The sequence below is a fragment of the Panthera tigris genome, chromosome C2 (assembly GCF_018350195.1).
Source record: "Panthera tigris isolate Pti1 chromosome C2, P.tigris_Pti1_mat1.1, whole genome shotgun sequence".
In the NCBI taxonomy this organism is placed as follows: Eukaryota; Metazoa; Chordata; class Mammalia; order Carnivora; family Felidae; genus Panthera; species Panthera tigris.
The window spans coordinates 68,792,149-69,945,581 of NC_056668.1; the positions used below are offsets into that span (position 1 = coordinate 68,792,149).

Below are 1,153,433 nucleotides of genomic sequence, written 5' to 3' on the forward strand. Positions count from 1 at the left end.
CTTTTCCTTGAATTTGGCAGCTGATCCAGAGGCTTCACCAGACAGAGGTTTCATCCCTTTTGCAAGATTATAAGTAGTCGTGTAGTCTTTGATCAAGAGGCACATGATATTTGGTTTTGTTCTTTTCTAAGGTTAGCAGCTGTTAATGCTCAATTCTTAGATCCATGAATTCACCTAGGGTTGCAAAATGATGATATTTTAATTCTGTCATTTTGATTTTATCTATTAGCTGAATACGTTTATAAGGTGTTTCCTCTCATCTAATATCTGGTTGCTAGGAGGTAAGTTCATATAGGAAAGTCTGGATAAATATTTGCTTCTTTCTTTTAATTTACCCCATTTTCAAGATAATAAATTGGTTCTGTCATCCCCAGAAGGTAACTTGTAAGTTTCTTTCTTAATATTTTTAAAAATTCATAGATTTAAAGGTATTTGATGGATTGTCATCTATTGCAATTTTAATCCTTATTAAAGCAAAAATTGTCCCTCCCATCTGTAGCCAGTAGGTAACCTCCTTGCTACCTGATGTGACAGGACGTTCCAGGCTCATCATTACACACTTGTTGTCCCAGACATGGAATCATCCATTTCTCCAAGAAGCTCTACTTCCTTTTCTTGACATTTTAAGATGACAATATGGGAACTAGGGGTATTCATTACTACTAGATTGGTAACTGTCTCTAGGCCTTTTCAAAAGATAAAACTAGGATAGAATGCTTCATGAGTTCATATTAATATTTCAAATTCAGTTTCAGGACTATGGGGTTTTTACTTAACCTATTCTGTATTTCTATATTATACCCTTTCTTTCCTTTCTCACACGTGAAGAATTCTGGTTCTCAAGGATAATGGAATTAAAATATTTACTAATTTGAAATGTACTATTTACAGTGTTGTATAACCATTGCCACTATTTCCAGACCTTTTTCATCATCTCAGATAGAAACTCTGTACATATTAAGCAACAACTCCCCCATACCCCACCCCCTCCAGTCCCTGGTAACCTCCATTCTACTTTGTGTCTCTCAATTTGCCTATTCTAGATACCCCATATAGTTGGACTCATACAATATTTGTCCTTCTATGTGTGTTCGTTTCATTTAAAATAATGCTTTCAAAGGCCATCCATGTTGTACTGTGCACCAAAGAGCTTCATTCCTTTTTATGGCTGAATAACACTCCATTGCACTTTACCTATTCATTCATCTATTGACAGACACTTGGGTTGATTCTACCTTTTGGCTATTGTGAACAATGCCATTATGAATATTGGCATACAAGTATCTGTTTGAGTCCTGTTTTCAACTCTGTTGAATATATATCTAGAAGTGGAATTGCTGGCTCACATGGTAAGTTTATTTATTTGAGGAACCACTAAAAGTTTTAGAGGAAACACCAAACTTTTTCCATAATGTTTGCACCTTTTATATTCTCACCAGCAATGCAGAAGGGTTCCAACTTCTCCTCATCCTCACCAATGTTAAGATTTCTTCTTTCATCCATGTGTTATATAGAAGTGTGTTATTTAATCCCCAAGTATTTTACGATTTTTCAGTTATCTTTCGGTTATTGGTTCCTAGTTCAATTCCACTGTGGTGTGAGAGCAGACATGTGATTTCTATTCTATTTGTTAAATGTGTTTTATGGTCCAGAATATGGTCTTTCAGTGAATGTTCCACGTGAGCTTGAGAAGATTGTTTATTCTGCTGTTACTAGATAAAGTAGTCGATAGATGTCAATTATATCCCATTGATTGATGGTGTTGTTGAATTCAACTATGTCCTTACTGATTTTCTGACTGCTGATTTGTCCATTTCTGATAGACAGTGATGATGGCTCCTACTATTAGTAGTGGATTCATCTATTTCTCCTTGCAGTTCTGTCATTCTTTGCTTCATGTATTTTGTTGCTCTGTTGTTAGGCACATACATACACGTTAAGGATTATTATGTCTTCTTGGAGAATTGAATCGGCCATCATTACATGATGCCCTCTTTATCTCCAATGACTTTCTTTGCTCTGAAGTCTGCTCTTTCTGAAATTAATGTAACTATAACTGCGTTTGTAAATTGGTGTTAGCATAGTGTATCTTTCTCCAACCACATATTTTGTATTTATAAGTGTCTTTATATTTAAAGTGTGCTTGTTGCAGACAACATATAGTTGGGTCTTATTTTTTATCTACTGTGAAAATTTCTGTGTTTTAATTTGGCACATTTAGACCATTAATATGCAAAGTGATTGTTGATATAGCTGGATTAATAGCTACCATATTTGCTACTGTTTTCTACTTGTTCCCCTTGTCCTTTTCTCTGATATTCACTGTGAAAGCCACGTTGAGCTACGGGAGGTAAAACTCACAAAAGTGTGGTTCCTTCTTCCCTCCATGTCTGGGATCCTCTGAAGGATTTCGATAGGGATTACATGGATTACTTTGTTAGTGTCATCTTAACAATACGAAGTCTTGCAACCATGAACATAGGATGTCTTCCTATTTATTTACATCTTCTTTAATTTCTTTCAGCAATGGCTTATAGTTTACAGTGTACAAGTCTCACCTTCTTGGTTAAATTTATTCCCAAGTACTTTATGCTTTTTGATGCTATCAAAAATGGAGTTATTAATTTCCTTTTCAGATTGTTCATTGCTGGTGTATAGAAATACAACTGATTTTTTTGCTTGTTGATTTAGTATCTTGCCCTATTATGTCAATTTTATTCCACCTCTAAAAATTTCTTCTTAGAAAGAGTCCTGTCTCAAAAGGGAGACTTAGCTGGTCATTTTTAAGAGTTAATGAGAGCTAAACTGCACCAGTCCTTCCAAATTCTGGCTACTGACTGGAGATGAAGAGGTTTTGCCCAAAGTTCTAGGAAATATCTCACTTAGTCTGATAAAAATGCCATGGTCCAAACACACAAACCCAGCACATACTTCTGGTTTGTCAAGATGAAATAAATCTGCTTCGGAGAGAAACTTGTTTTTTGTTCCTTAAATATCCTGAAATGATGCACGTTAGCTCCTTTGCCCAAAAGCAAGAAACTAGTTGTAGAACACATTCCTTTCCTTGGTGGAGAAGGGGTGTTTTTTTATCTATACTGCCTTCCCAGGAAGTTTAATCTGCAAACCCTGGCCTCCATCTGTCTGTGCATATCCTCTACACTTCCTTCCTATCTCTGGATCCCTTCATTGGCCTGACCCCCTTTGCTACTGGGCCCTTGTTAGGAAAGCCAAAGGAGAAGGAAAGGGAAAGAAGAGAACATAAAATGTCACCATTTATTAATCTTTCATAAGTATAAAATAATAAATGACTCACCTTAGTTTCTGAATTTATTAAATCCACCTAGGTCAGCATTCGTGGATTAAGGCTAAAGACTTGCTGGCTCTCAGTTCTGTCTGCATGTTGTATTCACCTGTGGAGATTTTTAAAACTACTTATGTCTGGGTTCCTCCTCCAGAAATTGATTCAGTTGGTCCGGGGTGTGGCCTGGAAATTATTTTTTTTAATTCCCTGTAATTCTGATATGAGACCAGAGTTGAGAACTACTTATAGCTTAGGTAAAATCCAAAACAGAAAGAACAGTTTAGAAATCAACCAACTGTGCTTCTGTTTGCTCTTCAGTTCTTAAGGCTAATTATTTGTTTGAAGATCAGTGCCTTGACCAGAGGAATGAACATATGAAAATATAGACATACTGAACTCCATAATGTGCTTGTGGATTTGTTCCTGTAAATATTTACTGTAAATTGATTTTCTATTACAGTTGACTCTTGAACAACAAGAGTTTGAACTGCGTGGGCACACTTACATGTAGATTTTTTTTTTATAGTACAATACTGTAAATGCATTTTCTCTTCTTCGTTAATGACATTTTCCCCCCTCTGGCTTACTTTATTGTAACAATACAGTATACAATACATATAACATACAAAATATGTGTTAATTAATTGTTTATGTTATTGGTAAGGCTTCCAGTCAACAGTAGGCTATTAGTAGTTAAGTTTTGGGGGAGTCAAAAGTTATACATGGATTTTTGACTGCATATGGGGCTGGTTCCTCTGACCCCTCAGATTTTTCAAGGGTCAACGGCCTTTAAATCTTATTATTTCATGCATTATCATTATATAATTGAAAAGGTTAGTCTTTGGGGGAAAATATTTGACTACAAAACCAGAAATTAAAATATAATTCCTAAGTCCAGAAAAATGTTTAAATTAATTTTTTAACCATAAAAGTCACAATTCTAATTGGTAGGAAAAGAAATAAAGGAGAGAACAGTTTAGTAGGTAGAAAGTAAAAGGTAACCATCATATCCCCCACAGTTGCACACTGCAATCCCCCCAAGTATCCTGTAGTGAGTATTTCTTGGGTATCTTTCAGGAAAGGGCTATTTTATTAGGTCACTTCTTATAATAACAACTCTAAAATTTAGTCTGTGATGTTGTGGCTAGTATGTTAGAAACAAATTTAATCCAAGTCAATGATTTCAAACTGCAGAACCCCAGAATTCCAGAGGTGACTGGAGTGGATGGATTGGAGACGCAGGCAAGGTTCTCAAGTACTCATCCACTCCTTGTCCAGAGCAACTCTGCTTTTCTTCACTTTACGTATTAGGTTTTCATGTGTGACTTTGCAGAACACTTAAATCTTCTGTTTTATATAGTCAGAAAGAATAACAACAGTTTAAATAAACAGACAAATATGAACTCAAGTGATCACATCCTATTATTTCACATTCTACCTATCGTTCTCCCTCATATTTTACTGCTAAACCTATAGTTTCTCTGTTTGCTCCCCTTCCCAACCAAACACACTGTAGAGGTTTATCTTAGAAACCACAGAAGGAAGTGCTATAAAAATACAGCACAGCAAAGACCACATTTAAGGACCAAATGAGCACATGAAAATCATGGCTGAGAAATCCATCTATTATGTAAAGCACATTTGGGGCATCTCTATGTAAGGCCCTTGATTTACAAATTCGGTAAACTCAGTTTTCTGCATCATGAGAATCTACAACCAGATGATATTATCTACTAAAATTCCTGTGTTTTACAGAAAGGGAAATGGAGGTTAGAGGTAAGTTGTACGTGTCTGTCTCAAATTCTTTGTGTGGAGGGAATATAGTATAGTAGTAAGATCTGAGTCAGCCACTTGGTTTGCATTGAAGCTTTGCCATTAACTAGTTGTGTGATCTTTGACAAGTAACTTAAATTCTTCTGAGTCTTAATTTTCTAACTGTTAAAAATGAGAGAAGTGAAATAAACCATGACTGCTTTATAGGGTTGTTTTGAAGGCTGAATGAGAAGATACACTGCAAAGCATACCAGCAAAGTCCTTGATACCTAATCATTGTTCCACAGATGGTAACTATTATTCTGAAGAGTATCAATTAGTTATTCAATCCTGCCATGCCAAATTCAATACTCTGGCCTCTGATGGGCAGAAATTTTCCATTATTTGTGAATATACAAAGTGAATAAATGGGTATATTTATTGTATTACTTATCTGTGGAAATTTTTTAAAAGGTAGTCATTGCAAAACAAAACAACAAAACTGTATCATAACAACAAAATGGAATTTCTAAGAGGAAAAGAAAATAACAGAATAAATCCTTCTTTAGGAAATTTTTGCTCTGGATTTACCCCTGCATATTTTATAATGGCCTCCTATAGGTCCATGTACCCACTGGAAAAACTGGTCAATTAAGTCAAGAACCCTCACATAAACAGAAGCCTGACATTAAGAGGTTGGCTAAAACAATAATGTTCCAGATTCCTCTTCTTTGTAGGTCTTCCAGGACTCATCTGGTCATTCTTCCTACCACCAGCAAGACCATACCTAAATGGTCTTAGGTGCATATAGTCCTTTCCTTTCTGATAATATGAGAAGCAGACTTCAGTTATGAGTTCCAGTGACTGGACATTCTGTCTGGAAAGTTTTTTCTTATGTCTACGTAATCATTAATGCTGCTAATAAAATCCACTCAAATCATGACAGTGACAGCAATTCTAAATACTTATAGATTTAACAAGATAGACTCAGGATCTATACTGAAAAAAACTGGAAAAAGAACATAACTATTAAAACAAAAAAAAAACAAGATTTGAATACATTGAAAGTTATATTATGTTCCTAGAAGGAAAGAAAATATAAAACTGTTAATACTAATAAATTTATTTTTTAAGTTTATTTTGAGAGGGTGAGCACGTGAGCAGGGGAGGGGCAGAGTGAGAGAGAGGCAGAGAGAGAGAATCCCAAGCAGCCTCCATGCTGCCAGCACAGAGCCTGATGCGGAGCTTTATCTCACAAATTGTGAGATCATGACCTGAGCTGAAGTCAAGAGTCAGATGTTTAACCGACTGAGCCACCCGGGCACCCCTCTAGTAAATTTAATATATACATTTTATGTAGTTCCGATTATAATTCTAACAGTGTTTTTCTTGGAATTCGGTAAAATGATTCTAAAGTTCACATGGGAAATGAATGCCAAAGAAGAGCTAATACAACTAAAAAATGTAAGAAAAGAGAGTGTGTATGGGGAGGGGCTTACTAAGATATCAGTTGTATGATAAACTTTACGTATTCAAATCGATATGGCATTTGTGGAACAGAATAAATAATTGCTAATTACATGACACTGGTTATTAGAAATGTGCCAAAGTGGTAGCTCAATGGGGAAAAGATGAAGTATTAAAAAAAAAAGTATAGGCACAACTGGCTACCCATCTGAAAGAAAATAAAAATGGACTATATTCAAAAGTAAATTACAATGGATTAAAGATTTAAATATAAAGGGAAAATAATTTTAAAACTTGAAAAAAAATCTAAGAGATTACATGAACAATCTATGGTTTGGGGAGACTTTCCTTACTAAGAACCAAGAAACTATAAAATAAAAGACATATTTGACCATATACAAATAACTTTTTTCTTTCTGGTATAGCAAAAGGTACTAAAACAAAGTTAATAGCAATCAAGATATTAGGGAAAATGTTTGTGCAACTATATTCTTGCAAAGGATTCCTTTCTATACAAAGCACCCTTAAAACCTGATAAGATAAAACCAACAACTAAATAGAAAATTGTGCAAAAGACACAAACAATTCACTAGTGAGTAAAGTCAAAAGCCCAATAAACATGAATATGCCCAAATTCACTAGAAATTAAAGAAATAAAAATGAAAGCAACATAAAATGATTGTTACCCATCAAACTGGCACACATAAAAATAGCCATAGCAAAGCTTCCACTGATCAATTTAAGTATCAGTAAGAATCATAATTGCAATGAATTGAAACACATGAAATAAGTTTAATCCATGAATTTATAATGATACTAAAAAACATGTCGCCAATTGAAGAATGCCTGGAAACCAATTCATTATTTTGAAAACTGGTAAAAACCTGGAAAGAACCTAGCATTTTTCTTGTCTAATGCATATAAACTGTCTCATTGGGCAACCAAAAAGCAGAGTTGAGAAAGTTTTTACATCCTAAATGAAAAAGGACAGAATTGGACTATCATCATTTTGCAACCCTAATGTATCTTGACACAGAGCATCAATGGTTGCTAACATCAAAAAGGGAGAGATAATCAGATATCATGTGACTTTGATGGAGGAACAGATACCATCTATGAATTATTCTTGCCATAAAGGTCAAACCTGAATCTGACCAAACCTTTACATTCCACTAACAATTCGCAGGAAATAACTAGGACAAGGAATACACTCCATTATAACATAGGGGTGCAATCTGCAAAATTCAGACTGTGGGAAACTTTACAGCACTGATACCCTGGTTCTTCCAACAAATAAATTGTAAGGAACAAAAGATGGAGGAGGAAACTATAAATTAAAAAGGACATAAAGACTTTAATTAATTGCAATTTGTGGGTCTTATTTGAATTTCTGCCCAAACAAAATGTAAACACCATTTGAATATTTCAAAAATCATTAATTTTTAAAGGTATGATAATATTATACTTATTTTATATTTTAGAAATACATCTTTACTTATACTTATGGCTGGAATAATATGGTATCTAGGCTTTGCTTTAGCATATATGAAACAGGATAAATGGATGAGACAGGATTGGCCATGGATAGATGGTGGTTGAGACTGACTGATGGGAACATGAGAATTTATTATACTATTTGCCTACTCTATGCATATTTGAAATTCTCCATGATAAAAAGTAAACACACACACACATACACATACACAAAGCCATAGTGCCTATTGCTGTTTGCTGGTAGTGTGATGAAGGCAATTCTCACATGTTGTTGGCAGGAATGTAAAGTGGTACAGCCTTTTTAGAAGGCAATTTGGCAAGATCTATTTTGAAAGATACGTATCTCTGGTGACCCAGAGATTCTACTTCTGGGATGCTATTCCTTAGAAATAGAAATAGAGAATAGAAACACATGAGGCTGCATGACAAGTATGTTTGCTGTGAGAATGTTCCTGGGGGACCTCAAACTGGAAACAAAGTGAATCACAGAAGATTTGGGGACTGGCCCACTCTCCCTCCAATTAACACTTTTCTTTTTCTTTTTTTTATTCTTCTTTTTTTAATGTTTATTTATTTTTGAGAGACAGAGAGAGAGAGAGAGAGAGTCTGAAACAGGCTCCAGGCTCTAAGTTTTCAGCACAGAGCCCAACACGGCTCAAACTTAGGAACGGTGAGATCATGACCTGAGACAAAATCAGATGCTTAACCAACTGAGCCACCCAGTTGCCCCCAGTTAACACTTTTCTTGTGTGTCTATTTTGCAGAGACTGGAAAGCTAAAGACATATTTCCCAGACTCTTTTGAAGCTAGGGGTTTAGATTGGGATTTAATTTTGCCAATCATTAGTGCCAGTGCAGATCTGACTGACACAGTCTAGGTCTGGAGTCAAAAGTTCTGGTGGCAGCTACCTGATCCCCAGGTTACAGCTAAAGTGGAATGATTCTGGAACCAGCAACTGGGACAGCATCTTCCTGACTTTGATGGATACAGATGTCCCCTTGGGCGATAGGTTCTGTGGGACTGCTATGGGAGCCATTCCTGAAAGCCCAGCCTAGAGTTTGCCTCTTGGGTCCCTCTAATAATTTTTTAAGTCCTGAGTTCCCCACATTAAATCCTTTTCTACTTAAGATAACTAATTTCTTTATTTTACAATGAGTCAAACTGTTGAATAAATTATAGTATTATATTTCCATATCATGGAATATTAAGCAGACATTGAAAAGAATAAATTGGATGCATACTGAATGACTTTCTGGTCATCTAGAGGGATTTTCATAGGTACTTCTAAGTGTGAGAAAATAAAAATAGAGAAAAATGAGTATAACATGACCCATTTTTGTAAAATAATGATTAAGTCCCTGAAATCCCCATGAATCCATGTAAGATTTTATGAGCATGGAGAAAATACTGGGTTATGAATATAGGTTACAGGCATATAGCTAGGGAATAGAAAAGGTGCTAATATGGGAAGAGGAAGTGGAGAGGGAAGGTACTGATGAAAAAAATAGCAAGCACAATATGATCCTGTATATATATATATATATATATATATACACACACACATTTATTTGTCTATGTATATTGCATGCATAAAGAATGCTTGAATGGAAAACCAACATGTCTCAGGATGTCAGCATGATGAAATTTTAGGTGGGATTTACTTTCTTCATATATTTATATAAAGATCAAATTTTTACAATGACCATTTGGTTTTTTGTTTTTGGGGGTTTCTTTGTATGATCAGAAAAAATAAAAGTATTTTCACTGTGGGAAAAAAAAAGTCCAAAAAAAGTGATTTACAATAGTAGTAAAAGCTATAAGGTACCTACAAATAAATCCCACAAAATTTTAACAAGATCTTTATGGGGCAAATAAATGGAGCATTATACAATATTAATGGATTAAAGTTCTCGGTATAATAAAGATGGCAATTCTCCAAATTAACCTATAAATTCAGAGCAATTCCAATAAAATCTCAAGAGGATTTTTCATAGAACTTGACAAACTGATCCCTGAATTCACACAGAAGAGTAAAGGGCCCAGAATAGCCAAGACAATTTACAAGATGAATGAGAAAGGATCACCCTATCAGATTTCAAGACACTATAAATCTGCAATAATTAGAAATGTCCTATTGCACAGAGGCAGATAATGCCTCAGTGAAACAGACTTGAGGGAGCAGCAAGGGACCCACAGATATTGCAGAACATGGTGAGTGACAGAGGTGATATTACACATTATTGGGAAGGACAAGATGACAAACAAACATAGGTTGCTGGCCTCCTTTCACAATTCACCCTAGAAATGCTACAGAAGTGATGGGTGGGTTAATGAACAAGAGAATATCATATTAAAACATTGAGAAACATTCAGGAAGAGAGGAAGTGGCTTTGTTCCAGGATATATTTGGACAATGGCACCTTAGAATAGAAGAAGGCAAGGCAGAGGACAGGTTGTAGAAGAACAATTTTATTGTATTATCTTCCCTCCCCCACACTGTTCTGGGTGTGTCACTGCTCACCTTGTCACTTCTGTGGAACAGAAGAGTAATGCTAGCACAGCACTACTGGATGGAAGAATAATACTATGGCACAGCTGCAGTCTTGCCGGTGGAGAGCGGCTAACACCAGGTGTAGATCAATGTTTTGACCCTGGAGCAATCCTTACTCCTATCCCAATAGTAAGGAAGGAAATCTTGAAAAAGAGCAGAGCTGAGGGAGAAGATACAGGAAAAGCCAGGTCACGAGGGTAGGTAAATAGGGAGTGATCAAATCCAGACTGAAATAACAGAAGTCATCAGTCTAAGGAATATTTCCTGCCACACATTGTATAAACTCATCACGAGAGGTCTTAGAGTATGGATTTCAGTCTCTTCTCCCAGGTATGAACTGCCTGTCTAGTAGCTAGTATTCCCAAAGTAATATGAAACTATAGGGGGAAAGAATGATACAAATGAGGTACACATGCTTAATGGTCCATGCTAAAGAGAACAGAATCAATAGATCAGACAAAGATTTACAATATACAGAATAATAAATATATTGAACAAGAAGAGTATTAGAAATATGAAACATGAATAACATAACAATTGAAATTAAGAATTCAATAAATGAATTTATCAGCAAAATATAGATGAAGAAAAAATTACTAAGATGAAAGACCAGATCAGGAAACTTTCCACATAAAAGTTAAGAATAGACAAAAAGATGGCAGGGGCGCCTGGGTGGCTGTCGGTTAAGCGGCCGACTTCGGCTCAGGTCACGATCTCGCGGTCCGTGAGTTTGAGCCCCGCGTCGGGCTCTGTGCTGACAGCTCGGCGCCTGAAGCCTGTTTCAGATTCTGTGTCTCCCTCTCTCTCTGCCCCTCCCCTGTTCATGCTCTGTCTCTCTCTGTCTCAAAAATAAATAAACGTTAAAAAAAAAAAATTTAAAAAAAAAAAAGATGGCAAAAATAAGAGAAAAGTTAAGAGACATGAAGGTTTGAAGTAAAAACTTAATACAGATCACAGCAGGAGACAGGAAAACAAATTATAAGGAAATACCAGAAGAAATACTGAGAATTTTCCAGAATTAGAAAAAGGTGTAAAATTATTGATTTAAAGAGTTCATAGAGCACTAATAGGGGACACTTAAAAACACACAGACACAGGGGCACCTGGGTAGCTGGGTTAAGCTTCTGACTTCAGCTCAGGTCATGATCTCATAGTTCGTAGATTTAAGCCCTGAGTCAGGCTCTGTGCTGACAGCTCAGAGCCTGGAACCTGCTTTAGATTCTGTCTCTCTCCCCACACCCCCCCTTCTCTCTGCCCCTCCCCCACTCACGCGAGTGTGCATGCTCTTTCAAAAATAAATAAACATTTTAAAATATTAAAAAACCCACACAGACACACACTATACTGTCATATTCATTAGAGTGAAATTGAAGATCAAATCCAGAGAAAATTCTAAAGGCTTCCAGAGAGACAAATTATATCACCTTCAAAGCAATAAGGATCTATGACAGGCTTCTTGCTAGCCACACTGGGAGCCAGAAGACAACGGTGTAGTGTAATATGCAAAGTGCTGAAGGAAAACAAATTTGAACCTAGGATTTTATAACAAAACTATCATGTTTTAATTTTATTGATTTTCCCTTCATTTCTGAGATGGCTTAATTTTTGTCTTTCTTTTCTTTCCTAAGCTCTGCTAGCATCTGCTTCATCAGCTATTGTCTCATCTTGTCCTTAAACTCTTGCTTCTCTGCTCAATGATCTTGATTTGAGTAGTTATTTACTATATAATATAATAGCTTATATAATACTATATAATACTATATAATACTATATAATATAATAACTTAATAGCTATTAAGTCAGTTTTAAAAATTCATGGTCAACTATTTAGTCACAACTTGTATCTATTCTATGGCAACATTTTTCTGGTGGTTTTCGGTTTATAATTTGATTTTCCTATTTCTTTCATTTTCTTCTCTCAAAATATTTTAGTATAGATTCTCTGCTAGTTCTTTTTGATGACTCATTTTTTGAAGCACATAAGGAAGTTTTCCCTGGATCAGCTATCTGCAGAATGCTTGTGTGTAAGAAGGGTTAGAATTTTCCTTAATGTTCAGAGTTCTGTGCAGTGATTTGTTAAGTGTTTCTTCTCTATATCGTTAATAGGCATCTGTGTGTTTTCCCCTAACATAAAGCCTATGAATCTTCTTCTTGTGTCATAAACTAAGGATTTAAAATTTCTCTCTTTTGGGTGAGTTGTTCATCGTTGAGAAGTATGCTTTACTAGCTCTTTCTTCTTCTATCTGGAGTCATAGCATCTTCCCTCTATTCCCTCTCATATGAACCCTGCTTGAAGACTATTACTTTTGGCAACACTTCTAATCTGTGGTCTGGTTTTAGATCTGTCTCCTGTTTTCCCCCACAAATGGTATTTGTACTCCTCTTGTTCATTTTGATTTCTACAAAAGAAGGGAAAAGGACAACTTTACACTACCATCTTCACACTGAAATCCAATGGAAACTCTTGTTTAAATGTGAGGGTGAAATTAAGATATTCAGTCATTAGAAAGTCACCACACAAAGATACTCTTTGAAAGTGACATCATCCAGAAGAAAAATAAATATAGGACAGCAATGCAAAGCTAAACTTCGATATGACGCCAACACGGTTTGAGTGTCTATCAGAGCTACATGCCTACTTCCTTGGAAATTCCTTTGGTATTGGGAGCCCTCTGCTCGGAAAATACAGCATTTTGAGCTGGAGAGTCTTCAAGATCTCATCTCCTCATTTGGCAGTTTCTGGGGCCCAAGGTTCCTCAGAGGCACACTTTGTGTGCACTTTGTGCTCAATGTGTAGAACACAGTAGAGATATAATAAGTTATAAATAAATGAAGGTCACATAGAATATGAAGAGTCACTTGATCATCTGACTCATGATGCAGAGCTCTTGCTCTTCTAATGCATTGTTATTAAAATGACGTTATCCACTGAAATATCCATGTTATCCCATGAAATATCACTGCTAAGTGTCTTATATTCATCAATGATCTCTCCTGACCTTTCCTCAATCTTTGGCCAAAGATACAAAACTACAATTTAAATTCTCATATGCTTTCTGGGTAAGTTAGGGGTTGAAGGAGTTGCTTTATGCATTAGTCATCCATTATTACAGAAATCTGATCAGATGGATTTTTAATACAGTTGGGATGGGGAGAGGGAAGAGATGATGACAGAGGGCTCAGTTCTCTGGTGAAAAAATGATCATTAGCATTGTGGTGTGGGAAGAATGGAGAGGTGGCATATAGGTCACTGCTCTAAATAGTGAAGACCTACTTACTCACATATTTATGTATTAACTTGTTCTAGTAGTGTCTCATCTTCCACCAATCTCCCTACCCTAAGACAGCAAGTCTGATGATACTGACCTAAAAAAAAAAAAATTAATTTTCTCTCCATCCAGTTAGTCTCTGGATTTGAAACTTTATTTTCCCTTTACTTCTTTCTTATCACCAAACCACAAACAAATTACTACCCTCTGAGAAGGTCTGTTCTGCTTGTTTTGGAGCTGCTTAGTTTGAAATATTTGATTCTCCTAGCCTACCCCATTCTAGGCCTAGAGCTCACAGCCAAGTACAGAATAATCTGGAAAGGATGGTGGGGTAAATATGTACCTTGGCTGTGTGTTCCCTACTGAGCAGTGGACATTTCTTGTTGTAGATCTTAACAAATGTGTACTCCTACAGCTCCAAAGGGCACCAAAATTTCCTCCCGGATAGTTTGTGATGCCTCTGCATATCTTTTTGAAGTGTTCATGGAGAAATGAACACTTTAATCCTTTAGGCTGAGTAGATGGTAGTACTGGGGTCCTGGAAATGTCAGAATTCACTGTGAATGCCAGTGTTGATAGGAGAAAAACTCATGTAACTTTCTCCACCTACTTTAAAAACAAGTTTAAATAGTGACTTCTGTTGAAATTAGCCAAGTGATTGGTTGGAGGATTGTCTTACCAGTATTATGCCAAATGCAAAACAGAGATTTTAAAAACATTGTGTGCCTTTCAGAAAGCAAAAGTAAAACCTTAAGTATCTAGTACAGTATATACACAGGTACATAGATCAACTATATATAGTGATCATTATCATCTATTTAGTGTTCATAATTCACAAAGTGGTTTTTACTTAATCCTTATGATAAATTCCAGGAGCAATTTTTATTTATTTATTCATTCATTCATTCATTCATTCATTCATTCCATATTAGACCATACTAGTAGAGAAAGAATGCCATATAGCTAGATTCTGGTGACAGATTTGGGGCCCTGGGACTCAAATGGTCATGAGAGTTAGCTGATATCAGGGAAATTTTGACAAAAGTAGACTGAAAATCGCAATATCTGTTCAAGGATTTAGTTGTGTGGCTTTGAGCAAGGGTCTTTAAAATATTTTTTTGGTTTCAGTTTCCATATTTCTAAAAATGAGATTGGAATAGAGAATCATAAGGTCCCTTTTATCTATAAAAGTCACTGTAAAAAATAAAGCAAAAATTATCCACAATCTTTTTTATACCAGGAGTATTTCAAACTTCTAAGTATAGAATGCTAATAGAAATGGTGATGTTCAAAAATTAGTCCTGTGATAGAATTAATAGAGAGAACAGTAATATCAGAATTTTTTTTTTTTTTTTTTTTTGAGACAGAGACAGAGCATGAACGGGGGAGGGGCAGAGAGAGAGGGAGACACAGAATCGGAAGCAGGCTCCAGGCTCTGGGCCATCAGCCCAGAGCCTGACGCGGGGCTCGAACTCACGGACCACAAGATCGTGACCTGAGCCGAAGTTGGACGCTCAACCAACTGAGCCACCCAGGCGCCCCAATATCAGAATTTTTGAATCATAGGTGACAAATAATGACCTCTTTTCTATAAATCTTCTCTAGAGTTGACAGGGCCATCCCATTGATAGGGAAATGGCCTTTTCACTTCATCTGAAGTTCTACATACCCTGAGCATAACCTCCACAGCTGACTAATTGAAAGATGTCTAGTCAAAATGCTAGAATACAATATTAAAAAGAACGTCAAATCATGGAATGACCAAAGAACTTTTAGTCAAATCCTCACATTTTATAACTGGAGAACAAAGTTCACACAGAGAAACAGTAGCAGAACCTGAATCTAGGTCTCCTGATGCCCAGTCTGCCTCTTTTCATGGTCCTTTACGGCCTCTATGAACAGTCCTGGCTTCAAGGACAAGTGAGTTTGTGGTAAATGTGAACTGTGGGGCAGCTGAGACCACTTGGTTGGTCAGAACCTCAGCTTTGAAGAACTGCTCACCAGCTGGACAGGAGCTGGGTCCCCCTGACCTGTCCTAATACGATGCTACTCAACACCAAGAACGACCATGTGAATACTATTTGGAAATGAACTATAGCCCTAATATGATCTGTAGTAGAATATAATGGCTAAAACAACTTTAACAAGATTTTAGGAAGTGATAATCTAATTGCATTCTGCTTGATAACATCACATCTGGAGTTCATCTGCTCATTGCTGGATTTAAGTTTTAAGATATTGACAAACTAGAGGACATCAAGACAAGGCAAGCAGGATGGCAAGGGCTCTCTAAATGTTGTTGTAAATCAGGTTATACAGTGCCCTCCAGTTTTCAAAGTGCTTTGCCTACATTTATCCCTCCCACAAGGTGGTAAAGTAGGCTGGTAGGATAAATTATCCCTGCAATGGTGACAGAGTTAAATAAACATTTCACCCTATCTCCCCTTCTAAATATTAAAAAAATCTGTGGCTTCTCCACAGCACAAGCAGTGTGCAGATGTTTGCTAAACAAATGAATTTTGCTTCAGAAGTGAATAAAGGGAATAAAGAATAAAAAATACAGGGAGGTTAATGCCAGGGGCTTAGATGTGTGTAATAAAGCTATCAACTGTTGCATGAACTTGCCGACATCAAGAGAAAATCAAGTGAAGCCGAGATGACCATTTGTCAGGGATTTAGTTAAGTCCAACAATTGTTATGAACTGCCTACTATATGACAGGCACCAAGTGCCATGAGGGGTGTCAAAAATGAATAAATCCTGGTCCCTACCCTTGAGAAGCATGCAGGGTAGGAAAGGTTGATATGTAAACTGATACATGCATCATTGGAGGCATATACAAGGTACAGGTACTACCCCAAGGTAGTACCAGGGGTTTGAAGAATGAGGAAGAATTTGTCAGGAGGAGCCTGGACAAAAGGGTGGTCCAGGCAAAAGGAATATATGTGGTATGCTTGGGATCTTACCAGTAGCAGGTATCCCTGTAGAAAAGATTCCTTCTTTGGGTGAAAGTGTGATATAGAGGACTTTTAAAGTTCTTTCAAAAACCCATCTTTAAGCCCCTCAGAAGTCCTTAACATCTTGCTCTCTCTGATTATAATTCTCAGGGAGGTCCTACTCAGGCCAGCTGCTTTAAATAAGAGTGCCAAATTCTCTACAAATGTTGTACTAAAACGTCAAAATATGAGGCACATTCAAGCAATTGTGAGCAGGAGGAAACCAAAAATTAACAGATCTAAAAAATGATTAAGGGAGTGTTAGCTCACAAATCAAATCCAGCTTTCTCTGGTGGTATGCTTAAATTCTAGATTCCTAAACAGAAGTCTTGAGAAGGGGCTTCTTACCCTAACAATGGAAAATTAAACCAATTCTATCATCTTTGTCCCCTTCCCATTTTTCTTCCAGCACTTAGAACTTCTGTTCCTTTGCTTGTGCCCCACTGTAATGTAACCTCCTTGAGGGCAGAGAAAATGTCTCATTTATTGTATTCTCAGAGCCCAGAATAGTTGCTGGCAAATATTAGAGCTTTCATTTCATGTATTCATTTAATGAAGGAATCCTTAGCTGAGGAGATCACCCCATGATGTGAGCAGTAAATACTAAGTTGTGATTTGGCTGATGCCCTTTCTCTCTAATTACACTTTGCAATTCTGCCCTCCTCTCCATGTGGTTGAAGCAGGCCTTTATAACTTTTAAGGCACTTGACATAAATGCCACCATTAGTGAAAAGATTTTTGCAAGACTTGCTAAACTCCAAAAGCGGCAGGAATAAAGGCAGAATGTGTACAAAGTACTTCTTTGGCTTCTTTGGCCCTTAGGATCTCTACACTTGGTCAGACAGAACCAGATGCTCTTCAGTAGTATTCACAAATACTAAATCCATGTTGACATTTGCACATTATCTCCACAGATCCAAGACAGGACAGACAGTGACAAAATGTTGGAGGATGGTTCTTTCCCATTCTACACTGAGTTCACCTTCTCAGAGGCTGTGGAAACCTCACTAATCTGCTTTTCACATTCTGGGACATATGAAAAGGCTGTGTGTGGGGGTGCTGGGATTTGGGGCCAGACTGACCCTTCTGAGACTTACACTGACTTCTTATGTGAAGATTTCTAAAGAGGACTACTGAGAACAGGCATGCTGTCTCTCCTTTTTATCCCACTCTCCATTATCAGTATTGTTATCAAGACTTAATTTAGAACTTGACCAAGAATTTTATTTTTCACTTGAGACATTGCTCAGTGGACTCAAACTGATCAAACTGGAAAATTTGGGAGTCATCTTTGATTTCTCCTTCATTTTCTATCAAATCACCAAGCCAACTGAAAATCTTTCAATTTCTCTCTCCTTTTTCACTTTTATTGCCACTTTTATTTGTTTATTGATTTGTCTGGACTACTGCCACAGCTTTCTAGGTGGTTTCCAGCCTCCTCTTCCTCTAATCTTTGTGTATGACCACTCAATGCAATTTTGAGAACACCCAGTTTTATCTGGTGATCCTCAGTTAACAACGACATAAAAACCACCACCACCAAATATTCCCAAATACCCAATGACTTCATGGTTAGTGATTATTCCTCAGCCTGGAGCTCAAGACATTCTAGTCTGACCCTAACTATTCTAATTGTGCTACCATCATCTACTGTTACCATTATCATATACATTTGACCCTTGAACACAGGTTTGAACTATGCAGGTCACCTTATACGTGGATTTTTTTTCCCGATAAATATAGCACTGTGAATGTATTTTCTCTTCCTTGTGATTTTAACATTTTTTCTAGCTTATTCTGAAGATACAGTATATTAATACATGATAACATACAAAAAATATGTTAATCGATTGCTTATGTTATCAGTAAGGCTTCTGGCTAACAGCAGGCTGTAAGTAGTAGAGTTTTTGAGGAGTCCAAGTTATACATGGATTTTTGACTGCAGAGGGGGGTTGGTGCCCCTAACCCTTGTGTTGTTCAAGAGTTAACTGTAGTAATCTTAGTCCCTCTATTTTATAGTCAGGTTGGTATACCTATCATGTTTTTAATATACTACTCAACTCCATGTTTTGATGGTACTTTATGGGTAAACATTTTGAGGATACCCACACAATTATTCAGATCCTATATGTTCTTAAACATCCAAGTGAAGTTTCTTTTCTTCTAGGCCTTCCTCGACCATTTGTTGGCTTCCTTGTATTCTAAACTTCTATGAAGCTCACTGTCTATCTCATCCTTTTTGCTAGAATCTTATTCCACCTTGAAATTTAACCCAATTTTTCATGTTTCTGTGCCATATGTGTGTCTTATATTAAATAAAGAGTAAGCTCCTGGTAAGGCTTCTAGAGGATTTTCCAGTCTCTTCTTTTTCAATCACATTGCTAACCCTAATTAAGTGAAACTTATGGAAGCATTTAATAATTTTCTTTGCACATAAGAATGCCCATCCTGTTTTAAGGGGAAAATTCGATGCTCTTCTTGCATTATCATATAATAATCTTAAGAATTTACTTCTGCATAGGAATAACAATTGAATATTTGGGCGTGGGCAGATGACACAATTTTCCTCCTTCCTGTATTTTATGTTTCTGAACTGTACTTCTGAACTTATATGTTAAAGAGTTGTGGCCTATTGCCTCCAAATACATCAATTGATTAATTTATGAATACTGGAAGAAAAGTTAAAAATAGTCATGGACAATCCTGTGAAAATAACTGAAGATTCATTTAATATTTTTAGACTTAAATCTCTATAAAATCTGGACATGCCAAAGAGATTATATCTGGGTCCACCAGAAGATGCAGCACCAACACTTAAAAACTAATAGGGAGAGATCCTGCAGTCAGCAGAACACTTTAATGCTAAAGCCTGCCCAAGCACTCTGCAGAAAGGTACCAGGCAGTGGACCTGTAGGAAGTATTAGTGACAGGACAACCCTCAGCCTTCTAATTGCTCAAATGTGCTGCTCACACAGATGGTGGTGATACTGAATAGTTAAGAACTGCTAGTAGAGAGAAGCAGAAACTAACTTAATTCATATTATTTACAAATAGAGAATGTTCTCAGCTAATGGGCTGAAAAAGAGTTATTAGTGCAGAAACGCAGGATTATAACCAGTGAAAGATTTCAAAACTCCTTTATGTTCAAATATAATAAGGACAAAAAAACCCAAATAAACATTTCTCATTTATTTAAAAACACAAATTTCCCAAGCTATGACTTATCTACTAGCATTTATCAGTCTGACTTTATTTTTAAAAGGTCTTAAACACCTATTCAGAATAAAACAAATAAAAGTGCCAAAGTTTTAAGAAACCATACGCTAACTGAGGATGTTATCTATATTTTCTTGGCCCAATCAATGTTTTTTAAGAGGTGGAGATATTGGCATTTTTCTCTTAAAAGAAATGTTTATACGTAACACTAGCCTGTAGCACAGAGCATCCCACAGAAAAACACGATGCCATTAAAAAACAAACAGGAATCCTGAAAGAGAAAAGAAAGCCTAATTTGAATACAATAAATTGTACCCAGAGACTCCCTTCCCATTATTCTTTAGGACAACCAGAGAATCCTGACCTGGACCCTTAGCCCAGCTGGGTAAGAAAAGACCTCAAACTGCTAAGTACTAAAAATATTACTTGTGATACTTTCCCAATTACCTGTAATTGTCTTCTCTTAACAAATGTCAATTTCTTAAGATGACTTGTTTGTATAAGCTCCAGACTGTCAAAATATTCTAACAATAAATTTTATTATTCATACAATTAATTATAATACATAATTAATATCCATTTCGCTAAAGAAATTTAAAATATACATTCAATTGTAGCCAAGTTCTATTCTTAAAAAGAGGTACTCAATCCCTTTTCTTCTGAGTTCATTTCTCCAGAAGACCAGTCCTTAAGGACTTCTGGAGTCGAGCGATATTGGCATCCAGCGCTGCAAGGCCATTTCGGAAGTCTTGTTCATCTCGAGAAGTGAACGTTGAGAAAGAGGAGATGCTCCAGTCAGACGTCAAGTCAGAATTAAAAAAGCTACCATCGGAGACAGCACTACTTTTCACTTGAATGCTGCCGCTCTGACAAGCAGAGGGGCCATGACAAGCCGCCAGTTCTGGTGGCTCCTCAGGGGCGGCAGGTATCTTGCAGATGGCTTCCTTTATTTTCTTGAGGAGCTGCTTGTCTTCCATATCAGGTGTTCTGGAAAGTTTCTCAGGGGTATCTTCTGCTTCCTTTTTGGAAGAGGAACCAACTCCGGGTGCACACGATTTAGTTTCTTTTTCAGAGACAAGTCCACTGTTGCTGACCAGCTGCGGTGAAGCCACAGTGATCTGTGGCTGGGGGGATAATCTCTTAGATAATGGTGATTTCTTTTTAGAAGTGCTTCTAGCAAATGGAATGTAAATTGTATTATCCAAATTACACTCATCGTCTATTAAAGTTGTGACTTCACTCTCATCAGAATCCTGTTTTGAAAGGGTAGGAATGATCCCAGGGGCTGATACTTCCTCCTTGTTCCTTGTGTTACCATGCTGAGGGCTTTTGGAGGGCAGAACATTTTCGTAAGGTCTACCTGGTTCTATGTTCTCCTCATTGTTAACTGTAGAAAGTGGCTGTGAATCTATGAAAGCGTGATCTGTTTCTAACTTATTTAGGTAGCTCATTATGGAAGTGTGAGCTGGGATTGGGTCACACTTGGGTTGTTTTTCATAAATGTTCAAAAGTGATTTGGTAAGATTATTTCCAGACTTGCAGCGAGCACTGTCCATACTAAGATCTGAGAGAAGCTTTGCCATACTGCTCTGTAAAGTTCTGTTAAGAAGAATTCAGTACACTAATTATTCTTTTTACCGGTTTCTTTCATTTATTTCTTTATACAGCTTCTTTAAAAGAAAGGATCTGAGGCAAGCCCCTGGTTCATAACATTGAAAAAAAGTAACTAAAAGCAAAATTCAAGGAATGAACTCTGGAATGAGTACATTACAATAAAATCAATCAAAGATCTCAGTCTGTATCAAATCTAATATTATGATATTTAGAAATAGAGGCTCAGTATTTTTTTCTCTTAGTGTATCAAATGCTTTATTTTTGAGCAACATTGTAAAATGGTGTGAATTCTGTTAGTAATTAAGCTATTTCTCTCCATTCAAAAGATATATGCAAAGGACACTGGAACAATACTGGGAAAAAAGGATAGTTAGAGATAAATTCTGGTATAATTAGGTATGACCAGCAGCTAGGTACCAGAAGTGTGGCATACGAAAAACCACTCAGGGTCACATACTATCATCGCTAGCTGTGATCTTGGGTAAGTCACTCAACCTTTCTGAATCTCAAGTTCCTCAATTGCAAAGTGAAGGTATCCACTTCAGAATTACAACGAACATCAAATAAGATAAAATATGAGGGTTATGTGCTTATTACCATTAGCACAGCTTCAGGCTATATGGGTGTTCATTTGATGGCAGCTTTTATTAGCAGACCTATTAAAGCCATTTTCTATCAAGCTTTTGGACTTTTTGAATTGAATCATATATATATTCTTACGTATCGATAAAAAAAGAAATACATCAATTTTTTAAAAGATACAAAGGACATTAACAGGAAATTTTGAAAGATTAAAAGTAGCCAGTAAGCATATCTTAAAAGTTCAACTTTTAAGTAGAGAAATTCAAATTTTGAAAATGTGATTATTTTGGAGGAGGCCTATCAAATTAACATAGTAAAATAAGAATAATACCCACTGTCAGAGAAGCTTGAAGAAGCAGGTACTATCAGTGGGACACGTACACTGGTATAACCCTTCCCGAGAGCAAACTGGCAATCCATCAAAAGACTTAAATATTTGTATATCTCACATTTTTGGATCCACTAATTTGCACTTCTAGGAATTCATCCTATATATATATATATATATATATATATATACCAAGAGGCTGTACCCAAGATATACTTGCAAAGATATAATTTGTAATAGAAAATAGGTGGATTTAGTATCTTTATCTTCAAATAAAGTAGAATGATTTAGGTAAATTATGCTCTAATTGTACCATAGCTATTTATAGTTGTGTTGTAAGGAATATTTGTTGGGTCCATTATATAAGGTTAAATTTAAAAGAGCAGTCCATAAATAACATGGATACAATACTATTTTTTTGTAAAAACAGTCACACACGGCCAAATAAAATACTAAGAGGAAATCTATATTAAACAGCAGTGATTATATCTCTGGATATAGAATGAATGGGTTTTTTCCTACAGAAGGAAAAATAAATTTTTTTCTAACCTGGCTTACTTATTACACTGTCATCTTAAACATACTTTGAGTTCTGACTGCTCTTCAAATGGTTATGGTTCTTACCACTTTTCTTCATGCCTTTTCAAAAAGCCAATGAGCTATTATTAAAAGAAAAAATATGTTGTATGAACATATCTTTAAAAAAATTCTGAAATGATCCACTAATTAATTCGATCAGACTACATACTGGAACTTTCATTTTTACTTGTTTTTAGAAAAGGAATACTTATGTTGAGGTTTCTTTCCAGACTTAAATAAAAGTATTATCTTCACTGTGAACAAAATCAGTGATGAAAAAAGGGAGAAAGGGACAATGACATTAATAAGAGTTGAATCTCTGGAAATTAATAGCAATCATTAAGCATCCGATTTATAAACAAAATGTGACTCACCATTATCTCTGAAACTAAAAGAAAAATCTCTGTAAGTAAAGACATGACAGTATGTCAAAAATTTAAAGGAAGCAATACGAGCACCTGAATAGCTACAAAGTAGATATATTTCTGTTTCTATTATATGGGATACACTATTTATTTAATTTTTTTTTTAAGGTTTTATTTATTTTTGAGACAGATAGAGACAGAGCATGAACAGGGGAGGGGCAGAGAGAGAGGGAGACAGAGAATCGGAAGCAGGCTCCAGGCTCCGAGCCATCAGCCCAGAGCCCGACGTGGGGCTCGAACTCATGGACCGCGAGATCGTGACCTGAGCTGAAGTCGGACGCTTAACCGACTGAGCCACCCAGGCGCCCCTGGGATACACTATTTAAATACACTGATTTTTAATGCTTAGAAAATGGACACATTTTTACAAGAAATTCAAGGTTCTCAGCTACTTATAAAAATATACTAATTTAAATAACTATCAGCACTAAGAGTGCTCTTAGAAGCTATTAGAATATTTACTACTTATTTACTGAAAATCTATTAATTTCCTCACATTTTAATGGTTTTGTAACATGTGTTGTAGTGAATTTTTGAAAAAGTGATAAGGATATATTTCAAAATTATTCAAGGTTTCAGAAAGGAGAGAGAGAGACGGTTTAGGGTGTTTGTTTAAAACTCCTATGTGTATCTTCTAGTCCCACTATCCTTCTCCAACATTCTGAAAAAGGCATTTAGGGATTTTTTGAAATCTTTAAGAGGTTACTTAAAACATGCAAAAAAACATCCATCCTTCTTACTGCAGTGTACGACTACAGGGAAGATGGAGGGGAGCTGAACGTGAAGATTTAGCTGTGCTGTCAGATGGTGCCGCTTTACCCTCTGGCAAAAGTAAAACTAAAGTGGTCACAGTAGCCCAGCTATAGTATTGGAGACGTTCCTAATTAACTGAATTGCACAGGGTATCACCAAACATAATGTAAATCACCAACGTGGGTGAATTTTGATATAATTAAGCTCAACTACCAACTTTTTGTTTTGACAAAACAAAAATTACCATCCATGGGTATACTTGGCATTTTGAAGTTCTTACTGAATCTTCAGAAAATGTAGGGGTAGTACTAAACTCTGTCAGACATTGTGCTAATTTAAGCTTGCCCACCATGTTTCTATAATCATTTAAAGAGACCCGCTAATCTAACAGGTGAGCTAGTAGTCAAGACACAGGATTTATGCCCAGAGTAAGAAGAAAACGTCCTTGACGACAATGGAAAAAACTGACAGGAAAAATCTTGGAGTCTTAAGAGTGTAAAACACTTACACCTAACATTTCAGACACAGTCTTCTAAAAGTAGATAATATACAAGAAGTAATAACCTTTTTCATTTCCTATGCTTCTATGTTAGGGTGAGTGTTAAGAAAAGGCTCTACTTGCAAACAAATCCTTTTTCATTCCTAGTGAAAAGGCAGACTGTGTTATTTTGAAAGAATGAGCAGGTACAAAGTTAGAAGAATCTCTCAAAAACACATCCTCTTTTCTCAGAGAGAAGCTGTCCTTTCCAAAAGAGAAAGCAAGGCTCAAGAGGGAAACTAACATCTTGGCTCAGGTCCCAGCTTGGGCCCCAACTAGCTGTGAAAGGCAGGCAAGTCCTTTCATTTCTTTGCGCTTCCATTTATGCTAATTTCTCTAATAATTAAACTATTACTTACTCTGAAAATTGCCCTTACATCTTTTTTATCAATTTTCTCCACAAATGGACCACTATGTTAAATAGTATTCAGTCAGGGCGCCTGGGTAGCTCAGTCAGTTAAGCGTCCGACTTGGGCTCAGGTCATGATCTCACAGTTCTCGTGGGTTTGAGCCCCATATCGGCTCTGTGCTGACAGCTTGGAGCCTGGAGCCTACTTCTGATTCTGTGTCTCCCTCTCTCTCTGCCCCTTCCCCACTTGTGCTCTGTCTCTCAAAAATAAATAAATGTAAAAATTAAAAAAAATTAAATAGTAGTCAAGTTAAAAAAAATTTTTTTTTAATGTTTATTTTTGAGAGAGAGAGAGAGAGGGGCAGGCAGAGAGAGAGGGAGACACAGAATCCAAAGCAGGCTCCAGGCTCCAAGCTGTCAGCACACAGCCCGATGCGGGGCTCGAACTCCTGAACTGAGAGATCATGACCTGAGCTGAGGTGGGATGCTTTACCGACTGGGCCACCCAGGCGCCTCTTCAGTCAAGTTTATTCTTAAAAAAGGCTGTATATGGGGCGCCTGGGTGGCTCAGTCGGTTGAGTGTCCGACTTCGGCTCAGGTCATGATCTTGCGGTCTGTGAGTTCGAGCCCCGCATCAGGCTCTGTGCTGTCAGCTCAAAGCCTGGAGCCTGTTTCAGATTCTGTGTCTCCCTCTCTCTCTGCCCCTCCCCCGCTCATGCTCTGTCTCTCTCTCTCTCAGTCAAAAATAAATAAAACATGGGGCACCTGGGTGGCTCAGTCGGTTAAGCGGCCGACTTCGGCTCAGGTCATGATCTCACGGTCCGTGACTTCGAGCCCCGCGTCGGGCTCTGTGCTGACAGCTCAGAGCCTGGAGCCTGTTTCAGATTCTGTGTCTACCTCTCTCTGACCCTCCCCCGTTCATTCTCTGTCTCAAAAATAAATAAACGTTAGGGGGGGGTTCCGGAAGATGGCGGCGTAGGAGGACGCGGGGCTCACAGCGCGTCCTGCCGATCACTTAGATTCCACCTACACCTGCCTAAAGAACCCCGAAAACGGCCAGAGGATTAGCAGAAGGGAGTCTCCGGAGTCAAGCGCAGACCAGAGGCCCACGGAAGAGGGTAGGAAGGGCGGCGAGGCGGTGCGCGCTCCACGGACTGGCGGGAGGGAGCCGGGGCGGAGGGGCGGCTCGCCGGCCAAGCAGAGCCCCCGAGTCGGGCTGGCAAAAGCGGAGGGGCCGGACAGACTGTGTTCTGACAGCAAGCGCGACTTAGCATCTGGGAGGTCATAAGCTAACAGCTCTGCGCGGAAAGCGGGAAGGCTGGAGGACAAAGGGAGGGAGAGCTGCTGAGCCCCCGGACGGCAGAGCTCAGCTTGGCGGGGAACAAAGGCGCCAGCGCCATCTCCCCCGCCCATCCCCCAGCCAAAATCCCAAAGGGAACCAGTTCCTGCCAGGGAACTTGCTCGCTCCGCGCAAACACCCAACTCTGTGCTTCTGCGGAGCCAAACCTCCGGCAGCGGATCTGACTCCCTCCCGCTGCCACAGGGCCCCTCCTGAAGTGGATCACCTAAGGAGAAGCGAGCTAAGCCTGCCCCTCCAGCCCCCGTGCACCTTGCCTACCCACCCCAGCTAATACGCCAGATCCCCAGCACCACAAGCCTGGCAGTGTGCAAGTAGCCCAGACGGGCCACGCCACCCCACAGTGAATCCCGCCCCTAGGAGAGGGGAAGAGAAGGCACACACCAGTCTGACTGTGGCCCCAGCAGTGGGCTGGGGGCAGACATCGGGTCGGACTGCGGCCCCGCCCACTAACTCCAGTTATACACCACAGCACAGGGGAAGTGCCCTGCAGGTCCTCACCACGCCAGGGACTCTCCAAAATGACCAAACGGAAGAATTCCCCTCAGAAGAATCTCCAGGAAATAACAACAGCTAATGAACTGATCAAAAAGGATTTAAATAATATAACAGAAAGTGAATTTAGAATAATAGTCATAAAATTAATCGCTGGGCTTGAAAACAGTATACAGGACAGCAGAGAATCTCTTGCCACAAAGATCGAGGGACTAAGGAACAGTCACGAGGAGTTGAAAAACGCTTTAAACGAATTGCAAAACAAAATGGAATCCACGATGGCTCGGCTTGAAGAGGCAGAGGAGAGAATAGGTGAACTAGAAGATAAAGTTATGGAGAAAGAGGAAGCTGAAAGAAAGAGAGATAAAAAAATCCAGGAGTATGAGGGGAAAATTAGAGAACTAAGTGATACACTAAAAAAAAATAATATACGCATAATTGGTATCCCAGAGGAGGAAGAGAGAGGGAAGGGTGCTGAAGGGGTACTTGAACAAATTATAGCTGAGAACTTCCCTGAACTGGGGAAGGAAAAAGGCATTGAAATCCAAGAGGCACAGAGAACACCCTTCAGACGTAACTTGAATCGATCTTCTGCACGACATATCATAGTGAAACTGGCAAAATACAAGGATAAAGAGAAAATTCTGAAAGCAGCAAGGGATAAACGTGCCCTCACATATAAAGGGAGACCTATAAGACTCGTGACTGATCTCTCCTTTGAAACTTGGCAGGCCAGAAAGGCTTGGCACGATATCTACAGTGTGCTAAACAGAAAAAATATGCAGCCGAGAATCCTTTATCCAGCAAGTCTGTCATTTAGAATACAAGGAGAGATAAAGGTCTTCCCAAACAAACAAAAACTGAAGGAATTTGTCACCACGAAACCAGCCCTACAAGAGATCCTAAGGGGGATCCTGTGAGACAAAGTACCAGAGACATCACTACAAGCATAAAACATACAGACATCACAATGACTCTAAACCCATATCTTTCTATAATAACACTGAATGTAAATGGATTAAATGCGCCAACCAAAAGACATAGGGTATCAGAATGGATAAAAAAACAAGACCCATCTATTTGCTGTCTACAAGAGACTCATTTTAGATCTGAGGACACCTTTAGATTGAGAGTGAGGGGATGGAGAACTATTTATCATGCTCCTGGAAGCCAAAAGAAAGCTGGAGTAGCCATACTTATATCAGACAAACTAGACTTTAAATTAAAGGCTGTAACAAGAGATGAAGAAGGGCATTATATAATAATCACAGGGTCTATCCACCAGGAAGAGCTAACTATTATAAATGTCTATGCGCCAAATACCCGAGCCCCCAGATATATAAAACAATTACTCATAAACATAAGCAACCTTATTGATAAGAATGTGGTCATTGCAGGGGACTTTAACACCCCACTTACAGAAATGGATAGATCATCTAGACACACAGTCAATAAAGAAACAAGGGCCCTGAATGATACATTGGATCAGATGGACTTGACAGATATATTTAGAACTCTGCATCCCAAAGCAACAGAATATACTTTCTTCTCGAGTGCACATGGAACATTCTCCAAGATAGATCATATACTGGGTCACAAAACAGCCCTTCATAAGTTTACAAGAATTGAAATTATACCATGCATACTTTCAGACCACAATGCTATGAAGCTTGAAATCAACCACAGGAAAAAGTCTGGAAAACCTCCAAAAGCATGGAGGTTAAAGAACACCCTACTAACGAATGAGTGGGTCAACCAGGCAATTAGAGAAGAAATTAAAACATATATGGAAACAAACGAAAATGAAAATACAACAATCCAAACGCTTTGGGATGCAGCGAAGGCAGTCCTGAGAGGAAAATACATTGCAATCCAGGCCTATCTCAAGAAACAAGAAAAATCCCAAATACAAAATCTAACAGCACACCTAAAGGAAATAGAAGCAGAACAGCAAAGGCAGCCTAAACCCAGCAGAAGAAGAGAAATAATAAAGATCAGAGCAGAAATAAACAATATAGAATCTAAAAAAACTGTAGAGCAGATCAACGAAACCAAGAGTTGGTTTTTTGAAAAAATAAACAAAATTGACAAACCTCTAGCCAGGCTTCTCAAAAAGAAAAGGGAGATGACCCAAATAGATAAAATCATGAATGAAAATGGAATGATTACAACCAATCCCTCAGAGATACAAACAATTATCAGGGAATACTATGAAAAATTATATGCCAGCAAATTGGACAACCTGGAAGAAATGGACAAATTTCTAAACACCCACACTCTTCCAAAACTCAATCAGGAGGAAATAGAAAGCTTGAACAGACCCATAACCAGCGAAGAAATTGAATCGGTTATCAAAAATCTCCCAACAAATAAGAGTCCAGGACCAGATGGCTTCCCAGGGGAGTTCTACCAGACGTTTAAAGCAGAGATAATACCTATCCTTCTCAAGCTATTCCAAGAAATAGAAAGGGAAGGAAAACTTCCAGACTCATTCTATGAAGCCAGTATTACTTTGATTCCTAAACCAGACAGAGACCCAGTAAAAAAAGAGAACTACAGGCCAATATCCCTGATGAATATGGATGCAAAAATTCTCAATAAGATACTAGCAAATCGAATTCAACAGCATATAAAAAGAATTATTCACCATGATCAAGTGGGATTCATTCCTGGGATGCAGGGCTGGTTCAACATTCGCAAATCGATCAACGTGATACATCACATTAACAAAAAAAAAGAGAAGAACCATATGATCCTGTCAATCGATGCAGAAAAGGCCTTTGACAAAATCCAGCACCCTTTCTTAATAAAAACCCTGGAGAAAGTCGGGATAGAAGGAACATACTTAAAGATCATAAAGGCCATTTATGAAAAGCCCACAGCTAACATCATCCTCAACGGGGAAAAACTGAGAGCTTTTTCCCTGAGATCAGGAACACGACAGGGATGCCCACTGTCACCGCTGCTGTTTAATATAGTGCTGGAAGTTCTAGCATCAGCAATCAGACAACAAAAGGAAATCAAAGGCATCAAAATTGGCAAAGATGAAGTCAAGCTTTCGCTTTTTGCAGATGACATGATATTATACATGGAAAATCCGATAGACTCCACCAAAAGTCTGCTAGAACTGATACATGAATTCAGCAAAGTTGCAGGATACAAAATCAACGTGCAGAAATCAGTTGCATTCTTATACACTAACAATGAAGCAACAGAAAGACAAATGAAGAAACTGATCCCATTCACAATTGCACCAAGAAGCATAAAATACCTAGGAATAAATCTAACCAAAGATGTAAAAGATCTGTATGCTGAAAACTATAGAAAGCTTATGCAGGTAATTGAAGAAGATATAAAGAAATGGAAAGACATTCCCTGCTCATGGATTGGAAGAATAAATATTGTCAAAATGTCAATACTACCCAAAGCTATCTACACATTCAATGCAATCCCAATCAAAATTGCACCAGCATTCTTCTCGAAACTAGAACAAGCAATCCTAAAATTCATATGGAACCACAAAAGGCCCCGAATAGCCAAAGTAATTTTGAAGAAGAAGACCAAAGCAGGAGGCATCACAATCCCAGACTTTAGCCTCTACTACAAAGCTGTCATCATCAAGACAGCATGGTATTGGCATAAAAACAGACACATAGACCAATGGAATAGAATAGAAACCCCAGAACTAGACCCACAAACGTATGGCCAACTCATCTTTGACAAAGCAGGAAAGAACATCCAATGGAAAAAAGACAGTCTCTTTAACAAATGGTGCTGGGAGAACTGGACAGCAACATGCAGAAGGTTGAAACTAGACCACTTTCTCACACCATTCACAAAAATAAACTCAAAATGGATAAAGGACCTGAATGTGAGACAGGAAACCATCAAAACCTTAGAGGAGAAAGCAGGAAAAGACCTCTCTGACCTCAGCCGTAGCAATCTCTTACTCGGCACATCCCCAAAGGCAAGGGAATTAAAAGCAAAAGTGAATTACTGGGACCTTATGAAGATAAAAAGCTTCTGCACAGCAAAGGAAACAACCAACAAAACTAAAAGGCAACCAACGGAATGGGAAAAGATATTTGCAAATGACACATCGGACAAAGGGCTAGTATCCAAAATCTATAAAGAGCTCATCAAACTCCACACCCGAAAAACAAATAACCCAGTGAAGAAATGGGCAGAAAACATGAATAGACACTTCTCTAAAGAAGACATCCGGATGGCCAACAGGCACATGAAAAGATGTTCAACGTCGCTCCTTATCAGGGAAATACAAATCAAAACCACACTCAGATACCACCTCACGCCAGTCAGAGTGGCCAAAATGAAGAAATCAGGAGACTATAGATGCTGGAGAGGATGTGGAGAAACAGGAACCCTCTTGCACTGTTGGTGGGAATGCAAATTGGTGCAGCCGCTCTGGAAAGCAGTGTGGAGGTTCCTCAGAAAATTAAAAATAGACCTACCCTATGACCCAGCAATAGCACTGCTAGGAATTTATCCAAGGGATACAGGAGTACTGATGCATAGGGGCACCTGTACCCCAATGTTTATAGCGGCACTCTCAACAATAGCCAAATTATGGAAAGAGCCTAAATGTCCATCAACTGATGAATGGATAAAGAAATTGTGGTTTATATACACAATGGAATACTACGTGGCAATGAGAAAAAATGAAATATGGCCTTTTGTAGCAACATGGATGGAACTGGAGAGTGTGATGCTAAGTGAAATAAGCCATACAGAGAAAGACAGATACCATATGGTTTCACTCTTATGTGGATCCTGAGAAACATAACAGAAACCCATGGGGGAGGGGAAGGAAAAAAAAAAAAAAAAGAGATTAGAGTGGGAGAGAGCCAAAGCATTAGAGACTGTTAAAAACTGAGAACAAACTGAGGGTTGATGGGGGGTGGGAGGGAGGGCAGGGTGGGAGGGAGGGCAGGGTGGGTGATGGGTATTGAGGAGGGCACCTTTTGGGATGAGCACTGGGTGTTGTATGGAAACCAATTTGACAGTAAATTTCATATATTAAAAAATAAAAAAAAAAATAAAATAAAAAAAATAAATAAATAAACGTTAAAAAATTAAAAAAAAAAAAAAAAAAAGAGAAAGGGGAAAGAGAGCAGACCTAAAATCATTTTTGAAGTCATAAGTAATCTGACAAGAGGCATGTTATTCAAATGAAATCAACATTACCTTGTTAATTCTCTCAGTCGGGTCACCTCAGCGTCACGCTGACGTAATGTTATTCCCAATATTTGATTTTCCTTTTCAGCAGCTTCTAACTTAAACCGGGAGCTTTTCACATTGACTAAGGCTTCCTCCAATTCTGAAACCACAATAAAATTTCAGTTTCCTTTTCCTTTTTAAAAAATGTGACCACAACTATAGTTCAAATACATACCAATTTTTATTCTTGTTGTCTCAATGTCAAATTGCTGTTTATTTTCAAGTAAAGTTTGCTCTTTCTCTTTAAATATACCAGCAAATTTTTTGTTTTCATCTTTCTGATTTTCAATCACTTTTAAAAGTTCTTCATTTTTATTCTGTAGTAATTCCTGGCTCTTCAGTGACTCCTGTAATTGGTTTTGCAGGGACTTGTTCAATGACTGAAGAGAAAACACTGCAAGACAAAACAGATCAAATCATTGTTTCCCTAATTTAAAAAGCACAAACCTGAAAAAGATCTGTGTATAAAAAGGAAAAGATCTGGAACTTATTGATTTGTTTAACCATTATATGTTTGAGCAGTTCCACATAAATATTAAATATATTTCTAAAATTTGATGCAGAGATCATACCTTTCTTCTCCAACTGATATTTTGGGCATTAAGATTTTTTTTTTTAACTTTGTTAATGAAAGAATAATACATGCACAAAGTAAAAAGAATTCAAACACGACAAAATACCAATTACCAAATTATTCTCAGTGAAGAATCTCCCTCCCCACCCCACCTCCACTCTCCTCCCAAAGGCAACCACAATTAACTTTGGTATCTTTCTGGAAAAACACTTGTGCATATAACATATATATTTAAACAGAGATGAATAACACTTTTTCTCCCATAAGATTAATATGTAATTAGCATATAGATCTATCACATTCTTTTTAATGTCTGTAAAAGTATACAGCACCATTCATTTAATAAATACAGCATTGAGTGAAGACTTACTATGTGTGAGGCACGGAATTAGAACTTGGACATACAGTAGTGAATAGCAGAGACATAGCTGGTGCTCTCAAAGAGCTGATAACAAACAAGTAATCATAAATAGCGATAAATGCTTTCAAGAAAACAATAAGGCAAATGGTCAGAGACTAAAAAGATATAAGCTATTTAGAATGGCAACTACCAATCTCCTCATTTCCCTCTTTGCCCCTCTCTCCCACATATCTCCACCCCCACTGTTTATTCATAGTGGAATCAGAGTGACTTTTTCCAAGATTACTCTGGTAAAATGAACACTTTTATGAAGTGTGTGTTCTGTTGGGTACTCGTATTTTTCTTATTGCTTTGTAAGAGCTATTTATATATTAAGAAAATTAAGCCTTTGTTATATCATGTATTATGAAAAAATTGCCTCCATTTTATTAATGCACTTTGAATGTGTTTACAATATTGCCATGCAGAAAATGACAAAAAATTCTGAGAACAAATCTTATCAGTCTTTTCCTTTGTGTCATCTGAGTTTTGTCAAGCTTAGGAAAAGATCCCAAGAATAAAAAAACAAAGAAACAAATTGTTCTAATCTTTTCCTTGTTAATAGTAGTTTTTTTCTTTTTCCTAATATTTTAAGCTTTAGGATCCATAAGCACAATTTGGCAATATCTGTCAAAATTTGACTGACTCATTAATTCTATAGCTATTATCTACAAAATGCTCACACATGTGCACAAAGACACACGTACAAGATTTTCACTGTACCACTGTTTGCACTGGGAAAATACCTAGATAGCTATCATCAGAGGACTTCAAATGCATAATGCTAGAAGCAACATAAGCAGAATATTCAAATAGTTCTTAAACAGAATCTATGTATTTTGATACAGAAAAATGCGCACTACAGGTTTTACTGGAAGGGGGAGCTAAGATGGCAGGATAGCAGGAGGACCCCAGGCCTGCCTTATCCCTCGAACATAGCTGAGTAACTATCAAATCATTCTGAATACACAAGAAATTGACCTGAGGACTGACAGAACAAACTGTACAACTGGAGGGAGAAAAGAGGCCACATGGAGGAAGGTAAGAAGTGCAGAGACATGGTTTGGGGGAGAAACAGATCACGAGTGCTATGGAGGCAAAGGAGCCCTTACATACAAGGAGAACACTTTCACAAACCCATTGGCTGGGAAAACGAGACGGGCTGATTTTCATGAGTTTTTGCAATCAGTGGGGCACAAAGACTGGAGTTTTAGAGGTCTACCAGCTTGGCTGGGAAGAGAGACCTGAGGGAGCTGCCCTACTCCTGGAAAGAAGGCAGGCAAGCAACCCTGGGGCAAATGGCATGATCTGAGGATCGCCTAAGGCGCATTGGGAGAGACGGTTCCTACTTCTTGGAGCACATCTGTGAGAGGTGACGTTGCTTCTCCCGGGACAAAAGAGCTGGTGGGTGCCATTTCTCTCCCTTGCCCTCAGCACAGGTACAGACACCTGCTGAGGGAAGCTAACCTTGATACCGGCTGTTTAGCCTGCTCCAAATCCCATGCCCCTGAGCTCCGGCACAACTGCCCTTCTCAGTCAAATCTGCATCACCCCAGCGAGGCAAGACTCTCACCCTGAAGACCAGTGCAGGGCCCCCTCCACAGCACTTCCTTGAAGTTTGGAATTTTAAGAGTCAGCAGGTTTGGCTGGGATAGAGACCAAAGTGCACTGTGCTGCCCCAGACAGTCAAGCAAACTACAGACAAGCAGTGTGAAAACAGTGACCTGAAAAACACCTGAGAGGTACAAGGGGAAATCACTCACTCTTCTGGGAGTGCTTCTCTGAGAGCACCAAGCACCGAGCACCCTCTCCAGGACAAAGGAGCTGGCTGGAGCCACTTCCTTCCTCTACCCATAGGCATAAACCAACTTAAAAAAAAAAAAAAAAAAAAAAAAAAAAAGCACAGCACCAACACTGGCTGCTTAATCTGCTTACACGAAGACCTGTCCTCCTGTGCTCTGTTTATACTGCTTTTCTCAGGCAAGTTTAAGAACCAGTGCAGTAGGCCCTTCCCCAAGAACACCAGCACAAACCCCTGCACACATCAGGTCTACTGACCATAGAGTTCTGCAAAGCATCAGTTCTAGTGGAAGTAGAATCAAGTCTCATTTAAGAAGGAGGCCAGACACCTAGATAAAACTGACCACACTCTAGCCAAGGTCCAAGCACTGCCCACTGCAGGTAAGGAGAACCTCTGCAGAGGACTGACCTAAGGGACAGAGGAGCCAAAACACATTAGTGGAGTGCATGTAGCACACATCAGAGACACTCCCTGAAGCACCAGGCCCTACATACTATATAACCTCTTCATAAAGTCATTACTCTCAGGAGCAGGAAACACAACAGGCTTTTCTAACACACAGAAGAAGACAGAGACCTAGACAAAATGCCAAGATAGAGGAATTCATCCCAAAAGAAATAACAAGAAATGGTCATGGCTAGAAATCTAATTGAAACAGATATAAGTAATAAGACTGATGGAGATTTTAAAATAACAGTCATAAGGATACTCCCTGGGCTTGAGAATAGCATGGAAGATATCAGGGAAACCCTTACTACAGAAATAAGAGTTAAAAACCAATCAGACAGATATGAAAAATGCAATAACTGAGATTCGAAACAACCTGGACGTAATGACCACAAGGATGGAAGGATGAATAAGTGATACAGAAGAAAGAATTATGGAAAATAATTGGGCTGCCTGGGTGGCTCAGTCAGTTAAGCATCCGACTCTTGATCTGGGCTCAGGTCACGATCTCATGGTTCGTGAGTTTGAGCCCCACATCAGGCTCCATGCTGTCAGCTTGAGATTCTGTCTCTTCCTTTCTCTGCCCCTCTCCTGCTTGCACACCCACGTTCTCCCTCAAAATAAATAAATAAAAACTTAAAAAAAAAAAAGAATTATGGAAAACAATGAAGCTGAACAAAAGAACGAAGAATGATGAATCATGAGAGTAGACTTGGGGAACTCAGTGACTCCATTAAATGTAGTAACATTTGCATCGTAGGAGTCCCAGAAGAAAAAGAGAGAGAAAAGGGGAAAGAAAGTTTATTTGAGGAAATAATAGCTGAAAACTTCCCTAATCTGAGGAAGGGAACAGACATCCAAATCCAGGAGTTAGAGAGAACTGCTATCAAAATCAACAAAAGCAGGCCAACACCAAGACATATTATATTTAAATTTGCAAAAATAGTGATAAAGTAAAAATCTAAAACCAGTAAGACAAAAAAGTCCCTAACTTACAAGGGAAGACCCATAAGGTTAGCTGTAGATCTCTCCACAGATCACTCCCTTGGCAAGCCAGAAGGGAGTGGCATGATATATTCTACATGCTGAATGGGAAAAATCTGCAGCCAAGAATACTCTATCCAGCAAGGTTGTCATTCAGAATAGAATGAGTTTCCCAGACAAACAAAAACTAAAGGAGTTCATGAACACTAAACCAGTCCTGCAAAAATATTGAAGGGGCTTCTTTGAGTGGGAAGGACAGATCAAAAGTGACAAAGACTAGAAAGGACCAGAAAAATCTCTACAAACAATGATAAAACAAGTAATAAAATGGCACTAAATACATATCTATCAAAAATTACTCTGAATGTAAATAGACTAAATGTTCTAATCAAGACATAGAGTGTCAGAATGGACTAAAAAAAAACAAAGACACATCTATATGCTGCCTACAAGAGACTCATTTTAGACCTAAAGACACCTGCAGATTGAAAGTTAGGGGATGGAGAAAGATCTATCATGCAAATGGACATTAAAATAAGCTGGAGTAGCAATATTTCTTTTTTTTTTTTTCAATATACGAAGTTTATTGTCAAATTGGTTTCCATACAACACCCAGTGCTCATCCCAAAAGGTGCCCTCCTCAATACCCATCACCCACCCTCCCCTCCCTCCCACCCCCCATCAACCCTCAGTTTGTTCTCAGTTTTTAACAGTCTCTTATGCTTTGGCTCTCTCCCACTCTAATCTCTTTTTTTTTTTTTTTCCCTTCCCCTCCCCCATGGGTTTCTGTTAAGTTTCTCAGGATCCACATAAGAGTGAAAACATATGGTATCTGTCTTTCTCTGTATGGCTTATTTCACTTAGCATCACACTCTCCAGTTCCATCCAAGTTGCTACAAAGGGCCATATTTCGTTCTTTCTCATTGCCATGTAGTACTCCATTGTGTATATAAACCACAATTTCTTTATCCATTCATCAGTTGATGGACATTTAGGCTCTTTCCATAATTTGGCTATTGTTGAGAGTGCTGCTATAAACATTGGGGTACAAGTGCCCCTATGCATCAGTACTCCTGTAACCCTTGGGTAAATTCCTAGCAGTGTTATTGCTGGGTCATAGGGTAGGTCTATTTTTAATTTTCTGAGGAACCTCCACACTGTTTTCCAGAGTGGCTGCACCAGTTTGGAGTAGCAATACTTCTACCAGACCAACTAGATTTTAAAACAAAGACTGTAACAAGAGATGAGGAAGGGCACTATATCATGATAAAGGGGACTATCCAACAAGATCTAACAATTATAAATATTTATGCCCCCAAATTGAGAGAACCCAAACATATAAAACAATTAATAACAAACATAAAGGAACTCATTGATAGTAATACAATAATAGTAAGGGACTTTAACACCCCACTTACACCAATGAACAGATCATCTAAGAAGAAAATCAACAAGGAAACAATGGCTTTGAAAGACACCAGACCAGACTGATTTAACAGATATATTCAGAATATTTCATCCTAAAGCAGCAGAATACACATTCTTTTTGAGTGCACATGGGATAGTCTCCAGAATAGATCGCATACTAGGTCACAAATCAGGCTTCAACAAGTACAAAAAGATTGAGATCATACCATGCATATTTTCTGACCACAATGCTATGAAACTTGAAGTCAACCACAAGAAAAAATTTGGGAAGACCACAAATATAAGGAGGTTAAACAACATGCTACTAAAGAATGAATGGGTCAAGCAGGAAATTAAAGAAGAAATAAAAAAATACATGGAAACAAATGAAAATGAAAACATGATGGTCTAAAACCTTTGGGATGCAGCAAAAGTGGTCATAAGAGGGAAGTATATAGCAATACAGGCCTACCTCAAGAAGCAAGAAAATTCTCAAATAAACAACCTAACCTTACACCTAAAGGAGCTAAAAACAACAACAACAACAACAAAAAATGAATCCTAAAGCCAGCAAAAGAAGGGAAATAATAAAGAATAGAGTAGAAGTAAGTGATAAAGAAACTGAGAAAAAAAAAAACCCAAAACCAGAACAAATCAATGAAACCAGGAGCTGGTTCTTTGAAAAAATTAATAAACTTGATAAATCCCTAGCCAGACTTATCAAAACAAAAGAGAAAGGACCCAAATAAACAAAATCATAAATGAGAGAAGAGAAATAACAACCAATATCACAGAAATACAAATAATTATAAAAGAATATTATGAAAAACTATATGCCAACAAATTAGACAATCTGGAAGAAATGATAAGTTCCTGGAAACATATAAACTACCAAAACTGAAACAGGAAGAAATAGAAAACTAGAACAGACCGATACCAGCAAAGAAACTGGATCAGTAATCAAAAATCTCCCAAAAAGCAAAAGTCCAGGGCAAGATGGCTTCATAGGCAAATTCTAGCAAACATTTAAAGTTATAAATTTAATAGTTATAATATAAATATATATAATATAACTATAAATATAAATTTAAATTTATAAAAAGAGTTAATACCTATTCTTAAACTATTTTAAAAAATAGAAAAGGAAAGAAAACTTCCAAACTCATTCTATGGGGCCAGCATTACTCTGATTCCAAAACCAGACAAAGACTCCACTAAAACAAAGAACTACAGGCCAGTATCCCTGATGAAGATGGCTGCAAAAATTCTCAACACATTGCTAGCAAATCAAATCCAACAGTACATTAAAAGAATCATTCACCATCATCAAGTGGGATTTATTCCTGGGATGCAATAATGGCTCAATATTTGCAAATCAACCAATGTGATACATCACATTAAGAAGAGAAAGGATAAGAACCATATGATCCTCTCAATAGATGCAGAGAAAGCATCAGACAAAGTACAATATCCATTCATAATAAAAACCCTCAACAAAGTATAGATGGAGGGAACATACCTCAACATAATAAAGGCCATATACAAAAAAACCCACAGCTGATATCATCCTCAATGAGGAAAAACTGCAAGCTTTTCCTCTATATAGTCAGGAACAAGACAGGAACAAGTCCACTCTCACCCTGTTATTTAACATAATACTAGAAGTCCTAGCCTCAGCAATCAGACAACACAAAAAAATAAAGGCATCCAAATCAGCAATGAAGAAGTCAAACTCTCACTATTTGTAGATGACGTGATACTCTATGTAGAAAACCCAAAAGACCACCAAAAAAATTGCTAGAACTGATACATGAATTCAGTAAAGTCTCAGGATACAAAATCAATGTACAGTAATCTGTTGTACTTCTATACACCAACAATGAAACAGCCAAAAGAGAAATCAAGGACTCGATCCCATTTATAATTGCACCAAAAACCATAAGATACCTAGGAATAAACCTAACCAAAGAGGTTAAAGATTTGTATTCTGAAAACTATAAAACACTAACGAAGGAAATTCAAGACAACACAAAGCAATGGAAAAACATTCCATGTTCATGGATTGGAAGAATAAATATTGTTAAAATGTCTATACTACCCAAAGCAATCTACACATTTAATGCAATGCCTATCAAAATACCACCAGCATTTTTCACAGAGCTAGAACAAAAAATCCTAAAATTTGTATGGAACCACAAAAGACCCCGAATAGCCCAAGCAAAGCAAAGCAAAGCAAAGCAAAGCAAAGCAAAGCAAAGCAAAGCAAAGCAAAGCAAAGAGGAGGCATCACAACTTCAGACTTCAAGTTATATTACAAAGCTGTAGTGATCAAAACAGTATGATACTGGCAGAAAAACAACACAAAGATCAATGGAACAGAATAAAAAACCCAGGAATAAACCCACAACTGTATGGTCAACTAATCTTCAACAAAGCAGGAAAGAATATCCAATGAAAAAAAGTCTCTTCAACAAATGGTGTTGGCAAAACTGGACAGCAACATGCAAAAGAATGGAACTGGACTGCTTTCTTACATCATACACAAAAATAAATTCAAAATGGATGAAAGGCCTAAATGTGAGACAGGAAACCATCAAAATCCTAGAGGAGAACATAGGCAGTAACCTCTTTAACATCAGCCATGGCAACTTCTTACTATATATGTCTTCTGAGGCAAGTGAAACAAAAGCAAAAATAAACCATTGGGACTACTTCAAAATAAAAAGCTTCTGTACAGTGAAGGAACAATCAACAAAACTAAAAAGCAACTTACACAGTGGGAGAAGATATCTGCAAATGACATATTGGTTAAAGAATTAGTATCCAAAATACATAAAGAACTCACAAAATTGAACACCCAAAAAACAAATAATCCACTTAAAAAATGGGCAGAAGAAATGAGTAGACATTTTTCCAAGGATGACATACAGATGGCTAACAGAAAAGATGCTCAACATCACTCATCATCAGGAAAATACAAATCAAAACTATAATGAGAGGGGTGCCTGGTCAGTTAAGCTTCTGACTCTTGATTTCAGCTCAGGTTGTTCTCTCAATGTTTTGTGAGTTCGAGCCCCACATGGGGCCCCATGCTGAGAGTGCAGAGTCTGTTTGGGATTCTCTCTCTCTCCCTCTTTCTCTGCCCCTCCCCTGCTCACACATGCACACTCTCTTTCTCTCTCTCAAAATAAATTTAAAACACCCAATGAGGTATCACCTCACACCTGTCAGAATGGCTAAAATGAACCACACAGGAAACAGGTGTTGGTGAGGTTGCAGAGAAAGGGGAACACTCTTACACTGTTGGTGGGAATGCAAACAGGTGCAGCCTATCTGGAAAACAGTATGGAGGTTCTTCAACGAGTTAAAAATAAAACCAGGAGTGGATGGGTGGCTCAGTTCGTTAAGCACCCACTTCGGCTCAGGTCATGATCTCACGGTTCGTGGGTTTGAACCCCGCATCAGGCTCTGTGCTGACAGTTCGGAGCCTGGAGCCTGCTTCCGATTCTGTGTCTCCCTCTTTCTTTGCCCTTCCCCCACTTGCACTCTGTCTTTCTCTCAAAAATAAAAATAAACATTAAAAAAAATATAAATAAATAAAATAAAACTATCCTATGATCCAGCAACTGCACTACTATGTATTAACCCAAAAGATACAAAAATACCGATTCAAAGAGATACATGCACTCTGTTGTTTACAGCAGCCTTATCAACAACAGCCAAATTATGGAAAAAGCCCAAATGGCCATCTACTGATGAATGGATAAAGAAGATGCGGTGTGTGTGTATGTATACACAATGGAATATTACTCAGCCATAAAAAAGAATAAAATCTTGCATTTGCAATGACGTGGATGGAGCCAGAGAGTATCAATGATAAACAAAGTAAATCAGTCAGAAAAAGAAAATACCATATGATTTCACTCATATGTGGAATTTAATAAACAAAACAGATGAACATAGGAAAAAAAGGGAGGCAAACCAGGAAACAGACTCTTAACAATAGAGAACAAACTAAGGGTTACTGGAGGAGAGGCAGGTGGGAGAATGGGTTAAATTGGTGATGGGTATTCAGGAGGGCACTGGGTATTGTATGTAAGTGATGAATCACTAAATTCTATATCTGAAACTAACAATACACTGTACACTAACAAACTGGAATTTAAATAAAAACCTGAACAAGAAAGGAAAAAAAAGAAAAATGCTCCCTACATGTTAAGTGAATAAATGCAAGCTACAGAAGAGCATAACGAGTGTAATCTCATTTTTAAAAAAGAAAAAATAAAATACATATATAGTTCTATTAGTGCCTGGCATACAGCAGGAACTCAGTATTTATGAAACACATTAATTCTATATGAACAGAAGACATGTGAAAGGAAGTACAGCCTTTTAAAAAAGAAATAGGGGTGTATTATTGGGACATAATAGCACAGATCTTTTATTTTTGTTTCTGTGCTATTTTAATTTTTAATAAGGGTATTATTCCTATTTTTTCAAATGTAGATTAAAAGAAAGTCCTCTTATGACAAAATAATTAAGAAAGCTCAATTCTTTATCAGTATTTCCAGAACCACAAAGAATTTATCATCAGTTCTTAAAGTTCTTTTACCTACATTCAAGGTTGCATTCCAGAGAACCAGGCGCCTTTTGAGTTTTTTCTTGTTCTCTAAGTTGTCGGTTCAAAATTCTCAGTTGCCTAAACGAAATAATAAATAAACATGATTCCCAAACTCATTTAACAGTGTACATCTAACAGCCTGTTAAAAAGGATAACACCTCCCCTCTCCTAACCATCAGTTTCTTCTCTGTAATTGAGAGTCTGTTTTTTGATTTGTCTCTTTTTCTCTCTTTGCTCATTTGTTTCTTAAATTCCACATGAGTGAGATCATATGGTATTTGTCTTCCTCTGACTGACTTATTTCGCTCAGGGGGTGGGGATTAAAGAGTACACTGATGTTGAAAAAAAAAGATTAAAACAATAAAAAATAAAAAAGAGCATGAAAGACGGTACCCACTTAGGATAGCAGAAGTCCATCTCATCCCCAGAACAAAAGACAAAAACCAAATAAACAAAACAACAAAACCACATCACTGCTACTATGTATAGAGCTTTTTTTTTTTTTTTTTTTTTTTTAAATGTGATATTTTTGAAAAGATTGCCTGGGACAACATTAAACTCTCCCCTCACAAGAAAAAGGCTGACATTTCTCTTATTCTTCTTTTTTCCTTTTTTTGTTCTCTCAATGATTTCTTTGTCTTTTTTTTTTTTCCGTTTCCTATCTCCTCTTGCTATTTTCTTCTTCTGTCTTCCTTCTCTGTATTTTCATTACTGTAGTAACAATGTACTCTTTAAAAGATCTAACTATGAACTAGAACACCTACAGGGACTGACTGTTATCAGACATGTATTTGCTTGGTCTGTCATACATTGAAAAAATTGGGAAATGCAAATCTATGTTTCTAATAATTTTCTTTATTAGATGGAAAATGTAATGGCCTTATTTTAAAAGACAGAATGCTAGGAAGCAGCAACTTTGCCCTACAGTGAACTTCACAATGTGTAGTCCCCTCACAAATTGGAACATACAAAAGGAACTACAAAAATGTTTACTTCTAGGAAGTTAATGCTGAAAAAAAGTTGTCTCTATTATCCTTCCAAAATTAATTACCTGAACATATTCTGTACTAAAATATTTATTTTTGTTACTGAATCTAAAATGATAGTGCTCTACCTCACATCACTTGCATGTATTAATTCCAGATAGATGAAAGAGGTATACAGAAAATATACAAACAAACAAGAGCATCTATACAAGCTTTAGGTAGAAACCTACATAATCTTGAGGTGGGGAAGGCATTTCTAAGCAAGATTCGAAACCCAGCAACCATCAAGGAAAAGAATAAAAGATTTAACTGTATCAAAATTTAAAACGTGTTCTAGAATTAACATTCTGGAAGACAATACCTGCCACATATATAAAAGACAAAAGATCCATAACACTTAAAGAGCTCCTGCAAATCGGTAAGAAAGGCAATAAAAACGGGCAATTCACATAAGAAATAGAAATGGCTTATAATCATATGAAAAATGCTCAGCTTCACTAATATGAAGGAATGCAAATTTAAAACAAGAGATATTTTATGGCCACAGGATTGACAAAAATGAAAAGAAATAACATTATTTGTTGGTGAGGCAAATGAATTCTCTCGACTGGTGAGAGCCTACTGATATAACCAATTGAACGGCAATTTGACAGTATCCAATGTGATACTGTGAAAATGTATTATCTTTAATGTGAAATGTTAATGTGAAATGTGAAATGTTTATTATCTTTAACAAAATAATTCTAACTCTAAGTTATCTAGCCTAGAAATATAATTGAGCCTTGAATAACATGGGTTTCAACTGTGCAGGTCTACTTATCCACAGATTTTTGATAAACACAGTGCAGTACTGTTAATGTATTTTCTCTTCCTTATGATTTTCTTAATATTTTCTTTTTTCTAGCTTACTTTATTGCAAAAATATAGTACATAATACATATAACATACAAAATATATGTTAGTCAACAATACATTCAATGTTATTGATAAGGCTTCTGGTCAATAGTAGGCTATTAGTAGTTAAGTTTTGGGGGAATCAAAAGTTACACACAGATTTTTTACTTTGTAGGGTGTAAGGACCCCTAACTCTTGCATTGCTCAAGGGTCAAAGGTAGTACATGTGCAAAAGCATCTATAATCTTTAGATATATACAAAGATGTTCACAATAGCAATATTTAATAGCGAGAAGTTAGAAATAACTTAAAATGCCACATAAATTATGGTACATCCATAATAAGAAATACTAATACACAGGTGTTGTTTTTAAAAAGAGATATCTACATGTACTGACATGGAAATATCTTCCAGACACATTATAAAATGAAAAAAAGCAAGCTACAGAAGTACAACAGTATTATACAATCCCATGTTTGTTTCAGTACAATTCTACTTTTCTGAAATTTCCCGTTTATAATAAAGAGTGAGAATCTAGAAAAGGCAACAGAGACTGGCAATCTGCAACTCCAACTAGAATGCTGCTTTTGGTATTTTCTAGGAAAACAGAAGGTACTGAGGTCCTCTTACACATCAAGTATGTGACAGAAGCTTTGCTTGACAATCTTTTTGTACATCCATGGTCAATTTCTTCTCTTCTTCCCTTATATGACCAGCCTAAACTCTCATCCCTCACTGTAAGCCTGTCATTCCTATCCTCCAACTCTCAGTAGGATACTTTCCTGTTTTCACTAAAAATAATATGGCTTGGGGACAAACTGTTATCCTTCTGCCCAGGGTGTACAAATGTATCCATATATATACACTAATCCTCATCTCTTTCTTCTAGTCTTAGAGAAGGGGAACCTCATCAACTTCCTCGATCCCATTTCTTCCTCTACCTTAAAGGACTCTGCTCCTATTCCACGCCTTTTCTCTTCTGAACCTACAGCTTCTCACTCTTTACTGGCTCATGTGCCTCAGCTGAGAAGATTAACAAAACAGCCCCCATATTTAAGAAGATATTCCCTCCAACCCAACTGTACAGTTACCTATTCTCCTTCCCTCTCATTCCCAGTTTTCAAAGCCAGACTTTTAAAACATAATTGATCTAGGGGCACCTGGAGTGGCTCACTCGGTTGGGTGTCCGACTTCAGCTCAGGTCATGATCTCACAGTTTGTGAGGTCAAGCCCTACATCGGGCTCTGTGCTAACAGCTCAGAGCCTGGAGCCTGTTTCGGATTCTGTCTCCATCTCTCTCCTCCCCTCCCCCACTCACACTCTGTCTCTCTCAAAAATAAACAAACATTAAAAAAAATAAAACATGACTATTCTATAAAAAATGATATGACAAAAAATCTTTTTAAATAGTTGCACATGTTTTTAGCAAATATTATGTATTATATTTTCATATACTTGATTTAAACAAAGGAAAAGAACTGCTGACATTTAGGCAAATATTTCTTTTTTCAGTGTACTTATTGTTTTTAAATATAGCTTTATTAAAATAAAACATATTAAACTGCACATATTTGAAGTATATAATTTGATTAGTTTTTAACATATGATGTGGTGGAACCATCACCACAATTACTATATTCATCACACCCCAAAATTTCCACATGCTCCATTTCATAATATCCCCTTCCCAAACAACCACTAATTTATAAATTAGTTTGCATTTTCTGGAATTTTATACTATATATTTATATAGTATACAATTATATTAGTTTTTGTTTTGTTTTGTTTTGTTTTTTTGAGAGAGAGAGAAAGAGCATGAGCAGGGGAGGAACAGAGAAACAGGGAGAGAGAGGATCTCAAGCAGGCTCCATGCCCAGCATGGAGCCCCATGTGGGGCTCCATTCCATGACTGTGAGATCATGACCTGAACTGACATCGAGTTGGATGCTTAACCAACTAAGCCACCCAGGCACCCCTACAATTATATTGTAAATGGAATCATATGATACATACTTATCCCACCTTCTTTCATTCAGCATAATGATTTTGAGACTCATCCATGCTGTTGCACATATCAATAGTTCTTTCCTTTCCACTACTGAATGGTATTCTATTGTGTGAACATACCACCATCTGTTTATCCATTCACCTGCTAACAGACATTTAGCTTGTTTCCTTATGGACATTCACAAGTAAGCGTTTATGTGGACATATGCTTTTACTTCTCTGAATACATACCTAAGAACAAAATGACTGGATCATATGGTTTATGTTTAATTTCTAAGAAACTACCAAACTATTTTCCAAAGTATTTGTACCATTTTATATTCCCACCAGTAAATTATGCAAGTGCCAGTTCCTCCACATCCTTACTCACATCTGGTATAGTCTTTTGAATTTTTAGCCATTCTAATGGATATGTAGTGTTATCTCATCATGGTTTTAGTTTGCGTTTTCCTAATGATTAATGATGAGATACTTTCATATGCTTATTTGATATCCATCTATCTTCTTTGATGTAGTGTCCATTATAATACTTTGCCAGCTTTTTGAGTTGTAACAGTTCTTCATATGTCCTATATGTATAAGTCCTTCATTAAATGTATTGCAAATATTCTCTGTTGTTTGCCTCTTCACTTTTAGTAATAGTGTCTTTTGAAGAGCAAATTTTATATTTTGATGAAGTCCAACTTATAAATTTTTTCTACTTATATTTTTCGTTATATTTAAGAAATCTTTTCTAACCCAGAATGACTAAGATTTTTTTTATCTTTTCTATAAGTTCTGTATATTTTAGTTATACATTTAGACGTGATTTATTTCAAGTTAATTTTTATATGTGGTGTAAGGTAAAGTTTGAAGAGGTTTTTTTTTCTTTCCTTTTTTTGTTTTTGTTTTTGTTTTGTATATGGCTCTCCAATTGTTCCAGCACTGTTTATTGAAAAGGTTATTCTTTCTTTCCCCATTGAATTTCCCTGGCATCTTTGTCAAGAATTGGTTACCTTTGTGTGTGAGTTTATTTCTGGACTCCATTCTGTTTCAATTATACATGTCTCTCCTTACACCAATGCCACACTGTCTTGATTACTATAACTTTATGTCTTGAAATAGTATAGTACCAATTTTATTCTCCTTTCCTTAAGTTGCTTTGGTTTGGTTATTTTAGATTCTTTGAATTTCCATATAAATTTTCGAATCACCTTTCTACAGAAAAACCTCTTGGGATTTTGACCACAATTACATAGAATCTATAGATCAATTTGGGGAGAACTAACATCTTAACAATAATAAGTCTTTTAATCTATGCATCTGGTTTATTTCTCACTTATATAGGTCTTCTTTAATTTCTCTCAGCAATGTTTTATAATGTTCAGTATACAGGTCTCACACGTTTTTAATCAAACTTACCCCTAAATTGATCATATTTTTTGACAATACTCTTAAAAGTATTGTTTTTAAATTTCATTTCAAATTGTTCATTGCCAGTATATAGAAATATAATTGCCTACGGTATATTGATCTCATATCCTACAACCTTGCTAGACCCATTTATTAATTTTAGTTGCTTTTTTGTAGGTTCTGTAGTATTTTCTACAAAGACTATCATGTCACCTGTGAATAATACAGCCTGTACTTTAAAAGGCTTTTATAGGGGCACCTGGGTGGCCCAGTTGGGTAAATGTTGGACTTGAGGATCCTTAAGTCAGGTCAGGATATCACAGCTCATGAGTTTGAGCCTCGCATGGGACTCTGTTGTGGACAGCTCAGATCCTGGAGTCTACTTCCAATTCTGTGTTTCCATCTCTCTCTGCCCCTCCCCCAATCATGCTTTGTCTCTCTCTCTCAAAAATAAACATTACAAAAACATTTAAAAAATTAAATAAATAAAAGACTTTTATTTCCTTTTTTTGCCTTATTTTACTAGTTAGAACCTCTAGCACAATTCTAAGCAGAAATAATAATCACTACTTGTTGGATATCATTTAGACATTTTTTAAGCCTATAGAAAGAGGAAAAAATTAGCCAAACAGAATTTTTAAATAATAGGATAATATTACAAATACTATTTTATAGGTGCCTGGGTGGCTCAGTCAGTTAAGTGGCCGACTTCGGTCCAGGTCAGGATCTCACGGTTTGTGAGTTCAAGCCCCGCGACGGGCTCTGTGTTGACAGCTCAGAGTCTGGAGCCTGCTTCAGATTCTGTGTCTCCCTCTCTCTCTCTGTCCCTCTCCTACTTGCACTCTGTCTCTCTTCTCTCTCAAAAATAAATAAACATTAAAAAAATACTATTTTAAAATATTATGTATTGAATTTAGGATTACATGATTTTATCTGAAGGAAAAAGTAACAAGTAAAATTAGAACTAATGAACTTTAGACAAATATTTCTCTACCTCATGAAATATTATTCCTAGATAACTTTAAATAAAGGAAATAGGATATAAAAACATTAATTTTGGAATCTATATTGTGAAGATTACTAACACATTCTACTCTGTAACCTTAATTCCCATAGTTGTCTTAGTTCTATGTATAGATTCAATGTTCATCTCTAATCCACTCCTTTATTTGAATTCATTTGTTGGTTGACTGGAATTTGCCATTCAATGATTTTTTTGTTCGTTTTAAAGGAGTCCAAGAGTGCCGTATTTTCTAAGTTCTTGCACTCCTGAGATTATGACTGCTGACTTTACATGGAAAGGACTGCTGGGTCACATATGGGATTCTTGGGGCATCCTTACTTTCCCTTAGCTCTTTGTAAATAATGTTCTAAGATCTTCAGGCAATGAATATTCCTATGAAAAAAAAGGCTGAGGCCAGCCTGATATTTTTCTTTTTATATATTTGCTTTTATTTTGAGTGTCTATAAAAGTTAATTTTATTTTATCCTTATGATATAGTGACTTTATTAGCTTATGTGTTGGTGTGGATCATTATAATAGTTTTCCTGGGATCCTGAATGCCCTGCTGATCCTCTGACACAGATCTTTAGATTACTAAATTTCCCATTATTTACTTATCTTTAAAAAAAATTTTTTTTATAAATGTTTATTTATTTTTGACAGAGAGAGAGAGAGACAGAGACAGAGCATGAGTGGGGGAGGGGCAAAGAGAGAGGGAGACCCAGAATTTGAAACAGGTTCCAGGTTCTGAGCTGTCAGCACAGAGCCTGACGCGGGGCCCGAACTCACGGATTGTGAGATCATGACCTGAGCCAAAGTCGGACGCTCAACCGACTGAGCCATCCAGTCACCCTTACATATCTTTTATCTTTAATCCATTTGTTCTGTTCTCTTTATCAGGAACGCTAATTATGCCAAATTTTGCATTCTTTGTTTCTCTTCCATATGTATCTTCTTTACAATAATTTTTAATTATTCTCTATTTTGTTTTGTTTCTTCAAGCTTATCCACCATGCCTTCAGTCATTTAACAAACATTTATCAGAGTGTTAGGCACAATTCTCAGCACTAGAAATACAGCAGCAAATAAAAGGGACAAACATTCAGCCTTCTCAAATTCACATGGAAAAGAGAACAGACATTACCAGAGGCTAAGGGGAAGGAAGAAAGGCAATTACTGTTTAATGGGTACAAAGTTTATGTTGGGGATGAAAAAAATTGGGGGAAACAGATAGTGGTTGTGGGAACACAGCATTGTGAATGTATTTAATGACCCTGAAATGTATACTTACAAAATGGTTAAAAAGACAAATATGTCATATATATTTTACCACAAAATTATATATATGTTTGCTTACCACAAAATCATATATATATCAATTATATATATAGGTATATATCAATTATATTTATATATATATATATATGTATGTATATATCAATACTTTTTTTGAAAAAGGGTTTGGGAAGAAGAATAAGTGAAGGCTGGTTGGAGCCACTGAACTATGAATTTAGTAGTAATTGAAACCAAAAGATTTGGGGGGAAAAGAGCAAAACCTAAAAAAACAACAAAAATGAGCGCTCATATTACTTAGGTTCTAATGGAATATAAAAAATATCCTAATGGAATATAAGGTCCCTGACTTCATATTTGTTTATTTTGTTTTCATTTTTGTGAGATTTTTTGCTTCATTTTCCTGACCTCATCTAATTCACTTTTCTTCTCCTTTTCCTGTCTTTTCTCCTTTAAACATTCTCTCTTTTCCTGCCTTTAAGAAGGATTCTATTATCCTTAATTTCCTTAAAACTATGGAATACTGTTTCAGGTTTTCTTGGGTTTTCTTTGAGCAATTCATCTGGTGATGTTTATTCTCGACCCTCTTTTATCTCTTTTGTCAGTCTGTTTAGTCTGAATGCTATGCAAAGATCTTTCCTATAAAGTCTTCCTTCCCATGGCTTTTGTGACATCCCTCTCCCAGCTTTCCTGCCATATCCTGACTTGCTCCTTCTTGGGTTTCTCTCACAGTCTCCTCCTCCTGTGTCCTTTCCCTAAAAAGCTGTTATTCCCACCAGTTCACCCTTGCCTACGTTCGTACTCTATACCTTCCTGATGAATTTACCACTTACACGCTGATAACAAATCACTTGTTCTTTTTTTTTTTTAATTAATCTATTTAAATTTAAGTTAGTTAACATACAGTGTAGTATAAATTTCAGGAGTTGAACCCAGTGATTCATCACTTACAATGTAACACCCAGTGCTCATCCCAAGGAGTGGCCTCCTTAAGCCCATCACGCATTTAGCCCATTCCCCCAATCACTTCCCCTCCAGCAACCTTCAGTTTGTTCTTTGTATTTAAGAGTCTCATGGTTTGCCTCCCTCTGTGTTTTTATCTTATTTTTCTTTCCCTTCCCCTATGTTATCTGTTATGTTTCTCAGATTCTACGTGGGTGAAATTATATTGTATCTGTCTTTCCCTGACTAATTTTGCTTAGCATCACTCTAGCTCCATCCTAGGTCACATCACTTCACAAATCACTTAGGGTTTTTTTGTTCATTTTTTTTTTAACAAATCACTTGTTCTTAATCACCGTTTTCTCCAGTGCCTACAACAGTGCCAAATCTATAACTCAACAAAAATGTGTTCAGGGAGTAACTCCCAAGTCTGCATTTCTATCCTGGATCTTGTTCCTGTGCTCTACTTATTACCGTATAGATCTCCAGATGGTCTAAATGACAAACTCTGCATATCTAAATCTTAACTCACAGGCTTTTCCCTATCTTCGAACTCAAAAATAACATGAATAAACAAATAAACAATATATTCTTCCTCCAGTGGCTTCCATCTGAGAGAATTATGTACCATCTGTCAAATGACTAAGCCCAAAGACCAAATGCCACCCATGTCTCCTCCCACTCACTTCTATTTCATTTTTGTTGTTGTTGTTGTTCTATTGTGAGTACATAGTGGTCTCAGACTTGAGTCTAAAGTCAGGAAGTGGTCATGAATTCTAACCTACCCTATAAATATTAAGGAACTCTCTAGCTCAATGGTTCTTAACTGGAAGTAGTAACCCTGCAAAACCTCATGCAGGAAATCTGGGAATGTGCCAGGGCTTTTGGGGGTCACAATGAATTGGGCACTATAGATATTTCATGGGAAGGGACGAGGAAGGCTAAATGTTGAGCATTTTATCAGAAGTTCCAAATAAAAATTGTGCAGCCCAAATTGCCATGCCCAAATACCATAGAATCATTGCACCTGGCTATTTTTTTTAAGCCACAAGATGGCAATAAACTCCAAGAGAAGTCCTGAAAGATCACTTTTCTGGCTAAATAGAAACATGTAGTTTCTAAATGTCCGGACAGAAAAAAAAATGTTTTTGATTGAAAATGCTGAAAAACACTTTTTAATAAACCTATGTATAATGGAAATTACAGATGACTCTTTCCAAATAAAGTTACCAAAGAGGCACAAAACTTCCTATACCTCTGCTGGAAACCTCATTCCACTAAAAAGACAAACAGACAAATTCTTTATTTTTCAATATTTTCATCTTTAGAAGGTCAAGTAAACAGTGGGAATAGTATGCTATATAATCTTTGTCCTCTAAGGACACAGAACCAAAAAGATCTGGTGCCATGTCTGAAGAAAGTGGTTGAACATCAAACTAATACCTTTTTAAAAAAATTAAACACAAGCAGTGACCAATAAAGTAGTATGTCTCATTTTCCTGAGTGGCTTGTAAATTAGCTCCTAAAACAATTCTAAAATGTTCTAAAGAAGGAAAATAAATAAGAACTCCTGATACTTCCCATCGGCACATGTTAAAACAGACAATAGTCTGAGACTAAGTTCTGGTATGTTTATTTAAGAAAAAAAAAATTACTTGACAGTCATACCTTTAAAAACATATTTCTTTCAAACAGCTTACAGTACAGTTTTGTTCCACAAAATACACTTAAATATTGAAGTACTGAAGTATAAGTAAGATAGATTCTACTTCCTAGCAAAAGCAATGCAGAAGTGTACAAATTAAGATAATTTGGCCTCTAAAAGCAAACGGCCTGGTTTGAATCTTCTTATATACATGACATTGGATAAGTTATATAACCTCTCTGTGCATTGGTTTCCTCATGTGTAAATGAGAATAACACAACAGAGCCATTCTGAGAATTTAAAGAGATGACATATATAAAGGACATAACCTGGCACATCAGAAACATTCAATAAATGTTAGTAGTACTCCTGGCTATTACCATTACTATTATTCATACTTGTTTTTTATTTTGAAAAATTAATGCTATCGCCTAGGTCAGAACTGAAGACGTTATTATTAAAATTTAAAACCAGCAACCTCATCTTATATCATAGTATCTTAGAGACTAATGACCATTAGAGAAATAATCCTAAGCAAGCAAATCTCACTAGGTGTCATGCCTTTGCAGGCTCCAGATCTATAAATTTAAGCTGCTCTCCCAACTAGGAGTCCTATTTTACTGCTTTCTGATTTCTTAAAAATGTTTGTGCAGGTCCTTGCAGGTCCTACCCAATACAATGTCTACAGCTCATACAACTCTTAATACCTTCTCAGGACGCACTCACACTGCAGTGCTGCAGAAGCACTGAAAATGGATTCTAATTCTCTGCAAAGTATAAACCCTGGAGTAGTGGCCTTGGTGGTCATCGCTGAAACACGCAAAGTTAGGATATTGCTAATAATATGTAAATGGTTTCCAACATAAGTTATGATAGCCAAAAGACAAAATATCTAAGAATTTAACTGAGTGTTTTCTGTGACTGAGTGTGGTGGAGCTACTGGTGCTCACCCCGATCAGGTTCTCCTTTCCTTCCGGGGTGCACGGGCAGTATGGGAAAATGTTATGTCCCAGACCTTTACATTAGGCACGACCATATGTGTCATTGCCCCATTTTAGCCCACAAAATAGAAGTGGAAGTGAGACTGTCACTTCTGGGCTGGGAGGTACAGAGACGGTGTGCCAGATCCATGTTCTCTTTTCCCTGAAAAACATTATCTCATGAGACAGTGGCCTCAGAAGATAGAGGGAATCTAAATCCTGCGTCCTAGGATGACGGCCCATGCTGGTCTCGGCATGAGGGAGAAAGAAACTTTCACCGTGCTATACCACTGAGATTCTTAAGTTTCATATTGCAGCAGAGCCTAGACTAGCCTGACAAATACCTTGAGGAACTTCATTTTTCCTCTGTACCCTATGACCAAGTGACGATGGAGGTAAAGGAGGTGGGAGGAAAGACGTACCAGTGAGCAGAAGCAACAGAAGAGAAGTTAGAGAATGCTGGCAATGTTCAGAAATGGAGAGGTAAAAGTAGAAACACAATAAAATACTAAATCTATTTTTCACACAGAGTCCTAGATATCTCATTTTGCACCTTTGTTCTGGCCATGGGACATCTCTGCAAATGACAAAAATATGCAAAGAACAATGCTTACCTGCGTAACTGGGCATTTTCACTTCTTAGTGGTTGCATAGCCAGTGCTATTTCAACTTGAATATTTGTGTTTCCACTTATTGCTGGAAGCAGAGATATACACATCTCCAATTCTGTAATCAATCTCTGAATTTCTGAATCCTCTATGTACGGGCAAAGAAATAATAAAAACAATACCATTAGTTGCTTTTGGATAAGATTATTTATGTATATTACTAAAAAAGAAAATTTCCCAGATATGTACATACTTGCTATAAACAACTTGATTACTTATAAATTTGATATATAAATTTTATTTTCCTCTTTTCTGCTGCCTGAATTTGCTTACTCAAAAGAATTCTAAAAAAATTCAGTAAACTAAAGATTAATCTTCAATCACAGGATTATTAGTGTTTTGGTTTTTTTTCCAGTTAAAGAGTCTAGTAAGAAGATAACTATGTTTCCCAGTTCATATTCATATTCCCAAAGGACTACTGGATTCCTTATCATTGCTGAAGGGATTCCTAGAATTGATTACAGTATTAACGTTTACAACACAACCTTTGATCCTGGCATAAGCAAATAATTCTCTTTAGGTGATTCAATTTGGCAAAATATTGAGGGAGGATCTTCTCTGATAAGGTTTTAGTATTTAATATTATAAAGTAGATTTAAAACAACCAGTCACACCTTATTTGGTGTTGCATCAAAAGCAGTACCATTTCTGCTATTAATTGTGGAGAGTGCATGGTTTTAGAGGTGGCAAACAGACAGGTAGGTGGATTTTAGATCTTTTGTCCTTTTATATTTGCCCCTTCATTTCCATTCAAATTTTCTGTCGACTAAAAACATTTAATAATTATAATATTAACTCTCTTATACCCTAAAGAAGTAGAAAGTATATTTTAAATTATAAAATGTGACTCAATCCCATGGGTGTTTTAATGTTTTATTATTTATTCTTGAGAGACAGAGAGAGACAGAGCATGAGTGGAGGAGGGGCAGCGAGAGGGAGACCCAGAATCCGCAGCAGGTTCCAAGATCTGAGCTGTCAGCACAGGGCCCAACTCGGGGCTTGAACTCACAAACTGTGAGATCATGACCTGAGCTGAAGTCGGACACTTAACCACTGAGCCACCCAGGCGCCCCAATCCCACGGGTATTTTAGGCCCCTAATGTAAAGTATATGTACAAAGTAAACATCTGAGCACATAGTAAACAATTACTGAGAAGTTCCCTACCAATCCTTTGTAGAATGGTTTTGATCATAAGCATTAGAGGCAGAGACCTGAGCTCTGCCATTTTCTAGCAATAGAGTTTTAGTCAAACTTCTTAACTCTTGAGCCTAGATTTCTTCTCCATAGTTACCTGGAGATAACAACAATACCTCATAGGATTGCTGTGAGGATTAAATGAGATAATGCATATAAAATAGCACAGTGCCAGGCACATGTAAGTATCCAATAAATGATACCTAACATTATTACTCTTATTATTACTGTTATCATGATTCAGTATTTGGTCAAGAGAATAGTGATAAATTGAAAGTCTGAAAACACAGAGATTTTAATATATTGAGCCTTCAAATTAATAGTGCTATGTTCTTCCTATAAGACATTTTAAGATTTGGAATTTCTTTTTGTCTGAAAATATTAGGTATTCAGTCAGTGCTTCCACAATCAATTACTGTGTTTTCTAAGATGCCAAAACTGTGACTCACTCCAAGTGAAAGCCATTATTTAGCATATACACAGAATGAAAACAAATGAATACAACTTGGCTCAAATATCTCATAATTCCATCTGAGACATTTGTCTTGATTTAATTAAAAAACCCACAAGTAAATTGAAAAGGGCATTAAAAAGTTTGGATTACTCCTCCGAGTCAGATTTGTTAAACCTTTGCAACAGTTGGTTATTAAAGAAATTATAGGAAGAAAATCTCTGCATCTTTTTAAAATAGGAAAAATTACCAGTCTATGCTAGGGAGTTAATCATCTTTAGGGGTCTTCTAACCCCTAAAAGTTTATGGCTATAAATTCTCTTTGATTGAATCTTTCCAAGGTCCTTCGGAATCAAGTAGAATGAATACATGCTTGCAAGTAAAAGACTGTTTTGATTCTTTCTTGTACATTTCAAACCCATAGGAAACATGAGGGATCAAAATCTAAACAATAAAATAGGCAGAACTCACTTCCTTATTAGCTCAAGACATATTCCTATGGAAAATATCACAAACTCTGTTGATTTTTCTAAATTTAAATGGTGACTAAATAATATGATACTGCTATTTAGCATTACCACCACAGAAATTCATTTTAAAAGTGCTCATATACCTTGCTCTGCTACCAGGGCCTTGAGCTCTCCCAACAAATACTTTATAGTTCTGACTTTTTCAGCACTCTGGTTCACATTTTTTGCTTTCTGCACATCCTTTATTCTTGAATCTTGCATGTGTATGTTTAAATCCTTTCTTTCACTTGGGACTTCTCCAATGTGTTCTTTGGCACATCTATCTTCATTACTGGACAGGAAAGCTGGTGGAAACAGAGTGGGGCTTTGGTGTGTCTGACTGTGCTGACGAGAATGCAATAGATTCATATATGTTTGAAAACATTTTAGTAGGTCTGGTTCCTTAGGAACTTCGTGTTGTGGCAGAATCCCACTGACAAGACCCAGCTGCTGGAATGGTGGAAGAGGTGGCCTGTCACTTTTGGGCAGGCTGCGTGGAACTCCAAGACCAGTACTGAAGGAATTCTGTAGAACATTTGTACAGTTCATAGAAGCAGTTTTACCTTGTGATGCAAACTGGTTGCCACCATCAGTCTGAACTTCCTAAAGACAGAAAAAAACAAGGTAAGCCTTCAAAAATGTGAGCAATGACTTGTAGGTATTAACTATAATCAACTCAAACCAGAAATATTAGAAAATGACTTCTGCAGAATGGAGTTATAGATCACCAGTGAGGAAGCCAGATTTCCCCTCAGCACAATATTCTAGTTTTTTCAAGCTTATTAATTAGTTCCCCCTGCAATATGGGAACATTATAAAGCCATGACTACAATAAATTGTTTACAAATATCACATATGGTTTAAAGGCATCAAAAAACAGTCCACCTTGGGACTGAAACAAACTTCCACTTTGGGAAATTGCATTGCAAGAAAATAAGCTCAAACATACAAAAAGCTTTTGCACAAACATGTTTACAGAACTGTTATGGTAGTAAAAAGCTATTACTTAAATGTCTAACCATAGGGGAGCAATTACATAGAACACAGAATATCCACTAACTAGAGTATTCATTCACTTATTAAAAATTTACAAAAGGTATATATTAATACAGAAACACGTTCACAGTAAAATGCTAAATAAAAAAAGTAGTATATAAAACTTATAAAATTTAATTATGACCATATTCTTAAAAGAAGGTAAACTTAAATAAAAACCAGAAAACAAAATCAGAGAATTAAGTGATTAGAAAGTGCTCTATCAATATGTTAACAGCAATTGTGCTTAAGTGGTAGTTATGGGTGATTTCTTTTTTCTACTGATCTCTTTCCCTCCCCCTCCCACATTGTCCTTAATGAATGGGTAAAATATTTCTAGTAAAAAGTAATTTGAATAATTAGTATTTACATCCTAGGGCATTACTACAATCAGTAAATTCAAATTTCTCTCTCAAGGTGACAATTTCTAAAGGCAAATAATTATTTGTAGAATGTATAAAATGTACCCACAGAATGAACCATAGGAGGGCAGGATGGAGGCTGAAGTAACTGGACTGGGGTGGAGGTTGGTAAGCCATAACTAGAATGTGGAGTTGCCTGAGACTCTAAAAGGTAAGAGGGGGAAAAGTTATCACATCTCATATTGCTTTTACAAAAAGTAGGAAACTTAATTAGAGTTTATATTCATGCATTTTAAAACATCATTCATACTAACCAGAACCAGACATGGTATGGTAGGGTATAGCAGGAATTCCATCAGGGTTGTTCTTTGAAGCCAAGTTATTCATCAGTGACATTTGGGTCTGCACATGCTCACAGAGGGCTTGGTATATTATCGGTGAATACATTCTATAATGATCTTGAAATGACCAATTCTGTGGTATATCTGATGAGTCTCTCTCACTTCCAGCAGAAGTTTCATTAGGTACATATTTCTTATTATCTGAAGATACTAATGTGGAAGAAGGAAAAAAAATTCTTGAAATAGGATTCTTCAAAAACTTTTATCATAAAATACAAGGGAAGAAAAAGACTCTCAGAAATAGCTCAATTCACCATATACTTTACAGAAGGGCTTTACCACTATCACCCCCTAAAGAAAATCACCTCAAATTCTCTTTTAAAAGTAGTTAATGAATTGTGTAAGCTCTCCAGTCAAAAATTATCTATACTACATCTTTAAAGTCTCTATTAAATGGTATTTGTGAAATCTCTCCTTCAATTATAAGACCCCTCTTTAAGGGTGTTATTTTAAAAATCCAGTAAAACTCTTTCACCTTGCTCCTTGTCCAGTTCATGCTCTCAGGGGAAAACGGAATAGGAGAGACAGAATAGTCTGTAAAAATTTGAATGCTTGGATCATTTTTTTAAAAAATCAGAGCTCCAAGACCAAGAATAAAAGTGTACTTAATCTAGACAATGGGCCCTCAAAGAAAATCTTAACCTGGCATTTAAAGTTTCCAAAGCCTGACCACAACCAACTTTTCCCACCAACTTTTTCCAACTCAAATTTTCATTCCAGTCAAGTCAATTTAGACACACAAAAAGCTTCTCTCACCTTCCTATAACATTACTTGTGATGAACCATTCTTCCAACTCAATTCTACCCACGCACCAAGGCTCATCTGAAGGCTTCCCTCTTCCATGAAGCCTTTTCCAATCATTCTACTCCAATGACCGCTCTTCACCATCCCAGAGCACATAGTGTCTATATGAGTTATATGTCACCTGCACATTACACTATATTGCTTATCTTTCATTCTCTTGTCTATCTGACTAAACTGTAAGCTTCTTTAGGCAGGGCTGTATCTTGTGCTTCATTATTTGCCCCCATAGAGTCTCATTATTAGTCTACCTACAAAGTAGTACAAGGGAGAAACCTGGAATTAATAAACTAATACATGAAAAGCAATGTTTTCTACATAGCACTACTCTAGAGATCTAGAGAGAAAAGTATCAAGATCTATTTCCCTAATGAGATCCCCTTCACAAACTTTTTCTATAAGATTATTAACAGAAATGAGAGTGTTCTTGGTAGATCATTGGTTATCAGGGTGCAAAATAAATTCAGAAAATATCTAGATTTTGGTAGTAGCTAAATATATATTCTAGATACAGCAAATGTATTCCCAGGTGTAAGTGTTCATGGTTACCAAAAGATCTGTACAAGGGTATTCACAACAGCTTTATTTGCAGTAGCCAAAAATGTTAACTTCCAAATAGCCATGAATAGTAGAAATGGATAAACTGTGGTATACTCGTACAATGGAATACTATGCAGCAATGGAAAAGAACAAATTACTCATTTTTCAACTGCCTCTATGAATCTGACAGACATAATGTATGAAAGATGTCAGACACAGACTACATAGTATATAAGTATATTTATATGAAGTTCAAATATAGGTAAAATTCTCCAATGCAGAATAGGTAAAATTCTCCAGTGCAGATAGAAGTCAGAAAACTAGTTACTTAAGGATGAGGGTAGGTGGTAAGGATGATGATGGGGCAGAAGCATGGTAGGGTGCTAAAAATGTTCTGTATCTTCATCTGGGTGGAAGCTACATGAGTGTATACATACGCAAAAATTTGTCAATTTGTGCAACTGATTTATGCAAGTTACTCATTGTTTAAAAAATGAAGTTTTAAAAAATGGTATGGAATTCTCCAAATATATATAGCTTACTAAAAATAAAAACATTGCCAAAGCATACAACTTACATGTAAAAGCAAAAAGTTAAAGGCAGATTAACTAATATAACCAATGAAGATTGAAAAAAAATCTAAAGAAAAAAACTACTAAATTATTATTTGACTATGAAAATGGATGAGATAGTAGATGCTTCTATTTAGACTTGGGGTATGCTTCCTTTTGAGGTGATCTATTCCTGTGAACATATTTCCCAGACTTGAGTACAAGTTCTAACAGTTACTAGCTGAGTAACTTTTGGCAAATTAACTTAACCTCTCTTGGCCTCTTCTTCCTCATCATAAAAATGATAATAAAAGTATCACCTACTTCTAGCACACAGTAAGAACTTAATGTTAGATCTATTACCAAATTGCTACAAAGTCTTAACTCAGACAAGTAAATATTTCATATTCACAAATATTCCCATCCGATATCAACACTATACCTCTAAACATGTGCCCTCTGAGGTGATTAAAACGAAAAAGAAGTTATTCTTCATTATCTGAATAGATGAGCAACAAACTGGTTAATGAACATTTCTGCAAAAAAATTATTTCTTATTGGAAATACAATTTTATAATTAATCAAGTAGAAAAGTATCTCTAAAATATTTTTAGCTTTGAAACCTAAAATGGTGGAGGATGAGATCACAGGCAGCCCATGGCTATCCTGCACACTGGTCTTCCTTTCCTCCTGATTCCTGGTCTCTCTTCTGCACTTGTATTTTCTTTGGTCCTATAAGACAGAATTGCCTGGTTTGATGAATTCTAGATTTTACAGTTAGGGGTCCCAAGCATTGGCTCTCATTCACCTTCTTTTCAAGGAGTAGTTTTCACAATCTCTGATAAAGCCGAGCTACACTATTATGCCTCTGCATCTGCTAGAAGATGTCATCATGCAACATAAATTAATAAACTTCAAACATATCTCTTAAAAAATCAAAGCCTTAGAATTAAAATGACTCAATCTATTCCTTTATTAACTTAGTCTATACAAAACTCTATCGATAATGCTAAAGATTTGTATTTAAGAGGCAAATCTTAAAGCAAATTATTCAAGACAAGGTAAAAACCATAAATTCATATAAAAGATTGCATTTAGGGGCACCTGGGTGGCTCTGTTGGTTAAGTGGTCAACTTTTGATTTCAGCTCAAGTCATGATATCATGGTTTGTGAGTTTAAGCCCCCTTCGGGCTCCTTGCTGACAATGTGGATCCGGCTTGGGATACTCTCTCTTTCCCTCTCTCTCTGCCCCTCCCCTGACCCACCGCCCCCCCCCCCAAAAAAATAAACTTAAAATTTTTTAAAATAAATAAATAAATAAAAGACTGCATTTAAATTACTACTAATTTTAAAATTAAAAAAAAAAAAAAAAACAGCCAAACCACCACCAACAAAATGAGCCTGTTAATACACAAACACAAATAAGATATATTTTCTTGCTCTTGTTCATTACACCAAACCACCCTACATGAAAATGTTACCTAACACATTAGGATGATGATATGTCTAATTGGTGTCAGTTGATAACTAGAACTCATGAAAGGAATGTACTCATTATTCAGTCCACAAAACTTCTTTAGTCCTTGAATCCTAGCTTCTATACAAGCACTACTGCTTGGATGTACAAGCATTGTCCAGTGGTAAGATAATTTCTGCCACTCATATAGAACAAATAACCACTACAGATAAGAGCTGCTGGATGCCTATTATAATTTGAATGTAAAAGAACACCTAGACTTGAAGGGGGCAATCAATGCTCTCCCTGTAGCAGTTTATTTCCCCAAGGTGAGGGCAGCAATAGATGTATGTTACTGAAAGCAGAGCCATGTGCCCATAGCATTCAACAGCTATCAAATGTAAAAAGTTGCTTATTAAAAAAATGTTTTTTCTTTAAATGTCGGGAGCACTCTCAAGAAGCTCCATGCATTTCTGGAACTGCCTTTCTGCCTCCTTACTCCCAGTCTGCATAAGGTGGGTGAGCTTGACCCCACAGACACTCAATGATCAGGCAGGTTCCAGACAGAAAATACATAAGATCACACCCCAGGAGACAGTTAACATAAAATAGTAAGATAATGTATCTTAAAACTGAAATAATACATAAGATACTAGTTAACATGCTGTAATAAATTCCTTAAAATTCTAGAGTCTGAGGATCTAGAAAGCCAGGTATCTCTCATCTGCTCCTCCAAATCCATCCTCTACTTGTCTCCACACTGCTCTTCCTGGGATGCTAATCCATATGGATTACACTGTTAAGAGACAGTCCTCATGGGCCTCTTGTGCTTCTATGTGTCTTGCTCAGTATACTAAGAAAGTAAGGCCTTGACCTAAGCTCTTTATCTGGGCCATTTCTCTTGGTTGTGTTTGTAGTGAATAACCTCAAAGGATAAGGTAATGTTTCCCTGAGACAAGTGCTCACTACCAACACAATGGATTTCCCAAGCTCAGTGTTCCTCAGCTGAAAGAAACCTACAGGATGAGCAGCATCCATCTGGGTCCATCACATTACCCCCACAGGAATTGGGAGTGAGGGGGAAATAGGCTAACATACATGTTGCTTACTTTATTTACTGTGTGAGTAATAAAGTCCTTTGTCTCTGACCCAGGAATCTTGTGTCTCCTGCCAGCATCCATGACACAGTAAGGCTAACTTATTAGCCTGTAAGAATAAAAATCAAGTCCCAGACTTGATATACATCAAAAGGGGTCCAATTGGGTCTGACCCACTGGGAGTCTTGCAAGTACCAAAGAAAGAAGAAGCATGAAGTCAGAGTATTTATTCCCAAACCCCTCTCTTTGAAGAAACTTGGGTCAACTTTGTTCCTTAAATGAAGCTCACCGCTCTTCTCATGGCAGTCTACTCTAAATAACAGTGTCTGGGTCCTAGTAACCTCTCCCTAAACTCATCTCTTAAGGCCTCTGCTGCTGCTGCTTGCACTGGGCTAGCATAATCCCTTGTGGTTTCCCTATACCCCACTCATTCCTTTGTAATGAGTTCCTCTGTAAATAAACCCTCCTTGAATTATCTTAGAGTGTTGCCATCTCTTTTCTGTTGCAACTGTGACTAGTAAGCAGTTAAGCTGGGATCCAGAAAGTTGCTACCATGGCACCATTGTCAGCAACATACATTCCAAATGAGAGTTCCCTAAAGAGGAATGCCCTGGACAAGAAATAGCCTGCCTTGAGAAAAAAAAGAGGAGATTAGAGGAATGAGCAATTGGTGCTACCATTCCTTTATTTGTCCATTGGGCCCCAGTAAATAGACCTTGGCTTTAAGAATTTGGACCAGGGGTTAGCACACTTTTCCTTAAAAGGCTAGAGAATAAATATTTCAGGCTTAGCAGACAAGATGGTCTCTGTCACAACACTCAACTCTATTGTTGCAGCACAAAAGTAGTCATAGAAAATACGTAAATGAACTAGCATGGCTGCACTCCAATAAACCTTTATTTACAAAATAAATAACAAAACATTACTTATAAATAAACCAAGCTATACTCTGCTTGTCCCTAGTTTAGATCAGTGTTGCCCAATAGAAATATAATGTAAACCATGTATGCAATTAAAAATTTTCCAGTAGCTATATTAAAAAAGTAAAAATAGGTAAAATTTCAACATTTTATTGAAATCAATATATCCGAAACATTAACATTTCAACATGTAATTAATGTAAAATTTTTAGATATTTTTGTATTAAATCTTTTAAACCTAGCACAAAGCACATCTCAACTTGGATGCAAAATTTTCATCAGAAATATCTGATCTGAATTTAGATTTAATAAAATTGATAGTTGAAAAAGTAGATTCATATATCCAAGTTATTCCAAACATGCTTAAAAGTTTTCTAATAACTGGGTCAAGTATCTGTTTTCAAATTTAAGTTAATTAAAGTAAATAACATTTGCAATTCAGCTCCTTGGTTGTACTAGCCATACTTCAAGTGCGCAATGGCCACATGCACCTAAATACCTTCTTGAACAGTGCAAGTCAAGATAATATGAAGCTAAAAATGACTACCCTCCAAGATGGATTAGTAAGTTGTTCAGTTCTCTGCCTTATTCTCCAACTCATGACATTCTGAACATCAACCTCTACTCCTATAAATGCTCTACTCTCATTTTCTCAGCCTGTTTGCCTGGATCCAGATCTCTTAATATTCATGGCTGTTGCTGTGGATAACTTTCTAGACTTTACCTCTTGCCTAAGCTGATTCTAATCATGCACTGCTGCGCTGATATTTTTGGCCTGCCTGAACCACAGAACTAGCTAGTCTCATTCTTGTCTATCTGAATTCCCATTGTGGATATTTTCATCTCCTTTTTGGGCTATCTTGTTCTACAGGCCTCCAGGGGGCAACATAATCAAAACTTGTTTGTTCTAAACTGAATTATTGTTTGCTGAATTATTACACTTTATAAAGTTAGCAAAGTTAACAGGGAGGATGTAAAATATTCTTGGCTACATTCACCATTAAGCAGTGGAAAGCTGTCTTTCCTTACTTACCTACCCAACTTGGAATTTTACCTTCTTAGGTACCATGTATTCTAACTGTGCAGCTCAACAAGTTGAGTTGCTAAACCTACGTAGGATATATACACATAAAATGATTTTAAATCAATTAGTATCTGTAAGTATGCACATGAAACAAAACCAATTTGTGGTTATCTATAGAAAGAAGTGGTAAGGAGAACAAAGATAACTCTATATACCTCCCAAATGTCATTCTGAGTTTGAACCTTTTCTTCTACAAAACCCAGTCAGTCACTTTTTCTACTTTTCTTCTTGGGAAAGTGATAGTAAACAAAGTAACTACCCAGTAATTAGAAGCTGAATAGAGAAAGAGAAGCATAAGCACACACATACACCTTAATAACCACATATTATTAAAATGAAAGACCAACTGCATAATCCCAATAGTTTATCAAAACCCTCATAATTAAAGATTATATATATATATTAAAGATTTTATTTATTCTTTAAGTAATCTCTGTATGCAACATGGGGGTCACTCAACCCCACGATCAAGATCCAACCCCACGATCTCATATTCCACTGACTGAGCCAGCCAGGTACCCCAAAGCTTATATTTAAACAAAAAAAGGGGCGCCTGGGTGGCTCAGTCAGTTAAGTATCTGATTCTTGATTTGGGCTTGGGTCATAATCTCATAGTTTGTGGGATCAAGTCCTGAGTTGGGCTCTGCACTGAAAGTGTGGAGCCTGCTGGGATTCTCTCCTTCTGCCCCTCCCCGACTTGTGCGCGCTCATGTGCACGTTCTCTGTCTCAAAACAAATAAATAAACATCAAAAAAAAAAAAAAACCCCAAAAAACAAAACAGAGAAAATACTTACAAATTTCTTTCCGGACTCCTGAAGAAACATGTTTTTCATGTCCTTTCTTTTTGGATCCAAATCTTTTGCCTTCTAAAGATCTGGGATTATATCTATTTTCTGAATATGCTATTTCTGAACCTATTAATAATTAAAACAAAACTTCATTTGTATTAAGAGAATTATTAATTTAGAAAAGGTGGTTAGCAAAGGGCGTTTAAAAAATCAAAAAACCTGAATCTTCATTTCTTAAAATGTCCCGCAGCAAAGAAGCACAACCATCAAGCCCTTGCACAGTTTCAGTCTGTAAGGAGAAACTCATTTAGAAATTCATATATAAAATTTTGGCACAGAAAACAACAAATTATATAGTTTTAAAAAAAATTTTAGAAGCAATTTATTATTGGTAGAAAACATGTTTTAAAGCAAAAAGCCTTCATATGTCCTTAAGGCAATTAATACTTAACCTCTGCACTTTTATTCCTACTTTTTAGCTTTTACCTGAAGACTAATTAAGATACTGCGTATTGTAGGGGCATCTGAGTGGTTCAGTCAGTCAATCTTCTGACTCTTGATTTTGGCTCAGGTCATGAACTCATAGTTGGTGAGATGGAGCCCCACATCAGGCTCTACACTGATAGCACGGAGTCTCCTTGAGATTCTCTCTTTCCCTATCTCTCTGTCCCTCTCCCACTCTTGCTCTTTCTCTTCCTCCCTCAAAAATAAATAAACATTTTTAAAAAGATAGTATATATTTTATCTATTCAGTTTAATCTTACCTGACTTTCTGAGTCAGAACGGATAAGATAGCCAGAATCTGCATTAAAACGTGATATCTTTCTTAAATGTGTCCTAGAAAACAAGTTCATTAATGTTTTCACATACTACAAAATTTGTTTCTAAAATATAAGTAGTCATTTTCTTCCCAGTAAAGGTTGAATAAGGAAGCTTGTCCATAAGATGGGATTTATATAAGATTTTATAATGATTATAAAGATTATTAAACACTAAGATGACCAACATGGGTAGATATGGAAGGTTCCTCCCCCGAGTCTGTGAAGGTAGATACCTATCTAGTTTTCTGGGATAGGCAAAATTTAGTCCAGCCCAAAAACTCATGAAAAACTCTCTTGACATTTTCTCAAGTGGTGAACTTCTTTAAGTACTTACCCTTTCTTTCCATTTGTTAATTTAGCAGGCCCAGTGTGTTTCACTGAAGATATCACCTATGGTATAATGCATTAAATTATAGTAAATATACACATATTTTTCTATTATATTCTCAGTAGGTTGTCTTGACAAAACCTGAAATGTTGTTTCCTTTCTTTTTGTGATAAAAATATAACATGAAATTTGCCAGTGTGGCCACTTTTTATTGCACAGCTCTGTGGCATTAAATATATTCAGTGACATTAAATATATTCACACTGCTGTACCTAACATCCATCTCCAGAACCTTCTCATCTTGCCAAAATGAAATTCTGTATCCATTACACATTAACTTCCCATCCACTCCTTCCCTCAGCCCCTGGCAACACGCTTCTACTTAGAGTCTCTATGAATTTGACTACTCCAGGAAGCTCATATAAGTGGAATCATACAGTGTTTCTCCTTTTGTGACTGACTTATTTCACTTAATCTAATGTCTTGTAGTAAGTGTCAAAATTCCCTTCCTTTTTAAGGCTGAATAATACTCCATTTGATGTATATATTATGTTATTAATTTTTTTAAAGGTGATATATCATACAAATCCACAATTACAATTGAAATCAATAAATTATTTGTTCTAAGTAAAATGTCAAGCAAACAAGACATACAAGACATATTTGTTCCTTAAGTTTAAGCTGAAAATAAGGTAGAGATATTATTTTAACCAGAAGTATCTACTACAGTAAATTTGGACTAAACTCAATCTCTGAACATGTTCTATATTCCCCAGTCTTCAAAACATGTAAGTTAAAGAGAGCGCAGAGTTCATAACTCTGATTCTACTTATCTACATTTATTTATTTATTTATTTATTTATTTATTTATTTATTTATTTATAAAATTTATTGTCAAGTTGGCTACCATACAGAGTATACAGTGTGCTCTTGGTTTTGGGGGTAGATTCCCGTGATTCATTGCTTATATACAATACCCAGTGCTCATCCCAACAAGTGTCCTCCTCAATGCCCATCACCCATTTTCCCCTCTCTCCCACCCCCACCCCCGCATCAACCTTCAGTTTGTTCTCTGTATTTAAGAGTCTCTTATGTTTGCCTCCCTCCCTGTTTATAACTATTTTTTCCCCTTCCCTTCCCCCATGGTCTTCAGTTAAGTTTCTCAAGTTGCACCTATGAGTGAAAACATTATATCTGTCTCTCTCTGACTTATTTCACTTAGCATAATACCCTCCAGTTCCATCCACATTGCTACAAATGGCAGGATTTCATTCTTTCTCATTGCCAGGTAGTATCCCATTGTATACATAAACCACATCTTCTTTATCCATTCATCAGTTGATGGACATTTAGGCTCTTTCCATAATTTGGCTATTATTGAAAAGCACTGCTATAAACATTGCGGTACATGTGTCCCTATGCATCAGCATTCCTGTATCTTTGGATAAATTCCTAGTAGTGTTATTGCTGGGTTGTAGGGTAGTTCTATTTTTAATTTTTTGAAGAGCCTCCACACTGTTTTCCAGAGCGGCTGCACCAGTTTGCATTCTCACCAACAGTGCAAGAGGGTTTCCATTTCTCCACATTCCCGCCAGCATCTGTAGTCTCCTGAGTTGTTCATTTTAGCCACTCTGACCAGTGTGAGCTGGTATCTCAGTGTGGTGTTGATTTGTATTTCCCTGATGATGAGTGACACTGAGCATCTTTTCATGTGTCTATTGGTCATCTGGATGTCTTCTTCAGAAAAGTGTCTATTCATGTCTTCTGCCCATTTCTTCATTGGGTTATTTGTTTTTTGGGTGTTGAGTTTGGTAAGTTCCATATAGATTTTGGATACTAACCCTTTATCCGATTTGTCATTCGCAAATATCTTTTCTCATTCTGTTGGTTACCTTTTAGTTTTGTTGTTTCCTCTGCAGTGCAGAAGCTTTTTATCTTGATGAGGTCCCAACAAGGGACTTAGGTTTTTCATGCATTTTGAGTTCATTTTTGTGTATGGTGTAAGAAAGTGGTCTAGTTTCATTCTTCTGTATGTTGCTGTCCAGTTCTCCCAGCACCATTTGCTAAAAAGACTTTTTTCCATTGAATACTCTTTCCTGCTTTGTCAAAAATTAGTTGGCCATACATTTGTGGGTCCAACCCTGGGTTCTCTATTCTATTCCATTGGTGTATGTGTCCATTGGTGTATGGTGCCAATACCATACAGTCTTGATGATTACAGCTTTGTAGTAGAGGCTAAAGTCTGGGATTGTGATGCCTTCCACTTTGGTTTTCTTTCTCAACATTATTTTGGCTATTCAGGGTCTTTTGTGGTTCCATACAAATTTTAGGATTGTTTGTTCTAGCTTTGAGAAAAATGCTGGCACAATTTTGATTGGGATTGCATTAAATGTGTAGATTTGCTTTGGGTAGTATTGACATTTTAACAATAATTATTCTTCCAACCCATGAGCATGGAATGTTTTTCCATTTCTTTGTGTCTTCTTCAATTTCCTTCATAAGTTTTCTATAGTTTTCAGCATACATATCTTTTACATATTTGATTAGGCTTATTCCTACGTATTTTATGGTTCTTGGGGCAATTGTAAATGGGATCCATTTCTTGATTTCTCTTTCTGTTCCTTCTTTATTGGTGTACAGAAGTGCAACCAATTTCTGTACATTGATTTTGTATCCTGCAACTTTGCTGAATTCATGTATCAGCTCTAGCAGCTTTTTGGTGGTCTTTCAGGTTTTCCATGTAAAGTATCATGTCATCTGTGAAAAGTGAAAGTTTAACTTCTTCTTTGCCAATGTGGATGCCTTTTATTTCATTTTGTTGTTTGACTACTGAGGCTAGAACTTCCAACAGTGTGTTAAACAAGAGTTATCCACATTATTTAGAATGCCTGACAAGACCAGCCCATGGAAACTCTACCATTCTTCTTTACCTACAGCTCATTCCCTCACTTTTTCTTTTCAAACTCATATAACAATATTGTTTTTGAAAAAACAATTTTATTTTAAAAGTAAAATAAGTGGGCTAATTTTTGTGTAGAAGAAAAAAAACGCACTTGCTTTTACATGCATCCATGTTATCTTGAAAGTTAGGCAACAAACAGTTCGTTGTGTTTGCCTCTGGGGAGGGAAACTGAGAATCTAGAGGACAGAGCAAGGGAGATTTTCCAAGGTATGCCTCTTTATATCTTAATAACTTATATCAATAAATATAATCTCTATTTAAAATGTAATTTTTAGGGGTGCCTAGGTGGCTCAGCCGGTTAAGCATCTGACTTCAGTTCAGGTCATGATTTCACAGTCATGAATCTGAGCCACAAGTTGGGCTCTGTGCTGACAGCTCAGAGCCCGGAGACTGCTTCGAATTTTGTGTCTCCCTCTCTCTGCCATTCCCTAGCTTGCACGCGCGCTCTCTCTCTCAAAAATAAACATTCAAAAATTTTTTAATTAAAATACAATTTTTAAAAGACATAATGGGGTGCCTGGGTGGCTCAGTCGGTTGAGCGTCCAACTTCAGCTCAGGTCATAATCTCATGGTCAGTGGATTCAAACCCTGCATTGGGCTCTGTACTGACAGCTCAGAGCCTGGAGGCTGCTTCAGATTCTGTCTCTCCCCCTCTCTCTGCTCCTCCCCCACTCACGCTCTATTTCTCAAAATCGAATAAATGTTAAAAAAAATTTTTTTAAAGACATGAGTTAAATTCCCTACTCACTCCCTCATTTCACCCTTCACAAGTAGTCACTGTTGGCAGTTAACATTTATGGTTTTTCTTTACATGTTGACATATTTCATCCCAAGATAGCTTTGAGCAGTAACTATTAAACTAATCTGGAGTTATATGCTACTGAGAATACATTTTAAAAATTGGGTTAATGGAGTTATATTTCTTCTTGAGATAACTTGGGATATGATAGAGTCATGAAGCCAGTAAAGAGAACCAACCTTATAGGAAATAAGATCCTACGTAGTACTGCTCCACTGGTCCCTGCATGACACCTTCAGGGTCCTTCCCTTTTATATATACATATGTTGGTGTCCTGGCCAAAACCGTAATAAAATTCCAAACCATGGTATTTCAATACACTGGACCAAGTCCAAAAACAGCTACTGCAATTATTATCTTTCAAAATTAAAAACAAAAAGTATACAGAGGTAAATGTATGGCATAATTGTAAGATTACACGTGATCTTTCTCCAAAAAACATGCATGAGCTTATATAACAGAAAGTCAGGTAATGAAAATTACCCAGGATAAAAGCACCCTAAAAAAGTAACTATCATATTGGCACATTTTCATCAAAACTCTCTTTTGTAATTTTCATTCTGAAATAACAGTACAAAGAATTTCTATATACACTTTACCCAGATTCCCCAACTGTTGACATTTTACTACATCTGCCATGTTCTCTCAAAATATATGCAAAAACAAAATATATACAATAAAAACATAGAGAAATACTAAGTATTAGTGGTTTTCCTGAACTATTTCAGGCTAAGATACAGATATGATACCCCTTTATAGTAAATATTTACTCCTAAATATTTTCTAAGAACGAGGTCACTTATATAACTATGATATAATTATCAAAATCAGGAAATTAATATTGACACTGTATTATAAACTACAGATTTTATTCACATTTTGCCAATTATTCCAATAATGTCCTTTATTAAAAAAAATATTCTGGTCCATACCCAATGCAGGATCATATGTTGCATTTAATTGTCATACCTCATTAGTCTCCTTTAATCTGGAACAGTTCCTTGGATTATCGCTCATTGTCTTCCATAACCTTCATATATTTAAAGAGTACAAGCCACTTACATTGTAGAATGTCCCTCTTGACATTTAGACTTGTCTGATGTTCCCCCATGATTAGATTCAGGTTGTGCATTTTTGGCAGGAATACCACAAAAGGGAAATTTTGTCCTTCTTAATGTAAGTAGGCATATGGTACCAGTTTGTCCCATTACTGGTAATGTAAACTTTGATCATTTAAGATGGCATCTGCCAGGTTTTTCACTGTTAGTATTAAGGTTAGTATTTTCAACATTGTATTAAGTAATTAATGGGGAGATACTTTGAGATTATGCAGACTTCTATTCATCAGATTCACCCAGTAGTTGTAGCATCCCTTGATGATTGCCTTAATCCCAACTGTTTGTGAAATGGTGATTTGTGTAACTTCCATCTTCCTTCTATAGTTATCAGTCGGCATTCAACTGTAGGTAAGCACTTTTCCTTTGTTGTTTGTTAGTATGGATCAGTGATTCCTGTTATGCCATGGGTTATGATCCATCATCATCATTATTTAAAATACTTTGATGCTCCAATTGTCCCAGATTCTATCAGTGGTAGTCTCTTAAAACTAGCTCCTGTATCATTTTAACATGGCCCCATTATTTTTTGAGCAATTCCTTACTTTATGCAACAAGGTGCTCTGGGCTCATCTTTTGTTGTTGTTTTCATTGTAGTAAGAATACATAACACAAAATCTACTTTCTTAAATTTTTAAGTGCACAATACTATACAGGTGATTACTTGTATGATATTGTACAGCAGATCTCTAGAACTTATTTATCTTGTATAACTGAAACTTTATACCTAGTGGATAGCAACTCCCCGATTCCCCCTCCCTCCAGACCAGCCCCTGGCATCTACCATTCCGCTCTCTGCTTCTGAGTGTGACTATCTTAGGTCCCTTATGGAAGTGGAATAATGCACTGTCTGTCCTTTTGACTGGCTTATTTCACTTAGCATAATATCCTCAAGGTTCATCCATGTTGCACATGGCAGGATTTTTTTTTTAAGGCTGAAAAATATTCTATTGTGTGTATATAGCATATTTTCTTTACCCATTTAACTATCAATAGACATTTAGATTGTTTCCACATCTTGACTAATAATGTGAATAATGCTGCAATGAACAGAGAAGTGCAAATATCTCTTTGAGATCATGTTTTCAATTCTTTTGGGAAAAAAATCTGGAGTAGAACTTCTGGACCATACAAGAGCTCTATTTTTTATTTTTTGAGGAACCGTCATACTGTTTTCCATAGCAGCTGCACCATTTTTCATTTCTGCAAAAAGTGTACAAGTATTCCAATTTCTCCACATTCTCACCCATGAGACTAGCCATCTAAAGAGGTGTAAGGTGTTATCTCACCATGGTTTTGATTTGCATTTCCCTAATGACTAGTAACGTTGAGCACCTTTTCATGTGCTTTTTCATGTGCCTTTTATGTATCTTCTTTGGAGAAATGTCTATTCAGGCCCTTTGGTTTTTTGCTATTAGGTTGTAGGAGTTCCTTATATATTTTAGGTGTTAACCCTTTAGTAGGCAGAGGGTTTACAAATCTTTTTTCCCATTCCATAAGTTGCCTTTTCACTCTGTCGTTTCCTTTACTCTGCAGATGCTTTTTATTTTGATGTATCCAGGCTCATCTTATAATTTTCCTGTTCCAGCTGTGGAGTTGACCATTCCTCCTAGAAGTCATGGTTCCTTTTAGCAAATGATATTTAGAAACCAGATCTAGACACTAGATTTTGCTACTGGGTCTTCCAATCTTTTCCCATATGGATTTTCTTAGTCATAATGACTAGCTAGTTGCAAAAAAGTAAATCTTATGATTTTATTTTTAAATATTTTTCCATATTAACATAACTTCACAAAATTTTTTAATGGTTGTATAATATTTTCTTGAGTGGAAGTAATGTAACACATCCTTGGTTTGCTTCTATTTTTCACAATTGAAAAACAAGCCTGAAGTAAACATTTCCATGTACAGAAAAAAGCGTTTTCATACTCAGGATTAAAAGCTTATTTATTTGGTGAAAGGCTATAATTCATTTAATAACTCTTGATACAATTTACAAAAACACTCTCAAAAAGGAGTGCCCCAAACCACAATGCATGAGACCATAATTTTTCTTTATCTCACATTTACTTCTACTGGGTATTATCATTAAACTTTTTTTCTTTGCTATTTGAGAAAAATATATGCATTTCTTACAAGTTGTATCTCCTACTAACAGGTGCAAAGTAAGATTACATTTGTAGAATAATTTAATCCACACCCTATGATTTATCATTTCTGTGAGCTAGGAACCTAAATTACAGAAAGGAGGCTTGTTCAAAGTCATACATCTAATTATAGTATAATGTTTAAAAGAAGGGACTCTGGGACCAACTATGTGGGTCTGAATCCTGCTCCACTGCTAACCAGTTTTGTAACTGTAGGAAAATTATTCGAAGTCTTCATCCCTCAATTTCCTCATCTATATGGAGATGATAATAGTATCTACTTCATAAGGCTATTATGAATATTAAATGAATTAGAAGTACTGTGGAAAAACACTTAAGAGTAACATCTACCACACAAGTGCTACCTCAGTGTTAGCTATTCTTTTTTTTTTTTTAATTTTTTAAAATGTTTATTTACTTTTGAGAGAAAGAATGAGAGAGACAGAGGTGTGAGCATGGGAGGGACAGAGAGAGGGAGACACAGAATCTGAAGCAGGCTCCAGGCTCTGAGTGGTCAGCATAGGGCCCGATGCGGGGCTTGAACCCACAGACTGAGAGATCATGACCTAAGCTGAAGTCAGAGGCCCAACCGACTGAGCCACCCAGGCGCCCCATTTTTCTTTTTTTTTTTTTTTACGTTTATTTACTTTTGAGAGACAGAGAGAGATACAGCATGAGCAGGGGAGGGGCAGAGAGAGAGACACACACAGAATTCGAAGCAGTCTCCAGACTCAGTTGTCAGCACAGAGCCGATGTGGGGCTTGAACTCACAGACCACGAGTTCATGACCTGAGCCAAAGTCGGACACTTAACGACTGAGCCACCCAGGCACCCCAGTGTTAGCTATTCTTACCATTAAGATGGTCGTAAACTGTTTTTAAGGGGACCAAATTTTGTTGCACATTTATGCCAAGAGTGAGATAGATGTTTTACCAGGTTCTCTCATGTAATTCTCCCCAATTCTTTGAGGCAGGATTTTACACCTATTTACAACTACTTTATGGCTAAGGGAAAGGAGGCTCAGAGAAGTAGAAAGCACTTTGCTTAATATCACTACCATAGTAATGGCAGAATTGGAATGTGAATCTTGAAGGTGACCATGATTACAAAAACCACGTTTTCCCCTTGCTGACTGCACATATTCTGAGTTCATTCAATGTAAGAGAAAGATCTATAAGGGTGAGGATGCTCAGGAAGTACTCATGAAGAAAGTCTGAGCCAGGTATTTTTTTAAAAAGCATTAAGATTAATATTAATGGGGAAGACAGTATCATAGGTGAGTTGATATCAAGTGAGAGAATGAGAGACGGGGATATATTAAAGAGGATAAGATCACTCCAGGTAGTGAGTCTGTGTGAGAAATAGTTGATTCATTACCTAGAAATCTACTATATGCTATGTGCTATCCCAGGCCTTGAGGATATAGAGATAAATTGTGCAGTAAGGGAGGTATATAGATTAGGAAGGTCCCTAGTATGAAAAGCAGTTTAATAATGGTCAGCACAAAGCACAAAAGGGGGAAGCAAGGAGCACCCAAACAATGGGAAAGTGAGAGGGGTAGGGAAGGCTCTTGAGTGGCTCCTGAGCTGAGGGAAAAGATAGAAAGTGGAGGTACCAGGAACAGAGGTGCATTCCAGGCAGTACAGAAAGGAAAGTGCAAAGACATGGAAGCATGAGAGGGCATGGGGCATCCAGGACACTGAAGAACATATCAGTGAACAGTGCTGGATACACTTGGAGTGGGGGCGGGTCTGGTAAGGAATGCACTAGGGGAATCAAAAAATAGCTGTGTTGACAGGCCAAATAACTGAGATTTTACCCTGAAAGAGGATTCGTGTAGATTTTAAAGCAGAAAATAAATCATTTAGTGACAACGAGGGGGTGCTTTTGGAAAGGGTAAGGCTGTCGGTGGGGGCACTAACTGGGAGACTTTAGTTTTTACAAGTAGTTGTAAAATACCAGTAATTGTGACGGAAGACCAGCTAATAGCAACACTTGGTGGAAAAGCCAAGGAACTGTATTTGATGCAACAATATACTGAGCGTTGGAGAGGTTAAGTCACCCTACCCAGGACGGAGGCTGGCCTCGAACCGGCGCCCTACACCAAAGCCAACGCTCTGGAAGACTACAATTAAAACAGAACATACATCTATGGACAGTGCGGCTGTGTTAGGATGTTAACATTGGGTGTCCCCCCAACTCCCCTCTCCCAGCATTTTTAACGCCGCCACATTGTCTTTGCTTTTATTTTTTTCAGAGTTTTGCACTTCTCCTGGCCCTTGCCCCCTCAGTCCCTCTAAACCCCATAGTGGACGCCTCAGGTCCGCAGCCCTCACCTGGCCCGATCGAGATCCGGACCTGACCATCTCTCGCAGCCTCAGAAAAGCCCAGACGGAGGGAAGCAAAGCCAAACGATAAAAGAAATTAACCGCCGTGGACTCCCGGATCCCCTTGGCCCGCCCCCCGAGCTTCCGCTTCCGGGAAGGAGCCCGCCGAATGTCGCGCCGCATAGTCTCGTGAGTGCTGCCGGGTCGTCTCCAGTACTCCCAGCGCAGCACCCTGAGTTTGCGCAATAGACCCCTCCCGGCGCCTTGCTCGTCACACACTGGCAGAGAAAGTGGGAGAAGTCCACAGAACGCCGCAGGCCGGGGTTGGGGGGGGGGGGGGGGCGGGGCGGGGAGGGTCCGGGGTAGTGGGGGCGAGGTTGGCAGGAGGGGGCGGGGGTCAGCCGGGAGGGGCGGGGCCGAAAGGAGCCGGGCTCCTGAACACTTGAAAGAACTTCTGAAGAACCGCTACCCTGAATGAGCTGAGGGAAGAGGCGACAAGGACTCTCAAGGGCCAGAGGAAGGGACTGAGGGAGAGGACCAACCCGTTTCAAAAAGAATTGGCTCGGCTCGGTGTTTTGTGTGCCATTTTGAATGATTTTGGTTTTGATAGTCAATAAAAGTCAATCCTTGGTCTGGTTAGCTTTGTGTAATTCTGATTGCAATTTCAGAATTATTCACTGTGGCCCTTGATCTCAGAATGGTGCTCATTAGTTGGGATTTTGTTTTACTTCCATGCATAGTTGTTTGCTCTTCAGTCGAGGTAATTACTGTTAATGAAGAATGACTCCGTATTCTTACATTAGCATGCTTCACGATTTTTAATGGAAATTAGTTTTTGGTGTTTAAGACACTGAGTTTGGGGTTAATGTTTTAAATCATATGAGAAGAAATTAAATAAGCCAACTAATTACATTTTTTAATAAGAAGGGCTAGATTTTGAAAATCCTAATTACAATTAAAATAAAAACTCAGAAACTAAAATCATACTGATTTGGGGAAACTGGGTATTTAATAAATTTAGCTTTGTATTGAATTAGACCTGAAAACCTCTCCCGTCTTCATCCTTCTATAAGTGTTTAACATATTTACTTGAGATTACAGGGTTTTTTCCTTAAGCTGACTTGATTTTTTTTAGAAGCTTACATGGATTTTTCTTAATACATGCTTATTTTAGAAAATATAGATAAGAAATACAAAATCACCCATAATCCCAAAGAGTACCACTCTTAGCAGTTTGGTACATTCCCTTCTAGACTTTTCCCAACTGTGTATATATGTATAAATATATTACAACAATAGGATATGATGCATATTACTGTGAGTGTTTTAATATCTCATCAACATCGCTTCTCAGTAATTTACAATTACAAAATGGCTGCCTGGTGTACCATTTTTCTACTGTTTGGAATTTTATGCTTCTCCCCTCCTTTTTGTTTGTGTTTTTTTGAGTTTTTCTTTTTTTCTCCCTTTTTAAATTTTTGAGGTAATCGCTTCCAGGGTTTTTTGTTTTTATTTTCTCAAATGTTTTTTTATTGTGGCAAAATACACAAATAATAAAATATACCATCTTAACCATCTTTAAGCGCACAATTCAGTGGTACTAAATACATTTATAATATTGTACAACCATCACCACCATCATCTCCAGAACTTTTTTCATCTTGTGAAAGTGAAATTCTATATGCATTAAACAACACCCCATTCTACTCTCCCCAAAAGCCCCTGGAAACCACCATTGTACTTTCTGTCTCTATGATTTTGACTAAGTACCTCATACGAACAAGATTATACAGTATTGATCCTTTTGTAACTGGCTTATTTCACTTATCTTTTTTTTTTTAATTTTTTTTTTTAACGTTTATTTATTTTTGAGACAGAGAGAGACAGAGCATGAACGGGGGAGGGTCAGAGAGAGAGAGGGAGACACAGAATCGGAAACAGGCCCCAGGTTCTGAGCTGTCAGCACAGGGCCCGACGTGGGGCTTGAACTCACGAACCGCGAGATCATGACCTGAGCCGAAGTCCGACGCTTAACCGACTGAGCAACCCAGGCGCCCCTATTTCACTTATCTTTAAAAGTTTGTCCATGTTATAGCATATATCAAAATTCCGTTCCTTTTTAAGGCTAAATAATATTTCATTGTGCGTATATAACGCATTTTGTTTAGTTATCTGTTGATGGACACTTGGGTTGCTTCCATATTTTAGCTATCATAAATATTGTTGCTCTGAACATGTGTGTACCAATATCTCTGCTGGACCCTGCTTTCAATTTTGGGGGGGGTATATATTCAGAATTGCTGGATCATATGGTAATTCTATTTTTAACTTTTTGAGGAACTGCTATACTGTTTTCTATATGGCTGTACCATTTTATATCCCCGCCAACAGTGATAAGGGTTCTAATTTCTCCACATTCTCCCCACCACTTGTTTTCCATTTATTTTGTTGTTTATTTTTTGGTTTTGGTAGTAGCCACCCTAATGAGGGTGAGGAGGTATTTCATTGTAATTTTGATTTGCATTTCCATAATGGTTAGTAATGTTGAACATCTTTTCTTGTGATTATTGGTTATTTATGTATCTTCTTTGGACAAATATCTGTTCAAGTCCTTTGCCCATTTTCTCTTATTCTGTGGGTTGCCTTTTTACTCTCTTGATATTGTCTTTTGATGTGCAAACTTTATTTTCATGAAGTTTTCAATTCATCCATTTTTCTTTTGTTGCCTGTGTCTTTAGTGTCATATCCAAGATATCCATGGCAAAGCCAATATCATGAAATTTGCCTTATGTTTTTTCTAAGATTTCTATAGTTTAAAGTCTTATTTGTAGGTCTTTGATCTAGTTTTAGTTAATTTTTGTGTACAGTATCAGCTAAGGGTCCAACTTCATTCTTACACGTAGCTATCCACTTTTCCTGGCATCCTTTGTTTAGAAAATTATGCGTTTTTCATTGAATGGTCTTTTGACAATGTATGTAAGGGGTTATTTCCGGACTATCTACTCATTGGTCTGTATATCTGCCATTACCCCTGTACCACACTGTTTTTATTACAGTTTTTGTAACAAGTTTGAAATCAGGAAGTGTGAATCCTCCAGCTTTTTGTTCTGCTTCAAAATTGTATTGGTTATTCAGGGTCTCTTGAGATTCCATATGAGTTTTAGAAAGAGTTTTTTTATTTCTGCTAAAACTGTCACTGGGAGTATGATAGGGATTAAGCTGTAAATCTCTTTGGGTAATACTGACATCTTAACAATATTAGGTATTTCAATCCATGAACATAGGATGTGTTTGCATTTTTTAAATTTCTTTGAGCATAATTTTAAAGTTTTTATTGTACAAGTCTTTTACCTCCTTGATTAAGTTAATTCCTGGATATTTTATTCTTTTTTGAAGACTATTGTAAATGTAATTGTGTTCTTAACTTCCTTTTCAGACTGTTCATTAGTTGTATATAAGTGCAACCAATTTTTGTGTGTTGACTTTGTATTCTGTTACTTTATTGAATTCATTTATTAGTTCTAACAGTTTTTTGGTAGAAACTTTAGGGTGTTCTACATATAAGATCACATACTCTGTGGACAAAGATTATTTTACTTCTTCCTTTCCAATTTGAATGTGTTTTATTTCTTTTTCTTGCTCAATTGCTCTGGCTTGAACTTCCAGTACTATGTTGAATAGAAGTGGTGAAAATGGGCATTCTTGTCATGTTCCTGATCTTAGAGGAAAATCTTTCAGTCTTACCATTAAATATGATGTTCACTGTGAGGTTTTCATATATGGTTTTTATTATGTTGAAGTAGTTTCCTTGTATTTTGTTGAATGTATTTATCATAAAAGGATGTTGAGTTTTGTCAAATGCTTTTCAGCATCAGTTGAGATGATCATGTGTTTTTCCCCCTCCATTCTATTAATGTGATAAATTATATTGATCATTTTTCATGTGTTGAGCCATCCTTGCATCCCAGGAATAAATCCCACTTGATCATGGTGTATAATACTTTTTTTAATATGGTGATGAAATCAGTTTGCAAGTATTTTGTTGAGGATTTTTACATCAGTATTCATAAGGGATATTGGTCTGTAGTTTTCTTATAGTGTCTTTGGCTTTCATATGAGAATAATGCTGGTTTTATGAAATGTGTTTTGAAGGGTTCCCTCCTCTTCAGTTTTTCGAAAAGCTTAAGAATGATTAATATTAATTCCTATTTAAGTGTTTGGTAATATTCACTAGAGAAGCCCTCAGGTCCAGGACTTTTCATTATTAGGAGATTAAAAAAATAATTTTTAATGTTTATTATTTTTGAGAGAGAGACAGACAGAGAGCAAGCAGGGGAGGAGCAGAGAGAGAGGGAGACACAGAATCCGAAGCAGGCACCATGTTCCAAGCTGTCAGCACAGAGCTGGACACAGGGCTTGAACTCACAGACCACAAGATCATGACCTGAGCTGAAGTTGGCCGCTTGACCAACTGAGCCACTCAGGCGCCCCTGTCAGGAGATTTTTGATTGCAGCTTCAATCTCTTTATTACAGGTCTATTCAGATTTTCAATTTCTTCACGATTGGTAGTCTTCGTAGGTTTGATTTCTGGAATTTGTCCCATTTCGTGTAGGTTATCCAATATGTTCAAAGTACTCTCTTATATTTATTTCTGTAGAATCAGTAGTAATGTCACTACTTCATTTCTGATTTTAGTAATTTCAGTCTTTTCTCTTCTTTTCTTAGTCCATCTAGCTAAAGTTTTGTCGATTTTGTTGATCTTTTGAAAAATCAACTTTTGGTTTCATGGATTTTTTCTAATGTTTTTCTGTTCTCTATCTCTGCTTTAATCATTATTCTTACCTTCAGCTAGCTTCAGGTTCAGGGTTTTTTTTGTTTTTCTTTTTTGGCTCCTTAAGTTGTAAAGTTAGGCAGTTGATTTGTGATCTTTCTTGTTTTTTAATGTAAGCATTTGTAAATTTTTCCCTTAGCACTACTTTTACTGTATCCTGTAAGTTTTGCCATGTTCTGTTTTTTTCATTGAGCTCAAAGTACTTTCTAATTTCTCTTGTGATTTCTTTTTTGATCCATTGGTTAAGAGTATGTTGTTTAATTTCCACAAATTTGTGACCTTCTCAGTTTTATTTTTGATATCTAACTTCATCCTGTTATAATTGGAGAAGAGACTTTGTATGATAATCTATCTTTTTAAATCTATTGAGACCTAATTTGTGGTCTAACATCTGGTCTATTCAGAAAATGTCCCATGTGCATTTGAAAAGAATGTGTATGCCGTTGTTGGATGGAATGTTCAATATATGTCTGTTAGATTTACTTGGTTTATTGTGTTACTTAAGTCCTGTATTTCCTTATCTTCTGTCTAGCTGTTGTATCCATTATTGAAAGGGTGGTATTCATGTCTCCAACTATTATTATATGGCTGTTTATTTCTCCTTTCATTCTGTCAGTTTTGCTTTATCTATTTTGATGGTCTGTTATTAGGATTATTCAGGACTCAGCCCTTTGAGCCTGTTATGGAACTTTAGGTCCCTCTAGTGTCATGGTTAGTGACTCTGCTTAGTCTAGGCAGTGTTATAATTTACAGCATTGGATCAATGGCTTTTCCAACTGGCTCACTTTTGAAGTGTGAAAGTGTCTGTTCATGTCAACCCAATTTCAGTTTATAGAAAACAAGCAAAGTTGCAAAATACATGAAAATCTAAAAACACAGTTATGATTTCTAGCCAGGATATAAGAATCAAAAAGTAAGAAGCTGTGGACTGGATTATAAATTACATGTTGGAAGTATGGCTTGGTTCTGCTTAGAAAAATCTGAGACTACCCTGTTGCTTTTCCTCAAGCCATTTAGTGCCTTGTGGAATTATTTGTTACCCAAAGGTTCTTAACCTTTTTTGATCATATACAATTTTGAAAATTTGCTAAAAGCTTTGTATTTTTTCCCCAGAAAAATGCTAATGTGCACATTTCATATATATATATATATATATATTTATAGTACTCATATATATATATAATGTGCACATTTCATATATATATATGTGTGTATATATATATATATATATATATATATATATATAGTTATCAGAAACATTCAGGAGCCTCTCCAAGGATTTTAGGTTAAGAATCCTAGGGGCGCCTGGGTGGCTTGGTCGGTTGAGTGTCCGACTTCAGCTCAGGTCATGATCTCACAGACGGTGAGTTCGAGCCCCGCGTCGGGCTCTGGGCTGATGGCTCAGAGCCTGGAGCCTGCTTCTGATTCTGTGTGTCCCTCTCTGTCTGCCCCTCCCCCGTTCATGCTCTGTCTCTCTCTGTCTCAAAAATAAACGTAAAAAAAAAAATTAAAAAAAAGAATCCTATTCATACCTAATTCAAAATCAACTTTCCACATGTGAGTGTCCAGCTCTTTCTATTGTAGGACCCCGGTGATCTTGGATGTTGGTTAACTAGGGATGGTGAGGTGTCTGATTAAACAGTGTCAAGGGGAAAGAGGGCATGAAGCACAGAGAAAATGGAATTGAGCCATAATCTTTGCATTTTCCACTGAAGCTTTAAATGTATCTGCAGTCTTCACTTTAATCAAAATAGCTTAATTTAGGAAGGAAAGAGCCCACTTCTTTTTCTTTATAAAATCCTGATTTTATTGCTTCCTGAATGTTTTTCTTTTTAAGGAGAAATATAAACCATATGTTACAGGGGTCTCAGTTTGACAGCTTGGCTGAGGTCATGCTAGGATTCAGTTATTTCTGGTTATAATAGGAAGGTTAATGGAAAGGATCTGACAAGGGTCTGTTGGCATCAAGGACCAAGAAAACCCCCTTAGAATGATCTCATCACAAGGAAGAAACCATTGGTTTGGGACCATGTGCCAGGTTTGAGGGTCAAGTGTGATTTTAACACACACTGTCAGTCACTTACTGCCCTGCTGCCCCTACGGACTTGTGCCTAACCCAAGGAGAGAAACAATAGCTATTAAAATGCTAAAAATTTTTTTTTACTGAAATCTCTGTAAGGTATTGCAGCAGTTGTTGGTGGTACCCCATGCAAATGCCTTCAAAAGCTGCTTATTGTAAACACCTAGGACTTCCCACCTGAGAGCATTTTTTTTTTTCTGCAGCAAAAGGAGTGAGCTCAGGCCTTAAGCCAGGCAAGTAAGTTAATGCCCCTGGAAACAGCCCTCAATGACAGAGGAGAACTGGGTGAGGAAGCAGCCTGTAGCCGACGATGAAGAAAGAGCTTCCTCGTCCCTCAGATTGGGATAATCCTTACATGTGTTCCACCCTGTCTCCCAGAGTCCTCCAGCACAACTGGACTTTAGGGATAACTGCCTGGTAACACACTGTCTATTGGCTTTCTTTCCTTCATTATATTACTTTTCCTACTCCCTTTCCACTGTTCCTGAAATCACCTCCCAAATAAGCTATTTGCACTTAAATTCTTTTTATTTATTTATTTATTTATTTATTTATTATTTATTATTATTATTATTATTATTATTATTTATTTTTTTTTTTTGCACTTAAATTCTTATCTCAGAGGCTGTTTCTGGGGAGATACTACCAAAAGCATTGAGCAAACAAGACAGCACAAGGTTGGAGTCAGACAGGCCTCGATGCAAATTCCTTCTCACCAGTGGCAGTGAACAATTTAATTTCTCTAAGGCTGTTTCTTCATCTATAGAATGGGGAGAATAGTACTGACTTTACAAGGTCAGGCTGTAAAGAAAATTTATATAAAGTGTTGTGCATAGTGGCTACCCATAGTAAGTGCTTAATACATGTTGGCAATTATCACTGATATAGTATTTATAATATTGTTACTACAGCACAGCACAGGCCGAGGCCAGCTGTTTTTCACCTTTGGGGTGACTGCTGAAGTAGGTTGATTTGGCTGACGTGCTATAAAGGCTGTCTCTAATGAGCATCTGTGGCTTAGCGGTATCAGTGGCTTAGAGGAAGCATCGCCGCAGTGAGCCAGGGCAGGAGAGGAGGAAAATGGCAGACATCAAGTTTAGAAGATGAACTAGTGGCACTGCCAACTGTGTTCAGTTTCAGTGGATGGCTACAGCACCATCAGTGACTTCATATATGGGTCCAGTATTCACTTTGATGGCTGGGGTCACATTGCCTCACTCTTGAGGGATTATGCTCAGGGCTCCTGAGGTTTAGTTTCTAATTTCAGTCCGTTTTCTCAGACATACAAAGGCCCCTTCTGCTTTCGTCTACGACCTTAACTTGTCTTAGGTCCTTTTAAATTGGGGCTATTCCCTCTGCTCCCCTTCATTCCCCACTCCCAGGCAAGATCCTATTTGAACTCTTTGGTCACAGTGAAAGAGAAATGGAGAGACTGAGGCAGGTTAGAGGACTTCACACTCATTCCCTAATTCCAGTTCATCAGAGTGCCAGGTCTCACCTGCAGGGCTTCAGCCTTTTCCAGCAGCCTCGGGTCCAGGAGTGGATAGACATGATAGGCCGCTTTGGCTAAGATGGCAGACAGCAGGGACAAATTGCTTGTTGCCCACCCCCTGCAGGTGTAGCTGGATGACCGTGGGGGGAGAATGTGCTTCAGCTCTTTGTTCTTTACTCTAGGCCAAAATAAAAGACCTGCGGTGACGTCCCTTCACGATCTTCTCTTACTTATTTATCTTTACTTATTTTACTTTTACTAAATAGACACATTTCTCCCCAATTCAGTAGGAAGATATGTGTTTATGAAAAGTCATGCTAACCTGATTGTTACACAAAAACAACTTTTATGAGAGAAGAGTATTACAGAAGGAAGGAATCCAGCAACCTTGGCTCACCTGGCCTTAAGAACAATGACCCTATAGCCTGTTCATCTCGTCTGCTTCCTGGAAGAAAGAAAAATCTTTCAGTGACCATGTCAGAGGTCTTAAACTCATGCAGGGCAATTCCCAAGAGGGACCCATTATATCTGTATCTGGTGTCAGAGAAGTCTGCTGACGTTGACACTTTAATACTGACCTCTGAAACATGTTATAGTACATCTCAGGGTGACTTACATTAAAGTGATTTAAGTTCGAGGGCAGAATTCAGATATGATTTATTTGTATATGCCCAGAAGCCAGCATATTTCCTAGCTGGGTTGCCAGGTTTAGCAAGAATACAAAACAAAACAAAGCAAAAATACTGAAAAGTTATCTGTTTATCCAAAATTCAAACTAAACTGGGTGTCCTGTATTTTGTCTGTCAGTCCTATTCCTCACATAAAACACGTAGATCCATCTAATCCTCTCAATAAATATTGGAGAGTGAGTGAGTGAATGAATGAATGAATGACGAGCATCACACCCACAAATGGAGAACTAAACTGGTAAAAATGTGGGCTGACCATGTAAAAGATACTTATCTAAGTTATGCCTGATAGTCACAAAACATCAAAACTGTGTCTGGTTAACATTCTACCTTTGAAAATCTGCCAGCCTGGCTCTGACTTGAGATACATTTTCTATCCACGCTTTGTTAGCCACTTTCATTCAGTGTCCATATGGGAAGAATACTAATCTTCTGTTAATGTAGGTGTTTTGTTCCAACAATTTTACATCTCAATTCCACACATTTCTGGTTTCGCATGTTTGCCTAATTGTTTATTAGTGTGTACCAGTTGTACAAGAAAATTGACATTGGATGGCACGTGGGATTCAGTCATTCTGAAGCTCAATCATCTCTGTATCTTCCTTTAAAATTGCCAAAACTGCTTTTACTCCAGCCGAACCCTGGGGTTTTGGGTAAAGTCGTTGACCTTGATTAAACCATCAGGACCAATTCTGTTTGGGAAAAATATATATCTGGGGTTAGTTCATTTAACAATCAATCTTAAGAAAGACAATATATTAACTCTCTCACTCCAAGTGAAATCTGCTGTGGCTTCTGCCCTTATCACCCTCTTTTTCTCTGACCTCTTGGCCCCCTGCTCCTCCTCCTCCTCCACTCCTACCCTACTCGTCAAATCTGAGTGTGAGCCAGAATCATCTGGGGGGCTTGCTAAGACACAGATGCCTGGGCCCTGCCCCTGAGTTTGTGACTGGGTATTTTAGGCAACAGCCTGAGAAGTAGCATTTCCAACCCCTCACCAGAATCACTGTCCTATGCCATTCTTTTTGCCCTTTCCCCTTTGCTTTTGGGTCCTTATTTCTTGTTCTTCACAACATTTCTCTGTTCCCAGGGCAGTATAATGTAGTAACTTCCCTATATCTTGGCCTGCTATGTTTGTTTTATTCGTAGTCTTTCCCCTTCAATGTGTAACAGTTACTTACACTTCCTGTTCAATGTAGTTCAGCATTCGGCTGACGTGTGAGGCAGAGATCTCCCCATCCACTTCGGCAATATATGTGTACAGAAACTGGAACGTGCTAAATGGGATCCGGGGAGGTCCACAGTCATGGTCAGATGATAACACTTCGCACACTATCTTGAGAGTTTTGGCAATGGTCTATAAAGCCATAAGATAAAATGAGAAAAAAAGTCACTATTCCAAATTAAATTCCTAAGATGAGTTTAGAAGCCAGAAAGAAAACAAAAATATTGCTCTCATAAAATGAAATCAGAATGATGTAATACTCTGGAAAGCTTAAATATTTTTTACCCCCAAATGTCATTTAATTCGATCTAAAAAATATTGATATCCTGGGTGTCTTTCTTTTTTTCCTTTCCTTTCTTTGTTGGAGGGATACTCTCGAGGGACTAAGTTTATGAACTGCTCAATACTTTACGATATTTATTACTTTAATCAGAATAACCTCACAATTTTTATATTATAAAAAATTAAAATTATTCTTATTGCTCTCCAATCTTACCTCTAAAGAGCTGAGGTAATTAGTCTAGTTTATATGCTCCAGCAGTCTGTGGAACAATGCCACAGTAGGGGCAAGGAGGGAGGAGAAGGTGAGTCCCTGGGAAGATAGGAGTCCCGGATACAGGAAAAGTGACACTGAACATTAAAACCACATCTTCCAAAACACGTAGATCCATCTAATCAGAACACCTAGTATTTTTTTTTTTTTACATTTATTTATTTTTGAGAGACAGAGACAGCGTGAGCAGGGGAGGTGGAGAGAGAGAGGGAGACACAGAATTAGAAGCAGGCTCCAGGCTCCAAGCTGTCAGCACAGAGCCCGATGCGGGGCTCGAACCACGAACTCTGAGATCATGACCTGAGCCAAAGTCGGATGCTCAACCGACTGAGCCACCTAGGCGCCCCAGAACACCTAGTATTTTATTTTATTTATTTTTTATTTTTTGAGAAAGAGTGAGAGAGAGTGTGCATGCATGCAAGCAGGGTAGAGATAGAAGGAGAGGAAGGGAGAGAATCCCAAGCAGGCTCTACACTCTGCATGATGCCTGACACAGGGCTCGATCCCACAACCCTGGGATCATGACCTGCGCCATAATCAAGAGTCGAGCACTTAACTGACTGAGCCACCCAGGTGCCCCAAAACACCTAGTATTTTATATGACATAACATTCACCTTGTTGCTGGGGAAAAATTAAGTAGATGATGGATTCCAGAGGGTTTATGGTACAGAAGCAAACACTGCTTACAATGAAACTTGACCATTTAAAAGATCATGTTCAGAACTGAGGTTTTACCTGTGTCTTTAAATAAACCTACTGTTTATATAAATTTCACAAGTGAAAAAGTGAAATTATGGGATAAAGGAAAGAAGTGATTCGAAGAAAGGATTGTTTAGTTCTGAATTAGCAAAGATAGGTCAGCATATATGTCTTGATGGTTTACCAAAACAGATGATGTGCAGATTAGCCTTAAACACCTTCCAGGGATCAGTGAAAAATGAGTCTGGAGTGGTGAACTGGGTGTGCCTGGGTGAAAGAAAAGGCAGCTGCACTATCTCCCCAAAGGCTGGCCAGCACAGTTCTTTCTTTGCAATTGCTATTAGCTGTTCTGTTCCCTTCCTCCCCCTGAATATAATGGAAGTCTCAATAATGGTTCTTTAACTGGTGTGTGTTACCCAAGGGTGTAAATGGGTATGTCAGGAGGTATATGGGGATGCTGAGTAAACTTGGCCATCTTCCTAACAGTGACAAGTGATTTAAACATTTTTTGCATTAACTATTAATTTTAATTGATTTAATATTTACATTTTGTTTCTCTGCATTTACAAACATTGCCATTTTATGAAACAGAAGCATCAATGCACATGAATTTTAAAATGATAAGCCACATTATGTCAAAGAAATTTTGGTTTGCAGTAGGCCATTTTCATTGACTCTCCCCTGCCCTCGGGAGTCCTCACCTGGAAATCCTGTGAAGTGCTGTATGTGGCAGAGGGCCAGGCACTTCCAGAAAGGAGGGTGAGAGGCAGGCAGACAAAAGGCTGGGTAAGAGGCTGTCAGGGAGAGGGAGGGACATGTACGTGACAGGACGTCAAAGGGGTTTGGGGACTCTATGATCTCCATTCAGGGCTCATCCTCTCTGCTTCTCTTTAAATAAATAAAATAAAAAAAGAATCCCCTACTGCCTTTGTTCTGCAGACTCATCCAGGTGGGGGTGCTGTTAAGGGCTGAACTGTGTTCATCCAAAATTCATGTATTGAAGCCCTAACCCCAGGACCTCAGAATGTGACTATATTTGGAGATGGGGCCTTTAAAGAGGTAATTAAGTTAAAATTAAGTCATCAGAGTGGGCCCTAACCCAATAGGACTGCTGTCCTTATAAGAAGAGGAGATTAGGACATAGAGACACCAGATATATGCATACCCAGAGGGACAGCCATATGAAGAAACAGGGAGACAAGGGCTATTTACAAGCCAAGGGGAGTGGCCTCAGACACCTTGATCTCAGACTTCCAGCCTCCAGGACTGTGAGACAATAAATTCCTGGTGTTTAAGCCGCCCAGTCTGTGGTACTTCGTTCTGGCAGCTTCTACAAGCTAATGCAGGTGCTTTCTACTCTAAATAGTATCTTTTGCTGATCACTCAAACACAAACCTTTAAGCTCTATTGTCTTCATAAGATTTTAAAATATTTTAAAAGATTTAATACATGGATGAATGGGTAAAGAATTCTCTGGACAAGAGCTTTTTGGAAAACTTAAATAAATCTAACATAAACAGGGATCTGCCTTCTGTTGCATAAGATTTTTTTGGTCATGTGGGGCTCTACTTCATAAAGAGAGCCTTTATAAGCATCTTCTGAGACTCATTTTCAAACCCAGAGGTGAAAGGCTCAGAAAGTGAATCATTTGCTAACAAAATATGTCCTTCCTTCCAGTGAACACAATTACATGATCTTCCTTTTCTATAACCAGTCTCAGTGGAACAGGAGGTAATATATGCTAGTCTAACGGAAGGAGTGCTGAGAGAGAAGAGGAATATAAGTCTGCGTGCCACAGTCTTTTGAATCATGAGTGTAGAGCCAGAGAGCTCAAGAAAGTACCTGCTATCTAAAATTCCTGCCAGTAGACTGTATGGAGGGAAGTGGTTTTTCTAAATGGCACCAAGATCATGGCTGGCTGGTGAATTGGCAAAGGAAGGAGGAAATTCCTGGGCTTGCCTCTAAGGATTTATGACTTAACTAGAATGCAAAGCCTCCACCAGACTGATGGCTCCTACCTCCACTTTTAAGTTCCTAGCAATAGTCCAGCATGAAAAAAATGGGTAAAATGGGCCTATTCCTGGATTCACAGAGCACCTTTTATTTACAGATTAGCCCTTTAGGCTGACTTCACCTCTAGGTGTTCTATGATCTTGGGATGAGGAGGGGCACAGATACCTCAGGACCTCTCAGTATTGGAGGAGCCCACTGTTATCCAAAGCCAGGCCTGAGGGTATCTCAGTGGAAGCAGAGAAGGGGGAATAGAATCACAGAATGTTAAAGATGAAAGAACTTCATGGAACATCTAATTCAATCTCCTCATTTTAGAAGGAGGTAGAAAGATACAATTCCCCTCATGGTTTCCCCTCCCCAGCTTGGAGGCAGACATATCAAAGTAAACCTAAGCAGCTGTGCTGTGAGCTAAGCAGAGGGAGGAATGGAATTTAGCTTTCCATAGTTACTCTTGGTTTCTGTGAGGTATGTGGACAAGGAAAGGACTCACACACTTCACCAAGGGATGTGGGAATCCCTTTCTTTGGTGGCTTTGCAGTCCTGAAGCCACTCTCCCTATTATGCACTTTGCTGCCATCTTGAAGAGTGGGATGGTGTGAAGAAATCTGAGAGGCTGGGTCTTTACCTCAAAGCTGTTTCAGTTACTGCATCAGACTAAAATTCCTGGACTAGATCGAATCTACTTATTTTCTTACTCAACCCTTTGTGGGTAGGGTAGACCAGGAAAATCAGAATTAACTACAGACAGGGGTTCCCAGGTGGCTCAGTCGGTTAAGCGGCCAACTCTTGGTTTTGGCTCAAGTCATGATCCCTCAGTTCATGAGATCCAGTCCCGAATTGGGCTCTACAGTGACAGTATGGGGCCTGCTTGGGTTTCTCTCTCTGCCTCTCCCCCCTCTCTGTCTCTCTCTCTCAAAATAAATAAACATTGAAAAAATAACGAACTACAGATAAAATACAGTATGTTCCCCTCTCCTCACCCCAAACACTTCTGCAAGTAGTATGAATACATTTGTGACCCTATGAGAATTTAATAAAATGTGTCAATTTTTAATTTTCCCTTCTGGATTTCCCCCAATCTTTGGGGCTATTTCCACAGAAGTGTGATAGTGATGACAGGCAAAACATCTACTCTGGCTGCATTTTCCTCTCCTCTTCGGAGGAGAGCAATTTATTCATTATATAATGTTATTATTAGGACAATGAGACAAAAAACCATGAATGAATGGCCTCTCCTCACCTTGTCTCTGAAGAAATGGTTATAATGATGGGGCACCTAGGTTGCTCAGTCGGTTAAGTGTCCAACTTCAGGTCGTGATCTCACAGTCTGTGGGTTTGAGCCCAAGGTCAGGCTCTGTGCTGACAGCTCAGAGCCTGGAGCCTGCTTCAGATTCTCTGTCTCCCTCTCTCTCTACTCCTCCCCCACTCACACTCTGTCTCTCAGTCTCTCTCAAAAATACACATTAAAAAAAATTATAAAAAAGAAATGATTGTAATGAAAGTTGCAGGGGAAACCCATAGGAAAAGTTGAACTATGTAGTATTTCTCGTAACTTTTGTCAGAAACAAAAATGTCAGATACATATCCCAAGCATATTCAAGAACAAAGAATAAGATGGTGTTTAGATTTGTTGACTGATTCAAACTACCTCTGTGTACCATTTGCTTTTGGTGGAGGCAATGATTTTCTCATTAACTTCCAAACTTGCATGTATTCCAGGGATTTTTAAAAAACCATGTTTCTGATTCATTTTATTTATTTTTATTATTTTTTTTTAACATTTATTCGTTTTTGAGAGACAGAGATAGAGTGCAAATGGGGGAGGAGCAGAGAAAAAGGGAGACACAGAATCTGAAGCAGGCTCCAGGCTCTGAGCTGTCAGCACAGAGCCTGATGCAGGGCTGGAACACATGAACCACGAGATCATGACCTGAGCCAAAGTCAGACGCTTAACCGAGTGAGCCACCGAGGTGCCCCCAGATTCATTTTCATTTAAGCTATTATAACAGTGTTTAACAAGAGTGAGTCCACATCTGATACCTAAATATATATATATATATATATATATATATATATATATATATGAACTGTGTGCAGTATCTTTTTCTTTAAAACAGAAATATTCCATTTCCAATTGTAAATCAAGTCAAATTTGGAAAAGGCATGAATTTGTATGAGCATCCTGCATCCATGATGATGTCAAGACTATAAGTCTGGAAATAGCCTCATATCTCCTTTCCTGCTCTCTCATCTCTGATTTTTATATACAGTTAAGCTTATCAGATAGTAGTTTCTATAAGGCTGTACATCTTTTTAAAAGTCTCTATTGGTATATCTTCTAGGTATCTGAAACCCAAGTATAAGCAAATCTACAGCTGGCTCTTGGTTATCTTTAGGAATATGGGTGGAGTGGTGACAGAAATAAATCTGAGTGCAATGTCTGAAATTCACAAATAATCCAAAATCCACATTCTAGTAACCTCTCCCCAGGGTCTGATGACAGTTTTCCCCTCTCTCCTCCTTCCCCCTGCTTCTGGCTGATGAGCAGAGGAAAGACCTAACTCAGAGAGGAGGAGAAGTAGACAAAAGAGGTATGCTCATCCTCAGCCCAGGAGACTGACCCTGTGTGCAGAACCACTGCTCTTGCAGGCTCAGACAGAGCTTTTCCCGTAAGGAACAAAAAAGCAGTAAAGCTCACTTACAACTCCAAGAGAACTGCAAGCAAGGGCTAAAAACTTCAGCCACTCAATCTCCTCCGTGAAGCGGCCCACGTTCATCACACTGTTAAACAGATCTGTTGGGAGACTCAGCACCTTCCATATCTGGGCCAGCTCATCTACATGGATGATCAGTCTGCCAGCAACCTGCAGGCCAGGGCATGGACACAAGACAGAGAGTGAGGGACAGGATGAGAGGATGCCCGAGGGACAATGCACAGCAAAGCCCATGTTCTCCCAGCACACAGCAAAGGGTTTGGTAGGGGGTGGTGGTCAGGGGAGGACCCTGGCAGTTCTCTTTGTAGGGTAGAGAAACATTCAGTGGAGTGGAAAGCATGCTGAGGTATAATTCAATCATTTTAACTCTAGATGTGAAAATCATAGGGAAATAATACACTTATTACATTTTTGTTTTTTTCTGATGCTTTTATTGTCTGCCATTTCATCCCTAGTTTGTCCCTAGTTTGGCAGATAGGATAGCCTGAAAATGAAACACCAAGGGGCAGAAGACTTGTCTGAGACCACTGATCAGTGAGGAAATAAAAACTAGATATTAAGTCTCTTGCTCCTAGGGTCTATGGACATCTTTGCACTAGACTTCCCATGCAACCCTCACACTTTCCCAAGAATATTATGGGGTCTGTGGTCTGGATGCCTAATATTACTTGGTCCCAGGCATGTCAGATCTCTGTCACATCTGTTGCATAAGGTGCTTGATGGTTAAGAGGAGGAAGGGAACAAATGGCCAGTTGTTGGCCAATGATGTAAGAAGGCTACAGATGCCCCAACAAAGTACTACTGCACCTTCCCTGCCCCTCTCACTCTAGTGAAATGCTAAGCCTCTGGGAGCAAGGCAGTTGGCTGTCAATCCTGAATCACCGCAATCATCTCTGTCCTGGATTTTAAAGTGGAGTTTGGTGGTGCTAAACATTATTGCCTGAGAACTGGCCAAGCTGCAGCTTTGTTCAAGTCAGACCTTCCTCATCCACTCACTGGGAAGTTCCCAGAATTATGTGGCTGTGAAGAGAGCCAGGATTTTCTCCAAAAGCTAGGTTATGTCTGCACCTGAGATAACTGGGGAACTAAATCACGCTCCTCTCCAAACTGTGACCGGCATCATATTATGATCTTGATGAGTAAGGCAGACATTGTCAAGGGACTCTGGATCTGCACTCCTCTGGGGTGAAGGGATTAGTATTTAACTGAGCCCCTGGACATTCTGCCAGCTTCAGGGAAACCTGGGATGACTCCACTGATAACTCAGCTTACGGTCTATTTCATTATCATTCTTATTTCCCCAAGAGAAGATTCACTTCCAAGGCATCTTTAGTGAATTTCATGATACTGAGTGGCCAGCTGACTGGACAGAGGATGGTGAGCTTTTGTTTTTACCCACCTGGACTCAGCATTGCCCATCCTCCCCCTTGATGCTGGGGTGCAGCCCTTACCCGAGAATGCAGGATCTTTAGCAGCTCAGGTGTAAGCTCTGCCCAGTTAGACAAAGCCACTCGCTCAGACCGCTCTCTCACTGGAGGAATCTCTCCACGAGACATAGCCCCAAAATAACTACAAGAAAAAAAGTTAGGTGGGTGGGGAGAACATCCTATATGCCAGTGGCCTCTGGCTGCTTTGAGAATCCCCTTCCCCTTTTCTTGAGGGGAGGGGATGGAGAAAGAGCATTTGTTAGGAGCTTCTATAATGCCAGACACTTTGTTTCATTACATCAATGTACAGGGAAAGCCTGAATATGTTACTTTCCCCTCAAGGTATAAAGAACACTTAGGGAGTAAAAAGATTTGCTTCTCTCTAAGGATGAGGAATGATCAATAAAAATTTTGGTATGGAATTCCCTGAAGCATCTTGAGCCTGGGTTTTTTCCCCAGTCACCCCTCCTAAGTGTTTTACATACACGTGTGTGCACGCACACACATATACATACACACACACACATATATAATAGGAGATATATATGTGTTCTATATAATAGATATGCATATAATATATATGTAATATAATATATAACAGTAATTTGTTTCTCTCTCCTATCATATACATTACACATACTACATATAAGTATATATGATATGTATATACACATATGCACATATACATACATATGTACATAGACTATACGTATTATACACATTATTTATATATGTATATATAACACCACACACACACACACACACACACACATATATATATAATAGAGAGGAAAAGGTCACTGTTATTTTAAATCCACCTCTCTCTTTTATGGAGGAAGAATCCCAGTTACCTAGAGGACTGTCTTTCAAACATAAAATCTTTATTTTCAGAAAAATGGCTATTGACATACTAAAAGGTGATATTAGGTAGGGTGTAGGGATATGGCTCTCAGAAAAAAGCTGGAAGAGCACTAAAGTGACCTGTATAAGAAAGAGGAGGAGAGGAAGCCTCTCTAGGGGTGATCCAGGAAAGGTCTCCAGCTGGAGGTGGTGAGGCTTGGGCTTAAAGGAGGAAGGGAGAGAAGGTTGGCAGGGCACTAAGGGAGGCTCAGGTGAGAAGACAAGCCACAGAGGGTCAAGACCACCTTATGTGGGGTGTGTGAAGTAAAACTGTTCTCTACCTTCCCTCAAAATTTTTCATAAAAACTTGCCTGCTCATAGATGTTTTGTGGCGTGGACTTTGTTTTGATGCAAGGTGAAAAAAATGCTGAGTCCTGTTTCAAAACTGGCTTCAGATAAAAAGGGCTGCCTGCAGCAGGCATGGACATAAGCAGTTGACACACGGGTCACCAATGCTGTCGGGAAGGGACTGTCTCCTTCAAAAGCCTTGTTAGTAATTATCCCTGGATCACATGCCTCTGCCTCTCTCTGGTTTAGTTTTCATGAATAAATATTTTCACTATTTTTTCCCCAAATCCGGGTAGTATAAAAAGAATGCAGAGGGAATTTTGTAGAAGCCCATTTTAGGGTCAAGCCATACAATGATGGGAATGAAACACTGCCTGTCCCTATGCCACAGACCAATGCAGAGCTAAAGCTACAAGGCCTAAAACAATACCTTCCAGGTACCCCTCAGACGTCAACAGCAGAGAGGGCAGAAGAAATACTGTCTGGACGCCTTTTACAGTGTGCAGTGTTGGGGTACACGTGGGTTCAGACTGACAACAGGAGTGGACTAGAGAAACTTGGGTGGCATAAATGGGAGAGACAGAAACATGGCACCTCATTTGACAGAAGTGACTGTGCAGATAGAGAGTGAGACTCAGCAGCAGTGTCTTTGGACTTTCTGGCCAAGTTATTTAGAGAATGTGGAAATGAGGCTGTACTCCCGGATTTAGTACCCTGTGGGTCATTTAGCTTCTTTTGCAACCAACAGTTGCAGGGTTATTCGCATCTATGACCAATTCGTGTGGTCACACATACCATGAGACAAGTTTATGTCCTGCTGATGTCCAGGAGATGATTTCTTCACTGAGAGCACGTATGTAGGGAGATGCTTGCTTGTGATGAATTAAGCACAAAATTAAGACATATTTTGTCTTGGAAATACTTTATGGGGTTCCTAAAGTGCCATGGGCTTGTAAGTCACATAAAACCATCTGATAAGTGCTTTTCAGGTCTGAATAGATGGAGAGTGCTCTCAGGTCACGCTCTCCTTTTTCACTGCAGTTAAACTACAAACTGATTCTTCACGGATACTTAAAAAATTTATAGCACACGATACAAAATGGGAGCAAGCTGGCTACAACAGTGGAATGTTTTCTCCCATAAATGTCAGGGACAATCGCAAGAAATGTCATTTTCCTTGTTACAAAGCAGCAGCATAATAAAATGGGGCTTTAAACTATTGTATTGTATAAAACAAAGTCTGTCTGAGTATGCCAAAAGAAATTAGTCTTCTGATGCCAAAGTTCAGTCTGAGAGAGAATATATGAAATTTAGAATGGAAAACTAAACAGTGTTCGTTACTAGCAAAGCAACCCCATTATGTTCCCTTTTACGAGCACCACTGGCTTATTTTCCTTCCATCTGTGAAAGCTTCATCCTGACCCAAACCCGGAGCGGGAGCGGGAGTGCACCGACTCAGAGACTGAGGCTCCACTCAGATAACACTGTGCGCCTTCTCGAGGTGCCCACATCTTCCCACCTGCTCAGTACGCCTCATGCTGAAGACTTTCTCCCTTCCCCCAGCCGACCGGCGAGGCTCCACAAGCCTCTCCGACTCCCCTTTTCCCCCTGAAACGCTGCTGAGGAGGTCAGCATTAAGCAGTAAAACTAGCCTGAAAATGGTCCAGGAGGTCTGGTAAGCTCCCACCCCCTGCCTCAAGCCCCAGATCCCCAGTTTCGAGAGGGCATGTCTGTCTAAGAAGCAATTCCATAGCTGAGAGGCTTTCTGCGCAAAGCTGTTGCAATCCGGGCCAGCGGCTGGCTACCGCGGCGTGAGCTCCTTCCACCCAGCAGCCTCCGGGGGTCGCTCCCGAAAACGGGCCCTGAGCTAGAGGCATGGTGTTTTCAGCCAGGCCCGCGCTCCTCCGGCCCTCGGCACCCCGTTTCGCCTCCTTGCTCCTCAGTGCAGCGTGCACTGGGTGGACATCTTCACGTTGAGGGAACAAATTAGCTCCGAGAAACACTAAAGAAAATAACGATTTCCCCGAAGACAAGGTACAGAATGTCTGGCTGGGGCAAGAACGGGGCTGAACGGCCGCAGAGGAACGGGTCTCAAGAAAGCGCAACCGCAGAGGTGGACCAGCGTGGACTGAGCGCGCGCTGCCCGGCCTGCGGCCACGTCGCCTTGCTCCCCGAGGCGCGTTGCTGCTCTCTAGTGGTGAGACCAGAGACCCGGCCCTGGTTTAGACCAGGGACTGACTGCAGGCGCGGCTGCTGCGGGGCTCCAGGCGCCTGTGTCCTCTGGGACGGGGGAGGGGTGCAGGGACCGCCCTGGGAAGTGTGCCGCCGAGCTGTGGGACTCTACTCCTGCTGATCGCCCCAGGACACTTGGCCGAGTGCTTTGGCGGCCTGTCGCTCAGTCTGGGTCGCTTAGGGGAGGGCAACCCACCCCGGCCCGGTGTGTTTTCTTGCGGTGTGGATTTTAAAGCATCAAAGCAATTCGAGAGCTGAACATCACAAAGATTATGCTAATCAGTCCTGATTCCCAGTCTGCAGTCCTGACACCCTCCTCAGTTTTCCGGACGACCACCCCTCCTCCACCTCCAATGGGAACCTGGGGCTGAGGTGAGAAGGAGTACGTACTCAGCCGCCCACTGGATGAGATCCTGTGGCTGGGTCCGAATGGCGGCTTTGGTGAATTGCTTCAGCAATTCCGGCAGCTCCGGGGGGATGCATATTTGCTTATCTGTCTGAGGCATTGATTGGTTGACCTAATGGCAGGGGAAAGATAAATAAATTAATTGAGAATCTTTGAATCATAAAATGACAGGAATCCTGGACCAGAGGTCACCCAGCTTCTGTTTGATATTCTCCATCCTGGGGAGTTCATTACCCCACAAGGTATATACATTCCATTGTTACACAACTCCAAAGTTAGAAAATGGGCTACTAACCGCTGCTTTGTGTTCTTGTAAATAATTACGTCCTCTACTTAAAAACCGCACAATTCGTCTTCATTTAAAAAGTAAAGGTCAGCAAGAAGTAAGCAAAAATATCCCCTAATGATGTCACCCCAAAATATTGGACATCTTCCAGAATGTTTTCAATATAAATACATGTATGTTTGTATAAATAAAAATGGGGTCGTGCACAACAGCATATCATGAACATCTTCCACGTCACACACATACAACTCTTATGGCAGGATAAGTTGTAGCAAAATTTACTCTGTGAATATTATTTGATACTAGGCTATTTCCAAATAAAAATAATCATTAAACAGCTCTCTGGTGAACATCTCTCCCTACATCTGCATGTATTTATCTTTTCTAATTGTAAAAGACAAAACTTGTACATTTCATTCAAAAAGTTCCAGGACAAATTGAAACAAAACATAAAAATCCATAGATGGTACACAAACAGCAGATTAAAAGATTTTGTCTGCTGTTAGCAGAGAAAAAGAGACAAGATAATCCAAAAAGTCCCACATTGGGTGCCTGGCTGGCTCAGTTGGAGGAACTTGCAACTCATGATCTCAGGGCGGTGAGTTTGAGCCCCACGTTGGGTGTAAAGATTACTTACATAAATAAACCTTTAAAAAGAAAAAGCAAAACAAAGCCCCCCGCCCCTTCAAAACACATACATGTTGGACAAATCCCAGAAAACACACCTTTCAGATTGCCTTGCTGACATGGAAGAAAGCAAGGGATATCCTCAAGTGCCAAATAAAATGAGTAAAGCAGAAACCAAACTGGTAAGCAAATGAAGAAGGTAAGATGCAAATGTAGATGCCCAAAACTTGAAACTCTCAGACAAATGACCAGGCAAGTTGCAAACAAATCAGGTCTTAGGCCCACAAAAAGTGAACAACTGAACCAAAGGACTATCTTACGCCCACCCCACAAACCTGATACCCTCCCATGTTCACACACCCTCAACATAAACGGTGGAAATAGTCTGCCGGCTGGCAGGGGGCGGGAAACACTGAAATGTGTCTCCATTGTTGCTTCTTGTTGGGGGCAAGCTAGTCTCCCACCAGTTTGTTGCCACAAACTAGGTCTTAGTGTAATAGGTCAACTTATAAGATAGCAGAAAGCTTATTGTATGTAAGTTCGGCTTAACCTCACCTTTCATGAATAATTGAGATAAAAGCTTTTGTAGTTCCCTATTAGGGTTATTGGAAATTACTAACCACCCTATCTGGCTTCTGTAACTTAACCGGCTTGCTAAATAGATAACTTAGGTTGCAAAACGCTCCCCCACCCCTTCTACCAAGATCTGGCCTAGGCAAGACCAACATGTAAAAAGTCACGAACTCACTGCCCCACGGTATCTTAGGTGTCTAACTATGATTGGTCATTTTAAACCCTCTTAAGACAAAGAACTTTAAATTGATAGGTTCCCGCCAAAACTAATGTCTGTGTGTCACAATATAATTGGTTACCATGAAATGTTGTAAATTGTAATTGGTTAGCTAAATAATGACGTATTCTGACTTGCTAAAATCCATATAAGCTCACTGCTACCTTTGTTCAGGGCCATTCTCTGCACTTTTCTCCTTAAGATCAGGAGATCAGGTGTGGCCCGGCTGTGAATAAAATCTTGCCTCACTTCTATTCGGCGTCTGGTGGTTTTTTTCGACAGCGCCCTGTTTCATTAGTTGTAGATTTATACCTCCGACCCTGTTGGGAAGTCCCAAGACAAGAAACTAAAGTGGCCTCAGGTTGGTAGTACTCCATTATCATTCACTGTATGTTCTTTTATTTGGAAGAGTAGAAAGATTTGATTAATTTTAGACTTTGTAAAAACTCAAGTATGCATAGCAACATTTCAAGAGTAATTACTATGAAAATAATATAAACACCAAACTAGTAGAAAGGAGAAAAGGAATTAAAAACAATAGCAACAATGGGGCGCCTGGGTGGCTTAGTAGGTTGAGCTTCAGACTTTGGCTCAGGTCATGACCTCACAGTTTGTGAGTTCCAGCCCCGCATCAGGCTCTGCACTGACAGTTCAGAGCCTGGAGCCTGCTTCGGATTCTGTGTCTCCCTCGCTCTCTGCCCCTCCCCCACTTGTACTCTGTCTCTGTCTGTCTCTCTCTCGAGAATAAACATTAAAAAAAATTAAAAAAAAAAACAAAACAGGGGCGCCTGGGTGGCGCAGTCGGTTAAGCGTCCGACTTCGGCCAGGTCACGATCTCACGGTCCGTGGGTTCGAGCCCCGCGTCGGGCTCTGGGCTGATGGCTCGGAGCCTGGAGCCTGTTTCCAATTCTGTGTCTCCCTCTCTCTCTGTGCCTCCCCCGTTCATGCTCTGTCTCTCTCTGTCCCAAAAATAAAATAAATGTTGAAAAAAACAAAAAAACAAAAAAACAAAACAATAGCAACAAAACAACTTGATCAACCCACAAGAAGCCGAGAAAGGAGTAGGGAAAGCATAGGAAAAATGGGTAAACAACATGATAGAAAAGAACCCATATACAGTATATCCATAATCAAAACAAAAAGAAATGGCCTTAAGTGTGGCCATTAAAATTATCAGACCAGATTTTTCAAAAATCCAAATTTGGGCACATCTGAAAAGACGTAAGGACACAAAACAACTGAAGGTGAGAGGCTACATGGATAAATAGGCAAATAAAACCAAAAGAAATGTTCATACCAGACAGGAAACTTAAAGGCAAAATGCATTATTAGGAACAAGGAGGGTCAGCTCATAATGATAAAAGCTTCAATTCATTGAGAAGATGGCACAGTTCTCAGTGAGTATGCTACAGATACCATCAGGGGTGAATGCTGGATGGAAAGGAAATCTGTTGTTTAGGGTTACATATATATGTCATAATATTACAACAAATAGCAAGGGATGACAAACACAGATTCCAACTTTGAGTTTCCTCTTTTGGGGAGGGAGAGAAGGTCGTCAGGGAGATGCAACAGAGATACCAACACCATTAGTGATAGTCTATATTTTAAATTGGATGGTGGCTGCATAGATGTTTGTTTCATTAGCTTTAATCCTATATTTATGTCATGCATTTTATTTTATATGTATGAAATATTTCATAATTTAAAAGTTACCATTACATTTGTTTCTGATAACTTTTCAATCCATTTTATCTAGGAAAGGGCAGTGCCTTATTTTCTCATATTGTCTGAATATATGTATAAAATTGTGGTTAAGCACACATGACAAAATTTACCACTGTAACCATTTTTGAGTGTATGGTTCAGAGGCATGAAATGCATTCACACTGTTGTGCAACCATCACCACCATCCATCTCCAGGATTTTTTCATCTTCCAAAACTTAAAACTCCGTACCCATTATACAATAATTCTCCATTTCCCTCTCCCCTTAACACCTGGCAACCACCATTCTGCTTTCTTTATTTATGAATTTGACTACCCTAGGTACTTCATATAAGTAGAATCACACAACATTTGTTCTTTTGTATTTGGCTTGTTTCACTTAGCATAATGTCCTCAAGTTTCATCCATGTTGTAGAGTGTTAATATTCCATTGTGCGTGTGTGTGTGTGTGTGTGTGTGTTCAACCTGTTGTTGAACATTTGGGTTGTTTTTGTCTTTTGGCTATTGTGAGTAATGCTGTGATGAACTAAGTATACAAACACCTGTTCAAGTCCCTGCTTTTAATTCTTTTGGTATATACCCAGAAGTGGGGTCGCTGGATCAGATGGAAATTCAATTTTTGGTTTTCTCAGGAAGTGCCATACTGTTCCTTCAAAGAGGCTGTACTTTTGCCTATTTGTATTTATTTTGACAGGATATTTTAGGTGTGCAATTGTTTGATTTCTATTCTAAAGATTAAAATGGCATCATGTAAATGAAAAGATGGTCGAACCCTAATTAACCAGGCTTCCATGATAACAGTAAGAATGACAGCCCTTGGTCATTCCAGAGTAAATTTAAGCAAAGCCTTTACCCCATTGCTTCTTCTAAGAATATTCCGAGATCTCTCTCCATTTTTGGCCAATCTCTAGTGAGTTCTCCATATCTACAGTCTTTTCGGAATGCTTACTCCTTTTATAACCTCTTGCAATTCTTTCTGCTCTCACCACCCCATTTTTCCCTTAAAAGTCATCAATTATACCTATTAACTTCTGGTCTATGCCAGATACTATGTTAAGTATTCTGTATACATATTCTCACTTAATCCTCAAAATATCCCTATGAGGTAGATTATATTATCACCATTCCACAGGTGATGAAACTAAGGAGAAATAAAACTTTTGAAAGGACATGTAGCTCTTAAGAGACAGAAGCAGGATTTGAACACACACAGTCTGATGTGGGAGATGCCTGTTAAACATGACTGTCCTTTCCTTCTTGAGGTTTTCTCTTCCTTTGATGGCGTATACCATTCTTGTCTTTCTATTTTCGTCAGCACTCCTCCTCTGTCACCATAACTTTTTTTCCTCCTTCCTGGTGACAGACAAGTTTTCAATCTTCCCAAAACTCAGTCTTCAGCACCCTGAGCTCCTGTCTTTCTGTCCTTCTTGGAGAACTCACATCCTCTCATGACTCCATCTACCACAAAATGGCATTGATTATACTTGTCTGTCCATCCCTGACCTCACTTCCTACTATCTCCAGGACACATCTCTACTAAAAGTCACTCTCCATCTCCCAACTAAGTCCCATTCCTAAATTTGTTTCTGAACATCATGCCACTATTTTCTCAGTCATTTGACCTCCAAGCCCTGGGGAGAAGCTTCATCAACCCACAAGAAGGCAAGAATGGAATGAAGAAAGCATAGGAAAAATGGATAAAGGATAAACGACATGATAGCAAAGAATCCATATACAGTATATCCGTAATCACAATAAAAAGAAATGGTCTTAAGTGTAGCCATTAAAATACAGAAATTATCAGACCAGATTTTTCAAAAATCTCTCACTAAATCCCATTGATGCTTCCTCTGAAATATGTCTCCAAATCTTCCCTTGCTCTCTATTTCTACTCCTTTTATTCTGGTTCAGCCCCTCACCACCTGCTGTGCACTTCCTAACTGGCATCCCTGTCTCAGGTCATTCTCTGGTCTAGTCTGTGTGTCCAGCATGTCCACATCTATATTCTACACTGCTGTTAATAGGTCAGAGAGCCCTGCTCACAAAATGGCAATCATATCCTGACTTTCAAGGTTCTCTATGATTTATACACAATTTTAAACTAGAATTTTTCTACTAATGTTTACCAACACAAATTTCCAACACGTAGTCTACTCTGGCATATTTCCAAGAGATTATATATCTGAAGGTTAGCACTTGTTCATCCATTGTTAGTAGAACTCTATCTTGCTTTTCTATTTTCCTCAGTATTTTGCTAATTCTGGCTGGCTTACTTGAAGTGCTCTCTTTTTTTCCATCTATTCAAACTCTACACACCCCTAAGGTTCATCTTGCGTCCTACTATGCCATAGGCCTTCCTAGAAAACTTGAGAATCATCAGATAGTATTGTAATACACATTTTACCATTTCACCCCATTCTATCTTTTACAGATCTCTATAGCTGAGTTTTCCACAAGTGGCCAAAGCAGAATGGGCTACAGGTGTCCCCAGGAGAGATCGATGGTTGTAAACTTTTTATAGTGATACAAAATTTACAACCATTTTACAACCATTCACCTACTTATAACGGTTGAAATTATATGTGGATACTGTTTGGCTCAGTCAGTAAACTTCCATATTCCAGTAATTATTGTTTTTGTGCTTAAGGTTTTATGTGCAGCACCTGCCAGAGGAGATGATTGTATAGGGTTTTCCACTTTAACCATCATGTTAGAACCATCTCCATAAGTCTGATAAACATTGCTTAATTGTAATGTATTTGTTATTAGTGATAATCGTTTGTGCATATGTTTCAAATACTTAGGTCTTCCTTTGATTTAATTTGCTCTTATTTTTCACATTTTTTTCCCCAACAAAGAAGGTACATATGCCTCATCATTATCATCATCACTTATTCATTTTTTGAAATTTTGACTTGATTTGTATAGTTATTTATTCTTGGCTTTTGATGTAAAATATTCAAAATCTGATAATGAAATTTTATAATGACATTTGTTATAGAAATAAAAAACAATATTTATAAAAACAAATAATAATGGAAAATAATTTGTTTAGTTGAGGGGTTTGAACCTTTTTAATATCTTACAAAAAATAGTTTTCAAACTATTTTAACTCCATTTGATTATAAGTAATCGTTTATATTTTTAGAAATCTAACACTCTGATTATTAAATAATAGTATTTTCAAAATTCCCACTTTACTTATCAAATGCTCAGTTTTAAAAAATTTTGTGATTTATTTAAAAATACTTATAAGAAAATGGACCTTATTTTCTTTGCAAATTGATTTGTTATGGTCAAAAGACTTGTAGTCGCCTTAATACTTGAAATATATTTTTTATTTTCCTACCATAAAGTAAAATTTAAAATTAAATATTAATCATTTTTATTTATACCTATTACTATTTTTTTTTTTTATTTTAGAGAGAGAGAGCATGAGCAGGGGAGAGGGGCAGAGGAAGAGAGAGAGACTCTTAAGCTGGCTCCACACCCAGGGCAGAGCCCAACACGGGGCTGGATTCCACGACCCTGGGATCATGACCTGAGCCAAAATCAAGAGTGTGATGCGCAACTGACTGAGCAACTCAGGAGCCCCTGATATCTATTATTTTTAGTGTTATTTAAAATTTAGATTTGTTTTACCCTGATCATTTTTTGTCTATCTAAGTATCTTATTTTCATGGAAAAGTTATCAAATGAAGAAAATGGTGCCAGACAAATTATGCCAGGGACTTAGCAGAAAATACATTATCCAGACAATATCTTAAGAGACCAATTCTTAAAGTCTCTGGTCTCAGGATCCCTTAAAAGTTACTGAGGACCCCAAAGAGCTTTTGTTAATATGGGTTTTATCTATCAATATTTATCATTTTAGAAATTAAAACAAAAAATTTAAATATTAGTTTTAAAATAAAAATAAACCCTTTACATATCAACGTAAGTAACATTTTAATGAAAAATAACTATACCTTCCACAAACAAAAAACCCCATAGTGAGAAGAGTGGCATTGTTTTACATTTTTTGCAAATCTCTTCATGTCTGGCTTAATGGACGATAGCCAGATTCTCATATCTGCTTTGTACTCGATCTGTTATAGTATCACACATCATGTAGCTTCTGAAAAACACTGTACGCTCTTAAGAAAAAGAGTGAAGAAAGCATATCGTGTATTAATATAATTACAAAAAGTTTTAATTTCATGGACTCCTACTCCCCAAAGTCTCAAGGCTCCTCTGAAGTCCCTGAAATCACACTTTGAAAACCACTATTTTTAGGAAACTTTACAACAGTATTTACAATAGTAGTTTACATCAGATTGGATCCAAGATGCTAAATAAAAGGTCCCATAATTAAGAAATAAAGCCAACATGTCTCTCACAGTTGTAGAATTACTCATTTTACCAACCTGCCTGGGAAATGACCACATGTTTGGGATCAAATGAAGCCAAGGAAAGATATAAATGCTATTCTGGAATAATACTATTAGAAGATTCATTGATGACATTCTGTACAAGACTAATGAATCAAAGCATTTCCTTGCAGAGTGGTGAATCTGCAGTTGTTAAGTAACTGCATTCAGTTAATAGCACTAGTTAGAATCCCTGGAGAGGAATGCTTGGAAAAGTATTGTTTTGCCAAAAAGTACCAAAACTACTCAGGGCGATGTACATGGAGTAGTAACTAAGTACTTTAAAACAAATCAGATGTTCTAGATTATGCAAGCACAGCCGTTCCTATACCGGTGGGAAATCTGTGATGACAGGAAGGTGGGCAGGCTTTACACTCTATCTGCTCTCCATGTTCTCCGTGCCTGTAATGCAAGTAAGACATTATTTTGTTCACAATGAGCTCTTGTCTATACTTCCCCTGTAAATGTGAATTCCACATTAAAGTATGTTACTAATAAAATCCAAGCCATTCTGGTTCCGTCTGTTTTCAGCTTATGTGAAGAAACTGCTGTTTCCTACCAAGGTAACTATCAAAGGAAAAGCTTTTTCTCTGGAGATTAGGAGCTAAAAGAAAAATTGGAAAAAAAAAAAAAAGTCAATGATCTTTGCTGCAGAGTTGTTGAAGAGAGATTATTGCCTTTAGAAAACTGGCCTGCTTGACATTTTTGAGCACCAGAATGAATTTAATCAAAATCTCAAGGAGTGTCTGAAAATAAGTATACTAACAATCCTTGCAGATTGAAAGGAAATGTGAAGTTACATGATACTGATACTCTAGCTTCAATCCTAAAGAGACTAGCAGCAAAACATCTGTTAAGTGTCACATTATTTGGAAATAAATGATATGAAAAAGTTCAAGTGCATTAGAAATCTATTCATGTTATCATGAGAATTTCAATGAAAAAAAGAAAGAAGGTAAACGATCCAGGTTCTGGTTAAGAGTGAGAAAGGAGTTTCTGTCAACTGCAGAAAAATCAATAAATACCCTTCTACTATTTGCTAAAAGCCATATGTGAAGCAAACTTTTCCACTGATGTTAACTGTAAGAATTCAAAGAAAACATCATTAAAAGATTTTTGTCAGGAACCTCATGTATTCATTTCAACACAAAACTTGATATAAAGCAAACTCATGATAAGAAAACAAACTTGACTTCTCTTTATAAAGTTTTCAAATGTTTATTTGGGAGTTTTATTCAAATTAAACAGTTATATCTTTACTGTTACTTTGTATTTTACTTTTTATTATAGTTATGTAATAAAAAATGCACTGAATTTTTGTATAAGCTCCATAAAAACCTCCCAGTACCCTCCAGTTTACCTCAGTGTGTGCCTTCCATTTATTTCTTTGTGTGCTGTCACTTGAAAAAGGTTGAGGAAGTGCAAGCACTTCTGTAGAAAAACTTTTAAGTTTTCTTTCAATGTTTAAGTTTCAATGTTCTAAGATTATGTGTTACAGAAGAAATTCTGGTAACTATTGCGATTGATTTCTAGTAAAACCTGAGATTTCTATAACTTAAAAAGAATGTCCATTAGAAAACAAACTGTAAAAATAGTGGTTGTTAAAGGAAAAATTCGCTCCTAGTTTAAATTACTCACCTAGAGTATTAGAAGCCAGCAAGAAAGTTTGGGACAAATTAGCAAAGTGGATAGATTTCTTTTGATTGCAGGGAAATAGAATTCACAGAATATTCCATGGGCCAAAGACACCTGGGACTTTCTAAAGAAAACAGGAGCCAAGGGAAGAAAGTAGGAACATCTGGCTAATCACTGGCAGAACCTCCCTTACTGAGGAAGCATTCTAAGGCAGTGTAACCTTACACTAGTTTTATAAATAGGAGCTGGGATTCCCTCATGAGAATTGACGTTGCTTGCTGGGTTGTTAGAGGAGGGGTCTTTAAGATTTCCGACACTTATAAAACACCATAGCACGAACAAATTTTAAGATGGCCATGTGATTCTAAGATTGAGATCAGCTGAGTGCATTTGAAAGAACAGAAAAGTTCTAATCTATTACTAATCTATTCTTATTTTATAAAGCAGTAACAGCATGATAATCTTTACAATATCAGTGAGTGCATTACACTCCAACCATGCCTCACTTCTACTCTGGAACTGCTTCACTCCTGCTTCCACCTTGCTTGATTTGTGCGTTCTCCATCACTATAATTCTATTTTTTGTTTAATTTCCAGTGGACGACTTTCCCCTCAAGGCTGCATCCCACCCAACTATTACTGTCCCTACTCTCAGTACATGAAGTCATTACCTACCTGAGTGAGATGTCAGAATGAATTCACACAGCCATCCTTTGCCTACCTCAGTGTATCTAAACACATTTTCATGCTTCTTTGCATACCCAGTACTTTTTAAATTATATACCAGACATGTAAAAACTAAAGTTTCTAGTCTGTTGTGCCACTGGTGTTTGACTAACAAAAGCCTTATCAGTTTCACTTTCCCCCCAGGATAGTCTCTCTGCAAAGGGTCAAGCACAATCCTCAGTCCACAGCCAGAGTTGGCAAATAGCTCCAGGGGAAAAAATGGCTTGTGATCTTCAGCTCACCTTGGAAGGGCTCCACACTCTCCTGGAATTTTAATCAATCTAGTCCTCATTGCTTCTAAAGCCCTCTGCTGTCTTTACAATGTTTTCAAAACTATTTTCTCTAGATTTTTTAAAGTTGTCACAGTTGGAATCTTGAGCTGCTGCACCCTCCTGTATTCTAGCTGGAGGTCAGGCTGATTTTTGTGGCTGCAACCAGAGCTCTACCCCAATGCTTCCCAAATCTCCAGTTGTAGACTCTCAACCACGCTGCAGTCCTATCTACCAGCTACCCTTTCCTATCAGTTCCTCTTTCCCATAAAAGCACCTGAAACTTACTTTCTCAGTTGCCTTGTCTATCATGGCCATTTTAAAAAAATGTTTATTTTTGAGAGAGAAAGAGGGAGAGAACTAGTGGGGGAGGGGCAGAGAGGCAGGGGACAACAGAGAATCCGAAGGAGGCTTGTGCTGTCAGTGCAGAGCCTTACATGGGGCTCTAACTCAGGAACCATGAGATCATGACCTAAGCTGAAGTCAGACGCTTAACCAACTAAATCACCCAGGTGCCCCCATTATGGCCATTTTTGATTTATCCTCCTTCTCTTTCATTCCCTACTTCAGTCCCTGATGAGTTTTAGAAAACTGTCAAGAAAACAAAAAGGAGCACCTTTAAAAAAAAGGAAGGAGTTCAATTTGACTTACACTATTTTCCGTTTACAGATGAGAGAACTGATGTACAAAAAGGTGGAGTGCATTGGCGCAAGGTAACAGTTTTATATTGGAGCTGAAGCAAGAATCTGGGGCTACGTCACTGCTCTTTCCATACTATACTCCCTCCCTCTCTCTAAATAATGCACTTACACATTATGGATTTTCTCTAGGACAAACCTGGTCTCAAATATTATGTACTGCTGTCCCCCTAAATCACTGAAATATCCAAGATATTCCCATTTGTATCATGAAAAGTACATTTTTAGAACGTTGAAGTGGAACAAAAATTATTTGTCAGAGTATGTCCTAATTTTTTTGTCCTGGTGATATGGTAATTGTCTAACTACATTACACCCAGTTGCAAAGAATGAAAGGATGCCCAGCATAAGAAGGGCCTAAGAGCAGTCATTGTTCATTCATGATCTCATTTAATCTTTACAACACCCTATTTGTAGGTAATTTCTAATATTATAATCATTTTCCCAATGGCAGGAAACTCAGGCTTAGTTTTCCCACATAAAATGTCTTAACCACTCATCACATCACTCTCAAAAATCTTTAGTGGATCTTCATTTCTTTTCTTGTCAAAATGATGCCATGTCTGACTTCCAAGTTCTCCACAATTCAACTTATTCATATTAATTAGCTTTGCCTCTCCAACTTTATTTCACAGAAATCTGAATCTTTTTCCATCCTGGGCTTGATCCATGGTCAAGCCAATTTAGCATTTGGATGCCAACAGCAATATTGCTAAGAGCTGTCCTACCCGACCTTGTCCATTTTTTTGAGCAGTAGTTTTTGGCTTTGTTATCAGCAAATTTATCAAAATTGCTTATATATCATGCTAATACCATCTCTTGGAAGTTATGAGTTCCACATATTTATCATTTAACAGGTGAACAGGTATGTCTTTTGATTTATCTTAAACTAGCCATGCTAATATTTTAAATCCCTCAGGTTCATATCACGGTCCGCAAGCCCAGGACACCCTTTACAGACTGCTACATTAACTGTGCTCTCTAAAGTTGCATGACACGTCTTCTAATTTGGGGATCGGTGTACAAAACTGGGGTCACTTTAACACCATCTGTCATAAGTTTATCAGCCTTCATTTTTTCAGAATGAAGTTGTCAGAATACCCCCAACATCACGTTCATACTTTTCCTTGTCTTCCCTACCTCCCATTTCATTATAGCATTACTATGATTTAGAAACTCAAAATATGTGACAGCTCTGAGGGAATGCACCGCAGTTTTCCATATAAGATAGGGATCTATTTTTTTTCTGTTTCTTTTGTTATTCATGATGATGTTCAACATTGCACTTGTCTTTTCCAACAGAAAAACACTGTCCTTCACAGCAGGGTGAGGTATAACACCCATAGAGCAGAGAAAGCTCTAGTGAAGAGGCATTCTCGGCTATTAGACAGGAGACAAGGATTCTTGTCCTAGGCCTGTATTTGACTGATTATGTGATCCTGAGCTAATAATCCAATGAAACTTTATGGATCAGGACTAGTGCTGAATACTGCGATACAGAAATAAATGAGTCATACACCCTGCCCTCAGAGAGCTCATGGGCAGTAGAAGAGATTGTTAGGAAAATAAGTGACTAAAATAGGGTATGATAAGTGTTAAAAAGTCTGCACTAGATATAGGAAAACAGAATCTTCTAGGTAAGACATCTAACATTTACAGGTAGGAGAAAGTCATCAGAAAATTCTTCCCAAAGAGTAATGGCATTTGAACAGAGACTTCGGAAGCCTGGTTTGTTCATTGTTGTGTTGTCAATTCCCACGATAGTGCCAGGTATAGAGTAGATACTCAGTAAGCACCTATTTACTGATAAGAGCAAGGAAGGATTTTTTTTTTTTTAATGGCTAGGACTCCTTAGACAAAGGTATGGAAGTATCAGAGAATGTAGTGAATTAAGGGAACTGTGAGTAATTATGGAGGATTAGGGTGGGCAGAGGTGGAGTGGTTGCGTCTAGGCCTGGAACTATAGACCAAGTACAGAATATAAAAGGCCTGGTAAGCTTTGCTAAGGCTTTAGAACTTTATCTTGAAGGCAATAGAGAGACACTAGAGGATTTAAGCACTAGGGTCACACAATCAGATTTGGGTGTTAGTTTGGTATGCCTGTTACCAATTTATTGCCTCTCAGCTCCAAATTCACCCTCCATTGCTTCTCAGCAAAAACTGAACCGGGTTCTTTAAATATTTTTCCTTTGTTATCTGCCGTGTCAAACTCTGCTGGTAGAGTTTGACACTGGAGGGATACTGGAGGAAGAAAGTGTTTCTCTTGCAGTTTCCATATGCTCCACTTGCTAGGCATCAGGAGCATGAAGTTTCTCCAGTGATGCAATCCTGTAGTGCACAGCTTCTCCAGCCTCTGGTTCCTACAGGATGTGATCTCATGCATGTCTGACTGCCACAATGCATGGCAGCTAGCAGGGCCCAATGCCTAGCAGCTTCCCCTGGCACCTCTCTTCGGAAGCTTTGTAGTAGAGTGCTCCCACTAAGTTTGGGCAGAGAACAATATTCACCCATGGTCATATTCTTTTCGTAAATGACTTCTTCAGTGTCCTAGACTGTGGATTTTTGCCTGTCTGGCACCTCATCAATTTTTCTACCATTCAGTGAGTTGTGGCCACACTCTCTTTGACAAGCTCTTGGGAGGTCAGCTCTTTCTTGGGCAATCTATCTCGAGGGTAGCGGTTGCTCCTTATATTTGTGATTACTGTATACTTCAGATCTCTCCTTACATCTTAACTAGCCAATCTTCCATTAGTCCAATCCCATTATAGCTAAAAACTCTTAATGTTGAACGCTGTTAAATTTGTATATGATTTCTTACTCTTTCTTGGACTCTGAAACACATATTGAAGGATCAACAGCTGTGTAGATGGGCTGAAGGAAGTGGAGTGAAGCTCCAGGCAGGGAGGTTGGTTAAAAGAATATGGTGGCACATTTAGCAACAACTCTTGAGAGCATCATTGCCTTTTAGCAGTTACAATGGGGAGGGATAAGAGAGGCAGAAGTTAAGGACTTGGGAACCAGTGTAGGAGGAGGAGGAGAGAAGAGTATAGGGTGACCCCACTTTTCAAGTGTGCGTGACTGGGTAGATGGTAGTAGAAATGGAGGACACTGAAGGAGGGGCAGGTCAAATTCTCCTTCCATGTTTCATTTGACTCTCAGGAGTTCCATGTACTTTTGAGCCACAGAGACTTAGAATCATAGTCTCCTCAGGTTGAAGAGGCACCAAAGCCCAACTTTTCTGCCTTTGAGCAATAGAGACCATTTGTTCACATCAGATAAGTGAGGAAAGGTCCATTCTATCTTAATGTTCCATGATTCTAACATTCTACAAAGTTCTTTTCCACTCCTAAAGCTCTCAGTATGGTAGACCTTACTCAATTATTTATTCCAGGCCCCACAACTCTAAAATTCAATGGGTTTCCTTTTTTTCTGAAGCATACATGCCACCCAGTGTGCAATGGCAGGTCAACACATATGTGCTGGGTGCTGAAGAATATAGGACTTATCAAACGTGGAATATAGATTTGTTTCTGGAATTGCTCATTTGGTTTTATTGGTGTGGGCTAAGTAGAGCTTCAATTCTATTAACGAAAGGCCACAGTTACATGAATGAAAGGCTCCAGACACCAGAATCTCAGAGGCAGTTTCTACAAACAGCTCTTGGAAACAAGGACCAGGCAATCGTATACACTAGTCAGGGCTTGGAATAGAAGGTAGTGGGTTTGGGACACATGGTTCCCCTTGCTTGGAATTAACTCCCCACTTTTTCACAGGTTCTTAGATCTCAGGTCAGTTCCATTACACCTTCTCAGAGCACCACTTACCTGCCTCTCTCCTGGGCAGCACTCGTCTCAGCTCTAATTACATTATTTGTGCGATTTTTAATGAACATCTGCCACCCCCATTAGACTATATACTTGAAGGTAGGGACAGTTTCTGCTCACTATAGGAATAGCCTAGCCTAGAATATAGTCACTGATCAATAGACATTAGGAAAATGAATGATTGATAGCAGTTTTTTATAGTGCTACTCATGTCCACTAATCCTCATGACAATCCCCCCACAGGTAGGGAAAAAAAAAAAAAAAGTGGTTTGGCTAGTCAGTAGGGGTCTCTGATCCTAGATTCCGTTCGGTTTTCAAATCACCATCGTCTGTGTAAGAAATCATAAAATAGTAGCCCTGGGTACAAAATATACACATAGCTTGGGTACAGAGCAGTAATCTCCCAAGATCATATTCTCTTAAAGATCACAGCCCCCTCCTCTTGCTCGGTGAACAAGGAGGGATTCAGAATCCAGGTGAGCCCAAGGGCAGGACTCTTCCCTCAGACCCGCACAGCCCTCGGGGCGCTTGGGGCGCTTCCCTCCCTCTTCTTCCCCTAGGGGTTGCTACCTGAGGCTAGTTCTCAAACGGGCTGTCGGGGACGAGGCCTCACCTCGCACCTGGCCTCAGGCGGAAGGAGATGTGAGGACAGATGGAGGCCCACACACCCTGGGCGGGGGCTGGGGAAAGCCGCAGAACTTGGGCGGGGAAAGGCGGTACCAGCTTTGGCCTCAAGGGACAGGAGAGGTGGGGCGGGACCAGGCTTTGTTAGCGCTTCGCCTTCCCCTGGCAACCCCGACGCAGCGCTGCGTTGCCTGGCAACCACGGGGGGGGGAGGGGCCCTGGCGTGACGTCACAGAGCTGACCTCCCGCCGCCCTCCCGCCTCCCTCCCTCCTCCCTCCGGCGGCGCCCCGCCCCCGCGCCCGCCACCATCCAGCAGTCTGGGTGGCGGAAGTTCAGAACCTGCAGGGCCTGGAGAGTTGAGAACTGCTTAGGGTTAGCTTGTGGTAGGAGGACCAGATGGCTTGGCCGTTTAAGATTAGGGCTGGGGGCGTTAGGAAACCTAGAGGAATGTGTGGCAATTTACAGTGGGCTTTGTATATTAAAGAGCGGAAGTGGAGGAGCTTAAAATGATGTTTTACCTTGTGGAAAGTGGACAGGTGAAGCCCTTGGGAATAATAGTTGCGAGCACTTCTTGCAGTGCTTTTTAAATGCATGACACATATTAATCCTTACAATCTCCCCACAAGGCAAGTACTGTTATTACCTCCCATTTCACAGGTGAGGAAACAGCACAGAGCGGTCAAGTAACTTGCCCAAGATCACAGAAAGTGATAGTTAGGATTTGAACCATGTTGCCTGGTTCCAGATTCCTCATTCTTAATCTCTATAATGCTAAGAGAGGGAGCCCTTGTTAGTATGGAAATGAGCAGAGCTCGAGATGCCTGAGGCAACAGGGAAAGAAGAAAAATATTCACCGTGTAGCATGGCATTAAAGTCTCACAGTAACTCTGAAGGTACGTACTTACCTTTGTTTTAGAAATAAGAAATAAGTTCAAAACTTTGAGTAACTGGCCTGTGGTCAAACAGCTGACGATAGGGACAAATTTGATTCCATGTCTTCTGATTTCAATTTTTTTTTTTTTTTTAAGCTCCCAAGGAGACAAGAAAAGACCCATCTTTCTCTGCTTTACCTCTTGTCCCTTCACACTCGTTTTTAAAGATGTCCGTTGCATCATCCAGTCTTTTCAGTCCTTTTACATGGCTAGCGTGCGCTAGTCTAAATCATTGAGTTAGTTCATCCAGGGCCTTCAAAGCTTTCTCCAGTTGTGAGATGAAAGCCTGTTGTCTCTCCTTAAAGCAATTTCAAGCATCAGTGAGTAAGCGCGGGGGCTGGGTGTTTGGATTATGTATGCAGAAGGCTTCTCAGAACCTGCTGTCATCCATTTGTAAAGGGCCCAGTCTTTTGGCATTTGTCAAAGTTTTGCAGATCCCTCCATACCCTGAGAGTCCTGGATGATCTGAGGATGGCCACTTGCCCACGGGTGATTGGGGATCAAAGAAACCTGACGACCGCCTTCCTGAGCTCTCTGTGGAGGGGCCACCAGGAATTGATGCCTGCCCCTCAGGGTGTGCCTTAGGACGAGAGGGGGAGGCTTGAGGTTTGAGGACTTGCAGGAGAAAAAGGGTGCTACGGCCAATGGGGTCTGTTCTGTGTGCACATGAGTGAAGAAGATGTGCTTGTCTCTTCCTCCTTTCATGTGGAGGATGTGATACAGAGAGGAATGACTAATATGATCCTCATGTCAAAGAAGGGGTGTTTCTGGTAAAGCAGTAGCCAGCTGGAGATGGAAGATGAAAAATGGGCTTTTAGTGTGCAGGTTCAGTGTAAGAAAGGAATTTCATGAGACGGACCAAGGTGGTCTGATGTCTGTCTGCAGAAGGTAGGTTGAGGGGCAGAGAAGAGGTCTTCCTTGATCTATCATCAATAAATACAACAGATTATAGTGAAGAGATATGACTTTACAAGGAAATGATAACTGCAAAATTCAGGGAACTTGTTTTCTTCTGAGAGGCAGAGGGCTCGAGAGGGGAGGAGCACACATATAGATGTGATTGGTGGTGGTCCAGCTGTTGGTGTGGATGGTGGTTTTGTGGGTGTTCATTGTGTTTCAGAATTTACATATTCTCTTTTATATATGTCAGCTATTACATACAATCTAAGTAAACTCATCAAATGGGCCACACTATTTCTATTTTCTTGTGTAACAGAGAATTGACTATACACATTTTGTCATTATCCCTTTGCTCCCATCAACATACAGATATGCTCTAATTTCTCCCATCATAGTCCCGTGCAGCTCTGCCCCACTGCTCTACTCCTTTACTGCACAGCTCATTAAAAGAGTTGTCTGTACTTGCTGCCTCTAATTTCTCTCAATCCAGTCTCTCTTGATGCTAATTGAATTGGGCTTTCATCCTCATCACTCCATCAAAACTATTCTTGTCAAGATCCCAAATGACATGATGCTAAATTGAAGGTTCTTAGCCTCAACTAACCTGTCAGCAACATTTGACCCTGATGACCAGTCTCTCATCCTTGAAACTCTTGCCTTGGCTTCCAGAACATTACACTCTCTTGCTTTTTCTCCTTCTTTACTGCCTCTTCCTTCTCATCACTTTTGCTAGTTGCTGTGGACTCAAATGTTTTTGTCCCACTCTCCCAAATTCTTTTTTTTTTAATGTTTATGTATTTTTGAGAGAAAGAGGGAGAAACAGAACGTGAGTGGGGGAGGGGCAGAGAGCGAGGGAGACACAGAATCCAAAGCAGACTCCAGGCTCTGAGCTGTCAGCACAGAGCCCCCTCTCCCAAATTCTTATGTTGGAGCCCTAAACCCCAGTGAGACGGTATTTGGTGGTAGGACCTTTGGGAGTTAATTAGGTTTAGATGAGGTCATTAGGGTGGAGTCCCTACGATGTGCTTAGTGTCCTTATGAGAGAGAGACCATTGCTTGCTCTCTGTGACATGTGAGGATACAGCAAGAAGGTGGCTATCTGCAAACCTTGATTGGGGCCTCCCAGGAACCACATCTGCCAGCACTTTGATCTTGGACTTCCAGCCTCTAGAACTGGGAGAAATAAATGTCTGTTGTTTTAAGTCTCCCCAGTCTGTGGTATTTTGTTATGGAAGCCTGGACTCAGACACTGGTTCTTTCTTTTCTCTGTGATACCTTAATGTCAGAGGCTCCCAGGATTTACCCTCATACTTCTTAATCCACATATACTCCCTTTTAATCTCAGCTGATCTCGTGTTTTAGATACTAAATTTATATCTCCAGTCCCAATGTTTCCCCAAACTCCACACTGGAATATCCCACTGTCTACATGATAGCACCAATGGGTGTCCAATAGGCTCCTCAAACTTAACATGTCCCAAACTGCACTCCTGATATCCTTTTCCAAACCCTTTCCCTTCCAGCTCCTCTTCTGCTTTATTGTCACTCCACACTATACTTTTAGATTTTTGTTTTATTAACTGGCCTCTCTTCTTTCACTGGAGTGTATGGATTTTTGTTTTATTCACTGTGTGTTGCTGGGGCCTAGAACAGGGCTGCCCATGTAATGAGCACCATAAATGTTTGTTTGCTGAATAAAATTCTCCTTTTTTTCTTCTCCTTCCACCTTTCTTCCATATCCTTCCTGCTTTGAAGAGGCCCTCCTGAGAAGCGATACATCAGTGCCCATTCAGCTTCACTAGCTCAGTATCTGAAGAGCGAAAGTTATACTTGGCCAAGGAAGGGACAGATCTGGCACCAGGAGTAGGAATCCTGAGCAGACTTAGTTAGTGCCATGATGATCTCAGTTCAGAAAATAAGTTCTGCCTGTTCTGTGTGGCTTCTATTGTGTTTCAATTTCTCAGGTCTGAAGTTTGCCCTCTCATAGGAGGAGATGAGTTATGGCCCTATATGCTGTGGGCTGCTTGGGTCCTGGTGAAGCTGGGTCTGAGAAACAGCAAGGGTCACACCGTCTCAGCCTGCCCAGTCCCTGCATACTTGTGGGGCTCAGCTGTGGGTTGTGGTTGTCAGTCTCTTCATGGAGCCAACCCACCCTATGGACACAGTCTCTCTTCATATATGCCTTAGTTTTCTTTTGCTGCATAACAAATTACCACAAATGTAGTACCTAAAAACAACACAAATTTATGAACTCAATGTTTCCAGGACAGGACCCTCTGCTAAGGGTCTCATCAGGCTAAAATATAAGGGCTGGTTGGGGCTCTGAGCTTATATGAAGCTCAGGGTCGTTTTTCATGATCACTGATTATAGGCAGAATTCAATTCCTTGTTGTTACAGGACTGAAGTCCATATTTGCTTGCTCACTGTTGGCCAGGAATCACTCTCAGCTCCTAGAAGCCTCCGTCTGGTCCCAGTGATGTGGTCTTTTCACGGCAGTTCACAACATGGCTGCTTTCTCTTTATCTGTTTTAAAGGCTCACCTGATTAGGTCAGGCTCACCCAGGACAATATCCTTTTTGAGGAACCCAAAGTCAACTAATTAGGGACCTTAATTACATCTGAAAATTCCTTTTTGCCCCATAATGTTAATCATGAATGTTAATCATCACCCTGTCACATCCACAGGTTCCATCCACAATCAAAGGGATGAGATTACACAAGGCATGTACAGCAGGGCCTGGAATCTTGGGGGGCATCTTAGAATTCTGCCTACCACAAATACATCTTTGTGAGAGGGAAAAAAAATCCCCCAAGAAGATCCACCATTTTTCTTCACTTAGAAGGACGGAGACAGACAAGCAGGCTACCTTTGTGGATCTGGATCCTCAGGTCTTCCTACTACATTTGTGTGCAACCTCTCCTTCAGAACTCTAGGGGGATGACACTTCCTATAACTGCTCCCTCCCTGATGAAGAGCTGTTTATTCCACATAAGTGAAAATGTCCACCTAACCAAAGTCTCCTTCTTTCAGGATTTGAGTGATTTTAAAAAATAGAGGACTGTTAACTACGTGTGCGTGGGGGGTGGACAAGTCTCCTCTCCTGCCTTGACACTTGTGGCTCCCGTGGCATCTTTGATTCTCTTCAGGACTGCTCCTAGCCCAGCGGCACCTTTGTATATATTATAAAAGGTAGTTTCTTGTGGTAGACATAGCCCCTGGGGCATATGGACTGGTGAGAGGGTCTGGGGCTGGGCTTCATGACTTCCCCCCTCAGAAAACTGTCTGGTTTTCTTGCCTCTGGCACTTTCTATTTCTATCTCACATTATTCTTCTAAATATGCACATCACCCTGCCCACCCACCCCCCGCGCCCCCCACCCCGCCAAAAAAAAAAAAAAAAAAAAGAGTAAGAGAGAGAAAACTTCAGTGCTTGGCTTCTCTATCTTCCTCCGGGAGAACTTCTATCCATAGGAGGTTTAGAAGCCTGTCTCTCTGTGGATGACTCAAATTCACACCTCCAGTCCCAGTCTCCCTCCTCAAGTCAGTCTCTTATCTAAATATCCCAAGCTTCCTTCAAACAAATTCACAGAAGACACATCATCCTTCCCCAAGGCCAGCCCCACACATTTCTACCTCTTCAGTTAGAGATGTCATTCTCCCTGTTATCCAATCTACAAACTGAAATCACCCTCCACCACTCCCTCTACCCCTCCTCATTCAGCCTGCTTCCTCCTCCTTCATAGAGACTGCGACATTGGTCCTTGTCAGTGTCACCGTGCCACACTGGACTAAGCCCTTAGTGTCACCCGTCTGCACTGTATTTCAACAGTTATCTGCCTTCTTTGGTCTCTTTCCTTTCCTCTCCCAGTGGTTCTCAACTGGGGGCAATTTTGTGCCCTCCAAAAGATATCTGTCAATGTTTGAAGATACCTTCAGTTACCACTGCTAGGAGTGCATGCTGGCATCTAGTGGGTAGTGGCCAGGGATGTTGCTAAACACCCTACAGTACACAGAACAGTCCCCAAAAACGATCATCCATCCCCAGATGTCAATAGTGCTGAGATCAAGAAACCTTGCTTAGTGTCTTTTCCTCCAAGCTTCCTGAATGTTATAGCCTGACTTTTCTGTACAAAAAAAAAAAAAAAAAAAAAAAAAAGCACTTTGTGTACATTACCTCCTGACAGGAAAAAAAAAAAAATTCCTTACTTCTTATATATATATATGCTTGTCTTTCTCTGCCTCAGATGCCCTCCCCCTTCATTTTTTTAAATAAGTTTTTTAACATCTATTTATTTTTGAGAGAGAGACAGAGGGTGAGTTGGGGAGAGGCAGAGAGAGAGGGAGACACAGAATCCAAAGCAGGCTCCAGGCTCTGAGCCATCAGCACAGAGCCTAATGTGGAGCTTGAACCCACAGATGGTGAGATCATGACCTGAGCTGAAGTCAGACACTTAACCGACTGAGCCACCCAGGCGCCCCTATCCTCCTCCTTCATTTTTATGCCAAGAAATCTCGTCTTTCTCTTAAGGCTCGTAGCAAGGTGTCTAGCCTGGGTGCTGAGCTAGTCCATTTGTCCCTCTGGACGCACTCTCTGCTCTTCTCTCTCCTTATCTGTGCCCTAGGACTGTGTCTTCTGGCTCCCTTTCCCTCTAGTTTCTGGGTAGGCTTGGCTTATGGGAGGTATCAGCAGGGGATCGCAGGCTGGGTCTTTACTCCCCAATCCCAGCCTTAGTGTCCTGCCCCTCTACAGTCTCAGCTTGCGTGGGGCATCCCCTCTTCCATCGCACCAACTCTTGTGGGGCTCCAGTGACACCAACCTTGCCTTGCCTCAGCCCAAGAGTGGCGATGGCTCGCCACTGTTGCTAGTCCAGGAGTTCACCACTGTGATTAGTTGTCTTAAGTCTCCCCACATCTCAGTCAGTATTTCCTTAGTTAAACTCTCTCTAGTTAAATCCTTTGAGTGTGCCATCTGCTTCCTGCTGGATCCTCAGGGCCTTGGCAGTCACTTGAGGATTCGCCTTTCTCTTGGTTCCCACACAGAACTTATAGTCGGGACTGCTCCCATGTCATTCATTGTATACACCACTTAAACATCTATTTCCCAAACACATTGCAAACTTCTGTGGGTGGAGGCTGTTTAATATATCATGTACAAGCCCTTGGCATAGAGCCATGCTCAATGAACATTTACCAAGGAAAATTGTGATAAAATGTATTGAAAAAAATCACCTGATTTCATGAACAAAGTGTTCTGAATTTAAATTACTTATTTTCTTTCGTACCATTGGTATTTGGGGGTGATTTGACCTCAACTTTTACACAACATTTTAAAACCAACAGAGGCATGGGGTTTAAGACTTGAGAGTGGCTCTTCAGCTGCCTTCCTTCTTGGTTCCTGGTGGCATTCTGTGTGTTTGTGGCTGCTGAATAAGGGACTTGGAGTAAAATCGGGGCTTTCTGTATTGGCTCCCTCCCTTGAAACCAACATTCTCTCCCTTCAGATCTCTTTGATGTGCTCATTCTATTGCTGGTCTGCAGGGACCAAATGTTCTACTTGCTCCCTGAGCCTAAGACTTGGCCCTGCATTGTGCCCAAACATGTGCTTCATAAATGCCTTTTTGTCCCACAATTCACTTCGAGTTTTTATTTAAATATTTAATGATGCAAAAATTGGTGTAAGTGCCTCCTTGGGGAATCTTGGGAAAGTACAGGGATGTAATCAAATGGTTTGCAAATTGTACTTACTTATTTATAACTCTAATTTGAAAAGAAGGACCAGGCTTATTAAAGAGGATGTTCGCATTTCACAGACACCTTACCCTAAGGAATGAGGGATAATCATTCTTAAGAAAAAGGGGAAATGCCAAGTCATTTCTTAGAGTTATTGCTTCTTATTGTTGTAATGGTTGTTTGTGTGGGCAATTAAAAAAGCTATTTCTTCTTCTGTCTGCTAAATAGATCTTCATCTGCCTAATTCTGCTGTGGGGTTTCAGTTTGACCGAATGGTTAGTTATTTTCATGCCAAAAATCCACACCCAAGTTCTGTTTCTTTTGTACCAGAAAGATGACAAAGATGAATAGAGAGGAGTGGTAGGCATGCTTGTCCACAGTCCACCTTTATTTCATGGAAGGGCTTGGAAAAATGGGGCTGATATGGGCTGAGCAGGGGCATATTATGACTTTCACAGGCCTTAGGCACTTTTGCCTTCATGGGCAAAAAATATGAAAGCTTATATTGTACAACCATGTTGGCAAATATAAGATAAGGACAAATATGTTATCTGTTAAAACGTCGTGGACGTATAAAAGCACTATGGTCCCTAGGTACTGTGTCTCTTATGCCTAATGAATGTTAGCCCTATAAATGGGCCATGGGAAAAGAAGGTAGCTTGACTCCCCTTTTTCAAGAACTAAAGATACCTAGATGCCAGTCTGTTCTCAACAGTGCCTAAATCGGGAGATTTTGATCACAAATAAGGTGAATGAATCATCTTCCTTTGACAGGCATGGGGTCTTTGGAGGGGTGAGGAGAGGTGAATCATGCAGCTCAGCCACCTCCCAGATATGGGCTGGTTATCTCTTCATCTTGTCCAAGGACGGTGTGACATCTACAAAGGTTAGAGATGGTGTTAACAGTCTCTACTACGGAGGGTCCAGGGCGACTGTCCCATTTCACAGATGGAGAGCCTAAGGCATGATAAGATGAGCTTGAGTGGCCTCTTCACTGTAGCTGATTCAGATTCCAATGCCTTGCTGCTTTCTTGGCAGCCAAAAGAGGAAACACTTAAAATATTTTTTTTCTGACTATAAGAGTCATACTGGTTTATTAAGAAATTTGGCAAATAAAAGAAATCAAGAGAAGATTAAAAAACCAAACTCTTTTAATCCTACCTCTTAGACCAACTACTGCCCACTGCCCCATGAAATTGTATAAATAGGTGAACCAAACCCTTGGGATAGGACTACTCAAGTTGCCAGGAGCCAACCCAGCAGTGCTGGTCATTGCTGCCAATTCTGCCTGGTGTCACCCTCAATTGTAAGATGGCTAGATTTTACTGCACCCCTTACCGTCCGCCCCCAAGGCTTATAAGCTACAATGTTAACTAAAGGAGATAGATTATAAAATTTATATATAATATGATCTCAATAATATAGGACCATGCATAAAAAATTGAGCAAGTCAATATAATTATGTCAACAGAGGGACTAGTCCATAGAGGCTCCTGTATGGGTGAGGAACAGCTTTCTGGGGGGATGGCAGCTTTTTAGCACCACATACACTCACCTCACAGGCAATTTCCTGTGCATGGGAAATTTCCTATGCAATTTTCAAGCAGTTCCCTATGAATAACATTGCTGCCATTTCTACTCCCAGAAGAGTTCACTAGGGACAGTGACACCTCCATGCATAAACCCCAAACTTTTAGAGGTAGCTGTCCTCCCTGATGTCCTTTTCCCTGTGCCCATCCATGAAGCAGCAGTTTCAGCAGGCTCCCATTTGTATTCCAAGGCTGGCGATGGGGTTTCCTAGCTATCCTCTTGGGAACATGAATCTATTCTGTACATAAAAGCAAGGATGCAATTAAAGCTATGCATCAGAGAGCAATCAAGGGAACTAACAACTTCGCATTACTGTGAAAAGGATGCCATTGAGTGAGGACAGTTTCTGCGACAGCTTCTCTTACCACAAATGCAGAAGAACGGCTCCTGGTGCCTCTGCAGACCCTCAGAGGCAAAGCCTTCCCAGCAGGCAGGAATCTGGCTCATCCCAGAGAGATGGGGACCTGCAGGCAAAATATTTTGTCTTTCTTGTTGGTCTGGTCCAGTGTCTTATGTTTCCCTTAGTTCTAACCTAGATCCTGCCTGCTGAGCTTTCATCCCGTGTCTGTTTTCCTTGATGAAGACAGAGAACATTGGCCTGTGTGTCCCCATCTGATAATCTTCTAAAGCTTGATGGTGGATTTCCTCTAAAGTGTCTATATCAAGCCCAGAATGTTAGAATGTCATGCTAAGAAACTAAGCTGAAATGATATATCTGATAATTTAATTAAAATATTTGAGTAGCTACTATGTGCCAAACAGAAAAGAAATAGGCAGGGGGACACAGATTGAACCAGAGGTCATTAGCATGTGCTACCTTGGATGCTGTGTTCAAAGGCCCCAAATCTTCTTTAGGTTTTTGAAGTGAGCTTTGAAGGCAGATAGATTTGGGGTGAATCCACTTACTCTTTCTAGGGCAAGCTGCTCACCTACCTGAGTCTCAGTTTTGTTACCTACAAATGGGGATCAAAATCTTATTTCAGAGATTGTAGAATAAATGAAATAATTTAAGCAAAGCACCATTCCTAATAGTGGAAGACACCTTGTAAATGTTGCTCCTTCCTTTAGGTTTTATAATGATTCAGTGATGGGGACATCAGAGACGTTGGGTGTAATAAGAAACTGTTTTTTTTTTTAATGTGAATTTTTATATGTAATGTTGACTTTGCAGATCAGCTATAATTCTAAATTGGCTTCCCACAAACTCAGTTATGACCTGTTATTAACATGCCAACATTTATTCACCCAGCAAATATTTCTTAAGTATCTTTTATGGTGTAGCCAATGTATGTTAGGGAATCGCACCTACCTTTAATATAAGCTTGGTCTAGACATAATCAGGAAGGGAAATCTGCCAGGAATAAAATCCTATATGGAAGGAGTTTCCAGGACAGCGGAAGATGGGCTCAGAGAAACACAGCTGCCATCAGAGACATTTCTCAAATGCTGGCAAAAAAACTCCTAACCAATGCCTGACTGTAGAAGAATCCTGGGAGCCTGGACTTGTCTCTTATTCTTGAATTGCATTTATTCTGGGAACCAAGCAGAGTGCTGTGTCAATCTGCTAAGAGGGAGGCAGAATTATAAATAGGATATGTGCTGGAAATAGGAAATAAGATGAAAGATGGCATTTGGGGCTTTCACGGCTCATCCCCCCACTCCCTTAAGCAGAGGGAGAAAAGCCATCCAGTTCTGCTGGGGGCAAAAAATTCAGGAGCCATCCTTCCAAGAGAAGTGGAAGGGAGAAGAGGAAGTGGAAAGTATGGTGGTGAAAGCAGGGATGGGGAAGAACCCAGTGAGGTGCCAGCAGAGGGGTGGGAAGGTGAGCTGGCCCCCCAGGCAGATGAGATGACATCAAAGAGAAAAACTCAGTGCTAAAACAGAGTGTGAAGATTTTACCCAGCTGGACAGAAACCTGAAATAGCAAGATAGTAATCACACATGGCCAGAGAGAGGGATTAGGTAGGAAAAGAATTAAAAAGCTTAAGCCATAAAGATGGAATTAGGTGGCAAGGTGAATATGACTGTGGGAAAGAAGACCAGGCCTGATCAGTAGCATTCCCAGGTAGCTCCATTTACCCTTCTCCCTCAGCTCTTAAGCTGGATTTCTTCAAAGGCATTAGTGAATCTATAATCCGAGTGGGGAAAGGGTATCCCAGCTATGGTTAAGGGAGACTGGAGTAGAAAAAAGTCTTGGAATTGGAGGCAGTTCTAGTCTTGCTGTTGCCATCAACCAGACATATGGCCTCAAACAATTTACCTGACCTCTGTGAGCTGGGTTTGAATATAGACTCTGCTATGAACTGTTTGATCTTGAATGATTTTCCTCTCTTATCAACTTCCTTTTCTTTTTCCATATAGTGATATATAGTAGATTGTGTCTTAAAGCTGCTGCCATGTATAAAATTGGATGAATACTTAGGGTGGGAGAGAATAGTAACCCTTAATCTATTCTATAATAGGGAACAGCTCTCAAAGACAACATCCAGCTTAGGTGCTAGAAGAATGGATAGCCTTAAGTCCTATTATAGCCAGGGTGTGCCCCCTTTTGATATTACAGACAGTCATGCCTTTTACCATCTTTCTCTTGCACAGATGCCAAGTCTGGATCTGTGCTGCTTGAATCAGGGAGGCCCAGCAATGTTAGACCATACAAGAGAGTTTCTAGCAACTATCCATCCAAGATAAGGTGAGAAGGACGTCTATAGATAACACGAAATGGAGGGTCCTCACAGAGCCATTGAGGGAAACAGTAAAGAAGCACTCTGCCAAGAAGATGAGACATGCCTAGTTGTCTTGCAAATAGAAGGTATGGAACTGTAGGTATGGTTCTGTTTCATTGCCCTAAGTGATCTCTTTATGAGGTCAAAACAAGGATTTGGAGAAGTCATAGGTCAGAGTATACTCAAGTACATTAATATTCAGAAGGGTACTATGAAGTGGTTTTGCCCAAACTCATTAACCAAGAACGGCCACGTGTATATATAGAAACTTGCCTCCTTTAACCTTACAAATTACATTAACAATTCACTTGATAATATGACACACATAATGTGTCCTCCCATTGGTCCATGTGCTCTGTTAAGGTTTCATGGGCCCTATAAAGATTATCTACATTATCTATAGGGATTCTCTTGCTTCTGCTCTGCCCTCCTGCCCATCTCACCCCTTCAGTCCCCAAAGGACCTAGTATATAAATCAAATCCTCATTAGAGAGATAAGGTTGAATCTTATCAGCCATTTATTACCTTGTCTGGTAGGGGAATCCTCAAGTAGTTCAAACCTTACAAATTTTCAATAATAGGTATCAGTTTGGGGACTGGCTCTCTCAGTCACTGCCAGGGGACATAAGCCTTGGATGTTGGCCTACAAATCCTGGCCTAGGAGACAGGAGACTCATTATTATATTAAAGATTGTAAAATGTACCCCCCCCCCCATCGGGATGAATGTGAGTTTGGGTCAGAAACCATCCTTGTGGGAAACCATTATCAGTAGGCAGAGTGTCCCCTCTGCTACAGGTGTTTGATCATAGTGACAAAGTGTGGTGTTATGGTTAACATGTTGAGTACCATTACCTCTTGGGAGGCAAACCTTCATAAGGATGAAGGTAGAGTCAGACTGAATATTGTTTGGGATTAGAACTTCTTTTGAGTTAGGGTCTTGTTCCTCCACCTGCTATCCTGGATGGGCAGTGTCAGCATGGCCTGGGGGCTTGTCAGAGAAGCAGAATCTCAGGCCTCATGCCAGGCCTACTGGATCAAAATTGCAAGTGACAAGATTCCCAGGTAATTTGTATGCCCATTAAAGTTTAAGAGCTGGGTTAGGGTGCTCCTTTAAAACAAATATAAATGTCTCTTCTAGAAGGTTACTACTGGCCAGTCATTTAATGTAATGAGGACAGTTTAATCAGATTACTTCTCATTTATTCCTTAGCTAAAATAAGCCAGGGTGGGAATTTTGTTTGAAAGAGAAGGAAAAACTACCAAACTCCCAATCCCTAACCCCTACTGTAACCTTAGCTCTCACCACAGAGATCTGGCACATAGTAGGACTCAGGAGATTTTATTTGGCCGAATAACTGATTCACAAGAAGAAAGAATATGTGGTTTTGTGGTTTCACTGTTTGCCATATGTAGTAGGCAGAATACTGGATCTCAAAATGTCAATGTCCTAATCCCTCAAACCTGTGAATCTGTTACCTTATGTGCCAAGGGGGATTAATCAGCTGATCTTAAGATAGGAAGATTATCCTGGATTACCCAGGTAAACCCCATGTAATTACAATGTTCTGAAAAGTGGAAGAGGGAGACCGGAGAGAAGGTCAGAGTCAGGGAAAGAATGTGAGAAGACTTGCCTTTGGTGGCTTTGAAGACAGAGGAAGGGAGCCATGAGTCAAGGGATGTGGGCGATCTCTAGAAGCAGGAAAAAGCAAGGAAGCAGATTCTTCCATGGAGCCTCCAGAAAGGAAGGCAATCCTGACACTTTGTTTTTTGCCCAGGGACACCTGTGTTGGATTATTGGACTTCTTACCATCAGGGAACTGTCTGACACTGAGTTTATGTTGTTTTAAGCCACTAAATTTGTGGTACTTTGTAGCATCAATAGGAAAGTGATACACTACACTAGAAAAGTTTGTTCATTTTGAATATGAAAACAAACACAGAAGCAGCATGTGTATGTGTGTGTATATATGTATATGTGTGTGTATTTGTGTGTGTATGTTTGTGTATTTGTGTATGTGTGTATATGTGTAATGTGTATGTGTATATATGTGTCTATGTGTATGTGTTTGTATGTATGTACCAATCATCTGTCTATGTCTAACTTTTCTCTTTTTTAATTTTTTTAAGTTTATTTATTTATTTTTAGAGAGAGAGAGAAAGTTGGGGATGGGCAGAGAGAGGAGAGAGAATCCCAAGTAGGCTCCCACTGTCAGTGCAGAACCTGATACTGGGCTCAATATCATGAACAATGAGATCATGGCCTGAGCTGAAATCAAGAATCAGTCACTTAACCAACTGAACCACCCAGGTGCCCCCTAATTTTCTTCTTTCTTATATACTTTGGAAGTCAGATGCACATGCTTGCATTAATCCTCTTCTCATTTCACAGAATATCATCATCTATCCATGGAAGGGTTCTCTCTTTTCATAAGAAAATGTTTATTTTATTGTTTTTTTCCCCTTCATCCACCATTCCTAATCCCATGCCCTCCTCCCATAGGCATCCACTTGAATATATTTAATATAGTCTTTCCAATCCATCTGACAGATGTTTATTTAGCTATAAGAGCACACTTACAAAAATACACAAGGCTGTTTTATGTGGGTGTGTAATATATAAATGGAATTGTTCTATAAATCTCATTCTGTCTTTACTTTTTTTCTCACTGTTCTTGAGATCAATCCAGATTGCTATATGGAAATCTAGTTCATTATCCTGGTGTGTACATATTGTACATTTTACTTGTACATTTCTTAAAGATGGACACCTAGGTTACCCCCAACAGTGTGACAGTAAACTTCCTTAGATACATCTTCTTGTGTTCCTAGGAAGAATTTCCCTAGGTGGGTATCCATAGGTCAGCTTGCTGGATTTTAGGGTACTTGATTGCCCTTCAGAATCTGCACTAGCAGTGAGTGAAGGTCTGGTTTCCCCCATGTCCTTGCCAATGCTTGGTAATCTCTAACCCAAAAAGCACAAATAGCTGTGGGCAAAAACTAGCTGCGAAAGGAAGTATAGATGATTTGGTGGAAATCATGCTGTGAATGCACAATGGGCAGGGATAAATTAGAAAATAATTCTTGGAAGGGGAGAGTCTTGCAAGAAGTGACATGTGGCTAGGAAGGGGAAAGCCTTTCAGGCAGAGAGGATGTGTTCAGGGCACACAGGGCTCGGACTGATCACCAGTGAGTGGTCCTTAAGGTCAGAGGAGATCTCCCTTCTTCTGAACGGTCAGTCCACTCTGTTTGCAGACTCCTACTCACCTTCCCACCCAAGGAAACAGGTCTTCTCTGAACTTCCCTGAGGATATGAGGGCTCTCAGGTTCTAACTCCCTCTCTTTAACTCTTCTCTTTGTCACTTTGTAAATTTATACAGTTTGACAAAATGTATAAAATTGATGCGTTTTAACAGATACGTAGCCCTGGGACATCACCAGCACAATCAACATATAGAACATTTCCATCATCTCCCAAACCTTCCTTGTACATGTTTGCAGTCCACCTTTCCCTCTGCCCCTAGCCCCATGGATCCACTGATCTGCCTTTTGTTACTATAGGGAAGTTTGCATTTTCCAGAATTCTGTGTAAATTGGATTTTACAGTAAGTACTCTTTTGTGTCTGGCTTTTCCCCCCCCCCCCACTGAGTATAATTATTTTGAGATTCATTCATCTTAGTGGCATATCAATAATTTGTTTTTTGTTTTTTGTTTTTGTTTTTTTTTTTTTTGCTGAATGGTATTCCCTCATGTGAATGTATGACATTTTCTTTATTCACTTGTTGAGAAATATTTAAACTATTTTCTATTTGGGGCTGTGATGATTAAAGCTGCTGTGAATATTCATGTATAAACTTTTGTGTTTGTTTTAACTCTTTGGGATAAATAGGAGTTCATTGGCTGGATCAAATGACAGGTATATGTTTCACATTTTAAAAACCGACACTCTCTTTTTCAAAGGGGTTGTACAATTTTCACTCTTAACAGCACTGTAGGAGAGTTCCAGCTGGTCCACATTCTTGCCAACAGTTTATATGGTCAGTCTTTTTAAATTTTTACCATTTGAATGGTATTTCATTGTGGTTTTAACTAGTACAATGACCAGTGCACAATACCAAGTAATGATGTTAAGGATTTCTTTGGTTCTTGTTGGCCATTCATATATCTTCCTTGGTGAACTGTCACTTTGAGTTTTTGCCCCTAGTAAAATTGTTTTGTTTGTATTTTTATTACTGAGTTGTAAGAGTTCTTTATTTATTCTGGATATAAGTCCTTTGGCAGATTTTTGTATTGCAAATAATTTCTCCCATTCTGTGGCATAACTTTTCATTTTTTTTTTTTTTAACAATGTCTTTCAAAGAGCAACATTTAAAAATTTTGGTTACAGAGCTCCTGGGTGTCTCAGTTGGTTAATTGTCTGACCTCGGCTCAGGCCATGATCTTGTACTCTGTGAGTTCGAGCCCCGCATTGGGCTCTGTGCCAGCAGCTGAGAGCTCAGAGCCTAGGGCCTGCTTAGGATTCTGTGTCTCTCTCTCTTCTACCCCTCCCTGACTTGTGTGCTCTCTCTCTCGCACGTGCACTCTCTCAAAAATAAACATTAAAAATGTTTTTTGGAATAAACTCAAAATGGTTGAAGGACCTAAATGTGAAACAGGAAACCATCAAAATCCTAGAGGAGAAAGCAGGAAAAAACTTCTCTGACTTCAGCCACAGCAATTTCTTACTTGAAATTTCCAAAGGCAAGGGAATTAAAAGCAAAATTGAACTATTGGGACCTCATCAAGATAAAAAGCTTCTGCACTGCAAAGGAAATAATCAACAAAACTGAAAGGCAACCGATGGAATGGGAAAATATATTTGCAAATGACATATTGGATAAAGGGCTAGTATCCAAAATCTATAAAGAACTCACCAAACTCCACACCTGAAAAACAAATAACCCGATGAAGAAATGGGCAGAAGACATGAATAGACACTTTTCTAAAGAAGACATCCAGATGGCCAACAGGCATATTAAAAGATGCTCAATGTCACTCCTCATCGGGGAAATACAAATCAAAACCATACTGAGATACCACCTCATGCCAGTCAGAGTGGCTAAAATGAACAAATCAGGAGACTATAGATGCTGGCGAGGATGTGGAGAAACGGGTGGGAATGCAAACTGGTGCCACCGCTCTGGAAAACAGTGTGGAGGTTCCTCAAAAAATTAAAAATCGATCTACCCTATGACCCAGCAATAGCACTGCTAGGAATTTACCCAAGGGATACAGGAGTGCTGATGCATAGGGGCAACTTGTACCCCAATGTTTATAGCAGCACTTTCGACAAGAGCCAAATTATGGAAAGAGCCTAAATGTCCATCAACTGACGAATGGATAAAGAAGATGTGGTTTATATATACAATGGAATACTACTTGGCAATGAGAAAGAATGAAATCTGGCCATTTGTAGCAATGTGGATGGAACTGAAGAGTATTATGCTAAGCGGGGCGCCTGGGTGGCGCAGTTGGTTAAGCGTCCAACTTCAGCCAGGTCACGATCTCGCGGTCCATGAGTTCAAGCCCCGCGTCGGGCTCTGGGCTGATGGCTCGGAGCCTGGAGCCTGTTTCCGGTTCTGTGTCTCCCTCTCTCTCTGCCCCTCCCCCATTCATGCTCTGTCTCTCTCTGTCCCAAAAATAAATAAAAAACGTTGAAAAAAAAATTAAAAAAAAAAAAAGAGTATTATGCTAAGTGAAATAAGTCAGGCAGAGAAAGACAGATACTATATGTTTTCACTCATATCTGGATCCTGAGAAACTCAACAGAAGACCAGGGGGGAGGAGTAGGGGGGAAAAAAAAGTTACAGAGAGGGAAGGAGGCAAACCGTAAGAGACTCTTAAATACTAAGAATAAACTGAGGGTTGATGGGGGGAGGGGAAAGTGGGTGATGGGCACTGAGGAAGGCACCTGTTGGGATGAGCACTGGGTGTTGTATGGAAGCCAATTTGACAATAAATTTCATATAAAAAAAGAACATTACAACAGGGTAAAAATAAATAAACATTTAAAAAATGTTTTTTGGTTAGATAAAATTTATCAACTCACTTTTCTATTGTTCATGTTTTTTGTATACTAAGACATCTTTGCCTACCCTAAGGTTGCAAAAATTTTTCTCTTATGTTTCATTCTAGAAATTGTGTTTTAGATTTTATACCACTTGTGCATAAACTTAACTTCCTCCTTTGATCTCTGAGATCCTTGGATCCATTAGGTTTTCCTAGAAGGGTCAGTATCTCTTTTTATCTATAATGGGAATAAACTTTAAGACCTAGCTGAAGTCTCATAAATACATCATCATCCATTTGGGCTCACAGGTATAACAAAAGATAGAAGAAAAATTTTAGTTTCCAGTGAGTGGTTCTCTCACTTAAGTACCACACATGTAGAATATGACTAGTTGTCTGTTATGGAACCCAAAGGAGATTCATATCTCCCCAAAGAAAAGTGAGCAGTTATGACAGGGGCTGATTTAGCTAAAGGAAGAGGGAAGGTGTTTTTGTTCAAGTACCTGGGGGGAAAGGGGGGAATCAGGAGGGAGCATAGTGTCTCTCCTGGGTATTTATGATGAGCCATGTTCTAGCAACTCAAGAAGTATCTGATGAATATGATCTCACAATTGATGTTGTGAGCAGAGGAACATAAATATAGGTGCTACAGTGGTACCAATGGGGGAAAGTGTTCTATGCAGTTACAAAAGGCCCTTTTCCCCACTTCACATAGACTCAGTAAGGTTTTAACCCGGGAAGACTCTGGGTAGTATATGGCCACTGGTTCTGTGGGAGTTTGTGGCTCTAGGAGCTCCTAGAACCACCAGCATTGGCCCAGACACAGACATCAGTGTGGTCACAGAAAAAATAAGTGGGGAGGGGGATGAAAAACAAGAGAAAACCTTTTGAGTGCACAAGAGATTTCCCTTGGGAACTCTAAAAAATGTAGGAGTAGAGGGTTATTGCCAGTAACAAGACAGATTCTCATGTACCACCTCTAAGGGAATGCAGCTTCCTTCTACCTTGGCTTTTGAGAGTCACTGCTTGTAATGAGAAATATTAGTGATGAGGAGCCAGAAAAAAAGTCTGAGAGACACTGAATCATAGGAAAGAGAAGGTATTTTCTTGGCCTGGCACTATGGACTCAAGCTCATAAGAGACACAGAAGCAGACCCATATCCCTCAGGCCTTACCATTTCAGTGCGCTCCTTCTTCCTACTGCCAGTATCTGCATTTTGGTGCTTGAGGACTTCATCTGGAAACCTGGAAGGTCACTAGGCCTGAGGTACATGGCAGTTCAGACATTCTGAGAGATTAACTGTCCCCTGTCCCCTAGAGCATCTTTCAACCAATAAGTGATGGGAGATGATGTGTAAATATCCCAGCAACCTCATCCCTTGGGTGGGATAATTCCAAGGTATATGTTTTGCATTGTTCCCCAGCAGGATTAAGCTGTGGTTGTCCACTGTATAGTTGGCTTAATAATTCACTTTTTATTGGCTGTCTTCCCCTCCCTGACTCATTTCCTCATGCTCTTGCTGGTATTTCCTTGGATTAAATCCCAAATAAACTACTTGCTCTCAAATCTTTGTTTCAAGGTCAGCTTCTGGAGGATCCCAAACTAAGACAATTCTCCATGATAAGTTAGCATCATGGCACACACATTGCCAGAGAGCTGCTAAATGAGAGACACCCTTCCTCTTATTCCTCTCTTCTCATCTAAGGGAGTGGGACCGGCACCCAGAGACCTATGGGTGTGTTGTATGTACTGTCATCTGTGCAGGCCTGGTATTGTGCAAACATGTTCACAGGCATTGAGGAATCTCTCATTGTGATCTTCTCAATTTCCTCACTGTTAAATGGAAGGTGATCACCATGGAAAGAGTGATGAGATGCTGTTCTGATGGGGGATGAGGCGAGCCACCTTTATTGACAGTGGCATCTCTTGAACTGTGTTCCCTGGTGTTTTGGGAGATGCTTAATAGGAGACCCAAAAATCAAGTTCCTGAGGTCGCATGTTTAGGAATTGCTGAGTTAAGCAGAGACTATTTTATGGTAATACTTCTCAGGATCTTTAATAAGACAAGGTGCATTGTGATCTCTGAGAGATGGTGTTTTCCAAATCTCTCTGACCATAGACCTTTTGAGGAAACATCTATTAATACCCCACTGAAAACATTTGGGAAGTAATGGTAGAGAGACATGTATTTTCCTTCTTCCAAACTCATGTCTTTCAATCATGAGTGTTTTGAAATGAGTTCTGGCTTCCATCCCAGTGGTTGAAATGTCTTCTGTCTTCTCTCTTCCCTGTGAAGCTAGACTTTGGTGGGGCTGTTACTCCTTAGTATATATGTAAAGTACCATAATCATCATAAGACCCAGAAATTTCCTGGCTTTTGCAGTCTCCAGACTGTGTTCCTATACATTAATCCTCACAACATCCCAGGAGGTAGGTCTTCTAGATCCTTATTTAATCGTTTATTTTTTTAATGTGTATTTATTTTTGAGAGAGAGAGAGAGAGAATGAGCAGGGGACAGGCAGAGAGAGAAGGAGACACAGAATTCAAAGCAGGCTCCAGGCTCTGAACTATTAGCATGGAGGCTGATGTAGGGCTCGAACCCACAAACCGTGAGATCGTGACCTGAGCCAAAGTCAGGCTTAACGGACAGAGCCACCCAGGTGCCCCTAGATCCTTATTTAATAGGTGAGGAGTCTAGAGTTCAGAGGTTTTCCCAGGATCTCTTGGTAGTACCTCAGTGCAGGAAAACTGGGATTTGAAGAAAGCAACACAAGCAAGGGACTGTGATTTTCTCTAGATGGTCTGAACTTTGGGTAAAGATTCAGTTAACAGAGCAGACTTTTCTAAGACTTCGGGGTTTGAAAATGTCATTGGACCAGGTCCAGAGAGAGATGAAAGCACATCAGTTCTCAGAGGATGACATTTGGGATTCCTCCAGGTGGTCTGTGGGCTGGGTCCATGACACCACCAAAGGAGGTAGCATCCTGAAGAAGACGGGGTTTCCAAAGTGAACCTTGGGCTTGAATTTTTGCTCCATCATTTAGCAGCAGTGTGGCTTTGGGCAAAGTACTTAAACAATCTGAATCTCAGTTTCCTCATCTCTGAAGCAGAGAGAATAATATTTTTCATGGGGCTGCTGTGAGGATGAAATCAGATAGTATACCCAAATTTCTTCACACAGAAGGTGCCTGGCATATAATAAAATGAAAAAGAAAAATCAGCTCTTACTAGTAGAATAGTATCCACAATTTTTACTTTCTGGCATGAATTAATCCATTTAACAAAAACCAGACATCATTTTTGTTGGTGCCTTACTAGAAATAGTGCTGTTTTCTAATGACTTCTGGCAGTAGTTTTAAAAAATTGTTGTTGTTTGTTTTGGGTTTTATTTTTTGTAAAAATAGGATTAAGCGAGATAGGTCTTTGCAGTTTTTTTCCCCTCCAGTTACACAGCCCATCTACACTCCCTCACACTCCACCCTGCCCCCTGAAAAGAAGGAAAAAGAACAAATTGAGAACGTATGGAACCACAACTCAGAAACCTGAGTGTTTTCCATTTCAGCTTTTCTTGGAATAATTTGATGAAAAGCCTATGCTGTGGTTTTAAATGGCATTAGGGTGCCCATCTTCTGTCCCTACCCCTAAGCTCCTGAACATGATTTATATTTCCCTATTTTAAGCTAGTGCAGATTTATGAGACTTTAAACACCATACTTGGAGTTATTGGAGGTTTAAAGGGATTAAGCAGGTCCCACAGTACCTGAGGGGTGTACAGGTTGTTTGAAAGATTTATCAGTATTTCCATGTTAAAATCCACTTTTCAAGGATTCTCATAGCCTGGGTCTGAATCTATGTATTTTGGACAGAGGAATGAATTTTTAGGATTTCTCTTAGGTGGAAAAAAAAAAATTCATCCGTCTATTGCTTCCTGCTTTGTTGTATGGGTTGTGCCTCTGCCCTTCACCTCTTCATCTTTCAAGTCTAGCTTGCTTTGTCTTCTCTGGGGTTTCCTTTCTTGTCTCTGTCCCTGTCTTCTCTCAAGCAGTCTCTTGGTATTCCTCTATGTTCACGTGTTCACAAGCTCCGCCTCTAACCCATGAACCCAACAGCAGCTGGGAGGGAGTCTGATACTTCCCTGCTTGAGGGGGTCAGGGAAACCTGAAGGCAGGGGAGGACTGCAGCGGGTGATAGATATATGGCTGTGTAGGTGGGAATGCCTTATGCCACAGGGGTGACAGATCCCCAGGTTTACACCAGAGGGTGCAATGACTCCATTGCTGAGAGGGGCTGGCTGGAGTCTGGAGTTTCCAAATAAAGTGCCCATTCAAGGCAAAGAACACAAAATTCCTAGGCAGTTAGGTTTAAGACAAGCTGTATTGTGTGACATTGAAAATAGGTTCAGGGCACAAAGTGGGCACATGCTCTTTGTCATTTTCTACCAATGCTGTGAAAAGCCAACGTTCTTCTCATTGCCAAGTATTTTCTCATCAGCCTCCACTTCTTACCTCTCAGATTTCTTCCACATCCTAGCTCTGCCCACCCTGTCAAATCACTGTGGGTGTAGGGAACATGAACTCATTTTAATATCAGCCTGAACCAGACATCACTTGGGAAGGAAATCAGAGAAGCTATTCCAAAGTCTAGTAAAAATAACTTTAGTGAGTACATACTCTATGATTCCATTTATATGAAAACCCTAGAAGAGACAAATCTAATCTATAGTGACAGAAAGCAGATTGGTGGTTGCCTGGGCGAAGGTAGGGGAAGATTAACTGAGATGGGACACATGAAAATGTTTTGGGATGCTGGAAATGTTCTTTGTCTTGATTATGGCAATGTTTGCACACCTTAGAACTCATTAAAATGTACAGTTAGAACATGTATAAGTTATACCTTAATTTTTTTTAAAAAAATTTAATGTTTATTTTAGAGAGAGAGAGAGAGAGAGAGAGACTAAGAAAGAGACAGAGTACAAGTGGAGGAGGGGCAGAGAGAGGGAGACACAGAATCCGAAGTAGGCTCCAGGCTCTGAGCTGTCAGCATAGAGCCCAATGTGGGGTTCCAACTCATGTACCGCGAGATCAAGACTTGAGCCAAAGTCAGATACTTAACTGACTGAGCCACCTGGACTCCCCTATACCTTGGTTTTTAAAAATGTATCCTATGGGCATCCATACTCCTCACCCCTCTCTTATGATAGATAGGGGAAAGCTGAGTATAAATCTTAGAAGGTTCCCTAATCTGTGGCTGGTTGTTTACCCAGCCTATGCTATCTGTCTACACAGAGCATGGAGATAATCCAAAGCAGTAGATAAACACCTAATCAGTTTTAATTGACTTTGAAATGCTTTCTATGCCTTTACTTTCCCTGAGTACAACCTGACTGACAAGGGCAGAAGGGAGCAGGCAGCCAAGAAATGTGGTGGGGAAGCCAGATTAAACAATTACCAGGGAGAGACAAGAACAGGGTGAATGACCACACAGATGATAAAGAACTGTTGACTTTGTAATATGAACTGCGCATTGTATGAAAGTGTAAAGGGATTGGTGAGGGGGAGCAGATGCTCATTAGAAATCAAACCAACCACACTGAACGGTCCTGGCATTTAGATTACAGGAGATCTTCACCAACTTCATCTTTTCCACATCTCTAATTACATCTTTGATATTGCTTAAGTCAGGCACAGTGCCCTATTCATTTTGGCTCCAAATATCCACTTTAAAGTTGGCCAGGCTCACCCAAAGGATGATGTAAATAAATCAAGGATGGAGTTAAGATTTAGGACACTGGAGTTTTGTCCCTGGTGTGTGACCTTCTGAAAAATTACTTAACTTATTTATTTGCTCACTGATTCATTTATTCAATAAAATTATGGAGCACCTGCTATTAATCAGGTGTTTTGCAAGACACTGGGGATACATGGCTCTAGGCATAACTTTCCTCATTTGTAAATGTTCATTCTGGGATCCTTGCACCATCCCCCCACTGTGTCCATGGATAGTATGGGTAGTGATGTAGTCAGGCTCTGAGACCCTCAGGGCTGTGCCTCAATGATAAAGCTGACTAGGAGGTATAACAAAAATCGGACTCCCTAACTTCTCTGATCTGTATCTTTCCAAAGGATAATTCTAGGCCACTTAAAGCATCTTTGGCATAAAAAGTTCCATGGAAATGAAATTAAGCATTTTAGTTTTGTTTGTTGAAAAAATGCCCTTAAAAAACCTTCTTAGGCAGTTTTTAAATTAATTCCTCACTGCTTCGAAGCACAAACTCATATATAGTTATAAACTAAGTTTATGTTTGAGCTCATGCAGAGCAGTAGACCAAGGCTTTTGTCTAGCCTTCCCCTGATTTGCCACATCCCCTGTCCTACCCACCCCCTCCCCAAGCAAGATTTAGAAGTCAACAGACACAAAATTGCTTCTCTTCCTGAAGTTCTTCTCACACTTATCTTCAAGTATACAAATTCTGTTCCTTTTCAGGTCAGCAAACCAACTTTCAGAAGAGTCTGACAGAGTAGGACTCAAATTCTACTGTATAATATGTGACCCAGGGAAAGTTCCCTAAATTTTCTGTGCCTCATCTTGAAGTGGGAATAACAATATCTACTTTGCGTTGTTGTGCAGTTTAAATAGGATAATAGATATAAAAATATCTAGCATGTAAAATATCTAGCAATTGTAGAAAACAAATTTATGGTTGTTATTAAAGCCAAGCAGAAATGAAGTCTGGGGATTGAAGGGAAAAAATCCCCTGCAGAGATAGAAGTAGTCCATTGATTCTTGGAATGGAGGAACCAGGACTTTCAGCCTTATTGAGTGGGTGGTAACTATGGGGGATAGGACCATCAGGTTGTGAAACTCATACCCCCAATCTGGAAGAAGGGTTTACTTTTTTATGAGGTAAATTAAGTCATCCATATGCCCTTGACTCAAGAATGGAAGAGTTTTTCTCTTTAACCCAGTATCCAGCTATAGGAGAAATGCATATGGAACAATGATGGAAAAAAAGTCATGCCCAGCTAGCTGTGATGGCCACATCAGCAGACACAACAGTCAGATTACTTCCATATTCTCTTAGGAAAGGTTCAGATCTCCTGGCCCTTTCCAAAGAGCACTGTTCCACCCAACAGGTCAAAATTAGTGTCACAAAGAGGGCTGAGAACCCGAAGATAGAGTATGCCTGCTGATCCAAGAACAACAGACAACTGGCTCAGGCTGTGATTAAAGTTGGTTGGAATTCACAGCCGTCAGAACAATGGCCACATTCATGAACTGAACTTCTGCTTACTCTCCTATTCCAAAGTTCTTCGTCTTCCTTCCACATGGACAGCCAGCTGTGCTGGGAGATTTGTGTGTTAGCACCTGAAAGTGTTGGATGGACTTGATTACTGTGTAATAGAATCTAACATGAATGACTTGAAAGTATAGTTAAAGGATGAAAAACCTATCTGTAATTACTGGGGACCCCCCCCCCAGGCCCTTACCAAAGAAAAGCCCACTAGATTGTAGAGATCCTTATGAGCAGGGACTATATCTGTCTTCCTCACTGCTTTATATCCAATATCAAACACAGATCTTTGGGGGAAACTGACCATCTTGGTTTGCCTGGGACTCTGGTTTTAGCACTAAAAAATCCTGCATCTCAGGAAACCCCTATTTCACAGGCAAACTAGGATGACTGGTTATTCCAGGCTTGGCACATAGTAGATGTTTAAAAAAATTTAGTTAAACAAAAGAAATTAAATAAATAAGCAGTAGAAGTGTAGCTGGAATTATAATGCAATACATTGGATAGGAGTCTACCTTCAGCAGATGCTGGTTTGAAGTTGAGTTTGGTGAAACCAGCATACTATTTTGATTGTATATAGGTCCAGTCTTGCTTTAAATATCATCTCATTTCTGTCCCTCCTTTTACCTTTTTTAAATACATCTGGGCCATCAGTCAGCAATAGGCTGCACAGTTTCAAAACTGTCAAAACATGGTGAAAATATGACTAAGATTTCTAAAGTCTTTTCCCATTTGGCAACTTTCTCGCCCCATCTACATGGAAACCAGGTGTTTTAAACTGATCCATAATATACACTTGGGAAGGAAGAAGCATTTCCCCAATCAAAGTAAACAACCCTTTATTGAGTGACTGCTCTGGGCAATGTGCTGGGTGCTGCAGGGCATTCAGAATTAGTGACATAGAATCCTTGCCCTTAGCAGCTCTCAACCTAGCAGGGGTGTGTGTGAATAAACATATATATGTATTTATGACATGAAGCAGGCTTGACACATCCATGCTATTTTAATGATTTCAGTTGTGCCCTATGTGACTGTGAGAGAATGGGAGATCAATTTTGAGATGTCATAGAATGCCTTCCAAAAGGAGGTGGGCTTTAGGGTGGGCTTTGAAGAAAGCAACAGGACATCAAATACTGGCTATGTGGTGAGGAGAAAGCAACTTTCCAGGTGGAAGGAGTAGTATGGATGTGACAAAGAGTTACATTAGGCTATTCATCACCTGAACCTGTAGGGCTTTAACTAAATGGAAGCATCATATTCTTTGCAGGAGCTCCAAGGTGGCATCAGCATTCTAGGCTCCTTTCCTCCTTCTGCTCCATCATCCTTAGCTTGTGGCTTTGTTGTCTTCTGCTCCTAAGATGGTTACTCTACGTCCAGCCTCCTGTTTGTGGACCAGGCAGGAGAAAGAAGAAAAGAATGAAGGAACAAAAGGAGAAGAGAGAAAGGAGAGGCATGTGTGAGGGAAAGGCAGGGTCCATATGAAGAGGGAGAACATTTTCCCCAACTCCCAATCTGACTCTCAGAGTCATGTCTCATAACAAGAAATGGGTTACATGGCGCCCCAGGTATAAAGGAGTTGGGGCAGGGAGCATTTTAGCTGGGCACATTGCTCTTCTGAATAATATGGCAATTCTCTTAGTAAGGAGGCATGACTTTGGGGTAGATAACCAGCAGTGTCTGTGCCTTTGAGTAGAAAGCTAGGGATGGGGACAGGGCAGGGATTGCTGGGTAGAGAAAGAAAAGTAGAATCTTGGACATGAGATGGAGTGTGAGTGTATGTGTAGGCAGGACAAAATAGAATGGGATGACTTTGGAGGGTATGGAAAGGAGTAATTTGAAGAAGATAAGATTGGAAAAATATACACCAAATGGAGCAGACATGGGGTTTTTATTTGGCTCTTTAATTTCTCTGCAGAAGGTCCAGCACAGCCTAGATGATCCTGTTTCACATTCTGTGCGGTGGCTTTCATCCTTTACTCGCTGCCTTCGTCTTCCTCAGCCTCACGTTATCAAGCATCTTGGGTAGAGATATAAAAAACACCACTTTCACACTTGTCCCCTCATGTCATATAAAAAGATGATAATGGAAACATTTAAACCATTTTCTTTCCCTAAATTCACCTGTTATCCATATTTTAATTTTATATTATTATTATTCCTGTATTCTATTGATAAACTCCTTTAATTCCCTTGGGCACCATACTATACCAACTTTTACACCATGAACAGTTGTGAGTTGTGTACTGCTAAATACTAATTGGAAAAAAATGTGTATACAGAAACATTATACTTAGAAATATACACACATAGATTTCTGTATATAGATTTCTGATTAGTATTTAGCAATACTAAAATTGTATCTCTCTCTTGCTCTCTCACACACACACTCATGCACACACACATACACACACACACACATACACACACACACACACACACACACACACACACACACACATTTCCCATCCATAACTGTCTTTTGAGAGTCAGATTTGTTCTTCAGCTTTGCAATTTCTTTTGTACCTTGATGTAATTTGCTTTGGTCACTCTCTAAGCTACAATTCTGAATAATTTTCCCATTGCTTGGCTCCAGCCCTTTTTTCTTCCGGGATAATAGTTTCTGAAGATAACTTTAAGCATTAAGAACAGTTGAAGAACCACAAAGAGTTTACTAGTATTAGAGGAAATTATGACATTCTTTATTACTCTAAGTCAGGAGTCAGCAAAACTTTTATTGTAAAAGGCCAGATAGTAAATATTTCCAACTTTGCAGACCATATGGTGTCTGTCACAACTCCTCAGCTCTGCTGCTATAACACAAAAGCAGCCATAGACACTAATTATATGAATGGGCATGGCTGTGTCGGAATAAAACTTTATTTGTCAGACCCCTGCTTTAAGTGAACAGCAGAGATTCTCTCCCTTGCTCTACATCTCTCTCCATCTCTTTCTCTCTCCTTTTTTGTTGTCTTCTTATCACCATCTTTCTTCCATTTTTGTTTTTATTCCTTCTTCATCCCAACCTGTTTCTTGCTTTCTTTTCTACATCTTGATTTCCTTCTTGTCACTTGCTACAAGACATATCCCCAAGGGATGCTTGGCAGATCCTCCTTAGCCTCTTGAGATGGCATCAGAGAGGAAACTTTACTCTTCCTTGAGTCCACTTGGTGACACAGAGAGGCTCCTGGGGCTGACTGGATTATATGTCTGGTGACTTCTTAAGCATATGTAACTCTTCTTGGCTAGCTTAAGATATGCTTTAGTTTATTAGCTGCAGAATTCTTTCTGGCTTCCTTGGACCTGAATCTTTGAGATGACTAAAGAGGTCTTTCTTTTACAATGTCAGTGGAAATTGGCATGTATTTGAATGTTCTTTAATCTTTTTGAGTGCCCCTATCTTTTTAGGATAGGCAAGGCTGGCAGGTAACATGGGTGTACAGTCAATGACAACTTCCTTAGGATCTGGAGGAAATCCATGTTACTTTACCTGCTGCAGATTTCCTCATCCAGGCAGGCTTTTTGGCCATCACAGGCTTCCCCCGAAGACAGGATGAGAAGGAATTTGCTTCAGTTGGAGCAGGAAAGATTAAGAGTAGAGGTCAGGAAGAACTTTGGTTCTGTCACAACTGTATATTGAACAAGGCCAAGACCAGGGGATGTTTTGGCGTTCCCTTGGAATTGTTAAAAGAACAGGACAGATTACTTCCTATGCTTACTCTAAACAGAAAATAGTGTGACAAAGGAAGCAGCTTTGTGTTAGAAATTTCCTGTGCGGTATGGGCTGAGGGCTGGGAATCACGATTTGAGGCCCAAATATCTTCTACCAGCTTCCTCTATGCAGACCAACCCTCAGGATGCTGGCTGATCACTGCAACAGGGAGAGCCACCCACCCTTCCAGTTTCTGAATGACTCTGATAGTTTTCCTGCTTCAGAATTTTCTAACTCCCTCTTATTCTTTCAGTTGTCTCTCAAGTCTGCACAGCTAGCTCCATTTTGAAAACCAGATAGAAACAAACATTTGGAAACTTGATCGTAGTGTGGAACGACTGTCTGTCTGTCTGTCTGCCTTCGCTGCCCAAACTTCAGGGACAGATGATTCAGGTCTGCTGCTTCCATTCCCCTCAGGACACATTGGCCCCTGTCCTATCTGCAGCCAGGTTCTGCCCTCTGCTTTCTCTCTCCAGGCCACTTGTAGCCTGCACTGACCAAATCCTGTCTCCATGCCCCAGTCCTTGCTGCCCCTCACTTCTCTGTGACATCTGACATTTTGGATCTGTCTGCCTGCTGACACCACTTGTCTCCTATCTCCATGGCCAACATGCTCCTGTGACTTGTCTGTCTCTGTTTCTTTCATGTATTGGCTTTATTTCCACACCTTGCCTGGGAAAGCCAGTTGGCAAGCTATTGTAGAAATTCAAGATTATGGAGTCAAAACCTGGTTTGGATGGTGTTGGTGGGAAAGGAGGCAATGGATGCCATTTCAAAGGAAAACTTTGGCTTAATGAGAGCATGAAGGCAGGAAGTAGAGAGGGCAGAGGAGCCAGGCAAGTCTCCTAGGGTTCTAGTCTTTGACACTGGGATAATGAAGTCGGTAAAGTCAGGAAGAGGTGCTGGTTCCAAGGCAGATTTGATTTGAGTAGAAAGCAGGACATAGAAGTGGATAATATGTCTAAAGAGGGAAAGTTAATGGAAATGGATAGAAAACCTTTTATCTCATTTGCTGTTGCTGCTTCAGCCAACTTCTGGCTCCTTGATCAATATTTCCAGCTCCCAAGCTGTCCCAGGCTCTGCACTGACTGTTCTAATTGCTGGAAGGACACTACCACCTGGATGCCTATCATCCTTCAGACTCCTCGAGTGGGAGATGTGTTGTTATAGGGAAATAGCCTGGAAAACTGGCCTAGGAGTCATGAGTTCTGGGGTTGGCTGTGTGACTTGGGGCAGGTCACTTTACTCTCCAGTTTATAGTTTTCTCATCAGTGAACTGAGGGGTAAAACTAAATAACATCTTTTAAAAATGTTTATTTATTTATTTTGAAAGAGAGAGGGAGGGAGAGAGAATGGGGTAGGGACAGAGAGAGAGGGGGGAGAGAATCCCAAGCAGGCCTGATGTGGGTCTCAATCACACGAACCATGAGATCATGACCTGAGCTGAAATCAAGAGTCAGATGCTTAACTGGCTGAGCCACCCAGGCACCCCTAAAAGTAAGTAATATTTAATCACTTTCCTGTATTTCCCCAGTTTGGTTTCTCACCTAGATTGTTTTTTCTTCTGTTAGTGGTGCCGCCATTTTTTCAGTTGCCTAGTGCCCAGAGGTATCCTGAACTACTGTTTACCACCATTCCCTCTTTCCTGCCCACATCTTCTCCCCTCCACATATACGCTTTCAACACATGCTATTGCTCTGTCCTTCTTATTGACTTCCACAACCTTCTGCTTCAGTCTCACAGCCATACCCTCCTTGAATTGTTTACCACCTGCTCTTAGACTGTTGCTATGGACTCTGGATTGCCCCCTCCAGTCTCCTGGGCATGTCTACCTTCCTAAGCATTTCTTCCATCCTGTCCCATTCTGATCCATTCCTCCTTAAATCTTCAAAGAGGAGTGGAGAAAAGGCAGTGTCTGTCAAGACTGAGAGTTTTTTTTTCCAAAATACTTGTACCTTAATATCTCTCCTCCTTCCTCCACCCTGACATTCTTGTGCTCCATGTAAGAAAGACTCCCCAGGGGATGATTCTCTCTCTTTCTCCTCATTGTGAAGAATCATGTTATGAAGTTTTAAATATTTAAATATAATGTAAAAATTCTGAGACCATGAAAATCCCATATATTCCTCACATGATAACTGCTATTTCCTTGTAAGTACATGGAGCTTTACCACATTTTCCCCCACATTTTTAAATTAATTAATTAATTTTAAAAGTTTATTTATGTACTTTGAGAGGGAGAAAGAGAGAGCAAGCTGGGGAGGGGCAGAGAGAGGGAGAGAGAGAGAATCCCAAGCAGGCTCCACACTGCCAGCATGGAGCCTGATGTGGGGCTTGAACCCTTGAACCGTGAGACCATGACCTGATTTGAAGTTGGATGCTTAACCAACTGAGCCACCCAGGTGCCCCTATCACCTTCTTTTTAACAAAAATTATTTAAAAAAATAGCTTTATTGAGGCATGATTGATATTTGATAAATTGAATGTATTTAAACTGCACAATTTGATCAGTTTTGACATAAGCATACACCTAAACAACAATTGACACAATCAAGAACATACCCTTCACCTCCAAAAGTTTCAGTGTTCCTCTTCATTGTCCCAACTTCCTGCTCCTCCCCTCCCAGTCTCTGCCCTGCTGGTCATCTCTAGACAACCACTGATCTGCTTTCTGCCAGCATAGATCACTTCGCATTTCCTAGAACTTTATATAAATGGAATAATTTAGTATGTGCTTTTTTTTTGGTCTGACTTCTTTCACTCAGCATAATTAGTTTGAATTTCATCCACATATTATTGGTATAGCAATAATTCATTTCTTTTTATTACGAAGTAGTAGTCCATCGTGTGTATATATGGTAATTCGTTTATCCTATCACTTGTTAATGGATTTTTGGATTGCTTCCAGATTTTGGCTATTATAAATAAAGCAGTTATGAGCATTTGTGTACAAGTCTTTGCATGATATATGCTTTTATTTCTCTTAAATACCAAGAATGATTGAGTCATACGGCAGGTGCATGTTTAACTATTTAATAAACTGTCAAACTGTTTTCTGAAGTGGTTGCACCCTTTTACATTCCCACCAGAAGTGCAGGAGAGCTCCAGTTGTTTCACATTTTCACCAACACTGGAGATGAGCAAGTCTTTTTAATTTGAGACATTTTAATAGATTGTGGTATCTCAGTGGTTTGGAAATTTGTATATCCCTAATGACGAATGATGTTGAATATTTTCTCAAGTGTTTATTTGCCATCCACGTATCTGCGAATATGGGTTTCTTTTCAAATCTTTTACCCAATTTTTAAAAATTGGGTTGTTTTCTTATTTAAAAAATTTGAGGGTTTTTTATGTATTCCAGAGACAGTCCTTCATCAGATATGTGATTTTCAAATATTTTCTCTGATGGCTTGTCTTTTCATTATCTTAATATCTTTTTTTTTTTAAATTTTTTTTAGCGTTTATTTATTTTTGAGACGGAGAGAGACAGAGCATAAACGGGGGAGGGTCAGAGAGAGGGAGACACAGAATCTGAAACAGGCTCCAGGCTCTGAGCCGTCAGCACAGAGCCCGACGTGGGGCTCGAACTCACGGACCGGACCGCGAGATCATGACCTGAGCCGAAGTCCGACGCTCAACTGACTGAGCCACCCAGGCGCCCCTCTTAATATCTTTTAAAGAGTAGAACTTCTAAATTTTGTTGAAATTTCATAATTACAAGTTTATAATTTTTTCTTTTAGAGATTATGCCTTAGGTGTCATATCTGAGAAATCTTTGCCTACTCTAAGGTCACAAAGATTTTCTTCAATGTCTTCAAGAAATTTTATAGTGTTAGATTTTACATTTAGGTCTATGATCCATTTGGAGTTAATTTGTGTGAGATATTGATCTAAGTTTATTTTCTTTTTGCATATGGATATTATGTAGGCAGAATAATGCCTTTCCCCAAAGATGTCTATGTCCTGGCCCCCAGAACCTGTGGATATGTTATGTTACATTGCAAATGGGAATTAAGGTTTCAGATGCAATTAAGATTGGTAATCAGATGACCTTAAAATAGGGAGATTATCTTAGATTTATCTGGGTGGGCTCTATGTAATCACAAGGGTCTTTAAGAGTGGGAGAGGGGGACTGAAAGAGAACCAGAGAAATGGTAGTGTAGAATGGAATTGGCCTATATTGTTGGTTTTGAAGATGGAAGAAGGGAGACATAAGCCAAAAAAAAAAAAAAAAAAAAAAAAGGCTTCTAGAAGATGGGAAAAGCAAGGAAACCGTTCTCCCCTAGAACCTCTAGAAAGAATAGGAATCCCTTTTAATACCTCAATTTTAGCCCAGTGAGACCTGTTATGGACCTTTGACTTCCACAACTATAAGATAATAAAATGTGTGTTGTTTTAAGCCACTAAGTTTGTGGTAATTTGCTATTTGAGTCATAGAAACTAATACAGGTTTTCAGTTTTTCAGGCACCATTGTAGACTATCCTTATTATACCAAATTTCCTTTGATCTTTGTTGAAAATCACTTGAACATAAATGTGTGGGTTTGTTTCTGGACTCCATTCTATTCCATTCATCTATTTTTCTATCTTAATGCCAAAATCACATTGTCTTGATCACTCTAACCTTATAGTGAGTCTTGAAGTTGGATAGGGTAAGTCCTCCTACTTTATTCTTTCTCAGATTTTTGACTTTTCTAGTTTATTTGGATTGAACCAACTTGTCAATATCTACAGAAAAAATAAAAACAAAAAATGAAAAAACCCTACAAAACAATCCTCTGGGATCTTAGTTGGTATTGCATTGAATCCACAGATCAATTTGGAGAAAATTGATGTCTTAAGCATTTTGAGTCTTCTGACCCATGACACAGTATATCTTTTCATTTATTTAAGTCTTCTTTAATTTCTTTCAGCAGTGTATTGTAGTTTGCAATGTGTGGGTCTTGCATATCTTTAATCAGAGCTAGCCTTCATCTTTATATTTTTCCAAGCAAATGTAAATAGTGATTTTTAAAATTTCAATTTCTAAACCTTCATTGCTAGTGTAGAGAGATACAATGTATTTTAATGTTGGTCTTACATCCTGAAATCTTGCTAAACACATTATTAGTTCTAGAGGCATTTGGATAGATTTCATGGAATTTTCTAAATAACCAATCATCTTGTCTGTGAATAAAGTTCTACCCCCTACTCTTTAATTTGGATGCCTTTAACTTCCTTTTCTTGCCTTATCATACTTGTTAGAACATCCAATACAATGTTGAATAGGAGTCAGAGTGGACATACTTGCTTTGTTCTGATCTTAGGGGAAAAGCAGTCTTCTACCATTAATTTTAGTATTAGCCATAAGTTTTTTAAAAATGTTTTTATTTATTTTTGGGGGGTAGGGGCAGGGACAGAGAGGGCAGAGGATCTGAAGGAGGCTCTGCACTGACAGTAGGTGAGCCCGACGTGGGGCTTGAATTCACAAACCATGAGATCAGAATCTGAACCGAAGTCAGATGCTCAACAAACTGAGCCAACCAGGTGCCCTGGCTTTTTTTTTTTTTTTTTTAGTAGATGCTCTTTATTAAGTTGAGGAAGTTCCTTCTATTCCTAGTTTGCTGAGAGTTTTGATCAAAAACGAATATTGTATTTTGTCAAATGCTTTTCCTACATCTATTGAGATGATTGTATGGTTTTTCTTTTTTAATATGGTATATTAATTTTCTAGGGATGCTGTAACAAAGTACCACAACTGGTTGGCTTAGAAGAACAAAAATTTATTTTGTCAGAGCTCTGGAGGCTAGAGGTCCAAAATCAAGGTGTCAGCAGGACTGTCCTCCCTCTGAAACTGGGTGGAATCCTTCCTTGCTTCTTCCTAGCTTCTGGTGGTGACCATCAATTTTTGGCGTTCCTTGGCTTGTAGCTGCACCATTCCAGTCTCTGCCTCTATTGTCACATGGTGTTTTCCCTGTATGCCTCTTCTTCACAACACGTTTTTCTATCATAAGAACACCAGTCATATTGGACTAGGACCTACCATAATGACCCCATCCATAAGGCATTACATCTGTAAAGACCTTATTTCCAAAGTAGGTTATATTCACAGGTACTGGGGATTAAGATTTTAACTTATCTTTTGGGGGGGACACAATTCAACCCATGACATATGGTAAATTACATTGGTAAATTTTCAAATGTCAAACCAACCTTTCATCCTTGCAAAAAATGCACTTTATTATAATGTATTATCCTTTTTATATATTAGTGGATTTGATTTGCTAAAGTTTCATTAAGAATTTTGCATCTATGTTCACAAAGGAGAGTGGACAACAGTTTTGTTTTTGTTTTTTTCTTTTCTCCTCTTCATTGGTCTTTGTTTAGTTTTAGCATAAGAGTAATGTTGGTATTGGGGTGCCTGGGTGGCTGAGTGTGTTAAGTGGCTCAGGTCAGGATCTCATGGTTCATGAGTTTGAGCCCTGCATTGGGCTCTGTGCTGTCAGCTCAGAACCTGGAGCCTGCTTCAGATTCTGTGTGTCTGTCTCTCTCTGCACCTCCCCCACTCATGTTCTGTCTCTCAAAAATGAATAGACATTAAAAAAAAAAAAAAGAGTAATGTTTGCTTCATGCAAATAGCTGGGAATTATTTCTTCTTCTTCCCTTTTCTGGAAATGTGTGTGTGGATTGGTATTACTTTTTAAATGTTTCATAGAATTCACCAGTAAAGCCACATGGGTCTTGAATTTTCTTTATGGAAAATTTTAAGCTACAAATTTAATTTCTTTTATAGATATATGGCTATTTAAGTTATCTGTTTCTTCTTGAGTAAGCTTTAGTAGTTTGTGCCTTTCAAGAAATGTGTCCAGGGGTGCCTGGGTGGCTCAGTCGGTTAAGCAGCCGACTTCAGCTCAGGTCATGATCTCGTGGTCCGTGAGTTCGAGCCCCACGTTGGGCTCTGTGCTGACAGCTCAGAGCCTGGAGCCTGTTTCGGATTCTGTGTCTCCCTCTCTCTGACCCTTCCCCATTCATGCTCTGTCTCTCTCTGTCTCAAAAATAAATAAACATTAAAAAAAAAATTTAAAAAAAAATTAAAAAAAAAGAAATGTGTCCATTTTATGTAAGTTGTTGAATTTATTGGCATAAATAGCTCATAATATTTCCTTTTGTTGTTTTTACATCTCCATTATTTATAGTGATGTCACCTCTCTCATTCCTGCTAATAGTAATTTGATTCTTCTCTCTTGTTTCCTTATTTCAGTTTGGCTAGAGATTTATCAATTTTATTGATCTTTTCAAAGAACACAGTTTTGGTTTCATTGATTTTTCTCTTTTTTTTCAGTTTTTCAGTTATCTATTTCATTGATTTCTGCCTTTTTAAAATGCTGTTCTTATGCTTTGGGTTTCATTTACTCTTAAGGTAGAACAGGAGATCCCTGGTATGAGATATTTCATTTCAAAATAGGTATTTTACTACTCTAAATTCCCCTCTAAATACTGCTTTAACTGTATCCCACAGATTCTTATATGACATATTCATTTTAATTCACTTTAAAATTCTTTCTAATATTCCTTTCAAGTTCTTAGTTGAGCATGGATTATTCAGAAATATGTTATTAAGTTTCCAAATATTTGGGGGATTTCCCATATATTTGTCATTGATTTGTTTTTATTTTTCTTTTGAAATATGACTTTTTTATTTTAAAAATTTATTTATTTAAATTCAAGTTAGTTAGTACACAATATAGTATTGATTTCAGGAGTACAGCCCAATGATTTACCACTTACATACAACACCCAGTGCTCATCCCAGCAAGTGCCCTCCTTAATAATGCCCATCACTCATTCAGTCTAACCCTCTACTCACCTCCCCTCAAGCAACCCTGTTTGTTCTCTGACTTTAAGAGTCTCTTATGGGTTGCCTCCCTCTGTTATCTTACTTTTCCTTCCCTTCCCCTATCTGTTATGTTTCTCAAATTTCACATTTGAGTGAAATCACATGATATTTATCTTTCTCTGACTGACTTATTTCACTTAGCATAATATACTCTGGTTCCATGCACATTCTTGCAAATGGCAAGATTTCATTTTTGCTGACTGGTATTCCACTGTATATATATGCCACATTTTCTTTGTCCATTCATCAGTCAATGTCATTGATTTCTAATTTAACTCTATTGTGCTCAGAAAACATACTTTATATGATTTAAAAAAACCCCAAACAGGGGCGCCTGGGTGGCTCAGTCAGTTAAGCCTCTGACTTCAGCTTAGGTCATGATCTCACAGTCTGTGAGTTTGAGCCCCGCGTTGGGCTCTGTGCTGACAGCTCAGAGCCTGGAGCCTGCTTCAGATTCTGTGTCTCCCTCTCTCTCTGCCCCTCCCCTGCTCATGCTCTGTCTCTCTCTGTCTCAAAAATAAATAAAAACATTAAAAAAATAAAAAAAAAACCCCAAACAACTGAGGTATAATTTACCTACTAGTCTGCATGGGGTTAATCCTTTTAAATTTGTTAGAGACTTGTTTTATGGCTTAGCACATGATTTATCTTGTTACATGTTACCTGTGCACTTGAAAAAAATGTGTACCTGCTGTTGTTGAGTGGAGTATTCTATAAACATCAGTTGGGTTAAATTGCACTGTTCATATTCTTACTGATGATCTGTCTCCTTATTCTATCAATTATTGAGACAGATATTAAAATGTCTGACCATAATTATCAATTTGTCTGCTTCTCCTTATAGTCCTATCGGTTTTGCTTCATATATTTTGAAACTCCCTTATTAAATGCAAAAACTCTTTGAATTGTTACATGTATCTGATGAATTGAAATGTCCCTCTTGATCTCTGGTAATATTCTTTGCTCTGAAATCTTCTTTGTCTGATAATGATATAGCTACATACATTTAAGATTTTAATACAAATTGCCAAATTGCCTCTCAAAAATTGGTGTTATATAAGGTTTTCCCCCATTCTGGTTCACATTTATTGAGACTTTGATATGAAACTTCTTCTAAACATGTAATGTTTCTTCTGAATTTGGGATCAGCTAATACTCTTGCCAGACTTCTGGTTCTCTATCTGCACAAGTAGCTGTTAACAGCTCTGCCATCATGTGTATGGGGGAGTACAGGAAAGGGTTTAGGCATGGGGTCAAGCGGAGGCAAAAGTTAGAAAAGACAAATGAGAAGTACTTTCATTGTCAGAAAAGGTGGTAGGTAGGGGGGCATCTGGATGCTTTAAGGCAATTTAAGGTATCAGATGAATTAGATCTCATGGCAGTGAACTTGTGATCTCAGCGTCACTATTAATCATTTTTAAGAAATGGAGCCTGATAGATGTACCCAAGACTGGAGACAGGCAACAGTACTTATATTTTTAGTGGGTGAAAAAAAATGTGTGACATTCAGTAAAGAAAGTGATGAGTACTGGGAGCTAGAAAGGGTTCACTAAAATCTTACTTAATTCATTCTATTTGCTGTTAGAGTTACCCAGTTAATAGATCTGGAAAGGTCCCAGGTGCTTTGAACCGGAGAGAGGTGGAACCAAAGACGTTGTTAGAGATAAATACATCCAGGAGTGGGCCATCAAATTTAGACTAGGACCTGGTTTTCCTATTCCGTGTGTTTTAACACATTAGGTCAGGCCACAGCCTCTCCATCTGCCTGGATGAGGCAGCAGCAACACCTCCCAACACACCACATTAAGTACTTAGGTCTAAAGAGCCTCTGTTTTGTAGTCTCTGCAGTCACTAGAACTATAAACAGAATACTGGCTAATTATTGTTTAATTATTGCTTAAAAAACCAATTGGCACAATACAATCACTGCATTAATTACCCCATACAGCATCTGCTTTCTTTTTTGCCGTCATCCCCATTCCTCCCCAGCCCCTCTCCCCACTTTAATTGAAATTCAGCTTGCCGTAACACCTCCTTTCTCCAGGCCAACTGGATCTCTCCATTCACACGAGGGAGAGGAACAAAACAGAGAAGGCCCCCGGGGATTAGGGAGTTTTGACAGCTGTCCAAGAGGAGCTCAGAGATACGGGCCAAGTACAGAGGCAGGACAGAGACAAATGAGAGAGAGAAGAGAGTGACAGAGGGAGGGAGAGATGGGCAGGGAGACATCGCAAGAGGAATGAGTGGGACAAAGAGTCACAGAGACAGGCAGAGATGTTTAAAGGGGCGCTGAAAAGGGGAAAAAGGAAACGAAAGGCTAAAAACGAGAGGAACTAAGGCGAGACGGAGAGGAAAATGCGAGAGGCTCAGGAGGGGAGGGAGACAGGAGAGAGCTTTGTCAGGAAGGAGAGGGAAAAGTCCGGTCTCTGAGGACAGGTCAGTGCAGCTTGGGTACCGGTCTGAAGAGGAGGCGGGCAGGCAGCGTGGGGTTCCCCTCGCATACCTGGGCGCCGGGTGGGGCGGAGGACCGCCGCCGGGCCGGGAGCATCGCAGCGCGAGCGGAGAGCTGAGCGCGCGGGACCGCGGCGGCAGGGCCCCTGGGCGAGCCCGGCGGCCCCGCACTAGCCCGGCGGCCCCGCCCCCTCCTCAGCCGCCTCCTTCGCCGGGGCTTTTCCTGCGGGGCTCAGGAAGCCGGCCTAGTGCCGCCACGAACAATAGCTCGCTGCTCGGGCTCGGCTCCGGGAGAGGCCGAGGCGCGGCCGCGGGGGAGGGAGGCGTCCGCGCCGCCGGGGGCCCGCGGTGAGCGGCCGGCCCGGGCCGGAGCTTCAGTTCAGCTCCGCGCCGTCCGGGTCATTGTTGGCCGGGACTGAGGGAGCGGGAGCCGGGGGAGGAGCTGGAGAGGCGACGGCGGCGGCGGCGGCGGCGGCGGCGGCGGGAGCCAGAGGGGGAGCCAGAGAGCGAGCGAGCGAGCGCGGGAGGGAGGAGGTAGAGAGACAGGGAGGGTGGGAGGGAGGAGGAAAAATAAAGAGGAGAGCCGAGCAGGGCTGAACAATAGAGACAGGCGGACGGGCGAGGAGAAGAGCCAGCTGCCGCTGCTGGGGAAGAGCGGGCGCCCAGGCAGCGCGGACCCCGGCCCCGGCCCGGTCCGGCTCCGGCCAGACAGCAGGGCGGCCAGCGCCCGCAGGGAAGGGGTACCATGGGGGAGCCGGCGGCAGGCGCCCCCAGCCCGCCGCGCGCCTCCGCCTGAGGGAGGCTGGGCGTCCTCTGCCCCAGCCCCGCCGTCCCAGCCGCCCGAGCCGCCCGCCCTCGAAGCCGCGAGTCCTCCTGGTCTGCGGCCGCGGCCGCTGCGCCCCGCGCCCTCCGCCCAGCGGGCGCCCCGCAGCCCTCGGCCCCGGGCTCGGCCGGCCCCGGCTGCCCGCGGACGCCTCCCCCAGTCATGAACCCCCCGGAGGGGGCAGCGGAGGAAGGAGGAGCAGCCGACTCGGACGTAGATGCCTTTTTCCGGACAGGTAAGCTGGGCAGGGCGCGGGGGGCCCGGGGGAGGGCTGCTGCTCGGGACGCGGCGTCTCGGACAAGTTTGGGGAAGGAGGGCTGTTGCTGGGGTGTGCGTGTCGGGGGGCAGTCGTCCGTGTCGTCGGACTGGAGTTGCCGAGATTCTTGTTGTTATGGCAATGCTGCTTGCGTTTTGGGGAGGGGTGGGGGCTGGGAGCCCGGCACCCCTCGGCGTTCACCCCACTTGCGAGAGTCGGTGTTGGGGAGGCGGGAGGCGGTCCCCTCGGCCGCCTTCTCCTGGAGCGCGGGGATGGGGCGATGTTGGATCACTTTGCAGCGCGCGGCTCAGCTACCGGCGTCCCCGGCCCCTCCCTCGTCTCCCCCCTCCCCCAGCGCCTGTCAGCCAGCCTCCGGCCGCCCTGGGCTGGCACCCCATCTGGGGCCAGGGGCCCGGGGTCCTGACGTGTGGAGAGGGGCAAGAGGGGACCGGGAGTCGCTCACGCTGCAGACTGACAGTCAGGAGCCGGGCGGACCAAGGACGGTCATGCCTGGTGCGTGTGGGGAGTCGGCGTCTCGGACTTAAGAGGCAGACCGGGCTGGGAGGGCGGTGGGCGCCTTGGACCTCCTCCGTGTCCTCCTCTTCTCCAGTTCTGGGAACGGATGAGCTTTTCTTAGGAATCACTCATTCCTGGAAGTGTGAGTTAGCGTCCTCCTCATACACACCCACTGAATCTTTTGCTTGCCTGTGGTATAAGAGCCCCCAGATCTGTCTTTACAGCTGTTTGTTGCCCCTGCCACCTCCCATCCCCCAGGTCTATAGCTCTTGCTCCCGGGCTCCACAGCCCGTTCTCCCAAACAGACACCGACCACCCTCGTCTCCCACCACCTGTGGCCCTATTTCTCTGGCAGCCAGGGATTCCCCATCTCCCGTTTACCTGTGGCTTCCGCCAGTTCCTCATCTCCCGTGTCTGGAACCATTTTGTCTGGAATCTTTGTCCCAAGGAGTCCAATAAGTTATGGGGACCCTGCACATCTGCCCTGTCCTTCCATAAGTTGGATTAGAGGACATGAACTGGTGGGGTCAAGGATCAGGTTAGCTCTGAAGGCTCTCTGCACACCCATCTGTTTCCTAATCTCATTGCCTTGCCCTAGAGGTCATCTCTAGGGAAGAGGGTGGGGTGCTTTGTTGGGGAGACTTGTGGCTTTAGAAGTCAAGACTTGATTGGCTCATATGTTCATTTTCTGGTTGGTCTGAAGAGGAAAGAGCTGGAGGGCAGGAGATCATGCCAGGGCCTGGAGAAAGCAGAGGAAGCCTCTGTTATACGCTACTGCTTCCAAGGGCTCAGCACCCCCCCACCAAATCAGTCTCTATCTCTTGCACTCACACATACTCACACACACTGCCCAGGACCCAAAGCATGGATTCTAAAGAGGTGCCTGACCTAAGTTTATAACTTGACATCTAGGTTGTAATGTTCTGGGGCCTGAGTGATAACCTGAAATACTCATCAGGAGGTCTCCCCTGACACCCCCTGCTGCCCCACCCCCCCACCCTCTCTGTCCTCCCATCTCTGGACAAAGTCTGCCTTTTCTTAGCTCTAGGGAAAAAAAAAAACTCTTGGAGTGTGACCTTTCCCACCTTCCTTTTCTGGATCCCACTTTCATCTTTTGACAACCACTCCTCCTTCACCTTTCTTATTACCTAAACATTAGTTCCTGTCCATTCCTTGTCCCAGGCCCTTGGGCTGAGTTCAGTTTCTGGAGGTTTGATAATTTTGACAAATTCACACAGTGTTAATGGTGTTAATGGCCTATAATGGTCCAATGTGTTACTTTTCCCAGGGCCTTTCCAAATACAATGTGTGGCTTATGTATGGCTCAAATCACAGAATAAATAGCAGACTAGGGTCTGTCTCCTGTGGGACTCCTGTTGAGGATATTCCCCTTCCTCCTTGGGGAGCCTTTTTTTGGGGGGGGGTTAGATCTGATGTGCACTTAGAATCAGAGAAAGGTTAAATCTGCAATGAAGAAGGCTGGAAATGACTGATGACCTGTAACAAGTTGCAAGTGGGGATGCACACTGCTGGTCGCTAGGTCTAGGACTGCTTTCCTCCCAGCCCCCCAACATGGTCCTCTGTGCTTTGCTTCCTGATTTTACCCTCACTAGTCTCTAGCCTGGGCTCTTGCTGAAGATTCTTAAGCCTGGGATAAGGCCACATTTTGTAACCTTCTCCCTTCTGATTCTCCATCATTATGGACCATAGCACTGTACCTGGTAGCTAGACAGATTATAAATTTATTCAGTTGAACTGAGAAAACTTCAAACACATTTTCAAAGTCCCTAGCACCAAAGTTACCCCCTACTTTCTGGTGGAAAATTTTGCATGCACAAGGACGAGACTGGCAATTGCTTTGTCAAACCCTGGCATACTGTGCTTCTAATTAGGAATGTTTCAAATAATTCTGTCATTTTGGTCCCTTACTAGTCCTCTTCTGATTATTTTGGTATCTCAAGTCTCCTGACCAATCGATAAAGCTATATTCCCTAAATTTCAACTCCCTTGCACACATGTACATATGCACACACACAAACACACACACATACACACATGTACACACACCAGCCCACTATTCTTATTGGTGGATTCCATATTGTCTTCTTAGGAATTCTCTGTTCCAAGCCTGGGAGTGTGTCACAATAGTTTTATTTATCACTTTTATTAGGTAGAGGAGGGGAAATATGGGAGCTCAAAACTGGGAATAGAAACCAACTGGAATAGAAAACCAACAAGGACTCGGGGCGCCTAGGTGGCTCAGTCGGTTAAGTGTCCGACTTTGGCTCAGGTCATGATCTCACAGTTCGTGGGATCGAGCCCTGCATTTGGCTCTGTGCTGACAGCTCGGAGCCTGGAGCCTGCTTCTGATTCTGTGTCTCCCTCTCTCTCTAACCCTCCCCTACTCATGCTGTCTCTCTCTGTCTCTCAAAAATAAATAAATGTAAAAAAAATTTTTTTTAAAAAGAAAACCAACAAGAACTTTTCAACTCCTACTGGGAGTCTTCTGCTGTCCAGGGTGCTGTGGAATACAAAAGAAATATTCAGAGTGGTCTTTGACCTCAAAGAACTTTTAAAAGGAGTTTGACAATTATTGCTCAATTGGAGATTAATTAATTGGTAAACATGGTTCTATAAGATAAGAAGTTGACAGAACTATAGATGAGGTAGAACCAAAGGTAGTTCTTAAAGGGGGTGGAGAGGGAGGAATGCCATGGGCAAAAGGCACATAGGAGTTTGGGGCATGGACATTGAGGTTTCTGGGCTGACCAAAAAAAGGGGTAGGTTAGGGAGGAATAGGAAACAGGGATAGGTAAGTGGGGCAGGACAGATAGGGAGAGTCTGGGAAATCCAAGAAAGGATTTGGATTTGATTAAGAGTTAGTAGGGAGTCATTTTAGGTTGAGCAAGGGCATATCATGAAGAAAGTGGCAGTTGGAAAGGTTAATCTGGGGGTAATATGACTGATGAAGTGGAAAAGGGAGAGAAAGAATCCAGGGAGATGGAAAAGTGATTCAGAGCTGAGGGGGAGGGGGCTTGCTCTAGGTTGGTGGCAAAAAGGATGGGGAGTCAGGGACAGCTCTGAGAGACATTTTCAAAGACAGAAAAGTGGGGATTTGTTGACAAACTGGCTATAGGGGGAAAAGAAAAGTAAGCCCATGAGGAAACAGAAGTAGCTGGGTTGAGAGTGTAGAGGACTAACAGTGTGCCATTGACATGGTCTGATTGGGACAGGAACCGATTTGCAAGGCAGGTAATGATATTGGCTTTGGAACTAGTGAACTGGAGATGACTGATGGACATCCAGGTGGAGTTTTTTTTATGTGTGTGTGGGGAAAATGGGACTCAATACAGGAGCACAGGCAGGAGATTAGGGCTGGCGCTGTGGACTTGGAAAGCTTCTGGGTCAAGGTTGGATGCAGCTGAAGCTTTGTGAATACACCATTTGTCAGAGGGAGGGACTGGAGGAAAGAGGGGAAGAACTAAAGTTAGAATTTGGGGGATAAACCCTTATTTATAACATGGCAGCAAAGGAGACTTGATCTTGGAGACCCCAGGGAGTCAGCGTGGGTTCTGAGGTGAAGACAGGCTGCAGACAGGGTGAGCAAGAGGAGTGCTGGGTAAGTGTCACCAGATGTGATAAAAACAAGGCCACTGTGAGCTCTCAGGAGTGCAGTATTAGAAGAGGCAGTCAGAGTAAGGATTTGGGGTGGTGGATAGGAACCCATTACTTGCACAGTTGATCAGTGAAAGGAAAAAGAGATTGGGTGCCAGTCAGAAGGAGTGTTAGTATGAAGAAAAGGAGTTTCATTTTTTTGCCAGAGAGTCAGAAGAGGTTTGCAGGTGGAAGGGAGAAAGCTTGTGGACAGGGAACACTGCAGATGCTACATTAATTGTTGACTTAGATACCTGGAACCTGAGACAAAAGTAGGTTCCCTAACAAAAATAAGAGCTTAGCTTTGGTGAGCAGAGGAGAAAATTCTTTTTTTTTTTTTTTTGAGACTAAAAGGAAAAAAGTTAAAAGTTATAAGTGAAAAGAGATTGATATGGAAATATCTTCTACCTATATCTTTCTGTTGAGCTTTGGTCCTGTGAGTCCAGACATTTTCAACTGAAGTGTTTGCTGCTACTTGGACTTCAGCCAGCTTCAAACTCAACTCTGTGTGTCTTTCCAACTCCCCGCATTAACTTCTTCTCTTGTCTTCTTAGTTCTGTAAGTGACATCTCCCCCCCCTCCCAGTCATGATAGTTAAAACCTTGGTTTTGTCTATGAGGAGTTTCTTTCCTCTAACAAATCCTATTGAATTATCTGTCATCATCAGCCCTTCCTGTTCATCGACAGCCTCTGCCCTAGTCCAGGACCTGTTATGCTGCCTGTGACCTCCTTTCTTGTCCCTTGGAATCTGCTCTCTCACCCCCACTCCAAATTGGCACTGCAGGCAAGATGGCACTAATTTCATCACGTTGCTGCCTGGTTTATGAACCTACAGTGACTTCCTAGTGTCTTCAGGGTCAAGTCTGTACTTCATATCTCAGCTCCAGCCAGGCTGCTTTTCTCACTTCCCAAGGGCATCATCTACCTTTGCACCCCCACTTTCCAAATCCAGTTCATTCTTCAAAGGCTTGCGTCCTACCTTCTTCTGGGAGTCTTCACAGCTCACAGGACCAACTGTCTCCTCTGAATTCCTAAAACACTCACTTATCTATACTCATATTCTCACTGTATTAGTGGTATTATATTGTTTTTAGCCCTTTCATACGCATAAGGCTTGTCTCCCCCATTGAAGTTACTTGTTCTTTGCAGGTAAGGAAAAAGATATTTTAAAAACCTTGAAATTCATCAAAAACAAAAACAAATCACCTCCTCCTAATATAGATAAAACAAAATTGGTAAAGTATATGCAGTTGTTAAATCTAGGTGGTGGTATATTGATATTTACTATATGATTCTTTAAACTTTTGTCTCAGATGACAACCTCAATCTTCCTGGACAGAGGAACTGGACAACATCATGTCCAGATCATCAAGAAGATGTTATTTTGGAGTAACACCTATTTTGTGCAATTCTTTGAGTAAATATCACCTCTCCATCTGTGCAGTGCCAGGCACTGAAGGGGAGTGGTTTCTTCTGCAGGAAAGGAAAACATCTCTTTTTGACACTGGGCTTGATGCGATGCTCCAGAATCATGCTTAATTCATGTTTGTTTTCCTTTTTGATTCTCTTCTACTTCTACCCACCATGAATTGGGCTTTAGGTCACATCACTTTCCAGGAACTTCTTGGGGAGTATGGAGAGGACTTTTTTTTTTTATGGAGATGGAATGTTGTTAATATTTCTAATATTGTATTTATGCAGGCTATTTCTACATTAATATATTTTAGAACATATCAACGACAGCCAAGCACACTATAAGATTTGGGAGGTTTTGCTTTATCCTGTGCCACCAATCATAAATAGCTTGATTATTGACACATTCTGTTCAATTGTATTTGAAAATCCTTTGGGGGAATGGAAGAAGTGTTGGAACAAACTGAAGCTGTAGAAAGAAATTAGGTGAGAAGTAATAAAAATCTCTGTGGCTCTAAATATCAGTAAAACGCTAGAACTGGTGAATTAGGAGTCCTTCTCAGATGTTAGAGAATTAACACTTTTACTTTACAGACTTCTTTCTGCTTCCAGAGGTAGGCAGTATGGTATAGTCCAGTGGTTCTCAGGTGGTGACAATTTTGTCCCCCAGGGAACATTTGGCAATATCTGGAGAGTTTTTTGATTGGCACACCTTGGTATCTAGTGGGTAGAGGTCGAGTGTTCTGCTAACATCTTATAATGTACAGGACAATAAAGAATTTTCTAGCCCCCAGATGTCAATTGTGTTGAGGTTGAGAAACCCTGGGATAGCCTGAAGATCATGGGCTTTGGATCAGATAGGCCTGACACTAACCAGGGGTAGAATCTTGGGTAAATTATTTAATCTCTCTCATTTTCAGTCTTTTGCAAAATGGAACTAAGAATGCTTATTTCACAGGTTTGGAGGACTAAATAGGAAAAACGTGTTAATAGCATCTAGCCATTTCTGATACACAGTGGTAGCACAAGACATCCTAGCTGCCCCTGTTGTTCCTGTTTCAATTATTAGGTGAATATGCTTACACACAGGCTGGGGGATCTCCAAAAAGAGGTGTTGTGTAGGGCTTTTTCCAGGAGGTGGGAGAGGGTGCCAGAGAGGTACATGATGAAGTACAGGGAGCCTGTGTGTGGAATCAGAAGGTTAGGGTTTGGGCTTCAGCTGTCTTTTATTCATTCATTCAGTCATTTGTTTGACAGATATTTATGGCATACCTACTGCAGCCATGTACTGTTCTATGGGAGTGTATAAAATCATTACAACAAAGAATATAGAGCAGGAAGGGGAATGGATATAAATATACCCCTTCAGGGAGCACTTGGATATAAGAGGTGGGAAAGGAAGGAAAAGCCTGTGAAGGAGGCTGAGAAGGTCAGACAAGAGAGCAGGAGATGAACACTCCCCTTTGAGCTCTACTTCTCTGAATGACTTGGGCAAGTGACTTTAATATCTGTGTAGGATGAGGATAATAGCCCTCTCTCCCCTTTCCTGTATAGGGCTGCTGAGAGACTCAAATAAGATACTGTATGTGAAGGGTCTTTATAAGTTGTACAGTTCTATCCACATATATGTAGATAGTTCCTTCTAAATCGAACATTCTATTACTCTAAGTGCCTCTCCTGACAAATATTATTTTATTTAATCTGACCTCTATGAGATCTTTCCAGTCCAGGAAGAAAGCAGTCCTTTTCAATTTGGTTTCCCAAAGGGACTGGATGGGGCACCCTTCTTACAACAGGTCAGGACACTTCTGTTCTCTCTCCCTCCACAAAAGTATAAAGATGCCAACCCCCCAGCCCTCCAGACCCTGGCACATGGCCCCGTGCTTTCTGGAGGAGCCCAGTGAGAATGGAGTTCTTGCTTCTGCCAAGCCTCAGGTGGGTGCAGTGAATCAGTCCTTTCCTGCTCCTTCTCTGTCTGCATGCAGTTCAGACTCCTCCTGCCACTCCTTTGTGTGTGAATGACTGGCAGCAAAATAACTAGGAAATGATTGACGGCCACAGGGCTGTTGGATCAATAGAGCTGCTTGAAATCGTGTCTACTGAGGAGTGAGGGAACAGAAAGAATAAGCTGGGAGGACAGAGGAATTAATTTAAGGAAATAAAGAAACTGTTGGGGAATTAGCTTTGTCTCCTCCCCTTCTGCGTTATTAGAAGGGAACTGGAGACTAGCTAGAAAACATGGATACAAGGGATAAACAGGTGGGAAAATGAAAAGTGGCTGATGAGCTGTGCTGTCAAGGAAGTGGTTACTTATTGAGCTGAGGCTTGAAAGATGGGTGGGATTTAGATGGGGAGGACAGAAAGTGATGTGTTCCCATGTTGGGACAGTGTTAGAAGGAGGTATGAGGGCCCATGGCATGTTTGGGCCAGTAAGTGGTCCAGTTAATGTGACTCAGGGGATGCAGGTGGAGGGTCAATGGGAGATAAAACTCAGAAGGGGGTCGGGACGAGGTTGATTGATTGCTACATTTATCAAACATTTACTGGGCTCCCAGAGCCTACAGGGCTTTAAATGACAGGCCAAGGAGTTTGGTCTTTATCTGCAGTTTCCTTTTGGGAGCTGCTAAAAATTTCTGGATGGGATGGAGGCACGATCAGGAAGATAAATTTGGCAGCCCCACGGAGGGTCAAATGGAATGGGGGAGGAACTTTTGGCCAGTGCCGGATTAGGAGGCCACTGTGATAGGTCTGAACTTGAGATGCCACAGTGGAAATGGAGAGGAGGGGGTGGCTGTGAGGGACCTTGTGGACCTAGGGTCCATGGGACTTGACAACTTGAATGTAGAGGTGTCAAGGAAGAGGCAGTAATCAAGGATGATGCCAAAGCTTAGAGCCTGGGTGACTGGAGGGATGGAGGTACCCTAAATGAAAATCAGGAGTTAGGAAGAGGAGGAGCAGCTATAGGGAGGCAGGAGGAGAGGGAGGATTTGGGAGTTTACTTTGGGACATGTTGCATTTCAGGTGTCAGTGAAATAGCTAGGGGAGGTGTCGGTTCTGTAGGCGGGTAAGGAAGGGAATCTGGAGCTTTGGAAGGAGGCCAGAGCCAGAAATATAGGTTTGGGAGATATCCGTAAGAAGTTGTGGCTGGAACTATCAGAGTAGATGAGATAATAAATGAAAAGCATGTACAGACTTAAGGGCAGAGGGCCAAGGACAGGGCTGGAGGAGAACCAGGGGAGAGCAGTGCTTGGAGAAAAATGCTGCAGATGGGTTGAGGGAGATGAGGACTAAGCATACAGACTTGGTTCTGGAAATTGGGGGATCAGCGGTAACCTTTGCAAGAACAGTTTCAATCATGTAGGGGAGGTGGAATTCAAATTGCAAGGGGAATGGGGAGTGAGTGGATGGGAGGAAGTGGTGGGAGTGCATAGAGATGACTCTTTGGAAAGGTTTGGCTGTGAAAGGAAGGTTAAAAATAGTGAGGTAGTTGGAGATGGGTAGCAGTTGAGGGGAGGCTTTTTTTAGGTAGGGAAGATACATGAATACCTAGGGGTGGGGAGGAAGAAGAAGGCAGGCATGGGGAAGAGAATGAATATTTAGGAAAGAGAGAAGTGGTGGATGGAGGAAGGTCCTGGATGGGTCTGGAGAGGTGGATCTTAAGGTCAGCTTAGGGATGAGCCTTGGGCCAGAGAAGGGGGTGGGGTAGGCAGACCTTAGTAAAGTAGCTGGCCAGAAAGGACCTTGGCTGAGGGCTCAATGTGCCTGATCAACAGCCCCACTAGAGGGAGTATCAGCTGGTTGGAGGTCTGGGGGCTACTGGTGGCGTGCTTGAGAGGGTAGCACGAGCTGAGGGCAGCTGTGAAGTGGACAGGCTGGGTTGGCATGGCCCTAGGAGGCCCTTGGGCAGAGAAGATGGGGAGCCGGCTGGGAGATCCCAAATTAGCAATCCTTTTCGAAGTGCTGGTGGCTTCTTTTTGTAGACTGAGGTGGGATTTGCTTCAGCCAATGGTGGGGTCTGCATAATTATCTCCTGCAGAGTATTAGGCAGAGAGGCAAGTCCCTGGGCTGGAGGGTAAGTGAGTAGAGGAGAGAGGGAGGTAGACCCATGCAAGAAGGTGTCACACGGCTTCCTGAGGAGGGGTACAGGCCTGGTAATGAGGCAGTATGTCTGTCAAGGATGGGACCTGCTCTTGAATTTCTAGAATTTCCTTAGAATTTCTAGAAGTCTCAGAACAAAGAGGAAGCAGAGTAGGGATTATGGGAGAGCCTCTTGCACATTCTTCTCCATGAGTGGGAACCCTTCACACAAGAGGGAAGATGCCAGTAAGCACACCCATTTCTTTGGCCCCAAAGCACTCCCTCTGGCTCTCATTTTAGGGGCAAATCCAAGAGCTGTCATCAAGTGAGGGGTCTTAGGTGGCCCTCCAGAGTGAGGGGAAGTAGGAATCCAGGGGCTGCTATTACCATAAGGTGGGGTGTGTGGGACTGGGTTTAGAATCCCTAGACTTAGAAGAAGTGGGAGTTTCCTTAGGTATGGCTATAAACAGTAATAGAAAGGGCATTATAATAGAGTGTAATTGTATGTATATGACTATTTTACACATATATTACGATCATATTATTAGATAAATCTTTACATTGTCCAAATGATGAAAATTATGATGCTTCAATAATTTCTTTCCCTCTCTCCTTCCTTCCTTCCTTCCTTCCTTCCTTCCTTCCTTCCTTCCTTCCTTCCTTCCTTCATTCCCTAACAGTGCAGAGATAGATGAGGATGAAATTTTTGAGCTTGCAACTACAGTTATTCCAGGGCATGGCAGTCAGGGACTGGGAATGTAGCTAAAATCCCTGCCTTTTACACTCTTACCCTGCAGTGAGGGACAATGGCTGTATCTATTGGGGGGTGGGGGTGGGGAAACAGTATTGAGTTGGCAGCTGGACAGTGGGCCTAGGAAGAGGCCCAGGAGACTGGCAGATGGTTAATTGGATGTGACAAAAGGGGGCTGGGAGGAGGAGTCTGGGGTCTCCTGGGGGATTCCTGTCTCTGACTTCTTACTGTCCTAGAAATGATGTGAGGAGAGAGAGGAGTGGCTCCAGAAACAGTTGAGGAAAAAGGTTGGCAGGACTCCATGTTGGGTATGTGGCCATGGAAGGACAGAGTGCCATTGGGAGTAATGTCACAGCTTTAATTTGGAGGATGGGTGCAAGATATTAAGTCTCTTGTCTGTACCCCAGTGCATTGGCACATAACATGCTCAGATACTTAGATATAAAGAGAATACTTAACCAAATATTGGAACAATTTTCTAGCTATTCTTTCTGATCCCAACAACTGAGTTTTGACAACCAAATATCATTATTACTTTTGATAAGAACTGGACAAAGAACTGATTAATTTTAGCAGAATATCAGATTTCAGTGAGTGGATCTCTTCATTCATTCTTACACTCATTCATTTAAGTGTCAAACACCAGCTGTACACCTACTAAGTGCCAGGCACTGGGAATACACAAACGAGTTGGAAATAATCTTTTCCACGGGAGGGTAACAGTCTAGTGGGATTGACTGATGCATAAGCAAACAATTGTGTTGTAGCATAGTAAGTGCCATAAAGAGGATTGGGTGTTGTACATTGAATGTATAGAGGGAAGATCAACAGCCTCACCTGGATGGGTGTGGGATTCAATGAAGAGGGGGTGCCTAGGCTGAAATAGATGAGGAGGTGGTGAAAATGAAGACAGACCAGTGTTCAAGAAGTTTGGCAGTAAAAGTAAGGAGAAAATGAAAACAGTAATTGAAAGGACATTTTGGGAGTACAGTAGTGTTCTGTTTCTTGATCACAGATGTGATCTGTTTGTGAAATTTCAGAGACCCATAAACTTATGTGTACAATTTTATGCATACACATTGTGCTTCAATAAAAATCTTTAGGGGTGCCTGAGTAGCTCAGTCAGTTGAGCATCTGACTCTTGATTTCAGCTTAGGTCAGGATCTCACAGTCTTGAGATAGAGCCTCATGTCAAGCATGAGATTCCCAGTTAAGAGGTTATCTCGGGAATGGAGGGACAGTTCTTCTTCTGTGGCCATGGGAAAAGACCAGGTGGTTATAGGTCAAATGCTAGAGCTTTTATTAAACTGACCTGCATCTTCAGATAGCCAAGGTTATCTGACAGACTGAGGGATACTGAGAGCCTGAGAAGAGAGGAGATGAAATGGATCTATTTGCTGGAGAATGAGTGAGAATTGCATGAAAAATGATCTGTCCATTGGAGTTCAGAGTGGGCTGGGGATGCAGGCTTCTGCATCTTGCTCAGCCCTGGAGACTCTGGAGTGGATGTGACATCAGTGGACTCTTGAGTTCTTGGGTGGTGACTGGACAAGATGTCCGGGGTAGGGATGAGATGTGCAACAGACTTGTTTGGAAACTAGCCTCTTCCCTGAACCTTAATGAACATTGATGACCCTAATGCCTCTTGGAGGCCCTACCTTGGAAAATGGTCATGTCTAGTTTCCCCATGTAGGCTGTACATACCTTTTGCTTTGGACTTGTTTGTATTCTTCTCAACACCCAGATCAGTGCCTTGTGGTTAATACTTGCTTGTTTAGTATTTGTTGTCTTGCGTTTTTTTTTTTTTTTAAGAGCTATTTATTGGTGTGTAGGTCATTTGGGAGTTTCATAATAAAACACTATACTAAGGAAATAAATCATTTTTTTTGTGCGTGGACAGGCAGTTCTACCTTAAACAAATAGACTTATGAAATCAATATTGACTATGAAATATATCCCATAGCTCTTGTTGCTTCTGGATTAATTATAGGGGATCCCTTTTATTGCTTGCTTATAATATTCATATATTTCATAGCCACGGGAAAACTGAAACTTCACTCTTTCTTCAGAAAAACCCATGTAGAAAGTTCAAACACACAAATGGATTAGCTAGTCAATATTGAATGAGTGTCTGCTATGTGCCAAATATTATGCTAGATATTAAGGGTGCTTCTAAAGATGGGCAACAAATGGTCCCTATTTCTGAAGAGTTTATGGTCTTGTTGAGTTTAGGGGACTGAAATAGGAAAAAATGGCTAATTGGAGATCAATCAGAAAGGGAGTTTCACTCACTCATTGATTCATTTAATATGTGTTTATTGCCAATAAGCTAAAAGATCATTTAATTTAAATAAGTGGTAAACAAGGTCGCATTTAGAGAGATTTGATTTTTGGTATACCTTCATAGAACATTTATTTTTTATTCTACAGTTATTTTTCTATTATAAAAGCAATGCTGACTTAGTGTAGAGTATTTAGAAAATGTGATGGAGTGTAACGGATGGAAAAGCCACTGTAACCTTCTCGCCCAGAGAGAGCCCCTATGTTAATTTGAGATACTTCCTTGTGGTCTTGTTTCCTATGTGCATTCTCTCCCTTGATCTATGGTTTGTTTTTTGATCATCAAATTAAGGTGAAAAACAAATTGACGGGTGATAGACTTTTTCCTAAATGAGGCCATTTTTCCCAGTTAATATAAATATATGATGTACGTTTTTTTGTGTACAGTATACACATATCTGTTGAGCAAAGTAAGACACTCATAAGCCAATTAGCCTTTATATGGGGATAATGTAGGAAGACAGAGGATATGTTGGTTTTTTGGAGGGGTAAAGGCATTGATGCTTATTGTTAAAACAATAGTTATGCAAAACAAAAGTGCCGAATCTAAAGTCAAAAGCAAATACTATTTCTCCCTTCTCCTCCCTGATGTTAAGATAAATTCAACAGACATACATGCCTGTTGATTATACAAGTACATGTTTATACAAATGCATAGCTTTCTTTTTTATTGTACTTAACAAAAAGAGAATCGTGCTATACCTGTTATTCTGCAACTTGTTCTTATCACTTTATAATCATGGACATTTTTCCATGTCAGTACATATAACTCTACCTCATTTGTTTTAGAGTTGTGCTACTTTCTGTTGTATGGATGCGCCGTGTTTTATTTAACCGTTCTCCTAATGATGGACATTTATAACCTGGCTTTTCTGTGGACCAGTGTTTGATCTGGGACATTATTTTGTCCAAAGAGTAGCAAGAAGGGTCACCCATTATTTGATCTTTTTCAAAGGTGACTGTAGGACGACTAATCATAGGTTCGGGATGTTCTCTGCTTTTATCCTCAGAAGAGCGTGAGGACAGCTAGTCCCTGTTTTCTGAAGGGTACCACTCTATGTAATATTTAAGGATGCTTTTGTTAGTGACATTTAAATAAGTGGTCTAGGCCATTAGCCTCTTTTGCTGTGTGTCTTTAAGTGATTTAGGAGCCAGATTTGCAGTCATAATTAGCCAAAAAAACCCAAACCAAAACAAAACAAAAAAACCCACATGTGTTCTGTGGGCTTGAGTGAAAGTTAATTCCAATACCACAGGTATGGAAGTGTTGTGTTTTAGGTTGTGTGTGCAAAAGCCATAGTCTGCATTTGACTAGAAGAATCCAAGGATGTGATTTGAGAGACCTTGGTTTCCAATGCTCCCCACCATTAATTAGCTCTGTGACTTGGCCAGGCCAGTTAACATGTCTGTTTTTACAGATGGGGCCTCTCTTTCCTCATCTGGAGAAAGTGGTAAACATACTTGTCCTGCCATACCTCATAAGAAGAGTATGAGAGAAAGTGGGATAATAGAAGATCACTTTGGGCAAACAAAATTGCTGACTAAATGAAAGGAATTTTCATCAGCTGCCTTTCTCTGAGCTCTCCCTTGGTTCTAAGTGTGGTTGAAAGCTGAGCTAGGGGACTTGGATGGGAGTGACAGCCCGTACTGTGTTTGAGGACTGTACATTTTTTCATGTCTGGTAGGAAATTGGCAGCACTAGAGATGGAGTGAAACGTTTCATGATATGTTCCATTTGCTTTTGGAAGAGACACGTAACGTGTGTATAGGAATGAAGAGTGGCTGGTCTAACTGCCCAGAACAGGGGAGGTTTTCTTTCTGATGGGTGGCAGTGTGGCTCAGTTGCAAACTTTCTCCTTATTACCCAAATATGCAAAGAAAATGTAGCTTTTAAATTTTCTAACATGGAGCTAATCTTTCTCATGAAACCCTAACCCACCTTAACTAGTTTATAGTATATCAAGGTTTTTTTTTTTTTTTTCTTTTTTTTTCTGTTCTCTTCTGGATTAGTTTTTTTGGATGATTGTTTTTTCAGATAAATTGCTCAATCACTCAGATTTTCTCCCATTCTCCCACTTCTCTTCAGTATGGCGTCTGGGTGTGTAGAGGTGGGGGAAGGGAGAGAAGGGTGCTTGGAGCTACTGTGTAATGACTGGTCTGGTCTGATGCTTGCACTGGTATTTGCAAAGGTGTGGCTAGACCTGTCTTGCTTTTTGGGGTATTTTGTTGATACTCAGCACTAACATTCATATTCTAACTATTTGCCTATGGAGTCGAAGTCCCTGTACATGACAGCCTCAGTGTTCTGACCTCAAGCCTTTGGTCACTGACTCTCTGAGTACCTCTGAGTACCATTATCATAGCCTCTTCCACCATGTGGATTATGGTATGTGATTGATTGGTAGGCATTCTACAGGCCCATTGCTTCCTCAGGGGTGGCCTTAGGGTTGTCCAGTGTCATCACACCCATTGAGATCTTCTTTTCTAAAACTGCCTCCCTAAAACCTATCAGGTGTTCAGTTGCTCATGTAGGAGGAAACCAAGACCCTGGTGTCTGATTTCCTAGGCTGAATTTTCCTGTGTTCTCCTGATGTTTGATCCTTCCCTCATGGCAAGAATCTCTCTGTCACTCTTTTTAAACTTTATTTATTTATTCTGAGAGAGAGAGAGAGAGAGGGAGGGAGAGAGAGAGAACACATGCATGCACACATGCATGAGAGAGGGAGGGGCAGAGAGAGAGAATTCATGCAGGCTCTGTGCTGACAGCTCAAAGCCCTACACAGGGCTCAAATTCATGAACTTTGAGATCATGACCTGAGCTGAAAACCATCCAAGAGATGGATGTTTAACTGACTGAGCCACCCAGGTGCCCCCTGAATACTCTTTACCTCTCATTTAAAGTGATCTTAATGGTTAAGTCCATCCAGTGTGGATCTTGATATGTTAATGGGAGTTGAGAATTAAAGCTGCATAGTAAAAAAACTCGTATCCTGGACGTTAGTAGCTGAACATTGATGCTTTCTCTTTGTCTGCTACTGTAACTAACCTAAACTTCCATGAGACAAGTAGATGCTTCTGGCAGCGTAAAGGGAGGATAAATATATGTAATGACATATGAAAGAGAAAAATACATTATATTTTAAAGAGTATTATCCTAGTTAAAGCAATAACTTTGGGAAGAAAAGGTTTAGAAGTGGAGCTTCTAAAGCTGTCTTCTTTAGGATTCCATCCACACACGTGTGTTTCTGTGTGCACGTAAACATGCCAGGGTATGATGATGTTGATTCTTCCTGCAGGCCTTTAGTGAGCACTCCTGACATCCCTTGCACTGTGCTAGAGAGGGGAGTATGGTACAGCCTCTGTCTTCAAGGGGCTCCCAGTCTTCAGAAGGTGAAAGAGTGGCAATGGATTATACACAGAGCTGCACTGCTGAATCCTGCTTTTCGAGAGGTTGGTGTTTCAGTCTGGTAACGTGACTGATGTTTGAGTTAGAAGTCTTAATGGGACTGGTGTCCCCTTACCTTGCTTGGATCTGCTTTTCAGTCCCCTAAAATGGCCAGTTCTGGTTAGTTTTGCTTTTTCCAAAAAAAACTAATTCCTTTAGCATCAGTCTAAGTTTCCATGAGCATATATTCTATAGAAAGGCCATGGTAAACAAGATCAATTTAAATTGATAATAAATAAATAGAGAAATGAAGTCCAACTCGGGGCTGTTGCTCTGCTTCTTCTGTGATGGAGTTGTTTGTTGTTTATAACTAAAATTCTTTCATCACTTTTAGCACAGGAAAACTTCTGTGTTTTATAGGGTGTTTCCACTCCAAGGCTCTGGGGCTCAAATAGTCCTAGTGGCTATGAGCAGTGTTTCTATTTTGACCAGGGAAAATGGGAGCTTTGGTCTTTGTGAAGGTGGCAGAAACTGGGAGACTGGCAAGTCAGATGGGCCAGGAAAGTACAGAGCAGAAATAAAAAAGCAGGTAAATATGGTGCCAGATGGTTGGGTCCAAGAGGAAAGAGTAGTGGGCTAGGTGCCAGGAGAACAGTATTGTTATTGATAAACTTGGTAAATCCCTTTCCCTCTCTGACACTGCTGAGAGTATTGAGCTAAGTGGCCTTGAATGCACCTACAACATTCTGAGCCAACTGGACACCAGAAAAGTCAACAGGGATAGAAACCAGGTGGTAAGTAGTCTCAGGACATTTATGCCCTGGTTCTGTGAAGACTTTCCATCCTTCTGAGGCTTCCTGTCTGCAGCTTGAGACTGCTTAGTCAGTCCACCTGGTGCCAGAGCTAGTAGGTGACCCAGCATTCTTGCTTGGGGAAGAAGGGCTCTAATTTCCTTGGGGAGAATCATCCTGGTGGTTAGCAAGTGGCCTCAAACTATTTTGGCCCTTAGAATCTTTTGAAATAAGGACCAAGTTCTGGGATTTCTGGGCCTGTGTTGAAAAGGCTATACTTTCTCAGCTTGTTCCTTTGGATCCCAAGCCTATAATTAGAGATATACCTCAATACCCTAGATAATGCCTTCATCAAGGCTCCATCAGAGCTTCTCTGGCAAGGCACAGGGAGGACTAACTTATTGATCTTCCTGCCAGCTCATGTCCTTGAACTTTTCTTCTTTTGGGTCAGATAGTGAAGATAGTGAAAGCTACCCGAAATCTTCATTTCCTAGGACATGTGCAAACCCAGCCACATCATCTCAAAAGGAGGCATGAGGTAATTAAGCAGCTTTCTTGGCTTTCTTCTAGGTTTCCTTCCACCCAGAACTCCTTATCCTTTCCTGCACATTCTGTAGACCTTCAGAGAACTCACATTTTGACAGAGAGAAACATTCCAATTTTGAAAAGTACACTAAAACATTCCAGGTACATGGTATGACTACGCAATGGAATACAGGGACACAAACCAGGGAGTGGGGAAGCCTATTTAGGCAACTGTGGTGGTATGGTGGTCATAGAGTAAATGTGCTTCAATGGCAGTTGGAAGATGAGCTCATTATCCAGTGTGACATGGTGGAGAGGGGCATTCCTGGCAGAGGGAGAAGGGTGGGCAAAGGCAGAGAGTTGTACAAGGTCATGGAGTTAGAGGTTATAGGGTGAGAGAGACTGGAGATACATGTGAGATTTTGGATTTTCATATTCCAGGATTTGGATTTTATCCTGTAAGCAGTGGGGAATCATAAAGGATTGAAGTGATGGAATAAAAATTATCTTAGGCCAGTACAGTGTTGGAAGGGACACAATTGGAGATGAAAATTCTAGTTAGGAAACTACTGAAAGATAGTTGATGATACAAGGGATGTAATTGTGGTGGATTTCATGTCTAGTTGATGTAAGGTTGAAGGGGTGGTAAAGTGTCAGATAATCAACAGGGTTTTGGCTTTGGTTGTGGATAAAGGGCGATAGTGCTTTCACCAAGACTGGCACCACAGAAATCACACTGGAATCCTAGGAGAATTTCACAAGCTACCAGAACTTTTTACTGTGAAAGGGTTTAGCACTGCTGTATTCTTGCACTTCTTTCAACATTTTGAATACAAAACATAAACAAAATGACTGGAGGCTGGACAATTACACACCCAGATATCTTATTCCATGAGGATGGCAAGTGTGCATGCCTGTGTATGTGCATATATGTGCTTGTGTGCATGTGTGTGTTGTTGCTCATGCTCTGGATGCATATGTGTGTGCTGCTTCCATCATACTGGGTTCTCGACACAGTATCATTTTTCAGTATTATAATTCCCATCACCTCCCAGAAGTGCTCCCTTTAGGATCCATTTCTGCTTGGCTCAGTGTGCACAAACATTCCAGTGGGATTGATTGCTTGTGTCAAATTAATTTTTTCCCTTTCCAGGGAGTGTCTGCCATGTGCAAAATGGGGAAATCCCTAGGCCTCTAGCCAAATGCAAGTTCAGATAGACGAGTAAAGTCAGGCTTGGGTCAAGAATTGGCTTAGATGGCCACAGAGGCTGCACCTGTATACTTAAGACACTTTTCCCAGCATGCTTTGTGTCTGTTCCTAGGCAACAGGAAACTTGAGGCTGGGTAGAGATGGCTGCAGATGAGAGGCTTGGGTCTTTGTAGTATTAGCTGTGGTACCACTTCCTGATCTCTGCTCCATTTTCCTGTTACTGATTTATATAAAGGTTGCAAAAGCCTCTGGAAGCAAATGGAGAAAATGCTGACCGTCTTTCACCTGACTGCTGGGCAGTCAGTTTGCTGGACAAACTTTGGAGAGAAGCTCTGGGGTAGTTTTCCTTTCGGCCCCAATCCTGATGCTTCCCTGCCGGTTTTGGTGGATACTCAGAATGGACCTCCTAGGCCTTTCCCTAGCAGGTAGCCTTTAGTTGCATGGTGCTCAGCCAGCAGTCTTATCATATTATGCCTGTCTCCAGACACCAGACCAGGGACCTTTCCCACAGTTGGAACCATTGGTTAACTGACCTGTGTACACCAGGGTGGTCTAGGCTATGATGAACTAATTTGTATCTCAGCAGTTGAAGCTTTGTGAGATGTATGGTAAAGTTACCCTGAGGATGGTTATGTGTTCTTTTCCTATAACCTGAAATTCTGAAAGTCCTGATTAGCATTCATTTACTCTAAGTTCAGCTTTGTGGCTAATGGCTACCAGTAGTTCGAACCAAAGTTTCTTTAGAGGTTTATTGTCTATAGTCTAGTTGAATATAGCTCTTTAATTAGTGGGATTATGGCAAGTATCTTAGCTCATTCAGGTAACCATTAGCCTTCAGAACCTTTGGAACTTGAAGAAGTCTGATGAATTCCTCATCCCAAAGAGTAAAACGCTTAACTTCCACATTATCTCGTGTAACAGTTACTTCTTTTGGTGCGTGTATGTGGGATTTGGATTCCATTTGCGAAGAACTTTTACATAAATCAATAACAGAAATGATTTTTAGCATTTCCCAACAGATTCTGTAACGTATCACTTCTAGTGGAGGGCACACATCAGACTTGGTTATACAATTTAATTCTCTATAATCCTTATAGAATCTGATTGTAATGTCTGGTTTTTGAGCCAGGACAATTGGATTGCTGGAGGGGTACTGAGTTCACTGAAGTCTGCTAAACCGTTTCCAGAGTGTTTCCTCTTCCCCACCTCTCATGACACCCAACATGTCTCTTGAATCCAAAAGGAGGTCATCTAATTTCTTCCCTTTACCCAGTTTCTAAGCTCTTAGAGCCATTCAGTATATTCTACCTAGTTTGTTTTGATGTATTTATTTGATTTGTTATCCACAAGGGTAATTCTCTGACTGAGACTTTTTTCAGACCATCCTAATTATTTTATCTAGCATTATGCTAGTCGTGGAATAGGCATATTTGTGACTTTCCCTTTGGTTTTTAGTTTTCCTCATGAGAAAGACCAAGGTAGCTACTCAGATGAGGTCCTTTATGTCAGACCCAGAGCCAAATATGTAATCATGTGCTCCCTTAGGTTTCCCAGAGGCCCTAGGACTGTAGAACTCTAGATCTGGCAGGACCTGATGCCAAAAGTGGCACCATGAAATCCAACCCTGAATCTCTTTAATGTAGAGCAGAAGGACAATTCCTTTAGGACTCTGTCAAATACTCTGGTGGGTGCCATTTTTTCCATGTCAAGACTTTTAAATTCTTATGCATTTAAATAGTTCTGTATCCAGGTAAATGCTTTATTCATTCCTTCTGGGACTCTTGATATGTGCACTTGTGGGGCTTTGTTCTCTGGGACTTTTCCATTTCTGGGCTGTTGGATTCAATTTTATCTCCCCATACATCAGCTTATGGTGAGAACCTTGCAAATTCCTGGAGAGCCTTTGTGGAGGTTAAGAACAAAGGAGGTAATTTATCTCCTCAAGTGTCAGAGCTTTTAACCCTATGTTAGTTGTAGTTGGGGCTGTGCTTTCCAGATACTTCTCAGCCCTTGAAAGGAAATTTGCATATGATTGTTTTATTTTTTTTGGAGAGGGACTTACCCCAAAATATGAGCAGTGGAAGGCTGTTCTGTTTGGATGTCAGTAGAGATCTTCTCAAGTTTGCTGGCTGGCTTGTAGCACAGACTGTGGCTGCAGTATGGTACAAAGGCACATGTCCCCAGTCTGGAGAGCCCTGTGTGCTGCTCTTAGCTCTGCGCTGGCCTTCTGTGTGTTCTTGGACAGGCCACCTCACCTCCCTGGGCTTGAGTTTCTTCACTATAAAGTGAAGGTGCTAAAAGGGATTGTTACTGAGGTTCCCTAAGTCTCTAAGTCATTTTGAGGTCATTTTGAGAGTCTACTTAGGAGAAGGTCCTCCTTTGCTTATCTCAGCTCTGAGAAAATGCTGGCCTATAAAGATGGACTGGGGTGGGGGTGGGTCCTTATGTTTGCATATGACACACAACATTCAGAATAAATTACCACCGGCTGATCTGTTCCTAGCCATTAAAAATCCAACAATAATGAACTAGCTTGCCAATCTCTGGGTGAGTTGTATGAATAAATTCTGAGACAGTTATAGTATCCTTAGTTCATACTTTTATAGGACCTGCCAGATATTTATGGGCTTCCTAAGAAAGTACAGTCAACAATTTTAGGGTAGCTATAATCTATTTATAACAACTATCCTTAAACATGGTTTGTTTCCTCTCCTGGTCTGTAAAGAAGATTTTTAAAGGAAAAAAAAATTGTTTGAATTTTCTCAGAGCCTCCAACTTCTTTAAATTGGATATTTGGCAAATCTCTTTTCCCAGAGATACTCGTCTTGGCTGGCCCTGCCAGATCTTTTCCCTCCCTATTAGAGGGAGTTTTAACTTCCATTGATTTATCCTTTACCACATTTGGCTTGGTCAAGAGTTGGTGGGGAGAGCAGTTGTCAGAGTGCTCCTTCCTCTGGACATTATACCTCCCGGACCATATCCTGTTGTTGTTGTTGTTGTCGTCCTTCTTTTTCTCCTTCTCCTCCTCCTCCTTTTCTTTCTTTCTTTCTTTCTTTCTTTCTTTCTTTCTTTCTTTCTTTCTTTCTTTCTTTCTTTCTTTCTTTCTTTCGAGAGCATGATGTGGGGCTCAATCTGTGAGATCATGACCTGAGCCAAAATCTAGAGCCAGATGCTTAACTGACTGAGCCACCTAGGTGCCTCCTGTTCTTTTTCTTAGAACCTCCCCCACCACATCCCATCTTCTGCCACTCTGTCTTCAGATACAAGTATTATTCTGGAAGCTGGGCAGAGGGTGAGAAACTGGGACTGAGGAAACAGAAGCAAGGTTTAAAGGCCAAGAAATTCTCTAAGTTTATAGAATGGCCATCAGTCAGACCAGAGAGCATAGCAAGGTCAGAGTGTACTTCAAACCCAGATTCAGGACAGCAAGGGGCCAGGGAGGAGGAAGATAGATAAAGGCCAAGAAGATGAAATGGTAGAGGGTCAGTCAGGGAAAGCAGTAAAGGATCCACTCAGCATCTGGGGCATCTGCAGAAGTGAAGGGGCTGCAGGAGAGGGAGAGATGGATGGGAGTTCCAGCTATAGAAGTCTTATTGATTGAGGAATCTCTTCACTTTGTCCCTGTCCCCTGCATGTACAGGTGCCAGCTCCCAAATAGGAGGAGCCCAGTGACAGCACCTGGTTGGGCATGGTTCTTGCTGTCATTAGCTGCTATCCCCATACCTCCCTCTGGATCAAGTCATTCCATGAGGCTTTGCCATTTCTGCTGCTCATGGGCCTTCTGTTTTCTCCATTTAGTGAGCCTGCCTGTATCCAGGCTATTTTCTAAGCTTGGAGTTACAATTTGAAGGTTCAAACTATCTTACTGTTAAGAAAGTGAGACACTGGGCATCCACATTCCACACAGGACATTATCATTTAGTCCTAGAGGGTCTTCATATATGTAACTTTCCCCTTAAGTTCATGATAATGGAGCTACTACCTGTCTTTCTCTGATGCCACATCTTTGCGTTGAGTCCTTGGGTGCAGTTAACTCACTCTGATGGGTGGGCCAGGTGCTCTTTCTGGCCACAGATAAAACAGATTGTACCCTGAAGCGGCCCATTTATCTTTGTCCTTTTATTCTGTAAACACGGGTGACCCTTACTATTTTTTAATCCAAACTCTCCTCTGAGTTCTTCCCTCCCGAGCTTGCAAGTTTGGAAGTTATACACCTCCCTGTGGTGCCAGAGAGCATCAGCCTTATCTGTGGCCTGCCTCAGCACTGCAGGCTCTGTAGTCCTGACCTGCAATTGGATTTTTCTGGGATTTCCTACTAGAATTGATCCAGCCCAATGAAATCGTGAACTTCCCTGTAATATCTGTCTTTGCATCCTTTATCAATGGATTTAATGTCTTCTTCAACCTTTTCCAAATTGGCCCTTCCATCCTCCAGGCTGAAGATGAAAGTGTCTCAATTTATAATTTTTTTTTTTTTTTTTTTTTTTTTTTAGCATCTAGGTTTGAGTTTTGGAAGTAGCTTTTTAAAATGTAATGTGAGAAACGTCACTGTGCATCACTTATTGGTTAATACCTGGTTGAGTCCAGCTCTTGTTCCATTGGAGATATGCTCCTCATAATCCTCTTCCTTGTCCTCTCCTTGCAGAGACTTTCATTATTTGAAAAGAAGGGATTGGGTAGGGCAGAGGTTCCCAAACTTTCTCGGCTCATGGTACCTTCATGCCTCACTAATTTTCCCATGGCACCATTAGGCCAAACAAGACACTTAATAGATCTGTTCATAAAGTAGTTAGATCCCCAAACCTTAACAAGTACTTATGTACTTTACTAACAATGTAGTAGCCATTTGAAAAAGTAGTACACATAAATTGAGAGGAAAGTATTTTTATTTCATTCCTTAATAACCAAGGTTACTTACTACTGAGACATATGTACCTGTTGGGCACTGCACAACTTCTCAGACCTTGGAATGAGATTAGATATTACTCCCTTCATTTCCTGCTGTCTATTGGTTATTGTGTTATGTTTGTTTTTTATCATAGCAACTGCCCCAACTCCAGTTTTGCAAAGATCTGATGTCATTGAAAGGAATGAAGTACAATTTAACGTTGAAGCTGACAACTGTCTTTTGCTAGTAGCCGTGTGGTGTTTGACAGACATCAAACATTGATATATTTCCCTCAAACATTTAAACATCCCACAGAGAACTGATGAATTTTCTGTGGTGCCTGGGTGCCTTGGTCATAGTTTGGGAACCACGGGGATAGTGGCATAAGTGTTGGGGAATCTTTTCTGGGGGTGATTTTAGTGCTTTTTATCTCCTCAGCATAGTTGCCGTTCTCTAGCTTGCCATATATCTCCTGAGGATCCCTTAGATTCCAGGTGGCTGTGATTATTTTTTTAATTAAAAAAAATTTTGTTTAATGTTTATTTATGTTTGAGAGAGAGAGAGAGAGAAGAAGAAGAAGAAGGAGGAGCAGGAGGAGGAGGAGGAGCAGAGACAGAGAGGATTCAGAGCTGGCTTTGTGCTGACAGCAGCAAGCCCAGTGTGGGGCTTGAACTCACGAACTGTGATATCATGACCTGAGCCAAAGTCGGGTGCTCAATCGACAGCCACCCAGGTGCCCCAAGTGGCCATGATTCTTAAGGAATGCTTTCTCTCCACCCTCCATCTGCTCTGCTGACCATTCTTGAGACTGATTTGCACCTCTGATATAAGAGGCCTATATCAGAGGTCTCTTTCATGAGAAAGGGCTACATCTTGTTCCCCTTAAAGAGAGGAAGGGGAGATAAAAGCAGCATTAAGTAGCGGAGCTGGGTGGGGTGGGGCTGGAGGCTCATATTCAGGATGAGCAACATAATTTACAGGGCCCAGTACAAAATGAGAATGCAAAGCCTCTTGTTCAAAAACAGGAAAAAGTGCCATTAAAGGTGTCAAAATATAAAGCCTTTCCTTTCTCCCACGGTCTCTCTCTTGACCTGCCATGTGTTTTTTAAATGTTGTGGTCCATTAGCCAGTACAGACTCTCACAGGTGCCTGGTCCCTTCTCTCTTGTCATTTGGATTGCTGGGTCCTGTCAGCTGCTGGACTCACCCCCTGGCCAGGGCCAGAGAGGATGAGCCAGGCATCTCCCTTTTCCCATGGGCCCATGCCTCAACCTAGAATGGACAGTCCACCCCCAAGGATACTGCAAGCACAGGGACATGCTAGCTACCTAGATAGAAGGTGAGTGAGAGGCCTACTCCTGATGTTGCCTATTGAGCATGCTGTGGTATGGCCAGCTTGGAGGAGAAATGGCTGCCACCATGCCCTGTTTTGTCACTGTGGGTGTGTGTGTGTGACGCTGATTCCCCCACCCTCTGTGTTTGTGCTCAGGTCCCTGTGAGAGCCCAGGAATGGAGAGGCCAGGCAAAGCCCAGGGCCCCAGGGTATAGGAGAATGAATGGCTGAAAACCTGTCCCTGGAAGGTGGTCTGTGTATACGATTAGGCCCCAGTCCTCTGGCACGTGCTTCATTTCCCATCAGATTTCACTTACAAAACACAGATTCAAAGATTAAATTGTTAAGAATTTCAAGAGAGTGACCACAGAGCATTAAATCCCAAGCATAGGGCCTTCTGGATACAGGATCCTGTGTGGCTACACACCCATGAAGCCAATAGTGAGGGCTGCTAAGGACAGTAGTAAGTACCCAGACATGGCCAACAGTGCACACGTGTCCCTGTCATAGGCCACGTTGCCTATCAGGGAGTTGCCCCAAGAAAATAGAAAAGACTGAACCAGTTGCCTTTCTCTGTGTTTTGTCCTACAAGCAAAGGCCTATAAGCCTTTGAGAGCCAGGTTTAGCAGACAATGCTGCCTTGTGTCTGAGCATGTTGAGCTCCCAGGGGTTGAGGAATTCACTAACCTGTGGTTCATTGGCTGTGCTCACATCTCTGGAGATGTAACCAGTTTGTACTGAATCTCACCATGTGTCAGGAATCATGTGGAATCCTCATTTGATTCTCATAATAACCCCATTTTACAGATGAGAAAGCTGAGGTTAAGTGACTTGCTCCAAATCCCGTGGTCTGTAAGTGGCAGAGCCAAGTTTTGAAAGCAGACAGGATGGTCTCAGGGCCCACCTACGAGCCTGCATTCCATTCTCTTCTGGGTATAATTCAGCTTTTGTTCACAGTGATAGTGCTACGTTCATCTCTATTTCCTGATCCCAAACAAAACCTTTCCTTTGATTGTAGACGTATTTCCATACAAGGACATTTATTTTTAACTTGAAAGTTTTTTTTCAAAATGAAATAATCTCCTAATTTACTAAATGTGTTTAAATTTTTTTTATATTGTTTTTATTTATTTTTCAGAGAGAGCAGAGAGAGAGAGGGAGACACAGAATCTGAAGCATGCTCCAGTCCAGGCCCTGAGCTGTCAGCACAGAGCCTGACGCGGGGCTCAAACTCATGAACTGTGAGATCATGACCAGAGCCGAAGTCTGATGCTCAACTGACTAAGCCACCCAGGCACCCCAAAATGTGTTAAGAACAGCATGTGGCTATATTTTTTTTAAGTCCCCAGTTTCCATCATCCCATTGCACTTCCAACATGGATGTTTTTGTGGCAGGGCCTAGGCTTGAGGTGTGTTAGCCCCATTTTGTTCTGGGCTTCCTCCCTGCAGGCTGGCAGTCAGTGTTTAGTGGTCTAATCTGAGGCAGCGATGCAGCCAGTCCACTCCACACAGTGTGGCAGAGGAAACAAGGCTATGCTGCTTTCTGCAGCACAAGCGCTCACTGTAAAGAAATAGATTGTTGATTTAGAACAAGACAAGAATAGTTATTTTACTTTCTGAAACCTCACTACTTAACGGGTGGGTCACAAACCAGCCGCAGCATCATCACCTGGGAGCTTGTTAGGAATGCAGGATCTCAGGCCCTCCCAGACTTGCTAAATCAGTTCTGCATATTAAAAAGAGCTTCATGTAATTCATTTGCACATTAAAATTTGAGATGTACTGTTTTAAGCATGTGTGTGTGTGTGTGTGTGTGTGTGTGTTTATTTTGGAAAAAGACCTTTGTCATTTAGGTTAAACACTCTGCCTTGGACTTGTGTGGCTTTGGGTAGGTAGCAAACCTCCTCTGAGATTCAGTTTTCCTTTGTGAAATGTAGAAGTGAGACCAGATAATTTCTGTGGTCTTATCCTGGTTCTATGCTTTTAGTAGAAATCCCTATGCAACAGAACTTTGTAACAGTTTATTGTTTCTATTTAAAGCTACTTTGGGCATTTTTGCATTTTTAGCCTTGTCTACTTTATCTTGTACACAACTACTAAAACCCAGCCTTTCCAGAATATGACTTGTGTGACTATTTGCACCAGAATCACTTGGCAGGGGCCGGAGGGGGAGGGGCCATTGTTAAAATGCAGATTCCTGGGCCTCAGCCCAGACTTCCTGAATTGGAGTCTCTTGGGGTGGGACCTAGGAATCCACATCTTTAACCTCTGTGTTCCAGAGTGAGTGTTAACACTTTTCTGTTACTTTCTAAGTACAAAAATCTCTACTGGACGTCTATGATTATTTTCTCTTGCTTTCTTAACATCCCACACTTCCTTGGTGCCTTAGAAAAATGGAGCACAATGGAAGAAAGGAGGACGCTGGGAAAGGGAGCTAATTTGGAGAGATTTGACACTGAGTGCGTGGTGATAGCAGGGACTCCAATGCAGTTGTCTAGAAAACACTTGAGGCTGTGGGACTAAGCATATAGAAGAGAAGAGGGTTGAGCTCTGGATTTGGCAGTGTCTGAGCTAGGATTAGGAAACAGTAGGGCACTGAGAGATGTAAAAGAAGAAGAATGCAGTTCGTTCAAGTGTGAGAAGATATTTTTGCACAAGGCAGCAGAGCCTTCCCAGGAGTGGGAGTGCATGGGCAGTGGGAGGAGAGAGGTTGCAGGTGGCTCCATGACTCAGCTCTGAGAATGGCTCAGAGTTAGAGTTTGTGGGTAGAAAGGGGTCCATGAATGTCCAAGCTGCATTGGAGGGGCAGAAGGAGAGCTGGGACAGCTCAAGGTGAGGACACCAGGAGAGAAGAGTGTAGAGTGGTCAACAGTCCAACACTGGAGACCGGTCTATCTCCAGGACTCATGCATTTGTGGTTGAGGGCCTAACAGCACCATGGCAGCTAGAGTATATGTGATATAAGATGGTAGTGGGAAAAGAAGCTGAGGAAGGCAACAGGCCTGGGAGTGGGGCGATGGCACGGCTCGCACTTGTGCAGGGTAGGAGACCCACTGGGACACTGTGATGGTGGGCTTTTCCAGGAAGCAGAGCTGGTGGCTTGGCCTCCTCAGTGGGGTTGGGTATTTGCCCTTGGTGCCCACTTAGTGCTTACCCGGTAATGCCTGAGAAGTTGCCAGCTTGGGAAGGAAGTGATGGGGGAAGATGGTTGGTAAAGATGCAGATATTCTTGGCCAGTTGGCAAACATTGGGAGCAGCAAGCTGGAGGCAAACAGATGTCAGTATTTAGAACAAGATGTTTGGACATTTTGGAAGCAAGAGAGCCCTTCTCTTCACTCACTTCCAGGAAGGATTGGTAATTTTCTTCCTCCCTTGAACTTTGTCAGCTACTTAACATAATTCCAACACACTGTAGCTATATTTGGCAGATAGCCAGCTTCTCTGGGGAGCTCGGACACCATCAGGTCAATTCAACAAGGATTTCTTGAGGGGGGTGCTCTATGTAAAGCACTGACTTTGGTGGAGTGAGGATCAAAAAAGTCTGGGCCAACTCTTCAGGAGTCTTCGTATAAAGGGATTGATGTCCACAACTCTAATAATAATAATAATAACAACAACAACAACAACAATGACAACAACAAAGAGGCAGACTTACACTCTTTCTACACAGACACAAGTTTTTTTGGATGTGTGCTGTTTTCCAGTTGCTTTGATTATCAAGTAAGCTACTGAGGAGCAGTTGGGATTTTTTTTTTTAAGTAAGAGGAAGTAGGAGAAAGAAACACTCTAGTGCCATTAGCAAGACACAGAAGGTGGTTTTGGGAGGAGTGCTGGAATTCGGTTCATTTTGACCAACCAAATGACTGATATCTGACAGGCCCTGTGTTAAGGATTGAGGGCACAGTGATACATAAGACATGCTTTTGGCCTTAGGAGCTCAGAGTCTAGCAGGGAGACAACCAAGGAAACAGGTAATTACAGCTCATTCTGACACATCCTGCAAGTGGGTCATCACTGGATGCTAAGCAAGCAGAGATGGGAGCACCAAACTCAGGAGGTGATTTTGGTTAAGCCTTAAAGAACTAGGAGGGGTTTAAAGGGCTGAGAGATGGTAAGACACTTTTTTTTTCTTTTGTGAATCAGTGAATGAAATGATGTGATTCCTCTGGCAGCCCTTTAGCAGCAGGGCATACATTTAGGTATTTAGAGTTTTGCTGGGGACTTCCAGCTCCTGATTGTAAGCGGGGGGACTTCGGTGATGCTCTTGCTTCTGTACTCTTGTGCTTCTGTACTCTTCCCCCTCCATTTCTCCCTTCATTATGTTCCTCCTTCCTCAGAGAGGTCTGAAGCAGCAGTAATGATGACCCCTTCTGCTTGTCAACCCCCCACCGCACACAGTCTACCTGAGGCTGGGGAGGATGTCTAAAGGTTTTTGGGAGGGTGCCCAAAGATGACATCTGACCAACGAATGCGGTGCTTAGCTGGGAAATGAGGAAAAGATCGTGGTGTGTACATTAGGACTGCTTTGGGTTTGGGTCTAGAATATCAAAGGTGCCTCTCTGTACCTGTGAATGACCCAGTATTTCCCTTCTACCTGACACACACATTGTTTTCAGAGCAAGAGTGCCCCTTGAAGCCATGAAGCAGATTGTAACAATTTCCTCCCCTCTGGGTGAGACTCCTCACCTCAGAGAGACCCCCCTCCTTCCCTTCAGGAGCCTCCCCACCTGTCTGGACTTCCTTGAGTCCCAGCAGACAGAAGCAGTGCTGTGTCTCATGCTTGTTTCTGTGTCTGTTACATGGTCGCGTCTGCAGTTGGGCAGTAGCTACATTGGGAAAGTTGGTCTTTTCCAGTCATGAAAGACTGCTTTGCACTAAATTTATACAGAACTGTGTGGAAGGAGAACTGGAATAAGAGAGAAGGTTTTTCATTTTAAAAGACTATTTAAGAAGGAAAAAGCCCAGCAAGCAGCAGATAGCATAGTGGCGATGGGGGTATGTGCAGCATGTGAACTAAAACTGGAACAATTCAGACAAGGTCAACCTGGCCCACACAAACTCATAAAAAGCCCCACGTGTTGAATAGACTTGAATATAGACTAGTTATTAGATGATATGAAGGAATTATTATAATTATTTTTTAAATGTTTATTTTTGAGAGAGAGAAAGAGCACACTCATGCATGCCTGTGTCGGGGAAGGGGCAGAGAAAGAGGGAGACAGAGGATTCGAAGCCGGCTCCATGCTTTCGGCCTGTCAGCACAGAGGCTGACGCGGGCCTCTTACGTCATGAACCGGGTGAGATCATGACCCAAGCCGAAGTCGGATGCGTAACCGACTGAGCCACCGAGGTACCCCAGGAATTATTAAATTATTGTTTGGCAGGTGTGATAATGGTATTGTGGATAAGAAAATACCCCATATTTAAGAGATTCACGTTGTAGTATTTATGGATAAAATGTCATGCTGTCTGTAATTTCCTTCAAAATACTGTAAAAATGATGAAGCAAATGTGGTGATGAGTTAATAATTGTTTAATTTAGGTTATTAGTATATGGGAACTAGCTATACTATTCTTTCTACTTTTCTATATGATTAAAATGTTTCATAATAAAACATTACCAAGAAAAAAAAAAAAGAGTGAAGTCTCTGGAGCCAGACTTCCTGGCCTGAATCCTGGCGCATGGATTGAACTCTTTGTGCCACTTTCTTTCCTTTAAGATGGGGGGCGATGATAAAGGTACCGACTGCAGAGGACTGTGTGAAGATTGAATTGTGTAGCACATCAAATATTTAGATCAGTGTCTGGCAACCAAATAATAACTTTTATTATTATTACTATTATTATTGAAAAGAAACCATCTTGGGGCACCTGGGTGGCTCAGTTGGTTAAGTGTCTGACTTCAGCTCAGGTCATGATCTTGCGGTTCATGAGTTCGAGCCCCGCACTGGTCTCTGTGCTGATAGCTCAGAGCCTGGAGCCTGCTTCAGATTCTGTGTCTCCCTCTCTCTGTCCCTCCTCTGCTCATGCTCTGTCTCTCTCTCTCTCTCTCTCTCTGTTAAAAATAAATAAACATAAAAAAAAAATAAAAGAAACCATCTCAAGAAGTTGAGATATGAAGCTCAGACTGAGACTGAGAGAGGGTCATCTATCCAGAGGCTGAGGGACATCCTACCATTGGTGACAACTCAGATGGGCCTAGAGGGCTTTATGCTGAGCAAAATAAGCCAGGCAGAGAAAGACAAATGCTACATGGTATCACTTACCTGTGGAATCTAAAAAAAAGAAAAAGCCAAACGCTTAGAAATAGAGTAGGAAAGTGGTTGCCAGAGGCTCAGGGAAATAGGGAGAGTTTGGTAGAAGGGTACAAACTTCCAGCTGTTAAGATGAATAAGGTGGGAGTAGCTAATGTATAACATGGTGACTACAGTTCGAATACTGTATTATATGATTGAAATTTGCTAAGGGAGTAGAACTTAAAAGTTCTCTCACACACAAAAAAAGATACGTATGTGAGGTGATGGATGTGTTAATCAACTAGATAGACAGGAATCTTTTCACAATGTATATGTTTATCAAATCACTGTGATGTATACTTTAAATATCTTATATGTCAATTATACCTCAATAAAGATGAAATTAAAATTTTTTTCTCTAAAGGCCAGACAAAAGCATCCAATGTGGGTCACCTTTAAGTTTGCGTTGTGTCTAGGGGGGCAGAGGTGGATCTGGGCTTGATGGGGTCTAGGATCCCAGCTGACACCCTTTTCGCTATAGGATGTGTGGGGTGTTGTCAGGGAGAGGTTTGTAAGTAGGAAGACGTTGCTGTGAGGGGTGACAAGCCTACCTCCAAGGAGAGACGTTGAGTCACCAGGTTGGGTGGAAGAGCTTAGTAGACAATGACATGAATGTTATGGTGCTTATCCACACGTGGAACTGAGGTTTTTAAGCCATTGTGATGCTTTTTGTTTTCTGTAGAACAGGAAATTTTGCAGGTAGGCATGAAGAGGGCTACAGAGAAAAGCTTCTGTCTGAGGATTCAGTTGCACCAGAGAAAGTCTGGAATGTGAGTTGCCTAGTGCATAAATTTTCAGAATGAATGTATCATTGAAAGATGGGACTAGGGAGGAAATGGATTCATTAAGTGTACCAGTCAGAGCCCCAGCAGGAAATAGGTGGCTCAGGCATGTTGGGCAATCTGGAGAAGGTTATGAAGGGGCTCTTTACATAGGTGTGGACAGGGACTAATAATGGGGGGGGGGGAGAGTTAGTTTCTCTAGACATACTTGAATGAGGGAAGGAGTAGTTACTAGACCCTGGGGACAGAGAGTCTGTGTGAGAGGGCTACCTCAAAAGGAGCCATGACTTTTGGTCTAGGGACACAGCACATCAGAACCCCATAGAGAGCTTGTGGAGAGCTAGGAATTATCCCAGGCTCATTCTCCTTGCTTCTCCTGATCTCTTGCTAGGGCTTTCCAGTGTCTGAACTCAGCAGGGCACCAGACAGCAAAGAAGCCCTGATGCAATCCGAACATGTCGGCCTCCCAGGGTGTGGAACAAGCTGGAGAAGGGTGGAGGGTGTACATAACACTTGCTGGAGAGCGATGGAGGGTGGATCTGGAGGGGCAAACAGGAGACCTCTAGTCCACTAGGAGACTATGAAACTTTTAGGAAAAACATTTTTTCCCCTGACCTTACTCTTAGTTACTTCCCCATTGCTAATATAGGAGCCAAGAGGTCTCTTTACTCTACACAAGCACCAGCAGCTCTATGCAAACACCATTTCGAAGGATGCAATGTTAGCTATGGAGTATAAGCTGGAAGCAGAGTATATATTCCCAAATGGGAGATCCAGAAGAGATAATTTAGCCTAACTGTCTCATTTCTACAGATAAGAAAACTGAATTCTCAAGACCTAAAGTGATATGTCCACAGCTTCTTGGTGGCAGAGCTGGAAAGAGGTCTCTCAGTGAAATGATCTTTCCTTGAGGCCCTAATTCTACTCTGACTTCAGACATGAAATTGGCACTTTTCCTCCTTTTCTACATTGCCTGACCTTGATTCTTTTTTTTAAATTTTTTAAAACATTTTTATTTATTTTTGAGAGAGAGAGAGAGAGAGAGAGAGAGAGAGAGAGTGAGCGAGCGCAGGGGAGGGGCAGAGAGAGAGGGAGACTCAGAATCCGAAGCAGGCTCCAGGCTCTGAGCTGTCAGCACAGAGCCTGATAGGAGGATCAAACCCACCAACTGTAAGATCATGACCTGAGCTGAAGTCTGATACTTAACTGACTGAGCCACCCAGGTGCTCCAACCTGACCTTGACTCTTTAACGTCATCCCACCCACTCCTGTTATGATAAGAAATTGCCTTTATTCAATCGTGTCCTCTAAGTGTGCTCTACACAGAATGGGTCATGGAACTGAAGGCTCGTGGCCAAAGTCATGGGTTAGGTTTATGCACTTAGGATGGGTTACCTGTGGGTGGAAGGACCACATCCCTGACTTCTGTATTCTACAGGGTCATAGGTCCTGTTTGTCTCACTGCCGTATCAGCCTTCCTGCTGCTGCTGTGGTTCTGGAAACCAGAATTGAGAGGTGAACAAGAGGGCACAGAAGGCAAAAGTTGCCTGTGGCAAGTACATATTTGCTTTTTTGGAGAGATTCTAGGGAGGTAAGCCTGGCCGGAGCAATTTCAGTGAATAGCTATGGATCTTGTGTACATGGTTTAGGCAGAGGATCCATGAGGCCTCAGTGAATGCCACCAATGAACGGTTGATGTCTGACATGAATGTTAAGGTATATACTTGGTCCTTCCCTCCCTTCCTAGCTTCTCTTCAACAGATGTACACTCTGTTTTTTTCTAAATAGCTAAGCAAGTAGCTCACAAAGCATGTTAGAGATGCTTAGTTTTATCATCTTTATTTTGTTTTTGTTTGTTTTCTGTAGAGAAGAATTGAACATTCTTAAATAACAGAGCAAATACACATTACATTCTCTGAGTATTCAGGCTGAATGTTTATATTTTGTACCTTAGTTTCTAGGCTTTGGAGATAAACAAAAAATTCTTTAACTTCTAAAGATAAAAAGAGCTAGAGGGCCCTCAAGTGACTTTTCCTCACTAAAATTACTTCCACCTGCCCGTCTTCATAAGTCTCAGAATTGGATCATTAGATTATCTCCAACTATAAGATGTGAAGACACAGTCAAGAGGCTCCTTACATGGTCTGCTGACTGTCTACCTGCTTCTTGGTGTCTTACATGTGTCTCCTCAGGACCTGTATTGTTAGCTCAGCTGGTTAGCAGTGGCAACCAGGAGGCCAGACCACGGGTCTGATCCCCATAGGGCCCAACTCAGGTTGCACCAAGGAAGACATGGCTTCCCTTCCACAGATGGTGCCTCCTTTTAACCCTGGGAAGCTATTCTGACAATCCCTTTGTGAAGGGGGCAGTATGACAAAATTTGGATAACTTCATTCAACCAGATCTCAGCTCTAGGATCAACTAGAAGTTGGGGATGGGGTGTGGTCTTCCTTCATGAAGGAAACCACTCCATCTCCGTCCATGGAACTCAAGGCCTTTGTCAGCCTCCACTTAGTGTAACATTGCTTTTCCATATGTGGCTGCCTCAGTGACATTCTGATTGTGACACTGAAGAGTCCAGTGAAATTGGGACTAAAATTATAAAGGATGGTTGGTCCAGTGACACTGATGATAGCCCCAAACAGCACTTACTTTCTGAGTTCCTGGGAGAGGCTCTTTTGCTGAGTGTGCTATGGAGTGAGATTTAGCCCTTAGAGTTCATCTAGTACTAACCATTCCCCTGCCTTTTCCATGGAACACACTCAGTACTTCTGTTTAGCCCAGAGATACAAATATGAGGCAGCTAGAATAAAACCCCTTTCCCTGCCTGCCTGTATCACAAACTAACAGTTAATTTTTCATTTGGACATCGAGACCTCCTGCTCCCTGCCATGTCTGGAGATGATAGAGAAACTGATGGAGTTTAGGTTTTTACTGATTCAGACCCTTTCCCCCAACAGTTGAATAATGCTTATTGACAGAAGCATTTGGAATATATCATTTTTACAAAAGGAAAAAAAAAATCACGGAGCTTGGAGGATTGGGAGGGGTGAAGAGGTTCCCCTACTGAATGATGGTCTAAGGGAGGACTAGTGTGGCATTTTCCACTTGATGTATGAGGAAGCAATCCAATAGTGATAGGGGAAGGACCTCCAGGCTCTAAGCAGTGCCTGTGTTGAGACTGGAGACCATGGCCATGATGTGGGAGTCTGGCTTTCTGCTCTTGTCTTTTATGACAAGGAAGCATGAATAATAAGGTCACTAGCCATCAGTCATCATACCTAGTATTTATTGAGCACCTTCCAGTGTTTGGAACAAGGCTGAGCATTTCCACAAATATCTAATTTAATTTTTAAAATAACATTTGTGGTCCCTATTTTAAAGGTAAAGAAACAGAAAGGTCAGGAACTTGCCTAAAATCTCACAGCTATTAAATGGCAGAGCTAGAATTTGAACCTAGAAATTCTCTACATGTCTACTTTCATGGTCCATGTTCTTTCTGTTGCACTGCCCTAGGGGAATTAAATTCTTAGAGATCTAGGAGGAAGAGGAGGAGGAAGTGCTGAAGGAACAAAATTAAAATGTCTAAGGGACTGGGGATCTCCCAGAGCTGTGTCTACATGTGTGTCCCTCTAGCCAGTGCTCAGCCTGGGGATAGTGCTGGAGAGATACACACAAATCTTCTGCTCCCCTTTTACTTGTAGCATAGAATAGGACATGCTTGATGAGAAGCAGGCAGTTTGGATTATCAAACCAAACATGTCCCCAAAACATGTACACATCCACACACATTAGTGTGTAGGATGAAAATAGGAAATCAAACTAGGGTAAATTGGTAGTAAAGTGGGAGATTTGTTTACTGTGCAGTGTGAGAGCCATTGAGTGTTTTTGCGTGAGGGAATGACATGGTAGAGCTACTTTGCTGTAACAAAATTATTATTATCTTTTTAGTGTTTAGAGTGGATTATGGTATGGAATAGGGTATGTGCTGTAAGGAGGTGATGCCACATGCAATTGATCCTCATGAAGGTAGAGGTGAGTTAGGGAATAGTCTGTAGGAAAGGTGACATTTGGCTTAGGCCTGAAATGATGGGAGAGAAATACTATCCCTAGAGGAGAGACTGTAGAACCTCTTGTCAGATGGCTGTGCAAATGGGCTGACCAGCAGGCATGCATTTAGAGACCACCTTCCTTGTAAAAGGAGTTACAGCAGCTTATATAAAATATGCACTACAATAGAGTAAAATGAGGTGATGAAATAGTAGGAGAAAAAGTAAGGTAGGAAAAGTGAAAGGAAGGTAGGATTCGATCCCTATTTTCTGGGGACATGCCCTCCAAGATGTAGGACAGAGACTGCTATAAACGACAGAGCATATGTGCAGCAAAGACAGAGACAGTAGCACCAAGAATAGCTGGACAAACGTTTGTGGAGAGCAGGGATGAAGGCTGATTCAGTGACAGAGTGGTCAGAGCCTGGTGAAGTCCAGATGAGAATTCTCTGGGGTCAGAGAGCATGTAGGAAGAGAGAAATCTGAGCATCTGACTCCATTGCTGTGTTGTGTGTGTTCATGTGTGTGTGTGCTTGTGTACATGTGTGACCTCAGTGCCACAGTGATTGCTGAGAAAGTTGGAATCTTCAAGGTCTCTGCTTGGAGCACCAAGCTCCATGCTCTATGGTAAGAGGGCTAGGAAGCAGCCAAGTATGTAGTTACCAGGTTCTTGGAGAACCCGCTGGAGCTCTCTCATTACTGGCTTGAAAACATACCCATGCTGAGGTTAGACTCCAAGACTTCGCTCCTGCTGGAACCTTTGTTTGAATGTCCCTTCTATCCTAGCCATGCTGTGGGTAATCTATCCATTTTGTGAGGTTGCAGCAGTATCCCACTCCAGGTGGGAAAGAAGTCTGCTGTGATATCACTCTGTTCCCATCTCTGATCTCCTTGAATGCATCCCAGGACTTGTCATCACAAACCTTCTTTCATTATTGTTATTTCATATGCCAGGTGTTTTCTTCCCAGCTAGACAGATGTTAAACTCCTAGAGGACAGCTGGGGATGTTTTTGTAAGTCTTAGTGTTCTTATGCTAGTGTTGTTTATACAGTAGAAGCTAAATAAAGCTTGCCAGTCCCTTCCTCTGGTATCTTGTCTCATGTGTCAGCTTCAGGCATTCTGTGTAGTGCAGGATTGTGAATAAAGCCCTCCACCCGGTCAGGAGGTCTTGGTTTTAGGATCGATCTGTCCTTGCCTTGGATCTGTCCCTTCTCCTTTCTAGGTCTCAGTTTTCCCACCTGTAAAGTCACAGGGTTGCACTAAATGATTGCTAGAGTCCCTTCTACAATATAATTATGTGATTGAAATCACCTTAATTCTTGTTATTTTCTGCTTTGTCTTGCTCTCTGCACCACTTTTCTTCGCCTGTTCCATGCTAATGTCTGTCCTTGAAGGATTTCTATGCACATTTAAATCTATCCATTTTGTGAGAAAGTTGGAATCTTCAAGGTCTCTGCTTGGAGCACCAAGCTCCATGCTCTATGGTAAGAGGGCTAGGAAGCAGCCAAGTGTATACTTCCTGGACTCAGGAAGAAGCATTTCCACATGAAGGACCCCCAGGAAGGAGAGGGAGGCAGCCTTGTGTCTGGTTGGATGGCATGGGGGCATGGTGTTCCTGTGTCTTTAGGTGTGCTGGGATGCTTGGTGGTCTGAGCCCAGCCAGGTGTTACCTGGTGGTGAATTCTCCAAGTAGCATCCCTTATGGGTGTCAAGTTAGCTGAAAGTCCCCAGTAATAAGAGCAGCCATTGATTAAGCCCTTTGCAGATGTTATTGCTAGTCCTCTCCAAATGCTGAAAGGTAGTGGTTACTTCCATTTATAGCTGAGAGAATAGGTTCAGAGAGGTTAAGTGATTTGTTAGAAATTGTCAAAACCAGGTTCTTACCTAAGGCTCTCCGGGTCTAAGCATGAGCCCAGAGATATTGCCTTGCAACTCAATTAAACCCGGAAGAAGGGAACAGAAGACATCCATGCTGCAACCACATAGGAAGATGAGAATCCCCCAACTGGTAAGGTGTCTCCTCTGTTAGAATTTCCTTCAGGCACATTAGTCCTTGAGCCAGAGGGATTCCTGAAAGACCTCTTGAAGATCCTCTTTAGCCTAAGGAGCCTGTGGTTTGTGGAATAAGACATATTTCTATCCCAGGCTACAAATTTCTTTTTTCTAAACTAAAGCTGAATGTTCTTCCACAGGCTGTTAAGGCACCAGGGAAGGAAAAGAAGATATTAGCCAGGGTAAATGCAGTGGAAGAGGAGCTATTTCTTTTCAAGTAGTGGGCATCAATTTTCTAAATACAATCCAGGCACATGGCACATTTCCTTCTTTAATCCTTCTTCAAGTCCTTGTAAAGGAAACAGAGACAGCAGCTCAGTGCACCCTTCTTCCTGGTCTTGTTCTGCTCTGCTCTGCTCCTTGAGTCCTCTCCCCTCCCCCCATGCTTAAAAGTGGTCTTTTCCTGTATGAAAGCAAATGTCTGCACCTTCACTAACCAAGTCAGTCAATGCTATTGATGAGGTGTCTGCTGCTAATGAATTCCTCTTCTCACTGAAGAACCATGAAATAAAATAGAAGATTAGGATCCTGGTCTAGGGGAGTTTTGCCCATAGAGGTTTCATGGAGGTAACAGTGGAGTGTCCTAGGAACATGGAAACAACAGGAAGGAAGCTGCCTCTGAGAGTTAAATTAGGTGCATCCATGTCTCCTGCATGGGTGGATGTGATGTGTCATGTACAGCTTTGGCCTGGGAGATGTGCAGATGAGTGAAGGAAGAGAAAAGATGCCGTCATTGTGACCTGGGGATAATCAAAGGGTTGCTGGGCTGAAATGTTACTGTAATTTAGTAACCCTAAACCTAATTAATTGCATTGAGTGCAGTCTGGGGAAGACTGTGTGTAGAAGGTACTGGTCAGCTGAAGTACTTCTGAAAGGCAAGTTAAAGAGGCAGAAACTGATAGTGCCCATTTTGGCTCTGTCCACAGACGAGGGAACTTTGTTTCTCTGGCAGGTCTGTTCCTAATCTTGGGGTAGACACATCAGCCCATTATGGTCTTCTGCTACTGAGCCATGAATTATTCTGCAGACTCCCGTAACCTTGCTTACATGCTCACTAAGCAACTTTTGGATGATGGTTTGGTTTTCCTAGTCCATCAGCCTACACAGTCTATCAGCCTGCACTGACTTGAGTACTCCAGGTCCTATGACAGTTGTATTTTGCTGTTTGGGGACATCCAATAAATGGAGCTTCTGGTTTATATATCAGCTTTGTGAACTTGGTTGATGAATGTTATCCAACAAGGGAACTGCTCTCAAAGTGCTGTCAAAGTTTGGTTTCAGAGTGCACCCTCTTTACCTCGACAGCTTCACTGAGGACGATGTTATTTGTTGACTCTTTTAGAAGCAATTAGTTGTCTACTGGTAGAAACCAGGCTTGCTGCCTGTTCCCATGCAGGCTTTTCCAAGAGCAGACAGCAATGACATTGGCCTATGGAAGGGACTTACCAGTTTATAAAGCAATGTACAGACAGGTCTAAGCAAATGTTGCACAGAAGATAATAAAGAGACAACTGAGAACTGAGGAGTTGTAGAACAGAGGCAGCTAGAATCACTCACCTTTTGAAAAAGGAGCCTCTTGAAAGTTACATTTAGATTGAGAAAACAAGTAAGAACATCAAGAAAGGAATAAATAGATCTTCTTGGGAAGACATTGTTAGTACTAATATTTATCGAGTACTTATTTTGTGCCAGATACTGTATTAAGCTCTTTATAATCATGACCCCAATTGATCCCCAGAATTGCCCTTTGAAGTTGGTAAACATTATTATACCCATTTGACAAGTGAGGATATTGATCTCTGAGTTCACTCAACCAGTAATTAGTAGAAGCAGAATTTGCACCTATGCATATATCCCCTATATTATTAGAACAAACTTTTGCAGATGACACAATATAGAAATCTTTTGCTTCTACCTTCTTCAACAAGACACTGGCCTCAAGCACAGAATGGTAGAGGAAGTTTCAGGGTCCATGATGCTGGGGTATGCCTGTGGGGAGAAGTTGGGCCCTAGTTCTGACTTGGATAAGTGGAGATGGATACTGAGAAAGTGTAGCATGGACTCTTACCATGTGGCATTCATTCATGTGAGAAGCAGTAGGAGAGGCATAATAGGCAGATGGGATAGGTCATGGGGAAATGTGGGCCCAGAAAGGGATGCTGAGCTTCTTAGGTTTGCATTTCTGTCATCACCTCCTGCTATACGCTCAAGACAGAGGTGCTATAACAAAAATTATTCAAAAGAATAGGTAAATCCAATCATACTCTATTGTTTGTTTTAGAATTCTTGGTTCATAGCATCACATTGGCTTTTCTGTGAATGTCTGCCTTGGGTTTATAAACCTGAAGTTCTTTCTGTGTATTGCAGATGAGGGAAGAAGAGCTGATCCGTGGTGGGCCTGACTGGTCAGGGTTTAACCAAATGCAACGAACAGTCTCTCTCTTAGTCTAGCCAGAAGCATCTTCTTTGAGTTAAATCTGAATTGGTTCCACTCTTCCAGGAAAATGTAGGTTCTGAAGCTCATAATCATGAGGTCTGGGGAATGGATCCCTGAATTCATCTTATCTGGAGAAAGGAGACTAAGGAAATGTCACGGGGCAGGGAGATCCCATTTCACTGAAATTCAGTTGCCTCTTTTACATCAGCTCTGAGAACCTGAAAAGACCTTCCTATCATTCCTCTTGATCAGCAGTTCTTTTTCTTGCCTGGAAGAGTGTAGACCTGTAGAGTAGCTCATCACCAACACCCTCTAACGGATTATTTATAAGAATGTTATTTAAGACTAGTTCTAGTGTTGATGCCTTAACATCTTCATTTTTTTAATTTATTAACTTGAAGAAGTGTCGGTTTACTTTTTCCTTACGTTTCTGGTCTCCAACTCACTTCCATGAAAAAATGTTTTTCTTAGTGTATCATTATTCAATTAAAAAAAGTTTTTACTTTTGAAAAGGTACAGCATAAGGAGTATAGTCAGTGGTGTTGTAGTGTTGTATGGTGACAGGTGGTAGCTACACTTAAAAGTATAGATTTGTGGAATCACTATGTTGTACACCTGAAACTAATGTAACATTGTGTGTCAACTATACCTCAATTAAAAATTTTTTTTTACTATAATAATTTGCTAATAGTTTCTTGGAAATTTATGTAAATTTTACCCATAGATTCTCTTTCATTTGCATTCATATCTAACTCTTTCAAAAACTCTTATATATGTTCTCTACTCTTTTAAGAACCATCCTGTCTTTTCCTGTGATAGGTCATGCTTACATGCTCAGTGTTCTTGTTCTTCATATATTTTCTGCTGACTTTCCTGCTGTGAAAATGAGGATGCTCCCTGGATCCTTTCTTATGAATGGAGGCTACATGAGTAATCTGGCAGTTCTAGGGCACCAGAGACTTTGTAATAAGAGGTTACACATTTTGGCTAGCAGCTCCACACTTTCACCCTTGAATTCCTTTAGGACTCCCAGGTGGATGCCATATGGTCCTCATGATTTATTTACACCTCATTTGTCAGTCAGGTTCCTGAGCATTTACTGCAGTTTCAACCCTGACCTCACTCCTGTCCATTGAGGAGGGCAAGCTGGGAAGGACTTCTGTTTTTGAGGATACCTTTTGTACCAGGAATATCACCAACTGGTCCCCCTAATTCTCCATCTCATCTCCCTTTGGTGGAACAAAACCTCTGTGATTGACCTTGGCACTGGCATCCGTCAGTTTTATTTTTGGCTTAAGTTCCTGGGATGTTGTTATGTGTTTATGTGCCATTTCTTTTCCCATGGCCTCTTTGAATTTCTACCTAGTCATGCAAGGACGCTTTCTTGTCTGAGGGTCTGGTAATTTGGGCTCTAGCCTCCCCCCATCTATCCTGGAATTCTAGTACTGTATTTTAAAAGAGACTCCAAGTTTCTGTGGACTTGTGGCTTTTCAGACTCTTTGTTTCAATCTTCCCATACCAGTGCATGTGTCTCTCTCTAAGATTTGGCATTTAGGGTTGAGGGTGAAGCTTGAGCAAGGACTTGGAACAGGAGCAGGACAAGCTGGGCGAGGGAAGTATTGTGCATTCTACTGAGAGGCCCTCTGATGATGGGGAGCTGAGCTTGCTGAGTCAGGGCAGACCAGCCCTGAGACTTGTCCTCTGAGTCAGGATCTGTGCCCAGAATGTCCCAAGCGTGCCAGCCTTGTGGATTTACTCGCCTCCCTGAAGTGTGGCCTCTGTGCAGGCTTCCTTTCCACACCCCAACTCCCCAAGGGCCAGAGAAGTGATTGACTAGAGCACACTGGCCTGGTTTGCTTTGCTTCCTGTGATGGGACCAGAATCTCTACAGGACAGACTGAGAGGATGGGCTAAAGTTGTGGCAGGAGAAGCTGATTTTGGACACAAGGGGAGTTTCCAAGAAGTCCAACTGGGAGGTTCAAAGAGAATGTGGAGCCTCTTTGGAGGTATTTAGAAGATCTATCCGTGTGAGTGGCAGATGCAGACCCATCTGAAGGGAGGGCAGTTGGGGAGCGGGCTTCCCGAAGCTTCCCGAAGCTTCTAGGCTGAAGCTGCTGCTGATCCAGATCACTTCTCTGCTCCAGCAGCAAGTGCCTGACCAGGGTTGTTAAGCTAATTGTTAAATTAGAGTGGCTGGGGAAGCAAATTGCTTCATGATGGGGTTTCTCCGACTGTGTCCAAAGCTGATGTCATCCGCCTTGTTCCTCCTTGGTGGGGTGGGGCTGGGAGGATGGTGGGCGGGCCTGACACACGTGTTAATGAACCTTCATCAGCTGCAGCAAGGCTCTGATGCTCTGAGAAGTCTGCACCTGCCATTGTGAGGTGCTGATTGCCAGTTTCTCAGTACCCCTGTTTACTGTCCCCAGTTCCTGAGCCTTACACTGATAACATTTTAGATCACTTCTTAGGTTCCTAGAGGAGCCAGACTATTAGTAGGAAGGATCGAAGTGGGCCAAGCATAGATGATGAGTGGAGACTAGCAGGGAGCAGTAGGGGTGGCAGGGGACTGTGGCAGACTGGAGAGTGGTGCCTCATCGAGGGGACAGCAGCTCCTCAGCTCCAGCTGATTGATGCCATGTGGCAATGTAAGCTCCTTGTTGCCAGATTTTCTTATTTCAGAGGATTCAAACATGCCTTTTCTTTGTGAGATAGCTTGGTTTTTAAATTAAGTTTTCAATGAAAAGACATTGTATTGGTCAAAATCCATTTGCAGGATGAGTTTGGCCTGCTGGACTCCAGTTTGCAACTTCTGATTCTGGTCCAAACTGCTTGTCTTACAGATGAAGAAACAGATCCAGAGACATGAAGCTTCTGGCTCACAGTTACAGGGAATCAGAATTCCTTCCTGGGGCCTGTAGCTCCTATCTGGCACCCTTCTGTTTCTTGGTGCTGGTTTGAGGCCAGGCATTCTCTGTGCCAGGGCAGGCTGTCCAGAGGAGAGTATACCTGGGTGGACATGGTTGTGTGAGGCCTTATGCCTTGTTATGACTCCTCTCGGGGCTTGGATGCCCTGAGTGGTGGGATGGCCAAGGGAATTCTGGAAGTTTTTGCAAGTAGCAGCAATGCCTAGGGAGAGGTGGGGTGTGGGGAGGTTTTAGGCTACCTCCTGTTTAGGAGTTTCTGAGGACTTGCAGCAGGCTCTATGCCACCAGTGCAGAGTCCACAGAGCCCCATGCAGGGCTTGAACTCATGAAACTGAGAGATCATGATCTGAGTTGAAACCAAGAGCTGGATGCTTAACCGACTGAGCCCCCCAGGCACCCCACCAAGCACAAGCTTTGACCTTGGCATGTTCCTGATCAGAGTGGTTTCCCATTGTCCACTGGATAAAGTAATAACTCTGTAACTTGGCATCTCAGGTTTCAAAGTGCTGTGGATGACATTTGCTGCTATAGCAGGCTGGCATAGGTGTGGATTCCAGCTCTGCTGCTACTGGCTGTTCTAACTTGGGCAGTTTTCTTGACTTCTCTGAGCTTATTTCCTTCTCTGTAGTAGAAATGCCTTACATAGAATTATTTCAAGAAATGTAAAGCACTTAGCCTGGAACATACTATTGAATTAAAGGTATTGTTGAAGAACCTTCAGGCTCTGGCCCCAGTATTACCTGTCCTATAGCCTTAGTTCAAGCTGCTTTGAATTTCTTGGTGATCCCTGTGCCTTGGCCACTGGTTCTCCACTTCCTAATATCTATCCTTTTTGGTGTTGCTGTACCCACTTTGCACAGTAGGTATTTATGTATTTGTTTTGGCTTCCTTCCTCCACTGCATGTTGAGGACTGGGCCTGGGTTTGACTTATCCTGTATCATACCAGCACAAGGGACACTCAGGAAATGTTTGTAGAAGGGATAAATATTATCCTCAATGGAACAGCTGCCTGGACTTGGGCTTCACATTAATTAGTTAATTGATAATGTGTATGTTTATGATAGTCTCATGAATATTTATTGAGTCCTACTGTTTAGGGGATTCAGTTGTAAAAGAAACAGATACAGTCTAGGTCTTCATGGATCCTACAGTATAACAGGGAAATGGGCTGGTACAGAGGCCGTTGAAGTGCATGTAGTTAGGATGGTGGTAGGGCAAGTGCAGGGCTGTGACAGGGCAGGTGCTGGGCTATGGTAGGGCAGGTACAGGGCTGTTCTGGGGCAGTTACAAGGTAGGGTAAGGGCAGGTGCAGGGCTATGTTGGGGCAGGTGCAAGGCTGTGATGGGGGCAGGTATCAGGCTGTGGTAGGGCAGGTGCGGGGCTGTGATGGGGCAGGTGTCAAGCTGTGGTAGGGCAGGTACAGGGCTGTTATGGGGCAGGTACAGGGTAGGGTAAGGGCAGGTGCAGGGCTATGATGGGGCAGGTGCAGGGCTGTAATGGGGCAGGTGTGGGGCTGTGATAGAGCAGGTGCAAGGCTGTGATGGGGCAGATTTCAGGCTGTGGTAGGGCACGTGTGGGGCTGTGATGGACCAGGTGCAGAGCTGTGGGGGGCAAGTGGAGGGCTGTGACCAGGCAGGTGCATGGCTGTGACAAGGCAGGTGTGGGGCTGTGGCAGGGCAGGTTCAGGATTGTATTAGCATAGGTTCTGGGCTGTGACAAGGCAGGTATGGAGCTGTGGTAGGGCAGGTGCAGGACTATGGTGGGGTATGTGTAGGGCTGTGGTGGGGCGGGTACAGGGCTGTGGTGGGGCAGGTGCAGGGCTCTGGTAGGGTAGGTGCAGGGCTATGGTAAGGGTAGATACCCAGCTATGGTAGGGAAGGTACAGGGCTGTGGGAGGGAAGGTGCAGGGCTATGGTAGGGAAGGTGCAGGGCTATGGTAGGGCAGGTGCAGGGCTATGGTGGGGCAGGTACAGGACTGTAGTGGGGCAAGTGCAGGGCTGTGACAGGGCAGGGCACATATCAGGAGCAACAACGTAGTCTTAGGCTTCTGAAGTCTTCCTGGAAGAAGAGGTGTTTCACCTGAGACCTGAAAGAAGAGTAGGACCTTGACTCAAGCATATGGTTTATCGTGATGAACCTGCTTTAAATCTAAGTCAAAAAAAAAATCTTGTATCATTGGCATTAATTCACAAGCTCTTACCAGAATACTCCCTGAAAACTAGGGTTTCTAAAGTGATCTGTAACCAAGGCAGTGTTAACAGAGTTCTGGGTTGCTAGGGACTAGGACAAAGGTTGTTGATTGTATTCAAATTTTAGGCAACACTCAAGTCTACAGCTGTGGCTACAGAAGGAGAGTTTCTCTTTTCTCTAAGAGCTGGGTGGGAGATTATTCTCTTCTAATTGAGAAAAGATAATCATATACCTTCATGCTGTCAGGGTGGCGATTCCGCTACTTGGCTTATTCTGTGTTTATTTCTTGCTTGTTTTGTGGCTTCAGCTGTGTGGATATAGGGGCAGAAAAGATAGAAGCAGGAAATGGCTGGAGTGTTTCTCTGTTTCTCCCATTGGTCCCTCTCCTTGGGCTGGGAAGAAAGACTGTAGTAGCAGACATGGTCTGCAGCTGTGGAGGAGGCAGAGGGAATTTTTGCATTAAGAGGACACACAGGGATCTGGAACTGTGTACAAGTCAGGAAACTTGACACCAGAGAGAGGAGGCCACAGAAGTTAAGGGTCTCTTTGTAGACCGTGTACAAAAGAGATGCATAAGAGGGAAGCAAGTGATTAAGAATCATTGCAATGGAATCATCAGAAAAATTATGAATTATACTTACATGTATCCTTGAGAGGGGCTGCTTATAGGCTTAGTGCTTGCATCTGTTCCTTTATTATTATTTGTTTAATTTAAAAAGTGTTGGAAAACTGCAAACTTGAATTTTTCACATCTAGTATGTAGGACCCAGAGTCCAAGGCATCTACTGCCACCTGGTGGCAAAGTACACCACCTGTGGGATTTGGAGTTGATGAGGGTACATACTGATTGAAAATTGATTCTATAGTCAAAATATGGAATCATAGACTATTGGAGTTGTTAGAGATGTTAAAGTTTATATACTTTTGCTTCTAATGTAATCCAGTATCTCTCCCTATAGAATCTCTTACTTGAATGCTTCTAATGACAGGGAGCTCATGATCATGCCTGACAGACTATTCTATTGTCATTCATTCTTATTAGTTAGAATGTTTCTTTTTCAAATTTCTTTTTAATAGGAATAATAACTTGTATTTATTTGTCCTAGTATTTACCTCTGAAAAAAACCCAAATAAATGTTTACTGCATCATCTGTGTAATAACCCTCCACATATTTGAAGGAACCTGTCTATCTCCCCATAATCTTGAGGTTAAACAGTTGTGATTTCTTCAGTCATTATTCTTAAGTTATGCTTTTTCAAACTCTGCATAGGCATTTCTTTTTTCTGGTCACATTTCACTTCGCCAGTGTCCCTGCCTAATTGTGTTGTCGGGATTAGATCCAACCCAGTGCTGCAGACATGACCAGCTTAGTGATCCCTGGTACTTGCAGGCTGTCTGGGCACCAAGATTTGAATGCACTCTGTGTAGTATGAAATAGATTTTTGCAGTCTTTCCACAGTGCTGACCCCTATTAGGTTGTAAGGAAAACCCAAGAATTTGTGGCGTTTCCCATATTTTTGTACTTTTTTTAAAAGCTAAAAGCAAGACTTTACTTTAAAAAGGAAGCTAGGGGCACCCGGGTGGCTCTCAGTTGGTTAAGCATACAACTCTTGATTTTGGCTCAGGTCATGATCTCACCATTAGTGAAATCTTGCTCCACATCAGGCTCTGTGCTGACAGCGCAGAGCCTGCTTGGGATTCTCTCTCTCCTTCTCTTTCTACCCCCCTCCCCACCTGCCACCCAAAATAAATAGACTTTAAAAAAATAAAAAGAAAGCTAAATTACACAGTTTCATATGATACATTCTGAATTTCAGATGCTGTAGGTACCCTTTTTGACTCTGTAACAACTTAATTGTTCCCTAGAGGTAGATCCTGGTATCAGTTTTTAGGGACCCTTCTAGACATTTCTATGCATTTACATGTCTATCTATCTATCTATCTATCTAGATAGATAGATGTGTAGAAATTTTTAAATTTCTGTCTGTATGTCTGTGAGTAACATATCATGCTTTTTATATCATTCTTTTTCTTTTATATCATCAACGTTTCTTCATGCAGTGACATGTCTTGAACATCTTCTGCATAGTATTTCTCATTGTGGATATTCCATAGTTGTCTTAGCAATTCTTCTATTCCTGTTTTTTACTTTTGTTTATTTTTTATCATTATCAACAATGCAGCAGTGAATGTTACTGAACATGCATGCACACACACACGTTTCTCTAGGGTAGATACAAAGAACTGGAATTGCTAGGTGAGGGATGTGTACCTTTCTATTTTAAAATGTTCTCAGACATAAAATGTGCTCTTGTTAATTTTGACCTAGTATTCAAATCTGCTGAGATAAACTTACATATTGATTTTGGTCATCTCTTACAGTATTAAGTCCACTATACCAGTTTTGTACCATCTGCCCATACTATAAACATATTTTTCATCTTGTCATCTTGGGAAATAATTTTTTAAAAAGGTTAAACACAGGGGTGCCTGGGTGGCTCAGTTGGTTAAGTGTCCAGCCTCAGCTCAGTTCACGATCTCATGGTTTGTGAGTTTGAGCCCCACGTCTGGCTCTGCACTGATGGCTTGGAGCTTGGAGCCTGTGTCAGATTCTGTCTGTCTGTCTGTCTGTCTGTCTCTCTCTCTCTCTCTCTGCTTCTCCCCTGCTCATGATCTGTCTCTCACTGTCTCAAAAATAAATAAACATTAAAACTTTTTTTTTTTAAATACAAAGTTAAACACGACAGTCAAAGGAGGAGCTTTGTGGCCATCACCAGAGACCAGCATCCCACCTAATGCTCACTGTATTCCCCTAATAAACACTCTTTGGGCCCTGTAGTTTATCTGCAGCAATCCACCAATGATACTCTTATCCTGTTCATTTTTCATTATCTTATCTACAAGGATATTGTGGAGGATATTTGTCAAAGGGTTAGCAGATATCCAGACAGACGCTGTGTGACGTTCTCCTGACTCCTCATTCCAGTGGGCTTGTCATGGAGGAGAGTAAGGATGGCACTCATTGCTCCAAGACAGGTGTCATTTAGAAGAAGTCTCAGTAACACTTTAATGAGCAGTGTTTTTATGTACTTCCATGTAGGAGTGCATTCAGTCTCAAAGATATCGGGACAAAATAAACTATCTGTCTCCAGATTGCCCTTCTTACCTACATGTTTCCAAACCAGTTGGTCTTTTAGGGAGACTGTATCTGGTGGCAGAGACACAAGTGCCTTGGTGACAAACTCAGTGCCTAGGGTTATATTCCCAATATTATTCAGGCTCCTTTGTCTGCCCTGACACAGTATATGGAGGTGTATTCACATGGGCACACCACAGGCTGACGTGCATATGTATGTGCACCAACTGATACACAGCCATCCGTGCATGTTTTCTCTCTCTAGTGCTCATGGTAAAAGGTCATTCTCTGAGTCACAGTCCTTACTAGCTTACTCTGCATTATCCATGAGAAGGATGGAAATGATGGGGTAGACCAATTTCCAATTCACTTTCATCTGGCTTTGAAATTCATTATATGACATGCCACAGATAACCCTCAAAATGGTAGTGGTGGTGGGACCAGAGTCCTGGCATGGATGAAGGAAGACAGAGGTAGCCTAAGTCTCCACAAACCCTCCAGGATAGGTGCCCAGTCACACTGCTACAGCTGCATTGGGTGACAGTGCTCTGGAGTTCCCTGCTCCCAGGGCTGGGGATTGAGAACACCATTGTCCTTCTGGAGGCAGGTGGCTTTGGATTTTTCATTGAGGAAAAGATCTCTTGTTGCCTCATTTTTAGGGCACTCAGGATGGAAGACATAACCTCAAGTATCTATGATGTAATCTCAAAGGGAAAAGTTGCCTAGGATTTTTCTTACTATAAGTAGAAATTCTGTTTCTTTCTTTCTTTTTTTTTTTTTTTTTTTTTTTTTTTTTGCTTTAGTGGGCTTGAACCATCAAAGGCTTCTGGAAAAGTTATAGCCAAGTAGATCTCTTGCTCTGATCCTAGAGCAGGCTTCATTTTGCGGGTGCTGTGGTGGTGGTTCTTGTTCTGCTTCACTAGAGAAAAGTGGAAGGAACAAAAAATATTCCTTTAACTCCTGATGTTTCTTTTTTCTTTTCCCTTAAGCTGATAAACAAAACATAAAAAAAAAAAACATAGTGAGAAATGCAGAATGATAGAAATGATACAGAATGAGTAAACTTTTCCCTGTTTGTATCCTGCAATATTCCTTTACCCTGGGCAAGGCACCATACTAGGCCCTTGGTGCCCATGGCAGACAGGAGGAGTGGGATGGGCTATAAAAATACATGATAATAAAATAAACTAAGACTTCTGTCTATAGGAGTTTACAGTCTAGTGAGGATAGTTTGCAGACAGCATGGATGTGATGATTGACCAGTGTTTCTCTTGAAAGAGTTAGATTGATACTCAGATAAATAAAGCATTTTTATAAAGAAGGGTCTACCTTTTGTTTTTCTTAGGTCATGCAAAGCCACATCTATTCTTCACATGTAGGGATGATAAACAGAATCTTAGGTTCAAGGCTTTTGTTGCTTGGTTCAAGTTAAACAGACCCATTCTAGGCCATCCTGTGTTTCCCTCCAAGAACCATCCTTTCCTTCTTGGACTGGGCTACACCCACCCCATCTTTTTTATTGAATTACTGCTAGAAGGCAGAAACTGCCCCTCAGACTGTGAGTTTTTGGAGAGCAGCCTGGGTGTTCTGTCCTTCTGTATTTCCAAGCATAGTCCAGGGTAATGCACAGAGTAGGCACCTAGTAAATACTTGTTGAATGAATGAAAGCTGCTCTTCACCTGTGTCTTATTCATTTATCCATTCACTGAACATATATTTATTGAGCGTCTTCTCTATGCCAGGCACTAGGGATGCAGGACCTCGCTGAGGAGGTAGACATATAGACGATTGGAATAGAATATGATACTGAGGGTGTACAGATAATGGGTGCATATGCAGGACACGTAGCCCATATCAAGAAAGCCTTCCTACAGACTGGGAGAATTAGTCCAGAAAGCCAGGTGAAGACAGAGTGGGAAACAATGTCCCAAAGCGTGGGAGGAATCTATGCAACGTTCCAAAGGGAAGAGAAAGCGTGGAGAGTGAAGGCCAGACACATAATCATAATCATAATCATAAACACATATATAATATTTGTTGTGTGCCGGGTACCTTTCTAAGCCCTTTACATTTCTTATTTAAAAACTATTATTTTCATCCTCATTTAGGTTAAGTAACTCAATCAATTTTATACAACTCGTAAGTGGTAGAATTGGTGTATGATATCTTGGTGGTGATAAAGCATTGAAGTCTGTGTGTGGGCAGCATTGAGTTCTGGTGGGAATCCTGGAATGCTGTTGCATGTGCATAGGTCCCGGGTGGTAATCTGCTTGGAGAATGTCTAGTTAAGATTGACTGGGCTTCTGGGGAATCCTAATTGTTGAATCTGCTTTCATCAGGCAGATGATGAGACTTTCCTTTGCCTCAGTGGATGGTTTTGTTGTGGGTTGTCCTCTGCAGACAGACTGCAGAGGAGAATGTCCTCAACTACCTGGAGAGGATAGACGTGGGCAACAAAGAACAGTTTAACCATGGATGAGCAAATTGCATTCTCCATTTTTATCTATAAATGGGGAGAAGAAGGCAGAGTGGTTTAAAGACCTCTACCTGGAAAGTGGATGACCTGTGTCCTGGGGCTAGGCCAGTGTGTGATTGTCGGAGTTCTAGATTGTGAGGGATGGGTGAGGAAGAAGGATATTTGGTTAATGGCCAGCTCAGCCTCTAGAGAATGGTTCTGAAGAGGGGTGGAGGTATTGGCTCTGCTTTTTTCTTCCAAGTGTAGAGATGGGTAATCCACCCCAAGTCATCAGCACCATGGGGCCTCGTGCAGCCCCTCCTGGAGGCAAGTCATGTTGCCTGGGCCTCTGCTTCTAAAACTTGCATCCTTCCCCGAAGACTTCACCACAACCACTTCCTCTGGAGCCCCACAGGCAGACCCTGCATGGAGAGGCGTCCTCAGCAGCTCCCTCACTGCCTGCTGCCACTTGCACAGGAACAGCACTCGAAATGCACATTGGTGTTTGGAAAAATTAATGCTTTCAAGATGAGCTTCACACAGTCTTAGCGCGTCTCTCTCTCTCTCCTTCTCTCTCTCTCTCTCAGCAGCTGAAAGAAAAGAAGCATTCTTAGACAATTACTCCCTAAGGGAGCCCAAAGACTGGCTTTGTTTATTGAGTGTTTTTAGTTACAACATGTGAAGTTTTGAGATTTTTTTGGTTTGAGTTTTTTTTCTTCTTCCTATTTTTGCTTGCAGGGATAGGAAAGATGAGTGAATTCCCAGTTAATAGGGCACTTGGATGTTTCAAAATGGTGAGAGGCCGGTTCTTATGTGGGCATAATTGCTGAGTCCTCGGAATAAGGAACTCTGAATAAGACCTGACAGATGGAACCCAGACTCAGGGCTTTCTTCAGGCCTGCATTGTACCCAGATGTTCAGAGCCTTCCAGCTGCATCTGTTTGGGGCCACATCTCCACCTGTTGTTGGGGGCTCCTTCCCCTTCCTCAGACTCTCCACACCTTGACCCTGTCTTCTGACAGACATGGCACTTAATGACACAGTCACACTCAGCTGTCCCCCCCCCCCAGCCACCTCCCACCACCATCAGCTCCCCACAACCGAAGTCTAATAGTGTATGTAGAGAGAGTAGATTTGCAAGTGTCAGAGACTGTGAGTCAGAGCCCACTGTACAAGGGCAGGGGTGACAGGCTGGATAGCTTGCATACTTACGGCTCTTCCTGCCTTGTCCTGGCAGATGTCACTAATTGATGGCACCACTCTTTCCTCATCTGTCCTGGGTATGGCCTCAGAAATTTTCTTTTCTTCTTTGTCTCGAAGATATTTGTTAATGCAAAGGGAAAGATAGTGATTTTATTTAACACAGAAGCTCTGGACAATCACTGCCCCTTGGTTAGAACTGGGACTTGGCACGAAACATAGTTGCCATCTCTGACCAAAATCCCACAAGCTCTCTAAGTGGCCACTAAGTGAATGGGCTGAGAAGAGTTGGGGTTTCACTGAATGCTGGGGAAGTTCATGGAGCCACCATCCAGACTTGTGGTAAGCTGGGGTATGGAGCAAATGGGGGACGAACAGCATCTGCCAGCCGGTGGACAGGTACGTTAAGTCCAGGGAACTGGTCGTTATGAGCAGTGGGTTCTCTGGAGACTCACATTCCAGATCCTGTGAGTGGGGAGTGAAGAAGGAACTGGCAGTCCTGGCCCTGAGGAGCACTCATTTTCCAGAAAAGGCCTGAGCTGCTCTTTTAGTCAGCCTGATTAATTAAATGCCTTGAAAATTACCAAAGGTAAGAATGCTGTGGCAAAAAATTACAACAACATAAAATTTTATAAAATACAATTCTCTAGCCATCCTTCCCCATTCTCCAGGGATAGCCACTGTTAATGATTTGGTTATATCCTACCAGAACTCTGTGTGTTGAAATCCATTTTCCTGCTGTGTATGTGTATTTATATACCCATATCTATGTTCACACAAGAATAGGATAATAAGAATTATTTCAAATGATTTTCCAAATTGTGTTCTCCTACCCAACGATGTATTATGGGCATTCTTTCATGTCACTACAAATGAAATTCATGCTTGTCCTTTTTAATGGTCTCAAAGTATAAAATATTGTATTGTAACTGTATTGTAATTTATTTTAACTAGTCCCTTATTGTTGGGCATTGGGATTACCTCCTGTTTTTGGCTGTTACAGAACACACTGCATTGTGTGTCTAAGTGCAGTAGGTGAGAGTCTTAGAAATAGGATTGCTGGCTTGGAGGCTATCCACTTTAGAAGTGTTGATAGGTACTGTCATACTGAGTTCTGAAACATTATATCAATTTGTTCTCTTACCAGATTTTATATTTATATATATATATTTCCATCCAGTGTGATAGATCAAATGTGGCATGATGTTATTGCTTTAATTTGCATTTCTCTGATCATTAATAACATTAGCACCTTTTGTTTGCTTTTTAGCAGTCATTTGTTTTTCCTCTTCTGTGAATTGCCTGTTCGTATTTTTGACCCATTTTTATACTGAGTTGTTTAACTTTTCCTTAAGGTTTTTGAGCTCTTTGTACGTTAAGAGATTCTAATCCTTTGTATGATGTATTGTTGCAATGTAGTAGATATTTGTCTCCTAGATTATCTGTTAACATTATTCATGTTTTTGCAATTTTATCTATTCCTTTTTTTTCCTGTGAAGACTTAAAAAAAACCTCACAATTCACATTGTTCAAAAATTAATACAATATAAAAAGGTCTTTATATGATCCTATGCTTGTCTACCCAGTCCCCTCCCCCATAGGTAACTGTCAGTGTTAGTTTCTTGCTAAACTTCCCAGTGTTTCTTTTTGTAAATATAAGCAAATCGGAATCCATACTTATTTTACCCCCTTTTTTTTAATCAAAAGCAAGGGAATACTAACTATATTGTTCTATGCTTTGCATTTTGGACCTAAAAAATATTTCTGGAAGATCTTTTCATATCAATTTACAGAAAGCCTTGTCATTGTTTACCAATGGCTGCATAGTATTCCATTGTGTGGGTATACCACACATAGTTCATTGAGGTTTTAAGATTTTTTTGCTTATGCCTGCCTAAAAGAATATTGAAAACTATATACCACCCCACACACATTTAAGATGACATTAAACATTTTTTAACCATACATTTAAATGGTTGCAAATCATGTATTTTCTAGCATATTGTATATAGGCTTTTAATATATATATATACACACACATACATATGTATATATTTAATATGAAATTTATTGTCAAATTGGTTTCCATACAACACCCAGTGCTCATCCCAACAGGTGCCCTCCTCAGTGGGCTTTTAATATATTTTATTCAAACTTTTTGAGCTGCAAATTTAAGGATTAGAAAAGGCAGCTCTTTTTGTCAAAGCGTGCAACTAAATCAGACATATTTACTTCCTGTCAGAGAAAATCTGACTTCTTTTTATTTTTTTTTCTTTTTTTTTAATTAAAAATTTTTTTTAATTTATTTTTTTCACCATTTTATTTAATTTGTTTTTTAAAATTTACATCCAAGTTAGTTAGCATATAGTGCAATAATGATTTCAGGAGTAGATTTCTTAATGCCCCTTACCCATTTAGCCCATCCCCCTCCCTCAACCCCTCCAGTAACTCTCTGTTCTCCATATTTGAGAGTGTCTTATGTTTTGTCCCCCTCCCTGTTTTTATATTATTTTTGCTTCCCTTCCCTTATGTTCATCTGTTTTGTCTCTTTAAGTCCTCATATGAGTGAAGAAATCTGACTTCTTTTTAAAAATGGAAGCAAGCATGTTAATTAGACACCCTCTGTGACAACCCTTTCTTCAGGATTCTAATTCCAAGATAGGTAGATAGGTAGATAAAAAAGATACAGTCCTGAGACTAGCCATACTTTTGTAGATGAAATAAGGTACAATCCTTTTCAGTGCTTCCTTGGTGATTTCATCCAATCTTGTGGCTTTAATTGTTCTCCATTCACCAATGACTTCATTTTCATTTTATCTATTACACTCTGACAGGCCACCCCCAGTCTTAGTGGCTTAGGACAACAATTTGTTGTTTCTCATGATTATGAGGGTTGATGATGCAGTTCTTCTGTTTTACGTAGTGTCTGCCTGGGTGCTCGGAGGGCTGGAAGTTCCCCGGCTGGCCACACTCACACAGCCGCAGTCGGTGTGGATTCGGCTGGGACCAGCTGCAGTTCTTGTCCCAGGTCTTTGCTTCTCTTTCACGTGGCCTTTCCATGTGGCTTGTGCTTCTCACCATGTGGCAGCTGGACTCCAAGAACAGTCTTATTTATTTTTGACTTCATCATCTTAAGAGGTCTTTTAAAAAGTTAGGTGATGTAGTCCAAAGGTCAAAATTCAAAAGTTGTGAAAAGATATACAGTGAAAAGTATTCCTTTCACTGGTATTTTCCAGCCCTTATTTTTCTTAATTGATTTGTATATACATACAGAGATTTTTAAAAATGCCTATATAAGCCACCGTATTGAGTTTTGTGTCTTGCTTAGGAAAACCTTCCCACCCTAAGGCTATAAAAACTTTTCTTCTTCTTTTTTAAAGGTTTATTTATTTTTGAGAGAGAGCTTGCGAGTATGGGGAGACAGGGAGAGAGGGGGACAGAGTATCTGAAGTTGGCTCCACGCTGACAGCACTGAGCCTGATAAGAGGCTCGAACTCATAAACCATGAGATCATGACACAGGCTAAAGTCGGACACTCAACCGACTGAGCCACTCAGGTAACCCTAAAACCTTTTCTTCTTGAAGTTGTATAGTTTGTTCTTCTTCATGGGTATTTTTAAGTAGGCTTTCCTGTGTACATGCTATAAGACCAGACTGATGGGCTTTTAGGGAAGCCACATGGTTGAAGGACCTGGAAACTCCAGCAGGGAGCTCCATAAAGTTTCTCACCTCCTCAGTGCTGAGGGTCACCCACACCATTCATGTGGGCATAGTCAAAGGATTTTTGATAATTGAATCTTTCTTGGAACTTTCTTTTTTTAAAATTGTTTTTAAATGTTTATTTTTGAGAGAGAAAGAGACAGAGCATGAGGTGGGGGCAGGGAGAGAGAGAGAGGGAGACATAGAATCTGAAGCAGGCTCCAGGCTCTGACCTGTCAGTGCAGAGCCCAATGCGGGGCTCAAACTCGTGAACCACAAGATCATGACCTAAGCGGAACTCAGATGCCCAACTGACTGAGCCACCCAGGTGCCGCTTTCTTGGAACTTTCTAACCTGTCTTAGAGCAGGGGGAAAAAGCCAGATGAATTGGGGCAGTTGGGTAAGTAAGCTCTAGGAATCTGCCTCTGCCTGGCAGGTAGAGAAGCTGGGGGATTTGGTGTTGTGACTTTTCCCTAACTCAGGACTTCATAAGGGACATTTGGCTTAGAGTTGTCCTCAATGGCAAAACTGACACTGTTTTTTACTGGTTTATCTGTCCACTTAGGCTGTATGTAGTGAGAATTTCATACACTGATATGAGTTTTTTTCTATTGTAGAGAATGCACTAACTTTATTAAGCACCTACCATATATTAAGTATAGTGCTTCATATTTTGAATGTTATTTTGTTTTTTCCTCATGAAGGTCATTCCAATTTTATAACATCATCCTTATCTTCATCCAAAAGATGAAGAAACATAGATATACAGAAGTGATTTGTCTCAAATTACTCAGCTAGAAAAAGGGATTTGAAATTTGGGATTTGAATGCAAAGCTCAGGTCCTTTCCCAACACTAGAAGGTTTCAAATTAGCAGTATAAGCAGATTAGAAAGAGATTATTTATAGATTTACAGGAATTAGTTATTTTTGAGAACCATAAGCAGAATTCATTTGCTAAGAAGTAAAGTGATGATGGCAACTGATTCTTTTCTTTTTGAAAATAAAAGCCAAGGAAGTATGTAGCTACTATGGTTATCTATCCTTGGGGTGTGTGTAGGGGGGGGTGGGTAAGGGTATTCATGTGAGTCAAATATTCTGATGTGATAGTGGATTACCCTATGAAACACTCACAGAAAAAAACCCATTAGAATATAGAAAAAAATGTTTAGTTCTAGATACATGCTAACCAAAATTTAATATTTCTTTAATGGGACAATGGGCTCTTTTTGATCCTGTTTAACTTCACATTCATTATTATCAACCCCAGTCATTATAGCCTGGTGCCTATTTAGCCTGATTTTATTGGGGGGGGGGTGAGGGGAGGGGGGCTATTTGGAAAAATTCGTGTAGGAGATGGTGAAGGCATGGGATGAAAACAGGAGAGAGAAGGGAGAGAATTCTCCTCAGTGGGGCTCCCTGTGGGCTGGGTGAGGTGTGAGGTTTCTGCTGTGGTGACTGACAACTTAGGTTTTCCTGATTCTGTGTTGATGAACTGTGAGAATTAAGAGACGAGAGAAATGGTTAAGAAAAACCTCACCAGGGTGAATGGACCCCAAGCTTGAGGTGGCCTTTAGTTTTTTGAGTCATACCACCTCTCTTGATGGGTGAAGAAACTGTTCTTAGTGGAGGTAAGATGGAGGCACCACCATACTGGCTGTGGGAAACAGGAGATAATAAAGAACCCTCTGGATTGATTACCTAGGCCTCTTGGGTTGGGTTCTGAGGTGTTCTCTCCAAGTATTGATTAGCTTTTCTTTTTTGTCTTCAAGGAAAACTACTTTATAATGTAGGTGCTGTAGAGAAGGCAACCTACCAGGTAGTCATGTTCTGAGTAGGAAATGGGAGGTCATGGGAGTGAGTTAAGGAGAACAGCGGAGGCACCAGCTCCTGTGAGTTGTCTTCATCAAGATGGCCTAACAGGCTAATATCTATGAGACTTAGGGAAGATAGTCTTGGAATCTCCTCCTTGCCTCCAGTGTGCATCCCCACCTCTGCTTATCTAAGGCCTGGACTTCCATGCCCTTCCTTTTTTTTTCTTTAACAATGGAATAAATTTGGGGCACCTGGGTGGCTCAGTCAGTTGAGAGGCTGTCTTCAGCTCAGGACATGATCTCATGGTTTGTGAGTTTGAGCCCTGCATCGGGCTCTCTGCTGTCAGTACAGAGCCCACTTCAGAGTCTCTGTCTTCCTCTCTCCCTGCCCCTCCCCCACTTTCTCTCTCTTTCTCTCTTTCAAATAAATAAACATTAAAAAAACTTTAACAATGGAATAAATTTACTTGTCATTCCAGATCATAATTGGTACAAATTAAGCTTTTTGTCATCAGAACATGTACATATACAAAAATCCCCAAAATAAAATGTTAATTTAGCATCTCCCATGATGGTAGAAATACACCATGTTACTTTTTCTATTTCCTTTTTAAAAATTAAGATATGATTGGCATATAACATTATATTAGTTTTAGGTATATAACATAGGGATTCAATATTTGTATATATTGCAAAATGATCACCATGATAAGTCTAGTTAACATCACTCACCATATATAGTTACATTTTTTTTCTTGTGATGAGAACTTTTAAGATCCACTCTTAACAACTTTCATAATATGCAATATGGTATTATTAACTATAGTCACTGTGCTGTACATTACATCCCTGTGACTTATTTATTTTATTACTAGAAATTTGTACCTTTTGACCGCCTTCACCCATTTGCCCTCTCCCCTACCTTCTGAGAAACACCAGTCTGTTCTCTGTATCTATGAGCTTGCATCCCCCCCCCTTCCTTTGAAGCAATATCTTTTGCCAAAATGTAAATACTTCCCAAGGGCCTAAATGTAAAGATCTCATCATAAAGACCTTACAGGGGATGAGATTATCATGATACTCTTCACATGCCCGGGATGGGAAAGCTTTGAAGAGGTAGAGAAAGATGGGATGAGTCTGGCTCTTGGGGCATGGGGCGGGGGGAGGGGGGGTTGGGGATGGTGTGCTGTGGTTGGATATTCAGGGCAACATGGGGTTCTGTTGACTGGTGGGGGTAGGGGAAGTATAAATACTCAGAGCAAGGTAAGGGAGTTCCTCCATTAAACAGTTTGGTTTAGAACCTCGTGTGGTGAAATGTTGTGTGCAGTCTTCATGAGCTGGGGGCTCCCCAGCCAACGGATACTTAAAGATCTCAGCAGAGGTTGGAGGTGAGCAAGGATGAAAGTGACACAAAAGCCAGGGCAAACAGGCTAATTAGCTTCTGCCTTTCCCTCCTGCTGCCTGGCCTGATATTTGAGGTGACATTTAAAGTTATTGTACAGATGTGCGGTGGAGCCAAGGCAGAACGAATGCTTTCTGGAGCCTGCGGAGAGAGATGAGACTGATGATTTCCCAGCCTTCTGGCTAGCAGCGTCTCAACACCTCCGTTTGGGTCCCTCTAATGGACCTTGGGAGGTAGGACATCCCTTTACCATCCAGGACACTCTAGTCTGCTTTGAGACTCGGAAACTCCCTGCCTACTGGACTCTTAGGGTATATGGGGAGGTGGGTACACTCTAGAATTCAACCAGAAGAGTTAAATGAAGTCAGTGCCTTGTGTAAGAGAGGAGAGCTGGGGACAGAATCATCTGGGGAGCTTGTTAAATATGCAGGCCTCTGGGAGTGAGGCCTAGTTATCTGCATGGATAACAAACCCTCTAAGGTGATTCTGCTGCCCATTAAACTTTGAGAACCTCTGAGGTAGAGAATGAATGGGGTTAGCTGGAAAAGGCCTCTTGGGAGAGGTGGACTTGAATTTCAGTGTGATAGGTGATACTTGTCATAGGTGCTGTCTTCAGGTGCGGACCTAAGGAGCCTGTTCACCTGGGGATACTAGGCTCTCACAGGAGAGACTGGGGTGGTGGTGGGGGGTCCTTCCCATCCCATAGATGGTGTTGCTGAGAATGTGCTGCCACAGGCTCACTTCAACACTTGGGTGCTAATCGCCAAGGGGACAGAAGTGGTGTGGGAGGTGGCTGGGGATGGTGTCTGCTGGAGTGTTTGATTCATGTTGCAACTGAAGCACAGCTTGCAGGGCAAAATGGCAGCCTGATGGAGCTCACTTCCTGGGGCATGGTGGGGGGAAGAACGCCATGTCGACGGATTGTCTCCACTCTGGTATGCTACCATATGACCTCTTGTGTGGCCTCCACTTGTCTGAGAGCCCCGTGTGTCCAAGGAGCTGGCCAGTGCTGCTGTGGGATTGGTGGTCATTGTCCCAGGAGATGAGTGGGAAAGATTTGGGACATGATTGGTTCTCTCCTCCCTCTGTGCTGTTTGCCTTCTGCTCCATACACTGTACTGGCTTTATCTGATCGGGAACACAGTGTTTTCATGTTGGGGTGGGTGGAGAGAGGGAGAAAGAACAGTGCCAAGTTAAGAAGAAGGATCAGTGAAGAGAAGGCATCATATCTATGATGTGACATTGAGTAACCAGTGATCCTCCAGATGGGCATCAGTCCTCTGGAATGGACAGGCTGTTTGCTGGACTGAAGATGCTACTTGTCCCTGGAGAATATGTCCCTGTAGCCAGGTAGGTGGGCTGGAGGGCCCATGCCAATGGCAATGGCCATGCTTGTTTTGATCATGAGGAAAGAAGGAGCCACTGAGGAAGCATTGTTTAAGACAAAACAACAGCAACAAAAGTTAATAAAGCTCTGTCCTGGCCAATACTCTGTCCTTTCTAATTGCACTGCAGCTAAATGGAAACTCTCAGAGTTTCTTGGAACATTTTATTCAACTTCTGGAGGTGCTGCATTTACACTAAGGCTTATGAGGCTCTGTGGGGGTTGGAGAAATGAGCAGTGGTGGGCCAGCGAGCTCTAAGGAGCCCAGCTTGATAGGTTAGAGCTGATTTTAGTAAAATTCCTGGCTGAATGGGTTCATCCTGGGCCTAACCCAACAGGTGATGCTTATGTTTCTAGGTTCATAGTTGTGTGGGGAGGTGTTTACACCCATATTGTTCTTTAACAGATTTATTCCTTTTCTCTTTTTGAGGCTTTATTTATTCCCTTTCTCTTTTTTTTATTCTTTTCTCTTTTTTGAGGCTGTGTGGAATTGCCATTGATTACTAGAGGGAGGGGAACAGGGCCAGCTGCTTTCTTCTAGCCCAAGTGGGACATGGGATAGAGTACTCCTGTTCACACCGTTCCACACAGTCACTGGAACTGTCTTGCCACAGCCCATCTCTGTCTAGGTCTCCTGCATGGTGGGAGAGCCATGTGTGCCCCTCTCCCACCTCCCACCCTCCATTTCGGATTTCTCCCAAGTTGTGTTCTGGAAAGCCCCCTTTGGCATTCTTCGTAGGAGACGCTCTCCCTTGGCAGCCACAGCCAGGAGCTAAAGAGAAAGGTGAAAGGCCATTAATGAGGCCTGCTTACCTCAGTCTGTGCCCATGGTATGTCATCTGTATCCCGGAGGGACATCCTGTTGGGAAGTAGCCATGTTTCCCCAGTCCCTGCCCTACTGTGAGGGCTTCCATGGCTCTGGGAAAGATGTCACAGTTCCTCGGGGAACATTCCAGAGCCCCAGAAACTCTCTTTGGGAGGACACAGATGGTACATATCTCTTTCTCAGCCCAGCTACCTACTAGGCATTTGACTCTAAGCAAGTTATTTAACCTCTTGGAATGTGGGTTTTCTCTTCAGTAGACTGGGGAAAATGATCCCTGTCCTACAGACCTTGTGGGGCTGTTCAGAGACCCAAAGTAGATGATGGATATGAAAGTACTTTGTGAGCCAAAAAAGTACTGGCTACACCTGAATGATGGATTTTATTGTTTGGGAAGGAAGGGGGAGCCTCCGGGGTCAGTGCACTGCTGTCTGGAGAGAGGAGGGGCTTGCATTCTTGTGTTAACTACAGGCTGGAGTCTTGTCCATTTAAGGTAATAACAAAATAATACTATTGGAGCCAGAGAGGTGGCTTCCAGGCAGTCTGTCTGCTCAGTCCCACTACTGCCCTTTCAGAAGGAACCACGATGCAGGGTGGTGCTGGTGCAGGGGCCAGGGGGTGGGGAGGTTGTGTCTGCGCTCACTTTCTCGGCTCCCTCCTAGCTCTTATCCCCACCCTCCCCCAGCCTCCGCCTCAGTCTGAGTTCTGTCAGGATCTTTGGCCTGTCTCAGCTCAGGGGCCTAAAGCTCCCAGGAAGGGAGGACTGAGGGAGGATTGCTCCCACCGGCTGCCCAATGAAGAACAGAAGGCCTGGGAAGCTAACATTTCTGTTAGGACAGTGAGAAGGCATTACTGGTTTGGCTGAAGCTGACACAAAAGCTGTGATGGGTGTGCACAGGGCTGCCAGGTACTTTTTAGGCTTAGAGGACAGAGTGGTCCCAGAAGCTAGAGTCCCCTTGGGTTTCACTTCTGTGAGCAGGACTCCCAGTCACTAGGGGTGCAGCCTCACTGCATGGGTGGCCAGTCCACTATAGAATGGGCTCCCAGCAGGGCAGGCATGGGGAGCCCCATCATCTTCCTACGGGCTTTAGCCAGTGCCCACGAACTGAGGTGCCATAGTGCATTCCTCTCCTTGCCATGAGAATGAAATTGTGTGGCATTCCCAGACTCACTTGCCTGTTCATTTATTCAGTAAGTAAATACTCGAGCACTGTAAAGTTCAAGGCACTATGTGAAGTACATTGGGGGACACAACGATAATTACGAAGCAGTTCCTATGTTCGTGGAGTTTATGATCAAGTAAGGCAGCAGAGTCCTAGACAAGGAGAACGTGAAATGGAATATAAAGGGGAAGACCAGAGATGGCTGCCCAGTATGCGGTAGTTGAGTTAGACATTGGGAAAATCAGAGGAAGCCATGCTGTTGGCAGGAAGAGCAGGAGCAAAGGCAGAGAGGTAGGAAACCGTGGAATGTACGGACATGTGGGTGTGAAGGAGAGGGGTTGAGAGGTCAGGAGGATGAATGCTTGAGCACTGCTCTCCATTGAGTGCTATACCAGAAATGGCACATTTTTCCTTTCCTGGGAACCTCACAATGTTTCCGTGGGGCAGATGCTTTTCTCTCCAGTTTATAAGGAGGGAGCTGGGGCTAAGGGAGTTGAAGAAACTTGGTTGAAGCCAGGCAACTATTAAGTGGTAACAGGATTTGAACCCATGACTGTGTGACTCCAGAGCCTGTGCTATCTCCATGATAACAGGATCCACAAATGGACATAGGGAGTAAGGGGCTGTGGCCTTTTTCTGCTCATGTGGGTCTAGCATTCTTGGACAGGAGTGTCTCTGGTCCCTGTGGAGTGAGGCAGTGAGACTCTGGGTCTTCTGGGCAGGCCTTGGAATCCTGGATGGCTGAGCTCCTGGCTTCCCACCCCAGTCCTATTAAGGGAGCCACTGGCCTCTGTCGTGAGAGGCAGGGAAAGCCAGAATGTTGAGGTATTCTGGAATGAAATTTAAGACATGACCTAGAATGTGAATTTTCATTCCCAAGACCACCTCTAACCTTGCCTCTTTGTGACAGCTCTCCCTGCCTCCCCCCCGCCCCGCCCCCCACATCTCTGACCTCCTCTTGGGCCCCTGCAGACTAGGTCTGCACAAGGCGGCGGTGTTCTGCACTTGTTCCTTTGTTGCTGTGAAACGGCTCCGGCACAGTCAGCCTCTGTGTGGGAGGACTGGTGGCTGTCTTCACAGGCAGGCATTTGCTCAGAGCAGGCTGCGTGTGAGCCCAGCATCAAGTAATTCCGGCCTCCTCGAGTCGGAGGTGGTGGGATGAGGCTCTGCTGAGGGACTGGCTGTGAAGGATGAGTTCAGGGTGGGATGACGGACCGCTTCTGGGACCAGTGGTATCTCTGGTATCTCCGCCTGCTCCGGCTGCTGGATCGAGGTATTCCTGAGTGAGTGTGTGTGTGTGTGTGTGTGTGCGCGCGCGAAAGAGAGAGAGAGGCAGAAACATGCCCATGGAAAGACACAGAGTGTGGGGAGCAGGGAGCAAAAAGAACAGGGAATGAAACAGGGGAGTAGCCAACCCATGGAAAGTAAAGACAGGCTGTTTTTCTTGGGACATTTGTGACCCAGCTGGGAATTGGGATCACAGTGCCATTTGGGGAGCATCTGTATATCAGCATCTCATTTCTTGCTGTTTTTTTTTTTTTTTTTTTTTTAAATCAAGCTCCATACTATAGTCAAAGACAAGTGTTGCAGGGCTTTTGATAGATCACTTTGAGAAGCCATGTAACGAGGAGAATGGTCCCTGCATCAAGAAGCTGGAAACAAACAGATGTAGGCTCAGATCTCAGCTCTGCCACTTACCAGCTCTGTGACCTTAGGCTGATTCATGTGACTTTTCTCAGCTTGGTTCCCCATCTGTAAAATGGGCTTGGTAAAGACCTATTTGCTAGGGTTGTTGGGGAATTATTATTTAATTTATACCTATAAAACGCATAACATAATGTCTGGTGCACAATAGGTGCTTTGTAAGTGTTCATTTCCTCTTTACATGCCTTTCAGCATCATGGAGCTATATAGCACCTGTGCTGAGGACAGCTCCTTTTGTGGATTATCTGTAGATAGAGCCGGTTCAGAATTTGCAGTCAGTGGAATGAGAAGGGAAAGTCAGTTTTATTCCTCAGGTTAATCTGACCTTAATACATTTCACCCTCACATATTAATGTGTTTTAAATCTCTTGATAATGTGATGCAAATTCAGATACTCTGCTGTAAGGGAAAGCCACTACTAACTTGGTTGAGTAATTTTAAAAATATTGAGTGCTATTTTTAAAAGCTTTGGCTCCTTTAAGAGGTTTTGGCAAGAATGAGATCAAACCCCTGATGGAAAAGATGGTCCTGGGGAAGCCCTGCTGTATACCCAAGGTGTATTCATCTCCATTGGGAACATTCTTAGGTATGCCAGGAGGTCAGTATAAGGCAGAAGCAGAAAGCTGCACAGAGCAGGTGAACCAGGGCTCTTATCAGGGAGAAATTAAAGATGGAGGACACATGTGAAAAGCAGTCTCTCACTGGCACTGAGAAACAGGCCAGTGGGAGCCCAGACTGGAGAGGAGATGAGAGTGTTAGGAGAGCCAGAACTTCTTACAGGTGGAGGTCATAGACTGGGGGACAGGGAAGAAGATCATAAGTGTGAATCCCCCTTACCTGTGTGATCTCAGGCAAGTTACTTAAACTCTCTGTGCCTCCTTTCCTTCATTATAAACAGGGTGATGATGGTAATAATAGCACTGACCTAGAGCGTTGCTGTAAGGGTTGAGTGAGAAACTACAAGTGAAATACTTTACGCCAGTGCTTGGTATGAAGAAAGTGACCCGTAAATGTTAGTTTTTATTACCAGGACAGTTAATTCTCACTCTCCTACAAACATCCTGGGAAAAACAGGAGCAGGTGGTATGGAATAACCAGGAGCTGAGAAAAGTCTAATTAAGAATTATTAGAAGCTTAGAGACAATTTATACTTATGTGAATTAAAACAAATTCAAACTAACATATGATACTAATTAGAAGAAGAGATTAGATGTTAGTGTATAAGGTATAATAATAATTTATTTATTTTATTTTTTGAAAATGCTTGAATCCATGAATTGCAAACTTAGATTCAAGTTCTGGCTTCATTACTTTCCAAGTGCCCTTGAATAAATGGTTTACTCTCAAATGGAACCTCAGTTTGTTAATTGAAAACTGGGACTATTATACCAATACTTATATTATAGAATTTTGGGGAAATTTATTGTTAGTGCATGTAAAAGTATCAGTCATTTGGGGTGTCTGGGTGGCTCTTGATTTGGGGTCAGGTCATGATCTCATAGCTGTGGGATCAAGCCCCACATTGGGATCTATGCTGAGCATGGAGCCTGCTTGAGATTCTCTCTTTCTGTCTCTGTGCCTTTCCCCTTCTCTCGTGCATGCTCACTCTCTCTCAAAATAAATAAATAAATAAACATTAAAAAAAAGAAAAAAGTGTCAAACATTCTTGAAATGCCAGATTAATACATTTATGGATTTGTGGATTAACCTGTGCCCCTGGATAGCAAAAGTTGGTTGCCAGAATTGTGTGTTCTTCCATGAATGTTTTGTCATCATGTATGGCTGTAGATGAAAGTTTATGGTCTTTCATAAACAGTGTCTCTAGGGTTTTCTTTACTATGAGGCTTTAAATTAGCCCTTCTTGTGAAGGGTATTTTATTTCTAGGCTTCTGGGGTTGAATGTTAAGTTGCCCAGTTCTGGTTAGTGGGTGTCCTAGTACTATACGTGTACATGTGTGCACCCTCACATCTGTATTCAAGCAGAAGTTTTGGATAGAGAGCACCTCTCTAGCAGCTAATGTTACCTAACATTGTCTAGACAATGGCATGATTTCAAGTGGCGTGCTAGATTGAGATAACTCATGGGAAATGCTCAGTAAATATTTGTTGAATGGATGGATGGATGAATGATGAACCCCGTCCTCCCAGGCGGTGAACGAAGTTCTCTTAGATCTCTTCTTAGTGTATCAGAATTTAGCTCCCTTCATCTGTTTTAGGATTTCATGTCATTTCACCCTCATTATTGTCATGCCTCATGTCATCTTGAAAGTAACAGGCCTCAAGAAAGTGAGGAGAGGATAAGAAATGAGAAGAAGGGGGGAAATGATGAGCTTAGCCCAGGAAATTGAAATAATCGACAAGCTGTGTGCCGCCTGAGTCATTCTCTTGGCTGTGACTGGGGCATACAGGAATCTGTGATTTGACACATCTAGGAAAGGGGAGGAAACAGAACACATCGTGGAGCGGAAATAAACTTTACTGAGAAATGACAGTGATTGCTTGGTGATTGCAGATGAACCTTTTGTCTCCCCCATCATTTAAAAAAAGTTAAGGGTGAGGATTTTAAATAATAAAAGGGATTGTTTTTTAGGACTTGTAGTTAACTATGTGTAAGGATATTTTTAGTCTATATGTAAGGACCTATATGATAGTGAACTACCAACTTGCTCAGACATGGTTATTTTGATGATTTATTTTGTTAATAGCAGACGCAGTTTTTATGGTGTTTGTTACTGGGTGTTGGTCAATTCTGCTGACTGTTCTGTGCTTACAGACAGTGACTGAGGAGATGGTTCCTGTGGTAGGTAGGGCTGCTCATGGAAAGAAAGGAGCTCATGAAGATAAGAAACACGAGTAGTGTATAAGAGAAGAGAAATAACATCACTTTTTGTGGTTGTTGAGTTTTGGCATGTCCTTGGGGACCTGACATGCGAAGCGGGGGTTTACATTTCTTTGTTTACGCGTAATCATGTTGGAGTGAAAGAGGAAGAGAGGGAAGACTGGTGGCTCCTTCTTCATAGGGCATTGGCAGTGTTTCCACCATATGGAATGTCTACCACTGGTTGTCGTGAGATGATTTTAGGTGATTTACAGATGTCGCTGGAGGGTCTTTTGCTGGTCACTGCCTGGTGCTGTCCAGCAGACATTCTGTTCTGCCTGGTGTCTGTTTCTGTTGTGCTGTCCCCTGTCCCCACCCCCACTTCATCCAACGCAGGCCCTCTTCAGCCCCACTCATCTCTCAGATCGCCCCTCACTTCCAGCAGCCCCGTTTGGGTCTCATACTCTGCCTTGCCTTCATCTCTGACCCCAGCTTCTCTGCTTCCACAGCCTCTCTCTCTCCTTAGGGCTTCTTCTTTTTTTCTTTTTTCTTTTTTTAATGTTTATTTATTTTTGAGACAGAGAGAGAGACAGAGTACGAGCTGGGGAGGGGCAGAGAGAGAGGGAGACACAGAATCTGAAGCAGGCTCCAGGCTCTGAGCTGTCAGCACAGAGCCTGACACAGGGCTCAAACCCACGAGCCATGAGATCATGACCTGAGCTGAAGTTGGACACTTAACCAACTGAGCCACCCAGGCACCCCTCTCCCTAGGGCTTCTTTAAGGGCACGGCCTCCTATAGGCACTTGCTACCTGTAACCCCATTCTCTGGCATTCTTCTGTTAGTCTCCAACCTATCTCCAAGCTTCCTATTTTCCTCACCCCATGCCTGTGCCAGCTTTGCCCTGCGTCCTGGGTTTTCTGTCTTTCCCTGCCTCCTAACTTGAGTGCTTTTCTCTCTCAGGAGCAACTGTCTTTTCTTCTTTTGCCCCTGCCTTTTTATGTCACCTTGCCATTATCCTCAGTACAGTAGTTTCTTTTTAAAATAAATTTAAGTAAAATGGAATTGATTTAAAATACTATTGAGGAAATAACTGTAGGAGGTAATGGATATGGTTAAATGATGTCAGAAGTACATAAATGACTGATGTGTGGAAAACTTAAGTGATACATTGAATTTACAACATGGTTTTTAGACTGCTAATTTCTTCTTGGTGTTTTGTCCATATTCTTGTAGGTACCACACAGTACTTTGGCTTCTGGACCAGAAACCAACTGATTCTTACCCCTGGATATACATGAGAATCACCCAGGAGCTGTTAGAGAGTGCAGTGTCCAGTTCCTTTCTTCCCACCACCACCTGCAGCCAATTAAGTGAGACTTGCTGGAGCTGGACATTGGCATTTTTAAGGGCTCTGCAGGTGATTCTGATGGTAGCCAGGCTTGAGGACTGCTCATTGCCATCCTGTAACATGGATGCCAGAGAGGAAAGGCAAAAATGCCTCTTTAGCAAAATAACAAAATAAATGAGAAAATCAGCCACTACATGAGAATAGTAAACACAGGAGTAAGCATAGGAATGCACTAAGGAGTAAAATTTAAAAGAACATAATCTTTTGGGTATAATTCATGCAATTTTCTTCAAAAACTTCAACTGCAACCATTTTCTATCACTGCCTAGCTAAACCTTGACTTTCCTTATTTCTAGGAACAAAATTTTTCTTGTGTGCAGGATGTTGTCTGGCCCCAGCTTGCTTTGGGGTTTTTGCTGTCTGTTCTGGCTGCCTAAGGCTTTGGAGATTGGGATGGCAGTTTATCACTGCAGATGTCAAGCCCCTTTCATTCGTTCTTAGTATAGCCCCCAACAGCTGGGCCCTGCCCAGAATTTGAGAAACAAAAATCCCTTTCTCCTTTCTGATAGATGGGCAGTGAGGAGAGTAACTTCCCTTAAGCCTTCACAGTGTTGGGCTGTAGTTCAGCCAGGAATCTGTGTTTCTCACCAAAGTTCACCTCTTCCTGTGCAGCTGCTCTCTCTTGCCTCAACCTTCACATCTCCTAAATGTCCTAATCCAAGGATTGACTCTGCCCAGGTGCAGTCAGTACAGGGTCAAGAGGCAGCTAGCTCTAATGGCTGTGTCTCTCAGGCATCCTGATTGTAGATCTCATCCTTCCCATGCCTACAGCCCTCTTCCTGGCCCTTGGTTTCCCATCACTGAAGATGGCCTGTCTGTGGTCTGCTTGCTGCTCAGTAATCTGCCCAGCTCTGGTCCCTGACTGGGTCAGGCTTGGTGTCTCTGCTTAGTCCATCTGCTTGTGGCCAGTCCCTATTGCCATGGATAGTAGGATACCCAGGTGATCCTGGACAAATGGATACCCATTTTGTTTTGGCTTGTCCTGCTTTTGTTAACTGTTGCATATGTGTGCCCAGCTTGACGTATGTCTTCTTTGTGCCAACCTTTATGACTTGTTCCTTCCCTCCTATGGTCTGTGGGAAAAAGGAGAAAAGCACACAGCATGTGTATGAAAAGTGTTGGATGGCTTCCTGCACTAGGGATTTTCCAATTAGAGGAATTTAGGTTGTAATCACCTTCCCGTTTGAGCTGAATATTCCTATATATATATAAAGAAGTTACTTTAACTTAGCTTTTTAAGTTACAAATATGTATCTCTTATAGTTATTTATTTTTTAATGTTTTATTTATTTTTGAGACACAGAGAGACAGAGCATGAGCAGGGGAGGGGCAGAGAGAGAACAAGACACAGAATCCGAAGCAGGCTCCAGGCTCTGAGCTGTGAGCACAGAGCCTGACACGGGGCTCGAACTCACGAACCGTGAGATATGACCTGAGCCGAAGTCAGACACTCAACTGACCGAGCCACCCAGGTGCCCCTCTCTTATAGTTATTTAATTGGCTTTTGGCACAAGATCACTTTTCTAAAGGGACCAAGTGTCCTGTCCAATAAATAGTTTGAGCACAGCACCACTGGAAACACCATCCCAGACAATTCTTTGTTGCTCCGCTCCAGAATCTGCCCAGAAAGCTCCATATTTTCCTGTGCTTCCACTAGAAATGCCCCAAGCGTCTCCTTCTTATAGTTAATTCACACCCTTCCCCTTCTAAACCTTGAAACTCACATGTCTTCCGAAAAGGCTCCCCTAATTAGTCATACCTGGTTCTGTGTGGAGGCAGGTGGGCACTTAGGTGTCCATGATTAGGCGTTCCATGATACACAATGGGCTCCTGTGGGTAGTAACAGGACATGTCTCACGGGGTTGTTGTGAGCGCTGAAGGAGTTAATATGTGTGGCAGTGCCTGAGCTGAATAAGTGCTTGGTAGGTGCATGCTGTCCTCCCAGATTTCTGCTGCTGTTATGAGCTTAGTTACTTCTGGGTGAGTGCGTTTGTGGGGGGTCCTTTCCCCTCCCTGAGAGTGGATGTTCTCTGAGTTTAGGTCCTTGTCCCACTATCCCTTTGTGTTCTCACCCAGACACCTAGTTCAGGGTTGTTTCCAATAAATCACTTTGGCTAACAGAGTATCTGAACTCTCCAGGGAACAAAGAAAAGATACTGATTATCATGGTATTGTTAAGGAGAAAAAAAGAGAACTGTAATGATGTGACAATTCTAATGTCTTATATCTGTGGGTCCTCATTATGTATCTTTGAGATAGATTACTTTAGTCCCAATTTCCCAGATAGAAAATAGGCTTACAGAGGTTAGGTACCTTGCTAAAGCCACAGAGCTGCTATCCAGGACCGCTGACTCCCATCTGGGCTGAGTTCTCTCTATATGTGCTATGGTACAGGTGGGTGGGGAGACACTCACTTTTCCTCCAGCACACATGTTAAACTGGGGATCCTGTCCACCTCCCTTGTCAGCACATATAGAGTATATCACTGGGATGTCTTGTCTGTGGTGTGAGATCACTAGACAAGATATATCTAGGCCAAGTCCTGGGGGAAGGACACCGATAGCTGTCCTGTGAGGTGCAGGTGTGATGTTTCCATCCAGTGAGGTGGAGGTTACCGTGATGTGAGAACAGCAAAGCAGCACTTTTCTGGGTGTGGCATGGCCTCCCAGGGCCTGTTCTTCTCTTGTGACATATTCAGTGATTGCTGATAGCCAAGGGGTTGTGAGGTTGCTGTGTCCCTGGATGGTCAGAATGCCAGCTGGATTCTCAACATAAGTGAAGAGTTTACCCTTCACCTTGCAGATGGAGGCAGTTTGTTATCAAAGAAATGGCCACAGCAATAAATACTGTTGGTGTTATTGCTGGCAATAGTAATCATATCTACTAAGGGTCTACGCATAGCAGGGAGCATTTGGGGATAATAAGTAGGCTTCCTGCCCTCAGAGAGCTTACAATTCAAACTCCTGAAAGACCATGATCTATCAGTAATTTCTGCGAGTCTCTGTTGACCCCTCTATCAGATGATGGATTACTAGAAGGTAGATACCTTCTAGTCATAAGGTTCCATGCTTCTATGTGGACAGTACTTGCAAATACCTGCAAAATAATATACCTGCAGTACCTAAATATATCTACATGGTGCTGTCAGGTATTATTTCATAAGAGGGAGAAATAGTCTGAATGAAAGAAGAAATGTTTGCTCATTCAATGAATGTCTTCTGAGGGCCTACTATATGCTGTGCCCAATTAAGGCTCTGGGAATACAGTGCTGAAGAAGACAGTATTCTTGTATTCATAAGACTTTATAGTCTAGTGGGGGAAGTAGACAGTAACAAATACTACAGTGGCAGGTAGGATTAATAGGACAACACTGAGTTAAGCTTCAGTGGTACTTAACTAAGAGGATGGAAGTCAGAGAGTACAGACTTCCTGGATTGTGTGTGTGGTAAGAGTTAAGTTTAGAGAGATAGGTTGGGGCTGCCTTGTGAAGATTCTTGCTTGCATGTCAGGTTAAAGGCAGATGATGGCAGGGTAGTAGCATTTAATTTAAAAATGCACTGAACAATTTCTGCATACCAGGCAGTAGGGAATGTAGGTACTGGGAATATGGTACCAGTGCCAGGTGCTGGAAATATGAAGAAGTATAACATGATATAATGCCCAGCGTCTTTAGGTTTATGTTTCTAGAGAACAGTTAGGGTAGCAGATGCATGATTTTGATTTATTGGCCTAAAAGTGATCATGAAATTGATATTAGCTCAGGGAAGAGAGTATAGGGGGAAATGTGATTAGTGTCGACTGATCTTGGAAAGTGTGGACATGGGGAGACATGATCCAAGTGAGGAGAATATTCCCAAGGGTAGGAGGAGAGCCAGGACACAATAAATTCATGGGAGTAGAGGAGAAGGGACAGTTAGGGATCCCCATTTGCAGGGAGGTTGGGCAACTTTGAGGGGTTTGGTGACAGAAGGCTTTGGTGACTACTCACAGCCTTGTTTCAGCAGCCTTGGTGAGGAGAAACCAGATTGCAGTGGGAGGAGATGGTAAAGATGAGGCAGCAGCCGGCACATATTGTTTATTTGAGAACCATGTCAGAAAATGCAAGGTAAAAAATAGGTTGGTGAGACATTAAGGTCAAATGATGGTTTTGTTAAGGAAGGGAGGCCTGACTGTATTTGAGGATGGGGTGGGGCCAATGACAGAGAGAGGTTTGAAAATGATATACAGAAATGGATTTATTAATCCATTCAATAAATATTCATTGAGTACTGCCTATGTTCTGGGCCTGTGCTATTTTCTGGTGATACAGCATGAATAAGGCATGAAGTCTTCATGAAGTTTACATTCTAGTGAGTGAGACGGATAATACACAAGTCCAGCAACAGTTGAATTTCTAATAAGAGCTTGTGAGAAGTGCTGTAAAGTGCAGCAGTGACCTGGAGGAGGTAGGAATGGGCTGAAGGAAGAGTACAGATGGAAGTGGTAGACCGGAGGAGGGGAATGCTTCCTCTGTTGGAAAGAGGGTAGAAGGAGGTGCTTAGAAAGCTATTTTTAAGTAGAAAGAAGAAAAAAAAAGAGGAAATGCAGTTCAGGTGGCCTTGATATTCTTAGCAGAAGAGTAAGAAATGTTATGGGCTGAGACTGGAGAGGTGGGCTAGGTCAAGACCTTGGATAGGCTCTCACCTGCTTCATTCAATCCTCCAACAACCCCGTGATGTAGGCGGTGTTATTCTCATTGTATTGATGAGATAGCTGAGGGGACTCAGAGAGGATCTATAATTAGAAAGTACAGGGGTGAGGCGGTGGGGAGGTCTATCACCTGTAAATTCTGCCATTGAATGGTTTAGGGGAAACGATAAATGAGTGGAGAATCATAAGCCTGCCAGTGAAATTGAGAGATCAGTCCCTCCTCCCTCCTCTGATACAAAACCCTATGCTGGGTCCTGTGGGAAACTCTTGGAGAGGAGATGACACCTGTGCATGGAATGCATTAAAGACATAAATCAAGCCATCAGCATGTATTTATGAGTATTTGGATTTTTAAAGATTTGGGTACAGCAAGGGAAAAGGGCATTCCGGGTAAGAGAAAATGCAGTGCAAATGCTCTAGTGATTCAGAGGAAAGGTGTAATCAGAGAAGGCTGGAGCTTTATCAGATAAAAAGTGAATTTACTGGTTCAAGAGGTGGTATTGGGCCAAACAAGATCAGTGGTGAGAAGAGGTTTTGGTTTCTCACTCTCTTCACCTCCATAATTGTACCCTCAGCAAAAGAACAGACAGAATTGGAAGAGACCTCTCATTTAAGAGATGAGGAAACTGAGCCTGAAGAGAGGATTTCAGTTCCTGAAGCCATGCAGTTAGTTATTGGCTGAGCCTGCATATGAAAGCAGGACACAAAAACTCCTAGAGAGGCCTCTTTTCATTATATTCCCTGTGGTTTCAACCTCCAATCCTGCCCCCTTTAATAAGCTCAGCATCCCTGATGTAGTCATTGTATGTGGAAGAATGGGCAGGATGGAGAATTCATGGGTTTGAGGGGTGTCTAGATTGGATCCAGCATCTTAAGACTCCAGGCAAAATTTCTAAGAGCCCCCAAACAGGTTGTATTTCTTTCTCCATCCTCCCTTGTTATTATCATGAAAAATAAGCCAAGTGGAGTTGGAAGTGGCACCTCCTGGCTCTCCTGGTCTATTGCAGTATTGAGTTCTAAAGAACCCAGCCCAGAGCAAAGTCAGAGGAGTGTCTTTCTTATAAACTCAGGCTAGGAGGAAGAATTGGCATGGGGCTTTTAATCTACATTCATGCCAAATGAAATCTGTTAGATGGGATAATGAGCTCCATATTTTATGGACTATTTTAAGCCTGTCTCAAAATAAAGTACAGGACTAGGGGTGGAGGAAGGACGTAAGTCTTGGAGACAAAATGCCATGGCTTACTCATCAGTGTTTTCATTTTAATGATCCCAACCCCAGTACAAGTCCCTCAGTGACACTGTAATGGAAACCACATTCTTTTTTTCTGCTGGAAGTTTCAGGATGAACACAGCCAAATGCTTCAAGGCATAATTAAGGTTATAAACTCTCATCCCCGGTAAAACACAGACCTTTCACCCCAGGGGGCTCAGTTAGAGACAGTGTGGTTTGAAAGCAGTGGAAATTATAGAGACATTTCTTCTGCCAATCTCTAGCCCACCACAGCTTCTTTTCTGGGCCTTCCCTCTCTGTTCCTCCCCCCTCCTTTCCCCCTTAACCGCTGCCTCATCCCTGGGAAGGAATAAACCAACACATAAATAAATAAGAACACTGGTATTGACTCTTTCCCTGCCACAGGGAGAGAATCTCAGACAGCTGCTGCTGTGTTTGTAGAAGGCTGGACAGGACTGGCAGAGGCAGTCCATGTGTAGCAGGAAGGGCAGCTGGGGGACCCTGCCAGTAGATGTGGGGTACCGGAAAGAGGGAGGTGCATGTGTCATGAGTAGGTATGGGAGGAGGTGGAGAATGTTCTGCACAGTACAGGCTGGAAAATATACCTCATAGGAAGGTCTTGAGGAACTGAGAGAACAAGGTCGTCCCTTCTATGTTCGGACATGATGATGGGTTAAGAGCTGTCTTTGTTTGCATCTCCTTTGCCTTGACCAACTTTCTGAATTTGCAGAGATCAAAGTTAAGAAACTTGGCATGGCTAACTCGATTATGTGGGCTTATTTTCCCCCTCTCTTAACCACATCTTGAACACCTGGAATATATAAGATAGTGGGAATCCTTAGTGCATGTATATAAATTCTTTCTCTGGCCAATTTCAGTCCAGTCTTATCCACACAGGGAAGGATCTAGTTAACATAAGGAATAAGGAAAGGACTAGAATATTTGCCTCCCGCATCTCCACACCACTGTCTGCCTTGGTCCCATACTCTGCCCTTGAAGGTAGTGACTCTAGGATAGATCATGATGAGACCCAGCTAGATAGTCTGCTTGGTTCCTTAGAGGTCATATCACTGCTTCATTTCTCTTCTCACTAACCTCATCACAAAAAGGCAAGTAGTCATGTCCATAATATTACCTTCAGGAAGATGCATTAAATGAGGGCATTGTCAACTCATCTATTTAACAAGTATTAAATACTTCTCTGAGCCTTACCTTCCTCATTTGAAGAATTAGGGTAATACCTATCTGTGGTAGTCACAAGTATTCACTAATATTTACAGTTTTCCACCTTATGAGCACACAGTAAGATTACACTTCCCTATAGCTTCGGCCATGTGATTTTTTTTTTAGCCAATGAAATGTGAGCAATCAGGTGTTTCATTTCCAAATGGAAGTTTTTCAATGTTTTTTATTTATTTTTGGGACAGAGAGAGACAGAGCATGAACGGGGGAGGGGCAGAGAGAGAGGGAGACACAGAATTGGAAACAGGCTCCAGGCTCCGAGCCATCAGCCCAGAGCCTGACGCGGGGCTCGAACTCACGGACCGCGAGATCGTGACCTGGCTGAAGTCGGACGCTTAACCGACTGGGCCACCCAGGCGCCCCTCCAAATGGAAGTTTTAAAAGCCCCTTACTATTTACTTCATTCTACTTCACTGATCGTAGAAGCTAGCTAGGATAAAGTCTCTAACATCCTGGGACTGTGAATGACTATGAGCATAGCCCTCTGTTGAACCATGTTGAACTTGTAGTACAAACAAGAAATAATCATCTTTTCTGCTAAGCTACTGAGATTTCACAGTGGTTTGTATCCATAGTCTACCATGCCTGTATTGACTGATACATACTGCCTTGTAAGGCTTTGTGAGGAATTACAGAAAATAGAAATCTATATGCAATGCTTGCCACATGGTCAGTATTCAGTAAATGGTGGATACATTATTCTCACTATGAATATCATTTAGGATGCTTTTGGCTGCAGGGAATTGAACCCAAACTCAAAATAGCCTAAACAATAAATACGTCTGCCCCTCTCTTCTTGCTTCTTCTCCTGCTTGACAAGAAGTTCAGAAGGTGGGCTGTTAAATAAAAGGCTCAGTGGGGCACCTGGGTGGCTCAGTCGGTAGGGCTGCCGACTTCGGCTCAGGTCATGATCTCCCGGTCCGTGAGTTCGAGCCCTGCTTCGGGCTCTGTGCTGACAGCTCAGAGCCTGGAGCCTGTTTCAGATTCTGTGTCTCCCTCTCTCTGACCCTCCCCCGTTCATGCTCTGTCTCTCTCTGACTCAAAAATAAATAAACGTTAAAAAAAAAAAAAGGCTCAGTATCATCACCAGATTCTCTCTTTTTTAGTCAGCTTGGGTTCATTAGATTTCTTACAGGAAATCTGTAGATTGTTGCATTTCATCACTTTTGGGGAAATTCTCAGTGATTATCTCTGTTCTTTCTCTTCTCTCTTTTTGGGATACCAATTGATTAAAATAGAATTTTCTTGAATTTGAATCAATTTTGAAATTGATTGAAGTTGAAATTTCTCACTGTATCTTCTATATTTATTATTGTTACTTCTATATTTTTCGTTTTTTATCTCACCTTGGTGCATCCTAGATAGTTTCCTCTGATTTCTTTTCCAGTTTATTAATTCTCTAGCCAACTAAGTCTAATCTGTAAATAAATTTGTTTTTTGACTTCTTAATTTCAAATATTGTATTTTTCAGTGCTAGAATCCTTATTTAATTATTTTTCAAATAACTTTTTTTGAAGTTTTCAGTTCAATGAAAAACCTTTAAAATCTCGTCTTTTGTTTCCCTGAACATAGCAAACATATTTGTTTTATAGTCTCTAGTTGGATAATTCCAATATCTGGAGTCTTTGTGGTCTGTTTCTGTAGTCTTGCTGTTTGTGATGGTTCTTGCTCCTGGTGTCTTTTTTCCTTGTATTATCTTTGATTGTGTCCTGGTCATTATTTTTGAAAAATATTTCATGATAATAATTTGAAGCCTAGAATTGTAATTTCCTCCTATAATGATAATTTTTCTTTTGCCAGACATCTATAGATACTATCAGTGCAATTCTACGTTAATCCAATCTTTGAATGCTTGGGGATCCTTGGACCCAGATTATAGGTAGCTGTGTTTCAAGTTTCCACGAAAGCTGGTGTGTTTCTAGGTTACCTTTCCCTTAACGGTGAAGCCTTTTCTCTGGGTAAAAGCCCAGCTTAGAGTGGAATGTTATTTATCAGAGTTCCTTCCTTGAGAAGGCCTAGAATTTCGATTTTTGCTCCCCCTGCCCATGCTGGCTGTCAAAGGAACAGCTTAGTTTTGCCACAGTTTCTTGCAGATTGGCAAATATTCTGAGAGCAAAAGCTCCTTTGTGTTTTGGACCAATCTCTGGATTCTCCCTTTCTCCTAGGTTTTGGTCTAGTACTTCTTTGTTATTTTTCTTAGTTCTTTAATGCCTTTAAGAAGATTGAAAAAGTCCACAATTGCCATTAGTGGGAGGGTTGATCCTAATTGCCTTGCCTGCCATTAAAAGAATGGAGATCCCCAGGACCCCAATTTTTTTCATCGTTCCATTCCTTATAGTCCCAAGATGGCTGCCAAAATGCCATGTGTCACATGGAGAAGTGACAACTGAAAAAGCCTAGTTTTCATGCATGTATGCACATAGGTCTTTTTTAAGAGCAAGAAAACCTATCCCAGATATCCCTTGAGAGACCTTTTCTCATGGCTCAAAGGACATAATTTCCCCACCAATTCCTAAATAAGTCACTGGAAGGGGATATAATTTTCATGATTGGTATAACTTAATTAACATTTACCCTGTGGGGCTGGGAGCATCTCTGTTTCTCCTAAGGCTCTTGGATGCTGATTCTTGAACAAAATCTAGGTTCTGTAAGCAAGGAAGAAAAGGGTAAATTCCTACTCAGTAGGCAACCAACTGTATCAATCACACTCTGTGCTCAGCTAGAGTTAAGGATTAAGACATTTAGACATGTTTCTTGCCCTAATTGGGGGCCTACATGCTCTGAATGATGCAGAAAAATGCAGAGCCAAATTCTAATGAAAAGGATTCAGAAGTACTGGGGGCATGTCCCTTAAAAACACATTTTGTAACTTAAGAAAAAAAATTGAGATAGCCTGTGACCAAAATGTAATAAATTTATTTAATGAAAAATATTAAAAAATAAAATTCTATAGTAGAAAGGATGGCCTTATTGCATAAAAACTAATATATCTGATGGAGTCATATGGCTCCACTGAGTGAGCTGGGTCCTTGCAAATATTCCTGGAAGAAGAAGGATCATATTAAGGTTAAAGAATCCTCACAGACCTTGGGAACACAAGCATCACTTCCCCAGCAGGGCTGGAAGGCTGTCCTTGCTATAATACATGCCCTTGTTACCTAGGAACAGGGTTGGAGGGCACAGGTGTGAGGTATGAGGGTACCAAAGATAGCCTTTCCTGAGGGCTGGCTTGCTCTCTGTATTTGAAAAACCAGATGTCTCTACATCCTCTCTTTAGTTATAAGAGGCTCCAGAGGGAGGGACATTTATCCCCCTGCTCCCAACTGGACCCTCCATAGTTTCCACCTGAGAAGAGGAGGTCCAGTTTCTGAATCAATACCTTCTACAGGTTCAGGATCCATCTCTCCTTCCTCTCTTTTCCATATGCCATGTCTATAGCTTTGACCTCGTGTTAGATGTTCCCCTTACCAGTCCATCACTTGCTGAAGGTTGCTAGCTCTTGGAAATCCCTCAAAGAAGATACTCAAAGAAGATGTGCTAAGTAGGTTGAAAGTGTGCATGGAGTGATATTTTTGGTCATGGGGAGATGAATACAGCTAGTTTGGGGAGGTGGTTTCATGTGGGGTGAAATTAAGTTGAAAGTACACCTACGTGTATCTTCTGCCCCCTTTTATCACCTCCACACTATTTATCCTTAAACTCTATCAGTTAAAGCTATGGATTTGCCTGATGAGGCTCCTTTAAAAACCAAAGCAAACCTAAAACTTAATAAAGCTTGGAAGTTTCAAGCACAATGGTAGGCTTATTTTGCTGACTGACTTACTTTTTAGGCAGCGTGATGAGGCTTTGAAATCAAAATGGCCAGGGTTACCTCACACCACTCATCGCTGTGTATTGTTAGGCACCTCTGTAAGCCTCCATTTCCTCATTTGTAAGATGCTGACAATATCAATATTTACCTCATAGGGTTATTGTATGGGTGAAGTGGTGTCAAGCATGTAAAAAGCCCAATAAATGTTAGCTGTTAATTATTGACTGAAATCTAACTTTTGGATGAGGAGACCATGGTGGAATGGTCAGGGTGGGGGGGGGGGGGCGGTCTAAGGCCTGGAAGCTTAGGGGGGCAGGTTTCAATAAGCTGAGAAAGACAGAATGTGCCATAAGTGCTGGGTACTGGGGCTTTGAGAGGAGGCGACCGAAAGTTGGATGTGAAGGAGGGAACCAAAGACCAACCTCCACTTGCCTTGAAGTTTGGCCCCAGGCCTTGGGAAGAAACTTCAGCCTCAGGCTGCCCTCTGCACCTTATGACTGGGATGTGTTTCCAGAAGGAGCAGAGTCATCCATCAGTAGCTCCTTTTAAGGCCTTCTCCCTTACCTGGAGGCTACGTGCCAGGCCTCTGAGCTGGGCTACCTCCATGGGGGCCTTCACCATGCTGCCTCCTGCTGGCTCAGTCCACCAGCTCAAGGTGCTTCATGCTTTGCTGGAGTTCCTTCTCCATAAAGTAGATTAAGGGCTGGAACGACCCAGCCCAGAATAACGGACACACTAATTGGCAGTCATTAGAGGTCCTCAGCATTGATAAATCTTCAGGCCCTGGGCAGTATCTGCTGAAATCCATTTTTATCGACCACTTCAGGAGAGAAGGATTCAAGAGCCAGGGCAAATAAATGCCTGTCTAGATGCTAAGAGGGAGGGGCTGAGGCAACTGGTCCTCAGAGGTGCCAGATGGGTAGAGTAGGCTGTGTGCAGAGGCATTGAAAGAAAGAGGAAGGCAGAGGAAGGGCTTTGCTTTTTAACTAGGAAAGGTAGTAGTAGTTAGCACTTTTTGAGGACCTCAAACAGAGGCTGTGAGGGATGAGGCCTGAAACAGCAGATTGGGAGTGAGGTTATGTCAGAGGCAAAGGAACATAGCTTCAGTTTACTAAACTTCAGTTTAGTGAACATACTGTGGCAACTGTTGGCGCTGGACATGTCCTGGCCATTTCATCAGAGTCAAGCAGCCTGTTGGTCCTGTTTGTGTGATGGCTTTGAATGGGAGGAAGGGGAAAATGGGTTTTGGAGAGACCAGGTGTTCTCTTTCCCAGATGTTCATCTCCAGCCAACCCCAAGCCTGTGGGATGGCATCTGAACCCTCAGGAAAGGAGTGCTGTGCAGAAGTTGAAGGAACTCTTCTCATGAGGACTCTTTGTGGCATACAGGTACAGAGGATGCCACCTTGTGAACACAGAGTGGGGAAGAAGGGCTTAGCTTCCATCAGGGCTTAATCCTGGGGTAGTGGCGACTCTGGGGGCGCTCAGGTGGTTTGGCACTTGGAGTGCTGAGGATTTGAGAGCTCTGGAACAGCACTTTGGGTCAGAAGCTGGTACCCTCAGAGAATAGTACCTTATGCATCTTTCAGCAGCAGTGGGCGGCCAGAGCAGAAGAGGAAAGACATGGCAGATGTGGCCAGTGGAATGCTCAATGAGCACAGGTGAGCACAGGCTCCTGGACATCATGGGATCAGACTTTCCAGGGACTGAGATACCACATGAGGAATGAAATCAGGCCAATAGCAGAATTGTCTCTGCTAAGGGGAACTTCTTATCTGATGAGGACTAGAAAACTCAAGTTACAGAAGAATTATCTTGGCATTGAGGTAGTTATTAAATTGGCAAATATTTATTGGATACCTACTCTACAAAGGTACTATTATGATAGTGAACAAGACAGGCAGTCTTTGTCTTCATGGAAATTACAGTGAAGGGAAGGATTATTTAGTTGGAAAGTGCCATGGAGCAGAGAAGAGAATTCCAGCTGTGGATTTGGCCTTGAAATGCCTTGAAGGATGGCTAGAAGCTGCACTTGTGGAGATGGAGAAGAGCTACAGAGGAAAGGTACAGAGTGGGAGGGTTTGGTGAGTTTGGAAAATAGTCTTTATGTGGGGGTTGTGTGTGTATGTTCATTGCAAGTGCACGTGTAGGGGATTTGGGATAGTAAGAGACAAACGGGGAAAGGTTGGGTAAGTGGGCTTTATGTTCCACACTAGAGATTTAGGATTTTATTTAGTAGTTTATGGGCAGCTATTGGGAGATTTAGAGCAAGGAAAGTAACTTGATCAATCTTTTCCTGTCCCTGGTTGAGGTCACTTAGTAGCACTGGTGCTGGGCAGGGCTTCAGGCCATGATTGTTTCAATATGTTCTCTTCCTGGCTTTCTCACGGGAGCAGTCGTAATTTTATTTTTACCCACATCTATGTTTTGGGTGTGCGTCAGATTAGCAGCTCTATGCCTCCAGTTGGAAGAGAGCTTCTGTTCAAAGTGCTGTGTGGGTGGAGTCCTTCCGCCACTGTCCAAGGCCTACTGCCCCTCCTGGGTGTTGACCTTGACTGTAGAGGGTGTGTTCCTTGATTTAATGTTGTTTGCTTCCCCTACTTTTTCAGCTCCTTCCCTGTGCTTCTGAATGACCCAGGGTTCCTGCAGGGAGATTGAGCAAGGGGCAGCTTATGGTTTGGGTGTTAGCTAGGGGCAGCAACTAATAAATGAATGGCCAGTTATCTCTGGAATGTAGGTCTTTGCTTCAGCCAGATTTACTTCCATTTTATCATAAATACAAGCAGCTTCATAAATTTAAATTGGTTTCCTGAAACAGACCCTGGTTCTAGGAATATTTCTCAGTGTGGAAGACAGGATTGTCAACAAAGATGGGGATGCATTTTTAAAGATAAAAATCTATTTGCCAGGACATGGTCTACAGAGAAACAAATTTGGTGGCTTAAAACCCTGCTGTATCCAAATAAAGTGTATGGAGCAGATTTAACTTTCAGTGACTGTGATGTTTAAAAATATCCTTATGGATATGGCCTGGACACTTTATTCATGAGGGGAAAGCTGTGGCTCAGCTCTCATCCCTTTGTTGGACAGATAACTTCTCTCTGGCCATGGTTAAAGACTGCATCTTTCTTTCATTCCAGCTGGTAGTCTCTCAGTAGCTTTTGATTAGTCATGCAAGGACCAGCAAAAATAGCATAGACAGACAACAAAGATCTAGTCTTCTACTGGAAAAAGAATTCAGGGAAAATGGCCTGTTGATTATGGTTGTGTTGTAATTTAGTTTTTGGACATTAATTGTGTATTTCCTATGTGCCAGGAACTGTCCTAGGTGCTTATCTCGGACTTCACAATAGTACTATCCCTGTTTTACAGATGAGAAAACTGAGGCTCTGAGAAGTTAGGTGACTTGCCCAAGTCATTCAACATATATAATGGATTCTAACCTAGGTTTTCCACTCCTTCATCTGGGAACTGTGATGAGAATACCCTAGATGCCTGAAGGGAGAATCAGATGTTGGACCATTCAGTGACATCTTGGGGTCTCCTCTGGCTATGAAAGTACATTTGGCTATGACCTTAGGCCTCTTCTTGCTTTGCAGCAGAGTCATCTCTGTCCCGTTTGATGTCCAAGTTAACATCTGCTCATTGCCATGTGGACCTCTGGAGACCTTTATCTTCTAGTCCCCAGCTCCATGACGAATTGGGGAAGTGACAGATGGAAGAAGATCATATTTCAGAATTGAGGCTTCGTTCTGACCTGCAACCAGCTCAGAGGGAAAGGAGGGGTACTGGCCAGTGTGTGGACAAGTTGAGTTGCTACCCTGAGTTGGGGGTCCACACTGGGAATTTCTTTTATGAAAAAGAAAAAAACAGTGGTGTTTTTTCCTTAGGCATGTGGTGGGGAAAGAAACAGCAAATTATTTGATTATTTTTATAAATAAAATATTTATTAAACATTAGGTCTTGGAAAGGCAGAATTGGTGTGATTGGAAAGGTGCTAGGAAAGTGCTCTCTGCCCAGAGCCTCTCTTACCCTGGCAATGCTTGGCACTCAGAACAGTTCATTCATTCTTTTGGGCTAATAAACCTCAGCTAATCCTTTAATGAGTGCAAAAATAATGCACCCTGCTGTTAATTTAAGATTCCTTGGCTCCGGAAGAAGTAGAGGAACATTAGGCTGTGTGTGTGGGGGTGTGTGGAGTAGGGTGGGTGGTGTCTAGAGTGAATGGAATGAGTCGGATGTGGTGGGAGTGTTCTGGGATGGCTTCCTGGAGGAGAGAAATACTTAACATGGTGTGGTGGTAGAGGACTGTTCTTTCAGGAGCCATGGAAGTTACCGAACATCAGTTTTTAGTTTCTCAGATGATGGAATTAGCTCTAATAGTATAAGGTACAAAGCTGTTTTTAACTTCTAAGCTTTTATAATTGCTTTTTGGAAGCCCTTTCTGCTTTGGCATAGTAAATCTTTTTCACAGTGCCAGGGATTTAAAATTTTTAGAAATGACATTTAATTAATGTAAAAGGTACAATCTCTTTGGATTTCAAGCTGCCTTGGGATTTTACTCATTCTGCCCCCACCAGGGCCTTACTGCCTCCTCTCAGGTGTCATCCAGGAAGCCTCCCTGAGGGTGGCATGGAGGGAGGCAGAGAAGAGCACCTTCCCTGAGAGCGACTGCTGTACTTTCTGGACTAAAGAAACATTCCATGGGGTTGTGGGAGACACTTCCATCTGTGCCAGGAGCCAGATTTCAGGGAGGCCGAGTGATGAGCTCTCAGCTGGGGTCAGGACAGAGGGACCACAGATGGCAGACGGCTCTGGCTGCCACCTGACGGGGGCTGTTCTTGGGCTAAGGGGGTATGAGTGGCATCGACTGCTCCCTGTGAAGGACACAGGGGAAGCTTTTCTTCAGATCTAGGGAAGTTTTAGCAACAGAGTGGGGATTATGCTGTCTCTGTGGGACACTTACTTGAGACTGTGAAGACATGTATAAATATGAACAGTTTAAAGCTGTAGCACACACATACATACACAGAAAGTCTCTGCCTCTGACGTGGGTTCTGGATATTCCTAAGAGTTCTGTACATCTGTATATGGGAGTAATAGAAACATTCACTTAGGCCACATGTAGACAAGTTAGGCAGTGAGGCCTAAATAGTCACTGAGCTCTAATAAAAGTAAACAAATTTCATTTCTCATATTTTTTATAACTATGTCTTATTTGAGCATTTACTATATACCAGGTTTGTCCTAAATACTAGAAATGTATCTTTTCACATGTCATGACAGCACTGGGAGGTGGCTAAAATTCTTTATAGTTTATAAAACACCTCCATCATCTCATTTGATTCTCCCAACAGTATGTATTTGCCCATTATATGGGTAGGAAAGGGGCAGAAGTGGTGCCATTGGAATTGGAACTCAGAGCTCTTTACTGCAATTCCAGCCTCCTTTTTACCATACTGCAGTGCCCGGGGCTTTTCTTTGCCCCCTACCTTGTTCTACAAAGAGTTTCTTGGGATTCTGTGTCTGAGAGAGGTATCTGAGCAGGGTGAGCTTCCAGGTTGTGGTTTGAGGTTGAGAGCAAGGTAAGGGGGAGGACGGAATAGAGACTGACTGGCAGGGCCCTGGGGGATGTGTCAGGGGCAGTGCAACCATGGCTCAGGCTCCCCCTTCAGAGGGAGCTGGACAGGAAAACCTTCCACTTTGGGGAAGAACAAGGCTGTTCTCAAAGTCTCCTTATCTGTGGGGGGACTGATGATACAAAGACTCACTGATGAATGGGCAGAAGTTTTCGGACCCAAGAAGATATTAAAATAAATATTTAATTGGAACAAATTATGCTGTGAATCATTAAGACAAACATAAATCTCATGAATAAGGTTTCTCTTATTTCTCTGAATCTCAATGAAATATTTATTGAGGAAAATGAAGTGAGCTCACTGCTTTGCATGACTAAATGTCATTGCTGACTTTCAAGAGCAGCTTACTCAGGATCCATTGGGATCATGAGGATGGGGAAGGAGGCAGGAATATGTAAAGGCTGACCTAACATGAGCAGGGGTCAGACTGCTCAGATCTGGAAAGACTGAAGCAAAGTCTAGCATTGTGTCTGGGATAGAAAAGGGAATTCACTTTTGATTGGTCATTTGGTTATTTAATGTTGGTTTTGAAGGTCCCGGGATACTTTGTAATTTGGCGAATGGGAAGGATCGGCTTTAGGGTAAATGCTTTGAAGTTTGAGATGTTAAATCCTGAGACATCCTATGACTATGTCTGGAACTTAGAACTCTTTGATTTGGTGGGAAAAAAACCTCTCTGATTTGGATTAATGCCCTTGTGGGTGATACACAGATGTCCTAATCTGTGGCTGGCTGGTGTGGTGTGCTCTGCCAATGCTAAATCATGTAGTCATTGGCAGTATAGGTGGTAGGACCAATGGCCGCCTGTGGGGATTGAGAGGGCATCATCACCTCACCTGATCTCACCTAGGCTAGTAAAGGATATTGGTTCATCTCCCCACAGAGATCAACTCCAGCCCCTGACCTTGCTTAGCTGTCACATCCCTAAGGGTGCTCACAGCAGAGCTGGCTATTCTAGGAGGTGGATTTCAAGAGACGGAGCCAAAAGATAGCAATTATGGGTACCTGGGGCAACGAGGATACCCAAGGGCTCTGGTCTCACGGGACTGGTTTTGGCTGCAGCTGTCCCCCTGACAGGGTGGGTGGCCCTAACTCCTGGATTCATGATCTTTTGCCAGGCAGATCTTGTGTGGGTCGCATGATGGATGTTTCCATGGGTGGTCATGCTGTCCAAAGTCAAGGCTTGCTGCTCCAGTTTCATTCTGGTTTTCTTCTTGGAACGCACAAGTGGCTTATGTCAGCCCTCCTGGATGAAAGATGACTTTATTCCTTCCTCACAACAGTGCTCTAGTCTTGGAGAAGGCTCAGCCAGAATGTTAGAGGATTGTAGGTGACTTAGGACTGACTATATTGTTTTACTTGGCCTTAGGCTTCCCATTTTCTAAATCTAGGATATGATTAACAGGATTGGCATGGAAGGGGAACCCCCACTGCTAGCAGAACTACTGAATTCAAGTAAGTATGTACTGAGAATGAGCCATGTCCCAGCACTGGGTTGAATGCGCTCGAAGATAGAAATGTTAACAGAGAGATTCTTGTCTTTGAAGAAACTTAGCAGCTAGATGAGCAAATTATACACACACACGTACATACACATCTGTTTAATTATATATATGTATATTTATATATAAATATATACACTCATTTATATGTAATTTTTATATTAATTATACATATAACTTTTATATATTTATATATAAGTATATAGATGTTTATATATATCACATAGGTAAGTATTCATTCAGTGTTTATTTACTCAGCAGCTTCTTTTAGCAGACCATGAAGAAATCAGAAATGCTTAAGCTCAAGGTACTTAAGAAGACAGGTTCATAATTATAAAGTAAAGAGTAATATGAGTTTCAGGAAAATGTTCATTGTGAAGGGCTGTATTTAATGCAGAGGTATAAGCGTTTATTAGTAGATGAGAGGATGGAGCCACCAGACAGAGATTTTGACTGTTTAGATTGTTCTACCCCCCCAGGGGCACCTGGGTGGTTCAGTTCGTTGAGCATCTGACTTCGGCTCAGGTTGTGATGTCGTGGTTTGTGAGTTTAAGCCCTGCATCGGGATCTGTGCTGACAGCTCAGAGCTCTGAGCCTGGAGCCTGCTTCAAATTCTGTGTCTCCCTCTCTCTCTGGCCCTCTCCCACTCACTCTCTGTCTCTTTCTATCTCAAAAATAAACAAACATTAAAAAAATTAAAAAAATTTTTTAGATTGTTCTACCCCCAGGAGCTAGTATCTGGTACATAGAATGCTTAAATAAATGAATATTGAACAAATGAATGAATTTTGCTAGGCTGGAGTGATCAGAGAAAGTCTTGTGGAAGAAGTCCAGCTTGAGTGAGCCATTTAAAACGTGATAGAATTTGGGTAGTACTGGGGAGGGCATTTTAGATTTTTCAGGGGAAATCATTGCCACCACCACTGCACTCTGATACTGATTTCTCTTTCATGTTTATAAACTATTGTACAAATCACTTATGAGCACTCAGCCATTTCTTACCTTCTTTATCAGACTGTTAGAGAAGGGTTGACTCTGGGGCCCATGAATCTGATTGTATGATAAAGTGTAAAGGATAGTGATTTATTTTTACTTGAAACATTTTTACAGTTTGGAGATGCCTTCCAAGCCCTGTTGAATGAGGCTATGGATTGGAATTCTCCAGAAGGCCATTAGTTATTGAGTTGTGTTTGTTGTAAAACAAAGGAGATGTTTATAGGTGTCAGCTATTGAAGGCGCAGAGCGAGTTGGTATCACCGTAAGTGCTTCCAGTCACAGGCAGACCTGGTAGCAGACATGCAGGGAAAAAGACCAGACACTGTCAGCTCACTGCTGTGGGGAAGATGGGCCATTAGTGGCTTTAGATGTCACATAGCAGCCTTCTCTCTTTGGACTCCCAGCTGTTTCCTGTTGGGCGATCAGAGATTTTAGTTATGACTCTGAAAACAAGTGCCAATGAGAGATTATGGGCCGTTAAGCTTGCCAAATGGTGAGGTGAGTGGTGCCAGGGAGTTTGGTTGCAGTGGTTGTAGTGGACGTTCTGCAGGTGGTGGTGCTAAGGAGAAGGAGGGAAAATTCCTGGTGTCATGGGGACGACTTACCTCCTGGGAAGTGGGACTGGATGTCTCAGTGTGGCCTATGCTGCTGGAGGAGGCTTGCCACCACTTTGTTACTGCTATTGTGTCCTTGAGCAGGCTCTGAGGGGTGGATCCACTATCCTGTCTCATGTCTGGGAATACATGAGGCCAGGCTGTAGGATCCTTCTCAGTGGGCATTCACGGTAAAGCTGGGGAGAGGATCTCTAGTTAGCACTCTAGGGACAAGGAAGGCATTCAGTGGCAGTTAAGCCGAATCTGTGCTGAGCCTGCAGAGGGGGCACAACCCTATTTCAGATGCTGGAGTATAAGAAACAAAGTCTTTGCACCACCAACAACAGAAACAGCTACTTTACAATTTATAAAAAGTTTTCACATGTGTTATCTGATTTGAAATCCACAACAGCCTTCTGAGATAGGTGGGACAATGATTATTATCCTTGTCCGGATGAGGTAACTGAAACTCAAGCAAGTGAAGAAATTTTGCCTAAGGTTGCCCAGCTAGCAAGAAGAAGCCACGCCTTGAATTCAGTGCCTCTTGCTTTGTTCTGTTATTTCATGTTGTCAGTTCCTAGTCATGAGAATAGACAAATATGCATGGCATGACTCAAAGATGCTAATATTGTGAAGAGGGAGGCACAAGGTTAGAGCCAGTGTGGTGAGTAAGCATGGATTCCAGGAGCAGGTGACCTTGAGCTGTGATGCGAAGGAGAAGAAGCCATGATTATGATGGCAGAGGGTTGTATGCTGTCTTCCTGGGAATGCTGATAGGCATCAGCGTTCAGACCCACTCTTCATTATTCCTGGGCACGCAAGGGAAGATGGGGGGAGTCGAGGGCACTGAGGGTCTGAATAATTGAAATCAGAGGAAACACAAACATCTCTTTTTAACTTACAACATAATCCTCTTTTCCTAGAAATGCTTTCAACATACTACTCACAAATAGAAAAATGCTTTGGAATGGATTTCTTCCACACCTTGTCCTTGATTCCCCTGTGAGCAGAGAAATACTTAGGAGGGGAAAAGAGATGTGAAGAATCTGGATGACCTGCAGTTAGACCATCAGCCCCTCTGTTTGATTAGGACCAGGCTGTGCTGATCAAGTATTTATACTTGAAGCAATGGTGGCTCCGTGAGTTAGTGGCCCCATCTTGGTTTGGGCCCTGACTATGTAGCATAGGTGTGGAGAAAAAGGAGATAACCCACCAGCTTGTACCAAGAAACATCACATCTCATCTGCCAGTGCTCCCTGTTGACTCTGGCACACCCTTTAGCAACATCTCTTCTGCCTTCATGGCTTGCTTTCATGTTCACTATAGAAACATTGAATAAAAGAGGGAGTTTGTGGCTGAGAGTTGAGAGAAACTGCCTTACTTTTGCCGGGCCTCAAATGATTATGTTCTCTCCTTTTAAATAAATCATAAGTGAAAATTTCTCCACTTGAAAAGACAGACATCAGAAGGATTTTTCAGCAAGGTGCCCTTATTTTTTATTCAAAATTATGTTTAAAAATAATCCAGTATTACTCAAACTTTTTTCAGCCCCTGTTTATGAGTCTTTTCTCACTCAACCATTGGACTGTTTCAAATATCTGAGCAAATGCTTGAGAGCCCTTTCCACTTCCCACCACTGTTCCATCTTAGGAGAACCAGACAATGGAGGTTTGTCTGTGGTCTCATGACAACAACTGGCCACTCTTCTTCTTTGTGGTGATTTACCTCCCCGCTTTAAACTGAAGATAGTGGACAGGAATGACATCCAGTTACAACTTCCCCTTTCTAATTTGAGGGCACCAAAGCCAGATTCTCCTAAGAGACATAACACAAAGTTAAATGCTTGCAAGAATTTCTCATGATGTAACACAGAATGTAAAGGATATTCCCTCGCTATAACTTTGGGAAAGTTACTCATGGAAATGGAATGGCCCAGGCCCTGCTGTACCATGCTCTCCAAGTGACAGTTTCATCAAGTCCATATGTTCACAGATGAAGGAAGTGTTGTCACATGGCAAATGGCCAAGAACGCCCCTGACCCACTTCCACAGGATTGTCCAAGAGCGCCTGGCACATTTCACCCCTCAATTATTCCCATCGATTGTGAACAGATGGGCACAATACTCTTTAAGTCATAGTAAAGTGACTTGTATTTGGCCATTATCCAAGCAGAATGAAAGAAGGTGCTGTTGTCTATCTGGCTTAGCTACAATATAGGATTCATAAAATAATGACCCCTGGTTCGATAATGACAAAGTCCAAGGTTGCCAGGATGGGTGCTTTTATGGCAGCAGCTCAGAGACCATCATTCACAAGTTCCAAATTGGTTACAGATTTGTGGGATAGACTTGCCTTGTTGTTGGCTTCCTTTAATTTCAAACTCTATGGCCTCTCCACATTGCATCAGCTTGTTAAATATCTGGTAAGATTTTCACATTGCAGTTTGATCTAGTTTAGGATTATTTGCCAATATAGGAAGGTCTCAATTTACTCTAAACAGATGGTTCTGAGAATAATATGCATGGATCCTAAAGCATTCCTGACACAATTATTCTGGGTGATTTTTCGTATCCTCTTCCCCTTAGTGAGGTTTTTGGGTCTTACACTCCAATATTCATCGTAGTAATTAGACTAACTTGCCATTCTGTGTCACCTCCTTCCTAATTTCATCTTCCAGGAAGTCTACTTCGCTTGACTCTATTTACTTGTGATCATAAGTTCTAGACTAATAGAATCTTAGTTATTGATGAGATCTTAGAGTCCATTGAGTCTAACTTCCACTTGAAGCAGAAATTACCTTTGTACAATCTCTGACTGATGATGATCCATATCTTCTGTGACAAGGTGCTCATGACTCCACAAGATGACTCATTTTATTATTGGACAGATCTAATTGTTAGTAAATTATTTTATGTAATTGAAATCTGACTTTGTCTAATTTAGGCATGTTGATCTTAGTTCAGCCCTCTAGAGTAATACAGAGCTATGTAATTTCATTTTTACTTGAAGTCATTCAGGTAATTGAGGACAGCAGTTATTATTACCACACAGTCTATTTGACGATGCTTTATAGTTTTTGATTCATCCTTGTGTCCTTAATTTTGTTTTCTTTCTCTTATTCTTCACTTATTATTCTTATTCTACATTATTTTGTGTCCCTAAAGAATTTATGCCTTTGGGTGAGGATGTGGAGAAAGGGGAACGCTCGTGCACTATTGGTGGGAATGCAAACTGGTGCAGCTACTCTGGAAAACAGTATGGTGGTTCCTCAAAAAGTTAAAAATAGAACTACCCTATGGTCCAGCAATTGCATTACTAGGTATTTACCCAAAGGATACAAAAATACTAGTTCAAAGGGACACATGCACCCTGATATTTATAGCAGCATTATCTACAATAGCCAAACTATGGAAACAGTCCAAGTATCTACTGACTGATAAATAGATAAAGAAGATGTGGTATATATACACAATGGAATATTACTCACTCATCAAAAGGATGAAATCTTGCCATTTGCAATGACACGGATGGAGCTAGAGACTATTATGCTAAGTTGAAATAAGTCAGTCAGAGAAAGACAAATACCATATGATTTCACTAATATGTGGAATTTAAGAAACAAAATAAACAAGCAAAGGGGAAGAAAAAGAGAGAGAGGCAACCCAAGAAACAGACTGCTAACTATAGAGAATAAACTGATGGTTACCAGAGAGGAGGTGAGTAGGAGGATGGGTTAAATAGGTGATGGGGATTAACGAGTGCACTTGTTGTGATGAGCGCTGGGTGTTGTATGGAAGTGTTGAGTCACTATATTGTACCCCTGAAACTGATATTACACTGTATGTTAACCAACTGGAATTTAAATAAAAACTTTAAAAAAGAATTTATGCCTTTGATGTATACAATGTTTTAAATTACTCAATTCTTTTCATCACTCATGTATTCCATCCATTAATATTTAAGTATTTTTCTGTATGTGCAGGTCTATGGTAAGTGCTAGGAAAACAGCAATGACTAAGGCCAACTCCATGCCATCAAGAAGTGCTTATTGATGTGTCTCATTCTGACTTTTGTCAAGTTTTTCATTATACCTATAGTCAAAATGATCAGTGGAATAAAATCAATTAATGAAAAGAGAAAACCACAAGACTGGAATGTTGACACATACATGCTTTCAACTAATGTTACATTTGTTTAACTGATGACTACTCCTTGCCCCTCTTTCCACTAGTTACTTTATGTTTTTTTTTTAAATTTTTTAAAAAAATGTTTATTTATTTTTGAAGGAGACAGAAACAGAGCATGAGTGGGAGAAGAGCAGAGAGAGAGGGAGGCACAGAATCCGAAACAGGCTCCAGGCTCTGAGCTGTCAGCACAGAGCCTGATGCGGGGCTCAAACTCAAAAACTGTGAGATCATGACCTGAGCCAAAGTCGGAGCTTAACTGACTAGAGCCACCCAGGTGCCCCTACTTTTTGTATGTTAAAAGATGTTTGTCTGGGGGGTGCCTGGGTGGCTCAGTCTGTTAAGCGTCCGACTCTTGATTTCAGCTTAAGTCATGATCTCATAGATGGTGAGTTTGAGCCCTGCATCAGGCTCTGTGCTGACAGTGTGGAGCCTGCTTGGGATTCTCTGTCTCCCTTTCTCTCTGCCCCTCCCCTGCTCTCTCTCCCTCTCTCTCTCCCTCTCTCTCTCCCTGTTAAAATAAAGACATAAACATTTAAGAAAATAGATTTTTTAAAAAAGATATTTGTCTCTGAAAAAGATGTGTTTCTTACAAAGGTTATTTAGTTATCAGACACTATTGAGGACAGAAGCCTGTGGTGAAATGAACTTTTGGGCTGAGAATGGAAGTCTCAGCCCAATCCTGTTTTTCTGATTGGCCATTTAAAAGTGGTAGTTTTACTTTTGCTCCATGTAGAAGAAAGGTATTCCTTATGAGTTGACAATATAAGGAAAAATAAATGAAAATTTAAACCAAGTGATAAGATGTCATTGGTCCCTCAGGAATTGAATAAGTCTATAGATTCCTGACAAATATTGATTTGGGTCCCCAAAAGATACCTGGATAAACAGCTTGACAGAGGGGAACATTATGAACGAAGAACCCTGGTATTGTGCCCCTACTCAGATGCTGTCTCTGCCCTCTTCAACTGGCCCTGAAGGGTTCTGGGGTCTAGAGTCACCTCATGGGCCTGACCCTCCTGTGCCTGTTCCTTGTCCCTTACCCTACTCCCCAATGCTAGCTGCCCTGTCAACATGGTTACACCTCTACACAGCAACAGCATCAGCTTTCCAATCCAGAAAAGCCATGAAGGTGTTCTTGGTCACTTGCACTTGACATCTAGAGAGCCAAGCCAGAAACTATGAATTGAGAAATTGAGGGCTGTAGAATGCTGATGAGCAAAATTGTGCACAGCCTTATCTGTCTGCTTATGTGAGAGTGTTTCTAAGAAAGTCCCTAAAGTCTCTGTCACTCAGACAGCTTTTGTTTGAGTGAGAGAGTCAAGCCGTACTCAGGAGCAATAGCTGAATCATGTCCCAGCATCATAGTGGTGTGGAAAGCCACTTAGATAGGCTGGCCCTGTTTATAGACTCTAAAGGTCCCGTGTTTCTTCCTGCTCATGTCCTTTGTTCTCTTAGAGGTCAAAACACTCTCCATCACTGTTCCACTGTTCTGCCTGAAGTCTTACCTGCTCTAAGGACCAGCTGAAAACTCATCCACTCTGCCTGCACATGCCAGTCCATAGCTACTCCTTCTTAGATTTAGTGATCACCACAGATACGTTCTTTAGGTTTGGCATATTCTGTACTGTTAGGGAATATGTCTTGTCTTGGCCACTATACCTGGTGGTAAAGTGTGGCATGGGTAGCATGCTCTGCTTCAATCATTTGGGTAATGGCATCAAGAGAAAGTAGCTGGAGAAGCAGCAGAAGGAAAGCTGGAGTAGCCTTCCTTCTCGGAAAGTGGTGGTGGGCTGAGGTCAGGGGAGGAAGGGATAAGGTATAACTTGACCTAGTCCCAAGAGAAAAGTAGACATTGCAGTCATCACCTTCAATCACCCATTTACTCACCATGGCCCTATGGGCAGGACTATTTCCCTCTTCATTTTCGTTCCCTTCAGACTTGTTTTCCCCTGCAGGGCCAAGGCCATTACTGATGTTTGTTTTAACCTCATTTATCTGTGAAAGAGATTGGCTGCATAAAGTGAGGGGAAGAAGGCAGGTGACACCATTCCATGTGATTTACTCTAGAGCCCTGCCCCATCAAAGGAAGCCTTGTTGGTTTTCTTTGTGACTTCCAGAATGTCTAGCTCAGTGACATAAAATATGTGCTTTGTAAGTATGTGTTGATTGTTTGAGTAACATTTGCCAAGCTACATAAAACGAATGAAATGAATAATAACTCATTTATTTATGGGGCAACTTTCACCATTCAGAAGATAGAAATAGCCTTATAGCAGCAAAGAAGCCCATGCACATTGAGACCAGAACTTATTGACTTATGACTGTGCAAATTAAAGTTCCTGATTGAGCCATCTTCAATATTTCTTAGAACAGAAACTAAAGGGAGGTGCTATGACTTGCTGGTATGTTAGTGATGTCTACCCAGGAAGGAGGAGACAGTGAAACTCCTAGATATTTAATATGGGGGCAGACATCTCTCTGTACATCTCAGTATGGTCTGGCAAGGGTTAGGTGGTTTACTCTGTTCAAGAAGTAAAATTGTTTGAATATTCAAAAAAACTGCTTGAAGAGTAAAGTCAGGAAATCTACCTGGGATACCTGGTTTCCCAGTGAGACTTTAAAGAAAAGTCTTTACCGATAATACCAAGTGTTGGTGAGGATGTGGAGCTCCTGGAACTCTCTTTGCTGGTAGAGTATATATTGGTGCAGTAACTGGGAAAAAATTTAGGTGGTATCTATTATGTATCTCCCCATGACCCTACAATTCTGTGCCTGGATATGCTCAACAGGTATGAGGGTTTCTCTTCATTATAATATGTACAAGAATATTCATTATCAGCTTTATTCATAACAGCCCCAAACTGTAAACAACCATAATGTTTCTATATGCAGTAGAATGGCTAAATACATTGTTGTGTATTGATGCAACAGAATGTTATACAGCAACCAGAAAGAACACTCTATTGGCATACTAACAGCATGAAGGAATCTTACAAACAGAATGTTCAGCAAACAAGCCAGATATAAAAGTATACATACTCTACTCATTTATATTAAGTTTAAGAACAAGCAAACCTGTTGTGTGGGGTAGAGGTCAGATAAAGATTAGTCTTGATTGGAAGGGGGAGTGAGGGAACATTTGGGTAGTTGTAAATGTTGTAAATTATTGTCTGGATGGTGGTGACATCAGTGCATACATATGCAAAGATTTACCCAGCTCTTAAGATTTGTACACTTTGCTGTGTTCAAGTTATACTTTAATAAAAGAAAAAGAAAAGGGAGAAAGAAAAAGGAGCTGTTACTAAAGTATGACACTGAGTAGTTTGCCCCAGACCTCTGTATCTTTATTTATTGGCAGGTTATCAGTGTCCTTATGGCTCTTGCCTCTGAAGCTTCTGGTGAAGTTTAGCTTCTTACTCCTGTTCTCAACTTGCTCTGGAAAGAGTTCAGGTCTGGGAGTCAGGAGGCTTCTGCTATAGTCTCTCTACCCCTCCTGCCAGCTGTTTACTTATGGGTAGGATCACCAGAGAAGTCTATGAAAGAGGCATCTCAATGCCTCCTTCACCTATAACCCACAGAGTTTGGTGAAATCATGTTAGGTACAACATGTTAAAGAGTTTTAGGAAAAAATCAAAAATCAAAAGCGTCACCCAAATACCAAGATGATTATTATACTTGAACTTGATGAAGTTGATAGCAGCTACTGATTTTAATCATATGAAATGCTGCCATTAAAGACCATGTTGTGACTTCAGACAATTGGGCAGTGATTTATGAATCATTTTGGTACTCAGCCCAAGGCAGTCAGTTGCACACGAGGGTGACTTGTGTGTAGGGAAATGCGGTGATTACAGAAGTAGCTATTGCCATGAGGCCTGGGGGTCCTCCAGGCGACACACTGGTCAGCATCAGGGGTTCAGGATGATGTTCTTTTCACAGTGAAGGCTTTGGACCAATGTAGCTAGGTGAACAGTGCTCTACTCAGACAATCCAGTCTAGTTCTGGCTATTCTACCAAATGGCTGTGTGACAGAGGCAGTCCCTTCACTTCCCTGGGCCTTAGTTTTCTTATATATAAAATGGGGCACTAGATGTCTTAGGTTCTAGAGCTTTAACTTCCTGTGTGTCTTCCTCATACAGCTAACTCTCAGTTATTTCTGTACATGTATTATATGGTCAACTTTAAATCCTGAACTGACTTTCTCTTTTCACGTGGCTGTTTTCTGTCTATCCTAGTCTTTGTGTTCAGGAAAGGCAGATTCATTTTTGAACAAATAGATCTTTCATAACTCAGCTGTGAACAATCATGTTGTCTCCTACCAATTATTCTGGATTATTGATTATCCATCATTTTGATCACCCAGTATCTTTCTACCATTAGTGCAGGTGACTAAGTGCTGCTGAATGACACCACTCTGTCCCTGTCCCTCCTGCTTCCCTCTGCTCCATTGGATTCCTAGCCTGGCATGCCTTGATGAGCAAAGCTGAGCATTGGTAATGTTCTGGGTTTGGCCACGTTTTCCTAAGGATCGTGAGGGCAGCTCCGTCAGTGCTTCCAGGGCCTGGGGTCTGGCACCTGAGCCAGTGACAGTACTGGTGTGAGGAAGATGAAGCCAGGGAGGAGAGACCTGCCAGCGCTGGGGAGGTGAGCACTGAGGTGTAGCACGACATGCTTATGGGCTTCTTGCCCAGCCTGAGCTTTTTAAGGCTGAATGAAAATGCAGAGCCAAGGAGAAAATCTCTCATTCTCCCCAGGCCAGGCTGGGCAGAGGTCTTATTCTGCACGTGGCAGGACCTGGGGAAGGAAGAGGAGGGGTGATGGGGCCAGGAGAGGGTGACTTGGCAGTGTCTGGGAAGGAATCAGGCCCTAGTATTATTGCTCAGGGAACTGGAGAAAAGCTGCATGGCACCTTTATTTTTCCTGTTCCTTCATGACTGTTTCTGCAGGGATTTTTCTTCCTGTCTCATGTTCCAGATTCTTCTGTGGGGGTTCTGTGGGTCAGGGGCAGGAAACTAGGCCAGGCCTTGGCCTCTGAAGACACTGTTTTTTCCCTGGCAGCACCCCCCTCTTTGGAGAATAGTCCTGATTCCTGCTCTTGGGGTGTCTAAGCCCTTTTCTCTGAAGTTTTGTGCCTTCTTTTCTCTGTGTTGCCTCTGCCACTCCCTTATTTGGTGTGAGAGTTTGCTTTCTGAAGCCCCTCCTAGATGATGGCATACTGACACTTCCCTGCCCACTCCCAGCTGAAGCGGTACTCACTTCAAAGCAGGCCCCCAGTGGGGACTAAGGCCACTGATTCCACCTATGACCAAATCCTTTGGGTTCTGCATTCTGGGAACTGTTTTGCAATGTGGTGGTGCAGATTTCTTTTTTTCTAAATTATCCATAACAGTGGCAAAACCTTGTTTTTGAATGTTACTTTGATTTTTGGAAACAGCCCAGCTTCATTTGGGGAAATCTAGAGGAATAGGAAACCAAATCTGGGCAAGCTGAGTGATAGTGGTTTTAGTATTAAAAAAAAAAAAAAAAAAGCAAGGTTTGCCTGTGAAGTAATGATGCAATTTACTTATTGTTTATTTAAAAATGACAGTGAAGGTTACACTCAAGAAGAGACCAAAAATGTTTTCAGCATCTACTGGGATAAGCATAGAGCCCAGGGGGGCAACTACAAGGAAGTCCCCATTTTTCTGTTCAGTTTGGGTCGGGGGTTGCTTATGGGTCTGCAGCATCATACAAGGCCAGGGCACTCTCTGTGACTGCAGACACACTCCTGTGCCTTGTGGGGAGGGAGGAGTGGACTAATTTGGGGCTACTGTCAAGTCCTCTATAAATCCGAATTCAGATGTTGCTGGGGAGGGAGACTGAATGAGAGGATCTGTGTCAGAGAGGACCACCTGATGTGGACAAAGCTCACCCCAAGCCAGTGGACCTGCATAGAACCACAGGCAAAAAAAGCTTGAGAGAAGTGGGAATAGGTCAATGTGTTCCTTACGTAATTCAAGTGGCCTTTGTCAAGCTGTCTTAAAGAGCTGTTCTTTGAAAGAGTTGGGGCTGTTAGAGCCGGGGTCTGGGCTATGACCAGACAGTCTGGTTCCCAGTGACTCAGGCTGTTTTTCAAAACAGTGACCGAAGACATGGGGGAAGTTGAGATGGCTGCTGGAGAGAACTCTCGCCCAAAGCTGTCAACAACCAGGTTTTTCTTTCGTGGGTGGGGTCCTCGATGGTGAACTGATGTCGGGGACATTCTAAATACATCTATCCAGTTGCTGAGCTCAGAGTCAGCAAGGGGTCTATTCTGGGGTAGGGGGTAGGGCTGATGCAGATGGATCATCTACTGTGTACCAGGCATTTATATACATCATCTCAGGTAAGATGGACATTATGATCCCCAAGTACAGATGAGGAAACAGAGCTACATATAGTGAAGCCTCTTCCTATGATCTCCTCACTGCCTTCTCCCTTCTCATTGCACTCTTGTTCAGTCTTCGTGTTCTGCATGTTGCATTATGATTATTTTTCCACTCACAGCGATTCTAATGGAATTGGTTTAGGGTGGGGCCAGGCTTTGGTATTATTTTAAAAGCTCTCCAGGTGATTTTCATGTGCAGCCAGGGATGAGAACTGCTGGTCTAGATCATAGATTTTTCATTTTTGTGTATCCCCAGGATCTAGATCAAATTTGAGTGTGTTGCAGAATGAGTTGGAGAGTTTGTTAAAACACAAGTTGCTGGCCGCATTCTCAGAGTTTCTGATTCAGCAGGTCTGAGGTTGACCCAAGAATGTGCGTTTCTAACAAGTTTCCAGGCACTGCTGCTGCTGCTGCTGCTGATAGTGGTGGTCTAAGGACTAATTCTGTAAGAGCCCCTGATCCCTTGGAACAAGTGTATGCACTCAGTGGATGCTGATTGAACTGGTACACACCAGGTTGTCCAAGGATTTGAACCCTGGCTTGATTGGTAGCAAAGCCTGCTGTCTTACTATGATTCTAGGCCTACTGTCAGGGAACCTGGAAGGACAAATGAGGTGGCCCTGGTGTCTGCTTTACCTCTGAGAGGAGGGTAGAATGCAGCAGTCTTTAGAGTCTCCTCACAGGGAGAGACAATACCAGTTTCTTGCCAGAAAGCCTAGTGGCTGTTGCATGTTCAGAAATTCTGAGTGGAGGTTCGAGGCAACTAAGAGGTCCTAGAGTCCTAAGCCAGGACACAGGTTGCTGATGCAAGGTGTGACCTGACAAAAGATGGTCACGGAAGTGCACATCCCAGAGTGTTTGTTATACAGGGCTTGTTGAATCTGCTTTAACAAATTCCACCTTGTTTGTGCTCCACAGGAAATTCAGAAGATGGTTTAGTGATGTCAGAGGTTGAGGAGTGGGGTTCTGAGCCATCCTGAGTAGGGGAAAGGTTTGTTGGGGTAGAGCAGCTGTGACAGTCTGGGTAACTGGAACTGGAAAGGATGTTTCAGGCCAGAGCAGGAATATGGTGTTTAGAAGAGGGTGAGGAGAGGTATGTCGGCAAATGCAGCAGAAGATGTGGGGAGTTCCCTTCTCCTTCTGGAGGGATGTCTTGGACACCTGGAGACTTATGTTACCAGGTTTTGTTGAACAATGAATGATTTTTAAAAATCCACCCTAAAACAAATCTTCATTTAGTGCTTGCTAGGTGCACAACATTGTTCTAAATGCTGTGTGGGACCTCCAAAAAATAAATAATAAAATGCGGAGTATGATATGTCACATAATTGGTGCAGATGGGTCTTCAAGAATTGGGGGAGGAGTCCTTTGGGCTGTGCGCCTGTGGAAAGCTTTGGGAAGGCTGAGTCCACTGGTCCTGCAGGCTGAGTGAGTGTGAGATGGGCAGTGATAATGGACAGAGTGATGTTGGGATGTGGCTCCTAATGTATGAGTAGCTTAGGCTAGGTATAATGGAGATTTGTGGGGAGTGATGGTGAGGATGTGGATGGTAAGGGGAAATGAATGTAAGATCCTTGTTCTGGATTGTTGTTCTATTCCGCCCTCAAAGCATGAGAACTGGGACACTTGGGGACCCTCCTGGGGCCCCCTAACTTTGACAGTAGGGCTGCTGGTACTGACTACTTCTTAGAAGAGTTTCTCCAAGGAGTCCTCACACACAAAATTTCATCTTTTTGGTTTTCCAGAAATTTTGGAGTTGGAGGGAGGACAGGAAAGCTCCCCTCTACTACTTTTTACAGTTGGGAGGACTGGGATCTAGGGAAGGGAATGGGCAAAAATATGATGCTCTGGGTGTGGGTTGGATGCAGGGGATGGATGAGATGGACATGTGAATGGAATGCTGTTAGCTTAGGGCAGGGGTGAAGGGCACAGTCTTCCTGGAACAGCACTGGGACATGGACGCTTGATTCTAGCATTGTTTCTTGTGCAATTTGTATTTTAGTGGGTCTGGGAAGAAGTATGGAAAATAAGAGAGGTCAGAATGGCGGTGATGTGGGGACCATGGGGCTCGCCATGGCTACAAACCTGAGCCAGAGCAGGCTGGTGATGCAGGAGGCCTACATGTGAGTGGTCACCAAGAGTTCCTGACTGACTGGGCTGTCTTTACCTATGAGGGTAACAGCAATGACATCCATGTGGCTGGCACTGGCGAGGGGGACCTGGAGGAGATGGTGGAGGAGCTCAACAGTGGGAAGGTGATATATGCCTTCTGCAGGGTGAAGGACCCCAACTCTGGCTTGCCCAAATTTGTCCTCATCAACTGAACAGGTGAGGGTGTGAATGATGTGCGGGAGCATGTGCCAACCATGTCAGCACTGTGGCCAGCTTTCTGAAGGGGGCCCATGTGACAGTCAATGTGAGGGCCAAGGAGGACATGGAGCCTGAGTGCATAATACACAAGATAACCAGGGCCTCAGGTGCCAACCGCGCCTTCCATGGGGAGAGTTGCCATTTCCAGGACATGGGCCCCCAGGCCCCTGTGGGTTCTGTGTACCAGAAGATCAATACCATGTCTTATATCTGAGCCAGCAAAGACAGCTTCTGGGCCAAAGCAGAGGAGGAAGAGGAGGAAGAAGAGGTGGAGGAAGAGGAGGAGGAGGAGGAGGAGGAGGAGGAGGAGGAGGAGGAGGAGACTCACAGGCTGGACAAGTGGCGGGAAGAGGAGAAGTGGCAGCCACTGGAGCAGGAGCACCGGGAGCAGGAGCTGTGTGAGGCCTCCCTCCAGGAGCAGTGCTATCGGGAGGAACAAGGCGGTGAGGCTGGACCCCAGGGGAAGTGTGAGCAGCAGGAAGTAGTTTCAAGGAATAGAGAGGAACAGGAGCCTGTGTGTAAGCAGCCAGCACATGCATGGAAGATTTTCAAGCAGAAGGAAAAGGCCATGTCCACCATGTCTGTCTCCAGCCCCCAGCCAGGTGAACTGAGGAGTCCCTTCCTGCAGAAGCAGCTCACCCAACCAGAGACCCACCTCAGCAAAGGGCTGACCCAAGCCTCATCAAGGCCCAGGGTAGATCTCCATTAGGAATCAGTACCTAGCACTCTGCTGTGTGTGGTACAGACGGAAGAGGCCCCAGTGCTGCAGCACTAAGATGGTGGCTCTGAGCATGTGGACCATGGGGCTGAATGGAAAAAGGCTCTGTGCTCAGACCCTATATGACTACCAGGCAGCCAAGGACACTGAGATCTCCTTCAACACTGAGAACCTCATCATGGGCATTGAGGTGATCATTGAGCGCTGGTAGCATGGCTATGGGCCAGATAGCCACTTTGCATATTTCCTGCCTACTCTGGAGCTCATTGAGTGAGGACCCTCCACTGCTGGCTGCACCAAGGCCATCCTTCCTTTCTCCGCCCAGATGTGCTTTACTTATTGCTGGGAGAGGTGGTGTTCATGGTGTGAGAGCCATAGACACTTCTCCAGGAATGGAGGAGTCTTGTCTTCCCAAAGAAGATAAGCCCTTGGGCTTTCTCAGTCTCAGTGGCTCAGCCTCTGTCTTTCTAAATGCAGCATTACTCTGCTGATTCTCAAACATGCTCTGGCAGCTCCCAGGGCCTGACCAGCCTGGCCTTTGACCCCAACAGAAGACATTGAATCAAGCCCTGCCCATCACCAGCCCTTCAGTGGCCTCTGCCTGAGGAGAATGGCACTGCCAAGCTGGGCGGGGGCATTTGCCTTTTCTTTCTTTTCCTCTGGACTCTAAAGGGTGTTGGCTATGGCTGTTAGTGACCCTGGGAAGCGTGAACTTAGTAGAGTTTATGCCTGAAGTCAGAGTCAGTCATGAAAGTTTGGGCAACAGTAGATCATCTTTCTGGATCCTGCTTTGTGCTCCCGGTCCTCTCTCCCTTTGCCTGGGCTGTGGTCTGTGAGCAATGGGGACAAGGGTGACCAAGCCTCCATCTGTGTATATGAAAGAAGCTATGAAAACATCAGCAAACATGTATCTTTTCGTGTGGTGAGCCCTCTTCTGCTGGCCCTAGTGTGTGGTCTTAACTGATTCTGGTTCAGGAAAAGTAACCAGAGTGCCTGTGCCTGCTGTCTCGCCTATTTCTGTCCCAGCCCACCTGTGTCTGCTTTCAGAGTAAGAATTGCCCTACACAGGCCCAGAGGTAATTTGCCCTGTTGTGACCTGAATGCCCATGTGTGGAAACAAACTCTTTTCCTGGGTGTCTGTGATGTGTTTGTGTGCACACAGGTACCTTCAGACCTTGGGCCAACCACTAGACATCTGAAAGAGGCATAAACATTAAGATGTAGGGGGAAAAAAGAAGGAAAAAGAAGAGAGGGGAGGTCAGAGCAGCCCCAGGCAGAGCATACGTTTCCAACATCTCTTAGTGGCCCCAGCAGGCTGGCATCTCAGGGTTTGCAGGGCCTGTCCTGGTACTGTGGCTTCAGGAGTGTCCTCCCCCAACCAGAGTTCATGCTGCTTCCACCCTTCCAGCCTTCCCTGGGCCTCCATGCCCACCCCTGGGCCCAGTGAGAGCTAAACATTTAATCAGAACTGCAACGTCCTCTCTCCCTGCTGGATTGTCCATTAGACAGTGACTTAGCTGGTCTGGAGGAACCTCCTTGTGCCACTCCCCCTGCTAAAACCAGTCATGGCTCCCCTAACTTTGAAGTCTGCCAGATCTGACTAAAGGAGGAGGGGGAGGTGTTTGTGCTCTACTCCACCAGGGGTATCACCCGTGAGTATTTATACCAGAGAGGAGTGTTCTGTTGCCTTGGCAACTTTCTTGCATGGGTTCTGGTGCTCAGAATATCTGACAAATCTCAGTGTTTCACACTCAATGGGCAGAGATGGAGGAGCAGATGAAAGGGTGAATCTCAGTGATCAGGGCCAGGGCCAAAGATATAAAGGGTGGCTAAGATAGCATATGTCAGAAACTGCTGAGGTCACAGAGGTATCCTCCATTTCCTCCCTGTCTGCCATCTCTCCTTCCACCTTTTCCCCTGTAGTTACATCTCTCCCTTCGGTGATGCCCCTGGGGCCTCTTAGTTCTATGCATCGTTCAGTCACTGGCATGAACAGGGGTGCCCTCATGGGCAGAGTGTCCTGCTGGGTGCTGAAGGGAAGTGGTAGGTACAGAGGGAGGAAGAATCAAGGTCCAATGTGTGGCTTTTCACCATTGCTTTGGTCCTTAGAGAGCTCCCACTTGGTGGGGGAGAGCATGGCATCGTTGCCATGGCATTTCTGCTGGAAGGAAAGGGAAGACAGTGGGGTGATGAGGCCCAAAGTTTAGGAGTGTGGTGTTCTCTGATGTTGTTCTCTGATGTTTGTGTCATGGTACATATAATCAGATGTGGGATGGCAGAAATAGTTCATTGCAGAAATAGTTGGTGCATCTTGGGCAAGGCCAGGGTCAGGGAGGATGCTAGAGGGCCTGCAGTAGGAGGGTCTGGGGAAGCTGGCTCTGACGAGGAGAGTCCCTGTGTATCAGAGAAGCTCTCTCCTCTCAGATTCAATCCATGGGACCTTTTCCTGTGATGATGCAGTCTTCTGTAAGAACGCCTCCTTAGATATAGGAGACCAGAATACTGAGGAGGCAAAGGGCCATGAGGTTGATAGCACCCTTTTAGGTTGTTCTTTGGAGAAAATATGCTGAATAGGTGTTTGTGTGTCTAAGTCCAGGTGTCAATGTTGAATAAGTGGAGCTTCCTCAGAAATACAACCAAGAGCTGTACCTTCTGTGGCTTCCTATGATGGGATCCTTCTGACCCATAATTTGGCCAGCATTTGAAATGCATAATTGTCTCTATTACATCTGTAATTTATTATGTACCAGCCATATGCTAGGCTCTGTATGGTAGAGACTCTTTGGAGTGACTCTTTCCTGCTTTGCTGAGAACTGCTGGGCTATGGCTCCTCTGCCTTTTTAGGAACAAGGGGGTGAGTGCAGAGAGGAGCAAGGCAGAGCCTGGGTCTCAGTGAGAAGGAAAGTGAGAGTGGTCACACCAAGGTGCCTGGGATTCCCTCACACAGGGGTTTCAAGGAAGGTGTGGGCATTGGCTTTTAATCTGCTGAGGAGGTAGGTAGGTAGAACCCTGGGGTTTGAATGTTAGGACATCAGGGGTCATCTCTGAAGGAACAGTTTCAGGAGAGTAGTGGGGGCAAGGAAAGCATAGCTGAGAATTTTTGCATTATCTGGGACTGGTTCCTGGCTCCAACCTCATTCTCTCCTGGTGTCCCGTGATCCCTTTTATATTGGTTCTGTGGGCAGTGGAGATGGCTTTTCTATGGTGCTTTGCTGCCTTTCTGCTACTGGGAAGTGCAGGGAGGTACTGTCTTGCTGACTCTCATTTTATACCCTCAGGGTCCCACATTGTCACCTGGTACTTCCAGCCAGCAGGTTATCTCTTTTATGACCCCTCTCATTCAGTGATCAAGGTAGATCCTGGTGAAGCTGTGAGCTTGCTCTTTTAGGTCCCTTTACCCTCTGGTTTCTAGCTCACTTCAGTCTCCCCAAATAGGATCAGTGATCCAGCTCCAAAATGACCCCTTCCTCCTCTCCAAGGCATCAGAATTCTTGCTCTCTCAGGCAGCTAATAAGTTAATGTACGTTTTGTAACTTATGATTGACTGGTAATAGCTCAATGAGCTTTCCTCATGGGAGAATTTGATATTTAAAAGAAGAATGTTAAACTGAAGAAGTAGATCTCTAATGGTAGAATTTCAATTGCCATTGACAATCAGGTGGAGTTGATACTTTGGGAACCCTGAGCTGTATTTACAGAAAAGCAGTTATATCCGCCCCCCTTCTGCTTTAAGTCTGTCAGATTTTATCATGAGGATGGAATTTAGTTCATGGTTCCCCAAACCCAGCTCCAGGGGAAACATGCAACATTTGGCAGGTGGAAGAGGAAATTGACATTTTTTGTGCTATCTCAGAGCGTATAACTAACTGGGTCTTCTGAGTAGTATTAATGGAAAAACTATATCATTGACAACTGGATGGGAATGAAAAGGCCTGCTCTCAGGTGGAGCTGAAGGGAACTAACATTTAACTCATGCCATCTGTATGCCCTACATTATGCCAGGTACCTGACACTAAGACACTTGTCTTATTTACTTTTCAGACAGGGTGGACAGCCAGCCCATGTACACTTAGGTGGAGCAACTGTCATTTGTCCCCACATTGTTCTGACTCCAGAGTCTTATCCTGTGTCTGTGTACCAAAATGCTGGACAAGGTTCCCTGTGATCTTCTGTTCCTGGCAAGGCTGTGATTCCTCACTAGAGCACAGAAAGAAGTCCTTCTTGGGGAGGGAAGTGTACTAGATTCTTCTGGGCTTGACCCTGTTTGAGGGCCTCTCTTGCTCTATTGATGGGAATAATTAAATGTTGGCTCAGGGATTCTGTTTCCATTCTCTTCTCTTATCAGGACATACAGTTCCTAACTCACTGAGCAGCTGACTTGCCTTCCCTGGGGGCTTAGGGAGCAGCCGAGGGCTGTCTCACCCTGGGTGAATGGTGACCCCTCATGCCCTCCCCCCAGCTTCAGGTTTCCTTTTCCTGAGTTTGTGATTCATCATTTTTTCACTTGAATATCTTAGAGGAACCTTAGGCAGAATGTCTAATGTGAAACTGATCAACCTGATCATCACCCTTTCCCCCAATTTTATTTTTTGCTAGGCTTCTCTAGTTCTGAATATGGGACTCTGATTCTCTTGGTTTGAAGTTAGATTACTTTTGATTCCTCCTTCTCCTGTTCCCCAGTCACAAGGACTTTCATGTTCATCCTTGAAATAATTGGGAGACTAGTCCTTGCTTGCCATCCTCAGCACCATCCCCTAGTTGGGACCCTTCTCGTCCTATGCCTATCAGTCCCCTTCTCTGGCTCTCTGAGCACTGCTGCTTTCCTTTTCTTAAACTCCCCTGCCCGAGCACAGCCAGTGGTTTCTCATAGCCTTCTGGTCAAGGATTGGACCCTTCATTCCCTTAGCCTGGCCCCTATTGTCTCACACAACCCAACTGGTCTATAGTGTTTCCCACCAGCTCTTCTAAGTGAAATGGTCTTCCACAAAGCATGTTTCCTGCTTTTTCTCCTATGGATGAGATTTTTCCTGCCCCACATGCCCTCACTGTCTCCTTTCCACCCCCCCCCCCAATCCTCCCTCTGAATCCTTTAAGGCCTGCCTCTAGTCCCCTTTCTACACAGAATCTCCTGTGCCCACCAAAATCAGAAGCAACACTTCCCGCATTTAAACTGTGCTATGATTTATTTTTGTATGCCTTCTTTGACAATTTTTGTAACATTTCACTAATTGTTAATTTTCACATTTTATCACCCTGGTTGCAAATTAATTCAGGGCAAGGACTGTTTAATATACCATTTTCTTTTCCATAGCATTTAGCGCAATGCAGAGGGTTGGCCAGGGACTGCCAGGTTCTCATTCTTTCTATTCACTGCACCCTCCTCACACTCACAGCTCTGTTCTTATCCCCAGGAACCTTCCCTTATTAACCCTAGCAATTTTTCAGCCTATCAGTGTCTTTGCCCCTGTTACTTCCTGCAGTTCTTCTTATACCCAATTCTGATCCAAGTCTTACTGTCTTAGAGAAGCAGTGTGATCCAGTGCAAAGTGCACAGACCATGGAGCCAGGTGGGCCTGGGTTTGAATCTTGCATCTACTATTTACCAGCTGTGTGGTTATGAGTAAGTTAGTTAACCTCCTTGAGGCTAGGCTTCTTCAACTCTGAAAATGGGGGAACTATTTTTTTTTTTTTTTTGAGAGAGAGCTCTTGTGGGAGGGGTAGAGGGCTAGGGAGAGAGAGAGGATCTTAAGCAACCTCAGGCAGTGCTGAGCCTGAGGTTCAGGCTTGATCTCACGACCTTGAAATCATGGCCTAAGCTGAAATTAACTCAGGGCTTGATCTCACGACCTTGAAATCATGGCCTAAGCTGAAATTAAGGGTGGGACACTTAAGGGACTGAGCCACCCATGTGCCCCGGGGAAACTATTCTTTATCCTCAGGTAGAGGTACACAATAGACCTTCCAAAAAGATTAGACTCCTTCCCCCACTACATCCTCAATTTCTCCCTCTTCCATATAGCGTTTCCTGAGTATTCCATTTGATACTCAATTCTGCTATCTCTGCAGTCCTGTAGCATTTATAGTGTCAGGGACTCAGGTGTATAAAAACTGCTCATTTCAGAGATCCAGAGACTGAGGCCCAGAGAGCCTTGCCACAGGTTGTGCTGAGCCCATGTGTGGCCAAGCCAGGTCTAGCTCTCAGGCCTGAGTCCCCCTAGTTGTCTGTCAGCACCATGCTATCTGTCGTCTGCATGCTCTGACCCACCAGCATGAGCCCTTCCTCAGCACCACAGTGTCCTGCACTTTGCAGAAGACACATGGAGGAGGTACTTAATAAGTACTTGTTGATGCTGTGTTTATGCATGTATGTCTTACTCCCCTGATGAACTGTATGTTTCCCCAGGCCAGAAGCACGCCCAGCTTTATGCTGTTCTTTGTCCCTTTTTGGTATTCAGTACAGACCTGGATTTAATAATGGTAGGTTAATTTCAGGCCCAAGAACGAGGATTTTTGCAGCTGGGCAGGAGGCCTTCTCTCGGTGGTTCCTGGGGCTGTCCCCACAATATTCTGATTACCTCTGGTGAGCATGATTCTGTGCAGTGTCCAGTTGTTACCTGCTCCAGGGAGGAAGCCTGTGTGTGCAGCGGTGGTGCACAACGAGCCTCCCATTCGGTACTCCTGGGCCTCCTCCTTCCCCACTTCTCCTCCCCCCACCCACTCCCTGCACCACGCTGCTGCTCTGCCTGCTCTGGCTAAGAATATATCATCCTGGTTGCATAGCAACGAGTTTGGTTTCCTTTACTTCTTCTCCTCCTCCCACAAAACTGCCTGAGCTCTAAATTTAAGGTAGTGCGTCGGGAGATGTCACTACCCCACAAATGCCTCTGAAACCCAGCATTGTTCCTCCTATACTACTAGCTTTATGAGGACAGAAAATGACTCCTTTGTTTGCTATCCCCAACAGCTAGTATGGTTCTTGGCACATAGTAGGTGTTCAGTAAATATCTGCTGGGTGATGAGTGAATGAATTGTTTTCTCAGAATCCCTGAAGTTGAGAGGTGCTTCTGGGACTGGGAAAGGTTATCACTGACTCTGGAATGGTCTGAACACTTTTGGCTGGACACCTATCTCCTTTTTTTTTTTTTTTTCCTCCAGTCAGCTAAGAAGGTGGTGGAGGGCAAGAAGGCATGTATTTCTTCATATTTTACTGGCATGTGGATGGCAAGTATGTTTTCCTCTTTCTTTTCTGGAAGCTGGTGGTTCAGTCAATCCACAGGATTTAAGGAGCCCAGTGGGAGGTACCAGTGTAATGGGGCTTCCTGCCTTGGAAAGCTCACAGTCTAAAGGGCTGGGGATAGATCACTCTTGTTTTCAGGGGTAAGTTTTGAAGTCACAAAGTACTAGGTTTGAATCCCAGCTCTGCTAACTACAGGTTGTGTGACCCTGGGTGGGTCCTTTCACTTAGCTCATGGATTGTAAGATTTATATGAGAAAAACCATGAATAGAGTCTAATAGAGTGTCAGGAAACAGGGGTGCCCATATTAGTGCAAATTTTCTTTCCCATTTTTAGTGAGAAGACAGAAACATACCAGAAAATGCTTGTCAGTGCTAGTGACGGGATGCCATCAATATGCAGACCCTGTAGAGAAAGTGGGACCCAGGAGGTATCTGCTTTCGGGGGCCAGAGGGAATGCTCTCCCTGGACCTAATGCATTTCCTTTTTGATTTTTCCTGGTTTAAAAGATAAGTGTCGGATTTCACAACTGACTTCCCAGTTGCCCTGTATTCATTTCCTTCCAAACATCCCCACAAAACAACATTGCAAGATGACCTAGTGTAAGCCTCAAGGGGGAGTGGGAGGTTCAGGGTCCAGAGGCAGGATGAAAGTTCAGGGGCTTCTCTGGGGTCATGGAAATAAGCTAGAGAAGAGGAGGCTGGGAAGAGGCTGCTGTTCAGCTAAAAATAGTGTCAGCCGTGGCAGCTGCTTAGGGAGCAACCAGAGGTCAGAAGCTGTGGCAGCCCCAGGCACACATTCCTGGCGAAGAACTTGGTATGGCTAGCTGTTCCCTGCCCCTTGAGATGGGGTGGTGGGCAGTGCCTAATCACGTGTGTCACCTGTGCCTGCCCACAGTGAGCAGCCAGCATCTCATCTTCCCTTCCAGACCACACCACATGTGCACACCACATTGCTTCCTCCTCTTCCTGGTCACTTCACATGCTGCCCCCCTACCTTGCCTCTCTATAGCAGTACAACAGCAACATCCATTTACTAGACCTTTTACAAACCAGTCACTTTGTACTAAGTGTTCTCAGGCCTCTGTACTCTGGAAGTCTGTTGTCTGAGATAGCATCCTGGACCCATGGACTGCCAGAAAAACAATCGAAGAACAACCATTAAATAAACACAAAATAGATGAGATAACATGTTCCCATCCTGTATGAGTTGAGACCAGTGGTATTCATGGGGGCCTTCTGGGTGTGTATTTGAGAAAGCTTGGGAGTTTCCTGCTTGAAAAAGGTGAGGATGAGCTCTCTTAAGGCCAGTGATCCAGAAAAAGCCCCCCCCCCACCCCCCAACCAGCAAGAGAATGGAAGAGGGGTGTTTTCTGGCTGGAGTTTGAGGCTGGACCTTGGGAGAAGACGTACACCAGAGGTGAGGGGGCTGAGGAGACAGGAGTCAAAAGTGTCCACATTTACTGCAGACTCATTCTGATAATTGGATAGATCAATGGATTTAGATCCAGTTGGATCAAATTAGATTGATCAATGGATTGATCCATTGGTTGAACCATTCACTCAAACATGTAAGGAACATTTGCTAAACACCAGTGTGGATGTGAGGGCATTCCAAACCAGTGCCTTTTCATCCTAGCCGCACATTGGAATTACCTATAGAATCTGAAAAATGGTGATGCTCAGGTTTCACCCCAGAAAAATTACATAAAAAAACATTTCTGGGTCTGGGAGGCAGGCCTGGGTATTTAAGTTCCCAGCTGATTCCACTGTGTATCCAGGATAGAAAGTCACTGGACTAAATGAGCCCGAGGCTCCTTCCTGTAACACTGCCACTCATTGCTCTTTTCTGGTCATGGCTACCCTTGCCTTCTGAGTGACATGACTGAAAATATGACCTGCGGTCACTGAGATACAGCCAGCACTCTATGGCCAGTTTACACGAATGCTTATTGAGCAGCTATCACGTGCCTGGCATTAATGAGAGACACAGAGGTGAGATTAACAGTATCCCCTGGAAGTAAATTAGTATAAGCACTCCATTTCCTTGAATGTTTATTTGGTGAGCCAGAGCCAGATTTTCTGATGAATGGGATTTTATGTGATTTATCCTGTCTTGTCCCTCGGTGGAAGAGAAACAGTGACTATATCTGGTGCATTTCAGTTAAATGGAGTTAAAGCAGGTGGTGAAAATGACATAAACAGAAATAGATGGAAGGCAAATAGGGAAGGATGCTAAAGGCACAAAATGTGTTCATTAGGCAAGTTTTCACAAATGTGCAATCAGGTTGTCTAAATCATGAAAAAGTAAAAGTAACTAATATGCCTGTTTAATATTTGGATTATCAGCAAGGATTTGAGCCCCTGTGAACTACCTGTCCTACCCTTGGCATAGTGGACATGACCCAGAGAGCATGCAATATAGCTTGGGAATCTAAATTGATATAAAAAATAGAGATTTTAAAGTACTCACTTGTGACTAAAGCCATTAAGGAGCTTGGAGAAAGGAGGTACCAGACAGGTGCTACCTGAGGTGCAGTCCATGGCCCAGCTCTGTCAACTGTTTGTTATACAGTCAGTAATGAGAAGTAAAGAAATTGAAAGGAAGCATTTATAAACTTTTATACCAATTTCCCAGAGTAATTTTGTCTGAATCTAAAACATTTTTAAAGGGACTTATATTTTGTTTTTAAAATTACAATGGAATATTACTCAGCAAGGTAAAGGAATTAATGATACATATCAGACTGATAAATCTAAAAATATAGTATGTGAGGGGCACCTGGGTGGCTTGGTCAGTAAAGCATCCAGCTCTCCATTTGAGCTCAGGTTATGATCTCACAGTTTTGTGAGTTCAAACTCCACATTGGGCTCTACACTGACAGCACAGAGCATGCTTGGGATTCTCTCCCTCCCTCTCTCTTTGCCCTTTCTCCATTCACACTGTGTCTGTCTCTTTCAAAATAAATAAATAAATAAAAAAAAAATAATAAAATAAAATCATGTTTCTCTAGTAATTCATTTTTATTGTATCTTATGAAAGTACCAGTCTGTGACAGATTGGAATAAGAAATGAAAGAAAAAACAAAAACCAAACTAGTTCTTTACTGAATAAGATTTAAAAAGCACTGGTTGGGGTAGCTGGACATCTGAGATGTCATGGCAAACTAGAGAGGTACCAGCAAGTGGGAGAAGGGTAGAAGTTCTATCTGATGTTACAAAGGGAGTAAGAGTGTGTCCTGAAAACTAGACCTTACTCATGCAGAAGACTCTCAGACCATGAATGTTTTAAGTTTTTGGTAGCTGCTGGAGCTATATATGTGCTTTGTATGAATTATTTTATTGCCTCCTCTCATAATCCTGTGTGATAATAGTACTCTTCTCTGTCTCTGTTTTGTGGAGGGCTGAAGAAGGAAAATAATATGCTCAGGCCACTGCTGCTGGTGAGTGATAGGACTGCATTTTAAAGAAAGGTGTGTTGGACTCTGGAGCCTGATGATTCATGACCCCCCACCCCCACTCCACATAGCCCCTCCACATGCCAAGGAGCATGGATCACAGACTCTGCCCATCCAGATGTCCCAAGAATAGGAATGAGAAGGCCCTGCAGATTCCAATCTCAGAGGTCAGGGTTGTCCTTCCAGAAGGATGCCCTACCTCCTAGGGAGGGCAAGGTGTGGACCTTTTTCTGACAGTCTTCTCTCTTCTCCTTGGTGCTCATTTCCAGAGGTATTTCAGTAGGTGAATCCATCCTGGTTTGGGTCTTTTATTAGTCTTTGAACTGTCCCATTAGTAGCTTTTGTCAGTGGGAGCTCATCCATCCACTTATTTCTAAACTTTTAATTTTGAAATAGAGATTCATAGGAGAGTGCAAAGAAACATACAGGGAACTCCTGTGCACCCTTTGCCCAGCATCTCCCACTATTAGTACAGTATCAAACCCAGGAAATTGATGTTGGTGTAATCTACAGACTCACTCATCCACTTTTTTCTATTAATTTCTTTAAAAGACTTTTTTTTAGAGCAGTTTTAGATTGACTAAAAAATGGAGAGAAGGATACAGAGATTTCCCTTTTATACCCAGCCCCGCTCCCCCACATACAATACACAGCCTCCCCCATTGTCAGCATCCCGACCAGAGTGGTACATTTGTGATAATTGATGAACCTACATTGACGTGTCATAATCACCCAAAGTCCATAGTTTACATTAGGGTTCACTGTTGTACATTCCATGGGTTGGACAAAGGTATGATATGTATCCACCATTATGGTATTATACACAGTAGTTTCACTGCCCTAAAAATCCCCTGTGTTCTGCCTTTTCATCCCTCCCTCCTGCTAACACCTGGTAACTAGTGATCTTTTTATTGTCTCCATGGTTTAACCTTTTCCAGAATGTCACATAGTTGGAATCATACAGTATGTAGTCTTTTCAGGTTGACTTCTTTCACTTAGCAATATGCTTTTAGGATTCCTCCATATATTTTCATGGCTTAACAGCTCATTTCTTTTTAGCACTGAATAATATTCCATTGTCTGGATAAATTTGTTTATCTGCTCACCAACTAAAAGATTGGTTGCTTACAAGTTTTGGCAATTTTGAATAAAGCTATAAACATTCATGTGCAAGTTTTTGGGTAGACATAGGTTTTAGCTCCTTTGGGTAAATACCAAGGAGCACAATGCTCCCATCTATATTTTCTCCCACATTCTGGGTACCAAGCTTGAAGAGAGGCATCAACAAGCCATAGTGTATCTGGAGGAGCAAGAGGGTGAGTAGTCTGGAAGCCAGGTCACATCCAGAGTTCTTAGGGACAAGTGTGACCATCTTGTATGAAGATGCCATATGTTATTTAGTTCTCCTGTCTTAGCACCTAAACTGTGTGAGGCACATAGTTGACCTTCAACAGATGTTTTTTGAATTGACTGTTGATTTAGAGCAGAAAATGTGCATATAAATATAATAGTTGTCTTCCATATTGCTGGGCCTTCAATGTGGAAGAAAAGCGAGATTGATCTATGTCCCTTTGCTATTTGCATTGCTCTTGAGGACAGAACTAGAATTAGTGGATGGGATGAAGACATAAGGGGAAACATCCCAGCTGGATTTATGGAAGAACTTGACCGAGAATGGGAATAATGCAGCAGGGAAGTAGTCAGCTCCTCTATACTAGAAGACCATCATGATGCAGTAGAAATGATTCGTGTGTGTGTGTGTGTGTGTGTGTGTGTGTGTGTGTGTGTGTGTGTGTGTATGTATTTGACATTGGGAATAATGGCTTTAATGGAAGTCCTTCCAGTTTCTTGATTCTGAGAACATGCAGGCATGGATAGAAATAGGACAGTTGGGTGGGAAGAACAGTTTATGGGTAGAGGGTATTCATAGAGTTTGAAGTCACAGCAAAATATTTTTGTGGAAGAACACCTGCAGATTTTGAAAAGATTGTTTTTGCTTTTTAAGAGGAAAGTCGTAGGTAGTCAGATGTAAGACTCTCTCAGCTTCTCTGTGTAACCTGTGGAATTTGTCCAGAGCAACGTCTGGACTTAACCTGGCAATCAGACACTCATCTTTTCTTCCAGGCAGAATTTGGCAACATCAGTCCTAGAGAAAATCATGGGACTGGATTCTGACTACAGCTGACATGTTTTTGTCATGTTAATCTCTTAGATTGGAATTAAGGGGAAGATTATTGCAATTTCTATTCCAGGAAATGAAGCAGGAATGAAGCAGGCACTGAGTTAATCAGATAGCTTCCAGGTGAAAAAGAAAAAAAAATAGGTCAAGGTTCTTAAATTGGGCCATCTTAGGTTATTATCTGTTCATATATGATTATCCTGTAAGGTATGAATTTAGATGATTTATGTTTTTATTTTATTCTAGCTGCCAAGGAAGATGCAAACTGTTTGTAGCATATATTTTAAAAAACAAAAAGAAAACTTATTTTTTTTAATGTATGGAGTAGGGAAAGGAAGTAATATTTATTGCTCACTACATACAGGAACTTTACATATATTATTTCATTAATTTTCACAATGATTCTGATGCACAGGTATTATCATTGCTATTTTATGGTCAAGGAAACTGAAGCTCATCAGAGCAGAGTAACTTGTTCTAGGATGCATATCAAATGAAAAAGAGAGATGGAATTCAAAGCCAAATCTACTGGACTCTAAAGTTACTGCTCTTTATGCTGTTTGGTACTCACAATATACCATCTCTAGCAGAACCGAAACCTATCATATTCATGGATAGATTTCAGAACTATATCTTGTATGTTTCAAACCCACAGGTGTCAGTTCTCTATCTGCAGAAAAGCCCGCCCAGATGACACGTTTCTACCATTGCTGATGACTTTTCTATAATAGAGTCAGACTGAGGCACTCTGACCATTGTCACATTCAATAGCTAATTGCCCCTAGTCCTGGCTCCTACCCATGCCTGCTTTCTTCTCTCAGTGCCTCTGAATGTATGATCCTGAAGGTGTGAACACTATCCATGGGCTGGGGTACAGTTTCCAGCTTGCCTGCAGCCCAGTGTCTAATAATCCTAGACTAACTTTTTTTTAGGCCTTAGGATTGTGTTCTCATTGTCATAAGCAGGCTTGGAGGGGAGCCAGGAGACCTCATGGTACAGGAGTCAGAGCACGGTGCCTGAATGTGCTTTGTTCTTGCTGTGGACTTAACATTGCTGGGGCTGTGAGGAATCCCTCAGCTGTCTGAGTCTCAGTTCTTTCACAAGCAAAAAGGGGATTGTAATAACTCCTCTCTCTTCTTTTTAGGATGAGCGAGAGACTCATATTTGTATCTAGGAAACTTTGTAAACCATAGGCATTGTACAAATATAAGTTCAGTGAGTGAAAGAGAACGACCCCATCTCCTGGAAAAGCTTTCCTCCAGAAGGGGTGGAAGCCAGTGCACACATCTAGGTAGGAAACCACGAGCTCCTTCTGGCTGGCCAGGCTCTGTTTCACTGGAGCAGGTTTGGTCTCTGTGCACAATGCCTCCCCTCCTCCCCCCCGCCAGCCCCCCTTTCTCCTGAATAGCATGGCTGTGTTTCTTGGCCTGGATTACTGAGATAATTGCTCCCAATCTTCCCTTTCCAGTGAGCACGAGCCTGTTAGACCCGAACGATAGCCACTGGCTGAAGCCTTCCGAAGACTGATTGGATAGACTGTGTTTGGCTCAGTTGAGTTTGCTTGCTGGCTATGTAAATATTAGGGTTGTTAATCTTTATTAGAGGGTGCTAGCCAAGAAAAATTGCATTTTTAAAAACCCATATATTAACATGGGAAAAAAGTAAAAGTAAACCAAGCAAAATTGAACAATTTTGATGTCCTAGAAGCTTCCAGTGAAGACTAAAAGGCCTCTCTAGTGTGTATTTATTCAGTAAATAAGGCTGTGGCTTCCAATTCTTTTTGAGAGTGGGGCATAGATGTTAAATTAAAAAGCAAATTTTCATTTTAGAACAGAAAAATCTGAACAATTAAAAGTCTTAATCTTGCTGTCATTTAATAGGTTTGGATTTGCAAGTCAGTTTTCATGGATTTTTTTCCCCCACAAAGACTTTCTGTCTTAAATCTAATTTGCATTTATATTTTCATATTGTAAACTTTTTACTGAAGTATAACATACGTACAGAAAAGTACATAAATCCTAAGCTCAGTGAATTTTTACCTAGTGAACACACTTGAATAACTAGTGTACAGATCAAGAAATAGAACATTATTCCAGAACACTGGCCCCCCCAGTGTCCCTTTCCATTTACCAGGCCCTCCCATCAAGGGCAATCTCTAGGGTGACTTCCAGCATCTTAAGATTAGTTTGCCTTTTTTGAAACTTTATAGAAATGGAATCTTCATGTATGTACTATTTTGTCAAGTATATACTGTCTTCTTTTTTCCAACATTACCTGTGTGAGATTAATCCATGTTGACTGTAACAAATATATGTCACTTTCATTGCTATGTAATAGTGTACTGATTTTATGCTGCGATTTATTTATTAATTCATTTTACTGTATAAGGTATTTGAGTGTTGGGTTGTTTCCAGTTTGGGGCTATTATGAATAAAGCTGCTCTGTGTAGATCTGTTGATGACTACTTGCATCCAGTATTGTAGAGTATATATCTAAGAGGGTAATTAGCAAACACTAGGGTAAGAGTATGTTTAGCTTTCATTAAATACTGCCAAATAGTTTTCCAAAGTAGTTGTAACAATTTATATCTCCACTAGCAGGGGGGATACTTCCAGTTGCTCCACATTTTTGCTCCTAGTTGGTATTATTTGTCTTTTCCATTTCAGCTCTTCTGGTAGGTATGTGGTGATGCCACTTTATGGGTGGGTTTTGTTTTGTATTTGTATTTCTTGGATGGTGAATGAAGTCAAGAACATTTTCATATGTTTATTGACCATTTGGATGGCTGTCCTTTTGTAAAGTGAACCTTTAGTTGTTCTGCCTTATCTTTGCTATTGAATTATCTGCATTTTTCTTATTAACTTGTAGGAGTTCTTTATATATTCTAGATATGAATCCTTTGAATATGTATAGTGTTAATATCTTCTTCCAGTCTATGGCTTGCCTCTTCATGCTCTTCATGGTGTATTTTGTTGGGTATTAATGGTATATTAATACTTTTAATGTAGTCCAGTCTATAAAATATTTTCTTTTATGCTTAGTGCTTTATTTTGGTGACCTGTTTAAGAAATCTTTGTCTACTCTAAATTTTGTACTGAAAAAACTTTGCTGTTTTACTTTTCACATTTAGATTGATAATCCATTTGAAAGTGCTTTTCCTGTATGGTGAGGGAAAGACTCTTCTTTTTTCTTCCTGTTTTGCCATCTAGTTGGCTTAGAGTCATTTGTTTAAAAGACCATCCTACCCCCACAGCACTGTAGTGTCACCCTGTCATAAACCAAGTGACCATATATGTGTGAGTGTATTTTCAAGCATTAAAATTTGGAGGTGCTGCCAAGAAATTGGTACTACCTTGAGTTTGATTGCATTAAGTGGCTAGCTCAACCCTTGACACAGGCGTGGATGACTAAGAGAGGCCAGGGCAGATCAGGGCTCCAGAAATTTTCCAGATATAAAACCCACTGACTCAGACTGTATTTAGTTAGATATGCTGCTCCAAATAAAATAACTCTAACAGAATACTGTCCTCTCTATTGGACAGTATTAGAAGATGGATATGCCATAAGAAATGGAGTTTAAAGGAATGTAATACCTACTTTCAAATTATGTATAAATTCTCACAAGATTGAACTGAAAACAATCATTATTTTATCTAATGCTAGTTCTCATAATAAGGGAATGCTTTCTTTGAAAACAGGCTTAGCTGGTGCCTATTCTTGGGGTTCATCACATCTGCCTGGTCTTAGTGCTCAGGAATTAGACCCCCAGACCCTTTAATTACTTGCTTAATTTAATGACTCTGTGGAGGGCCTTTGGTTTGTGTCCGACTACTTCCAGCAACCTGAAATCTTTTAGGTTTTCTAAGATGTTAAGGCAGCTGGGTAAGGGGTATTTCTTCAGATAGATGAGTACCCCTTTTCCAACTTAGACTATGGAGGACATTGGCTCTGTGATAGATCCCCAGCCCACAGCTCCTTTCCATCAGTGGTACCCAGGGTGGTTGATGAAGTTCATTTCTCCTTCCAGGGGACATGAACCTAGTCCAGGCACCTTTAAGCTTAGATAGCTACCCCTCATTCATTCCCATTTCCCTCTCTTGCAGCTGACCTGGCAGTCTGAGCTGCCATGAATGGGAAATATTGTTCAGTGAACAATGAAGCAGTAGCTTCTTTTGTAAGTTTCCATTTGATCAACATGTACAGTTGAGCATCTTCTGTATACTAGCACTGAAGATCTTTTCCCAGCCCTTGAGGACTTAGTTTATTTCCCACTGTGTTAAGTGACAGTCTCTGCTTAAATTTGGGGCCTGACAAAACCTTTCTGATGCTTGATTGCCTAACCTCACCTCTCATCCATCTCTCTTTCCCTGCCATGGCCAGATTTAGCTGAGTATATGGATGAATCTCACCTGTCTGTCCCTATATTGTACACCCCTCTTTATCTCCACTGTTACTTGAACTAATCTAGGGCCTGTTAACTAGGATGACTTCAACCTGGAGAGCAGTTTTTGCATAGTAACATCCAAACTGGCCACCTGCTGAAGCCCTGGTTGCCTCACCCAAGTTCTTACGTATCTTGAGATGCTGTTCTGATGCTCCAGGGTCTGCCACTTAGCTGTGACTTTGTCAAGAGACAATGGATTTTTTTCACATAATGCCATCCATATGTTGGGATCTTGGCTTCCTTCTGTGCCTAATGGCAAAAGGTCTAGCAGTGACATGGAGTTAGGACTGTTGTATAATGTCCCGTAATTGTCATGTCTTGTTTCAATCAGCAGACAACCCAGTTAACAGTAGTCTTTGCCACTCCAGATGTTGTATAGCTTTGATCTCATCCACCCACTTTCTCTGTGTGTGAACACAGAATGGCTGGAGATTTCATTTTAGGCTCTTTAACTCTGTCCTTTAAACTGGGCATTAAAAAAGGAGTCTTCTGTTTGTTTAAATAAAAAAATTTTTTTTTACTAATCTTTACACATTAAAAAACCATTGTATATAATAGAATAACAGACTTTTAGAACCCAGAGATATTAGATATCATTAGTTCAATCTTCTCACGACTAAATAATGTGAGATTTCTTTCCCTGGAGATATTTTTAAATGTCTTTTACAATCACAGGAAGTCAGAGCTGGAAGAGAACTGAGAACTGTGTGAGGCCAGCAAGCTCATTCTACAGATGAGGAGCCTGAGACTCTGAGGACACAAGTGACTGGATCACAGTGCTGTGATAATATCCCGGGTCTCCAGACTCTGCAATCTAGGCGTCCTTGCTTGTGTAGACAAAGCTGCTTCTTACTTTCAATTTCGCTTCATTATTGTTACCTAGGGACAGCCAGGAATTTCTCATAGAATCTGTGAATGTGATTGTCATGAAACATTAATCTGTGCCAGAATTTAAGGTAACATAGAAATAGCCAAAATGTACTTTGGGCAAGAGCCACGAATCCCAGTGGGAGTGGGCTGGGATAAGTAGTTATGTTAATAAAACCTTTCCACATCAAAAGTGTGAGTCAGATTCAATATATGAATATCATCAAGAAGTTACACATAGAGGGAGTTAATTTTAGTACAAATAGATCACCTGTTTGCATCTCTCTTCAGAAATAAAGGGGGTGGAAGTTGTTATGTCTTTCAAATTAGATTGATTGCTAAAAAAGGGAAAACAATCTGGAGGATGGTTATTTTCCTTTGGACTCCTGTCCTGTGTACCATCTATTTCTAGCAAAGCTCGAACTTCCAGTTTAATAGCAGGTGGAAGTGGAGAGTGTGACTTTTCTCCCCTAGCGCCTTAGCTGCATTCAGGAAATTCCCATGCCTGCCCCTTTCCCCTGCAACCACCCTCCACAGCTCTTTCCTGATGCCTGTTGCTCTGGGCTGGTCTACAGCCTGCAAGGATGGCGGTGGTATGGGGCCAGTGGAAGCTTCCCGTGATGGTATACAAAGCTTTTCTTAAGGAGAAGGGAAGCCAAAGGAGTCAACCATCCTCCTGATCCTTGGATCTCCCTTCTTCTGCTTGTATTTCTCCAGGAAGGCCTAAGGCAGATGGATCAGAGATGTACCTTGTGGATCTAAGAAATTATTCTGCCCACCATATTCTGGTTTGCTCCTGCCCCCTCCATGTCACCTCCACTTCTCCCTCTGCTCCTTAAGGTGTTAAGCAGGGGAGTTTGTGGGTGAATGAGGAGGACAGAGAATATGGGGTGTGTTACAACCTCCCCTAGGCTTTGTTTCTGGTGATAGGAAGGGCCCTGATAGAGGGAGCCTTATGGGGAAGACGGTCCACCTTCTTGGGAAGATCCCAATGTAATCGCAGACAATAATCACCTATATGGTGTCCTCTGCTGCAAAATAGTACCTGAGCTCAGGTCACTTTGTTACCTCATAAATGCTAGCACCAGTCCTAGGGAAGTGCAACAGTGGGAAGAAACAGGATCTGAGCTGAGATCGTGATTCTGTCCTCTCTGGACAGACCATTGTACATAAGAGGTGTTCGTGTGTTGATTTGCAAAGCACTCTTGAGCTTCTCTTCAGGGATTTTGTCTGAAGGGGATCTCCATTCCTGGAATTCACTGAAAGCTCTGCCTGACATGCCCTCTGCAACTCATCATGTTAATGGGAAAGGAGGGCTGGAGGCCAGCCAGGTGCCCTGCCCCCAGCCATGTCAGGATGGCTGTATTGATTGCAGAGTCTGACGGAAGGTTACTGCAATGGATGGGGATTCACTGCTAGTGGAAGAATAAAGCTCTGGCCCTGGAGCCTGTCTTCTTAACTGGGCTCCCAGCCAGGGCTTTCTTGCCAACTTTCTACTCCTCCCAGTCCATCATCCACACCCAGCTAGCTCTGGCTTCCCTGAACACCACTTAGTCAAACTTCCCAATTGCTTCGAAACCATTAATGGGTCCTCTTGGCCTGGACTGAAGGCCCTATAGGATCAGGTACATATCCACCCACAGTAATCTTCACAACCGTGTCATTGATCCAGCCTACTCTCTGCAGCAAAGCCCATTGTGTAGTCAGATGTGTTCTGTTCACAGTCCCCAGAAGACTCCAGGGTTATTTGTATCTTCGTGCCTTTCCCCAGGTTGTCCCGTGTCATTTGCTGCTCCATCTGTGTCATCTACTCTATCCTTCAGTATTTGATTCTTTCACTTTCTCGGGTCATCTAGCTATGCAGTAGCTCACTTCTCTTACATGCACTAAGCCCTTTGAGGGCAGGAACACCTTAGCCCCCAGCGCAATACTGAATGTGAGGTGAGCACACATTGCTTCTTGGGTGAATGGGGAGAGATGAAATAATGAACCCTTCTGGGCAACTTACTATTATTTCTTTCTTGACCTGGTGTCCAGGCACCCATTTTAAAGTGAGGTCTGGAGATGTTTAATGGGGTAGGGGGAATGGAGGCAGATGCCTCAGACTGGTTTTCAACAAAGTGGTCAAGAGTAGGATTTAAATGAAACAGGTACTGAAGGTAAAACCCAAAAAACTCCAAAGAAAACAAGAAATTGGATTTAACCCATTTTAAAGATGAAAGATAGGTTAATGGCGGTTGAATAAGTGTCTTCTGAAAGTTCATGTCTATCTGAAACCTCAGAATATGACCTTATTTGGAAATAGAGTCCTTGCAGATGTGGTTAGTTAAGGTAGGGTGGGGTCATACTGGATTAGGGTGGACTCTAAATCCAATGGATGATGTTCTTATAAGAAGAGCAGAGGACACATATAGAAGAGGGTCCTGTGAAGGTGGAGACAGAGAAGAGTGATGTAGCTTCAAGCCCAGGAATGCCAGGGATTGTCAGGACCTACTAGAAACTAACAGCAGGCAATGAAGGATCTTCCCTAGAGCCTTAGGTGGGAAGGCTGACATGGCACTGCTGACACCTTGATTTTGGACTTCTGGCTTGAACTGTGGGAGAATACATTTCTGTCGTTTTAAGCCATCTATTTTGTGGTAATTTGTTGTGGCAGCCCTAGTAAACCAACACAGTGGGGTCAGGTCATGGCCAGTGCCACCCCTGTGAGGTGCAGGAAGGAGAGATCACACCAGGTGGAGTCTGTTGCTTGCTTCCATTTTTATGCAGAAGAAACTTGGTTAAAATGATCATCAGAAATAGAGGAGGTGTGTGCTGGAAAGAGGGCTGGAAGAGGGTGTTATTATGGTGATCTTGTAAAAAAAGTGGATGGGGTGTGGGTTTGCTTTGATGCAAGGGAAGGAGAGGAGAGAAAGTACTAAACTACCCCAATTGGCTTTTGTAATGAATGATGTGAATGAGAACTCCCCCCCCCCTTTTTTTTTCTGGGTCCCCAGACAGCTCTGGCTCTCTGTCCTCAAAGCAGTGAGAACCCATAAAGTAGAGGGTGGGGCAAGACACAGCTCTGCCCTTGGAGGATCTTGTCAAGCACCACTTAGGCGGGGCCTTCTCTTCTTCCTCCTTAGTGTTAGCGGTGATGAGGTGCAGTGGGATGTGCACTGGAAGCCTAGCTCGTTTCCCATCTATTGTCACTGTTGTGTTTGAGCAAGTCTGTCCCCCTCTCTGAGCCTTGCTCTTCTCCCTTTTGCAGGAGGCATATAAGTCGTGTGTGCATTAAAGAAGAACACTTTGTAAATCTTAAAATGCCATATCATGTTGTATCTTAGAATTCTCCCCAGGGCTGAATGTGAAGCACAGGCAGATTCCTTGTGTTTTGGGGTCTGGGGTAGCTCACAGACTGTGTGAAAAATAATACAGTTTTCAGTTTGGGGTGATGAAGAGGTTCTGGACATGGATGGTGGTGATGGTTATACAGCAATGTAAATGTACTTAATGGCACTGAACTGTATGTACACTTAAAAATAATAGTTAAAATGCTAAATTTTATGTTATGTATATTTTACCACACACACAAAAAACCCACAAGCACCTCCCCCACAAGAAATGCAGATGACGTTCAAGCAAATTTGACATTCGAGTGTTAGTACAAGACAATTATTGCACTTTGTGGTGAATGCTCATATTTACGGTCAGTGTGAGGAATTAGCCCTGTTTACCAGGACTCCATTAACACAGTGGATTATTGTTATTACTTTTGGATGGCTTTAGAAATTCCCTTGGGAGTGGATAAATTAGATCACAATAATTGGAATTGAGATGAACTGTAAACTGTACTTAATAACATGTGATCTGAGGTCACCTTTCTGGCTCTGACTCTGCCCCAAGGTTATGTTCAATCCTCAGCACTATTCTTTCCTCTTTCTTCTTCCCTTTGGTACCCTATTTACTTTTCATCCCAAGATGTCAGGGTGCAAATGGATTTACATCTACAGCACAGAAACATGGGAGTCCCATGTGGCTTCAGGCACTTGACCAAAAGTGTCTCATGCTATCACAGACCCCAGTCCTTTGGCCCAGACTTTGCTCCCAGAAGCCAGAGCTATTTACACACCCCCCAGAGCATTTCATTCTGCAGGCCTGTGGGCTTCCACATCAAAGCCTTATAGGATTACCTTCCAATTTTCTCCTCTCCTAGCTCTGAGCTGCTTCTGAAGATCAGAACCACAGGCATAAATATTGTCTGATAGCCTCTCAGTTTCGGAGGAGTCTCCCATAGCCTATGGGAGGCCTAAAGAATAACTCAGAAAGTGGCTGAAAGATGGACATGTTTTGGATTGAGAAGTTGTTTCATTTTAGCACAAAATAAAATGTTTACATTTTCATGTTCAAATATTGAAACCTGTATTGTGCCTCCTCTAAGTCATCTCCGAAAATGACACAACACTGTTTAATGTAGAATGCCCATGGTGCCAGATGATTTTGAGTCATGCACAGAGCCAGGCACAGCTCTCAGATGCAACAGCTACATGTGCTTCTGCCTTCAAGGCAGGAAGCCACTTTCCTGAGAGGGGGCTGGGGATAGGGAAAATCAGTGCCTTCCTTGTGGGCTTCTTCTTGTTGAATTTTGCTCCACAGGTTGGAGGACAAGTTCCTGTCCTCCTAACTAGGCCTTAAAAGTCTGGGTGGAGTGGACTCTCGCTGGAACCTGTGGAGATTATAAAACAAGAAGCTCACTGCCTTGCGTGGCAGGAGTAAGAGCCAGTGTGAAGTGTAGGAGTTGGAAGGAAGTTGGAAATCAGCCCCTTGTGGCCCTTCACTTTGAGATTCACAAAGAAAAAAGGGATGTCTCCTCTCTGAAAGGTAAGAGTTTAAATTCATCTGAACTCATTATAATCTGTTTTAGCTCTAGTGGAATATTTCCATAATGTATGTAAATTATTTTGAATTCTTGTGAATCCGTGCTCTAAGGCGAAGTCAAACACCCAGTCTTACTCCTGAGGTGGAGCCTTCAGAGGCGGAATACTGCCTAGTGCCCTCTGAAGGGGCGATTATTAGAGTTCTATATGATGGAGAAGATTGCCTGGAAACTAGAGAAGCACCAACTACAGTTTTGTCCTTTTTCTCCTTAGCAAAATGGAACTTCCGTCCTGCACCTGAAGACCTTCCTCACTACAGGTTATTCCAAAGGAGAAGAAGCTTGACTTCCAAATACCATCACTGGAAATAAGGGTGTCTGAAGGAGACAGAGATGACTGAGTGCATCTCATGTGTGGGATGAATCTGCTGTATTAAGCAGTTCTTCATGAGTGAGAAGGGGTAACCTCCTTCTAGCACTCCACATCTCTACTTCCTGCTGCTGCTCTGTCCGAAACCACAGTATCCTCACCAGGACCATACAGGGAACAAATCCAAGCCACCCACAGTCCCCTTAGCTCTGTTCAAGACATGGCACAGAAAAAGATGATGTTCAAAGATGAGAGGGACAAAAATAAATAAATATATAAAAATTAAAAAAGAGCTCTGTGTTTTCCTGGCATGTTGGTATGAGTCCCTGAAAGTGGATATTGGCTGGAAGGTTACATGTGTACATCAGTTCTGGCTCCAGAAGGCATTCCTGGCAAACCTCTTCAGAGTGAGGACATGAACAGGCAATGGAAGCATCCATGAAGACAAGTGACTCCTGCAGGACTGCTGATGGGTGGTTGATCACTTACACAGAGGAGAAGGAACCGTGAATTCCATGATAGTGACACTTGAACCATCTTTTGTTTCCAGATGCATTAAAAATAGAAGGGAACCACCATGCATGGAATATATGAAGTCTTATTGAGAAGAGTGGTAAAGTATTTGTTTTGACAAATCACCTTGCAAGTGATATAAAAGCAGTATGGAGAAAAATGTCCTCATCTGATGCTGCATTAGAGTGTGCATTCTATAGCCTGAATCTGTTCATGACATTAAAGTAGATTTTTTTGTTCGTGTTCCTTATAGGTGTTTACAAGCTGAATGCACTCCAGAAAATGGATAGAAAAGAAAAATAGTTTGTAAAACACATAATAGGCTCTAGAATTGGAGCTGCATAAGAAGTAAAAAGAAACAATATAGAAGTAGAATAAATGTATAAATATTGCAACAGGACATGGAACTATTTTAGGATCTTTACTCAGGGTTTAAAAACATTGGATAAGTCTACAAAAGCCTCTGCGAGTCTGTAGAAAAAACTAGATAATGTAGAGTAGTGATGTCCTTCTGGCAGTTTAAAACAAAATACCTAAGTTATTCATGAAAATAAGGATCTTAAAGGACTATAAAGTATGGTTTTATAGCTCAGAAAGATTACCCAGTTCTGGGAACCCTAACCTCTATTCCAGACAGCGGTAGAGTTCTGAGTATATCCTGAGAAGATGCAGAGACAATTTCAGAGGATTTCTGGCTGAAGAAAGCATACTGATGACTGTCCTGAAGTCAGAAGTGACCACTAGGGCTGGGAAGCCCTTTACCGAGGACTTCACACATTTCACCTCTAGGCTTGCTCCGAGCTAACCTCCAAGCTCTGTGCTCCTCCTTCTGAGTTTATCTCTATGTAGTCTTGCTCTTGGGCTACCTGACTGATTTTTAATGCCTGCAGATTTGCTTCCATCCAAAGATGGAAAAGATGACCAAAGATGACCAAGCCTTGGCCAAGCCACTGTTTCTGTTGACACAGTAGCATTATCTACCTCTGCTGGGGATGGTCATAGCTTTCAGAGCTGACACACAGTCTAGCTTGAACCCAGTCACTTCTTTGGTCATTGTGGTAGCAAAAAGCACCATCTCTTGGATTCACTGCAGAACTCACACACTTAAATGTACAAAGTCAGTTTCTATGGATGGGTATTGCTGCATCCAGATTGGACAGCGACCTTGGCTGAGACATCCTTTACCTCTGTTTTCAGATAAACTTAGCCGGCATTTAAAATCTCAGTGCACTTCCTCCACCTTGTCCAGAGGAAAGTAAAATGAACGACTTTATCAAGAAATGGAGAAGAACTACATGGTTGGTCATTGCTGCTCTGCGAATATTGGGTCTGGAACTCAAAGGTGGCAGTCAGTATAAATGCAGATGGCACTGCTGCTCCGTTTGCCTGACATACATTTAAAATGTACAGCATATTTCAGCTTTCAGTGCTGGGATGGTATTTCAACTATAGACTCAAAACATGTTCAGGTGTTTGATTCTAACATAGAGCCAGGGATTCTGTTATGAAATGCATCCTGCTGCGTGGGGAAAGGACTCAGTCTTCTATGTCTCTTGCTTCAAATACTTCTATCTTCCAGAGGCTGGAGAAAGATGTGGGTCTGCATCTTGAAATATGTGCCTTGAACAAGAATTGCTAACCTGTAGGAAACTTGTATTACTTTGAATAAATTCTCAGTTTGCAGAAGCCTACGGAAATAGCAGAAGAAAGCATGAGAAGAAGCAGTAACTTTAGCAGTCATAAACTAAGGGGATAACCTGAAAAATAAAGTTGTATGTGCACCAAACTGTATTTAGTTTGGTTTTTCCCCCCATCCTTTTCCTCTTTTATATTTCTCTTCTACAATTAAGTGCTCTTTCATGATCTACTTAATGTTGTGAAAGATGCCAAGTCCAGAAATTAGGATGGCTTTTCTTAAGTAATAAACATGCAGCATGGTGTGGTAGAAAAAGCTTGGTCTCCACTTCTGTCCTTGCTGCTAACCCTGGGTAACGTTGGCCTTGTCATGATACCTCTCTGAGCCTGCCCCTCTCTCTCTCTCTCTTTCTCTCCTTAAAAATATTTCCAAGGGTGTTTTTATTTTTATTATTTACTTTTATTTTTTTATATAACTTATTATCAAATTGGTTTCCATACAACATCCAGTGCTCATCCCAACAGGAGCCCTCCTCAGTGCCCATCACCCACTTTCCCCCTTCCCCCACCCCTCATCAACCCTCAGTTTGTTTTCAATATTTAAGAGTCTCTAATGGTTTGCCTCCTTCCCTCTCGGTAACTTTTTGTTCCCCCTTCCCCTCCCCCATGGTCTTCTGTTAAGTTTCTCAGGATCCACATATGAGTGAAAACATATGGCTTCTGTCTTTCTCTGCCTGACTTATTTCACTTAACATAATACTCTCCAGTTCTATCCACGCTGCTACAAATGGCCAGATTTCATTCTTTCTCATTGCCAAGTAGTATTCCACTGTATATATAAACCACATCTTCTTTATCCATTTGTCGGTTGATGGACATTTAGTGAGCCTCTCTTTTTATATCTATAAAATAAAGGAGCTCTCTGGAGTACTATTCTGGTTCTAAAATCTACCAGTTCTGTACTGTTGATGGTTTCTTCTGTTTAAAAGTTTCTGGGTTTCTCATAAACTGTCATAAGGGCCAGAGTTTAGGAGGAATGGAAACTTGTGACTCCATTTGTGACAATGTTCAGTACTTTTAGATGTAAATGTAGTGTAATTAATTTGTCATCATCACTTGAATATATTATACTTTAAAAATACTGTATTCTAAAATATAATCTTTGGAAAAACAAATTTGTAATGGAAAATAAATAATTGTTACTACTTGTCTCAAACCATGTAGGGCCCCTTAATCATCACCTACTGTGGTTCTCAGCCCTGACTGTACATTAGCATCACCCAGAGAACTTTTAAATATAATGGTGCCTGCCCTCCCACCTCAGAAGTTCTGATCTAATTGGTCTTGAGTAGGGCTTTATACCAGTATTTTAAGGTCAAGTTAAGAATCAGTGGCCTGCAAAATTACTGCAATTTCTGATGTCTAAGGTCTCCCAGGCATGGCTCATACCTACTTGGGCTCCATGCTGACTGACCACCTGTGGTCCTCTCCAGTGTGCCATCATGTTCACAGTGTTGTTTCACATATACACAAGTTTGCACCTGCTGTTATAGCCTGGAATGCTATCACACCATGAGTGATGCAGGTTTCCTTATTAACATAGTTCCTGTAATACTTTGTAATGGCCTGCTTTGTAGTCATTTTCCTATTATAAATATTTTATCCATAATTGTATGTATTTGTGTTATAGATCTGATCATCTCTGTCTCTCACATTTAAAACTCCCTAGTGCCTTCCCATTGTCTAGAAATAGCATCCACACCTTTTACTTGCCTATAATGCCCTATGTAATCTGCACCTACCTCTTCCTCAGAACTCTTCTCTGAACCACTACCCACTTGTTCACTTCACTCTGGCCTTACCAATCTTGTTCTCATCTCAGGGCCTTTGTACCTAGTGTTCCTTCTACCTGGGGCATTTTCTCTCATCCTCTCATTTGCCTCCTTCCCAACATTCAGACTTTAGCTCAAATGTCACTTTCTTAAAGTGGCCTTTCCTGACCACCATAGCAAAAGTAGCACATCCCCCACCCCACCCATCATGCTCTATCCTACTGTTTTTATTTTCTTTTAGGACTTATGCTATCTGAAATAATAGTTTTATTTTGTACACATGATTATTGAAAGCCTCCCATTACTGGAATATAAGTTCTATGAAGATAGGAACTTTGTCTAGTAGGGACTCAATAAATACTGAATGGATGAATGTTACTTGTCTCTTCTATAAGATATAAGATGCTCTATGCCTAGTATAGTGACTCTAAAGAAGGTATTCAATAAGTTTTTGATGAATAATGTTTTTATGTCATAGTCATTTCTCTTTAACAGTATGACCAAAGATCTCTAAATAACACTAATAAAAATTGGCCTATATGCATCTGTGTTCTTCTGAATTTCCAATTTAAAAAAATCAGAGAAAAAGATATTTTCTTTTTATAAGAAAATTAGATTTTTTTCCCTCTCCATAACTTTAAAATCTTCATTTCTAGGACCCACACCAATGGGGGCCCCCTTTCTTCAGGGACCCATTCAGCAAATAACAAAGGGAAAGAAATTGCTCTGGGAGCCAGTTTTGCCTAGAAGCCTTCAGTTTAAACTGAGACCACTGCTCTGAGCTCATATGAAAGGAAAACAGATTTTTTTCTGAATATCAAATCAGGGACTTTCCAAATAGGTGACTGGACAAGTGAAGATGGACAGTGGGCAGGAACCAGAGAGGAACTGCTGGGCTCTGCATCAGGAGTCTGGCCCCAGCAACCCCCCTCTCCATCCCCCCACCCTTACCCCACCCTCTACGCTGGCTTAGCTCTTTGCCTGCAGTTTACAAGGGTCTGACCTCTGGGCCCTTGTAAATCACTGAGGAGGAGATCCTGGTTGCTGATGGTGATGGTGGTGATTGTAATCTCCTCCCCAGCTTAGCTCTTACCCTGGTAAACACAGAGAAACAGAGTAACTGGGCAAGTTGTCAGAATCCTTATGAGCAAGTATGGAACTACACAGGAATTCCTAGAACACATGAGGTCTGTCAGGTACAGTCTGAGGAGAAAGATATAGCATGTCTGTTTTCCCATGTATAAAATGAGGGGGTTGAGCTAGATAGTCTTTAGCATCTCCTCTGTTTCTAACCTGCTCAGTCTGTAAGAATGTAAGCATTTTGTTATTGAAGTGATCAATATCCAAACTGTAGGCAAAGGGTAATCCAGTTAGCCTTTTCATCTTGTGGTTCTTTTAGCACATATGTTAGGTATTCTCTGTGTAACATTCCATAATGTTCTTTGGTCTGCGGAATACCATATAGCAAACTGAGGTCATAAATTACCATTGCCCATGAGGTCTGGTTGGGATGCTGCAGAACCACATTGTCCCATATAGTAGCCACTACCCACATGTGGCTATTAAAGTTAAAATTAAAATAAAATTAAAAATTTAGCTTCTCTGTTGCATTAGCCACATTTCAAATGATCAGTAGCTACGTGTGACTAGTGAATGGGGTCTGTATTGGACAGAGCAAATATATTCATTTCCATCATCATAGAAAGTTTCCTGGACAGTGCTGTTTTACAGGGCACCCCTGCTGAGGATAAGAGAAATCTAGTTAGAGAGATGCTGAGGCCCTATCCATCTGTAGGGTTGAGTGATTTTGTGGCTTTGTATTGAGAAGATCATATTCCTGCTTCTCCTCTGTTGAAAGTCTTTTGGTCTCTGAAGGTGCTGAGGCTGGTGGAGAGGGACAAAACAACTGTAAGGAGTTCCTGTCTGCCTGAGGACATTGTTATTCACCCCAAGAACTGCGGTGAGATTAAGAGATGATGAGATGATACTGGAAAGCCCTTTAAAAAGTTGAAGAGTTACATGAGTATAAGGCATGATGATTGTGAAGTGAATGTATTAGACACAAAGGCAGCTTGGTCCTGGCTCCTCCTCGATGTCTATACCTCTAAGCCGATCAAGGTGAAGTTGGATTTGCAGCAGTAGGGCTTGATTGCCATTGGCAACTGATTCTCTTGTCCAAGCTCTGGGAATGTCAATTAGACAATGTGGAAGAGTTCAGGGAATAGCATGGAGAGGTGACTTCTGCTAGGGAGAGTTGTGTTTGCCTTGGCTTTAAGGGAGCCCCCAGGTGGTGGTGACCTCCCTTTATGAGTGGTCATGTGGTGGGCCTGGATCAGGGCCCAGCTGGGTTCAAAATCTAGAGAAAGCTCCCTAGGGAGAGGGAGTGGTGTTATCTTCTTTCCCAGATGAAGAGGGAGCTCATAGAAAAGGTGACTCTTTGGGGCATCTGGATGGCTCAGTCAGTTAAGCGTCTGACTTCAGTTCAGGTCATGATCTCACAGTTCACAGGTTTCAGCCCCACACTGCACTCTGTGCTGACAGCTCAGAGCCTGGAGTCTGCTTCAGATTCTGTGTCTCCCTCTCTCTCTGCCCCTCCCTTGCTTGTACTCTGTCTCTCTCTCTCTCTCTCAAAAATGAATAAATGCTAAAAGATTTTTTTAAAATGAAAGGTGACTCTTTGTCTACCCTCTGTGCACGTCTCCTTGTTGGGCTTTCCCTCTCATGTCTTTTCATTATGGTTTTAACTCATGGAATCCTATCATGACAACATAGTGTGTTAAATATCGTAGAAGGTGCATTGCTTTTGATGAATGTGGCAACTACATTCACATGCCCTTTTGTTTTGGGTTAGGTTTCAGTGGGCCTCTGATGAAGAGGACTCTGGGAAGGATTTGGAAAGTAACTTTGTTTGTTGCCATTGTTAACACTACCTCCAAGCACATGACACTGTGCTGGAGTGTAGGAAATTAGCGGCAAAGGCGTGAACTCCTAAACAAAGGCAGGTAGAGTTAGAATACATGCTAAGAGAGTGCAACTCTAAATGTTGACTCCTGGGTGTAAAGTCATGGCTTTGAGCTACATGGGCCTTGATGCAGGTCTTATTTATTGACTGTGTTACCTTTGGGCTGTATTAGCCTCAGTTTACTCATATGTAAAGTGGAAATAATAATGCCTTACCCACAGAGATGTTGTCGGAATGAATGATGTTTAAAGAATCAGGCAGAAGGGTTGACACATTGAGCCACTTAACAAATTATTTCCCTTCCCTTTAGGGGTTAGGACTATCATTTGGATGGGAGTGATGGAGCAATTATGGGGATCCATGTTTGGAGATTGGGAGCCACCACACTTTACAAATGATAGGGTATGGATAGGGGTGGGTTTGGCTTACTGGGTCAGGGAGGACCCCCCTATAGGATGAGGTATATAGGAACTTATTTCTCTCCAATCCTGAGTTAGTGGTTGATGTTTTAGAACTATAGGTTCTCCCTAACTATAGGCTATGGTTAGACAGGGGCTGATACTCGTAGACAATGTGCAACTACTCATTCAGTGAATTTCCAGAGGTTGACAGAGGGGCAGCATGTGTACATTTAGGGGAAGGGGAGGACGATTTCGATGACTCCCTGGCGCCTCTTGTTCAGTGAAATGCTGCTTCAATCAATGGTATTGATTGATCTCTGATGGAAATTTCGTTCTGTTTGGCTTCCCATTTTACTATAGAATATGACTATGTATTTGTAGAAAGACAGGGAAAGAGTTATTACCAACAGTGGACTGACTTTCCTGTCAATAGGGGAGCAGGTAGGGGGAAAGGTGAGGGGCGATTATCTCTGGTACTTTGACTTGGCCTGGATGTGAGAGTGGTGTCTTGCTGGAGTGGCACTAAGAAAATGAGGCCTAGAAAGCTTCTTCCACTGAAGAAATGGGAGAAGGGGGTGAGAACAATCCCAATGTGGAACCAGTGTTCTGAGTACAAGAGGCAAATGCCCATTGTTGGGTATGAAGTGTAGGGTTAAGAGTAGGGTTGGCTTGGGACGCCTGGATGACTGTCGGTTGAGAGTCTGACTTCAGCTCAGGTCATGCTCTCATAGTTCATGGATTCAAGCCCCGCATCAGGCTCTGTGCTGACAGCTCAGAGCCTGGAGCTTGCTTTGGGTTTTGTGTCTTCCACTCTCTCTGCCCCTCCTCCGCTCAGGCTCTGTCTCTCTCGAAAATAAATAGACATTAAAAAAATTAAAAAAAAAAAAAGTAGGGTTGGCTTGGGTAAAACTCAATCAAGAGCATTTCTAAGTTCCCTTCTCAGAAAATGCTTTAGCAAAGCCTTAGTTAGATGCCTGATTGCTGTGTAGATGTACTTGGGATGTGCAGTAAAAACAAACAAAGGACACAGGGACCTAGTCCATCACTCTGGTCCCTTTTCAACCATATCCAACTTCAAGATAACTGTACCTCCTCCCTGGCATCTAACAAACTTTTCTGAAGGGATCTGTCTTCTCTGAGTTTGATGGAGGGTATTGAACCATTGGAAAGGAAGTTTACACTTAGACAACATCCACTGTGTACCAGGGGCAATACTGGGCACTTTGTTATGTGTTACTTTTCATAACTTCCCTGTGATCTATGCATGTGAAATCCCAGTTTTACAGATTAAGAAACAGATTGCCAGGGTGAATAAATGGCAGTGCTAGGATCAGAACTCCAGATCTTTAGCCCCAGATCATGGAGAGCCTCTAAATGTCAACTTAAGGAATTTGGAATTCTTTTAGAAGGCAACAAGGATTGGTTGACTATGACCAACAGCTTGATATATGAGAGAAGACATTTCCTTTTGAGTACACACAGAGAAGTTGTACATCAAGAAAAGCAGTCTCTAAACCTTTATCATTTTTATGAGCCCTTGTGAAACCCTTGGGCTTGGTTCTTCTTTATGCAGTTAAAACTATATGTGCTGTCTGGCTCCAGTCTTGGGGCTCTTGGAGCCTGCAGAGTTTCAGGCCATGAGCCACATCATCTGCCTTATCTGAAATATAGTTGACAATATTTTTCAGTTCCCACAGTTTTTATGCCATCCCTGCTCTCAGAGGTGATGGATTTGTGCACTGGAGTAATCCTTTGTAAGGTGATTTGGGAAATTGGACCCTGAGCTACTTTTCTGCATGTTTCCCATTTATTCACATGTCTGCCCACCATGGGCACATGCTGTGGTGCCCAGCTCAACTGTACACTTCACATTTTGTTTTGTGTTGCTATTGTTTGGGGGCTTGGGTTGTTGACATACGTAATAAGTTCACTGAGGAAAGAGTCCTCAACTTACACATCTATGAATGCCCTATGCCTGCCAGCACAATGCTGGGCTTGTAGGATATCTGCATAAATACATACAGAATGCAAGTGTTTGTTGGGAAGAAACTTCTGAGAGAAGTCCTACACAGGGGTTGCCTAGAACCAAAGGGGTTGCTGAGAAGGGTAGGTAAAGGAGGTATTCCTAGAGGCAAAGGGAAGATGTGTCAGTTATCTTTTGCTACATAACAAAATATCCAAACCTTGGTGGCTTAAAACAACTTCTTATGTGCTTATAATTCTAAGCCTCTGTCATTTGGGTTGGGATCATCTGGGTGGTTCTTCTGTTGGTCTTACCTGAAATCACTTATGTAGCTCTAGTCATTTGACAGCTTGGGTAGGTCTGGATAGTTAAGATGGCTTCATTCACATGTCTGGCAGTTGGTGCTACCAACAGCTGGGAAACTCTCTGTTCATCTTGTAACATCTCATCCACCAGAAGATCAGACTAAGTCTCCTTACATCATCGTAGAAATGTTCCAAGAGATGAAAGCAGTAGCTGTAACACCTTTAGAAGTTGAGGCATAGAAGTCACATAGTGTCTCTTCTGCTGTATTCTTTTGATTTAGACAAGTCTCAGACTAACTCAGATTCAGGGGGTAGGAAGATTAACTCCACCTCTTTATGGAAAGAGAGGCAAAGTCATATTGCAAAGGAGCATGCACAAATGAATGGGAGGATTGATGGGGCCAGTACTGGTAAACAGTCTATCATAGAAAGCCTTCTGTTTTTCTGACTCTCCCTTAGGTTTGAACTGCATGTTCCCTGAGGAATTTTTGGCTGTGGAGATCCAATTAAAATTTGGATTCTCAGGAAGATGGTTTAATAATTGCAAGTGTTTGCCATCAGGTTCCCAAATAAAATAATCTTTCTGGAGATTCTGAGGAAGGTTCTGATGGATGTCATAAGCATCCTCCCCATAAAACCTTACTCTACCTCCATACATTTTCAGACACTTAGTAAGGAGGGAATCTTGGTGGAGTGGAAAGGCATGGGTTTGGGAGTTGGGCAGACCTGGGTTTAGCCAATCCACCTTTAGTAGTGACTGGCCATATGGCTTTGAGTAGGTTATTTGACTTCTCTGAATCTTATTTTCCTCATCTATAATTTGTGTATATATATTTTATATGATTGATGTGAGGTGTCATTCATTCAACAATGGGTAATGATCTTCTAGGAATACTTAGAATCTATTCCATGGAAAGAATGAGCCAAGTTCCTCATTCAGAGTTCCTGAATCAATCCAGTCTCACCCCTATCCCCCTACCTCTTCTCCTTACTTTGGCATACTGGCCAAAAGATCACAAGTTTCCCCAGGTCTTCCTATTTTATTCTGTCATGATTGCTGTGAGCAGGGTAGGTCAGAATGGGCCCACCTACCTAATCCTGGTCCCCTGCAGAAAGGCTAGAGGAGGAAGTTTGAGAATAATAGCTAGACAATCTATCTCATACAACAAGAAATTCTGCTTGAGTACTGAATGGAACAACCAGAAATTATGCACAGAAAGCCAGGTCACTGCTTAGGGAAATATTGTGGGATTTGGGCGCAGAAGATTGGGATCCTGAGCCTTCTAGTTCTGAAGTCTAGTTCTGAAGTTCTGAATGCTCTTGAGTGAGCATTTTACTCTAGTTATCTGTAGGATGGGGATCAGAAGTTTGTTTTGCAAGTTTGTTTAGAACAGGAGGGAAAAAATTGCTAAGAGTCTAGCAGAGTTCCTAGAATATAGCAGGAATGCAGTAAGTGATAGCTTTGTGATAATTTTCAACCCTGTCAATACTGTGCATCATTGCTCCCGTGTACTGGGCCTGTGATATCCACAGGAAGTGATAGAATAAAACCATTCCATGCTTTGAATGACCTGCCTCCTGGGATGTGACAAATGTTTCCGAAAAGTTGTGTGTCATGTGAATTTTATAAGTTGAATCCTATTTCCTTATTGACTGATCTGATAATTGATTTCAGTGAAAGTTTATTGAAAAGCAGATGTAATAGGAATGACCACAGCTGCCACAACCAGCTTCCACCCCCAACCTCATTTTAGCCAGGAAATTTGGCTTCATGAGATTAAGTAAGTAACTCATCCAAGGTCATACAAGTAGTAAGTGATGTACCTGGGGGAAAAGGCTATCTGATCCAGCTGGGAAAAAAAAAAGGAAAAATGCACAGCAACTTGACTAGAAGGAAACACATAAAAATATTATTTATGCTGTTAATTTATGAAGAATGGGATTGAGACATTAGGTCATTTTATTTCCTCTATTTTTAAAAATTCCTATGATGAACATGCATTGCTTTTGTAATGACCAAAATACATTTGATAAAGAAGAAAAAGTAAATTTAGAAGGAGAAATTTTGGGAAAACAGAGCTTAAGTGGTGGCCAATGTTTGGATTCCAGATGGGTGTTCCAGACAGGAAGAGAATGTATTGGTCAAAGGGCACACAGCATCAGGAGTAGATGCTAACCTTCTCTTAGGCTTTGAGGATGGAACTACTTTGTGGAGGTGGTACTTAGGATGATTTGAAGTTTTGGGGTGATGAGGGGCATGTCGGAGTTAATAAACCATTGCACCAAAGCTTCCTCTGCTTCATTTGACTTTTTCTTGGCCTCGTGGCCTAATGATTAGGGGAAGGGAGAGTAGGAAGGAAGGGGCCAAGTTCCTATTGTTTTGGGTGGCCACATCTCAGGGCCAACTGGAAAGACTGGGGCAAGGCCTCAGAAATCCCCAGCCAGACAGAGATAAAAGTTCTCTAGGAACTTTAGAAGAAAATATATAAAACATATTTTTATTGATTCTGTGAAGTACAAAATGCCCCACTTTTCATTATTGCCAAGGGCATCTTGATGTTCCAGCAGACTTGCTGTAACAGTCAGGTGGGAACTCTTAAGAGTACAGCATTTGTAGGGTTGCCTGGGTGGCTCAGTTGGTTAAGTGTCTGACTTCGATTCAGGTCATGATCTCGTGGTTTGTGGGTTCAAGCCCCACATTGGGTTCTGTGCTGACAGCTCAGAGCCTGGAGCCTGCTTCTTGTTCTGTGTCTCCTTTTCTCTGCCCCTCCCATGCTCATGCTCTGTCTCTCAATAATAAATAAGTGTTAAAAATTTTTTTAAAAAAGAGTACAGCATTTGTCCATTTTAGGACAAGGTTTACATTCTTGTCAGTTGCTACCAATCTCCTCGTAGGTTTGGGTTGTCTCTTCTGGACCCCTCTACCAGAAACTCCTGCATTGGACTCCTTTCTTGGAGCCAGAAGGGCCCCTCTTTCACCCTCAGGGTGCCAGATCATTGGGCAAAGTTCACAGAAGTCCAGAATCATAGCTGTCTCCCTGGAGAAGGGCCCAAGTAGATGATTCCCCTCAGGTCCTGGTACTGGGTTTCTGCTAGTTCCCCTCCCCCTGTAGAGCAGGCCTGACCTGTTCAGACCCATAGTCAATGGAGTATGTCCAGAGAGGAGCTTTCCTATAAGAGAGAGGAATGAAGAAATCTATAGGCATGCTGGAGGTTTCCAGTGGGTATGTTCTGGGTATAGAGTCCTGAGTGTGAATGCAGGTTGTTGTTGCTGAGGTCTATTTCAGAGCTCAAGCTCTCGATTTTTGATCTCTGATCACATGAAGAAGGGGAGGGTGAACCACACTGGGACCCCATTCATCTGTTAGTGGGGAGCTTTATAGTACCCTCTGGAGAATGGATGCCTGTACGTTTCTTAGGCATTCCCTGACTCTAGTCATCCTTGCTGGCTTCTGCCTCAGACAAAAAGGAAAGAGATAGATCTTACCTTAAATATGTTCCTAAGTGACAGTAACTCTGTAGAAGTTGAATGCACCTGTTTGAGGAATATATCAGCATCTAGCTGTCAACTTGTCTGCTTAGCCCTTACCACATGAGTTGAAAGAGCTATGTGAGCCCTGCTATTCTCATTGTGGGGGTAGGTATAGAAAGACATATGGTGGGACTTTGCACCAGAGTCTAGGGAGGGATAGGAAGGTTACATGGTTGGGAACCGGAGTTGGACATTGGCCCAGGATAAACCTGTGTGTGTGGCCTCAGTTGAAGGTAGAAGGCTTTGTAGCCAAGGACTCACCCAAAAGGCCTGGAGCTTCCCTTGTTGGCCAGAGCCACTCTTTCTTTCTTGATTTCAACTCTTATTATCCTTGGCAGGGAAGGTATTTGGAGGATGGCTTGGGTCCTGTGATCTAGTCATCATCTTCAGAATTGAGAAAACAGTGGCAGGATTTAATTCACAGAAGAGACTCCTTTTTTTGCCTGGTTAGTCTCTGTGGATACCTGGTATTGTCCTCCCAAGAGACGGGGGAAGCTGGTAGGACCAATGCCCCATGGCCCTGGGCCAGCTTGACTTTTGTTGTCTTGAAAAATGATGTGGCAGGTGAGACAGTTTGTGGAGCCCTGTACCTGACATGAACTGCCCAGCTTGTGTGTGTAGCCAGAGGAGGTTTCAGTTCTGTGCTTCTCTGTTCCCTGTGCTGTGTATGGTAATGCACATGGAAAACAACATACCAAGTTCTCTGCCCTCAAGGTGCTTACAAAATGTTAGGAACAGAAGACACATGCACTTAGAGGCACTGAACCCCCAGCACAGTTTGCACAGCTGAGTGTCCAGGACTATCATGGATGTGGCCACCCTGCTCCCATCTTTAGATTTCTGGCTCTCTCTCTAGCTCTCAGCTCTGTGACCCTGTGAATATCCTGTTTAACATGTCTAAAATTAAATTCAGCCTCTTCTCCCAAGGTACAGTTGCCTTTATTCCTCAAGACTTAACACCTTGAGTTTCTTTGTGCTTTTCTCTCTCCCATGGCTGCCTCATCTCAGTCTTCAAATCCAGTAGCCATTTTTTTTCATTTTTTAATTAATTAATTTATGATTTATTGTCAAGTTAACTAACATACAGTGTAGTCTTGGCTTTAGGAGTAGATTCTCAGGATTCATCACTTATATAAAACACCCAGTGCTCATTCCAACAAGTACCCTCCTCAGTGCCCATCGCCCATTTTTCCTGCCCTCCCCCAAACCCCTACCTCCATTAACCCTCCATTTGTTCTCTGTATTTAAGAGTCTCTGATGGTTTGCCTCTCTCTCTGTTTGTAACTTATTTTTCCTTCCCTTCCCCTATGGTCTTCTATTAAGTTTCTCAAATTTATCATATGAGTGAAAACATGATATATCTTTTTCTGACTGACTTATTTCACTTAGCGTAATACCCTCCAGTTCCATCCATATTGTTGCAAATGGCCGGATTTCATTCTTTTTTCATCGCCAAGTAGATCTAGTAGCCAGTTGTAACCACTTGGCTGCATCCCTTTTTCCTTATCATCACCTTTTACCTTATCCTTAGGTGCTTCCAAAGCCTCCTGGCCAGCCTTTTTGGTCCTGCCTTGCTTCTGTTTAGCTTACCCAAATCCATCTTCTAATGCAGTCGCCTTCCACCTCCAAGAGTACTGGGACTGTATCAGGATTGCCTGGGAGAAGATCAAGTGGGATAATTGGGGTTACCAGGGAATCCATCCTAGGGAAACCCCCAATAGCATTTGGTGAAGTGATCATTTTTATTACCCGGGATTCTACACATAGATTACCCACATTGTGGTGCATTTATGGTGACTTGTAAAATCCAGGGCTGGTTTCTTTCTGCCATTCAATAGGTGGCCATGGCACCTGTCCTAAACCATCTGACTCAAGATGTGTCTCAGGATGTGTGTGCTCAGGATGTTGACTCTTTGGGATATTAGCTGGAACCAAATACCCCTAAGATGGTAAACCAGCTGCTGATGCCAAAAGTCAGGGCATATAGTGTTAAGCCAAAGGTGGTAGACCTAAATGGTGGAAGGGGACAAGCATGAGAATCCAGGAGTCCTGGGTCCAACCCAGTTCAACCATCAATAATATCACCTGTGTGTGCATTATTTCCCCAGTCTGGCCTCAGTTTCCTCAAATGCAAAACAAAGTCCAATTCTGGATTAATCATACTACAGCTTTCCTCTATTTTCAAGGGATTTTGGGAGGGAATTATATTTTCTGACTTTATGTCAATTGTCTCCTTACCTCATGCCAAAACAGCATCCTCAGGCCTTGGCTAAAAGGAATTATAGAGTGTTGGTATCAGGAGGGACTTTGCAGATCATCTGATTCAAACTCCTACCTGATGGATATCTGTGATATTCAGAAAGCAAAGGAGACAACAAATTGATTTTCTATCAGATTCCTGGGGCAGAGAGGCCCACTGGATCCGAGGGCTCAGAGCACTTAGTAAAGATCACTTGACCATCCCTGAGAAGGGATGGAGGTGATTTCTCTTGTTAGAGGGGGACAGAATGCCCAGCTGGGAAACATTACAGGAGGAGATAAGCTAGCTGGATTTCTTTGTTCTCTCTTTTTTCCCTTCCATGGGACCTGGGAATCTGGGCACTCTGTTCCGTGCAGATGGAGACCTTTGTGTATGTCATCTCCAGGGGAAGGTGAGTCACCTCCCATGCACTCAGGGCAAGGCTGTTGCTTGGCGAGTGTGGACTCAGGCAAAGCCCTCAGTTGCCTCTCTGCAGCATTTTAAACACAGTCAATATTCTGGTAACCTTGACTACAGCCCGTAGTCTAGTAAAAATATCAGGAGGGACAGTTATTTGGGGGCAACTTAGGGAGATGAGTGTCCCCAATGAGTCAGAAGCTAGGAAAGGGGTCATAAGGAATCAGAAGATACATGTGAAGTACTAGTAAGGAGTGGGTTTTGAAGTCTGTTGAAGGTAATTGTATTTTAGTGGCCAGTAGCCCAGAAGTTTCTTCTTATCCTCTGCAGTTTTCCCACAGTTTCCCAAGCCTCATGTCTTGCAGAGCTGTCACAATCTATTCAGTACATTGCTGTGTAATAAGTGCACTTTCCCACAGCTACTCGATCTAAGACAGTGTTTTCAGAAGTGTAGTGTGGACTACTTGCATCAGCTCCACTGGGGGTGGAGGGCTCTTTCAAAAGACAGATCTGGGCTCCACCTGAATGTGCAGGTCCAAGTAGTGGCATTCCAGTGTTTGCCTGAGATGAAAGAAGAACACAGGTTTTATATCTCTCTTGGGTTCACAGTATACTTCTTTATTAAAAGGGTGATGTTTAAACAACACTAAGCAAGCAGTAAAAGGAAGATAATCCTTTCAGAGCAAACATTTTAAAGAAACGAATGCCCAGGGTGCACAGCTGTGTCTTACTTATTAAGCCATAGCTTCCCTTTCCTCTGTTTTCCCCTATCATCATACATCCCAACATTGATCCACATGATGCTGAGTTTGAGTCTGGGGGGGAGGGTGTTTGGCCTTTCTTGGTTTCATAGTTTTGGCTTTTCAGCTGCTGATCTTGCCTTTGTCCTTCTCTGCCAGGGCTGTTCTGTGTTCACCTGTGGGAGAAGCTGTATAGTGGCTTTTGGAAAGAGTGCCCTGGAATTCTCTTTCTAGTACCCCTAAGTGGTTGCAGACCCAGCCTCTCCTGCCCTCCAGCTTCTACCCTGAAGGCCACAGGGTTTTCTGTGATTTGGGAAATACAAACTCTGGTTTCCCAGACTGTCTCCGCCAGTTTACTTTTGTGCTTTAGTATTTCCTTACCTTTCATCAGAAAAAGTGGAACAAATCCACCCTCTCTTTTTTGTTAACCTAGAAAAAGAAGGGATGGGTACACAGGGAAATGGCAAGAAGGTCTTGTTGGCTCTTCAAAAAGACCCAAGTGGAATCTTGACCCCAACACTTATGAGCTGTGTGACCTTCAGTGGGTTATATAAACACTCTAAGAATGAGTCTTCTCATCTGAAAAGTGGTAGGAGAAGATGACCTACCTCGCAGGACTGATGTGAAGATTCAGTACAGTAACAGTACAGTAACAGGGCTCTAGGTCAGTACCCCTCACGTATCAGTTACCCTCTGAATACCATCATCCTTCCTTCCACTCTCCTCCCTCTGGCTCTTCCCATAGCCAGCTTCACTCTCTGTTCTTTCTCTCAGCTCCACTTGGCCCCTTGATCATGTATACACATTACCCCTCTCTCATTCCAATGAATAACACCATCCTCACTCTACATGTATTTATAACCCCCATCTTATAAGTGGGTTATTTCTAAAAATTCATCAATAAGTCAAGGGCCAAAACTTGTCTTGTGCTTTTGGAAAAACAACAGCAACAACAACACATTTGTGTATAATGGTTAAATATTCCCAGGCTAGACCCAAAATAACTCACCAAATATCATACATTTGCAATGAAAAAAAAAAAAAAAAAAGAGAGACCAACATTGTTTTAATAGTAAGCATAGAAAAAACCTCAGCAAAGTGGGGCACGTGGGTGGCTCAGTCATTTAAGCGTCCAACTCTTAGTTTCAGCTCATGTCATGATCTCACAGTTCGTGGGTTCAAGCCCCGCATCAGACTCCACACGACAATGCAGAGCCTGCTTGGGATTCTTTCTCTTTCTCCCCCTCTTGCTGCCCTTCCCTCCTCCCCCTTTTTCTCAAAGTAAATAAATAAGCTTAAAAACAAACTCAGCAAAGGGAAGTCCTATTTTATTTTTTTGAAAACCTGCTTATGATCAAAAGCAGGTTAAATTAAATTAGATGATGAGGAGTTGGATAGTTGAAGCTTTTGTATGCTCTGATGTTGTTTTCGGGGTGCTTTCAAGGGCTTTAGAGTTGTTGGTTTTGGTTCTTTATTAGCTTTAATTTACTTCAAAATGCATGGTTCTGCCTTTTTTCCTGATGCAGGTGTAAATCCCTGGCATAGAGCTTGCACTTATCAGCCATGATTTGGATTATTTTTGGTTCAAAAATGGAACAAAGCAGGGAGGAGAAAGTACAGGGCAAGGAGAAAGAAATCTTTTCCTGAGGTAGTTTGAAAAGAGTTAGACATAAAGGAGAGAGACAGACCTAGAATGGGTATGTATGTGCTATGAAGATATAGTTTGTGGTGGAGAGTGATTACTCTGAGGGATACAGGAGCATAGTATCTATCCTCTGATGGGGAAGAAAGGAGGAAATAGAAAAGAGAAACCAAGTCAAGTGGAAGAGTGAGTGCCAAGTTTTATAGGAACAGAGTATAGTGACCCTATAACAGATTGTGGTAAGAATCTTGTCACCAAGCTAAGTTTGGATGTTTCTGCATTAGCTTTCAGTATGCCAGGAGTGGCTTTATAGTGACTGCATCCTTTTGCAGTAGGAAAAGTCAATCTGGTGAAAATCATATACAAGGTAAAATTATCCTAAGGGAATTAGATACAATTGTGGATACTAGAAGATATTAACTGGTCAGAAGTCAAAACAATAGGGTGGCAAATATTTGGGAGCTAGAGAGAAGACTTTAGGGCAATGTATCAGTTACCTATTGCTATGTAGCTAGTTACTCCAAAACTTAATGGCTTAAAATAACACAATTTATTCTCTTAAAGTTTTGTGGGTCAGGAGTTCAGGAATTGCTTATTGGGTCCTCATAGTCTCTCATGAAGCTGCAGTCAAGGTATTATCCAGGGCTGGGGTCTCATGTGAAGACTTGAGAACAATCCACTTCCAAATTCAATTAATGGTTATAGGCAGTTACTCAAGAGTTACTTGATTGAGGACCTTAGTTTCTAGTTGGCTGTTGGCTGATCTCAGTTCCTTGCCATGTGGGTCTTTCCGACATGGCAGCTTATTTCATCAAAGTCAAGAGGAAAGAGAGTATTCCAGGAGTTGGAAGTCACAGTTGTATGTAACCTAATCACAGAAGTGACATCTCATCACCTCTTCCATATTCTCTTGGTTAAGGAGCAAGTCCTTTAGGCCAGTGTATACTCAAGGAAAGGGAATTTCGTGAGAGTATGGAAACTAGAAGGTGAGGATCACTGGGCACAGTCTTAGAGTCTGCTTGCCACAGGTAGGGAGCATTAACCAAGACAAGGACTGGGAGATTGAAGGATCTGGTGTCCCAATCCCATGTGGTTCCATCTAGTGGCTCTTTAGCCATGTCAGTATTGGCCTCCAGTCCTGAGGGATATGCTTTCTGCCTGGGTTCCTTGTGCTGCTCTACCATGATGACCAAAACAGCATCTTTACTGATGTTCTTCCTCATTAAAGATTTTCATACTGCATGAAAAAACTCATAAGAAGAAACATAAAGGGATGGGGAAGAGGGGCAGAAATGTTAAAAATATTGAATATATATTTATATATACAGGATTTTATGGACTGAATTGTGTTTCCACCTTTCACATGTTGAAGCCTTAACCCCTAATACCTCAGAATGTGACTGTATTTGGAGATAGGGCCTTTAAAGAACTGAGGGTTGATGGGGGGTGGGAGGCAGGAGAGGGTGGGTGATGGGTACTGAGGAGGGCACCTGTTGGGATGAGCACTGGGTGTCATATGGAAACCAATTTGACAATAAATTTCATATTAAAAAAAAACTGATTGAGTTAAAATGAAGCCATCAGGGTAGGCCCTAATCCAAAAGGACTGGTGTCCTTATAAGAAGAGGAGATTAGGACACACAGACACCAAGAGCGAGTGTGTACACAGGGGCAACCATGTGAAGATGCAGCAGAAGGGAGGCCATCTGCGAGCAAAGAGAGAAGCCTCAGAAGAAATCAACCCTGCCAGGACTTTGTCTCATGCCTAAGGCCAAAGTTTATCCTAGGGTCCCCTGCTTACTCTAGACTCCTTGAGTTTCTCTCCCTTCTCTATCAGAAGCTTTGTATTTCTCTCAAAGCTCTAAGTAAAGCTGCTAGTTATGGGGCTTCTTCATTGGGCCCTATACCCTGTGATCCTCCTAGTTCCTAGGCTGAGGGTCTGCCCTCCTTGGAAGGTCTGTCTGGCTCGGACTCTTGGATGACTAGTAGTTGCTACACTGTTCCTTTCTGTTCTCTCATTAGCATCTCACCATAGGATGCTCTGGCCTGGGCAAATCTGGCACACAGTGCCAACTGCCTTCTGTCATGCCCTGGGAGGAAGCTGCCTCATAAACTCACAAGGCAGTCAGGGATGAGGAGAAAAGGGTGAGAGGAATACCCAAAGCAATCCAAAGGTCATGTGTCAGCCAAGAACAACTCATCTCACCTCCAGCACTCAGATGGTGGTAGTGCCCATCTCCTGCTGCCAGCTTCCCTTCTGCCTTTCATTTTCAAGGCCACTGGGTGTTCATTTTGACCTGGTTTGTAAGCATGTTCAGCAGTGAGTTGGGGACAGACCTATGGGGTCTGCCCCTGGGCCAACGTAACTGCCCTTTGAGCCAGGTTAGGAGGGCAGAGACAAAGTCTCAAATGGTTAGTCCCACTTGAGTGGTGACCTAGAATGGAGTAACTCAGCTTGAGGGCACAGTTTGTTGGCGTCGGTTGCCTCATCAGAGGAAAAAGATGTGTTCAGTGGAGGATATTCACAAGACCCTGCGGGACAATTCCTAAAGAGAAGACATAGGACATCTTTGAGCAATAGTAATACTATTAGAATAATGTTGCCTTCTTTGGGGTTGGCCTTGAGGAGTACACCACTCATGGATATTTTGGTGCCCCTGGTGTCTTAAACACATTCACCGTGTTGGTCAGATACGTGGATTCTGGAGCCAGATTTCCTGGGTTAAAATCCTTGTTCTACTTTCTTCTCCATTCCCCATTGTGCCCAATTGTAAAATGGGGATAATAGCAGTGGCAAACTCCATAGGATTTAAGTAAGGATTAAATGAGTTAATATTTTATTTTATTTTATTTTATTTTATTTTATTTTATTTTATTTTATATTTTTATTTTTATTTTTATTTTATTTTTAGTATGAAATTTATTGTCAAATTGGTTTCCATACAATACCCAGTGCTCATCCCAAAAGGTGCCCTCCTCAATACCCATCACCCACCCTCCCCTCCCTTCCACCCCCCATCAACTCTCAGTTCTCAGTTTTTAAGAGTCTCTTATGTTTTGGCTCCCTCCCTCTCTAACTTTTTTTTTTTCCTTCCCCATCCCCATGGTCTTCCATTAAGTTTCTCAGGATCCACATAAGAGTGAAAACATATGACTTATTTCACTTAGCATAACACTCTCCAGTTCCATCCACGTTGCTACAAACAGCCATATTTCATTCTTTCTCATTGCCACGTAGTATTCCATTGTGTATATAAACCACGATTTCTTTATTCATTCGTCAGTTGATGGACATTTAGGCTCTTTCCATAATTTGGCTATTGTTGAGAGTGCTGCTGTAAACATTGGGGTACAAGTGCCCCTATGCATCAGTACTCCTGTATCCCTTGGGTAAATTCCTAGCAGTGCTATTGCTGGGTCATAGGGTAGGTCTATTTTTAATTTTTTGAGGAACCTCCACACTGTTTTCCAGAATGGCTGCACCAGTTTGCATTCCCACCAACAGTGCAAAAGGGTTCCCATTTCTCCACATCCTCTCCAGCATCTATAGTCTTCTGATTTGTTCATTTTAGCCACTAAATGAGTTAATATTTTAAAGGTGATTAGAAGCATGCCTTGCAAAAGTAATAGATGTTACTTTAAAAGTCTTTTTTTTTCAATTGTTTTTATTGTGGTAAAATACATAAAAATTTAGCATCTTAACTACTTTAAGTGTACAGTTCAGTGGTATTAAATATATTCATAATGTGCAACCATCATCTCCATCCATCTCTAACTCTTCTTCTTATAAAAACTGAAACCCTGTACCCATTAAACATTAACTCCTCATTCTCCTGCCCCCAGCCCCTGGCAACCACCATTCTACTTCTGTCTCTAGGATTTTGACTACTCTAAGTACCTTATATAAGAGGTACATAGCATACAGTATTTGTCTTTTCATTACTGATTTATTTTACTCAGCGTAGTGTTCTTTTTTTTTTTAATATTTATTTTATTTTTGAGAGAGACAGAGTGCGAGGGGGGAGGGGCAGAGAGAGAGGGAGACACAGAATCCGAAGCAGGCTCCAGGCTCTGAGCTGTCAGCACAGAGCCCAATGCGGGGCTCAAACCCACAAACTGCTAGATCATGACCTGAGCCGAAGTCGGACGCTTAGCCGACTGAGTCACCCAGGCACCCCACTTAGCATGGTGTTCTTAAAGCTTATTTGTGTTGTAGTGCATGTCAAAATTTCCTCCCTTTTTAGGACCAATAATATTCCAGTATGTATGTACCACATTTTGCTTATCTATTCATCTGTCAGTGGACACTTGGGTTGCTTCCACATTTCAGCTATAGTAAATAATGCTACTATGAACATGGATATACCATTCTCTTTGAGACCCTTCTTTCTTTCTTTTTTTTTTTTAACAAGTGTTTATTTATTTATTTTGAGAAAGAGAACGAGCAAGAGGGGAGGGCCAGAGAGAGAATGCCAAGCAGGCTCCATACTTTCAGTATGGAGCCCGACACTGGGTGACTTGAACTTATAAGCCGTGAGATCATGACCTCAGCAGAAATCAAGAGTCATATGCTTAACCGACTGAGCCACCCAGGCACCCCTTAGACCCTTCTTTCAATTATTTTGGGTATATACCCAGAAGTGGAATTGCTGGATCATGTGGCACTTCTATTTTTAATTTTTTGAGGAACTGCCATACTATTTTCCACAGCAGACACACCATTTTACCTTCCCACAATGTGGCACAAAGTTCTCAATTTCTGTATATCCTCACCAACATTTGTTAGTTTCTGGGTTTTTTTTTTAAATAGTAGTCATCCTAATGAGTGTGAGGGGATACCTCATTATAGTTTTGCTTAGTAATTCCCTAGTGATTAGTGATGTTGAGCATCTTTCATGTGCTTACTTGCCATTCATATATCTTCTAAAAGTCTTCTTTTTCTACGATCCAGTAAATTTTATTTTTTATTTTTTTTAATTTGCGTTAGTTGACATATGGTATTATATTTGTTTCAGGTGTACAGTATAGTGATTCGACAATTTCATACAACATGGGGCTCATAACCACAAGTGCACTCCTTAATCCCCATCCCCTATTTCTCCCAGCCCCCCCCCCCCTTACTTCTGGTAAACATAGTTCTCTCTAATTAAGAGTCTATTCCTTGATTTCTGTCTCTTTTTACCTTTTGCTTATTCCATATATGAGTGAAATCATGGTATTTGTCTTTCTCTGACTGACTTATTTTGCTTAGCATAATACTTTCTAGCTCCACCCATGTTGTGGCAGATGGCAATATTTCATTCCTTTTATGGATAAATAATATTCCAGTGTGTGTGTGTGTGTGCGTGTGTGTGTGTGTGTGTGTGTGTGTGTGTGTGTGTGTGTGTGTATGCCACATCTTCTTTATCCATTCATCTATCGATGGACACTTAGGCTGCTTCCATAATTTGGCTATTGTAAATAATGCTGCCGTAAACATAGGGGTGCATGTATCCCTTTGAATTAGTGTTTTCGTATTCTTTGAGTAAATACCTAGTAGTGTGATTGCTGCATCATAGAGTAGTTCTATTGTTAACTTTTTGAGGAACCTCCGAACTGTTTTCCACAGTGGCTGTACCAATTTGCATTCCCACCCACAGTACAGGAGTGTGGCTTTTTCTCCATATCCTTGCCAACACTTGTTTCCTGTGTTTTTGATTTTAGCCATTCTGATAGGTCTAAAGTGATATCTCATTGAGTTTTGGTTTGCGTTTCCCTGATGGTAAGTGAGGATGAACATCTTTTTATGTGTTTGTTGGCCCCTGGATGTCTTCTGTGGAGAAATGTCTATTCATGTCTCCTGCCCATTTTTAAATTGGGTTATTTGTTTTTTGAGTGTTGAGTCTTACAAGTTCTTCATATATTTTGGATACTAACTTTTTATCAGATATGTCATTTGCAAATATCTTCTCCCATTCAGTAGGTTGCCTTTTAGTTTTGTTGATTGTTTCCTCTGCTATGCAGAACCTTTTTATTTTGATGTAGTCCCAATATTTTATTTATCTTCTAACAGTCTTCTTAATGTGTAATTGCCTTTGTGGTAGGCTCTGAAGGGAGGGGCGTTGTCTTAAACATCACTGAATCCACACAGTACCCAGCCACAGCCTGTTGCAAGTAGGTGCAAATATTTACTGAATGAAATGCTAAGAACTCTGATAACTTCCTGCATGTTATATATTCATTAGGCAGGGGCTAAGACTAATAAACTTGTTCTTTTTTCCTTAGGAATAAAAACTTTCTCCCTGTTTTTTCCCTTAGAGAATCTCTCCAACCAGTTTAACACAGCCCAAATTTCAGCCTTTAAGTAACATTCCGTTTATGTAAGATGTTTCCCTCAGAATGCCCGTGTGGTGTTCCAAGACTGAGTGCTATCAGATCCCTCCTCAGTGATGGTTTTGACAGAGGAGACTGTAGAGAGAATGCGGGGACAGTTATTGTGGGCAGGCATGGTAGAAGAGGGGGATATTGCTGGAAGAAATGGCTAGTAATTTATTATATAGATAGACCTTGATGACTTGGCAGCACTGCCCAGACAGAGCTCCCCGTGGTAGTATCTTTCTGAAAGGCACAGCAATTAGAACGTGGTGCATGTGGATTGTGCTGTTTAAAGACCGATTCCTGCTTCCAGGATGTGGAATAGATGCTCTGTATCATTCTCCTTTCTCCATCCCATAAAGAATTAAATGTCTTACATTAGAGATACCTAGGAGCCTTTCTATTAAGTGGTACCCTCAAGAGCAGAGTGAGAGAGAGGCAGGTTTTCCATATCAGACCTGGTGAGTTTAGTGTCTACATAGAGGTTTCATGGAATCCTGGCCACTCATCCAGACACAGGGATGTGTAGAGAAGGAGGGACAGATCTTCTACAACTGTTCAGACTCCACTTTATTAGTAAAAGCTCCTAAGCCTCTGGTGAGAAAGACTGTCTTCAACCCGGCTTCTGTTCCCTTTCAAGATCTGGGTGCTGAGGGATGCGTGCAGAGAGGAGGGAAGCACGAGGAACTGACCACGAATGGCAGGGAAATAAGCTAGGTTTCTGTTTCTGTAGATATCTTAGCAAGGTGCATAAGGATTGATGGGTAGATGAAGTGTAAATGGTTATTTGGAGTGCCAAGGTAGAGTAAAAGAAAGGGAATGGGCCTATTAAATTTACATCATGGGGGTAGATTGCTATTGTAGGTGCTTTTTAAAGAATTCCAAAGTGAGGGCAGGTCTTAAGATTTATATTTGAGAGGCTTCTGGGTGGCTCGGTCACTTAAGCGTCTGACTTTGGCTCAGGTCATGATCTTGGGGTTTGTGAGTTCAAGCCCCGCGTCAGGCTCTGTGCTGATAGCTCAGAGCCTGGAGCCTACTTTGTGTCTCCCTCTCTCTCTGCCCTTCCCCTGCTCATGCTGTGTCTCTCACTCTCAAAAATAAGTAAATAAACATTAAAAAAAAGATTTATATTGAAAGGGGGAAGAACTAAACACATTTGCTGAAAGGCTATTAACATATTGGAATGGAGGAATATTGGGAACAAAAGTCTCCATTATATGCATTTTTACCTGGTTTCTGTTCCCAGTAGGGTAGATAGATAGAAGATTCTCAACCCTGACTGCAAATGGAATCTCTTAGGGAATCATGAAAAAAAATCCCATGCCTAGCCTCACTCCAGAGATATTATTGACAGTCTGTGGGCTGGAGCCCAGACATCATGTTTTCATGTGCAGCCAGGGTTGAGCCCACAGTGTTTAGAACAAATTTTAGCATACTTAGGAATCACCTGGGGCACTTGTTTCAAATGCAGGTGCCAGGGCCCCACCTCCAAAGACTGATTCAGTTGGTCTGGGGTGGAGCAGGCATCTGCATGTTTCACTGTGTCCTTAAGTAACTCCAATTCTAAAGTACGGATACAGGACTGGAGGATGTGGGCATTTAAGACAATAAGAAAACAGTCATGAGGGGTCAGGAGAAAAGTTCTGTAGGGAAAAAGATGTTTCTGAACAGATTTCCCTTCAGAGCAAAAGCTGCTTTAGTTAGTGTCATTATCCCCTCAGTGTGGCTGCTTCTGACAGAAATTGGTGTCTAGCACTCAAATTAGTCACTTAATTACATTTACCTTCAGCTTCTCTTGTTTTGTGCCGGCACAGACAGTGGGTTTTGTAGTCAAGGGTATGGCAGAAGGAAACACTTTGAACAGGGAGAGTGAGAGAGCTGCAGCAGGTGTTTCAGAGGGGAGGTGTGTGTACTCTATTACCTAGTGTCAAGAACCAGGAAGGGTCTGAGGTGTTACCTACTTGCCAGCTAACAAGTGAGCCTGCCACAGTGTCTTGGATGCTGACAGAAGACATGAGACTCCTGGGTCAGAAAACATAGGACTTCATTTCTCATGGCAAAACAGGCAGCATGGCTTAGCATATTTGTGTTGGCACCCCTTACCCCAGCATGGCACAGGGGCAATGCACAGGGGCTCAGGGGATGCTACGTGTGTGGTGGGTTTGCATCCAGCTGAGGAACCCTGAGGAACCCTGACCTTAGCTAACATCAATCTTTAAAGGGGCTACAGGCAAATCTGCCCACCTTTATCCTAGAGGGAGATGTCTTTATTATGCTGGTCAGCAAACAAATCTGCTGTCTGCCTCAGAGGGAGACAATTTGTCTGTCTTCCAAGGCTATACACACTATATGAACATCCTCAAAAAGGAAGTTTGGAACAAAAGCTATCAGGGCCTCTACTCATAAGATGTGCAGATGTGAGAGGCTGCAGAGTCTTGTTTCCCAACACCTAACACCTAAGGTCTCCTGGTGAGTAGGTGTTGTAATGAGACTATCTTGGTCATGTCACTATACATTATAAGTTCAGGGAAGGCTAGGCACACAGGTTTGCCTTGGTATGGAGTGGAGAGTGTTCTGAGACTCTAAACCAAGTACCCATAAGTGTTTAAGTCTGAAGGTATTGATATTGTATGTGATGTTAGCTCATACCCTCAGAGCAGGCAAAGAATTCTAGGAGTTTTGAAAGAGGCACAAGAGGCAGGAGGTAGTAAATACTTCTCTCTCTAAAATTATAGCTTATATGTAGGTTATATAGACAAAGAGCTTGTGTGAAAGCCCAAAAGCTAAAACAAACAGGAATCTTGGGGGTAGTTGACACTCCTCTTCTGAACCCTTCCGAGGCCTCTGACTCTCTCCAGTAAAGTTATATGACTGAGCGCTGTCATTTCTCTTTAAGACACTACCTCTCCCCCTTCCCTTTATTGCTAACCCTGATTTCATCTGTGGGCAGGTTACTTGGATCACAGTCCTGGGGGTAGACCAGATCACCTCTGAAGACTGCCAAACCAGCCACGTGTTCCATTTATCTACTGCTGACCCCAACACATAATGATGTGAGACAACAACCAATTTATTCTCACAATTTTGTGGGTCAAGAATTCAGGCAGAGCACAGTGGGGCTAGCTTATCTTTACTCCATAATGCTTGGGGGCCTCAAGGGTGGCTCCAATAGTTAGAGACAGCTGGGACCAGTGCACTAGGGCCATATGTTTGGGGTTTCAATTTTGCCTGTAGCTAGATTCCTACCCCACTATATCCCCCCATTGTGTCTGCTGGGGCTAGAATATCTAAGATGTTTTCTTTTTACTATGTCTGATGCCTGGGGGAACAGCTGGGCTGGTCAGCCTCTTTTACTATCTTTTTCTGGTCTCTCCACATGGTTAGCCTGGGCTTCTTTACAGCACAGTGATGTCAGGATTGTCAGCTTTCCTATGTAGGAGTTGATTTTCCCAATTTAAATATTTGAAGGGTCCTGCGCATAAGCTACAAGGCCTCAAAAGTCCCAGAATGTCTCTCTCACTGCATCTATTGGTCAAGTAAGTCACAAAGCCCTAAGATTCAAAGGAAGGGGAATTGAACTCTGTCTTTAAATGGGAGGACAGCAAATAGTTTGTTACCATCTTCTGTCTACCACACTGGGCCTGGGTAGGTCAAATCTGTATCTCCAGGAGAGGGGCCTGGGAACTTGTGTGTGGGTTCAACAAGTGACCCAAGGGGACTTTTGTCATTAGGAGTTATTGAGTGTTGCTGTTAAACTAGAAGTTCTGATTGCCTTGATTTAATTATAAAGTGTATAAATTTATGTTCCCCAGAAAACTGTCAGCATCTGTGTTTTTATTCCTTAATGACCTCACATAGAATCTATTTGATAGTTGATCTAATTTTTACCCCTTTCATGCTGGTCCTGGGACAGTTTGCCTTCACATCTCCCTTACTGCCCAAAGTCTCCTGCCCTGTCCTGTTTTGTAGATGCCAACCTCTGCTTACTGCATTTCCCAGGCTCCATGAGCACTGGCTCATGGCTGTTTGCTCAGGCACTGACAAGAGATTGAAAAGTAGGGGAAAAGGGGAAGTGGAAGTATCTTACCCCCTCTCTTGATTCCCATATTTTCTAGGTGAGGGAAATGGTCTCGGCTCTCCTGGTGTTTCCATGGGTGACCCCAGCTCCTGGTAATCTCTGAGTTTCCCCTCCATCCTGTTAGGCTTCTTAGCTTTTCTATCACTTGGATAACCAACTTCTTGCATTGAATTCTCTCTGTTTATGGTTTCTGGAGTGATTTTTGTTTACCTGGTTGGACCCTGAATGATATATTCTTTTAATATTTTTTCCTAATTTAATGAACTGTGTATACCTCTCCACCTCTAAGCTCACTCCCACTAATTCCTGTACACATAGCATCCAATTTAACATCACTCTGGAATTTCCTTAAAGTGCAATTTCTGCCATTTCCAAAAGAAAGAAAACGAAATGGAAAAATAACAGTCTTTCGGAGTCCCACTTGTCAGAAATAACCCCTCTTTAACCTTTGGTATATTTTCTTCCAACCTTCATTTTTCCTTTTTCTTTAATATATTTTCTCCAATATTTTTATGCATGTTTTTCCATAGTTGAGCTCACACAGTGTATCTATTTTTACATCCTCTTAGCTTGACATTTTGTCATAAGCATTTTCCCATTTCTTTAAGTGGAACTCTTCATAGACACCACTTTAAGCTTGTGAAAGGGGACCAAAAAGGTAGAATTAGGGAGAATTCTGATTTTTGAAATTATATACTCTAAAAGGAGAGTTCTAACTAAGCATTGCATCTGTGTCTCTCAGACTAGTTGTTCAACAGATATTCATTGAGTGTTTGCAGTGGCCATGGCATTGTGGGAGAAGTAAGAGAAGAAATGATGCAGGAGGAGGGACTGGTCAGGAAGTCAAGAGGACATGTATGAAGCAATTAGAGGATTAAAAAAAAATCAATTGCTAGGTGGAATACTCGAGACTATAAGTGTGATAAAAGAGCATAGGAGGGTGTGCTCGCTTCAGCAGCACATATACTAAAGAGCATAGGAGGGAAAGATCAATATGAGCTGGACTGGTCCCCAAAAGTCTCTTTCTGTGATGCTATCTGAATAGTGAATCAACCATGGGCAGGATTTAGGTAAGTCTAGAGGAGCTCTAGGGGAAGGAAGGTACAGATTGAGGCCTTGGAGTCAGGCAGACCTAGGTCTAATCCTGGCTCTATCATCTCTTCTAGCTGTATGAGGCCTCCCTAGGCCCTGGGTGGTAATGATAGTGCTGTCTACTTCTTGGAGTGAAATGCAGTATTCAAAAGATTTATACCCTTATTTCTTTAATCCTCCAGGATTAAAACTTTCCTCTAGGTGAGCATGGAAATGAATAATCTTCATGTGAGCACTTGCTGTGGGTTATCATTTGTGGTTGAAACTCAGTGTCCATATTACTAAAACTGTGGATGGCCTGCCCTACAAGAACAGAGAAGTTGGTGTCTGAGTTGAGTTTGGAGATGTATCTCTTGGTGTAGCTGAACCCAAGGGATACTGAGCCTTCTCCCAGTGCCCCTTACATGCCAGATACTATCAGAGCCTATGGGTCAGCGTGGCTTCTCAGAATTCAGCCTTGTCCTATTCCCTTTCTGGGTGGGCCCTTATCTGCAGCTCCATGGGAAGAGTGTTGTGTGTTGAGAGTATGTTCGCTAAGGCTATGTATTTGAGGACCCTGAAATGATAGACCTGAGTGTCAAGGAGAGAAGGTAGTAATGGTCAGGGTGGGAGAATTGGGGGTGGATGACAAGCATGAGAACATGTGTATGCGGTTGTTGTGCATATTGCAGACTGATGCAAATGTCTGTGGGCCCAAAATACCTTAAGAATTTGTTTGCGAAACAACGTGGATGGAACTAGAGGGTATTATGCTAAGCAAAATAAGTCAGAGAAAGATATCATGTGATTTCACACATATGTGGAATTTGAGAAACACAACAGATGAACATAGGGGAAGGGAAGGAAAAATAAGATAAAACCACAGAAGGAGGCAAAACATAAGAGATCCTTAGATACAGAGAACAAACTGAGGATTGCTGGAGGGGAAGTGAGTGGGGGATGAGCTAAATGGGTGATGGGCATTGAGGAGGGCACTTGTTGGGATGAGCACTGGGTGTCATATGTAAGAGATGAATCATTGGGTTCTACTCCTGAAGCCAAGACTACATTGTATATTAACTGACTTGAATTAAAGAAAAAAAATGTTGAGCTCCTGGGTGGCTTAGTCGTTAAGCATCTGACTTTGGCTCAGGTCATGATCTCACAGTTCATGAGTTCAAGTCCCACATAGGATAAGCTTGAGCCCCAAGTTGGGTGAGCTCAAGCCCCACTTCAGGGTGAACCCCACTTGGGGTAAAACATGAGCCCCTGGGTGAGCCCTGCTTCTCCCCCTCCTCTCTTTCTCTCTCTGCCTCTCGCTCACTTGCACCCTCTCTCTCTCTCTCAAAAAAAATGTTAATGATGAAAAAAGCAAAGAAAAAAAAAAAAGAATTTGTTTGCAAAGATGGCTTGTTAATACTACTAGGGGAGACCTGGGGAGAAGAATTAGTGGGGAGGTTAAGACTGAGAGAGAAACCATATACACTCAGAAGGTATGACAAACATTCACTGTAGCCCCACATTAACCAAGTTCTCTCTTGGAGTTTAGCTCAGCAGATAAAGTCTTACCAGACTTTGCTGGGCCTCATTCCTCCCCCCACACTGTCAGTCTCCTTACTCAAGACCTCCTGCAGGACATGCTCCTTAGGATGCTGCCTGCTGTAAGCCCATCGGCTGCCCAGTTCCTGTGCTGTAAGGATCAAGCCCACGGTGCATGTAGAAGTGCTTTGTCAGTGGTGGGGCTGGGGCTCCTGGGGCGCAGGCCCTGATTTTCTAAGAGCTGTAATAGAGCATGTCGACATTTCCAGTACCTCCTCCTGAGGCTCCCCTGTGTGGGCAGAGTGGGGGAGTGGAAGAAATCTTTTCTTCCCCCTCTCCAAGGAGCTTAGAGAGCCACCATCTTGTCCAACCTGCCGTGAGAGGGGAAGTTCTTAAAATACAGAGCGCCAGTGAAGCACAGCTCGTGGGTGCGCATTTCTAGGCCCGGAATCAGTTCCACATGAGGCCCTGTCTTTCCTCTGCAGCATCTACCTCTTCACTGTATTGTTTGGGTAACAATGAGGAGCCGAGTTTAGCAGTGAGCATGGGGTGTTTTGTCCATGCTTCTGCACAAAAGGACAGCTGCAGAAGCCTTGTGAAGGCCTGCTGACCTGCCAGAAATCTAATTTCAGACACTTGCATCAGACCCACCTGCACTGTAGTGCACTCCTGTAATGTTTTCATTCTTGTCAAAAGTGCTCTTTTGCTTTGGGAGGAGGCCAACCTCCATAGAGCCAAGCAGAGGGAACCAGGGACCCTTCTTTCATGGCTAGCTTTGTCCTTAAAGCTGGGAACTCTTTCCCCAGCTGAATAATGTCCACTCTGAATAATGGGCATGCATGGGAAAGAGTTCTCATATTTTCCATGACTCCGCTGGTCTTTTTTTTTTTTTTAATTTTTTTACATTTATTTATTTTTGAGAGACAGAGCACAAGTGGAGAGGGGCAGAGAGAGAAGGAGACGGAATCCAAAGCAGGCTCCAGGCTCCGAGCTGTCAGCACAGAGCCCAATGTGGGGCTCGAACTCACAAACCGTGAGATCATGACCTGAGCTGAAGTTGGACGCTCAACCAACTGAGCCACCCAGGCGCCCCCATGACTCTGCTGTCTTAACTCAAGAGCCCCTAGAATTGCCCCTCAGCGATGTCTGCATAGTATATGTGGTCTTCTCCTAGTTTGTGTGATCCTAGTGTGCGTCCTTGAATTTACTCATTTGATTCCTGGTCCAAGGAGGTTTTGCCTCTCAGACTGAGACAAGCTGCAGGCGGGGTCCTACTCAAGGTCAACGCTCAGGTAAAGGTTGTTTTAAAGGCCATTTGTGTATGTGAAGGGCTCTGAATAAAGATGAGGTACTCTTCCCATGAGAGGTAATGCTACTGTTATTATTGATAATAATACCGGTAATAATGGAGACTGTTGCTGCCTGTTTCAGAGATTGGAGAGACCTAAATCCCTGTTCACGGACTGAAGATGAGAGAGAAGGGCAGGATGGGAGAGGGGCAGAATGACAGCCAGGAATTTTCTATAAGCTCACATCAAAGAAATTCCTCAGGAGCACATTCCCTTAGAGCTTTTTTTTGGCTGTATTGAAGTTGGTCTTTTCTTCATTTCTGAGGGCGAAAGTAATTTCCTGTTCTTCTTGGCTATTTATTTCTGAATCTTCATCTCATTTTCTTCATCATCTAAATATATAAAACACACACACGTATATGTGTGTGTGTTATAGATATATATAAACATAAATATATAAATATATGAAGAACAAAAATAAAGGATACATTGTGTTCATAATCTGCTTTCTAAAACCTAAAACACATTGTTTGTAAACATGTTTTAATATGATATTTCTATGGGCGCCTGGGTGGCTCAGTCAGTTAAGTGTCCAACTCTTGATTTTGGCTCAGTTCATGAGCTCACAGTCATGAGATCGAGCCCCATGTCAGGCTCTGTGCTGGCAGTGCCTGCTTGGGATTTTCTCTCTCTCGCCCTCTCTTTCTGCCCCTCCCTTACTTGCACACATACACTCTTTCAAAATAAATAAATAAACTTAAAAAATTATATTGCTACATATTATTTTTAATGGCTCAAGAGTAGGCTATCTTATGAATGCATCTTGCTAATGACAACAATACTACTAGCTAACATATCCTGAACGATTTCTTGCTATGCAGTTATCTAGGAATATATCAAGCACTGTGCCAAGTAACAATACAAGGAGGCAGGTACTGTAATTAAGCCCATTCGCAGGCAAGGAAATGGAAGCATAAGGAATTTAAGTAATTTTCAAAAGGTCACACAGTTCTTGTGTTGCAAAGCCAGGATTTAATCTAAGCAGTCTGATTGCAGACCCTAAACACCAATTACACTATGCAACCATGATTTAACTGCTCTCTTATTGTTCGACGTTTAGGTTTTTTAATTAAAAAAATTATAAATCCTTGTTTAATCTTTGCATCCATGATGACATTGTTAAGTAGATTTGCTTTATCTCATTCTACTATTTTTGAAGAACATGGGATCCTGCAGATTCATAACATGTTAAGCCTTTTATTTGCATTCTGTGTTAAAATTTTTTTGTTTGGTTTCCTGAACATCCATGATGCTAGGAAGAGGTGCCCACCTTCTCCAGGCACTTCAGTCAAGCCCAGCTCTCTGATTGAGCAAGCCCTTGCATTTGGGCTTTAAGAGCAAGCTCTGGGTGCTGGCTGTAAACAGACATCCAGAGTGCAGTCTTCTCCTGTTCTTTCATTTGCTCCCAACCTGCTTTCATTCCATCTTGCCTCATTGATTCCAGACTCTGCCAAACCTTTCCTCTGCATTGTCCCCACCCCTGACCCTCCTGGCCATGTACTCTAATAGCTGTGGGCACCATCTTTTCTGGATGTTCTCTGCCTGGCTCACCCTCCAGCCTAGCCTCAGCATCTCTCGTGGCCAGCATGTGAAGGCAGTTCATTCTGAATGCCATTTTCAACCCCTACCCTGCTCCAGCCCATCAGCAGGTACCTGGCAGGAAAGGCTTCTCCTCTGCCCTGACCCCGGGCCCCTGAAGTGTTGTGCACAGGAAGGAATTTATTAGGAGTTGTCTTATCTTTTTTTCTTGCTACACAGTTTATCTAGGAAAGCTGCTTCCATCTGCCAGCTAATTTTCCTCATTATATCTTCAAAGATGCTCCCCTGCATATTCTTCTCTCTGCAACTTCAGCTGTTTTCTGCTGTTTCCTCCTGAAATGTTACTTTCACCTCACTTCTGGTTCACACTCACTGACTCAGGGGATAGTTCCATGCACTGTCCAAAAAACAATACCACATTTATTTAGAGAAGTGGACACATAACCATGAGATATCACTTCTCTTTTTAGCTAGATTTCTGACTGTGGAATCAAAGGCTTTGAGCAACATGGAGGGAAGGGGGTTGGTTTTGGATGGTCCAGGGAGACTGCCTTTGCTTCCTCCTGAAGGTAACCTAGCCTTGGGACATCTCCAGAGTACAGTGCTCATAAGAGCAGAAATGGACCTGGAAAGGCCTGGGTCTCGTTCTGCACTGCATAACTCACTGTTTGTGACCATAGTCAATTCCTTAAGGAGCCCAATTTCCTCTTCTTAAATGGGATAATACCTACTTTGCAAGTTTATTGTAAAGATTAGATTTCTAGAAAATATATGTGAAGTCATTCAGCTTCCCACTGCTTACCACACAGTAGGGGTTCAGCATTTTTTTCATCAAAAACTTGTGAGGTGGAAGGGATCAAAGAGACAATTTGTGTGCTTCCCTGTGGGGAGGACAAGCTGAGAAGTGCCTGACTGAGCTACTGGGGTTCTCCCAGGGAGGGAGCAGCCCTAAAACAAGAGTTGTGCATGACCCCCTCTGGATCAGGAGTTGTTATTCTAGGCCTGTGAGTGGGCCTTTTGGGAGGTCTATCCAGCTCCTATAATTGTATAGACATTTTGTGATGGTATGTTTATGTGTAGTTGACTAGGACCAAAGTCTGGGACTTTCACCAGATTCTCAAAGGGATCACTGACTTCAGAAATGCTAGGAAATGTTGCTTTAGAGGCTTGTTTGGCTTCTGCATCCTCTTCCTCTATCAGCAGTGGTTGTGGGATGCAGTGGGAAGGGCCTAGGAATGAATCATGGAGCCTCAGCTGGACTCAGGAAGTACATGGAAGCATGATGGATCAGTGCTAGGAAAGAGTGGCAAGGATGGGACAGGTACCAGCAGTCAAGGCAAGGCAGTGGGGCACACTTAAAGAAGCTTAAGGAAAGGCCTGATTGGCCAGAGACAGAGGGGCTCTGAAACTAAGTCCGGGCTGCCTGTGTGACTGTGGCACTGAAAACCTGCCTGGGGGGTCCAGGTGGAGTGTCGGCACCAGTGCAGGCCTGGCATTCACTCTTGCAGCTCCTAGGCCTGACATCTCCCCATTTCCCTTCTCTTCTGGTTTCCTTGCATCAAGAAACCTGCCTGCCAGAAGTTCAGAGCCCATTTTCCTCTCCTTCTCACACATCCCACTCACCCCAGAAATGCAGCAAGATCACCTCCAATGCCATAGACCTCAGCCTCATTGGGCTCTTACAGCCTAAGAGTGTTCTGGACTTGTGCCAAATGGCTGAAATTCTACCCTCCCTGGGATCTGTGGAGTTCTAACTGGGCACACACAGGAGTGACCAGCTGTACAAAAAGAAATGTACAGCCACTGTAATAAGAAAGATTGGTGTTTTACACTCATATATTTGAATATTTTTTATTGAGAACTTACCATGTGCCAGGCATCATGTAGATGCTGGGGAAACAATATTAGACACCATCCTTTTATCTTAAGGGATGAAAGGTCTAGTGTGAAAGTCACAACAGTGGTCAGGAAATTACCAGGCAGTGATAAAAGTGCTCTATTGGAGGAAAACACAGCCAGCCTGAGCAATGATGAGCCTGTGTGGCAGGCAACATGCAGTAGGCAGGTAGTCATAGACATGCCAAAGAACTTCAAATTCTGTCCATGCTGTTTGAGGATGGTGGAATGAAGGACGTGGAGGGGATGACCCCTGGAACACACCTTCTGTTTGTGGATTTGGTTTTTTAGGACCTCTTTTTGATGGGCTTTGGGAGAGCATCCTACCAAGCAGCACATTCTGTTGGCAAGAGTGAGAGTTTCCTGATCTTTTTCAGCCTTCTGTGGGCATTTGCCAGATTCCCCATGACCTCTCTGCTCTTTCTGCATTAATTTAAATCTTTTTTTTTAATTTAAATCTTAAAATGGGAAAGGATCATCGTAAGGAAGAAAGCGGGCTGCAGCAGTAGCAGGAACAGTCAGGCATGCAGCATGATGAGAATGACCATAAAAAAAAGCACTGGTTTGAGGCTAGACATCTGAGTTCAGAACTTCATTCTACCACCTATAAGCCATGGGACATTTGTCAAGTAACTTAACCTCTTTAAGCCTCTTTCTTCTTATCTAATAAAAGTGGGATGGATTACCCATGCCTAATAGTGGTAAAGAATATATGAGAGAATGCCTGTAAAAGTAACTCTTTGTGTTCAATAGGAGGGGACACATTCCAGAGCCTGAGAGGCTTTTCTGAATGTAGGGTGTGTTGGGTATATATTTTTTTTTTTTATCACATTTGGGAGAACAGGTTATAAAATGCATCCTACACCATCCTTCTTGGGAGGGTCTGAGTGTCCTTTTGATTTGTGAACCTGTGTATGTAGCACTGATACTGCAGGTTAGTATACTTAACATCCATTCCAATGACCTCATCCCTTTTCTTCCTTTATTATAAAGGGTGGAGGGTGACATATTGAAATTTCCAGTTTTCCTTGCCATGAAGGAAGACCATGTGACACAATTCTGACTATTGATATGTAGATGTAAGTCAACGGGAAGGTCTACTCTCCTTAAGTAAAGATAAAGCCATCCAAAGAGAAAGCTGTTTGCTCTTCACCCTTCTTCATCCCTAGAATGGGGACATGGTGCCAGAAGGTGTTGCAGCCATCTTGTGACCAAGAGACAAAAGCCATGTACAAGGATAGTGGATCAAGAAGATAATCACCACTGAGGCAGCTTGGACTGTCAGCTGCAGACTTTTTATTGCTTGAGACAAGGAAGCACCTTACTTATTTAAACCATTAGAGTAGGGTTTTCTGTTACTCTTAGCCAAACACAGTCAAAACCAATGCAGAATTATAAGGTCTGGGAAGTCCCAGCTGAACTTAGGCTCAGAGGGTGGTGGAGACACTGTGTGGTACAGGCTATCCTTCATAGCAGGAAGAACAATGGCTTCCCTTGACTCCGGCTGGCTAAGCTCCTGGTCACTGCAGTGTCTTGGCACTCCCCGTGGAAGACTGGAGCCTTGTGTATGTTTTCTTTTTTAACAGATATTACTAGTTTTCAGAACTTTCCTCTTCCTGGAGAAGAATCCTTGGGGAAAATAGGGATTTATAATGCCATTCTCATCAAAAAGCATTTACAAAGTCCTGGTGTATGGATGCTCTGCTGGGGTCTGTACAGGTTGATGGGTGTGATTTCTGTCCCCACAAAGCTCCTGATGGGAAGGGAGAAGCATAGAGCTGCTCGTGGGAGCTCTGGATCTGATAGAGGACACTGAACCTCAACAAGAGATGGACTTGGGAATGTTTACTTTTTGAGAATGTTTAACTTTTAAGGACATGTTAATCAATTTGGTATGAATTATATCCATAAATACAACCAAGGGAGTTGCTCTAAGGATGTGGTTCCCATTTGGGAAGAAGTGGCTTCTACCCTGGGCTATATCCTCATCTCAGACTCGGGTCTTGGGGCTGTGACCTGGAGCTGTGGTAAGTGGGGCTCATCTGATTAGCAGGCTAGGGCCAGGTGAGCCCTTCTTGCTACATCTTGTCCTTTTCACCCGCTCCCATCTCCCACTTCCCTTCACTTGCAGCAGAAAATAAGGGCTTTAGAGCTGGCTCAAGTAGGAAGTGTGGAACACCTCCTGTGCTTGGTATACTTCATTTACATGGAAGTGACTTAGAAAATTTAAATTAGAAAAAAGTCAGCAGGAAGGCGAAGGCACGAAGGCCTAGGCTTTTCTCTCTGTGTGAAGTGGCAGCTGCTCTACCCTACTCCTTTAAATAGAGTTTGAACTAACTTCCTTTGAACCCTCCCTCCTCCTCTTGATCTTTCTTTTCTTTTACCTTTCTTCAGGCTGCATTTTTACAGACTCTTCTGCCCTTCCCCTCTTCACAAGCCTGCCTCCTCCTCTGGTGGCATTTTTTGGTCTCTCTTGTGATTATCTCTTAGAACAATGCAACAGGGGTCCTTCCTCAGTAACTTTGCTTTGTCACCTTTTCTTCAAGACATACCTCCTCTCCTGTCTGGCAGAAAACAAAGTGCTGTTCCCTTAATCCCTGAGAATTGTCCAGATTCTCTCCAGCTTTCGAACTCTTGGTGGGTGCTGCAGTGGTCTTCCATGGCCATCCTGCTGCTTGTCCGGCTGGCCACGTCTCATTTCTAGTGTGTTGTGCCAGCTGGCAGGCGGGGCCAGCAGCACTCTCCATGCTTGGCTTTGCTTGTTTCCTTTTCTCCGACATGTTCTGGAGGTAGCTCGAGTTCCATTAATGTTTTATACACTGCCCCCAGGAACCTCGGTTGAATTACTCTGGGGAAGTTTCCCATCCTCCCTCCTCACTGCAGAGCTCTGGGGCTGGAGAGATCATTTTGTTTCCCAGAAACTTGGTGTCATCTGTCATCAAGCCTCCAATTAGCTGAAGCTCAGTGCAGCAGTTTGGGGATGCCAATGATCTTCCTGACTGGGGAGGGAAAGCTCCTGGGGACAGTGACAGGCTGGCTCGTTATCCCTGGAATGTGTGAGCCTTCACATTAACCCCTTCTCCTGGGCTCTTCATTAGAGCTTCTGGCCAAGACAGGTTCTATTTGATTGTGTCCATTTGACAGGGCTAGAAATGAAGACCTAGGGAAACAGGAGGCTTGTTCAAGGTCATATTGAGGGCAGAGCCAAGTGAAAGCTGCTCTCTTGCTTTCTGGTCATGAGTGCAGTGATTAGCCTCCTCTGTTGTCCACTGAAGACTGCCATGAGTCTGTTGCTGTAGGCTTCTGTGAGAGGACAGTGGTTGGACGCACCCACGTAGCAGCTTCTGTAGCTTTATATGCCTTAGCATGTTATTATGTTCCCAAAAGGTACAAAAGACGTAAATGATAATGAGGCAGTACCTAACAGTGACCTCCTCTGTGCCAGGGACTGTGACAGGTACTTTCCAGTCTCTAACAGCCTAGCAATTTTGGTGTGAATCTCCCCTTTTTATAGATGAGGATTCTGAAGCTTAGGGATGTTAAGCCACTTGCTCTCCAAACGTTACTAATAAGTGGCAATTAATCTTCCTTCCTTACACTCAGAGTCCTGCTAGATCCTAGTGCAACTTCTTCAAAAACTGGAATCCCCTTCACACCCTCTCTCCAAACTGTTTTCCCTTCCCTGGCTGTTCTTGGGTCTGGTGGTCAACCTTACTTAGGTTTCTTCTTGGGATCCTTTAATTGTCCTAATTATTGTTTTGGTGTTATGCTTTTATGAGTCTTTTCAGCTCAGTTCTAGCAAACATACAGTTTCTTAGACTCACTGAATCTATATTTAAATATAGATGCCAGAGTCTGTATTTTTTTTTTTTTTTTTTAATTCTCAACCAAAGCTGATGATCAGGCATGTTTGGGAACAACTGCTGTAAGCCACAAATAAAAACACAATTTCTTTCTTTTCTTTCTTTTTTTTTTCATGGAGATTATTTTCCACACGTGGAATGTTTACTCAAGAAGAAAAAAGTGGATGCAAGCTGATTGCTCCTAAACACTCTATAAGCTACTATGCTCCTTCCTCCAAATATTGGGTAGCTAATTAAGATGCACTTTGATTGCAGAAGGTAAATCCTGTGCAGTTGATCAAAGATAATATTCCAGTCATTTACCTTTAGCTTTGGAATGCATCATGCGATTTTATTTTCTGCTGTGGATTATCTGTGCTACTGCATTAATATGCTAATTTTATGTTCATTAAAAAAAAAAAAAGTCCCCGTTTCAGGATTTACCTCAGGAGGCTTGTGATGCCTCCCTCATTCCTTAGTTTAAAACTAAACTTCTGAGATCTTTCCACATTACCCCAGAATTTAACTCCCCACCTATAGTTAGTAATCATTCTCCCTAATTGTTTCTTACCAGCTTCTTAGGAGAGCTCTTTGTGGAACTGTCAGAAGTTTGAGCCATATTAAGGGACACTTATTTCTGCCTTATTCCTTTATGTCTTTGTAACATTTGCCTTTACTTTTACAAGTTTTTGCTTGCAAGTCTGCAATCCAGGCCTATTTCATTCTACTTCTTATTCCTGAAATCTCGATAAAACGACCATGTTGCCTTGCCATATTGGTCCAAATAGAAAGGTGTAGTTACTGATGTGCTGGTAAATGACAGCCCTAACGGTACCATTTGCAGCATTTGCTGATTTCCATTGTGTAAATACTCCTATTTGTGGCAGATTTTTCAAGCTACCAACCTATTTAACAACCAGTTGGCAAAAATCCTGAAAATTACAATTGGCTCTTGGGAGCCAGAACAGCAGGCTCCAGCACACCATCAGGTGTAAATAGTTGTTTAAGGGAGCAGTCTCATCGGTTTTGGTGTTTACATAAAAGAAAATTATGCTTTTAGTCCTAGTTACCAGTTATGTGACCTTGGGCAAATCATTTGACTTCTTTGAGTCTTAGCTTCCACATTTGTGGAAATAATGTCTCTATCTGTCTTTATGTGTCTGTATATCTACATAGACATAAAGATAGATGTCTAGAAATGATACCTATCTCAAGAAAGAATATGAGAGGATTTAGTGAGGTAATTACTATAATTATAATACATATAATACTATATAATTATAATTATTATATATGGGTCTGGCATATGTTAGGTGTGAAGCAAGTGCTCAAACCCCTCTCCAACATGATGGAGACACAAAGTTGAAAACTTGGAAGATTTTGGACTTTGGGTGCCATCTAAATGGAAACACCTCATGGTGGCTGGTGATGCAACCGGAACTAGGCTGGGTAAGAGACAAGGCCAAGGATTTAGATTCGGGATCAGTACCTTGTGTTAATATTCCTCTCTAAAATTTGCCTGGTACTTTCACATGTGTTTGTCAGAGGCATGGGTGGTTTCTTTTAGAGAGAAGAGTAGAGAGCTGGATGACTACTGGCAACTTACAGCCAAGTCCTCCCAAGTTTCCCTTTTTCCTGTGTTTATTGTTCTCCTCTTTGAAGTTCTCCTGCAGTTTTTGTACCCAGATCACTGAAATATACTTGTTTCTTTAAAAAGAGACCGTGTTCACCCCTTGCAGAACATACAAACACCAGACAGAAGATTTTGGAATGGAGATCAAAAGTAATTTCTTCCAGTTTACCACACTGATATTTTCTCTAAAAATTATGTCAGCAATGTCAGTGTTCTCTGCAAATTGGTCCACATAGGTTGACTACTGTAATAATCTGCAATTATCAGGGGTAATATAATAGAAGCTTATTTCTTTCTCACATTGCAGTCCACTACAGGTGTTCCCAGCTGGATGACAACCCGGGACCCAAGCTCCTTCCATTCAGTGACTCTGCCATCCCTTACAGCCCTCTCCTGGAACCTCATCCAGCCAGTAGAGGACAGAGAGAGCATGGGATGATTTTGTGGGCCAGTCATGGGAGTGGCAGAGAATACTTTTTCCCACATTCCATTGGCTAGAGCTCAGTCACATGGTACTCCTAACTGCAAGGGAGGCTAGGAAATGTCAGAGTTGTGTCCTTCAAAAGGACAAATGGGCTTGGTGAGCACCTGGCCAATCTCTGGCCCATCCTTACATGGCTTGGTGGAAACAGTTGCCACAATGTATATGGGCCAATCTAGGTCACCTCAGAAGACTTCTTGAGCTTGGCCCCTAGGTGTGTCCTGGGTAGTGTGGCACCTTGAGAAATACATCTGCACCCCCACAGTCAGAAATTTCATTTTAAGTTAGATTTGCAGTTGTTGGATTTACTGTGTTATATGAGTTCTCCAAACTTTCTAGGACTGGAGCATTTTGCTGACTGTACTAGCTGGTTTCAAGTTAACACTTGAAGTTGGTAATAATATTTGCCGTCATGTTTATAATTACCATGTCATTAACAGTCAGTGGGGTGGAAGTTTCATGGGACTTTTCATTTTAATTTAGCCAATTGTAGTTGTTATCTGAAAAGCCTCAGACAGTCTTTTATGGGTTGTTTTAGCCGCTTGCTTATATGAAGAAAACTGACTTTGTACTTCAAAACAAGATTGGCATTGGCACTTTTGAAAGGGTTGACAGAATGTCTGTCTGAGAGCTCAGGGACTGTGGGCTGGTCTGAAAGAGGCAAACAGTCAGCAGTGAAATACAGTAGATCCAATGGAGCATCACAAAAGCAAGTTTCCTTCAGGCCAGCGCCACCATCCAAGGTGGGGGAGGGAGATTTGGGCAGTTCTAGGAGGGAGGTGTCCCAGAGTTCACAAGTGGCAGGAAACACTCAGGGTCTGGTGAGTCTGTGTTCCTACACCATGAGACCATCCATCCATTCCTGTCAGGCCCCCAGACAGTAACTTGGGAGTGCAGGGAGTCAGACCTACTTCCTTCCCCTAAGGGAGTGCCAGGAGAGGGGCACAGCAAGGGATGAAGGAGGCCCTAGTGGCTCAGGTGGGGTTTCAGAGCAGAATGCTAACAGCAGGGTACTAACTAATCAGGAAACTGAGGCACTCACCAAGTCTGACCGACCTGTGACTCCACAGAAACTTAGGAGCTGGAGACTCATCCCAGACACATCAAATTCTGTGTCTGGGGCTGTACCAAACATGGCTACATCCCAATCCTATAGGGATTGAAGCTCTGGATGTGCCTTGACTCAGAGTGACTTGGGTACTAGATGAGACAGATCCACATGGTATGAGGTTTTGTGCACAGGCTTAAGACAGACCTGAGTTCAAATTCTGTCTTCATCCTTTCCTAGCTCTGTGACTTTGGGTAAATTATTTGATTCCTTGAATCTTTAGTTTTCACCTATAAAATGTGGAAAATAATATATATCCCATTGGGTAGTTTTGAGAATTAATCAACATAAGATATGTTAAGGCACTCAGGGAGCCTGCACCTAGGTAGTAACCTTTAATCACAGTAGCAAACATCTGCTGCAAAGTCCCACAAAAGCAGCAAGAACAAAACAACAGCCAGGCAGAACAGCTGAAATTTGGGCTCCTGTGATGTGTGATTTACAAAGCCTATGTTTTGTGAACTAAGCTGTCACTGGGGTTGGGGATTGGGGGGGGGGTGTCTTGGTTATGCCTGCTGGTTTCAGCAGCTGGGCTTTTTTGGGTGGTTAACTAGTGAGGCTGGGCACAGGCCTTCCCCCAGTTAGGTGTCTTTAGAACGGAAAGTAGGACTATTAAGTCAGCCCACATCCTGGCTACTTAACTTCTTTAGCATTTCCCCCTTCCCAGCTTGAGGGCCTGCCCTTTCTCCAGGCAGCCTGCAACATAATTATTACATATTGTCTTTATCATGTATGTAATGAGAAGCACAAAGATCCCTAAAAAGGTAGGAAAGGGCTGTTACTGTACTGGCAGTCAACCTGCAATGGTTGGAAGATTGAACATAAAGTGATTTGACCTTGAGCTTCAAGTGGCTATGATATCTTGAGGGCTGACCACACCTTGGAAAGGGGTTGGCTTTCACTTTAAGACAAGTAGGATAAATCATAAAAGGAAAAGGACTTCCTCAAGAAGCTTGATTTTTAAAGGCCTTGTACAAACATTTAAAGGAAGGTCAGAGAACTGGATTAAAGCCACAGGAGGCAAACTTGTGAACAGTAGTGGTAGAGGAGGGTTTGAACTTCTGTTTGGAGAAGCTGTTTTATTGTAAAGGGAGATGAAGACAAGGATACAGGCCTGTGGTTCTGCTCCTGCTGTTTCCATCTAAGAGAATGTGCTTCAAATTGGAAAATGCAAAGCAGATGATCATATATGAACCAATGGTCAAGAAAGGTGAGGAGACTGTAAAAGCACCAACCTACTTCAACCGTCGTAGCCACAATAACTGTCATGCATTGTCTACTTAATGTGTGCCACTGGGACGTTGTATACATGGTCTCTGTGTGAGTTTGGTGGTATCAGGCTCAATTTACATATTCATCTACAAGACACGGAGGAATCAAGCATGCTGTGTTGCTGGAGCTAGGGGCATTAGAACCCAGCCCAGCTGTTCTGTCCACCCCCACACACTGCTTTGGGAATGGCTCCATAGCTCAGGCCTGAGGGAACTGCATTCTGGAGTGCTGAAGGAACTTGCCTGTGTAATCACAGGGAAGTCACAAAGAAATCATTGACTACAGATGGGAAAATGCCCAGAACTTGAAAAGACAGCAATGGGTGGGTTCAGGAAACTATATAGACTTGTGATCTTGATCTTATTACTGGGCAAAATTCTAGAATCCTAGCTTTGGCACAATTGGCTGTGTAACTTTGGGCAAATGACATAACTCCTCTGGGCTTTTTAGTTTCTTTGCCTGTAGAGTATGTGCTTATATTACATTATTTCTAAGGTCCCTTCCAGTTCTAAGTATTTTATCCTAGTGAATTCTGTTAATGTATACTGATAGTTTTAGTGTTTTAGTCCTATATCCATCAGACAACTCATTTTCACTTTGTATCAAATGCTCCAGCCTTTCTTCAAAGGGTAAAGGGTTAAGAAGACAGAGTTTGGAGTGAAATAGTTGTAGGTTCAAATCTCACCTCTTCTACTGACTAGCTAGATGACCTTAAGCAAATTTTGTAAACCCCTTGTACCTCATTTTTTACCCCTTGTAAAGTGCTGATCTTTCGCACATTTCTATGTCACAGGGTTATTTTGGGGTTAAATGAAACAATATGTGTAAAACACTTAGCTTCATGCTTAGAGTATAACAAGTGCCCAGTTAGTTCTCATATTTCATTGATTCTAAGATGCCCTTTTCCTCTCCACATTTTTACTGTCTCTGCATCTTACAGTTTATGGTGTGTAGTAGTTTAATTGCAATAGTTTTTTCTTTCTTGATGGTACATAAACTAATGATGCATTTTACAATTAATTAAATATGGTATCTCCCCAGGATGATTCTCACCCCTGAGGTTCTCAATTTCTTTCTGGGTTGCCCCCTTCTGTAACTTCTTGCCAGCCACGATCTCTTCTACAGCAAAGCAGAATTAGGGAATGGAATAGCCAGGGAGGGGACAGTCTCAATCATCAGCTTGTCTGGCTTGTTCATTTTACTGGTGTTGAAAATGAAGGCCAGAAAGGGAAGAGACTTTGAAAAAGCTTGCAGAGAGCTTGGGTCTTTAGATTCCTAGTGTAGTGTTCTTTCCTGGGTCAGGAACATTATTTGTCTGGAACAGTACCAGAACTATCACTGAGTTGCTCTTTGCATGCCTGGGCCCCAGTTGGATGGTGAACATTTCCAAATATACATATGGATTTTGACGGAAGGATTTTAGTCATGGAGCCCCAAAGCTAGCATGATTAGATTGTTGACTACTCTTGCCATCTGCACAAACACAGAATCAGATACATTTAGAGTTGAAGGGAAGATTATTTTCCATGGGAACTGTAATGTCCTTACCTTTGCAGTAGTCTGAATTTGCAAGGCAGCTCTCTGGAGGAAGCTTATTTCCTCCTAGTTATTGTATCTTCAATTTCAGGAGCTGACAGCATGTGGATGGTTGTGTCTTAAATTGTGAATGGTTTTCTGCAATTTGACTGCTTCCAGGTTTGTACAGCTGATCCCAGTGACAAGTCAGTCACACAGTCCAGACACTTCATTAATTCATTCATTCACACAATCACCTAGCACTTACCGGACACCTGCAATCTACCAGTCACAAGGTATGAACATAATCTCAGTTAATTCTCACAATAGCCTTATGAGATTGGTGTTACTTACATTTTGCAAATGGGAAAACTGAGGAACAGTCACATTTTTTGTGTGTGTTGGACACTGATGAATCTTCCATGTAGAAAATAGGGCTAGGGTATTCTAGAACAAGAAATAACCTTATTGTTATAAAAAATGTCTTAAAATTGAAATAGCAACAGGAATTATTTTACACTGCAAGATGTGAACAAATACAAAAATACACCCATAGCCTATAGAAAGAAATCAAGTGTTCATTGAGTATGTTACTAGCTCTAAGCATTAATTGTATAAATCACTCTTAATTGAGCCAATGGGCCTCAGAGTAGTTCCCTTCTTTGTCTTGTGTATAGTTAGAACTTCAGGTGTTAAAAATATCCAGGGGGCCTTGTCTTTTTCTAATCTCTGTAAGCGGCTAATTTCTCTCTCCTTTGGTCCCATTTTAATGAATGATTCTATATATTAAAAAGGATGTCTTTACTGGATTTTTTACATCTGTAAAGTTTTTATTGGCAGACATTTTCTTTTTAAAGTTTATTTATTTTTGAGAGAGAGAGAATGTGTGTGTGTGTGTGTGTGTGTGTGTGTGTGTGTGAGCAAGGGAGGGGCAGAGAAAGAGGGAGAGAGAGAATTCCAAGCAGGTTCCACAGTCAGCGTGGAGCCTGATGTAGGGCTCAATCTCACAACTGTGAGATCATGACCTGAGCCGAAATCAAGAGTCCGACACATAACTGACTGAGCCACCTAGGTACCCCTGGCAGTAATTTTCTTAATCTATTACTCAAAATTTTGAGTAGAACAGAACAAGTCAAATCTGTTTGCAAACGGGCTTTTTCTTTGACAGAATGTTCACCCAGTCCTTTGAATGACTTCTCACCCTACCTTGTGTTGAACTGTGGGATTCAGAAGCCATTGGGCAGGTTGGCTTCTCACCATAGCATGATAGCCTGATGGCCTGATTTCCAGTATGACCATTCAGCTTTTTGTTGGCTTAATAGAGGGTAATTGGACATTACAAAGTGAGTACACATGTAAGTTTCAAATTGTCTCTTGAAAATGCTCTAGCTTTGTGAAGACTTTTTCCCATTAGGAACCTTCTCATTTAGAATTCTTGGTTTTCTGGCATAACTACCTCCCAAAGTGGCTGAAGCTCAAAGGCATCTACATGAAAGTTGGCAGTTAATAGCTGAAAGCTTTGGTTTCCACTGGGAAATTTGATCAAGTTTCAAAAGTTAACAATAACACTTTTTAAAGAAAGAAGTGGAGACAAGGGCGCCTGTGTGGCTCAGTTGGTTAAGTGTCTGACTTCAGTTCAGGTCATGATCTCACGGTTGTGAGTTCAAGCCCCGCGTTGGGTTCTCAACGCCTAGAGCCTACTTCAGATTCTGTGTCTCCCTCTCTCTCTGCCGCTCCCCTGCTCATGCTCTGTTTCTCTCTGTCTCAAAAATAAATAAACACTAAAAAAAGGAACAAACAAAACTTTTTTAAAAAAATAAGTGGAAACAGAAGCCACTTGCTTCTTCCCTAGATTTATGTGCTTAAACCAAGGATGGCCATCTCTGTAGCTCTCCTAGATGGCAAATCTATGTTTATGGACCCTTGGTCCATACAGCCCCCCACTGGCTATATCATGGACTGTTTTGTACTCATTCAGTTATTGGTTATAGGATATGGAGAACATTCTCAGTACATTCCAAGAGAGCTCTTGACACAGACCCAGTACTCAAGGACTTAACCATTTGTTGGATATCTATCATCTATATGACTGACACTGTCAATAGAACTTTTCTGCAACGATAGAAATGTTCTCCAATGTGATAGCCATTAGCTACTTCAAATATGACCAATATGACAGAGGAACTGAATTTTAAATTTTATTTAATTAATGAAAATTTAAATTGCCTCATATAGCTAGTGGCTACTGTGTTGGGTAGCAAAGATCTAAACTATCATCTACCCATCCTTGCATTTTAATATGAATGCATCTATAGTGGGAATACTCTTCAGGCCATATGGTGTGAAGCAGAAAATGCTTGACTAAATTTGGGTTTATAGACTTACCATCTGACTTTGAGTGCCTTCCCCTCACTGGATTTTAGTTTTCCTTACTGTAAATGAAGGGCTAGCAGTTCTGTAAGGACTTTTAGATCTAGCATTCCATTTGGATCTGCTCAGTTCTGGCGTCTGATGGCCCCTCTAGGAAGGGGTATGTTTTGTCAGTGCTCTGAGGAGAAGGAAGGTTATTGTTTCTGCTCAACTCACTGGCATGCACTGTTTGTAAAGCCACTGGACACATTTAGGAGTTCTTTCTGGATGAAGTTAGTAGGAAGATGAGGTGAGAGGAAGTGATGCTTTACTCTGGGAGGCTGGTGAAGATGTCGAGGATGGAAACCCTGGCCCCACTCCTGGGATGGCAGTCTTTATGCATTACAGGGGTTTCAAAGCTATATTCATTTGTCAGAAGAGAAAGTGGTTAGAACAGGACTCTACAGGGGTGGCATTTCATGAATAGCTGAGAGTGTCTTTCCAGGTTTGGTTCATCTGAGTGACCTAGTGCAAGTTCTGAGACAATTACACATGTAGGAATTCAAGGAAGTGCCTTTAGTTACTTTGATACAGACCTCACCCCACATTGGGAACCATGTCCCCTGTGTTCCCCAAGTGGGAAAGGGAACATAGCCACACAGTTACTCAACTTCTGGCCCCATACTTGTCCTACAGATTAATGCCTGCCAAGAGTTCAAGGTTACCATGAGCACATTTATCCTGAGAGCTGAGACACCAGAGCAGGGTAGGTAGGCATGGGATGACCCAGGCTTTCTCTGATTGTGTCACCAATACAGGGGGCTGTCTCTCTTCCGAAGTTGGTGGTGATGGTGTTAGTGGTGGGAAGGTTAACTAGAGCCTAAAAGCACAGGCAGAGTTCAAGATCAGAAAGGCATAAAACCTGTAATTGCTTCCACAGAAAGGCTACCATACAGACATGATAACTAATACCTGGCTTTTGTATGGGGCTCTGCAGTTTGGCAACTGCTTTACCTTGAATTTATTTAATCTTAACTGGGGTAGTTGTGAAATATCCACTTGAGGAAATCAAAGGAGAAGGAGCAGCCTCCCCCACATTGCTAAGTTGATATGAGTTGAAACTGATCATCTCACTATAAGTCTTTCTGTCACTCCATGGGGTCAAGAGCTTCGTGAGTGGCAAGTCAAGAGGAACTGGGAGAGGATGTGTCAGCAAGAAGTATGAGTCTTCATCATGTAGTGGGTGAGAACTCCCAACAGACATCTGGGAAGAATATAGAGCACAATAAGATGTCAGGCTTGGGGGGGAGGGGCACTGGGATTAATTCTTCCCAACATGCTGTTGGAGGGAAGCTGTGCAATACCCTCTTCCAAGCCTCCCATAGAACAGGGGCAGGAACCTTAGTCTCAGCCCTAAAGGAGTGGCAGTGACATGAGTGGAGAGGATTCCCCATGAGGAGGCTGCCTGCCTTCTTCTGTGGTCCTTCTACTAATTATGGTCCTTCTACTGGCTACATTGGAGCAGTAGAAACCTCATGAATCTTGTGCCTGGTCTGAGAATGCTTCCTACAGGAAAGGGAACTGACAGCCCAGGTCAGACTCTTTCTAGGACCCTGCTTCTTATTCTAGGGATTAACTTGAGAACCAATTATAGAACATGCAAATAAATCAAAGGAGAGACAAAGATGAAGAGCATGGAGATAAAAAGATCAAAGAGGCAGAGGACTGCAAACTCTAAGCAAGAGAAAAAGGAGAGATAGTTTAATATAGATTTGAGTTTTGGGTGTTTCTTTATATGATCTTCATGTAATTATACAACTTTAACATTTTAATACATATTCATTGTAGAAAATTTGAAAAGTATAGAAAAGTATAAAGAGGAAAAGGAAATATCCCCGTAATCCCACAACCCAGAAATACATTATATCCATATTTGGGATCATACCAAATTGCTATTTCTGAAGGTTAAAAAAGTTACGTCTCAAATTTCATATGATTCAACCTAACATATGTAGTACATGTATCATTAGATATTTTAGAAAATATTTAGATATTTAGAAAATACAATATTTTACTCTACATATTGTGAGCATTCTTCTATGAAATTATAAATTATTCAAACCATTTATAGCTATCTCAACATTGGTTAACTCATCCCTTTCTGTTGGACGTTTAAGTTATTTGCAGTTTGAGACCACAATAAAACGTGCTGCTTAAAACTCCTTGTCCTCAAGTATTTGTCCTCAGTGTTCCTCAGTTCCTCAGGATAGACATCCAGAAGGGGAATTACTAAATCATTGGCTATGCATGGTGTTATTATTCACGATTCATATTGCCAAATTGCTTTCTGGAAAGGTTACACTGGCAGAACTATGGGCAGGGAGGGCTAACACTGGACTCATGCCAGCATTGAGGATTATTGCCTTTTCAAAATCTTTGCAGATTTAATGGATTTTAAAACATCTCATTGTTTAGTTTGCATTTCCTTGATTAGTAATTAGGTTGACTGCTTTTTCTTATGTTTATTAGCCATTTCTCCTTTTTTGAAATGTCTATTCTTTGCTTGTTTTTCAAATAGGGAGTAGTATTAATCCTTATTCTGTCAAATTTGTTGTAAATATGTTCCCCAGCTTGTCCTTTGCATTCTAAATTTTGTTTATACTCTGACGTGTAGTTTAAAATTTTCCATACACAAAAATCGTCAATATTTTCCTTTCTGATTTCTTTTAGTGCTTTTATGCCTCGAGAACTCTTTTTTCACTCAGGGATCAGTTACATTTACTCACCCATATTTCTTCTTAAAATGTTTCTTATATGTCATTTTTAAGATTTGGGTTTCTAATCTGTCTACAATTTATTTTGGTGTATGGTATAAGGTTGTGAGGATGAGCTTGACTATTTTACCCCAAGTAGTCCTTTTTTCCAGTGCCATTTATTGAATAATTTGTCTTTTCCTCATTGCTTTAGATTCTTTCCTTATCATCTATTAGGTTCTTAAATATGCCAGATCTGTATTAGGTCTATGAATCAGACTCCATTCATTTGTATGTTAATTCTTGTGTCTCCTCCACCTTTTAATAATGTAGTTTAAAAAAGTATATTTTAATATCTAGTGGGGCAAGCCCAGCCATTATTCATCTTTTTTTTTCTAAAAAATGTTTAATTACTTTCACCCATTTATTCCTCCAAATGGAAGTCTAGTAAAAAATCCCTTTGGCACATAATAGGTACTTAGAGATTCATTCAATAGATATCTGCTATAATATTTAGCTTTTTAATCCAAAAACATGTTGATTTTATTTGAATTTAATTTTACTTGAGTCTTCTTGAATGTCTTGCATTCCTGAGATAAACTCTATTTGCATGCACAGCAAATCTTTAAATGACATTTAACAAAAAATTAATTTTCTTTTTACAGCTTATTTGGACTTCATTCTTTCAGTTGTAAGAAAACTATCTGTGATGAATGGTAGCCTTTTTTTTATTTGTCATGGAATCATATCATAGAGTAAACAGCTGTGGAACATGGTTATCCTAAACTTAAAATAAGGTCACTTTTAAAATGCTGTTTGCAGATGGTATCATAACCACAACCTAATTATTAAACTTTTTAAGTACATGAATATTATACAAAGATCCTGTATATGAAAGACTAATACACAAAGGGGGGAATTTGCTCTTCTTGCATTATTTCAAGAATAAATAAGAAAAATTGGACAACAACAACAAAAAAATTAAAGAAACATTAAAATTCACATCAGCCATAATCCCATTTTCCAGAGATAACCAGTATGTATAGGTATGTATGCAGTTTTTATACACAGACACATACTAATATATTACAATTGGGATAAGTTTGTACATGCTGTTTTATAATCTATTTTTCCTACTTAACAGTAGGCCATGAAATTTCCCATGGCATTAATTACTCTTGCACAGTGTCATATTTAATGGCTACACACAGTGGATATTCCATGGATTACTTTACCAATCCTGTCTGGATGAACATTTAGATTTTGTGTGATTTTCCAATAGTATAAAGCCATAATAAGCATCTTTACACTCTACTTTAACATTCTTCTAGTCTTTAGCATGTCATCTGTGTATTGAGTACATGTGCATATTCATTCATGGATAAAGCAAACTCATGGCTCCCTGTCATGGCAGGGGCTCCCATTCTATGAGAAGCTGGAAAAGAACAAAGAGGACCAGGTTTCCCAGCCTCAGGAGGTAATCTGCCCAGATTACTGGGGAAAAAATTCAAAGTGTTGGAGAATTGATGGAGAAAATAGCTTCAGAGAGCATAGTACAGAGAATTTTAGCAGCTTTGGACCATTTGTTCTACTTAGCAGGTGGATTTGAAGGTCTGGCTTACCTGAGTTTGTATTTGCCACTTTCCTGTGCATCCACACCTAGCTCCACAACCTCTAGCTTTTCTTCTTCTGTGAATTCCCCATTCACAATGGCCTGACAGCTCAAGGCCAGCCAAGGAAAAGGCCCACAGGGAATGGACTCTTTGGGACTCTTACTCTTTTTCCCTGCAGGCAGCTGGGACTCCTTAATGGGGCTCTGAAGGGTTAACCTATGGGTAGATGTTGGGGCTACCAACAGTGGTATGCATTTGCAATGGAGGTACTTCTCAGAAATGCCACCTGGACCCATACACCTTTGTCTGGAACCCAGCTTCATAAAGGCAGTGGGGGAGAGGAGCTGGGGAAGAAGGAATAAGCCTGGCCAGCTATAGTCTCCAACACATAGGAATCAGAGTGGAGGGATGCCCATGACCATAGCCCTTTGGACACAGGAGGAAGGGGCAAGTGCTTATTCAGCTCAATCAGCAGCTGATCTTCCTTTGGGCACAGGAGGCTTTCCTTTGCATCTGAGGAAACTGGCTAGGGGAGCAGGAATGGTTGGAATGCTCACCAAAAAGCTTAGATTGGATAGGGGTGAAAAACAATAAAAATTCACAGGAACCACACAGATGAATGTGAGCATCATGGCTTACAGGCATGTAGTGGGAAGGTGAGGAGGCAGTTTTTAGCTGCCATTTTCTGAATTTACTTTATTCACTTAACGTGTACACTTACATTTGTTTATTGACACAATCAACACTTATTAATAAGTACGTATTATTTACTAAGCCCCATGTTAATGCTGCTAAGATGAACAGGGAAGAAGGAAGGAGTGTTATGTTTACTTAGCCATCAGTATATGTCTGATGCCTTCAAGTACATTTTGTCCTTTAATTATCACCACAGCCTGTGAGGTAGGTATTCTTATCTCTGATGAGGAAACAGAGACTCAGAGAAGTTAAGTAAGTTGTCTAAGGGCACACAGCTAATAAGTGCTAGAGCTGGGAGTCAGACTTAGTTCTGTCTGAATGCAGAGCTGTGCTTTACTCAGGGCCATGAGTGCCTCTCAGGATGTGCCTGCCCTAGGAAAGCTTACTATCTTATACAAAAAATAGCTTGTTGAGCAAATAGTGGCCAGGCATGCTCTTCTGTGGCTACCTGAGTAGGAACACTTGAGAACCCCCTTCTTATCCCACCATGATCCAGCCTCCAAGGGATCTTGTTAAATAAATTTGCACACCCCTTCTGCTGGCTCTAACTTTTTTCAGAACCCCTCATGGAGTCAGGAAGGGTCTTGAGTCAAGTTGTTATCCCTCTGCTAGCAGGGGTTAGAGGCTGGGCAATCTTCTATTAGGAAGGCTTCCAGGAAAGGCAATGCCTAGGCATCTGTAAAACTCCTTTCATGTTTAACTTCACTTCTTCTGGCTCTCAGTAACTCCACAGTGAGGGAGAACCACCTCTGGTTGAGCTCATCCTTAGAGCATAGGGTCCTGGTCCTGTAGCCAGCCTTGACTTCCTACCATCCGCCTCAACTGCCTTTTATTCAAGCTATGGAATCTAGATAATTTCTTCTTGGTTAATTTTTCTGCCAGCCCAAGCACAGGATTGGGTCCCATCTAGGTTATGAGTGTTAGAAAGTGTGCCATAAGTGAGTCAGATGCTGGATTATAGGATGAAGTGGTTAGAACTCAAGAGAGATTATAGCGTTTTTTTTTTGTTTTTTTTTTTACTTTGTTTTAGACAAATGGTTCTCAGCCATTTAGGGAGTCATTGACCCCTTTGAAAATCAGATGAAAATTGGAATTACACAGATTCTCTTCTCAAAAACATGGGCACTTATGGACACATACGCAATAATTTGCATGCAGTTTCACGAGCTTTATGGTCCTCCCCAACCACACATCTTGAGGCAGGGTTAGGAATCTTGCTTTGGTTTATTAGGTAGTCCTGGATTGTATGGCTTAGTATGTGCACTGGTAAGCACAGTTGAGGGTTACCTAGGCAACCCTTTGTAGATCCCCCCCCCACCACCCCCCCCCCCCCACACACACAAGCTTCTTGTTTTTTCCAGAATTCTGGAGAAGGATTCTAGCTTTGTGAGGTATTTGGATTACTTTGATTTCCTATTTAGCACTTGACATCATTATGCTTCTTTCTAAAGAAATAGCAGACATCATGAGTCAGACTCTCTCTTGAAATTGGTCCTTTCCTAGCTTATGCTGGCTCCTGGTTATGCTAGTTTCACAGAGGAAGCTTAGTTCTGTCTAAATGCAGAGCTGTGCTTTACTCAGGGCCATGAGCTGCCTCTCAGGATGTGCCTGCCCTAGGAAAGCTTACTATCTCACAGAGGAAGCTTTGTTGCTTATCTCTGGCAAACATTAACTCATCCTTCTGTTACTCTGGAGAAGGTTTAGGTCATGGTGGAAAAACCACATGTCTTAGCTACTCTTCTCCCTGTTCCCCTAAAACTACCAGAGAGATCATGGTTCTCACCAGTATCCTATCTGGTCCAGAACCTTGCTGAGGATCCTATAACCCTTTGCCTCTTCTCTAGATACTGCTTTTTCACTTTTTAGACAATTTCTTAGAGCTTGAGTTTTATTAGGCCTCTTCTGAATATTTATCTCTCATATGTACCTCTATCATTGTATTTCTTATATAATATTAAAATTACATGTTGATGTGCCTGATTTGCCTCCTATACTCAAAGTCCCTTAGCGGGGTCAGAACTCTACATTTTTTTTATCATTGTACCCATAGTGACTGGAATTTTATCTGAAACATATATGTGCTAAATATATATTTTTGAACTGAAGTGGGCAGTGTTTAGATACCCAAGGCAATAACTTAAGGAAAGTTTTAAAAATTGCTTAAACTCTAGAAATTTTTCCATGGCCAATCCATCTACTTCAGAGATTACCAGCCAGAAAAACATAGTACTGGGATCCATAAGTAGTTCATGCTGTCTCATTTCCCTGGGAGAGGTGTAGGTGTGTGTGTGTGTGTGTGTGTGTGTGTGTGTGTGTGTGTGTGTGTGATATGCATAGACTTTTTTCTGGGTTACTACAATTATTATTTATTAATTATTTTTAAAAATGTTTATTTTGAGAGGGAGAGAGAGTGGGGGAGAGGCAGAGAGAGAAGGAGAGAGAAAATCCCAAGGGGGGCTCGATCTCATGAGAACTTTGAGATCATGACCTGAGCTGAAATCAAGAGTGAGCCACCCAGACACCCCTGCGATTATTTAAAAACAATACCAGAACAAATCTTTGTATTATCTTCTGTAATATTTCCATGTCTATGTCCCTTCAACATTTCTTCATATTTGTTTATCTCCCTGATATATCTGAAGGTCTCTTTCATCTCTGCCTCTTTCTCACTTGGTTCATATATCCTCGGACAGGCTGGAGAGCAGTCACTCTGAGTAGCAACTATGCAACTAGCTCAGGACCAAGGACAGCAGCATACATGTCCTTGAAGTGAGAGAAGGTGCTTTTGTTTGCTAAAATTTGTTCAATAATATGACCTTTGGGCATAGCTCTTCTCACCTGTCAGGATGCATTTGCAATTCTGCAGTTCTGGTTATTACTCTTTGCTTATTTGGTCATTGCTTGTGTTTGACCCATGTCTGCAGTGGATGTGTGTCCAGTCTGTGCCCACTATGTCCTTGTGGCATTGCTTCCACTGATGGGTAGTGAGACTAGGGCAAGAGTGGCACAGCTATAGAGTCAGAAAATATGGAGGTAGGGGTAGGGAGAAGCTCTGGACTGGGGTGAGGGGGACTGGTTTAGGAGCTCCCCATGAGGTCTCTTGCTCTGAGCTCTGCAGTCATCCTTTGCTGCTTTACTGCTACCCACATCTGAACTTCCAGCTATGGGGAGCAGGGCAGAGTGAGGGGAAGTACAGGGCCATTCATGTTTGCATGCCTGCTGTTCCATAGTGACAGGGGCCAAAGATGCATTTTCAAATCAACAATTTCATCTTTAACCTAAAGTCATGTCCTGATTAAATTAAAATTAATTCAAATTCAAATACTACTGATATGCACCTGGGGAAGAGGGAGGGGGACTGAGAGTGAGGGTCCCAAGGAGTGAGCCTTTTATATGTCTGAACCACAGCACATACCTTCCGCCTCCACCTCTAAGTATCTCTGTAACTCTCTCTAAATATATTATATAAGCAAATATACTGCTAATGTTCAACAGCTGATTCATGTTCATCACTGACTAATTCATCACTAGCTAATGTTCTGTGTTACTTTGAGAACTCATGCAAGAGTAATACTCACTGTAACAAAAAGACAATAAATCTACAACCGTCACAACCCTCCATGAGGTATGAGCACTTTAAATAACCTAGTCAGTTAGCAAAGAATCTGTTTTTAAGAAGTGATGGGCAGATATAATCACTTCTGAAGTGGCCATTTTCTTGTGTCTAGAGAACACCAAATGTTGTCAAGTTTTCTGGGGAGGGAGGGAGGGAGAGGGCAAGTGAGCCTGTGTGCATTGCTGCTGAGGTCTCAACTCAGCTAATATTAAATCTTGTGAAGAATAAACAGAAACGGTTTGCTCATTAGCTGGGCTTACAGAGGTGTTACCCACATGTTTAAAGTGCTAATTAATAGTGATCTCTAATGCAGCTAATTTAGCAATGGTGTTACAAAATTTTGCTCTTCAAAAGTAGCCCATTAACCAGGCCTTTATATCTAATATTGACTTTAGAAAGTTAATATTGAAATTGGCCACAATTAGAGTTCATGCAGAAGCCAGAGAGAGAAAAAAGATAAAGATGGGATAGAAATAGGCAGGGGAGAAGGCCTGGGGGAGAAAGAGGCACAGCAGTCAGTAAGCATCATTTGTGTGGAGGGCATCATGGCACTGTGGGTGAATAAGAATCTGTCCTGGGGCATTCCTGAGCACAAGCTGTGTACTGGGAATTGGAGATACAGATATAAACACCCAGCCCAGACCTCTGGAGCTTAGGGTCTCGAAAGGGATCCAGATGTTGCAGTGGAGATGACACAACAGTGAGGGGTCTGCCATGTGACAGACAGAGAAGGAGGAGCCAGCATAGCCTGGGCAGGGGAGGTGTCGGGGAAGGCACCCTGGGCAAGATACCCAGCTCATCATAGCACAGGGCAGGAAATGGTCATTGTGGGGACTGATGAACAAATGCAAATCAGACTTCAGAGAAAGTAAACGTTGCTTCTCCCTGGTGTAATGACTACCCAGTCTGGCTACTGTCATCTCAAGTTCCTGACCGCTGCATGAGACCTAGTCAGTTTGCTTGGAAAAGCTTAGTATTTAGCATTTGCCAAAAGAGGAGCCCTTGTCTTTGTTTTTTCCCTTCTCCTTTCTGTGTTGAAATCAGATTAGCTGAGGCTTGTGAATGTCCTTCTCTTAGAAGTGCCTGGGAGGAGGAGAGCTCTGCTACACTGTCCTTCCTCCCATAAAAGTGAGGGAGGTTGCTGCTGAGGCTGGTTTGACATTTGCAGGTGTCAGTGTTGAGGGACCGAGGCTGTGCTGTGGGCAGATGGATCCCCAGGTGGGGCAAGGCAGGTGGAGCTCCACACTGCACAGTGTGTTCTGTTGCTGACACAAAGCTGCCCAGTCTCTTTCTTTACCAGATTTATTCCTTCCTCTTAGCACACACTTCCTGCCTCAGTGGCAGTTGTTTTAACTAGAGATCTAAGGAATATATTTATAGTCTCTGGAAGAGTTTTCCAACAGCCAGTTTCCTCAATAGCTTGTTAGCATCTGTAAAGAGGAGACAAGACATTCACCTCCATCTCTCTCTCTCTCTCTCTCTCTCTCTCTCTCTCTCTCTGTGTGTGTGTGTGTGTGTGTGTGTGTGTGTGTTTCTCAACAGCTCTTTCTCTCTTGCTCTTACTCATTTCCTCTCATTCTTGCCACCCCTCTCTCTTTCTCTTGTGATAATAAAGGAAAGAGGTGAGGGAGAGAAGGGATAGTGAGGGGAATGAAGATAATTGCTCCCACCCACCAATCCCTTCCTTCCCATCCACAGCTGTACTGACAGTGTCTTCTCCCAGGGCTTTGCCCATCTAGTCCTACACATAAGGGATCATATCCTTAAGTCTCTTCCTTTTATGATTCAGTGCCACATTGCATCTTATTATGGTCTTACTCAAACTCCCAGCCTCCTACTGGCCTGGCAGCTCACATCAGGTACCTCACAGATAAGCATTCTTCCTGCCTCTCTTGGAACTTCAGAAGATAAAAAGAGACAAAGTTCTAGTGGCCCCCGTCCTCATATTCCAGCACCCACCTCAGCAAGGGCCACATGTCCCATCCTCCCCCACCTTTTGCACAGCAGAATGTGATACGGGGTTTGGGGTCAGAGCCTCCTGGCTCCAGCTCTGTTCTGGAACCACAGCCTTCCTTCAGGACCAGCCAGGTTCCACCTAGCTCTGGCCTGTGCTGCGTTGTTGCAGTCCCAGCTCTCTGAGCTTCCAATGGCACTTGCAGCCACTTCTCTGCTCATGCCTTCCCAGGAGCCCACCCTACTGAGATATCAGTTCAGAGTGTGATCATGGAGCTCAGCCACCATATCCATGCCCTCTTTTCCATCACTCCCTCATCCTACTTTTCTGTTCACCCCGTAAGCTCTCTCCATCTTTGGCACAGGGTCAGCTCGCCCCTCCTCTCTGCTGTGGCATTTGCTGCTTGCCACCAGGACACTGTTCTGTGGCCCTACCCTTACTCAAACCCTGGTTCAAAGATCACCTCCTCAGGGGAGCCATCCCCCTGATGAATCACCTCCTACTCCCCACTCTTGCTCTCAGTCCTCTAGCACCTGTGTATGCTTGGTTTTGTCCAGTATATCTGGAGCCTTTTTTGCATGACAGGCACTGTGTGCTGAGTGTTAAGGTAAGGCAAAGAGTAAGACATGGTCCCTGCCTCCAGGGTTTCAGAATCTGTTAATGGTGAAAAGAATGAAAACATAGAAATGACTTTCAGGAGAGAGAGAGGAGGAGGCACAGTCAGGGATGGTTCCACTTGAGGAGAAGGTCAGAGAAACTGCATGGAGGAAATGATGGATTCCAGAAAGATTGAATGGGTAGAATCAGCAGAACCAAGCACTGAACTGATATTTGGGATGTAGGAGTGGGAGGAGTCTAGAAGGCCTCCCAGGTTTCTGTTTGGGTAAGGTAGTAGGTAATGGCACAAATAATTAGGATACAGGAGATATAGGGCAGCCAGGCTGGGGGAGCGTGGGAGGGTCTTTGTCAGAACCTCAGAATCTTAAATCGTTTTTCATACAAAGTCTGGTAGCATCCTGGTCTCAGGGGAATTGGGCACTAGGTATTTTATTAGGCTGGAAACTCTCAGAGGGCAAAAATTGGGTCTCCCCTCCGAGGGAGAGAATTGCACTGTGTTCTCATTAGACATGGAGCTCCCTAGGGTGTGGGCACCTTTCTTTCCTCTGCTTCTCATCCAGTATTGCCCAGTGTTCAGGGCTTTGTACCTTGTGGGTGGGAGTGCAGGTGCATTGAAGAGGCATAAACCGACTGGCTCCTCTGCTCTCCAGGGTCATCTTGGAGATGGCGTCTTGGTCTATAAATGTATGTATAGTACTGACAGCAGTTAGAGAAAGCAGGGATCTGAGGATTGGGTTAGTGAGGAAGATTTGTTGTGAAATTAAACTATCTGATGCCTGAGAGAGTGGTTTAAGCTACCAAAATTCTGAGCAGTTTGGACAGGTGTTATTCATAACCACTCCTAGTGCCAAAAAACACAAGACATGGTCCAGTCTTGGTGCCCTGGAGGGGAAAGTTATCTATCTCCTCAATGGTTTTTTTATTGCAGAACTGAGTCTGGGTGATGGGTTCCAGGATAGTGGCTGACTTTTTGGAATTGTTGGGCGGTGGTGAGAGGTCTTCTCACAGTGGAGGTAGGAGGGGTGGTGGGTAGCACTAGATTATATTTTAGAAGTTCTATTTAGACTAGAAGGATGTTTTTATGGATCTATGCCTCTGAGGCAATTCTGGAATAGAAAGACATACTTTAGTGTATAGATTTCTGTAAATGCAACATGCATATGAATCACTGGGGTTTCTTGTTAAAATGCAGGTTCTGATTCTGTAGGGCTGGGGTGGGACCTAGATTTTCCATCTCTAGCAAGGTTCTAGCTGGTAAGTGATGCTTGTTACTTTGAGTAGCAGGGCTTTAGGACTCACCTTTAGGAGACCTTTCCTTTGAGGCCCCTTATATTCTGTACAGATGATGTCCTGCCTCTAATAACAGTTCATTGTCCTGTCTACATATCTGTCTGTCTCTGCCTGCAAGCCCCCTGGAGAGCAGGGTCCATTGCCTATTTATCTAAGTACCTCCACACCTCACATAAGGCCTCACACATAATAGGTGCTCAATAAAGAATTGATGAAAGAATGACTCTGGGAATAGGAAGCAGTCCAAATTATACCCAAAGTAAGGCTTGGTCCCAAGAGCTCTTGGAACTCTCAACTGCAAACCAAATGTCTTCTGTGCAGCAGATCAGTCAGTGATTCAGGGCCACTTTGATCGAGGCTCCCATGCTGGACATACAGGCATGGACTGGAAAGAGGAAGTGGAGGCCTACCTGAGCATTGATGAAACAGGTTCAGGCCCACTCGAGGCAATGAGACAATATTAGAAAACTTAACAGTAACTTCTAAGTAAGTGCACATTAAGGGGGTATGGCTGAGAACCAAAAGGAAATAGAGAGCAATCCGTGGGTACCCTGGCAGCTTGCACCTCCAAATGCTCAACAGTTAGCTGTTTGTGTATTCACTTGTTGAAATCAGGGTTGCCAGGGGAGGCTAGCATGGAGCACAAGGCACCCAGCTGCCCTAGGGTGCTCACTGCCATCCTGGAGCCATGAAATGACAGATGGGGGTGGTGTGGGGGTTGGGACTATGACCCAAGGGCCAGTCCTCCTGTTGCCATGTGGGGCCCTGCAGAGGCTGGGGCCCAGAGTGAAGGAGATGGGCACTTTCCCGCATGGGGAAGCCTGACTAGGAAGAGGTGAAGAGGAACAGGCAGCAGCGATGTAAGCCTAACACATTTGGAGGGAGGAGGAGGCAAAAGTGGGGCTTGGAGAAGTCCCATGCTGGAGATCCTGGGGAGATGGCAGTGGTAATTTTTACTTCCCTAATAGATGCAGAGCATTTCAACTTTGCTAATTAACCAAACAGCAGGCTTGTAATTCTGACAGCAGCAGGACACAAATGGGGTGGGATGTGTGCTGAATGCCATCGAAGCATGCCTTTGTCCTTAAGAGAAAGCACGAAACTGACGTTGGGTCAGGTCCGTGAGGGTGCCCTCGGATTCTTTTTTCCCTGCAGTAACTCCAAAGGGCACAGGGACTTTCATTGCTTCTCAGGCTTTCTTTAGAGTTAGCAAGGGACCTACTGTTTCAACAGGCTTTCCTTTTAAAGGGGAAAGCTAATCTACAGTTGGTCTAGAGTTTGTAGTCTAATAGTGCTATTATCAAATATACCTTGTATCAGAGACAGCAACTTCAGAGATACAAATAACTTGCCTCTTTCAAGGTATGTATGCTTCACAGACGTTCTTCCATCACTAGCCTTCCACTTTGGTAACTTAGGCCGTCCACAGGACGGGGTGATGCGTCCTAGGCATCCCAATCCCTAAGCTGACTCCTAGAAAAGAATATGCTGGGAGGTCAGGGAAGGGTTGTTTTATCTTCCCAAAAACACACTGAACCTTGTTAGGGACTTTGTTCCCAGCGCTTTCTCTCAAAGCATATTGATCTGATAATCTGAGGATCTTAAAGGCCAATAAATATGAAGAAAAGTTTAAAACATCTCAGCCTATCGGAGCTGAGTGGGACCCTGGGGGTCCTCTACCCAGATCACCAGCACTTCGCGTGACAGATGAAGCCTGTGACCTTGTGCATGTCATTTGAGAAAGGGTTACCATTTCATTCATTTCTTTATCCTTTCATCAAATGTTTATTGAACATTTTCTATGAGTCTGCCCAGACATGTACCTGATAGTGAAAACATGTTTCTATTTCATTGGTCCTGTTTGAGTTAGTTTTCAGTGGACTTCCCCTTTATTATAGATGCTGACAGCTGGTTTCACAAGGGCCTGGGGGAATTGATACATAGGACCCTCAGTTGGTGCAAATAGGTTTTCTACTCAAGGTCACCAACTTCTGAGCTGCTGAGCTAATTAGTTTAGCTCTACTTGGCTTTACATAATGCATATATTGTTGAAAAGTTGTTTGTAATTCAATTTTTAGCAAGTGAAAAACTAATTCAGACCATTAAGGCAAGTTTTATTTAAAGAGACCCTGGAGCAAATCCTTTTATAATGTGAAAAATCTTGTTGTTGTTGCAAACGATTATTTCCTACTTAAGGATTTTATAAATCCAGACACTTCAGGTTTTCTTATGGTAGACTCACAACCTGGGAGATAACTCAGCTGTCTCTGAACCAAATCAGGGAAGACTAGCCTGGGAAAAGGAAGCCCTAGGAATCTTAGACCAACCAGCCCAACCCAAGATACAGACATTTACTCTGGCCAGTGGTTGCAAGCTGCATGGACAAGCCCCAGCCTTTCTCTTAGGCCCTGGAGTCTGGAGGGGAGAAGGAAGAGATGGGGCATGATGAATGGGGTGTGAGGGATGGAATTCAGAGCTCCCTCTTGCTCTCACTTCATGCATGGGAGCGATGAGAGGTTAGTATAGGGAACCTTTTGCTTCCATTGTAGCAAATTCCATGCTCTTCCTTAATGCCTGAGGACTTCGTGGAATTAGAGCCATCTGTACACTTAAAGGGAAGTAAGAGAGAGGAAAAGCAGTGGGAAAAACAAGACAGGAGTTTAGGAGAAAAGAGGGTTATGTGGATTCTCATCATACAGTGAAATCTCATTCGTTTGGGCCTTGCTCGTTTTGAACTTGTAAATAACTTGAAAGACTGAAGTTTAACTTTTCTTATTAAATTTTTTTCCTACAGAAATTAATAGTAAATGTAGTAATATGGGGGAGAATGTTTTAAAATTGATGGATACAAAGGTGTATTTCACATATAAAAATAGGCTATTTTAGGGGCACCTGGGTGGCTCAGTTGGTTGAGTATTCAACTCTTGGCTCCGGCTCAGGTCATGATCTTGTGGTCATGGGATCAAGCCCCACATCAGGCTTCACACTGAGTGTGGAGCCTGCTTGATTCTCTCTCTCTCTCTCTCTCTCTCTCTCTCTCTCTCTCTCTCTCTCTTTCTCTGCCCCTCCCCCCCTTGATCGATCTCTCTCTCAAAATAAATAAACTTAAAGAAATAATAAATTAATTTTAAAAAAGAAAATAGCTATTTTAATGCAAAGGCATCGTTCTACACAAACAGTTCATGCATTAGCTCAATATGATCCTTGTCTAGTTGGTAAAGACTGATAGGACTTTTTTCCACCAAGGAAGCCCAAGCATCTTATTGTGTGAAGATGAAAAAACCCTATGTATCTATTTGTAAATTTTGTAATCATTTATATTGATCTTAAGCAGTTTCTACTAGTGAGATTTCATAGTTTTTCTGTGTTGGACATAAGGTCAGAGCGTAAATATCTGTACAAACTAAGGATAATAAGTATAAAACAATGCTTATAGTTAGAGCTTTCTTTTTTATGGTGTTTTCTTTCTTCTGTTGCTCACATCCGTCTCAAAGTGAGCCTTGTGGCTGGTTATTCTAGAATCAGGCACTCTGAGCCAGCTTATGAAGAGAAGCAAATGATGAATAAAGAGGCTCACTGTCTTCATTTAGTGAAAAATGAAGAAGAAATAGGTGAAATGGTCAAAGACACGTTGGAAATTTGTTGGGAGTTAGGATATAACCCCTGACCGTGGAAACTGGCATTCTGAGGACACATCTCTCCTCCTCTCTGGTTGAGTATACAACTGGCTCATTTTCCCTTCCCTAGGGCAGTGATCTTAATCCTGGGCTGTTGCCAGAATTCCCAGGTGCGTCTCTTGAAACAGTCAATGTTTAGAGGTTGAGACAGTCCTGAGTGGGACCATCCTCCCCAGTACATTTCTCTGTGGACTGTCAGATTGGGACCACATGGGAGTAAGCCAAGTGGAGAAAGGCACTGGAGCAGGTGTCCATGGGCTCTGGTTCTGTTTCACTGAGCCGACGCAGAACCTCTTCTCTTCTGGGGTCCATGTGTGCAATACACAGCAGAGGCTCCAGTTATAGCTCACAGAGTGTGGGCTGGCTCTCCCTGAGAGTCCTTGTGGGTGGTCGGGTTAAATGTGGGGGCACAGTGGGCTGGCCTGGGGTTTTGTGCCTGTGTGCTGAGGCTTGTCTTCCCACACACCTTGCACTCACACTGGGCTGGGTTGCCTTTGAGGCTGTTTCTCCAGGCACATCATTATATTCCATTCTATGTGAGCCCCAGGCCTCTGCCTCCCACCCCCTAAGAGGAAGTCAGCTGGACCCCAGAAGGGACTTTGCAGCTGAGAAGTGAAATTTAGGCAGAGAATGTGTTGCTGGAGAAGGGAGTGTGTTTCCTTCCCAGGAGATTGGTGTCTCCCCACCTCCTGTCTGTTGTGGACTGGTGAGGGTGACATTGAGGGGGAGGAGGAAGAAGGCTGTTGCATTCAACTTAGCTTCCCACTTGGGGATATTGTGGTTTACTTTTCCCATTTGTACAATGAAGACTAAAAGTCACTGTGCCAGGTAGAGGAAAAGCAATAAACAATTATTTAGGGCATTGTAGTCCATCTTGATATTAATAAACCTGTTCCATAGATGTTTACTGAGTGCTTACTGTGTACCAGACACCATGCTAGGCAAAGAGGTACAAAAGTGGCTTTTAAAAAGCCCCATCATCAAGTTGCTCACAGCAGCAGGGCTTGTGGTTGTTGCCTGCCAGGCACGGAGCTTTGTATATGTGGTGGGGGCAACTTGGACCATCCTTTCCCTGGAAGGGACACCTGCGTGGCCTGGCATCATGTGGAAGTGTCCTTCCTGTTGTGGACCCTCTCCTGCTCCATTGGGCTGGGCTGTAGCACCTGAACAAGGCACAACTTTTTGGCGCATGATAGCGTTGGGCCGCGGAGGGGGGTACCCAGGGATTCAGCCAGTTGGCCTCTTTCACCCTGATTCCTCTGTTTTGTCATCCCACAGGATCTTTTCGGAATGATGGTTTGAAAGCTTCTGATGTCCTTCCCATCCTAAAGGAAAAAGTGGCCTTCGTGTCTGGTGAGTGTTTGTGGAACTTTGCTCTATAAGAGACCTGGAGGAGTGTGTGTACGTGTGCATGCTAGCAGTCACTTCTTGGTGTGTGAGAGAGAAGTGGGGGATGGGGTGGCACTCAGGAGCCCCTGGCTGCATCCTTGCTCCAGAGGCAGGCAGAAAGAGGAGGGAGAGCTCTGATCCTAGCTGGGTGCTCTGGACGACATTCACCACCACAGGTGGGTGCCTCTCACCTCACAGCCCCCACACATACACCTTACCTCACCCCACCATCCCAGGCCTGTGAGGTCCCTCATGCACCACTAAGGTCCTTGTGGGAGATGGTCCAGTTGGAGGAGTCTGTTCACCTCACACATTCCCAGAGGTTTCATTTGGGTTCATCTCTGACTGGATCACAGAGAGGACATTAACATTTTTTTCTGGTTCCTCTTTATCTCTCCTTCCTGGCAAAGGGAACTCAAGTGAATGTTTATATCCATTCATTTACTTTTCTGAGTAATGACTTCCAAATATTTATTTCCAACTTTTCTCTCCAACCCATCTTGTGCACCTGCATCTTTTACTGTCTGATTCAGGGGTCAGCAAACTATAGCTGGTGGGCCAGCCACCTGTTTTTATAAGTAAAATTTTACTGGAACACAGCCATGTGCATTTGTTCAGGCAGTATTAGTCTCCTATTGCTGCTGTAAGAAGTTACCGCAAATTTGGTAGCACACAGCAACAGAAATTCATTGTCTCATGGTTCTGAAGGCCATGAAGTCAGTTTACTGAGTCTGAAATCAAGCTGTCAGCAAGGCTGTGCTACTTCCAGAAGCTCTTATGGGAGAACTCACTTCTTGCCTCTTCTGGCTTCTGGTGGCTGCCAGCATTCACTCCCATCTCTGTCTCTGTGGTCACACTTATTCTCCTCTTCTGTCTGTGGCACATCTTCCTCTGCCTCCCTCTTACAGGATACCTGTAACTGCATTTAGGGCCCAGTCATTTAAGCCAGGTTCATCTTCCCATATCAAGATCCTTGACTCGGTTACATCTGCAGGTGCTTTTTCCAAATAAGGTAACATTTACAGGTTCCAGGGATTAAGACCTGATATTTTTTTTTTTGGGGGGGGGGGCTACTATTCAGCCTGCTATAGGTAGTGTGAATGGATGCTTTCTTCCTTTAGTTTTTTTGTTTATTTTAAAGAGAGAGAGAGAGAGAGAGAGAGAGAGAGAACATGAGTGGGGGGAAGAGCAGAGAGAGAGGGAGAGAGAGAATCCTAAGCAGGGTCTGAACTGTCAGCACAGAGTGCTGCACAGGGTTCCAACTCATGGACTGTAAGATCATGACCGGAGATGAAATCAAGAGTCAGCAGTTTAACCAACTGAGCCACCCAGATGCCCCAATGGCTGCTTTCTAACTACAATCGCAGAGTTGAGTAATTTTATCAGAGTCCAGATAGTCATAAGCTTAAAATATTTACTATCTGGAGCTTTAAGAAAAGTTTGGTGGCCTGTGATGTAATTGAAGGCAAGCTACAGGTGTACCAGCATCACTCTGGGTGCCAGTTCTTGAGTTCTGTAGACTTCCCTTGTAGAATCTCCAGCAGGGGCTGGGATGATGGCAGTGCCCCACCGAGGATCACAAGCATTCATGCCTTGTGGACTGAGCATTTGTTTCTGGATGATCCTGATTGTCCACAAGGAGTGGTGGTAGAATCACAGGGAAGAAGTGAGTACAGTCCCACAGGGCATGGCTGCACATCATAGGTGCTACTGGCCTGGATGATGGGCAACAGACACAATGAAGAGAAGGGAGAGTGAGGAGGGGTTTAGAGGGAGGTGAAACCAAGCGGCAGGTGTCTTCCACCTGCTGAGAGGGAAGGTGAGAGACTGATGATTCAGAATGTGGAGATGGGATGTGAGAGCAAAGTATGAGATGGGAGTATGTAAGGTACTAGAGGTACTCCGTAGTAATAGTGATACCAGTGTTTTATTGTTGTTGCTGCTAGGTGAGATTGACCAAGAAGCTGCCTTTCTCCATTAGCGTTAGGGGCTTGTCTACCTTGTCAGGTAGTGAACCCCTGTCACTGCAGATGTTGAAACACAGGCTGAACAGCCCTTGGCAGGATCATGTGGCAGCGATTACGGGTAGAGGGGTTGGTAAGGCAACCTCCAAAGTCTTTGTAAGCTTGGATCTGAGTGTTTGCTGAACATGTGGGAGGACCTTGTGTGGAGGTCCTGAGGGCTGCTGGGCAGTGCTAGGCCCCTGACTTCTGCTGCTGCCCAGAGCCTGGCTGTAGGACATTGCCCACAGCCTCTATTGTTTACTTTCTACTCCCAAGTAGAGCTCAATCAGATCTTTTCTTCTTTAGGGCCCAGAGCTTCATCTAACCTGATGTCCTTCCTGTCCCCTGGGTCTCCTGCTAATCCTCCCATATCTCTTGTTCCCAAACTTCCTCTACCTGCAATGCTTTACCCACACTTTCTGCCATTTTGAGCCTCTGTTTTTCCCAAGTAAGTGCCCACTTTGCCTCCTCCAGGAGGCCTGCCTTGCTTTAGTGTAGAGCCTCTGAACACCATCCTGTTCTGCATCAGTTCAGGGTATATGAGTGCAGATACAGTAAACTCTGACATGGGGACCCTTGTTTGATTGTTCATGGCTTATTTTTTCCCATGTGAATTCAGTTGGAGCCCCGAGGCAGAGCTCAGCCAGCCCTAGAAAAAACCTTCCCAACTAGATAGAATTGTCCTAAGGGAGAACATAGAAACAATGTGCCAGGAAGACAGTCCAGCATGAGGCAGGTAGATGCTTCCCAGAGCAGGAGCGAGGGGGCTGGGGCTGTGCAGCTTGCTCCCTTGAACTGATGTGGGCTGACCAGCCTGGGGTGCGTCTTACTCATCTGCACGTGGTGCCAGGAGTTTTGGGCTTAGGGGACATTGTCTTCCCATGCCTGAGAAGGATGCTGAGGATGCTAGGGAGACAGCTGGCTGCATTAAAAACAAAAACAAAAAACAAAAACAAAACAAAAAAACCCAGAAACAAACCAATAAAGCCTCTTATATACTGAGCTTTTAAAAGACAAAACACAAGAATAAAACAAAACAAAGAAACCAGAATTAAATAATACAGTGTAGCAGCTGTATTTCTTTCTGAGAAGGAAGGTGGTGACCAGAGAAACGAACTGTCTCTTGTTCCTTTCCTCCTCTCCTCCTGCCCGCAGCATGGCCAGGGCAAAGGAAAGCGTGCTGCCATGGGAACGCACATTTGGAATAATCCAGTGCAGCCCAACAGCTTCTGTGTGTGGGCGTGTGCACGTGTGTGTGAGACAGGTTCTGTGGCTGTGCCTTAGGGAGCCTCTGTCATTCCAGCCTGGTGGTCCTGCTCTATACTCACAACCTGGGGGCTCCCCCTTTGCCCTCTCTGGCTTCCTCTGAGTGCATATGCCTCCCACTCACAAGCACCCATTTATGCCTTTTATCCAATCTGCTTGTATAGGGCTTATTTCACCCCTATTATCATTTTGTGCACTCACACCCTCCTTTTGGCCACCCCCTGATGTCTCTCTGCCTCCTGATCTCCCACCAGCAATGTTCTCTATGTTCCCAGGGAAATTTCATGCTGCCGTGGTACAGTCTTGTATCCTGGACCTGTGTCTCTCAAAGTATGTTCCATAAAACAGCAGTCCCACAAGATGGTCCTCAAAAAAATGAAAAGGGGTCCTATGCTTAAATAAGTTTGGGAAATGCATATTATAGCCACCTCATGGAGATTTGCTGTGTCCATTAAAGCACATGCCCATTAAACGCATGAAAGCATCTCCCAAACTACAGAATAACTTCATTCCCTTAAGGAAATCATGTGTATCCATTAACATCTTGCTAACTATTGTTACATGGGCCAGAATTTTGGTATGATGCCCTCAATGTATTTTTCTTCTCCCACCATCCCCCACCTTCCCCACTTGCCCTAACTGGAGCCTGATACCCCCTGAAAATTTTTGAGCAGCGTTGTTCCTCTGGCTCAGTCAGGGAAGCCCTAATGGTCCCTGCTTTTGGTCTTGCCTCTTCCCCAACCCTACCCTGCCCTGCCTCTCTGGAAGGGGATCAGTGCTACTTCTAGAACATCAGACTGTCCCCTCCCTCTTTATCCTCTTTATACCTGTCCTGTAGCTCCTGGCAACAAAGCCTCACATGTGCAGGCCCACGGCAGGAATGTGATGAGTAAAGGAATACCAGCACCTTTTCAAAACTTGGCTACTTGTGTCTCATACCCTCTGGGATCCACCTCCATAATGCACACTGACTTCAGCAGGGAGGATTCTCATTCTTCATCCCTGTGTATCACGCTCTGTAATTTCAGCACCATATCAACTATCCATCCAATCCTACACCTTCATGGCTTCTCAGCCTCCTTGGCACCAAAGTTTTCCACCTCCTTATTTTAGGCCATGAATATCTACGACCTTAACCCTTGATATGTGCATCCATGGACTTAGCCTCTTACCTTTGACCCTTTCTGGTGTTCTCCTATAAGTTGGGAAAGGATGGATTTCAGATGAGCAAAACATCTGTCCCCTCTTCTCTGGGAACTCATGATCCAGTAGGACATTTCCTACCTGCACTGGGCCCTCTCCACTTATGCATGCATTAGCTTTATTCTGCCTTCACTCAGGTTAGAACCTAACATAGATACGATGGCTAGACCTCCCAAAAGAGGTCTCACTGTGTCCCAGTTCCCTGCCTCATTCCTTTTAGCCTACCTCATACACAGTCCTGCTGTTCATTCTCTTGGGACACTGATCAGTGATGGTCTTCTCCCCTTTCTCCCAGCACCTCGAACCTATCCTGATCCTTGACAGGTGACCTCATTTGCTATTTCACCTAAAGTGTAGTGTCCCCCAGGCAGGCTGAATTTCTCCCACTCCTTCATTTATTTGTTTCCTCCCCCCTCTCTGAGTTGTATCAGCCTGCTTCAGAGAAGGGGACAGGACCCCTCTTCTTGCACCGGCTCTGAGGCCTTGTTCTACCCATTGTCCCACTCTTTCCAGCACAGTGATTCTCTTTCACTATGCCCCTTCCTCCTCTGCTTCCTACACACTTGCAAGGTCATCTCCTTTCTGAGAAACACCTGGCTGATCCTGCTGCCCCCTCTTGAATCCTTCTCCATGCTTACTGAAGGGACCGGGCTGCCCTGACCCAGGCTTTCTCCTTTCCCTCCCTCTCCTCTGCCATCTGGAACCTTCCCCAGCCATATTTATGAAACTCTTATTTCCAAGGGCAGAACTAGCTCTAGCTCAGGAAGGACAGTTCCAACAGTCCTACAAAGTCCGTAGTGAGTCTTTGCCAAACAAGCCAGTCTTGGCACTCCATGTTCTCATGGCTCTACTGTGTCTACGGAAAATCAGGAAGAAAGGCAACAACTGCAGTTAAAACCACCCAAGAGTGAAAATCCTTAGGATGGTTCATGGCTAGAGAGGAAGGTTGTGGGTACAAGAGATGCTCCCAGCTTTTGGGACGTAATGCCCCCGATTTCGAATCCAAGAGACCACCAAGGAGCCGATACCGATGCAAACGCACGAGGGTTTATTTGCAAGCTCGAGCTTGGGCCCGAGTATACCCGACACAGCGGAGCAGGGACTTGGACCCCTAGGTTAAGAGGCGTAGCAGTTTTATAGGGGCCAGTGGCCAATGAGATTGTAACACACACAGAAAGTTGCACATTCATGTCAGTCCACACGCAGGTGGCCAATTGAATTACAATTTACCCTATAGTAACTGTTTGAACTAGCCTATCACTCTGGTCAGAATTGACGCGCAAGTTTGGCGAGCAAAAGGCGGGGTTTACATTCTTTGGCAGTTAGGGGTTCCGCATTCCTAAATGAGCGGTTTCCAGTAAGGGTGTGCTCAGCGGCTTGACTAGGGTGGGGGAGTGTCTTAAGCAATAAGTAGGTCATGTGGGGGTTATACATGAGATGGTGGGTGTAGCACAAAATGGAATTAGTCTTGCTCTGCTTGTCCAGGGGTAGGGGATTTTTGTCAAATTCCTTGGGTCCCACAGGGAAACCTTCCATTTAATCCTCTGCTTCCTTTTCCTCATGTGGAAGGCAGTTGGGAAATGGGGATCATTTCCAAGGTAGATGAGTTGGGGTGGTTTTTCATACAAAGAACCAGGGCCCATGGTATGGAAGGTCTGGAGCTAGGGGCCCAGGTCCCACACTGTGGTGTGTCTACACAGATCGCCCTGCTGTGGGGCTGGAAGTGGGGGTGGTACTGCTGAAATGTTTTCTCATCAGGGCACGTCCCTCACTGGCCTGATCTTGTTTGATCCTTTTCTCTTCTCAGTCTTCCTATTTCCTCCTCAGGAGTATCCTGGAGTGGTTTAGGTTTTGTTTGTCGAGCTTCCCTTCTGTCTGTATGGCTTCTGGACCCCACAATCAGAGGGAAACATTATTCATGAACTCACACTTGGGTGGGGACTCTGGGAGGCTCTGCCTTTCCTTGAAGAGCTCCTTATTCAGAGGGCTGAGCTTTAAGCTTCTTTTCTAGTATTGGTGATGGCCATGCCACTTCCTCCCCCTTCTTGAATTGTATCCCCTTGTGGTCCCCACTCTGGAGGATGTCAGGCAGCTGCCTGGGATGTGTGCAAGAGTCTGTGATCATGACAGGGGTTTTCTGTGCATAATAACCAGTGCCTGTAAGGATGTACCTTAGCTTTGTCCTCTGTGACCCTCCTGAGAAACTTGGCCCTGCTTCCTAATCATAGCACCCATTAAAGGATAAATCTTTAAATCCTATAATAAATAGTGAAAAGAAAGTTTAGAAAAAAGAAGAAAAAGCAACCATGTAAAATCCCAGCTGTCTAATAGCAACAATGATCATCATTTCACTATACTCCTTCCTGCTTGTTTTAATGTGATATTTAGAAAACATTTATAATCATAGTGTGTACATATGCATTTGCCATGATTAAGACCTTGAGCATCCTTGTTTCTGATCAAGATTCCTGTACTCCTCTAGCAGGAGTGACAGGTGGTACCTCAGGCAGGCAGACAGGCAGGGGTGGAATCTTGACTGTGTAGAAAGCACTTAACATCTTTTCTATGAATCTGAAAATCTCCCAGCAGTGATGTCCTGGATGGATGCTTTAAGGGTTTCTCACTACAGTAGTCAGTTCATCTTAAGCACTTCTACCTCACAGAGGTCTGCAAAGAGAAGTGAATTGAAGGTTAAATTTTCAAAGACCATAACACATTCGATAGCTTGTTTTCTCAATGAGAGCAGTCACCACCACCTTCATTATCATCTCACAGTTGTGGAGAGCTTTATGTTTTAAAGTGCTTCCCCATCAGTCCTTGTGGCAACCCTGTAAGATGCTCATCATTATTTTCAGGTGCACTTTGCAAATGAGGTGTCAGAGAAGTCAAAAAGTCTTGCCCAAGGTTACACATGTTAGCTACACCCAAACTCCATACCCTTCACCTAACCAGTGACTGCATTTCTCCGGGCACCATATTTCTGCCTGTTTCATCCAGCACTCAGATGGAATTCTTTTTTCTGTGCAGCATGCTTTCCAGCTGGTTTTCTTAACCGCCCTCCTCTTCCTCCCTACAGGGGGCCGTGATAAGCGAGGTGGACCCATTCTGACCTTCCCTGCTCGCAGCAATCATGACAGAATAAGACAGGAAGACCTGCGGAAACTCGTGACCTATTTGGCCAGCGTGCCAAGGTAAGGTGAAGGGGAATATCCTGCCGGGGAGTGGGGAGCTGGGCTCGTGTGAGTGAGCTAGAATGAGCCTCCATCCCAGCCCGGGGAGTTGTTTCTGCCCTTGGAGTGGATTCTAATTATTCCTGGAACAATGTCACCCATTGTTCACCTTGTTCTCATCATTCCCATTGTTACTGCTGGGATCCATATGAATGGAGTAGGAGCCCTGGGCAGAGGTGAGGACCAGGACAGGCCCTGGAATGGAGACTCTGTGGCCTGAGGAAGAGGGTGGGAAGCTGCTGTTTTCCTTAGGGAAGTAGGAAGTTAGCTGAGTCCACCTTGGCTTGTGCAATGGATTGTTTTAAAAACTTACAGCTTGTGAATATGGTTTATGGCTTTTGGAGTTTGGGACAAATAACCCCACTTGAATCATACAGTTAGACTCAGCCCTCAGTCCAATCTAGATGACACATTTTCAGCAGGGTTAATATTGTCTCTAAGGAGGATGAAAATTGGTTCTTGGTGTGGGGGGTAGCAAAAACCTGTCCTTTTATGTATTAAGCACAGGTATATATACGGTACCTAAAAAGGTATACAATATATTCACGGCATTAAATTTTCATTGACTTGACAATTGAGGAAGGAAGCATAGAAAAGTTCTTTTGGGGCAGGGAACGATGATCATTTTAACAGGTTGAGAAACATTGGTTTCCAAGTGTTTCCTGGTGGTGCTGGCCATGGAGCTGGTGGAGAGAGACGTGTTGAGGCCATGGTCTGTATCTTTTAAGAAGGGAGAATAAAGGCCTTTGTAGACTCAGAGAATCACAGAATGTGAATGCTGGAAGAGCCCTGAGAAGCTGTCTAGGCAACTACATGTTGTGCTCTGCTTAGGAATTAGGGTCAGTAGGGATGAGAGCTGCTCACCGGGCATCAGTGTCAGTGGCTGGCCTAGAACTCTGCCTTCCTGACTCCTGATCCAGGGCTCTCCTGTCCTTGCACTTGGCCAGAGAGATTTCTGTTCTCTGCCACTTAATGGAGCTGGAGCCTGTCAAGTGTTTCTTGTGGCAAATGAGAAGTGGTACTTTGGGCCTTCAAAATCTTCTTGTCTCTGTGCATTTTATAGGAGAATTAGTAAATTATAGACAGGAGCTCCATATTCAGCTCCGCCTCTGCTAGGAGACCTTGGATAATTGTTTCAAGCGCTGATTAGTTCTTGAAGCAGGTGTCAAATGAGGCAAGCGCTAGATCTCGAAGTGCTATGAGGGAGACAAATGTAAAGGGATTGGTGGATGGTGATGGGCAGGTGGTAAAGGAGTTTTAAGAGCAGCCATCAAGTGCTTGGGAGGATATTGAATAGAATGGGGAGCCCTGAAGAGTCCCAGGCAGAAGGCTGTGAACAAATAGATGTTGAATAGTGTCTATTTTTTTTCTTTATGATATCCGCTGGAGACTGGAAAAAAAGATAAAAGGTCTTAAGTTCCAACAAAAGGGACTTGGGTTCTATGCAAAGAAGAACTTCTAAACTTGGAGTGCAAGAGTCTTTGGATGAGGAATAGACTAGAATATATTTTTTTTTCTTGGATGTCTTTGGAGAGAAGAAATATTCCCATCTGTCTCAGAGGCAAGGAGATGGACTAAATAACCCATGATTGATGTAGGTAATTTAGCAATTTAGTCATCTAAGGGCTAAGCAGTTTTAAAAGCACCTTTCCCAAGTATACTACTATCAGGCATAAAACCAGGCATTTTCTAAAGCAATTTACAAGAAAAGTTTTCACGGAGACCCATGATGAACTCTTAGTTCTTTCAGAGCCAGAAGAAATTGGGGTCCCAGGAGATACGAAAGGTGTATTTTTTTCCTTTCTGGTATGTTTTTCACATCCCTGCAGCTAATGTACACTTACCTTCTACAGAATAGAAGGTAAAAGAGTTTGAAGAACACTTTTCTTCATTCTGATTTGTTAAGCAAAGACAGGACAGAATAGATTGGAAGCAGTTAAAAGGAAAGATTTCTGCTGGGTGAAGGGGAATGAAACCCAAGAGGGGCTGAAAGGAAGGTCACAGATAAGGAGAAACAATACATTATCATTGAAGGAATATACTAGATGGTAGCTCTTTGCCTCTCAGAGGGTGGTCTCAGGCATTGCCCCTGAGAACAGAAGAGGTTCTTCACAGGTTCTGGCAGGTGGGGGGCAGGACTCCTGTTGCTGCCTTCAGTGGGAAGGATTTTCCTTGGAGTTCTGCCACCTCTGTCCCAAGGGCTCTTGTTCAGGAGGAGTGTGAGTACCTGGCAGGCTGCAGAGTTTACCAACTAGTCATGCCACTCATGTCCCCAAGTTCACATATGACTACTGTTGGAAGCAAAACCTGGAACAGAATTGTTCTAAAGACACTGAAGTCTAGGGAGGGAAACTGAAGAACTTAGTGGGTCAGATAATATTTGCCACTCTTCTGCTAACCACAGGTTTGGGAAAGAAGGGAAACTGTGAAAATGAATAGTTAGACAAGGTCAATGATACTGATGAGAAGAAATGATCTATTCTGGGTCATGGCCCAGGAAGCTAAAAGACAGGCTCCTTTTGGGGTGGAGTGTGCTCTACAGACTGGTGTAATCATCTGTAGGTGACATTTGACATTTATTTATTCATGCATTCATTCATTCTTTATTTATTTAACAAATATTTAGAGCCTCTGTATGCCAGGCTGACTGAGTGTTCATGGTGAGCAGGAAAAGATATTTTGGTAAAGTTAGGTAAAACCTGGATATTTCCCTACCTTGTACAAACCAGTAAGAATAAAGGGCAGTGCAATATATGACTGTGCTGGTAGCATAAGAGATGAGCTGGCTAAAAGAAGGCAGGCAAATAAGGACCAGTAAGTGATGAAAGAAGATCCTGAAATCTAAGGAATGAGTCATCTTGACGGCCATTTCTGGCACTATTCTAGAAAAGATGATTAAACAGATGGTTGTGGTAATTTATAAATGAATGGGAAGAAATAGTCCCACCATCCTCTGTGAAGGCCAGGCCACATCTGGACCACTGCATTCAACTCTGCAACACTGAACTCTGCCAGTCCATTTTTAAATTTAAAAAAAAAATTTTTTTAACGTTTATTTATTTTTGAGACAGAGAGAGACAAAGCATGAATGGGGGAGGGTCAGAGAGAGGGAGACACAGAATCTGAAACAGGCTCCAGGCTCTGAGCTGTCATCACAGAGCCCGACGCGGGGCTCGAACTCACGGACCGCGAGATCATGACCTGGGCCGAAGTCGGCCGCTTAACCGACTGAGCCACCCAGGCGCCCCCCATTTTTAAATTTTTAAAAAATTTTTTAAATGTTTATTTTATTTTTGAGACAGAGAGAGACAGAGCATGAACGGGGGAGGGTCAGAGAGAGAGGGAGACACAGAATCTGAAGCAGGCTCCAGGCTCCAGGATCCGAGCTTTCAGCACAGAGCCCGACGCGGGGCTCGAACTCAGACTGCGAGATCATGACCTGAGCCGAAGTCGGATGCTTAACCGACTGAGCCACCCAGGGGCCCCTTTTAAATTTTTTTTAAATGTTTATTTATTTTTGAGAGAGGGAGGGAAGGAGGGAGGGAGGGAGAGAGAGAGAGAGAGAGAGAGAGAGAGAGAGAGAGAGAATGAGTGGGGGAGGGGCAGAGAAACAGGGAGACAGAATCTAAAGCAGGTTCCAAGCTCTGACCTGTCAGCACAGAGCCAGCACGGGGCTCGAACTCATGAGTTGTAAGATCATGACCTAAGCTGAAGTCGGATGCTTAACTGGTTGAGCCACCCAGGTGCACCTCTGACAGTTCGTTTTAAGAATGCTGTTGACCACTTAGAGTATTGTCAGGGGAGCAGCGTATTGAAGAATCCACAAACTGGGTGTCTCTGTAGTTGAAGGATTGAAGGATGTTTTCTGGCAGGAATGAAAATGGAAGAACAGTGATTCCTGACTTCAGGTGTCAGGAGAGCTGTCCCAAAGAGGAAGGGGCAGGCATGGTCCCTGCTGCATCAATGGGTAGAAGTGAAGAAAGAACCTGCCCACCTGGGAGCTGTCCAGCAGTAATGCTGCTGCCCCTGGAGAAAGTGGGTGGGCTTTCTGTCAGCTGGAGACTGGGTGACCTTCTGTTAGGGATACTGTAGGAAGAATTCCTCCATTGGGCTGGAGGCTGGATTAGATCATTTCTAAGATTTCTTGCCCCAAATTTTGTGTTTCTATGATATTGGGGGAAAAATGCATCATAAAATCTAGAACCTCAAAACAGAGTACTATTACCCCCACTAACATACACGTCATTTCTCAGGCTCACTAAAAAAGTTAGGGCCTGGGATTTCACTTCAGATGATGTCTACATCTGAAATCCTGAGAGAACTGCTTTCTAGTTCCTTTGGACTCTGTGGGAATTTGGGGGCATCATGTGGGACCAAGGATCATCCTGGAGTGTGACAGTTTGGAACAGTCCTGCTTACTCTTTTGGGATCCATCTTGGCAGGAATTAAGTTTTTTCCAACTTCCCTTTTGTGCCTCTGATGGCTTTGAGCACCCATCTCCAGGATCTTCTCCATGCTTTCTGTCATCTTGTTTTGAGGAATCACAGACTAGCAGTGTGGGAAGGGGCCTGAAAAGTCTTCCGGTTCAACTTGCTAATAAGTCCACTTACTGAATTCAACAATGTTTGCCGAGTGCCTACTATGAGCCAGGGCCTGGATAGGCATCTTGGTGGGCTCTCGTGTTATCTTTTCTGACTGTCATCCATGCTATACTTAGCTAGCTTTTTTATCCTGCTCTGCTATCTGTTTGCAGCTACTTGTACATGAAAGGAGCAGAAGGCAAATACTCAGATACAATCAACTGATGAATTTTCCTAGAAATTGAGGGACAGGATAGAAAATGTAGCCTGAGAGTAAATAATTGCCCAGGCAGAGCTCACAGTGTGGATAATCTACTCACCGTGATTATTGAGAGTTGAACAAATGCTTGAAATAGGAAATTCTAAGTATCTAGTAAAAAAAAAAAAACCTGGATTATTTTATTGCATTGAATTTCTCCTCTTCATCGTCCTTGTTATCCTGCTTTGTCATGACCATCTTTCTGCTACTTCTAAGGGCACTGATTGTTAGCCCTTTGATGTGTCTGCCACTTAATTCTGCTCTTAGCAGGGCAGCTGAGATGTTAAGTGTTCTGGCAAGAATTGCAGATATCATACTGGTGAGGAGAGATGACAAGAAATTAAGATGGGATATTCTGTAATGCCAATCAAACCAAAGTGCCAATATTCACAGCTTATTATTTGATAACACTTGCTCTTGTTCTACTGACTTCAGCAAGAGATAAATTGGGCTTATAGCCAGCACTGTCTTTGTACAGCATCACCAGAAAATAGAAATATGCAGAATGAGCCAGAAAGACAGTTAAAAGATGAGGCGGTAAAAACTGCAAGGGTTTCCTCCCACTATATTCAGCCTGAGAGAGCCCAAGCTATCCAAACTATAATCACTGAGTGCGTCTTATTGCAAGGGCCTGTTGAGATGTGTTGTTGGCATTCTGTCCTTTGTTCTGAGATTATCAATTAAAGGAGGAGGTAGGGAGTAGTGACGGGAGGTCCAGAAAATAGGACCAATGAGAGCATTGTCCAAAACTTATGCCTTTTCACACTCATTTTAAATTTATTTTGTTGCTTATGTATAGAGGGCTTATAATTTTTATTACAGTTCCCAGATTCTACACAAATTGAGCAATAACAGTTAAGTGTCCCTATTGTTAAGCTGTGTGTAACACAAGTCCTGAAGAGCAAATAGTGTTCTACTCTGCTGCTAAGGAGTGTAAAATCACAACAGTAACTACCCTCATTAGTGATCACTCTCCTTGGAGCTGTGCAGACCTTCCAACAAAGGGAAGAGAAGCGTCCTAGGATGGCAGAAGATACCGAGGTTCAGATCCCAGCTCTATCACTACTCAGTAAGGAAGCTAATGGCCACTCAACCTGGGTAATCTGAGAAGAGATTAAGGAAGGTACAATTTATAGTCATGCAGGCAGGGCACAGGGAAACCAGCAAGGTTTGGATTCCCAAGTTATACCAGGGCTAGAAACAATAGGGAGGGGAGATGTTACTACTTCTAGCCCTGAAGGGCAAGATGATCAACAGTTCTTAGAATCTGGAGAGAGACGACTGTGTGAGAGGGCCACCTGACAGGAGCTGTGGCTATGGGTGATTCCATGATGGGGGGCAAGGGGAATACAGACTCTTAACTTCACTGTCCTTTCATTCTCTGACCTCCTGTCATCGTTTGTCATTGACTGAATGCAACCAAAGCCAGGTAAGCCCATTGATGCAGTCCACGTGGGTCAGCCTCCTAGGTCGTCGGCTTGAGGGGAGAGGATGGAGAATGGATTTGGAGGGGCAAATGGAAGGTATTTGGCATGGGGTGAGACCTGGGGCATATTATTCAGTATTTCTGAGTCTAATGTTCTGATTTTTAATTTAGGAAAAGAATGCACATCCCACAAGTGTGTGGCGAAGAATTATCTAGCAATCTCTCTGTAGCACCCAGGCACTCAGTACTTCTTAGTCTGTCTCCTAAAGTATAATAATAATAATTATTATACTTTATATATATATATATATAATTATATATATAATAATAATTATTATACTCTCTCTCTATATATAATTATATATATAATAATTATACTATATATATAATTATATGTATAATAATAATAATTATTATTATTATCCTGTATATACACATGCACATATAGTAATATTTGTTACCTATTAAGGAATAGATATAATGTATATGTAAGTTACGAAGCATAATAATAAAATGAACATCTGAGAGCACACCCCTCAACTTTAAAAGTAGAATGTCACCTGTAGTGACGTTTGAGGCTACCTGTGGCTACCTGAAGCTACCTGTGGCTCCTCCCCACCATGAACCCCCCTTCCCCCCCCCAAAAAAAACAATCATTACTCTGAGTTTTGTGTTTATCCTCTTGCTTCTTTGGTATAGTTTACCACATGTTTTCATAAACAATATGTTGTTTAGTTTTGCTTGTTTTTTTTTAAATTTATTTTTACATTTATTCATTTTTGAGAGAGAGAGAGAAAGTGAGAGAGAGTGTGTGAGCAGGGGAAGAACAGAGAGAGAGGGAGACACAGAATCCAAAGCAGGCTCCAGGCTCTAAGCTGTCAGCACAGAGCCTGATGTGGGGCTTGAACCCACAAACTGGGAGATCATGATCTGAGCCAAAGTTGTACACTTAAGCAACTGAACCACTCAGGCACCCCTAGTTTTGCTTGTTTTTGAGTTTTATACAAAGGGTATCATACCATATGTAGTTTTCTTTGACTAGCTTTTTTAACTACTGTGGTATTCAACAACATGGATGAATTTTCAGATGTGATTTTAAGGGGGAAAAGACAATGTGTCCAACCCCTGGAATTGATCTATTAAGTAATAAATAAATGGCTAGCAATTATTATTTTTAACCTACATTATTGTGCTGTTATAAGTATTTGATATGCATAACTTCGAGGTGAGTATGTTTATTTCCTCTTTTACATATGAGGGGACTGTGGCTCCAAGAGGTTAGGTAACTTGCCTAGGGACACAGAGCCAGTATAACAAGAAGCTAGGTGCTTTAGCACCAGAGCTTGAACTTTTATCCACTGAAGGGATGAGGAGCCAGAGTAAGGGAGGCCATGGTGATGGAGTGCAGGGGACACATCTGGGGAGAGTAGGATGGGCTAAAGATTGGATTGGAACAGGACAATGGGAGAGGGTGGTAAGGAGATGAGGGGGCCTACAGGTGTAATGATGGTGGGCAGCAATGGTCTATGCATCAAACCTGCTTTCTCTAAGGTTCTCTTTGGATTCTAAGTGTGAAGGTTGCTGCAGGTGTGGAATGCAGATGGCGATTGCCTCAAACCTGGTTTCTACTGGTTAAGGCAGCCATGGTGACTGTGGATGTGCTGGACAATGGTGGTGGTTGTGGGGAGTGCCTCAGAATTTCTCCCCCAGGTGCAGATGTGTAAATGCTCCTTATTTATGCTCATCTGTGGATGATAGTCAACTATGCTTTAGTGACCACATAATACCAAGAGATGTAGTGAAAAAGCAGAAACACTTAAGACCATGGATACTGTTTAAAGAGATAAGTAAAAAACTGTCAGTAGCAGCGACCCTGCATGTAAAGCCTGGTCCTATTGTACTCTAAGGATGGTAGTTCTATTCAGTTTCTTGGGTCTGAGTCTTCTTTCACTAGGCCACCTGTTTGGTTCATCTTCACTGCTCTGGTGGCAGAAGCACATTTCTGGCACTAGCATTATGCTGATACACATTTTGAAGCTGGTTTAGTTCCTTGGCCATGCCATTGCTGGACTTGGCAGATGTGGCTGGCACAGCCCTAATGGGGCTGAGGGGCCAGAAGGGGCTCATGGAAACCCTGAGAAATGCAGCTGTGTGGCGGAGGGAGAGCTAGTGGTGATACTTCAAATGTAGAGGCATGCATTTGTGATTCCCTGGAGAACAATAGTCTGGATGATCAGAGGCAAAAACCATGTGGTCATGAAGTAACTATGGGAAGTAGGCCTGGTTACTCCAGGAACCAGTGAATGTCTTTAGGTGATAAATCAAGGACCCAGCATTGGATAAGCATTCCTGATGGAGAGAGGAGCGTTGTTTGTCTGTATATGCACCTTCACTGTGACCCTTGGAAGGTACCTGAACTTGGTGAGAGTGGAGCTAACAGTAGTGGACTAGCAGAGAAGGATGAGTGGGCTGAAGGGAAAGTACTGATTCTGGAAATGAGGCAAGGGGGTCCAGCCCAAGAAGAATGAACCCAGAAACTTCTGCTCTAGAAGGAGAAACGTGTCTGCTTGCTGACAAATTTTCTCACCTTGTAGAACAGGCAGGCATAAAGGGATTATGAAACACAGCGGTGGTAGAACATGTAGATGGAACCTAGCCCAGAACTTGGTACTCAGAAGGGGCTGACAGCAAATGGCAGGTCTTTCCCTCTTTTTGCTCGAAGGTGGTGACATTGGGGACTCCTGGGTGGCTCTGTCAGTTAAGCCGCTGACTGTCGATTTTGGCTCAGGTCATGATCTCACAGTTTGTGAGTTCAGGCCCTACATTGGACTCTGCACTGACAGTGTGGAGCCTGCTTGGGACTCTCTCATTCTCCCTTTCTATCTGTTCCTCCCCCGCTTGTGCGCTCTCTCTCTCTCAAAACAAATAAACTTAAAAAAATTAAAAAAAAAAAAGTAGGGACCTTGTTTTGCCACCTGTCCTTCATTGACCCTAGCACTGATTTTTCAAAGTCAGGATTAGGGAGATGGTTAAGGTTAGGATTAGAGCTAAAAGCAGTGACAGCAGTGAGATCAGAACCATCTAGCAAGCTTATAAGCAACACTGAATATATTAATAGATATACCAAGTACTTTGATAAAGTCTTAACCTCTTCTATTAGTTAGAAAACCATTTCTTTATTATAGAAAATAAGTGCAGAAAAATATAAAGAATTAAAGAAAATACTTTAATCATGTACTGTATCATATAGAGATAGGGACAATTAATATATTGAAATATTTCCTTCCTGTCTTTTTTTATTTAGAGCTTTTAAAAAAACAGAATTGAATTATTGCTTATTTAATTTCCTTCTTGTTTTATTCCACTCGACATTATACCAGAAGAATATTTTCCTAACATCCAAGACTTTTTATGCATAGTAGTGTATATTGGAATGTACCATATTTTAATTGACCCTATCATTAGGCATCTAAGTTATTTTCAAAATTTCGTTGCTATATAAACTCCCAGTAAACACCTTTGTGTGTAAACTGTTGTCTACTTTTTAGATAGTTTCTTTGGGATAGATTTATGGCAATCAGACATTTTTTAAAAGCTAGTGATTCACATTGCCACATTGCTTTCCAAATTTCCCAATTTATGTTTCCAGTATGCCTTGCCTTAGACTTCCAAGTCTTGACATTTCTCCAGATTTGTTTATTTGCTCATCAATAACCAGGCCCCACTGTGCAAACATTGTTATCACCATTATCAAGAAACCCTAATGTAGTTCCATGTGTTACAGACTTAAGTCTGATCCTGGATTTGAAAAGACTAAAGGAGTCGGTCACAGGGCCTGCCCTTTGGGGGTCTGTCAGGTCTTTTTATTTTCCTGAACTAATAGGCCTCTAATGGGGACCATACATTAAAGTTTGGATCTGATATGAAATCTAGAAGGACTTAATTGCTTTTTGCCCACGGTGAGTTTTTAGTTTTGCCTTTGGATGTGTTTCAGCTCCTTGGCTGGTTGTACAGTCAGTTCTTGGCTTGGCCTAAAGTGGTTGTTAACCTCCTCTGTGCTCATCTGAACTGAGGTCCTTATCTGCCTTCTAAGTTAGGTCTCCTTGGAGTTTGTCTCTGGGCAGCAATGGTGAATGAGCCTCTAAAACTCAGGTGTAGCCCTACATTTTCTGCTTTAGGCTGCTGAAGGTTATGGCTCACCAACAGCAGGCCGATTGGGAAGCTGACATTTCTGGTGCTGCCTTGATTAGGTACATTTTAACATGTCAGGTGAAATAAGTCCCACTACATTCAGGTTTTTCTGGAATTCATGCTAGGGAATCAGGATGATTTAAATTTAGTTCTGATTTATTTGTCAATGCTGGAAATAATATAGACCTGAATATAGATGGACCTGAATATAGATGCTGGAGAGACAGCCTAGCGCTGGGGAAGAAGGATGTATTTTTCACTTAGTGGATTCTAGATTTGAGGCTGTTTTTCCCTTCTCTACCATATGATTGTTTTTTTTACATGTTTTGTATTTCTTGCTTCACCTATCATTGGTTAGGTATTATCATGTGCCCTTTACTGGTGTTTGGGGTTGTGTACATTTTTAGGTATATATGACATTTTATGTTATAAAACTAATTTTGTAGAGAGATTGTCCTTATTGTATACAAGCTGGCAAGTTAGGCATGCTGCCACCAAGTGGTGGAGTACCTCTGCTCAGCTACCCAAGGACACAGATTGGTTTTATCAGAGGCTCTAAATGACAGTGTTCTGCTTGGGTTTTCAAGGCTTTACATTTTTATTAAAACACTGAAAATTAAGTAAGCACTAAGTAATAATTTTTTTCCAACTACAAAATGGGTTTAATATAACCTTTCTGATAATGTTAGTGCATGTTCAATAAAGTTATGTTTGTGGAAATATTTAACTTGGGTATATACTAATTGCCATTTGAAACTGGGAATTTTATAGTGGTATTTTTTAGGGAAGATGCATAAATAATGTGATATATCTATACCAATTCTTAACTTTCTTTTAAAAAGCTTCCTTTTTATAATTTTTCAAATTAAAAAAAAAAATCCTTCCCATTGGTTTGTCTTCAGTCTAAGGTAGATTGAAGTCACAGTGCTCCAAGCATAGAAGTACCTGGAACTACTATCTCCCTTGCTATTTTCATCAGCCGCAAACATTGAAGATAAAAGTCTTCATTTGTCTTTTCAAGCCTTGCCTTTTAGACACTGTTTTCTTTCTCTGAACACAAAAGACGAGAATAAGAAAAACGCCACAACCTAGGGCTTTTTGTTGCTGAAAGTATAACCCTGGTGAATATACTCACTAGTTGCAAAAAATTTCTGTACCAGTTTGCCACTGTAGCTTTTACTAAAAGAAGAATGTCTCCCCCTTGCCTGTTCCACTCCATCTCTTCTCTTCTTGGATTGCTTTAAATAAAAACACTTAAGAAATTCTTAAAAGTTCAGCATCAATAACTTAAACAGAACAAATAATTTGAACAAAATTTGAAAAAGACTTTTGAATCTAGAGAACTCATCATAAAGCTGTGGTGGTCCCTGTCTCCTCTATAAGTTCTGACTGTCCACAAACCTTTCTCCTTGATGAATAGTGAGCTTCTTGAGGGCAGAAATGGTGAGTCTTGTTTAGTGAGTTTGTAGAGCAGTACCTAGCAAGTTGACAGAGTTCCATTAGACTGGGAGCTCCCCCAGGGGAAAGGGCAGTGTCTTGTGCCTGGAACCCTTGGGGCCCTTGCCAGCTTCTGTCTTCCAGACATGGAGTCAGTGAGGCCAGACCCAGGTTTCCTTTGGGATGTCATCTTTCCTGTGTAACAGACTGTACCCACAGGGCGTGGGTAGACTGGCTCTATGGCAGAAAGAAGGCAGGGCCCTTTGCCAGAGGATGAAGCATGGGGGAGCATGCGAGGGACCTGGGAGTGGACTCTGTCTCACCAAGGAGGAGTATTCCTGTTTCCAAGTTGAGCAAGTGTAACAGCCAGCCCCACTTCTCCCGAAACCCAGATAGGAGCACTTTGTCAGAGCTGTGGTAACTCAGCTAGGACAAATGCTTTTCTGGAGAATTTACTGACATATCCACGTGTATGTCCTGATGGCCCTGCTTTGTCTTTTCTTTCGTCTCAGAGCCTCCCCTCTCCCTACCCCATCTGATTCTAGGTCAGACGAGGACCAGACTTCATTTTGAGAGCTACCCAAAACCCCCCAAACCAATGTTTTTTTCCCTCTCATCTCCTAGACTCTTCTGTGCTGTCTTGAGCTGGAAGTTCATCTGTTGTCATCCCTAGTAATTCATGGGCCAGGTCTTGCACAGAAACTCCTCTTGGCCTGGTACCTGAGGCCAGGTCTCAACCTAGTGCTGTGACTTTCCCCTCTCCCCTGATTCTCTGCCCAGGAAGGTAATGTGCACTTATCTCCCAACAGTAAGCTGTTTTCCTCTGCAAGAAACTCGGGCCTTGAACCCATTTCCTGAAAGAAAACTCCCTGTTTTGGACTTGGAGGAAGGCAAGAATCACTCCTACCCTTTACCAGCCTTGACCATGGTGGGGTGTTCTACTAGGACACCTGCCAATTGGTCGAGATTTCATTCTGTGCATACACAGGATGATTGTTTAGTTCTTATATATGTACCAACTCAGAGAGAATGGTCCAATAATCCTCTGGCTTTTTCAGGTTGCCCCTGAACTTATGGGCTAATGAGGGGACACCCAGTTCTTGCCCTTGGGACAACTCACAGTGTGTTTGAGGTTCTAAGATCCACTGGAGAAGACAAAATTAACCATTTCAAGGCCATGGTTAAACAGGCATACCGGTTAAATGGACTTAACCAGAGAAGATTTATTGGACATGAAATTTGACCTAGATTTTTAAAAGAAGTAGGTAGATTCAAATCCTGGAGCTTGAGGCAGGAGGGGCTATAGAGGTCAGCCAGGTCAATTTCTTCACTTTAAAAGGGTAAAGTGCTGTCCAGAGAGTGCTCTGACATGCCCAGGGCTTCCCAGTTGGCCAGTGGTGTTGCTGGGACCAGTTGCTGCAAACTTACACTGCCCCCTGACATGGGCAGAACCTGTGGGACAGCAGGTGACCCCCAGAGTGGCATGCACTGGAGGTCAGGACCTCCCCTGTGTCATAAGCAGAGGATTTTCCACTCACAGGTGAGCTTTCTAAGGCTCTGAGCTAGCTGCAGGTGGGAACAAAGACCTTTGGAGCCCTGCCTATTTAGTGTCAAGTTCCAAACATGTCCCCCTCCCTCAGGTTTCCTCTGTCTGGCTCGTTGTGACCTCCCTTGCTGCTCTCAGGCTCCCCCTCGTGCCTAAGCCATTACAGGGTTTTTCTTCCATATACATCACAGGGACCTCATCAGTGCCCTTGGCCAGGGCACCTCCGTCTGGGTGTCTGAGGGAAGGAAGGCTGGCTGCAGTACAAGGGCTTCCCGCCCCATGGGAAGGAAGTCTCCTGCGTTAGTAGAACGTGGTGGGCATGCAGGAGTAGCTGTGTGAGGGGTAGCCGAGGGTGTCTGTGTTGGTAGGTTTGTTTGGGCATGTGTCTGCATGTGCTGTAGGCAAATAGCACTGGGCTTTCAAGAAAGTACCATTACTTGAGAAGGAGGAGGGGAAGGAGTGGAGGTGTGCACAGGCACGATTTGACCAAAGACGGTTTCCCAGAGGAAATGTGTGGTTTATTAATGAGGATTCTACCTGCCCTGCCAGGAAACCAGAGCCCAGCTGGAGAGTGGAGGGTCCCTTGCGAGGGTGGGGAGAGGTGACGGCGCAGCAGGCGGAGGAGAAGGAGTGGTGAGGGCAACAGGGATTGGGGTGAGCAAGGAAGGCTGGCAGCACTGGCCCCACCTTTGCAGCCTCTCTTGGGCCCCCTCTCTTCTCTCTTTTCTTTCTCCCTGTTTTGGAAGAGTTTCCTGCATCTTTGTTGGGGTGACTGAGGGCACTGTGGTTAGACAGGAACAGGGGCTCCATCTTTGCTTTACTACCCACAGATTTTTGATCAGTGATTATAATGACATTTTTTAACATTAAAAGATACTGTTGTTCACCCGGCCTGACTATGGGAGAAAGATGGGGCAGTGGAAAAGGCCCGGGGAGCTTGGCCCTGGAGTCTGTCTGGAGAGGACAGGGAAAGGGGAGGGCTGTGTGGAGAGGTTGTGGTTTCCGTTTCCAGTCCACTATTTCTTTTCCTCTGCTTGCTTTGGTTTCTGTTTTGTTTCTGCCTCATGTTCTGAATGCCCCAGAAGGAAAGGATGAACATCTCTGTGGGCACCGTGGGAAATGGGACAGGAGGCTGATGTCAGGAAATAGTCACATCAGTTTCTATCCCAGCCTCCCTGAATGTGCCCCTCTGCCACTGTCCCTCTCTGCCAGCCAGCTCCAGACTTCTACAAGCAACAGTTCTGGTCCTTCTCTAAGGCCTTCTAAGCTCTTCTTCCCCCTTCCAAGTGTCCTGCCCACAGGCCAGTCAGATTTAGAAAGCAAGGCCTCTTCCTTTGGTGAATGGAACGTGTGTTTGAGACTGTCGGGTGACCTGGCTGGTTAGCCGGGACACCAGGGTTTGTGCAGCTAACCTGGGCTGGTCCCTCTGAGGTAGCCATCCTTTGGAAGGCTGTGTACTTTCACCTTGGTACTGCTGTCACCCATGCCATTTCCAGAACTCTCTTTGGGAGCTCCCTTCAGCCTGTGTCATTCTCTTTTGACTCCGAGCAGATTTGACTTTTTAGAAAGTGTTTTGTTTAAAGGCAGCATCTAGGACAAGTCAATAATGCAGATGTGAGGTCCTGCTGTGTTTTTTAGGCCACTAGACGTATCATTGTATGGCCACATCTGGGGATACTTGGAGTAAGTAATCTTGGAAGCTGAGTCTGTGCTATTTAATATTTTACTACACCCTGGGTGGGGGTGGGGGAGGGGTGGCAGGTGGGATAGGGGAAGAAAGACAATCAGCCACATCCTTGCTTTGGGCACATTTGCAGCCAGCATTGTTTGTTTGTTTGTTTGTTTGTTTGTTTGTTTGTTTAAACAGCTTCATTTGAGTGGAATTAGGGAATAGACTTTAAAGACTTGGAGAATGTTGGCCTTCTTTTGTTCTCCAGTGTAAGGCTTCTCTGGGACTCTGACTTGGCCAGGAGTTGAGTTTGTTTTGGGGAAAGTTGGGCCCAGGGAACTGACAAAGAGGGAGCTCCTAGACCTGGAAATGGGCAAGGAAATCTGCAGAATCTTTACCGTAGTAGTGACTTAACCATGGATGTACCTTTGAATTACCAGGGAACTTTTAAACACCACTAAGTCCAATCTCTGACCAATTAGTCAGAGTCTCCTCACTTTACAGAGGAGGAATTGAGGCTTTGGTTTAGAACAAAGCATTATTTTGACCTTTGTCCCCCAGCCCTGGCATCACAAGTCAGAGGCCCAGAGGCAAAAAATGTCTTGTTCAATGGGTAGAAAAGACACAAATTCTGTGGAATAATCATGACCTGGGAAAGTAGACAGTGTCTTCCATTACAACAAACAAAAAACAAGAAACAAAGAAAAAAACCTCTGGATGGATTGACATGGATTCTGAGGAGACCTTGATGGTAGATGAACCTCCCATTGTGACAGAAAGCCACCTGATGGTGGACCATCACCTGTGAGCCAGGCAAGAGAGGTCCACAACAGGCCAGGGAGTCCTGCCACCTCTCAGAGCTCCTCTCTCCCACCTATCAGCCACCCAGCCATCCAGGAGCCCTCCACGTTTTGAAGGGTGAGTTTGAGAACTATCTGTGCCAGCAAATGCTCATTCACCGCACAATGTTCCCTGGAGAGTGGCTCTTTTCTCAGTAAGGCACTGTCTCCTCCATGTGTTCTTTTTACTGCTTCTGATTATACCAATTAGAAAGCTTAACGCAGGTGCTAATGTGTCTTTCACACTTTTCTTTAACACCTGCTGATTTCTGGTTGTTTAAGAAAATGGGTGTGGTGTGGTTTTGGGGCAATCTGCAGAGGGCTGCTGTGAGAATAGCAATAAGGAGTAGAAAAGGGTTAACCCAGATCAGAGGGATGGATGAAAAACTGAAAGGAAATCTAGATCCTACAGCCAGGGACTCTCCAAGGCCTGAGAATGACATGTGAACTCCAACACATGGGTCAGGGGGATCTTTTCCTTCTCAAAGCTCCAGAGACCTTTCTTTTGCTTGAATTCTGAATGGATAAGTCAGCTCATGAAATGATTTCAGGGAGACAGGGGTACAGCAAAGTTCTAGGGAAAAGGACACAGCAGGTGACTCATTGGGGCTCCTCTCCCTACCTCCCTTTGCTGGTTTCTGTCTGCTCATGGAGAACTGTCTCCAGGTATTAAAGGCTGTCATGAAGGATGGGTAAGACTTCTCCAGTCATCCTTCCAAATCATCCTTCATTGCTGATTGGCTTGCACCTGCAGGGCCAGAGTTGTGTTGGCAGGGCCAGTATTGCCCTCATTAAACAGGGAGTCCTTCACTTACCTTGTCCTTCCTCTTTGTCATCCACTGCTCAGTGACCAGTCTAGCTCTCTACCACAGTGTTTAATTTCTTACCTTCCCTAGACAACTTGGTGAGTAGGTCTGATTTGAAAATTATTTCATCACAGCCCAAGCACTGGACCTTCCTGGGCGTCAGCACTAGGATTCTGATACCCTATACCGCTGACACCCTGTACCCCACAGTTTGCACCAACTGAACAGCCCGCAGCAGAACACACAAAGCAGAAACCCTTGTTGCCCCCTTGCCTGGTCTGCTGGGGCATTTTCATTGTGGATCTCTGCTCTCCCACCTGCCATCAAGATGGTTCGATGTTGTATTTTTTCCAGGAGCTGTTTCAAGTGAGAAACTGCTAGACATTCATAGACGTGGGATAAATCTCAGGTGGCACCACAAAAGCTAGGGCAAACGAGGTCAGGTCATCCCTCTGCTGCCAGAGCACAGTGGAAACCATCAGCAGGATGGCCCTCCTTCCTGGGGAAGGGGCATTAGTACTCAACAGAGGTTACCCTGAACCTCCAAACCAGATTATCTGAGGTTGGGGAGAATTTCCCTTCTCATTTCCAGAGTTCTCATGGCTTAATAGAAGACCTGAAGCAGGGAGATTGACAGTTGGAGGTCTGGCCCACATGGCCAAAATGTCCGCCCACATGGCCAAAATGTCCACCCACCTGTGTGACCCTGAGCAAATCACTTTCTTGCTCAGGAACTTGCTGCGCTCAACTCTAAAATGAAGGATTAGCAGGAGTAAGCATTAAAGTTGCTTCAAGCTTAAGCTGTCTTTGTCTCTCAGACAAGGTAGCATGACAGATACTGGAATTGAACAGACCAGATTCAAATACTGATTTTGACTCTTCCTGGTGACTTTAAGCAAGTTACTCAACCTCTTTGAGCCTCAGTTTCCTTAGCTATGGAGTGGGATAATAATAGCAGCTACTTGTAAGTCTTATGTGAGGAATAAAATGCTTAGCATACATTGGATTCTCATATGCTCAATAGAATCAGCTTTTATCATTAATATGTGTATGTCCCATTTTTATCAAAGACAACTGCTCCATTTCATTAGTTGTACTCTCATTTTATATCTCTCCCCAGCTTGATTTTTGAGCTCCTCAAGATTTAGAGCTCCAGCCTAGGTCTTGCTGCTGGTCCCCTGCTTGCTTACTGAACTTTGCTATCCCTGATTCCTCCTTGTAATGGAGGAGCAGCCAGCAACACAGGCTCTTTTCTACCTCAGGGCCTTTGCACAGGCTGTTGCTGCTCCCTGCATTATTCTTTCTACAGTATTTCCTTAACTAGCTTCTTCTTGGAATTTTGTTCTCTGCTTAAACTTCAGCTCTTCATAGTGGCCTGTCTTGACCACCTGATAAGTTCTTAAGACTTATCACAATTTGCATTTATTCTGTTTAGCTACTCTCTTGTGTCCCTCTCTTTCCATAGAATGTAACCTTCATGTTTCTGTCTTGTTCACATTTATATTGCTAGTGTCTAGCACTAGGCCAGCCACAAAGTAAGGGCTTAGTATATATTTGTTGGATGAATAAGTTAATGAATAATAATGACATATTTACATGACACCATATTATTTATGAAGCACCTTCATAACTAGGCTCTCATTGTGAAGCCATATAAATCTCTGTGAGGGATAAAGAAATTGATTAGCCAGAGCCTGGCTGTAGTTACCCCACATATGACAGCTGCCATGCAGAGTAAGGTCAAGGTTATGGCAATGTGTGGGAAGAACCTTCATCCCAGGGGGATGGGAGGAAATGTATCAATATGGGAAGACTTCTTGGAGGAGGAAGCATGTGAGTTGAGCTTTGAAATGGGAGTAGGAGTTATCTAGGCAAAGATGGGGTTAGTATGGGCAAGCACAAAGGCATAGAGGTAGAAGAGGCCAAAGTCTAATATAAGATTGAAACTAATAAGTCAGTTTAGAGAGACATGGATAACATGTCCATTTTAACAAGGGGGAGATCCCTCTGACAAGGAAGTCAGGGGAAAGCCCAAGGGAGAAGGTGGCACTTAAATCTGACCCCTTAGCCAGATGACCAGGGATGATATCCAGGGTGGTTCACTGATGTGGCCCAAATGGAATCCAGAGGGATGGTCTGGGCTTCCCTTGGCCAGGGACCTAGGGAGGAGTTGAGGGAGCAGTGATTGGGAAGAAGTGGCATTTGGCTTCCTGAAGCCAAACCTGTAACCCAGGGTGAAGACCTGGCCTGACAGGCATTTTGCCCTGCTCTTCAGGTCCCAGAGCAACCCTTTGCTTGAGGCGCTGGTATCTCAATCCCTGCCCCCTCCCCGCAGGCTAAAGGCATTGAGTCTTCAGATCTATGAAACAGGGTTGGGATGATAATAGCAGCTAAGATAGAGGAGGCAAATCCAAAGGCCAACAAGCAGACAGATCAAGTGAGTGTGTGAATGAGCTGGAAGTGGTTTAAAGAACGGAGAGTTTAAGCCTCCTCCAAAGACACTTGAATGCATTACAAGCAATAGTAATAGCCTTGCCTAATAAAACCATTTTGGAGGACTGGGTTCAATAGTGTGCTGCTAAATTGTGATTTCTGTTTGCTGTTGGGGGCCACCAGGAGTAAAAAAAAGGTCAGTGGTAACATGCTTATTCATTGGTTCTTCACTGCCCACCACTGAGACCCTCCACACCTGTACCAATCAAACACCCTTACACCATTCACAGTCTAATGGGTCAAGAGACAACTCTGGGGCATCAGATGTGTGCAGGGCCTGGAGGACCCAGAGATAACCCAGGACTTGCCCAGATATTTTAGATAAGCCTGCCAGGTCAGGTGCATGATAAGAAGCTTCATAATAATCTAATGGCAATTTAGAAGTTCCTTTAGAGAGGAAGCCTGGGAAGGCAGGTCTCCAGCAGGTGTCTGGTTTGAACCCAGAATTGCTGTGTTGGGGAAGGCAGCCACCAGGCCTTTCAGGGAAAGCCTCTCCAGGCCAAGAGAGGAGGAGCTCGGTTTTGCAAAAAGAAGGCAGAGAAGTGAGCACAGAAATCCTCCCATGCCTGTGCTTCCAATAAATGATTCCATTTGAGAGAACATGAGGATAGAGAGAGAAACATGCTAGCATTTTTGGCAGGCTCCTATAGAGCATAGCTGCTGGTTGACCTTGCAAACATTGCCCTGATGGTACAGCTGTGGGCTACCTGTTTATGAAAGCATATCCTAGTCTGATTTAGACAACGTGAGTATCACTAAAGCCACACCTAAAAGAGTCTAGGTATTGTCCTTGGATCACCTGGAGAGACTCCTGGGTCTCATCCTAGACTGATTTTCATCATAATATCTGAAAGGTTTCCCCAAATCAGCATTTTAAAATAAGTGTCCTAGGTGATAATGAAAGTCACTAAAGTTTGAGAAGCATTGGCATAAAGCAGCACAAATGCTTTTTTGAGATGGTACAAACTCTCACGAGTGAAAACAGCTCCAGTAACATGTAATGAACAAAAGACTAAATGGTCTAGAACTGAGTACAAGAAATATCCAATCATTCATAAAGTATACATTTATGTCCTGGGCCTGAGGGCTCTGAGAGTCCATGAAACAGTTTACCACGCAGTTTACCACGCACAAAGGGCAAGAAGGTGGCCCAGGGGGTCCAGGTCTCAAGCCCCAGATGGGAAACAAATGGGGCAGAGGGGTAGTGAGCAGTGGCTGTGTTCTCTGTCTAAAGGAAGAGGTGTGGGGGATGGGCAGGGTCACTCACTCTCCTTTCCTCTCTTTAGTGGACTTAAAGGCCTATTTCTCCAAGCTTCACCTTTCTACACTCCCTCCTCCCCATATACAACGTGGCCATATGTGCTGCTGATCATTTAACTTGGGCTAATAAATATTATTTAAAAGGTAAATAACCTAAAGGGAAAAGGAAGGCTACCTGTTTTATTCCAGGGTAAATTGGTTTACTCAAATTGCTCTCCATCGAGCATGCTGAGAGTAAAAGAGGTCTGGGGGCATGTAGGCTTGGGGCAGAGGCAGGCTGGGGAGCCACCTGGGGCTTGGGCAGCCAAAGAGCAGTGTGCAGACCCTGGCTGTTTCCAGAGTTGGGAAGACAGGGCCAGGGATGGGAGTGCACCAAAAGCAACCTCCGATGACTTTGACATTTCCTATAATCATCTCAGAGATCAAATAGGAAGACTGCTTCCCTGCTCCACCCAATCTCTGTGCTAACACCCCACTGAAATTGCCCTGACCAATGGGACCGATGCCTCTTAGTTGCTAAATGGAAAAGTTCTGACCTCAGTTAATGACTTACCTCTTTGCAGCATTTGACACTGCAGTTCCTCCTTGAAATCCTCCCTTCCCTGATTTCTTCCTCTCTTGGTTTTCTCTAACCTCTCTGCATTTTTTCCTCAGGCTCATCTACTTTCTTCTCCCATCTCTGAAACACTGATATTCCCATAAATTCTATCTTTGACTCAGGAAGTTTCTCTTTGTCTTACTCATTTTCACTGGGTGCTTACTCACTTCTGTGCATATCTACTACCATAGTTCATGAATGTATCCATTCAGCAAATATTATTGAATGCCTACTCTGTGCCAGTCACTGTACGATCCCCGAGTCAAAATTTGCAACCTGGATTTCTTTTAATTTCCAGGCCATATATCAAATTCCCTTCAGAATTTCATGTATATAGGAAATTTGTGGATGTATGTTTTAGGCTATGTTTCTTCAGATGGGGATTCAGGTATAAATTATTCATTAAGGGCATTCTCTTCAAGAAAACCTTTAAGGGAGTTGGAGAAGGAGAGTAGGGAAGAGGAAGGGCTAAGCAAGGATGTGGTCTCAGATAAAGTCTAGCCGGAGACCGACTTGGAGAATGAGAAGGCTCTGCAGTGTAAGTCACACTTCAGAGCTACTCCACCTTGTGGTAGAGGGTCTGAGCTTTGGCACCTTTGTAATAGAAAGGCACCCCCCCACACACACCCACCTGGTGTGAGGTTGTCACTGTCCACGTGTCTCTTGGAGAAGTGTCATCTATCAGCAGCAGGGAAGTCTCCAGAGATGGTCTCAAGTGTAAGCTGATAGCTACAGCACTTTTAGAGCTGGAGGCTGGGCACAGTGGTCAATAAAGTGTCCCTGGTGGGATACTCACCGCATCTCTTATAGCAGCTAAGACTTACGTAGTACAGATTATGTGTCTAGCACCATGGTAAGCACTTTATGGGCATTAACAAACTTAACCTTTACGTAGCCCTGTAGTATAGGCTATTAGTATTCCTGTTCATTCATGTTTTGCAGTAAAGGGGCTAAGGCATAGAGGTTAAAAGTAACTTGCCTAAAGTGCCTCAATAAGTGAATGATGGAGCCAGGATTCAGACCAAAGAAGGCTAGTTCTAGATTCCATTGCCTTAAGTGCCACCTCAGTGTATTGAGTCTTAACAAGCACCAGGCACTGTATTAGGCATTGGGGATCCAGCAGTGGAATCAATACAAAACTCCCTGCCCTCACTGAGGTTACTTTCCAGTGAAGGAAGTGGGACAATAAGTAAATAAATAAAATATGTGATCCAGATGGTAATAAGTGCTAAGGAGAAAAATAAGGGCAGGGAAGTAGGCAGTGCCAGGTGAGAGCCATAGCCTTGAATAGGGTGGCCCAAGGGAGACTTAATTTAGGAGGCATTTTAGCAAAGATCCAAAGGAAGAGGGTTCTCTGCTTCTTCTGCCACTCCCTCTGGCTGACCCTGATTTACTCTCCCTCTGCACAGCTTCAGGGCAAGCCTTCCGAATCACCTGATCATGTTCCTTCCCTAAATGACACCCTTCAGTGGTTCTTCATTGCCCTTAGGATAAATCCAGCACTCCTGCCATGGTATGAGATGCATCCTGATTTGAGGTCTGCTTCCACTCCTGTCTCTTCTAAGAAGGCCTACTTCTAACTGTGATGCCCAGGGCAAGAGTACAAATAGAAACCCACATACCCTATGTGTAAATATTGAAAATTAATATAGCAAGCTAACGAACTGTTAAAGAGTCTACCCTCTACTTTGATAAATGCATCTTCATAGCAACTTAGGAGGCCAACTTAACTTTTATATTTGTTGGACTGCTCTGAGTTCCATGCTAGAACTTGACAATCCAGGAAGACTGACCCCCAGCCCATGGTCTGCCTCCCTTCTCTGCCCACCGCCCAGCTCTGTCTTTCTGCATGCGTGTGGACACCTCAGCTCACATATCCATGTTCTAGCCACATTCTTGTGTTTGTACTGCTGGTATTTCTTGTCCTTGGGGGAACTGAACCTAGGAAAGAAGTACATGTGGGCCCAGGGAGTAGGCTAAAGGCCCTTTGGGCAGAGAATTTTAGGGTTTTAGGTGGTAGGAGCTTAGTCTAGAAGGTGGGTGAGGGCAACACGGACTCTATGGGGCAAGTTGCCTTGTTCCCTGGGGGAGAAAATGTGCAAGAGGAGGGTCAGAGCACAGAACAGGGCTCTCTAAAGCACTCAGAGCAGCACCCCCTCATAGCTCTCTGACTCTTACTCATGTGCCAAAACCAAAGTGAATTGCTGGAACTTTTCAATATGCATGCTCTATTGTTTCTGTGATTTTGTGATTTTGCACAGACTACATAATGGAAGGGCATACACTTGGAGTCCTTGTGCTAATTGCCCTCATCTCCAGTGAGCATCCTAATCCAATCCCCCATCACGAACTCTTAACCCCCACCCCCGATCACAGGAACACCACATGTAGCAGCAATACGGTAGGGTGTAGTATGATATAGTGACCTGAGCTTGGGCTTTAAAGTCCTGGTTTTGACCCTCTGTTTAGCCTCTTAGTGGTCATGTGACCTTAGGCAAATTCCATGCCTCTGTTTCATTATTCCTTACATGGAGATAACCATACCAACTTTATAAGTTATTGTGAGCATAAAATGAAAGAATGGGTATCAAGTGCCTAAGCATAGGCTCTGGCATAGAATAAGCATTGGTAAAAAGTTCTTTTCCCTCCCCCAACTATGCTTCTTACTTGAAACGAAACATACAGAGCACCTTAGGAGATAAGACTATTTTCATAGAAAGATGCCAATTAGATTAGCTCTCAGCACTCAGCCCCTGGGCATCTGTCCCCATCTCCTGAGCTAGGGAGAATTTCCTAGAGAATATTAGTGCCTGATTTCTACTTTTAGTTGTCAGGGATTATTAGTTCATAGTGTATAGGCTGCTGCTGCTCACCATATTTACATACTGGGATAGTCACTATTTGTTGTTAGGGATGTGAGCAAAAGGACAGTTACAGCAGTGGAACCTGAGGGGCAGGGAAACAAGGAAGCTGGGCATCTCGAAGGAAAGGCAAGACCCACGGTCAGCTTGCAGTGCCTGACATAGTGGGCATGTAACAAGTGGAAGTCAAGCCAAACGAAGCTAAGAACAGTGAGAGAAGCCAGTAAACTCTAATAGAAAAATAGATAAGAGAACTCTTCAGGTAATCACAGGGAAATACTTATGGAACAATAAGCTATACCTGGTAATCAAAGAAATGTATATTTAAATGTAATGCAGTATTTTTCCTAGAAGATGGGCAAAGATGTAAAAAGTTCAATGGCCAGGAGCACTTGGGTGGCTCGGTTGGTTAAGTGTCTGACTCTTGATTTTGGCTCAGGTTTGTGAGTTTGTGCCCCACAAACTCTAACAGTAGACGCTGTGCACTGACAGTACAGGCTTGGGATTTTCTGTCTCTTTCTCTCTCACTCTGCCCCTCCCCCATTGCGTGTGCATGCGCGCGTGCGCACACTCTCAAAATAAATAAACTTTAAAAAATTAAAACAAGAAATTAAAAAAATTCAGTGGCCAGTGCTAATGAGACAGTAAGGGGGGGGGGGGCGCTACTCTCATGCACTGCTAGTGTGCACGGCAAAGTTGATTTGCCTTTCTGTAAAGAAATAATGAGAATGATTAAGTAAGTTAGAATATAGGTATAAGATGGCCCATGTGTCATTAAATGTGATAGTTTTAAGACATTTTAGATATGAGGAGAAAACCTCTGTTGCAGTGAAAAATAGAACACTATACAGTGTGAAAACCTCATGCACAAAAAAGACTGGAAGGAAATAGACCAGAGTATTGTAACTTCTTATCGTGAGCTTCTCTTATATAGGTCTTTGACTATTTTGACTTTTCTATAAATTAGCAGGTGTTTCTCTTATAATGGGAAAGAAATCCCATACATTAAGAAAAGTCACATTGCTTTCAGACGATAGGGCAGAGAGAATGTTTTCTGGACGACTCTGGCAACTTGTCGACTCAGTACGCGTCAAAGAAGAGGCAACTCCTTTCCTTTGGGATACACGCTTTGGGGAGAAATAAAAGACTCAGGCTTCCTCTCTTGTTGAGTCTAGTCATTTGTAGCAACAACTTGCCTGGGGAGTTTCCTGTCAAACTGGGAAGCCTAAGTGAGCTGCCTTATGCTTGAGACAGTCACAAGGTCACAGGAGCTGTGATCTCTTCACCAGTCTGTGACATTCTCAACACTGGTTGAGATTTAAGATTGAAGCCTAAGAGGGGCTTTGATTCCTTTTGTGGCCTAAATCCTCCAATTGTGGCCTTACCTCCAGGAAGTGATTAATAGGTGGTGTTACTCCTCTGTGGGTCACACAACAGGCACAGTGGTTTAAGCAAGTGCTATCTGGGTAATAGGAAATTAAGCAAAACACCCTAAAGCAATGCTACACCAGTATGTATATAAAAATGTGAATTGGGGCACCAGGGTGGCTTCGTTGGTTAAGTGTCCAACTTCACCTTAGGTCATGATGTCATGGTTTGTGAGTTCGAGCCCTGCATCGGGTTCTGTGCTGACAGCTCAGAGCCTGGAGCCTGCTTTGGATTCTGCATCTCCCTCTCTCTCTGCCCCTCCCCTGCTTGCACTCTGTCTCTCTCTCTCTCAAAAATAAATAAACATTAAAAAATTTTTTTAATGTGAACTAACCAAAATCTATTTTGAGTTATAAAATAGATACATATGTTAAGAAAACCAAGACGGGTGGAAGGAAAGACCCCTAACTACCAAAACATAGAATTGCTTCCAAACTGACATGTTATAACTATTTTTGCTTTCATTTTTTTCTTTGATTTCTTAGGAGTTATACTTAAAGTCCAAGTGCTTAAATAAATTTTGCTACTTAATAAGTTATATAGCAACATCTTGATTCACTTAGCCTAATTACTTTTTGGTGTTCAAGATGGTCACTGTCACTTCATCTGGCCTTGATTTCAAGAGTAGTTTCCCCTCTCTTAACTTCCTGAAACATGTCTTTTTACATCCTGACTGGTGTAATGGAAGGACGTGAGACAACTGGACCACATCCCAACCAGCCCCACCCTTGGCCATCTAAGAGTAATCAGCATGACTTAGCAACATGATTTTTTAGAAGCCAATACACATTTTAAACTACAAGTAATACATTTTTTTAATGTTTATTTTATTTATTTATTTTGAGAGAGAGAGAGAGAGAGAGAGAGACAGACAGACAGACAGAAAGGCATAGAGAGAGGGAGAGAGAGAATCCCAAGCAGGCTCCACACTGTCAGCACAGAGCTCTATGCAGGGCTCAATCTCACAATTGTGTGATCGTGACCTGAGCTGAAATCAAGAGTTGGACACTCAGCCAACTGAGTCACCCAGGTGCCTTTACAAGTAATACATTTTAAATACAGTGGTGGCAAATATATGTTATCAATGCTCTGTGTACCATTGCTAATCCACTGGTCAAATCAGCCTAGAGCCCACTGAAGAAAAAGATGTTTTGGCCCACTTTGAGTTCAGTGGTAAAGCATACCAGTGTCTGTATTGAGGTAGGCACAGGGAAGGTCAGAACTCATACCAAAAGTTTTTCATGTCATGTTTAAGGGCAGTAGGGTCCTTGTCTTTGAAGAGCTTGTATTCAAATGGGGAAATCATGATTCATGCCAGGAGCAAGAAAAGGAGACAAAAATTAAAAGAAAATCAAATACAACTCTGAACGCTTGCACATAAACATCCCAACAAGTACGACTGACTGTAGGGAGGGCTGAGTTACATGCTAAGTGCTGGAAGAAGCCAGAATGCCCTAGGTCAGATAGGGTTAATCTAAAGGTTTTCTGAGGCAGTGCATTTTGAGTTGGGTTAGAAAGCAGCCAGGAAACATGGTGTGAAGCTGGAGGGGTCCAGGTGAAAAGGAAAGCAGCTTTCTGGATGCTTTCTGACTGCGTTCCCCAAAGTCTTAGCCACCCAGAGTGACCGTGCCTGACCTCTGACCTCCCCACAGTGAGGACGTGTGCAAACGTGGCTTCACCGTCATCATCGACATGCGGGGCTCCAAGTGGGACCTCATCAAGCCCCTCCTCAAGACGCTACAGGAAGCCTTTCCAGCTGAGATCCATGTGGCCCTCATCATCAAACCCGACAACTTCTGGCAGAAACAGAAGACCAACTTTGGCAGCTCCAAATTCATCTTTGAGGTGAGCCAGACCTCTCTCTTAGCACCCCCTTTCCCTTCCCTTCTGCTACCCACACATTTCTCACTTCTGCTTCTCCACTTACCCTACAATATGCAGGATGGCAGGGGCTGATATTTCAGGATTCGTCGGCTACTGTGGCCTTACCAGTAAGTCTTGGAAGGAATAAGAGGCTCAAGAGATTGTCCCGGGCTGTCAGCCAGTCTGTTGAAACTGCTGACCCCGGCTGATTTGTGGCTCCTGACCCATGGGCTGCATGCTCTCCCACTCGCCCTTTCTGAGGCAGGCTGTGGTCATTAACGTGTGGATTTATGTCAGCCTTTCCCCTTGACTCTCTGTCTTCTGCCTGGGGCTGCCCTGGGGTCTTCCCCCTGCTCACTCCACATCACTGAGTCCCCCTCTCTGTGTCTACCCCTCTCAGACAAGCATGGTGTCCGTGGAGGGCCTCACGAAACTGGTGGACCCCTCCCAGCTGACCGAGGAGTTTGATGGCTCCCTGGACTACAACCACGAAGAGTGGATCGAGCTGCGGCTCTCCCTGGAGGAGTTCTTCAACAGTGCTGTGCACCTGCTCTCACGCCTCGAGGACCTACAGGAGATGCTGGCCCGGAAGGAGTTCCCCGTGGACGTGGAAGGCTCACGGCGCCTCATCGACGAGCACACGCAGCTCAAGAAGAAGGTGCTGAAGGCCCCTGTGGAAGAGCTGGACCGGGAGGGGCAGCGGCTGCTGCAGTGTATCCGCTGCAGTGATGGCTTCTCAGGGCGCAACTGCATCCCGGGTAGCGCCGACTTCCAGAGCCTGGTGCCCAAGATCACCAGCCTCCTGGACAAGCTGCACTCCACCCGGCAGCACCTGCACCAGATGTGGCATGTGCGCAAGCTCAAGTTGGACCAGTGCTTCCAGCTACGGCTTTTTGAGCAGGATGCCGAGAAGGTAGGAGGGGAGCCGGCCAGACTGAAGTGGGCTTGTGTGTGTTGGGAGTTGCTGCTTAGCTTTTTAGGGGAACTTACAGAGGCTGCTGGTCCAACTTCCTGATTAATAATACTTTTGTGGAAAGCTTTAAAAATGTGCCTACTGGTTTGGGATGATTTATTTGGTCATTGATCACTGACTTTTTAAAAAAAGTGTTTATTTATTTTTGAGAGAGAGAGCGCGCGCGCGAGTGAGCAGGGGAGGGGCAGAGAGAGAGGGAGAGAGAGAATCCCAAGCAGGCTCTGCACTGTCAGCACAGAGTCCGATGCGGGGCTCGAAGTCACAAATCATGAGATCATGACCTGAGCAGAAACCAAGAGTCAGACACTTAACTGACTGAGCCACCCAGGCCCTGATCGTTGACTCTTTAAATCTCCCTTTATGTAGTGTTTATTATATGCCAGATACTGTTGTAAGCACCATGTGTAAATTAACTTATTTTAATCATCTCAAGAGTTGTAAGGGGTAGGTATATGACGGTTATCCCATTTTATAGATGAAGAAACTGGGAAGGCAAATAACTTGGCCAGACTGAGAAGTGTGATGTGATTGTGAAGTCCACACTTTTGCACTGTTGGATGCTGCCCCTCTCAGGACATGCAGTGAGTGGTTCAAGCCAGCTAAGCCACAAGAATAGCAATACTGTTACCAGTCGCAATAACACGACTTAGTGATTATTGTCCTGCAGTGTCCTTTACCGTTGACAAAGCACTTTCAGAAACAGAGTCTTATTTAATCTGTGCAGCCCTTTGATCCTTTGAGGTGGGTGGTGGTGTTTCTGCTGATATACAGGGAAACGGGTGCTCTTTGATCCTGGGGCTATAATGGCAGACTTGACGTATGAATCCAGCTTTCTTCTGTTTGAAGTACAAGGTTCTTCCTTCCATACCACTGCTTTCTGGAGGATTTTCCTCAGCTGCTGTGTACTTTCTCAAGCAAGACCCCACTTTTCCAGCAGTGAATTTTCAAAGCTTTCCCCTTATCAGGGGACATGTGAGAAAGTGAAAAAGAAAAATATCATATAGTGCTTCTTTGCCAGGGATACAGAAGTATCTTCTCTAGATTCTCTCCAAGCTAAAGAAGAGAGTTTACTATTATATGCACTTTAAGAAGAGTGAAATAGGTTTTCCTCCTATCAGTGTTCTGGGGATAACTTCTATTCAAATGCATAATACCACTCTTAGGCATACCGTGACATTGTGGTAACCTGTGAGTTTTATAGACAGCATCTGATGCAATGGTTTTGTGTCTTTTAAGATCCTATATTGAAAATGTCCTTATGTGTTTGTAAGTAATGAAATCGGGATATAAAACTATATATAATTATGATCCCAATTTATGTGAGAGTGCCAACATAGGTATAAATGGACAAAATTCATCACAGTGCTAATAGTTTTGATTTCAAGGGTTTATGGTTATGGTTGATTTAATTTCTGTATAAATATTCTTTTTTTATATAATTTTTTTCATTTTTATTTATTTTGGACAGAGATAGAGGGAGAGAGACACAGAGTGTGAGCAGGGGAGGGGCAGAGAGAGAAGGAGACACAGAACCTGAAGCAGGCTCCAGGCTCTGGCCTGTCAGCACAGAGCCCGACACAGGGCTTGAACCCATGAGCTGTGAGATCATGACCTGAACCAAAGTCAGATGCTCAGCTGGCTGAGCCACCCAGGCGCCCCTCTCTGTATAATTATTCTGTGTTTTCTAATCTTTTATAGTTCATAATCAGATGAAAACCAATATGTGTAATTTTTAAAGATTACATAGCCCCTTTCTACAAAAGGAATTTTGAATCTCATTTAAGCCAGTTTTTGGAAGAGATATGTAGGAGAGTTTCTTGCACAACCTTAGGAGCTGTGAGGTCTCCCTAGCCTTCCTGAGGGCTCCTTGCCTAGTGGCCCAGTGCCTGGTTCCAGCCCTGGCCTACTCCCCTCTAGGAAGGGGTAGTAGACTACAGAGTCTACTTGGACTACAGAATCACTGTCACTGCTCACCAAATGATGAGAGACACCAGGTCGGAAGCCAGATGCTCTGTGAAGCCAGAGGCAGGTACTTTGGCTCCTGTAACCAATAGTGGAAAGATCTGGACATCTCCTTTTTACTTGCAGTCTCTTCTGCTCTGGGGCAAGGAATCTGCTTTACAGCCTGGCCTGGGTGCCTGTTTCAGTGAGCCAGGGTCATAAGGGGAGGCCGAGGACTCAGGTCTGCCCAGAAGTGTTTTGTTTTAGGCACTTCCCTGCACCCATGAAGCTCAAGGATATGGGAAGCCTGCATAGGGCACAGATAGCGCCTGTGTCACAAACAGAACACACAAAACAAAATACCTTAACCTCAGAAGTCCCCAGGTAGGGAAGGCTGACCTTCTAGAGTCAGCCAAGCACCAGTCAGCCAGGCAGGAATTTTGGCCACACATGTATCTTCTCAATTCATTCTTGATTCTTTCTCTAACCCAGAGTGTGATTTTCTCAAGATCACACTCTTGGTTAGACAGAGCTAGTATTTGTTCTGTCTCCAAAGCCCAACCTAACTTTTAACCCAATAGCCTGCTATCTCTAACTCCCAGGACCTGCCTCTTGCTACCACTGAACACTGCCTGTTAGCCCCTAAGCCATCTGGCCCATGCCCTGATGATTCTGGGGACGACCTCAAATCCCACCTTCAAAGGCACACTCAACAGCAGGTGCTCTTAACCTTTCTGTGCTATGGACCTCTTTGTTCTGGGGAAGCCTATGGACCCTTCTCAGAGTAACATTTGTAAATGTACAAAATAATATATATGTACATGTACACACACATATATGTGTATATACACACACATATATACATACATATCATACATATATATATGTATATGTATGTATTACACACACACACACACACACATATGGCCTTGAAAAATAATTATTGAAGTACAGTTATTACATTTTTTTAAAATAGCCATAACTTGAATACTTCTTTAGGAACATTGTTAAATAACAAGTTCTATTTGAAGTCTTCTACCTACCATAATTTTGAAGAAGTGATGAGCATAAGTGACATTTCAGGGCAAAACCTGATGTGATCTGAGTGTGTGTTTCTGTTGATGTCAGAGGCACAAGTATTGCTAACATTAATGTAGTTTGCTGCCTGCATTCATAACGGAAAGGAATGCTATATTTCAGTTACATGTTAGTGACAATAAGGGCATATTTTTTTCCTGTCCAAGTACACAAGCCCTGAGTTCTCTGCAGAGACTCTTAAGTTTAGGATCCATGTTCTGTGGTGTATTCATACCATAGAAAGAAGTATGTGTGTGTGGCATGTGTGTGGTGTGCTTGGTGTGTGTAGAGGGGGAGGGGAGAGAATATAAAAAATGAAACACGGAGTGAAAGGAATGATGGGAAGAGGGCAGCTCAGGAATATTTTGATATTGAGTCAGTGGTGAAAATGTTGCTCAGGCTTGACCCAGCTGCCACAGAAAATGTGCTCAGTGTGGGGCAGGAGAGAAAACAGCCCTTTTAAGTTGCTTCAAGATTAATTTAAAATATCTGTGCAGAGTCAAGTGCTCAGCCCTCGACTTATTTGGTGTTTTTGAAAGGGGATGAAGAGGGTGGTGGTTTGGGGTAAGGGTTGTCTGCGTGGATCCACATCTAAACAAGGGTGGGAGGAAATAGTTACTGCATGAGCCATGTCCTAGCCTCCCTTCTGGTGGGAGTCTTGTCGGAGGCCTGTAATTCCAGATCTGGGAAACTCTTAGCAAATCGAGGAGTCTGGTGATCACCCAGCTCCTACTTTTGTAAAGAGGTGAGTGCTGGGTCTGTCACCTCTGGCTCTGTGGGGTGACAGCTGTTTCCTAGGGCTTGAATAATACGTGGTACTCCCCATTTACCAGCTGGTCTTGGGGAGTGAAGCCATTTCTCATCACTTTCCTCTGACCCCTGAAATGATCCTTCCTCATCTTGGGGGTGGTGAGGAGGGAGCCATTTTCTCTGCCAATTAAACACTTAGGGAGGAAGGACTCTGTTCCACGATAACTCGTAAAGTAGGCCACTATTCATTTAATGAACTTCTGTGAGCAGTTGTCATGATCCCCAAACAAGGCACTTGGATAAAGATGAGTAGGCTAGAATTTCTGTCCTGGAACAGCAAGCTGTCACAAACTGCTATTTATTATTACTTATGTCTGCTGTGTGCACCCCATACCCTAGGCACAACCTCCATGATTGGGGGTTTTTAGAGAAGAGGGAATATTGCAGCTCAGAAATGTTAGGAAAACCTTAATGAGCAATTTGTGGGAGGGCTGGGCAATTCAGAGGTGATACAAGTAGTGCACAATGCGTCTTGTTGGAAGATGAGCAGCACTGCCTTGGTCCTGTGCTCTCTAGCCTGTAACTAATGGGCCTGTCCTCCACTGTGCTCACAGAACACAGGCGGGCTGTCCTCATTAGCCAGGTGCAGATTACGACTCTCTTCGCAGACCTGTCTCACAGCTGATTGCCCCCACAGCTGCAGTGGACCTTGTATGATGGAGGTGTCTGCCCTGCAGTCATATCCCATTACCAGAGAGAAGGGAGGGCTCTTCCCCAGTAGGGGGCAGTTTGTGGTATTAATGTCATTAAGTAGCCTCATTCCATGTCCTCTTGCTCCTCAGTGGAGGATCCTTCCTAGCTGCTCCCCTCCCTTTCCTGGGTGCCTAGGGCACATCTTAGAACGGCAGAACTGGAAAAGACCTTGAGATCAGAAAGTCTACCTCCCACACTGTCATGATGACAGCCATTGTGACCTCATGATGCCCACCAATGTACTGATGCCAGTGACATATATCAGAAACTACTGGAGGTGGGGCTCCTGGATGGCTCAGTTGGTTAGGAGTCTGACTTCGGCTCAGGTCATGATCTCATGGCTCATGGGTTTGAACCCTGGAGCCTGCTTCAGATTCTGTGTCTCCCTCTCTCTCTGCCCCTCCCCCACTTGTACTCTGTCTCTCTTTCTCTCTCAAAAATGAATACAACCTTAAAAAAAAAAGATAAGAAAATACTGGAGCTGCTGTACCATCCAACTTTCCAGTCTGCGGAAGGCCCACAATCTTCCAGTCTTTGCAGGAAACAAGAGCCTCAAAGGGCTCCAGTGTATAAGGGACTTAACTGATAGAGAAATCTTCATCTATTCCTCTTCTGAATAAAAACTGATGTCTACCCAGGAGGCCCATGCTCTAGTCTTGCCCAAAGCCATTCTAGAAAGGAGTATATTCCCACTACCTTGTGGGAGAATTCCCAAAAGAGGGAGGACTAAGCCACTCTGCAGGGCTTCCAGTACTGGAATTATGCTTATTATTGGTTTATGCAGCATAGTGTGTTTGTTTCATGGGTGAACCAATGCTTGGGACATGCTCAAGACCACAGTTGGAGTGGTATTTAGGTGCCCACCTCCTCTGTAACCCAGGCATCTGCTCAGACGAGACCTTTGCATTTGCTTTGATGAGACTGGCCTCAGTGGTCACCTGAGCCTACCCTCATGATGCTGCCTATGGGAAAGCTCCCTTTGCAGAACCTAATTCTAAATACCTTCCTGCATCTTCATCCTTGCATGGTGGAATTCTGTTTACATGCAAGGGTGCCATCTGGCCTGAAATGGAGCTGTGTGAGTGGGAATTCAGATTGGTTCTGAGGTGCCACTTTGTCAGTTGGGAGACCTTACACACGTCTTTAATCTCTGACCACCAGTTATGCTCCCAACAAAACAAAGATGAAGAATTCGGGCTAACTCAGTTTCTTTTAACTTTTCTGCTTCTACACCACACTATTCTCATTACTAATACTCTCTCTTTGTGAAAGTGCCTTTCAACGGGAGAAGTGTGGTGGTGAGGCACGTGTGTGGCTGTCGTAGTGGTGGCATTGTGGTAGAGAACAGGTTTGTAAGGGAACATATCAGAATCTCCAAAGTAGTTTGATAAAGACCCCCACCCACCTCAGTCAATAGTGCCTGTCATTCCTCTTCCTTTCAGACTTGCCCTACTAATGGTATCTAAGCCTCTTTATAGCTCAGCAATTCTGTAAACATTTTTGCCTTTTTGTTATTCATTCTTCCCTATATATCTACAGTAGGCTCTTCTCTCTTCAGAGTTATCACCTTGGCTGGTGATGGAAAATAAGTCTTTCTCAGCAACTAAAACCATCATCTGTCGAGTTCTGTTCTTGCTTTAAAAAAAAAAGGGGGGGGGCCTGAGCTGCCTGGGCCTGTTATGAAAATCGAGTGGGGTGATGTGTGGAGGTGCCTGGCACCAGATTTCCCTTCCTTCTTCTTGTGATGGTTCAGTCATGGCTTCCTCTTCAATCACTGGGTGCCTGCCAAGACCACACAGAGTGTCATCCAAGCTATCTTCCCAATGGACTTGCTCCAGATAATTTTTGGTAATCCCTAAATGAAACAAAATTGAGGATTGAGTTGTGAGAGAAATTGGCAATTAGGATGTAGGTTCATAGGGGTCCCCAGAGGTCACTAGGTTGTGTGGTGCCCTGGCCCGAGGCACAAAGAGGAGCACCTAGGTCAAATGGGGGTCATATGTGATGGGTCCAGGTTTGGGAAGTTGCCACAGGAAAGGTCTCTTGGAAAACAGTCTGTCCCTGAAGCAGCCACAGAGGAAAGTGATTCTCCCAGGGGGATGGGATTGCCCCCTCCCCATGTACGTTATGTATCTGAGATACTTGTCACCTTCTGCTTTGCATTATAGCTAAAAGTGTATTTGTCTTATTCTCCTGCAAACTTGGGGCCAGAAACACTTCCTACAGTCCATCCAAGAAACACATCTACATATTTTGATCTTCTTGGAGATCGGTGCAAAAAAAAATAATGTTACTTTCATGTTACTATGAGAAAATATTTATGGGGCCCGCTGGGGGAAGGACATCCCAGCAGGCATCAGGGCACTGTGCTAAGGGTTACGTGCTTATTGTGTTTTGCTGTTTGTATGTCTGTTAACCACATTAGCAATTTAGGACATCCCCAGGATGCCCTGTCACTGGGCAAAGTATCCACTGCTGTTTCCTGTCCTCTCCCTCCAAGGTATAAACATTTCTGATCATTCCCCAGGGCCCAAAGCAAGACCCAAAGTCTTATCCTGCCTGGAGCGATGAGAACCAGTAAGACGACTTGTGGAGAAATTCCTCTGCCTCTCCTCCCTGCCAGACACTGGCCGTTTCTCTTTGCCACACGTCCAAGCCCCACACCCCTCAAGTCAGCAGCAAGCATGACTCCATAGTCATTTGTCAAACTGAAGTGCCATTGTAGCAATTATAATACATAATATTTTTTTTAAATGTCAGTTTTTAAAGTCTTCTCACACTCCTGACCTTAGAGGTTTTGTGGTCCAGCCCTTCCTTTTACATAAAAAACTTTGACCCAGGGTAGAGACCCACCCAAAGTCATCCAGTTGGTGGTTCATCATTTGGTCTCCCATCTGCTTTGTGTAGCAGGCCAGGCAGGCGTGAATATGGGCATCGTTTCGTGGGTGGGAGAGCTGAGGCTTGGTGAGGTTGGGAAGTATGCCTGGGAAAGAGTTGGGTGGGCAGTGTAGGAAGATGGCCCTCTGCTCTGAGGCTGGGGCTACTCCCCTCCTCCAACACACACACACACACACACACACACACACACACACACACACACACACGTACACGCACACACACACACACATACACACACACACGCTGACCTTGCCCTGCAGGAGAAGGGGTGCACGGGCCAGCTAGCAACCTAGGAGGTGGCTGCAGGGGCTGGGGAGGAATGGAGGGTGGGGGTCCTCATCACTGCTCTAGTGAAAGGGAAGGTGCTGGACAGGTCTCCAGGGTACATGCGGCCAAGTCTCTGTGGTTCACTTGCCTGAGCCCTTCTTGTTGGGAGGATGGCTTCAAAAAGCTGCAACCTTGGGGCAGCCAGAGGGCAAGGTCTTTACTGGGCAGTTTGTAATTTCCTGCTTTTTTTGGAGAAAAGCTTCATGCCCTCTTGTTCCTGCCCTCCCTCCTCCTACGGGAGCCTAAACCACCACCCTCTGCACCCCCCACTGCCTGGGCTCAGGGTGAGGAAGTGTGTCCGTATCCCGCCCCAAGACAGGACACAGTGTCCTGTATTATTTCCAGCCTGCCGGTCCTGGGAATCTCTACTTACTTTTCTCATTTCCTCCTCTTGAACATTAGAAACATTAGAGTCCAAAAATAATCCAAGTCACAGTGTTCTGCAGAGTGCATGTGCAAGTGTTTTCTCTCAAAGCTGTTTTTCTCCTCCTTCCATCCTTTCTGCCTCTCCTGCATTTTCAGCCCCAGTGTATACAGAGGTCACAGGTCTGCAGGAGGCCTGTAGGTGTGGAGAGCAGATTGGAGGCAGGACTGGGAGGAAGTCTAGGCACGGGGCGGAGGGGTGGAGCTCCCTCTCAGATCTCCCAAGGGGTGAGACCAGACAGCCATATGTAAATAGCCTGCATATGTGGCCTCTACTTATAAGTGGACCCTACAGAACTGTGGACCCCATAGTGGCCCCTTGGAATCGAGAACATGGACACTACGTTAAAAATGTTTCCAGAATCCAGGTTGCCATACTGATTCTGTCTGTAGCAATTTAGGTGAGCTAGAAACAGAAGGTCCTGATCAGAGACAGAAGTTGTGTGAGGCACAGGAAAGTAACTGAGAAACACTGATTCACTCCCTTGTCAGCTGACATTACATGTCTACTATGTGCCAGGTCCTCTGCTAGGTGCTGGGGACTCTGTCTCCCACCCAAGCACTGGGTAGAGAAGCATAGGGAAAATCAGGTTCGGCATTGATGTGATTCCTGATAGCTTATGAGAAAAGGATGGCACAGAAATAATACCCACTCTGGTGGTTAGAGCCTGGTTCAGTATCTAGGTCTGTGTTGCTTTCTAGGTGGGAATTAGGGCTGGGGTGCCTAGAGTGTTTTTGGGAAGACAGTGGGTGGTAGCCCAAGGAATAAAGGTAACAGGTCAGCTCTGCCCCAGTAGGAGAAGTGGAAGGAATGTCTTAAGTACTGTTTTTGAAGAACAAAAAGAAATTCAGGTATAATTTGTTAAGTGAAAGAACAAACTGAGTCTCTACAGCAGGGACCAAAACACCTTCCTTCCCTTTTTCTTCTAGCCTACTTCCCTGCACCCTTCTCCTTCCTTTCCCATCTGTGACCTTTCTCCCCTGTGCCCTCACGCCCCTCCAGCCTGCACTCATGCCACTCTTTTTGCTTCCATTCTCTCTGAACCTGTTGCTTCTCTTCCCTTTTGTGGTCCTGCTTCCTTCTGTGGGTGGAGCTAAGGCAGAGCTCCGTGTGTGGTGCAGACCTCCTCTGGAGGGCAGAGAGAGCAAAGGCCAGAAGACCCAACAACCCTCTGTGGCTTTGCAGTCACAGAGACCTGGATTTGAATCCCAGCCCAGCCTCTTGCTAGCTGAATGGCTTTCTGTGGCCAGGTTATGCTCTGTGAGCTGTCTCTTTATCAGTAAAATGTAGATTTTAATAAACGCCTTAGGATTGGTAATGGGTGAAAGAAAATGTGTATACAGCATCTAACATGCCCAGAGCCCAATAGGTGCTCGGCAGATGGCCAGTTTGTGGAGAGAGACTCAAGGTGGACCATGTGCATAGATGGGATCAGGAATGGAAGAGAGGCATGGGGAAGCCTGCTGGGGCCTGGGGAAGGAGGGCAGAGAGTATACCCTCATTCACAGCAAGGGCGCTGGAGCAGACAGTGGGCAGCATGCGGCAGCAGAGTGTGTAGGCGAGGTAGGTACCTGGTACGTGGAGAGACCAGGAAGGGGTCTTGAGGAGGAACTGGTCAGTGAATAATAGCTACTAGATCTACTGCTAGTAGAAAGGAAAGGAAGTGGAAGCATGTGACCAGGATGGCAAGATCTTAGAACACTGTTGCTGAAGGTAAGCCAATTAAATAACTGCCAAATATTGTGCTGGGGCAGGCCACCAGCAGATGGGCTACCGTCAGGCCTTACCACGTTGGAGCAGGGGGCGCTGGCAAACAGTTAGCTGCTGCATAGAGAAAGTCCACCGAGGTGCCTATCCTGGCTATGTAAACAACGCAGATGGGGAAATGTTCAGCTGAACTTGGGGTGCAGAAAGAGGGAGGAGCATGAGCAAAGGCATGGCAGCCCCAAAGTACAGGGTGGGTTCTGGGAGCACCCCTTCCCAGAGAGGCTGGAGCTCAGGCTCTAGGACAGTGTCCCTGCGGCATGGCTCCCCAGGAGTTACAACTGGGGGTCCACTCCCCGAGGAACCAGGGGCCATGGGAAAAGCTGGAATTTGGTGAATAGTTCAGGCCCTGCCAGGATCATCTCAGAAGGCTAGAATCTTTGAATCAGCGGGTCTAATCCTTTACTCAGGGCTTCTCTGACATGCATCATCTAGACTCTCTGCTGAGCATTTCCTGGGTGGAGGAAGCCACAGCTTTGTGAAGCAGCCTGTTTGTTTCATCATTACACACCACTGTTTGTTAGAAAGGCCTCCTGCCACCAGACCAGCATCTGTCTTTCTGGAGCTTCCACCTTGTGGTCTCAGCTCTGCCCTAGAGCCCCCCAGAACTAGTTCCTTCTGTCTCCTGGACAGCAGCCCTCTGATGACTTGAAGAGAATCCTCATGGACCTTCCCAGTCTTTTTTTGCTCCAGGTGAGCTCCTATCACTTCTTCTGTCCTATTTTCACTTGATATGGGCTCTAAGCTCTTCAGTGTGGCATTCCTGGGACCAGTTTTTCAAATGTGAAAAGGGATGGGGAGGGGTCTGCAGCTCTTGATCCCACTTCTACAAGTGAGAGAGATTTTGTGTGTGTGTTTTGGGGGGGGGTGGTACACTTGTTTCTTGTAGTTCAGGTTAGCCAGTCTGAAACTCCAAGGTATACACACCCAGAGAATTACATTCTCTCATTCAAACTGAATGAGACACTATCTCGTATATGAGTAGAAGATGATGTCTTTTCACACGTATGCATAGAGAGGCTTTTCTGGTATGGAAATGTTGAGTTGACAGGATTCTGGTGCCCTGAGTTAGGTATGCCCAGATCAGGGATGTTCATTCCTGTGTCCCCTGGTGTTCCCTGAGGTCATTCCTAAGCAGAGCCAAAGCTTTGTGGTCTTGGAGAGTCAGAAAACTCATGGTAAAACACCCAAAGGAACATTAATTCCCTTGGAGGAAACCTGCCTCTCCTGAAATCCCAGAAGGCTTTTCCCCATGTTTCCCATTTCACCAAGAAACCCCAGTCTCTTACTCTTTGGCTCACCTCCAGCCCTTCTCAGAGAGCCTTTTCTAGGACAAGAAAGTCCCTGCTATGGGGATGGTTGCTGATGTGGTGAGAGAAGACATGCCCTTTCTTGGTATAGAGAAAAAGGGATGTTTGGTTTTCTCCATGCAGATCAGGTAGACCAACTGGTCCTACCTTAGAGTGGTGCTTGTCTTGCCCTAGGAGGTTTCCCTGGGAAGCTGACCCTTGTCATGAGGTGTCAAGAGGAGGTGCAAACCGGAAGGGACTACAATGGGGAATGAGACTGGACTTGGGCATTTGGGCCACACCTTCGGGACATCCTTCTCTGTGCTTTGCACAGCCCTACCGTCTCCTGCCTTTATACCAACCTCCCTCTCACTCTGCCTATTGAAACCCTACCCTAGCTGAAGGTCTGCTCAAACACTGCTTTACTCATTCTTCCCTCTTGGAAGTGGTCTTTCTCTCCTCTGGGCATCTTCCTGTAGCCATTATCCATTCCCCTCAAACTGGACTATTCCAACCTGTATTGTGATTTTATGCTCAGAGGCCTCATTCCTCCCAATATATTGCAAATTCCTGGAGGTCAGGTCCGGTGTCTTAAGATACTTCTGTGTCCCCCTGAGGCACACAGTCAGTACCAAATCAAGAGTGGACTGTGGCACAGTCCATGCTCACTGGGCTGCCTGATGGAGCAAAACTTTTGTGAGCATTCTGAGCTGGCACAAGAGCACCACCTACTGCTGAGTGGTTTCAAAGGACGCCACTTAAAAACTGGGGTTTTAGTAACTTTCATCTTGCAGTGCAGAGAGAGATTGGGAGGCAGGATCCCCACTTCTGGTCTTTTTATACTAATCCAAGGGTGAGCAGATGAGGTGGCAGTGGGAGTGGAAAAGAGAGGGGCAAACTCTGGAGACACTCGAAAGGAAAGGAAGTGGGACCAGGTGACCTACTGGATGCTGGGGAGGAAAGGGAGCTAAGGTAATGACCAGGCCTTCACCTCACGACAGTAGGATTGGAGGCTGGGGGTGGAAAGAAATCCCAAAAACATTTTGGGAGAAGGATGGGTGACTAAATTAAATTTAAATTTCTTTGAAGGCACAGAAGCGTGACAGGAGTGGTGATCAGGCTGCTAAAAGCATTATGCCGTGAATAGTCCCATTACTACATTTCTGCCCTGCTCACAGGGACAAGGGCACTAACTGAACCCAGGAGTTCTCCGCAGGCCTCTGCATAAGATTGTTAAAGAAATGGAGGGTTTTCATAAGAGACTCTTAAATACTGAGAACAAACTGAGGGTTGATGGGGGTTGAGGGAGAGGGGAAAGTGGCTGATGGGCATTGAGGAGGGCACCTGTTGGGATGAGCACTGGGTGTTGTATGGAAACTAGTTTGACAATAAATTATATTTAATATAAAAATAAATAAATACAGGAAAAAAAAAGAAAGAAATGAAGGGTTTTGAGGAGTGATTAGGCTCTTCATTCCCTAAGTTCTTCCTGAGCATCTGCAGGGTGTGCTCTGCCCGGTGGGGTCTGGAAGCAGGAAGCATGACCAAGCCTCTCTTCCTAGATGTGCCTGAGCCTGGCTCCCGTGCTGCCCCTTGCCTGCCCAGACCCCACTGCCGAAGCTGTGGGAAGAGGGCAAAGAGAAAAGGGGGAGTGCCAGGTTCCTTCCTCAGCTGGAGCTCAAGCCCACCTAGCACACACCCCTGCAGCACAGCAGCCACCCTCTTCCCTCAGAGGGAGGGCCACCTCCTCCTTAGCCCATGTGGAATTTTTTCCCCAGATGTGCAAGTGATTGGCACAGCCGATTTTAGGATGCGTGGGAGGACTGGATGAGAACATCCAGCAGACGCTCCATTTTTGCAGTAACAATAATAGTTACCATTTACTGAGTGCATCCTGTATGCCAGGAACAAGCATTAGCTCATCTAAATTAACTTGCCAAGGGCCAGATCTCAGTTTATGTCTAAATTTAGCTTTGGGATAAAGTTGGGCACTCTTTTCTCAGCTTGGATTAAATAGAGTTTGACCTCTTCAATTCTACATTTTGGGAAGTAAGTGAAGCACATTTTCTCACTCCGTTGCTGAGAATATTTTATCAGCATCTGTGGTTCAGATGGAAGGAATTTGGCCACTCAGAGTCAATATCCCGGGGCTGCCTAGGCTGACTCCTGGCTTGGTTGGTCCTGTTTCTCCTCTGCTTGACTTGCTGGCTCCTGGATGACCGTTCCTTCCCCAGAGGGAGGGTACTGTGCATATTGCCAGTGCTGCAGGGAATTTGGTCCATCCAGGCAAACAGACTGGAAATGAAAAACACAAAAAAAACCTTATTTAAAGTCTGAAAGCATTTACATTAATTGTGGACTTGGTGAGACTTTTCACTCCATCACTTAGCATGAGGAAGGCATGAGTGAGGACCATGGCCTTTTAAGGCCTAACGTGATCATGTGCTTCTCTAGGCTGAGCTACAGCTCATTTTCAAGGGCAGTGTGTGATTTGAGCAGGAAGTTTTGCAGTCTGAGTTTCTCTAATCAGAAAGCAACTACTTTTTGTGACTGCCAGCTTATCCTGCTAAACCCGGGGGAAATAGAACGGGATTAACATGCATTCAGCATCTATTATGTGTTATATTCTGTGCTGGGCACCTTTAATACATTATCTTTACCTCCTCCTTTATATTTGACCCAGACATTGAAGGGGTTGTAAGAACAAGGAGTGTGAGGGGAAAACAAGGAGGGAGTGGGCATGGAGAACCCTCAGTCGGTGAGAAGTCTGTAATGTGCTAATTGATTTTGTTCTGTGAGATCAGGACTGGCTCGGACTCCCCTTTGCAATGAGGTAAATCACTGTCTTATCTGGGGACCTCAGGGTAGACACCCAGTCAGGGTTAAAAACAGATTTGACCATTTTACTGCCCTTTACTGGTTCCCTGCTGCACACTGAATAAAGGCCAGTTTCTCTGCCTTTCAATCTTTGCCCCTCTGAGACCCAGCCCCTCCCTCATCTTTTGTCATCCCTTCTCACCACCTCTCACTTCTGGAACTCTGTGTACCTCCTCTCTATTCCATATTTTAAGCCTCCAGGCCTTTGCTCAAGTTATGTCATAATCATTAAGGTGTTTTCATCCACAGCTTCACCTGACCAAATCCTTTTGTCTTTCAAGTGTTGTTCAGCTGTTGCCACTCTCTGGAAGCCATTCATGTTTTTCCATACCTCTACCTCCGCCAAATGGGACCAATGCTCCTCTGTTGTCAGCTCCTGGTATATACTTTTCATAGTACTTTTCACACTTAAAGTTGACAGACTATTGATTACATTTGTCTCCCTCGCTAGCCTCTGACATTGCTGTTTATCATTAGTCTCTTATCCAATGTCCAGAATACAGTGAATACTCACTAAGTAAATAAAATATTGTGCTAAGCATCATGAGCATGTGACTGTATCAGGATGCTTTGGGCTACAAGAAACAGAAAACTGGAAACTCTGTTTCAGGTTCCATCTTTTAATTCATTTTGTCCCTTTCCTTCCTATTCTCTTTATGTTAATCATGATTATCTTGAAAATGTTACCTGCCAATTCATAGCCTGGTCATCTCTGAGTCTGTTTTCATTGCCTTTTGTTCTCTGCTTGTCAATCACTTTTCACTGTGTCCTCACATGGCTTGTAATTTTATACTGGATATTGCAGATGACACATTGTAGAGACTCTGGATTAGGTTATCTCTTTCTAACCTTTAAATTTTGTTCTGGGATGCAGTTAAATTACTAGCAGATCTTGATCCTATTGAGCCTTGGTTTAGGCTTTGCTATGACAGATCTACTTCCATCTTTTCATTAATCTGAGGGTAGAGCCCTTATTTTTAGGCTGTAGTTCCTACTCCTATATCCTGGTTCTTTCTGGGGACCCAACTCAGCGCCCAGAATGTTTACCAAAGTCTCCTCACACGGTTTGATTTAGACCTCTCAACATTTCCCCAGTACTGCATAACCTAAAATTTCTGTTCAGCTCTCAATATGTTCTACCTCCTGCAGCTATTCTCTGCTAGACTTTCTGGAGTCTTGCCTTGCAGGTGCACAGCTTAGGATTTGGCCAAAGACCTGAAGGAAATTTTAATGAAGATTTTTAGGGCTCCTTCTCTTAGTTCCCTCTTCCCTAATATTCTATCACCAAAATTCCAACCACCTTACCAGCTCTGAACTCTGTTTTTTTTATACCCATCAAAACTGCTGCTCACTACTCAGCTTGTAGTTCTCTGCTTCACAGAGGGCTTACATTATGTGCTTCTCTTCCTTCACGGGTCATTGGTCTATGTTGGTTGTTGACTTGTGCTTTCAAATAGTTTATAGATGGTAGGGTTAAGTGTGATACCAGCTACCCTATAGTGGACAGATGATGAGTCTCCACATGCACCATTTAAATAAAAAATGCAAGTGCACCAGAATCATCTAGAGAGCTCCTACTAAATCAGAATCTTAAGAGCAAAGTTTAGGAAGCTATATTTTTTACAAAAACACTTCAGATAGTTCTGAATTAAGGCTAGGTTTGTGAACTCCTGCAGTAGATTCCAGAGCAGAGAGTTTGGAGAAAAGAAAAAGCAGTATGGGTTCACTTGGTCAAAGAAGGCATGATGAGGAGATGACACTTTAATTGCATTTCAAAGGATGGGAATAATTTGGGTATTTGGGTGTGGAGCATTTCATAGGGGGAAAGATGTAGCACAAATATGGGGGTGGCAGTGAGCATGGTATGATGTATTTCCATGGCAGTGAATAGCATATGGCTCGAAAGGATGCTTGGTATAGGACAGTGGTATGAAATGATAGGGAAAGGCAGATTTGGACCAGCTGAGGAGGGGGGGAGTGTCTTGAATGCCAGAACAAGGAGACTGGATTTTGTTTGCATTGTAGATGACAGCAGCAGTAATTGTGTGAATGTGTGTGTGTGTGCATGTGTGCATACACATGTGTGTTTTGACATGTCGAAAGCAGTATATTAGAGCAATGAACCTGGTAGGGGCAGATGGCTTGGTATAAGGGAGAAAATGGAGTCCAGGGAGACCAGTATGGAAGTGACTGTAGTAATATAGGCAGGAGGGGCTGTGTGGCAATTAGTAGCAGTAATGAAAAATAAAGGGCATATATCAGTTATTTGAGGGAAGGATGAACAAATGGGATCTGGGAGATGGGGTGAAGATGTGGGAAGTCAGAAGAAGGTAATAGTTTTCATAGAAAAGACACAGTAATTGAAGATGCTGTCTTGGGATATTCATATTGAGTTGAGTCACTAGGAATAGTCTGAAATTTAAGTGTTTACTTGGGAGACAGTTTGGTAGTGGTTTAAAAGCATGGACTTTGGAGTCATGCAGACCTAGTGAGTCTTCAATATGCCATTTGAGTTTTCATTATGTGACTTCAGCCAAGTCATTAAATCTCTTTGAATCTGTTTCTTCAGTTACAAAAAAGGTGGTGATGATGGTATCCCCTAGCTCCCAGGGTTGATTGAGACAGTGTTTATGCACAACGTTCATTGTGCAGAGCCTGGCATGTATTTATTCTTGTCAGTTATCTGGGAAGTTATGGTTAGAGGGCACGCCAGAACCAGGAAATTGTATGGGATTTAGGTTTAGATGGACATGAGATTCTAAATTGATACTCATCACTTACAAGCTGCGGGATCTTTGACAATTTGCTTCAACTCTTCACACTGAGTTTTCAGCATATTTAAGATGGATTGAACAATACTTTCTTTGTACCATTATTATAAGGACTGCATGAGGTCATCTATTGAAGTTCTTGGTGTGGAACCTCAAGTACAGCTTGGCACATGAAATAGGAAACACCACTCGTGTTGTTGAAGATGTGAGCTTAGATGGATGTTTAGGTGGGCAGAGCCTGGTGAATACAAGTCAGAGGGCCAAGTCTTGAGACCGTCTCAGTAAGGGTGTGAAGGACATGAAAGGAGGTCATGAAGGGGCAGTGAGAGAAGTGGGAGGCAAGTTTGGATAGATCAGTGTAGGACTGGACAATTGGTCAGCTTTCACAATGAGAGTGTTTCTGTTGTTGGTTGTGTGGAGACACGAGGTGTCAGGGAAGAGTGTGAGTGTAGACTTGCTGGTGCCTCAGGGACAATTTTGCCTGGGGCGGAGGCCTGTGAAAGCAGGAGAGGAATCTGGGCACGTGGCCAGAGAGAGGGAGTTTCAGAAAAGCCCACGCTGGATTGTGAGGTGAGACCAAAGGGAAGGAGGAGTGGCAGAACCAAGGGCTCAGAAAGGAGGAGATGGTTGGTTTTCACTGTGGGTGCAGACTTACAGAAGTAGGACAGGTAGCCCCTGTTACAAGGAGTTAGGGAGGAAGTGGGTGGAGGGAAAATGGAGGCAACAGGGGCAGAATGTACTTCTAGAAGTTTGATGATGACAGGAAGAGTAGCCGGAGTGAAGCTCTGAGCACATTGGAAGTGTTAACAACAGTGTTAAGAGCATCAGCACCTGGGTTTGAATCTCAGCTAACCTCTCTGTGCTTTAGCTTCCTAGTCTGTCAAATTGAAATGATAATATTGGGGGCTAATATTGGGGAGATAATTATGAGATGAAGAGGATTAAATGAGTTAACATGTAAGTGGTTAGAATAGTGCCTAGCACATAGGGAGCATTCAACAAATGTTAGATGCTGTTATTGTTACCACTATCATTACTCTGTCACCGAGAGAAATTGAGAATGAGAGCGCAAGATGGAGAAAGAAGGGAAGATGAGAAGAGGCATGGTACTGTTGTTCTTATAGTTTGGCTCTGAAATTTGGAGACAACACCTACCAGGGAGTCTCCTTGGACTCTACCGAACACTGACTGCAAGACCATCATGGGTCACATTTCACACTGATCTACTCAAGATGATATAATATGGCAACCATGGCTACCAACAGGACAGTCTTTGCAGCAGTCCAGCTCAGGTGCAAGAAGACAAGATTCACGGTGGGCAGCTACAGAAGATGTCATGGCTTAAAAACTCCATGCCCCATGGGAGCCAGTAGCTCTTATAACAACATCATTGGCACAGCTTCCAGAGTCCCTGTAATGGGCATGCCGTTAACATGAGTTGTCAAACTCAGGGAAGCCCAGGTTATGGTGTCCCCATCGGGTATTTACAGTTCATTGATTGTCCTTCCAATGCAGATAGTTTACCAGTCATGGTGGGTATTCTTACCATAGGCAACATGTAACATGTTGTCACATACTGTCTTCACCTGTTTCCAGGGAAACAGAATTGGGATATTAAATGAAGGTCAGATTATCATGCAGAAGGGGAAAGATTTTGTTAACCCACTGCTCACAGTGGGATATTGGCCTTTTTTATAGAGAAACTGGGACCATTCTAGAGGTGAGCAACAGTTAGAATGTTAGATCTGAGATTTGGGAATTAGGGAATTTGAATAGGGAAAGTGTAAGAAATGTGCTAGGGGATTGATAGGATATCTATAGGTCAGAGACAGAGCCTGGTCAGTGAAACTGTTTGGTGTCCTGGTTGAGTCAGTGAGAGGGTCTCCCAGGTAACCATGCTGAGCCATCCTCCCTAGAGCAGCTGGGATTATGGTGGAAGACGAAAAATGGCTTGTCTTCTATACAACATATAGAAGTGTACCATCGACACGCCGAAAGCCTAAAGGGAAACAGGCAGAGCCCAGAGCACCTCCTCTCCCTCAGTGGATATTTATTGACACCTAGAGTGCATCAGGCACAAGTCCTAACTGCCTGCCCTTTCCCATTATAAAGATGGCCTTTCAGAGCCCTGAGTGCCCATGGCCTGCAAGCCTTGTGGATACGCATGAGGTGACATGTCAAAGTCTCTCCAGTGAGGAATTCTGGGAACCTAGAAACTAGGTCCACATTTGGGGTCCTTTATTTTTTCTCCTTTTGTTCCTTTTTTTCCTTTATCAGGAGAGCTTGCAATCCTAGAAGAGTAGATAATTACAAACCAGAGTTGAAGGGTCTTAAGGGTTACGGAGTCTACGTGTTGCCCTGTTTGCTTGAGAATATATGCCCCAGCATGAGTTAGAGTTCACATGAACACAGAATTGTAAGGTGGGGAGATTATCTTTGGTTCCCATGCACTTTTCATTCCTTGTTCCTTTCCACCTCTCTTATCCAGTGCTCCTCTGCCACCACAGTTTGGATCTCACCTGTGGGTCATGATCACAAAGGGCCTTACTTTCCAATTGAGCTGTTTCTATATCCAGAATAAACTGATTTCAGGGGGGCTGTGGGAATGATGCATTTTAATGGAAGTCTGTCCTGAGTGAAAAGCTGTGAAGAGCCTAAGGGACTGAGACTAATAGTGAAAAAGTTGGGGAAGGCAGAGAGGATAAGGAAGGGAAGGTCTGGAAGCAAGGCAGGAGAGAGCAAGGTCCTGGTCCGGCCACACCATTAGGCCAGGAGGGCACCAGTGCCCTCAAGCTTAACCCTTAGAGGGGTGTACAGGTCTCTGAATCCTGTGTGGGCAAGGGCACCCACAGTGCCCCTCTGTGTATGTGAAAGTGGAGGCAATGGGAAGATGCACAGGTGTTTCTGGGCTGTGTCTGTGCAGCACCCTGTGGTCACTGTGGGGTACTTCTTGGGAAGGGGTGGGCTGGGGACATGTTTGTATATGAGGTGTGGTATGATTCCTATTAGCCCACGGTGATTTTGCAGTAAGGTGAACCTACTGCAATTTTAAATCCATACTTTTCATCTGTTTTGTGCTCTAAATGAAAATGTTAGGGTAATATGTACACTAGAATATGTTCGTTAAATAGGTTTAAAAATCTATCAGGTATGCAGCACTTAAAGCATAAAACCATTACCTTATTTAAATCTCACTATTACCCAAAGGTTAAAATAGTATAAATTGTTATCCCATTTTGCAGATAAAGAAACAGATGCTCAGACCAATAACCTAGCTTACCAAAGTTTATATAGCAGAATCTATATTCAAACCCAAGATTTGGAGGCTCTGTTCTTTGCACTCTAATACACATAAAACTTTATTGTGGAATGGGCCACGTGTGTCCAAGATGTAGCCAGGTTCACCGGCAAGGAGTTGTTAGCACTGTTTAGGGCATAAGCTTTTTGGCTGGGTCACTCCTGTGTACAAGCAGGGTCCAGGAGACACAGGTGATACCGCAATGTATGTATTTAGGCAAAGAAAATCCATTGCTTGCCTTCTATCCTCTTAATCAACTTATCAAAGCTGAATATAAGCAACTTGAAAAAAAATATAACCTATAATTACAGACAATATAAAATATTAACAGTAGGTGGTAAGGTGGTTTGAAAGTTAAAACTCTAAATCAGATACCATTGCTAAATTTGGCAAATGAAGGAAAATAAGCCCAAGATCCTTATTTAATTTCTTTGCTCCATGAAATAGTTTATGCTTCATTAAAAACAGAACAGAACAATAGTAACCTTTTTGCTATCCCTATCTTCATAAGAAAAGGAGAAAAAGGTTTCTGTTTATTTTCCTAATTTGCATTTAAATAGATTCTTTTTGTCATTTATTATATACTAAGAACTAGATTTTTATTTTTCGGCTGAATTGTAGCCAGCATGAAAAAAAAAAATTACATAGTTTAGTTAAAAGCAAAACATGAAAAAGAAAAAAAACAAAAAAAAAACAAAAATCCAAGTAGCTTACATGTAACATCTATCTTCTTAATGAGACGAAACTATGTTAGTTTTCAAACAAAGAGATAAAATTTCATTATTTAGACATGAACTTTCCTCTTAGAAGAATTTTGTGGTCATATTAAATTTTGTTAAACCTACCATTTGTAGCTTCTCAAAAAAAAAAAAGATCAAAATGTTTGAAACTACTGTGGAGATATCGTCTTTAGGTTTTTTTGTTTGTTTGTTTTCCTTTAGCTTTTTTGGGTCAGTCTAGTTCAAGTGTCTTCCAGAGAGCCCAATTCCAATAGATCAAATCATAAAATGACCTGGCTGGAATGGAGCTTAGAAAGGGCCAGCTTGTCTGGGAATTAGCAACCCCAGAGCCACCTCACGCATGCATTCATTCACTTGGCAAGTATTTACTGAGAGTAAGTGGAGCTGTTTGAATCAGCCATCCCCAGGCCCTAGTGGGGCAGACGTGAGGGGAGAGAAGCAGGCTGGGTATTGGAGAGTGAATGGCTTCATGTGAGGGATAGCACCTTACCTTATCTAGAACCTCACAGGGCCCTGGTGGCTGCTTTTTGTGTAGTAACTCCCCTGGGGAGACCAGGCACAAGAGGTCCTACAGCTATGTGCAAGAGGCAGGGCAATGTCCCGAGAGCCTGGCTCAACAGGCACTCAGTGAATGTGAACTGGGTGTAGTGAATGAATTCTAGACCCCGGCCTTTGCTTCTCTGAGCCTGTTTCCCAGTCTATAAAACAGCCCTAATGGACGCAGTGAGATGAAGTGTTTGAATGGACATGTTAGGTAGAAGCTAGATATGAGAAGTCAAAGGCATGCCCTGAGGAACCTTCATCCCTTGACCTCAAAGATTTCAGAGTCCCAAAGATTTTATCCCAAGTGATAAAATGGGCAGTTAGACCTGAGCTCATGGCAAGAACAGTGATAAATAGATTGCACATGAGAAGCCTGGGGGCACAACATCCTGACCTTGGGTCTTCCAAGAGTTTGGGCCTGACTGATCAAGAGCCACAGGAGCAGAGCTTGCTCTCCTATTCCACCTCTGCCCCAGGGTAACCCTAGACTCATTACAATGCATTTGTATTGTGGGTACAGCCCCGCCCCCATGGAAAAGGGCTGCCATGAAGAGTCTGGTACTAACCCTGTGGGCTCAAAAACTCCCCCTCCCCACCTGTGAAAGGAGTACCCCAAATGATGGGAAGCAGCATCCGTTAGAGACCACCCCGCTGTGCATCACCACTCCTTCTAGCCCAGAAGGACCCACTGAATATCCAATCCCAAACAACCTAGGGGCCAGTTCCACCTCTCGGAACCTGCCTGCTCTCCCTAGATGGTATACTGTTGCTCTAATAAGACTGTTTTCTGCTTTTACTTTGGGCACTGATCCTTAATTCTTTATTGCATTGGTGCCAAGAGCTGAGACATGCTTTTTGCACTGACAGACATTTTGGACTCTAACACACCAGACAAATGTCGGGGCTGAGACTAAGCCTTTCTCTGGTTACCAAATAACACCAGTTTTCTCACTGTCATTCTTTTCTTCAAATGTTAGAAATGTAAATTGCAGCAATGAATATACCTTCTGATCCAGGAGACTCATTAAAACTATTTCCTTCTGAATGAAAAAAAAATGCATTCCATAAATTTCCAAACTGGGCTGAACGTAAAACCAGGAGCTTACCTCCTTTCAGGGAGCCACTTATCCCTTGCAAATGAGGAGAAACCCAGAAATGAGACTTGCCCAGTCTCATGGGTACTTAGTGACAGAACCAGGCTTGGAGCCAGCCCAGTCCTCATCCTACTCAGTGCACACATGCACATGAGTGCACACACACATGCACATGTGCACATATGACCACATTCTCTCCACAACCAGTAGTATTGAATGCAGAAGAAATGATGGTGACCCTTGCAGATAGCCAGGTTTGCAAGGGTGCAAGTTATATACTATAAGGCAGTAGACGCGGGCCCAGAGAAGACTTGAGACTGTCTCTTAGGAAATAGCCACCTTGGAGAGATTCTGGTTTCTGATGTCATGTGGGACCATCTGGTCCCCAGAGTAGGTCTTTTTTTCTTTCTCCCTGAGGTATGTATCACCTCTTTGGAGCTCTGCCTCCAGCACCAGTGATCTTGCCAGAACCCCCAGCCACCAGAGAGCTGCTGGTGTGCTCCACGGTGGAGGCAGAATTGAGGAATGGCCTGGGTGTGGACATTGTGTGAGAAGCCCATTCAGAGAAGTGCATAGTTTCTTCTGCGCACCCTACTCTTGCCTGTCTTTTCATTCCCTTCTCTTCTTGCTTTCCAGCCTGACTGGCCCCTGTCCAGCAAGCCCTGCTCTGTAGTCCAGCAGGGACTTGGCACCAGGCAATCTAATCATTCTGGTGCTAGCATGTAACTTCACTGCTTATTTGCGTATCTAAATAGTCATTTAACAGAAAATACAGGGAAGGTCACTTCTCGGCCACTGGGATATCCAAGAAAGCATATGGAGTGAGTGCTTTTCATCACAAGTTCTAAGGACTTAAGGCATTTCAGATTTTCATTAACTTTATTGATTCTTTTGTCAATAAGGAACAGAGATGAGAAATTATTTTAAAATGGGGTTGAGAGGCAGAATTTTAAAGATCTAAAATTACAGAATAAGATTTCTCTACACTCCTGGGGCACTTGTCTTCTTTTTCCCTTTGTCCTTAAGAATAATTGCGGGGGGAGGGAGAGCCCTGACCTGTGCCAGCGCCCTGGAGATGACTACCGCTGGCAGACCCAGGATAGTGCACACAGCAGATGTTGACCCAGACTCTGCAGGAGCCCCCAGCCTGAAACATCCTCTGATACTCGAAAGTGAGGAGTGTTACTTTCCTTCTTCCTTTATTATCCCAGAGAGATAGCTGAGAGTGATCTGGGTAATTCAAAAGGGAGAATCACTTCCAAACCACGCATGATTGCATTTGGAAGGTGATGTGTTTATACTTAACTGTGAGTTACCACAGCCTTGATGTCTCTCTCCTGACCTCCTGACACAGAAGTCTAACTGCCCACAGTGCACCTCTGCTTGAAATTCTCATCAGCCTCTCAAACTTGGCACATCTAAGACAGAACCTGCTATCTCCTGATCCCCACCCCAGCTTCTTACCCTCCTCTTTATGTGGCACTCATGATAGCACCTTTCCTATGAGGACCCAGGGTGCTGTGCCAGACACCTGGCTATTCCCTACCTCTTCCTCACCCTCCCTCCCAGAATAACTATGAGTCCTCGGTCCTGTTCCCAGGAGCTCTCAAGCCTGCCCACTCCTGCCCATGGCAGACTCCACTACCATGCCCCTAACCCAGGTTCCAGATTCTAATCCCCACCCACCCCTCGTCACCAGGATTACTGTGACAGCTTCCTAACCCTTCTCTCTGCCCTGCCTCACCCCTCCAGTCCACATCCCTCAGTGCGATCAAAGCTCATATCACACTTCACTGCTCGGCTTAAAACCTTCCACTGCTGCTTGTTGCCCACAGAATGTAGTCCAGGTTTCTTAAAGCCTGTGTCCAGGGCTCTCCATAGTCAGCTGCCTCATCTGCCTCTCCAGCCACATCTTCTCCTCACGTCAGGCTCCGGAAGCACAGCTGGGATGCTTCCAGAAGCTGCACATACTGGCTGCCCCAAGTTCTGCCTCTTAGGTCTTCCCATTGCCTGGAGCTCCCATCTCCCTCACCCAACCCTGGCTAATTCCAGGTGACACCTCCTATGGGAAGCCTTCTCTGCTCTTCCTTGTCCCCACTCCATTAAGGGTGGGAGCTAGCATGGAAGAACATATGGGACTTTATCTTGATAGATTTTTTTCAAGTCATGATTTCAATCAAGTCCTGTGCCAAGTTGTACTAGCATTATATCTGAGTCCTTGTCTGCTTTCCATACTGGCCTTTAAACCACTTAAACCTAAGAACCATATTTTAGTCACTCTTGTTTTCCATTGCCTTGGACCGTACCTGGCACATAGCAAGTGTCTTGTAAATGTAAAAGGTTGAATATAATTGAAAAAGCAAAGTCACTTCGCTGTTCAAAGGGGAATAATAAATGAGTCTGAGGTTCTGCCTCTAGGAAGGCTGGAGCCATCTTTGCAGCTTCTCCGCCTGCACCTGTGCTCGGCTCCTCCACGCTCTGCTCTGCAGCGGAGCCCGTCCCAAACTATGGGGCTTCAGTTCCAAGTATAGCAGTCGTCTTTTCAAAGGCTTCACACCTTTCCTGTTACATCACTTGACTGCACTTGGATGATAAAGAGGATTTCTTGGCTTGGGTACTAGGGAAGTCCAGAAATAAGCCAGAGATCAGGCAAAGCTCAATCAGGGATCTGCCTGCCTCCTGTCAGTGTTTTGGCTATACCCTTTCTCTGCTCATCAGCTTCACCCTTAGGCTGCCAGCAGAATGGCTGTAACAATTTGAGGCTCAGGGTCACAATGACAGTATCAGAGGACCAGAAATTATATCTGAAGAACTAGGTTCTATTTTCCCAGACCAGTGTCTTATTGTACTGAATTGGATAACGTTCCTTTTCTGAGACAATCCCTTTGGCTGGGAAATGTCCTACACTGACTGGCTTAGATGTGGTGTCCTGAGGATGGATAACCTTTAGAGTGATCCGTCCCTTGGAACTGGGGTTCTGGTCAGCTCCCCTTAATGTGTGTGGGCTGCCTGGGAGAGAGGTGGAAGCCAAAACAAAAAGCAGGGTAGAGAGCTAAGGGGAGGAAAATGGCTCAGTGCCCACTGCGCCAGGCAGTGCTCACCCTACCCCCCAAATCCCTCCTCTTCTGGTTCCTGGTAGGTTATAGCAGAAACCTTGGAATTGGGGGGCTGTGGAGTCATGAGAAAAGGTGGTATAGTCCAGAGTCAATTCAACAATGTGTGTGGTTGGGTGACATGATATGGATCAGTGGCATGTTAGGGTGCCCTGTTGCTTCTCTTCTGCTAGTGCAGTAGGGAGTGGATTAAGCCTCCATGTTGTGCCCTCAGCACCTGTCCCTAAAACAAGCATGGTGTCCTTTTGAGGCTTTGTAAATGTTTTTCCAAAGGAGTAGTAGATAGGGGTAATAACAATAGCTTTTTCCCCCATCTCCCTGATTCTCTCATTCATTTTCTCTTCTTCCCCTAGGCTCTGTAGAGTAGCACAGAGGCTGATGCATCCTTATGCTAAAAGTGAGGGCTTTCCTGGGAGACCAGGCTGTGGGCCACCCCCACTCTGAGAATGATGACTGGTTCTCACTGGGCTCCGGCAGGAGGACTTTTTTTTCTCCAGTAGCTCAAAGTTTTGCACTGTTGGACCCATGACCCTTCTGACTACTCTGTACCTTCTTGTCACCTCTAGATGTTCGACTGGATAAGCCACAACAAGGAGTTATTCCTCCAGAGCCATACGGAGATCGGCGTGAGCTACCAGCATGCTCTAGACCTCCAGACACAGCACAATCACTTTGCCATGAACTCCATGGTGAGTAGAGGGCCTGCTCTCTGTACTGCCTCTGGGGGCTGGGCAGTGGGGGTGGGAGGACCTGGGGGGGGAGGAGAAGAAGGAGGGAGGGGTGGAAATAGACTTGAGACCTGAGTGAAAAGGAGGAACTCTAAACATGCGGATTCTGTAGCATTCTGTGGGGATGTGTGCAGGACACATGGCCAGCCTGCTGTTCCTATCGCAGATTATGGCTCCATTTCTGCCTCTAGACTCTGCTTTACTTGGTGAAAGAAAGGTGCTGGGATTGTAGAAGGCATTTGCTCGGCACAGGACTATAAGGGAAAGTCACCAGTTCCACTCTGCTGATTTAACCAACATTTTTGGGTCCTTAGCATATGCGAGTGACTGAACTGGGATGGTGTGGGACCACAGGCTCGTTGGAAACAGTTGAGTGAATTGGGGTTGTTTAGACTGGAGAAGGGCAGCCTAAAGGGATACATAATTGCTGCCTTCAGATATATGAAGGTTTACCTTGGAGAAAGGAGGGTAGAATTGCTTTGTGTTGGTCTAGAAGGCAGAACTGTGGGGGAGTGCAGTTGGAAGGGGAGGCAGGATGTAGCTCAGGCGGGTGGGAGGCCCTGGGAGCTAGCAAACTCCCCAGGTTGAAGAGTGTTCAAGCAGATGCTGAATTCACAGAGATATTTGCTAGCTGTGTGGCCATATGGAATTTATTTCTCTGGGCTTCAGTTTCTTCGTTTGTAAAATGGCAGTAATAACTACCTTATAAGGTTGTTGTGAGGGTTCAATTAGTTAATTGTAAAGCGGTTAGAGTTGCGCCTGGTTCATAGTAAGTTATCAGTTAATATTGGTGTTATAATGATGATGATGATGATGATGATGATGATGATGTAGAGGTCTAGTCCAGATAAAACCTATGATCCTTTGTAAACCTAACACTTTGGGATACTGTTTTTTCTGTGTGGTTGCCCCAAGACTTTATTTCAAAATCTTGTCTGCCCTTTGAACCTGCTTTATTCAAAATGCCTGTAGCCTAATTTTTCTCTGACTTACCTCCCTCTGTTCTTCTGCCAGCTCTTCCTACTTGTGCTCCTGGTCAAAAAGAATAACTCCACTGCCACTCCCCGCCCCCGCCGCCCCCCCCCCCCCCACACAAACACCAACCCCACCATATATCTGAACACCAAAGACACCTTCTTATTTCAGCCAGTGGTGCTGGGAGGGGGGGCAAGTGTTAGGAAAACATAAAACATGGAGGATCACAGAGGCCAGGAAGGGAGTTTCATTTTCTACCAGGTTGTTTTAAATATGCTATGTACTAAATTTCATGTCCTGAAGAAGAAACCATTTGGCCTTAAGTTGTTCAGTGTCTAGTTGGGGAAATAACCCAATCATGATGTAGCTTGATATATGCAGTGATAGAGATATGCTGAGTTAACAAGAACTCTAATATCTCAGTGGTTTAAAACAATAGGGATTTATTTCTTGGTCCTACCATATGCCCATCACTGGCCGGTAGGAGTTCTGCTCATCAAGGTCACTGGGGACTCAGGCTGGCAGAGCAGCCGCCGTCTCACATGCTGCTGGTTGCCCCGCACTTGCTGGCTCTGAAGCCTTCTGCCTAGAAGTGTCACATGCCACTTTTGATCACATCTCATTAGCTGACATCAGGCATACGGCCACATCTAACCTGCTGAGTGGAGATGTATGTCCTACCATGTGTTCGGGAGAAGAGAGCGGGGTATTTGTGAATAGCCCTAATGACTAGCACAGGGAACCATAGCAAGGTGTAAGTCAGAGATGATCATCATGAAATTAGCATAGCAAGAGAACTGTGGCTACAGAATAGGAGGTTGTAGGACCAGGCAAGGAAAACATCAACACTGATTTTGTTATCAGTTTTGCCTACAATAGACTTGTGTCTTCATCTAAATGTAAAGACTCATTTCCTTCTAACTTGTCTCCTATAATTATGTCTCATCCCTGGCTCACTTTAGTCACAGAGGAGCAAAGCAATTGATCACAGGTGATTAAGAATGTGAACTCAAATCTAGTCAAGTTTGATTATCTGGGTGCCTTGTGGACATCCCCTGGTGAATTTTACAAATTCTGTGCCAGAATCTTCATGTCACCCAACTGCTTGGCCCTGAGGCAGACAAACTCATTTTAGTAAGAAGCAAAGACAAACATAATTAGGGAGGTAACTCTGCTACCAAGCCCCTCAAAACAATGAACTACAAAGCTAAATAGAGCCTTTGGCTTTGAATTATCTGCACCACTGCTCTTCTCTGTTAATACGGATCACTGAGAGTTAATGGCACAACAGAAACCTTTCTCATGACAAATTTACTTTGGAAGTCTCCATTTTCAGGACAAAAACAAGGGAGGGAATTTACTGAAGGGAAGCCTCTTGTGGAGCTGGGAGAGAGAGAAGAGATTTAATATACAACAGCTAATTAGCATGCTCAGCCCATCTCATAGTCTCCAACGGCTGGCTGTGAAGGCATGCCACACTCAGAGGCCTCCTTGGACTGATTAGGTTGGCTTTCCTCTCTGGCTGTAGGGCAAGGGAAGGGAAATCCCAGGGTTGTTTGATCAAACTGCCTGGGCACCAATTCTTTATAAATGTGGCTTTGTGCCTTTGTTAACCAGTAGGTTTACAGGTTTGTTATTAAAAACAACTCCCACAAAGAGGGATGTCAGCATCCCAAACAGGTGAAAGGAGAGAATTATAGACTCCTTTTCTCTGGCCTGAGTGATGGATGTTGCTGTCAAGAAACAGATGAATGCAAGCAGCCACTCCTGGAGCCCAGTGACCATAGAATGATCAGCTACTCAGGGGAAGTGTGAATGTGGATTGTTCTGTAAATTTACTGAGGCATTTCTGTTACTGTTCTTGGAAATTATACACCCACCTATACATATGCCCACAAATCTGTCCATGTAAAGGTACATGTAGCATACTTTGATTCAGGTTATAGGTAAGTTCTTTGGTATTGAATCCTCTTTTACTGCTGAAATAGGTCAGTGATTCCATACCTTTTGGGAAAGTCACAGACCCCCTTGAAATCTAATAAGGGTTGTGGGTCCTTTCCCCAGAGTAATGTGTATATGAACACATTTTTAAAAGATAATTTTAGGGGATTCAAGAGTATCCTAAAACTTTTCAGTCAACCTTCCCAGTTTAAGATCTTAACATCATGACTTCCTCATTCGTTCATTCATTCCACAAATAATTAAGAATCAGATACTGTGCTGGATATTGGGCAGATAATAGTGAACAAAAGAGAGATGGTCTGTTCCGTGGAGGTTCCAGTGTAGAGACAAATGTTTAATAAATAATCTCACCAATAAATATATAATTATAAACTAATAAGTCTTAGATTGGAAGAGTAGTTATGCTATGATAGAGTGTAATAAAAGGATCTCTATTTAAATGGGGGATTCGTGTACATTTAAAAAAATTTTTTTTACATTTATTTATTTTTTGAGAGACATAGAGAGACAGAGCACAAGTTGGGGAGGGGCAGAGAGAGAAGGAGACACAGAATCTGAAGGAGGCTCCAGACTCTGAGCTGTCAGCACAGAGCCCGATGTGGGGCTCGCCCACAAACCATGAGATCATGACCTGAACCAAAGTCGGATGTTTAATCGACTGAGCCACCCAGGTGCCCCTCATGTATATTTTTAAATTGACAGTCAACTCCGACTTAAAGCTCTTTTTTTTTTTTTTACTGATAGTAATTAATGTTCTGTGAATTAGTTCTACAATGGATCAAAGAACTTACAATTAAAGAAGCCCCAAGTATGTTGTTTTATAAACAAAAGTAATCAACTTTATCTGTTTTCTAAGTTTTGTTTGTGTCTAATTTTATATACTGGCTAAAGACCCAACTCCAGCTGAGATGACTACTACTGAGAAGTAACTACATATCATTAAATCATGGAAGAAAATCCAGAAATTTCCCAAGTTCTGTCAATGAATTGGTACCAATAAAGGCCATGAATTATTAACACACCAAGAGTGTGGGAGTGATACCCTACTGCATAAGGTACATGAGCAACTCTGAAAGAAAAAAGATTAAAATTGGTCCATCTTTGAATTTTTGCCACAACATGTTCTTTTACAGTTCCCACTGGGGAATCCTAGTTTTTTTGAATTTCAAAATAACAATGATAATAATAATAAAAATATCCCACCTACATAACCTAGTAAGAAGATATTCTCTGGTTTCTTACAGTGCCTCAGATAGCCAGGTTTCTTAAGCTCTCGGGGGCACTCTTCTTGCTTAATTTTGCCTGCTGCTGTGGGAGCCTTTCTCACAAATTCTCTTTCCTCTGAGTGTGGGCTTTTCCTCTGATGGGAGTGTGGACAGATGGAAGTAGGGTTGAGCTGTAATATGGAATAGAACAATCCCATAGCCATCCATGTTCTATTTCTTCATGAAAAACACTGACAGGAGTAAATCCAAACATAATGCAGCCTTATTTACAATTTTAATTAGCAGGTTCTTTGGGAAAAAGTAAATTGCTAATGGTTTCTGTCCAGAGTTTTAAAATATGGAATGATGTTCATTTTCTATTATTATGACTGTGAGGATTCACATTAATGATAACCATGTGCAGCTGGGTGGTAGGAATCCTTTTTGCTAGAGCATGTTTGATAGCTGCTTTAGTGCTATTAATTTGTTCACCGGAGGCACATATTCCCATTTGACTGTGTGTAAATCAGACTAATTGTAGCCAAGCCTTGGTGTTCTTTCTCTTTGTTTTGAGGAGAAATTACAAATGGTAGCACCAAGGAAAAGTCAAATCTGGTGCAAAAGAAATAAAGATTCTGAAGTGGGTCTCCTGCCCCCAATTTGAAAAGCCTTGTTCTGGGATTATCTGTCATCTTTGATGCTTGGCATCCCCAAGCCATGATGCTGCAGCAAGTCCCCAACCCCAAATAGGGAGCACTTCCTATAATGACAGTATTTCTAGATTTCAGTGTAAATACACACACACACACACACACACACACACACACACACACACACACTGTTGTGATGTTTAAGTAGCCAGTGTTTGATCCTACCATAGCTGCAAAGCCCCTTGGTAGATAAAGAACCTGCTTAAAGAAGAAGAAAAAGATGAAGAGGAGGAGGAGGAAGAGATAAATCTTATCTGTTATGCATTAGTCTTTTTTTTTTAATATTTTTATTTATTTTTGAGACAGAGACAGAGCATGAGCAGGGGAGGGGCAGAGAGAGAGGGAGACACAGAATCCGAAGCAGGATCCAGGCTCTGAGCTGTCAGCACAGAGCCTGACACAGGGCTTGAACTCACAGACTGTGAGATCATGACCTGAGCTGAAGTTGGACGCTCAACTGACTGAGCCACCCAGGCGCCCCTGCATTAGTCTTTATAGTACAATTTTTTTTTCCAAAGATTCACATAGTAAGCTTGCTAAAAACTCCATTTCTTTTGGCTTGCACCCTAGTCAAAGAAAATAATAATCTCTGGAGGATGGGCCCCCAGGAACCTGCATTTTTAACAAGATTCCCCACGTGATTTATATGCACATTAAAGCTAGAGAACTATTGTTCTGTGGAATCTATATGTATGAAATAGTCACCCTCTAAAATAAAGCACTGCAAATTCTGAAAGATAGTGCACTTCCAGCATAACAGCATGAGAAACTCCACAGATCCAGTCTTCAGTGAAACTGGTGAAAATTATTTTATTTTATTTTATTTTATTTTATTTTATTTTATTTTATTTTATTTTAAATTTTTTTTAAACGTTTATTTATTTTTGAGACAGAGAGAGACAGAGCATGAATGGGGGAGGGTCAGAAAGAGGGAGACACAGAATCCGAAACAGGCTCCAGGCTCTGAGCTATCAGCACAGAGCCGGACGCGGGGCTCGAACTCACAGACCGCGAGATCATGACCTGAGCCAAAGTCGGCCGCCTAACTAACTGAGACACCCAGGCTCCCCAAGTGGTGAAAATTATTTTAAAAGAACCATTTTAAGTCTCTGGAAATGGTCCTAAGTGCATTCAACAAATGAAGAGATGCATATTCAAGAAAACTACTAAAACTCAATAAGAACGTTGAACCTATGGTATCTGACCCAAGATCCTCTCTCTCCCTTTCCCCTCCCAGTTCAATAAGATGAAATTGCCCTCCAAACTGGTACAACCAAGAACACAGGGCCCCTGGCTCCCAGTTGAAGACTGTCATTACAGGACATTTCTTATCCTATTTAAAGTTACCTGTTGCTGAAGCCAAATTCCAGTGAATGTGGCCAAGCAAAGAGGACTCCTTCTTCTGCCTAGCTCCTACTCAGGGAACAGAGCTCTGCCATAGGTGCAACACTGCTGAGAATTCTCAGACTCCAGTCTCCCTTGCCCCAGCTTGTAAGACAGAGATTCCAGGCTGGGAAAGGCAAACGGAGGCCTGAGGCTACTCATCCCATTCACTGAGTGTTCAGCTACTAAATAAAGTAGGGGTGTCAGTCAGGAACTATACTTTTATCCCTAACCCCAGCTACAGAGCCATGGCTCAGAGATTTTGCCTGGGAGTAGAAACAAACTAAAACTAAGAGCTTTAAGTCTTTTCCCAAAGGAACTGACCTCATTTGCAACAGAGTGGAGAAGTTTAAGCCAACAGCAGTCTCAAAAATACCCTTAGGGAGATTCTGATGGAAAGCAATTGGGAGATTGGTAGAGTCATTGGAGATATGGGATAAACAGTAAGCAGGCTAGTGTGCTGGAGAGAACTGGGGAAAGAGACTTCCTGGAGCCAGAACAGATCTCAAACACTGCCCTCACAGACTGTCCCTTCAAAGGAGACTAAATTTGGTTGGATAAGTCTGTGGAGCATTTTTATGCCCCCAGGACGTTGTTGAAAATAAGAGAATAATCACCTGGAAATTAGTGGAATTTCATAGCAACGTGGTCAGAGCAAGAGAAAATTTAAGAGAGTACTACTAAGACCACTGTCATCCCAGGATGTCCATGGGAATACACAAGGCTGCACCCCCTAGGGAACAACATCAGAGGTCACTCACTATGGGAGCTGAGGTGGAAATAGTCTTCACTAAAATAGTCCAGCCAGTCACAAAACAAGTAAGCAAGCAAATAACAATAACAAGCCCCAGGAGTGGGGGACTGGAACCCTGAGTTGCTATAATATATTATCTAAAATGTCCAGTTTCCAAAAAAAAAATTAAGACACACAAAGGAACAGAAAAATATGGCCAGGAAAAAAGATAAAAACAGATAAAAAGCATACATTGGAAATAGCTGGCAACAGAAACTGCCTATGAGAGTGAGCAGATGTCAGATTTGATAAAAATTTCAAACTGTCCATTATAACTATGTTTTTTTAATTTATTTTATTTTTTAGTGTTCATTTATTTTTGAGACAGAGAGAGAGAGAGAGACAAACAGAGCATGATCAGGGAGGTACAGAGAGAGAGGGAGACACAGAATCTGAGCTGTCAGCACAGAGCATGACGCAGGGCTTGAACCCACAAGCCATAAATTCATGACCTGAGCTGAAGTCGGATACTCAACTGAGTGAGCCACCCAGGCGCCCCATAACGTTTTATTTTAAAAAAATGAAACTAGGGGCGCCTGGGTGGCTCAGTCGGTTAAGCATCCGACTTCAGCTCAGGTCATGATCTCGCGGTCTGTGAGTTCGAGCCCCACATCGGGCTCTGTGCTGACTGCTCAGAGCCTGGAGTCTGCTTCTGATTCTGTGTCTCCCTCTCTCTCTGACCCTCCCCCGTTCATGCTCTGTCTCTCTCTGTCTCAAAAATAAATAAAAATGTTAAAAAAAAATTAAAAAAAAAATGAAACTAAAGGAAACAATGATTAAAGAAGTAAAGGAAGTTTTGATGATAATGTCTCCATAAACAGAGAATATCACTAAAGAGATGGAAATTATAAAAATGAACCAAAAGGAAATTCTGGATTTGAAAAATACAATTACTGAAATGAAAAATTCACTAGAGAAGCTCAGCAGTAGGTTTGAACTGTCAGAAGAAAGAATTAGCGACCTTTAAAATAAATCAGTATAAATTATACAATCTGAAGAATAGATAGAAAAAACACAGAGCCTCAGAAAAATATGGGCTACCATTAAGCACACCAACATATGCATAATGGGAGTACTAAAAGAAGAGGAGAGAAAGAAAGGAACAGAAAAAAATATTAGAAGAAATAATGGCCGAAATCTTCCCAAATTCACTGAAAAATATTACACAGCCAAGGAAGTTTACAAAGCTGTAAGTAAGATAACTGCAAAGGCATCTACAAACAGGTACACCATAGTAAAAATACTGAAAGCAAAGACAAAGAGAAAATCTTGAAAGCAGCATGAAAAAAGTAACTGTTACAAGGGAACACAAATAAGATTAATAGCTGATTTCTCATCAGAAACAATGGAAACCAGAAGGAAGTGAGAGAATATATTAAGTGCTCAAAGGAAAACACTGTCAACCAAGAATCCTATATCCAGCAAAGCTTTCATAAATGAAGGTGAAATAAAGATATTCCCAGATAAACAAAGATTGAGAAAATTTGTTGTCAGCAAACAAACTTTATGATAAACAGTAAAAGAAGACCCTAAACAGTAATTTGAATCCACACAAAAAGACAAAAAGTACCAGTAAAGGTAATTATGTAATTATAAAAGACAACATAAATGCATATGCCTTCTTTTTCTCTTAATTGATTTACAAATTAATTGTATAAAATAATAATTATAAAATGTGCTATTGGGCCTGTAACATATAGAAATATATTTTCCAGTAACAGCACAAGTTGGTGAATGAGAACAAAGCTGTATTGGACTAAGGAAATTACTTCATATGGTAACTTGAATCCACAGATGCAAATGAAAAGACGCAGAAATGATAAATAAGGAAGTTAATATAGCAAAAGCTATAAATATATACTTATTTTCTTTTTTTGTTTCTGTTTCTTTAAAAGACATATATAAAGGGGTGCCTGGGTGGCTTAGTAGGTTAAGCGTCCACCTTCGGCTCAGGTCATGATCTCACAGTTCATGGGTTCGAGCCCTGCATTGGGCTCGGTGCTGATAGCTCAGAGCCTGGAGCCTGCTTCATATTCTGTGTCTCCCTCTCTCTCTGCCCCTCCCCTGCTTGTACTCTGTCTCTCTGTCTCTCTGAAAAATAAACATTAAAAAATATATTTTAAAAAAAGACATATATAAAAATTGACACTATAACAATCTAACCTTAAATTTATAGCATTTATAGATGTAATGTATATAGTAATAATAGCACAAAAAAGAAGGAAGGGAATAAAACAATATAGGAATAAGATTTTTATATCTCACTGGAATTAAGTCAGTATACATCTGAAGCTGATTCTGATAATGGAAGATATATATGGTAAGCTCTAGAACAGTGGCTAAGAAAATAACTCAGAGAATATAGTGAAAAAAATCAGTAAAAATATTAAAATGCTACATTATAAAATGATTACCTAATGCAAAAGAAAGCAGTACAGGAAAAATAAAGGTATAAAAAGTGTGACATAGATTAAAAGTAAAATGGCAGACATAAATCCACCTATATCAATAATGACATTAAATGTGAAAAGGGTAACCACTCTAATCAAACGTAGAGATTGTCTGACTGAATTTTTAAAAAAGTACAAGATCCAACTACAGATTGTCTATAGGAGACACACTTCAGATTCAAAAATTATAATGCATTGAAAGTAAAAGGGTGGAAAAGGATATATTATGCAAACAACAACCACGAGAAAGCCAGAGTGGTTCCACTAATAACAGACTTTTAAATAGACTTTGAAACAAGCAAACAAAAAAGTGTTACTAGAGATACAGAGGGACATTTTGTAATGATAAAAGGGTTACTCCATCAAGAAGGTATAACACTTATCTGAACATATATGTACCTAGCAATACAGCATCAAAATACATGAAACAAAACTGACAGAAATGAAGGGAGAACACAGTTCAACAATAATAGCTGGAGACTTCAACACTCTCACTTTTAATAATGGACAGAACAACTAAGCAGACGATCAGCAAGAAAATAGAAAACTTGAACAAGGAAATAGAGGCTATAAACCAATTGACCTAACAAACATCATAGCATACTCTATCCAACAACAGCAGACCACACATTCTTTTCAAGGGTACATGAAAATTGTCCAGGATAGATCATATGCTAGGTCATAAAACAAACCTCAATAAATAAAAAGGATAAAAATAATACAACGTTCTCTGGCCACAATGGAATAAAATTCTCAATCAAAAACAGAAAGAAATTTGGGAAATTTTGCAAACATGTGGAAATTAAATAACATACTCCTAAATATACAATGGGTCTAAGAAGAAATAAAAAAGAAATTGGAAAATACTTGAAATGAATGAAAGTGAGACATAACTTATTAAAACTTACAGGATGCAACTAACAGTGCTTAGAGATAAATTTAGAGATGTAAATACCTGTGTTAAAAAAATTCTCAAATTAATAATCTAACCTTCCACCTTAAGGCACTGGAAAAAGAACAAAGTAAACCTAAAGGAAGCAGGAATAAGGAAATAATAAAATTAGAGTTGAAATTAATGAATTAGAGAATAGAAAACAACATAGAAAAATCAGTGAAACCAAAAGCTGGTTCTTTGAAAAGGTCAACAAAATTAACAAAACTTTAGCTAGATTCTAGGCCAAGAAAAACAGAATTACTAGATCTGAAGTGGAAAAGGAGACATTACTACCAACCTTACAGAAATAAAAAGGATTATAAAGGAATATTACAAATAATTGTATGCCAATAAATAGAAACTTAGATGAAATATACGAAAGCCCAGGCCCAGATGCCTTCACCACTGAATTCTGTGAAACATTTAAAGAAAAATTAATACCAATTTTTCAGCAGCTTTTCCAAAAAATAGAAGAAAACGCTTTCCAGTTTTCTATTATTCTATTCTATTATTATTCTATTATTCCAGTAATTCTATTATTATTAGAATTCTATTATTATTCTATTATTATTCTATTATTATTCTATTATTCCAGTAATACCTTGATGCCAAAACCAAAGAGCTCACTCAAGAAAGCTACAGACCAATATTGCTTATGAATATGGATGCAAAAATTTTCACCAAAATACCGGCAAACTAAATACAGCAACATATAGAAAAAATTATATGTCATCACCAATTAGGAATTATTCCAGGATTGTGAGGTTAGTTTAACATCAGTAGAATAAAAAACAAAAACTACACGATACTCTCAGTAGACTTAGAAAAAGCACTTGACAAAATGCAACATCTTTTCATAATAAAAACATTCAACTAACTAGGAATATAAGAAAACTTTCTCAACCTGATGAAGAGCACCTATGAAAAACCCACAGCTAATATCATACTTACTGATTAAAGACTGGACACTTTCCACCTAAGATTGGGAACAAGACAAGGATGTTTGGTCTTGCTACTTTCTATTCAATATTGGAAGTTCTAGCCAGGGTAATTATTGAGGAAAAAGAAAAGGCATCCACATTGGAAAGGAAGAACTAAAACTATCTCTATTCTCAGATAACATGATCTTTTTAAAATATTTTATTATTTATTTTGAGAGAGAAAGAGTGCACATGTGCTAGCAGGAGAGGGGACAGAGGGTGCAGGGGAGAGAGAATCCCAAGCAGGCTCCATACTCTTAGGGTGGAGCCCAATGTAGGGCTCGATTTTACAATCCATGAGATCATGACCTGAGTCAAAGTCAAGAGTCCGTTGCTCAACTGACAGCCACCCTGGTGCCTGTAGATAATATGATCTACATATGGAAAATCCTGAGACATCCACCAAAAAAGTATTAAAGTAGTAAATTAGTTCAGCAAGGTTGCAGGATCTACAACCGATTTACAAAAACCATTTGTATTTCTACATACTTGTAATGAATAATCTGAATATGAAATTAAGAAAACCATTCTATTTAGAGTAGCAGGAAGAACAACAAAATACTTGGGAAACTTTTAACAAAAGAGTTGCACAGCTTGTACTCTGAAAACTACAAAACATTGTTAAAAGAAACTAAAGAACTAAATAAACGGAAAAAACGTCTCATATCCATGGATTAACAGACTTTTTATTGTTAAGATGGCAATGAACCTACAGATTCAGCACATTTTTATCCAATTCCCAGCTGGCTTGTAGAAGCCAATTCTAAAATTCACATGGAATTACATGGGACCCAGAATAACCAAACAATCTTGAAAAAGTTGGAGGATTCATATTTCCTGACTTCAGAATTTTGCACAAAGTAGTAGTAATCAAGACAGTGCAGTACCAGCATGGGACAGACATATAGATCAATGGAACAGAATTGAGAGTTCATAAATAAACCCATATGTCTGTGGTCAACTGAGTTTTGACAATGGTACCAAGACCATTCAGTTTGTAAAGAATAGTCTTTTTAACAAATGGTGCTGGGACAACTGGATAGCCCTGTGCAAAAGGATAAAGTTGGACACTTTCCTCACATTAAATTAAAAATAAATAATTTGGACTTCATCAAAATCAAAAACCTTTGTTCTCAAAAAGATATAATCAAGAAAGTGAAAAGATAACCCACATAATGGAGAAAATATTTGCAAGTCATTTATCTGATAAGGGACTTGACTGTAGAATATATAAGGAATTCTTACAACTTAATAACAAAAAACAAATAACCTAATTTAAAAAATGAACAAAGGAGGGACACCTGGCTGGCTCATTCATTAGAGTATGTGACTATTGATCTTGGGGTCATGAGTTCAAGTCCCTCACTGATGTAGAGCTTTTTTAAAAATTGGACAAAGGATCAGAATATTTCTTCAAAGAAGATATATAGATGGTCAATAAGTACATGAAAAGATGCTTGACATTGCTAGTCATCAGGGAAATGCAAATCAAAACCATAATGAGAAATCATTTTATACTCATTAGGATGGCAATAGTCAAAAAGTCAGGTAATAATAAATGTTGGCAAGGACAGTGAGAAATCAAAACCTACATATACTGCTTAAGGGAGTGTAACATGATATGGCCACTTTGGAAGATAGTCTGGCAGTCCTTCAAATAGTTAAACATAGAGTTACCATATGTCCCAGTGATTCAACTTCTATGTATAAACCTAAGAGGAATGAAAGCATATGTTCACACAAAATGTTCATACATTGTACACAAATGTTTATAGAAACATTATTCATAATAACCAAAAGGTGGAAAGAACCCAGATTTCCATCAACCAATGAATGGATAAATGAAATATGGTATATAGGTATAATGGAATATTATTTGCCCATAAAAAGGAATGGAGTGCTGATATATGTTATAACATGGATAAGCCTTGAAAACAATTTACTAAGTGAAAGAAGTCAGTCACCAAAGGCCACATATTTATATGATTCCATTTATATAAAAAGTCCAGAATAGGTAAACCTATAGAGAAAGAAAGTAGATTAGTTGTTGCTTAGGGTTGGATGATGGGAGATGGGGATGGGAGAAAATAGCTAAAGGGAACATAGTTTCTTTTTGAGATGACGAAAATGTTCTAAAATTGATTGTGGTGCTGGTTGTGCATATCTGTAGACTAAATACTATTAAACTCAAAACCATTGAAGCATACACACTTTATTTTTTAAAATAAGTTGTAAAAATGTTTTTAATGTTTATTTCTGAGAGAGAGACAGAGCATGATCAGGGGAGGGGCAGAGAGAGAGGGAGACACAGAATCTGAAGCAAGCTCCAGGCTCTGAGCTGTCAGCACACAGCCCAGTGCAGGGCTTGAACTCACGAATGTGGGATCACGACCTGAGCCAAGGTTGGACGCTCAACTGACTGAGCCACCCAGGTGCCCCAAATCATATACACTTTAAATGGGTGAATTGTATAGTATGTGAATTATATCTCAATAAAACTGTTTTAAAAAATAAGAAAAAGACACCTGAAATGTGGGTGTTTCATAAGTGGGTTCCCACCAGCTTTAGGATATAACCTTATTAATAGTAAAAGAGAGTGACCATGACAGAGCTTGAACACCAACCCTGGTGGTATTATAAGGCTGAGGTAGGAGGTGGGGGCGCACCACTTGGCATCCATTCATTGGTATATTCAGCAAACTTTGGCTGTTTGTATTCTCTGTATTTTTTGCTAGACCCTGAGGACAGCGAGGTTCACAAGACGCAAAGCAGTCTTCACTGATCTTGCAGTTTAGCCATACTCAAATTCACGTCCCTACTGCAAAGAGAATTTTGCCCAGTAGGATATAAGCTACTAAGGGCACCTTTGTCTGTTTCATTCACACCTGTAGTCCCTGTACCCATGATGATGCCTGGTACCTAGAAGGTTGTTGGATATTTATTTGTTGGATAAATGGGGACATAAAGCATGCCACAGCATCTGTTGCCAACCAGGGACAGAGATTGGGCAGCAAGGATGCAGAACTGGTAAGGCAGGGCCTTGACTTCTGCAGAAGCTCTATAGGATGTGACTCTAGCAGAAGCTGAAGAACCACTGGAAAGCAGGTGAATGAGAGCAGTGGTTTCCATCAGGAGTAAGCTTGGGAGCCGGGCTGCTTACAAGGTTCCTAGGTGATACATACTAAATTCCAGAAACTATTGGACTGGAAGATCTTTCACATTCTGCCTCCCCTTGAGCATCTTTGTTTCTGAGGTTCTAATCCTAAAGGTGGAGACAAAGCAACTAAAATGTGGCCCTCCCTGACAAGAATCAATGTGATCCTGTGTTTGCTGTTAACACTGGGATTCCTAAGACAGGCCTTCTAAGGAAACCTATGCTTGTAAAATATTGCACATATCACCAGCCAGACCTATTCTTACGAATCAAGCTGAACAGAATGCAGTGTTTGTATCTCCACAAACAGCCATGTGGGTGGAATTTCGCTTTTCTTCCAACTTAGTGGGAGGATTAGATTTTATTTTCTGATCGGCTCAGTATCCATTTATGAATCCTCGTTCTTGGCACCACTGACAGCATTAAACTTGTCCTAAGGAGAGAGGAGTGTGCTTTGGATGGAGCCTGGGGAAACGGTGCACATGGCTAAGGCAGCAGTCCTCATGCCAGCTGCCCACTGGAGTCCCCTGGGAAACTTTGAAAAAACACCACATCTGGCCCCTACTGCCCTAGACTCTGATTTAACTGTGCTGGGTGGAGCCCGGGAAATCTGTACAAGTCTGAGAAGCAGATTGAGAATCTCAGGGTGAAGAGAACTAGCAACTGATAATAGCCCTGGGGTCAAACCCTGAAGCTACTGAGTAATTAGCCTGTGGAATTAGAGGTGAGGATTTCCCTTCAAAGTCAGAAGCATCCAGAGAGGAGTATCTGTCTTTATCCCCTGCTCCTTGCTCCCCACCCCAGCCTTTCTAAGTGCCCCATTTACCTTTGCCCACTGGTCTCTAATTGGCTTGTTTGGGGAATTGGCTTTGATTTAATAGAAAAACGTAGGGAAGCTCCTTGGCTGAGGCTGAGGCTTTCTCAGCCTTGTCCTGATGCACAGTGCTGACTGGGTCCCTTCTGAAAGCCTGCTGTGAGCTGATCGCCAGGGATTGGCTGACCACTCCGATATCTGACTTGTGTCTGGCACTGGCCTGGTTCAACCTTCTCTTTTGATCATACACCCCCTCCAGGTCCCAGACTTTGCTCTTCTGCCTCACTCCTGATTCTCTGCCCACAGCCTTCATGCCTCTTTTCTGTTCTCTGGGGCCTTCTGTCAGCATGTTCCTTGCCCTCAGGCTATTTGCTAGGCCCTCTTGGTGTGTATCCCTCGCGCCTTGTGGCTCAGTTTACCCGCACGCTCTTACATGTTCGCATGCAGCCAGTGCCTGCTCTCTGACAGATCTGCAGCTGCCAAGGAGTTAATTTGCCTGAAATTCAGCCAAAGCTGACTCATGCCTCTTCTTTGACGTCTCCTGGAGCCAAATGAAAAGCATGAAATCGTCTATGAAACCCAGCACGTCAGATGAGATAATATACACAAAAGGGCTTCAACTGCAAAGCATGACACAAATATAAAACATTGATAACAATAAGCAGCAGTAATGCTGCATATGCTATTGCATATGTCCCAGATAAGGGACAGAGACTGATTGGGGACATACAGGTGAGTTTGAGAACTGAGAGGCCAGGACCAGGTAGGCATATGGGAAGGGAGCATTACAAAAGGTGGAGGTCAGAGGGCCTGACACAGCCAGAGACCTACAAATGAGTAAGAGCTAAAGAATTTCCATCAGTAGGTCCTTTTGGCTCTACCATCAAAAATATATCCAGAATCTGGTCACTTGTCACCACCTCCACAGCCACCACACTGGTCCAAGCTGCCATCAGCTTCTTCCCGGACCATTATAGTAGCTCCTACCTGGTCTTCCTGCTCCTAGCTTTGTTCCCTTGTGGTGTATTCTCAACACAACTGCCTGAACGTTCCTGCCAAGAGTAAGATACGTCATATTGTGTCACTCTTCCACTCAAAAATGCTTTAATGTCTTCCTGTCTTTCTCAGGATAAAAGCTGAAGTCCCCTACCATGGCTTACAAGGCTTTTCATGGTTTGGACCCCAGTTACCTCTCAGATCTCAGCCTCTACACCTACTCATCTGCTCCAGTCACCCTCGGCTTCTTGTCGTTTCTTGAACCTACCAAGGCCATTCCTGCCTTGTGGTCTTCGCCCCTGTTGTCCCTTCTACCTGGAGCTTCTTCCTCCCACAGCCACATGTTCACTCTCTCACTTAATTCAGGGATGAGCTCGGGTGTCATCCCTGACTTCCAGGGTCAGCCTGCCCGGACTTCTCTATTTTAAGTAGTGTTTCCCAACCCCATCATGTACTATACTTTTCTCAGCTATATTTTATACAGAGCTGAAATAAGAAAGGTACAGTAAATATTTATTAATTTTTTGTCTGACTCTTCTACCAAAATGTAAGCTCCACCTGCATAGGAGTTTTATTTGTCTTGTTTCCTGCTGGCACAGTGTCTTGCATTGTTGAATGAAAGTTAAATAAGACAGCAGATTTGAACTCCAGAAATACAGCAAGATATTGATTAAAGGGGCAAAAAGTTGCCTTAGTCTTGGGCTTTCCCAAGGTTCTGTGGAGACAGGGACCTGTTCTTCAAGGCGACTGGCCTTAGGTTTGCAGGTGAAGATTATTGGTTCAAGGAGGGAGAGGACAAAAGACTCCTGCCCATTCTAGAGTTGGACTGTTCTGGGAATTTTAAGGGCAAGTTAAGATCCCCAGCTGGGAGACTTCAGACATTCAGATATTTTTACTGACTTCTCTCTGCAGGAGCCCTTACTTCTCTGAGGTGCAAGTCTTTGAATCTTTGAGAGAAATTTCTCTTCATCATCTCCCCTTTCCCTTTAGGGACATCCTTGGCCAGCCCAACTGCTTTCACATCTGTGGCAAAATAAAATAGCATGGTGTAAAGAGCATGGACACTAGGTGTTAACTGTGGTTCTGTGTTTCCTGCTTGGTTGTGTGATCATAGGCAAGTTGTTTCAATTTCTCAGAGCCTTACCACTGGGTCTCTAAACGGGGGGATAATAATAGTATCTTTGCCATGGCTATTGTAAGGATGAGATGTGATCATGCATTTTAAGCACACTTGGCACAATGTTGTGCTTGGCAAATGTTCAGGTATTATTGTCAGGGTCAGGAGTGCTAGAAGAAACAGTTCTCCTTGTTCTCAGAGTTCCCATCTACAGAACTTCTCAAACCTTCATGTACATGCATATCACTTGGGACAATCTTGTTGAAATGCAGATTCTAATCAGAAAGTTGGGAAGGAGCTTGAGATTTTGCATTTCTCTTCAGCTCCCAGGTTGTGCCAATGCACAGACCAAACTCTGAATAACCAGGCCTACGTGAGAAAGGGCGGGGGGAGAAGATACTGGTAAATATGTTTCCATGAAGTTTTATAGCCTCTGAACTTAATCTTAAAGGTGGCCTGAAATTACTATATCTTAATCTAGAAGAGCTACATTATTCCCAACCTCTTTCCCCATTGGTGTCCAATAATCTGATTCCAGCCATACCCATCCCTCCCTAACATTTAAATCCTGTAGCACTGCCTCCTATAAAGACACTCACCCCTCTAAGGAAGTTTTGCTCGAGCTGAGAAAGGAAAGAGAGACCAGTTTCTCTTTTACTGAAATCTGCTCCTGGGTTTCCCTGGCCCTAGGACATATGGCCAAGGCACTTGTTTTCATGGCTGCTTAATGGTTTGTAAAGCAATTGCTGGAGGAAACATTGCTACAGCAAGCCAGGCCAGAGGGACAGAGGGATTCACGGGCCAATGTTATCTTTGCTGAGCACCAGGGCTGCTCCAGCTTCTTTCCTCCCTCCACCCAACAGTGACAGATGGCTTCCACATGGTCTGACCTACTGTCTGGCCAGACCTGACCAGATAGTCATCCATCAACTGCCCTATTTGGCCCCCTCGAGGGCACCCTGTGGTTTGCAGGAGGCAGAAGTTGGAGGTTTCATTTAGAGCTCATCACATCTCTTAGCTATTGTAGTAGAGTTTCAAGCATGGACAGTTCTTATTCCAGATGTTACTATCCCAGTGTCCATATGTTTCGAGGTGGGATCAGCAGGTTTACATGGTAATGTTAAACTAATTAATCATAAACTGATGCTTTAACAGCATCAGGACCCAAAGTGGGTTTGGTAATAGCAACATGGGTTTGGTACTAGCAAAGATGTTAGCAATACATATGGTATTATTAGGCTGGAAAGAGGAGGTAAGGTTCAGCTTTTTCCATTGCTCTGGCACAATCTATTTTCTTACTGATATTGAACGCTACTCACGAAGCCTCTGAAAGCTGTATGGGAAAATCTCCAAGTATTTTTCCTTATGGCTCTCTCTGAGTATGACAAAACAAAATCTTAAATTAATATAAGCTGCAGGGCATGGGAAAAAGATAGCTATAAACAGGGGGTCATGCTGACTAGGAATTAGGAGGCTGGGATCTAGTCCCAGTTAGCCTTTCTTTTGGTGACTTTGAACCTATCACCTAATTGATTTAACAAATTTTTAAACATCTCCTAGGTGGATTCAAGAAATGTCTGGGTTTTATTATTTTTCCTAACTATAAAATGAGATTGTTACATGAACTTGGCTTCTAAAAAGCTATAATGAAGAGTTTATTTTCTTTTTCTTATTAAAACAGTATTTGTGGGGCGCCTGGGGCTCAGTCAGTTAAGCATCTGACTTCTGCTCAGGTCATGATCTCACGGTCCATGAGTTTGAGCACTGCATCAGGCTCTCTGCTGACAGCTCAGAGCCTGGAGCCTGCCTTGGATTCTGTGTCTCCCTCCCTCTGCCCCTCACCCACTCACGCTCTTTCTCTCTGTCTCTCAAAAAAATGAATAAACATTTTTTTAAAAAGCAGTATTTGCTCATTAAAACTTACCTATTTCACTGGTAGTACATTGTGCCTTACTTTGAAAAAAAAAAGGCTTTATTTATTTTATTTTATTTTTTGAGAGAGAGAGAGAGAAAGAGACAGAGAGTGAGCAGGGGAGGGGCAGAGAGAGGGAGACACAGAATCTGAAGCAGGCTCCAGGCTCTGAGCTGTCAGCACAGAGCCTGATGCGGGACTCGAACCCATGAACTGTGAGATCCTGACCTGAGCTGAGGTCAGACACTTAACCAATGGAGCCACCCAGGCCCCCCTCTCCCACCAAAAAAAAAAAAGAGATGGAGGAATCTGAGTAATTACAGCTTTCATGGAATGTGCAACCTGACCAAATTCATGAAAGATACATTAAAATAATTCATGAATCTAAAAAGTATTTAACACACCAAATCTGTTAAAATTAAAAATACTCCAAAACCTCAAGCATTATTTGTAGAGGAAACAAACCCAAACTAGAAACAACCTTTGTGTCTGAATAAAATGAATGAGTTTGATAAAAGTAAAAGATTGAATATAAATTCCCCTTTAGCCCCAACACCCATAGATATCTGATGCTTTGATATATGAACATCAGTGTGAGGGGAAGAGCTGCACGATAAGATACGGTGTATTTTCTCTGCACAGTTTTAGAACATTTCCCCCCAAATACTAAAAATATGTATATACCAAAATTATTTTTTTAAATGTTTCTCTATAAACAAAAGAATTGAGATGAGAAAAAGAGCCTAGAGGAAAGTTTCTACCACCACGCATATCTGTACAAAGTAAGCATTCAATAACTAATGACATTTGGGTGTGCTTCCCTGGTACATGTAATGTTCTGTTCAGCTGAGGCCGTGTGTGTGTGTGTGTGTGTGTGTGTGTGTGTGTGTGTGTGTATTTCATATTTAGCATTTTGATTTAACATCCGTTTTTCATTTGACCCAAGTGATTTTACTGAGTGCCTTGGCCCTTGACCAGGTGCTTGCCTGGCTTCCCTCCCTTGGTTTTTGGATTTGGAGAGTCAAGGTGTCCAGGGCTTGTCTGCACTGAGCACGAGCCCCTTTCAGGAGAATGGCCTCTCTGTGACAGTTGTGCCTTTCCTCCTGTGGTGGCCTTCATGGATCACATCTTCCATTTTCATAATGATAATTTAGAAGCTGTAGCCCCATTAACTGGAATGGAATTTGGAACCCTGTGCACAGAACACATTCTTTCCAGAGATGAGACAGCTCTTCACTGACTCGCCTCTGCCTCTCTGGAGGTGAGCATGAGAAACATTGCCCCTGAGCGACAAGGTGGAGGGCCCTAGGCCAGGCCTGGGGAGGAGACTTCTGCCACCTTTTGCATTAGAGTCAGTGATAAGGCAAAGGGGGGACAAGACATCCCCCCTTCTGGGTGCTCTGGGTATGCCAAAGTAGTGGAGATGCCTTAAGAAGGCTATCCCAAGAGACAAAGGCCTCTGTTTTTCCAGCTTAAGGTATGAAAGGACACCGTGTTGCAAGGGCATGGTTCATAGAATAAGTCACTTGCTGCTTCCAGATTCTCTGATCTCTCTGGGTCAAGGAAAGAGCTGTGGACAATTCAGGGCCCCAGGCCCTTAAATCCTAAGAAAATGGTATCTGCCAGCAGAGGAGGTGTGCTGTGCGGGGCAGTGGCCTGACAACCAACTAGAGCAGCTTCCCCTGCTGCAGGGCTGTGCACATGTGGCAGGCTTCTGTGGAAAGGGACTCCCGCCCAGGAATAGTAGGGGACGTTGTGGCATGTTTTCTGGGAAATACAATGGAAATTTGGATTGTTGAAATATTTACGTCTTGTTGGAATCATTAATTTTTCTTTTTTAAAAGTATTTATTTATTTTTGAGAGGGAGAGAGAGGGAGAGCAGGGGAAGGGCAGAGAGAGAGAGAGAGAGAGAGAGAGAGAGAGAGAGAGAGAGGGAGAGAGAGAGAACCTTAAGCAGGCTCCACACTCAGTGCAGAGCCTGACACGGGGCTCAGTCTCAAAACCGTGAGATCATGACCTGAGTCAAAATCAAGAGGAGGATGCTTAACGAACAGAGCCACCCAGGAACCCCTTGATAGGTTTCTCTTTTTGTTATGCTTTTTACTGATACTTTGATTTGGTCTGTACTTGATTTGGTGAATTAATGCCAGTCTCCTGGAACTGGATGAGAGAAAAGATAGGTCATTCATCGAGTTAACAGTTATATGTCAGACAACTAACTAAATACTTTATGTTACCTCATGTAACCCACAGGACAGAGTTTCTGATTCAGAGTGGGGACCTATGACAAAGGTGTATAATGTACCCCTACTTTTAAGAGTGAAGTCAATGGGATTCACATAATACACACATTTGCCAATGATCTGCTCCTACCATTAGCCCCTGACACAGAGTTTAGGATTACCAAAATGATAGCTTCTATCAATTGATTATTTCTAGAAGAACCAGTATCTCTTTCAGAGTGTACTACATAAGTAACTTCATTTAGAGAGAAAATTTAGCTGGATTTTTTAATGGAAAGTTGTGATTATCTTGCAAGCTAACTTTGCATGCTTTTGTAGCTAGCCAGAACAACCGGGAACCAGGTTCAAAGTGAGAACCTTTTGGCAAGGCTGAAAACTTTCATCAAGATTCTGCCAAGTAATTATTTCAGGAGAGTGACTGCTTGCTTCACTGGTTTCAGTTAATCACCGCAAGATAGGGCCTTGGGAGAAGGGCTGTCCATCCTATGATCTCCAGTTAATGACTGCAAGAATGAAACAGGAAAACAGAGTTTAGGCAACAAAAGTGGAGGCAGGGTGTAAGTATAGAGGGTTTTTGAGTTAGCAAGATTATGCTAGAATTTAATTATATTTTCCATTGTGACCAAAGTGATGGAGGGAGAGGCCTTGTCAGGGGGACAGGTAGGATGAGGTGGGTAATAAAACAGACTGTGCTGCAGGTGCATTGCATTTTATAGAACAGATTCTGTTTACATCTTGGGCTATGCAGTACTTTGAATATGAAGATAATAATAGCACTGCATATATATAAGGGATTTAAATTAATAAAGCTGTTTTGAGGTAAGGGTTTAAGAAAATACTCATTAAGCCAGAATTGTTGGTCATATTACTGACTTCTGGCCAGGGAAGCTGGTTAGTCTAGGCAGCTCAGCTCAGGGGAAGGGGCAGGAGAGGAAAGGAGGAGGGAAGCATCTGGTCGTTGGTCACCTGGAGGCTGAAGAACTCAAGGGGCCCAGCTCCAGCCGTGGCCCTGTTGTGACAGGCCAGAGAGCAGAACCAGGATCAAGGGCTGAGACACGTGGACAGCCAAGGCTGGGCTATGTCCCCTCCAGGGTAGGCAGCAATATTCTTGCTGTCTCACTCCATGCAAGCTTCTCCTTGCTGACCCTTGAGCTCACAGAGCAGTCTTTTAAAAGCGTAAATGAGATCACATCTCTTATTTAAAACATTCCTGTTGCACATGGACACTTGAAAGCTTTGAGTTATTCCTGTTTCCTCATGTTATGCCTTACCTCCTGCAGAGAAGAGGGTTTGGGGAGGGGAATAGATTTAGTCGGTATTCCCCTAAGCACTGAAGATAAGACAGGAGAAAACTGTGACCTCCTAAGTTCTCTCTACATTCCATCTGGAACTGACACTGCATACTCAGACGTAGAATGTCTGAGATTATTCAGTTCAGCCCTCTCATTTTAAGGATAGAGAAACTAAGGCACAGAAGAGACAAGTGACCTCTTAGGTGAGTGTTAGAGCTGGACCAGAACTCATGTCTCCTGACTCCTGGGCCAGTGACTTGGATGGAAGGGCATTTTAGGCTGGCAAAGAAGAACGGCAGTGCCAGACTGCAGGGAGTGGAGGAGACACCTGGTAGGGAATGGAAAGGCTATAAAGAATGAAAATATCTCTTCTTGTTGGCCATATCCCCAGGACAAGCATGACCCCCAAATGCTCCTTAACAGAGGCATAAACAGTGACACAGGAGAACCGCATGGCTAGATGGCCCAAAGGCCATGACATGTCATTTTTGCATAATGGCTAAGCACCCCTGTATATTCAGACTCTTAACCCAGCTCTTTGACCTTGCTCTTTCCTTTTAAGTCATGGGAGACCTTCTCTACCATTCTTATCTTTTCCTTTGACTTCTGGCTGCTGTTTAGAATCTAGGTGCCCATTTGTCTCAGGTTCTAGCTGAAGGAAAACGGAGGTGACGGTGATGAACCTGGGCAATGTGACTCGCCCCGCAGTGTTTTGCTGTTTTGAAAGGGGACTGTAGAGAAGAAGAATGCTCAAATTCATGAGTCAACATTATATTTATCCTTCTATTGTGAGGAATACTCCCTCTCCTTCTTTTGTGAAGCATAATCACTTGTTAGTTTTAGTAAGACATTTCTCTGCCCACTGATAAGGAAACAAAAAAGGCATTTACTGTGCTCGTCTCTAGAATGTGAAATGTAAGCTGTGGTCTTTTGTTTGTTTGTTTGTTTTTAGCTTTCATTTATGATCACAGGCTTCAGGGTTGAAGGGGGCCTTGGAGGACTGCCAGCCTCACCACCCCCTCTGTGCAGGAAGCCCCTTCCCAACATCTCTGCCAGTGGTTCTGATCCCTTTCCTCTGCACCCCCACAGCAAGTTGCCTCCGCCTCCGTAGAAACACTTCATTTTGCTCTAAATTGCAGTTATTTGAGGACTTTTCTTAAGTCTCAGCTGTGAGCCCCTGAGGGCAGGAATCCTGTCTCATTTCTCTTTGATCTCCCACAGTCCCCAACACAGAGCCTGGCCAACTTTCCATAAATATTTGAATGAGTGACAAAGTGTTAACAGCCTCCAGAGGCAACCACGGTTAGACATCTCTAAGAGCTAGAAAGTTCTTCCTAAAAGTGAGCAGAACTATGCCTCCCTATGTTCCCCGTGGGGAGAGAATGTAAACAGGCAGTGATGACAGAGGGCCAGGCACCCATAAGATGCACCTGAGGGACGCTGGAAAGAGGCTAGTGCCTGCTCTTATTGTTTTTCCTGCTTCCCATCTGGCCAAAGCACACGAGGTCTTTAAAAGCCAATAATCCTAGATAAATCCAGATAAATGTGGGGTGGGAGAGAGGGTCTTCAGAATTTGAATCCAGTTTGGAAGGACAGCTCTATCAGATGCTGTCAGTGTCCCTCCTGTATCCTTTCAGCCAGCCCTGAAGGATAAATGCAGAGGGCTCCCATATACCCTGGTAACTTCCTGAGTTTCTCTGCCCATGGTCACTTTCTGACCTGGGAAGTGTGCTTGACCTGTGTGTAGGGCAGGCTGGAATTGCCAGGGAGTGACTCCAGGAGGGACCCTCCACCATGAGCAATGGCACTTTAATGCATGAATATCCCAGATTCCTCACCTCCCAGTGAGACAGCCCAGATTCTACACAGTATCTTAAAAGGCTTCAGGAGGGATGACCTCCAATTGCTCATAGCACTAACCCACTCCTAAACACATGCTTTGTTCATTTTCGTTGTTTCTTTGACTTCCCCAGTCCCTCACCTTGCTTTTTGGAATCATGTCCAAATAAAGCATGCGACCCAAATACTTGTTGCAAGATCTGCTTTGGGGGCAACCCAAACTGAGACCGTGACACAAGCAGGAAATTTGAGGGAATCCAAATGTTATTCCCTTAGAAGACAGAACTATTAAAATCAGTGCATGCCTTTTTTTCTCTTTCTCTTTTCTTTCCAAGTACATAGTTGGTTTTTCTGTTGGTTCTATAAATAGAGTTTAATTTTAGGTAGAATCTGTGTCCTAACTCAGAAAACAAGGCTGAGAATGACTCCTAAATCTTTGAAGGATAGTTATTTCAAATAACAAGAGTCAGTAATATTCTAGCTCTATTAAGGAAATGCACTGCATCAGAAAGGTCTTAGGCCAGACTAAAGAAAGAGATTACACATGGGGGTCATTAGACATCAGGATGGATTTGTGTTTGAGCATTTCACTTAACCTTTTAAACTTCCACAGGGACCTTTTAAATGAAGAGAGACCTTATCAACCTGGCTCAGGTTTGGGATGGAGTGCTTGAGGTCAGGGACAGCTAAGATGAATAGGGACCATGAGGGAAGGGGGAAAGGAAAACCAGAAGCCTTCATTTAGCCAATACTAATGAACTACTCCTGCACTAATAATAGAGCCAGGAGAAAGTGCCATTGCTGAAGAATATTTATTGTCATTTGAGAAGATTTGTAACAAAGAACGAAGGTGCACAAGCAACTTGCTGCCATGGTCCTTCTTCAGGAAGACATTGTGTGATTCAGAAAGGCTCCTTGTGGATGCCACAATATTACTTGGTTGTTTTGACACTTCAAACAATTAATAGGAGTTAGCAGCTAAAAATATTCATGCTTGCTACTGGCTTATGTTTGTGCGGTTTTTCTTTTGCCTTGTTCCTGGAGGGTTTTCTGTTGGCCTAGTAGGAAATAACACACATGCCGTGAATTTTTAATTGGAAATCAAAGATGGGAATGAATGTAAACAAAACACGTGATGACAGAAGTCAGCGGGTCCAGAAGAGGCCTACAGATGCTTTTCGGGGATAACCCACAGATGCTTTTTGGGGGTTAAGTAGGGAAATAACCCTAAGTCTAAAGGATAAGAAAGAATCCCACATATCTTATTTTTAGCATGGAAGAATATTGTTGCTTCAAATGGTCTTTTTATTTAAATCTTGACTGATGGCTAGTGTCCCAGCTCTTTTGGTAGGGAGAGGGGCAGAGGTTTAGCAAAGTCTTTGCTTGGTGATAGGAAGAAGTGTAGTTATCACAAGACTTGTGTTCTTTGCTCCTTTTGATGAACACCACCGCCCTGTTGTAGGTGGCAACAATGCCCTGGATATAACTCTCTTCTGAGCAAGAGAGGTGTCTTTTGCCCTAGTCTGAGCCTCTACTTCCAGAGAGTCACTCTTGGAAGCACCATGCTATGCTGTTCCTGTGGCATGACTTCATTAGATGATTGTGGGGATGACTAAGACTGTCCGTAAAAAGTGATTCCATTCATGTGCATTAATAGTTGGCACAAAAACTATGTTGGTCCCCAGAATGAAACATCTTGGTTACTGTACCGGCTATCAGTTGAAATTTTATGTTGTAGACAGACTTCTCTTGGGCCAAAAATGGATACACTCGTGTGGCCTGTACTAGCCTCTCTCAAACTTTTTGTTTTGAGTAGGCTCCTTCCCCAAATACCCCACCCCAAAAGTGCTCAGTGGATGCTTTTCCAGCTTGCCCCACTAAATACTCTGTCTCCTCTACTTCCCAGAATGCTTATGTCAATATCAACCGCATCATGTCCGTGGCTTCCCGCCTCTCTGAGGCCGGCCATTACGCCTCACAGCAAATCAAGCAGATTTCCACACAGCTGGACCAGGAGTGGAAGAGCTTCGCTGCTGCTCTGGATGAACGCAGCACCATCCTTGCCATGTCTGCGGTATTCCACCAGAAGGCTGAGCAGGTGAGGCCAAGGGGGCTGCTGCAGCCACTGTTGGTCAGAAAGATGGGAGTATATGCACTGTCTCTCTCTTTGAAACACTCAAGGCCCTGCTGAGTAATTGCAATAGCAACCCATGTTCTACTGCTTTCATGGCCCCTGCGCATGTAAGGAAATATCGGTAACTCTGGATGGTTTTGCTTAACATCCAAACAAGGAACATAGAGCCTGTTTACATTCGGCTTGGTAGTTTATTATTACTGGTGTGTGTGTGTGTGTGTGTGTGTGTGTGTGTGTGTGTGTGTGTGTTGACTACATTCTCAGAACACAGATGAAATGGAAACTAAATACTGATCACTGAGTGCTGAAATCAGGGGGATACTAATCTTACGTGAAGCACTGGCTATGGATAATAATAATGTAGTAATTACACAATGAATAGATATAATAATTCTTTGTTGCTACTTATTTACTGGCTTTGGTCAGTGACATTACCAAGCCATTTTACAGACAGGAACACTGCAGCTCGGAGAGACTGAGTGACCTGCCTAAGACCCAGTGGTGTGTTGGAGCTGGCTCTAAGCAGCCTGTGAAGAGCCAAAGGTCAAATTTTCAGCAAATTCATGAGCTGGTTATTAAACATAGCCATTATTTAAAACTAAATTATATAAATTTATACTAAATATACTAAAAACAAAGGTAATAGGTACTCAAAACTCATCACTCCTAGTTATTTTACTACATTTTATTATTACCTGTGCTCCTTAAATTATATCTATTTGTCTCTGTGGTGAAAATACTATACGGTTGTGTGCTCCTGATGAGTTCTTCCCAACTCCACATTCTGTGATGTCACATTGGTAGCTTGAAATAGACCAAGGTAGACGTTTTAAACCACGGGAATCATCAAATGCTACAACCAGGGCTTGATTTATTGTTTTGTTGATTGCCTGGAGTCTTAAGACAATGAAGGAAAAATATTTAAAGATGCAGACTAAACTTGATTAAAGATGTGTCCTGACTATAGCTGTTACATTGTGAATAGTAGCACACCAGGTTGAAGAAATACTCTTCTGATATTCAAAAACTATTACTACATTTAGCACAGAAGTCACTCACATCACTGATGAAGGAATAATGCTCTGACATAAGTCTTGAGGTATTTTTCACTTTTGTCTTTCACCTTAATATTAGCAAAAATATTAGCTAACTTTCATATAAGTTTGTTGTTTGTAAACAAAAGCATCCTGTGAGAATTGGTCGGCTATATGGAATTTACAGTAAGGAACGTTGTATACATATATGTTGTCATTCTTTGTAAATTATGTGCTACACATTCTTTATATCAGTAAAGTTTACAATACTCTTGTGTGTGTGTACACACACACACACACACACACACACACATGCTGTTTATTAAACATTTACTAACATACCACTGAGAAAATCACACAATCTGTGAACAGCTGGGATTTCAACCGAGATGTGTCTCACATTAAAGCTTGTGGTTTTAACCTCTAAATTCCTTTCTTTGTATGACATTTGGGTAGCTTGCAGATTGTGGAGAGTCCTAGATGAGGTCATACCTTAAATATCTCCCTCTGTTACCCACCTAGCATGGAAGGCAGCATGGGATAATTGCAAGAGTGTAGGCTTCAAGGCACATGTAGGCTCTAATAGTTAGCTCTTAGGCTAGTCACCTCACCAGTCGGAGCCTGTTTCCTCATCTCTAATGCAAGGATAATCATAAACCTCACAGCACTATTATAAGAATTAGAGATGGAACATGTAATGTGCCTCATGTCCTTTTTAAATGCTAGACATCACAACTGTATTTGTTTAACATACTTCCTGGTATCTTTGTATTTCCTTCATTTGTGTCTGTTTCCACCTGAGACCTTCCCAAAGACTGAAATACTTGTATCATAAGTCAAGGACAGCCCGACACATTGAAAGGGATCTAGGCCTTTTATTAAAGGATGATGGTGGTAGTGACTGATAATGACCCGTTAGTTCATTCCAAGGACCAGGAGAATATTCATGTCAAATCTCCTGTTCTCTCCTCAACCCTACCACTTGCACATTTTGTTCAAGGTGTGTCCAGATTGGCAAGGGAGACTCCATGCCTCCCTTCTGTCTCTCTGCCTTTCTCTCCTTGAGGTGACCATTTTGTGGGGTCTGCTCTAGGGCTCTTGTTAAAGTATTACAGGGAAATCCCAAGGGCCTTGAAGAGGTGCGCCCCCCGTGGCTGACACACGAATGTCAGGTTGCTTTCAGGGTCCTCTGTGAAATGGTTATTGGTGGAGTAAAGAAGCTTCTGAGATGTTAGCAAGTGTGTGCAGTCTGATACTTGATGGCACCCTGCACACTTCTGGAATTGTTAAGAGATGGCCTAATGCAATAAAAACATTCAGAATGAAAAGTCAACCACAGTAGCCACAAGCCGGCGGCTGCAGGCTGACACACACCCAGACTACCCAGACTAGAACTCACGCAGCTGCAGAAAGTACAGTCCCAGAACTGAGAGTGACTTCTAGTTGATGTTTCCTGACTTGGATTGCTTTGGATCAGAAGCAATTTTATTTGTATCTATTTTTTAATGCAATTTCCTCAGGCATTACCAGTCCTTCAGGGAAACTCATAAACCATGCTTCTTTTTAGCTAGGAGAAAAAAACAAAAAACAAACATGCTCCAAACAGCAGATTCAAGGCTATTTTTTCAAAGCTATTATGCATTTATTTAGGCAGCTCTTTATTGTCCTCATATGGGCTGTTCTAGGCAATGAGATAAAAAGGTATTTAGGCAATTAATTTAAATGGAGCTGTGCACCCAGGCGAGAGGAATCACAGACAGAACCATTCCAGACTATTGGGTGAAGAATTATTTGCATTTTAGAGGTGTATTTTTCCACCCAATAAATCTGAGTGATTTCAGTTAGCTCACCTTTTGTGCATGGAGACCCATAGTCTTCCACAGTTGTTAATTTTAATTTTTAAATAATTTTATGTCTGTCGAGATCTATATCTATATATCACATCCCAGGAGCCAGTGCCATTATAGGCCCAGTGCAATTTGTCCCCCTAAGCTGCCCTTCCTCTCTCCTATCCCTAAGGATACTGACCCAACAGTGGAGATCTTGTTGAGCATTAATCTTCACCCCCTGTGGGAATGGCCTTTGCAAGTTCCCTGGGGTACCCGATAGTCTTGTGTGAGGTGTTTTTTGTGCCTCTGCACAACTCATTACACGTGTGTGGAAATCTCCCGTGCCATTATATGCAGCCTCTCACAGGCGCCTGTGAGTGTGCCTTGGACAAGAAGCTCTAAGGTGTATTGTAATGTAGTGAGCTCTTCCCACACCTGTATTTTGTAGCCAATGTGTGCATATAGCCTGTTGAACACGTAGACGGCTCCCCCCGTCAGTGGTTTCATAACAATCATCTTTGCTTGTGGAAACTGCACTTCCTGAACAGGTACTGGGTCTTCTGTACAGGTGGAAACTGCACTTTCTGAACAGGTACAGGTACTTCTTTCGTCGGGTTGGTGTTTGTAGAATTAGAAAACTCCATTCTCTGCAGTGGTCTCTGAGGCTCCCAGAGGTGCCAGATGTTTCTTCCAAAGGCATCTGACCACCTCTACAAAGATCTGCCCATTGCCCACCCCCAATGCTCCTGCACCAACCCAGCTGCTATCTCCTTCCAGTTCCTGTCAGGAGTGGACGCCTGGTGCAAGATGTGCAGTGAGGGTGGCCTGCCATCCGAGATGCAGGACCTGGAGCTGGCAATCCACCATCATCAGTCCTTGTATGAGCAGGTGACCCAGGCCTACACGGAGGTGAGAACCAAGCCGAACACCCAGGGCTCCTGGGTGTGTATGTATGTGGGTGAGTGGCCAGAGCACTGGCCTGCATGCTGTGAAATAGCCTGGGTGGACTAAGAAGGAGAGAAAGATCATTTTTATCCCTTTGGAGACATCTTTAAGATCCTTGATCTATGAATGATCTCCATTCATAGATCTCCGGCCAGGAAGCAAAAAAAGTGTGGCCATCAGCAGGCACCACCTTGTCGCACATGTGCTCATGTGTGCACGCATGCCCACACAAACACACACACCCTTCACCCTGTGTGTGAAGATCAGGCTCTCTCCCCTGGACGAGGAGTATAACAAAGCAAGGCTGTGTTCCTCCGTTTGCTCTCTGCCTGGTGAATGGGTGTGTACACACTAGCCCTGCCACCCCTTTTATGAAGCAGCCCATCAACAAATACCAATTTTCTCACTAGAAAGTCTGGAGGAAAACTCACCATGGGGTGGAGGTAAGTGTTTGCAGGAGTAAGAAACTGTCATGGACAGTTGTTAAGGACAAATTAAAAGACTCTTTCACTGAAAAACCAAAGGGCAGGCACATGGTACAAGTTGAGAAGTGGGGGAAGTTTCTTGCTTTTGCTTTCCAAGGGAAAGGAAAGGGGCATACAGGCGTCATCTGTGTGGAGGTACACAAGTAAGTGAGTTAACTAAAGGGCGTGAATTCTGAGAGAGAGGCTGGAGGGCATAAGAGATGGACTAATTAAGGAAGCTGCATGAGGAGGGGAAAGTGAATTCACATCTGGCCATGGGGCAGGGACATTTGGAACAGTGTTTCTCCAAGCCAGTTCTGGGACCCTCTGTCTCAGACTCCCCTGCAGTACTTGTTAAAGGTGCATCTTCCTGGGTTCCACCTCCGACTGAATCAGAATGTCGAAAACTGGGGCCTGGAACCTACATTTTAATAAATATTACGCCAGGTGAGTTTGATGCGTGCTGAAATCAAAGAACCAATGTCTTCCTGGTAAGAGTCAAGGTTTTTGCCACAGTCAAAGCTGAGTTTGACTCTTGGCTCCCCTGCTTATAGGGGAGTGACTTGAGGCACGTTACTTAACTACTCTAAACCTCAGTTTCTTCTGTGAAGTGAAGGTGATAACACTTGCCTGTAGTTTGAAGGGTTACAAAGATAGTGCATGTAATGCACTTGGCCCAGTGCCTGACAGTAATAAGTGCTAAAAAAATGGTAACAGGTTTTGTTATTATAGGAGGCAGAGAGGAGGGCTTTTGAGCCAAATCTGATCTCATCAGCTCTGATCCAAATGGCCCAAGGCTTCTCTTTTAACAGAACTGTGCCCCCATCCATGGGTCAAGAATCTCTAAATTTACTCCTTGTAAGATACAAAAATAGAGCGTACCAATGAGATTAATATTATACTTAACATGTTTCACACTTGTGGGGTGTGTGTATTATTATATAGAGAGACACAATATTTCTCCCAAATTTTTGTCAGGCCCTAGCATTGTTGGACATAGACATTCCCTCCAAACCCGCCTCAGAGTTCAGTGGGCCATCCCTGCCTCCTGCAGATGTGGACTGAGGCAGAGGACTGGAGCTCTGTTGACTTGGATGTTAGGACTTGGCCCTCCAACTCTAACCACCCTGCCCTTGACATAGCACAGTGCCAAAGACAGCATCTGCTCAGAGTTCCCTGAGGAGAGCTCTCCTGGGTTTGGCCACAGGATATTTGTCTTATTCACATCTCTGGAGGGTGTTGCCCCTGGCAATGCATTGGAGGCAGCAATAGTGGGATGGGGTAGGTAGAGGTAGTCACCTAGATTGGCTGTATTCCTCCAGCCAGGCTTCCTCTCCTGTCTCAGCCACAGATTCTCCACCCAGTATTCCTCTGAACCACCAACCCCCTGGCCCCACACTGTTTCTGTTGCCCCATGAACAGGGTGAGTAATAGCTGCCTTTGTGTTCCTGAACCCTAATAAGCTATTTTTAGGACACAAAGGTGGGATAAGGGGAGGCCTGGGCCCAGCAACAGCACGTCATTCACCATCGTAAGGCTGGAGGTGGGAACACACTTCCTTCCCCATCTTGATGGAAGAAAAAGAAGAGCATTCAACTCCAGACCAACTTTGATTTAATCTTTAACCAAATTAATTTAGGGCCTTAAAATCCCTGAATTCCCTAGTTACCACTGTTTTAAATTGAGAAGATACATGCTCTACTGGGTCCTCTGCCAGCTTTGGAGAGCCACAGGTGTCAATCAGATGATGCCACTTTCCAGAAATACTGGTGCCTGCAATTGTACCAAGATTCCAATAGGAATGACAGGGAGTGTCACCCCCACTGGTCTCAGTGCTGAGGGCGAATGTTGGGGAACATAAGAACATAGATATAGTGTCTACAAGCTAAAGGTCCCTCCCTGGGGTGCCTGGGTGGCTCAGTCGGTTAAGCGTCCAACTTCATTTCAGGTCATGATCTCATGTTCTGTGGGTTTGAGCCCCGCATTGGGCTCTGTGCTGACAGTTCAGAGCCTGGAGCCTGCTTCAGATTCTATGTCTTTCTCTCTGCCTTTCCCCCCTCGCACTCTGTCTCTCTCTCTCTTAAAAGTAATTAAACATTAAAAATTAAAAAATAAATAAGTAAATAAAGGTTCCTCCCTTACTCTACATGTTCTGGAAAGATGGGGGTGTTACCATGCTCAGGAGGGAAAAAAAAAAAGGAAGTTGTACAGAAGGAGAGCAAAAGAAGGATAAATATAAAAAAAAGAAAGAAAATGAAGAGGAAGTAAGGAAGACGGGAGAGAGAAATGATGATGGTGGTGGAAATAGAATTAGGAACCAGTAGTACCTGCTGGCCCCCATTCTAAGCACTTCGCACATGTTAACTCACTTGATCCTCACCACTACTGTGGGAGGTTGCCCCGTTACTGTCCCTGTTTTACAGACAAGGAAACTGAGGCCCAAAGAGGTTAAGTAACTTGCCTCTGGTTACACATCTAGAAGTTTAGAGCTAGGTAGAAGAGTGAAGAAAAAAGAGGGGGAGAGGCTTATGGTGTCAATTTATATTCAGCTTCATTTCTGAAACGAAACTCTGCTGCTTGACATAGTCAAAGAGTCAGTCGAAATATCTATCAAGTATGATGGACCAGGCACTGTTCTAAGTGCTGGAGAGAGATGAACGAGGCAGAGTCCCTGCCCTTGTGAAGCTAAAACTCAAGGCTGAGAGAGACACTGATTGAGTACCTCTCCTCCCTCAGGATTCAGGATACTGTGCTGTCCCCCAGACCACAGGCTGAGCACCAGGACAGCTCTGGCTGGCACATTCCTAGGGTGTCATGGGGTCTGGGTAGGGCTGGGATTCTCAGTCCTAACCAGGGATCCCAGGGGCAGACTCTCCTCGCCTCTCTGTCCATGCCTGCTCCTTGGCTCCCTTGGTCTAACCTTTCCTTCTTGCAGGTCAGCCAAGATGGCAAAGCACTGCTGGATGTGCTGCAGCGTCCCCTGAGTCCTGGGAACTCTGAGTCCCTCACGGCCACTGCCAACTACTCCAAGGCGGTGCACCAGGTGCTGGACGTGGTGCACGAGGTGCTGCACCACCAGCGGCGGCTCGAGAGCATCTGGCAGCACCGCAAGGTGCGGCTCCACCAGCGGCTGCAGCTCTGTGTATTCCAGCAAGACGTGCAACAGGTAACAAACAGGCTGCTTCCAGCACGAGGCATCCATCTCAGGCAGGCAGGTGGCCCAAGTCCCTGACCCAGGTGACTGGGCCTGGGAACACCTGATTTACGGAGGGAAGAGGGCAAATCAGCCCCAGCTGCCCCCACCCCCTTCACCATATGGACTTACTAGTTGCATGCTTCTTGCCTAAGCAACTTTACAGATGGGCCTTCTCACTCTTTGGTGTGGGGCAGGAGACTCCGTCACAGCGCAGTTCCTTGCGTTTAGATGGCAGAGAACTTGACCCTCACTCAGGAGCTTTCTAGATGACTCCAGGGCCTGGGGGTTATTTGAGCACTGTCAGGGTTGGACCACACACAGTGAGCTCACTTCTCAATCAGGGACACAGGTGGTCTGCTAAGGTTGGGGTGTGATGGGGGTATTCTTTGGCAAACCGGATTTAAAACATGGGCTATTCATGATAAGGGGTTATTTATGGCTTAATCTGCCTTTTTGCATTATTATACCAGTCATAGCTTTTTCTTTCACCACAAACAACAAATAGTTATGTTTTGATGATGAAAGAACAGTCTTGCCACAAATGCCCTTTTGAATGAAATGACCCATTCGTTCCCTCTCATGCTTTCTCTGTCTGTCTCCTTGGGGACCCCAGGGGGCTTTGCTCTAGTGTGGATATTCTGGGGGATGGAGAGCTGGTTGGGAGCTTGAGACTGAAGCTGGGGCTTCACATCATCTCCCTGCTGTGAGAGGCAAAGGTGGGGGCACTCATGCTATCAGTGTCTGTGGCCAGCACATAACTTCAAGCTTATACATATAAAATAACATTTCACACTCCTTCTATACTCTCTGTGGTACTGGCCAGTTGTAATCTAAAAGTGTATCAAAATTTACATGAAACACTGAGAGCCAATTGGACATGTCTTTGGAGTATTGAACCCCTTCACAGCTGCTGTGGGAGGGGCCCCAGTGCCAGGTGCCCCAAGACAGAGAGGGGATGGAGGGTGAGCAGGACATCCTGTCACTGGCTGGGACACTCTCTGGGAAGGGGTTCACTATGCAACCAGGCCTGGGAGTAGGCAGACCTTCAGGAGTGTTTCCAATTCTCGAGCTACCCTAGCTTTGTTGAAGGCAGCCCTACTCCACCACCCCAGGCTGGAGCAGTGATTGAGTCATCAGAGGCGACAGACACCTCAGCCTCAAGAGAGACGGACACTTATATGCTGGCCCCAGCTCTGAAACCCTTGTGGGGCCTGCTGGGAAAGGAGAAGCAAATGAATCAGTTGCCTACTCCTGCCATCTGGAACTGTCCAGATAAATATATCATCCCTGAGCACAGGAGAGCACAGAGTCCATCTGTGATTGAGACAGAGTGAGGTGCCAGCCTCCAGAGGCATGCAGACAGGGTGTTACTATTTCAGTGAACTTTGAGTGACTCACGGAGGCAACCCAGGCTGCGGGTTGTGCAGTGTCCTTGATGAGCTCTCCGTCCTCCTGCTGTTTCATGGCTGTGGTACTGGGATGGGCCATAGAGAGGGAGAGAGGGGCTGCGAGAGGGAGAGGCAAAAGGCCTCCCCAACACAAAGGTGGCATTCAAACTTGGACTATCTGGGAACTGCTGTCCCCAGACTTTTCTGTGGCCACCTTGACATCAACACTAAATCTAGAAAAAAAAAAAAAAGTATAGTAAAACTACACCTATGGCCATTCTACACCATGGTCTTAAAAATGAGAGTATTTCTGGAATTGAGATGCTATCATGTCTATTGTACAATCACATTGTTGGCATTGAGCAAGAGTAAGTAGAACGTTAGGAGGTGGATGTGATGGGCTCGGATCTTCCATGAGAACTAAATCCCCTAGGATGGTAATTCCATTGTTGTTTTCAGGATACGTGACTATCACTTCTGGAGCATAACTTCATTCACCCATTGTCTCACTCAGGCCTTCACTCTCCATGTCAGTGACACTGGGACAGTTGTACAAAGAAGAGTGCGGAAAAACAAGGGCTACCAAATCTTGTGATGGGTCCCCAGTGTTTACGTTATACCCAGTTAATCATCAGTACCTAGCAGGTGGTGGACCTGGTGCTTCAAAAGGCTTCTGCACAGGGGCACCTGGGTGGCTCAGTCGGTGGAACATCCATCTTCAGCTCAGGTCATAATCTCACAGTTCATGGGTTCAAGCCCCACATCGGGTTCTGTGCTGACAGCTTGGAGCCTGGAGCCTCCTTCGGATTCTGTCTCCCTCTCTCTCTGCCCCTCTCCTACTTGTACTCTGTCTCTCAAAATAAAAATTAAAAAAATAAAAATAAAAAAGGCTTCTGGACATAACACACTCAATGTGTAGCATGAGAGACTTCGACTTTGGTCTCCTGACTCCCAGAAACTTAATATATTTGTCATCTTTATTTTGCATGTTTTATGTCATCTTTTCTATATCTCCTTGAGAGTAGAAAGGATGACTTCTTCCTCTCTGTACAGCTTACAACTCTTAGCTGTATCTGACATGAAGCTGGGGTTCTCTTTATATTTGCTGACTTGAGCTGACATTATCATTAGAGGACCCCCAGTTTCTGTTTCTGTGGGGTAGCTCAGCCCATTTGGTAGTTGCAGGGAGTAGCTGGAGTCTGCCTGTGATGTGGTGTGAAATAGCGATGTGAAAGTCTTGAGGGTCCCAAGTATTTACAGCCAAGGTGGAGGATACGGGGGCATACCCTCAGTGCTCACAAAGTATCCCAGTGTTCATCAGTTATTCAGAAAGTTCGGGCTTCTGCAATGGGCCTAGAACTGTACTGCATTAGATTCTGGCGGGATGCCTAGTTAGTTAGAATGGCTCAAGACATACCCATTTGAAAATACAAAGAACAGTTCTACCAGAACATGCCAATCAGTGTGCAGGGCAGTAGAGTATTGATGGAACAGTTATAGGCAGAGGCATGAGAAGTCAGAGTTGGTGTCTTGAGGGAGGAGAGGATTGACTGAACGCTATAGTCTGTATCCAAGACTCTTCAGCACATTTGGGGTCTAAGATGTTTACTTGGCAGCCTAAGTGGAGAGCTTGTGAGTGAGCATCAGTGGCTGGAACAATACAGATTGTGCCTAGGAACACAGGCTCTGGAATCAGACACCCTGAGGGCCAATCCTGTTCTACAGGTCTTGGCTGTATGACTGGGCAAGGCGTTTCACCTCTGGTGCTTCTGTTTCCTGACCTCTAAAATAGGAACGATCATCGTACCTATCTCATTGGACTGAATGAGATACAAGTGCAAGGCTTAGCACCCTGGCTGCCCTGCATGTGGTAAAGCCTCCATCAGTGTGGTCTGGGTTGTTAGTCACATCCTCTGAGTGGTACTCGAGCGCCACCTGGTGCTTGTGCTGTTAGGGACCCCCCCCTCCCTGCCCCCACCTCCCCACCACACATGAGCCTTTTGTTTCTAACAATAGCGACTGCTTCTGGGGTCTTCTGAGTTCTTTTCATTCAGTGATAGAATTTCAGAGCTGTCAAGGACTTGAAAGACCATCTAGTCTAACCTACATTATGATTGAGGCACTTGAGGTCCAGAGATGTGAAATAACTTGGCTGTAACCACACAGCTAGTTAATGTAGTACCAGGACCAGAAGCTAAGTGTCCTGGCTCCCTGTCCACATATCCTACAGAAAAGCCACACAAGAGAGGAGCCAGGCAGATGGAGAAGGAGACCAGGGAGAGAGACAAGAAGCACACACGCATACTTAACATAGGGAGGGGAAAGACAGACAGACACATGCACATATCCCAAAACAGAAGAGGGAGAGACAGAGACAGCCCATGTGGCAAAGGAAGAAAGGGAGAAAGGTTTGAAGACAGAGGGCAGAGAAACAGACACCCATGGATGGGAGGAGAAACATAAAGAGGAAATTGAGGGAGGGAGGCACAAAAAAGGAGAGACAGAGTCTCCTGCTGGTGGAGAAGAGAGCTCAGAAGAGCGAGCCAGCTTCTGCCTGCCTGACTTGTTGCCCCATTGCCATTACTGGGCATGGTCTTTGCCCAAGTAGGAATATTTTGCCCATTAAGGGCCCAAAGCAGAGTAAAGCAAAAAGATGAAGACCAAGGGTAGGCACCAGTGAAAAAGAGATTTCATTGAAACCTCTGCAACCAGAAGTGGCCTGGCACATCACCCTGGTGGTTGCCCTCCCTTGAGTCCCAACAGATGTGCTCAGGTTTCTCTTCCCTGCTGGGCCTGAGGGCAATGGAAATAAATCTCTAAGGACCAAACTGGAATTGGGGTTCATTAAGCTGCAGAAAGGTGCAGATAAGCCAGACCCTGCTATAGTATCGCCAGCAGAATAATTTTCAGTACTATTGTTTTTCCTGTTTAGAGTAGGACAGCACTGAGCAAGAGCCAGAAAGGGCAGTCCATGACAACATCAGCCTATCTCCACCTTCTATTTCCCCCTAACTTCTGCGGCTTTCCAGGGGTGTAAGGGACTACTTCCCAGCCCAGAGAGGCCAGACTTTGTGCTGACAAGAACAAAGAGTAGCTAGATTCTTGATCTTTCTGGTAGATGCAGACTCTGTTCCGTTGTTTTCCACAGCCAGAGCAACTGGTTTTGAACACTGTCTGCAGGTCATCTTATTTTGCTTCCCCTTCTTTTTCTTCTCCCTCTGTTTTTTGCAAGAATGAATTGATGAAATGTTTTAGAACACCTGCTGTGTGCAAGACCCTGTGCTGGGAGTCCGGTCCCTCGCCTGAGAGAAGACATATGCACTGAAGGATGTATGAATGGCACACAGCTGTCTGGGTTCAGAAAGAAAGAAGCAAAATAACCATGGGCTAGTGGAGTCAGAGCAGGGAAAGTTCCCTGTGCTTGGGGTGGGATTGCAGTGGTCCTTAGAGCTCAGGCAGAGGAGATGGAGATGGTGTTCCTGGGGAAGGCCAGGAAGCAGAGCTAAGTATAGCCAGGGGACAGAGAAGAGGAAGTCTAACTGGGTGCCCACCCTTGTCAGAGAACGTGGGAGGTAAGGCAGGAAGGGTTAGGGGTGGTCTCAGTGGTGTGGGTGGGACAGTGAGGTTTGAAGCTCCAATGCACTCCCTTAAAAACAATGTCTTTTGTTGTTAAGCAGTCCAGTTGGGTGAGCTGGTGAGGGGCAGTGATGGCAGAATTTATCAGGCTCGGTGATTTTCCCTTCTGAATGACTGTGTTAATATTAAAGTCCATAGTTCTTGTAGTACAAATGAATCTCACCTGTTTCTATCAGTTTTTTGGAGCCTCACATGGAAAATTATAGGTTTTATGATGTCAGTTCCTGCCTGCCAAAGAATATGTAAAAAGGATTTGAGAGTGATTTCTTTTAAACTCTAGATATTCAATCTCTTACTAGCAGTAGTGACTATAGCCCCTTAATCATACTAAACCAGTTTGGACATTGTATGATCCAACTGAAATTTTGCATAATAAAAGATGAGCACTTTGGGTTGCACATAGAATGATTTGTTAGAAAAGAGTGACCAGAATGATGATGGGTCTGGAAATGAACTCTTCTTCTAGGAAAGGATGAAAGTATCTAAGAAGGAAAATGCTCAGGGTGCAGTCCCAGGTAGATGAGGGAACACACAAGGGAGAACCATCTGCAAAATTTGAAATGTGAACTGGTTACTTGTTGAATATGTTGTGGAGAGTATTCAAACCTCAGAGAGATGGTTGGGTTCCAACCCTGAGATTTTGTTACTGGGATTAAATGTGCCTATAAAAGTTGTATTGTTTAAAGCTCAGGATTCATCATCTTTCTGAGTACATATGATTAAGCATCTAATCTCTTCACTTGCCTTTTCTTATTTAATCTGCCAACCCTATGAAGCAGGTGATAGTTTGGCTCCCATCTTCCTGGTAAGGAAATTGAGCCTTAGAAAGGTTTAATAAATCTGCCTGAGGTGACACAGTTAGTAGGAGAATAAGGATTCAAATCCAAGTCTGTCTGACATCAGGTCTTGCTCTTAGCCTCTCTGCTATGCCACAGGCACTATGCTACCTGACGGGAATGCAGAGAGATCCAGCCTCTCCCCTTGAGATGTTTGTAAATTATTGCTGGAATGCCATTGCTCAAAGGGCCCTGGTGGACAACTTGGTCCCGAAGGATGGGACTTGCCCAAGGTCATGTAGCCTGATAGCTGAGATTCATCCTCAAACCCCCTGTCCATAAGTCTCACACAAACAAGTCATACTCATACCCAAACACTCTTCCCCATCTACTGTGTCATTATAAAATTGCCTTCTACAGTCATTTATCTCTGATACAAATTTCCCTAGAACAGACACTACCCATTCTCATGTTTTTCACACTCGTGTTCTCAGCATTGCTGATGCTCTTCTTTGTGACATGTATCTTGAATAATATCCGTTTGCTCATGTGAGTACTTAGCAGTATTAAAGTTTCCAATTAAGTTATTTGATGGTCATAATCCAATCACTGAAATACATTCAAGAAGATGATAGGTGACTCTTTGGGGAGGGTGAACACCCCAAAAGAAACCAGGGTTGAGGCTCAGCTGCAGTGGGGAAGATAGGGAGGGAATCGAGGGAGGGTTCTCCTCATTACGTTTGCCTTCTGATTGGAGAGAAGATAGGGAAACATCCTAAACTTTAACCTCTCTGGTGTCCCTGATCTTAGAGGGAGCATTCTAACCCTCTGTCCATCCAGCCTTCTCCAAGTGTTCCCTACCTAGAATTGGCAAGGTTGGGGAGTGAGCTCTAGAGGCTTTCCTCAGACATGCTCAGACCCTCCTGCCTGGGAATTGCTTGGATTTCTAGTACCCCTCACACTCTATACTCTAATCCTCCAATCCCTCCCCACCCCACCCGGGACCCCTTCCTCTTGGCCCTACTTTCTGTCTTCCTCTCTCCCCTTCCCTGTCATGGTCTCTCTCTTGGTGCTTACTTTGATTTTCTGTATGTAAACTCTTCTCTGATTGAAGAGTAGTCATTCCATGGTGAGCACTTTCTAAGGAAGGACCTAGGTGCCTCCAACTGGCAGGGCTAGGAGGCTGGTGGCACCTGGGAGATGGTGAGAGAAGTCCCTTCCCAGGAGTTACTGAGCCTCAGGGCTTCCTTGATGCATGGAAATTTTAAGTTCATTTAATGTCCTTAATTCCTTTTTATTATTATGTTAATTATTGAGAAGCCGGTTATCTTCCAGGGTCTTGTTTTTCTGATAACCCCTATTCTCACCGTGTCCTTGACCCAACAAGCTATTTCTGAAACCTTGAATACAAGGCTAAAGAATAAAAAGACTAGCACTTTATAACCAGTGGAGAGCTATTCAGAGATTTGAGCAGAGGAAACATGCTGTCGGAGTGAGTCTGAGGTGACTTGGTGCCAGTGGAAAGCTGAGTTGGAGTGCGAGGCTTCTGGGAGCCACAATCATCATGTGGCCATAAAGCATGAACTAGGGAATGGGGCAAGGGTAGATTTGAGAGCACCTGTGAAAAGATCACTAGGACCTTTTGTTAATGGAAAACAAGCAAGATGTCAAGTGCAAATGCGGAACTATATTTTCAGAGTGTGGTCCTTAGACTCCTGGCATTAAAATCATCTGCTCAGAGTGGAGAACTTGTTACAAACACAGATTATCTAGCCCTGTTCTGTATTTTTTGATTCAGAATCTGTGGATAATGTGGGGTCTGTTGTCAGTGAGCAAGAATGTCCTGTCCCATTCTTGGGGACCAAGGATTCCTATCCCTTCAAAGGTCCTTCTAGCTGGGCTAAGAATCAAATTGATATGAGAAAGATTAATAGAGTTTGATTAAATAAAATTTAATAGGTATATGTATGGGGAATCCACATAAACATGAAAATTCCAAAGACAGGCAAAATGAGGTATATACGTCATTCTGAACTAAGGAGAATGGGGTGGGGGTCCGACATTGCAGAGGAAAGGAATGCGTGTCACAGGGCATTAAGAAGAGCAGAGATGTTTGGTAATTAGATGTTTACCCTATGGGTCACTCAGATAAAATTTGTCTCTGCTAATAACCCTTATTCTAAGCCCAATTTAGATTCTTCTGTGTAGTTAAGGGAGACCACAGGGTCTCAAGTGCCTTCAGCTCAAAATAATCCACATGCCAAAGTGGCACATTTTGGGGGGTAGGGGGGGGAGCTGCCCTGGACACCCTGCCCTAAGTTTTAAAATGAACACCAGGTGATTCTTAAGTATTCTGAAGTTTGAGAACCTCTGACTTAAGACATCCAGGCCTTAGTGGTGAGAAGTACAGGCATCAAGGCACCAGGGTGAAGAGATTCAGGGAGATGCTGAGGACAAAGACAAGTTCCTGTCACCCCAGCCTTGGCCTCATTGAGAAGGGACAGGTGTGGGCTGGCTGGGAGTAGAGGGCTGCAGGGTGGAAGCAGCTGAAACTCTAGGGCTTCATATCTGTTGACCAGCTTCTGCCCAGCATTGGTCTGTCAGGCCAAAGGACCACATTTCTCAGGGGAAAAAGAGTAGACACCTGCTAATGAGTTTCTGCTGAGATTTCTCAGAAAAATGATAGCTTCTCCTGCCATACCAAGACAGTTATTTTTATTTATTTACTTTTTAAATATTTGTTTATTTATTTATTTTAATTTTAATTTTTTAAAATTTACATCCAAATTAACATATAGTGCAACAATGATTTCAGGAGTAGATTCCTTAGTGCCCCTACCCATTTAGCCCATCCCCCCCAACCCCTCCAGTAACCCTCTGTTTGTTCTCCATATTTATGAGTCTCTTCTTTTTTGCCCCCCTCCCTGTTTTTATATTATTTTTGTTTCCCTTCCTTTATGTTCATCTGTATTGTCTCTTAAAGTCCTCATATGAGTGAAGTCATATGATTTTTGTCTTTCTCTGACTGATTAATTTCACTTATCATAATACCCTTCAGTTCCATCCACGTAGTTGTAAATGGCAAGATTTCATTCTTTTTGATTGCTGAGTAATACTCCATTGTATATATATACCACATCTTCTTTATCCATTCATCCATCGATGGACATTTGGGCTCTTTCCATACTTTGGCTGTTGTTGATAGAGCTGCTATAAACATTAGATGCATGTGTCCCTTCGAAACAGCATACCTGTATCCTTTGGATAAATACCTACTAGTGCAATTGCTGGGTCATACGGTAGTTCTATTTTTAATTTTTTGAGGAACCTCCATACTGTTTTCCAGAGTGGCTGCACCAGCTTGCATTGCCACCAACAATACAAAAAAGATCCTCTTTCTCCACATCCTCACCAACATCTGTTGTTGCCTGAGTTGTTAATGTTAGCCATTCTGACAGGTATAAGGTGGTATCTCATTGTAGTTTTGATTTGTATTTCCCTGATGATGTTGAGCATTTTTTCATGTGTCGGTTGGCCATCTGAATGTCTTCTTTGGAGAAGTGCCAAGACATTTATTTTGATCATACTTGTTCCAAAGAAGGGACAGAAAATGTCTTGCTGCTAAGTGGGCATTTCAATAGCGCCTACTGCTCTCCGGGCTCAGGTGATGGGAACTGAGTGGTACTGGCACTGTGTGAGCCACTCCTCTTCAGGACTCACATTCACTGTGCTCTGCCAGGAGAAAGAAATAATGACATGATAGACCGCCCTGGGTGCTCTTATACATCGTGTGTACTGGAACCTTTAACAGAACAAAATGTGTTGTAGACAGCTGATTTGTGTGTTTGCTCTTTTTTACTGGCCTCAGAATATGGTTTTCTGAAGAGTAGGAGCCTAGGGCCTGGGGAGGGGGGGAAGGGGTAGTTGCTGAGAGGGAGGAGTTCTTCAGTTTACTTAAAACAAGAAAAACTTCCTGCTTATTTTACTGTGAATCAGATTATGACGCAGGCTTAATAACCTGTGTCGAATAAGATGATTGATCAGGGGGAGCCAGATGAGGAAATCAGAGAGCTGGAATTCTGATTCCTCATGTGTTTGTAAGTTGTCTCCATTTCCTTTAATCATACAGAAAGGAAGTTCTCAAATCAGATGGGATGAGTTCATTCAGTCATTTATTTAGCAAATGCTCTCTGAGAACTCAGCCGCGAGCTAACAAAGCCCCTGCTCACATGGAGCATACATTCAGGACAAAGAGAGAAAATACCACCACTAACAAATGGATATGTAATATTTCGTATAGTGATAGTCAGCGATGTATGGAGAGAAAGCTGAATGAATAAGCCATGGGGATGTGTTTAAGAAGAGGTTCCAGGCATGTGGAATGGGATCTAAGAAGTCCTTGATACCAGAATGAGCTGGGTGCATTCCCGAAGATGGGAGAATGGCCAGGGTGGCTGTTGAATAGACAGCAGGACAAAAGGGTGAGAAGTTTGAGAAAATGGTCCAAGTCAAGTTAGACTTATAAGCTAGAAAGACCATTTGGATTTTCTAAGTATGGCCAGAAACAATTGTAGAGTCTTTAGTAAAGGGAATGTCGTGAATTGATTTATGTTTAAAGAAATAGGTCCAGCTCCTGAGTGGTTGTGGGTGTCATGAGTAAAAAGAGGAAGACTAGGGGAGCATGGATGGCTCAGTCAGTTAGGCAGCCAACTTCGGCTTAGGTCATGGTCTTGCGGTTCATGAGTTTGAGCCCCGTGTCAGGCTCTGTGCTGACAGCTCAGAGCCTGAAGCCTGCTTCAGATTCTGTGTCTCCCTCTCTTCCAGCCCCTCCCCTGTTCGTGCTCTGTTTCTGTCTCTCAAAAAATGAATAAATGTTAAAAGAAATATTGAAAAAAAAAAGGAGGAAGACCACTTAGAGGGCTGGGGGGTGAGGGAGGAATGCTGGTGGCTTGGATTGGTAGTGGTTGTGTAAGAAACTGTGTATAAGAAAGGGTTAATAAGAAAGAATCTCAGGCTTGCAGCTAAGCAGTGGGCAGATTCTGGTATCTTTTGTTGAAGTGGAGAACACCAGGAAAGGAGGCCAGAAGAGAATCAAGAGCTCTGTTTTAGATACGTTAAGTCTGTGGTGCCCATTATATGCCAAATTGGAGATGGAAAGGAGGCCATTGGGTATGAGTCAATCTCAGGAGAGAAATTCAGGTTGGAGCTGTGACTATGGAAAAGACTAGCTTATCAATGATACTTCAAGCCATGGAACTGGGTGAGATAATGCAGGGAGTAAGAGAAGAGAGGGAAGAGGTCCAGAACCCGAACCTTCGGGTATTCCAAAATTTAGAGTCTGGGAAGACTAAGACAGTTCAGAAAAGAAGACCACAGTGAAGGTAAGTGAGTCAAGAGCAATTCCTATTGAGGACAGTGTCCAAGGAGCTAATACAGAAATGTTTCTGAAAGAGGGCAGGTTCTTCCTCTTAAGTGGGCCTGAGCAAGGTGGGCATCTCCACAGGGTGAGAGGGCTGCAGTGGCCCAGGAAGGTCAGAGCCCAAGTGGGCTGAGAATATCTTTATGTGGGAGGGCAGCTCAGCACCAGAAGTCCCCAAGGAAGTGTGGTCCAGAGAAAAGTGAAGAGAGAGTCCCTCTACAGGGGCATCCTGGTGCAGGGTGTTAGAGCACCTGTAAGAGAGGGTGGCCTGGGGTAGGTGCAGACTGAGCAGGGTAAGGAGACCATCCACAAGGGACGGGCCCTATGGTGTGCAGTGTCACGGCCCGGGCTGAGTGAGGAGGGCATCCATGCAGAGAGGGCAACCCCACTTAGAGAATCTGAGTCCAAACAGGGTGAAGAGGTGTCCATACAGGGAGGTAACCAGGGGAAATTTATTAGGAAGTGGTCTTGGAACCCCTGAGGAGGGAATCCTGACTCCACTATTTGAGAGGTGCACAAGCTCAGCCAAGTTAATTAACCTTTCTGAGACTTATTTGCTTCATCCAAACATGGGGATAATAACTCTCACTTCCCAGTGCTGTGGTGAGATAGCACAGATGAGGTGATGAGCCACATCCCCTGGCCTAGTGCTTGACAAAGAGTGAACCCTCCACAGACAATAGTCTCTTCTTCTGAGGAGGGGAGTTGCTGTACCCTCCGTGTAATAAAAGACCTCCATATAAATAAAGAAATATTTGAGTTGGAAGAAGACTTAGGGAGATGGTCTGATCCAGTGTTTCCATTTGAGGCAGTGAGGTCCAGAGATGAGAAGGTGAACACCCAGCTGGATTACAGCTGGTTAGGAGCAGAGCTGGGACCAGAATCTAGGTTCGTCTTAATCCCAAGGATGGTGTCTACAAATCATGCTGACCATGGTGGTGCCACATTTTAATGATGCTTTAGGAACCTAAAATACTTTTATATGTAAGTAGAGCTGAGATACAAACTTAAAATTTCTAAGGTGGATATCTCTGGTTTGCCTCTAAAACTAAGATTCCTGGGCGCCTGGGTGGCTCAGTCGGTTAAGCGGCCGACTTCGGCTCAGGTCATGATCTCGCGGTCCGTGAGTTCGAGCCCCGCGTCAGGCTCTGTGCTGACAGCTTCAGATTCTGTGTCTCCCTCTCTCTGACCCTCCCCCATTCATGCTCTGTCTCTCTCTGTCTCAAAAATAAATAAAAACGTTAAAAAAAATTAAAAAAATAAATAAAAACTAAGATTCCATCACATTAGAAGAATTCAAAAAATCAGTCCCATAACAGCAAGCAGCTAGGCCCTTGATTTTCTCCCATTAATTCATTTGCATTCATGGCCACCATTTAGAAAAATATCAATAGTTCTCTTCAAAATGACTTCTTTTCTTTCCCTTAGCAGCTAGAAAGGCCTGTCTCCTGCCCTGAAAAGCGCCCTGCCTTTTGTGTGCTCATTGGAATAAACACAATTAGATGAGGAAGAAAGGGGGCAATTAGGGAATTATGTGTAATGGCTGTTAGATTGGCTCCAGTATCCGGTTCAGGATGTGAGTATCTCTCTTGGAAAAGACTGTTCTGGGAAAGGACTAATTTCTGGTTGAACAGTTGGGGCACAAGAAAGAAAGAAGAGCTTTACAAGTTGTTTTTAAGACAGCCTGCCTGCTGGAGTGGCCAGGAGTCCTGGGTGTTTGTTCCCAAAGAAAGGGCACAGATCAGGCCTCCAGAATAAGATGGCACAGCCTCTCTCAAGATGGTAGGGCAGGAGGCTCAGCCAGACTGCCCTTGACAGTAGGGCGGGAGGCTCAGCCAGTCTGCCCTTGACAGCTCCCAGATATAAATGTTCTCCAGTATCTCCTGCATGTGCAGGGCCAGCAGGGATGCTGGGGGCAGGGGGAGGTGGTGGAAGGGTAGGATACAGTGGTGAAAATCCCATACTCCTCAGGAATTAACCACCTGTCAGGTGGGGCAGTGGGGAGGGTGGAGGCACACCAGGAGAGAAGTCTGGGTGCAGACTGAGAGAGGGTCTATGACAGAGTGAGGAAGGGGAGCAGGGAGCTGACACATTCACCCCAAAGTCTTGTGCTGGGGATGAGTGTGAGCCGAGTGCAGTTCAACACGTCCTGAGCAAACCAGGCTGTTCTGTGTCTCACAAGGATGTCAGAGTCTAGTGGGAGAGACAGACCTGGCGGCAGTAATTGTGGTTTGAAAAGAATCAGGGAAGAGTGGCATCCCACCCCCCAGCCCGGGCGGTTTATTGAAGAGAAGTCTTTATAATAGTCTTTCCAGAACTAGTAATTCTGAGATGGTGCTTCAAGGTTGAGTAGGAAGGAAGCTGGGAAGTGGATGTAGGGAGAAAAAAGGGACATGGACATTTCAAGTAAAGTTAAAAATAGTAAAACTCAGGAGGCAAGAAGCAGGTTTTGGGGCATTTAGGGGTGAGGCAGGGACTCACTGGAGGTGGGGTTGAGAGGGGGTGGGGTGACCACAGAGGACTTTGCATGTCAGGTTAAGGAGCCCCTCAAAGACTATGTTCTAGTGAAATGTCCACTCAAGAATGCACAGGTTAATTCCATTTAAGCCTAAATTTGTGTTTTTCAAATGGATTGGTGTCCCTATTTTTTTTATTATTAGCATCCAACTATATTAACAATTTATAACTTATTTTTAAACCTGAGTGTATAAAAATTGCTCCTTTGAAACTAAGGGCACATCTTGCCAGAATCAGATTGACAACTATCACTGGGTACTGCTTCCCACTCAAGTTCACAGGCATAACTGTCATTTATCAAAACCAGAGCATATGAAAATGGAAAGAAAACAAAAATCTGTTATCTCTGTGCCATCCCTCGTAACTCGTTTGCTTCTACACCAGTGACCGGACCTTTCTTCCATGCTGTATTCCAAGCCATGCCCCAGGGGGTCAGCCTCCACCTGCCTCTCCATTGCCCCCATACCCAACCACCAAATCCTGGCCATTCTCTCTCCCAAATATTACTCAGACCTATGTCTCCACGGACACCGCCATCAGACTTGCCTGAGCCACCAGCACCTCTTGTCAGGATTTCTACAATAACGTCCTGTTTTCTCACCTCTACTCTTGTTTTCCTTGGAATCTCCACCAAGCAGTCAGAGCAATAGCTTTTAAATGCAGGTCTTTCTCCTCCTTGTAGCCCTTTGGTGGCTCTTAGGATGAACCCTGGAATCTGACTGGGCACACTGGGGCTCGGCAGGTCTGGTTCCTGCCTTCTCCCAGCTCATTTCCTGCTTACCCCTATTCAAGCTGTGCTGATGGTTTTCATTCCTTGCTTGGTTAAGTCCTACTCTCTCTCAGGTCTCAGCTAAACCTCACTTCTTCAAAGAGGCCTTCCCTGACTGTTGGCACTTTTCACCATTGCAATAAGTGACCAATTGTGTGATCTCATGCCTGGTGCCTGTTCCCCACACAGACTGAGCTCCCAGAGTCAGGGAGGTGCCTGCCTTGTTTCATACTGCACTCTGGGCTATTCTAGTGCCTGGCACTGGGGCACAGTAAGACTAGTAAGTATCTGTTTGAATATGTGATATTCACATCCCACATGTGCTTCTTTGATCCCCGAAGAACCTGAACACAAAAACTAAAAAATAAAACCATCTTAGGGTATATGTGCCCCTTCGAATCAGCATTTTTGTATCTTTTGGATAAATACTGAGTAGTACAGTTGCCACCAACAATAGCCAAATTATGGAAAGAGCCCAAATGTCTATCACCTGGTGAATGGATAAAGAAGATGTGGTATGTATATATATGTTTATATATACACACACAAAATGGAATAGTACTTGACAATCAAAAAGAATGAAATCTTGCCATTTGCAACAATGTAGATGGAACTAGAATGTATTATGCTAAGTGAAATAAGTCCTCAGAGAAAGACAAATATCATATAATTTCACTCATATGTGGAATTTAAGAAACACAACAGTTGAACAGAAGGAAGAGAAGGAAAAATAAGATAAAAATTGAGAAGGAGGCAAATCATAAGAGACTTAAATACAGAGAACTGAGTGTTGCTGGAAGGGAGGTAGATGGGGGGATGGTCTAAATGAGTGATGGGCATTAAGGAGGGCACTTGTTGGGAACAGTGGGTGTTATATGTAAGTGATGAATCACTGGGTTCTACTCCTGAAACCAATACTACACTGTATGTTAACTAACTCGAAAGAAAGAAAGCAAGCAAGCAAGCAAGCAAGCCACCTATGTTGGAAACACTTGAATACCAATTCAAATCCATTAATAGGTATTAACTATCAACCTGTACTATCTTGACTGAAATTAGTCAATGATTATTTTAAGTAAAATTCCGTAAGATGAGAATTAAACAGGGATAGCTAATAAGGGGTACCTTGATGGGTATACACACTTTGGTAGGGGTTCAGGGATTTGGCTAGAAATGCAATTTATTCTTTAGCCAGTGATGCTCAGAGTCTGGGACTCACCAGAAACTGAGGGATATCCAGACTTCCAATGCTGCACGTTCATTCACAGAGTGTAACGTAATTGTCAGGCACTGCTGGTGTCTGCTCAGAAAGCACATTTTGGTGCTGTGCAGTCTAGTGGGAAGCTGGGTGGTACTCTCAGGATTGTGGGACATGGGATCAGGGTCAAGAGAGCATGTGGTCTAAATGCATGTCAGGCAACGATGGCTCTAAATGAACTGTCTGAAACGAAATAGTCAGAAATCAGCGTTTTAAACAGTACTTCCTATAGTGATTATGTTTCTCTATTCCCAGGTACTTTTGCAGTCTCTAGGTATTACTAGAGGAATTTTGTCCATATCCTAAATCATTTGCTTTTTTATTTGTTAAACTGATTTCCATGTAGTCCCTGCATCTTTGCTGAGATCACACGTGTTTCCCCAGCTTCAGTCCCAATGGCAGAAGTTAGGCTAAATGGAGACAATATAACAACACAGAGCAATCAAAATTATGTTTGAATTGATAAAAGCCTATCAGATATGAAATAAATACATTTTTAAGAGGTTAAGGTAGAGCTAATTAAGTAACCTTAGTGTCGTTAACTGATAATGAACTGACATTTTAAAGAAAGCAAAAGAACTTAAATAGGACGCAAATTGCTCTTTAAAAAACAGTTTATAAGTTGTGAAATCACCCATAGGGAGTATAAAAGCTAACCATTTGTGAACCAATGGGTGAAAAGCTTTCCTGTTAAACCAATTTGTTTTAGCATAACAAACCCTATTAAAGCAAGAGAGAAAAAACAAAATGAAACAAAATAAATTCACTGAAACATTGCCAGACAAGCAGGTCATACTTAACTGCTCAAAACTAAATAAAAAAATAATAATTGTAATCTGAAAATCTGTCATAAATTCCAAAGCCTTTGTGAAAAACCAAAAGACAGCTCTTTTGTATATAAAAATTATCAAAATTATCCATGAATTTCAATTCATTCTCAAAAAGGGATTAATGCAAGTTTAAATATGCATAAAAATAAAACCGCACTGTCTGTGGTACACAATATATGGCAAACTTTGTGGGCCATGCAGGCTGATGCCCATCATCCTCATTACAACAGAGAATTGTGGGATCAGATTGTGTCAAGTCAAGTAAAAATGCACTCTCCTGATTTTCTGTGTGTTGAAATTTCACCATACATAATTCTGGAGAGACGTGGGCTCTTCTTTCCTCTAAGAAAGGAACCTTTCGAGTTCCTTTCAGTGCTTCCTTTCAGTGTTTGCAAAAGGTAAAAATCCAGTTCACTTATGACTGCAGTTTATTTTCACAGACATGCTTCTGGAATATGAAAAGCATATATTGCCAGAATTTGTTATATAAGGTATTTAAGTCTCTACACCCAAAGTTTATATAGTCATTTCCTAAAAAGCCTTTCTTTTCTCCTTTTTAATGGACATTCCAGTTTTGTTAAGTGAATGTTTGTCAAACCTCATTTTTATATTCATACATACATTTCTCTGACCTAATACCAATCCTATTGTGGGCTTTATGATAGTGTCGATGGAGACTTCGAAGGCTTCTATACTTTGCACAATTGCAAGTATAATTTATCTCAAATGTTAAAGGAAGTGAAGCCAAAGGCAAGGTTCTGTGGAGCCAGAACTCCCATGCCTGTAGTCCATGGAATGATCTGGTCTGTCTGCTTGCCACTGGGCAATCTGTAGAAGAAACAAAGGAAGGGACTAAAGCATCCTTTTAAACAGGCTCAGTTCATCTAAATCATTTTCTAGAAAGTCATTCTAGAACCTAGGAAGGCTAGTACATCGTTAATCAAATGTTCAGGTCAAATCCAGAGTAACAGGAATGGAGTGGGCTTAGTTGTCTTGGCAGGGTCTCTAACAGGTGTGTCTGTGCACTCTAACTGATTTAATTGCAGCCACCTGCTTCACTGAGCATTAGCTCTTCAGAGATGAACTGAAGCACCAGGAGATGAACTGCTTACCTCTCCCTGAGAGGCACACAGTTTTGTTAGGCCATCAATGTGAAAGCAAAACAGGTGTTAAAGGCTTTAGGTCCTGCCCTGCCCCCCCCCACCCCCCTGTAAATTTCAAGGCTCCTGCTAAAGGGTTTCTACTCCTCCTGTCCAGTGTTCCCCAGGACAACATATTTTCTCACCTTCTCAGCATCCCCTCCCTTGTCCCTCTACTTCTCCAGCTTCTCTCAATACCAAGGAAAATGTCCTGAGGCCAAATCACTAGATCTTGAGCCTAGAAATACACCGGGTCTCCACTGCTTCCTGGCAGAGAATCATAGATACTACAGGCCTTAGGATGCAAAGACCTTAAATTATCTATTTGTTAACTGTTAGTTGGTCAGTGCTGGTTGGAAGACAGGGCTGGAAAGAAGCCTGAAAGGATGGTTTTCCTAGTGATCACTATCTGGAGCAGCCAGGTGGGGTCTAACCAGTACAGACTTTACTCTCAAGATTAGAAAGGGAGTCCCAGAAGCCCGAGGAGGCAGGGTTCCCATGACTAGTTGCCTCTGCTGTGAGTATTGTTACGGTGCAGTAGGGGAGGAGTAAGCCATGAGGGCCAGGGAACTGCCCTGACCTGATGCTGCCTAATTTCCTGCCAGCATCCCTGAATTTATGTGGTTGGAGTAAAGGTAGTAAGAGGTTTAAACTGTGCCCGATAGTCTGTGTAGCTTATTTAAAATAACGGACTAATTAAACCTGGGAAAACAGAAAGAGTAATGAGGGAATATTCTGGACACGAAAGATGAGTTGAATTTAGTGAAGGGTGGGACTGTTACATTGCCAATGACAGCAATGAAACCCCTGGATGGACAGTGGATTGAACATTTCCAGCTGGACTGCTGCTTTCCGATTGGGATGGGAACTGTAGGACTCTTGTGGTAGCACATGTAGTCTCAGGTTTTTCCTTCTGTCTTCCTTCTCTGACCAGGTGTTGGATTGGATTGAAAACCATGGTGAGGCCTTTCTCAGCAAACACACCGGGGTTGGGAAGTCCCTGCATCGAGCCCGGGCCCTGCAGAAGAGGCATGATGACTTTGAAGAGGTGGCTCAGGTGAGATGCTGTTTGGTCGTGTGTGTGTGGAGCTGGGTAAGGGAGACCAGGGCTATGGCTTTGGTATTTGGTGGGGCATGTCGGGGTGATAGCCCAATGGCTTCTGGGCTGCCTTCCTGCCTGATGCAAGGAGACCCTTGTCTGTTTTTGGATCACTAGGTGAGTGATAAATAGACCCTTAGTTTATGATGTTCAAAGCAAATTTCCTGCCAGCATGATATGTAAATGCCTTGTCACAAGGTGGTAATGGTGGAAGGAACTGACATTAGAAACAGCAACAGCCCAGAACTACTGGGCTGTAGGCAAGTGGGAGCTGGTTATCCCTGTAGGCAAGTGGGAGCTGAAAATCAGCATTAGCTCTGCTTGCAAAGCTGTGCGTCTTCCAGGACCTGGAGGAAGAGATGGTACCTGTTCACCACATCATGTAGTCACAAGGCTGAATGTGCCCAGAGAACATGGTGTAATATTCAGTCTTTTAGCTGAGTTGCACATGTAATCCCAAAAGGGCATTTTTATCTAATTACACAAAGATGCTGTGAGAGGTCTTGACCATTTGAGTTCATGATAGTTATACAGGAGGGTTTTTTGTTCTGAGCCTCCAGCCCCCAAATTTTATCCTAACTCTCTTATATTCCTCTTTTGGGGAATCTCCGATGGATTCTGAACATCTTCATCTTCAAGATGAAATACTACCTTGTCCACTTATATTGTCAAGTGTGATCAGTTGCAGTGGAAACTAAGACTGAGGACTAAAGCAGGGAAGGGGCATCTGACGAGAATCCGTATGGGGCAGAAGGGAGGATGACAAAGCTAGGGTTTGCCACATGACAGCTTTAACCAGGACTGGCTCTGATCCCACCATCCGGACAGTCCTCAGTGTGGGTGTCACACTGGGCATTGTGCAGAGTGCTACCGCTCACCCAAGGAGGCCACCAGCCCCAGACAGATGTGAGCTGTGGGTGGGGAAGTTGAGACCCTGCCAAGAACTGAAAGAATCTTCTAAAGGACAGGAAAATGGTGGGAGCGCACCACATCTCTGGGGAAGTGGCAAGTATGTGCTGGAAAGTGAGAGGCCTGGCAGGTGCCAGAAAGACTGAGTCACTAGTGACCTCGAGCCAGAAATACAGATGGGTTAGAGCCGACCTATCCAATAAAGAAAGCCTCAGATAGCATCTTTGTGCACAGTTGGTGGGAATGTAAAGTGGTGTAGTCTCTGTATGGCAATTCCTCAAAAAATTAAGCATAAAGTCACCATATGATTCACTAATCCTACTTCTACATTTATACTCAAAAGAATTAAGAGCAGGGATATGAAAAGATTCTTGTACACCAGTGTTCATAGCAGCATCATGTACAATAGCCAAAAGATAGAAGCAACCCAAGTATCCAGATGAAAGGATAAACAAAATGTGGTCCATACACAATGGAATATTATTCAGCCTTAAAAAGGAAAGAAATTGATACATGCTACAACATGAATGGCTCTTGAAGACATTATGCTAGGTGAAGTAAGTCAGTCACAAAGGACCAATACTGTATGAGCCCACTTATATGAATTACCTGGAGTAGACACATTCACAGAGAAAGTAGAATGATGGTTGCCAGGGCTAGAGCAGGGTAGGGAGGAATGGAGAGTTATTATTTAATGAGTATCAAGTTTCAGTTTTACAAGATAAAGAGTTCTGGAGATGGATGGTGGTTGTACAGCAATGTGAATCTATTTAATGCCACTGAACTTAAAAACTTTATGTTATATTTATTTTGCCACCACTACAAAAGCAAAAAACTAAGCTTCGTCCATACAAGGACCTTCTGCAGAATGGGCTGGATTATGCCAATGTAGTATAGACACAAGCCAAATATTCCTCTGGATGTAGCACAGTCCCAAAACATCTGAGTAGCCAGGCATCCTGGGTGCCTCTGTTGTCTGTTAGCGGGCAAAGGATGGGAGAGGGCCACATGGTCTCCCTGTATGCTGAGTGGGGAGTGTGGTTGGTATCTGAGACAAACTATTGGAATAGAGCCATCCTATTGTTGTGTGGTGTTCCTGCCTTTCGTCTGTCCTTTGGCTCAGCCCTTCCTCACTTAGAAAGGATATCCCCAGAGCCACCCACAGCCCTGGCCCAGCCATCCTCCACCCCTTGCCCTCTTTCTGCTGCAGCCTCAAAGGCAATGCCAGCCTTGGTTATAGGCCCTTGAGGGAACTGTTGTTTTTGTGCATTGTTACAACTGGCTGCCACTGAAACTCTAACATTTCTACCAATTGCTCCCCTAGCTTCTCGCTGATACCTGATAATAAGCCTTTCACAAGGACAGTGCCTTTTAATTACTAGTAGAGACGTACTCACTTAAATTCATACTAAAGAAAGAATGGACACGTTTTTGAGAGCTTACACTTCCATTGTATGTTTTAGCTCTCACCAATCCTGAATGATGTATAGGATTAGCCTTGTTTTATAGAAGACAACACTAAAGCTCAGAAAACTCAGTGTCCCCAAGTCATCTGGCTTGTCAGTGGCTCTGCTAGCATTTAAAATGTCTGACTACAGAGTCATGTTTTCACCCTAACTCACTGCTGTCCTTCCTTATTGAAGTATAGGAACTGAGGGCAAAAATCATTTCCAAGTGCCAGTTTGCTCATGAAAAGTACAGGACAAACAGCAAGAGTAGGGGGAGTGGGAAGGAGATGCTGCAGTGGTCATTCCATTTGATGTAGTACATTACAGCTTTTCCTATGCTCTGCCAATCCACTTCTCCCTGTCCTTGTTTTCAGATAAGACTGTGTCTTTCTTAGGAGAGAGAGTTATATCTCTTTTTTTAAAAGGTCTATTTATTTTGAGAGAGAGAGAGAGGGAGAACCAGAGAGAGAGAAGGATAGAGAGAATCCCAAGCAGGTTCCATGCTGTCAGTGCAGAGCCGCACATGGGCTCCATCCCATGAACCATGATATCATGACCTGACCCAATACCAAGAGTCAGACAGTTAACCAACTAATGTGGTTAACCAGCTAACCAACTCATGTGTCCTGAGTTATACCTTCTAAAAGGCTCATGCTTTTAGAAATGTTTCCTCTGGAAAGGGGACAGATGTAGACAACAAAGAGAGCGTGTAAGCAAGGGGCCATGAGGTTGCCTTATTGCCCTGTAAATAGGTCTCTAGAGATGCATCTCATAGCCTTGTAATAAATCCTATTTTGTTTTCTCATCCCTACTCTGAGGAAAGGAGTGGGCAGTGGAACTGCCTAGTATCCTGGAATTGGTAGTCCACATAGGAAAACCAACTTGACCATGGCAAAGGCAGATGGACTGTCAGGAGCCTCAGACCTGCTTTGTTCTGTGCAACATGATCATCACACACAAGTTCTGAGAAAGGGGGTGATCCAGACAGGAAAGGGAGTGTTCTCTCTCTCTCTCTCTCTCTCTCGCTCGCTCGCTCGCTTCTATTCTCAATCAAGTGAGGGCCATTGGGAGGGGAGGAGTGGATTTAACCAGAAATTGGACAATTCTTGAGTCAGAGATCAAGCCAAAGCATGGAAATTCTTGTTGCTTGTTTTTTGGATTGCTGATTATGAGATTTAGTCAGGAAGGGCATCACAAATAGTGTGGTGTAGGAGGCTGGGTGGGGGGGGTCGTTTTTCACCAGTGCTATTTTAAATTTTGTATTTTTATGATTCTTTGACTAAGGCTGACTTGAAACAAAATTTCAAGTGCCGATTCTCTAAAAATTAAAGAATTAATTAAAAAATTATCTTGAATCAAAGCAGAAAGAGAGCTGTTGCATCTGTTACAGCTCCTGGGAATCTGCCCTTCTACAGTGAAGAGCAAGCACGCAAGTGGAGAAAATGGTTACCCACAGGGAAAGGTCGAAGGGCAGTGTAAAGTCCTGGAACAAATATGTTTCTATTCTGTAGATAGTGTAAAGACATTTAAGGCAATAATAAATATAAATTATAGCTGTGAAAAATTAATGTAGCAAACTATTACCTGTCAGTAGCATTTAACTTAAATTTTGTGTTTATTAGAGCTTGAACGAGTTTTAAACAAATTCTTTAACTTTATTTGAAGGAAATGAGTAAAGTAGTTATGGTCCTCAGTTCATCCTGCAGATGGCACTCTTTGAATAGTCTACATAGAAGCTGAGCTGAATGAGGAAAGGAGCCACAGTCCTGACTACCTGGCCGGGGAGGCTCCTGACAGGCAGGTGGTGAGAGTCTGGGGCCAAGGATGTACCAGGGATCTGTCTCTATAGATCTTTCTAGTCCAAGATACTGAGATTTTCCATGCCCAAATAGAAGACCTGGGCACTAGCGGGAAACCCTCTGGTCCTGGTATGTACTTGACTCAAGTTGCTGATAAACTCATCACATGAAGAATAAATCAGTCCATAGAGTAAATCAGATTTCAAAAGACACTTATTATATTTATATATATAAATAAATAAACTACTGTGGCACAGTAGTCATTATCAGAAGTCTAAAACAAGCATAGGGGCACCTGGGTGACTCAGTCATTTAAAAGTCCAACTTTGCCTCAGGTCATGATTTTGTGGTCTGTGGCCCACATTGGGCTCTGTGCTGACAGCTCAGAGCCTGGAGCCTGCTTCAGATTCAGTATTGCTGTCTCTTTCTGCCCTTTCCCCACTCATGCTCTGTCTCTCTCTTTCTCTCTCAAAAATAAATAAACATTAAATAACAGAAAAAAAATAAAAATAAACAAGCATAGGATGGAGTTTCTGCCAATCACAGCATAACTGTCAGGGGGTAGATGTATCCATATCTTTCCAGGAGGTTGTATGGGGTTTGGTCCTGTTATTTTGTCCTGAGATATTTGCTATCACTCAGTAGGAAAGTACTCAAGTGCCTGTGGTTTAGATAGCAGCTGTGCCTGCTCTGTGAGTGGTCTGCTTTATGACCTCATTATCTGAAATGCCAGACTTTCTGTAAGCTAGCTTAGTAAAAAAATTAGCAATCATTTACATTCAAATATATATTATCCAAAATCTCAAAGCACCAAATCACATTTAAGCAGCTAACCATATTAAATAGTATTAGTGTAACATTTTTGAAAGAACAGACCATTTAAAGAAAGATTTAAAGGAATATAAAAACATAGGCACAATTAAGTACTTCATTCAATAATCTCTGGTTAGTTGTTTATCTGACTCTTGCTTTATTCTCACATTTGAATAGAAAACACTTTAAAAAATTCATTCTGGGGGCACCTGGGTGGCTCAGTCCGTTGAGTGTCTGACTTTGGCTCAGGTTGTGAACTCGTGGCTCATGAGTTCAAGTCCCGCATTGGGCTCTGTGTGGCACAGAGCCTAGAGCCTGCTTCAGATTCTGTGTCTCCCTCTTTCTCTGCCCTCGCCTGCTCATGCTCTGTCTCTTTCCCTCTTGAAAATGAAATAAAAATTTTTAAAAATTAAAAAAAAAATCATTCTGAATCTTGGGGTCAAAATAGGCAAAAATGGAAAGAAAACATTTTAATAGCCCTATCAGTGACCTTACCCATAAAAGATATTCAAAGTAAACAGCTAACCTACTGGAGCTCTAAGGGCAAGTAGAATAGGCAATTCATAGAGATAGAAAGCCCATGCCCTCAGAGTCAGTGGTACTTATCAGTTCCCAAGCCTAATCAAGTCTGTGTTGGTCACCATGATAAATGAAAGAGATATAATAGTTCCTGTCTTGAAGGACTCATGATCCAAAGAAAAACATGCAGGAAACATATCCTTTATTTTTAATTTTTAATTTTTAATTTTAAGTAGGCTCCACACCCATCGTGGGGCTCAAATTCACAACCCTGAGCTATAGAGTCGCATGCTCTACCAACTGAGCCAGCCAGGTGCCCCAATCGGCAGGAAACATATTCTAACTCTCTAAGAAGTCCCATAGTCTGAGAGGAGGCATAATCTTTATTCTTCTAGGGTTTTAAAGAAGCATTTCTAGTGAAACCATTAGTTCGTTTGGTGATCCAGTAAATAGTCCTGCCTAGGAGATGGTGTAGTGATCTTTGGAGTACATTCCATCTTTCTTTTCATCCATGAGATGGTGACCAATTATAGCAACTGCAAATACAAGCAGGAAGAGAAGGTGGCAAAACTTCAATAGATGCTTTTTCACACTCTAGCTTCTTAGATAAGATAAAAGTTTCTTTGGTAGAATAAAAAAATAGTGAGGAAGAAAGCCAAGAAAATGCAGAGAAATTAATGTCATGAAGTGGGCAAGTGGAAGAATGTGAAAAAGCAGACAAATGAAATACAGTCTCCCCCTTTGGGTCTTGCATGACATTTGTCCCACTTGAGTATATTCAGGACATTCCCTCCATGAAGCACCAGGGAAAAGTAGCATGAGCTGTTGGGAGGGCTCTCATGACCGCTCTCAGGAAGAAGAAAGATATGTTATATTGTGGGTAACTCCCAACCATTGGTTTTTGAAGGTCACTTTATGTGGAAATTGAGAGGGGGTAGGAGGCAATATCTAAGGTAGTATAGCGAGCCTGCCAGGAACCTCTTATCAAGACCATGAATTGTCCCCCACTTCTGCTGCTTCCTGTATGGAACAAATGGCACATTCAGAAGAAAGTGAGACTGCATTCCCCATGACTTGAAGTTCTGGGTAGCAAACTGAAAGACTCAAAAGTGCAGGTGGTGTTTTTATCTTTTGTTCCATGAAGGAAGTGACTATAGAAAAGAAGGGAGGCATTGAAAAACAAATGGCTGCCTACGTAGATGGTATTTTAAAAAGTGTTCTGGAATATATCCTACACAGCCAGGATGATGGACTTCTGGCAAGAGGTGAGTGCATCTTATAAAGATTGGGAAAGATTGGGGCGCCTGGGTGGCTAGGTCGGTTAAGCGTCTGACTTCGGCTCAGGTCATGATCTCACTGTCTGTGAGTTCAAGCCCCACGTCCGGCTCTGTGCTGACTGCTCAGAGCCTGGAGCCTGTTTCAGATTCTGTGTCTCCCTCTCTCTCTGCCCCTCCCCCGCTCATGCTCTGTCTCTCTCTGTCTCAAAAATAAATAAACATTAAAAAAAAAATTAAAAAAAAAAAGATTGGGAAAGATTAGGCAGAAAGCTTTGTTGATATATCTATAAAGAATTAAGTGAACTTTGCAGTGGAAGGAGAAAATTATCCCAGTAAAGCCCAAACCAGATATGTGGGGCACCACAGAGGTGACAGAGAAGCATCTTGTGAAGGAAATGCCCTTAGGTCACCTTAGTAGGAAAATACAATACAAATATTTTGCCTGCAAAATGTATATACATATATCAAGAAAAGTCATATGTAACAAACAGTATACTTAAATTTTAATACAAGAATATAAATTATCAAACATTGCCGAGACTTTAGGGTATTTTAACTCATGGTTGCTTTTTTATGATCTGTCCAAAATCAGATGGTGACAGAAGAAGAATTTTTTTTTTTTTTTTAAAGACTCATTCTAGGGGCGCCTGGGTGGCGCAGTCGGTTGAGCGTCCGACTTCAGCCAGGTCACGATCTCGCGGTCCGTGGGTTTGAGCCCCGCGTCAGGCTCTGGGCTGATGGCTCGGAGCCTGGAGCCTGTTTCCGATTCTGTGTCTCCCTCTCTCTCTGCCCCTCCCCCGTTCATGCTCTGTCTCTCTCTGTCCCAAAAATAAATAAAAAACGTTGAAAAAAAATAAAAAAAAAAAGACTCATTCTAATTCTCATGAAGGTATATGAGAAAGAATCACATCTATATGAAATCTACAAACCTGAGGGTAGTAAACAATATGGAGAAGTAGTAGACATATGAGAAGGGGTGGGCGGGAATCCCTGACTGCTGCTAGAGAGGACCATGGTCTGCTCCATCGTATGGGGGATATGGAAATGCGGGTCTGATATGATTTCAATTCTGGTTCAAGGAAAACTATGGTAGTGAGGAGAGCCCTCAAATTTCCTGGCATCTCCCATAAATTTTGTGAGATCTATACGTTGTTGAGAGTGGAGGATTCTACCTGGGAGAGAGTGGATCATTGTAGAAAAGCTCAAAGGAGTGTAGGTTGTATCTAGTCTCAAGAACTTTGACCTTTAGATGAAAGGGTCTAGACTTTGCTCTTAGAACAGAGAGAAATATTAATGTCTTTTGAGTAATGATATAAATTAAAATATAGTTGACTTTTGAACAATTCAGTAGGTTAGACACCAGCACCTGCATAGTCAAAAATCTGCACATAACTTTTTTACTCCCCCCAAACTTAACTGCTAATAACCTGTTGTTGAAAAGAAGCTTTACAGTTAATTAATACATATTTTTCTGTTTTGTGTATTACATGCTGTACTCTTACAATAAAGTAAGCTGAGGAAAAGAAAATGTTAATAAAACCATAAAGAAAAGAAAATACGTTTGCAGTACTGTACTGTATTTATTTAAACATGTAAATGGACCCACACAGTTTAAGTTCATGTTAATCAATGGTTAACTGTATAATCTCTAAACCAGAGAAATAAAGATTTCTCTATCCACTGGTTATTTAAATCATATGTATTATTGTGCCTAATTTGAGAAAATATATATTCAAAAGGATATTGAAAAACCATACTGCGATTGTCAGAAGATTGCTAGGATAGTGAAGTTGAAGTAACTGTATATATTCAGTCTTGAGTAAATAATGTTTTATGGAAGGCAGGGGGTTTGAAGTCTTCCTGTTAGAAGACATAAGGGTGGAAGGGATAGTGAAGCCAATTTTAGCTTAATTCAGGTATAACTTCTAACCCATGGTTGCTTTTTTATGAGCTGTCCAAAATCAGAATGATGCTGTGTGCTTCATATCACTGGAGGTTTTCCAGGAGAGGTGACCCTTTATTCCCTTAGGATATAAACATCCTCAAGTCCTTCCTACCTTAAAAACAACAACAAAAGAATAAAAAGAAACTTAGACTTTGAGAGAAGAGTCTATATTTGCCATCTCTATTTCCTCACCTCCTAGATGCCCTTTGACCCCTGCCATTGGACTTCTGTTTCCTCTGGGCAACTGAGGTTAATTTTACCAAAGTCTTCCTTTTTTGTTGCTAAATCTAAAGGACACTTTTCAAATATTAATTGGTCTTCATGAAGCATTTGACCATGTTGACCACCTCCTCCTTTTTAAATTCTCTTCTCCCATCTTTTCCATGACATCATGCTCTCTTGGTTTCCTTATGTCATTCTGGTTGGTCCTTCTTAGACTCTTCTTCCTTTCCCCCAGGATTTCCTCAGACTGGCTCTTCTCACTGTACACTCCATGCATGATTTTATACTCTTTCCTAGCCTCAGCTGTCACCCCTAGTCTGATGGCTCCAAATCCTTGTCTTGTCTCTGACCTCACCCTTGAACAACCTATTCATAAACTCATTGACTCTCTGGACACCTCCACTTTGATTTCTCAGATGGTTCTCAAACCCACTGTATCCCAAATTTATTTTATCATCTCCTGTCCCTTCTAGGTACGCTCTTGCTTCTGTGTTCCCCATACCAGTAAAGGGTACCAACTGCTCAGTTTCTCAAGCCAAAAACTTGGGAGTCATTCTTGACTCCTCCTTTGCTCTCACCCTCATGAGTCTGTTGCAAAGTCCTACTGATGCCACTACCTCTTTATGTGTCCCTTCCCTTTCATCTCCATTGCCACTGCCTGAGATCAGAATCTCATTATCTCTTGCTTGGTTTATCGCATTATCCTCCTTTCCCTGACTCCAGTCGTTGTCGCCTTAAATCCTTTCCCTCACTGCCACAAGAGTGGTTTTCCTAAAATGCACATCTCATCATGCTACTCCATCAGTTACGGAACTCATAGATGGCTTCCCGTTAGGATAAAGTTCAAACTATCAGTATCATAAACCTTTTATGATCTGGCTACTGCCTCTCTGGCTTTATCTTTTACCCTTCATGGGCTCCCTCTACCCCACCCTATACTTCTGCTGTCCTGTTATGAACCTGAATATGCCATGCTCCCAAGTTTCAGTGCTATTTGCCCTTTCATCACTCCCATTTATTTAAGTCGGACGTCCCCTGATAAACTTCTATTCATCTTTAAACACTCATCTCAAGTATCATCTCTTCTAGGAAGAGGTGGCCTCCATTGTTTGTGTTGAATGCCCCTTTGCTAGGATCCACTTATTCTGGTCACATCCCTGTCATGGTAGTTATCACACAGTGTCATAATTAATTTTATGCCAGCCTCATTCCTCAGCTGGACTGTGACCTTCCTTAGAAAAGGAATTTTGTCTCATTAGTCTTTTTATCTCAGTGCCCATCACAGTGGGCTTAACATGCAATTGGCACTTGAAAAAGTAAATGAATGGTACAGAGAGGATTACTTTGTAGGGTGGATATCAAGTCAGGATATCCCTGAGATCCCTTCCAATTATAAGAATGACAAATGGAAGAGAAGTGGATTAGATGAACATTCATAAGAAGATAAACCCAAGACCCATATAGCCTGGGGCCTGAGAGCCACCCTGTTAGAATTACTGAGACTGTTCCGAGCTAGGATCAACCTGGACAGCCCTAGCCCAGGATCTGACACTTGGGAAGTAGCATTTTTTGAGTCAAATTTTGAGTGAGTTTTTTAGACTCTAATGTGTTTTTTTTTAATTGAAAAAAAAACTAAAAAATTATTTCATATGAACCAATCTTGACAAGAGGATATGGTAATCCTTACTATGTGTATTTCCCCAGCCCCACTAAGTTTCCATGATTTTTCCAGCTGGGATAGCTACCATCACACCATACCTTTAACCCTCTTCCTCTGCTAGTTTATATGTAGTGAAGTTCTTTTCCTCTTGCAAAAATTCTCCTTTTTGAGAGATGAATGATATTGGCCTTTTTCAGAAGGATTTTAAAGGCAACAAAAAGTAAATTAGACAAAAGAAGTATACTGACTACTGATTTTGTGTTCAGTATATTAATTTTAAGTCCAAAACAAGTCATCTAGTCATACTTATTTTCATTCAGTGTATCATGTTCATTGATAGACATTTTTTGCTGCCCCTGTTGAAGAGACCCTAATACCAACAACAGTCCTGACAGTAGCATAACACTTACTGAGTCCTCTCTGTGTGCTGGACATTGTTCTAATTATTTTTTCTTATAATCCTCATAACTTCAGTGAGTTAGGTATTTCTTTCTTTTTCAATATTTTTTATTCAAGTATAATTCACATACAGTCTTATTTTAGTTTTAGGTGTACAATGTAATAATTCAGCAATTCTGTACATTTTTCAGTGTTCATAAATATAAGTTTCTATTAGTCTCCTTTATCTATTCCACCCATCTCCCCACCCACCTCCCTTCCAGCAACCATCAGTTTAGTCTCTGTATTTAAGAGTCCATTTTTTTGTTTGTCTCTTTTTTTTTACTTTTTTTCATTTATTTTGATTCTTAAATTCCACATATGAGTAGAATCATATGGTATTTGTTCCAGACTGATTTCTCTCATTTAGCATTATACCTTCTAGGTTCATCTATGTTGTTGTAAATGGCAAGATTTCATTCTTTTTTAGGGCCAAGTAATATTCCATTATATATATTAATATTATATATTAAAATTCCATTAAGAGTCTTTAAAATATATTTTAATATATATTAATATTCCATATAATAATATGGGTTTGGGTTACTTCCATATCTTGGCTAGTGTAGATAATGCTGCAATAAATATAGGGTGCGTATATCTTTTTGAATTAGGGTTTCTATTTTATTTGGATAAATACCCAGTAGTGGAATTACTGGATCATGTGGTAATTCTACTTTTGATTTTTTGAGGATCCTCCACACTATTTTTCATAGTGGATACACCAGTCTGCATTCCCACCAACAGTGCATGAGAGTTCTTTTTTTTCCACATCCTCGCCAACACTTCTTGTTTCTTATGTTTTTTATTTTAGCCATTCTGACAGGTATAAAGTGGTTTTTGTGGTCCTTGTGGTTTCAATTTGTATTTCCCTGATGATTAGTGATGTTGAGCATCTTTTCATGTATCTGTTGGCCATTTGTATGTTTTCTTTGGAAAAATATCTATTCAGGTCCTCTGCTCATTTTTTAACTGGATTATTTGGGGTTTTTTTTGGGGGGGGTGTTGAGTTGTATAACTTTTTATATATTTTGCATATTAATTCCTCATTAGATATATAATTTGCAAATATCCTCTCTCATTCAGTAGGTTGCTTGTTTGTTTTGTTGACGTTTTCCTTCACTGTGCAAATTTTTTAATTTGGTGTGGTATCAGTAGTTGAATTTTGCTTTTGTTTCCCTTACTTGAGGAAACGTGTTTAGAAAAATGTTTCTATAGCCAATGTCAAAAGAATTACTGCCTATGATTTCTTCTAAGAGTTTTATGGTTTCAGTTCTCACCTATAATCCATTTCGAATTTATTTTTATATGTGGTATAAGGAAGTGGCCCAGTGTCATTCTTTTGCATGTAGCTGTCCAGTTTTCCCAGCACCAGTTGTTGAAAAGACTGTTTTTTCCCTTTATATATTCACCTGAAGTGGAGCTCATGTTCACCTGAATCAGGGCACAAGTTCACCCGATGTGGGACGTGAACTCGCAAACTATGAGATCATGACCTGAGCCAAAGTCAGATGCTTAACTGACTGAGCTACCCAGGCACCCCTTCATTTCCATTTTCTAGCACAGACTGGTGGACTACACTTCTGTCTCTTTCCTTTCACCTTTTGCTCAGGTCAGGCTATCACTAACTAAACGTTTTAGTTTCCCAAATCAACTCCCCTTGATAGCTACCCAAGCCCATTTGAGAGTTCCCTCTCAGCTGTGATTTCCTATCTATTGGGATGTATGGTATAGTGAAGAGAAGCATAGCATTTGGACTCAGTCTGTTCTTTCCTTTTATTGGCTTTGCACCAGTCACTTAATTTTTCTGAGCCTCAGTAACCTTCTCTAAAATGGAGATAGTGACACCTACCCTGAAGAGTGATATGACAGTTAGAAATAACATATGGAGGGCACCTGGGTGGCTCAGTCAGTTAAGCATCCACCTCTTGATCTCGGCTCAAGCCGTGATCTCACTGTTTGTAGGTTTGAGCCCCTCATCATGCTCTGTCCTGACAGCATGGAGCCTGCTTGGGATTCTGTCTCTCCCTCTCTCTGCCCCTCCCCACCCCTCTCAAAATAAATGAATAGATTAAAAAAAAAAAAAAAGGACCTATGGCAAGTGTGTAATAGAGAATTTGGTTCATAGGAGGTGCTTGATGAATAGTGGCCTTTGTGGCAGCAGTGGTCGCCATGGTAGTGTGGGTGATAGGATACATCTAAGCCTCATTCCCTTCCCTAGGTTATCAAGTACCTGCTGTCATCTGTCAAGACTCAGCTTGGTGGGGTCTGCTTAACTATGTTGGAAAGTGTAGGTCTATCCTTTGAAGTGGCCAGATGCAAGGGGACAGATCAGCTATGGGTACTGAGAAGTCTGACCCTCAGGTTAAACATTATGGAAGAAATGGCCATCTAATATGACCAGTCAGAACCAAGGTAGCAAATGGCATAAACGTGCATTCTGCCTGTGGTTGATAGATACTGGGTACCCAGCACTGGGCATCCAGGAGCGAATGTGTTCAGAGATCCAAAGAGGAGAATGGACAGTTTGCAAGGATCTAGCCACTAGGCTGCAAGTTGGAGGCAAGGTTACTGGGACACCAGTAAGGAAGGGCTGACTCCTAGGGACAGGACAAAGTCTAGTTATCAAAACGGGGCACCAGGGCAGGGCTAGATGGTTGCCAAGAGGACCTGATTTGTAGGTCTTTTGGTGAGATGTATGATTCCATTTTATTTCTGTAACTGGGCTGGAGCTGAGCTTGCCATGGGGCCCCAGAAAAGGGAGAAGGAGGAAAAGAAAGACTGAGCACCAAGTGAGAGCACTCTCTACTCTAATGAATTCTCCGACTCAGTGCCCTCCTTACAAGGGTACCAAGACTGTAACCACTAGAGTTTCACAATGTGACAACATATTTACCATGCACAGTAAGAACAACACAGAGAGAAGAATAAAGAAGAGAAGAATAAAGTTACTGTCTCTCAGAAAGAACTGACATGGTTTCGAGAGGAAACAGGGAAGGCTGTTCCAGAGGAAAGCTCTTCTGTCTGCCCAGTATTGATTCTGAAAGCAAACCATTTATTATCATGTCTTCCAATAATTAATTTCAGCACAGGTCAACCTGCCCAGGTGAAGAGAAACCAAATTGATTTCCTTTCTCTTCCCTCTTCTTTCCATTTCTGTAACACCCTGAGCAGAGTGGGCCTCAGAAGCGTGCTTGCCGCCCTAGAAGCCAGCTCTGGCTGGGCTGAAAGTTAGAGGGAGTGCTGATGGATTTGCATACAGGGGATAAAAATATTTTGAAACGTATCTGCAAGCATCAAAGAATGAGTAATAATAATAAGTGCCATTTATGTAACACATGACTTTACAAGGAATATTTCATTTAATCTTTGAAATCACTCTACAGAGTAGATGTTAATTCATCCTCATTTTCCCGATGAAGAATCAGGCCCAAAGAAGACCATTCAAGTGCAGGAGGCAAGATTTGAACCCAGGCAGGCTCACCCCAAAGCCCACACTTATACCCCATTGGAGTATGGGAAAAACTGAGCTGATTTAATGATCCTTTTGGGAATTTATTTATATTCTTTATTTTTTTTTTAATTTTTAATGTTTATTTATTTTTGAAGGAGACAGAGTGTGAGTGGGGGAGGGGCAGAGAGCGAGGGAGACACAGAATCTGAAGCAGACTCCAGGCTCTGAGCTGTCAGCACAGAGCCCAAGGCAGGGCTTGAACTCACGAACCCCGAGATCATGACCTGAGCCAAAGTCGGACACTCAACTGACTGAGCCACCCAGGCGCCCCTATATTCTTTATTTTTAATTACAAAATCACACATATTTAATATAGAAAAGCAGACAAACAAGTAGGAACAAAAATAGTCTACCCACTCAGTTGTCTAACAGGTGCTAATACATTGGTGTTTATTCTTCCAGATATTTTTCTCTATATAGAGTATATGGGTATGTTGATCAATGCTAGCAATCGCTATGGTATTGCAGATTACCATGGTAGTCTACAATGTTATTTTTTTTTTCTGGTGAAGTCTCTAATATTAAGACTTCTTAGTCTTCCCCAGAGTCAAATAATTTATAATTATAGACTATTTAAACCAGGTACACATATACATATGTAAAGAGAAGCAAAATAAGCACTGAAAAGGGAGGGCTGGGTTTAAGCCAAGGATTCAGAATCTTCTCCCAAGAAAAACCTTCAGAAAATGGCAATTTATGAATGCCCTCCAAGCCTTTCCTGTTCCCCACAGTAGATGCCTATACATTACAATGCCTTGAGGACTTTCTTTTTTCTTTTTTCTTTTTTTTAAATGTTTATTTTTGAGAGAGGGAGAGAGAGAGACAGACAGACAGACAGAGTGCAAGCAGGGGAGGCACAGAGAGAGAGGGAGACATAGAATCTGGAGCAGGCTCCAGGCTCTGAGCTGACAGCTCAGAGCCCAAAGTGGGGCTTGACCTCACGAACCAGGAGATCATGACCTGAGCTAAAGTCAGACGCTCAACCGACTGAACCACCCAGGTGCCCCCCTCAAGGACTTTCTGAGTCCTTAAAACCTGGCTGTGGTAGAGGGTGGTGACTATGGTGTGGGGTGTGGAGGCGTGGGGGGGCACTTCAAAACAGTAGCCTTTGTAGCGTCTTTCCCCCTCCTCTTTCCTTCTCCTTCGCTCCTCCCTCCTCCTCTTTGTTTCCCCTTCATGTCTGTCCCATCTTCTCCTGGGACACACTTTCCTGAAATAGGGATTCTAGTCAGGGTCCAGGATATAGCGCGTAGCTCTGGTCCAAGAGCTCTGGTCCAAGAGTACTTTCAGGTAGGCAGTGTTTTCCAGGACCCCTGAGAGCTCCATGAGGTAAACACTCCTTTGCTGTGGCATTTGGGGTGTTGGAGCAAATCAGAAGCGTCTGGGCTGAAGGGTAAGGGCTTCTGAAAACTTGCTGGTAGATGGGGCAGCTGGGGCAGGTAACAAGTACCAGGAACCAGTACCTAAGAGCCTCTGAGGGGCTTCAGGCTGTATGTTACACAAACCAAAAAATAAAACACATATCACCAACAAGAATAGCCCACCAAGCAGATAAATCTTTTTTTTTTTTTTTTCCCTCTGCCAGTGAGCAACTGGAGGCATTTTCATGAACTAATTTTATTTGGAATACATTTTTAAAAGGAGAAAAGTCCACTGCCAAGTTCTAACAGGAACAAAGCATTACATCTGAGTTATTCCACCTGGAAAGAAAGGCAGGTTTGGGACAGAGGGAGCTGAACTCTTGTGGTATCCTATAGTATCAGGGGACATACAAGCCTCATTGGGATCGGCTTTGTTTGTCTTGGGATACACAGGCAAATGCCCAGTCAGCCCAGGGCATGCCCTTTGGGTTTCAGAGACTAGTGCAGCTGTCCCACTACATTCTAGATGCTGACAGCCCTAAACACTGGCAACCTCAGCTTTAATTACATATCTCCATGGTGTTTCACACTGTGGGCTATTTTGTACAATATATCTGAGTTTCAACAATGCCAAGTATGGCTCGAAATAACTCTAGTGGACGTTAGTCCGTCATATGCTTAGAATTTGAAAATAACATCGAGGGAAGGGGGCAGTGAGGCTAAAAAGAGAACTCCAATTCCATGTGATAGACATGTTTCAGTTTTCTTCTTTATGAGGCTTGGACTCTGCCTAAAATTATGGACTCTTTAGTTTCTTGGGAATTCACAAGGTCAGTCTGATTTGCTTGTTAAAATACAGCTACAGAAGAGAGTGTTATTTAGATGCAAATCTTGGGTCTGACCCACCCACCATAGTTGTCACTCCGATAAAAGTTTTACAAGTTTATGAAGTTAGAAGGGTTTGAGGTTCTTTTTCCAAGAAATTACATTCCATCATGGCTTCAGGTGGCCAGATGATTTGGCTGCATGACGCTGACACAGGTTAATTTCCTAGATTCTCTTTCCTTAGTCAATGCCTTACATGAAGGCCAGTTAATAATTAGTACCATTATCTCCCCATCAGTTAAATAGGAGTTACAGATTCTTCCTCCCTTCTTCCTTATGGGAGGCAAAAGATCCAGTGAGAAGGGTTCAGGGATTGGAACGCCTGGGTTAGAAGGCCTAGACCTACTCCAGCTGCACATGTAGGTCACTTAACCTTGCCAAACCTCATATCTACATCCATAAAATGGGAACATATTCCATCATAGTCAAAGTAGGCATTAAATGAAATAATGTACTTAAAAGCACGTTAAGTCTAGAGCAGAGAGCAGATGTAAATTATCATCATTATTATTTGGGGGATATAGTGACAGTAGATGAGATCATGTCTGGAACACACTTAGAAAAGAGGAACTAAAGATACAGAAAAGATTGATGATATTGCCCCATACTGGGTGTCTCCCAAGAGAGAGAATGTGCTGACTAGTCTCTGAGTTTAACTGAACTCTTCATGCCCCAGGCTTCTTACACTGTTTAAGGGCCAGGATCCCATGCAGGGCAGGGTTAGCAGGGGAGACTTTCCACATCCTAAAGCTAAAGCTGTTGATTTAATGAGCTTTGTTCTGATGTTTATATAAGTGTAGATCTGTGAGATTTTGGGGTCAAAAGTGGATTTTGGAAGTGAAAATGGAAACAGCATGATGCTTTGTATATAGTGTACTCTGGCCACTTATCTTACCTGCCCTTCTAACCAGAGAGAACAGAGAAGCCCTGCTCCCAGTGACCTGCTCAGCAGCAAGCAGTACTGCCCCCAATGCATCCCCGCCCCTCCCAGAGAGCCCTGTAGGTCTACTGTGGCTCTAGCACCCACCTTTTTGGGACTCGGTGAGATTATTTGTGACCTGCTAGACCCCGTCTCCTAGCTGGCTTGCTGCTCTTCATTGTGTCACTATCCACATAACCCCATTGCTTAACTTGCCCCTTGTAGCACTGAGGGTGAGTTTGCATGGAATTTCTTGCTGAGGCTTTCATAACTCTGAGGATTATGGGCACAGGCTAGGGTCATAGAAGATAGCTCTTGGCCTGTGAAAGTTGGGACCATTCAAGGGCTCCAGATGATGCAGTGAATGATGGGAGGTGAACCTGAACCTCATGATCCCTGTCTCACAGTCCCGTCTGCAGCTACTTGGATTCTGCGCTTTCCTTTGACCGTCCTGTGCGGGGAAACGTTGATCCCCCACAGCCCCTCTCAACCAACTGAGGAAATGCTCCAGTGGGTGAGCCTCTTCACGTAAATTCCTCAGGCCAGGAAATGGGAAGAACATGTGTTTTCTCTTTGAAAGTAGGCCCGGGTCTTGGCCCACAGTCTGCAGTGGACAGTCCTTGGTGGATAGATGGTGTCTCTTCTGACCTCGAATAAGTCTCCGAATATGGCCCTGTTTCAGAAGGGGATGCAGGTAGCCCCAATCCTAGTGTAGGTCTCCTTCCTTTGTCCCTCCTGCCACCTTCACACCTCTCCCACACCACAAGGTAACGGTCTGCGGCTTGTCCCACAGAGACCAGGGAACTGAGTTCTCTGACTCCTGAACTGTGCTTCTCCAGAGACAGATGACTTTTCCTCCTGGAGAACCCTTAGCCACTCCTGCTATGTACCCTCAGCGAGCTTTCAATATCCAACCGTGACTCGAAGGAGAAACCCTCAGGACTGTACCTCTCTTAGCTCCCTGCCAAAGCCCCTCATGTCATCCTGACCTCCTAATCTGGACTTTTGCTCAAGCCATTCCCATGCCTGGTAGATTCCTCCCCTTTGCCTTCACACTTTAGACTTTAAAACTGGCTCCAAAATTGACCTCCTTCTGAAAACTTCTCCAGGCTTATCCATCTTACCCAGTCATGCTGTTACTAGTGTGCCCTTAGCATTATATCACTACTTTGAACCTCTGTCACACCTCATTTCTTTTGTGTCCTTGGACAATGAACTCTTCTACATAATTTAATTTCATAGAGAACCAAGGCTTAACCCTAAATGCTTTGTGCTGCAACTTTACATTTCACATTTATTGATGGTAAACTTTCTGAAATATAGTATAAACTCTCCCTTCCTTGTATATAAAGCATTCTGAATATAATTCACTTTTTTTTTTTTTTTTTGGATGCTTTAGGGACATGGCAATGTTCACTAATTCCAGTCATGAGTAGAGACACCCCCAGGGCCATGCAGAGGCTAAGGTTTTCCTTTCCCTCCTCACTGAGGGTTTTTCCCAACACTGCAGTAGCCTTCTGGGGGTGGGGGGGGCATGATCAGGGAATTCGGCCCCTCAAGCAGTATGTGTCACTCCCTGTGGGCCCTGGAGCAGTCCTGTGGCTAACAGTCATATTTCTCCTGAATGATGATGATGATGTTTTTAAAAATTTTTTATTATTATGTTTATTGAGAGAGAGAGATTGTGCGTGTGTGTGTGTGTGTGTGTGTGTGTGTGTGTGTGTGTGTGTGTGAGTGGGGGAAGGGCAGAGGGAGAGGGAGACACAGAATCTGAATCAGGCTCCAGAGCTGTCAGCATAGAGCCCAACAAGCCGTGAGATCATGACCTGAGCCATGGTCAGACACTCAGCCGACTAAACCACCCAGGTGCCCTGATGATGATGATGATGATTTTAATGGTACACCTGCAGAAGGTGAGATGCAAGCAACTTAGGCTTTCTAAAGTCACCGAAATCCCAGTCCTAGAATGGACTAGTGAGACTGGAGGAGGGAAGATGATTCTAGAACTGGATCTCTCCTGTTACTGCTTTCACTTATGCGTCATACTATCTTTATTTTGATGATTTTTATTTAAAGGGCTCCAAGCATTTCAATCCACACCAGCTTGTCAGTTTCATAGACAGCAGCATCCAAAGACTGACTCCTGCCTGTCAGTGTGCAGCTGTCAGCTCATGCCATGGGCATTAAATGGCTTTGATATTTATATGACGGTGATGGGGAAGTCTTTCAACCAAACCATACGGCCCTATTCCAGACAGAGGCTCTTGGGGGTATTGTCCAAAAGCCTGTTTCACTTTTAAGTATTTTCAAATTTGACATGTCTCTTACTTCTGACTGCTGAGGAAAACAACTCAGGGTCATGGGTAGTTGATGCTGGCATTGTGCCCAGGGAGAATAATTTCTAGGACTTCATAGGTGATTATTTTTAACTGGATCTTTTTTGCATATATATGCCATACCAAAATCATGTTACTTCTAAGCTATGATAAGCAATGTCATAAAGACCAAACTGAGAAAGATGACATCTCTGACTAGGGTTGCAGAGAGATTTTACATTTTTTGTAATTATATATTTCACTGTGGTTGGTCTAACATTAGTGTCTTCAGGATCCAGATCTAGGAAATGCACCCATCTCTAAGCTAAATACATGGGTAATGAGGGGTGCCTGGGTGGCTCAGTCAGTTGAGCCTCTGACTCTTGATTTTAGCTCAGGTCGTGATCTCACAGTTTCATTGGTTTGAGCCCCGCATCAGGCGTGGAGCCTGCCTGAGATTCTCCCTGTCTCTCTGCCCCTTCTCTGTGCTTACTCTCTCTGTCTCTCTCAAAATAAATAAATAAACTTTAAATTACAAATATATTGTAATTGAATCTATTTATATTTCTAAATATAGTTGGTTCACAAAAATATATTAGATCCTTATCTTTTCCCTTAAAATTTCTTTTATTTGGTATTTTTCATATTTTGAAAGAGATTCCTGTTTGTTGTAATAACAAGTGAAATATTGCAAAGATATATATAAATAGAAATGCTAATTATCTCTTTACTCCTACTTCCCAATCCCTCCCTTCCAAGGTAATCACAGTTATCTTGCACATCTTTCTTCTTACACATACAAAAATGAGCAAATGTATATAGATATAAAAATTTGTTTATTTTTTGTTGTAATTTCCAAAGAATGCATATATTATTTTTATACTTTGGCTTTTCCATTTTTTTTGTTTATGAAATTAACACATGTTCATCATAGGATGTGGAAAACAAGAAAATAGTGGAAAAGAAAAATCATTCCTGAGATCACTTAGAGATAATTATATATAAACTATTAATGTTTATTGGCAAATTTCTATTTAGCACAGCAGAGTGCAAAGAGCATTTTGCTTGGGGTGAAACGAATGCAAATTCCAGACCAGTATCTGCCATTCACCAGCTGTGGGAGCTTGCTCAAGTTTTTTTTTTTTTTTCTTTCCAAAGCTCACTTTTCTTATCTGTAATTTAAGATAATGATGTAATCTACCACATGTAATAATGTTTGTAAGTGGATCCAAAACTAGCAGCCATCATGATCAGTGGTAGTTTTTTTGATAGATAGATAGACAGACAGACAGACAGACCATATGTTGGTTTACCTTCCTTCTTCATTTAGTCTTACATTAGGAACACTTGCTCAGATCGCCGAATAGTCTTCAAGACATAATTGTAATGACTGCATCATGTGGCTGTACCATAATGTGATGAACCAATCTCCTATTATTGAACATTTTGGTTATGTCTACACATCGGCAAAAGACAAGATTTATTTCAGCTCGAAATTTCAGCCCAAGCTTTGAACCCTGCCCTTAGATGAGTGGTTTTAACTTTAGATCGTGGCTGCCATTATAGCTTTTAAAAAATATGCTGCCAGATACCACCCCCCCCCAACCCCATTCTAATTTGAGTAACATGAGGTAGGGCCTATGTCTTGCTTTTCTCCTGCAATCTCCTTTATTTACCTCCTCACCCTGTCCTATAAGAACCACAGTACTAGATGATTTCTTAAGCCTTCTGCCATCTGCAGATTATCAGGAAAGCACTGTAAGCTGAGGACATTGTATGGTCTTCCTCACTAGGGCTTCCTCTGTGGTCTTATGACCTAAAACAGTGGTTCTCAACCAGAAGGCAATTTTGCCCCCCAGGGGACATATGCGATGTCTGGGACATTTTTTGTTTATTACATCTAGGGAAGGGATTGCTGTTACATCTGGGTACAGGCCAAGGATGCTGCCAAATGTTCTATAGTACAAAGAATAACCCCTGTATTAGTTTCCTAGGGCTACTGTAATAAAGTACCACAAGCTGGGTGGCTACAAATAATAGAAATGAATGGTCTCATAGTTCTGGAAGCTGGAAGTCTGAGATCAAGGTATCAGCAGGGCTGGTTCCTTCTGAGGGCTGGGAGGGAGAATCTGTTCCAGGCCTCCCTCCTAGAGTTTGATGCTTTACTGGCTATCTTTGGTGTTCCTTGGCTTGTAGCTGTATCGCTCCAGTCTTGGCCTTCATGTCACATGGTGTTCTCTCTGTGTCTGTGTCTTCACATGGCCATCTTTTTTTTTTTTTTTCCTATGGTGAAAAAATTTATATTTAGAATTAGCCAGCTGGACTCAACTTAGATGATCCCAATTTTGTTGGCAACATCCAAACATCATAGTCAGGAGCCAAACATATGCCTTCTTCTTTCCATCAGACCTGATCAGGGTGTTGACCTTGGTCACCTCAATGTCATAGAACTTTCTCATAGCCTGTTTGATCTGGTGCTTGTTGACCTTGACATCCAGGTGAACACAAGTGTGATGTTGTTTTCTGTTTTCTTCATGGCTGAGTGGGTAGTTAGAGGGAACTTGATGGCATAGTGGTCAAGCTTGTTTCTCCTGAGGGCCTTCTTTCAAGGTTATATGGGCTGCTTTTGGAGACAGTGTCTTGGTCTTCAGAAGGTAGGTGACATGCAGATCTTTTTTTGTGTGACAATGGATACCTTTCAGCACTGCTTTCTTAGGTTTCAAAGCCTTTGCTTTGGCTTTGGCTTGGGGGCAGGGGCCTCTTCCTTCACTTTTGGACCATCTTAATAAAAACGGTTTCCAGGGCCACAGACCATTTTTTATAAGGCTACCAGTCATGTTGGATTAAAGCCCACCCAGTTTCAATATGACCTCATCTTAACAAATTACATCTGCAATGACACTATTTCCAAAAGATGGTCACATTCTCAGGTACTAGAGATTAAGGCTTCGACATAATCTTTTTGGAGGAACAGAATTCAACCTGTGACAGCCTCCCAAACAAAGAATTATCTGGCCCAAGATGTTAATAGTGCTACTGTTGAGAAACACTTTCCATATAATCTGTAGATCAAACCCAAGGAGGTAGGTCAAGGTAAGAATAGGGCAGGTAGGAGCGGTCCAGGATCTACAAAGATGGAAAGTGAACAGGAACACCATCAGTCAAGAGGGTCAGTGACCTCTGCTCTTGCATCAGAGGCTATGGGCCTCTTGTAGATCTGTACAGACATGGGCAGCTGCCATCCACAGGGTTGTATGTGACCAAGAGGAAGGAAGGACATGAAGGGGCACTATACTAACTGGGCTGAAGCAGAAGTGTAGGTGGGTCAGAGCCTCTGCTTTGTTAACCCATTATCTGACCCCCATTTCCCTGGGTCAGGCCCAGCCTTTCCCTGTCTATCCCCTTCAGGATGGGGACAGAAGAAAAAAGTAAATCCCCAAGCCCACAGGTTTTCAGCAGTATTTTCAAGCCAACTGTCTTGTCTTCTCAGAGCCCTGCCTTCTCCCTCTCACACCCACTGCCTCCCACTGGCAGCCAAACATAGAACATGAAAAACAGGAAAAACAGCAACACTCCAAAGTTATATTTTCTGAGAGAGAACATTACTTTGGGTACACCCCCCCCCCCAAGATGTCTTTAGCTGCCAAACCCTGCAGCAGGTGGCCCTATTCATCTTCGTTCTGTGGGGATGCTATCTCACCAACTGCTTGTTTCCTTGGCTGTAAGATGTCCGCATGAGAATGAACTTTTACGGGGCCGGGGTGGCTGGGCAATCCATGTATCCACTTCTGAACACTTAGGTCTACCTTGTGCACTTTTCAAATATTTTTGTCCACAGTCTCCTGTTGTGCTTACACGCTCCCCTTCATTATTTTGCCAGTTTGAGTAGAGTGAAGGGAAAGGGGGTGGGGGAAGTGTGGCCAGGGTGGAGACAGTGTTATCAAATTCTGGAAGTGGTGGGTTGCTTCCAGCAGCAATGTGGATGCCAGCTAACTGCATCTGGGGCCTGTTAGCAGGAAGAGGATTAAATGCTTCCCTTCTCTGTCTTCAGAGCTTTGTGTCTTTAGGGCATTCTCCTGGTTTTGATCTTCTGATTGCTAAGTTCCCTGGGACCCTCTACTTTGCCCCAGGCTGGAGTTCTGGGACAATTTCTGGCCTCGAGTCCCCTTCATATTTGCTCTTCTTTGTGTTCAGGCTAAGTACCAGTCTTGGCTCTCCCAGGCCTGCCTACAGTCCTGTCTCTACCTTCAACTATTCTCCCTGTGTTGGAGGCATAGGTGGGGAGGGGCAGAGACAAAGTCCTTTCTTGCTTTCTGTCTCAGCCTAGTAGGTGTGGCCACATTTTCTGGAATCTTGACCAGTCCTTTCTTACAAGCTGGACCTGATGTTTTCTGTCCAACCTGTATTGGCAGCCTCTAAGATTGCCCTGCCTTTTGGTCCAGAAACAAGTTTTTTTGTGCTGTTGTTGTTGTTATTCTATTAAATAGGTAATTTGCTAACAGTTAATTTTCATTGCTTCTTTTGCTCTCTTGCCTGCAAGTAACTAGATATTCAGCTTCCAACCTACAGCTGAGAGGAAATACATCAAAGTTTCTTTAAAGTATAACATGTAAATGAATACAGCTGGTGCAGAATAGAAAGAGAAGGAATCAGTAAGAGAGAACAAACACCCTAGTGAAAAATAGCTGATATTCTTTTCTCAGAATTCCTAGACCTAGGTACATTCTTAAACACATAAAAATTAGACTCTAGAAAAATAACACTTTACTTAAAAAATTTACTTAAAAAATATGGAGTTCTGAAAATATACCATTTATTGTTAATAGGAAAAGGTGCTAAAGCGTTCCAGATATAGAGAGGAACATGTTCTCTAGCAAGTAGTGATGCACATGAGAATGGGACATGGTGGTGACTGTGTACGTAAGTGTGATACAGTCAGAGATAATCTCAACACCCAAACTATTGTGTTGGGAGATATTGGCATCTATAGTAGTTATTCTGGTATTAGTCCCAATTATTAGACTGAGTATTTGTACAGATAGTCTCCACTTTAAGGAGCATCTGATTAGGAATGTTCATTAGACATTCCTTGTTTGGACATACAAATTGCCTTAATGAAGGCAACTAGTGTTTGTTGCCTTATTTGGGAAGCCATAGGAAGATGTCCTTCTAGCAGGTGTAATGTGGTGGGCTAACCCATCGCTGGTTCCAAGAAGTAGTTTCCTCCTTTTTTCCTACTGCTTCCAGCCAAAGACCACTTTGCCATTGCCAGAGTCCATCCCATTCCTCCCCTGTGAGTACTAGCAAGTGGAGAAGAAATATGTGCCTGGTGCTCCAGGATGAAAACTAAAAAGCATTTTCCTGTATCACCCTAGTTATAAATGTTGACTAATTGTACATGATGTACAATGTTAGTACCAAATTTTAAACACATTATGTGCACAACTGAATTTCTTTATTTTTATCCTGGGAATCTAACTCCCATTTACATGGAAAATATATTCTCTGTACTAAATAAGAGGTTTACAAAGAAACTTTTAGGTCATTACGCATTTTTAAACTGGGGACTACCTACATTAGGAGATATGGTAAATGTCCATTTCCAACCATTACTACTGACAAGAGCTGGGCCGCACAGCTTTGGGGTTTAGTACCTATTTAAAGGAGAGCACTGTGCCTAAGAGGAACATTTATGAGTAGTGGGAATAGAAAAAATGAGTTACATAGGACTCTTTCCTTCAAGGAGAATGTAATTCTCTCTGGAAGTCACCATGTACACTTTGAAAGTGTATTACAAAACAAAACAAAATAAAATAAAACAAAACAAAATAAAACAAAACAAAACAAAAAATAGTAGTTGCAAAAGAATAATTACAACATCATATTTTAAAAATCAAAGGCACAAGAACAAATATAATGCAAAGTAGCAGAGAAGCAGAAGAAGTAGAGTTTTACACTGAGTCTTAGAGGTTTCATGAAAAGTCCTGGAGGTTATATTCAGAGACATGACTTGCCATTGTCTAGCTATGTAACATACTTCAAACATGTTACTTTATCTTTCTGAGCCTCAGTTTTCTCATTTGAAAAATGTAATTAATAATGCCCATCTTACAATATCCTAAAGCTTAGAGGTAATGTATATTAAGAGACTAATACAACGCCTAGAACACCTGTAGGTACCTGATAAACTTACACTGCCTTCTTTGACCCATAAATTATTTAAAAGTATGTTCTTTAGTTTCCAACTCTTTGGGGATTTTCCAGTGATATTACTATCATTGATTTATAATTTAATTGTGTTATGATCAGAGAAGATATTTTATATGACTATATCCTTTTGAATTTTTTGAGACTTGCTTATTAGCCCAGAATATGGTTTATCTTGGTAATGTTCTGTGAGCACTTGAAAAGAATATGCATTTTTTTCTTGTTGGGTGGAGTGTTAATAAATGTCAGATCAGTTAGATCAAGTCTTCAAATCTCCTATATCCTTACTAATTTCCTTTCTACTTGTTCTGTTTAATTATTGGGAGAGGGACATTAAATGTCTGATTGTAATTGTGGATTTGTCTGCTTCTCCTTGAAAGTGTATCAGTTTTTGCTTCATGTATTTTAAAGCTTTGTTAGTAGGTGCATATATGTTTGGGATTATGATGTCCTCTTGATGAATTGACCCCTTTATCATTATGAAATTAATTTCTTTTTCCCCAGTAATATGATTTGCAATGAAATCTACTATGTCTGATATTAATAAAGTCACCCCAGTTTCTTTTGATTAGTGTTATTATGCTATATTTTTTCCACCCTTTTACTTTTAACTTATTTGTGTCTTTACATTTGAAGTGCATTCCTTGTAGACAACATATAGTTGGGGCTTGCCTTTTTATCCAACCTGACAATCTCTGCCTTTTGATTGTAGTGTTTAGATAACTTATATTTAATGTGACTATTGATATGTTTTTCTATCATCTTGTTATATTTTTTCCATTTTGTTTCATCTATTCTCAATTATTTCTCTCTTCCTTTTTCTTCCTGTTTTGGGTTAATTGAATATTTTTATCCTTAAAAAAACCCCAGATTTATTGAGATATAATCCACATACATACCATTCACCCTTTTATTTATTTTTAAGTGCATTTATTTATTTTCAGAGAGAGAGACCATAAGTAGAGGAGGGGCAGAGACAGAGGGAGAGAGAAAATCCCAAGCAGACTCTGTGCTGTCAGCATAGAGCCCATCACAGAGCTCGATCTCATGAACCATGAGATCATGACTTGAGCCAAAATCAAGAGTTGGGCGCTTAACCAACTGAGCCACCGATGTGCCCCACAATTCACCCTTTTAAAGTATACAATTCCATGGTTGCAAGTGTATTCACAGAGTTATGCAAATATCACTACAGTTAATTTTGGAACAATTTCATCACCCCCAAAAGAAACTCTGTGCCCATTAGCAGTCACTCCAACCTCAGTATCTCCTGGAAAGCAGTAACATCCTTTTAGTGTAGAACTAGAGAGTATAATGCTAAGTGAAATAAGCCAGTCAGAGAAAGACAAATACCATATGATTTCACACATATGTGGAATTTAAGAAACAAAACAAACAAGGAAAGAAAAAAAAAAAGAAATAAAGAGGTACAGAAACCAAGAAACAGACTTTTAACTGTAGAGAACAAACTGTTACCAGAGGGGAGGTGGGTGGGGGGATGGGGAAAATAGATGAGGGGGATTAAAGAGTACACTTATCATGATGAGAAGTGAATAATTTTTTATGATTCCATTTTATCTCTTTGTTGGCTTCTTAGCTATAACTCTTTATTTTGTTACTTTAATGGTGGCTTTAGGGATGTTTGTAATATGTGACTTCAATTATTACAGTTCACCTTCAAATGATGTTTTGCCACTTTACATATAGTATAAGAACCTTACAATAGTATAGTACACTTCCATTTCTCCCTTTGTGACCTTTGTGCTATTGTTGTCATATGTTTTACTTATGCATGCGCTGTAAACCCCATGCTACACTATTGTTATGTTTGTATTATTATGTTTTTTTAAGCTTTATTTATTTATTTTGAGAGAGAGAGGGAGAGAGAGAGAGAGAGAGAGAGAGAGCATGCACGCATGCGCGTGAGTGGGGGAGGGGCGCAGAGAGAGAGAGAGAGAGAGAGAGAGAGAGAGAGAGTATGGGAGAATAGTAGGCTCCACACCAGCAGCACAGATCCCAACACGGGACTGGAACCCACAAACTGTGTGATCATGACCTGAACTGAAACCAAGAGTCGGACACTTAACCAACTGAGCCACCCAGGCGCCCCTAAATTGTTATCTTTTAAAGAGATTTAAATAATAAGAAAAACTTACATTTTTTCCCCATACAGTTAACATTTCTAACGTTCTTCATTCCTGTGTGTGGATCTGTATTTCCATCCGATACCATTTTCCTTCTTCCTGAGGGACTTCCTTTAACATTTTTTTGTCATGTAAGTCTGCTGGTGAAGAATTTTTTCAGATTTGTATGTCTTAATATGTCTTTATTTTCACTTTTTTTGGACAAATATTTGTACTGGGCATAAGAATTCTAAGTTGACAAAATTTTTCTCTTTCAGTACTTTAAAGATATTGCTCTGCTATTTTCTGGCTTGTATTCTTCTGATGAGGAGTCTGCTGTCAATCTTTATATTTGGTGTGTGTGTGTGTAGCACGTCTTTTTTTCCTCTGGCCCCTTTTAAGATTTCCTTTTCTCTGTTTTTTCCCCACTTGGTTTGATTCAACTTTTATGTACCTTGGTGTAATTTTCTTTGGGTTTCTTGGGTTGAGTTTAGTTTCTTGTATCTGTGGATGTTTGGAAATTTTTTGGTCATTATTTCTTTAAATCTTTTATATCTTTTCTACTCCCCATACTCTCCTTTAGGGATTTCAATTACATGGGTATTAGCTTTATTAAAGTTGTCCCAACAGCTCACTGAGGCTTCATTTTAAAAAATTATTTTTCTGTCAGCATTTCAATTTGAATAGTTTCTATATTGCTGTGTTTTTGAGTTCAGTAATCTTTTCTTCTGCAGTGTTTAACCTACTTTTGATACAACCCAGTATATTTTTCATCTCTTGAAGTGCAAGATCTTTTTTTTCTTTATGTCTTATGTTTCTCTACTTAACTTTTGAACATATGAAATACAGTTACAATAGCCATTTAAAAAAACCTTGTCTACTATTTTTAACATCTATGTCAGTTATGGGTCAGTTTGATTGCTTTTTGTCTTCATCATAGGTTATATTTTCCTGATCCTTTGTATATCTGGTAGTTTTTTATTAGATACCAGACACTGTGAATTTTACCTTGCTGGTTGCTGAATATTTCTATACTCCTATAAGTATGCTTAAAATTTTTTTTTAATTTTTATTTATTTTTGAGAGAGAGAGCAAGCAGGGGAAGGGCAGAGGAAGAGGAAACAGAGGATCCAAAGCAGGCTTCCTGCAGACAGTAGAGAGCCCAATGCGGGGCTCGGACTCATGAACCATTAGATCATGACCTGAGGCAAAGTTGCACCCTTAACTGACTGAACCATCCAGGTGCCCCCGTATAAATATTCTTAAGCTTTGTCTTAGGACACAGTTAAGTTACTTGAAAAAAGTTTGGTCTTTTTAGGTCTTTCTTATAAAATTTGTTAGGCAGGACCAGAGCAGTGCTTGGTCTAAGGCTAACTATTTACCCCTGCTGAGGCAAGACTCTTCTGAGTACTCTACCTAATATCCTGTGATTCATGAGGTTTTCCAGTGTGACTGGTGGAAAGGGGTACCATTCCAGCCCTGTGTGAATACTGGGTGCCCTTACCTTTCATTCTTTCAGGTGGTTCTTTACCCCCAGATGCATTCCCTGCATACCTGCCCCCAGATTGTGTAAGGAAAAAAGGTGAAAGAAATTTATTGTTAACTTTAAAGTAGTATTCAAATGTAAAATTTTAGGCATCACTTTGATTTGTCTGCCATTCACTATTGTCAAAACTAGAGTTAAGTCTGTATCTTCCCCAATGCCTGTACTTGCATGTCTCTCTTTCCCTCATTTGCTCCTTTCCTCTAACTGCCCATGGGTTCCAGCTATACCAGCCTGGAAAAATAATCATCGGGAAAGAAATTCTCTCCTGGTCTTTTGGTAGTCACATTCTCCTGTCCATACCGCCTCTTTTGAATAGTGAAAGTGCTTCCTGGGCCTCATCCTTCTCATCCCCAGAGCATACAGCCAAGAGTGCTAACTTCATGTTACCAAGGAAATGAACTCTTGATGCTATAGGTGTTTATTTTCACTGTCTCTTCCACTCCCTGCCACTTGCCCTTCTGCTTCAGCCCAGGGAAACTGAAACCATACCTGTGTTTTGGGGATGCCTCTGTTTTCAGAGACAAGTTATCCTAGAAGGTTCTGTTTCTTCCATGAGGAGAAAGCAAAAAAAATAATGGGCCAGGCCTGCAGCAGAGGGAGTGGAAGGTAGACTGAAGGCCTGAATTATCTAGGGTATTTTACCTGGTTGACATAGGGACTGGGGAGAGAAGGACAGAAACTGCAGCTATATCTGTGTCCCAAATGTCTGACTCAGGACTATCACAGGCCTTGCTTGAAAGCCCCAAAGGCTGAAGGATTAATAACCCAGCTCTTAGAACCCATTTTTGGCATATCAGTTGGGTAATGTTGATAAGGGGTCAAGTACAAGGCAGAGGTTATGCAGCTGGGAAACCAAAGAATGCCCAGGAACTGTACTCACAGTGAAGTCCAACTCTGGCCTTGGGGCAGAAACTGCTGTTTATTTGGTCAGAAGGTGAACAGAAGCCTGTCGTGATCCATGCTCCAATTTGGGGTGATGATAGGCATCAATACAGTGCTTTGGTAATACTCCAGTTGATATTCTCTAAGCACATTTCTATTTCAAGACTGTGCCAAGAGGTAGGATAAACCAAATGGTGTTGAACATTGAATATGAATTATAGCATGTAAGGTCTTATACCAAGTAGTTGATGAGAGCCAAGGATTGAATATTAGGATTAATGGGGAGTGATGTACTCTTTAATATATTAATTAATTCATTAAATATTTATGGAGTATTTACTTGGTGCCAGGCACTAAGGGAAAGAGATGAAAGACATTATTTGCCCCTAAGCAGACGAGAAAGGCAAACATTTGCATTAGAGTATGGCAGGTTGGCACAGATCACTCTGGGAGCTCAGAGGAGCACATCTAAGCCAACCTTGGGTGAGAAGTGGAGGTGAGGGTGGGGTTCCTGGAAGAAGTGGTGCCTGGTCTGGGTCTTAAAGGGTAAGAGTTGATCATGTAAAAAAGAAAGGAGGAAAACATCCCAACCATAAGAATAGGGGCAGGATTCCGTGCAATGAGTTCTGGAAGTGTAAACAATTTATTTCATAGGCTGTAGGGGGAGAAATGTGAGTTGAAGCTGAAGAGAAAAAGCAAGCATCATATGCAGAAGGGCCTTGCATGCCATGCTAAGGCATTTTACCCCAAAGGCAATGGGAAGCCACTGAACAGTTTTAAGAAGAGAGGTGTGACTGGATCTGAATCTTAGAAGCTCTTTCTGGTAGCGACAGGGAGGAAGGCTGAGCAGCAGGTAAAGCAAAGAGCACAGCCTTTAGCTTTGACCCCATTGCCCTCCCACATGTCTTTATTATCCCTTTCTCTTTATAAATGTGTTCTGTAGCTCTTCTCAGCCTATCCAGTATGATTTCCTATCATTGTCTAATTTGTTCAGGTTGACTCAACTTATCAAACATACCATGCTCATTCCCATCTTTGTGCCTTGTTTATTCACCAAACATTTAATAAGTGCCTATAGTATACCAGCCATAGCTCCTGGCATGAAGAACCAAAGATGAATGAAACATGGAACCTACATTTAAGGAGCTCACAGACCAGTAGGAAGATACCCATGGAAGCACATTGTTACATGTGAGCCTGAAAATGGCTATGGAATGGGATAAACATAGAGTACCATGGGCATAAAGAAAAGTGGGTCCTGTCAATGAGAAGTCCTCTTCCTTCTCTACTGAGTCCTGCCCATCCTTAGGCTTCTGCCTTCACTCTGTATAGAGGCGGGGTAATGTCTCTATACACTATACACCCATCACATCTGTCTTCTGCTTAAAACTGTTCAGTGGCTTCCTACTGCCTTTGGGGTAAATCATCTCAGTGTGGCAAGCCAAGGCCCTTCTTCATCTGACATAATAGTGTAATGGTTTGAGCTTGGGCTCTGAAACCAGGAAAGATTTTAATCTTGGTTCTATCATATGAAACTTGTGACCTTGGCCAGAAATTATTTGTGCCTCAGTTTCTTCATGTGTAAAATGGAGCTGATGGCTGTACTGACTTCATAGCATTATTATGAAGATGAAGTGAGTTAATATGCATATAAATCTTTACATTGTCTTTGGCATGTGAAAATTATTCAATAATTATTGGCTATTTTTATTTTCAGTTTTTTCCATTTTTTCAGCATCTATATCATGATGTCAAAGAACTTTAACCTTTAATTATTATTGTGTTACTTGCTCAGTTTTCTGTGTTGCCATATTATGTCACGGATGACTACACAATAATCTACTGAGGCAGCATACATTGCATATGTATCTGTACTCCTGAAAGACTCACAGCATTAGATACGTATTAGGGTAATGAACCATCCCAACTTGCTTAGAATTGATAGGACTTTTAGTGTTAAAATCAGGAAAGTACCGGACAAACTGGGACAAGTTGTCTACTTTATATATACAGTAGGCACTTCAGTTTTGCTTTTTATACATCTCTTATTGGTCCCAAACTTAACTTTCAAGTAAGCTTGCTTTCACTTTGCCACAAATATTTATTTATAGCCTAGAAAATATAAAGTCACAACCTCTGGGTTTCTTTGGGGTTTCCTGAAATTCCCTAGGGTTTAAAGTAGAAAATCTGAGACATTCCTGAAAAACACTCTCTCCCATCAGCTCTGGGTGTATTTACTGGAAATTGTGGACAGCCCTGTAGGAGCCTTCTTCAACCTGGCCCACAGCCTAGGAAGTCTCTCCTGCCCATCATTTCCCATCTCTCTTGGTGTTTCCATCATGATTTTGAGTACCTCCTTCATTTGCTTTCCAGAATCAACATACCCTTAGTTGACTCAGTGGCAAAGCCTCTTTCTTCACACAAGGATCATGTTTTTTCCATGAATTCCCCAAGTGGGGCCAAAGGATTTTTCCTCTTTTTTGTGTACCACTACCACCCTACTTCAACCTGCACTGGGACAGCATTTGCCCTAGGCCATTGTTTTTCAGATAGCATTCCTTAAGGATCCACTGTGGCCTCTTTAAGTATTTCTCTTTTTTTATTATTTATTTATTTTTTTATTTATTTTATTTTTATTTTTTTCAATATATGAAATTTATTGTCAAATTGTTTTCCATACAACACCCAGTGCTCATCCCAAAAGGTGCCCTCCTCAATACCCATCACCCACCCTCCCCTCCCTCCCACCCCCCATCAACCCTCAGTTTGTTCTCAGTTTTTAAGAGTCTCTTATGCTTTGGCTCTCTCCACTCTATCCTCTTTTTTTTTTTCTTAAAACCATGACAAGTGTTTGCAGAAGCCCGGCCAATCTTCTCCAGTACAATCAAGGGTCTGTGTCAACAGTCTCTGCAAGTTTGTACCCCAGCGTGTTAGTTTCCTGGGTCTTAAATAACAGAAATTTATTCTCCCTCAGTTCTGGAGCCTAGAAGTCCAGGGTCAAAGGTGTCAACAGGACTGGTTCTTTTTGAGGATATGTGGGAGAATGTGTTCCATGCCTCTCCTAACTCTGGTGGTTTACTGGCAATGTTTATCATTCCTTGGCAGGTAGATACATCTCCCAATCTCTGCTTCATCTTCACATGGCATTCTTTTTGTAAGGACAGCAGTCATGTTGGATTAAGAACCCACTCTACTCCAGTGTGACTTGATCTTAACTAATTACATCTGCAATGACCCTTTCCAAATAAGGTCACATTCTGAGGTTCTGGGGCTTAGGGCTTCAACATGTCAATTTCCAGGGTTGGGGCGGAAGTGCAATTCAGTCTTTAATGCCCAGATCTTCAGGTAAGTTAAAAAAATAAAATAAAAACAAAATTCTGTGGACACTAAAGGCCACTTCTCCACCGTCATTGCTCATAAATCCATTTCCATTCTCCACTCACTTTGCATTTGATACTATTTCTGCTACAAGATTTGCATGGTTACCAGCATCCACTTATTTAGCACTCTATAGGGCATTGTATGACTGCAGGGATATTAAGAAATATAATATACACTTGACTCACCAGTTCTAAATCAGGGTATATCAGATCTTTTTTAAGGGAAGCCTGCTGAGGAAAAGTTGAATCAATGGCATAACTATTATAAAGGCAGTGACTCCCCTCCTGATGAATAATAATTACAAGCTGGTTGCCGTTTTAAATGCTCTAGAGAATAGCATGGTGTGTACAGACATGGATTGAGAGAGTGTGTGCATGTGTGCATGCGTGCGTGTGCATGTGCATGGAGTAGTTTATGATGAAATCACCAGGCTCCTCCCCAGTCTTCCTGCAAACATTAAGCCTTCATTGGGTGCACAGGGAATAGCCTGCATCTCCTCACTCTGACTGTGGCCGCTTGCTTCCTTCTGTCAGATCCCTGGAATTGCTTGACCTCTTCCCCATATAAAGAGATAGCTCTGTTCCAAAAGATAAACACCAGTAGTTACGGGGAACTTGGGGGAGAAAGTCGAACAAGCCTTCCAGTTATTGTTTCCCTGGTGTTCTCACGTAGAAACACAGACGATCTTTGTGGATGAGGTATTTCTGACTCTGGCAGTTACAGCCTGAGATGTGAAGGCAATGATGGATCTTCACAAGGGTGGGGAATCAGAGCACATGGGAGAGGGGGTTCTCGCCTTGTCTCCTCGCTTCTTTCCAGGGACACCCCACCTCTGAGAAATCCCGGGAACGGAGGAGGCACCTAGCTAGTGCCCATTTATGCTGAGCTGCCAGGAAGGCTGCTAGCTTGCTGAGAGGCGGCGGGCAGGCCTGGCACTCAGCTCCTCTGCTGCCAGATCAGGGAGCTGTGTGCTTAGCACCTACACCCTAGGCTCCAGCTCTGGGCAGCCCCGGGTGGGCTGGGGGAAAGCGCGAAGCTCTCAGTCAGTGGCTGCAAGTTGACTCTCCCTCACTGTTGCTGCTGGCAGAATACCTACACCAACGCGGACAAGCTCCTAGAGGCTGCAGAGCAGCTGGCTCAGACGGGGGAATGTGACCCCGAGGAGATCTACAAGGCAGCTCGACACCTGGAGGTGCGCATCCAGGACTTTGTGCGCAGGGTGGAACAGCGGAAGCTTCTCCTGGACATGTCTGTCTCCTTCCACACGCACACCAAAGAGGTAAGGCGAGTCGATGGAAAGGGGGCGTTGGCTGGGTTGATTTGTTCTGGCAAGGGTCAGGGCAGTTTCCCAGGAAAAAACGGCCTCCAAGGTATGCCCAGGGGCCTGGGTGGTCTTGGGGTTACTAACCTCCTGACAGTGATGATACTAACAATTTGCTCCTGATTACCTGTATTTAGGTCTCAACCAAAATGAAACATTTCCTTCTCATCTCTAGTGAGGAGGGAGCCACCCAGGCAGGTAGTTTAGGGAGTCTGCTAGAGCATTCAGTCTGCAGCTAGAGAAACTGGGGAATCCCTAGTATAGAAATAGTCACTGCAAGAGGAAATGTAAAATAGCAGAAACTCCCTTCCCACCCCATACCCAGTTTCTTATGGTTGCTGTTTCCTATCAGAAATCAGTCCCGCAAAACTTTGATCATCTTTGCTACCAGCAAGAAACGTACGGAGTTTGCAAATGTGTTCTATGCTTTTCTTTTATTTTTTTAAAACAGAGAATTAAATCTTCTTAATGAGGTCTGCTCCAGGGTGGTGATGTTAATGTGAGTTTCTTCTCAACTTGTCTGATTGTGGAGTGGTGGCCAGTGAAGGAAGGGAGACTGAGGTACCCTCCATGCAGGAGGAAGCCAGCTGGGCTAAAATCTGGTCCTGAATCATTCACAAAGCAGAGACGGGAAAGGGGAGAACGGATTATGTTCCACCGTTGGCAGGGCAGAGAGGCTCCCAGAAAGGAGTTGGGTTGCAAACCTGCAATTGCTTTTCATTTCTGATTAACATGGGGGCATTTGAAATTGAGTAAGTGGCCAGTAAGGAGGCACATTTAGCATCTTCTATAATAACACCCTTGGCAGATGAACTCATTAGGTGTATGCATGCTTCTGTTCCCCCAGGAATTCATTTTAATGGAGTATTAATTAAAGTGTGATTGCTTCTCAGGAAAAAAAAAATTAACCCTACTTAATTAAGTTGATTTGTGATATTTGAAATGCATTAAGAAGCCTGGTTGTTACTACTTCACAGGCTTTTCTGACACTTGGTGGGAATGAATGCAAATTGTTGCAGTGCCTATCAGAGAAAAACATGAAAAGATAATGTTTTCTAAACTGAGATTCCCCAGGCAGATGAAGGGGCTGTGGGCTCCCAGAAGATGGCTCTGCTTCCTCTCTGTGGGATCCACAGCCCCTCTCTGATGAGTGTCTGTAAAGCAAGGGGATTAGCTTTAATCCAGGTTTCCTGCCTGGTTGTCTGCTCGCTTGTGGCTCACCCGATTCTTAATAATGGTTTCAGAAACCAAAGTCATGTGTATTCTCCTCTAATTATGAGCCTGTGGGTGATGGAATGGAGCATGAATGAACAGGAGTCATATTCCTTGTGAGGGCTGTGGGGGTGCTAGCTGCCTAGGGAGGTGGAGGATGAGGTCAGTTTAACTATATCTCCCACCTTCTGTACATGGAGCTAGAAGGCTGGGATCCTAGTCCAGATTCTGCTGCTGTAGAACCAGGTGAGCTTGTGCAGATCACCGTGCCTCTGGCCCTGGGCTGCCTCATCTATAAAATCATGCTGTTGGATTCAGTGGCCCTGAGATCCCTGATGGTTCTAAAGTGAATTCAAAATTCCTTTCTTTTTCTTCTTCTCCTCTTCTTTATTTGATGTTGATAACAATAATAATAAATAATAGTAATTCAGTCTGAAGTAATACACCAAAGTGACAGACCTGACCTAAGATATGGCTCATTGTGAGCACTCAACGTGTAGTAGGTAGCATTTTTTTAATTGGGTACCTACTACGTGCCAGACACATGGAATCCTCATGACGATCTTATGATCTAGATTTTATTAAACATACTTTCAAGTGGGAAAACTCAGGCTCACTAAAGAGTCTGTCTAAGTTACGGAGCTTCTAAGTCATACAGCGGAGATTTTACCTGGCTTCCTGAAGACTGTTCACACTTGCCCCTGCTGCTCCAACACACTTCTGTTTTCCTCCTGCATCTCCTTTCCTCGTCTGCTCTTCTTCCTTCTCCTTACTCTTCTTTTTTCTCTTTACATTTCCAATCTCCAAAGCAGGCCTTGAGGGGGAGGGTGGATCTTAGCAGAGAAATGTAAAGTGTTGCCAGGTTGTGGGTGTGGGAGACAGATGCTGATAAGTACTGTCAGAGATCCTTCCTGCCTAGTTAGGGCTAATTTCTTCTTCTTTCCTTTCCTCCTTCCTTTTCTCTCTTCGTTTCTGCCTGCATACAATCATTTTCTGAGTTTTTGCATTAATGCCAGTGTGTAATAGAATGGCATTGTGGGATATAAATTTGAAGGAATTAGAGCCTCCTGTACAGGAGATTTCTGAGCAGGAACTGAGCATCCATCTTCCTAAGTGATTTAACCTAGACTTCCTGTGACTCCCCAGGCTGAAGTTCATAATTTTACTTTTGCCTGCTTCCTACATCAAAAGATTTGTTCTACTTAGACTCAGAGAGGAAACAGGAGGAAAATATGAAAAAGATATGCTCCAGGCCCATTTCTTCTGCAGATTTGAAGACTCTGTTTAATCCTACTGGTCCTGCTTTATGAATTCTTGGTGGCCATATGAGTCTGGAAGGTTAAAATCTTCTAACCATTTTATTGCAGTGTTATTCATAATTTGAATAATTAGAAACTATTTGAATATTCCGTGTTGAGTCATCCATTAAACATATCAGAGTGCATCTAGCTAGTGAAATATTATACAGTCATTATAAATCACATTGTAAAAGTTCATTAATAGCATGAGAAAGGGCTTGTAGTATAATACATAAAAAACTGTATATCCAGCATGACTACAATTTTGATATGCACATAGAATAAAGACTAGAAAGAAATATACAAAGAAGTTAAATGTTATGGGTGATTTAATTTTCTTTTGCATTTTTTTTGGTTTTATAACTTTTCTTCAATGATATTTTCAGCTGAAAATCAATAACAATCCCAATAATGTTATTTTACAAGAACAAAATTTGTCATCTCTACTTGGAGGGAAAAGTTACACTATAAAGAGAGGTGACAAACATGTGCCTGGGACCTTCCTATGCTTGCAAAGCCTCAGGTATTAGTATATATTGTGCTCAACTTTCAAATAGCTTCTTTTTGCCTGGGGACAGGAGGGCAGCTGGCATTTTGCTGGTCTGGAGAGTGAGGAAGCATGTAAGGAGAATTTAGCCAGGTCCTCATTTTCTTTGTCCAGGGAGAAGGCATTTGTAGCAGGTGTCATCTGCTCTGCAGAGATTGTCCAGACAGAATTCTCCTTCCTTGCTGTGTTTCCATGGAAATACTGCAGTTTCTGGGCTTTCAAAATATCCCTTTTTAGGTATTTTTGTAGTAATAATATGAGAGTCAAATTAACTGAAGAATGTGGCCAAGATAATCAACCTCAACTCTTTATTACACAGCTTAACTAAATGCCCATTTCTATTTGTTTCCAACCTTGTGAAATCATTCTTCCATGCTATTTCCTGCTCAAACAGGCGCGCACACACACACACACACACACACACACACACACACACACACACTTCTCAAGACCCTCACATGTACACATGTTCCTCTACCCACCACCCACCATAGAACCAAAACTAAATCAGTCTTCAAAAGGGATGATACTCTCAAGATCAAGACTGCTTCATCCTCTATTTCAATTGCCAAACTGTCATGGTGCTTATCGAAGAAATAAAAGCTGATAGTTGATGCCAAAGAAAAATGATCTCTTCAAAATGAGGGAGGGGCAGTTTACCCTGTGGAACTAGTGTCCATTAGACATCTTGGGGCAATTGATTGTATCATCACAGTGGCGGCCAGGGCTGTGCAGATGGACTAGCCAATCAGCAGGTGAAAGTGATAGAGTAAAATACCTCTTTCCTTAACCACTTATCCATAAGCCTCATTATTTCTACAAACCTCCTAGTATCTCCCTTCCTTGTCCCTTCCTGACTGCCTTTTTCCATTGCCTCTTTCTCAGGCTGTCCCACTTTGCAGGCAGGATAGGCTCCATGGGCTGGCCCCTCCTAAATTCACTGGTTCACTATTAGGACTAACTTTATGTAGGCTTCTAACTAACTTTAAGTCTTCCTTAACTTTACCCCTGCGAAGGTTCTCAAACTTCTCAAGCTAGGCCCATTCTTTGGGTATAGGTATTTGGGGCCACAACCACATGTGTTCTCTGAGAGAAAGAACACATAAAGCCTCTAAGTATGTATATCAACATGGACCAAGTATTCATTGCCAACCAAAGAGCAGACCCCTAAAGGGGTGGGTCACAGTACAGGTATGTTTGATCAAGAAGAATGTCTGGAAATGGCTGAAATGTGAGAGTCATTCTGGAGCACTGGATTAATGGAGAAAGCGCAGTGCTAATGTGTGAGACTCTCAATAAGCAGAAGATAAAGAGGATCACCCTAGGGGAGAGAAAGCAAAATGGAGAACAATAGGGAAAAAAAAATACATGGTTGCTGTTACTGATTACCTCACACACTCCATGATTTTGCCCAGTTCTGGCAGTCGTTGCTTCTTGTAGCTTGAAGTGAGAGAGAGAGACCATTCTGACTAGGTCTCACTGGTGCTGCCTGATAATTAGTAAATTAGTAACAGGAGCAGCTCTCTGGTGTGAATTCTTTTCAAAGCAACCTAGGCATGCTCTTTAGGGATAAGTCAGATGGACACATACACAGAAGGAAACCCAAAGGATAGGAAAATTGCAGCCTAGGAAAGGAATATTGATCCTTACTCATAGTTTAGTGACACTAATGTTCAGTTCTGTCCACTTTATGCCTCGGAGGTGCTTGTTCAGAATTATGAGCCTGCAATTTAAATTTGCTGCCACCAGGAGGTGACTGTGTACATGTGGCCTCATGGGATTGCAAGTGACTCACTACTCAAGCTTTCTAGGTTGTAAATAGTGTCTTAACTTGGTATCACAGTTATCCTCAAACTAGTGTTAAACTTTTTGGACTTTGGATGTCTCAGTGTCTAAGTTGTGACTGCAGAGTTGCAGTTTAGAGAGGCATTTTTTTCTTTCTTTTTTTTTTTAAACACACACACACACACACACACACACACACACACCTGTGTTTATCTGTCTATATCTATATATCTATAATATAAAATACCCATACGTATAGTTAAAATTCTGATTCAACACAAAAAAGTTTATTCCAACCTTCTCCCTTTCCCCTGGCAATAAGAAACCTTAATCCCATTGTATACAATATGTTTACTTCCTCAATCTTTCAATACACATTAAGCATTTCTTTACTACCCTGTCCTTGACATCAGCCTAAAGAGACACCATAGCATGTTAGAGCTGGAACGGATTTTAGAGACAAGCTGGAGAGACCACACATATACATGTGTACACGTGCACACACCATGTTAAATATGAAGTAGTTGAAGTAAAGTAGTTTTCCCATGCTCACGGAATAGCCCGACAACGGCAGAATCAAGAATTATCACTAGTAAATATCAATTCCATTCAAGAGTTCCTTTCCTTCTGTTTGTTCTTTTAACAGAAGGAAAAACAGAGAAAGATGTCACTAACCCTTTGTATTTGGTGTTGAAGTTCCCTTCACTATCTCCAAGTCAAATTGTCTTTAATCATTAGCAATTTTATTTGACATTTTAAACTCTTGAATGTAGACTGCTTCCTTTTCTTATCAAGCTGCTAACCACTGGGCTGAGCTGCACTGAGTATTGTATCTTACTATTTATCTCTTAGCTGATTTTCCTTAGTAGGAAGTAGGTTTTCACTCTGCCTTAGACAAGAGTTTGTTTATAATACAATAGAATATGGGAACAGAAATGTGAGAAATCAGTTTCAGTTCACTGGTCAAAGAATATTTTGGGGGAGGACATGTTGTTTTAATAATATTGACTTCAGAGGCCAGAGTGTATCCTCATATGTCCCTAGTGTTTCCCTGGTCCCCTTGTTTGTAACACTGACACCTCATTTTTATCTGGAAAGTTCTGTCTTTGTCCCTGCTCTTTAACTGCATGACCATCAGGAGGAGGGAGTGCCATGAATCATGGTGGATGTCCTCAGAAAGAATGATGCTTTCTTCTGTACATCTACACCAGAGGTGTTCAAGTTTTATTAAGGATAAATAAAGGGGGGGTGGGGGAAGGCTATGAAGCCATTAAAATAGCTTAGGGATGGTACTAAGAACAAAATTATCTTAATTCAAATAAAATTCTCAAGATTCATATACGCCTCTTTTCTCTCTTATTCCTGTAACAATGAGTGCCAACCTTACCCTGATCAGTCTTCTATCTCAATGCCTGTCCTCCCTTGAGACATTGAGTTTCTTTTCCTTCTCTTACATGACAGCTTGGTGTCCAGGTTTTATCTCTCTCTCTTCATATCTTTTCTTCCTCTCCTCTCCTCTCCTCTCCTCTCCTCTCCTCTCCTCTCCTCTCCCCTCCCCTCCTCTCCTCTCCCCCTCTTCTTTCTTACCTTCAGAAATATCTAGGTTTTCCAGTCTCTAGGCTTTCCTTAGACATTCCAGGACAAAGCAGCAAAAACAGCAAAGAGAGGCCCAGCTCAGCGTAGCATTCTGAAGGACCAAATCCAGTGTTGATCTTTTACCAGTTAAAAATGGAAGAAGTATTTCACACTTTCCCTCTGCCTTCTAGTTGGACCTAGGGGTGGCTTGCATCAAAAATATCTTTTATTTTTGAGGTGCCTGGGTGGCTTAGTCAGTTAAGTGCCTGACTCTTGATTTTGGTTTAGGTCATGATCTCATGGTCATGTGATCAAGCCTTGTGTGAGCCTCTGTGCTGAGCAAGGAGCCTGCTTGGGATTTTCTCTCTCCCTCTCTTTTTGCCCCTCCCTTGCTTGCACTCTCTATCTCACACACACACACAAAATAAACAAACATTTAAAAAAATTTTTTTAATACATTTTTTATTTTTTATTTTTTTTAGAGAGAGAGAGCAGGGAGGGGCAGAGGGAGAGAGAGAGAGAGGGAGAATCTTGAGCAGGTTCCATGCCTAGCACAGAGCCTGATTCGGGGCTTGATCTCACGACCATGAGATCATGACCTGAGCTGAAATCAAGAGTCGGATGCTTAACTGACTGAGCCACCCAAGTGCCCCCAAAAATATCTTTTAAATATAGTATCTAGCATTTGCTATATACCAAGTACTGTTTCTAAATGATATATATAGATACAGATATCTATATAGATAGATATAGATATATCTCACTTATTTGTGTATATATACACACAGACATGCATGCACACACATATATATCAAATTAGTAATATTTATGACTCTGTGGGGATAAACACTACTATTATCCCCATTTTACTGATAAGGAATACTGAGGAACTGAGGTGCAGACAGGGTAGGTTATTTGCCCAAGCTTATATAGCTGATACATGGTAGAACTGTGGTTTGAAACTCTTTTTTTTTTTTTTTTAATGTGGGGCCTGAACTCATGACTCTAAGATCAAGACTGAGCTGAGATCAAGAGTCGGATGCTTAACAAACTGAGTCACCCAGGAACCACGGGGGTTTGAAATTCTTAACCATGCTACATGCCATATTGCCTCTGTATCCAGTAGTTTTTCAGAGAACCCATTATATTTTACCCAGGGACTTCAGCACCTTTAGAAAATGGTTTTGGTCTCCAGGCAAAATGGCAGCCATAAAGTATGAAATAACAAGAAGCAACAGTGACCAATATCCTGAACTTCCTGATTTCATACTGATTTGTAATAAATACATTCGTACTTATAGAAATATGAATCCAGCTTATATGGTCTGGAAAACTTGTTTTATGTTTTTATAATAGAAAAGGTTATTTTTAAAGGAAATAAACTGAATTACAACCAGATTATTAACTGCTAAATGACAGGAACACTGAATAATAATAATTTGTATTCCTTGCAGCTATCATCACAACACTATGAGCTTATTAATAATGCTATAGTTTACTTAAAGCATTAATAATAATTAAATAATTTAATATGCATAGTCTTTGATGAGCAGGGCAGATGTTACTCCCATTTTGTAGATTAGAAAACTAAGGCTCAGAGAGTTTCTCACCTGTCAAAGAAGGACATTCTTTATACCTTCTTACATGCTACCTCTAGGGTTTAGTGTTCTTGTTAACTCACCCTCTTCTGTCACATCCAGAACCTCTCCTATCTGAAGAACAAAGAATAACTTGTCTGAAACTTGAAGACTATTTTTGTCTCTCTTTATTGATTCTTTTCTTATCTCTAGTTACAAAGGCCATACCATGATTTACCATCCTGAGAACTAACTAGATGAGATAATATTCTTGAGATGGATGTTTATCCGTGTTCTTAACATGGAAGACATACATAAATGTTAGAACCAGAAGGCAATTAGCCATTTTATTTAATGCTTTCCTTTTTACACACGATGTCATAGATAGGCAAGGGTGAAGTGATTTACTCAAAGGCACCACGAGTTATAGGAAGAACAGAGGCCAAAATCCACATCTTCTGATTCTATTAATTTTCTCTCTATACTGTTTCCCTCCCCCCAACCCCCGCCCCTGGTAGAGCCCTGAGCTGATCTTTCTGGATAGCCACATGAAGATTCCTTATTTTTAAGCAAGCATCAGACTCGTCTTTCCCTCCATCATTTTATGAGCATGCTCCAGAGGAGTAATTAGCAGTAGAGCACTGTGGCAGGCCACTGGAGACCTAGTTTCTGTATGAGGAAGAGCTATCATTACATGAGTTTTCAGAATTCAGTTCAACTCTTCATCATTTCTAGTGCTTATTCTGCTCAAAACATTACACTTAGCTCTTTTAAAGTTGTCTGACCAGTCATATCACCCTGACTACATTTCAGTGCTTTGAATATCATGGGGGAAATGTCTCATACTTATATTGAAATTAAGATAAGCTACATTTTTAGCATTCAACCTTCTAACCAACCTAGTAGCCCTGAAAAGAAACAAATAATTTAGCATAGCACATATTTTTAAAGTTAATCTTCATTTGGTTCTTATGGAGCATCACATTCTTTTTTGCATATTTCCAAAATCATGATACATTTCTAGGAATCAGCATCTAGCTGCCTGAGGTGTGCAGAATCCTCCTTTCTGAAAGATGAAATAATATGTCTATCACCAGCCCTCTGTTCTTCCTACTTTCTCAAAGATGAGCAATCAGCCTTGCTCTAAGATTATAAGTTTCCCTGAACCACAGGGAGGTTAAGCCAGAGGTGGTGATCATCCTTAGGGAATGGAACCATTAATGGAGTAAACTTAGCAGAGATGAGTAATGAATATAAATATAGGTGTGCTGATGAGAATGATAGTCTGACATTGCACTGACTGGCTGAGGGTAGGTTGGGTGACCCCTGTCCCAACTATCTTGTCCTTGCTCCACCCCTGGCCTCTCCTGTCTTCCCTGAGTGGGGTCTCTGCTCTCTCCCCCACAGTTGTGGACATGGATGGAAGACCTTCAGAAGGAGATGCTGGAGGACGTCTGTGCAGACTCAGTGGATGCGGTCCAGGAACTGATCAAGCAGTTCCAGCAGCAGCAGACTGCCACTCTGGACGCCACGCTCAATGTCATCAAGGAAGGCGAAGACCTTATCCAGCAGCTCAGGTCAGCGCCTCCCTCCCTGGGGGAGCCCAGCGAGGCCAGGTCAGCATGGGCAGTGCTTTCCAGTGGGAAATGCCCTCGACTAGATGTGAGATAAGTCATGTCCCAGTCTTGGCTCAGCCACCACCAGCTTTGTGGTCTTGTGTGAGCTTCAGTTTCTCCATCTGTCAGATATGAAAATGCCTGTGCCATACCCAACTGGAGTTTAGAATGAGAGTAAATGGAAAAGCTCTGATGTTTCAAGGAATTATTTATCATTCATGCTATTATTTAGCAATCAATAAGTAACATAAGTACAAAAGTTAACAACGTTCAACAGAAAATAATAACATCTTCATTAAGAATTATGGCATATTCGGGGCACCTGGGTGGCTCACTCAGTTAAACATCTGACTCTTGGTTTTGGCTCAGGTCATGATCTCGCAGTTTGTGAGTTCGAGCCCCACTTCAGGCTCTGCACAGGTATCATGGAGTCTGCTTGGGATTCTCTCTCCCTCTCTCTCTCTGCCCCTCCTCTGCTCATGCTGTCTCTCTCTGTCTCTCTCAAAATAAATAAATAAAACTTAAAAAACAAAAAAGAGTTATGGCATATTTGGTCAGGTGGAGAAATAGCCATTATGGAGTATAGTGTTATTTGGTATCTGATCTCAAGCTGAACTCTGAACTCTAGTGCCCCAGCTGGCAAAAATGGTTGGCTTTGGGGATCCAAAGCTGTCCTCCATGAGGATATAGAGAGTTTTTATTGTCATCCCACTCTGTTCTCCATTACCCACGTATGACCCTTCCACCATTCCTTGCTGCCCAGAAAATACAACTCCTTCTGTATCAACCTAAACAAACATAACTAAGAAAGAAAATCCTGTCTAAAACCTTATATTCATTTAGAATCATCCACACCATTGCCTCCTTTCTGTTGGCATCAATATCCAGGTTCCTATCCCTGTCAAGGGCGCTGGCTCCTCAGATAAAGTGTCGTGAGGCCTTGAGCAAGCCCTCAGCACCACCCCTGTGCCCAGGTGCTGTATAAATAGGACTTGACGGTGCTAATGATGTCTGCCTGCAGGGACTTGTTCTATCCTAAAATCACCCAGTGCTGGGACCTCTGCCAGCTCCGGACCGGAATAATCTCATCAGCAAGTCCCAGGCCAGCGCTGGGCCCTGAGGAAATTACTTCAGTTGGAGAGGGCTTCCCCCACCCTGTACCAGTTGTCCAATTAAACAATGAAAAACTTACCTGGAGATAGCCCTGGCATGTTTTTCTGTTGGAAATTCATCATGTCTATTCCAAACATGCACATGAGATGTTTTGAATCCTCCTGTTGCATACTGACAGCCTCTTTCCCTTCTTCCTCCAGCTCATTTTTACAAATATATCATACATGAGTTTTATCTGCCTACCTAGGAAACCCTACTGTTATTTGCTTCTGAAAAAAAATTCCAAATAACGGGCAGTCACTTAATCTCTCTGGCCCTCAGCTGTTTTGTCTGAGTAATTAAGGAGGTTGTTCTAGGAGCTCTGTCAGCTCTAGAATTTTGTGATGCTTAGTGTTTTCTCTCCAAATAACTTTTCATAAGCTTGGTCAGTTCCATTCTGTCTGAGTTGGATCTGTGGGGATGACATTTGCTCTCAATTGCCAACCTTGCATGATGCCTAAGGGCTGAAGGCTACTCTGTAATGGTAAAGGTAGTGACATGGCTGATGGCCGTTCTACAGGTTTAAATTCCATGGATGTCAGAGAGGACCATAGGTGTGTGATCAAGAACCACTGGTGACCATGTATTCCCTCATTAGCCTGACTCTAGCCTAGGATCCCCTCCCTAATTTCAAGACCAGTCAAAGAAGAAAAGAAGTGAATGGTGCCTAGTGGAAATGGGCAGGATGCCTCAACACATCTTCCCTAGGTCTCCATGACTTTTCTGGCAATCATTACTGATGCACCTAAGGTGGTTTTTGCATCATTTCTGTGATTCCCAGTGAGTGAGATGCTGACATAGGTGCTGTACAAAGTGGTCAGAAATCATTCTCTTTCTTCTGGAAGCTTTGTGATGGAAAAAAGTCTGAGATGATCAGTCAGAAAGAACAAGCATATCCTTCCAACAACAAAGTCCTCAACAAATGCATAATTCAGCATATCAAGTGCATGCCTTATATTCTTTTCATGATTGGGGTGTCTGTGCAATGGTGGAGTTTTGTGCCCAAATAGGCCAGAGTTGCAGGTGGAATTGGGAGCTCTCAGAAGGAGGAGCTCCTGACAACTGGCCTTATGCCCCCTTCAGAAATATAGGATGAGCTCAGATCCTGCTGCTTCTGAGACAAACACAGGCTAAAAGGACTGGTTTTCAGAAAACCTGCTGATGGTTTGTCCTCCAACCTCTTACATTGTACAAGAAACCAGGATGCCACAAGATAATGAATGTGCCCGTCTATTTCAAGCTTTAGGACCATATAGAATCTAAACTTCTGAACTCCTGTAATTTTCCTATTATAATGATCTCTTAGGTGGCCTCACCACCCTTTACTTCTCTGAGCAGCTCAATTTGTTTACTTTTTGTTCCCCTCTATGACATGCCACCTTCCCCTCCCACTTTTGTATAGACGCTCCTGCTCAGAAAGTGCACCCCTCCTACCTGCTTGGCCGGGGTCGTCCTTTTCTTTTAACGCCCAAATCCAAATCGGAACTCATCCTCTTTGAAACTTTGCTGTTGTCCCAGCCTTTTGTGCCCTGTCCTCTACTCTCCCCAGCTGGGCCCCTGCCCCAGTCAGCACTTGACCCTTCTTTTGTGTCCTTTCAGGATTAACAGCCATTATTAATACAGCATGTTTCTGCTCACAGAGCACATTTCCATTCACTGTCTTATTTAACAGCAAACCACGAAGTGAGCAGGGATTATTAAGTTCACTTTTCAGGAGACAGCGGGGTCTCCAGGAGGTGATTTCCCAAGGCCACAAGCCCATGTGTGCAGAATGGGGACAATCTGGGCTTGTGGCCTCCAGATCCTGTGTTTTCCTAACTACAGCTTGGAGCTTGTGGAATAACACCAGCCCATAACTTTGGCATAGCGTTATAAAGTGGATGAATAATTTTGGTAGCCATGATCTCATTTTATTTTAATAGCAATCCTGTGAGATAAAACTAGGAAGGGTGATTTTTTTTCATATGCCTTTAATTTGTCTACTCTTACTCATTGTGATTAATGTGTCTACTCATATGCATGTGTATGTGTGTGTATTAAAACTCTGCATATTAGGCTACATATATGTATGGAACCATTCCATTTCCTTAATATATTATGCTTTGTAGAGCCCTTTCCATGCATTCCTTTGTCTGATGGCTTTCAGAGTTCTGAGGAATAAAGAGGAGAGCAGCTAGTCTCGAGCTACAGTGCTATGAACCCCAAAGAGGATACAAGTATCGTTGGTTCACCTACTAAGGAGATAGTGCCAGGGTCACAGTAGGAGTTTGATAAACATCTTGAATGATCCTGTTGATTCATATCCACCTTGCTCAAATGAGGAAGGCCCCCTGCCCCTATATCACTTTTAACATGGAAAGGCCCCTCCCTTCTCCCCCACTCTGCCACAGGGACTCGGCTGTGTCCAACAACAAGACACCCCACAGCAGCTCCATCAGCCACATCGAGTCAGTCCTTCAGCAGCTGGATGATGCCCAGGTACAGATGGAGGAGCTGTTCCACGAGCGGAAGATCAAGCTAGACATCTTCCTGCAGCTGCGCATCTTCGAGCAATATACCATTGAGGTAGAGGTGGCGGAGGGGGGCACTGGGAAAGGAGAGGGAGGGAGTCATGGAGAGTTCTGGGGGGTGGGGTGGGCTGCAGAATGGGCTACTTCCTGGTCAAGGGCGCTGCATCAAAGGCTGGGAATGGAGCATCAGGCAGTACCCTAAGGGAATCAGAGGGGATCGTGCATCAAGGATACATTTTTATAATCAACAGATTCACAGTTCACATTCTACCATGTTCCATTCCTCTGTCCTTCTCACCTGCTCAGCCAAGAAGAGCCTCTCTGTTTCACTCTCTGTCTGGGATGACTTCACTAAGAAGGCTTTTGGTTGGGATTATGTGGACCCTTGGTACTTTGGTTCCTGAAAGACCATGGAGTTGTCTATTTGAGTTAGTGATTGGATCCTTTAGCATCAGGAGGAGGAGGTAGATGTTAAAATTTGGAGGCCTCCTCAGTTGGTGACCTTGGTCAGGAACTAGATGAAATCACAGAGCAGCTGGGAAGTCAGGCGCCACAGGGAAGAAGACCTTTTCTTCAGTTTGCTTTGTGCTCACTAAGAAGGTAAGTCTGTGCTAAGGCCATCTTGATTCATCTCATGGACTCCTCAGTTCCTTCTGGCAAGGTCAGGATCAGATGTTATAGTATATTTATATCCTCTTTGTGATGCCTATTAATAATGTCTGTTCCACATAATATCCACCTTTTATTATTTTCTGCTTTGAAACAGTAACTAAAACCAGGCCAGGAGGGCTCCTGGGGTATGGAGAGTATCTAACACCCAAGGCACTTTGTCCTTTTCAGGGATGGCAAAGGGTTAAATGAAAGATCCACTGTCTTCTCTTTGCTCCCTGCTGGTAGGGTATTAGGGAAAGCTACTTCTCCATCCATCATTCTTTTACATTTTGTTTTGCATTCCAACCCTCTCCTCACAGTTGGGGCTTCTGGGTGTCTGGGAACGATCTTCCCAACAATATCTGTGGAAGCTTCATGAAACTGATTTGGAAGGAAATTACTTTGTTTTTAAATGTTGATATTCCAACATCCCCAAAACAGTCCGAGGCAGGACCAGAAAACTGCCCTGGCAAAAGATGCTCTTTTCTTCAATTCTGTGACCAAAAATGTTTATATTGAGAATCAGAAATATAAAAGAAAAGGAGTCCTAAAGCAATCCTTCCTATCCCTATTGTCCTATGATTATTCTCTTCTCAAAAACATGCCTCTCCCCTTGCCTCCCTGGAAGCCACTACAGTTTCTTGCTTAAAGACTTCATGGTCTAAAAGGTGCATTCTGGACAATTTCTGGAACAAAGGAAAAGAGAAGTCTTTAAATCTGGATCTCAATTATCCTTACAACTTGTTCTATAACTTTAGGTGATTTTTTGTGTACCCTTTACTTAATTTATTTTGAATCTACACTCAAAAGGATTTCAGGTGGCTACTAGTATTCAAACATATGTTGTAGGCCACTTGGCTGGCTCAGCCAGAGGTACATGCGACTCGTTCTTGGGGTCATGAGTTCAAGCCCCATGCTGGGTGTAGAGATTACTTAAAACAAATAAACTTTAAGAAAAATAAATGTATACTTAAGAAAATATGTTGAAAAACTAGTAGGAATACTAGTGGAAAGTTAGAGATTTGGGCACACAGCAGAGAGAACATGGTGAACTTCATAAAGCTGAGTAACAAAGGTAACAAAGAAGGAAAAGAGGGGGTGTGAGCTGTTAATCTTTGGTAATTGGGAGTCAGGCTCTCAGAAATAAGCAGTCACATTTGATTGCAGTGGACCAGGCCCCAGGACTTCTATCATCCCTCCTTGGCTCCACTTCACCTACCGAGAGTGAATATAGCCATTGGGAGATGATGTTAGCTGGTGTGGTGATATTGCAATTGTAGTCTTTCTTTACTCTTCTGTCATTCTGGGTCCACATCCAAAAATGCTTAAGAGGAAGGAGACAATCTGAGGGTTTGGCTGTTTAAGTTTTATTTCATTAGAGGGCATGGTTTTGAGGTCAGGGTTGCTGGTTTGGTTCCAGAATGGGACAGACAGCTTCAGTTTGCCATGAACTACACCCCTGACATGAGCCAGAGGGGGCGGGAGGCATCACCAAGGTATGTCTGCCTGCAGTGATTCTGGGAAAATCCATTTCCATTCCTGAAAAACAATCCAGAGTATATGCCAAAATTACCTTTAAAAAACAAAGCGAACTATAAATCAAATACTTTAAAAGTGGATCCTATTTAACTGTTGCACTAGAGAAGCTTATTTCAATTATAGGATTTGAATTCTTCAGTCTTTGCATTATATAAAACTTCCCTCTCCCCACCCCCACCCCATACTATACAACAACCTGGATACTTGGTATGCAGTAGAGCAAAGTGGGGACATAGTATGAGGGAGATAAAAATAGTGATTTGCTGGCACCCTCTGGTTTAGGCAGTGGCATCCAGGTTTTAGAAGGGGTCTTGTTCCCCACTTGGGATATGGCCCAAAGCTTGGGAAATGCTGCATTTCATCTCAGATCGAAATGGAAATCCTGCCAAACCTATGGAGAAGTTGTGCCCCAACTCAATTGTCAGAAGTTAGTTTTGAGGGTGATGAAATTATTTCAAATACCATCTAGTGTTTCACCATGGGCATGAAGAGTACGTCTAGAGAAGAGTCAGAGTGTGAAACTGAGGGTGGTTTCTCTAACGAGAGACATGTTGGAGCTGACATTAGCCAGGGCAGGGCTGTTACTGCAGGGACTTTCAGCTATGGCTTCCTAGAGGAAGCCTTCCTAGAGGAAGGCATTTGATGGACATGCTTGGAATTCCTGGGGATTACTGAAAAGCAGAGCAGGCCTGCTCCCCTGACATCTGGGAATCTAAGCATGACTCCTTAACCATGTCACTGATGCCTGAGATGGGCTAATTAATTTAAAAATTAAGGTAGTACTGGAGTTGCTCTACCAGTCACCTTTTCCTCAGTGAGAATGGTGTATATGGCGCCCACAGTATAACCTGGGGTGAAGTCATAGGGCACCCCCAGTAAGAGTGAAACTTAACTTAAATGTATTAGGCAAATGCTTAAAACTAGGACTGTAACTGCATTCCTGACATATCTTCTTAGCCTCCACGGAGACTGGACAGAGTGACCCATATCAGAACATAATGTTCTGTAACGTTTTTCCTGTACGTTCAGCTTCCCTCAATGAAAGATATTTTATATCAAAAGGTGATAATAGCAGAGACCAATAATGTTTATTTTGTGGCGGTAAGAATGTGCGTGATTTTCTCTTATTTTTGAAGCTTCCATGCATTTCGAAGTTTCCTGCAATTGATGAGAATGATCAGAAAGAAATAAAAAATATGTTTAGAAGCAAGACTAGGCCAGTGGTCTCCAAACTCTTTTGATTGTTCACTCTCTTAAAATTTTTTTGAACTTGCAATTCCCTATCTGTGCATATATTAGTTTATGAATGGTACACATGTTCTGCTATCACTGACTAGTAATCTCAGAACTCAGTGTGCCCTTAGGGTGAAGTGTAGCTTTTTCATTAGAAGTTGTGGTTCATATTTCAAATCACCTTCTCGATAATTTCTAATCATTTTTTTTTTTTGGCCTGGTTTCTTGACAGTTCTGATTAGATTATCACTCTTTCTTTACCCCATAAGGTGGCTGACAGAGTTCAAAGTTCTCTTGTGCTTTCATGCTTATTATTATCTTCAAACTGCAGTTTCTTTGCAGGAAACTTGATAGGCCATGTGTCTTTCTGTGAAGATTAGTTAAAACTAGATAATAGATAAATATTTTTAACTGGGTTCATGAAAAGAGCAATAATTTAAAATATGCTAAAAGCAACCCAACAAACAAGCCACAGTCATCCCCTCTGCTCTGTGCGCTCCCGCCCTCCTGGAAGAGCCCTCTCCCACCCCACCATCTGCCAGTGGTTGCAGTGAGACTCCAGCATCAGTCTGCTAGTAAAAGTCTAGGGAAACTTTGCATCTTTCTTATGGTTTAATCAAATATGTGTGCATGTAATAAATATGCACATACATAAGCATATTTATACGGTGAAAATTTTTATGTTATCAGTGGATAATCTGGGACATCCCCCGGGGTGGTCATACTCAAATTAGAGAGTACTAGAAATGACACCAGGAAAGATACTCTAAATAGGAAACTTTATGAAAAATGGGCCATAGTTACAGTTTTTCTTTTAAATCTCTGACTCTATAATTACAATCAAAGTTTGTTCAATGTACCTGAATATTAATCTGTGTAGTTAACCTGAGTAAGGAATGAAACAGCCAACTATAAATCTATAGAGGTCACATTAGGACTGGTTGTGGTTAGGCTGGGGCTGGGGAAAATATAGCCTTCAAGGAAGAAAATTCTGCCTTCAGGAGGGGCAGTTGATGGAAATTTACTGGTGGTCTCAACTCTTCAATTGGTTGTATGCAAGGGCGTTTAGTGTCTTGTATTTGAAAGAGACTGCTCCGTCAGCCTCTTGCCTGATCCAGCTCAATTAAACATTTAGTGAGCACCTAATATGAATCAAAAACTATGTTGGGCATTGAAGATACAAACCATCCTTGCCATTAGAGGGCTAGCTAGGGAGAAACAGAAAAATGGAATCATCATACAATGTGATGATTCTGTTGAGAGAAGACTCATGGTTGGATGAGATCACTGAGGCAGGAATATTTAGCTTAGTCGGGCTGTCCATGGAAGGTTTCTTGGTGAGATTACATCTAGAAGACAGGTAAAATTTGGTGGCCAGGTTTTGACATCTCCAGGGGATGCCACCACTTCTCTACTGGGGTAGAGAAGCCCCAAAGCCTAGATGTGGGGTTTGGGGGGAAGGGAGAAGAGGGCAGACGAGGGAGCTCAGGATTTCATCAATGTGTTGAACCAGAATCTCCACCCTCCTGCCCTTTAGTCCTAATTATGTTCTCCGGCAAAACAATAAATCTGTTCCCTCTTTTATTTGACGGCCTTAAAGATATTTGAAAATGGTCATCATAGCCTTCTTTTCCTTTATCTGAGAAATGTTGAGATTATATAGTTATTTCTACAGTCCCCTTGACTTTAAAAATTTGGTAACTATTTCTCTTCATCATCAGCCCTTCTCTGTGGCACATATACCCACCTTATTCATGTCCTTCTGGATATGACATGGTCTCAAGACACCATGGAGACCTGGGTGCCCTCTGCTGAAGGCAAGGGCCATCCCTTCCTACACACTCCTGGGTGCAGTGTGTCCAGGACCCTGGCGCTCTCCTAGAGCAGGCCAGGAGTGAGGAGCCTTTTCAGTGACATAGACCCCTGCTTTGGCCAGGCTTGTGCTCCCTTAAAAGCCCCTGGGTGTTTTTTTCATAGTGCTTCCAATGCATTTGACTTTCAAAAAACAAACTTAAATAGAAGCTTTTATACATTTCCCCTCTCAAATTGTACTTTTTTCTTCTTGGCCCAGTTCTTCAGCCTATCAAGGTAAATTTATTATTGCCTCAACATTGTAGCTATTTGAAATATTGGCCAGGTCAGGCAGGGCCCTGTGGTGCTTTACTGGAAGTTTTCCTTTGGTGATGCAGGGCCATCAGGCTGCACAGTCATTCTATTGCCTGGGATCATCTGAGGACCACATCATCTGGTCCACTTTCATAACCTCTTCTTCTACAGATACAGCGTCAGACTCTGCAAAGCCATGTGGTGCTCCATGTTTGGAACATGCCTCAAATCCGCCAACATTGTAACTATAACAAGAAAGAAAAGCTCTGTTTGAGAACTGTCTTTGTGGATTGCTCCCAGGGATCATAGTAGCATTCTCTAAATATGCACCAGTTCCTTTGAGAAGGAAATGCAGAATAAATTATATAAAGTAAACCAAAGTCTACACAAAATATTAATTTGATAGTCTCTTCTAGACTTTTGTTAAATTGATTTCGGGATCATTAGGGTAGGGGGTTGGGGGTGCTACTCCTACCATCTTCCTTCCTAAAAAACAAACAAAATAAAAAAATGATTATTCATACAGCTTTTGTATTCTGGCAAGTCACTTGTTTTTGGTAAATTATCAAAGATCCCTGAAGGAAATTTTTCAGATCACTCTGTAATGGGATATGTCTGGCACTGTGAGCCTAAACTCAGTGTGTAATATCAAAGTACAAATTCTATATGCTTATTTCTGGTGAGGATACTGGGGATTCAGTATAAGGAAGCAGATGTAAGCTCCAGGACTAAGTATTTCACTTACACAGGAAGAAAATCACTCTGACATTCAAGCATTGAGAAGTATGAATGAGAGGACAATATACGTTGTAGGAGCTCTTCAACAAAGGAGATATCTTTCAAAAACAGAATAGATTCCCACAGGTGTCAAACTCCTTAAGAGGCAAAGATAGGGACAAAATACCCACTCAAGATCCAGTCAAGACCCTCTCAAGATCAGTCACGATTATATCAAAGATCTCTGTTTTACCATGATGTTAATGAAGAAAAGAACATGAAATTGTTCATAAAAATTATCCAGTTATCCAGATTATCTACTGGAATAGAAATCAGGTAACTGAATATTGTAACTCAACAATTATAGCATGTTTCAATATAAACTGACACTATTTTGCCAAAAATTAAAAATGGTTCAGTGGATTTATTTATTGCCAAACCCTTCTGCTTTTCCCAAAAGTTCTTGCTATATCCCTAGAGGTCTTTATTTAGCTATATAAATAAATATTTTAACTCATTAGACAAGTCATATATATATGTATTTCCTAATAAAACAGAAGAAAATGCTCTAATAAACCTTTAAAATAATATTAGTATATTAGTATATTAGAATTCACTAATCTCAACATTTTATAAATTGATTTTACAAACAAAAAGAACTCTCAGAAAAGAGAATACTAGACTAGACAAGAAGAATAAATGACTCTAGTAATTTGGTGAATTTTGGTTTTACAGTGGTAACCTATATCAATATACAAAACCTGTTAGAGATAAAAATAGCTCTTCCCATGCAATAGGACTGTCTCTTTAGCTGCAGTATGTCTTTCCCTATAATCTGGCACTTGTAGGTCAGTGGAAACTATTTAGCTTTCACTCTTCTCATCTTAATAAAAATAATGGCATCATAAAACAGAAAGATGCTCATTTTGCAGTTGACAGCCCTTGTGTTTCAGAGCATCTCACCATAATGAAGTGCTCTGGATCCTTGCTTCCCACTGTTAGTTGGAACAGGATTGGACCTTAATGTACACAATGTGTACTTGAACAGTTTCTCTGTGGCCTGCAATGCTGTTTGATAGCATTTTGCCCACAGTAGAGCTTCCTTCAAGAAGAGGATTGAGTCAAGCCTCCCAAACCCTGCTGCTGCTTTATCAGCTAAGTTGAAGTAATATTCTGAATCCTTTGTTGTCATTTTGACAATGTTCACAGCGTCTTCACTAGAAGTAGTTTTCATATCAAGAAACCACTTTCTTTGCTCATCCCTTAGAAGCAACTCCTCATCCACTCAGGTTTTACCGTGAGACTGCAGCAATTCAGTCCCATCTTAAGGCTCCACTTCTGATTCTAATTCTCTTGCTGTTTCCCCCACATCTGCAGTTACTTCCTCCACTGGAGTCTTGAGCCCTCAGAGTCATCTGTGAGGGCTAGAGTCAGCTTCCTCTAGACTCCTGTTAATGTTGATATTTTTATCTCTCCCTGTGAATTATGAATGTTCTTAATGCCACCTAGAATGGTGAATCCTTTCCAGAAGGTTTTTAATGTACTTTGTCCAGATCCATCAGAGGAATCACTATCTGTGGCAGCTATAGCCTTACAAAATGTACTTGTTAAATAATAAGACTTGAAAGTTGAAAATACTCCTTGATCCATGGGTTGCAGAATGGATGTTGTTTTAGCAGGCATGAAAACAACATTAATCTCATCATATGTCTCCATCAGAGCTCTAGGGTGACCAGGTGCATTGTCAGTGAGGAGTGATATTTTGAAAAGAATATTTTTTTCTGAGTGGTACGTCTCAACAGGGGGCTTAGAATATTTCATAAACCATGTTGTAAACAGATGTGCTGTCATCCAGGCTTTGTTGTTCCATTTATGAAGCACAGGCAGAATAGGTTTGGCACAATTCCTAAGGGCCCTAAGATTTTCAGAATGGCAAATGAGCACTTCAGTCACCATTCAACTTCAGGTCACCAGCTTCATCAGCTCCTAACAAGAGAGCCTGTCCTTTGAAGCTTTGAAGCCAGGCATTGACTTCTCTCTAGCTATGAAAGTCCTAGATGGGATCTTCTTCCAATAGAAGGCTGTGTTGTCTGTATTGAAAATCCGTTGCTTCGTGTAGCCATGCCACCTTCCTTAATTACCTGAACTAGATCTTCTGGATAACTTGCTGTAGCTTCTACATCAGCACCTGCTGCGTTGCCTTGCACTTTTATGTTATGGAGATGGCTTCTCTCCTTAAGCCTCATGAATCAACCTCTGCTAGCGTCCAACTTTTCACCTGCAGCTTCCTCACCTCCTCCGCCTTCACAGAATTGAAGAGAGTTAGGACTTGTTTTAGATTAGGCTTTGGCTTAAGGGAATGTTGTGGCTGGTTTATTCTTCTATCCAGACAACTAACACTTCCTCCATATCAGCAATAAGACTATTTGCTTTCTTATCATCTGAGTGTTCACTAGAGTAGCACTTTTAATTTCCTTCAAGAACTCTTCCTTTGCATTCACAACTTGTGTAACTGAGAGAAGAGGCCTAGCTTTCAGCCTGTCTCGGCTTTCAACATGCCTGCCTTCCTCATAGAGCTTAATCACTTCTATTTTTTTATTTGAAGTGAGAGACATACAGACTCTTCCTGTTACTGGAACACTTAAAGGCCATTTCAGGGTTATTAACTGGCCTGATTTCAATGTTGTTGTGTCTCAGGAAAAAGAGAGGCCCAAGGAGAAGGAGAGAGATGGGGGAATGGCTGGTTGGTGGAGCAGTCAGAACGCACATAGTATTAAGTTCACCATCTTACCTGGGTGTGGTTTATGGTGTTCCAAGGTAATTACAGTAGTAACATCAAAGATCACTGATCACAGATCACCATAACAAATATAATAATAATGAAAAAGTTTGTAATATTGTGAGAATTACCCGAATGTGACACAGACATGGAATGAACAAATGCTGTAGGCAAAATGGTGCCAATAGATTTGCTCAACATGGGGTTGCCACAAACCTTCAATTTGTAAAAAGCATAGTATCTGAAAAGTGCAATAAAACAAGGTATGCCTATACAAGGTAGATACCTTCTTCAACCCATGGCCATCATCTTCATCAGGATTACCAGCATCTTCAAATGATTTGGAGAAAAGGACCTCACAGTGAGATTTCCAAATTTGCAGGTGATAGTAAAGAGATAAGTAGATGGGAATAGACCAGAGAAAGAGGGAAGAGAAGCGGCAGGTGAATTTTGACTTGGGTAAGTACAGGATAAAACATTGGGAGGGGAGGGGCTGAAGTGTGCTCTATACGTAAATACTGGGGAAGACCCAGAAAATAGGAGGACCCAGTGCAGTGGGCACCCTGAGAACAAAGCCCAAGGCAGCTACTAAACCAAGTCCCTTGGGTAGTCTGTGTCAGCAGAATGCTGGATTCAGTGAATCCCATCTGGCAGGAAAGTCTTGGGCTTCATTTGGAAGTGAGCCTTCCCACTTCCCACTGCCTCTTATCCTTTCTTTCTGTTTTGCTCCTTCTCTGATTTCCCTTATGGCTATGGCTCTAGTAGACAATTGTTAGATTAGAAATATTGCCAATGTATCTCTCAAAGAGGTCATTGTATCCTAACACTCCAATTAATTCAGGAGAGAGAGGGAGATAGGAGCCACTGGAGCCAAGAGGGGAACTGAGTGGGCCAGAGCTGAGATGGACCTAATTGAGTGGAAGGAGAAAGCAAAATAGGGTGATTGAAAGCTGAATGCCCTGTGGGAAACTTGTGTTCTATCTTTCATTCATTTGGTTCAGGCCCTACTTTTTGCCCTAAACAAATTCTTTCAGGTTTCTTTTCCAAATGGAGTTAAATGGCCAAATTAATTCCCTAGTGCGGGATTTTCTTTTCATGGTCTCTGTATCAGCAAACAAGTCCATGTTTGGTATTACAAAATAAGCCAGAGAAAAACATCTGGGTCTGGGGGTGGTCATGAAGATCTTCACGTCAGAGGGTTTACTTTGAAGAGTGGTAAGGACTTGAGCAGACTAGGAGAAGAAACAAGGGCATTTCAGGGCAATGGGACCAGGGAAGGAAGCTGGAGAGGGCAGGAGCCAACTCTCAGGGTCAGCGAGTAACCAGCTGACTGGTTTATGTAACAGAAGAGCATGAGATAAGACTGGAAAGCTAGGTTTGTTCATTAACAGTAGGTAAGCTTTAGGTTTGAAAACAGCTTTTTCTTAAAAAAAAAAAAAAAAGGTTCCCCTGCTGTGTACAAGTCTTACACCTCAGAAAGAGGGTAAGAAGGAAGAACGCAATGGAAGAACATCTTTTGACAAAACATAAAATGTGCAGGAAAGAAAATGAACTCCAGCAACTACTAGGAATACACAAATCAGACTTTTTCAAGGATCTGGGCATCACTGCTTGGGGGTAATTAGAAGAGCCAAACAAGAGAGAAAAGCGAGCAGACCCCAGAAGGCCTTAGAAGTCAGGCTGATGTGTTGAGTAGCCTCTTGGAATTCTCATCCTTTGGGCCCTCAACCTAATGATGTCAAGGTGGTTAGGGTAGAGGACAATAGGGAAAGGGAGAGGGAAAGAATATAGAAATACCAGCTTCAGAATGCTGGACATGTATCACATTTGTTTTAGATTCAGATTCCCAAGATCCCAGATTTCTGAGGCTCACTCTCCCAACTAAAGAACTTCAGCTGTGTCCTGCTCCTTACCAGGAGCCTCAACACGTTGTTCTCCACATACTCCTGCCTTTGGACCCCTGTGGAGTCTTCCTGAAGCAAACAGACCCTGCATAAACTCAGTTTCATGGAAACAAAACAGAACTTAAAGTTGAAAGAAAAAACAGGCTCTTCTTTCATGCTTGTTGTCTTTGTTTTATTCTAATTTTCTTTAGTTTATAGGTCAGAAAATAGGCTAAAAAAATTTATTTGGCTGTTGTCAGTATAATATCTGATAAAGGACTTATCCAGGATATATTAAGAACTCTTATGGGCACGTGTTATGGTGAGCACTAGGTGTTGTATGTAAGTGATGAATCACTGAAATCTACTCCTGAAACCAATCTTATGCTGTATGCTTACTAACTAAAATTTAAATAAATTTTTTAAAAAAGAACTCTTACAAATCTATGAGCAAAAGATAATTAACCTAGTTTTTGAGAACTGGCCAAAAGATGTGAAAAGACACTTTGCAAAAGTGGATAAGAATGGCCAATAAGCATATGAAAAATGTGCTCACCGTCATTAGTATCCTAAAACCATAATGAGGTATCACTTCATGCCCCCCAGGATGACTAAATTTAAATAGACTGATGATACAAAATGATGGTGACGATATAGAGCAACTGGAACTTTCACACATTCCTACTGGAATGTAAAATTGCTGTTGGGAATGTTTAACATGCACCTACCTTGTGACCCTATGACTTCACTCCCAGGCAACTCTCAAGAGAAATGAAAACATATGTCCACAGAAGGACTTGTATAAGAACTTTCACATCAGCTATACTTATAATAGGCAAACACTGGAAACAACCGAGAAATAACCCAAACGTTCATCAGCCAGAGAATGGATAAATAAATTGTGATACATCTATATAATGGAATACTATTTAGCAGTAGCAAAGAATGAACTACTCATACACATGACAATATGGATGAATATTAAATATAGCATGTTGGGGTACCTGGGTGGCTCAGTTGGTTAAGCGTCCAACTCTTGGTTTCAGCTCAGGTCATGATTTCATGGTTCGTGAGTTCAAGCTCCACATCAGACTCTGCACTGGAGGCATGGAGCGTGCTTGGGATTTTGTCTCCCTCTCTCTTCCCCTCCCCTGCTTGCTCTCTATCACTCTCTCAAATAAATAAACATTAAAAATAAATAAATATAACATGTTGAATACAAGAAGCCAGACCTGAAAGAATGCATACTGTACTATTTCATTAGTATGAAATCCAAGAATAGGCAAAACTACATCCATTGTGATAAAAATCAGAATATGGTACCTGAGGTATGTCAAGGAGTGGAAGTTGGCAGGAATTGACTGGAAAAGGGCACAAGCACCCTCCCTAGGGTGATGGAAAGGTCCATATTTTGTTTTTTGGTAATGGCCACATGGGTGTCAAAAATTGTCAAAACTCATAGAACTGGATGCTTAGTTAAATATGTGCATTTTCCTTTTGGGATGAGCACTGGGTGTTGTATGGAAACCAATTTGACAGTAAATTTCATATATTAAAAAATAAAAAAATAAAAAATTTAAAAAATAAATAAATAAATAAATATGTGCATTTTATTGTTATGTAAATTATACTTAAACTTTCTTAAATACATGAAGGAAAAACATATATGGGCCTAGTCTATATACAGGCCTATTCATCCTATAAATTATAAATCAATTATCTCTCTTATTCTCATTTTAATTCCTTACTCTAGTTAGAGAAGTACTTTTAAAAAATGGAATACAACAAAATCCTGTTTTGTCTGTCAACCTGCTGGTTCCCAGATCCCCAAGAACTCCCCAAGATAAGTAGATACTAGGTTTTCCTGCTGAGCTCAATGGATCCCTTAGCTGACCTAAAAAGATGTGGGGCAATGAGGTGGGAACCTAGGACAGGAAAGGTGGTATTTTTACAATTCCCCCATCTTTGCTTCCAAGACAGCAACTACCCTTTCCATGAAGAAAGGTCTTAATGTTAGACAAAAAATGGAGTCCTGTGTGCCCCAGATGTCAGCCCCTTGTGCCAGACCACTTGTCTATCCCATTCCAGTCTGCATGGCCGCAGCACAGGATAGAAGTGTGCCATCTCCCAGCTGCCTTAAGCTGGTCTTCTCCCTCCCTCTGTCCCCGGATGTTCCTGGAGCAGTAGTAGTTGTCAGCCACAGGTCAGTGGTTGTGGGGGCAGGTGGGGGGGGGGGGGGAGAGATGCATAATAATGGAAATCACTGAAGGGGACAGCAGGGGGGAGTGTCTAGGATTCGTGCCTAGGCTGCCTGGGCCATACTGCCACTGTCTGATGTGGGGTGAGGCTTTCATTCCCTCTTCTCAGAAAAGAAGGTGATGGTCCCTGTGCCATTTCCTTCACAGGGCCACCTGGGGGTATGAGCATGAGACAGCGACCCTGAAAACCATGTCAGAAGAGTTCTTTGATTCACCGATCAGGTGGAATTGCTTTTGTTCAGTACTGCCAAGTTCCCGTCTGTGAATGACGGCAGCTAGTGTAGAGGAAGTGTAGGATTCAGTCTCTCTGTGCAGTCATGTGTTCGAGGGTGAGCCAGGGGAAGTCACATGGGTGAAGGTATAGAGCAGTAACCAGTTGGCAAGTTTGTCTTAGGGCAGGGTTTTCATTCATTACATGCTTCAGTCTTCATTAGAATCATGCCTTTTTATAGCATATATCTGCTTGGATTTCTAGAAGTCTGCTCTTGTTTCCACCTTTAGTCACCATCTCCAGGGATTAGCCTTTGCAGGCAGAGAGTCCTGCACAACAGAACAAGAGAACCACATGGGGCCCCTGGGTTTGATGTACACCAGCTCTGATTGTGTAACCTGGGGCCATTCACGGGTTTCTCCAGCCCTCAGTTTCTGTTTCTCAGAAACAGTGAGACTTAGATATTTAATTTCTGAGGTTCTCTCCAGTGATGAGATTTTTTGAGTAACACCGTGGTATGTTAGACAAAGAAAAAGAATTGAGTTATATCCATAGGTATGTTCCTCACTAGCAGGGTGAACTCTGGGCAGATTCCATCTGTCTGAGTGAACACCAGCTTCCTTTTCAGTATGATGGACCTGGAGATCTCCACCCCGTGTGCCCGTCTGGGTCATTGTGGGGGTGGAATAGAATGGGGTAGGCAAAAATGTTTTAAACGGTAACTTACCATCCAACATTTGCTGTTGTTCCTGTGCTGCTATCAACATCGAAACACACGGAGGCATGAAACACAATTACAGGTGTGCATATGTGGGGGTGTGGCGCTGGTGCTTAAATGAGTTTAGGAGTCAGACAGATGCAAAGCAGGGATGGGTCCATGCATGGGCTTGGAATGGGTGAGCTTCAGCTCAGCAGGCTCTCACGGACCTGAGAGCCTATACTGACGGTCGTTCCCTAACAGGTGACAGCAGAGCTAGACGCCTGGAATGAAGACTTGCTCCGGCAGATGAATGACTTCAATACAGAGGATCTGACGCTCGCGGAGCAGCGGCTGCAACGCCACACAGAGCGGAAGCTGGCCATGAACAACATGACCTTCGAGGTCATCCAGCAGGGTCAGGATCTGCACCAGTACATCATGGAGGTCCAGGCCTCAGGCAAGTGACCTCTCCCATCCTCCTTCTTCTAGCAGGGAGGTGATGAAAACAAGAATGCCAGCTTGACTCCAACCAGCACTCGTACTCTGCGCATTCATTCTATACCCTCCGACACAGGAACAGAGATTTTTGCCATTTTAAAGAAAAGAAAATTAAAGCATGAGAGCTGAAATAACATGTCTGAGATTGCCCCGTTAGGCACCAGTAAAGATGAGGATAGGTTTGGGGCGCCTGGGTGGCTCAGTCGGTTGAGCGTCTGACTTCGGCTCAGGTCATGATCTCATGGTTCGTGAGTTCGAGCCCCAGTCGGACTCACTGCTGTCAGTGCAGAGCCTGCTTCAGATCCTCAGTCCCCCTGTCTCTCTGCCCCTTCCCCACTCGCACTCTGTCTCTGTCTCTCTGTCTCTGTCTCTCTCTCAAAAATAAACATTAAAAAAGGAAGATACGGATTGGGCCACAGTCTCCTGGTGCTGTGCAGAGAATGGGGAACACAAATCATGGAAATTAGCGCTGATTAAAAAACAAATGGTGGCCTGCAGGGACAAACCAAAGGGGCTCCAAAAGCAGCCAGCCAGCCATGCGAATTGTATTCAAATGTGTAGACATGGCACTTCTACTCCCCAACCTCCCTCTTCTGCTCTATCCTCCAACCCCAGCGCTGGCTCCAGGTCTCTGGTTCAGGCCTCTCACAGACCTGTTTTCTTTATCACTGGTCTGTGCATCAGTGTAAGAAGTGATGATAAAAATTTATGGCAAGGTCATATAATTTTATAACTTCTCAAAAAAACAAGGCTGAGTTACCCAGATTTCACTTCTTTTCGTGTTCAAGATTTATTCACTATTTACCCAACAAATACATGAACCCTTCCTGTTACACCTGCCGCTCTCCAAAATGGCCTTTGGTGTTAGAACTGGAGACAGCCATAGCTGTCCCATGGTCCAGCTAGTCCAGAAGGCAAGAAGTCACTCATGGGGGCACATCAACAGTAGAGTGCTGGAACACAGTCTCTCCACCTAGACCCACTCATTGCTTTCACCACTGGGTCCTTATTGGCTCAGGTTTCTCACCCTCCAGGAAGAAGCGGACAGGGGCTCAGACCATCAGCTCTTTAAAACACAGTTGGTCCATGTCCCTGTTGACCGTGAAGGATGTTTAGAATCATGAGAGTGTCAGGCAGACGTTAGTCTGCAAACAAACTTGACTGTAGGCTACTGTGTTTGTTTGAATGACCTGAAGGAATAAATAACAACATTCAAAGAAACTTCACTTCTAACCAGAGGGAGACAATCTGGTAAATTCTGTTCACTTTGCTCAGCATAATCTTGCCGTGAATTTTCATTTGTGTTGTGAACAGCTGCGGCTGCCCAGGCTTGTTTCCAGGGTGTAGACTGTGCCGCGCATAGCCCCAAGAAGGGCCATTCACATTGCAGTCTTTCTGGTCACTCGTTTAAAAATGGCAGTGCCAGGCCCCAAGTGCAAATATTCTGATTTAACTACCTCTGAATGGGTCTTGAGCGTCAGCAAAATCTCCTCAGGTGACTCCACCGTGCAGCCAGAGCTGGGAACCGCTGCTTTTATCGTGATGATTAAATCACAAGAGCTGATGTCTGGCGTGCCCTGGGACAGGAACTTTCAGGTGTGGTCCCCATATTGGCAGCATCAGCATCCCCAGAGAACTTGTAAAAAATGCAAGTTTGAGGGCCTATACAACCTGCCACATCAGATCTTGGGGTGGGGCCCGACAATCTGTGTTTCAACAAGCCCTCTAGGTGGTTTGAATGCACCACTGATCTAGGATCTACTCAGAGTGTGGGCCCTGGACCAGCAGCACCAGCATCACTTGAGAGCTGATTAGAAACATAGAATCCCAGCCCTTATCACCGACTTACAAATCTCAATCTGTACGTTAACAAAATCTCCAAGTCTGTCATGTGCACATTAAAATTTGAGATGCATGGTTGGTAATGGCTTGTACATCTTTAAGGTCTTATTAGGGAAGGGGGGCGGGGAACAATGATCCTTTCTCTGTGATTGAGAGCCTTATCTGGACTCAGGGTTTCACCTTAGAGCCTGCCCTCAGGGTGCTCACAATAGCTGGCTATCCAGCTCAGGCTGGGAACCAGGAGAGAATGTACACCTAGTACATAGGAGAGAAGCTGGGATAGAGAAGCCTGGCAGGGATGCTCACCCTTCGTCCCTCGGTATTGATGCATCTGGCAGGAGGAAAGCTTGTCTGCCTACAAACCGCAGCACTTTATAGCAGGGGCCTGACATGACCTGGGCAAGCCCATCTCTGTCCCAAGAGCCAGGTATCCATGGTAACAGAAAGACTACCAGGAGCTGGCAGTCCCTGAAGCTGCTTGTGACTGGGGGTCAGCTGTGCTTGGTGGCTTCCTTAACCTTGAGGGCTAAGTAGGTGAAAACACCCCAGGCAGATGCGCTGCCCACACCCACAGTATCCTGATCCAGAAATGAGCTTTGTCAAAAGAGGCTTGATTGGCCTCTTCAGCCCTCTCTGCTGGGACTGGCTGTTCCCTCATTCCTACCACAGCTAGCTAATCAGTCTGGCATAGTCCATGAGGCTTCAAAGGGAATGAATCCAAGGGTTTCATGCAAGCTCACTTCCTGTCTGCTGCTGAATGCCTGGTCCTGCAGAGAATGCATCTACCTCCTCTCCGGCGTGGAAGAAGGGAGATCAGAGTTGCACCAGGGCTGGGGGGTGGGGTGAAGGTTGGGGTGAACTCAGGGTGGGTCTTGCTCCCCAGGTGGTTGAAGAATGCATGACTTCAGAGACACAGGACTGAGGCAATAAATGTCTTAGTCATTTATGTGTGTTTAATAAACTATATTTGAAGCAAAGGGTAAATAAACTGTTGTCGTAGAAAAAGGACAGTTAAAAAATTAAGCATTTGGTGTTTAGCCCTCCATGCTAAACTAGTTAAGGGCTTATGCTTAGATTTTATAGGAATAAATGGAAGTAGGGAATCTCCATATATTTATTTTCAGGTGTGAAATCTGTAACGTTGAGGCAGGTTCCATTAAATCCCTCTGGTGTGCCCACAGCTGTAACCAAAGCAAAAGCTGTTGCTTAAGTCAGCATTAGCCTTAGGACTAAAAGGCGAATCCTGAACACTTTCTTCACTTGCTCATGGTTCTTCCCTCACTCTAGCATTATCTATTTCAGCCTCAAGTTGGGAGGTGCCAGGTTTTGCTGGAAAGAGTCAAGTTAGAGAAAACATGCTAGGTGAAGTCAAGGTACAAATCCACTATCAGCAAACAGCCTTTGGAAGTTCCTGTTCTTTCTCTTTAGACCTTTCTTTTTCTGTCTAGTGTGGGAGGTGGGCCTGGATTCCTAAAGTCCTCTCCAGCTCTTACTTGCCATGATGATTCAGCCTAAGCACCCCCGTTGGCCGTGCCACATCTCTCTCCAATGAAATCTGACCATGTGGCTATTACATGTGACCTTATAAGAAGAGAATAAGAAGAGCTGCATGTCCAATGGATATGTTGCTTTTGTGGTTTAATCAAAGCATCAAGCTCTTTTTTTTTTTATGTTTATTTTTAAGAGAGAGAGAGTGCACAAGCATGAGTGGGGGAGGGCAAAGAGAGAGGGAGACAGAGAATCTGAAGCAGGCTCTGCACCCTCAGCACAGAGCCAGATGGGGGGCTTGAACTCACGAACCATGAGTTCATGACCTGAGCCAAAGTCGGACACTTAACCGACTGAACCACCCAAGTACCCCTCAAGCTCTTTCTTTATGTGAGGTTTTTAAAGTGAAAACTTTTGGGGATCTGTGGCAATGATACTTAAAATTTACTGTGCTTGGGAAGAACCCACCCCTGGAATTTGAATATCAATAAAAATAAGTTTGGTGGGGATCACTCTTCTCCTCCTTGAGCATAGAGCTTAGAGTACAGGTGGGACAGGAAGAGTGCCTGGGTTGGCATCCAGCTGTACCCTTCCCTGCCTGGGTGTTCTTGAACATGCTGCCCCATCTCTCCAAGCCTCACCTTCCCTGGAAAATGGCAATCATGAGAATACCCACCACGTAGGGTCATCGTGAAGATGCAGTGTGATAATATGTGAGCATGGTAAGGGTTCAAGAAAGTTTGATAACTATGACGTATTGCACTTGTGTTCTAGCACATACTGTGTTCTGTTGCAGTTATGTGTTCCTGCAGCTTCTCCAGCAGCCTGAGGGCAGGACTCTTTCTTCCTTCTCTTTCCATTCCCAGCATCTAGCAGAGTGGTTATGTCTTGTACTCACTGCAAGTTCTCAATAACAGTATTTGCTTAGTTAATGGAGTGAACATCAATGCAGTGGAAGAGATGTGTAAAAATAACGGGCCATAAATAATTTCACTTGCATCATAAAAGGAAAGAAAAGCCTTGTGTTTTTTCCAAAAGAGGAGCTACTCTGGGGTTAATGGAAATGTGGATCTGATGGGGGCTGAGTGGAGGGGAAGAGAACTTAGATGTAAAACAATGGTTCTTAGCCTGGCTGCATATTTAGAATCACCTTCAGAACTTAAAAGTACCAAGGTCTGGGCCCCATTCCTCAGGGATTCTTGCTTAAATTGGTCTGGAGTGAGCCCAGAGTTTTTTTTTTTTTTTTTAACTTCCCAGGTGATTCTAATATATGGCCAGGGTTGAGAATGCTGTTCTAAAAACCCGATTAAAAGATTTTGTAATTGCTGAACTGGGTGTTACATTGAGGGAATTGCACAGAAAGAGGAGTGAGGAGGGGAGGAGAAAAGAGAAAGTATATTCTCTATTGAAGGCAGGCTGATGTTTAAAGAACACACAAAGAGTTGAAAGACATATCTCTGAGTAGCATAGCCAGGAATACCTATACCTTACCCTAGACCACAAGCACCTCTCTCCTGGAGGAAGTTTAAGTGGTACTCTCAACCTGGCAACAAAGGAAAGTATAGTGAGATTATTAGCTGTGGCCTCAGGCTCTAAACAAACACAGTGTGGATCATTCTGCTGACTGAGTGTAGCATAAAGAATATCTCTGTCCCTGGATTGCTGGCCACTATACCCTCTTATCCAGTGGTTTCCCATCTCAGTTGTGTGTTTGGATCACCACAGGAGATTAAGACTTCCTGGTGACCGGGTCCCCCACCAAGACAGTCTCCTGGGTGTGGCCAGGGCATGGCAATTTTTAAAATTCTCCAGATCTAAAGTGAGCCAAAATTGAGAGCAGTGGTCTAATAACATTTAGACCATCACAGTTTCTAATGATGTGCACTGAGCAAGTCCATAAATACCTCATGATAAGATTTTTTATTTACATTTTTACAAGCCATTCAATGGTTCCATTGGTAATCAACAATGAGTATGTTGTAATTAACTCAAGGGAAAGGAAAAAGTGGGAACACAGATATTTTGAGCCTACTAAATGCCAGGCACTGTATATCCCTAAACTTACTTAGTCCTATGACACCCCTAGAAGACATTGTTGGGATTGTTTTTACCCAAGGTCAGAGAGGATTTCGAGCCTGGAAATTCACTGTTAATAGGGGGCAGAGCATAGATTCAAACCTAAGTTTGTCCTTTCCCAGAGCTAGCAGATGCACAGTAGGACATGACCTGAGCCCTTTCCTGAAGAGGCCCATACATTCACTGAAGAGGTATTTATTGGGTGTTATGAGTCAAGCACTGTGCTAGGTGCTAAAGATGCATAGATATACAAGACATGTGGCCATAGCACCAGGGAGCCTGCATTCCTGTAAGAACATGGACAAATTCATGAGGGAACACCCCCAACAGTGTTCTGGTGGAAGGATTGGTAGAAAATACCATGGGACACATCACGGGGCGCCTGGGTGGCCCAGTTAGTTAAGCGTCTGACTTCAGCTCAGGTCGTGATCTCACGGTCTGTGAGTTCGAGCCCCACGTCGGGCTCTGTGCTGTCAGTTCAGAGCCTGGCGCTTGCTTCGGATTTTGTGTCTCCTTCTCTCTCTGCCCCTCCCCCACTCGTGCTCTGTCTCTATCAAAAAATGAATAAATGTTAAAAAGAAAAGAAAACAAAATATTGTGGGACACGTCAACACAACTTGCCCTAAAGAGACTGACAAACTGTTTCATTACAGATAGGTTTCACTGCTTGATGGAAAGGACAAATGTGTCTTGCTGCATTTCGGAGAGCCCCTAGGAAAACAGGACTGTGACTAAATTGAGAACAGTAATGTGAACACAAGCAAACTCCATTTGCTGTTGATTGATGGATATTTACCAGTTGATGAGTTCTGACTGGGACTCATGCTGATGCATTTGGAGGCACTGGGAGGGAGGGGTGAGCTTCTATCCTTCTAGGTGCCACTTGATGTACCTCCCATTCACTTCATCTACAACACGATGTGTTGTTGAGCACAGAAGTGCAGTAAGCATGGTCTTCACCCGTTTTATTTCCTGTGTTCATCTCTCATAAAATAATATCAAGGGAGGTAGGTGCAGGTGAAGGGCTTGGGTCTCGGGGCAGGCTGGGAGCCAGCTCTGGATGGTATCCTAAGCAGGTGCTGGCCCCTTTGATGAGTTACCAGTTTAGAGGGCCCATTTACATGCGATGTGGCAGAGGTGAGCCATGGGCTTCCCAGAGAAAGACACTTTGTCCAAGCCTAGCATACTAAACACCACAGATGCATGTGGAATGAAAACAAGCTGGAAAAAACCTGCATTGTGGCTGGAACCAGGGAAGAGTTTCTGCTTCTGCAGATGGATCTTAAATTACATTTCCAGAAAGTAAATATGGAGGCCAAGGGTCATTGCACTATGCTGAGCACTGCAGAGATAGGAATTTTTGTATTCTTATTTTTCCTTTCAGTCAAGGAGATGCTCTACCTTGTCCCCTTGGTAAATGAAAATAGTAACTTCAGAGACTTGACTGCCAAAAGAACAAGCCGTTCTTTTCTGTCTCCTACAGATATTTCAGGAGCTGGGATTTGGAATTATGAAACTGGTAGAAAAAAATAAACATGAAAAGATACTGAAATTATTACCATGTAACACCAGAAAAGAAATTTTTCCCACTCTTCCATATTGTCCTTATATAAAACCCTATTTTTTGCCTCTAGAAATGAAGTTCCTTTAGCACGTGTACACTCTCTTTATACTCCTCCTCCCCATATCCGGCAGGTGTGTTGGTGATGATGGTAATGAATTTCTGAAGATATGAGTCAGAGTGATGGGGATGTCTCCCAAAGGGGACTTGTTTTCATGTGACTGTACATTGGGATTGGCAGGCTGCTTGGGTTGTGATCCCCATGGAAGTACATTACCCTTTTGTGACTTATCTGCTGGGAATTTTAGTCCCAACCCCATTGATGGGTGACTCCCTATTTGTGAGCTTCACTGGGTCATAGACTCGAGGATGAGGAGCTGGGGAAAGGATCTGGACGGAACTGAGAAGTTTCAGGGCCAAGTGGTGTCAGGGATCAGAAGGAGGCAAGCAATCCTGAGTTAGGATTTTCTAAAGCTGGTGCACCTGGGTGGCTCAGTCAGTTGAGCATCCGACTCTGGATTTCAGCTCAGGTCTTCATCTCAGGGATCATGAGTTCGAGCCCCACATTGGGCTCCTCACTGACAGTATGGAGCCTGCTTGGAATTCTCTCTCTCCCTCTCTCTGCCCCTCCCCACTTGCTCTCTCTTGAAGGAAATAAATTTTAAAAATTGTTTTTAATTAAAAATAAAAGGATTTTTCTAAAGCTGTGGGTCTGAGCAAGGTTCAAAATTAGAACTAGGTGGACAATTGGAACCAAGAAACAATATAGGTTATAATTTTCATCAAGTTGGAGTTAGATAGCAACCAAGAGGGCATGAATATAAGAAGGCAGAGAGTTGAGAGTTTAAGAGTCAGGAATCAGGAAAGCCATGGGACTAAGGAGCGAGGTCTGTGTTTATCATGTTACATGATGGATGCTCTACGTGCATTATCTCACTTAATCCTCCCAAGGAGCCCCTGAGCAGGTAGCTTATGAGACAGGTACGTATGTAAAGTCCTATTTTACATATGAGAAGAGTGAAGCTTCTGACAGCTTAGATAATTTGCCCATGTTCACAATCCTGACTCAGGACTGGCTCCAGAGCTAGCACACTTTTCATGTGAGGGAATCAAATTCAAGCCACTGGCAGACAAGTAGGCCTGTGATAACTAAGGCAGTCCCCTCACTCTGTGTCAGAGTTTAATGATCCATGCTGAAACACAGATCTGTTTGAGGAAGGCTCCTCCAGTCTGTCTGCTGCTGACGTATAAATAGGAGCACTGGCTTGGTGGAGAGAAAGAGTGTGTGTGTCCACACCTGTGTGGAGAGGTATATGGAAAAAGTAAGGAAGGTGGAGAGGTGGATGGACAAGGAATGAGCCACAGCTTCTGCGTAGTGAGTATTGACTGGAGGCCCCATCACAGGTCAGATGGTTGGCCGCTTATTAATGCTGGGTGACATATCCATAAATGTTGGGAATGCTTGTCAGTGGCTGCCTGGGCTTACTCAGTGCTTTGAATAAGCGGAAGGATGGTGAGCAAACTCTCCTTGTGTGGGCACAACTTTAACATGGTTTTTGTAAATGGATAAGCAGTCAGGACCCATGTGGTACTTCTGGGGTATGTTTATCAGGTGTATTTTCCTGTGTTTTGAGAAACAGTATATGACAGCTAGCATGTGCATTTCTAAGAGTTGCCTTTTTAGGGGACCTAAGCTGTTGATTAATAAAATCGCCACTGCCCAGAGACTCTCGTCAGAACAAACTTGCCATCTAATTATAAATTGCGTCTGACCGGCTAAAAGACTCTGCCTTTGGCAGAAGTTATGGAGAGAGGTTTTGGTTTTTGGGTTTTTTGTTTTTTTTTTTTTTTTTTTTTTGGTTTTGTATTGTATTTCCCAATATGATTGAGAGCCTTGCTTGTGAATATTGTAGGTGTTAGCAAACCCCCAACAGTTCCTACTAGTGCTTTCTTCTCTGGGGATGGACACCCTGAGAACCACCTCTCTGTAACTCCGGCTGATAATAAGCAGCTGATGAAATTCCCAGACAAAGGATCAGATAATCCAAAAGAGGTTGCATGGTTTGAACATCCCAAACAAAGGTTCAATATGACACTGTCTGGTTTCACAGAGGGATGTGTGAAGGCTGGGAGGGTCCTGCTCGCGGCTGTTTCCACATTCAGCTCTCCTCTGCTTATTGAAGGAAATGTCGTCTTTATAGTACTATTTTTATTTGTTTTTACATGTGTTTCAAATCAGGAATCGAGTTAATCTGTGAGAAAGACATCGATCTGGCAGCCCAGGTACAAGAGCTACTGGAGTTTCTCCATGAGAAGCAGCACGAACTGGAGCTCAACGCAGAGCAGACCCATAAGCGGTTAGAGCAGTGCCTCCAGCTGCGGCACCTGCAGGCCGAGGTCAAACAGGTGAGCCTGGCCCCAACACCTTCCTCCCTTGGTCTGGGCTGCCCACCTGGCCGGGCCCTGCTCCTGGTACGGGGTGAGGCATGCAGAGCCACTGGTGTAAACCAAATGCAGAAAACAGGTGAGTTAAGGAGTGGTCATTTAGTTTTGAAAGTGACGCTGCTATCTACCTACTGGATCTAACGACTAGATCTGATGGTGCAAGCCTCAAACTACAGATGTGTTAGTTTTCTCGCCAACAGTCTCCTGAGACTTCCGGAGCTTTCCCAAGTCGACCTCAGTCACTGAACCTATTCTCTTCCTTTCTATCCTCAAGCCTGACACACAGCTCATGTGAAATACAAATCCTTCATCAATAAACATAGTCAGGCTTTCGAGCCAGATTGGTTACCTTGGGGCACCTGTGCGCTTACTGCAACACCTGACACAGAGTTGAGAGTCACTGAGTGGTAGCAGTTCCCATTGTTCTTTTCTTTTTTTTTTTTAATTTTTTTTTTAATGTTTATTTATTTTTGAGACAGGGAGAGACAGAGCATGAACAGGGGAGGGTCAGAGAGAGGGAGACACAGAATCTGAAGCTGGCTCCAGGCTCTGAGCTGTCAGCACAGAGCCTGACTCGGGGCTCGAACTCATGGACCTCGAGATCATAGCCTGAGCCGAAGTCGGCCGCTTAACTGACTGAGCCACTCAGGCGCCCCACCCATTGTTCTTTTCAACATGTGTGTGGTTCTTATAAGAAACTTTTTTGCCATATTAAAGTCAATTTAGAAAAAAAAAAGATTTTTTATCTGTATGAGACATTATACTGAACATTTTACCAAAGGACGCACCCAGACCTCTAGGAACCCCTAGGAAAACATAGTAACCAATGACACATTTTAAAAATATTACATGTTGGGGCACCTGGGTGGCTCAGTCGGTTAAGTGTCCACCTTCAGCTCAGGTCATGATCTCACAGTTTGTGAGTTCGAGCCCCTGCATCAGGCTCTGTGCTGACAGCTCAGAGCCTGCAGCCTGCTTCAGATTCTGTCTCCCTCTTTCTCTGCCCTTCCCACACTTGTGCTCTGTCTCTCTGTCTCTCTCTGTCTCAAAATAAAAAAATAAACATTAAAAAATAGCAAAATTTTAAAGAATTAAACAAAAATATTACATATTTATATTATGAACAGACTAAATTTTAAATATTAGCATAATGAATGGAGATTTTTTTTATTGAGACAAAGTGGGATTGAAGAAATACAAATATAATAGTTCAATTTGTTGAGTGCTGTGTACCATTTACATCTGTCTCTCCATCAATCCTCCAACCGTTCTCCAAAGCAGATATCATTTCCATTTTACAGATGAGGGCCCCGAAGCCTAGAGAGGTCACCAAACAGTGGTCACACTGATGAAAGAGCATGTTACCACCCTCCACTGCTCCAGGAGGGCTTCCTGGCAGGGTGGGCTCCATGGCACTTTTGTGGTTGTTCCCTGTGCTCCACACTCTTTCAAGTAATCCTGACCCCTGCACCCTGTAGGCAGAGCCCCGCCCAACGTATCCTAAGCAGAGAAACATCTTCCTGCCAAACATTTTTTCTTATGTACTGTGGCTGCTACACTGTCGTATTTAACTCTATTAATTTAGTATAGGGGACAAAGACACCTTTTTAATTTAATCATTACTGTTCTTTTATATCCAGAGTATTTCTTGTTAATGCCTAGGTCTTAGCTATTATATTGTTATTTATTATAATGCACAAAATTGTCTTCTGTGCTCTGCTTCTCCCAATCAGTGCTCAGCTAGAGCCTGCATACGCTGTGCTAAAGATCTGTCCTCCATGCAGATGAGATCACTGAGTGCCAAGTAAGGCAGAATCACAGGGCTGCCATCCAGGCTGTTTTCTGTGTAATTACACTGGGACCACTCCTAAATCTCTGGAGAGATGTGTTATTCACAGGAATGTGGTGGAAATCCTAGCAGACCCAGAGCAGTTATGAGTATACAAGTTCTGAAGCTTTTGGTAGTAATGATAGTACTTACTCTTCGTATGAGAAATACTTCCTCATTTATAATCTCAGTTTTTAAAATAAATTTTTTAAACGTTTATTTATTATTGAGAGACAGAGAGAGACAGAGCATGAACACGGGAGGGGCAGAGAGAGGAGGAGACACAGAATCCAAAGCAGGCTCCAGGCTCCGAGCTATCAGCACAGAGCCCAACGCAGGGCTTGAACTCACAAGCCGTGAGATCGTGACCTGAGTCGAAGTCGGATGCTTAACCAACTGAGCCACCCAGGTGCCCCTATAATCTCATTTAGAGAAGAGACCCATGGAGAAAAAGGAGTGTCTGTTTATTTCACAGATGGGGAAACTGAGGCGGCATTGGGTTAGTGCTGCCAGGGCCTGTTGACTGCTTAGCTGAAACTTCAGCCCAGCTTCCTTTATCCACAGTCCCACAGTTTGCCTCTCCTGGGCCTCACTCTTGCCCTCGGGCTCCGGGAGAAATAGGAAGCAGCCCTCCAGCAGAACACAGCCTGGGGGTCTTCCTGGCCTTCACAGCACTACATATTAGAGCACAGGCAGGCACGGCCTGTGCCTGGCACAAGGCGCCTGCCTCATCAACAACACACTCCAACAGGTCATGGGAGTCCTCCGTCGTTCATGCATAGTTGTTCCCATCAGCCGAAGGTGGCGGGAGAGATCATCCAAACAGAGTAACAGGAAAATCATTCCTATTTGACTGTGAAATGAAATACATACTTTTGTTTTGTTCCTGGTTTTTAATTTTATTGTTTGCTCCAACATTAATAATAGAGCTCACACCCTAATTACGTTTTTCTTGACTGGTATGGAAATGGAAATGAATTTTCATCCTCTAAGTATACATCCTGTGTAGAATGGGGAGTTGGGATGATGATAGGTACTTTATCAAATGGGGAAGTGGGATGTCTATATATGAATAATCCAGGCTTGACTAATATCTGGATACATTCCCATTCAGTATTTCGTGAGTTGGAAGACAAAAAATTCTTCTGCAGCAGCAAATGGCTTCTCCCCACCATGGGGAAGATGACACATATGGGATTGTAGTTCAAAACCATACTGGATTGCTTAAGTCAGACTGCAAGAAACCCACGAAGGCCTTCGGGAAGGACAGAGGTCCTGGGAGGTGCCAAGGGATAGCTGCTTAGCTAAGCCACCATGCCTCATTAGGCAGACTTGTTTTCCTTGTCAGCGTAGGGCTCTTTCTTTCGGGAGTCGTCTGATCCAGTTTCAGAGAAGGCATTTGTGTTTGATGGAAGTTGGTGGAGCAGGAAATATTGATTTGAAAGCTGTTGACACTTGGAAAGAGGGAGTTAATTTAGATGTCAGTATTGATCAGTGGAGCTAAATTTAGACACCAGCTTGAGAGTTTCTCTTTTGAATATACTAAAAGAAAAAAAAAAGGAAAGAAAGAAAGAAAAAAAGAAAAAGGACACCTTAACTGAAATGCCATTAATGGGGACGGAAAGGGAGAGACCCACAATGTGCTGTTACACAGCTCTGTTGTTAGAGCTCATAGATGAAAAGTTTAGATTTGGCCATCATAACCTATGGTGTAGTTACACCACAATTATATTAAACGTAAGCTTTGAGGAGAGATGATGCTACAGATGTTAGACTGAAAATTATTTTCAAGTATTGAGAACAAATGAAGTTGTTTAATGCAACCTGTGTTCTTTCTGAGGGATTACATAAGACTCTGTATCTTAGTTAAATGGCCCAAACACCTCCGGAGAAATGTTGACTGCTTAAGGAAAACCACTCCCCTGATTATAGCCCATGGTCCAGGGCCCTAGACCACTCAGATGCCCCCTTTCTTCTAGAAAAGTGGTTGAGATTACTCTGTATCCCACAGCATTCTCTGATTGCTTTCCAGGAAAATTACTACTCTGATAAAGATGACCTCACATTTATTAGATAATCCAAGAAGATTTGAAAAACTTACTCAATGGGCATAAAACTAAGTGAATTTCCATATGTATTACCCCAGAACAGTGCATTTAGCAGAAAATAGGCCAAAATGGATTTGTAAGATGTTGGGGCTCTAAGCTATGGGGAAATAAATCATACTTATTTGTCTACTAAAGGCATTGACTTTCATTACTCCTGTGGACCAAATACTGCCCAAAACTTGCTTATGAACAAAAGGGACATTGAAAACAAAGGAGAAAATATGATCCTGTCAAGAATACTGTGTTCAATTCTGTTCACCACACATAAAGGTAGAAAAGAGTTGGGGTAGACCAAAGGGACAAGTACTGTCCATTTGTTTCAAAATGGAGATAATTAAGAAGACATGGTCACAGTCTATAAAACCAGGAAGGATGATCACATACAATCTCTTAAATTGTGAATTTCTAGAACTAAGAAATGCTGGAAATATGACAGGCTCTGAGTTACCATCTGAGGGGTGGGCAATTTTTCCTGCGGCCAGACTTTCAGAAATGACTGTGCCTTGTGATAAGTCATCAGCAACAGCTGGTCTTAGAGTCAGAGGCCTTGAGGGCATCTTCATAGCTTCATTGTGAATGTGACCTAGAGAACCGTATACAAACAGCTTCCCAGCCTGTGTGGTTACAGGGTACAGCTTGCCCCACTGAGATGGCATCATCATTTGTGGGCATCCACGTCCAGTTAACCAAATCCAGTCTTCTCACTGGAGTTTACCTGAGCTTTCTTAGCCTGAGGAAGCAGTAAATCCCCATTTTCAGTTTGCCATCTCAGCTCTGACTGAGCTGAATTCTTGGCCAGCACCTGAGTCCCTGAACAGTGATATGCCTCTGGTCCCTCATTCTTACCCACCTGACTCTGTCTGGTATCCTGTGGTTTGCAGGGCCTCTGAATTTTGAAAGAAGTATGGAATCCTAAATTCAAAGTGACCCTCAAAGATCATCTAACCTATAGGTAAATCGTTCCCTCAGATAATTGATCAACATAAAATGCTTATGTTTTGGACTACATTTTATGGTTTGCAGAACACTTTTAGGTTACTTCATTTAGTCTTTCTTTGTGACTTAAGCAACCAAAGTGTTACCATTTTGCAAATGAGAAAACTGAGATTCAGAGAGATTAAATGAGGTTTCTGAAATTACACAGGATTAGAAAAACATTTTCTCATTTTTTCTGACAGTATTTCTTCTATTCCCTTGCACTCATTTGGATGCTCATAGAATAAATAACCAATTTTATGAGACAAGAAAATAAAGGACTACAGTAATAGAAAATTATACCAACAAGAGTTGTCACTGATCAGACTACAAAGAATGGTGGTAACAAAACAGCCAAGGGTCCCACATCACATCAGAATTTGCCAGTAAGCTCTACAAATACTGGAACAAAAATTAATAGTCCTAGCCTTTTTTTTTTTCTTCTCATTGTGAGACGGGTAAATGAAGAATCATAGCATTACCTCGCTTTGCTCCAAAACTAAACATCACCACCTCTACCATCGGCAGGTTTTACATCTTATCAGCCCTGATGTAGAAAGGAAAGGTACTATTATGTTAATTTTGTGGATGAGAAAACTGAGGGTTTTGTGGTTTTTCCAGGTAGTAAAAAATGCCAGGTGTTCTGACTGCAGACTTTGTGTTTTTTCTTCACTATCCCAGTCCTACTTCGAGGACTGACTCGGGTATAAGAATCAGTCCCACCCCTGAACCTAAGCCATGGATATAAACATGCATTTTTATCTTCCTAAAATCAAAATTCCCACTCTGGTGACCTGACATGCCTTTATAAACAGCATTTGGAAGATCAAAATGAGTAAGAATATCAAGGATATGGCATGACTTAATGAACGACGCAGAGACTGGAGCCTATAATATCTAAATGGAAACCTAGTTAATGGAGATCCCCATCACCACGGCTATAACTGATGTTTCCAGTTGGCTGAAACTAGAAGGTAACATATGCCAGCAAGACTCAGGAGGCCCAGAGGGAGTCAAATTGCCCCTCAAACGTTGATTTGTGATGCACACAGAGTAAATGTTTCTCTGACACCCTCCAATGAATCTTGAACTAAGCAAAATGCAATGAAGCATGGCAGAAGGACTTGCATAGTTCAAAAGTATATATTGTGAGTTCCATTTTCCAAAGAGCTGAAGCTTTTGGCCACGCAATCCATGTATGCATGTACCCAAACTCACAGGCGGCTTTAGGAAATCATTAGCACCTCTAGCCAGCCAGCCACAGTACCCCACTGGCATCAGACATTTCCCACATACACACTCTGAGCAGTATTCCTGCGACTAATTGCTTTACAGATTTGGCATCTCATCCACAATCTGCCAGACTGGCCATGAGTTAGCATCTCAATCAAAATAGCCCAGCTTCCACAGGATTTTTGCCCTAGTGTTATCCATGTACAATATGTCATCAGTCATTTTCTGCCCAAGGAGGAAATTTGAGAACTGCCTATGAGGATTGTGGAATAGGAGAGCCCAGGCTTAGTATTTTTCTAACTATTGAGCATGAAGAAGTTGAGAGGGGGAAAAAAGTCTGCAAAAATCTGAAACAGATTGTGGTATCTTCTCCTTTGCCTTAAAGTAACAGATGGATGATATGTACTGATCTTTAAATTTCAGAAGAATCTTTATTTCCTCTCCAAGCGGGCTCTTAGACTCCCTAATAAAGAAAGTATTTGGCAATTTTCTGGTGACAAGACGCAAGGTAGATTTTTAAGGCCTGATTCTTCCAGTGTGATGATTTGCACTTGACTCGATCTTAGCTGGAGAATTGCCACATGTCCATTTCACCTAGGACTGTCTAGACAGTGTCAGCTGTTTCTCCTTCTATTCTAATATTCCATAACTGAATTCTCTTTCTCCAGTACTAATTAAGGTCACCTAGAAATTTTACTTAGCCTAGCCATTGCCTCTAGATAATATAAATCAATTATAACTTCCTCTCCCCCTGCCTTTTTTTTTTTTTTAATGATCCAGTGTATGGATTATTTATGCTGTTTTACTTGTTTTCTTTCTCCCTCCTCTTTCCTTTGGGTCATTGACCTGTCAAAGCTCAGACTTGTCTACTTTTAACTATTTTGCAAGGCATAAGAGGTTGGACCCACTTGTTCAGGTGTGATTTGGGTATTGTCTATACAATAGATAATTATTCCCTTCTTCAAAAACATTACTGCATACTCACCACCTGCAAGGCACTGTGCTAGGCACTGTGTGAGACAAAGCATGACACGTATATTGCCCTAGTTTACATTTGGGGGGACAGAGTATGGTGGGATGTTGAACTTCAGAAGTGTACATACAATACAATCAGATAATGTTTAAGTGGGTGAGGAAATTGGGACAGAGGGGTAATAAGGGTAGAGTAGAATAAATGTATCGAAGAATGAGGTTGATACTTATAATAAGAACCTTATGGCACATGGTGCCAGGTAAGATTGCAGAGATGAGCATTATCCAGAGCCTTCCTGTCCTCTCTCCAAGTGTGGTCAGAAAATAGCAGGGTCTGACTGAAGGACCAGTCAGAGAAAGCAAGAGCTCTGGGGACGTTGCAAAGGCCATTCACCTGTGTTCTTCTCCTGACTCCCTAGGTCCTGGGATGGATCCGCAATGGGGAGTCAATGCTTAATGCCAGCCTGGTCAATGCCAGCTCTTTGTCTGAAGCAGAGCAGCTGCAGAGGGAACACGAGCAGTTCCAACTGGCAATCGAGGTAACACCCAAATCTGACTACACTGTCCTCCCTTCCCCATTCTGCTCTGCACTTCAGGCAAGATGATTCCTCAAGATGTGGGCATTTCTTTAGGTAGTGAAGCCTTAACTCTTTCTGGTTAAATGGTCCAGGTAGCTCCCTATTATGCAGGAATTGATGGAGAAGCAAATGCAAGGGTTCATTACCCCCAAGGAGTCCTAGTATGAGAAGACAAGTATTCACACCACAAATGTGCATCTTGATTACCCATTGGTACCTTTCACCTTAAGGCCCGGGTACACTGAGCTTTTTGTACAACATGGACTATACACCATGTGAGACTGGTAAAGCCAAAAGGTTAGAAGTCCGTTTGAAGATCACTCAGAATTGAAGATAGACAAGTACAAAAGTCATTTATACATTAGTATTCCATTTTAAAACCTTTGATTCCTAGGTAATATTTAGATTTTCTTGTCAGATTCTGCCTCTTACCAAGAACAATGAGCACTGGAGCAGGTTGCACCAGATAGTTTGCTTCACTGAGAGTAGCTGTTTGATAAGTCACGTTTCAAGAATAAACTGAAACCAGAAGTTCACCAGCCAAGACTTGTCTTAAAGACTATTTTAAAATAAAATTTCCTCTTACAACAATCTGATATAAATTTTTTCATCTTGCTTTAAATAATACCTTTAATTATCCTTTCTACTAGAACATTCTCCTTCCCAAAGAGAATTGAGCTGATTGCCTTAGAGTGGTGTGGGGGAAAGAGTAGGAAATGGGACATGGGAACTATATTAAAAATAAGTTCAGCACCAACGGGAACAGAGAGAAACCTTGAAAGACATCCATTACTTATGGTTCAGTATAAACGTCAACCCACTTTTGAGTGAATAAGAAATGCAAAGGTGTTATCATTTACTAAAAAAAATGATTGTTAATGAGAATTTTACACAATAATGATAAAATTTTAGCTGTTCATGCCCATACTTATATCTTTAATACAGTAATCATAGCCTGCTATCTTCGTAGGAACCAGTACTAGTCCTAGTTTACTGTCTGGGATTTGAGATTTTAAAATAGGCTATATATTGCACACACAGTGTGGGCAAATCATTTGCTAAGGAGGAACTAAGGAGAGAAGAGAGGTTTTATTATCATCAGCTGCCTCTTTCCCTTTTACTGGCATGCCCAAATATGAAAGTTGTTAAGACCTATTCACTGTCAAGGAAAAATCAGGATTGGGGTTACAATTGAAAATCAGGCACACAGTGGTCAAAGCCCCATAGAGAGTCAGCATGAAGGGAACAGAGGTTGGGCAGACTAGGGGCATGGCATGGAGCTGTGAGAATGCTAGACAGAGAGAAGACCACTGTTGGCCACACCTCCTCCTTGTTTATCTCAGCTGTGAAGGTTTACCTGCCCTATCAGGTAATTAAATTCCCTGTTCCATAAGCAAATGTTGGGCAAGTAAAACCAAGTGTCATGACGTACTTGAGCATTTCAGTGAGCTAGTGGAAAACTGGGTAAATGCATCAGCTCTGCTAGTGAAGTGACTAAATCCCACGACCTGCATATGCAGTATGTATTAATTTGCAATGGTGCTGTCGCACTCTTACAGAATAGAAGCTCACTAAGCATGTAGGTTTCTTAATTACATGGGTGCAACTTGATCAAATATTCTTGGAATTGATATTGAGATATAGGCCCCTGTGGAGTATATGTCTATGGTCTGAAGAGGAGATAGCAGAGCAGATAGGATTTCTGGAAGATCGTGGGAGTGGAGGGTAGGCAGGGTCTGTCGCATAGTTAACATAATGAACTTCCAATTTGCTCCTTCTCCAGGGAGCCTGTGCTTCTCCCTAAACGTGTTGGTTTAGACCATGTTCTGCATCAAGGGGAAAATATGCCAAGGAAGATTGAAGCAGTTTGAAAGGGGATCTGACTAGCCTGGTTTGGCTTGGCCCACTTTGATGGTATTACTGAGGCCTTTCCAAGTAATGGCTGATAGAGAACATAATTTGACTTCTTGGACCCTGAGAAAAAATCCTATGTTCCAGAAGGGAAAACAAAATATATTTGGGTAGGATGATCATATAATTTATTGTTAAAACTGAGACACTTCTGAGAGGGAAGAAGGGAATTATTACTAATTAAGCTAGAAAAAATAGGCATATACTAACACTATCATGGGCAGACTAGAATGTCTGCTTACCGTAGCCTGGGTGGATTTATGGGTTTTAAGGTTTTGGTCTCCCCGAAGAAGGCCAGAGTTTTTACTGGAAGTACCTGGGTTTCAGGAAAACAGAACAGTTAAGAACAGAGACCAGAACAAAGCACGAATAAAGCAAGATTTATCAACAGACCCAAGTTATTGTTTGTTAGTATGCAAAATGTTGTGGCTGATGGGGTTTCAAGAGCTGTGAATATCATAGAGATAAGCTCGATTTTGAAATCTATTTTATTTGAAATCCTCTTATGCATTTTAAGTATGAGCATTATGGCAGAAAAAGTAGTTAAAACTGGGTAATAAATTCAATTGATTTGGTTCAATTTTCTTCCATGTACTCCTATTTTACATCATATATTAACATCCTTGGTAATCCATGTCTTAAAGATATAATATTCAATAGGATTACATAGTAGAGAGTAGAAGTACATGCAAAATAATGACTCAGGCGTATCAAAGCAAGATTATGTCGTGTGCATAAGAGTTTGTCATTTTGGAAATTAAAGGGGATGGAGTTCCAAGGACTATCAGATATAATGAGTTTCATAATAAGGAAGAGGATTTATTACATAGCCTAAATTATAGGACAATTAGAGTTATTCCTTCACTCTCAGAGAAAAAGACATAATGATGGGATTTTGATGACAATTACATGCTGATTTCATATATTGAGAAGCCAGTTAATTATCATAATCACTAATGTTCATTTGGTGAACCCTTCCTCCGAGTGAAGCACTGTAGATGCCATTCTAATTGCTAGAGATAAAACAGTCTGGTGTGATATGGTGGGAATGAACATAGGAATAGTCAAACCTGAATCTTATTCCTGGTCTCATCACTTCCTTGGCTGTACATTTTTGGGAAAGTCATTCAACCGGCCTGAGCCTCATTTTTTTTTTTTTATTTGTAAAATAGGAATAATAATACCCACCTTATAGTGGTGTCGTAAGAAAGAACAAATATACGTAAGCACAGTGCTTGGTACAGCATATACCCTTGGATAAATGACAGTTATTAAAGTGATTTTTAAAGCAGTCATTGCTTTGAGAGTTTCACAGTCTAAGTAAGGAGAATCAGCCAAATATTAGATGATTCAGAAGAGAGTAGTTTTTAGTGAGTCCAGCTGTCCAAAAAGATTTTTGTATTCAGTTAAAAAAATTCATTTTAATATAGTTAACATACAGTGTTATATTAGTTTCAGATGTACAATATAGTGATTCAACAGTTCTAAACATTACCCAGTGTTCATGATGATAAGTGTACTCTTAATCCCCATCACCTATTTTACCCATTCCCCACTGACCTCCCCTGTGGTTAGGATCTTCCTATCCAACCATCTTCCCCAGAAGTCCCCAAAAGACATTTTTTAAGTTTACTCATTTATTTTGAGAGTGAGAGAGAGTGAGAGTGGAGGAGGAGCAGAGAGGGAGGGAGAGAGAGAGAATCCCAAGCAGGTTCTGCACTGTCAGCACAGAGCCAGATGCAGGGCTCGAACTCACAAACCATGAGCCACCCAGGCACACCCCCTCCCCCCCCAAAACAGCTCAGATTTGAGCTGAGTCTCAAAGTACTACTGGACCATAAGTGGGAGAGAATAAGGGATGCTCATTAAAAGGCAGGAAGAATGAAGGTAGCGAAAATTAAAAAGTGCATAGTGTGTTTTCAGAGGGTTTTTGTAAGGAGGTAGTAGATGATAGTGTTACAGACTACATTGGGAGGAGACTTTAATGACATCTTTTAAGTTTGGACTTAATTTCACAGCAGTAGGGGAACCACTGAAGGCTTTTGAGTTGAGAGAAGGGAATGAATGATATTATAGCATCAAATTAGAGTTTCAGAGCCGGAAGAACATTAGAAGTCACTTCATCCAAGAACTTCCTATTACAGGAAATCAAATTTATCTCTATGAAATGTGAAGGATGGGTTTGATGGATTAGAAATGGAAGGCAAGGAGACTAGCACTGGAACCACCACAGCAGTCTAAGCATGATGTGGGCTAGACCAGTCAAGGATGTTGTTCCTTGAGGAACAAGTCAAGGATGATGTCACTATTGGAACCCCAGGCGACAACAAGGAGGGCAGATGGTAGACTGCTGTTGGAAGATGCTTTCAGAGGAAGGAGTTTCATTTTAGATGCGGAACTTGAGAAGATCTCTAGGAGGAAGGTGGTGGCTCTGGCAGGGCAGTCAAGCCGTTTGCATTCACTGGCGAGCATTCCTCCTCTCCCCAGGAAGACCATTCATTTCTTTTACTAAGAATGCATCTTTGTAAGTGGCTAACATGGGGCAGGCAGCTAGATCAACTGAACCAGTGCTGCTGACCTGGAGTGAGAAGCGTGACAGGCAGCTCAAGACAATTAAAGATGAGGGTCAGATGTAGGGCGAGAGATGGATACTGAGAGTCATCTACAAAGAGGAAATAATAGCAGCCATGGGAATAAATAAGAGCTCTGCAGAAGTGAAGGAAAACCGAGAATGCACTTTGGGATACCCCTCTATTTAGGAGACAGGAAAAGAAAATGGTGCCGATAAGTAAAACAGAGAAAGAAGTCGGGGATTTATAAAGGATCATTTCTGCCCCTTAGTTTACTCTTTCTAGCCATGTTCAGCATTTAGGAACTCAAATTCTGATGTGGTCATCATGACTGAGGGCTGATTTAGTGGCAAAGCAAGGGAATAAAGGAGTCTAGGTTGCTGGAGGCTGTCGTGCTAACATAGCTCACACTGAGTACAGATTTCAGAACAGGGAAGGGAAGCCAGGAGATGGTTGACAGACTAGGGAAAATCAACAGGACTATGCAAACTGCCCTCTGGGATGAGGGTGAAGGGGAAGCAGTGGTGTAGAGGAGAAAAGGAGGGAGGTTGTACTCACACAGGGAGTGCTGAATGGATCAGCTCTTGGGGACTGTCCTTGCACAGCTGCCCAAGAAGAAGGGCAGAAGTAGTTCTGGAGTACATTACTGGGCTGCTAGCTGTCCCTTTTTACTGGAAGCTGAGCTATACTTTCTTAAACATGCAGAAGCCAAATTACCACTATGCCATTGAGTTGAAATCATCCCAATGGCTGAGGTTGCAATAATATTAGCTCTTTGAAGTCCTCTTTCATCCACATCCGTACTTTATTTTAGTAAGTTTTAATCCCTTTTGGCTCTCTCTGCCACCCTGTCCTCCAGCCTGGTCTCCCTACCTCCTACAGTTAATATGAATCAGAGAATGCAGACCACATTTAGCCTGAATAAGAAAATAAACCTTCCATGATATGTATATATTATCCTAAATGCAAACATAAGTAATGTAATAATGTAAGGATTACACATTGAGCTAAATTATCTACTACACTGCTCTGTTCCCTTGGTGAGGTAGCGAAGTGATGGTGAGATGCTACTCTTAGGCTTTATTAACCTGCCAAATTTATTCCTTCTCCTGGAGTCCTTTTCAACTAATTATTAATGTTTAAAATAATTGCATTGTTGGCTGAGCTTTGTATTATATGGAGATTTTTTTTCTTATGTGCTATGTTTATTTGATCTGTAAAATGGGACTACAGCAGTAACTTCCTTTGAAAACTCACTACAGTGAACAATTTTATGATGAGATTTGAAAAGAAAAATTCACTAGTGTATGAACCAATCAGGGAGCAGATATATACACAACTGTTATTTTTCTACCACAGAAACTGAGATGTTTTTAGAACCAGTGATACAAGTAGGAGAGTGGGGGTGGGGGGTGGGCAGGAGCCAGGGTCCTGAGCATTCAGTTAATGAAAATGCATGATGTTCTTTTTTTTTTTAAATACGCTTTAAAAACAGTGATATATTAATCGTCATGACAAAATGTTTGAATCTACCATTTAAAGCTCTTTAACTTTTCTGCATCTTTCCACTCACGCCTCACTCCACCCCCTCCTGTACCACGCCTGGGTCGTTCCCACGGACCTCTCTCTCCTCCCCTTGTGCCCAGTCCCTCTTTCATGCCACTTCCTTGCAGAAGACGCACCAGAGCGCCCTGCAGGTACAGCAGAAAGCTGAGGCTCTGCTCCAGGCCGGCCACTATGATGCCGATGCCATCCGGGAATGTGCCGAGAAGGTGGCCCTCCACTGGCAGCAGCTCATGCTGAAGATGGAAGACCGGCTAAAACTAGTCAATGCCTCTGTGGCATTTTATAAAACTTCTGAACAGGTGAGGGAAGGGCTGCAGGGTGTGAGGGACTGATGTTGATGGAGGGCTTTTTGTTCCCCTCGTACTGCAAATCTGCAGTATCTCCCTTAACAAGAAGCTAGTCTTCTCAGTACTAACCTTTGAGAGTAGAAAAATGATGTGGAAATACTACAGTTAGCTTCCTTATAACATTTTCTTTAGAGAAGTGAGCCATGTGACTTGCTTCTTATGAATTTCTCAAACTCATCAGACGTAGATGTTAAGGGACAAATTGGGTGTGCACTGAATACTAGATTTGAGGGGTGTATGGGTCAGCTATTGCCACAATAATGCTACCCCACAACTCAGTGGCATAAAACAATAAGCATTTTGTTTTTAAGTATTTGAGTTCAGCTGATCTTGGCTAAGCTTGCCAGACTGGGCTCCCGGCTGTAGATTTGGTCTAGATCTGCTGTCATGTCTGTCATCCTCCTTGACCAGCAGCTATTTGAGGCACATTTATGGTGAAAAGCAAGAGTGCAAGAGCCCAAAATCTACTGTGCAGTTGCATCTCAAGTCTCTGCTTGTGTTACATGCTCTAACATCCTTTTGGCCGAAACAAGTCACGGGGCCAAGCCAACATCAATGAGGCAGGGAAGTATATGCCTCCTATGAAGGTCAGGAAGGTAGAGTGACCGTGATCTAATCTGCCACAGTCAGGCACTATGCCTGAAAAACAGTCAGCACTTTCACTCGTGGGGCTCTCAGTCTGATGGAGGAAACAGTTCTCTGTCATTGGTGGACCATGAGCCTAACTGGTAGGATGGTGCTGCCATGGGAGAAAAGGCAGGAGATACATACAGCAGGACATTAAAGATGTGGACCCTTTACTGTCCCATCTGTACAGCAATATGCTGTAGGATTACATACAGCATATTGTAGGGCTGTAGGGCCGAGAGGATTTTTAAATGATTCAGGTGCTTTTAAGGGAATTCTTTTCATGAAGTAGAGGTTTAAAACACAGTAATTTTGGGACACCTGGGTGGCTTAGTCATTTGAGTATCCAACTCGTGATTTGGGCTCAGGTCATGATCCCAGGCGCCGTGGGATCGAGCCTCACATCAGGCTCTGTGCTGAGTCTGGAGCCTGCTTGGGATTCTCTCTCTCCATCTCTCTCTGCCCCTCCCTCACTCGTTCTTTTTCTCTCTCTCTCAATAATAATTTTAAAAAAACAGAAGTAATTTTATTTAATGTAAAATACTTTCCTCATTTGAATTGCTCCCTGGTAGAAATCAATCAGAAATGTTCTCCTCTGGGTGACTTACAGGGGCCATGAGAAAGTCTGTCTTGAAGCAAATATGACATGCCTGTCAGAGGGCCCAGTAGCCAGTGTTCCAGTCTCCACACCTTTTCTCACTTCTCCTTTCTGTTGGAGTAATGATGCCTTTGATGGTCACAGAATTGGGAGCAGCTGAGTAGGATGGTTTATAGATGCAACACAATCCCAATCAAATCCCAGAAGGCTTTTTAAAAAAAAAAAAAAAAGATAATGCTGATTGTAAGATTTATGTGGAAATACAAAGAATCAAGAATAGCCAAACAATCTTGAAAAGAAAAAAAAAAAGTTGGAGGAGTTACACTACTTGATTTTAAGACTTACTCTAAAGCCACAATGATCAAGACAGAATGATGTTGGCGTAAGAATAGACACAATGAAACAGAATGATGATTCCAGAAGGAGACCCACAAATATACAGTCAGTTGATTTTGACAAAACAATTCAAAAATAAAGGAAAGAATGATGCTGGACAACTAAATATAGGTTTCCCCTGCTATCTGAATGTAGAGCGTTCCTATGAAAACTTTTGTAAGCTGAAGTCAGATGTAAAGCAAAAAAGCAGTGACCACTAATTTACATGGGAAAAATTTTTGAACATTCCCAGACCCAAAAGTAACCTCTTGTAGGCCCTTGTGAAACGTTAGGGACACATCTTGCTAACGGACGCACAGAATAAGTCAAGATAAAGCACAGATGCTCACAGACACAGTTCGGAGCTGTGGCAGCTGGATGCTGAGAGGCTGAGTATAGTTCCTGGAGAAGGAGGCTGGGGACCACCCTCACTACTTGGGTGCATGCTGCCTCTGTGACAGTTTCCCGCAGAACAAATGCTGAACACTGTGTTTTACTTTTCACCTTTTTTCATAAAACCGAAAATCCTCGTATTTCTTTCAGTTAGCAAAAACAGGTACTAACATAGGTCTTTCATAAACGTGAAGTGGTGTTGTGAGCTTGTGAAAAGCAGGAAATACCTGTACCCAGATTTTTTTTTTTTAAATGAGGTTTAATCCCCGTCTAGTATCATACACCACTTTTAGTTTTTAATGGACCACGATGCTGAAGGGGACAAAGCCCTACATTAAGGAGTCAATTTGCCTTTGACCTTGCCAAAGGTTACCTTACCGCTCTGGATTTGTTTCTTTACCTGTTAAATTAAAGGACTTATGCTTGCTAATCTTTTCATTTCCTCTAGCTCCCAAATTGATTTTTAGTTCAGTATTATCATGGGACAGGCCTTAAGTACTCGTAAAGTTTTTTGCATGTCTGTAATCCGTTTTCTCTCAAGACATGGGCCTTCCTACACATATTCACGCCTTGCATGAGGAGAGGTGTGTGGTGCCAGAGGAGGCAGGATTCAGGGACAGGCCTTCTCATGACATGGGGAGCATGTTGGCCATGAGGGTGATTTGCCTGGAACATTTTTCAGCTCAGTTCATCACTCAGTAAACATCCTGTCTAGTACCACACTCTTCATCCAAAGGGATGGCCTTCTCAGGCAAAGGGGACCCAGGATGGTTGTAGCTGTTCTCCCTGCTGCCATAGCCAAGCTTTCAAAGCCTAGTAAAAGAAAGTATAGGAATACAGGTTTCTATTTCCTGCACCCTTCCCTAGGCCCTGACACAAGGCTGCCCTAGGTCCCCTTCTGTTGCACCCAACCTGACTTCCATCCAAGTGCCATTTGCAACACTTTTGCTTTTAGAGTATGGCCTCTTAGCACTTTGAGAACCAGTATCTTTTAAGTTAACCTAGATTTGTTATCCTCTGAAGGAAATGCACATTTTCTAATAGAAGACCTGAAGTTGTCATTGCCTTATGATGGTAGCTCAAGACATTTTTGCTGGGATATGTTTGCCAAGGAGGAGGAAAGAAATCATTCACTTAGGACCCATAAATCCCTCAACACAGCCACTTCCTCCTTTATTTCTGTTTGGGGCTACTTCCTGTAGGGCAAGTACAGATGGTTGGGCAATCCTAGTATCTTCTCTAAACTTCGTTTTCCTGCTCTGCCATATTCACAGAGTCCTCAAGAGGTTCCAGCAATAGAATGAACATACACAAAACACTTTGAACCCCCCTCCCCCACAAATTACTAGTCTTTCTTCCTTTCTTACTCTGTATACTCTCCCTAAGTGATGTCATCAACCCCATAGCTTCAGCCTTCAGCCAACGACTGTCAGAAGATGACTCCAAGTCGCCCAAACTCCACTGCATCCTGGACTTCTCTTAGATGTCCCAGGGGCACTGCATGTTCTAAATCTACAAATGGAACTTCAAAAGGAACATGTCACCTGTGCAGGGTTCTGTCAGCTGAAGCTTCTCAGAAAATCCTTCCTGACCGAGTAATCTACAGAGCCTTTCCTCCTTGGTTCATTAGGTCTGTAGTGTCCTAGAGAGTTTAGAGCAAGAATACCGGAGAGATGAGGACTGGTGTGGTGGACGAGACAAACTGGGACCAGCAGCAGAGATGGACCACGTCATCCCACTCATCAGTAAACATTTGGAACAAAAGGAGGCCTTTCTTAAGGTGAGAGCACATTGTCATCCACAGTGTGAGACATCAGCCTTGCTCCTTGGTCTCCATTCTCTCTGACTCTGTCACACACGCACAGGCATCATATGAGCTTTCCATCCCCCTGTTTTCCTCATTTCTTATCTAAAGGGAGGTATTTGTAGAGACGATAAAAGAAGATACTGGCTGGTTAGCCTGAAAGGTTGAAAAGTTACACTTCAAATATTATTTCTCTCAGCACTTTCTAGATGACTAGGCAGTTATATACCATTAGTACAGGTGCCATGTTCGAATATCATGACATCCCGTTGATGTTGTTAATTGAGAAAAATACATAGTTTCACCCAGTGATGTTTGGTTTATAAAAATATTTTTAATTGAAATATATAAGCCCAGGGGCACCTGGTCGTCTCAGTCAGTAGAGCATGCGACTCTCGCTTTTGGGGTTGTGAGTTTGAACCTCCACATTGAGCACAGAGATTACTTAAAAAAATTTAAAAAGAAAGAAATATATAAGCCCAGATTAAATCAGTATTAAAATAAATATTTTATAAATGGATGATGCAAAATTTAGGGCAAGAATTAAATAAATTTAGACACCTTATTTATCAATCTAACAATTATCAGTAACCAATGGATATAACACCACTTATTTATTCTGTTGCGTGAAGAGAGAAATACCTCAGTTTGTTTGTTTTGGTTTTTAATAGAGCCCTGGTTTCTCAGGGAGGAAGCACAGTCCTGCTCTGAGCAGGCTTTCAGCTGGTGTGGAAAGTCCTAGTAAGCCTCTTTCCTCTAGCCTTTGATCTTCTCTCTGCCAGAGTCATCTGTGTCAAAAATTATCTAAAGGCTCTGTTTACTCTCAAATTTCTTGCTTTCATGTTCTGCTTCCTTTCAGGTTTCTGAAAGTACAAAGAGAATTTTTATACTCTGACATGTTGCTACTGCTTTTCTATAATTCTATAATTAACTGACTTTCTTTTATTAGGGATTTTCTATACTTGACCACCTCTTTGAGTTTTACTTTTTTCTCTCTCCCTTTCTCTCTTTTTAAGATAGCTTCTCCCTGCACTCCTCCTATCAGGCACTTGCACCTGCACTCAATCAGAACCCTTAGTAATCAGCTCTTACTAATAAGATTAAATAAAAAGTCTTCTATACCAGGCCTAAGAGATTTTAAAAGTCTTTTCTAGTATAAAACAAAGTTTAAAACAATAATTTAAGTGGAACATATTAAAGAATTTTAGAAGAGGCATAAAGATATTACTTCATAAAATTACATGTTTCTTTTGAAGCCTGAAAGAAAAAAATGTTTTCCATATGTGCCTAAAATCATAGGTGAGAAACTCCCTATTGCTGTGGGAATCAAATGCCCAATGGCAGACACTGAGTTCTCCATTTATGTGTATTAGTTGATCTATGTTGGAAACTTTAGCTTTGGACCACCATCCAGCTGTTAAATTCATGGACTTCATGGTGGATAGACTCATCAACAGTCTTTTACCAGAGCTCCCAGAAACAATTGTTATTAATGCAAAATTTAAAATAATTTTTTACAGCATAATTTGTGGATTCAGTTGCTAAATGTAAAAAGGTGTAAAAATTTGACAGTTTTGTTTAGAGATAATATTGAAAACTGTAGATTAAAAATTAGTGGACTAGCATGTATCATAATCCCCCTTATCCATGGGGGATATGTTCCAAGACTCCCAGTGGATGCCTGAACTTATATATACTATGCTTTTTCCTATGTGTGTATACCTATGATAACGTTTAATTTATAAATTAGGCACAGTAAGAGTTGAACAACGATAACTGATAATAAATAGAACAACTGTAACAATATGCAATAATAAAAGTTATGCGAGTGTGGTCTTTCAAAATACCTCATTGGACTGTACTCATCCTTCTTGTGATGCTGTGAGATGATAAAATGCCTACAAGATGAGATGAAGTGAGGTGGATGACGTCGGCACTGTGAAGTAGCGATAGGCTACATCACATCAGGAGGAGGACCACCTGCTTCTGGACCGCAGTTGACTGCGGGTAACTGACACTGCAGAGATGGAAACTGTGGATAAGGGGCCCTGCTGCATTACTTCTGCAACAGAAGAAGACCTCAAGAAATTCAGAAATTCTTTGGCCTTGAGAGAAACTAGGAATAATCTGTCAGTAGTCCTAGATTCTAGCCCTGACATGCTTCATGATTCCTGCCCACTTGGGGCCTGGGTCTCCTCCATGGGGACAAGGAGAATGTGACCTGTCCTCTGCCATGCACAGCTAGCACGAATTGTCAAGAGGGTGGTGTAATGGCTCTTAGTCCTGTGTGTAGATCCTTATTTCCCAGCAGTAGGATATTAGTGTCACTGAGGTGGACGTGGATTTTATGGACAAATAAGTTTTTTTTAATGTAATTTCCATTTGGATATGGAATGTATGGTTAATAGGTTTGTTTACCAAATTTGCTTTCTCAAGTCTACACTAATGTTAAAGTGACTTACCCCAGTGGTCATGTAAGAGGCATTCTGGTGGCAGAGGAAAACCAGCCTGAGGCAGTAACTATGACATTATTAACACTGAATCAACATATAGGGAGTCAAGGGATGGCTGATTTCTGATTTTGAGCTGGGATGGAAAGGGGAGAAGCCCAGGGAGTGATTCTTTCTTCCACAAAAGGGTGAGCCTCCTGCATTGGGATTGGAGTATCTGTGAACCAGAAGTGGCCTCCAGGGCTCTGCTTACCCAGAGCTCCAGAAACCTCACCACCAGCACCCCTTTTCCATTGTCTGAGACCCCATGCACCTGCTGGGGTCCTCACACCTTTGTCTCTCTCAGGCCTGTACCCTGGCGCGGCGGAACGCTGAAGTGTTTCTCAAGTACATCCACAGGAACAACGTCAGCATGCCCAGTGCCGCCAGCCACACGCGGGGACCTGAGCAGCAAGTGAAAGGTCAGTGTGGGGGCTTCCAGCCATGAGCCACATCGGCAGTACTGACCGGAGGCTGTGTACCTGGTCTTTATGCAATCTCAGATTTCCTGATTCTTCTCCTTGGATAAGAAAAATGTTGACGTGAGATGGCATGGGCAGTGGTGATTCCTGGGCAATTTTTAAACATGCATCAGGATTTGGAATGGAAAAATGAAGATGTAATTTCCCCGGCACTTTTTCAGTTATCTTGATCTAGAGCAACACTTAATTTTATGAAGTAAAAGAAATGGTCTGTATCTACACCGTTTGTATAGTAGCCACTAGTCACATGGGCTACTGAGCCCTTGAAATGTGGCAAATACAACTGAGGAACTAAATTTTTCCTTTTATTGAATATTAATTAACTTAAATGTAAATATCCAGATGTGGCTAACATATATTGAAGAGCACAAGACTAGGGTATCTTACAGCCCAGAAACAAGACACAGACTGAGAAGCATAAAACCAAATTCTAATCCTGGCGTTATGACTTACCATGTAAGCTTTTATAATTTCAGTTTCTTATTTTATTTATTTATTTATTTATTTATTTATTTATTTATTTATTTATATTTTTAATTTTGAGAGAGAATGCGAGTGAGCTCGGGGCAGAGAGAGAGAGAGAGAGAGAGAATCCCAAAGTGGGGCTCAAGCTCACCCGATGCAGGGCTTGAGCTCACCAAACGTGAGACCATGACCTGAGCCGAAGTTGGATGCTTGACCGACTGAGCCACCCCAGAGCCCCGTTTTCATACTTTAAAATGGAAGGTGTCTGAATTCTGGTTCCTCAAAACGTGGTCCCCAGACCAGCAGCACTGGTATCACCTGGAGACATGTGAGAAGCACAGACTCTCAGGCCCTGCCTAGACCTGCTGAGTGAGAAGCTTCGTTTTGACAAGAGCTCTTCCACCCCAACCAAGCAGATGATTTGTGTGCACATAAAATTTAGATAACTACTGGTCTAGATAATCTTTAATATCTCTCTGAAGTCTATATATCTACAATTGTATGAACAAATCAGTAACCTTCAATAATTGCTAATCAGGTGACCACTTTCAGCTTAAATGATTATCATTGGTATCACTGATGCTGGGCCATGCAGAAATTGGCCTTCGAGTGAAGAATTTAACAAGTGTCATCTCATCTTGACACAGCAGAAGACTGCAAGTCTGGAGACCCAGGCTAGGGAGGGAGCTGAAACTGACCTGGAGTGAGGGGTGGGGACAGGCTGAGAGCTGAGAAGTGGGTGGCACTGATCTGCCATAGGAAGGGCCTCCCTCCCTGCTCAGAGAGCTTGAGAGGTGGGAAGATCAGAGGCCACTGGGAAGAATTACACTTAGGAATAAAATTTGCTGCAGAGAAGAAGGAAGCAGGGTTCCTTTTCCAGATATGCTCCCTGTTTGAGGTCAGGGGACCCGTGGGTGGCTGGCATTATGTCACTCTGTCCTTCGTGCACATTGCAGTGCTGGCAGCAGTCCAGGTGAGGCCAACTGCCTGCTGAGAGAGCACGTGCCTCCCCCTACACCTCACTGTACCAGGAGTGGCAGGCACCCAGAAAGACCAGAGTATGCTGCACCTTCATAAGGGTGAGGGAAGGTTGTTGTGTCCATAGGAAAGCTTTCCAGAAAGGGGAGAAATGAAATCTGAAACTCTAGGATTTTTGCCTGATCAGGGTTGATTCTCTTAACCACCGCAGAAGATTCTGCAGTGAGCAAAACAAGGATTAGGAGGCCAAAAGATTAAAATAAACACAGGTTCTTACTTGTCTTTGCCCAATTGAAGCTTCCACCTAAGCAGGGACCTACAATTTCTCCAATACCTATTTCCTTTCCACCTGCTACCTGGACCCAAGGCCAGGACCACTTATTTTAAGTTTGTATTACAGGTGCAATTATTATGGCATAACAAGCAAAAATTCAGTGACATTCAACTGTAAGCATTTATTGTTCAAGTGACTGCATTGGCTGGGGACCAGCGGTCTTGGCTGGGCTTAGCAATGCGGCTTTGTTTCATGCTGCAAGTCTGGCTGGCTTGGTGCCTTCACTGCAGGTTGGGTTCTTGCCTGTTCCACATGTATTAATTCTGGGACCCCAGTTGAAGGAGAAATTACCCGGGAAAACTCCTTATAGTGGTGATGGCAAGGTCATGTGCACAAGCAGACTAAGTTCCTGCTTGTATAATATCTGTTAACAACACATTTGCCAGATCAGGTCACACGGCTGAGCCTTAAAGCAGGGCAATTTGTCTCTTTGTGGAGCAACTAAAAAGTTACATAATAAAGGCATACATATAGGGATTGGTGACTAATTGAGACCTATGAAAGTTCTCAGCCTTAAAGGAAGAGAGACAGATTTTTGTCCTTCCAGGAGGATGCACTAAAAGTTCGAAGTACAAGCACTGTGATTTGATTGTGCCCTTTTTTGTAAAGCTTCTGTAGTGGTAGTCTGTGCTTCTCAGCTCCTCTAACCCAGAGGACCAAGGTAGCTAAGGACTCAGGCTCTGAGGTCAAACGTTTCTATCTGAATGACCCTGGGCAAGTTACCTAGCCTCTCTGAACCTCCGTGTCTTCATCTCTAAATGGAGGTATTAGTGGTATGTGCATCACAGAGTATTATGAGAATATGTGCTTGCTACCTAGCAAGTGCTTAATAAATATTAATTTTTCATATCATTGTGTATTTTATTAGTATCTAACAGAATTAGCAGGAAGCAGGAGGCAGACACAATACAAACTAAATAGGAGTGCTTCAAGCATAGAGCACACTATTAAAACACATAGGAAATTTAGGCATGTAGCCAGCTGCTGCTGGAATGACAGGAGGAGAGAGGGACATGACATGGATGAACACCTGCCGTGGCCCATCATGGTGCCACATGCCTGGTGCATGTCCTCTCACCTGACATCGTTAGAGGTAACGAGAATAGCATTCACCTTTTCTCAGCATGGAAATTTTGACCTAGAGACGTGATTCCAGGTAGACATGATCCTAACACAGCTTCCCTACACCCATGATTTCAAGGCTGTGCTGTGTGTGCATAGCCGCTTGTACAGGGCAGAGAGTGTGGCTCAGGACATGGGTTATCTATGCAGTTATACTGTCCCTCATACTGTTGTTCCTCTCCCACCCTCTCCTAGCACTCCAGAGTGGCTGGGATTCTTATCAAGTCCCCTTGCTCTCCATAGGCTCCAGAGGCCAACTGAGTTAGCTGTTATTTTAAGATCTGACACCTCCCAAGGTCTCTTACCATCAAGCACGGGCTTTGGTATGAAGAGAATCAGGGTCACTTTTAAGTTACCCTGGGGGCATCCTCTTCCTCCCTTAACTGATGGAACTTCATCAGCAGGCCTCACACCCCCGATCTTGCTCCCCTCTGGGAAGTTCTCTGTGGACCAAGCTTTTGGTTCCCCACATCTGGTGCCTGGATTAGTCCCATGGGGAGATTTGCAAGTCACAGTTATCTGGCCCCTGGGGTGTGCAGATTTGCTCAGGGCCCCCCCAGAAGCAGCGTTCCTCTCTTCTGCCCCACAGCCATCTTGAGTGAGCTCTTACAGAGGGAGAATCGCGTCCTGCACTTCTGGACCTTGAAGAAGCGACGGTTAGACCAGTGCCAGCAATATGTGGTGTTTGAACGCAGTGCTAAGCAGGTATGTTGCCCTGGCTTTGCCTCAGTTCTGGGGACTGTGTGGACACCCAGATGACCACAGCATGGGACACAGAGGAGGGTCACAGCAGCAGGCATAGTAGAGATGGGAGGTGGTGCCGACACAAGGAAGGAGAACAGACTGTCACTTAGCAGTCCTTCAGCCTTTACCCGTACTCTGTACCAGGAGTTGGGAGAAGATGCTGGGGTCAGATTGCCTCTAAGAGCTCATGGATGATTCTGGGCCTGGCCTAGAAGACGAGGATGAGACATTCTCTTTACTGGTAGGATGCTCCAAGTCTGACGGGAGAGGGCTCAGTCCTAAAATCAGCTTCCAAGCTCCATACTGACCAAATGGTGCCAGCATTTCTTGGGTCCGTCACACTGTCCCAAACAGTGTAACAATGCATGTTTTCTAATTGACAGCTGACTTTTGGGGGACTGGGTGGGTTGTTTCCTCCCACAGGCGCTGGACTGGATCCAAGAAACAGGTGAATATTACCTCTCAACACATACCTCCCCCGGAGAGACCACAGAGGAGACTCAGGAACTGCTGAAAGAGTATGGGGAATTCAGGGTGCCCGCCAAGGTAGGAAGCAATCTGGAGCCCTCCCCACACACACCCAGCACTCCCCAGTCTGGCCAGTTCTACATTATGGAAGGGAGAACAGCCTCAGTGCACAGAAATGTTGACCACAGGGGCAAGGGGTGGGGCGGCGGGGAGCATGGGTAGGATGATCTCCATTGAAACCTGAATACCCAAAGAATTGCAGCTGCTGATGGAGCATCTGTATGAGAGAAGTCAGCTCCTATACACTGTGCTCCCAAATACTCACCTCCATGCTACAGGTGTAGACTCTGCTGTGTTCTTTTAGACCAAATAAGGCGAAGGGGCACACTCATGTGAAATGCACACTGCACTGTGAACATCTGCACCTATCCACACGTTCTTGACGTTTGAATGGTTTGGGAAGTCTACCCGTATAGGCCAGTGACTGTGGATGGGTTCACAAAACAGGTGAGTTTCTTATTTCCTGAACCAACGGCTTCCATATGGCCTCAGACCTGCAAATGAGCCAGGCCGGGGTCTCTGGGGAGCAAAATGTGCACTGGCGCACACAGCACACGCCGTCACACCCCCATTCACACTGAGGCAGGAAATGCTGTCGTAGGAGGAAATCTGTTTTCACAGCCAGGGTTTGGTCTGAGGACCCTTGGGTCTGAATGAAAATCTCCTGTCTCAGTTCCCTCTTTGTGGCATCCTCGCGCCTCACACTGGGCTCCCTGCCATCGAGGAGCCTGTCTTGGCACCACTTCCTCACATGGCAGGTGCTCTAACCAGGATGAGAGCTGCTTTTGTGGGGGTCACAGTGGGGGGAACGTATTGATGCCCACCCCCCCACCCCCCCGCCTGCCCCAAAGATCCCTGCTAAGGCACATTTCCTCTAGTTTCCTGTCACAAAATTAGGCCCTTAGCCTCTTTCTGGAACTGATACTTTACAAGTGGGTATTCACTTTATGAATTCTACACTATGAACTTCTGATAGTGGCAAACTTTCCCCTGCAACCCTGTGAGCTGCGGGGCCTTTTCATCCAATGTGAAAAGCTGTCAGTTCAGATAAGAGACTCATTTCAGTACCAACCAGAGCAAACAGCACTAGGAAGGTGACAGATGTCCAGAACTCTTTTCAAATCCAAATGAAAATAGCTTTTGAATGACCTATACTTTGTGTCTATCTGCCCCCCTCCAAATAATGAACCATTAACAAGCAGAATGGTATCAGATCCACTGGTGTTCCAACCCCATCAGATGGATTGTGGTAGATACCCAGAACTTGTTAGGATCGGAATCTGTTCATAACCTAAAAGGAAATGTAGAGAATTGTCTAGTCAACTTAACTTCCTCTTCCTTAAAATCTTCTTGCTGTCTTTCTCCTCTTTTCCATTCATATTCGTAACTACCCTAACTGGATTCCATGCTTTCAGCCTCTCCTTCCTTCCCATCCATCCTGCTCATCATTGAGGTTCATCTTGAAAACACTGGGTGGGTCCTGTTTCCACCCAGTCCAAGAACTTCAGTGATTCGCCAGTGTCTTCAGATTAACAACCTCCACAATAGCACCACCTCACCTCCCCAGTTTTATCTTCATTATTCTTTCGTGCAAATTTTATGCTCCAGCTGAATGGATGTATTTTCTTACCCTCTGAGAGATACATCATATGCTTTCTTGCCTCTGTACCTTTCCATACTGTTTTTCTGCCTAGAATATGATTTTCTTCCTTCTGGTTTGTACTTTAAAAAAAAAAAAGCCTGCCTTTCCACTGGAGTGCCTCCTTCTCTGTGATCATGCAGACATGCCGGGATGTGATCTGGCCCATCCCTGCATTCCGGCCACTGTTGTCTGTATAACCCTTAAGGGACCTGCCATGAACCATCCTGTTCTCCAGTAATCTGTGTGAAGTGTCATCTCATGTCTGAGCCAGCAAGATCCCAAAGGATAAGAACCACACTTTGTTTACTTGCCTGACTGAATCATGCATCAAAGGGAGGCTGCAAATATTTGTGAACATAGGGGAAAAAAGAAGTTTGGGTAGATTCAATGACTCCCTACACCAAATCTATATTTAATGTGATTCTATTACTTTGGCTCTCTCTGTTCTCTCTCCCTCCTAACTTAACTCCTTCCATAATGGGGTTTCATTTTCCCATCTATCATGTTCTAAGTCTCAAGAATATTTATTATTGGGATATCTACAGGGTAACGAATCCGGCTGAAGAGCTTCTGATTAAAGGCAACAGTTGCCTCCTGTTCCTCTCCAGCTGCACTTCCCAGAGGCAAGCCTCCTTTAACTAGCTACCTTTGATTTTAATCTTTATAACCAGTAAAGTGAATTGGAAACGGAAACCAAATTGACCTCAACACAGAGAGAAAATAGGGTGGCCCTCACAACTAAACAGGGCAATAGAGCATATTGAATATATTGAATTATTATTCTCTGCTCCAAAGAAACAGATCAAATAGAATAAACACTAAATATAAAAATATACTTTCTATATAGCAAGCCACAAGTGTAAAGAGAAAAATAAGATAAAGAGAACCGGGTGGGGATAAGAGGATAACAAAATTTTTCTTATTGTGGTAGGCTGTAGAAAATCCAGTTCGAAGAATACACGAGATATTTTCCTATTGTGGGTTTCCAAATTTATAAGGAGTCAAAGCACATGATGATAGGAAAGCTTAATCATTTTGGCAGCTGGAAGAAATCTATTTCTTCTAATAGCAAAAATTTTTTTGAAGATTCTTTGGTTTTTCATTTTTTACAATTCAGTGGATTTTCTATATTCACAAGGTCATACAACCATTGCCACTATCTAGCTCCAGAACATTTTCATTACCCTCAAAAGAAACCCTGTACCCATTAGCAGTGACTCCCCATTCCTTCCTCTCCTCAGCCCCTGGAGCCACTATTCTATTTTCTGTCTTTATGAATTTGCCTATTCTGGAAATTTCATATAAACAGAATCCGGGAATCCTGTAATACGTGGCCTTTTGTGTCTGGCTTTTTTCATGTATAATGTTTTCAAGGTTCATTCATGTTGTGGCATGCATCATTACTTCATCGCTTTGTCTGACTGAATAATACTCCATTATAGAGATATGCCACACTTTTTATCCATTCATCAGTTGATGGACATTTGGGTTGTTTTCTGTTTGAGGCCACTATGAATAATGAATATTTGTATACAAGCCTTTGTGTAAACATCTCTTTTCAGTTCTCTTAGGTATATACCTAGGAGTGGAATGGCCGAGGCCTATAGTGACTGTATGTTTAACTTTTTGAGGAGCTGCCCAACTGTGGCTGTGCCATTTTACATCCCCACCAGTGGTGTATAAGAGTTCTGACTTCTCCACATCCCCTCCAACACTTGTTATCATTCGTCTTTTTAATATACCATTCTGGAGGGCATGGGGATTTTATTTACATCTCCCAAAGAGAACTGATGTTGAGAAGACACTTCTTTAAACTGGTAATTTTATCTCCAAAAGTGAAAGAAGCTATGAGATAAGTCAGACTTAATTCTTAACAGAAGAGAATTAAATGATAACAAAAGTGCCTTGTGCCTTAGCTGAACTAAATTAGCTAATTGAGAAATGAAGGCTGTGTGTAAAGGGGACACTGGGCTTGTTTGCAGGTGCTTTACACTGAGAAAAGTAGGATCTGAACAGTTCAGATAAAAGATGGGCCTGATTTTGTTTCTGAGACTCGTAAGAGGATATAGTTTACATGCAATAGACATTTTTGAAAGTTTTAGTTGCTCACATATAGTGACAAACTCTCCCCTGTGGAATGAATATGAAGATGTATCTCAAGAGAACTTTTTACCCACACAGGGAGCTCAATAAATTCATATCTACAAAGAATGTATCAATAAATACAAGGAATATCAGCAATGAAAGGCAAATTGGAAGATTATAATGAGATTATGAGAATAATATCAGAAGGCTAAATAACTTTAATAACTTATCAAATGTGCAAAAGATACCAAAAGGGCTTTTTGAAAACTATATTCAGAGTAAGGCTCACTGATCAGGGAAAGATGGCATAATATTAACTGATCAAAGAAGGGAAAGAAGAAAAAGGGTGGGGGGGGGGCGCAGGAAGAAAAATAGAACTACTGACCCCTTTATTTTTACCTCTGACTTTTCTAGCAGATTACATAGAATTCAAAATAGAGCAAAACATACATTAGAGGAACCATGAAGCCCAGGATAAGTGAGATATTTATCCATTCTAAATTTCCAGGCTTAAATGAATTACATTTCCTAAAGGCTTGATGGCCCATACACCTGACCCTACCATTCAAGAGCCTCTGCAATCTGACCCCCATTTTATCAGTCTGTATAAGTTACTCTGTTTTGGTGGCAAGACTTGAGATTCAAACTGGCTTGAATTATGAAAGGGAAAAGATATTGTATGGCTGTATATGGAAATGAATATAGAAGCCATAGCTAGACCTCCCAGGAGTCCAAGAAAATCTGAATGACTCAGCCTTATGGGAAGAACAAGAAATGTGGCATAGTCTCACCTCTGGATGTGAACACTGGGCTGTCACCCTACACCAGGGGCCATCCTAGCAATCACACTGTCTCGTCATCTCATGACAGGGGGATCAGGAATACATTATCACCGCTACTGTGATTCAGCTTGTCTTTCCCTTCTCATGTCTGCTGTCTGTTTTCAGTTCTACTCTGCAACCACCTACCCAGTTTTCCATGCAGTCCAAATCCCCAGAAAAACAACTGGGGCCAGGACACCACACAAGAAGTCAGTGGCTTCATATTGATGGGCCACCCCAGTGATACAAGTATTTGCCTCTGATACCATCAGCTGTGGCCAAGCATTTGGTAGGTCACATGGTGCCACCATAGTCACTCATATGTGAGAATTCATTTCAGACTACTCTAAGTAGGTGCATGGTTGCAGTCCAGTGTATGGGTCAATTAGATGAGAATTTTTCATCTAATTCTCCCCAGTATAAACCCTCAACTTTTGCTGGTCCAGCTTTACTTAACTCCAAACACAATATTACTCACTAATTCATTTATTCAACATTTATGGTATGCCTACTATTTTCTAGACCCTGGAGATACAAATGAATCAGATGTAACACTTACCTTTGAGATGTGCACGGTCTAATGAAGGAGACACATAAGTGACTCAGACTGATATGTGCTGAAGTAGAGGTACACATATAGTGCTTTAGGGACAGGGGAAAGAGCATCCCCCATCAGCTGGTGGGGAAGAGGGCCACTGGATGGAAAGCAGGGATGAGTAGGTACCACCCATGGCAGCAGGAGGGACATGTGAGGTCGGCATGACTGGTGCTTAGGGGCCATGGAGATCCTGGAGGCAGTCACTAAGGTAGGTGAGACCACATGAGGAGGGTTTGTCTACACTGCCCATTTAACTGTCCATTTGCTCCCCCAGGTCCATACATACCTGGGATCCTCTTGGTCACAAGCCATTCTCTCTGTTGCATCTGAATCACAGTTTCCAGGTTTCAGGATGCCATTTCCTGTGATGGAGCTGCCTGTAGGGCTGCTGCCACCAGCTGGCCATGAAACTCCCATTTCATGATGGCATCTTACTGAGAGAGTAAATAAATAAAAATAAATAAGTGCTTTCAAGAGTTTTACATAAAGATTTCTTGATTATAGCTGCAAAAAATTAATCTCTGTTTTAAATAAATAGCAAACCTTATAACAATTGTTTTCAGAGGGGAAAAAAAACCCCTAAATGTAGTGAGGTAGAAGTCCTTAGGATACCAGGGATCTTTTCTTAACCGATTCCCAATGCTATTATTCTTTGCCTTATCATGGCTAAGGAGATGTTTCTTCTGTCCCCATACCCACCTTCTTTCCTTCACACCAAAGTTTTTTGGGGCCCTCGTTTCCCAGCCTGGGTACCAGCTCATTGTCCTGAGACAGGAGAGGCTCAGACATGTGTGTTGCTGAAGAGCTGGATTCCACATCTTTCTGGCCTTGCTTGTCTTTCTGGCCAGAAGGAGTCCCTTTCTGGCATTTCTTGAGAGGGTTAGTCTGTTGTGGGAGATGAGCCTGGAAAAGTGAGGGAGGAGGGTGGAATAAAGAAAGGCTCTTCTGGAGCACCTGGGTGACTCAGTTGGTTAAGCATCCAAATTTGGCTCAGGTCATGATCTCATGGTTCGTCGATTCAGGCCCCACATAGGGCTCTGTGCTGAGAGCTCAGAACCTGGAGCCTGCTTCAGATTCTGTGTCTCCCTCTCTCTCTCTCTCTCTCTCTCTCTCTCTCTCTGCCCCTCTTCTGCTCATGCTCTGTCTCTCTCTCTCTCTCAAAATAAACATTAAAAAAAAAGAAGAAAAAAGGCTCTTCTGTCCGTTCTACTTTTGCTCCAGAAATTTTTTGCCTCAGTTATCTAGATTTTAGCATGATCTAAATCTTGGACCTACTCTCTTCCAATCCAAAAGATAATTTTACTTCTCAGAATATTATTCCAGTGTTCTTTACTGTTTCGTAAAATTAATCAAGCTTCCCTGATTTTGGATTTTCAAAACCCAACCTTAGGATAAAAGATAAGCAAGTGTTTACTTCTTTGAACATTTCTTCTGTTTCCGTATCTTACTGACATAGTCCTGTTTCCCCACGAGACCTTTCCTGCCCATGCCAGCCCACCTTCATTTTTTCCTGTTTTAAAATTCCTGCAGTGTTAACTCTACATACTTCTCATGTTGACGTTCAGTTACATAATGCCCCAAGTTATTTAACCACTCTACATGACTATCTTATCCCCTCTAGAGATATAGACTGTTTAGGGAAAATGAGTATCTTTTTCTCTGCTTTTGTTTACCCCCCGAGCCTGTCCCCACAGCCTTCCGCACAGTGGTTTGGTACAGTGGTATGGACAGAGTAGATGTTGAACAACCTCTTGCTAGAAATGAAATTAATCCAATACACATCAAAACTCTACCTTAGCCCTGTAGTAGATACTAGCTTCATTAACTCCATTCTCTCTCTCTCTCTCTCTCTCCCTCCCTCCCTCCCTCCCTCCCTCTCTCTCTCTCCCTCCCTCCCTCCCCCTCCTCCTCTCCCTCCCTCACTCTCCTTCTCTCAGACAAGATCCTGGTAGTGAAAGGGGCAGACTTCACTCTTAAATATGTTAATTGGATTTCTTTAGATCCTGGCCTATGTCAGCTTACCTGTTGACAAGCCCACTTCAGGCCAATACAGTGAAGGGAAGAGAACTAGGCACTTTGGTCCAGAGGCAAACAGGCTGTGTCGCTCACAAGTGGTATGAATTTGAACAAGCCCTAAGCCTCTCTAAGCCTCAGCTTTTTTCATCTTGGCTCAAAAAGACCCCATACCACCTCATTCCATCCACCTTTTAGAGATACTTTAAGACTCAAATGGATCTCAGATGTGACTTTAACCTATTCTGTGAACTGATAAATATATTAATGTGTAAGAATCTTACAGTAGTCATGATGGCTAACATGTATTGCTTCCTGAGCTCTTAATATGAGCACTATGTTCCAGGCACTGTTCTGAGCATTCTACATTGTCATTTCATGAAATGTTCACAACAACCTATGGTGTAGGATTATTATGATCCCTATTTTGCAGGTAAAGGAACTGAGGCACTGAGGATTTAACTAATTTATTCAAGATCTCCCAGCTAGTAAGTGAGAGCTGGGCTATAAACCCAGGCAGGCAGTGAGGTATCTGTGGCTGCTGTGAAGAAAAGAGGGATGGGACTGAAGGGCCATGAGAGTAAATGTAATCTAGTAATTTAAGACCATCTTTTGGGACAGCAAACAAAGGAGAAGGTGAAGCTTCTGATTCAACTGGCCGATAGCTTTGTGGAAAAAGGCCACATTCATGCCACAGAGATCAGGAAATGGGTGACCACAGTGGACAAGCATTACAGAGACTTCTCCTTGAGGATGGGAAAGTACCGGTACTCCCTGGAGAAAGCCCTCGGCGTCAACACAGAGGTAGGCATGGGGGTTGCTTAGCTGGGACATCCTCCCTTCTCTCCCTCTCCATGCCACTGATCTCATTACCATGGAAGGAAGTGGGCTGTCCAGAGCAATCTTTCTGAGCTATTGACCCCTAGAACACCTGCCTTGTGTGGTTTTTCTAGTGGAGGGGATGGATCTTGGTAAGGCATTGGCCTCCAGCCCCTCATGATTAGTACTATACAGCAAAATTGGCTGGCCAGGGGTGGGACCCATGGCTACAGAACAGTTTTTCTATGTGTACAGTTAGCTGTTGCCTTTGACGATTAAACCCTTTACCTTGGCTTCATCAGTACCATCTTCCAACCAATTATGTTAATCAGCAAATGTTAGGGTCCCCAGTATGCACAATAGTGCTCTTTCAAGAATAAGGGATGCAGTTGTACAAAGGCTATTTGACATTTCAGCTGAAAAGAGATACTATTTGCCATGAATCAAGGAAAGACTGACTGTTAATCTCTTCTTTGTAATAGAGGTCAGTAACCTATGAATTAAGAGCTAAATATAGGCTGGCAATTTAATCCTAGGATTTCTAATTCTTAAGTCTTTAAATAGGCTCATGCTCTGAAGCAGAGCAGACTAGAGAGTGCACTAGTTAAACCACTAAAATTGAGGGAAATAATAACATATCCCCATGCTTTAAACTGTGAGATTTTTTTCTAAAGGCTCCCACCCTGTATACATACAAAACAGTGGTTGAAATAAGCAGGGATGGGCAGCTAGAAAATTTCGTAATTGTTCTATCATTTAGCTTTCTATTTACAAGGGAAGTTGTTCATTTAAATAAAAATATTGGCTTTTAACATGGATGGAACTGGAGAGTGTGATGCTAAGTGAAATAAGCCATACAGAGAAAGACAGATACCATATGTTTTCACTCTTATGTGGATGGATCCTGAGAAACTTAACAGAAACCCATGGGGGAGGGGAAGGAAAAAAAAAAAAAAGAGGTTAGAGTGGGAGAGAGCCAAAGCATAAGAGACTGTTAAAAACTGAGAACAAACTGAGGGTTGATGGGGGGTGGGAGGGAGGGGAGGGTGGGTGATGGGTATTGAGGAGGGCACCTTTTGGGATGAGCACTGGGTGTTGTATGGAAACCAATTTGACAAAAAATTTCATATATTGAAAAAAAAAAAAGAAAAAAAATATTGGCTTTTATTATTTTCCCTTGACAAATGAAAGTTTTCTTATATCTTTATGTATTTCGGTTCCACACTGTTTTAATGGTTAATAACCAATCTTAGACTAATTTATATGTGTGTGTGCGTATAGATAGATTGATTGATTTAATAAGGACTGAAATCCTTGGGGAAATATGACACTAATTATTAAATATACTTATTGTTTTTCCTTGCTATGGATATTAGCCCTGACCATTTGACTTGAACATTTTAAATATTTCTTATTTGGAAAAAAATGTATATTCCTTAAAGAAGAGCACTCATAGGTGGCCATTTGAGGGATTCCTCATCTTCTGAACTTGCTCCATTATATCTTTCTCCCGTTTTGCCTTCTACCTCCTCCCCTAACTTTGGTGAGTTGCTCTCCCGAAGCATCTCTCAGATGACCTCTGCCATCTCTCTCTGTGTAGGACAATAAGGACTTGGAGCTGGACATCATCCCAGCAAGCCTTTCAGATCGTGAGGTCAAGCTACGGGATGCCAACCACGAAGTCAATGAAGAGAAGCGGAAGTCAGCCCGGAAGAAAGAGTATGTTTTGGAGAGCTTTCACCCAATTAGCAAGCTCCTCTTGTTTTTCTCTGCTACATGACCCTTTTGACAGCTTAATGTGTCCTCATGACCACCCACAGAAGGGTGGAATGGACAGACATGATGCTTCTAGTCACACTTCACACAAATCAAGAATTATAGAGCATTGGATAGTGGAAACAAGGAACCATGCCCACCATATAAAACATTTCTTGATCACTCTGCTTTCTTTATATTGGTGCTGGGGAATTACACATACCCAGAGATCTTGCAAGGGCTTTATGGAAAACGTTTTGACAGATTCATTTTTGGGTAGTGCTGGAAAAAAATAGTGTGTCCTAAAATTAAGAAGCCCAATGTAGTTGATTTTATCAAAATAGAGTAGGACCACAGGTCCCTTGGAGCTGAAGAAACTGAAGCCAGTCTGCAAAGCCAGAGCTTGTGTTTTATCTGGGAAGTGTATTAGTTTGTTTGGGCTGCTGTAACAAAGTATGATGAATTAGGTAGTTTCAACAGCAGAAATATATTGTTTCACAGTTCTAGAGACTGGAAATCTGAGATCAAAGTGTTGGCAGAGTTGATTCCATCTGAGGGCTTGGAAGGAAGGATTTGTTCCAGGCCTTTCTCCTTACCTTCTGGATGGCTGGCTTCAGGTGCACATGGCATTCTCCCAAAATATACTTATATACATATTTCTCCCTTTTTAAAAAAAAATTTTTTTAATGTTTATTTATTTTTGAGACAGAGAGAGACAGAGCATGAACAGGGGAGGGGCAGAGAAAGAGGGAGACACAGAATCTGAAACAGGCTCCAGGCTCCGAGCTGTCAGCACAGAGCCCGACGCGGGGCTCGAACTCACGGACCGTGAGATCATGACCTGAGCTGAAGTCAGACGCTTAACCGACCGAGCCACCCAGGAGCCCCTATTTCTCCCTTTTTTAATGACATCAGTCACTTTGGAACAGGGCCCTACCCTTCTCCAGTATGACTCAGTCTTAACTATTTACATTTGTAATGGCTATTTCTAAATAAAGTTGCATTCTGAGGTACTAGGAGTTGGGACTTTAACATATGAATTTTGGGGGAACACAATTCAGCCTGTAACAAGGAGGGTAATAAAGAGATCATACTTGGCCAAATCTTCCTGCTGGACTCTCTCAGGGTCACCAAATAGCCAGAGGATGTTAAAGGGCAGGTGGAAAAGAGAACAAAATGAGATGGAGGGTAGTGGAGCTAAATTATGAAGAAAGACAGTCAAGACTGCAGGAAGCAGATGGAGAAAAAGGGAGAGGGTGGAAGAATACCAGAAACCAAGGCAGTAAAATCAAAGATAACTTTTCAAAGCATCTCAGATTATGTTCCTCCTGATTTTCCTTCTTTCCTTGTCTACCAAGTACCTGCAGTGTATAAGAAACTTTGCTCATGTGATCTTACTTAATCCTTTCAGCAACCCTGTGTGATCAGCTGTTTATAGGTAGGGAGTCTGAGGTTTGGAGAAGCAAGTCCTACCTCTAGTAAATGACAAAATCATAACTCAGCTTCTATTTGTCTGACTTTAAAGCTCATGCCCTTTCCACTCTACCAATAGAATAAGAATATTAAGAGAGTGGCTACTTAACTCCTGCAAAAGGAAATTTTTTTTAATTGATACTTTAATATTAATAGAAAGACCACTGCTAGAACAGTGTATTGCTGTAAGGAAAATCCCACAAAGGTAAAGGTCCAGGAAAAGATGCTGCTCATTTTCATATTTCTTGTGAAATTCCCCACAGGGGACACTTTAGGGATAGTCATTCTCAAAACTTTCATGTGATGGAGCACCTTCAAATTGGGGCTTTCGTTATGAACTACCATGAAAAACTGACATAGACAGCCTATAAGATAAATGTGTAAGCATATACTTTGGCAAATTAGACATTACCGCATATCACATGTCAGCTAGGAAGCACCATTTTTTACTAAACATCTGTAAAAGAAAGAAAATGAAGTAGGTATACTTCAGTGAAGCCACGCATCATAAGTTTAATAACTGCCAGAGAGCATTGTGTTGTTTTGGGGCCCAAGTGGAAGGGAGCTCTCTCCTTACAGATGTGAAGCACAAGCTTTGCTTTACGGGAGACCGAAGAGCAGTCACAACATTGTTAACTTGTGCTGTGCCTGGATTTGCTTGCTCAGCTTCACTCACACCAGTCTGTGCTGTAAACAAGCCCCGTTAGAAATAGCATCAATGTGTACAGGATAATCTAGGCCAGAGGTCAGCAAACTATGGCCTACGAGCCAAATCTGACCCCTCGTCTGTTTCGCATAGTCTGTAAGCATAAAGTTATTTTTTAAATATTTTTAAGTGGTTGAAAAAATATCAAAAGAAAAATATTTTATGATGTGAAAATTGGATAAAATTCTTTTTGTATCCATAAATAAAGTTTTATTGGAACACAACCACACTTTTTCTTTTCATATTGTCTGTGGCTCCTTTCACATTACAACAGCAAAGTTGCCCACAAATATTGACTATCAGGCTCTTTACAGAAAAAGTGTGCTACCCACTCCTCCCCCCCCCCCCCGCCCCCAGTCTCAGTGGCAGCGTCTTGGGCATCTGTGCCTGGCTTTTAAACCTGGTTTGACTTCTAGTACTGCTACCATTTTGGTAAAAGTCAACAGTTCTATTGAACAGGAAACAGAAATCCTCATTCCGGGAGCTGTGAGACTTCCATGCAGGAAGCTGAGAGTGGAGCTGTCTAGCTGGTGAGAATGAGTATGAGTGTTGCTGCGTGTTTGTGCATACATGTGAGCACACACGTGTAATGGAGGACACACGCGTGTCAGCAAAGCATCACAGAGTGGCGAGACTGAGGCAGGAAAGGGAGAGAATATGGAACTAGCTGAACACAAACATGCTGGAGGGATAGAGAACCAATGATAATACTCAGAGGCAAGGAATTTTGGAGAAAGGAAGAGACATGTTGGTAAAGCAGAAAAATGGGGTCATTCAGGAATGTCATAAATGCTGGGGTGGGGAAGGGAAGTTTGAAGGAGGGGAGGTATTCTATCCCGAACCAACTAAAAGCCCATTTGTTTTCTCCTAGATTCATTATGGCTGAATTACTGCAGACAGAGAAGGCGTATGTAAGGGACTTACATGAGTGCTTAGAGGTAAGTCTTGCAGTAATCGGTTCACAGCTGTATTGGAAAAATGACAGCCTTGCCAGCATCAAGTCCTTGAGAGGAGCTCAGTGCTCCTTGTCTTCTCCCGGAGCTTAACACATAAAAGCCAACAAAGGAAATCTTTCTCCCAGAGTCAGTAGTAATTGCAGGGGATTTTAAAATGCTTTTGAAAAGAAACTCTTCTCAGATTGGAGCTAGCCCCAGCTAGCATAGACAAGACTTGAATTCAAAATAAAAACCATGACATAGTCAGTGAACTTAAGTTGAGTCTGCAATTTACACCTTCCCCCAGACACACTCAAACACACACACACGTTTAATAAGAGGAATGTGGAGTTTGTACTTTGCTAGAGTCCAGAATGTGAGTTTCCCTAGCAACAGTTGAAGGTAATGGAACATTTGGGTTTTCTTTCTTCCCATTCTGTTTATTTACCATCTCACTTTTTACACTCCATATGCAAGCCCAGTCTGAGTCTTAGCCCTCCCGTGTGAAGACCTGTTTATTTTGTCTGCATTTTGTAGTACTTGCCAGTGATGAAGATGTTGCTATCTTACAGACCTACCTGTGGGAAATGACCAGTGGCGTGGAGGAGATCCCCCCTGGGATCCTTAATAAAGAGCATATCATCTTTGGCAACATCCAGGAGATCTACGATTTTCATAACAAGTAGGTTGGTGGAGGGTTTCCCCAGAGCATACTTAGGGCCATAAATACTTATCATCAGGGCCTCTCAATGAGTGGATCAAAGCTGATTGGCAAATGTTGCCTGGTAATATTACCTGTTACTGCCTGGTGATATTACCTGTTAAATTTTCTTTTCTTTTTTTTCATGTTTGTTTATTTTTGAGAGAGAGCATGAGTGGGGGAGGGGCACCGAGAGGAGGACACAGGATCCAAAGTAGGCTTTGCGCCAACTGCAGAGAGCCAGATGCTGGGGCTCGAACTCACGAACCATGAGATTGTGACCTGAGCCGAAGTCAGACGCTCAACTGACTGAGCCACCTATGCGCCCCTACCTGTTAAGTTTTCTAAGTCAGTTGCTGTCAGACTTTTTTCTCACTCACCCCTATTTTTCCACAATTGTCCAAAATTGCTCATGGAGAGTGAAGTCAAGAATTCGGCAATGTCTCTCCCCAGTTCTCCTTAGGGCAGCATCTTCATATCCAATCAGAATGATAACCAGGCTTTGAGGAACTGAAAGTAGCTTCCCCTCAGCAAAACTGTGGGGAATTCTGACACTAGAATTCATCTAAGGCTAATTATTCTACCTTGTGGGCCATACGTATCAAATTCCATTGAAGTTTTTTTTCAACTTAAATTCCCCCTCTATCCCCAACTACCTGATAATCCCCACCTTCAACCAAAACAAAAACATATGTAAATAAATATATAGATAATCAGAATACCTAATGGAACACATTTTTTGACACCTTATAGGGAATATCAGTCAACCCTCTATGTTTTGTTAAAATAGAACCATAGGGCCCTAAAGCCTCATAGTTCATTTTGTCCAACTCCCAATTTAGGTATCTTCTCTACAGCATACTAAACACGTTCTATTGTTAACTGAGTCAGCAAGAACATTGGTTGGTTAATTACATAGCCAACAAATGGAAATAACTCAGTTTCCAAAATATGACAAAGAAAGGGAATCTCAAGACGCAAGAATAGTGTTGGTATAAAGTCCTAATGCTCTCTTGGAACTCTGTTGCAGAAAGGGGCTAAAGGTAGAGGTTGAATGTTGTAGGATACAATTCAGGAGGAAGTCCTATGGTCAGGCTCATCAAGGCATTTACCAAGTTAAGTAGTCATGCTGGAGATAAAACTACCAGCCCCAAGAGTTCCTGATGAGACCCTATGAACAGGTGAGGCAAGACCGTAGAACAGTACTATCCAATAAAGCTTTCTTCAATGTTTCTGGAAATGTTCTGTGTCCTTGCTGTTTAATACTATAGCCACCAGACTTGCATGGCAGTTGAACACTTGAAGTGTGATCTGTGCTACTGAGAACAGAGTTTTTCATTTTATTCAATTTAACAAATTTAGATGGCAAGTGGCTATCCCACTGGACAGCCCAGCTCTAGAAAATAAGACCTCAGGATGGCCCTTTGCTAGGAATAACTAAGAGCAAGCAAGAGTTGGATGTAAAATGATCCAGAGCTCTAAAAGGTCTGAATAGGATGTGGAGAACCACTCTTCTCTTATCAACTCCTGATGATTAATACCCTGTTATGTCATCAAATGGCATCAGTTTTAAAAGAACAGAAAATGTGTAGTTCCCATGACATGATAACCTTGTCAGACTATGAAACCAGTAAGCTCTAAGGGAAAACTTTCTGGAGTACTTAATAGAAGTTCCCAGTCTTTTCCTTCCTTCCTTCCTTCCTTCCTTCCTTCCTTCCTTCCTTCCTTTCTTTTCTTTTTTATCACAAATTTCAGCACTTTCCATTTGGTTTGTCTGGAAGTCTCCAGACATAGAAATATTCTTCCTCCTGTCTCTTTAATAAGATCCCAGTAAAGCCATTCTTGACCACTGATCCCCAGTTCTGTCCTCTGAGTCCTGCTCAGCATTATCCCACCTCCCTCAGGATATCTGAGAAGACATTGGACTGGTAAGCAGTAAGGCGTATTACTTCCACTTTTTTGATTTATGATCTCTGGAATTTAGTCAACAAGTCTCACTTTCCCCATTTTCTTACCAAACCGATTAGATATAGAAGTCTAGAGATCACAACATGCACTTCCTGTGAGCCCTGCTTTTGCCAAATCAATGTATAAGGGAAAAGAATATTCATTTCAAAGTAACAAAGTATCTACCTCTTACTCTTGTTTTGTGATATCACTCTAGTAAGCCATAGTAAGCAGTTTGGTAATTTTTAAGTAGCTGAAACAGCTACCAGTTACAAAATATAGTTCTAGAGGCTCCTGGGTGGCTCAGTCGGTTGAGCGACTGACTTTGGCTCAGGTCATGATCTCACGGTTTGTGAGGTCGAGCCCCGCGTCGGGCTCTGTGCTGCCAGCTCAGAGCCTGGAGCCTGCTTCTGATTCTGTGTCTCCCTCTCTCTCTGACCCTCCCCCACTCATGCTCTCTCTCTGCCTCAGAAATAAATAAACATTAAAAAAACAAAAACAAAAACAAAATATAGTTCTAAGAAACCCTCAAGTTAAACCACATGGAATACTACATTCTGTAGAGGCATAAATTTAATTATCAAGAACACAGCTATTCAGCAAATGTTACCTATTTATAATGTTATTAAGAAACAAGAAGAAAATAAAAACCAACCTCTGAGCAACCAAAAGAGATATCACAAAGATACAGCTCTTATCTTTTCATAGTAGCACCTTTCTATCTGTCCCAACAACCACTTTACCCTTTGTTAGATTATTTAACAATCTTGTTAGATGGTTAGGTCATTTCCAAGACCATAGCAACTTAGAAGCAGTAAATAAGACTCGAGAACTTGAGCAAGTAATTTGATATTACTAGCATAAAGTAAAAGAAGATAGATAAACTGCAAAAAAAAAAAAAAAAAAAAAAAAAGGAAAAAGAACCCCTGAAATCATGGTGGACAAGGTCTACTCAGTATTGATTCTCTATCCCAATACAGAGCCCAGCACAGCCACTGTATTATAGTATAGCATAATAACTGATATTAGTACTAATGCTGAATCATTAGTATATTCTACATTAAAAAGAAAAGAATTCTGCATATAGTAAGCTCTCCACCAGAAAAAAATTAATGTTTTAAATTATTCACACTTTAGGGAACATCCAAGAAAATCAAGCTGTGTATTAATTCTCTGCAGGATCTGGAGGCTAAGGCTTTTCTCATATTGTGTGCTTTCTCTTTATGCCATACATATGTTGATAAATTGAAAAAAGCGTAACACCTCTAAAATCTCTAATAAATAAGAGAGAAAATGGCAATTAAGGCAACTTTGAAAATGCAGGAAATGTGAACTCCGTAAAAGCCATGTCTTTTACTGCATACCCTGGCACACAGTACACTTTAAGTAAATATTTGTTGGATGGATGGATGGATGGATGGATGGGCTCACAGACTAAAAATAGAATTACAGTTTGCAGACTAATGGCTAATGCCACTTAAGTCATAATTCAGTCTTTTGTTTGTGAAAGTCTCAAGATAGGGAAAACCATTAGGTATGTTTTTTTTTTTCCTCATCACTACCAGAATCTTAACAATTATAGCCTTAATAACACAATGATTGAATATCTGAATGAAGGAGTTTCCTGGAGGCTTCTTTTTTTAATTTTTAGTTTTTTTATTTGTGTGTAGTTGACACATTAGTTTCAGGTGCACAACATGGTGACTTGATGAGTTTGTGTATTATGCTGTGCTCCCCACAAGCATAGCTACCATCTGTCACCATACAACATGATTACAAGGTCATCAACTGTATTTCCTATGCTGCGCCTTTCATTCCTGTGACGTAATCATTCCACAACTGGAGGCCTGTATCTCCCACTTCCTTTCACCCATTTTGCCCATCTTCCCCATGCCCCTCTGTCTGGCAGCCATCAGTTTGTTCTCTATATTTATAGGTTGATTTTGCTTTTTGTTTGCTTAGTCATTTGGGTTTTTTAAGACTCCACATGTGAGTAAAACCATATGGCATTTGGCTTTCTCAGTCTGACTTATTTCATTTAGCATAATACCCTCTAGGTCCATCCATGTTATTGCACCTGGCAAGTTCTCATCCTTTTTACAGCTGTGTAATATTTCAGTGTGTGTATGTGTGTGTGTGTGTGTGTGTGTGTGTGTTTACACCACATCTTCCTTATCCATTCATCTGTTGATGGGTTCTTAGGTCATTTCCTTATCTTGGCTATTGTAAGTAATGCTACAATAAACATAGAGTGCGTGTATATTTTCAAATTAGTGTTTTTGTTTCCTTTAGGTAAAAATGTAGTAGAATTATTGGATCATGTGGTATTTCTATTTTCAATTTTTTGAGGAGCTTCCATACAGGTTTCCATATTGACTGCACCAATTTACATTCCCACCAACAGTGCATAAGGGTCCCTTTTTCTCCACATCCTCTGCAGTGCTTGTTATCTCTTGTCTTTTTATTTTAGCCATTTTGAGAAGAGTAAGGTGGTATCTCAGTGTGTGGTTTTGATTTGCATTTCCCTGATGATCAGTGATGTTGATCACATTTTCATGTTGTGTGTTAGCCATCTGTATGTCTTCTTTGAAAAATGTCTATTCGGGTCCTCTGTTTATTTTTTTATTGTATTGTTTGGGGGCTTTTTGGTGTTGAGTTGTAAATTCTTCATATATTTTGGATACTAACTTCCTGGGAGCTTCTTAATGGGAGGACCATAGAATGGTCTGAACACCTGTTTGCTTTTCAGGAATACTTATGAAATAGTTACTTTTTAACCTGAAAATACCCAAAGGTTCTTTTTAACCCTAGTTGTTTGCATCTTTACAAAGTTACGGTTAAGTGCCACTAACAAACACATTCCTCCCATTACTAGTGCACAGTTTAGGTTATCTGCCTATGCTCCAGAGAGTGAGGGAAGGAAGGAGGGAGGGAGGGAGAAAAGAATATTGGGAAGTGGAGAGATTGAGCTCCTGAATGAGGTAGCTCATACTACCTGAATGACACAGTTAGCTGAGCCAGTAGGAAATTATTACCTAGACCAAGGGTGATATGAAGAATATGTTAAATTTCTCAGCTTGTTAGTATTGATCTTTTAAATGGTGTCACTTTGAAAAATGACAACCAAGATTAGTGTGTGTATGTGTGTGTTATCATTCTCAAGGACCTTTGTCTATATAAATATTGAACAGAGAAATTCTCAAGCACCAAAATTTCTGTGAAGAAGAACAATTCAATGTAAGTAATGGTTTTACAGAAACTGGAGGTATAAGTGGAATGATACTTAGTTTTTACCCTCTGTTCTCCCTATTTTCATACTATACCTCCTTTTTATAAAATCATAAAGATAATGAAACTTATATACACAAGAACTAAATCCATTTCTATTATATTTTGCTAAGCATTGCAGGAGCACTCAGGTAAGATGGTATATTCCATAAATAGAGCCCCCAAACAGTAATGGTTTTTTTAAGTTTATTTGTTTATTCTGAGAGAGAGAAAGAGAGAGAACATGAGCAGGGGAGGGGAAGAGAGAGAAAGGGAGAAAAAGAATCCCAAGCAGGTTCTGCACTATTAGTCGTCATCCTGGCATGGGGCTTGAACTTATGAACTGTGAGATCATGAGCTGAGCTGAAACCAAGAGTCCGGCACTTAATTGACTGAGCCACCCAGGCGCCCCCCAAGTAATGGTTGTTTTTTTTTAACCAACTTGCAATTTGTAATTCAAAAAAAATATTTATTTTCAATTTGCCTTTATTAGATTCTCAGCTAAGTAAGGACAACGGTTTAAAATGCTTATCACCTTCAGTTAAATCTGAACTTTACTTTTTTGCTTTCCAGTTATTTTTATGTTATTTGTATGTGAGTCTGAGTAATAACATTTAAAAAAAATTTTTTAATGTTTATTTTTGAGAGAGAGAGAGAGAGACAGAGAGACAGAGTGCGAATAGGGGAGGGGCAGAGAGAGAGGGAGACACAGAATACAAAATAGGCTCCAGGCTCTGAGCTGTCAGTACAGAGCCCTATGTGGGGCTGGAACTCACAAATGGCGAGATCATGACCTGAGCTGAAGTCGGACATTTAATCTACTGAGCCACCCACATGCCCCAGAGTAATAACATTTTTATAAAATCTCTGCTGTCAGGGCTCTGACGGTCTTCCTCACCATCAAGTACAACTATCTCCATTTACAGATAAGGACACTGAGACCCAGAAAGGAGCCAGTGACTTACCCAGTGTGGGACACCCTCTCCCCCTTTAAAGATCAGGCATAGATCCCAGGGGTTTGGTTTCCCATGTCAGTGCTCTCTCCCCTTCCCCCACTCCATAGACCACCAACTGGGACTGCAAAAGCTGGTTGATTTGATTCATATCTAACCAGCTTCTATGTGGATCCCCACATTTGAGGAACACTTCAACCCCGTTCTTCCACAGGTATGTCACCAAGGTCCCACAGTCTTACAATAATTACCTGAAATATGTAATTTTTCAGCAAGGGTTGGAAAGGCAAGTGGAAGACTGACAACCAGAGCCACATATCCCTCTGGTATACTTCTTCCCTGCTGGCTTGGCTGGAAGCTTAGATTTGGCCCTGGCCTCTACCCAATGCAGTCCCAGCCTACTGTTTCTGGGCTCGAGGCTGAGGGAGAAGGACCTGAGCTATGTGCGGCTAAGTTGGGAACACTGGCCGGGCCAAAGTCAGCCCACCAGGGTACCAGGTGGCCAAGGTCAGCCAGCAGCAGAGGATGGTGTGCAGCAGTGGGGGAGGAGCTGGGGGAAGTGATGGGAAATAGCAGTGAACCAGTGGCCCAGCCCACAGTTCCATTATCTTCCCAGAGTTCCTTCTTGGGCCAGCCCTGTGCTAGTTGGAGCTAGAACCCAGTGATGAATCAAACGCAGGCTCTGCCCCCTGAGTTCTGGGAATTATTTAGGTCCTTGTGATCAGGGTGGAGGGAAGCACAAATGCAGTTAAAAGGAGCAAAGAAAATAGCTTCCGTTGGAAAAATAGGAAAGGTTTCACAGAGGGGAGGGCATTTGAGATTGGATTTAAGTAGCTGGTAGTATTTCTACAACCAGGGATGGCTCCCTTAATGATGGAGAAAGTTTGAAAAAAGGCCTGCCAAGGGAGGAGAGTGGTGAAGTCTAGCAAGGAGGCTGAGAGAGGCAACAGGGAGAAGTTTGTGAGTCAGTCTCAACCCTGGGGGAGGGGTGGGACAAGGTCCTGGTGTCAGGCTCCCAGTTCCACTGTGTCTTGTGCTGTAAGATTGAGGTGGAGGAAGGGAGAGGTGGAAGAGGGAAGTAGTTCCGGGCAGAACTGACGTTGGCCAGGGTTGGGGGGCACAAAGCAAGGTGGTGGATAGAGAGGGATTAAATACCTAGATAGAGGAGAGGCTAGAGAGAGCAGTAAAGTGGGTGGGTAACAAGGGGAAGAAGAGGGAAAGGAGGGAGAGAGGGGAGGGAAGCAGTAGTCAGGGAGGTTAGAGAGGGGAGACAGAAGGGAAGTTATGGGGGCGTGGGGGGAGGAGAGATGGAGACCTAGGTAGATAGAGACCTAGACCTCCCTAGGGCTACAATTCTATTTTGGAAGGGAACATCAGCAAGGTGTTTATCAAACATGTTTGATCACGAACCAAAGAAAAAGTTTATAACATTGTGTCCTGATATGCACATTCTTATACGTAATAGGGAAACTAAATTTGTCAAAATAACACCCTATGTCTGATGCATTCTGATATTTGGGGTTAGGTTCTATTTCACTTTCTCCTTCTCCTTACTTAATGCTGGTTTCCACCCACTAAACCTGCAACGCCGTGGGTCCATCTGCAGCTACAAGGCGAGGAGCTGGCTCCACCCAGTGGTGAGAGAGAGGATGTGCAGCCTACAGCAGTGTCCGCTGGGCCAGCAGGCCGCTTCCTGCTTTACCTCTCCTATCCCTTCCCGACACACACACACCCTTGCTTAAAATATGCCTATTCTATGCCTTCTATGCTGCATCTCCCCTCCTAGTGCCCTTGGTATTAGTTTTATCTCATTTATAGAAATCACAGAATTACAAAATATAAAAGTCTGGGAAAAACCTTTAAAGACAATCTAGTTCTGTTCTCCTCCCTTGTTTTATGGAAACTGGAGCTTACAAAGGTCTGTGACCTGCCCAAGCATATTGGTAGCAGAGCAAAGATTTCAGGTCTGAATAACTCCCTATTAAATCACACTGCCATTTTCTTAACATTCAAATGTCAGAGAAAAAGGAAGGGGAAGGCCTGCTGTGGTTTTTCTTGGGCCCTAAACCCATACCCTAAGGCATAGCTAACTGCAAGCCCTACACAAGCCATCAGGAGAGCCCATAGAAATTCACCTGTGGTTTTGTTGTTGGGGTTTGTTTTCTCAGTGAGCTGTGGACATTGGTGTTGGTTGTGGATATTGGGGCACACCCAGAGCAAGACAAAGTGTAGCCATTTATGTGGATGTGTCAAAGTCATGTTAATTTTAGTTGTGCACACTAACTATTGAGCTTCTGTACCTAGTTGCCGAACAGCACATTAATGGGTATGAATGACATTAAATGTGAGATTTTTTAATGCTTATTTTAACATTAAAATAAGCTATAGGTCTATGCAAATGCTTTTTGGCTCATCTGATCACACAAGTTAAACAAGATTAGAAAGCATTAGCGAAACATATTCAACAGGTAGCAGTGCAGCAAGGTAAATTCTTCTTGAGGTTGGAGCCTGAGGGCAGAAATGTGCTGAGGAGAAGCCCAGCCCTGGACACCTCTCCCCTTCATCTCTAATCTAGGCTGAAATTCCTGGTGTGTAATCAAGGGACAGAGAGGGGTGACTCACATGGCTCAGCCCAGGTGATCAGACTTGACTGAAACACCCCCCTGAATAATCCCACACCTTCCCTGGACTGCACACGACTCCTCATTGGTTTAATAGCTGTCCCAGTATGCTAATCAGCTGTCCTAGCCCCTGCAATCCGGAGCCTCTGAATCTGTCTGGCCACTGATGGATTCTTTAGAAATGATGTCTAGCTCCACTTATACGAAAACAGTAACCAGCCTGGCTTTGATAAGGAGGCAACATCCTGGACTTCCTGCAAAGAAGTGAACCTAAGAGCTTTCTCCGTACCCTACCTCCAGCTTTATTTATATATATATCCTCCTCATTGTTCTTCTCCTCCTTGCCATGGCCTCTACCTTCATTCCCCTTCTCACTACCTCTATCATTCTAACAAGTGCACATGCGTGAGAGTCATTCATACACACACACGTATGTACACACATCATCATCATCAAATATATAACCCTTTAAATGCAGACCGCCCCCTTGATGTAAAGGTCTGTCTGCTGGACCACACTGACGGATGCACTTCTCTAGAATCAGTGAGACCATTGAACAAATTTACCTTTGGAGAAAATAACAAAATCAAAATGACTCAATGTACATTTGGAATGGTGCTGTTTCCACAGTACTTCATCACAGACCATCTAAAAGTTTTTCCATCAATAATCGCTAGAGGTTTCATTTCCCAAGATTCCGTACAAAGCCAGAGGGAAGCATTTTCCTCAGAAAGTGTACGATATATTGCATCATGGTAATTTAATAGAGTAATGACTTTGTTTAGATTGTGACATTTCTTTAAAAGTTGTATTCATTTCAGAAAGAACCCCAGACATTCACACAAACACTTAAACTACTTGCTTTGTTTGTTCCCTCATGATCTACTATGTATAATTATTGAAATGGTGAGGACAAATGTGGCTATAGAAGAGCTGAGGTGGAATATTCTATCATTTGTGAAGAGTGTTGTGACCTCTTATGCTTTAATTTAAACTCATCATGTCCACTTGAAGCAGACAGAATGATATTGATCAGAGTTACATAATCTATCATCTTCATAAGCTTTAAATTAAAAAGCAAAATAAAGTTTAATATTGCCAGTTGCCTTCAACAATCACATTAAGATGGTAGTCAATGTCTTACTCAAAGTTATGAATTGATATGCCCAGCACAAAGTAGTTTTTCTAATTCTTAGATTTTTTAATTAAAAAATTAAGTCATACGGAGTCAATATAGAATCTGCCAACTGGAATCTGGGGTAGCTGCCATCAAATGCTGGTCTATGGAGTGGAATTACCCAGGGAGCTTTTCTGAATAATACAGCAGCTCAGATCCTGACCCCAAAGGGCGGTGCACAGCCAGGTACAGGGGCCATTAACTAGGGGTTTCCAGGAGTATTCTTGAGACAAGGTCTGATACTGCCCCCAAAAGAGTTCCACTTGCAAAGAAGTTTGGGAAGCACTGCACACTGTTTACTTCAGAGACTTATAATGTACCTCATCATTTTATAGGATTTTGGAAGCCCTCCAGTAAAGAAACCAGCTTAGCAATATTTCCCAAACTTAAATGATATGTGACCTTGGAATCCAATTTTTATAACACCCAATCACGATTTTCCCAGGATATTTTCTTTTTTTTGTTGTTGTTTTTTTTTGTTTTTTTTTTTAACGTTTATTTTATTTTTGAGACAGGAGAGACAGAGCATGAACAGGGGAGGGTCAGAGAGAGGGAGACACAGAATCTGAAACAGGCTCCAGGCTCCGAGCTGTCAGCACAGAGCCCGACACGGGGCTCGAACTCACGGACCGTGAGATCATGACCTGAGCCGAAGTCGTCCACTTAACCGACTGAGCCACCCAGGCGCCCCTCCCAGGATATTTTCTAGGGAAAGGTAATCTAGTATCAGTTTTCCCACACAGTCTACCCTAGGGGAGAGTTCCCTAGGAATGAGTCTCCAGGAATGGGGAAGAGTGTGCAAATGTACGTTCATCAGATGATGACTTTATTAAGATTAGGAAGCACTGGTCCTAAAAAACTAGTAGTTATTTAATGTCTACTGTATGCTAGGCCCTGGGTTGGTCTCTTTACCTACATGGATTTATTAAATCCTCACAACAACCCCACGAGGTTGTGGTTCAAAGATGCAAAAAAGGAGGCGTCGGAAGACACTCCCCCACACACAACTGTGAGTAAGTGTGAACTCTGGCTCTTTAACTTGTGCTTGGCTCTGGGAGGAAAGGAAGGTGAGAGACAGGATCAGTAGATGGGTGGGCTAGTGGCCGTTGCTGCTAAAACCTTCATTTTCCAGAAAGGCATTAATTATACAAATAGTATTCTAGGCATGTAATTCATTTTACAGGGCTTTCATTTCTTCAGAATTTTCAAACTGAGCATTCTCTCATAGGTTTTTGATAGCTGCTATCACAAAAAGTCATGGGATTGCTCAATTGAGAGTATCAGGATTTTAAAGAAAATTCCTAGCACTGTCTTTAGCATCTAGATCAAGGATCAGTTCTGTTGGTATAATTACCACTGTTTGCTTAAATTTAACCTTAAGTGACCAGGTCACTGACCTTGGGTCAAAAGTCAAGGAAAGAAGGAAAGTCTCCCTGAGTTGTATCCTGTGTGGAATGTCATCATCTGGCTGTTTTGTTTATTTGATCACCCTAACGGAGAAGGGCCTAAATACCGTGGGAGTCAGAGCTTAGGGGACTGGAGTGACATCCCAAGAGTGGGGAGGAAGAGGTTTTCCACAAGCTGAGAGAGTTTATCCCAAATGCCAGGGACCTTTGGATTACCCATTTTTTCCCTCTCTCTCTTCTTCCAGGACCTCTCTCCTTTTGGGTCCTTCTTTCTGTAAAGTAACTCATTTTCTTTTACCAGTCCTTATCCTAGAACAGCCCATCAGATTTCCTCCCTCGTCACCAAGCCATTCCAGTCCACACCCAGGCCCTGTTCAGTCCATCATGGGACAGAGCTGACATTCTAATCATTGTCTTTACTGAGATTTATAGTGAAGATTTATATGAGAAATGTCCACGTAAAGAATAACTCAACACCTTCTGAAAAAGTGCTTATGAAGATGTTGTACATTATATTATTTAGTGTTCCTCACAGAGAAGGACCACATGATAAATGTCTTTTATTTATTTTTTATGAAATTTATTGTCCAGTTGGTTTCCATACAACACCCAGTGTTCATCCCAACTGGTGCCCTCCTCAGTGTCTTTTAGAATTCAGTGATGACATGATATGGTGGGGAGCCAGACTGCTTCTCTTGCAGCAAAAAAGAATGTTTCCTTTTTGGCCTGGAAAGAAGTTTGAGCCTCAATTACAGCATTATATAATATTTTTTCCTACTTATGTTTTAGAAGTCATATTAAATACATGTATGTCACCTGCAGTTCTTCTAAAAGTATCACTTGAGGCACCTGGGTGGTTCAGTTGGTTAAGCATCTGACTCTTGATTTCCACTCAGGTCATGATCTCACGGTTCATGAGTTCGAGCCCCACATCGAGCTTCGTACTAGCAGTGCAGAGCCTGCTTGAGATTCTCTGTCTCCCTCTCTCTCTGCCCCTCCCCTGCTCACTCTCTCTCTCTCAAAATAAATAAATAAACATTAAAAACCATGTCAGTAAATATGATGCTTTATTGATTTTTGAGCACTCCATATTTGTATTTTGAAAGCCCAAATTGCATTATAATTACTTCTGTTCCGTGAGTCAAATCAGGATGCTCTAAAATTCACATTAGGGGAGGATGATTATCTTCAAATGGGTATTGCTAAGAGTCCCCCAAAATTTTTAAGTGACTTTTCTTTATTATTACAGCAATGCTCATTTATTATAGAAAAACTTGCATTGCAGGTGGACAAAAAAATTATATGTGATCCCACCAATCATTATTAGCATTTTGGCCTTCCAATATGACTAAAACTAAAAACAACATCTTTTTATGTTGTTGAAGGGGAAACACAAGTAGCAGATACTGCCAGAATGCTTGGGCAATAGGAGCCAGAGTAGGTCAAATCAATACAATTTATTTTTTCCAATGCTGGAAGTAAGTAGTGGAATGATTCAGAACTGCTTTATATCTTTTAATTTAATTTTGAATTAATTTTAAAATTCAAAATTAAATTAAAAAATATAGATTGGGATTTCCAACTCACCACTATCTTTACCCTATTCCTTTAGCTGGTTTCCTATGGTAATGATCTTTTTTTAATTTTTAAATTTATTTTATTTAAATTTTAGTTAACATACAGTGCAACATTAGTTCCATACAACACCCAGTGCTCATCACAACTAGTGCCCCCCCTTAGTACCCATCACCCATCTAGCCCATCTCCCACCCACCTCCCCTCCAGCAACCTTAGTTTGTTAAGAGTCTTTTGTGGTTTGTTTCCCTCTCTTCTCTTCCCCCCTACTTACCATATGTTCATCTGTTTGTTTCTTAAGTTCCACATATGAGTGAAAGCATACGGTATTTATCTTTCTCTGATTGACTTATTTTGCTTAGCATAGTACATTCAGGCTCCATCCACATCATTGCAAATGGCAAGATTTAACTCTTTTTGATGGCTGAGTAATATTTCATTGTATGTATATGTGTATGTATGTGTATATATACATGTGTATATGTATATATGTGTATATGTGTATGTGTGTGTATGTGTGTGTGTATATATATATGTGTGTATGTGTGTGCATGTGTGTGTATATATACATTATATATATACAACGTATATTGTATTGTTGATAATGCTGCTATAAACATTGAGTTGCGTGTACCACTTCGAATCTGTATTTTTGTATTTTTTGGATAAATACCTAATAGTGCTATTGCTAGATTGTAGGGTAGTTCTATTTTTAGTTTCTTGAGGAACCTCCATACTATTCTCCAGACCAGCTGCACCAATTTGCATTCCAACCAGCAGTGCAAGAGGGTTCCCCTTTCTCCACATCCTTGTCAATTCTTGTTGTTTCCTGTGTTAATTTTAGCCATTCTGATAGATGTAAGGTGACATCTCATCATGGCTTTGATTTGTATCTCCCTGATGATGAATGCTGTTGAACATCTTTTCATGTGTCTGTTAGCCATCTGGATGTCTGAAAAAGTGTCTATTCATGTCTTCTGCCCATTTCTTCACTGTGTTATTTGTTTTGGGGGGCACTGAGTTTGATAAGTTCTTTATAGATTTTGGATACTATCCCTTTATCAGATATGTTGTTGGCAAATATCTTCTCCCATTCCACAGGCTGCCTTTTAGTTTTGTTGATTGTTTCCTTTGCTGTGCAGAAGCTTTTTATCTTGATTAAGTCCCAATAGTTCATGTTTGATGACCTTTTTTTAAAGAAACCACCATAGCAAATTATGATTGACATGTAAAAAGCTGTACATATATAATATATACAATTTGATGAGTTTAGAGATAAGTGTACACCCATGAAGCTATCACAATAATCAAGGCCATGAACATATCCATCACCTCCCAAAGTGTCCTCCCTCTATGATGATGATGGTGATGATGATGATGATGATGATCGTGATGACAATGATGATGAAAGAACACTTAATGTAAGTGTACACTTAGCAAACTTTAAGTGTACAATACAATATTGTTAGCTATAGGTACTATGCTTATAGTGGATCTCACGATTTACCTCTCATAACTGACCTTGTACCCTTTGACCATTAATTTCTTGGGTTGGAAATAAGAGTACATATTCCCTACTTATACAAAAGGCGGCATGTTGTATACATTTTTCACACCTTGCTTTTTTTACTTAACAGCCTGCCTTGGAGATCTTTCATGTGAAAACATAGAAAGCCTTGTCATTTTTGTTATAACTGTGTACTATCCGGTTCTGTGGCTATATGGGTTATTTTGTCACCTACAGTCCACCTTTTAATATTATGAACAGCAACACATTGAATACACATGTTTACATCATCCTCTACGTAAATAGATTAAAATATATACGAAATTTTCCAGGATTAAAGTTGCAGAAACAAAAGATAAGTATACATTTTTTTTTATTTTGGTAGATATTGTCAAATTGCCCTTTGAAAAGATTATATCTTCCATTTCCGTCAGTGAGTTTCCCACAGCATCATAATTATTTTTTATTTTAAAACCCCTGTGTGATTTCTAGTTTTTAATGTTTATTTATTCAGAGAGAGAGAGAGAGAGAAAGAGAGAGAGAGAGCAGGGGAGGGGTAGAGAGAGACAGAGAATCCCAAGCAGGCTCCACACTGTCAGTGCAGAGCCTAATGCAGGGCTCGAACAAACTCACAAACCATGATCATGACCTGAGCAGAAATCAAGAGTCGGATGCTTAACTGACTGAGCTACTCAGGCACCCTAAAACTCTCTGTGTGATTTAAAAAAAAACAAATTCCATTCTGGTGATGCTGGCTCATTAGAGCTTATATTCTCTGAGCCCAATCCAATTGTTTAATATATGAACTTGAAATTGGTATAGTCAGCCCTTCATTATTTATTCACACATAAAGGAACCATGGCATAGATATCCACAGAGGCAGATAATTCCCTGGTAATTCAATTCAGCTTTGAAATATATTGTGACTTTTTCCACATTGAATTTTCTTTCCTAATGATGTCTGCATTAGGAAACATTAACTCATAACTTTTAGCACAAAGTGCCTGCTGGTAGAAAAAGAAAGCCAAGAACTGGAAAGAAATTACTGTAGGATTCAAAATGTTTCCACTACATCTCCAGGATCATAGATGATATTTACTTCATTGTTTTTGGTATCTGTATTTACAAATTTTTTTAATGTTACCATGTATTCAGATTACTTGTATAAAAAATAGATTCATGGTGGCGGTTAAAATGAAAGTCCCAACACAAGTATAATATTTAATTTCTTTTCAACCTGAGAAATGTAAATCCGTAAGAGAAACAATATAATTTTAAGTAGCACTAATTAATCAATGAATATAAATTATAATGAAAACAGTTCTAATATATTTAAAACCACTCCTCACCATGTATCACTTCAAGAATGCAGAAGCCAAGTGTAAATAACGGAGAGCTTACGGGGTTGTGATGGCCGCAGCATAATCATCTGGGTGGGGAGGGAGGCAGTACAGAGATGTCTGATCCAGCCTTTCTCTCCCCTTACAGCATCTTCCTCAAAGAGCTGGAGAAGTATGAGCAGCTGCCTGAGGATGTGGGACACTGCTTTGTTACCTGGGTAACTGACCTGAAATGCTTCTTCTCCCACTGTGCCATCCTTTCCAGGAGGGTACATGGTGTCAGATGGCATACTGTTTGCTGCCTGACCTGAGGGCTAGTGTCACTGACATTCTAACACAGTGCCAGGGACTCTAGGGAGGGGGCACAAGTATATCTGAGAGGAGCAGACCATCCCCAAGGAGCAGAGTCCTCCTTGGGAAAAGTCTTTAGACATTGTGTCCAAGCTCCACATTGAGTTCTCTAGGAACTTTCTAAAACTGAGACATCAGGAGAGTGGAACAGGATCACCACCCATGATAGAGGAGCCACTCCAGTTCTAACCATTGGTTTTGTTTTGTTTTGTTTTGTTTTGTTTTGTTTTGTTTTGTTTTGTTTTGTTTTGTTTTTACAGGATTAGGATTAGGGCAAAATTAGGCCTTCAGGAATCCATCAAACCATTGGTTACATTTTCTTCCTTCATAGAGAAAAACAGATTCCATAGGTATCCATCCCAGTTCTGACCTACAAAATTAGTGTCTAGTCATTTTCTTTCCTGGTGCTATTGTCATGGGCCAAGTAAATGGGCTAAATGTACCAGGTTCTAATTACATAAATGGGAACATTAGTCTCCATTAGCATCCACACCATGTTATTCTGAGCTCAGGTTCATGACGGGAATGCAAACATCTCCAGGGAAATCCACCTGTGATACTAAGTGCAACTAAACATGGAAATCCTTCCCTGGGGTCAGGAGTTCTATTTTATAATTATCTCATTATAATTTCCACTCAAAATCGGCTACTTTTCAAAGTGTATTCATGATTCAGAGATTTTATGCTCTCAACAACCTATGGAATAGGTAGGGCTATAGTTATGCCTTATATTTTATAGATGGAAACAATTTAGATGACCTAGGAGGTTGACTAGTCCACTGACATGTAATAAATAGCACAGCCAATTCCACAGCTCAAGACCTGAGTTGTTTTCTTTACATGAAACCTTAGTGTTTGCTTCCTGGCATACTCTCATTTCTTAAGGAAGTCTCAGACTTTGTGTTAATACATTTTCTACCTCTAAATACATGAGCCTGTGCACAGTTCACATTAATGCTGATCAACAATTTATGATCCCTTGCACAGCCAATGTAGAGGAAAAAAATAAGTGAAGGGATTTTTTTTCACATCTTGTTTCATACAATTTGTGGATCTGCCTAACAATCAGCCATAAGTAGGATTTATCATTATGTCCTAGGGCTGATAAATGCCTCCCAGGTAGTATATAAGCCCTAAAATTGGTCTCAGAAAACTTTTGATGATTGCATAAAATAGGCACATTTTTCCCAGAATTATCCCAAGGTGACTTTGTTAAGTCTCATAATCTTCACATATGAGGCTAGAAAGAGTTGTTTCAGTATACTGGAAGGCAGTGGTTATGACCAAGAAGCACAAAGCCAGCTTGCCTCGGCTCTACCACTTTCTAACTGTGGGAATTGAAAGTTACTTAACCAACCAGTGCCACAGTTTTCACATCTGTAAAATGGGGATGCTGCATAGTGTTCTCAGGAGGATCAGATGAGTTAATATATAAGAGAAGCTCTGAGAATAGTGCTGGCATGAATGAGACCTGCTATACTTAACACATATCTATCTGGGCTGCTGTCTCAGAAGAGGATATCCCAGGTGTTCTGTAGGCACCAACACTGGCAGCACTTCACAAATGGGAAAACTACTTAGTGGCCAACATATGCACACCTTTCCCAGTAGCAGGGACATGGAGTACTAACCCAGAGGGTACTAAGAGAAACAAGAAATGATTTTTTTGCCAAGCTACAAGGTTGTTGGCTTGAAGTTACAATTGGGTTAGGACTCATTGTTCATCTCTGTCCCCAGAGGGTCCCCTTGCTTTCCTTTCCCCCATCATTGCTTCTGGAAAATTGGAGATGATGGCATAGACACTTGGCATGGCCTACAAACTACCCCCAATGGAGACATTTGGGATATAATCAGGTCTTCCTCTGAGATCACACTTTATTTTCATTCTTTGAGTTTTGTTTTTAGAGAAAATGCTATCATTTTTCAAGATGGGAAGCACAATTGTAGGTAATCCAGAAAAGGGATGATGTCTAAACAGATTCTATCCAACTTCAAAATATGTTATGTGAATTGGGTTTTCAAAGTCTTTCTAGTACAGTCTAGTATTTCAGCAAGCTTTCTCCACCTGCAGAAAGGAGAAAAGTATCCCCAAGTTTGTTAGGGGAACACGGGCAGATAAGCCCAGAACATTTGCCACAGATAATCCTGTGCCACACAATATCTGAGAGCTTAACTACACAACCCCTGCTGGGTCCTTCAGGCACAGTCAACAGAAGGGAGCAGCTAACGGACGCTTACCTGTCATTGCCTTTGTTCTTTTCAGGCAGACAAATTTCAGATGTACGTCACCTACTGTAAAAACAAGCCTGATTCCAACCAGCTGATCCTGGAGCATGCAGGCACCTTCTTTGATGTAAGCCATGATTTTCCATTCTTGAGTCATTGATGAGTGGGTGGGTGGAAATGTTTCTCTACTTTGGGATAGTGGGTTTTTATCCTAAAGTCCTCTTTTTAATTTGGCCACCCAAACCTCTATCTCAGGAGTAAAGCATGGAGAAAAGCCAAAGCAGTGCTTATCTTTTGTTTTACCCCATCCCATCTCAAGTGGTGTGGTTTTAGACAAGGAACATTGGTCCTTCATGCCTCAGCACCAAACTGGGCTGGCCACCATCTTGTGTGCAGAGAGACCGGCAGTATAACCCACACGTTAAGATGTTTCACTTCTACTTCATACACAGCTCCCTCAAATGCAGGGCTTCTCAAAGTGTGGTCCTCAGAGCAGCCACATCAACATCACCTGAGAACTTGTTAGAAAGGCATATTTTGGACCACCTCCCCAGATCTGTTGAGTCAGAGTCTCCAGGGCTGAAGCCCAACAATCTGAGTTTTAAGAAGCCACTCAAGTTTGAGAGACACTACTCACATGCAATTATTTCAACCTTGACTACACATTTGAATCACCTGGGAAGTTTTGAAAATACTGATTCCTGGGTCCCACCCTTGTGATTCTGGTATGATTGGCTTGGGTTTGGCCTGGACTTTGAGAGTTATAGCACAGTCAGTGCTGATCACTTGGGCTGTAATGGAAGCCAAGCAAAGATGGCACTGATGTACCTTTTGTCTGGTCCCTTGCTTTAGAACAAGGATCCATCCCTGCTAGTGAATGATGGCATGAGTCTACATATTGCTGGGCCCAAAAGAGTGACCTGTTGGCTATAAAGTGAACAGCATCAAATGGGTCAATGTAGGATGTAAGGGAAGAATGAGGTGTGAAGAAATTGGGGGAGGGAAGTTCACTGAGAAAGAGACTGTAGCAGTGATGGCCATTATGGTAGTCCCATCAGAAATGACAACAACTTGAAATACAGAACTTTTTAATGTTTGTTAGTCTGTGTTTCTGTCTACCCGCTTTCATTTCTCCCATGAATATTTGAGTATTTACTATGGAGAAGATGGTGTTCTAGGCACCTTCAGGAATACAGACATTTAAACATCATTCCCATATTCAAGTTTACAAAATGAACCTCTGAGCATCTTTCTAGACTGATGCTGCCAAAATAGAAATGATTCCACAAGTGTCTCATTGCTCTGTAAAGGAATGACCCTTGAATGGGAGAAAGCCAGGCAAGAAAAAACATACATGACTTTTTTAAATGAAGCATTGATATGCAAATGGTCCTGAGTGTCCCAAACTAGGATTTTAAGGTTAGATTTGATAAAACAGAAAATTCAAGAAAAGTACTTCTTTAACTTGGTATCTGAATTTATTGGATATCATACTGGATGTTCTCCACCACTATTACCTCTGTTAATAATGTATTTTCTTTAACATGTTTCTGGTCGATTACTCATCAATAGTATGCAGAAGGGTGTTTGTGAAGTTTTAAATGCATTGTGTCCTGTCTTCCAGGTAGCATTTTTCTGAACATCCATGCCCTGTGCTCTGAGCATGCCTCAGACTCCCCCGCTTCCTCGTCTTTGCTCACAGTGCGCTCTCTGCCTTACCACTCTGTGTGTAAAATGCACCTGCACAGGCACACACACACACACACACACACACACACACGCACACACTGTCACTCTTCGGAATTCTTTCTATCCTTTAAAAGTCAAATGTGTCCTGCAGGAACCCTTCCCTTTCCCTATGCATGTGTTATACGTTGTATCTCTCTTATAGTGTTTATAACAATTTCCCTTATGGGGGTTATCAATGTACCTTTCTATTACACACACCTCCTCCCACCTATGAGCCCCTTGAGGTTGGCTGATGATTTGCTTGGTTTATTTTGTACACATCATAGTGTGCGGTGCTAATTGGCCTTTTCCTTTAGTCCTATGGTCATCATATTCCTGTTTCTAGCCAATTTCTAGACTTTGACTAGTCAGTTAGATAACCTCCAAATTTTACACCCTTCCCCCACCCTCCATTCCCAACATAGTGCCTGATGAGCCTCTACTTTAGTTGGGAAGACCACTGGAAGCCAGGAAAACCGTCCACTAGGTAGGAGTCCCTGGATCTCGGCATAGAGGTGGAGAGGGAGAACAGTAACCTCTCAGTAACCTCTCCTGATTGTTCCTAGAGCTTTCCAGAACCCGTATTATTTGTAGCTTTTTTTCTGTTTCATCAGAAAGGGTTCCCTAAGTTCTTCACTTAGAAAATATCTGCTTTAGGCCCTCATTCTATAAAAGAGATAAGCCCTTAAGAAAGGCTGTCTTTTAGTATCCATTATCGTAAAGAGTGCACAGAACATTGAAGTTCCAGAAAGGGGCACACCTTCACACGATCCAGAATTTTCTACTTCGGATGTGAGAGCTGTGAGGCTGTGGTGTTTGATGCTAAGCTGGTTAGCAAGCATGGTTCGGCGGACCTAGCCCCTGGAGGCAACGCCTTCCTCCCTTCCTCGCTGCCCCACATGCAGCCTTCCCAGAGCTGGCAGAGATGGACGGCTGTCAAAGGTGCCCTATTGCCGGTGCTCTCTTGCCAGAGCTGCCAAGTAAACAGACGATGTTCCTTTGCCCAGAGAGTCAGGCTGCCAGCTCTTTTGCCCATCACCCTCGGACAAGTCCAGCTAGAACTCCACACCTCTAGGGAAGAGGCACACGGGTGAGAAAGTTGCTACTTTCTGGGATAGCTGGCAGGAATGCGAAAATTGTTTTTTATTCCCTCTTCTTCCCCTTCCTCCATGGCCACATGACAAGTCCTCTCTCACATAACTTTAAAATGTTTCTTGGGCGCCTGGGTGGCTCAGTTGGGTAAGCATCCGACTTTGCTTCAGGTCATGATCTCACGGTTCATGAGTTCAAGCCCCACAGCAGGCTCTCTGCTGTCAGAGCAGAGCCTGCTTCAGATCCTCTGTCCCCCTCTCTCCACCTCTCCCCTGCTCAAACTCTCCCTCTCTCAAAAATGAATAACATTAAATTAATTAATGAATTGATTAATTAATTAATTAATTAAATGTTTCTTGTATTCCTCCCAGTGCTTTGTTCTTACTGACCCTAGCCTAGGACAAGCCCGTGGTACACACCTACAGATATAGATAGATAGATAGATAGATAGATAGATAGATAGATAGATATAGCTATACATTATATGTATATTTAAAGTGAACACTTTAATGGCTTTAGTATATTCACAGATATGTGCAACCATCTCCACAGTCAATTTTAGAACATTTTCATCACCTCAAAAAGCAGCCCCACACCCTTTAGCCATCACCCCACCTTATCCTCCCACCTGTCCTTAGTGCTAAACAACCAATGGTACATTTTCTGTCTCTACAGATTCACCTATTCTGGACATTTCATAAAAATGGAATCATATAATATGTATTCTTTTGTGACTGACTTTTTTCACTTAGCATAATGCTTTCAAGGGTCCATCTATGTTATAGCATATATCAGGACTGCATTCCTCCTCATGGCCAAATAATATCCCATTGCATGGATATCTCACATTGTATATCTCCATTCATCAATTGATGGACATTTGGGTTGTATCCACTTTTTCACTATTATTAATAATACTGCTGTAAACAGTGTATATAAGTTTTTGTGTGGGAGTATGTTTTCATTTCTCTCAGGTATATACCTAGGAGTAGAATTGCTGGATCGCATGGTAACTCTGTGTTTACACGCTTGGGATTTTTCAACAACCTCCTAACTGGTTTCTCCATCTCTATTTCCCAACCTCCGCCCTGTATGTTGTTATTAGGCTAAATATTGCTCTCTCTGAGACATTGCTTTCACCATGTTTTTCTCCTATTTAAGATCTACAGTACTTTTCCATTGAGAAGCTCACCACCAAATCCTAATTTTTTTTTTTTTTTATCTAGCTCAACCCTATCAATGGCCTAAATATATCTTGCTTATCTGACTGTACTTTTCATTTTTTCCTGGATTCCAGGTGTACATCCTCTATACCATTCTGCATGGTCCTCATTATCATATAAATACCCAATGATTATTTCCTGTGCATTTTTTATATGCTTTCCATTTATAGAATGCCACTCGTCCAGCTTTGCACTTCCCCACCCCCACTTATCCTCTAAACCTCAGCTGAAGGCTTTATCTCTACTAAGCCATCCACCACTCGTGGGCCCAGCCATTGCTCTCTGTTCTCGCTGGGAATACCTTCCATCTCCTTTGTTGCTATTTATGTGTGTGAGTATTCTCAGCCACCTGGTGTGTAAGGTTCTTGAGGCAAGGGGACTACATGGACCCTTCACTAACCTTCACAGCACCTACACCTTGGGGCATGGAAGCTCATTTTGGAGGCAGGATAGAGAATGGTGTAAAATGAGAGGCTAGAGGCCCAAACAGCAGCTGGAGGTCATGGGTGTAGCCTGGGCATGGATGGCGTGGAGAGGAAAGACTTGTCACTGGGGAAAACACAAGGAGAACAACTAAAAATGACTCCATGGCTATCAGCTCAAGAGACCTGAATGAGGGAGATGCCATTGATCACAATGAAGAAGTTGTAAAGAATACAGTGGTGATTCTGGGTTGGGATGGGTCTAATTTGAAGAGAGAAGGGATGGTAAAGGAGATATGCCCTCGTGCTGTTTTAAGGAGACTGAGGGAGAGGAAGACTCAGGAGCCATCGGCATAGAAATCCGAGCACCACGCCCTTATTCTCATCGTCCCACTAGCCTCTTGTGATCACCTCCGCTCTGGGTTGATTTTTCCTTTCACTTTCTGCTTCACCACCTCTCCTTTACCCTTCTGTCTGCTGTTACCTCCTCAGTCTCATTTTCCACTTTTATCCTTCCCCATTTCTTTATAAGTTTCATTTCTGACACACAAATCTGCTTTCTCTCCCTAAAGCTCCTCCCCTTTCACCACCTCTCCTTTTCTCTGTGTATTCGTCTTGGTCTCTCTTGGTTCTCTCCCCATCAAAGAACGGTTCCTCATAATTTTCTACCCCTTTTCCTTTTGCTCTCTTCTCACCCCACCGACTTCCTCCCAAGATACACGCATGCACACACCCTTTTGTATGTCATGGTGCCTGTTTTCATCCCTGTAGGAGATACAGCAGCGGCACGGTCTGGCCAACTCCATCTCTTCCTACCTAATCAAGCCCGTCCAGAGGATCACCAAGTACCAGCTGCTCCTGAAGGTACTTCCCCTCCCCTCTGGGCACCTCCTCCTGCACTACTGATCAGGTCCAGGGAGCCCCAGCTTTGCCCAGGATGGGAAAGCTTCCATCTCAAGACCTTTCCTCCATCTAGAGAAAAACTTCAGAGGTGAACCCCCATTGGCTTTGCTGGCTCCCAGACTGCATGACCTATCCTGTGAAACTCTAGGTGTTTATTTGCTGGGGGACAGAGGAGAAATGAGAGCAGGAACACGTTTTGACTGCTTTCATACCTGCCCACCACTGCACAGTTTGGAGCAGTTATGGCTGACACTTAGGGCCTCACTTGCTCTTCCCTCCTGGGACAGATTCCTCCTGGTGGTCCCTCCTACTGTCAGGGGTCAAGGGGACACTGCCAGTCAACATAGACAGTGGAGGCCCAGGGTGGCATCTACCATTGCCTTAATCTCTGTGTTTATCAAGACTATGAGGTTTTTGAGAGAAAACACTTGAAGAGTGCATATTAAAACACAATGACGCTCTTGTGTCTGGAGGATCCCATATGTTAGGTAGGGGTTCTTTTGGAGCCAAGCAAACAGATTTGGATTTTCTCCAAAATATTTGCTTTGAAATTCAAATAATCAAATTATGTAAAATAGTAAGTAATGTGGGCTGCTTCTTCAGAGAAGGATACACCGACAGTCTGAAGATGTGACATTTCCCCCACAGAAAGCCTGGGAAATCGATATTATAAGCAGTTATATAACCCCTATGTATATTAATTCTCAAGGTGTAAGGGTAGAGTTCTCCCTGAGTTTGAATATTTGGCTGGTTGCTCCTCAAATGCAAAGGATAAAGGGATAGTGAGAGGCATGTTGTAAGTAGTATAGCTCCAGAGAAAATCTGCTGAAATTCAACTCATGTTTAGAGATGCTTGCAGAATCCCACATATTCTAGCTTCACTAAACCTGAAAACCAGTCTAGTTTCACGTCTAGGTTTCTGGTCACACTGGAGGTGCCCACGGACAGCCACTAGGGTCTCCCTGCTTAGCACATGTGATTCCATGATGAGAAGAGCATGAGCCCCCATGGGGCCCCATGAGCCCATGCCCTGGACCTCTTCCCCAGTGAGGGTCAGGTCAGGGACTAGAACCACCCTTTCCCTCCTGCCTCTGCCTTCAAACCTTCTCTTTCCTCGTCTCCAAGAAGAGACATTTTGGGCTTCTGCTTCCAGGCACTCAAGTCATCCAGCCCTGCAGAAATGGCTTAGAGAGTTACAACACGGCATCATGCCCTTGGCCTTTGTTGAGAACTCATGTGAGAAGTAACAATGTGCAGAACATCTTGGCTGTTTTGGCAGAATTGCTTTTGAAGATGTCATCTTTGTTTTTTAAAGTTCTTTATATAAAGACTCACAGAAATTCTCATAAGATCTCAGAGAGTAGGGTGTGGGGGTTCTCTCATAAATAATTGGTGTACTCTCTACCTTTAAATCACAAGAGCTTTTAGCTCCTTCTTTGCCTTTGACTATCAGACAATTAGCATTGAGTCCTGTTACGACTACTGTATTGTTACTGGTTTCTCCTTAGCCCAGATTTCTGTGTGTAATGATCCTCTCCTTCCCTATCCCATTTAACGCTTGGCCCTTTAAAATGATTTTTCTTGTACCGGAGGATTTTTTAAAATTCATGTTTGTGGTTATTAAATTTAAGCATCTCAAAGCTTTTCAGGAATTGGTGGGGTTGTGAATTAAAAAGTAAAACAAAACAGAACAGAAACTTGCCCATCCACACTTGCCAATGCCTTAAATCGAGTAAGATCCAGTTCAGGGCTCCTGGGTGGCTCAGTCAGTTAAGCGGTTAAGCGTCTGGCTTCGGCTTAGGTCATGATCTCACGGCTTGCCTGCCTCATGACTTTGAGCCCCATGTCCGGCTTTGTGCTGACAGCTCAGAGCCTGGAGCCTGCTTCAGATTCTGTGTTTCCCTCTCTGCCCCTCCCCACTCGTGCTCTGTCTCTTTCCTTCAAAAAATAAATAAACAATTAAAAATTTTTTTTAAAACGTAAGATCCAGTTCTAAGAGAAATATAGCTTTTCAGCTCTCCCTTTTAATCCCACAGGGCTGAAGTTCCCCGGATAATTATGTGACACAGATAAGAGAGGAAAGTGGAGGATGGACAGGCTGCCCTGTGTTTTGCTTTAGGTGATGGGTGGGTGGGCTCTGGGCCCTTCACTCTGTAACTGGATGTTTTAGGAAGAGATGACTGTACAGGTAACTGAGAAGGAAAAAAAAAAAAATGAAGTAGTGGGAATTTGTGGAAAATCTGTAAAAAAGATTTACCAAGGTAATTTTGACCTCTTATAAGTGCATTGGTAGCAGAGTACTGCGGAGTAAAAGCTCAGTTTGCTGAGCTCTTACTATAAATAAACAATATGGGATTTATTTTCTCATTAAAGACAGTTTTATTCCAAATAAACTGATATTTAATTATCAGTATCCTCTGGGATTCCTCACTTTGGGTGTTGCATGAAAGTCAAAACTATCTGTCAGTTAGTGTTCAATATTCTCCATGTAAATCTGCTACAGATGTCCTTTGAAGTCTAAATTAAATTGGAGCTTTCTCTTTAATAACAAGTATAGCAAGGATCCAAGGAGAATTTATGGGCTTTGGTGGTTGATTGATGGACTTGCCACACTGCTTTGGGGGGGTTAAACCATTTGGAATTTTCTATTGCACACTGAAGCATATATTTCTTATTTGTCTCTTGTGCTTCTGCCTGGAAATTCCTTTGAGGATGTATGGGAAACAAGGTCAGGAGAGTTAAAATTAGGAAAGGGTTGGGGAGAGTCAGAGAACTTCAGGTTGGCAGAAGTAAGTGCAACTTTCTGAACAGTGATGCCATTATACCGACTGGAACCAAGGACCGAGCTGAGAACTGATCACTTCTGCCTCCCCAACATGCTCGAGGCAGTTCACCTCTCCTTTGGGCACTCAAAGCTCCCTTCTTCATATGGGATTGTATCCAAGATGACACAAAGGATTGGACTTTCGTGTCAGATGCTCACTAATCAGATATCTTACCAAGTATAAAGCTTTTACTAATAATTTCAAGGATACAAATAATCCCAAGGAAGAGATAATGCAGAGAGAAGTCCAGAACCATCAACAGCTCTAAGCCCTTTCTTGGAGCATCAGGATATGCTGTGGCCCAGACTAACACACAGACTTTCTAAATGGTATATCTTGTATAATATCATTTACCCTGAAGAGAGCCATTTTGTTTATGAAACATACTATTTACTTAGATAGTTGCATAGCATATGTGATATCTTACAGGGAGCCATGCCCCTAAAGCCATAGATTCCATGTTTGTTTACTGTAAGAAGTCCTAGACAAACCAGATATATCCTACTAAAAGCATTCCATAGATAAGGACTCTCCTGCTAGGTACTACCATTAGCCAGGAAGTCTGACATGTTTACAGGGTTTGATCTGGTCAACTTCTTTCTTTCCTGGAAGTGCATCTCTACCCCATCCACCCATCCTCTGCCTTCACCAGCCCCTACAGAAGGAGAGGGTATGGATTGCAGATCTGTTGCTTAACTGTTTTGTTCCCAGTGTCAAAACGAACAAAATACAATAACCCTCATAGGAAAAATGAATGCCAATATTCCTCTGGTTTGGGCAAAATCACTCCAAATGGCCCTTAGAATTTTTAAGATAGTTGAAGATTATTTTTTCTCCATCAACCAGATACTATATGTCTTTGTGGAGATAATAGTGACCTAGTCTTCAATGAGGAAGTAAGAGAGGGCATGCTCTGAGAAGCCTCAGCGTGGTGGACGTCATGGGGGAGATAGGGTTGGCATGGTGGGTAGATTCTAGATTTAAGATTTAAAAAGAACTAGTCCAGAATCCCATATACTTGTCCCAAGGTATGAACTCCTGATTTATATGATCTAAAAATATGTTATAACTCTGAAATGCTATAAACCTATAATGTCTATGAGCCCGGGTTGCTCCCAGTATGGTGGGAAGTCAGCATTTAGGGAGAAGAGGTACATAAATAAATGTGGTGCCAGAAGTAGATGTCTGTTGCTAAGTCTAGGGAAAAAATATAGTGGTAGAATCCTTTGGAGATAACTCTCCATCCCACCCCACTTTTCTTATAGCTTAGAGGAAACCATTACAGAGAACGAAGTTGGTCTGTAATCACCTTGATGGGTTAGGTGGTGGGAGGGTGGGAAAGCTGGGGCAAATGGCTCTAATTGTGTCTGGACTTTTTCCCCAGGAACTTTTAACTTGCTGCGAAGAAGGGAAGGGAGAGCTCAAGGATGGCCTGGAGGTGATGCTCAGTGTCCCAAAGAAAGCCAATGATGCCATGCATGTCAGCATGCTGGAAGGTAGCTGTCTTCCCAGCCTCCCTGGGGGGCCTCCTGCTTTCCTAAGACTAGGGAGCTTGTGTTGTGGGAAGGAAGTGGCATGACGTCAGGCAACGGGCAAGGCTGGAAGAGAGGAGAAATGGCAAGTTGCTACATAGGTCCTCAGGAGGTGTGAGAGGAGCTCCACAGGGGCCAACTCGATCAATACCTGCCTCCAGGTAGAATCAGACCTCAGCTGTTTTGGATGTGTGGATAACTCACTGCATGGGAAGTAGTCCAGGACAGGCCATCATCCTTACTATAAATGTGCCAGAACCGTGACCCATAGCAGTCCTGTTCATCTGCAATAGCATCTGCATCACATTTGTCATCAGAATGAGTAGAAGTCCTGCATGCATGTGGACATACATCCAAGGTCTCCAGCCTTATGTTCTTCTTTTTCTTCTATTGTAATAAAATATACATAACATAAAATTTACCATTCTAACTATTTTTAAGCACACAGTTCAGTGGCATTGGGTATGTTCACATTGGTGAGCAACCATCCTTACGGCCTTCCTAGCAGGTGAGAAAAGTCCAGCCAGACAGACCTGATAGGACTTCACCAATGTACATTTAGTCCACTGGAACCATGGTCTTGGGGCCCAGAAACCTGGTAGAGTGAGACTCCAATAAAATGCCCTTAACACCACAGAACAGAGGAGCAGAGCAATTGCACTGGGGCGGAAGTTGTCGGATGAGTTCAGACTCCACATTCCAGTCTGGCCTGGAAAACAGATGTTAAGGGGGATCAGTGTACTCTGTTGTAAATATGCAGAGCTGTAGGCTGTTTTTTCTCCTCTGGACTCCATCTCTCACCATCACCTTCCCTCCCACTTCCCCCACCTCTAGTCTTGGTCTGGTCTCACTACTTCCTGGGCCACTCTGAATATAGGAAGCTATAATTCTTCATATAGCGGAGCCCTGGTTACCTTCTCCAGACTGAGCACTAACCATCTGAACATATTCCTGTTGCCACAGTTCTCTGCCCCCTTTTCTGTTTGCACTCCATCCCCATCCCCAGCCCTGGGTGTCCTCGTCTGTTAGCACCCTTCTCCTCCAGCCTGTCCCTGACCTGTATTCTGGATCCAGTTACTCCAAGTATGTGGAACGGTAGCAGCAACACCTGGGAGCTTGTCAAAAGAGCAAATTCCTGGGCTCCACCCCACAGCTGCCGAATCCCAGTATTCTAGGGGCAGGAGTGGGCAGGAATCTGTGTTTTGACAAGCTCTGCAGGTGATTCTCAAGCACACTAAGTTTCAGAACCCCTGTTGAAATTTAAAGTGGAATAAATATAGCTGTTAAAGGCTTGTGCACCACATTGGACAGGAGCCATCAAAGGGAAGAGTCCTGGGAATGGACTGTAAGAAATACAGCAATGACAAATAAAGTGGAGTCGAGGGCACTCCAGCAGACAGTCCTCAACCCCAGTCAGAGCTCGGAGCCCAAGTCTGTGGGGAGCTGTAGAGGAAGAAGGTGATACGGGGTTTGCCCTTGCAGGAGGTCCCAGGCTTTTGAGAAGACACCACTGATACTGGTTATGTGTAGGAGACCGGTGCAGAAAGGGAGATCTGATTACAGTTCCCTAGAGCTATCTACTCAAGTATTTAGGAGTGTCAGGAATCAGAGAAAGCGATGTGGGAACGGAATACTCACAGTCAGGGAGACCTTTCCAAGAGGGGAGTGGACCATGGCACCCAGATGGGGTGCTACAGAAACTCCACAGGGTGGAAACGGGTGTCTTTCAGGGTTCGACGAGAACCTGGATGTGCAGGGGGAGCTGATTCTCCAGGATGCCTTTCAAGTGTGGGACCCAAAGTCACTGATCCGGAAGGGGCGAGAGCGGCACTTGTTCCTCTTTGAGATCTCCTTGGTTTTTAGCAAGGAGATCAAAGACTCTTCAGGACACACGAAATATGTTTACAAGAACAAGCTACTGGTAGGTGGGGCAGGTGGGGCAAGACAAGTCTCCCTGTTGTCATAGAGCCTTTGGGCAGGAAGGGCTCTTGAACACTCAGCTCATCTCTCCCCTGGTGCCACACCAAAACCATCCTGGACAAATGAAAATGCCTCCTATTTGGAAAGCTGCCCCCTCGACTCCCACTTCTGCATTTTAGAGTCCATCGTTCTTCTTGATGTCTGCTTTTAGCGCCTCCCTCTTCACCTTCCCTCCCTGCAACCTGCTAATCAGGCAGGTGCTTGTAGATCCTTTCAGCCTGGGTAGAGGAACAAAGCTTCCAGTCTGTTGAAGTTTGATTGACAGAAGCCCCTCCCTCGGTCCTCTCCTCTTTGTCACCTTTCCCTTCCCACCCCAGCCCTAAGTTTCCCACTGCCCTCCCCTTCCCCGCCTCTCACAGGCATTTCCTGTCTACAGACCTCAGAGCTGGGTGTGACGGAGCACGTAGAAGGTGATCCCTGCAAATTCGCCTTGTGGTCTGGGCGCACCCCTTCCTCAGACAATAAAACAGTGCTGAAAGTAAGTATTGCTCTCCACTGGGGCTGGGTGCAGTGGTGAGGGTTGAGGGTGGCAGGAGGAAGGCAGGGGGCTGGGGCACATGATTCCTGAAAGGTGGGACCTGGAGACTCCACTGGGAAGGGCAGTATCACATGGGTATCAAAAAGCAAGTTCTATCATGGACGTAGACTTGAAATCTCAAAGATCCGTGGTCCCCTAAGTCAATCCCCTCAAGCCCATGAAGAGGGAGGGATGCAGGGAGTAGCTGCTGTGCTTCCTCAGCAGGGCCCACTTAGATATGTTCTGTCCACGTGTCCCCTTCAAGGGCAAGGACAACTGACCATTTGACAAAAGGTACCTTGATTTGATCCACGTTCGTTCAATACTTTTTCCTGAACACCTACATAGAAGGTATTCTGCTCAGTGCTGCTTGTAACTACAAATGAGAGATGGACCTTGTCCTCTGGAAACTTACATTCTAGAAGCTCTCATAAATCACACTAGCATGGGAATTATGTTGATTGAAAGGAGTACTAAGAAAGGGCCTTTCTCCAGATGAGGGCCTTAAGGAGTCGTTCTAACTTTCCAGAGCGCACACAGCCTGGGAATATGCTCGTGGTAGCGTACATCTAACCAAGAAGGGGTCCTGCGGATGGGGCACCCACCAGTCAGTTGCTTATCAGTGGGTGGCTATCACCAAGGAAAAGATGGTCCAACCCTGACAAATGCTTCACACTTGTTCACTAGGAATTGCCTGCCTAGCCGCCACCTGCCATCAGACAGAATTACCTGAAAAAAATTCCACAAAGACAAATGGGATACTTATGAGATGGTAGAAGTGCCTTCAATTAACATGTTTACCAGGCTAAAAACCCAGCATTGACTTTCAGTCAGCATAAGCCTATGTAGCCATGCTAGGAGTTGAATGTGCTGATATGGATCCATACCACTTGGTGAAGAGCCACTGCCTTCAAACGCCCCTTGCTACATCTCCAGTGTTCCCCAGAACTCCCAGCATCTGGTAACTGATGTGTTCATCCCTGGCCCGGCGGGGGACCTCCACATATGCTCCCACACCAGGACAGATGTCAGTATTGGTCAGTGCCATGTGGAGTATTAAATACTTTGAAAATCACCCCCGTACAAGTGTCCATTGAGTCTTGAGGTTATAGCCCCATTCTAGGAGTTGCAGAAGAATTGAAGAGTCATATGTGTAAAATAGAAATGAATTCCTCAAACATTTGGTGTCCTTAAAAGTAGTGGGTTAAGCCTGCAGGAGGAGGATTGAGAACAAAGAAAGATGGGGTGTTTACTGTTTCTCTCTGTGGCACTCCAGGCCTCCAACATAGAAACCAAGCAGGAGTGGATCAAGAACATTCGAGAGGTGATTCAAGAGAGGATCATTCACCTGAAAGGAGCTTTAAAGGAGCCAATTCAACTCCCCAAAACACCAGCCAAACAGAGGAACAATAGTAAGAGGTAACCAGCGTCTCTCCTCTCAGCACTGCCTCACATGCTCCGGGAGCGGGAGTGGGGTCGCCCTCTGCTTCCACAGAAGGGGTGTGCTGTGCAGTTGGGACCATTCTCTGTGAAGTCCCATCTAAGATGAGCAATCTTCTCTTTAAGCATCTCACCAGTAACTGTCAATTGAATTCAGCAGGGCTTCATTGGGCACCTCTTATTTCATAGACACTCTGCTGGGTGCTCTGAGAAGAGAAGGGGAAGATGCATGATGAGTCCCTTCCCTCGAGAACCATCTAACAGTTGTATCTCCCATGCAGAATGGTTAGACTAGAAGAACCAGTGCTGCTGATGAGGACAGTAAATGCTGTAAAAATTCATTCAGAGGGGACTTTAGATGAGCACTTGAGAGGAGTGTCCAGGGAAGGCTTTGGGAGGGAAGGGGGGGCCTAAGTGGACTGTAAATGAGTAAGACAGTAAATGAGTTTTGCATACTGTAATGGGTAGGGGATAGTATGATGGGGTTATCACTGCAGCTCTTCTGTAACCCTCGAGTCCTCACCTTCATTTATCTGAGATAAGCAGAGGGACTGATTTTTTTGTATCTTTCTCTCTCTGGGCCCTCCTGAATCCCAGTTGCCCTACACTGGTGGAAGACTTCCTGGGTGTTCCTTTCACAAGTCTCCATGTGACAGTCACTCACAATGACTCTTTTAGAGGGCACTTCAAAAGAAAGCATTCAAAACCATCATGTTAACTTTGAAACAAAACAAAACAAAACAGAGTTCTGGGGTGATAGTCATTGACGGCAACAGGCTCTCCTTTCCTCCCCTATTCATGAACAGGGTAAATCACAAGGATTTAGTTGACCTTTCGGTGCCAACAAGGATGCATTAACTGAGGACCTGTGGATAGTAGCATTAGTACAAAGGGAGGTGGTAGCCCAAAGAAGGGTGTGACTAAGGTAGGGAGAGATACCACCACAGGACAGAAGCCCCCAAACCTGCATGGCCAGAATAAAGTCACCTCTCAGTGCTGGAAGGACAAATTATGAATGTGTTGGAGGAGGAATTGTTTGCATTTCAGTTACCTGCATCCAGGATCCAGGGATGGAATAGACTTACTTTAGCACTAGAGGCAGACCCTGCTGTAGGAAGCCTCTACTTTAATATAGAAGGTAGAGTGGAAGTGTTATGAACTCAATGTCCAGGAGCATGCAGGAAAGGATATTCAGGTGAGATTGGCTCAAGTTTCCCTGTGAAAGTGCCCCTTTTTCCTACGTAGCAGAGTTTGAGCATCTATAGAACATGAGGTGGACATATCTTGGAAATGCCTCCCACCTTTTCTCTGTCATTGTCCTGAAATAGGAGGGTGAAAAGCCTTGGCAGATTCTGCAGGGAACAGTCAGGCTGTCTGTAATTTCATTAGCTTGGCTCCCAAGATATGGGGACAGAGTTTACGGAGGAGTGAATTGGCTTGGAGAACACTACCCACACTCCTGGATGGGCTCCCCACCTCCCTCAGAACTGGCTTCATCTGCAATGGACCAGAAGGGCCCACGATGGGCCAGAATGGTGGGAAGCACAAAGTACAGCCAACTCTCAACTCTGTGCACATGGCAGGGAGCAACGGCCCAGATATCTAAAACAGCAGATGATCTACAAGTCCTTTATTCCTGGTCTTGAAATGCATCACGTAATTTCATTTTACAGCAGAATTTCCTTCCTATGAATGTGTGGCTTACATTATTAAAATAAGTTGGCATTTCCCAGCCCGTAAGTGGCAGTGAGAAAGCAGTTGACCTAGAAGTGTTCTGAGCAGGAGAAGGCACTTTTTGATGACTAGAAGATACTGTACCCGCATGCACACTAACGTCCATGTACACCAGATCATAATTGTCTAGACTCTGTGAGGCGGCTTCAGTATATGGGGAATTTTGTCCATGTGGTGTCATCCTTATGCAGCAATTTCCTGATGCCATTACTTCTCCATAAGTAGCATCAGGGGAGTAACCTTCATAAGCTGGGAAGAACTGTCAATTTTTGTGCTAATTTTTCCATGTCCATGTCCCTGGCCCACACCTCCTTCAGTTTTTCCTGACACTGACCACCCAGCCTCACCAGTTCCCAGGCATCTAATCCCCTTTGCCCTGGCTATGCATTCAGTGCAGGACTGAGACATAATTCTTAAGCTGGAGAATTGAAGGGATATGTAAGTGGGACAGCTAAATGGTCCAGTGGCCCAGGAAGGGCATATGCCGGGAGTACACTCAAGAGATTACCTTACCGGATGCTCAGGAGCAAGCTGACTCAAAAAGCTACTGTGGAATCTGTGATCTTTGAGATGATGCCTTTGTGTTGATAAGAAGTCATCATAAATAGGCATGAGATCAACAGGACCCACCAAGTTGAAGGAAATAATCTCTTCCTCCATACACAGGAGTTGAGCATCCAGCATCAGAAACTCCCCAAAGATTATCTTCTCTGGAGGAATATCTCACATCGTTTTCTTAAGCAGAAGAAATACAACTCAAAATATCTTATCAGCTCTGTTTTCTTTATAAGCCAGCTATAAACTAACCCCCATCCTCTTACAGCATGCAGAAAAACTATTTGAACACTTTAAACTCTGGGGTTGTCAGAGATCACCCAGTCAGCTGGATAGAAGCCTTGGTTCTAAGTAGGATATACCTCTTCCTACTGCCTATTATAGACCCATTCCCAGTAATAAATAAATAAATAACTACCTCCTCTATACCATGGGTCAGAGGAGTTATGGTGTGGGGGGATCATTCTGTGTTCAGTTATCAGCACAGGGATTGTGTGCTTAAGTGCAAAGGTGACATCTTCGAAAATCACATAGGGCTGCTCCTTTTAGTGGGATAATTTTAGACAAATCCCTGTTCGAAAGTGCTGAGACTCTGCTCTGCCAGCACAGCTGGAAATCCTAGTGTGCTCTAAACCCACAGTGGTTCCCCCCACCCCCACCCCTGTTTTTTTTTTTCTCTTCTTCCTGCAGGGATGGAGTGGAGGATGTTGACAGCCAGGGGGATGGAAGCAGCCAGCCAGACACCATCTCTATCGCCTCTAGGACCTCTCAGAATACAGTGGACAGTGACAAGGTAGGACAGTGTCCCAACCTTCCTTCCCCCAAGACTTCTTGTTGACTTAACCACCCCTGGAGAGTTACCCTCAGAGGAATTTCTCCCACTGTGGAGCCCAGCCTCAGGAACCGGTTGTTTCTTTGTGCCAGCCAAAGTGGAAAGAGCAGGGCTGGAGGAGCTATGTCATAGTGTGGAGATGTCATCTGAGGGGACAAAAGACCAGGTGATCAGCCAGACCTCTCCTGTCGTGAGAGTTTAGCAGAAGGAGCAAAGTTGAAGGGTGAGAGGGTCTGGGTCTCCCGTCCTCTAGAGATGTCCCACTGGGCGGCTTGGGTGGCTCTGCCTCGTGGGAGGCTGGACCTCAGGGCGCTGAGGCTGGGATAGTTTCCTGAGACCTTAGTGGCTATGATTGGCTCCTATTTATAATGGTTGAATGGAATCATCTAAAATTAGACCAAGACCAGTGATTTGGCAAATGGCCACAGAGATGCTGTTTGGTAAGGGCCTTCTTTCCGAAGGGGCTCCAGTGGAAATGATGCCTTCCTTGGGCCAGAGTATCAGGGCTCAGTTCCTGAGGCACAGAGGACCAAGAAGTGGTGGTGCGTGAAGCAGCTTGGAGGGATGTAATAGTCTTGCAAGAAAGCCTGGTCGCTTGGTCTCTTATATTTTGGAGCAAATAAGCAAGAAGTTAGTAGTTCTGGAGGCAGTGAAAGAAGGGAGACTGTAGCAGAGACCCTGTGTATTTGTTCAAGCGAGGGGAAGAATTCAGCTGTCTAAATTTGCAGCAGAGACAGGAAGATTTTTGTCTCTAACCCTACAATCATTTGCTTACCTCAGGGTGTTAGGGTATGAAATGATCTTTTGCAGCATATTAGTGATTTTATGAATGAAGGTATGGATTTCCAAAGACTATTTGGCCCTAGTCTATCAAGACCCAATATGTTGGCCTAGTCCTTCAGCCTCAGGCAACAGGCTGTGTCCTTGCTTCATTTTTGTTTTCTAAGTTATGTTTTTTTAAAGATGATCTACATTCATTAGGATTTTTCCTAAATTTTTTTTCTTACTGGGGGAAAAAAAAGACTGTGCTCCATGGTTTCCAAGATCATGGTGCTAAATCACACTCTAGACTAGTATTCAAGGACATTCAAGCTAATTCTGTCTGATGTCCTGCCTTCAAGTTTCTAAGCCATTTTTGACTATCAAAGTGGATGGAAAATTGTTTTTTTCCACTTGTAAAAACATACAAAGAAAACTATTCCTGTACCTCCCTTTCTCCTTTGATGTGTTGTTTAGAAATGTAACCTAGAATATCCCACAAATGAGTGTTTCTTTTTAAACAGTCAGTGGGTGGGAAGCAAAATGCAATGCTTTCCATGTTCAGAGAGAGCCTGTTAGCCCAGGGGATCCATCCCTTCCAGCTGCTACTCCATCCTCCCACAGCCCTGACCTAGACGCAGGGCATTTGTCTTGTCTTCAGCTCCAGCCATTCCTTGTCTTCTGGCAAGGTAAGTGAGGCTAGATTAGAACACTTCTGATGGCAGGCATGTCACTGTTAACAAAGAATCTTGGTTACTTACATGTTATTCTATGAATAAGGAAACCGAGGCCCAGAAAGATTGAGTGACTCAACCAAGAAGGTTCTAGTCATTAGTGGAAAAGCAGGAACTAGAACCCAGATCATTCTGCTTCACTGTCACATTTTTCCCTCACTCTCAAAGCCAAGGCATTGTACTCCCAATGCTAAGATTAACTTGGCTGGTCGGTCTTTCTACACATTCCATGAAAACATTAGACACATATTCGTGAAAAAGCACCCACCACGTGCCGAGCTCTGTGCTGGATACTATAGAGTGATGTGGACTATTTGTTGAATGTGAATCCTTCTTTGTGTAATTTTCGTTTGATGTGTGTCTCTATAGCCAGGCCGTTAAGCCCTGATGAGGGCAAGGTTGTCTGTCTGCTTCACTGATGTCCTGGGCCCACAGCACACATGGATGCTTGGGAAAGACTTGTGGAATGAATGAACAGAAGGAACATAGTCCCTGATCTCAGAAAATTCCAGCATTGAGGGGCAGCTAAAACAGCTGGTCTGAAAGCAGCCAGATATACAAACATTGTATTTTTAAATGTGCTAAAGAAATCTAGAAGTTCCCTTACCTCCAAGCAGAAAGCATTAGTCAGCTGGAGAACCTGGCCTGTTGGGAACAGGAACCCCCAAATCCCTTCTCAGACCCTGGGAAACATGGACATCAGGTCTGGAGATCTTGAGAGATTCTGTGTTCTGTACCTGAAACCTGAAAAATCACCTAGAAATAGTCACACTCTCAGAATAAAATAGAGGGCCTGTCTGTGACCATGCACTGTAATTTAGAATGTTCTTACTCTTCTAACACAGAACAGTGATAACAGGACAGCCATATGTCCTCCTACACTCCCTTTCATCAGGCAAACCATTAAGTGGGATCTTTGATTTCATAGATGTCAACAGTGTTAAGCCTTCCCCTAACTGTACCAGAAGACCCAGAAACTGGTCTTGTTGGTTTCCAAATAGGTGAACAGACTCTGAAGAAGAACAAGGTAACCAAATGGACTGATTCAGCTAAACTGAATCATATTCAACAGGGCAGCTGTAACTCACCCCACAGGGATCAGGGTCATTTTAACAATGGGTTTCTAGAAAAGGCCCCAGTCTTCCTTTTTTAATCCAGAGGAATTAGAGCACAGCCCCGCTATATTGGGTAGATGAGGAAAACATAACCATTAAAGAGTCATGACAGACCAACTTGAGGAGCTGTGGGGCCCTAGGACCTCTCCAATCACCTTGTGTGTATTTTGTGTGCTGTGGTGGGGTGGAAGGAGTTTAGACACATCTGGGTTCAAATCCCAGCTCTGGTGGTTGCCCTCTGTGTCATGTTGTGTGAGTTGCTGTGCTTTAATTTCCCTATCTATAAGACAAGTAATACCCATCTCACTGAGTCCTTGGGAAGATTAAGTAAAATACATTTACTTGGCACCTATAAGACATTCAGTAAGGGTTAATTTTCCACCATTATTTGAGGGAAAACAAAAGTTTAGGCGCTATGAATATGAGTACACAATTATTTAACAAGCTGTGAGGATCTACTTCTTGAGTAGAATTCTGCCCTCTTTGCTCATTGACTATCAGCAGGTTCTTTTCTATACTATAGCTGAACAGATGTAGCTTCAACTTGCTTGTGTGTAAACAGAGCAACTTTACTCCTCTTTCCATTTGTTAACCCTTAGCATCTAAGGCTTAGATACTTGTTGTTAGCATTGGCTCGTGGGTTATTTGAGTAGCTGATGGGTTATAATTCATTACTGTCAGGTATTCATTTTAATCATCAAATTGTAGCATCGTGGGCCATTGGCAACCCCTGGACTTTAGATATTTGAAGACGGTTGTCTTGTCTTCTAATCTTCTGTCTATAAGTCCTCAGTTTCTCCAACTGTTCCTTGTATCAGTGTATTTTCATACACTCCCGTACCCTGGTTGCCTTCCTCTGGATTTCCTTCAGTGTATAACGATCTGTATAAAGTGGGGCATACAAGAATGGTACTTAATACGGCAGATGTGATCTAACTAATACAAATTCAGCTTCTTGTTCTAGGGCTGCTATGCCTAGTCTCCTCCCTAAGGTGGTACATGTGTCTAGGAGTGGTGTGCAGTGGTTGGCTTATCAAATCTCCATGCCTGTTTTTGTGGACCCCCCTCATTGCACAGGTGACTTAGTAACCTGAGGGTGGGAACACTTTATATCTATCAGATTTTCTCCTGTTCAGTTCCATCCCAGTATTCTAGTACATTTTGAGTGTGAATTTATATTTGGAATATAAATTTTGTCCAGTACATCAGCCACATCTCCCAGCATTATTAGATAAATATACCATCTGTGGCTTCATCCAAATACTTGCTAAAAAGACAAGCTTGAGGATAGAAGACTAATGCCCAGCCCCTTTTCTGTGTAGCAGAGGATCTGGGGTTGCTTACTTGTGTTATGAATCTCCCTATGATGAGGAATCAGTCTGGTATTCTTTATTCTTCATTAAGTGCTAATAAAACCAGCATGGGGGCTTCAGTAAATAGCATTGATCGCTTTCCCCCAAGTTGCTTTTGTTTCACCCACAGATGGGTCTGCATAATTAAGTTCTACCTTACACCTGTCCCATGCAAAAGTGTTATTTTATGAAGGCAAATGGGTGTGCTTACTTGGTTCTGTTGTGCTCTGAGCCCTTTTCTGTTCCACCCAAAACATGCTCATGCTACTCTGGGTGTTCCACTGTTAAGACTGTTCTGTATGTGTGTGTATTATGAAGTGATGGGACACTTCAAAGAAATACAGAATTATAGAATTCCAGGGAGGTAAGGCTCGGAATGAAGTGGCAGTGAAGAAGTAGCTTGTTCAACATGTTGGATGTCTGCTGAATAATTTCCAGCTAATGGCCCAGAAGCAGCCACCTGCGCAGTGATGGCCCCTGTGCATATATTTACTGCGTGGGGTAGGCATGCTGCACATGTTCAGTAACTGCTTACTCCGTTGAACATTACAAACTCATCCTGGTTGAGATACTCTCCAACTAAAAATCACTATAAATTTGTAGACATGTCTGGGCTGGCTGAATACAGGGAAGTGGAAGTGAAATGGAGTTGCAGATGTTATTCTCCATAAAAATTCTAAGGGCAAGAACACTGTCAGAACATCCCAGAGCTGATTGTCATTCAAATGAGAAATTTCAAGTACAAGCTAATGTGATCTAAGTTAACATACAAGGTGGGCTGATAATGGCAATGTGCTGAAGGGGGACAGGAAAATTCGTGAAGAAACCTGGAGATTTCAGGATCTAACTTAATAGTTTTTAAACTGGACTGTCATATCAGTTTAGTGGGTCATGGCCAAAATTTTGTTTCACTGGTAGGGAAGTCTCAGTTTAGAGACAGTGAGGGCTCAGCTAAGGGGAAAGTCAAAGGTTTCCTACAGTGTCACTCACTGCAGTAACATGATACCTATAACAAGAGGTGGGGAAGCCTGGCTGCAGGAGCGTTCTGAGAATAGACTTCCTTAGAGCCTCACCTGGTTTATCAGAATTTGGTAATCCTGATGCCTACACTTTGGGAGTACTTAGTAAGCCACTGGGTGCAAAGGCTGTAGTCAGAGAAGGTCCAACCCTTGAATTGGTGCATTGGTGACAGTGTAGCCCATGCCGTGGAGCATAGACACTGCATGAAAGAGTGTCTGTGTGCAGAGGAGACATGTGATAGGTCCCTCTCTGGGTTACTGCCCGGCACTCCCGTGAAAATGGACAACATGCTTCCTAGAAAATGGACAATATGCTTCCTGGAGTTTTAAGAACCCACAAATCACTGGGTTTTGCCACTGAAGAGAAAACCAGACACCTAGAAATGTGGAGACTCAACAGTGTAAGGACTAATAAACATCCTATCAGTTCATACAAGGTAATAATCTTTGCTTGGCAAGTTCTTAAAAACCATCAGGTTGGTCCACCCAAGGTTGAGTCTTCAGAATGTGATTGTGACAGCTTGTTCCATTTAGCTGTGGTGCCAGAGCAGGTGAACCATCCACTGGAGATCTAGCCCATTAAATGCACTCTACCAGAAACCAAAGAAAACGTGATGGGGAGATCCCTCTGTACTTCTGCTACTCTGCCCTTGATCTCAGTGGCGCCTGAGGGCCCTAAGATATTTCCTTCTAGGGAGAGATTTATGTTACATCCTACCTAGTAACCAAACACGTTCTAACCCCAGAATAAATGAGAAGAGTATATAATTGTACTTACAGTTACCAGGGCTTGGAGAAACCCAAACTTGACTTTATAAGCCAGTCAGTCACATCTCACCTCCATAACACTATGGGTCAGAATTGCCATGTGAATCCTAGATGGAGGAATTCTGGTTTTTCTGGAGGACTTGCTAGTCACTCCAAAGTCTCTTCCAATTTTAAGTGCAAATCGTGACCCCCCCACCCCCACCCCAGCCTCCCGCCAGAGGTTCTGAATAACCTAAGTCCTGGACTAGGTTTGAAGATGGCTTTTGTTCCTAGTACCCTTCCTGTGGTGGGCGGGGCCCTGGGGGAGGGGTCAGGTGGCTGTGGGCAGAAGAAGAAGCTGAGGATTTCCTGCTTCCCAGGAAGCCAGAAGCTCCCTCCTCCTGTGCTGCTGTCACCTCCCCAGAAACACTGCTCAGTTCTCTCCTGAGCCACGTTCAACATGGTACAAATGTGCTGCCTTTTCAGAGCAAACTGATAAAGTGTGAGGAGTTGAGGTCACAGGTTTTTCTCTAAATAAAAGGTTCCTCAAATAAATGACTGGCTTCCAGCTGTTGCATACTACCAATGGGTGTGAAATACACTTTGCTGAAAAATGCAACCTAGGTTCATGGGGCAGAATCTCTCATGACGACATTATCTTACTTAATATTTTAATTTATACACCATAGCTTAAAAACTTCCCTCAAGAGACCTACTTTTTAAAACTGCCAATCATCTGGAAAAGCAAGTAAGTTCCAGAAGCTCCAGCACCTGAGTAGCTTGCTGCACACAGGCAAATTGCAGGAATGCCTGGAAGTGCCCTCATGATGTTCATGGCACGGCAGTCACAAGGAATCTTTTTGGTTCTAGAGGCAGCAGTGCCCGAGCATCTGTTACAGAAATAGGGAAACGGCAAAAGGTTATTTGCCGGTAGATCAGGTCTATGTGTGATAGCTGCAGGGGTGGCCAGAGGCCAGATCTGATCCAGGTGAGTTTGGAACTTGGAAATAGAAGCTTAGGGAAGAAAGGAACTTTAGAGATCATCTGTCCCTCTGCCTTCACGGATGTGTTTAAAAGAAACGAAGTGACTTGCTCAGAGTCACAAAACCAGTTAATGACACACCTAACACTGAAATCCAACTCAATCTCCTGCTTATTAAATAAATTGGGTTAGGGGTGCCTGGGTGGCTCAGTCGGTTAAGTGTCCGACTTCGGCTCAGGTCATGATCTCACGGTTCATGGGTTCAAGCCCCACATCGAGCTCTGTGCTGACAGCTCAGAGTCTGGATCCTGCTTTGGATTCTGTCTCCCTCTCTCTCTGCCCCTCCCCACTCATGCTCTGTCTCTGTCTCTCAAAAATAAATAAACGTTTAAAAAAAATTTTTTTTAATAAAAAATAAATAAATAAATAAATAAATAAATAAATAAATAAATAAATTGGGTTAAAAACAGTACTTTTAGAGTAACCCTGATTCCCCAACTTGTAGAACCTTGTAAGCAAAAACCAAACACTATTGTTACCCCCTTCTCCAACACCCTGCCCTGGCTATGCCCATCTGTGCTGGCCCAAGTAAATTACAAAGTGATTCTCCAGCCCAGTCCAGTGCCTCCAGGGCTGGCATGTGGCAAAGTGGGGAAAGAGAACTTCCCAAGTACGAATGCCTATCACAGACTCTTTCATACCAAGAACTTGTGACTCCTGTAGTGGCCTTGGTCGGGGAGTGATTCTGCCCCAGGCAGAGTCTTCAGGCCTCTCAAGGCAAATACTTGGTTGGGCTCTGAGAGCTTGGCAGTGAGCGCGGAGATGTGACTGATCCCTGCCTCCAAGCTGCCCGGGAGCAGTGAGTCCTGCTGTGGCTTGGCACAAATATGAACTCTGTTTTTAAAAATTTTGGTGGAAAGAGAAAGCAAATTTGAGAGCAAGCCAAAATGTTAAAGTGGATTAGCTGGCGACAGTCCAAGGCAAACAAGACCCAAGTGAGTATGTCTCCTGCCGGACATATTGTGCTCGGGAGGAGAGGCATGAGTGGGGGGATGGCACCCCGCTTGGGGGGCTGGGGGCAGAGAGAGAAGTAGCAGCTCTCAGGGCAAGGATTTTACTGGAGAGTTCTGCACAGACCTCTTGGCGTATCACTTACCCTTTTTTTGTTCTGTGTTGGTTAAAAGGTTCTTTTAGTACAAAGCAAGAAGACTGAATGCCTTATTAAAGCGAACAGTAGGGGAAACAGGCTGTGAGAAGTATTGTTCTTAAAAAGTTGAGCTCCTGGAGGACTAGAAGTGACACCAGGAGTATGGTGTCTGGGGGTAAGCAATCCTGGTGGGTATGAAAGTGAACTCTTTCAGAAAATTCAGGCAGAAATGTTGCTGGAATGAACATTTGCAGCCACAGCAGTGAGACTAGAATGGACAAGGCAGGTGAAGGGGGCTTCGAGTGGTGTTTGTGCCTTAGCTGGAGCTACCTCTGTCTATGCTCACTGTGCTGTAAAGCTGGACACCGGTTACCTGTGGCCACAACATAGGATTCTTGGGAAAAGCCTGTTGGATAGCAAGTGCATCAGTGTTACCCTGTTTCTTGATCTTGAGCTTGGATGGGACATGCTTGCTCAGAGTTTACCCGCCTGGAAGCTCAGTGTCACTTCCTCGCTGCTCGACAGCTACTGCCCACCTGTCTGCATAACGCGTGTGCATGGGTCTTGGGATTTGTGGCACTGGGGTGAGGTGAGGCCAAAAAGCAGGTCCTTGTCAAGAGAAGTAAGTTTGAATGTCCAGCCTGGTGGCTCTCTACAAGGAGCAACAGTGAGGACGTGACTTTGGCTCAGGGCCTCTCCCAGGGGCAGTGAGCAGCAGTTGCCTTCTTATGGGAGCAGCCTGTTTCTGCCCCGATACCTCTGCCTGTTGAGAGAAACCTGCTAGAAGAAGATGCAGAACTGTGCACACGGGACCCAGGATAGATGTCCTTTTCCTCATTGCAGGCAGACTCTTGCCCCCAGCAGTCGGTCTTTCCATTCTTCCCCCACCACGTGCTGTGCAGAACGGGCCCTGGCTGTGCTGGAGAAGCCACTTCTGTGTATCAGGGCCAGTGGTCAGTTTTCAGCCTCCCCATACATAAGGGCTTAAAATTGAGTCTTCTGAGTTCAGAAAGGTTCACCTACCAGCCTTTTTTAATGCTCTACCTGGTTCTGTTTGAAATTGGTAATTGCAGAGAGATGTATACACTCACGACAAGCTCGGGAGAGAGCTCTGTTCTGCCTGGCCCCTGCTGATGCTGGCTGTGGACTGCTTAGTGAGTGTCCCGTACACAATGCTCTTACCCCGTACCTATGGCAAGGGCTTATATCCCCTCTGAACTTTATGATGCACCGAAGGGAAAGAAAGCCTCCACTTTTTACTATGTCTGTCTCTGGTCTCCTGCCAAATGGTGTCATTTCAGCTGCAGGAATGGGGTTTAACAAGTTTCATTTGCTACTTGCTATTACTGACTTACATGCACGTGGAAGACTTGATTTTAGTGAGCACCAGGGAGATTAAAAATTCACTATCTTCTTTTCCTTGGGATTTTGATGGATGCCACCTTTTTATGTCACGGATTCATCGACCACTTCTTGAGCTCTACTATATGGCAGGCACTGTTCTAGACACAGAGGATATGGCAGTGAACAAAAGAAAATACCTTGGTTTCCTGCTTCGACCTGTCTCTCTTTCCTGCTGATTGGCAGCCTAAATATGCTCAATTTTAAGGCATTTGTAATGCATTGGAACTGACTTTTGTTTTAACCTCTATCTCTATATGTGTATCTGTGACTGACACCTTTGGGGCTTTTATCTAAAAAGAACTCAGCAATCCTTTTAAAAAGATCACTTGGGAACACTTGGAGGTAGTCCTGCAATTTTCAGTTCTCTGATTCATAACCATTGCAGATCAGAATGCCAGATTACACACCCACCCACCCACCCACCCCCCCACACACACACACAAACAACACTATTATCTTTTGGCCCTGATTGCGTTCGGCACATTCCTGATTAGAGAAGGTTACACTCATGGCAGGAAGACAGACATTCTAGACAAAGAGAAAAGAGGAGGAAGTATTCAACCTAACCCCCAAATACTTTTAAATTTTGTCTATCTCATGAAACAGTTAGGAATATTGGAAGGAAGTTGTTCATAAAAGAAAAATATTCTGATTTTTAAAAAAAGAATGTGAGGGTATGAGGAGTGGGAAAAGGTTTGTTTAAAGGAGGTGCTTCAAACTGTGGAATCTGAAATGTGTAATGCAGAGTCCAGCTCCCCACTCTGCCCCACTGCACCTACATGTAACCCCGAAAAAGTCACAATTTTTATGCCTTTTCCACATGAAACTTTATTGCATTCATGAAAAAATTTTTGAAAAATCTCCAAAGAGGGAGATTTTTAGGATATGTTCTCTAACATTTAAACTCAAGACAATGCTTCTGAGGCATCTGGGTGTCTCACTAGGTTAAGCCTCCAACTTTGGCTCAGGTCATGACTTCACGGTTTGTGGGTTCAAGCCTCATGTGGGGCTCTGTGTTGACAGCTCAGAGCCTGGAACCTGCTTCAGATTCTGTGTCTCCCTTTCTCTCTGCTCCTCGCCTGCTCGCGCTCTATCTCTGTCTCTCGAACATGAATAAATGTTAAAAAAAAAAATTAACTCAAGACAGTGCTTCTAACAGGAACGTGAAGTCCAAACCACTAGGTTGGTTGTGTTATTTAAAGAGCAAACTAGTTGGCACAACCATTAACACATGACCAAGTAAAAAAGATCTGTTAACAGAGAAGAATGAAATTAGCTAGAGGTAGAATAGAAAATTATTTCAAATATATTGGTATACTGATTTCATTCTTTTATTCAATGGAATGCTCCTGGGTGTCCGCTGTTGACAAGATACCATGGAGATTCCCGATACCTAACAACAACCTCTGTCCTTTCACACCCCAGGTGTCTTATATGTGATGCCAAACACGGTGACTATGGGCATGTTTCATGTATTTATGAAAGGGACCATTGTACTTAGCACTTCCTTTATGCCAGTTGCTTTGCAAATTAGCTGAGAAATTAGAAAGACTTACCATACTGTATGCTAGGTTTTGTAACAGAAGCATACCCACTTTGTGCAACAAACTTACCCCCGGGAAGGGGATGGCTTCTACACCAAAAGTGAAATTTGAGCTTCACCATAAGGTTCATCTTTCTATCTGTTTCTCCTCCTTTGTATCAGTTTTGATACACAAATAAGTTATTCTAATCAGGGACAATATGTAGAAGAGAAGTACTACTGATACATCTGTATCAAAAGAATTACTTGGTTTTGATGTGGAATTTGGCTTTTTTTTTTTTTAATGGGCTTTTAGCTCTGATAGGAACTGTGCAGAAAAATAGTTAGAATCTTTACCAAAATCTTCTTACACTTCCTCATAATAATTCAATCAAACCTGATTTTCCTTAAAGATATGCATTCAAGATTCTTAAGATGAACTTTTACAGTAGTGAACTTTTAAACCCACATGTTTCAAAATGTGGGTATTCTAGAGAGGTTCTTTAAAAACATGAAGGCTCATATTTATTTATTCTTCTTAAAAATGTTTAAGGGTACATGGGTGGCTCAGTTGGTGAATCATGTGACTTTGGCTTAGGTCATGATCTTGCAGTCTGTGAGCTTGAGCCCTGCGTCGGGCTCTGTGCTGATAGCTCAGAGCCTGGAGCTTGCTTCAGATTCTGTGTCTTCCTCCCTCTCTGCTTTTCCCCCGCTCACACTCCATTTCTCTGTCTCTCTTTCTCTCAAAAATAAATAAATATCTTTTAAAAAGTTTAAACAAGTAGTTGCATACAATAAGTACAATTTTTCACTTTTTCCATGTAACAAATTTGGGTAATTATACAGTGAGTCATGTAATGCTGCTTCATTCTTTTTGATGATTATGCAGTATTCCATTACTTATGGTACCATAGGTTATTTAACTAGTTCTCTGTTGATGGGTAAATGAGATGTTTCCAATCTTTTGCCATTACAAACAAGGCTGTAATTAGTAGCTTTGTATAGATATAGTTTCTCACACTTGTGAATTATGAGTATATTAATAGGGTAACTTCCTAGAAGTACAACTACTACATCAAAAGGATTTACATTTAAAATTTTGATAGCCATCGTCAGATTGCTCTGTGTGGATGTTGTACCAGTCCATACTCCCATCAGTTGAATTTAAGAGTCCCCACAATCTTGCAATTTAGTGTAGCATCGATATTTTAATCTTTTCCGAGCTGATATCAGATACTGTAAAAATAATCCTTATTCATTATTGCCCTGTGTGTTTTGTTTAACCGATAATATTAGTTTCTTTTATTTTTATTGAAATGTCCAGTGTTTATACTGTTACCCAAATGAGACTTGTGGGTTTGTCTCATTAATGTTAATTATACTTTCGTTTCTATGGATAAAATACATTCCTAATTAAAAGTATTTGGTTTACATTAAACTTTAAAAAAAAAATTTAAAGTAAAATACAGGGGCACCTGGGTGGCTCAGTGAGTTAAGCGTCTGACTTCAGCTCAGGTCATGATCTCACACTTCATGAATTAGAGCCCCACATCAGGCTCTGTGCTGACAGCTTGGAGCCTGGAGCCTGCTTCGGATTCTCTGTCTCCTGCTCTCTCTCTCTCTGCCCCTCCCCCACTTGTACTCTCTCTCAAAATAAATAAATAAGTAAACTTTTTTTTAAAAAAAGTAAAATACATATGCTAAAAATGCATACAAACTCCTAGACAATTGAATGGACAATTATAAAGTGAATATACAGGAAGTAACCATGCTGGTCAGAAAGGCAGGACATTGCCAGCTTTCCAGAAGCCCCCTGTGTGTCCCTTCCTGGTCACAACCCTGTTCTTCTCCCTTAGAGGTAATCATTCTCATAACATTCGTGATAATACTATCCTTACTTTTATTTCTATTTTTACCTCCTTTGTATGTGTCCCTAAGCAATATAGTTTCAATGCGGCTGTTCTTAAATTTCGTATGACCGGAATTATATTGCATGTTTGTGTGCGTGTGTGTGAGTGTGTGTGATTTTTATGGAATTCATCCATGCTGAAGTGTGTCATTCATTAATTTAGTTGGTATGTAGTATTCCATTATATGACTATACCACAATTTATCCATTCCGTGCATGGGATATTTGGGGCTGCTGGTGCAATACTGCTATAAATATTCTTGTATCTGTATGCTTGGGCACACTTGCTTGAGCTTCCCTACAGTGTAAAGTGAGGCGTGGAATTTCTAGGTGAACAAAAAAGGACTTACTGAGTGATAGGGTATATCTCTGTCTATACCTTCAACTTTACTAGATGATGTGATTTCAAAATGCTGGTGCCAAATGGACACTCCTACCAGTATATTTGAGAGTTTCGATTGCTCTGTACACTAGCCTATACCTGACACTGTCAGACTTCAAAATTTTTGCAGGTCTGGTGGGTATATGGTAGTATCTGCTTATGGTTTTAATTTGCATTTCCCTAAGCATTAATGAGGTTGGACACTTTTTCATGTCCTTAATGGGGCTTTGGGTTTTCTTTTTTTTTTTTTTTTTTTTTTTTTGATGCCCTGTTCAAGCCTCCTGCCCATCCATGTATCTAGTGAGTTGTCTAGGGGTTTCTTGTCTGCATTTTTAAGAGTTCTTCATACATTCTAGATATTAGTCCCTTATTGGTTATATATGTTGTAAATGTCTGTTCTCACTCTGTGGCTCATCTTTCTACTCTCTTTATTCTGTCTTGATAAACATAAAATTTGACATTTTGAAGTCAATATATTTGTAAGTTAGAGGTTCATGTGATGTCATACGAGACGTTTCCTACATTTAGTATTTTCAAATATAATTCACCATTTATTTCTCCTCAGAATAGTAGAGCAACACGGAAACTTTATTTTTAATGCGGGTTTCTGTCAATCCCTAAGCATCCCTCCTCTATTTTAATGAAAGAATAAGAACTGCTTGACTTTTGAAGGTATCTGTCTGTTGTCCTACATTATATGACAGGTAACACAGCTAAAGCAATGAAGTGTGTTAGGATAAAAGGTAATAAATATATTGGATTTGGAACTCAGCTGTCCAACAAACAGATCCAAGACATAGGAAGCCTTCACGTAGCAAAACTAAACACGTATGCTCACAGGAAAGCCTCTTGAATCCTGATTTGGTATGTAATTCTTACCGTCTCGGCCGTCTAGTTACTTAGATATTACTTAGAAAATCAGAAGAGGAGAAAGTTCCTTCTGTCTAGACCCACCAATAGCCACAAAGGCTGAGCTACTGTCAGCAAGAGAGGAAGCAGAAAAGCTGTGAGAGCAAAAGCTGATGGGTGCATTAAAACTCCCAACAGTTTGGTTCTCTTCAGTGAGGGTACCAAGATTTCATCATGATTGAGCATATCTGAGGACCCCCTTATATTCTGCACTACACCATAATTATTCATCATGGTGGTATTTATATTGTAAACAGAAGGGAAAATTATGCTCACTGTATTCTGTTTCAGAAGTTAGAGATATAAAGATATCCATAAAGATGGCTAAATCGGGGAGATAAAGTGCTGGTGTTTAGCTATTCAGAAAACTTGATTATCCCACCAGGCACATTTCCTAGGGGTTCTGGGGACCTGAGGTGATGCTGACGGGGGTTTACATTAGCGGAATGATTGGTGAGACTCAACTTTTCTCAGTCCTAGGGATTGACCCCAAAAAGACTGAGGGCTACACTTCTTACTGCGTCATTCACTGTAGTGTGAGCTGGTGTCCTACCACATGTGGCCTATGGGCAGAGCCTCCCCACTGTTCCCCGGGCCTTCACGCTTACCTCCCTCCGCTCCCTTCTCCACTCTGCAGGCAGTGTGATCTGTTTTTCTTTTTGTTTGTTTTAATTTTTTTTATGTTTATTTATTTTTGAGAGAGAGACAGAGCATGAACAGGGGAGGGGCAGAGAGAGAGGGAGACACAGAATCTGAAGCAGGCTCCAGGCTCTGAGCTGTCAGCACAGAGCCTGACACAAGGCTTGAACTCACAGACTGCGAGAACATGACCTGAGCCAAAGTTGGACGCTCAACTAACTGAGCCACCCAGGCGCCCCCAGTGGACAAGCTGTCCACATCACTTTATGGCCTTAAGCCCTTCAATAGTGTCTCTTTGTTCTGAGGCTGAATGTCAAAATCTTCACCATGACCTATGTGGCTGCATGATCTGGCCTCGGCCCACTTCTCTGGCCTCATGAGAACCACTCTTTTCCTCCTGTATTCTGCCTTGCAGCCTGTACCTGGCCTTCCTTGAATGTCCCAGGTTTCTTCCCATCCCGAGACCTGTAGACAGGGCCTGTGTTTTCTCTGTCTGGAAGATCATCTCTCCTCCCATGCCACAGTCCACCCCTTTTGCCCTCTTTTCTTTCTGATTTTATCCTGTCCTAATCCACTGCCCAAGTCCCCTCCCCAAGCCACATCTCTCACAACACTCTGTACTGTTATTTCCCAGTACCTGCCGCTGTGGCCATAAGCATTTGTGTGGTTATATGACTGCCTCCTATGCTAGACTTTCAGTCCGTGAGAATGGAGGGATGTCTGTTTTATACCCCCATTGCATCACTGAATCCAGCAAAGTACTGACTCCTAGAAGGTGCTCAGTAAATATTTGTTCAAGGAATAACTGAATAACAAATAAACACAAGGTAACATGTTTGGCATTGTGGGTAAGAGAGAGATCTGGAAATTGAGACCAAATGTAATTAAGAAAATAAAAATCCTAGTTTGGGAGGATCAGAGAAGTTTTAGCATTAGACTTTACTAAGTGGGTAGAATTTATCCAGGCAGCACTGTGGAGGCAGGGGTGGGGCGCAGAGAAAGGTCATACTACATGGATGAAACAGTAAGAGCAGGTAAGGGAGAAAGGGGAAAATAGGATGGGTTTGGGGCTTGCAGGGGAGATATATGTCTGGTTGAAGTTCTGGGTCTGTGAGGTGAGCTGTGGGAGATTAAGACCAGAAGGATTGCTTGGCTCAGATCATGGAAGACACTGGACACCATTCAAAGGAATTTAGACGTTATTCATTAACATCCAAGAAACACTGTTGGTTTGGGGGTTTTGTTTGTTTGTTTGTTTGCATGACGGTGACTTTCATCCTCACCTAGATGCATCACTGTCATTTTACTCTGTCATTCTTTCTCTAGTCTCAGAAAGAGTCTAATGCTAACCCACCCGTCCACAACCCTCTAAATCTCATCCTTTATACCCATTGGAGTATATCACTTCAACACCTCCTCTCCCACATGTCGTCAACCACTGCCTGCCATGCTGCCATCTACCACGTGTTGTCCCCTCATGCTCCAGTGAGAGCCACATTTGAACTTCTGCTCGTGATTCTTCTTTCTCTACATCACCCCGCCACCTCCAGCCATGGTTTTTGTTGCTTCGATTCTGATGTCCATGACAAAAATGCCAAGATTATAGCTCTGAAGTGACTTTTCTCCTAATGGCAGTTTTCACGTTAATTTACTCACCCACCACGTGCCGGGCACTGTTCCAGAATGGAGATGCAGCACTGAAACAAAACAGGCCAGTCCCCACCCATCTGAAGTTCTACTGAGGAACCAGAAAACCAATAAGCAAATTTGAGACCGAGTGGCCACATAATGAACACTGTTAGTGCCGGGCACCATTATTATAACTGGTCACCTGTGTGTTTCCAGTTTGATGTCCGACTTTTCCTCAGTCTCAGTCTCAGAAAATTATTTCTTTTTCTCTCAAACTAGTAACGTGGTCTGACTTCCCCATTTGGGGCAGAACAATATGATTTTCCCAAATACCCATGTTTTATCTTTGGTTCCATTGTCGGCATATTCCCTGACAGCCAGTCTGTTGCTAAGTCCTGAGAACGAGTCCCTCAAAATATCTGTCACACCACTCTGCCGGGCCTTGGTTACCCTTTGCTGAAATTCTTCTTTCAGAAACCTCCCTGCTTTCTGGGATTTTGCTCCTGTGTCTTATCTTTTCTCCTGATACCAGATTCATCCTCCTCAAACTTTTCCTTCAATGTCTCACTTGTCAGCTAAAAGCCTCAGTAGCACATTCACTAAGGATCAAGTACAGATGTTTATAAAGTTTTCCCTCCAACACATCCTTTAGAGACCTTTGCTGTCATATATGCTATAATGCATCTGCTTCCGATTAAATCATAATGAAACTGCCATTTTTGTGTATCCAAAATGGGTGAATCCTGGCAATTTATATGTTTCAGCCTAATTACACTTATCACATAATGGGTTGCCTATGTGTCTTTCTCCCATGTTACATTGTGAGTTCCTTGACAATCATGTCTCGGTGCTAATGATGCTCCCATCTCTACTGTCTGCGACAGCATCTAGCACATAATAAATAATGGCAGTCGAATGCCCCCAGCCATGTCATGCTTTGCTCCTGCTGTGTCCACCAGTAATGCTTACTGACTTGCGTAATCACATCTGGCCCACCCTTCACTGCCAGCCTGACTCATGCCTCCTTCATGCTAATGCTCACTACTTCTCCCACCACACCTCTGAGCACAAGCATTGCCCCCTCTCCTGTACCCTCCCCCACCTCAAACAAGTCAAATATCATTGTTTAACATCCAGGTCATATGTTAGGTGTTTTACATAGTATTTGCCATGTTGTTTAGCATAAAGTTGCACCCTTAACAATGAGTTGAAAAATCTCTGTTTCTAGCCCTTATCTCTCACACTCGGGTCATTAGTGCGATGTTTCCAACTGTCTGCGGCCGAACTGCACTTGGGTGACTCACGCGCTCTCTTTGGCAGACCTGAAACTGAACACATCCCCTACCATCTCCCAGACAATCTTTTCTTAACCCCCATCTACAACTGTACCTTTAAGCCATCTTGGCTCTCTTTCATTCTTGATCCTTTTCCTGAAATCCTGTTGCAATGGATCATCACAGTGATTGCATAGTCTTCATCCTGACTCTAGATTTTCATGGAATATGTAAAGTCTATCCCTGGCAGCTTTAAGAGGAGACGCATGTCTCCCAAACCACAAGAACATTCTCTAGGACTTACAGCCTCCTGATACACAGGCCCCTTACCCCCAGCCCTGCCCCTTTTCTGGGTTCCTTACTGTCTGCAAACCTCTCCTCTAATATATGTTTATATGTTTTCTGGTAGATTATCTGTGTGATTCTCTTCACTAAAATATAATGACCTTTTAAATAATAATCGCCTTTGTCTACCAACCTATCACAGATATCACTATGTTTCCAAAACTATTTCTCTGTACTGGTGGATACAGGAAAAGTGTTGTTGAAACAAGTTTTCTTCATTATTGGAATGATTTCTGGAGTCCCTTCCCTTAGCACTTTGTGAGACAGCATCTTCTTCTGGTTCCCTTTTGTTTCCTTTGGGCTGGTTTTTATGTCAGCAACTGAGTCCCGAGATCCATAAAGACAAGGTTCACGTGGGATACCTTCTGCTGTGTTCAGTGCACTGCCACACAGTTAGACATTCATAGACATGCTCAGAAATACTTGTTTGAATAATATGTTTTATGTGTATAACTTCTGTTTTTGTATATTGATGAATTGTGTGTCTCTGAATGTGTTTCCCATACACTGTCTAGGAAATATTCATCGATGTGGTCTGGGAGGCAGGGATATCTTGAACATATTTTCTGGCCATCAGGCCATTGTAAACCATTATGTCATGGGCTCCAAAAACTCATGGCTGTGGGGGGCACAGGTGAAGAGCCTACCTGAGCTGCAGCATGTAATTCCTTTTCTTCCCACCTGCTTGGGAGTCTTCCTTTTCCTTCTAAACATGAGAGACTAATTTTTCTGTGTTAAACATAAACGAATGTGTACGTGTATATATGTGTGTATTGTGCTTATGTATGCATATGTACATATATATGTATATACATATATGTGTGCATGTATGTATATATGAAGGAAATACACCAAAACGTAAATAGTGGTTATTTCTGGATGGTGGCTTTTTCCAAATTTTCTAAAAGAAAATTACTTCTATTAACAAAGAAAACCCTACTAGATGTTATTTTTAAAGGACAGGAAAGAACATGATTATTAAATGGTTGCTTAGGTCCACCCTCAGCATGAACCTAAGACAAGGGACAAGCAGGTGTCCGGTAGGAAACAGGGTGATCGACATCTCAGTATCTTGAGAGGAGGGAAAGTGACCAGAGAGTGAATTTGGGCTGATGTGTAGGATGGGCCAAGGTTGCGAGCTGAGGAGCTGGAAACTTTGGTTGTGAAGGACAGGAACCTTGGACAGTGAAAGGAAAGAGAAGGAAAATTCAGGGGGTGGGCAGTTGGGGAGGACGAGGGAATGAGTTCATCAGGGTTTCCCCCCGAATGCAGCTATTTAGTGAAGCATGGAAAAGGTAAGGAAGAGCTGAAAGTACACTTTCAAGTTCATGAGGAGATTCTATGAAGAGATACACAGTGTGAGAGACAGAAAGCAGACATGTTTCAAGTTTGATTTTAAGCCCCTGTAATTCCAGAGGGGTTTCAGAGTGACTGAGCGTGGGGATATTGGGACCCAGGTTAGGAAGACACAGAGAGCCTCCAGGAAGGAAACTGGTTACCCTACATGGGCAGCAAGGTTTCGAACACGAGATTCATCATTAGGTCAAGCCCCAGCTCTTCCCCGGCCCCTCACCTCCCTCTCTCCCTTCAACTCCCACAGTCTAAGTGTAGAGGGAATGTTTTCTGATAAGAATTCTTGGGAAAGAGGCAATTTCTAACCTTTCTGAACTTGAAACAAAAAAAATAATTACATGAAACCAATATTTTCAAGGATGTTTCTCCCACACTTCCTGGTTCCATGGTGCTCTCAGAGGGTTCCCTGAGCAGAGGGGAAAGCAGAAAGAAGAAAAACAGGGAGATGAACTCTTCCTTCCTGTGACTGATTTCTTTCACGGGGGTGGCCTTCCTGAGGTGGGGAGAGCCTGGCCTGTCACTTGGGAGGGAGCACAGCAGGGCGTAACTCTGTGCCACCTTCCAGGCCAGTTGGTCCTTCTCAGTAGCTCCTAACAGCATCCTAGATAAGGAACCCTGGGGTCCGCATGAGCAGCAGACATCTAGAAGCCAAAAGGAGACCCTTCAGGCAGAGTAGAAAGCAAGAAAGAACACATAAGAAAGTCACAAAATCAATCCTTAAAAAAGCTAAAGTAAAAATATACTTTCTGGTGTTTATATCTTTCCTGTATGCACGATTCAATATTTTTACTACTCTGTATTGCAGTTTGTGATTCTGATGGCTACATCAAGGAAAATTTCCAGTCTGGGCTCTACATTGAAATTTGGGGGTAGAAAAAGGTTCTTTTAAACCAGTTAACATAGTATTTGCAGAGTTCCCTGTGTATAATGGAAACAAGAGGGCACATAAAGTCCCCATCAAGGATAATACCCCCGCCCCCTGCTGCCCCATCTAATGGGGGAGATATAGTCCCTCTGTAAGAAGTCCCTGCTATAATTGGGAAGGCCAGGGAAAGCACAGAGGCTGCCTGCTAAGGAAGCCATTCAGAGCATAAACAGCTCACAATGACAACTGCCTCTCTTACTGAACTCTTAATATGAGCCTGGCATTTTATGTATAATCTTTCATTTGGTCCTCACAACAATTCTTCAAGGTAAGTATCATTATCCTCATTTTGCAGATGAGGAACATGTCACTCTAAGAGGTTCAATAACTTGCCCAAGGTCACACAACCAGAACGTGGCAGAACATAGATATGAGCCCAAGTCTTGCTGGTGTCCACTATGCACACTGCCTTCCACTGGACAAGCTCACTAAGGGAAACAATTGGATAATTCAAGCCAAAGCACACAAAGTAACATTTTACCCAAATAGTCTAAGTCCTATCATTTCCCCCTTGATCATCTGAGTAAAACACACCTGCATTAAAATACCAAGAACATTCCATGTTCCCTATATCCCATGTGTCAATCGCTCACTGGGTAGCAGAACAAGGCATGAGTCAGGAATGTGGAAGAGGCTCTTTATTATGTCTTAACCATGGGAGTAGTAATTCAGGCATACTTCTGACTCACTGGCTTCCCAGTCCATCAGAGAGAAACATCAGAAGATACAGCCAACTGAAGATGCACTTAAAAACATATTGCCAAATAGTTGCCTCAAATTCTTTATGGACCAAGAAAGGGTTTAAATCTATAATATATAAATATGTTCCCCATTTGTGGCTATTATTATACCACTGGATGTCCAATGATGTCTCTTATGCACCCAGGGTCTGCAGAACATCTCCAGTAGCTCAGAAAGCTTATGTCACGAGTGTCTAGTATTTGAATGGAGCCTACATTGTATTATATAAAGTATTTATGAAAAGGGTGTCTATACCTGAATAGTGGGAGATAGGGGAAATATCAACATAGGGCCCTCCTTAAAGATAAAAGAATAATGAGGAGGTCTGGTTAATAAAAGCCACTGCTCTACTGAAGTGGGTCTCACTGATTCTTGCCCCTCATGGAAAATGCCAAAGACAAGTACTTCTGGACAGTGTGTGCTGTCGGATGTGAAAATGCAGTTCAAACACTACAAAACTCAGGTTTTCCAGCGATGGAGTGTGCTGAGGATTCCAAACCAGGCATCCCACAGAATTATGAGGGAAATATATCTAAAAGCTAACTACAGGCCCCTACCCTGGCCTACTGAATTGAAATGCCAAAGGTATAGGGTGATTGGATGTGGAACATATATATGAATTCCAAGCTGAGAGATATTTTCTAAATAATAGAAATAATTATCATCTCAAACAAATTTAATGGCCTTTCCCCCTGCCCCCACACTTTCATTTAAACTTTTCTTATTAGTCCTTTTTAATGATGATTCTTAGAAAATCATCTCAAAGAGATTATGAATGGCTGTCATTTTTGAAGTTAAGAGCTATGCATTGGTGTTCACTACTCTTTCATGAAGTTACCAACTGGGCTATGTAAAATAATAGCCTCCTTATGAATGTGTCTGTATTTTCTCAGGGTTTAGAGAACAAGCATTCAGTTTGCCTACATGCATTTATTTCTTAGATGTCTCACACATCAAACTAGCAGACAGATGTACAGGTGCACAGAGACAATTATAACTTGAGGTTTAAAAGGGGGTAAAAATTCTTCTGCAAGACCTAATGGAGATATATATATATATATATATAATGAAGTGACCCAAACCTCTTCTAGATAGGTCCTTGAGGATAAGATGGATCTACAAAATACGTGAGATGCTTTCCAAGACCTTGGGAATCCACAAACATCCAGACATCACTTAGGAGATCAATTCTCCTTTGCAGGAGCCACCGTAGCACAGTGGTTAAGGACAGCCTTGGAATCAAACCAACCACAGTACAGATCTCACCCCCTTCACTTGCCAGTTGTATGATCCTGGGCAGGGCCTCTCAGGGCTTCAGTCTGCAAAATGGAGGTAATGGTATTACCTACCCCATAATGTTGTGGTGCAAATTACATGAAATGATGCAAGCCAGATACTCAGCTCTTTGCCTAGCATGTGCTAAACACTCAACAAATATTAGCTATTAATAATAATAATGGCAATAAAAATATTTTTAAAAACTGTCTCTCCTTTCAGAATTTTAAGAACTGTGTAAAGAATAAAATGTCAAAGTCAGCATCTATAAAACCGTTAAATTCTGCCACTAAATTCTCCAGATCTTATAGCACATCTATACATTAAACTGGCAATGACAGTAACTTATAGTGTGGGGAACTAACTAATCAGGACGGCAGATACCACCCCTCTGCCCCACCTCCCTATTAATGTAATGTATATAAAATTCCTAAGACCCTTTGCCTTAGTAAAGATGAACTCTGTGGTCACCAGCACCTTCTATGAGTTACTTCACAAATGCTTGTGTACAGCTCCTGGCTTTCTTCAGAATCTCCTCTCCTTTCTGAATTCTAAGTATCCCCTATCTTCCTCACAGCTCAGAGTAACTGCCATTTTACCTTGATGCTGAAGTGTTTTCTTTCCCTAATGAACAGTTTTTGGCTGGCTGGAGTTCTTACTAAGGGAGTTTTAAATTGTTTTCTCATTTCTATATGGCAAGTATGATGGAACCTTTAGCATCATAATCTGAGCCACAGTCAAATATGAGATCATACTCTTTAATTTACCTTGGACTTTTCTCTTGGCTGAGCCATTGCTTTTTAGAATATTTCACACCTCCAATAGCACTAGAAGTTGACTTTCTTTGAGGGGCCTTATTAAAGAAACGATTCCATTGCTTCTGGTGTCTGAGTAGAGTAGGTGTGGCCACACTGGAATATGGAAGCTGGGTCTCTGGAAGGCTCCCTCATTCACCCATTGATCCACTCCTTCAGCCAGCCATGTGGCCTCACAAACCAACCACATGCCTTGGAAAAATCACAGATTACCACATGTCACGAACCCTAGAGATACTTGAAATCGGGAATTTTAGGTCACTTACTGCCAAAGACGTGCTACATAAATGGTTAAACTTTTCTCGGTTTCTTTCCCCCCAAATGAATGTCATAGTGAGACTTGCTGGCAAGGCACAGGGATCCTAAAAGAGTTGAAACAAAGAAACAAAACAGAAGGGTATGAAATAAACACTAATGATCACTGTCACTAGGACTTCATATTTAACGCATCTCTCTTTATATTCTTCCTGGCTCTCCTCCTGCTTTTATGTGTGGGATGTTGGGAAACCACAGGACTGCTCAAGGAGCATCTAATGCGAGGAAAAGTATATGGATTTGAGCCCTGCCAGAGTTAGTGAAAGTGGCCAGTCAGCGATCCTCATCTGGATCCTGGACTTGGTTGGCTTCTTCTGAACCTTCAGACCAAGGAATGTCCTACACAACACTGTGTTCCCTCCATTTCCTCTTCTAAAAAAATGATGGTGTATCTGCCAGGTTGCACTCTGTGCATTGGGTTGCTAGAAATACAGTAGGTTGCACTGATGATTTAACTCTGTTTTCTATAAAGGGCTACGGGATCTCGTGCAGATTTTTGCAAAGTCATATGCAAATCACAGAGCCCCGGCCCTTTTCTTAACAGGATGGCAACCTTGCTCCTCGGTGGCACCTGGGACCTGGAGATCCTTTCTCCACTTACGTTTAGCGCGCAGCCTGGGACTTGTCCCTGCAGCTCACCGGGTTAGCCGTGCCGCCGTTGGGACCTCCCACCTGGACTCCCATCACCCACCTCTCTTGAGACTGCTCTGGCAGGGCTGGTGTGGGGTACAGCCTTTGCTCAGAGGGCAACATGTTCCAGGCAAAATCTGCCCCCCTGGGCCATGGGCTTGCCCCTCGGGCTCCCTGCTTCTCTACCAGGTGCGATTCGAGGTTGCTGAGCTTCTCTCCAAAGTTGAAAATGGTGGGACGGTAGGGATCTGTGAGAGGCCCCATGACCCAAGCCACTCCCCCTGACTCCCAATCCAAACACCAGGCACCCCAGGTCCTCTTCGCCCCGGGCGTCTGCCATGTGAGTGGGCATGCTCATCCGAGGGACATACTTATCTCTGGAGTTTTTGTCCAGATTGAACATTTCTATTGTCAGTGGCTCCTGACCTGGAAAACCCATCATTCTAATCTAGCCCTCCTCCCCCACATCATGAGAAAGAGGGAGGAGGAATAAGGGGTAGTTTATGGTAGAGAAGAGGAGGGTTAACTCTAGCGGTTCCCGAACATTGGCCCAACCATGTCCCCAACCAGTGTTCTCTCTGTGTCAGCCTGCCCAGCTTTTGTCGGGATTTCCTGGCTCCTCTAACTTCACTCTGGTTCAAAGACCACCCTCCTGACTCCCAAATTATCCTGTCAGGGGTGGGGGATGGGAAGAGGGAGAAGAAATAAATGAAACAAACTGGCTGCATGTTGGTAACTGTTGAGACTAGATGGTCGGTTCATGGGCATTCATTATACCATCTCTCCACTTTTGTATGTGTTTGCAATTTTTCATAATAAAAGTTAAAAGTTTAAAAAGCCCTCCAGCTTCCAAGACACTCAAGAGAGCCCCATCCCCTAACAGAGTTTCCTGGAAACCCCACACCAAGGCAAGAAAGAGGCAAAGAGGATTCCATTACCTACATATATATATATGTATATATATATACTCATTTTCTAATTTTTTAAGGCCCACTGCTTTATTTTCAATAGACTAAACCATATTTCTAAGAGGGCCCCACGTTGGGCTTACTTCCTCCAGCTGGGTTATGGGGGAGGGCTGGGTAAAGGGGTCTTTAAAATCCTGAAAGTTTACACTTCCATGTACCTCGCAATCTTGTGAGGATGGGACTTGTTCAGTGTTCTGAACTTTGTGGAGGAAACACGCGCCCAATTCACAGTGTCACTCCCTGGAATTGCACCTGGCTCAGGAAAGGACTGTCTTTGTACTTGAACTTAATCCAATGGAGAACCTTAACACGGGCATTTGCATGACTGAGAATTGCTGCTGTCTTTTTTCCGTATGTCACTTTCATGAATGTGTTCTAATAAAATGATTCTAAAGCAGGCTGTTGATATACAGTGATTTATAAATACTCTCTGTTGAGTGCTGAGGCCATTAATTTTCTACCAAGAATCCACCCCATCCCACTTTCTGGAAAGGTCTGTCTAGCTGGGGACAGACGCAGTGAGCATACATGTGGCATGCCGTCATGGCGGCACTTCTGCAGTTGCTATCACTAATAAGAATCATGTCAACCACAGCAATTTTGTGTTCTGGTTGCCTAGCAGCAGAATTTGTTTTCCAGAAGAAAGATGGCCATATGTAGTAGATTAGTATGGTGGGGAGAGCGGAGGAGGCAGGGCAAGAACAGGAGTAGAATTCACTTTACCAGGGAGGGGTGGGTGGGGAGCAAGGTGGTAGGGGAGACAAAGGCAGCCAAAAAGAGAGACAAGCAAAGTTCAAACTTGTTCAGTGATAAATCTCAGCACATTCAAAAGATAGTGTTGTGAAATTTTATTTACAAAATAGCACCTTTTGCTCTCTAGCCATAGCAAGTCAGAAATCTCCAAATCTCATTAAGCAAACTGGAAGCAAAAGAAGAAAATCTATATTTCTGAAGGTAGATATTTTGAGAAACACTTTTTATCCCAATCTTTATTCCCCTCAGCCGGGCTGGCCAGGGCACTGCCATGAGCTGGTAACAAACTTAGTCTGGTTCTCTGGGGAAGCAGGCATTGTTAGAAACCTCATGGGGCGAGGGGCGGGTCAGGAGGGCAGAACCAGACAAAGAGGCTTCCATTTACTGAGCACGTTTCTCATACAGATGCTGGGAAGGCACCTGATATACATCATCTCCTCTAATCTTCACAGTCATCCTGAGGGGCAGGCAGTTCTGTCTTCATTTTCCAGCTGAAGAGGCTGAAGCTAAGAGAAGTAAATAACTTACACGATAAGTCATAAAGCTAGAAAATAGCAGCTCTGAGATTCAAATGTAGGTCTCTGATCTCCAGATCCATGCTTTTTCAAACCACAGGCCTGATGGCCCAGTGCCATCTTGGGATCTCCCCTGTGTACTGTCACAGTCTTCACCTTAATGAATTGTGCACCTTCTGTATGCCATGGGGGTAGGGGGCGAGCACAGCCAGTATCCTGCTCTTCCTTGTGTGATTGGAGGTCTCTTCCAGGCCAGGTCTTTGTGGCCACATCCATGTTCCTGTGACTTATGCAGAGCACAGGCTGATGAGGCTAAGATCACCATCTGGCTTTCACAGGGATTTGCTCACTCAGCAAATACCTAGTACCTGCAAGTACTGGGCATTATGAACTAGGTGGACAAATATAGACTCACCCCGTTCTCAGGGAGCTTACCAGTAGAGGAGACATACATTAATCAAGTAACTCATCAATGGATCTATAATAACCGCTGAAAGGGACCTTGAAGATCACTGAGATCAACAAATGAAATGAGACCCAGAATAGCTACCCAGTTTGCCCAAGACTACACAGCGAGTTAGGGGCAGAGGACTAGAACTCAGAACTCCTGTTTTTCACTCTTAGACTACTGTTTTCCCTGCCACATCACACTCTAGTCTGCTACAAACATAGACTGCCCCCAGCCCCAAACAGCCAGATAAACATGTTGATCAATCAGTACGCTAGCCCGTCTAGGAGAATCCAGATAGCACATTTTGTAATGATAATCAAAGAGTATAGTGAACCAAATCCCCAAGGATGGCATATACTCAAGCCATATTTATAGACTTATTTCAGAGCCCAAAGCAGGAGCAGAGAGGCAAGGCTCTCATGTTGTAGCAACCTTGCCTAATAATGATGCTCGCAGGTGTTTCGGTGTTTTGGTCTGACCCCAGTATTTCCTCATCTCCCAGGTTCAGCAGATATTCATTCACTCATTAATTCAGCAGATATTTACTGAGTGTCCACTAGTCCACTAGGCACAGTTCTCAGAGCTAGGGACACAGCAGTGAACAAAATGGACTGCCCTTGTGGAGCATACTTTCTAGCTTAGGGGAAGACAGACAATCCACCAAGTAAAGAAGTAAATAACACAGCAAATTAGAAAGTGATAAGTGTTACAAAGAAAAGTAAATCAAGAAAGGGGGTAGGCAGTCTCTGAGGTGGGGATGCATTTTTAGGGTGGTTGGGATAGAGACCTACCTGAGAAAATGATGTTCCAGATCATCATTTACATACACACACACACACACACACACACACTCACACTATGCACTGTGAAGAGTCCCGTAAGCCTTCCCCTACCTCCTGCAGAAAAATAAGTTTGTCAGTGGAATGTCCCAGAGTCTGATTCCTAGCTTGCTTTTTTTGTTCTTAAATTTGAGCATGTATCAGACTCATCCGGAGGACTTGTTAAAACAGATTGCTGGGCCCCACTCCCAGAGTTTGTGATTCAGTAGGTGGGGGTAGACCCAAGAATTTGCATTTCTAACAAATTCCCAAGTAATACTAATGCTTCTTCTCCAGGGACCACACTTTTAAAGCCACCAAGTTAATCTATTATAGATGGAAGGTCCCTGTTACCCAAAAAAGGATGCATCCATTCACTAGGGTGCATGGATATTATCAGAGTAGCTATCCTTGAAGAGCAGGGGTCTATCAAGAAAGGGGACTATTTTTAATTGGGGTAAGCTTCAGAAACCCCAGCCTGAGGCCCCAAGCACTGAGGAGGTAGGGCAAGGAACAGTTCCTGGAAAGGTGGCAACAATAATATTTCATTGCTTATCTAATAGTGCTTTGCATTTTCGTAGCATTTAATACTTTTGCAAGTCCTTTAGCCCACTATCCTCTTTTGGCACAGTTAGCTTGTGAGGTAGACAGAATAGGTGTCATTATCACATTTTTTGGAAACTTGAGACACAAAGAGGTTATATGACCTCCCTTGGGCATCAAGGAACCCCAGTGGCCTTATGACTAGTCCAGTGTTCTTTCTCTTTTAACACTTTCCATAATGCTAGCTATGGTTTCCTCCTTGGCCATCTACCCATTGGTCATTGAAATCCAGGACATCTAGTCACTCTGCCTTTTGCTCTGTTTAAAATCCCACTCACTGCAAGTGGATCATCCATGTGGGCGATTAACTGTGGCAAATACTAAGCCTTGCATGAGTTTCCTCTGCCATAAACACATCTCTTCTACTACCAGCTATTGTGCATAGAAAATTCTAACTCATTTTAATATTAGCCTAAGCTAGAACTAATCATTATGAAAGCAAACCTGCTGGGGGAAAAGCACACATAATACTTCCAAAGGCAAATAGAAATGGCATTTTGATTATATGTACCATTGCTTCCTTTCCATTAGCGGAGATAATTGAAAATTTTCTGTATCACTAAAGCACACAGCAAAATGAGAGTGGGTTTTGTTAAATATGATGGCTGGTGAATCACTTTCCCAGGTATTCAAATATATATTAAAAAAAAAAAAACACATGGGCATGAAAGGTAAAATTCTCCCTTCCAGTATTTGCTCTTCTGGTGATTTTCTCCAGTCCTGCACTGATTCCTCACAGTGAGAGACTGAAGTCTCTCATTGGATCTCACAGACACTGGGTTTCAAAGAGCTGTCTCTTTTCAACTTCCATACTGTTTTTGACCAACCAAGAGCCCAAGGTTTTAAAAGTTTTATTTCTAAAACTGCCCTCATCTGTCCCTCAACCCATTGACATTCTGACATCTTCCTTTAGTACTGCCATTGGGACCACTCATTGGTTCAATAAGCATTTATTAAGCACTTATTGTGACCAGACCTTGTAAGAGCCACTGAACAGGCTATAAAATTGAGTTAGAACTAATCCTGTCCTCAAAGAACATGGCATATAATAGAATCACTCTATAAATTATATAGAATAATTAACATTCAAGTCTATTCTGGATGCAAATTATAAACCCATGTAAGTTTCTCCCATTTTCATTCTCTTTACTCACTGTATGCTTAATTAAAGCTAACTGATGAGTTATTTTAGCTTCAACATAAAATAGGCATCATTAGGAAAAAAGATGTACCTGGGAAGGAAAAGAGTGGGATGGAGAAGGAGCACTGCTCTCTATTCTGAGCTCACATGGAGATCTGCATCAGCAGCCCAAAAGCATGGTAACAGGGTATAGGATCTACAATCTGCTGTTGATTTCCACACATGGACTGTCACAAACTGACTATATAAGGGCATAAAGCTTATATGATTAGAAATTCCATATTGATGAAAGATCCAGTGTGAATGTGTTTTTACTGAGTTTTAGAGTCCAAAGTATGATATAAAAATGACTATTCCTTAAGAAAAAGTCCATGCCCACTACAACACAGGGACTGAGCAAATAAGAAAACAGGTGGATCTGGGGGAGATGGGGTGAGATGCAGAAGATTCTATTAGTTGGGTCAGTGTTAGAGAGTCCATGAGAAGAAGAGATTCAGACCACAATCCAACAATGCATGTGTATGTGCATGTTTGTGTGTGGATATATATACAATTACCTATACATAGAAAGGTGTTGAAGGCCAGTAAAAAGGATTTTGTAAGAATGTGAGCCCTTAAATAAAATTTTTTTTAATTTTTTTTAACGTTTATTTATTTTTGAGACAGAGAGAGAGCATGAATGGGGGAGGGTCAGAGAGAAGGAGACACAGAATCCGAAGCAGGCTCCAGGCCCCGAGCTGTCAGCACAGGGCCCAACGCGGGGTTCGAACTTAGGGACCGCGAGATCATGACCTGAGCTGAAGTTGGCCACTTAACTGACTGAGCCACCCAGGCACCCCTAAATTCTAAATTCATAATCCAAAAAAGAAGATGAGTTTACCAAAAGTACAGCTGAAAGATAAGGATAAAATTGTAGTTCTGCTGACCAAGTGACTCAAAGAATACCACTAACACCCTTCCCCCTGTTTATTGGGCCACCTGAATGTGAAGCACCTTAAAGTAGCTGCTCAGGCTCTGACCCCCCTCTGTGTTAGGTTGGGCTTTGTGGATAGTAGAATCCCAAGAGAGGGGGTTGGGGCAGATATGCAGCTAAATCTCAGATCTGTCTCGTGAACTCTGTTTCTGCCAGCTCTGCAAGCCTCTCCTGGCCCTAGAGGGGGTTTTCACAGCACAGGTGCTATATCCAGTCTTACCAGTGACTATCAAGCGTGCTAGTGGCATGATAAAGTAACCAGGCATACTGTGGGTGGGTGTGGTCATGGATAGTGGTAGACACAGAGAGAATTTAGAGGATTCAGAAATAGCAGAGATGGGGGATGGGGTCTCTATGTATCTGCCTTTGAGTTTCTGGGATGATGGAATAAGGAGTGTCATTCTGTTTGTAAGAATATCCAAGGACTTTGTTGTCTATTAGTGGTGGCCTTTTAATGGGCCTTACACCCAAGCATAACCTAGAGTTTTTAGATTTGGTTTTGCCAAGTTTTGCCCAGTTGTTATGGCACCAATCAGGGTAAAAAGAAGTAATAGGGTGGGAGTGGGAACTGAAACATAGTTGATGTAAAAGCAGGATTTAGATTGCATTGGTTTGGCACACTTACTCAGAGAGTGACCCAAAGTATGGCACTCCAAGTATTGCTCTGGTGTCGCATAGATTCATGAGGACTTGCAAGGACTTCTTGGCCCTGAGAAGAGCAAGTCAGTGATAAAATTGATTTACATAGTTCAGTTCCTCCAAGACCAGATGGAAGTTAAGATGGAAATAGGAGGCTTTGTACTTTCCAGACTCTTCCTACATTCTCATTTGGTGTTGAATGTGTTACATATTGCTTTATTTTTTGGTATTTCTGGGACTATCCAACCAACAGATTTGTTGGAGAGCCATAGATGTAGACCTCCAAGCCCAGCCATCACAAACAATCTAAGTACTCTCAGGCTTAGAGATGGAATAGGTCATTAAAGAGGGGGGCCCTTGTAGGGCACAATTGATTGGTTAATGTTGCAGAATATAAGTGGTGACATTTCAGCTTCATGGCACAGTCCAAGATTGTTGATAGGGCCAGCAGGTGCCTAGGCTTCTAGGAGAGGCCATCAACTCAGCATTCCTAGCTTCTGAGGAATGAATGACTCAAAAATTAAAGTGAGAAGGTAATTAGCCCACTGTGTCTGATGGTGTAACAAATACAATTGCTTAGATCATCCCACATGCCCATTTCCCATCATGCTATTGACCCCATATTTGGCCATAATAGTCAGAAACCTGGCTTGTTTTCTCCTGGATTAAATGTCTTATATAAGAATGCATATACAAGTAGAGGTGGAGAATGTAGAGGGTTGGGTTGGGATAGCATCAATAGTCACATTGGACATATTGGTCTCTTTGGCAAATGCTTGACATGGGGGAGGCATGTCAAGGATTATGCCCAAAGTGATGTGATGATTTGGGTTCTAGATGGTCCCCTCAACTATCAGAGACTTGGGAAAGACTAATACATCCAAAGGGTCAATGAGGGGTTCATTCATCAAAAAAAAAACAAGAAAATGGATGTTGTCAGTAATTGGTGACTCTCAACAAATACTTAGATATCCATCACATAATTTATTCATTCAACAAATATTTATTGAATACCTACTCTGCCAGGCACTATTTTAGGCAACAACAACAACAAAACAGAGATTTCCTACCCTCATGGAGCTGACATTCTGGTGGGAATACAGACAAATAAGTAAAATATATAAAGTGCCAGCTGATGATATATGCCATATAGAAAAACATAACTTCAGAGGGAGGTGAGGAGTGGAGGGGGTGAGGGAAGAAGTGAGAGGAGGGTCTGAGTTCTAGTGACTGACATGAACAGGGATATAGAGTATAATGAAATTATACTCACTCCCAAGTCACATAGTGGTGATGAGGCTGTGAGTGTTGGAGGAGGTGGTGGTGGTGAGGGTTCTAGTAGGAGGACACACAAGGTTTTAGAAATCTCTCTCCATTACTCCCCAGTCAAACATGAAGATGTGGGGAGGAGTGGTCTTACCTAGGAACAGATAGCAGCTCTCAAGTAAGATGGCTTCTTCCCCAGCCTTCATGCCTCCATTGGAACCAAGAGGATGCCCAAGAGTGTGCCCTAGAATTCACATGGGTCCCCAGACTACTCCCTCGGTCTCCACCAGTCCAAGGGAGCCTTTCTGATGTGGTATTAGGCTGGGTCAGAGGAAACTATATTCCATTCAGACTGATAAGGACCTCACCTGTACTATTTCCAAACATCCCTCAAAGTTCACATGATAAGATCCTTGAACGTAAACCCATATATGGTCCAAATATAAAATGAATCTAGGAACCAAGAGTTCATGGAATACAGTATGCATAAATGTCTGGAAGCTCCAAGGGGCATTGCAGATCATGAGAAGTGTCACAGTATTTTTATCCTTAATAGATTGAAAATATCAATTCCCTTTCATTACCTCCCCCAGTTCCCAGTAGACTGCAGGGTGCCTTAAGTGTAGCTTGATAAAGGTTTAGCAGCAGCAGGAAGAATAGTTTCCAACTATGCCTGTTTAGAGACAAACCTCAGTCACCAGTACTAAGGCAGAGAGAGTCCTGGTTCTCTTTATCACAAACAGCACAGGGCCCCAGGAGACCCATTGAAGAGGTCCGGAAATTCCTGTTAAAGTCTTGAGATAGGAATCTGTTTCTTGGGTGCAAATAATAGATATGTTCAACCTCTATCTGAGTCCTTGCCAACAGAAGATGGCTCACTTACAGTTGTGGTATAAATGGAGTTTCCCGATTTCCTCTCCCCAGACCTTATTGAGGACTCATTAAATGTAGGCAGCAGACTTGGGGGTTAAGGAGAAGCTGGCTGTCTCCTCCCACTTATGGGTTTGCCCTAGAGAGACAAGCTTTTGAGATTGAAGCCGAATGAGAGAGGAGCTCAGATACTACCGTGCGTATGTGCACACGCACACGTTCATTGTGTGATAGCTTCTATCTAATGCTAAGCCTTATCTCCAGACAGATACACTGTTCGATCAAGTCCAGAGAGTTGTCTCCCAGAGCTATTTAGAAAGGTTAGTCTCAAATGGCGTTGGTTAGGCCCTGTGGAAAAGGGCCGCATGGGACAAGTTCCTTGCAGCTCAGCTCTTGGTCCAGGAGCCAATTGGTGGCAAATAAAGTGACAAACAAAGTCACATTTTCTGTGTGGCTGTGAGAAATCAAATGTGGCACTTAGTTACTTTCTATTTTCCTGGAGCAACATGTGTTGCCTGTGTGGCAGGGGACTTCTGACCATACCTGATATGGGTCAACTGTCTTTTGGCCTGTTTCGATGAAAATTTAGTTGTAAACTAAAACTAAAAAAAAAAAAAAAAAAAAAAAAAAAGATGCAAATGGATGTAAGTTTGAACTTACATGCAGATATAGATCATTATCTAGACAAGGAATCAGGACAGTTTTATAGGATCCACGTCAGATCATACTAGGAATTGGACTTGTCATTGCTGCAGGGTAAGTTCTGTGAGGGCAAGTATTCTTGTCTGACTTTTTCACTGTTGTATCTCCACTGCCTATACCAGTGCCAGACACATAGTACGGACTGCAAGTCCAATTGCATAATGTAGAGCATTAGTGTGCAGAAAGACAGAGAGAAATATTCTACATCTTTAATGCAACCAGACTGGCAGCCAAATACCTGCATTGCACCACCAGGGAGTAGGAGGGCATTCCACAGAATAATGTCATTCTTGGCAAAAACAGGATCATGATGCTTGAGTTCCATCCAGATAATGCAAGAGTAGAAGACAGGTCTGGTGTGTGATTGTACAGGCAAAGTTCAAATGTAAGACTGAAAGCCAAGGAAACCAATTGAAAATTTACCAAAGAAATTGCAAGGTCATAATCCAAGGAGCAAAGGGCAACCTGGCTGCACAGCCAAGTGTGGGAAACTACCATGAGGTTGGTCGCTGACAATTCAAAGGATTCTGATAAATGCCAACTCCTTTCTCAACAGTTTTTATTGTATTACCCAGTCATGAAACTTTGAGTGAATCACTTGGCTTTTGGAGCTCTGTAGAGCATTTTTAATTAAGAATGGCAAATGGGAAGATTAAAAAAGGAAAAGCACCAAGGGCCAGGAGCTACAGAGAGAATAAACCCAGCAAAACACATGTTCAAGAAAAATGAAACACTTGCTCTAAGAAGTCAATTTGAAAAACGTCTCTCACTTGATTTTCTTTACTGAGTTGGTCACCAATGAGGAATAAAGTTCTAAAAATAGTGTCGATTGGGGGCACCTGGGTGGCTCAGTCAGTTGAGCGTCCAACTTCGGCTCAGCTCGTGATCTCACGGTTAGTGAGTTTGAGCCCCGCTTGTGCTCTATGCTGACAGCTCAGAGCCTGGAGCCTGCTGAGTTTTGTGTCTCCCTCTCTCTCTGCCCCTCCCCCACACACATGCACACACGTGCACACACATGCACGCTCTCTCTCTCTTTCTCTCTTTTTCTCTCAAAAATAAACATGAAAATAAATAAAAGTAAAAATAATGTTGATTGAAAATGCACTTCTCCTCTGCCCTGCCCCACCCCCATGCCCTTGACTCTTATTAAGCATTCCTAAGACTCCAGGAAATGACAATGTGAGAATTAATGCCCTTGTTGTGAGTCAGCCTAAGAGAAGGCCAACAATGGTATCTGATGCAAATTCCCTAATAGCAAGTGAAGCTGGCCTTCAGCTTGATTTTAAGACCATTCCAAAGTATACACAAGGAATATAAAATATGGTCCTTAACTAGAAGAATTATGTAGTCCAATTGTGTGAGGAAATATAAATACTCAAAGAACAAAATTCACACTATGTATAATGAATAGCTTTTGCATTAGCCTGAGGGATCCAAAAACTAGGATGATCTGTCCTCCCTTTGTGTCTTTATCCAACACCAAGGATGAGTCATATCATGTAATAACAGTAATCTTCAGGTTGTTAAAAAAATAATAATAGAACTAATAATAATAATCATGGTAGCAGTAGTAACAGCAGCAACAATAATAAAATCCAGTAGGTTTACACAAATTGCATTCAATTTGTATATGTCCATGTTTGTCTCAGAATGGCCCCATTGCAACTCTCTCCCTTTCTTAACTTTATCTTTCCTACCACTCTCTCAATGTTCCTGGAGTCCTACCAGTATCCTTCCCTAAGACTGTTCCATCCAAAGAAGAGAATTAAAGTAGATGTATTTATCAGGATAAACTAGGTTATAGTGTGTCAACAACTCTGAAAATATTGGTGGGCTTAAAACAACAAGGATTTATTTCTTGCTGACACTATTATGTTCATAATGGGTTGACAAGGGGCTCTGTTCATCATAGGGAATCAGGGGTTCTGGCTGATAGACCAGCTTCTAAAGTTGTCAATTACCATCCTAGACAAAAAGAGAATTCTTCAGGATCTTAACCCACAATTAAATGATCCAGTGCGGAAATGACTCAGCATCAATGGCCAGAACTAGTCTTAGGCCCTACAAAACCAACAGGAGCCAGAAAAAACAGCTGAGCTATGTGTCCAGAAGGCAGAGGGCTAAAAATATTTGGTGAACATCAGAATAACTACATTAGCAGTTAACATCAAGTGGTATTTGCAAATAATTTACATTTTGGCTCTTAACTCGATTATTTGGATTTTGGCTCTAACTCAGATTCTCAAATTTTGGGTCTGCTCAACAGATGTGTGTGTGTGTGTGTGTGTGTGTGTGTGTGTGTGTGTGTGTATGAATTTCAAATGTATGTAGGCATACCTTGAAGATATTGTAGGTTCAGTTCCAGACCACTGCAAAATAAAGCAAATACTACAATAAATTTAAAGCAAGTCAAATGAACTTTTTGTTTTCCAGTGCATATAAAAGTTAGGTTGGCACTATACTGTATAGTCTATTAATAAGTATACATTAACATTATTTCTAAAAAACACTGTGTATAACTTAGTTAAAAAATACTTTATTGTTAAAAAATGCTGACCATAATCAGAGCTTTCAGCAAATTGTAATCATTTTACTGGTGGAGCGTCTTGCCTCTAAGTTATTGGCTGCTGACAGGTCAGGGTCATGGCTGCTAAAGGTTGGATGGCTGCAGCAATTCTTTTTTTTTTTAATTAATTTTTTTAAATATAATTTATTGTCAAATTGGCTAACATATAGTGTGTTCAGTGTGCTCTTGGTTTTGGGAGTAGATTCCCATGGTTCATCGCTTACATACAACACCCAGTGCTCATCCCGACAAGTGTCCATCACCGATTTTCCCCTCTCCCCCACCCCCCTATCAATGCTCAGTTTGTTCTCTGTATTTAATAGTCTCTTATGGTTTGCCTCTCTCCCTCTCAGTTTGTAATATTTTTTCCCCTTCCCCATGGTCTTCTGTTAAGGTTCTCAAATAAAACAACAATGAGGTTCATGCACAGATTAAGTCCTCTGTTCACAATTTATCTGTAGCATGCAATGCTGTTTGGTAGTATTTTACCAACAGTAGAACTTCTTTCAAAATTGGAGTCAATCCTCCTAAAGCCTGCTGCTGCTTTATCAACTCAGTTTTTATAATATTCTAAATCCTTTGTTGTCATTTCAACAGTCTTCACAGCATCTTGCCCAAGAGTAGTTTCCAGCTCCAGAAACCAGTTTCTTTGTTCATCCGTAAGAAGCAACTGTTCATCCTTTAAGATTTTATCTTGAGATGGCAGCAATCTGTCACATCTTTAGGCTCCACTTCTAATTCTAGTTCTCGTGCTGTTTCCACCACATCTGTAGTTACTTCCTCTGCTGGAATCTTGACCTTCACAAGTTCTAACCAACTTCTTTCAAACTCCTGTTAATGTTGCTATTTTGACCTCTTCCCATGAATCACAAATGTTCTTACTGGCATTTAGAATGGTGAAAGCTTTCCAGAAGGTTTTCAGTGTACTTTGCCCAGATGCATCAGTGGAATCACTGTCTATCACAGCTATAGCCTTACAAAACGTATTTCTTAAATAATAAAACTCAAAAGTTGAATTTATTTCTTGATCCATGGGCTGCAGAATGGATGTTGTGTTAACAACAGTGTTGAAAACAACATTAATCTTGTACGTCTCCATCAAAGTTCTTGTGGGTCCAGGTGCATTGTCAGTGATGAGTAATGTTTTAAAAGGAATCTTTTTTTCTGAGCAGTAGGTCTCAACAGTGCACTTAAAATCTTAAGTAAACCATGTTGTAAACAGATATGCTGTCATCCAGGCTTTGTCATTCCATTCATAGAGCACAAGTAGAGTAGATTTAGCATAATTCTTGATAGCATAATTCCTAAGGGCCCTAGGATTTTCAGAATGGTAAATGAGCATTGGCTTCAAATTAAAGTCAGCAGCTGCATTAGCCCCTAAGAAGAGAGTTAGCCTGTCCTTTGAAGGTTTGAAGCATTGACTTCTCCTCTCCAGCTATGAAAGTCTTAGATAGCATCTGCTTTCAATAAAAGGCTGTGTTGTCCACACTGAGAATTTATTGCTTAGTGTAGCCACCTTCATGAGCTATCTTAGCTAGATCTTCTGGATAACTCGCTGCTGCTTCTACATCAGCACCTGCTCTTCACCTTGCACTTTATGCTATGGAGACAGCTTCTCTCCTTTAAACGTCATGAGCCAACCTCTGCTAGTTGCCAACTTTTATTCTGCAGCATCCTCACCTCTCTCAGCCTTCACAGAATTGAAGAGAGTTAGGACCTTGTTCTAGATTAGGCTTTGGCTTAAGGGAGTGTTGTGTCTAGTTTGATCTTCCATCTAGATCACTCAAACTTTCTCCATATCAGCAATAAGGCTGTTTCACTTTCTTATCATTTGTGTGTTAACTAGAGTAGCAATTTTAATTTCATTCAAGAACTTTTCCTTTGCATTCGCAACTTGGCTAACTGTTTGGTGCAAGAGGCCTAGTTTTTGGCCTATGTTGGCTTTCAACATACCTTCTCATAAAGCTTAACTATTTCTAGCTTGTGATTTAAATTAAAAGATATACAGACTCTTTATTTCACTTGAACACTTAGAGACCTTTGTAGGATTATTAGTTGGCCTAATTTCAGTATTGTGTCTTAGGGAATAAGGAGGCCCAAGGGTAAGGGGAGATATGCGGGAATAGTTCATCAATGGAGCAGTCAGAACATACCACATTGATTAAGTTCATTGTCTTACATGGACATAGTTCATGGCAAACAATGACAATAGTAACATCACAGATCAACATAACAAGCATAATAATAATGAAAAATTTGAAATACTGTGAGAATTACTAAAATGTGACACAGAGACGCAAAGTAAGCAAATGCTGTTGGAAAATGATACCAATTGACTTGCTCGATGTAGGGTTGCCACATACCTTCGATTTATAAAAAGCACAGTATCTGCAATGCAGAATAAAGCAAAGCACAATAAAACAAGGTGTGCCTGTATGTTGAAATAATATTATTCATGTAAGCTGGGGTTTTTTCCTGTTACTCTCACTGCCTAACTTCCACCAGGCTCTGTCCATGACTGTTAGTCCCTATGTGTATTGGATAAGTGTTAAAGTTAATGTCTAGTCAGAGCATAGAGATGAGAAGGCTTCTTGTTCTTCTTGAGACTTTTTCTAGACTTAGGGAACCAGTTTTTGAGGGTGCAATGTCCTGATGGGTCTAGAGGGCTGAGACATGTATCTTAGGGCTTAATTTATTACACTATTTATACATTAGCCTGTAGAATTCTCTATTGGCTTCTGGCTTTGGACTCTACACAGTAGGTATTACACAGTCGGGATGTGAATTTATTAAATCCTCTGTGGCAGAGTCACTGACTAATGTTCAAAAGGATGTTTTACCCAAGTGTAAGAACATGACATATGCACCGCATTGCTCCTATTGTAAGTAGTGCTTTAAGATTGCATGACCTTATTCTAGAAATCTTGTGGTCAACCCAACATTAAGTAGTTCATGGTATCACTGGGAAGCCAGGGCAAGCTGTACTGTAAACCACATTCAAATTGTCTACAAACACCGAGTATTGGATACAAGCAGACCTGGGTAAGAAAATACAGTACTGCTGTGGGATGGAAAGAACCTTAGGTTGGAATCAAGAGGTTTGGTTTGGGTCCTAATTTTGTTGTTAAGCAGCCATAAGACCTTTGAAAAACATTTTAGCCAAATTATCTATATCCTGAAAACCTCAGTTTTCAGTTTGTCAGTTTGTCATCTAAAAAATTGGAAAGTAATAGGAAATTATTTCTAAATTTCATTCATGCTTAAACATTCTGCTTTTCCATTACTGACTTAATTATTAACCTGAAGTCTATGGCTTTTGGCTAGAAAAATAAATAAGCACACATCATAAGTAATGTAGAATTGAGGAAATGACAGTTATATGTAAGGGATAATCCAATTTTATATATAATTGTTATTTATATGGATAAAAGATATATAGTACTATAAAGCAATGATATTTAAAAATTGTTTAGCTTTGAATTATAGGCAAAGGGGTTGTCAGAAATTAACACATATGCTCTGTTTTCTCATGTATTTATCCATTCATTTTTAAATATATTGTATTTCCACTATGTAAACAGCTGGGCTAAATGAGCAGAGAGGAGTGAGGAAATTGAAGACATTAGCAAGAGCATTACTAAAACAATGGATCATGAAATCCAAGGTGCATAAGAAGGAAAGTGATGAAGGAAGAGTATTAATGGATTGGGCAAAAGAAAGGCTCCATGAACTAGAGGTCCCAGTGAAGTTAAAGAAAGGTCATAATAAGTGTAAGTAAACAAGAAAGTTGGAAGGAGAATAAGTTATGGTCAGGAAGGAAGATGTGAGACTTCTGATCAACATAGAGAAGCAAGGACCAGATATACACTCCCCACCTGAAACAACCAGAAAACCAGACACAATATAAGAAGCAACCATTTTCAAGACCCTGGACATCAGACAACAAAGGACAGTGATCACTGAGAGATAGGAAACAAACAAAGTGAGCCCTATGAATACCCTAGCTTGCCACCTTGCGTTTCCAGGTTTAGTGCAGGAGACATAACTCAGCAGTCTCTCTGAGTTATAAGATGGAGCTGAGTGTCCAGTGAGACCAAGGCAGCTAGACTTCATGGGACAGAGAGTGGAAAGAAGAAAACTGCACAGAAACAGAACTCTGGAGATCTTCAGAGGGTCTCCCTTAAGTATTCCTCAATTATTGATAAGCACATGCATATGAAGAAACTTCCCTAGGTTGAGAAAGAATTACCTGAATAATTAGAGTGAAGAGGTCCCCAGTGCCCACAAAGGGGGAACAGTGCCTGTTCCTACCAGCCAGATTAGAACACCTGAAATTCATAGGATATCAGGTAGAGATTCAGAAGGGCCTTGCCTTCATAGTGGTGAATAGTAAACCCTTGGCCAACTAGGTTCTGGTTTCACCTAACAAAATCTTAAAAGGATCAATCTGTCAAAGCAATTGTCCAGCATGCCAGGACAAAGCTCATGAATAGTTGGGGACACAAAACATTAGGATACAAAATAATAGGAATACAAAAATATTGAGCATCCAATAAGATAAAATCTGTGATGTCATCCAATAAAAAATTACCAGGCATGCAAAGAAGAAGGAAAATTGACCCATAATTGGAGGGGTGGGGGGAGGGAGAGATCAACTGAAACTTAGGCAGAACTGACACAGAGGTTAGAATTAGCAGAGATAGACATAAGAGCAGGTATTAAAGGTAGTCAAAAAGAAAAAGTATTCCACACATTCAAAAGTTAAGTAGACACATGGAAAACATAAAGAAAAATGCACGTTGAACTTCTCAGTGAAAACTACAATGGCTGAGGTGGAAAATACCAGGATACAATTAACAGTACATTAGATTGTGCAGGAGAAAACCTAAGTGTACTGGAAAGCACAGAAATAGAAACTATCCAAAAGGAAACACATGGAAATAATTTTTTAAAAAGAACAATCAGTGAGCTGTGTAACAACTCAAGCAGCCTAATATTCAGTAATTGGAGTTAAAATAAAAGATAAAAAAGATGGAATGAAAAATCATTGTAATAAGAATTCTGTAATAAAGTGAGGAGGATGGCAAGAAGACATTTTTCAAATAGAAAATGGCTAAGAATTTTCTAGAAATAAGGAAATATAAAAACACTGTCCTGAAACTAGAGAAAATCAAGAATAATAACAAATCTTAACAATAAGAGAAAGAACCAGTTACCCAAAAGGAAAAACAGTTTGTTAGCAGTCTTCTCATCCACTACCACAGAGACTAAGAGAACAGAGTAAGAGCACCAATGTTCTCATAGAAAATCCTTGTGACCTAGAATTCCATGCCCAGCAAAATGATAATTTAAGAATGTGAAATAAGGATATTTTCAGATGTACAAGAACATAGAGATTTCACTACTCATAACTTATCACTTTTTGCAAAAAGAAAAATGAACCCAATAGGGAAGGATTAAATGCAAAAAGATACATTAAAACATTGTGGTAAGTTAAAGAAAACGTTAAAACATTGTGGTAATTATAATTTGATGTTGAGTGCAAAAAATAAGAATAAAATACTAACCTCTTAAAACAAAATGCAGTGATCTGAGGAAGCTTAAACAAGCTCAGATCTTTGTCTGACTTTACAGCAGGGTAGAAGTAGGGATTAACTTAAAGTTTGTTAGAAAAATATACATTTGGGGTGCCTGAGTGGCTCAGTCGGTTAAGTGTCTGACTCTCGATCTCAGCTCAAGTCATGATCTCATGGTTTGTGAGTTTGAGCCTTGCATCAGGCTCGGTGCTGAAAAGGCAGAACCTGCTTGGGATTCTCTCTCTCCCTCTCTCTCTCTCTCTCAAAATAAAATAAATAAACATTAAAAAAAAACAAGGCCAAACTATATGCTACCTATAGGAAATGAACTTTAAATATGAATATACAAATAAGACTTTTTTAAAAAAAGTATACCATCCTAACTTTCTTCCAAAAAAAATCTTGGGTGGCTACATTAATATTTTCCAGAGTAGATTTCAGAGCTATATATATTACCAAGGATAAAGCTGGATATTTCACATCTTTTGTTAGGAAGACCTAACAACTCCAAACTTTTAAGCATGCGATAACAGAACCTCAAAATACAGGAAACAAAAACTGATAGAACTGCAAGGAGAAGTAGACAAATCAACAATTACCTTTGGGGGTTTTAATATCCCTCTTTCAATAATTGACAGGATCAATAGAAAATCAGTAAGGATGTAGCAGACTTGAACACAATCAACCAACTTGACCTCATTGACATTTTTAGAACACTCTACCCAACAATAGCAGAATATACATCCTTTTCAAATTCACACAAAATATTTACCAAAAGGGACCATTCTGTGGACCATAAAATAAGTCTCAATACATTGAAAGGGATTCAAGTCAAAGTATGTTCTCTGCTACAATAGAATTAGAAATAAATAGCAGAAAGATCTCTGGAAATTTTCCAAGTATTTGGGAACTAAATAATACACTTCTAAATAATCCATGGGTCAAAGTGGAAAGCAAAAGGGAAATAAGTAGAATTGAATGAAAATAAAAATACAACATACCAAAATGTGTAGAATGTTGTTAACAAAGTCAGATGTTTAATTTAATGATGGGGCAGTCAGAACAGTCAAAAATGGTGACCATGAGATCAAAGGGTGGCCATGGGAGGGGCTTCTGAAGTAGAATGAAGGAGGAGCTCGGGGGGAGACGAGGAGGTCAAAGAACCGAGAGGCCAAGGTGCTGGAGAGGCTGCCCATAGGGAGATGAAATCACTCAAGATGATGGCAGAACTCAAGGTGGGGAGGCAAAGTATCAGCCTGGAGCCAAAGTAACCAATAAAGGAAGAATTTATGGTCCCAGCCCCTTGTCGTTGCAAAACACTTTGTCTCTCTGAGTCTCTGTTCCTTATGTGTAAACAAGGGAGTTATAAATCCCCCCTCTCTGTTACTTTTGTATTTTAAATGTCTTAAAATATGTTTCTTACACAAGCCTCTCCAGATACTCTTTTGGGAAATGGCTAGGCATTAAATGATAAATGAACACATAATCCCTTAGGTTCCGTTGAAACCCTGGCATTCCCTGATTATGCCTATAAACAACATCATCTCTAAAATGGCGCTAGGCAGCAGTATCCTCCAGTTACTATGGACAGTCCAGAGAGGATTAAACTGTACAGACAGTAATTGACTCTGTATGGACTCTCTAAAGAGGAATTCTCCTGAATCTTCACAGCATCAAGAGAAAACAAAGTGAGGGTTGCTGGAAGGAAGGTGAGCAGGAGATTGGCTAGATGGATGATGGGTATTAGGGAAGACACTTGTTGGGATGAGCACTGGGTGTTAAATGTAAGTGATGAATCACTCAATTGTACTCCTGAAACCAGTATTGCACTGTATGCTAACTAAAATTTAAATTTAAAAAAATAAAAGAGGCTGACTTCCATTGTCACAGTTACAGTTAGACCTGAGAAACAGACTTCTTTCTTGTACCCAGATGGTGAGGCCAGGAAACAGGTTCGCTGGGTGGAAAACCAGAATTTGGAGCTCCACCCAATTGAGCATTCAGGTGGTTGCAGTTACTGACCCCTTCCACTGCCTCCCTAATCCTATCGCATTCACCATGATTATAAGGCTTCCAGAAAGTGAAATGCAGCTTCTCCTGATGAAAGGGTTTGATTTCACATAGCAATTTCCTCAAGAGGAGACGGGGACAGGACCCATTGTTCCTCGCCATGTGTCTTCTGAGGATCTAGAACAACTATGAAGTCCACAGTCCACTCCTCCTGGATTCCCTATCCTTGAAATTTGCAGATTTGTTCAATAATTTGAGTATAGTTAGCTCTCTTTCGATATTGTCTCAAAACCGTTGGCCATATGCTAAAACACAATAAAAAATAAGTTATATGAACCATCACCTGCCCTTGGAGTGAGGAGTGGAGATGTGTGGGGCTGGGTAGATAGTGCCATGTTGTTGAAGTAGCCCCAGGAGGAAATTCACTCACAGATCAGAAGAGCAGAATCTTAGATTTAGAAGAATCCTTAAGGATTATCATTTTGTAGATAAAGAATCTAAAGCACATAAAGGTGAAATAACTAGTCCTGAACTCATATAACTAGTAGAACCAGGGCTAGTTTTATGTCTCCTGACTTGCAGTCCACTCAGGCATAAAGGAAACACATAGTCTACGAGAGTGTGGAATAATGCTAATTTAACAAAGCCATGCATTTAGAAGGACACATTTCGTTTATGGGGGTGCCAAGTGCATTGAGGATGTAGTGAGGAGATGGTTAAATTGAATCTTGGAAAGTTTTTAGTTAGCCAGGAAAAACTTCATACAAGAGAATGGAGGATGAGGGAGAAAGAAAGCTGTTGTGAGGAGGAGACTCCCTACATGTCGCGAAACTTTCAAGAAAGGATGCGCAAATGGTTGTGTTTGGGACAAGATTCTCTTAGATGGAAAAGGCATGTTAATGACAGGAGAAAATGTATATTCACTTTATTAAATGTCAGAAATTTTAAGGAAATGACCATGGTTGAAAACTGGATGTGTGTGTGTGTATGGAAACCTAGTTCATAATCGTTCAGGAGGACTCCTGGAGGAGATGAGCCTGTGAATTTAGCATGGGAGAGGGTTGGTTGGCAGAGTGAATGAAGAGAAAAGGTATTTTTCATGCATCCAGCATGGCCTGAGCAAAGGTTCAGAAGCAGGAACAGAAGAGCTTAAAGAAATAAATGATGAAAAGGCTCTCGTGGTTGGAACTTGAAAGCCTGGACGCTAGGACAAATCAGATGAATGCAGGCTAGGAAAGGTGTGGGGAGTTAATACTTACAGTACTGGAGAGTCTCTGAGGCCTGACATCTGCAGAGGGCTGCATTCACGCGGGCAGGACTGAAGGCGGCAGGACTGAAGTTCGTCGTGGAAGAACACAGAACAACCAGAGTAAAGGAGAGCCTGGTGAAAATACTAGACGGTCAATTTGGGGTTAAAGTGAAGTTAATTGATATTCGTCACTGCTTAATAGGTTTAGAAATTCAAGACTAGCCCTCCAGAGGCTAATTATCCCATTGCTCTCACTTGTCCTGCAATTTTTGTAGCTCCTACCAGGAGACTAAGTGGGTTTTTTAACGAGTGGGAAAACATCAGAGTCTCCCCAGGAATGTAAATTAAAAAAAAAAGAAAGAAAGAAAGAAAAAAGTACATGACTGTACAAGTAGGCAGGTAAGGGGATATTTCTTTTATTTTTATTGTTTATTTATTTTGGAGAAAGAGAGACAGAGAGAGAGGGAGCAGGAGATGGGCAGAGAGAGAGGGAGACAGAGAACCCCAAACAGGCTCCACGCTGTCAGCACAGAGCCTGGTGCAAGGCTCAAACTCATGAGTTGTGAGATCATGATGTGAGCCGAAACCAAGAGTCAGATGCTCAACCAGCCGAGCTACCCAGGCGCCACTCTTTTCTTCCCCCAGTGTTTATTTATTTATTTATTCAGGGGGCAGGGAGGGGCAGAGAGGGAGAGAGATAGAGAGAGAGAGAGAGAGAGAGAGAGAGAGAATCCCAAGCAGGCTCCCTACTGTCAGCACAGAGCCCATTGTGAGATTCGATCCCATTAACTGTGAGATCATGACCTGAGCTGAAATCTAGAGTCAGATGCTTAACCAACTGAATCACCCAGGCACTAGGGAATATTTCATGTAAAGATTTTTTTTAGACTGTAAACTTGTGAACATTCTTGTATATATTAAGCTTGTGAACATTAAAATATATAAAATAAAGAAACTTTGAAAAGAATGTTTATTATATACAAATATTCTCACAAAACCTCAGTCATGGTCAACCACTCTAGGTTGCCCTATATTTACTTCTTATACTGATTCACAGCTTGTTTCTTTTCTTTTAGATGAGACTTTCTGGGCTCAGCTTGTACCAGTAGCCCTTGAGTTTTCTAAGAATGCTGCAGCCTGACCTGTGTGAATACTTGTCCCTTCAGTCTGTTCCAATCTGTTCTGGTCACTGGAGTTTCAGAGAAGCCGAGTTGCTGGCATTGCTGTCAGCTGAGATCTCATAATTGGTTCTGTGGCATCGCCTCACTCTGTCTTCTTTTGTCAAAGATGTGGTCCCCTGATCCAACCTGCTTTTGAATTTGCTTTTCTCTCCCGATCAGAATAGAAAATTATGGAGATTAAAAAACATTTCCAAAACTCCCCTTTCTACCTTCATAAAACCCTCTCATCTATATCAATTAGGATTAAAAGGCTTAGCTACATAAAAAAGCTCCAAATGACACTGGCTTAAATAAAATAGAAGTTTGTTTTTCTTTCACATAGTAGACCCCTGAGGATAAGCAGTCTAGGACTGGTGGAGAAGACCCACAACATCATCAGTACCCAGGCTCCTTCTAGCTTATTCCTCCACTATTTGTAGAGTGTGGTCTGACTCATAGTGCAAGAGGGCAAGTGTTCCAGGGAGCATGCTGCTGGGCAAAAGGGAAGAAGAGCCACCCCCCACACATTAAGGAGACTAGTCACAACTAGCACTCAGGCTTTCATCTCACTCGCCAAAGTCTGGTGACATGGCTACTTTAGCTGCAAGGGGACCTGGGGGAATGTACTCTTTTACTAGGTGACAATGTATAGCCCCTCGAAAAATGAGTATTACTCATGAGTATTACTAAGAAATCAGGGCAGAATGGACTTGGGAGACACCTAGAATTCTTTGCCAGACTATCTCTTATTATCAGAAAAATAGTAGCAATCCATCATATATCTCCCTAGTTAATTCCCTGCTCCACATCTTGTGTTTATTTTGTACGGAAGAGTATTAAGTATAGTAAAAGGATCTTTGAGACTCATAACTCCTCTTTCCATATATCGTAAAGGATCATTGTTTCCCCCTCTTAAAATATAAAATAGGTTTTTAAACAGATTAAGTTTTAGGGGTGCCTGGGTGGCTCAGTAGGTTGGGCGTCCGACTTTGGCTCAGGTCATGATCTTATGGTTCACAAGTTCAAGCCCCGCGTCAGGCTCTGTGTTGACAGCTCAGAGTCTGGAGCCTGCTTCGGATTCTGTGTCTCCCTCTCTCTCTGCCCCTCCCCTGCTCACACTTTGTCTCTCTCTCTCTCTCTCTCTCAAAAAATAATAAACATTAAAAAATAAATAAACAGATTAAGTTTTAAAGAATTATGAGGAAATTCCTCAAAATTAATTATGGTCCAATGAAAAGCCCAAAATTATAAACCAATAAAAAGCATTTAAACTATATACTCCACCTATTTCCAGAAGTACTTGGAAGTGTAATTAAAACACTAAAAAAGATGAAGAATTTCAAAAGTAAACATAAGAGAGTCCAGATGGAGGAAGCAGGGGCTGTAGAAGTTTCAAAACTGTGAGGTCTCAGAGCACAGCAATTCCCATCTATTTCAGCAAATTTAAAGCAACAATAATTGAAAATCCTTTCTATATAAGAAAAATTTAAAAACCACCCAGGCTGTACTGTTAAGGCACTTTCAGTCCTGTGGAAGATACAGGAATGTACAAATATCCAAGGCAAAGATGTTCTATAATGTATATAAATAGCACTCTGATAGAAAGGTAGGGAGGAAATTATTTGAAACTGGTTGTGGACGGGTTCATGGATGGGGCTACATCTGAGCTAGGTGTGAAGGCGGGAAAGGATTTCCAGAAGGTGAGAGGGGTGTGGCTTGGGAGAGGGAGTTAGAACCCTCTCTGGACAGAAAACACCATACATGTGAATCAGGGGGTTGACAAAATGTTGCTATGTTTGGGAATCAACAAGTATCGCTGTGACTTGAAGCAGAGGATCAGTCTTGGTAGCAGATGAGTTAGAAAGGAGGAATTGCATGTGAGAAGCCTTAAATTATATGCTCAGGGACGTGGACCTGGTTCTCTAGGCAATAGAGGAGTAGGTGAAGAAGAAGGTCGAGCGTGTTCACGGTTTATGACCTCTCGTTCCTCAGAAAGTCATGAGCAGGACTACTTACTGTGGGTGACAAGTTTGTTAGCTTATGAAGAATGGAAAAGGTTTAGAAGGTAATATGATGAGAACTCAGAACAGGAATGAACAAAGGGTTGTGAGCAATCTGAGTCCCCACTGCAGTGATGGAAGTGAACTCGTCTTGAAGTTTTCTGACAGCAAGAACAAAAAGGCAAACGTGTTAGGTTAAGTAACATTTTGGTTTTTGACAAGCACAAGTATACCATGGTGTGTTTTTCTTAAACCGCATGGATTGACAATGCAAGATGTACCTTCTCTCGCTTACCTACTTTCAGACCGTGGGATGATTTTGACTGACCTTGATCTAGGAACCAGGGAATCACATTGAGTGGCGCCAGACAGAGACAAAGAAGAGTGGTATTTGCTACTTTCAGTTCTAACTAGTGAAGGATAAGCGGTCACTGGCAGTAGCTTGTGGTCAAAGGTATAAGACATGTATACACTGTGGATAAGCTGGCTGACATTTGGAGTAAGTTCTTAAAGCAGTGCTGGATATTCCAGGACAAAGTGACACTAAAAGAAGAGAACACGATTTTCCATGAGGAAACTTTTAGCAAGAGAAATTTTTAAATGGGAACTGAATTATTGTCTCTAGAGCAGGAAAGAGACAGACTTCTCCCTTATTTCTTTCAGAAGAGTATCGTAATATCAAAATGGCAATGATAAATATGGAGATTTAAACAGAATGTCTTTCAGAATGACAGCCCTACAGCAGAGTAAATCATGGGTCCCCAGGAGGCCACAGAGCTACTCACCAACCACACTTGCACTCAGTCCTTGGCATTGGCCCCAGTGACTCGGGGAAGGTCAAGCTGTGAATCAGAACACAAAGCTAGAGCCTGAGGATGCCTTTACATGTAGTTTGTTTATGTACCCAGTGATCTCATTGATAAATGAGTGAATAGGTCCAGAGAGATTCACAGGCCTGCTCAGGATCACCAGCCATTTAGCAGAAGAACCAGTGGCCACCCAGACTCCTTAACTCCTGGCCTAGGGCACCACCACCAGGTCTACCATGCTGTTGCATGGCGTCATAAGGGCTAGTGGAGTCCACTATGAGAGTGCCACACTCTGTGCCGGGCCCAATGGCTGAGCTTGTCACTCCCAGAGAAGGAGGGTGGGCGGGGGGGTGAGCTGTAGCCTGCAGATGGAGAGGTGCTGAGGGAGGCAGTCAGATGGAGATTTCAGGATATCCTAAAATGGTTTTAGAGGGTTTTAGGAAAAAATCTACTTACCACCATGTTTCAGGGATATTAAAATGCTGTACGAACCACCCTGCTGCATTTAGGCTCCCTGGGCCTTCTGGGGACTGATAGATTTTCTTTCTAAAGTACATTGATCCTCTGAGGGAAAGAGCCTGCTGTCCAAGTTCCAAATCCTTTCCCAACCGAGAGACAAGAGGCTGGAAGTTTTAAAGCACTGAATGTTGTTCCATTAGAAATGATGAGCATGACAATAGTTGTACGAATCACTTTTCCACCAGCTCATGGTCTCCCTCACTGAGGCCCAGGACCAGATGCACCCTGCGCTCCTCCAGCAGGTGGATGCTTTAGGGCTTAGTGCAAAGCAAAATTGGAGGGGAATGTAAATACTTTGCCTAGGGGTTTAATGAGATGTCAAATAAACAGGGTGTGGCCACTGGCGTTTTTATAAGAAAACCTGAGAGAAAAGAGCCAGACAAACTTAGGTTTTCCAGATTCTTTTAGAAAGGAGTAAGAGAGGGAAAAGGGGCAAGAGGTCGGAGGTGTATATATTCAGTGCTCTTGGCCGTGAGTTATTTTAAATGTAAATGAAATAAGAGGGGTGCCTGGCTGACTCAGTTGGTGGAGCATAAGACTCTTGATCCTGGGGTTGTGAGTTCGAGCCCCATGTTGGGTGTGGAGCTTACTTTTAAAAAAATGAGGTAAGAAATGAACTATGCAAACAAGTCCTTTTTATTTTTAGTCACCCGTTCAGGCTCTTCTAGAAGAAGAGAGGGCCTGGGAGCCATGGCCCAAGTGTATACATAAAGTAGTTTATGGAACAATTCTGATTTTAAAGAAGTTGTCCTGTGGCCAGACCATGCGTCCTGGTTTTTTGTTTGGACTTTTCCAGACATACTATGGGCATGTGGTCCCCATCCGGGTATGGTGAGTGACTGCTTGAATAGCCAGCTGTACACTGTGTTGTTGAAAATCTTACATCACACTTACACACTTTCAGAGTGGGAATAGACCTTGATGATCTTTTAGCCCATGTTTTTTTTGTTTTAGAAATGGAGGAAGTCGCTTATCCAAGACACATAGCTACTAAGTGACAGCTGGGGGCCTATCCAGGACCCTTCATTGTCAGTCGGAACTCTACACTGTATCAGTCTATCATGCTGCTACAAATGTCAACTTTTTGGCAGGTCAAGGCTACTCAGAGGGCACTGTTTAACAAAATGCAGTCTTTTATGAAGTACGAGTCCATCACAAGTGACTTTGAGAGGGTCACAAGCCTGTTCCCTAATTGTTTGCCAGTCAAACCCCACATGTATCATAATTGGTCTTTGTATTACTGTGGGCTGACTACTCCTCTTTTACAAGGTTTGGAGCAATTTCTTAAAAACTGGAAAACGGTTGGTTGGTTCCTAGTCACAGCTCATCCTGTAAGGGAGTAGAGCCCATGTTCTGTGTCCTGGTGCCATGAAATACAGCTTTTGGTGTCACAGGTGTTTCTGTTGTCAGAATCCATGGAGGTCTTTGTGTATGTGTGTTCTGTTTTAGAAAACCCTTATGATTATTGGAACTTTATAATCACACAGTTTTGTGTTTTAAATTTTAAAGCAGCCTTGGCAGCCCTAATTAAATTCACTTAGTTACAGGTAAGAGCACTCTGCAGATAGCTCAAGGAAGAGAATTGATGAGATGGAATCACATAGGAATCAAATATAAGTGGCCACGCTTGATTTGCACCTCGTGAGCCTGAGCCCATAGGATGGTCCTGGATCTGGAGGGCTATAGGGACCTCACTTCTGGCTCTAGTTTAAGCCCCTCTCCCCAAGTCCCACGTGATATGTACCTTTTCTTCACTTTATTGCCACCACTTGCTCTGAGCTACTGTTCCCTCATAATCTTGGCTTGCCTGTGGCCCATTATGGCCTGTCTGACCTTTCTCCCCCTCCTAAAAACCTTTACTGCCCTTGGGTAAGTGTTCTTGAAAGATGGAATCTAATTGGCCACACTCATCTTTTTGCCCCAGGCCATGTCATTTGTCACTGGCAGCCTTTAGGGCAGCTTCCCAAGGACAGATGCCCAGTCCGGGGCAGCCGCCTACAGGCACGAGGCAGAATGGAGCTGTGTGATAGGGCATGTGGCACTGTCAGTAGCCTTAAGGAATGCAGCTTCTTACAGAACAACCATGGCCATGCCAGGCAATGTCCTCAACCTGCCCGGTGTAGCACACGGTCCGGTCATCAGGGAGGCAGCTGAGAGTAAAAGAAAGCAGAATGCAGCAACAAAGAGTCTGTGGTTCCGTTTCAGCTCTGGAACTTTACAACTGTGTGGCTTTGAGCAAGTTACCAAAACTTTCTGAGCCCCAACCTTCCATCTGTAGGATGGAGATTTGTGAGCCCTAAGTGAGATAATATTCATGGAAACGCATTAACTCTGAAGACCACACCCATGTAAAGCATACTGCCTTCTCTAGGCCCCTCCTAAGCATGAAGCCTTCCATGTGTGCAATTTTTGTTTCTCCAAGTTGAATATCACATCCCAGAACACAGCTAGCATCTGTGAGTTCAGGTAATGACCACCTTGCTATCTGAATCTCCAGAAATACCCCAGAGAGATCAAGACTGTCACATTTTACACATAGCTGACCCAAACTACATTATTCCTGGAGTGATGTTGTTGTTGTTCAGGGACTATAGGGTGTAAGAGCAGGCACTCCTTAGAGTCTTCTGACCCCCTTTGCTAACAGCTGAGAAACTAAGGCTTAGTGAGGTTAATTGACTTCCTCAATGTCAGTGATAGAACCAGAACAGAACTCAATTATTTATTGCTGTAGAACAAATTACCTCAAAGCTTAGAGACTTCAAACAACAAGCACTTATTATCTAATAGTTCCTGTGGGTCAGGAATCCAAGAGTGGCTTGGCCGGTGGGTCTGGCTCCAAGTTTCTCATGAGGTTGCAGGATGCCAGCCACACCTGTAGTCTCTGAAGGTCTGCTGGAAGACCTGCTTCCAAGACAGCTCTCTCACCTGACTGCCTAAGGGTCCTCATGACACCGTGTCCTCATGACATGGCAGCTGGCTTCCCCCACAGCCCATGATCCCACAAAGAGCAAGGAGGAAGCTATGATGTTTCCTATGTCCTCACTTCAGAAGGTGTTACTTCCAGCCTATTCCACTCATTAGAAGCAAGCCACAAAGCCCATGCTTAAGTAGAGGAAAACAAAGGGTGGAGTTTTGAAAGAATTTGTGGACGTATTTTTGAAATACCACACATTTCTTTCATGACATTATTTTCTCTGCAAACGAGTTTCCATAAAAAGATCATGTTTGTTTCCCCCAGTTATTTGGTGAGAGGCTGTTCTCATTCAGAAATCAGTAGCGGGAGGGAAATTAATCTATGAGGATATGTTCTCAGGAGAGTATTAAGAAAACCTCAGTTGCAAACAGGAGAGTAAAACAAGGAGAAGAAGCTGTAAGAAAAAAGCACCAAGGGGCAGAGACACAAGCAGGTGCATTAGATTCTGACTTCTATGGACAGTTCTCTCTCAATTCAGGAAACACCGCGTGAACAGATGCTGAGTAAAGAGTGTCTAGGGGCTGGAGTTTGGAGGTACAGAGCCCTAGGGGCTCCAGTTCCAGTTGCAGAGCACCACCCACATATATAAATAGCCCCTATGTAAATACAAAGAAGCTTATGCTGATACCGTAACAGAGGTACCTACAATGTACATTAGGAATGCTTAAGGATACCACCTCACCACCACCACCACCACCCACACACCACACTCCCTATTCCCTTTCCATTATCTGTTTTTCGTTTCAGTGCTTACCACTGTCTTCCCTAGGTTCTGCCTACTTGGCCTGTTTATCTTATGTACTGCCTGCCTCCCCTATAAGAATGCGGACTCCATGAGGGTAAAAGTATTTGGGGGGGGTGGCTAGTGCTGAACCCCAGCACCTAAAAGAGTACTTGACACATAGTAACTACTCAACAAATATTTGTTGAATGAGAAAACCAGGTAATTAATCAGGACCTAAGGAAATCGAGCTCCACCATAAAGGAGAGGGAAACTGGCAGGAGGGGACCAGAGGGAGGATGTTCCAGGTGGACGGGACAGTTGACCAAAGGTGCTTGGATGTTCAGGTCCTGGACGTCTATGGCTACAACTGTGGACTGTACGTTGCTGTGGTTGAAGTTAAGACTGAGAGGCGGGTGGCAGAGGATACTTGTAAAAAGGTTAAGATTTTATTATGTACAAAGGGGATCCACTTAAGTTTTAAGGCCAGAAGTGACACCTGTGCTCTTTCCTTATGGTCTGGCTATATTTAAGAACACACAACACTAGGAAGACCCCTACAATTCCTACATTACCTAACATTTGATTTGTTGCACATTGGCCAGAAATTCAGACTCTTCTACTGTAGCAAACAGCATTTCATTCTTCATTTTCTCTTTCTGCCAAAGGAAGGGTAAAACTCTCTAAATGCTGGCGTCTTTTAGGTTCTCCCTCCTTTGCCAGTGAGCCTGAGGTCAACATTCGACCCTGGGAGACTTGGTGGCATCTATGGCACCTGTGACACAGTGGCTTTATGCCTAGAGAATGAATGAATCATGTCGTTCTTGCTATAATTTTTGAATTCCCTGATGTGTAGGGTGTCTTTGTTTTCTCAAACTTCATTTTCTGAGATAAAAAGAAATCCCTGTGGCAGCTGCTAGCAGCACCTGTGTTGAAGTGTGGGCATCCACATAGAGACACAGGGATGTTCCTGGAGGCTCAGCAAGTGAGGGACCTCTGCTTCCTGCCCTTTTCCAGGAGAGGAGCAGAGCCGGGACTGGGTTCCCAGTGCCCTCTGCCCAGGGGGTTGCATTCTTTCCTGGCTGTGAGTCCAAAGGCAAGGGTACTCAATACATATTTGTTGTATGTATGTATGTTATGTATGTATGTATGAATGAATGAATGAATGAATGAATGAATGAAAACTTGAGGTCAGCCTTAAAAGGAGAATTTCTATCTTTATGTCTACCTTAGATTACCTAAGCAGTCTCTCACCTTCAGAAACCAAGTTGGTTTGAAGTTGACCAGACCTTCCAGAAGGGGTGATGTAAATGCTGGAAGAGGAGTACAGCTTTGTACCTGGGATGAGAGGTGACCACCTCTCATTCAGAATTCAATGTATTACCAGTAGCTGAAGACGCAGGAAAGTGGGGATATTCAGGGTGGGCTCCCTCCCCTGTTGTGGTGCTGAGGGTGAGTGTGATTTCCCACTTGTATACCGAAGTTTTCAGCTCAAGCAGGAGACTCCCTTTTTTGTTTTTTTGTGGGGTTTTTTTTTGGGGGGGGGTTCTGAAATATACCAGATACATCCCAAGGTTGGCACTACTAACCATCTCTATAATTAAGCTCATTCTTGCCCTTAAGTGCTAAAATTTAGGGCCTTGGAAGGAGCCTTCCCATGAGTGCAGGCCCCAAGTTTTCTTTAACTTGCCCAAGTGCCGCCCAAATTCCTGCCTTTTCCTAAAGATGTAAAGACATCTGCTGTCCACCTACATGCTACCACCAGGGGCTCCTAGCCAGGCTGGTGTGTGATCCAGGTTGTCAGCTTTCTTTACCAAGTCCTCTCTCTCCACTCCCTTTTTATTCCATCTGGTCAAGTGGGTCCTGCCTAGAGGCCAAACTCCCAATCACAGGCAAAGGGGCACAGGGAGGAAAGAATTGTAACATTTTAAAGATACCTAGGGGCGCCTGGGTGGCTCAGTCGGTTAAGCGTCCGACTTCGGCTCAGGTCACGATCTCGCGGTCCGTGAGTTCGCGCCCCGCGTCGGGCTCTGTGCTGACTGCTCAGAGCCTGGAGCCTGTTTCAGATTCTGTGTCTCCCTCTCTCTCTCTGACCCTCCCCCGTTCATGCTCTGTCTCTCTCTGTCTCAAAAATAAATAAATGTTAAAAAAAAATTTTTTTAAAAGATATCTAAATAGGTGTTTCCTCTCTTTTCGCTGAAATTGTGTGGATGGCTGCTCGTGACCCACGTTTGGCGTAGTTGCTTTATATTTAAAGGAGAATAAAACCCTCATCTCTCCCTAGTCCATGGAGGGTCTGTGATCTTGACTTTGCATTCTGCTATAGCTGTTAAATATTATTCTAGCCAAGACATTCCAATTGGACCTACAGTTTAATATTCTTCTATAGTATTCTAGCCCTAGCTCCTGCGGCTATCAGAGAAAGTCAAAATTGTCTAATTCTGCTGAAACCCCACTGCTCAGAGCCACTGAGTCAGTCAGGAAGGCAGTGGGACAGAAGTGACAGAACAGAGTATGCCAAGTTCTAGGGATCTGCTATACATTGTGCCCGTAGTCAACAGTGCTCTATTGCGCACTGAAACATTTGTTGAGCGGGCAGATCTCATGCTAAGTGTTTTCGCTATGATAATAAAAAAAATGCTAAGAATAGTGGATTGTGGGGGAGTAGTGCCCAGGAGTATGAATGAGTCTCCTGTTCTCTTCCATGATCTGGGAGCTCATTACACAGATGTGTTCAGTTTGAGAAAATTCATTGAGCTGATAGATGCACTTCTCTGTGTGTATGTTATAAAAAATTTAAAAATAAAATGAGTAATTGCTCTCTCTATAAAAAAGGGGACTTCATGACTCAACCAATCACACCAAATAATAATGAAAATAGCAACAACAATGACGATAGCCATTAACTAGACAGTACGTACGTCACATATGTTACAGTCTTTAATCAAAATAGCATATTCTGGGGCGCCTGGGTGGCTCAGTCAGTTGAGTGTCTGACTTCGGCTCACGTTATGATCTCATAGTTTGTGAGTTCGAGCCCCACGTTGGGCCCTGTGCTGACAGCTCAGAGCCTGGAGCCTGCTTCAGATTCTGTTTCTCCCTCTCTCTCTCTCTCTCTCTCTCTCTCTCTCTCTCTGCCTCTCCCTCACTCATGCCCTGTCTCTCTCTCCTTCAAAAATAAATAAATAAATTTTAAAAATTGAAAAAAAAATAGCGTGTTCTGTTATCACTAGTACCTTGATATTTTTGGTGAAGAACTAAAACACTATCGGACCTTGTATTTTTAACACCTCCAAGGTAATGGCCAGTCATCAGTGGAACTTGGATTCAGTCAGGGATATTGAGTTCAGAATCCAGACTCTGAACCACCATGCTGTCATGCAGTGAACTCCTAGACTTACCAGTTCCCTCAGTTGCCCCCTACACCATTGCCACCACTACTAACTGAGACACAAATTCTAAGTTAGAAATATTGGCATATTATTGGTAGGAAAAAAATTCAAGAAAATAAAAATTATGAAGAAAAATGCAGTAATTTTTTCTAAACCAAACACGGAGCTCTAGGATGTCCCATTGTCAATACGGTGCCATAGAATAGGAGGAAATTGATAAAACTAAGAAGGCAATCTAAATATTCAGTCACTAAGCCAATAGCCAGAAAATATAATGTTTTGTAGTATACGCACATACACAAGCCATCCAAAGTGAGGGATCTGTTGGGTTTTTTAAAAATTTTTTGATGTTTATTTATTCTGATAGGGAGAGAGTGCACACATGTGCATGCATACGGGAGGGGCAGAGAGAGAGAAAGAACCCCAAGCAGGCTTTGCCCTGCCAGCACAGAGCCCAATGCAGGATTCAAACCCAGGAACTGTGAGATCATGCATGACCTGAGCCAAAATCAAGAGTCAGACACTTAACCGATTGAGCCACCCAGCTGCCCCAAGGGATCTGTCCTTCTGACTACTCATGTATCTGAATGGATGAGACAAATAAGATTAATCCTAGGAAGAGGAAAGCCCTTGGTGGAGATCACTGCCAAAGAACATGTGAAATATGAGATACTGGGGAAGCCAGCACTGTACGTGACCTTTGACAGTGGGGAACATGAGGTCTGGAGAGGAAAAGGGAAACTTTCAGTTGGAACGTCACCCATCAATAGAAGTCCAGAGGCAGAAATGACCAGGACATATTCAGGGAACCATCAAGACACAAAACAGAGAAAATCTATGGGCAAGTAGTTGAACAGGTGGCTGGGGAGGATTATGAAGAGCCGTGAGTGCCTGGAGGAGGCTGGTAGAACTTGAAAGGCAAAGTCTATATAAATTCTGAAATAATAGGGGCTCCTGGGTGGCTCAGTTGGTTGAGCGTCCGACTTCGGCTCAGATCATGATCTCACAGTCTGTGGGTTCGAGCCCCGCGTCAGGCTCTGTGCTGACAGCTCAGAGCCTGGAGCCTGTTTCCAATCCTGTGTCTCCCTCTCTCTCTGCCCCTCCCCCAGTCTCACTTTGTCTCACTCTGTCTCTCAAAAATAAATAAATAAATATAAAAAAATTTTTTTTAAATAAAATAAATAAATAAATAATTCTGAAATAATAAAGTGCATGAGGGTGCAGCATGGGAGAGAGGAGACAATGAAGAGACAGTGAGGTGGCCTGGATTAACAAGGGAGCTGCCCAGAAAACAAAAGAAAGATTTTTAATAACCTGGCAGGACTCAGTGACAACTTTGATGTAAGGGACAGAGAAAAGAGTCTCGAGTGACTACTGTTTATCCAAAAATGTTTCAAAAATGGACTGGGGTGAGCAGGTGGTTTACCTGGGTTGAACCACACAGGAGGAGCAGGGCTGATGGACTGTGTGATGGAAAGGCACACTGGCCTGAGGACGAGACCAGATCCTGACACCAGCTAATTTCCTGATCATATCACTTGCTTTCTCATTTCTAAAACCAGGAATTTCATCCAGGAAACGTTTATTGAGCATTCACCCTGCACCAGGCACTATGCAATTGTCTGTGTGTTTCCCACTTAGGTGGGTAGTGATGTGCCCCAGCAAGTAACCTGTGTGTTGCCGGTTCCTTTAGTAAACCCTAGCTTCTGCTTCCCTCTAGTGGCCACTTAGTGCCACTTTTGCTCTTTTGTTCCTAGAATGCTGATCTGAATGGAAAGTCAAGAAGTCTCTAAGATGGAGCTAGTCATAGATCATGCGCATAGACAAGGGAACAGGTTGTAAGCGGTGTCTAAAGGGCATGTCCTGATAGTTGGTAACCAGGAAGGAAGGTGGTGGTAAGAAAGATCCACTGTCATTAACCAGACATGAGATGGGGGTGACAGTCAAGCCCAGAGCAAAACTAGCCAAGAGCAGCAGACAGAAGCAGAAAATCCCATTAGGACTCACTCAATAAATGGGCAAGGCTGGACAAGGAAGAAGTGTTGGGTCACAGATAAAGGCCCTTTCTTCATGCTGAAGGGGCAAGGATAGGACCAGGGATAAGGAAAAGTCTGTAATTCACTGAGAACATAAACTTGACAACTTTTTTTTTTTTTTTTTAATATTTATTTATTTTTGAGAGAGAGACAGAGCATGAGCGGGAGAGGGGCAGAGAGAGAGGGAGACACAGAATCTGAAGCAGGCTCCAGTCTCTGAGCTGTCAGTGCAGAGCCCGATGCAGGACTCGAATCCACAAACTGTGAGATCATGACCCAAGCCGAGGTCAGACACCCAACTGACTGAGCCACCCAGGTGCCCCTAAACTTGACAACTTTTGAGGAGTACACTGTTAAGACTCTAGGAACCCCTTCATTTGCTGCTGCTGTTCTCTTCCTTGCTGGGCACATGTTCTGGATCATTCATCTGGACAACTGGCATCTCCTCTAGCTCCCACCACCAGGGTGGTGCCCCACAGCTGGGGATGGCTGGATGGTGATGAAGCTGAGCAGGCTGGCATAGGACAGGGTAGATGCTCCGGGATCCCACTGGCTGATGGGTAAGCAGGAGAAGAGTTGTTATCAAGTGTCACAGCCAAGGGCAAGTGACATAGACATGTCTGTATCATGTCTGAGGAGACACAGCCATGGCAGTATCCAGTGCGCAGTTGGGTTAGGCAGTAGTGGGAAGAGTTAATCACTTTCTGAGGAACCCCCGTTGTCATACGTGAGGTGTTTGTACACTATTCCTCATCAGACAGTAAGCTCAGTGAGGGCAGGGCCATCCTGACTATCCGCTTCAGCCCTCTGTGCCCTGTATGCAGCATAAGGGCTGGCTGGTGAGTAAGCAAATAAGTGATGGGTGACATAACTGGATTTATAAGACTTGGGGACCTGCCTTTGCAATCGATGTACTGCCCTGTGATCCTGAGCAAGACAGTTCACCTCTCTGAGTCTCCGTTGCCTCATCTATAAAATAAGATCATAATGCTAACTTACAGAATCCGTGAAGATCAGATTGATGTCTGTGAGAGAGTTTTGTAAAGGGTCACACAAGTGTGCAGTGTTCTCTTATTCTGCTTGAAAATGGGAAAGTAACCAGATGTCCACTGGCATCTCTTTGGGCCTGGTAAACAGTGACTCTGGATGTTTGCTTTCTGAGTCAAAGCATTTAGAGCATGCTTCTTTTGAATGTGCATTTGAATTCCCCACCCCCTGCCCCACCCCGGGCTGCCATCACCTGGCTGGCTGGCTGTGTTTCTGAGACAGGTTCTCCCCGCACCCCCCCCCCCCCCGCCCCGGCAGTCAGGAGCACACCCCTGCACTTCACCTATGCCCTCTACCCAATTCTGGTCCTGGCAGACTTGCTCCCTGTGCTCAGATTACATAACAATATTCAGGCTGACTGGTGTTCTCTGGTCAATCCTGGGGGAAGATGGCCTCTTTCCAGGGATTATTTTGCCAGGTATCTCTATGTGAGTGGATATTTGTTATTGTTGTTATTCATTATACATTGTTATTCACCTGATCTGGCAAGTAGTTCCAAGAAATCTCTCCCAACCTGATGTAGTCTGTTGTCTCTCTAGGAGGCCTAGTGTGGAAAAAGAAGAAAAGTTCCTATCCATGGCCCTACAAAGGGCAATTGTAACTTAAATCATACCCTAAACCCAACTGCCAGTTTTCCCTCAATATGTGTCATTAAGGATGCTTTAGAAATGGATTTCTATACCCTACGCACATGATATGGGTACAGAAAATATGCCTTGGATATGTGCCGAGTTATGATTGCTGGGTAAACAGTAGGTAGCATTTATTGAGCACGTGACGCGTGGCATGGTACCTGTGTGAACTCATGGAATCCTTGCAATGACTCTGTATGGTAGGAAGTCATATTTCCCCTATTTTATAGTTAAGGAAGATTAGCCAAAGAGAGGCTGATTAACTTATTTAAAGTTATACAGACAGTAACGATGGAGACAGGTGCAAACCCAGCAGTCTGACTCCAGACCCAGTGACCCACAACACGGAAAATGGTGACCCACATCTGAATAACTGAGGTTGGATAACTTTGTGTACTTTTGTGAAATCCTGCCTGGTCTTTGGCCAGATTTTCCCTGGAGCTCAACTTTTCAGTGTTCCCTGACCTGCACAGAGAACAATTTGCAAGAATGCCTGAGGGCAGCCCACAACTTCTTATCTCTCTGTTCCTGGAGAATGGCTGTTTGTAATCCCTGCTTCTCCCAGCCACCTCTCTCAGGCTTCTGCTGCAGGTAAACTTGGGTTTTGAGAGCTGGTGCCCTGGCTCTTTTCCCCTTTCCCAAGTTATGGTGTGTGTTGCAGGAAAGTGCCTTCCTGCCCAGGTACAGTCAGAACATCAGTAAGGATAGGGAAGCACAGAGGAGCCAGGAGATGCCCTGCGCTCCCATCAGGACCATTGTCTCCAGACTAGGGGGTCAGTGTTGCAGAGGCCTGTGTTCATGGACAGGCTATGCATCCTCTCAGCCCTGTCTGCTGACAGCTTGTGCCCAGTCTAGATGGTCTCTGAAGCCTGGGCAGTGAATACAGAGGTGAGGAGCAGACAGAATTCACAATCCGTTTGCAATTCCTCCCTTCTTTGCTGGAGAGCTCTGACCCTCTAACCAGCATTTGGCAAGTTCTTGTTGGATGAACAAATGAATAAACATTAAGTTAAGCCAGATCTGAGACCCTATAACTTCCACCCCTGGTGTTAATTATGCCCAAGGCAAATCTAGTTCCTCCTCTGGGTAGATGGTGTCTGTCTGCTACGAGCTCTGTCCTTGTTCCTACTTTGTTCTCCATTGAAACATACATTTCAGGTTTGCAGATGACACAAAGCTGGAAGGAATCACTAATCTGATAGATGAAAGAGTCAAGAACACAACTCTTTAGCTAGAAATTTAAAGTTAACAGAGATAAATATAAATTTCTCTGAGTTAAAGCCTCATGTAGAAAAAGGGAAGAAGCTAGCTTGAAAGGACCCTGTGAGTCAGATTGGGGTCTTCAGTAGGCAACATGCTCACTAGAAGCCAATGGCTTGACTTAATTAAAAGACTCTGAGACCACATCGATGGAAGTACAGTGTCTAGACCTAGAAGTGAGTGCTTTGCTCAGCCTGTGCTAGGCACAATAAGTCTAAAGGATTCAGTTCAGTTCTGGGTGTTTCTATCAGGAGGGACAGTACATGCCGATGTTCATCCAGAAGCATATGATGAAAATGTTGAACTACACATTTGAGATCCATTTGAAGGAATGTTCGAAAAAGAGAAGACTTAAGGAATTATCAATCTGGTCTTCACATATGTGGAGCTCCATAGAAGAAAGGAAGATTTCTTCTGTATCACCCTAGAGGGCAACTAAGAACCGTGGATGGAAATTACAAAAACAAAGAAAATGTTCTGAAAATTGCAGCTTTCCACCAGGAGGGAACAGTGTCATAGCACAAAGAGCTAGATGTTGTTCAAAGGGTCCTGCCTTGAGTGGGGGTGGGGGTGGAAGCTCATGAGGGTCCTGGGTTTCTGTGATCTGTAATCTCAGCTGCCTTTCTCAGCCTCGTGTCCTCTGCAGCTTTGTCAGGCATGAATTTGAAAATCCTCTTCCCACAGTGACGCCAATCCATATATCAATACATGAGGTGCAGGTGTGAACCGAGAGCCTTATGACACTCTCCTCAAGCGGTAGCCATCATTAATTGAGCAAGATCTAGTGAGAAGTGTTCTGAATCCAGAATTTGAAAACCTGAGTCTAGTCTTAGCTCTGCTCCCAACTATCTTGGGGTCCTCAGTTTTTCTACTTATGAGTTAAAAGTATTGAATCATCTCTGGCTTAACTCATTGACTTACCCACTAACACACTCATTCATTCAACTAATGTTTATTGAGTATTTACCATCTTTTAGACATGATCTTCCTTAGGTAAGTCCTTCTTCTTTGGGGGTTTAATTTTCCTCTTCTGTAAAATAGGGGTATTGGATTTTGGATGAACCCTTGCACCTTAGCTAGGCCATGAATCCACCTCAGTTCACATTTCATAGCTTTGGCTAAAAGATTGTCACATAAGGCCTGGATGAAATCTTTGCTAAATAAAAAAAAAAACATTATGTGGTTCAGGCACTCCTCAAATATGTCTATCTATTAACTCATTTTTTAAAAAGGGAATGAAGGGATTAATTTTAATTTGCATCTATCAAAGGCATACCACATTAAGAGAAACAAAAAAAAAAAAAAAGAGAGAATAAAAGAGAAAAATTGGGAGACCGACATACTAATCATAATTGTTGCCACTCACGGAATGTCTATTGGTGCAAATTTCTGAGACTTTGAAAGTGTAAAAATGTCTTTAGTGTGCCCTCATCTTGACTGACAGTTTGTTTGGACACACAATTCTAGGTTGGTAATAATTCCCACGCAGAATTTTGAAGGAAGTACTCCATTTTCTTTAACATTCTAAGGCTGTTGTTGAAAAACACTGTCATTATGATTCTTGATTTGTTGGATTTTACCTGACTTTTTCCCCTCCTTCTCTCTCTGAAAGCTTTTAGAATGCCCTTTTTACTGCCTATGTGTCCTGATGCTGTGATTTAGAGGAGGTCTTTTTAAATTAATCACAGCAGGCACTTGGAACATCGTATCAATTTGGCACTTTGTGCCCTTCAGTCCTGGGAATTTTTCTTTACAATTTATTCCTTTTCATTCTGTCTGTCTTATACTTGTTAGATTGATATTTTAATTTTCTTATATTTTCTCTCTTACTTTCCTCTCTCACTGGTCTTATTCTAGTCTCAAGAAAATTTCTTTGACTTTATCTTCCAATCCATATATGAAATGTTTCATTTCAACCATATTTTTAATTTTTTTATTTTTTTAATGTTTATTTATTTTTGAGAGAGAGAAAGAGCGCAAATGGGGGAGGAGCAGAGAGAGAGGGAGACACAGAATCTAAAGCAGGCTCCAGGCTGTGAGCTGTCAGCACAAACCTTGAGTTCATGATCTGAGCTGAAGTCAGATGCTTAACTGACTGAGCCACCCAGGTGCCCCATATTTTTAATTTCTGAGAGCTCTTTCTATTCTGTAATTTCCCCCCCTTTCTGTAGCAGCTTGTTCTTTTTTTATGGACACAATACCTTTCTCACCTCTCCAAGGACTATAGTAGTGTTGAAGATTTATTGTTTTGCCTGTATCTTGTTTCCTCTGAATGGCTGATCCTTTTTGTTTGTTTAGTTTGGTTTCTATCAGAGAGGCTTTTCTGCAAAGTCTGGTGATCTTTGACTGAATCGTACTCATATTTATGAATGGGGCACCAAAAAAGCTGAGTGGATACTCTGTTTAATGGATGGAGTGTATTTACTGGAAGGTTTCACTCTGCAGTGATCCAGCAAGACACTGGAGGTTTGGGGGCGGGATCTCCAAATGTCAGTGTTTGAGTATCTGTGCATCTTTTTTGGTTTCTCCAATGAAAGATCCTCAAATCCGCCTAAAATGTTTATATTTGGCTGCCAGTATCCTGGGAGCCAATAAGATCAAGGATGGTGGCCATCTCCCTCTTCTGTATATGGACCTTCAGTGAATTCCAAGTTCTCAGGAAAGTGCACATCACATACAAGAGGGACCTAGGGGTCTACTCCCTTTACAGACTTTCAACCCCTCTTCCCTTTTTTAGCCCCACCCATACCCCTACCCTCAGTGCAACCTGGTGCTTCCACTTCCTCAGTCTTTCCGAGGTTGTGCAGGGCTAATGGCAGGAACATGCATCTCATTTTCTCCATTCTGCCAAGTCAGAATCCACTCTTGCAGCTACTTTCTGTTACTCAAAAAAATGTTGACTTGTCTATTACTTCTCATTCTCTTTATTCTTGTTGGTTTATCTTTGCCCTCTTGTGTCATTTTTTTCAGATTTAGGAATTAATGACGATATAGCCAAATGATCGAAGGGTAAGATAATTTTTCAAAAGGGGATTCAGAACAAATAAACTGGGGTCTAGAAGACACTGACAAGAATAGGTGGGCAGCCAGTGCGAGAGACCGCTCGGGCACTGTGGGTCCACATTGCAGGTATGCAGTTATGTAGCAGGAAATAGCTTGAGGACCTCATTCACTCCGGCATTCAGTGAGTATCTGTTGATCACCTGCTATGTGCCAGACTCAGCAGATGTGACTGTGAGCAAGACAGAGAAGGCTTCTGCTCTTCGGGACCTTATATTTTCACGTGCAATAAGGCCACAAATAACAAATAAACAAGGCAACCTGTTAATGATAAGTGCTCAAGAAAATTAAAGATGGTTGTGTGTTAATGAGTGACCATAGGAACTACTTGAATGGAAGGGCCCCTGAAATCCAGTTTCCTCATCCTAAGAATGAGGAAGTTCAGGTACTGAGAAGGGAAGGGACTTTCCCAATGTCACACACAGTTAGGACCTGCACCAGTACCGAGGAGGCCTCCTGATTCCCACTCCTGCATTCTTTGTGCTATTAATTTCTCCGAGGTTCTTGAGACCTCTGCTGACTGCAGACCACACCCTTGGCCTCTCTGTGGCTCTGCCTTCCATCTCCGCACCATGGAAAACAACCAAGCTAAATAGCTCCTTCAGCTGAGGTCAGGGAAGCCCCAGCTCCAGTGAACAAAGATGAAGCAAATCATCAGCTTTAGAGTCTTTTTTTTTTTTTTAACATTTATTTATTTTTGAGAAACAGAGTGAGACAAAGCGTGAGCGGGGGAGGGGCAGAGAGAGAAAGAGACACAGAGTCTGAAGCAGGCTCCAGGCTCTGAGCAAGAGGTCAGCACAGAGCCTGATGCGGGGTTCGAACCCACAAACCATGAGTTCATGACCTGAGCCGAAGTCAGACACTCAACCGACTGAGCCACCCAGGTGCCACCAGTTTTAGAGTCTTAATTGGACTTGGCAGCAACACGGGCTGTCTACCTGCAGACTGAAGGTGGCCCCTCACTGCCCACATATTGTGTTATGCCTGTTTCAAATCTCAGTCAAGGTAGAAACGGAGCACTAAACTCCTGTCAAGAGACCAGCTTTCTGGAGAGCTCATCTGGATTTCACAGAAGTGCAAGGACAGAGGTTTATAGGGATGGATTTTGAAGCCACTAAACTGAGGCATCATGGGCAACACAGGGCTTTTCTGAGGCTCACATGGTGATCCTGGAGCAGAACTGGGAACTATCCATCTGTCCACTGACCCTTTTTTCCCTCAAAGTATTATGCCTCCTTCAAATATTGCAACCCCCACCCCCGCTGCCATGATATTGTTGATCTGCTGTACATGTTGTTATTATTACTTTCATTATGAAATAACTCTGGAAATAGAAGGGAGGGGGGGAATCACGCAGAGTTTTCCACCCAGTAAAGCCAGTCATAACATTTTGATGAATTTCCTTCCTGTGAATTTCCAACGTATAGGGTTGTTGTTAGTGATGTTCTCCACCTACTTATATATGCAACTTTACATCCTGTCCTTTTCCTTAAACTTTGTATGAGTTCAGCAATTTGTAACTGATATAAAGCTTTATGAATATCTAATGACCGCTTAATTAAACAGTCACTTTATATATCATAATTACTTAACTATTCCCTTCCTGTTAGATTTTTGTATTTTAGTATTAGGTTTTTTTTGTTGTTATAGCTATTGTTTCTCACACTGTAAAATGCTGTTATGAACATACTCATGCTCAAAGCCATATGAGTACAACTGCCTGTCACCTGTATGCTACTTCTCATCCCTTTGCAATTGGAAGGGGGTCGTATACATACTCTGCTTTGAGATGTTTCATGGTAAGGAATGTTATCTAATGAAATTAATCTGTGACTGTGGGAACAGAGGCATCAGCAGCAGGCACAGGGACTGCTGGGGGAGAGAAGGACTGTTTTGAACAGGAGCTGGCAGGCCCTCTCAGTGCCCCCGAAACCTCACCAAGTAGACACCCTCTCACTTCACATTTTTCTAAGGCCGGCTCTGGCCTCCCTTGTTGCCATTCACATGCAGACGTTACTTCAGAGAACTCTGTGCCTCGCGCTGGCCCAACACCGTGGAGGACTTAACCAGAGTGAATCAGAGGGCAGGCAGCCAGGAGAGGAGGAGGAGGTCTGGCTTATCTGATGGATGAAGCGATGGCAGGAGCTGATGTCCACAGTGTCAGCAGACTCAGGTGGCAGGTGTTGTGTGCCGTTGGCAGGCTCATGGGTAGGGGAGGTGGTCATCAGATGGGTGGTACGCGGCAAGCAATGAAGAATGAATCTTCATTTTCCATAAAGGGATCCAGGGTCCCACCGTCCCCTTGTTTTTTGCAGAAAAAGTTTATGCTGACCTGGGGACCCTTAAAGGCATGTGAGTCACCTTCCCTAAAACCTTTCAGGCCAGTTCTTTTCATTGCACTGGTTTAGGGTAAGACTCCATTAAGATTATTAAAGAGGGAAAAGATCTGATTTACTTACATAATAATTTTAATACCTGTGTACATCTGGTGCAGTCTATCCAAGGACAGTGGGCCATCAAATTAACTCCTTTTTTCTACTTCTTCTCTACTTGGTAACTTTCCTCTCATATTTAAGTAATAATGATAATTAATTAATTCCTCTAGAATTTATTTGTAAACAAGCACTTGGAGAGCTAACTCTGTTGGAGCCACCGTCCTAAGTCCTTTAAAAATATTATCTCATTGGGGTGCATGGCTGGCTCAGTTGGGAGAGCATGTGACTGTCAATCTCAGGATCATGAGTTCAATCCCCACATTGGGCATGGAGCCTACTTCAAAACAAAATTATTTCATTTAATCTTCATAGCAATCTCTGAAGCAGATACCATTATGTCCCCATTCCACAGATGAGGAAACTGAAACCAGGAGGTTAAGTAACTTGCCCCTGGTCGCACAACCGGTGAGGGGCTCCAGAGTCCGTAGCCCTCGGGAGAATCTGGTGGAGACAGATGCAGGCTGAAGCTGAGGCCCTAAAATGACAACAGTAGAATCCTGGGCAGGGTGCTGTGCTACCTCTCCTAATGTCACTGGAAACCCCACAGGGAATAATCTTACCTTTTTCCATAAAATGAGGAAATTCTTAGGGGTAATCTGGCTCACACTGTTTATACACAGAGGAGGTGCAGTCAATCTCCAAATAGTCACCAAGCAAACATGGACCTCAATGAAAGCAATAGTTTCTGGCAAATATGAGTAAGAACCAGGGAGGTTATGATGTCTCCTCTGCATGTGTAGTGGTACCAGCTAGAAAGAAGACAACCGGGCTATGGCTGAGAAGCAGGAGGAAAGTGAGGGTGTGAGGAGCTCCTTCCGCCCCTCAGGATGCACCTTGGAGTGGGAAAGACAAAGTCCAGGGACTGGACAACATAGGAACAAGTTTCCTTGGGAAATGGCCAGGACCCAGGAAGGAGAGAGGCTGGGAAAGTAAGGGGAAAAGAATCAGACAGTGATTCACTGGGGGAGGGGGGGGAGCACCCTGAGGGGGAGGGCAGAAATCCAACTAGCCATTAGCATCAGAAAGGTTTAGCAAGCCCTGGGCAAGGTCCTAAGGAGCTAAGCAAAGAAAACAGCTGAGACACTCCCAGGAAGGGGCCACCTCAGAGACTGAGATGGGGGGGGGCACCGTGAAGGAAATAGGCAAGAGAAAATTTTAGAAACTGCGGTACACGGTCAGAGAAGACTCAGAAACACCCGACTTCATGCTGAGAGTCTGTGTTATCAGCTCACGGCTCCCAACATTTCCCTCCTAGGAATGAGTTTGGTCTTAGAATCTGGAGTGGGATCAAACTGGTAGATTGAAAGTCAAGCATCCATAGCCGACAGTTGGAAAATAAACAGGACAGATAATATGCAGCCTTGGACTTTTGAGCAGGGTGTGATAGCCCCTTCCTGACTCTGTTGAATCACCAGGACCTCTGTGGTGGGGAGAGGTTGGGCTCCCTCCCTCCACACCCCTGATTTCAGCAAGAGGGTGTCTGTCAAATTGGAACATGGTTCCCTGAGACAATACCTTAAAGATTTCCAAGGAGGATGTTGAAACCGTTCTTAAAAGGCTTTGGGGAGGAGAAGAGCGAGGTGAAGACAGATGTTTGCAACATTCTGTGCAACACGCTGTTGGATAAGACCTATTTAAATTTCTGGGACAGAGATTCAGCTCAGAGAGAGGAGTGTGGACTCCTGAATGTGCCACTGTAGAGGAGTACAGCCCTGCAGAGAAGAAGGGACAGTGAGAGTGGGGACATGGTCACTGGGCCTGTGCAGATGGGAAGAGGAAGAAGAGAAAGTAATGACCCTGGGGCCCTGTGAGACAGTAGACCTGCTGGCACCCAACAGAACTGGTCAGAAAGAAAAATACACCCCTACTTTCCTAAGAAATTGATAATCTAGTGTCTGTGAGGGAATTTGGTTTTATTGGTTAATGAGGGGAACACTCTGTAATTAATGTTCAGTAGGTGGTGTGGCTCATCACAGTCCAGGAGAAGTCTTAGAGCATGCAGCATGAATGAATTATTTTGAGGGTTGCAATTAAAAATGCTTTAAGTGTGCCCAGATTCCTCAAAGGTCTTTTGGCCCCTCTGCCCTTGCCCCCTCCCCTACTGGCAGGGGCTCTTAGAACTTTCCAGGGCTAATTCTAGTCCTGGGTTCTCTGAAGCACAGTTTGTCAAGTGTGAACTCCAAGTCCCCTGGGCACCTGAAGCTCCCTTGTTGCTCTGGGGAGGAATTGTTACAGGGACGGCTCTGTCTGGCCTCTGACTCATCCATTTCTCCTAACTCCCTCACTGCCACTGTTGAGAATTCCCTTGTTGCCCTGGAGTGGGGACCGAGTGTGATAAATCTATTTGATCACGCCATTGAGGTGAGGCAAAACCAGGACATTCATCCTCTATTTGAACCGTAATGTTTTGGGCTGGGTCTCTGAGCACCAGCGAAACTGACTGTTGATCATCTTTCATCATCTTTTGTCTGGCCTGGGCAGCCTACAGCAAGCAAAAATCTCCATCTAATGGTGTTTTCCAGCCTTCTCTCGATCTTTGAATTGTAGAAGCACACTGTCTGGCTGTTAATCCTCTCCTGCCCCCCACCGTAGCTCCCTGCCTGCCCGTGCGTGGGTCTGGCTGTAACTTGTCCTGAGGGGCAGTGGGCCTTGTATCTGGTGACATGCTAGGCCGTTTGCAACCAGAGCCTTAGGCGCCCTCTGCTTTGCAAAAGTCTGCAAAAGGGCCATACCCATCCCTGAAAGGGCTGTAAATTGCATCTTAGGCCATGTGCGTGCTTGACCTTGGGAAAGAATCCTGAGGTTGGCACAGAGGAGTGACTCCACTGAAGCATAGAAGCTCGGTGGCAGAGATTCTCAGAGTTAGCAGGAAATGTTGTGGTCATCTAGTCCAACATTCTACAAATGGAATTTGCAAATTCTACAAATTTCCATTAGTGGAAAGTGGAATCAATTTAGTGGGATGCCACCAGCAAGTGAGAAAAAAAATGAAATAGAATATCAGTGAAATTAACTCAGCGAAACTTGTGTTTCAGTGAAATTTGTGTTTCAGTGACGTAGCTGTTCGTATGTTAGTGCAGACTGGTTAAGATTATAAACTGCAGTCCGGAAAGTTTAAGCAACTTGTTGTAGGCCAAGCAAACCCTCAGAGGACCAGTAGCTCAGGCCAGTGTTGTCTTCTCTCCACCTGTCTCCCACCCCCTCCAACCACATACATACCTAAAACTTGTACATAATTTGCTCTGGTATGTGGTTTAAGGAACATGGGATTTGTGGTGGAAGGCTGGATTCAAGTCCAGCTGGGTGACTGTGGGAAACCATCTGGCCAGTGTTTCTCAGACAGTATCTCAGGGACCCTCCATTTAGAATCATGAGTTGGGGGAGTCTTGTTAAAAATATACATCCCTGGGTCCCCTGAATCAGAACCTGTGATTGGAGGCTAGGGCAAGTGAGAGACCAGCAAAGGCATCTGCACGTTCAACAAACTCCTGAGGCAATTTTTATGCGCACTCATTGTCCCAAACAATGATCTTGATGTTTCTGAGCTTAAAGTTCTTGATGGATGTGGTGGAGATGGTAGCATCGCCTGGTTGTTGTGAGAATCAAGTGGATAGTTAACGTGAGGGTGAAAGCACTCTACAGACCTGAGGTATTACCATGTCACAACATCCCTCTCAAAACGATGCTTTGGGAAGATGGCACCAGAAGGGCACAGAGGTAGAGTCTGTGCATTTAATGGGACTAGGAAAGTTAAATGGAAAAATGAGCCAACAAGCATGTTTTCTCCTTCTTCTGTCTCTTTCCCTCTTCCAACTTCTGTCCTACGAATTTCTCTTCCTGATCCAATCTCAATGGCTGCGCCCTGCCCATCCCCGGACACGTGTTTAGAGCAGGCTCCTTACTCCGTGGTTGGGAGCCATACATTTTGCAACCATCATTTCAATGCATCGTGTAACCTTCTCAAGCCCACTGTGACATTCAAGTTCCTTTAACAGGAAATTCTCACAGTCCTGAATGCTGAGCTCTTGGTCCTGGTGGGACTGTTGTTTCTCTGCATACTGGGCTGCTTGCTGTATTTACCATTCAGCAGAAGCTTCCCGGGACATATGGCTACACAATGTACTTGGACTGGTGCGTTAGTACAACTGCTGGTGCAGGCAATGCAGGCCCTGAAGGCTTCAATTAGAGATGTACAGACTGAGGCCAAGTTCCTTGGAGGTGGTAGCTGGACTTTCCCACTGAGCCGCTGTCTGGGCTGAACCTTGGGGAGAATAGGCTGCCCCTGTGGGCCTCTGGGTCTCCCACTCCTTCCCTTATTTCCCCTCTGCCCCTAAGTGCAGCTGCTATTTCAAGAGAGAAGCTTTGCAGGGGCGCTTGGGTGGCTCAGTTGGTTAAGGGTCTGACTCGGCCCAGGTCATGATCTCGTGGTCATGGGTTCAAGCCCCAGCTCTGAGCTGATAGCTTGGAGCCTGGAACCTGCTTCAGATTCTGTGTCTTCCTCTTTCTCTCCCTCTCTCTCTCTCTCTCTCCCCCTCTCCCTCTGCCCCCCCCCCCCCCGCCCCACTCACGCTCTGTCTCTTTCTATCTCTCAAAAATAAATAAGACATTTAAAAACATTTTTTTTTAAGAGAGTGGCTTTGTGCTTAGCTCTGTGAGACAAACTAATAACTAGTGGTTTCTCATGATAAGTGAAAGTCTCAGTGTTCAGCTAGAAGAGGTTGCTCTTATCCTGAGGTCGCTCTACCCAGTTTTACTGGTTCTGCCCCAGAACCAGTACAGTGGGGAAGTGCCAGGCCCAGAGGGAGAGTAGGCTACGGTACTGAGGATGGCTCCTAAGTAAGATGTGACCCCTCTTCCTCCCTTCCCATTCTTTCTCCTGGTCCCCAGTAGTTGGGCTAAGGTAAACCAATTCTATTCCCTTCTCTTCTGCTTTTCCTTTGTGTTCACACCTCATTCTTTTTTGTGTCACTGGCAACATCTGTTTTAAGCTGATGGCTCCAGCTGGGGGTGGGGTAGGGGAGGTTGCAAAAGTTAGGAGGAAGGAGGTTGTCTCTTCCATTATTCCCAAATAAGAATTCAGCTAGAAGCAGGTAAGAGTGAGTGAGTTAGAAATGGTGCCCAGTAAGAGTCTGAGGGTAGTCATAGGGGCAAGGAGGGGCGCAGGGTAGTGCCCTGGGAAGACATAAAGAGACATACTGGGAAAGGGGGTAGAAGGCACAGCTAGCTGGAAGCTTGGCAAAGGAAAATGAAAATAACTCCAAGTGAACAAGAAAGAATTAGAATTAAGCTCGGTTCTGGGCAGGCTCCAGATTGTGGCTGGAGCTAGAGCAGCAGAATGATTGAATGGCACTGTGTCAATTACTTTATTTTCTTGTTTTCTTTCCTGTTCCCAACTCCCTCTTCTGCCTTCTTTCCACTCCGGACCCCATCTTTCCCCCCTTTTCTTCCTCCTCCTCCTCTTTTCCTCTGCACGCATCCTTTCTCCCTCCCCCTCTCACCCACCCCCTCCTCCCCCAATCCCTCACGTTCCACTCCACGCCCCACCCCAAGCTCTCTGGCGGATGTGAGTTGACCGTGGTCCTCCAGGACTTCAATGCAGGCCACAGCAGCGAGCTGACCATCCAGGTGGGACAGACGGTGGAGCTGCTGGAGCGGCCCAGCGAGCGGCCGGGCTGGTGTCTGGTCCGCACCACGGAAAGGAGCCCCCCGCAAGAGGGCCTGGTTCCCAGCAGCGCCCTGTGCATCTCCCATTCCCGAAGCAGCGTGGAGATGGACTGCTTCTTCCCCCTGGTGAAAGGTAGGGGGACTGAGGGGGGGTGGGCACGTGCAGAAGGCGCTGGGCACGAGCCCACCCTAACCGAAGAGCACCACTGAGCTATCCTGTCTCGTCAACCTATTCTGACCTTGTGGGATTTCTCTTGACCTGCTTGTGAAAGGAGTGGGTTGGGGACTTGAGGAGAAAGAGCTACCGAGTGGCCATGTGACTTTGGAAAAGTCATTTAACCTTTGTGAGTCCATTTCAGCCTAAAATGAAAGCTGAATTAGATGGCCTCTAAGACCTCTTCTAGCTCTCCCACTACATTCAGAAAAGTCTTCTACCTGTGACCAAGCCTAGACTTCTCCCTTCTGCACTGAAGGCTCCAGAGCTGCTTTGGGCTCCCTGGCCCCCCACCCCCACCCAAGTGCTAGCATAGCTGAGTTAGGTTTGACCCTCCCCTCAGCCCTGCCAGGGCACAGGACACTCATTTATGGGGCCTTCATGGATACGTTCTTTGAGCCCAGGTTTCTGTTTTACACAGTTCTGTGTTACTCATTTTATATAAGTTCTCTGCTTATTTATTCATTTTTCCCCTCCCACCAAGGAGACTGAACTACTTAGAACAGTGATTCTCCAAGGGGGGGCAGGGGTGGGGGGTGTCTCAGGATTGGCAAGGTCAATATCCCTCTGGAACGTTTAGAAATGCAAACTCAGACTCCGCTCCAGACCCACTGGGTCTGAATAGCTGGGGTGGGGGCCAGCAGTCTGTGTTTTAGCAAGCTCCCCTGTGACTTTCATGCTCACTCTCGAATGAGACCCTCTAACTTTGACAGTCAAGGCTGGCAGGGGCTTTGGAGTTACTCATTTTACATTGAGTAAACTGAGGCGCAGAAGGCGACGCTGAGCTCTCCTGGGGTTCTGAGCTTCTTTTCTTAACTGGTCACATGACCTCCGTCGGGGGCGCCCTCTGTGCAGACCCATGCTGAGTATTTGTGCAATAGGAAGAGGGTAGGGGCCTTTGGGGAGGCAGGGACACCAGGGTCACCACAGAGACCTGCTACAGACTTCTCGGTAGGTACTGCAGGCTAATTAAATTTCTGAAAAGTTGCTAATTCTGCTGGAATTGCATCCGGTCCACCTCTAAAACCTGCCATCCTCCTTTCAACCACCAGATGGCAGTAGCAGGTTGCATTATTGGAGCTGTCCAACTCTCCCAAGGGGCGTCCCTGGGTTTTTTTCCATCAGAAGAAAACTGGAAACTAAGACCCTCTTCCCTCCACACGCACACACCCTCGTGCCCCCTTCCCTCTGTTCATCCATCGCTTGCTTCTCCCCCTCCTTTTCTCTGAACACAGGAGGAACTGTGTCAGGAAATTGTGTGGAATTTGTAATTGCAGATACAGCTCCCCGGTCCTTTGAAGTGTCCACTGGAGAAACTCGTGGTACCAGGAAGAGATGGGTGAAACTCAGGAATGTGGTTCTGTTTGAAGTCTAACCAAAGGGAAACTGGGACCCAAAGGGGCTAGAAGTGTGAGGGTGAATGATGCAATATACACAAAACACTTAGAACAGTGCCTGGCACGCGATGCGTGGTAGTTGTCATGATAAGTGATAGTTATTCCATTTTTTGCCATCGATTCTTCAGCAAAATAGCTACCAACTCCCACACATCCAGTCTAGAGACCCCCATCTTTGGAGACAAAACCAAGGATGGCACTTCCTTTGCTGGGGAGGGCTAACTCGTCATAGATCTCTGGTGTGCGTTGTTCATCAGGAAGGACTTACCTTGCAGAGAGGAGCTGAGACTTTCTGACAAAGGCCCAGCCTCTCCAGCCTGTGGCTGGGTAGGATATGCATGCCTTCCTTGCCCCTGACCATCTGGGACCCTACCGCTTGTGGCAGGAGCAAACACACAGTGGAGAGGCAGAGAGCAGTCAGAGGGGATCTGTGATCCAGAGGCATTCAGGGTGAGAACTCTAGAGGGAGAGGGATTAGTGGAGGGTCAACTGCGAAATGGACACTAAGGAGGAGGGATGGAATACAGAAGCAAGAGAGAAAGTGGAGAGGGAGACCAGCATGGAACTTTCTGGCGCACTCCACCAGCAGGCATGGCTTCTTAAAGGCAGTATCCTACCAGTGCCTGTCACCCATTTCCTTGGCTCTGTTGGTTTGTAGGCTGGTTCCTCTCTCTCCAAGCATAGGCCAAGTAGGTGGGCCTTCAGATGGCCACCTGTGAGCTCTTACTGCCCTCTCACCTGTGTGGGCTCAGAATACACAGGTGCCCAATTCCTGACAGTCAGGCCTCCATGGAGCAGCCCTAACACAGCCTCATTTGAAAGCGTGTGCTCTCATGCACACACCCCAGTTTGGAAAGCCATCTCCCACTCCAGGGCCTCTTAGCAGAAACTCCATAAACTGTTCCTTCTCCCCATTCTGAGGGCTGCCTGCTGGCCCCCTGGCCTTTTCCCCTCCCAGCTGATGTGTCTCCAGCAGGCGCTTCACCTTACAAGTTATGCACAGCAGGACTGAGAATGAAGCATTCCTCTGGGGGTTGTGGACTAGTACAGGGTGGCCTCACCCAATATCACTGGAGGTCAAAATCTGTTCCTTTTTCAATTCTTAGGAGGGAACTGGTCCTCTTAACCTTTGTAGAGAGCATCAGGTCAGTGCTTCTGTGGACTGTGAGAAAAAATGCAGTGTTTGTATGATGTGCTAAGTGCCAGATGAGTGCTCAGGCCATGACTGTCACCCCCCAGATATGCAGGTGGAAGAATCTTGGAATGTTAACACTGAGAAGGGAACTTGAAGAACCACTAGACCAGGCTCTCAACCCTGGCTGCATGGAATCCCCTGGAAGCTTTACTGAATGACAATGCCCAATCCTCACCCAAAACAACTAGATTCAGAATCTCTAGAATGGGACCTGAGGGTCCATGTTTTTAAATGCTCCTTGGGTGAATCCAAGGTACAGCCAAGTCAGAAACAGTGCACTAGTCCAGTTTCCTTTCCTCTAGGGCCACTCTTGGGCACAGGAAAGCAAGATGACTTTTCAGAAGCCACAGGGAAGTTGATGGCAAAGCTGGAGTAGAACCAAGGCTCCAACCCCCTTGCCCAGTGCTCTCCACCACACTGCCTATGGTGCTTCCAGGTAGCTCTGGGCTCCTCTCTTGTCTTTCCTTCCTGTGCCTTCTCAGGAGACAGCGGTTGGTTGTTTCTCCCGATATATCTGTGGCAGGACTGGTGATAGGGCTGCGTGACAAAGTGGGGGGCCTGCCTTTCTTATTTCTTTGCTGCCACCTGACACTCTCACTGGGGTTGGACCCTGTGGGGCCTCATCATTCCTCTTCCTAATCTATCCCCTCTCACTTTCTTAGCAGCAAGTGGTGGAGGGCAGCACCTCCCAAGGGACAAAGACTTTGTAGCAACAGTTTCAACTCTGGGTACATTTTAGAACCACTCAGAGGAGACTTTTAAAGTCTACTGATGCCTCACACCTCACCCTAGACCAATTAATTCATAACTACCTGGGCATCAGTATTTTTTTTTGGTTCCTTGGTAATTCTGTTGTTCCATGAGCATTGAGAGTCACTGCCTTATGGATTTAGCAACTCCCAATTATCAGGCATAGGAGATTTTAAAGATGAATTGGGAGGGATTAATACGCAAGTTATATAAAGAACTCCTACAACACAACAACTACAAAAAACAATTTGATTTAAAAATAGGCAAAGGACTCGAATAGACATTTCTCCATAGAAGGTATACAAATGGCCAATAAGATGAAAAGATGGGCAACATCACTAACAATTAGGGATCTGCAAATCAATACTACAATGAGATACCGGTTTATATCCATTAGGGTGGCTATTATTTTTTTAAAAAGCATAGGAAATAACAGGCATTGGTGAGGATGTGGAGAAATTGGACCCTTCTGCACTGCTCATGGAAAGTAAAATAGTGAACTGCTATGGAAAACAGTATGGGGTCCCTTAAAAGCTTAAACATAGAATTACCATATGATCCAGGAATTCCACATCCAGGTATACACCCAAAAGAATCAAAAGCAGGGACTCAAGGAGCTACTTGCGCACCCATATTCAGAGCAGCACTATTCACAAAGGTCAAAAGATGGAAGCTCTGGTGTCCATCAGTGGATGCATGGGTAAATAAAATGTTCCATACACATTGAATGGAGTATTGTCCAGTCTTTAAAAAGAAGGAAAATCTGGGAGCACCTGCATGGTTCAGTTGGTTCAGCGTCCGACTTCAGCTCAGGTCATGGTCTCACGGTTTGGGAGTTCGAGCCCCACATTGGGCTCTGTGCTGACAGCTCAGAGCCTGAGGCCTGCTTCAGATTCTCTCTCTCTCTCTCTCTCTCTCTCTCTCTCTCTCTCACTCTCTCCCTGCCCCTTACCCCACTCACTCTCTGTCATTCTCTGTCTCTCAAAAATAAATAAATGTTAAAAAAATTAAAAATATATAAAAAGAAGGAAAATCCAACATATGATACAACATGAATAAACTTTGGAGACATTATGTCGTGTGAACTCAACTAGTCACAAAAGAGCAAATACTGGATGGTTCCAGTTATAGGAGGTACCTAGAAGAGTCAAATTCCCTGAGACAGAAAGAAGAATAGTGGTTATGAGCAGCTGGAAGGAGAGGAGGAATGGGGAGTTAGTGTTTAATGTGTACAGAGTTTCAGTTTTGCAAGATGAGAAAAGTCCTGGAGATGGATGGTGCTGGTGGTTGCACAACCAAGGGAGTGTTGTTACTTAATGCTACTGAACTATATACTTAAAAATGGTTAAAATGGTGTTTAAAAAACAAAAACAAAAACAAAAACAAAAACAAGCGTTGGTCCTGGGTGCTTCTGCCTTTGGACCCGAAACCTGTCTAGGCTTTTCTCTACCCAGCTATGTAAGACTTCTGTGTCCCTTTTCCTTTCCTACCCAGTTTCTTCCTGGCTCCAGCTGAGTGCCTGGAGAAGCTATAAGGAAACACCTCTTTGCTTAGCAAAACCTAGCCCAGGAGGTGAGCCCTACGAGCAGATGTCCTGGAGGAAAGGGGCAGGGGCCCAAAGTGGCCATTGCTTATTCACAGGGAGTGCTCTCCTGTAGGGTCTCCTGATGATTTCTGCTATCATCACCCAGCTGCCCTCAGGAACAGCTTACCCAGGCTGTGGTGTGCAGGTCTAGAACAGTGGAGAAAACCTGGGCTCTGGAGATACGCCTCACCAGCAGCCTGAAGATGCTGAGCAGGTCTGTGATACTATTGACTTACATTAAGTTTGTAGTCAAGTCATAAAAATACCTGACATTTATTGAGCCTTCCTATGGGCCAGGTTTCTAGGTTAGTGCTTTAATACGAGTAACAATAATCTTTTCTCACTTTATAGACAAGGAAGGTCAGTCTTAGAAAGATTAGGTGACTTGCCCGAAGTCACATAGCTCACAAGTGGAGGACCTTGATTTGAAGGCAGGTCTGTCAATTTCCCAAGGTCTCACTCTTTAAGTATGCTCTATACCCTCCCAGGTCTGAAGGCATTTGTGACAGGTACTCAAATTCACTGAGCTTCCATCTGACAAGGCTCCCCTTTATGCAACCAATCTAGCTGGATGAGAATTTGGAGAGAGATGGCCACGCATACTGCTCTCTCACTCTCCCTTCGCCTCTGGCCTTCATGTGCTCCCTTCCCTAGAGGTAGTAGCAACAGACAGATTTTGTCCTGTGGGTGCTTTGCCCACTAGAAAGATCTTGGTGTCCCTGGCTAGAGCAGAAAAACTCTGACCAGCCCTGTGGATCGTAGGTGGAACTGGGTCCAGTTAGGGACCTGATAGGGGCTGGCCTAATCCTGGAGCTGGTCCAAGCTGTCCAACAGATTTTCCGCAGGGATGGGAACTTCCTGCACCTTCTGCTGCCAGGAACCAAAATGAGCCTTTCCTATCCCCTCTGCTGTCAGAGACTAAAAGCTTCCTTCTGCCTGCGGACTAGAGAGTCCACTAAAAGTCTCTCTCTTAGTTTTCAGTGTAATTCTGCATTAAGAGAAGCTACTTCAGGTTTTAGTTGACTCCATAATGCCTACCATGGGGATTCACCATAGGACGCTAAAAAATAATTGTCACCAGACATTTCCCTTCAGGTATGAAGTGACATATTAAAACTATAGTCTCTGGTCTACACTCCTACTCTGTTTGGGTGTCTGTAACTGACCTGCTATGAGGAGCCACCCTGGAATTCAGAACTCATTTTCTTCTAGAACAAAATTATACCCCGGAGAAGGATGAATGGCAGTGGGAAGAGTTTTCCATACTATAGCCCACAAAATTGTATTTAAGAGTAACATAGCTGAGGGGCACCTGGGTGGCTCAGGCGGGTAAGCATATGACTCATGGTTTCGGCTCAGGTCATGATCTTATGGTTCGGCGTGTGGGCTCGAGCCCCACATCAGGCCCTGCGCTGACAGCATGGTGCCTTCGTGGGATTCCCTCTCTTTCCCTCACTCTCTGCCCCTCCCCTCCCTCTCTCTCTCAAAATAAAGAAATAAACTTATGAAAAAAGAGTAACAGAGTTGAATATAGTATGTTTGCAGTGAAAAATGATGGCAAGGTTGTTTTTATTAATTGAAACCAAAAAATAATGCATTTGCATGAGAAATGTAACTAACTTGAGTGCTGATACTTCTTGAAGAAAAGTGTGTTTTAAGACAAGTGGAGATGCATTGGGAGAGATTCTAAAAGGAGGTCCTAGTCATTTTTCAGAATTATAAAAAATTAGAATTAAAATTTTTTCTTTTTATAATTGAATAAAAGTCCTTGATTAGATTTCATTTCACTTCAGAACATAGGCTTTTATGGATTCTCGGAATCTTAGAATTGAAAAGCACAATAAAGGTCCTCCAATTCACTCTTTCCCTAATATAGGGACCCCATTCTACACGCCTCTGATACTCAGCCAAGCATTACTTGAGTGCTCCCCAGGACTGGGAGCTCATTACTTCTAGAAGAAGCCTACTGCATTTTAGTACAGTTCTAATGGTGAGAAATTCCTCTTACTTAGTGCTGAAACCCAGATGCTTCCTACCCATCCCTCCTGCTAGTCTCCTTCCTCCAGTCCCCCACTTGAAACCTACCAGTCCTAACTCTCATGCTCCATCTCCTGATTCTTATCTAGAACAGACTAATTTCATTTGCATATAAAATGTTAGACACTTCTTTCCTAAGGTACAGTTTAATAAAAGCCTAGTAACTTTTCTGTACTCTTTTACTGAATCCGTGGGGCAGCACAAAACATCTGGGATTAACTTCAACAACCTTCATTTGTTTACAGTGATTATTTGTGTGTGTGGTTTTAAATCCTCCTCACCATCCTTGGATTTAAGAACATCCAGCCATCCAGCTTTATGTCAGGTGCCCCAAAGCCCCTCATGCTTGGGAGACCTGGTCCCCTGCTCTCTGGGCACAGCTCAGAGGCAACTGAATTGCACTCTGAGGCTCTCTGCTGGCTTGTCTTTTTTCCTGGTTATTCCCTACTGTCATTCATACCTTCATCCCTATCTTTCTGAATTACCTGTAGGATCCCCTCCAGTTCTAAAGATGTCTGGTTTTTTCTTTCCATATCGGGTAATCATCTTTGATAACCTAAGGCAATCATCCCATATTTTTCTCAGAAATGTACTCGCACATCTTTGAGGAAACAGGCGAGGGTTTGGCTCTCGGGGAGACAGGCCAGGAAGAGGACAGGGTGTGGAATTAGGGAGAGTCACTTTATCTTAGTTTCCATATCTATGCAAAGGGAAGCTGACAAAAAAATACCTATCTTACAGAGTTGCTGGAAGACTCAAAGGTGGCAGTGTTATTAAGTAAAAGTACTTTTTTATTTTAGATTTTTTAAAAGTAATCTCTACACCCAACCTGGGCCTCGAACCCACAGCCCCGAAATCAAGAGTCGCAGTCTCTACCGACTGAACGAGCCAGATGCCAAGAGTGGTTTTAACTGTAAAGTTGAGGGACACCTGGGTGGCTCAGTCAGTTGAGCATCTGACTTTGGCTCAGGTCATGATCTCACGGTTCGAGGGTTCAAGCCCCACACTGTGCAGAGCCTGCTTCAGATTCTCTGTCTCCCTTGCTCTCTTCCCCTCCCCACTCATGCTCCGGCTCTCTCAAAAATAAACATTAAAAACATTAAAAAATAAATAAGTAAATAAAAGAAACTGTAAAGTTGGTGATACAGTTGTGTACATAGGTGGTTTAGAATGAAACATGGATGGCTTGGCTACCATGAGGCTTTGCAGCATATGTAGCAGGCCATAAGGTGAATGATAACAGGTGCGGAGAGACTACAAGTCTTGACGTGAAAGACCTGGGTCTGAATCCCAGCTTAGCACCTGACTAGCTCATGACCTTAGGCCAGATCCTGAAAGTCAATAAAAAGGAGCAACAGTACTTGCTTCCCTTGAATTAGACTTCCCCACCTAGGTACACCTCACTAGGGGTCAATTAATGTTCATCTCCCTGCCTGCCCTTTGTCCCAATGCTGATAACCCCATAGCGATGACTCTAGGGCTTTTCCAGCCTGAATCCATGCCAGGGCTATTCACAAGGACAAGGTTTTGTTTCTAGTTTCATCCACAGGTTCTGCAGAAGCCCCCACACTGTCTCTAGTCTGTATCCCCTTTCCCTCAGTTTCTATTCCTGGCCTATCCCAGGCCCTTTCCGCAAGCTATTAACAGTAGGTCTGTCTGGCTCTATGATTTCCCCCCAACTAATGGTTTATTCCTGTCTTCTTTTTTTTACCTTCGACCCAGAGAGTTGAGATCATATTTGAGAATAATTGAACTGAAAATTAAAGTTATTCTCTGGCTTGCACCTGCCAGTGACCTATTCTCTTTCAATGATTAACTCGGGTCATTGAAGGAGGCATTCGGATCACACTGTGGAGATGGGCCGACCTGCGTGATGGAGGGCAGTGCGAGACCTTGAGTGTCAGGGTGGGTGTGGGTGTATCATTCCTCAATGGGATGGGCCAGAAATGTCTCAGTGGTTATTGACCAACAATCTGGGAGCCCTCAAAGGATGCAGTTGAAGGAAGAGGGAGATGTAGGGGCCATCCAGTCCCACTCCCCACCCCCCCACTTTCTTTTAAAAGAGTAAAAGAGCGCAAGGCCTACTTGGTTCTTGGTGAGATGTAGGCCCCAGGTTCATTATGTTCCCCATCCCCTAAAAACTGTAGTGGAAACTGGTGTAAGCTTTAGCAGGAGCCCGAGGATGGGAACAAGGAGTAATGTTCTGATGTTAGGAGTTTTGACCGAAGAAGTCTTCGCATTCCTGTTTCCTGGGAAGTCTTCTCTGGGGACACATGGGCCAAGTACATCTCATTTATTTGGAATGGTTGAAAACTCAGAAATATAAGGATGGGCAGTGTCTCCTGCATTCCTCTTATCATTCAAATCTTTAATAAACTCACCCGAGGAGCACCTGGGTGGCTCAGTCGGTTAAGTGTCCGACTTAGGCTCAGGTCATGGTCTCACAGTTTGTGAGTTCAAGCCCCGTGTCGGGCTCTGTGCCGACAGCTCAGAGCCTGGAGCCTGCTTTGGATTCTGTGTCTCCCTTTCTCTCTGCCCCTCCCCTGCTGATGCTCTGTCTCTCAAAAATAAATAAACATTAAAAAACTTTTTTAAATAAATAAACTGACCTGAGCTACGTCAAGGCAAAATCCACTTTGCATTTGATGCCTGAGAAACCTCTGCATGGCTGCCATGAGTCTACAAGCAGCTGCTCCTGCATCGGGGGCAGGGAGGTGGGAGGACCGCGTCGAAGTGCCAGTGCCATCCCATGAAGTGTCCTGTGAAGGCAATGGTGAGCCTTCCTGAACTGGAACTCAGCCACAGCGATAGACTGGCACTTGTTACTGCCCTACTTCAGGAACACTTTGACCTACTTACAAGTAAGCATTTCTGGATGCAGATAAAACCTGGAAGGGTTTGTTTTTAGCAACTCCAGCATCAGGCATCTTTCACTTTGATAAATAGCTTGTCTCCTCCAGAGCACAGGCAGCCGCTCAGCACAGATCTTCAGGAAGCCGGCCTGGCTGCCCGCTGCTCTACCTCCCTGTCCCCATGGAACAGGAAGCATTGGCTGTTCTAGGGAGACACCTGGGTCCTCAGTGAAATGCCACTGACTTCCTCAATACTGCTTAGACCTCTCCCCCACCTGGGGCCTGGTTCAGACGGGAGAGTGATGGGTGAGACTTCCTTCCTGGGAAAACAAAGAGGATGATTGACGGGATATGCTGGGGCTTAAGGTTCTTGAGTGTAAGTGAGTCAGAAGAAAGAGGCAGACATGTGTCAGGTGGGCAAGCACAGAGGAACCCATTTACACGTATAAGATGAGCTCAGTGATGGTTTCATCACTGGAGTCTCGGAGCCTTCACCAGGTGGGGGGGTTAGACCACACTAAATGGGGAAGAGGGTATTGCATATAAGGCTGGCAGTCATGCCTTTTCTGTAGACACTACTATTAAAATAGCACATATTGCCAGGGAATAGTTACCCATGCAGACACTGTATAGTTTTGTAAGATATATCTGGAGTTCAAATTAAATATAGTAAAGCACACCTTCCACCTCCATTCTCTAATCTGAAGTGTTTCTGGTTACTGATGATGATTATCTCAGTTCCTCTTTTTCACCTAAAGACAAAACCTCTACCTATTCTCAGTCCTGGTCTGTCTCCAGTTTCCTTTTTCTGCCACAAAACAATTAAACAAACTGATTCTCCCAGAACTCACCCAGTTTTTGTTTTTGTTTTTCATATTTGCTCAAGGTACATGTCTTATTCAATTTATATTTCTCATAAATTTCCCAAATTCCTGTATACAGTTTAGCTAGGTGACTCATAGACAGTAGATGTTCAAAAACCAACCATTTGTTAAATAAACAGTAAGAATCTTAGAGTTTTAAGCCACAGTCATCCACTGAAGCCAGGAATGGGTAATTTGGGAAAAATTATGAGCCACCCTGGCATCAGCAATCAGGCAGTTCACAGGTCAGAAGTCCACAGAGGGAAGATGAGGATAGGGACCTGCAATTAGCAACTGGAGAAAGTAACAAGCCGCAGAAGAATGAGTGAAGACGCCAGTTGTCAGAGTTTGAGAAAGTGAAAACATCTGAGTCCCGTTGCTCCCTAAACTCTGTATCAACCGTTGAGGAAGTAGTCCCAGGGTGTAGGTGGCCTTGAGCCCCAAGGTCTGTGGTTCTGAGCCCTGACTGGACACTGACATCTTCTGCGGAGCTTTAAAAAACTATCAATCTGAATCTGGATCGGAATCCAGAAGTTCCAGAATCCATCGGAATGGGTGCTAGAAGTGTCGCTGCTGGGGGAGGAAAAGGCAGGCACAGGACTCTCTGGGGGTGGAGGCGGGAGGAAAGCAGGGCCTGTTTCCACATTCACCCGGAGCCCCGGTGCAGCCCTCTCCAAGCCTGATCAGGCATGTTTTCTAGAAGTTGTGCATGTACTTGTCACAGGGGTCTCTAGGCCTGAGGTGGGGCACAGTTGCTATTCCCTATGTCTCTGCGCTGAGCTCTTACTAAGAAATGTGGGGAAGTGCTATGAATTTGAAAACCTCTATGCCTGTAAATCTGAAGAGAAGAAGCCTAAAGGAAAAAATTGGACATATGTCTGTTGGTGGAAAAGGCAGATGCCTGAGGTCATGGTCCAGTGTCAGCCTGTGGCTGACATGGGGGAGAGGGCAGTCCCTTCAGTCTCCAGTATCAGGCCCCCATTATGGTGTACTGGGCCCAGTATGTCTGCAGGTTGAGACCAGCAGGAATTCTTTGGGGTTCACTGGGGGCAGAGTGGAGACGAGACATAAAGCGGACACACAGGTAGGTAGAAAGGCTAATTCGTGCAAAATGGACTTTGGAGGAGGCCTCACAATAGAGGCTGCCAAATAAGAATAAATAAACTCTGCCAAATAAACTCTGCCAAATAAGAATGAGGCTCAGCCATCTGTTTGGAAATAAGAACACTCTAAAGATATTGCTATAGCTCAGGGATTCTTAGCCTGCACCTTGGGAGTGGATGGACAGGTGTTTGAAAACCCAGAGATTAGAGATGTTCACCTGTCTTCTGCAAAAAGGAGTTTATCTGGGTGTGCAAAGTCCAGGGCTCAGCAAGCCTGTGGGAAAAAGTGTATCCAGTTATTCAGGTAATATCATCAAGCCTCTCCGCAACTTGTCTGTCTTTCTCTCTGTCTCTCCTATCTCTGTCTCTAGCTCTGTTATATCTCTCCTCCATGTTGACTCAGGCAGCTTCTTCCTATGTGGTTATGGGCAGATGGTCTCCAGCTGCTTTAGGTTAATATTCCACCAACTTAGGAGGACACTTGTTGGTCTGAACACTGGGTGTTGTATGGAAACCAACTTGACAATAAATTATATTATAAAATACATAAAAAAATAATAAAAAAAATAATAATATTCCACCAACTTAGAAATCTTGTGAGAAGAGATTGCTGCCTTCCTTGTACTTCTTGCTAGGTGCTCACCATTTATGCTCCTTGGCTAAAATTGGGTCATGTGTTAAATTTGAACCAATCCCTGTGACTGACTGACTGACTGACTGGCAAAGCCCAGGTCATAGGCCCATCCTTGAAGTGGAAGGTGGACGGGGAATGATGTCAGCTCTACCCAAAAACATGGTCTGAGAAGGGACAAGGGCTGCTTCCTCTAAGAAAAATCAAGATGCTATTACAAAAAGAAGGGAGCACAGGTTGCAAACACATGGGGGGAAATTCTCTATGCTATTAATTCTCAAAGTGTGGCCCCTGTACCAACATCAGCATCCCCTGGGAACTTGTAGAAATGCAGATCGTCAGGCCCCACTCCAGACCTACTGAATCAGAGACTCTGGGAGTGGAGCCAGATCATCCACGTTTTACTCACCCTCCAGGTAATTCTGAGGCACACTCAAGTCTGGAAACTACTACATTACTGGTTCTCAAACTATGCTGCATGTTACAAACACCTGGGGAACTGTTAAAAATACTGATGCCGAGGGGCACCTGGGTGGCTCAGTCGCCGAAGTGTCCAACTCTTGATTTCGGCTCAGGTCATGATCTCAGGTTCATGGGTTTGAGCCCCTCATTGGGCTTCCACGCTGATAGTGTTGGGCCTGCTTGGGATTCTCTCTCTCTCTCTCTCTCTCTCTCTCTCTCTCTCTGCCCTCCTCTGCTTGTGCTCTCTCACTCTGTCTCTCAAAATAAAAAAAACAAAAACAAAAACTTTAGGGGCACCAGCATGGCTCAATAGGTTGAGTGTCTGATTCTTGATTTCGGCTCAGGTCATGATCCTAGGGTCGTGGGATCAAGCTCTGAATCAGGCTCCCTGCTGAGCGTGGAGTCTGCTTAAGATTTTCTCTCTCTCTCCCTCTGCCCCTCTACCCTGCTTGCTCTCTCTCTTTCTCTAAAATAATAATTAAAAAAAAAAATACTGATGCCTAGATGCACCCAAAGTGAATTAATCTGAGGATTTGAGGACGATCTGGCTGCGGTCACCCCATTGATCACCAGGGTTGATTCTTGGCTGTTCTGGCTGGCTAGGCCAGTGTCCCCTTCCTTCCTCACCATTCCACATGCATCCCTCCCACAGCTGAGTGCTTGGTTGAAGTAGACGACCTTCCTGATAGAGGAGGACCTGTTCTTCAGTCAAGGGTATATGAGTAGCTGTGCCCCCCCTGCTAGAATCTCTAAAGAAGCTCTCAAGTCCATTGTAGAAGAACATAGGGCAGTCAATCTTCTGAGACTCCAGACACATCCAAAGGAGGCGCTGCATGTGGCCGTCTGCCTTTCTTTAGAAAAAAAAAAAAAAAGTGAAAAGAGTGAATTAATCCGAATCTCCAGGGGGTGGGGGAGGAAGACCTAGGGCATCAATTCTTAAATTTTGTTCTGCCCTGGAATCACCTGTGGAGACTTAAAAACAAAGAACAAAGAACAAAAACAAAAAAAAACTAATGCCTAGAATTTTTTTATCTTAATTCCAGTATAATTAACATACAGCATTATATTATTTTCAGGTGTACAATATAGTGATTCAGCACTCTATTACAACACCCAGTGCTCATCATGGCAAATGAACTCTTTAATACCATCACCTATTTCACCCATCCCCCCACCTCCCTTCTGGTAATCATCCCTTTGTCCTCTACAGCTAAGAGTCTGGGTTTTTTTTGTTTGTTTGCCTCATTTTGCTGTTTGTTCATTTGTTTCTTAAATTCGACATGAGTGAAATCATATGGTGTCATTCTCTGACTTATTTCACTTAGCATTTTATTCTCTAGATCCATTCATGTTGTTGCAAATGGCAAGATTTCATTCTTTCTTATGGCCGAGTAATATTCCACTATACACAGATACCACATCTTCTGTATTCATCCATCTATCGATGGACACTTGGACTGCTTCCATAATTTGGCTATTGTAAATAATGCCGCTATAAACATAGGGATGCATATATCTTTTTTGAATTAGTGTTTTTGTATTCTTTGGGTAAATACCCAGTGGTGGAATTACTCAGTATTTTTATTTTTTAATTTTTTGAGGAATCTCCTTACTGTTTTCCACATTGGCTGCACCAATTTGCATTCCCACTAGCAAGGCACCAGGGTTCCTTTTTCTCCACATTTTCTCCAATACTTGTTGTTTCTTGTGTTTTTCTTTTCTTTTTTTAAGTTCATGTATCTATTTTAAGAGAAAGAGTGTGAGTGGGGAGAGGCAGAAAGAGAGGGAGAGAGAGAGAATCTCCAGCAGGCTCCACACTGACAGCAGTGAGGCCTATGTGGGACTTGAACCCATGAACTGTGAGATCATGACCTGAGCCAAAATCAAGAGTTGGACACTTAACTGACTGAGCCACCCAGGAGCCCCTCTTGTGTTTTTCTTTTTAGCCATTCTGACAGCTGTGAGGTGATATCTCATTATGTTTTTGATTCACATTTCCTTGATGATAAGTGATGTTGAACATCTTTTCATGTGTCTGTTGGCATCTGTCTCCTTTGGAGAAATGTTTGTTCGTGACTTCTGCCCATTTTTAATTGGATTATTTGTGGGGTTTTTGATGTTGAGTTATAGAAGTTCTTTATATATTTTGGATACTGACCCCTTATTGGTTATATTGTTTGCAAATATCTTCTCCCATTCAGTAGGTTGTCTTTATTTCGTTGATTGTTTCCTTTGCTGTGCAGAAACTTTTTTTTTTAAGTTTATTTATTTATTTTGAGAGAGGATACAAGCAGGGGAAGGGCAGAGAGAAAGAATCCCAAGCAGGCCCCAAATTGTCAGCACAGAGCCCAATGTGAGGCTCAGACCCACAAATGGTGAGATCATGACCTGAGCCACAACTGAGAGTCAGAGGCTTAACTGACTGAACCACCCGGCTGCCCCAGAAGCTTTTTATTTTGATGTAGTCCCAATAGATTATTTTTGCTTTTGCTTCCCTTGCCTCAGGAGACATATCTAGAAAAATGTAGCTACAGCCAATGTCAAAGAAATTATTGCCTATGCTCTCCTCTAGGATTTGCATGGTTTCAAGTCTCACATTTAGGTCTTTAATCCATTTTGAGTTTATTCTTGTGTATAGTGTAAGAAAGTGGTTCAATTTTATTTTTGCGTGTAGCTGTCCAGTTTTCCCATTTCATCATTTGTTGAAGAGACTGTCTTTTTCCCATTGTATATTCTTGCCTATTTTGTTGAAGATTAATTGTCATAGGTTTATTTCTGGGCTTCTATTCTGTTCCACTGATCTATGTGTCTATTTTTGTGTCACTACCATATTTTTTTGATTACTACAGCTTTGTAGTATGTCTTAAAATCTGGGGTTGTGATACTTCCAGTTTTTTTGTTCTTTTTCAAGATTGCTTTGGCTATTCATGGTCTTTTGTGGTTCCTTAAAAATTTTAGGATTATTTGTTCCAGTTCTGTGAAAAATGCTATTGGTATTTTGATAGGGATTATATTAAATCTGGATTGCTTTGGATAGTTTGGACATTTTAACAATATTTGTTTTCCCAATCCATGAGCATGGAATATCTTTCCATTTGTTTGTGTCATCTTCCATTTCTTTTATTAATGTTTTATAGTTTTCAGAGCACAGGCCTTTTTACCTCTTTGGTTAAGTTTATTCCTAGGTATTTCAGTATTTTTGGAACAATTCTAAATCACGCTGTTTTCTTAATTCTCTCTCTGCTACTTCATTATTAGTGTATAGAAATGCAACAGATATCTGTATATTGATTTTGTATCCTGCAACCTTACCAAATTCATTTGTCAGTTCTAGCAGTTTTTTTGTGGAGTCTCCAGAGTTTTCTACATATAGTATCATGTCATCTGCAAATAATGAAACTTTTACTTCTTCCTTACCAATTTGGATGCCTTTTATTTCTTTTTCTTGTCTGATTGCTGTGGCTAGGATTTCTGGTACTATGTTGAATAAAAGTGATGAGAGAGGACATCTTTGTCTTGTTCTTGATATTAGGGGGAAAGCTTCTAGTTTTTCACCATTGAGTATGATGTTAGCTGTGAGCTTTTCATACATGAATGCCTAGAATTTTTGAAAGCTTCTCTGATGATTCTATAGACACCAGTGTTTAATAACCATTTCCCTACCATCCCCTTTAAATTGTCCTGAGGACATTGCCATAAAACATATAGATGAAGTTTAGAAGAAGCAGGCATCTATTTTCTTAAATCCCTCAACTCATAACTTGGTCAGAGGGGTGCCTGGGTGGCTCAGTCAGTTAAGCAACCAACTTCAGCTCAGGTCATGATCTCATGGTTTGTGGGGTTGAGCCCCACATTGGGCTCTGTGCTGACAGCTCAGAGCCTGGAGCCTACTTCTGATTCTGTGTTTTCCTCTCTCTCTGTGCCCCTCCCTCTGCTTGCAGTCTGTCTCTCTCTAAAAAATAAACATTAAAAAAAATTAAAAAAAAAAACTTAGGTATCTGATGTTGATTCCCTTTTCTTTCACATTCTTGGTGAGTCTGTCTTAACAGCTGGCTCCACAGGGCTGGGATTGGTTTTGTTCACCAATGTAGACCCACTACCTAGAACAGAGCCTGGCACATAGTAGGCATTCAGTAAGTACTTGCTGAATTATTGAATAGGTCTGCAATCAGTCTGTCTCAGTTGTGTTCAAGACTTTCTTGTCAGGTTGTAGACATCACTGGTGTACTGAGGCTGGCAGTTACTGGTTACTGAGTTATTGGTGCTAACCCCAGAATGAATCTCCATTGGATGTGTTGACTTTATCAACTTAAGATGGGTTGGTGTTCCTAATGGTTTTACATCTTTGTGTCGATAATAGGATGGATCCTGGGTTATAAGGACCAGTAGAAATATGTCTGATGGATTCTTTTCTTGGAGACTAAGACTACTTTAGGGCCTACTCATGCTCTGATTTCTGAAGTAAAGGCTGGGTCTCACACAAACATCTAACTCAAGCCAGTTTCTGCAAGATGATGTCATCAGCCTCTTGCAAAGGATTATGACAGAAAAGTGATCAAGGTAACCTGAACACAAAGGCCCAGAAGGAAGATTTAACTGAAAAAGTGTTTACCAAGCAATTTTGAAATATCTTTCAATTTCTGTCAGAATGCCTGAGAAGTATCCAGAGAGGTGGATTAGGTAGATAGACCAAATATAGACTATCATATCATAGCCCCATGCAGTGGATCACAAGCAAATAAAGCTCACTTTACTAGAAGGGCTGAGGTCCTGGCCAATTATCTGCTCTGCACTGGAAAGGACAGCAAAGTGGGTTTTGTCTTAAGAGAGAACTAGACAACAGTATGTGTTGGTTGCCACAGGTCAGAACTGGAATCCAGGATAACTATGATCCTGAAGTCATTCAGGCTGGCAAGATGAGACTGACCAATAGGATGATCAGTGAATCAGGAATCTGGGGTGCAGGGTGCATGAGCAATTTGAACTTTTATTTCTCTGTTTTGTATGTGGATTACCGGGGGCATATTTCCTGCTCAACGATGGGATTCTTATATAACCCTTGCCAGGAGAGGCTATCAAGGAAATGGCAGTGGCAAAACTAGAAGTTAGATTCTGACTCTAGGTTCTACTGTTTCTATGGGGTGAAGCTCTTTAGAGTTTCTCTTTAGGCCCAAACCATCAAAGCCTTATCATAGTTCATGCAGCTTCCTCAGTTATAAAAGAGGACCCTTCCTTTTAAGGGGTGTGTGTTTGTGTGTGTGTGTGTGTGTGTGTGTGTGTGTGTGTGTGTGTGTGTAAATGAGTTGATGTGTACAAAGCAATTAGGAGAGTGCTTGGCACAAATAAATGCTCAATACATGGTAGCCACTGTTACTCATTAAGTGGTGCTGCTGTTATTTACTGAGCATCTACTGGGTTCCAACCATGTGGCAGGTGCTGCAGCATTGGATCTAAACATGGTTCAAATTGAGAAATGAAGCCCCAGATCCCAGTCACTTCTAAAAGGCTTGTCCCCTGGCTGTCTTTCTTGCAAGTGGGAATTGGTTACCTGAGTGATCACCTTCTGTTTTTGATTCCTCTCACAGATCTCCCTTTTTTCTGATCAATGGGCCCTCTCTATGAGTGTTGTATGTCTCCAGAAATTCCTTTTTCCTAAATCTGGACACAAGGGGATGGGTGAGATGACCCGTGAGTGATAAACACAGTGGTTCATAGGAAGGTCCAGTGGATGTGATCCAGGTGGATTTCGCGGAGCGAGTGAGGGATATATGTCCTTAAATATGAAAAATATCTTTAAAGGAAAAGCTTAGGGAAATAAGTAAAGAAATGGTAGACCCATTAGGTGTGGTTGGAGGGATGGGACTCTTAAACATCTAACAGGCATTTGCGTGGACATGTCTTTTAAAATTCTACTGGCAATCCTGTAACATAAGAACTCTTTCTCCTTTTATTTTTTAAATGAGGAATTTGATTATCAAAAAAGTGAAGGGACTTGCCTAAAGTCAAACGGTTAGCAGGCGACAAAACAGCTTTGAATTTTGGGTTTCATCATTATGGGCGCGGAGCCTAGAAAAAAATCCGGCGCTATTATCATTATTAGCATTCACTATTGAAAGGAGGGAAAGGGGAGGGTTAAGTGAAGGTGTTTTCAATGCGGAGGGGACGTCCTCCTTCCCAGGCTGAGGGGAAGGAGAGGGTGAATCTGTTAGAGAAAAGGCATTATTGGGTCTTGAGCCTTCTAAATCTGCTCCTGCCCCACCTCCTTGGCCTCATCTGGTTGTATATGTTAAACCGAAGCTGAGGAGAGGAAGCTGCACACGAGGAGAAACACCTGTTGTGTGCCGGAGGCGGGGGTATACCCCAGACCGCCCCCCCCCCACCCCCCCAGTGCTCGCCCAGGGTCACAGCAGAGCCGCTGGCGGAGACTCCGGCCAACAGCTGGACTTTGGAACTCCGCCCCCTTAGGCCCTCCCTCCAGGCCGGCACCCCGCCCCTCCTCCCCAAGGTGGCTGTGGCTCCCAGAAACAGCGGCGGCCGCGCTGCGGGGAGAGGACGGCGGGCGGGCCGGCCGGGAGGAGGGAGAGAACTGGCTCGCGGCCGCGGCGCTGAAGTTTCCTGCCCGCCGCGCTCCCACCCTCTGCTGGCGGCCCGGGCCATGCCGGAGCGCTGGGGTCGAGCGGCAGCATGAAGGGCGGCGACCGCGCTTACACCCGAGGTCCCTCTTGGGGGTGGCTCTTTGCTGCCAAGTGCTGCTGTTGCCTCCCGTGCAGAGGTGAGTAGCTGTTTGCGTTCTCGCCTTCTTTTAGCAAAGCCCGGGACCGCGGGGCGGTGGGGTGGGCGGGCGTGAGGGAGGGGATGGGAGGGCCGGCCAGGGGGGTCGCGTCAGTTTCCCTAGCAGAAAGCGGGCTCGCTCGCGGGGAAGTTCGGACTCGGAGGTAGAGCTGCAGTTTGGCAACTCAGTTACTTACTTGTCAGCGACTTTGGATGTCAGGACTCCAGCCTGCCGGGGGGGAGGGGGGTATGCGGGGGGATGGGGAGGAGGCCCTCTGGAGCTGTGCGTCCCAGTAGTGGCCGAGTCGCACTTCCCTCATCTCATTTACATATGGATCTCAGCGGAAGGATTAACGAGTGACTCCTAGCTATAGGAATGTATTTGACACTTGTCTCTACACTAGGAACTATTTTTGCCAAGTGACAATTTTCTTTGGGGACTGGAGCGGGCTTTTCTTTGCCTGGGCTTTCGCAGGCCAGCTGGGTGTGCAACTCTGGGCCGAGGTTCGCTCATTAATTAACCAAGAACTCTCTATGTACCCAATTAGGGCTGTATTTAACTATTCTGCTAATTTTAATGTTGTTGAGGAGATTGCGGGAAGCAACTAATTTCCCCAAAATCAGCCTGCAAAGCAAAATGGTGAGAAGGTTCACAGAGAGGTCTATCAGTTGTGGAGCCTCACCTGAAAAAGGAATCAGGCGTTTCCTAGACAGAGTTGACATATGTTCCTAAAACTGTCCCTGACACTTTAACACTTCAGCTTGGAGGCTGGGGAAGAGAGATTTTGTTTCTGTGTGGTTAGAAGTGAGAATATAGCCTCTCACTGGACACTTGCCATTTTTAAATTTCGCCTATTGGACCTCTTGCCTCCACCCCAATTTACAGTGCCCCAGTCTCCATCGCCATCGTCATCTGACAAAGTCCGGATGCAGCTTTCTCTCTGAGTTACTGATAAATAAACTTCATTCATCATCATCTACGCCACATACAACAGAGACCTGACACAGTCCTCATCCTGAGCTGATACAAGGCTACAAAAACTAATTAAATCTGAAGGATCTTTTCCCAAGTCATTAAGGTTCATAATGCCAGCATTAGGTTCTCAGTCTCTGCATTTAATTAGAACAGGCTGAAACTGTGTGGTAGCCAGCTCTAAAAGCCAGAATTCAGATGAAGAAGGAACCTTCGAGGGCCGGGGACCCTCACCAGCATCCAAGCCTAGTTCAGAAACATTCAAAACCAAGGCTGGGAATTGAAGGAAAGGGACATTTAGAAAGGAGAGGAAGCAGGAAATGACCAAAGGGAATCTGAGTGGGTGGGATTGCTCTGCAGTCTGGGCTGCTTTCGTGGGGAAGGGTTTCCAAGCAGGATTTCTTGGGAGCCCATTTCCTGTCAAAAGGCAGAATTCGGGAACTTGGGCAGTGCTTTTCTAAAGCTCCTGCAGCTGCCTGCTTGAATCCAGATGTGTGGGAGCCCCAGCTTCCCTGCAGAGGAATTCTCCTGGGGTCTCTCAACCCTTTGCTTTGTGTATTGCCCCGGCTTCCCCTCCAGCTCCCAGGCCCAGGAAGTAGGGGTGGAGCGGGGAGCCCACCTCCTGCCTGCAGGACTGGGAAAGCTGTGGCTGCAGGCTCTGTGGCTGGCAGAGGGGGCGTGAGAGGGAAGGGGGGTGTTGCAGGAGCCAAGCCAGAGCTCCAGGACACCGCTGACCCTCAGCTGAAGGTGGAGGGAAGCCAAAGACCCAAGCAGTGAAAGCAGCATAAAAGGAGAAAGGGGGGTAACAGAAGTGGGTGCCTCGTCACCTTCTTCCACTTTACTCCTTACTCTTTCCTAGATGGGAGACATGAGGAAGATGGGAGGGGGAGCTGAGATATCCACCCTTTAAAGAACTCCTGGCCTCAGTGGCAGGGTGGTTATATCTGAGGTATGGGGCACTACCCCGAGGCTCCCTAGGTCCGCTCCAACAGAAAAGAGAGATCTGCGTCTCCACCCAGACTGGAGGCATCTATTCGGAAGCAGATTGCAAAGATAAGTCTTGTACTGAGCCTGAACAGAGCCCCGAACGCTGTGGGAGAAAGCTCGCCCAGTTGCAACACAGAGCAGGACCGAGGGAAATCTGAGAAGCTGACTGGAGTGGAGGGCAGCACAGCCAGGGACGGTTGCTTCTCTTTTCAGCCGAACCAGTTTCTCTGGTTGTACAGACTTCATACAATTGAAAGGTAGCTTCCCTTTTAAATAAAGGCAGCTGGCTATTTGGCCTCTCTCTCTCCTCAGAGAACTTGGCTCCTGCTGTTCCAGTAGCTGCACTCTGAAGCTAGTGGGTCAGAACCAAGGTTCCCAAGTCAAGGGGCCTTCCCAACTGGCTGCCAGTCACTCAGAATTCAAAGGGCTGAGGAAAGTCTAAGCCAAGTCCTTCTAAAGTCCGAAGAAAAGAGGAATTGGAATGTTCTGGTTATTTTTGATCGACCCAAAGCTAAGTGAGGCATCCTGGACTTTCCCTGGGTGGATCCTAAGTGGCTATACTTGTTAGCACAAGGGTGAGTCAAGGTTTTAGTGATATACCTGTGTGGTTTTTAAATATCGTATTTGAGAAAAACATGAGTGAAATTAGTTGAGCTTGTCTTTTGACTTGGAAAAGTGAGGAAATCAACTCTGTTTTCTCTTCCGGTTTTTGGCTCTACTGAGTATGAGTATGGTAAAGGGGTTTGATGTGAGGTGATCTTTCTTCCCTACCCTGAAACTGGTGTTGAAGAGCAGAAAAACTGAAGACCAGGGATAGGCTGGAAATAGACATCAGGTGCAAAGGAAGAAAGACAGCAAATATATTTATAACTGCCTTTTTGAAAGTGAAAAATAGCCACACGTGAGATAATAGCATGTGTGCGTCCGAAAGCTGATTAATCATTGATGTCACACTTTGTGAGAAGTTTCAGGATTGCTGAGAGGCTATTTAGACTTTCCTTTAAGCCTGAAGAAGTGGGTCACTTCTGGATTCTCCTTCAGTTATCTTAAATTTTTAAAAAGCACCTTGTTTCAGAGACAAAAAGGAATTCAAATCACCGGGAAGTTGCTAAGTTCTGTGTTGCAGACTGAAATTTGTGACTTCTTAGATCATGGAGCCTAGAAATTCTTTCTGACCTTGCTAGGTGGAAGCCAGTTTTAGAGCCTTTAATTTTCTAGTCCACTTGTAATTAACTTTGAGTATGTGGACAAAAGTGCCCTTCTTGGAAATCCTTCCTGATGGCTGTCCTCTTCTGCTTCTCCACAGTGTGTGCAGGATTTATTTATATTTATTACTGTATCACTGTCCTTGCATCTCAAACCCTCCTGCCATTGTGTGTCCCCATTCATGCTGCAAGTGCCAGGTTTAGGAGTCTATCTCAGAGGTAAAGAGAGAGAGGAGTGGTGACTTAAGCAGACTGAATCAGCTTACAGGGGAGATGCTGGGATCACATTCCCATGGCTTTTTCACCACGTGGGCAGTTGGGTTCCAGCTTGACTCTGACGTCATGGGGCCTGGGTAAGGGCTATGAGGCTCCACAGGGCATCCCACGTCATCATCATCTGTTAGCTCTCTTTTTCCCCTACCTTTTCTCAGAATCACTAGACAGGGATCTTATGACTTGATGTGACTGTCTTTTCTATGGCCCATAAATTAATATAGCTCATTTTATAAACTGAATTTAATGTGTGAAAGCATGACATCAAGTTCCTTTAGAAAGGTGCTAGTAACCTCAAAGAGCAGCCCTTGTTTTTTTTTGTTTTTTTTAAACATTTTATTTATTTTTGAGACAGGGAGAGATAGAGCATGAACAGGGGAGGGTCAGAGAGAGAGGGAGACACCGAATCTGAAACAGGCTCCAGGCTCTGAGTTGTCAGCACAGAGCCCGACGCGGGACTTGAACTCACGGACCGCGAGATCATGACCTGAGCCGAAGTCGGCCGCTTAACTGACTGAGCCACCCAGGTGCCCCAAAGAGCAGCCCTTGTAACATTCACTATTACAGATTTAACTCACCACTCAAGGCACAAAATTCTTGGGACCTTAATGCACATACCCTTTCATTTCTTCATCTTCCAGGAAGTGCCTGTATCACAAAGAAAACTGCATCAACCATTTAGCATCTATGTTTTTCCAGTGTATCTTTCAGGTTTTCTGCCTCCTGAGGAGATTTCCTAATGTAAGGAGAGTTCCCACACATACCTACTCTCCCCAACCCAAATCCTTCCTATGTCCCTTCCCCTATCTGATTCTCTAAGGACTAGGAAGAAGGACATCCATGGTTACCTGGATAACAGTACTTAGTGCCAGTTGTAATGTCCCTAGTAGAAATGGTAGTGTATGGGTTTGGTAGGATGAGGTGGAAATTGGAAATGGAAGCCAAATATCTCTCCCCTGGTACAGCTGTGGGTCCCGTAATCACCCATAATGCCGTAGGCATCACCCCCATAGTTCCATGTGCTACAAGTTGGTTAAGTCCTAACATGAGATAAAAAAGCAAAAATTCAGACTCTGTAACTATGTTTTTATGAAAAATTATTTTAAAGTTAAAAAAAGGGGCACCTGAGTGGCTCAGCTGGTTAAATGTCCAACTTCGGCTCAGGTCATGATCTCATGGTTTGAGGGTTTAAGCCCCACATCATGCTCTGTGCTGACAGCTCAGAGCCTGGAGCCTGCTTCAGATTCTGTGTCTCCCTCTCTCTCTGCCCCTTTCCCACTCACACTCTGTCTCTCTCTCTGTCTCTCTCTCTCAAAAAATAAATGAACATTAAAAAAAAATTTTCAAGTTAACAAATAAAAGTGAACATTGGAGGTTCACTTTTGAGCCCCATACTATAGACATATCTTACACTGGAGAAGGGTTACTGATATTCTACTTCGTGATCATTCCCCTCATGAATCTTGATGCCGTTGTGCTCTTCTGCCCTAAAAATATTCCTTATCCTTTGAAGCGCTTCTCCTCTTTCAGTGAGTGAGTGGCTGCCCTCTCCTTCAGACCAAACCCCAGATTTTTCCTGAAGGAGGGCCCTACAAAAAGCATGGATCTGAAACCAGAGGGAGGGCTTCTTGAACAGAAGGGTCTAAATCATGGAAAGTTGGAGATCACTGAATAGATCTTTTATAGAGGAGGAAGTTGAGATATAGCCACTTACTAACAGGTCAGAACTAGAGCCCTTTTCCTGCGCTCTTTCCTCAACTCCGTTACTGTCTTCATGGGTGTGGACACAGGTGAGGTCGAGACAGCTGAGAAGGGTAGAGGCAGTCCCTAAACTGGAACTAAGGTGTTGACTGTGGATTATCCATAGTTCTGTGGGATGACTGCATTGCCTGGAGCCATTTGGAACTAGACCTGTCTGGTCAGCTTGGAGGGCTATTTGAAGGGCTATCCTGACCACAGAAGGCAAAGGCTGTCACATCCCTGACCCGAACCAGCTTGTGTGCATGTTCTTGATAAATATCTGTTCGTGTTTTTCCCTCTGGTTCAATTTTTTTCAGAAGGTCCCTTTTCTCCTTTCTTATCCCTTTTCTCCTTTCTTATCCCTTTTCTTGAAATGTGCCCTTTCAGGTGGAAATGAACCAATGAAATGCATTCCTATCATTCTATCTTTGAGTGCCTCTGGTTTTTATGTAACACACAACGTTTCAATTCATTTGACAGATGTTTATGTGCTGACTGCCTGCCAACCCTGCACTAGGTACTGGGGGAGAATGGATGGGAATCATAATGGTGCTGGCCCCATTTGGGTGTTGTGAGGATGAGTTAAGAAAATGTATGTAAAGGGCTTAGCATAACGCCAGGCATATAAAGTGGTTTAAAAAAGGTAGCTACTAATGGTAACAGTAATTTCATTGCTAGACATAGACCCTATCCCAATGGGACTCCCACCTAAATATTTGTCAGTCCTCTGGGTGGTAATACTATAAGTCTACGTTCCTAAGCAATTTCACGCTCTTGGTTCAAACCACTGTCAGCTGTGCCTCAATGCTGTGGCATCATCACTGTGGGAAAGAAAGTTTGTGATGTAGAAGTATGATAGGGATCTCCTCCTTCCTTCTATTAAACCAATTTTAAAAAGAAACACATAACTCTCCTAGTGTTACAATCTCTGTGTGTTACATGGAAGAACATTCCCAAAAGGATACTGGCAAGAACACTAAGCATCCCTGAGTTGTTCTTCTCTGAGCGAGAGCACAAGGTACAAGAATTGGAGCATAACTACACTAATATTAAAATTCACATCCTGAGGACCCACCTGATATAAAAACACATCACTTCTTCTTTCCTGCCCTTTGACTTTGGCTAACAATCTAATGACACACATTTTTCTATTTACTTCAGCTAACATTTTTTGCACATGCGTCATATGCAAAGTTTTGCTAGTCTTCTTTTTTTCAATGTTTATTTATTTTTGAGAGAGAGACAGAGACAGAGACAGAGGGTGAGTGGGGGAGGGGCAGAGAGAGAGGGAGACAGAATCTGAAACAGGCTCCAGGCTCCGAGCTGTCAGCACAGAGCCCAAGGTGGGGCTCGAACCCATGAACTGTGAGATCATGGCCTAAGCTGAAGTCGGATGCTTAACCGACTGAGCCACCCAGGCACCTCTTTGCTAGTCTTCTTTAGACTCTTTTTGCCTAGATAAAAATCATCACCTGCTGCCCACAGCAGCCCCCACGGTTCTGAGGTTTGGCCAGTATCTTGCGTATTTCTTGCAGATGGCGGACATGGGTAGTTTGGCTCCTCCACTGGGTCTGTTCAGTGACTAGTGGAGGATATCTTTCCTGGTTGACAAGTAACCTTCTGTGTTATACCTCGTGGAAGGAGGGGAAGCCCTGGTCACACCTGTGAGACAGCAAGAAGGCTTCCAGGTTGGCTTCAGTCAGGTAAAAGAGCAAAGATCACAGTTACAGAACAGGTTGTTCCACATTCTTCTTGCTTTCCTGGTGACCACAGTGAGGAAACTGTCCAATTGAAAGGAAGGGAAATCCCTTCTACCACTAGATTGAAACAGTACCTCATAAAACATTTCTGTTTCCAGGTGTTTGCTTTCCGTGGGGCAGGATTAGTTGAAAGCACGTGTTTGTTCTCCTGCAGCACCTGGTGTGTAACAGGCTCTCAGGACATTCCCACTATCTGCCCTCCTGTCGTTAGAACCTCCATATTGCTCCCATGGAAAAAGGGATGTTACCTTTCCCCATCCAAAAGGGAACCAAGCCTCGCTGTTAGAAAGAATGGCAAACACTCCACTTCTGCAAATTTTGAACCTCAGTCCCACACCTGTGCACTGCCTCTTTCTCTTCTCTCTCTACTTGGAGCAGAAATTCTTGAAGGATGGTCACTGGGGAACATGATAGAAATGCAGATTCTTGGATCCATTGACTCAGACCCTGCAGTCTGTGTTTTAACAAGCCCTCCAGGTGGCTTGGATTTTTTGTTTGTCTGTTTGCTCTTTTTCTTTCTACTCTCCACTTGACCCCCTCCCTCCTTCTACCTCCCCCCTTCTACCAGCCCCAGCAAAAGCATTCTATAACTGAAGATGTCCAGCTTCCCTGGGGATTCCTGCTTTGAGAAGTGGAGGAGGCCCCTGTGAGACTCACTTTTCACTTGTGCGACTAGTGAGCTAGAAATCCCCTACATTTTTCATGAACTCCTTTGCTTTTGTTTTGATTTTATTATCTGCTTTTATTTCATTACTCTTAAAGCTAACTATGCTCGCTGCAGAAAAAGTCAAGTTAGGCAAACAGAAGACCATATAAAAGCATAACTTTTAGGATTATAGCATAATCCTAACCACTTAGAAACAACTACTTAACTACTTAATAGGTTCTTTTCTATATGTTTCCCCCCTTAATAAATGGGTTCATATCTTACATAGTGCTTTATAACTTGATTTCCCTTAATCTTCTGAATGTCCTCCCAGGTAGAGGCATTTCCAAGGCATTTTTAACGGCTGCACAGTGTTTCAATGCAGACAAGACTTGATTGACCATTGTTAGTATTGATTTAATATAATGGGTAAAAGTTTAGTGAAGAGGGATGAAGAAGAGCCCTGGGTGGAGAAATAGATCTTTCCAGAATCAGATTCTACACCAGACTGATCCTTGTCCTGTGGTTTACACATTTCCACTCCCTATATTCCACCTTTCCTTTCCTTGGGATGTATGATTTACCCCACCAGAGAGGTATGATTTCTTACTCAGGAGATCAGCATGCACTGTAACAAGGACATAGGTTTCCCCCACTCATCCTTCTCTTCTTAAGTGGTGTTAGGAGTCTTCTTGCTCCTTAGGCACTGAGCAGGCCTAGGAATTTTTCTTTTCTTTCTTTAATTATTTTAAGACATACCTTTGAAAATAGGTCATTTTTAAATTATTGTAACTGGGAAAGAGCCTTGATTAATTTTTTCCTAGAAAAATCATATATAAATGTTGGGAAAGCATTTGGAAATACAAATAAATGAAAATAAAATCTCATTACCTAGAGATAGCCATAGTGACACTTTGAATAAGCCTTTTAATCTTTTTTCCCATGTATCTATTTTTTTTTCCAGAAATACGACATAGTAGTATTATAAACTTCCTTCACATAACATATTGAACAACTTCTATGATGCTTTTTCTGTATTCATTCAGTGAAATGCTGGAGCCAGGTTGAGATCATTAAATATTTAGGGTTTTGAGGGTGGATTGTTAAACCGTTGGTAGCTTGAGATCATCCATGGCGGGATGTCATGAGATACCACAAGTCAAGGGGTTTTTTTTGTTTGTTTTTTTCAAAGAGCTGGTTTCTCAGCATACCACTAGATGCACATTTTACCTTGTGTGAATATGTTTTTTTTAATTTTCAATCTGTTTTTGCTTGTTTCTACTTTTTGCTATTATAAGCAATATTGTAATGGCCAGTCTTATAGTTAAGTCTTAGCATACACCCATCATTACTTCCTTAGGATAAATCCCTAGAAGTGGGGTTCCTCCATCAAAGAATATTCAGGATTTCACAACTCCTTTGTTGCCAGTTAAACCCCCCTCCCCTTCCCCTTTCACATCCTGTGAAAGGAAGAGTGTACTGCTTTTTGTTTTAAGAGGATTTATGAGAAACCTCTGGGACAAGGAATTTCATCTCTCTCCTGTTGTTTGCTTCTGTTTACATTTTCTGAATTAACTTAATTCTTTTTATATAAGGAAACGCCCTGGCTAAGAGCCTTTGATTCTTAGGCTACATACTGATATGCAAGTTGTAAAAAATATGTTTTGTGTTTGTGCTGGATTGAGAGGCAATATATCATGATGATTAAGAGCTTAGACTCTGGAGCCAGAATGAGTTTGAATCCCAGCTCTGCTACTTATCTGTGTGACCTTGTGCAAATTATACAAACTCTTTGGCTCATTTTCCTCATCTGGAAAACGGAGATGATGAAGGAATGTAGTCTTGGGGTTTCTACAAGGCTTAGATGAGTTGACATACGTAAACCACTTAGAACCAGCACATGGTAAGTTCTAGGTAACTGTTAGGTTATTATTAACATTAACAAGTATATAGAAGTCTCCGTGGAACTGTGCCAACTGTCACATTCAGATTATTTCATTAGCTCCTTCATCATATGGGAAATCGAGCTGAGCATTTCTTGTATCAACCCCCAAATATTTGAGTACCACGTGGCAGGTATTGAACTAGCGACAGTAAAGAACTTAAAATGTTTTCATCCCCTTGAGGATCTTACAGTCCAACTTGAGAGCTGTTCCATAAATATGAAACAGTAAATAATAACAAAAAACAATGGGGAATAGTTGCTGAAGACAATAAGGGGAGAGATACTCCAGGGTCCTACCTGATTGCTGACTAAAATAATTATGCAAAATCTGCTGGAAGCACAGTGGCCTGGGCCAGTCTGGGAGGACTTCTCAGGAGATACAAAGTTGTCTCTGGGCCCTAAAGGGTAAGATGGGGTTTTTAAAGGGCTGAATATGAGAGCAGAGCAGTGGGTACATGCAGGGGACCCCAGAGGAAATCAGGTCAGACCTGCCTTCTAGAAGTACACTGTCCAGTTCGGTGGCCATTATCTGTATGCGGCTATTGAAGACTTGAAATGAAGCTAGTTCAAACTGAGATGTGCTGTAAGTATGAATTGCATATCAAATTTCAAAGATTTAGTACAAAAAAAACCACATTGAGAATCTCAATAATTTAGGTATTGATTGATTGCAATTGAAATGACAATATTTTGGAGATTTGGGGTTAAATACAGTATATTAAAATTAATTGCACCTGTATATTTTTACTTTTTATCATGACACTAGAAAAATTTTAATTATATAAAACTTATATAACATTATTTTATATTACGTAAAAAATAAAATCATATGTGTGGGTCACATTTATGGCTTGCAATTTATTTCTGTTGGACAGAGCTGTCTGAGAGCTTATAGTCCATGATACAGTGATGTGCCAGAGTAGAAAGTTTCTATCCCATCCCAGGGCCAATCCTAGGCCCTCTTCCCAGCCATCTCCATGATTGTAGGAGGATGCAATCTCTCTGATGCTGAAAGATGCCCACGGGCCTTCTCAACCTAAACTTTTAAGAGAGGCAGTTACCTATTTTCATTTCTGAGCAACATAGTTTGTGAGGAAACAGGGCTTAAATTGCAAGTTCTCCCACAAAGCTCAGACAAGCCAGCTTTTAGGAACATAATGAGGGAAGATCCTGAAAACAGTGCTAAAAACAGGAAGAGTGACAACATGCTACCATCTCCCAACCCCGTAACCCCTCAACCAAAACCCTCCGGCCCTGCTCCTTTATGTAACAAAAACAGCATTGCTGGCTGGCATGTCCCCAGGGCCTGAGGGAGAAGATGGCTGGTATGGCAGGGCAGAATGGAGATGGAGAGATGTGACTAGGTGGGTCCGTGGAGCCCCAGGCTGAACTCGGGCAAGTTTCATTTTGTCCTTTAACTAAATGATGTGTGAGTGTTCAAATGTATCATTCTGAGCAGCATTTTTTATCTTTATTTTTGTCCTCATGCAGCATCACCAGGTGTCTCGCTGAGCACAGTGCTATCCAGGGTATTGGGGTCATTTCCCTATCTGTCTAGAGAAAGCTGTACATGTAGCCTGTCTTGATTATACATCATAGAACACTAGAATTTTACAGCATGTCAGATCATAAAGTTCTGAGTTTTATACATGAGAAGAACACTTAAGAAAAAAGAAATGACTTATCCGAGGTGTCAACTGGTAATTCATAAAATGAGGTCATTCTGTCTGTAACATATTGCTTATGTTTTTTAGAGAAGATGATGAAAGGTAGACTAGTCCTGTCATTTTGTTTGGGGGGATGGAAAGGGTAGAGGCGCTGGATCAAGTCTGAGAGGAGACCCAGCTCTTTGGAAGGAATCTAAGGGCTGGGGATCCTAGTGAATCAGAAATCACTCTTAGCTTCCTGGAACTGTGTCCTAGCTACCTGCTCTAGATTTGCTCCTGTAGAAACCTGCCCCATGGTGTCCACTTGCATCTGGTGTTTCTAAATGTCTAGAGGGATTCTGGGGGAACTTACCTGCTCTGAAATCGCAGCTGGACTCCCCGAATTTAGAACTGAGGGCTAGGTCCCGCTGGCTCTGATGAAATCAGGGTCTGCCCCATTGGCCTGGAGTCTCCAAGCAAGACTAGCCAATTCAGGGGACCTTCTTGGGATATCTCAAAGGGCCTTTCTGTGACCTTCCAAGCAAAATGGAAGGTCAGGTTGATCTGAAGCCAGGACTTGATAGCCAATGTGCTCCAATCTAATCAGGTTCCCATGAGGTCTTCCTGGAGAACCCAGGATATCTGTGGCTGCCACAATATTCCAGGGATGTTACCCAAGGTCTCTTGCACTGGTCATTTCTGACTCCTCCAAGACTGGGGGATAATCAGAAATCATAGCCAGGGAACAAAATAGACATGGCACTTCCCTCAAAAAAACTTACAGTTTAGCGGGGACAACAGATATCACATACCTTTTTCTAAGTGTTCTCAGAGGATGCTGTGAGAATATCTGTTGGTAGTAGGAGTCAGGTGGAATTTAGATTGGGGCAATGGGAACTCTGCCTGAAGAACTAACAAAGTACCTAAAGTCTAGTTACTACCACTCTTCTGGTCCCCAAATGAGTATTATTTGCATTCTGGACCAAGCTAAAGAGTCCTTCCAAAAGGTTTTGCTAAATATTATGGGAAAACACAAGGGAAGTAGAATAAAAGAAGCATAAAGCCAGACAGTTTTCTAAAATTCATTTTTTTGGTGCCTTGTTCAAAGCTGGCTTGCTTCAGGGGCTCATGTACCATTCTTAAGTCCCCAGGCACCAGAGGAACCTGTACTGTGTCCATAAGGGATCATTGCTGAGACCCTCACTTGCTATCATGACATGGGGAGCTGTCATCTTGTGATTGGAGCTCCCCTTCCTACATATTTTGTCCCTGGAATCCAGTTAAAGGGGCCAGATTCCCATTCACCATTCTGCACTTTGGGCCTTCCCATCTGGCTTGTTTCTGCTCTAAGGCGTTGTCATCCACCGCTGCTGTCTCCCACAGTGATATGCCACTGATCATGCACGCTGGCAGGTCCCACTGAGGCTAAGTGACCCTCTCTTGGCAATGTTATAGACTTGACTCTACAACATGTGGGACACTGTGCTCAGAGTACCTTGAGATCTCTCCCAATTCCCATTTCAAAAGGGGATTTAAAAAATACGTTTACTTGGATTCTGCATGAAAGCAGGGGAAGACCTCAATAAACTTTTGAGGTTTTTTTCAGCCTTTCTAATTTGTAGGTGCCTTTTTATGTGTGTGCACTATGGTTAGGAAGTTCTACCTCCTTCTCAATTTAACTTCTATCCTAACCACCAAATAGTGCTTCCATTTTAGAGTGGCAGCAACCAACTCTACCAGAGTGTCTGTGGATGTCTCCAAACAGCCGGTTTCCCAGCCCATTCCCAGTGAGGTGGTCAGGTCTAAATTTAACCATGACCTTCTGCCAGCATACACAAGCTAGGGCTGCAAGAGCAAAATCAGAGCTGGACTGTTCTCAGGGGTGTGTGTGTGTGTCTGTGTAGGAGTTAAAAGAGAAGGTAAGCAAAGCTTCCCAAAAGGCCAGATGAGCCCTGGGAGAAGAGAAGATGTTCAGGGCAGGGAGAGTATAGTCATCCCAAGTGACTATGGGAGTTTATGCCAGCTTGGCCAGGTCTTGTGGAGAAAATCAGCCAAATTCTCCACTCTCTCAGTTTCCTCCCATATAAAGTATCTGTGACGTAATTCACCTGGATTTGTAATTACCATGGCTGCCTGCCAAGCATTATACCACACTTATGTGCTCACTCTTGTCTCTTATTCCACAATTACTGATCCCAGGTTTATGAGATACAATCTGCACATTGTCTTGTATAGACAATGAGGGGCTGAAACAAGATTTCAGCTCTTGTTTACTTGTCTGGCTTGCATCTTTTTCTGTATCAGTGGGTACGTATCTCAGACACATGTCAAGGGCAGTGCTGTAATTCTATTGGTGGAATGGTCTTACACATTTTTATACCAAATATGTATGAATGCAAAGCACTGAAAGTGGTGTAGTTCATAAAATTTAGCTCATTATAATTTAGTCACACCTTCAATTTGTATTTATAGTCATGATTAACATCCTATACCATAAAATTTATAGGCATATATGTGACATCATATATATATATATATATATATATATATATATATATATATGACATTTTTAGAATGGCATCAGCTTAGGACTCAAATAGGACAATCTTTTTTTAAGTAGGCTCCACACCCAATGTGGGGGCTTGAACTCATGACCCTGAGATCAAGACTCACATGCTTTACTGACTGAGCCTGTCAGGCACCCCGCAAATAGGACAATCTTTATTTTCTGTTTGATCCCTAACAACAGATTGGAAGTAATGTAGAGGCAGGTTTGGAGACGCTGCCTTGAATCTATGTCTTTCTGAAATGCCTTGGCTCACAGCTAAGAGAAGAACCACACTACAGAGCTTCTGGAACTGGGGTTCTAGCAATCTCTGAATGTGCCCATCACAACAGGGATGTGTCTAAGAAGGGAGCATGGGCCAGTTGGCTCTCTTGCGCTCATCTGTCATTTTCTGTAGGTAATTTAGAGGAGTTCTACAGGCAATTTTCTATTTAGCTCTAGTCTCCAAGGGAAGGGCCCACATTAGGGAGGGTCAGATTGGTTCCATCAGGCAGCACTTACTAAGTGCATTGCGTTATTCTAGTTAGTGAACTTCTTTATGCCAGTTTATTCATCTGTATACTTGGGAAAATATACTTATCTATACCTAAGGTATTTGTAAGGATTCAAATAAAAAAAGATGTGGACTGTGTGTGACATTTAGTATATAGTTCCTGGCTTCCTGGCCCATAGAATTTACTTGATAAATGCTAGTTTATGAAAAATGATATTTTTTCTTATTATTAGACATTTCTCTGACTTACAGGGCAGTAGTTTTAGGTGAGCCATTAAGTGGGGTGGGGATTAGTGAATATTTTTCAAAACTCTCTGGGAAAACAGACATATAACTTACACTTGTAATTACTGGCCTTTTGCTCAATTTTTGGTCCCTAGGAGTGTCCCTGTTGAAAACAAGTTGCTGATCTGGTGGATCATAGGGCTGATTCAGGGTGACAGTTTTTATTAAGAAAGAGATAAAAGGTTGGGGCACCTGGGTAACTCATCCAACTCTTGATTTAGGCTCAGGTCATGATCCCAGGGTCGTGGGATCAAGCACCAAGTTGGGCTCCATGCTGAGCGTGCAGCCTGCTTAGGATTCTCTCTCTCTCCCTCTGCCCCTCACCCCCACTCATGCATGTGCTCTCTCTCTCTAAAAAGAAAGAGATAAAAGATCTCCTCCCTACATCTGGAGGCCAGTATGTTGGGTTCTTAAGCAATTCTTCAGCATGTCCTGCTAAAGATCTTTATTAGTTTATATTTATTTCTTAGTGTATGCCATTATCCTTTGTTCATGTCTAAAGCGAATCATCTTAGATGTGTTTCTTTAATTAGTACAGTTATCAGCTGTGTTCTGGTAAATATCTGATCTGCCATTTATGGGTCAGAAATTTCTGTTCTGTCATCAGTAACCAATCAGCACTTCTTGTATTTAGTAACCACATTTATCACTTTTAGACAAAAAAACAAACAAACAAACAAACTTGACATTTTGGTTAAACGTGTTGTTGGTTGGATTTAGATTACTTTCTGCAATAGTGAAACTCACTTATAGATCTTCAGGTTCAGTGGGAAGAGGGAAGTCAAAAGTCCCCCAAATTGACTCCCATTAGGCCTGTCTACACTGAGTCCTGTCATGTGCCCATCCTTGAATTGCTCCCCATGTCCCAGGAAATAAAATACTCATGTTCTTTTTGGCCCTGCCTCTGGCGGTGGGGTTGGAGGTGGAAATTGAGCAGGAAACAGGATTTCTACATACAAAGCTGGGTAATCTGGGATGCTCTTGTGAAGGGGAAAGAGAAGTGGGTACTGGGGAGGGGACCAGCATGTGTCCTCTCTTGACCAGTGTGCATCTTCGTCTGCTGAGAAACCGCAGTGAGGTTAAGCCCAGCTGAAGTCCCACTGCCTCTCATGTTGTACATGCTCAGAGGACAGGGTGACTGGCCCCTCTAGAGGAGAGTAAGGAGATGTGTGCAGGTGAGACCTTGTGAGGAAGTAACGCAGGGACTGGGTCTTGAAGGGGAGGGAGAGGGGGGGATATTCTTCATCTAAGAAGTTAGGCAAAGGAAATAGCACGAGGAAGGACATAAAGTCCTGGGTGCGAATGGAGTGTTACGGAAATGAGGAACAGATAGTGATCTAACCGTGTGACTCTAGTGTCTCCTTTGGTCTCCAGCTTCTGGGAGTCAGCCTGCACATTTCACAGATGAGAAGACTGAGGCTCAGAGAGACTAAACCGTTCTCCCAAGAGCATGTGGGTAATAAGTTGAATCCTGGTTTTCCTCTCCAAGTTCTACTCTTTCTCCTGCTTACCCTGCTGCAAACTAGATTCTGCTCCTTGTATCAAGTTCTATTTTTTTATTTACCATCCTGGAATCTGGTACAGTTCCATATTATGTCCCTGAAACTGTAGGATGGCTTAGCAGTTCCACAAGCAGCCTTTCTTGTGGGGTATTACTTTTATTTGCATATATAAACCCTGTGCCGCCAAAGGTCTTAACATAAGCATTGCCTGGCATACACACACACACGTTTATACCCTAAATAGCAGAGGCCTAGAAATGTTTGTCTACTTTTGCCAACATCTGACTGTGATTATCTTTAACCACAGTCACACTGTTTGTCTCTTAAAATAGCACTGACTCTCCCAAGGAGGCTGTTTCTGGTTGTCACAGCGCTCCCAGAACTGTTCCACCTGCCTTCTCCTGGTAGCCTCGACAGCCCATGATTTACTGTGATTACTTTCACTGCTCCCTTATGGTGACCCTCCAGAATTCTTCCTTAGGATTCACAGACCTCTCCAGGTGGTCCCAGAGCCCACCTCTTGACTCACGTATAGCTCTCCCTGCCATGTCCATTGGCCTTTTTTCCTTCCTACTCCTGGGTCTGCCCTCAGGCCATGTCAGTATGCTGGGCTCGACTTCCCACTTCCCCAGAGGAGAGCAGCCCAAAAAGGTCAGGCTATGTCTGACCTGTGGGATGGACCTGGCCAATTTTGGAAAGGCTGCCCCCCAGCATGGATATTAAAAATTTGTCCTTGCTTGGGGTTCTGCCTCCAAGAAACTCAATATTCCCCTATGCTAGCCCTGGGTTCTTTTGCTTTAAAGTAAAAGCCTGATTTTGACTTTGACCTTGATGAGAATAAAAGGAGAGAATGAAGAAGGTATTTTTACCTTATAGTTTCTACCTTTGCATCACCCTGTCCCGCCCTCCTCCACCCCTTAGAATGATACATCATACCAAGCTAGGGGAAACCACTACCTGAAAGAGCCTAGTGATCTTTCTCAAACCATCACCAGGATCAAGGGAATGAACATCAACTTACATACGTGATTCTGGGTTGTGTGCTCTGGGCTTGGATCCTTTCACTAAGAAATCCTTTTTCTGAACAATTGGGGCGACATGTGGGTGGCAAACACAAAAGCCAACAGAGTAAGAACGGTGAAAATATAGATTGTCAGGATTGCTTTCCCATTTTTCAGGCTTGCTCTGTGATTTGAATAGTGTGTTCTCCAGAGCGGGCACGTGGAGGTCACCCGCTGAGCTCTGGTAAGAGCTACTCTTGGTGCCACTGTTGGACTATATTGCTCTCCCTGAACCACAAAGGTTCTTTCTGCATAACCTTGTAAAAGTAGAATTGAAAGTCGAGGTGCCTAATTGTGGAAAATAGGTTTGGGAGATGAAGATTACAGATGAGCTCATGAAAGCCCTATAAATATTTTTATGATCCTTAAAATAAATTATCCCACTAAATATAAGGAGAAGGAGCACCATGCAATTTCCATTCTGTTGGAGTAGAAGTATTTCAAAGTTTCCTAATGCAAAATTTGAACTAGATACTTTTCAATTCATTTTTGGGTGTAGATAATGGGTGTGTTAAGACACTTTCAACCCCACCCCCACTGTGGTCCCTCATCCAGATGGGACTCAAAACTTTAGAAGAATATAGGCTTTAGAGTCCAGCAGACCTGCCCTGAATACTCACTCCGTCATTTACCAGCTGTGTCACCTGCTATAGGGATTTCACGTCTCTGGGCCACATTCTCATGGGCAGCAAAATGGACATAATAGCACCTATGTGCATGAAGTGTACAAGTGTTACTGAGAATGGCATTGAAATGCTTAGCATTTCTGTCATGTTGTAAGTTCTCTTAAAGAATAGCTTATAGGGGCGCCTGGGTGGCTCAGTCGGTTAAGCGGCCGACTTCGGCTCAGGTAATGATCTCGCGGTCTGTGAGTTCAAGCCCCACGTCGGGCTCTGTGCTGACAGCTCAGAGCCTGGAGCCTGTTTCAGATTCTGTGTCTCCCTCTCTCTGACCCTCCCCTGTTCATGCTCTGTCTCTCTCTGTCTCAAAAAAATAAATAAACGTTAAAAAAAATTAAAAAAAAAAAGAATAGCATATAAACGTACAGACGATGATTGTAAAACATGGTTGTACATGTACAAGGGGTTAAAGTGGTAGCTTTTGTGTTGTATAAATTCTATCACGATAAAAAGAATTTTAAAATTATACCCCCCAAAACGCTAAGTGTATGTGTGAAAGAGAACATTTTATTAATTTATAAGAAACTAGAAGGAAGCTCACCAAAACATGTTATATGGAAGGATTCTGAATGACTTTTTTATCCTCTTCCTTAAATTTTAATTTTTCTAAATTTCTACAATAACATCACTTACTTCTGCAGCTAGAAAATATTAAGTTACAACAAAAGCCTAAATGGACAGATGCATAAACAAAACAATGGCAGGCCACCCACACTGTCAAGCAGGTGCCAGGACTCTTTGCTGTCCACCTGCCCTGTCATTCTTGGAGCTGGTGGGGGCAGGGTCACAAGTGCAGTCTCTCCCTGTCCTTCTCCTGCACTGCCCTCTGCCCTAGTCAGCTGTCTACCATATCCATGGCCACAGTCAGGGGAGGAATTGAGTGGGACAGTATAGATGGTTCCTTGTGACCCACCCCCCTGAGCTGCGGTGACTATAGGTGCCACATCAGTTTTGACTCCCATCTACAGAGTTTCTGTACCTTGGGGTTTTTTGGTGTCATGTATTTCGTAAAGATGCATGTGCACCCAGATGTGTTTTTCAGTCCCTGTGCTTGATCTGTGGCATTGCGATGTGTCAGAACACCCAAGAGCAGGGCAGCAACTGCCCCTACCTACACTACTCACCCCTTCCCATTGCACATGACTGAGAATTCCCTTCTTCCAAACACATACACTAGAATGGTATTCTTGACATTAGAGCCTCTAACCTGTCCTGAGACTTCATTGGAAAATCTACTTGTTAACTTTATCCCCCTTATCATCCCAATGCGCAGCCAACTCCTTCTGATTATCTCCAGCATGAATGATTTAAAAATAATGATGTATTTATCTAGCATTTATTGAACCTAAATATACTGAAACTTAAAACAGAGAAAAATAAAATCACATTGATTGTAGTTTTTGCATGAAGGGATTTATGCTTTGGAGTAATTATTCTGTAGTCCTCATATGGGACATTTTAGGTCCTTAAACTTTGGTGTTCAGTGATATCCTCTCTTATATGGGGACCCACAATGGTGACATGTGGCCCAGAGGAGCATAGGAACTGCCCTCAAGAGCCAGAGCCTGAGAGATCTATCTGCTTCTTACACATCTGGCAAGCTCAGTGCTCCCACAGCACGCTGCATACACTGAGCTATGAAAATACCCAGGCTATGAGATGTATGACAAAGCTTCTTAATCCTTTCTTATAGTTCTGTCTCCTTAAAAATTCCATAACTTTGATTTATAAAATACGGGGAGTTTATCAGACAAATATAACATGAGAAATGTTATATTTGTTATATAACATGACAAAACATAAGAAAGAAGTTTCTCATTTACTTTTTTTTAAAATTTTTTTCAATGTTTTATTTATTTTTGAGACAGAAGAGAGACAGGGCATGAGCAAGGGAGGGGCAGAGAGAGAGGGAGACACAGAATCTGAAGCAGGCTCCAGGCTCTGAGCTGTCAGCACAGAGCCCTACGTGGGGCTCGAACTCACAAACTGCAAGATCATGACCTGAGCCGAAGTCAGACGCTTAACTGACTGAGCCACCCAGGCGCTCCTGAAGTTTCTCCTTTAAAATATTTTCCCTGACATTAAAGTAAGGTAAATTATGTCCACAAATAACATTATACATAGAAATAAACTATAAATGGATTTCAGACAAATAGACACTATAAAAGAAGTTAGGACAAATAATAAGACCAGGGGAAAATACTTGCACCCTACATAATAGACAAAGAGTAATATTCAAAATACATCAAGAGTTTTATAAATCAATAAGAAAAAAAGCCAACAACCCAATAGAAAAATGGGCAAAAGTTATAAACAGGCAGGATTTTTAAAAAAGCAATAACCTTTGAAAAGATAATTATCAGAACTAATCAGAAAATACAAGTAAAAATAGGATAACTTTCACCCTTCAGATTAGCAAAATTATAGGTAAGGGGGTAGAGAAGTAGACCATTGTATACTCATGGGAAAATAAATTGATGCAGTCTTTCTGGAGGGCCATTTGGCAGAATCCTTGCAATTGAAAAGATATTATGTTTTTTGACCTCCTTCTAGGAGCATGGCCTAAAGAAGTTCTCCATTTATCTCCATTTATCCCAGGATGTCCATGTGGTAATTTTTGTAATAGCTGACAAGGAGATGGGCAGTAGCATTATTTCCAATAGAAGAATGGTACCATTTTACTGTGCAATACTATGTAGCCATCTAAAACAAGCAAAAAAGAAAATATAGGCAGGAAAATCTTATACTTGTTAAATGAAAAAAATATAGAAACCTTTAACTATGTAGTGTGAATTGCTTTGTGCAGGAACTATGCATGTGTACGTGTGTGTGTGTGTGTGTGTGTGTGTGTGTGTGTGTGTGTGAATTCATGAAAATGCTCTGAGAGTCCTATATCAGCCATGGTTACCTCTAGGTAGGAGAGTGGCACTGGGATACAAGGGAATACCTGGGAAGGAATTGGAAAGATTAGCCTATAATTTTCTAAGATGTTGTTTAAAATTTCATGTACATATATTTACATATGATATACTTTTAAATGTTTATTTATTTTGAGAGAGAGTGAGGAAGCACATACAAGAGGGGCAGGGGCGGAGAGGGAGGAAGACTGAGAATCCCAAGCAGGCTCCATGCTGCCAGTGCAGAGCCCCATGTGGGGCTCGAGCCCATGAACCGTGAGATCATGACCCGAGCCAAGATCAACTGACTGGCTGAGCCCCTAAAGTGTAATATAGAAGATAATTTGGAAAACATAGGAAAAATTAAGGAAAATATATCACCTATAATTCTAGACAGCTTGACTTTAGTTACTTCTTTAGTTACTTACCCCTCAGTCTTTTCTATGTGTACGTTATGTGTGGGGGGGGGGGCGGGTGTTCAGTTTTATACTCAACATTGTATTCTGTTTCTTTCACTTAATGTTTAAGCATTTCCCCATAGTTTTACAAACTTACTCTCTGGTACCACCTTTGAATGGTCATTATATATTCATTCCTTATGGCCATGAGGAACAGGTACCTGGAGACTGAGCACCTGCCCTGCCTGCCCAGGGGTGGTCAATGGTGGGGGCAGCTAGGTCAGGCATGAGGACTACATGCTGGAGATCCGAGGAAACCATGTAGCATCCTCTCTCCCCTTTCACCTTCTCTGGTTATCAGTGGACCTTCTGTTTTCCTTTCTCCCCAGCTCAGGCTCGAACTCTGACTTCTGGGAGCTGCTTTCTCTGCTCTGGGCCTGTCTGAGAATTGAGGCCAAAGGGCAAGATTTGAAATTTTGGCCCTCCCCTGGAGTGATGGCATCTGAAAGGCAGCTTAGAACATAGGCTTCAGTCTCTGAGTTAGAAAGGTCAAAGGAAAGGATTAGTGCCGATAATCTAGAGTTGTTCTTCCATTTGGTAGATTGGTAAACTGAAACCCAGCAAGATTGAGATTTGCCTAAAACCATGCGGCAAGTCAGCAGTAAAGCTGGAATCCTCTACTGGGATTCTTGGTGTGGCCCAGTGCTCTTTTTACTCTACTGTGAAAGGTATCTAAGCACCATTTAGGCTGCCTGGAGCCCTGAGACTTAGGCAACGGCACCATGGGCTGAAGAAGGTTCACTGGGGCTTCAGTTTTAGTTCATTCATTCAGCAAATATCCTGCTCTACACACACACACACACACACACACACACACACACACACACACAAAGATGAAGTAAATGTTCCAAAGTAGTATAGATGTAGCTATTACATGGTGGTAGGTTTACTGAAACTTTGTTTTTTCCTATAACGGCCATATATTACATTTGAAAGCTTCACTTTTTTAAAAGTCTTCCTGTTCATTTAAATATTTTTAATTTTCAAAGTCATGAAGTACTTCCTAACTTTAGAGTAAGAAATGGGTGCAACCCATTTTGTGAACCAGATAAATCTTCTCTTCTAATGTGAGTCAGATGATTGTGGGGTCTCGGACCTGAGTTCACGAACGCCCTGTGTCATGCCGTGAACCTGTTGACACTTGTCATGCACATCTGTGAGTGTGTGTGTGAGAGAGTGTGTGCGTGTGTTTGCACTTGCTGGGATCTGCTTCTGACTCTGTGACTGATGAGAAGCAGCAGGCTACAGAAGGGCATAGGAGTAAGTGCATTCTCCTTTCGCTGCTGTCGGTGAAGGAAAGTGAGCAAGAATTTGTGGAGCAGGTGACTCAGACACAGCGGTCTGATGGCTCAGGATCAGGGCTGGCCATCTCCCAGGCCCTGTAGGCACGGCTGTATTACAACACAATATTGTTTATTGTCATCCAGCTGTCATTATTATCATTGCTGTTTATCATCATGTAATAACCTTCCCCTGTTACTTTAAGGGTGCATCATTATGTCACAGGGAGGTGTCGCTTCTCCCCAGTTTATAGATGAGGAAACCCAAGTTCAGAAGGGTGAAGAGGCAGAGCTGGAACTCAAATCCTGAGGTCACCCCACTCTACCACACCCCTCCTGTATTTACCCATGCACACACAGGCAAGCACCTTGGCTTTTTTTATTATTCATTTAATATTTAAAACATATTCGTTGAGCATTTTCTCTGAAATCTTTTTTCCAACCAGTGTCTACTGAATGTTTTAATTCTCATGTCGGGGGCTCTTCTACATGCTGGGAACACAATAGTGAACAAAAGGAGACAAAAACTCCCTGCCCTCGTGGAGCTCATATTTTAGCGAGGAAAGTAGAAGAGAGAAATAATAAAACTCAATTCTATAGTAGGTATTTTTTAACAGGAAAAATTTGTGGTTCACCAAGGCCAACAGATGAGGGGATGCTTGCCTCTGAAAGACAGCCTGCTCTTCACATTGCCACCATGCAGGGCCATAGGAGAAGACACGGAGCTTGTTTGCAGGCAGAGAGAGGAAAGGAACCAGGGGGCTGAGGCTTTTAAGAGGCTAGCCAGGGAAATCAGGCTTCGGGTTGGCTAGTTTGAATAATTTCAACAGGCTCTGGCATGTAGGGGCTCTCCCCAGCTGTCGGTTCCTGGCTCTGGGATGCTTAGGGCAGGTGGATGGTGGCCCCAAATGCAGAGCTCAATGAAGAAGATGGTTGGAGTGTGGGCTCTGAATTGGTGGGTTTGTGTATGAAAGGCTGAAAGGCACAGTCACAGTTGAGTTGTTTGCTATCTCTAGGAATTAGGTAGCCCTGGGAAGGACTGTCCCTCCACATAGCAACACATCAGAATGCAGAAAATAAAAAGACATGGTTAATACAATAAGCTAAATGGCAGCAAATGGTACAGGAAAAATAAAAGGGGAAGGGAATAGGGACTATCAGGGTGGAGGGGTGAGATGTTGCAGTTTTAAATAGAGTAGTCAGGGGAGACTGTACTGGGAAGGTAGTATTTCAATAAAGACCTGAAGGCAGAGAGGAAATGAGCTACATGGGATCTGGGGGAAGAACTTTCTAAACAGGGAGATTAGCAAGATCAGAGGTGCAAGCATATCTCATTGATAATGCCACCTGAAGCTATATCAATATGCATAGCATATTAGACCATAGCAGGAGACATATAGTTGAGAGCTCAGGTCATACATAGGGGTTGGAGACACAAGCTGATAGTAGGAAGGAATGAGGTGGCCTTATGTGTATGAGTATTTTGGCCTGTATATGGAGTATTTTGTCCAGAGACCAAATTTGAATATCCTGATATTTCCCGTTCATCCATATTTGGTACGATGTTTCTCCCCAGATCCTTAAAAAAGAGGTGATTCTTTCTCTTTTCAATTTTTTTTAAATTTTTTTTTTTTTTTTTTTTTTTTTTTTTTTTTGGAGACAGAGAGAGACAGAGCATGAGCAGGGGAGGGGCAGAGAGAGAGGGAGACACAGAATCTGAAGCAGGATCCAGGCTCTGAGCTGTCAGCACAGAGCCTGACGTGGGGCTCAAACTCACGGAGTGTGAGATCATGACCTGAGCTGAAGTTGGACGCTTAACCGACTGAGCCACCCAGGCGCCCCAGAAGAGGTGATTCTTGATGGAAAAGTGATTCCAGTTCAGAAGAAATTTATCTGGCTACACAACACAGACCAATCAGAAATTAATGCTTGTCGATTAAAGTAAAATTGTATCTCATCACATATCCCTCACCCCAGCCTTTTTTGAAAACCCTCCAGTGGTTTCCCATTCCATGTAGGATAAAGTTCTAACTCGCTGCTATGGCCTGCAAGGCTCTGGGTCCAGCTGCCACCTTCCCAACTTCATTTCATATCCCTCCACCCATCACCTATACTCCAGCCACAAGAACTTCCATAATAACTTAGACGTCCCAAACTTTTTTCTGCCTTAGGATTTCTGAACAGGCTGTATTCTTGGCAGAAGGCCTTAGTCCTGCCTTTACATGGCTGGTTCCTTCTTGTCATTTGGGTCTCAGCTTCTCAGAGAGACTATCACCAGCTTCTCCCTCTAAAGATGTTATTATCCAGGCCCTCTACAGCTCATTAACCAGTTTAATTCTCTAAAAATTGTTCAACAGTATTGGAAATTTTAAAAACTCATGTATTCGTTTATTATCTGACCTCACTCCTACCCCAACTAGAACTTCAACTTGACTTTTTCTCCTTCACTGCTATAGCCCAGTGTCAAGAGTGGCACCTGGCACATAGATAGCACACAGCAAGCATCTGTTGAATGAATGAATAATAACATAATATCTTCATATATAAATGTTATATAATTGAGCCTATAGGACCTAGGAGTTTAGAGCCATCATAATGGGCAGGATCTAGGCAGTCTTCTAGGAAGGAAGCACTCTTATGGAAATAGTCTAATTGTGTATCTTTCCTGTGAAGGTTATCTCCAGAGATATCTGTGGTGCTGGATGATACCCCATCCCAATCATTGCTGACCATGAAGCTGGGGGTTCCAGCTCTAGAAAAGAGGAGGTGGTCTGTCATCCTTGAGCAGGCATGGCAAAGCAGCAGCCCTTGTGCCTTTGGTCCCAATGTGTAGTATTTGGTGGCAGAATACTTGGATTTTTTTTAAAAATATGAATATGAATATGAATGTCTTTGGCTGACCTAGCACTGTCTTGCCACATATGCCTCTTCTAACTGTCCTGTATCCAAAGTCTTCTCATGTTTGCCTTACCAATGAAGACATCGGACCTAGACCCTTGACCTAGGGTAAATAAGTGCCCTGTTCCCTAGGAGTCCATTGGGTAGTCTGGATGTTTTTCCTAATTGAAGGGAAGTTGAAATACTACTGATAAATCTCAGGAACTAGCTCATGTTTAGAAGAGTAGGTTTCAGCTTGTCTTACTTACCTCTAACCTTCTTCAACCTCTAACCTTTTCAGCTGGTCAGGTCCCATACTGAAGACTGTAGCAACCAGCATTCTTTGTCATGTTGATCTCTCTGTATTTATTAGTAAAATATCATAGGTAATTAACAGAGCCAACCAGCCTTTTATGACTCCCTCAAACCCACATCACCATTTTCAATGACAATTTCAAGATCTATTGAAGGTACTCATAGGTCAAATACAAACCTGACCCCAGACTAGCTTTCAGAATTCCCATTTAGGAGTATGGATTTCAGTGTGTAAACTTCATGTTGACTAATAGTGTACTCCCACAAGGCCAAAGTCAACCTTAAGCAGCAAGTCAAAGCACAAGTTGTACAGTTTTAACAATCTAGGTCTAGCCTTTTGCATAGCCACCATTTTCATTGTTAAATCTGTTTTCAGTGGAGTGGAAAATTACTCTCCTCCCATACTCATGATCAGGAGATTATTTCATGAATGGAATTGGGTATTATATGCAGGAATTGCATTCAAATATGACATACAGTTGATTTGTACCAGAATTTTAAAACATCAGTACTGAGCAAGTATGCAATTCAACTTGATGTATTAGAAAATTGTACCAGAAACCTTAACTGAGAGATCAAACTTAACATCACTACAATTGGATCAAATCAATATTACATGTTTCCTCACATGGTACATTTTCAGGGATATTCCTACTAAAAATGCACACTAAATCTAATCATAAGGCAACATCCGGCAAACCCAAACTGACAGATGTTTTACAAAATAACTACCCAGTACTCATAAAGATATCTAAGTCATCAAAGACATGACCTTTTTCTATAAAGGACATTATTTGAACAATTGGCAATATTTGAAGAGAATATCAATGGTAAATTCCTGATTTGGCTAATTGTACTGTGGCTATGTAAGAGAACACCCATGTTTTTAGAAAACATACACAAGTATTTAGGGATCAAGAGGAATCTTTAACTTATTCTCAGCTCAGAAAAAGAGAAAGTAATTGAGAAAAAGAGAAAAGAAAAAGCAAGTGGTAAACTATTAATATTTGGGAATTCTGGGTGAAGGATATATAGAACTTCTTTGTACTAATGGTGCAACTTTTCTCTAAATCTGAAATTATGTCAAAATAAAAAGTTTTAAAGAAGCCATGGGATCGTACTTGTGAATCTCATCCCCTTGTAAGCCAGGCAGTGGGTTTTCCTGGCCATGTGCACTCTTAGTGTTGAATCTGAGGTCTGGGTCTGAGAAGGCAAGGGAGGATGGCCATGAGGGCACTGTTGCGTGAAGAACAGAGGAGAGAAATGTAGAATGAGACATTGCTCTTGGTTGGGAAGCTTAGACTGAACTCAGTTTGTTTGTTGCTTTTTTTCCAAGCCAGGTAGCAAGGACCCAGAGAAAGACTCACTTGGCACAGGTGCTTGGGGGAAGCAGGGCCCGGTTAAGCCTACAGGGTCTCAAACTACATTAAGCCTAGGACACTCTGTACCCTAATACTTTCTTTCCCACCCTCCACCCACCACCCCCCCCCCAGCACACAAAATGTAGTTTTCCCAAAAAAGGACACTGAAAACATAGCCATTGACCACCAGCCACTTATTTCTTCCTCCAGGTATGCAGCTTCCCCTCTTCTTCCCTTGGGTTCCCTAGGAGAGTTTCCATTGCAACATTTTTAGTTAAGTAGCGCTTAATTACAGTCTTAAACTTTCCAGCGTCACCCTGCTTAACTCTTTCACTCCGCCTCTGTAATTAAGCCTGGCATGGCTAACTTTGGTTTAGGTTACTATTGAAGGACATTGTAAGTTGAATCCAGGACAGGCTTCCTGCTGACTTCTGGGAGACTCTGAGATAGCACGTAAGTCGAAAATAACTGGACTGTAACTTACCTCCTACTTTGGTGTTCATAAGATGTTTTAAGTCTGACTGGCAACCCTGCTGTCAGGATAGCCTCCTCAGAGTGTGATTCACCTTTTGTGTTCTAGACTGAGTGGAATAATAGCCAAGATCAATGCTAACCACCTTGCTTTCTACAACATATTAATAGAATTCTGTAAATGTTGTATGTTCCCCTTGCGTTGTCATCATCTATATGGCATGTTAATTAGCATAGTAAAGATTCCAAGAAGTCTTGCAGTAAAGAAACAGGTAACTTTGTTTAACCCATCTTTAATTGCCTGAGCAACACAGAACATCTTAAGGAAAAGGAGGCACTAGCCTATGTTGATAGTCACCTTGCTAAGTTTAAGGGATGAGCACCTCACCAACATTGACTTTTTCTTAGAGGTCTCTGGGCCTAAAAATACTCAGGCTCCAATGATTTATCGTTCTTTGTCCTTAGCCATTCATCACTGACCATTTAATGAGCTCCTCTGCGCCCAAAGAGTTTGGGCTGGGGATACAAAGATGAAGGACATCTCTGTCCCCAAGGACTTTCCTCAGAGTTAGGGAGGTGAAGGCACATAAACAAGCATCTGTCAGTGCCGAATGAATGGTACGAGAGGTATTCTCAGAGAAAAAGGAGAACGTGCTGGGCTTGGTCATCCAAGAAGTGGTAGGTAGGCTTTAGACGAGCAAAGAGGCTGCAGGGTGATATGAGAAATGAGGACCACACCATGGCTGCTGCAGCAAACTGACTAAATGAATTATTAGACTAAAGTGGGGGGTTCATCTAAAATCATCATTTTCAGGGGCATCCGGGTGGCTTAGTCCATTAAGCATCTGACTTCAGCTGAGGTCATGATCTCATAGTTCGTGGGTTTGTGCCCCACATCGGGCTCTATGCTCACAGCTCAGAGCCTGGAGCCCACTTCGTATTCTGTGTCTCCCTCTCTCTTTGCTGCTTCCCTGCTCGTGCTCTCTCTCCCTCTCAAAAATAAATATATATGAAAAAAAATTTTTAATCATCATCTCTGCCCCTCCTTGGCTCACACACTCTCTCTCTCTCCCCACCCCTTACTCTCTCTCTCAAAAATAAAGAAATATTAAAAAATTTTTTAAAAATAAAAAATTAAAATCATCATCTTTAGGGGAGCATGGGTGGCTCAGTCAGTTAAGCGTCTGACTTCAGCTCAGGTCATGATATCGCAGTCCCTGAGTTCGAGCCCCATGTCAGGCTCTGTACTGACAGCTCAGATCCTGGAGCCTGCTTCAGATTCTGTGTCTCCCTCTCTCTCTTCCCCTCCCCTGCTCTGTCTCTCTCTTCCTCAAAAACAAATATATATTAAAAGAAAAAACTAACGACCCAATGCTAATATCATCCTCAATGGAGAAAAACTGAGAGCTTTCCCCCTAAGGTTGGGAGCAAGACAGGGATGTCCACTCTCGCCACTGTTATTCAACATAGTATTGGAAGTCTTAGCCTCTGCAATCAGACAACACAAAGAAATAAAAGGCATCCAAATTGTCCAGGAGGAGGTCAAACGTTCACTCTTCGCAGATGACATGATACTCTATATGGAAAACCCAAAAGATTCCACCAAAAAACTGCTAGAACTGATTCATGAATTCAGCAAAGTTGCGGGATATAAAATCAATGTACAGAAATCGGTTGCATCCCTATACACCAACAATGAAGCGACAGAAAGAGAAATCAAGGAATCGATCCCATTTACAGTTGCACAAAAAACTATAAAATACCTAGGAATAAATCTAACCAAAGAGGTGAAAAATCTATACACTGAAAACTATAGAAAGCTTATGAAAGAAATTGAAGAAGACACAAAAAAATGGGAAAAGATTCCATGCTCCTGGATAGGAAGAACAAATATTGTTAAAATGTCCATATTACCCAAAGCAACCTACATATTCAATGCAATCCCTATCAAAATAGCACCAGCATTCTTCACAGAGCTAGAACAAACAATCCTAAAATTTGTATGGAACCAAAAAAGACCCCGAACAGCCAAAGCAATCTTGAAAAAGAAAACCAAAGCAGGAGGCATCACAATCCCAGACTTCAAGCTATACTACAAAGCTGTAATCATCAAGACAGTATGGTACTGGCACAAGAACAGACACTCAGACCAATGAAACAGAATAGAGAACCCAGAAATGGATCCACAAATGTATGGCCAACTAATCTTTGACAAAGCAGAAAAGAATATCGAATGGAATAAAGATAGTCTCTTCAGCAAGTGGTGCTGGGAAAACTGGACAACGACATGCAGAAGAATGAACCTGGGCCACTTTCTTACAACATACACAAAAATAATCTCAAAATGGATCAAAGACCTCAATGTAAGACAGGAAGCCATCAAAATCCTCGAGGAGAAAGCAGACAAAAACCTCTTTGACCTTGCCCACAGCAACTTCTTACTCAACACGTCTCTGGAGGCAAGAGAAGCAAAAGCAAAAATGAACTACTGGAACCTCATCAAAATAAAAACTTCACAGCAAAGGAAACAATCAGCAAAACTAAAAGGCAACCGATGGAATGGGAGAAGATATTTGCAAATGACATATCAGATAAAGGGTTACTGTCCAAAATCTATAAAGAACTTATCAAACTCAACACCCAAAAAACAAAGAATCCAGTGAAGAAATGGGCAAAAGACATGAATGGACACTTCTCCAAGGAAGACATCCAGATGGCCAACCAACACATGAAAAAATCCTCAACATCACTCATCATCAGGGAAATACAAATCAAAACCACAATGAGATACCACCTCACACCTGTCAGAATGTCTAACATTAACAACTCAGGCAACAACAGATGTTGGCAAGGATGCAGAGAAAGAGGATCTCTTTTGCATTGTTGGTGGGAATGCAAGCTGGTGTAGCCACTCTGGAAAACAGTATAGAGGTTCCTCAAAAAACTAAAAATAGAACTATCCTACGACCCAGCAATTGCACTACTAGGCATTTATCCACGGGATACAGGTGTGATGTTTTGAAGGGACACATGCACCCCTATGTTTATAGCAGCACTATCAACAATAGCCAAAGTATGGAAAGAGCCCAAATGTCCATCGATGGATGAATGGATAAAGAAAATGTGGTGTGTGTGTGTGTGTGTGTGTGTGTGTGTATATATATATATATATATGTGTGTGTGTGTGTGTATCTGTGTGTGTATCTGTGTATATATATATGTATATATTCACATATATATACACAGATATACACACACACACACACACACACACATATATATATATATACACACACACACACACACACACACACAGTGGAGTATTACTCGGCAATCAAAAAGAATGAAATCTTGCCATTTGCAACTATGTGGACGGAACTGGAGGGTATTATGCTAAGTGAAATTAGTCAGAGAAAGACAAAAATCATATGACTTCACTCATATGAGGACTTAAAGAGACAAAACAGATGAACATAAGGGAAGGGAAACAAAAATAATATAAAAACAGGGAGGGGGACAAAACAGAAGAGACTCATAAATATGGAGAACAAACTGAGGGTTGCTGGAGGGGTTGTGGGAGGGGGGAGGGGCTAAATGGGTAAGGGGCACTAAGGAATCTACTCCTGAAATCATTGTTGCACTATATGCTAATTTGGATGTAAATTTAAAAAAATAAAATAAAAACTTTTAAATTGTCATCTTGAAACTTGAGCATACATCAGAATTACTTGGAGGGCTTGTTAAAACACAGTGCTGGGTCACCCCCATAGATTCTAATTCAGTAGCTCCAGAATGGGTCCCAAGAGTTTGTATTTCCAGCAGATTCCCAGATGATGCTTCCACTGTTGGTGTGAGGACCACAGTTTGGGAACCTCAGATCATCAAAGAAGGAAAGCTCGTAGAGCTGGAAAGGTGAGCAGGCCAGACCATAGAGTAGTTTAGTTTAAGTAGCAGGCTGACAAGTTATATATATATATGTGTGTGTGTGTGTGTGTGTGTGTGTGTGTGTATACACACACACATATATATATATATACATACATATATATGTATGTATATACATATATATACATACACACATACATATATACATATGTATATATATATATTTTTTTTTTTTTTTTGAGAAAGAGAGCACATGCAGAAGAGGAGGAGCAGAGAGAGAGGGAGAGCTAGAGAATCCCAAGCAGGCTCCACTCTGTCAGCACAGAGCCTGACCTTGGACTTGATCTCACAAACCGTGAGATCATGACCTGAGCCAAAATCAAGAGCCAAACACTCAACTGACTAAGCCACCCAGGGGCCTCTAGATTTTATTGATCAAGTGATTTCTGTAGACCAATGTCATTGTTCTGGGAGCAGAGATATGTCAAATGGATAAGAGAAAGAGATTAGATGCAGAGGAATCCATTTGAGACTGTTACATAGGTTAAAAGATCTGAATTAAGGCAATGACAAAATTAAGGCAAAGAAAAATATCCATGCAGAAGGTCTTTGTGAAGGAAGAATCTGCTTCCAGTTGAATAAACCTGAAAGACAGCCTTGGTCATCATCTGAGAGAATCTTCAGTTACATGCTGTAACTTGTGTAATGTTAGTTTGAGGCTTTGGGGGTTTTATTAGGGTTGAACTGGTTTATGTTCCCCCAACCTGAAAAGAAAAGTGCAAAATGCTGCTATTTAAGTGAACAGCCTAAACTTTTTATGGAGCTCACTTAACCTACTGGAAGTCTTATTTGAAGGCCTAGGAGAAAACTGGGGTATAAATACATCCTGGACTCCAGAGTGACCCTTTTTAACCAGAGAAATTTGGCTTACCTGCCATATATGGAGGTTAGGAGGGCTGAAAATTAAGCTGTAAGAAGATGTCTACCCCAGGCTTGGAACTTGGCAGATGCCATGGGTCATGATTTGAGAACCCCCTTGTGCTCATCATATATCTTTATAGATGAAAGCTGATCTCAGATGACCTTGGTTCCGGTGGAGCCACTGATTCTTGTTGCCTTACCATAAGTAGAAACCATTTCTAAAATAAAGTTCTGTGTTTAGGTTTTATATGAATGTGGCAATGTCCTTTTCTCGGTCTAGATTTGTGAAGTTTCACCATGTTCTCTTGGTTATGTTTTGAGCAGTTCAGAAGCCTTTTAGGAGGATTTCCTACACTATACTGTAGAAAAAAAGGTACATTCCCTCTCTAGAAGCTGTGGACAAGTCTGGGGGAATGAAATGGGCATATAAATGGAAATGTCTAGAATGTTTACCCTTGGAAGAGCAGCAGATATGTTTTCACTGACTTTTGACAATCTGATATGTCAAGTTTCAGAATCCACCCCTTGGAATATAGAGAGGATTTTTAGCCCTTGACTTCCAAAGGCCACCAAAAAGGTAGTGAATCAAGTGAGTCATTGTAGCAACATGTCACAGCAATGGACTGCGTGTTTAGAACATACATATCTGGGATGGGAGGAAGGCACTGACTCATCGCCCTTTGAGGGCTCTCCTCACTCTGTGTCTGTTGGAGAGAATATTATACAAGGGAAACTAAGGCCAAGGAGACAGTGAGAACAAGCAGTTGGAAATAGTCACTTTACCCACTGTGTCCCATGGCAACTTGATGGGAATCAAGGTGGCAGGGGAGGCACTGAAGGAGCCAGCAGTGATTGAGTGAGATCTGGACTGAATTATAATAGAACTCGAAAGACTTCATCTCAATTGAAGCCAGAGGTACTGGCTTTTCACCCCTGTGGAGATTGTTTAGTGTGTTGGAGAAGACCCTGATACTAAGAGCTAGTGTCCCAATGAGCTCTGAAGATGAAAAGAATTTCTGCCCTATGTGGAGCCACTGGATTTGGAATTCTCAGATCTCTGCACATTCTACCAGGTAGGATCAGCACTACAGGGAAGAGAAGGGGACAAGGAAGTAGAAATGAACTAAACTGTAGCTCAATACAATGTGCCTTTGAGGCTCAGAGTGATCCTTCATTTTGTACTCTTTGTTTAATGGGAAAAATCAGGAGTTCCAAATCCATAGGGATTTAGATATAAAAAAAAAATTAGAGAAAACACGTGAAGTCTATGAGTGAGATAGAGTAGTGAGATAAAGAATAGTGGGTTGGCAAAGGGCTCATTGGAAAAGACATTCCTGAACTAAGTATAAAAGCAGTGTAACAACCAGGAGGCAGGGGCTTGCACTGTGCATTTGAGACTTGACTATTGTGGAAGAGATGGGAGAAGGAGTATCCGGAGCCAAGAAGTGTTTGCCAAGATTAGTCGCAAGTTGTGGTAGGGGCAAATTGCAAGGGCTACAAGTTTTCTAGTGTTAAGAAACAATGCTTGTGGGTGCTCCTGGGTGGCTCAGTCTTGTTAAGCATCCATCCGTTGATTTGGGCTCAGGTCATGATCTCACAGTACATGAGATCAAGCCCCAAGTCGGGCTCTGTGCTGACAGCACAGAGCCTGCTTGGGATTCTCTCTCTCCTCTCTCTCCGCCTCTCCCCCTGCGTGGGCACTCTCTTATTCTCTCTCTCTTTCTCTCTCTCTGTCTCTTGTCTCTCTCTCTCATGTGTGCACACTCTATCTCTAAATAAATAAACATTAAAGAAACAAAACAATGTTTGTGGACCAGACTGATTCTCCCCCTTTCCCATGTCCTGTTATTGTCACTGTAGCCTGTAGCTTTCTTCATCCTCTGGCACCAAGTAGTCCAACCAAATGGCCAACCAAATGGCCAAGCAGTGGTTTGCTGGGAAGCCAGCCATTCCAGGAACTGGTGATGCATAGCCTTAGGACCTCAGCTAAATATGCACCCAGGAGTTTGGCTTTCAAAGCATTCCACTAAAAGACCTGTCAGAGCCATCATCTTATGCCATGAGGGATATATTACTATTTACTGTAGATTTTGTGTTTCCATGCTTACAAACAATTGGATTTATGTATTTATTACCCAAAGAATTTTTATCCTTGACCTTCCCATCATCCCCTTCTCTAGATGTGCAATTTCCAGTGTGAGAAAAATTTATATATGATACTTCTATAATTTTTATATTAAGTAAATTATTTATAGCAAAGCCAAAGAAAACAGGAGTGTTTGGGTATCTAATCACTGCAAACAGATGTAATGAAACGCATTTGCCTTATATAGCTCAAGCCACAGAAAGCAATAAGGATGAGTTTATAATTATTCCTGTATCATTGGAAATCAAGTAAGACAGAAGATCAGGGGGTTAAAGGGCTCTTCTGTAAATATCTGGTGGATTTTAGGAGTCTGCGTTTTCTTCCGATTTCAACCATTGGAATCAAAGCTTCCAGTAGAGTATTATAAATGCCAGAGGGACATTTGTAGACTCATTGACCATCTAGATAAAACAGGTATGATTGATATAGAACACCTAGACTTCATATCTTTTAGCAATTGCATAATACAATATGTTAAAAAAAAAAAGCCAGCCTTTGGGATGTGGTTGAGTACCATCACTGAACTGCAGCAGAATGGACTGAAAATGAGTTGTTCATTCTTCATTTGCATCCCTCAAGCCAGTATAGAAAACAGCTGGCCAGCTTAGTGGGTTGGTTACACACCCAAGGTGCTCACAGTCCACTGAAAGGTTTGGTGACCTTACACATGTGTATGCTCTCTGCAGGCCTACCCTAGGCCTTTAGAGGACAGTGTTCCTGGACTTTGGGGATACTAACCCCTCAAAAGTAATAGGACTCCCTTCTCATTTTGTCTAGGAGGTTCAATCCTTTATTTTCAGCTTACTTTGAGGTCAGTGCGAAGAAGGCTGATGAATCAGTATTTTATGATTGAATAAAATCATAAAATAATGAAATAGTGGATGCAGTACTATGGAGGCAGCCATAGTCCTTTGACATGTCTTACATTTGCATTCTGTGATGGCTTGTGCAAAATGTATTCTGCTTTCAGAATAGTTTTACAAATTTTATACCAGACCATAAACGGTAGAAGAAGCTTTTTTTTAAGGTGTAACATAAAAGTGAAATAAATATGAGTTGAAACTTTTTAAAAAGGAAACTGAATTTATAAATGGCTGTATTAAATATAGCACATTTCTTTTTTTTTTAAGCTTATTTATTTATTTTGAGAGGAGGGAGGGGCAGAGAGAGAGGGAGAGAGAGAAGCCCAAGCAGGTAGCACAGAGCCCAACATGGGGCCCGAACTCACAAACCATGAGCTTATGACCTGAGCTGAAATCAAGAGCCAGATGTCTAACCAACTGAGCCATCCAGGTGCCCCACCACATTTCTAGTATATTCAGTTACTATCCATTTGTACACAATTATCTTCTATTTTGATAGCTAATGAAGGTCTATTCAAGTAAGGAAGGACCATGTTTGACCTAGACAATGGATTTATTAGGATGTGTTCAGTTGTGCCTGCTTTCATGGGTTTCGTTCCACTTTTCCTCTTCACATCAAGCAGACAGGCCTCATCTCCTGTACCGCTTAGAAACATGCTGCTGTGATGAAATCGTGGAGTCCTTGTCCAAAGGCTTAAACCGATAACACTAACATGTTTATTCTAACCCCACGATGGTATTTGAGACCCTAATATCAAGAGTTGTTCAATTGGCCCTAAAATCCATCTGAAGCTCCCATTCTAAGAGACACCCTATAAAAGGAGGCATATGTCACTTCCAGGAAATAATAACCTGTGCTGCTTAAACTTCCAAATAGTGGGAAAGGGGGACAACTATGGCCACATAGCCCAAGGATATGGCCACCTTATTCTCAGACAAGAGTGGTTCCCTGAAGTGAAGAGGGGAAAATGACACAGAATGGCAGCTGGTAGCATTAAGTGTTTCTTTGCTTTCAGGAGGCATGAATCTTTAAGGGTAAAAATGGCCTTAAATCATCTAGTCTAAGCTTTAGAAGACCATGAGATAGAATGAAGGAACATAGAGAATAAACTCACAGTCATGGACTTAGGGGAGCTTTTTATGGTTTTATTAATTTTTATTTAACTTCTATCATGCTTCTATGGGTTTAAAGTGTTCTAAACACTTTACAAACGTTAACTCCTTAATCTTAATGGCAACCCTATAGGGTAGATACTAATATTATCTTCAGTCACTGATGAGGAAACTGAGATACAGAGAGGTTAAGTAAATGGAACAGAGTCACACAGCTGGCCAGTGGTGGAGCCAGGCTTTGAGTGCATCCTGTCTAATCTGTCCCAGTGTCTGCCCCCTAGTTAGTGGCATAGAAGGGCCAGAAGCCAACTCATCTCTTTGTTGCAATCCAATGACGAGGCAACAGTGGGTTGTTCTTAGGTCATACAAGCAAGGCAGGAACATTATATGAGCAGAGTTTCTCTTTTCATCAACTTCAACAAAAGATCATTAGGAGATGAGTGTTGAGGTCAAGAATTCTCTAGTCATCGGCTAAGCTTTGGAATGTGTTGTGTGACCATGCAGCCTGTCTTCTGTCAGGTGTTAAGGAGGAAATCAGATGGTTCAGAGAGGTGGCTTGGGATTTGAAGGAAGTAGGGATAACAAATAGTGTGCAAGTCTGAAGGATAAGCATCAGTTGTCGGTTTATTTATTTAGATTCTCTTGATTTCATTAGTATCTTTATATTCCCATGACCAATCAGCTAAGCTATCCCACTCAGAGCCTGTGAAAAGTTGGACCTTCAACCTCAGGGATTGCCCTGACAAGTTTTCTATTTCCCCAGTTTGTGGCTAAGATACCAATTATAAGATGCATTTCCTACCAACCTAGAGGCACTGGTTTTTACCTTTTCATTACTTCTTGAGACATTCTACTTTAATCTCAATTTGTTTCCTTAAACTATGTGCTTTTGGGTAGGAAGGAGACATTTAATTTTTCCACAGGAAAATTGTATGCTAGTGTACATAACGAAGCATCAAGAGGAATGCAAAAAGATAAGAATTCTTTTCTTTTTTTCCTTTCTTTTTTTTTTAAAAAAATCAAGATCTAATTGACATATAACATTATATTAGTTGCAGGTGTACAACATCATGATTCAGTATTTGTATCGTGAAATGATCACCATAATCAGTCTACCTAGCATCCATCATCACACATAAAAGGTTTTGTTTTCTTTCCCTGTGATGAGAACTTTTAAGATTTATTCTCTCAGCAACTTGCAAATATATAATACAGCATTATTCAGTATGGTCACCATGCTGTACATTATATCCCCATGACTTATTTATTTTATAATGGAAGTTTGTATCTTTTGAACCTTCACCCATTTTGTGTACCCTCCTTCCCCAGCTCTAGCAACCAACAATATGTTCTCTGTATCTGTGAGTTTGAAGTTTGTTTGGTTTTTTACTTAGATTCCTCATATTAAGTGAGGTCATATGGTCTTTGTCTTTCTCTGTCTGACTTATTTCATTTAGCATAATGCCCTCAAGGTTCATCCACCTTACTTTTTGTGGCTAAATAATATTGCAATGTATACATTTACCACATTTTCTTGTTATTTATTTATTTATTTATTTATTTATTTATTTATTTAAGAGAGAGTGGGGGAGGGGCAAAGGGGGGTGGGGAGAGAAGGAGAGGGAGGGAAGGAGGGAATCCCAAGCAGGCTTCATGTTCAGCACGGAGCCCAATATGGGGCTCAATCCCACAACCCTGGGATCATGACCTGAGCTGAAATCAAGAGTTGGATGCTCAACCGACTGAGCCACCCAGGAGCCCTGTACATTTACACATTTTTTTTTAAATCTATTCATCCTCTGATGGACACTTAGTTTGCCTCTATGTCTTGGGTATTATGAATACTGCTGCAATTAATACAGGAGTTTTAATATCTTTGTGAGTATTTTCATTTCTTTCAGATAAATACCCAGAAGTGGAATTTCTGGGTCATAGGGTAGTTCTGTTTTTAATTTTTTGAAGAACCTCCATACTGTTTTCCAGAGTGGCTGCACTAGTTTGCATTCCCACCAACAGTGCACAAGAGTTTCCTTTCTCCACATTCTCACCCAACACTCATTATCTCTTATCTTTTTGGTAATAACCATTGTAACAGGTGTGAGGTAGCATCTCATTATGGTTTTGATTTGCATTTCTCTGATAATGAGTGATGTTGAGCATCTTTTCATGTACCTGCCGACCATCTGTAGGTCCCGTTTGGAAAAAGGTCTATTCAGATCCTCTGCCCATTTTTTAATCAGATTGTTTGATTATTGTTTGATCAGATTGTTTAATCATTGAGTTCTGTGAGTCCTTTATATATTTTGGATATTAACCTCTCATCAGATACACGATTAGTAAATTTTTCTCCCACTTGGTAGATTGCCTTTTCATTTTGTTGATGATTTCCAGAAGATGAGAGGTTCCGTGCAGTGTTGGTGGGAGTAAATCAGGGTGCAATCTGGCAGTACCTAGTGAAGGTGGTGAGGTGTCTTCTCTAAAGCCCAGCCAGTCCACCTTGACATACATGCTCTGGATGCTGTAAAGTTGAGAGCAAGGTGTGTTCTCCTCAGTGTATGATCTGTACGTGGGAAAGGTTTGTCAGCCCTTTGTTTCCAGTCCACAGGGAGGTAAGTACAGAAAATGGGAATAAGCATTTAGAAGCTTTTATAGCAATCTGACACTTCCACCACATTGAAGAGTATGATTTTGTATTTTATAAAAGTATTGGTCTGAAACAGATTGGACATAAGAAAAGTAGATCCTTGACTCCCTGACCACGAGTAGTTTGGAAAGCACTGCCCTGGAGGAATTCTCACAAATCTACAGAGACCTGTACCGGACTGCTTAAAATGAGTGTGCATGTGTGAACATCCTCAGTATCCATCATTAGGAAAATGTGTTACAAGCTCTACAATATGTCCTGTGAAAGAATATTATTCAACAACTAAAATCAATGAACTAGATCTACATGACTGAACATGGATAAATCTCAGATAATTTTGAATTAATGAGTATGTTGAAAAATGACATATTAGGATAATGATATAAAGAACACTGGATTCCCATACAAAGTAAATGGCTAACTACATGGACGGGAAAGATGCACACCAACTTGAGAAGGGAAGGGAAAGTGGTGGGTGTGACTGAACGGGTGGAAAAAAATTTAAAAGCTTCAACTGTATGCACAGTATTTTATTTCTTTTTTTAAAAAGCTGAAGGAAATATGGCAAAACATATTTACATTTATTATACCTAGATGGTGGGTACCTGGGTGTTACATTTTTTCTACATTTTTATCTATCTTAAAAATGTCTCATAGTAAAATCAGCCTCAGAATGTGACTTTTTTCTGATCCAGAAAGCTAAGTTGAACATACTGGAACATCTGGGGAACTTGATTACGTACAATGCCCAGGGACACATTTGTTTTCCTTGTGACTTAAAACCAGATATTAGCCTTACAGACCCCTTCTATGCCGCAGGGCCGGAGAGGAAGCACTGGTTCAGAGTCCTGGGGCAGATGTAGAGATGCCTGACTTCTGGTCCTAGCTTTGTGATCAACTCATTTGCGACCGTGGATTTCTCATATTTAAACCTTCATTGCTTTATCTGTAAAATTAGACAGTTTTCAGCATTGCAATTGTATAACTTGTATAAATCATGTACAAATGTATATTTGAAATGTTAAATAGACATAGCAGCTTGACGTTCCTTTCACAATCATTATAGAGGCTAAAGGGATACATGGAGTGAATACAGATGTAGGAATAAGATGAATATACGTGCAGTGGAGTCAGATCAGCATTTAGGTCTTGCCTGTCTGCCACTTAACCAACTATGAGCCTTGGTTTCCTGAAAAACTCTGATTTTCTGTTTCCTATGACCAGAATCCTAATAAATAGCACCTCCCTTAGCTTGGAATGGTTCAATATAACAGCTGCATTGTTGCAGCTGTTACAAATCAGTCACTTAACTTTTGTGCCTGGAAAGGTACTAGAATAAAATCTCCATTGTCTGCTAATTGTAGACATCTTCCAAAGATGGGGTGAGCATAGCATGCCAATTATTCTTTAAAGCCGTAATAAAGTAAGTACAAATTTTCTAAATCGTGCCACATTCTTTTTTAAATTTTTTTACATGTTTATTTATTTTTGAGAGAGAAAGAGAGAGACAGAAAGTGAACGGGGGAGGGGCAGAGAGAGAGGGAGACACAGGATCTGAAATAGGTTCCAGGCTCTGAGCTGTCAGCAGAGAACACAATGTAGGACTTGAAGTCAGGAACTATGAGATCATGACCTGAGCTGAAGTCTCATGCTTAACCAACTGAGCCACCCAGGCGCCCGTGCCACATTCTTTATAATCATGCATTCAAAGTGATTTAGTAAAAATTCTCATCACACACACACACACACACACACACACACACACACACACACACAAAGGTAAGTATATGAGATGGTGGATGTTAACTAGACTTATTGTGGTCATTTCACAACAGATACAAGTATCAAGTCATTGATGTACGCTTTGGACTAATACCATGTTATATGTTAATGATATCAAAACCAGAAAATAAAAACAGGAACAAACAAGAAACAAAGTAATTTAGAAACGGCCCTGTCTCCATTCAGGACCCTAACAGTGAATTATGGATTGCTTCGGACACGTGACTTCTCTTGTGTGTGGGCTGTGATTGAATGGCCCTAATTGTTTACACAGAGTAAACTTGAAGCAACAAAAGTGAGAGTACACTTGATTGTTAACCTGGACTCTTGTGAGCATTTGTACAGAATGCACCAAGGCAGAGCCACAGGACAGTGGGGAAGGACAGTCCATCAAGATTTGCATTTATGAATCTCGAAGTCACGCTATGCTTTGCTATGGAACAGGGAAACTGGAGAGCTGCCTGCCCTGCCTAGTAACACAAGGCACGGTTAATGTGATTGGGCCTCTAGTTCTGCTGACACAGTATGTGCTGATTAAGTTTTTGAGGGCTTGGTTTCATAGAGCCATGTGCTATCACAGGGGTCTGGTGAATGAAAAGCTTTTGCAGCTTATCAGCAGAAAGATAACAGAAAGGCCTGGTTCCACTACCAGCCCTGGGGAGATGTTTATCACTCAGGCTTCTGAGAACAGGAGTTTGAGCCATACCAAACACTTCAGAAATAATGTCAACATACCCAGGACCACAGCCAGCAAGGAATTCCCTGAGATAAGATTACAACTTCGTCCTTAAAGGGACGCCAACCAAGTCAGCGGATCCCAAATGTTCCCTGAGCAGAGCAATCCTGTATATTATCCTTTATACCAGGGGACTTTAGGACCTCAATTTTTGTGCTACTAGATGCAAATGTTCAGGTGTTGCTTTCCAAAGTACACACAAAACTCTAGCAGCGTTGAAGAAGATCCCCACAGGGTCAAGATCCTGAGCTTGCAGCCCTCAAGGTCAGCCAGTTGTAGAAGCTGGAGACAGCTGTCTATTGGCAAAAAGGATTCATTCACCTTCTTATGGGATTTTGTTTCTTCTCTGTCGGCTACGTCTAGGCCAGAAGGCCTCTAAAGCCAGATTAGTCCTCCAGGCTGGGTCTAGGATGAAGTCGTTATAGGAAAAGATGATTCCGTCTTTGAGAGGAGTAGGTATAAAAAACCACTTCAGTCATTTGTTTCTATACCTAGTCATGTGTTTGGTTTAAATATCAGTATGCGAACTGGCACCACCGGGGCGGTGGGCCCATCAGGGGTCAAGGCAGAGCGGGTCAGGTATTCTCCCAAGACCATTTTTGCAGTGAGAAGCAGCAGCATGCAGAGAGGTGAGTTGTCTTTGATTTGTCATCCAGACACTTCTTGCTTTGGAGTGCCTCACATTCATTCCTCTGCACCCCTGTGCACAGCCCCAGTGTGGCCGTCTGGACTCTGACTCCTCCTTCCCAGGGCTATGCTGTCTATAGTTACCAGATGAATTAACAAGCAAAAAAACCCTTTTTATTGTGTCCTTTATAAACCCTTTTATTGTGTCTCATAGTAAAGGTCACACACTATTTGATTATTAAATGACCTCACTAATACTTTCTATCCAGTTTCTCCTTCTCCATCAAATCTTTATTTCATTCAGAGGATCTACTTATTTGGGCTGTGTTCACTTACTTTTCAATATTCGTACCTCTGTGCTTTTGTTCCTGCTGTCTCCCCCTTTTGAAATTCCTTCTCCCCTTCATTATGCCAATTCAGACCAATCCCGCCTACACTGATCTGACCTTCCTCTGAACTCTGCTAGCTTATCGCCTGAAGTCCATACCAGCCCTGTGGCAATTAATCACATACCACTTTGTGAATTTGTCTTTATTTTACATGCTCCGTCTTGCTCTTTCACTCTTCTTTCACACACTCTGTGTGTGTGTGTGTGTGTGTGTGTGTGTGTGTGTGTGTAGCTAGATAAGAGGTCTTTGAAAATAAAACCTACGTCTTATACGTCTTTAAAATACACTACCTAATAGGTGCTCCATGACATTGTTTTTGGTTGGTGATTCTTGCTTAGGATTTTAATTTTGTTTCAATGAAGGTAGGATTCTTTGTCTTCTCTTCAGTCCTATATCCACAGAACCTGGAGCAGTGCCTTGCACATTAAAAATTGATTGTCAGCTGTTACTACCCTCTAGAGACGGTTGCCTTGACCAGGGTCTGCAGCTGGCCTTGACATTCTGCCTTGTATCCTAGCTTCCTGAGGATGGAGTTGTCTTACTCCCAGGCCAGCCACCTCCCTTAACCACCTCTGACATGGCCATGTCTGTCTGTTCTTTCTCCTCAGATGCATACTCCCATTCCTCAAGTGAAAACGGAGGCAAGTCTGAGTCAGTGGCCAACCTGCAGTCTCAGCCCTCCCTGAACTCCATCCACAGCTCCCCCGGTCCCAAGCGTTCCACTAACACCCTTAAGAAGTGGCTGACGAGCCCCGTGCGCCGGCTCAACAGCGGGAAAGCAGATGGAAACATCAAGAAGCAGAAGAAAGTACGAGATGGCCGGAAGAGCTTCGACCTGGGATCTCCCAAGCCTGGGGATGAGACGACCCCTCAGGGAGACAGTGCAGATGAGGTACTTCCACGTGGCCCTGGAGCCTCCCTCAGGAGGGGGCTTCCGACATACATCCTTCCTGGAACTTTGTGAGGCATCCTTCCGTGGGTTCTGTAAACCAGCCAGTCCCTAGTCCCCAGGAGTTTGTGTTCTTGAGCCCAAGTGATCTGAGCTTTTGTACTAACAAGACCTTGCCAGTCTGATGTGTGACCAATTCAGAGACTGGCACGTAGAATTTCCAGCAGATAGCCAACATCTTGCCAGATTTGGAGATAGGGGCATGGGCCTAAAGGGAGTCATCTGGTCACCTAATCCCCTACCTCTACTAAGGACTATATCAAAACCTGCTAGTTGAGAATAAGAATAAAAGCTGAGAGATTATAGCTGTTTTCAAGTATCTAGAGCAGTGCCACATATGAAAGGGAGTGGACAACTCCATGTTGCTCCAGACGGGAGAATTATGAGTAACAGGTGAAGGTTTACAGAAGGCAAGGTTTCAGCTCAGAGAGTGACTTTAATGGGAGTCAACCAGTGATGAGGTAGGCTGTCATGAAAGCGAATGGACACCTGTGCTAGAAGGGGTGGGTACCACATGACCTCACAAAGCAGTCGGAGAGGTCCCTGTGTTAGCCCAGAGGTCAGACCAGGTGACCTCTGAAGTCCCTTTCAGAGCTGAGATTCTGTAATTAAAATACAGTGGGTATGTTTTAGTTGAGAGAATGAGAGCTATTTTTTTTTTTCTGGCAAACCCACTCTAGTCCCTGATGTGGCTAAGCAATTCTTCCTGCTGTGTAACCAGACTCTCTTTGTAATTTCATGCTATCTGCCCTTTCTCCTTCTGAGAATGACAGTAGAGCCTGGTGATATTCAGATTGTGGTTTAATAGTCCTTCAAAAGCTTAAAAAGTTAGGCTCTGACCACTCTCAGCTTTTTCTTTTCCTGGCTAATCAATGAGGTAGATGTTTCTCGTGTGTGTGTGTGTGTGTGTGTGTGTGTGTGTGTGTGTCCCTATTTGAACCTCACTGTCCTTTGAGATAAGAAGGTGTACCCATTCCACAGAGGAGGGCAGTGAGGCTGAAAAAATATGGATGTATTGAGAAAGGAGGTCTTACATGTTGCTTTTTTAAAAATTCTAAGTCCTGAACCATTGATATCTTTAACTATATAATACATATGACTGTATGACTAATACTGCTCTTTTGTTCTAGAAGAACAAGAAAGGATGGGGTGAAGATGAGCCAGATGAAGAGTCACACACCCCCCTCCCTCCACCTATGAAGATCTTTGACAATGACCCTACGCAGGACGAGATGGTAGGATTTCCTTACTTCCTGATCTGAAAGAACAATGTGTAATACATGCGATTTTGTTGTGTGTGTGCGGTGGGGGTAGTAATACTCTCTCTTCCTTGTTATCTCTCCGAATCCATGGTGATGTAGGTTCCCTCTGTATTTGGTAGGTGTCCCCGCCCCCAGCCCTGGAGGTCTGATTTCATTCTGAGCAGGGTAGGGGCATGCAGAAGTGGGAATCTCTCTGGTCTCTCCTCCTGTTGATGAAGGGTAATGACTCTGTCTTTGGAAGCTATAGATCCCAAAAGAAACTGTTTGTCTCAAAAGGAGTCTGAGGTGGTTCCAGGCCGTGATCACTTTGTTGCACCTGACTTCCGACCTCTGTTTTGGTTGATTGTTTTTCCCTATACTCAACTCTAAAATCCAAATAATGGTAACTTCCAGTCAGCCCGGTGGTATGAAAATTCCGCAAGTACCGCGTGAGGGATGGAGGCGCTGCTGAGGGGAGGCTGCCGGCAAAGGCGGGAGAGCCTAAGGTGCAGGCTGCCACATTCTTGGTGTTACAGAATTCCCTGAGTCCCAGCATGCATAGGCTCACATGCATAGGCTCACTTCGGTGTCCGAAGTGTGGATGTCTCCAAGGGCTCTAATCGCAGAGCGATCGCCCTGATGGCTCTAGAGCAGAGGCTCGGCTTGGATGTGCTTCCAAGCGTGCTGGCCGAGACGTGGGCTGCTCTAACTGCGTGCTCTGTCACTCATCTTGCTTGCAAACCATGCTTTCACCTCACTGGGTTTTTCCTGCCTTCTCTTAGTGTTGCTATCCTGTTGGGTTCGACAGGTTGGAGTGGTGGTTTCAGGTTTCAATGGTGCTTTACATTTCTTTTCAGAGTGGTTTGTGGTTGTGGTGGTGGTGGTGGTGGTGGTGGCCTAGCCATCCCTCCGGGGTCTCCTTGTATTGTCTACTGCCTTGCCTTGTAGTAGCACAGCCTCCCCTAAGGTGGTGAGCCCAGCCTGGGCAGGGAACACATCTTCACAACATCACCTGGGATACAATTCAGAAAGTACTGTTTGCCGATGCTTCAGTATTTCTGGTGCTGTCCCCATTCTTGTTTTAATTCCCTCTGCTTTGCATTTGGGTCATTATTAACCCACAGACATTAATTGAGGTCTTCCTGGGTGCCACGCTAGAGGGACAGATTCTAGGGACAGGATGATGACTGAGATGACTGAGATGCCCCCCTCTGTGGACTCAATCATGAGAGGTGCACAGTTGTGTGGCCCCTCCTAAGGTGACGTTGGTGGCCCTGACTCTTAACTTTTGGAAGGAAAAGTGTCAGGAAGCATGGCATGATGCCCATCCTAGATTCCCAGGGGCAGAAATGCCCGTGCTTCACACTGAGATCAGAATGAGAACCAACCTGCTGCGTTCCCAGAGGCCTATCCTTGTAAAATGTTCCACAAACAGTGACAGCGTATGTGGGGAGTGGGGAGGTCATGTGACTGTATCTGCCACCCCACACAGCACAGCGCTCCACACGGAGGTGCCAGCTTGCGTAAGATAAGTAAAGGTCACGAACCCTCTCCCTCAAATTCCCTCAAACACAGCTTGTTTTGGGAAAGAGGATGTTATGTTGTTTCTGGATAATCTTTAACTGAAAATGCAGACTTACCCCAAACATTCGTGTAGGCTTTTTGTTATCCGGAAAGAGGGCAGACACATTAGCCCTCCTCAGTCCTGCTTGTTTGATTCCCAGAAATTTGTTTCTCTGAAATATCTGCTAAGCCTCAGAACTTCTAGCAAATGGAGTTGAACTTACTAAGTAATTTTTACAACAGTCTATGAGGAATTTTTAAGTCTACCTATTGTAATGTTATCTGATCACCTTGATTCTCCATGTTTCCTTCTAATAACTGTTCATATGCATGTGTGTTTTATTTTTATCATTTTAATATGCACATCTTATGTTCAATGCTTTCCTTAGTATTTTTCTAAAATTGTGTTGATTTTACCTTCGTAAGTGTGATTTTTAATAGCTGGGGACAGTGTCACTTATTTGATGTGCCATAATTTGCTTGACCAGCCTGTTTTGGGATATCCTGGGGTGTTTTCAGTTTTTGCTCTCCTAGATAACACTGCTACAGATCATTTTGTACATACAGCATTTGTTCTTTTGACGTCTGTCCTTGGAATAAGTTCCCAGGGGTAGGATTACTAAATCAAAAATTTGATAGCTTGGATTTCCAAACAAACTTAACCTCCTTTCCTGCATTCTCCAGAAGAGGAAAAAGAGTGTTGTTCTATCTCCTTAATTACATTTATTTGGCTTTTTTCTTTTTACCCTATCTCCGAAGCAAAGACCTAAACTAACTTTTAAATTAGACAACAAGTAGCTTCCTTTTTGAAACTCTTCCCCCTAACTTAAGGGACAAACTTGAAGCCAGACCGTGGCCGGAACAGTCAGCTTTTTACCCTTGCAGTGATCAGTGTCAGACGCTGAAGGAACATGTGTCCCGGGCCCTCTGTTTTGCCTTCTGCTTTGCTCTGCCAGGGGGGAAAGCTCATACATGCATGCAGGGTCAACCATTTCTCCCCAGTTTCTTCTCAAGTAGGAGAAGAAAGACAAAAACCCCTGTCCCTCCATGAGCAGGATTCCCCAAACCAATGACAAAACAGCCACATAGACCAGTCCCTATTGCTGATACAGGGGGATGGGCAGCAGGCCCTTGGCTTGAACCTCCTTTACTGTGAACAGGATAGTCCTTGGTCACTTCAGCAAGACACACAGAACTCCTTGGTAAAATCATTTATTACATCCTGGTGTTCCAGTTAGGGGCCTTACCAGAAGCAGCTCTATGTGTGGTGTGTGTGTGTGTGTGTGTGTGCGTGTGTGTGTGTGTGTGAATGCATGTGCACACATGTGAGTGGGGAGGGGGTTTCTAGCTTCCTGGTCTTTAAGTGCTCTGCCCTTGAATTTTTGTTTGATACACACTGAAGATCTATATTTTAAATCTGTATTTAGCTAAAGCAAAAACAATTTCTTTGGATACATTTGAGGCTAGGTTTATGGACTCCTTTCATACCCTGGAACGGCAATGCGCAGCCCTTTAACAGCCAAAATTCTGTCTGTCCCTCTCTCCTGTTGCTGACAGTGGGTGCAGCCCTTACATTTGGCCCCCCAGGAACTCAGCAAACCCTGCCCTCAGCTGCTCCAGAAGCCTGCCTAAGGAGAGCCTAGTCCCATGCCTGCTTTGCTGCTGGCCAGAACTCCTGACAAGGGGACAGGCCCGCACTGCCTTCTATCTCCCTCTGTGATCTCTTCCCTCTAAACATAAAGCTTTGCTTCCCTTGCCTGCCTTGAGCTTTGGACTTGCTGTTTTGCTTCTTAATTGCTATTCCTCATTCCTTGCTAATCTGCTTTTCCTTTGCTGCTCAATGTCTTGCAGTCCTCCTCTTTGCTAGCAGCCCGGCAGGCTTCCACTGAAGTACCTTCTGCTGCAGACCTTGTCAGTGCAATAGAACAATTGGTCAAAAGCAAGCTGGTAAGTGGGGGTCCTGGAGGCAGTTCTGCGTGTGTGTTACCTCCATGTGGCTCCCAGGACCTGGCGTCTATGTGCCATGTCCTCCTTTGCGCCTATCCCCATTCCTCCTATAGGATTGTTTCTGGCTAATGGTTTCTAAAAACCTTTGCCCCAGAGCCTGTTTTTGTTTTTTGTTTTTTGTTTTTGGAATGGGCATAGGCAATTAACAGGCCCTTTGGGGATTGTGGCATTGATGAAAGGAAAAAAGTATCCAAGACAAAATAGCCTTCCTGTGAGACCAGTCCACTGGCCTACAGGGACGCGGCATTTGGACAGTGACTGATGTATGTCTGGTTAGCCCTGAAGCTAACTTGGCTGCTGAGACACAGAACATGGATTGGATCTTTGAAAGCACCAGGTAATTTTATTCGGGGACCCCAGACAATTTTCTAGCTTGCAGAGTCTGCAAGATTGCTAATTATAAAGGGGAATGGGCAAAAGGGTATGGATGCCTGAGCACAAGAGATCAGGGGTGTCGGTGCATACTCCATTCATGGGGGCAAACCAAACTTCTACCACTGAACACTAGCCTAGCTTGTGACTGTCTCAAGGGCCAATCGGACCACTGCAGAGAAGGGTTCTGGGTCTCGCTGCTGTAGGTTTTGGCACCACGATGGTGAAAGAGCTCGTGTTTGGATAATGCTGTTCCTCTACTCCATGTTGGTACACTGACCCGTACCCCTAAAGGATGACAATTTGAAGCATTTTCATTGCCTTCACTCTCATCCAGGTTTGGTGTTTCCTGCAACTCTCATTAGGATAATGACTGACTTCTGTCAGGCAGTCCTGCTAATCAGCACCATTTGCACCCTTCTCCCCTTGGCCCAGGAATTAGAGGAAAATGATAGATGCTGTGCCGATGACACTGCCTGATAATAATTCTGATTATAGTATCTCGCTTTTCAAATCTCGCAGCTTAGAGGGTACCCATGAAATTCAACACATGACTTTCTTCTTCTCCTTCTAAGTTGTCCTTCCTAACTTAGAGTAGTTCAGCTGATGTCTTTAGTAGCTGTGTCCAGCTCTTGAAAGTTGTCCATTTTCCCCACCACCCTCCCTGCCTCGCTGGTGGGATTTCAGCGCTCTCGTGGGCACTGCATTGGCTTCTTAAAGCTCGCCTCTCTGCCCACTGCCCGCTTGCTCTCCTTTCCTCCTCATACTGACCCACACACCCTCCTCGTTCTCCAAATACCATTACATTTTTTTTCCCCTTTTACCACCTGAGCCTGAGCCCTGACCTCATGCCTGGACTATTGCAGTACTTGTTGTTTGATCTTCCCCTGCCCCAGTCAGCCTCCCCCCACCCCTGGGGCCTCAGTCTCCTGGTGGGCCTTCTACTGCAATTACCCCCCCTCCTCAATGAAGGCTCCCTGCCTCCCTCTTGCCTACATGAGCAGTCCTCTCCAATGGGAGAAGTGCCTTTACGTACATGAGACACTTTACTGAGGTATACAGGAAGACAATTTCAGAATCTCTTCATCTCATTTAAAAATTATTTGGGGTGTATTTTATTACATACATAAGGATAACACAGCAGTCCAGAAATGTAATTTATAAATAGGTTACATGTTTTGGCAACGCATGACCAAAATTGTGTGTATTGATAGAGGTATACAATCAAAGATAAAAGATAAATATAGATAAAGTTCACACTTATCCTGTAGTCTAATGTTTGGTAGCCAGCCTACACCCACTTATTTATTCTGGTTGATGAACTCTGCTCCAACCGAATTGTTTCCCTCACTGTCCCCAAACATGCATTTGGCTTTCCTCTCTCCAAGTTTCTGTTCATACCACCACCCTACTTCTCTGGAATGTTCCCCCACTCGTTCTTGCTTTCTAAAGCATAACAGTCCTTCAAGGCCCCACTGGAATCTCATCTCTCCAAAAGGGCTTCCCTGACCAGCCCAGGCCAGATTTCCTCTGCAGCCCCATGGCAATCACTATGTAAGCCACGTGCTGCCGGGGACAGCTCTTAGATAGTTCCGTTGGGTTATTTGTTGAAGTGTCTTAATCTCTTCATTGCCTTCATCTTCACAGCTTCCATACCCAGCTAGATGATCAGTCATTTAGGACATTTTCTTCTCCTCCATTAACACACAGGAATCTTTCACACTCTCACTTTCATCAGTACACACTTGTTTCCAAAAGGTTATATTTTCCTATATTTTGGATTACCTGTATCCTGCTCTTTGTGCTCACCTTAGCACTGTTGGGAATCCCTGCAGACCTCTGGTTATGTAGTTGCCGTGTCTGGTGTTAAACAGGTAAGTGCAGATATTGAGAAGCCCCATAAGAGCAAGTCTCCCAGAAGAGAGGGAGCATAGGATGGAGTCGATCAGCCCCGTAACAGGCTTTCAGCAAATGTCTGTGAGACGAGTGGTTTTTTTGTGGTGCATTTCCCATAAGAAAAACTTTAACTTCCTTCTCCACCAATAATTACTTCTTGAGGACCTGTGGTGAACCCAGAATTAGAGAGATTTCTTTGGCCAAACATGTGAAACCAAGCCCATATCATGGAGAGGAATGAGGGAACGGTAATTTGGTTTCTCAGAATCTTCTCACCAAAATTTTGCCCTCTCCTTTGCCCTCTCCTCTGTTTTCTCTTTCTTCCCATCCTAGTACGCATCCACTGTGGGATAGCAGTGAAGCAACGGTGGGTGGTTGTCTCCCCTGCCACATTTGGAAATCCTGAGTTGCATTCTTACTTCTGAGACTTGTATTTTTATTCCTCATTAGCTCTTTAGCTTAAAAGAGGGTAGGATCTAGGAGCGCCTGGGTGGCTCAGCAGGTTAAGGGTCTGACTTCGGCTCAGGTCATGATTTTGCGGTTCGTGAGTTTGAGCCCCACGTCAGGCTCTGTGATGACAGCTCGGAACCTGGAGCCTGCTTCAGATTCTGGGTCTCTCTCTCTGTCTCTCTCTCTCTGTCTCTCTCTCTCTCTCTCTGCCGCTCCCCCCGCCTGTGCTCTGTCTCTCTCAAAAAATGAATTAATATTTAAAATTTTTTTAAAAAGAGGGTAGGATCCAGAACCTATGAAAGTTCTGGAGTTTTTATTTGACTGTAAGTTCAACAGTGTGACTGCTACCAAAATAGCTTGTGTGGTCATAGGCTAGGTTAACGAAAGTACAGTGTACAATCAAGGAAAGTAATAGCTCCATTGTAGTCAAAGTTGTTTAGCCCATACCGGTCATGAGTAGTGTGGGAGTCATGTATCAGACTCTGAATGCTGCATTCTGAAGTGTTCTTGAACTCAGTGAAAGGGCCCCAGAGGAGGTAACCAGTACCATGTGGTCCGTATCCTTTGAAGGAAAGTTGAAGACACTGGGTTAAGTATGGGGAGAAGTTAGGAGAGAGAAGGCTCATGAGAGCTATCCTGACATAATCGAGGACTGCTGTGGGAAAGAAGAGTTGGTGTCACTCTTTGTTGCTCCAGAGGGTGGAGCCTAGACCTGTGGGTAGAAGTTATCTTAGTTCAGTATAACATGAGCTAGTAAGTTCCTTTCCAGTGTACAGGCTGGAAATTTTACAGGAGCATCTAGTATACTTGGACTTTTATATCTAGGGCTTGGATTGTTTCTGCTTTCTTTTTCGGTTGCTCCAGAGGTAGCACCAAACTCTGCTCCACCCAAAAGTCCTGAGATCCCTTGTGTCTCTGAGTCCCAGAGCCGTCCTTGGTGCTTTATGGTCACATGGTCATGGCTGCACTGAGGCGGCTGCCCCAGAGGTACCATCTCCGCTGAGCGGCTGGTAGGAAACAAGGGTAGGTGTCCTCTAGCTCACCTGCAATGCAGATAAAGCCCTTGAAGCTCCCCCACAACCTCCTTTGGCAAGTCCCTCTGGACCTTAACGGACACTGGAGTTCTTCTCTGCCAGCCCTGGTCTTTAATCACTGTTTTTATTTACCAGCAGAAGACGCCCACCCACCTCTCCCCAAATAGAGCTAACACATTTTTTTCCACATTTTGTATTAAGGTATAGTCTCTAACTCCAAGCCAGGTACAAGGACTCCCCCCTTCTTTCCCTGTGTGATCTTTGTTTTTACTTTTTTAAGTAACCTATACCCCCAACATAAGGCTCAAACTGACGACCCTGAGACCAAGAGTCACATACATGCTCTACTGACTGAGCCAGCCAGGTGCCCCTCCCTGTGTGATTTTTAATAAAGCTTTTCCTAGATGTGTGGACTGGTGGTGGCAGTGGTGGGTGTGTAAGGAATCAGAGATCTAGCTGGTAGTCCTGCCTCTGCTACTTTACTGTGTAGCCTTGGGCAAGTTACTTAGTCTACTGGGACCTCTCTTTATCTCCTTTATCAGCAGTGAGGATTCTGTCCACCTGAATCTTAGCTCAAAAGAGATACCATGATGATTGAGTAGGTGTGAATGCGCTTTGTAAAATGATAAGTAAGCATCCTACAAATGTTAGCTCTTAGCCACCTCATCTGTACTCTGAATGGCAGGGAAAGGGAACAGTGTCATCCCTTATCTCCCACAGCCCTGTTCGAGTCATGGGAACATAGAATGTGTCAGCCAATAGATTGCTGGTTGGATGAAAGTTGCAGGGTGATAGCTTAACAATCTATATGACTTGGTTTTATCCCTCAAGCTTGAGGAACAAGAGCTTCCTGGCCATGTGAAAATGTGTCTTTGAACTTGGGTCTCTAAACAGCCACAGGATTTCACAACCTGCCTGAGATGAAAGATCAAGCCTCCTCCCTGAGCCCTTGTCCTCAGGTGGCATGTCACAATAGTTTATTGGGCTTGGGAAGGTACCAATGGCCCCTTGACTGATAATCCCCTGCCTTTGGGGGAGGGGCTGCCCGGGATTGAGCTCCTGTTCAGTCTGCCTGGTAGCCTGGCATCCTAGAATGTGTCTACCTGCTTCCACAAGACTTCCTGCCCTCTGATTCTCCTACTTTGATAGCATTCACCTCCCGAGGCCAGCCATGTGGGCCGAGAAACATGTCTAGGGCCAGGCCGCATCTGTGTGTGTGCTTTGCTCTCTTATTAGGTGAATCAGCCTGCTTTCTCAGTGGCAATCTAGTTAGCCAAGTTCAGAGCCCAGAGAAGAGGAAATAATGGCTGCATCACACCCATGGTGGAGGTGTGTGTTTTCAGGAACTGGGTTCCTCCGGCATCCCTTGATGGAAAAGTTTCAATTTCCACCCAAAAAAATTTTAAGGCAGTCACAAACCTGAAATGTCATTTGCCTGAAAAGTCCAGACTTTAGTATTTCTACTATACAGTTATCTTCCCCATCCCCACCCTTAATTTGTCTGGAAATGACTATGATCTAATACTTTTTGTCCAGAGAATGTTATACAAATTTTTAGAAAAGGGTGGGGCAAATAAGAGGTTGGTGTGCTGCCGGGTGCTGGACCAGCACCCTTTTCCTATTTTATCAGATGACCTTTGATCACTCCCCAAGATTCCCACAGTACATTCAATAAATTCTCGGAGTCCTACTGTGTGCCAGCTCTGAGATCAAGCATAGAATCTTCCATAATGAAGCTCACAGTCTAGGGTTAGTGCTCACAATGCTCTCCTGCCTGGACTGTTAGAACATTTCCTCCCTGATTTCAGTATGACATCTGTCTACATGACTATCAGACAGATTTTCTTTCTTTTTTTAAAAGAACTTTTTAATAGTTCTTTTTTTTTACTAATAAAATAAGAATATGCTTATTCAAGAAAAATTGGAATAATAACAAGAATATAAACACAAATTATATCTCTGATAATTATCATCTAGACATATTCAGTGCTAAATATTGATACATTTTCTCCTAGACCCTTTGAAAAATAATGTAGTTAATCAGAATACAGACAAATCCTTTTTTGCCTTACTGTCATATCAGGGACATTTTCCCAAGAGATGAAAAGCCCTTAGGAATATTAAGAGTGATCTTCCTGGAGCGCCTGGGTGGCTCAATCTGTTAAGCATCAGACTCTTGACTTCGGCTTAGGTCATGATTTCACAATTCCTAGGTTCCGGTCCTGCACTGGGCTCTGTGCTGTCAGCACAGAGCCTGCTTGGGATCCTCTGTCTCCCTGTCTCTCTGCCCCTCCCTGCTCACACTCTGTCTCTCTCTTCTCTCAAAATTGTTTGAATAAACATTTAAAAAAAATTAAAAACCGTTTTGTCATTCATTTTAGAAAGTACAGTCTCTACTTATTAATGCTACACATAAGGCTTTACACATATGATTTATCCCTGTGCACTTCCCCAGGGTTATCTACCTCACCCTTTACCTCTTCCTTCCCTAGCACTCACTCACCCCAACTCACACAACACACAATCACTTGCCACCAGCCCCCACATCTCGCCCTTTCATACCCCATATCCCATCTGTGTCAGGCTGCCTCCAGCTTCCCAGGCTGCCCTGGGAAGGTTCACAGCTTGATCCTTTACTCAGAGTGCTGCTCCCACCTGGGATGCTCTCCCATCAGTGTATTTATTTCTCAATACTCACTTCAAGCATTGCCTCTTCCATTAAGCCTTTCCCTTCCCTCTCCACCCCACCATAGAGCTGCCCACCCCCCTTTTCATCCTCCTTGATACCTTTTCCATCTAGAACAGCACCCAGGATAGGTAAGGTAGGAAGCCAAATCTTATTCATTTTCATTTCTGCAGTTACTTGGCAAATATTCAGCATGTAGTAGCTGTTCAATAAATATTTATTTGAGTACAAACAAATGATCAATTGCAGTTCTGTGTAATGAATGCTGTGCAGGGGATGTGTAAAGGGTGCTTAGAGGAGCCCAGACGAGGGGGGTTTTATGGGTGTGTGATCCACGATACAGCAGACAAGAAATGTGTTCATTTTTATTGTGGTGACAGCTCTCCTCTCTTCTTAATCTACTGCTTTGAATCCTATTTGCATTTCTGTTCCCTGACCTTGGACCAGCTAGAGGAACTTCTGTTGTTCTCTTCCTTGTATACTTTCTCCTTTGCCTCCTGAGACTGTTGTGGGCTGAGCCCCGGACAAGGCAGAAGTCTTCCCTGTGGCTACACAGCCCACTACTCATCAGACCTGTGCCTGCTTCCCACCAGAAGCAGCACAGGCACTTGCAGGTCGCCCCCAGCTGCCCTTGCCTGGGACCCAGGATCCCCACTGTAGCACAGGTAGCCAGGTCTCAGAGGGAATCATATTTGAATTATAAGCACTGATAGCTAACACCATTATTTGAGGCAGATTACCCAGACTACAGCTTGGCCAGACCCTTTATTTCTCTCTTCCTTTCTCACTGCCTCTGCTCTGCTCACCCTCTCGCAGAGAGACTTTCCCCAGAGATAATTTGGGCTTCTTTGCTCATAGAACAGGTCAGGCAGGAGGATATGGAACATATTTCCCCGTGTGACACTTTGGACTCCACAGATGTCCTTCATTCCACAAGGTTGAAAATGGCCCACACCAAGCGGGATGTTGCACAGGAGAACCTTGCAGGCAGAGATGTAAGTCTGTCTCCCCGGGCCTTGCAGTCAGCATCCTGCCAGCCAACAGGCTGCAGAACAAAGGTTGTAATAGGACAATGGGCCAAGGAGGAGGGGAAGTAAAAGGCATGTAATCAGATCAATCACCAGCTGGGTCCATCTGCCTGGGGAGCCTGTCTCTGGTGATGCCACCAGCAGACATGTCACATGTCTCAAAAAGCCTGCCTGTCCACTGGTTTGTCAGACCTCAGCACCAGACATTCTCATTTCCTTAATAACTGGTTACAGATCCTGAATCTATAAATTTTTCTAAACTCTCCTTGACCTTTCTGTATTTTTAGCCTATGCTGCTTCTAGGGATAACTTCCATGGTTGATTACTTGTCCTATAAAATAACTTGTCAAGTTAAAAGAAACTCTCTCTCTCTCTCTCTCTCAAACTTGAAGACACTATCTTCTTAATTCTGGTTTCTACTGTTGTTAACAAATTCATGCTTGGCCCTTGGTACACTTTGTTGGTTTCGGGGTGGGGTGAGGGGCAAGAAGGTTGACGTCTCTTCTCAGCTTTAAAATTTTCACCTTTAGGGGCACCTGGGTGGCTCAGTCAGTTAAGCGTCCGACTCTTGATTTCAGCTCAGGTCATGATCTCACGGTTCATGAGATAGAGCCCCACGTTGGGCTCTGTACTTACACCACAGAGCCTGCTTGGGATTCTCTCTCTCCCTCTCTCTGCTCCTCTTCTGCTCCTCTCTCTCCCTCCTCTTCTGCTCACACATATGCTCTCTCTCTCTCAAAAATAAAAATAAATATTTAAAAATTTCAGCTTTAAGTCTTAATATTCCCCACCTGTTCTCATATAATGACTGGCCCATTGGGCACCTCATTTGCTTTTTGTTTCATTCCCCTGGACTTCTCCTACTTTTCTTTGGCCTATCTTGAAATAGAGCAGCTGAGAGAATTTGGACAGATACTCTAAGTGCAGGTTGTTTAAGACCATGCTGAAGCCTTTTGTTTCTCCTACCTTTTTGGACACTTTTTGATTTTTGTGATTTTAACCTTAGGGCTGATGTTTTCAAAGACTACCAAAGTGAAGCCTTCCCTTTGAGCCTCAGAGGCTGTTGTAAATAGGCCCCTTGTATGGATAGTTTGGACTAGACTCCCATATTTGTTTTGGAGTTGCTCACCTTGACCTTCATCTCCAGTCTTACTGTTTATCCACATTGCTTCTGCCAGTTTCCATAATGAAGTGCTAAGCGTCACTGTGTGATCTTTCTTCAAGGACACCTGTAAAAATGCTAAGATCGGCCCCATTTTTGAGTATCCTTCTTGTTAACAGTTCCATCCAAGGACGAGGGTGAACATTTTTAATTTTTCAAGGGATCTACAACTTTTATCTCTGTCTATTCCGTAGAAGTCTGTAGAAAGGAGAGATCTGATCTGAAAATTGAAAAAAACTAAAGCATACATGGGATAACTGTAGCTGTCTCACTCAAGATCGTCCAGTGACTAGGAGATCTGGGGTTAGAATCCTTTGCCCTTAACTCTTGCTAGAGAACTGTAGTAATCCCTTTACTTTGTTTCTCAGGACTGCAGCACCTTAATTAAAAGAAAGGGATTCATAAATGAAAGAAAACCCTTGGTAAATAACCTTAGCAAAGATATTTTTAGGAAAGGCTAAATCTATTGCTCTCTTCTTGTCTACATCTCATCGGCTCTTGGGGGGAAAATGTAGCTAATTTAACACACGTGGATTTAGCCAACTAGCTCTCCTATGACTCCCCTCTCCTTATCAATTGGATAAGGACCATCAATTGATGGTTCTACAACTGATTAGCATTACCTCTGGCGCTCTTACCCAGAGATGTCACTTTTGACAATTTTCATTATGGCAGGAAATTGGTAGCCCGTGACGCCAAGTTCCTCCTGATTGCCCAAGAAGGCGGCAGTTCTGGGCTGTCTGCTGCTGGAAGAGGAGAGTACCTCCAGGTACCTCCTGGTACCTCACTGACATTCAGTGAACACAGCCTTGGCCACTGACCGACCAACTCAGCTGCTGCTAGGCTGAAGGGGGACACAAGGACTTCCAGATGACTTTTCAATGTACAGTTCTCTAAGGCTATTTTTCTCCTCTTTCCAGAGTCTAGAAGGAGGCTCATACCGGGGAAGCCTGAAGGACCCTGTAGGCTGCCTGAATGAGGGAATGACCCCACCCACACCTCCTAGAAACCTGGAAGAAGAACAGAAAGCCAAGGCCCTGAGGGGCAGGATGTAAGTGACTCCTCCAGATTCTATCCTGGTGCACATGTGTATGGTGAACAATGGGCTAAGGTCGGAGAAATTTGGGGGAGAATTACACTATGTTTCCATTGATATCATTCATTCTAAGTAAAGGTGACCTAGATCTGTGCAGTGTAGCATTGTGAACAAGGCACTGTAGTGGCACCGACTTTAAGAATTTTAGGCTGAGGTATTTTCTGGGAGATAGCAGCTATGGCTGACCAAGTGTGGTTATAACCAAGGTCTGTTAGAAATTTAAAACATACTGATAAAAGGAAATCAACAAAGTTTAGGAAACTCTGGGACTATTACTATGCTCCCATATTAGAGAATCCATGGCAGAAAGTTGGAAGAATTTCATCTGAGGAAACATTTCTCAAAATGAAGGGACATAGTATATAGGAAAAGGGAGCCATTGTGCCAGCCAGACAGGGCCTAGCTCCACTCCTTCTCTAAAAGTTTAGTTTTGCATCCATTTGTGGACTTAGCTCCAAGAGAATCTTTTCACTTTTTTTAATAGTTGGGGGGGGGGGGGCGCAAATACAATTCACATTGCAGTCCATTTCACAAAAACCCATATATTATGCAAGGTTTGAGTGATCCGCCCTGATGTGAAGTCAATCTTCTATTACTTGGGCTGATCAAGAAGATATCGGATACCATGAATGCAAAACCATAGTTCCTCAAAAACTTTGGTTTTCTTATTTAGGGTTTGACTCCATGTTGGAAGCAGAGCTTCATGAGTCTTGGACATTGCCTGGTGTGTGTGAGATAGTAAGCACAGAGAACTGGTCCCTCCCTGTTGCTAATTAGTCTGTTTTCTCCCTCAGACTCCTCATCCCTTTAACCTGGTCACAGACATGAGGATTAGCAAAAGTGAGTGAGGCCAGGTCCTTCTGTTGCCTGGAAACAGGCCAAGTGAACATTTATAACTTTCTTTCCTAGGAAACTGAAGTAGAAATGTCATAGCCAAGGCCTGGCCTCAGAGCAGGGCTGTCACCTCACAGTGGAGCTGAGCAAGTGTCTCTTCAGTTCCATATTTACCCCTCAACTTTATGGGTACTCAGGGGAACCTCAAGAATGGAATAGAGATAGAAAAATACCATCTGCAAATGGAAATTTCCTAGGACTTGCACAAAGCTGGTTCTCTTTCACTTCTAGGGTTGTTTTTGCATAGATGAGAGCTGGAGCCAATGTTCCAGTCCTTTGCCAAGCCAAAGTAAAACTCAGGTCAGGGAGGAGAACTTTGGGGTAGCAGGTGGTCCTTGGCAAAGCCTGTCACTGCTCTTGTCACTTCAGTTGGAAGGGCCCACAAGCAGTCATGGAAGCCATTGCCCTGCTTCCAGATGTGATATTATCTGATTTTGCTCCAACAGGCAAAAGTCTGTTGCCTCTTTAACTCACTTTACCCATTTCTTCTCCCTCTTCTTATTCTCTTGCGTGAATCTACAGCTCTCCACATCCTGAGCTATCCTGAAAATCCAACTATTAGAGTATCTCATTGCTCTTGCTGTAACTTATGGCCACAATGAAAGAGAGGATCTATAGGTGTCTAATTGTGAAGGCTGTGTGAGGCTAGAGGCTGGGTCGGGCAGGCAGGTACAGAGAATGGAGACTCAATACAGACATTGAAGGGTTAAATGGGAGCTCCATGGAGAAAAGATGAAAACAAAAGGAGAAGAAAAAAGGCTGAGAGTGGACTTGATTGTCCTGAAGTTTTAGTCACCCATTCATTCCATAATAGGTGTTGAGGGCACCTGGGTGGCTTGGTTGGTTTAGCATCTGACTCTTGATTTCGGCTCAGGTCATCATCCCAGGGTCATGGGACTGAGCCCCTCTAAAATTAAAAACTAAAAAAAATAGGTGTTGAATGCCTATTATGCACTAAGGCATAGGATGTATCAGTGAATAAAATAAACAATAACAACAAAAGAAAAGTCAATGCTCTCATGGCAAGTTTGTACCATAAAGGGAGAAATAATACAATAAGCAGAATAAAAATAAATTATTTAATATATTAGAAGCTGGGAAAAGAAAAAGTAGTGAGGGAGATTCAGAACATGGTTGGGGCCATGCTGCACTTTTAGATGGTTCTGACATTTGCACGAAGATCAAAAGGAGGTAAGGAATTAGCTATTAGCCATGGAGGAAAAGTGTTCTTGGCTGAGGCAACAGCCAGTGCAAAGGTTCTAAGAGATTTTCTGTGCAAGACCAGCTCTTCCCCACCATTGTGAAACACAGAGGTTAGAAGGAGGTCTGAGCTGTAGCTGGTAGAAGTTTTGTTGGACCAAAGGATAATATTTACCTCGTAAAGAATCCTTACTAATAAGAACTGAACATTTTCTAAAATTGCATGATTATCAGTTCAGTTTTTTTGGCAATTGATCATGCATGGTCTTGTGATGCCTGTAACTTAAATCTTTTATGTACCTCTTCAGACTGTCTGGTAATGTGTCATTATCTCCCCAAGTATTTCATCAGCCCTTCAAGGGAAGTGATGCCAGGTCCACTAGCAGCACCCAATTTAATCAGTCCCCTTCCCTTCCCTCGAGGCTGGAAAGCCGAAGACAGCCCTCAATCTGTCAGCAGATAGCATAGGATAAAAATATCCCCTGGGGACAGAGAGCTGGACTTCATCTCCAGAGGGCCCTCCCAACCCCAAATTCCGACTCCCACTTTCCTGTGGGTTTTCTTTTACCACTTTCTTCCAAGCAGTAACATGGGCCATGCTAAAGATATATTTAAATGCTTTTATTTGGCCTTGCCGGTTCCTTCCTGTGGCCTATAACGCATGATTGTGGATTGTGTGTGTTAGAGAGAGGAAACTGGTTGGAAGTACTGGACATGCTGATAAAGAAGTGCATGTTCCTTTTGCTTTCTCCCTGTCACCCTGAGGCCCAGACCTGGGGATTCGTTGGCTTTTCTGTGTGGTATAGACCAAGAATTTCAGATGAATTGCTTCCTGGGTTCAGAACAGTTATAACCCTTATGCCGGGGGTCCCCTCTGGACATCTCAGAACTTTTTCCCTTCTGCCATTTGGGCCCAAAATGCAGTTGTGTGGCTCCAGGTGAAACTCTTTCAAACTTCGCTAGGACGAGTCAGACTCCAGTAAGCTGCACAGCACCTAGCCTGCTCCAGTACATGGCCCTGAGTGTTTTATGTCCAGCTCTTTACTCTCTGGACAGAAAGAAAGAGAAGGGCTTGGTTTTGAGGCCTTGGGGACTCCAGAGAGCCAGTCTGAATAGTTTGCCAGGCAGCAGGTGACAATGAAAGAGCAGAGTCTTTGGACTCTGGTACAATAGGTTCAAATCCCAACTCTGGTACAGACTTTGTCACCATGGGTAATAGGGCCTCAGTAATTTTCATCCATATGAAATGGGGCTTATGGTACCTACCTTGATATAAGCATGAGAAAACCTAGATAAAGCACTAGCACAAAGTAAATGCTCCAAGAGGAGGAAATCATTAACAAGAAAGAACCCACGAAAGCAAGTGTCCTTGTAGTGGTTAACCCCCCCATCTGGTGGGTGAGGGGAGGCTGCTGCATGGAAAGTTGTGATTATGAGGTGTCGGCAGTCCATCTTTCTGGCCTTGACTGGGGGTTTTGCAGGCCAGTTACCAGGGACACCTCTCTGAGTAATTGTAACTTCTATATCTCAGAAGCCTCATTTGGTATTGGTATCTCTGAGGCCTCAAAGGTTGTTTATCAAGCAAATGTCTTTCTCCTCTTGATAAGCAAAGAATGGAGTTGAAAGAAAGGAAGAAAAGCCTCACATTGATTCCTTAGCCACAAAGCTTTCATAACTCAGTTTTGCCCAAGTGCCTGTTATTCCTCCTGTCTTGTGTCAACTCGACTGTTCAGTTATAGGTGAGGAAGGAAAGACCATTAAGAACAGAAAAAAAGGGGGGCAGGTGGCACCTGGATGGCTCAGTCAGTTGAGCATCTGACTCTTGATTTCAGCTCAGGTCACCATCTCCCTGTTTGTGGGATAGAGCCCCGTGTTGGGCTCTGTGCTGACAGTGCAGAGCCTGCTTGGGATTCTCTCTCTCCCTCTTTCCCTGCCCCTCCCCCCTCAAAATAAATAAATACATTTTTAAAAAGAACGGGAAGGAAAATGAGGAGTCCTGAGCATTGGTGTCCCTCTGGCTATTGTGTGCCACCTGGGAAAGCCCCTCTCAGCTCGGTGCCCTCCCCTCTTCAGCAGGACCCTGTCACAGGGAGAGCAACAGTAAGCGCCTTCCAAGGGCTCCCAAGTGTGAGGTTTGGGGTGGTCTTCTCATAAAGGTGCCAAAGTAACTTTCCTGTCAACTTTTGTGCGAAGGTTTATTGCTTCACAGTGAAGAGGGCCCTCATTGTTCTTAATCTCCTGCTCAGGTTTGTCTTGAATGAGCTGGTACAGACAGAAAAAGACTATGTCAAAGATCTGGGGATTGTGGTGGAGGTGAGTATGTGGCTTGGGGTGGGTCTGCGGTCACCCAACCAGGGGCATTTTGGACCCTACCTGGGCCGAGGGGTTTGTAACTTGAAGGTTACATGTTTTTAACTTAGTGTTGTTTACTCTCTCTGGGTATTTGCAGAAATTAAACGAAAAATGATAATAGATCAAATGAACTATGTAGGGTGTTTTTCCTTTTCTCTTTGAAATATCATGAGACATTCAGAGAGAGATGGGGTCCCAGATGTTGCAGCATTTATGGGAGCCTCTTGGTTAGAGTTGAGTCCTTTCACCTTGTTTTTGGTGACCAACTTTCTAACTTAAGAGTTCTTTGGCATTTAACCATGTGGACATATATTCTTCAGAACTACCGGTCCCCATGGGCACTAAGCAGGACACTCCTAGTGAGAGCTTGAGGCTTAGAGTCTCCTTAGATTTTAAGAAGGATGTTTTGGCTACCGAGAGGACAAGCAAAAGTCCACGCGTAAGACAAGACCTTGGACAAGTCCACAGTTAGGAGTCAACTTGGTAGTATATAAAACAGCTCTCTCTCCTCAGGGATTTACTTTAGGGGCATTTAGATACTTGGGTGAGAAAGACTTTCTCTTAAGGGGTTGGAGACAACAAAAGGGACCCAGAGCTCCGTCAGAGTTGTGTCTGTCACTCTGCACGGGGTAAAGTCCTGGCTGCACACTGAGAAACCACAGAGAGTGGGCACTTACGCGGGGCTGCGGTATGGGGCTTGTCAAGAAAGCTGTCTCCTGAAAACACCCTGCTGACCGCTGCCTCTGCCCTACAGGGCTTCATGAAGAGAATAGAAGAAAAGGGTGTCCCTGAGGACATGCGAGGAAAGGATAAAATCGTGTTTGGAAATATTCACCAGATTTACGACTGGCATAAGGAGTAAGTGCTATGTTGTCCTGAGGACCAGGACCAGGGGACGTCCTAGGAATCCAGGACCCTCCCACCCTCCCCCTGCATCTGGCCTTAGGGGTAGGGTAGGGTTTGGGGAGCCTCTGGTGTTGTTTATCTCCTCACCGAGAAATAATGCAGTTCTGAAGGACGTGGCTTCCTTCCCTTACCCCTTCCCTCCTTTTAGTTTTTTCCTGGCTGAACTGGAAAAATGTATCCAGGAGCAAGACAGGCTGGCACAGCTCTTCATCAAACACGTGAGTTCTTCTTTCCCCCTCTCTGCCCACCCCCTCCACCCACCCTCCTCACCCCCCCAACCCCCACCTGCTCCTGTGCTTGCCTCTGAAAATTCCTTCTCTCTCCTGCTCTTCCTCGACTTGCCTTCCCTCCTGTCCCTCTCTGAGTTGTTGCCTTTTTTGTAACCTCCTTGGCAATTTGAAAGATGGGCTCTTGCCTAGCGCACGTACTCTCCTACCGTCAATATTTAACTGCCTTGGCGTGTCCCCGAAGTGTGGAGCGTGTGTGTTGTCCTCAGGGTGAGCAGACCAGCACCCTGGGAGCCCGAGGTGCAGGGTGCCTGAGTGCCTTCTTCCCTGCCTCTGCAGGAGCGGAAGCTGCACATCTACGTGTGGTACTGCCAGAACAAGCCGCGCTCAGAGTACATCGTCGCGGAGTACGACGCTTACTTTGAAGTAAGCTGCTCAGGCTTTGCTGGGCCGGGTGGGGGAAGAAAGTCAGGCCAAGGCAGCCACATTCAGAAATACCAGCCTTATCTATCCCCAGACCCCCCCATCCAGTGCCGTGACCCCTTCGGGACAGGGAGAGCTGGCTCGACGGGGCTGTCAGATTAGCTAGATTCCCGATGACCACCTTTCCTCGAGAGGAGCTGAGGCACCCAGGGTGTGGACAGCTCTCAGAAGCCTCTGTCTGCGGAATGACTGTCAGCCAGAGACTGCTTCAGAAGCTCCGTCCCCCTTTGGTGACCCCAGCTCAGACCGTGCCCACACACTTCCTGCCAGTCCCTGGAGGCCCCTCCTCCTTGTCCCCATGCTCCAAGTCACCCCATGCTCTCTGCTCTCATTCCCAGAGGTTCTGTCAAGCACCATAAAGTGTTTGTTTTGCCCCAACCTGGAAATGCTTATTTTGCTGGAGGAGAGGCAAGGCTGTCCTTTGGAAAGAGCTCTCAGCTGAGTGTTTGCAGATCTGCATTGAGGGCCCAGCCCGTGAGGCCTATGTCCCAGGAGAAGCCCTTCATTCCTGATGTGGGCCCTGGAGCAGCAGAGAGAACAGAATACCCATCCCAGCTTGTCCCCAGGGCTAGGGTGAGGACACAGGGTGGGAAAGTGCTAGACGTGCAGAATGGTGTGGCAATGTGTGCTGCGTGTTGTTAATAACACATTGGCAGTTGTGTGGGCAACTCCACCTCTCATGTGGGTTGAGGATTCTAAAACGTTATTGGCAAAAGCGAAGTCCTGTCTGTGTCACCTCGAACCCTAATCCCCAGGACCCCAGTTCTTTGGCTCTTTTTTCCCCTAACATATCTCCCTCGCGTTCCAGGAGGTGAAACAGGAGATAAATCAAAGGCTGACACTTAGTGACTTCCTTATCAAGCCCATTCAGAGAATCACAAAATACCAGTTGCTCCTCAAGGTAAGAGAGCTGTGAGCCCGGGTCAGAGCCGGAGAAGGGTCTTCTCCGGCTCTGAGCCGGTGAGCAGGTCAGCGTGAGGCTCAGTCTCCACCACACTTTCCCCACGAACTAGCGGGGGCATCTGTGGGCTCTTACCTTGCCTGTTGGTTTCTTGTGTCAGCTCTGCCTCCAAATAAATTGCACACAAGCCATTCCTGCCTTTAAGGTTGGTTTTTCGTTCACTATCTTTCTTTCAATTCACTTTCTTCCTTTGTCACCGTCACTAACTTGGGACTTTTAAAAAATAAAAAAATAGTAAGAGCATAAAAATAGAGCAACCACAAGGAGAAAGAAAAGCAAAGGCAAGACCCTCCCTCAAAAGCTTAGATGAGTAATACCTACAATTTGATCATATTTTACTTTTTTACAATGGTTTAATTTCATTTGTCTTACAGAATATGAGGTAAATGGAAGAGAGAGGTTGAGCTTTCCTTTCTCCCAGCCTTTCTGGACATAACTCCCCCCCCCCCTTCCTGCTCACAGTCTCCCTCTCCCTTCTTCCCTCCCTCCCCACCTCCTTTTTCCCATAACTTTTAATCTCTGAGTATTTGGGGTTTTTCTCCATGTTGTTGTTTCCAATATGACTCATAAGTTCATATCTCAGCTTCTACAATGCACTGTCATGTCTGTTAGGGAGGAAAGTAGCCTGGGTATCATCACAGGTTTTATGATGCTGGGTTTTTTTTTATAGTGCTCTGTTTTCCTAACTGATGTCACCCTCCCGCACCCATCCCCGCTTCCCCCACTTGCTAGGACTTCCTGAGATACAGCGAGAAGGCTGGTTTGGAGTGTTCAGATATCGAGGTGAGTCTTCTGCTCACAATGCTGGCTGCTCTAGGAGCCAGTGTTGGATATCTGTCTCTAACGGGGAAGAGCTGGCTCTAGAGGACCAGCGGTCCAGGCTAACTCCTCTCAGTGAGAGCCCCTTGCAAACAAGTGCTCCACAAGATGAGAAATGGCAAGTAATAATGAACACATTGAGTCTTTTTCTGGAACCCAAGAATTCTGTCCTGGGACAGAGCAGAGTTTCACCCCACTCCTGTTCTCTATGTGGCTCTAGTGACATAGGATAAGAAAGGGGGGTATTTAAGTCCCCTGACATCCTTCAGAGATTGAGTGTTTCAGTGTGCAGTTTTATCCATGAATCCAGGTACTATTGGAGTTCAAAATATAACATATCCCATTTTCACTCCCTCTTCTACCCCCAAGGATTACTCCCTAAGTGAAGTCCTTTGAGACAATGTCGCCATGGGGATTATTTTAAGCCAGAGAGGTTATAGACCATTCTGGCATGTTATTTTAGGTTCAGACCTCTAGTGTTTCGCAAACCAGGCTAAGCTGTTGCTTAGGCAGCCAAGAAGCAACAAAGAAGAAAGAAAATATGAGAAGGAAAGAGAATTGCTAAATGAAAGTGGGAAGGAGGAAAAGGCAGACTGGGTAGCGTGCCCCCGACAGGTGGTCACTGGTTCATTTGGAGCCCTATACTGATGACCAACACCCAAGCTAGAACAGAAACCCCTGCCCTTTTCTAGGAGTGGGTGGCAGGGACCAATGTCCTTTCCTAGAATGAAGGAGCCGCTAGGAGGTCCCTGACTTCCAGCACGGAATTGCCTTAAGCTTCCTGCATGAGTGTTCATCCCCTTCCTGAGCCACTGTTGTTCTTTCCCACAGAAAGCAGTGGAGTTAATGTGCCTTGTTCCAAAACGCTGCAATGACATGATGAATCTGGGACGCCTGCAGGGCTTTGAGGTGAGCCCTTAAGAATGCTTCCGAGCCTCTCTCTTCTGGACAGCGGGAGCCTGGGCTGTGAGGCAGTTTCCCTTTGAAGCCCTGTGCCTGCCTCCGCTGCCCCCTCCACTTACCATCTGTGCCTTTGTTCCAGGTCTCTCTGGCTCACGGGCCCAGAAGATTTATCTAATTAGGATATGCAGTGATAGGGCAGTGAGAGAAAGTTACAGAGCAGTCCACAAAGCTGGAGTCACAATTCCAATGGGGCTGGAAAGACCCAAAGTTCCTTGTAATTGTGGACCTGGCAGCAACCTCTTTCCTTTCTTGCTTGCTTGAGGAGTGAGCGCTGGGAATTTGAGGGAGCACAGAACTATGGCATGGAAGTACACCTGAGGAAAATTGGAACACATTTTTTTTTCTTAGAGAGGATGCTTCTAATAAAGAGATGCACATATTGGCTGGCTTTTCAGTTAAATGAACATTTAAAGCTTTAACACATCATGTGCACATTTCTATTCTTTGAAGAAGAGAACCAAGTCTTAAGAGAAACAGCTAGAAGTCCCCAAAATTTTGGCTTCTGTGAATGAACTAGTTTGCTAGGGCTGCTATAACAAAGTCCCACCGGGTGGCTTAAACAACAGAATTTATCATCTCATTTTTCCGGAAGCTAGGAGTCTGAGATCAAGGATAGGCAGCGGTGGTTCCTTCTGAAGGTTGTAAGAGATGGATCTGACCAGGCCTCCCTCCTTGGGTTGTAGATTGCTGTCTTCATGTTCACATGACATTCTTCTTGTGTCTTCACATTGTCCTCCCTCTGCACATTTTTCTGTGTCCAACTCTTCCCTTTTTATAAGGATACCAGTGATGTTCGAGTAGCACTTACCATAATGACCGCACTTTAACTTCATTCCCTCTGTAAAGACCTTATGTCCCAATATGGTCACATTCTGAGATACTGGAGGGTTAGGACTTCAACATGTGAATTGGACAGGGGGAGTAATTCAGCCAATAAAGGTGAACCTTTGAAGAAAAAATTGACTTTCCTACTTTAAGCTGGCTAAGTGGCTGCTGTTAGTTTATATCCAAACCTCATATGCTAACTACATATAATCTGAGAATTAATGTGATAAAATTGGAACTGACACAATTATTGACTGGGATTTAATAATTGTTGAACGACTTAGAGAAAGGTGGGGATCTCCTAATCCTGTTTCCTGATAATCCTGCAACCTAAGACTTTATTACTTTCTAGAGAAAAGGGGTTCCTAGAAGTTGAGATAATAAAGAAAGTAAAAGCTTTTTTTCCTTGGCTAAATTAAAATAGAAAAGAAAAGAAAAGAAAAGAAAAGAAAAGAAAAGAAAAGAAAAGAAAAGAAAAGAAAAGAAAAGAAAAAAGAAAAGCAGCAGACTTGTCTATAAGTAAATTTAGGAGATGCTACATTCAGGTTTGGGTTAATTAGTTGGATTCATGATATTCTTGAGCCAAATTCTCTTGTCCTCCTTGCCCTCCAAGGCCTTTCTGGTGTCCCTGTCTGCCACTGCTTTGTTATGACCAGGAACTATGTGGAGTTTTTCTTTGCTGTTTATTTTTCATAGATTCCTGATTCTCCACGGTACACCTGTGGCATTAGAGTAAGCAGGGGTTTGCAGCAGAAATCTACTCTGCGTTCTTACATGGTTTTCCTCTAGTCATACTGGATGAACTTTTACACTTTTTCCCTTGGGGCTATGCTAGGTCTGAGGCTATTCTGAACAAACCAAGTAATCCCTTTTGGTCTTAAGCCTTGATGTCCCCGTGTTTCTGAGGAGGAGTCTGGCTTGACCTTCTCTGAGTCTTTGGAGGTGCTGACCACTAACAGGGGAAGAGCATCTGACTGTGTTGGCTCAAGTTAGACTCCACAGGAGCTGTGTCGTGCATGCACGTGTATGTCCACAGAAGGCCACACACAGACTACAAAATTACCTTCTCTTTTCAGTCAAACACCACCATCTCCTTTTTCCATCCAGTTGCAGGGAATCTTCTTTGCATTCCTTCAGCTAATTAAGAAGGGCCATGAATGTCCCTACGTCCTTTCTGAAGCCCAGGGCTTTAGACCAGGGAGAAGTTAGCCTCCCCACTTAGAGACTCTCTGTCTTTTAAATCCTCTAGCTTTCCCTTCAGCATCAGCAGGGCTATCATTCATGGGTCAGGTTCTTATGTAATATTAATAGAGCTTTTAGAGCTTTCCTGGCTAGCTGGTCACTGGCTTAATATTAACTCTGGACCAGAGAGAGATAAGCCTGTTTGGCTGCCGACCTTGGCAATAAGGAGCCATGATTCAAGCAGAGGGCAGGCATTTCTCAGGAATAGGGAAGAAAAATGACCCATGTGCCGGGTACTATTTGGAATAAGGCATCATGTGCAGCAAATGGCCCACATTTTTACTGAAGGGTGAAAGTCATCACCTGAGAGAGTATGGTTCAGAGGTGGCCCTCTGGCTGCTATCTCAGGTGTCGGCGTGTTCTTGCTGCAGAACAGTAGAGAAAGCAGGGGTCTCCAATAGCATCTCTGAAGACCTGCTGGGCTGGGCCATATTCCCTTTGAAGATGTGAAGATGTCTCTGAAAATCGGGTTAGAAACTGGCAAACCAAATAGGCTCCACTACCTAGGCTGGCAAGTGACCTGCTAGCTGGAAGCATTTTAAGAAGGATCACAGGACCCAAAGAAATATCTATCAGCTTATAAAACATGGGCACCTGTGTATGGTACTCCAACTTCACCTGCTGATCGGTAGCAGGAGACTAAGACTTCAGAATTAGACTAATTCTAAGACTTCATCCTGAAATAACAGATGGAGAGGAGAGCGGCCCAATTCAGATTACCTGTGGTCCTGCCTGTATCACTTCCCTTGGCCACAGGTTGGTTTGTGGCCATAAGGGTAGCCGAGGTCCTTGGCCCATGCTGCGAGGGAGCCAGGAAGGCAACAGTTCTCAGAGCCCTAGGGGCAGAAAGGCTACAGGTGTCCCCTACTTTCTGCTCTCCTTTTAATAAAAAATAAGAAGAGCCAGGATAATTCCTGAACATCGTTTTAGCTAATAATTTTACTTTTCTTCCTTCTGGCATTTTCTCACAGCTGCTTCTTAGTGGTTTCTTTCCCTTTTCCCCCAGAGCTCTGTATCTGCCCTAGCTGAATGGATGGGTCTTAATTCAATCTCTTACTAGAGTCCTGGGGCTTTTAGTGCCAGGTCTGTTGTCTGTGTCCTCAGTGGGGCAGGTCCTGTGGACCCAGAGGGCTGTGGCCCCCTGCCGGGTTTTCACTTCCTTCACCCCAGCACCTCCTTCCATCAGGGCACCCTGACCGCTCAGGGGAAGCTGCTGCAGCAGGACACGTTCTATGTGATTGAGCTGGACGCGGGCATGCAGTCCCGGACCAAGGAGAGGCGCGTGTTCCTCTTTGAGCAAATCGTCATCTTCAGTGAACTGCTAAGGAAGGGATCCCTCACCCCGGGCTACATGTTCAAAAGGAGCATCAAGGTAAGGCTCCCAGTGGGGATGACAAAGAGCAAGGAAGAGCCGGGGCGCCTGGGTGGCTTGGTCGGTTAAGCATCCGACTTCAGCTCAGGTCACGATCTCGCGGTCCGTGAGTTCGAGCCCCGCGTCGGGCTCTGTGCCGACAGCTCAGAGCCTGGAGCCTGTTTCAGATTCTGTGTCTCCCTCTCTCTGTGACCCTCCCCCGTTCATGCTCTGTCTCTCTCTGTCTCAAAAATAAATAAACGCTAAAAAAAAAATTTTTTTTTAAAAAGAGCAAGGAAGAGCCAAACCCAGGGAGCTGCTTCCCTGAGACAGAGACCTGGCGTGAGTACCAATTCACAACCTTGACAGTCTTTCAGCCCAACATGCAGGGGGCATGAAGGTTAAATATTTTGAAAGAAAAAGACAGGCTGAGTGCAGGTCCTACAGATCCTGCAGGCTCTCCAGTACCATGTCATTCATCAAAGACAGAAACCAAAGTATTTAGCTATTAGATCCAGGACAAAATTGTGGAAATGTCTCCTGAAATAAAAACTTTGAGGAAGTATAATATGTTGTTGATTTTTTTTTAATATAATTTATTGTCAAGATGGCTAACATACAGTGTATACAGGGTGCTCTTGTTTTTTTTAAACCACTTAAATACCAAAAGAATCAACTTGGGTTCTTCCAGATGAATTACTTGGTCCTGGAGGAGAACGTGGACAATGACCCCTGCAAGTTTGCACTCATGAACAGGGAGACTTCAGAGAGGGTCATTCTGCAAGCTGCCAACGCGGACATCCAGCAGGCCTGGGTGCAGGACATCAATCAAGTCTTAGAAACACAGCGAGACTTCCTAAATGGTAGGTATCAGTGGGCCTGGCTTCCAGCAGCCATTTTCAGGGAACCCCATACCTCTGAGCTTCCTTGTGTCTGGGCTCATGGTGACTTCATGAGCCCAGATGACATTTTATATGGATGACAAACTTGTAGTTTTCAGGAACACTTTGTTTAGATTTGTTCTAAGCCTGAATACACCAGTGGAACAGATGGAACATGATAAAGAAACCCCAACTTTCCAAAAGAAGAGCTGTTCTCTAGAGCCTAGACATAGGGTGTATGCTTTGTGGCCAGCTGCCAGTTGGTATTAATTGTGGCAAAAGGCTGAGTTGGGCACATCAACGATCAGTGACCTATGTTTTCCCATTTGGTGGCTAACGGCTGGTACTTTCTCAGGTTCTCTGGTGTTACCTAGCAAATACTGGGAGTTTGACAGATCAGTGCGAGAGCCTAGATGAGTCCTCTTGCTGGCCAACCTGAGCCCTTTCAAATGAGAGGTGATCACTGAATTTCGGTAATACTTTGAAACTTTTCAGAACAGATGACTACACACAGAATATAGCTCGCTACGGACCCTGCAGGAGCCCCCTAACCAGAAATGGCATTGCTACCTTGTTTACATTTCTATATTTTTTTCACTGCTGGGATTGTCTTCATGTTGAGCTTGGCATGTGAGAGGAAGTATAGGGTGTTAAACTAGCACTCACCTCTCAAGCTGATGAGCTCAGAAGTTTCTCTGAGCAGAAACAGAGCTTGGAGTTGAAGGCAGAATATAACCAGTAATGAAGTTACCCCAGAGACACAGCAAGCCCATATGGCTGTATGTACACACACACACACACACACACACGTGCACACACAGACTCAGTAAGCACATATGCCTGTATGTACACACACATGCACACACATGCACAAACTGAGCAAGCATATATGCCCATATACACACACACACTCACACACACACACATACACACACACACGTGCACACACAGACTCAGTGAGCACATATGCCTGTACGTACACACACATGCACAAACTGAGCAAGCATATATGCCCATACACACACACACACTCACACACATACACACACACACACACACACACACACACACACACACACACACAGATCCACTATCAGATGTGTCACCTCTTGCCAGTACTGGAATCTGGAGTCTTTCCAATGGCGCAAACAGCACTTGCTGGGTGTCCGGCATGGACCTGAATGCTATGGGGGAAAGATGAAAGGTGACATGCCATTTAGGACTGTGGGCAGGTCACGACATTTCTCTGGGCCTCTGTTGGCTCATTGTGTGAAAAAGAGGGACGATCTACTCTGCCCACGCTGCACATACTGTGTGCACCTGCCAGCGGTACTGGGAGCATGCAGACACGGCCAGCTCCCTATAGTGTCAGTCTTACTCCTAGAACTTTGAATTAATACCTTTGTTGATAAAACAGTTTTGTGCAAAAAAGAGCATGTATATAAAATATGTCATTATATTGCATTCTATTAGTTAAGCATTTCTGATTCTAAGCCACAGTGAGATGTTTAAGTTTATCAAGTCAGTACAAAAGACAAATAAGAAAAAATTGAAACTAGAAATAATTGAAGTAACAATAATGGCTCACACATGTTGAGTCCTTTCTCTGTGCCAGACACGATGCTAAGCAAGTATTCACATGTATCATCACATTTAATCCTCATGTCAACATGGAAAGGTAAGTCCTATCACCCTGTCGTTTTCAGGTGAGGAAAAGGAGTCACAGAGGTTAGTAAACTTGTCCAAGATCACAAAAACAGTAGGTGATAGAAAAAGGACTTGAACCCAGAACCGTATAACTTAAAATTAGGCTTTTAACCACAAACTACAGATAGTTGCTAATGGTAGGGCACGCATGTATCTATGAACTCCCTAGCAAACAAAGCAAAGAAGGAAACAGGATCAGGCATAAGATGCTGTATATCAGCCAGAAACAAACCCTCTCAGGAGGGATTAGCTTCCCTGATCCTAAGACCTGAGCTATACAAACTGAGACTGACTAGCAGAAGAACAGAGGCTCGCTGTGTCATTCATTTAAAAAGCCATATTATTTTGAAACACTTCAGCACAGTTATTACACCTAATCAAGTAATACCCCAGTTCCATGTGATGGGTACTGATTCATGAAGTTAGTTCAATAAGGCCTGCTTCCAAACTCCCTGCTATCTACTTAAAACTTAGAACTGCATTTCTTTGGGCATAATCAGTGATTCAGACTTTTAAATGGTTCCAAGAGATCTTTCTCTTAATTATAGTGAATTATGGAGATATTACTGAACTCAATTATCAATACCTAAATATTTAATGCCTACAGAACACCAGGGAGAAAGGCTGAGCTCTGGCAAGAGCCTTTGACACACTCAGGAGACAAGGATGTGATGATAGAGTAGGGCTAGCCTTTTACTTACAGAGGCATATGCAGGCATCTCAGGGCCAATCTTTCCCTCCTGAGACCTCAAAGAGAAGTGTGAACCCTATGTTGAGTCCTACTGAAGCACACACTTATTGCTATAGAAATATCCCTATAATTGAAAGTTCTCTGGGCCCCAGCTGTTAACCTACTTAAATATTTTTTGCAGAAAATACTGATAAAAATGACAAAATTGGGCCAGCTGTGGAAGTCATTATTACAGAATTTGACCTGTATGACTTTTGCCTGGCTATACCTCTTTAGCACTCAAGCCTTTGAACTTTCTTATTTTAAACTCTGTAAAACAAAGCTCATGTCTTTCCTCTGTCTCCTGAGTTCCACTGACGACCATTCTGCCAGACCCCAAACCGGAGTGACCATCAGTTCTTGGCTTCTTCTCCCATCCAGGCTGTGGCAGAGTCTAATCTCCCTCTGAACACCTGCCACGTCATATCCATTCTACATTTTCATTGGCTCTGCTCTGCTTGGGTCGCTGGCTTGCCACTGTCTCATGGTTTCTGAACCGGCCTCTCCAGCCCTCCTCCCAACTGCTGCTCCAAGGCTAATATATTCCTCAAAATGTGGCTCTGGCGAGAGAATTTCAAATGTTCAAGTTCATTTAATCCAATCACTTCTCAAGATCTTTGGAATTAAACCCAGCCTCGTTAGCAGGGCTTTGCAGATTTTTCAGTCATGGTGCCAACAACCTCCCTTATGTCTCATCTCTTCCTCCACCGATGGTCTTCTGCTGCAGGTGATCTGACTCCATCCTGTTGCCCAGACACACTTCACACTTGCCTACCTCCTGCACAGTCTGAAGCTTAGTACCACCACCACCCCCATAGAAGTGTCCACCCACACGCATGCACACACATCTCTCCATCCTTTTGCACAGCACTTTGTACCTCATATATGGCACCATTTCGTTTTTGCATTTCCATCATTAACGTAGGTTTCTTCGTCCTCACGATAGATCATAATTTCCTTAAAAACAAGAATAGTGTCTTCCTCGTGTATTACCATTATGCCTGGCATAAAGCCTGTGTGTACTAAGCTTCCAAATCCTTGTGAGATTCCTAGACCTCAGAGTAACTGTCTGCTCTTACCCTGTAGCACTACAGTCGCCCATTGAGTACCAGCGGAAAGAAAGGAACACAGCTGTGATGAGGTCCCAGCCATCTAGAGTTCCCCAAGCCAGCCCCAGGCCCTACTCCTCTGTCCCCGGGGGCTCTGACAAGCCCCCAAAGGGCTCCAGCTATAACCCGCCTCTGCCACCCCTGAAGATATCTACCTCCAATGGCAGTCCAGGGTTTGACTATCACCAGCCTGGGGAAAAGTTTGAGGCCACCAAGGTAAGTGACAGCCTATTACCCCCAGCCTCACCACTCTGAGGGTTCAGCCTCTGTGCTCACTTTAGAAAAAAGAAGTAGCTTCTTTTTATGCTGCTCATTTACCAGAACAACCCACTGAATACAGCCTCGTCTCAATTATTTCTCTTTCTTCCCCTACAAATTGAGTGAGTTAGACCAGCTCCCTGTGCTCAGACATTCTGTGTTAAAGAGCTATTGTCATCTGCAGAAACCCTGCAGATATAAGGTAATATTGTAGTGGCAATGATGACTTATACCAGAGTAGTCGTGCTTTGGATCACCTAAAAGTCACAACTCTAGTGTTTGACGTCTGAAAGAGATCATGCTTTCTAATGATGAGCTGCTGAAGTGAGCTCACAGTCCTTTGCCCTCCACTGACAGATGCAGTGCGGGGAAATGGCTCATCTGTGTGTGAATGGGTTAAAAGCAGGCTTGGATTAGACATTTATCACAGATAATCCACAATTTAAACATCACTGTGAGGACAGCATAGAACTAACTGTAGACCCGTCCACACAGCTGTGTAGGACCCTACAAAGTGGTAGGCATGGGAATAAATGGGAAAAGTGCTAGATTAGGAATTCAGGCAATCTGGGTTCCAACCCAAATTCTGTAACTCACTTGCCCTAGAACCTCAGGCAGTTCATTAATCTCATTAGGCCTCAGTTGCCTCTAGAACTCAAGGGGTCTGTGAACAGGAACGTCTACATTTTTTTTTACTTACATGTTCTGATTTTATACTTTTATTTGTTTTATCCAAATTGGATGATATTGATTTTTTAATTATTAATGAAAATATTTTTAAAAAATCAACTATTAATATATCCAAGTTCAATTCTGTATTAGACTAACTGTACTGACCTATTTCATCATATTACCTGGAAATGATTTTCTACCTTAAAAACTCCTTGTGAATTAGGTGAAGTCATAACGGCCTTTTGTCAAATTTATTGAAGAATTTCTGGCTCTCATCGTGCTCTGTGAGGTAGCCAGACCTCCATGGGAGGTACAGGTCTAGAAGTAGCTTTCCTGGTATAGTCATGTGAAAAAGCCACAGAGGTATGACCTCTTGTTTTAATGAACACAGGCAGGACCAGAAGAGTTTTGTTCCCACTAGAGTTGGGTCAGGGTAGGTCATGGTCTTGCCATTGAACTGGGCAAATGTCTCATTGTTACTTCTGTCTCAAAGGAGATCAGAATGTAGCAGGAAACTGATGCTTTTTCACAAAGAAGAAAAAATGTTTCAGAAGGTCTGTCTTCTTTCCATTAGGGGGGTGTGACCCTGACCTGACCTTTGCCCTGACCTCACTCTGCCCAACTGCTTACATATCCCTGTGCCACCCTCTTCCTTATGTTAGAGGATGCTGGCAGGAAGGTTGCATGCTAGTGAGGGGCTTCCAGGTGGAAGGTGTGTTTATGCTTTTCCCTAGGCTGGACAGTTCTCTACCCATTCACCCCTGATTATAATATTATATACAACATTGCTATAACAAATAGATTTTCAGAGCACATTTGTACATTAATTTTATTGCTCAAGATAATCTTCTGCCTGCTATTTACCCTGCTGGTGGGAAATTTGGCCTTTAAGCACGCAGTAGGATTTGGCCTTTAAGCACGCAGTGGGATATAAGGCTACCTGTGTGAACCAGCCTTCCTGTATCCATGTCCCCCTTGCCCTTGTCTCCTAGCAGGGCGACCTGGGGGGCTGCAATGGGACCTCCTCCATGGCCGTGATCAAAGATTACTATGCACTGAAGGAGAACGAAATCTGTGTGAGCCAAGGTGAGGTAGTCCAGGTCCTCGCCGTCAACCAGCAGAACATGTGCCTGGTGTACCAGCCGGCCAGCGACTGTTCCCCTGCGGCCGAGGGCTGGGTCCCAGGCAGCGTCCTGGCACCCCTCACCAAAGCCACCGCGGCAGCAGAAAGTAGTGACGGAAGCATCAAGTAAGTGCCTCGTTGGCTTCCCCGGGAGAGGAGTGTGTGGATTAGAAAATCAAAACCAAACAAAGAACACAAAAATGCAAACACACGCTAGGGAATGACCGCTGCTTATTCTCGACAGTGCCACCGGAACCAATATTTGAGTGCTGGAACCGCACGCAGCATGGGGCATCCAGGCTGGATTGTTCCGGGCTTTTTTTGTGGTTGTTGACGGTAGTGGCTGTGGGTTTTTTTCCTTTTGGGTTATAATTTTCTGTTCATTTTTTTTCTCCCCCTCCCCCATTAAGAAAAGAACCCTACTGAAACCCTAGATGACAAAAGGCATGCCTTCCGTTGCTCCATTTGACCCACCACAGGATTCACTGGACTGGACTTTATTTATATTGTATTAAGTTACTGATATATATATATATATATATTTTTTTTTTTTTTTTTTGATTGACACCAAAAAATGACCTTAGCACCAATGCCAGACCTGTGTAGGTCAGAGGCCTGCTGCTTCTCTCAGGAGAGAGGGAACTTTTTGGTTGTCTATGGCAATTCCTGTGTACAGATTGTAACTTTTTTTTTTTTTAACTTCTCCCCTCCCCTGTCACTTTAATATATGTTCATGGTAATTTGTAAGATATTTCTTTTCCTTAGTTTGGTTGCGAAGACCCTTTCGAACACATTCCTGTATAAAGTATTTTGCACTATTTAAAGAACCCCATATGGATGAAGTCAGGTTGTGCAATATAAATGGAGAGCCACAATGTTCATCATTGTACCTGTAATGTAACTAATAATTTTAAATGTACTATTTTAAATATGTAAAATAAATTTTCACCATGAGCATGTTTTAATGAGGTTAAAGACTAGTTGACCCTTTTTCCCCTATTTCACTATTCTGGGAGTTTTAAATGTGCAAACAATTCTTTTTTTTTTTTTTTTTTTTTTCCTTTCTGTATTTTAGGAATTGGTTGAATGCATTGGCAGTTTTTCCCTACACAAAAAGTGCTTTTGTCACCCAAGCTCCAATACTAGGCTTCCCTTCTAAACAGCCCCTATTTTTTTTCTCTAACCTCCGAGATGTGGAATGATTCCGATTGGATGCTGTCCCGCTGGGCGCCTTTGAGGTGCTGACATGAAGTGGTGACTTGAGCACAAGACAGTGTTTAGATTGCATCCCCCACCACTCTCCAAGCTCAGTGGTCATCCATGGCACAGGTGGAAGGGACTCCCCATGACATAGCTGAGCAGGGGCACAACAGGACACAGTGCTTCTTTGGCATTTCTCTAGTTTGGAGGATAGAGGCTACCAGCCTCACCCTGGCCTTTCTAGGTAACCACAGGCCCAGCTGGAAATCAGTGGGGGTCTCTAAGGCACCATAGACCCATTCCAGTTTACTTTTAAGACATTTGTTTTGGTACCATTTAAGAAGGCTTGGAAATAAAGGCCCTCAAAGCATTGAAGTTCTTATTAGTCAACGGCCTTCTAGAGCTCACTTACCACGATTTGTAATCTAATTATCCAGGCACCCAGCACTACCTCCTCACTTTTGCACCTTTTTCCTGCCTTCCATGGGAGGGATGTGAGCCTGGGTGAAAGAGAACAGATCCAAATACAATTGGGTCATTCTGGTTCCTTGTCAGCCTCTCTTGTGCAGGGGTTGGTGGGGATGGAACGGAGCGTCTGACTCAAAGTGGCTGTCAGTATTTATCAGGCAAGGACACTCACCGCACCCTCCCCAGGGACTGCTGTGACCACAAGGGGCAGAGTTGGTTGTGATGCCCACAGCATAAATGTCACTGAAACCCTGTCTCCACATCAGTTCCTGGGCTTGTGGCCAAGAGATGGAAGCTCCCCAAACCATGATGACGACTTCTTCTGGAAAGAAGAATATGAAATTGACCCTGTCCTGCCACTGATACTACTGAGTCTTCCTTCTGAACATTATTTGTCACATTTCTAGTCTCTCACCAAGCACACTGAATGACCCAGAGGGTTGTGATAAATGCAGGAACACACCCCCACACTCATGCACGCACGCACCGTGCTGTTCGCCCTGGGAATCTTTTCAGCATGGGCCTCCCTGACTCAAGATGTTCTCAAACTGGGTCAGGGATGCGGATTTGGGGGGTAAAGATATGAAGTGAATGTTGGAAGTTAACAGTGATATTATCTAAGGTTAGTTTCCATGACTGGTTCTTGCTCAGGTACAACAACTGAAGCGAGTTGCTGGTGTGCTTAGAGAGCCTGCCTATTCAGGAGATACAAGAGAAATTCTGGCCAAGAGATTCTTGCTTTCTGGTGGAGCCCGCTTGACCCCCAAATTGAGAACATGACTGTTCTTGCCCTTTCCTATTCAGAAGGGTGATCACTGAGCATGTGTGTTAGTGATAAATATTTTGGGAACACCGTCAGAACATCCTAAAATTCCTGACATATATGGAGTTTTATGGAGGAGATGCTATGCATTTTGAAACATTCTCCTTTCTCCTAAATCTCATATGCCTCTCTCTCTCTCCTCCTTCTCTCCTCCCTCCCTTACTGAAGGCTCTTTTCATCAAGCTCTGTCTGCAAAGGACCAAATTTGACAAGGACACACTGAAGGAAAGCCAACCTCACTTATTCCAGGCAATGATAGAACTTCATCCAAATTCTGTGACCACACCTGAAATTGAGGATGCCTGCCCAGGGTCACTAATGTTCTTTGTGACTTGGCTTTTGCTGTCTTTGTCTTTTGAGTCCTGACATATATGCAACTCAAGAGCTCTGCTCTGAGTTTTTCTTTACAGGTCTGTGAAGTAGCTTCCAACCCCCTTGTGGGAAGGAAGAAGTTAAGGGTAGTGTGAAAGGGGATTGCTGCCCTCACCTCCTTGAGAGCACACGTTGGGTCTTCTCCCAGCAGGAAAACTCTAGGACTTCTTAGTGGTCAACAGAGCTTTTTATTCACAAACACTGAGAGATGTGGAGGACATAGACCAAGAAGCACTTCATCCTAAAATGTCCAGATAAATGAGTGGTGCTCAACCATGTATCAAGTCAAATGCCCCAGAAAAAAGTCCTATCTGTACTGCAGTGTGCGGAAGTGGCCACAGCCCAAATACAAATAATGGGATGAAAACCTCAAAATCATCCCTTTGGGTCTTTATATCTGGTCCTGGGAAAGTGCCAGTAGCTTATACACTTATAAAACACACTGATCTTTTCTGTTTTACTCCCCCCCCCCCCGCCCCGACCCTGTTTTTCCACCACCCACCATACTGTTCAGGAAGGGACTTCCTCAGTCCTCGAGGGATTCATCATCAGTATGATATAAAAACTTTCCTTGGTAGATTTTAATAATCCAGTACTCATATTTTCCTCAAATGCTGCGGCCAACCTGGCACATCTCTCAAGAGGGGTCAAAGCTCATCCTCACTCACTTCTTATTGGAGGTGAGATCAACTAGCTACCAGCCACCACATGAGCTGGCACACAGATTTGGGGCCTCTGGAGCTGGGGCTTGACTGGAGCACCTCACCTACTGACTCACCCAAGGGTGGTGAGCCCACCCACCGCCTCACTCTGCCCTGACCTGCCATTTTGATTGGTGCATTTTTTGGTACAACAGGAAGTCATGTTCATGGCATACCCTACGAATGAGAAAGCGGGCGGAAGTGGAGAACACGGGTAAAAATGAAGCCACAGGGCCTCGTAAACCCAAGGATATTCTGGGCAACAAAGTCTCTGTTAAAGTGAGTAAGGTATTCCAGAGCCGTGCCCCACCTCTCATCTACTCCCACCCTGCAGCATTCTCACGAGGCAATTTGGGTGGATGGGGATTTTTTTTTCCCAGTGTGGGGACCAGAGGGGAAGTAGTTTAGCAGGATTTTGCATGCAAGATCAATTTATTTTTTATGTTTTGTTTCTCCTGGCAACTTCAATTCAAATACGTAAGTATCTTTTATTTTCTTTTATACCTTTCTCTTTATACCGTGCACATGTTTTATAACAAAATTATCTGCAGCATTCTTTTTGTAAAAATGCAAGATGCTTGATTCATACTAAAGTTCCCAAAGCTGCCCGTTCAGTATCCTAGGTTTGAAAATACACGCAGGGTAAGGAGATTAGGAGTGCCTGCCAAACCTTCAACCATGTGAAGTCTGAGGTTTGGAATTTAAGGGCCACTGTGGCCTTGGTAAAGTTTCATTTCTTTTCCCCAGAATTCAGACAATGACATTTTCAGGCCCACACGTGGGCAGGAAAGGGAGGCACGTTGGCGAAGCCCAAGTTACTGTTTTGTAATAATCCACCATCTTACTGTGAACCCACTGATTCTAAGCTTTGGCAGACCCTTGTTGTCCATCTTGGAATGATGGGATCTGTTTTTCTTACATTGGGCCTTCTGGAAAGATCTGACTCTGGACCATGGGAGTTAGACTGCTCATGTTTAACATTGTTATAGTGTGTGATTATCTACCTGGCACTTTTCCCCCTTCCTGAGCAAAAAAAAGAACAACCGAAGCCCATTCTAACGTCCTTCTTGGGGAAAAGAAATTGCGTTCCCTCCTTCACTCTCATCTGGGAAGTCCAGCCTCACAGAAGACAAGAGTTTAAATTATCCAGCATTCATGCTTCATGTGGTTGCTTCCACTGCTATTTCCTGCGAGATGCTCGGCCGCACACAATCCCAGCCTCCTCCCCCTGGAAAGAGCATGCTGCCACCCTTGGTGATCAGCACCCCCTCCTTAGAAGCACCTGGGTTTTTTTCTCTGCCCAACTTCCCATTGCTCATGCCTTTCTGAAGTTCTCCTCACTCCCCAGCAAAAGCTGCCTGTGGTTCTAACTGTTTTCTCTTTCTTCCCCCTCCTCATGCTGCCCTTCAAGGAGACGAACAGTTCCGAGGAGTCAGAGTGTGATGATCTTGACCCTAATACTAGCATGGAGGTAGAAGCAGCTATTGTTGTCCTATTTCCTATAATGATTGTCTTTTTAAATGTGTTCTATAACAGTGACCTTGCTGAAGTGATCAGCCAGTCAAGGATAAATTGTGATCTTAGGGCATATCTGGGTGTCCCATCCCAACTTAAAAACAAAAAAGAAAATTCAGCTCAATTCTGATAGAAAACTTGACCTAGATTATTTAAAAAAAAAAAAAAAAGACTAAAACTTCTGGTTCTCTTGAATGCTTACTTAATATTTCCTTCCTTGGCGGGTATGGCTTTGTTTAGAAGATATCCAACTTCATTACTGGAAACTTAGAGCACATTTTCCCCCCGTGGAAAGTGGCATTATAAAGAGTGGCTGGTTCCCAGTTGAAAGACAACCCTTTTAGTTATAGTTTCTCCTTCATTTGTTTCTCCTTCCTCCCTTTTCCCTCTTTTTCTTTCCCCTTTATCCTCTTCATCTGGTTCTTCTACTAGAACCTATTCCTCCCTTGAGGCCCCAGCAAAATTATGGGCTAGGTATGGCCTGGTGGATGACCTGGCCCCTAGTCACTGTGTATCGCTGGCTGAGAGCAAGTGAGTGATTGCAGCCTCTGCCTGGCCCTAGGGATCCTGGGTGGTGGCTGTCCCACCAGGAAGTAAAAGCAGCCCTGGAATGGCCTCCTTCTGTAGCCTTAGCAGAGGTCTCTCTAAAGATTGAGAGACTAGAAGGTTGTCAGGGGCCTCTCTTACCTTGGAGGATTCCGGGGGTATGGGAGTGGAATTAACACCTCCACCAACAGGAACACCAAATCAAATCAACTTCTGACCCCTTCTTGGCTAGAAACTATCTTGGGTTAGAGAAACAGGACTCCTACATGGCTTGCCACTGAGTGACAACCCTCATGAATTTGCAAACCCTAGACAATTAGAGCAAATATGGAGCTGGCTTTCCCTGCCATTTAGTCTTTTAGAGGAAATTGACATGTTTTTCTCCAAATCTGTGTTCCCATCACCAGGAATAGACAAAAGTTTAAAGGTTTCCTCTAAGTACAAAATAGTATTTTTTTAAATTCTTTTCCTTTGTATAGACCTAAAGTTTTCACTTAACTGGATGGACTTTTATTATTCTTATTCTAATTTGACCTGATCCCAAAGAAATCCACCAAAAACCCAAGAAAGACCATTCTTCCCAAGAAGGGGTAAATGAGCTGTGGAAGATGCCAATTGTGTTGAATGAAGCCAGAGACAAGTGGTTGAAAGCAAGAGTTCTGCCAGGATACAGTGGTCACCTGTGGCTGTGGGTATTGCCACAGGCCTAAATTCGGCATGTGTAGGTCAATGCAGTGCTCCCCCATGGGAGGAAGTGGGTACGGCACTCATAGCCTAAATGTATCTTGGAGAATGAGGCAGCCAGGGGAGATTTCTGGCTCTGCTTTCCTTGCATCCCATGGGATAGGCACCCGCTCCCATGGAGCCCACACCTGTCAGCTTGTAGCCCCCTTGTGACACCTGCATCCCCAGTCTAGGTGTTGCTGGCCCGTGTCAGGGATGTCATCCGTAAGTAGAGGAAGTCCAGGCAGAAGGAGGGGGACAGCCAGGTATTTGTGATCTAGAGGGCAATTTGGGACCTTTTTTCAGCTCAGGTGGACCAGGGAGAGAAGAGTGGCTTTCCCACTCTTCAGTGTAAGAAGTGGGCCCAGAGCGATGCGGGGCCAGGGGAGCAATGCAAAAGGAGAAAGTTAACTGATGTGATCAGACGCTCCATTATACGTTTAGGGAAGCAAAACTATGTAAATGCGCACATACACGTATGTCAGCCCTGCTTTGTGAGTTGAACACATTTCTGAGGTTCTGATTCATCCAAGGCTTGCAGCCCTTTGCATAGACTAAATAAGATGGGTCCCAGGGAGGTGCTTTGGGATGTGTAAGCAAAGGCATTAGGATGTTAGTGTTGAAGGGAAGAAAGCCATGAATTTTGTTGATGTATGTCTGAAAAGTTTTCAAATACAATGCTCGAGGCAGACATTTCAATTAACTGGCACTGTTGAGGGGCATGCTGTTAGAAACCAACCAAATATTCTGGTTAATCCAAGTTTTCTGTCGTAGGTATGTATGCTGCCCTTGCACATTCTCTCCATACAGATCCTCTTAAGCATCAGTGAGCTCTTGTGCGCTGTATTGCCATGTTAAATTTGAGCACATAAGCAGGTGCTGCGGGAAAGCAGGCATCTTGGCATTGCTAGCTTAAAATTTTCAGACACAAATAGCAATTATGGTATAGAAAGTCAACCTGTTCAGCATGAGTTGAGAATTCCCCCACAGGATAGGTAAGGAGAACTTTATCGCAGTGTTCATTGCAGAGGGTAAACGATGGCCAGGGCTGTATGCTAAAGAGAGCTATTCTTTAACAACTCAGCTTGAGAAACAGGTGGCCTCCTGAAGGCCGCTGGCTGCTAAATTAATAATTTGGGGCATCATTAGCAGGCCCATCCTGGCCCCCAACCTCACTCCTAATTCCTGAACCTGATTACTCTAATATGTGTTGTCTGATTGAGAGTGTGTCCTGTGCCCTTGAGCTGAACTACAACTCCCGTGGCTTATGCTCTGAGCCCCTGTGCCTGGAACCCCAGCTGACATGCCGACCTATTCACCCTGTGCACTGCTCCGTGCTAGGTGTCTGAATGCTAAGTCCTGCCCTCTTGACTGCCTACCCCTTGACCTGATGCCAGCATGTTGATTGCAATCCCAGCTGTATTTAGGCTCTTTTCCCCTGCTTCCACACGTATATGACTATCAAATTGTTTCCTTTACTATTTTTCTCAGTTGGTGGATTGAAGGGTTCTCTTAAGGAGCAGTTTCTTTGGGTCTTTGCATATGTCCCACCATATTGTTTTATGGAGGTTTATAGGCACATCCTTGAATGCTAATTAAAAGGAAAATGAAGCACCTTGAATCCTAAGAATCTGGCTTACAAAGCTTTCCAAGAACATATAGTTATGTAAAAAGAGGCAATTCTGCTCTAATGTATCCATCCTTTTTCTTCCCCTATAGAGAAACACTTGTGAATATTCTCAGGTACAGCCCCCACTTCCCACTCCCAGCACACAAGCCACACCACCATTCACTGCAAGATTGGCTCCCAGTCTACATGATCCTCTGGTGGTCTGGCACCCCCCTCTCTCCTGCTGATCTGCAACCACACCTTAGAGATAACTATTCTAGAAAGGGCAAAGGTCTGCCCATAGTTCACCTTACTTTATCTTGTATTGATTACACTTTGGGGGCTAGAGGAGATTATATATGAGAGAAATGTTTCTACGTGGAAGAAGAATCCAATCAGGCCGAAAATCAGACACTAGACTGTTTGAGGAACAAGTTAATATTCATTTATTTCCAGTACAGCTTACACTGCTGACTGCCTCTTATTGATGAGGACTGCAGATGTGATGGTGGGCTGAGCATCATATCCCCACCTGCCAGCTTCCCAGTCCTGCCTCTGCCCCAGTATCTGCACTGATGCCCAGGTTAGAGCCAGGGTGCAAGGGTCAAGGATCTGCACCCACCCTCTGAGCCAATGCCCACCTCCGAGAAGGCTGGATCCTCCCTGAGCTGTACCAGTTTCCCTTAGGACCCAGGCTAGGCAGGTCCCCACACCCATGCAGCTCAGAAAATCATCCGAGGACCATGTTGAGACTTGAGGTTTTGCACCTGCCCTCCAGCCCCAGAACTGCCACTTGCCTACATCATGTGCTGGAGTAGAAAGGCCTGAACCAGCCTCCCAGACTTGGGCCTTCATCTTCAGGGATGAAGTTTCTCTGTCCAGTTTTTGTGTCGAGCCCAATTAAATAAATGCATCTTAATTAAAAAAAAAAAAAAAGCCCAATGCCACTTTTAGCAGAGAACATCAATCTGTCAAATTGAGGCGTCTCAATTCCAAAAATGTTCCATCTCTGTCCCAGCCATTTAACAAGGAGCCAACCTCATCCTCATCCACGACACAGTCTAAATGTAGACATTACCCTCAGTCATTATACCAGCTGCGAGACAGTTAGCTTGGGGGGGTTACTTTCTGCATAAGAACAGCGTTGGGGTCTTGTGCGAGAGGGTTCTGAGAGACGAGGGGGAGAAAGTACCTGGAAAGGCAAATATACTTTGGAAGGAAATTTCCAGTCAGGGTAAGAACCCTAGACTTGGAGAGTTGACAGAAACTTAGAAACCTTCAGTTAACCCTATCCCCTTAATTTTCTTATTTTTTATTGTGGTAAAACATCCATGACATAAAATTTACCATTTTAACCATTTTTAAGTGGCATTAAATACCTTCACAATGTTGTACCACTGTCACCGCTATTCATTTCCAGAACTTTCTCTTCATCCCAAATTGAAACAGTACCCACTGAACAATAACTCCCCGATTCCTTTCCACCCACATCCTCCCCACCCCTGGGCCCTTCAGAGACTTTTAGAAGGGGAAACTGAGGCAGAGAAGTTGTAACTTTCAGTTTGAAAATGAGAAGCTGCCCTGAGGGCAGATTCTGGCTTCTCCTAGCCATTGTCCCCCCACCTACACCATCCTGCTCCCTTCTTAGAATCCCCCATCTCCAGGTTGCTTTTAATCTAAAACACAGATCCTGGCAGATGAGAAGACCTGCCTTCCAGTGCCAGTTTTTCTATGTGGATTTCAACTTATTCAACTTTCCAGCTCAACAAAGAGGAGTATCATTTCTGCCCAGCGTTCCAGGGCAAAAGTGTGACTTAAATAAAAATCACAGAAAGGTGGGGTGCCTGGCTGGCTCAGTCACTAGAGCATCCGACTCTTGATCTTGGGGTCGTGACTTCAAACCCCACATTGGGTGTAGAGATTACTTAAAAAAAAAAATCACAAAAAGGCAGCACCACATGGAAAGAACACTTTAACAGGAGTCAGAAAGCCTGGATCGCAGTCTGCATGCTGTCAACTGTGAGGCCTTGGCCGCTTAGCCTTTCTGAGTCTCGGGTTTCTGTGAGAGGTCGCATAGCTCTGAGGGTCCAGGTGTTTATGTCTGTGGTGTGGAATGAGCACCGTGCAGATCCAAGGCGTGATGTCAGTGGACTCTGAGACCCTTCGCTTTCCTGAACTTCTAACTGAAAACACTGAGACCCTCCAACAGAAGAAGTCGAGATTCTGTGCCTTGACCCTGGAACTTGCTTTGAAGCGGGTATGCCAGAAATGGCCTGGGTACATTTCCTCCTGAGACCGGACTGGAACGTCCACCACCAGCCCTGGGAAGGGTCTGGGTGGCCAGCACTGACCGTTCTGCCCTTGACCCTACCCACAGTTCCCCAGCCCCTGCTTCCACATCCTGAAAGAGTCAGCCTGCTGCTCCCACCTCAGCTGCTTGTGCTCCTTGTCCCAGGCTCATGCCTTCAACATAACCTGGCCACACAGATTGAAGGAAACTTTTACACCCCTAGTCAAGTGACTGGCCTCCTGGCATCACCAGTGTGTTTCCACCCATGCCTGGTAATGCATTATATAAAAAGAATTTTTTTATGAAAAGAACTCTGGAGAAAAGAGAGTGAAGCATCACATTCCTCTCTTTATTTTTACAAAATATTTTCTTTGTAATATATCTGATAGGTTTGGCCTGGACACTCCCTTGTGTTGCCTAGCTTTGTTCTGACTCTACGTGTAGACTGATTTATATTCTACCACTGAGGAAAGGGCACTTTGCTTGCCAGAGCTGGCATTTTCTCTCTCCTAGGAGAATTACAAGAAAATCTTCCACTGCATATTCATTTCTGTTATGTTTTCTGTTCCTTCCAACGATCATGTCAAGATGGGGTTTTCTTACCCTCCTAGAGGAAACAGTGTCAGAGAGGTCATGGTCACACAACCAACAAAAAGAACAGGTCTGAGGTGCCTGTCTGGCTCAGTCAGAAGAGCATGTGACTCTTGATCTCGGGGTCATGAGTTGGAGCCCCATGTTAGGTGTAGAGAATACTTAAGAGAGAGAGAGAGAGAGAGCAGGTCTTGAATATGGTGAGGTGAGAGACCAAACCTGGCATGTGATATGGAGGAAATCTGCTCACTGAAGCTCAGGTACTTTCTTAAGAAGGTTCAGGCCCTCCCTTGTTGCACATCTGCTTGTTGGAGGAGAATTTCTTCCTCAACAACCTTTTTAATCCCTTGATGTGGCCTCACCCACACCCTACCCCAGTGACTCAGGAGTTCAACCACAGAAGCCAAGAAAGGAGACCCAATCGCACTGGTTGGAAACGTCTGAATTGGTTTCTCAGGCCAATACAGTCACCCAGCAACCCCCAGTCATGTGTGTCCTGTGGTATTGTCACCCTTGTCTAGAGGCCTTAACCACCTCATTTATGTTGTACATTAATGAGATTATGAGGTGCCATTGATCCAGGAGAAATTGCTGTAAGAGCCAACTGTTAGAGAAGGCCACCACCTCCCTCCCCAACCCAGCGCTGTCAAGGTTCACCTACAGGCTCACTCAACATGATATCCTAGTCAATTCAATTTATCAAAAGTTAATAACACAAAGCACTGCAGTAAGTACTATGGAAAGCCAACAAATTACATAAGATTAGGCCCCATGCTTAAGAAGCATGCAGTCACGTAGAGAGAGGCAGTTTTGATTAATGTTCACGTTACACAGCAAACTTTACGTGCTCTATTAAGAGTCATGAGGCCATTATTCATTCAGTGGGAATTTACACACCCACTCAGGCACTGGGATAATAATAATAGCAGCTACTGTTTATCAGTGTTCCCTGTGTACCTGGCTCTGCTGAGTCCTTTCCTCCCAACAGTGTCAATACATAGGTACTATTATCATTGTTTCTGTTTTACAGATGAGAAAACTGGAGCACAGAGAGAGAGGTTAAGTATCTTCCCCAAGGTTGTATATTCACAGCCTATCTCCTAGGAAGGCTGTGAGAACAATCATTGGCTTCACATGATGGTAGTGTTTGGGTTGGGTGGACTACTAGAATGTAAACAGTTTTGGAGAAGGGTAAAGTGGGAGGAAAGAGCATGAGCAAAGGGCCTGAGGTATGAAAGTGCCTGGCACATTTTTTTCTTTTTCAACGTTTTTTTTTTTATTTATTTTTGGGACAGAGAGAGACAGAGCATGAACGGGGGAGGGTCAGAGAGAGAGGAGACACAGAATCGGAAACAGGCTCCAGGCTCCGAGCCATCAGCCCAGAGCCTGACGCGGGGCTCGAACTCACGGACCGCGAGATCGTGACCTGGCTGAAGTCGGACGCTTAACCGACTGCGCCACCCAGGCGCCCCATGGCACATTTTGAGAAAAACATATGGTCTGTAGCTGGAGTTCAGATACATGAGAAGACCTGTAGGAAATAAAGCCTAACAGATGAGTTGGGACCAAATTATGAGGGCCTCGAGGAATTTGCTAGGAAGCCTGGACTTGACCCAGTGGTCAACAAGAACAAAAGTAGGTTTTTAAGCAGAGTCTGTGTGTTTCATTCTGCACTTTAGGGAGATAGCTGGCACCTGAGTAAACAACAGGTGCAGACCTATTAGAGAGCTGTTGCAGTAGACCTAGTGGTAGGTGAAAAAAGAGTAAAGATAAAAAAGTAAAAAGCAAAAGAAGTTTTGGGGATAGGAATGTAAGGACGGTCAAATCATTAAGGGATGAGACCTCAGAACATTCATCCATAAAACCTTTATCCAAGGTCAAGATCTTGACTTCCAGGTGGGACATGTGCCATATGAAAAGGCAGTCCTAGCAACCCCCCTTACCCCCAGTCCCCTCTGAGCAGAACTGCAGGCTGCTGAGAGCATGGGAGACCCATGCATGCACAGTAATAAACCACCTTCTGCTTTAACTATTTTGTGGGATGGGCGGTAGATTTTCTTTTTCATTATTCTGTTAAAAGTCAAATTTTTATCCTTTTTATTTTCAAGGACATGCCAAATGTTCTCTAACCAAAATACTGAGAAGGGGTGGAAAGAAGAGTCAGACTAGCAATCCCCATAAAACAGCGAATGTGTTTGACATGTGAACATTCATAGAGACCTATATCCAACAGCTAGTGCTTATACATTCTTGTCAAGAACACAACTTTTTACAAAAATCAACCATGTACTGATAAAGCAGGTCTCATCAAAAATCAAGGAATTAGTATCCTATAGAGCAAGTCCTCCAACCACAATGCCATTAAGTTAGAAATCAGTCACAAAAATAATTTGTAAAACTCACAATTTGGAAATTTTAAAACATTTTATTACAGCCAGGTCAAAAGGGGAAGAAAAGTCAAAGTTGAAGAAAAAATACTTAGAACTAGACAGTAATGAAAATACTCGGGGGTAAGAAATGCCCCACCCATCCCTGCCCCACCCCAGAAAAGCCTGGGGGGTGGGGGGTGGGGGGAGTTGGTTTGCCTGAGCCCAGTTCCCTTGGATAGAGCAGCTTTCCTTGAACCAGGCTACATGTTGATTCATGTAGCTTTCAAAACTCCCATTGCTGTTTGGAATTGTGTTGCATTCACAAACTTTTTGTATTGCAGCTTGCTTAATGTCCACTTAGAAATAAGCAGAGGTAGGGATATTTCCTAAACATTCAAAAAAATTATGTCTGGTTTGACCAGATCGAAAATAGGAAGGGTTATGAGGTGCCTAGGCGACTCGGTTGAGTGTCTGACTCTTGACTTCAGCTTAGATCATGATCCCACGGTGTGGGATTGAGCTCCTTGTTGGACTCCACATTGAGTGCAGAGAGCCTGCTTAAGGTTCTCTCTCTTTCTCCCTCTGCCCCTCTCCCCTGCTTGCACTCTCTCTCTCTCTAAAACTTAAAAAAAAATTTTTAATTAAAAAAAATTAGAAACAAGAACCTGTTAAACCTCCAAACCAGAACTCATACCTAAATTTTTAAAAATTGGTTTTCTTATATCTATTCCAAATGTCCTTGCCTAAAGTCATCTAAAATCCCTTCCCTTCCTCTTTTGAACAGAAATTCCCATGAAACAAGCACAAAAGGAATAGAAAAATGAGGTAGGCTATACAAATTCTGAGTTCATTCAAGGTAGTTGAGTTGAGCTTAGAACATCTGGTTTGAGTTTCTTTGGGCCATTTTGGTTCCTAAATACATGGTTTTGAACTGTGCTTTGTGACTGATGATGAGGGATCGAGAAAGAATGGGGTGGGTGTGCTTTCCTTCTGGAGTCCGTTGACACCTGGTTATCTAGACAAGGATTTTGTCCTCACTCTCAGGACATGGGGTCAGAATCTTGGACATTGACTGGCAAGAAAAATAGGCTCAAGATTTCTTCAGAGCTCAGCTTCTTATTCAGTGCTGGTTGATTTTACCTATAACTCTTTCCCATTACCTTGCTGCCTTCCCATTTTGAAGACAATCAAGAAGACATTGGAATTCTCCCCAGAAGGAAGAAACTAGGTTGCCAGTGGACCACATTGTGGTGGTTCTTTTCTCCCTGAGGAGGAAGCGCTACCACCTGCCGCCCTCTGCTGTTCAAATAAAACCAGATTCCCAAGCAGCTCTTTGCCATGCTGTCTATACCAGCCTTGCCCTCTTGGATTTGGGTCTCCCAGAGAGAGAACATGTGCAGTGTATGCAACCGGGTCATCTTCCTCCGCTACCACATCCGTCTCGATTTCCATTCTCTCCTCTTTCCCATCTACCACTATACATGAACTCTCAAACTGTTTCTAAGGAAGGAAAACGTGAGGTTTCAAGAAGTATGTATAGCTTATGATGAACCCTTCTGGCCCCAGGGGCTGATACCTCACGTCTCTGACACCTTAGACAAGGTTGTCAGGAGGCCTAAATTCTAGTCTATTAATTGGGTGAGTTAATTTGATTCAGCAAATACTTGGTCTTCCACTATGTGCAAGATGCTATGTGCTACTGTCTTCAAAGGGTTCATGAGTCTGGTAGGATAATAGCATGCAGGGAAGATGTCGTGATAGACAGAAGCATGTGACCATATGTACCAGCCTCTGGAAGAGCGGGGAGGAGAAAAAGATCACTGTTGCCTAAATTTCAGGCAAGGACTGACTGATGAGATTGTAGAACAAGTCACATTCCAATTGATGGAAATAGGAAAACACTCCAAGTTCATGGCAAGACATTTTCTTAACTCCCCGCCCCCCCCCCAAAAAATTAGGATCCCACCACTTTATTATTTATTTATTTGTTTATGTACGTATGTATGTATGTATGTATGTATTTTAGATTTGACAAATATCAACGGAGCTCTTATGTGCCAGATATTGTGCTAGGCTCTGAGGCAACAACAGTGAACAAGGCTCTTGCCTACATGGATCTTACAGTCCATAGGGAGCCACAGACAAATACATAGACTGTTCCACTACCGTGTGAGAAGGCTGTCATGACCCTCCATACTGTACCAGTCCGTGCTGCACATCGCTTAAAAGCAGAAAGAGGAAAAAGGAGGGAGGAATCTTCGATGGGCATAATCCAGGGTCAGAGTTAGAAAAAACATTAGCATGGATTTCAGCCAAGCTCTTGGTCCTTGCCGGAGGAGTTTAAATGGGAGGACTAGGTAGAAATGGGATGGAGAGCCAGGTTAGGGAGCAAAGGGAAGCAGGCCTTTGACATCAACGACAAAGTGTCACAATGCTTTCCCCAAGACCTTGCTTGTACATGGAATGGTAAGGTGGAAGGAGCCTTCTGTGACCTTACAGGCACTTCTCTGTCTCATCTGGAAATGGGAACAAATAACACCTGCTTGGCACATCCCCCCAGAGTTTTGGGTGAGCAAATGAAGGAGTTTGTGAATAGTTTATGCCAATTATATAATACTACACAAATCACTGATGTTATTACCATTATGAGCAACACTTGGGCTGCCCAAGAGGCAGAGGAATGAAGACTGATGCCTTCCACAAGCCCCTTCCAGATAGAGAACCTGCAAGGAAGCCTTGTTGGCAAGCTTTCTCTCCAACTTCCCCACCAAAGTTTACCTCCAAACTCGGAAGATTTGCTTTTTAAATAGTGCGTGTGTTTAACAATATACTAACCGCAGTTGGTATTGATGAGAGAGAGGAATAAGGCAGGAAATTCCCTAAGCAGTGATTTGGGGTGCTATTTTATAGACATACTGCCACAGTGCAGGTTTATGAAACCCCACTTAAAATGTTATGATGTGGGAAAGTGCCATTTGCCCCTTCCAAGTGTCATTTGTCTCCTCGCTGGCACTCCTGGCATGCAATCACTGCCTTACTCCCTTGTGGATTCCCATCAGGATGGGAAATACAGGCCACTGGACAAACCTGGCCGCATTCCCGTATCGTTTCTACCCTGACAGGGGAGGCGGGACGAGTGAGAAGGCTGTGCTCCGTGTCTGCTGCAGGCTGGGCGTTAACAGCAGCCAGGCACCATCCTGGACACTGTGCAGAGGTCTCTTAATTGCATCTTCCCCACCAGACTTTTGGCCTAACGAGGGTGGTGAGCATATCTGCTTCACTCCCTGCTGGCCACAACCAAGGAGCTGCTCAATAAATCTTCATCAAACAAATGAGTCCTTGTGTCAAACAAGCTTCCAGGGGGGCACCATTATCCCCAATTTACAGCTAAAACTGAGGCCTAAGCTTCTTAAGAATGTTGTCCAAGGTAAGAGAGCACGTCTGGCTTGGGGTCTGGATTCTCTGTGCTCTGTCAGCTCCTGGAGTTTATATTCCGTCCTGCATGGAACACCGCTAAGATCCTCCTCTCACAGAGGCAATGGATTTTATTGTTTTTAAATCATTTTCCAAAAAGCTTGCAACCCATCTGTGTTTGAAAACAGGCCCTAGTCAAATATTATTAGTAATATACCCTGAAGTAATTATTTTATAGATCTTAAGGACCTAGTGCCTCAATTCTTGGAACCAGTCCTCAATTCTTGGAAGAACTGAAATGAGGACACAGGTCAAATATTCATTCAAGCAGCATGTATTAAATTCCCATTTTGCAGCAGAACCCAGGCTAGGGGTCTGAGGACGTGCCCCTGTCCTTGAAGAACCTACAGTCTAGTGGATCTGACTGTGCCTTTTTTTGTCCTTAAGAAAAAATTACAAAAGTGTAAGATACTAATTGCAGAATATTTGGAAAGCCCAGGTAAGAAGACAAAGAAAAAACTCACTACAAATTCAAACACTTCCTGACTCCCGAGGGTAGGGCCTCCGTCCTGCATATCTGTATCCATAAAACCTGGCACCAGCCTGGAGGAGGAGGCCATGTTTTCTGAACGGGGAAAAGCCACCCTTGATCTCAACACCTTGTGATAAACATTGATAATATTTAGAAAATAGTCCTCATCTCCTTTTCTTTGTGAAGTGACTAGTGCAGGCATCATTCTTTGCATCCCCTAAGCCAGGTGGCCTCCAAGGCCTCCTTAGCCTTCTGCAAGTGATATGCTGCCACCCTCCCACGTTCCCTGGCTGCACCCCCCCCCCCAGCCATGGCCCCGCGTCTCCTCACAAAGTGGGGGTCTCTCAAGGTGTGGGAAAAGCAGCTCCACCAAATGCCCTCACCTACCCCCGCCCCACCCCAGAAAGGCCTCAGAGGCAGGGAGTTGGTTTACCTGAGCCCAGTTCCCTTGGATAGAGCAACTTTCCTCCAGCCAGGCTGCATGTTGATTCACCTGCCACAGCTTTCAAAACTTCGGATGCCTGGCCCAGGCCTGAGGCTTTTTCGTGCTGCTAAACCTGCCAGGGTTAAGGACTGCGAACCACTGATTTAAAGGAAGGCCAGGCGGTGGTATAGTGGCCTCTTGAGACTAGCAGAGGACACTGCAGTGGCCAGTCTCAACACACACAGCCCCAGGACGTGGCATTGCAAGAGTTTTCTGCAGCTCACTTCATGAAAAAGCTGGGTGGTATATGTGGGCAATTGGTTTGCAAACGGAAATCCAAAGGGGGGAGTAGCATCTTTGTTCCAAAGGGCCCATATGGATCCTGTATAAGGGAAGGACGGAAACTGTGTTCACTTATGACACGTGTTCACATAAATACAGGGAGATAAGAATGAATGCCCCAGGGAGCCGTTTGTAAGACACGTGAGCTTTCTGGCTTCATTAGGAAGGAAAGAAGACTTTTACAACAAACGCTTAAGAGAAAAGCCACTGTAACAGTAGGCTGCTTTGCAGAAGGGAGATGTTTAGAATTAGATAATCGTTCTTTACTTAAGTAGTCATTGAATACTTGTTATTGGTCAAGCACTGTGCTAAGCACTTGACATATGTTGCTCATCTAATCTTTGCAATAACACTTTGCAATAGGTATTATTTATCCCCATTTTATAGGGAAGCAAATTGATGTCATAAATCTTAAGTGATTATCATAAAATCACATGAAACAAAAGAGGTGAGCCCCATCCTCTCTGACTCCAAAACCCATGTTTCGTTCACTCCGCCAAGCTTTTTATAACCTGGACCCACACAATTAGAGGTAAAACAAAAGATGGCAGAAAAATCAAGAAGGGATGACTTTTCAGCATGGCTAGTCAGCTGGAAGTCGATCTTTTGTGAAGATGCATGGGGTCACGAGGCAGCCTTTACAGTGTGTGTAAAGAATCCCCCCACCCCGCAGTGCCTCTGCCAACCAGCCATATGACCAGACAAGTCATTTAGTTGGCCTAAGTCCGGTTTTCTCACCTAAGCAGCAAAAAAAGGGCCAGAACCTCCAGGTCGGTGCTTTTCAATTTGGCCTATGGAAGCTTGGGCTATAGGAGGCCATGCTGGGGACAGGATGGACAGGTATGACCTCTCTTTCCCCTTCAACCAGACAAGCTCTGCATTTAACTGCTTGGAGAGAACTCTCTCCTGTTTGGGGGAAGGGGGTACGTTTGGTAGGAAACCATTAGGCTAATGGTTAGTGGTTAAGGTCAATGACCATTCCAGTTCGATAAATGTCAGGTGCTCTGTTTTTGAAAATTTGTGATGCTGGGAGGAATCAGTGCCAACACATTGCTTGAGTGCATATTGAAGGGGGGGGCAGGCAGGGAGAATGACTTTTATGCATGTGACAGAGAGGAAGAGCAATAAGGAAGTAAAATGCAGGCAAGAGAGGCCAGCTGCAGCCAGAAGAGCTTTTGCGGTCATGATACACCTGCTTGGGACCCTGGGTCACCCAGAGGCACGTGAAGAAGCAGAGTAGAGAGGAAAGTAAAGCAGGTGCCCTGGGTTGTTACTGCAATAGTGATACAGTCACAAACAACAGAGGCTGGGCTCCTGGTTTCATCTCCCTAAATGGTGCTTCCTTTTTACTCAATAGGGTCAAAGTCTCCTGCTCTCTTTCAGTAGTTTAGGATTTAAGCAGTTTTCTGTCTCTTTGTGTTTTTCAGATCTTAAATCCAAATTTCATCCAAGAAGGTGAGTTAAAAAGTAGAACTGTGAACACGAGGATTGGCTAAATAAATTGTGGCAAATCCAGCAGTGAGGTAGAGGCTGTAAATATTGGTGATGTCATTCTGTGCTATGGACAAGAAAAGGTGTTTAGAATAAACTGTTGAGGTGGAAAAGACTACAATTTGCCATATGTATAATTCGTGTAATAAAAAGTGTGTTGATAAAAGCCAAAAAGACATACACCAAGATGCTCACGGTTGTTAATGTCTGTATCAGGACATCATGGAGCTTTTCATTCTTTCTATTTATCTGTACTTCCTAATTTTCTACAATAAACATTTATTACTTTTAAATACTTGTTAATGGGACATGGATGATTGAGCAACATAAGCTGAAGGATATTTGAATCGTTACACGTGGGTAGGGAATGAGAGGGTTGTGTTGTAAAATGGCTGTGTATTCTGTTTATTCTAAATGATGTGAATTTATGTCAATTTGACCACAGTGGCCCCAGAATTCCTTGTGCCCTTAGTGGATGTGACCTGCTTGCTTGGGGACACAGTGACATTGCAGTGCAAAGTCTGTGGGCGGCCGAAGCCCACCATCACCTGGAAGGGTCCAGACCAGAACATTCTTGACACCGACAACAGCTCGGCCACATACACCGTCTCCTCCTGGTAAGCTGATCGCCCTGCATCGACACTCCCAGCTCCTTGGTGCAACTCCCATGCTGGTTACTTAGTCTCTCCAAGAGAACAGCTGCCCTGGGTCCTATTCTAGCACAAATACTTGGCATTGATTAGGAGAGAAATTGAGTCAACAGTGTACCCAGGGCTGGGAGATTTAGGTATGGCCTCCACCGCTCACTACAACCTGCCATGGAGCCTGTCAAACATCTGGCTGATGGCCAGCACACAGCCGCATGCTGCTCAACATCATGTAGACATGGCTTAACAAATGAGAACAGTTTGGAAAGACTGCATTCTGGACCCACATTCGATAAATTAAAATGTAAAACTTTATATGTCAGGTCAACCATAAACCATACCTTCAAAGAGCTCTGGCAGTCACTGACTTACATTCACCCAGTTGATCTTTCCCAAAAGGATCCCCAAGAGAATCTCTATGTTAGTGGAAATGGCAAAGCCCCAGACTTGTGGAAGCAATGTGGGTCTCCCATCCCAACATCCCAGTGTTCTTTGTGCCCCTCAGGATCCTGTGAAACAGTGATCTATTTAATTCCTTCAATAACCTAAGAATAATTTTCTTAGAAGAATAAAAAAAAAAAAGACTTGCTCCAAAATATGCAATGCTAAACAGAAAATCTAGCCATAAACATGCTTCCACACAGAAAGGCTGTTTAACAAAACCTAGTTGACTGCCTCCCAATCATTGTGTTAGCATTTATTGCTACTAATGATGAACTTTATTGTGCACTACCCTTTACAGTGGACATGCAGTAACAAGCCCTAAGTGCTTAAACATTTATCAAAGAATCATTTAGAATCAAACTCCTATCCATTAACTTAATTTTTGTGCATATGAAATGGTATTTCCAGCAAAGATGGCAAGGGCTGGCCAAGCCCTAAGATTAGGGGGCCCAAGGAATTTAGTGTAAGAGCCAGTGCTTGGTGAGGATCCTGAAGACCAGCAGGCTCCGTATGTCTCAGCTGGAGGGAGGGAGCGGGGTTGAACATGACTGCTGCATTTCACTCTTCCTGAGCAGTGCTATCCCTTGTGACTGGGACTACTAGGGAAGTTAGCATTTAGTAGAGGAATTTGCCCTTGACTTAATTCACTTAATTGTTTTGAGGGTCCCATATGTAGAATTTGAAATACTTAAACATTTTCATTCTTCAGTCTATTTTCTTGTATGACTTATTATTGATGTGTGACACTGAGAATATTTTAGGACAGAGTTGCTCATAGTAATAAGACTAGTAATATTGTATAGGGCTTTATATATTTCAAACCCTGCTCTAATTCTTATCTCATTTTACTTCTTTTCTATCCCTACGCCCCATATACAACAAACATGAGAGTTGGGGGTGACAAGAATTCCCCCCCCCATAAGGAAATGGGAATATAGAAAAATAAGGTGATCACCCAAGGTGTGTAGGAAAATAACAGAGCTGGGATGAGACCTTGAGCCTGAGGATTCAGCTCAGCACACCTTGTGCCCACCCTGGGGATTTTACCCATCAGTCAATTGACTCATTATTGGAGTCTGAAGAGCATCCTTTTGGTGTCTCTAGTGATTCTGGGGAAATCACCCTGAAGATCTGCAATCTGATGCCCCAAGACAGTGGGATTTATACCTGCATAGCAACGAACGACCATGGCACCACATCTACGTCTGCTACAGTTAAAGTGCAAGGTACAGGGTCTTTGTTAGTCAAACCCTTTTTATACTTTTAAGATATTTTTTATTATGGTGAAATACATATAACATAAAACCTATCGTCTGCACCAATGTTAACTGTACATTCTGTAATGTTAAGTACATTCATATTGTTGTGCAACCTATCTCTAGAACTCTTTTCATCTTGCAAAACTAAGGTCTATATCCATTAAGCAACAGCTCCCCAACCCCCCTCCCCACTGCCCCTGGCAACCACCATTCTACTTTTTCTCTCTCTGAGTTTGTGTTAATCGAATATTTTACGTGGACATTACAAGGGTTCCCTGCAACCTGGGGAAGAAGAGGTCCATTGTGAAATTCCAAAGTAAAGGTCTAGCAAATGGAAGAGAAGGCGTCTTCGCTAAGAGCTATCTGTGGTCCCCCATAACTTCCCGTATCGTTCCCTGGCCAAGCTCTAACTCCAGTGTGCAGTCTTTAGCCCAAGGAAGAAGTTCTAACCCCAAAGTGTATCTCCCAGGCTTCCCCAGGGCCTGGAGAGAGGTGTGCCACTTGGTAGAAAAGACCCTAGGAAAAATTTGAGACACGGGGAAGGTAATGTTTCCTGGGTAACTTTCAACCTTGGTGTAAAGTGCCAAGTTCTGCAGAAATAGCACTTGACCGTAATTTCTGTCCCCAAAGGTGTTCCAGCAGCCCCTAACCGCCCCATTGCCCAGGAAAGAAGCTGCACTTCTGTGATTCTCCGCTGGCTGCCTCCCTCCAGCACTGGGAACTGCACTATTTCTGGTTACACCGTGGAGTACCGGGAGGAAGGTACGCTTGCTCCCCTGCCCTTCTGTTTCTTCCTTCTCTTCCTCGAAAGGAGATCCTTCAGAGTCATGAACTACTTGCCTTCATGCCTTTCATTAGCTGTCCCTTCTTGTGTCTTCCAACTCAGCACAAGGACCTCAGCTCCAGGCCACAGCCGCCTCCTGCTCTCCAACTTCGCCCAAGGGCTGATGACTCTTGGCAAGTTTCAAAGTGCCTTCGCGTGCACTTTTGTCCTTAACAAGCCTAATCACCCAGACAGGAGCAGTCAGGCCCGTTTTACACATGAGGAGGCTAAGGCCTGAAGAAAGTTGAGGAACACGGAGGCAGGAGTTAGTAAGAGACAGGCCTGGCATTAAACCCAGGTATCAAGTTTGCTAATTTGTGACCTTTCTCCCAGAGTAATAACTAGGGTAGCATGAGCAGAGCTTTACCCCCATCCCCAGATAAAATTTAGAGATTTTATATATATATAGCATATGTATATGTGTGTGTGTATATATATATATATATATATAGCATATGTATATGTATATATATATATAGCATATGTTATATATATATCATATATTTTGTGTGATATTTAAATTATATATATATATATACACATATGTATAATGATTTTTTAAAAACTGTTCATTTTTTAATTTTGTTACATTTACGTGCTAAGGACGCATGCATTAGTTCAGCAGTTAGAAACACCTAAACCTGTCACCTATTATCAAGAAGAATTAGTTAAATAAGAAGCTGCCAGGTAGCTCTAGTTGTTAACACATCTCTGAACCACATAATGAATTACAGAACTGAATTTCAAACAACTGCTTGCTGTGGCCAGAACCTAAATCATTTGTGTTACTCACCATTACTCGTAGTTTTTTAACTCTTCTTTCTTCTACCAAACAGGCCCTGTGCAGTTACAGAGCTGTTCATTTCTGCATCTTTCTGAAGCTGTTCACTCTTGGGTCTCCCCACTCAGCAGAGAGGTGTTCGTGCTGAGCTGGGAGACATGTCTCACAAAAGCTTGCACTTAGTTCCGCGCTGTTCGGTTCATAGTTCATCTTATTAACACAGTTCTCTTGAGAAAATCACTTCCTCTTTCTGAGCCTCTATTTCTTCACGTATAAAGTGAGATCTGTGTTCCCAACCTCACCGGTTTCTGGAGATTTAAGTGCGAAAGTTAAATGAGAGAATTCTGGGAAGACGCCTTCTGCGGTATTTTACATGTATGGCGTGCTCAAGGCATGTTCACTTCTATTTTGTTTCCATTTCCAAATGTGTATTTTCTCTCATTTTGTTATTTATAATATATTTTTATGCCTTATTAAGAATTTGCCACACGTCCTTCTGTCAATTCTGTATGATCTACGTCTTTTCCTTCTCGCACATACACATTTGGAAATGACCAGAACCCCTAGGCCAGCTGCTTCCACACCCCTCATGATATACACAGTCATTTAGGAAACTGAGCCCAAACCTGCCACCTTTGGCCCACAGGCTTTCAGAGCCCACGTTGTAACCCCTTGAATGGAACAGAATGTGTCAGCTTTCCTTTCTTTGTTTGCTGAAGGTCTTTGAAACAATGTCCCTCTGGCGTTTTCTTCTTTCCCTCTCCTTGGAAATTGTGTGCTAGGTTCCCAGGCCTGGCAGCAGTCTGTAGCTTCGACCTTGGACACTTACCTCGTCATCGAAGACCTCAGCCCTGGGAGTCCTTATCAGTTCAGAGTCAGCGCCAGTAACCCCTGGGGGATCAGCCTTCCCAGCGAGCCCTCAGAGTTTGTGCGACTCCCAGAGTACGGTGAGTCCCAGCCATGCCCAGCAGCCCTGGTGGAGGCAAGGCACCTGGCCAGCTGTCACACTCTCACTGGTGCCGGCCACCCTGCGGGAGGTAACCTGGATTGTCCAGTGTCTTCAGTCAAGTAACATTTCAGAGACCTGATGAAAAGTGTGATTTCAACCATTTTGGAGCAAAAGTGTGGTCTGCCACCAGTGTCTGCCCTGGGCCTGACAGGGTCCCTGGACACCCGCATGTGTCTCCAGGAACAGAGAGGGGTGAGAAGGAGTCATGAGTCGTATGGATGCTGTCTGCCCCTTTTCCTGGATGGGAACACCAGCCCTCCTCTCCCTGGGAACCCCTGTCAGGCCTAAGTGTGCCTCCCAGCATCAGACACAGCGCCCCACTCACCCATTTAAACTGGGGAGAGGAAAGCAACCTGGTTGAAGGATTGGAATCAGAATGACTATTTGATAGTTTCCCCACCCCTAGCCTTCCCACAATGTCTTACTTCAAAGTGGACACATTTTTATGTGGATGTGTTGGATGATGAAGATGTATCCATAGCTACACATGAGTATTTCACAAATGTGGTTCTCGTTTTGGCCCCCACATTCACTGTCTCACCAAGCCGCTTTGGTCCCAAGAACATTTGAAAGAGGACACTTGCTAGCCCAAAGAAATCTCCAAGTGGTGAGGTATACCCTGGTGCAAGGGGGTGGGGAGTGTGTTGGGGTGGAGGAGGAGGCCACCACACTGAGAAGGCAAGAAACCCGTGTCTCTCCAGGGTCAGAGAATCCCAGAGTACCCAGGGGGCTTCAGAAACCCTCTAGGGCCCTTGGCTATCGCCCAGCCCCCAGCTGAGTCTGGAAGTGTTCCCCAGTGCGTCCTCAGGGGCTAAGCTCCCTCCCAGTCACCCTGCTCCCTAGACCCATGACTCACTGGGAAACCTGGGCCCTGGGTCTCTATTGTGTCAGAATTCAATGTAGGTAAGGCACCTGAACCTCAGCCCAGCTGTGGTCAGAAGACCCACACTGCGGGGGTGGTCCTCTCCTCTGGAGCTACTAACTAAATTCTGTCACATGTTTTGCTTCTTGTGAGCCTTGTTCCCCAGGGACCACACAAATACATACTGGTGTGCATGTGTGCATGCGTGTATGTGCATGTGTGCGTGTGTGTGTTTAAATTATTGCCAGAGAATGAACACCTCTTAAGGTAATACTGCCACATTCTGCTCAGGCACGTATTTTGGGTTAAGCTAAATCATTCAGCATTCAGTATACCAGATAGGCTTGTTAATGTCTGAGGACAGCAGGGTGAGAGAGAGCAGTGGTTAGGGTATTTCCAGCACATTCCTCTCCTTTCCTCCTCTGGGCCTTGTAACTCTTCCCTTCTCCTCTGCTGCCTTCACCCTCAGCCCTGATTCTCACTGGCTTTTCTAGGCCTTCCATGTGTTTCTCTCTCTCTCTCTTTTAATTTTTTCTACCAAATTTCTATTTTTAAAATATCCAGAGGTTGTGTCTCTGATTGTCCCAAGTTTTCTTTTGTTTATGTAGATGGCACAGGGAGGGGGAGTCTGCCTCTGTCATGTCAGTTTCCCCTGGGATGATATTTTTAAAAATAACATTTCAGAGAATCCTGGCCTTTTCCCACTGAGCTAGACTCCGTATTTGGCCATGAGAATTGCTTTGGGGCAAGGCGGGAACTTTTCTGTCAACCTTTTCTTTATTCTTACATGACTTCCTCAGTGTCATAAATGGATTCTCTCTCTTCCAAAGATGCTGCTGCTGATGGTGCCACCATTTCTTGGAAGGATAATTTTGATTCAGCTTATACTGAGCTGAATGAAATTGGAAGGTAACGACCCCATTTTCTATTCCTTCATGAGCACTTAACAACATCACATCCGAATAATGACTTGCTTTTACCGTTTGTTTCTTTTCCTCCGTGTACTCTCTCTATAGTAAGAAAACGCTAGAATATTTATGTGTACTTTTATTGCCCTTTTTTTAACTTTTTACGTTGGAGGCCTCGCTCATCAACTATCAGCCTTTCTTCTGTTCTAATATAAGAATTTAAAGCTCAGCCTTTTCTTTAAGGTACAATTTTAGCTACCTCCCCTGAGTTCTGGTATGTGGCAGTTTCATTATCATTCAGTTCAACCATGATTATTTTCTTTGACCTAATCATAATAGAAATATTTTAAGTTTTTCAACTGTAGGGGCTCCATCGGTTAAGCTTCCGACTTCAGCTTAGGTCGTGATCTCGAGGTCCATGAGTTCGAGCCCCACGTCATGCTCTGTGCTGACAGCTCAGAGCCTGGGGCCTGCTTCAGATTCTGTGTCTCCCTCTCTCTCTGCTCCTCTCCTGCTCATGCGCTCTCTCTCTCTCTCTCTCTCAAAAATAAATAAATAAATAAATATCCTTTAAAAAGTCAATTTTTCAACTGTATGAGAGTTTTACAAACTATCTACTTGTCACTGATTTCTAACTTAATTACACTGTGGTTGAAGAACTTGATTTATATGACACCGATGCTGATTTTTGTTGGGACTTCATTTATAAGCAGTACATGGTCAGTTTTTGTTAAAAGTTCCATGTGTTCCTGGGAAGAAGGTATAATCACTAATTTTTGGTACAGGTTTCCATTCTTGTCCATGTTTCAAGCACAAGTGCATTGTTTCATGGATGTTTTCAATCCAGTGCCCCCTACATGCACACACGCGCACACACACACACACACACACCTCTGTCTCTGTCTCTTTCTCTCTGTCTCCGTCTCTCTCTCTCTCTCTGTTTCTGTCTCTTTCTTTTGGTTAGAAAAGTATGCCCCCAAAAGTAAAAAAGATAAAAATATAACTTTTAACAAAATAATGAAAAAACTCTATCACCTGGCCCACAAAATAGTTGATGGGCCAAAACGAAAAGGGGGCTCATCTCTAGATGTGCATCAGTTTGCACGTGGTCTAGGTGAGAGGGTAGGTAGCACTGGCAAGTCTCCCACTCCCTGAATGTGTAAATAAAAGAGCACCCACAAACAATGGGCCATTAGCATCTTCTCCATCTCTGATTGACGTCTCTCAATGAAGCATAAAATTTCCTAAGTGAGGTGGTTGCGACAGAGGTTGTGGAGAGAGCCAAAATGCTTATTATTCCCATTTCTTAGACAGGATTTAAATGTAATTCACTGCCTTTCATTACAGCGCTTTTCGTCAAAAACCAACTTTATCTCTGGGCGCCTGGGTGGCTCAGTCGGTTGAACGTCTGACTCTTGATAAGGGGCTCAGGTCATGATGCCAGTGTGGTGGGATTGAGCCCCACATCAAGTTCTGTGCTGAGCGTGGAGCCTGCTTGAAATTCCCTCTCTTTCTCTAAAAAAAACACAAACAAGCATACAAAAAACAACAACAACTTTAGCTCAGCTTTCTCTCTTCTTTGTATGGCCAGAGGGGCAGGGAAGGGCCAATGGAAATTTCCAAGGTGATAATGATGGTGCTTATTGAGTTTCTGCAGTGTTCCAAATACTATGCAGGTATTATACAAAAGGTATTAAATCTAATCCTTATAACACGTGAGGTGTAGTGTTTGAGTAGATTTCCAGGAAAGGAACTCAGGCTTCGGGAGGTAAGTAACTTTTTCAAGGTCCTACAACTAGGAAGTAGAGAGCCATGATTCCAGCCCTGGGCTACCCAATTCTTAAGCCTGTGTTTGTTTTACTAGCATATGTGGTTTCTCATTGTAGAAATTTTTGTCGAAAATAAGCTCTAGCAATTGAAATCTAGTTTGCCGCATTATATTGAAATTTGTGAAGCTAGGCATGACTCCAGTAGTGAATCCCCACCTGGTTCTTTTTTTTTTTTTAATTTTTGTTTGTTTGTTTGTTGAGAGAGAGAGAGAGAGAATGAGTGCTCACAAGCAGGGGAGAGGCAGAGAGAAAGGGAGACAGAGGATCTGAAGCAGGCTCTGCACTGACAGTAGAGAACCTGATGCAGGGCTCAAACTCATGAACGGTGAGATCATGACCTGAGCTGAAGTCAGACACTTAACAGACTGAGCCACCCAAGTGCCCCTCCCCACCTGGTTCTAAGTGAAACTGGTGGCATCACCTGGATGTACCAGTGAATTCCTTCCCGAGAGATGCATTTACTGTTGATAGCCACGGGCTAAGGCATGTTTTACCTGGAAGAGATGGATGCTTCATATTTCCTGAAGGGGAGATCAAGTTTCTGATTTGTTCAAAGCAATCAGTGTTTTATGAAAAAAAAATCTCATCTCCAACAATCTGAAGTTTTGCCTCTCTTCCAAGTATAGTCCTCATGGTTTCAGGAGATCCTTTAAAAATGCTGTATGTTAACAGAAAGGAAATAAAACATGTAGATACTTACATGAAACACATGAAAGGTATTTGTGGGCCATAGAAGTGAGTCAACTTTCTCCATCACACCTAAACCTAGAATTCTAGGCTTCTATGACTATCTTGTTAAAAATAATTCTCTGGTGGGGTGCCTGGGTGTCTCAGTCGATTAAGCATTCGACTTCAGCTCAGGTCATGATCTCATGGTTCGTGAGTTCGAGCCCCGCATCGAGCTCTGTGCTGACAGCTCAGAGCCTGGAGCCTGCTTGGGATTCTGTGTCCCCCTCTCTCTCTGCCCTCCCCCACTCACATTCTGTCTCTCTCTCTCTCTCTGTCTCTCAAAAATGAATAAACATTTAAAAACTAGTTCTCTGGTAATAAGATATTATAAAAACCATGGTGCAGAAAGAAATATCTTCTCTGCTAAAGTCCATCTGAAGGAAAGAGCACTTGAGCATAGCACGGTTAGCTGGAAATAAACTAGATGGGCACCTCTATAATATAAAGAAGTCAGAGATTTATCCCTGGGAATGCTGACTGGTTACCTGCACAGGATCCAACAAGGTAGCAGGGCCAGGTCTCCAGGTAAGGAAGGCAAGTTGAACAGAGCCATCAGTTTTTCCTCCCTCCGGAGACTTCACCGAATCTGCACTAAAGGACTTTTTCGAATCAGGCACATGAGGATGAAGACACTGGACGAAGAGACAACAATAATAACAGGTTAGAGGCAGAAAACAAGTGACAGAGTGACAAATGACCTAGCACTCAATCCGAGTCAGTCGTGGGGTCAAGTGAGAGGCAGTGCAACTTTTGCAGCAGAATTCCCCCAAAGGCTCGGGTACTGGCAGCACAAGTACTTCTGCAAATCGGTGTAAAGAGGATGCTGAAACTGGAGGGTTGGCTGAAACTCTGTGTGAGAGGCTGCAGCTCCAGATCTCCAAATTGTCCTTCCCCATCCAGGAAGATGCCGGAGGCTCATTCTCTAGACAAGGTAAAAGAAAGTGTCTTTGTTCTCAGGGACACCGGCACAGCTGGGGGCAGCAGAACCTGACTGCAAGTGGACCAGTTATAAGACCAAATCCTTGCTTGGATAACTCAGGACCCCAGCTCTCTTAGCCAGTGGGCTCTAGAAGTGGATAACCGGGGCTTCACCACTAGGCAGGGAGGAGGAGGATCTTTCTCTGGGAAATCTGACCAGCCCAAGAGGAAAGTCTTAAAGATACTGTCTTCGGAGCTTTCCCAAACAGTCCACTCAGATCACCCTACTGTGAAGGTCGAGTTGACAGACACCACACCCCTGATCAGAGCTTGCAAACAGCTGTTTAGTCCCCAACTTTTAGAATGAGCCAACCCCCAGTGCCGGCCAGGACAGAGTAAGCCCAGGGTAGCCTATCCCACTGATGACGACCAGAAGCCCTGGACAAAATCCAAAATAGCAACTACCTCAGGATTCTGTAAGTCAATAACATGGAGAATGGGGAACCAAGTTAAAACTTGAAGAAAGTCAAGGATTGTAGCAGTGAGTTCTCTGGTTTGTTTGTCGGGCTTTAGCCCAAGCGTGGGTCAAAGCAGGGAACTGGGCAGCATGCACAGGGAGCAACTCCAAAAGAAACCCATCTTTCTGGCCAAAAGACAGGAAAAGAGGTCCCTTTGAGCTGAAGAGAGAAGGAAAATGCTTTTCCCTCCCTCCCTTCTTTCACTATGTTACTCCAAGCCAGAGGCTAAAACTCTGAGGGAATCCCATCCACAAAAATGGGCCCTTGGGAGCCAAAGAATGAGTGGGAAATCTCAGTGAAGAGATAGCTAAAGAAGGAGATCCCCTAATTCTGTGCATGGAACAACACAAATCCCAGGCCACGTTCAAGCTGTGCACGGATAGAACATATCCACAGAAGCAGAGCAAGGCTCTGAGAATGGAACCGTGATAAAAACCACCGCTCAGTCACACTGCAGTGACTTCTTAGTCCCAGACTAATCTTTGAGTGGTGCTTATAAGGGACACACTTTGTCAGAAATGATGATTGAATTCTATCACAAGGAAAATAGTCATAGTTTACTGGAGCTTCATCTGTGAATAGCCCTGATCTAGTCGCAAGAATGGAAACACTGAATATTGATTAAGGTGTCATTCTGTTGGGGGCGCCTGGGTGGCTCAGTTGGTTGAGCATCTGGCTTTGGCTCAGGTCATGATCTGATGGTTAGCACGTTCAAGCCCCATGTCAGGCTCAGTGCTGACAGCTGGGAGCCTGGAACCTGCTTCAGAGTCTGTGTCTCCCTCTCTCTCTCTCTCTGCCCCTCCCCTACTCACACTGTGTGTGTGTCTCTCTCTCTCTCTCAAAAATAAATAAACATTAAAAAAAATTTTTTAATATTCTGTTGAGAGGACAGGGGATGGGAAAAGTGGTCACGTGCTGGGGACAGGGAGGGAGAGAGACTAATATCTCACTCCCCATGGTAGGTATCAGCAGATTACAATGAAGACTGAAACACTAAGAAGTAGCCACACAAACACAGACTACCTGAATAATCAGCTAAATATAACTAACTGCTATATTAAACTGCCTCTAGTGTAAGGGAAAATGCGGGTGGGGGTAGGAGAATGGGATACTATTAGTTTTAATAAGAAAACTTGTTAAAGCTAATTGACTTTTTAAATCATGGGGATGCATAACTCAGATAAACACACATGTTTTTTGTTTTTTTTTTTAAATTAAGGTTTAGCGGGGGCAGCACCTGGGTGGCTCAGTCGGTTAAGCATCTAATTCTTGATTTCGGCTTAGGTCACGATCTCATGGTTTGTGCGAGCCCCTTGTTGGGCTCTGCGCCTGCTTGGGATTCTCTCTCTCCTCTCCCTGTCTGCCCCTCCCCACCTCAAAATAAATAAATAAACTTTTTTTTTAAGTGTCCAATTCTTGATCTCAGCTCAGTTCATGATCTAATGGTTCATGGGATTGCCCCCACCCCCACCCCGTCCCATCAGACTCTTTGGGATCCTCTCTCTCCCTCTCTCTCTGTGCCCCTCCCCACTCAAAATAATTTAAAAATTTAAGGTACAGCAGTACCTCAACATGACCACTTAGTTCAGGAGAGTTCTCCCCAATATTCAATTGTTCTCATGCATCTGAAGTCCTCTGGAAGGAGTGACCTCTAATAATCAAACAAAAGAATGCTGTTAAAAACCAGAATGGAGGGGCACGCACTTGGCTGGCTCAGTTGGTATATTATGCAACTCTTGATCTGGGGATCATGACTTCAAGCCTCATGTTAGGCATAGAGACTACTTTAAAAAATACGAGAATGGCAATTTTTTTTTAGAATGGCAATTTATTAATTTATGATGTAGAATAGAGCTGCCAGTTTGACCAAATATTTGCTTACTATGCAAGAAGAATCATGTCTGCTATATAATAGGCATTCAATTAATATTTACCTAATATGTGCTTTACTTATTAGCACATTATTTCTTTTGTGAAAATCTATGGTGGAAAAACACTTATTGTTAGAAAGTCACTTGGTGAGCACAGAGTCAGGTCAAGGAGTCAGTTGGACAATCTTCATGGTGGTGTGGGATACATACACTTCCTCTAGAGGAATGGACTGCTCTTTGGACCATTGACTTATCTATTCTTGGGTTAGGGTGCCTCAGGGACAGGCCTAGGATGGCACTGTCTTGTCACCTCTTTGACTCTCCCTTTCTCTGACCAGTTGTTGGTAAGTTCCCTCTTCTTCCCGTTCTTACTACATCCTATTGGGCTACTGCTGAGTCTGGAAACCATTCTATTTTAGATGTGGCAAATTTTGTTAGATGTGAAAATGGCATGGTGGTTATACATTTTTTTATGTTTATTTATTTTTGAGAGAGCACAAGCAGAGGAGGGACAGAGAGAGGAGAACAGAGTATCTGACGCAGTCTCTGTGCTGACACAGTGAGCCCGATGTGGGGCTCAAACCCAGGAATTGTGAGATCATGACCTGAGCTGAAGCCAGAAGCTCAACCTACTGAGCCCCCCGGGGCCCTGGTGGTTATACATTTTTAAGTATTCTTGTCAATCAGAGATGCAAACTCAAGAATTACTGAATTAAATAACATGATATCTGGATTTTGCTTAAAATACTACAGAAAAAAAGGCAAGAGGTGGGAAAGGAATAGATGAAATGAGGTTGGCAAAATGTTGACAATTAATGAAGCTGGCTTCTGGGTGCACAGATCTGTTATACTATTCTTTCTACTTGTGTGTGCATCAGAAAGTTTCCATAACACCAAGATAATAAAAATAAAATTAAATTTAAAAATTGACTCTTTATTTTTTTAATGCTTTTATTCATTTATTAGTGAGAGAGTGAGAGAGAGCACACACACTCCCGTGAACCGTGAGACCATGACCTGAGCCAAAGTTGGACGCTTAACTGACTGAGCCAGCCATCCACCCCAAAAATGACTCTTTAAAAATGTTTTTGAAATTATCACAGACTAGAGTTCCTCCTTCTTTAACATTACTATTGTTGTATTTTATATAAATATACTCTGCTTGGAAAATTGAACCTGTGGGACATCTGGGTGGCTCAGTCGATAGAACGTCCAACTCTTGATTTCAGCTCAGGTCATGACCCCAGTGTTGTGAGATCGAGCCCCGCATAGGCCTCCACACTGACAGTGAGGAGCCTGCTTGGGATTCTCTCACTCCCTCTCCCTCTGCCCCTCCCCTGCTTGTGCTCTCTCTCTCTCTCAAAATAAGTAAATAAACTTTAAAAAATATTAAAATATAGAAAAGGTAGGATTCCTAATAAGATGCTACTGTCTAACCACTTCAGATAAAAATTTACACACCCTTGAATAAAATAATACCTAATTGATCAATGAAGCTTGGCAAAACGCTTTCTTCCCTTTCGCTTTCCAGAGGCCGTTTCTCCATTGTAAAGAAATGCATTCACAAAGCTACCCGCAAGGATGTCGCTGTGAAATTTGTTAGCAAAAAAATGAAGAAAAAAGAGCAGGCCGCCCACGAGGCTGCCCTACTTCAGCACCTGCAGCACCCCCAGTACATCACTCTCCATGACACTTATGAGTCCCCCACATCCTACATCCTGATTTTGGAACTGTAAGTACAGGTGTCTCTTAGTGGTCCCCAGCTGTCTGGGGTCTGGGTCATTTATTGTCCACTGGAAACAGCAGTTTCATTTTATGCAACGTCTTATAGTGTACAAAGTGTTGTAAGTAACATGCATTCTCCCATCCATTTATAAAAATGCGGTTCCCATTTATAGATTAGAGAAAATCAAGGATAAGGAAGGTCCTTACAACTAGGGGATGGAGAAACTGGGACTTGAACCCATATCTCTCCCACTCTGATTCTGATGTGCTTTCTATTATGGACTCTGGGGCTGGGCAGGAGTTTAGGAAAAGCTTCTTGACAATAGGGGGCAGAGCTGAGATGAAAGAGGGGTTTGTGCATCAATTTACTGCCATGGCATGGTCTACCACCCAAGAAATTCTTATAACGTGGACACTTGCCTTGAAAATAGTCTACTCATTCCAGATTTTCTAGGAATTCTGGCAACCATATACTTAGCTCCAGAATACATCAAATAAAGCACATTCTCCCCACTGCTACCCCAAGCTAAGGATGGAGATCATGCTCTGTGGTTTACAGAGATCTAACAGAGGCTAAAGAGAACAAAGTCCTTTCAGAAGTATTGAGCCCTCCCAGCAATGTTATCAGATGGGTGCTGATGACCTGGCACCCAACACCAGTGCTGTGTATGGCTCCACATGAGCCTGTGTTCAGAAGAGAAGTGTCTTCACTTACAGCTTTTCAGGTGCCATTTTAGTGTTGCTCTTTTGTGCTTGTTCGTCTAGGTGTTTGTGTATGAAGGCCTTTAGAAGCAATAACTTATAAATTTATTTATGAAAAAAAGACAGCCAAAAGACAAACCTCTTTGGCTACACTTTTTGATTGGTTGCCAAGAAACAAGAGAAGACAAAACCAACTCTATTAATACTTGTAATTCTTGTTTGATACTTTATATAGCTGTGTAGTCGCTGGTCAATTGTCACTTTGGACTTAACAAATGATACTTACAAACAGCCTTCTGGAACCTAACGTTTTGTTGGGACAGCTTCCTAATTCACTTCTGTTGGCAGTGAACTATTTTCATTTGCAGGTGACAGTGTGTTGTGCCCAGGTTCCAATAAAAGATATTATCACTCGCATATCAAAGTAGTACGACTGACTCAGAAACTTGGCCTCTTCAGATTCACTAACTGTCATTCCAAGGGAAGGTGCTGTTTACCAGGCTGCCACAGTGCAATGGAAGCAAACCATTCTTGGAATAAAGAGTCTGGGCTCTAATCCCCTCTCTGTGATTTGGGGCAAGATCTTTAGATTTCTGGTCCTCACATCTTCATCTGTGAAGTCTGAAATAATCTGAAGTCTGAAATAAGTCTGAAATCTGTGAAGATTTATTTCCACTTCTCAGACTTGTTACAGGGATTAAATGAGATGAATAGTGGATTGAGCTTGTTTAGCAAATATTTATGAGTACTCCCGTGTGCCAACTGCCGTGTGGACTTGGGCCAGGGTGGAAGGAACAAAGATGGAAAGGTGTGGTTCTTGCCCTTGAGGAGCTCAAAGTCTGATGAGGAAGACCAGTCACTGAGTAAATGATTTCAGTTTCATGTGGCAAATGTTGAGAAAGAAACACACATTTTGGGGAGGGTTGTTGTGAGACCATGGAAGGGTGTTCGTTGGACTTGAGGTTTAGGAGATGAGTGGAGAGGCAGTGTCTGAGCTAAACCCTGTGCTAAAGCTTGGTAACGCTCTGACCAGAGGTCCCCCCTTGTGACTATCCAAATCCCTAGTAGAGCTTTTCTCTGCTGGGCAACTGGGGTTCTGATCCCCTAGTCTAGGGTGGAGCCTGGGTGTCTGCATGACCCAAAAGTTCTGAGAGTGAACTTAATGCTGAGGCTTTCAGGTCTCAGAGCAGTGCTGCAAGAAGTCCAGGGGTGGGGTGCATCTAACAAACCCAGTCCCACTCCACTCCACTCCACTCCACTCCACTCCACGCTAATCACTCCCACCCCACCCCTGGCAAGGCCCTAGGCTTTACCCCCATCCAGGAGAGCAGGAGAGACCAGTGGGAAGGAATAAGCTAGAGAGGAGAATGGAAGCATGGCTGGGGGTGAGGCTCAGCTGTGCTCAAAGGTTGTTTCTGCCTCTGGTTCAAGCTCCTCTGCCTGAGTATTTCCTGGGGATGTGCCTTTGACAGCCCAGTGCACATTAGAATGTCAGTGTGACATCTGGTCACTCCTTGCTAAAGAGGTCACAGGGTACCTGAAGATACTTACTATTTATTGAGCATTTACTATTTCTACTAATTATGTTTAAATGCCACATTGCCTCACTTGATTCTTGCACAACGCTCATAATGAAGTAGGTGTTATTGCTGTTGTTGTCATTCCCACTTGAAAGATGAAGAAACTCAAACACGGAGTTTAAATGTCTGGTCCCAAGCCCCCAGCCTGTAGGTGGCAGAATCAGGATTCAAATCTGGATCAGACTGGCGCCCCCCACCATGTCCTTAGTCAACAGTTTTTAAGATTGGAAACTTGCTCCAAAGGCAAAGGATCCAAAAAGGGGTCAAGAATGCCAAGGACAAACTTTGTTCACTTTCCATTTTCCCCAATGAAACATGGACAAATAAAAGCAATTTGCAAAACATATTCGGAGCGGCCTGCAGCCATCAGGTTCCAGTTAATTGGAATATTGAGGGAAAGCAACTCTCTCTTTCTTTCTCAAGACTTTCTTTTGCAATCTAATCTCTTAAGAGTGTCAGACCTTTTTCCTCGTGAGCGATTTTTAGCAACATAAAATGTGTCTTAAGGTTACACAGATTTCTTCCGTGGGGCACATCACATCTATAATTTTTTTAATTAATTAATTTTAGTTCTGAGCCTTAGAGTAACTTTGGGCTCTAACTAAAATATGCACGTGTGGCAAATAGATCTTCATTTCTAAGGGGGATAGGAGAGATTTTAGAGCTCTTGCGGATTTGTATTGTGTTACTTTTCCATTTCTTTCCAAACGTATCTGCCTTTTCCTTCCTCCCTGCTTCCAGGATGGATGATGGCCGGCTCTTAGACTACCTTATGCATCACGATGAGCTGATGGAAGAGAAAGTAGCTTTCTATATCCGAGACATCATAGAAGCTCTGCAGTATCTTCACAACTGCAGGGTGGCCCATTTGGACATCAAGGTAATAAGAAATAGCTACCCTTGCAGGGAGATGGCCTGTTCATCATTACCCTTGAGAGATGTACATTCTAATTCATTTCATTTCCTTAGATTAGAATCCTTAGGAATAGTAAACAGAAACTGGGTTGTCACACAATTTGAGTGTGTTTCTCGTGAATTATGAGCACTCACCAGGGTCACAGTGACATCCGGGGTGAGAGAAGGTAGGGAAGCTTTTACCACTTCGTCTAACATTTTAGAAGGAAGCCAGTAAATGTCAGTTTTTTGACGGTGCTCCCAAAGAAGGCTCTGTTTTCCAAAATGAATAATTCATTCTTTTTTTCTGAATCAGTGCAGAAGTAAGGGGTGGTTGAGAAGACATGATTTTCAATGTCAAACAGCTTCTCTGAACTGCCACCCAAACTCCGAATTTAGTCTAGTTTGGAGCCCCCTGTGCGCTTTGCATGGGCAATTTCTCATGCTCTATAGGCTTTTTCAAAGAATAGCAGAACCGTGTTTGAACCACCAGAGTCGTACTGGTAGTCAAGACAAGTCAGAGAGCTGAACTTGCCTTCTCTTCTCCCTCACGCCTGGGTCTCCTCAGCCGGAAAACCTGCTCATCGACCTTCGCATTCCAGTACCTCGAGTGAAGCTCATCGACCTGGAGGATGCCGTCCAGATCTCGGGCCACTTCCACATCCACCACCTGCTGGGGAACCCTGAGTTTGCTGCCCCAGAAGTGATCCAAGGCATCCCCGTCTCCCTGGGCACAGATATCTGGAGCATCGGGGTGCTGACATATGTCATGCTGAGTGGGGTGTCCCCCTTCTTGGATGAGAGTAAAGAGGAGACATGTATCAATGTGTGCAGGGTGGACTTCAGCTTCCCGCACGAATACTTCTGTGGTGTGAGCAATGCCGCCAGAGACTTCATCAATGTGATCCTACAGGAAGACTTTCGGAGGAGGCCCACGGCAGCCACCTGCCTGCAGCATCCCTGGCTGCAGCCCCACAATGGCAGCTACTCCAAGATCCCCCTGGACACCTCCCGCCTGGCGTGCTTCATAGAACGCCGCAAGCATCAGAACGACGTGCGTCCTATCCCCAACGTCAAGAGCTACATCGTCAACCGAGTAAACCAAGGGACATAGCCATCTCCTGGCCCTTGGGGTTTCACATGGAAGTGCAGTGTGAACCAAAGCAAGACTGAATGTCTGTAAATAATTCTGTTAGTTCACTCCATGCAGTTCTCTGGATCGAGCGATGTACCTCTTAAACCTCGTCAGTGGTTATTCAGGGTCTGGGCAGCCGTAAAATTACCCTAAATCCAGGGACATTTCAGAAGGTCGTTTGGAAGAGGTAAAGATGCAAAGAGTCACCCAAAGCATTAAAGAGAGGGCCAAGGAGGACAAGAATATTAGCTGTTAGACAATTTTAATAGAGTGTTCCAAAATGAGTGGTTAACCGGGCAAACCCAAAGCTCACTGTAGTGAGTATAAAAGGTTTCTAACTCTGCTGAAATTTTAAGCAAAAAGTTCTATTTAACAGAGACATCATGTATGCCAACTATTCTGGTTTAGATTACTTAGATATAGTTTCTTAATAGGATACATATACACATACAGTAAAATATATCCCATTCAGGTTTCAGAGTTTTATAATATAGAGGTATATATGAAATCAATCATAAGTAACTTTGAGTGCTCCAGTTAAGACAGTAATTTATTTACCGAAGCATTACGTTGTTTTGACTAAGCACAATTAGATGACAAGTTTTTTAGAGCATTTTATAAATCTTGTATAGAAATCTTTTACCAGAACCCGTGCATTAAGAGAAAGCAATGTTACCCTTTTGCAGTCCGTGAATGAGAAGATTTTTCTCTCAGTCACAAGTATTTGATTAACATAGGTTCTGTATATGAAATGCTACCCCCAAATTCACTGGCAGCTCAGAGTTCATCTGGCAGGCAAGCCTGCCAGAAAAGAAGTCCAAATACAGTAAGAGTTTTGGGGTTATTTTTATGTCTACACTCGGTCTGAACTAGGTAATGAATATAACAGGTTCATACAGAAGGGCAAGTAGAAACCTTTCCTACAGTTCCTAAGAACAACGTAACGACACTTTCTGACTTCTTCTACAGCTGTAGAAGGCAGTCCTCAGAAAGTTGGCTTGCTTTATTTCTAACCCCTTCTGGAAGCTAAGGGGTGCTTACCAAAAGGAGGCAGCCATATAGGCCTTTTAAAGGCCTGGTCCCAAGTCCTTTTTGAAGCCATGGAATAAAATCTGATATATCACTCTAACAGAGCATTGAGTTTCAACTGTGATTGCAATACCTGTCACCACTCAGCCGCTGATATTTCCCTGGACCAAAAGGACTCATTGCACTTTGAGGCCAATGCTGCTTTCTGGCATGTATTCTCCACACACAGTGATTCTGAACTGCCCTTTCCCCTGCTAGTGGGGAAAAAAAAAAAAAAAAAAAAACAAAACTTCAACCTGGGCATTTCATGGTTGTTTTCTTTCTTTGTTTTTGAGGAACAATTTTGGGTTTTCTGTGTTGGTACATGACCCACCCTTTGTTTTCTAGGATGTGTTTTAAAAGTTGCTATTATGCAAATAATATTTTAAAAATATAACTCAAGTGTTTATCCTCCAATCAGGTTTAATGGCATTGCTTCTCTCCTGTGATAGGATTGAGAAAATTAAAATCGAGCTGCACAAAAGTGCAAGCAGAGAGTTTAAGAAGGATAAATAGAATTACAAATCTGTCTAAATGAAAAAGAATGGTGGAAATGAAGCCTGAACTTTAATATATTAAAACACTTATTCCCACAGCGGAAATATAGAATTAAAAATACTCATCTGTCTTTTCCATTGGTCTCAGAGCCAACTTCCTCATCCACCCTCCACCTCATCCCATCCAAGATTATAGATTAATCAATTAGTAGAATGTACAAGCAATAAGACTAGATAGCATTTCGTATTTTTAGGATTAACCAAATACGTGGAAACTGATTCCGACTGTTATTTGGTTCCTAGTTTCGAACGGCCCTGGGTCACCGAGGTGCCCTCCCTCAGACCCTGCCCTTGACCAACCCTCTCTAGTCTTCGTTTAAACCTACATGTATATACAAATAGTATCTGATATAATATTTTAAAATTTAAAACATATTTACTAAAAAACCTTTTAGTAAACATGTCTTCATTGTGAGATCTAGCCTAAAAGAAGAAAGCCTGGTCCCTAGGGCTTCACGGGATGGAGGGCAGGTGTTGAGGATTCCAAATACCCATAAAATGTGGCTTGGCAAGGTCTGTTTCATCCACTGTGCACAGCAACTAAAGAACTCTCTGCCGAGTCCTTTTGAGTTTGTATGACCATGTAAGAGATGGGTTGAGTTTCTGCTGGAGAAGATTTGGGCCTCGGACAGTGGTGCACAGAGGGCACAGGAGAGCATTCATGAAATCATGTTGTGGGAAGGCAGCTGACAGAACGTTATAGCCAAAGGTTTTATATCAGCTTTTACATCAGAGTTGGGACAGCCCAGGTGTGGGGTTGCGTGAAATTTCCCCTCCCCGCAAGTACACATGCTGGGGAAGTGAGGAGACAGGACAAGCAGGACATAGAAATGAAAAGTAGGATGATTCTGTTAACTGGAGCCAAAGTACAATCATTAGAGTAGAATTCATTTAATAGAGGCCCCAAGAGAAAGGGTGTGTATTTTATATAGTTTGATAACGGAAGAAAACTAACAGAGAGGTTCCCTGTCTGCAAAGCCCCTGCTCACTCCCCTGCTATCCCAAGTAAGAGAGCAGTCCTGGTTCAAGATTTCTCCACAGGGCGTTGGAAATAACAAGGAAGGCTTTAACAAGGAAGCCCAGAAGGTGGGGCTGGGAAACGTACTTGAGGTTGCGCTGTGGGCAACCATGGTGAGGGACAAAGGATTAGTAACCACTTTCTTGTACCTGTTTTAGCAGATATGACTTTCTGGTAGAGAGGGGAAGAAGAGAAAATGGTCCACTTCGACCGCAGTTCTTAAAATCAAAACTTAACTGGGAATTAGTGAAAGTGAGCTTCTAGTTGAAATGGGAAAAATTAATGTTGGTGAAAGTCCTAAGTTTCTTGCTTGTTGTTTTTCATTGCATAGAGTTTTGAGGTTTGTTTTGTAAGGGTGGGATGCAGAAAGAAGAAAAGATCAGGGACAACCCGTAATAATTTTTTAAAGATACCATGATTTACTGCATCTTCTACATTTGTTTCAGATTAAATAGATTTATATCCACTTACAGCTGAATGTGGGAAAATTTTTAAGAGAAAAATTGTAATGTGGAGGTGTCCTTCAGGACTCTCACAGCCATAAACACTGGTGGGTGAGTAGAGGAAGCAGAGGAAAAGCTGGCTTCACCGCTTTGTTGTTCACAAAGCCTTTATAAATAGTAGTGCCTTTCAGAGGGGAGGTGGGGAGATAAAGAAGTTCATTGTATTTAGACTGACTGATACTGCAGCATTTTTTTTCTTTATGTTAAAATATCTTTTAAATGAAAACATCTGAATATAGGGTGAGGCCAGGAATGCTTGAGTTTCAACCTCAGCTATTCCTGATTCGTCCTTTCTTACAGAAAGTCTTTGTTTTTTTCTGTCCCAAATGTCCCCATTGTTGAAATGGGATGGGGGGGGGGGTGGAGAGGAGGGACTTTAATCTCATAGGAATGTTGGGAAAATAGCATAGTTGGGATGCCTAAAAAAACACTTTGATTTTTTTAAAGTGCTACACACTGCCAGTGCTAAGAATTTTATTGATAGTAACTTTGAACATTCCAGGTTTTCAATATCCATGTTTTAGGATACCATTTGCAAACTCGTAAGATTAAATTCTGTAATTTGATTTTAATTGGAAGTACCAGGTGCTCTTTGTCTAAATGTTATTTGGTCTTAGCCTGTAATTTCAACCATTTAAAAAGCATGTCTACAGAAAAAGGTTAGGAGACCTGATGGTCTTATGTGAATAAACTGTTTTCTCCAGTATTTCTGATGGCAGACACAGATTAGGGTGCCCTCCAAAGCAGCTGCTGCTCTCTCTTCTCAAGCTATATGCTTGGGAAACATTGACAGAGAAGAACCCAAACAGCCACTTTCCTCACTGGGAGGACAGAAGTAAGAATAAAATATTGTCTGATATCACAACTCATTTCTTCAGAATCTCACTGGCATCCACCGTAAGAAGCAAATTACATGTACAGGTGTAGAAATGAATAGAACTGTTGGATTTTAGAGGGGAAACCTTGGATTTCTCTCTCTCTCTCTCTCTCTCTCTCTTTTTAAGATACTTAAGGGTTTCTGGAGTAGCATATTTGCTTTCTTATAGTCTCCATGATTTAGTGCCCAGGAGTTAGTCATTCCTGTTTGCTTGCCTATGTGAAAGAGCATGGAAATTTAGATTTGTGAGAACATGAGGGAGCAAATACGTTATAAACTAGGTGGTGGTCATTTCTGTGTATTAACTAAAACTTGGTCTCACAAATTTGATAGAGGAGGAAATATTGCAAACATAAGGGGTCTCTGCAGTAGGGCAAAAGTGCAAACTCACCACTCCCCTGTTTGGTTTTGAGGAACGTGGGCTTTATTCCTTTTTCTCCTGTGTAGCATGTCTGTGGAGTCTGGGTTAGGCTAACACTGTCTGTGGGCTTCCAGTGGATTTATTCGCATTATGATTGTTCTTAACTATTTAAAGTCTAGGGGTCATTTGCAAATTAACAATTAAACCTGGGGCAGGTTTAGAAAAGATAAAGTTCAAACATACTCCACTAAGAAAAGGGAAGCTACCGTGTTAATATTTATTTTCTAAAAACTATAAGGCTCTCAGTTGTTTCATTAATTCTAGAGGATTGGAAAGAGCTGAAATTTGTGCATAGCCCTAGACATTTTGATAGGAAATATTATTCATGTGAGAAATCTATATAGAAATAGAACACAGAAATATCATAGGCTGTATCTTCTATGAAAGGCATTTCTGCATTTTTCATATGTGTAGAAGTTAGAGGAGAGGAGAAATCAATTACTCTTAAGACAAATTTTCATCTTTAAGGGTCATTTTTGGGAATCTTGAAATTAATACTCGTGAAAGCCTGAAATACTCATAGGCTATTGTGTTTTGTCAGCCTGTTTGTTGGGAGATTCTAAAATGTGGTCAGATTTAGTTTTATTCAAATGATTGAGATTAATTGTTTATTCAGATGCCTGTTATTTCAGAGGGTGAGGATAGCTGAGAAAAAGATGGGTAGTGGGAAAACAGTGCAAATAAAATTTAACAAGCTAATTTGCTAGCCCAGGGATAGCTAGCATTAAGAGTTCCATCAATGCCTGACTTCTATCAAGAGATGAATCCACATCGTGGAGTATTATGGGGACTGTTACCATGCTCTCAGAGACTGTGGTTATGAAGTTAACAAAACATATATCTCCTCTTACTAACTTAAGCCATATCTGTCATCTCTGTGTCTGATTTTTTTGACCCTGGTGCTTTTACTTCTGTTTCTGCCAAACTCCAGCCTGCTCTATGGGGAAGGTGAGTAAAACCAGTAGTTAGGACCAATGTGAAGACTGTGAAAAACACTAAACATACCCGTCAGAATGAGATCCTAGTCAGAAAACAGTAGTGAGCAAAGTGCAAACTGTTGGAATATAAGGATATATGTACATCTGTACATGTATATAGTGTATAATATGTATGTATATGTTATTGCTCATATGCAGAAATCTATCCAGTTGAAGACAGCCCAGGTCGGTCAGTTTTTCTACTGGAAAACCACTTAGAGCCATTCAAAACCATTAGGGCTGATGGGTGGAGTTAGGGTCTACTCATTTGGGAATTACTTGCTGTCCTTTAAAGTCCACAGAGCCAAGTGAACAAAGCCTGAAACATAATGGGGCCATCATTTAGGTTATCTGTTTACCTGGGGTCAGGAGTATCTTTATATTTGAATTATTAATAGTTGGTTTGCAAACTGCATAGGTACCTCTTGGTTTTGAGTGACCCATCCCCACCAAGTCTTTTGAGAGTTTGGGGTGGCTTCTCTGGCCCTTGAGATCAAGGGCCTTATCCATAAGTGGATAGGTTTCCCCATAGGGACCATTACACATATACATATAAGTACATACTTCCATCAGGCTTGTAACAATTGATTTAAAACCACTCCACAGTATTGATAAATAGCTCTATATTTTCAAGGTGCAGAAGACTTCCACAGCCTTAATTATTTCAGTGTCTTGCTGGTCTGCCTTAAGTGTATCTTCTGGGTTTTTGGTTGTCTTATTATTTTTAAAATTTTCTGCAGTTCATTTTGTATGCACACAATGTCGTTTTGTAAAGGTAGGTTGTAAATATTTTATTTGTAAGTCAAAATCACTCACGTGTAATGTTGTAAAGTGATGACCTTCTGTCTTGTTATTACTACAGTAAATGTTATAAGTCATGGATGAAACTTCAAAATGTACATCTCACAAGTTATGCATTCCTATAAATACACTATACTAAAGATATTATTTCTGGTGGTCTTTTTCTTTTCTTTCTAATTAAAACCATTGTTCAAAGGAAAGAGTAATTTTTTTTCTCTTTCTCAAATATATGAAAGCCTTTGACAAGATGAAAATATCACATTATTATTACAACACTTTTTGCCCAGCATTTTGGAAAGAAAGCAACAATTTTGCAGCCTGGAGAAGTATCCTAAGGCATTTCCCTACCTCCCCTCCCCCCCCCCAGAAAAAAAGGAAAAAAGAAAAAAAGTCAAGTAAATCTCAGGTGTGTGTTGTTAACTTCAGCCTTGTGTTCCAAATGCCAACTTTCTTAGAAAATTGTCAGGCCTTCTGAGCTGGATCTCAGAAATTTGTGCTGCTGAATCATGGTCTGCTCTCAGAATCTGGATTAGCTGATACAGACATGAACAGGTCTGGGTGAGCCACCCAAGGTTAAGTGAGGCTAGCTAGAGTATTACAGATCAAGTGTTTTGATTATCTTACTTTGCCAACAAGAACAAAACTGTTATAAACATTTGGCTTTTCATCAAAATTTTACTGTATTTATTTGAAATGAGAAACAACTCTCAAAAGCATGGGTTCTTCATACTGGATGGTCAGCACAATCTCTTCAGAGAACATACAGACATTAGAAATATTGAAATATAGAAATGAAATCAGAATCACTTTAATGAGTAACCATCATGAGCCCTATGGTTTTAAGGGTTATTTCCCTTAAAGTACTGCCTTCTACACATAATGGGAATTCCCCCACATTCAGAGATTTAGTTGTAAGGACCAAATACGCTTGCATTTTCAGATTGGCAAGATTATCCTCCTGGATAACCTTGATACGGAGCAATTTATCCTCCTCTCTTCTCCTCCCTCCCTTCCACATCTGCTGTACACTTACAACGCGCCAAGCAGCTGAGCTATTCTAACAGGAATTAACACAAGTCCTCCTCCAGGACACAGTTCCGACAGAAGAGGTAATAAACAATTACCTAAGAGCTTTATGGTCCCATGTACGAATTGCTATGACATTGTCATGTGCCAGATGCCATGAAGTTAACAAGAATTAAGACGTATCCCTGTCTTCGAGAGCTTTCAGTCTATTTGGAGAAACCAGGGTCGAGGCAGGGATAGGTACGCGGAGGGAGGGAGGCGGGAATCATGGCTAACATTGGCGATTAACGACAGGCTCAGCCAGGAAGTAGATTAAGGGGCCATTGCGCTACAAAGTGGGCAGGATTTACACAAACTCTCTAGAGAGCCTTAGCTTTATGACTCGGGAGTCAATCTAGGTATTCGGAACTTTGAACTCCAGCGACCCGATCCAGAGGCAGCCAGCAGAAGCAGAAGCCACTGCATCCACCTCGGTTCCACCACAAGACAGCCCGCGCTACTTTTAGACTGGCAGAGATGAGCCGTGACCGCCGGAAGTCAGGGAGGAAGAGGCGGGGCTTTCTCGGGTGACGGTATCGGGGCGCCGCAGGCCTGGCGCGCTTTGGAGTTTAGAATAGGACCGGGAGCGCGTGGCCATGGCAGCCCAAGAAGCGGATTTGGAGTCGTTGGTAACGGGTTTGTACGACGTGCAGGCTTTTAAATTTGGGAACTTCGTACTGAAGAGCGGGCTCTCTTCCCCCGTTTACATCGATCTGCGCGGCATCGTGTCTCGACCACGTCTTCTCAGTCAGGTGCCAGCCGGGGAAAGGGGAAGAACGGGGCTGGGTGGTCGGAATGGGGACCTGGAGGTGGAGAGGGTGAAGGAGTTGGACTGTGGATGAGAGCAAGAAAGCCGAACAGGCAGCCGACACTACTTACTGTCGGCTTGGGGAGTCGATTTGAGAAGCCTAGAGACCAGGCACTGTTAGGCTTTTGCGGAATGTTGATGCAAAATGAGCAAACCTTTCTTAAATTTTAAAGGAAAAGAGTTTTTTCGGACCCAAGTTAGCCGCTCTGTATACAGTCTTCACAAAGAGAGAGCTCCAGGGAAGGAACATTTGGTGCAGGGTTATACATTTTTTCTTTTTTACATAAAGAGTTAGGAATTACCATGGCCAAAGGCATTTCAGAAAGTTACAGATTTAATCTTAGGTTTTTAGTATGTAGAAGGTTGTATGACTTTAATCTTATAGGAACCTAGGAACCAGGGAGGTTTGTAAGCTTTTTTTCCCCCCCTCATGAAGCAGATGTACAAGGTGTGCTTTGGGCAGAAATAGAGCCCATGCGGTGAGGATTTGCTTCCCTGGGATCCCAGAAGCAGGGCCCACAAACAGGAAAAATTGTTTCCTTTATTTTATCAGGATGTAGAATGCAGCCTGCTCCTTGACACGCTTGCTTTGACACGTGCTTTGCAAGAGAGTCAGGAAGCCCAATTTGGGGCACTGTCCATATGTAGCCCTGAGAAAACTAGATGTGGGGATAGAGGAAAAGATGGGTGGGGGAAGAATTTTTGGAAGGGCTTAAATATTTGGAAGGACTGTTGCTTAGAAAGGAGGATTTGATTTTGCACTTTGTGGCCAGGAGGGAGAATGAAGGCCAAAGGATGGCGTTTCGTGGAAGCACTTTTTTGGTCAATATAAGGAAAAACTGTACAAATTAGAGGTTTCTAGCACAGTGCTTCTCAATCTCTGAGTATATTTGAATCACCTGGGAATTTTGTTAAACTGTGTAATCTGATTCAGTAGATCTAAGGCAGGGCCTGAGGTTATGTCTTTCTAACAAGCTGTCGGCCAAAGCTGCTGACCACACTGAGTAGAAGGGTTTGTCCTGTCCGTTAGAGTTGCTACTAGCCTCATCTGAATACTGAACATTACGAATTTTAAAGTTGAAATAGTCACATGTGGCTAGTGTCCCATTGGACAGTGCAGATGTAGAACATTTCCGTCCTCACGGCAGTTCAGTCAAGAAGACACATATATTTCCTCCACCGCCTAAGGGTTTATTCTCATCCTTTGGGAACCCTATTTTGTGAGGTTATTTATTATACAAAGGATTGAAGCACTAGTTGAAGTGGGTTGGTCTATTCTCACCGTCCAGAATCATATTATGGTACATCTGTCTCAGTCCTGAGAAGGTAAATGACTAGGGAATCTTCTAATGAAAATTTGGCTTAGGTTTTATCAAGTCAGTTAGTTGATGACTAAAAATTGCTTTTTGATACTAGATCTTAGTGTGCATGTGTGATTTTTGGTAGTTAACTCAGGAATTGAAAACGTTGAGAAACCTGGCTGTAATGGAACTCCTTTCGTATCTACTTAGTTATGCGAACAGTATGTCTCAATATTTATACCCCCCAAAAACCCGATTGAATTTACACTGAACTCTGACTTCCTGGTTGTAATACTTTAGCGTAAGTAAATACATAAACAGATGAGGGGGTACCATTCCTCTCACTAAGAGAGAAGTATTTCCAAAATAATCCATTCTTCTGCTTCTATCAAAATTTGCAAATTTTTATGTTTTAATTAATTTCATGTTTGTAGTAATTGTAATAATACATAACAGTTTTCAACACTTAAGGGATTTATGGTCATAGGAATTGTTTTAATTTACAGTTTTAAATTTGAATTTCTATACATTTTTGTCGTGGAGAAATATGATAGAATGATCACTAAAAGTTTTCCAAGTATAAACTTAATTACATTAGAATAAAATTCTGTGCACAGTGGAATGAAAAGGAGTTCCAAAAATGTAAAATTTTCCACCTTTCTTACTGCAGCATTTTCATATTTTTTAAAAAGGAGATGTTCAGTATCAAATCACTACAGCATTTGCATCCTATTGTGTTCACTTTTAAAAGAGTGACATAACAGTTCTAGGAAAATATAATTTTTTAGTACTCCAGAAATTATATCTTTTGCAACTTAAAAATATTCACGGAATTTTCAAATCTTTAGAAGTATAGGTGCAAAAAATTTTGAAGACCTAATCTAGTTCACTAAGCAATTTGTGAGTGATTGTTTGCTTTCCTTTTTTTTAAAAAATAAGGTGGATGAGAGTGTGCATTCTCGCATTAAAATGTGATGATTTATGTGGCAAAGGATATTATAGTACTTCACACAGTAGGCACTGTACTTATGAAACTTTTTCTTTTTTTAACATTTTGGTATGTAAGCTTCCTGTTTTTTTTTTTTTTTCTTCAGTATTATTGACTATAAACTCTATGCTGTTCATTACATCTCCATGACTTATTTATAACTGGAAGTTTTTGTCATTTAATCCCCTTCATGTATTTCACCGGCTCCCCCCAAACCCTCCCAACTAATAACTGATAGTTACTTAGTTTGTTATCTGTGTCAGTGATTCTGTTTGTTTTGTGTATTCATTTTGTTTTTTAGATTCCACATGTAGATGAAATCATATGGTATTGCTCTTTCTCTGTCTTGTTTAACTTAGCACAGTAAATACCCTCTAGGTCCATCCATGTTGTTGTAAATGGCAAGATTTCATTCTTTTTTTATGGTTGAACGATATTCCATTGTGTATATGTGTGTATTGTGTATATATGTGTGTGTGTATACACATACACCACATCTTTATCCATTTATCTACTGATAGACACGAAGGCTGCTTCCACATCTTGGCTATTGTAAGTAATGCTGCGGTGAACATAGGGGTGCATGTATCTCTTCGAATTGAAGTTTTTGTTTTCTTCACGTAACTACCTAAAAGCAGAATTGCTGGATCATATGATACGTCTATGTTTAATTTTTTAAGAATCCCCATACAGTTTTCCATACTGCCTGTACCATTTTGCATTCCCACCAACAGTGTATGAGGGTTCCCTTTTCTCCATATCCTTAAGGACACTTGTTATTTCTTGTGTTTTTGATAACAGCCAACCTGACATGTATGAGGTGATACTTCATTGTAGTTTTCATTTGTCTTTCCCTGTTTTCATGTGCCTGTTGGCCATCTGTATGTTTTTGGAAAAATGTCTTTTCAAGTTTGTGCCTCTTTAAAAAATGTTTTTATATTGTGTAAGTTCTTTATATATTTTGGACATTAACCCCATATTGGATATATGATTTGCAAATATCTTCTCACACTAAGTAGATTGCCTTTTCATTTTGTTGATAATTTCCTTCACTGCACAAAAGCTTTTTAGCTTGATGTAGTCCCATTTGCTTATTTTAGCTTTTCTTGGCCTTGGCCTGAGGAGACTGGTCCGATTACTAGGGGGGCACCTGGGTGGCTCCGTTGGTTAAGTATCTGACTCTTGATATCTGCTCAGGTCATATCTTGGGCTCTGCGCTTACAGTGCGGAGCCTGCTTGGGATTCTCTCTCCCTCTCTCCCTCTCTCCCTCCCTCCCTCCCTCCCTCTCTCCCTCTCTCCCCCTCTCCCCCTCTCCCTCTCTCCCCCTCTCCCCCTCTCCCCCTCTCTCCCTGCCTCTCCCTCTCCCTCCCTGCCTCTCCCTCTCCCTCCCTGCCTCTCCCTCTCCCTCCCTGCTTCTCCCTCTGCCTCTCCCTCCATCTCCCTCTGCCTTCCTCTGTCTGCCCCTTTCCTGCTCACCCTCTCCCAAAGTAAATAAACATTAAAATACATTAGTAAGGCCAGTGTTAAAGAGCTTAATTGATTTTGAAGTGTAATTGACGTACATTATATTAGTTTCAGGTGTTCAACATAATGATTGGATATTTGCATGTATTGTTAAATGATCACAGTAAGCCTAATTAGTGTCTTTCACCACACATAATTTTCTTCCTAATTGAAGTTGAAAGATTAGTATCAGGTAAACAAGATACTGATTCCACATTTAAATACATTATGAATAGCTTACCATGGTAAGTGTAGTTACCAACTGTTGCCTTACAAAATTAATGAAATATCATTTATTATATTCTCTATGCTGTACTTTACACCCCCATGACTTATTTATGTTCTAACTGGAAGTTTGTATCACTTAATTCCCTTCACCTGTATTTCCCATAGCCCTATCCCCTTCTCTGCAACAAACAGTTCACATTCTGTATTTATGAGTCTGTTTTGTTTTGCTTTTTAGATTCCATATATAAGTGAAATCATATGGGTTTTTGTCTTTCTCTGTCTAGCTTCACTTTGCATAACACGCTCTAGGTCCATCCATGTTATCACAGATGGCAAGATTTCATTCTTTTTTTAGGGCTGAGTAATATGCTGTTGTGCATATATACAACATCTTTATCCATCTATCAGTGGACACTTAGGTTGCTTCTATATCTTATCTATTGTAAATAATGTTGGGGTGCATTTTCTTTTCAAATTAGTGTTTTCATTTTCTTCAGGTAAGTACCCAGAAGTGGAATTACTGGATTGTATAGCATTTCTGTTTATAATTTTTTGATGAACTTCCATACTGTTTTCCGAGTGGTTGCCGCAGTTTACATTCCTACCAACGTTGCATTGCACGACATTGCACGAGGGTTCCCTTTTTCTCCCTATTGTCTCCAACTGTTGTTTCTTGTCTCTTTGATAGAGGCATTCTGACAGATGTGAGGTAATCTTCTCATTGTGGTTTTGATTTGTATTTCCTTGATTAATGATGTTGAGCATCTTTTCACTTGCCTGTCGGCCATCTGTATGTCTTCCTTGAAAAAATGTGTATTTGGGTCCCCTGCCCATTTTCTAATTGGATTGTTTGTTTTGTTGGTGTTGTGTTGTAGGAGTTCTTTATATAGTTTGGATATTAACCGTTTATTGGATATATCACTTGCAGTTATCCTCTCTGATCAGTAGGTTTCCTTTTTGCTTTGTTGATGGTTTTATTTGCTGTGCAAAAAGCTTTTTATTTTGATGTATTCCCAGTTGTTTATTTTTGTTTTTGTTGCCTTTGCCTGAAGAGACAGATCAAAAAAATATTGCATAAAAATTAAATCTTTAAAAGGAAAAAAAGGGGGGTCCTGGCTTGCTCATTCTATAGAGCATGTGACTCTTGATCTTGAGTTTGAGCCCCATGTTGGGTGTACAAATTGCTTAAAATCTTAAAAAAAAAAAAAAAAAAAAAAGACATTGCTAAAACTCTTGCCCAAGAGCTTATTGCCGCTGTTTTGTTTTAGGAGCTTTATGGTTTCAGGTCTTACATTTAGGTCTTTAATTCATTTTGAGTTTATGTATGGTGTGAGAAAGCAGTCTAGTTTAGTTCTTTTGCCTGTAGCTGTCCAGTTTTCCCAACAGCATATATTGAAGAGACTGTCTGTCCTCCACTGTATATGCTTTCCTCCTTTGTTGTGGATTAATTGATCATATATGATTGGGTTTATTTCCAGGCTCTCAGTTCCACTGACCTGTGTATCCACTTTTGGGCCAGTACCTTACTGTTTTGGTTACTTTAGCTTTGTACGATAGTTTCAAGTCTGGGATTGTGATGTCTCTAGATTTGTTCTCCTTTCTCAAGATTTCTCTGGCTATGCGGGAGTCTTTTGTGGTTCCATACATATTTTAGGATTATTTATTCTAGTTCTGTGAAAAATGCTGTTGGGATTTTGGTAGCGATTTCACTGAATCTACAGTTCCCTTCGAGGAGTATGGACCTTTTAGCAAGAATTAATATTGCTAATCCATGAACATAATATATCTTTTCATTTATTTGTGTCATCTTCAATTTCTTTTCATCAGAGTCTTACGGTTTTCAGTGTACACCTTTCACCTTCTTGGTTAAATTTATTCCTAGGTATTTAATTCTTTTTGATGCGATTGTAAGTGGGATTGTTTTCTTGATTTCTCTTGTGTATAGAAACACCACAGCTATCTATATATTGCTTTTGTATCCTTCAACTTTACTGAATTCACTTATTCTAATAGTTTTTTTGATGGAGTCCTTAGGTTTTTTTCCTTTTTTAAAAATTTTTACTTGAAGTATGGTTGACATATTAGTTTCGGGTAGACAGCATAGTGATTTGACAGTTATATGCATTGTGAAATGTACACCACAGTAAGTGTAGTTACCATCTGTCACTGCACAAAGTTCTTATGATATTATTCATTGTATTCTCTGTGCTGTACTTTTCTTCCCAGTGACATTTATTTTAAACCCTCAATTCCCTTCAGCTATTTCTCCTACCCCCCCACCCCACTCTGCTCTGGTAACCAACAGTTATCTATATTTATAAGTCTTTTTCTTTTTTTTTTTTTAATTGTAATATAGTTGTCACACAACTATAGTTTCAGGTGTACACCACAGTGATTGAACAACTCTACTTTCTGCTGTGCTCACCGCAAGTGTAGCTACCATCTGTCACTATTCCCTACCTGTACCTTTAATTCCCATAATTTATTCAGTCCATAACTGGAAACCCGTATTTCCCACCCCCGCTTCACCCACTTTGCTCATCTCTCCGCCCTCCTCCCCTCTGGCAACAACCAGTTCCTTCTCTGTTTTTGTGGGTCCGTTTCTGCTTTTTTGTTTGTTCTTTTATTTTTTACATTCCACATATAAGTGAAATCCTATGGTATTTGTCTTTGACTTACTTCATTTAGCATCATACCTTCTAGGTCCATCTGTATTATCATGAATGGCAAGATTTTATTCTTTTTTTATGTCTGAGTAATATTCCATATGTATATATACTAAATCTTCTTTATCCATTCATCTATTGATGGACACTTGGGCTGCTTCCATATCTTGGCTATTGTAAATAATGCTGCCGTAAATATAAGGGTGCATATATCTTTTCAAATTAGCGTTTTGGTTTTTTTTTTTTTTAATAAATACTCCAAAGTGAAATTGCTAGATCATATGGTAGTTCTATTTTTAATTTTTTGAGGAATGTCCATACTGCTTTCCATAGTGTTTGTACCAGTTTACATTACCACCACCAGGACACAAGGGTTCCCTTTTCTTCACATCCTTGCTGACACTTTTTATTCTTGTCCTTTTGGTGACAAGCCATTCTAACAGGTGTGAAGTGTACCTCACTGTGGTTTGGATTTGCATTTCCTTGTGGCTTAGTAATGTTGAGCATCTTTTCATGTATGAGTTGGCCATTTGTGTTCTCTAGAGAGAAGTGTGTTTGAATCCTCTGCCCATGTTTTAATTGGATTGATTGTTTTTTGCTATTGAGGTATGTGAGTTCTTTATATATTTTGGATATTAGCCCCATAGCAGATAAATGATCTGCAAATACTTTCTCCCATCTAGTAGGTTCTTCATTTTGTTGGTGGTTTCCTTTGCTGTGCAGAAGCTTTTTAGTTAGATGTGGTCCCACTTGTTTACTTTTGCTTTTGTTGCCTTTGCTTTTGGTGTCAAATCCAAAAAATCATTGCCAAGACCTATGTCAGGGAACTTACTGCCCATTTTTTTCTAGGAGTTTTTATGGTTTCAGGTCTTACATTCAAGTCTAATCCATTTTGTGTTATTTTTGTGTATGGTGTAAGATAGTGGTCCAGTTTCATTCTTTTGCATGTGGCTGTCCACCTTTCCCGACACCATTTTTTGAAGAGATTGTCCTTTTCCCATTGTATATTCTTGGCTCCTTTGCCATAAATTAATTGACCACATAACTATAGGTTTATTTCTGGGCTCTGTTCTGTTCCATTGATCTATGTGTCTGTTTTTATGCCAGTACCACATTCTTGATTACTCTAGCAGCTTTGTAGTATAGTCTGAAGTCAGGGAGTATGATGTTTTCAGCTTCATCTTTCTTAAGATTGCTTTGATTGTTTGGTGCTTTTGGGGTTCCATTCACATTTTAGTATCGTTTGTTCTATTTCTATAAAAAATGCCATTGGAATTTTAATAGGGATTGCATTATATCTGCTTTGGGTAGTGTGGACATTGACAATTCATAAGTAAGGAATACTATTGCATTTATTTCTGTCTTCACTTTCTTGCACCACTGTCTTACAGTTTTCAATTTACAGGTCTTTGATCTTGGTTAAATTTATTCCTGGGTATTTGATTCTTTTTGATGCAAATTAAACAGTATTGTTCTCTTAATTTCTTTTATGAAACTTTTCACTGAAGACTTCTTTCAGGCAGAAAATGTAGCTAGCAGGTTATAGAAAGGTTTAGATAATCAACTCATAATGGATTACTAAGGGAAACTGGGAGGACTGGGAACCCTTCTTGGTCTTTGGGGTCAACATCAGAGCCTTCCCTAACACATACCATGTTGCCCTCAGAGTAGACCCTGAGTCGTCTAGACAAGTGGGTTCATTCTTGTGTTTTCATATTTGTAAACTGGGATTTATAGAGAGGGAACCATTTAACAAAAAGGCATACATATTTTTCTGATCAAGTTTGAGGATATCCCCTATGGGGTTATTACTGTCTTTAATGTTCTGTTAACATGATTTATATACCATTCAAGATAACAATAATATATAGTTTACGTGTTCATTTTCTTACAGGTTGCAGAAATTTTATTCCAAACTGCCCAAAATGCGGGAATCAATTTTGACGCTGTGTGTGGAGTACCTTATACAGCTTTACCATTGGCTACAGTTATCTGTTCAACCAACCAAATTCCAATGCTTATTAGAAGGAAAGAATCAAAGGATTATGGTAAAATAAAAGTAGTATAAACTTTAAGTTGATATGTAACCTAATAATAGAATTTTTTCATCTTCTGGGCACTGATGTTTTACCAAAGTCACCTTGAATATTCTTCATATGAAGGTCCTTTAGAATTGGTTAACTATTACTGTAAATCACCTTCCTTTCCTTTAGATTCTAGGGGTGAAATGTTTTGTATTGACTTAACAATTTAAAAAAAAAAATGCTTGTTTTGCCCCGCATATATGAAACCCAACATTTTTAACCAGTCCTTCCCTTACCAGCAGAATGTTCTAAGAGATTGTACTTTCCTAATATGTTTGTTTATAATTTAAACTGCATAAAGAGAAATGCCACATAAAATTCTCTAAATGAAGATATTTTTTTCATGAGTCCTTGGCAGGAGGTTTTCAGGTGTGTGTTTTATACATATGAGCTTGCTTTAAAAACAAAACAATCTAGGGATGCCTGGCTGGCTCATTTTGGGAGAGCATGAGACTCCTCATCTTGGGGTCTTGAGTTTGAGCCCCATGTTGGGTATAGAGATTACTAAAGAAAATAAATCAATCTAAAAATATTGGAACTGACTTCATATTTTTTCTTATTTGATTACATTAAGGAATTAATAGGTCTTTTTGTGTTATGTTGGTGTGATAGTGTTTTTAATAGAGTCCTTACCTTTTACAAGCTGCATTTTAAAATTTTTTATGATGAAAATCATATGATATCTGGAGTTTGCTTCTAAAAATTGTGGAGGGAGGGAAGGGGGGGTGGGGATGTAGCTGAAACAAGATTGACCTTGAGTTAAGTGGCGAAGTATTTATGGGTGTTTGTTATACTTTTTTTCTAGTATTGTTTGAAATTCTCCATTTAAAAAAGCCTGTCTGTATGAGTCCTGCCCATTAGGAAACTGTCGTTTGTCTTTATTATGTTTTTAAAAATATTTCTTAGAATAAGATCAGCAATTGTTAAATATGTATATAAGTATCATAGGCTTATGTACTAGTCTAAGCTGATTCACTTCAACTTGCTCTTTCAAGGGGAGGAAAGGAATGGGCAAGGGCAAGGATGGTACCTGTGATAAAGCTCAAACATTGGGCAAATTGCTCACCAATTCTTAGGTTTCAAAGTAAGACAAATTTGGTAGTAGAAACTATAAAATGAGTCTATAAAGTCTATAGCCTTAGATACTTAACATTTTGTAGATTATCTGAAAGTAGTCTATAGTAGGGGTTGGAGTGGGGAAGTACATTCACTCACATTGCATTGTATATTCGTAAAGTTGTAGTGATCTAAATGGTTGCTGAATATTTTTTTTCATGAATTTATTTCTCAAAAGGCTAGTTAGTTGATCTTGAGTAGTGAACTTGTTTGTTGATGGAAGAAAAAGCAATGATTTCATTGATGGTACTGGGTTATTGTTTCATAACTTCTTGATCTAGGTCGGTTATCTTGCATTAAGAAACCCCATATTTGAAATTTTGATCATGAACATGTTAAGTGGTCTATTTACACTATAAAGTAATTTGCTAGTTTTACTGAAAATATTCTATACATGTAACTTTGGCAACTTTCAGATACAGGGACACTGAACAAAATGGTGTCATGGCTCATTGAAGGTTTGTCAGGAATAAAGTTAAAGTAGCTCTAAAGTAGATTATCAGAAAATAAGATTTAGATCATCCACCTCTTCATAAATACATGCCAAATTTATAATGTAAGATATGTCTTGAGTTGGCTGAAATATATAATTTTAAATTGAAATGATTGTTTTTTTTTTCCTAGGTACTAAGCGTCTTGTAGAAGGGGCGGTTAATCCAGGAGAAACCTGTTTGATCATTGAAGATGTCGTTACCAGTGGATCTAGTGTTCTGGAAACTGTTGAGGTTCTTCAGAAGGAGGGTTTGAAGGTCACTGATGCCATAGTGCTGCTGGACAGAGAGCAAGGAGGCAAAGACAAGTTGCAGGCACATGGGATCCATCTTCACTCAGTGTGTACATTGTCCAAAATGCTGGAGATTCTCGAGCGACAGAAAAAAATTGATGCTGAGATGGTCGAGAGAGTGAAGAGATTTATTCAGGAGAATGTTTTTGTAGCAGCTAGTCATAATGGTTCTCTCCGTTCTGTAAACAAAGCTCCCGCTCCTGGAGAACTCAGCTTTGGTGCACGTGCAGAGCTGCCCAGGGTCCACCCAGTTGCAGCGAAGCTTCTCAGGCTTATGCAAAAGAAAGAGACTAATCTGTGTCTGTCTGCAGATATTTCAGAGTCTAGAGAGCTGTTGCAGCTAGCTGATGCTTTAGGACCCAGCATCTGCATGCTCAAGACTCATGTAGATATTTTGAATGATTTTACTCTGGATGTGATGAAGGAGTTAACAACTCTGGCAAAACGCCACGAGTTCTTAATATTTGAAGACCGGAAGTTTGCAGATATAGGAAATACAGTAAAAAAACAGTATGAAGGTAAGTATTATTTAGGAATCTACAAAAATACAAATTTAGCTCCAACTGTCTGAAGAACTAAAGGAAATGCACTGGCTCACATCACAGAGTCCGGCCATAGAACGGTCTGTTAAGCGTGGTTAGATCTAGGAGCTCAAGTGCAAGTCTTTGGACTTGCCTTCTTGCCATTTTTTAGCTCTGCTTTCTTCTCTCTTGACTTCTTTCTCAGGTAGACAACACTCCTCATTCCTACCCCAAAGTAATCACTCAGGCCTGGGTTATAGAATACCTTTATGAGCTTGGTAATATATGCCCCACTTCTGGTGATGTGAGGTTGTTAACTATAAATTTTTTGAACCAGAGTGTGGTCAAAGGTAGTTTCCCCATAGAAAATGGGTGTGCTGATGCCAGAAGAAGGGGCTGCAGGTCCTAGGCAGACAAAAATGACAGATGTTGGCCCTGGCAGAACACACCTAGTTCTAAATATTTGAAAAATGAAAATTGCAGGTATGGGAAACAATGAAATAGAAGTGTAAAGTTGTAACATTTGCTTTTGGCCAAAAAAAGATCTGTTGGTGTGCTTTTTTGGTTGTTAAATAGGAACTCAAAGCCAGGTATATTGGTTGAGAAAGAAAAACTATTTCTATCCATTATTTTATGCAAGTTTCTGTCATTGTATATGACAGCTTTTTTTTGTTTAAATAATAGGATAAAATGTCTATTAAAAGGTTAATGCTTATCAGCATCTTTAGAGATAACAATTTTTCTTAAAGTAATAACATGTATGCGCTTAAGCTGTTTCTTTGGGATAGATTTGTGTATGACTTTCTTCCTGTGCTTTAAGGTGTTCTACTGGGGCGCCTGGGTGGCCCAGTCGGTTTAGCGTCCAAGTGTCCGACCTCAGCTCAGGTTATGATCTCCCGGTTCATGGGTTTGAGCCCTGCATCGGGCTGTGTGCTGACAGCTCAGAGCCTGGAGCCTGCTTTGGATTCTGTGTCTCCCTCTCTCTCTGCCCCTTCCCCACTCACACTCAGTGTGTCTCTCTCAAAAATAATAAACATTGAAAAAATTTAAAAGGGTGCCTGGGTGGCTCAGTGGGTTAAGTGTCTGACTGTTGATTTCACCTCAGATCATGAGCTCAGTATTTGTGGTTGAGCCACACATCGGGCTCTCTGCTGACAGTGTGGAGCCTGCTTGGGATTCTTACTCTCCCTCTTAACCCCTCCCCACTTGTGCGCTTGTGTGCACATGCTCTCGCTCTCTCTCTCTCTCTTGTACATGCGTGAAATAGATAAACTTAAAAAAAAAAAAAAAGATGTTCTATCATCACATTGCTTAGTTTTGACACGTTTACATACTGTTTTTTCAGAAATCAATTAGGGGTATTGCTGTCAGTTTTTTTTTTTTTTTTTACGTTTATTTATTTTTGAGACAGAGAGAGACAGAGCATGAACGGGGGAGGGTCACAGAGAGAGGGAGACACAGGATCTGAAGCAGGCTCCAGGCTCTGAGCTGTCAGCACAGAGCCCGACGCGGGGCTCGAACCCACGGACCATGAGATCATGACCTGAGCCGAAGTCGGACGCTTAACCGACCGAGCCACCCAGGCGCCCCATGCTGTCAGTTTTTAAAATGAATACAATTGCCTGCTGAAATTAAGAGACCTAAGGAACAAGTAGAACTTTTGAGAGATAGTAAAGTTGCTGAGAGATTCCTGCAGAATGAAAATTTGTCATCTTCAGGGGAATTTCAGAATGTTGCTATCTTTGGCCTCAAATGCCCATCTTCACTGGAGTCCCATTTCTTTTTTCTTTTTAAGTTTATTTAGTGTGTGTGTGTGTGAGTGTGAGTGAGTGAGAGAGAGAGAGAGAAAGAAAGTGAGTGGGGGAGGGGCAGACAATCCTAGGCAAGGTCTACTCTGCCAGCACTGAGCTCAACGCAGGGGTCTATCTCACGAACCATGAGATCATGACCTGAGCCAAAATCACGCATTGGACGCTTAACTGTCTGAGCTGCCCAGGTGCCCCTGGAGTCCTATTTCTAATTACATAGGTTTTATTGGTGGTCAGAAGTCAGCCTGCAAGGAAAACCAGTCTTAATTAGTGTTATTGATAAACTAAGTGCAGAAATTGTAAGACATTTTTCTCATTATGATCTTTTAGCCAGCTACCAGGTGAATAGTTTTTCATAGATGGAACCATAGGTCCACTGATGAGCACTAAAATTTTTGAAGTGCTTCACTATGACATTAGCATGTTACTTTAAGATTATTTCTTACTGTAGTTGGTTGGGCAAAAAGTTAGTGGTTTTTATTTGAAAACTTACATTTTTCTTTTTTTTTTTTATTTTTTTTGCCTTCTTAGGTGGTATCTTTAAAATAGCTTCTTGGGCAGATCTGGTCAATGCTCACGTGGTGCCTGGTTCGGGGGTCGTGAGAGGCCTGAGAGAAGTAGGCCTGCCTTTGCACCGGGGGTGCCTGCTCATTGCAGAAATGAGCTCTGCTGGCTCCTTGGCTACAGGCAACTACACGACAGCAGCGGTAAGTGACAAAATGGCTGGGGTGACAGGGGGCCCAGGCTGTTGTGCTAGAAGTTACAGGGGAAGAAAACATCTGACATTTAAGATTTATGGAACCTCTGCCAAATTAAAAAAAAAAAAAATCAAGTGTTGTTAGGGTGACAGTAATGCTAGGTGGCTAGAGTTTCCTGATAATAGCATTTTCTGTCTTGTAGTGGACACTTAAGAGATATAAACACTGAAATATAAATATTTGGTTAAATATCTACCTATTCTTGGTCTTTAAGATACAATTGGTTTTTTTTTTTTTTCTATTTTGCCATGAGTTGAAGTTGAAGGGCTTCTTGCCAGACTTGCAGTTTCTCAGAATCCCCTAAGTCCCACAGAGATGCACGTTCTCATGACAGCAGCCCAGATGAAGTACTTTTATCTTTTTCAGTCTTTGCTATTGATTGGTATTGGGTGGGAAAGCTGTAAACTAGAGTTCGGACATACTGTTTTCTCCAGTAACTCCCCCATTTTTGAAAGTTCTTATAACACTACATGTTAATACCCAACCCCTACACCTACACACCAGAATAAAATTGAATGGATAATTATTTAGTTAAAAAGTTTCTTTACAGGGGTGCCTGGGTAGCTCAGTCAGTTGTGTCTGGCTTTGGCTCAGATCATGATCTCCTATTCTTTGAGTTCGAGTCCCGCGTCAGGCTCTGTGCTGACAGCTTAGAGCCTGGAGCCTGCTTCAGATTCTGCGTGTCCCTCTCTCTCTGTTTCTCCCTGCTTGTGCTCCGTCTCTCTCTCTCTCTCTCTCTCAAAAAATAAGTAATCATTAAAAAAACCAAACTTCCTTTATAAATATGTTCAAGACTATTACTTTTAAAAGTAATAAAATTTTAGTAAAATGTTAATTTTTAAGCGGGAATTTATTATATTATTTCAAAGACTGGAACTCTGAAGAAATCACATGGCCCTCGGGCCAGGTTTTAACCTCACCCCTATATTGAACATAAATGTGATTTCCCAGATCTCATAGCGGAGGGTCCATGAATCAGTGCTAATATTTGGCACTGGGGTTCTGGGTCTGCCTCAAGTACAAGACATGGCTTGATGGGTGAGAATACTTGGTGGCACGAATAGAACAGTATGAGCCTCATGGAAGAGCCTTCTATAAATGTGAGGAAATGCTATAGAAATTGTGGAGATCAGTTATAGGCAAACGTAGATGAGATTTCTTTAGCCCTTGACAATATGGTAGGTATCTGGATATGGAGTAGTACCCCGTGTGGGTAGGAATTAGTCTTCAGTTTGGTTTCGTATCATCATAAATGTATTCTAGAGTACTTTCCACATACCCTTTTTAGAAGTAGGTGGGTTCTCAAGCATGATCATGCAGCATCTCAATTTTAGATGCACATGGTATAGGATTCTGTAATGTTTTTAAGGTATGATTAATTGGGAGAAAGGGTTATCTCAGGGTCTTATTAGATAAAATATAGAGAGTCATAAATTACTTGTTTTAGATATAATGAGTTTAATATCAGGTGAGATAAGACATATATAAAGTAGAAGTTTCTTATTGTTAATAGAATCAAGTTTTTACTTGTAGAGCTGTTACTCTGTGTAATTAACTACTTTCTTGTAATCTGTATTACGTTCCTTATAGGTTAAAATGGCTGAAGAGCATTCTGAGTTTGTGGTTGGTTTTATCTCTGGCTCCCGAGTAAGCATGAAACCAGAATTTCTTCACTTGACTCCAGGAGTTCAGTTAGAAGCAGGAGGTAAATCTGTTTATTGGTCATGGTTTTTCCAAAATGCTTCTTTACCCACAATAAAATTTTGTTATTACAAAGTTACTAAAGAGAAAGCTTGTTCGCCCAGAACAGTAACGAATGAGCCCTTTGGCTTGGTAATCCTGACCTAGATGTGCAAAATAACTTGCAGGCTAATTTTAGGGTGAAAGTTTAGAGTTACTTTTTGTTGAAATATGCCTAGAAACTGATAATTTTAGTTTAGTCTATCCCAACTAATGTTCTGAATATGCTGCCATAAAAGGTATTCTATGATCAAGGAAGAATGCTCTAAGCTAACAAAATCCAACATTTATTTCTTTGTCAGAGGACTTTGCAGAACTGTTGACATGTTAATGCGTATTGTGCCTTCTGAGTGTGGAGATAGATGGTTCTTTCACATCTCCCAAACATAAAACACTTTCAGCAGTCTGAGAAAAGTAGTTATAGTGGAAAAACAGGACAAACACAGTCTGTAGTGAAGGGAGTGATCTGGGTTATAAAAATATGCATTTTTTTTTTTAAATTTTTTTTTAACGTTTATTTATTTTTGAGACAGAGAGAGACAGAGCATGAATGGGGGAGGGTCAGAGAGAGAGAGAGGGAGACACAGAATCTGAAACAGGCTTCGGGCTCTGAGCTGTCAGCACAGAGCCCGACACGGGGCTCAAACTCACAGACTGTGAGATCATGACCCGAGCTGAAGTCGGACGCTCAACCGACTGAGCCACCCAGGCGCCCCATAAAAATATGCATTTTTAAATGTCCTGTGGGACTCAGTAAAATGGCTTTGGTTTTGAATGGGGAAGAAATGATGACCTAGAAACATTTTTCCTGGATTGATTTTTGTCCAAGAAAGATTGCTTATCACAGGTAGGGGAGTTCATTCTATCCCGTTTTCTCTCTCTTTCCTTCTTTATGGGTTAGGCTTAAGAAGTTGGAGTTGGAAACTATGAGTAGGGTTCTTCTTAGTTAGCAAAACTATTTAAAATGACAACAGCTGTGCTTGTCTCCCCTCAGTGCAATTTGTCAGGTGTTCAAAAGGTACCTGTGAAAATATTGTGAGCAAAGTAGGTTTTGTATTAGTCATTCTTGTATACATCATGCTCATCTTTCATTTGCACCCTGCATTCCCCAGTCTAGCTTTCCCCTCCAATTGGTGTGTTACGTATCCTTCGAAACCTTTGGCTTTGTATATACTCACATATGCAGGTAAAGTTTAGGAGAATGTTTTCTGTATATGTGGCTATATTACATTTTTACATCCAGAGTTAACCTTTTAACAACTACATAGTGTTTCCTAGTTATAACTGGGCTAAAATTGTTTAACCATTTCCCCTGTTGATAGATTTGGACTGTTGTACAAACAGTGAACATTATTGTATATATTTTTGCACATGTGGAGTATTTCTGGAATATTCTTCTAGGCTAAAAACTCCTTGAGGATGAGAACTCTTTCTGAAGATTGCATATCCTCCAGCACAATGCTCCTGTGCTTCATAAATGGTCTGTAAATACTCGTATAAATGTTGAAGGAGTGAACAATATGCTGTATAAGAACAGTTGAAAGGGTTGGTGTGACTGAGACGATAATATGAGAACGTGATGATTGAAGGTATGAGTTTGGTAAACCTTGGTTTTCTTTTTAAACCCTGACATACTAGGACTAGTGGATTCCTGTTAGGTCCTTCAAGGTTAATTATTTTATATAATACAACCATACTTAAGGAAGGTGCCACCTTTTGGGGGTTTGGTGGTTTGTTTTTAATTGTGTACTTTAAGCAGAAAACATTATAGAAAGTTAATCAGGAAGAAACTCATAGGCTAATGAAAATTCAGTTAAGTGAATGAATGGCGGCTGAATCCGTGGGGTTAACAAGTATTGGGGGTTTTACAGATTGTATTTGCCACAGAGCAGGCTGCAGCAGAATGACTCACTGAAGTTTGCGACAGCTGCCTTAGTGGTGGACGACTTTGGCATTTTAATTTTGCACTAAATGTTTTGAGTCAGATTTGGATTTCTGGCCCTTCCATTTAGCAGCCATGTATATTTGGACAAGTCACTTCACTTCTTCCGGTTAAATGGGAATAATAACAGCGTTGACCTCTTACAGTTGAGAGGCTTACGTGAGATAGTGATGTATAGAATGCACTTCACACAGTGCTATGCTTGTCAACTGTTAATGTTCATTATAAGCCGCCCTAATTCTTTGACTAAAAAGGATCTAGGCTTTTAGGAACATTTAAAGCATCTTGGATTTGAAAGATAAGCCATTTAGCAGAAGAGTTCAAGAACAACAAAATTTAAAAAGAAAAATGTGGGACTCTGGTTCAAGATGGTGATGTAGGAAGATCCTGAACTCCCCTCCTCCCACTAACACACGGAGTCTACAGCTGTGCATGGAACATTTTCTCTGAAAAAAATCCTAATGTCTGGCTGAGCAAGAACTGTGTATGTGGCAAATGAGAAGAAAACCACATCAAAGTGGGTAGGAGATGCTGGGACTCAGTCTCACCATAAAGCAAACTTAGGAGGGAAGTCAAAACTTGGAGCATCTCCCTGAGGAGTGAAGGAGTTGAATTGCACATCAGGTACTCCCAACTTTTAAGACCTATACCCAAGAGACACAGTTTTGTAAACCAACAGGGCTTATATCTATAAGGCTAGTGGATGGCTTAGTCAGTTAAGCATCCAACTCTTCATCTCAGTTCAGGTTTTGATCTCAGGGTCTTAAGTTCAGGCCCTACATTGGGGTCTGCACTGGGGGTGAAGCCTACTTTAGTAATCTTAGAAATGTCTCTTAAAGGGCTCAGAGATAGCTGATGGTGCCCAGACTTTAAGTAAAAAAAGGCTCATTTGCTACTGTTAATGTGCTGCCCTAGGGGCAGGCACCTAATTTAACACATATGTTTGAGAGCCTACTACAACACTTGTCGGGGACAGAGACTGGTGAGCGCCATCTTCATGCTCTTCCCCTGACTACACTGCACAGTACCAGTATCTCCCAGAAGGGAGTTTTTACACATACCTGGTGTCCTGATTTTTACATCTGCTGCCAAGGCGTTCCCCTTATTTACTCGGATTCACTATATATATTTGATTTTAAATTGGAATTTAAATAAAAACTTGGAGGAAAAAAAGTAAAAAAAAAGTTAAAGACCAGGAAGACTCTTAAAAGCAGCAAGAGCAAAACAACTCCCTTGTATGTATACAAGGGAAGCCCCATAAGATTAAAGATTATCTGTAGATTTTTCAGCAGAAACTGCAGGCCAGAAGAGTGGTGAGATAGATTCAAAGTGCTTGAAGAAAAAAAATCTTCCAACAAAGAACTCTCCTCAGCAAAGTTTGGAATTGAAGTATAAGAGAGTTTTCCAGAATAGCAAAAGCTAACAGAGAAGTTCATCATCCCTAAACCAGCCTTATAAGAAACTATTAAAGGGGTTTTTTTAAGCTGAAACAAAAGGATGCTAATTGGTAACAAGAAAACCTATGAAAGAATAAATCTCACTGGAAAGGCAAATAGAAGTAGATTAAATGAACTTATTAAAAGGAATTATTTATTTGAGAGAGAGTGAGCATGAGTGGGATAGGGGTAAGAGAGAATTCCAAGCAGTCTCCATGCTGACATAGTACAGAGCCTGATGCAGGGCTCAAACTCACAAACTGTGAGATTGTGACCTGAGCCAAAATCAGGAGTCAGATGCTTAACCGACTGAGCTACCCAGGTGCCCCTAGATTAATCCCTTTTAAGTTAAAAGACAAAAGTAATAAAAAAATATTCTTTAATTCTTGTAGTTACAATTATAAGATAAAATGTGATATTGAAAATGTGAAAGGGAATAAAAATGTAGAGCTTTATTATTATTATTATTTTTGAGTTTATTTTGAGAGAGAGCACAAGCGGGGGAGGGGCAGAGAGAGGGAAAAAGAGAAAATCCCAAGCAGGTTCCACATTGTTAGGGCAGAGCCTGATGTGGGGCTTGAACTCACAAACCGTGAGATCATGACCTGAGCCACCCAGACACCCCCCAAAAATGTAGAGCTTTAGAATGCTGTCAAACGTAATTTGTTAAAATAGATGTAAGTTGTTAAATGTAAGCCTTATTGTAACAACAAAACACATCCTTAATTAGATGCACAGGATAAAGAAATCCAAGCATACCACTTAAGAAAGTCATCAAATTACAGAGGAAGAGAGCAAGAGAAGAACAGAGAGCAGCCAGAAAACAATTTAACGAAATGGCAAAAAGTATATACCTAACAAGAATTATTTTATGTATGTATGTATTAGAGTGTGGGGGAGAGGAAGAGAGAATCCATGCTCTGCACGGAGCCTTATGCAGGGCTCGATCCCACGACTCTGGGATTGTGACCCGAGCCAAAATCAAGAGTTGGATGCTCAAGTGACTGAACCACCAAGGCTCCCCTTAACAATAATTACTTTAAATGGACTAAATTTTCCAGTCAAAAGACAGAGTGGCTGAATGGATTTTAAAAACCAGGCCTATCCTTGTGCCGGCTATAAAAGACTCCATTCAGGTAGAAGCAAAGTATAAGAACTCACTTCATACATAGACTGAAAATAAAGAGATGGGGAAGATATTCCATGCAAATGGAAACCAAAAGAAATAGACCCTTATCAGACCAAATAGACTTTCAAACAATGACTAATGAGAGACAGACTAAGGCATTACATGATAAAGGAGTCATTCCAACAAGAGGATGTAACATTTGTAAATCTTTTTGCATCTGGCATAGGAGCACCTAAATATATAAAGCAAATATCAATAGGCCTAGAGGGAGAACTAGTAATACAAGAATAGTAGGGAATTTTAATATCTCACATCAGTAGATAGACCATCCAAACAGAAAGCCAGTAAAGGAACATCAGCTTAAAACAACACATTAGATGAGATGGACTTAACAGATATATACAGAACATTCGGTCCAAAAGCAGAATAGAGGTTTTTCTCAAGTGCACATGGAACATTCTTCAGGGTAGATAGCATGGTAGGCCACATAATAAGTCTTAAACACCAAAACCAGATAAGAATGCCACAAGAACAGAAAATTAAAAGCCAATATATTCCTGATGAACATAGATGCAAAAATCCTCGACAAAAGAGCAAACTGAATTCAGTGATATCTTAAATGGATTATGCACCATGGTCAGCTGGAATTCTAAGGACACAGGGATGGTTCAGCTTCTGCAAATCAGTGTGATATACTACATTAACAAAATGAAGGGTAAAAATCATATGATCATCTCAACACATGCCGAAAGAGCATTTGACAAAATTCAGTATCCATTTATGATAAAGGCCTAAGGTGGCTATAGAGGGAACATACCTCAACATAATAAAGGCCATGGATGACAGGCCTACAGCTAACATTGTATTCAGCAGTGGAAAGATAAAAACTTGCCCTCTTAAATCAGGAACAAGACTTGGATGCCCACTCTTACCACTCTTATTCGACATAGTACTAGATAGAAGTCCTACCCACAGAAATTAGTCAGAAAAAAGAAACAAAAGTCATCCAAATTGGAAATGAAGATGTGAAGCTGTCAGTTACTATTTGCAGATTATATGATATTATATAGAAAACCCTGAAAGACCACCAAAAACAGGTTAGAACTAATAAACGAATTCAGTCAAGTTGCAGGATACAAAAATCTTGCATTCTCTGCACTTAATATCCTGTCAGAAAGGGAAATTAAGAGCATCGCATTTACAATGGCATTAAAAAGAATAAAATACCTAGGAATAAATTTAACCAAAGAAGTTGAAGGCCTGTATACTGAAAAATGTAAGACATTGATGAAAGAACTGAAGAAGATACAAATAAATGGAAAGATACTCATGCACATGAATTGAAAGAATTAATATTGTTAAAATGTCCATACTACTCAAAATATATCAACAGATTCAGTGCACTCCCTATCAAAATTCCAGTGAGATTTTTCACTGAAGTAAAATAAACTACCCTAGTACTTGTATAGAATCAAAAAAGATCCCAAATAGCCAAAGCAATCTAGAGAAAAAAGAACAAAATTAGAGGTTTCACACTCCCTGATTTCAAACTATAATTACAAAGCTATAGTAATCAAAACAGTATGGTAGTGGTTTAAAAACAGACACAATGATCAGTGGAATACAGAAGAGAGCCCAGAAATAAACCCATGCAAATATGATCAATTGATTTATGACAAAGGAGCTAAGAATATACAATGGGGAAAGGACAGTCTCTTCAATAAAATGGTGTTGAGAAACAGATGTTGGCGAGGATGCAGAGAAAGAGGATCTCTTTTGCATTGTTGGTGGGAATGCAAGCTGGTGCAGCCACTCTGGAAAACAGTATGGAGGTTCCTCAAAAAATTAAAAATAGAACTACCCTATGACCTAGCAATTGCACTAGGCATTTATCCATGGGATACAGGTGTGCTGTTTCAAAGGGACACATACACCCCCATGTTTATATAGTAGCACTATCAACAATAGCCAAAGTATGGAAAGAGCCCAAGTGTCCATCGATGGATGAATGGATAAAGAAGATGTGGTGTATATATATATATATATGTATATATATATATATGTATATATATATATGTATATATATATATATATATATACATATATGTATATACATATATATATATATATATATACACAATGGAGTATTACTCGGCAATCAAAAAGAATGAAATCTTGCCATTTGCAACTACATGGATGGAACTGGAGGGTATTATGCTAAGTGAAATTAGAGAAAGACAAAAATCATATGACTTCACTCATATGAAGACTTCAGACAAAACAGATGAACGTAAGGGAAGCAAAAATAATATAAAAACAGGGAGGGGGACAAAACAGACGAGACTCATAAATATGGAGAACAAACTGAGGGTTACTGGAGGGGTTGTGGGAGGGGGGATTGGCTAAGTGGGTAAGGGGCATTAAGGAATCTACTCCTGAAATCATTGTTTCACTATATGCTAATTAATTTGGATATAAATTTTAAAAAATTTAAAAAAATAATAAAATGGTGTTGAGAAAACTGGACAGGCAAAAGGATGTAACTGTGTCACTGTCTTATACCATACACAGAAATTAATACAAAATGGATTAAAGACTTGAAATAAGGCTTGAAACCATAAAATTCCTGGAAGAAAACATAGGTGATAAGCTCCTTGACATCAGTGTTGGCAGTGATTTTTCTAATCTGACACCAAAACTAAAAGCAAGAAAAGCAAAAATAAGTGGAACGATATTAAACTATTCTGTACAGCAAAGGAAATCATAAACAAAGTTAAAAAGCAGCTTACTAAATGGGAGGAAATATTCACTAATCATATATCTGATAAAGTGTTAGCACCCAAAACATATATTAAACTCATCATGTACATCAATAGCCAAAAAAATAATCCAATTAAAAAATAGGCAGAAGATCAGAAAAGGCATTTTACACAGATGGCCAACATGAACAGATGCTTAACATCACTAATCAGGGAAATGCAAATCAAAACCACAGTGAGATATCACCTCACACCTGTCAGATTGGCTACTATCAAAAAGACGAGAAGTGTTGGTAAGGCTGTGGAGAAAAGGGAACCCTTGTGCGCTATTGGTGGTATGTAAATTGGTATAGCCAACATGGAAAACCATGTGAAACTTCCACAAAAAGTTAAAAATATATGTCAATCAGCTCGGAGCAGGGAGCCTGCTTCTGCTTCTGTGTCTCCCTCTCTCTCTCTCTGTTCCTCCCCTGCTCTTACTCTATCTCAAAAATAAATAAAGATTAAAAAATATATATATATATATATATATATATATATATATATATATATATGTCAATACTACCCAAGGCAATCTACATATTCAATGCAATACCTATCAAGATAACACCAGCATTCTTCACAGAGCTAGAACAAACAATCCTAAAATTTGTATGGAACCAGAGAAGACCCCAAATAGCCAAAGCAATCTTGAAAAAGAAAACCAAAGCAGGAGGCATCACAATCCCAGACTTCAAGCTGTATTACAAAGCTGTAATCATCAAGACAGTATGGTACTGGCAGAAGAATAGACACTGAGATCAATGGAACAGAATAGAGAACCCAGAAATGGATCCACAAACGTATGGCCAACTAATCTTTGACAAAGCAGGAGAGAATATTCAATGGAATAAAAACAGTCTCTTTAGCAAGTGGTACTGGGAAAACTGGACACGACGTGGAAGAATGAACCTGGACCACTTTCTTACACCATACACAAAAATAAACTCAAAATGGATCAAAGACCTCAATGTAAGACAGGAAGCCACCAAAATCCTCAAGGAGAAAGCAGGCAGAAACCTCTTTGATCTTGGCTGCAGCAACTTCTTATTCAACATGTCTCCAGAGGCAAGGGAAACAAAAGCAAAAATGAACTATTGGGACCTCATCAAAGTAAAAAACTTCTGCACAGCAAAGGGAACAGTCAGCAAAACTAAAAGGCAACCGACAGAATGGGAGAAGATATTTGCAAATGACCTATCAGATAAAGAGTTAGTATCCAAAGTCTATAAAGGGCTTCTCAAACTCAACACCCAAAAACTAAACAAGCCAGTGAAGAAATGGGCAAAAGACATGAATAGACACTTCTCCAAAGAAGACCTCCAGATGGCCAACCGACACATGAAAAAATGCTCAACATCACTCATCATCGGAAATACAAATCAAAACCACAAGGAAATACCACCTTACACCAATCAGAATGGCTAACATTAACTCAGGCAACAACAGATATTGGTGAGGATGCGGAGAAAGAGGATCTCTTTTGCACTGCGTAGGAACACAAACTGGTGCAGCCACTCTGGAAAACAGTATGGAGGTTCCTCAAAAAATTAAAAATAGAACTACCCTATGACCCAGCAGTTGCACTAGTAGGTATTTATCCAAGGGATACAGGTGTGCTGTTTTGAAGGGGTACATGCACCCCAGTGTTTATAGCAGCACTATCAATAGCCAAAGTATGGAAAGAGCCCAAATGTCCATTGATGGATGAATGGATAAAGAAGATGTGGTGTATACGGAGTGTTACTCGGCAATGAAAAAGAACGAAATCTTGCCATTTGCAACGACGTGGATGGAACTGGAGGGTATTGTGCTAAGTGAAATTAGTCAGAGAAAGACAAAAATCATATGACTTCACTCATATGAGGACTTTAAGAGACAAAACAGATGAACATAAGGGAAGGGAAACAAAAACAATATAAAAACAGGGAGGGGGACAAACCATAAAAGACTCTTAAATATGGAAAACAAACAGGTTAGTGGAGGGGTTGTGGGAAGGGGGGTGGGCTAAAAGGATAAGGGACATTAAGGAATCTACTCCTGAAATTGTTGCACTATATGCTAACTAAACTTGGATATAAATTAAAAAAATAAAAATTTAAAAAAATTTAAAAAAAGAACTATCTGACCCATTAATTCCACTTCTGGCTATTAATCCAAGGAAAACAAAACACTAACTCAAAATGATATGTGTACCCCCATATTCATTGCAGCAGTATTTATAATAGCCAAGATATGGAAATAACCTAAGTGTCAATGGATGAATAGAGATGTATACGTGTGTGTGTGTGTGTGTGTGTGCGTGTGTGTACACCATGGAATATATATACACACAATGAAATATTATGACATAAAAATAATGAAATTTTGCCATTTGTGACAACATGGATGGACCTTGAGGGCATTATGCAAAATGAAATAAGTCAGAGAATGACAGATACCATATGATCTCACTTGTATGTGGAGTATAATACTAGAACAAGTTTCATAGATAAAAAGAATAGACTAGTGGTTGCCAGAGGCTGGGGTAGGAAGTAGGTGAAATGGGTGAAGGGTGTCGAAGGTGCATACTTCCAGTTATAAAATAAGTCACAGGGATGTAATGTACAGCATGGTGACTATAATTAGTAATACTGTATTTCATATTGGAAAGTTGCTAAGAGAGTCTTAATTCTTATCACAGAAAAAAAATTTTTTTTGTAATTAAGGTGATAATTGTCAGGTAGTCAATGTGATGATTTGGCAGTGTATACAAATACCAAATCATTAATTTTGTACACCTGAAACTAATGTTATATGTCAGTTATACCTCAATAAAAAAATATTCATCATAGCATTGGAAGTCCTGCTGACAGCATTTAGGCAAGAAAAATAAAAGTCATCTAAATTGAAAAGGAAAGAAAGTAAAACTCAGTAGTTGCAGATGACATGATACTATACACAGGAATACTTCAGAGATAGTGTGGCTTCAGTTCCAAACCAGTGCAATAAATAGTGCCAATAAAGTAAATATTGCCAATAAAGCAAGCCAAGTGAAGCTTTTGGTTTCGCAGTGCATATAAAAGTTGTGTTTATACTGTAGAGTATTAAGTGTGCAGTAGCTTTATGTCTAAAACAACAAAGTACATACTTTAACAATACTTTTAATTTTTTTAACGTTTATTTTTGAGAGAGACAGAGCATGAACGGGGGAGGGTCAGAGAGAGAGAATCCGAAACAGGCTCCAGGCTCTGAGCTGTCAGCACAGAGCCTGACGCGGGGCTCGAACTCACAGACCACGAGATATGACCTGAGCCGAAGTCAGATGCTTAACTGACTGAACCACCGGGGCGCCTCTAAAAATATTTTATTGCAGGAGCGCCTGGGTGGCTCAGTCAGTTAAGCCTCCGACTTCGTTCCAGGTCATGATTTCACAGTTTGTGAGTTCGAGCCCCCTGTCAGGCTCTGTGCTGGCAGCTCAGAGCCTGGAGCCTGCTTCGGATTCTGTGTCTCTCTCTCTCTGCCCCTACCCCGCTCATGCTCTGTCTCTCTCTCAAAAATACATAAACATTAAAAAAATTTTTTTAAATAAAAATATTTTATTGCTGAAAAGCTAACCGCTATCTGAGCTTTTAGCAAGTTGCAATCTTTTTGCTGGTGCAGAGTCTTGCCATGATGTTGATGGCTGCTGAGTGATGGTGGTGGTTGTTGAGCATTAGGGTAGCTGTGGCAATTTTTAAAAATAAGACAGCAGTGAAGTAAGTTGATGGACTCTTTCATGAACAATGCTCTCTGCATGCTCTCTGGAGCATGCAGTGCTGTTTGATAGCATTTTTAACCACTAAAAATTGGTGTCAGTCCTTTCAAACCCTGCCATTGCTTGATCAACTAAGTTGAGGTAATATTCTGAATCCTTTGTTGTCCTTACAACAGTCTTCACAGCATCTTCACCAAGAGTAGTTTCCATTTCCAGAAACCATGTCTTTGCTCGTCCATTAGAAGCAAGTAACGGGGCGCCTGGGTGGCTCGGTCGGTTGAGCGTCTGACTTCAGCTCAAGTCATGATCTCTTGGTTTGTGAGTTCAAGCCCCATGTCGGGCTCTGTGCTGACAGCTCAGAGCCTGGAGCCTGCTACAGATTCTGTGTCTCCCTCTCTTTCTGCCCGCCCCCCTCTCTCTCTCAAAAATAAACATACATTTAAAAAAATTTTCTTAGAAGTGTCATGTGTTATAGTTTTATCCGGAAACTGCAGCAATTCAGTTGCCTCTTCAGGCTCCACTTCTAATTCTAGATCTCTTGGTGTTTCTACTACATCTATAGTTACTTCCTCCACTGGAGTCTTGAGCCCACAAGGTCATCCATCAGGGTTAGAGCCTGTGAATGCTGGTATTTTGACCTCTTTCCATGAATCACAAATGTTCTTAATGGCAGCTAGAATGGTGAATCCTTTCCAGAAGATTTTCAGTGTACTTTCCATCAGAGGAATCACTGTCTGTAGCAGCTATAGCTTTATAAGACCTATTTCTTAAATAATAAGACTTGAAATTTGAAATTACCACTTGATCTATGGATTTAGAATGGATATTGTATTAGCAGGCATGATGACATTGATGTCATTGTACCTCTCCAACAGAGCTCTTAGGAAATCAAGTACATTGTCAGTAAGCAGTGATTTTTGGAAAGGAATCTTTTTTTCTGAGCAGGTCTTAACAGTGGGCTTAAAATACTCAGTGAACCATGTTGTAAACAAATGTGCAGTCATCCAGTCTTTGTCCCATTATAGAGCATAGGCAGAGAAGATTTAGCATAATTCTTAAGGACCCTAGGATTTTTCAGAATGGTAAATAAGCATGGTCTTCAGGTTAAAGTCACAGACTACATCAGCACCCAACAAACTTTGAAACTTTGAAGCCAGGTATTAACTTCTAACTATGAAAGTCCTAAATGGCATCTTCCAAAAGAAAGCTGTTTCATCTACATGGAAAATCTGTTGCTTAGTGTAGCCACCTTCACTAATTAATGAATTATTGATTACCTGAGCTAGATCTTCTGGATAACTTGTTGCAGCTTCTACATCAGCACCTGCCTCTTCACCTTGTACTTTATGCTATGGAGACGGCTTCTTTCCTTAAAACCTCATGGGCCAACCTCTGCTAGCTTCCAGCTTTTCTTCTGAAGGTTCCTCACCTCTCTCAGCCTTCATAGAATTGAAGAGAGTTAGGGCCTTGCCCTGGATAAGGCTTTGGCTTAAGGGCTGGTTCAGTCTTTGATCCAAATCACTAAAACTTTCTCCATATCAGCAATAAGGTGGTGTTGCTTATCTTTCATGTGTTCGGTAGAGTAGCACTTTTACTTCAAGAAATTACTTCAAGAATTTTTCCTTTGCATTCACAGCTTTGCTGTTTGGTGCACGAGGACTAGTTTTCAGCCTGCCTTGACTTCTGACATGACTTCCTTGCTGTTCTTAGTCATTTCTAGCTTTTGATTCAAAATGAGAGACATGCAACTCATCCTTTCACTTGAACACTTAAGAGGCCATGTAGGGTTATTAACTGGCCTGATTTCAATATTGCTGTGTCCCAGAGAATAGGGAGGCACAAGAAGAGGGAGAGAGATGCTGGTGGAGCAGTCAGAACACACATTTACTAATTTCACCATCATATATGGGCAGTCTGTTGTGCCCCACAACAGTTATGTTAGTAACATCAAAGATCTCTGATCACAGATTACTATAACAATGATGAAAAAGTTTGAAATATTGTGACAAGTACGAACATGTGATAGAGATACAAAGTAAGCACAGGCTATTGGAAAAATCAGGTCAATAGACTTGTTGAATACAAGGTTGCCTCAAACCTTCAATTTGTAAAAAAAAAAAAAAAAAACAACACAAAACAAAACAGTATGTGCAAAGCACAGTAAAGTGAAATGCAGTAAAACAAGGTATGTCTCTACAGAAAATCTGAGAGTCCACCAAAAAATTACTAGAATAAATGAATTCAGTAGAGTTGCAGGATACAAAATTAACATGCAGAAATGAGTTGTGTTTCTATGTACTAATAATAAGCTATCAGAAAGAGAAGAAAACCCATTTACAATTGCATCCAAAGAAATAAAATACCTAGGAATAAATTTAACCAAGGAAGTCAAAGACCTGTACTCTGAAAACTGTTAAGACATTGGTGAAAGATTTGAAGATGATACAAATGTAAAGTATTATGTGCTCATGGATTTAAAGAATTATAAAATGTCCATACTACCCAAAGCAATGTACAGATTCGGTACAATCTCCATCAATACCAGTGATATTTTTTACAGAACTAGAACAAAGAATCCTAAAATTTGTATAGAACCACAAAAGACTTTGAATAGCCAAAGCAGTCTTGAGGAAGAGGAACAAAGCTGGAAGTCTTATGCTTCCTGATTACAAAGCTATAGTAATTGAAGTAGTATGTTATTGGCATAGAAACAGACACATAGATGAATGGAACAGAAGGGAGAGCCCAAAGATAAAGCCACTCTTAACCTCGTCAACCTATGACAAAGGAGACAAGAATTCACAATGGGGAAAAGATAGTCTTTTTATTATTTTTTTAAATGTTTATTTATTTTTTAATGTTTGTTTTTGAGAGAGAGAGACAGAGTGTGAGCTGGGGAATGGGCCAAGAGAGAGGGAGACACAGAATCTGAAGCAGGCTCCAGGCTCCGAGAGCCCGACGCGGGGCTCGAACTCACAAGCCATGAGATCATGACTTAAGCGCAAGTCAGACACTTAATTAACTGAGCCACCCAGGTGCCCCATAATGTTTATTTTAGAGAGAGACAGAGTGTGAGCAGGGGAGGGGGCAGAGAGAGAGGGAGACACAGAATCTGAAGCAGGCTCCAGGCTCTGAGCTGTCAGCACAGAGCCCAATGCGGGGCTCGAACCCATGAACTGTGAGATCATGACCTGAGCCAAAGTCAGATGCTTAACTGACCGAGACACCCAGGTGCCCCAATAGTCTTTTTAATAAGTGGTGCTGAGAAAACTGTACAGCTACATGGAAAAGAATGAAACTGGACCACTTCTTAAATCATACAAAAATAAATTCAAAACGTATTAAACTTGAATGTGAGACCTGAAGTTATAAAACTAGAAGAAAACATAGGCAGTAAGCTCTTTTAGCACTATATTTTTGACAGGTCTCCTTAGGCAAGGGCAACAAAAACTAAAATAAATGGGATTGCATCCAACTAAAAAGTTTTTGGACAGTGAAGGAAACCATCAAATAAAAGGTACCCATTGAATGGGAGAAGGAATTTACAAGTAGTCCTATATCAGATAAGAATAAAAGGTTAATATCCAAAATATATAAAGAACTTAAACATTGTATTAAAAAATGGGCAAACGACTTGAATAGACATTTTCCCAAAGGAGACAGGTAGATAGTGGTCAGCAGGTAGACGAAAAAATATCAGCATCACTAATCATCAGGGAAAATACAAATCAAAACCATAATGAGATAATACCTCATGCCAGTCAGAGTAGCTAATATCAGAAAGACAAGAAATAACAAGTGTTCACCAGGTTGTGGAGAAAAGGGAACCCTAGTCCACTAGTGTTAGTAGGAATGTAAATTGGTACAGCCATGGTGGAAAACAGTACTGGTTTCTCAAAAAATTAAAAATAAAGCTGTCATACAATCCAGGAATTCTAGTTCTGGGTATTTATCAGAAGGAAAAAAATCCCAGTTTGAAGAGATATATGCACCCATATATTCATTGCTGCATTATTTACAATAGCCAAGATAAGGAAGCAACCTAAGTATCCATCAATAGATGAATGGAGAAAGGTGTGATATATATCTATAATGGGAAAAAAAGGTGAAGTCTTGCTATTTGCGACATACTGAGGGTATTATGCCAAGTGAAATAGGTCAAAGACCAGTACCTGATGATTTCACTTATATTAGAATCTTGAAAAATCAAACCAAACAAAGCAGAAACAAACTCATAGATACAGGAAACAAAGTGTTAGTTACTAGTTGAGGGAGCAGTTGGGGAATGGATGAAATAGGTGAAGGGGGGATTAAGAGGTAAACTTCTAGATATAAAATAAACCACGGAGATGTAATGTATAGATATAGTCAATATTGTAATAACTATATGGTGACTGATAGTAACGACTTATTTTGGGGATCAGTTCCTAATGTATAAAAATATCGAATCACTATGATGTACACCTGAATACTAGGATATTCTGTATAATTATACTTAACTAAGAAACAAATTATTGGGGTGCCTGGGTGGCCCAGTTGCTTAAGCCTCCAACTCCTGATTTCTGCTAAGGTCATGATCTCATAATTCATGAGATCAAGCTCCACATCAAGTTCTGCTGACAGTCTGGAACCTGCTTGAGAGTCTCTCTTTCCCTCTATGCCCCTCCCCCACTCATTCTTTTTTCTCTCTCAAAATAAATAAACAAACATGAAAAAAAACCAAGTTAAAACAAATTGTGATAGAGTAAGAAAGGCAGTAGTCAAAACTAAGAATTGGGATTTGTACATAACCTGGTACTTAATGGGTGCAGAAAGGCTCACTTTGGCTGTGGTCAGATTAGAGGTTTGTGAGGAATTTTTCAACCGTGTCACAGTGATTCTAAGACGTATACTATAAATGTCTGATTGCAAGGTCAGTTTTTATTGGGTTTGCTATTTTGGTAACGAACTTTTTTTGGCAACATAGAAGATTTATGGTTTTTTGATACTGTTAACCTATAAATGCTCTAAAATTAGACATTGAAGAGGAGTTGGCTAGCATCGTTCTCTGCCCTGGGGGTCTCTGGCCTATCCAAAGAGTCACTTCACCTGCTTTTACTCACTTGCTGTCCAGCAGGGGCATGGAAAGCAATGGCACATACTGATTTAAAATTGGCTAGGTACTTGACAAATTTCATATTAAAAAAAAAATTGGTTAGGTACTTTTTCAGAAAAGTCATGATCAGTTTCTTGATTTTTTTTTTTTTAATGTGTTATTAACGAACAGTGACTTTGGTGTTTTTGCAGGGGATAATCTTGGCCAACAGTATAATAGCCCACAAGAAGTTATTGGCAAACGAGGATCTGATATCATCATTGTAGGCCGGGGCATAATAATGTCATCAAATCGTCTGGAAGCAGCTGAGTTGTACCGAAAAGCTGCTTGGGAAGCTTATTTGAGTAGACTTGGAATTTGAGTGTCTTGGATACATGTTTGTGAAGACCTTGAAGATACATGGACTCCTGAGAAGCGTGGCGTGAAATAATAAGCAGCATTTAATGGATTGGATTCTTTCATGGGTTCTGTGTTGGAGTGACTTCTGGATTTCTAACAGTCTTTAGGAAATACTGAATGATGAGTAATCACTGCGTTGTTACTATAATAAATTTATTTTCAAGCTTTTTTTTTATTGAGATTGATGTTGGTTAGGCAGTCACAGTCCTGCTTGTGTTGGGATCTTTCATATTTGAAAGATCAGACTTTCTTTTAATTGTTGTGACACAAAAATTTTAAGACATCAAAAGGCCCAAACCGTTGTAGTATTTCATGTGCCTTATGTGATGCCCAAATAATATTTAAATATTTGCTGTTCTCCTTTTCTATTTAAAAGTGATAGTCGAGGTATCCATAGGGAAATAGGAAGTGGGGAAGGTGATGGTAACTGCAACCCTGAAGCCAATATCTGGCTTTCATTTCGGTCACAGGCAGCAGTTATGGACCTGTGCTGAAGCAGGCAGAGCTTCCTCATGCCTTATTGGATTACAAGTGGACGAGCTGCTCTTTCATTTGTTTAAAGACAATAGTCAAGACATCTAAGGTTCCATTTGAAGGTTTGCTCAGATCCTGCACAATTATCCCAACTACCCTGGACAAGAAAGTCTGCCTTCACCAGAAATAGAAAGGAGCCCAGCAACAGAGCTGACGCTGTTACCAACATTTCTGGGTTTCCACTGAGGTAGGGCCAGGGACATGCACCTTCACAGGCCCCACCTGCACGCATGTGCCATAACCAGTTGAGCAGCCCCTCTCTGGTCCCAGATACACTATTTTTCCCACCAGTTCTTCTGAGTTTCTGCACGATCCCTCTTTTCCAGTAGTGACAGAGATTTGCCCCCATTCTATATATTTCTTTTCATCTTTTCAGGAACAGTCTTGGGAGTAAAGGGTACGAGCTCAGATGCCCATTTTGAAACAGGTGGCCCCACCCTGTATGTTCAAGGTCTTGTTTAGGAGGGTCAGTGTGGCAGTTGCAGCTGAAGGCTCTCCGTCCTTAATCCATCAGCGTGTTGAGAAGCATGCTAAGAACTACTGAACTGGTAAGATATGTTTTTCAGATACAATGAGACATCTTGGGGTGTCCCATTCCCGCTGGGTCACCTACACCCGGCCTTCACAGGTATAAGCTCTGGCCACATCAGTATACTAGCACTGCCTCTTCTACTGAAGCTCATCCAAGACCCACTAGGTAATGAAATTAGAGGCCCTGACCATGCATTTAAAATGCAAATTCTGGGCTCCACCAGAGATGCTGCCTCAGATTTGGGGTAAGGCATTTCTAACAAGTGCTTCCTGTGATTCTGATGTTTGAGAATAAGCCCAGCGGTTTTGCAGGCCTTTTATCTAAGCAAAAACCCCACCCGGACTCATAAAACTTTGGAACACAAACTGATTCAGATAAATAACTTGGCTATCTCAGGAACTATGAGAGTACTTTTCAGCTTGGAAGTATTTTGGAGACATTAGATCATGTAGCCCTTTCTTAGTCAAGGCATATTTACGGAGCATAAGTACTGAGCATTATAACCTGTCCTAGTAACAAAAGGGAACAGCCTTCACAGAACACGTGTAAGACTAATGGAGTGGAGAATTCTATCCCCTGGCTTCTTCCAGTATTCTAGGCATTTAGTAATGCATAAGCCAATTGCTTTGTAGTGCTGGAAGTACCTAAGAAATCTGGTCTGGCTCCCTTACTGTTCAGCTACAGGAGTATAGACCCAGGATGGTAACAAAATCCACTCACTGCAGCTTGTGGCTAACACAGTCCTGGAGTCTCAGTCCCAACTCAACCTTAATCATTGATTGTAGTTACCTCTAGGAAAAGTCGCCTAACGTAGCCCCTAGGGACTGACAGAAGGCACCTTCAATGTTACTTCCTCTCAACTCCCATTCACCCATCTCTCTGAAGAAAATGGCTGCTGGGTTCATTCAGGTAAGGCCTAGAAGCATGATTACAGGCTCTGCCAATATCTCCAAAGAAGAGAACAGGTGCCAGGTATTGTCTCCATTAAGGTAGAAGAAGGAACAATAGTGAGGAGGCTCAGGACTTGTGGAGGAGTGTGTGTGTGTGTGTGTGTGTGTACACCCCAGCGGGTCAACTGGATTTTCCTTGGCTAGGGAGGAACTGAGGTTTCTGACAGAGATTATCCTAGTTACTGTAGTGCTGGCCCTTAGAAGTCTGTAGGCCTCCTACCAGCCACAGGTTTGCTGTTCTAGGAGCATCTGCCCCACCTCTCAAGGTGTACAGAGCCAAGGGTAGACAAAGTGAGGAAATCCAGCAACCTGGGGAGGAAAGCAAAAAAAACCACCCATAGTAGCTCCAAGAGAGCTGGGATTCAATCTTGGATTCATTGCAATACTCTCTGTACTTGGGATGGGGCCCAGCAAACTTTCTGAATGTTCACACAAGGCTTCTGGTAAGAGTGAGCTGCCCCAGGAAACACCACACTTCAGAGACCAAAGTACCAAAAACGAGACCTGAGTTTTGGGAGAACTTAAATAATTTTAGTTTTGAATTTGAAAGTGGGATGGAAAATTTTAAAGATGGTATGATAATATTGAGAACTACATTCATGGGCTGGAAGAGCAAGTGGAAGAAACCATTAAAATTCAGAACAAGGAGACAAAAAAATGGAAGTAGTAAGGGAGTAGATGACAGCCTTAGAAGACAGATGCAGCAATAAAACTGGGAGGAGAGGCAATCATTTTAAAATAACTGATCTCTCTTGGGGGCGCCTGGGTGGCTCAGTCGGTTAAGTGTCCGAATTGGACTCAGGTCACGATCTCGTGGTCCGTGAGTTCGAGCCCTGCATCGGGCTCTGGGCTGACAGCTCGGAGCCTGGAGCCTGCTTCCGATTCTGTGTCTCCCTCTCTCTCTGCCCCTCCCCTGTTCATGCTCTGTCTCAAAAATAAATAAACGTTAAAAAAAAAAAAAAAAAAAAGAAATAACTGACCTCTCTAGTTTGAACAAATACTTGAGTTTGCAGATTAAAAGAGCCCACTAAGTTCTAGGCAGGAGTTATGGACAAAGGCATAGACTTAGGCATATCCTATGAAAATTATTGAATTTCTAGGATAAAGATTACTAAAAAAAAAAAAAAAAAAAAAAAAAATCAGACCAGTAGCAGACTGTTACCTTTAACACTGGAAGCCTGGAGACAGGTAGTGACACATGGGGGCCCCAAGAGGAGAAGACGGCCATAACCAATAATCTGAGCCCAGCCATATGATCCCCTGTCAGGTGGTAGCAGCCAGTTGTAAGTGTTTCTTAGGCTTCCTGTTCACAGGGTACTTTAGGACTCAGACTCAGTGTCTACATCTAGATATTAGAATAGAATTGCAAAAGGATACAATACAATCGCCACTTTAGTTTGGTACTTTCTATCCAATCCTGAGAAGATTCAGTATCTTCCTGGAAGAACATGTCTCTTGAGGCTGATAGGAAGGAAAATCTGGCTGATGTCTCTTATGATGGTATGGAAGTCCTTTTCAAAGTCTAAAAACTAAGTTCCATGATGACCAGGATAGTGATAGTCTGGTGCACTTCCTGTATGCAAGAAATACTTGGTTGATTAAATGATGAAAGAATATACATATAGCTGCAAATCTACATATAGACATAAAGGGGTAAAAAAGCTGAATGTATCTACCTCTATAGAAAGGGGGTAAAGAGTATAACAAAAATACCAAATTGTTAGTCAAGAGACAGGGATTCTCATCCTAAACTCTGCTTGTAATTAGCTCTTCTGCAGCCTTGTGCAAATCATTTCTCATTGGTCCTCAATTTCTTCATCTGTGAAATGGGGTGATTGGATTAGATGATCTCTAAGGGGCTTCCAATTTCAGTTCCCTAAGATTCTGAGATTTCCTAAGATTCCAAGTCACCACTTCAGCTACTAGCAGATCCCAGTTCTATTGGCTAGATACACCCACTCTACCTCTGCGCCACCAGCTTCCACCTGACGGGCCCTTTAAAAGGCACAGGCTCAGTGCATCTCACTTGCTAGTGTAGATATTGAGTAAGAAAAAAGTAGAGTGGAGCCCACACCAACCTTCCACAGGAGACCCAGCTGATTTATAAGCATAATAATAAATGCTTATTATTGTATGCCATGGGATTCTGAGGTGGTTTGTTATGCAACGGTAGCTTAACGATGTGTTGCAGCTCTCCAAGACCTACCCCTGGTTACCAGGAAGACAAAAATTTTATTCCACCAAGAATCAGCCTTCCCAGTCCTCCCCTCTGGGTGCTTTCAGTAATCTCTCTAAAAGAAATGGCTGCCTGACTGTGGCAGACGTGCCAACTGCAGACAGTGAGTCTGATGGCTAGCTCTGCCCACCAACGAGAGCCTTTCAGTTAAACAGGAAGGGAGCAAGACCTGCCCCAGGTGTGACAGAAAAGCTAATTGCAGACAGCAAGTCTGACTGTTAGCCCTACCTGCTAATGAGCCCAAAGTGGTAGCCTCAAACAGGCTTCTCAACAGCATGGAGATCAAACCCTGTGCAGTGCACCCACAGCAGACAAAGCAGGTCATTGCAGCTGGCTGGGCTGAAGGCCACCATGGCTCAGCCACACACAGTAGGGCACATGCAGCCCACACAGGGGATACCCCAGGAGCACCTGGTGCTGGTGACCAGCGGGGATTGCACTACAAGATGACACAGGACTTCTACAAAAAAGATACTACTTTTAAGACCAGGAGCTGTAGCTGACTTACTGAATACATAGAAACAAACACAGAATTAGATAAAATGAGGAGATACAGGAATATGTCTCAAATGAAAGAACAAGACAAGAATCATAGTAAAGGAGCTAAATAAAATGGAGGTAAACAACATGCCTGATAACTCAAAGTAATGGTCATAAAGATACTCACTGGACTTGAGAAAAGAGTATATGAGCTCATAACTTCAACAAAGAAATAGAAGATTTAAAAAACAAGTCAGAGCTGAAGAATTCAATAACTGAAATTAAAAAATATACTAGAGGGAATCAATAGCAGATTAGAGGGTACAGAAAAATGGATCAGTGATCTGGGAAACAGTATAAGGAAAACAACCAGTCTGAAAAGCAAAACTAAACATAATAAAAAAAAAAATAGAATAGGGTAAGGGAACTCAGCAACACCATCAAGTATAATAACATTTGCATTATAGGGATCCCAGGAGAAGAGAGAGATAAGGACACAGAAAATTTATTTTAAGAAATAATAGCTGAAAACTTCTCTAATCTGGGGACAGGAACAAACATCCAGATCAAGGAATCACAGAGAGCTCCCAGCAAAATTAACCCAAGGAGGTCCACTCCAAGACACATAATAATTTAAATGGCAAAAAAATAGTGATAAAGAGATTTTCAAGAGCAGCAAGAGAAAAGAGTTACATACAAGAGAAACCCCATAAAGGTATCAGCTGACTTTAAAGCAGAAATTTTGCAGGCCAGAAGGGAGTGGCATGATATATTCAAAATACTGAAAAGAAAAAAAACAAAAACTCAATAACCAATACTCTACCCAGCAAGTTTATCATTCATATTAGAAGGTAAGATAGAGTTTCCCAAACAAACAAAAGCTAAAAGAGCTCATCACCGCTAAACTAGCCTTAAAAGAAACATTAAAGGAGATACTTTAAGTGGAAGGAAAAGGCTGTAAATAGAGGAAAATTATGAAAGAAATTCACAGGTAAAAGCAAACCTATAGTAAAGGTAGATTAATCACTTATAAACCCAGTATGGAGGTTAAAACATCAAAGTGATAAAATCAATTATACCCACAAAAATTAGTCAAGAGATGAACAAGGTAAAATGTTAAAGATGACATACATAGAACATGGAGGTGGGGGGAGTAGAAATTTGGTGATCTTAGAATGTGTTAGAACTTAAATGACCATCAACTGAATAAAGACTACTATAAGATGTTGTACATGAACCCAATGGTAACCACATATCAAAAACCTGTAATAGACACACAAAAGTAAAAAGAAGGGAATGCAAGCAAAACATCAACACAAACCATCAAACCACAGGGAAGAGAGCAAGAAATAAAGAAAGAAACGGAGAAGTTACAAAAACAATCAGAAGACAAATTAACAAAACAGCAATAAGTATAAACCTACCAATAATTACTTTAAATGTAAGTGGACTCAATGTTCCAATCAAAAGACAAAGGATGACTGATGGATAAAAAAATAATAATAATCTATTTGCTGCCTACAAAAGACTTATTGCAGACCTAAAGACACATGCAGACTGAAAGTGAAGGGATGGAAAAAACATATGCAAATGGAAGGTGGGGGGTGGCGCAGGGTAGCGATACTTCTATCAGACAAAATAGACTTTAAAACCAACTGTAACAGTCTACAGCCATACCACCTTGAACGTGCCTGATCTCGTCTAAAACGGACTGTAACAAGAGACAAAGAAGGACACTACATAATGATAAAGGGATTAACCCAACAAGAGGAGGATATAATAATTGTAAATATCTATGCATACAACCTAGGAGCACCTAATACCTGAAGCCAACATTAGTGGACATAAAGGGAGAAACTGACACCAGTACAATAATAGTAGGGGAGTTTAACACCTTACTTACATCAATGGATAGATCATCCAGCTAGAAAATCAACAAGGCAGCAATGGCTTTGAACAATACATTAGACCAGATGGACCTAACATATATACAAAACATTCCATCCAAGAACAGAATACACATTCAAGTGCACATGGAACATTCTCTAGGATAATCAAATGATAAGCCCAAAGCAAGTCTCAACAAATTTAAGAAGGTTTAGGTCATATCAAGCATCTTCTCTGACCACAACAGTATGAAACTAGAAATCCATTACAAGAAAAAAATCTGGAAAAACACACAGGGAGGCTAAACAACATGCTACTAAACGATGAATGTGTCAAGGAAGAAATCAAAAGGGAAATTTAAAAATACATGGAAACAAAACACAGTTGTCCAAAATCTTTGGGACACAGCAAAAGAAGTTCTAGGGGAAAGTTTAAAGTGTTATAGGCCTACGTCAAGAAACAAGAGAAATCTCAAACAACCTAACCTTATACCTAAAGGATCTAGAAAAATAAGAACAAAGCCCAAAGATAATAAAAGCAAGGAAATAATAAAGATTAGAGCAGAAATATATGAAATAGAGATAAAACACACACACACACACACACACACACACACACACACACACAAACCCCAAAACCCCAATGAAACCAAGAGCTGGTTCTTTGAAAAGATGAACAAAATTGATAAACCTTTATCCAGACTCATCAAGGAAAAATGAGAGGACTCAAAATCAGAAATGAAGGAAGAGAAATAATAATCATGTGACAACACAAATACAAAGGATTATAAGAGACCACTACAAAAAATTATATCCCACAAATTGGACCACCTAGAAGAAATGGATAAATTCCTAGAAACATACAATGTTCTAAAACTGAATCAATAAAAAATAAAACATTTAAATAGACTTACTGGTAGTAATGAATTCAATCAATAATTAAAACTTTTCCAACAAACAAAAGCCCAGGACGAGATGTGGCTTCACAGGTGAATTCTACCAAACATTTAAAGAGTTAACATTTACTCTTCTCAAAGCATTTCAAAAAATAGAAGAGGAAGAAAAAATTCCAAATTCATTCTGTGAGGTCAGCATAACCCAGATACCCAAACCAGACAAAGACAGTGCCCTAATCAAAAACAAAAACAAAAACACCTACAGGCCAATATCTTAAATGAAAATAGATGCAAAATTCTCAACAAAATATTAGCAAAATGAATTCAACAATTCTTAAAATATACCATTCACCACGATCAAGTGGGATTTAGTCCAAGGATGCAAGAGTTGTTCAATATTCACAAATCTACCAACATGATATATCACATTAACAAGAGGAAAGATAAAAAACATACGATCATCTTAGTAGATACGGAAAAGGCATTTGACAAAATACATCCATTCATGATAAAATTTTCAACAAAATAGGTTTAGTGGGAACATACTTAAACATAACAAAGGCTCTATATGAAAAACATACAGCTAACATCACACTCAATGTTGAAAAATGGAAAGCTTTTCCTCTAAGGTCAGGAACAAGACAAGGATGTCCACTCTCACCACTTTTATTCGACATAGTACTGGAAGTCCTAGCCACAACAGACAAGAAATAAAAGGCATCCAAGATGGTAAGGAAGAAGTAAACCTCACTCTTTGCAGATGACACAATACTTATATGTAGAAAACCCTAAAGACTCCACCAAAAAAACTATTAGAATTGATAAATGAATTCAGTAAGGTTGAAGGATACAAAATTAAGGCACAGAAATCTGTTGCATTTGTATACACTAATAATGAAGTAGCAGAAAGAGAAATTAAGGAAAATTTACAATTACACCAAAACAAATTACCTAGGAATAAATTTAAGGAAGTGAAAGGCCTGTATTCTGAAAACTGTAAGACACTGATGAAAGAAATTAAAGATTTTGACATAAACCAATGAAAAGCTATTATATGCTCATGGTTTGGGACAATTAATATCATTATAATGTTCATAATCACCCAAAGCAATCTCTATCAAAATACCAAATTTTATCAAAATCCTAAAATTTGTGTGAAACCAAAGACCCTGAATAGCCAAAGCAATCTTGAAAAAGGACAAAGTTGGAGGTATCACAATCTCAGATTTCAAGACATACTACAGCACTGTAGTAATCAAAATGGTAGGGTTCTGCCACAAATGCAGACACATAGATCAATGGATATGTGAGCATAGAGAGCCTAGAAATAAACCCACACCTATATTATCAATTAATCTACAACAAAGGAGGCAGGGGTATATGATGGGGAAAAGAGTCTTTTCAATAGGTGGTGTTGGGAAAACAGCTCCATGCAAACGAATGAAACTGGACCACATTCTTCCACCATACCCAAAAATGAACTCAAAAAGGGTTAAAAACCCAAACGTGACACCTGAAACCATACAACTTCTAAAAGAAAACATAGGCAGTAATCTCTTGGACACTGCCTTTAGCAACCTATTTATGGATGTCTCCTCTGGCAAGGGAAAGAAACGCAAATATGAACTATTGGGACTACACCAAAATAAAAAGATTTTGCATGGCAAAGGAAACCATCAACAAAATGAAAAGGCAACCTACTGAATAAGAGAAAGTATTTGCAAATGATATATCTGATAAGGGGTTAATATACAAGATATAGTAAGAACTCATACGACTAAATACCAAGAAAAAAACACTTGATTAAAAATTGGACAGAAACCCTGAATAGACATTTTTCCAAAGAAGACACACAGATGGCTAACAGACACATGAAAAGATGCTCAACATCACTAAACATCAGGGAAACGCAAATAAAAACCACAATGAGGTGTCACCTCATACCTATAAGAGTGGCTAGTATCAAAAAGATGAGAAATAACAAGTGTTGGTGAGAATGGGGAGAAAAGTGAAACCTTGTGCACTGTTGGTGGGAATGCAAACTAGTGCAGCCACTATGGAAAACTGAATGGTGATTCCTCAAAAAAAAAAAAAAAAAAAAAAAAGAAAAAGAAAAAAAGAAAAAAGAAAAGAAAAAGAAAAAGAAAAAAGAAAAAAAGGAAATATCATATAAACCAGTAATTCCACTTCTGGAAATCTATCTAAAGAAAATGACAACATTAATTTAAAAATATATATGCATCTCTATGTTTGCTGCAGCATTATTTACAATAGCCATGTTATGGAAGCAGCCCAAGAATCCATTGATAGATGAATGGATAAAGAAGATATGGTGTGCGCGCGCGCGCACACACACACACACACACACACACACACACACACACATATAGTGGGATATTACTCAGCCATTAAAAAGAATGAGATCTTGCCATTTGTGACAACATGGATGGATCTAGAGGGTATTGTGCTAAGTGAAATAAGTAAAAAAAGACAAATACCATATGATTTCACTTATATGTGAGCTCTAGGATAAGAAGCCAGTCACACATTTTCCAGAAGGTGCAGTATGGATGGAAAATCATCAAACCAGAGAAGGGGTCCCTGAGCTGGGGTCTAACACTCGCCCCAGGGGTGACTGACCTCAATTTCCTCTTTTGTAAAATGAGGAAATGCCTTCCCTGAACACCATGTGGGCCTATTGTGAGTGTCAAATGAGGAGAGGCTGCTGTTAGTCTCAGGGGTTTGCTATTTGAAGCAGGTTAAGACCAACAAAGTTTTAATTGGTGAGCCTTCCAGGGTGTTTCTGGAGTCAAACTAAGATGGTAAATGGCAACCAGTTGCCCTGATAAGTAGGTCCAGACTTTTTTATATGTTACCTATTTATATATTTTATATGCATTATTCTGACAAGGGGTCAGTAGTAGTCACCAGAACAAAAAAGTAAAGTATCCTCCTATCCTAGAAAGTTAGGGCTTATGGTTACTTACAGTTTAGATCTTGCCTTTATGCACCAAGGTGTGAGGCTCTTCAGATGAAGAAATGACACAGAAGGACATGGTCAGAAGGATCCAAAAGTGTGTGTGGAGGGAGGAAAGGTGTGAGGAGGGGGCAGCAGAGAAGACAGTTCAGGGAAGAGGTCAAGGATCTCAGTAAGAACCAGAGGCAGGTTATATTTTGTTGCATTTAGTTTCCAGCTTCCTGACAATCAAGATATCCAGACAGACCAGGTCCCATCATATGACAAAATGAAGCATCAGAACTTCCTGGCATTGAACTCTTAAGAGAAATAAATTGGATATGAAGACCTTCTCACTGGGACACATCACCCAACCATCTCAGAGGCTGCTGTCAGGCTGATGGGCGGTGACCATCCAAGAGTTCCTCCCACAAACGCGACCTCACCAGGAGGGGCCTTGGGAGCTGAGAAGGGGGGCTCTACAGACACGGCTCTCCCTGCCAACACCACCATCTCTCCCCATCTCTCCTCCCCCTCCACTTCCCATCCTCCCTGGAGGGGCTAAGGCCTGAATGGAGCCAGGTCCTAAGACATCGGGAGCCCTGAGCAGGGGGGGGGGGGGGGGGAAGGACAGAAGCCAGGTGGGAGAAACCGAAGGCCTCAGCCCGCTGCCCCGAATGAGAGGGACCAGAAGGTCTCATTCCCAGCCATGCTAAAAGCCACAGCTGTTGGAGTGCAGCTACGAGACAAGCCTAAGCAGAGAAACTGCTCGGCCCTTGCTCCCGGTCTGCATTTTCAGTGCTGGCCCAACACGCACCACCCAGCATTCCTTGGTGCCTCAGACACAGGTCCAACACTTACCTCCTCCTGAGTTTCATCTGAGCACTGCCAGCTTCCTCCTCTTCACCACTGACCCTCTCAGCCAGTCACAAAGCACCCACCAGCGGCCTAGTGCCCCAGGATGGCCCTTCTCAGAAGCAGGCAGGAGCCAACACACTGGAAGCCCTCTCAAGAGAGGGAGGAGCCAGCCAGTTAAAAGGTGATACTGGAGCAGAGATAAAAGACCCCTTCCCCCTTCCCATTTCCCCATCTGTTTGTTGTTACCTGTAACCCAGCCCAACAGTTTAATGATAATGAACCTCAAGCTTTGGTCCTAATTAAACAAATTAAAAAAAAAACCCCATCTGTCTCTTCCCCCAAAGAGGTGGCTGTTAGTTACTTTAAGAACTAGTCAAACAAGTGGAATGAGGATCCCTGGTCCTTTTAAAGAGGGCAATAGTTGGGGCACCTGGGTGGCTCAGTCGGTTGTGTCCAGCTGCAGCTCAGGGCATGATCTTATGGTTCATGGGTTTGAGACCAGCATCAGGCTCTCTGCTGTGAGCACAGAACTTCTTCAGATCCTCTCTCTCTCCCCAAAATAAATAAACAAACATTAAAGAGGGCAATAGTTGAATCCCAATTTGGTGAAAATTTTACACACACACACACACACACACACACACACATACAGAAAAAGACTGAAGTCATACACCAAAAGCTGGAGTAGTTACCCCTGCTTGGTATAATTATAAAAGATTCTTTATGATATCTTTATATTTTTCCATCTTTTCCATGCATTACTTTTGCGATTAGAAAAAGTTGTTTAAAATCAGTCAATAAAGATAAGCACCATTTGAAAACCTATATTAAGTCAGTGTAGATTAATTACAAAGGCAAATAGCCCCCACCCCTCCTTTCCAACAAGTGCATCCCTGACCATCTTTCCAACCAGATACCAGGAGAAGCTTTTCCAGAGACTGCCAGGTGCTCTTTGCAGGTCCCTCTGCAATCATGAGAACTCCCATCTGTGTGCTTTCGCAGCAATGGCAAAAGGGCAGTGACCATCTGCCCACCCCCAGCTCCTGCTCCATTATTTGTATTAATGGAGGAGTGCTGGTGGTGATGCCTGTGTGTGGGGGCGGGGCAGGGTACCAGCATGGACACACCGCCTAAGGAAAGGAATAAGAATCACAAATTGGGGGGCGCCTGGGTGGCCCAGTCAGTAGAGCCTCCAACTTCCCTCAGGTCATGTTCTCACAGTTTGTGGGTTCAAGCCCCACGTCAGGCTCTGTGCTGCAAGCTCAGAACCGGGAGCCTGCTTCTGATTCTGTGTCTTGCTCGCTCTCTGCCCCTCCCCTGCTCATGCTCTCTCTCTCAAAAATAAATAAACACTACAAAAAAAAAAAAAAGAATCACGGAGTGGGTCAGAATGTCAGTAGTCAGGTCTCCAAATAGCTAGTCCCAGGAGCTTCCAGCAGGGGGCAGCAGGGCGCTGTGAGCAGCTGGCTCCCACACTAGCGGTGGGTGTCACAGATGAAATAGACCTAACTTCTCTGTCAGGTGGACGCCAGGAGCAAGTAATCCTTTAGAGTGTGGGGCTCAGGAACTGAGTGCCCTTACAGAACTGCCTGATAGAAAATAAGACTTTCAACAAGTTGATGATTGTCGCCAGGAAACCACAATTGAACAGAAGAGAAACCCAATTTCTTCCAAAATCATATTTTTCTCAATTTAGAATCTCAAAGTCACCATTTTATGCATTTATTTTATATATTTATTTACACTTGGACTTACTACAAAAAGGTTTTAAGGCAGCTTCACCAAGTCACGAGGCCTCTGTTTCATCCTAACTACACAGAACAAAGGAAACTCAGAATCCGTCCATATTTTCCCCAGGTGATAGGCCCTATTTACTGACAGACACTTGTCTTAGTGTTTGCCAAAATGAAAGAACGGTACAGGGCGCCCTGGTGACTCAGTCGATTGAGTGTCCAACTTCAGCTCAGGTCATGATCTCACAGTTGATAAGTTCGAGCCCCACATCCGGCTGGACGCTATCAGAGCAGACCCCCCTTCCGATCCTCTGTCCCCCTCTCTCTCTGCCCCTCCCTAGCTCGCACGCGTGTGCACTCTCTCTCTCAAAAATAAATAATAAACATTTTTTAAAAATGAAGGAAGGGGAATTTGGTCCAAGGCTGAGAACAGATGAATTTGGAGTGAAAGCCTAATAGCCCTGAAGTGATGCCAAGAGCAAAAAAAACTGGTCAGTGAAAGACATCCTACAAGAAAGAGCAGGTATTAGGAGGCCAACACTCTGGCTGTCATCAGTTGACCTCCTGACACGTGTCTGGGCAAGCAACTGCCCCTCTCTCACAGCTTCCTCTTACATAAATAGGGGATAGGATCAGATAATTTGTCAGGTCCCTTCTATCTCAGATATGGGAACCTAAGGGAACTTTAGGGGTCTACAGGGAAAAAAAAAAAAAAGCTGAAATGGGTTTTGTGCTTTAGGCCTGGTTGGGACATAGGAATTGAGCGGGGAAGGCACTGTTCTTTTTTTTTCTTTTAACATTTATTCATTCTTGAGAGAGAGCGTGAGCAGGAGAGGGGCAGAGAGAGAGGGAGACACAAAATCCAAGCAGGCTCCAGGCTCCGTGTTGTCAGCACAGATCCCGACGCAGGGCTTGAACCCACGCACCGCGAGATCATGACCTGAGCCGAAGTCAGTCACTCAACCTGAGCCACCCAGATGCTTCCTGTTCTTATTAAGGTGTAGAGAGTGACTATTTGTGGAAATCACATCTTGACCTTTCTTTACGTGCACAATCCATTTCCAGCCTCAGCACCTTGAAACAGGGGAGGCAGGCCAGTGTGGTTTTCACAATTTCTAGCTTGGAAGTCTTCCTTTTAACCAAAACTGGGAGGGTCCAAAGGCATAGGCTTAGGTCTCCCTCGGGCATCCCATGAGGCCCTGTTTGAAGAGCCCTGGTCTGGAATAGGGAATTGGCTCTTGCTGGGTCCCCGGAGGAAGTACACAGCCTTTTCAACCCCCCACCGGGGCACCACTTAAAACCACGTCAGGATAGGAATACGCGCGTGACAGAGAGCGTCAGGCAAACACAAAGTCTTGTTTAATCTTTACTTTCAATCACAATCTTTTCCCCTTTCATTACAAAAGTACTAAACAAACACAGGCAGAATTGGAAAACTGACATCTGCAACTATGTGCCTTCGGCAGGCATCTCAATAATCCCATCACCAACACCCCTGTGCAAGGACAGACATCAGGCAGATAATTCGCAGTAATCAGAACTATACCATAAATGCATGATCTTTTTATTTTGTACAAAAATGATCAACACGACAAAAGCCAGAGCGCGTGTTGGTTTTGCACACTCTGATACTCCCAAGATCCTTCTCCTCTGGCCAGGCTGGAGGCTCAGCCTTCCTGGAAGGGAGAGACAACCTAGACCCCCAGCAGCTCACCCGAGTCAGCAAGCTGGATGTGGTGTGGAAAGCTGAGAGTGTCAAAGTCCCAGGCCTTTCCTGGGCTTGGAGGGGTGGCGGCCTGGTGTGCCTGTGGCCCAGAAGCCAGGTGGAACACTGGCTGCCTTCCTGTGCAGGCAATGGGCTCCTGGCCCAGGCTCACAGGAAGGTGTCTTTGCTTGTCCCTCTAGGGAGCTGTGATCCAGTCGAGCAGCTGTCCAGGGCGTATCAGTCTCCGACTTATCGTCAGCCCCCTCTGGCCCTCCTCGGAGGAGCTGTCAGTCCACTGTGCCATTGTAGGGTTTGTTGAACTTGTTAAAGGTGAAATCCACAGTGTGTGTGGAGATGGGCTTTCTGTACAGAGGGTTGGAAGCCTGCAGAACACAGAAGGCAAGAGGACACGTGTGTGTCCATTCATTTGAACACACACTCTAGGGGTCAGAGGCCCTTCCTCAGTCAGTCACCCCGGAAAGCGGAGCACGCAGGCAGTCGCAGCCCCGTCCTGCAGGACCATCCCTGCCTCCACATGTCATGCCCTGGGAAGGACCCTCCCTGTCTCTAAGATTCCCTCTTTCTCTCTCAGACGGGCTTGGCCAGATGGTCTGTGAAGTTCCTTCCAACTTTAACAGAAACTAAGTGGGGATTCAGGGGTGCTGCTCCCTGTGCTGCTCAGTCCTTCAGGAGCATGCAATTTGCTTGGGGAGACAAGACTCGCACAAATGGATGCTATCATAGACTCTAACAACTTGAGTTCATTTACTGAGTCTGCAGTCGCTCTAGGACTGTCCAGACTCTTTCTCTGAGGCTACATCAAGCGCCTCTTCCCTAGAAGAGTCCTGAGCTAGGTCTGGCGTGAGGCTCTACACAGAGCCCCCTGTGCTTCTGGACCGTGCATTCTCACCTTCTAGAATGGGGTGCACACCACCTCTCTTTGATTTCAATGCCAAAGATGTTAGTGGGCCTTAAAGCTTGTCTGACCTCAACCAGATCTCTAAGCTTGACTTTTTTTCTTACTTCCGGCTCCCCACTGGCTTACCATTTCATAGCGGGCCCTGGACCTCTCACTCTGGAACTTTGCAAACTCTCTCCGGTCATGGATGGTGACGAGCAGCTTCCAGATGGCCAGGAGCGCAATCCCAATCAGGAGGATACTGCCAACCACAGCCAGGAGGATGGTCGTGGCATTGGGGGCAGTTCCACACTCTGGAGGGGACCAGGAGAAACCATGAGCAAAGCCACTAGAATAGCATCCCTCCCCCCTCCCCCACAATGTCAGGCCTATCTGGAACAACAGGTGCGCCTCTCTTCCTTCCACCTTCTACCAAACACCTTCCCTCTCTTCTCTCTTAGATCCTCATGCTGCTTTTGGGAGACCTGGGGGTGCTGGAAATTTTCTCCAATGCACACAAAGGGGAAGAGTCAAAGAGGGATGGTGACTGTTCCAAGACCACATGTAGAAGAGACCCTTGGTGGCCGCCCCCCTTTCTCCCAGACGCCATGGTGCACTGTGTGCTCAGCAGCACCTCCCCTTACATGAGTGTACGTGTGCCGGCCTGGCCCATTCTCCGCTCTCCAGACTTGATGTGTCTCAGCCTCCATGTAAATGGTTTCAGAGGCAGACTGGGCAGGCAGGAGGTTTCATGAAGCCGTATCCACAAGGACTGGGCTGGAGGCCAGCCAACGTTTGTAACCCCAGAGTGTGGCCCTTTGGAGCGAATGTGCTTATTTTCAAAGAACCACAAAGACAGCGCTTGGAAACAAAGCCTCATTCTTACAGGCATGCATCTTGGGCTGGTACCACAGCACTTCCTCTGCCGCTGGCCCAGAGAAGGCGTATTATGTGGTCTGGCTCAATTTGGAAAAACAGTTTGCAAGGCTGTAAATTGAAGGGAGCAAAACCTTTTCTCCTCGCCCCTGTCCCCCTCCAGGGAAGCATAAAAGGGGTCATACTAGAAACCCTAATTACTCCAAAGCAAAAGGCCATTAGTCCCAGGGTCCAAAGCATGAGGCAGAATTATCAATGTCTGCACTAAGGCTTGGCCTCCTCAGTGGCCCAGGAGCTGAGCGTGGCAGTTTAACCCAGAGCCCCGTCTGCCCTTCTTGGACTTCACGGTGGCAAGTGCAGCTGCCCCTCCAGGGCTGTGTGTGTGTGTGTGTGTACCCAGATGGCCTGCCCAGCCTTGACTGTCCACGCCACCACCCCCCACCCCCCCCACCCCCGCCGCACACCCCCTGCAGAGCCTGTAGCTGCTCACGGCCATCAGCGTCAGCCGTGCAGGTGAAATGTGTGCTATGGCCACTTCTACCCCTGTGCTCCGTCTCCTCCAAGATGAGACACTATAACTCCCGTGCCTCCATGCCGTGACCTCCAGAGCTCTGCCCGGCAGTGGGTCCCCAGGTGTACATCGTCTTTCTTCCAAACTCCAGGAACTGGGTAGGGGTGGCCTTAGATCCCGGTCTTTATAAGGAATTGTGACCCTTGTCTCTCTGGAGTTTGGAAAGCCAGTGAGGACAGAAGGGCGACAAGCCTAGAGCAGGGAAAGGTATCAGAAGCCGAGCTCCCAGGGGGAGCAGAGCCGGCCCTCACCCACCTGGCTCCCTGAGGACTGTCAGGTTGGCCCTCCCGCTGGGGAGCTCTGTGTAGGCGAACATCATGACACAGTCCTTGGCGGTTTTGTAGAAACAAAGCGCAGCCTCTTGGTCATCTTTCACTGGAAGAAAACCAGGTACAAGTGTCCTCTCGGAGCAACCCAGTGTGCTGATGGACAGGGTGGGGAGTCAAGCACCTCAGTTAGGAAAGGGGGTGCAGGGAGGCATGAAGCGGAGGCTGGGCCTTCACAAATGAGTTCGGGTTTCTCACGTGAAGAACGTGGGCCCAGCATGGAACCTGAATTGCTCTGGGAACACGAATCCCCTGAATGGTGAGGACTCCCTGGGGAATGCAAGAGCCCCCCCAGAGTGTTTGCTGGGAGCGATGTGAAACGGAAGAAGGCATTATGCTTGGAGGTGAGGTTGGTAAGTGGAAGTGCCCTGGACATTAAAGGGACACAGAAAAGAAGGAGCCATTCCGATGCCCTTTGGGGCCTGAGAGTTCACAGTTGAGTCCACTTGGCTGAGAGCCAGCTGTAGTGGCCAAGCATCAGCAGTTCTTTGGTAGGGTGTAAAACCAAAAGGACCCAAGGATGACGAGGACGTCTGGACAAGAGTTGGGCACCTGCCTGGTGCCTCACCCACAGATACCACGGGCCAGCGCCCGAGGCCAGGGCGGAGCCCAGACCACCCGCTCCACTCTTCTAGGGAGCAGTGCCCACCTGTCCCCACATGCCGTTAACCCAACATGATGGACTCATAATCCCCTGTCCAGATGTCACCTGCACTCCAAGGCTTCTCTGGGGAAGGGTTAGACTGATTTCTAGGAGGAAAAAGGAGCAGGGAAGAGGAAAGCAAAGGGGACACTGTTCAGCAATGGCCAATCGGTCCTGAAAAACAGTTGTGGATTGATGTTGTGGGTGTGAAATGCTTTTTAGCTCTTGCCTTTGTGACCCTGTTGCTCAAAGGAGGGTTTTTTTGGTTGTTTTTGTTCTGTTTTGTTTTGTTTTGAGAGCGAGCATGAGCAGGGGAGAGGCAGAGAGAGAGGGGGACAGAGAATCCGAAGCGGGCTCTGCATGATAGCAGAGAGCCCAATGTAGGGTTCAAACTCATGAACTGTGAGATCGTGACCTGAGCCGAAGCCAGAGGCTCAGCCAACTGAGCCACCCAGGCGCCCCTGCTCAAAGGAGTTTTAACCTGGAACCAGACAAATTAGTGTGGTTATCAGATGGGAAATCCTGGACTTTTTCTCCTAGGCCCCATCCATCAGCCTGGCCTGGGTGAGTGTATGTGTATGAAGAAAGCTGAGAGAAGGAAGGAAGGAGGATAAACAGTGAATCTGAACAGAAAGCTTCTCACTGAGGATTACACTGAGAGGCAGCTGTGCATAACAGCTCAGAGCAAGGGCCTCAGTCAGGGGGCCACAGGAAGGCAGCATCTCCTTCCGACTGTGTGCGCCCAGGCGGTTGGGGCGGGGGAGTGGCAGGCACTGCCCCAGGTCTGCGGGCAGAACTTGCTGTGAGCCAGTCCTGAAGCACCAAGCAGACACGGTGGCAGGAAAATGGCCACGAGACAAGACTCGGTAGGCTCCCGACCGGCTCCCCTGGTCTAACACAAGCCCTGGCACGCAGGAGATGCTCAACGAACAAGTGCAGGCTGAATGCATGACTCAACATACTCGGGAGCCTCATGTGGCCACAGCGGTCGGTCAGAACCAGGGACGTCTACAGAGGGGGTGAGTCAGGACCAAGAGAGAAGGCAGGGGCTGGGAGCCTGCAGCAGCTGAGGTCAAGGTAGAGGGCAAGGCTGCCAGCAAGGGAGCCTCAGAGGCAGAATCCCTTTCATGGTACACAGTCTTGTTCCCCTCCCGCCCCGCCTCACCATTTTAAATGTATAATTCAGTGGCTTTAGTATATTTACAATGTTGTGTAACTATTCCGTCCAATTCCAGAACATGTCCGTCACCCCAAACAGACACCATCTTTGTTAGCGCTCAGCCCCAGTTCCCTTCTCTCCCAGCCCTGACAACCACCAATCTATTTCCTGTCTCTGTGCTTTTGCCTATTTTGGACATTTCACATAAATGGAATCCTACGATATATATCCTTTTCCGTGTGGCTTCTCACACATAGCATAGTACTTTCAAGAGTCATCTCTCTTGCAGTGTGCATCAGGACGCCATTCCTTTTTCCACTGTATGGATGTACCACATTTTATTTTTCCATTCATCAGTTCATGTACATTTGGGTTGGTTCTCATTTTTCACTCTAATGAATAACGCTGCTATGAACATTTGTGCACAAGTTTTTGTGTTAGCGTGTTTTCAGTTCTCTTGTGTATATACCCGGGAGTGATATTACTGAATTGTGCGGTAACTCCATTTAATTTGCGGGGAACTGCCAGACCATTTTCTAAGTAGATGCACAAATCTACGCTACCACCACACTGTATGAGGGCTCTGACATAGGGGCACTTTGATTCGGTGTAATTATAGTGCTCCAGACCACTTCCAAAGCCGGTCTCGTGCATACGGGGCTAAGATATGTGATTTGCATTTAGAAACTCCTCAGCCTGGACAGAAATGGCTGTACTAGTAAAGGGATGGAGGCAGCCCAGAAAGGGTGAAACACAAAGGTCTGTGCACCTCTGTCTGAGCCACCCTGTGGGCTCCCACTCAGAATGGACTTATAGCCATTTGTTCAGAGGTAAAGCAAAGGGTTGGATGGATGGAGTCAAACTGGAGTGGTCAGAATGAGAAGAACCCTAAAATGTGATCTGCCACGAAAGATAACGGAACAAGGAGTGAGCGACAGCTGCAGGAACAGGTGCCTGTTGCTGGGGGGACAGTTGGGACAGCACTCAATCCCAGTGCTGGGATCACTGTGCAATCTAGGCCACACGAGACCCCTGTCCCTTCTGATGCCTTGCAGCATCATGAGAGCCACACCAGGCTGAGGCCAATGTGATAAAGACTAGGCAGCCATTCATCAAACAGGGTTTCCCTGCCTCCTGGGCACACGACTTGACTACATTTCCCAGCGACCCTTACATCTAAATGTGTCCAAACAACTGAGTTGGAGTCGTGAGCACCATTTCCAGGCCTGGCTGATAACAGCATCTCACGTGATCCCTCACTGTCTTCCCCCTTTTGCTGACTGAGTGGAGAGGATTCCAGGGACCTTGAGGAGAATAGAACCTTCAGGTAGAGGGAGCCTGGTTTCCTGAATGACCTTATCAACCAAGGCCTTATCAACCAAAAAGTCTTCAATGGACTCGCAGTGAGTGACTTATATTTAGTTAAGTCACTGAGGTCTGGGATTTGTTATAGCAGCTAACATGACTTGTCCTAACTAATATACCAACTTCTCCGAGAGCCTGGGAGATGTGACTAAGATGGGGCTCCAGTGATGATGCAGAAAGTTATGAACAAGAAGTCTTACACCCCAGAGAGCCCAGGGACCCAACAGTAGTATCCAGGACACTGACGTTATGCTTCTTAACTCCAGACTAGAACCACCCTGCTCCCTACCAGGTGGCCCTGAGAATCGATGGTCTCCACAGAGGAGGAAGCCTCAAGGTGTCTACCACAATACAAAAGGGAAGAGTTACCCAGGGCCGCTTGGACACACTCACCGATGGTGTCCACCCACGTGATCACTTCATCCTTGCACAGGTTTTGGCAGGTCTGGTTGTCGGCCGGGTCCCCCACGTGAAGTAGCAAGCACTCAACACAGTCTCTTTGGAAAAGAGGCAATAAATGAGGGTGTTAGATGCTGTGCGGTGGTTCCCCACAGGTAACTGAGCTCCCAGGGGTGCACTGCCCACTCTTCTGCTGGGCCTGGGCCCTTGAAGGTTCTACTTCACCCTATCTTCAGATTTTTGGCCTCAGTCAGTGTTTCTGCTGGCCTCTGGTTGCCCAAGGGTTCTTGGAGAAACATGTGAGTTTAGAGGCATGCCTGGTCTACACATCAAGTTGCAGGTTAGAGACTTTCCCATTTTTTTTTAAAGTAGGTTCCATGCTGGGTCTTGAACTCATGATTCTGAGATCAAGACCTGAGCTGAGATCAAGAGTCATCCACTTAACTGACTGGTGCCCCAGAAACCATTCAATTTCTGATACCAGGAGCCAAACCCATCTTCACTCAGCTGTATCACATGCCTTTGAAGAGTCTGCTCCAAGCAGGAAACTTTGGAGTGATTAAAAAAATGGGGTTCCTGGCCTCATAGAGGGGTCCTCACACCCCCCTGGCCAGTGCTTAATGCTGCCAAATTGCCCCATTTCCCAGGATTCCTACTAGGGGATCACTGCCAGGGCAGGGCCCTTAACCCTCCCACATATTAGACTCTCCAGGAGGCTTTCTAGAAAATACCATCTCCAGGGCCTGACCACACCAATGGGATCCACACCTCTGGGGCAGAGCCTGGGCTTCTGGATTCAGATTCACACAGTGAGGGTTGTGAACCATTGTCCTGGAGCCCTTCTCCCTCCCAGATGGAGCCTGCCTGGAGGGTTCTACCCTCTATGAGTTGGTCTACACTAGACTCTGGTAGAGGCTACAGGGTGGCAGTCTCCTTCCAGGAAACCCACATTTCAACAGGGGCCTTCTGGAGAAATTGGGTTAGGAGCCAAAAAGTCTCGTTTTGAGCCCCTTCTCCTCCCACCTCAGGTGCACAGTTTAAGTCAGATAGTGTTATTGTGTAAAAATGCTTACGTAAAATGCTCAATTAAGGATCAGTACTCTACTTCCCATAGTCAAACCCAGTTCCAGACAGTCCCCATCTACCTTCACTTTACATCAGTGAGAACAGAATCCCGAGGCTGTGGGGCCAGAGAAGCAAAGCTTTCACAAAAGGTCTGTGACGCCTGCAGTGGTGGGAGAGGGGCCCGACCCCTCTGGGGGACTGTGGGATGGGGGAGCACAAACAGAACCCCAGGGAGGAGCGGGCTGGGCAAGACAACCAGCTGACAGTGAATTCTGAGGGACTTAGTGGGGTGATGGTGCCCGGTGGCGATGGGGGTGGCTGCCCCAGAAGCAGGGGCTTCCTTGAGACTGGGTTAGGGCCCAAGGGCCGAATCTGTGGAACACAGGTGCTGATACCACAGAGCCACAGTGACCCGGGGGATGGCCGCTCTGCTTACCCATAGGCCCATGGGGACCAGTGAGGTTATGTGTCTGGAAAGCTCTCTGGCAAAAATGTAGAGGGATGTACAACCACGATGCACGGCCTGAATTACCATCATCTGTTTTTTTAATTCCTTGAGATTGAGGCCAGTTACTAGATTTCCAGGGGAGAAACTTCAGGGGAGCAGCAGAACTGGAAAGGAGCTGGACAGCACTTCAAGCGCCCCCCTTTGAGGCCAGGGGAGACAGCAGGGCCATGAGACGCTGTGGCCGCAGCTCCAGCACCCAGTGCCCTGCCTCTCGGTAAGCCCCTCCCAAGTCCTCACTTCCCTTTCTGAACGTTGGGGAGGAAAGCAGGCAGGACTTTCTTAGGAATTCAGGGGTGCCGAGGTGGCTCAGTTAGTTGAGCGTTTGGACTTTTGATTTTGGCTCAGGTCATGATCTCATGATTCATGAGATCCAGCCCCACATCAGGCTCATGCACTGACAGCTTGGAGCCTGCTTGGGTCTCTCTCTCTCTCTCTCTGCCCCTCCCCGGCTTGCGCTCTCTCGCTCTCTCTCAAAATAAATAAACAAGGAAAAAAAAAAAGGAATGCAGCTACCCCAGAATTGGCCATAACATCCCACTCTCCTGGAACACTCCATAGAAACATTCTGGAGTTACAAACAAGTTGGTAATGTTTGCATTTCCCCTGAGGCCAGAGTCCCAGAGTGCAGACAACTGAGACTTGGCTGCAGGCCAGGAAGGGGCGGTTTAGCTCTGGCCCTTTCTCCGGCCTCTGGGATTAGCACACCACAAGTGACCCCCAAGCTGACCCTCCTCTCAGCGAGGATTCGCCAGCCTTCCAACTGCAACCGTTGTTATTAAACCACATTAAACCACAGGGCCACTTCCAGGAAACGTTCCCTAATTATCCATGTGGATTTATCAGTCTAACTTGTGTGCTCCACATACTGGGCTGAAACTTGTGATATATTGTAGTCATGTGTTAAAATAAGTCTGGCCTTTTAAACAAACAAGTTGCTGAGAGAGACTTTACTCAGAGAGCCTGTTAATTGAAATCAGCTGAGCCTGAGTGTGAACTCACCCAAGGTGAAGGGTATGTTTGGTTAGTTCTAGAAAGTGGAGACTGGCTGTTCTGAAACCCCAAGTGGGGAGGGTGGGGAAGACAAGGCATTCAAAACCTGGTGGTTCTTGGCAAACCAACAAGTAGAAAAACATCACATAAGTCACTTTCAAAGGGAATGTGTTTAAAAAAAAAAAAAAAAAAGAAGTTGCAACTAGGCTTTGAAAGAAACAGAGAGCATCAGTGTGGCCCAGAGATAAAGAAAAAGGAATAGTGAGGTTTCCTTATGGCATCTCTTTGCTCTCCTTGTGTCGTTAGTATTGCTTAATGGATAACAAATTATCAGATACTGTTTCTTCTCGGAAATGAATGCTTTAAACATTTAAAGCTACGGTTGTTGTGCCCTTTTGACCTAAAGCTAAGGTTGTCGGGCCTTTTAACTGACCTACGCCAAAACTGCATTGCCTTGCTACTCGAGGGGAATGGAAGAAACGGGCTTGATCTACTTTTATTGATTCCATGTGTGTTGTCCTAGCTTGCCCCCCTCCCTCTGCTAACCTCGTGTGTCCCAAGGACAGCCCGAAACAGCTCTGCGAGAGGAGCTGGGGGAGCGTGCCCCGCTCCGTCATAAAACGTGGGTGATGGCTGTGATTCCACGCTCACACGGCCCCAGCTACTTGGGCTCCAGATCCAGGATCCTACCCTCCTCCCCTGGGACGTAGCTATTTGGATTTCTGTCATTTCTCCACTCTTAGCAGGTCTAAAGTGGGTCTGCTTTTCTTCTCCCTCCCTTTCCCCGGCTCTTCTCCAATTACACAAAATAAAATCTGGTCCTGTCTATCTTGTCTCTCGATCTACAGCCAGCTTTCAATTACCCACGCCTGGATTATTTGAGGCAAACATCCAAGTAGGGGTTGTGCCACCCAGAACATTTCTGAGCAAGGACCGACCAGCAGCCAAGGCAGGCTCGGAGAGCATGAACTCCTTTCTTTATCAGCCCAAGCCAGACATGTGGAGGGGAAATCTGCCAAAAGAAAATTGCACAGTTGCGTTCCCCAGCCCAAGAGAAACGACGTCTGTACTATTATTTGTTTCTGATTATCTGTGCCTGTTTCCCTCACGCCGGGCCCCCTAGCGTGGATGATGATGACACAGCTGTTCCTTTAGCAAAATTCAAGAGAAACGGTCACTCATGCCTTCCTGATGGCATAGCTCCTGGATCCCTTTAATTCCCGCCCATTCGCACTCTGGCAGAGGGGGAAGGGCAGAGCTGCGGGGAGGTCAGCATGGAGAACGTGACCCCGTGGCTGAGTCAGTGGAGGCGCGGTGCCCACTGTCCAGACAATCTCTGCATTCAGCTGCAGTGCAGGGCCAGCGTTCCATTATCTGTATAAATGGAGCAGAAAATTCAAAAGCCATTGTGGTTTGTTTCTGGCATGTCTTATCTAGGTCGAATGCCCTCCTATCTGATCCATGTTCTGATTGTGTTTTGTTCCAAGCAACATTTGCCATACGGTGTCCTGTGAAACATTATTTGGGAAATGTTAATGTCGGGGAGGGGATCCAACTTGTTTGAAAAACAGAAGCATACTACATCCCCCTGTGAAATACTCAATAGCACTCAAAAGGCTCTGAGAAGCCACTATTTTGGTACCCAAACCAGTTGAAATTAATTCAGTGATCTGGTAACTTCTAAGTTGGGGAATAGAATAACAGTCTTTTTTTTTTTTTTTTTTGGTTCTGTTTTTATTTTCTTACAAAATCCCCTTTAACTGTATATTAAAATGGTGTCTTTGAAACACTGGTAAGAACCAGTGTTTCAAAGACACCATTTTAATATACAGTTAAAGTTTAGTTAATGTTCGTATGAGTTTAGCTCCCCAGAAAAGGCTGGGCAGTGGAAAATGCGGGGGATGGGGACTAAGAGGTGGGCCGGCCGCAAGGGCTGACGGGCTGAAAGATGGGCCTGGTCTGGGGTGAGAAGCGGGAGTGAGGGTGCCATTACCTCTTGGTGCTGCAGGCATCTGGGCAAGTCGGGCATTTCTCACACGTCTCCCCAAAAGCTCCTGGCTCTGTGCACTGGCATTGCCCACAGACACAGTGCCCACGGTCGCTGCAGATCTGGCCATCCTTGGCCAAGCACGTGCTAATGTCTGTTGAGCAGTTACAGTTGTCCCCAATGTAACCTGCGTGGCACTTGCATTCTCCACAGTGACACTCGCCGTGGCCTAAAGGGACACACACAGCACATCAGCGCCTGCCTGCATGAACACATAACCAACCACCCAGCGTCTGCCTTGCACCAAGACAATGGGGAGCCAATACAACTGTGCCCTCCAACTCTGTTTGGGCAGACAGAGAGGGCCTAGAGCCCACATGCTTGCATAGCAGGGGGCCGGGCAGCTTGTGTGGCCCAGCTAGGTCTGGGGCGGTGCTCTATGTTGGTCCAGAATTTGACCAAGTAACACCACAGGACCATGACCCCAGAGAGCTTCTTCCTGTCTCAGTTGTCATGTGAAGAATGGCCACCAAATATGTCCGCTTCCAAATCCCCAGAGTAAATGTTACCTCCTGCAGATATGACTAGGTGAAGGATTTTGAAATGGGAGGTTCTCCTAGGTTCTCCAGGTGGGCCCCAATGCCATCACAAGGGTCCCTAGAGGACGAAGACAGAGGGAGACTGGACCACAGTGGTGATGGGACAACAGAAGCAAGATGCTAGCTCCTGCCTTTGAAGATGGAGGAAGAGGCCACAGAGCCAAAGAATGTGAGGAATGCAGCTCTAGAAGCTGGAGACGGCAAGGACATGGATCCTCCCGAGAGCCTCAGAGGGAGTATGGCCCAGTCAGCCCGCTGACTTTAGCCCAGACCTCCAGAATTCAAGAGAATAAATCCATGTTGTTAAAGGCCACTAACTCTGTGGTAATTTATTACAGCCACGGCATGCAGTGATGCTGAATTCTGGCTCCGGCCTCAGAGCCGTAGCCCCGAGTGGGATGATTCGGGCACAGGTGCCAAGGTCAGCAGTGGCTAATTGAACAGCACTCACTATATACACATCAGGCTTTGCAGCATAAACTTGAGCAGTTTCTACAACGGGGCCATGTGGCAGGGACTGTTCCCTCCCTCACATCACAGCTGCCGCAGATGAGACACAGAGATGAAGCTGCTTGTTGAAGATCACCTGCCTGTGGTGGAGTCAGGACTCACACCAGGGAGTCTAAACCCCAGCACCCACTGCCTCTCTGGAGGAAAGACAGCAGAGTAGGCCCTAAGCAGGTGGACAACCAGTGGAAGATTGCCCTGCTCTCCTTTGTAGGAGGGCGAGGGGCTGGGCATGCCCCTTGCAGGCGTCAAGGGCAGAGGCTCACTGGGCTCAGAGGACAAGTGTCAGCGTGAGTGAATGTGTCGCTCAGGGAAAAAAAAGCATGGAGAGCGCCATCTTCCAAGAGCGCCAAAAGCCTGACAATGGATTCTCGATCCTCTGCACTAACAGAGGCAGAAAGCAGCGCTACGGCACTTAACTTTACAAAATTTCCCTTACACTATTATGACAGCATGCTTTCCTTCCTGATGACATTTTGCTAAGGCTAAGACTAAAAGAACCAAGAATTGGGGCGCCTGGGTGGCTCAGTAGGTTAAGCGTCCTACTTTGGCTCAGATCATGATCTCATAGTTCGCGGGTTTGAGCCCCATGTTGGGCTTTGTGCTGACAGCTCAGAGTCTGGAGCCTGCTTCAGATTCTGTCTCTCTCTCTCTCTCTCTCTCTCTCTCTCTGCTCCTCCCCCACTCACGCTCTGTCTCTCTCTCTCTCTCAAAAATAAACAAACATTAAAAGTAAATTAAAAAAATGAACCAAGAATCTGTATCATTGCGCAGCCAGTTACATACTAGCAGGAGACTGCAGCAGTGGGCGATGGGCATCAGACAGGTGGAGGCCTTGCATTTTACTCCCACACCTGAGCCAGTTATCCCAGTAGCTGGATCCCAGCACCTTCTGTGAGACCGCCAATGAATGTGACCCACAATTTAGTTCAGGACCTAACTCCAGAGAGCTTCTTCACCGGCCACTTACTTCCTGCCCACCCCCCCTCTCCTGCTCTGTCGGCTCCGTGGTGCCTAGAATCTGCAGGCAGGAGGGAGGCCATCTAGAGCGACCAAGTCTCCCAACCTTCCCGGGGCCAGACAGCCTCTCTGTTTGCACCGAGGCTCAGAGCCTCAGCAGATACTGCGCCGGGCGAGAGCCCCCTCCCATTGCCTGCGCAGTGCCGAGGCATATGGCAACCCTCTGGGAAAGGTGAGGAAAGCCAGCAGGAGGCTGGGTGCAGTCTAACTGCCTAGGAGCTGGCATGTGAAGGTGAGGTACAGGAGAGGGCAGCACACCTACTCAAGGGTTACACAAGGTGGGGGCAGGGGGCTGGAGGGCACTGGCAGCAGAGTGCACGGCTCCCACGGGAGGGCGGCTGCAGACCCCTCCTCTAGCCCGGTCTGTGAACAGTGCAGGTTTCAAGGCTTGGCAGGCAGGAAGCCACCCCCCACAGGAAGCCTTCCCGAATGAAATGGATCCAATCTGCACAGCCCCTTCACTCTCCAGCCTCAGGGGCCACACTGGTCAAGAGCCTGTTTCAAATTAAAAATGGGTCACTGTCGAGGGTAATTCCACCCCCCCCACCACCATTTTATTATGAAAGTTTCCAAACCTGCAGCCAAGTTGAAAGGATTGTACAGTGAACATCCATATGCTTGCCACCCACACTCCACCGTTAGTGTGTTACCTGCTGCTCTATCGCACATCCACCCCACCCCCTCCACTGGTCAGTGCAGTTTCCAAAACGCGTTTCCAAGTGAGCTGCAGATATGAGTGCACTTCTGGGGAAGGTTTCGAACATAGCTCTGGCACTCCCCAGCAGCTTGTATGCCACACTTCCCATAAAGCATGGTCAGTGCCGTATTTTCAAGCAGAACGACAGTACCTGGGTCAGAGGGACTGCTTTGCTGGAGACAGCGGGTGCTGTTTTTCTCCCTGCTCTAATTGTGTGTGGCAGCAACATAACATTAGCCAATAACAACCTGACACCGTATTCCAACGTGCCAACATTCTGGAGAAGAGGCAGGATATCATTTGGTTGAAGAGTTGGGTTTCAGGTGAAGTGTGTGTGTGCTGAAGGAAGAACTTGCTCCCCATGGTGACTGGGCATCGAAGTGACAGAACCTGCTTGCTGAGAAGGCACCTGCTTGAGCCAAGTTCAAGCTCTGTGCTCTCCGCCATGACGCCAGATCAGCAACGAGCCTGGCTATGTTGGATACATCTGACACCACACAGGCCCGAGAGCCCCCAAACCCAGCCAGAGGTCAAAGGAGTTGAGTGCGTCCCAGATCTAGGGCTCAGGCAGAGAAAGTTAGGGGTCAAGGGCAGGAGAGGGACAGGACTCCCCACCAGAGACATGAGCCATTCCAGAAAGCCTCCCACGACACCTGAGCAGTGAGGACATGACAAGAAACAATGTGTAAGATAAAGTAGACAGAGCACAGACAGCCCCTGCCCACTTAAGTGGGGTGAGCAAGCAGCTGGGTGCTGAGGGGCTGTGGGACATCAGGAAATCCTTATCCATGTGGCTTTTGGCCTCAGAAATTTGACAATTCCAAAGTCAAGTCCCAGCAAGTCAAAGCAGGGCAGCCTCCGGGTCTGGTGAAATGGCGGCGACCTCTCAAAGGCTTGTCCTCACTGGCTCCCTGGCTCCCTTGCCGGCCCCAGTTTGTCCGGCGGTTCTTCCACTCTCAAAGACAGCTTGAAGCAGCTATGGCAAAGATGTGGCCTGTGCTCTCATGTCCTCCTCCCCATCCATGGCACATCACGCCATCTGATCACGGGAGCCTTGGCTTGGTCTCAGGATCCCCCTCAACACAGTACTCCAAGCAGGTTCTACCAACTAGGGGGACTGGCACAGAAGACACAACCATTTGCCATCTTGGTTTAAAGCTTTCAAGCCTCCTTGAGAAAGCATGACCCATACAGGTTTTCAAAAACTGGGTCAGTATGGTTACACTTTACCCTGATCCAAATGTCTCAGATCCTGTAGTTGGGCCTCAACCTGTATGCACGGAGGTTCCCCACATCTTGTGGTCGGCCCTTAGTCTCTCCCAATGCCCTAGCAGGAACACGTTATTAAAATAACAAGGGTCATTTGGCCCTGTCCCAAGGATCAATAACCTACCAATCACCAGTAAAACTAAATGGGGGACTGGGGACATTATCCTGGTTAACAACACCCAGGGGGCCTTAAGCAAGGACTCTTCGGCAAAACACAGCTCCTTTATAATGCTACCCCCAACACCTTGGCAGAGTAAGTCGAATTTAATGATGCCTGTTTAATACCGTGCAGACATAAAAATATTTTCATTGCACATAGGTAGGGATACTGAAAGGCATGCGAAAGCACTTTGTAAGCTGTGACTTGCTACATGTGCAAGTTATTAATAGTACTACCTTTGTTAGAATGATTGATAGCTAAATGGACAGGAAGTTGTAAATGTGTCTATTTATACAGAATTTCAGCTCTACAGAATTCAACAGCTTTCCATCAGCAAAACAGTGCTTGTGTGGGCTGTGGGCCAAGACGTGGCCCCATGCCTCCCTTTATAAAATAGAATATCGGCGATTTAGGGGGAGGGGAGCCCTTAACGCAGGCTGGGAAGGAGATGCCAGGGACAAGCGGGGGAGAACCAGTGGTTTGGAAGCCCAAAGAGACATGATCGGAAGCCCGAGCAAGCGCAAAAAGAGATCAGGAAGTGCAAATCCCAGGTGGCTACTGTGGATTTGCCACAATCTGGAGGGGTGAGGGCAGAATCCAGGGGGCAGTGAGGTGGCTGCAAGCAGGCAGCTCCCACAAGTGGTCTGGAAGTGTGGGAAGAGATGGGGAGGAAGGCAGACAGGATATTCTGAAGATGGGGTATATTTGTGCCTTCTTCTGACTGCAGACAAAGATTCAGAAGAGAAATGGTTTGGGAGGAAACGGAGAGATGGAGGGAATGGCACGCTCTAAAGAGAAGAGATTACAGCAGAGAAAGAGGCAGAGAGAAAGAGAGGGGACACGCTGAGGGGTGAGGACTGTGGCCAGAGTGCGATGTGCAAGTTTCCAGCTCCAGCCATGTTGAGAGAGGCTGAGAGGCTGCACGGAGCCAAGTTCAAGTATGTCCTCCACCATTCACTATGTCACCATGGGCAAGTCCCTAAACCTGTCTGATGATCTGTTTCCTCATCTGTCAACGAGGACAAATGCCCTCCTCGTAGAAATGTTGTCAAGAAATACGGTGCTATTGCAGGTAAAGCCCTCACTCAGCATCTGGTGCGTGGGGGCGCCCAGGAAACGGGCTAGAATTGCTATGAACCGCCACTGGAGCTGAGCAACAAGGCGCTTGGAGACCGATGCATTGGACAACTGTCTCAGGGAGATGCAGGGATGGTGGGGCCTGAGGGAGAGGGGGGAGCGTGAGGCAGGTCCCAAGGTCTTTGAGGAATGCAGGGATGGCCAGGATGTCAGTAAGGGGGGAGGGAGGGGAGAAAAGTCAAGGTGCACAACTCAAAGGAGGGGAGGGTGTGGGAGCAGGTGGAAAGCAAACATCCAAGGGGTCCTGAGGAGCTGGAAGAGTGCCGACCAGGAGGGGCCAGACTCCCAGGCTCCCCCAACTTCCCTCAGGGACCACCAGGAAAGAGAAGGGAGGGGGGGATTTCTGCACAGGCCCAGGATGAAGAGCAGCCTGTTTACCACGGAACATGGGTGGTGGAGAACAGGGTGGGGACACAACATTGGGAAAATGAGGCAGTGGTGCGTGGTGAACATGTGGCTTCCAGAATCACAGTGCCTGAGCTGGCCTCCTCAATCTGCCACTTACCAGCAGTTACTAACGTCTAACCCATCTGTATCTTGGTTTCTTCATTTTTTTTTAATGTTTATTTACTTTTGAGAGAGACAGACACACAATGTGAGTGGGTTAGGGGCAGAGAGAGAAGGGGTCACAGACTCTGAAGCAGGCTCCAGGCTCTGAGCTGTCAGCACAGAGCCTGACACGGGGCTCCAACTCACGAGCTGTGAGATCATGACCTGAGCCGAAGTCGGACGCTCAACCGACTGAACCACCCAGGAGCCCCAGTTTCTTCATTTTTAAATGGGGCTCATACGGGACACCTGGGCGGCTCAGTCGGTTAAGCATCTGACTTTGGCTCCAGTCATGATCTCACAGTCTGTGAGTTCGAGCCCCACATCAGGCTCTGTGCTGACAGCTCGGAGCCTGGAGCCTGGAGCCTGCTTCGGATTCTGTCTTTCCCTCTCTATGTCTCTCTGTCTCTCAAAAATGAATAAATGTTTTTTAAAAAATTGTTTTTTAAATGGGGCTGATACAAATGCCCCCGTCATTGGTTTGCTGTAGGAGTTAATCACTTAACCTGAATAAAGCACTCACTCAGTGTTCGGCATATAGTAAGTGCTCCCTCACTGTTGAGGAAGCTCAGAGTAGATCTCGGAGGATGGGAAGAGAAGTACTTTCTGCGAGGTTGGGTCAAAAGCCGCCAGGGTTAAAATCTCCCATGAGGTTATGTATCCATGTCCAGCCCGAAGCGAGCACACCCAGGACCTGGTGCAGCTGTTCTGAGGCCTCCAGAGCCTCGGTGGGAAGGCTGATACCACAAAGGCACTTGAGGCCCTGTGGGGACGCTCCCTGAGGCATGTCAGGCAGCACATAAGCGGTCCAGGAGGGAAGCCACCGCTCGCCCTCACCCCCAAGCTGGACTTGGACTCAGGGCCTGCAGAGGACCCAGATGGCCATGGGGTGACCTCGGAGGAGATGCCTGAGGGCAGTGGGGCAGGCCTGAGATGGGCAGAACCGAGAAGTGATTCTCTTCTCCCCATTCTCACCCAGCACAGGAGCAAGGGGTCACAACCAGGCAGACGTCAGACCCTTAGGGCACAAGCCAACTCTCCACAGCTGGTCCCCAAATAGTTTCCATCCAGCTCCGGAACACACTGTGGCTTCCTTCAGCAGCGGCTTCAGGCCCCTCCAGGAGTCCCAAGTCCGGTCCTAGCTCCCAGAAGGCCGGGGAGGGGAAGGAGGACTAAGCCCAGTTCCTGAGACAGGAAGGGCGCTTCCCTCCTCTTTCTCACGGTCCTGCCTCCCTCCCTCCCTCTCCCCACAGTCAGTGTCCCTCCCTCACACAAGCAGTTCCCTTCCTCTCACCTTCCTAGTTTCCTCTCCTCACAGACCCTGCACCCCTTCTCTCAGGGCTCTGCGTCTGCTCCCCAGTCTCCCCTCCTCTCATAAGAGGCAGCCCTGTAAATAGGAAGTGGTGAAGAGGAAAGAAAAAGAAGGGGCGTGTTCTGAAAATCTCTGCTCATTCGGGTGGCTACTGTGTCACCAAAGTCGGGTCTTGAATTCTCCAACAATTGGCTTAAAAAGAGCAGGAGGCCAACTCAGAACGTTACGTGCCTCCAGTCACCCCTGTCTGTGAGACTCGCGGCCCTGAGGGCTGCCAAGCCAGGGCACCAGGGCAACCAGGGTCAGAGGCCACCGTTCTGCCTCCTTTGACATCAGGGGGGGTGTTTGGAGTCCCCATTCGGAGCCTGTGGACACACAGCAGAGGGCCCTTGGCACACGTCCTGGCACAAACACAAATCGAGGAGAACAAAACCAGACACGGGCTCACCTCTCTGTGGCCAAACACATATGCAGGCTTCCAAAGGGCATGGCCTCTCTGTGTGGGGCTCCTGGGCAGGAAGGGGAAATCCCTCATAGGAAGTACTCTTCCTGGTTCGCTGCTGACAAGCAGGTTAGAGTTACATAACAGGCCCTCGTGTCCTCACAGGCCCTGCTCCGCCTGTGCTGCCTGCTATCCTCAGGGTGTCTCTGAGCCTGGTCCCATGGGAATGTGCCCCTCCCGTATCTTATCTTTCCCTTCTGTACACTGACTTGGTTCTAGAAAAAGTAAAGAAAGGAGATTTGGGATCTTAGCCTGGCTCCAGGCACTTTAGCAACAACTAAATAAACCTCCAGGGGCAAGAGAGATGTCGTTCTTGACAAGTGTACCTTTGCTCCACAGGCTTTCTGAGGCTGTAAACACAGCATTCTCCTGCCAAGGACCGTCGCTGACTGGAGAACTCGCTCTGCAAGGGCCGCTCCCCAACAAAGAAGCATAGCACTGCCCCGCCCCACACCAAGCCTGGACCTCAGCTCTCTCTGTCCTATCCTTGTCACTCTACTTGAAATGCCTCAGAAAAGCTCAGTTTGGGGACATCCTTTTTCAGCGGAGCTGCTGTGCAATCTCAGCTACCTACCTGCTATCTCGGGGCAGTGGTCCGGTTTTCTTGTCAATGAAAGAGGGATACTGCCTTGTCCCCCGTACAGGATTGGGAAAATTCTTTGTAATGTGCAATAGAGAATGTGTGGTGTACTGCCTCCAAGAGATTTTTAATTTCACTGGGACATCAAGCCACTTTTAAAATCTCTTCACCTAGAGAAACTTCATGGAATACTTACAACAGACTAGGCATTGTTCGAAGCCCTTTACATGGATTATTTCATTAGTCCCCCCCGCCCCCCCCCCCCGCGCTGATAACCCTGTGCCATGGTACAAGCACCACCCTAATTTTCCCAGAGCTGGCAAATGAGGCACAGAGAGGCCAAACGAGGCCAAGTAATTTATCCAAAGCTGCACAGCAAGCAGGTGTCAGGGCAAGGATCTAAACCACACTTGTTTGACTCTGGAGCCCATATTCCTAACCACTGCACACACTGCTTCTGCAGTATCATCCAGTCATGATTACGTGATAACAATTAAAATAGCATATGGGATATGGGGAACCTGGGTGGCTCAGTAGTTTAAGCGTCCTACTTTGGCTCAGGTCATGATCTCATAGTTCGTGCGTTTGAGCCCCATGTTGGGCTCTGTGCTGACAGCTCAGAGCCTGGAGCCTGAGCTTCGGATTCTGTGTCTCCCTCTCTCTCTGCCCCTTCCCGGCTCATGCTGTCTCTCTCTGGCTCTCAAAAAAATTTTTTTTTAATTTTAAAAAATAACATATGGGATAAATGTTCAAAGAGCCCAGGATGTGGTACAGTTAAAAATGTGCAACACAGCCATCCACAAGACTTGCTCTTTTAACCACTGATCCTTCAAGTACTCTTGGCCTCTTCTGTAAAGCAAGGGTGGTAGATCAGGTGGGCTCTCCAGTTCCTCCACAACCATCATAACGCTGCTTAAGGTCAGGGCACAGAGAAATGTGGAGAGCCCGATGTGGGCTTCAGGCTCAGCTGTGGGTTTCAGAATAGTAGAGGAGAGAAGGCATTTGGGATGCAATAAAGCAGCACAAGCTCACACGTGACGATGAATAGGGTGGGCAGCTGGGAAGGGAAGTATTTGAAGAGGAGAGGTTTTGGGGAGCCTGGGTGGCTCAGTCAGTTGAGCGGCCGACTTCGGCTCAGGTCATGATCTCGCGGTCTGTGAGTTCGAGCCCCGCGTCGGGCTCTGTGCTGACAGCTCAGAGCCTGGAGCCTGTTTCAGATTCTGTGTCTCCCTCTCTCTGACCCTCCCCTGTTCATGCTCTGTCTCTCCCTGTCTCAAAAATAAATAAAACGTTAAGAAAAAATTTAAAAAAAAAATGAAGAGGAGAGGTTTTGGGGAGCCTGGGTGGCTCAGTCAGTTGAGCATCAAGACTTTAGCTCAGGTCATGATCTCTCTGTTCCCGAGTTTGAGCCCTCCGTTGGGCTCTGTGCTGATAGCTCAGAGCCTGGAGCCTATTTTGGGTTCTGTGTCTCCCTCTCTCCCTCTCTCTCTCTCTGCTCCTCCTCTGCTCATGTTCTGTCTCTCTCAAAAATAAATAAAGATTAAAAAAAGAAAAGAAAAAAGGAGAGGTCTACTAGGATGGGAAGAGAGGGTGTAGAAATAGATACAGGCCTATTGCATGTACATATATATGAATGAACAGACAAGTAGATGGTAAAAGGGAGGGAAGGAAGGAGATTATGGAGGAAGGAGGCCTGAGCATTAGACTAAGGAGTTTGAATTTATCCCTTAGGCCCTAAATGGCCTGACAATAGACTCCTATTACTTGAGGTAAGCCACAAGCCTCACCTGGATGCCACAGCATCCTCCTGGCTGCCTTCCCATTCTATGGTCTGTCTCCCCCCCAAGTCAGTTTCCACCTGGGCTCCACAGCGTTTCTCTAAAATATAAACTACGTGATGATGCTCTTGCATAAAGCCCTTCCATGGCTTCTCATCACCTACAGCATAGCTTCTACATCTCTACTTTGTGGTGCAACATCCCAGGCTACCCCGTGAGTCTCTTCAGCCGTCCCTGCTTTCCAAGGCATCCCGGGTTCTGGCCATCCCCACATACGTGCAGCCTCTATGAGGTGCTGAACATCAGCATGTTTTGGTTTTGCAACGATCACCTTGCGGTGTGGAGAACAGATAGACCAGGATGGTGGTCAAGGAGTTGAATTTCAAAGAAATAAGAGGTCAGTGGACGACCTGGTAGCATATGGGATGTAGGCATTGAGGAAAAGGTGGGAAAAGGATGACTCCTAGGTTTTTGGATTATGCAAACAGATCAAAGGAGAGATAAGGAGAATCAGAAGAGAACCACGGCTGGGAGGAAGATCATGAGATCACTTTGAGCCATCTTGAGGCTGAGGTGCACTGAAGACACCCACTGGAGATGTCAAGAAGGCAAATGGTGGAGGGAGCTCAGCAGCAGGTCTGAGCAATGGAAGGTGTGGGTGTGATGAGATTCTCAAGAGAGAGTGTTGGGAAGGGACATCCAGGCTATGCCTTGGACAAGTGGACAAGCCAGCATTGAGTGGTTTGCTAGAGGTGAAGGATCCCGCAAAGGAGACGCCAAAGGAGATGGCCAAAGGCTGAACGTGGGAAGAGAGGAGTTCAAGGTGGGGGTGGTCAACAGTGTCAACTGTTCCAGAAAAGTCAAGGGCTAAAAAAAAGTCTATGAGATGTAGCAGCACAAGGCCATTAAGGATCTGGGAAGACCTATTCTGAATCCAAACTGGACTGAGGTTAAGGCTGACTGGGTGGAGACAAATGTTGTCAGAAATATAGCTGTGAATACGGAGGAAAGAAGGGGACAGTGAATGGGTAGGAGGCTGAAGGTTTCTCTTTCTCTATTTTTTTCTAGAACAAAGGGACCTGAGCATGCTCAAAAGCTGATGGGAGGCTTAGTTAAGAGGAAAGCTTAGATATAAAATCACTTATCACACAGATATATCTGTTTGTTTACTTGTTTGCTTCAACCCATTAGTCAGCAAACCCAAACAAAATCAAAGATGGCATTTTATTTTTCTTTGTCCAATGCCTAGAATCGTCAGGCCCACAGTGGATGCTCAGAACATGGGCTGGAGGCTGAGAATATCATCAGCACAAACCTGAAGCCCTGGAGGAAGATATCCAAATCTGTAAATTAGAAAGGGAACAGAAGCATTATTGAGGCTTATGAACTTAAATAGGATTCTTGAGGTATTTCAAATTCTTAACATGTGCCCAAGAAATCCAGAGACTTAAAATACCATGAGAAAAAAATGGTTAAGAATTCTCTTTCGTTTGGCAGGTCAAGGTTATAGTCCAGCAGCACAAGCTTTGCACCCCGCTATTGCTCTTGCATATTGTTCAGATTTCTCCAGCAAAAAAATGTCCTTCAGACATGTGAACAATGATGCATCGTCAGTCTCAAGGCCAACAGCTCCTCTGTCTTTGGCTTAGTGCTAATGAACCAGCCCTGACAAGGTCAACTGATGGTGCTTCCCAAAAGTCAATGCTCCAACAAGCCTCTCGCCCTTTGCCTTCATCTGCCGAACCATATGTTGCATTCATGTTGTATCTGAGCAGCAAAATATGATGACCACTAAACAAATAGGGTGATGTTGCTTTAAGCTAAGCTTCTCCAAACCTCAACATTACTTTTGGAGATGACAGCACTGGCTAGAAAGCTAAGACTCCACTGTCAAAGGATGTTGGCATCCCAAAGGATGCCTTTGCCTTTCTTGTCCTCACACCTGATTTCTCAATGCTGAGGCCCTGTTGCCGAGCCCCTCAAATTACTATTGCATTTCACATGAGGGCAGCAAAGAAAGGACTTGGTCTCTGGCCCAAGTCTATCGATCGCAGGAGACTAAAGCAATGGACACAAGAGGGCAAAATCTGTGTTCTTTAAGGAACTCATCTTTCCAGTCTCAAAAAAATCTATAAACAGCTAAGCGAGATGAACCACAGTCCTCACAGGACCCTAAGGAATGCTGACTCAGAAAGAAAAACAGAGGGCCTGTGGCCAAAAGAAACCGAGGTTTCTCAGATCAACATCTTCAGTTTGGCTTAACCTGCCCAATCCACCTGGCAGGCACTTCTGGGGGAATGCCAACCACATCCGGAGAGATATAAATTCACTACCCTTGGTCACTGCAACAGGATGGGAGAGTTACTATTTTCAACCTGGAAAACCGTCATGTTGTTGTGGTTGGTTAACAGCTGCCATGTTCCACCCTCAGCTGGCCACTGTTCAGAGCTGGGTGCAGCACTTTCAATGGACAGAGCTGGTTTGGAATGTCACGTGAGTGGGCCACGTTGAAGCTTGGCTGCCAGGAGCCCAGCTAAGCCACAAGATGGCAGGAAGCAGGTGCCCAGAGAAGAGAAGAGCGCTCCCCTAGAGTTAGGGGAGGTGGGCTTTTACTGGGTCAAGGATTTGGGCCAACCATGGGTGGGGAGTGTGGCCAACGTGCCAATCTTCTCGGCCGCAGCCTCCTCCACTTGGGTCAGGTCAGTAACAGCCACATCAATCGCCTGGTAGAGTAACAACAACTTAATGACATCACTCATGTCAAAAGCATTTTATAAATTAGAACAGGCCCACAAAGGTTCATTTAAGGAAAGTGGGTTTAGCATAACCAATAACAACAGCCAGACACCCACTGAATATGAAGGGGAACACTCTGCCTTCCATCAAATAATAGTCAGAAAAGGACAGCTACCTCAGCCTGTCCCCTGGTCCACGTGTGTCCTTCAGCCTGGTCTGCTGTATCTGATATGTCCTTACGTAACCCAGACAAACACTCACTTAGGAAAACAGACACTAAATGTTTCCTAAAATTTTGACCGAAATAAAGAGCACTTATTAGGTAAGACTTGGAAAATGCAGGCTCAATGCTTGGGTGGTGGCAGAGAAAACTGGATTGGTAATTCAGAGATTTGGGAAGGGCCTCAAGCTAATCAAAATAAGTAAAATTTGGTAGAAATGAGGTAACTATTTACTTGCAAGGTTCTCCTGGTCTGAATCTATAACCAAGAATCCCAGCAAGCTTTAGTCCAGGTTCTGAGTCTCAGTTTCCCCAAATGTACACAGTCAAGCGGGTAGTAAAATGTCAACCCACTGTGTGTGACAGATGCTATTAGCAAAGGCACAAGACACAAATAATCCTACTATTAAGTGCTTACTCATTATGAGCGCAAAATACTAACAAATGAGCCTCAGTTTGTTTCCAAGGAAACCACCTCAATATAGTGAAAAGGGCATTAAAATAGATGTTCCTTATATTATTACATTTGCCTATTACTAAAGACCAATGTTGTGTCAAATAACATACCAACATGGGAAGGATATTCCTTTAGCTTAGGAATGGTGGGGTCACCTGATCAAGACATGGTGGTTGTGGGCTGGAGTTATTGGAGGTCCCCTCTTCTGGGTCCCAGGGTGACCAGCAGGTGTCCCAGACAAGGGAAGCCAAAGGTGCAATAGGTCAGACTCACTCAGAGCAGCTTCCAGACACCAGGGAGTATTAGAATCTGGGTGGGGCTCTTAGGTCAGTTTTCATAGAGTCATGGACGCTCATCCCAAAGGAAAACAGGGCTACTCCTTCCAATTCCACCCCACCCCACCAGAGGCACTGAGCAGCGGAGGCCTATAATCAGTATGTCACAGTTTCCAAGTCGAGATCAAACTCAAAGCCAGGGCTCAACACTGAAGAAATGAAACCAATACTGGAGATCATATAGTTCTCAATTTAACTAAGAATGGAAAATTGCCTAATGTGTTATCCTATAATATCAAAAAACTAATGCCACCCAAACCTATACATGACTAAGATCTTATCTTGGGCATTCTCATGGCCTTTCTAGGATTTTCCTTTGCTTTTTAAGTTTCATGATCTCTTTCACAAGCCAAGTGTCATGCCCTTCAGGATCAGTCCTGAAGTTCAAAGGCATGTATAGGTTCTTCACCACAGGGGCTATGCTTGCACATTTCCCTTTCTAACTAGCAAGAGAAGGGCAGTGAGGTAAGATCCAATGCTTAGGATGGTCCATTTTTCAGAATCACTGGTGGACTGTTGCTTAAGATCTTTGCAGAAACAGGATCTGAGCAGGGAGCAAGGGCAGCAAGAAAACTCCACCCAGAGCTGAGCTCAGAGCATGGAACAAGGCAGGTTCTCAACCCAGTCTCCCAATACTCTCTCCCTTGTCTTTCAAGATCTCATAAAGTCGGATGGTCAAGGTAGAAGTGCGAATGACTCATATCCTCATTCCTCAGTCTCAGAAAGTTTCTGAGAAGTGGAAAAGTCTAGGGGCAACAAACATTTAGAAATTAATTCAAGACTGCAAGCAGCCCAGCTGTGACCCTGGCTCAAAGCACAGCCCTGGCAGGTGAACAGTGCTCAGTGAGCTCTTACTGCAGGACACGGAATCAGCCACTCACCTAAAACAAGATGACCCTCAGGCAGAGATCACGGTTTCTGCATCTGCAGCTGCACTAACATCGGGTACTTGCTACGCTCTGGTTTTCCCAAAGAACTCTCTCCAATCACAAGCTGCAAGAAGCTGGCTGACCCTGGGGAGAGCAGCTCAATGCACCTGGTTCATGCACTGTTTTGTGATAGGACTAGGCCCTAAATGTGGGTCCCTTTGTGTCTTTCAAGTGAACTTGGGCAGTATCTGGATACAGATGGAATTCTTACTAAATTCTTGATCATGGAATGAACTTCTGAAACCGACCTGTTCCGATGCTATGAATGTCTCTGATGCTTATCTCTATGCAAGAAGACATGCCTCCAAGAAGGGGTGCACGGGGGAGGTTAGGTAGTGACATTTACTCAAACCCCCAACGTGAGGCAGTGTTCAAGGAGCTTTACGGACATTGTTCTATTTGATGCTCACAACCCTCTGGGGTATTTGACAGATAAGAAAATCTGTCAAAAGCTGTTGGTTACCAGAAGTGGGGTGGGTGGGGAGATGGGTGAAATAGGCGATGGGGATTAAGGAGGGCACTTGTTGTGATGAGCACTGGATGATGTTAGAATTGTTGAATTGCTGTATTGTACACCTGAAACTAATATTACACTGTAATTAGATGGTAACATCTAATTGGAGTTTAAGTAAAAACTTACAAAAAAAAAAAAAAGAAAGAAAAAGAAAGAAAAAATCTGTCAGGGAGGGTAAGTGAAGAGTCCAAGGTCACAGAAGTAGAAAGGGGCAGGGCCGGGTTTAGAATCCAGATTTGAACATGGACTGGTAAATGGAAGTGTCTTTACTAATTAGGGGTATGTCATTCCTTATGATCATAATTATTGAAGAATCCTGTAACAAATTCTGCTCTTAGAGCCACCGTATTCTGAGTGCTCCACAATGGAATAGGACCCTCTCAACTTCCGCTGTCACGTGCATAATTAGGATTTATGTAATAGCAAATAAGGGAAACTGCTATGCAGGACATTCCTGTGGGGGACAAGAGGCCCTTTCTCTAGAAAATGTATATATTTTGCATTTTTATATTTGCAAGTAGCACCCACGTAACCATCAACAAACTAAGAAGAGATTAATATACATGCAAAAACCTGAAGAATTTTCTAGGCTCTCTCACCTGAGGCTCTACAGGGGTAGCAATCCCACCAAGAGGCCCCTTTCTTGGAAAATTAAAGGTGTCAAATCATGGCTCATTCAAAAGGTACTTTTTGAGGCCTCTGTTGTGCAGCCACATTCAACTCGGTTTTATAACAAGCCATTTATGATCTATACAAATTGCAATGCAGTGGCAGAAAGTACCGTGACCACAGACCCAGGAACGGCACTGGGATACTTACCATGAGTGTGAAAATTACATTTCTGAAGAAAACAGGATAAATATGGTGAGAAATAGTGTTATGAACATAGCTGGATAATTGTTGCCAAAGGAGGTGTTTCATTTGGCAAGAATCAAGAAGTCTAGAACCAGGCCTTAATGTCAGAGGTGTTTTTAACTGGAGAGGTTTCACACAGCCTTGTGAAGCCTTCTGGAAGCCATCAGCCCAGCCTCAGCCCCAGCGTTTAGATGCTGGCTCTGGCCACTAAAATGATGCCACCATTGTCACTCTCCCATTTTTTTTATGTTTGAGAGAGAATTGCAGATGTCCCTTAATCTCTAACTGCCTGCCACACATTAAAGAATTTTTATATCTATATAAAAATCTGTATGGAAAAGAAAAACATAAATATACGTATATATGTATGTATAACCTGGCCAAAAAGCCTATTAGAGGAAGAAAAATATTTGAGACCTTACTTAGAGGTACTTTTGGGATCTCACAGTCAGAAGACCTAAAGGGCTCTGTTCAAAATTCCCTATCCTATTTGATTTAAATTTTCTCAATATATGAAACCCAAGAAGTAGGCTGACTATTAATTAGCAAGCTATTCACTGCACCCCAGGGCAGTCATCCAAGGCACAGAGAGTGCTGAAATCTTCCATGTGGAGACTGATTTCAACAGTTTACCACAAAGAAGTAACTCAAGTCCCAGGGCATGCACTGTTTGGGTATAGAAACCAACAAAGAACAACAAAGAACAACAAAGTTTGAGCAATAATCTTTTACTACATTAAAAACAACTAAACAGGGGCGCCTGGGTGGCTCAGTGGGTTAAGCATCTGACTTCGGCTCAGGTCATGATCTCGTGGTTTGTGAGTTCAAGCCCCGCATCGGGCTCTGTGTTGACAGCTTGGAGCCTGAAGCCTGCTTGGGATTCTGGGTCTCTCTTTCTGTTCCTCCCCTGCTCATGCTTTGTCTGTCTGTCTGTCTCTCTCTCAAAAATAAATAAACATTATGTAGCAACGTGGATGGAACTGGAGAGTGTGATGCTAAGTGAAATAAGCCATACAGAGAAAGACAGATACCATATGGTTTCACTCTTATGTGGATCCTGAGAAACTTAACAGAAACCCATGGGGGAGGGGAAGGAAAAAAAAAAAAAAAGAGGTTAGAGTGGGAGAGAGCCAAAGCATAAGAGACTGTTAAAAACTGAGAGCAAACTGAGGGTTGATGGGGGGTGGGAGGGAGGGGAGCGTGGGGGATGGGTATTGAGGAGGGCACCTTTTGGGATGAGCACTGGGTGTTGTATGGAAACCAATTTGACAATAAATTTCATATATTGGAAAAAAAAATAAAACAAACATGTTATTTGGAAAAAAAAATAAATAAACATTAAAAAAAAAAACAAAAACAAAACTAAACAGACCATGTCCTACTTCTTATGTTCCACTGGGGGAGGGACTCTGAAGGGTCAACACTTTACGAGACTCAGAAGAATAGAAACCTCACAGTGGCTCCATAAAGCTCCCTTTGCACACACAGGGACCGTCTGTGGACAGAACCATTCCCTAGGTTATGTTGTCTCTAGAAACCAGAGAGAAACACAACACGCACACAGGGCATTCCTATGACAATGTGTCCCAAAAGTCACCGCTTCCAAACCTTAGTCTGATTTGCTTCACTACCAACTTTTATGCTGAATGACACATTACAAACTTGTACTCTCTTGCATTCCCCCCTCGGTCCTCTCTGGGGGTAGGGCAGACAACGAGACAAGGATAGACAAAAACGCCAGAGAGAAGTGGAAGGAGCTTCTCTAGGATGTCCCCACCGAGCCTGGCCCTGGCTCCCTGCCTGACCCCCCCCCCGTCTGAAGACAGACCACAACCACACGGCCCCTTGCGGGCAGGCTGCAGGGAAAGGGCGGGAAGGACTGTGGGAGAACGCTGAAGTCAGCTGCCCATGAGCCTCTGAGTCAGCACCTTCAAGACCAGAGTGGCTGCTGGGAAACAGACTTCTCTCCCACAAAAACCCCAAATATAACAGCAGTCTAAGAGTTTGAAACCAATGGACACAGTTCCAGGCGGGAGTTCTAAGCTGATCATGGGTGCCAAGGAACTGGGGAACGGAACCCATCACCCACCCAGTCACGGCTGCCTTCCCGAGACAGCAGCAGTGTTCGAGAGACAAGGAAAGATGAGTGGGGTGCTACATGGATGTGCAAGAGTGAGTCCTGCCTGGAGCTGGGCTCAGTTTTAAGTCCTTACCGAATAACCAAACACAACAATGACCTCATTCCAGAAACTGTTTTCCCCAGGAAGACTTGGATGGCTTCACGTTTCAACTTAGTTGTTGCTTTTAAAGTGAACGGGTATAGAGGGTAATTGGGGATGCAATGGAAAGAGACTCAAAATGTTCTAATCAATGAGGTATGAAAGTCATGCAACTTTAAGTACGTCTCAGGATGTATTACCCGAGAAAAGCACAACACAAAATTGTACACAGACACACACATACTAACTTAGAAAAAAAGTTTAGAAGGAAAGACACTGACTAACCTCTCCAAGTATGAGTGAAGGAATTATAAACAATTTATTTAAATTTTTTCTACTCTTCTAAACCTAAGAATTCTCCAGCTATCTGACCAAGCACACAGTTTCACAAAGGATGTACGTTAACCAGTACGGGAGGAAGGAGTTCCTTGTCTGGGTCACCAGATGTTCCAAATTAATCCCAGTGACCAAGACGGATGCAGACAGCAAGGACAGCCAGCACATCTATCGACAGAATTATTTTTCACATTCTCTTTAATGAATGTGTATGGCTTTTCCAACGGGGGTGGAAAACATCCTAAGAAGTTAGTGGCCTGAGGCATCATGCATGTGGGAGCCTTGAGAGCTTCAAGAATCTGCCTCTTCTCTACCCAGGGAGAGTCTCTCAATACTGTAGGATTGTATGGGGTGAAGGGAGGCAGAGAGAAACAGCACCCGGGCAGAATTCTGAAATGCAAGCTTAACTCAGAACTGTGCATTCCGGTGGTTGGACAAAACAGCTGCGTACTCTCTCAACTACATAATACCCCTGCTTCCAAAATGACAAGTTTTCCATGCTGAGGCCACTCACACCTCACCCACACCCGCCCTGCACACCCAGACTCTGCACTGTATGCAAAGAAATGTTAACATCTGTCGGGGGGTGGGGGGAGAGGAGGCATCTACTGCATGCTGGGCCCCTCTCCTAACTAGCACCAGGCCAGGTCCTTCCTCTATGTCTTCTCCTTCAAAGTTCAAAATAATGTAGAAACAAGGGGTTGTGAGCTATTTTAAGACAGGAAACCAGAAGTACAAGACAACCCGTCAGTAGGCTGAGAAACTACGGGGATGGAATTGGCACGTGTCATCTGGCTTAGAAGCCCTTGCTCCCAGGCAATGTGGACACAAGCAGCCTTCTGCATAAAGACATATCAGGGGATTGTTTCTGGCTCCTGAAGGAGGGACAGTTTCATGAGAATGGTTGTGAAAGTTTGAAAAAAGAAAAAATGCTGCTAAAAGCCAGTTACGGACACTGCCAGGCTCCTTGGGGCTTTTATGGTGCTGCTAAAGGGAAGCAAGGTCCATTCTGCCATGCTGGCACTCCTTAGGCAAAGCCTGGTGATTCACAGGGGGAGGCCGGCCCCTTCTGCACATTGGGCAGCGGCTGCAGCGACCAGAGGTGGTGGCACTGACTCATAAAGCAGCCAGTGGTCACTGAGCCCTCCTTTTGTTCCAGGCTGTGCACTGGGTGCTTTATTCACATTCTCTCTCGTTTGCAAGAGCTCTATGCCCAGAGTGACACAAGCAGCAGGTGGTGTTATTGGATTCAGACCCAGGACAGCCTGATCCTAAGCACTTTTCCTGCTAACACAGATAGAACCATGTCGCGAATCCCAGACCCTCATCTCTTTGACAGAGGAAGAGTGGATCCCTGCTGCACGGTCAGCACATCAAATCCTCATTCTTCCACCCGTGACATTTCTCTAGGACATTCACATGCCCTGTTCACAACTTGAATTGCTCCAGAAGGTAGAGGGCATGTGAATGTCCTAGAGAAATGTCACGGGTGGAAGAATGAGGATTTGATGTGCTGACCGTGCAGCAGGGATCCAAATCAAATCCCAGGAGGCCTCACCTGCTAACCCATGTCCAGGCCACCCTCAGCACCTGCTCCTTCCACAGAGGGATGGTCATTCTTCCACAGGGACAGGTCATTTATATGCTCTGGTTTGCTTCCTATGTTTCTGCTTTCTCTTCCCTACTATACTCAAAGTTCCTTTCAAATCAGTACTTCCCAACTGTAAGACCATTTGCAAGGAGGAATCACAGAAACAACAGAATACACTGCAGAAGAAACTAAGATCCTGCCTAAAATTGTTCCACTTACTGTATTTGCAGGCAGCATGGTTTTGGACGGAGTGACCCCTCTGAGACACGATTTTACAGTATCTCATAAGAATGCAACTTCCAGAACGGGAGCTGCCAATTGTAATTTCACTGGAATCCATGGAAAGTCTTATTCTTAGATTGAAAACTTCAAGCGCTCAAACAGGAGACAACAAACACTTGGCTTGGCCATAGTTCATTTAAAAAATTAAAAACCTTCAACTTTTGGTAGTAATGTTTAAAAGCACCTCAACAGTATCATGTGATTGTTTAACAGAAAATAAAAAGTGGACATATTGTTAGGATGTGTTAATGGAAGTGGAATGTCCAGATCACAGAAATGTGCAGCTGAACTCTGGGCCGAGCCCTTGTTATCCAAAATGACAACACACTCGATGCTGAGAAGTGCACTTAATAAACTGCTAGAGTCCTCAGAGGAGGAAGAGCCTTGGTGTCTTTGTGGTAAGAAAAGAGCACAGAGTTGAGGTGCCTGGGTGGCTTGGTCGGTTAAGCGTCTGACTTCGGCTCAGGTCATGATCTCACGGTCCGTGAGTTCGAGCCCCGCGTCGGGCTCTGTGCTGACAGCTCAGAGCCTGGAGCCTGTTTCGGATTCTGTGTCTCCCTCTCTCTCTGCCCCTCCCCTGTTCATGCTCTGTCTCTGTCTCAAAAATAAATAAACGTTAAAAAATTAAAAAAAAAAAAAAAAGAGCACAGAGAAACGTAAAGAAATTTTCAGATGTTTGACAGGCTGACATATGGAAGAGGGGGTCTAGAACATGAACCGGTGAGTAGGAATTACTGAGAAACAATGTTCTGTTCAATCAAAAGAAACTTGCAAACTGTGCCTGTGGGAGGCAGAATGACGGCCCCCAAAGATGCCCACGGCCCAATCCCAGAACCCGTGTCTGTGTTACCTTAAGTGGTAAAAAAGGACTTTGCAAGTTTGATGAAGTCAAGGATCTTAAGATGGGGAGACTCCAGGATTAGCCTTGTAATCACAAGGCTTCTTATAAGAGGGAGGCAGGAATATCAGAGAAAGAGATGCAACAACAAAGCAGAGGTCAGACTCAGAGAAAGATCGGGGTGCCACACTGCTGGTTTTGAAAGTGGAGGAAGGGGCTACAAGCTAAGGAATGCAGACAGCTTCTAGAAGCTGGAACAGGGTGGGGAACCACAACGGAACCGATTCTCCCCTGGAGCTTCTAAAAGGAATGCAGCCCCACAGACACCTGAATTTTAGCTAACTAGTATCCACTGTGGACTTCGGACTTTCAGAACAGTAACAGAATGCATGTGTGTTGTTTTAAGCCACTAAGTCTGTAGAAATTTGTCAGAGCAGCAACAGGCGATGAATGCCATGTCTAACAAGGGAATAACCACTACCGGCCCCAGTGAGCTCCCTGTCTCAGAAGGCAATCCAGAAGAGACTGAACACCTACCCATCAGGAATGCTGTGCAAGAAGGCCTGGATGACTCACAGCACACACTGTGACCCTGAGAGTCCACATGCACTTGGCTGGTCCTTCTCCTGCCATTGTGTTCAACACACTGGTCTCCACCCCAGCCTGGTGGCAGGCAAGGCTTGCCCTCGCCTTCTCCCAGGAGGACAGCAGCAGTTAGTAAAAGGCACACTTTGAGTGAGGGATGTCCCAGTGGTGCCTGGGCCTGGCTCAGCACTACAGTGCTTGCGGGGTGCCTACCTGAGCAGAGGACCCCTCTGTTTCTGGCACAGGAAAAGTTGTCACACTGGCAGAAAGCCCCGTAGATCTTGCCGAACTCGCTCTCGAAGCAGGAGCACTGGTTGCAGCTGCACTCCCCACGCCCGCTGCACAGGGGCTTGCCCTCTGCTTCCCGGCACAGGTTCTGGTATCCACTCTGGCTCTCCCCTTCCTGGCACTCACACCTGGTGCCCAGGTAGCTGGGGTTGCAGTCGCACAGGCCACAGACGTAAGTCCCGTTCCCACTGCATCTGGCGCTGTCGGGCTCCAGCCCTGTGCTGCAGCCGCACCTGCAGCTGTAGGTGACCCCCACCTCCAGGCTGTCCCGGAACCCCACTGGCCGCAGCGTGAACGTGTGCTCCGCGTGCTTGCCTGGACAGCTCCGGGCCTCCGCCGACACCTCGAAGGACGCCTGTGCAGAAAGAAGAGAGGGGATGTGGCGTGGCTAGTCAAGAGCTCTGGGGTATCTGCACCAGCCTCCTAACCCCCCCGGGGACCCAGGGAACTTCCCCCCCACCCCCGTCCCAAGGTCCTTGATGCAGAGCTGCCACTGAGCCCCAAGGAGGAAGAGGCCCCAGGCCACCAAGCGCCCTCACTGTACCGAGGACGAGAACACTCGGGCGCGCCCGTGTTTGACGGGCACGTTATCTTTTCATCTGCACGACCCTGAGGAAACTTCGGGCTTCCACAGAAAGGTAGAGACTCATTCCAGGTCACACAGTTCTTCCTGCATTTCACTTGTATCCTATCCTCTCCCCTGGCCATTGTGGAAGTCACTCAGTCAACAAGTACTTGCTAAGCACGTCTTCCATGCCGGGCACTGAGCTAGTTCTCCCTGACCTCACAGGGCACGGAGGTCCATGGACCCTGGCCGATTGCCTGCCCCTCTGCAGAAAGGTTTCCTTTCCTTCTGGAGAGGGGACGGGATGACCCTGGGTCCCTTCCAGGGTATCTGTCTTCCCACAGGTAACACCTGAAGCCTCGCTCACGCTCGACCCAGGTTCCTCCTCTGGCTGGTCCTCGTAGCTGCGTCTTTCACGATCACGGCCCCAAGGTCGTAAACAAGAGTCATCACAGATGAAACACTCCACACACACGTACAATATTTCTCCTTTTAAACAAAGCATGAAGAGAAGTGCCGCTACCTCCTGAGCTTCTCATGGGTTGCCCTGGAAACAGGCAGCAAGGTGGTTCTAGGTGGCAGACGGTGGTGCACGAAAGATGCCTGTTGGCTGCCCACAGGGCTGCAGTGTGAGGATGACAAGGACACAGCAGCCTGGCTCTCCCAGGGGGCGGAGCCTGGCTCCCCGCCCCCCCCCCCCACCTCCCACCGAGAAAGGAGCCATGTGCGGTAGTCATCCAACACTTGGCTCAGAGCCCAGCACAGGTGGGGTCCGCAGACAGGTAGCTGGCACCCCCTGACCAAACACTACTCTGAAACACTCCTCTCAACGGTGGCACTCTCTGACCAGACAGAGGCCTGTGCCCACTCCAGAAACTGACTCACTGCATCTGGCCAAATGTCTTTATTTTATTTCATCTCATTTCATGTTTATTTTTGAGACAGAGACAGAGACAAAGCGTGAGCAGGGGAGGGGCAGACAGAGAGGGAGACACGGAATCCGAAGCAGGCTCCAGGCTCTGAGCCGTCAGCACAGAGTCCGACGCGGGGCTTAAACTCATGGACCGCGACATCATGACCTGAACTGAAGTCCGACGCTTAACCGTCTGAGCCACCCAGGCGCCCCTGTTTTTGAAAAAGTTCCTCAGTTCATTCTGAAGCTCAGAATGGGTTGGAACCAGTTTTAGCTGTTGTTATTTTTAATTCTATTATTTGGGCTGGATTAAAACTGATTTTTAAAAAGTCATCTAGGCTTAGTTGGTTATGCATCGACTCTGATTTCAATTCAGGTTATGATCTCACGGTTCGTGAGTTCGAGCCCTGCGTCAGGCTCTGTGCTGGCAGTGCAGAGTCCGCTTGGGATTCTCTCTCTCCCTCTCTCTCTGCCCTTCCCCACTCATTTCCCCCCTCAAAGATGAATAAGTACACATTTAAAGTTAAATAAATAAATAAATAAATAAATAAATAAATAAATAAATAATCCTCTATTACTTGTTTTACTGTTACTTAGGTAACAATGCATATGTTTAGAGAACACTGAAAACATGTTTTTTCTAAATGTTCTACAGATCCCTATCACTTTGGGGTCTTTAATAATTCTAAAGGGCTTCCCCTCAGATTCTAGAACCTGTGGGGCCACCCCAGTGTAGGGGTAGGTGAGACTGAGCAGGAGGACAGACCCAGCACTCCAGGCGCCAGAGAGAGGTCCTACTTGGTGGCACACACGGCTCCAAGGGGACTCAACAACAGACATCCAGGAATCAGTGTTAGCCAAGGGGTATCACAGGTGAGCTGAGGATGGTGACCACTAGCCAGAATCACAGGGTTCTGGGAGAGCCAAACCAGCAGCAGACAGTAGGGACTAACCCATCCCCTTTCCAGAGAGGAAGCAGCGTTGGTGGGTCAGGGAGCTTAATGCTGGTCACACAGCTGGCGGGGGTGGGACCGGGCCTGTGCTCTCCTTGGCACATCACTTCCTGGAAGTGGGGAATGCGCCAGATGTTCAGTGTCCTTATCTGGGGACAGAGGGAGAGGTGGCCCAGCTCACTGCAGGGACCACTAGATGGTGATCCCCAAGGTGGTGACCAGAGGTGTCTCCAAATCATCCTGCCTTGTGCTAGCCTACAGATAGGAAGTGGGGGGAGGGGGGGTACTTGACCGAAGCCACCCACGGGGCCATCGAGAATGCAGAGGTGAGCATCCCTCCGTTCAGAGAGAAGCCATGGCTTGCTCAAGGCTACTACTTCTGAGGGCTACAATTGTGTGGGACCTATGAAGTGAAACGCCCTTGCCTCCCAAAGACATCTGTGGGTCAGAAGTGGAATAAGCTACAGAGGAATAACCCAGACCAAAAGCCAAAGGGATTTAATTACTGAAAGATGGTGAGGAGTGTCCATCTGTGAGCATAACCTTCCCCCAGGGAAACATGCCTGCATTAAGGGACACAGTAACGAGAGAATTAAATCTCCCCAGTCTTACCAGTGTGTCTGTGTTCTCCAGGGCCTAAGTGCAGAAGCTAGGGGAGCCCCTGCATCAGTGCAGGGAGCCAGTCACCCAGGACTTAGAAAGGCTCACATGCCGTCCGCCTGGCCAGCAGCACAAGGACGACTGGCTTTAAGCGGTCCCGGTGGCCTTCCCCAGCCAAAGTTGTGGTCTAACCGAGGTCCTAGCTGTCGGGCCCGTGCAGCCAGCCACCTGATCACCAGAGAATGACTCTAATTCAGCCATGGGGTCTCATGTCCTGCCGGGCACAGGAAGGCTATAAAAAGCACTTCAGGAACAAGTAAATCTGTTCTGCTAACCTCCTTTCACAGTCCATTCCCTGAGGGATCAGGAAGGAATCCAGAGTCTGTCAGGCAGCTGGAATGAGACTTTTCCCTGATTACCACAGACTTCAACTGATACTGAAAGCTCCCCAGTTCCTTGAGACTTTCCATCTCCCACTCGGAGATTCCAGAGAAAGGTCATGGACACAGCAGCCCTCCCTCCCATCCAGTCTTGTTACTGAAGCCTCATTGGGATGCTCCTGGTTTCCCCACAGGGCTCTTGGCCTGACCCTCGCTTTCAAAAGGGCTGCCCAGCCCCCACCCCAAACCCACCAAACCCAGGGCTGTACAGATGCCAAGTCCACCAGGAACTCATTGAAACAAAGCGCTGGGCACGGGCATGCGGTACAGAGCCCCACAGGAGGTGACAGGAGAGGGGGATGCTGTGGGAAGCCCGTGATGGGCTCACTGCGTCCTTTGTACTGGGCGTTAGTGCTTGCTGCACGGCTGGCCACTTGCATACTGATTTGTCAAAGCCGGTTCATGAGAAAATCAACTCCCAGTGGCCGGGCCCACTCCATCAGCACTGGCTGGTGTTGGGGCCAGAGGAGGAAAATTAGAGAAAACACAGAAATCACTGGAGAAGAGAACCTTATTGGATATGACACTTTCAACATTTTATTTGAGGCGTGTTTCTCGTTGAGGATGACCTTGTCCCTTACCCCCTGCCATCTTTCCTGCTTCTTGCCCAGAAGAGCTCTCTTAACCCAGAGAACACAGGACAGTCACAAAACCGTGGCCTCTGGTTGGAAGTGACCATAGAGTCCCTCCCTGTGGAAGCTTTAGCTACAGGGGTGAGACCCACCTGGCTGCCACCTGAACCCAGCTGTCCCAAGGCTGCACCCCACACACGTACCCCATGGGGCCCATCCTCATCCATAGACCAGACCCAGAGGTACCCCATGACAATTATTCCCTGTGTACTTTCCCTAATCCTGCTTCCCTAAGGTAAGTCCCCGAGGCCTTCTGCTCGCTCTACACTCCTGCCTACCTCATACCATTCGCCACCTTGTCCATGGGGCTCCCAAATCATGGCATTGAAGAAAAACACCTGGCTGCCAAATAACACCAGACACCTTGGCACATCTGTCCTACCCGTATGTCCCGGGCCTGCCTCTGCAGCCTCCACTCCAGCCACCCTCTCCTTAGGCCCCAACACTCCCCTCAGATGCTTCCTCCTACAAAAGGGCAATGCTTGTTCACAGCCTCAGAGCCTCACCTGCTGCTCACCATGCCATGCCCACTCCTCCCCCTCCATGCCTGGAAAATCCCTACTCATGCTTCTTAGCTCGAACAGCACCCCTGTGATGTGGTCCTTCTTCCTTGGGGCTGCAGTGACACCTTGCTGAGCTTTTATAGCCGCACCCATCACCCTCTATGGGGCTGCCTCATCTGCACGTGTATTTCCTCTGCCAGATTTGTCCTTGAGACAGATGTTAGAGCAGGGAAGTGCCCACATACTCAGTAGCCGGCCTGGTTGCTGAAGCCCAAGTGTGAGCCCCCTAGAGAAAGCTCAGTCTGGAAGGAGGGACAGAAGTTTGCCTTCCTGACCCAGGGCTAAGAGAATCAGATTGGCCTCAGCCAGAAGTGCAGAAATGCATCTCTCAGCAAAAAGGTGGCTGAGGGAGCGCCCCCTCATTCCCTGCCAGGGCCGGCTCCATGGGCCTGTGTCTGTGCACTCCCAGGGCCCCACACTCCGAAGGGCCCTGTGCTGTTTAATCCTCTGCTGTTGTCACCTTCAGACTCTGCATTTTTGAACAAGGACCCCATGCTTTGATTTTGCACTGGGCCCTGCACCTTATGCTGCCAGCTCTGCCCCCACTGCTTCTGGGGCCCTCAAAGAGCTGAGTCAAAGGGACGCTCCCGGCACAAGCATGCGGAAGAGCCATCGAGGGCACCCGTGTGGAGGCAGCGCCCTTCTTTCTCTATCGCAGATGCTCTACCAATCATCCCAAGACAGCTGAGATTTTTTGTGTTTGCGAGAAGATGCCATTTAAAAATCTTTTTTTTTTTTTTTTTTTTTTGTCCTCTGGACAATGTCCTTACTGTTTCTGAGCTATCCTGGCAAAAAAACAAAATCTGTACAGCACGGTGTCTGTATGTAAGTGGTAATGATAGCACCTTGGGCTTCCTTGAAAGCTTTTTCTTCCAAAGTGCATGAGGTATACCACAGGCTTTGGTACCAGCAGCTTCAGTTTCGACTGCTGGTGTTTGGGGTTCAACAGCAGCAGGATTTCCGGCAAGTTTCTCAGGTCCCCCTTGGAGCCTCAGTCTTTCTCACATGAAGTGGGGAAGTAATGTCTACCTTACAGGCGCTGCAAGAAGCAGAGGAAGCTGCAGTAAATCCCTACAGCAGAACGGGGCCCATTATAAACCCCCGGAGTGGTACTCATGTTATCCCCTCCATGATAAGGAGGACTAGTCAGATGACCTTGGTGTGAGTGGCATCCACTGCTTGCTAGCTGGGGGATCTCGGGCATGTTGTCATACTCCCAAATGTCAGTCTGGCAGCAATGGGTGCAGCGTCCCATCCCCCACCTGAGCCAGGGGGTGTGTGCACTGAATGAGGTGAGGTGCCTAAAGGCACTCGATGAACTGTGTTCCCCATGTGAGGGCCCCCATTCTTTGTTATCATGCTTTGCTTCGAAATGGACCCTCTGAAATAGATAGGACAGAACAGAATCATAGGCACTAAAAGGCCAGGGAAAGGTGGTCTAGGGTACCAGCATCAGAGCCAGAAAGCCCCAGCTTTGAATTTTCACTTTGCTACTTATGGTAGTGGAATCTGGGCAATTCAATTCTTTGTGCCTGAGTCTTTCTCATCTGTCAATATAAACAATGGTATCTTCCTCACAGGGAAGTGGTGAGGAACACAGAGCTAACTCACAGTCTAATTTGTTCCTGGTCTTTCCTAAGGCTAACTGCATGTCCCTCTTGGGTCCATGAGGGACCCCAATATTCTCATAACAATTTTCTCATTTTTGCTTAAGGCAGCGTAAATTGCCTGAGTTTCTTGCATATCCCAAAAGAAATCTAACTTTATGCTGTCATTATCAAAAAACACCAGTTCCTTTGACCTTCCTGGTTTCTAGACAATTCATCGTGATAGTTGCTTGTCATTTGCTCTTTGAAAAAAAGAGAACTGAGCACAGAACTCCATATGTAGTCTTACCCACACGAAGAAGAGTGGAACCATTATCTCTGGGGTTTCAAAATACTTCCGTTAATATGACCTCAATGGCCTTTTTTTTTTTTTTTTAAGCAGCATTGTTTATTCACATTAAGCCTTTGAGAATCAGAATCTGCCAGGTCCTTATCTTAAAAACTACTAGCAAACTAAGTTTCCTCTACCCTGTTAATAGTCTGAACTAAATGCAAGATATCAGTCCTGTGATTTCAATACTGCTGAATTTTGAAAATGATTTTAAGTCTTGGTTTTCCTGGAGCAAAGATAATCTGTGTTCTCTAGTTCTGTGACCTTTTCATACTTGATAAGCAGTCTTTCGTGAGTTCCACTCAAGCCAGTAGAAAACACAAGTAGATAAGAGACATTTGGAACCTCATTCAAGTCTTCCCTCTAGCTGACATTATGAACACTCCTCAGAAGCAAGTTTACTCAGCTACAAATCTGCCTAACTGTGCTGTCATCAACTCACATCATTTATCTTATCCATAAGGATGTCATGAGACATTGCCAAGAGCCTTCCTGAACCCCAGGCGTCTTGTGTGTGTGCTGTGGGTCCTCTCTCTCACTTCTGTCCCACTGCACCTATTTCTCCAAGTAAGGATTCCTTGCTGGGTGTTTTTCATGTGTTATTCTTGCGCCTTCCTGACACTGCCCCAGGCATTCTAGCCACAGATCCACAGAACTCACTTACATGTCATTTTCTCTGGTTATCTCTACTTCCTTCTGTCTTTCATAGCTGTCTCTCTAAACCCTGTGACAATTAGGCATTGTGCTTTTCAAAAAATCATCTAGATTGATCAAAACAACATAAATATGTTGCAAAATTTGACAAGTATTAAAAAATAAAATTTTCTTGGAAGTGCCTCTTTAATGAGATGACGCTTTCCCCACCTAAACAGTCCATGTATATATTATTACTTATTGCTAAATAAGACAGGGATCAATTCTATTCCAATTTTGTATTGGTCTAGATTAAAGCACAACCTCCAAACAAACTTATTCATTTAATTAGGAAGATGGGAATGGAAGGATTTTTGTATGGCAATGTTACCTTATTCTATGAGTGCCTTCCGAGTTAAATGCCACAATCATTTTTAATTTTTAATGATTTATCATCTGACAACTGATTAGGACCTCTTTCACTTTTTTTTTGTAAATAAACTTGGAAAAAAACATGCTTTAGAAAAACAGTTGTTACTTAGAGTCCTTCACTTTCTCAACACTGATGCCATGTTCTGAATTTTCCCTTTGACAGGGCGAGGCACCACTGTAAGACTTACAACAGGCGAGACATCCACCTGTGTGTCATAAATGAGGGCTGCTGTGAAGGGGAAGGAAGGAGAGGATCAGGCATGGCATGTGGGAAAGGCCCAGAAGACCATATGGAGGCTCAACCAGACACATGGCTACACCTACTTTTAGAGCTCTTTCCCCTAGAGCCCTGGGTATAAGTGTGTGTGTATCCACTTTGGCCTTCGTTAGTGCTTAGTGCCCCCAAAGATATGGTCATCTATTTTCAAGGTCCCTATCCATTTTTTTTTGGCTCTAGTCAGATTCTTTTATGTGTGGAAGAGAACTTTCTCTCACTGCCTTTCTGTTTTCTGAGCAATGAAACTATCAACATAGCAAGGAAAGGATCCACGGTCTGCTTCTAAGCAGCAGGAAGCTCTGGAAGACGTGTGGACAGCTCTCCATCACCACTCTGCCTGCCTCTGTGCCTGTGTTTGTTCTTTGTTCTCATCACCCATATATTCTCCCCCTCCCTTAAGCCCTTGGCTTGGCACATAGGTACATATCTTTACATACAATATTTCTTAATTATACCCACTTAACCCACACAGAGCTTCTAGGCCCTCCATTGCTGTGGAGTTATCCATTCCATGTGACCAAATCAGAAGAAATGGATGGCTTTCTTCATATTTTGCAGAAGAGAAAAGTGAGGGTCAGATTATCCGAGACACAGAGCAGGCTGCAGAGGACTAGGAAGGAAGGCCAGTTCTCTTAGATTCCCACCCATACTCGCCCACATGATTTCATCCCTGTCAAATGAAAATAATAATGGTTGAAAACACCAAGGGCACAATGTCAACTTGAGGAAGCCTTAGGTGGCGATGCACTGAACACTGTCGACAGACCAGATCCACCCGGCACCTTAAACACACAACACAGAGCATGCCTAGGAAGGTCCCCCAGCATGTTATGCTGAGTTGGAAGACAGAATATAAACCCCTAAAGGACTCTAATAAGTCATAAAAGTTACCAGAAGTCAAAGAATGATGACCAATGCTAACAGGTATAAATGGGGATGAGAACTTACCGTGTCCCCAATCTTCAGGCCTTCACACTTCCTCTGGCCAGGGTAGGACATACCATCCTGGCAGGTAGCAGTAAAGAAGAGATTAAGATCCTCAGGCTGATCCCAGACAGACAGCTCCACTTTAGACCGGATGCTCTGAACAGAGAGAAAATGGAACCAGAACCAGTTAGTAAAGCCTGCAGTTCTCCACACTGGTTCTCTGAGGCCCACTTGACTATCTCTAACTCAGGAGTCTCAGGCCAAGGAAAGTTGGGCTTGGTTCACTGCCGGTCCCACATCCTTTCCCTTCTCTCCACACGTATGCCATCTTGCTAGACCTGGCCCAAAATCTCCCTCCATGAGCTCAGAGAGGTTGATAATGGTCCACCCGCCATATGGTAACTTTATCTACTTCACAGGGGTGATGCTCTGTCCCTGCTCACCATTCCAGAGTCACTTGTCATCCCCACTCAGCTTTGCACATGCAGCTCCTCAAATCTTGCCATGTGCTCTCTAGACTGTGGGCCTTTCCATGAGCCTGGGAGAGTATTCCCCTGGTCAGTGGCCCTTCTCTCTTCTTTTTCCCTGACTAGCATCTTGTCAACCTTCAACACCAGTTCAGCAGGCACTTTCTCCTGGAACCACCCTGCCAATCCTCATGCTCACACCCACCTCCAGTAGATGAGGGCTACCTGTGCTGAGTTTTGAACTGCATTCTGAAAGAGTCATATCTTACATGTGGGTGATGTTCTCAAGATGGTGACTGAAATCAACATCAAGCCAGAATTACCCATCAGAATAGAAAAAATAAAAGACCAAAAATATCAAGTGTTGAAAAGAATGCAGAGCAATAGGAGCCCTCACCCTGCTGGTGTGAGTGTGAATTGGTATAAAAACGTTTAGAAAACCATTAGGCAGTATCTACTGCTGTTTGGACCAACCTTAGATCTACCAATTCATTGTAAGATTATACCCAACAGAGATATGTAGTGACCAGAGATATGTATGAGAATGTTTATAGCAACACTGTCTCATAATAGTTAGAAAACAGAACTACCCAAATGCCTATCAACAGCAGAACAGACTTTTAGCAAGCCAAGTTATGGTGTGTTCGTATAGAACACCATACACTAACAATTAATGAAACATGACTACATTCCATGACATAGATGAATCTTAGGACACTGCCTGTAAGAAGCCAGACACAAAAAGCATACATACTTGTACGATTCTATTTATATGAAATTTAAAAGTAGGCAAAAATTATTGGTTACCCTTGGGGGATGGCAAAAGAATAGGGCACAACGGGTGCTTCTGGGTGTTAGTAATATTCTGTTTTTTGACCTGGGTCCTGGATACTCAGGTGTATTTAGTTTGTAAAAAGTTTGTGCAATTTTCTGCATGCCTGCAAGTTTAAAAACTTGCCAAATCTCTAAGGACATGCCTTTGGAGACTGAAGCCAAATGAACCAGCTTGTGTCTAGGGACCACATCTTACAAAAAAATACATCTGTTTATACACTAAATACATTCAGTATGACAGGATGCACACATTCTGAGAGACGAAAGCACACATGGACCCCAAGATCAACTGATGATCCTCCAGGCTCCCACTCCCCTTCTCAGGTGCACTTTGGGGAACATGGCATTGAACAGATGGCTGGCAGAACTTCCTCTTGCTCACGTGGGGTTCTTTTCTTCCTTTTCTTTTTTGCTGAGCCTATAGTGCTAAACTTGAATATGTTACATATGCAGTTTTCCCAACAAATTAATAGCTTGTTGAAAATACTGTCTGCAAAAAATAGTCTCCTCCTTTGCAACAAATTGTTCAAGTGCTTCCACAACTCTAAAAATACTCTTTCTTCAATCCATTTCCTCTTGTGCCAGCCTCAACTGGCAGAGAGTTTGGTGAGCACCTCTCAACATACAGCACTCAACAGCACTCTCCTGCTAAACACAATCAGTTATTTCCAAGGCTGCCTTCCCCACTGAGCTGTGAGTTCCCAGAGCCATACCCTATTTCTCCTTAGGACTGAACACAGTTTCTGTTGAATGAATGGGTGGATGTCCTAATGGCAGCTATGCTAACGGGCTCAGACCGAGTGGAAGAAACTTAAAAGTTATTTCTGAAAAGTCAAAAAGTTTATTCCTTTTACCGTGTCTTTTATTCCTGTGACTTATTCATCCCATAAGTGGAAGCCTGTATCTCTCCTGTTCACCCATTTTGCCCAATCCCCTACTTCCCCTCCCCTCTGGCAACCATCAGTTTGTTCTCCTATGTGTAGGTCTGATTCTGCTTTTTGTTTGTTTCTTTTTTTTTAAGATTCCACTTATGAGTAGAATCATTGGTATTTGTCTTTCTCAGTCTGACTTACTTCACTTGCATAATACCCTCTAGGTCCATTCATGTTGTCACAAATGGCACAATATCATCCTTTTATGGCTGCATAATATTCCATTGTATATATACAACATCTTCTTTACCCATTTGTCCATGACGGATACTTAAGCTGTTTTCATGTCTTGACTCTTGTAAATATGTAAACATATGGGTGCATATATCTTTTCAAATTAGTGTTTTCACTTTCTTTGGGTAAATACCCAGTAATGGAATTATTGGATCATATGGTACTCTATTTTTAATTTTTTCAGGAAACTCCATACTATGTTCCACAGTGGTTGTACCAATTTGCATCCCAACAACAGTGCATAAGGGTTCCATTTTCTCCACATCTTTCGCCAACACTTGCTATTTCTTCTTGTCATTTTCATGTTAGCCATTCTGACTGGTGTAAGGTACTCTCTCATTGTGGCTTTGATTTGCAATTCCCTGATGATGCCAAGCATCTTTTCACGTGTCCATTGGCTATCTGTATATCTTCTTTGGAAAAGTGTCTATTTGGGTCCTCTGTCCATTTTTTAATGATCATTTTTTGGTACCGAGTGGTATAATTTTTTTTTAAGATTTTATTTTTAAGTAATCTCTACACCCAACATGGGGTTCAAACTCATAACCCCAAGATCAAGAGTCATATGCTTTACCAACTGAGCCAGCCAGGCACTCTGAGTTATATAAATTCTTTTTATTTTAATATTTATGTATTTATGGATATGTATGTATGTATGTATTGATTGATTGATTTGAGAGAGAGATAGCAAGCAGGGGAGGGACAGAGAGAGAGACAGAATCCCAAGCAGGCTCTGTGCCATCAGCATAGAACGTGGTGTAGGGCTTGAACCCATGAGATCACGACCTGAGCCAAAATCAAGAATCGGACGCTTAACAAACTAAGCCCCCAGACACTCCTATAAATTCTTTATAGACTTTGATGAATATTAGCCCTGTAATTGGATATGTCACTTGAAAATAAATTTTCCCATTTAGTAGACTGTCTTTTTGTTTTGTTGATGTTTTCTTCAAGTGTGCAAAAGCTTTTTATTTTGATGTAGTCCCAATAGTTTATTTTTGCTTTTCTTACCTTTACCTTAGGAGACATGCAGAAAAATGTTGCTATAACCGATGTCAGAGAATTTCCTACCTGTGCTCTCCTCTAGGATTTGTATGGTTTCAGGTATCACATTTAGGTCTTTAATCCATTTTATTTATTTTTATATACATGTTAGAAAGTGGTCCAGCTTAATTCTTTTTCATGTAGCTCTCCAGTTTTCCCAGCACCACTTACTGAAGAGACTTTCTTTGTTTCATTGTATATTTTCATTGTTTCATTGTATACTTTCACATAGGTTAACTGACATACAATTGTGGATTTATTTCTGGAGTCTCTATTCTGTTCCATTGATCTATGTGTCTATTTTTGTACCAGTACCATACTATTTTGATTACTATAGATTTATATTATATCTAAAACAAGGTCAATTTAAAAAATATGTATGTTTGGGGGTGCCTGGATGGCTCATTCGGTTCAGCGTCTGACTTTGGCTCAGGTCACGATCTCACAGCTCATGGGTTCGGGCCCTGCATCGAGCCCTGCTGATAGCTCGGAGCCTGGAACCCGCTTCGGATTCTGTGTCTCCCTCTCTCTCTACCCTGCTCCTGCTTGTGCTTGCGCTCTCTCTCTCTCTCTCTCTCTCTCTCTCAAAAAATGAACAAACATTAACTTTCTTTTTGATATATATTTTTTTGAACTGTAAATAACTATGAGAATAAGGCAAATCAATGTATCATAAAAGGGCTAGGTAGACTGGAGCTACATAAAAAATTACTTGGGTTCAGTCACATAAAACATGAGGGCCCTGTAGCTCACCAACAAGACATTAGGAGGAAATACCAATCCTCCCTCCCCATGAAGGTCTGCTGGAGCTGCCACCCAGAAGGGTTAATGGGGAATTTGGTAGGGGGAGAAAGAGCACTGGGGACTGGGACTCCTACTGAATGAATTGGTAACTATAATGGATAGAAATTAAATCTATGCTGTAATCTAGACCCCCAAAGCCTTGTGTTGTGATCTGAAGTTTTTATTACTCCTGGCCCCCATAGGAATCAGAAACTCTTAAGATGTTGACAGCGGGGGGGGGGGGGGGGGGGGGGGGGGATAGGAATCATGAAGATTATTCAGTTTAAACCTATCAGTTTACAGAAGTGGGAACTGAGGTCAAAGAAAAGGCATTGTCCAGGGTCATTCAGCGCCTAGAGGCAGGCAGGACAGAACCAGGCCTTCTTGATCTCCCTGCAGTGCTCTGACCTTGGAGAATATGGACAATCAGGTTGTATTCTGATCATAAAGGTCTATCTCCTATAAAAGACTATGGCCTCCCAGAGGGCAGGACTGTATTCTGCTTGCTGTTTTTGTTTTGTTTTGTTTCTCAAGATGTAGACGGTATCTGCCACACATTAGGCCATTATTATATATTTGCTGGACAAATGAATGAATGAATGGAGCATAAAATATAATAAAGAAGCAAAGCTACAGGCAATACATGAAGACTTACAGATGACTCCTGAAATTCAGTTAACTCCTACCAGCCCTGCCCCTGAAGACATTTCCTTACTCCTCATCCTGGGACAAGGAGACAATGTCAAGAATGTCAGAAGTTTAAAGGCTATTAAAATGCTCGGTCAGGCTAGGTCACATCTGCAATTGCTTTAAGTCAGGCCAGCTGTGGAATGGGTGGGCGCAGACTTTATGGCAACAACAAAAAGAGAAACATGTGCTCCACTAGGAGACACATACACCACAGCCTCTGATACTACCCTCCACATGCAATTCTAGCGGTTTCCAGCTCCTTCTCTTCTTTCCCATTCTGAAAAGAGCCCCCAGTGATTCTCTGAGTCCTTGTCCCCTTTCTCAATGTGACACAGTGCTCGTGTTCTGTATGTGTGCACCCAGGGCCTTGCTCTGGGCTTGGGGCTCTCCTTAGCACCTCCAGTACAGCCAAGCTCCAGTTTAGCCAAGCTAAACCCCCTTGGGAGGACTTGGTGATCTCTCGCAATGAAGAATTTGGCAGAGAAAGAAAAGATATATAAATCAAAGCCCAGAGTTGAAGTTTCACATTATGAAAGCTGCATACAACAGACTTGAGTCTACAAGACATTAAACATGCCCTTCCCATTCTGCTCCCTCCGCAGCCTAGCTAAAAACCACAGCTATTTCATCTGTTACATGTGCTTCAACCAAAATCTTTTCAGAATGTCCCCACAGACGGTTTGCCAGCTCTCTAGGGGAGGTCAAAGTCAACACCCATACTTAGTCATGTGTTGCATGACTCATATGGGATCCGCCACAAACTGCCGAGACGGTAAGGTGACACAGAGAAAAGCAAACAGTCCGGTTAGAGTTGGGCTTAGATCCAGGCCAAGGAGAGGAGCAGGTGAAAGGATAACCACCGCTAAGCTCCCCCACACACACGCACACACACACGCACACTCAAGGCCCAGCCTGGGCCCTCCCCTCTGTCAGAAATGACCACAGCCAGTGAAGCAGGTCCTAATCACTGTTGGGCACCAACACGGCTTCCACCCACTGGACTTGGCTCCAAATACCTTGCTGTCTCACATTCGTATATTTAATAGCTTTCAAATCCCCACTGAGGGAAAGAGGCAGAAGTAGGGAATTACCGACGATCCTAACTTTTTGGGTTGACGCACACGTTCAATACCATGATGGTGGTGGTGATGGTTTCAAAGATGGGTACACGTGTCAAAACTTAACAAGTTTTACACTTTCAATCTGTACAGTTTATTTGTTCCCCATCTCAATAACACTGCTTTAAATTTTTCCAGTGAACTGTTGATAGCATTCCAGAATCACCCATGTTAAAAGTTGAGTTTCGGGGCCCCTGGGTGGCTCAGTCGGTTGAGCATCCGACTTTGGCTCAGGTCATGATCTTGCGGCTCGTGAGTTCGAGCCCCACGTCGGGCTCTGTGCTGACAGCTCAGAGCCTGGAACCTGCTTTGGATTCTGTGTCCCCCTCTCTCTCCGCCCCACCCCTGCTTGTGCTCTGTCTCTCTCTGTCTTTCAAAAATGAATAAACATTAAAAAAATTAAAAAAAAATAGTTGAGTTTCAAATGTTCATTCGTAAGTTGTGTGTCTCATTTCCTAATGCATTCTTTCATAGGAACCAGATGAACTCAGAGCTAAGCTACAGTCCTGGATTCCCAGACTTCTTCAGGGGTTTCATCCCAGGTTAAATGTAGCTCCTGCCTAGAAAAGATCATTTTCTATACTCATCCCAATCCTGACTCCTTAACAGCAGACAGGGCTCTCGGCTCCTCTCCTAACCTCCACCAACCACACGAAGCATATTCCCCAGGTCCCTGGATTTTAATTAGGAAAATGAATTTAGGGGCACCTGGGTGGCTCAGTCAGTTAAGTCTCTGACTCTTGGTATCGGCTCAGGTCATGATATCATGGTTCATGAGATCGAGCCCCGCATCCGGCTCTGGGCTGACAGTGCAGGGCCTGCTTGGGATTCTCTCTCTCTTCCTCCCTCTCTGCCCTTCCCCTGCTTATGCACTCTCTCTCTCTCAAATAAATAAATAAACATTACAAAAAAAGATGAATTTATATGTAATAAACCTGCACAGAGCCACTGTAACACATCTCCGGGAAAGAACTCCCCCAGTTATGTACAAGCTCCCACACAGAAAACCTACAATGCCTTGTGCTCCCTGGTTATTAGTGGTCCCACACACAGGTATCAAAGTACAGAACCACCCGGCCACACAAAGCACCAACAGAGCAGAGTGTTTTTTCCATTTCTGGCAAATACCATCCAGTCAGTTCTGTGCAACTCAGAGTCATTACGCTCTCCTTTCTTAAAGTCATGAGGAGCAGAGGGCCTAGGCCTTCAGCAGGTAGCACTCTTAGGGGAGCCCCAGAGGTAGCCCCAGAGGCTCCTGGGGAGCCTCCCAGCAGGATCTGAACTCAGGAGCTGACTGAGGATGAAAATCCTCCCTAGAAACCCAGGAGAAATTCTCACCCACCCTAGAGCCCAAGATGGGCTTGCTCTTCAGCCACTTATTCCCCAAAGGTGTGGGCTTGGCAGGAGGCAAGCTATGGTCACCCCCACCCCCAGTGACAGCAGGCCTAGCAGCAGCCCCTCTCCTTACCCAGGGGTCTCTCAGCCACGGTGCCCCCAGAGGCAGCAGTCCTAGCTCCTACTTTAATTCCTTTGGTCCAGCATCCAGAGCTTGAGGCCAAAGAAGTTCACAAAAAGAGAGGCCCTCAGAAAGGGGGTGACATTTGGCAGGCCTGGGCCCCCTCCCTCACACACACACTCTCTTCCCAGACACTCTCTCAGTAGGTCACGTTTCCACTCACCGAGGAAATGTGAAAACCACCAAAGGTGAACCTGGAAACCCTGGCCCATTGAGTCTGGTGAAGACTTAAATGTCAGGGAACAGAAAAGAGGATGTCAGTATGAAGGGAACAGGGTAGGAAGAGGGGAAGGAAGTCTGGTTTCTCTCAACAGGAAGTTCTAGGAGTGAGGGGGAATCAGAGCACTTGTGAGAGGAAGAGGATCCTTGTGTGCAATAGAAGATGGGGCGAGCAGAGGACAGAAAACCATCCACAAATCCTCACTGCCACTCAGCTCACGCTAGGACCAGTGAGGGCTCTGGGGTCCCCCAGTGGTGAGGACATTACCTCCAACTCCTGGTCTAAATGAGCAGTATTTTGTAACTCAAAAGAGGGCTGCACCAGCAGGTTGACAAAGTCAACCCTGGAAAGGCAGAGTTCCACATACTCATTTGTACATCAGTCATGGTTGGGAAAGTAAGATGGCTTCTCTACCACACATGTGATGCCATAGTGGATAATCAGGTTCCCAGGTCTGCCCACAAATGTCTATTTCACATGAGTTTAGGATCAGCAGTGCTACTTCAACTATATTTGCTTTATGTAGAACTTTGATTTAACAGGAATATGTACCCTGAATTCCAATTTGTGAATTCCTGGCCCCGTAAAGGACTGAGTGGACACTGGAAGCTATAACCTTAGCGGGGCTTAGCAGGGAGGGGAGAGCTGAGGGTATAAAACTTGCCAGCATGAGAACCTGTGCTTGCCATTTTCCTGAGAAAAGTAGGTCTGAGTCAAGTACTCCTCGGGTATCTGGAACTGAGGGAAAGGAGGACAGGAGGGAGAACCTGTGCCCACCCAACCGTGGTGCTCCAGTGGGGGGCACAGGCTATCATGGAGTCAGAACCTGAGCATGTCCAGGGGCCACTGGTCGGAGTCTGACTGAGCCATTTGCTGCTCACTGGGTTCAAATTTTGATGAGAGTCAAGAGAACAGAGGTGAGGGGAGAGGATACATCAAGTAGGATGGGGGCCTTCTCCACCACAAACCGGAGTGAAGGAGGAAGGCACCAAACTCAAGAGGCAGGCGGCAGGAAGCAGAGCCATGTACGCAGGCTGCCCATGTATGCATTCACTGCCCACCTGCGTCCACAGCAGCTCCTGGAGCCTCAGCGGGAGAGGGCGGGAAGCGGCAGTGGGGAAGAAACTGGTGACTTACGTTGTACGCATTGATGATCAGCTGAATGATATTTTTGGAGTCTCCATGTAAAATCTCCACTGTTGTTCCAGGTATCAGGGCTGTAAAATTCTTGAAGGAAAAAAAAAAAAAAGAAAGAAGAGATATAAGCCAATTTTGTCCTTCTATACCATCAGAGTAAACACCGGTCTCCTGAGCTAGACCAGTAAGGGCCCCCCAGCACCACACTCTGCCAGTCTCGCACACCATAAACTGGAGAAGGTGCCACAAGGAAAGCTGAGCACGGGCCCTGGGGGACAGAGCTATGTAGCAGGCTGTGGAACATCAACCTTCGAAGGTCTAAGTGCAAAGGGGCCTGGCAAGATCTGTTCCCAAAGTAGAATGTCCTGCTCCTTCTGGGAGGCCGCTCCCGTCTGGCATGTAACAGACAACTCTCTGAAATTTCATCCTCTATGGACAACATACTCTTGATATTCTTGCCATCTTTCCTCAAGTCTACCTAGATCCATATTCCCAGCTTCAGCTCGAGGATGCTCACAATCTTTTCAGCAGGAGTAAAAGGGGAATCTCTTCTAAGTCTCTCAAATATGGCCTCTTTCCTGAATAGGGAACTGACATGTGAATGATGGCCTCCCAAGGACATCTGGGTATCTCTGGGTGAAATCCTGTGGCACAGCAGGCAGCCTTGAAGTGGTTGCCTTTCCTCTTTCATTTGTCCTAATGACTATGTCACTTATTAAAGTTTCTAGACCTCTAGAAACACCCACTGCTCTCAGCCTGCCTTGGACTATGTGGACCTACTCCCTGAGCAAGGTGTCCTTGGTTCTGAACAAGGATGGCTTAGGCCAAAGTGGATCAATTCCATCTTGAAGTATCTGGAAGCATACCAAGTCTAGTCGGTGCAATCAATCCCTCTAAAGAAGTTATGTGTAAATGGCTGGGTTTTATCCTGCTATCTTCCACTGAACAACAAAAAAATAAAACCAACAATCCTCTTCCTTTGTTTTCATCTTCTAAAATTGATTCAGACTAACAGAAGAGAAAGAACTGAAGTTTTAAGTGGAATTTTATCAGTGATAATCTCAGGCAGGAGCAATAGAAAGACATGATCAGACAGAGGTTATTCTGTGGATATTTAAGAGCAGCCCAGAGAGGGGACTGGGGCAGGCAGCCTGAGGGGTGGACAGGGTTGGGGAGGGATTGCTGACTCAGTTCTCATAACCTCTCAAGTCAAAGGAAGTCAGAGGTGAGCCGAGTTTTACATTTAGCTTACATGAACACTCCTTGAGCAACTCAGATAGTTCTAGTTCAAAATGTGACTTGCCTGTGGTTGTGAGGAAGAACACATTCACGAGAGGATTTTATAACGATGGCCCAGAGGATGGCCCAGGAAAAGTCTCTGAGACAGAATAGGTTCATACACAGACTGCTCTATTCTCCCAAGACATTTATTGTTTTCTTTGGGAAATCCTATCTCAGACCGACCCCTTGGTCTGCCCTACTCTGTGAGTAAGGCATAAAACTCTGGGAATACTGGAATTAGTAATGTAACCTGCTTCAATGCCTTAGTTTTCTTTCTGTACACTTTTATTTTATATTGTCCTTCCCTATGGATTACATTGTATATCCATTTCATCATCTGAAAAATGGGAGCTCCTACTGTCTCAAAAGTTTTTCTCAGGATCACATCAGATGCCCTATGTTTAAATTGCTTATAAAGGCATGTGCTGCTAAGTGAATGTTGAATAGCTTCATCAATACTATTATTTCCCACTAGATCAAGGCAGGGCTATATTTCACTTCTCCCTTGGATCTCCCACATAGAGGAAGGCTGGTAACACTCCTCAGACCACTACCTCACACTTTGCCTCACCCCACATCCTAATCTCCTATTCACCTTTGGGTCATCATGGGCCCCAGAATCAGGCCATTGGCTCCCCTCATTCCCTCCAGGCTTACCTTATAGAGCATATAATGGCTTTTTGTCACTGCAAAGATGAGGTTGATGTTGTTCTCTGCCAATTTCTCTCCAAGCAAGGCAAGAGATGGATAGTCCTAGCGCCAAGGCAAAAGGTCAAGGCTGTAACGTTTCCTTTTTTTTTTTTTTTTTTAATGTTTATTTACTTTTAAGAGAGAGAAAGATAGAATGTGAGTAGAGGAGGGGCAGCTAGAGAGGGAGACACAGAATCTGAAACAGGCTCCAGGCTCTGAGCTGTCAGCACAGGGCCCAATGTGGGGCTCGAACTCACGAACTGTGACATCATGACCTGAGCTGAAGTCACTTAGCTGACTGAGCCACCCAGGCGCCCCAAGGCTGTAACATTTCTAACAGGCCAAGATACCATCCCCAGCTCCAACATGCATTCAGGAACCCACACTTGCTAGGAAAAGCATCTTCCCCTGGCCATCCTTAATAACCAAGCCCCATTGGCAGCTCCAAATTGGGGAAATATGCAGAAAGGATGTCCAGGTAAGGGCCTTTTGGCACTTCCCAAACTAGATGCATTCCTCTCACCCCTCCCAATCCAGAATGGAGACATAATGAGTGGAAGATTCCCACAGCTGGTCTGTGCCTCCATCCTTTTAGGAAGGATGGGGCATACAGGAGAGGCCCCCCAAAGTCCAGCCACCATACCCTATCATCTACCATCAGCAACCATTATCTTTATCTTCCTTAGGACTTCTCCTCCCTAACTCCTTGCCCCACTTTCCTTCTCCTAAGCCCAACAACTGGGCCCCCCAATGTCTCTCATGGGTCCTGCTCACTACTCAGAATGGGCAGAAGAGGCTGTTGACCTCTCGCTTAAATGTTGGGCTATGGTGGGGGAGGGGTCCAAGCAGGAGGGGAGGGTGAAGGCTGAGAGGCAGTCTAATAATGTCCTGAAGGATTTTAAGGGCTAATGATGGGTAGAGGGGTCCTCATTAGTTCTACAGTTATCAAGTTCTATAGTTATGAGTCCTTTTTCCAGACTCCATTATTCTTGGGATAATATGGAAGGCTTGAAACTGGAGAAAAGGGGCTCGCCCAGCAAAAGAAATTACAAAGTATTTCTCTCTAGCCAGACACCACGAGAATGGATTTGGGAAGGAAGAGGGTACAGGTTTTTGTTTGTTTGCCTGTTTGCACAGTAAGTGTGGCAAGATCTTGGTAACTATTACATCTGTATAGGCATATAGGGGTTCATTCCAATGATCTATTTTTATGATATATGTTTGAAAGTCTGCATAAATTCTTTTCAATGACATGGTGATGGTCATAGACTATTGACAGTGGAAGGTCCTTGGGGCCTCCCATTCTGTACAGGACACCTACAGCCCCACTCCTGAAGGTGACAGGACTCAGTGCCTCAGGGAGCCCATTTCTAGAAGTCACAATGTCTTATCCTCATTTATTTTGCCCTATAACTTCTATGCAAGTTTTGATCTCTGCAGGAGCACAGTCCCTGGCCTCCTGTAAGTTCACCTCTCCCCTCTGAGATCTATCTGGTCTCCCCAAGTCACTTCTTCCTTAACTAAATGCTTCCATTTAGGTGCACGATGGCAGAAGATGAACCAGCTGCAGAAATCTGTGAGAAATGTTCTGAGTTAATGAGTTCTGAAAGCCTAGCTGGAGAAGATGGACTAGAAACCCAATTCCCAGAACGGACTGGAAAGTCCATGAGTAGAGGGCACCTGGCCCACGGACAGGATCATGGGAGCGGGGCTGGGACCCCTGGTCCTCACCATCTGATTGGACACTGTGTACTCGTTGGCCTCATTCAGGTGGCACTGGCCATCGTGTGGCTGCACCAGGCCCCCCAGTTTTCCATCCAGTGCAATGTGGGGAACGTCGTCTGTAGTGAACACCAGCAAATGCAGCGCATCCTTTCTCCAGCCGATCTTCTCCTAAGAGACAGAAGTTTGAGGGGGGCCAGGAGCTTCTGACTGCTGCCCAGGCTTGCCCCAGGACATCAGAAAGCGCACTGGCCCGTCTCCCAGTGTCGTGGTCTGAATCAGAGGCATCCTTCTACGTGCGTAGCCGGGGAGCACTCATAGAAACCACTCAAGAATGATCCACAGAACTCAGAAGAGACACAGCCTGAACTGGGGAAGCCTAAATGCACAGAGACACAGCTGCACACCTGGGCCCGTGCAGGCCCAGGCACCCGGAACCCTCCCAACCACCATATGCTTCCCTGTTCCTTTTGGTTATACTTGAGGGCTACCCCTTCTGGACATTTCCCCTCTGAGCCTCCTGTATTATTCCATCCCCGGAAAAGCCTTTAACCCACCTCAACCCAACCCCTGACAATGCACTCGGGTTAGCTGGCCTTATCTAAGATGACCAGTAAGGGAACATTTCAGTCCCCCAGTGAGACACAAATCACCCAGAATGGAGTGTTCCAATGGTCAATGGATCTTGCCTTCGGAGGATTTGGTAAAATCTGCCATCTATTCTGATAGGTGTAAACCACTCCAATCATTAACTGAAATACCTCAGTGTTTAGGTCAGTAAGATTAGCTCTGTTCTCCCTTTACTGCTTCATGTATCCACTCCAGCAAAAGGCACAGCTACATACAGTCTGTATTGCAAGAGAAAGACTCTATTTCTCACATGCAGCCACTGTGGCCCCAATGCTACAAACACCCCAGCCATTATTATTAGGAACAGCTGGACCCTGATACAGAGCAACAGAAACTGAGATATGGCCACTTTCTTACTAACAGTGAAAAGGCATCCCCAAATATGTTGGTGGCAGAGTGAATACATGCCGAGAGTTATCTACACAAGCACCCTTGATATGGAAGCCAAAGACTGGATTCACAGACTTTACAAGTTAAAAGCTGTTGTTCTTCCAGCAGATGAGGAGTTGAAGGCATCACCCTCTTTCTTACCACCATATTGATGAATTTAACAGCCTTTAAGAGCCATAATATTTTCTCACTTGCTCCAAAAGCGGCGTGGAAACAAAACAATAATAATATATCACAAAAAGTCAGACTAATGGGGGGGGGGGGGGATGTTTTGTCCCAGATCCCAAAGAGTTTACAGTCAAATGGAAACAGGACTCCAACACATCCCCATTAAGGTGCTAATGAAGGTAAATACAATGTCAGTGGAAACCAGAGAGGAGGAGGCTTGAAAGCCTTCTCAGGGCGCATGAAACTTAAGCTGAGCTGGAAGAATAGGAAGGGCTCTTCAAGGAAGCTGGAGGAAGAAATGCCGGAGAAGGCAGAAGAGGGGGTGGGCATTGTAAGCACTAGCAAAGGCACAAAGAGGAGGCCAAGCACATTTTTGGGACCTGGAATAAGAAACCTAGAAGGTCCCTGACAGCAATGACATCTAAGCCATGACAAAACTGATCTGTGATGTTAGAAGGCAAGACAGTGGTTCCCCTTGACAGCATGAATGGGGGTAGTTAATAACTGAAAAGGGTCACAAGGAGGCTTCTGGGTTCCTGGTAATGTTCTGTCTATTGACCTGGTATTTCTACCTTGTGAAAATTGACCGAGATGCTGCACTCTTTGTACAGTTTTCTGCAGGTATGTTAGACTTTGGTAAAGAGTTTAAAACTGTGAAGTAGTTAAAGCAGTACATTACAAGCCGTGGAAGGGAGGGCACGATGCTTTGGAGATAAGGCATAATCAAGAGGGTGTAAAACAACAGTGCTTTTTTTAGGAAAAATGTGGATCTGTTATTCGCAAGGACACAACAATGTGCTAAACACCCTGACAAGAAAGTAGAACAATCTTTCATTTGACAATGTGTATTAAGAACCTTAAAGGAAATCAGAGACCTAAAAAAATGGACAGAAAGATAGTTTCCATGGATCAGAAGTGTCAATGTCACTGAGAGGTCATCTGCCCCCAGACTGATCTATAAACTCAATCTATAAACACAATCTATAAACACAATCCCAATCAAACACCCAGAAGGCCTTTTTGAGAAAATGTAAGCTTAGTCTAAAATTTATATGGAAAGTCAAACAATGGAGACCAGAAACAATTTTCTAAAAAGAACAACCAAGTTGAGGGACTCATTATCTAAGGTCAAGGCTTACCATAAAGCTACCATAATCAAGATAGTGCATTAAACATAAAGACCAATGGAGCAAGATAGAGATAAATAGACCCACACATATATGGTCAATTCAACAGAAGGTACTAGAACAATTAGACATCCATATCGAAAGAAATGAAGCTCAAGCCAAAACTCCCTATATATACAAAAATTGATTAGGACTAAGACAGTAAAGTTCTTGAAGGAAACAGGAGAAAGCCCTTGTGACTTTCATATAGGCAAAGATTTCTTACATATCATGATTTATGGGATAAAAATTGATGAATTGGACTTCATCAAAGTTAAAAACATCTGCTCTTTGAAAGATACCAATAAGAAAATGAAATGACAAGGTATGGACTGGGAGAAAATATTTGCAAAGAAATAAAAATCTGATAGAACCGATATCCAGAATACATAAAGAATGTTCATAAGTGAATAAGAAAACAAATTGAATTTAAAAAGATAGAGACTTGAATAAACATTTCACCAAAGAAGAGAGAGGAATGAAGATAAGCACAAGAATGGAGTCTCAACATTGGTAGTCACTGAGGAAATGCACATTAAAACCACAATAAGATAGCTATTAGATAGCTCTTCCAATGGCAAACACACCAACCCTAATAATACCAAGTGGCAGTAATGGTGTGGAGAAATTGGAACTCTCATAATTGCTAATGAGAATACAAAAGTCTCAGCAACTTTGGAAACAGTTTGACAGATTCTTATAAAGTTACACATACACTTACCATCAACCCCAAGAGAAATGAAAATTTATGCTCACATGAAAATTTCTACGCAGCTTTATATTTTTAAAGATTTTATTTTTAAGTTATCTCTATATCCAACGTGGGGCTTAAACCCTTTTGAATCAAAAGTCGCATACTCAGGGTGTCTGGGTGGCTCAGTCAGTTAAGAGTCTGACTCTTGGTTTCGGCTCAGGTCATGATCTCACATTTGTGGGTTTGAGCCCTGCATCAGGCTTCATGCTGCTGATGGAAAGCCTACTTGGGATTCTGGGATTCATTCTTTCTCTCTCTCTCAAAATAAATAAATTTAAAAAATCAATTTATAAAAAAGAAAAAAGAGTTGCATACTCTACTGACTGAGCCACCCAGGCACCCCTCAATGTAAATACTTATTATAGCAGTTATTCATAATCATCAAAAACCAGAAACAATGTGCATCAAGTGGTTTACAGAGAGACACAATGTAGTACATCTACACAATGAAATACTGTTCTGGAAAAAAAAAAAAAAAGAATAAACTACTGACACATACAACTTGGATGAATCTCCAAAGCATTATGTTAAGTGAAAAAAGCCTGACTCCAAAGGCAACTTACTGTCTAACTCCATCCATGTGATACTTGGGAAAAGACAAAAATATAGGGACAGAAACAAATTGGTAGTTGCCAAAGGCTGAGAGTAAAGGGAGGGGTCAGCAACAAAGGGATGCTAGGAAACTTTCAAGGGTTCTAGAAATAATCTCTATCTTCATTGTGGGGGTGGCTAGAAGACTTTAGCCTAAAAAGGTGAATTTTACTCTGTGTAAACTATCCCTCCATAACCTGGAGGGACCCTCTGTGTAAACTATCCCTCCATAACCAAAAATTCCCTTAAAGAAGTATACATCTTTTGACTCAATTATTCTACTTCAAGAACTCTCTCTGCAAGAAGTATTCTGAAATATGCATAGCAATATTTTCACTAGTAGTGACAAAAAGGGATCTTGTTTAGGAATGGTTAAGTAAATGGAGGTATCTTCTCTCTGGCCAACAGAAATTATGTTCATAAAAAGTATGACCTTATGGCCAACAGGTGTAATGTTAGCTGGAAGACGAAGTATACAATACTTTAATGGCAGTGTGATTACAAACCATGTAAGAGATGAGCATTACTTTCTATTAAAAAGAGAGTAAGACCCATTCATCAGTTGATGGACATTTAGGCTCTTTCCATAATTGGGCTATTGTTGAAAGTGCTGCTATAAACATTGGGGTACAAGTGCCCCTATGCATCAGCACTCCTCTATCCCTTGGGTAAATTCCTAGTAGTGCTATTGCTGGGTCATAGGGTAGATCTATTTTGAATTTTTTAAGGAACCTCCACATTGTTTTCCAGAGTGGCTGCACCAGTTTGCATTCCCACCAACAGTGCAAGAGGGTTCCCTTTCTCCACATCCTCTCCAGCATCTATAGTCTCCTGATTTGTTCATTTTAGCCACTCTGACTGGCGTGAGGTGATATCTGAGTGTGGTTTTGATTTGTATTTCCCTGATAAGGAGCGACGTTGAGCATCTTTTCGTGTGCCTGTTGGCCATCTAGATGTCTTCTTTAGAGAAGTGTCTATTCATGTCTTCTGCCCATTTCTTCACTGGATTATTTGTTTTTCAGGTGTGGCAATATGGCCTTTTGTAGCAACATGGATGGAACTGGAGAATGTTATGCTAAGTGAAATAAGTCAGGCAGAGAAAAATACCATATGTTTTCACTCTTACGTGGATCCTGAGAAACTTAACAGAAGACCATGGGGGAGGGGAAGGGAAAAAAAAAGTTAGAGAGGGAGGGAGCGAAACCATAAGAGACTATTAAAAACTGAAAACAAACTCAGGGTTGATGAGGGGGTGGGAGGGAGGGGAGGGTGGGTGATGGGCACTGAGGAGGGCACCTGTAGGGATGAGCACTGGGTGTTGTATGGAAACCAATTTGACAATAAACTTCATATAAAAAAAAAAGAGAGAGAGAGAAAGAGAGATTGAAACAAAATACACCATCATGTGGTTGGGGTAGAGATGACAGGCAACATCTTTCTCTTTTTTCCCATTTTTCCCCCCAACTATCTTTCAGAAGCAAGTATTACTTTCACAAGACTGGGTTTTGAATGCTGCTGGTCTGCTGTTTAACTGTTTCAGTCTCCTTTTGCTCCACAACAGCTTCCCAGAGGACTTGCAGGAACATAATGGAAGCTGGCAACAAGGACACAGAACAATGTGGAACCCAGGTGCCCCAGGACAGGCTCTGTAATGTTGTTGCCACCCCTAATTACTCATGTAGCTTTGACCTAATGAGTTAACACTTCAAAAGCTTTTTTCTTGATAGGAAACCAGGAATAATAAAACTTAATACTTACTCCACCTCCACCATGCCACTTCATCTTCATCACCACCTCTGTAAAGCAGGTAAAATACTGCCCTCGTGCAGATGAGATAACTGGTGGTCAGAGGCATTAAGTAACCAGTCCAAGGTCACTGCACTAGCAAGGGCCAGAGAAGCCAGATTCAGATGATCTGCTTCTCACAAAGCGAAACTACCCAATCATACAGGAGAAGAGGATGGTGCAGGGTGTGTGTGCATGTGTGTGTGCATGCACGCGTGTGCGTGACCGAGAGAATTCATTCAAGTACTTAGTAGGCTCTCCACTAATGATTGTTGGGTCCAAGATAAATGTCTGTCAAGTTGAAAGGTGGCATCTGACACAGAAATAGCTCTACAGATGAAGAATGGCACAGCATAATAATAATAATTCTGTTTTCCCTGAAGTGGACTCCTGTTATGTAAGTGATGGCCCAGAGGCTGGGCTGCAGAGCACGAGTCAGAACCTCCTCATTCAGTAACCCAGGCTTTTGGGCTCAGAGATTTTTTAAGCAGTGACTCCATAGAGAATTTACATTAGAAAGAATTTTCCTACTGTCCGCCTGGACTATCTTGAAGGCTTAAGTTCTGTATTCCATGTTTGGAGCAGAAGGCAACAGTGGGAAAATAGATTATGTTTTGTTTTGTTTTTTAAAGAAAGAATAACTACAAAATGCAGTATGGTGTGGGGAGCCAGAGGACATGAGCTTTCGAACAGATGAGGCTAAGTTCAAATATGCTTTGCGCTAACTGGGACACCTCTCTCAGCCTTGCTTTCTTAATCTGTAACATGGAAAAAATCCTATTTTGCAGGGTTGATGCTAGGTTTAGACATAATTGTATTAAAAAGCCCTCAGCACATGAGAGGCTACAAAAAGGATCTGTAATTATTACTTTTTTAAAAAATTTTAATGTTTATTTATTTTTGAGAGCGAGAGAGACAGAGTGTGAGTTGGGGAGGGGCAGAGAGAGAGGGAGACCCAGAATTCAAAGCAGGCTCCAGGCTCTGAGCTGTCAGCACAGAGCCCAGTGGGGGGCTCAAACTCCCAAACAGTGAGATCATGACCTGAGCCGAAGTCGGACGTTTAACCGACTGAGCCACCCAAGGCGCCCCTATAATTATTACTCTTAAGACTGGTAATAGGGGCGCCTGGGTGGCTCGGTCGGTTAAGCGTCTGACTTCGGCTCAGGTCATGATCTTACGGTCCGTGGGTTCAAGCCCCACGTCAGGCTCTGTGCTGACAGCTCAGAGCCTGGAGCCTGCTTCAGATTCTGTGTCTCCCTCTCTCTCTGACCCTCCCCCGTTCATGCTCTGTCTCTCTCTGTCTCAAAAATAAATAAAACATTAAAAAAAATAATAATAAATAAAATAAAATAAAATAAAATAAAATAAAAAGAAGACTGGTAATAATTTCTACATTTCTTCTCTTCACCTTTCACTACTTGATGTGGGAGGCTCCACAATCATTGTAGGGACTATGAAGTATTGCATACTGAAAAGTCTTTAAAAGCCTTGAATTGGGGTGCTTGGGTGGCTCCGTCAGTTAGGTGTCTGTCTCTTGATTTCAGTTCAGGTCACGACCTCATGGGTTTGTGAGATCAAGCCCACATCAGGCTCTGTGCTGGCGTCGTGAAGACTTACTTGGGATTCTGTCTCTACCTCTCTCTGCTTCTCCCCCACTCATGCTCGTTCTCTCTCACAAGAAATAAATAAACATGGAAAAAACTTTAAAGCCTTGAATTAATACCACAATGAGATTCTACCTACCACACACCTGATAGAATGGCTGAAAGTGAAAAGACCAACCACACCAAATGTTGATGTAGATGTGGAGTCACACACTGCCGTTAGGAATGTAAAATGCTATGTGTACTTTGGAAAACAGTCTGGCAGTTTCTTGAAAAGTTAAACACCTACCAGATGACCCAGTAAATCCACTCCCAAGTCTAGAGATAAAAGAAATAAAAGCAAACATCTATACAAACACTCGAACACACTTACAGCAGCTCTGTTTGTAATAAGCAAAAACTACCAGCCATCCAAAACAACCCAAACATCTACCAACAGGACAGAACAGATAGGCAAAAAGTGGTCCATCCACGCAAAGGAATTCTACTCAGTGACAAAAGGAAAGGATGGAGACACTTGACGGCACAGATAAATCTCAAAATAACTGTGCTCAGTGAAATAAACCAGGCTAAATAAGTATTTATACTGGATATATACAATTTTTGCAAATGCAAACTAATGTATAGTGAGAGAAAGCAAATCAGTAGCTGCCTGGGGTGAGGAATAGGAGGCACAGGAGGGAGCAAATGACAAAGAAGCATAAATGCTCACTGTGAGGGAAAGGATATGTTCATTATGTTGATCATGGTATATATATATATATATATATATATATATATATATACACATATATGTACATATATATGTATGTATGTATGTACATATCTCTCACAGGTGTAAACATGTCAAAACTTCTCAAACTGTACACTTTCAATACGTGTAGTGTATTATACATCAAGTATACCTCACTGAAGCTCTTTCATTTAAAGAAGACTTGGTTTGCTCATAAAGTCTCTTATTACAAGAATTTACACGAATAGACTGATGTCAGTAATGTGCTGGGAATACCACTCACACACGTTCTTTTGTTTGGTGACACTATCGAGTAGCAGTTAGGGGCTGGTCTGGCCAGTCTCAGGTTAGCCCTACACCTGCCTCAGCTTGTCCTTCTGGCCTAGGCAAGTTATTCAATCCTCCCAGGCCAGCTTCTCTTCTATAAAATGGAGATGATAATAAAAGTAGCAATAAAATAGGGTGATGAGAAGATTAAACAGAGGAGGAACACCCAGCTCCGTGACTGTATGTGGTAGGCAACTACAAACTGACAGTGATCATCATCAGTATTTCCCTGGACTTGAGAATCTGTGACTTATGTCCGTAATTCAGAAGCATACAATCTTACCTTTGGACTGTAGGTTTATGGGTGATGTTTATTCTCCTTTCTGCTTATCTGCATTTTCTATATTTTTAGATTGAATATATTTTCTCTTAAGAAAAAAATTATTTTAAGTGAAACCAAACCTATTTATTTAGCTAAATTTTCTCCATGTCTCAGAGTAAAAACAAAAATTTAAAAGCCAATTTCATTTGGGGCACTGGGTGGCTCAGTCAATTAAGTGTCCAACTTTGGCTCAGGTCATGATCTCATGGTTTGTGGGTTTGAGCCCTGCATCAGGCTCTCTGCTGTCAGTGCACAGCCCACATCAGATCCTCTGTCTCCCTCTCTCTCTGTCCCTCATCTGCTTGCTTGCGTACTTTCTCCCTCTCAAAAATAAATAAACATTTTTCTAAAAAAAGCCAATTTCATTAAATGTCACTGAAGTCAGCCCTTAGATGAAAATGTCAGGGGCTGGGCGGGACGGATATGTACCAGACTCAGAAGCAAGAAATCCGGCATCTGGCCAAGGTCACGATTCACTTAACTTCTCTTTGTTTGATGCTCAGACCTGCATCAAATTCACCACAAGGTCTGTTTCAGCCTTCAAGCCCCTAGTGCCCACACTCGCTCAGGAGGTGACCTTGCCTTTTTCATCACCGAAAGAAACAGATAACGGGTCTTGCCTCCTCATCTACTCCCAGTGGCTCAAAGTGTCTGGTCCCACAGCCTGAGGATGGCTTCCAGTCACAGGGGCATCCTCCTGGCATCTCTGATCTGTCTGCCCCCAAAGAAGAAGTGCTTCTTCCACCCCAAGGAAACACAGCTCATACAGCCCGCCCTCTTTGGAGAAGTTGTTCTCTCAGTCTCTCTTCTGGTTCCCATCCATGTGCCTAAAATACATGCTCGTGAGCCAATTAAAATAACCCTTTTTGTGACCCGGCTACTCTGCCAATCTCACTTGCTTCTTTCTCCTTGTAAGACTGGCAGATTTATGGCCTCTATTTCCTCTCCTCAATTCCTTATAATCAGACTTCTCCACATGACCCCTAGACAGCAGTTCTTGGATCCTGTCTTCCTCCCTCATGCACACAGGGTTCTCTGCCCTGGCTGCACTTTAGGGCCCTCTAGGGAGCCTCACCAATACTAATGCCCAGGGGTCCTGACCTAACTGGGCCGATCTGCCACCCTGCCCTTAGGGTTTTTAGGCTCCCTGGATGAGCCTAACGTGCAGCCGAGGATAAGAATTAATCCCATGGCCTTGGGCCTCACTCTTGTGGCCTCTGCACTGACTGGGAACTCCTGTGAGCCCCCTGCACTGTCCTACCCCTGCCCCTCTGGCTGCTCTCCCGGCAGGTGGATGAGGTCAGAGATAACATTCCCCACCCCTCCATCTCCCTTTGTGGAGATTTACTTGCATGACTCACAATCACAGCCCGCACTTGACCTTTCTCCTGAGCTTTACTCCCAGGTCTGCGCCGAAAACCAAAATGTCTGCTGTGACCTGGAACTCAACTAATCGGAAGACGCGGCACTACATTTACCCCCAGATCAACCGCCCCTCCAGGCATCCCCATTTCTGACAATGGGGCGATCACATGCCTTCTTTAGAAACCTTGGAATTATCTTTTTTATCTTCTTTCTCTGGTTCTATGACAGCACCAGGCCTGTCCCAAACTGTCAATTCTCTCTTACAGGCAATTCCTGTGTTGAACCAGAGCCCCTGGACAATGCTACGTACAATTTCCAGAGTTTTCTCTTCACTTCCTAACACACCAGGTTAGCAGGCATAGCCTGAGCTCGCCTTCCTCCTGGCCACCCACCTGCACTCTGCCAGGGAGGTATGACTGTCACCCCGTGTATTCCAGCTGTTCCAGGCAGGCAACACACATGGGTAGGTGACCATACTATGTGACACACAGCCATCCACAGACTGTGGCTGGGAGAACCGTCACCAAGCCCCAAATCTCTGACTCCATCCACATCCCAGAAGGCAGACCTCCTAGTTCTATGGGGACCAACCGGCCTGACCAGGGCTGGGGCCAAAGAACTCTTTCCCAGGGTGGAAAGCTCAGTGGGTGGGGAATTTGTCCTCAGAAAGCAGCAAAGATCTGGGGCTGAGGGAAAAGAGAAAGGGGTGCAGGACCCAAGCCCCAGAATCACAAGAGCACTGTGCCCAGCACAGGCTCAGCACTCAGTGAAAAAGGAGCAAACGAACACACAGACAGAATCAGAGCTGGGTACCAACACCCTCCCTGGCCAGGTTAGAAGTCTTCGATCATGACACTCACGGTACCACCAGCTCCACGTACGCTTTCCAATCTAGCAAACACCTTATTTGAAACCCCCAAATATGGGAAGAGTTAAGAGCTATCGAATCGCTTGCCGTCTGCTAGGAGCTGCAAGAGCAGGAGAGGGGCGAGGCCAGGCAGTCACTGGGGATGGTTCCTGGGACAGCCCCAGGCAGCCAGGCCTGGAAGTCAGCCAGGGGAACCTGGGGCTCTGTGCAACGGTGAAGAGGAGGCCGGAGTCCAAGAAATGGGGAAGCAGGAACGGAGATACTAGACCAGGTCTTCCCAGCTTTGAGAAAATAAATAAAAATTGGCTCCTCCCCAGGGTGAAGACAAACTTGGTTTGTTTACCCTTAACATCTGGCCCAGGACAGCACGGGAACTGGGCAGTAGAGGATGTGGTTTCTCTGTCGTAATCCGGGACTGCAAGGTCTGACAAAGGAGGAAGGTCACTCAAGGGACCAAAAATAGGCTTCCATCTCCCTTGTCCACTTCCAGTCTGTCCCTGGGTCCCTCTTAACAGCTCCCCCACTGTACCTAGACTTTTACGTCATGGCAAGGTGGCTCTGTGGCAAAGCCACTGGGAGCAGGGAAAGCTTTTTTAGGCACCAGGTCAAAGTAAGCTGTGCCTGGCACACAAGTGAGTGTGCATGATAGGGTTCACGGTCATGGCAGCCAAATACAAAGGCGGCTGAGAGGGTACACTGCTGAGAGTAACAGAAAACAAGCTAGAAGGGGCTACTCCAGAACAAACACACCAGGGGCTACTGGGCCCAAAAACTGACTCAGAGGAAATATATAGCACCTGCAGTTTGGAAGGAACCCAGAGGTTATCTTGTCCTCGCTCCTGTCCAGTACATGGAGCTTTCCTCTGGTGCCCCCACTACGTGGGCAGGGGGCCCACACACACAGTCACTGCCCCATCTGGCATCTGGCAGCCTGCTCCACTGCAGAGCAGAGATCTTTGTTAGAGAATTCTTCCTTGCCTTGAACTCAAACCTGCTTCCCTGCAGCTATCCTAGCACCTCCCCACCCCTGAATAGCCAGGGGAGTCTATTCCCCCTTCTATGACGATGTCTGAGGTCACCTATGCTTTTCTCCAGGTATCTCTCTTCCTGGATAACCTTTAACCATTCCCTCTAAGATATGGCTTCCAAGCCCAGCACCATCCACTTACTCACCCTCTTCCACTCTCTCACAGTCAATGTCCGTCTTAAACACAGCCCCCGGGGCCTATGCAGTTCCTGGGATGTGATCTGAGCTCACAGAGGAAAGCAGGGCTGGGACTCGGGTGTTGCATTTGGCAGCTGAATCTTCTGACTAGCTCAAATTAAGCATGTCAGTCCCCAGATCCATTTCATAGTGACCTGCTTACACACAAGGACCACAGCAGGGCATGTGAAGCGATGAGGGTAGCCTCAATGACGCCCGTACGGGAAAGTGCCAGGAAGGGCCTGAAATGCTGGTTCATGGGAATGTGGAAAAGCTGATGTCCCTGCTCGGCTGCCTTAGGAAACATTGATGGATGCCTGCCTGAATGTGGGCTGGCCTGCTTGTTCAGAGGCGATACTCACAACACTCTTTGGTAAATGGTGTTCAAACCCCAAGGTGGCCTGAAGTCAATACATCATTCCAGGGGCATTTTCAGTGAAGATGGAAGCACTAGCTTTAAATGACTGAGTGTTCTGATCTCAAGGGCAATCTAATTAAAGTGAATGCTCACCCAACATAAAGGTATTAATACAACACATGGGCCTCAGTTGTCACTGAAGAGTCACCAGCCACATGCCCCCTTATCGCTGGAAAAGACCCACCATCTGAAAAAGTGTCTTGCCACAGCAGAACCACTGAATTATGAATGAGAAGGCAGATTATCAGAGTCCCCATTTTACAGATAATAAAGCCACGGTCAAAGATAAGCATGCTTGCTCAAAGGGCTGGGGTCCAACAGAATTCTGACCTTGGGACGGTACAAGTGGTCCCTCTGGAAAGTGCTTAGGGCTGCCAGAGCCATGTTATAAGTGCTTCCTGATAAACAGGAAACTCTTAGTTCCAGAGAACACTTGCATATGCAACTGTGTTCTCCTGGGACTGTACCAGTCCTCCTTACCTAGGAAATTGTAATGGTTCCTTAGAGGAGGACTTGCTGTCTTTGGAAGCACACGCCTCGCACTGCTCTGCTCTGGTGTGAACACAACAGTCTGCAGGCACTCTAACGTCAAGGTTAAGAACTCTGGCCTTAGAGCAAGGGGGCTAGGTACAGTTTCCATCTCCGGCTCTGTCATTTCTAGCTGTAACAACCTTGAGAAATTACTCTGCCTTTCTAGGCTTGTTTCTTCATCAAAAGGGGACAATAAAACCACACTCAAAGGATTAAGTAAAATAAGCCCTGTGAAGTACATGGCATAAGGCCGGGCTCTCAGAAAGCACTGAACCAATGGTAATCAATAACATCATCAGCATTGGAAACCAAGAGGCAGGGAGACCAAGGGAGACACTGAAGGAGAAGATGCTGTGATTCAGTCAGCGGCTCCTAAGGTGCCGTCTCTGTGCATTCTGCTGTGTGCTCCACTGGTATCTCAGGTTGTTGGACAAGCACCTGTCATCCAATCAGAGTCATGAGCACAGGGACAGGAGATGTGGCTCATTCATCTATGCATCCCCGCAGCACCTAACACGGTGTCCTGCACGCAGTAAGTACTCCACAGATCTTCAAAAGTAATGACGGAACACTGTATGTTACCCTTTCGGGCAAGCACTCGGGGAGAGAACAAGTTGTGGGGAGGAAATGAAGAAGGAAAAAGGACTGACCTGACCAGCCAGTAGGCAGACCCCACAGCAGATCTGAACACGGGGACCGAGTCTGAATTCGAACATGGCACATAAGGAAAACCGAGGTTAGTTCTGAGATTGGCTTCCTCTACCAGGCTGACATTCAAGTCTATTTCGGGCACTTTATAAAATAATCGTGTTCCCATTAGTTGTTTTTCCTGCTTCCATGCATACTTTTCAAATGAAAAGTTAAAAAAAAAATCTTTTCTTTCCTTGGCAGTAATTCTTTCCTTGGGGAAAAGAAATCTTGGCCTGTGAGTCAGGATTTAGACATTTACTTTGAGCCCAAGCCCCAACAACACACAATACAGCATGTCTGATGTGGACTCCATGAAAGAGTCCAGTCTGAATGGAAGAGAAACATTTGGAATGTTGGCATGGCTGAACCACATGAGGTTCTTATTTTTGCAGGAAAAATTATTAGTAGTCAAGTATCAAATATCATTGATTGTCAAATATCAGTAACTTCATGTGGCTCCCTCTAATGTTTACAAACCGGTTGTTTATAACCTTCCGGTGGATCTACAAGCTCAAATCAAACCCCTACAAGCTCAAATCAGAAGCCATAGGGACTTTTCCCCATCTTTCTTTAGCTTTCCCCACCATACCTGCCAGTATACACTGACTAGGCTGAGTTGGAAAGTCCTGCCAGCTAATGGCATCTGGTTCTCTTCAGTGGATGTCCACGTAGCACTGTAAATGCCATGGAGGCAGCCTGGTACAACAGGCGGGTGAACGGGCTTGGAGCCAGGTGACCTGTGGGTTCCTGAACTCAGAAGCATAAAGGAATCTGTGAGAACAAAGCATCTGTTTATTCACCAAATGTTTAAAGAGGGCCTGTTATGTGCCAGGCAATGTGCTGGGTGCTAGGGAAATACAGCAGTGAGAAAAGAGATGGGGTCCCTGCCTTCAGGGGGCTTACTGTCTCAGAGAGGAGGTAGACATCACTCAAGGAGTGGCCCAAATAAAAACAAAATGGCTACTGAAGTAGTTGTGACCAAGGGCTTTGTGCTCTGACCTCATCAGAAGGCTCAATCAGGGAAGTCTTCCCTGACACATAGACAAGTAGAGGTCCAAAACAGAAGTAGGCAGAGACTACACATTCCAAGAAAGCAGGTTTGGGGATACGAAGGAAGGAAGGAGGAAGAGAAGTAAAGATTTTTAGGGCAGTAAAACTGTTCCGTAGGATAGAACAGTAGTGGATACATGTCATTGTACATTTGTCCAAACCCACAGAACATGCAATACCAAGAGTGAACCCAGAAGTTAACTATGGACTCTGGCTGACAATGATGTTCATGGACTATAATAAATATACCACTCTGGTGAGGGATGTTGATGGTGGGGGGTCCATGGGGCTGGAATGGGGGGGTTCAGGGACAGGAATTATATGAAACACTGTACTTTATGCTCTATTTTGCTGTGAACCTAAATCTGCTCTGAAATGAAATAAAGTTTATTAATAAAAAAGGAAAAGAAAGAAAGAAAGAAAGAAAGAAAGAAAGAAAGAAAGAAAGAAGCAGGAATATAGGGGAGGAGTATTCCAAAGAGAGGAAATAGCATGTGCAAAGGGCTCCATAGTCAGAGTAACTGATTCAAGGTCATTTGGCTGGAATGCAGAGGCCAGGGGTGAGAGGTTTGGGGAGAGAGCAGTTCCAGAAGAGCTTGAGAATAAATCTTTGTCTCTTTGCCTCTTTGCCAAATGGACATGTAAAGCACAGAGGAGCCCATCGCTTGAAATCAAAACTGACATTCTAACCAGATTTGGAAATATTGCCTCAGTCATCGAAGGGGCCTTCTAACCTTTCTGCAGGGTGTTTCTTTCCTGCCATATCATTAGTCAAGTGAGCCAAGGGGTGTAAAACACCCTCAACACAGGGAACACAGGCTTATGCTGGAGGACCAAGAGACAAAAACTCTCATCCGTGCCCTGGTGACAGTTCTGAATTGTAACTCAGTCAGTTCCCATCCCTTGTGTCAATAAGCAGCTGTCAGCAGGGTAGTAATACCCAAACACAGTTCATGGGCACGAGGCAGAACAAGGAAACGTCACTTCAGGGCCGGACACAGTCAAGTGATTAAAAAATGCACATTAAGCCACAAACATCTGCAAAATAGAAAGCCAAGAGAAACTTTCACCACCTCTGGCAAAAAGGCTGCATGGGCATGGGCAGAAGACGTGCATACCTGCACACATGGCCCCTAAAGCTTCACTGGGCCACAGGAAGTTCAATACTTTCATGGTGTTTCACCAAGACACTGAGCCGGAGGAAGAGCAAGCAGGTTGGGGCTGGAACAAGCCCCCCAAACTTGGTGCAATCCGCTAGCAGAAGCAGTTCACGCATGCTGACAGATAACCCAGATGGTGAGAAAACAGAACACGTTAGGGACTCCTTTTCAGGTGACATGAAGTGTCAGGGATGGCTGCCTTCTTCAAGGAATTCCATACATTTCTCAACTCATGCTTGGAAAAACAATGCAAGTCTGAGGTCTAAAAGAAATCAGGCGGGGTGCCTGGGTAGCTCAGTCAGTTAAGGTTAAGCGTCTGACTCTTGATTACAACTCAGGTCATGATCTCAACAGTTCCTGACTGAGCCCCATGTCAGGCTCTGCGCTGACAGTGTGGAGCCTGCTTGGAATTCTCTCTCTCTCTCCCTCTCTCTCTCTCCCTCCTCTGCTCATCCTCTCTCTCTCAAAATGAATAAACTTGAAAAAAAAAAGTTCCTAATAAATACATAAATAAATAAACAAAAGAAATCAGGCAACAAGTAAAAACAAAAACAAACAAAAAAACCTCAAATTAACTCTGTGGGAGGCTGGGACAGGGGAGGGGGCAGAGTAGAAACTTCTAGCAGTGCCTGATTCCAGGGATGGGGAATTTTCCAACCTCTATAGGTACCTGTGGCAGCCCCTCCCTGGCCTGAGGCTCAAGACTGAACAGGGAGTGACCAAAAAGGCAAAATCAAGGGCTCTGAGCAAAAGGGGAGGAGTCCTTTATGAAAAATAGCACCGACCAGCCCAATGGAGGGCATCCTAGAGATCTCCCTTCCATTCCCACCTCCTTGCATTTTCCAGATGCTCTGCGGCCCAGAGAGGTCAGCTGGCCTCCACAGAGTCAGTTAGCAGCAGGCTTAGCTTGATTAGGACAACATGACTCTAAGTTGAGCTTCCCTGCTCTGCAGGGTACTGTCACTACTTCCCAAAGCACCAGGTACCAGGTAACAGAGCATGGGCCTCAGAATCAATCAGATCTGGTTCAAATTATGGCTCTACTCCTTATTAACAGTAAGTTTCATGAATCCTTGTCCTACTCCGTTTCCTTCTCCATAAGCAGGGGACAGCCCCCACTGCCAATACACTGAGGGGCTGTTGTGAGCATCAGAGATAATGTATGTAAAACATCTGGAGCATGGATGAGGGGTGAGCAAGGGCAGCAATTATTCTGTTTCTAGAGGTCCACAGAATTTGCATTCCTACAGAAAGTCTTGCCAGGGTAAAGCTGTCCCCCCAGCAATTCTGCAGCCGGGTCTCCATTTTAGATCAGAATGCTCACACCAGCGAAGGAATAAAGGACTCAGATCATGCTGCAGACTTTTTACTCAGCATGTAAACTTCCTTTGTTTGCTTTGAGACTCACTCATCCACCTATTTCTGAGAGGATATACAATGGTTTAAAAATCTAACATACAATACAAAATTAGAGAATCAAGGTTCAAACAGGAAGTCTGCCTGAAGGATGTGGAGGTTCTAGATGCTGAAACAAAAAGGGGAACGTACTGGGTGGCAAAGATCTTATTTTCTTGTCTAACTGTTGAAAGCAGCCCATAGAACCCTGTGCGGCCAGGATGCACCCAGCCAAGCTCAAACTGGCAGGTCACTTCTTTAAGCACGAACAACAGCAAAGTGGTGACTGGCAACCTGGAAGGCAGAAGACCTCGGCCACCCCTCCCCTGTCACCCGAGGCCAGGGACAGGCCCAGTTTAGGGAGAGCAGGAAAGCAGTCCTTGTTCCAGTCTGAACCACTCATCACATTTTTATCCACACAATTTCAGAATAAACAACTTACAGTCAACTTCTAGAAAGTTCTGGAAGAACAAGAAAAGTAGTAAAGGGAAAATATTATTTTGACCAAGGAAGGTTCAAGAATAGATTTCTAGGTAAGGATAAGAAATTAAGAGCAGGAGCATTCCCTCATCTGGCCTAGCCAGATACAATGTGTTGCGGAAAAAATGCCTGCATTGATGACAGAGGTGTCCCTTAGCTGTGGACACTGTTAAATGACCTCTCACAGCAATGTGACCTGAGCGGGATAAAGACTTCCTCCCACTCGTAGAATCAGGGTCCTTGTCCTAAATGGAATCCTACATAGAAACAGTTTCCTTCTTTTTGCAAAGAACAGCTTTCTAAGAAATATAAAGTGGGCCACAGAGGTGGGATTTAGGGCCAGTCATATGAACATACTCCTAAATCACACAAGTTGATAACTAACAGTCTATCCCAGGAAAACCAGAGCAAGAAGGAAACCAGAACAAAGAGCCCCCTGTGAGCTGCGACACAGGCCTGCTTATCATCTCCAAGGGCTCAGGGTCGCTCCCTTCAGGGGAGGTAGGAGCACGGGGAGAGGTTGGGGGGGTGGGGGGGCACACGCGCTGCCCAGCCAGCTCCAGCCTTCCTGACACCACTCTCCAGCCAGAGCTCACAGGCCTGTGGGCTCTGTCACAGTCAGTTTGCAGGATTCAGTGGAAGCACCTTTAATCTGCCCAAATCAGGAGGCAGCAGAAAACTCAGTAAACAAAGTAAGAAATGCTTAGGACTCTTAAAAAAACAACTCTCAAAATCTAATTATTATTACAAGTCTAAATATCATTGAAATAAATGGTATCTGGGATTTACTTCAAATAATGGGAGAGAGTGGTTAGGCACACAAATCAGATCGTCTAGCAGTTGGTAACTGGCAAAGATGGACAACAGGTACGTGGGTTTAATTTCACTGTTCTACTTCCATATGTTTGAGCTGTTTCATTATAAGTAAAAAAAAAAAAAACAAAAAAAAAAACAGGGGCACTGGGGTGGCTCAGTTGGTGAAGCATCCAACTCTTGATTTTGGCTTAGGTCATGATCTCAAGGTTTGTGAGACTGAGCCCCACGTTGGGCTCTGCACTGACAGTGCAGAGCCTGCTTGGGATTCTCTCTCTGCCCCTTCCATACTCAAGTGCTCTCTCTTGCTCTCTCTCTCTCTCTAATTAAAAAAAAAAAAAAAAAGTAAAAACATCATACCAAATCATTGTGAAAATGTAGGTAAATATAAAATTAAAAAAAAAACCAGAGAAAACAAAAACCACACATAATCCTATCACCAGAGACAACCACTGTTAACACTTCAGTCTATATACTTCCAATCTTTTCCACATTCTTCTCTCTTTTGTTTGTCAAGTAGGATCATATGTTTATGCTGTTTTATTACTTGCTTTCCCTTCCTCTCTTACTTTATCAAGAATTATTCAAATCCTTGGGAATGCAAACTGGGGCAGCCACTCTGGAAAACAGTACGGAGGTTCCTCAAAAAACTAAAAATAGAACTACCCTACCACCCAGCAATTGCACTACTAGGCATTTATCCATGGGATACAGGGGTGCTATTTCTAAGGAACACATGCACCCCAACGTTTATAGCAGCACTATCAACAATAGCCAAAGTATGGAAAGAGCCCAGATGTCCATCGATGGATGAATGGATAAAGAAGATGTGGTATATATGTACAATGGAGTATTACTCGGCAATCAGAAAGAATAAAATCTTGCCATTTGCAACTACGTGGATGGATCTGGAGGGTATTATGCTAAGTGAAATTAGTCAGAGAAAGACAAATATCATATGACTTCACTCATATGAGGACTTTAAGAGACAAAACAGATGAACATAAGGGAAGGGAAGCAAAAATAATATAAAAACAGGGAGGGGGACAAAACAGAAGAGACTCATAAATATGGAAAACAAACAGAGGGTTACTGGAGGGGTTGGGGGGGGGATGGGCTAAATGGGTAAGGGGCATTAAGGCATCTACTCCTGCAATCTTTGTTGCACTATATGCTAAGTAATTTGGATGTAAATTTAAAAAAATAAAATTAAAAAAAAAATTATTCAGATCTTTACATGTCCTTTAAGGGTATGATTGCTACATGGTCTTTTATCAAAAGGTAAGCCAAAATCTACTTCCAATATATGGCTTCTATAAGTAAGGGTGTGGTGAACTAGGAAAGATGACATTTGTTATAAATAGGTGATTCCAAGTAAGAAAAAACTGCACGAAATGTCCCCAAGCAGAAACTGACAGTACACATGAAAAGAAATACTAAGAGAGCCACTGCTGGCTCATAGACTACATAATTCCCAGCAGTTAGGAACCTTCCAGGTACTCGCCATTGCAAAGGCCATGGTGGGAAGAAGAGGAAAATGTCAATACCTAAAACTGAAATACGCTCATAAAGTGAGCAATAATTCACACAGTACATTCACACAGTGGTTTAAGAAATCTGCCAGCATCTCTGAAATGCTGGAGTGTTGATATACTGAGTTTTCAAAGGGAAGAAGATTTGCATGGGCTTGGGGTGGTATGGGAAGGTTCTGTAAACACAAGAGTAGATCCTGCGGCTTCTCGGAGACCACTGTGCCTCAGGCATTCAACCGTGGCCTTTCCGATCACTCTATCAGAATTAACATAACTGGACATGGCTTTGTTTTGTCACTGAGTTCTTTCCCTCAAGCCCTAAGGATGATTTCCTCCCCCATAAAAAGAAAATCCACAAAATCCTCGAGCTGGGGAGATAGATGAGAGGGATCCTGTTTTCCCTGCACTATTTGTCCCTGCCAAGAAGGAGATTCGGCAGAATATCTGCGAAGACAACGCCTCATATGATCAATGTCTGAATGCCAGTCAAAAATGTAATTTTTCTTTCTGAAGCAAATCCATAAATGGCCTATATTGTGACACACTGTAAAGACTGAGAGCTGAACACATTCCAGCCATGTTCCGTCTGGCTTTCCTGGGCTGCTACAAACCACCAGAGGCCTCTGAACCAAACTGTTTAGCTCTGGCCCAGCAGCCAGGAAGGGAGGCGCAGCCACCGCAAGGCCATCTCCTCTAGGGGTGGCCCCGAGAACACAGTCAATGACGACAGAGCTGCAGGGGGACCAAGAAGGGAACCGCAGACGACTACGCTTTCTTCCCATTTCTTCCTTCCCCTTATCCCTCCCTGTCTACCATTTCAGTTTTTTATTTCAGAAAGGACAACTGTGGCTCTCTTATCACCAGGTCAAGGATGGAGTGGAGAAAAAGTGGGTCTGTGACACACTGGACACGTGCTGAGGTCAGAAACTATGTAAGTGGTTAATTAAGTGCTTACCACTTGGTAAACGAACAGCAGCCTCTCCAAACTGAGTTTTAGCCCCTCCCCCAAACATGGGGGTCCCAGCGATCGCCCTACTGCTGAGCCACCGAAATTTTCAAGAGGGCATGCTCAGTGATGAGCACTCTGAAAAAATTGTGAAAGTATGTGTTGGAATGGCAAATTCAAGAGTGATATTTTTTAAAAATCTTGCTGTTATTGAGTTGTTTTGATAGTAGAAAACTAGTTTAGGAATAAGTTATTACCTAACAAGTGTCAGGGCGGATGTGGAGAAAAAGGAACTCTCATGCACTGTTGGTGAGAATAGAAATTGGTAGAGCCACTGGAAAATCATATATATAAAAGTGAAAAATATAAATACCATATCATCCAGTAATTCTACTACTGTATTGACCAAAGAAAATGAAAACACTTGAAAAGATCTATGTGTTCTATGTTTAATGCAGCATTATTTACAGTGCCAAGATATGGGGACACCCCAAGTGTCCACTGAGAGATGAATGGATAAAGAGGAAATGGTGTGTGCACACACACATACACATATAATGGAATATTATTCAGCTACAAAAAAAGAATGATATCTTGACATTTGCAACAACATGGATGGGCCTCAAGGGTATAACGCTAAATGAAAGAAGTCGGACAGAGAAAGACACATACCATATGATGTCACTTACATGTGGAATTTAAAAAACAAATCAAATGAACAAACAAATAAACAAAAAGCAGAAATAGACCCAGAGAACAAGCTGATGATTGCCAGAGAGGAGGGCAGTGGGAGAATGGGCCAAATGAGTGAAGGGTCGTGGGAGGTATGGGCTTCCAGTTCTGGGAAGAATAATGTACGGAGATCAAAGGCACAGCATAGGGAATGTAGTCAGTGGTATTATAACACATACTATGATGACAGAGGGTAGCTACTCTTGTGATGAACACAGCATAATACATATGTTTATCAAATCACTATGCTGTACACCTGAAATTAATGCACCATGTGTCAACTATACTTCAATTAAAACAAAAAGCTATCACCAACGTTCCATTTATCTATTTCACTGGGACTGGAACCTCTCAGAGCATGGGTTCATTTCTGACCTAGGTCTGTGTCCTCCCTCTGGATTCATACACCACAGAAAAGCTGGAGAAAAACAAATAGAAATGCAACCTGAGATGACATGCAGTTCTCTTTTTCAGCCAGATTCGCTAATCCAGCAATCTTTAAGGTTGGCCAAAACTGGGCCAGAAGGCTCAACAGGCCTCATGCATAGGGCTTGAACTTTACCTTTTCCCACCAAAAGAAGCAAGAGTCTAATGCATAAATGCAGAACAGCTGTCTTCTGGCAAAGACAGCGTCCCGTCACACACACATGGCCACACCCTGAAACAGAGACATACACCCGCCCCGACCCATCACTGAGCTCCAGCTGACTTGACTGCTGTAGGTTTCCCCAAAGGTCCCTGAGCTCACCCTCGGATGTAAGAATGGACACGAACCACAGGCTGGGGTGGCTCAAAATCTGCCATCTCCTACCGGCAGGGCCAACGCCCGCCCACATGTAAAGATGAAACAGAAAGAAAAGTTACCTTGCAGACAGCCGCCTGGAGTATTGCATCAAAGCCTCCTTCGGGAGCATCACGGTTCCGGGACACCCTCTGTTTCCGAACCTCCTCATTGAAGCTGTCAACTCTGTCTGTAAGGGGCAGCAGATGGCGGAACCCAAAGGATGGGACGCAGTTTGGGAATAATTTGTAACTAGAGAGAAAGAAGAGAAGAGTCACTTTCCATCACTGTAGGTAAATCTTAAGCAACCAAGTACTCTGTGTGTTCACTGAGTGCCTTGAGCAGCAGTAATGAATATTTACCCAGCACCTACTGTGTGCCCCTGGGACACACAAAGAGAGAGACAACATGGTTCTTACTCTACAAAGGCCAAGCCCTACACCACAGGCAAGTCAGCATATCCAGGTTGTATGTGAATGGAATGGACAAATGGTTCAAAAAAAGGAGATAATAGCAGACTACTGCTGTCAGAGGAATACGTCACAGAGATGCCCTGCCATGGGCCTTGAAAGATGGGAGGGACCAGTGGCATGGGCACCATGGCCTGGGCAGCACAGCAGGGAAGGATCTTTTGGGCTAAGAAAGGTGGGCAGTGTCGAGTGACAGCAGCCTGAACAGAGGTACTGTATGAAAGCAGCTTCCCACATCAACTCTGCTGCTGCCATGTGTTAAAAGATCACATAGAATCCCTTTGAGTGAACCCACTCAGAGACTCGCAGGACATCCTGGCACATGAGCAAAAGCTAGTGGAACAGGAATGAAGACATTCTATCTGCTACTTCATTCATTTATAAATATTGTGATGATAAGCCACCAGCTCTCCTAAATGCAACAGAGATCACTCAGAAGCTAACTGTCCTCAGATGGAAAATTAGATGTGGCAATTTGGGAAGAGGCAAGTATTGCATCTCAATAGTAAGTTAATGCCACATCTTTCTCCTGCAATACTGGGCGATCTCATCTTCAGTCTGCAGTAGAGATCCTGAGTGGTTCCATCCCTGGAGGAAATTAGATTCCAATTACAGATCTAGGAGTCTCAGCTTGACATGCAGTCGCTGACACAGGAAGAGAGGCCTTCCATTGTTTCACCAGTGGATTCTCGAGGGGAGAGGGAAGAGGGTCCTGGCCAGAGAGAAGCACACATGCAAGAGCCCCGTGGCAGGAGAGAACACAGGGAGCCCAAGAACAAGGAAGGCCAGTGAAGCTGCAGCGGGGGCAGACAAGGTGAGGATGGGCCAAGGGGAGGCTGAGAAGGCAGACTGAAAGAGACTGTGCAAGTTTGTGGCCACGTTAAGAAAGCCTCTCTTTTAGAACAAAAGATGGAAAAAAAAAAAAAAACAACAACAACACTAACAGAGAGGCATGGGCGGGGGTGGGGTGGTTATAATCCAACTTAAGCCATGTGCACGGAGAGGGAAACAGGCTTAGCAACTGCTAGGGAATCCTGCCTAATGGCAGCCAAGAAGCAGCAGCCAGGGCAGGTCTGGACAGGTTCCCTTCCTCCAAACAAGAGGCAAACTTTGGCTTTCTAAGAGGCCATTCCACTCTCCTTCAGGACCTACAGTGCCTGCTCCATCCACCAGTCACCGCAGCAAACCGGCTCTGGACAGTCAACCCCACTGCCATTCTGGCCACGACTCTCTCTGGATGGGGGCGGGAGCTACAGGCTTCATCCATCTGCCTTCCCTTGGCTTCACTCTCTCCTTCTTCCTCAGACTTCACTTGTACCTTGTGCTTGGACAGGACAGACTTTTCTATATATGATCTGGACCATCAAATTTTTTATTCCCATCTCATTTTTCCATGAAGAGAAGGTCACGGAAATTATATTCCCGGAGAGAAGAAGGAAATGAGCTGAGGTCCTATTGGTAGTTATTTGACAAATGGACAGGTGCAGGAGGAAGCAAACACACAAATTTTCCCTTCCTTCAAGCCGTTCCTCCTCTCTGTGTGGTTCTGGTCTACTATGCAGGACTTAGGGAATGTGATTGTTGTCACAGTTGACTGAGTGGGTTGAGGAGAGAAAGGAGAGGAAAAGAATGATAACTGCTGTTCAGTGAGAAAGCCAGGGAAGCTGGCTCACCAAAATTAGTTTGGCATTTTTTTACCTTTCCCCTTTTATTCGTGCTAACAACATTAAGTAGATATATTTTTACTTGGAGAATTACTATTAAATAATCAGGAAATAGAAAATGTGTTTGCCAGAGAGAAGCCTTCATGGCAGAGAATTTACTACAACCAAATCAGTCATCTCTTCGAGGAAAACAGCTTTGTCACACAGATCCTGCCGCATGTCCCATAGTCACTAAAATACGATGTCCCCTGTGACTATTTAATTTAACCTCTGGCAGAACTGAGTGAACTGAAGGTCTGGGCACTTGGGGGTCTAACTCCAGGAAATGCTCCAACCCCCACCCTGTGTCTGTCTGTAGAGCCCTGTTTGGGGCCATGTATAGGGAGTTATTCCATCAAGGATTATAACCAAGAAGGTAAGTAAAATATATATGCTTAAGTTGCTTGGGGGAGCATGTACGTATGAAAAGTGATTCCAATTTGAAGACGCTAGACCCAGGCAAATCCAGAAAACAATCTATGGCTTCAGGACAATATTGTGGGACAAGCTGACTGGAAACAGCTCCGTCTTAGTCTAAATACAGAACTGCCAGATAACATATAATTTTTCAAAATGCTCATATGTAAATGTTAATATGGAAGCTTAGCAGGGAAATCCCAGCTGCCAGAGATGAAGGAAAAAAAAAAACATTCAACAAATGAGTACAGTTACGAGATGAGGTGGGCCTGGAGTAAGAGCTCATGCCAAAGAGCTCCCGGATGTGCCAGGACCCGACAGAGGTCCTAAGGGTTGGGGGCATGATTCTAACGGGGACGGATGAAGCACTGGAACAGGGCTCTCTTCATAAAGCTAAGCTCTACAAAGAGCTGCCCTGTCACCAAAATGAAAGACACAAATTCCAGCCACTAGCCTGGGAAAGAAGCAAGGAAGAGCCATTCTGGGCCGAGAGCAAGATGAATCACCCATAAAAATTGTTAACTCCAGGCTCGAGCAAGTCAGGATTCACTACTTTATGGTGAAGGAACCCCCAAAGGAACAATAAACAGGAAAACTAGTCCCATCGAAACCCGGAGGATCCAGGCAAACACATAACTGCCCTACAAGGATGGGGCTGTGATCCTCACCCAGAAAACCACCTCGGATGAAGAGGAGCTTATGACAAACTTATGGATCCCGTGAGAAACAAACCACCATGAAGGAATGTCCACAAATGCAACAAACTGAATGATGTGCCGTTCAAGAAACAGAGATAACAGAATGATTTGAAGCACTGTAAACGCAAGGATATTTAAAACATTAAAGGAGAGGAAAGAATACATACCAAAAGTCAGAACAGGATATTATTAGAAGAAAAAAAACAAGGCTGTGAAAACAAAACAATATAAAAAACAGAAGTTTGGAAAAAGAACCAAATAAAAACTATAGTCAGTGAAATTCAAATATGAAACTTCAGTGTATGGACTAACCAACTAAAAACCAAAATGGTAAACTAGAAGAAATTTCTTACTAGGGAAATTAGCGTTAGAAAATGAAGAGGAGAGGAGCCCCTCAGTGGCTCAGTCAGTTAAGTGTCTGACCCTTGATCTTGGCTCAGGTCATGATCTTACGGGTCATGGGTTCAAGCCCCAGGTCGGGCTCAGCACCGACAGTGCAGAGTCTGCTTGCCTGCTTGGGATCCTCTCTCCCCCACTCTTTCCCTTCCCCAACTCGTGTGCACGTGTGCATATTCTCTCAGAAATAAATAATAAACATCTTTTTAAAAAAGAAAGAAAATTAAGAAGATAGAGGAATCAAAGAGAAAATGTCTGAGAATTTTCAAGGATAAAGACGTATTCTCCGATTAAACAAGCAGACCAGATTCTGAGCAATGTAAATAAAAGCAAATCCAATCTAGACACATTCAAATGTGTATCATTATAGAATATGAAAAGCACAGGAAAATATTAAAAGCCACCAGAGAGAAGGAAAACCATTAGATGGACAGCCACCTTCTCATCAGCCACAGGACATGCCAGAAGACAATGAAATAACACCATCAAGGTGATGAAGGAATACTATGACCCTTGGAAGAAACACAGGGAGGGTAAGGGAAAACATAAATGATGAAGGATGAACTATGTCAGTTTACTTGCCCAGATTTTTGCATGTGTATTTCCATTTTTGTTGTGTGGTGAGAACATTTAAGATCTACTCACTCTCTTCCAAGTATACAAGTGTATGTTCCAAGTATAATATCGTTAACTAGCATCACCGTGCCATACGCCACATCCCCAGGACATACTCATCTTATAACTGGAAGTCTGTACCTTTTGACCAACATCTCCATGTTCCCCCCACCTCCCAGCAATTACCAGTCTACTCTGTTTCCGTGAGTTTGGCTTTGTTAGGTCCCACCTAAATGAGACATGACATGTATTTCAACAACAGCCCGATACCTCGAGCAAAAGGAAATGTCTTCAGGGCCGGGGATAACAGGCTGCATTAATCCTTCAAATCCTCTGTCAGTAAATCCCACATGACTTTTCCCAGTGACACTCTTCCTGTTACTCAAAATAGCAAGTAAACAGATCTTTAATCTGGTGATTAAATGATACTGTGCCTTTTTTCCGATTATGGCAGCCCTGTTACTACTCCTTACTCCAGTCCTGGCATTTCTAGCACATTCTAAGATAGGAAGGGATGAATCTAGGATTTTGATCCTTTGGCAAAAACGTCTGGAGCAGGAGGAGGGACAAACCTCAGGAAAGCCCCATGAAAAACTAGCTCTCTTTTCTCTGAGGTGTCCTACATAGGTGATTAAGTCACTCCTGACTCTATCTTCCCAAAACTTCCTGGGGGCTCTTGCTGTTCCCACTCCCTCAGGGGAGAAAAATCCAACTGAAGGGGCCATCGGAGCTTGAGGAGAACCCCATGACTCTCTTCTGCGCACTAGCTGAAGGAAAAGAATAGACGAGGATCGCAGGCAGTGTGCACCGGGCCAGGGATGAAAGGCAGACAAGGGAGGCGGGCCAGCTGTGCGACATGAAGAGTGGTAAGGACAGCAGCGGCCGAGCATGTGGTACAAGCCCAGCTCCAATACACCTGCCCGCTGTTCTAGAAAACCTGGAAATCCTGGCTATTCTTGGTCAAATCTTCTAACAAAGCACACACAGGCTGGATCAGGTATAGGGACAGCCACCGTTCGCTGTTCTCCCCAGGAACAGCGGGAATCTCTGGGACCCAGGACACCACATGCATTCCACTGCCTGGCCGTGCGGAGATAAATCTCAGCCTGCTCACTGAGCCAGAATGACTCCCCGATGCGGTGCCCAGCTTACAGAAGAGAGATTTGCATGACTCAGCCCTGCTGTTTCCTTCAGAACTCCCGTTCTTCACTAGATTTCCTACCTTGCGAGTCTTTCAGGGTGCCTGTGCTCACTGAGAAGACTTTTAAGTCTACAATTGGTTCTGCCTTCCAGGCCTTCAAGAGGGACTCTGGATAAATTGTGTGTGATAACCCTGAATATCTGAATGCTGAGTCTCCAGAGATAGTCCCCTCCATCCTCTCTGGGCTGCCAATCTAGCACATCTTACAGTGAGTGGATGGTCCTGGGGAAGTGACCGTGGAGATACACCCTGTCTGTCCAGAAACAGAGCCCAATCAGAAGGCAGAGGTGAAAAGAAGCAGACAGAATCGCTCTTAGGGATGAATTGAAAAAGGCTTTGGTTAAGCTGCTGTTGTACCTGGTAAGAAGCAAAACTCCAACAACAGGTCACAGCACTGAGACTCAGCTGAAAAGGCCTTGGAGACGGGACCAAAGTAATAATAATGCCAGAGGCCACCTGTGGCCAGGAGGAAGCTAAACCCAGCAAATGATGACACCTAGGCCTCTTCACAGTTAAGGACTTTAGAATTGCTTTTGTATTTAAACCTTTTTCTTATCTATTGTCTTCCCCACCATTGTGTCAGTTCCCAACCCCTGGGGAACACCTAAGGGAGCTTCTAGGAGATTTACAGAAAATTAGGAAAGATTCCGGAAAACATACATTACCAGCATAAACACCACTGCATCCTGACCACCCAGCCCAACCCAGGCCTGGGAGCTGTTGAGGTTGTGGAAGATTAGCTGGGGAGCTGGGCAGGCTCAGGGGTTTAGGAACAGCTCTCTTCCCCCCAGGGGCAGCCAAGTAACCCAAGAACTGAAAATGCCACCACAGGTGGAAGGTCCTGGATCCGAGTCACCGCTGAAAGGAAAGCTGCCATGGAAACCAGTTCAGGCCTCATCAGAGTTTGTACAAGCAAGAAAGATACTCTGATGGTGCTGAGCCACTGAGATTTGGGGGCTATGTTACTGTTGGATCACCTAACATTACCCTTAGGCAAGCGCCTTGAAGGTCAGGTCGTTTGGGGATGGGCGTTTGTCCTCAGACTCAGGTAAAGCCTCTGTGCCGTCATGTGATTTGAATGGGGGAAAAGCAAGCACCATATTAATGGGAATGCAGACTCTAAAACTAGTTTGTCTGGACTCTTACCCCAAATCCCCCTTACAAGTTGTGTAATCTTAGGTAAGTGGTTTATCCTAAGCCTTGGTTGGCTCACATAAATCTTGGAGACCTCAAAAGACTGCCATCAGACTTGAATGAGATAATCCACATGGTGCAAGGCATGTAGTACAGTGCCTGATGCTTGGTAAGAATCTGTCTTAGCAGCTTCTTATCTAGTAAGTATTCTGGGGTCTTACATCCCAAAGCCTAACTAAAGTTGTATGTGGGGATGAGAAAGAAAAACTTGGCAGTTACCACTCATTGTAATCCTGCCCACATCATCCTGACATTTACAGGAACACTCATAAGACTAGAAAGGAAACAAACCAACCTTGTAGAGGTTGCCTTGGGGGAGTTGGAGGCTGTGACCCTCCACCCCTCACACAAACGCACCATGGCAGAGTCCTGTCCACCAATCCTGTTTCCTCTTCTTCCTGAGCACAACTGAACTGGTTTCCAGCCTCATTGCTAGAACTCCATCGGGTCTGATAAAGTGCAGAAGTGGCAAAGGCTATTCACTGGTGGCCCATAAGCTCCTCCTATGAGCGTCCGCCCAGGCACAACGACCCTAAAAGCCACATGTAGAAGATGGAGGAGTACAGGGTGGGCAGAGCAAGGGTCCCTGAGTCACCGCGTGGAAGGGAGGTGTCCACTGGATTTAGGTAAGCAGGAAATAAGCTTCTATCACGACACACTTTTGTATTTATTTGTTGGAGCAGTTAGAAATTCCTGCTCTCTGATAATCTGTCAAATATTTTCCAATTCAAGTACTTGACTTATGTTGGAAAAAACAAAATCATACCTTTAAAACCCAGGACTTCATTTCATTTTGTCAAGGTAAGTTATATTTACATAACAACAGGGACAGATTTTGAATTCACTTATCCCCAAGCACCTCAGTTCACCCCAAGCAAGAGGAAAGGTTACATAGGCATGTTCTGCCTGCTCCCTCCCTGAACCTGGGTGTCCACTTACTGAAAACATTGTCTCAAATCACTCAATGTAGAGGGACGCCTGGGTGGTTCCGTTGGATTAGCGTTTGACTCTTGGTTTCGGCTCAGGTCTTGATCTCACAGTTTTGTGAGTTCAAGCCCCACTCTGGGCTCTGCGCTGGCAGCATGGAGCCTGCTTGGGATTCTGTCTCTCTCCCTCTTTCTCTGCCCCTCCCCCACTCACACTGTCTATGTCTCTCTCAAAATGAATAAATAAGATTAAAAATAAATAAATATGGCACAAAAACAGACACTCAGATCAATGGAACAGAACAGAGAACGCAGAAATGGACCCACAAACATATGGCCAACTAATCTTTGACAAAGCAGCAAAGAATATCCAATGGAATAAAGACAGTCTCTTCAGCAAGTGGTGCTGGGAAAACTGGACAGCGACATGCAGAAAAATGAACCTGGACCACTTTCTTACCCCATACACAAAAATAAACTCAAAATGGTTGAAAGACCTAAACTTAAGACAGGAAGCCATCAAAATCCTCGAGGAGAAAGCAGGCAAAAACCTCTATGACCTCAGCCGCAGCAACTTCTTACTCAGCATGTCTCCGGAGGCAAGGGAAACAAAAGCAAAAATGAACTCTTGGGACCTCACCAAAATAAAAAGCTTCTGCACAGTGAAGGAAACAATCAGCAAAACTAAAAGGCAACCGACAGAATGGCAGAAGATATTTGCAAAGGTTTAGTATCCAAAATCTATAAAGAATTTATCAAACTCAACACCCAAAAAACAAATAATCCAGTGAAGAAATGGGCAAAAGACATGAATACACACTTCTCCAAAGGAGACATCCACACGGCTAACAGACATGTGAAAAAATGCTCAACATCACTCATCATCTGGGAAATACAAATCAAAACCACAATGAGATACTACCTCACACCTGTCAGAACGGCTAACATTAACAACTCAGGCAACAACAGATGTTGGTGAGGATGCGGAGAGAGAGGATCTCTTTTGCACTGCCAGTGGGAATGCAAACTGGTGCAGACACTCTGGAAAACAGTATGGAGGTTCCTCAAAAAATTAAAACTAGAACTACCCTATGACCTAGCAATTGTACTACTAGGTATCTATCCAAGGGATACAGGTGTGCTGTTTTGAAGGGGCACATGTAGCCCAAAGTTTACAGCAGTGCTATTGACAATAGCCAAAGTATGGAAAGAGCCCAAATGTCCATCGATGAATGAATGGATAAAGAAGATGTCATATATATACATACATACATACACACACACACACACATATATATATATACACACACACATATACACATATATATACATATACACATATATATACATATACACATATATATACACACATACATACACATAAACACACACATACATAAAATGGAGTATTAGTCGGCAAACAGCAAAATGGAATTCTTGCCATTTGCAACTACGTGGATGGAACTAGAGGTATTATACTAAGTGAAATTCATCAGAGGAAGACAAATATCATATGACTTCACTCATATGTGGAATTTAAGATACAAAACAGATGAACATAAGGGAAGGGAAGCAAAAATTATATATAAACAGAGAGGGGGACAAAACATAAGAGACTCTTAAATACAGAGAACAAACAGAGGGTTACTGGAGGGGTTGTGGGAGGGGGAATGGGCTAAATGGGTAAGAGGCATTAAGGAATCTACTCCTGAAATCATTGTTGCACTATATGCTAACTAACTTGGATGTAAATTAAAAATAAATAAATTAAAAATACATACATACATACATACATAAAATATCTCAATGTAGAAAACAGTGCTACATCAGGCAGGAAAACAAATGAGCTATGATCGTTATGCCTTCCCACAGCCTTGCAACAGTTCACATCTTCACACACAGCTGAGGGGACAGGACTAGGTCATCACTGATCAGATTAAACACTGAAGCCTGCCCCATCCCCCAATATGCCTTCCCTAGTCCTTTCTTTGGGCTAAGTTTTCCTGCTACTCCATTCCCCCTACACTTAAATACCCAGCAGAAGGATGACTGGTCACTCACCCAATGCATGGATTGGTCTGGTACCTCGGTGCTGTGTAGGAGAAAGGGGAGATGTTCTTGTCTACAAAAGACCCGAACCCCAACCGGAAGTTGCTGGTGAGCTTCCTCATCTCCTCAGCCAGCTTGGTGCCCAGGTTTCGGATGCTGTCCAAGTCATCCTTCATGGACAGGGAGAGGTCCATCAGGTAGTACAAGTCCACAGGGTAATCCTCCACCTGTCGAACCTGCAGCTGGAAGGTAGTCTTATCGCCTGTGCCAACAGAGAGGCCATGCAATTAGAGGTCATCCAACTCACTGGGAGCTGAAGGGATGGATTTTACTTTCAAAGCTGGTCCCCCTCTTACTTTTCTTTAGTGACCACATGCCTCTCAAAAGAAATATTGTTCTTAAAAAAAAAAAGAAGAAGAAGAAAAATTTTTCTTGGAAGAAGAATAACTGAAGGGAATATGGTGTTGAGGGTGAAGTTCTAGGTTCTCCTTCCAAATACTTCGCTCGGCATTTTTGGGGAAACTCCTTAACAACAAGTCTCCCCAGTGGTGTTCTGTTTTGTCAACAAAAGGACTCTTGGGCAGTTGGTGGATAATGGACCAGACAATTCCATGGACACAGATTAGGTGAGAGTTAACCCACCAACCCGCACCAACTTCAGGGAAAGGAGAAGCCAAGGTGGGAATGTGGCCAGGAGGAGACGGCCAAGGTGTGTATGAAACAGAAAACAGGGAAGAAATAAACAAGAGGAGGTACGGGAATGAGTAAGAACTGAGGGCGAAGGGAGAGAGGTATAAGGCAAGCGAGAGCGGGGACACACTGTCACTTAAAATACACCCAAAGGGCAAAAACATTTTTTGCTTGTGCCATGTCTCCTATTTCTACTTTCCTAGGCATTTATAGGCAACAGTATTTAGTTCTTGGGCATATTTAACATTTTGGGATATCATAGACACAAATTATTATCATTAGAAATTATATGTACAGGGGTGCCTGGGTGGCTCAGTTGGTTGAGCATCCAACTCTTGACTTTGGCTCAGGTCATGATCCCAGGGTCATGGGATCAAGCCCCTTGCCAGGCTCCATTCTGGGCACAGAGCCTGCTTGAGATTCTCTGTCTCTCCCTCTGCCCCTCTCCCCTGTTCATGTGCTCTTTTGCACTCACTGTCTCTAAAGTAAAAAGAAAAAAAAAAAAATAAGAAGTTATATGTATAAAAATACAGGAAGACAGATTCTAAATTTTAGCACCATCAAAACAAAGGTGGGGGGGGAAGAAAAGAAAGAAAGAAAGAAAACACTACTAGATTTGTCTACCAGCTACAAGAAAAAGAAAATAATTCTTGGTTGTAAAATAAGAGTCAGAGACAGAGGAAAGAGGAATTAATTCAGAGAAAATGAACAAAGAGAAAAGCCAGTGTCTGGGAGGCGTGGCCGTCTGCAATGTCACCTCCCAGGGTTTACAGAAACACCCAAGTCAGTGCAGCAACCAGGGGACCCATGCCAGGATAATTATCCTACATCATTTCATAGGCTCTAAAAACACATCATTTAGAAGCGACTTCAAGAGGCAATCATACCAAGTAATTCTACCTGTCCTTGAGCTTATTAGTTTTTCAGAGGCACAAAGATGTCCTTGAACTCTCTAGGTAGGATTGCTGCACACACACATTTGAAATCTGGACATACTCATGTATTCAGAAGAGCACAGTGAGGCTGGCCTCTCCTGCCCACAGAGTCCACACCTGGTGGTGGCAGTCACCTCTCAGAGAAGCTGGTCTCCCTGAACGCGCCCGATCTCGTCTGATCTCAGAAGCTAAGCAGGGTCGGGCCTGGTTAGTACTTGGATGGGAGAGAAGCTGGTCTCCCATCTCGAGCTGACAACCAGCAAGCTGAAGCCTTCTTGAACTTGGAGGATAGGGACCCCAATCCCATGTGCTCCTTCTCCTTCTCCCACCCCAGACAAGTCGCATTATATTAACTAGACCATGCAGATTCAGATGACCAAAAGATTTCAATCCAAGTTCCAGCTCGGTCCCTCAACTAGGGGAGCAACCTGAGCCTGTGTCCTTAGATCAACAATGGAAATAATAACAGCACAGCACTGATTAAGCCTATGAAGCACTCATTTGAAGAGCAGTGTTTGGTAAGCAGTAATGCCTGCACAAATGAAGTATAATTATTATAATTACTATTTTTTGCCTGAGTGACAGCACTGAGCCTGCTTCCCGGGACTTGTCTTTGCGTGTCCTGTCCTCGCCTCCTCAAGACTGATGCAGTTTGGGTTGTCTGTTCATAGGAGCCTATTTTTAAAAACCATCAGAGTCTGACTCAAGCTGAGGAATGTTGGAGATTTCTTCCAGAATGAATTCTAGACTGCTGTAATGTCTGCCTCTGGCTCCCATCAGGCAGACAGAGCAGGTCCCTGCTCTGAGCCCCTCCCAGCCCTGGATGCCACATCACAGTGGGGGAGGGGCAGGAGGAAAGAGAACTTGGGGGAAGGGAGAACCTCCTTGGTCTTTGTGTGGGCAGACCACAGACCCCAAATGGGCAGAGCCTATAATCATGTCTGCTCTGTCCAATCCCATGACCTCTTGGCAGAGTCTTCTACATTTTCTGTCCACCTGTGCCCTTCTCCCCAACTTCCCAACTACATCTTCTTTTATCCAGAATCCACTTCTACCTTTCTGTGGATTATGAGTAATGAACAGATGAGGACTTTAGGACCAGAGAGCGGAGAACAGGCTTGGACTTGGGAGGCACCCCTGGGAGGGAAGAGGGCACCAGATTTGGAGAGTGAGAGCTGGGTTAAAATCCAGACCTTGTCACCCAGAACCTGGAAGACTTCAGGCTCCTCTAAATTTGCTCCTCAGTTTCTGGATCAGTAAAATGGGAGGATGTTAATTACTGTGGGGATCAAAGGACACAATGTATCCTAACACCACACAAATGCTTGTACACAAGGAAAACCTCCCCTGGGTTCCCCCAAAAGTCAGTTATTAAAGCAATTTCTGGGGCACCTGGGTGGCTCAGTCAGTTAAGCATCTGACTTCAGCTCAGGTCACGATCTCGCGGTCCGTGAGTTCGAGCCCTGCATCGGGCTCTGGGCTGATGGCTCAGAGCCTGGAGCCTGCTTTGGATTCTGTGTCTCCCTCTCTCTCTGCCCCTCCCCCATTCATGCTCTGTCTCTCTCTGTCTCAAAAATAAATAAACGTTAAAAAAAAAAATAAATAAATAAAATAAAGCAATTTCCCCTAAGGACAAAAAGGGAGATAGAAAATTCTGCCAGGAACTTAATTGTGAACGGCTCTAGCCTTGGGTATTAAATTTTAACTCCACATTTTTCAGGCATGAAAGCAAAAAGACAAACAAGGTAGGATATACACATTTGTGTGCATTAAGGTGCTATCTACTCTGAAGTCAGAAATCTCTTTGGCATCATATTCTGAGGGAAACTGATTACTTTAAAAAGCACACATGGGGGGCTGCAAATATTAAAAAGAAGTATTTCTCCCAGTTTTCCAAAAACTGAAGGGTATAAGAAAGAGGGTAGTATGATTAGGGTTCAGAATGAGGGTTTACTGCTATGTCAACTCCACCTGATTTTTTTTAAATTAATTAATTAATTTATTTATTTTAATGTTTATTCATTTTTGAGAGACAGAGAGAGAGAGACAGAGAGCAAGCAGGGGGTGGGGGGAGAGAGAGAGAGAGAGGGGGAGACACAATCCAAAGCAGGCTCCAGGCTCTGAGCTGTCGGCACAGAGCCCAACACAGGGCTCGAATCCACGAACTATGAGATCATGACCTGAGCTGAAGTCAGAAGTTTAACCTACTGAGCCCCACTATACCTGATTTTAAATGCCACAAACTCCTGAGGGGGCCTTGGCAATATTGGGATGTCCCCTCAGCAGATTTTGGAAGGAAGGACATTCCTGGACCAATTCTCAGCGTGAGTGCTAAGTGTGGGAGTTAAGCAGCCATGCACTAGCTCCCCTACAAGCAAGGCCTTCGAGGTCAGCCGACTGAAGGAGAGGCCACTGCCACGTGCAGAGAGAAAGTCTGGGACCCATTTTCCATCTTTGGGCACACTTCCAGAACCATGCAAACTTAGATACACTCTGGCAATACATCCAACCACACAGCTCTGCACCACCGGAGACCTGTCACTTCCATGCATCCAGCAGAGCCCTTATCAACTTCACCATGAGCACTCCATCAGTGCCCGCTTCTGGTGACACCATCCCAGCTCACATGCCCCCCTGCCCCACTCCAGGTCAGACCACTACAAGCTCGTCATTCCCTGTGGCTTTACCCCTCCTCTCTGGGGCCATTCCACAGGACCCCCATTTCACCAGCAGCAGGATCAAACAAATGGGTCAAAGCACACCCCCCAAAACAGCCAAGCACCTTGCACCTGCTCTGCAAGCAGGCCCTCTCATGTCCTGGTTTTTCCCATTTCCAAAGTTCCCAGCTCTGGCGGTGCTTTGCACAAAATGCCTGCCTCTTGCTCAGGTTCCCCCACTGTAGTCAAGTATCAACCACCTGCTTGAAATATACTTTCACAGTTTGTTTTCTCTCTGCCGCCCCTTCAATAAGAAGTGGAGACAGTGAAGGTAGGGATTCCACCAAGAATCCCTGGTGTGTTTAAGATCGATTTTTGTTCAAACATTCAGACAAAGCAGTATTCCAACCGACAGAGATGCGTGCCATCCCCAAATGAATGTAAGTAGTTTTTGATTCCCCAGAAATACCCTTCTGTGCCAAAAATTGAAAGAAAGAAGGGACACCTTAAAATCAGGTATATTGTAAACAGGACCTACAGGGAATTAGGGCCCAGGTGCAAACCTCAGGACTCTCATCTAGCTCTTCTGTTTACTGTAGCCGAAGGTAATTAGCATCCAAGAATGAAATCCAGACATGGAGCAAAAGAATTGCTTCCCTGGTCAAGGACAAGGCTGGTGTGCTGCAACCCACCCCACTCCTCAGCACAGAATTCTGACTCTTGACAGATGGAACCCAGGAAGGCACCACATGAAGACACAGTTGGCCTCTACAGTGTCCACCCCCGAGCACTAGGGCTTGGCATCCCTAGTGTCCTTGAAAATAACCTTGTCTTGGTCCATTTGGGCTTACAAGTACCATAGACTGGATGGCTTTTAAACAACAGAAATTTCTCTCTCACAGTCCTGAAGCCTTCAAGTCCAAGATCAACATGCCAGCACGGTTGAGTTCTGGTGAGAATCCTCTTCTGGGATGCAGACTGCTGACTTCTTGCTGTTTCCTCACATGGCAGAAGGAACAGGGAGCCCTCTGCAGTCTTTTATAAATTCAAAGCAGTAATACCAATCACGAGGGCTCTGTCCTCATGCCTTAATCACTTCCCAAGGCCCTAACACCTCCTGATACAATCACATTGGGGGTTAGATTTCAATTTATAAATGTTGGGGGCAGGGCGCCTGGGTAGCTCAGTCGGTTAAAAGTCTGACTCTTGGTTTCGGCTCAGGTCATGATCTCATGATTCATGAGTTTAAGCCCCGCCATCGGGCTTTGTGCAGACAGCACAGAACCTGGTTGGGATTCTCTCTGTGCCCCTCCCCTGTTTGTGTTCTCTGTCTCTGTCTCTGTCTCTCTCAAAATGAATAAACTTAAAAATAAAAATAAATAAATAAACTTTGGAGGGAGGCCACAAACATTCCATCCATAGCCAACCTCTTATCTACCCACCATGAAGTCTTTCTTAGTCTTTTTAATAAAGTATATACTCTGTCATTCTGGGTGGCAGAAGCAATCCGTAAGTCAGGTAACTGGCATCCCCAAAGTAGAACCTGGGAGGAGGGGGAAAAAAGCACAGACACAGACTGGCAGGAAACCCATCTCAAAAGCAACCAATCACCTGTAGTTTAGTTAATAGTGCTGTACCAATGTCAGTTTCCTAGTTTCAGTAATGTACTTTGGTTATGTAACATGTTATCAGGGAACACTAGGAAGGGTATAAAAAACTCTATTACTTTTGCAACTTCTTGTGAACCTAAAATTATTTCAAAATAAAACACACGAAAAAACAAACTACTGGTCAATGAGCTAAAGGATCGAGGCAAATGATGACTTAAGTAAATCCCTTCTAACTGCCCCAGTGCTTCAACCTACCTATGGCCTTTTATTCACCATTTCAATAACCTTTATTCCAAAGTTTACATCCTTTGTTAAGAATTTTTTAAGGTTGTTATCCTCACATACAGTTTCCAGGACTGAAAACAAAATGGAAAACATGATCCTGTGTTTATACAAACTCTTGCTTAAAGTTGGCAGTTCCTCAAAAAGTTAAACACAGAATTTCCATATGACCCACAAATTCTTCTCCTAGCAATGTACTCAAGATTACTGAAAACACATGTCCAAACAAAAACTTGTGCATGAATTTTTACAGTAGCATTAGTCATGACTGCCCCAAAGTGAAAACAGCCCCAGTATTCATCAGCTAAAATGTGGTATATCTATACAGACCCAATGGAATATTATCTGGCCATGAAAAGGAAGGAAGGAAGTGATAAATGCTACAACATCGATGAATCCTGAAGATATTTTGCAAAGTGAAAGAAGCCAGACATAAAATGCCATATACCATATGATTTATATATAATGTCCAGAATAGGGACACCTGGGTGACTCTGTTGGCTGAGTGTCCCACTCTTGATTTCAGCTCAGGTCATGATTCCAGGGTCATGGGATTCAGCCCTGCATCAGACGCAGTGCTGAGTGTGGAGCCTACTTAGGATTCTCTCTCTCTTCCTTTGCCCTCTGTCCCCAACTCATGCTCTTCCTCTCTCTCCAAATTAAAAAAGAAAGAAAGAAAGAAAGAAAGAAAGAAAGAAAGAAAGAAAGAAAGAAAGAAAGAGAACAATGTCCAGAATAAGCAAAAACATAGAAATAGGAAGTAGATTGGAGGCTGCCAGGACCTACGTGGCAGGGAGGGAAAAGATAAGGAGGGTATGTTAATGCATATAGGGTTTCTTTTTGAGGTAAGGAAAGTATTCTGGAATGAGACAGTGGTGATGGTTGCACAATGTTGCAAATATACTACAAACCACTGAATTATACACTTTAAAAAAAATTTTTTTTAATGTTTTTTATTTTTGAAAGAGAGACAGAGCATGAGCCGGGGAGGGGTAGAGAGAGAGGGAGACACAGAATCTGAAGCAGGCTCCAGGCTCTGAGCTGTCAGCACAGAGCCCGACGCAGGCTCGAATCCACAAACCATGAGATCATGACCTGAGCCTAAGTCAGACACTTAACCGATTGAGACACCCAGGCACTCCTGAATTGTATACTTTAAAATGGTGACTTGGGCACCCAGCTGGTTCACTCAGAAAAGCGTGCAACTCTTGATATCAGGGTTGTGAGTTCAAGCCCCCTGTTAGGTGTACAGATTATTTAAAAAACCAAATACGCTTAAAAAAATTATTTAAAAACATAAAAATAAGATAATAAAATTGTGACTTCTACAGTATGGGAATCACGTTTGAAAGAAAGAAAGAAAGAAAGAAAGAAAGAAAGAAAGAAAGAAAGAAAGAAAGAAAGAAAAGAAAAATAAAGAAAGAAAGAAAGAAAGAAAGAAAGAAAGAAAGAAAGAAAGAAAGAAAAGCAAAACAAAAAGTTCTGTATAGAGGGAAATTTTCCTTTCTTTTCCCCAGGCTTCCCCTGGAACAACAACTCACGCATACTATACCAAGGCTTGCCTTCGATTAGTCTGGTATAAGGCTGGCAAAGGGTTACACTTCACTCAGCAAATATCTATGTGAGGGAGGAGACAAAAAAGCATTTCTAAAAATAAATAATGGAAAAAATCACTATATCTCAAGGGCTTCTCCAGAGTCAGGGGGTGATTAACTTAGGTTAACTATGCACTTGGTAAACTGAATGTTGCTGACTACAACATAGCATTCTCTACCTCCCCCAAATAAATAAATATCTGGGGCCTGCCTGTCCTTCTCTTTAAAAATATTAAAATGTTCAAGATTTTAAGAGGCTTCATTGGCTTCAGGTGTTTCTACATTTCATAAATATATTTACAAGGTTCTAGACCTTTAGGAATTCATATTTTCATCGGATCTCCTCCAAGTGTTCATCTCTATAGACAAACATCCTCACAGTTTGGGCATACCTTAACTGGGCAGTCAGTCCCTCCATCACCTTGACCTCCCAGAAATGGGCTCTCCATCACCACATACACAATCAGAGCCCATCCACAGCACCCACAAAATGATTTTGTCTTGAAAAAAGGATCGGGGCACCTGGATGGCTCAGTCAGTTGAGCGTCCAACTCTTGGTTTCGGCTTGGGTCATGATCTCATGGTTCGTGGGTTCGAGCCCCACGGTGGGCTCTGTGCTGACAGTGCATGGAGCCTGTTTGGTATTCTGTCTGTCTCTGTCCCTCCCTTGCTTGCTCTCTGTGTCTCTTTCAAAATAAATAAAGTTTGGGGCCCCTGGGTGGCTCAGTCGTTTAAGTGTCCGACTTCAGCTCAGATCATAATCTCGCAGTTTGTGACTTCAAGCCTGCATCGAGCTCTGTAATGACAGCTCAGGGCCTGGAGCCTGCTTCAAATTCTGTGTCTCCTCTCTCTGCCCCTCCCCCACTTGTGCTCTGTCTCTCTCTCTCTCTCAAAAATAAATAAATGTAAAAAAATTTTTTTAAATAAAAAAATAAAGTTTAAAAAAATTAAAAAATAAAAATAAACAAAAAAATAGAAAAAGGATCACGCTTTCCATTTTATTTCCAACACCAGAAACTGTATCACAATGCTTAGCATGAGATGAGACTCTACCCAGACTGCTAACATCAGTAACCTCAACTAACCCCAGCACTAATCCCTGGCGATCCAGCAGGGCCCCATACACCCTTTTTTTGTTCATTTCTGAGACAGTTCAGTAGGCAAAATAATGCATTTCTTAAATATGTGATGACTTGGAATTCTAACAACAAGCATATTAGAATAAGACTGACTTCTTTCTTCTTTAACTGAGCATACATTGTGCTTTGTGCATAAATCAGTGCTGTGCATAAATATACTGCCAAGAAAACTTTGCACAAGGAGGCTACCTTCACTCAAATCACTTCTTTAACTCCTCTTTGAGAGCTGTTGAAAAGCCAGTCGGTAAGTCAAGTCATACAACAGTTTCTCTGCCTCACAGTCATACCTTAACTCTGATTTTAAGAAGTAGAATTAAAACTATAACATCTCTGGCTTTGTGTGACTTCCAACTCCTTCCTAAACTAAATCTACCCTGAAGAATAAGGATTTGCCACCTTGAAGGAAAATACTTCTTAGAAAACCATGGGCTCTGAGAGCAATTCTAAATGACAAGTTGCAAAAATATAAGTTAAAAACCTCCCTTGTTGGTGACCCTGAAACTATAAACTGGTTTGGAGGTACAGATTTTGTTCTTTGTTAATTACTGAAGACAGTACATGATTATAAATACATTATAAGTATATGAAAAATATGAACACATGAATAGAGACAGGATCTAGTAAAAATGAAAAATAATATTGCATTAAAGTAGATTTTTCAAGAATTTCCTTTAAGTTACTGTTATACTATAATTAAATAAAAAAGAAGACACATCATTCACATTAACGGCCAGCCACTTTACCCTACACAATGTTCTAATATCTTAATAGTCTACCACAATTCCTACATCCCCTTCTGGGTCACAGCCCCTGACCCTGAGCCTGTCTTCACATAAGGAGATGAGTTATTTTAACCCAGAGCACATCACCAAATAGCTACCCACATAAAGGCTCAGCTGACTCTTCTCTACGCTGGCACACAGCTCTGCCAGAGCTCCCTTCCTTCTCTCTCTCAGCATGGTATCTCACCAAACAAAAAGCCTAAGTGTCACTTACAGTGGACTCATAAAAATAGCAACCTCAACTAATCCCCACACTAATTCCTGTGATCTGGTAGTTTGTGCCCCTCTAAGTAGCAGGGCCACATACACCCTTATTTTGTTTCGTATTTCCAAGACCATTCAAGAGGCAGAACAAAACAATTCTTAACCATAGGATGTCAGTAACAAGAGCAAGCATAGCTAAGTGCTTATGATAGCGGTGCTGGGCTAAAACCAATTCTGAGACACGGAGAGTCACTATTCAAACCCAGACCTGACCGACTCCAGAATTGACACCTTTGGCCACTACTCTTTGAAAATAATGCTAATTTTAGGGGCGGCTGGGTGGCTCAGTTGGTTAAGCCTCCGACTTCGGCTCAGGTCATGATCTCATGGTTTACAGGTTCGAGCCCCGTGTCAGGCTCTGTGCTGACAGCTCGGAGCCTGGAGCCTGCTTCAGATTCTATGTCTCCTTCTCTCTCTGCCCCTCCCCCCCTCACACTCTGTCTCTCTCTCCTTCAAAAATAAACAAACATCAAAAAAAATTTTCTAAGGGGCACCTGGGTGGCTCAGTCGGTTGAGGGACTGACTTCGGCTCAGGTCATGATCTCACAGTTTGTGGGTTCAAGCCCCGTGTCAGGCTCTATGCTGTGACAGCTCAGAGCCTGGAGCCTGCTTCTGATTCTGTGTCTCTCTCTCTCTCTGCCCCTCCCCCACTCATGCTCTGTCTCTCTCTGTCTCAGAAATAAACATTAAAAAAAAAATTTTTTTTAAAGAAAATAATGCTGATTTTAACTTTTTAAAGTGTATTTAGGGGCGCCTGGGTGGCTCAGTCGGCTAAGCATCCAACAGCAGTTCAAGTCATGATCTCATGGTTTGTGGGTTCGAGCCCTGCGTCAGGCTCTGTGCTGACAGCTCAGAGCCTGGAGCCTGCTTCAGATTCTGTATCTCCCTCTCTCTCTGCCCCTGCCCCACTTGTGCCACCCCCCCTCAAAAATAAATAAACACAAAAAAATTTTTTTAGGTGTGTCTACACAAAAAGTCTCATTTGTGACAAAGACCTCGAGATGCTAAGGAAAGGGCTAACCTGTCCATGCCCTCTGAGCTAGGGACAGAACCAGAGCTGGAACCCGGGACGGCCAACCACATCCATGATTCTTGCCACTGGCTCCAAGCAACTCTGAGGTCTATATAAACCCTCTGGAAATAGTTATTGCCAATGGTTTTTTAGGCAATGACATAGAAGAAAAGGCTAAAACTCAAAGGAATTTGGAAATAAGCTATCTTCTCTTGATAATGTGGTATTTCCTAATTTAGACACATGCATATCTACTCTTTGACATCATAACAATTCTAATATGCAGAATAATATATAACAAAAGTGATGAACTAGAAAAAAACAGCAGTTTTACAGTCACAAAGACCTGGAGCTGACTCAGAGACCATTTCTATGGGAGACCTTGAGTGGGTCGCTCTTCATGTGTAAAATGGTATTAGCTACCTTAGAGTCGGCCAGGTATTCAGCACACAGCAGGTATGCAAAATCTGTTAGTTTCTTCACATCACCATCAATTCTAGGGCTTGCAGGGGCTCTAGGGTTGTAAGACAAAACACCTCTACTCTGAAAGTCTGTCCCTTCAGAATGCCATGGACTCAAATGGAATTTGCTGACAAGAAAACATACTCTTTCCTGGAAGCAGCACTTTCCTGAGAAACTTGCATTCACTAGGGAGTAAACCGGCCAGTATCCTCCCATAAAATGCAATAATGCTATTTATAATAGCTGAAAAGTGGAAGCAACTCGAGTGTCCACGGATGGATGAACAGACAAACAATGCAGCATACATGTATGAGGGAGTTTCAACCAGCCTTAAAAAGGAAGCAGATTCTGACACCTGCTACAACATGGATGAACCCTGAAGACATTTTCTGGGTAAAACAAGCCTGACACAGAAGGAAAACTACCGTATGAGTCTACTTATATGGGGCACCTAGAGGAGCACCTACAGTGGTGGCTTCCAGGGGCAAGAGTGAGGGTACAATTGAGAATTCGTGTTTAATGGGCAGTGTTTCAGGTTGGGGTAATGAAAAGTTCTGGAAACGGATGGTGGTGCTACTTAGACAACTTGGTGCATGAATGTACTTAATGCCACTGAACTATATACTTTAAAATGGCTAAAATGCTAAATTTTCTGCAATTAAAAAAACAGCAAAGCTACCCATCTGTCCACGGGGGCCTTGGACTCTGCTTCCTGGGGTCTGGGCCACACCTTGCCATTTCCCTCTAACAGCTCTGCTCTCAGCCTGCCCGGGCCGGGTTTCTCATTATTAACACGTCCCATCCGTCCCATCCGTCCCATCCGAGGGCACTCACCAGGCCGCAGGCTCAGGGCAACCTGCTGGGGCGTCATCTGAATGACATCCGAACTCATGGGACTGGAGCCCTTGCTGCTGAGAGGCAGGCTTCGCAGGACCCGGGTGCTGCTGGCTGGGCTCTCAAACTCGCCTCCGCAGCCGTTTTTGACCAGGTTTGCCTCCAAGTCACACCGGGAGGTGACTGAGCGCAGGCTGCCGAAGTCCTACGTGCAGAGACAGAGGAGGAGAGAGCACACGGTGGTCAGGCTGTCTTTCCAGAGCACCTCAGGTGGTAGACCCATCACCATCTCGGGGACCTGAAACCCTCTGCACTCCATTTTTATCGTCTGAAAGCGGTAAAAGTGATAGCATAGACCCCAATATGCCTCACCGAGGATTACAAGAGTTAATTAAAGTACTGGATATGACAGCACTTTGTAAACTGTAGATGCATAATGAAACTGTTTCATTTCACTGTTCCTTTAATGGTCAAAATTCTCCTGAAAAAATGCATGTGTCTACATGATTAGCGGGGGCGGGGGGGGAAGTAACTGGTCAGTTACACAACTGAAAAATTTTGAAAGATGCTATATAAGTGGACAAGTAGTCATTCAGGCAATGAAGAGTTAACTTTTGAGCCATCCACTCATCTACTGTGCAGGACCTGTACATTCTGCGCAGTCATTCTGTTAGACAACATGGCAACGAACACAGTGCCCTTTGACCCAGCGGTCCACTCCTAGGAATTTATCACAAGAAATCAATCAGAAGGGGAAACTCTATAAGAAGATATATACTGCAGCATTATTTAGAATAGCATGATCTTATAAACCTAAATCCCCAAATGATAAGAAAAACATGGTATATGATCTCCATACACAGTCATTCAAAACTATGAAGACTAAATCAGAAAATAAAATCATATCTGCATTGGGATTCAAAACTAAAGTTTTTTTTAATTAAGGATAGTTGAGGCATTAGAGTGACTAAAATTATATTTTATATTATCTTTACTGTTATTTGAATAATAAACAAGAAAGGTACTTTCTTTTCTTTTTGTTAAAAAATTTTTTAATGTTTGTTTATTTTTGAGAGAGAGAGAGAGTGTGAGCGGGCAAGGGATAGAAAGAGAAGGGGACACAGAATCCGAAGCAGGCTCCAGGCTCTGAGCTGTCAACACAGAGTCCGATGCAGGGCTCGAGCTCATGAACCATGAGATCATGACCTGAGCTGAAGACAGACGCTTAACTGACTGAGCCACCCAGGCGCCCCGACACTTTCTTTTCTTAAGCTGGATTTAGGAGAAGGTTGTGTATCAGACTGACCCAACCTTATCTGGGCATCAGGAGTTTAGGCCACTCACTTTAAAATGAAATAATATACTCTGTTATAAAATATGGTACTTATAAGTATTCATCATTTTGCAGTAAGGGGATTTTCAACAGCAAAGTAAACCCAAGATTCTCTCTGAACATCCTTTCACTGATGGATGTAGAAAATAAGATCACCTCCACCAGCTGGCTGAATGCCAGTACTCCATTAGATAATCCTTGTAATAGCTAGAGGAGTTACAATGCTGATCTCTTCCCCTCCCCTCTGTAACATTTTGTCAGAAAGCCTCAGATGATTCAAGTGTCCTGACTGCTGTGTTAGGAGCCAGACTGCTGGGAGAAGCACAGACACTCAGAGGACTCGCCGTTCATCATGGTCCAGGATGCCCCAGGACTAGCCAATGCCTATTAGAGCCTTCACAAGGTTCAAGACCAAGAAGTCAAGAACAATTTGCAGTGTTTTTATATAAGTAAAACCAGATGTGTTGTTCTGGGCCTCTGTGATTTTGTTGGTGTTTTTTGTTTCTTTTTTTTCTTTTTTTTTTTTTTTTTTTTTGTATATTGAACCCCTGGGATCTTGCCTGTCAACCTCAGGGCTGGTATTGTAAGTGGCTCCAGACACTTGTGGAACAGGTGAGAAAAATAATTATTCCAGCTAAAACTAATTATCCTTGAAATTATACAGGATTTCAAAGCTAGGCTTTCCAAACTGGGTTCCACATGGCCAAGTTCGGCTCTGATGTAGACATTCTAATGAAGCAGTACAAAAGCACAGGGATGGGGGAAGGGAGAGGTCTGCAGTCCTGAGCTGTCTGCAGCGGAGGTCTAATTGGCTGTCCAGAGCTGGAAGGGCTCAGGGGCTCGCCTGCTCAGAGCCTACTTGGCGAGAATTTCTGAACTTCTTGCTGACATACTAGGCCTTGCTGCCAGCTCCTCCAATTCTGACGAGCTGGTCGTGCTTGGCCCAGTTCTGATTGTCAAGGTACACCGTCTTGAGCTGTCCAGGGCAAAACTCTGCCATCAGGTTGGCAATGAAAGCATCTTTGGTGTCCCCAGAGTGACAGGGAGCCCTGACATCCCTCCCATTGGTCTGGAGCAGCTTGCAGTCTAAAACAGACTAGGTTACAGAGCCAACGTGCTTCCTGCAGGAGGTGGTTGCATGATTCCTAGTCCATAGCCTTGGCGATTCATTTCAGCTTGGCCATCGAGATCATGCCCTACAACCCAGACACCAGCATTAGCAGTGAACTTCACCCAAGCTTCCTAGTCATCCTGCTCAGAAGATTTTTGACAGACACTACCGGTCCTTGATGGAGAACTTGTACAGGGCCACCTGCTGGCCAGGGAAGATGCACCTGCTAGGATCATCAGCCGACTTAGAGTCCAGGTCATCCTTCCTAGACCTGACGGCCACACCCGTGCCAAGTACAGCCTTCTCTGTGTGTCTGGCTTTAACAATGGTACTCTAGCGGCTCTGAGGCCTCTTCAATCTCTAGGATGTTAGGAGCAACGCTCTCTTCATTCCCCTCACTGGTAGCAGCTTATGTCTCCTTAATAATATTCTTCGAGGTTGTGGTAAACCTTCACTACAATGCACGTGGCTTCCCGGAAGTTTGCTGCGCAGCCAAGGGAGGGCCACTGACCTTTGTATTGTCACCTGGTTGCCAGTATGAGAACTACCAATGACCATATTAAAACCGCAACTCATGGGGCAGCTGGCTGGCTCAGCTGGTGGAGCATGTGACTCTTGATCTAGGGATCGTGAGTTCAAGCTCCACATTGAGGCTTGCTATAGAGCTTACTATAAAAACAAAACAAAACAAAACTCTCAAGGTGACTTCAGTAGTGCCAACCAAGTCAGAAATGGGACACTACAGAGAGCCCCCTTCTCAGCACACAGCCAGGGACACCCTACAACGGCACCTACACCAAATTTAGACTTAGTCTCAGTGACCTCCACCTCTATCATCAGTTTGTCAACCTTCTCCTATTTCACAAAGTTCAGTGTCTTGTTATTTGGGGCAGGCCCAATGGTTTCACTGATGTGTTCAACAGCCTTTGAGACATCTTTACCTATTATTTGAGCCTTGTCATTGTCCCAGGGCTCTAAGGCCTCAAGGACACCACCTGAGGCACCTCTAAGCTTAGCAGGTCTGAAGCACCTTTTAAGAGTAAGGCAGCTCCCTCAGTGGTGGGATTCCCACAGTAGTTGAAGGTCCATCTGGCACAGTCTTCCAAAAATAGCCAAGACTAATTTCCAGCCATAGGTTCTTGCTGGTCAAGCAAAGGACAGAGTGCTGCAGGCCCAACAGGAGTGCTGACCCCACAAGCCCAGGTGAGTCTCCTCTATTCCTGAACTCCTTTCTGGATAGTTTAATTTTGAATGAAAACAGATGCATATTTAAAGACAAGGACCTAGGGGCGCCTGGGTGGCTCAGTCAGTTAAGCATCCAACTCTTGATTTCTGCTCAGGTCATGATCTCATGGTTCATGGGATCGAGCCCCTTGCATTGGTATCCACAATGGCAGAGCAGAGCCTGCTTGGGATTCTCTCTCTCCCTCTCTCTCTGCCCCTCCCTTGCTCATGTGCACTCTCTCAAAATAATCAAATTAGTTAATTAATTAATTTAAAAAACAAAATAAACACAGGGACCTAAAACCACAGAGATCAGGGGCATACACTGTAGTGGTTATAACCTTCCAAATATGCAAGCATTATAAATAAAAGGAAATGTCTCAATATCTCCATTTTAGGCTTCAATTCTGTGAATGCAGATGCCCCAAACTATAAATCCCTGGAGGAAAGAAAGACTCATGATTGAGAAAAGTCTTCCTCACATGAATGACATCCCGCTATCTGATGTGTTAAGAGTCTTCAGATCCCAGAGGCCAGATATTTGGAACCTCTCCAGGTGTCAGAACACAGCGAGTTCCGAGGGGAATGGACTTCAGATGCACCACCTGGTGTCAGCCCCTCCTCTCTACGGGTGAGGAATCAGAGGCCCACATGCCAAAGTTCATGCCAAACTTCACCCAAGAAATTCAAATTCATCCGGCCTCAGCTGCCTGGACCGCAGTGCTCTTTGCATCACCTACCTTCCATGTCAAACAAGGCCATGGTTGAATTCTGCAGCAAGAAACTAACTCTGGGTCCCCGGATTCCATCCCTCTGAATTTAGTACTTCCTTGCTGCCCCCAAGGCAGAGATCTTCCTGCCATCTATCAAACTTGGAGGATAAATATTCTCTCTTATGCAGAAAAACAGGTACGGAAGGAGAGTGGGGACTTCATCTCAACTTGGAAAAATGGAAACTAGTTTCAGGAAGGGCTTCTAATTGGGCACAGCTCGACCGTTGCAGGTGCTCCCGATGCTCGATGCTAAAAGTTTCACTTCATGGAGGAAGCATCTGTCCATGGTCTCCAGAAACGCATCCATCAACCCTCCAAGGACTCATAAAAGGAAACTGCATTACAGGCAAACTTCCAAAAGAAGCAACAGAATGGGAACAGGAACTTGAAACATCTTTTATGGCTTTTAGTCACTATGCGGTGATATAAAAAAGAAAACGGAAGTGTTCCAAATTTAGATCCCTTTTAATTTGCTACCACATTGGCCTTTGCAAGTTGTTTTAACTTGCTCCCTTTCACTGCCTCCATCACCTACCATGTAGAAGATACAGTGAGCTCCACTGTTTGTAACATTGTAACACCTAACTCCCTGTACGATTGGCTAACCAAAATCTCTCTCCCTGCAGTGAAGGCCTGTGCCTGCATCGCCGCCAGTGCGAACAGGTTCATTCAGGTTCTAGTGATTGTGTCATAGCAGTCATTACATTATCTGCACCCCATCCTGCCTACTCTGGCTGAAGGTTGAAACTCTAAGATGTGGGTGGTGGTTTGGGGGAAAGGGTGGATTTTTGTTTGTCTCTGAAACAGCAGGGGTGGGTGAGCTGAGAAACTTGCAGGCCCTGGGAGAAGAGGAACCCAGGCAGGAAAGAGACAGACAGTCCCAATTTCTGGGATGAAAAGGGAAGAAACAAACTTGTGAATGGGCAGAGAGCCTGGCAGAGAAGTGGGCACAGGTGGGGAGCTGACCACCATCTGAGGCTGGCCTCTTTCCTGGGATATGGCAGGGCCAGGCTAGCCCCTCAGAGCCCGAGTGGATGTGGGGGCAGTGAGGGGAGAGGGTAAGCGATCCAAACCAAAATCTGTGCATAAGCAACACCCTCCCACATGTACCCTCTGCCCCGGGGATGGAGAAATCCCTCCGGCAGCTTTCAGGCGGCTCATTTAATTCACTGAACAAATATTTATGAAGCATCCACAATAGGTCAAGATTATTCCTTTCATGACCACAAAGAGATGCTCTCAAAGAATCTATATTTTATTGTGAGCTGGAGTGAATGCTCATTTTTTTTTTCTTCATTTCCTCCTAGCTCAAAGGAAAATACAGGCAATGTGTCATTTATGCCCCAGCCACCATAATTTCCCCAGAAGGTCCGCTTGGCCTGTCTTCTTTCCCAGCTTCTAAAAAGTCCCCTTCCTCATTTTCCTGCACCCGGCCCTATTGACCCTTCATTTCTGCCTCTCCATGTCTACCTCCCCGGCAAAGACCCCTCACCCTGGCCCAGGCTTCCCCAGTCTTCTTCCACGTCCATCCCCGTTTCCTCCTATCAAAACACCACAGGCCAGCCTCCCTGGTTCTTCTCCTTCTGGCTTCTCAGCAGCCTGCGCTGCCGTGGACACAAGGTGCCTCACTGTCATGCCCAACAGACTCCCCACTTCCCCAGTCCTGTATGCAATCCCCTAGCCTATCTTTGTCTCCACTCGCACAAACTCTGCTCCCTCTATCCTCATAGGGAGCCTGGGTGCTTCAGCCCTGTCCACTTCTCCCAAACCACCATCCTCCTACAAGCCACACTGGCTTCCCTGCTTCGAGCACATTCTGCTCATGCACAGGGTCTCCCTGGGCACTCAGCTAGGTCCGGTCTCCCAGTTCTCACTGCACGTAGGCAAAGTGATGTGACTGGGTCATAGGCAAGAAAGTGTGTGTAGAAACAATGCAGGCTGCCCAGGGCCTCCGAAAGCGCGCGCGCGCACACACACACACACACACACACACACACACACACACACACACACACACCATGCCCTGCAAATTCCTCTTCACAGCTAACTGGGTTGTGAAACTTATAATCTTAGATCAGGGGAAATTTTCCACTAAAAAAAAAAATGACAGACAAAATGGATAATAAGCTGCTGGGGTTTGTTGTGTGTTTCATCCTGTGCTGTACAAAGAGCCCCATAAGTATTCGTGCTGGTTGAGAAGCAGGGGCCATGGGGGTATCACAAAGTATGAGGGGCAGGGGCTGAGGTGCGCAATGGGAACAGGTGAGGACAGGCAGCCTCCTACACTCCTGGTCTAAGAGTACAAAAAATCCTGGCAATTCTGGTCTTGAAGCCAGAGGGTGAGTCTGAAGCCACCAGTAAACTACATCAGGAAACAAAGACAAGAGGGATGTCTGGTTGGCATCAGTTGGTTGAGCATCCCACTCTTGATTTCAGTTCAGGTCATGCTCTCACAGTTCGTGAGTTCGAGCCCTGTGTCAGGCTCTGTGCTGACAGCACCTGCTTGGGATTCTCTCTCTCCCTCTCTCTCTCAAAATAAATAAATAAACTTTAAAAATTAAGAAAGAAAGCAAGCAAGCAAGCAAGCAAGCAAAGACAAGAGAGCAAAAGAGCCAGGTTGACAAGGCCATTCAGGGGGCACCTGGCTGTCTCAGTCAGTAAAGCATGTGACTCTTGATCTTGGGGTTGTGAGTTCGAGCCCCACGTTGGGCATAGCGATTACTTAAAAATAAAATCTTAAGAAAGGAGAGGGAGGGAGGGAGAAAGAGAGAGAGAGAGAGAGAGAGGGGCAACGCAGCAGAACTCTGTAGAGAACCAGAGTGAGGTGCTGAGCAGGAGCTGAACAAGGGCAGACTCAAACTCGATACCTGTGGGAGAATAGAGTAATGGGAGGGCAGACTGGATAAAAGAAGTGGAATTAGGTCACAAGGAATGTTAAATGCAGAGTGAGGGTCCTCACCCCACCTCAAGTAAAATAAGAAAGCACGGTGAGTTCAAGAGCAGGGGAGTCTTGATGGAATATGTTCTGAGATTAATCCGTGCTGGTGTGCAACGACAAGGCAGGTGGGTGGATCGGAATCCACACAAACACACTGATTAGGGACCTGGCCCTCCCTGGCTGTCCATTAGGCACCAGCCCTCAATGTACATACACATCATACACTCTTGGCCATGCATTACCTCTCTGATGACGTCCCAGGATATATGGTTAAGAAGGCACTCGGCCACACTTACTCTGTCTTGCTAAAGGGCAGAGACTGATCAAAAACTATTCCTGAACTCTCCAAACTCAGCTCCCTGAAATACACTCAGGCCCCAGGGGCAGTTCGCCCCAAGAAAATGAGGAGTTCTTCAGCCAAGACTGAGGCTCCGCCAAAGCACAGGGAACCAGATGGGCTAGAGAGGGAACCCAAGTGTGGCCTGGGACAATGACATGTTCCTTGAGATAATGTCATTCACTATCAATATTAGGACATCAGACTCGTGGAGGTACTAGCACAAGAAAAGGAAGAAAACCAAAGCAGACCACTGACCCTGGCTTCCAGATCCCACTGCCTACATTTACTAGAAAATGTCACTGACAACAGAAGCAGTTTGCTGGATAATACTGATTCTGTTAATTAGCAGTCCCATTCACAAACCCTCTCACGGCCTGATCTCATTCTACACTCCCAGTTATGCTGGAGGGTGGGAGCTGTCACCTCTGTTTTACATATCAAGAAACTGGGAGGAAATATGGCAAAACTGAGATTTAAATTTTGGTTTTCTAATGACATGTTGTTTAAGCCCACCTCTTTTATCCAATATGAATTTCTGCCAGATTCTTGGCTGAATCTGGAGAGGCCAAGATGAGTAAGACATAGTTTAGATTTTCAAGAAGATGATTTAGTCAGTAACCGGCCTGAAAACAAATTAATAACAATAAAAGGTTATAAGTGCTACCAATGAAGTACAGAATATGGGGAGACAAAGAGGTGGTCATGGCCTGCACGTGCAGATAATCAATAGCAATCCAGTGAAAGCCTTCAGCCAGTATTTATTGAGCAACTACTGTGTGCCAGGTTAACGCTCTGTGTACTAGGGATCCAGCAATGCAGAAAACAGATAAAACCCCTGCCCCAACATTCGGGAAGAGAAAGATAACATTTCCTTGCCAAATGGCGTGGATGGACTGAGGGATGGATAGGTGGACAGATGTGTCTGGGAAAACCATGAAAGTCTTCATAGAAGAGATGAGTCTTGGACTGATTCTTGAAAACGGGGGAAGACAAATGTTGGTCAGGAAAAGGGGGGAAGCACAGGAGCACGCACAGGAAAAACCATGAGGGTATTCATCAGGCAGGGCTCTCTAGGGATCTTTGGGTAGTTCCCTCTGACCAAAGTGCTGGGGGCAGGCAAGTGATGATGGTGGGGAGGCAGGTGGGGGCCAAGGAACTTGGATTTGTCATGCAAGTCATAGGGTACCAGTGAAAGGTTTTAAAGAAATTTCATAATAAACACACCACAATTAAGCACAAACACAATGAAGATTCATACATTGAGAAGATTTCTTGGGATAAATTTATTGGGATTGGAGTAATTTATTTAGTAATCTTACTCTCTACTAAAAAAAAATTCTAGAGAGGTCACACTTGAGAGGCCAAGTGGCCTCGAGGAAAGAGCTTGGACTCAGAAGTCCAAGAAGGCAGACTGAAACTCAGCTCTGGCACAATGCATAGTCTTGAAAAAGTCACTTCACCTCTCTGAGCCTTCAATTTTCATCAATAAAATGGCTGTTATTCCCACCTACCTGACGGAGCTGTTGTGAGGGTTGGAGATGCCATGTAAAAGGTGTGCAGTATCTAGCGGGGCTCCCCGCACGACCATCTGTAGCCATCGAAGAGGAAACCAATCCCTAGGCTCCGAGGCTGCATCGTGGTGAAGAAGCGTGGCCTCCCAGGAGCCCTCTCTTGTCCTCCTGACAGGCCCCACGCACTGAATTGCAGACACTTAGCCAGTGCGAGATAGCAAGTCTTAGCTTCAAAAAATAACCTTAACAGGGTGCTTGTGCAAAGAAGGTCTGTGCCCTGTGCTTCTGACAATAGTTTTGACAAGTGATCCAGAAATGTCCTTCAAGAGAGGAATTTTAGAAATTGATCATTTGCTGATGAGCGCACCAAGCTCTGGTATTTGCGTCGCTTTATGAAAGCAGTATGCCTAACATCTTTCTGAACTTATAACCCTTCTTACAGGGTGGGAAGAAACAGCAACCATTATTTTTAACTATTCCATAAAGGCTGACTCATAATACTCATCCTCAGACGAGCCCCATGAAGATGGCTGGCCTCCACCAACATGCCACCCACCACTGTAGGTTCTGAACTGTCACACAACAACTCACTTCACATGCTCACATCTCTTACCAAAGAGCAGAAAACCATACGAGGGTCATAACTGGCTTCCCCACAAGGGGAAGGAAGGCCCTGTTTTCCTAAAATAGGGTGAAAACACTCAACACGATCTGAAGACCCATGTTATAAATGCCCTAGAAAAAAAGAGGAAGACACAGTCTGCAGAATTTTCTGCGCAGTCAACTTGCGAGCCGTGGGGTAGCCTGCCCCTTCTTCCCCACCCCCACCCCCGCCACATACCTCTTTGAAGCACCAGGCACATTTCGGGTGGATTAACAGACATTCTTCACAGGAGGTGGCACTTCCACTAGTGCATATGTTAAGACCTTCAAAGAAAGATAAAGATGCACCAATTAGTTCCAGGCCATAAACCTGATTGATGAGGCTTTTGTATGGGGTGGGGGGAGGGGTCACTTCCTTTTTTAACAGGGAGCCTGGGTAAGGCTGAAGGGTACAGGCCCCAGTGCTAATCGCAGGTTAAGGCTCATTGGCCATGCCCTAAACGTGCCCTAAACGATGTGACAGTTTTTGAAGCACTCACCGAGCGTGCCCACTAGTGTGAGCAACTCCCATTACTTCTGCTGGATCCCCGTGGACTTCCAGCCCCATCACACAGGAGGGCCTCCCTCACAGAAGGCCTCACTACACTCAGTCCACCCAAAATGACAAAAAGAAATTGTACGATAAAAGGAAAGAAAAAAGAGGGGCGCCTGGCTGGCTCGGTGGGAAGCGCTTCTAACTCTTGATCTCAGGGCTGTAAGTTCGAGCCTCACATTGACCAGAGAGAGGACTTAAAAATAAAATCCCTATTAAAAAGAAAAAAGAGGGGCACCTGGGTGGCTCAGTCAGTGAAGCATCTGACTCTTGGTTTCAGCTCAGGTCATGATTTCATGATTCACGAGCTGGAGCCTTACATCCAGCTCTGCGCTGGCAGTGGGGAGCCTGCTTAGGATTCTCTCTCTCCCTCTCTTGCTCTGCCCTTCCCCCACTCACTCTTACTCTCTGAAATTAATTAATGGGTTAAGATAAAATCCATTAATTCAGTATACCTACTAGTAGGTCAAATAAGAAAAACCATATCATCACCTCACTGGGTAATAAAAAGGCATTTGACCAAATTCAAAACCCATCCTGATTTAAAAAAAAAAAAAAATCAGAAACTAAGATTAGAAGGAAATTTCTTTATCATCATAAAGCTTACTTATTTCAAACCAAGACCAGTCCCTTCTCTCCCATTAATCTGCGGAGGGGTCTCCCGAGGGGGGTGCTAAACTGCAGTGGTGAAGTTAAATTCGTTGCCCCCTCAACTCCCTAACCCACACCTGCACCCACCCTTCTTCAATCTTGCGAACCTTGAAACTTATCATTCTTTTCTTTTCCTTCTTCTCAGAAACATCAAGGACACAGTTCTTTTGACCAAGAGGAGAGGATGTTGGTATTTCTCTGAATGAACATGGCTCTCTGTTCAGCTCTCATAGCACTAAGGACCCACTAGTCTCTTCTGGTCATTGCCCTGAATTTTAAGAAGACACTTGAAATTGTCCACTGAACTGATGGAAAAAAGAGAAACCCAGGGCCACCAGCCCTAGAAAGAAGGGTCCAAACTGTAAGGGGAAAAACAGCCGGAAAAGATTAAAAGGGAGAGTGGAGGAGAAAATATAGGGAACTCCATGAAATACCATAAAAACAACTATTGAAAGACCTCTTGAAACCCTAGCATTTCCCCAATTTGCTAGTTTTAACTCCCTGCTTCTCCTTTGCCACTAGCAGTAAAACAACAGAAATCGACACAGGGAGCTGCACTTAGTCACCACGAGGGACACTAAAGGGAACAAATACCATCTGGGATTAGAATGGCCACCGGGGTGGAAGGGAGGAGACCCTAGCAGGACCAGAGATGCTGGGAAGAAAGGAGGAAGGGCTTTGGAGGCCCAGAGAGAGTAAAGTCAGATGCTTTCCCCCAGCTCGATGCTGCGCTCTGGGCTCCTGGGCACCACCAGCAGTCTTGCTGAGCCCCTGCCACACCCACAGACCTGGGGGACTCCAATCTCACTGCCAGGACTGCAACAGGACCTCCTGGGTGCAAGCCCTGGACTCAGAACACATTTCGCTGGAGAAACAAGCTGGGATAGCATGCATAACCTCATTTCAGCAGAAGAGCCCTTCCCAGGTCCAAACACTAACCAAGAAGGTCTTTGAATCCAGCCCACTGGGAATTTGGGCCTGCCTGCCTCCTGCTTGCACTGACAAGTTCCTTTCTCATTTTAAAGTGAATCCACTCACTTGATGACTTTTAAATAGGCTTAAAAAAATATGTAGGCAGGAAGAGTTTCAAAATGCCAGTTCCACTTTGTGGTCAAATCTCCTTACGTGTCAGAAACTCAAATGGGGGTGGAGGGATCAAATCCAGAATGAAAGTGACTTTCCCCCTGCTCTCCTTATCAAGTACAAATTCAGGCCCTAGAGGCACCTGGGATGGCTCAGCCGGTTAAGAGGTGACTCTTGATTTCGGCTCAGGTCATGATCTCATGGTTCATGGGTTCATGGTTCATATGGCTCTGTCAGAGCACGAGGCCTGCTTGGGATCCTCTGTGTCCCTATCTCTGCCCCTCCCTCTCTCTCAAAAAGAAATAAATGTTAAAAAATTAACAAAAAAATTCAGGTCCTTGTGGCACACCATCTCCTTTGACACCCAAAATCATTTCCATAAAATCATGGGAGTTGAAGACCCTCAGAGCTAGAACTGTTTTAAAATGAGCTGGCCAAGTCAGCTCATTTTAGAGATGAAAACATGAGAAAACAGGAGTCAGTGACTTGAAACAAGGAGCCTCGTCTGCCAGAAAGAGGTCAGAAGGGGTGCTGGTTAGCAAGTGCCCAAATCGGGGACCTACCTGGCAATCCCTGACCCAGCCCAGGCTCAGGGCAGTGTGACCAGTGAGCTCTGGGATCTCCTTGAGGAGATCTATAACAGGCTCTCAATCAGAAAAGAATTTGAGGTCAGCTGTCTTATTCGTGTCTCTGCTTAGATGCACAGAAATTCACAAAGACCACTTTCTAAATACCAGGGCCCCATTCATCACTGAGCTTTAGGAACTTGGGTGGAGGGTCTTGAGCTCAAGGCAATAAGGCTCCTCAGTGCGGACCCAGACAGACTGGGCTCTGGCCTTCTGTTTTGTCAGCCTACAAGAGCTTGGAGGTAATACTGAAGAGGCTCAAAGGATGGGACAGACATCTGCTATGAAAACATACTGAACAACTGTAAAATACGTGTTGTCCTGATTTCCTAATTGATTCCATTATTACATATTGAGAAGCAACAGTAAAGTAGTTGTGCTGCCCTCGAAATGATTCCTCTAAAATTAGGCTCCTGGGCCAAATTCAAATTCAAGAAAGCCTGCACGAAGCATGTACTAAATGCCAAGCTCTGCACTAGGGGATTCTAGAAATACAGAGATGAATGAGCCTTGCTCCCCGGGAGCTCAGTGTACCAGGTAACAGGGACCAGACAGGCACTCCAGGAACCAAAAGCATAGGTTGTGCGCTGACACCCACCACAGCACCAGAGCTCTTCCTTTGGCATTTCTCCTCTCTCCACCTATTAATATTTCAGAGTTTGGATTTGGCTGGATGAGTCACTCAGCACCAACAGCATTTTGAAAGGACGGAAGCAATGAATAAAAAGCTAAACAGCTAGAGTTCCCAAATGTCAGAGTGTCGTGTCTAGGTCATGGAAATAGGCACTAGTGGCCCAGACGATGGCCACATCTTTTCTTGGTTTGCACTGTGACTATTTCCAGTCCAACTGCAACTGCCTGCAGCCCTTAACACCCCCGAAGCCGGGGTTTAGTGCAAACCATAATCTAAAAATATGCTCTCCTTCCGAAACTCATTGACTCACCCCTCTCTTCCATCAATCATATCCAGGCAGCTACCACGTCCGGTCGATCATTCCTTCAAGATGCATGAAATGTTGCTTTTAATCCAGCCCTTCCTGCCTGCCCTCTCTGGCCCCACAATGCCCAAGCCAGGCCCTCTGCACTGAGTCTAGATTCCTGCAGTGGCTTCCTGCCAGCCTCCCTCCATGCAGTCTCTCCCCATCTCTGTCCACCCCACATGTCCAAGGTCAGACAACACCTGCTACAGCACACATCCAGCAGGTGGAATTTCCTGATCCAAAACATTCAGTGGGTTAACAGAAATGAGTACCAAGCTAAAATAACCCTATACTGGCAGGGAGAGAGGGGACATGACACTATTCAGCCGGGAGAGTGGGAAAAGCATCGTGAGTATATAGGGTGTGTTCTCACCCTAGAAAGCACATTAACAGTAACAGATCATAACATTCAGAATGGTTCATGTGTGTGTCATCTTCATGATTCAAGCAAGAAGCGGGGTTTCTCATGATCCTAAATTACATTTTAGTCACTGTTGTCAAGACAACAGAAAATAAAGACATTTCATTATTGTTGTTTTCTTTTTTAAAAAGTGGCAACAATGGAGTGCCTCTCCTCATATCCTGAACCACGCCCCCCATACTTCTCACACAATAGATGAAATGTTTCTGGTACAAAATCTAGCAACTAGTTGTTGGTCCAAAGATGTTACCATGAACTGTAAATATATGTCTCAGGAAGGCCAGTTCCCTTCTTAGACTACCTTTCTGAACATCACACATCTGCAGAACACCCCGCTTGACAGATATGACTTGTATTTTTAAAACAAATTCATATATTTGCATATAGTATGCAGTTTTAAAAAAGAATGCGCATGCTCCCTATATACTGATACGAACCTTACCTCGATATATTAAGTTGCAAATAAAAGGCAAATAAAATATACAACAGTATGTATAGTGCTTTCAACAAACATAGGGGAGGAATATTTGCTTTTTAATTTTTTTAAGTTTATGTATCCATTTTGAGAGAGAGAGAGAGCGTGAGAGAGCAAGGGAGGGGCAGCGAGAGAGCGAGACAGAGAATCCCAAGCAGCACCGTCAGGGCAGAGCCTGATGTAGGGCTTGAACTCACAAACCACAAGATCGTGACCTGAGTCAAAATCAAGAGCCGGAGGCTTAACCTACTCAGTCAACCAAGTGCCCCAGGGGAGGGATATCTGTAACATACGTGTAGAAAACACCCTGGATACATAAGAAACCTAACAGGGGTAATATGTGAGGGAAGGGGTCAAGGCAATATGCTAGACTGATGGGCACTGAGAATGGAAAACAGATTTCTCACTGTACAATTGTTATACTATAAAAAAAAAAATCATGTGACTATAATACCTATTCAAATAATAATTTTTAAAAAGGCAATTGATTACCTCTATGGCCTTCTCCAAAAACCATAACTCCAGCCTAATCATGAGGAAAAACATCAGACAATCTACAAAATATCTCCTCAAAACTGTCAAAGTCATCAGGGTGCCTGGGTGGCTCAGTGGCTGAGTGTCCGACCTCAGCTCAAGTCATGATCTCACCACATGTGAGTTTGAGCCCCGCATCGGGCTCTGTGCTGACAGCTCAGAGCCTGGAGCCTGCTTCAGATTCTGTCTTTTCCTCTCTCTCTACCCCTCCCCGACTCATGCTCTGTCTCTGTCTCTCAAAAATGAACATTAAAAAACATTTTTTTAAACTGTCAAGGTCATCAAAAACAAGAAAAGACTGAGAAACTGTCACAGTTCAAAGGAGACTGAGACAAGGCAACTCAATTTATGTGGCATTCTGAATGGGATCCTAGAACAGAAAAGGGGCATTGGGTAAAAACTAAAGAAATCAGACTAAAGTATGAACCTCAGCGGTACCTGGCTAGCTCCATGAGTAGAGTATGTGACTCACAACCTCTGGGTTGTGAGTTCAAATTTTTTCTTTTTTTTTTTTTAAGTGGGCCTGGGGCTTATTAAAAAAAAAAAATTAAATAAAATAAAGTATGAACTGGGGCACCTGGGTGGCTCAGTCGGTTAAGCGTCTGACTTTGGCTCCGGTCATGATCTCTCAGTTTATGAGTTCGAGCCCTGCATCGGGCTCTGTGCCAACAGCTCAGCCCCTGGAGCCTGCCTCAGATTCTGTGTCTCCCCCTCTCTCTGCCCCTCCCCTGCTCATGCTCTGTGCCTCTCTATCTCTCAATAATAAATAAACGTCAAAAAAAATTATTACAGGGGCGCCTGGGTGGCTCAGTCGGTTAAGCGTCCGACTTCAGTTCAGGTCACGTTCTCACGTTCCGTGAGTTCGAGCCCCGCGTTGGGCTCTGGGCTGATGGCTCAGAGCCTGGAGCCTGCTTCGGATTCTGTGTCTCCCCCTCTCTCTGCCCCTCCCCCGTTCATGCTCTCTCTCTGTCTCAAAATAAATAAACGTTAAAAAAAAAATTTTAAAAAAATTATTACAAAAATAAAGTGTGAACTGTAGTTAATAATAATGTATCAATGTGGCTGATTAATTGTAAAAAACATACGGTACTAAGGTAAGATGCTAATAATAGGCAAACTGGGTGTGGGGTATATAGGAACTCTCTGTACTATCTTCTCAATTTTCCTGTATATCTAAAACTGATTTACGTTTTTAGAAAATTGAGGGGTTTTTTAAAGACCACTGAAACCATGGGGTAGTGGAGTGGGGATGGGAGGGGGGATCCATTGTGGCTGTATTAGGAACCTAAAGGTAAATAAGGCCTGGGTAATTTGCCACGCAGTATGTGAGGGGGACACCCGGCCCCTAGTGTAACAGAATGTACTGTGGGAGCAAGGGAAGGACAGGCCAATTCCACCTACCCGAAGGGGGCAGAGTAGGCTTCACAGAGGAGGGGACATTTGGGCTGGAATTATGGGAAGAGGCTATCCTGGACACAAAAGATCCAAGTACTTGTTCTGCCACTTACTGGCCACATGACCTTGGGCAAGCCACTTACTCTTTCCAGGCCTCAGCATTCTCATGCAAACAATTCAGGGGGTGCAATACACGGCCTCTATCATATATTCCAGCTCAAAAAATCTTGCCAAGACTCAAGCTCATCCATCCATTCAACAAATATGACCCAGGCAATATCCTAGGCAGAGGCCACAGTGATAAACAAAATCAACAGAACTCTCTGCCCTCATGGTGCTTCCAGTTGGGGGAGAATCCTCATTGGGGGTTGGGGGGAGAGGGCACTGACAGTGAACAAGATCAGTAAGTACACGAGATGACGATGAGGGCTGAGGAGAAAAATTAAGGAAAGAAAAGAGACAGGAAGGATGTGGGGCAGGAGGTTTAGTTGCGAGTGGCCAGGGACAACTTGCTGAGCAGGAGACTGCCAAGAAAGGGCTGCAAGGTGGAGGCAGCATGCCCTATGGATATCTGGGGAGACAGTACCCCAGGCCCAGAGAGGGGCCTGCTGTGCAGCATGGGTGGCATGCTGGAAGAAAAGGGAGAGCCAAGTGCGCCAGCGGGAGTGGTGAGAAAAATAAAGTCGGGGAAGTCAGAGTTCCCAGAGAGGCCTGGCAGGCCACTGTCAGGACTTCTGGAAGCCACTGGAGGGTTTTAAGCAGAGTGCATGATCTGACTTGAGTTTTAACAGAATCACTCTGAGTGAGAGCTGAGGATAGGTAAAGGGGACAAGAGCAGGAGCAGGCCCCAGCTATACGAAACAAGCAAGCATCTCAGAAGCTCTGGTGGTGTTAGGGGAGGAGAGTGAGTGAGGGAGGGAATCCAGTAAGGAGGGTAGGCCACACTACCTGCCCCTCCAGCATCCACCACAGGGGATGTGTCAAGGCCTGTCTATGAGCAAACTTTTCACCAGGTGGCCCAGGAATCAAACCCTGCATTCAACAGAAGCAAGAAGAAGCCTCACAAACAAATGGGGCCTATAAATAACGTGTTCCTTTACATTTATAAAGGCCATTAATCCCATTCCAAGTGGAAAGAAAGCAAACAAACTATAGCAGTGGGCTTTTTGAAGCTTCACCCCCAGCCAACAGAAAATACCTGTGAAAAGAGATGTCCGCGCCCCCCCCCCCCCCCCCCCCGCCTCCACGAACCCAGCTGCACACTGCCACATGAAAAGGACACTATTATTTAGGCAGTAATTGTTCCACATTACTGATATCGTGAAAACTTTTCAGAGTATTTCCATGAGCCGGCTCAAGAAGAGAAACTAGTTACCAGGGTAGGCAGGCACAAAAAGCCTTTTGCCAAGTATTTAGGTATTTTAATTCTCCGTTGCCTCAGTAGCTAAATAAGCATGGAGAACAAGCAGGAGGAGAATACTAATTAGAGCTAATTAGACCCTGCCCTCTTCTGCCTCAGTCCCCTTTATAAAAAGGCCCCCTCCCCCCGACTCAAGGATGATGGAGCTAAAATGTAAATACTCAGGGTAAACAGCAGTCTCCAGACCAAGCCCACTGTTTGCATTTCACTGCCCCGTTATTGCTAGACCCAGGCCTGGTTACCTGAAGAGAGCTACAAACCCAAGGCCGAACTCCAGCAGCCCCCTCACAGGCCATGAAACATGTGGTGGAGGAGAGAGCACTGTCAGCAGGAGCCCACTAAATAGAGTACAGGGCTCTCCTAGGATTCAGAGCATTCTAACTGGCAGGGCATTCACTAAAGGAACATATGATTTTTTTTTTTTTTAATAAACTATGATAGTAAACATGACTCCAGTCCTGCAGCAGGATCAATACCACACTCCTCCCCTTCCCTCTCAGGGAGCAAAGGCCTCACCCCAGAGAAGCCCTTCTCTGGTTTTGTGGGAAGACCATGTCCTCAAGTCCTGTCCAGAGGCTCTTGGCCATGGGATAAGGAGAGCAGGAGATAACTCTGAATAGAAGACGGCTGGTCAACCTGCCAGAGACTTGTTCGAAATGAGTCCTCTTAAATTAAAAGTCTGCTTCCTGCTGGATTAAGCACAGGGATGGAAGTGTAGTGAAAGCAACAGACGTGCAACTTGGCCACAGGTCCAGGGACACCCAGGCAGGCATGGCCCTGTGGGTCACCTCTTTCTTTCACTGGGCAATGAAGGTTTTTCTTTCCAGTCACGTTCCTAGGAGCGAGACAGAAACAAGCTCTGGGAAAAGTACCTGTGGGGCCTCAAGAAAAAAAGAAAAGGGAAGGAAAAGAAAAACTGTTTCAAAGTCTGTGTGAAGCCGGCTCAGCAACCCTGGGGCACTAGGAGAAATCACACAAATATGTGTCAGTCTCTTCTAACCTTGAGAGGCTCCGGGGCTAAGAGGGAGGTGACCGGTCTGGAGGCCAGTGATGAGCTTGCTCCATCATGGCCCTGCTGGCCCACAGCAGGCTGGCTGAGCTCTAGCAGGCAGCAGCAGAAGAAAAGGGAATTCAGAAGGAGTTGGAAATAAACCACCAAGACTCAATGCTTTTCTCCCTACCTAAACTGCATCATGTAGGACAAAGGGCACTAGACCAAAAAGCTTTTGAGATCCATCAGTGGATAAGGAAGAGTGGGCAAGTCACTTTGCCCTTTTGGGCCCATTCGGAAAATGGACATCACTGTGAAGATGCATATGAACTGTGAAAAACGGAAATCACAATGCAAATGGAAAGCAATATATTAAAAGAATTCTTCACAAATGGAAACATTTGAGTTTTTATTAGAATCGCAGAAGGTCAAGCTGTAAGGCAACTTAGAAATCATCTCCTTTAGCAGTTGCCAAACTTTGGGATTTCACAGAACATTGCGAACAAAACAAGGGCGCCTAGGTGGCTCAGTCAGTTAAGCGTCTGACTTTGACTCAGGTCATGACTCACAGTTTGTGGGTCTGAGCCCTGCATCGGGTTCACACTGACAGTGCAGAGCCTGCTTGGGATTCTCTCTCTCTGCCCTCCCCCCACTTGTGTGCTCATGAGCTCTCTCTCTCTCCCTCTCTCTCTCCAAATAAATAAACTTAAAAAAAAAAAAAAAAGAACAGAAGAAACAGAAAAAGAGGAGGGGAAATTTATACAGGATTGCTAGATTTTTTATTTTGCCAAAAAGAAAAACTACCCTCTGTCATCACTATAAATCACTAAAAAAATAAAATAAATGAAACCAACTATACCAACCAAAAATAAAAAAGACATCATTTCAAATTAAAGGGCAGTCCTGTGAGGCAGGGGACCACTGACAAAGATAAACTCCTGTGTGTGCCACAAGCTGCCATCCTTCTCTGAGCTGTATTTCCCTGAGAACCCATGAAAACATCAGCGATGGGCACTGGTTGCCAGATGGGTGTTTGGAAACCACTGATCTACTCCAAGTTCTACAGTGATTATTTTCCCATAAAAGATATCTTGCTCCAGTATTAAGTTTGCATTAGGGCCTAAAGGAGTTTTTGTTTGCCCAGAACCCTCCTCCTGCTCAGAGGTAAACCTCCAGGTCTTCATGTAAATGAGGCCCCGTAGGGGACTAGTGCCCTCTCCCTTGGCAGCCAGGCACAAGAGCAATCCAGTATCGTGGGCCTGCTAGAGAATGAAGCAATAAAGGACACAATTATTTCCTCCGGGAAAGGAGAAAAGCTAGAGCTTCCTGATTTTTTGGTAGGGGCTCGGGGTGGCTTATCTGTCTGTCAGCCCCTGCGCAAAAACGGAGCATCCTTCCTCTGGGGCCTCCTAACTGCCACATCCACTCTCGTCCCAACTCGGAAAACTTAAGCAGGTAAGTGAGGGCTCCTCACACAGCCTCCAGCCCCTGGCAGTATCGCGCCAAAGCAATAGCACACCTCCTGCCCTCCGCCCCAGAATCCTCCAGAGTTAGGGGAATGTTCCGGGGCGAGTGTTTCGTGTATCTCGGGATAAACCCAGGCAGGAGTCAGGTCGGTAAGTCCCAGGTGGGGCTGTGACTTGGGACGCCGGTGTCCCAAGGGTTTGGCGGTGGCTTCGGGAGGAAGCAAGGGGATTAAACTTTAGAAGAAGGCCGTTAAACTGGGTGCTGTGAAACTCTAGGATGCGCTTAGGGGCCCCGAGCACCCGCAGTTCGAAGAGACAAGCCCTCCGGAGTAGCAGTGGCTCCAGCAAGGACTCCGGCTCTCGCGCCCCCCTCGCTGCCCTTCGCCTTCTGGGGACCAGGGCACTGGCGGCATCCCTCGGCGCCTCCCCGCAGCCCGCCCGCCCCCGGCCGGCCACAAGGGCCGCTTTGTGCCCGGGAGCGCGGCGCCCCGGCCCCCACGCAGGGCTGGCGGCGGCCCTCCCCGGGCAGAGGGCGCGGGCGCACGCGGGCCGGTCAGCAGCCGGGCAAGGCTGTTTACACAGGAAGAGGAGACTCCTCCTCGGCCCGGGACTGACCGGCGGCCGACGACAGCGCGCCGGGGCGGCTGCTGGCTGCGCGCGGGGTGGCGCACGCACCTCGCGAGCCCCCCACCGGGCGGCACCCCGCCGCTCGCCCCCTGGGGCGGGGGGAGCCCGGAAGACGCTCCCCCACCCAGACAGCGCCCCTCGCCCCGCCCTCCACGCCGCTGGCGGGAGGCTCCGAGCGGGACAAAGTTTCTCTGCGCGGCGGGCGACGCGGCTTACCTGGGAGGCTGGGCACCAGCGCGCAGAGCCCGAGCAGGCAGGCGTACAGGGGCGCCGGGGCCCGCGGCATGGTGGGGGCGCCCGGCCTCAGCGGCGGCGCGGACGGCGGGCTCCGCGGGGGCCCGGGGCCGAGGCCGGAGCGCGGGGGGCGAGGGCCGGGGGCCGCAGCCGCATGCCCGGCTCACAGCCCCCCTGGCCGGGCGGGAGGAGCTGGCGGCTGCGCTGGCCGGCGCCCCGCCACCACCATCCCTCCCGCAGTGCTCGCAGCCGAGTCCCGGGGCTGCCGGGGGATCGCGGCTCGGGACGGCCCCGGCGGGCGGCTCTGGGCCGGGGAGGGGCGGGCTCCGCGCTGGGGCCGCGACTTGGACTCCGGGACGCGCCGCCACACTCTGCCCTCCGCCTCCGCCCCTTCCCTTCCTCCCTCCGGCCCGCCAGGCTCCACTTTCCTCCCTCCTCTCTCCTCCCCTTCTCCCCCCTCTAAGCCCCCGCCCGGCTGCCACACGGTCAGTTTACGGCGGGGCGGGGCGAGCTCCGGGCCGGGCCAGCTCCGCCCCGAGCGGGGACTCGCCCGGGGACGCGGAGCCCGGGGCGCCCAGGTGCAAGTCCCTTACGCCGCGCTTACTGGGGGCCCCGGGGGAACGAAGTCGCTAAGGAGGGTCTCGCTCTGCTTTCTTAGCAGCCTGGCGCCACGGGGAAAGACGGGCACGCTCCAAGGGGCGAACCGTGATTACTTTGAATTGCTAGACTTCGAGACGGAGAGCAGGTCTGGCTCTCCCAAAGTCGCACCTCCAGCAGCGCTATCGCCCCGAGGAGAGACGGAGGCGCCTGAGGGTGTAGTAAGAGGAGACGCGCTGGATCTCGAAGGGAGGGCATGTGGGGCGTGGAGGCACATGTAAAGCCCACTTTTCCCTCGGAAGCACTTTGCCGTTTTCGAGGATTCGAGCCTGGACGATATGCCGCTAGCCTTCCTCATCCCTGGCGGTTTCCGTGAAGCTAAACTGATAAACTCAGAAACAGATGCTCAGGCTTTCACCTTATCCTTCAGCAGAGCTGGTTCTGAACTTACCAGTAGCAATTGGGGAGCTTCCCCTGACAGCGCGTGAGAAGGGACAGGTGGCCTTGAGCTGGGCCACGATGAATGGGTTAAGACTGGAATGGTTTATAGGCAAGAGGAGGAGAGGCAGTCTTCATGTAAAAGGCAATAGAAAGAGCATGTCTAACGCGGACAGAGAACAGTGCTAGCAAGGCACGGCACTAAATTACCGTGTTAACTCACGTAATCGTCCCCAAAACCCTACTGTTATCCGGATGAGAAAACTGATGCACAGAGGTGTTAACTTGCCAGAAGAAGTGACAGACCTGGGATGCCTGTCCAAAGGTTCAGAATGCCTTTACTAAAAACGGAAGCAGTTAAGGAGTAAAGAGCAAAGTGGCAGCTCCCAGAGGCCAGGCAGGAGATAGTTCTGACTGCCCAGATTAAGGAGTTTGCAATTTAATATGCATGCCCCTTTCCCCTCCTAGACTCTGCTGGGGTGGTGCCCTGATGCCCAAGGATGTAAACTTCCTCTTAGAGTATACTGGGCCTAGATGAAAAGCTCCAAATTTCACTGAAGGCCAGGATTTTGTCCTTAAACTGCATGCAAACATTGGATTCTACAATATCCCCATGTTTGTTCTGATGTAAAAATCGTACTTATCCCCAAATATTTTCCAAGAGAATTGGTGCTGCAGAGCGCCCCCCCCCCGCCCCGCCCAGCCCCCTTCGAGGTCTATCTAGTGTCTTCCTGCCTCTCAGGGGAATGGCCTTGGGAGCTACTCTTACACAACCTTGGGAGGCAATGGTCATAAATAATGGGAAGCTAGAGAAGACAGTTTGAACCGAGAACTGTCATGTGCCAAGTGGTGATTTCAGATTTGTCTGGCAAAGATGGAAAGATGGATTAGATGGAAGTAAACTTAAGTCTCAAAAACTGGGTAAATATTGCATTGATAAGTACAGTAATTTGTATGTATCAAGCATTCTCTGAGTTTAGGCCTTTTGATGTCCGATCTTCTGTGCATCACTTCCCCCACCCCCAACACAGTGTTTCCCAGTTCAGACCCTTATTTGCTTGCGTGAAATAAGCTAGACACAAAAGGAAAAATATTGTGTGATTCTGCTGATATAAGAAACCTAAAATAGGCCAATTCTTAGAGTCAGAATGTATAATAGCAGTTACTAGGGGCTGGAGAGAGGGGGGAATGGGGAGTTATTAATGGGTACAGGCCTAACACAGACCCCTGTTTACCAGGACTGCACCTGGAAAGTGCTGCAATCAAGTCTGCCCCTGTCCCATCCCACCTGGTAGTTCCCAACCTGCCCAGACCTGCCATAAGCTGCTGAGTCCCAAATGATGACAGCATTCTTCCATGCTCCATTATCTTAGAACTATTTTGCAAATGCCTTTTCTAATTCCTCTGAAGCTTTTTGTTTCTAGTTTGCGCCTTTTACCCTGTCCTAGAACTCTTCATTTCATTATGCTGGGGGATGGAAGTCCCCTTCAAATGCTTTGCCTTCCTCTAAGGGGCAGAGTCAGGGTGTACAGATGCACCTGCTCAGAAAGGGAGACCCGCAGCAGTGCCCAAGGCGTCTGGAACGGCTTCCCTTCTGCTGGGAGCACATCCCATTGCCAATCACTGCTGAGCTGCCGGGCCCAAAGGAGACCCCTGGTTGGCTTGGGGTTCACTCTCAAGGTTTGAGCAAGGATAACCCAGAGAAATGTTATGTGTCTTCTAGTGTTAAAACAAGGTTAGTTCTTCAAAAAGTTAAACACAGAGGGGCACCTGGGTGGCTCAGTCGGTTAAGCCTCCGACTTCGGCTCAGATCACAATCCCACGGTCTGTGAGTTCGAGCCCCGCGTCGGGCTCTGGGCTGATGGCTCAGAGCCTGGAGCCTGCTTCCGATTCTGTGTCTCCCTCTCCCTCTGCCCCTCCCCCACTCATGCTCTGTCTCTCTCTCTCTCTCTCTCTCTGTGTCAAAAATAAATAAACATTTAAAAAAGTTAAACACAGAATTACCCATATGATCCAGCAACTGCTGTTCTGGGGATATACCCAGAATAATTGAAAAAAAAAAAAAAAAAGGACTCAAACAGCTGTATACCCGTGTTCAAAGCAGCAGTATTCAAAATAGCCAAAAGGTGGAAACAACTCAGATGTCCATGGACAGATGAGTGGATAAACAAAATGTAGTATCTACATACACTGGACTATTATTTAGCCTTAGAAAGGAATTCAATTCTGACACGTGCTATAACACAGATAAACTGTGGAGCATCTGGGTGGGTCAGTCTGTTGAGCGTCACACTTCAGCTCAGGTCATGATGTCACAGTTTGTGGGTTCAAGCCCCGCATCAGGCTCTGTGCTGACCGCTTGCTCAGAGCCAGGAGGCTGCTTCAGATTCTGTGTCTCCTTCTCTGCCCCTCCCCCACTCACACTTTGTCTCACTCTGTTTCTCAAAAATAAATAAATGTAAAAAAAAAATTAAAAAAAAAACACAGATAAACTGTGACAACATGCCGAGTGAAATAAGCAAGACACAAAGGACAAATATTATACGATTCTACATATTTGAGGTATCGAGAATAGCCCAATTCAGAGCGGGGAGGGATGGGGAATTATTAATTAATGGCTATAAATTTCCAGTTTGGGGTAATGGGAAAGTTCTGGGAATGAATGGATTGTAGTGATGGCTGCACAACACTGTGAGCATACTTAATGCCACTGAACTGTGCACTTTAAAATAGCTAAAATGGTAAATTTTATGTAATGTATATTTTGCCATAATTTAAAAAATAGTTAAAAAATCAGATTAGTTAAAACTTTTCTAATTCACAATTCAGATTTACATGCCAACTCATTCCCATAGTGAGTTGGCACATTGTGAAATTCAATCTATAATCCAGATCAAAAAATTTTTGCCGATACATAGTTGTAATTTAATATGCAGGTCATTATTCAAGGTGAGAGGAGACGACAACAACACTGGGGTGTTCACATTAGTTTAGATAATATGCTTCATTTCCTCTGCTTTTAACAGTCCTGCCTAGGATTTGTCACAGTGCAAGAAATGAATGACCCTGGTGACAGAATGTTACAAAATTCCTTTGCAGCAATTGATAGGACTATGAAACATGTACAACATTTTCTTTAAAGTTAATATTAACTTTTTATTTTAAAAATACCAAATTCTAGGGGTGGCGGGGTGGCTCAGTCGGTTGGGCGTTCAACTTCGGCTCAGGCATGATCTCACAGTTCACGAGCTGGAGCCCTGCGTCAGGCTCTGTGCTGACAGGTCAGAGCCTGGAGCCTGCTTCAGATTCTGTCTCTCCCTCTCTCTCTGTCCCTCCCCCACTCGCACTCTCTCTCTCTCTCTCTCTCTTTCTCAGAAATAAAGTAAACATTGAAAATTTAAAAAAAATACCAAATTATATTTCTTTAAAAAATATTTATTAGTTTTTGGGAGAGCACAAATGGGGGGACGAGCAAAGAGAGGGGAACAGAGGATCTGAAGGGGGCTGATAGGCTGACAGCAGCGGGCCCAATGTGGGGTCAAACCCACAAACCGCGAGATCATGATCTGAGCTGAAGTCAGATGCTCAACCAACTGAGCCACCCAGGTGGCTCCCCGAATTCGATTTCTTTTTATAGGAAAATGTTCTTTATAGGTTTTTCTCCTCCTGTGCACCATGGTCCTGGGGTTAGGAAAATATAACCCCTATACTGGCTCTCAGAGTTTACAGCCACTAGGGGACCACCAAGGACACAGCCAGAGGCAATGTCGAGGTAATGGGTACACACGGGAGATTGGCACATGACAAGCCGTGGTGAGCACACCAGGTTCCATTTTGGTGAAAATAGCCTACGATGTTAACTGGCCTATAGTAGATCCCTGTTATTTTTGTTTGTTTTTGGGTTAAGCACTCACATTGGGGTTATGCCAAGCCTGAGGTGGATAGAATTTCACATGAAGAAATGGAATACAAAACAGGTCTTGACAGAAATTTTCAACAATAAGGAATGGGCTTTCTGTTTGTTGTTGCTCTTAATGTAAAAATGTAGCCGTAAGTCATAGAAATGTCACATTTCTCTGAGGCTAAGAAGCATATGCAAGCATTTTAAACTCATTTATGAAGTAGCTAGCATGCTCTTGCTAAATAAGCTGCATGTTTTCAGCCCTCGTCCTGTTCATATAATTATCAATTCTGAAAACACTCATTATTATATCTTTCTGAGAGCAATTTTTCAAAGGTTAGTTTTGAAAATATTTTTAAGATTATCTGTTCCAGAGGGAATATCTGTTTTCTGGCTTTCATGAACTGAAACATTTAAAAATAATATCCGTAAATTAAATTACAGTGAAAAGTTGTTATGTTTTTCAACTAATTTTGGCATGTGTGTTTTCTTTTCAGAAAACTTGTCTTTAAAATTATCCGTAGGGCTTGGACCCCGAGGAGACTGCTGGAGTCCTTCCCTAAATGTGCCTTCTCCACGCCAGCAAAGCCATCACGATATGTTTCTTTCTTTCTAGAAGTTACTTCACACCACCTAAAGGCATGGATTCTTTTCCAGTTGTTTCAATAAAATTACAATGAATGAATACAAGCACACACACACACACCCCACACCTTTTAAATTAATCACGTCTAGAGACCTGGAGAGTAAGTGGCAAGAAAAAAGGAGCGAGCAGGGGATGGGGGGAAGGGGCACAGAGCAGGTGCGGTCCATGCAGATGTGGCCTGGGGAAATGCCACAGAGTAGGAGGATGGGACAGAAGGCAGTGAACATAGGCAGGGACGGAGACATCTGAAGACAGGAGGGAAGAAGCCAGTAACTTGGGAATGCTCCTGGAAGCTGAGCATTGGCCACCTGAGAACCACCTTCTTTTTATCCTCCTTTTCACCTACACTCCATTCCCTTACTTGCCACCTCCCACTTTCTTCCTGTCTCTCTCTCCTGCCTTGTGTTAGTGCTATCAGCGGTCCTTAAGACAATGCTTAGCTAGAAGATCAGCAGCTTTTCAAAAGGTAGGACAAACTTCTGACCCCCTATGTCTTTCTGGGGGACCAGGTCGGGGTGGGGTGGGGGCATGGAGATGAGTAACTGCTTGGGGACAGGGTCTACAGGAAGCCAAGGGCCAATAGCACTGCAACAAGCATCAGGCTACTGCCTGGGATCCAACTTTGGCCTGTGTGCAGGGCCCGCTGCCCTTCTGTGGAATATAGCTCTTCATATATAATCGCTAGTGGAGGAAAACTAGCAATCTGGGCTCCAAATCAGAAGAACTGAGTTCCGGCCTCAATGCCGTAACCTAGCTGAGCAGCCGTGCAACAGCCTGCCCCTCTTTGGACCGCAGTTTGCTCATGTGGAAAGAGAAGACTCTAGTCCATGCCAGACCTGGTTCTGTAATTACTACTTGTGAAGTCAAATGTGTTTGGCACTTGGCAGCAGGCTCTGCTTTACATAACCTGTTGTACCTTCTGAAAGTTGTCCTTCGAAAAACCACTGCCTTTTAACAGAGGGTGCAAGGCCTGTGGGAAGACAGTGAAGATCTGTCTTGAGAATGGACTCTGAAGATGGTCACCCTACCTCTTAAACAATTTTTTTAGATGTTTATTTTTGAGACAGTAGAGTCGGGGAGGAGCATGGAGGAGGGGCAGAGAGAGGGGGAGACAGAGGATCCAAAGCAGAATTCAGGTTAACAGCAGAGAGCCTGATGTGAGGCTTGAACCCATGAACCATGAAATTATGCCCCGAGCCGAAGTCAGACGCTTGACCAACTGAGCCACCCAGGCGCCCCTGATGCACCTCTTTAAATGATGTCCCAGGATCTTCCATAAGCCCCCTAGCTAAGATACTCTGATTGTTTAATCATTAATCACAGCAAATTCTTCATTCCATGTAAACCCAAGCTCCTTCTTCGACAGTTTCCTTTTCCCTGGCTTCAGTAGAGATAAGTCACTGTCTGCTCTAACATTTCAGAGATCATGAAATAAGCCACGATGCCTGCAGTGGCCACCTGAGGTCCCTCCTGGGTTCAACTAAACATTCAGACCAGAAGCCTTCCAGAGGCCACACTTGACTTTAGTCAGAAAATGTGGCTAGGAATCCTAGCTGACCAGCCTGGCACTATCCACAGTTCATCACATGGAGCTCTGGTGTTAGCCTAGCGTCGCGGTCAGCTCAGAAGGGCCTTGTTGCACTGTAGGAGATTTGCTGGCCTTCCAGCTTCCTCACAAGGACACAGTTCAAAAAGTTGCCATGCTCAGGCCCAAAGGATGGTGCCCAGCCAGGTATGTATAGTTCATACAAATCATCACTGTAAAACATGCCTTATTCTTCCCTTTTGGACTGGAGCTTAGAGAAGTGATAAGTGAGAGAGCCAAGATCTCCTGACTCCAGGGACCATTCTTCTTTCTACTACATCACAGCTGCCTCATTTGGAATTTCTGATCTTCAGCGTAACTACGACATAGTCTTAACATAATTTGAGTGTATTTTAAAGAAATACACAGTAATATTGTAATATTTTCTAAAGTGAAATAGGTAGTCTTATGATTATTTTAGAAAATATTTGTATGCAGGTTAAATTAGTAAATACATCTGCAAATTCCTGGTACGTGGTAGGCATTCAGTAATTATTAACTGAACACTTCCTCAATTTGGGAGATCCCTGAATGACTTCTAAGGGCAATAGCTTTGACCTACAAGTCTAAGTCATGTTAAACAGATGGCCCCTCCAGGGTTACAGCAGGCCTTTGGTCACAAGAGCTCTATGCTGTATAGCTGTCCTTCCAGCACTCGTCCCCAACCACAATTAAACCCTCACTGACAGCAAACGCAGGGCCTTTCACCCTCAGATCAACAGGCCAAAATGTAATTAGCTGAGGGGTGTGTGGCTCTTAGACGAGGTCACCCAAATCACTGTTTTCCAAGTGGCGCGGAAGGACAGAGCCAAGTCAGACCCGAGGCAGGATATTCACAGGCCTTAACTTGAGCAAGCTGGGCTCCTGCCTTCCAAAGAGACCACGGAGGGCTTGCAAGTTATCTACATCAGAAGATGTGGTCAATGCCTTACTAATTATAGTTGTTTAGCCTGCTGTTTAGAAAAAGAAGATGGGATACATACTTGGTATAACTGAAAGACCAGGAATCCAGTGATTATGTGACACACAAGGCCCTTTGACCCCCCACCCGGCGTTTCTGCCTCATAAACACACTCTCACCTTTGCATGTTGGTGTTTCTTCCTCGCAGAAGGCCTTATCCCTTCTCTCTTCCGACTAGTCAACTCTGACTCATCCCTCGATACTTAGTCCAAACTTTCCAGAACTGACCTGTGCAGAATGTTTTCCTTCTCTCACCTGAAGGCGGAAGAAAATTCTTCTATTGGACCATATGTCATGACTGTGGGCTCAGAAAATCAGGTCTGCAGGAATTATTAAGCCTTTGATGATTTGTCCCAGGCTTCTTTGAGTAAAAGAACACACATTTCATAGACTGGAGGTTGAGGGAAAGGCCCCTATGCTGTGCCCCAGGCCTTTCCTCAACCTCATTCCCTTAAAAAAACAGCCAGACCTGCTCACCTCATGAAAGCTGATGAAAGAGACTTCCTATTGGTGGCATTTTGTACTTTTACCTTAACTGAAGAATTTTTCAGTGAAAATGAATTTCCTTTTTCTATTTTGGAAAATTACCATGAAATAAAAAATCGGTTATCTGAACAGTTGTATCAAATTTTATGCACAACGATGTTAACATGACTTCTTCAATACTCAGTTATCTTAGAGCCAATGAAGGGAACCACGTATGATCTCTAATGACCCAGGGAAAATGATGCAAATATTACTAGAGTGAGATTACAAGAGTCATATTCATGTTTCTCTGGCACAAGAGTGAGGATTGAAGAGACCAAGAAGTCAAGGGGAAATTATTTAGTATTAGCGCATTCAAACTTAACAATTTCAAAGGAGTCTTTTGAAAGCGCCGCCCTACCAGAGGTGGGGTTTTTTGCAAGTCAGAGGATACAGCGCCACCTACTGGCCATGGAATTTGCCCAGCTGCTAGGAAGGGTTGGGGGGACTCTAGTTCAGGGGCAAAACTGCCCCAGAGATTTGAATCTCAAGCCAGTTTGGTGTTGACGGCATCTGGTGGTTGCTTCTTGGGCACAACGGACTCTCGGGAAGGAATTGGAAATGATGCGATCTGGGTTCTGGCTCTGAGGGGCCAAACCACTCACTGATCTAAAACAGTGGTTCTCAAAATCTGCCGCACATCCCAGTCACCTGGGGGCCTTAACGATCCTGATAGGCCGCCCTAGACCAGTGAAGTGCTCTGGGATGGGCCCCAGGCATCAGTGAGTTTTCAATCTCCTCAGGTGACTCCAACGGACAGCTGAGACCTGTTGTTGACAGCCAGTGTCCCATCTCCAGTTGGTTCCCCGCCCCCCCCCAGTGCTGACCCCAGAGAAACTTTAGTGTGAAGAACAGCAGAATAACACGTACATGTTCCTGCCCTGTCTTAGGGCTGTGATCAGAGAATGCCTCCCTGAAGGTCTGAGAGGACCCTGTGTGAGAGTCCGCCCCCCACTTACAAAAATAACTTTGTTGAGGTATAACTGACATACAATAAACTGGAAATATGTCACGTGTGCAACTGGACAAGTTTTGATATAGCCGTGAAACCATCACCACAATGAACCGTCACCACATAATGAACACATTCTTCAAGACTGAGCTGGGAGAGTCTGTTTCACACTGCTGTTTCACAGTCATTTAATATTCCATGCCAGGCATTGTGCTGGGGAGAAGGAAACACGGACTCGCCATGCACCACCCCTTTCCTGGGGGAGCTGGCTTCGGAGCATAGCTGGGATGTGAAGGAGGCATGCCTCTACCTGAGAGCACTGGTGGGGGAAGACAGGATTGGGGAAGCTGGTCAGAGGGGATTGATGGTTTAGCCGATGAAGACAGATGGAGAGGATTGTTAGCAGTTGAAGGAAAGGGGCTTTCTAAGCGCAGGGAAAAGCGTGAATAGAGAATTGGAGGTACAGAGAGGAGGTGTGTTTGCGGAGCGACAGCTGTGGCCAGAGTGTCAGTGCCCTGGGCATTAGGCAAAGCTGGAGCAGTTGGTGGTGTGATGGGCCACAAGAGTTTGCCTCAATTCCGTGAGCTTTAGTCTCTCAGGGGAGAACCCCCAAAAGCCTGAAGCAGGGGGCATCGTGATCTAATTCACATCTTAGAAAGTTCATTCTGATAGCCCTCTGAGGTTGCAGGACAACCAACATGGGAAACCCTTGCAAAGTTCCCAGTGAGCAGAAACAAATGAATCGTAAGTCATATTATGTAAGAATGAAAAGCATCTTTGTACGTGAAAGCCATTTTTGTAATGTAAACATTACACGTATACATATTTAGAACAATTTTTTATTTAAACAATAGCAATGAAAGTCTCTGAAAAATGGATGATAGTCCAGTCCATGAAGCCCAGAGTTATATGGCCCAGGATGTTTGAGAAGTGATGGAGACTGGCATAAGGTGATGGGGGCACAAGGACGGGGCGGGGAGGTGTCTATTTAGAAAAGATGTTCAAATAGCCTACTTCTAGTACTGAATCCAGAATCATCTTCAAATGTAAAGGAGGTAACACACAGATCATCTGTGATGACAAGTTATAAGGTCAGCCAGTTTTAAGTTACATCTACATAAATTCTTCTGCTGTGAACTGATGGCTGATGTCTTTATAGGTGTTAACAGTTCATAAGAGTGTTTCCTTTTTACCGTTTACCACCCAGCCTTGAGAACACGAGAATAAACAAAGTGATATCCTTGAGGATGCTTTCAACTTCAAAAACAGAAATAACTATTCACAGTGGACTAACAGTCAAGTCCAGATGCTTCAGGCATGGTCTGATCAGAGCTCCAGCTCCATTCTTCCTTGGTTCTCTTAGCTCTGCCCTCCTCTACATGTCGGCTCAGCAAAACCGAAGCAGTCCGAGGCTTCATACCTTTAAGCCCTCTTTGTCAAGGGAACAAAGGATTTCTCTTCCTCCAAGCTTCCTACAAAAACTGGGGCTTTTTTCTAATTGCATCCACTTATGCCATGTGTTCACCAAATCAATCACTGGCAAGGGAGATGGGGTTCCACTGATGGGCTTGGGCAAACCAAGACCCACCCTTGGAGCCGGGGGTCGGATCGGTCCTATCCAAAATGCTTGGCTGCTTCATAATGTGAGACAAGTTAAGATGTGCATGGGGAAGCAGCTGAAAATGTCTACCGCATGATTAAAAATTACCCTGGGTAGTCTAACAGCCCCTAACAAGGACAGAAGATATCAGTCTTGTTTGTCATGTGTCACGTTTGCTATTGAAAGTGAGACTCACTGCTGTGTGCATCCCCAAACGCCCATACACAAGGAAGGACACCGCCTACCAAACACACTTTATTTGTTACCTTCACAGTTAATAGTCAAGAACAAATAATAATAACAACAAATAAAAATAACTTGCAAGGGGACCAGACATCAGACATAAACAAGGACACTATTAACAGTAAAGAAAGCCTGTACTAGGCGTGGCTCTGTGTGGGCGGGTGGCCGCTGCTGAGCCTCTGTCCCCAGGGAAGACTGAGGCCTCCACGAAGCATCTCTGGACTCTGTATTACAAGGCTGGACACGTGGATCGGGTCACAAGCTCTCTCTTTCATCAGCAGCAGAAGAGAATATCTGCAATTTCAAAGTGACTTCCAGCTCTTGCTCCTGGGGTTTTGTCTTCACTCTTGTACGTAGGCTCTGGGTCTCGGGTAGGACATAAGTGGGAGGAAATGTCCGTTCACTCATTGAGGAGGGGATCTGAGGACGAAGGTGATTATGCATGCCTGCCTTCATACTCATCCTCCAGGCCCAGACTCCTGCCTCTGTTCCTTCCACTCCTGGTTACATTTTTCTTTCTCCCTGCCTCTACCCACTCCTGGCATTTTGACAACTTTAGAATGTACTCCATGGTGCACATTTCTAGTCTGGGCCTTCTAATTAACATTAAAAAGATCCTGGATTCCCAGTCACTTCTCCTCCAAAAAGCTGAGAGACAGGTCTTCTTTCTGTCTTCTTGGTATGAGACCAGGTCACAAGATCCTGGCAGGTCAAAAGTGATGAAATCCCGTATTTGAGGGCTAGAAGTAGCATCCTATTTTAACTTGTGAGAGAATAAGCCCGAGAACCTTAAAAGATGGTAGTTCTTCCCACCCCTCCCTGGGATCTCCATACCTGATGTGTAAGAGTCTCTCAGAATTAGGTCACTGATCGGTAGGCTATCACAGTAACATTCTCCCAGGTACGAACAATCCTGGGGAGCTTTCCTCTAGGTTGGACATGGTTATTGTTGCCAGGAAAAACAAAAACAGAAACCTAACCATTGTACTGATTGGACAAAATCAACTGCCTTACAAGTGCGAATCGCATCTATGTGCATTTAATTTCATAGGTACTTAGCAAACAAGCATTCACTACAGTCACAGCTTCCACTGAGAGAGGCTAGGTGCTGGGTGGCAGAGAAATACCAAAGGCCAGATCTTTGTGGCTGCTCACTTGTCCATTAGTCTTTCAGACACTCAAAGTAAAAGCTCGTACACTGGGTTGAGGCCATGGATGGTCCCCAGTTTTTGCCATTCTAGACAAAAAGAGAGAAAGGGAGAGGGGGAGGGAAACTCTTAGAAAGGAACTAATGCAACAACAACATATGAGAAAATTTAGATCGATAAATTATTAACATTACTTTAATTAACATTACTTGAACAGTATTATTCAAGTTAGAATAGTCACTGGGCTAGGTTTTTATACATATTAGCTTGTTTTTTATCCTATGAGATAGGCTTTATTTTGTCCATTTCATAGACGAGAAAACAAACCTAGAGAAGTCAAATAACTTGTCAAAGATCACACATCTATTAACAAAAGATGCAAGGCATCAAACTCAGGTCTGACTCTAAATCCCATGCTTATTCTACCTCTAAAGGATTCTCTTTAGAGATTATGCTTAAAGTAAAGGCTCCCTGCATAAAGAGGAAAGGGGGTTTTACTGAGTTTGCTGCTTAGGGTTCACCTTGGTGGGAGGGCAGCAGACACTCCCATAGGATGCTCGTTCTTGGCTAGACCACGTGTCTGACCCACCATGGCACCTTCTTGTACAAGTCAACTGCTTGCACATACATTTACCGTTCAGACTTCCATGACTAAAGAAAACTTTATGTGCAAAACAAATCATGGGATTTCAAAATAGAGATAAGCCAAGTTTTCCCAGAATGTCCCTAGAACATTAGGATCCTTGGAGGCAGTGTGCTCACCTGGGCAGTCAGTAGAAGTGTAATGTGCACAGAGAATGCGGAGCCTATGCTCCCCTTCCTCAGCCCCCTCTGCCATCCTCCCGTGTCCTCCTCTTCCTTTATCCTCTTTATAATCTACTCTTCTGGGTAGGCCTCACTCACATCCCTCCCTCTTTCCCTTCCTCCCCTATTCTTCGTCTTTTAAGAACTCATTTCTCTCCTTGCTGCTCTTCCTTACCTCTCTCTTCTCTGGCCCCCTTTTCCTCTTCCTTCCTTCCTTCCTTCCTTCCTTCCTTCCTTCCTTCCTTCCTTCCAGCCCAGGACCCTAGTCCCCTTTCCCCATAAAAGTGGCCTCTTACAGTTTTCTTCAGATCACACTAAACAATGCCAGCATGATTATCCAATACAAATCTAATGAATACAAGCTATGCGCCTTGAAAATCCTCCCAAGGGAAATAAAGCATCACCAGCCTAACTTGCCTTATCTCTCTAGAAATTGATTGGGTTATGCCTTGAAGTCTGGGGAGAGGAAAGGAGAAATTTGCCTTTATATGGGCAGGCTGGAAGGAATCCACAGAACCATGTTTTCATCCAACACTTCTTCCCAGGCCTGACCTCGGTCCTAGGCCCTTAAACAGCCTAGGAATTTTCATCACAAAGACTGAAGTCATATCTGTAGAAGTTTGTAATTTAAAGGGACCTTGAGGACATCTAAATTGTTTTTATAGCTGAGGAAATAGAAGGTCAGGGAAATTAAGTGATGTGTCTAAAGTTACATAGATGGTCAGTGTTAGGGACCAAGTGGTGACTGTTTAACAATAGGAGGGAACATCCTCTAACCTTTCTCTTTTGATTAGAAAATAAACACAAAAAAAGACGGCAAGGCAGCCAGGACTTGAAGATACAATAGCCCAGTGCCTGCTCTGTCCTGGGCATTTTACTCAAAAGCCAGCTGACTCACCTAGTAGTCGGGGCGAGGCATACTTCTCTGGTTTGCATAGGGATTGTGTAGCTGACTGGGGACGTTTGTCCTGATTTTAGGGAAGATACTCCCGTCTGCTCCTAGATTGCTGAAGCCTGTAGTCTGCTTCAGTCTCAGATTTTGAAAGTCGTTCTCAATCAAGTTCTGTTCTTCAATATTCTTGTTTTTGTTCTTTGACCTATAAATGGTAACAAGAATTAGTAGGATCTGACAATGGCAGAAAGTTCCTTGAAGCAGACATTAATATCCTTTTTTAAAAATATTCTAAAATTTTGAAATAATTTCCAATTTACATATAAGGTACAAAACAAAAAATACATGCAGCTTCCATATGCCCATTACCCAGATTCCCCAATTTGTTAACATGTCTTAACCATTTAAGAATAAGTTCTTAGGTGCCCCAGGACCCATGATACCTCATTACTCCCTAAGTTTTAGGACAATCTCCTCGTAAACTCTCTGTAACCATCAAAACCAGAACATTAACACTGGTCCAACAGTGTCATGTAATTCGGTTGGTCTCATGGAAATCTTGCTAATAATGTTACTATTCTTAAGGTGCTTTTGAATCATATATGGAAACAATCATAGAGGTCAAAGAGAAAAGCTGATTGGTGGCACCATTTTTCATTCAAGCAAAGTCAATGTGTGTGGAAGCACTTAGGTGAACAAAAGAAGTTCGAGGTATAAAGGTCTTACAAGGAGAAAAAGGCATTTCCCAGGTTCTGCTGTGACCCCTCAAGGACCTCAAGTGGAAGCATTCAAAGTTAAGGATACACACTTGCAGGTGAGGGAGGTACCTGCCCCGGATGAACTCTGTTTCCCACACACAGACCTGCCCCTGCAGTGCCCGGATGCCACAGTGTGGAGTGCATTGGTTGCATCTCTGATGCCCACAGGACACTCCTGGGGTGACAGTCATCCACCGGAAATGTCATAAGGGAAGACCCACTCACCCTGTGGACCCTGGTGGCCATCCCAACCTACAACAGAATTGCCTTCTTTTGAGAGCACTCCTGTCTAAGGTGCCTGAGGAGAGACTTCCTTCCCTTTGAAATGGGCAAGAAATTATAATTCTTGATGTGTTCCCAAGAATCATGAATGTGAGGCTGAACTAGGAGCAAACCTGGCTCTGTAGCAGGAAGGAGGAACTGAAAACATAGCTGTCACAGGGTCACAAGTTTCCACAAACAGGCCTGAGGACACTGGACACCCAAGACAGTTAGCCATCCTCCTAGGAAAGGAGGAGACAGCCTTGGTCCAGAACAGAATGTTCTAGCCATCTTCCTAGAAAAGGGAAATTCACATTCCCATTTCCCAGCTTTGCATCCTTATGATAAAGGCTCTGGAGGAAAGAGTTAATATCAAACTGGAATAAAAAAAAAGAGAGAGAGAAGAAGAAACAAAATCTATTTATCCTCTCACATTATAGTGCAAAAATACCTATTTTGCCAAAATATAAGATATGAGCTAAACGTTACAAACAAGTAGCTTTGTTTTTGCCAAAGTGCACCCGCACTTGGCACATTTAGAAGGGGAACGGAGATAATAGTGTTCTCTCTCCCTGTTAATGGAGGGAACTTTATCAAAATATTTGTCGAATAAATGAAAAGACTCGACCCAAGTTCTTAGGAAGGGCACTTAAGGCACCAGGCTGCCAAGTGGCTCTACTGACATTGATGTGAGAACCGCTGCTGCAGGGGTCTGGACCAGTCCTTGCTGAGAACAGCACTTGACAACACCAGTGGGGTTGAAAACTGCTAACAAAGGGTTTCGGTGACATCAGAAAATAGTTGCTATGTCACATTACGTGCTAAAAAAATAAATAAATAAACCTTAACCATATATGTTTTAAAACACAAAGGATACAGGGGGCCTGGGTAGCTCAGTCGGCTGAGTGTCCAACTCTTGATTTCAGCTCAGGTCATGGTCTCATGGTTCGTGGAGTTTGAACTCCACGTCCGACTCTGCACTGACAGTGGGGAGCCTGCTTGGGATTCTCTCTCTGCCCCTGCCTCCACTTGCTCTCTCTCCCTCTCCCTCTCTCAAAAATAAATAAATAAAAATTTTAAAAAGGAATAAAAAAAATCCCACAAAGGATACAAAATTATGTCTATAATATCATTGAAAAAGAAAAACAATCTGGAAAGATATATGCCAAAATGTCAGTTGCCTCAGGGTGGTCAATTTTGTGAATGATTTTTTAATTGTGCTCCTTTACACATTTTTCTGTTTTCTTCAGTGATCACGTATGGTTTATATAAGCCAAAGAAAATTAAGGTAAGAAAAAAAGCCAACACGCCCACAGTATTAAAGAGGCCTCGCCTTATTTCCCTTCTCTTGCCGCGGGAAGGCTGGGTATGTTTAGAACCTCGAGCATGATGCTGGTGGTGCTGTGCCCTAGGGAAAGGGACCTGTCCACTCCGTACCTCACTGAGAAGATCAATGCAATCACCAGGCCAAGAACGAGGATGCCAGCGATGCTGCCCACAATAGTTAGGATCAGCTGAAATTCTGAAAAGGAAGAGCAAAGAGTAGGCACAACCTCCCATGAGCAGCCCCCCACTGTCTACTGCAAAGGTACATGTGTTCCCAGTGGTCCCTGACTGTGAAGACAATCAGGCTCTGGTCCCTGACCCCACCAGGGGCAGCTTGGGTGGCAGGTTGGGTGGGAGACTCATCTCCTTTAGCACCTCCCCCACAACTGTGTTTTCCGAACCCAATCAGGAGAGGCTGCCTTTCCAGATAAAAGAAGGCCAAAAACCTAAAGGAGGCCATGGTCGGTGGCAGGGCCTTCCTGAACTTTGTAGGAGTTGAGATCTCAACTGAGGTCCACATCCTGGCCTCACCTCTGCTGCCTTTTCCTGCCCACCATATCTGGCCTTGTTGATAAGCAGGGAGAACTAGACCGGACTTAAATTTCTCACTAATAGAGGCTTAATACAATCAGCAAGGGGAGAGTTCATTACAGCCCATTCTCTTCCTCTAGATCTGCTCTGGCTAGCACCATCGAGCACTACAAATGTGGCTACGAGATGGCCTGTGAGTATAACACCCACAGCAGATTTCAAATACACGGTATGAAAACAAGTAAAATTTCTCATTAATAACACTTATATTGATCACATGTTAAAAAATGATATTTGTGATATATTGAGTGAAATAAAATGTTATTAAAATAATTTTATTTATGTATCTTTTAAAAATTGACTTGGGGCACCCAGGTGGCTCAGTTGGTTAGGTGTCTGACTTCAGCTCAGGTCAGGATCTCATGGTTGGTAGGTTCGAGCCCACGTTGGGCTCTGTGCTGACAGCTCAGAACCTGGAGCCTGGTTCAGATTCTGCGTCTCCCTCTCTCTCTGTTCCTCCCCCACTCACTTTCTGCTTCTTTCTCTCTCAAATATAAATAAGATATTAAAAGTTTTTTTAATTTACTTAGAATTTTTTAAATTTGAAGTTAAATATGGAGCTCACATTACATTCCTATTGGACAGTGCTATTCTAGAACCCTTTCTCTCTGTCTGCTTTGTGACTGCCATATATGCCACCTCCAACTTGGATTCATGGGGGCACAGACCACTCTGGAAATGACCTCAGAGGTCATTTGGTCCAAAACTCTCATTTTGTAGGTGCAGATGCTAAAAGCCCAGAAGGAAGAAATGACTTAGCAAATACAGCCTTGCAACCAAATATAGTAGAAATTGAGAGCATTTTTCATCATGAATTTTGTGGCTCACTGGGAGGCCACAGTCATGTTTCCTTCATCTTGGATCATTGGTCTTTAGTTTGTGAGGTAAGATTTAAAATATAATTAAAAATATAAAGTTAGTATTGTCCTAGACTGGTGGCAGTGGGATGTGGGAGAGAACAAAGCATCTGAACTTGCAACAACACACCGCAAGCTAGTAAGTGGCTCTGGAACAAAAAGATTTGAGTATCTCAATGTCTGGGTTTTAGTTCTGCTCTCCCACGATCACAGACATTTTTGGAACATACTGGTCTTTTACCCTTACTAGTAACAGAAAATGCATATTTCAGCCGATGTACAGAATGAACAGAATGTTTGGACGCCCTCCTCTGGTCCGGCCAAGTGCAGAGGCGCCAGCCTCCCTCGTGGGCTGGGTTCTGTTATTTCCTACAGCTGAGGTGCTGCTGCTCATGACCTAAGGGCAGGAATGGGATGGCATGACCCAGAAGACCAACTGGAGGCAGAGTTTCTCACTCTTTATGAAGGGAGCCAGAGACTTTGGAGTCCTGGGCAGAATTTTGAATGTGCTCCATATTTCTCAGATGATTACTAACAAAGCAAAACTTTTATACTCACGGTCTTTACAGTTGACTCCGTTGTAGCCAAAGGCACACCTAAAATACAATAACGGAAACCATGGTACAGAGTCTCCACGGGGAGCGTGTCAGACTTTCCGCCCAGCCTCCAGTCTTCCTTTCCATCTTCCTTTCATTCTCCCCCCTCCTTCTCCTCTTCCTCTTTTCTGCCTTACGCTTCCATTCTTCTGGGTGAGCACCTTCCATGGAGCTCTGGAAGGCTGAAGAGGGTACACAATTCCCAGTGGCCCCATTTCCTACTGACTGAACACTCCATCCTCTGGGCTCCAGAAAGATTCGGCAATTCAGGCTACGCTGAACCCTAGAGGCATGGAGCACTGTGGGTTCCCCTTGGCTGCGAGGCCACATGTCCCTGCCACTTATCTGCTGCCCTGTGAGCTGGGGCTTGTTATTTACATTCTCTGAGCTTCACTTTCCTTACCTGCAAATGAGGAACAAATCCATTCCCGACAGCATTGTTTTGGGAGACATATTACCTAGCAAGCTTCCCAGCGCACAGAGAATGTTCAAAAACCATTGATGATGATGACAGTGATAGGATCATGCTCTTATCTTACCAACTTATGGAAGCATTCCAACATCCTGACCCTAAACCCATGCATATGTCTACAAGTTCTATCCTTTTTGGCTAGTTCAAGCTATGGCAAGATGAAAAAGAGTGGTTTCTCTTACTCTCGACAGATTCCATGATCATCTTCCTCATAGCCTGAGAGGCACACGCATTCGGGGCTCCCACTGTTCTTGTTCAGTAAGCATTGCTTATTATGGTCTGCATTGCAGGTGTCAGGACACTTTGGAGCAGAGGCTTCAAAACAGAATTTCTGGGTGATTTTCAGAAACAACGCCTTCAACCCCCAAGTGATATGTCACAGAACACAATTTTTCACATTGCTTTTTCTGGGTCAGGTGAGGTGCTCCCTGGCTGTGCACATGACATGCTCCCTGTGAAGCTGCACATGGGCTTCCTCACCAGCTCGGAGCCAAGGCCTCAGTCCAGGCCCATGTGGCTAAAGCCCAAATGCACACCCCTGAGACACATGGACACTTGAGCAGTAAAGCTTGTATTTTGCAAATGCAAAAGGAGAGAAGGTGGGAGTTGTGAAGAAATTTCACAAGCAGGTAGAACACTCACCAGCACACACAGGGATCTGGGGGTTAGGTCTTTCCATCCCCGGCTTGCATTTACACAGCAAACCGTTGTCACATTTGTCTTGCTGGTTTTCCTTTTCACAACCATAATAATCACACAGGCTTTGAACTGAGAGGGACAAACAATTCAAAAATACAGTCAGAAAGACAATATGAATAAAGTAACTTGTGAAAGCATTTTACTCCATTGTTATACACACCTTTCTATACAGTTTGGGATTTAACAAAAGGAAATCTGGGATATTGAAATCCAACTCCCTAATTTTCCCTTCTATGACCATGTCCTTATAGTATTCAATTCAAATTAATTCAATAGAAGGTAGTACAATTATGTTCAAGGGCAAGATCTCTTTTTCACTTAGTTCTATGCTGGGATCCACAAGGGACACAGTAGTTATATAACTTTTGGGCCCCATCTTTGTGGAGTTACATGTCTGAGCCCACAGAAAGTCCCCCCAGTCAACTCACGGTCCAGACTTTAAGTACAATGGGAATTCAGAGGCTCAACTAGCTAAAGACAACCTTATGAAGGTTCTAGGAGGTGGGCTAAGTCTTGAAGGATAGGGAAGATTTGAGCAGTCAAAGGAAAGGCAGTCTGTCAAGTGGAGAAAAGTAGGCATGAAAAGCAGCAAAGGACTCTTGTCAGGGAGTAGTGAAGTTGTCCTTGGGCAGGGGAGAGGTGGTGTGTCGAGGTGGGAGAGAGATGAGAATTCTTGGCCCTGCCATTTACTGGCTATGAGCTGTCTGTTCGGTTTTTTGATTTTTGGTGGATCCAGGTGTCCTCTATCTATAAAACGGGGCTAATAATTCTTGTTTCACATGATTATTGTGAGAATTGAATGATGTCAGTGCAAGTGCCACACCAGGAACCTCAACAAATAATCATGCTTTTGTTCAGTCACATGTACAGCAGAGTTTGAATGCCAGGCTAAGGATGTTGACTTTTATCCTACAAGCCTGGGAATCCATTGGTAGATTCTGAGCAGAAGCATGGCATGAGAATGCATTCTTTTAAGAATGTTAGTCTAGAAGCATGTTGAAAGACATTAGGGATAAAAAAAATGAATCTGAGAATAGAGTAAGGGGCAAACATAGGAGCAGGTAAAACAGAAAGTAGTTATTCTCTTCTAAACATCCCACACCTGTAACTAACCTTCCTTCATCACCTGCCATTTGAAAAGGCCGACTAGGGGCACCTGCATGGCTCAGTCAATTAAGTGTCCAACTCTTGATTTCAGCTCAGGTCATGATCTCATGGTTTGTGAGTTTGAGCCCTGCATCAGGCTCTGCACTGACAGCACAGAGCCTGCCCAGGATTCTCTCTCCCTCTCTTTATCCCTCCTCCACTCTTTCTCTCAAAATAAATAAACTTAAAAAAATAAATAAAAAATAAAAAGAAATGGACATATGGTTTGCACAGGAAATTCTCAGATGAGATTTATAAACAAAATACAGAAAGAAGGTCCCATAACCAAAGACAGAATATTAATAGCGTAATAAAATCTAGAGCCCCAAATGAGATCAAGCTTGCCACAGACAAAACCCAAACAACAAACAGGAAAACCAACAACAAAGAGCAAACGGGTAAAATAGAAAGATAGGTGAACGAATGGAGGGTCATGTGTGTATTTCATGCTATGGAGCCCACAGAAAGGCCAGGTCTGGCGGCTGTCATGTTGATGGGTGACATGAGAGAAACACAACTAGTCTTCTCCAGTCTCTTCTGCCAGGAAGGAACACTCAGTGAAGAGTTGAATGCACATTGCCAAGAGGCACCAAGGAGAAGGTATGGTGCAGAGGGGCCTCCATTGTTTCAGGTAGAAGGTAAGTGCTTTACCCCAGATCATTTACATTCCAGATCCTGAGAGAACAGTGAGAATCTGGGTGAAATCTCGAAGAAAGTGGAAAGGTGCTGGAAAGCTATACACGAACAGGATTTGTGTATTTCCAAAAAGAGAAAACAGTTTTGCAAACTAGGCCATAAAGGTTACATTCATTAAAAAGCAAAAATTTAAGAGACTCAAGGAGAAGTTTCAGCAGGAGCAAAAAGAAGGATGAGAGAGGCCAGGAGGGGAATTATGGCCTTACAACAAATAAATGGTTGCTGTTTCAGGCCACTAAGGTTGGGGTGGTTTATGACACAGCAAAAGTGAATTGTTCCAGCTGTGCTAGGGGCTTGCGTGTCAGCCTAAAGGGGAAACAGAGTAAGGAAGGCTTTCTATGATCATTTGGAAGCTACAAGTTGGTATAAAGCATTCTTCTTTCTCCTTTCTTTATCTTTTCCTGTCCAGAGACCATCTGTTCACGACTGCCTTCCAAAGAGAGGAGCAAAGTGGTCAGAGTGATAAGTAGAGCCAGTGAGGGAGGAGAGGGAAGAAGAATGACTAATTAACAGGCATTGGGCCCATCAGTGGATTCAATTCTCCTGCTTTTCTTGCCCTCTTCTCACATGTAATGGAAATGTTTTCAAAAAGGGAGGTTTTTAGGTAAACTTCTAATAAAATTACTGAATACTTACTAATATATCCTGTAAAGTCATCCTTGTTGTTTTCAATTGCTTTCTGAATGGATTCAGACACGGTCACCTCATCTTCTTTTGTAGTTTGTGTGAAAATGTTTACGACTTCTACAGAGACATCCTTATCACCAGCACGTGTTTCCGATCTTGCTGAAGGAGAGGTGCTAAAAATGAAATGAATCCATCACTTGATGAACTGAAAAATTGACAGATTGATCTTCAAACCTCCTGGACTCCCCAGTCTCTCAGCTCCAGCCCTGAGCCACTGTCTTATATCCACAACTGGGGCCCAAACATGAAGGCCTGGCCTTGTAGTATGCTAGCAATTTACAGGCCTGGAGCTCTCTCTTCCATGTGTGCTCAGAGGAAATCTATGGCTAAAACGATGCCCTATTGGAGGATATTGAGAAAAATTGTGGACAATCCGTTTTAGGTGCTAAAAGCCTGAAACTGACCAGAACAAGAACAAGTAACATCTGAAATAGTAAGTTGTCACTTTCTGTAGGAAATCAAGAGTAGGTCTTAGAGCACCTGTGTGGCTCAGTCGGTTAAGCATCTGGCTTTGGCTCAGGTCATGATCTCCTGATTCCTGAGTTTGAGCCCCCATCGGGCTCTCTGCTGTCAGCATGGAACCCACTGTGGGTCCAGTCTCACTCTCTCTGCCTCTCTCCCATGCTCGCTCGCGCTCTCTCTCTCTCTCTCAAAAATAAATAAACACTAAAAAAACAAATTAAAAAAAAAGAGTAGGTTTCTTGCTGAGCTGGCAAACCTCACTTATACTTTAAGGGAGACAGAAGGGTGTGAATGTGCATTCCTCTCTTGCACAGAGAGTGCAGTAATCAACCACACTGAGTCTGGGTCATTCCCCAGAGGGCCAGGGGGTCAGCAGGCAGATTCAGCTCAGACACTGAACGAAGGAGGGTGGGGCTACAGGGAACATGAGCACAGAACACCACATCAGATCCCCTGATTGTGAGCGCCTGCTGTGAGCAAGACATTGCATGGTCTCTCTCCACTGGGCGCTGCAGTTTGGAGCCCCAAGAACCTCTGTGTCAAATTCTAATTCTTCCACTGTCCAAGAGGAATCGAGTGACACAATCACTAAAAGAGAGGGTGGGGGAAAGGACTTTCAAAAAGTCCTTCCCTCTCCAGCCTGTGGCTGTGTGTGTGTGTGTGTGTGTGTGTGTGTGTGTGTGTTTTAAGCAGGCTTCACACCCAAGCACAGGACCCAACATGGGGCTTGAACTCACAACTCTCACATCAAGACCTGAGCTAAGGTCAGGGGTCAGACACTCAACCGACAGAGCCACGCAGGTGCACCATTGGCTATGTGTTTTTTAAGATTCATGCTATATTTTTCCTGTTCTTTTTTTCTTCTAGACTCCATTTTGACTTCTGAATAAATATCAGAAGCTTGAAAACATAGCCAACCTACTTAGGAAATGTTTACAGCCATATTAATTCCTCAGAACAATTGAGAAAATCCAAACTCAAATGGTCACCGCAAAAGGGAGTCTGAAAAGCAAAATGGGATTCAGATTCTAATTTAAAATTCCCTCCCGTGATTAATTCATGATATGATTTGGAGGTGACGATGGAACAGACAGGGCAGTGAGAAAGGGGTATTTGATACAAGTCCTTTATCAGGTGAAAAATGACCAGAAGTCTATAGAATAATTTTGCAGTAGGGCTAGGAAGGAAAGGCTAGCCACAATTCATTCACTCAAAGAACCTACTAGCACACCCTCCAATTCAGGAGGCAAGATACTACAACGAAGGGAAAAAATGGAACCGCTGTGTATTTAGTGACAAAACAACGTGGCATATTACCTGCCTCCAAAGTCCCCCATCGATCCACTTACCTTACTTCACGAATTATAGTCTGTCCATAATCAAAACTGTTAAATGCATTCACAAACTGTGAAGGAGAAGAACAGATTTAGTAATAACCACGAAGAGGGGGGGGGAAATGTGATACTATATCTAGGTGTTCACAAAAACACATTTCTAACCTCTTTGGTGTAAATATACATGGTTAATCACAGCAGTTTGCTCCTTGCATGTGCTCTAACACATTTTGATAGTTTTTGTTCCAAAATAGTAAGATTCTGATGTAAAGTCAGCGTTCTCCAGGAAAAAAGACAGACACCTAAAGCACCCAGCCAAATCAATGGTCATACTTTTAAAACTAAGGAGACTAACTTGTTAAGTTTGTATTTTCAAAGTCACTGTGAAGTTTTGCATATTTGTTAGACTTATCTATAAAGCATGCTTCACACACTCATCAGTCTACCCAAGGAACGCTTATTTAATTTCCCACCTTGCTGAGGCAGGATGCCAGACACAGAGGTTACAAAGACGGCAGGCTGTGCCCTGAGATCGGACAGGGGACTACACCATGAAGTTGAGACAGGTAAGCACCACGGAGCAATACGATCTACCATAGAAATCCAGAAATACTCTCTTACAGTTGCAGAGAACCAGAGAGGGCTTCCTAAAGCAGACAAGCCTTAAAGCATTTCGGAGGCAGTGCTGGGACACAGAGAGGGGGAAGGAGCCCACACACTAATGTTCAGAAGCAGTGTGGCTCAGAAAAGAGCAGGCTGGACTGGGAAGAACACCTAAGGTCACAGTTCTCCATGTGTCAGCTTTTGTAGAACTTCTTTGGACCTCATTCTTCTCATGGGAACCCTTGCTGTAGCAGTAATTCCTACCAACAGGGCTATTATTGGTATAAAATGAGATGGAATTGATACATGACTTTGTGAGCTGGAAGGGGCTCCAGCACAAGTACATGTCACTAGGCAGAATTGTGTCATGGGACCTCAGGCAGGGGTGAAGTGGAGGGGGGTGTGAGAGGGTCCCAATTAGAATGTAAGTTTTCTCTTTCTCATAACCTCCCCCGCCCCCACCCCATAGCACTCAACACAGGTCAATCCCCAGGAAATGTGCAACAAACACTGGCTGACTGATGACTGAATAAATTAAATGTGAAAGACATGACCTTGAACATGTCTTCCCTCCTGTGGGCCCCAGTCTCCATATTTTATTATATGAGTGTTCCACTGGGTTGGTGCAACCTTTTTATAATCCAATGACTTTTTACTATTTTTCTCCTCATGGTGACCCAATGCTTTAAAAGATCCTGGTAACCAATGTCGTTTAAAAAGATGTTAAATCATTTCTCTTTTATTCTAGTCAAATTCAAACAAATCTGATGCTCTAGTGAGTCTGGGTAGCCTTACATCCAGAATACATCCATATGCCTTTTAGTTCTTTTAAATACGAGGAATAGCTGGCATTTATGTAAACTATCAGGGGCCTGGGAGTTCACTTAGCAACAAGTTCATTGGTCATCCTCCAAGGGCCCTCTCATTCCCCTACTGACCATTGTCCACTTAATTTTCTTATGCCTATAGAAGAGATTACAAAATTAGCATCTGACATAGGAGAAAGTATCTCTGTTTTTTTGTTTTTGTTTTTTGTTTTTTTTAAATCTTCCAGGTCACCCTTTGAGGCTGTCCGGATATACACATATCAAACTGAAGGGCTGTAAGTCTGGACAAGAAGGCAGTAGCTATCCAAACAGGCCTGCTGGCCCTCTACTGCATGACACAGCCAGCAGGTGAGAAGGAGAAGAAGCAGTTTTGTGGTCAGGCAGGTCTGAGTTCAAGTCCCTACCTCCTCACTCATCAGCTGGGTGACCTTCAGTCAGTTAATTAACCTTCCTGATCCTTAACAGCCTCATCAGCAAAATAGCACCATTGTACCACCTTCCCCATTAGGTTGTTTTGGGAATTAGAAACATTACACATAAAATGCCAGGCACGTATGCAACAGGGAAACTCCACATCCCTTTGCAGACTGTCCATCTGGATCCAGCTGGATAGAAAATGGGCCCTGGGAGACATCTTGGGGGCCTGAGCTGGGACTGCCCTGGCTACAAAGTCTGCTAAGAGGACCTTGAAGAAAGTCAATTATCTCTCTTTTCTTGTCTGTAAGAGCCACAAATGAGTTCTGGCATATCCTCTTCAGAAAAAAAAACTTCCTGAAAATTATAAGAATGCTCTCTCCCCTTCGTGGTCCCTCTGAAACCATCAAGACCTGACTGAGACCAAGTCTCAAAATCGGTCTCTGAAGACCAGGGCATAGGCCTGTAGCAGGAGGGCGCTTGTGGACACTCATACCCAAAGCAAGTTTGGGGAACGTGGTGGCCACAGGGGCCACTGCTCAGTAAAGCCACCTGAGACAGTAGAGGAGTTCCCTGGAAATAGGAACACATGGATGTTGCTGTCCTCAATGCACCGGAAAATCATCCAAGTGGGAGAACTGGAATGTAGATCTAGGATTAGACGATAGGTCATGGCCAGCTGGCCCGTCGTGCACAGGCGGTATGTGCAAGGCCAAGGCCAGGAGGCTGCAGTCAGGTTTCACCCTAGCAGTGCCAGGCACCGGCTGTTTGGTCGTGAGCACTAGCTGTCTCTGTACAATCTGTAAATCATCTGGACAATAATGTTTTATGTTTTACCGTTCTACTAGCAAAACTCTTCTGTGATGAAATAATTCAGAATTGAAAGGTATGGTCTTTTTAACTTTTAAAAGTGTTTCCCCACCTAGGGTTCTAAGACATATTTACTGGCTCCTTGTTTTTTTTTTTTTCTTTAAAACTAAACTTTCAGAAACACTGGTCTAACATAGATCCAGAATGGAGATTTCCACCCCTTTTCATGCTGGCACATTCACTCACAATCATCAAAATGAAATGAAGCTAAGGTTCATTTTGACTTTTTCGACAGTGGGGGGAGAAAAAGTAACAGATACTAATCTGAACAGAGTTCCTTTTCCAGGCATTAAAAAAAAGCCCGACTAGGATAGAAGTATATGCAAATTTGAGGGTAGAAAGGAAAAAAAGAAACCTTAATTTTTTTCTCTTCAATCCTACGAAAATATTTTATTTTTTATTTTTTTTCCTACGAAAATATTTTAAAACATCATTATATTTATGTGTCCATTTTAAAATATTCTTTTCTTTTAATGTTTATTTTTGGGAGAGAGAGAGAGAGGATGCAAGTGGGGGAGGGGCAGAGAGAGAAGGAGACAGAGGATCTGAAACAGTCTTTGGACTGAAAGCAGAGAGCCCGACGTGGGGCTGGAACTCACGAATTTCGAGACCATGACCCGAGGCGAAGTCTGCCGCTTAACTGACTGAGCCACCCAGACACCCCTCCATTTAAAAATATTCTCATAGCTTCTGTATCAAAGAGTATGGTATGGTTGGAACAAGCCTCGGAGGGCCCTCTGCCGTGCTTAGTGTTAGTCATCTAGGTGCAGGATCATGGGGAGGCCTAAGCGTCCTAGCAGAAGGAGCCCGGGCAACCAGGTGCCAGGGGCTCAGGACAGTTGCTATTTACCAACCAGTAAGGGTGCATTTCACTATTTCACGGACTAATACAGCTGCACCAGTGTGTACGGACTGAATACCAGTCCTACATCCGTAAGTCATTGTTAGAATAAAGGACACTTATGCAGGAAGAAAGGTAGGAAAATACTTACAAATTCAGTAACTTTAATATGTAATTTTTGATAGGCCATAGAATTTTCATCTTCTAAACCAGACGTTTCTGATACTTTTACTGTAATTGTTCCAGGGAATAGCTTTCCTGAAATTTAAGCAGAATCTTTTTTGTAATATTTAACGTAAAAAGGGTTAATTTCCATTGTGTTTAAAACATAGATTATTCTCTAAAATTCTAAACATCATATGATGATTATTATGGGAAGTCTGGAAGTATGAAAAATGTTGCCCCAAATCTCACCCAGCCTAACGCAACCATTTTTGCTTTGGTACAGTTCGCCCAGCTTTTGTTTTCCGTGCATAGTTTGCATCGTTACAATTCCATGTTTACATTGTGAGTCTTCTTTACCTATTGTCACATAATAAGCACTTTTCCAAATAATTACCTAGTCTTCATAACTATTTCACTTACTTGTATGCTTATTCCTTAAAGTAGGCTCCACGCCCAATATGGGACTTGAACTCGTGACCCTGAGATCAAGAGTTGCATGCTCTCCCAACTGAGCCAACCAGGCGCCCCCCCATAACTATTGGTTTTTTTCTGATAACTATTATTTTTAAAGACTGCAAAATACTCTATGAAATATACATTATCTTCATTAATAGTCTTTATTTGTTTTAATGCTACCGACTATTTAAAAGGAAAAATAAAGTTTGCAGCAAACATCTTTATGCACAAACCTTTCTATATTTGGGGTCCCTTACTTAGAGTGGATGCCCAGAAATGAGATTATTAGTGCTGAAATATGAACGTCCGTTTGGCTTTTGGGGTATCTCTAATCCCTGTGGCCAACACGGTACATTCATTTCCTGTATAATTGGTCTGCTCTGGCAGGGGGAGATATTTTTCATTCATGAAACAGAGAACAATTTCTAACTCAGGAAACAGCCTTGGACCTGCAGAGCACCCAGCTGAACTAACCAAAAAAGGGTTATGCCAGAGGTGTATTGATTTGCTCCTAAAGTCCATTTCAGGAGCCAAGAGGCTCTTAAGTCTCTAAAAATGGAGCTTTCTGTTGGGAGCAAGCAAATTCTGTGACAGAGAACTGAATCGAGGTCAGAGAGTAGGCTCTCAGGTTTGTCTTAAGTATGGCACCTTATCCTGAATCGGTGTCCCCATGTAACAGCACGACTTTGTATTTATGCAGTTGTCAGAATTTTCCAGGGGCTGCAACACTCGTCATTTTGTCCTTATGGCACCGTTCCCTTTAACCAGTACAGTGAAGGGACACATCCACTTCCAGACCTTTAGGACAAGCTCACACACACCTCTGATTTGGTCCATCTCCCATCCCTCTAGTTTCCACTGAAATAAAAGCAGGAGCTTTTTCTCTACTCAGCAGGCCTTTGTTACCTATAAATCATCCTCTACCTCTACTATTCTGGAGGCTCTTTTGACATTACTTTACATTTTCCATTCCACTTTAGGTCTGAAATGCAGCTCTGCCCGGTTCATCCCTTGTAACTCACCTTCTTTGCATGTGGAAGAGTTATAGTAATATCCTAACAAACACAGGCAAAAATAGGTATCATTCAGGCTAACACATGAAGAACCGCCTTTACAGGGAGCTCCTTGGCAAGGACTGCTGGGATCTGAGATGGAGGAGAAAGAGATTAAAAATCCACAGAATGACAACAAATTACACCCAGAAACATACTTCAAAATCTTCCTGCCTCCCTCTGGGCACTTTCCATTCCTTGGTTATGTTACTCTACAGCACACCCTTAGAAGAGCTAGAAGCAAATACATATTCCCTTACGTCTCAAGGGAGTTTGTTGCTGAAATTCTGGAGCCAGAGGCTTGTCAACGGTAAAGGGCAGGGGCCGGTGGGCAAGAGTGTACTTATAGAGACAGCAGTCTTCTAATTCCATCGTTGGAATCTTTGGATTGCAAGGATCCTTCAGAACCTTGATGTCTGTGCCTCTGACACTAGGCACAGACTAGGTGTTAACTAGGTGTTAATGCCTTAACACCATTTGAGAGAGAGAATCCTATTTTCTAGGAAAGTATGAATAACTGTCTTATAGGGAGGTAGAGGCAAGAAGCACCCCCCCCAAGAAACTAGGTGTTCTATTTGAGTTAACAAACATAGCACACAGGTGCATGAAGAAAGGAAAAGGGACAGGAAGGGGCCCCTGCAGATTAACTCAGTGAAAATTCTCAGAGGAAGTGATGATGGCACACACTCTCCCCTGGCTTTCTGAGTGGATGACTTGAATAGTTGGTGAGAATTATATTGCAATGGTGTCCACACCATTGGGTGGTGCTCCCAGACCAGGCAGGGTACAGCCTCTTCCTCTCTCTGGAGAAGTGGTGGGATCGGGGAGTGGAGTTAGGTCAGAGGCCAAATGGTTGTCTTGGCTGGCCATTTTCTCCACCTCTGTCGAATGAAATGATTCTGAGCTTTGATTTCAGAAACAGTCAAGTGACTCATCAAAAGGTGTTAATATTCTTACAAACTTATAGGTAGAAATTGTTGATTTTTTTTTAAAAAGCTATATATAAGGTGCAATGTGTACAACATGCTTTCTTTTGTGATAAAAAGAGAGGAACATGCACAAACACACAAATGTGTACGCTCGTATTTGCACAAATTCCTCTGGAGAAAGATATGAGAAGCTGGCCACAGAAGTTGCCTCTGAGGAAGGAAACTGGGGTCTGGGCCCTAGGAGCTTAGGATAGGAGGGAGATTTAGTTTTTACTGAATATACTTTTGCCCTGTTTAAGCTTCTTTTCTTCCATAACTTTGGGCCTAATTTACTTTAAAAAAAATTTTTTTTAATGTTTATGTATTTTTGAGAGAGAGACAGAGCATGAGCGGGGTAGGGGCAGAGAGAGGGGGAGACACAGAATCCGAAGCAGGCTCCAGGCTCTGAGCTGCCAACACAGAGCCCCATGTGGGGCTCAAACCCAGGAACCGAGAGATCATGACCCGAGCAGAAGTCGGATGCTCAACCAACTGAGCCACCCAGGCACCCCTACTTTTATTTAAAAAAATAGAAATTAGGGGTGCCTGGGTGGCTCAGTAAGTTAAGTGCCCAACTCTCGATTTGGGCTCAGGTCATGATCTCGGTTTGTGAGATCGAGCCCCCACATCAGGCTCTGCACTGACAGCACGAAGCCTGCTTAGGATTCTCTCTCTCCTCTCTCTCTGCCCCTCCGCTGCTTGCACACTCTCTCCTCTCTCTCAAAATAAATAGACAGGTAGATAGTGCTGATGAGGATTTGGAGCAATGGGAACTCTCATTGGTGGGAAAGCAAGATGGTATAGCTTCTTTGGAAGACAGTTTGGTAGTTTCTTACAAAACTAAACATACCATATAATCCAGCAAGCACACTCCTTGGTATTTACCCAAAGGAGTTGAAAACATGCCCACTCAAAAACCTGCACAGGCATATTTATGGCAGCTTTATTCATAATTGCCAAAATTTGGAAGCAACCAAGATATTCTTCAGTAGGTGAATGGATAAAACTGTGCTACATTCACAGTGGAATATTATTTAGTGGAATAATATTCAAGTGGAATATTATTCAGAGTTAAAAAGAAAGGAGCTTTGAAGCCCTGAAAAGACATGAAGGAATCTTTTTTTTTTTAATGTTTATTTATTTTTGAGAGAAAGAGTACAAGTGGGGAAGGGGCAGAGGGAAAAGGGGACAGAAAACCCCAAGCAGGCTCTGCACTGTCAGCACAGAGCCCGACGCGGAGCTCAAACCCACAAACCGGGAGATCACGACCTGAGCCAAAGTCAGATGCTTAACTGACTGAGCTACTCAGGCACCTCGGTATGAACTAATATTCTAAGTAAAATAAAAGGTGTTTTCAAAAATCCCCACATTGCAAGGATGATTTGGAAAATCCTAAGGAAGGAACGGAGCACAACCCCACTCAGGATACACCAGGCAGACAAGTCCTGGAATGCTTTCTCTCCGGCAATAAAGGACAGACTTGTCAGCCTGTTCTGTGCGACAGGAATAAAGTCACAGGATGTTGCAGCCGGAAGGGATTTTGATGGCTATTTGGTTCAGTCACACCTTATTACAGATGGGTAAGTTGAAGCCAGGAGGGAAGTGACTTGCCCCCTCCCCAGGTAGCTAGTGGAGGGGTTTTACTCTGAGGGAATGTCCGGGGAAGCAGAAATGGCTTAGAAAAGTTCTCTTTCCTGACTTCAGTAGAGCTGATTGTGCAGCTGTGACCCAGGTGGCCTAGTCTTCAGAGTGGTCCCTCCAAACATGAAGGCGGACCGGGACCCAGGTCTCAGATACAGGCTCTGTCTCCCTTTGCTTAACCAGCCAGTTCTTAGATCTATCTAGACCCTTCAAGCCTAGGTTTGAGGATTCTTTTAGACCAGGGGTTGGTAAACTATGACTCATGAGACAGATCTGGCCCGTCTTCAGTTTTTGTAAATAAAGTTTTACTGGTGTGCAGCCAGGCTCATTCATTTGTGTCTGGACTGTGACCGCCTTCGTGTTAAAATGGCAGGCTGGAGTAGCTGCAACAGAAACCCTATTGTGGCCCACAAAACCGAAAGTATTTGCCAGCTGGCTTTTGCTGATAAAGTTCGCTGACCCTTATTCTAATAAGACCAAACTTTGGGAAATGAGGCAAGTGGTTTCTGTTTCAATAATTTTGACTTGAGGTCAACTGCCAACTCTTCAGGACAGTATTCCTGAAACATCTGTCCTTTGGACAATGGCCCCATGTCTAGGACCATTTGAGCACTGCCGTTGTGTGGCTTTTTATTCCTCAGACTCACATTCCGTGAATTAACTCAAACTCCAAACTGTGAACAGCCACCATTGCAATGTCATACTTCCCCCCAACATTGAGTCAGGATAGCACTGACTCCTTCCTTGCGTAGATCAGGGAGACAGACCAGTGGGGCTGGAAAGACGGTGCTTATTTGGACCTTGCCTTCTCAGAGAAGCTGAAACTATTTCTTAAAATCTCCTAGGGAGATGGAAGCTAGAAAAGTAGCTTTCATGATGCCCAAGTCCATAAAAATATTCCATAACTGGGGCGCCTGGGTGGCTCAGTCGGTTAAGCAGCCGACTTCGGCTTAGGTCATGATCTCGCGGTCCGTGAGTTCGAGCCCCGCGTCGGGCTCTGTGCTGACTGCTCAGAGCCTGAAGCCTGTTTCAGATTCTGTGTCTTCCTCTCTCTGACCCTCCCCTGTTCATGCTGTGTCTCTCCCTGTCTCAAAAATAAATAAACATTAAAAAAAAATTTAAAAAAATATTCCATAACTAACTTGAAGTAGGATAGGTGGAGGGCAAAGGAGAACAGAATGAAACCGTGGGTTATCTTTTAGAGTCTCTGCCATGACTACTAGCCTTTGTGACTCAGGGTTTTTTTTTTTTTAATTTTTTAATATTTACTCATTTTTGAGATAGAGAGTGGGGGAGGGGCAGAGAGAGAGGGGGCAGAGAATCAGAAGCAGGCTCTGTGCTGACAGCAGACAGCCTGACGTGGGGCTCGAACTCACAAACCGTGAGAACATGGCCAAAGTCGGATGCTTAACCGACTGAGCCACCCAGGTGCCCCTTGACTCAGAGTTTGTAATTCCAGGGGTTCATGTTCAAGGAAACCTTGGGTCTCTCTATACCCACTTTCCTCCCCCCACAGAACACACTTACCTACCATCCTCCACAATGCTAGGACTCTGCAAAGGAGCAGTCTTTAAGGAAATCACTCTTACCTGGGGGACCAGGGTTTGGGGGGCTGATCTCAGGCGAAATGACATTGCCAGAAGTCACCGAAGGAACAGCCTCTGAGGAATTACTTTGGGGGACTGTGATGAGGGATGATCCAGTGTCCGTCTCTGTCGTTTGTGTTTCTGGAGAAGTAACCACTGTGGTTGACTCGTTGCTCCCAGAAGAAACGCAGCCAGGGGTAGATGCAGTTGTTGTGTTTTCATCTGGGCTTGATTTACTTGTTGTAGACGTGACAGTGGCGTCTGTAACTGAACTCGATATAGAAACAGAGGCCACAGAGGAAGTAGGTGGAGTTTTTGTGGCAGTTGTGGCAGTTGTTGTGGCAGTTGTGGCAGTTGTTGTGGTAGGTGTTGTGGCAGTTGTTGTGGTAGGTGTTGTGGCAGTTGTTGTGGTAGGTGTTGTGTCAGTTGTTGTGGTAGGTGTTGTGGCAGTTGTTGCGGCAGGTGTTGTGGCAGCAGTAATTACGTCATTTACGGTAGTGCTACTTGAAGGAGTTGTATTTTGCCCAATGGCTGGAGGAACAAAGATACCAAGTTTCAGAAGAAAGAACATTCGATATATAACGGCAGTTACTTATTCTTTAATACCAATTAGTACCCAATCATTCTTTCTTGAAAAATAAATATAGTTGACTACATTAAAAACGATATACATGGGGACACCTGGGTGGCTCAGTTGGTTGAGAGTCCAACTTTTGATTTTGGTACAGGTCGCAATCCCAGGGTTGTGAGATTGAACCCTGCATTGGGCTCCGTACAGAGCGTAAGCCCTGCTTAAGATTCTCTCTATTTCTCTTTGCCCCTCTCCCCACTCATGCACGCTCTCTCTCTCTCTCTCTCTCTTTTAAAAAAAAGTAAAGAAAATACATGACTACTTCGGTCACACACACACAAAACCCTCACAATAGATAAAATTAAGAGAAAGAAACTGGAAAAATGTTACTGAAATATATTACAAAAAGTTAATATGTATGAAGACAAGGACCAAGAAGTAACATCATTTAGGCCTGTAGTTGCTGGACTATTAAATCCGGGTTTAATATTCTCTAGTAGTCTTCTGTCAGGACAATTGACAATGCCAGCAGGTGGCGCTGTTACTACCTGAAAGTGGCAGTCTTTGTCTTTTTTGTCTTTTTATAGTTTAAGGCAATAGTCCCCATTTTAGGGAGGGCGGGGGAGGGGGTTTATTTAAAGAGTGATGAAATAAAAATACCTCATTACGTGTGTATTAAACTTTCTCCAAAAATTGTTTCCTAGGGATGTTTACCCATTAATAATTTTAGACACATTAATTTTTTAAAGAGCAGGATGAGTAGAGATGATTTTTGCCCTAAGGGCTACGGTGATCATCAGAGTTGCCTTTTTCCCAACTCTTAGAAACCCCTGGACACAGGGAACAGTAGTAAACTCTTAGTGACCCAGTGATTACTCTTCTAGAACCCTTGTCTCAAAGAACGCTGACACTGACAACCAGTTTAAAATCAAATATTAGAAGGTTTCGTGAGAAAAAGAAAAAAGAAAAAAAAGTGTAAGTGAGGAAGCAATTCCTAACCCCTCCGGTATAGAAAAACCACTGATTCCCCCACAAGGCTGTGAGCCCCTGGATGGCAGAATCTGGCTCTCCACTTTCAACAGGGCCTGGCTTAAATAGTCATTAAGTGTTGAAGAGATAAACCATTGCTCTGTCAGGAGCAAGAAAATAGTTCACCAACTGACCACCCTTTTTTTTTTTTTTTTTTTTTTTTTTTTTTTTTTTTTTTTTTTTTTTTTTTTTTTTAGGTAATCTCTACACCCAACGCGGGGCTCAATCCTGAGACAGAGTCATGAGCTCCACTGACTGAGCCAGCCTGGGTGCCCCACCAGCTGGCCATCTTCACTGCTGCTCCTCCTATTCCTGCTACTCTTCTCATTTAACAAGGGCTCACCCTGAGTCAGAGAGTAACTGTGAGATTGATACGCGCATCCATCTTTGATAGAAGAGCCGGCCAATACCCAGATGGGTTTAGGGATTTGCCCACAGATAAACCGTAATTCCCATGTAGAAGGAGACAAAAGACTCCTGGTGCTGGAATCAGGGATTAAACCAGATCCCTGCATTGCATTACGGTCCAAATGACATTTGGGGGCCAAAGAAAAGGCTACTGTAGGGCATCAGGCCCTCGGAACCTACTGAGTTGTTCTTGTCTGGCCTGAGGAACTCTGGAGGACAAATCTCTGGCTTGCTGAACCCCACACCTTAGCCCAGAGCCCCCTTTACTTGTGCTATGTCTTCCTTCATCGCACTGAAATGCCCTACGTCTTTGAGCAGAATGGGAGAGGAAACTTCAGCCATGAAATAGTCTGCTTTGTTGGACCTTGGAGCTAGTAGCTTAAGCCCGCTGGTTCTATCTCAGAGACAGCAAACATGATTAAAAGAATAAAAATTGCAAAATGTTCCTTACCTGAGGCTCCGAAAAGGAGGATGAGAAGAGCGAGGTGAGGAAAGGCTTTCATTTTAGATGTTCTTGCCGGGCAATCCAAGGAGGAAGTGACTTCCCTCCAACTGTCTTCAGTTTTAACCCTCTTTTGGGTACAAAGTCCAGTCATTAACTGACGTCAATCAGCCAGAGGCAATTACTCCTTGGGGTTTGGTCATATACCATAGGTCTCTTCCGAGCTTTTGAGATAAAAGAGGTAACCTGGACTTAGAGAGTATTTTTCTGTCCAAAATATTCTGTCCAAAGTATTATAGTTCAAAATAGCTCAAAACAGCCCAAACCTCCTTGGGAGGTTGCGAGGTGTGTGGGGGGGGGGGGGCAGGGGGTTAGTCGTTAAACATCCCAAATGTCCCTGGGCTACCACGCTTTAGGAGGTCACCATTCCTTCAAACACCGCATGTAGTGTCTGTGCTCCACTTCCTGCCATATGAGCGTGGAGAGGGTAGTTCCAAGAATCCCTGAGGGGCTCTTCCATGTTTTCCCCAAACCGTTTGCTGTTTAGCTTTTCAGGGGCCTCCCTGATGGTCACTTCTAGCAACTTTGTAATCCTATCTCCAGGCTTCCATGGCTCTCCACAGATCACTTTACCTGGACGCTGCGCCCCATAAATACCTGCAAACACAGTTAATATTGAACTGTAGCATTTAGCCTAACTTTACTGAAGGCTTGTGGGTGACAGCTCAGGGAGGGGAAATACAGTACAGAAAGGGGAAAAACTTAAAATGGATGACCGTAGCTCTTCACTCCTGGCTGTTCGTTCGCTGTCCTGGCCTCCCTCTCCCAGCTCCTCTACTTACCTCTTGTCCCCGAACCCCTGAGCCCCTGACTTCTCACTACATTTCAGGAACCAGCCCATCACTTAGAGTAGGGTCTTCTTAACTCAGGCCTCCCTCCCTACAGCTCAGAACCCCAATTCCCCCTGGGTCTAGCCCCGGACAGAGGGGTGAAAACAGTCGCTCCTTGTGAATATTAGGCAGTTTTACCTCTGACCTTAGTGAAGACAAAATTTTTTGTTATTACACAGCAGGTTAATTCCTTGTTGTCCCCAAGGTCTCCATTCAGGAATAGAATTTCGGGTTTGCTCTTATATAGCTGAGAGGCCCATTTAAATATTTTTCCCAGGCAAAACGCCTGTGCTGTTATTCTCGGCTTGAAGCATTCCTGGCACCAGAAGTTAAACTAAGGCCTCTTTTTCGTCTCTTCTGTTTTCTTTTTAAATTCACTTTATTGAGTTAGGTCTAATTTACATCAATAAGCGAATCCATTTAAAGGGTAAATTTTGGTGAGTTTTGATAGATGTGTATACGTGTGAAACCACCGTTATAATCACGACATGGAACATTTCTATCGCGCCCCAAAGTTTCCGCTTGCCCCTTGGCAGTGTGTTCCTCCCTCCACCCCCCACCCCAGGCAACCACTGACCTGCTTTTGTCACTAGAGATTAGTTTGCTTTTTCTAGAATTGTATATAAATGGAGTCATACAGCATGTATTACTTATTCTATGTCTGGTTTTCCCCCTTAGTACAATGATTTCACAATTCATCCAGATTACTGTGTCTATCAGCCCTTTCTTTTTCTTTTCTTTTACAACTTTATTGAGGTATAATTTATGTAATATGAATGCACATATTTCACGTTTTGATATGGGCTTATACCCATGAAACGATGATCGTGATCAAGATACCAAACATTCTCACAATCCCCAAAAGTTTTGTGCCCATCCTTCCCCACACCCCCAGTCTGAGGTAACCACTCCTCTGTTTTCTGTCACTATAGATTAATTTGCATTTCCTAGAATTTTATAGAAATGGAGTCAAACAGATGTACTGGGTCTGGGGGGCTTTTATTTTTTGGTCCGGCTTCTTTTACTCAGGATAATTATTTTGAGATTCATTCATGTCGTGCGTGTATTAATAGTTTGTACGTATACTTTTCCATTCATTTGGAAATCTTTCCTTAGGATAAAGTCCCAGAAGTGAATTTCTCAGGAAGTGGGTAATTTTTTATGTCATGTCTCAGTCAAAAAACCATTTTCTATGGCTCCTGATATCTGTTGCCGCATTTCCTTTTGAAGGGAATATAGCCTTTGTAAGCTTATTAAAGTATCTGCACCCTCACCTGAATTGACTGCAAACATTTTTAAAGATGTAAAATGTTATTTTGTTTTGCTAGTAGCATATCTGTAAAATGAGTGAAGGGTATTTCCCTCACATTTCTTTATGAATTTTATTTTCTCTTTTTATGAATAATTTGATAATGGCAACCAACTTTTGGAAAATAAGTTATCCAAATATCTGTGAGCCTGAAGACCCATGACTATATCTCATTTACTTTGCATTCCTTACTCCCTGAATCTAGAACAGACTGAATGGCATTCGGCCATCCTTTCCTTTATTCCATAAATATTTAGGAAGCACCCGCTTTGTGCCAGCTGCTCTGGATGCTGGGGACAGAGGAGTGAACAAAGCAGGGAGGCTCTCATGGAAGAGGAGCAACAGACAACCAAACCAACAAAGAGACCACGGAAGTTCACATTGTGAGGATGGTCATGCAAAATGAACTGGGGGCCTGTAGTCAGGTGGGGAGAGGGGCTCCTTTAGATGAGACCACCAAGAACCTTCCTGTTGTTGCACTTAGACTAAAATGTACACTCCCTGTGGCATCAGGCCACACTTCTCTGACATCACGATTCCATTATCTATCTTCTGGAATTAAGCTCTTGGGGAAGTGATATGGAGGGGCTTTCCCCAGGAAGCAGCTTCACCTTTCACACACCCAGCTCCCCTAATGGGATGACGGGAGATTCCATGTAGGGGAGGAAGGTCCCTATCGCCTCCACCAACTGTAATTCAGATTTCCTCCTGGAGGGGTGAGTGGTTCAAGAGATTATAATGCTGCTGTTAGGGTGCTAGCACTAGGCCTGGGCTCGTTGCTCTTGGAGAGGAGAACTGCCAACAATAGAGGGGAGTACATTAGCACCTGTTTAGGGATCGCAGTGGTTTCTGGTTTGCACCTGCCAGCGTCCCCAGTCCAGTTGCTCCTAAAATGGGAGACAACGCAACGAGAAATGAGGGCAGTGGCCGTCAAAGTGTTCCCCGCACCAGCAGCATGCCCACAACTCGGGAACTTTTTAGAAATGCACATTTCAATCCCCAGCCCAGGCTTACTGCATCAGCCATCTGTGTTTTAACAAGACTCCAGGTAATTTTGCTGTGTGCTCAGGTGTGACAATCACTGTGCCCGTGGCACAAAGTTGATTTTAAGTGGTCTGTGGTCACTGTTAGAAAACATTGATTTACTCGGAGGAGGAAAGTAATTGCCTTTTCAAACGCATTTCAGACACTCTGATTACACAGGGAGAAAATCACGCTGACTGCCAATGTATCTGTGTTCTGATACTTGCATATTTCCTTTACAAGGAAGACAGAGCAGCCCCAGGCACAGAGCCTTTGGCAGAGATATGCACCTAGAACCCACTAACACTTAATTTTTGTTGTGTTCATTTTATGATGACTTTCTATTTATGAGAAAGGAAACTAGTTTTTTATTTAAGGTGATGATGTAAAGTTTATTTTAAAAGTAAATTCATTTAGGTCTTAAGTCAATTTCCAAACGATATTCTAGAGGAAAGAGTAAAGACGGCATGTGGTTTGTCAAGAATCCTGAGGGTGGGACAAAACTGCCTGACATTCAGAGGACACCATGCTGGGACACATCCTTGGGTGAGTTGAAGAAAAGACCCTTCAGAGTGTGGGGGTGGGGAAGCAAACAAAGTAAGTTAGTTAAAATATAAATAAAAGAAATACCAAATATCAACACCATGAAAAGTGTCACTTTGCACTAGGAAAAGAGAAAACTAAACTAAGCCTCATTTGAAGCTGAACTCTGAGTTATTTTCGAATGGAATTTAATCAGATAAGTGCCTATTCTTGGGAATTTGGCTCCTATACCCCCCAGCTGGCTGTCAGTCTGGGGAGGGGGAGGGCCATAACATTTCATTTGACATTCAAGGCTTGAACTCAACTCAACTCCATAATCTTTAACCAGACATTCTTTTGAATTGTTGTTCAAGTTACCTATGAAATCTCTCTTCTAAGAAGGAATTTTTGATTTGGCTTTCTAAGGAACTGTTTTCTTTATGACAAATTTGAAATAAAACGTCAGCACATGTTCACAAGCAATTACCTGAGAGGTTGCTCAGCACCAGGAACCAATTAGATACTATGGCTGTGGGCCTATTTTGAAAGATTGAAAGATTGATAGATCTTGAAGATTGAAAGATTGAAAGAATGATAAGATCTGCTGTTGGCAATGGTGTGTGACCAACATGTCATTACAGAAATTGCAACATGTATTACAGACCTTTAAAAGTGGACAACTTCTGGGGCACCTGGGTGGCTGAGTCAGTTAAGTGTCCGACTTTGAGGTCATGATCTCACGGTCCATGAGTTCGAGCCCCACTTGGGGCTCTGTGCTGACAGCTCAGAGCCTGGAGCCTCCTTTGGATTCTGTGTCTCCCTCTCTCTCTGCCCCTCCCCACTTGCACTCTGTCTCTCTCTCTCTCAAAAATAAATAAACATTTAAAAAGATGGACAACTTCTGGGAAGATGGCGGAGTAAAAGGATCCTACTAGATCCTATCATCTATTCCAATAGACACACTGAGACAACAGGCAGATTAGTGCAGGGAACTCTGAAAACAACCTGACTGGCAGAACAGACTTTCCACAGATAAGTGTAGAGAGGAGGCCGCATCAAAACGGGTAGGAGGGGCAGAGACATGGCTGAGAACCAACACACCCCAGCAGGACTAACCACAAACAGGAAAGATACCACAAGCCAGAGAAGTTAGCACTGAGAGAGGATCAGACGCCACCCTAGGCATGGGTGACCTGCATTGGGAAGACAGGTTCTCATAACATCTGGCTTCGAAAACCAGTGAGGCTTAACTTTTCGAGTTTTTACAATAATCAGGGCTTAACTCTGGGTACTTTAAAAACCATCCGGACTTAACTCTGGGAAAGCTGGAAGGCAGGAGGAAACTGACACCCCGCCCTTAAAGAGCCCGCATAACAACCCCACTGAGAAATAGCATAGAAGCAGCTGTTTGAAAAGCACCTGGGGTATATGTGAAGATTTATTTACTAACCTTAGAATGTGCGCTGGAGGGGCAGGGATTTTTAGAAGACTTGCCCAAGAACAGAAGGGCTGGCACACACCTCCCCCCTCTCCACCACCCAGCAGAGATATCAGGACACTTGCAGAACCAGCGGGAACACTCTCCACCAGGCTCTCCAACACCTAGCACCGTGCGCCCCACCCACGTTCTCCTGCAGAACCACCCCATCCAGCTTGTCCCACTCAGCAGCGGGAGTCTCTCCAAGGCGCTCCTGCCCCAGAGAGGGGAAGACAGCCACACGCTCTGGTGCACCCAGCAGCCAAACTCGCAGGCCACAAAACAACTCTCAATAAATTAAAAAAGATTGATACCAGATCATGCATCTTTCTGACCACAGTGGCATGAAACTAGAAGTCAATCACAAGAAAAAATGTGGAAAGAACACAAATACGTGGAGGTAAGTAAAATGCTACTAAACAATGAATAGGTCAACCGAGAAATCAAAGAGGAAATCAAAAATTAAAAATAGAATTACCGTATGATTCAGTAATTCCACTGCTGGGTATTTACCTAAAGAAAATAAAAACACTAATTTGAAAAGATATTTGCACCCCTATGTTTATTGCAGCATTCTTTACAATAGCCAAATTATGGAAGCAACATAAACCCAAGGGCCCATTGATAGATGGATAAAGAAGATATGGTATAGATATGCAATGAAATATTACTCAGCCATAAAAAAGGATGAGATCTTGCCATTTGCAACAACACGGATGTATCTAGAGGGTATAATGCTAAGTGAAATAAGCCAGAGAAAGACAAATGCAATATGATTTCATTAATATGTGGAATTTGAGAAACAAACAACTTAAAAAAGAGACAAATACCAAAACAGACTCTTAACTACAGAGAACAAACTGATGGTTACCAGAGAGGAGGTGGATGGGAGGATGGGTGAAATAGGTGTTGAGGGGCATCTGGGTGGCTCAGTCAGTTAAGCACCTTGACTTCAGCTCAGGTCATGATCTCTAGGTTGGTGAGTTCAAGCCCTACAGCAGGCTCTCTGCTGTCAGCACAGAGCCTGCTTCAGATCTTCTGTCTCTCTCTCTGCCCCTCCCTCGCTCACTCTCTCTCTCTCAAAGATAAATAAACATTAAAAAAAAATACGTGGTGGGGATTAAGGAGAGAGCTTGTGATGAGTATCAGGTGTTGCATGGAAGTGTTTGTTCACCATATTATACACGTAAAAGTAATACAACATTGTATGTTAATTACACCTCAATAAAAAAAGAAAGCAAATAGACATATCCCTTGACCAGCGATTTCATTCTAGGAATTTGCCCAAAGGACATAACTAGACATGTACTCAAAGATGCTTGTACAAGGATGCATTACTATTATTTTTCAAAGAAAAAAACATAAAACTATATAAATGTCCAAAAGCTGAGCTAGGTCAAGACAAATTTGGTGACTTCTTGAGAAGAATATTAAGCAGTCATCATAACAAAGGAAATTTTCAACAGAACTGTATTTTTACTAAGTGTGACTAAACTATCAAATAATCTACATAGGGAGGCATTGGACTTGGGGTCCGCCACCCATTATTGACTTTAGATTATTTCCTTTATTCACCAAGTACATTAGAGCATCTTACAAGCACCAGAGGACCGTCCCAGGCTCTGAGGTTATAGCGATGAATTGAAATGAGCATTTCTGAGATAACTCTGTACAAAGCGCTATGAGGGACACATTCAGGATGTGGTGGGAGGATGTATAAGGGGACGAGCTCACCTTGGAACACTCAGCAAAGTGCACCCAGGAAGCAGGACACCCCACAGAAGCCAGCACGCAGTAGGCGTGCGATAGCCTTTGACTGGCTGACATTGTTCACGGGTGTGAAAATAAAAGAAACCTCATTTAAAACCAAATTGGGGAGCTCTGAAGGGGATCTCTCATGCAGGTACTGCTCCGTGCAGCCTGTATAACCAGCAGGAAGAAGGAAGACCATTCTTATCTTGACAGGAGAGGACATTTTTCACATCAGAATGTCACTGCCTGCTTTTAAGAAAAAGAAGGAAGATCCTTCCGGGCCTATGACCACTAACTACCGCTTGCAGCCAGTGAGAAACCGCCACTGAAACAAGCTCCAACTCTTGTTCTGCACCAGTGAACTTGTATTCAAAACAACCCTCCCTGATTTCCTCCTAAAAGCTAATAGAAGCTGACCTTCCCTTCCCTTTGTCTCTGGACTTGTCTGTCATCCACCATAGTTTCCAATTCTTCTGTTATTCTCCCATAAACGTTTTTGCTGGTAAAATAACTGGCTATTTTATTTTTAAGGTTGACAGGTACAAATATCCCCATTTCTGCTCCACCCCGGGAGGAGCTGCTGCCTCTCAGGGCAGGACCGGAAACCAGTGTCCCCTCTGACCTTCTGTCCCAGTGTGGGGCCTGCCTCTCCAGGAGCACTCCTTCCTGTATGGAGACTTCTTTCCCGGTGCCCCTGCTTCCTCTCCCCAGAAGAGAGAGGAGAGATTTAAGTCTCTGTAAATCATAGGGATGGAGGGGGGGAGGTGCGCAGTAATCTCTGCAGAACTTCTTTCTGGAAGCAATCTTGTCTTGCTGAGTCAAGCTCCCTAGTAATAATCTGCCTGTAAGTATTTGTAGTTCTTTGAAAAACATTTCCACATTTCCCAATAATGCTTCTTAGAGGGTTAAGTAAATGTGTAGTTTTGTGAACTGGAAAGCTACCAGTAGGGCATAATCTGTGGGATCCTTTTCTCCTATGAGAAAAATTTAGATTTTAGTGGAAATACCCCGATGTGCTCTTAGAGCTGGGCTCCCAGGGTGGTGTCCCCACATGGACCCAACCTAGAGTGGTGAGGAAGGTAGTTTTCCAACACCCCATGTCAGAGAATTAAAAATGAACTGGATGTTACTTTACAGTCACTAGGAATGCTATAATAATAATAATAATGATAATAAGCAGATTAATTGCAAGTGTTGGTGAAGATGTGAAATCAGAGCCCTCATACTGCTGGTGGAAATGCAAACTTGGTGCAGCCACTTTGGAAAACAGTTTGGTGATTCCTCAAAATTAGACATAGAGTTATCATGTGACCCAGTGATTCTACTTCTAGGTGTCTTCCTAAGAGAAATGAAAATATGTCTACATAAAAACATATACATGAGTGTCCCTTGTTCATAATAGCCAAAAGATAGAAAGAACCCAATGTCTATCAGCTAATGAACAAAATTGGTATTTCCATACAATGGACTATTATTCTGCCATAAAAAAAAGAAGTACTGATACTTGCTACAATGTGGATGAAGCTTGAAAATATTTTGCCAAGAAAAGCAAGCCAGTCACAAAAGACCACATTTCAGATGCTTCCACTTATGTTAAATGTCCGGAACAGGTAAATCTATGGAGACTCAAAGTGGATTAGTTGTGGCCTAGGGTTGTGGGGGAGGTGAGAGGATTGGGAGATGACAGCTGAGAAAGTGCAGGTTTCCTTCTAGGTTGATGGAAATGTTCTAAAATTGGTTGTAGCGATGCATTGAATGAAATGAGTGAATTGTAGAGTATGTGATTTATATCTCAATAAAGCTGCTACTAAAAAAATGAAAGAGGAGGAGGAGGAGGGGTAGAGGAAGGGGAAGTGAGCAGGGATAGGGAGGTGAGCCGGAGGGAGTGGCTCAGTTAGTTAAACATTGGGCTCAGGTCATGATTCATGGTTGGTGGGTCGAATCCCGTGTTGGGCTCTGCGCTGACAGGTTGGAGCCTGGAGCCTGCTTCAGATACTGTTTCCCTCCCTCTCTGCCCCTCCCCCTCTTGTGTGTGTGCTCTCTCTCAAAGATAATAAATAAACCAGGACACCTGGGTAGCTCAGTCGGTGGATCATCCAACTGAGCTTAGATCATGATCTCACAGTTTGTGGATTCAAGTCCCATGTCGGGCTCTGTGCTGAACACTTGCTCAGAGCCTGGATTCTGTGTCTCCTTCTCTCTCTGCCCCTCCCCTGCTCACGCTCTGTCTCACTCTGTCTGTCAAAAATAAATAAATGTAAAACAGACAAACATTTAAAAAAAGTTGAGCTGGGATGGATTAGGTAGAAACCACTTTAGGACACTTTTAGAGAGGAATGTCTTAAAGGACATTTTTACTCGCTGACAGATAACCTTTTTTGTAATGACCACAATTCTATAGAGTTCAGACGAGCTATAGAAATATAGCTATTAATGTTAATAACTTGCATTAAGAAAGCACCTACCACATGCCACCATTCTACACACTTTACACTTATTAACTCGAAACCATGAAGTAGATTTACTATCATAGCATAGGTAGGACTGTGACTTAGATCCAGCTTAGCAAATACTTTCTATAAAGAGCTAGATAGTAAGTAATATAGGCTTTGTGGGCCAAGAGGTAAGATTGAGGATATTATGTAGACATTTGTAGAGGAAAGAAAACAAATTTCCAAAATAAATTTTATTGATAAAATGTAAAATATAATAATAATTGAGCACAATTTTTGGTAATACTGGTTTACTAATAGAAGAATGGAATTCTTTTTTTTTTTTAGCAATCAATTTCCAGTTTGTTTGTTTTTTAATATATGAAATTTATTGTCAAATTGGTTTCCATACAACACCCAGTGCTCATCCCAAAAGATGCCCTCTTCAATACCCATCACCTACCCTCCTCTCCCTCCCACCCCCCATCAACCCTCAGTTTGTTCTCAGTTTTTAAGAGTCTTTTATGCTTTGGCTCTCTCCCACTCTAACCTTTTTTTTTTCCCTCCCCTCCCCCACGGGTTTCTGTTAAGTTTCTCAGGATCCACATAAGAGTGAAAACATATGGTATCTGTCTTTCTCTGTATGGCTTATTTCACTTAGCATCACACTCTCCAGTTCTGTCCACATTGCTACAAAGGGCCATATTTCATTCTTTCTCATTGCCACATAGTACTCCATTGTGTATATAAACCACAATTTCTTTATCCATTCATCAGTTGATGGACATTTAGGCTCTTTCCACAATTTGGCTATTGTTGAGAGTGCTGCTATAAACATTGGGGTACAGGTGCTCCTATGCATCAGTACTCCTGTATCCCTTGGGTAAATTCCTAGCAGTGCTACTGCTGGGTCATAGGGTAGGTCTATTTTTAATTTTTTGAGGAACCTCCACACTGTTTTCCAGAGTGGCTGCACCAGTTTGCATTCCCACCAACAGTGCAAGAGGGTTCCCATTTCTCCACATCCTCTCCAGCATCTATAGTTTCCTGATTTGTTCATTTTGGCCACTCTGACTGGCGTGAGGTGATATCTGAGTGTGGTTTTGATTTGTATTTCCCTGAGGAGGAGGGACGTTGAGCATCTTTTCATGTGCCTGTTGGCCATCCGGATGTCTTCTTTAGAGAAGTGTCTATTCATGTTTTCTGCCCATTTCTTCACTGGATTATTTGTTTTTCGGGTGTGGAGTTTGGTGAGCTCATTATAGATTTTGGATACTAGCCCTTTGTCCGATGTGTCATTTGCAAATATCTTTTCCCGTTCTGTTGGTTGCCTTTTAGTTTTGTTGATTGTTTCCTTTGCAGTGCAGAAGCTTTTTATCTTCATGAGGTCCCAATAGTTCATTTTTGCTTTTAATTCCCTTGCTTTTGGGGATGTGTCAAGTAAGAAACTGCTACGGCTGAGGTCAGAGAGGTCTTTTCCTGCTTTCTCCTCTAGGGTTTTGATGGTTTCCTGTCTCACATTCAGGTCCTTTATCCATTTTGAGTTTATTTTTGTGAATGGTGTGAGAAAGTGGTCTAGTTTCATCCTTCTGCATGTTGCTGTCCAGTTCTCCCAGCACCATTTGTTAAAGAGACTGTCTTTTTTCCATTGGCCATACTTTTGTGGATCTAGTTCCAGGGTTTCTATTCTATTCCATTGGTCTATGTGTCTGTTTTTGTGCCAATACCATGCTGTCTTGCTGATTACAGCTTTGTAGTAGAGGCTAAAGTCTGGGATTGTGATGCCTCCTGCTTTGGTCTTCTTCTTCAAAATTACTTTGGCTATTTGGGGCCTTTTGTGGTTCCATATGAATTTTAGGATTGCTTGTTCTAGCTTTGAGAAGAATGCTGGTGCAATTTTGATTGGGATTGCATTGAATGTGTAGATAGCTTTGGGTAGTATTGACATTTTAACAATATTTATTCTTCCAACCCATGAGCATGGAATGTTTTTCCATTTCTTTACATCTTTTTCAATTTCCTTCATAAGCTTTCTATAGCTTTCAGCATACAGATCTTTTACATCTTTGGTTAGATTTATTCCTAGGTATTTTATGCTTCTTGGTGCAATTGTGAATGGGATCAGTTTCTTTATTTGTCTTTCTGTTGCTTCATTATTAGTGTATAAGAATGCAACTGATTTCTCTACATTTTGTATCCTGCGACTTTGCTGAATTCATGTATCAGTTCTAGCAGACTTTTGGTGGAGTCTATCGGATTTTCCATGTATAATATCATGTCATCTGCAAAAAAGTGAAAGTTTGACTTCATCTTTGCCAATTTTGATGCCTTTGATTTCCTTTTGTTGTCTGATTGCTGATGTTAGCACTTCCAACACTATGTTAAACAACAGCCGTGAGAGTGGACATCCCTATCGTGTTCCTGATCTCAGGGGGAAAGTTCTCAGTTTTTCCCCATCGAGGATGATATTAGCTGTGGGCTTTTCATAAATGGCTTTTATGATGTTTAAGTATGATCCTTCTATCCCGACTTTCTCCAGGGTTTTTATTAAGAAAGGATGCTGAATTTTGTCAAATGCTTTTTCTGCATTGATTGACAGGATCATATGGTTGTTATCTTTTCTTTTATTAATGTGATGTATCACGTTGATTGATTTGCGAATGTTGAACCAGCCCTGCATCCCAGAAATGAATCCCACTTGGCCATGGTGAATAATTCTTTTTATAAGCTGTTGAATTCGATTTGCTAGTATCTTATTGAGAATTTTTGCATCCATATTCATCAGGGATATTGGCCTGTAGTTCTCTTTTTTTACTGGGTCTCTGTCTGGTTTAGGAATCAAAGTAATACTGGCTTTATAGAATGAGTCTGGAAGTTTTCCTTCTCTTTCTATTTCTTGGAATAGCTTGAGAAGGATAGGTATTATCTCTGCTTTAAACGTCTGGTAGAATTCCCCAGGGAAGCCATCTGGTCCTGGACTCTTATTTGTTGGGAGATTTTTGATAACTGATTTAATTTCTTTGCTGGTTATAGGTCTGTTCAAGCTTTCTATTTCCTCCTGATTGAGTTTTGGAAGAGTGTGGGTGTTTAGGAATTTGTCCATTTCTTCCAGGTTTTCCAGTTTGTTGGCATATAATTTTTCATAGTATTCCCTGATAACTGCTTGTATTTCTGAGGGATTGGTTGTAATACTTCCATTTTCATTCATGATTTTATCTATTTGGGTCATCTCCCTTTTCTTTTTGAGAAGCCTGGCTAGAGGTTTATCAATTTTGTTTATTTTTTCAAAAAACCAACTCTTGGTTTCATTGATCTGCTCTGCAGTTTTTTTAGATTCTATATTGTTTATTTCTGCTCTGATCTTTATTATTTCCCTTCTTCTGCTGTGTTTTGGGTGTCTTTGCTGCTCTGCTTCTATTTCCTTTAGGTGTGCTGTTAGATTTTGTATTTGGGATTTTTCTTGTTTCTTGAGATAGGCCTGGATTGCAGTGTATTTTCCTCTCAGGACTGCCTTCGCTGCATCCGAAAGCGTTTGGATTGTTGTATTTTCATTTTCATTTGTTTCCATATATTTTTAAATTTCTTCTCTAATTGCCTGGTTGACCCATTCATCTTTACTAGGGTGTTCTTTAACTTCCATGCTTTTGGAGGTTTTCCAGACTTTTTCCTGTGGTTGATTTCAAGCTTCATAGCATTGTGGTCTGAAAGTATGCATGGTATGATCTCAATTCTTGTATACTTATGAAGGGCTGTTTTGTGACCCAGCATGTGATCTATGTTGGAGAATGTTCCATGTGCTCTCGAGAAGAAAGTATATTCTGTTGCTTTGGGATGCAGAGTTCTAAATATATCTGTCAAGTCCATCTGATCCAATGTATCATTCAGGGCCCTTGTTTCTTTATTGACCTGTGTCTAGATGATCTATCCATTGTTGTAAGTGGGGTGTTAAAGTCCCCTGCAATTACCACATTCTTGTCAATAAGGTTGCTTATGTTTGTGAGTAATTGTTTTATATATTTGGGGGCTCCCATATTCGGCACATAGACATTTATAATTGTTAGTTCTTCTTGATGGATAGACCCTGTAATTATTATATAATGCCCTTCTTCATCTCTTGTTACAGCCTTTAATTTAAAGTTTAGTTTGTCTGATATAAGTATGGCTACCCCAGCTTTCTTTTGACTTCCAGTAGCATGATAAATAGTTCTCCATCCCCTCACTTTCAATCTGAAGGTGTCCTCAGGTCTAAAATGAGTCTCTTGTAGACAGCAAATAGATGGGTCTTGTTTTTTTATCCATTCTGATACCCTACGTCTTTTGGTTGGCACATTTAGTCCATTTACATTTACATTCAGTGTTATAGAAAGATATGGGTTTAGAGTCATTGTAATGTCTGTAGGTTTCATACTTGTAGCGATGTCTCTGGTACTTTGTCTCACAGGAACCCCCTTAGGATCTCTTGTAGGGCTGGTTTAGTGGTGATGAATTCCTTCAGTTTTTGTTTGTTTGGGAAGAGCTTTATCTCTCCTTCTATTCTAAATGACAGATTTGCTGGATAGAGGATTCTCAGCTGCTTATTTTTTCTGTTGATCACATTGAAGATTTCCTGCCATTCCTTTCTGGCCTGCCAAGTTTCAGTAGAGAGATCTGTTACTAGTCTTATCGGTCTCCCTTTATATGTTAGAGCACGTTTATCCCTAGCTGCTTTCAGAATTTTCTCTTTATCCTTGTATTTTGCCAGTTTCACTATGATATGTCGTGCAGAAGATCGATTCAAGTTATGTCTGAAGGGAGTTCTCTGTGCTTGGATTTCAATGCTTTTTTCCTTCCCCAGATCAGGGAAGTTCTCAGCTATTATTTCTTCAAGTACACCTTCAGCACCTTTCCCTCTCTCTTCCTCCTCTGGAATACCAATTATGCGTAGATTATTTCTCTTTAGTGCATCACTTAGTTCTCTAATTTTCCCCTCATACTCCTGGATTTTTTTAATCTTTTTCTCAGCTTCTTCTTTTTCCATAATTTTATCTTCTAGTTCACCTATTCTCTCCTCTGCCTCTTCAATACGAGCTGTGGTCATCTCCATTTTATTTTGCAGCTCATTAATAGGATTTTTTAGCTCCTCCTGGCTGTTCCTGAGTCCCTTGATCTCTGTAGCAATAGATTCTCTGCTGTCCTCTATACTGTTTTCAAGCCCAGTGCTTAATTTTATGACTATTATTCTAAATTCACTTTCTGTTATATTGTTTAAATCCTTTTTGATCAGTTCATTAGCTGTCGTTATTTCCTGAAGATTCTTTTGAGGGGAATTCTTCCATTTCGTCATTTTTGATAGTCCCTGGAGTGGTGCCGACTTGCAGGGCACTTCCCCTGTGCTGTCTTGAATAACTTGCGTTGGTGGGCGGGGCCGCAGTCAGACCTGATGTCTGCCCCCAGCCCACCGCTGGGGCCACAGTCAGACTGGTGTGTGCCTTCTCTTCCCCTCTCCTAGGGGCTGGATTCACTGTGGGGTGGCATGGCCCGTCTGGGCTACTTGCACACTGCCAGGCTTGTGGTGCTGGGGATCTGGTGTATTAGCTGGGGTGGATCAGCAAGGTGCATGGGGGTGGGAGGGGGAGGCTCAACTTGCTTTTCCTTTGGTGATCCGCTTCAGGAGGGGCCCTGTGGCACCGGGAGGGAGTAAGACCCACCACCAGAGGGACAGATCCGCAGAAGCACAGCATTGGGTGTTTGCGTGGTGCAAGCAAGTTCCCTGACAGGAACTGGTTTTCTTTGGGATTTTGGCTGGGGGATGGGCAAGGGAGATGGTGCTGGCAAGCACCTTTATTCTCCGCCAAGCTGTGCTCTGTCATCCGGGGCTCAACAACTCTCCCTCCTGTTGTTCTCCAGCCCTCCCGCTCTCCGAGCAGAGCTGTTAGCTTATAATATTCCAGATGTTAAGTCCGAACACAGTCCATCTGGCCCCTCCACTTTTGCAAGCCAGACTCGGGGGCTTTGCTTTGCCAGAGGCTGCCCCTCCACCCGGCTCCCTCCCTCCAGTCCGCGTAGTGCACACCGCCTCTCCGCCCTTCCTACCCTCTTCTGTGGGCCTCTCATCTACACTTGGCTCCAGAGAATCCATTCTGCTAGTCTTCTGGAAGTTTTCTGGGTTATTTATGCAGGTGTGGGTGGAATCTAAGTGATCCGCAGGACGCCATGAGCCCAGCGTCCTCCTATGCTGCCATCTTCAAGCCATTCCAAGAATGGGACTCTTTAGTGGGGATAATATTTTGCTTAATTGAGGTTCAAAACTAGGTTCCCGATCATCAAAAATCATCACAAATGTTCAACTGTTCATGCTGATTTACAATGAAATTTTATGTATTTCATTTTTAAAATGTCTGTCCACATAGATAGTTCTGCCAAATGCTGGTATCAGTCCATGAACATGTAATTTTAATTATGTATATTTGTTGCTTGAAAGGCAGTTATAGAATTTTTTTTTTTAATGCTTATTTATGTATTTTGAGAGAGTGCAAGCGGGGCAGGGGCAGAGAGAGAGAGGGAGACACAGAATCTGAAGCAGGCTCCAAGCTGTCAGCACAGAGCCTGACATGAGGCTTGAACCTGAACCGCAAGATCATGACCTGAGCTGAAGTTGGCTGCTTAACCAACGGAGCTACCCAGGCGCCCCAGGCAGTTATGGTTATTAAATTCTTCTTTTGGTGGTTGCCTTTTAGCATGTCATTATATTGCAAATTAATCACTTCCAACTGAAACTTAAGTAAATGCTCTCCTTGATTACATAGTAAAACAGATTTTGGGATATGGAAATTTTCTTCACACTTGCGCTGAAGTATGAAAAACACTGCTGGAACTGTAGTTTAAGTTCAAAAACTATGTCAGCCGCAGATCTGTATGGGAAGGAAGATCTTGCTTCTCATTTTAATTTTTGACCACACGTGGAAAGTATAGAAAGCAGCTTGACATTCCTTGGGAATTACACGTTAGTTGTTAAAAGGACTTTACCACCATATAAAATTTGCGTGTTAGTGCTGTTTTGCCTTGTAATTGTAAGTTGAATTCATCAGGAACCATTATTAGGTTTTCAGCAAAAGAGAACTTCAAAAGCCATTCTCCTTTGATTAACAGTGGTTGAGTGGTTCATCTCATTCAGAAGGATTTTAATCTCAGCCCTGTGCTCAAAAACTTGCAATAAAACTTTACAACTGCTAAGCCATCAAATTGCTTTACGGTAGGATAAGTCAGGATACTAGCCAGCTTCTATATCTGATAAAATGTACAGAACCGCGGTGCCGAGCTGGCTCAGTCGGTAGAGCATATGCTACTCTTGATCTCAGGGCTGTGAATTCGAGCCCTACGTTGGGTGTAGACATTACTTAAAAATTAAAAAAAAAAAAAAGCTTTAAGAAAGTAAATTCACAGAACCAATGATGATTTTTTTTAAACAAAATTTTTTTTTAAATTTTTTTAACGTTTATTTATTTTTCAGACAGAGAGAGACAGAGCATGAACGGGGGAGGGTGAGAAAGAGGGAGACACAGAATCTGAAACAGGCTCCAGGCTCTGAGCTGTCAGCACACAGCCCGACGCGGGGCTCGAACTCACGGACTGCGAGATCATGACCTGAGCCGAAGTCGGCCACTCAACCGACTGAGCCACCGAGGCGCCCCAGAACCAATGATGATTAAGTCAACTGACAGTGAAATGAAGTTCACTACTGACGCTACTGGTTTTGTAACACATATTTCAATATTTTCCACAGAATACTCATGAATAATGTGATGAATTATCGTAAGCTTTATTTATTTTTTTAAAAGCTTTTTAAATCTTTTTTTTTTATTTTTGAGAGAGAGAGAGAGACACAGAGTGGGGGGGGGGGGAGGACAGAGAGAGAGGGAGACACAGAATCCGAAGCAGGCTCCAGGCTCCGAGCTGTCAGCACAGAGCCCTATGTGGGGCTCAAACTGTGAGATCATGACCTGAGCTGAAGTCAGACACTTAACTCACTGAGCCACTCAGGCACCCCTATTTTCTTTTTTAACTAACCTCTACCCCCAACGTGGGGCTCAACTCACAACCCCAAAATTGAGAGTCACGTGTTCTACTGACTGAGCCAGCCAGGCATCCCTTATTACCATAAGCTTTCTGAATGAATCCAATCATAGCTTTGTTTGCTCCATGTGTTTCTGCTACCCTCACTTGTAACACATCTTAGCAGATTCTACTTCAGTTTATAGTGAAACGGTGGTTTCTCAATTTCTTTGAAAATATTCTTAAAAAACCACACAGCTTTATTGAGACTTAATTCACACATCATACAATTCACCCATTTAAAGTGTGTAATTACATTTTGAAAATATTCTTTCCTGTAGTTGTTCCGCAGAGACGTACCATGGAGGCTAATTCCTCAGTCACTTCCAACTTGTCACTGACTCCTTGAATAAACCACCACTGAATAGTACTGGTAACATTTATCAACTCGTCAAGAGCCAGGGAAATCCACTCAGAGCTATTTGTTAATTGACTATTGGTACTCTTCTCAGTGTTCTCAACTCTCTGAAAGACCGTTTGTTCTTGCCAAAACAATCTGAAACAAGTTTCTTTCCTCTGGACACATTTCTTTGGCTGATGCAATCAAACACAATTTAATTAACTCATCCCTAAATGACTTTCCTTGCTTAGGCAACAAGTGAGCCACTTGGAAACTTGCTTTGATTGTGGGCCTCACTTTCATTACTTAATTGGATGAAGAAATTCTGCTGCAATGAAATATTCCACCTAAAATTTTCTGGCTTTCTGATGGTTACTTTCCTGTGAGTTGGGAATATTCTGATATGTTTTTAGTATGGTAATATGACATAATCTATTGTTTTAGCCCATGTATAGATTCACTGCATAATAAATAATGTTTGCCATCTAGTTTGGTAACAAAATAATCCATGCTGTGATTTAAAAGCATGATATTTAAGGTCCATTTTTCTCTTCTTGTTTTGATGTGATGAGTACGCCTTGGTAATTTTAAGAAAAAAAATGTCCTGTTAAGGCCATACACGTGGCATTTGAAACACTGTTGAGTTACGACTACATTACTGCGATGTGTGGGGAGCTCTGGGGAGCAGTGTGAAATAGAGTATCACACATAATCTCTGTCTTGACTACTGGACTCTGCCATTGTAGCGTGAAAGCAGCTAGAGACAATATGCAGGCCCATGTGTGTGGCTGTGTTCCAAGAAGATTTCACTTGTGGACACTGAAATTTAGATTCCACCTAATTTTCACATTTTATAAAATATGATTTTTTTAAAGTGATTAACAAAATATAAAAATCAATCGTAGCTTGTCGATCCTGCAAAAACAGGCAGCTGGCTGAATTTGGCACACAGGATGTAGTTTGCTGACCCCACTCCAGAGTGCAATCAGCCCAATAGGGTTAGGGCCTGCCTCATCAGGGAAGGAGCTCATCCCCGTCCAAAAGCTTTTGGAAGATCGACAGAGGCATTGGTGTTTTTAACCTCTCTGAAGGACCACAAGCCTTGCCCTCCATGAGAATGTCACAAACCACCATCTTCCAGAGCTCTCTGCAGGGACTCTGAGTTGAATAATACAACACATCCATTGTCTCCTTTACCTCAACCCTGAGAAGTCAGTTCGATGGACAAGTTTTTACAGACTAAAAACCTAGGTCTTAGAGAAGTTAAGTAACAAGGGGATGTGTGCCAGACCTGGGACCATGTTCCAGCTTTCAAAGGCCACGCTCTACTCCCCATGCCCCACTGTTTCTGTTTCATCCTGCCCCTGTTCTCCAACCAGGCCATCTCACAGAATCACTGAAAACTTCTGCCTCCATTATGGAGTTCTGCCATGTCACTCAGCATAGGTGGGCTTGCTGGCCTTGCCCTCCCTCTCCCATATGCTCATGGAGCTCACATGTTTTCATGACATGTGCCCTAGAAATCATAATATATTGGATGTCTAGACCCTGGACACTTATCTCAACCGTCCTATGGACCAGTTACGCAAACTTTGGAAATCTGCCCTTCTCTGATCTTCAGTTTCCTTATCTGAAAAATTGGAGGGGAGGAGGGTGGATCAATACCATCATTTCCTGAGCTCTTCATCAGTTTTAACTTTTCATGAGTCAGCTGCCTTGCCTTGTTTTATTACCCACATGTTGCCACATCCCTTTATAGTAAGCATTATAGAAAGTTACTATGCTGATAAACCCAGAGACGCAAGGACCCTGAACCTTGCTTTAAGGTATGTGACGCAAGAGTCTATTAATAATCATGGCACATGCACAACAAGGACACTTCAGAACAAATTAACTGAACAAAGAGACCAACTTGATCTTCGGCCAAATGCACAAACTAAAGAGGGTAGAGGATGGGGAATAAAGGAGTGAGGGCAGCTGAAGTGACAGCCACTGCTGCCCATCTCTATCAAGCATCTATCATGTGTGTACTGGATAGAAGACAAAGAGATAAATAAGACTGACGTCCTTGCCCTTGAGGAGTTCACAGTCTAGTGGGTGGTAACCAAAGAGCTAATAATAGAAACTGAGGAAGAATAGGAATGTAGGAGTAATCGCAATCAAGTTAGGGAACCTTTTGACTGACCTGCCTCTGTAGAGAAATAGGCTGAGAAAACTTATTTTATTGTGATGCCTATCAGGGAACAGAGAGCCTCGGGGGACACTAACAGCCTCAGAGTTTCATTTTTCCTGAAGGTTAACCTGACTTAGTTCTTTGGGTACAAGTGTAGTGTTGGCTGGCAAAGGAGTAAGAAAGACGTCCCTCTCAATGTTTTTTTTCTTTTGTACTATTTCCTTAGTACAAATTCCAGGGAGTAAAATTACTAATTCAAGAGATAAAAAGTTTAAAGCTTTTAGAAACGGTTGCCAAATTATCTTCTTAAAAATTTATATTAACTTACACCCTTGAGGTTTTCCTCTCATTCATTAGCATGAAGCACTTTCATTTTTAAAAAGTGGGCCTTCTTTCCTACCACGGTAGGTGAAAAGTGATACCTTAGTATTTCAATTTTCATTGATTCGACCACTAAGAAGGTGAACACACCACACATTTGTTATTTGTAATTCCTGTTCATGATTTTTGTCTATTGTTTTAAGAGAAGGGCTATTCGTAGTGTTCTAATTACAGTGTATGAGCTTTTTATATATCTTATGGATTAAAGCTATTAACCGTGGTCGGCCCTTCATTGTCACCCAGGCTTTCCTGCTTCTGAGTTCAGACCCACAGGTTATAACTCAAAGAGAAGTCCTCTAGTGGTAACTTCCCATTCTGATGCTACCTGCCAAAAAAACCCTTAATTCCGGGGCAACATTGGCCCCCTTCTTGCTCCAAAACCCACTGCTGAATTCTCCTACAGGAAAATTATTTTATGTGGAGATTGCTACCACTGCAAGTTCACTGTCATCAACCTGTGTCCAATACCAACTCCATGTCCTGAGTCAGCTTCCCCCCACATTCCTAAATGGCTTCTCCATATGTTCTCTCCTCCCCTCCTTTCAGCCCCTCCACCCCCTTGCCTTCTCTTTCAGGAGGAGACCTTGTCTTCTTTTTCAACTGAAGTATGATTGACATATAACATTGTACTTGTTTTAGGCGTACAACATAATCATTTGATGTGGGTTTATACTGTGAAATGAATACTACAATAAATTTAGTTCACATCTATCCCTAGTTATGAAAAATTTTTTTTCTTGGGATGAGAACTTTTTAAGATCTACTCTCTTAGCAATGTTCATGACAATGTCTCTCTTGTTATAAGGTGATTCTCAACTTGTTTTGTGGTTTAGGAATTTCTCAGGAATATGATAACTAATAATGAATTAGTGAGTTGCAGGATACAAAATTAATATACAGAAATCTGTTGTTTTTATACACGAATTACAAAAGAGAAAGGAAATTAAGAAAACAATTCCATTTATAACTACATTAAAAAGAATAAAATACCTAGGAATAAACTTAACCAAGGAAGTAAAAGACCTACACTCTGAAAACTAGAAGATGGTGATGAAAGAAATTAAAGAGGACACAAATAAATGGAAAGATAGACTGGAGAGATTAATATTGTTAAATGTCCTTACTACCCAAAGCAATCTACAGATTCACTGCAATCCCTATCAAATTACCAATAGTATTTTCAAACACAAATAGAACAAATAATTCTAAAATTTGTATGGAACCACAAAAGACCCCGAATAGCCAAAGCAACCTTGGGAAAGAACTCAGCTAGAGGTATCTCAATCCCAGATTTCAAACTATCCTACAAAGATGTAGTAATCAAAAGCAGTATGGTACTGGCACAAAAAGACACACAGATCAGTGGAGCAGAACAGAGAACCCAGAAATAAATCCATGCTTATATAGCCGTTTAGTCTAGGACAAAGGAGGCAAGAATATACAATGGGGAAAAGACCGTCTCTTCAACAAATTGTGTTGGGAAAACTGGACAGCTACATGTGAAAGAAAGAAAATGGGACCAGTTTCTTACACCATACACAAAAATAAACTCAAAATGGATTAAAGACCTCAATGTAAGACCTGAAACATAGAACTCCTAAAAGAAAACATTGGCAGTAAACTCTTAGACATCAGCCTTGGTAATATCTATATCTATATCTATATCTATATCTATATCTATATCTATACCTATACCTATACCTATATCTATATCTATCTATATATATATTGGCTTTGTTTCCTCAAGCAAGGGCAGCAAAAACAAAAATAAACAAATGAGAGTACATAAAAGTAAAAAACTTGTGCGCAGTGAAGGAAACCGTCATCAAAATGAAGGGGTAACCTACTGAATAAGAGAAGGTATTTGCAAATGATATATCTGATGGGGGTAATATCTAAAATATATAAAGAAGTCATGCAACTCAACAGCAAAAACAAAATAGGCAACCTGATTAAAAGTTGGACAGAGGACCTGCCACATTTTTTCATAGAAGACATATATGTGGCTGACAGACACATGAAAAATGCTCAATATCACTATTCATCAAGGAAATGCAAATTGAAAATGCGATAAGATATCACCTCACACCAGTCAGAATGGCTAGTATCAAAAAGATAAGAAACAACAAATGCTGATGAGGCTTTAAAGAAAAGGGAACCCTTGTGCACTGTTGGTGGGAATGTAAATGGTGCAGGTGCTATGGAAAACAGTATGGAGGTTCCTCAAAAAATAAAAAATAGAAACACCATATGATCCAGCAAATCCACTTCTGGGCATTTACCTAAATAAAATGAATGCATGAATTCAAAAAGATGTAGGCACCCTTATGTTTATTGCACCATTATTTACCATAGCCAAGATATGGCAGTGATGTAAGTGCCCATTGATACATGAATGGAAAAAGAAGATGTGGTATATATACACAATAGAATATTACTCAGCCCTAAAAAAGAAAACAATCTTTCCATTTGTGATGACATGAATGGACCACAGTAGAAGGTATTATGCTAAGTGAAATAAGTCAGACAGAGAAAGACAAATACCATACGACTTCACTTATATGTGGAATCTCAAAAACAAAACAAATGAATAAACAAACAAAAGAAACAGACTCATAAATAGGAGAATTGGTGGTTGGCAGAGAGGATAGAGGGGGAGGGATGGGCAAAATAGTTAAAAGGGATTAAGAGGTACAAACTTCCAGTTATAAAATAAATAAGTCAAGGGAATAAAAAGTACAGTATAGGGAAAATAGTCAAAGGTATTGTAATAACTTTGTTTGGTGACAGATAGTAACCATACTTATGGTATTTCATAATGTATATAAATGTTGACATTTATGTTATATACCTGAAACTAATGTAGTATTGTATGCTGACTATACTTTAATTTTTTTAAACAAAATGAAGAATGGTGTTTCCACTTTTTTTTTTTAAGAGAGAGAGAGAAAGAGAGAGAAGAGGGATAGAGGGAGAGAGAGAGAATCCCAAGCAGGCTCCACTCTCAGTGTGGAGCCCAATGAGGGGCTCAATCTCATGACCCTGGGATCATGACCTGAGCTGAAATCAAGAGTCTGATGCTCAACCGACTGAACCACCCAGGTGTCCCTACTTTAATTTTTTAGAAAGGGGGAGGGCAGCAAGGTTTAAAAAAGAAACCATATGAATAATATTTTCCTTTTACTTCAAAATATTTGTAGCATGTTTATAATGGCAATATAATATTCTGTCAGGAGGAAAGTAAACATTTACTAATTTAGTTAGATAATTCTAGACATTTAGCTTGTTTCCAATTGCTCACTTTTATAAATCCTTGATGAACATCTTTTGCACCTAACTCTTTCCGTATATTGAATTATTCCCTAAAAGAAGATTCTCCCCAAGTGGAATTTCTGGGTCGATGGAAATCAAATTTTTATGGCTTTTAGTAAGTATTGACAGATTTCAAAGGATTTTTTAATTTACTCACCCACCCATAGACTCTTAATGAGAAAGACTTTTTCACCTTATTCTCGTGAGCATTAGGTTTTGCTCATTTAATAGGTGAAAAGAGTTTGATTTGAATCATACCAGTCACTAGAGACATAGCTTGATGAATGAAAACACCTTGGTCTTTGGAGCCTGAGAGACGTATGAGTTCATTTCTAACTTTGCCAAGTGATATCAACAAGATACCAACCCTTCTGAACGTTAAGTTTCCTTGCTTATAACATGCGAGGTATGATATTTAACATGCTCATGGTTGTGAGAATGAAATAAAAACCAATGCAAGATGATTGGTCCCCAGACAGTGCCAGCCTCCTTTCACCTTCAGCAGTATGTGAGAGTTAATATTTTTTATACCATGTGTCTTCTTGCACTTTCTTGTGAATCATCTGTGCATGTCCTTTGTCCATGTACCTGTTGGGTTCTTAGTGGGTTTTTTTTTGTTTTTTTGTTTGTTTTTTAAGTAAGGTCTACAACTAATGTGGGGCTTGGACTCATGCCCCCAAGATCAAGAGTCACATGCCCAATTGACTGAGCCAGCCAGGTGCCCATTTTTTTTGTTAAGTAATTTGTAGGAGGTTTGGAGCATCAAGATACATTAACCTTCCTTCCATCATATCTGCTGTAAATCCTTAGTTTATCACTTGCTTTTAATATTTTTCTTTATGCAAAGTTTACATTTTTTATAACTCTGTCCCTCTTTCAGCTAAGAATCGAGGGGCCTCTGTACCACTGTTTACATCAGATAAGGAGTCCCTTCTCTGAGATTTTAGAATTTTATGTAAATATATTTCAATGAATTAGCAGAACCCTTGGATAAGTAAGGAACCAATTTACCAAAATATTCAAGTACTCTTGGGATCCTTGTGGTCTTCGGATCGCCAAGCTTTGTAAGAGAAACTTAGGAGGCATTGCCTATAGTGATGGCCCTCATTCAGGCTGTCCATCTTTGATCACCTTCGTGTATGTGGGGGTCTCCTCCATCATGAGTCCTGTGTTTCCAAGATAGAAACCAACACCTTGCTTTTGCAGCTTCTCCTATCTCTAGGATGCAGGCCTCTGACTTTTTGCTGTAAACCAGAGGCATCTGCACAGGACTTGTATTTGGAAGAGAGAAACGAAAGGAAGTAGCACCAGATGAGTCCACTTTCTGGCTTTTGGGATCAGCAGAAACTGAGGCGCCAGCATCCTGCCTTAGTTCCGTGGTCAGAGGTGTGGGGTCTGTGCAGAGCAGCGTTGGCAGTGGGCTTGTCCTTACTGGAGCGCTCCTGCAGGGTGACATGGCCATCGTTCCTGTCTGCAGATCTTCTGGGTTCCTCCTGGAGGTCTGTGAGCCACCTGCTGTCCTTTAAAAAGCCAAACAGAATGGATGCCCACCTCTGCAACTAAGAATCCCAGCTAATACAGGAGATTATTATAGTCAGGATGTAAGTCTCTTCTTCTCCCCAAGAAAGCAATAATAACAGCACCTGGCATTGAGTACCTCCAACATGCCAGGACGTGTGCTAGGCCATATAGGTTTGTGTCTGTGTTTGTGTGTGTATGTATATGTGTACATATAAGCGCACACATCACTATATATGGCATATGTACATATATTCTTTCAACAATTCGGTAAATTATATATTGTCTTCATCTTATTTTTTTTAAGTTTATTTATTTTATTTGTGAGAGAGAGAGAGCACGCGTGCATGCCAGTGCGGGGGGGAAGCAGAGAGAGAGAGGGAGAGAGAGAATTCCAAGCAGGCTCTGCCCTGTCAGCACAGAGCCTGACGCAGGGATTGAACTCATGAACTGTGAGATCATGACCTGGGCCAAAATTAAGAGTCGGACACTTAATCGACTTAGCCACCAGGTGCCCCTGTCCTCATCTTATTTTTTAAATTAATTTTTTTATGAAAATGCCTCATCCTTGTTAAAATAAATTCAAGCAACATAGGAAAGCATGAGGACGAAGGGAAAAGCCACCCACAGTCTGATGACCAGCGTTAACATTTTGTGGATGCCACGTGAGATACCCCTGTCCATGCATGTAGACTGGAGAGAGAGAATGGGTGGAAGTACATAGGTGGATAGGTATAATTTTATAAGCATGGGCTCATAATATAGATTCCTTTTTTCAAATGGAACAAGACATTTAGTTTTTGATTTGAATTAACAGACAAAAAATCAACTGAGGCGAAGATGAAATAATTTCTAAACTTAAAAAATGTTTCTTTACTACAAGAGATACTATTTCCCAAAACACTCCTTCGAGATAAAGATGAAAAGTCAGGCACACCTTGAAGGTATTGCAGGTTCAGTTCCCGACCACTGTGATAAAGCCAGTATCACAATCAAGCGATTCAAATGGATATTTTGGCTTCCCAGCTCACATAAAGTTATGCTTACACTATACTGTAATCTGTAAAGTGAGCAATAGCATTATATCTAAAAAATGCACATACCTTAATTTAAAAATACTGTATGGTTAACAAATACCGGCCATCACCTGAGCTTTCAGCGAGGCATAATCTTTCTGCGAGCAGAGGGTCTTGCCTTGTTGTTGATGGCTGCTGACTGATCAGGGTGGTGGTTGATATACCTCTGGCAGCTATAATAAATAATAACACTTGGAAACGGAAATTACTCCTTGATCTATGGGCTCAGAATGGAGGTTGTGTTAGCAGACAAGAAAAAAAAACCCAGGAATCTCATTGGAGACCTCCATCAGAGCTCTTGGGTGACACTGTGCATGGACAATGAGCAGTCATATTTTGAAAGGAATCTTTTTTTTTTCTGAGCGGTAGATCTCAATGGTATGCTTAAAATATGCACTGACCCACATTGTAAACAGGTGTGCGGTCATCCACACTTTGTTGTTCCATTTATAGAAACAGACAGAATAGATTTAGTACAATTCCTAAGGGCCCTAGGATTTCGGGAATGGCAAATGAGCACTGGCTTCAGCTTTAGGTCACCAGCTGCATTAGCCCCTAATAAGAGAATCAGCCTGTCCTTTGAAACTTTGAAGCCAGGCATTGACTTCTCTCTGGCTATGAAAGTCCTAGATGGCATCTTCTTTCAATAGAAGGCTGTTCTGATCACAGTGAAAATCTGTTTGGTGTAGCCACATCCATTAATTGCCTGAACTAGATCTTCTGGATAACTTCCTGCAGCTTCTGCATCAGCACCTGTTGCTTTGCCTTGCACTTTTCTGTTATGAAGATGGCTTCTCTCCTTAAGCCTCATGAACCAACATCTGCTAGCTTCCAACTTTTCCCCTGCAGCTTCCTTACCTCCTCCGCCTTCACAGAATTGAAGAGAGTTAGAGTCTTGCTCTGGATTAGGCTTTGGCTTAAGGAAATGTTGTGTCTGGTTTGACCTTCTATCCAGATCACTAACACTTCCTCCCTATCAGCAATAAGGCTTTGTCATCATTTGTGTGTTTACTAGAGTAGTACTTTTTCTTTTCTTCAAGAAATTTCCTTCACAACTTGGCTAACTGTCTGGTGCAAGAGGCGTAGCTTTTGGCGTGTCTCAGCTTTCGATGGGTCTTCCTCACTAAGCTAAATCATTTTTAGCTTTTGCTTTAGTGACAGACACGTGACTCTTCCTTTCACTTGAACACTTACAGGCTACTGTAGGATTATTAACTGGCCTGATTTCAATACTGCTGTGTCTCAGGGAATCAGGTGGCCCAAGGAGAGGGAGAAAGTTGGGGGAATGGCTGGTTGGTGGAGCAGTCAGAATACACACATTTTTCTATCAAATTGGCTGTCTTATATGGGCTCGGTTCATGGCGCCCCCAATTACAATAGTAACATCAAAGGTCACTGATCACAGATCACCATAACCCACGTAATAATGAACAAGTTTGAGATATTGTGAGAATTACCAAAATGTGAAGGAGACATGAAACGAGCAAATGCTATTGGAAAAATGGGGCCTGTAGACTTGCTCAATACAGGACTGTCACAAACCTTCAATTTGTAACAAATGTAATGTCTGCAATGCACCATAAAGCAAAGTGCAATAAAATGAGATATGCCTGTACTGTGAAAACCCATAAGACATAGTTTTTAAAAACTTATTATTTAACTTCAGACAGTATGGATTGATCCACCTGCTCTGAAAAGTAAGGGAAAGAGCATCTCATTCTCGTATACTTCGTGTTTTTGTTACTTACGTTGTATTTTTACTTTGCCGGGGTTTTGTAAGCTTTATATTCTACTCCTAAATTTTAATTATTTTTCTTCACTCTTAGGTCTATAGTTAAACAGTTTCAATACTTACCCTCATGGCTTCTCCATTCCTAAATTCAGGATTTTGATTTTTCTCCTGGTTGGCTGGACTTCACCATGGAATAATTTTTTGGGTGCTGGGTTCCCTGAAATATTTTCTGTTATACAACCCCTCCCTATTGGTTTCATGATGAAATAAATAATTTTGTAGATATTGCTTCATTGTCCTCAAGCTTTGTGTGTTGCTGTGAAGTCTGAGACCAGCTTGATTCTGTCCTTTTGAAAAGGACTTCGTTTTTATACTTGACAATAACCTAGTTTTAAAAATGGAAAAAATACCCAATGACGACTAAGATGTGAGGAATGCCACAGCTTTGTCAAGACCCTATCCTAGTGAGTGGCTCATAGGGGCCCAGGATTTGTATCCAGATCTGCCTCTGAAGCCTGTACTCTTTTAAGCACTGTGTGATGATGCTTCTTTCTTAGACAACAACCAGGGACAATAGGAAACTTTGGGAAAAGTAACTCAGGCTCATAGGGCTTTCGTTTCTTCTTTCATAAAATGGCCTAGCTGGAACATGTCAGTGGTTCTCAGATTCAAACGTGTAAAAAAACAAAACAAACAAACAAACGAACAAAAAAACTAGTGTTATGTCCCAAACTAGTGATGTGGAGGAAATGGATACAGAGGTGCTTGCTAACTAAGTGTGGGCACAAAAATGGAAAGAAAGAAAGAAAGAAAGAAAGAAAGAAAGAAAGAAAGAAAGAAAAACTAACTACCATTTGCTATCACCATTGTTTCATAAAATAAAGATCATTTTATAACTAAAAAAGTAGAAAGGATATTATCTCCTAAAAATATATTATTTAAAAAATTTTTTTAATGTTTATTTTCAGAGAGAGTGCGCATGTGCATGTACACACAGGAGAAGGGCAGAGAGAGAGAGAGAGGGAGAGAGAGGATCCCAAGCACACTCCACACTCAGTGCAGAGCCTGACGCAGGGCTTGATCTCAAGACTGTGAGATCACAATCTGAGCTGAAATCAAGAGTCGGACGCTTATCCGAATGAACCACCCTGATGCCCCAAAGATACCACGTTTAAATTGAACAAATTTAGCTTTTTGGAAAACTCACTACTTATTTCATGCATTGGCCTCAGCCCAGTGATGACTTCTTCCTGGCCCAGCTCCTCTCCAAGGGCAGGTTTTGTACACCACTGGCCTAGACCTCACCGAAATGCTCTCCAGGTCTCATATTCAAAGATTCTGTGAGCAAAGATGACCCCATTCTTGCTTTCCCAGGTTTGGATGGCTATATTCCAATCCCTTGGTCTTTAGAAAGGAATTAGTTTCAATGTGAAAGGTGAATCAACCAATAAGGAAGTAAGGAAGCTGAGAAATCTATGGTTGGGATGCTGGGTGTGGAGTGACAGTTAAGATGGACTTTGTTCCTCAATTTCTCGAGTCATCGCTGGGCTAAATATAGATCAAGTTCCCCGTGGAGAATAACGTACTGTATTGTGCAACACAACTTTTGTCTTACTGACATCATAGTGATAATGCCTGACAATGGGATTTGGCAGCTGTGAGGTAAGCAGGAGGAAAAGGCAGAGGAACTAATATTCTAGCTTTATCTGAACAAGACAGCTGCTTCAAGCACACCTACCGTGGAGCCTGTGAAACACATCTACTCAATGCCAGCTTCGTCCCAGGCCCAGAGGTAAACGATGCATCCTATTGTTCAGATACACTTTTTATTTTTCTGGTAACTTTTTGAAATGTTTTTATTTTTGAAGCAGGGGAAGAAGAGAGAGTGCGGGAGGGACAGAGGATCTGAAGTGGGTTCCACACTGACAGCTGAGAGCCCAACATGGGGCTTGAACTCATGAACTGTGAGATCATGACCTGAGCTGAAGTCAGAGGTTCAACCAACTGAGCCACCCAGGCGCCCCATTCAGATACACTTTAGAGACATCCTATCATTTAATCTCTCAACATACCTCTGAATTAGGATATCATTATTTCTAATTTCATAGAGGAGGAAAGTAATGATCCGAATAGTCAAAAAATTCATCAAGGTCTCACAGCTAATAAACTGTTTCAAACCTAGGTCATTCTGGTTCAAAAGCTCATCCATATCACAAAGTTTCAAGCATCAGGCTTAAAAAATATTAGCCACTATTGAAGGTCTCTAATGTGACCTGCTAAAAAACCAGACAAAAAAATAATCACACAAACCTAAAATCACTTAGTTGGACAATTTCAATGATAATCATAAATGTTCCATGGCATCGAACTAGTGACCAAGCAATTCATGTAAACATCAGTCACTGGTGTTAATTTTAGAGCGCTGTGCTGGTCAGGACGGACCAGGTAATGCTGCAGTAAATGACTCCTAAATCTCAGTACGTAACAAAGCAAAAGGATATCTCTAAGCCCGATGAGCCAGGGTCCCAGGCCAACAGTAATGGCTGCACTTCAACATGTATTTCCATGACTGCTGAGACAAGAGGAGTGAACCTTACACACTGGCTCTTAAAGGGTCTTCCCAGAAGTGTTACATTTCACTTCCACTCACATTTCTTTGGTCAAACCAAGTCACATGGCTCTATTTCAAAAGAGGCGGGAAGTGCATCCTACCATGTGCCTGGAAGGAGGAAAGCTGGAAATGTTTAGAGAACAGCAGAAATGCCCCTCCCTACCTCCAAGCAACCACTCATCTGTTTTCCTGTCCCCACAGTTTTGTCTTTTCTGGAATGTAATATAGATGGAATTATACAATATGAAGGCTTTTATGTCTGGCTCTTTTCACTTAGCACAATGGTTGTGAGACTCACGCAAGGGGTGCTGCCTGCTGCGATAGTTTGTTCCTTTTCTTTGCTGAGTAGTATTTCATCGTACCATTGTTCCACAATCCACCAGGCAAAGGGCTTCCTGGCGCATCTTTAAAGCCCTGCTTGGGCTTTGCTACAAGAGATCTTTGCTAAGTGTTCCTGTTCATTGTGTGTCATAGCCGTGTGCATACTCGCTATCATGGAGCCTCCAGCCTGCAGCTACTGGAGCGACTAAGTCTCCAGGACCTCCAACTTCAGTGTATTTCTCCTGTTGCAAAGTTTCAACTTCCACTTATTCACTCATTGTGTTTTAGCAAATGCTTGTTAGGTGCCAGGCACTGAACTTATAATATTCAATAGGACAGGCTCCATTCCCACCCCTAGAGTTTACAATTTTGCAATCATTAATCCCTTCATGATATGGGGAGCAGGTGGAGGGACGGGGAAGGGAATTGTCAATACTTTGACAGCAAGTCCAAAGTCTTTGGGACCAGTTACTAATGAATCAACTTCGGTCTGACATCATGGTCTGGGACAAACAGCCATGACATTTAGAGAATGTCTACCAGTGGTCAGAGCCCAGGCCTTCTGATGCTACTTTAAGTTTTTATGAGGGCAATAAAAATCAACAAGTGTCTTTATTCCTGGCATCTCTCTTCTTTCTGGAGTTCATGCTTGCTGCGTGAGATGGTTGCATGATGCCACAACCCAGTTCTGGGGATGTCAGAGATATCTTGGCCATCTAGTACCCCGTACAGAAGGACTCTGGCCTATCTAATCTATAGATTATGCCCCTTACCTTTCGTCACTTCCCAAGCAACTGGAACAACTCCGTGTACATTGGTGAAGTCCTTTTACAGATATTTTTTAGGTCTTTACTTACTGGCGAATCGATGCCTGAGGTGGAGGCACAACATTCCCGGGTCAGATGCACAAGAAGGGCAAGCTCTCCAGCCAGTTTGTCAGTGGACAGCATTGGACCCGTTTTAGGTCCCAAACAGATACCAGGGGTGAGTGGGTCTGAAAACGCTGTGATGTTTATCACGTCTGGCTGAGCTGGGTAGGAAAAAGAGAGGGGTCAGTCCTGGGCTCCTGTGAAGATCTCGGTTGGGGTGGCCTGGGAAAGCGGAGTTGGGGGGAGCCGGGTCAGGACAGGAGAGTGCTGCTGGTCATCTCCATTCTGAGATGTTTGAGGGACTGCAACCCTGATCTAGTCTGCCCGAAGTTCACCATCATGCACCAAGCTGCCATTATTAGCCTCTCCTAGTGCCCAACGTTTCTGTCATAAAGCATCCAGGAGGTTCATCCATCCCTGCCATGAAAGGCACTGAAGGAAGCAAATAATTAATGAACATAACATCTAGCCAGGCAGCCACATTCACTGGCCAGTGTAAGGGAAAGGCTCAGGCTCATGGCCCATCTCTTCAAGTTCCACGAATTCTCCCTGCCACAGAGCACAGATATGCTTATAGCCCTTCCCCCTCCAAGATGGGAAGAGTTGGCCTGGGGTGGTGGAGGGGGCCATTCAGGAGGAAATGTTTAACATCTGAATTGGTTACCTAAACTCTCCAATCCACAGAAAGAAAAGTAAGGTAAACAAAAGCAGGTGTTATACCTGAATTAGGCTTTTTATCATTTAGGTCAGTGTGACTGTCCATCCACCCATCATCAAAAGTGTCTTTCCTCACTGTGCTGGGCACTGAGGATACAGAAATGACTCAATCCCTAGATTTGCCATGCAAGAGTTCACTGCACAGTCCCACTGTTAACTTGTGAAGGGTAACTTGCTGTACTCTGGTCTAATTAGCTTGTTAGTATGAGAAAAACACACAAGGAAAATGATATTCATTTTATTGCATCATTTACTGACTAGAACGCCAGACTTAAAGTAGGTATAAGTATAAAAATAACCAAATTCTTACAAATAATACTTTGCTGCTACAGTACTGAATAATTAGTGGAGGTTGCAATTATAATACAACTTTAAATAACATTCTCATAATGGTTTTAACACAATCAACCAGGGGCTAAGGTTTAAAGGTTTGCAAAAAGAAACTCGGGACAATGTGAAAACTCAAGAAGTTCATATCCCAGCTACGTGCTTCATTTAACCATAAATCCAGCGACACAAACAGTAACAAAACTCACAGCAACCCAGGATGAAAGACATTTTTTTTTTTTTTTTAAAGAAACAGGCCAAGGTAATACAGAAATCTGTGTTAGTTTCCCAGGTAAACCTGGTTCCATCCCACTTCTGTCCAGTCCCCTCCTTCCTACACAAGAACTCTGCACCTGCAGTGCATGTCCAAAAATACATATAAAACCAGAATCTAATATGCAGATCCTTTGAAAGCCTCTTGAAAAATGCAGAGGGGACAAAGCTGGTCTAAGACCTGTCTCTTTGTAAACCTTAATTGTCCCCTTTGGTTTCACAGGCTTTTCTGTGAGCGGTTGACACCAACTAGGATGGATTATAACACTATTGAAAAGATATTTTAGCACAACAAATTCACTGACATTTAATACTCTGATGTTTCTAGTATTTTAACCAGTTTCCTTCTCTGGGGATTTAAGAAAAAAAAAAAGAAAAACAGAACACACACTCAAAAGACAATTCTACAAAACCGTAGCTCTCTTCCAAAAATGCACATGAGAGCCTCAGAATGATGCTTTGTCAAGAAGGAGGAAAGGACAGGTCCCTTTTAACTCCACACAAGTCTTCACATAGAAAAATATCTTTGATATTAAGGGCAGTTTGAAAGATAGAAAATACTGAACTTTGTATTCTTTCTGTCTCCAAAGAAGTACTCTTGCTTTGAAATCAGTGTAAGTATCTTAGAGCTATGGGTTTCAACCCTACTTTGGGGTACACTGGGCTGACCTAAGCCAGGAGCAACTAGAATGCTCAGCTTTGGCTTCTTCAGGCAAAGTTCCCAGAGTTACCGCGCACCTGGGCACTTCGCCAGCGGGCAAGATGGCTTCATGGAGGCCCCACAAAGCCACGTGTGAGGCATGACCCTAATGTGCCTGCTCTGGGAACTTTCACATCTGAAAAATATCGTCCTTCAAAAACATTTTCTCTGGCAGCCATCCTGCCTTGTCTTGCAAAGATGCTGCCCTTCTGTTTGGGCCAACTTCTTAAGAATTACCTCTTGAAGAGCTTAATACTCACATCTTTGTTTATAATTTCAAATGCTATCAGCCAGCTTGATTACACTACCCATTCAACAATTTTGGCTCTAAATGACTTAGCTGCTTCTGAAAATAAAATTTCGTCAAAGAAGGAAGATTTGTCAGCATTTAAGACATTCAACTGAATATGTTCCCAATTTCTGATAACGTTCACAAAAATGTGCTTCCAGTATGTGGGAGCCATAGCCTTACCATGGGAACAAGGCCAAACAGCCCTGAGATGGACATCTAAGTCTGGCTGTGTTTGTCAGAAAACTGGGTCATCGCCTTACCCTTCCTACACTCAAAGCCACGCACCAGTATGCTTCTTGCTAAGCACAAGCCAGTCGTTATTAATGATGACCTCAAGTGTCCAAGAAATATATGCAATAACAAACCCGAAAGGACTTTTTCCAAAAGGATTCAACTTTTTTTTTTTTTTTGCATTTCATCTCATTAGTTTAGTTAATGCTTAATAATATTAAGGTTATTTATTTTTTCTTAAGTATATTTTAAGCCCAGTCTCTCATGCCCTCTTTGACATTTAAGGTACATTTAGACGGCGAGGCATTCACCATGATGGCAAGGCAGGAAGAAGGGTTTGAATCCTGGCTCTCCAAGGCAAGATATTTTTCCCTCTGGAAGTTCACAGGTACAAGAAACGGACACTCTCATGCATACTTCACAAGGGTGTGGTGAGTGAGGCCAGGGACGTTGCACAGAGCCTGGCCATAGTGGGAACACCAGAGATTCTGGCTGTGACAGGTAGACTTCGTAAGTTGTCTCCAGTGTCCTGGGCTGACTCATGGGGCAGAGAGGAAAAGACAGGAGAAATAAGAGCCCCTGGAGTTTAAACAAAACCCACAGTTGCCAGGTGGCTGGCAGGTGAGTCCCACCCTGCTCTGAGAGTCCCAGCAAAGTGCTTCCGCTTGCTACAGGACGCATGGTTTCTATTCAGTCAGCTCTCCCTGCAGAAGTTTAAGCCTCTCAAGAGCAGTTAAGTGTCACTTTTCCCTTCCACCTTCCCCTAGCTGTGGGGCCCCAGGGAGGCAGGACCATGGTATTTCTATGAGCACGGATCACACATTCCAGGTACAGGGGCTGATACCGAGCACCCATACGGGAGCTGAGAGCTTCTGCTTGCCAGGGGTGCCCCCAGCCCTGTCCCTTCAATCCAGCAGCTGCTGCTGTCCTATTGGTTGTTTGCCCTAGGCCCAGGCAGGTCCTTTAGGAGGTATTAACCCCAGGCCGGGGCAAAGCCAGCCTCTCCCTTCCTCACTCAGGGTGGCAGCTGGCACCGGATAACAATCATGCTGTTTGCAAACCTTCTTAGACCCTCACGCTTTTGAGATACACCTTCTCCAACCCCACAGCCTCCTAGAAATGAGATACATATGAACTTAACATTGTACGGGTCCTCCTTTTTTCACAGTAAATGAAAAACAATATTCTTAATCCATTTCATGTGCACAAAACGTACTCACAGGAAAGCATTCTTGGAACTCACAGGACACTGTTTTCTGGACTTTGGGATTCTTCCCAAGAATGCTTTTGAGACAGAACACTTCATTTTATGTAACTTCTAGCTTCTAGTCCTGACACAGGAGATGATTTGTCAGCTGTGATGTCATCCAACACCCTTAGCTGAGTAAGCCTGGGAATAGCTCCCCGCCATGGCTCTGGGTCCCTGGGAGGAGCAAGGATCAATATCAAGAGCCAGGAAGCTAGGCTACTCGCGAGACAGCCGAGCCTGTCGGCTATGGTGAGCCGGAGTGCAGGGGCTCAGAGCTCTCCAGTTAGATGCAAGACCAGGAGGCACAAAGGGCTGTTTGCGGATTCCCCAGAGAGATCCAAGACCCAAGGATTCTGAAAGGTGATGCTCTGAAATTTTAAGTCGGCATCCACTGACAAAAACAGAATTCTTTGCGTATCTCGGGAGATGAGTGCAATTTAACGACTAAGAAGCATCACACCTGATTTGTGTTCCTGCTGCAGCAGGGTATTGGTGGCTCGTGGAGACCCCGGGACACAGGAGTTGACACTTAAGACTGTTAGGACGAGGATTACATAAGAATAAGGATGAGATACATTCTAAAAAGAGAACTCTGAGAAAACAACCACACCCAAGACTTAACTGTCCCCGAAGGCTACACCGCTTCCATGAATGCAGGTGCCACGGAGCTCCAAGCTTCAGGATGGGAACAATTCTTTTGCCACTGTGTTCTCATCCCAAAACAGGATGTTTCAAAAGCAGATGATGAGAACAATTGCAGTTCCCCAAGCAGCACTTAAAGACGCTGAGTACGGGGTATGCCCCCTCCTCCCAGGACCCATCTCGCAGGCATAATAAATAAGACAGGTGGAATTTCCTTCCCAAAGGCAAACTCTCAACTCCTTAACTGGCCACAAGTCTTTAGCTCTCCAATGCCGACTTAAATGATGTTTCTGGAGGGAACCATGCAGCGGTATAAAGAGGTACAAATTACTGCATGAGTGAAAATAAGTTATTCAGTGAATAAACAGCTTTGAGCAGTTGGTTGAAAGTTCGCACTGAGTCAGTGGACAAGATCTGGGATACAATCAAAGAAGGCTGCACTAGTAAGGAAGCAGACTCACAGACGGGACGTGTGGCTCTATCCCAGCTCCCTAGGCTTCCTCAGGAACCCGCATGGCTTCCCAAAGCACTGGGTTTCAGGAAACTGAACGTGCCCCATCAGCCTGCTCCTTTCACCACATTCAGCTGCGGGGACTCCATCAGGCTGCTTTTCCATTAGTGGTGGAATGCCCCTCAGACCCAATCTGCATTCTGCTCTCCATTTCTACTGCATACACATAGTACTTGGGCCTCAAAGGTGGGGGGCGAGGCGCTCAGGGACGAGAAGCACCCCACCGCCTCCAGCTCTGAGAGTCCCCCACCAGGGCCCTCGCCCAGCGCCTGTGCCCACTGCTACCTGCTGGGCCTCACCACAGGCAGGGGGCGCCTCTATTGAAAACCACGTGGAGCTTGTTTTGCCCGGATCCAGACTTATTTGAAAAAGTGGGATGTAACTGCAGAGGGAAAAAATACTCCTAAATAAACGTGTCACCTTGATTAAAAAACAAAGTGGAGTGTGTGCTGTGCCTCATAAATTTCAATTCCTCATTTTGAGGGTGGGCTTGGAAACTGCAGGAGACCTAGAAGCCCACGAAAATACTGTATGTTCCCCTACAGCATCTCCAAACCTTAGCGGTATGTTTATCATCGTCATCTGTTGTTGAGCATGTAGATACTGGGCAGGAACACAACAAAAGAGCCAGTGCTCTGCCGTAAATTAACCACCACCCAACTGAGGCCTATGGAAGTGTCTGAGGAATAGAGGCCTTCTTTCTGGAACAGTCTTGAAACAAATCCGAAAGGAGACCTCCCTATCCAATTTACTAAAGTGCAAACTGAGGAAAGACTAGGTCCTGGTGAAGGTGCCTGACCATGTGCCTGGCTAACAGTCAGCCCTCGGCCGGTGGTGGCTGCTGAACTGAGAGACTCCTGGTACCGGCCCACGTTCACGTTCACAGTAACAGTGCAGGTGCCTAACAAGCAGCCCTCAGTTCCACGTCCCCGCATCCATCTGTCTCCTTCCACTGTGGTTACGCCCCTCACGCCTGTCCCGCTTCCTGCTTGCCATTCACATGTGGCTCCGCGAGTCCTGGGAGCAGCCAGTATTCGCGGGCCCCCCTGGTACAGTACTCTGAGCAGCCGAGATCCCACAAGTTGCTCAGAGCAGTGGGCCCTCCCTCTCTCTTCCGCACTTAGAAATAGTCTCTTCTCCTGCTCTCATCACTGATGAAAGATGGGTTATACTGTCCAGGGAAGATGCACGAGTGCCGTGACCCCGGCAGTCCAGTGTAGGCCGGGTAGAGTCCATTTCGTTCAAGTTCAGGATTCCTTACACCTGTGGGCTGGTAGTCAGAAAGAAAAGGAGAAAAGTCAATTTATTATTCATGGATCTAATTTAATGTGTGTGTGGTTTTGTGTTTTTAAGAATAATGCTATGTTTTAACAAACCTACGATGGAGGCAGCTAAACACAGCAGAGCAGGGCCCGACCCAGAAGTCAGAACCTTCCAGACCCTCCTTTCGTGAACCCTGGGATACTTTTGCCTATATTTCATTTTTTCTTTCTTTTCTTTCTTGCTTTCTTTTCTTTCTCTCCTTCCTCCCTCCCTCTTTCCTTCCTTCCTCTCTTTCTTTTCCTCCCTCCCTCCCTCCTCTTTCTCTTTCTTTCTTTCTCTCTTTCTCTCTCTCCCTTCCTTCCTTCCTCCCTCTCTCTCTTTCTTTCTTCCTTCCTTCCTTCCCTCCCTCCCTTTCCTTTCTTCCTTTTTTCTTTCTTTTTCTTTCTTTCTTTCTTTCTTTCTTTCTTTCTTTCTTTCTTTCTTTCTTTCTTTCTTTCTTTTCTTTCTTTCTTTCTTCTTTCCCTTCTCCTCCCCTCCCCTCCCCTCCCCTCCTCTCCTCTCCTCTTTCTTTTCTTAGTAGGCTTTATGCCCAGCATGGAACTCAGTGCAGGCTTGAACTCATAACCCTGAGATCAAGACCTGAGCTGAGATCGAGAGTTGGACATTTAGCTGACTGTGCCACCCAGGTGCCCCTGCCTATATTTTAAAAGGAGATTAAAAAAACTATCAAGGGGAGCCCAGCGATTTTAGACCAACATAGGAAAAGACCTGGGCTAATTATCAAGATTATTACCTGATTATTACCAGGTGTGTCTGTCTCTGTGGACCACAATGGCTTTAAATCCTCCCTGGCATTTAGCAGAACACTACTGTCTCTGCCATGAATGGGGAGTTGACTTTTGCAAGGTCATAGGACCAGCTGTCAAAGGTGGAGTGAGGACCTCAGAGCGGGAGGCCAACAGTGATTCTCAGGTATCTCTGACCAGATCCTAGCTGAGAGCATCATGACTACCTAGCTGATGTGCAAAAGAAGCCCCCAAGGAATGACATGGCTACTTTGAAGAGGCCCTCACTGAGGACCACCAGGAGAAAATGCTTGCCTGGCAGAAAGAAAACACTGGATACGGCATATAATGAACGTGAATCCTCGGGGTGCCCAAAGTACACCTGAGACCACTGTGAGGGACAGCCTTCTCAGGTGACAAGCTGCTTCACGCCATAAGCGTAGGCCCTGCTTCTACAGACTGCTCAGCCTATTTCCGATGTGCAGATGGGGCTGGTCTAAGTTCCTGATGATATCTATTTAAGGCAACTCTTTAGCTAACTCCATGGAAACGAAGAGGAGTTGGTCCTACGACACCACGGGTCTGTCTGTCCCTATGTGATCTCACCACGCTGGGGTGAAGAGTCCCTAGTAAAATGTGCAAGTGTGCGGGCACACTTGGGTAAGCCCCCTGCTTGGTTAGCAGATATCTGCAGATACATGGCTGCAGTTATTAGAGTAAAAGGAGTTCCCAGACTGAGAAGGAAGCAAAGCACTTATGCAGAAACATCAGTGGGAACATTTCAACTAGCGCTGTTTGTGTCTGTGTTGATTTTTCCCCTTATTCCCCTTGTTCTTCCTCCAGTTCTTCAAAGGGTCCACTGTTAACAACAGCATCCTTAGCGTGAACCCCTCCCGTCCAAAGTCTGAACCCTCACGGTTAGTCCCCATAGTAACCAGAGGTGTTGTGACTTCTGTCACAGGATTGCCTAGTGCTATTAAGTTCCCACAGGGCAAGGTCTCATGTTTATTGCTACCTCAAACGGGTCTACGTGGGATGAGAGGTCACCTATGTCTGTTTACTTTTCAGCTCAGGGTTGTGTTTGCTGGAGGGCTGAGGCAGCGCGATGGTGAAATGAACCAGGCAGCACATGGGAATAAGACAGGGGTTATTCAATGCGGGACAGAAGGAGCAAGGGTTCAAGGTAGTCTACCATCTTTCCAAACGATGCAGTCCAGGGCTGGGTGCAGTCAATTATTGAAGACCTACGGAGTGAATACTCTCCTAAACCTCTGAGAAGTGCTTGTTGAGGATGACATTGAACTGTTCTCCTTATACCTGTTTCTAATCCCCCAGTTTTAACTACCCAAACCACAGGAGGTAAAGCATGTGCCAGGGCCACAGGCTAAACGTCACGGAATTTTCTCTCAGTTTCCAATCTTATAACTTAAAAGCAAATTCCGTAACAAGAAGGGTTACTGCTACAACCCCATGAAGGTAATGTGTTCTGTGGAAATATCCTTTATATCTTGATGTCAAGACTAATAGACACCATGCAAATAGATCGTAAGTAAACTGAATATTAAATTATGTAAATAAGAGGCTCATGCCACCGTTCTCTTTAACCCTCAACTGACTGGAGCGTCTTTACCACCAAACACAGTCCAGAGGGAATCGTCAGAGGGAACTGGAGCCTGAGCTGCACCAGGCAAAGGGATACGCACCGAGTAATACACATCCGTCATCTGGAGGAGGTTTTTGGTACTTCCATTCTCATGCATTTCAATAGCTTCTCGGCCCCAGTCTTGTGAGCGAGGGTTCTTGGGGTACTCAGCATAGGGAGACATTTGGAAATCCCCACTTTTGAAGATGAGTTTGCTTATGTCATTTTTACTCTTTCTGTGGAGTGAAAAACATTTGGAAATTTAAATGAATAAGTTATGTAAAGAAATGATATCTGTGAAACACGTTCTATTATTTTAGAAGGTAAATTAGACTGAAAGCTACCATTATATTCTTCTGTAGATGTCCACTGAAAAATGGCATTATTATTATTTTTAGTGTTTGCCTAAAACAAGTGAAAATGCAATTAGATGCAAAAAAAAAAATGCAAAACAAAAAAGTCTTCCAACTCGAAGGGACAGGTTACCAGGGACAGGGAGGACAAACACAGCTGTAGTGAGGCAGACAGTCTCTTCTGGGGACAGAGGTTGCTGCCTCACGGTGGAGCCAGGGAAATCAGGGTCATAAATTCCCAGAATGCTGGCACCAAAGGGCCTTTAGGATTCTTCAGTCCAGTGGTTCCAAACCTGCCTGAGCACAAGAATGTACATGGAAGCTTCTAGATCACACCAAGATTTACTAAAAAGAGGAGCTCTGGGGATGAGACGGTTCTGGCTTTGCAAAGAGATGAGACCTGTGCCCCAGGTCACATTTTGCTACTAGCAAAGTGGGACTAGAGTTCAGGCCTCCCGCTTCACCAGCCAGTGCCCTTTTACCACATGAGGCTACTTCACAGACCATAAAAACAGGATATTTCACCTGTAAAAATGCCCACCTGTTTATAGTTCCCACACATATTCTCCTTTCAGCAGGTTAGGGAAAGCCCAGGATAAGTTCCCTACCTGTGAGGGTTCACTAGCTAGAAATGGTTGAAATATGTTTGATTTGGGGTGCCTGGGTGGCTCAGTTGCTTAAGTGTCAGACTCTTGGTTTCGGCTCAGGTCATGATCTCACAGTTCATGGGATCAACCCCCGCATCAGGCTCTGTGCTGACAGTACAGGACCTGCTTGGGATCTTCTCTCCCTCTCTCTCTGCCCCTCCCCTTCTCTCTTTCTCTCAAAATAAATAAACGTTAAAAAAAAACAAAACAAGAAATATGTGTGATTCACTTATCGAATGGGCCTAGGATCAGACATTTTTAGTTACATTTGCCCTGGGTAAGATATTCTGAAGTTTCTTCCTTTTTACCTCACTTTCCTATAAATAAACTTTCTGGGAAGGCATGAAATGACTCAGGGTCATAAAACCAAATGTCCAGCATGTGGCTTAGGCGTTGTCTTTCCTTGCACGTTAAGAACAGACCTGCCACTGTGTTGCTCCCTGGAGGGCAGGGCGTCCGGTTTCAAACAATGACTTACTAATTCACAGTCACCTTCCTTTTGCCGCCCATGGTCACAGGCTGCTTCTCCAGGCGGTTATACTACCTGGTACTGCACCCTCAGCAAATATGAGACTTACGTCTCCTTGAGGTTTAATCCCTCTAGCTTCTAGTCTCATACCCAGGATTTTATTTCCACTCATAGTTTGTCTTTGATGATTTGGTGGTAACTTTGTAAATGACAGGCAAAGGACCATGTTCCCGAATGGGCAGTTAGGGTACACTGCTCTCTGCAGCCTTCCTAGAGGTGAAGGATATCTTAAAATGTCATTCATGCCAACGGTCGAAAAGATAACTTGCTATTTTGGGAAGTGCCATCCTTCTGTTGCGTCAGAGAAATTCCTGCCATTTATAATCATCTAAATCAAAGGTCATAATTTTCCCTTATCTGAATAGATAATCACTGAGAATCCAACTCCTTCCTTTCTCTTCCTTTTCCAGTAGAAACTCAATCACACTGGCTTCCAGGAGGCCCAGAGCCAAGCCTTGTGCTGAGCACCTGCTCACCCCATGTGCCTGCTACAAATTGTTTACTGCTAAATTATCTCAGGTAACCCTCTTCATCTTTGCTTCTAAATGTGCCCAAAGTGTACACACCAGTGGTTGTAGTATATTCAGACTTGTGCAACCATCATCACAATCAATTTTACACTTCCATCACCCCAAAAAGAAACCCCTTACTCCTTGGCCATTACTCCTCAGTCCCCACTCCCCCTCCACCCCAGCCCTAGACAACCATTAATCTACTTTCGACCTCTATTAGATTTGCCTATTTTGAACATTTCATATAAATGGAATCATATAGTAGGTGGTCTTTTGTGACTGACTTCTTTCACTTAGTATAATATTTTCAAAGTTCATAAACTTTATAGCTTGTGTCAGTACTATGCTCCTTTTGATGGTTGAATAATATTCCATTGTGTGGATATATCCCATCTTGTCTATCTATTCATCAGTTGGTAGATACTGGGGTTATTTTCACCTTTTGGCTCCTATGAATAATGCTGCTATGAACACTCATGTACATGCTTCTGTGTAGACATGTGTAGACACACATATTCAGTTCTCTCCATAGCTACCTCAGAGCAGAGGTGCTGGGTCAAATGGCAACACTATGTTTCACTTTCTGAGGAACTGCCAGACTTTTTCAAAGCCGCTGCACCATTTTGTGTTTCCACCAGCAGAGTGTGAGCATTCTAATCTCTCCACATCCTCACCAACATTTGCTATTTTCTTTCTTTTTTTTTTTTTTAAATAGCCATTTTAGTGGGTGCGAGGTGGTCTCTAACGGCAATTTCATTTGCATTTCCCTAATGGCTAATGATACTGAGCATTCTTTCATGTGCCTCCTGGCCATATGTTTATCCCCTTTGGCGAAATGTCTATTCAAGTTCTTTGCCCATTTTTAAATTAGGTTACATCTTTATTATTGAGTGGTAGAACTCTTAATATATTCTAGATACAGTCCCTTATTAGACATAGGACTTTCACACACTTTCTCCTGTTCAGTGGGCTGTGTTTTCATTTTCTTGATAATGTTCTTTGAAGCACAGAAGTTTTTACGTTTGATGAAGTCCAATCTATCACTTTTTTGTTGCTTGTGCTTTTGGGTATTCTCTTTTAGTAAAGGAAATAAAGTCCCATGTGGTATCCTTTTCTTTGTTCAATGGCACTACCTATCAGGAATTTCCCTTTCTCCTTTTTTTAATGGTTCAGTCATACATTATGATTTAATACTGCGAACTACCCCAACCATTCTTTAACAGAGTGAAAACTGACCTGTGCTTAGCAGAGGCAAAGAGAAATAGAATGTGAACCCCCATCACTCACCGGCAGCAGGTAACAATCAGCGCAATGCCTAGAATAAGGAGAAGCCCGCCTCCTGCTGCTGCAATCACCACGGTGATCAGCTGATAGGCTAAACAGGTTAAAAAAGGATAAAGTGGACAGGTAAGAGGTAATAAATAAATAAATGCATACAAAGGAGTGATTCCCTCCCCAGCTCATAGCTATCATCAGGCCTTAGCTGGGGACCTCACCTTTCATTCCTGGGCCCCTAGGAAGGGCTCCTCAAGGCCAGCACTGCATTTTCTCTGTTGGAGAATAGTACAGTATACTACCCCAAATATTCCTTGTTGGCATGCTTATTTTGAGCTGATTATTTTTGAGAAACTGCAACACAGGAGAAGCTCTGAAAAGAGCAGGAGTAACCCTCGGGTCGCCTGGGTGGTTCAGTCGGTTAAGGGTTTGACAGCTCTGGGGCCTGCTTCAGATTTTGTCGGCTTCCCCCTCTGCCCCTCCCCCGCTCATGCTCTGTCTACCTCTGCCTCTCCCTTGCCTCTGCCTCTGCCTCTGCCTCTACCTCTGTCTGTCTCTCTCTCTCAAAAATAAAATAAACATTAAAGGGGCACCTGGGTGGCTCAGTCGGTTGGGCGGCCGACTTCGGCTCAGGTCATGATCTCACGGTTGGTGAGTTTGAGCCCCGTGTCGGGCTCTGTGCTGACAGCTCAGAGCCTGGAGCCTGCTTCAGATTCTGTGTCTTCCCCTCTCTCTGCCCCTCCCCTGTTCATGCTCAGTTTCTCTCTTTCTCTCAATAATGAATAAACATTAAAAAAATTTTTAAATAAACATTAAAAACAATTTTAAAAAAAAGAGCAGGAGTAACCCTTTTGTAAGGGAGATTTACATTAGAAAAGGGGCCTATGCCAGGAAGGCTGCTGTGACCAAAGATCACTTTTTCAATAAAGAGAACTGGTCTTCCCTGCCAGGCAGCCTTTATTGACCTAACATTTCCCCCTCTTACCTTCACCCGCTTGCCTTTGCAGCCCCTGACACCTAGCCCTTTCCTTAACTCAGAAGGGTATATAAGCATCAAATATCTGGCTGCCTCTGAGCCTCATATCTTTGTGGGGTTCCTGTGTGTGCTATATAATTAAAATGGTTTTATTTTTCTCCGGTTATCTTTTACTGAGGGGAGGGAGGTACGGTTCTAGAAGGATAAGGGGGAAATTTTTTTCTTTCCCTACCTACACTGTTTTGAGAAGACTTATCCTTTCTCAGCCACTCCTAGAATGGTGCATGGATCCCAAATTCTACCTGTAGACCAGCCCCAATGTCATTTTCACTAACAGAAAACTAAAGGAGATGCATGAAGTCTTCAAAAACTGAATCTGTTGGTTTTAACAACTGTTCTAAGATTTTATCCTTCCTACTTTTTTTTTTCTCACTTAAGATGGGTGCATTTTATTATGTGTAAATTAGGCCTCCAGTAAAGTTGTTTTTTAAAAAAAGTAATGGAGAAAATAGAGAAACATTTCTTGACTACTTCCCACACTTTGATATTGTTTTTAAAGTTTTTGAATTGATGATGATAAAGTAGATATAAAAATTCTTTATTTGGTTTTAGGTTCTTACTCGATAAGATAAAAAGTAGGCAACCCTATATTATAAGAAATATTACTGGTCAACTAAGTCTAGAGTTCGGGAATCACTGCATGAACCATGCTAGGCACTGAGTTGTTCACTGAATACATACAAACTGGATTTAACTACCAGATACTAGCAGTCATATATGTAAGCACACATATCATATGTAATAAACAATATTAACATTTTAATTAATTGGTTTTATACCTGCATATTTCTGGCAAAATTACATTTTCAATAAAGTATTCAGAGGCACCTGGGTGGCTCAGTGAAGCACCTGACTTCGCCTCAGGTCAGGATTGCACGGTTCGTGAGTTTGAGGCCCATGTCAGGCTCTGTGCTGGCAGCTCAGAGTCTGGAGCCTGCCTCAGATTCTGTGCCTCCCTCTCTCTACGCCCTACCCCTGCTATCTCTCTGTCTCTCGCTCTCTCCTAAAAATAAATAAGCATTTAAAAGAAAAGTCTATTCAGTATTCGGATTGGTTTTTTGTTGTTTTGGAAATATAATTAAAATTGTGTTTCCAGGTTGTAAGGTGTAGGATGTTTAAAAAGGGCCAATAACCAGACTTTCTATAGTAAATTAAGACTGGAAACATGTTCTCTTGGTATTCAGGTAAAGTCAAAGTAATGTGCAGAGCTGACAGCAAGCAGACTGTGTGATAAAAGCAAATAGAAGCTATCCAACCACTTACCTATCATTTATTTAAATAAATAGCACAGAAACCTGATTATCTTGAAAAACCATCAGTATTAAGGCATATAGGAAGCAAAGGCAAACCACGGAATGAGCTAATCCTCTCCCACATCTCCTGACACCTGTATTCAAGTTTCACTTTCAACAATATCTCTTGAATCTGTTGACTTTTCTTTGTCCCCACCAACACCACCCTAAACTGCCATCAACTTTTGACCAGGCAACGGCAACCACCTCCCAACTCACTTTCCGGTGCCCAGTCCTGCTCACTTATTTCAAAGAACAAGTCTGATCAAGCCGTTTCTCTGCTTTAAAATCCTACAGTGGCTTCCTTTGTTCCTAATGAAAGGCCGAAGTCTACTCCTGCTTCACCCTCCACACCAAGTTCGAATTTTCCCACTTCCAGGAAAACGAGCAGGCACTCATTTTAGAAGCCACTTGCAACTGGCTGCCAGTTGTGGCAGAGTCATCCTTGGAACAAAAGTTTTGTCTAAAAAGAAACACAGATGGGGGTGCCTGGGTGGCTCAGTTGGTTAAGCATCTGACTCTTGATTTAGGCTCAGGTCACGATCTCATGGTGAGATCGAGCCCTGCTTTTTGGGCTCTATGCTGACAGTGTGGAGCTTGCTTTGGATTCTCTCTCTCTCTCTCTCTCTCTCTCTCTCTCTGGCCTTCCCCTGCTCACTCTCTCTCTCTCTCTCAAAATAAATAAATAAATGTTAAGAAAGAAAGAAACAAACAAACACACACACACACACAGATGGAGTAGACCAGTGCTTCTCAAACTATCTGCTGCCAAAGACCAGTTCTTCTTTGTTGGTGATTTTGGGTATTGTTTTCAAATAAAAAAATACAGCCTCATTGACAATTCCTGCCTTTCCCTACAGGCACCAATCATGAACTTCCCTTTCTCCATTTTTTAAGGAGTCCTGTGGACTGGTTGTATAAAATAAAATAAAACTTTCATGCTTGGATGTCACAGCCATATCGAATTAACATAAACATTCCCAGGTGCTCCCTCTCCAGTTTTGTATTACTCCTGTCCTAGTCCAGGAACGGTCCACAGAGCACATTTTGAGTAGCAAAGGTACAGACCAGCATTTCTCAAGCTTTCCTGTGCATCTGAGTCACCCAGAGGGCTTGTGGGAACACAGATGCCTGGTCCCCAGCCTGAGAGATTGAATTCTGTAGGTCTGGAGTAGGGCCAAGAAGAGAGATGATCTCTGGCAAGATTCCGGGGCATGGTGGTGCTGCCAGACTGCAGACCAGACGTGGGGTGGCACTGGCTTCAACTGCACAGTAGAGAAAAGAACACTGTACTGAAAGCAGAGGACCTCATGCACATGAGCATAAATGGCTGGAAGGGGATCCACCAAAACATTCATAGAAGTTGGCGCTGCCTTGGGAAATCATGGCTAAACTTCTACTTTCCTCTTTGTGCTTTTCTATACTTCCCAAATGTTATTCACACACACACACACACACACACACACACACACACACACTCACACACACACACAACCTCCTCTTTTTTAAAGCGTATGTTCAATGCTCTTTGGCAGTTAGGTCTTATTACGGGGAACTTGTAATGAGCTTATGGACAAGATAACCCATAATTTTTTCCCTCATATGTGCTATCAAGTGAGTTCATGAACTAAAACAGACCTTTTGAACTTAAGACTGACCTTGGATTTATGATGAGGCCACATAATGATGTATAAGAGCATGGGGTTTGAACAAACACCAAATATAACATTTACAGTTTTGTGGGTGTTCTGTTTATTTATTGCGGTGAGACAGAAGGCAACGAGTGCCGTCTTAGGCTTGTCCATCCCATCCTTTCTATTTGAAGAGATTCTCCAGAATGATGAACTTGGAATTCTTAGTTCTACTTTCTCCTTGACATTTGTTGATATTTTACAGCCTATCTTTTCTTTATTCTTTTTGCAGTTTGATCATAGGTTGATGCTGCTGTCGTTGTTGGGAGCCCATTGTGGGCTTGGTCTTTCCTATAAGCTACATTTGTCCTTGTTTATATGCTCATTTGGATGAAAACTACTACAGGACTGTTTAGGCAGCCCCTCTCTGGGAACATTCACACCCCTCATGTGCAGGTTACACCGGGGGTGGTTAGAGTGGGTTACGTTTGTGTTTATAGCACCATCCCTGGCCACAGCTGACTGGTCCAGGAGTAAACACATGATCCAAGTGGATCAGTCAGTTCCTTCCCAGGATTTGCAATTTGGTGAAGAGAGAGAGAGAGAGAGAGGGGGAGAGAGAGAGAGACAGAGAAAGAGCGCATACACGCCTTCTCTTTCAAAATGGCTGAACGGTGACATGTACTTGAAGCTGCCTGCTGAGTCTATTTTCAGTCATGTTGTCTGGGAAGGAGGGAAAGCCTGCACATGGACACACACAGCAAAGAGTGAAGGTGAGAGATAAAGATGGAGTCTTGTTAATGTGTAGTCTGAAAAGCAAGCCCCTAAGCGCCAGCTGCTGTGGTTCCCCACAATTCCCTGCTTCTTACTCCTTCTTACCCTGGAATTCCATGACACACCCCAGGATCCTTCCACTAAACTGTCTTTTGTTGCTTAAGCTAGTGAGGCTGATTTACTCCAGAAGAACCTTAGCCAACTGTGATACTGTGATTTATAACAAGAAATATATATTTGGTCTTACCCCTTCCTGGCACAAAGTTTTTAAAACCCTTGGAATTTCCTAAGTGAAGAGAACAGAAAGGTGTCTTTTGTTATATTAAAGAGGTGACTTTTGGAAAGTGCCTGAGGATGGAGGGCTGGTTGCCAGGAGAATCAACCATGTGATTAGAGGGTTGGAATTTTCAGTTCCCATCCCCTGACCTCTGGGGAGGGGAGAGGGGCTGGAGGTTGAATTCATCAATGGCCAATGACTTAGTCAATCATGCTGATGTAATGAAGCCTCCATAACAATCCAGAAAGACAGAGTTCACAGAGCTTCTGGGCAGATGAACATGCAGAGAGCTGGGGAGAGTGGCTCCCTGGGAGAGAACATAGAAAAACTCTCCAACCTTCCCTTGGGCCTTGCTCTGTGTGCCTCTTCCATCTGGCTGTTCATGAGTTACATCCTTTTATAATAAACCAGTGATCTAGTGAGTACACTATTTGAGTTCTGTGAGCCACTCTAGCAAATTAATGCAACCCAAGGAGGGTATTGTGGGAACACTGATCCACAGCTGGTTGGTCAGAAGTGTAGGTAACAGGCACTCAGACTTGCAGTTGGCATCTGATGAGGAAGGGGAGACGGTCTTATGGGATCGAGCCTTTAACATGTGGGATCTGATGCTGTCTCCAGGTAGATCATGTCAGAAGTGAGTTAAGTGCTTGGTGGCATGGAAAAAACACACACGTCACAAATGGTGTCAGAACTGAACCAACCAGTACACCTTCTTTTAAAACTCTTGAGCCCATTACAGACTTTTCTAGGTGGCCACATTGTTGTATTTAAAAATTCCTTCAAGGGGCGCCTGGGTGGCTCAGTTGGTTGGGCATCCGACTTCGGCTCAGGTCATGATCTCGCGGTCCGTGAGTTCGAACCCTGCGTCAGGCTCTGTGCTGATGAGTCAGAGCCTGGAGCCTGTTTCAGATTCTGTGTCTCCCTCTCTCTCTGACCTTCCCCCATTCATGCTCTGTCTCTCTCTGTCTCAAAAAAATGAATAAACGTTAAAAAAAAAAAAATTCCTTCAGCTATCTCCATGTTCCCCCTCACTGAGCTCATTAGTAATGCATGGTTAAAATTTTGCCTTTTAAATCTTTCCATTCCTCTTGCCTTCAGAATCTCTGTTCACAGCATTCTTTTTCTTGTCTGTAGCTTGTGAAATGTGTCTTTCTCACATCTATAGGCTGTATGTGGCCATACCCAAGAGGAGATACAGAGCAATATTCCCCTCTCCCAAGCCCTGCTTCCTTTCTGTTCTGACACTAAGTGAGGTCAGTCAAGATTGCGTGAGATGTTGGCTTCAAGGGGAATGAAATTTCCAGATGACTTCTGGACAATTAATTATCTTTTTTCGTTCCTAAGCAATTTAGTGCTGTCATCCTGGATGTTTGTTATGAGTAACTGACTCCTGCCAACACACAGCATTTCCACTGGTGTGAATCTATTTAAAGCCTAGTGTAATAATACAGTGAATGCACTACAAGATACTTTATACATTGGTCACCAGATGGTGGGATGGGTGGGAAGACCATGTAGATCTTTAAGTTGAATGTTCTGGTTTCACTGGAAGCAGAGAAAGAGGTTCATATGTGGGGAAAACAGGCTCTAAATCCTTGCTGGCCATGCTAGGAGGTTGGTGGGGAAGGAGTCTCTGCTGAAGGAACACAGGACCTTTGAACAGAAAGAATCCTCTACAAAAAGGCATGTTGTGAGGGGCACTTGGTGAGCTCAGTCTGTTAAGTGTCCGACTTTGGCTCAGGTCATAATCTCATGGCTCATGGGTTTGAGCCCCGCGTTGGGCTCTGTGCTGACGGCTCAGAGCCTGGAACCTGGTTCAGATTCTGTGTCTCCCTCTCTCTCTGCCCCTCCCCCACTCACGCCCTGTCTTTCTCTCTCTCTCTCTCTCAAAAATAAATAAAAATTAAAAAAAAAATTTTTTTTTTAAATTTTTTTTAACATTTATTTATTTTCGAGACAGAAAGAGACAGAGCATGAACGGGGAAGGGTCAGAGAGAGGGAGACACAGAATCTGAAACAGGCTCCAGGCTCTGAGCCATCAGCACAGAGCCCGACGCGGGGCTTGAACTCATGAACCGCAAGATCATGACCTGAGCCGAAGTCGGACGCTCAACCAACTGAGCCACCCAGGCCCCCCTAAAAAATATTTTTTTAAGGCACGTTGTGAACATATAAGAGGGATGGGTAAAAACGTCTGCAGCCAGACAAAGGTAATCTAGGAAAATTATGCGAGTTCTATAATCACAAAGTGACAAGAACCACAAAATAGAAAAATGGCTTAGAGGATGGGAATATAAAAAAAGACATTAAAGAGGTAGTAAGAGGGGAATGGTGTATCTGCAGAGTAGAATCATAGTTATCGAAAGTGACCTTATAAAATGATGTAAATGAAAACACTGCACAGCTTACTAGACTTAAAAACAGGTTACAAAACAGTATATTCTGTTAGAAAGATGCACACATATGTACTTCTGGAAAGATACATAATACCAGTGCTTCTCAAAGTTTAATATGTGTATAAATCTGCACATTAATCACATTGAGGGGTCTGGTTAAAATTCAGATTCTGATTCCATAGGTCTGGAGTGGAGAGGCTTGAAATTCTACATTTCCAACAAGCTCCTGGGGGAAGCTGGCACTGCAGGTCCTGTGAGCCATGCTGAGTAGCAAGGGTAGATGCCAGGGTATTGACAGGGCAGTTTAGTAGGTGATGAGAGTGTTTACTGTAGTTTCCTTCTTCCCTCAACTTCTATTTTCTAATTAACTTGAGTTAAAAAATGAAAATTAACGGGCATGTGTTATTTTATATTACAAAAAAACAAAATTAATTTATCTTAAAAAGAGAAAAGAGGTGAAGCAAACCAAGATGGCATGGGAGGTGCAAGGAGGAGCCAGTGTAAAATCCAAGCAAAGGAGGAAATGAGGGCACCTGAGAAAAGGTAGAGCAGAAGGGGAAGCAGGGGCATCTCTGTTGACAGTTTGTAAGATCATTCTGAGGCCAGTATAAGAGCTAGAAGGCAGAATTGTTAGGATCTGTGGTGTGAACAAGTGTCTGTTTATTGGACACAGAAGAAAATAAAAAGAAGTACAGTGACAGGTGCAGACTTGAGCTGAAGGGTGAATGCAGGGGGTGCAGGTGGCCCTACCAGGTGCTCCTGGGCCTGTGCTACCTCTGAGACGAACGGGGTTTGCAAGAAAGGCTTGTCCTGACCTCTCCAGCTTGAAGAATATTCTCTATGAGGAGCAAGAAGTGGAATCTGCACATAACTCAAAAGCTAACAGAAACTTTCAGAAAGGCAGGTCATAGGTTATGCCTAAACCCAGAATGTAGTGGCGTGGGATGACTTCCAGAAACGCAGGAGTGAGGGAATCTCAAGACTTGGCTAAACAAAGGTGAGCTCTCCAACTCGTTGAGCTTGGGTAGATCATGTGCCCCAAGAAGTCTGCATAGAGAAGCATTTCTTACCTGTAAAGAATCCAGCCTAAACCATAGCCCCAAGAAGGCACTTACTGTCATTGGTGGTGAGAGCAGAAGTGACAGCAGTGAGTGGTCAGAGTGCTGTTATTTGGCACAAAACATTGAGTGACGAGCCAGATTCCACAAGGTGCTATCACCACAAATGGGGATGAAATTCAGGTGTTCCCATTCCTTAACCAACACTGAGGGCCAACCTGAGATCTCAAACAAAGGGATAGGTGGAAGGTGCTATTTATTATCAGCCACTATTGACTGCTTTGCAACACTAAAACAGATATCAAAATTGTACAGTGATATTCACACACCATCAAGGAGTTAACAAGTCACCAACACAAGGTGGCTGGAAGCGGGTCATCCAGACAGAAGCCTGCCCTCTGCTGGACATAATGATAACAACTTGGATGAAAGCGGAAGGAAAAGAAGTCTCAGGATCAGAGAGAAATATCCTGGCTACTTCCAAGACCCCACAAACATAAGGGGAAGACACAGGAACTTACAGAACAATCAATGGATATACGGGTATATCATCTCCAGACCTGTATAGTCTTTAATGATCTCTGAAGAAAAAATCACTAAATGCCACTTAGAACAATGCCCTACAGTTCACATCCCTTTCCCCAACCCTTTATGGGGCTTTCCCCTATATCCATTTTCCCTCCTTGGATCACTCTTCCACTCACTGAGAAATCAAAGCATTTTCTGGTAAAGCCTATTTAGGGAGCTGTTTGAGCAAACAGGGTTTGAAGTACTGGCTCCTGAGAGGCCTGTCAGGACCAGGAGACACCAGAAGGATGTGGCAGATGGCGTCTCCTACTTCCTGCTCCCTGGCTTAACCCCAGAGCCAGCCACATCTCCACACTCCTCACCTGCTTTCCTCATTCTCCCTTTGCCATCTGATGGGGTTCTATTCAAATAAGTTTCTTGCACATGTGATACAACTCTACTGTATCTTGAGCCTTCCTCCTTCCCTCAAATTATTCTAAAACCATCCTCTATGACATTATCTAAAGCTTCTCCTTTTCTAATACTTACAGTGTCTTAGAATAAGGTTTACAGGCTCGTGGTGCAATCGCCACTGTTAGCTCTAAACCATCTCTTCTAAAGAACTATATGTACTCTTTAGTTCTAGTATTCCATCATTTGGTGAACACGTCTCAAATTATCGTAAATGTTTTGTCTGACTATTTAGGCTCCTTCTTTCTACATTGAAAGTTCTAGGCTTTCTTCTATTTTCGTGCGCAGGCTACTCCATTCTCTGATCAATTTAAGAGTGTTCTATGGCTTGGTTCTGGTTTTAAGTGAGGAGTGAGATTCACACTAGAAAGTGAACAAAGATAATTCTGCACCCCAGGCAGCCCCTGTAAAGCACAGATACCTTCCTGAACACAAGCATAAAGATCCTGAACCCAGTTGACAAAGCTCGTCTAAATAGCGATTTTTATAAAGGGACATATACTGCTATCCACACTGTTTTACATAGGCCAACAAACCTCAGAAAAAACAAAAAACAAAGACAAACAAAAACAAACCCAGAAAACAAAACAAAAAACCAAAACAAACAAAACCAAAAAAAAAAACCAAAAAACAAAAAACAAACCAAAACACAACAAAAAACAAAAAAACCCACAAAAAACAAAAAACAAAAAAACCCTGAAGCCCCCAGTTACGGAATGGATAGGTCACAGGAATAAAAGGTCCAGCATAGGGAATATAATCAACGGTATTGTAATAGCGATGGATGGTGACAGATGGTCGCTACACTTGTGGTGAGCACAGCATTATGTATAGACTTGTAGAATCGTTATGTTGTGCACCTGAAACATTGCGTGTTGACTGTACTTCAATTAAAAAACAAAAACAAAAAACTAAAGTCTACTTTTTTTTCCCTGAAGATCTAATTGGCTTTATTAAGTGGTTCATGAGTCAGACAGCAACCAATCCCATCTAGGAAGTAGAGAGGAGTTCAGAAGCCCATTTTTTCAAGCACTGATATTTAAAAATAATTTTTACTATTTTATAATTTTTAAAAAGCATAATGTATGATAACTCCCTCCTCTTGTTAAACTGAGTACACCTGTGATACTGCGATATACTAAGAAATTTTTATTTGGTCTACACTCCTGGTTCTTAGCCTAAGAGCTTCTAAAACCCTTGGAATTTCTGGATGAAAGGGGTGAGAGTTACACCTTTTGTTATTCATTCGGAGCCTTTCTCAACCACACCTCGGTTTATGCTAATAAAGTAACCCTCCAAGGATGGGGGCTGGTTGCTGGAGGAACTTAAATCCCACCTCCAACCTCCAATGGCCCATGACCAGTGATATCATTTATTGATACTGCGTACTGGAACTCCCCCCAAAACCCTAAACAAGGAAGTTTTGAGAAATTCTGCAGTGGTGAACACTTAAAGGAGTGGGGAAGGTGGTGTGTCCAGGAGGGCATGGAAGCTTCCAGCACCTGCCCCTATACCTGCCTCTGCATCTCTTTGTTTGGCTGTTCCTGAGTTGCATCCTTTATAATAAACTGGTAACATTAAATAAATTTCTTGCATACATGATACAACTCTACCGTATCTATAAATTCTGTAAGCTGTTCTAGCAAATTACTGAACCTGAGGAAGGGGTCGTGGGAACCTCTGATTTATAGTTGGCTGGTCAGAAGTCCCAGAGGCCTGGACTTGGGATTGGTGTCTGAAGTAGGGGCAGTCCTGGGACACGGAGACAGTGTCTGACACTAACTCTGGATAATGTCAGAATTGCTTGGTGTGAGGAAAACCCTGACACATTTAGTGTCAGAAGCTTTGTAAGTAAAAAACAGTTCATAATAACATGGAACACCATTTGGTGTGTGATGACTTGGGTCCATCATGATGAATATCTGTACTTAAGTGGTTTTATGGCATGATGGTGTCCTTAGGGATTACTAAATAAGATAGGGTTGTCTACCTCTCCATGGCCTCAGCTTACTACTTAAAACACACACACACACACACACATACATACACACACACACACACAAAACCCTAAGTCACATTAATTCTGTGAACTCCTCTCTTTGTTCTGTATGACTCTATACATATTGGCTTTAAGCAATGCTTCCCCAGTCTTTCTCTTAGGCTATTTACTGTAACCTCTTGCTAGTTTGCAGTCAGGATAAAGCCAATGCCCAAATCACCAGTAATCATAGATGGATATGTAATTCTAAGTCTCTAGACTCTGGCCTTGCAAAGTGGCTCCGTGCTGGGCACACCAACATAGCTTTATGTCAGTTAAGTATTGAATTTGTTTTACTTTATTATTTTAGTTTATTTATTTATTTATGCTCAAAGAAAGTACAATAATGAAACTTTCTAATAGAAAGCTTTATATGCAAAGAAAATACCAGTGAAGACATAAAATGTCAGGTATACTACTGGGGAACAGGAACTGGGCACTTTTACACATATTAAATAAGGTCATGTCTACTTTTGGTCTAATAAACTTAGACCAAAGTATAGACTTTGGTCTAACTTAGACTGTTGGTATGTTCATCTATAGAATGAGGGACAAAGCTATCCTAAAATAAAGTACTGAATGTTATTATTCCTATTGTATCATATATCCAGAATTTCCTTCAATCATTTCTCAGCTCTCCGGATCACAAAATGTCAGTGAAAGTGATCTTAAATAAGTCGCAACTGCTTTTCTCAAAGAACAGAACCCACCCTCCTTACTGAAGCCTGACCCGATTTTCTCGATCAACTGCTATCTTCTCTTGGACTCTTGCTTCCACCATGGATACTGATTAGAGTTGAAAGTCTCAGGCTGGCCATCAAACACCAGAACAGCGTGGTCCCTTTTTCTTCTGCCAAACTAATCCTCCACTCTGGCTTCCTCTCCTTCTGTCCTCAGCCACACCACACACATGGTCCCTGGAACACCACCAGCCCAGGCTGCCCCAAGACCTTCAAGTTGTTCCCTCTGCCTGGATTCCTTCTCCTTCTCCTTCTGCCAGTTGAAGTCTTCCAAAACGTCCAATTCCATCCCCTCCAAGAAATACTGAGGAAGCTCTTCTATTCTCCTGGGCGTGCTCTGTCCTGCCTCCCACCTCCCACCTAGCTTCTTGTATTAACACTCCACCGTCAGGGCTGGTCAGGAATGTATTCATCTCCTCCACCAGACCTGGAGCCCCTGGAGAGCCCTCCACTTTCCCCACACCTCCCAGCATAGGGGCTGAGAGGAACCAAGGGAAGGGGAAGACATACACCCTGTGCAGGACAACAACATTGGCCCCGCCCACACGAAAATCCAGACCATTGCATACTCACGGTTTCCACAGTTGAGACCACCGAGCCCAAATGGGCAACTGCAAGACAACAAAGAAAAAGAACAAGAATTACTTTCAAAAGTCAAAAGAAGTAATGGGAGGCAATCTACCCAAGTAACTTCTAAATAAGGCCTGTCACAAATGCATCAGAATATATGAGCACAGAGCCTACCTCATACAGGTTTCATTTTCAAGCCTATATCCATCTTCACATGCTGAAAGAGAAAAGGGAAATCCATGAATAAGTCCCAGGACTTCCTTTGTCCTAAACTGACAGTTAGTAGACACCAGTCCCTTTAAGTCTCCAAGAATATTCTAGAACCAGAAGCCTACAAATAGCTTTAGAATTATCTAGTACCTGCCAACTCAACCTTTTATTTTACCACAGAATTTCCTTAACCTTTTAGTGGCTCTCACTTTCCCATCTATAAAAAAAGGGGATAATAACAGCAATAGTAGTATCTACCTTGTAGTTTCTTGGAAGGAATTAAATAAAATAAGGCATGTGAATGGTTTAGCACAGTGCCTGGCACATAGTTATCACCAAATAAATGTTTGTAGTTATAATTATTATCCAACCAATGTAATTATTTTTGGAAGTTTTCTGTGGCCCCTGTGTTACATTCTTCCACATACACACAGACAAATGCTTTGGTTTCTTTAATGTAAGTCAAACCTTTAAGCTGCTGCTGCCCTCACTGACCCCTTCCAAGAGGAAGTAGGAGCTGTGACATCCTCTGGGACATGGTCAGGGTGGAGCTCACCCTACCATCTGTGCAGGGGATTCTGGACATATCTAGATGAGTGCTAATCAGCACATCACCCAAGAACATAACTTTGAACCCTCTGGTGCTGCTGCTCATGGACTGAAGGGCTGTGGCCCAGCCATTCCTGGGGATCAGCAGTTTCTGAATTTATTTGATCATGGAACACTACAATAAGCTGACAGAACAGCATGAGCTATAACGCATGCTTGGATGGAAGCAGACAATAAAAAATGGCCTCATAGTCAAATTCATTGCTGCAAGAAGTGATAGGAATTTGATTCATGAATAATGTACGATATACTGCATAAAAGATGACAGATAAGAAAAGGTACACAGCATACAGCAGCAATCCCTGGACAGACAGCACACACGCTAATGGTAAGATGTGAGTGTCGGCAGCATGCACGGATCAGGGGGTGCATGCCCTGTGGGCTGGGACAGGAGGTCTCTCACAGGCGTCCTGCATCCTCTGTTACGTGTAATAATTAGTGTGTAATAATATTAACTTACGTAGATGTGCCCAATGCTGTTCTTCCTTCTGTTTGTTTAATTTTTAATTTAATTTTTTTATTTTTAGAGAGAGAGACTGTGTGAGCAGGGGAGAGGGGGCAGAGAGAGAGAGAGAGAGAAAGAATCTTAGGCAAGTTCCATGCTCAGCGCAGAGCTGGACACGGGGCTCGATCCCATGACCCTGGGATCATGACCTGAGCCGAAATCAAGAGTTGGATGTCAACCGACTGAGCCACCCAGGTGCCCGCTTCCTTCTGTTTTTAATGTTAGATGCTAAATGTTTCTAGCATCTATTTTGTTGTCCTAGATTATCGAGATATCACTAGAGTTTCGTAGAATAGTTCAGAAAACACTGCTCTAAATAATCCACAATTCTTTTATAGCAGATCATTAGAGTTGTCACCCTGGACTGTGCTGTTTTGGCTCCACAGAACCACTTTTCCTGAGCTCCATCCTCTTGTAGTAAGGGCTATTATAAGCAGCAGCCCTGGGAAGGCCCCCAGTATCTACTGCAGGATGTCACGGGCCACACTGCCACAACACCACACAGTAACCTCTTGATGAGGACGCCCCAAAGAAATTTCTCTTGGGCCTTGGGGCCTACAAAGATGGGGATGCTTCTGAACGACTGTACTTTGTTTTATGAACCCTGACTCTCTCTAAAACCGTATTTCTCTCTTTGCCTCAATGTCCAGAAAGCTCAGAACTTGAATGAGTGGCCTACCTTTAGCAAACATGCAGGACTTTACAGCATATCTTTCTGCATATTCACTTTCCTCTAGCTTCAGCAAAGTAGTAGCTTTATTTCCACTTCAACCTAATTTATCTTTTAAATTAAACCTTATTTAGTTTAAGTTTAGGCTTTTTAGTAGGTGCTTCCAATCTTTTTTGCAACAAAGTAGGGCATGATCATATTCCATTTAGGGGAGGAGGAACGAGCCCCTTCACCACATCTTGGGACACCTCTGAGTTCGCTGCTGGCCTTACTCAGGTGGGGCCTTCTTAAGGAACAAGCTGAGAACTCCTGCTTCCCTGGGCACGGAAAGCACCATCCCTGGCAGTCTTCATGCTACAGTGGTTTGTGGGAGCCGGGAAGCCACTCCTGGGTACTCCACGGCTCTTTCTCCAGGGCAGCTCCACGGGGACCGCTGGCCTCCCTGTGACTCATCCCCATCCATCTCAGCACTGAGGCAGGCTGATGTCACAGCAGTCTGTTCTATTCTGAACACTTCTTCCCGGAAATGTTTTTACATCAAATCTACCCACCCAGCCCTCCTCTGCTGGGTGGGAGCTTTCCATCCTGTGGCTGTCATCCTGCCAGACGTAACGTCCATCTGTTGCCCAGGCTGTGAGCTGATGGGTTGGGCTGTTTTCACTCAGCCTCAGAAGTGGCCTGACTTCCTGGTGTAACGATATTTTTTCTTTACTTCGAATGGGCTCCTTTGGTCATTCACCAACGACAGAGTGCCACCGTGGGCCTGGTGCTATTCTAAGGGTTCTTAGAAAGAAAGCTCCAGTGTGCCTTAGGACCCAGCTCGTCATCTCCACACCCTAGTAGGACTGACCCGTGGAGCACTGGACACAATGGAAATGTGGCAACTGCTAGTGTGTATGCCCAGATTGGGTTTCCCCTATTGACATGGAACATAAGCCAATTCAAGCCTCCTGGCCCTTGATAAAATAAGCAAGTGGTGGAGTCTTCAAGACTCTCTTGTTACCAAGCTCTGGCATTTGTGTTCTATCATATTTGCTACCCTATCATCCGGTTGTTAATTCAACAGACACTTGTTAAACCCCACAATGTGCTAAGCATATGCTAAACACAGTTCTGGCTCTCAAGGCACCTGCTGCCTGGTGAGAGAAAGAGGCCTGCATGGCAGAAGAAAGCTAAGACACCTATGGGAAGGACACCTACTTCAATTTTGTATGATGCTTTGAACGTCTGGTAAAGACACTGTGAAGATATTTCATGGGAGACATTAAGAAGTGCATACATACGTACAACAGAGAACAATAGAGTCCTGCTAATGTACATATTTAGAAAACACACCTACATACCTCTCTTCCCCATTTATCTGGGGACTGACTTTGGATGTGAAGTGTCCAAAAGGGGACTTTTTTAAAGAAAAAAATGTGTTTATTTATTTTGAGAGAGACAGAGAGAGAGAGCACGAGTGGGGGAAAAGCAGAGAGAGGATCCCAGGCAGGCTCTGAGCTGTCAACACAGAGCCCAAAGCGGCTGGATCTCAGGAACTGGAAGATCATGATTGTAGCTGAAATTAAGTGTCAGTTGGACTGAGCCAGCCATGCTCCCCAGGGACTTATTTTAAATACCCCAGTGCTCCAGCACTAATGGCCAGAAGATGTCACTACAATCCATCAGAACCCGGCCAACGGGGCTGTGCCCAAGGAGCTGCCGAAGCCATTCATCAGAGGCTTTCATCTGACGGATGAAAATCTAAGCGACAAGGATACTGCAGAAACCGAGGCTTTGTGGGGCCTTGGCAAAAAGCCCAAAAGCTGACCAAGTTTTCCTTATGCTGCATCTTAGGTCATTACCTGATAAACATAAGGTTGCTGAAGCCTGTATCCCTGCATTTGGAAAGTCTCTGACGGCCTTGCTATTGCTAATGCTAGTCTGTAAGCGACACGATTAAATTGCTGACTTGGAAACAAAGGCAAGTGGCTGGGGCCAGCGAGAAGCAGAGGTGGCAGGGCTGGCTGTCCTTGAGGCTGTGGGAAACTCCAGAGACTCCACACGCCGGTGCCACCACTCCCGCGCGCTCCACTTCTGCCCACTTTGCCTTCCCTCCTGCCAGCTACACAGCGCCCCAGCACATGGATTTTAGCAGAGGTCACCTTCCCACATGCCACGGGACTCAATGCCCCAGTTTCCAAGAAGGGCCAGGAACACATGGCATGAAACCAGGTAAGAGGGAACTAGGAAGCATCATCTCTTTGTATCACAGGGGCAGACGGACATGTGCTGAAAAGCGCTGCAAGGCCATCGTGCCTCAGGACTGCTGGCCGGCACACGGGGTCAGCCTCCCCTTCAAAGCCCACCGCAGGGCTTGCGTGTGGAGCAGAGGGGGTGCACTTTCAAAGCCAGTGTGTGTAAACCTAAGTCAGAGGGTCTGAAGCTCAGGACGACAGCACTGCCCCGAATGTATTTTTATCCTCTCCTGATGGAACGAGCCCTCTACTGGGGAAGTCCTGATAGAAATAAATGACAAGGTCACCTTTCCCCAGTATGTGACTTTCACTCAGATTCCAGTACATCTGTCACCAGTGGGTGTTGGCCAAGCAGGAAAACTGTGTCATACACATTCTAATGTGGTACAACGCTTAAAACCACACCGTGGCCTTTATATTGTTAGTTTTCCTGGTGATTACAAATTCTAGCAGTCGTTTGTAAGTCAGGGACACAGTGCTCTGGACTTGAATTAATTTTACTTTAAAGTAGTATTCTTGCCATGCATTTACTGAGCATTTTAGTTCAAACTGAATGGATTTAAGTCTCACCTACAAGGCTAGCAGGATTAGGTTTCTGCCCTCACACCGTTCATGAAACCTTTAAAACTGGAACTCATTAATTCAGCCACATCCTGGGTAAAAAACAAGGGCAAATGCTGATGGCTTTCAAAGTACCTCCATATACATTGCTTTCTTCAATCCCCAGAATATCCAATGAAGCATCAGCATACCCATTTTGCAGAAGAGGAAACCAAGGCGCAGCAAAGCAAAGTGTCTTGCTCAAGATGATACATGATCCATGAGGCAGAGTCGGGCTCTGATTCTCTTGAGCCTCAGCAGTACTTTGTCTACTAGGCCACAGCTGCCTCTAAAAGAGACAGGCCCGACTCCATGCCTGTGTTTCCATTTTCAAAGAGTAGCAGACAATAGAATAAAGCTTTGGGAGTTAAAACAACAATTTTCCTAACTTCCTCTAAAAAAAAAAAAAAAAAAGGCACTGCCATAGGCATTCCATTCTCTCTTCTTTTCCTTTGAATTTGATTGGCCAGACCCGTTTGCGCAGGTCAGAGATAATGCTATTATTCTAAGGAGATAACGCATTCAATCCTGCTGTGAGCAAAATAACAAGAACTAGTTACCCCTAGTTTAGAACAGTCACACCTAGAGCAGAGAAAAACATCTTCCCTGTCCCTGCACGGGCCACAGAACCCTCGGAAACCTTGCTGGTACCTCGGCAGGAGTGATCCATCTTGTTGAATTGGAAGTAGCCTGACTTGCACTGGCATAGGGCGACACCATCCAGGTCAGTGCAGATGGAGGTCTCCTTGTCACATTCCGGAGTCTTCCGCTTGCACAAGCTGCCCGCTAAGATGAAAAAACAAAACAGTGAACCAAACAAGACCTCCTCCACTGCAAACCTCAAGATACATCAACTTTCCATTTAAAGAGGCTCTGAGAACAGTTTCTGAAAAGTGCCTGGTACAAGTCTCCTTTCAGGGGCCCGCTTTTAGCTGCCTTGGCCACTCCTTCCCTGTGTCAGCCCCAAGCCTCTGTACTCCAGGTCACACCGCATGCCATGGGACAGAGGACCCAGACAGAAGAAACAGGGTGCTGTCTCCGACCCCGGCAGCCACCGTAAATACGGCCCTCGGTGCCATGGTGTCTTCTGTGCCTGCGTCCTAACAGACTGCGGGGGAGAGCCAGCACTGAGCCAGGAAACATGATCGTGTCCTTCTTAGGAAGCCGTGAGGCTCAGACCTGTCTCAGCGGAGGCACAGCTCTGTGTCTGCTCTGTGTCTACATGACCTAACGGGAGGCTGTGCACTCCTCTGGCAGGACAGCTTGCTGCCCACAGACCTATTCCAAGGGTCGGTGTGGAAGACAATCTGCTGCCCCGGCACTGTGGTGTCATTATGTTTCCTGTGTCCCCACTACACTGGCCATTTCTTGGGGGTTACTCATCTCCGGGGCTTCAGCACCTTGCACAGGGATGGTCACACACAGTGCTCAATACATGCATGCTGAAGGTGCTTCAGGTCACCAGTCACCAGGCCATCACCATGGGAGACAGAGCTGGGTAGAGGAATGTGTCTTTCTGGCTTGCTACCTCCTTCCCTTTAGGGCCTTATTCTCTACATGTGTATCTACTTGGCTTGTCCAGCTCTGGGCATGTGGGCCATGCTCATTTCATGGATGACAAAGAAGTATCTCCTTGTTATCAAAAAGCACTCATTGTTGGGCATGTGGCCCTCTCTGAGGCTGCACACAGTAGACTCTCTCTGTATACACGAGACACATAATGAGGGCACGTTCACTAAGACATGCCTGATGAAAAGGGACATGTAAATGGGGGCACACAGTAGAACAAAAACGCACAACTAACTGGTTAGTGGACAGTAACTTCTTCACAGCCAGGTATAGAGCAAGGCAGGACTGACATCTGCTCTTGCTGCAGGGAGGTAAGAGCAAGTTCACGACCGGGAGAGCTGCCGAAGGGTGATGTGTACACTGTGCAGTGAGGCCTGGTCTCCCCTTTCCCATCTTAAGGAAGACACCAACCTATTCAGAAACCAGGTACTGGTTCTTACCATGGCAAAACTGCCCCGACCGTGGTGATGTGAGCTGACACCCACACAGGGTCCCCACAGCCGCCTCCTTTTCTGAGTCCCGAGAGCTTGGGACCTAGGGGACAGCCTGGTCACAGGGAGGCGAGCTTAGGACACAGCCTTTAGTTTTCAACACTGCATTTCCTGTCTTTATCATTGGAAGCTGGTGTGCTAAATCAAAACTCAGCTTGTGTGTGCGATAGAATTTCCTTTGTTTATTGTGAAAGTTGGTATTTAAAAGAGAAAAATAAAAAATGGAAAATCTCACCAGACAAACTATAAAGCTGGCATCAGAGAGGTATCAAACGCCCACAATTCGTCGTCTAAACTTTTGGAAAGCTTTGCCAGTCCTCAAGCTTTAATATAAAGGAATACTTCCAGGGTAAAAGGCTGGCGCTAGCCTTGTCCAGTAGCCAGACTGAGTTGCCTGGCCTGATTAGATATTTTCTGGAAGTCAATGTCACATTTTCCTTCCATCCTGCCCATTAATCCAGCCTGCTGACAACTACTACTCACCCTGCTGAAGCAACCCTTCCCTACAACGAAGCAAAGAAGCCAGGCCTTGCCTCTGCAACAGTGGAGTTGCTATCCTAAAAATCCTTAAAGAACATTCTGCCATAAATCCATCAAATGCAACCACATATAATCCCATTTTCATTTTAAGCCTGGCGATGTGATTTTTCTACATCCACAATTCCCATGGTCTTTCCTGGGCATAACATCCGCCTGACAGACAATGAGAACTTATGTAAATCTACGGCTGAGACACTCCTTGGGGGATTTCCAAAGACTCTAAACCTCTGGAGGCATTAGAGCTGCAGCTCTTTGGAAGTTGAGGAAGTGGACATTTTGCAAACTGCAGGGTGAAAACCTGCCTTTGCAAGGGCAGCTTCCAGAGTAGCCCAGCATACCCATGTGTTGGAAACACCCAAATATCAGAACCTGACAGCTCCTGCCTGTCAAGGCTACCTCTCCAGCACTCAGAAAGGGAGCAAAGAGACAGAGTTGGGTATGTTGGCAAAGCCAGGAGAAGAACTGGGAGGAAAACCAGAGAAGTGAGCCTGTTTTCAGCCAAGAGGCATGGCTGCCTTTGTTTTCGAGGGCTCTGGAAGGAGAGGTACAGAATGGGGACCAGAAGCACATGTAGGGGCAAGAGGCCATGTGAGAAATCCTCTCAGTTTTGCTGTGACCCTAACGCTGCTCTAAGAAAATAAATAAATAAAATCTAAAAAAACAAAACAAAGAATGGGACCTCAGCAAGGAAGCTAGGAAGCTAGGGGCTTTCCCATAGGCCACATCCAAATAAGAGAAAAAAATGGGGTGAGAGTGGGCAGGCCTGCCATGAGCAGGATCTTACAAATCCAAGTATGTGGCCACTTGATTTATAAGACATGAAACACATTTACTGGAGACATAAAACTAACCTGGTACTATGCTGACTATATAGGATGAACTTTTTTTTTTAATGTTTTTATTTATTTTGGGGGGAGAGAGGGAGAGAGAGAGCACACACACACAAGCGGGGGAGGGGCAGAGAGAGAGAGGGAGACACAGAATCCAAAGCAGGCTCCAGGCTCCAGGCTCTGAGCTGTCAGCACAGAGCCTGATGCAGGGCTCGAACTCATGAACCATGAGATCATGATCTAAGCTGAAGTCGGACACTTAACTGACTGAGCTACCCGGGGGGCCCCTAGGACGCACTCTTTAAGTGTTTAGTGAATGAAAAGGTCCTCTTCCTGCTAACTAGAGATGAAAAATTGGGACCCTTGAATCACTGGCAAGAGAAACAAAGAAGAGCTCTTGCCTCAAAGTTTAGAGCACAATATAATGGGGTGTAAACTTTTTAGTTAATTCCCCAATGATGCTAAATGACAGCAACTTCAATTCCAGAAAGTTCAGCTCCTTTCTTCCCCCATATGAATAGCCTTGAAAGGAGCTAAAGCTACAGCATTCACAAGGTTATGCTCCCAGCTCCCCAGCTCTGCCATGCACAGGCCTGTGAGAAGAGCCCTGTGGATCAGTGCTCAGAAAGCCCTGAGCCCCTGGGAATGCCCTGGATCTTCCAGCAGATACAGCCCCAAACCTGCTCCCTACAACTTACATCCAGCATCTGGACACCAGATGGAGAGGCTCAAAGAGTCTGCATCCTTTGCTAGTCCTAACTGTCTAGCACAGGGAGCTAACCAGAGCTCACTCTGATCACTTACGAGACAACAGCAGGAATAAGCCTCCTTTGTGAGGAAGCAATTTTAATTCTAGCAAAGTTTTCCCAACCCAGAGGCAAAACTTCTTCTCCAAGATCCAAGTCTGCCTTCTGAACTCATTGTCTATAATCCCTCTCTGTATCTACTTCACAGTAGATGTACTGCAGAAGTTTTGACAAAGCAGATAAAGCGAGAACAAGAAAAGGGAAACCAGCGAGTAGTCTGGCCTACATCGTTCCGGTCTTGTTTCTGTGCATTGGTGATTTGCAAACACACGAACAAGATGGGTAATACTGCCCATGCTTTTTTTTTTTTACTTAGTGGACTATCACGATGAAGGTTTGGGGTATTGATAAGCATGTATATTCTGTGCAGGAATTTCTGTTTCCCTCAGAGAGAGCTGGAACTTTTTAAGGTAAAGAGGAATGATTTCATCGCATCAGCTCCTGTATCCCATCATCTCTTATACACCAGTGAAGAAGAGGAGACAAAAAAGAGGCAACATGCCAAGGACCCGGTGACTTCAAAGCTATGCGTGTGTGCACGCACACATGTACAAAGATACAGACACACAAAGGCCTTTCGCTTAACACCCATTTCTTTTTTTAAGTTTTTATTTATTTTTGAGAGAGAGAGAGAAAGTGCGAGCAGGAAAGGGGCAGAGGAAGACAGAGTGAGAACCCCAAGCAGGCTCCACACTGTCAGCGGGGAGCCTGATGCAGGGCTCAAACCCATGAACTGTGAGATCATGACCTGCACCAAAGTCAGACCCTTAGCAAACTGAGCTACCCAGGAGCCCCAGCACCCATTTCAAAGAGAGACTGGCTCTGTGACGAACTTCTTGAATCTGAGCCCCGAGTGCCTTACATATCTATCCTAGGTCTGTGCCTAACTGTATAGGTGGAGTTCTCCCAGAGGGCCATTCTCTTACCTCTGAAGATCCGCCTCTGAGATCCCAAGAGCTGGCAGACCTCAGCAGAGGACCTACAGGAGTTGACACATTTCTGCATCCCGTCAGCCAGGTCAAACAGTGTCACATTGGAGGCCAAGGAGAACGTGGTTTGCAGGGACATGACCACTGCACTGGACTCCCTGTAGACAAAGTGTGTAGGGTTTTGACTGTCCTAAAATGACATGTGGGCCCAGGGCTTTTGGAAAATGAATCCATCTCCGTTCTCCAGGAAGGGAATGGGAGAGCATGGAGGCCCAGTGACTTTGGCCCCCCCTGGTCACTCTGTGGCTTGGTCAAAACAGAGCCCGGTTTAGTTGCTGTCACCTATGTTAGAATAGCCTCCCCTTTATGAAAACTGGTTCACAAGTGAGAGTAATTCTGTTACTTACCTAGAAGCATGAACTGTGGATCGGGTATAACCAGGAAACATTGAAAAACACACATTTAACTGAAAGGAAGAACAGGTTGGTCATTAACTGTGAGATAGATAAAAGCCCTAGACCTAGAACCAATTTCCTATTTTCAGGATAAAATAGGCATTTTCTAGCTATCAAGTTATCAGCGGGCAGCTTTACAGAGGAGTGGTGTCCTTTTTTTTATTCCCTTCTTAAATGCCTCTCTGCTCTTGTTCTGTTGTTCCCTGAGTACAAAGGGAAAGAGGCAGATAGTAAATCAGTGGGGAAAATCTTGGCAGGAAATGATGTTCAGAACAGCACCCTTGGATGCAAAACATCTTCAAAGGAACAGATCTCTTCTAAGACCCAGGGTTTCAAAAAACTCAGACGCAACTGTTTATTTGGACTTTGCAGAGTGAACGAGGCTCACTGAAAAGACTTCAGCTACCCCCGGTCTGGCAGGCCTGACACAAACCCCTCATAATCTGCAGTGAGTTGACCTAACTCAAAGATAGGTCCTCTTCAAAAAGGCTCTCCATGGGAAATTACATTACATGGGTCAAGAGCCCCTTTGTCGAGAGCAAATTAAGAGTGACTCTCCCTGTGTTTGCCTTGTGCCCTCAGAGAGAGCAGAAAATCCCTCTAGGGCATCAAGTTCCATGCCTGTTTTTCTGCTCCCCCAACAGTGGAGGCTGGAGATTCCTTCTATGCTGCGGAAGGTTGTAATACCTTGACCTATGCAGACACGCCTGTCTTCAAAGCCTGTGTGTCAGACACATTTATTGTTCATAGGATGGAATAAAACATAGGATGTTATCAAACCTTTGGCTTTGTATGGCATTGCTTTCTATTCTAATAGGCAATGATTTATTAGTAGTATAATTACTTAAACGTTTTCCCCCAGGTAAAAACAGAAAAGGCATATTTCAGAACAGAATGGTATCTTGGGAAAGGCCACTTGAAGTGGCTTCTCTAGTCTAGTCTAGTCTATGGGAGTGGGGATGTCACATCACTAGTAAATTATACACTCATACCTGGTGAAAATGAACAAGTTAAGTAAGTCACTGAGCACCGTATACTGGGAGGGACAGCACCTCTGCACAGGATTCTAAGCCCCTGTACTGCCTTCGAAGGAAATATTGACCTATAGCACACCCAAGAGGCAGCTGTGGTGAAGTGACAAGAACACCAGGTATAGGGCTGGTAGACATAAAATCCTGCTGTATAGTAAAGAATTTAATCTTGCTCAAACAGAGGTCTGGCCCTTGGCTCCCAGAAGCTAATCAATAAGCTTTTGGAATATCCTTTGTCTACCTGGAGGCCCTGGGCCACTCCAAATATCTAACAACGTGACTTATGCAGGGGTTTGGGGTTATATGGTATCAGCCTAACCTCGAGAGGGGCTGGAGACTGAGGTCAGCCATGTGAGCGGTTGAATATGTCCATATATTTGCTCTAGACACCAATATTCAAGTGAGCTTAGCAATACTCCATGAATACTGTATACATCATTGCCAAGAGGAGCTAACACAGTGCATGGCTCTATGGGGATAGGACAACTGGATGCATCAAATTTGGAATCCTCCTTGACTCTGCCCTATGTGTCTCTCCCATAGCTAACTGTAACAGGGACCTTTTCACTGTAATAAACCATAACCATGAGTTTAAGAGCTTTCACTGAGATCTGAAGTCCTTACAGTGACTATCAAATCTGAGGGTGGTCTTGGGGATCCCCAAACTTGCAAATGGTGTCAGAAGTGAGGATGGTCTAGTGGGCTGTTCCTTAACTTTGCATCTGCTCTGTGTGAACTCAGGCAATGTCATTAACCTTCAGGGTCTCCCCAAATTCTAGCTGTAAATGTGTTGGCAATACCTCTTACAGGAGTGAGGCATCTGGCAAAGTGCCTGTCATAGACTAGATGCTCAATAGATACAGAGACAGAATTGGAATCTAAATGTCATGCAAATAAAATCTACAGTCCTATAAAATCCTATAGGTTTTGGCTAATATACTCTTACCTATAAAAAACAAGTAAAACTGAAATCAGAAATCAATTAATCTCTAAAACTTGTATTAATGGCAATTTTCAATGTTCTGAACACCAAATCTTAGACTCAGGTACCAGTTGAGAGGTAAAATTTACTATTTGAGCTTCTTTTTTTTGAAAGAAAGAGCAAGAGCGCAAGCGGGGAAAGGGCACAGAGATTGGAGGATAGAGGATCCGAAGCAGGCTCTATGCTGACAGCACAGAGCCTGATGTGGGGCTTGAACTCATGAACCGTGGGATCATGCCCTGAGCCAAAGCTGGATGCTTAACTGGCTGAGCCACCCAGGTGCCCCTGAGCTTCATTTTTATCTCGTTTTCCTTCTTTTTAATTTTTCCTTACTTTTTCCACCTGACAAAAAGTAGGCAAAGAGGGAAAGAAGAGGAATCAAAGGCCTCTCGATAATCTTTAAAAAAAAATTTTAATGTTTATTTATTTTTCAGAGAGAGACAGAGTGCGAGCAGTGGAGGGTCAGAGAGAGAGGGAGACACAGAATCCAAAGCAGACTCCAGGTTCCAAGCTATCAGCACAGAGCCCAACGCAGGGCTCGAACTCACGAACCATGAGATCATGACCTGAGCCGCAAGTCTGATGCTTAACCAACTGAACACTGAGGCTCCCCAAAGGCCCCTAGATAATCTGTGCAGTGAGTTCTCAACCCTGGAAAATCAGGATTAACTGTTATGTCTTTGGCATTCTCCTGAGGAAAAAGAGCATTATTCTCCCCAAGTTTGGAAACACAGAGCGAAAGTCACACAGCATGTCAACTGCAGATGGGAGAGTAGGATTTTCTGGATCTTTCCTCTTTGCCAATAGTTCTTATTGGTGCATACCATCTAACCGTCTGTGACTATGAATCTGCACAGGGAAAAGAAACGCCAAGGCACTGATAAAGGCTGCATGTGAGAGCACACCGAAGAAGTGCTTCTCCTGGGCTTCACTGGATCTCAGCACCTCCTTTCAATTTCCAAGAGGCTTTTAATTTTACCATGAAGTTTACCTCCCAAATGTAATGGAAATGAACAATAGCCCAGGAAATATAGCTGGTCCTCACGAGGTTCCCAATTCTGAATGAAATTTGTTCTAGAAAACAAAGGACTCAAAGAAAGATGCTTTTCAGGAAACTTACTGTTCTGGTGATCTCATTTTCAACTTCACGTAGGTCTGAGTGTTTCTCCATGGTGGTATTGAGAAACGTTTTCTTTAATTTAAACTCTGTCACGAAGGTCCTAACTGAAAATGAGAACATAACCCGTTGAGACCACGCAACTGGCCGACTGATACATAGCCGTGTGTTTGTAAATCTCTAGCATATCACTCTTAACTCCACCTCGCAGGACAACCGTGGTGCCTGTCCTTCTCCTTGAGGATAGAGAACACCTCTCCCTCTTCTAGTTCCTCTCTAGGAAGGTGGGCTTCCACTGAGCACAAGGCTCAGACTCAGTAAACCTTTGGGTCAAAAACTCCTTTTGCACGTGTGTGTGGGCTGCTGTGAGGAGCCATCCTGCCACCTTGCCAGTCGCCTCCTACATAGTAGATGCTCAGTGAAGCTGGGACAAGGAGGAAAGACCAGCTGGCTTAAATGACATAATCCCAGGAGGAGGGGGAGGGGATGTGGGGTCAAGCACAAAACATGCTCGTCAGGCCTGAGAAAGCTTTCGATAGAGAAACGCTGTTGTTCTCTAGCCTACATTGCAAAGCCCTCAGCTTCAAGGGTAGGCTTTGGTTTCCTCTTCTCATCAGAGTTACCCCACCAGCCGCCATCCCTCTCGCATAGAGGAAATGCCCATTTTGTCGCTGATGAAAGAGACTTCCAGAAATCGGACAACGGATTCAGGATGACAGAGAGGCTGTGGAGGACGGTGCCAAACATCTGTAGTGGGCCCAAGCTGCGGGGACTGCCAGGCCCCATGGTCACAAGCCAGGCAATGCAAACGACCCATATTCAAGATATTGTTTGAGTTCAGACCTGAAAGAAAGCAGCCCCGTTTTCAAGGCCCATTTCACTCATAAAATAAAAGCGTACTCATCACTTTGTGCTGACTGGGCCTGAGGAGAATGGGACTTACAAATGGGCAGGCGACCAAAAATTAGCATAGCATGCTTTCTATCTGCCTCTTATCTTCCTTTATATTAAATTCTTATCTTTCCCTCTGGACAGGGAGGGAAAAAAAAGACTCGAAACCCAGGAACCCACGAAGCTGCTCTTTCACAGAAAGCTTGCCTGCTGAATTAAGAAAAAGGCCCACAAATGAGCCAGGGAACACATTTAACATCTTATACTTACTGTCTAAAGCCCTTAATCCTTATTTAACATCTTTTTGCTTGTTCTACAGTTCACTGAAGCCAGCTGCTTAGGACTCTTTCTGAGCAGCAGGGAGCTCTTTGAAAACATTCTTGGCCAAATGAAAGCATTTCAGCATGCTCTAATTTGCATGTTCCTCTGATGTTTATGAACAATGAAGCTAAATGACTTGAAAAGGGAAAGATGATTGTTAACACAAAAGAACGGCTCTCCTCCTGATCTGAGGTGCCTGTGGGACACTGCACACAGGCTTCCACAACTCCCACCCCACTCCTTCATCTTCCTTCCTCACCCATCCAGGCTGATACCCAGACTCTCTGGATGGAAATATACATATTGTAACTGTTACGTACACAGATCTCTTCCGAATCATGACAGTAAATGTGGCCTCTGCTTTAAGAGCAGCTCTGAAGACGGCATCACGCAGCGTCCTGCAGCCCCTGCACTCTGCCCAGCACACTGACGTCTTTATGCCTGCCTTTCATCATCTGGCTTTAAGGCAATTTTTTACTTCACATGCAACTAACTGCTGACTTATACAGGTTATATAAATGATTTTTTCATTATTTATTTATTTTTATTTACTAAGTTTTTAATTTCAATTCCAGCATAGTTAACATAGTGATACATTCATTCCACATGTCCACTGTACACATCCATGCATCACCATGTGCTCATCCTGACAAGTGTCCTCCTTAACCCCCATCGCCTATTTTACCCATCCCCTGCCCGCCTCCCTCTGGTAACCGTCAGTTTGTTCTCTGTAGTTAAGGGTCTGTGTTTTGGTTTTCCTCTCTCTTTTTATAGAAATGAATTTTTAAAAGATCCATAAGTATTACTTTGTATTCAGAGTACTTAGTGTTTTCATTGCTGTCAATTCTGGTCCAAGAGGTTGGGGGCTAATGTTAAATGATACCTCCCATCTGGAGAACTCCCCCATTTTCAAAGCTTGCTCAGATACTTCATTTTATTTGCTCTTCACAATAACCTTGAGTGGGAAGCAGAGCAGGTGGTAATCTGATTTTACAGATGAGTAAATGGAGGCTCAGGGGTCATGGGCCGTAGGTGGTAGCTCCAGAGCTGGAAGCCAGGCAGCTGAGCTCCTGGCAAGAGCATTTTCCACACTGCTTCACAATAAAATCATTCCATCTTCTCCCTCCTTAAACCAAAGACTCCTGGCCTATTTCTTCCAGGGGGTAGCTAAATGGAATCGGTTACCCCCAAAACAAATAAACTATTAGAGTAAGAGGAACTCTTGATTTTGAGTGATGTCTATATGCCTAGATTTTTTTTTCCTTTAAATAATGCTTTGACTTGATCCTTGTATTTTGAACAATTTCCAAAATCCTACCATTATTTTAGTAGGGTATCAACTGTTTGAAATACATTTCTAGGCCCAGGATGGAGCTGCTCCTGCCCAAGGTGCCACGTCAGCCAACCGAACTTTCGAGTTCTGTAAATGCCCCCGGTGACTAAAAATGCAGCATATTCAGTCGGTCAATTCCCCAACGCCAAGTCAACTATTGGCTCTATACTTACTCCCTTGTCCTTGACCTTTCTAAATAAGGGCAGATATGCAAGCCTAGCCGATCATGCCCTGTTTCAGAAGTGATGCCGCTTCTAACACTCTATAAAACTCCTGCTTGCCCAAAACCCCTCAGGGAGAGAGCTCCACTGTTTGTGAGGCTCTGTACTCCCCCAGTCCACGACTGTTCCCCTTTAAATAAAGGACATCAAACTCATTACCTAGCCCTTCTAGTTTTGTCATTTGACACAATCTTTTTAAAAAATCTGATGATTCCCCTCAGCCTGTTAATTCACGCAAATATCACTTTTCAGAGGTCACAGACATTCATTCTCTCAAAAAAATATTTACTGAGCACTTTTTGTGTGTTAAGTATCACACCGGTCAATCAAAGGTGAGTCACTTTACCTACCAGTTTCCTTATCCAGACTAGATAACTCTATGCCCTTCACTTCTAATTTCTTCAACAAGTTCCATGTTGAACTGAACACTCTAACGCAAGGTTATACCCTTTGTGGAAGAAAGCTTTTATGATGAACACATTATTATGTGATGGGAGCTGTGGGCTGAAATGTGGCCTCTCATCAAACAAGCGTAGATACTTGGCCACTTAGCACCTGGTCAGGACCTTAGTTTTCAAGTGGGTTGTTTGCTTTTTAACATGTAAGCTGGAGATTATATTTAAAATCAACCAGCTTCAGAACTATCAAATTAGGGAATGAAGTAGGACAATCTGTATGGTACAATTATGGCAGCTTTGGAAAAATGTATCTGCCTATGAACAGGACCATGAAGATCATTTTTAAAAATGAAAAGGAGGGGCGCCTGGGTGGCTCAGTTGGTTAAGCGGCCGACTTCGGCTCAGGTCATGATCTCACGGTCCGTGAGTTCGAGCCCCGCATCGGGCTCTGTGCTGACAGCTCAGAGCCTGGAGCCTGTTTCAGATTCTGTGTCTCCCTCTCTCTGACCCTCCCCCGTTCATGCTCTGTCTCTGTCTCAAAAATAAAAATAAACGTTAAAAAAAATAATAATAAAAAAAAATGAAAAGGATGTGTGAATGTGGTAGGATAATCAGGGTTTTATTCTCTCTTTTTTCTCCTTAAAAATATATTTTTTATTATGTAGTTAGAATATCCTTTTGATATATATTTTTCCTAACTGTAGGGTGAACGGTTAAGCAAATAGTGTTATGCACAAATAATGGCCTATCCATGTACTCATTAGGAAGTTTGTAAAATATTTTTAATAACATGGAAAAATGTTTAAGATATAAAGTTTGTACAAATACTACATGGTTGCAATTGTATAAAAATATAATGCAGAGTAAAAAAAGATTGCAAATAAGGTGCTGTATCTCTGAGTGGTTGAAAAATAGGTAGCATCTTTACTTCTTTCTATATTCTTTAAGTTTATACCTTGGAAAGATCCTGACTGTTTAGGGAGGAAAACAATAAATGTTATTTTTAAAAATATTTTGTGGTACAGAAAAAAATTCCAAGATAGATTAATTCTCTTACCCAGGTTGCATATTCCTTTTTCCAACTGGTACCCAACCGGGCATTTGCAGGTATAGGATCCCTGAGTATTGTTGCACATGGCCAGGGGTGGGCAGGGGTTCAAGAGGCATTCATTCACATCTACAGAGGAGAGAAAACGGGGCCACAATGAACCTGCGGCAGACAGCAGAATCATTACCCAGTGCAGTGAGCACTTCCGAAGGGCCAAATGGCACTGGGTGCAGTGGGGCCCCAGAGATGAGTGGGATGTTGCCCTTGTCCTCAAGGGGCTGTCTATCTACAGGGGATGGAGGCCGTCGTGTATATGACCAACTAGAAACAAATCAGGCTTTGAAAGTACAGAGAGAGTAGGAGATCCTGATGGAAGGGAGATTAAGGACTATTTCAGATAACATCTGAACTGGGACTGGAAGGACTTTAACAAGCAGATGGGGGTGGGGTTGCAGCCTGAGGCACCAGCAGCGAAGGCCACAGGCAGGAAAGCGTAGGGGTCTTTAGGGAGCTATAGATGGTCCAGTGCAGTAGGGGCGTAGGCAGCCCACTGAATGGAGCCAGATCATGGAGACGCGTCAACATTATCGTCTGATGTTATTCTGCAGACAACACTTAAGTATGCCAACTCTCAAATAAGCAGGGTTTTTACTTATGAAAAATCTTGCTTTCCTACATTTTGAAGGAAAACAGCATTATTGCCTATCTCAAGGACATACTGTAGTACAGACCACTGGAGACACTTTTCCTCTTACCCATACTGCAGTCATCCCCTTGCCAGGAAGGTGAGCACATGCATCGATACCCACGGCTGCTGGAGTCCACAGAGCATTTCCCATCATGAAGACAAGGGTTAGTGGCACAGCTGTTAACTAAAAACACATTCCAGGAATAAAGCAGTTAATCACATAGGAAATGTAAAAGCAGCTCTAGGTAAATATTTAATTCTCCTGGCTAATATTTGATTTTTGCTTATTTCTGTTTACTTGCCCTGAGAGGTCGCACTACTAAAATAGAACGGGTTCCCGGGAGGTACAGAAGAGACGCTGAGGGACCGGATCCTGGCAGTAGTTTGTGTACGTGCACGTGTGTTAGACAACTGGATCCTTGAATGCAAGAATTGGTTCCAATCCTAATGCTGCTTACAGGTCACTCAGTTCAAGGCTGATGATTATATCGCCTTTGACACTCAGAAAATTCTACTTGAATCTCTGCCAATTTAAAACACACATCGGGGGAGAAGTGGTCCCTGATTAACCATCCTCCCTGCTCCAGGATTCCCCCGTTCCAAAAAAATCTTAAAATATAACTGGGCCTCCACATATGGTGCAATCATTTGGAAAAACAATCGAAGTTGTGCACTGCAGTGCCCTCTCTTTACATAATGTCACTATGAACCCTATCTAATTCATCTAGGCCCTAATAGTGCCCAGGCTTCAGCATCATCTTAGACTCCCGGGGCGGAGACCACAACTCTCTGTTTTGGTATCTATAACTAGCATTGTCATGCTCTAGTTATGTAATAACTGTGTAATAAAGCCTTCTGACACATGCTCAGAGAAGCTGAAACCCACAACATAACTGCATCATTTCCAAGCAGAAAAATTGCTGGAAGAATGAGAAAAGGATGGCAGGAGTCAAGAGTTGTAATGCCAAAAAAATAATCCTGAGAACAAATGAGCTAAACCTAACAATGGTGTTCCTATTTTGCAAGGCTACTTTAAATATACCTAAAACTACCCAAAGAGGCACAGGACCTGCATAACCAAACACCGTACCATGGATACTGTCATAAAGAATATATTAACAGGAAGTAACAATGTTACTTATTCTCACCTACAGTTATCATTGTAATGACTACAATCAGCTTTAAGGGAGATTTGTGAATTAGGTTCCATCTGGTATTGGAATAGATTTGGCTGGAAATGAAGCCCTGTGAGTCCTGAAGCAGGGCTCCCAGCTTCCCTGGAGAAGGATCCACCTTTCATTTCCCAGAGGTGTTTAAATCACTGGCACAAAAGAGACACTGATTCGCCTGACATGGGGGGGCTGGTGGCAGGGGTGGTCATGGCCCTCCAGCCCCCAGGCTGACCGTGGCTGATTGGCTGGAACTCAGACACTAACTGAGTTCCCTTGCTCTAGTCACTACAAAGTACTTCTCTTCTTTCTTCTTTCCTTAAGACGTCAAGCTCCAGGGGTGCCTGGGTGGCTCAGTCAGTTAAGCATCCGACTTCGGCTCAGGTCATGATTTCACAGTTCATGAGTTTGAGCCCTGCATCAGGCTCTGTGCTGACAACTCAGAGCCTGGAGCCTACTTCAGATTCTGTGTCTCCCTCTCTCTCTGCCCCTCCCCCACTTGCGTGTGTGCGCGCTCTCTCTCTGTCAAAGATAAATAAGGATTTAAAAAATTAATTTAAAAAAACGAAAATAAAAAAAGATGTCAGGCTTATATAAGCCCTTTGCAGTTTTCCTTTTCTGGATCTGGACAAGCCGAATGTACAAATTTGAACACGACATCGAAAGATATACCATTCTAATTTCTTCTGCCTTTCCTTAAACTATGAAGAATCATGTGAATGGTTTGATTTCCCTCATACCAGCCACTTCAACATGAATATAAAGATAACCTCAAGAGTAATGTCAAGAAGCTCAGGTCGCCCTGTCACTATCAGAAAAGGTTAGTTCATCATCCCTTTGCCCGCATTTGTCCACTAGCAACATGTTCTTAGGAAGACCAAGGAGCCCAGCTTCCCTTGAATCAAGAGAAGCCTTCCCGGTAACTGAGAGGCTGGCTGAATGAGAGGCTCAGGGCTCTGACCGGCGGACAGAGCCTACTCACTCCCTGTGTCAGAAAGGCCACCTAAAGCTTCTCGATGCAGTTCTTCCACCGTCCCATCCCACAGCACTGACCTGCTCTGGCCTCACAAGACTTAAAGGCATGCCTGAAAGGCTCTTGCATTTCTGGGAATTATAAGCCACAACGGTGCTACCTACTGATGCCATACACAGCCAATGGCATCCTCACCTCTTCCTTTAGGGAGAGTTAGGTAACTCAGAGGTGAGAAAATTAGGTCATCCATGACATTGTGTTATAAGAGGACAACACAGACACGGAACTATTGCAAATCTGCCACACATTCACAGGCATCCCGAGCCTGTGCGGCTCCGCCTTCTACCTGGAGCTGCCGATGACAGTGCTGTCGGTGACAGTGTGCTGCCCCGAGCAGCGATGGTAGTAGATCTAGGAGTCAGTACTTGGTCTGTGGAAACGCCTACGGTCTGGGGAGAAGGAGATGTTCCGAGGAAGTGTGAAGCCGGGCTGTTCTCTTCTGTCACACCGAGCCCCGTGGTTGGTCCTTTCGCCGACGTGGGTACACTGGTCAGGGGCACCAACTGGGTGGTAGCATCTACGTGGGCTTGGCTCCTTTCTGTGGTGACAGCACTTTCTGTTGAGATTCGTGGTACTGGAATTTCAGGGCTGGTTGGCAAGAGCTGCTTTCCAGCCGTAGTCTGTACTGTTGTGGGGTCAGCCATCAGGGCTGCTGTGGTTGACGCAGAGCTGGGGGGATGAGAGGTCTCAAGAATGGTGGTTGTCAAAGCTGGAGACATTCGGGCTATGCTGGTGCTTACGGCTGGAAGGGTTTGCTCAGTGGAGGACTCTGTTAAGGCCGAGGGCATAGGGATCCCTGAGGTAGACCTCATTGTTACAGCTTCGGTGGCCTCTGTGGGCAGAGACTCCAGGCTCGGTGGCTTTGACTCTGTAATGACTTTCTCATGGTATGGGTTACTCTGGTTCTTAGGATTTGCTGTTTGACTACTGGGGAGCATTGCCATAGACAATGCCATTGTCGCTGTCTGAACTGGAGTCACAGGCAGGACCAGAGTAGAAGGTGAAGGTGCCAGCGTTGTTTGGGAGGTGGACGGCGAGGCAGGGGTAGATGCTGTCAGGGACGCTGGTGAGGAAGACACAGGTGTGGGTGCATGGGGAGTGGACTGCAGTGGAAGAGTAGAGGCCTCGGTTGATGGTAAGATTGAGGAGAATGACTGGTGGGACTGGGATACTGAGGGCAGGGGCAAAGGGGGTCCCGAAGAAGAAGAAGAAGAAGAAGAAGAAGAAGAAGAAGAAGAAGAAAAAGAAGAAGAAGAAGGAGGAGGAGGAGGAGAAGAAGAGGAAGAAGAGTTGCCAGTCGATCCAGCATCAGCGTCCAGAAGAACCAACGTGTTTGGCATGTTAATGGTGGATGTGTAGGACGGAAGGTTGGCTGTGCGCAGAGCCAGGGACTCGGTGGAAGGCTGGGCGTACTCCCCTTCATAGGATGACACATTACTTCTTTCAGTCTGAGCCTGAGAAGAGGAAGAATAGTCTGAATGTGAAGAGTTTGAGATCTTAGCAGAAGAGGTCGAACTCTCCCTTATGTCCGGGGTTGAACTGTTGTCTACAATGGACAGCAATGCCCGTTCTCCTTTGGTAAAAGTAGAGGAGACATAGGTGTGGTCTGCGTAGTCGCTGGAAGCCTTCTGTTCAAAGTCCGTGCCACTCACTTGACTGTAGCTAATTCCAGTGACTGTAAATGGAAACACCAAAGTTAGGTCAACTAGACATACAAGAAATATCCCAAACACATACTAAACGCTTACTTTGGAGAGGTGGTTTTCAATGGCGAGCCCTCTGGATGAGCAGTGTGGGAAGGCAGGAACGGGCAGGGTCTGTGCAGAGTATATTTACCCTCCTGGGAGGAGTGTGGGTGGCAGCAATGGAAATGGTAATAAAAGAGAAGTGGGGCCAGGGGCTGAAGAATAGGGAATAGGTCCAAATTCCTTCCACATGCCTTTTTTGATAAAAGCAAACTGGTATCTGAAAAGCTCTTAAGACCCCAACAGAACAATTGTTCTGTCTAAATGGAAAAAGGAAAACCCTCCCCATTTTCCATTCTGTGTAATGATAATGAGATATTTCTTTCCCAGGAGACTGGCCTTGGCCACAACTGGTTGGTCTCCTTTATTCCAAGTATCCTGGTGGACAACACCGTAAGTGCCTTAGCCAAGTGCGTGTGGGGATGGGGTGGGGGGGTGAGAGAACCTAGAAAGTTCTCTTCAGACAGAGCTTGTAAGGTACTTTCTGGGTTGACAGCAAACGTAATCCTTCTAGGACTGTGAGTACGCTGACAGGTGAGCTGAAGGAACGTGGGAAGAGACCCTGCTCCTCACCTCCCAGGGCTGGTGAGGCCGCCAGGGAACCGGAGACCAGGTGGGCGTCAGCAGTCACCGTCACGTTCCCGTGCTGGGTGGCACTCTCGGTTTCTCTGGGCACCACAGAGTGCCCCACTTCTGCAGAACTTGTGCTCGTGTTGGTGAGAGACCGTGACGTGCGCTCTGCAGTCCCCGGGAAAGTAGCTGCAGTGTGCGGGTGGGGAGCCTCGGCAGTCCCCTCCTGCGCGGCAGAACTTCCTCCAGGCTCAGGACCCTCCTCGGTGGCTACAAGGAGATTGAAAGGGGATGGCCAGTCAGTACAGGGGTGCAGCAGCACTGTCAGAAGCCTCAGGAATGAGCCTCCCTTTGTGCACTAAGTTAGCCGAAGTGCTTCCCTGTGCTTTCCCTGGTCTTTATGTGAAACTCACACGTGGGAAAACGAGATGCGTTGTCCCCCGCCCCACAGATCACAACCACAACCTCAAGAGGCACTGCCGACCAGCATATCCGTTCAGGTGACCTGGATTTATGGGAAGGTTTACCACTTCAGCGAACAGGATCAATACTGTATTTCTGCTCCATGATACATAACAAATAGAGTTTACATCAGGGAAATTGGTGGTGGTGGCAGGGGAGGTGAATGCTCAGCAAAAGGCTAACAACCCCTTTGGGGCTTTATACTTTCTGACAAGTCACAGGAGGGAGACCCCCAGGACTCCGAAGGCTTTTTACTTCCTGGTAGGACCAGTGATACCTGAACTGAATGGGGTTTGCCGTTCTTTTAGAGTTTTGGTTTTTCCCCTTAATGCATGGTGGTTGGAGGTAAAGATGGGCTTATTTTCTGTTTTGTGTTATTTTTTTAATGCATTTATTTATTTTCTTGGTGGGGATGGAATAGGGACAGGTGACACATGAAAACATCCTTTTCCTCCTTTCTTGAGTGTATGTTTTATACTATAAGCTCAAAGAATCTAATATTAGATTATCAAATAAACTCTTCTTCTCAGAAATTAGGGAAAGGAGGTCTAACTCTTCTTGGCCTAAATACTTCCTAATCTGGATCTATAAGAAAACAAGTTATTTCCCTGGTTCTTATTCCTATTCTCATACCAGACTAGCTCTTTTTTTTTTCTCAAGTTTATTTATTTATTTAAGTAATCTCTACGTGCAATGTGGGGCTCGAACTCACGACCTCGAGATCAAGAGTCGCACACTCCTCTGTGCCAGTCAGGTGCCCCCAGACTAGCTCTTGATGGACACACCCCAATGGAAAACAGAGGTAGAGCTGCATGTTAGGTAAGTTCACCTCATGATACGTTTGCATTAACTGACAGACAGGAATGAGTGTGGGGACAGGGATACACAGTGAGCTGGAGCAGCACGGAGACAGCCAGGAGGCAGGTGAGATGTGACTTGACCAGGCTGAAGGGCCTAAGAAACTCATGGGAAGTCCACCAGGAGAGGCTTGAGGGCCGTGTGTATTTGAGCACAAGTTCCCCGGGCAGAGAAAACAAGGCCTGGGGTGGGAGGATTGTAAGACTCTTAAATGGAATTTAGGCGAACCACCACATCAGGCTTCCAGGGTTTAGAAAGTGGAGAATCGTGACCTGAGATGGAGGGGCTGCATCCAAACCCAGAAAAAGGAACAGACCATGAACTCTGAGGGGCTGGATGGCAGAATCAGTTCACTGTGAGTGATTCAGAGCAAATGAGATAAGGCATTTGGCTAACTGACAGAGAGTTGGTTTCAGAAAGGAGGCTATTCCTTATGTAGCTCTTTATAACTGAACGCTGAGACCTGCTCACACTGACATCACAATTTCCATACAAACCAAGGGCACACGCATTATGGAGCAAAGGGTCCTAGCACTGAAGAGATGCACGCGGGAAAGGCACCTGAGCTCCTGGTCTGAGGAGGAGAAACGTTGAGCCCCACATTGTGAGGGTGGAAAATGACTCCTTTTGTTTAGGAGACAGATAATGCATTTTCCATGCACACACACGAAAGAACATGAATATTCTCCACCCATGCATGTGGTATTCTTTCATGACAAGCATATGCTTTTCCACGTCACATCAGTAGTAATAAACGCGAGTTTTCCTCACCAATTAGGATGTTCACATGGGGGAAAGGGAGCTGCTATTATTAGTAGTGGTGGAGAGGTAAGAATGTAAACCTGTTATAACCTTAAATGATCAATTATTGCATTTTTGCTTTAGTCAGTACATGCTTTGCCTTGACAAGGTTGCTGAGAATGGTTTATGAAATTGCCCAAAAATGTTATTAAAAAGGACCATCCAAGAAAAAGTTTTCTCAAATTGATAAACTGGACTTCATCAAAATTAAAAACCTTTGTGCTGCAAATGATATTGTCAAGAAAGTGAAAAGAAAATGCACAGAACGGGGGGAAATATCTGCAAATGGTATATCTGATAAAGGACTAGTGCCCAGACTACAGAAAGAATTCCTAACTACTTTTAAAATGGTCAAAAGAGGGGCACCTGGGTGGCTCAGTCGGTTGAGCGTCTGACTTCGGCTTGGGTTATGATCTCATAGTCCGTGAGTTCGAGCCCCAAGTCGGGCTCTGTGCTGACAGCCCAGAGCCTGGAGCCTGCTTCGGATTCTGTGTCTCCCTCTCTCTCTGACCCTCCCCCATTCATGCTCTGTCTCTCTCTGTCTCAAAAATAAACATTAAAAAAAGTAAAAAAAATGAAAATAAAAATAAAATAAAATGGTCAAAAGATCAGAAAAGACTTTCCCAAAAGTGAAAAGATACACAACATCATTAGTCAGCCAGAAAATGCAAATCAGAACCACTCGTGACACCACTTCACACCCCCCAGGATGACTAGAATCAAAAAAAAGATGAACAACAGGAGGTGAAGAAGCAGAGAAACTAGGATCCCCCATCCTTCCTGGTGGCGGTATAAAGATATAAAGCAGTGCAGCTGCTATGGAAAACAGTTTGACAATTCCTCAAGAAACAGGGCTACCATAGAAGCCAGCCATTCCAACAGAATTTAAAACACATATTCAAAAAATAAAAAATAAAATTAAAAAAAATAGGGGCGCCTGGGTGGCTCAGTCGGTTAAGCGTCCGACTTCAGCTCAGGTCACGATCTCACGGTCTGTGAGTCCGTGAGTTCGAGCCCCGTGTCGGGCTCTGGGCTGATGGCTCAGAGCCTGGAGCCTGCTTCCGATTCTGTGTCTCCCTCTCTCTCTGCCCCTCCCCCGTTCATGCTCTGTCTCTCTCTGTCTCAAAAATAAATAAACGTTAAAAAAAAAATTAAAAAAATAAATAAATAAAAAAAATAAAACACACGTCCACACAAAAACTTGTACTGGAATGTTCACCACGGTACTACTCACAAGAGACAAAAGGTGGGAAAAACCCACATGTGCAATCGTTGACAAAAGGAAAAACGAATGTGGCACATCCGTGCGATGGAACTAGTACTCAGCCACACAAAGGAACGAGGTACTGTCACACGCTACAACATGGACAAACCTCCAATGCACTATGCTAAGTGAAAACCACAACAGGCCACCTATTGTATGATTTCCTCCATAAACTGTCTAGAATAGGCACATCCACAGAGACAGAGAGTTAAGTTAGTGGCTGTCAGAGGCTGGGAGGAGGAGAGAACACAGAGTGACTACTGATGAGCACCGGGTTCCCTTCTCGGAATTAGACAGTAGTGGTGGCCACGCAACTTTGTAAATACACTAAAATACACTGAATTGTATACTTTAAATGGGCAAATTGCATAGAATGGGGATTATATCTTCATAAAAGCTGATTAGACAAGAGGGAGAGTTGCTCTTGACGAATGCCCGGACTTGGGGTGAACAACTACCCATGAGAAGGTGTAATTTTCACCTTCCAGAAGCTGTGTGATTGAGGAAGGCATGGGGGTGTGGGGTAGGCTACAGGGCGAGGAAGGACATGGACAGAGAAGTCCCTGAGCTGTGTGTGACAGGGGCGGGTGGCAACAGCAGCTCCGGGGAGATGTACCACAAAAAAAGAGATATACAGCTAGAAGAATGGCCTGGGAATAGTGACAGCAGAGGGGCCTCTGGAGTGGTCCATTAACGCACGGCCTTACTGTGCCACAGAAGAGCATGAGCCTCGTAAGCCCTTTGCCTTCCTAGTGGTGCAGTTCTGTGAAGTGGAAACTCACTTGAGCACTCACCACGTGCTGCTGAGGAATCCAGGCTTTCTGAGGAGGATGAGGACAAAGACTCTGTGGCCGGCTCAGAGTAGCTCCTGTCGCCCAGTGCTGCATCACTTCCTCTAGACTGGGACACAGAGGCTGAGAACCGGGTCAGCACTGAGGCGTTCACAACTTCAGGATAGGAAGTGGAGCTTCCTGTCGCATCTGTGAATGTCTTGCTATTGGTCAAGAACCAGCGTGCTGTGCTGGCTCCACTTCTGCCCGACAGGACTGACCTAGACACAGTCTCAGTTTGAGACATGGGACTTCCATCCTCTGCGTCTGAGCTGCTGGCAAGCTGCTCTCCTCCCAAGGCTGTAAGATGTCAAGGAAACAAATGTCATGACATGGATGTGAAAGAGATTCCCCAACAGCTGAGACGTGAGTCTTCTCTAGGGAAAGGTTCCCTTTGCAAGGATCTTGTATGGTATTTATTTTACGTGTAACCTGGCATGCATTTTCATGTTCTAAATAATTATTTCAAAACTCTTCAGTGTCAATAAGATAGCAATACTAAAAATAAGCCCTGGTGAAGAAGGGAGCCTTTAAAGAACAAGTGCAAAGTAGCAGAGCAACTTCTAGGCTGTGGTGTTTTACTCCCTTTCCCCAAAAGTGGTCAAGGGAAGGAATATGTTATGTCCAACAACAAATATGATGTGCCTACCTACAGTGCTTAGTCACATGCATCTTTCCAAAACAGTTCCATTATTAATAAAGATTATTCTAAGTTGCAAGTATAGCAAACAAAAAATAAACTATACGGCATAACCTGAAGCCATGAATTTGGAGGAATATATTTATACCTGTACATTTTATTTGGAAGAATGATCTGTACATAAAATAGCTCCAGCTAGTCTGAAAGAGCAGGCCAGCCCTCACCTTGAAGACAATCCCACAGAGCGATAACATGCGATTGACAGTGACTGCTCCAAGGCCAAGCTCTCAGCTCTGCTGTGAACAAGCTACATGCCCGTGCCCTCATTTCTTAAACCCTCTGGGTCTTAGTTTCCTCGTCTATAAAAGAGCAGGAGGAATGATGCCTGTCTGATGAACTTCACAATGTTCGCATAAGGACAAAAATCAAAATGTGATAATGTGGTATACCAGATAAAGGAGATGGTGTTAGCTAAGAACACACTTCATTTATTTTTTGAGATTTCAAATGGTCTTGAAGTGATCTTTTAAGGCAATCCAATAGTTTTTAAAAGTCCATGATAGATCAAGTAAAAATTAAATACTTACTTGGGGAATCATTTTGCCAGAATTCCACTGAGACCCCAGAAGATGTGAGGCCAAATCCATTTTCTGTGGATGGCTCAGTGAATTCCCCATCCCCTGGATTCCTGATTACTCCACTGCCTCTTCTCAGCTCTGCCTCAAAGGGTGAAGAACGGGCTGATACTGAAGTCATGGCAATTTCTGAGTCCTTGGGGGAATGCTCCGTCTCATTTAGAGGTCGTGGACTGCCGGTTAAAGACTGGAGCATCCCTGGGACACCACTGGGGAGCGTGGTGGTAACACGCACACTCTGTGTCCCATTCAGCAAGGTGCTTCGGAGAGTAGTGGAGTTGTTAAGCATCTCAGTGCTTCCAGAAGCTAAAACAGAAGAAAATATGCTTTAAGACTACTCAAGAGTTGAGGGCGCCTGGGTGGCTCAATCAGTTAAGCTTCCGACTTTGGCTCAGGTCATGATTTTGTGGTCTGTGAGTTTGAGCCCTGCGTTGGGCTCTGTGCGGATAGCTCAGAGCCTGGAGCCTGCTTTGGATTCTGTGTCTCCCTCTTTCTCTCTGCCCCTCCCTCACTCATGCTCTCTCTCTCTCTCTCTTTCAAAAGTAAACAAACATAAAAAAAAAACACTTAAAAAAAAGATTACTCAAGGGTTTAAGAAAATCAGGGATGTATCTAGATACAAATAATGTTTATTACATTTTGTTGGATAAATCTAGATAATGTAGACCTAATATAGATAAACACATTTGACACTCTCTCTTCACAGGCTCTGATTCTCACAGAGTTCAGTGAAGAAGCAGTGAGGTCCTTCAAGCACAATGAAAAGCTTCGGCTCTGGCTGAAAGGAAAATGGAACAAAGCCTCTAGACATTCTTTGCCTTGGCTTTTATAGAGGAAGGTAAAAACTTGTACTCTTGAATTCCACCTTATAGATCATGTAGGGACAGGCCATTGTGATAAGGTACAGGTTTTTGTTTTGTTTTATTTTAGCAATGTAACCCTTTTGTTCAAATGCTATTATAGATTAAAACCCGTACGTAAAAAATGAATAAAAGTAAGGCGGTGGTAGGAGCCCAGCCCCCAGGTCACCATTGGGGAGGCCAGGGCTCCACAGACCACAGTGGGAACAATACTAGCCTAGAGCAATAATTTCTGGCCTTGTCACCATTAAGGGTTCTTTATTATTTCCTACTTCATGGCCACCGTAACCCTTATGTTCTGAAAGACTATAAACTGAACTGCATTTAAGAAGTAACAGAGCTTCTAACCAGCAGGAGATACTCAGTGTTACCCCACTGATTTGATTTAATTCCATCCAAAAGCAAACAAGCTTCATTATCGTAGTTAGCCTCATTGGGCTTTGGACACCGACTCTCAAGCTTACATACCACCCCAGTGGACCACTAGCAAGTCGAAGACTCCAGGCTGGGAACAGTTTTTCTGATGAAAAGGATGGCAGGATGGCAGACACTGGATTAATTTGCCAAGAACCTCAAAAATGGATTGATAGGCCATTTTGGTCAAAATGCACAGCCTGTTCCACAGGAGTACAGGTGGCTTGCTCATGTCTCCCTTCCACAAAGAACTTTCCAAAGGATACCCTGAGAACTGGCCTCCGGAAGGGCACACTGACGTGTTCATTCCAAACAGGAATAAACTGCAGGAAAGCTTGGTGAGTGGGAAGAAACATGGCAGGCAAGATCCAAAGGCAAGAAAAAACATTTTTCTTTTCAAGCCAAAAATAATAAGAAGTACTCTATACCTTTATAATGAAAGGTTTCAAGCTGTTATTTTTGACCCCGAAAGGGCAGAATTAACTTGCCATTATAAATGGTCCCTTGAAGACCAGTCCTATGTGTAGTTGTGACCAAAAGCACAGATAAATATTAAATATAATTAGAGAGAGAGAGAGAGAGAGAGAGCCAGGAAATAAAGGCTCCTCTTACTCTTGTACAAACCATGGAACCTGTACTATATATACCTAGAACACAGCAGGCAGTTCTGGACACTGGGCCACAATGAAAGCGAAATGAAGAGGTAAGCAAGCCACACAAATAGACGGGACCCCAAAGCGGAGTCCCAGCTGACCTGACCACCCCCCTCGCTGAAAAACATAAACAGCCAAATAAAAACGCATTAGTATAAAAAAAAGGAACCCATCATATATGTATGCCCCAAATCCTCACTAGCCACTTAGCCTCTTAGGACCTAACGTCATTAGAATCATCGTCTAAATCTGCCCGTTTTCAACCTCCTCGGTTGCTGGGTGCTCTTTCAAATCACTCTCATCCCCAGTCAACTGCATTATTTCATTGATTCACTGTACAGCAGCAGCTATATTGGACTCAGCCTCCAGACCTGTATAGCAAATCGATGGCCACAGAGACGCAATTACAGAAGTCACAAATGCTGAAAGCCACAAAAGGAAAATGGCTGCGTTCTCTCTCCCTGACTGGGGCCCCATGGAATGCTGCTTCACCATCTCATCAGCGTTATTAAAAGCTGCCATTTACCAACCAAGTACAATGCGCCCGTATTTTATATATACCTTTCTACGTTGTGCTAAGTACTTGATTTACATAATCTCATTTAATCCTCATGGTAAAGCTATGGAGCAGTACGAATGCTTCTATACAAGTGGTGAAAAGGAGAAAAAGTTAAAAGTTAATCTATAACCACCACTTTTACTATTCAATGAGCACCTGCTGAACACATCTGGGGGAAATCTGCCATGTTTCCAATCGACAGGCCAGCAATATTGGTTATCTAATAACTGTCCTTCCTTGCTCATTTCTACTCTTGAAGCACCCATTCAAAAATGGGAAGACCATCCATTTGGGAGCAGAAACAAGCCAAGTTCCCTAATCTTTATAACAGGAGGTGGAAAGAATGCTCACTCATCTGGTAAAAGTATGTACATCACTCTCCAACCACAACAGAAAATGCTGGAACCTCAGGCATGCAGCAAGTGCTCAACCTTGGCTTGACTGCTGTCCAGAACCTGCCAAAAATCCAGCTGAAGCGGCAGATAGTTGAGAAAGATACACTAAGTCTACAATCTTCTGAGTTATTTATGCTCTCTTCCTTTACAAAGTGAAATCACCACAAAGCAATTTACCTGGACCACATTAGCTCAGCTACCCACAGAAGTACTTTCATGAGTTGAGATCCATTATTACACCCTCAGCTCCTACTGAGAATGTATATAAAATATCACCTTTTAAAGAACATTAGCACAATTTCCTCAGAACAGCAACTGATGGCATTTTTCTATTATGAGTCTCAACATTCCTTATATAAATAGTCCTCTTAGAATTCACTGCCCCCCATGGGAATGCAAGCTGGTGCAGCCACTCTGGAAAACAGTATGGAGGTTCCTCAAACTAAAAACTAAAACTAAAAATAGAACTACCCTACAACCTAGCAATTGCACTACTAGACATTTATCCACGAGATATAGGTGTGCTGTTTTGAAGGGGCACATGCACCCCCATGTTTATAGCAGCACTATCAACAATAGCCAAAGTATGGAAAGAGCCCAAATGTCCATCGATGGATGAATGGATAAAGAAGATGTGGTATATATATACAATGGAATACTACTCGTCAATCAAAAGGAATGAAATCTTGCCATTTGCAATGACGTGGATGGAACTGGAGGGTATTATGCTAAGTGAAATTAGTCGGAGAAAGACAAAAATCATATGACTTCACTTATATGAGGACTTTAAGAGAAAAAACAGATGAACATAAGGGAAGGGAAACAAAAATAATATAAAAACAGGGAGGAGGACAAAACAGAAGAGACTCATAAATATGGAGAACAAACTGAGGGTTGCTGGAGGGGTTGTGGGAGGGGGGATGGGCTAAATGGGTAAGGGGCATTAATGAACCTACTCCTGCAATCATTGTTGCACTATATGCTAACTAATTTGGATGTAAATTTTAAAAAATTAAAAAAAAAAAAAAAAGAATTCACTGCCCTCAAAACACTCATGCCTGTGGATGAAATTGTATGCTTACTTTATCTGGCAATGATCACATGCCCCACCCGGTTTCCCTTTGTGCCCTCGTTTCCAGGAAGCTCAGTACTAAATTTAGTGCTCAACTATAGCCATTCTCACACAATTCAATATACACAGATATCTTTCTGCCTTCAAAAGAGAACTTTTCCCCCTGTGAGCTGCTGTACTTACTTTTCCCCCAATGATCAAATAGTACATGTTCATTACAGAACATATGGAAAGTACAGGAAGATATAAAGCAGCAAGAAAAATAATTTCAAATGGCTTCTGATCACTTTTTAAAAATCTGATTTAGCTGTCTGGGCCTATCCCTGCTTTAATGCATCCATCCCTGGCATACAATTTATTTTCGGAGGCAGGGAACTCCTGGCTAGCCAGGCCTCAGACGAGGCGGTGCTACACGCACGTTTCTGTGTAGCAGAGCGAGGAGAGAAAGGAGGCACAGAACACAAAGGCTGAATGTGTTTGGAATAACAGATGCTGGAGCTAGAAAGGATGTTTAGGATCATCTGGTCGAATCCCTTCATGTTTCTAATAGGGAGCCCCATCTCCCCAGGCCAGGCTCCTGGTGGCCGCGCTAATGTTCACCTCCAGAGGAATACGGCTCATCTGACCGGCCTAAGTGCCAGGACTTTCACTGGGTCACGTTTACTGGTGGATGGAGCAGCCAAGTGTCAACAGAGACACGCCCCCACCTCCCTCTCTCTTCACTTCCCTTCTACAGAGTGCCAGCTGGGTCCCCTCCGAGCCTGCCTCTGGCAAGTCCTACCGGCTCCCTCAGTGCTCCTACATGTGTGCCTAGAGCCCCTCAATCCTGTAGTTAGGCAGGGATAGTAAAGTGTCAGAATTCAGATTTAAGGGGTGGAGGGAGGAGGTATACCGGAGTGCTGGTTAGGGGGTTAGCAGCTAGTAGCCCAGATTGGAAAGTAAAAGCAGAATTTTGCTTCCCATATGGCTTCAGGTCTCTGTGCACGTCCCCCTCTCAGCTTCCCCGCAGGGAGGGGGGAGGCTGGCAGGCTAGATCTAGACAGTCCTGGGTGCCTGGCTATTCCCTCATTTAACAGCACTTAGGGCCCTAGCGTCTAGTATCTCAGAGGGAGGTGGGCCTCTACCTAGCACAGAACACCCAGTTCAGTAAAAAGGAAGAGAAATGCTCAGTGAGAGACTCAAGGAGTAGGAAAGATATGGTGGAACTCTTCAACAATTAAAAGTGAGACGTTCTTTTTTTTTTTTTTTTAAGATTTTATTTTTAGGTAATCTGTACACTCAACGTGGGGCTCAAATTTATATGCTGAGATCAAGAGTCACATGCTTTACTGACTGAACCAGCCAGGCGCCCCTAAAAGCATAAGGTTCTAAAAGGATGAATGCTCAAGGAATTTGAAGGCCAACTATTTTTTAATGTTGAAAAACCCAGGTGACTACAGGGTCAAGTCCGGTAAAATTGGAAACAGGCTGATTTTCAAATAAACCACAATAATGGGTTGAATTTAAATTATAAATATTAAATGACCTTGACCAGAATCAAAGTGTAGCTTCCTAGAAAATGCTTCCTTTCCACCATTTAGTAAAGTTGGTTGTAAATCACTGAACCACAGACCTTTGCAGCTGGAAAGGCTTGTAGCTTTTATCCAATCTGACCAATGTTTACGAATAATCTTAAAAGGAATCTCCCAAAAACATGAATCATAAATTATATACATACCTAGTCAGCAGAAACTGTATACAGAGTATATAGAGGAGGAATTGGCTGCTTTAAATAGGCATTACAGAAAGGACCTCCAGGTTCAGTTTTTGCTCTAGTGACATAAACCCAAACCCCCTAGTACCTCTAAAAAACCTGTGACCTACAACAATTCTGAAATGGCAACTTTGAAGGCAGTCTAACCTCTATTTCCAAGAATATTTCCAGCCCTCTCTGTGCTGCTTCCTAAGGTATGCACAGACTCTGAATAAAACCTCAGAGAAGAGAAGAGAAAAGGCAGGCAGAGTTTCCAGCATTCTCTTTGGTCTGTAGCTGGATGAGCCCTGTGATACTGGGGCACATGCTGATCGCCATTACTTACCAACTGTACCTTGTCCTGGGATGGCAGGGAACCCAAGAGAAGTAACCAACATAGCCTGTGTCCTCAAGAGGATTACACACTGAGTACCAGATAGGTATTGGAGAACCTAATGCGACAAGGTGGATAGCGTGGAGGATGAGAAGGTTGAAAACAGTTCCAGGCTAGACATGGAACTGCCAGAGAGGGGCCTTACGATGACTAGGAGCTGAAAAGGCAAGGAGGCGTGTTCTCCACCGCTGCAGCTTTGCAAACACGTGCACTGTCTGGGTTTCTTTTCTATGACGCCTAGCAAAATGTTTATCTGTGTTATCTTTGCCATTGCAAGAAACAAGTTGGCCGTAACGAAGCAACACAAATCTAACTCCTAATCAAATGACTCAGTGCTCACCAGTCCACTCACCCCAGAGCGTGGCCTCTGGTGCAAAGGATACACACCAACAACACTTAGTCCCTGTTGGATGCGTGTACGTGCATGTGTGCAGGGGGTAAGGGGACAAGCAGGGGTTGGTGGACACAAAGGCCCAGAGCAGCCCCCTGACCAACTCCTATTTTCCCTCCTATGCAGTTAAAGAGAACATATTTTAAAGACGAACTTCAGGGGCACCTGGGTGGCTCAGTCCACCCAGTCAGGTAAGTGTCCGACTTTGGATCAGGTCATGATCTCAACAGTTTATAAGTTTAAGCCCTGCATCGGGCTCTGTGTTGACAGCTCAAAGCCTGGAGCCTGCTTCGGATTCTGTGTCTCCCTCTCTCTCTGCCCCTTCCTCGCTCTCTCCCTCTCAAATATGAATAAACGTTAACAAAAATTTAAAGACAAACTTCAGTATGAAGGTAAATTGTGCGGATGGTACTTTTCCCCCAAATACTTTGCGTTTGTCTTTAATGTCTCCTCGCCTCGGCCCCTGTGACAGGTATGTTACTAGCAAGATGTACGCATCTATTACTTCTATTCTGAATGATTTCAGCAGGTGAGACTGGGATAGGAGCACTCACATCCGGGGTGGTCTGAGGGAGGGGAGTGAGCCGGTGTCCTGGAGAGCGCTGGTCCTGAAAAATTTCTCTTCCTAGAGAGCGTGGTCTCCTCTTCCATCTCTAAAGCAGGAAGAGGGGCCTGGCTGAAAACCCAAGTGGCAGCCAGTTGGGTGTGCACGGTCACGTCTTCGGGGAGCCCCTTTCCTCTTGCCAGGGACCCCTGGGTCGTTCCGCTCTCAGTGTGAGAAGGGGCAGTTCTTCCTTCTGCCCCTGAACTGGCTGGCAAGCGAAGTGTCCCCAATGCTGAAAGCAGACACCAACAATTAAAATTCCACCAGCAGACTTCAAAATGTCTGAATAATGTTTGAGTGGGCTCACCTCTGACCTCCATGAAAACAAATTAAGAGCAATTATTCATTCTATGAAAAATTAACTCCTGAGTGAGAGATCACAAACCAAGACAAAGACTGTTTTCAGATCTCACAAACAAAGGCTGCATTTTGTGGTGAAGTTACTCTAAAAGGGGCACAATGAAGCTAAGTATCAGATGATATGGGATCAAAGATCGGACTCTGATCACCATGATTCATCACTCACATTCCATAATGCTGGCCCCAGAATTATTTACTTGAATTCAACATAAACAAAATTTCCAAAACCTGGATGACCAACGAACTCAGGCAGCATCAGGCGCAAGTCTAAGCTCTGTGTCCATCATGTCATGAAGGGAACATAAAATACTGTCATTCGTACTCTTTATAGAATTGAGTCCCTCAACCCGACACCCTGCAACAAGCTCATGAAAGCAGGGGGCCATCTTTGATGGCGTCATCTTCTACTTTTAGGCTGTTACCAAGTTTGTATCAATTTTCCTTTGTGAAGAGTCTTTACCAATTGCTTCCTCTCTACCCCTGAGGCCACCAGGCCATGGATCTTAGCACCAGGCATCTGGACTTCTATGTCCGCCTGGGTGGTCCCCCTGATGCCAGGTTCACTCTGCCCCATCTCCCACCCCAGACATCTTATACCTGCCTGCCAGGTGAATCCCCCCCAAATTCGCTTTAATCATGTCACTGCCTTGTTCAAAAACCTTCGGTGACTCTTCCTACAACACCAAATCTAAACTGCCTGGTTTTCTAAGTCCTCTGTGACTCCTCCTCACCCCATGCACACAACTATCCTCTCCTCCATGTGTGACTTACACCCTCCCCCATGGGAAGCTGCCAGCCTTCCCACTCCACAAAAAGACCACACTTCTGTCCTTTTCCTCACATGGTCTGTGCATCCCACTCCTAAGCTATCCCTCCCACCGTGCTCAGACATACAGACTTAGGCTCAAATCCCAGCTTTAAAACCTATTAGCTGTTTGATCTATACACCTCTGATTAATTACCATCTCTACCTTCAGTTTCCAAATTCCTAAAATGAGAATAACGTGACCTCATTGGCTTGCGGTGAGAATTGAGAGAATAGATATGTCGGTATACAGTAGGTACCTAAGCGGTGTCAGTTTTCTGTGTCTTCCCTTCCTCAGTCAAATCTTACACATCCAGCCCTAGCCATTTCTTGAAACTTTTTGCTAGAAGTGGCAAGCCACCGAGCTGTGCAGATTCAAGCAGGAACCGCCATTTGGGCAGCCACGCAGCCTACCAGACCAGATCTGGTATCTCTGAGGCTGTGGTGTGGGGCATGATCAGCGGGTGTCCTTTGGACTCAGTCTGGCCATGGAATGTCAATTCCCAGGACTTCTCGGGGCTGTAGGCAAATCTGCACCCTCAGCTGGTCTATGCTGATAACTCACTTAATCACAGCATGCCACAGATGGAGGCTGAGCCACAGGGGTGAGCTACCCCAGCCCAGGACCCTTGGATGGGCACTCAGGATGGGGAAGAGGGAGACTGGCAGAAACTTCATCTTCCAGGACCGGACATACATGAATGAAATGAGCATCGTTGGCACAAACTCACCTCTGGTGAGGCTCTGGGAAGTCAGAGCTGTTGCTGTGTCAGACCCAACAGGGGAAATGGTGAAATTTGTTTTCCTGGAAGAGTCATTTCTTCCTCTAGCATCTGCTGCTTCAGTTTGTGGAATGAAGTTTTCTGGAGCATCTGAAGAAGTGTGGCTCTTTCTGGGGGTCTGAGTCATCACGCCCTCCTTGGAGACCACCGTTGAAAAGTCCATTTGGTTCTGATCAATGGTGATGTTTTCTATGTGGGGTTTGGTGCTACTTTCTGGCCAGTGGTTCCTTACCACAGCTGAAACAATAAGAAAATGGATCAGTAAGAGCCTGCTGGTTCTCTGTCTGCCATGAGCAGATACTCAGTAAAGAATTGGATTCAGGTAGAATAATTTCACCTTTCTTTTTTCCACACAGTAATTATTCTTACAACGCAGTGGGAGAAATTATGTAGCAACAATACTATGTAGTATTGAATTTTACAGTAAGTGGAATAAATGATAAAAACGGACAGAAAGAGACCAATACAGGGCTCAGGGGAGAGGACCTGAAGCTCTGGGATCCAGGCAGGCTCCGGGAGGGGCGCAGGGGACACAGGTCAGGTGTGAGCAGGGGGAAGGAAGCACTCGCATGCATCAAGGTTGTGAATTGTGTCTTCTGCATGGTAGGAGGGTAAAAGCTGGCAGCTCTCGATCCTGACACCTACTCTTGCAGGCAGGGGGTGGGAGGTGGGACATGCCTAATTCTGGAAAAACATGTGAAGGATTTGGCAATATTACCAAAACCTTTGTAACGTAAATAGGTTTGATGCAGTGCTTTTGTTTTCTTTGAATTTATCCTAAGGAAATACTCAAGAATGTGGACAAAAATTTAGCTGCACTGATAGTCATGATGTCATTGTTTATAATAGCAAAAAAGAAAGGAAGGAAGAATAGAAGGAAGGAAGGAACAAACAAAACTGAAAATCCTACAGCCGCAGATCAATTAAACCAGTTGCATTGTGTCCGTATGGAAGGACATGATGAGGTATTAAAATGTTATAAAAATAAAGACGTTTTACAGGTATTATTGAGTTAAAACAACAGGTTTCAGGGGCCCCTGGGTGGCTGGGTTGGTTAACTGCCCGACTTCAGCTCAGGTCATGATCTCGCAATTTGTGGGTTCAAGCCCCACATTGGGCTCTCTACTGTCAGTGTGGAGCCCACTTTGGAGCCTCTGTCTCCCTTTCTCTGCCCCTTCCCTGCTGTCACTCTCTCTCAAAAATAAAACATTAAAAAATTTTTTTTAAAGTTTCAAAATAGAATTGAGAGTATAGTCTCATTTTGGTAAAAAAAAAAATATAACAGCAATCATGTATGTGTGTGCATGCCAACCACGGAGGTATGTTCTCGACATGTCCTCATTTGTTCAACCCTTGTGCAATGTCGAGGTAGGTGCTCTTCTCCAACTCTGCCCGGGAGGCAGAGGAGGTACGGGGCGGGGGCTCATATTGCTTGCCCAAGTCACCAGACAGCCTGCTCCCTGCCCAAGCCCCTGAGCATTCAGCTGTGCCCAGTGCTCAGGACAAAGCGCGTGGTAACAAATCCTCCTGTTCCCCCTCGCTTCCGGCGCAGGGGTGTTGAGGAAAGGTTGCTTATTAGTACGGACTGTTATTTGACATTTATAAATTAGGGGATGGATTTAGATTAGTCGGGAAATATACTGAAGTGATCATTTTCTGCCATATTGCCCAACATGATAGCAGAGAGGGCATGAGTTACAAACATCACGATCAGGTGAAAGTTGAGGGGAAACCGGGCGCAGAAGCAACCATCTGTGGAATTAGGTATCATTTATCAAGGCAGGGGGTTCAGAGTCAGGGCCGGTTGGTGGGACGCCCAAGTCCAGCCCAAGGAGGGTGCCTTGTACTCTGAAGATGTGTGCACACGACGCAGCCACGGCTTGGAAGAGGGAGCCCCACCACTGCTGGGGTGTCAGCTCCTGACACCAAGACTAAAACACAGACCACATTTTAAGAGCCATTTCCCTGGATATCCAGGCTAATGTGGAAGTGAATATGAAATACATGTGCTAATTGGAGGGCACAGAGTTTAATGAGTTTCTAGAGAAAGCAATGAGGACAAGGACCATTTAAAGTTATTGCTGATTACATGGGTCCCTTAAAAACCTATTTTTATTTTCCTCATTTGGGAAGGATATTTTTCATTCTGCTTAGGATCACGGGCTGTGAGCACTGCTGAGAGACCTCGGTGGGAATGAATGAAGTCACTTCTATCTGTATGAGTCAGGCAAAACATGGCCAGCCATCTGACTAGTAGCGGCTGCAGGCAGAACCTATGGTTCAGCTCAAAATATCACACTTTCCCAAAAGGAACGAGTTATCTTCTAGATCAGCTCTAAGAGATGTATAAAGTAAGACGCGAATGCAAACCACATATGTAAGTTTACTTTAAAAAGTAACAGATGAGGGGCGCCTGGGTGGCTCAGTCAGTTGGGCGACTGACTTCATTTCGGCTCAGGTCATGTGATCTTACAGTTCATGACTTCAAGCCCCACGCTGGGCTCTGCATTGACAGCTTGGAGCCTGCTGGGGATTCTGATTCTCTCTCTCCCTGTCTCTCTCCTCTCCCCCTACTCATGCGCTCTCTCTCTCTCTCTCTCTCTCTCTCTCAAAATAAATAAATAAACTTAAAAAGTAACAGAGGAAATTAATTTTAATAAATACTTTACATACCTGACACATTCAAAATAGTAGCATTTCAATATGTAATTGATATAAAAGTTGAGATACTTTGCATTCTTCTTTTGGTATGACACCTGTAAATTCCAGAGTATGATACTAGCTGTACTTCAAGAGCACAACAGCCACATGTGGCTAGTGGCTACAGCACTGGACAATGCAGTTCTAGGTCAATGGTTCTCCACATTTCCTCCACTCTGGTCCACTCCCACCAGAAGTATGGCTCATTTATTGGGGTTGGAGGGGTAGTGATTTTTAAATCTTCCATAAGAGATTCTGACAAACTTTCTTAAAGGAACCCTTTCCTCCCCAAATCCCTTGAGAATTGCTGCTTTCGTGCTTCTTATTCTGTTTCCCGTAATTGATAATTAACAGAAACTTCCTGGAGAGGGGAGGGACGTTGCCAAGCATCTGGGTTCCTCTGGGGTCCAGCCCCAGACAGGCAAGGACCACATTCACCTGAAAATGGGATTTGGAGGGGTGTTTCCAGGGGTAGCCACCAAATCCACAATTTCAACTTGAGACCAGAGACCCACACAACATCTTCCCTTTGTTCTTTCTATTTGAGCTGCAAGGCAAATTGGCCTCTCCAGATAAGGTGAAAGGGTCTGAGGATGCTCCCTCTATCCTCCTGGTCATTTGGGCACAATGAAGAGAGAGTGTTCTTAAAAGAAGCCAGAAAAAAAGTGATTGTGGGGAGGTAGAAGCGACCCAAAACCAATGCCTGGAAGCTGGTAAGCCATAAGCAAAGGAAGAAAATGAATTTTGCTCTATTATAGCCTTAAGATGAGGGTGACACTTGGCTATTGTTGAGCCTCTGAGGAAGCCCATGGCTGAGGAAGCAGCAACATGCCCTTCTTCACAGAACTGGGAATGTCCCTAGGAGTTCCACTGCAGTCTTTAGAAGGTACGGAATGGCCACATAAAGACAAGACATGAGTCGCACTGAACCATGCTGTCTCCCTGGAGGGGTGACAAAAGATGGAAGAAGGAAAAAGAAATGTACCCTATAAACAAAACAAAAAAGGCAGACCGTAGTCTTGCATTGTCCCAAATCATCCTACCACTATAAACGAAATATACTAAATAAAATATGTTTTACACAATATTTCTAAATGCATTGCTGAGTTGGCAAGTAAGTAAAGAATCACATCTTCTAAGGCCAAACATGAACCAAGAGCTGGAATACAGAGAAGTGAGCTAATTCTCGGCAGTTAGAAGCTGCCCTGGGGCACCTGCTCAACTTTTGTGAGCTTGAACTTCTGGTCTGATTATTAGGAGGATGTAGGAGACAGGAGACAAAACTCTTAAGGAGAGAGTCTGAGAGGAAACTCAGACTGTATAAAGCTGGGACTAGGGCTATACTATGGGTGTCAGACACATAGGGAAAAAAAATCTGCCCTGCGGAAGGGGGCCAGCAGGGAAAAGTGGCCTTTGATCTTGGTTTTAGATGAAGGAAAATAAATCTCACTCAAGAATTTGTAACCGGAAAGGTAGCCCTCATGTGGGTATGCAGCACAAACTCACAATACTTGTATGGTCTAAACCTCAAGCCAAGGATATATTTTAAAAGTGGTCTTGAACTTTGTGAATATACTAAAACCACTAAATTATATACTTTAAGAGGGTGCATTTTATGGTATGTAAATCATATCTCAAATACACATGCACATATGTGCACCCACATATACCCCATTAGTGTGAAGGAAAAGTGGTTCGGATATACAGTGCCTCTTGCTTTGCAGAAATAAATGTGAATGCTCTCTAAATGAACATACCTTCAATCCGATTTTATCATTCATTGATAAAATTCTAAGGAATAAGAGATCACTGTCAAAAAGCACAAAATATAAAAGGAAAAAAGGCATCAGTGGGTAAAAGTCAGCAACCTAGATAGGCAAAGCCTTCAAATACTGGAAATATCAGTCAAAGAATGTAAGTATATAAAATACATAAAAAGAAATAAGAAACTAAAAATGAGAGAGAGACTATAAATAATGGCCAAAAGAAGTGAAAGAACTCTAAATGGAAATTCTAAAAATGAATAAAATATAATGATTGAAACTAGGAAACTTGACAGATTTAGATACGGCTGAAAAAAGAACTAATAATTACAAGACAGATGATGAGAGAACACCCAGATGATATAAAAAGATAGAAGATATGGAAAAGAGAGGAAGAGACAAGGAAGATAGGAGTGAGAAAGTCCAATATATATATAACTGGAGTTCTAGGCGGAGAAGAGAGAAAAGAGAGAAATGGCGATATTCAAAAAGGTAATGGCTGAGAATTTCCCTCAAACTAAGGAAGCCCAACAAATCCTTAGAAAACAAAATAGTACAGAAATATAAACTCACATCATAGTCAAACTGCAGAAAACCACAGACAAGGTACATCTTAAAAACAACCAGAACAGGGAAAATGACAAATCATGTATAGAAGATGACAATTAGACTAACAGCTGATTTCTCAACAGCAATAATGGAAGTCCAAAACCAGTGGGTAAATATTGTACATTCAGTAAAACTATCTTTGAAAAATATCCTGAGACTCTCTTTCAAAAAAGAAACATTTTCAGTCAAATTTCAGTTTATCAACCACCTCCACAAAAGGAAATTAGGGAGAATTTTATGTCAAGCAAGAAAAACAATGCTAGATAAAAGCTAGAAGAGGCAAGAAGATATAATGAGCAAAGAAAATGGTAAATATGTGCATAAATCTAAAGCAACATTGAATTTCTAAAATAATTTCTCATCTGTGGGATTAATAAAACAAGATAAAGCAAACCATGGATAACAATAGCGCATAAGTCAGGAGGGCATAACCAGAATCATGTTGTGTTGAGGGTGACTTTAAGTTGTGTAAAAAATGCATTTTCAAGTTCCTCAAGCTGACCCTGAAGAACAGAGAGTGTATCACTTCCAACTGGTAGAGCTTGCAGTAATATGAAATTTCCATTGAGAGAAACTAATTAATATTGCCTAAAACCAAAACAATGAATCAACAAATAGCAATTTAAGCATGTTACTGAGAGGTATGGACAGGATTACTAAAAGAGCTTGTTAAAAGGGTTGAAAGTGGCTGATTCTGGGAAGCGGAAAACGATTGGTAGTAGGAGTGGTCAGGGTTTTTTATAATAGCCTTATAAAACATATTTGATCTTTAAACTATGTATGAGTTTGATAAAAAATAAGAATTTAAATTCAAAGAAGTTAGATAACGAGCCAGGGTAAATGCCTACAGCGGATGATAAAAGTTTAGCATTCCTAACACGTGAAGTTTTTCAAAGTCCTAAGATGTAAAGGGCACCTGGGTGGCTCAGTCTAAGGTTAAGGGTCCGACTAGATTTTGGCTCAGGTCATGATCTCACCGTTATGAGTTTGAGCCCCACACTGGGCTCTGCCCTGACAGCACGAAGCCCGCTTGCGGTTCTCTCTCTCCCTCTCTCTCTGACCCCTCTCCCCCCTCTTTCTCTCAAAGTAAATAAGCTTAAAAAAATTCCTAAGATGTACATCTCACAAAGAACATGAATATGTGATTCACAGAAGAAAATGTATAATTTGAGAATAAATACATGACAGTATTGTTGGAAAGAAATAAAATACAAATGTAAACTAGAAAAGCCTTTTTTTCAACTTTTTATATAAATTTATATTTGCCTATCAAATTGGCAAAGACTCAAAAAATGATAAGATGTAGTGTCACTGAGGGCATAGCAGACTGGCACCTCTATACAACACCAGTAAGAATGTAACTGGCACATTCTGGTGAGAAATTCCTCAATCCATTGCAAAAGTCTTAAAAATAGGCATATATTTCGACCCAGGAATTCCATTTTTGGAAATTAATTTCAAGGAAATTCTTAAGGATATGCACAGATTCAGGCACAGGGAAGTTTACCACAGCATTGTTTATAATAATGAAAATTGGAAACAACCTAAATTTCTGCAATAGGACCTTGTAAGTAATTATAAGACAACAAGATTTTAAAGGGCTGACCAAAATATATTATTGATACAGTTTTAGATATGTACTATGTTCACCCTGTACAGTTAATTAAAAATATAAATTAAAAAATGGCATGTACCATATGACCTTATGTTATTAAAAATAGATGTGTTTAGGGGCACCTGGGTGGCTCAGGTGGTTAAGCATCCAACTCTTGATTTCAGCTCAGGTCATGATCTTACAGTTTGTGAGTCTGAGCCCTGCATTTGGCTCTGCACTGACAGCACAGAGCCTGCTTGGGATTCTCTCTCCCTCTCTCTGCCTCTCCTACTCATGCTCTCTCTCTCAAAAAGAAAATAAACATTAAAAAAATATATATGTATATATAAACATAAATAAATATGCATATATTTATAAACCTAAACATATATATACATATGTATCTGTTTAAAAACCTGCATCTCCTGGGGTGCCTGGCTTGGCTCACTCGTAAGAGCATGCGACTCTTGATCTCAGGGCTGTGAGTTCAAGCCCCATGTTGGGTGTAGAGATTCCTAAAAATAAACTTTAAAAAAAAAAAAAAAGCATCTTCTAAGAAAAAGAACAAAAAAGTTGGTATCTTGGTAAAAGGACTCTAGGTCTGGAAGCCTTCTTATAAGGGGCTTTCTTTGGTCCCTAGACTGCTCCCTAAGGTAGGTAAAGCCTGTAGACTTTCGATATAAAGGTGGCTCATGCAACTTGCTCATAATACAGCTATTTCTGAAACATAAGCATTATGAGTGGCCTTGAGCACCCAGCTGAAGGACTGATGAGTTTACCTGTGTCTGGACAACCAGCCTCTGGGTACCTAACCACTCAGCACCAGCTGTGGCCATAGCTGGTGGCCTGATCAAGGGGATGACCATCTGTCCACAGCAACTAGAGACTGAACACACCCCTGGTCAGTACTGCCACTGCTGGGCCCTGTGGGCGTTAGGGACCTGTGGGCTTATGATGCCACCTCTACCCTCTTTCCCTCAGTTGCAGGTGCCATAGCCACCTGGATTGATCAGAAATTCTTACCTGTACCGTCACTCTTCTTCTGGGGATGTTTCCCTTTCTTCCCCCCGGAACACATGACGGGGAAAGTCACCTGCTTACCCCACCTTGAGAATCTGTGTTCTCTATGTGGACACTCTCTCATCTAAAAGGAAAAGAGCCTGCCTCCAGCTCCCTGTCTGGATATAGAAACTCAGTACTTACTTAACAAGAGAAGCAGTGGGTAACATACAAACTGGCTAAAGTCAGGCTGTCTGTGTTAGACTTCTGGTTCTACCATGTACATGCCGTATGACCTTGGATGACATACGTAATTTCTCTGCCTTGGCTTCTTCATCTGTAACAGGGGGATAATGACAGCACCTACCTCACTGGGCTGTGACACAGTACACACACATGTGAGAGTGTCAAAGACTATCTGGTCCGTAGTGAGTGCTACACCCATTGCAGCTGTTCAAGGGGTCTAGGTCTCTCAATGTGAACGGACAGATTTGGACATGACTTTGGCAGGCACTGCTAACCAACCCCTCTCCAGGCAGCAGAGCAGAGCTAGTTGCAGAGGTACAAGCTCTGCTGGAAGCTAGGGATGCACCCCCTGAAAGGACTGAGGTGGGCTCTGTGAGCTGGGGCCTCGCTCTGGCTTTGCTCCAGGACACTCTGCCAGCAGATGCAGGGAGAACTAGGAAGGCACAGTGTGAGAGCCAGACCCACCTCTGGCATAAGCCCCTGATGTCACTGGCCCAGGGTTCCAAAAGAATAGTATTCCACTGCCTGCTGTTGAACTCTGGATGTCCCTCTACTTCTTTATTACCTATGAACTACTCTTCAGAAGGGGATTAACTAACCATGTGGCACCCCAGCCCACCCACTCTGCCACCCATTCACAATCTTTTGATTGTGAACATGCAAGTGCTTGACATGATTCCATGCTGTATCTTGGTGGGGGAACAATGAGTCCAGTGCTAAAATATTTATTGAGGTCCAAGGATGAATCCCTTCAGAAGCCCTGAGTTGTTTAGGAGTACTGTGGTTGAATTTTGGTTTTGGCGTAGCTCCCTGTTCAGCACAGGGGTAAACCCCGAGTGGGAGAGAAATTTAGAGTAAAGCGGCTAGGAGTCAGCAGGGACCTAACACGTGCAGGGGGAGAATCCAGAACCTGCTCTGACTCTTGGCAGAGAAGAGAAATGGCCTTGGAGAAATGGAAAGAAGGTACACCTCAGGCTTCGGAGTCTGGGCCGGAGAAGGAGGATGAAGACCCTGTGCCCTACTGGACACTCAGGGGCAGCCTCTGAGGCTGGCTCTCCTCACCTCACCCATCCCTCTCCCCAGATAGTCAGAGGTACTTGCTCAACCTCACTCACATCCCACGGCAACTGAGCCGCACCAACCAGCCTCATACTGGAGTTGAGATGTCCCAACCTCCCAGGTAGATTTGAGCTGGAAATACCGTCTTTCCCTCTGCACTCAGCCCCCTGTGTCAAGACAGTTTCATTGCTTTGCCTGTTTTTTCCCCCAAGTTGACAACTTCCACTTCTGTAGTGTCTTCATGTTCTAAAACATCTGTTTGTGAACCAACATCAGGGATGCTAGCACAGCCTGGGAGTAGGATTTCCTAATTAGCAGCTGCTATAGAGTCAACTCCTCACCACCCACCCCATGATTTGGGGTTTTTCAACATGCATTGTTTCTGAGCAGTGGAGTGGGTGTGTACAGGGAGTATGCTGTGTCATCCAAAGAGGCAATTTCCTCCCAGAGGGCCCAGCCCGCCCCCACATTGCACTGTCAACCACTCCTGTGGGCCCTATGTCACAGAGTTAAAGCAGGATCCCTTTATTTTCATTTCCCTCCATTTAGAATCAGATTTCACAAATAGCTACTCAGTGCTTACCACGTGCTAAATGTTTTCAAGGGCATTTATCTCATTTAATGAGAATGACAGCTGGTCAAGTGGGTATCATGGCACCCGGGAAGAAGGGCAGAAAGATTAAGTGGTTGTTCAAGGTCATGCACTAAACGGCAGATTCACAATCTGAACCCAGCTCTTGTTCCCTCACATCCCAGCTTATTCTGTGACATGGGCTTTAAGGCATTGGTCAGGGAACAACGTCCCCCTGGTCTTCAAACCCCGGTCTCAAATCCATGAGCAATGTCCCACTCCTCCCTAAGAGGAGCGACCTAGCCTGTGGCACAGGGGCTTTGGAATCAGACAGGTTTGGTTTGATGATAGCTGCACTTATTAGCAGGAACACTGAGCAAGAAGACCTCTAAAGCAGCTTCTCAGAGATAATTTTAATGAGTAATGAAAAGAATAATAATAAAGAGTGGAGGCAGAATGGAGAATGAGTTTGAGAGACAAGAAAAGCCTGTTTTCAAAATATGAAGTGAGGGGTGACATTATAACTTCCCACTGGAAATGTCTGACAGGCCGTTAAAAATTTGGGACTGTCAATTAGGAAGAGGGATGAGGAGATGGAGTATGAAGGGAAAAGTGACGGTCGAGGACTGAATTAAGGGGAACCTTGAATCAGAGGGAGAGGAAGAGTCAGTGAAGGAGACACAGAGGACCAGGGAAGGATAGGATGAATTGAAATAGGAGCCAGCAAGGCAATGAGTGCCGAGACACCACAGAGAGGCAGGGGCCAAGCCTGTGGAAAGGCCAGAGAATAGTCAACCAGAGTCCCCGGGACTTTCCGGAGTGTCACGTGGCAAAGAGAAGATGAAACTCAGATTGTTAGGGGTTAAGGCTCATGAGAGAACGTTCTGGAAAAGACACTGACTTCCCCCCCTCCCCCAGCTGTGAATTCCCTGTTTCTGGCTCCCCCTCAGAGCTTTCCTGGGATCCCTCAACTTGGGGAACACATGGGAGAGCTGGGTGCTTTCTAGCCACATGACTGCATGTGCTAGCATGGGTTCTCATACCAACGATAGTGAATTTCTTTATAATTTTTAGAGATTTTCCTCAGATTCAATTGCTCACACAGGACTAGAACTGAAATGAAAAAGCTCCCTTTTTAATCCCCTTTTTCGTATGGTAGATGGCTGTAAACCACAAGAGGAGCAGGACATTGTCCACTGGAACTTTATAGGAGGATGGAATTTTGCCCCTATTCTCAGAGATCGAATTAAGAAATCCCACATGTTTACAATCTGCAAAGCGCTTCTTTACTTGATAATTTCAGGGGGCTAAATTATCCTGTTGGGTCCTGACATTCTGCATGGCAAGCAAGATAGGAATTCTTACCCCATTTTAGGAACAGAAGGCTAAGCCTCAGTACTAAGGTCACATGCCTAGAATAACCCAGAACTAAGTGGCAGGATGGAGACCAGAGCCCAGCCCAGCCCTTTCTTTCTGGTGTCTTTCCTAGTTAACCACACCCAAATGAAGCCAGTGAGGACTGAGAAGACAGGAGCTCAGCCAACTCTTCCCAAACTAATTTATGGCATGTAGCCTGCTTCGCTAGCTAACATCCAGTGCTTTGCATCATGCATTCTGGCCAAAGTTGGGAAATTGCCTGGGTTGTCCTTGGTGCCCCCATCCCTCTCTGAAAGTGACCCCTGCCCTTAGGGACCATAGCAATGAACTAATTTGACCCTCAGACAGGACCGGGGTCCAAGAGGGACAATAATAGCGCCAGGTCCATAATACGTCCAGTGGGTGGCATTTATAAATTCAAAAGACTGTTTACTTTCATACTCATTAGGACAGCTATTATCAAGGAAAATAAAAAGGAAAAGAAAAAGAAAGGAAAGTAGGTGTTGACGAGAACTTAAGAGAAATTGGAACTTCCGTGCATTGCTGGTAGGAATATAAACTGGCACAGCCACTGTAGGAAACAGTTTGGTCATTCCTCAAAAACTTAAACATAGAATTGCCATATGATCCAGCAATTGCACTGCTAGGGACATACACAAAAGAACTAAAGGCAGAGAATCAAACAGACATTTGTACACACGTGTTGACAGCAGTATTATTCACAATAGCCAAAAGGTTGAAGCAACCCAAATGCCCATTGATGGATGACTAGATGAGCAAAATGTGCTACATACATGCAAGAGAATGTCGCTTGGCCTTAAAAAGGAAGGAAATCTGACATACACTGCATGAATGAACCTTGAAGACGTCATGCTAGGTGAAAAAAGCCAGTCACAAAAGAACAAATATTATATGATTCCACTTACATGAGGTACCTGTAATAGGTAAAGTCATAGAGACAAAAAGGAGAATAGAGATTAGCAGAGGCTGGGGAGAGGGAGGAATGAGGAGTCATTACCTAATGAGTTCCCATCTGGGATAATGAAACAGTTCTGGAAATTCATGGTGGTGATGGTAGTACAACACTGTGAATGTACTCAATGCCAATAACTTGTACCCTTAAAAATAGATAAAAAATATATTTACTGAGCATCAACCACACACAAGACACTGGATTCTGCCTCAAGGGGCCTATCGCTTCCAAGAGAGCTGAATGGGGTTAATAAATTCCTGTGATGTGGATGTCAGTGACATGGGGGTGTGAGAAGAGGCCCAGCTAGGCAGAGAAGGTATCCTGGAAGTTTGGTAGGCAGAGAAGCTAGGGAGCTGGGCAGAGAAGGTATCCTGGGTGCAGGTTTGGGACAAGAATCCCATCCTCCCTTTCAGGGTTGCACTGTGTCTCCAGATCACGGCCTTCACCCCAGGAATCCAACAAACCAGGGGGATTTCCTGCCGGATGGCCAGCAGGTGGGATATCTGGGGGTAGACAGGAACCTTGGGGACATGGAGGGAAGGTGGCTGCGACCTCACCAGAGGGCAGCCGCCTACTCAGTGCGGCTGCTCAGGGCTGTGTTTTGAAACACTACTGCGGATGTAATGATTCTGGGTGGAGGACGTTTAGGAGCCAAATGAGTTTGTGTGAACAAAAGGCAGCCCTCGATCTGGACTGTCCAGGGCTCTCGGGGAGTTTCATTTCCTTCCTTGTTCTTGCCCTGAAAGGAGCAGCCCTAAGAAAAACCATACACATTAAGAAGTGTTTGGACCTGAGACCCAGTGATCTGATTTTTTTTAACGTTTATTTTTGAAGGAGAGAGAGAAAGAGCGTGAGCGGGGTAGGGTCAGAGAGAGAGGGAGACACAGAATCCGAAGCAGGCTCCAGGCTCTGAGCCATCAGCACAGAGCCCAATGCGGGGCTCAAACCCACGAACTGTGAAATCATGACCTGGGCCAAAGTGGGACCCTTAACCGACTGAGCCACCCAGGCGCCCCTCCAATGATCTGATTTTTAAAAACAGGTCCCCCAGGAACAGCGTCTAGTAATGAAAAGTATAAAATTTACAAGGCATATTATCCTCTCCTCCTTGTGAGAGTCTGCTTTTGTCTAGCTGAGTATCCTCTGGGGAGAAAGGCAGGCTTGTGGACTGAGCTGTGACCCATGACCCAGGGTGGGGCTGGCCAGGACCCTCCCCCTTGCCCCCTCCCCAAAGTCCGGGGTCCCGCAGGCTTCCAGAAACAGAATCACCTCTGAGGTAGCCTGAGGGTGCTAAGGAGGGAAGCAGCCTAACCCCAGGCAGGAGAGGAAGGTGAAGGACTCTGATGTGACCTCAAGTTCCTTGCTTTAAAAATAATTCCATAGGATTAAAAAAAAAAAAAAGGAGGCTTTGAAAAATAGCCTAAGGGTCATGTCAGAAGATTCCCAATTAAATCAGTAAACAAAAAGGCTGTCTGAGGAGGGTGGGAAGGCTATCTTGTCCCCGTGGGCATTTATCCATCTGGTGCCTCAGTTTTCTTTGCTCCTCTCATTCTTTGAAAGATAAACAGCTCGTGGAGGGGCTGAGAGGTGGCTCAGCAGAGGTGGTTTCGAGAAGGGGGCCTAAGGGGCAGCTCCCTGTGGCGCCTGAAGATGAAGTTGGGGGGGTGGGCAGGGAAGCGGGCCTGTCTCCTGTATTGTCACCCTAACATTCACTCACACCCAGAGAGGAAGCCCGGTGGCAGAGCCCCGCCAAAGGAGGCCTGCCAGCTTGACGAAACAATAAAAAGGCAAGGAAAAACATCCTGGTTCCGAGGAGGAAGAGGGGAGGTGGGAGGGAGGCGGGGAGGTCGAATGACATGAAATGCGGCCACCTGACTTTTGTTAAGTTCTGCCATAATTTGTTCCGTAGACCTGTGTGAAGGGGCCCAGGACTCTAAGGAAATCATAGAAACATCATTTGTCTGGAAGGCTTACAGTGTTAGAAAATGTACACAGTGGAACGATGCTGCAGCACAAAGGGCCCGCGGGGCCAGGTTGGGGAAGGGAAGGGAGGAGGCCGCGGCTGTCACCGCCAGCCCCAGAAAGGGGTGCTCTCACCGTGGGCCACTGGGAGCCCGTGGGGGTGCATATATAAAACCTATTTAGAGACATAAATGAAAGGTTTACCAATAGGCCTTTACAACTAAGTTGGGAAACTTGACACTTGATTCAAATACAAGTAATATATATATGTAATATATACATTTTTTAGATTTTAGATTTTTTAAGTTTATTTATTTATTTTGAGAGAGACAGAGACAAGTGTGAGTGGGGGAGACACAGAGGGAAAAGGAGAGAGAGAGAGAGAGAGAGAGAGAGAGAGAGAGAGAGAGATTGAGAATCCCAAGCAGGCTCTGCCGATGGCTGTCAGCGCAAGGCCTGATGTGGGGTTCCAACACACACACACATGTGAGGTCATGACCTGGGCCGAAACCACGCTTAACTGTGCCACCCAGGCGCCCCTCAAATATAACCAATATTTTTAAAGTCAGTTGTATGCTATAGCCAGTTAAGAAAAAGATATAAAATGAGGGAGTAGAAAGAAAGGGAGAAACTTACAGAGAGAGGAGGAGAGAGTAAAGCTAGGGAGGAGAATGCCAGAGTAGGGTCATTACGACGAAGACGAGGATGAGGATAATGACAGCAGCCCAGATACACGCTGCAGGCACCATGCCAGGCATTGCACATGGACTGTCCCAGTTAATTCTCACCACAACCCTGGCAGGTGGGCACCATTATTGTCCCCATTTTTTTTGATAAGGAAACTGAGGTGTCGAGAGATCAAACAGATGCTCAAGGATCCCACAAATAATACACTGGGATCCCAGCCCAGGTCTGTCTGACTCCAAAGGCCTTCAATATAAACTATCTAAAATAATAATAATAATAATACAGAAATAGAAAAAGAATGAAGGATAAGAATGGCAAGCACAAGATGAAGACAGAGCTACAGAGACATGGCAACATACTCTGAGAGGGAAAGCCAGAAAGACACAGGCAGGGCTCCTCAGGCAGGCTTCCAGGGTGTCTCCCAGGACCCCTGGATCCAAACTGCAGTTTCAGGACCCGAATGGGGACATCCCGGCAGCCCACGCTGCCCACTGTCCGAAAGGAATTAAGAGTATGGACAGGATTCAGAAGAAGAAAGAAAGTGACAAAGGGAAGAGTCGGTGGTGATCCCATGTGAGTGAGAAAAAGCCGCGAGACAAAGACGGCTGAGGTTCTGAATGTGTGACTGAGAAATTAACGGGACCATAAACAAGCAAAGGAAGGACAGGTTCTCGGGGGGGGCAGGGGGAGGGGGGAGATGACATGCTTGCATTTATAACCATTATCTGTTGTGTTGAAAGTGAAGCACAACTGTGCAGATGTTTGGCAGGTGGCTGAAGGAATCGGACTGGGTATCTGAAGAGAAGAAAGATAGTTGTGGGTATCACCTCCTCAGAGAAAACAGGTGAAGCCATGCTATGTCTTCCCTCTGTGCCTCTGTTTTGTGGACTTCCCTACCTAAGTGCCCTGCTCCCTTTCCCTTGGGCCTTGGCAAAATCTGACTGCTTTCTCACAACTGGCTCAGGGAACACCACTCCCAAGAAGCTTTTTCCAGAGAGAACTCGCTCCCTCTTGACTACTGTTTTAACTTGTTGTATAATTATAACATATTCGATCATATTTCTATGTCCCTTAGGAGAGACCGTGGCTCCTGGGAGGACTCAGTAAACACTCACTGAACCGAGCTGCAGGTAGAAGGCCAAGGGCAGGCCTGTGAAGAACATCCTACTGGTTGGGTGGGACAGAGGCTGAGAAAGAGCTAGCCACCAAGACCAGAGGCAGCTGAGAGGACAGAGATGGAGGACTGACAACAGGCCAGTGAGACATCCCAGAATGCTGTCCCTCTCTCCCCTTCCTCTCCTACTTTCTACACATCCCCCTGCATCTACCTGCTCCACAAAGGCCACCTCACTTAGAGTAATAATAATGCCGGAGGCATTCCCAAATACACAGCACGTGCGTGTTCACAAAGCCTGTCCACGAGGATGAGTTTCCATCTCACCCCTATGATAGCACTGCGAGGTGGATGGAGCTGGGAGTATCTTCGCCATTTTACAGATATGCAAACAGGCCCAGAGATGGGATGCCTGGCCCAGGGCACAGTAAGTTCATTGTATTCTGACTCAAATTACTCGCTGTGTCTACATTTAAACATGCCTTTGTGGTCATAATTATATTTGCTCCTCCTCGGAAGCCTTGTCTAGGAAGCAGGATAGATAGCATTAGCCCCATTTCTAACATAGGGAAAGTAAGACCCGGGGACATTAGGCAGCTGCCCCCTGCCACACAGCTAGAAAGCAAAGAGGTTAAGACCCTGTCAGAGTTCTTGAGCCACCACTGGCATCTCTCTGCCCGAACTCCGCCTGTGGCTATAGACAGCAGCACTCCGTTACCACAAGGCACAGCTATACTATAAATAATTCCTAACCAACCACAGGAATTCACCTACCAATGAATATGGTCCTCTTCAAAGAAACCCCATTAAGATCTTACTTAATCCAACAACACTGTTACTCCTCAAACTGTTTCCTAAAATTCTCTACAATCTTCAACAGCGCCTGAGGAGTATTTTTGAGTTTACTGAATAAGGACACATTTTCATCCCTTGATAATAGATTTGGATTATTCTGGAAACACACAAAAATTCCAAGCCCAATTTAGTGACTGATGCAGGGGATCGAGATAGGTGTCTCCGTTTTGGATCCAGGATGATGGAGAAGTACAAAGAAACACCAATGAGTTGCTTGTGGCCCAGGCACTGGCTCTAAAGGGGCCTCCCAGCTCCTTCGAATGCTTTTTGAGGTATGTGTCAATAACCTCCAAAAATTCTGACCTGAAGGAGAGTACCCTTTGACAACAGAAGTCCTAGCATGACTGATTTTAAAGGTTTATTACTTTCGAGTCACACCTCACATACCATTTTTATTGAATCCTTACTGCTTCACGTGCATTATTAATCTGGTCTCCGCAGATAACTGCAGGTGAGGGCTGGATAAGTGGCACTTAGTTGTTCTGACTTAAAATCTTCAAATTGTGCTCTTTCCTCCCTGCATTGGAAGCTAAGGATGGAGAGAAAGTTCTAGGAATACCAAGAAGTGAGGTTCGGGGGGCCCGGGGAAGGGGAGGGGGACCAAGTAGCAAATGTCCTTGGAAAGTAGACCTGACCCCTTTGCATTCAGAACTTGTCCCCCATCCACTGAACCTGGAGGTGAAGAGGGTGTTGTCATCAGTCCAAAGGTCAGTATAAACAGGCAATGGTTTCAGGAGCATCCTCGTGGCCAGTATTTACAGAGCTCTCCTGCCCAGCAACAAGCAGTCTGTTTTACAGAGGCTATATGACCCTTACATTCCTGAGTAGGGCCCATTAATAGCCCATCTGACAGATGGGAAACTGAAGGCACAGAGAGACTGAGTAACCTACCAAGGTCCCACAGCTTGCAAGTGGTACTGCTGGGAGTTTAAACTGAGGCTGTCTGACACCCAAGCCAGGACCTCCCCAGGTCTGTGACTGCACAGCCAGAGGGCTCTTATACATATCCTAGCAACAGATGACCCCAGAAGAAGTCTCACTGCATGGCACAACGAAAGTCCTGGTGGCCCCAGAGGCTCAGGAGTGAAATTTATCCCCATGTTGAAGCTGTTTCCATCTCCCCCTACCACCCAGGGAAGGAAAATAGAGTAGTTTTCAATACTAGCCTGATTCATGATAATCACCAATCATGACCTTGCACAAAGAACAACATCCTACCAGATTCCAACCAGGCGTCTCTCTCCTATATTTTCACTATTCCCTCCTCCAATATGACTGCTTCAATGCACATGGCCCAGCATGGCACAGGGTCAGCTAGAGAGCTTGACCTTGGCCTCCACCTTCTTCTTGTCACCTGTCTTCCTCCCTGGACTTCTTATCCCAACTTATCAAAGACATTGAGCAGAAGTCTGTCAAAGGTATCACATCCATCTCCTCACTTCCAGTAGCTCAGCTCCTTCCCAGAAGAGACATGGAGGCTGCTGTTATTCAGGGTCTCCAGTGAGATCAGAGCCTCCCCTGAGGCCCCCACAACCACAGGAACTGGGAGCACAGAGCCTGCCTGCCATACCACCAGACCTGTTAGCTTTCCTCAAACATTCCTACGTGACAGGAAAGCCTGCATAATACTGCAAAGCTCAAGTATCCCAGAACCAAGGTATAAAGCAAAAGGAATGTGTCCATTTTTAACAGTCTCTGTAGACTTCAGAGATGGCCTTTCTAGCTCCTTAAGAGATCTTATGACAGGAGCCCTAGGTCACATGGTGGTGCAGGTGCTGCTGTAATACCACCTGGGCAGTGGGTGGCAGCCACAAGTTGGATAGATGCTCCCTGGGCCAAGGCCAAAGATGAATATGACCTGTGCCTCCTCTCAAGGAGCTAGAGGTCTAGCAGGCCCACAGGTGTACATGAAGACCCACTGTGAGGTACCCTTCCTCGTCCCTCACATAGGCGCCACAGCTCCCGACCCTGAGCTAAGAAGCCAGATGTAGAGTCTCCTCACACTTCAGATCAACATCAGGGAAGTCAGGAGGTATTCACAGGATAAAGCTGGGACCCTCAGGAATGAAGCTTCTGGCATCAGATGGCCAATCCGTCATTCCACAGATAAAGAAATGGAGGCCCAGAGAAGGAAGCAATATGCCCAAAGTTACCCCGTGTCTAAGTGGCAGAGCCAAAACTTGATCCTGAACCTTCTGGACCAGCCCCGACCTCTGGCCACTCCACATTGCTAGAGCACCATTTCCAGCCCCAACTAGAGCTCTGCCACTATCATGGTTGTCTAATTGTTTCACTGGTTTCCAGAACCTTTCCAGGAAAAACCACGTCTGTGAAATGCAGCCAGTCATATCACTCAATTGGAAGTGTCTGGATTTGTCACATATCTCCTAATCTAAGGTGACCTCGAATCTTGCATCATGTCCTGAACAAAGAGACCAAAAGGTTCTGAGAGCAAAGTGAAATTTACTGACTCTGACTGGAAATCAACCAGGGTAAATGAGGCAAAAGAGTGACAGCCCCTTTCCCTACTTATTTTGGAAACAAGCCTGCCATTTAATGAATAAAGACAGCTTTTTAAAGTTCCCTTCAAACCTGGAGAGTCTAGGATTCTCTGAACATAAAGAGAAGTCTCAAGATGTTCTTATAGACCCCAAACTGAAATCTAATTTTGCCCAGTATGCCAAAATTTAAAGGATCAATATTGCCAATGCAATGGCTCTCATTTACAAGGTCCCTGTGGTGTTCTCTTGCTCCATCCCAAATTTTGCATGACAGTTCCTTCTCAAATACTCGTGTTGCCCTTCTGCCTGGCCACTTTGCCCAAAGCACTTGGCTCGGATGCCTCCCTGCCCAGATGTAGCCACGCTGACACAACACGGTGGAGAGCTTGCTGCCTGCTCTGGAGGAACCCACCTCCACCAGCAGCATCCACCACACTTCCTGCCGGTCAGACACCCTGCAGAATCAGTCACCCACTGAAACATCCTCTCTTCAACTTGCTTCAGACCAGAGGATAAGGTGGAGCCCCAGCAGCTTCCGGATATAGGGTTAGTAGAGAGATGCTGTGATTGACCACACCCAACACACACACACACAGACACACCGCTATCTGAAGATATCTGGGTGAAAAAGAAAGACAGGAGAAGGGTACCGTGTTTTAATCAAAATCCCTGGTGATACACAGAGTGTGGTGAGATCTACATTGTGAGATCACACAATGCTGTTGAAATAATTTGGTACCATTTGGTAGTATTGTCAGGGATCTTAAAATTTTCCACATCCAGGAATTAACACTAAGCAAATAATCAGAGACAAATACAAAAGCTGATTCACAAAGACGTTCATCACATTATTTATGATAGTGAAAAACTGGAAACAGTTATATATCCAATAAAGACGTAGCTTTAAAAAAGTTACAATATACTAGAACAGTATCCATCTGGATACCATATGGAAATATACATGCATTATATGTGTGTGTGTGTCCTATTTTTTAAAAGTCAGCCCCGATGTGGGGCTCAAACTCACAACCCCAAGATCAGGAGTCGCATGCTCTACCGACTGAGCCAGCCAGGCACCCCTGTGTATCCTATTTTAAAAATATATAGTTTTAGGGGCGCCTGGGTGGCTCAGTCGGTTAAGCGTCCGACTTTGGCTCAGGTCATGATCTCGCGGTTCGTGAGTTCAAGCCCTGCGTCGGGCTCTGTGCTGACAGCTCAGAGCCTGGAGCCTGTTTCAGATTCTGTATCTCCCTCTTTCTCTGACCCTCCCCTATTCATGCTCTCTCTGTCTGAAAAATAAATAAATGTTAAAAAAAATTTAATATATATATATATAGTTTTAGGGGCACCTGGGTAACTCAGTGAGTTAATCCCCGATTTCAGCTCAGGTCATGATCTCAGAGTTCATGAGCTTGAGCCCCACATTGGGCTCTGTGCTGACAGCTCAGAGCCTGGAGCCTGCTTTGGATTCTGTGTCTCCCTCTCTCTCTGCTCCTCTCTGCTCACATTCTGTCTCTCTGTCTCTCTCTCAAAAAATAAACATTAAAAAAAATTTTTTAAGTACCTACACAATTTTGTATTCCTTGTAAATGAGAAATATAACAACTGCTAATGTTTTAATATATTTCTGGTAGTTGGCATATAGGTGGTATTTCATTTGGCACTTTCACTTTTCTACACCTTCCAAATTGTATATGATAAATATACAAAACGAACATAATCAGAAAAAAATAAAAGTTCTGATTTTTAAAAGGCAAAGATAACCATGCACCTTGGAAACACCATAATGCTTGTACTTCATCCTGATCCTAAGTCAGAAATGTCACCTCATGGCCTCACTGTTGACTGACAGCAAGGCAGGCTTCCAAAGGAAGCAAATATCAGGGAGATGCATCCTTGTCCTCTGACAACTCCCGGGCAGGAATGAAACAAGGGAGGCAGGAAGGCAAGCAAAAGACAAACACATCAGAGACATACATCAAAACCCCTAACTCCAGAGATCCCCTACCACAGCAGCACCCCAGCCCAGGCACCCTGCACTGCACCACAGCAGTGACATGGGCCACTCTGCTCTGATGACAGTCCCTGTGCCCCCTCCCTCACCTGGGGAAGACTGTCCAGTGCACTGTCCTAACACTTTGGGAGGTAAAGTATGAGGAAGGTATTGTCTGTCCCATGTTTGATGATCCAAGAACATGAGGGCTGCTCAGTCAGAGAAATATTACCACAAGCATGGTTCTTTCTACCTCCAACTTTTGTGTTTGGGCCTAGCTTCTATTTTAGGAATCATTTATTCAACAAGTACTATGCATGCTTACCGTGTGTCAGGCACAAACTAGCTGTGGCTTCCCACCTTCACTTCCTGTCTTGCCTTCCTAGTCTACTCTCCGCATCACTCCTCTGCTAAAACCTCTCATGGCGCTGAGCAGAAAATCTGACCTTTCTACTGTGGTTCTCATGGCCCCACATGATCTGGCCACCATGGCCTTCCTTCTTTCCAATCCCGAAACACGCAACCTTGTTCTGGCCTTCGGGCCTTTGCACTGGTTGTTCCCTCCCTCTGCCTGCACTGGTTGTTCCCTCCCTCTGCCTGGAGAGCTGTTCCGCTATAGGCATGGGGCACCATGTGCCTAGTCTCCAGGACAGGAAGGAGTCTGGCATGTGTACACAACTATCTGGTGTGGTTAGAAGGGGGTCAGAGAAAGAAGAGGCCAGAGAGTCAGCGGGTCAGGTCCTGGTATTCCAGCAGGGAGGCTGGATTTTTATTTTACTTTATTTTATTCTAAGTACAATGCAAAGCCCTTGGAGGGTTTTCAGCCTGAGAGTAAGGTGACCTGAATTACATTTAAGAAGATCGCTCTGGGCTCTGTGAACACGGATCAGCGGGAGAGTGTGCATGGAAGCAGGGAGAGCAAAACAGAACAGTGGAGATGGTGAGGGCAGATCCCTGATATATCTATCGAAAAACAGAATCAAGAGTCCCCCTTCCCCACCAAAACAAAGATGCAGAGGGTGAGGGAAGGAGCTGGATATCGAGTGCTTCTAAGTTTCTCATTCAAGTAACAAGTGGGTCCTGTTGCCAATTCCTGATGGCAGAGTGGGGTGGGAATTCAGAGTTCTTGTCCCTGTTAAACTTCATCCGGGGTGGTGGGCGTTTGCTGTCTCCCTTAAGGTAAACAAACTCTTCCTGTGTTCTTAAAGTCTCCCCTGAAGTTCTCAGAATCAATCCAGTGGTCTTTCCTCAGGCCTCATTCTTCCTGGCTCCCTCTCCCCTTTAACCTGGATATACCTGGATGAGAAAGCAAGTTCAGGCAGGTTCATGTCAACCTACCTGTACCTTCCTCTGCCCATGCATGGCCAGCTTCCAGACTGCCCCCCTCTCAGCTGTACCTTCAGGCCGCTTCCTGGCTCACCATCTACACTGGATGCTCTTGACCCACTGGGTCTGAGTCTGCCTCCTCTTCTCCAGTGGCTTCAGCTGCTGTTGAGGTTCGCCCTTCCAGGCTGACTCTGGCCCTGGCTTCCCCCTAGTTCAGTTCCACGTCTGTGACTGCACAATATTTCCGCTGGGACAGGCTGCAGGCTTTACAGTGAAAGCACCTCCAACGGAGGCAGCCTCTTGCAGGGCCAGCCAGCTCTTTGCCATTGTCCTCGTCATCCCCACAGCCAGGCAGTCCCCAGGCCCTCCCACCTTCCTCTTTTAAATGGCCCTTGCAACGCTCCCTCTCAACTTCCACCGCTCCCATTCTAGCCCATGCCTGCTTGCAGTGTTTTCCTCCCATCATACCGATACAACGCCTGCCAGCATTCTCAGACTTCTGAACTAAGTCCTGGACTGTAGGAAGGGCAGAGACCCACACGTGGTTCATCCCCGAGTCCCAGTGTCAAGCACAAAGGAACACTGACCAAGCACGCAATACTGCTCCTTCCTCAAGGGCTCTCAGGGCTCCTCAGTGCAGATGTGACAAACACAAATGCCTCAGGCAGGTCTCTCGAGCCCTCCACCATCAGTACAAATCCTCCTTTCCAGTCTGGTCTTCACTCCAGTGACTCTGGACCCTAGCAGGTCTCCCAAGTCCTCTTCCCCGGACTTCCCGGCTACTGATCACCTCCATTTGAAAAGTCTTAAGCTTTTCAGTATTTGGGGTTTTGCTGATGCCAAAACCCTACCCCCTCTGTGCTATCCATATCCCAGCCCACACCTTCCTCCTGCCTGGACTACCGGCACCCAGCAGCCTCTTCACCTCTGCACACCATTCCTTGGGTCGGCATGATCTGCTTGTGACATTTCTTCACTTCTGGATCACTAACACACCACAGTCTCCCTGGTGACGGGGTTGAAGGGCACCACCGACTTGCTCTGCAGCTCTCCACAGGTGGAGAGCTGCAGAGCCCCTCATGTGTAGAAAGGGCTCTTGGCCGTGTTTTTGAGTCCACAGATTAGCTAAACTGACACAGACTGACACATCTGCCACACTCCCACAAAGGAAGAGGGAGAAGCCAGGATAGAAACATCTTTGTTCTGTCTGTACCAGATGAACAGGGAACGGGTAGAAGAGGGCATGTACAGACGTTAGAAAGAAAACAAGTCTAGAGCATCAGAACGGGGTACCATCCAACCTCTCCTCCTGTTGAGGGGGTGTTCATACCAACTGCCCCATAACACTGGCCACGTTCCCAGCAGAGTCCATTAAGAATGTCATCAACTCATTTCAGTTTGGGCAATAATTAACAGAGCTACCTCTGGTATCAGTAACATATGAATTGGCATATAGATGAAGTGTAATTCACAATGTCTATATAAAATGCCATTTTTATACATATATACAGACTTATGCTCTTGTGTTGAGCAATTTCCAAAAGAAAATTTTTGTTTGGATCTCCACTCAGCAGGTTGTTCCCATCACTGCTGTCATATCCACATCCTGCCTCTCATCCCTGATCTCAAAAAAACAAAAACAAGGGGCAAGAGCAAGGGACGGAGAAGAGAAGAAGCAGAACACTGCACTGGTCTTAGAGATCCAGAACCATCGGGCCGCTGAGAAAACCAGGGCTGCACGATACCATGGAAACAACAGGTGAATCTGGTCAAATCAGTCTGAATGTTGGCTCCTCCATTTACTGTGTGATCCAAGCTCACCAGGATTCAGTTCCCATAGCTGTAAAAGAGCAGTGCTATCCCTCACAGGACTGTTTTGAGGGTTAAATGGGAAAGCGCCAACCAGACCACATAGGTGCTCAAAGGCTTCAAGTCCAAAGACAGACCCAAACTGATCTCCGTCCCTGGTATTTCCCACTCACACAAAAGAAGGGCGGGCAGAGGGAAGCCACGGATGAAGGCAATAAGTGGCTAGCGGAACCACAACCGCCACCTGTTCTTCGCTCGCTTTGTGAGAGTCTCTGAGAGAGCAACAAGTCAACTCCAAGAACACTGCTTCCAGCCAGCTGGGCAGGGCTGCTGGGAGACACCGGGACCACCGGAAGGGCACAGACTCCTTCCCCAGACTCCCAGGACTAGGTATGCAGTCACTGCCCAGCTGGGCACCAAATATCTTTTGTTCTGCCTCTATCCGCACCAGTCAGGTCTTGGGCAGAAAATACCAGTTCAGCATTTGCACGCCCATCGAGGGAAGCAATAAGAGGGTTCTTGCCAGGTTAAAAGGATGTGGCTTTTAAACACATGCACGCCACAGAGAATCCCTTTCCCCACACCCTTCCTTCTATTTGGAGCAGTCTCCAGCAAAGCAAGCGGGCTCCTCAGAAATCCCTACCACCACCACTGCCAGCCTCAACCAGGGGAGAGGTAGCCACACATACTCCCTTCCCTACGGGGCTGCCTCCTGCCCAGCCTTCGTCTTCGCTGCACTGTGTAGTGGTTCTCCCAGCAGCTAAAGCTAGTTGGCCTGAAACGTTACAGCACTTCAGGGGACAGCGATGGAGCAGTCCAGGAGGGGCTGGGTTCACAGCGCTTCCTTTACTCCAGGGAGCTGCATTTTTCTAAGATTATTATTCCTTGGGCCAGCTGCTCAGCTACTCAGCGTCATTTCCCCTTTGGGTGGGAAAGTTCTTCCCATCTGCATTGATTTTCATTAGGACTTAAGGCTTTCGCTTCCCCTTTCATCTGCAGGTCTCACAATTAAAGCATGGCCTATGGAGCACAAAAATCAAGGCATATAAACTTAAGCGCTCAGAACTGTGGCTCAGAAGCCCTAAGCTGTTAATACACACACCAAGAAAAAGAAAATCTCTAGGACTTGGCATCGTCTCCATCTCCACCAGCTCAAACACCAGCGATGAATCTGAACAGCCAGCAGGATGATAGGTGGGTATGCAAATGGAGGACGTGCGGCCTAATGCTGGCAAACAACCCACAGATGGAACACAAGCGAGGTTACTCAGCAATGAGACCCCCGCACTCTGCCAAGAGGAAAAGGGCTAGAAATGGCCCCCAAGGGAAAAAAGGACATCTCTGGCCCCTGCCATTGATGCCTGTGTATCCAGAAGCCCAAGCCATGAATGCCAGGCACTGACCACCTGTATCCCCACAGCAGAAGGGGCTGCAGCAGTTTCCCGGACAATCAAAGGAAGCACATCATTTGTAAGACTTGGGGCTTATTACCAGCAGGAGCGAGCACCTCCCCAAACACAAAAACGTTACTGCAGAGCCTGGATGGCCATCTGTCAGGGGTGCTGAGAGGGCAGATACCCACATGGGACTCAGTGCAGACCAGAGGGCCTCTGGAGGTTCTCTCAGTGTTGAGACTTTGCTGCCTTGGGAAGTGACTGATTATACTTTGTGATACATGGTGGCCAATCAAAAAGGGTCCGAAGAAAATCCTGAGAGGTTATTAGGAAACTCGGACTCACTGAAATCACTTATTGCTGGATTTCTTGTTCGTTGTTTCCTTTTCCCTCTAAGTGACATTGTGTGTGCCACCACCAGAAAACAAGCACAGGACATGCTCGCATCCTCAGCCGTGTTACTAGTGTCTAGCAGTTTTTAACAGGCAATCAATTTCCTTTCTTACTCTCACCGTTCTAACATCCCACCTGAGGCCCAGCCTTAGATCAGCTGAAGAGCAGGTGCATCTTGGGTGGGCTTTGTGGGGATGCCAGGAGAGACCTGCTTAGGTAAGAGAAATTTTAGACTACTCTGGCTCCTGCTACCTGCTCTTGGGACTCCCACATGCATTTTTCCAGAGCCTCATGCACCCAAAGCCTCCATTGCTCTCTGCTCCCAAAATGCATCCAACGGGAAGGTTGCAAAGCCAGGACTAGCAGTGTTACCTGCCACATCTATGAAGAAGTGTGGGTCACTTAGGGCGGAAGGGGAGGATGTCCCAACTAGCAAAGGAGATCAGCCCCAATTCTTATCTGCTGAGTCCCCCACTATGTCCCAACTAGCAAAGGAGATGAGCCCCAATTCTTACCTGCTGAGTCCCCCCCTATGTCCCAACTAGCAAAGGAGATGAGCCCCAATTCTTACCTGCTGAGTCCCCTAGGCTAATTCCCTCCACTGTTCCTCTCCCTGTGTAACACCCAGCTCTCTGTGATGTGTGAGGAGTCCCAGCCATGAGAAGGAACGAGACTCAAGTGCCAGCCTTGAGAAGGAACGAGACTCAAGTGCCAGCCTTATCCAGTCATGTCCCTGCAAGTTAGCATCCCTTCCACCTACCCCTAACAAGGCTGGGGCCCCACAGCTAAGAATGCCTGACCCCCAGCCAGAGAAACCTGCCTTCAGCTCCTGGGTGTCTCCTCCGAAATGGCCTCTATCCCCTATACCCGCTCTCCATTTAGAAAATTTACAAAATACTGTGCGGTGTTCCTTAGTTACTTTTCTAGTGTGAGAAAGTCAGGGAATGTTCTCTTTTATGTTCTTGATTCTTTCTCGTGGAACTTAGAACAACATATGCTGTAAGTTATCTGAAGTTACACAGTGGGTAGGTCTCTGATAGGTCTTTTATAGCTTCTCTCTCCCTTCTCTTCCCTTGCTGTTACTCAGTTTCTCAGTCTTGTGCCAGTGCCTTAGATATTCACAAGGACAAGGCATTCTGCAATGATGGGAGTACTCCGGCACGTGGAGTTGACTTTTTCCTGGGAGGTGTATTTTTTTTAAAAACATTTTTCTTATTTAGAGGAAGCATCCCTAGGTTCAATGAAGCAAGCTAATTCCTACGCAAGATAGTGTGTGTGATATGAGAAACTTAAAGTGCCAATTAGTTAGATGAAATCTTCTCAACCTTCACGTGAACTTCAAATCAATGCCTAGTGTTGCAAGCAACCTTGCTTTTCCAGGTAACCCTGAGAGAGAGCATGTGCCTGGTGTCACTCACAGGAAGGCAGTGGCTAACACCACCACACTGCTGACTAGTCAAAGCACTTTCATTTATTTTTACTTTCATTTTGTCACACCATCACTAGAAGGCTAGGAGAAACAGGGATCATTACTTCCATTTCACAGATGGAGAAACTGAGATCAAAAGAGGTGACATTCTCAAGGTCACAATGGTGTCACAGTTAGAATTCCTAGGTCGTTGGCATTTCTTCCAGATCTAAAGAAGGAACTGGATAAAAGTCCAGAGCAGAGGGGGCAGGTCCCTTTCTGAGCAGGATAGGCAGGGGCTATGTATGGAGCAGCAGCCCAATGGGAAAGTAAGGGGAGGCTCAGGGGCAGTCCTGTGTCACCTTTTGCCTCGCAAGGGTTTGCCCTTGTAACTCCCCACCTCCACACTGCCCCCCCCTCCCCCGCCCCCGTCCCTCCTCTGCTTTTAGAGAGAACCAGTAGAGTGTTGTGTTTCCAACTACATCCTTTGTCCTTTACAATATTCTCAAGGCTAGAACCCTTAAATATCAGTTATTTATCTTCGAAAGTTACGCTCTGTACCTGGAGAGGCCATTTCTGTATCTATAGGAAAAGACTGGGATTCGGGAATTGACGGGAAGATGTTACCACCTCCGAGGTGGGAGAAGCGCCTTTGGAAGGTTTCTGGGGCGGAGGTTCTTTTCTTTTTGTTAAAGGGAGGTGTCGGGCAAGAGGTCCAGGGTACGCCACGGAAGACAAGTTTTCTTCCATGGATGGGGGGAGAACAGGACGGTCACACCCCCCAGTCCCGCCACCAGCGATGGAGTCCAGGACAGCACTCTCCCCGCTCGCCACCCTCCCTCGCGGCCCACCCCCGGAGTCCCCAGCGGCCCAGGTAAGCGGGGCGGGGGGGGGGGGGGGCGGCCGGGACCGAGCGCGCGGAGGGGCCTAGGGCGGGGGATGCGGCCCCGAAGCGCGCCCACGCCCCCCGCCCGAGGCTTCCCGGCGCCCGGCCGCGGCTCTCACTCACCCGCGCTCCCGCCTTGGGGGGCCCGGCGCGAGCGTCCCCGGCGTGTGGCGGCGGCCGGCCCGAGGGCCGTGCGGCTGGGGCCGGGGGGCGCGGGCCCGCGGCGCTCCCGGGGCGGCGTGGGCGGCGTCGGCTCGCGCTCGGGGCCGGGCTCGGGCTCGGGCGGCCGCGCCAGCCCCGCTCCTGCGAGGGGCGCCCGGCTCGGCGCGCGGCGGGCCGGGGAGGGCGGCTGCCCCCACGTCCCGGGGGCGGCCGGCGGCGGCAGCAGCAGCAGCGGCAGCAGCAGCAGCAGCAGCGGGAGCGGGAGCGGCGGCGAGGCCATGGTGGCGGCGCCCGCCCGCGCTCACATGCCCGGCGCGCGGGGCGGGCGCGGGGCGGCCGCGGGTGCGAGGGAAGCGGGCGGCGGGCGCCGCGCGGGGCCGGGGAAGTGAGCGAAGTGAGGCTGCGAGCGCAGTCCCCGCCTCAAAAGTTGTGGGGAGCCGCGGGAGGGCGGCCGGGGCCGGGCGGGCGCGGCGGAGGCGGAGGCGGCCCCGGCGCCGCTACATGCTAATTAGCCCGGGCGGGCCGCGGGCGGGCGGGCGGCTCCTCCTCGGGTTGACATCACCGGCCGAGCGCGGCCGGGCCCGGGGGCGGGGAGAGGGCAGGAAGGGGGCGGGGGCCGGCCGGGGACCGCGGGGTGAGGGCCACGCTGCAGGCCAACTTCGGTCACACTCACACACGCCCTCCCCACCCCCATCACTGCTACTTTGCCACTGGGAGAAAAAAATCAGAAAAACCGAGTCCTCCGAATTTCCCAAGTCCTTAAATGCACAGTAAATGGGTAAAAAGCAGGTACTGGGTGATGTGATTTGCGCTAACTGGATTGTACAAAGTGCTTTGATATGGGAGAGAAGTGGAACCTGTTCCCCTGCTCCTCACAGCGCGCGGTCACTGCCCCTTGCTCATTTGAACTGCCCTCCCCACCCCCACCCCCGTTCCCGCCACCACCACTACTCCTCTGGGCTGGTGCTGGGTTCGCTGTTGCCAAGCCTAACGCCTCGCCCTGTGGCCAACCCGAGAGTCATCCTATCCCCCAGCGCCTTCTCAAGCCCGGACTCCAACCCCATCGGACCACTGCTCCGATGTGAACTTTGGCTCGCACGAGAGTTCGGCAGAAATGTCACCTCCCGGACACCCAAACAGGCCGCAGGGAAAAGAAAACTGTGAATTCAGGCACGGCTAGGCAAACTCGTAATCAGAAAAAGGGCCGCAGATCAAAAAATTAAACAGAAGGACACACAGGGATCACTGAATTTTAAATGAAAACTTTCAGGGGAGAAATTCAAAGATTTAATGAAAACAACATTTCCTGGCAAATGAAGTTCCATTTGTGTCCATATCCCTTCCCTTCCCAGTAAATAAATGTCTAAATTTTAGGGACTGCAAGAGTCTTTATTTCTAGGTGAAGAAAGAGGGGCTCAAAATGGGAATATAATTGACTCAAAATTCTGAAGCTAGACCCAAAGATTAAGAGGTTTACCTGTAAAGGACTGTGTGGCATTATTAATTCTGGTCCCATAATACAGAATTTGCAATAATCTAGATGATGTCTCAACTGAAATGAACACTGGAGTTCCTTGGGGAATCTCCTCAGTTCCACTGGGGACTCCTATCTGACCACCAGATGCTCAGAAAACTATGAGTATGGACTCCCCTTTCAGGCCTGGCTCTCCACCCCATTTCTCCGCTCCTCTCTGCTGTCTCCAGAGCTCCATGACCCCTACCTCCAGGGCCATGAGCAGATCATGGTGTCCAGGACAGCTGCAGATGGATCTAGGCCCACTTTCTAGTGATTCAGTCCAAGTGAGTCACTTGGCAGAAAACATAAAGGATACTGTGTATAAACAACCTCACCTTAAAAGGGGGAGTGGGGAGTAACGATTTGGTTTTGTTTTATTTTGTTTTGAACAACCACAAGACAAACCCAACTTGCCAGGGCTCTTACATGGAGTTTCCAGGTCTTTCCAAGAAAGTACCATACAATGATCCCCTGTAAGTAACTTGATTTGCTCTCGTGGCCCCAGCTCAACTTCTCAGGATCGTGTTCTCATATTAACAGGCAGAACTACCCAGCTGTCCAGACGCAGCCAGACAAGCCCCAACAAGCCAAGACACTGCACTCAGAGGTTCTGGTCACCACCACCCCCTCCCTTCCTCGGAGTATATTTCACATAGGACGGGCGCCCTCCCAGGCAACCAGTAACAACATTTAAAGGTTTAATGGCTTCTCATGTGGATCAGAGATCCCACTAGAGAGTCTGCAATTCATTACCAAAGCCCAAGGAGCAAACGTGCACGTGGGACATGTCCCTTCCTTTTGGGCACCACAGATCTCTCTCTCTCTCTAATCTCCTCTCTGCCTTCTAAGAGAAATAACCAAGCACGCGTCATGTCAGCTGGGAAAGGCTTAACCTGTGGAGGAGGAGGGGAAGATGCAGGAGAATCTGGAAAGACTGAACACGGTGAAATGGACCCTGGCACTTTTTCATCTCCTTCTAGGACAGAATAAGAGAAAACAGCAGGAGAGATTTGGAGGCAGATAGAACCTTAGAAAGAGTAGTCAGCTTGGTCTTGAAGCCCTGGCTTCTTGTCCTGACTTTACCATTGTTTAACTGTGTGATCTCAGCCTCTGTTTCCTCATCTGTGAAACAAAGACTGTCTGAGATGATTGCTAAGGAGTGCTCCAGCTCTGGTGTTTTAGGGTTCAGTAAAGACCTCTGACACAGTTAGCAAGGAGGTATGAAACAGACATTTGTGGTGCTTCCTTCCCAGGGATATAAAAATCCAAATAAGATTTTTGGTCACCCTAGATGGCTTCTAAGAGGCCCTATCTGGAGCCAGGGGACAAATCAGATGACCTTTCAGATGTCTCCCAGCCCTAGGAATCTACTGATCTAAAATGAAACAGTCGGGAAGCCAGCTTGGACCTGGTTCCCAGATGGAGTGAGTTAGGAGTCAGGCATTCCTAACCTCTCCATGGGTGGGAGTGGGGACACTCCGAAGTGGTTGACAGTGAATCAGCAGTAAGCCAGGTGTCTCTACCACCCAATACTGCATGTGGTCAGAGTTTCTGCAGGGGCTTTCTGTCTCTGCTTGCGTTGGTTAGATGAGGTTTAGGCCAGACTGCAGGACTACAGGCCCCCAAGTGCTACAGCCTCACATCACAGATGTTTTCTTCTGGTTCTCCCAACATCCTTAGGCACTGACATTCAGGTCAGCGGCTTGCTCTTTTCCACACAGCCTTCCAAGGATCCACACCATGGCAGCTCTACCATTCTCAATGTATGGCTTCCAAGGTTGCCCTTGGAAGTGACATCCCAATCAGCCAGAGGTAAAAAGAACATGGAGGTGTGAGCATGGGAGGTTTTAAAGGGCCAGGCCTGGAAGTGGCATCCTTCACTTCCTCTTACACCCCACTGGAGAGAACATGGTCACATGGCTCACCAAACTGCAAAGGGGTCTGGGAAATGCAGTCTAGCCATATGGGCAAAGAAGGGGAGAAGGGATGTGGGTAGACAGCTAGCAGTCTGTGACCTACCACTCACTATCAGAAGGGCAGGGGAAGGAACGGGAGGGTAAAGGATTTTCATTGCTTTGGCCTCAGTTTCCTCCCTCATAAAACAAGGGTGCTGAGTCAGATGATCTCTGAGGGGCCCATCTGCTTTAGCATTCTGTGGTTCCAAGAGCTGATAAAATGTCCTTCTGCACCAAAGTAAACAAGCCTACAGACTCCTGCTGCAGCTTATCCTTGGCCTGAGGAGCTGTCCTCTGCCAACTGGTGTGGCTGGTGCGACCCCATAGAGAGGGCTTTGGGTTCTCTCCAAGTTCCGTTCCCAAACTGTTCTCACTCCTTGGCCAAGTCCAGTGGTATCCGTTGGCCTCAGTCTCCCCACCTGTAGAGTGGGGAGAGAAATCATTACCCTTTGCTGCATCCCCAGGTTGGTCTGAGGATGTGATGAGATCACTGTCCAGAAGGCACAGAGCTCTTCCAACTGAAGCACTCCACAAGATGCTCTAATTGTAACCAGAGCCTTTAATAACACTGCACTCTGCTCAGGCCTGACGTGTGCCTAGATCCTTAGGACAGCACCTGTAGGATTCATGGCAGTGTGGGGTGGCATTGCCATGGATGGGGTACAGTGGTGGCTGCAGAGCAGTCACATCACAGGACTAGGATCCCTGAGGGCTGAGATCAGCCAGCAGACACCTGGATTGAGCTTCATCCGGGGGTGGTGAGCGGGGCCCAGACAGCACCGTCTCCTCTGGCGTGCTCCTCTTCTGTGTACTCATCACCCCATTATACCCTGAGTCTGTAGTCATCCTCTCGTTGGGTTGTCCCCTGCCCCCATCCCCCAATTTATGAGCTGCTTTCTGAGAAGCTCCATGCCTCATTCATCTCTGTATCCCCAGACTCCAACACAGTACCTTCTTTCTTTTATTTAGTCATTCAACAAATATTTACTAAGTGGCTACTTTGTGCCTAGCATTGTGCTGGGTGCTGGGTGAGTCTCAGACTTCATAGGCCTTAAAGGTTTGGAGAAGACAGACAGTAATCAAAAGAACATAAATGTAAATTTGTCATTGTGGAAAGTGCCCTTCCGGAGAACACTTGGGAGGGGTCTTCAGTTTTCCTGTAAACCTGAGATTGAGCCACCCTCTGAAAGCCGTATAGGCAATTAATAGGCTGTTCATCAGGCAAAGGAGAGCAGGGATACTATGTGCAAAGGTCCTGAGGCAGGAAGAACTGGGATAAATGTAAAACACCAAAAGAAAACTAATGTGGCTGGAGCACAGAGTGAGGAAGAGGGAGGGAAGTGAGGTTTGAGATCTTGATAGCAACCAGATCAGACAGACCCTAACAGCTAATTTCAAAGGTTTTTGCTTTACATTAAGAATCTAGGGAAGTCATTTTAAGGCTTTAAGTTGGGGAGGTAGGGTGAGGTGGGAGTGGAAAAGACAAAGGGGGTGAGGAGTGACATGATTTGCAACAGAATAATAAATCATTATTCTGGCTATGATAAGGGGAATGAATGACTTAGAAACAAGAGCTGATGTCTGAACTCTTGGAGTCCAAGTGAGAAATTATAATTCTTGGACAAGGATGATAGAAATCAGTTCATAGAAGAGATCTGAGATTGTACGAGGCAAAATCCATAAGATATGTTGATGGATGTGGAGGATGAGGGGGAAGAGGTCAAAGATTTCCTGAGTTTTTAGCCTTCACGACTGGCTGGATGGTAGTACCATTCACAAGGAGAGGAAACAGCGTAGGACAACTAGATCTTTGAGGTTAAGATCATTAACTTTGTTTTGGACTTGGGTCTGGGTGACTCTGAGATATCTGAGTAGCAATGTCAAGTGTGCATTTAGATGTGCAGATGTGGAGCTGAAAGGAGAGGTCCAAGTGTGAGGTCCAGATCTGCACACAAGGGAATGAGATCACCTAGAAAAGAGAGCACTATGGTAAGTGAAGAGAACCTAAAAATGAGCCCTGGGGCCACAAGATGAAATGGCTGGGGAGAGGAGACTGAGCCAGGAGGAGATGGGGAAGGATGTGGGAGG

At 43.2% G+C, this 1,153,433-nt stretch overlaps 7 protein-coding genes, 1 long non-coding RNA gene and 1 pseudogene across 24 annotated transcripts; 4 read left to right on the top strand and 5 right to left on the bottom strand.

The window, feature by feature from the left end:
* Nucleotides 1-19,998: 19,998 nt before the first annotated feature.
* Nucleotides 19,999-76,127, bottom strand: CCDC14 (coiled-coil domain containing 14). Of its 3 annotated transcripts, XM_007098296.2 has the most exons (14): nt 76,049-76,127; nt 66,696-66,751; nt 66,305-66,377; nt 65,760-65,829; nt 65,547-65,666; nt 58,215-58,451; nt 58,010-58,104; nt 57,067-57,106; nt 56,608-56,808; nt 54,295-54,436; nt 42,533-42,615; nt 32,479-32,697; nt 32,271-32,403; nt 19,999-21,644 (listed from the first exon to the last, which is right to left on the bottom strand). In XM_007098296.2, exons 1-14 carry the CDS (start codon nt 76,076-76,078, stop codon nt 20,711-20,713), a joined length of 2,433 nt encoding a protein of 810 aa, XP_007098358.2. In that variant the 5' UTR covers nt 76,079-76,127; the 3' UTR covers nt 19,999-20,710. The 3 variants fall into 3 exon arrangements, with proteins under 3 accessions (XP_007098358.2, XP_007098357.2, XP_042812480.1); XM_007098295.2 differs by having other exon boundaries at nt 56,608-57,106; XM_042956546.1 differs by lacking the exons at nt 65,760-65,829; nt 66,305-66,377; nt 66,696-66,751; nt 76,049-76,127 and adding an exon at nt 60,818-60,926 and having other exon boundaries at nt 56,608-57,106; nt 65,547-65,662.
* Nucleotides 76,128-85,615: 9,488 nt separating this feature from the next.
* ROPN1 (rhophilin associated tail protein 1) lies at nt 85,616-113,370 on the bottom strand. Of its 2 annotated transcripts, none has more exons than XM_007098293.3 (6): nt 113,195-113,370; nt 97,575-97,702; nt 93,789-93,906; nt 92,326-92,487; nt 86,314-86,489; nt 85,616-85,824 (listed from the first exon to the last, which is right to left on the bottom strand). In XM_007098293.3, the coding sequence occupies exons 2-6, from the start codon at nt 97,688-97,690 to the stop codon at nt 85,758-85,760; spliced, it is 639 nt and encodes a 212-aa protein (XP_007098355.1). In that variant the 5' UTR covers nt 97,691-97,702; nt 113,195-113,370; the 3' UTR covers nt 85,616-85,757. The 2 variants fall into 2 exon arrangements, with proteins under 2 accessions (XP_007098355.1, XP_007098353.1); XM_007098291.3 differs by having other exon boundaries at nt 113,152-113,370.
* Nucleotides 113,371-113,795: 425 nt separating this feature from the next.
* On the top strand, nt 113,796-125,162 carry LOC122241940. The gene is made up of 3 exons (XR_006222034.1): nt 113,796-114,099; nt 121,544-121,655; nt 124,955-125,162. It is a non-coding gene; the product is annotated as an uncharacterized LOC122241940 (long non-coding RNA).
* A 128,741-nt stretch (nt 125,163-253,903) lies between these two features.
* Nucleotides 253,904-255,817, top strand: LOC102969554 (annotated as a pseudogene).
* Nucleotides 255,818-294,712: 38,895 nt separating this feature from the next.
* Nucleotides 294,713-815,397, top strand: KALRN (kalirin RhoGEF kinase). 13 transcript variants are annotated; one of them, XM_042998400.1, is made up of 60 exons: nt 294,713-294,744; nt 344,653-344,727; nt 352,312-352,426; nt 379,511-379,703; nt 380,122-380,634; nt 406,920-407,042; nt 433,748-433,939; nt 437,616-437,747; nt 441,183-441,413; nt 460,110-460,232; nt 495,525-495,716; nt 505,160-505,368; nt 508,911-509,085; nt 523,369-523,564; nt 532,812-532,978; nt 540,553-540,672; nt 546,866-547,057; nt 550,729-550,878; nt 553,699-553,813; nt 557,362-557,477; nt 557,940-558,062; nt 565,825-566,007; nt 567,623-567,741; nt 570,828-570,894; nt 571,464-571,573; nt 587,533-587,602; nt 589,999-590,088; nt 595,198-595,290; nt 599,539-599,650; nt 601,417-601,607; nt 602,043-602,144; nt 603,460-603,602; nt 606,603-606,705; nt 679,422-679,668; nt 742,531-742,814; nt 744,002-744,106; nt 747,527-747,622; nt 757,231-757,361; nt 761,747-761,813; nt 762,607-762,710; nt 762,907-762,976; nt 763,325-763,411; nt 764,277-764,369; nt 765,162-765,212; nt 766,080-766,157; nt 769,465-769,650; nt 770,321-770,492; nt 774,034-774,272; nt 775,979-776,235; nt 779,829-779,952; nt 781,085-781,144; nt 795,456-795,483; nt 795,965-796,136; nt 797,715-797,836; nt 798,500-798,631; nt 800,256-800,420; nt 802,175-802,253; nt 809,649-809,849; nt 812,866-813,004; nt 813,587-815,397. In XM_042998400.1, exons 1-60 carry the CDS (start codon nt 294,726-294,728, stop codon nt 814,130-814,132), a joined length of 8,889 nt encoding a protein of 2,962 aa, XP_042854334.1. In that variant the 5' UTR covers nt 294,713-294,725; the 3' UTR covers nt 814,133-815,397. The 13 variants fall into 13 exon arrangements, with proteins under 13 accessions (XP_042854334.1, XP_042854335.1, XP_042854337.1 ...); XM_042998401.1 differs by having other exon boundaries at nt 505,160-505,329; XM_015544797.2 differs by lacking the exon at nt 294,713-294,744 and having other exon boundaries at nt 505,160-505,329; nt 546,839-547,057.
* Nucleotides 815,398-821,962: 6,565 nt separating this feature from the next.
* UMPS (uridine monophosphate synthetase) lies at nt 821,963-854,440 on the top strand. 2 transcript variants are annotated; one of them, XR_006207563.1, is made up of 7 exons: nt 821,963-822,192; nt 830,830-830,983; nt 832,760-833,437; nt 835,780-835,955; nt 837,597-837,711; nt 839,148-839,335; nt 854,074-854,155. XR_006207563.1 is itself a non-coding variant. In XM_007098287.3 (6 exons), the coding sequence occupies exons 1-6, from the start codon at nt 822,037-822,039 to the stop codon at nt 854,241-854,243; spliced, it is 1,449 nt and encodes a 482-aa protein (XP_007098349.1). In that variant the 5' UTR covers nt 821,963-822,036; the 3' UTR covers nt 854,244-854,440. The 2 variants fall into 2 exon arrangements, 1 of the variants encoding a protein (XP_007098349.1); XM_007098287.3 differs by lacking the exon at nt 839,148-839,335 and having other exon boundaries at nt 854,074-854,440.
* A 14,255-nt stretch (nt 854,441-868,695) lies between these two features.
* On the bottom strand, nt 868,696-989,452 carry ITGB5 (integrin subunit beta 5). The gene is made up of 15 exons (XM_042998988.1): nt 989,347-989,452; nt 978,108-978,193; nt 968,037-968,241; nt 955,787-956,036; nt 946,189-946,357; nt 923,680-923,841; nt 921,916-922,011; nt 919,978-920,067; nt 911,024-911,158; nt 902,055-902,484; nt 879,841-880,063; nt 875,279-875,382; nt 871,648-871,767; nt 870,093-870,259; nt 868,696-869,430 (listed from the first exon to the last, which is right to left on the bottom strand). The coding sequence occupies exons 1-15, from the start codon at nt 989,414-989,416 to the stop codon at nt 869,335-869,337; spliced, it is 2,403 nt and encodes an 800-aa protein (XP_042854922.1). The 5' UTR covers nt 989,417-989,452; the 3' UTR covers nt 868,696-869,334.
* Nucleotides 989,453-1,000,811: 11,359 nt separating this feature from the next.
* Nucleotides 1,000,812-1,025,568, bottom strand: MUC13 (mucin 13, cell surface associated). The gene is made up of 12 exons (XM_015544783.2): nt 1,025,424-1,025,568; nt 1,022,968-1,023,495; nt 1,018,740-1,018,862; nt 1,017,248-1,017,354; nt 1,013,557-1,013,612; nt 1,011,695-1,011,858; nt 1,009,160-1,009,285; nt 1,008,700-1,008,832; nt 1,008,008-1,008,045; nt 1,006,113-1,006,197; nt 1,003,663-1,003,861; nt 1,000,812-1,002,049 (listed from the first exon to the last, which is right to left on the bottom strand). The coding sequence occupies exons 1-11, from the start codon at nt 1,025,566-1,025,568 to the stop codon at nt 1,003,663-1,003,665; spliced, it is 1,704 nt and encodes a 567-aa protein (XP_015400269.2). The 3' UTR covers nt 1,000,812-1,002,049.
* Nucleotides 1,025,569-1,058,182: 32,614 nt separating this feature from the next.
* On the bottom strand, nt 1,058,183-1,148,154 carry HEG1 (heart development protein with EGF like domains 1). Its single transcript, XM_042998336.1, has 18 exons — nt 1,147,836-1,148,154; nt 1,119,443-1,119,730; nt 1,117,497-1,117,778; nt 1,110,425-1,110,778; nt 1,109,162-1,109,497; nt 1,104,986-1,105,252; nt 1,102,954-1,104,342; nt 1,100,533-1,100,649; nt 1,099,787-1,099,906; nt 1,095,569-1,095,672; nt 1,092,388-1,092,446; nt 1,091,978-1,092,138; nt 1,087,467-1,087,601; nt 1,082,159-1,082,201; nt 1,081,988-1,082,025; nt 1,069,204-1,069,291; nt 1,065,937-1,066,111; nt 1,058,183-1,063,455 (listed from the first exon to the last, which is right to left on the bottom strand). The coding sequence occupies exons 1-18, from the start codon at nt 1,148,152-1,148,154 to the stop codon at nt 1,063,306-1,063,308; spliced, it is 4,425 nt and encodes a 1,474-aa protein (XP_042854270.1). The 3' UTR covers nt 1,058,183-1,063,305.
* Nucleotides 1,148,155-1,153,433: the final 5,279 nt, after the last annotated feature.

Bases quoted from the DNA above. Each gene is read 5' to 3' on its own strand.
- UMPS (XM_007098287.3), top strand. From the start codon at position 822,037: ATGGCAGCCCAAGAAGCGGATTTGGAGTCGTTGGTAACGGGTTTGTAC. The intron at 833,438-835,779 runs GTAAGTATTATT...TTGCCTTCTTAG, and splicing joins AGTAAAAAAACAGTATGAAG to GTGGTATCTTTAAAATAGCT. The intron at 835,956-837,596 runs GTAAGTGACAAA...CGTTCCTTATAG, and splicing joins GCAACTACACGACAGCAGCG to GTTAAAATGGCTGAAGAGCA.
- HEG1 (XM_042998336.1), bottom strand. From the start codon at position 1,148,154: ATGGCCTCGCCGCCGCTCCCGCTCCCGCTGCTGCTGCTGCTGCTGCCG. The intron at 1,100,650-1,102,953 runs GTAGAAGGCGGA...ATGTGTTTTTAG, and splicing joins ACTGTCATCGGCAGCTCCAG to TTAACAGCTGTGCCACTAAC. The intron at 1,099,907-1,100,532 runs GTAAGAGGAAAA...TCTCCTCTGTAG, and splicing joins AGGGGATGACTGCAGTATGG to ATGTGAATGAATGCCTCTTG.
- MUC13 (XM_015544783.2), bottom strand. From the start codon at position 1,025,568: ATGACTGGACTTTGTACCCAAAAGAGGGTTAAAACTGAAGACAGTTGG. The intron at 1,023,496-1,025,423 runs GTAAGGAACATT...TTGTTCCTCCAG, and splicing joins CCTCCTTTTCGGAGCCTCAG to CCATTGGGCAAAATACAACT. The intron at 1,006,198-1,008,007 runs GTGAGTATAAAA...CTTCCTTTTCAG, and splicing joins CGGAGTCAACTGTAAAGACC to AATTTCAGCTGATCCTAACT.
- ROPN1 (XM_007098293.3), bottom strand. From the start codon at position 97,690: ATGCCTCAGACAGATAAGCAAATATGCATCCCCCCGGAGCTGCCGGAA. The intron at 92,488-93,788 runs GTAAGGGCTGCA...CCTGGCCTGCAG, and splicing joins TAAAGATCCTGCATTCTCGG to GTTGCTGGCAGACTGATCAT. The intron at 86,490-92,325 runs GTAAGTGAGCTT...ATGGCTTTATAG, and splicing joins CTTGCAGTTCTCTTGGAGTT to ACCATTGCCAAAACTCTCAA.
- ITGB5 (XM_042998988.1), bottom strand. From the start codon at position 989,416: ATGCCGCGGGCCCCGGCGCCCCTGTACGCCTGCCTGCTCGGGCTCTGC. The intron at 956,037-968,036 runs GTGAGTGCCCTC...CTGTTGGCACAG, and splicing joins TGCCCTGAGCCTGCGGCCTG to GCGATAAGACTACCTTCCAG. The intron at 911,159-919,977 runs GTAAGTCACCAG...CTCTCTGTTCAG, and splicing joins TGATCATCAATGCGTACAAC to AGCATCCGGTCTAAAGTGGA.
- CCDC14 (XM_007098295.2), bottom strand. From the start codon at position 76,078: ATGGTCAGGTCCGGATCTCGATCGGGCCAG. The intron at 57,107-58,009 runs GTGGGTACATTT...TTCTGTCTTTAG, and splicing joins GCCCTCCTATGGTTCATTCT to GAAGTTCAGACTGATGGTGG. The intron at 32,698-42,532 runs GTAGGTAAAAGA...TTTGTCTTGCAG, and splicing joins TCTGGAATGCAACCTTGAAT to TGTTTTCTCTTCAGTCATTG.
- KALRN (XM_042998400.1), top strand. The intron at 602,145-603,459 runs GTAAGTATTGCT...GTGGCACTCCAG, and splicing joins ACAATAAAACAGTGCTGAAA to GCCTCCAACATAGAAACCAA. The intron at 781,145-795,455 runs GTAGAAGCAGCT...TGTGTTTTTCAG, and splicing joins ACCCTAATACTAGCATGGAG to ATCTTAAATCCAAATTTCAT.